Source organism: Pan troglodytes, chromosome 2 (assembly GCF_028858775.2).
Source record: "Pan troglodytes isolate AG18354 chromosome 2, NHGRI_mPanTro3-v2.0_pri, whole genome shotgun sequence".
Classification (NCBI taxonomy): domain Eukaryota; kingdom Metazoa; phylum Chordata; class Mammalia; order Primates; family Hominidae; genus Pan; species Pan troglodytes.
The window spans coordinates 134,706,640-135,795,529 of record NC_086015.1 but is presented as its reverse complement, the minus strand read 5'-3'; the positions used below and the strand labels follow the sequence as shown (position 1 = coordinate 135,795,529).

Below are 1,088,890 nucleotides of genomic sequence, written 5' to 3'. Positions count from 1 at the left end.
CACCTTTCTATGTAAAAACTGGCCACAAAGAAATGATCTGACTTACCTTGTTGGACTATAGCTCAGAGGACCCCCTATTTCAGAGAAAGACCCGCCCCATACCCAGAAGGAAGGACTGCATGCTCGGATAGGCCAAGAAGAGTCTAAACAGACCTTGCTGGGTTTCCCCACGCAGTCCCTTAGCATTTGATCTTACCCTTTTGTCCAATCATAAACACAGCCAATCAAAGTATGGCTGTCAATATTTTGTTGAACCTAAGCATCAAAGTGAACAATTTCCCTAGGATCTTTGGGCTTTCATTCTGAAGGCTCCTGTGTGTACTCATTAAATAAATTTGTATGCCTTTTCTCCAATTATTCTGCATTTTGCAAGTTGATTTTTCAGCAGACCTTTCAGAGGGTGAAGGAGAAGTTCCTTTGGCCTCTTCAGTGGCATAGTCTTCCTTACTGGGAAAGTGCTTCAATTTTTTATTTTGTTCTCAGCCCCTTTTCAAAACTAGTATTTCTTTTGGGATCTAAATTTTTTGGATAATGGGCTCCCTGAACTGGGTCTCTTTTGTCTACTTTTCCATCTTACTCTGCTTCTTAACAAGATTTCCTCAACTTTCTCTGTCAATGTCTTCTATTGTTTTTCTTCTATTTTTATTAAAAAATTTTTATGGCCTGATTTTCTGTGGAAAAAATTTTTTTTTCAAAGTGGCATCCTGTTTTGTAGATGCAATGCTTATCTCTGAGGGTATGATTATACAGCTTTCTTTTCCAATGCTTTCTTCTTCCTAGTGTCCTCCAAAATTTCCTTTTTTTCTTCCTGTTTTGGCCTCTTTTCTGCTTCTACTGTCATACCTGGAGGCATACACCTGTCAGCATTCACACTAAGGGCTGCCTTCAAAGGCTCTCCACAATGCTCAGTTGCTTTAGGCAAGTCCCTGCCACTGGAAGGGTGTGCTATCATCCAGCTGTTGTATCAGTTGATAAAGTTTTCTGCTCCAAACTCTAGATTTGCTTACTCTGAATTCACCTTGATCATTTTAGGGCTGACAGGATTGTCCTCAGGTCAGCTCTTACCTTTAAAGCTGGGAAAAATGTTCCACTTCCTGCTTTGGAATGCTGGGAAACCTGATACATACATATGAAAGGCTATTCTGAGTTGTGTAAAATACTAAAATGTGAGATTGGGGTTTGAGCTTAAGTAACTGAAATGACTTTCCTGAACTTATGCATAGCTAAATATTTGTAGAATTACTTCCATATGACCTTTCCTTTTGAAGACAAATGACTCATTCTTTCATTGGCTCAAGCCACATCTTCGTAAACTTTTCCCTGAAATAGAGACTGAGGGCATGAGGTTCCTCTTTTCCTGCTCACGGACATTGGTTAGGGGTCAGGGAATGAGGCCAATGTTCTTTGTAGACCTTAGGTTTTTTTATCTACTGCCATTGGACAATAGCTGAAAAGTCTTCATACATAACTGCATAACTTATAAACCATATTCCTTTTCAATGTTAAAAAATTTAAGCAGGAACATTCTTATTTGTGTAAATAACAGAGTTTTCATGAACAGCTCTGGGTCTTTCTCTTCTCTTACAAAGTTATTTCCCTAAATTGGGGATTTGTAAAAATGATGGAAATGTACAGATCTTCTTTCATAAGCTTGATGGCAAAACAAATGTTTTAAACTGGCCACCCTATTTCCTGTATTCTTGGGGCCCTGGAACCCACAGTAACCTCGCCCACCTTTTACTCCTTAAGTTTAGAAATTAGTGGTCAATAATCCAGATGTGAAGTTCTTTGCTTTAAATGCTAAATAACATATTAAACAACACATGGAGTAACAACTAGTAATGGGAAAGCATTGATGACAGGAGAAATGCCTGAAGTTTCCACTACAATAGAGGAGTTAAATAATTTATTTCACAAAAAATCATCTATGGGAAACAATAATTCTGGGAAGTGATCTAGTTCTGAGGTTTTTAACTGGGGCGAGAATGGGACTGAGTTTTCGGATATTTTTAAAATATGTGCTTTTGGGCATTTTTGCATAAAGGGTTTACACGTATTTCAACAGATTCTTAACACCAAAGTAAGATTTCCTGACCAGATCAGGCATTTTATAGATGAAATTAACGCCCAATGTCAGAAACCTAAGCAGGGCAGAATCTGCCTGACAAGCCAGTGTTCTTCCTTGACACATCACCAAGCCCAGCTCCTCATTCCTAGACGCTCCTGTCTACAAGGTTGACACCCTATTAGGTGTTTACATCTATTATTCCTGATCTCCCGAACATCCCCACAAAGGAGACATTAATGACCCCCACTTATTGGTGACAGCTCCAAGGTCACTTGGTGGAGGCCAGAACCACAGCCCAGGTGGCCCCAACTCGGTCCATACCAGCTCCAAGATACCTTACTTCCATTCTCCTGCCCTAATTTAAACAGACTGGGTGACACGAGATAATGCGTTAAACACTGAATTCAACCAAAATCCACACAAACATTTGGGGTTCATATGAGGATGGAATCAGTATCTTGGGCATCCAGCAGTGATTCTGATTTAGAATCAACACCTTGGGCATCCAGGCGTGATTTCTGATATAACTTGGATACTCAAAACTTAACATGTACTCAAAAACAAACAAACAAAAAACTGGAAACACTCCCAGGAGCCAGGCAGTCACCTAGTTCTAACTTAGTGGGCATTCCAAGTTTTGGTGTGTGCTGTGGGCCAGCCTTAGGGGTCTGCCTCCCCAGCTTCAGGACAGGCTGTCAGTTGTTTCTGAAGGTGCTTGAGCTGAATTTATACCAAGTCCCATCAAGGCTGAGGTGGCTCTGGCTCTAACCAGCCCTTTGTCCTACCAATCTATGAGCAAACTCTCTTCTTGCTACTGGTGCTCCAGCGAACACTATGTATTAGTCTGCTTGGACTGTCATAACAAAATACCATAGACTGGTGGCTTAAACAACAAATTTATTTGTCACAGTTCTGGAGGCTGGGAAGTTTAAGATCAATGTGCCAGCAAGTTAGGTTTCATTCTGAGGCCTCTTCTCTTGGCTTGTACGTGGCTCCCAGTGTGCTTACGTGACCTCTTGGTGCAGAATGTCAGGTGTTGGGAAAGGAGGTGGTGGGGGAATTTGGGGGTACAGGTAGGCTCTCTGGTGTCTAAGGTATTATCCCCATTACGAGGGCACTACCTTCATGACCTCATCTAACACTAATTAATTACCTCCCTGAGGCCCCATCTCCAAATACCACTGGGGGTTAGGGTCGCACCCTATGAATTTTGGGGGAAGACGCAACCATTTAGTCCCATGACTAACTTCCCCGAAGTCCTTGTCCTCCCCTCTCCCATCACAAAAGTGGCATGAGCACACATGTGACCATGCAACTACATACTGCAAAAGGAGTTCAGTCTTTTAAAAGAATACCTAATTAATAACTCATTGGACAGAAAGCACATACATCCAATTCCTCATAACCACTGGTTTTTATCTTATTGCAAGGGGAATGAATTTGATTTTTTTGGCCTTATAACACCCCTATTTAACTCTCATAACACCCCTTTGAGGAATGGGCTCAGAATTAACCTTATAGATAAGGAAACGAAGAAGTCTGCCTTCCTTGGTCACACTGCCACTGGCCAGTAAAAGGAGGGCCATGCATTCCCAAAAACTCAAGTAGGCAGTTAAATTCCTAGTCAGAGTAGGTTGCAAGAAAGTTTATCTGCAATTTTTTTTTCACGGTGCTCTTCTCAAAATCCTAATAAAGCTTATTTACACAATATTCATCATATAATGAACAATTTAAGCATGAGAAGGATCACAGAAGTTCTAGACTGAAAGGGATTCTTGAGCTGAGCATCTGGTGATGATCCTCGGTGGACGGACGAGGGTCCGGCATGGTCTCTTGCCCATTTCCAGTGTTCTGCCTCTGCACTGCTCCTTAGATGGACTGTGGGTTACTAGAGTGTATCTCTGAGTTTTGCTACCTCTAAACAGCCCCTCTCCCAACAAACGCACCAAAGTGATCATTCCACACTGCTGTTTATTTTAAAATACAGATCTCTTTCCAGTGTTCTGCCTCTGCACTGCTCCTTAGATGGACTGTGGGTTACTAGAGTGTATCTCTGAGTTTTGCTACCTCTAAACAGCCCCTCTCCCAACAAACGCACCAAAGTGTTCATTCCACACTGCTGTTTATTTTAAAATACAGATCTCATTCCTGAATCACTATTAGGTTTGATGTTAATGCGTCAGCTTGGCACTTAGGACACCGTCCAGCTGGCTCCTCCCTGGGTCTCAGGCTGGGTTCTCTCTGGACCCTTATCCCCCAGCCATACCAGACAACCCCCACCCCTCCAGGTGTCCTATATATACTTTCCTGTTACCCTGCTCAAGCTGTCTTTTATAACTCAGGACTGAGGCAAACGACTTCATGCTTAAATCTCAGATAAAGCCTCCACCCTCAAAGATCAAAACTCAGCTTTCCCCATCACAGACACTTGCCTGACATTGCTGTTGTCTTCATATTATGGCTCAGAATACAGACCTCAGTGTCACATAAGAGTTTTGATTTCTTACTCTGTTACTTACTAGTTGTGTGACTTTTAGTAAGCTGCTTTACTTATCTGAACCTCATGTTCTTCACCTGGAAGATGGGAATTCTATCAGGTCAACAGGTCAACAGGTTTGCTCTGAGGATTAACTGGCCCACAGGTTTGTTCTGAGGATTAAATGAGGTTATGCAATACTTGGCAGACAGTAAATATTCAATAAAGGTTAACTATTGTTGGCATCTAAACATCAATGATTGTAGACTAATTTAACGGGCCTTTAACTATTGTATTCACAATACTTATATTCTTAGTATTTAAAAGAAAACATTGCTATGTTGATTTATGCTCTCCTAAATACCTAATCCCAATTTAGCTGTTATAATTTTTTAGTGAACACATTTTTATACCCAACTATTGTCTAGAAACTAAAACCCTAGTTACATATTAAAATACTTCCATTAACATATTACTCTATGTGAGAGATGATAAACTTGATGCAGAAGTTTGAATTAGTGATTTGGAATACGAGTAAGTTTCCATTTTGGCTGTTCTTACACATCAACTGTGGAATAAACTTGGTTCTTGCTTTGAAAGGAAACTTGGAAGTGTGGGTATTTCCCCATTCTTTAAGAACTGTTTGTTTATATTCTCCACGTTTATATTTTCTTGTAGTTTGTGGTCACACTAGAAAATCTATGTGCTGAGATTTGTTACTTGAAAAATCTTCTGGCTATTTAATTTTCTCTTCTTAAAAATAGTAGAATTAATATCACATATTATTAACAGCCTGACCCATTCCTGAATGTTGTATGAAAAATAAATGAGATGCTGTGTCTGGAAACTTAGATGTGGCTGAAATATTAAAGTCAGGAATGATTAGATTATGTGAATGCAGCCATCTATATGAAGAGTTACGAATGTAAGATAAAGTCTGTTTAATACTACATCTGTCTTAGAAATAAAGATATATGAGGTCTTCAAACGGAAAGATTAAACTAGAACAAATATATCTCATTAACAAAGCAGTCAATTCCCTTTATTTTTAAAATTTTATGTACACATATGAATGATCTGTATAATGTACATTCAATATAGAAAGCTTTATATATTTGATAGTGTATAGAACATTTCACAATTACACTCATCTCTTACATAACATCTTGACATCCATTTTTAAATTTTTTTGCACAAGCTCCTTTTCATTCAATTTGGTAAAGCCAGTTATACATACTAATGTGTACTGTGAGCTTTCAGAAGGTTAATGATTGAGGATGCCAGTGAAGGGTGCAGGGACAAAACCTAATAGTCTTGGATGGTGGGGGGAGGATGGCCACGCAGACTTGATGCAGGAGAGGGAAATATTCTTTCCTGGGGAAAAGTGACTTAGCCCAATTTTTGTTGACTGTAGCTCAACCCTACAGTCATGCTAGTTCAAAAAAAAAAATTACAAAAACTAGGAAGAAAGTTTTGTCTTTTTGATTCACAGTTTTGTAAACAGATATAAAGGAACAAATGTGCTTACATACACCAAGAAAAAAAAAATTCTTGTGTACCCACTTATGTTGATCCACAGAGTGCTTTCTTATAATGTGATACAATTAGGATCACTGACTTTTTCCCTAAAAATATATTTATAGAAAAAGGAATAACACTGTCATGAAACCAGGAGAAAGGCAGTAAGAGTTTGCTTCAACGTATCAGCTGGAGGAATGTGGACTTGGCACTGGCCTTTCAGCGTTTATTGTCTCTCGTGAATATTTCAAGTCTGATAGCCAAGGTCGCCTGCCTCATGGTCTACAGGAGGTGGCAGGTTAGACATGACTGATGTAGATGTACCTGCAGTAAGGTAGCCAGCAACTCCAGGTCCTGCAAGAGAGAAAGGTAAACACACACCTCTAGAAAGCAGTCAAGTGAAAACATTGACCTTTATAAAAATGTCAGAACCTGCTCAGGCACTCCATCACACAAAACTAATTATCTATTTCAATTACCTAAATTACATCTATACCTTAATAAACAGCTACATAGTACCATTTTCATGTTTGCCTACACTATAGACTAGAAATCATTTCAAAATGTATGCTGGACAGTAACACTGGTGTAGAAATATGGATAAAATTTTCTTTCTTACATTTGGGAAATTCAATCTTTCAAAAAATTCCGAGCACTGAAAAGAACTATGTCGAATGGAAAAAATGGAAACAGACAGACAAAAGAAACTCTACACTCAGCTCATCCAAAAGTCATATGTGACAAAATTCAACATAAACACTTCTGTCAACACTCAAACTAACCTATTTTCATTTGGTGCAAAGAAATGCTATTATAACAAGTAACACCAAACGAACAAGGGCTGCTAAACCAAGGACTCTGAAAAAGAAAAGGCTCTGGACATCCATCTGTCATAGGTTAAAACAAGAATGCTATGTGAAAGGGTATTGATATTTTAGTCTCATATTTCTCCCTTGATTCTAACAGTTTCTATTGCATGAAAATGCCATATACGCCAGCATTTATCGAGATGTGTCCTATGGGCATATTAATGGCTTTAGCCCTCTAGAGTTTATTTTAAACATTGCATAAACATTTAATTACATCTCAGAAGCACTGCACAAACTAACAAGTACTTGCAAGGGACACTGTAGCATAATACTGCATACTGAGCAATAGTTTTAGCTGAAATTGTAGGAAACAAGGCAAACAACTAAGGAACATTGAGGGTTAGGACTAGAAAGGCAGTGGGAGCGGCATGCATTTAGCAAAACATTTCTCTACCTGCTTCAGAGAGCTACACAGAAGTTAGCAAGCTGCCTGGCAGAGCGGATCTAAAGCCCGCTCCTGAGGTGAAGGGGGCTGCTGCCAGTTAGAAGGGAAGGAGAGACACCTGAGGGGAAAAAAGAAATATAAGCAGCAAGGGAAGTTGTGAGGAAGTGCAAACAGCAGAGTAGTTTGATGAAGGTAGAAACAGGGATTGGTGGAGGACAAAAAGGCCACCATTCAGATTCATCTTGTTTTTGACCTTAAAAGTATTGGTACTATGGATGTGAAATGGCTTGTATAGATACATAGGCAGAGATGACTCAGCCTGTGTGAGCTGTAACTGAAGCCAACCAGAGTGCCCAGGTACTTGGAACGCTGTACTTATAAAAACCTTGTACTTGTAGAACTTACAAAAAATATTTCCCCTTTTTAAGGTACTGTGGGAGCCTGCATCTATCAACTCCTGCCTTGAGCCAATCAGGATGCCAGGCCTTTCACAGTCTGCTCAGGAAAAAGGCCACCAGGTCAACAAACCCTTCTGACAACGCAGTTCAGAGCTACAGCAGCACCCTGTGATCATTTCCCACCACCCTCTCATTCTCTGAACTTTAGGCTGCAGCATGATTACTGCAAAACCATCCAGTAGGTGTCATCAAAGATGTAACCCTTAACAGTAAGACCTCAAACACTCCAGACTGTGTAGTTTCTGAGCAATTCTGATTGTGGGCTCAACTTGGTTCCCATCAAAATAGTAGGTTACAAGACCAAACCATGAATGCTACATCTAGAAAGTGGATTAATGACGCAGTTCTCAAACTGTGTGCTGAGGCACCCTGGGGCATTGCTGGATATTTATTTATTCCCTTTGCCCCTGTGTGTGTGTGTGTGTTTAACAGATGGGGGTCTCACTATGTTGCCTTGAACTCCTGGGCTCAAGCAACTCCCCTATCCAGGCCTCGAACTCCTAGGCTCAAGTGATCTTCCCACCCCAGCCTACTGAGTAGCGGATTCGGCCTGTCCATGTGGACTACAGTTGCCTGCCACATCATCCAGCTAACTGCTGGGTATTTTAAATTTGAAACACAGCGCCATCTGCTGACCACCATACAAACAACTACTTTCAAGTTGTCTTGCAATTACTTCATAAACTAAATTATTAGGTATTTCTTTTGGCTTGGGGACGGATGAAAAAATTACTGAGCTATTAAGGGCACTGTGAACTGAGAAAATGTGGGAACCTCTGAGCTAAAATCTAAATGGTGAAATGATGGGCTTAGAAGGAAGAAACCAAATTTTAGTACCATCATTTGCCTCTTTAGGAAAGGCAAATCAAAATCAATTCCCGGATAGTTCTACAAATGAAATCCGAGATGCTCTCCCCAGGACCCTGGCCTCTCCTTGAGGATGTGTCTGGTTTCTTGGGGCTAAAAGGTGCTGCCTGGTCATTTGCACAGAATAGGGCAGTTGTGTTCTCCAGAGAAAGATGGGAAGAGCAGGGGCTGCCAGCAATGGGCATGTGGCAAGATTGCACAAGGCTGCTGGACTTCAGAGAAATGAGAAAAGATGGAAAATTTACAGAGAATCCCACAAAACTGAATTGGCTACCATGATGAAATATATATGTGAAAAGTTCATCTCCAATTCTGGCTCCTAGAAGCATCTTCACCCTGGCCTCTGTTCCTTTTCCTGTTGTTCCTTCTTTTGCTACTGATTTTCTAGGTTAGGTAATTTGAGGATTTTCACTGCTGAAATTATTTTTTATGAGGTTCTGAGACCATCAGCACCAAGCTGTTCTAGAACCTAATAAATGGCTAAGTGATCAAGGGCCCTGGATAATGAGTAACCACAATTTATCTGCATCACAGGAAAAATTCCACTGAGGCACCTTTAAATAAGCATTTATCATAAAACAAAATATGCCACGCTAGAGAACCTATGGAAATAGGCAGTCTCATTTAAATTTATCAAGATTGAGTAATCCTACCTAGGACTTTAAAATTTTTACCCCAAATCTTGGGCATGTGACTGAATGACATTTACTCAGCAGCCAGAGAGAAGAAAACGTAGTTTTGGTCATTTTTATCTTACTTTGAAGTAGTAATTAACTCCTTTATCTTTCCCCATGTCCTAAACAAAATCCACCTAACCTGCCAAACTCACCTAAAGATATCAGTTAGAAGAAAGGGTTGGTGATGTGTGTTGTCACAGCAACCTTGATTTCAATGATTACAGAGGGGCTGGGTACAATCTGTATCTTCTGAAGTTTGGGAGTAGCACAGGGCACATTTTAACTAAATGAAATTCCAATTCAACACAACACTATAAATTCCTGGAGTTCCACATCATGGGATTTTATCATTATTAGAACTACATGCCCCTTTTATCAAACACATGATACACAATACATCAATGAAAAGCTCAAACACAAAAAACATTTGGCAACTCAAGCAATGAGCACACATCAATCCAACTGGCAGTAAATTTACCTAATTTATCTCTTAATTTGCCTACATCATCTGTAGTTAGAGGATGTAGGGCTGACATCTTATATACTACAATTTCAGGCAGACAGCAAGAGTTAGAAGCTTTAATTCTTGAAATAGTTCTTTCATTTTTAATGTAACTTAATTCATTTTTTTTGAGACAAGGTCTTGCTCTATTACCCAGGCTGGAGTGTGGTGGTGAGAGCTCAGCTCACCTGTGACCTCCACCTCCTAGGCTCAAGAGAGCCTCCCGAGTAGGTGGGACTACAGGCATGCACCAACATGCCTGGCTAAATTTTTGTATTTTTTTATAGAGACGGGGTCTTGCCGTGTTGCCCACGCTGGTCTGGAACTCCTGGACTCAAGCAGTCCGCCCACCTTGGCCTCCAAAATTGCTGGGATTACAGACATGAGCCATTGCACCTGGCAAGTTGGTCCTTTCAAATAGGACAGACTAGAGCTGATGAAAAAATTTCAAGCAACTGACATCGCTAAAAAAGAGCATCCCAGATTGATAACGTGCTCAGAATTTCACAATTCTGGGGTCAACAATGCTTACAGCTTGTCCAGACTGTTCTACATGGACACGTCTGCAGGCTTCAGTAATGGCCTTCTGGAAGACTCATTATCTCCATGCCCCTTCCTGGTTGGGTTTTATACCATCTCCCCATTTGGCCAGACCTGTACAGAACTTGCTGTCCCTTAAGCCGGCTCAGGGATGGAAAGAAATTTGTATACCCCAACTTTTCTTTTTCCCTAACCTTCTTCTAACCCCTTCACAGCCACTTTTCATATCTCATTCAGAAGCCACCGCATGGATCCAAGTAAAAGGAAAGGCACAGACAAGAAGCTTTTTACTGCCTATACCTTTTCCCTATAGTTACTAAAGCATGTGGATGGGGGCGAGGACCAAATGAAGTCCAGGTTTCTGAAGATAAACCCCTATTTCTTCTGGATTCTAACCACAGACCTTTTGGTTCACACTCTGTAAGTCAAGGACATATGTTTTTTATTTCATCAAGTTAAGTCAAAGAATGATAGATAAGACTGAACAGAAGAATTAGAAGAGGCTTTCCTGTAGAGAAGCTTATAATATACACATTACTATTCTTCAGGGCCAATTTACTCTTAGTTAAGAAAAATAAGGCTGACCAGGTGCAGTGGCTCACACCTGTAATCCCAGGACTTTGGGAGTACCAGGCGGGTGGATCATTTGAGGCGGGTGGATCATTTGAGGTCAGGAGTCCGAGACTAGCCTGGCCAACACGGCAAAACCCCGTCTCTACTAAAAATACAAAAATTAGCTGGGAATGGTGGTGCACACCTGTAATCTCAGCTACTTGTGAGGCTGAGGCAGGAGAATCGTTTGAACCCGGGAGGCAAAGGTTGCGGTGAGCTGAGCTCATGCTGTAGTACTCCAGCCTGGGCAACAGACCAAGACTCTGTCTCAAAAAAAAAAAAAAAAAAAAAAAAAGGGCGGGCATGCTGGCTCACGCCTGTAATCCCAATGCTTTGGGAAGCTGAAGTGGGCAGATCACCTGAAGTCAGGAGTTTGAGACCAGCCTCTACTAAAAATACAAAAATTAGCTGGGCATGGTGGTACATGCCTATCATCCCAAGTACTTGGGAAGCTGAGGCAGGAGAATGGCTTGAACCTGGGAGGCAGAGGTTGCAGTGAGCCAAGATTGCACCATTGCACTCCAGCCTGGGTGACAGAGCCAGACTCCGTCGCAAAAAAAAAAAAAAAAAGCCAGGTGTGGTGGCTCACGCCTGTAATCCCAGCACTTTGGAAGGCCGAGGTGGGTGGATCACCTGAGGTCAGGAGTTTGAGACCAGCATAGCTAACATGGCAAAATTCCGTCTCTACTAAAATAATAATAATAATAATAATAATTACAAAAATTAGCTGGGTGTGGTGGTGCAAGCCTATAATCCCAGCTACTTGGGAAGCTGAGGCAGGAGAATCACTTGAATCCAGGGAGCAGAGGTCGCAGTGAGCTGAGGTCGCACCACTGCACTCCAGCCTTGGGTGAGAGAGCAAGACTGTCTCAAAAAAATAAATAATAAAATAAAAATAAGGCAGATTTTTTTTTCAATCATACCATCCTTATACAAAAAGTAATGAATGTAATGCCATGAAAACGTGGTATGTGAACTTTTGGACATAGGCTAAAGAGGTAAAGTTTTTATAGTGCCTATAAGAACAAACTCCTACTTAGAAGCTATAATTTTAACACCAAATCTGAAGAGAGATATGGGACAGACTGAGAACACAGTCTAGGTATTTTTCTCCATAGATATGAGGGACAGGGGATGGAAAAGTTAAAATAAAAACCTATGACACTGTTCTGAACAGGACATGACCTGCAGCCAAAGCATTGCATGTTTATAAATTTTAGGACTCTGCTCCAACTTTAGGAGTGTCAATATTAAAGTGGTTATGGTGAAGAAAAAAAAGTGTCACACCAAGTTTAAAATTAAAACCAGGTAAAATTTCCTTCAAAGCCTCTAATTTTGAATATTCAAGATAAAGTCTTCATGATCTTATAAACTTCTATACTAGCAATCAAGATTGAAACAATTACAATGGCTTAGAAACCCTGGGTGATAATTTTTTCTCTTAGTTTATCATCTTTGGTTAGGAGAGAATGCAGGGCTGACATCTTTTTATATACTACAATTTCAGGCAGACAGCAAGAACCGCCTCATATTCCTAAGGTTAATTTCAAATTAAGAACTTTTATAGCAGACTAGATATTGCCTCTTTAGCATTCAGCAAGAGTCTGACTTATGTTGAAGCCTATATGAAAATGACTATTCTAAAATTATGCAATTAATGTGTCAAATGTTCTGAGTTTTAAACATAGTATCTTTTGAAACCAAAGCAGTAAAACATCCTTTCATTCATGATACCTATGTATTCCACCCCCATAAAACGACACACCCTAAATATTTAGCAAAACCATAAACGAATCACTGGAAACTTAGGAGAATATCTTTTTTTTTTTTTTGAGGCGGAGTCTTGCTCTGTCGCCCAGGCTGGAGTGCAGTGGCGCAATCTTGGCTCACTGCATGCTCTGCCTCCCGGGTTCCCACCATTCTCCTGCCTCAGCCTCCGGAGTAGATGGGACTACAGGTGCCCACCACCACGCCTGGCTAATTTTTTGTATTTTTAGTAGAGATGGGGTTTCACTGTGTTAGACAGGATGGTCTCGATCTCCTGACCTCGTGATTCGCCCGCCTCAGCTTCCCAAAGTGCTGGGATTATAGGCGTGAGCCACCGCGCCCAGCCAAGAATATCTTTTACATACAATTATACATATTTGGAGTTTTAATCTGTTATTCTGACAGATATGGAATGATGAATCATGTTTCTGACACTGATATTCCTCAGCAGATATTTATTCCTTCTCTTTACAAGATAAATACTTTAATACAGACATGCTCCAAATATATTCTATGACCCAATTAACTGGATCAAAACTGAACAAAATACATGCTTTAGTCAGTACCCATTCAACACAACAACAGTTTGCATGCTATATAAAGATAAGACCATAGGTCTACTACATGCTCATAGCACCTCCAAGAAAGGTCAGCTGGTAGCCTAAGAAACACTCTGAACACAATTTTAAGTCTATTTAGGGCAAAAGGAAGGTCCAAGTGGCTTCTGCCAGGTGTCTTACAATAACCAATTAGGTATGGCTTACCTGTGAGGTATCCTGCTGTTTGTGACTCAGAAATGAACAAATCATGTTTCTGATCTTTGAAGGCACTCCAGACTGAAGAACGGCACAGGATTTCATTCACCTAGGAAAGTAAAACAAGCCCTTTGAACATAAAATCAAGGACTGGATGTTGGAAGACAAAAAGAAAAACCAACTTCCAAAGCAACAAGGAAGAAGGCCAGTGAGGAAAGACCCAAATATGGAGCAAGAACTAGCATTCATCAAACACTCCATAGCAGGCACTATGCCAGACACATCTCATTAAGGCAGACCCAAAGAAGTCCTCAAGTCAGTCGTCCCTCTGAAGCTGGACTCTATTATTTGAACCTACAATTACCGACTTATATGTAATTCAAGGAGGAAGATACCTATGCAGAGTATTTTCTTGTGACAGTAACAGATGGCTGACAGTGTATGGGCTGATGAGCTATTCCTGAGGAAGGAGTTTGGGCAGAAGGTACAGCCAAATTGAGCTAAAACTTAAAGCAGTGTTTCAAATTATGAGCTGTGACCTAAAGAGGTTTATGAAACAATCAGGAGTGTTGTTGAAAAAACAAAATTGGTCAATATAGAAAGCATCAGAGTATCAGAAGTAAAATGGGTACTTGTATATACTTGAAATACATACACATATATGAGTATAAATAATACATGTGTGGGAATATGCACTAAACTAAGATGAAAGACATTTCTGTGTGACAAAACATTTAGGAAATACCACCTTAGTGAATAGCTTTTGCACATCAATGTTCATATCTAGTATTTACTGAGCACCTCTTATGTGGTAGGCACAGTGAACACAAAGATGAGAAAGACAGACTGTCTCTGAAGTGCTTACAATCTAGTAGGGAAGACAGCGTCAAATAATTTTGTGGTAAGAATTAAAGTAGGGTTATACAAGGGGACCATGTGAGTCCAAGGGAGGGGGGCACCTGCTCCAGCCCAGGAAAGAAGCAGCAGTGGAAGTGATTAGTTGTAAAGCTGGTAGGGGAGTTCCTATTTAGAAACTACTATACCTCTTTCCTCCCCTCCCTTGGGTGTAGAAAGTGGGTGTCAGGATTACTTTGCTAATTTCATTACCAGGAATCCTGAGGCAAGTCAAAGACAAGACAACTGCTGCAAGTGGTACGCAGGAGAGGCTTTGCTTGGCATTTAGAACACTCATAGGCAAAAACCAAGAAAATACTTCTAAAAACACATCAGTTAATGACTGCAGCAATACTGCAGTCTCTTCTTTAATATCTGCAGAAGTGCTGCCTCTCTTCTTTAATATCTCTTTTTTTTTTTTTTTTTTTTTGAGACAGAGTCTCGCTCTTTCACCCAGGCTGGACTGCAGTGGCGCTATCTCGGCTCACTGCAAGCTCTGCCTCCTGGGTTCCCGCCATTCTCCTGCCTCAGCCTCCCGAGTAGATGGGACTACAGGCGCCTGCCACCACGCCTGGCTAATTTTTTGTATTTTTAGTAGAGACGGGGTTTCACCGTGTTAGCCAAGATGGTCTTGATCTCCTGACCTCGTGATCCACCCGCCTCGGCCTCCCAAAGTGCTGGGATTACAGGCGTGAGCCACCGCGCCCAGCCTAATATCATTTTAAATCATTTAAATGATCATATTGATAGAATGACAATGGTATGAAAAATGTTTCTTTACTTGAAACATACAAATCCAGTAAATTCACTACCAGGAAGCTGTAGCTGAAGTCAATTAAAACCTATGGAACATTAGTAGGGGAAATAACCCAAATGTCCATCAATAGATGAATGGATAAACAAATTGGAGCATTTACGTACAATGACATATTTAGACATAAAAATGAAGCATTGGTAACATGGATGATGCTTAAAAACATGCTAAATGATAAGATAGACACAAAGGGTCACATATGTATGATTCTATTTATATGAAATACACAGAAGAGGTAAATCCAGAGACAGAAAACAGATTGGTGGGTGCCAAAGGTTGGGGGAAGGAAGAAAGGGAGAGTAGCTGCTGAATGGGTACAGAGGTGATGAAAATGTTTTGGAACTAGATACGGTGGTGTTTGTACAACACTGTTAATGTCCTAAATGCCACTTAACTATTCACCATAAAATGGTTAATTTTATGCTATGTAAATTTCACGTCAATTAAAAGAAAATGAGCATTAGTAGATAGGGCTATATAGTACACTGAATGAGGAACTCCTTAGAGGAAATAATAAAAATAAAACCAATGAGGAAAATTAAATTACTGAACAGGCCTGAAGTCAGCAAATATGTGCAGCTGAAATACATTAACACACATAGGAAAAACAAAGTCACGACCAAAGAAAAAAAAACCAACACTTTTTAAGCACCAGCAAGAAAGGAAATAAAAACAAAAATGATGTTCTACATCTTTTAAAATAGCATTATCGGATGGTTAATGAATTTGGTTATCACTACCCATCAATAACTCCTAGAGCTGAAAGTTAATCTTAAGCAGCACTAAATGCTGCATATTCCATGCTAAAGATTTCCAGCATTTTTCTTCCTGAAATGTACAACATGCCATCACTATCCAGAAGAATTCTCCTGAATACTGAGTATATGGTTTATGCTTTTTCATCAGTTATGAGGCAGGTATGCAAGTCCATCCTTGGGCTCTGGATCTTCTCCAGTTACAGCCAACAGAACCATATCTGTAAGTGGAACTTGAACACAGGTACGTGGACCATCCATGGCCAAGACCCTGGCTTTTAGAATATCAAAAGTTGACTCTATGCAGACTCACCTGTTCTCCATACTGCAAACTTCGAGTCATTGCCTTGAGAGCTTTAACAATCTGAGCCTTAGTGGCTGCTGGGCTGTCCAGGTTTTCAAGGCCAATGCCTTCGAGTAATTTTAAGAGGTATGGAACCAAATCTGCTTTCAGGGCCTAGAAGAAATATTAAGCATATATAAACACACAGAAAAAATGCAAATCATCCACTGAAGAAATAATTTTACCCCCAGGACTTACCTGGAAGGCAGCCTGTTGCACCGTATTTTAATGCCATTCACAGGCTTAAGTATCTAATGACATTTTTATTTAATGAGATTTTATTCTGTCCATTAACCATTCTAAATGCTATACATCAATTATTTTATTCAATTAATGCACAGAGGGTAAAAGTATGTTTATAATCACAGAGCTGGGCAGTATTAAAATATGTATCTGGAGCCAGAAAACATAGAACCTGAGCTTTTAGCCCCTATACTGGGCTGCCTGCCCTAGTAACACTGTATTAATAGGCAACAATCTCTGAAATACATTAGTATTTTTTCATATTTTCTTCAAACATCAATCTTTGTGGTCATCGTACATTTCATATCAGCCTAATAAAAGCTGAATAATAATCTAACGTCACAATTTTCACTATCCATTTTGAAACTCAGAGGGAATAGGAAGAAATAAAAGACATTTAGTGAATGCACCTCTTTTTTCAGGTACTGTTCTCATAACAACCTTTTGAGATAGTCACAACCTTATTTTACAGATGAGAAATCTGAGCATTTTAAGGTTAAATATCATGTCTGAGGTCAGAGAGCCAACAAGTGGTAGTACCAGCTCATGTTCTTTCCTACACATCAAACTCCTCAAGCCAATCATAAGTCTGAACCTTAGAGCATCCAGTATCTCCTTGAGATGTACCCAACAGCTCTACTTGCCTCAATGAGGGTCCAGTGGGTAAGGCTGAGGGGCTGGGAGAAGGGGAAGCCCAGATAATAAAGATGCAGGGCCTTGTATTCTGGCTAAGGATACCAGATGTCACTTAGTCATCTGGCAGGTAATGAGAAACCACTGAATGGTTTTTAAGATGAAGAATGGCTCAGTTATATTTCAGAATTCTATTTAAATACTTTATTATTTTTTATTGTATGTATTTATGGGAAATAAAGTGATGTTATGACACATGCATACAATGCAGAATAAATCAAGCTAATTAGCATATCTACCATTACAAATACTTATTTTTTTGTGGAAACATTTAAAATTTACTCTTACCAATTTTGAAATATACAATGTATTATTAACTATAGTCAACATAATGCACAATAGATCTTAAAAGCCTTATTCTTCCTAACAGAAACGGTACTTTTTGACCAGCATTTTCCCATTCTCCCCAACCCCAGCCTCTAGTAATCACTATTCTACTCTCTGCTTCATAAGTTTGATTGTTTTAGACTCCACTTACAATTCAGATCATGTGGTATTTGTTCTTTGAGTTACATTTTAGAAAGATCGCTTTTGTAAGTTTTTAAATTTATTGCATCTTTTTTGTTCCTTCAACATCTGTCTACATGGATATCCACCAAGTCCAGTTTTCATTAGGTGGATAGTCTCTTTGAAAAAGGCAGTATCTTGGCATGTTTCTTAAACATGACTTAAGAAACAAAGGAATAAATAAACGAATGAATTTTTCCAAAGAGGATGAAGCACATTTTACAAATCAAGCTAAACAAGCTACTAAGCTAATTGCACAATGGATAGCCAAAATGTAAATTTTATACACCATAAAAGTACTCTCAAGTTGGTAAGACTGTTGGCAGCTGGCCCCATTTTTGTGTGTGTGTATATATACACAAACATCCATGTATATATACATACACATATACACACGTATTATACACACTACTGTATGTGTTTGTATATATAAAATATAAAATTGTTTATACACAAACTCACAAGTTAACTCTCACCAACCTTAAGTCAAGGAAACCAAATCAGTACCAAATAGGTAAAAATCTACTTGGTATGTTTGCTTTCCTAAAATAGTGCTAAATCTAGAAAGTCACTTACTTGTGCTACTAATTCACTCTGCTCCTTCTGAAACATTCGATTAATTGCTTCACAGGCTAGACCAACAGTATCTGCTCGCTTTTTCATTCCATTCATCAGTGGGCCAATGGTCTCTAAAGATGCCATGGCTCGAACACACAGCTAAGTGCCCAAAAGAGAAGGTTACTTGTAGACTGGCAATATTTATATAACATAGTAAATACCATAACAAAATAAGTAAATAAGTAAAAAAAGAATCCCTTACTTTCAGTTTAACAATGAATTGAACCAAATTTAATCTATTAATTATATCACCTAAATGGTATTTATCAAAACTGATTTGATAAATACCAGTTTTGATAAACCCAGAACTAATAAAATACCATGTGGTTCGTATGCAAAAGGACACATGGCAGAAAGGGGATTTATATAATACTACAACTTATATCCGTCAAGAAGGGAGCATAGATAAATTCTGGAGCTTATAAACTACTAAGTGTATTCATCGATACCTCATTTTCAGACAAGGCATGGATAACCCGAATGGCACTCTTAGGAATGGCATTGTTCCTATGATTCATTGCCTGGATAACTTTGGGAAGATGGCCCAATGGCGGGACCTGATCTGCCAGCTGAGGTTGTGCGCTGAAGAGACACACTGTTGCCATTGTCAAGGTTTCCAGAGTTTCTCCCTGCAGGTGTAAAACAAAAATAAATCAACTATAAAATACTCACACAGTCCTAAATATCCAAGGTAATGTATTTGGTGTTCAAAACTAGGGATTCAAAAGTTCTAAGTGCTGATACTTGAAAACAGATTCACTAATCCTAAGAGAACAATGAACTTCCCATTTTCTTTCATAAAAGGCATGAATCTAAAGGACTTTAAGAATATGCTATTTTAATCTAAGCAGGATTTCAATCGGTTAGGTATACCCAATTTCTATTGCAGGTTTTTTTTGAGACGGAGTTTCGCTCTTGTTGCCCAGGCTGGAGTGCAATGGCGCGATCTCGGCTCACCACAACCTCTGCCTCCCAGGTTCAAGCAATTCTCCTGCCTCAGCCTCCCAAGTAGCTGGGATTACAGGCATGCACCACCACGCCTGGCTAATTTTGTATTTTTTTTTAGTAGAGACGGGGTTTCTCCATGTTGAGGCTGGTCTCGAACTCCTGACCTCAGGTGATCCGCCCGCCTTGGCCTCCCCAAGTGCTGGTATTACAGGCGTGAGCCACCGCGCCCAGCCTCTATTGCAGGTTTAAGAGATCATGTCCCAAATGATATTACTAAAAATTTTTAGACCATGTTGCAGGTATGTTAGTGTCAGAACAATAATCCAGAAGAATGCAGAACTAGTGAAATGTTTTTCCCAGTTTCATTAAAAATCCTACTATTTAACATGTCTGGCTCCCACAAAGCACTTTCTATTGTGGATAACGGATTGGAAAGACCTTCAGCTTATACCACCAGATGCACACATCCAGAAACATAATAAAATGCATCTTAAATTAACATTAAAATTGGAATGTGTCCAAAAAGAAAGGTGATATAGGAGGAAACTGCTATGTGCTTTCCCTAAGTTTTAGCTTTTGAGGACTGCATTTTCCAAGCAAACTATGTATGTAGTAGAAATCCTATTGGAGGAATATGACTATGGAAAGTAGCACTGGTAAATACTCAGCAAGCTAATCATGTTTTAAAAATATGTTTTACTAAGCTAATGATAGTAACTAATTTCTAAGCACTTGAAATGTGCCAGACATTATGTTAAGCATTCTATATATGTATTAACTCATCAGAACCTCTGCCTCAGAGGCAGGTGCTATGACTATTCTATAAATGCAGCAACTGAGGCAGAGTCATGAGGTACTGCCCAAGGTCACAGACCTGGTCAGTGGTATGGCTGGGACCATCAAATAACACCACTCAGGCTCTTAATCACCTTATTCTGTAGCCAGCCTGTTTAAACAACAATCATGTAGGTCAATTGTCTTCAATCTCAACAAAATCTTAAACCTTCTGAAAACAAAAAAGACTTTGAAAAACAAAATCTTATACACTATCGCGGTATTTGGCTTGCCAAACCCAAGACCAAAGTTACCTTTTCACTCACTCCTGCTTCCCTGGCAGCCTCAGCCACAGATACAGGATTCAACCACATAGTTACTACTCTTCTGTCAATTTCTTTGACTAGGGTTATCCCTGCCATATACACAAAGTAGAGTGCAGCACATGCCCAAGCAGAACACACTCTCAGAGGAACACCGAACACACAGGTTTCTCCTTAAAATTACATATTCATTAGAGATGGACAGTAAAAACCTTCTTTTCGGGCTTCTGTAACTGTTAGAAATAGCATCCTCTCAATATAGATATCTCTATAACTTCGGTTCATAAACATACTAAAGAGCTTCACTTTTGAACATGGCAAAAAAATGATCGAGGGGCATATGTGAATTTAAATGTGGCTGCTATATTGAAAGAGCTGGCCAATTCCTAATTCATGGTCTTTGTGAATAAGGTTGTAAGAGAAACACCATCAGTCTAGTTAGCCAAGTCTTTGAAATGTTTTGCTTTTGACTGAAGCTTACATGAGGATTGTTCTTCTCTAGGAGCTCAGTTAATTTTTCTAACAGGGCAATAAGAAATTCTCTAGGCTTTCTTAGAACCCAGGCTGGTTGTGCAATAAAGATCCTCAAGAAGACTCCTCCAACAGCAAGTTCACCCTCTGCTTCTCCAAACACCACAGCAAAATCTTCAGGCAACTTTAAATAGAGAAAGAACCACAGTCAAGTCACTTAATAATCTTGAAGCTAGAAATGCACACCATATTAAAGAATTGTTTATAATGGTAACCAGTCCATAAATAGCCATAATATAATCAAATTATGAGTTTTATTTTTTCTTAATAAAGTTCAGAAAGGGTGCTCTTACTAACTTCGAAAGTAAGTATTCCAATTTTTATGTTTGAAGCCTTATTTTCCAGGGGAATACCCAAGAGTCTTGATGACAAAGTAGTTATAGGTCAGCATTAAACTGACTCAGTAGAAAGTGAAAACAACTAAATCAACAAAAAATAAGATGTAAAATAAAAGTATATTTTACCTTCCAGTTTGCCTCAGGGTTGTCCTGCTGATTTTTAAAGTGCCTTGGGGAAAAAAAGGGATGGATACCAAACTTCAGTCACAAATACATTTTCATTAACCTTTAGCATAAGTTTTAGAGGTGATGGGCACAGTAAGAAATGTTTGCCCTTCCCAGTGATTTTATTTAAAGGCTATAAATTATTACCTTTGTTTTTACTTACTCTAGCATCATTTCCCTAACTGTTGTGGACACTTTATCTCTGGAATTATCATTCCAAATTAACTCAGGATTTTCATGAGTTCCTTCAAAAATATGTACAGCAGCTTCAGGATTGTCTCTCATAGCATCCATGAAAACGCTTGGTAGAAATTTCATTAACGTAATTCGAACCTATACGAGGAGGTTTGAGAATGAAAAAGACACCTATTGGAAACACCTCAATATTTTGTTTGTATTTTGCTAATAAGATAGAATATCAACATAATTTGTGTTATGACTTATGTGGGCCATAACCATTACCTAAAAGTTCTGGAGTGAAAAAGATAATCCTCGGTTTATGCAAAGGTACCTTTAAATAAGACTCAGTACGACCTGAGCCTACTTACCTATCAAGTTTCATTTTCTCTGTTCCGCCATGGTGACCAAAGAAGTTTCATTTTCACCCCCTGCCTCAGTATCACTAGTATGGTAAAGTTCCCAGAGCACACCTCGTAGGTCTTGCCTTACAATATGCAGAATGCCCTTAGCCAGGCTTGTCCCTTCCACACTCTCTTTTATAGCCCCTGCCCACACAAACTAATTTTTCTCATTCTACCTCTGTCTTACAAGTATTTTCTAGTGCATTTATTTTGCTGCATGTTTTATGTTACACTGTGTCTTTTTCCAGAAAGGATTTAAAAAGCAGCTTTTAAAAAATACATCTAGCACATACATACAGACAAAATGAAAATTCATGTGAGGCATGGGGCAAAGGGAAAAATGAGGGTTGGGAAAGTGTTTTTCCTTCAGATCATCACGTTTATCTCTTCTCCGTGTCAAATTCTGGGCTCAAATCTTATCTTACGGAAACCCTCTAGGCCCAATCTTTCTTACTCATTGCTTGTATTCTCAGCCCCTGGCACATAACAGATGCTTAAATACTTGAATAAATGAAGACTAATATGAAGTCAGCACACGAAAGAAACATAAAACCTCCATAACTGCGAGAGATATACTACAAATTTAGCTCTGAATTTCCTAGCAGCCAATGAACTAAATTTCAATTACATAACAGAACACCCACAAAATAAAATCATGTCAGTTGCTTCAGAGACACCCAACTGTTTCTGGAGGAAAAAAGCAATTTCTCCTGGGGTTCCCATGGAAGGGCATTTGTTATATATTAAATAATACCATCAAGGTAAACTCAACAAGAGGTTTCACAGGCTTATTTCTTCCTATATTCCCTAAATATGATGAGAGTATTGTGCTGAAATATAATTAAACTCTACAGAGGACAAGAGAAGGTAGACAAAGTGATTAAGTATGTCCTTCTTCTTGGTCATGAGCTCCCTGAGTGTAAGAACAATGCTTGACCTGCTCACTGTGGTATATCTGCCCCTAGTAGCTCATTCTCACAAAGACCAGAGAAATACATGTCAAAGAAGCACCTAAAAGTTAGAGCGGGATTTAAAGGCCATTTATTTCAATTTTTTCACTGTGGAGCTAAAGACAGACAAGTTACCCAGACTCATTAAGTCAGTGATCTGTGATTCATAAAGCAAGAGTTTTGCTCAGAACGTTATGCTGCCATCTTGCTGTATCAGGCCAATTACATCACCTTTAATACAACTGCTTATTGTTTTTTTTTATCTTTTGGGTTTTTTTTTTTTTTTTTTTTGACAGGGTCTCACTCTGTCACCAGGCTGGTGTCCAGTGGTGTGATCATAGCTCACTGCAACCTCGAACTCCTGGGCTTAAGTAATCCTCCCTCCTTAACCTCCTGAGTAGCTAAGATTACAGGTGCACTACCGTGCTTGGCTAACTTCTAACCTTTTTTTTTTGTTTTTCTTTTTAAGAGATGGGGTCTCTCTCCCTCACCCAGGTTGGTCTTGAACTCCTGGCCTTAAGCAATCCTCCTGCCTCAGCCTCCTGAATAGCTGGGATTACAGGCATGAGTCACTGTACCTGACTGTTGTGTTTAAGGTTTTTAACAAAATTGTCTTCTGAAACATACTTAGCTGTCTAATAAGAATCACTGTTGTAATCATTATACATAAATTTTAGGGCAGAAATATCTGATATGTCTTAACAGATTTCATTATAGACTAGTATTTAAAAGAACTCCTAATAACTAACCTATTTTAAAATATTTTGCAGCTTGAAACAAAAATTGAAATTTTTATGGCAAGTAAACTAAATTTGAAGTAATAACCTTTTTAGAAGTGAACTATATACTTGTAATAAGCTGTATTTGTGTGACTGCTACAGAAATCATCTATTGACCAGTTGGGTGAATTTCAAATGTCTTATTTAAGAGCTATATTTATGAGTCTTATCAAATTGATATGAAAGCAAACTTTAATTGTATTTAGGATAACTGTCTTAACATGAGTCCTTTCATTTCTAAATTTGTTTAATTTAACCTACTGTCATCTGATACTTTTTAAAAAGGCACATTATTTGACCAGCTATACAAAATCAAAAGTCTCTTCCTATCGGATTTCTGAGAATGCTTGTTTAGTATTCTAATTTAATTCAATTTAATGAATGACCCAAGTCTATCATCTGTAAAAAGCAGTATTAAAGCAAAGTTTACCAGGATGTTTTTCAAATGCTAAGAACTACATAAGTTTATTACTCACTGGTGTGTATACTATTAAACATTTGAGCAAAAAACTTACATAAGGCAAATACCGTGACCATAAATCTCCAGTTATGTTCAGGTTACTCAGCTATTCTAGAACACGGGCTGGCAAACAAGGGGTCACATCTGGCCTGCCATCTATTTTCATATATAAAGTTTTGTTTGAACACAGCCACATCCATTTGTTCATTTACTGTCCATGGCTATTTTCCTGTTACAACAGAAGAGCTCAATATTTGTAACAGAGATCACATGCCCCACAAAGGATAGAATATTGACTATATGGTCCTTTGATATGGTTTGGCTGTGTCACCACCCAAATGTCATCTTGAATTTCCACATGTTGTGGGAGGGACGGGGTGGGAGGTAACTGAATCACAGGGGCAGGTCTTTCTCGTGCTATTCTGTTCTCGTGATAGTAAGTCTCAAGGGATCTGATGGTTTTAAAAAGGGAGATTTCCCTGCACAGTCTCTCCTCTCTCATCTGCTGCCATTTGAGACATGCCTTTCACCTTCCACCATGATTGTGAGGCCTCCCCAGCCACGTGGAGATGTAAGTCCAATAAACCTCTTTCTTTTGTAAATTGCCCAGTGTTGGGTATGTCTTCATCAGCAGCGTGAAGCCCTTCATAGAGAAAGTTTACTGGCCCACCCCTATCTCATACCATGGATAAAAATTAACTCAAATGGATCAAAAACATAAACCTAAGAGCTAATACTATAAAATTGAGGAGAAAACATAGCCATAAATCTTTGTAACCTTGGATTAGGCAATGGTTTCTTAGATATGACATCAAAAGAACAAGCCAAACAAAAAATAAACTGGATCTCCTCAAAATTAAAAGTTTTTGTGTTTCAAAGGGCACCACCAAGAAAGTGGAGAAACAATCAGGAAAATGTGAAAAAATACTTAAAAATCATACCTATAATAAGGGACTAGTATCTAAAACATAACAATTACAACTCAATAATAAAAATATAAATAATCTCAATTTAAAAATTAGTGAAGGATGTAGATAAACATTTCTCTTAAAAAGTTGTACAAATGGCCAATAAGCACATGAAAACATTAGCCACCAGGGAAATGCAGATCGAAACCATGATGTAACACATCATACCTACTAGGATGGTTGTAATAAAAGATATAACAAGTGTTAGAGGAGAAGATGATAAATACATTGCTAGGGGAATGTAAAATGGTAGAGCTACTTTGGAAAACAATCTGACAATTCCTCAAAAGGTTTAATATAATGTTACCATATGACCCAGAAATTACACTCCTAACAAAAACACATGTCCACACAAAAACTTGTACACAAATGTTCACAGTAGTGTACTTTAGCAGAGCCAAAAAATAGAAACAATCCATGTGTCCATTGAGATAAATGGATACCAAAACACAGAATACTATTTGGCAATAAAAATAAATTTACTAATACTTGCTACAACATAGATGAAAACAACGGAAGCCAGTCACAAAAGACCATACATAGTATGATCCCATTTATATACAATGCCCAGCATTCAGCAAATCTATCCAGAAGGAAATAGATCAGTGGTTGTCAGGTGCTAGGGGAAAGGGAGAATGGACAGTGACTGCTAACAGAAATAGGGTTTCTTTTTGGGTTGATGAAAATCAAACCTAAAATTGATTATGATCGCTCAATCTGTGAATATACTAAAAACCACTGAATTGTACACTAGATATGTGTGAACTGTATGGTATGTCAATGACATTAATATCTCAAGAAAACTGTTACCAAAAAGGAAAAAAAAATTTGGCCAGACACACTGGCTCACCCTGCAATTCCAGCACTTTTGGAGGCCAAGGCGGGTGGATCACATGAGCTCAGGAGTTTGAGACCAGCCTGGGCAACATGGCCAAACCTTTCCACCTCTACAAAAAAATACAAAAATTAGCCAGGTGTGGTGGTGCGTGCCTGTAGTGCCAGCTACTTGGGAGGCTGAGATGGGAGGATGGCTTGAGTCTGGGAGACAGAGGCTGCAGTGAGCTGAGATTGCACCACTGCACTTTCAGCCTGGGCAACAGAGCCAGACCTTGTCTCAAAAACAAAAAAATTTACCGACCCCGGTTCTAGAATCTCTTGCAATTAAGGTGTTGATACTTGTGTTTTGTCTATACAGAAAGTTTAAGCTGACTGTAAAAACAGTCAGCTTGATAAAATTTGTCCCTCATGTATTTCAAAGGTCAGAAATATAACCAAAGAGCTCAGTCAATTCCAGTACATACTTAAGCGTCTAAAACACTATTGACGAGTTAATGGGTGCAGCACGCCAACATGGCACATGTATACATATGTAACAAACCTGCACGTTGTGCACATGTATCCTAAAACTTAAAGTATAATAATAAAAAAAATTAATAAAGAAAAAATAACTAATATTAGATATTACAGTTATGTGCTACCTAGCTCTAGCTTTAAGGAAATTCAATATTAACTATTTTATAGACCCTCCTGTAGGCTTCCAAATGTAATCTTGCTTGTCTCATCAACCCTGCAGAAGACTTAACTTATTACTAAAGTAAAACTGTTTCAGGTCCTATGACAGATTCTCAATACCTAGACTGAGAGCTCGAGCAAGAAAACAACTGAATCCAATTTGTTTTATTAATGTAAAAAGTGTTTAATTAGCCTCGGACTTTTTTTTTCAAACTGAACTTTACATGGAGGCACAATGTGTACAAAGGAAGCCACCCTGGCTTTAGATAGAGGTAGGGGATCTTAGCCTCCTCCTTACCCAAAGTGCCTTTGTGGACTTGCTTGAATAATGATCCCTAAATATCAGTCCAAATAGGCTTCAAAAGAATCACTTTGGAAGCATGTTAGGAATGGAGACTCCTGGGCCCCACCCTAGATCTAACTGAATCAAACTCTGAAAGTAGGACTCCTGAGCCTTTATTTCATGTTCTCCCTATGACTAAGGGGCTGCTTTGTGGGCAGGCACAGAGGACTCTTCAGTGAGTACTACTTGTGAAACTGACTTAGTAACAAAATAAAGGGACATTGATACCACTTGCACCTGAATGAAATTCTATTCAGAACTATTGTTTTAACAGGTATCCTGCTCTCCAAACTGGACCATGGATCCAGAGATCATCCAGATTTGGAATAAAAGATCTCCCTGCAGAGGTGGAAGCCAGAAGTGTTGTTACACTCATGTCCCTATATGAATTCACTGCTGAGGGTGGCATGTCCTTAATAATTCAGGTGTGGAATGTAAAATACACAAACCACCATCTCCTTCACTAGTTATTTCCACAGGCCAATCCTTGTAGTGTGAAAGTCTAACCTATCTTCTGTCATACTCTTGATATACTTTTTGTTCCCTCTTTGAGGGAGATGAACAGTTTATCATAATCCAAACATTCTCTTAAGACTTTTCAATTCCAGTACAGCCTGCCCTGACTCTAGTTTTCTCAAACAGTAATATATAGGAACAATTTCCGGAATGTCAATTTTCCAGCTTTCACATCACGTCATTTCCTTATCCTCACCATCTCAGATTTCGGTAAACTTCTTGAAATCAGTATCAAAGTAACAATGCTTTAATAATTAATTTCCTTTCAAGAACTTATTTTGTGCCTACCTTTGGACCTATTAGTTTATCTGCTGTCATTTTGGCAAAAAGTTCTGCTGTTTGGGCTCGAACCTGTGGATGTGTTGAATTGCAGAACATATCCAGTAAATAGATCAAAGCACCTATGAAGGAAAAAGAGAATTAGCGCTTATAAAGAATTTGACTTTTCTAATCAGAATTCATTTTCAACCATATTTCAACTGAATGTAGTTTTTTAAAACTGTAAACATTCCAAAGCATTCTTCTAGTTTATCAGGCTGTAAAATGCAGCTCAAAATAAGCTTCATTATATTGCACATGACTAGCTAAGAAAGCACTCTATACATTACCCTTTGCCATTGCTTCTTTGATTATTTTTGTACTCGATGTCAAAGCATAAAGAGTTTCCAGAACAAGCTGACGACCTGCAGAGTAAAAGACATTTCAAGGAATGCATCATCAGGTTAGCTTATATTTACTTGGCACCAGCTCTGTGCCAGGCACTTAACTAGATGTTCTACACAGGATGTCATATTTAATCCTCATAATAACCAGTGAGACAGGTATTTTCATGGCCATGTTATGAGTGAGGAAGCTGATGCCCAGTTTAACCGGCCCAAGGTCTCACAGCTAATAAGTGGTATAGTTGAGTTTTGTATGCAGGTCTGACTCTGAAGTCCAGATTCATAACCACTATAAAACCCCGTCTTCCTACCTCATTGTGCACTGCACATCCAAAAATCTGATTTCCTGACACCCAGAGGACACTCTAATCAGGCATCTAAGATTTTTACCTGGTGCTACTGTCTTGAGGGAAAAAGTAGGAAGTAGCAGTTGTAAGACCGGGTTCCATTCTAAGACATAATTGCATCCTTCTGGACAAAGCCTGTGTGCCTCTCACCCAGTCACTACCATATTATATGCAAGTATAGGTTACTGGACTTAACTCTTCTAGAGTCAAATGGGAATGACAGGTTGCCAAAGGAATAAAGTGTTGGCAAATAAGGTAGAGGCTGCAAAGTATTAGGCTGAGATGAAAACAACAAGAATAGTAACAATGTACCTTAGCAAACAGTGTAAGATAATTTAGTCTGAAGTCTGAATGATAGAGAGTAGGCTAAAATATCTGGATGCCAGCTATTTTCCCTGTAAGATTAAAATATTGACTGGACTATATAAGTATAAAGTTACACTTTTAAAAATTATGAGTTCCATAACATCCTTTACTTCACCAACCAGTTTAGTTTTACATTGTTTGAAGTCTCACAAAGCTACTGAAAACCAAGAAAAAAGAAAAACCAACTAAGGTTGCAGGTATGATAAAAACAATCTGCAAATGACTTTACAAAGCTGCCATTTTAAAACCTGTTTCAAGCATATCATGTATTGAAAAAAAAAAAAAATTTCCATGGAAATTCAACTCAATTTACCAAACATAAACACCAAACATAAGCAAGCCACTGGTATATAAGATGAACGACACGGTTCCTTCTCTTAAGGAGGTGGACAGACATGAATTCAAGATTAACATGACTTCAAAGGGATTGGCAAAGCCAACTAAGCAATGTATTCTGGTTATTGCTGAGTTTGAAGTTATATTGTAATTGCCTACAAACTCAATATTCCTGCCTTTGAAAAGCAATCTCAGGGTTGGTTTTAGCACAACTATAAACTATTAGACTAGGTAATTATATAGATTAGGGCAGGCTGTGTTCAGGAAATAAGGTTGATATTTTTTTAAACCACCTTGGTATTTTATCTTATTAATATCAAATCAGCAAAAGACAAAGTACACAGATTTGAACACTAAGCTGAATACAAGGCCATCTGTATCTTAAGCATGTTTTCTATCATCCAAGATTACTTATGTTTAGTAAACCATGAAATATTAGTTAATTCTCAATTACCCATGTGTAGATCTCAACAAACTGAAAATCCCAGGTTATTTTCCTTTGGTTTTGGACCTCTCTCACCCCCAACTTTCAACTTTTGACATGAGAAATGCAAGACAGTAACGTATGTAAAACATTATTAGGAAGACAAATCTAGTGTAAATAACACTTTAAAACTAAACATAGATGACATTTGTTTGAGGTTTTGTATCAACTATGCAACAACTCCTTTCCATGGGCTAATCTTGCTGTGGTTTCCAAAATTCCATCTGTATACATACTTGATGGCAATGAATGTAGAAGAGCCAATAAACTGGACAAAACCATTGATTCAGCAATATTGTTGACACAGTCTTGGTTAGATGTCACTATATTCACAACCTGAAAATTAATCAACAGGATAGTAAAAGTTTCAGAAATAATTTTGAACCTAAATCAAATTAGGTCATATAGACTGTACAAGTGAGACAAATGTTTGGGGGATGAAACATTTAGTTTTTAGATAAGAGTTTAATTTTAAAAGATTGCCTTTATTAATCTCTTTGGAAATAATACCTTGAGGTTTCTAAGAAGCCTTCAATCCTATACCCATACATGCTCCAGAACTAAGGTATATACTATAGTGTTTTCCAATTACAGAGTTTGGATAGGGGCTGGTGATTAGGAAAATAATGATTCTCACTACTGGGACTCTTACTTTTAGAGGAAAAAAGCAAATGTCTTCAGTACCCTGCACAATAGATTGGGGTTATGTTTCTATTATAAAGAAATAGGTATGTTTTTCTTTCAGAAAGGATGACCACTCACATCTTTGAGAGTATACATCTAAACATCATTGGTCAGTGTCTCAGTGCAACATATCCTACATTTAATGACGTTTATTTAAAAAGTTACAAGATGCTTGAAGGAATTAAGTAGGAAAACATGTTTTTCGATTTAAATAACTTGCTTGTTAAGCTCTTTGACCAATTTAAAGTTTTTTTATTCTATTAAAAATCTGTTTTAAGCCAAAATGTTATCTAAGAACATGTTACACAAATTATTCATAAACCATCTATATACCTGTTACTGCAGGGTTGCATTTGGTGTTCTTTGCAATAAACTGTGTGTCACAAAGAGCAAGATCTCAGAAATAATCCTGGGAAGTCTCGGTTGCCTGGGCAAAGAACTACTTGTGACTAGGGACTTCTTGCTTCTCTCAGAAGAAAAGGCTACATCTAAACAGCATCCTATGGGACCAGTGGCTTCAATATCCTGAACAAGGGGACTCCAACTTCTCTTGGACTCTTAAGACTCATGAGTTCTGGCAGTTGGCCTTTTTAGGCAACTCCTATAACAGCAGCATACCCAGGTGTCTGTCTGTAACCCTCACAGAAAAGGTAGCTCTTGTACTAGATTTGTAAGAAGGGAGTTTCAACTGCGGGGGAGGGACAAGGATCACTCCTCTGAAATGCAAACCCACAGTATGTAGCCAACAGATATGGCCTCAGTATGTCTCTCCATAGGAACACAGCAATCAGAAACCCTCTATCATCTTCTTGCTGATGTGTGGCTTCTAAGCTTCCCCAGTAAAGCCCATTCTTAACTCATACCTGACACTGTACAACACTATCCCAAGCCCTAACGCATAACAGAAAGAGAACCACTTAGAACGACATTGTGCAATTGTGCAATATTCACTCTTCAAATTGAGCATGTTAATTCAAATTTCAAAAAATATTGATGTGTCTTAATAGGCAAAATGATGCAACAAAAAAGCACACTTCAACTTCAGACAATGACTGATCGAGACTCAAATTACACATGGTAAGTGGTAGGAAAGGCAACACGCTTTAGTACAAAACGCTTTTACCTCTAAAGCCAACTGCTGCACTTGACCAGCTCCATGAACTCGGAGAAGAGAAAATATCAACTTAAAGTGCCCAATGCATTCACTCTCAGAACCTAGAGAATAAGAATAAAATGGTTTACTTCCAAGAGATGTTTGAAATTATTTAACTTCAGAAAACCGATATACACTGTTGTTTACTGTCAATTTTAAGTCTCTGATAACCGGTTCTAAACATCTGTGACATGAAGTAAGTGGAGGACCTCTAAGGAGCCATAAGTCTTAAAAGGCAAAATGTAAGGTGCTAGAGCTTTTTAGGTTTACTTTGTTTTCATTCCCATCCCCACCCCTAACCCTCAGGCTAAGACCTTTATCAAACAAACAATCCAAATACAGCTCAAAAATCTAAAGTGTAAGGTAGTAATTTCACTCTTTACCTCTAGACCTTAGGGTTACCCCCCTCAACCTAATTATATTCTGGGAGACTCTGACATGATTTGGCTTTTAAATAAGACTAGGTTAGAACTCTGCCACTTAACTATAATACAAACAAACTGGTATGAATATACAAAGCACTCCTTGTGAAAATACATAAAATGAAATGGTATTTCCATTCCTACCCACCTCAAATCCTAATCCCATATATTTACTTCCGTTTTGTTCAGCATATCCTTCCTCTTCTATATGGTAGTAAAACATACAGTGTAATTTCTTATCTTTTGAGGATTCTTAAGATAGCTCAGTAAGACTCCTTCAACTTAAAGAGTCTGAGAATATTCTATAAATATGTTGCTTTTAAATTCATTTTCAAACCACTTATTGATAGGGAATAACTGTCAAATACATCAATGACACACAAACCATACTTCTAAATTACGAGAGAGTTAATTCTAATAAACTTGATGGATATTATCAGAAGGATTTCTGCACAGGCCTTTCTTCAACTCTTTACAAGTTCCAAATCAATAGTCTGCTCTGCTACAATTTCTTTGTACCTAACATACCACTAGTAATATTCGACACTTTGACAACTCCAAATAAAAGACAAGTTTTCTTCAGATTTTATAACACTGTCTTTAATAACATCCCAATGTACATCTTGTAAATGCGTAATTTTCCCAATATTTAATTACTGTTATTTTATTTAAATAACTTTTTGGCAGTAACCCAAAAGTCAGAATTTTAACAGTACTTTAATACATACTAAGAAGAGTAAAAATGTACTTGAAAGGTAATGTTCAATGTTATTTTAAAAGATCGAGTAATTTAAATTGAATTTGTATCATTTTAGGTTTATATTCTATATTTATTATCTAAGTTAGAGTTGAGAGAAGCTGTTACATTTTCACTCATCCATCTCCCTGGAGTCAGGCTAGAGTAATGTTTTTGGAAATGTCCTCTTAAAGATGATTAAGAGTAGGAACTCTCATATCTTTATTTCAATTTTTATACACCAAAAACTTCAGGCAATTTTTGAAAAATATCAGTGCCCATATGCACATGGCACTGGTTAGGGACCAGAAAGGAGGCAAAAATTAGATCACTTATTATTAAATAAATCTAATTCAAGCACTTATACTTGATATGTTAAGACATCAATGTGAAATTTTATACTATCAAACTATTCTGCCTTTTCAACTCATTTAGACACATGTTCTCATAAAGACATGAATTTTTCTAAACATAGTGCCTTGACCTCTCTCCCCAGCTTAACTTTTATTGTAAAACTATTACAGGGTCAATTCCCTGTAATGTTATATTAATACATTATAACCAAGTATAATTTTCCCTGAGTTTCCCTGATAAAATTGATTATTGGAATTTTTAGGGCTCCTGTATTATACGAGTCTTACTGATCAAAGGTGTAGTCACATACCTGGATTATATTTTATGACATTTCTCAGAGCCTCCAAAGCCATTTCTACTCTCGGTAAGCGATCTCCGTGTTGCTCTGACTCCACTTTTGCCGCGTGTGTGATGGCCATGAATGTGTGCAAGTACTGGGCCTGCGAGCCTATATAATCCAAGAGACTTGCAGCAAATGCTTTTGGAACCTAATCAATGCAGACAAGTATTTAAACAACATGGGTTCCCTAAGAAATAACTCCATAGCAAAAGAAAGAACTTTAAGCTATGAAAGTGAATAAAACATGATTAAATTATACATACACATGAATACACCTATGCACTATAGGGGGGATGTAGAGGGCAGGAAACATTATAAAGTATTTCTCAACTTCCAGAGATCTGATATACTCCCATTAGGATCTTAGTGTAACAATTCTGAGATTAGAATACCTCCTCCCTTTATCAATCGAAGTAACAGATAGTATGATACAGAACTTCTAAAATTTGGTTATATTTTTATAATTAAAAGTTATATAAAATTTAGAACATAAATTCAAAGGACAATTTTCAAAGGGACGTCACAAGTCACTTAACTCATTCTGCTTAATAGCTATTTACATATATATTACTCTGTGATACGTGATATACATTATGGCATAGTACATTTTTCCTCTAAGAGTAAACTCTAAAACAAAGCCTCACTTCTTTCCTTTTCACAAACAAATCAACCACCAAATCCTCTTTGCCACCTCCTACAAGCCAGGGGCAGTGGCTTGAACCTGTAATCCCAGTTACTTGGGAGGCTGAGACAGGAGGACTGCTTGAGGCCAGGAGTTTGAGACCAGCCTGGGCAAGACAGTGAGACCCATCTTTAAATAGAAAAAACAAAAAATGAAAGCAAAAACTCCCTATATGATCCCCAAGCACTCAGAAGAAGCTCCTCAGCTGCTTCTGGAAGTGATGAGGAATCATCACAAAAGATGATCTGATGTGACTACAGTCATCTTCTAAAAAAATCTTTATTTTCAACCTATATTTTCTCCTAATATTGGCCAGAGGAAGCCTTGTGTCTGGTGGTCTGATATCCCTTGTGATGAAATGAGCATGTAACTGGCCTTGTACATCCATGAAGGACTAGTGAGTTAAAGGCATATAAACATGGCCCAGTGGGATAGCAGTAGGCACAAAATATAAGAAAAAGCTGGGCAAGGAACAACTTCTTATGAATAAACTTCACAAAATTCAATTCTTCAACAATCAAGATAAAGAGGCTCACAAGCTGTCAGTGGTCACCCCATCACAAGCATTTGGTATTATTTCGGTGTAAAGGCACACCTCAGAGATAGTGTGGGTTCAGTTCCGGATCACCAAAATAAAGCTAATATTTTGGTTTCCCAGTGCATATAAAAGTTATTTTTACATTATACTGTGGTCTATTAAGTGTACAATAGTATCATGTCTAAAACAAACTACGTGCATACCTTAACTGAAAAATGCTAACAATCATCTGAGCCTTCAGCAAGTCAATCTTTTTGCTGGTGGGAATGTCACCTTGATGTTGAGAGCTGCTGACTAATCAGGGTGGTGGTTGCTGAAGGTTGGGGTGGCTTCCCAAAGTAAAACAAAGAAGTCTGCTCTATCAGCTGACTCTTCCTTTCATGAAAGATTTCTTTGTAGCATGTGATCTGTTTGACAACATTTTATCCACAGGAGAACTTCTTTCAAAATTGAAGTCAATCTTCCCAAACCCTGCTGCTGCTTTATCAACTCAGTTTATGTAATATACTAAATCTTTTGTCATTTTAACAGTGTTCACAGCATCTTCACAAGATTTCATTTCAAGAATCACTTTCTTTGCTTATCCACAAGAAGCAACCCCTTTTTCTCTTCAAGTTTTATAATGAGATTGCAGCAATTGAGTCACATATTCAGGATCTACTTCTAATTCTAGTTCTCTTGCTAGTTCCAGCTCATCTGCAGTGACTTCCTCCACTGGAATCTTGAACTTCTCAAAGTCATCCATGAGAGCTGGAAACAATTTCTTCCAAGCTCCTGTTAATACTGATATTTTTACCTCCTCCCATGAATCACAAATGCTCTTACGCATCTAGAAAGGTGAATCCTTTCCAGAAGGTTTTCAATTTGCTTTGCCCACATCCATTAGAGGAATCACTATCTATGGCAGCTATAGCTGTTTGAAATGTATGTTTTAAATAACAAGATGTAAAAGTTGAAATTACTCCTTGATCCATGGGCTGCAAAATGGATGTTGTATTAGCAGGCATGAAAACATTAATCTCCTTGTACATCTCCATCGGAGCTCTTGGGTGACCAGGTGCATTGCCAACGAGCAGTAGTATTTTGAAAGCTCTTTTTTTCCTGAGCAGTAGGTCTCCACAGTGGGCTTAAAATATTTGGTAAAACATGCCATAAACAGACGTGTTGTCATATAGGCTTTGTTTTTCCATTTATAGAGCACAGGCAGATTTAGCATAATTTTTTAAAAATAATTTCAACTTTTGTTTTAGATTCGGGGGTACATGTACAGGCTTGTTACCTGGAATACTGAAGTTTGGGGTATGACTGTTACCCAGGTACTGAGTACAGTACCCAATAGTTTTTCAACCTTGACCACCCCCCTCTTCCCTCTAGTAGTCTCCAGTGTCTATTATAGCCACTTTTATGTCCATAAGTACCCACTGTTTAGCCTCTACCTATAAGTGAGAACAGATTTATCATTCTCAAAGTTCCTAGGATTTTCAGAAGGGTAAATGAGCACTGGCTTCAACTTAAAAGTCAGCAGCTGCATAAGCCTCTACCAAGACAGTCAACTTGTCCTTCGAAGCTTTGAAGCCAGACATTGCTCCTCTCTAGCTAAATCCTAGATGGCAAGCTCTCCCAATAGAAGGCATTAGAAACTTGTTTAGTGTAGTGACCTTCAATTATCTTAGCTAAGTTTCTGGGTAATTTGCTGCAGCTTCTCCATCAGCACTTGCTGCTTCACCTTGCACTTTTATGTTATGGAGACAGTTTTTTTCCTTAAACCTCATGAGCCAATCCCCCCTAGCTTCAAACTTTTCTTCTGCAGCTTCCTTACCCTCTATCTCAGCCTTCACAGAATTGAAGAGAGTTACAGCCTTGCTCTCAGCCTTTGTCTTATGGGAATGTTGTGGCTGGTCTGAGCTTCTATCCAAATCATTAAAACTTTCCATATATCAGCAATAAGGCGGTTTCAATTTCTTATCATTCATGTATTCATTGGAGGAGCACTTTTAATTTCCTTCCAGAACTTTTCCTTTGCATTCAAAACTTGGCTGTGTGGCACAAGAGGCATAGCTTTCGGCCTATTTAACCTTCTGACAAGCCTTCCTCATCAAGGTTAATCATTTCTAGCTTTTAATTTAAAGTGAGAGACCTGTGACTCTTCCTTTCGCTTGAACACCTAGAGGCCGTTGCAGGGTTATTAACTGGCCTAATTCCAATATTGTTGACTCAGGGAATAGGGAGGCCAGAGGAGAGGGAGACCAAAGAATGACTGGTTGGTGGAACAATCAGAACACATACATTTATTGATGAAGTTCACTATTGATGAACTTCACGATCTTATGTAAACAATTAGCAAGAGCAACATCACTGATCACAGATCACCATAATGTGATAATGAAAAAGTGTGAAATATTGAGAGAATTACCAAAATGTGACACAGAGACATGAAGTGAACACATGCTATTGGAAAAATGGTGCCAATAGGCTTGCTTGGCACAGGGTTGCCAAAAACCTTTGATTTGTTAAAAAAAAAAAAAAGCAGCACAGTAAAGAAAGTGCAATAAAATGAAGTGTGCCTCTATAAAGTGTGAATAAACTAGTAACTTTCAGTAACAAATGATCAAAGGTATCAGGTAAAATTAAAAGCAGAGAGCTTACCTCCAGTTGGAAAGTAGGAACTTCATTATACACCCTAACAAAAATCTCCCCTACAATAAGTTCTTTGGCATGATCACTGTAGACAAATTCTGATCCATAAGTTTTGTCACAATCACCCTTTTTAAAAGATGAAAAAATAGACTGTTAGATGTAAATCTATCCATGTTCAGTTTAATAACTTAACAGATAAATAACTTGAGAGATCTATGCATATTCTAGAGAAAAAATGTGGTGTGATACATGTCACAGCACTTAAAAAGACTTTGGAATAGGCATACAATTACATTATAATTTTTTATCCCAAATATTACTATTATTAACTCATTTTAAAATTTCAAAGGATCAGAGGTCAGCTAACAAAGGTCTTAGAGCCAGAGTTTATAAAGCAAGTATGACGCTTTATTCTTCTCAATCAACTCAGCAGACATCAGACCTAGTAAGACGTAGGATGACAGAGCTGAGAAATGAGCATATTTGGACTGGGTTTTAAAAAGTAATACACTAGGCCGGGCATGGTGGCTCATGCCTGTAATCCCAGCACTTAGGGAGGCCGAGGCGGGTGGATCATGAGGTCAAGAGATCGAGACCATCTTGGCCAACATGGTGAAACCCTGTTTCTACTAAAAATACAAAAAGTGGCTGGGCGTGGTGATACATGCCTGTAGTCCCAGCTACTTGGGAGGCTGAGGCAGGAGAATCACTTGAACCTGGGAGGCAGAGGCTGCAGTGGGCCGAGATCATGCCACTGCATTCCAGCCTGGCAACAGAGTGAGACTCAATCTCAAAAAAAAAAAAAAAAAAAAGTAATACACTGAACAAAAGTGCTGAAAAATAAAGGAGGAATGGGAGAAAAACAGTCCCATGAAGATTAAGACTGAAACCAAAAGGAATTTAGATTGGACTAAAATAACATGTAAAAGTATACAATAAATTATAAAATGCTAAACAAAGAGATGTTATTATGTCTATTCTGGTAAAAGATAATGTACAGAAGGCCGGGCGCGGTGACTCAGGCCTGTAATCCCAGAACTGTGGGAGGCTGAGGCGGGCGGATCACCTGAGGTCAGGAGTTCGAGACCAGCCTGACCAACATGCAGAAACCCCATCTCTACTAAATATACAAAATTAGCCAGGCATGGTGGCGCATGCCTGTAATCCCAGCTACTCGGGAGGCTGAGGCAGGAGAATCACTTGAACCCAGGAGGCGGAGGTTGCGACGAGCCGAGATCACGCCATTGCACTCCAGCCTGAGCCAACGAGAGCAAAACTCCATCTCCAAAAAAAAAAAAAAAAAAAAAGATAATGTACAGACATGTAAGACCTGTTCTCCCTAGCTCTGCAATTCTCAAAAATTTTATCTATAAAGAGTTCTAGGTGACTAACATGGAATGAGCTCAAAAACGCTAAATAACTGAGATGTTACAGTAATAGTTACTCTAATTTCCAAAGCCACACACATAATTATCTTCAAAATCATCAAGACTCAACCATCTAGTCTATGGATTATCCAGGTCTTCTCCCTATTGCCCATCCTACTGCCTTTTGTTTTTTTTTCACGGCTCAGTAATAGCTTCTCCACTAAAAGGTGGCAGGGTAGAAAAAATGTTCAGTCTTGATACTGGAAAGCAACTTTCACTTACTAGCAAAAAGAGGCTGAAGTGAACAACTAAAATAAGGTTTCTGGGTTCAAAAACTGGTTAAAATAGAAGACAGCTGTATATAAGTGGTAACAACAATAAAAATTCCTAATGTATTACTACATACAACACAATGCTCTTCTTAAATGGGCCAAATACTGGGTGGCAGAAAGCCATACTGACTGACATTAAAGTGAGAAATAGTGGATTTCTGTTCTAATCAATACTGCTGTACTTCCAGAGATTCCATCAGAATAAATTACCCAAGAAATTTATAAAACAATAACATACTTTTTTAATCATGTTTTCTTGTTGGGATTCAAGAAATTCAAGTAATTCTGCTCTTGTAGAATTGTTCCATATCAAATACGGACTTTCTGTGTTGCTGTTAAGCATCTTCAAAATCTAGGAGACAATATTACTGTTTTATAACATTTAGTGAAAAAACTTATTGACATTATCACTTATTAAAAATGTCTATTATAGGCCAAACACTATAATAGTTGCCTATAGTATAATGGACCTCAATAATAAGTACCTCAATAATTCTAACAAGTTTATTGATATGATCCATTTTACAGCTGAGAAAAACTAAGGCTGCAAATCATTAAATTATTTGTCCCAGATCTTACAACTGGTAACTGGTGAAACTAGGATTTGAAATTGAGTCTGACTTCAACATTCTCAAAATCTGCTGTGCCATGGTGAAATTCAATATTTTTAAAGTACTTAATAAACACACTGTGACTATAAGCTTGAAAAGAATCACAACATAATACCTTTATGTACATGTATTTGAAAACAAAACCTAAGTCTTTAAGAAGCACACCTGTATGAAGGAAAATAAAATTTATGGGGAGAAAGTCAGATTTTCTTGACCACACCCTGATATTGAAGGCTGTGTAGTCCTTCTGCAGGCATAGATTATGACTGCTTAGGCATCTGGTGTGCTTTCCTATTGTTGAGCTCTCCTCAATTTTAAATGTAAACACAGATATTTCACAATTCCTTAAATGTCTGAATAAAAATCTTTTATTTTTACAGAGGTCTACTGCTAATAGGAAAACAGAGGACTATGACCTCCATCTTATACAAAGACATGCAAGCCTTGTTTTCAAAAGGCTAACTTCTTGTTAAGCATTTTATTGAATCCAGTTGGAGCTCATGCCAACATTTAATTTTGAAATGCTATAAAAAATTTTTAGTGGGGGTGGCTATAGAGGTTAATCCCAAACTTGTTGGCATTTCTGGAGAGAATGCTTTCAGTCAGCAAAATGTATCACACTGGTGAGCAAAAAGTCCAGGAAAATAACTAACATCAAGAGTGGTCCCTGGTCGTCTAGTGTTTTAGGAAAAATAGTAAAAACAAAAACAAAATTAAAAAAAAAACAAAAAACCAGTGGCATCTAGAGCTCCTGCCTTTCACACATGGGAACTGAAAAGCATGACAAGCACTGAAAATTGGACTCAATCACATTGGATTAAAAACAAATAACCTGTTTAAAAGTTGTAAAAATACTTTGGAAACCTGAGGATTTTTTCACTTACAAAAGTCACAGTTCATCATTAGCGAAAACAAAAGAAAAACTGCCTATAATTATGCCATTCAGGAATAATTACAGTTAACATATGGGTACAAATCTATCAATCCATTTATTTTGTTATACCAAAAATAGGATCTAGTGTCTTCATTTATTTTAATGTCTTTCAGTACTTTTTTTTTTATAATTAAAGGATAATAGTAACCTGTTTAACTGATTTCTATAGTTTATCTAATTCTTTAGTGCTACATTCTTAGATTATTTCTCAATAATCCTTGCAAAAGAAGTTAAAGAGGTTGGGAGATCTATCATGTCATACTGATTTTTGTAATGCATCTATGTATGTACATAGATACATATACATGTATATGTGCATGTATGTAATTTACTTTCAGGATTTTAACCCTGTGTCTGAATAAGCTATGGCTTACAATAAATAGCTTGAAATAGACTCTGGGTCTCCTGTCTCCCAGTAGTCTGCCATTGTGAAACACCATTTCAACTTCACTCTCTTGTCCTGTCCCTTTGTGACTCAAGGTTGGTAAGAATTATGATAGGCTCCACAGCTGAGAAACAAAGTTAATTTGCCCTTGCAAAAACTGGACTTGTAGAACTGACATCATTAGCATCAATCCATTATAAAGTGAATTTCTTGCTTGAAAGAACAAACATGTGAACGTTCTTAATTTTTAGGTTTCCTAGATCAATATTATTGTACTACTTTACTGCTTAAAGGATCTTGCACTATTGATTAAAACCCAGGCTACCCGTGAAGCACATACCTCAGTCACACTAGCCACAGCAAGTTTTCTAGCAACATAGGGTGTCAGCATGCCAGCTAAGCTTTTCCTTATGGTTGGATTTTCTGGAGTTGCTTGTTCTTCAGCCAAATACCCTCCAAGGCGACTCAGAGCATGGACACTCAGTTTGGCAAGGCTGTTTGCTACCTCCTGTTATAAAAAAAATTAAGTTGTTAAAGTCGATCTGTTATCTTACATAGGTAATACTATAATTTTACAGAATCACACTATATGGAACATATTTAAGGAGTAAAAAGTCAACCAAACAAAAGGGTACAAGAGTACCTACCATTGAGGTAAACATCAGAAAGTTTATGTGTTGGGGCTTGTTTTTTATTTATAAGAAGGACCATGAGAATCTATGTACTAACTTATACCCAATGGAGTATATCTCACAGACAACTGGAAGAAGCACATTTGGTGGTAATGTGGGGAGTAGGGGATAGGTAGGCAGCCCTGCCTGCTAGAAGCACACATTTACAATATGAGCAATAAATGAGAGCACATAGAAGAGACAGAAAAATATCTATAAAAATCAGACAAGTACTCAAGTGTTTAGGGGAGCTAGCCTCAACTGCCTGATGGTAACATTATATTGTCCTGTGTTACACAACCATAATTTTGCCATCATAAAGTTGACTCTGAGTAATTAAGAAAGTATTAAATTATGTCCAGTATATGCTATTGCAAATTCCCGTGCCTTGAATCCTTTAAGCATAAGCAATTACAACTAAAAGTTTTGTAAGTAAGTGATTAGGTTTAAAAAGCAAAAAACCTAATTTTCCTGAAAAACAATTTATCTCTGGGGACTCTGGATAGCAGCTTTGGTTTGCATTAGTTTAACACCAACCTAAGGTTTGGGTTCAAATTCAATATTAAAGCAATGTTAAAGTTACCTGCTGGTTTGTTTCTTCACTTTTCTGAATGCCACTCTCTTCTAGTGTGTAGTCATAATTAAACAGAAAACCAAGGAGATACCACAAAATTCCAGCCTGGAATAGGTGTGTCTGTAGCCAGAAATCCACAGCAAAAGAACTGACACATTCTACCCCAAGAGCAGCTACGCGGGGAATACTCTGAGAGAATAAAAATGAGAGCATTAGTTGTTACAGAGTTTAAAAAAAAAAAAAAGCTCCCAAGAGGAACTGGTTGTGCATGTATGTCAAGCCAACCACGTTATTTTGTAAAATGTTTACCTCTTCTTACATTTTCAATTCCAATTTAAATCTGAATCCTATATCCTTTAAAGCCTAAAATTAAAAGTGACCTCATGATGAGATACCAGAATTACTACCTTTAAGGCTAATGTCAGAAGACTTGGGAATAGTTTCCTGTTTCACTTCTTGTATTTTTAATTTTTAAATATAGTGACATGGCATCAATAGCAACTTACACGCTAGTGATCTTAAATGTAACGACATATTTTGTGCAGTTGTTAAAAGATTTATTTATGTCAGTTTCTATTCTGTAATCAAATACTTCTAAGGACATTAAGTAGATATAGTAGAGGAGATATTTTCATCAATTCCCTCACTTCTTGATACTTTAGTACTAGATCAGCATCTTGATCCTGTTTTATTCAAGACAATTCTCACTCTGCCCAGTTATCTAAGACATTTCTCTCTCCCTCCCAGTCATCTATCTCATCTACCCACAGTCAACCTTCCTCAGCAGGTCTGAATTGGGAGGAAATAGTAAGTTCTCAGATCTCTAAAGCCTTTCCCACCAAGCAGTGCCGGAACTCTCTAGTTTTCAGATTTTACATGGCCCTGTTTTTTTTTCTTTTTTTTTTTTTGAGACAGAGTCTCACTCTCTTGCCCAGGCTGGAGTGTAGTGGCACAGGCTACCTCTGAAGCATATATCTCAGTCACACTAGCCACAGCAAGTTTTCACACTAGCCACAGAAACATAGGGTGTCAGCATGCTAGCTAAACTTTTCCTTATGGTTGAATTTTCTGGAGTTGCTTGTTCTTCAGCCAAATACTCAGCCTCCCGAATACCTAGGATTACAGGCGCATGCCATCATACCCAGCTAATTTTTGTATTTTTTTGTAGACAGGGTTCTGCAGTGTTGGCCAGGCTGGTCTCGAACTCCTGACCTCAAGTGATCTGCCAACCTCGGCTTGCCAAAGTGCTAGGATTACAGACGTGAGCCACCACACCGGGCTGGCCTTTTGCTTTTAATAGACTTATTTATTGCAGGCTTCTCTTTTCTCCCTGCCACTCATTCTAATGTTCAGATGGAACCCACTTCCCTTTAGATGTATCACTTTAGTCTTTTTCTTTGTAGGCCAGCCTAGAAGCAAAGCCTCCATTTACAGCAAGGCTTCTGTGAAAAATGCTTTTAGAAATCCAAATAATTTTACTTACAAATAACTTTGGGAAAACAATGTGCTTATACATTAGGAACTGGCTAGTTGACAAAAAGACACTTTGCTGTCTGTATCTAGAAAGCATTAAAGATTAACCCTACCTTGCCAAAATATAGTACCCGACAGAGATCCTTGATGATGCTAGGCATTTCCGTGATCTTCTCTCGGCATTCCTCAAACTGAGCAGCCACACTGTAGCATTTACTTATGTATCCACACACCTGCAGACAACACAACAGAGCAAAAAAACCAGTAGAGTCGCATAGGCATTCCTTATTTAACACATAGAAATCAAACCAGCAGAGATTTGTGAATAATGCTTAATGGTATATACAATGCTCCAAAATTAAACAGAACATCTTTACTAGATCACTAGTCTTTCTCATTACGATTTCCTATAAATGCTGGGGTAGTTGGCAAACCACAGCTACTACAACCCATGGGCCAAACTGACCATGGTCTTTGTACTGCCAAAGAGCTAATTAGATTTTTAAAGGGCTGTAAAAAAGTCACAAAAGAAAATGTAACAGAGACTGTATGAAGCCTGAAAGACTCATATATTTACTCCCTGGACCTTTATTTTAGAAGTTTGCTGGCCTCTGGATTAAGGTATTTTTGTATAGTTTATTAACATAGCAGAATATCACAATTCTGTTTACACAACGGACTTCAAAATAGAGGATGGAACTCAACAGCCAGTACTTGTTTTATATTCTGAATTTTGCTGGCATAAGCAAAAGGTCAAATAGAAAGACACGCTCTACAAAGCTCTTAATGAACTCCTGATGAACTTCCTATCTTACAACCTTAAATACTAAGCCAATTAAAATACTAGAGATAGGAGAGTGAGGGATGGAAGATATGTGAAACAAGAATGGCATTAAGCTGGGTAATGGAAACATATGGGTTCAATAAACTATTCTCTAAAAAAGAAAACGTAAGCCAACAGATCACAAGTGCTTTAGTGCAGTTTCTTACAGTGTGATACACAGACCAGCAGCATCAATGACACTTGGAAACTTGTTATAAAAACATACTCTCAGGCCACCACCCCAGACTCACTGAATCAGAAACTTGGGGTGGGGTGGAGCTCAGCAACCTACAATTTAATGAGCCCTCCAGTTGATTCTCAGATATGTTAAAGTCTGAACCACTGAACTAGTGCAATTTTCTTGGAACCACAGGTTTTAGCCTCACCTGTACTGACATGTCACTTGGTTTACTAGAACGAGTCAAGACAGCCACACAGCGACTAAATGCCTCTTGTAACACCTGCAGAGGAAGAAGTCAGCTATTAACTCTCCATTTTGACTTCAAGTCTGAAAGGCCTTTTCTAGCAGTAATAAAATATAAATAACCCTTTAATGTTAAATATTTGATACATAAATGTTTGATCAACATTTGTTAAATAAATAGTAAACAAAGGACTCCTAAAAGTTTCTTTTTAAGCATTTCTAATAAGCTACTTTGTAAACAATATTACCATTATCGGTTTTGAACCCAATACTTTCCAACTCACATTATGAAATAAAGCTGCATTTCTACCTTTAATTTGGTATAAGAATATGGAAAATATTGTGTTATCTGCTGAAATAAATTAAAGAATCTGCATTTGTACTTGCTAAATTCTTCACTGCCAAGAGTCATATAATGTGTGTAAACTGGCTTAAAAAGCACAAAGGTCACTCCGTATTACCTCTAGTCCATTCTCTCTTCTGAGCTCTTCAGCATTGAGGGCTGAACAGTTGACAGTATGGAAAGCTAGCTCTGTAGCCGCAGGCAACAATGGTGATTCTTTTGAGAAAAGGAGGTCATCTGAAGTTTCCATTGTTATAGTCCGAATAAGCATGGGGTATCCTGCATATTTATAAGGCTGTAAATCTGAAATAACCAATGGTTAGTGTTAGAAAAACAAAACAAAATTGATTATGTTGTGGTTTCAATTTTGATACCATGTTCAGGAATATGTTGCCTTAAAAAAAATAAAAATGGGGCCAGGCATGGTGGCTCATGCCTGTAATCCCAGCACTTTGGGAGGCCAAGGTGGGTGGATCACGAGGTCAGGAGATTGAGACCATCCTGGCTAACACAGTGAAACCCTTTCTCTACTAAAAACACAAAAAAGTTAGCTGGGTGTGGTGGCGGGCACCTGTAGTCCCAGCTACTCGGGAGGCTGAGGCAGGAAAAAGGTGTGAACCCGGGAGGCGGAGCTTGCAGTGAGTGGAGATGGCATCACTGCACTCCAGCCTGGGCGACAGGGCGAGCCTCCATCTCAAAAAAAATAAAAATAAAATAAAATAAAATAAAACGTAAAAAAAAAAGAAAATTTTATGTTAACATCTTAAATGCCTCCTAATTCCAGTTGATAAAAAAAGAAATTAAACCTACTATAAAATCCCTTGGATCCTTCCTTTCTAGTAAACTTGGTTGATTTTTCTAAAATGTTTCCACTAGAAAAATAACATTTTCTGGTAAATTAACTGCACTTGGTGTATAGTTTTGATCCTTTGCAGAATACCTACTTTCTATGCTGATCTTTGTAACTTTTCACCTCATCACAGACTGCAAGGTACAGCAAATGCACCAGAAATTCTATTAATACCAGTTATACGAACATCTTTATAAAGAAAAAAGACTGAGAAGACATTTACATGACACTGAATATTTTATATTAAGTTTTCTAGATAACAAGTGCCCTTTTCTATTTTACCAGTTATCTTAAAGTTTTACCAGTATTTTCTTAAATTTGAAAATACTGAATACAATTTCTTACCAGAAGTACAAAACAGAAAGTTAACTTTTAAACTACATTTAGTTAATTCCATATTTTCATAACCAAATTTAAAAGTGAAAGCTAGTAAACCTACATGCCTAATTACTCTGTTCTTTCCATCTTCTTTTTTCAATCTAACCTATTAGGCAAAGAGATGCAAATTAATTGGCTGTGACTTTAAAAGTATCTCTATAATTCCAATTGAAATCAGCATAAATCTTTTTGACTTTTGAGGATGACCAATAATCTGCCTTAAAACTCATTTCTAAACTGGCTTTTAAAAAAAGGCCCCCTGGAACAGGTCCTAATTTTCCTTTAAAAAAAAAAAAAAAGTGACAAATACGTAGTAAGAAAGAACAGTGAATAGCTAAGTCCTGTCAGATCAGGACCTCCACCTCAGAGCTTCTTGGGTATAAACCCCTCTTGGGAAAAGTTAAAGATGACCTTGATAACAGAGTAACCAGGATGGGCCATAACTGTATCTTGTGGCTAATAATTTAGTTATCAGCATTAAAAGACAACCGAGGGTTTTGAAAAAGGTTTCCAAACTCATTCTGATTAGTAAAAGCCATATAACTAAAATGTATTATAAACGTATTCTGTTAAACTCATGTAAAAGTAAATCAACTAATCACTGCCCTCTTTAATAATCCAACTGCTAGATCTTCAGGTTGTCCCCTCCAATACTTAAACTGCAACACCATCTCTTGTCTTTAGTTACCCAACACTCTCCATGCTTATCTCAAATCCTGAAAGTCCTCTTCCTTCTCTCCCAACATACCATAGCAAATGGCTCTCCCACTTTGTGCTGTAAGTCAAGTTCAGTTCCCAAGCCATTGGGCATCTGCCATATTGAACCTAACCCCTCATCCCCAACAAAGGGGGATGTTTTGAACATACTCCTGGCTTTCTGACTGCTACTGCTAGGGCTACTGCAAATGGCCCCACAAACACTGCATAATCCTGTAATCTGAAATTACACCTATTTCATCTATACCAGTGTTCTTCAAACTGTCCCACAGGACTAGAGGGTCCTGAGAGCTACAACAGGAAATAGAACATATGAGAAGTATATCATCATTTGAAAAGTTTCTACTGCTTTTAAAAAATCTGAATGCTCTTGGTGTTTTTAACCTTCAGAGGCTTTTAAAGTTATGATAGGCTTTCATATGCCATTTAAGAAAACATGAAATGATCTTTAAATTCCAGATTCCATTCTATGTCTCATTTAACACGTTTGCTGCTAAATGGCTAAACACAAAAACTAACCAAGTAACTCCACAGAGCGAAGATGTCAGAAATGCAAAATACTGAAAAACATAGGTATGAAGGGAAAGATATAAAACAAATATTTGGGCCCTTCTTTAGAAAACTACATTTTCCTTTATTTAAAACATAATTCCAAGAATCTTTTAAACAATAATTCTAAATCTATTAAATATGCTATAGAAACAGGTAATATGGTATAGGGTTAGCTGTGATAAGGTTAGCTGGAGGATGAATTAAAATCTGAGTACAGACATCTTACCTTCTTTATGACGGTTGAAGAGGATGCTCTGTGTTTTTAGAATTAAAATTATATTCTCTGGATCTGGCCCATCCACTATTTTTGCTGATTTGGTACATAAAAATTCATATGCTTTATTTACTTTTTCAAACATGTCCTGTATGTAACAGAAGATAATTTAATGTTAATTTGGAATGTCGCAAAATTCAACTTAAACAAGACATATGGTTTGCATTTTATCAGTAACTTTAGCTATTATTTTATTGTTTATATTAAGGTATTCATTCCAACTGTAATCTAGCTGGTATACTGTTAAGGTGAAATTTTTTTTTCAAATAGTTGTCTAATGATCTCAATACCATTTACTGAAAATTCTTCAAATAAGAATATTAAATGTATCCTTAAATACATCATGTTAAACTCATACATACTAGAGAGAGTTTGCACCTATATAACAAAAATTATGAGCTGTTTATTAAGCACTGTGCTAAATGCCATAATCTCACTTAATCCTCAAACAGCCATGTAAAGCGTGTACCATTATCATCCTCATTTTTTACATGAGGATGCTGCAACTTAGAGATAGTAACCTGGTTAAGGACACAAAATCAACTGGTGGCAGAGCTAAGAGGTACTCCTAACTCCATGCTCTTAAACTGTTACACTGTATGTTCAGTTATCTATATGTAGATTCTTGTGTCAGTATCATATTGTTTTACTATTGTAGCTTTATGAAGTGTTTTAATATCTGATAAGTCTAGCAATTTAAAAGATTTCAAAATTTCTTCCATTCTTATTTTTTCTCCTAGATGAATTTGAATTAGTATCAGGTTCTCAAAAAAACCCCTAGGGTTTTTATTAAAAATACCTTAAACATGTAAGTCAGATCTTTTCAATGTCATGTCTTCTCATTCAGGAATACTGTCTCTGTTCTGTTTCCAGTGAAAACAGAAATCAGTGGAAATTATTCCAAGTTTCTAGCAATAGACTATCAATCCTGGTTTTGGTGGTTCTTAAGTGATTTCATCTTTTATGAAACATCATTGGATGAGGTGGCATCAGGGAATGATGATTTAAAATCTGAACTAAATTTTCTGTTTCTTCAGTTACAGTGATATGAAATTGGATGTCACTGGAAAAAATTCCATAAATTGCCCAAAACAATCTGAATAGCAATGGTATCACCTACAACCTACAAATGAATTAAGCTCCCCTGAATTCCTTATTTTCAATTATTCTTATGATTGCCCATTAGAGTTAATTCTCAAACAGACATGGATAAGGAGACACAATAAAACCTGTAAGTTACTAGTCATAAAGGCCACTCGTCTGGTAAACTGAGGGAGCATCATCCATGCAGAAACTATGGGCATGTGGCTAGAAGTTTACTAACATACACTGAGTATATATTATGAGGCAGATACTGGCACAGAAGGTAATATACTTTTCTCCAACTACATAATAATAGAGCAAGAGGAAGCCCAATGCCTGAATTCCAACAGCAGTACATACCCTCCCTTCTGGATTCTTATCAGGGTGGTACTTTTGTGCAAGTCTGAAGTAAGCTTTCCTAATCTTGCTCTCATCATGCCTGTTAAACAGGAAAATTGTTTTATAAGTATAGTAAGGCATAAGAAAAAATAATTTACAAAACCATCTAAAATGATATTTTAAGAATCTTACTAATATCAAGAATTGTATATGATTATATATTAGGCTTCAAATTAAACCCAGGAAGAATTAAGCTTTTTTTTTTTTTTAACATGTTACCTTTACGGGTGAAAGATAAAACCTAAAAGTCCCCTACCCATTCACTTCAAATTATAAAATTATATTTGAGTTGGAAGAACTACAAAATATATTTTTAAAAATCCACTAACTTGTCAAAATGTCCAAAATGCCAATTTCAAATTCTATAATTCTAAGTTATTATATCAGTCTTGCCAAAATATACATTTTAGTCTATACTTAAGTTTTCAAACCATTTTTCCATAACATAGTCTACTATAAAACTTCACTGATAAACAAGATAAATCTGTATTCTTTCATAATCTGTCATTTGGTGTTCTAGGCATATTGCTATCAAATCTCTTCCACATGCATAATACAGATTACAAAAGGAAGAGGAAAAATGAATATGTGAATGGCTACCATGTGTCAGATATGGTGCCAGATACTCTGCATACATTTTTCCAATTAATAGAGAAATGAATGTACCAGCAAGAAGAGGAAGATACAATTTGGCTAATAAGTTTGCAATAAATGAAAGTCACACAGATATAGTTCCATATGGTTATTCCCAAGGTGTATATATCAAAGTATAGGCAAAAGATTTTAAAATGATTGATTTAAATATAACTTAGTCTTTGATACTGGTACTTTAAGGTGGGACAGACATTTGCTATTGTACTGAAAACAACTCACGGTCCCTGTCCTTGAGGCAGATTAAGCACTTCATAAGCATCATCTATTGACATCATAGGTGGCTTCTTTTCTACTTCTTTCTTCCAGGCATCAAGGGTATCTTTTAGAAGCTTAACCTTAAAGACAAAAGATTAAAATTTATATCAAAGTAAAACTATTTCAGAGTATAATTTTTAAGTTATAGAATTATTGTGCTGTATTTATTTAAATGGATACTTTTAGCTGTCCAATTAACAGCTTTCTGAAATACAAATAACCAAAATCACCTGAGCACTGTTGTATAGTTGGGCAGAGCAAGGTATTTGTTACAAGGCAATATTCCTCTATTTAAAAAATTTTTTAAATCCTCTGCCAATTTGTGTTATATATTAGGCTTCAAATTAAACCCAGGAAGAATTAAGATTTATTTATTTTTTTTACATGTTATCTTTACGGGTGAAAGATAAAACCTAAAAGTTTTAATTTTTAAAGTGTCCAGAAACCATGAAAGACGTCAAAATTAGATGATACACTGTAGTAAGAAAGCAAGCAGTATATTGTGGTGTGCTTCTCAAGGTGATCTAACATAATTATGGGTATGCTAGCATTCAAACAAATGTAACGGATATAGAACACAAGGGAATCTGGTTAGCAAATGGGAAAAAAAAAGCTCTAATATTTATTGCCTGCCTATGTGCCAAGGAGCTAGGTACTTTACAGACTATCAAATTTAATTCTTGTCTAAAATTTGACCAATAAATAAAAACACTGAGATTCTAAGAGCTAGCTGCATGTTTCCCAGTTTAGTGGTAGAGCTGGATTAAAACCTAGGTCTGACTAAAAAGCCTGTATCTAGTATCTCATGTTGAATCCTGAATAAGTACCAGAGTCTACCTGCCTTTTTTTGGTCACTGCATTGTAAAGAGGCAGTGACTTGCAGTACAAATGGCAATTATTCTGAAATCTTTTAGATGGTAATAATGGTATAAGTTCCACCACAGTAACAGAACAACATGGGCACAGGTGCCCACAGATACACAAAGACTCAGGTTAGGGGGGTCCCAAGGGCAATCTGGACAGGCCAACAGTGTATATACTGTTTTACAATTGAGCAGGTCGCACTCATTGCCTCTTATGCGTGCCAGGAATTATGCTTATGTGAATTCTTAATAAATCTTCATAAACACCACCAGATAGCTGCTATTATTACCAATATTTTAGAGATGAGAACTGAAGTTTAGACAAATCAAGCAATGTACTGAATATTAAAGAGTTATTAAATATTAATGGCCCAGCTGAAACTCAATCCCAGACTGGCTAACTCCAACATCTGTGAGCTTAATCAACCTGCTATAAAGACAAGCTTCCACCAAGGTATTATAGTATATAATACTATATATATATAATTACGTTATCTGCATGAAGTTTGTCTTTGCCACAAAAGATCAAGATTGCAATATTCTTAATACTCCCTTAAAAAATTATCTTTCAGTGTGAGATCTACCCAAATATAATGAACTATACTCAGAGTCACACAGTGCTTAGTGCTTAAGAAGGAATACTTAAGAAAGCTATTATCCATCTTACTGCAGGAGGACAAAATACCCAGAAGTGTTTAGAGGCTATTTTTATGGCTTAAGGTGGCATAAATTAAACTGCTGACTTACCGGGTCTTTAATTGGCCAATCTGGAAACCGGAGTGTATCACACAGTTGTTTGAGGTAATAAATATTACAAAATAGTTCATTTTCGAGTTGTGGATAGTTGATTACAGGAATGGGGCAATACTGATAAAGTGCTCTTGTGTTACTCTGAAGACGAGGTGTGAAATCCGCGAGATGGGCAGCAATCTTCTCTATCATGAGGCGCCTACAATCATAAAAACCTCCATTCAAGCTTTATGAGGTATTATATTAAAGAGAAGGTTGAGATACATAAACATGCAAGATAGTTACATGAATCATCTATAGAATAACTTAATGATTATCCTAAAATGAGAGCTTTTAAATATGGTACTTTGGGCATTTTATTGTATAAACATGGAAAAAACTTATCTATGACACTCATCTGTAAAGAAGATCATAGAGAAAAGGGCTGATAATCCCAGTCCTTCCTATTAAAAAATCAGCCATTAGAAGGGCAAATGGTATAGCATCTGAATGCATGAGGGTGTAGCTAGGAAACTGAAACTTGCTATTATCCAAAGAAGCTCGCTAGATGGTATTTATTTCAATTAACTTACTGTAGTCTAGGATCTGGCCTCAGCTAAGCAGAAACTTATCAGCACATAGAGCAATTCGTCTTTTAGATGGGGCCTTATATTTGCCAATCTCAGGAGAAAAATATTACAAAGAACTGTGTTGCTAATTTATTAATATTCTTATATATTTTTTCCCAATGAAAAATATGACTGCCATACAGAATATATTCAAATTGGTGGCTAACACATGCCAAGCCCATAGGTCAAGAAGTCAAATGATAACAAGCAGGTGGCATGGAGTGTGTGCAGTCTGACGAGGATCAGTAATTGACATAGAAGATCTAATGCTCTCTAGCTAAGGGAATTGAGGGGTTCTCCAAAAAGAGATAGCCTTGACACTGGAACTATGAAGTATCAAGTCTTTTCTGAACAGAAACTGGCTGGGCACTGTTATCTGCTTCTGAGCCTTTCCTTTTTCTGTGTTTCCACAGGTTTCTCCTATGGCATTCCCCCCCAGCAAAGACATACCTTAGGAATGCTAACCTCCAGATTAAGGACAAAAGGTGTTGGTAAGGGAGCCCACATTCTAGAATAATTTCGGGTATCTCTGTTCTGATTCATCGATCCAAATTATGTGGGCATAGCTTTTAATTAGTGGGAGTATAGTCCTACTTCCAAATACCCAGAGGTATGTCTTGATTTTACCCCAATTCCCTATATATATATTATCAGTTCATTACCTAAAACCTTACGAGTTCTATAAACTGATTTAAGAAGTACCAGCGGTTGGTAGGCCCTACCATTATATAAAGCTCTATTAAGGTAATAGCAATTTTGTCAAATCTTATTAGAATAGAGAAAACCTTAAGGCCTTATCAAAATCCATCATTTGATTTGGCATCAATGATTACTGTCATTTTAGATTATAAACCTAGTGAAAACATTTCTTTTAACAGAAGTCAAAGCAGATGGCGAGCAGCAAAGACTTAATTATAAAATACAAATCAATCAGCCAACTGGTTATTTACCTCATTTCACTGCTCCAGATTGCTTCTGGAGTATCAAATTCTCCTAGAAAAATCTCAGAAAACTTTTCAGGTTCATAATTTTCTAAGTAACAAACCATTGCTTCAGGTAGAATGTGCCCAAGTATACTTCTCTGAAAAATATCTTGTCCTTTTGTCTTCAAAACAAAACAAAACAAAAGGTAGTCAAAAACACTAAAGTTAACTTTCAATTTTCTAATAAATGATTTATGGTTAGAGAACACTTTAAGAAAAGAACACAATTGGAACAAATTGCTTTTATGCTTTGGGAATGTAGATGGAAACACAGCAAAATATGAAGTGGAAGGTATCTGGTACAAACTGGCTTGGCATGAGCTCTAAGGCAGAACCAACAGCCTCTGGCCCTGCAGCAGTCTTAGCTTTAAGTGTCACAAGCTGCCAATATTATTTAGGACGACTGGCCTTTGACCATGTGTAACAGTAATGGATAACAGAAGGAATATCCCAAGAAGATTTACATCAATTATCCTGCATTATATTGTTGGCTGCAGGTCCCACCTGTACTTGCTTCTGTTTTCAAAAATAAGTTCAGAAGATCATTAAGAGCCTGTCCTCATGAAATGTAGCTAGGATTTAGATGGAGAATTCCTACTTAAAGTAATTATAATTAACTGCTTTGCGAAGTCCATATCCTCTGGCAGGCCAAATGGAGTCAGGATAATGATCATACTAAATTTTAAACTCATTTCTTTACTCAATGGAAATAAAATCCCAAGGGCTAGCTAGGATTTATACAAATAAATGCTTTTCTTATTTCCTTCTAGGCAAATTTAAGACATTTTACTTCTCTAGGATAAAACAAAGAGACAAGGGAAAAAACCCAAACATTGTTTTATCATGTGGTGCAAAGACAAATTAGAAGATGAATATTGAAGGTCGTGAAAAAAAAGGTCTTGGTGAGGTGCCGCCATTTTATCTGTCCTCGTTCTCTGCGCCTTTCGCAGAGCTTCCAGCAGCGGTATGTTGGGCCAGAGCATCCGGAGGTTCACAACCTCTGTGGTCCGTAGGAGCCACTATGAGGAGGGCCCTGGGAAGAATTTGCCATTTTCAGTGGAAAACAAGTGGTCGTTACTAGCTAAGATGTGTTTGTACTTCGGATCTGCATTTGCTACACCCTTCCTTGTAGTAAGACACCAACTGCTTAAAACATAAGGATGTTTCAGTTCCTCCATTTAACAGATATGAAGAGCATTTTAAGAGGTGCAGCCTCTGGAAGTGGATCAAACTAGAACTCATATGCCATACTAGATATGTTTGTCAATAAACTTATGACGTGAAAAAAAGAAAAAAAAAAAAAAGAAGATGAATATTTTCAGGCTTTTTGCTAATAAGAGTAACAAATTCACTATCTGTTAAACTTTTGGGTAAAGAATTGCTAGTTGTATTCTTCAATACTATTATTTGGTAATTCATACATCCAGACTTGTGCTATAAACACTGTTTTGCTATAATTATTCAAAATACTGTTAGCTGAAATGATACAAATCATTTCTAATAAATTTGGAAAAAATTACAATATGCATAATGGCACAGAAATAAAGGAAGAAAAAGAATGCCCAAATGTCTAATACTACATTAAGGTACTATCATTAGAGACTTTTTTAACTTGTTTATATTCTCATTTTCTAATGTAAAAAGCTGTGGAAATTATGCTGCCACGGGTATCTTTAATATTAGACAAATGGGTCACTTTCTAGGGCTTCATTGGCTGCTCTATAAAACATATAATTTAGTGTCCATTGTCAAGGTGGTGCAACATTCCTTGGTTAGTCTTCTCAACAGTGGTCTGGTTTTGGTTTCTTATTCTGCTTGATATGATCCAAAAAAAAAGTCCATGCTCCATGAAAAGCTGAACATATTTCAAAACACCCTTCAGTTTCATTTTAACAATAAATATCTCTTTGTAAAATGTAGGCATTAAGTTTAGATTGTCAAAACTACCTAAATAAGTCTTTTTTTTTTAATTCCCAGCTTAACCCCACAGTAAAATGAAAGCATGTGAAACATGGAGCAGCTTCAAAAAAGAAACCTAGCACTTCTGCCACTTTGGGATCTGAACAAAAAGGCTGAAGTCTTCCTGAATCTTAGCTGACGATGTAAGACTCAGGTACATAATGAATTATTTACAAAAATCACTAATCTAAACTTTATACAAAGACAACAACTTATATTCATGGAGGTGTCAGGCTATAGTTCATAGCTGCAATTTCAATATTAAGTCTAATGAGTCAGCAACATTTATTTTCCTTTAAAAATATTAGCTTAGACTTTGTATGTGCAAGGTACCACAAACAATGTAAGAACAGAATAAAACAATACCTACCCTCAAGTACTTATAATCTAGTAAACATAATACACAGCTCAGGAAACTTTATAGTGCCAAAACAGCTTACCCAGGGTTAAGTATTCAGAGGATTAACCTGGCTTACCTCTTCTGACTTGAAAGCCTGTTTGGTATGTGTGTATTTCAAAAATCTAGAAAGAAAAATGAATTATCTATCAGATATAGAAACCGATTTAGTTTTTGTAACCTTAGTTTTCTAAAGACTAGATCTTTTATAGCTAAATAAAACTCACAAATGGCAACTCACATAAATCCATATTCCCAAATTATTTAATTTCTGAATAAGACAAGAACTTAAATGAACTAGAAAGATTTTTAAAGTGTAGTCATATTAAAGCTATGTGACAATATAAAAAAATTATTTAAGAAAGCAAAATGTGAAACTGCATGTACAATATGAATATAGTTTTATTAAATACATACTTCAATACTAGATAATACATTCTTATGCTAGATGTGGTATAGTGGTACAATTCTGAGTAATTTTCCCCCATTCTTCTACTTTCCAACTCTTTAGATATGTACTTAAATAGCCTTTACAATTATAATTTTAATAAAAGCAATAAGGTACTCACAAAGAATTCAATTAAATCAGTCCATATAAAATTCAAATAATACTTTTAAATAGATTACCCTTAAAGTTCTTACCGAGCAACAGGAAGCACATTGGAACCTGTGTACATCATGATAAAGAAAAATACTCCACTCAGATAAAGGCGGGGTAACTGTGGGTTATCTTGCATGATATGGTATAACAAAATAGCAACCTTCTCAACAAGGATAGGGTCAAAGGTCAGCAGTAGCTGAAAAAAAATTAAAATGTTTTTATTGGGTTGTAAAAAACCTGCATCATCACTTCAGGTTTTTTATCTCATATGCTGAGGTTATAGCTCCTTATGTAAATTATAAAATAAAAACCCATGGGAGTCAGTAAGCTCATCTACCAGACCCACAACAGATTTGAAAAATGATTCATTCTACAACATTTAATGCAGAACATCAATTGAGAATTGATCAAAATGTATTCAGAAAAGCCCAAACATGCCTGAAGCTAGTTTTGTCATAACGTTACAGGTAACATTGCTTAGATGTGCAAGAATCTTCCTAAAAAGACTTCTTGGTTTGTTTCAACTCAGCTGAGCTGACACAAGAATCTGCTGAAGGCTTCTTGAGAACTCAAGGAGCAGAGCAGAAAATAATGATCAATGAAACAGCCTAAAAGGTAGATCCAGAAGTGCAGGTAACACGCAAGAGGGTAAACAAGTATCAGGTAGTACATCTGCTACCAGGAAGTACCAAAAGATGTGGCCTCTAGAAATTTGAGCTAGAAATACTGAAGGGAATTTCTGGGATTACTCTAATAAATCTGGGCTAATTAAAAACCATACAGAATTGCTATGAATAAACTTTTGATAAACATTTAATAAGTTTTATCTACGAAGCTTAACAAAGGTGTCGTTCCAATTTTCTATAAAACACTTGCTTCCAATGAATCCTCAATTCGGGGTCAAATGCTCCCAGTAAAAAAAAAAAAAAAATTACAGCCAGGCATGGTGGCTCACGCCTGTAATCCCAGCACTTTGGGGGCCTGAGGCAGGCGGATCACAAGGTCAGGAGTTCAAGACCAGCCTGGCCAACATGGTGAAACCCCGTCTCTACTAAAAGTACAAAAAATTAGCCGGGCATGGTGGCAGGTGCCTGTAATCCCAGCTACTCGGGAGGCTGAGGCAGGAGAATTGCTTAAACCCAGGAGGCGGAGGTTGCAGTGAGCAGAGATTGAGCCACTGCACTCCAACCTGGGCGACAGAGTAAAACTCCGTCTCAAAAAATAAATAACATTAATTAATTAATTTACAATAAAGAGAGTAAGTAGCTCAGATTAGGAGGCCAAAGTTCTATACTCATATGTGAGACTAAACAGCTATGTGTCTTTTAAGTAAATAACTTAAATTTCTCTATGCTTTGGTGTCTTATCTATTCCACAAGGAATTTAGATTAAGCGTTTCATACTATTACATATTTTAAAAAGGAAACATACAGTCATATAGAATTTTCCCTAGTGTTAATGGCAGTAGTTCAAGACTTGACATTAAGGAAATTAGTGGCAAACACACACACAAGCACGCACACACACCCAACCACCCACCGTATTTCAATTTGTCACTCTACTAGAAAACCTAGAACATTTATTCAGCACACACACAGACACACACCTAGAGTATTTCAAACTATCACTATACTAGAAAACCTAGAATGTTTACTCACTGTATCTTGGATTACTCTAAAAATTCTGAAGCTCTATCAGATGGTAAAAATGATGACTGCTCTTAAAGTCAAATGAAGTACAGATACCCCTTTCCAACCGATGAAGATAACATTCCCAGAAACTACTATAGCCACCTAACTGTGCTTTGGCATGATTCAGGTCTCCCAGAATAGAAAAAATTAAAAGAAAAACAAAAATAACTTCTTAAAAATAATTTTTGAACTCAATATAAAAAAATAGGAGTCACACACTGTTCGAAGCTAGATTTATCAATACAAGTATCTTTAACCACTTTTTCAGATATTACTGAAAATTTTTGGTTAATTAAAAGAAAGCCTCCCTCCCCCAAGCTTCATGTTATGCTGAGCACATTTCTTAAAAGTTTTTTAATCATCCCTTCCTAGACTGAAATTTAATGCCATTTGTATTTACTTTTTCCTTTCAGTTTCGTAAGACTTAGAAAAATGGGAGCGGTTGATCTTCTGGGTGTGGTGTTTTATCCACATGTTGAGAGGGTCTATCAGGGAGAAAAAATTCCTCTCTTTGCATCACCTCACATATGCAGCCACATGGTCCCACAGGAAAGGGGATGTGGTAATAGTTTAGAGCCCTCAATAATTGCAGTGCTTTTTCACTGAAGGATATGAATGGAAATGTCCACAAAAGAAAAGCACAGAAATGTTAAAATATGAGTATGCTTAAATAACAGAAATTGGCACACACACAAAAAAAAGGATAGGGCATTACTGTATTTAGAAGTCTTTTTCAGCATCAATGACTTACATAGGCATTTAGGTAGTAAATAAGTGAATGTAAAAATATATAAACTGAGTTAACTCTTCTTTCCCATTGCAGACCAATGTACAACTGAAAGGTACAAATGGCACAAGTCACTGGCATACAACTTAACAGAAACATTTGCCTGAAATGTCTAGGACCTGACTTATTTGGGTTTAATGTTAATCTGAAGTTTAAATAGCTTAATTCCAAAAAAGCAGAATAACGCAAAAGAAAAAGATATTTTGGTGTATCCTAGATTAATACCAACTCAATGCTTTGAATCATTGGTATCAATGAAAACATAACTAAGAATAGTCAAAATCTACGGCAGAAGCTAGTGAGACTGCTGTGATTACTTCTTAAGATATGAACCAAGTCCACCCCTGTGGCCTGCTGGTGTACCTCCCAGTAGTCTTAACAACATCAACATACACCACAAACTGGACTAAATCACTTTTCAGATATTAAAGTGGTGTGATTTTAAAAATAGGTAATAAAACTCTTTTAGCACAATTCTGGAATCTAGAAACTTCTCATGTTTAGGCTCAATCTTCCACAGCATATTCAGCAACTCAAGAGTAAGTGAAATAGCTGGGTGCAGTGGCTCATGCCTGTAATCCCAGCACTTTAGGAGGCCAAGGTGGATGGATCATTTGAGGCCAGGAGTTTGAGAACAGCCTGGTCAACATGGCGAAACCCCTGCTCTACTAAAAATACAAACAAAGTAGCTGGGTGTGGTGGCACATGCCTGTAATCCCAGCTACTCGGGAGGCTGAGCCAAGAGAATCATCTGAACATGGGAGGCGAAGGTTGGATTGAGTCAAGATCCTGCCACTGCACTTGAGCCTGGGCAACAGAGCAAGACTGTCTCAAAAAAATAAAAAAAATAAAAAATTAAGTGAAATGAATGTAATTCAAAGTACAGGCCTTTTTCTTTTTGAGACAAGGTCTTGCTCTGTTGCCCAGGCTGGAGTGTGGTAGCATGATCACAGCTCACTGCAGCCTCAAACTCCTGGGATCAAATAATCCTCCCACCTCAGCCTCCCGAAGGGCAGGGACTACAGACATGTGCCATCATGCCTGGCGGCCATTTACTTTATTTATTTATTTATTTATTTTTTGTAGAGATGGGGACTTCCTATGTTGACCAAAGTGGTCTCGAACTACTTGACTCAAGCAACCCTCCCGCCTCAGCCTCCCAAAGTGCTGGGATTGGAGGTGTGAGACTCCACACCTGGCCTATTTAGGCTTTTTGAAAATGGAATAGACTGCAACAAAACAAAGACTGGTACTGATAATAAAATTAAGAGAAAATGATTCTTAAAATTGCTCCTAGTTTGATTACATAACTCACCTGAATAATATGGGGAAGGCAAGTGCTATCTGATAGCAGTCTTTTCACTTTGGGTAGAGGCCGAATGATGGCATTGTCTTGATCCCTAGAAAACATTTTCTCACGTCAACATTTAATATATTTATTAAAATTTGTATGTTCAGAGCATACGACATTCTACTAGGCATGAAGCAGGTTACCTTACTTTTTTGTTAATGAAGACTAAGCTCTCATACAGCTGGGAACATGATTAGGTATTTTGGTTTAAATCTATTTGGCTGCTTAATATGACTTCATTTCCTTCCATAAGATTTCCTTGAAAAACAGTACCCTAGAAGAGCCAAAGACTCTTATTTATTATTTAATTGATTAAACTTGGTGTTGTCCAACACACTGTCAGTGGGTATTTTCCCCCAAAGGGCTTATCAAACTTTGTTACATAAATTTAAACCTTGATTTAACTATGTTTGGTATTTTCCAAGTATAGCTTTAATTTTAATGCTACCTTATTTCTAAATACTAACTGTATAATTTTGAGTCCAACTGGAACCATGAAAACTTCAAGTGTTTTAAAATGTTACAGTTTCTCAGTAATTTCCATCACAAGATATCTTTAGTACAGTAATGAATCAAAATGATTTATATGTAATTATTTCATAAAGATTAAAAAGTTACATGCAAGTGTTATACTTATGACTTGGAGAACAAATTCTCACCTTCACTGGTCAAATGGGGCAAGACGTGGGCCTACACTTGCCTTCTATAGCAGAAATAGCTAGCGTGTCAGATCAACAGCTGGCATTCACCACTGTCTATGGACTGCAGTATGTGTAATTCAAAACATTAACACCAATTCACATAAATTATAAAGTTGTTACTATTGTAAGTCTCAGTTTTGTAACATTATTTGAAATCTCCCAGAGAAAGTTGCTTTTTAGCAACTTTATTAATATAATTTGCAAATTCTTTATATCTGTTTCAAAAAATTCCAAAGGTCAAAACAGCATTCCTCCAAGGCCATAAACAGGACATCTTTGTTTTAAAACACCAGACTGATTCTATGCTGTTACTAAGGAAGCATATCAATTATCCATGGAAACATTCAATTACATTTTACCTGCTTGGAAAATATCCACACATTGTGATCAACATGTTCAATATAAGGGTAGCAAGGTCAGTTTCATTCAGGACAGCCTGTCCACTGGCTAAGAGACACCACTTAAGCTGGGGTATGGACTGAAGTGGTCGCCATCCATCCATGCCTTGAGCCCAGCATCTGGTTTTTGCATTTAACATTCCTTTGGTCCACAATTCTTGCATCTAATGGATGGAAGGCATTATTACAAACAGACAAAATAAAATGAAAAACCTCACTAATGTTTTCTACTTTATAGTAAATACATACTAAATTATGAAACAAACATGCAAGTACACTATTTTAGAAAAAATAAGTTTTGTTGACAGGCCTTTAGGAACCCAAATTTGGTTAATACAAAAAAAAAAAAAAAAAAAAAAAACCACCACCTGGCCAACCTGCAGAGCATAAAGAATACTGGAAAGAGTAAAAATGACAGGTGGAGTGCTAAATAATCAAATTATACTAGAGCAGAACGGTTGGTCCTCCATAAAACTATCTTTGCCCAATTCGAAATGAGCCTGGGAGGCTGAAGATCAGAGACAGGATCAAGTATCAAGATAAAGAGGAAAACTGTCCTTAGCTCTTGGACTGAATAATTTTCAATGAATTTTAGACTGCATATTAAAACTTACTTATTCATACCATATAGAAACATTATAGTTTGACGTAAGTACTAAGATAGCTTTTTTTTTTTTTCTTTTTTGGAGATAGGGTCTCGCTATTCATTGCCCAGGCTGGATTGCAGTGGTGTGATCATGGCTTACTACAGTCTCAACCTCCTGGACTCAAGCGATCCTCCCACCTCAGCCTCTCAAGTAGCTGACACTATAGGCATGCACCACCATGCTTAGCTAATTATTTTTTATTTTAACAAAGATAGTCTCTTGCTATGTTGCTCAGGCTGGTCTTGAACTCCCGGCTTCAAGCGATCCTTCCACAGTGCCGGAATTACAGGTGTAAGCCACTACACCCAGCCAGAAATTATTACATAAAAATCACTAAAAACCTGAGTGCTACCTCCATAACAACAGCTTTTAAACAAGGTTTGAAGGCATAATTTTATATGTATGTTTGGTTCTCCATTTTTCATGTGGACGCTGAGTTGCAGGGCCCTTGGAGCTAATAACAGGAATTTAAATGACAGCTTTAAAATATTCCACACCTCTGTAAGTGCTAAGCAGGAGGGCATAAGAAATGCTGAGACCTTCACCAAAAGTATCTCCAAGATACATACCTCATGAAATCCATACGGGCCACTCCTTTCTTTGTCTGCGTTGCCAAAATACCATTCCTTTTCACTCTCTCTTTTCATATCTGGAGCAGCTTCAATTACATTGCTCTAAGTTTAAAAAAGATTTAAATTATTTTCCAAGGCAGAAATCTAAAAGACCAGATGTCGTAAAACAAAGTTGCACAGCAGTACTTTGGAGGGGTTTATATCCCTTTAAAAGTTAACCTGAAAGTTTAAGTGACCTTATTTTAAGATTTAAGAGTTTAGGACAAAATGCCTAACCTAACAGTCCAAAAAAACTATTTCCTTATTAATATATATTTGAAGTAAATGGTTTCTTAAGTTCACATTCAGCAATCTAAGCTAAATTCAGTGACATCTACACTCCCCATGGTCATTAATAAATACCGAGGACACTAACATTTTAGTAGCAAAGAATATTGCAAATAGTTATGTAAATAGATACGTATCATTAATCTTAAGCAACAATGCTCAAAATATTAAAGTTATTTTGGGGGAAAAACTCACTCCAACTAAGAGTTCCAATAAGTATCTGAGATCAAAGCATTAAAATGCTAACAGCAAAGTTAGTTTTCAGTGGTTTTATATAGTCTCAATTTAATATCTATTACCCTTACTACAAATAATTCTTACAATGTTCTCTATCAATGTTTTACAAGAATCTAGGTTAAAATGTTTATGTAGTTGGGTTATTTTATCACAACATGGTTATGTTCTTTGTCTTTCTTTTTTGAGACAGAGTCTTACTTTGTTACCTAGCCTGGAGTGCAATGGCACAAAAATGCCTCACTGCAGCCTTGACTTCCCAGGCTCATGCAATCCTCCTGCCTTAGCCCCTCAAGTAGCTGGGACTACAGGTGTGTGCCACCACATCTGGCTTTTTGTTTTTGTCAAGACAGGTTTTGCCAATTTGCTTAGGCTGGTCTTGAACTCCTGAGTTCAAGTGATCCTCCCGCCTCAGCCTCCCAAAGTGCTGGGATTACCAGTGTGAGCCACTGTGCCTGGCCTGTTCTTTTTCTTACAATCACCTTCCTGGAGAATGAAATAACATGTTTTTAAATACTGCCATAATTATCAGCTTTCATAGAGAGGTACAGCAAAGTTGTTATGAGCATATAGACTTCTGGGTCTTAACTCTAGCTCTGCCACTTATCAGGTGACCTTGGGCAAGATAGCCTCTGTGTTCCTTAGTTTCCTCATCTGTAAAATGTGGATAGTAACCACCTCAAAGGGCTGTTGGGGGATTCAAAAAGTTAATGTATTGTATGTGTACCAGAACAGTACCTGTTGTAATGGTATATAACAGAATACGCCATATACTAAATACTCAAATAGCACTTTCGGACACAATTCACACGAAATCTAACATGACACATCTCCTTACATCAGGAAATTAAAACACCAAAAACATCAAATGAGCTAAGGATAGATTCTTCTATAAGTTAAGTATCAGTCCTCTTGGCTGGTATCAAGAAGGTGTCCAGACTCCTTTAAGGCAAAGCATATTCTTACTGCTTGACAATGTTAAAAGTACTATTTACATATCTAATGAATTCAATTTATATCCTAAAAGTCACATTGCCTCAAGATAAGCCATATTAGAGATACAGTTACTTTAATTGACAAAATAAAACTCAATCGTTACTGTCCATTTTGGATCGTTCTTACAGTGGTTTCACATCTTCTGTGTGAAATCTCTGAGAACTAGTACTACTGTAATTACTGGAGAAATAAGTGTGTGACCACATATTTTCAGATTTCTATGATTCTTTTGCCTCCAAAATTATACTCAAAGAACATTAAATTTGTAAAACGTAAACAAGGATACGTACTTGCAGTGGTACTGTAGCTCGGCTTACATGGAGATGTGCAAGGGTAAGCAAGTCCACAAGGATTCTTATTCCATTTGAATCCATGAGATCCTTAACATTTTTCTGGAAGAGGAAAACATTTTTTTCATAATCTAAACATTTTTCATAACCTAAAACCTATCCCAATAGTACCTTTCCCAATAGGTACTACCACCTACAAGGTCCTCGAAGAAAAGAATGTTTGGAATCTTTGGAAATAAGTGATACGACTGGTATTACTTGGTCTTTTCAGCATTTTGTGTTCAAGGAACCTGAATTCCAATTGATTAAAAGGGCAAAACTATATTACAAAGAGATCACTTAAGAATTTTTACTTAAATATATTCTGAGGAAAAAACCACCTCTGGTTTTACAATTATTCTGTCAAGGTCTTTTTAATAAACAGATTATTCTATATCAGAAATAAAGTCTGCTATATTAAAAAATCTTTTAATGTTCCAGTTTGTTTTCATAAACTTAAAATAACTGGTAATTTCTTAGAAGTTAAGAGACTATAATTTCAATTAAAATTTCTTTGTACTCATAATTACACTTCAGTTTAAAACATTTGCATTACTTAAGAATAAAACTATGCAAACTGGTATTAGTATCAAAGTTTTAAGAAATGAAAATCCGCTTACACTTCAACATAAATTGTGAATTAATGTTATATATTACAACTGTGAATTCCTCGTTTGAAATGAGCATGAACCTATTAAAATGTCTTTAAAAAGAAAATACAGAGTAAAATGACTAATCTTATAACTTCCAATTACTTTTTATCAACAAAATGTACACTGATAAAGACTTTCCATTTTATGTCAAGCATATATTTTACTTAAAATTTAACCCTAAAGAGTCCCTAAAGAAAAATAAGCTAATTTTTATTATTAAAAATCATTTTAATGTATTAAAAGTCATCCATTATTCGTCATTCAGAATTTTATTATCATTAATTCATTCTGCACCCACAATATTAAGACAGACTATACAGGGAATACTGACAAAAACCTCTCCCTCCAGGAGATTAGAGCACACAGAACTTTCTGTCTAAAAAGGAGAAGACAGAAAAGAACACTCCCTGGATAATCAACTCCAACTGTGAGTTTATCTTACATACTTATATGACTTGGAAATAACAATGTATGTATGCGAAACTACTGTACCTTATTAAGGATCAACTTGTTAAGGAAGAGAATCAACCTATCTCGTTCAAGTTTATCTGTGCACTATTGAAATAAATGAGAATCTGGTCAGAAGTGAATAGAAATAAAAATTAAGGTATTACTATTACTAGACAAAATCAACCAACAGCCCATAAGAAGTAATGCCATTTTATAAACATTAAGGAGAAAAATCATAGAAATCTGTCCATTATTGCAATTCCTTAATGAATCCTGAAAATTACATTCTTTATATAACTTGTCTAATCTCCCTAGAAAGGCAGACATTTTAAAGTCATCAGATTAGTATATAGCTTTAAGGAGATAAGTAAAAATTGAAGTAAGTGAAATAATTGGTCCAAATGATACTTAAGTAAAAGGATATAAACACAAAAGAAAGTATAAAACATATACACTGCAACAAACAGGCAGCAATCAAATGAGCTGCATGATGAATTGATTAATTTGTCCCCTCCACCATGTTCAAATGTTAAATGACAAATTCTTAAAATAAAAAAAATTTTTTTGAGACAAGGTCTTGCTCTGTCATCCAGGCTGGAGTGTGATCATAGCTCACTGCAGCCTCAACCTCCTGGGTTCAAGTGATCCTCCCACTTCCAGGTGAACCACCAGGTACATGCCACCACGTCCACTAATTTTTTTATTTGACAAACTGTATAAAATTTTTTGTAAAGTGCTAACTCAAGGTTTCTTTTTTGGAAGGGTAGCATTGTAGTTTTAAAAGGTTTTTACTATCTTCACACTTCTAAATTTAGTATGGTAGCATCAATTAATATTTTTCCAAAATGGAAAATCAAAGGTACATACAACTCTACAAGTCACCATTTCTTTTATACACCTGTCCAACTCATCCATACTTAAAGACTGACAAGTAGGTCAACTAAAGTCATTTGAAAACAGTAACTGAAACATATAAAGTGACATGGACAAATTCTAACCCATTATTCATTTTCCTATTCATCTAACTCAGATTTAAATAAGTATAAATTACAGAAAAATGAATGCAGAAAGTTACAGTAATAATGTGATCAAACAGAATTTAAATTTAGTTTTTAAAATTTAACACATACCCTAGTGACACTATCAAATAGTAATTTCCTTAAATGATATCCTTACCCTCTCTAACATTCCAATGATATATCTGGTATCTGTAAAAGGTCCTATTTCTTCGTGACATCTGCCATAAACAATAGCAAGGGCTTGTAAACATAAACACTTCATGTTTACTTTTGGGGTGAGCAAGAAGCGATGATAAAGCTCATTGAAAAATTCATACCTAGATTTAAAAAAAAAAAAAGTTCACAATAGAAATAGCCATGAAACCAACAGTGAAAACAAATGCAACAGGATATACAGAGTAGCTCACGATCTCTTAATTGATCCACTTTCTTCATTCTCATCTTCCTCCAATAGTAATCTCAGGTAATAGTCTCCTATTTTAATTTCCTCTGCCAGGCACTCATATTTAACCTTCATAAACAAAAGCAAATTACACTATTTTAGTTTACAATAGATTTTGGCGATTTCTAATAATTGTTTCTTATAATTCTTTCTGTTCAAAACTTATTTCTTAAAATACCTGTTAATTCAATATTGTTAACATGACTATTTTAGCTAAATGCTGAGAATTACATACCAATTTTATAAATGTAAGACTTGCTGATAAAAACTATCACAGCACTATGTGGTGTCAATTAAAAAAGGAGGAATAAAATCTGCTTTATTCCCTACTGGGTTTGCCATAAAAAAGCAAGGAGTAGATGGTCCTGCATCACACATGATTTGCTCAACACACATACACTACTTCAGGTCTTCCCTCTATCCCACAGCTCTATCCCTGGTGATGTGCCAGACGTAAAACCAACACAACAACTACCTTTTACATTTTCGTAAAGAATTCCTTCTATGTCAAATCACCCCATGCTACTACATTGAGGTGATAAATGAGGGCAAAGTCAAAGATCAGGAGTTGGGGCAGCACCACTATGCTTGCACTCAGGCTGTGTGTCTCAAGGAAAGATTGCAGGCAATTATAAAAAGGAATTCCCAGATCAAACTTCTTTTTCCGAAGTCTAAAATAATAGATTTCTAAAAATATAAATTATATAAAACCAAATATATATCTTCATTTCATTTTCTATATAAAGTCTAAGCATTCAATTCATTCAATTTCTATTAAGCATATACTGTGTGCCATGTACTATTCCAGGCACTGGAGACGCAGCAGTTGAACAAACAAAGGTTTCTGCGCTCACAGGTGAAGTCTGTAAAAAAGTGAAATATATTTGATAGTTGGGTGACAGTAAGTACTACAGAGTAAAATAAAGCAGGAAATGGGGATAGGCAGAGAGAATGTGTATGTAAATATGTGTGTATGTATAAAAGGGGCTGCATTTTTAAACAAGGTATCCAGGGAAGGCCCACCCAGATAACGACATTCAAAAGATCTGAAGATGAGAAAACAGGTTATGAGGCTATCTGTGGAAAACCCTTATTCTAAGCAGAGGAAACACCAAATAAGACGACCTTGAGGCAAGAACGTGAATTTGGTGTTTTCTAAGAAGCCTATTTGGCTGGAACAGAGTGTGAGAGAGGGAGGAGTAGGATGAGATAAAAGAAACAATGCTTAGCATTGGGGGTTACACAGATGCTGGCTTTTAAGTCATTTTAAGGACTCAGATTTTAACTGAGATGGGAAACCACAAGAGCACCAAGGGTTTGAGCACAGAAATGATGTGCTTGCTATTTAACAAGGTAACCCTGCTATGTTGATAACAGATTCCAGGGAGGCAAGAGTAGAAGCAGTGACATTGTTGCAATCTAAAAGCAAGAAGGTCTAAATAAATTTTGAAGGTGCACTGTATGGAATTTGCTAAAAAACTTGATATAAAAGATAATGTAAAGGGTTTTCACTAGAAAATAAGGAGTAGTCATTATCTAAGATCATAAAGACTGTAAGAGAAGTAGGCTCGGGAAGAACAAGAGCACAATTTTGGAGAAAAGTTCTAGATACTTATCAGATATCCAATTATGAGATAGAAGCATGAAGTCTAGGGCTAAAAGTCGAAGCAAGAGATAAAAATCTGGAAGGTATCAGCAAATAAAAAGCCAGACTGGGCAACATGGTGAAACCTCGTCTCCATAAAAAATACAAAAATTAGCTAGGCATGGTGGTGCAAGCCTCTGGTCCAACCTACTGGGGAGGCGAAGGTGGAAGGATTGCTTGAGCCAATGAGGCAGAGGCTGCAGTGAGCCAAGATGGCACCACTGCAGTCTAGCCTATGCAATAAAGCAAGGTCGTGTCTCAGAAAAATAAAAAATAAAAGAAAATAAAAATATTTAAAGCCATGAAACTTAATGATTTAAAGAACTGAAACTTTGGAGCCAGCCAACATTTAGTGGTCAGCGAGATGAAGCAAAATGAGTAAAGAAGACTTGAGAAGTAGACAGTGAAAAAGGAGAAAATCTAGCAGAATACGGACTCCCAAAACAAAGTAAAGATAAGTTTTTCATTTTGCTAAGAAGAGAATGAGCATATCCAAATGGAATATGGAAATGCAACTGGGTTAAAGATCAAAGCCCGCAGGATCACTCACATGTTCAAATTTAAAGCTATAATAGTTTAAATTGTATATGCTTATAATATACTTCAATTATATATACACCCACACGTATAAAATTACCTACTACCACCATCTTGTTTCTCCTGCTTTTCACATCAATATTTTAATAGAACAGCAATATATGGTCACATTCAGAATCAATTAACACACAAAAAAATCAAACAAGTTACAAGGAACAAGGCAAACAGGGTATGTTTCAATGAAAAAAGAACTCAAAGGTCCCAGAAATGGAAAAAAAGAAAAGAAAAAAGGAAAGAACAGATTTGGAATGCATAGAATCAAATTTATTAAAATTCTTACATGATTCTCAGGTACAAAGCTAAGTTACTAAACAAAATTTTTTTATTTTTGTCTGACACAAAGAATAAAGTTTTCCAGTATTTCCTACATAACATTAAAGGGGGAAAGGTAAAGACAAGATATGTAATTACAAATTTTTTTTAAAAAATCACTCCCCAAATAGTACATGCTTTATTTTTTAAGATTAATATACTGGAAAAATCAAACTTTACCTCAAACTCATGGTGGTTCCAGGAGATCACATTTGCACTTCCAAGTTCTCTGTCAATATTAAATGCTCTCATTTCAGATTCAAGAGTATCTTTCAGTTCTTCTCGTGTTTTGAAATTCCAAATAAGGTTTGACCTGGCATGGTCTTGACCAAACCTAGACATACATATAATGAGGAAATAGCAGGATGCACTAAGCATTTAAAAAAATCTATAAATATCCCTTACTGACCTTATAATAAGCAAAAAAAAAAAAAAAAAAAAAAGGCGGGGGGGAATAGATTTTAGCAAATGTAAGTAAAGAAAATAAAATCTGTGTAAAGGAAGTAGAGTAAAACATTAATGACAGAATCTTGGTGGTAGGTATACAGATATTCACTGCAAAATTCTTTTACCTTTTGTATGTTTGAAAGTTTTCATAATAAAAAGTTGAGGAAAAAAAGGAACCTAAACTATGAAACAAATCTGTGTGAATTAAAAAAAAAAACACCTGATATTTCAACTTCAATGTTTATTGCTAATACAAATTTCAGTCAGAAAACAATTCTACTGGCCAGGTGCAGTGGCTCCCACCTGTAATCTCAGCACTTTGGGAGGCCGAGGCAGGAGGATCATGAGGTCAGGAGTTCGAGATCACCCTGGCCAACATGGTGAAACCCCATCTCTACTAAAAATACAAAAAATTAGCTGGGTATGGTGGCACACGCCTGTAATCCAAGCTACTTGTGAGGCTGAGGCTGGAGAGTCGCTTGAACTCGGGAGGCAGAGGTTGCAGTGAGCCAAGATCACGCCATTGCACTCCAGCCTGGGCGACGGGGTGAGACTCCATCTCAAAAAACAAAAAAACAAAAAACAAACAAACAAAAAAACACCACAATTCTCTTGTCAGATACAAAACTTTAGGTTGGGGAGATAAGAACTGCTGGACTTCTGGGTAAAGCATATGGAATCAGCAACAATCTATATATGTTAGGACTTTACAGACTACCCAAGAAAGAATACTGCAAACTGCCAAGCTATGACTGAGCATTTTCAAAGTATCTTCCTCATATGCTTGGAGTAATTATTGTAAAACATTTGGGCACAAGTCTAACTGGGGATGAATGGGCTTCACATATGCTTACTTTCAAGTCTGCAATCCTCCTAGAAAGTCTCATTTCAGAGTTCCAAGGAAGTTCTATGGGGCGCAACACAACTGAGAGAGAAATCCAAGGCATATACTTAAGGATATACTATATACATACTGTATACTTTAAAAGTAGTGTGGGGGAGTTTTCAAAGGACAATTTTTCTTTATTGGCCAAGGTATAATTGAAATGTCAGTTTCCAGAGTGAGTACTGTGAGTTATCTTAAAGAAGCTTTGCAAACTCCCCAAAATGACTGTTTCCCTGTCCTGTGTGTGTGTATGTGTGTGTCCAGGAAGGGGGTGCAGGGTAAGGGTGAGATTAGTAGATAAAAAGAGGGAAGAGGTTACCACATTTGATAGGAGGGAAGGTCCTCCTATCAGCTAACTTGGACACTCACTTCTCACAAGTCTTATGTTATCATCTGCCTCTTTTAAGACTCCATTTCCATCTAGGAAGTATGCAATTATTTCTAAGCCTGTAATAAAGTATTTTAAAAATAAGCATCTCTAAGCCTTAATAAAGTCTTTAATGTAATTTTAGTTCCTCAGACTATCACTCTATGAAAAGCCTTAATTTTAGGAGCATCTCTAGTCACCCCAATCTTAACAGTTATAGTTCCTGAACTTGATGGCATAAAAATACATGTGGCATAAAGCAACAGTTTCAGGGAAGAAGAACGTGTCATGATGCCTCTCATGGCAATACTAAATTTAATCTTTATTGGAAAAGAGACCTAAAGTTTACCTATAATAGAAGAGATCCCAATTTGCTTCTATTTTTATTCTTTGTCTTCTCTTTCGAAGAACCACTGGCTTCTGATTTATATTCTGGAACAGAAAAAAACTTCATAGTGCTCAATCTGGGGCTACCAAATAGGCTTAGTCAGAAGATCATCAATTTATAAGTGATGAGAAACATTTCTTTCATCAAATTTTGACAGAAACAAAAATTAACGGAATAAATAAAATCTATAAAACATGAATATAAATACAGGATATTAAATTATATCACATATAATAATTTGACAGCATATATTTCTACAGTTACTCAAGTATTTTCCATGTAGCCTAAAGCTGTTTCAACACCAAATTTTGTTAAAGTTTACAGTGATTAATAAAATTTATAATAGTCAAAAACAGTGACTTGTTTCAAACATTTACATGCAGTTAACACAAAAGCCTTGGGACAACAATAAATGCAAAAGATTACAGGTTGCTAAAGTGCTACCAAAGCCAAGAGGAGCAAGTACAAATTGAAATAGCTAATGGAGAAGAAATGTGTCTACATTCAAACACATGTGAAGTTAAGACTTGAATTTATTAAACAGAGAATATCAAAGATGACTCCACATGCCAGGCAGCTTAATGCATTTCACACACGTAGCAGGAACTTACACTCACCATATTGTTTTTGTCCTGAATTTAATCGTAAAAAGGAAAAAAAGTTAAAGAAAATAAAAAGAGAATGAGCCTAGATCTGCTAAATTATATCTATTACACATCAATACAAAATTATCTTTACTTTAAGACTAAAATAGGTGCACCTGCTTCTCTAAGCCTGTGACTCAAATTTTAGGCAGTTATAAACCCTTTGAGAATTCAAAGAAAGCTATGGCCCCTGTTTCAGAGATAGGCACATACTTAAGGCTGCAACTGGAAGAGAAGATTTCAAGAATTCTTAAAGTCTGTACATGGACCAGAGGTTAAGAATCTCTGCTCCAAATGAAACCCATGTATATATATCAGATATGAAAACTCTAATCCTCATTGTGATAGAAACAAAAAGTAGAAAGTGGTATAGATTAAAACACGGAAGTCTGTAATTTCATTAAAGTGCAAAAAAACCCCAGACTAGATGACATAGAAAGAAAAAAGGTAAAATAAATTTTAAAAGATATTATTTCAAATATAAACCCTAAAAGTTATATAAGAAAATGTTTCCTACAAATTTTAATTCTGTGCACTATCATGAAAACTAATGCAAAGTGGCTTGAATAAAGTATGTAAATAATTCAAAATTTGGTTTAATGACAAATCTTTTCTTAAACTTTCTAATTAAGAAGTACTTTCTTCAATCCCTCCTCCCCGCCAGGACAAAAGGCTGGCAGTCCAGAGTAATAAAAATGTAAATGCTATACAGAAAAAGGACAAAAAGCTCTCCATAAACTAAGTGACTGAATTGCAGACTCAGGCTAACAGCTCTAACTAGCTAAACAAATCCCTTAACTGAAAATAACAAAGAAAAAGCAACCTTATACATTAGCCAAAGGTTACTACTAATCCAGCACAGAGCATCAGCTGCAAATGGAACTGACTTCATAAACATTGACTATATAAGAAATGCAGATTGTTTCAAGAATCGCCAGTTAATCTTGACAATGATTAGTTTTCAGACTCTAACTACAGCATAAGATCATTCCAAACTTTGATGTTAGTGTTTCTATTAATAAAATAGTCACAAAGATTATTTGCTGTTCCCTAAAGAAATTACTGTTAAAAATAGTACCCACGCAGAAAGGGGATAAGCCATTGATGCTAACCAAAAGATCTTCTTGACCAACATTTATCTGGCATCATTATTTGCTCAAAACTTTAGTAATACCCCATGTAAATGATACCAACAAACCAGTAAAACTTTTATATTAAAAATATTCTTTTCCCTCTCAATTGTTTTAAAATAGCAGATTATTATCCATAGTTTTAGCTAAGACTAGAGCTTTGTGTTCATGCTTATGCTGGATAAATGTTACATATGAAGTCTGATGCCAAAAACTTATCTACAGTATGATAATTATATTCAACAGCTTGAAACAACTGTTATTTTAGAAATCGGTTTAACTACCTGAAGCCAGGAGCTTGTAATTTTTAATAACTGTGAAAATCATTCATATCTGTAGATTTTTCAACTGTTCAAATGCTATACCAGTATTATCCTGACCATATATGTATATAGTGCCTTTACTATTATTTTGCTTGTATATCAAAAAAACCCTATAAGATAGAGAAGGGAGGTATTGTTATTCCGATTTATGAAAGAGGAAAGTAAGGTTCTAAAAACCGTAACTTGGATTAACAAGTGATGAAACTAGGCTCAGAAGTTAACCAACTCAAAGTTCAGTACTCTCTTTACTATACTACATAGTCACTTGAAAGCCTAATGATTCTTTATATTGAATATATCACTTATATAAATTAGCAGTAATCTATTATTCTGGAGCTCTAAAGAATTGAACATTGATCCCAATTTCAGATAGATACACAAGACTATAATATTTGTTCTGCTATGCTTATGTATTCTGGTAATCCATAAGAAACCCACTTGTTTTAGAAAGATATTAAAGTTATTTTCCTTGAATAAGGCAATAGCTACCATAAGTAAGGAGAAGGTTAAGGAGAAAGAATGTATGTGTGATCAACAAAAACTGAGATCAAGACTGCTTCTACAGGACATCTCAATTCATACTCAACCACTGCCAAACCCATTATAGATAGAAGAATGCATTACTGAATCAGGTTCTGTAGAACACACTGCATGATGAAGAATGAGACTAAAACTGTTTTAGATCTAACTTTGATTTGAGAAACAAATATTACAAAATTTAAGTACGCACAATAAATTGAATTTAAAATGTGAATCTTAATCTCCAAAACACTTGTCTGGCTAGTTCTGAATAAAAAGGCTAACAGGAAGAGCACCTTTATTTTTATAGGTGCAAAACAAAGTCCAGAGAAGAAGGGAAGAAAATAAATACATATGAATAAAAAAGAACAAAAACTGGAATGGAAGAAAAATTAAGAGTGGAATTCTATATTAAATACCAAAATAAAAACCTAATCATCAACTCATAAAACTATGAACTAAGGAAAATGTATACAAAAATACGAATTAGAAATTAGGTACCATTCGGCCGGGTGCGGTGGCTCACGCCTGTAATCCCAGCACTTTGGGAGGCTGAGGCAGGCGGATCACGAGGTCAGGAGATTGAGACCATCCTGGCTAACACGGTGAAACCCCATCTCTACTAAAAATACAAAAAATTAGCCGGGCGTGGTGGCGGGTGCCTGTGGTCCCAGCTACTCGGGAGGCTGAGGCAGGAGAATGGCGTGAACCCAGGAGGCGGGGCTTGCAGTGAGACGAGATCGCTCCACTGCACTCCAGCCTGTGCAACAGAGCAAGGCTCTGTCTCAAAATAAATAAATAAATAAATAAAATAAAAAAGAAAGAAATTAGGTACCGTTCATTTTTAAGCTTCAGGTATTCAGCAAGAAATGTATCAATACCATCTCTGTGAACAGCAGGAACTAAAGTAGACTAGGACACACAGAAGTGCTAGGAATTTGGAAGCAAATTTTATTTTTACCTCTTTTTGAGCAATGCCCATCCTATCCCTCCAGTGCATCAATACAAGATCCACTTTTTCTTTGGCAAATTTTTCAACTTCTTTAGCAGCTTTTCCAGCTAGTCTTTGCCACTCTGGAACTTTATTAAATTTTCCATACTGATCCTGTAAAATAATGTTGAAATCCATTACATGCCTGTTTGCAAATTTATTTTAAAACTCTATGTCAAGCTGAGTCATTCTATCTATTTTATAAGGTAAATGCTGGATGTTATGGTTCAGTGAAGAAACAAACTGAAAACTTCTACAATTATACTTTTTATCCAAGAAACTAACTTTTCTACTTAGGTTTCAAGATGATTCTTTTATGAGGGGTGGCAAGATGCAAGTGGGAGCTGGGTGCAGACAGAGAAGGAGTGATGACAGAAAAAGAATACACGTAAGAAATTATTATAGTAGTGTATCATAAAGATGTTTAATTTTTCCATGGATGGCCCAACCTTATAATTAACATAGATCTTCTAAGGAAAAAAACCCTACCTATAACTTTTTTCATGGTTTGCCGTTTTTACCAACAACATTTATCAATCTCATATGTGCAAAATACCATATTTACACACTTACTGGTACTCCAGAACGTACCAATAAGTTGAATTAGAGAAACAAAACATAGAATAAAATGACCACTATTCATAACATTAATTTGTGGTGATAGCTGCACAACTCTGTAAATATACCACAAATTATTTAATTGTATACCTTAAAAAGATGAATATTATGGGATGTAAATTTTACCTCAATAAAGATATCAATAGTTAAGTATTACTATTCAATGCAATGAATTCTTTGTTTCTAAAATTTTTAACGTGTTTCAAAAAAAGACATATATATAACAGTACCCTTACTCCTAAAAAAGGCACACTTGGGACAGTCATATTTACCATTGCTATTTTCACATTGTCTCTAACATGCATCCGATCAGCATCCTTCTCAGGTACGAGATCTGAGCTTTCCAAGTATGCCAGCAAGCCTGGCGGCTAAAAACACAAAATCCATTTTCAAAACAATGTGAAAAAGAAAACTTAGCCTTAAAACCCCAAATAAATTAATACTGTGGCTTAGCTATTGAGGGTAAAACTTTACGGTAACTCCTATGATAAATAACTTTTCAATAAAAAACAAACCATCCCCTTTTAACAGTACAGATAACTTGTTCAATTAAATTTTATTAGGCAGTATATAACCTAATTTCTCAACTGACTTACCAAAATGCGTTTCAACAAGTTTGTTGCAGTTGCATTATCAGCTGTCCAGAGTCCCACTAAATGTCTACTTAGCTGTCTGAAAAAAGCAGACGTTGAGAAAGGTTTGCTGCTTTATCTCAGCTAGAACAGAAAGGAATTTTTAAGAACAAAATATCACATAATTATAAAAAATATGGCTACAGTAAAAAAATCATTCCGATGTTAAAAAGTTATTAAAAAATTTAATGTGGAGAGTTATAATTCAAATATTACTAATATTTTGGAATTTTCTAAAAATTAAAATGTTTTCCTAATAAACATACACTCATTTTCAATAAACCTGAACAGGAAAAAAGTAGGTTTTTATCCCACTTAAAGGAAGAAAAAAACAACAAAAACAATTAGACTTGATGACACAATTAATTTGTTTAACCAGTCCTACTAATATAGTGACAATGGCATCCTGGCATTTTTTGGAATTCTGAACAAGCAGAACTCAACAACTGTTCTAATATAACCGTTTTGGCAAGATCAGAGAGAAAATTATTTTCACTTCTAGAGTTTGGGCAAAGACCTAAACCACTTACAGCAAATTATTCAACTCATCTCACTTAAAAGCTATAAAAGTATATTTTAATTCAAAGTAAAAATCTAAGATCCAAGTTCAATCTATGGTTTAGTCATTTACTAATTTTAATCCCCATTCAACACCTGTCACCTTAACTGAAAGCTCCTCATAAGTAGAAACCCTATTTTACTCACCAGTGACCCTTCTGTGCTTTGGTGGGGATTCAATTACCATAGCTATAAGAATGGTCATGAAACCTATGAGGGAAATAACCAAATAACCACCTACAAACATATGTTTTATACATGTTACATTACTGAAGAACAAAATTTAACTGCAAAACCCAAAATATACTTTGTCACCAGAAAGTGAACGCCACTAAAACTGTTCATTCCTGTGCCAATTTGAAAGCTAACATATTGAAGTAATTAAACTTGTAATTTCCTTCACTGGCATTTGGTAGGTTATCGTATCAGTGACTCCTAAAAAGGCTTTAGTTAGGGACAAAAGAGATAACATTTTATAATAGCAATTTGTAAAAGATAAAGCAATGCAAATAGAGTGATATTTCTATTATACATTGACAGATCTTTAACAGTGTAATTCAAATAATACTAACCTTTTGGAATTTTCTCCAAATTAAAATGCTTCCCTAATACACTAATTGATCACAGTAGGGAATTTAACTGGTTAACTATACTGAAGAGAAACACAACAAGCAAGCATTTAACATGGGGAGGGGTTAATGGAATAAGCTATCAATAGTCTCTAATGAAAGATGGTGTCTAGCACTGCTAATAAGACAATACTAGGAAAACATCCTTCTTATCTTTATCCTCTAAGACTAGTTTTGTTCTTAACACAAGTGAGGGAGGTAGTTTCTTCTAATAGTATAAACAGTAAAAAAAAAAAATCCCTGGCAAGGCAGCATACCATGACGTATAATAACTGCACATAGATGACAAAGAAAATGTACAGTATTGTAACAAACTAAACGTTTAACTCAGCAACTTATGCTATTATTTAAAAAGTCAAAAAATAAAATTAAAACTATTTATGATACTGTTTTTACTAATATGAGTCATAATATAGTATGCTTAAGATAGCTGAAAGGGTCACATGTTAGAAACCACAAAGAGGGTTAAAAAGGGCTGGAATTCATGTAGTGTGGAATAAGTGAATAAATTTATGTGTTTATATTTGAATGACTATCAGGAAAAAGGGAATCATTTAATTACAAGAGATTTAGGTTAAGTCTAGCTTAGGCTGGATATGTAAGGTTTTCTGTGGTTTTTAAAGTAGAGTATTTGACCAAAGATATTTAAAAATCAACTATGTGAGGTTTTCCCATGGGGTCATGTGCATGCAAGATGGTCACAGGAATATAAGGAGAAAAGACCTGAGCATGTGGTTCTAGTTCCATAAGCTTTTAAGTACCCTTTTCCATATTGGTCCCATGACTATGGTGTCAGGGCCTGATAATAGGTCGGGGAAAAAAAGTAAACAGTGTTTCCCTCCAGGTTTTCCATAGGCAGGGACAGTGATCACTTGGGCAAAATCCTTCTGTAAGGAAAGGAAAAGAACTAGGTGGATCAAAAGAAAATGTATTATTTGTGTAATACAAACACATTTAGTTTTATGTAACATCTGAATCAATTCTCTAGACAGGAAGTTAATTTGCAGCAAATTGAATTAAATCACCTACCTATTTGTAAGCATCCTTTGATCTGAGCTTATTGTAAACATCGCAGTATGCAAGTGTCGAGGTAAGGCACCTTCACTTAGGGCAAGCTCCTGCATTTTTGTAGCAATTTCTTTATCACCTTCCTTTGGAAAAAGGGTAAGATGATCCCTAAGGTGGCAATCCAGGACAAGCTATCCAAATTTTAAAAAACTAATTTTACATATTTAAATGAAAAAAACATTCAGTATGTAATAGAAGTTTAAAATGCATCTTCTAATCACCCCCCCAAAAAAATAGGTGAGTAGTAGCACAGGTAATTTTTAAACCTTTGGAATAAGGTTGAGATGTTTCCAGACAAATTTACCTCATAAACTATGCTTTGCTAAACTTAATATTAAAACTAGGTTCACTCCCTCTGTGTATAGCTGCCAACAAAAAGGAGAGGCTTGGCTATCGCAAGCTCTGTAAAAGATGGGCACTTTGGAAGCTAACATTGAGCAAAGAACCCATTAGCTAAAGGGAGAAAATTAGCCTTTGGCTGTATATGCACACTAAAAATGCAAATAAACTTTGATGTTCCATTCAGTTCAATGCCTATATATATTTACAGCTACTTAAGGGCATACTAATTCTGTGATTAATTGTGTGCTATACTTATGCACAATAAATGAATTTTTTGGTAAAAGGAGACTTTCTTCAATTGTATTCAAATTGCTTCTATGACAACAAAATACAAGAATTCAAAAGCCATTTAGACTGATGTCATTGTAATCATCATAGTATGCAACAGACATTCATAGCTACAACCTTTTAAAAAATATAGAAGCATAAAGCAACTATCTTAAAGAAGCAGTATCTTCGACAAGATCATGCTCCAATCTCTAGAGCTCAATTACAAATATGCTTTAGCAAGAACTTTTTGTTGCCTTTCTTACTTGGTATCATTTTGGTATGAACTAACTCCATCAATAGATTTCTATACAAGCTCAGTATCTCAAGACTTCAACACTGTCAACATTATCCTTCCAAAAAAGAGCAACAGATAGAATGCTAACTTTTAATTAAGTAAAATAAACAAATAATGCAGTAACAGATTTATTTGCTCTACAACTTCACTATGAAATTAAAACTTTTATTATTGAGGATTATTTCTGTAACAAGTTTAAAACTAATTTATAATAAAGATTTAAAATTACTTTTCTTACCCAGAGAAATGTTTATTTCCCAAAAAGACTGAAAGGCAATATTGTCAACTTCAATTAAAACAGCCTATCAACATTCAAGTAAGGTTAAAATTTCAAAATTGTTCTCTCACCTCTATTATTGCCTTCATAACCAACCCAGCTCCTTTTATTATTGCCATGGAAGGATGCTTTAAAGTGAGGGGGAAAAAGTATCAAAAAATAAAAAAGAATTTTATTCCAACACATTTAGCTGTTACTCTTAAGAAGGGTATATACATTTTTACACAAGGTATAAGCCATAAAATTAGTAAAGGATACATCTCAAAGTCAGTTTGGTTAAATATTTTAGGTATTTTCACAATATAGCCTTAGAGATACAGACACATAAACAAAGAATTTACATTAGTAGGAAACGGAAGGCATCTATTTGAATAATTATAATTATTTGAATGATACATATCAATGATACTAAAATAATAAAAATATAAACATCATATATACATACATGTATCTAATAAGTACTATAGTACTGTATAAAATAACAAATGTTTTCCAGTGTTTATGAAGAGCCCTGCTAAAGCTCATTTTATCATTTGGGAATTTGTAAAGAAAAGGGAACTTTGGGCCTACCACAGAAAAATGAGTTTTTCACTACTAAAATGGAGGCCAGGTGTGGTGGGTCATGTTTGTAATCCCAGCACTTTGGGAGGCTGAGGCAGGAGGATCGCTTAAGCTCAGGGGCATGAGAACAGCCTGGGCAACAAAGGGAGACCCCGTCTCTACAAAACAAATAAATAAATTAGCCGGGTTTGGTAGCATGTGCCTGTGGTCCCAGCTACTCAGCAACTGAGGTGGGAAGATTACTTGAGCCTGGGAGGCTGAGGCTGCAGTGAGCTGTGATTGCATCACCGCACTCCAATCTGGGCAACAGAACAAGACCTTCACCTCAAAAAATAAATAAAATAAAATAAAATAAAAAAGCAAGATATAGAAAATGGGCAGAGTGTCAAAACAGCAGTGAACACCCATCAACGGGACTCTACATGAAACACCAAGAAATCTGTACACTCAAAATGTACCAATATGATAATGTACTAGGTGCATTTATTCGTCAATATTATAGATCAAGCTTGTCCAACCCGCAGCCTACATGGATGCTTATATTTATTCAAAGCTAACCCAGGATGGCTTTGAGTGTAGCCCAACACAAATCTTAAACTTTCTTAAAAACATTTTTGCAATTTTTTCTTTTAGGTCATCAGATATTGTTAGTGTTAGTGTATTTTATGTGTGGCCCAAGACAACTCTTCTTTCAGTGTGGCCCAGGAAAGCCAAACGACTGGACACCTCTGCTATAGAAGTATGCAAATGTTATCTTAGAAACAGTGATCCTAAAAGCGGTTCCCTTAAATTCACTGTTATCTGACAAGAAAAATACAAGCTCTCACCTGAAAAAGTTTAAAAAGGGTTCTTCCATTGGATGCTACCATCTCCAAGAGCATATCAAACTGCTGCCCTTCAGTTGTCTCACTATATGGAGCACAGAGGGCAAAGGTAAGGAAGTCCAAGAGCGAACTAATAACTAGGGCACCAGTCCCATGATCCTGAAACAAAGCAACAGATTCTCTTAAAGACTTAAGAGATGGGGACCTTCAGTTAAATTTTAACAATAATGTGTTCCTTTCTGTTATTCTATATGTCAGACATCAACATTGACTTTAATTTCTCAACATGAGGTTCAAAGTTGGATGACTCTTTAGTACTTGCTTTTGCTCATATAGTGAATCCATTATCCATCATACCTCAAAAGGAACAATTAAAATTCAAATTTCAAGAGTATAACCAAGACTTCTCAAATGTGTATAACAAAGGTTAATGTTTATTTGCAAAAAATAATATTTGACAATATTTGCAAAACTCTGGCAATCTGCTTACGTTCCTTCAAGATGCTATAGAACGCCCATCTCCAAAATTGTTATCAGGGACTGAGGAACAAAGATTTGGCTTAATTTTTTTTTAGAGCAGTTTATTTCATAATGACATTTTTAAAGAAAGAAAAAACAAAAATTTGGAGTTTCCCTGTGAAAATCTAAAGGCTTTGACATCTATCCTTCCCAGGTGAATGGATATAGTCCTAAGACAAAATATTTTATTATCAGTGACCAAGCTGAACTGTGACCAATACTGACCAAAGCTGGGGTCTACAATAAAAAAAAAAAAAATCATCCACGTGGCACTTCTAGAATATCTTTCAATAATGGTATGGTATCTACCATGAAGACAAATTTAATTATAACTTACCACATGGGAATTAAATTTCTCCAGTAAGTTTTCCAGAAACTTCTTTGACGAGAGAAGAGAAGCTTTGTTCAACTGTTCTTGTCTTAAGTCATAGTCATCATGCATGGGCTATTGATGGAAAAAAAAAAAAACAGTGATAATTCATAAGCAGTCCCATGTGCTAGCATCACGCAAAAGTCATTTATAAAGAGTATTCATTACACATTGAAAGAATTAAAAACCATTGCCTTTAAAGTGTAAGGCAAAAAGGAAACTCATGATAAGCAGGCAGAAGTGACGATTTACCATGATTTTGATCAGACTTCACAGATAATTTGCCCAACAATTAACTCAACATATACAAAAGGTACTCTCTCAAAAGTCACAGATCTTATTAAAAGGCAAACATTTGCCCACCCAGAATTTTATAACTAAAATTTGAAATAAAACTTAGCATTTAAATGTACTAAAAATAACAACAAATACTTGTCTCAGGGTGATTTTCTTTTGAGTGTATAAAACATTCCAGCATGATGGTTAGGAGTAGAGCTCCAATCCTAATTTTACTACTGACAATAACTGGGAGACGTTACGCAAGGTAAGTTACTTTACATAAGTCTCTAAGTTTCATTTTCCTCAGCTGTAAAGTAGGAGTAATAGTATTTATGTAACATTACTATGATGCTTAGATGAGATAATTCATGTAAGATACAAAGCCAACACCTAATATGTAATGAGGGCTCAATGTTTGTTTCATAGCATTGTTTTTTACTTTTTTTTATTGTGGTAAACTACATATAACAAAAGTTACCATCTTAACCATTTTAAATTACACTGTTCAGTGGCATTAAGCATTCACATTGTTGGGCAACCATCACCACCACCCATCGCTAGAACTTTTTTCATTTTCCCAAACTGAAACTCTGTAATCATTAAACAATAATTCCCCATTCTGCCTTCCTCCCAAGCCCCTGGCAACCACCATTCTACTTTCTGTGAATTTGACCTCATATAAATAAAATCATACAATATTTATCCTTTTGTGACTGACTTCTTTCACTAGCATCATGGTCTCAAGGTTCATCCATGTTGCAAAACGTGTCAGAATTTCCTTCCTTTTTGTTTCTGCTCATTTAGCAAATACTGTATGTTACTATGGTTAATTGTATAAACTTTGGAGCCAGAAAGTGGGCTTGAAGCCTCCTCTGCCATTTACTAGCCACATGACCTTGAACAAGTTACTTGGGCCTTAAGTCCTTCTCTACAAAATAGATATAACAGTAATAACTTCTAAAGTTCATTGGAAGACTGAATAATATATGAAAAATTCATAGAATAGTACCTGAAACACAGAAAAAAATTAATCATTATTTATTAAACAGCTTGACAAGGCCTGTTAAGGATAAAAATTAAAATTAAACATGAATATTATCCTCAGGAAGCTGACAGATTGAGAAAAATACATCATGTTTAGAAATAGCAATAATTCAAAGAAGAAATTGCTAAGAAAGACAAGTGTAATATTTATGAAGGGTAATCTCACTTCAGGGAGGGATAAATCACTACCACCTTCAGGAATAGGAAAGCTCCATTTATTTTTAAAATTTTATTTTAATTGTTGTGGGTACATAGTAGGTGTGTATATTTGGTAAGCTTCATTTAAAAGCTGACTTGAGCTCTTAATGAATAAGCAGGGAAAGAATTCTGAGCAGGGAGAATACATGAAATATTAAAAAATATATACATTGGTCTCCATCCTTGGCTCCTGACATAGAGCACCTAAAACCCTTGCAGACAGGGGCACTAGCAGAATCTTTTGTTGCAACAGTCTTTTACCCTGGTTCCTGACACAGAGCTCCTAAGAACTTTGCAATTTCCTGATAGGGGAGCCTGACACAAAGCTCTCTACCATTAGAATTTCCTGGGTGATAGGAACATCTTTTGTTCTAATAAAGCAACTCTCCATATCATTGTTAAGTTCTAGTTATCTCACTACTTGTTTGGAACAGTAAATAAAATTAATTTGCTTTTGGGAATGCAAGGTTTTACAGAAGTATTTACTTATGTTTATGTACGACTAAGCTTGCCTAAAACACTTTATATAAGGAAAAGTCCCAGGTACTACACACAAAACTGAGATAATCAGAAACTTCAAAACTATACTAAACAATTGTTTCTCCCTCTGTACAAGCTGCCACTAAGTTAGAGCTTTACTGTGCAAACAGCTTTCAGGTGTGCTTCTTCTTTAGCCCTGTGACTACCCTAGCTCAGCAACTCATTTCTTACGTGACAATTTGGTCCACCTGCCTCTAATTTTACTTCTATTCTCCACATACTACCAGTGTGGGTTTTTAAAAACTCAAACCTGATCACATTACTGCTCTCTTGCTAAAAAAAATCCTTCAGGTGTTCCTTACAAAAAGATAAAAATCTAGCTCCTCCCTCCTGATACAGAAGGTTTTTTATTACTGTCTGCATACATCTCTAGCTGCAACTCCTAATTACCCCCCATCCATACCTTATAACCCAACCATATTTAATTATTTGTTGCTTTCCAAACATGCCTTTTTATATGCTATTCCCCACCCAGGAAGGCCTTTCCAGAGCTAGAAAATTCCTGCCTGTCCTTCAAGATTCAGATCAAATGTAACATCTTCCAGAAAGACTGGGTGAGAATCTTTCATCTTCCCCTCATCACCAAACAAAAATAAAGTGCTGCTTTTCAAGATCCTATGGCCCCTACTACCTTACCTTGTACAGATATGCCTACCTTACCAGACTGTCAACAAAGTGAGGAAGAAAAGAACTTCTGTCTTAAGATCTTTGAATTTCTGGCACACAGCACATTGCCTGGTATTTAGGATATGCTAAACAAAGGTTTGAGTAACTATGAGAACAATTTAAGAAACAGAAACAAGAACTTATTGGTACAATGAAAATCTGGGACTGTGGAAATCAAAACCACCAGTCAACTTAAGAAAAACCAGTTTCCTTAAGAAAACTACTACTTACACACATAAGGGCACAAAGCATATCAACTGCTGCATGGATTACTCCGTTGTTGCTTCTTTTGAGTGCTTTTACTACCTTCACCCCTAGACGCTCGCGAAACCTTTTGGAACAAAAAACAAGCATATATTAGCAATACCAGAACATTTTAAATTGTTATATTATTGAAATAGATCATATTAACTTTCCATTGCACTACTGGAACAATGACGTATTTTAAATTCCACCTCTGAAATTTATCAGTCTTCATAATAGTTTTTTCTTTGAGAGGGAAAATATTTTTTAGGGTTAACTAAAACTAAAAGGCATGTAATTTCCCATTCAAATTCAAGAGTCAGTTATATTACTGGTGAGTATGGGACCAATATTCCGCTTCTGCTGCCCTCACCTTCCTTTTTCATTTATCATGAATAAAGCACCATATCACCCTATAAAAGGTATCTGGTTTAGTCAAGGAAAAGGAGGTGAATCTTTCATTATTTGCCATTTTGAGTAGTTCAAATTCTCTAAGAGAAGTTAAGTTTCAGAAGACAACTTACTTTGGAAGCTGAGTGAAAGCCAGGAAACCAGCTTTGGATGCCACAAGCCTCCTCACAGCCTGGAACTGACTCTCAAGTTCTGCATTTGAAGCAACGACATCCCCTTCTTGGGACAATAATGCTGTTATGGCATTATTGATCAGTTTTTCTTTGTTTTCTGAGAAGAGACCCTAGGTGAAGAAAGAGTATTTCAAAAAAGTTTCCATACCAAAAGTTAGTAACAATGAACAATTATGATAAAACTTAGCTTACATCTTGTGTTACTGCATGTAGGACTCCACTGTATGAAATATTAGCATTGAACCTGAATACAGCATCTGCAAAGTTGCCATCTGTAAAGAGATTAAGAGGTTCAAAAAGAAGATACGAATTCCTAATTCTTAAATTATTAAGTAGATGAGTGGAAATGTAATTACATTTAAATCAATACTTACTTGGAGGCGTAGCTAAGAACCTGAGGTGAAGGCTCTCTACTTCCTCATCAACAGGCATGCTGAGTAACCCCCATCGCTGACCTTTATGGGTTGGTGTCATTTTTACACAAACATCTCTATTACCAGAGGCTCTTACTCCATCCAGCAAACTTGCTAATAAGGAATCTCTAAGTAAGATTAAAAGTAAAAAAAGGTTTTAGCATTGATGATTAAGGGGAATTTTGATCTAGCATGAAGCATAGGCCCTTTAGCAGGTAATCTGCTCAGGGACACACTACAGTTACAATGGGAAACACAAACAGTGGGGCTTTAGGAAGAGCTCTAATACTAGCTCTTCACCGTGCTGCTACATGACCTTGTACAAGTTACTTAAGCACTAATTTTAATTTCTCTTTCTCTCCCTTTAAAATTATTTTTAACAGCTTTACTCGGTTCTAATTGACAAATCACAAGTCATCCAATTAAAACGTACAGTTTGATAATTTTTAATAAATTTATACAACTGTATAATCATCATCAGTTCTGATATATTTTCATCACTCCAAAAATTTTCCTTGTGCCCATTTGCAAAAGAACACTCCCCAGCCGCAGGAAACCACTGATCTATCTCCATAGTTTTGCTTTTTAAAGAAACTTCATAAAAACAGAATTATAGAATATATAGTCTTAGGTGTCTTGCTTATTTTACTTATCATACATAGGCTTTTGAGATTCATCCAAGTTGTTGCATGTATTAGGTCAGTCCTTTTTTATTGCTGAGTAGTATTCCATTGTATGAACAGGCAACATTTTGTCTGTTTATTCACTGGCTGATCTAGATATGGATTGCTTCTGTTTTTGGCTATGAGTAATGATATTACGAACATTCATGTGCAAGTCTCTCTGTGGGCATCTTTTCATCTCTCTTGGATAGATACCTAAAAGTGGAACTGCTGGACCATGTAAGTATGTGTTTAATCTTTTAAGAAATTATCAAACTGTTTTTCAGACTGGTTTTATCATTTTACCTTCTTACCAGCAATGTATGAGAGTTCTTTTCTCCATATCCTCGCCAACACCTGGCACTGGCAGTCTTTTTGATGTTAGTCATGTTAGTGAATATGTAGTAGTTTGCATTTTCATTTCCTAAAGATTCATGATCTTTTCATGTATTAACATTCATATTTTTCCAGTGAGGTGTCTATTTCAATCTTTTGCCCATTTACTATTGGGTCGCTTGGTTTTTTTCAGTATTGAGTTGTAAGAGTTCTGTATATATTCTGGATAGAAAACCTTTATTAGCTATATGCTTTGCAAAGATTTTCTCCCTGCGATCTGTCTTTTCTTTTTCTAAATGGTGTCAAAGTTCTAAATTTTAATGAAGTCTAACTAACAACCTTTTTTTCTTCTTTTCTAGATTGTTTTTGGTATTACATCTTAGAAATCTTTTCCTAACCCCAAGTCACAAAGAAGTTGCTTTACTTTCTGCATGTAAGTGTTATTGGGAATAAGAGGACCTTCTTCCTACGGCTACTGTCAGGACAAAGCAAGATAATGTACATAAAGCATCTGACAAACAGAGTGTTAAGATCCTTCCTCTGATTAGAACATCCATACTTTTTTTTGTTTTAAGGTGTTCTTTTCCGTTGAATTCAGGACAGGAAAAAAACATAACCATTGCTTAACATTTCAGTCTTGTTGACCTTAGACTGAAAGCTTTGTAAGGCAAGAAACAGCTATTGGTCATACTATACTACTGGAAATACTATAAAAACACTAATTATAGGCCAGGTGTGGTGGCTCATGCCTATAATCCCAGCACTTTGGGAGGTCAAGGCAGGCGGATCACTTGAGGTCAGGAGTTCGAGACCAGCCTGGCCAAGACGGCGAAACCCCATCTCTACTAAAAATACAAAAAAAGAAAAAAAGAAAAAAATTAGCTGGGCGTGGTGGCGCACACCTGTAATCCCAGCTACTTGTGAGGCTGCGGCAGGAGAATCGCTTGAACCCGGGAGATGGAGGTTGCAGTGAGCCAAGATCACGCCATAGCACTCCAGCCTGAGTGACACAGTGAGACTCTGTCTCAAAAAAAAAAATTGAAAATGGGAGGGTCATTTTAAATATGCAAGAAAATGTCTTTTCCCAAATTAAATAATTTTAAATTTCTAGACTACATATCTTTGGTTTTCCTTGTTGACCAAGCACTTTGCCTTGCACATACTAGGATTTCAAAAACTTAAAAAAAAAAAATACCTCTCTGTTGAAGAATATTTCCGTACTTGCCCTTTTATAAATTCAATGGTAAAAAGTTGTGGATTTTCTGAGTCACAGACCAATGCAAATACCTAATGAAAAAACAAAAAATAGCTTCAACAAAAAAAAGTTTATAGTTTTATAGTATTTCATTATAAAATGCATCACTTAGCTTACAAAAGTCAGTATTTTAAGATGTGACTTGTTTACAATATAAGAGTTTAAAACTTTAAAATCTCAAATTTTCAGTTGAGTAATAAGTTCCATTCTTTATATACTTGGAAAATAACTTTTGTAATAATCATTGTTCTATGATCAATTAATATAAATATGTTAAGAGTTAAATACAGATTCTGTCCATTTCATATTCTTTAGCCATGAGTAAACATTAAAATAGAAAGAAAATTATCCTAATTTATCAATAGAAAGAAATCTCATTCAAGCTAACAATGCTGAAACTTACTTCTCCTAAAGGCTTCAATGTTGCAATATTATAGGTTGCCAGATCACGTTCTACTAAACATGTTTCTGTAAGTGCTAGAATTCTTTTAACAGGCTCCTTCAAAAAATAAAATTGAGACATATTAAGAAGTTATTTTTTAAAACGTCAAAATCAGATGAACAAATTTTCATTTTTAACATATGGGTCTTACCGAATGTCTAGGTGATATTTTTTGGACTACAAACTCTGCTAAAGATGTGATGGATTCATCAGTGCTGTATTTTCCAAAGCGAAGATTCAAATATTGCTCGAATTCTAAAGGCTCTTTCCTGATCCGCAATGAAATACCTATGTAGTTACCAGCATGGTCTATTGCACTTTTAATAATCTCTTCTCTTTGCTCTGACGCAAATAAATGCTGCACAAATTTAGAAATTTAAAAAGTCAGAGTTGAAACACCTGAAATGTGTCTGTAGCTAATCAACTCATAGGAAAGGTATTAAAGTAGCAATTCTAGAGAAAAAAGAGGTAGGTATTAGAGGCAAATAAGCAGTTGTTTCAATGAAAAGACTATTACTAAATTAAAATAAAGTCTGGGATACAGAGCTTTGCAACTAACTCACTGAACGGCAATTATCTCAAAATTTCTCAGGTTCTGGTTCTCATCACCTTGTGCAAAACAGCATGCTGGGTCTTCCAAGAAGGGCCTCCAAGGAACCCCAGCCGAGCCACTGGGGGTGATGGGTACTGTGTGGGCAGGATTCCCAGTTTCAAACAACGCAGCTCTGATTTAATCTGTTTTACACAGTAGGCTTCTTTGCAAGATGATGCTGAAGAATGTTTAAATGTTTACAAGTCATTGGCCTACTGATGTTACAAACCAACTTTCTGGGCTCTATTTACAAAGGTAAGGAAACAGGCTACAGGATGAGTATCTGTTATTTGAAATGCTTGGGATCAGAACTATCAGACTTCAGAGTTTTTCAGCATTTGGAATATTTTCATTACACTTACCAGTTGAGCATCCCAAATCTGAAAATCCCAAATCTGAAATGCCCCAACAAGCATTTCCTTTAAGCATCATGTTGGCACTCAAAAAGTTTCCGATTTTGGAACATCTTGAACTTCCAGATTTGGTATGCTCAACCTGAACTTGCATTTGGTGCCTAGAGGCCAGAAATGCTCAATGTCCTGTAAAGGGCAGAGTAGGAGTGTCCCACACAAGAAAGAATTGTCCTCCTCAGAATGTCAACAGCTCCCCTGCTGAGAAACACTGGATCACATCGTGTTTAAGAACCTGGTTTTATTCCTAGCAGCTTTTTATAGTCACCATAGATGCAAAAGGTATTAGATAAAGGTTTGTTGAATAAATCTGGTATAGTACCATATTTATAGTGAATTGATTCATTTTAGCTAGTGTCTTACAGTGAGAAACTGGATTAATTCAAATGAAAACTTCTTGCTGCCACCAAGTAATACAAAATGTTGGCAATAAGAAGAGTATGAAACAATTTTCATCCTTAACGTTTACCTTATTATTCCATTTTATGGCTTGGTTGAATTACTGTGATACAGTTATCCTATTAAGGCCTGACAGGCCATATTCTTGTAATCAGGTATGTTTACCAACAAGATGTTAAACATTCCAAATTACCACTGACCAGGGAAGAGACAGTCTATGGATAGCACTAAGACAGCAGGCTTTGGGCTGGGAGAAGGGCCTTCATCTTTTGGGTCAAGCCTCAGAGGTAACACACAGAGGTTTACCTGTATGTTCCTAGATGAGGGAAACTAGGATGGTACCCATCAAGTGGGGAAAGAGTAAAATCTAAGATGGAAAAAGGCCTGTAACTCTGAAGAACAAACTATATTTCTACATCAGATTATCTAGCCCCCATCATTGTTTATTTCCCTTTTGCTAACATCTACTATCTTATATATGTAAAAGTTCAACACTTGCTTTGGCTCTGCTACCAACAGAACGATATTTTATCTACAAAACACTAAAAATTGAAGGAGCATTCCCGGAACACTAAGGTAGCTACAAGAATTAAAATTTTCAAGAGAAAGGAATTTTGCAATTAAGTTCAAATGAGTCTCTCCATTTGGAGACTTTCTCTACCGCACATCTTTGAGACAGAAAGGCAGGATGTATCTTAAAAAAAACAGTTATATATACTTCAGCTTCTATTACTGATTAACAGGGTTCTCAGCACCTTAAGTAGCTTCTGTTATACCCCATAATTTACTTATATATAATTCTGAATTTCAGAACAAAAACACGCAATGAATTCCAAATTGAAGTTTCAATGCACACTCAGATTTCAGATTATAAACAGCTAGGCAAAGGATGAAAGATTCTCAAAAAGTAAGTGATTTTAAATTACTTTTTTCATTTTTTTTTCCTTTTTGTGCAGAACAAGGTCTCACTATGTTGCCAGGCAGGTCTCAAACTCCTGGGCTCAAGCTATCCTCCTAACTCTGCCTCCCTAAGTGCTGGGATTATAGGTGTGAGCTGCCATGCCAGGCTTAAATTACTTTTTCAAAGAAAGCTTAGAAACTTTTTGGTAAGACAGTAATACCAATGAAAATAACAACTGTAGTCACTGTTTACCGTACTAAGCCATCCATTGTGTGTAAAGCATTTACATAAATTATCTCACCAGATCCTCACTCTCCTCATTTTGGAAAGCAGCAAACTGGGATTCAAGCTCAGGTATCTTTGATACCAAAACCTGGACTATTATACTTCCTTCCAGAGGACTCACGTGAAATTTCAAAATGAAGTATAAAAAGCTTTGCTTTCCTTCAAATGGTCATGACCCTTTTAAAGTGTTTTTTTTTTAAATAGTACTTACCAATCTACTAAATCCTCCATAAAGTATACAAAATCCTCCTTGATAATCTGAGAGATCTACAAATCCTTCAATATTTCTATAGTCATAGGAACAGAGTACTCTGTTGGTTGCAGGATTAATTTGGTCAAAGCCTCCTGGAGTTACTTCCAAAATTACAGGTTTTCTTGAGTCACTCCAGTGATGCTTATAGCAGTTGTATCTCTAAAGACAGAATCAGTATTACTTTTAGGTTCATAAAATAAAATTATATAAAATAAAATTTAATGTATCACAGTCACTATTGAAATGAGCAAAAATCTAATTGTCATCGTAAATATTTAGAGCTACTATCCAAATTGTTAAAACTATGATTAATTTTAACTATTTGGAGGTGTTTAAGAATGTTCACACTAACTGAAGACAGTACATTCTTTTTTAATTAGCAAAGGGTTTGGGTTACAATATTTTATGAAGCTATTTTAAGCCACTCTATGTAAATTTATAAAAAGAAAAAAGAGGAAATCCTACATAGAAATGTATTCTGAAAGAGTTTTACTGGAAAAAAGATCTACTTTCTTTGATGGATTCTTTTAATCCAAGTTCAATAATGAAAAGAGCTAAGTCACATTTCAGGGAAGTTGTAATATTCAATTTAAACAACCTGAACCGCCTCAGTATATTAATGTATACTTTATTTCCACATACAAAAAAAAAAAAGCTGAGGCCTGTATTTGACCTTAGGCTTTTCTAATCACACAATTGGAAAGTTATCTTCAAGATGTTTGATCATATTAGCAAGTAAAATTCCATTTAGATAATATTCCTTCACAAATTAAAGTAGCTGAGTGTCAGAAATTATTAGAATAGTCAATATCCATTTACTATCCAGTTTTAGTCTTTAAAAAGAAAAAAGGTTTAATCAAGGCTGCTAAGCAAAATGATGCGATACGGAAGAAGAAAATAAATTTAAAATAATAGAAAACTGAAGCAAAGAGAAAATAAGGATAACAAAGTTTCAGATGTGAAATGAGTATCCTCTCCCCCACCCAAACACCGCAAAGTTTTCTACCCATCAATATAAAGTGGGATACATGGTCAATTACAATTTTTAATGTAAAAATCAATTGGTTGCTCTGGAGTACAACTATTTCTGATACTGAAATAAGAAATTATCTTCTAGGTTTTCAGAAAAGAGAGTGAAGCACTAAGTAATGAACACCTCCACTAATATCCCAACACTGAAGTCAGCAATGACCTTCACAGGACATCAAGTCTCCTCAACATTACTGATCTATGCATCGAACACACACATAGTTCCATAAAAGTAATTATGCAGACAGACAAAGGGCCTGCACTAATCCAAGAATACAGAACCTTGATTCTGAACCAAAAGATCAATCAATGCCACACCTCTGCTGCAGGAATGGGAGAAGGCAGGGCACAAAAATTGTGGAGGTTTCCAAACTATACTTGTTTACATGCCTCAAGACCACTATATAGGATATTCTCCATTCCTCCCAGCTCATAAACAACTGCCATTAATGAGATGTGCTGATGGAAGCATCATTATCCCTCAGGATTGCAGGGGCCAACCAAGAAGGACTTTTGAGAAACCCTGATTTAGAAGTATATCTAGGGCAAATGGAGGTCTTAGAGCCAAATTCAACTTAGGCAAGAAGAGTGCCGTTTAGCCAGCACAGTATTTGGGGTGGAATCTAAACTTGTTATTAGGACAATACAGGTGTCACTTTGAGCCCCTTACTCCTGATGTAAAATCAGGTAAACTATCCTTTGGGCAATCTTCTAGAGGTACTGTTTCTACCATAAGATTTTGAAAAGTATTAAATGGCTGAAGTTAACTGGTACAAAAGACAGCTTATATAAAAACTCTAAGTATGCTTTTGAAAGCAGTTGTTTCCCAAACAGATGAGGTACGTCACCTGCCAATATAGAATAATTAAAATAAGCACACCAAGTTATGATTTATAAAAATTTGACCATGGCTCATCAGGAACAAGAAATAAGCAGCTCGCCAGTTGCCATTAAACTATTTTTAAACGCTGCTGGGCAACCAGCCAATTGCTAGAGTTGAAATTAGTGAGGTTTCTGGGATGCTAAAAAAAGTAGCAGAATATTCATAGAAATATTCTATGAATGAGGGCTTAAGACAGACAGGAGAATGGTGCTGCCCGCATATCAGAATTCAGTTCCTGCCTTTTGCCAGAAGCTAGGGTTCTGAACAGTGCTATAAATTTAAGCATTATTTTTCTCCATTATAAAAGTAATACTTGCTAATGGGAAGAAATTTAATATCTCAAGAGAGTGAAAAAAAGGTTACACTCCTGTTCCTCTTTCCCAGAAGTCTCTGATTTAGTTTAAATGCTGCTGTTACATTACTGGAAAAGGCCTGGGAAAGTTAAGACGACTCTGATATGCCACCACAGCTTCCTCCAAAGCTGTCAGTGCACCATGCCAAGCTTCAGTACAGGCCAGATCCAGTCCAAGAACATGTAAGAAGACAGTTTCAATATGCTCAAATCTTAAAACTTGAATATTTCTGAAATAAGAAACTCCTACACCAAACAATGAATGAATGTTCCAACATGCACTATCAGCAGTATGACGTTCTCCAGTATTACTGTTTGGAATACTGCATAAGGACTACCTGAATGCTTACAGTGTTGCTTTTAATGCTCCAAAGGTTTTTTTGCCTTTTTTCCCCCCATCTACCAGTATCAACATTCTTAAATCTAACTGTTCATATTTGAGTTTCCTGTTAAACTACATAACATGATATCAGGAGACATTACAATTTTGTTTCTTTTCCCTTTAGCTTTGCTACAAATGGAACACACAGATTATGAAATGATTTCTACAATAAAGGGCAACATTTGAACAAATAAAAATACATAATAAATGTTAAATATTTACCCTTCCTGTGATTTTTCCCTCTGAAAAATCAGTTCTAAATCTCTGAAAGAGAAAACATAACCAGTTTATGACAACAGACTGGTAAGGAAAACTTGGCTCACTCCCTTCTACTCAAAGCAAGTAAAATCCTGGCTTGGTAACCTGGACACTAAAAACTGTTATTCAAGTTATAGTTTAAGAATATTCAATAAAAAGAGTATGAAACCTTATTGAAGAACAAGATAAACATACAATGCTTTCTCCTGCATATGCAATTAAAAAAAACTAATAAACTTGCAAATATAAAAGATTTTCCAGCCTGTTAGAGAAAAGTGAACGTTTCACAGGGTCAAGTTAAAGGTCAGTAAGAAAAAAATAATCATAGTGGGTACAGGGGCAGAGAACATTAATTTCTCTACTTCTATGTAACTACTTCATTTTAAAAAGAGAAGAAAGAAATTTCATTTATGAACATGGAATCTTCTTACCAATGCTTCTGTAAGAAGTTCTGTTCTGTGCTCTGTAGAAAATTTTAAAGTTTCTGACTTTTTTCCACTGCCTTTACGAAATGTGAGGTTGAACTCCGTTCCTTGTCCTTTTCCAACAGGGCTGATGCTGCAAATGTCTCCATAAGGCCACTTAAAAAAAAAAAAAATTTTGACTGGTGCTACTATAATACAGTAAAATGTAATGCTTATTTTTGTCACTTTAATTTCATAATCACTGATTAAATCAGCAAAATTTTATAAAATAGAGTCTAGAAATTGTCTTACAGTAATTCTGTAAAAAATTCTTTTAAAGGTTTTTAGTCAGAAAAATCCAATATGTATTCCTATTTTAATGACATTAATCCAAAGAAATTAAAATTAAAAAGTGACAAGAACTGGGAAGTGAAATTTTATGATTACTTAAAAATTTGTTAAAAAGTTTGTGAAACTTGCCTAATTTGGAATTAAAATAGGCCAGAATATCTTTGAATATGTTTACTTATAAATGTTCAGGTTACTCTTGCCTTTATAAACACATAATCCTACTCCCATGACGAGTATTTTACACTAACTGGACTCATGACTTATATATGCTTTTATTACAGTAAAAAGTATAAGCCTTTATAAATTATAGAGAACTAAATTACTAATTTTACATAAAGGAGGTGGCCACAACTAATAGTAACATCAAGTTATACCCTTGAGAGCCTAGAAATAAGCATATTCTCCCCCTCCCGTTTATTTATTATTTATTTTTGGTCCCCAAATCAGAGTATTACGTAAGCACATCAATCTCTTTCTGATTTGACATTTCTATCTTCAAGTACTGATTTAAGGGAGGGTAATGGTCACAGCCTGGCTTTTAAAATTCAAAGGGAGTTCATACAAACACCTAACAGCTTCTAACAGGATTACCTGATTTGTTACTTCTAAGGTATTGGGATTATATGTAGTAATCGCATGAGTTCCAACTGAAAAGACACGCTTATACCTACAAAGGAAAACAAGTGCTTAAATTTAGTTTTAAACAAAAAGATATTTTATAAGAAAATATATATAACACAAAACAAACAGTTCAATACATAGAAATGTGTTAGTTGATTAATGGTGACTAAATATAGCTTAGTTATATATTCTCACCTTTTTAAACATTCTAAAATGTTATTTTTATTAAAACCCACCCACTCATTTTACTGTGAACTATTAAGATATCTAAGTAGAAAAGTATGATTTACATGCAAGCAATCTTGTGTGTTGTTAGTATAAATTAAGTTGGCAAAGCATCAGCTGAGGATGCTGAAAGATCCTAAATGGGAAAGTTTTATTAAAAAAAAAAAAACACTGCATATCAATGCTTTCAAAATACCCTTACAACAAAGCCATATGGAAAGGAAGGAAAAGCTATGGCCTGGGGCAACTGGTCAGTCACAGCCATATCCTGGAATCTTAATAGTTTCTACTTAAGCAACTACCTATTACATCTCAGTGTTGCAATTTTATAGAAGTAGGAAGCCTACACCACAAACAAGCAGTTTTCACTTCTCACTTCATTTCCTTTCAAGCAACATATTTGAAGGAGAAAAAACATTTGGGTATCAGTAATCCTTCAAAAGAGAGAGGAATTCATAATCATAAAAGGAAATTGAATTAGAAAAACTTATTTAAAGCAAAATAATTAGTCTTTGGAAATAAAATATTAAAATGGATAAAACATTAGTATATATAAAACAAAATTAAGGAAAACAAAGACTTCACACAACCAAAAGTTTTTTAAAATGCTGTATATAACTCTATGCTGACAAATTTGAAAATCAACCCTTCAATATAAGAATAAATCAACCCTTATATTGAAGAATTTAAGAAAGCTGCAAAGAATTACATCCTCCAAAAGCACCAGGCTCAAATGATTTCAAGACAGAAGAAACCTGGGGACCAAGTAACTCCCATGCTCCTTAAATTGTTGCCGAAAACTGAGTAAAAACAGCTTCTCAATTTTTTTAATACAACTAAAATCTGAAAAGACAATACAATAAGAAAAAAACCCACCAATCTATTTTCAAAGCTAATATTAGCAGTAACAATCAAGTCGCATTTTAAAATAGTAATACACCGTGACCAATTAGGTAAACACTTCAATATTAGAAAAATCTATTAACATAATTTGTTATATTTATTGAAATATCTAGTTGTATTTTAATACGAGATTTTTTAAATTATCAAAAATGCTTAAGTTAAATCAAATGTCTTTTTGACATCTACGGAGAGAATCATGTTTTCTTCCTTTGAACTATTAGTATGCTAAAAAGGCATTAATAACTTAAACAAACAGCCATGATCAGACTCAAAGGTAATACAATAAAAGTATTCCCATTAAGATCAAGAGAGATCTTTCACATTTTCATTTTTCTCTTGTCTATTTTTTAAAATCAGTATATTATAAAAATGAGAAAGTATTTCCATTTAGGTAAAAAGGAAATGATAAGATTTTATTAATCTTTACCACATATCCATATACAAAAGTATTGCTACATTGTGTTTTTTTTCTTAACTCTACATGTCTAAAGTGGAGTGAGAAACTAAAGAATTATAGCACTTCCCTCTAACAAAAAAGCAGTCATTTGCTTCTTTTTAAAGTGGAGTGAGGGTTAGGGGACTGGTGAAGTAAACAAGCTATCTAAAGAGCTTAAAAGTTTCAAAACTTCAAAGGCTTAATCAATTAATAGGAACTAAAACAAAGAAATAAGATTTTGCTCAGTCTTTGACTTAAAAGCTGCACAGTGAAATCAAGTGTGTGATAAGAGATGTGAATTCACAAACTATTTTTCAGAATCACCTTGAAAGTCAAACATGAAACTCCTTACAATCCTGAAATAAAACTACAGAATTTGTTTATTTTATTCTGTGAGCAAAAAGTGAAAGAATGCCTGAAATGTTCCAAATGTAACTGCTGGTGCCATGTACAGTCTTAGAAGACTGGCTAAGAAAATATCCTTTTCAATCCTACACCAATCTTCACCACCACACCTAAGCCTCTTCTAATATCTTTCTCATATAATTCTGTCATCTAGATCATACTGTCAAAAGAACTTTGAGATGACAATATTTTAGACCTACATTGTCCAATAAGAAAGACTTTCTGATATGGCAAAATTTCCACTGTCCAATAAGGAACTAGTCCCCAACCTTTTTAGCACCAGGGACTGGCTTTGTGGAAGACAATTTTTCCATGGACAGGGCAGGGGGATGGTTTCAGGATAAAACTGTTCCACCTCAGATCGTCAGGCATGAGTTAGATTCTCATAAGGAGCACACAACCTAGATCCCTCTCATGTGCAGGAGGTGGATGGAGCTCAGGCGGTAATGCTGGCTCGCTTGCCCACCGCCTACCTCCTGCTGTGGGGCCCAGTTCTTAACAGGCCAAAAACCTGGGCTTGGGGGCCCCTGCAATAAGGTAGCAATGAGCAAAGTGTACCTATTGAGCACTTGAAATGTGGCTAAGGCAACTGAATTTTACATTTTATTTAAAGTTAAATAAATAGCCACATGTAGTTAGCGGCTACCATATTGGAGAGATCACATTCTGGATCCTTCAGCAAAAGGATCCTGGAGTTGTATGCATGCTAGACCCAGCAGAGTACTGTCATAACTAGTAAACACGGAGCTATCTTTAAGCCATCCTAAGAAAGCTATTAAAAAAAGAAAATTCCTAAGAGAACTCCTTTCCCCTCCGCACTCCCTTCCTTAAGTACTCCCCATGCCGCTCCTCTTTTTAGAGTGGCTGTTGAACTTCCGCTTAAGGATGGGGCAAATATTTCTATGTCATTTAAGACATCTTTTTAAGCAAGCTTGAACTTCCAAAGATTACCAAAAAAGCCTCCCTGGATAACAAAGCTAAACTTTCAATGATTTTCTAAAAAGCCCCCTTAGATAACAGATTTAGAGATGAAAATCTCTAAAATGTCTCACATGTATAGAATATTAGTCACAACATTTACAGCTAAAAGATTTTTGCCAGCAAAGCACAATGACTCACACCTGTAATCCCAGCACTTTGGGAGGCCGAGGCAGGAGGATCACTTGAGGTCAGGAATTTGAGACCAGCCTGGCCAACATGGCGAAAACCCATCTCTACTAAAAATACAAAAATTAGCCAGGCATGATGGTGGGTGCCTGTAATCCCGGCTACTCAGGAGGCTGAGGCAGGAGAATTGCTTGAACCCAGGAGGCAGAGGCTGCAGTGAGCCAAGATCATACCACTGTATTCCAGCCTAGATGAGACTCCATCTCAAAAAAAATAAATAAAAGATTTTTATCTTTTACTAAGTCAACAGTGTCCCAAGTCAAAGAAGAGACAAAGACTCCACGGATTCAGGGAGGCACAAGTCTTCTTCTTTGAGGCTAACTCCTACCATAGTACCCAGCATTGACTACAGTAGATACCCCAATAAATGCTTAATAGCTAAATAAAACAATCTATCCAAAAATATGTCAACATACAAATCTATGACCTATTAGCCTGCTCTTGCCTTTAAAGCAGAATGTCAGACAGCAAGTAATTTTACACCAATTTTTAAATTCATAGTATAACATCAGAAAAAAGACCTTTGCCCCCAACTGAAAAATTAATATTCATATTGACTTTACCTACTGCACCTGTTTTCTTTTTATTCAGGCACTAAACTTACATCATTAAATGCCTACAAGAAGTAGGCATTTCTTAAGTTATCACAACTCACAAGCTTATTGTAATACAACAGCTTATTAAGAAACATAACTTATGTTACCATTAGGTATAATGTTATTTAGAATCAGGAAACAAATGCTGCTTAAAGAAATACAAGTGTTTGAGGCGACTGCTTTATCTGTGGGGCATTTTACTCCCCTGCAATTGGTGACAAAGAAAAAGAAAAAAAAATGTTGTGCTGATGATAGTACTGGTGGAGATAAGATCATCTGAACAGGAAAACCACTGAGGCAAAAGCTGGGGATGTAATCAAGTTTTGGATTTGATAAGGTGATGCTTATATTTTTTAACAGACAGATTAAACATATTAATTTACATCAAAACACTTCTAAATTATTTTAATTCCTGAAAATAAAAATGTTACAGCATTCTTAAGTTTTCTAGTTCTTATGAATACTGCTTTCCTCTTTTAAACAATTTTTGTGGCCGGGTGCAGTGGCTCACGCCTGTAATCTCAGCACATCGAGAGGCCGAGGCGGGAGGATCACTTGAGCCCCAAGACCAGCCTGGGCAAGATGGCAGACCCCATCTTGAAAAAGACACACACACAAAAAAACCAACAATTTTTTAAACCATGTTTTTTTTTTTTTTTAACATATGGTATTTTATAGCATGATTTTTTTTTACATATGGTATTTTGTAGCATGTTTTTTTTTACATAAGGTATTTTATAACAAGATTTTTTTACATGTTTAGGCAAAAAAAAAAAAAAAAAAAACCAATGTGTTAGGTCAGATACTCTATTAGGTACTATAATGGATTAAATGAGTATCTGACACTGTGCTGGGTTCAATAATATGACAGTGAATAGGAGTCCTTTAAAGACTCAGTTTCCTCCCAACATTTTACTAGTTATCTAATTCAAACATCTGAAATAAACTTCAAAGTAATAAGAGCTAAGATTCTTGTCATTGTCTCAAAGTTAATTTCTGACTCGAATATTTAACTAGCTTCTATCAATCAGGCATGTAAAATAGTGTCAACAGAGATACTACAAAAATACTAGTCACCATCATAACATCTATTATATTCTTCTGCACAGAAAATCCATGTAATTCAGTATTATAATAGAGAAAATTCAACATTTTTGTAAACTGAGAAAGTTTACGTTTACTATAAAATAATGGTTCTCAAATTCTTGACGTCGGAAAATTTTTGTGTACCTGTATTACTTCTAAAGTTCAAGATCCTCAATCCCTTCAGTGGAGAATCTACGCCAACAGGCTTCAAAGAAGCCAAACAGAGCTAATCAAAGTTAGAAGACAGCTTTTATGTTACACACTCTAGATCTCATAACACACAGCATAAACCTTTACAATACTGTAGGCAAGGTTGGCTAGTTATAATTGTTCACTACTGGCTGATGCAAGGAAACTAACATATCTTAACTGAAAGCAATTCTATTCATGTCCCGGTATTGTAGATATTGACAACTGTTCCCTAGAAGTAAGCCAACATCTACTTCCCCACAAATTTTACCTGCTGGCCCAAGTTCTGTCTTTCAGCTGCACACAGAGCATACCTAATTCTTCTGCCAGTCAGACCTTCCATTCGAATTCTTTTTCCTAGGCTGAATATCCTAGTTCCCTTGGCCATTTTAAAACAAGTTTTGGCCACCAATTTCTTGAAGCCTTTAGGATACTCATGGAACCCAAGATTTTTCCTTTTATCATTAAAAGCTTGAGAATCCAGTAACTTGAACTAAAATTTGAGTCCATCTAATAATGAAATTAAGGATAACTGACCTACAACATTTCTTAGGAGATTAATGGTCAGCATTGGTAAAGGAGGCACTACAGCTTAATGGTTAAGCACACCAACTCGAGCCACATTGCCTGGACTACTCACTAGCTGTGTTTTCTCTGATAACTTCCTTAACTTCTCTAAGCTTTGGTTTCCTCGACTGAAAGATATGGATAATACATACAGTCATGCGTTGCTTAACAATGGGAATCGATTCTGAGAATCTGTCATTAGGTGACTTCATCATTATGTGACTATCACAGATTTCTTCCCAAAATTCTCTATGTAAATTACTAGTTTTGTACTTACACAAACCTAGATAGTATAGCCTACTACACTCCTAGGCTACATGGTATAGCTTATTGCTCCTAGTGTACGTTACCGTACCTAATACTGTAAGCAGCTGTAACATAATGGTAAATATCTGTGTATCTAAACATATGGGATCATCATATATGCAGTCCATCATTGATGGAAATGTTATGTAGTACATGACTGTATATCTACTTCACAATGTGAGAAAAGAAATAATCCATGTAAAGTACTTGGCACTTATGTGCCTGGCTAATGAGTACAACAGTCAATAAATGTTAGCTATTCCTATTGCTATTATTCCACTAGTTGACTAACGGAGAGTGGGGAATCCCAAAACTCCAGTAGAATAACTGAACAAATTATAATTAGTATATTTATGTTTTAAAGTAGCCATAACTGCTTTTTTTGAGATGGAATCTAGCTCCATTGCCCAGGATGGAGTGTAGCGGCGTAATCTCAGCTCACTGCAACCTCCGCCTCCTGGGTTCAAGCAATTCTCCCATCTCAGCCTCCTGAGTAGCTGGAACTACAGGCCTGCGCCACCACACCAGATAATTTTTGTGTTTTTAGTAGAGATGGGATTTCACAATGTTGGCCAGGCTGATTTTGAACTCCTGACCTCAAGTGATCCTCCAGCCTTGGCCTCCCAAAGTGCTGGGATTATAGTCGTGAGCCACTGCGCCCGGCCCATGACTGCTTTAGTGTATTCATATTCAAAACAAAGAACAAAATTAATGGGCAAACTGACTGTTCATCTGGTTGTATTGCCAGGATACTCTGTAGTGGAAACTTGACTTGAAACATCAGTTTCACCAAGGAGGGCTCATTCAGATAAAAAGTTGTACTCCTCAGAAAAGAAAAAGAAGAAATGGATAAGACATACTCTGCAAATATCTGTCCTAAAAGCTCAGTAAGAGCTTTAGAAGAAATAAAAGGGCATCCCATGAAATGTAATATTTTAAGGCCTTAAATTCCATGATGCAATGTCCGTATCTTTTCCAGCTCAGATGGAGCTAGCTTTGAACACAACATTTTGTGAAAAACATAAGATTCCGATAAAGGAGATGTGATCCAATTTGCAATTCTAGGTAAGAGATGTTCAAGTCCCAGGTTGCCTGATGATAGTCACAAAAAATTAGACAAAGAAAACACAAAAGAATTAAGGACAGCTCATCTGAGTTTTAAAGACTGGCAGGGTCAAGAGCGAGGGGAAAAAAAAAAAAACAAAAAAAACCCCTCAGGATTCCTGGAGGTTATGAGGATGGGTGAGGTGTGTAAATGCCAGGCAGCAAAAGAAAAAGATATCTTTTCTCTTGTAGAACTCCATTCCTACATATAAGAAAGGTATTAGAAATTCACTAGCTTCCCTTTGTCTCAGCACTTCTCTCAATTTCCTGTATCCAGTTATTACAGAGACTATGAATGTAGTGAGCTTCTGTTATTAAATTTCATAGACCGATCATTACATATCCTAATGCACTGAGGTGAAAATCCTGTTTAGATACCAAAATGATACTCTAAATTCACAGCATTTCCTACAATTAATGTATGCAATATTAAGGTGATCCACAGGTAGATTTTACTTATAAATTTTTATCCAGAAAAAATTGAGAACCTGTACCTTGAATATCACTCTGAAGTTTTTCCATAGTGAATCTGCACTTCTGCTTTAACTGAAACATCTGAACTTTCCTTCCTCTCTGAAATGGCTTACTTAGGCCAAAACAGAAATTTTTCTCCTTCATGAAAGAAAAGTGCCTTTTCCCCCCTGAATCTACTCTCCTTTTCTTGCTCCTCCCAGAATAAACATATAATTAAATTATGTCTATACAAGTTGGAAAAATGAAAAGCGCAGAAGAAGCTACTTTGCCAGCTAAGGCATCCATACCGATGATGAACAGACCTAAATAAAGGCATTCAGCAGCTATAAAGTGAGGTAATAATGAAAACTACTACAAAGGTAACAGAAATGGGTCACACAAATATCTTCAAGGGGAATACCTGGACAGGTTATCTTTAATTTTGGCATATGAAGAGAAGAATCTTTACTTCCACAATCAATAACATCTTTCTGAAATGCTGGGGCTAGGTTAGCAACACGGAAATAGGCATGGAGTCTCTTAAAACTGAGGCCCTAAATCCCAAAAATCACAAAAAATTTGTTGTACGTAGACATGTTTCTAGAGACAAGGTTCAATTAACTATTCTGAAACAACAGAAAATTTTAATGTTGGCCATTTATTTTTTACATTAACACTGCTGAGGAGTACTTTAAACCTAGATTAGAATTGGCCATATAAAATAGGTAAGTATAATAAAAAGTCTCAGTGCCATTTAATAATGTATATAACCCAATGAAATGATAACTATCACCATCTGGAAAATGTAAACTCTCTCAGGGAGAAGTTAAGATTCAAGGTGTATACACTGAAATCAACAGAACACTGTTGAAAGAAATTTTAAAAGATGTAAATAAATGAAAACACATGTTCATGAATCAGAAGACAATGCTGTTAAGATGGCAATACTCCACTAATGGATCTACAGATTCAATGTAATGCCTACCAAACTGTCAGCTGCCTTTTTTTTTTTTTTTTTTTGAGACACGGTCTTACTCTGTCGCCCAGGCTGGAGTACAGTGGCATGATCTCTGTTCACTGCAGTCTCCGCCTCCAGGGTTCAAGCAATTCTCCCACTGCAGCTTCCCAAGTAGGTAGGACTAAAGGGGAGTGCCGCCATGCTCAACTAATTTTTGTACTTTTTGATAGAGACAGGATTTCATCATGCTGGTCAGGCCGGGCAGCTGTCTTTTAAAAAAAAATTAACAACTGACTCTAAAATTCATATGGAAATGCAAGAGACCAGGAATACCCAAAATAATACTGAAAAATAAAATTCAGAGACTCGTATTTCTAAGTTTCAAAACAGCACGAAGCTATAATAATCAAGACAATATGGTACTGGCGTAAGGTTAGGCATACAGGATCAACAGAACAGAATTATGAGTCCAGGAAAAAACTAAACAGTCATGGTAAACTGATTTTTGACAAGGGTGTCGAAACAATTCAAGTGGAAAGAACAGTTTTTTCAACAAATGATGCTGGCACAACTGGATATTCACATGCAAAGGAATGAATTTAGAACCCTACTTCACACCAAATACAAAAATTAACGCAATTAAAGCTATACAGCTCTTAGAAGAAAACAAAGAAGTAAATCTTTGCTAGCTTGGGTTAGGTAATGGCTTTTTAGATTACCAAAAGCACAAATGGCAAAAGAAACAATTGATAAATTGGATTTCATCAAATTAAAAGCTTTGTGCTCCAAACAATACCATCAAGAAAGTAAAAAAATCTGAAGAATTGGAGAAAATATTTGCAAATCATATACACAGAACTTTTATTCAGAATATATAAAGAACTCTCACAATTCAGTAATAAGACAACCTAATTTAAAAGTGAATAAATGACTTGGCTGAGCGCAGTGGCTCACACCTGCAATCCCTGTACTTTGGGAGGCTGAGGCGGGCGGATTACTTGAGGTCAGGAGTTTGAGACCAGCCTGGCCAACATGGTGAAACCCTGTCTCTACTAAAAATACAAAAATTAGCTAGGCGTGGTGGCATGTGCCTGTAATCCCAGCTACTAGGGAGACTGAGGCAGGAGAATTGCTTGAACCCATGAGGCAGAGGTTGCAGTGAGCCGAGATCAGCACTCCAGCCTGGGCAACAGAGTGAGACTCTGTCTCAAAAAGAAAAAAAAAAAAAGTAAAATAAAAAAAATTTTTTTAGTTACAGTGAATAAATGATTTCAATAGATTATTCCATCAAAGAAGATACACAAATGACCTACAAACACAAGAAAAGATACCCAACATCATGAATCACTAGGGAAAGGAAATCAAAACTACAATGAGAAGCTACTTCGTACCTACACTAGGATGGCTAAAATAAAAAAGACAGTAAGTGTTGATAAGGATATGGAGCATTTGGGACTCAGACATTGAAGGTGGAAATGTAAAATGCTGCAGCTACTTTGGAAAACAGTTTGGCTGTTCATCAAAAAGTTAAACAGAGTTACCACATAACCCACCAATTCCACTCTTAGGTATATACACAAAACAACTGGAAATATGGAAACATTCACAGTGGCATTATTCATAATAGTAAAAGAGTAATAACAACACAAATGTCCATCAGTTGATGAATGGATAAACAAAATGTAGTATATCCATACAACAGATTATATGACATTAATGAAATGAAGTACTGACATGCTATAATATAGACGACCTTGAAAACATTATGCTTAATGGAAGAAGTCGGTCAGAAAATACAGCATTTTGTATCATTCTATTTATATAAGATGTTCCAAATAGACAAATCCAGAGACAGGAAGTAGATTAACGCCTGCCAAAAGAGGGGGAAAAAGGGAGTTAACTGCTGATTTGTAACGCAGTGTTTAGAGGAAGTTTTTTGCAGGGAAGGTGAGGTGATGAAAGTGTTCTCAAAACAGTGATGATGGTTTACAACTTTATGAATACACTAAAATCCACTGAATTGTATACTTTAGAAGGGTGAATTTTATGGTATATAAGTTACGCCTTAAAGCTGTTATAAAAACAAAACCAAGTCTCAAGGCCTAAAAGAATTACGCTAAGAGCACACAAACAGTTGTACTCTGAATTATTACGAGGAAAAAAGAGGATTGTTAAGTCTTAGTCACTACTCTAAGAACATTACCAAAAATTTTGATGATCACAGTTACTTACAAGCTCACAAATCGAAAAGCATTGCAGTAAGTTTGTTCTTTAGAATGTATCAGTATGTTATAATCATATTAAAAACGGAAGTTATATTATGATGACCAAAGTAATCTACCACTTGAGGAAAAAATAAGGATTATTTAAAGATACACTTTTCTAAGGTTGATTCAAAGAACTAAAATGACTCATACTACCCTGGATATGCCACTTTTCTCCCTGACTTCACTCACTGAAACTAACTAGCGGGAAAAAAAATGAGAGACAAGTATTCTAAAGGGTAACAATTATTCTAATTTAGGAGTTCATACAATTGAGCTATTAGACAACAAAATCAAATATTCAAATCTTCCAAAATTATAGGCAGTTTGCTAATGCAAACCAGAAATACTAGACAGCTCAGATGTATACCACATCCTAAGAAGTTACCACTCCAGTGACTAAAAAATGAAAAGTTGAGAGAAGAAACACTTACTGGCTTTGTGCATGTGTCACATTTTACCTTGTGGCACGATTCAGAATAATGTGGTCACTGATTTGTAAAAGTGTGACACACTCATTTTACTTATTACTGATCAAAGGGACCAGAGACTAAACTTTTGTAATGGTCAACAGATGCCATTCACTGAATATTCAATATATTTAAGGCATAATTTTAAAACTTTCATACATGCCATATCACTTCATTTAATCCTTACAAAAATCTGAAGGGTAGGAATTACCATCCATCTTACAGACAGGAAACAGAAGCACTTACAGTTTGGTCTGACTAGGAAGCTACTAAAAAATGCCATCACTCCCTCCCAAAGAAAATATATTAAACCCAATTTTTAAATTTCATTACAGGCCTAAAAAAAGGTTAGACTTCACTAGAATGGCATATTTTCTCTGACAGTCAAACGGATATGAAAATGTTGGCTACAGACAGGTTAGTCTCCGGGTAACAAAGATGTAGGGTTAACACTCTGCTACTACTATATAACCTCATCATTAATTGATAGCATACAAGAGCGTGGATTAACTGGTTTACTTTCCTTTTAACTGTCACTTTTAATTCTTACCAAACTCCTTCCCAAGAAAGATACTGAAAATTGGAAATGTCAAAAGAAAAAAAAATACATGTAGCATTTACATTTATAATATGCACGTTTTTCAGAAGAGAAGGGCTGTATAGCCTGAGTTGTGCAGTATTATTCAAGATTATGAAACAGAGTAATGTTTAAAATATTTTATAGAAGCACAGAAAAAAAAACCCAACAAGAATACTTACTTCCCCCTCCATGAATGTTTTGTTGTGTAGAAACATGCCAGATCCTTATTTTCCCTAATTATGTTCATTTTGTGCTCAAACCTGGAAGATAAAAATATGAGGGCACTTAGTACATGTTACATATCTTTAATCTTTCCAAGATTCCCCTAAGAAAGGTAGCAAGATCGCTCTCTCACTTTCACAGCCTGCCGTATATCCTTTACAAGACCATAAGGTTTTTTGTTTTTTTGTTTTTTTTTTTGAGATGGAGTCTCGCTCTGCCGCCCAGGCTGGAGTGCAGTGGCACGATCTCTGCTCACTGCAAGCTCCGCCTCCTGGGTTCATGCCATTCTCCTGCCTCAGTCTCCCAAGTAGCTGGGACTACAGGTGCCCGCCACCACGCCCGGCTAATTTTTTTGTTTTTTGTTTTTGTTTTTGAGATGGAGTCTCGCACTGTCGCCCAGGCTGGAGTGCAGTGGCGCGATCTCGGCTCACTGCAAGCTCCGCCTCCCGCGTTCACGCCATTCTCCTTCCTCAGCCTCCAGAGTAGCTGGGACTACAGACGCCTGCCACCACGCCCAGCTAATTTTTTGTATTTTTAGTAGAGACGGGATTTCACTGTAGCGAGGATGGTCTCGATCTCCTGACCTCATGATCCTCCCGCCTCGGCCTCCCAAAGTGCTGGGATTACAGGCATGAGCCACAGCGCCTGGTCAAGACCATAAGGTTTTTAAAGACAGGGACTGGTCTATTCAACTCTTTATCATAACCTTTAGCACCATATTGTGATTGTCCAACTCTCTCCCACACTGGACTGTGTTTCTTGAGGACCAGAAATGACCTCTATCAACATCCCCAGTGTACAGAATTTTTAAAATGTCAAATAAATAAAGCTTTAAATCTGACATTGCCAAATAATGCCATGGCACACAATGGATACCTAAACACATTTTCCAAGAGTCAAACCAATTCCAAAAGTTTTTTGGTGAGCTACTAAGTGCTGGCCATTTTGCTGACACTACCACTTCAAAGGGGACCTACTATAAATAAGGCAATTTAAAAATAATTTTCTCGCTGGCACAGTGGCTCATGCCTATAACCCCAGCCATTCTGAGGCTGAGGTGGGAGGATCGCTTGAGACCAGGAGTTTGAGACCAGCCTAGACAACATAGTGAGACGTTCTCTCTCAAAAAATAAAAGTTAACAGGGCATGGTAGCATATGCCTACACTCCTAGCTACTTTTCAGAAGAGAAGGGCTGAATAGCACTATTGAGTAGTGTGGTATTATTCTGAGGCTGAGGTGGGAGGATCACTTAAACCCAGGAGTATGAGGCTACCCTGAGCTATGATTGTGCCACTGTACTCCAGCCTGAGTGACAGAGTGAGATTCTGTTTCTAAAAATAAAACAATTTCCTCATTATAAAAGTGATATAGGTCCACAGTAAGAAATCTAAAATGTTCAGAAAGCAAATCATCATTCGTCCTTGTATCTGAAGATAATCATTTTAGCCTTCCTTTTTATATTTAGAAAAATCCTTAAACAAGATTGCCATTTGTACTGCTTAACCTGTTTGCAAAGAATGTTAACCTTTCCCCATGTAATTATTCTATAAGAAAATTATTTTTAAGGTTATATGCTATTCCACTTTATGAATATTCCAGAACAGTGCCACTCAAAGCATAGTTGCAAATGGTTTGTTTCCAAGCCACATCAAGGAAAGTAAAGAAATTGAGATTAAGTGTTTAGAAACTTCTATGGCGGTTTGATTAATGGACTCCTCTGGTTGAACAGGATATAGAACAGATCAAGATTGTTGAATCTGTGTGATGACTCACTCATGGAATCAGCCTCCTAACAGTCACATGCAATGAAACCACATTATGTACAATATTCATTGACTGTAACCTAGTATATAAAATCCAGAATCCATTTATTTCATCTAAAAAAGGTAAACTTAGCTAATTTTACAGGATAAATTGTTGGAACTGGCTGCTAATGAAAGACTGATAGGTTTTGAAAATACTGTATCACTTACTTCATTTTGAATAAAAGTTAAATATGGTTATTTCTTTTGTGACTTAGCTACTTCTCCCTTGCCTTAATAGTTCGAAACGCACTCTAAAAAATATTGTTGAGGCCGGGAGCGGTGGCTCATGCCTGTAATCCTAGCATTTTGGGAGGCTGACGTGGGTGGATCACCTGAGGTCAGAAGTTAGAGACCAGCCTGGCCAACATGGTGAAACCCCATCTCTACTAAAAATACTAAAAAATCAGCCGGGCGTGGTGGCAGACGCCTGTAATCCCAGCTACCCGGGAGGCTGAGGCAGGGGAATCTCTTGAACCCGGGAGGTGGAGGTTGCAGTGCGCCGAGATCACACCACCGCACTCCAGCCTGGGTAACAGAGCAAGACTCTGTCCCCCCCCCAAAAAAAACAAAAACAAAACAAAACAAAAACAAAAACAAAAAAATTGTAGAAAATACACCAAAGTGCTAATACAAACTGAATAGCTGGAATTCTTTAAGCTTGCTTTATACCTTTTTATACTGTGAATACTAAGTCAGCAAGTATTTTTTACATAATTAGAAAAAACTTTTCAGAAAAAAAATTTTTATAACGGCTTGAGACATAATTCACATACCACAAATTCACTCTTTTAAAAAGTATACAATTTGGTGATTTTTAGTATATTTAGAGTTCTGCAACCATCACCACTATTTTCGGAACACTTGCATCACCCCAGTAAGAAACTCTGTTAGCGGTCACCCCCCATTATACCTCAGCCTCAGCACCTAGCAGCCACTAATCTACTTTGTCACTATGGGTTTGCTTATGCTGGTCCATACTGCCAAATAATATTCTGGTATATGGATATACCTATTTTATCCATTCATCAATTGATGGACACGGGTGTTGTTTCTACCTTTTGGCTATTATGAATAATACAACTATGAACAAGCATATATGAGTTTTTGTGTGAACATACATACTCATTTCTCTTAGGTATATACCTGAGTGGTAAAAACATTTTTTTAAAGATACCCTTATTATGAAATTGCTGTCTTCATTCGTCCTGCTTGTTTTTGTATTACCAATTATCGAGAGCCTTTGTACTCTACATAGAACGCTCACCTCCTGGAATATTTATATGGCTTATACCTCTATCTCCTTCAAATCTGTGTTCAAATGTCACCTTTCCAATGATGCCGACCCTAAACATCTTGTTTTAAATTGTAACCACCCTCTTCCTCATTCTACTTAAATTGTAACCACCCTCCTCCTCATTCTACCCTATTCCTCTTACTCCTGTTTTTCCCCCATAGCACTTTCCACATTCTAATGTGCAATTTATTATTCACCTAATTCTACTGGAATATCCAGAGAGAGGTAGTTTTGTCTGTTCAGCTCACTATTGTTTCTACAGAGGCCACAAGAGTGCCTGATACAAAACAGGTGCTCAAAAATAAGTATTTGAGTTAAGGAATAAAATTCAGCAAATACATGGGCAATTCTGATATCTACTTCAAACCTGATGCTCTCACAGGGACTCCCAAATAGGGTTTTGTCAAACCTTCTGGAAAGGCATCAGCAATTCATGCTTTGAAAAATAACAAAAGGAACCACAAGTAACACCAAGTTTAAAGAAGCTTTTATTGTTACCAGAAAGAAGAAATTTCTTACAGTCAACTAACATCTTCCCGCTAGTGAGTATAGGGACAGCTAAATGTAGTCCTGACAGTTGGTATGGTGTTTTGTTTGTCTGTTTCTGGATTTCATACCTGGGATGACCAAAGCACCCAACTAAGATTTATTAAACCCAGTAAGCATTATCCCTGCCTTCTGAATCTTTTGCAGTAAATGATATTGCTGAAAAGAAACCTGGGCAGTATCTCTGAAGACTCACCAAAAAAGGGAGAGAGAGATATATATAGGTGTACAGATATTTTTCCGCTATATAACTGAAGAGTGGAACAATGGAAGAGAAAGGCAGATAGAAAAGGTGAATGGCTGATACTGAAGAATGGGGTTTGTATTCCTAGTCTATAACTTAAGATATTGGAATAACTGACTCTGTACCAAGGGCCTATCTTGGGAAAACTGAGAAACAAGAAAATGTGTTGAGTGGAGACTGGTTGATAAAATTAAGGATCTAAAAATTAAAATGAAAGGCAGAGAAAAATAAAGATTTTTAAATGACAACCATAAAAAACACAGGGCATGACCCAGAAGGAATAAAGATCCCTAATAAACCCATAGGGGGGAATAAGAACAAAATAATCTCATAATAACAAAAGAAATATAAGAATTATTAAATAAGTTTTTAAAATAATTTAAAAAACAAACACCTAAAGAATGACCTCATAGGTACCACTGATTTGGGGTTATAGAACTCCAACAGACCTTTTGGGACATGAATTAAATAACTTTACATCAAGAAGGCTTTTGAAGGTCTATAAACCTGAAGATGATGAAAGCACCAGACTCCAGGAGTCCTTAGATTAGGACAGATAAAAGGAGTATGAGAAGATCTAACACATTAAGATAAAAGTAAACTACCAATGACCTGGCCTATTAGAATAAATATTGTATTCCTGATGCAGATTAGAATGCTGACAGAAAACTAGTGTAGGAGGAAAGTAGCAGTACTTCAGTTCTCTGGAAGCTCATATCATCAGTACAAGTTCCTATGTCCAATATTTGCACACCTGATAATTTTCTGTCTCTAATATTTAAGAAAGCAACAAGTGATGTTTTACTCTGAATCCAATAAAACGCTAGTAAAATGGGCTTTTTATGGAAGAAAATTGCTCCTCTATTTGAAAAGCCTGCCTTCAACTACGTTATATTTATGTAGGGGTATATCTGAGAGGTAAGGGAGGGAAGCGACACCCCACTAACTAGCCAGGTCAACCCCAGAAATAGTGGAATAATTCAATGCTATATTACCATCTGCCTAACCTCAAAATGGAAATCAGGATAATGCTTTTCCATTTTAAAACTCCATTGAAGACTGCCTTTAATAAAGGTGGGGAAGCAAGGTGACTCTAATCTGAAAATTTATGACATGTCCTGAAATTATTAAACAACTTATATTGAATACTCATCACATGTTGGTGTTCAGCCTATGCATTTACCATGCATTTATTTCATTTTGCCCCCATAACAACACTGCAGTACAGGTATGACTCTCATTTTATTGACAAGAAAACTGATAAATCACTTTTCTAAGGTAACACAGCTGGTAAGCGATTGGGCCAGACTTTGGACTAACCTCCTTAACTTCTACAACCTAGGTTCTTAACCTAAACTTTAATACCTTCCCTCAACTTTAAGGAAAAAAAAAAACTTCACCCTGACCATGTAATTACAGATGTATCATTTGACTGCAAATTCCTGGAATAATTCAGAACTAGTTTCAGTTATTATCTTCATCTGGACAGATGATACTTGTTAGAAATAACTTCGAAATCTACAATTTTAAGCAGTAAAACAAATTACCATATTCAACATAGGACAAAAGAAATAAAAGAAGTCTCCAAAGCTGAAATATTCTATCATCTATAAATAAACTTTCAAAATATTTCCTTCTTTATATAAGCTTAAAAAACATTTTTTGGCTGGGCGCCGTAGCTCACGCCTGTAATCCTGGCACTTTGGGAGGCCGAGGTGGACAGATTACAAGGTCAGGAGTTTGAGACCAGCCTGGCTAACATGGTGAAACCCCGTCTCTACTAAAAATACAAAAATTAGCCAGGCGTGGTGGAGAATGCCTGTAATCCCAGCTACTTGGGAGGCTGAGGCAGGAGAATTGTTTGAATCCAGGAGGCAGAGGTTGCAGTGAGCCGAGATGGCACCACTGCGCTCCATCCGGGCTGACAGAGCAGGACTCCGTCTGGGGGGGGTAGGACATTTCTTGACAAAGTGTTCAAAACAAACATACAATGACAAAAATTTGTTACCAATATATGATCTCAGGATACTCTTTAAAGAGAGTTCAATTACTCTAACCAACATCGAGCTTTTAAAATAACCAGATTGGCTAGGCACCATGTCTCATGCCTGTAATCCTAGCACTTTGGGAGGCTACTGTGGGAGGATCACTTGAGTCCAGGAGTTTGAGACCAGCCTGGGCAACATGGCAAGACCCCCATCTCTATTTAAATATAAATTTTAGATGAAAAAAAGATAAGATAACCAGATAAATGAGATCTGAGGCTGAGATCTATTTCCCGGCAGTGTAATATTAGCCCATCCACATTTTCAGGTAAATCTATTTTACATTCTCAGTAAAATCTTAACTACTGTTTGATAAAGTCATTTCAGCCAATGAATGGCAAGTGGTCTGGAAACTGCATTAACTCTTTTAGACCACGAAGATACTTTTAGACATGCAGGTAACTCGCTAATGAAGGTAATGGCAATGCACAAAGATCAGAAAATGTACCAACTATGTATCATTCAAAGTGAGAGGTAGAATAATTTCAAGATAATAATTGGCAAATGAGTGAAGACAAGTCTAGAGGTCCTCCAAGTACAGTAGTCAGGTATCATTCAATCTGGGAAGACCCTGGAATACCTCCCTACGGCACTGATCACAGAGCTGCCATTCCACATGCTATACGTTAACTAGAAACTAGCACAACAGGCTACATTAACATTCCATTAAAGTGATGTTAATAATCTGTTTATTACCAAGATAAAGCTGGAGAATTTTTATAACTGCCATTTACTGGCTGCGTAACTTTGAACAAAAGTTTCTGAATTTATCTGAATTATAGTACGTCTATAAAATAGGAATAACTGTCCCGAAGGGCTATGGTGAGGACTAAATGAGATAACCCAAAAAAAGAAGTCATTTTGGGTAATTCTATTATATCTTATTTTCAAGAACTTACCAGCTCTTGTACCTAATACAGCATTTTGGGGGGAAATTCTATTAAATTACTTGATTTTCTCTAAATCTTTTATTAATTTCAATCCTTCTAGTATGCAATAGATATCACCTAGAATGTTCACCTTCAAAAGTACAGTGTTCTATTGATTTAATCAGCATTCAGTTTTACTTAACCATTCAAAAATAACTATAACAATATATATTTCTTAAACTGAATGATGCACATGAGGGTGCCATTTATTATTGTTACTGTCATTATTTTATTGTTACAATTTATGTTTCCCATAAAATGTTTTTAAAAAGAAAAAAATATTGCTGGGTGCGGTGGCTCACGCCTGTAGTCCCAGCACTTTGGGAGGCCAATGCAGGCAGATCGCTTGAGTCCAGGAGTTCAAGACCAGCCCAGGCAACATGGCAAAACCCTGTCTCTACTAAAAATACAAAAAATTAGCTGGGTGTCATGGCACAGGCCTATAGTCCCAGCTACTTGGGGGGCTGAGGTGAGAGGACCACTTGAGCCTGGGAGGCTGAGGCTGCAGTGAGCAAGCCCTCATCTTGCCACTGCACTCCAGCCTGGGTGACAGAGTCAGACCCTGTCTCAAAAAAAAAAAAAAAAAAAAAAAAATATATATATATACACACACACACACACACACACACACACATATACATACACACACACACGTATATATAAACACCAAGATAATCAGGATAGATGAAATTTTTAAAAATCATCTTGTCAACTATAACCCAACACTTAAGCTTGTCTTTTATTTCAACTTTATTCCTACAAAATACTATTACAAGTCAATCTTATTTACTACATTTTTAATATTCCCCACTTAGGTATTTGAAATTTCTGTTGTTAGAACTGTTTCCTTACATGTATCCAACCTAATATTTTTAAATTTATGTTTGATGGCTACAAATTAACTATGGCTTGAGAAACTTTCAAGGAAAAAAAAAACTTCCCAAAATAAATTTAATCTCCAGTCAATATTTCCTCTGTACATTAATAAGCTCTAAAAGTGATTCAAAAAAATCATCACTTATAGGCAAAAACTCTTAAGCAACCATTGATTTCCACTATTTATGATGAAAAAAATCTGTAAAATTTATAGTATCAGAAGCTCAAGTATCAAGCAGGTAATATCAGTAACAGTCATGTATAAGCACGTGCTATAAACAACCATAAACTGTCCAACTAAAAAATGTAAACAGTTAAATGGGATCTTGAATGAGATCTTGGTAGCAGCTGTATCACTAGCATTTGCCATTCTGCCAGTTGTTTAGAGGCTATTCGAAATAGCAGGAATTTATCTGCTCAAACTAACGTCACTTAAATTTCATCTCCTTCATTCCTGCAATTGTGTTCCATATTTCAAATTCTCAAAGACCCATGATTCTTTCTGATGAGGAAAAATCAAATTTACATGCCTTTTGTAATTAAATTGCATTGAAAGCATCTCCAATTTTTGCGAGTCAGCTTCACTTGTTTTCATGCTATATCCTAAATTACACCACCAAAGAAACTTCTGTTTGTTCTTTTTATAGAACTGTCCTACGGGTTAAAAAGTCAAATTCAGGGCAACACAGGCATTTTGGCTAGATTCACCTCTCTCAATGAATACTACTGCATCATGCTTTCGAACAACACAATATTCTTGCATTCTCTAATTTATTCCTGGCAGTAATACTGGCAAACCATTTAAGATCATTTATGGTTAAAATGAGAATGATCTTTTAGAAGACACATAATTTTGACAGAAAACCACAGGACTTGGGAGTCCAGTGAGAAGAAGCCTACATCAAGTTGACACTAAGAACAAAAGCAAGATGAAGGGACTCAACACCACAGACACTCAAGCCAATTACGGTCAAGCTATAAGCAAAAAAATTCACACACAGCAAAATTAAGTATATACACATGGCTTGTGTTAAGCAAAAACACAAACAGAACACTCATTTAACTAGGGATGAATGAATACACTTAGAAAAAAATACACTAGTGAAAGAAGGATTGGCATTAATCAGGCTAGTCACCTGTTTAAAGCACGTATTTAGCATGATCAACTGTAAGTAATTTTTACACAAATATGACAACTTGCAGAGAACAGGTAAGCTACTAATTTTCCCATTTTGAGTCTGTAAAATGCAAGAACGGAACTTACTTTCATTAGCTCTGCCCTCAAGTAATTAATTAAAAATGTGAATTTGTTTTGAAATGCATAAAAAATAAGATGGATTGATGGAAAGATGGACAGATCTGTGATAAAGCAAGTACAGTAAAATGTTAATGTAAAAACCTTTAGGTGGGCATGTGGGTATCTAATGTAAAGTTCTTTCAACCTGGCTGTAGGTGAAAATGTTTACAATATGTTGGGTGAAAATTCTGGAGTTTGCCTTTTCTGATCAAACTCTCCTACAACAGAAACAATGCTACATTCCAAAACCACACTTAAAATGTAGCAGACATTCACATCATAGGAACTAATTTATGAACGTAATACTTCCTACAGCTATATCTTACCAAAAAGGGAGGGGTAGTAAGGAGAACCATGGAAAGACTAACCTTTTGAAAAAATAACTAATAAGAGTAATAGAGAGAATATCTTATATTGGCTTCTTGAGGATCTAGGTTTGTTTGTAACTGGATTCAAAATCTGAGTAAATCATAGCACTAGATTAGTTTGGTTTCAAACAAACGGTAAAAAATATAAATGGCTAACAGAATGTTAATTTTTACCCAGATTAAATAGCTACAACTAAACTGTTTAGATAGAATGTGCTGTGTACGGGGGAAACTGCCATATGAACTTTAACCCTATTTTTAAATTTTAGCTTCATTTTAATATATGACTCAAGTACAGGTAAAAGCATTTTCTTCTAAACGAACAACAAATCAGTATGTGTAATATGTATGATACCAACAGGAATCTTAAAACAAACCATAAATACATCACAAAGATTTTAGTACCTACCATCTTAGCCTTCCTTAACTTACTGAAGAACCCGATACCTTCAGAGATAGATGTCGTTGAAGAATAAAAAAAGCCAGCGGTAATATCAAATTTCATCTGATAATCGTATCTTCAAATAATTGCCCAGATATTTTAAAGTGAAGTGATTGTACTGTCACATCATAATCAACTTTTAACTGGTTTCACTACCATAGGGTAGCTGAAATAATATGAGATCTCCACCATTGTTTTTAAAAACTTGATTCCTTTCTATTACAAACTGAGTATATATTAATGAAATACAGGGCAAGAAAAATTCAAAAGCAACCCCTAAATCTGAAGAAACACTTAATGGGAGGAGGTGACAAGCATACTTACCATAGCAGTTAATTTTTTTGACCTATTCTATTCAACAGTATAAATCAAGTATTGAAAAGAGACCTGTCTCTTCTATTTCTATCACACGTATGCTCATTTCATCTGAGGGGAATAATTTGTATTTCTAACAAAACAGAAGTTTATCTGTTGTTAAAAAAATTCAAATTTTCTGTGAAAGATGTATTACTATGACCCTTCCCTTTCCAAAGCTTAAAAATGCCTTAAAATACTCACCTGAAAGCTTTCTTTACAGAAACATGTTCACTTAAGCAATGCTTTGAAATCATTGCTATTGATCATTTACATATTTTTAGTTTATACACATTATTGTAACTTTATAGACCTAATTTCTATTTCATTTTATCTTTGAAGCATAACCTGGCTTATGCAAGAACAAACTATACTATTTCTGTAAGGTCTTCAGCTTATCAACTTATTAAGCTTATCAGCTTATTAAGGCACTTAATAATCATGCTCTACTATGGTAAACAGGCCCTGAAATGGGCAAAAGAAATTTTTAGCAGCCATATTTTAACTTGTTGCTGTTTTTCCTATCATTACAGTAAATGCATAATGCGGGACTAAATTTCCTAAGCTTTTAACACATACAACTTGAAGACAGTTTTACAGAAAGCATCCTGAAAACCCAAACACTGTTCTTTTTATACTATTAAAAGACAAAAGTTTAATTTGCTACAATTTCCCCTTCACTCAATACAAAATAGCAAAAACATACATTTCTAGTTTAGTTCTGAAATATCCCTATTATTCCTACCTCTTCTGTAGTGCTTTACAGTTTATAGAACACTACCAAATTATCTTAAAAAAGCAAAGTTTCACTTTTAAAATTAAGCCCATTAGCGCTAAAATTTGGGGGGAAAATGGCTTATCTGCTCTAAGATTTGATAAACATTCAAAATACATTCTGTAGCTTGACTAGAAGTTTGAGGAGAGAAACGCCATAGCCTTAGATGACTAAGGAATACAATAAAAGTGAGAACACCATGTATAAGCGTTTAAATGTATTACAGAATACATGAAATATTAGAGAACATCTCCTCCATTCATAACCTCACCAACCCTTCCATTAAGTTGTGGCAACTAGAGCTGGCAAAAATCAAAGCATCGAAATAATTTTTTTTAAGAGACAGGGTCTTCCTTTGTCACCCAGACTGAAATGCAGCAACACAATCATAGCTCACTGTAATCTCGGTCTCCTGGGTTCAAGCAATCCTCCTGCCTCAGCCTCCCGAGCACACGTCACCACAGCCAGCTAGTTATTTCATTTTTTGATGAGACGGGGTTGCTCAAGCTAGGTTGGAACTCCTGGCCTCGAGTGATCCTCCTGCCTCAGCCTTCCAAGTGCTGGGATTACAAGTGTGATTATTGTGCACCCAGCTAAAATAATTCTGGATTGCTTTAGGGGTTTTGTTTTCTATCTGATAATCAAAATATCAAACTCTTATTAATCCATTGCAAAGAGATATTACCACTGGGCATGTGCTAAATATGTGACTAGGCAGTGTTCTTCTAAGGGCAACTTGAGTGCTTAAACTGTAAAATTCCACTGACTTTAAAGCTCACTCTTTTTCACAAGTAGTCCATGAAAGTACAAGTAAAACTCCCATATGTCGACTATTGAATAAAGAGCATCTGAAAAGAATTACTAGCAAGCTATATGGTTTTATTGACTGAACCACACCTAAATGTACCTTTGCACAGGTAACTATCTTAAATTAGCAAAGATGATCATAACCATGTTGGTTTAAACTATTTGTTACAAAGAAATCTAACTCAGTTACTCTCAAAGGAGTTCCTATGATTAAGAATCACTCCACATAACAAGAAGTGTTATAAATTGGCATATGCTGGGTACGTGAACACTGCTGAAACAGAAAAAATATGTTGAAAACCACTGATTAAAATTTTGAACTAAAGTAATGGTTGGGCTAGGATGCCATCCCATCTGAGGCACTATGACTGGGAGCACTACTAGCATTTAGTGGATGAGACTAGATATTCAACATACATTACAGTCCCAAAGATAAGTACCATCCACACCATACGACTTTCAAGTGTCCAAGTGAGCCAGGTATGGTGGCTCACACCTGTAATCCCAGCATTCTGAGAGGCTGAGGTGGGAGGATTGCTTGAGCTCAGAAGTTTGAGACTAGCCTGGGCAACATAGTGAGACCTCGTCTCTACTAAAAATAATAATAATAAAAAAAAGTTAGCTGGGCACGGCGTGCCTATGGCTCCAGATACTAAGGAGGCTAAGGTGGGAGGATCGCTTGAGCCCAGGAGATCAGGGCTACAGTGAGCTATGATCGTGTCACTGCACTCCAGCCTGGGCAACAGAGTGAGGTCTGAAAAAAAAAAAAAGAAAAAGAAAAAGAAAAAAGTCCAGAAGTCCAAATGGTTAGTTGGTTAGTCATGTAGGCAAAAACCTATTTATAATAAATGAATCCCAGACTCTAATTGTTTTATATATAACTCACCAAGTACATTTTGCAGGGTTTAATATACAGAGATTTTTCCAGGAATGTGGCTACAATGTAAATTAAGAGATTATACTTTATTAACCCTGTTCTTTTCTGACAATGCTAATAATCTCAATTGTGGTATTTGAGTCACCAATGTGACAAATCTGTAGACATCAACATTTCTGTCAAAAATCAAAATGGGCCAGGCATGGTGGCTCACACCTGTAATCCCAGCACTTTGGGAGGCCTGGGTGGGTGGATCACTTGAGGTCAGGAGTTCGAGACCAGCCTGGGCAACATGGTGAAACTGTCTCCTAAAAATACAGAAAAAAAAAAAAAAAAAAAAAAAATCAGCCCAGCGTGGTGGCAAGCGCCTGTAGTCCCAGCTACTCAGGAGGCTGAGGCAGAGGTTGCAGTGAGCCGAGATCGTGCCACTGCACTCCAGCCTGGGTGACAGAGCGAGATTGTCTCACACACACACAAAAAAATCTCAAAATGATTCCATGTAAAGATACAAGCCTCTGACATGTCCTTTGTGTATTTTGGTATAATCATACTTAACTATTTACATATTGAAATGCATATAGTCAATTCTGCTATAATGCTTTCTTGATCATGTGAATTTTAACAGGATTGGTGTATTACTGAACAATTTGAGCATGATGAAAATGTCACATTTGCTTATAGTGATTCTGTCCCAACACTAAGTGAACGCAGAAAATTGTACCCAACTCAACTGAGTCATGCAGGAATTCACAAAATACACACACACACTTCAGGTGGTCAACGAACCACATACATTCACATATATGTTACTAATTTTCCACTCCATCTTATAACTTTTTTTCCTTCTACTACTTCACAGTAATTCAGAAACTGTAACTCCATCCAATGCTCACTGCATTGTTTGCTCAAACTTTTTCAAGGCAAAATGTCATTATTATAGTATTTAACATGTACAAAACAGTTCTTTTTAAGCTCCTATCTTTTTAAAAAATGTATAATGATGACTGCTCTTTCTCTTGGGAGTTTTTTTCATGGGCCTCATAATTTTTGGTTAAAAGCTGGACATGTTGTGTAGGAGTGGAGATTGAGGTAATTTTTATGACTGGAAATGAGCACGCCTGTTCTTTGTGAGGCCTCTGGTGAAGGGTTTGTGTTAATCTGGTTAGGAGTTGGACTTAGTTTATGATTTGTTTTTGCCATAGTTATCCTCAGTGTATTACAGCCTTCATGAATCTGCAGAACAGTTTGTCTCTCTGGTGGGCGATGGTTTACTAGAGCAATGCCTGTTTCTTTGTGTTGTGCCTCTTTGCATAATCTTGTTCCTTTCCTAGTAGTATTTTGTGGGTTACTTGTTACTGAAAGCTTCTTAGCTTGGTGGCAGGGGGTTGGGGGTGGGGGATACAGTCTGATGTTCTGATTAAGTCTAAGTCAAACACTGTGTTCCTGAATCTCAGGAGGGCAGCATTCTCGGTTCTGTTGACCACTCCCGGCTGCAGTTTTGGGCTCAGGGCCCCTCCTCCAGGCATAAGATTCTCTCCCACTTCTCATCTACCCCCTGAATGTTCACCAATGGGGCCAACAGAGATACCCTTCTCCCCAGAGATTAAAGCTTTTTTCCATAGAAGAGGCAGAGGGGAAGAATCACAGCAGTTTCTTGACCCTCTTAAAAGTTCTGTTGCTGTTCCTCTCCCTCCCAATGTGCACAGCAGACTCACGCAGGGTTCTTTCCAGTCTTTTCTAGTAGACCCAGGGAGGTTTGTGGATAAGAGTTTGCAAGATTGTGCATTCAGCTTTCATCATGCTTTTTGTCCAGTTGTGTCTGAAGACGGTAAACAGAAATTGACATCTACTCTCTGTAAGCACTGTCTCTCAAATTTTCAGCCACTGGTTTTGCTCTGTGGACTCTTTAACAGATTTCAAAACAGTCATGAATTTGTAGTGTAGGTCTTTTTTTGTTGCAGAAGTGAGAGCAAAGCTTCTTTTTTGTCTCAGGGCCAAAGCCAGAGGTAGTTACATTATTTATAAACTAAAGATAGCAAAGAAGGTGTTACTAATTATTTTTTATAAAAAGGGAGCCTTTATTGGGTCTAATAAAGTTGAGAAACACTGACTCAAGGAACTCTTTCAAAATATTAATAACTCCCCTTTAACTACTGTCATGTTTTACAGTGAACATTTAGGCCAAAACCTATTTGTAGCAACCAAGTTTGTGCTGCAGTTTATCTGCACAGCCTTGTTTCAATTACTAATTTAAAGTACCTCAATCAGAAGCAGGGGAAAGGTATGTGTAGCAGAAACCTCAAATTCACCTGTGTAAACAGAACTGGTTGAGGAATGAAGCCAAATTAGTTAAAACACATCTTTTCAATTTCAACCCTAATTTGGGACCTATTGAGAACCGGACTCCACTATCAACCTTTTAACAAATTTAATAAAGCCAGTATTGTTACAGTCCACCTGGGCAAGGCAACCATCTTCTATTTATTTGTGGATAAAGTTAAATTATTCCAAATAATTCATTCACTTATTAATAATATTTTATTTTTTAGCTTAAGTATTTTGTTTACAACTAAGCTTGTTAACAATATATAACATTAATATATTTTAGACTATTTATTACTACCACTTTAGAAAAAGAGGAATATTCATTGCCTCTCAGTGGAATACAAATGCTGATATTTTCCATGAACTGAACTCTAGCCTTAAGGTTCTTTACATTCTTATTTCTTAATAATCCTCTGACTCCTCTTTTCCTCCCTTAATATGTTCTACTTCCTGTTTTCAAACAAGGAGTATAACGTAATAATTTCTACACAAGGACGTGTGTTGCCTGAATGCATTGTGATACTAATAGCACAAGCCAAGTTTGAGATATAGTAGCTTAAAAAGCGTTTCACATTACACAAAATGTGAACAAGGTTTTACGTTATATGATAGATAAGCCAATAAAGTACTTTCCAAAAATCAAAGAACTGTGTTCTGGATACCGAATTTCTGACAAGTGGTTTCTATAAATTTATTTTTTTAAGGCAAATTCTGTTTCATACTCCCATAAACTCAAAGTACTGGTAATATATTATAAAACCTTACCACTGTAATTTTCCCTGCAGGCAGTAGTTTCAAACCTAGAAACCTATCAAGTCCATAAACTGAGAAAGAAAATATAGTAAGAAAGAATTACTGGGGGCAGGTCCTGAACTTCTACTTTTTTCCCAAGACACTATATTACAAAAGGCTCAACATAACTGTACACTATAAAGCCCTTCATAGAGGACGCAACAGTATCAGGTACAGAACCTCCTTTTTGAGGGAAATCAGAATAATGTAAAAGGGAAAAGCAGAGGGAAAATGAGAAATAATTACTTTGGGAGACCACCGCCACATTAGGGTGAAATCTTTACTTTTTTCCCCCCTCTAAGCAACGGACACAGGAAACAATCTTAAGACAAAAGTGGTTAACGGAACACGCTACAAAAGGAGAAAATTTAAGGGAAGGCACTCTTAAGCATAGTTAAGTATCAAGCGATTAACAGCCACTTCACTGAGCGTCTAAGTCCTACTTCACCCACTCCAAAGGCCACATTCAAAGGTAAAATCACAGCAGCGGAGGAAAGGCCACGTGAATAAGCTGCCTTGCAGGAAGGAAAAGCCTTAGGGGAGAAAATGATTTTAGAAAAAGTACTGGAGAACAGACGACGCGGATGCTCATTTCCTAACAAAACGAAACAAAGCAAAGAAAGTCAGTCTGCAGGACTTGTTCGGAAGGAGGGTCGCTGACCCAAGGAAACAAGAGTTGCCGGCATCCAGCAGGAAGGGTGCTCAGACTAGAAGACTGGAAGGGAATCCCGAGGGCGGAACCCACAAGGGAATGAAGAGCCTGTGGGGTAAGGATATGTTAAGGCGAGTGGAGGAGCGTACTAGGTATAAAACAGGCAAAAAAAGGGGTGGGGCTGGACAGGGCAGCGCCCTGAGCTAGTGTCACTCAAAGCCGGGGGGGCGTCCAACGAAAGGAACCAGACCAGCAGCCTGGGGGAAGGGTAATCTGCTTCCTTAGCAGCTGCAGGCTGCAGCAGCCAAGACCACCCCGTTTTCCCTGCCCTGAGCCCCACAAAGTCCCCACGGCGTGGGAAGGGAGTAAGGCAGAGCCCCAGAGCCCAGTGCCCGGAGTCGGCTTTACCTTCGCGGGAGGCTGGAGAGGCTCCAGCCCTAGCTCCTCCCGCCGCCGGCTCAGCTTCCAGAGTGGGATGAGGCGCCCTCCGGCCTCCTCACCCTCACCACTTCCCCTTTCCCCCGCCGGGGCCCTGCAGCTCCGCTGCCGCGGGTTCCTGGTGCCGCCGCGGCGCTGCCTCCCCGCCCCCTCCGCCTCCTCCCTCTGCCTCTCAGAGTTTCACTCTGGAGGCCGCCATCTTCGCTCAGGCTTTGAGCGAGCGCGCTCTAATACGCCTGCGTCGCCACCGCCCAGGCTGTCACGAGACCCAGTCAGCTGATTTCAACTCTTCCGTCTTCTGCCCCGCCCTCCCCGTCCTCCCGGTCCCGATCGTTCTTTCCCTGAAATTCTGCTTTCCTCCGGCCAGCCCCCAGCAGCTACACATGCGCAGAGTAACGACGCCGGCCGTGGGATTTGGATTCCACGCAGCGCGTCAGGGGGCCGGCGCCTCGGTGGGTGCTGAAAAGGACCCGCCCCTGGGCGCGCGCGCGTGCCCATGACCACGCCCCTCCGGCGTGTACCTTAGGGCCGCGCCCCTCCGCTTGTGTCCTGCGGAGAGTAGGGTCGCAACCCGGTACTTAAGCTTTAAGTCCGAGGAAATCTTGTTTTAAATCACCTCTTTTTAGCACTTGCCGTCAAGTGCCATGGAGCATCTGCGAGGCAGTCTGAAGCCTCAGCCTAGCTCCTGGTTTGGCTGGATTGGGAGCCAGCAGGTTCATTTACTATTGAGACGTCCTGAACGACAGCAGAGCAGGGTTTAAGTTATGGATGCTCTGGAAGGTCTCGGAGACCAAATTCTCAGAGACGCCTAAGGCATTTGCAGGTGGGAATGCTGGAAAGATAGTTCTGGTAGCCCCATTTATTGTGTCCGGATCAAGTGTTTAGAAGTTTACTTAAAGCTGCTTAATCTTCAACTCTCTGAGATACGAATCATCCTCGTTTTGCAGATAAGTTGAGGCCCAGCCTCAGAGTACTGGATTTCATGTTTGCACCCAAGTAATTTGAACCCAGAACCTGTGCCCTCTAGATAACCATCTTCCTGAACCTCACCTGAGAGGGAAGTCAGGGCAGTGAAAAGAGGGGATATTGGGACTAAAGGATTCAGCTAGAAATTATGTGTTATCTGTGGGCAATGGTTTAAATAAGAAAGGTCAATGTCCACTCCCAGATCTGAGCCGTAAAGACCACAGTTTAAAAATTAGTGATTAAAAAAAAAAAAAAGTGTTTCTGCTGCAGACTTCAAAGTAGAGGCAGTGTAGGGTGACCTGCATGGATACATTATTGTATAAGGGTTAAAGGTCTCTGATAAGGAGTTGAATACTCATTCTTCATGGCAGTCCTGAAATTGTGATTTCTTGGCGTCCCCTTCAGCAAGTTGACTCATTTTATAGACAGCGATTGCAGGATGAAAAAATGTGGAAAAATGGTTTTTACAGACTTTACCTCTTGATTCTATTAACCCTTTGCCCTACCTTAGGGCGGAAAAAGACTATTTGTGTTTATCCTTAGACTTTTCTGTAATGCAGCAGTAAGATAAGGTGCATGTAAGGGAAGGTACTAGGAATAGCTGGGTGTGGGAAGACAGAACCCGAAATAGAGTAGGAAGGGAGGAGGAGGAAAAAGAAACAGGAGGACTGTGTTAAGGGGCCTTATTGGCTTATCCCATGGAAACAGAAACGTGTTTATATGGTTACAAAGCCTTCCAGTAATCCCAAAAGTAAATGTGGGGTATATTATTTCGATTTTATAGAAGCAGCAGACCCAGAGAGTCCAGGAGACTTGCTAAAGGTGACCTAACTCCTAAAGGTTGAGCCAAGATTAAGACACAGGGCCTGCCTGTAACATCAAGGCCAGTGAACTGTTCAACCTCCACACTGCCTCTCTGTTCAATATTTGAGACCAATAAAATCAATTCTCGTGTTGAGAGGAGCCTTAGGCATCATGAATTGTCCCCATCCTCTGTAGTGGAAAATTGCCTCACAAGACATCTTTTTCCATTGCATTTTTATAAGCCATTTTCCTTGTATTCAGCCAACTTGCACTCTTTTCTATGAGTAGTTATTTTATCTTTGTTTCTTGCTCTTCTTGTATGTGACATTCATTTAAGGACTTACCAGTACCGCTTATCACCCTTTCCCACTCCCTCTCCCGTGCATAGCCTTCTAAATACCCCTGCTACAGATACTCATTTTAAGAAACCATATTCAAAGTACTTTCAACCATTGTTCACAAGATGTAGTTTCAAGCCTTTTCACAACCACTGGTTGCTTTTAATTGGATCCATACAATTGGATCCTTCTTAAAATGCCACAACAAAATACAAGAGTCAGAGAGAGTAGGACTTGTCTCTTCTTTCCCTATTACGTTAAATCAGTTGGATCCTTTCCCCACCCAACTCTTTTTTAAGAGTGACAAATGCACGCTTCTTTTTCTGGATTTGTCTTTTTATTCAAAATTGAAGTTTGCACTAGCGTTTCTGACACTTTCATAGTGCAGATGTATCAAATTTACAATCTAAATTATGTGATGTACACTTAAAATATTTCACAGCTTTTTAAAAAATACATTTCATAGCCTTTTAGGCACCAATAGCCTTTATCAGTCTCCAAAGTTAGCATACAAGGCTGGAGTGATCTAAGACTTTAGAGAGCCCACAAGAATGTCAAACACTTGCTTATCTAATTCCCATTGCTGCTAAATTGACCTTCCTAATTATATCAATGCCCAGATCCAAAATAAATCCTTAAGAACTCATACCACTCAACAATGCTTGAACTATGTTTTCAGTACAGTAGCCACTAGCCCCATGTGGCTACTGAACACAGAATAAAAATTAAAATTGTTACGAAAAAATGTAAAATGTTGCATTAGCAATTTTTATATTGATTACACGTGTTAAAAGAAAAAAATATTTAGGCCGGGCACGGTGGCTCACGCCTGTAGTCCCAGCACTTTGGGAGGCTGAGGCGGGTGGATCACCTGAGGTCAGGAGTTTGAGACCAGCTTGGCCAACATGATGAAACCCCGTCTCTACTAAATATACAAAAATTAGGCGGGCCTGGTGGTGCATGCCTGTAATCCCAGCTATTCGGGATGCTGAGGCAGGAGAATCACTTGAACCTGGGAGGGGGAGGTTGCAGTGAGCCGAGATGGTGCCACTGCACTCCAGCCTGGGCAACAAGAGTGAAACTCTCAAAAAAAAAAAAAAAAGTATTATTTAATGATACTTGTTAAAGCTTGGTAATAGGCTGAGCATGATGGCTGACGCCTGTAATCCCAAGGCTTTGGGAGGCCAAGTCAGGAGGATCACTTGAGGCCAGGAGTTTGAGACCAGCCTATGCAATGTAGTGGGACCCCATTGCTACAAAATAATAAAAATAAAAGAATTATCTGGGCATGGGGGCATGCCCCTGTAGTGCTAGTTACTCAGGAGGCTGAGGTGAGAGGATCTCTTGAGCCCAGGAGTTCGAGGTTACAGTGAGCTATAATTGTGCCACTGCACTCCTGCCTGGGCAGCAGAGCAAGACCCTGTACCCCCTGCTCCCCACAAAAAAGATTTTATTCAGTTTATTTACGATCATTACAATAGGTACAGGAGCCACTGCAACAGGGGCTTGCAGTAAGGGAGAGAGACGGGGCTCAGGTCGGAAAACGACACGGGCAAGTATGCATTTATCTCCAAGGAACAGTGTGTGGGGGTCAGTGGATGGAAAATTACTAAGAGAAAACATCAGGGGTGAGCGGGGATCCTGGCTAAACCTACGTAACAGGATTCTTGCTAAAGACAGGCCAGAGTGATTAGACATCTTCTGGGGGAAGGTGAAAGTTGAGGAATCTGATCACATATCAAGGGAATTTTGGCTAAACTGACTTAGCCAGGTTCTTTTGCAGACTAGACTTTTCAAGGAAGCACACAGAGGGGCCTAAGGAAAGGTTCAGAAGCCTAATTAAAATTTGGCTGAGCAAAGACTCTTTGTCACATGTGGAAATGATAATATTATGGCTGTATATTTGGTTAAATAAAATGTTATTAAAATTAATTTCACTTGTTTCTTTTAAGGAATGTAGCTACTAGTAAATGTAAAATTAAATATATGGCTCCCATTGTATTTCTCTTGGACAATACTGCTATTAGAAAATCTTGTGCAAGCAAACGGTAAGTGTCAGAAAACAACTACGTCGAGTTGGTGAGCTCGAAGCCTCCACAGAATCTTCTACTGGACTTCATTTTAATTTGTTATGTGATTGGTTGGTTGGTTGTCTTTAGTGGTTTTTCTCAAGATTTATCTGGCCACACGTATTTAGTTTTCTGTGTTTCTCTATACTGTAATTCAAATAATTGAAATTATTTACAACATATGACAAATTATGACATGAGAATTTCTTGACATATATACGTATGTATCTGTATATATATATAGGATCCACAATTTTTTTTTTTTGTAACTGATAGCCTGGCTTCCCCAGCTCACTTAATCCTACCCCAGGAAGTCTAGTTTTATTATTAATGTGAATTAAAATATCTTTTTAAATAGTATAATGATGTTCATATATAAAGGATTTTGAATTTATAATATTTTATTAACAAAAACATGCTTTCATTTAATTACAGGAAATTATCTAGATTTGATTATATTTTCAAAGATGGATGAGGAGGGAAAAGAAAATAACTTATTCTGTGGTCTAACAATTTTAAACTATTATTGAAATTTTAACTGGTTAAGAAAAAGGCCTGTGTTCTTTTTCCTTATTAAATTTTACCACAACTGCTCTTTTACAATATATACACTGCTGAGGGTTTTCTAATTCAGGTGTTCTTACTAATTAATTCAAATACTTCTTGTATTATCAGATTTGAGAAAACTCAAGAACCTTATGTGGTTTTTTCCATAAAGGGTTTTGAAGTGAACAAGATTTCCAATCTGCTATGAAATTATTATATTCAGACATTTTTAGTCATCAGCACTTGAAGGAAATATAATGTAGTTTAAAAAACTCACAGGCAAGTTCGTTATCCTCTTTGAGTCTTAGTTCCCTCTTCTGTAAACTTCAGATATTGATACCTACCTTGAGAGAGATTTGCAGGAGTTACATAACTTATGTAGAGCACTTCATTACTGAGCACACACTATAGTTAATATCAGGGTCTCCAGCTTGTTTATGTAATCCTTGTCCTTGAGTTTTTAAATGAAACAGGTTTGCTGTAGTTCTTATCATCAGAGGACTAACCAGATGCTAATAATACAGAATGTCAGATAAGCAGATATTCTGTATTATTAGCAGAATGGGGAAAGTTCAAGTGTTCATTCTTGACAACCATATTTGAATACTTCTATCATGAGACATCATTAAATAGTTCATTTTATTTATTATGGAGAACACAGAGTTGACTTGTTCAATTCATCTGTGAATGTTAACAATGCAAAAAAGACTTACATGCATGGAATTTCGACAGTCACAATATATTTTTAAAATGGTGATCCAAAACTTGACCATGAGGAAGTTCTTAGAATGACAATGACTCATTCACGCCTAAATCAAGGTGAGTTAATCAGGTGCAACAAAAGCTTTTTTTTCCCACTAATTTTGTTAAAGATCATTGCAACCACATAGAAGGAAAGGATATCTATTCATTAATCTTGGATAATAACTTATTCATATTATGCCTATCTGAGAACATAAAACTTCATTACCCAAATTATTGCTGGCTTTGAGCATATAAAGATGATATGACTGTTATTTCCATGTAAAACTTAATTTTGTCAATGAAAAGATGATTTTTTTTTCTTTTTGTGAGCAACAGTAAATGAGGTGGCAGCCACCTACTTAGCGTAAAGGAAAATAAAACATAAAAGAAGTAGTATTTCAAGCTCAACTAATTAGCTTGTAAAGTTATTGGTTCTCACATCTATACAGTGAAGTCTGAGAAAAAAAAAAGTAAATCAATGTAAACCAAAATAAAAAGCACATACTAACAAAGCCAATTTGAAAAAAATCTTACTAATATAGAAGAAACTCACATATACTAGTCACTGCAAATGTTAAAGTTACTTTGGGTCTATTCCTAATCTGCCTGTCAGACAAACTTTGAGAGTTGAAGGATTATACATCATACTACTATAGAGACACATGCTCACATATGTTTATTGCAGCACTATTTACAATAAGAAAGACCTGGAACCAACCCAAATGCCCATCAATGATAGACTGGATAAAGAAAATGTGGCACATATATATCATGGAATACTATGCAGCCATAACAAAGAATGAGTTCATGTCCTTTGCAGGGACATGGATGAAGCTGGAAACCATCATCCTCAGAAAACTAACACAGGAACAGAAAACCAAACACCGCATGTTCACACTCATAAGTGTGAGTTGAAAAATGAGAACACATAGACACGGAGGGGAACATCACCCACCGGGGCCTGTTGTGGGGTCGGGGGAAAGGAGAGAGAGAGCATTAGGACAAATACCTAATACATGTGGAGCTTAAAACCTAGATGACAGGTTGATAGGTGCAGCAAATCACCATGGCACATGTATACCTATGCAACAAACCTGCACGTTCAGCACATGTATCCCAGAACTTAAACTAAAATTTTGTTTAAAAAAGGTTTTTTTTAAAAAAGTCTATAACCATCAGCGCGTGTATCCCAGAACTTAAAGTAAAATTTTAAAAAAGGTATGGTTTGAACATGTTAAGTTTTAGAAACCCTGTATATTTCCAGAGTAAATACTATTGCCTACCCAATATCATTTTCCTCTTCTTCCCTACAAGTTGAAGGTGGCAATGTGCCACCTACAAGTACTACATCGTCAACCTCCTCTCAGATGGGCTGCCCATATCAGAGATGACATAAGTCTGGCCGATGAAACATAAGCAGACATTGTTGGTGTGGGCTACCAGATTCAGCTAGTAGGTGTCCTTTTTCCCCCACCCTTTACATTTTTTTTGTGCCCAGAGCATAGTTGTGATGGCTAGAGCTGCTTGTCTCTGGGCATCTGCTTCATTTCTGAATTCATTACTCAATGATGTTACATTTTTTAAGGGCTGGGCTATTGAGTGTCACTGTGTTATTCATGCAAATAAAAAGAAATTAATAGAGTATTACTATTTCAGCACAATATAGTAAGAGGCTACCAATAAAAATAGCCACATTAATGAGCTTCACAGAACAAAGTGCAATTTTGTTTGGTATTCCTTTGAATCTCTTCACCAGAGTACAGCACAACTGGAATCTCTAAATACTACCTAAATAATAAGTAAAGTAGAGCAAAAAGAAAATAGTGTACTATACTAGAAAGAAACAGAGGTTTAGTTACAGCAAGTAAGGTATTATTTTTTTTCTGGTTTATAACTGTCTTCTGACAATGTATTTACTTACTAGGGGATATATTTTTTTCTCTACCTTACAAATGTTCAAATCCCAGTTCTACATTATTAGCCACTTAACTTTTGAGCCTCAATTTCTTTATCAATGAGATGAAGGTAATAATTCATGTCAACAACAGTTGTTTTGATATTATATAAGAATCAAGATATGCTATGCTATCTAATATTGATGAACCAATATTATTTAATATTATAAATGTATATAATAGAAAAATAAAAGTCATAAACTCTAAAAAATGGGATAAGGGAGAGGGAGATAGTCTAAATGTGCCAATTCTTTATTTAATAATAGGGAGTGAATTAATACTTTCCCAGATTTTAAAAACCAAGAATGAAGGGCAGAAGGAAAATAACGTTTATGGATCATTTAGTAAGCACCACTCATTCTCCGTAAGTGTTAACTTTCTCCCTTCCTTATATACCCTTTGTTTTCTTCCTCCGTAATTCTAGAAGCAGATAATGCAATATTTGGAGTAGTACTGTATTAAGTAAGCGTTTAGGGCACCAGGAAAGCAAGGACCATCAAGATGAAATAAACTTGAAAAGGATTTGCTAACTAATGTTTTATAAAAGGCATCAAAATAATAATCACAGTGGAGAAATTAGAACTTTGTTATGTTTCCTTCACTAATTTCATGAGTATAGAATTGAGAACCTCTAGCGATATAAAACCAGCTCTGAATTGGAGAGATTTAAAAAAAAATCTGTGAAAATATGGAACAAGAGGCTTTATATAACTATGATGATAACAGGAAATGAAGATAGGCCTGAGAGATCAAAGGAGAGTTATAAGAGAAGGCTTTGCTGGACATTGAAAGTTTACCACGCACCCTGCTCTGTTAGAACAGCCTGTTGCTACCTGTTGCTAACCCCATCTGTACAGTTGAAGATGCTCCCCAACGTTCAGAGAGCTAATGGGATTTGTCCAAAGCCTCATAGTCAAGTAAGTGCCAGAGTTAGAATTTGAACCCAAATCCAGTTGGTTCCATGGCCCAGCATTCTCTAAGAGCAATCACTGACTGCTGTTTTTATTTCTAAGTCAAATGGTACGCTGTGAGTAAATGGAATAAACTGACTGAAATCTTCTTTTGGTCCTTCCTCTGGGAATTTTAAGATTTTATGTCATGACTAGAACATAAACTGTGTAGTGGTTATTATTACTGTCAGTAGGTGGGGGAAAAGATACGTACATATGGAGGTCACAGATAGTCTTAGGGGGATTACAAAGGTGATAAATAGAATTTCCACTGGAGAAAAAATGTATATGTTAATAGTTATTTAGAAATGTTGTAGTTATATTTTTCCTGGGATTCATTATCATTTCCACTCTAAGGATTTTCCAACATGTAGTCTTATTTATAGGTTTAGTTATATCAGCTTCCCCTTTATGATCTGAAAGCAGAGTCTTTCAAAAATTATATGAATAGATTGGATTAAGGAACTCTTTAAAAATATACCAGATCATTAAATGTAATTGCCTTCTTATCCTTTTTTTTCTGTATAATCAGAGAAGACATATACTTTCTTTAATATGGATTTCTTTAACCTATGTGTCAGTGTGTAAATATTGATTACTGGAAAACCATGTGTTAGTTCACTTGGGCTGCTATAACAAAATACCATAAACTTACAACTTATAAACAACAGAATTTGCGGGCGATTGGGTGCGGTGGCTCATGTCTGTTATCCCAACACTTTGGGAGGCTGAGGCAAGTAGATCACTTGAGTCAAGGAGTTTGAGACCAGCCTGGGCAACATAGTGAGACCCTGTCTCTACCAAAAAAGAAAAAAAAAAAAAAAAGCTGGGCATGGAAAAAAAAAAACAACAAAACCCTGTGGTTCCAGCTACTCAGGAAGCTGAGATAGGAGGATCACTTGAGCCTGGGATATTGACACTGCAGTGGGCTGTGACTGTGCCACTGCACTCCAGTCTGAGTGACAGAGTGAGACCCTGTCTCAATAATAATAACAATAATAATAATAAAGCCCAGAATGTATTTCTCCCAGTTCTGGAGCCTGGGAAGTCCAAGGTGCTAGCAGATTTGGTGTTTGGTGTGAACTCTCTTTCTGGTTGGTAGATGGTGTATAGCAGTGTCCTCATATCATGGAAGGGGTAAGGGATTTCTCTCAGGCCTCTTTTACAAAGGCATTAATCTTCCCAAAGGCCCAACCTCCTAATACTATCACCTTGCAGGGTAGGATTTCAACATACAAATTTTGGGGGGTTGCAAACACTCAGACTATAGCAATATGTAACTATTAGAAAACTATGTTTGCCATAAGATATTTCTGTATTTATATATGTTAAACATATAATTTAAGATTGTTTCCAAATATGAAAATGAAATAGCATTTATTTTTGAATTTAAATCTCTGTCAGCAACCAAATTGATTCTAAAACATAAACCCAGGTTTAGCAAAAATGTCCTTGACACACAGTGAGAAATTCAAATAGACAATGGTTTCACGGTGCCTTAGCTCTGAAATAAGTGAAAGTGGAAAATTCTTTTTATTGAACACTTTCCAAGAAAATACACTATTTCTTATTAAGGTTTTCTATACTATCTCATATAACCAAGGAAAAGATATCCTAGTTAATCCAAAGTTCTGGTTAATTTGGGGCAAATTTTTAAAGAAATGTCGTATGTCATATATCATCCTATCTCATATATATCATTTATTGAACAGCTACTTTGTGCTGGGCCCTCTACTAAGGACTTTAATGCATCAACTCATTTTATTTTCATAACACACAGGAAAACACTGTTATTATCCCCATTTTACAGATGACAAACCCAATACTTTAGAGAGGTTGTTGAGTTTTCCCCACGTCATATCACTAGAAAGCAGTAGTGCTTTTCAAACCAGGTCTGTTGGATTTCAAAGTCCATGCTGCAAATCACTACATTTCATTTAGTACGTACGCTCTAGTAGCCATGACTTCCTCTTTCCTTAGTCATTCAGGAGTCACTTCTGGTTATCATTCTACTAAAAACTTATATTAGAGATTTTCAAATGAAGGAAAGACAGTGCAACTCTTTCACACTTGGTTCATAGAGCATTTTCTCAGAATAACATGGCTTACAACTTGTGTTTTATTGTTATAAATATAATTTTATAATACTATATTATCTTTTTATTAAAATCTGTCCTACAGATAAACTATCTCCTCAAAAACATCGTGTCTAGGAGTACAAAATTTTAAATAACAGAAAATATGACTTGCCCACATCTGTAGCCTTCCTCAGTTCTAGCCCATCTGTAGGCTAAATTAGGAGTAAAAGAAATGGAAATAAAATAGTCTATTTCTAGTGAAAGCAAATAAATGACAAAGGGGAAGTAAAACTGCAAAATAATCTAAAATGAACTGAAATTAAACTGTGTAGCATTGAAGTTGGTGGATTAAAGAGGGGATTTTCATAGTTTTTTTTTTTTTAAGTAAAATGGCTGTATCTTAGTGTTTGAGTTAACTTATTACATAACCAGTTGACATGAACACAAGGTCCAAGTCTACATGACAGCAGGTAGATTAAGAAATCAGGTCCTGGAAGCCATTGGCTCTTTCCTTTGTTTCCCTTAGCTTTACCCCTTAACTCACATACTTCCTCTTCCATTTGGTAAAAGATGTCTTAAGAAAAGGAAAAACCTAGCTCAACAATGGGAACACTCTCTCAATATTTTAAGAAGGGAGCAGGTGGATTTATTACTACCTGGGCAGTTAGCAGTGGTGATGACCTATACAAAATATGGGGAGGGATTTCTAGTTTTATCTCCAAAAATGTTTAATATACTTGTCTTTATTTTCCTCTTCAGCTTTAATTTTTTTTTCGTTTTGCTTCACTTTTATCACCCTACCCAACTTTACTCAAGCGGACTTTTGTATAGAAAATAACCAAAGGCATTCAGCCATCAACAGTTAAAGAGGCCTTCTACATAGTCAGGCCATCTCTCAGCCAACATTTATTACAACAACAACCCAATTAATGTCGTTCTTAAGAGTCTGCTAACTTCAGTGGCATTTCGATTACACAATTTTAGGTTATTAGAGTGGTTCTCATTGAGAAGGGGAACCAAACATTCCTTGTTGCCCTCCCTTCAGGATATGCTCTTGAATATTTCTTCCACTGAAGGTTTCCTGGAAATGGTGAATCCAGTGCGGCAAAGCAGGTGGAATGGGGTAGTGAGTTGGCTGTCCAAAAGAAAGTCTGACTGCCTCTGCTTGGTTCACCAGTGGCCAGCTAGGAATACCACAATCATTATGACAGATCATTCCCATTAACTCATAGTCCTGAGATCTTACTCAGGTCTCTAGCAACTCAGACTGTGAGTGGTAAATTTCAGTTCTGCCTGTTGAGGGGCCAGAGTGAACCATGTAATTCCCAAGACTCAAACAAGCCTCTGAAGAGAAGTTGCTTATCTGATTTGCATAAAAACTCTGACTGCACTAGTCAGATAGGGTCATCACAGTTTTAAGAATCAATAAATCAAAATTCCCAGATCAATTTTGAAGATCATAAAAGGATTTGTTTAGACTAGTTGAATATACTGTTTTATTAGAAGGATGGAATTTTTACAAAACATCAATTTTTACCATAGCACATGAAATAACTACAAAACGCATGTAGTAGGAAGCTAATAAATAATTCTGCTTCCCTGAGGAACTGATTTGACAGCAGCCCAAATAGCCTTTAAAGCTCTAATTTAGTTTCTGTCCCATCCTGCTTTCTGTTATACCTATTTCCTCCTTGTGACCCAGTATATGATTCAAATAGAAGCTGTCTAGGGTCATTAAAGCAAGCTGTTGCAGAAGCTGGGCTGTTGATTCAACATTTGGCAGACTGTTCAGTGAAAGCCTTGATTTCATTTTTGTTAGGCCAGCAAACAATAGCAGCACACTGGCTCTGCTGATAAAAAGAACAAAGAAAACAAACCAATACGACATTTATATTTCTAAACAAAAGAAGGAGGGGGTTTCTCCCTATTCCACACTTTTCTGGCATGAGAAAGTCTTAAGTAGCCAGAATGAGAACTGGTTAATTCTCTGATAGTAAAGGTTTAAAACCAAAATTCATAAAAATACATAAATAAGTAAAGTAGATAATTGTCTTCCTCCCAGCCCTTCACTTCCTACACTGATGACCCTCTTCTCTTCCTACTCTGTTCTACATTGCTATCTGCTCAGTACAATTATTCTCCTTATAAAGCAGGCTATTTAGAAAGGAAAAGATTCACTGCTTTGTAACCTTCATGCTGCCATGAGCAGTGTCCTGGTTTATAGTTCAAAGCTGATATTGACCAGCATGTCAGAAGAATTTGTACAGTACTTTCTACTTGTCACTGCACAAAATGGAATTTTGATGATAAAGTTAATCACTATAGATCCTAAATTAGGTAAAGCAAGAGCCCACTTCGGGTGCCTATATTAATAAAACAATCCAGGCATTAGACACATCTTAGTATGAACCTGCATATCTCCAAAATTTTTGATCAGACTAATGATATCTATCATCAGATATCTATCATCTGAGCACTGAGAAGAGGAGAAGTTTTTCATGGCTGAAAGCATAACTCATTACAATCACCATAATTCTTATCTCCCTAACAAGCAGCAAATTAATAATGTCACATTAAGGAAGCTTGGGCTTTTGTTGATCAGTGTCTTCTGGAAACAGGCCTCTTGGCGCAGTCATATCCTGAATGACGCAATTTGTAAAGGGGTCTTAGTCTAACACAGGGAGGCTTCAGGCAAGCTCACCCTTATCTCCAGTGAGTCTTTTCAAACACTATTTGCTGAGGTCCTTTAATATAACTTGTCTAATTTTTTTTTAACAAAAAAGCATGAATCAAAAACTGATGAGAAGCACTATATTGGAATCTACCACAATTAACATTTTGTGGTGGCATTACAAAAAAATGTTTCTTAATTTCACTGTGCTTTTCTATAGTACCCAAATTTTTGATCTCGAACAAAATAAAACAGTAAGAAATATTTTTCAGAATCTTACCATTTTCTAGTTGCTGCATAGCTTAGGTAAAATTGAATGGGTGAGTAATAAATCAACAGAAAGTCTCAGTGGTCATTTCATAGTTGTATTAGTCCATTTTCACACTGCTATAAAGAACTGCCCAAAACTGGGTAATTTAAAAAGGAAAGTGGTTTAATTGATTCACAGTTTAGCATGGCTGGCCTCAGGAAACTTACAATCATGGCAGAAGGCGAAGGGGAAGCAAGGCACCTTCTTCACAAGGCAGCAGGAAGGAGAATAAACACAGAAGGAGCTACCAAACGCTTATAAAACCATCAGATCTCATGACAGCTCACTCACTATCATGAGAACAGCATGGAGGAAACCGTCCCCATAATTCAATTACCTCTACCTGGTCACTCCCTTGACATGTGGGGATTATGGAGATTATGGGTATTACAATTCAACATGAGAGTTTGGGTAGGGACACAGCCAAACCATATCAATAGTATCATTTTATTTGGGGGTAACGATCAGAATCTAGGCATGACTTTGTTATCACAAAAAAGAAAATACCTTGTAAGATCAAACAGTAGGGAGAAAGAATATGGAATCATACTTTAGTTTGAGAGCCAGATGTACTAGGCTCTCACATCTCAGTGTGCATATGAAGTTTGAGTAATGTCCAGTCAGGATCAGAAACCTCTATTTTCAGCCAGAGTGGATTAGACAGAAGAAATGTCCACAGTAGCAATTTGATTTCTTCTCAAGTATACTTCTGCACCTTGGACCAAAAGAATCAGCATCACCTGGGAATTTGTTAGATCAGCAAATTCTCAGAATTTACCCTAGACCAACTGAATCAGAGTCTCTGTGGATAGGGCCCAGAAATCTGTTTTAACAAGTTGAATGTGATTGTGATTCTGATGCACATTCAACTTGCAGACCTACTGGAATACAAATTCAGTAGCAGTTTAGAGTGGGAACTTTGGAACCAGACTACATGACATTGAATCCCATGTCTATCATTTACTAGTAGTTCTTTAAGAAAGCAGAATTTAAGCAAGTTATTAAAACCCTTTGTGCCTCAGTTTCCTCATCTAAAAATAGGGCTAGGAATAATAGCTTTTAAATGTTTGTTAAGACTAGAGCAGTAAATATTTATGAAGCACTTAGAATAGTCTCTGACACATGCTAAGTGCTTTGAAAGTTTCCCATTATTCTCCTAGGACTGTAGGAATATCCAACTTAATGTTTCTGGAATCTCTAAGTCCCAATAGGAAAGCAAACATGTATCTCATATCAAACAAGTATCATGTCATTTATGCATTCGTTCATCAAATATTTATTGAAAATCTACTAAGTTTAAGGTATAATGATAAGTTCTTCACATTTTTAGATAGTAACTCATAATCTTAAAAGACATATTTAAGAGTGCATTAGTCAGAAGCCCAGATGATGGTAACTGGATCAGACTGGGAGGGGTAGAAATGGAAAAAACAAACAAACAAACAAACAAAAAAAACCCCTACTTTAAAGAAAAGTATATCTATTTAACCAAAAACAGAATAGAAGATACACATAATACTCCCTATCAATGAGGCTTCCTAACCTCATCTTAACTTCTCTTCTAATTGTAATACTATTTTCCATGTGACAGTGGTGGACTGATTACTGTATTTGCTACCTCAATTTTGTTAAACATACTTATTTAAAAGAAAGATGTATAACTCAATAAAGAATATAATTATTTCTTTTATTCAACTGATTTTGCTCTCTCCATTTTATTTCCACTTAATGAATTTGCCTGACAATCTTGATGCACATGTGGAAATTTTGCCTTTATAGATCAAAAGCTATCTCAAGTATTGGACTATAGGTTTTTTTGTTTATTTATTTTTACAATTTCTACCTACCTACTGTGATTCAGGTACTATCATCTGGTCTCCTGACTGACATAATTCACTCTTAAATATGGCTCTTAAGATTATGAGTTAGATAAAAATGTTCAGCATCATGTCTTGAACCTAGTATATTTTCAATAAATATTTGATGAATGAATACACAAATGAATGGTGTAATACTTGTTTCATATGGAAGACATGTTTGCTTTCCTACTGAGAATATGTGTATTTTCCCATCCTTTATTTATTTATTTAAATTTTTTTGAAATGGAGTATTCTGTTTCATCACAAACACAAAGATCTGAAACCCCATTTTTGAGCCATCTCTGTATATAATAAGAATCCGGCCTGCATCTGTCAGTGATAGAGAGTACAGTAAACTAAGATGTCCCTGAAGAGGCCATAGTGTTGACAAAATTCAACATGATGGTGGAGTCTACACAAACACAGGAAACAAAACTCGGCCCTTCCACACAGCTGTCCTTGCAATGACTTCGTTTTAAGTCAACGTCTCTTCATGCTGTGCATATTCCCCAATGTCTGCTTGATGAAGTACCACAATCGCCATGGGGTCTACTTTTCTGCAGTCTTGTGTAGATTTTGCTGCCACCCCAAAACCCAAAGGGATGTCTGCCATGGAGTACACCACCACTCCCTGGTACTGAGAACTATTTTTGGTGATTCGACCCAGACTATATTTCAACACATGGTTCCCATAGAGGAAGGACTGCTCTGCACCACGCTTTATCCACACTTTATACTTGGCATAAGGTGCAAGGTAATTCAGGGCTGTGACGTGAACCGAAACTTGTGGGTCTTAGTGACTTTTCCGAAGCAGGTCCCCAGTGACACCAGCTTGTCCCCGGAGATATTGGCATCCAGCTTCACAATCTTCTCACTCACATAGTCCACCCGGTCGTTGTGCAGCCAGAAACAGTAGGTGCGGTCGGGCCGGTCCAGCAGCAGCTGAAGATTCTCCCTGATGTACTTCACAATCTTCTCAAACATGACACGGGTCTCCTCTTCAGTCAAAGGCCGCATTTTCCTGCTGGGTTGGAACACCAGATCCTCGTGTCTCAGTCTTATTTATTTATTTTTAAGAGATGGAATTTCTCCCTGTTGTCCAAGCTGGAGTATAGTAGTGTGATCATAGCCTACTGCACCCTCGAACTCCTGGGCTCAAGTGATCCTCCTGCCTCAGGCTCTCGAGTAGATGGGACTACAGGCACACACCCATACTTTTAATCAATGTGTATTATATTTGAATTGTGTTTCTTGTAAATAGCATAGAGTTGAGTCACGGTTTTTAAAAATCCATTTTGACAATTTCTTTTTTAAAAAAAAATCTCACTTTTTTGAGGTCTGACATATAAAAGAAGTTTTTACATATAACTTGTATATATAAAATGTATACTGCTTGATGAGCTTAGGGAAAATTCCTATTTTTAAATTAGTATGTTTGGATCATTTACATTCATGTTATGATTGATATGTATGGATTTAGATTAATGGTACTACAAAATTTGGCTGCTGTTATTTACTTTTCAGAGTCTTCAAATACTTGTTCTTGCCTTCTGTCCAGGGTTTGTAATTATATTCAGTGTGAGAAAAGGTGTGAAGCATGCTTACTCCTTCTTACGTGAAACTGGAACTCTGGGGATAATTATTGTTAGAGCTCCCCTTAAATCTAGGGATCAGAGTCCAAGTTTTTGAATCTTACATGAACTTTTTTTTTTTTTATCAAATCACAATCTCAAATTTGCTTTTAAAAGCTATTTTCCTCCAGCAATTAAAACAGTGCTCTCCAAAACTCCCAGGATGGGCTGCTCAGAAAACTCTTCCCAGTACACTGCTGTGGTTTCAGGAGTTCCCCGTAGTTCGGAGTTGCTTGAGGTGAGCATTCATGATGTTGTAGACTTTTCTAACCAGACCAAACCAAATCACTAGATGGCTAGTGTCACCAAATAATTGTATCTATTTATTTTTTTTCAACCAATGTTTTTAAAGCATTTATTATGGGTCAGGCTCTGTTCTAAGTATTGGGGATGTAGTAGTGAACAAGAAAAGGCCCTTGCTCTAGTGGGTGAGGGGGAAGAAATAAAGACAATAAATATATAGAAATATGACTGAATCAGACAGTTTAAGTTAGCGCTAAGTGATATGAAGAAATAAAATCAGGGTAATGGGCTAGAAAGTAATGGGGATGAGAAGGACAGAGTAGCCGCTTTACTCACTTGGTCAGAGAAAGCCTCTCTAGAAGGTGACATTTGAGTAGAGGCCTGAATCTTGATAATAAAAGAATCTGGTGAAGAAATGGGTGGCAGAAGGTTTCAGGAAAAGAGAAATAAAATTGCAAAGACCTGATCTACTCTTTGTTCTACCTTTCCTTCTGCATTTCTGACCACAGAATTTAAATCTGCATGAGGAAAAGTGTTTTTCCCCCAACAGCTGGGAACCTTAATTGAAACTCGAAGTGTGTAAACTAAACATATGAAACTCAAACCATGTAAGCTACCCCAGAATTAGACTGATATAACTCACTCCCCAATATTTTTTTCTTCAGATCAGTGATACCCAAATTCTGGCCCAATATTAAGGGAATTTGGACAGAGTTTTAGCTAGGTATAATGTTTTGAAGGAGGGAGTCAGATCATCAGATTGTTGATAAGAAATCCAGATGCACTATTCCATTCTTTCACAAAAGACACCAAAACATATTATTTGCATTTAAATCACATTTTTAAACTGCCATGAAAGCAAGCATGCAAAGACCACCTGTGGACTGTAGATGGCAGACTATACCCACAAACTAGTGGTTGAACCCTCTGAGCAACCTCAGAAACGTTTGGGAAAGACTATGGGCCCCAGGTTCTTGTGTCACAATGATTATACCATGCAAAAGATCTATAACAAGGATATTTACAAATGTTGGAACAATGGGAAGGTTCTGTACACTGATACCACTGAAGTTACCCCCTCATGGTAACGAGACATTTGAGAGGGCCTGCTCTGAGAAATACTGTTTTAGTGACTAAAACATCCCAGACTCAGCCCTATAGGATGAAAGCTAACATGTAAGTAGTACTTACAGATACTGACAATTGTCTGTGATTAAGACTGTTGAGAGAAAGCGGGTGGAGTGGGGGGTCTTTGGAGTTCTTAGTACTTTCTAGATTGAAAAACAGTATCTGGTGCACTCAAGCAGTATAGTAAGAAAAGGCGGTAAAACTTCCAAAAATGGCATCTTTATAAATTGCATGATTTTGTGATATCAGCCATTTGCTAGCCTAGGGATTCTGTTTAGTTTGGTCTTAGAAAAGTCTACTGCATGATTCTATTTTTATGACTGCCTCGAAAAGACAAAATTATAAAGATGGAGAACAGATTAGTGGTTGTCAGGAGTTATGGGCGGGGGGAGGTGGTGACCAAAAAGAAATAGCACAAGGGATATTTTGGGGGGTGATGGAACTGTTTTATGTCCTGATTATGGTGGTAGATACAGGAATCTACACGTGTTAAAATTTAGAGAACGTACACTCATACACACACAAAAATTTACTCAAAATAAAATTAAAGAGTAATATAAAAGAGATTTTCCTAGTAATAATGACTTTTCCCTTCAAAAAGCCATTGAAGAAAAGCAAGAGGTTGAAGAAAAAATGCTCATGAAGAAAAGGAGCCCAAATTCTCCACTCCCTCAATCACAGTTACCAAATTTTGCTCAGGTCTCTGCCTTATTCCATCAAAAATATAGCTATTGAGTGAGTCTAAGATAAAAGTCTTCCATAGATACATCATTGAATAATATACACTTATGCTTTAAAGAGTAAATTATATTTGTTCAGCTATGAATTAGTATTCACTTGTATCATATACGGCTGGGACCATGAACTAGGTCTTTCACAAAATGAAAAAATTTTAATTGTAATTCGTCAAAAAATTAAATTAACAAGTTAATTTAATAATAAGCAGTTTAATTAATGGACACATAATGAGTATTTAGACCTGTATTCCACCAACCCATTTATCTAACTTTAATCTGTAATTAAATTTCACTAAAATTCATTAAAATTCAAAAGACATGCTCTTTTTAAGCTTCTAGTAGTACATTTTGTATCAAGGTGGTAAAACTAACCAATAAAACAATTTTGAGCTATATCTTCCTGTCTTATAGCAGTATACTATATTTCCTAAAACTTAAAGATTCACTTTTATTTGTTTCATTTCTTAAGATGGTATGTTCTCTTGCCAATGTGAAGCTCAAGGCAGATTTATTTCTCTTTACCTAAATGCATTCAGGGAGTTTTTAAAACAAATGCAACTTGTCTTGTTCAGAATGAATTAAATTCAGTGTTGGGAATAAGGAACCGGTTTTAGAATCCAGACCAATCACAGAATGGTGGCGTGATCCAGTGGGTCCCTTAGTCTGTTTTCCAACAGCCTATCTCCCAAATGAAAATGTGGGATGTGATTAGTGACATGTGTTTCCTCTCTACTCACAGGAGTTCATAACAAGGTGAATTATACTAATTATAATACTAACTACCACTGCACTAGGTTATTTATATATGTCATCTAACTGGATTGTCACAGACCCTTATGAAATAGATGTTGTAAGTAGATCTGTTAACTACCAGAAATTTGAAATTTTGAAGTTTAATTCCAGCTCTGACATCCTGGATGTCATGACCTTGCGAAGCTCAGGATCCTTACTTCTACTCTGCTCCAAACAAGTCTTCCTTGCTAGAAATGCCTTCACTGTGTCATCTGCTGACCTCTCTGATGATGTCAGCTGTTGGGTCTTAGTTCTTTAAGCTCCTCAGTTGCTACCACTACCCTGTAGACTTTAAATGGTCTAATAGTTGTTCCATCCAAGATGTTATTATTGCTTGAATTCACCTCCAATCACTTTATTTTCACTCCAATTGTGTCCGGAATTGGTGGGTTCTTGGTCTCGCTGACTTCAAGAATGAAGCCGTGGACCCTCACAGTGAGTGTTACAGTTCTTAAAGACAGTGTGTCCGGAGTTTATTCCTTCAGATGTTCAGATGTGTCTGGAGTTTCTTCCTTCTGGTGGGTTCGTGGTCTTGCTGGCTTCAGGAGTGAAGCTGCAGACCTTCACAGTGAGTGTTACAGCTCATAACGGTAGTGTGGACCCAAGAAGTGAGCACCAGCAAGACGTATTGCAAAGAGCAAAACAACTAACCTCCTACATAGTAGAAGAAGACCCAAGTCGGTTTCCACTGCTGGCCCCGGTAGCCTGCTTTTCTTCCCCGATTTGGCCCCACCCACATCATGCTGCTTGGTCCATTTTACAGAGAACAGATTGGTCCATTTTACAGAGAGCTGATTGGTCCGTTTTGACAGAATGCTGATTGGTGTGTTAACAAACCTTTAGCTAGACACAGAGTGCTGATTGGTGCATTTACAATCCTTTAGCTAGACAGAAAAGTTCTCCAAGTCCCCACCAGGTTAGCTAGACACAGAGCACTGATTGGTGCATTTACAAACCTTTAGCTAGACACAGAGTGCTGATTGGTGCGTTTACAAACCTTTAGCTAGACACAGAGTGCTGATTGGTGCATTTACAATCCTTTAGCTAGACGGAAAAGTTCTCCAAGTACCCACCTGTGCCAGAAGCCCAGCCAGCTTTACCTCTCACTGGCACTTGCAGCGGGACTTTGCCGCATCTAGCGGGAGCACTCTGGCAGCCCAGAGTGAGCTCATTCCCGGATGAAGCCCAGCAGGCGCTGGCCGACTGCGCCTAGTGCGGGGCCTGCCTAGCCCGCGCCCACCCAGAACCTGCGCCAGCCCGCGAGCGCCGCGCACAGCCCCGGCTCCTGCCCATGCCTCTCCCTCCACACCTCCCTGCAAGCAGAGGGAGCCGGCTCTGGCCTCGGCCAGCCCCATAGAGGGGCCTCCGCAGCGCAGCGGTGGGCTGAAGGGCTCCTGCAGCGTGGCCAGAGCAGACGCCGAGGCCAAGGAGGCGCTGAGAGCGAGCGAGGGCTATTAGCATGTTGTCACCTGTCACAATTCAGTTACCCATTCATTGCATTACACTTTGTAATTGGGAGTTTGAACTATCTTAGAAATCGAAGTCTAAAGTTCCAGTAACTGATCAAACCTTTCGTCCTTCTGGCTCTTACTCCATTTAATCTCATAAAAACCTCTGATCTGCCTGTTCTGTCCATCTTCCCCTTTGTGTCAGCTCCACATCCTTTCCACCTCTTTTCTCCTTGCCCAGCTTGAAATTCACAACTAATCATTTGACTTTCTTAATGTCCGCCTCTTCCTTTTTTAAGCCAGCAATTCTCAGAGGTTCATCCAAGGCACTCAATGTAGTACCTGAGTATTGCTGCTGGTTATTTGGGGCCCAGGGGCTCTTCCATCAGCAGGTGATGAATGCCGCCAGCACTGGGTCCTTTCCTTCAATATTGTGGGTTCCCTTTTGGCCCAAGGTGTATCTAGAAATATCATCTGGGAGCTAAGGCCTGAAACAGGGGCCTCGTGACTCTGACCAGTGCCCTATCTTGCTGTGGTTGAGCTGGTATCCAAGACCCAAGATAAAGTCTCCCCAACTATTTCCTCTTCTCTAGTCAAGTGGAAGGAAGGGAGCCACAAGCTGTGCAGCTTGGGGTTAGGGGAAAGGTGATTCCAGCACTCCTTTGGCTGCCCCAGTTGGTGTGATGCCCCCAGACCACTGTCTCTGGGCCTAGTTCAGCACAAGGACTTGCTTAAGTGTTGCAGTCCTTATGGCCTAGACTTCCTTTTAAGTTTTCTTGGAGACAGACAGCACTATAACCCCCAGTGGCAAAATTTATGGGAACTCAAGTTTAAACCCTTGGGATCCATGATTCGTCTCTGGCTAGGGCTAGTTTAAATGCTCCCTCTATAGGCAGGGGTCAGCTGAGTTTAGTCTGGTTTTCCTTTCTGCTCTAACAGGACAGCACCCAGTGGCTGTGTTCTTCCACTCCAAATTCCCAGAGATGCTCTCTGCACTACTCCCTACCACTGCCAGGATGGAGGAGGGGTGGCCTCAGTGACTCAGGCCTGATTTTTCTATCTCTTCAGTGCCTCTTTCAGCGATATGAAGTTAAAACCAGGTACTGTGAGTGCTCACCTGAGTTTTTTGTGGGTTTTTTTTTTTTTTTTTTGAGACTGTCTCTCCTTGCTCCTCAGATTGCAGACAGCCTATTGTGGGACCTTGTAATCATGTAAATTAATACTTAATAAACTCCCCTTTATATATATCCTGTTAGTTCTGTTCCTTTAAGAGAACCCTGACTAATACACCTCAGTTTTCTCATTTTGGGAGATTAGCTGAATTAATTCATGCTTATCTCTGAATGAGCACAATGTTAAGTACCCAATGTTAGCTATTATTAGTAAGATGAGTAAATTAGGACTCCTATACTTCCCTCTACTTCTTTCCCTACTCTTCTGTATGCACTGTTCTCCCACCCTAACAACTTTTGTTAGCTTTGGTCATCTCTTCTGTAATCATAATTAATCCTTGCATGCTTTATTCATTGGTTGAATCTAAAATCAAAAATATCAATGCACAGTATTTCTATTGTGATTGTGTTAACATTGTTTACTATCCTATGATTTCAAAGTGTCTTATTTTATTTTTTATTGTATGCCTTCATCAAACACTAAGATGATGTATCTGCCTTAAACATATTCCATCTTTGATAAGTGATGTAATATAATTGTTGAAGACGGATTTCCCAGAACCATCTGACTTCTTATTACAATCTGAACCAGCTGCTCTCTGGGCTGGATGCCAAGCTGTCATCCTGACTTTTTTTCACCCAAGTCCTGGGTTGGAGTCAGTGTTCTGGGATCTCAAGTTTTTACGTTTCTTGGACTTAATTCTTGTTCTGGCTGGAGAACATCTTCAAGTAATTTTCTTGAAAGGGTGCATGATAAATCAACTTGATGAATTTTTACATGCTGGAAAGTGACCTCAATTTTTCCCTCTCACTTTCTCACTTGATTGATATTTTTACTGAGTGTGGAATGTTAGGTCCATAATTATTTTTCTCAGAAAGTTGAAGTTATAGCATCTAGGTATTCTAATAAGAAATTACAGTCTTTTTTCTTTGTAGGACATAGTGGTCCCCCTCTAGAATCTTTCACAATGCTCTCCATGCCCCAAGTGTTCTGAAATTTCTTGAAAATGTTCTGCGTTTGGGTCTCTTTTTTTAAAAAAAATTCATCTTGTGGTCATGGTTACACGCATGTATACAAGTGGTAAACATTATTCAAAAAAATTGCATGTTGAATTGAATTGTACCATCAGGAAGAAGAAATCCTATAATGCTTAAAGCCTGTGCCACAACATTCAACGTTAGATTGTACCATTACGTATGGTTTCTCTAATTGTTTTATGTGTATATATGTTTAATGTCTTGAACTTCATCCTAAGCAGGAAATACATTCTTTTCTCATCTCAGTCTGTCCCTGTCAGTCTTTCAGAAGACCAAAGGTGGTAATTTTGTGCATTAAGAATACCCTGGACTGAATGGTGCTCTCAAGAGGCCAAGAAGATTATCTGTGTAGGAAGGAGAAAGGAGATAAACTAAGTGACTTTAAGTAACTTGGAAAAATTTCTAGCCCACTGTACCCAGGATTTGTGTCCTTTGAGAAGGGGCCATTCATGATTTTCTTTTGGCTTGTGGGAGGGAGAATGCATGTTTTTCCATCCTGGGAAACTTGCTTCATAGTCTGACTTCATGGCCAGACCTGCTTGAAGTCAACCAGTTTCTAAAGGGCATCCATATACCTGTGTAATTTTGTAGATGTTGCATGTCAGCTTCATTGAGGTCATTGAAACTGGGCCCAGAGGAGACGCAATTTACTTTTATAATAAGGAAGTTAAGATGTAGCAAGAGACTAAAGAGAGTTGGAAAGATATCTGCCACCTACATTCAATATTTTTTTCTGTTTGACATTATTCTATTTTGTTATTAATAAGATAACAAATCTTTGTAAAACCAACCCTTTGCTTGTTTCTTTCTTTCTACAATATCTACTTTCAGATTAAATTGGTAATAACTTAATCTGGCTCTCCTGTAGAATCTGTCTTTACAATTTTAATGGTTTTTATTTTTTAAGCGCTCTATTACATTTGACCTTGTTTTGAAATCTGTTTCTTTTGTTTTGTTGGGGGAGAATGCTGAGAATGTTGTGTTCCCTTAGAAAGAAATCCTCAATCATAGTAACAGTTTTAATAAGATCACAAATCTTCCTGTTGTTCTACCAAATGAAATTTCCATCACTTTAACAATAGTTGTCATTTCAAGATGTGTATAAGAGGATTGAAGAAAACCCCTGATATGATTTGACTCTGTGTCCCCATCCAAACAGCAGGTTCCCCTCATGCTGTTCTCATGATAGTGAGTGAGTTCTCACAAGATCTGATGGTTTTGTAAGGGGTTTCCCCCTTCACTCAGCTCTCGTTCTCTCTCCTACCACCCTATGAAGAGGTGCCTTCTGCCATGGTTGTAAGTTTCCTGAGGCCTCCCCAGCCATGTGGGACTGTGAGTCAATTAAACCTTTTCTTTATAAATTAGCCAGTCTCCGATATTTCTTTATTTTTTTTTTGCATTAGTTGAACCATAAAAACTAGTTTAATAGCTTATTTTAAAAGTAACATTGCAGTACATGATAATCATTATATGAAATAATTACATGTTTATAATATAATGATTTTCTTATGATCATTTTCTTACAATGACTGAATGCTAAAGACACAGTAACTGAAAAAACTTACCTATTATACTCCCTTTGACTTAGTATTTAGCATTGAATACAAAAGTTCCAATAGCTTCCATGTAATTAGGGAAAAAATTTACAAATGCATAAAATAGAAACCAAGGTGAATTCTCATGCTGGCAATCAAATAAAGGCTTTTTACTTAACCCAAACGAAAAAGTCCCTTCCTCAAATTATAGAAACTAAATATTACAAAGTATAAAATTATAAGTTTCTGATGAGATATTTTAAAGAATCTTTATCTTGAATAGTAGAGAACTGTATAAAAGGTGTTAAAGTTTCCATATTGGAAACTGTTTAAAAACAATGAATATCAAACTAACCAAAACCATTAGCAGTAGATGCATTATAGGTCAATTTATAGTTTTCCTCAACATTGAGAGCAAGAGAAAACAGCCTTAAAATATACAACGTTTAGACAATTGCAATATTTAAGAAATATATATACAATTTATAAAGATTTACAGCATAATTCTTTTTTAAAATCTAATGTCAGTAAGAATTATGCACTGGTGATAAAATGAATAAGAAAAGAGGGGGCCAGGCACGGTGGCTCACGCCTGTAATCCCAGCACTTTGGGAGGCTGAGGTAGGCAGATCACAAGGTCAAGAGATTGAGACCATTCTGACCAACATGGTGAAACCCCGTCTCTACTAAAAAAAAAATACAAAAATCAGCTGGATGTGGTGGTGCACACCTGTAGTCCCAGCTACTCGGGAGGCTGAGGCAGGAGAATCACTTGAACCCAGGAGGTGGAGGTTGCAGTGAGCCAAGGTCATGCCACTGCACTCCAGTCTGGCAACACAGCGACGCTCCATCTCAAAATAAAAAGAAAAAGAAAAAAAAGAAAGAAAAGAACAATTATAATACCAACCATTGACAAAATGACACTACAGAAAATAAATAACCTACAGGTTTCACTGGTATTCCTTGACCATACAGATTAATCTGAGAATCCTAATAATGGAACATCCTTCAAACTAGAAAACATTTTGCAAAATATTTATGCTTCACTTTAAAACACGAATATCCTAAATTATTTATACCATCTTATCACTAAGGCCCTGTCTACATATAAAATAAGTAAAATGAGGAATTGAAATACTGTTTTTAATTGTAGCTAACCCAAGTACAGTGCTCTCCACCTGCCACCCCCACCCCAACAAAGTATGTGTGTGTGACTTATCAGCTTTAATTTCTACCCTAGGGGAAATTAATTAAAACTACAAACCAGAAAATAGCTTTTACTAGGTTTTTTGGTTTGTATTGGTTTTTAAGTGTTATTAAAACAAAGTGGATAAAGAAACTAAGTATCTTTTTATCAACACATTTGGAATAAAAACTGTATGGTGAGTTTGAGGTTTACATTAGCTATTCAAACTCTTTGATAATTGATCCTTCAATTACTATTGGTAATCCAAAAGAATTCAACCAAAGACAAAGAAATGCCTTGTTTAATGCCTCTTAAATATTTCAAGTTGAAGTAAAACTTTAATTTGCTGCTAGGTATATTAGTGTATAGATTGAAAAAAACATGAGGGAACAAAGAAAAGTACACTGGGATTATTATTTTAGTTTTCCTTTGGTATTAAGAGAAACAGTATCTCTATCAAATCTATTCTGTTACTTTTCTTAAAAAATATCAATAATTTGGCCAGGTGCGGTGGCTCATGCCTGTACTCCCAGCACTTTGGGAGGCCAAGGCGGGTGGATCACGAGGTCAGGAGATTGAGACCATCCTGGCTAACATGGTGAAACCCTGTCTCTACTAAAAATACAAAAAATTAGCTGGGCGTGGTGGCGGGTGCCTGTAGTTCCAGCTACTTGGGAGGCTGAGGCAGGAGAATGGCGTGAACCCAGGAGGCGGAGCTTGCAGTGAACCGAGATTGCGCCACCACACTCCAGCCTGACAGAGCGAGACTCCATCTAGAAAAAAAAAAAAATTATCAGTAATTTAATGATATTTCTTAAGAAGAGTGAGAATATGACAACAGCTGACACCTGCTTTGTGTATTAAGAAAAATATGGTTAAAACATTTTACTTCCCATAATGATTTACCTATCATAATGATTTACTTTCCTGGAAAACTGAACCATTACATCATTTAAATCTGATAATGGATTAAGGACATCAGACTTTGTTTTCCAATTTTTTCTTTTATGGGAGTATAAATATGGGGACATGACTATGGGACTATATATTTTCACATTGTTAGTGCATTGTTAATACAGTTACTTTTAGGTATTGTCTTTTAGTAGCATTATTAAAGTTAAAAAATAAAGGAAACAGAAGTAAAGAGTTTATAGAAGGATACATAGAAACACAGTACTTATCTCTGAGTGGAGACATTGGAATAGGTTTTTCATTCTATCCTTTTTACTTTATACATTGTTTATATAACAAATATCATTCAAGAGCAATGAAGATAGCTATGTAATGCTATGGTGCTAACTTACCTTAGCATACAACCATCTTGATAATAAATAATGGTCAAATGGCCAAACCTATGAATCCACAGAGATCACTTAAATACCTAAAATGATTATGGATCAGACATACAAAATACCAAATATAGGATACAGAAAAAACAACAACAACAACAACAAAAATTTCCCATGACTGAAGCCAAGGCTTTAAAGAAGACACACTTTCTTAGGTATTTTCAACTAAATGTTATCCACCTCAAAAGTGTATAAGCCCATGGAATGTCCATAGATTCCAGAAAATTTGTGCAATTCTGCTTTTTTTTTTCTGAGATGAGGTCTTGCTATATTGCCCAGGCTGGCTGAACATCTCGATTCTCCCACCTCAGCCTCCCTTATAACTGGGATTACAGGCACATACCACTGTGCCCAGCTTAATTCTGCTTTTCATATAATACTTCCCACTAGGCATAATCTAACTGCAGTGTGGGTCATCTTAATATAAATCAGTAATCTAAAAACATTTTAAACAACTAATTTGGTGCCATCCTAGAAAAGCATGCATAGTAACACAAACCCCAGAATATATGCCTCTGATTTACATTACAAAATTTAACCAATTAGCTTTTCTATTTAATGCTTTAAAATAAAATGAGGAATAATTTGAAAATTGAATAAACCTAGAAAAATTGTAGCATTCCATATGTAATCCTAATTTACAAAAATTGTGGGTAAAACAGGTTTTACTTTTATATACCATGTTACCATACCTAAATAAAATCCATACAACCATTTTGAGAGTATTTATATTGTGGTTTATGAAGTATGTATATCAAGAAAATGAGAAACTATCACCTATTTTGACTAGTATGCTTTAACAAAAAAAAATTTTTCTTACCCTAAATGGCCGTAAAATTCCTTTATGTTCATATCATAAATTTTATTAGGCCAAGAAGCTAACTAGTTTGTTCAAAGTAATGATGAAAAGGTTAGGGAAACAAAAGAGAGTTATCAATAGCAGCTTTTAAAGAAGCTTCTCTTTGTTTAAGGAAACATCCTAATGTCCAATGTAATGAGAACTTTCTTCCTTTTCTAGTCTTAGAGTGTTTCTTATGGTGAAGTCCATATTTTCTTGAAACTCTTTATATGTATTGGTGATTGGAATTGCTAAACAGTTATTACACTTGTTTCCAACAGGAAAATCCACATGCAGACACTCAATTGAAGGAGTGGGTTTAAATCCAGCTGGAGGAATGGAACTGCAACCAGTTGCAAAAATAAGAATATTGGCCGGGCACGGTGGCTCACGCCTGTAATCCCAGCACTTTGGGAGGCCGAGGCGGGTAGATCACGAGGTCAGGAGATCGAGACCATCCTGGCTAACACGGTGAAACCCCGTCTCTACTAAAATACAAAAAATTAGCCGGGCATGGTGGCAGGCGCCTGTAGTCCCAGCTACTCGGGAGGCTGAGGCAGGAGAATGGCGTGAACCTGGGAGGCGGAGCTTGCAGTGAGCCGAGATCCTGCCACTGCACTTCAGCCTGGGCGACAGAGCGAGACTCCATCTCAAAAAAAAATAATAATATCTTCCATTGTTGTTGTAGATTTACCATCTTCAACAGCCTATGAGTAACTGTTCCAAAACCCCAAAGCTTTTACATCAGGTAATGTGTGTACTGTAAAAAGATCACTAAGGATTTTTGCAGAAAGACTCTCAGGTTTATGACACAGGATGCTACAAAATGCTTCTGGTTAAGCCTGAATTTTCTCCAAAACACCAGGTTTTCAGACCCTACTTAAAACTTTCAAAGGGTGCTTAGACTCTGAATTACATGGTAGACAAGTATGTCTTTTACCACCATATATTTATCACTTAATGTCATTATAAATCTGAGATATCCAATTAACTCAGGGTAGTTATAGCATTCATTTATTACTGACTTTAAGTCAGTAATTTATCCTGATTGTTTTGTTGTTGCAGTATTTATCCTGATTATAATCTGTGCCACATCAAAGTCTGAAACATCATCTAAAATTGGCTGGGTATTTTTTGGTCCATAAACAAGGCAGTTAAACAAGGTTTTAGAAAAGAAACCAGGTGAAGGACCACCGTGAACTAAATAAATGGCAAGCATTTTGCCAGCTTCATAGTAAAGATTCCCTTTCAGAGCTTGAGAATTTAGAGATAAGTTCTTTGACAAGGACCCCTCAAACAATGATGAGTTCTCAAGATGTTGCATTAAGACACTCAGAAATTCTTGCTTTGATCCAGGATGTCCACTTCCAAAATTATCATTTTCAATAACATATGCTACTTCAATTGCATATGAAGGATTAAAGTTTTGATTTCTGAATCCATCTAAGGCACGATTTCAGATATTGGCTTTGTTGATACATAATCTTGTAGTTTTTTTTTAAATTTGGAATCCTAACTCATTAATAGTGTTGATACATTCCTTCTAAATTTGCTGCCTTGCCTCAGTAGATCTTTACTCTGGAATACAGGTGACTGTCTGGGTAATTTAGGTGATGACTCTTCCAACAATCTGTAATCCCCACATTATTAGAGTTGGATAATACATGTTTTTGGCTTTCTGGAACACTCCTGAACTGTAGATAATACCCCTACATTCCCAAAACTCCCAATTTTGTTCCCATGACCGTAGTGAAGAGCAGGCTAAGTGTGTGTCACTGGAACCACAACACTGACAGCGCTTTATTTCCCATTTGCTATCAGGTGCATTATAGTCTCACCCTTCTTTGCAATGACATTTTTGAACATCACAATGCTCATAGTGCTGCAGAAGCTCTTGATAAGCATTTTCCTCTAATTCCCAGGATGCATCTTTTTCAGGAATATGAATTCCCATTCTCAACATCTCTTTCTGAAAGATGTCACTATTATTGCATATTGTACACCTAAAGAAAAACACTCCTGCATTTATTGCTTGAACCTGTAAACAGTCTCTATGAAACCAAGCGTTCTTACAACAAGCACTTTGTAATATGTTATAACTTAGAATAGGCTCAATAAATTCCGAGCAAATGGTGCATGGTAAGGAGTCTCTATAATTATTAGATGTAATTATTTGAACAGGTCGATGGTTCCAACAAAATGATGTGAAATTGCCAATAAACTGGAAAATACATTCTCTCTGAAGTCCACATGGGAAATAACTTCATTTACATTAGGGTGCAACACATCCAACTGAAGCACCATTTTTCTTGCAAAGACAGCATTTCAGTTTAGAAGCTCTATTCACTTCCTTCCTGGTATCTTCTAATAGAAAACCATAAACTCCTTCTTTACCTCTCTGCCAAATTCCACTTGACATCAACAAAGAATAATAATGTACAGTGAGATTCCATTTCTCCTTAGTTTTCTTTTCTCCATATTTATTAGGACAGTCATCCTTTTTGCGACAGAAAACACAAGCCACCTACCATTCCCCACTGCCCAGCTGGACAGTGGTCTTGGGGTGGCCCATGTTCCTGGTCCAGATTACTGGTCCAAGAGGGGTTAAAATGGACCTTGTTCAAGGTTCTGTGAGTCACCAGGTTTATTTTCATTCATTTTACAAAGCGCGCTGGGCAGAAGTTTCAGAGCGTCAGTGTCACTTTTCCTGGCCCGCTCTGCACCGCAGCATGCTGACCATGCACAGCCACATTCAACCTCAGGTATTTCTTCATAGCAGTGTGAGAACAGACTAATACAACCCCACACTTTTAAGAGTAGGCAGAGAGGTAATGAAAAATGATGTCTCATGTTTGCTTCTTTTAACTTCGTAAAATTCACAATAATGATGTTTTTGGCTGGAAATGATAGATTTCTCCCTTTATTCATTCATTATTTCATTTAACAAACACCTACATGGTATTTGTTAAGTATTAACTCCTTTATTCTTCATCACAATTTTTTTTTCTTTTTTTTTTGAGATGGGGTCTCTTCTGTCGCCAGGCTGGAGTGCAGTGGCGATCTTGTCTCACTGCAACCTCCGACTCCCGGGTTCAAGCAATTCTCCTGCCTCAGCCTCCCGAGTAGCTGGGATTACAGGCGCCTGCCACCATGCCCAGCTAATTTTTTTTGTATTTTTAGTAGAGACGGGGTTTCACCATGTTGGCCAGGATGGTCTCAATCTCCTGACCTCCATCACAATTTTTTGAGGTAAGTACTATTATTATCCACATTTGATAGATGAGGAAACTGAAGTATAGAGAAGTTAAGTAACTTGCCTGGGATCATATGGCTAGTAAGTGGCAGAGCTGGGATTTGAACTCACGCTGTTTGGCTCCACTAGTTTATCCTCTTCTGTTTTCTATGTATGTGTCCCCTTTAGTCACTTCACTAGAATAGTTACTTCTAACACAAAGGTACTTGGTAAAAAGTTGATTTAAAAGACTTAGCCCTCTTTTATAAAATTTTAAAATTTAATTATAGGTGGATCAGACATATATGTGAAAAGATACTACCAAAAAAAGGTAAGAAAAAAAAGAAACAAAAATCCATTTTTAAAGATTGAAGGAGTGGTATAGAAGTTTTATTTTCCCTCATTCATTTTCTTTACTGCAAGTATGATTTACTTTGTATAGCCTTTGTAAGAGGGATGGAGGAGAGAAGTGGTGATGGCAAGTAGCTTTAGATGTTATAACAACAAAGGGTCACATATTAAAATTTGGCTTTAAATTTTCCATGGTATGCCAAAAGCTTCTATTTGTTATATTTGCTATAGATTTTTAAAGTTTATTTTTCCGTGCTTGGGCTTGGCAAATATGATCACAATAACCATACTACTATTCATTTAATAATAAAATGAGTTTTGGGAACAATAATTGTAATGGTTGATCTTCTTGAGGAGCCAACACTCTTTGTTCTCAAAACCACCATTTTAAAACACGCCTAATTCTTTGAGTGCCTTGGCTCTTCAGGTGACACTTATTAAGATTACATTTAAAAATCTGAGCTCATTTCCAACTTCTATTATTCCTTTTTCTTTTTTTTTTTATTATACTTTAAGTTTTAGGGTACATGTGCACAACGTGCAGGTTAGTTACATATGTATACATATGCCATGTTGGTGAGCTGCTGCACCCATTAACTCGTCATTTAACATTAGGTATATCTCCTAATGCTCTCCCTCCTCCCTCCCCCCACCCCACAACAGGCCCCAGTGTGCAATGTTCCCCTTCCTGTGTCCATGTGATCTCATTGTTCAGTTCCCACCTGTAAGTGAGAACATGCGGTGTTTGGTTTTTTGTCCTTGTGATAGTTTGCTGAGAATGATGGTTTCCAGCTTCATCCATGTCCCTACAAAGGACACGAGCTCATCCTTTTTATGGCTGCATAGTATTCCATGGTGTATATGTGCCACATTTTCTTAATCCAGTCTATCATTGTTGGACATTTGGGTTGGTTCCAGGTCTTTGCTATTGTGAATAGTGCCGCAATAAACATACGTGTGCATGTGTCTTTATAGCAGCATGATTTATAATCCTTTGGGTATATACCCAGTAATCGGATGGCTGGGTCAAATGGGATTTCTAGTTCTAGATCCCTGAGGAATCATCACACTGACTTCCACAATGGTTGAACTAGTTTACAGTCCTGCCAACAGTGTAAAAGTGTTCCTATTTCTCCACATCCTCTCCAGCACCTGTTGTTTCCTGACTTTTTAATGATCGCCATTCTAACTATTCCTTTTTCTAAAACACACACACACATACACACGCACACCCTAATGCCTACATAATTAAGGTAGTTTTAGACCTCTGAGTTACTTCACAGAATCTTGATTAGGTGGACAAACCTGCATGTTCTACTCACCCTAGGGGTTATTGCATAGTTTTTTTTTTTTAATTTCAACTTTTATTTAGATTCATGGGATATCTGTGCTATATCCATTTGTTACATGGATATAGTTTGGGATGCTGAGGTTTGAGGTACAAATGATCTCATCACCCAGGTAGTCAGCATAGTACCCAATATGTAGTTTTTCAACCCTCACCCCACTTTCCCACTGCCAACTAGTAGTCTTCAGTGTCTATTGTTCCCATCTTTATGTCCATGTGTATCCAATGCTTAGCTCCCACTATAAGTGAGAATATGTGGTATTTGGTTTTCTGTTCCTGCATTCACTTGCTTAGGCTAATGGCTTCCAGCTGCATCCATGTTGCTGCAAAAGACATGATTTCATTCTTTTTCATGGCTGCATAGTATTCTGTGGTGTATATATACCGCATTTTCTTTATCCAATTCACCATTGATGGACACCTAGTGATGGTAGTGGGAGGCCATCTGGAGTGGCTGCTGCCATAATGCCAGCTGCAGGAGGAAGGTGTGGCTGAGGCTACATGCTCCATGGAGCCGGTGGGAGCTGGGGACAAGTGGGAGCCCTGCCCCTTCTGAGTTGGGGTGAAAGCTCCTTGGGTGCCTCTGCAAATGCCCAAGCCATGGCTGCAGATCTGAGCATCCCTGTGCTCTCACAGCCTGTGAGCAGGCAGGGGCCCCACCTTCCCAGGCACAGCTGCAGCCACCCAAGTTGTGGCTGTGGAACTGAGCCTCCTGCTCCACAGAGCAGGCAAGAGGCAGGAGACCCATTCTCCTGAGCATAGCCACAGCCGCTCAAACCGTGGCTGCAGACCTGGGCCTCCTGCTCCCTGGAGCAGGCAGAATGCCCCCCTCCACTAATTGTGCAGCTGCAGCCATCCAAACCACAGCTGTGGACCCAGGCATCCTGAACTCCTGGGGGCCCAGGAAGCCCCCACCATCCTCACAGGCTCAGAAGTGCTTGCTCCTGCTGCCTGGCTTCTCCCTGCTGTCAGCACCTGCTCCTATCTTGGAGCAAAGTTGGGGCCAAGCCTGGGCGCTATTGCAGCCCGGCTGGGAGTATACACACTTGGAGCAGTGCTGACATGCCAGCCCCTGCTGCTTTGGCCCCCTCTGGACTTTGGACTCTGATGAGCATAGGAGGAAAGCCAATGGGGTGCTGAGGGCAGCTCAGAACTGGCCTATGGGCACCCCTTGACAGCTACAGCCTGAGCACCATGAATGGCAGCAGGAGGCAGACAGGTTCCTGGGCTGAATGGGGTGGATCCCCAGTGAGGCCCCACCTTCAGGCTAGGGAGGGCCTGAAGGCTGGGGGTTGGGCTGCCAATCCCATGGACAGGAGTGGGAACTTATGGCACCTTTTGCAGGCCTACTCATGGCTACCTATGGATCAATCAGCATGCACTTCCTGCCTTCTGAGACCCATAAAAGCCCCAGGCTCAGCCAGACCTGAGCAGACATTGGGGTGACCAGCTGCAGAAAGGAGCTACCCTCTGCTGATAGCTGAATACTTGTTGGGACAACTTGCCTAGCAGAGAGGAGCTACCCTCTTTCCTAGAAGCTGAACACTCATTGGTAACACAGGAGTTATTAAGAAATTGTTTTTAGGCAGCTAGAAAGGGTAAAAGAGTTCTCAGTGGAATTTTCCTTTAATAAAAAGCAGCCCCAAACCGTTTCTTCTCTAACAGAAAGCAGCCTGAAGAGTCAGGCATAGATATGCAAATTAGGAGCTTTTATATGTAAATGCTGGCAGCTGTACCTGGAAGCCGGATACATTCAATATGGCATCTCCCACCCTCTTTTCCTTGTCACCACGTGTGCCAGTGTCATGACAACTTCCAGGTAAAACCACGTGTACAGGCATGATGGCCACCACCAGGTAGAGGCCCTATTTGCATAATAAAAGACTGGGGTGGGAGGGTCAGTTTTTTCATGGGCTATGTAAATGGCACACCTGGTCAAATCTATCCTCTAAGCCCTACATAAATCAATCACTGCTTCCTCAAGCTTCTGTACAAAATCGATTGCATTCTGCCCCAAATCAGAGAACCTTTCTTGGGCAACCTGCTTTCTCAGCATGAGGAAGCCTTTTCTCTTTCTCTTCTTTTTCTATTAAACTTTCCACTCCTGAGCCCACTCCCCGTGTGTGTCTGTGTCCTGAATTCTTTCTTGACTGTGACAAAGAACCAGGGTACATACCCCAGACAATGGAGCCATTTCATTGGGACATACTGCCTGTGGAAAGGAGCTGCCCCCTGCAGTCTCCCCTGAACTGTTCTATCGCTCAATAAAGCTCCTCTTCATCTTGCTCACCCTCCACTTGTCTGCATACCTCATTCTTCCTGGTCTCAGGACTCATGAATAGTAAGGCTAAAAGAGCTGTAACACAAACAGGGCTGAGACATGCCCCTTGCTCGCCACGTTGCAGGCAAAGAGAAGGAAAGAAGAGCTGTGGCCCTTCGGGGATCCCAGACCTGGGAGTTCCCTGAGCCAGGGCTGTGACTCCCAAAGAGGGAGTCCTGCAGTTCCTGGTGTCTCCAAACTTCTGGGCACCACTGTGTTCCCCATTGCCGGCCATAGAAGTTGCTTGCGGTGTTTCTGGTCCTGCTGTAGCCTCACAGATAGCCAGCATCTGTCCCGGCACCTGGAGCTGCCCGCCCTGCTACAGCATCCAGCATGTCTGATTGTGCGCAGTGGCCAGACCCCATGCGTGCTCACATAGCCCTCACCGTTCCACGTCTGACTCACCCTTGACACGTGTGGGACCCAGGCTGGTAGCATGAGCTGAGTACAGCCTGCCAGGCCGAGTGGGCAAAATGAGCCCAGTGGGCCCAGGCAAAACTCAGATGAAGGTGCCACTGGCCACAGAGGTTTCCAGCCAGAAAAACAACACCCCAAGGATCCTGTAACACTAGGTAGATTCCATGTCTTTGCTATTGTGAATAGTGCTATGATGAACATGAGAGTGCATGTATCTTTTGGTAGAATGGCTTATTTTCCTTTGGGTGTATACCCAGTCATGGGATTGCTGGGTTGCATGGTAGTTCTATTTTTAGTTATTTCACTAATCCTCAGAGAAATGCAAATCAAAACCATAATGAGACACCCTCCCACACCAGTCAGAATGGCTATTATTAAAAAGTCAGAAAATAACAGATGTTGGCGAGGCTGCAAAGAAAATGGAATGCTTATACACTATTGGTGGGAATGTAATTTAGTTCAGCCACTGTGGAAGCAGCTGGAGATTTATTGCATGGCTTGAAGCAGGGTTTCTTAAAGCAAGGTCAGGAACTGCCTGCAATGGAATCATGTGTAATACCTAGTAAAAAGGCAGATTGCTGGACCCACTGTAGGCTTGCCGAATCAAAATTTCTGGGATTGAGACCTGGGAATCTGAATCTTGAACACACATCCTAGGAGATTCATATGCACACTCAAATTTGAGAATTGCTGTTTTAGTTATACTTCTGGTAGAGTTTCTGTAACCGATGAATTTAAATTGGGGCTTCACAAGAAAAATACTCTGGCTTTAAATTGAGCAATGCTGTTATGTTAGCACCAACCATTTTATTAGTTATGATAATAAACAAGTAATTATAGAGGGCCTAATTTGAATCTGCCCAATGTGTATTTTTGAACAATGGCCAGAAACAAGTCTTAAGAATATTGTGCAAAGTTAACTGGAAAGGGGAGACCTTGTGGTTTAAAACCAGAAATATGGGGTTAAGGGGCAAAATTTGGGGGTAACTATTAAAAGGAAGGGCCAAATCCTCAAACTCTGAAAGAAAAATAATATAAACTAGTGAAAAGTGAAAACCTTAGTTAAATTACTTAGCTGTGACACTCATAAGGGCAGAGGCTATAAGTGATTCAGTGCTGCACTCCCTGTACCAAACGATGGCATTTTTCTTAAGATTCCCTTTTAAAAATATGATGGAAACTATGGACCCTACTGAAGGCTAAAAATAGGTACTTAATACATGTTTGTGAGATTAAATTAAATTGTTTACATAGTTTTATGCCTGGTTTCTTCCCTTCACTGAATGTCTTGGCTAGTGTTCTTAACTTTGACACAAGTATAGACCCATTTGCTAGAAAAACAAGTTCAGGTTTCCTGTTTTATGGTAGATGTACCTGATAGCAGTAACTTAACTTAAGCATACCCTGAGAATGACCCTGTATGGCAGACCCACCTGAATGCGTGCTTGGAGTTTGGAGCTAAGGAATATGGGAGTGGCCAACATGGAGATTCGTTCCTTATGTATGAGAAACATCTAAACCCATAGCCCGTCCTGTGGATTGTGGGCCATACAGGGGATCAAGGCCTGTTGTTTTGGGTTAAATGAGGTTTGCTAGGTAAGGCTTGTTAGGGGGAGGTGGTTAAGTGAAAATGCTATATAAATATAACTGCATGCCTTTTGCAAATGGTTGCAGTTCTCCTGATCAGCCGAACACCACTGAACTCTCTCCCCTATATGTAATTTCCCCAGTAAAATTCCATGACTCATTTGCTGATCCTGGGTCTCTACTTGAATCTGGTGCCATCCCCACTGGAGTAAATAGGGGTTTGGCACAACACGTATTTAGGATAAAAAGACCTATTGTACTGAACTTCCCTTTCTCCCAATCTTTTACTGAATTAATAGAAAAGATGTTAAAATAAGAATTAAATCATAACAGTGCTAGAGAGAACATCAGCAGGTCAGATATTTTGAGAAATTCTTCAAAGATAAGCAGATGTGATCAAACCAATGAAGAAGTGAAAACAGAGGAATTGAAGTCACTAGAGATGAATGTGGTTCTTCCCAAGGGAGCCCTGGGGAAGCTAGGAACTTGGCTCATCCATACAACATTAGGGAACTATGGAATACTTGTCAGGGTAACGCATTAAAGGGTGCATTCCCTATCAGCTGGTCATCCCCCACCTTCCTCCATAGACACAGGGTGGCCTCCTTCAAGATAAAATCTGGAGGAGTGCTCTCTGTGGAAAGGGGGTGCTGTTTTAGGGGGAGGCCTCCTAGTATGGCTGCTGTGCCTTGAAGGGGAAGCAGAGCAGACATTGTGGGACTCATATCACGGACGTGGAAGGGAAATTTTAAAAGGTTACAATCACTCTGCCCAGGAGATATTTACACAGAAACACTCACCTCAGCCATGAGTAAATTCCTTTTATTTTTTGATATGTTCCCAGCTGCCATACCACTTCCCTGCTCACAAACGCTACAGGGCACCTGCTGCTGTAACTCCTGCCCTTATATGGAACCTCAAACCTGCTCTTTCCAATCAAGTGAGAGTATCCACTTCAGACAATGGTCTTGTGCCTCCTTTAGACTAACACTTCCACAGACAACTGTACACTTTGGGCAAAATATAGAATACAGCTAGTTGAAAGTAGTTGAAAGCAATTGAAAGAAGGGGCAAGGAGTCAACATTTGAAAAAAGGGAATGGCGCTAGGTGAGTTATTTTTATTTTTTGTGTTTATTGTTATTTTTTAATGGCTTTTGGCCTGAGGGCAGGCTCATCTGTGTCATGCAGGGGTAAAGGGTGGGGGTGGATGGCTAAAAACCCAGGTTAAAAAAAAAAATCCACCGTCTTGCTGGCTTGAAATACCAGAGGACAGAGTTTGGGGGCATTCATCACCTCTGAAAAGTGAGAAGGAAATTCCCCAAAATGGAAAGCCAAAGAAGGGGAACCCCATACTGTGCATAGAAATTCTGCCCAAATGCTGTGGCTGACCTCCACACTTTGAACTAACCATACACAGGGAAGATTCCAAGCAGCCTAAATGAAGACTAAAAGAATTGGACTGAGATTTGAGTTACTGCTCATTACAGTTTTTCAGCCAATTTAACTGCCTGCTTTAAAAAAAGTTTTTAGAGGAACATAATAGAATAGCATCCAGAGTCTTTACAACATATTATTCCAATGTCTAAGACACAATCCAAAATTGGTCTACATAAAAGGAAACAGAAAAACAGAACCCATATAGGAAAGGACAACAAAGACTGGTCTTGAAATGACTAAGATATTGCAATTAGCATGTGAGAATTTTAAAGCAGCTATTCAAGAAGAACTTTTCTTGGGGAAACACATACATGGCTAAAACGAAAACCAACACTAACCATCTCTATTAATCCTCCAAGCTCTTCATTTGTGGATTATGATTTACAAGTATTTGAGAAAAAAACCATAGCACTAAACACAAGGTCCAAGATTAATAAACCCAAACAACTGAGCCCAGAGAAAACAGATAATTTAGGGAGCAGAGGAGAACTTGAAAAAATTATTAGTATCCTTAAAGATTTTCAAGAGGAGATTGCACTGATAAAATAATGAGGCTGCCAGGTGTGGTGGCATGTGCCTGTAATCTCAGCTGTTTGGGAGGCTGAGGCAGGAGGATCCCTTGAGCCCAGGAGTTTGAGGCTGCAGTGAGCTGTGATTGTGCCATTGCACTCCAGCTGGGGCAACAGAGTGAGACCCCATTTCTGAAAACAGACAAACAAAAAACAGCTACGGTGAAAAAAAGAACAGTCAGTAAATACCAAAGAAAAGAATACTCGGAAGTAAAACAGGAATAATGGATTTGCTGAAGACCAAGTTGATGTTCTGGAAAACAAAATTTACTGGAATGTAGAGAAATAAAATAAATGGTGGAAAATATGAGAGAAAAGTCAAGGCATGGAGGATAGACCCAAGAAATTCAAGTTCCAGAACACAATTTTTCTTAGTTGGAGAAAGACAAGTGTCTTTAGATGGAAAAAAATCATATCAGCCATACAGAATTAGACAGAAAACAAACAAAAACCCAAAATACCCATGCCTAAACACAACCTGGTGAAATTTCAGAACTCTAAGCTAAAGAGAATATCTTAAAAGAATTAGAAAAAGCAAAACAGATTACTTACATTGGAATGAGAATCAGACTGATAGACTTCTCATCAGCAATCCTGTATGCTGGAAGACAGCAGAATACTGCCTTCAATGTTTTGGTAGAAAATGATTTTCAGGGGGAGGAGCCAAGATGGCCGAATAGGAACAGCTCCGGTCTACAGCTCCCAGCCTGAGCGACGCAGAAGACGGGTGATTTCTGCATTTCCATCTGAGGTACCGGGTTCATCTCACTAGGGAGTGCCAGACAGTGGGCGCAGGTCAGTGGGTGCGTGCACCGTGCGCCAGCCGAAGCAGGGTGAGGCATTGCCTCACTTGGGAAGCGCAAGGGGTCAGGGAGTTCCCTTTCCGAGCCAAAGAAAGGGTGACGGACGCACCTGGAAAATCGGGTCACTCGCACCCGAATACTGCGCTTTTCCGACGGGCTTAAAAAACGGCGCACCACGAGATTATATCCCACACCTGGCTCAGAGGGTCCTACGCCCACGGAGTCTCGCTGATTGCTAGCACAGCAGACTGAGATTAAACTGCAAGGCGGCAGCGAGGCTGGGGGAGGGGCGCCCGCCATTGCCCAGGCCTGATTAGGTAAACAAAGCAGCCTGGAAGCTCGAACTGGGTGGAGCCCACCACAGCTCAAGGAGGCCTGCCTGCCTCTGTAGGCTCCACCTCTGGGGGCAGGGCACAGACAAACAGAAAGACAGCAGTAATCTCTGCAGACTTAAATGTCCCTGTCTGACAGCTTTGAAGAGAGCAGTGGTTCTCCCAGCACTCAGCTGGAGATGTCAGAATGGGCAGACTGCCTCCTCAAGTGGGTCCCTGACCCCTGACCCCCGAGCAGCCTAACTGGGAGGCACCACCCAGCAGGGGCACACTGACACCTCACATGGCAGGGTATTCCAACAGACCTGCAGCTGAGGGTCCTGTCTGTTAGAAGGAAAACTAACAAACAGAAAGGACATCCACATCAAAAACCCATCTGTACATCACCATCATCAAAGACCAAAAGTAGATAAAACCACAAAGATGGGGAAAAAACAGAACAGAAAAACTGGAAACTCTAAAAAGCAGAGTGCCTCTCTTCTTCCAAAGGAACGCAGTCCCTCCCCAGCAACGGAACAAAGCTGGATGGAGAATGACTTTGACGAGCTGAGAGAAGAAGGCTTCAGATGATCAAATTATTCTGAGCTACGGGAGGACATTCAAACCAAAGGCAAAGAAGTTGAAAACTTTGAAAAAAATTTAGAAGAATGTATAACTAGAATAACCAATACAGAGAAGTGCTTAAAGGAGCTGATGGAGCTGAAAACCAAGGCTCGAGAACTACGTGAAGAATGCAGAAGCCTCAGGAGCTGATGCGATCAACTGGAAGAAAGGGTATCAGTGATGGAAGATGAAATGAATGAAATGAAGAGAGAAGGGAAGTTTAGAGAAAAAAGAATAAAAAGAAATGAGCAAAGCCTCCAAGAAATATGGGACTATGTGAAAAGACCAAATCTACGTCTGATTGGTGTACCTGAAAGTGATGGAGAGAATGGAACCAAGTTGGAAAACACTCTGCAGGATATTATCCAGGAGAACTTCCCCAATCTAGCAAGGCAGGCCAACGTTCAGATTCAGGAAATACAGAGAATGCCACAAAGATACTCCTCAAGAAGAGCAACTCCAAGACACATAATTGTCAGATTCACCAAAGTAGAAATGAAGGAAAAAATGTTAAGGGCAGCCAGAGAGAAAGGTCGGGTTACCCTCAAAGGGAAGCCCATCAGACTAACAGCGGATCTCTTGGCAGAAACCCTACAAGCCAGAAGAGAGTGGGGGCCAATATTCAACATTCTTAAAGAAAAGAATTTTCAACCCAGAATTTCATATCCAGCCAAACTAAGCTTCATAAGTGAAGGAGAAATAAAATACTTTACAGACAAGCAAATGCTGAGAGATTTTGTCACCACCAGGCCTGCCCTAAAAGAGCTCCTGAAGGAAGTGCTAAACATGGAAAGGAACAACCGGTACCAGCCGCTGCAAAATCATGCCAAAATGTAAAGACCATCAAGACTAGGAAGAAACTGCATCAACAAACAAGCAAAATAACCAGCTAACATCTAATGACAGGATCAGATTCACACATAACACTATTAACTTTAAATGTAAATGGACTAAATGCTCCAATTAAAAGACACAGACTGGCAAATTGGATAAAGAGTCAAGACCCATCGGTGTGTTGTATTCAGGAAACCCATCTCATGTGCAGAGACACACATAGGCTCAAAATAAAAGGATGGAGGAAGATCTACCAAGCAAATGGAAAACAAAAAAAGGCAGGGGTTGCAACCCTAGTCTCTGATAAAACAGACTTTAAACCAACAAAGATCAAAAGAGACCAAGAAGGCCATTACATAATGGTAAAGGGATCAATTCAACAAGAAGAGCTAACTATCCTAAATATATATGCACCCAATACAGGAGCACCCAGATTCATAAAGCAAGTGCTGAGTGACCTACAAAGAGACTTAGACTCCCACACATTAATAATGGGAGACTTTAACACCCCACTGTCAACATTAGACAGATCAACGAGACAGAAAGTCAACAAGGATACCCAGGAATTGAACTCAGCTCTGCACCACGTGGACCTAATAGACATCTACAGAACTCTCCACCCCAAATCAACAGAATATACATTTTTTTCAGCACCACACCACACCTATTCCAAAATTGACCACATACTTGGAAGTAAAGCTTTCCTCAGCAAATGTAAAAGAACAGAAATTATAACAAACTATCTCTCAGACCACAGTGCAATCAAACTAGAACTCAGGATTAAGAATCTCACTCAAAACCGCTCAACTACATGGAAACTGAACAACCTGCTCCTGAATGACTACTGGGTACATAACGAAATGAAGGCAGAAATAAAGATATTCTTTGAAACCAACAAGAACAAAGACACAACATACCAGAATCTCTGGGACGCATTCAAAGCAGTGTGTAGAGGGAAATTTATAGCACTAAATGCCCACAAGAGAAAGCAGGAAAGATCCAAAATTGACACCCTAACATCACAATTAAAAGAACTAGAAAAGCAAGAGCAAACACATTCAAAAGCTAGCAGAAGCCAAGAAATAACTAAAATCAGAGCAGAACTGAAGGAAATAGAGACACAAAAAACCCTTCAAAAAATTAATGAATCCAGGAGCTGGTTTTTTGAAAGGATCAACAAAATTGATAGACCGCTAGCAAGACTAATAAAGAAAAAAAGAGAGAAGAATCAAATAGACGCAATAAAAAATGATAAAGGGGATATCACCACTGATCCCACAGAAATACAAACTACCATCAGAGAATACTACAAACACCTCTACGCAAATAAACTAGAAAATCTAGCAGAAATGGATAAATTCCTCGACACATACACTCTCCCAAGACTAAACCAGGAAGAAGTTGAATCTCTGAATAGACCAATAACAGGATCTGAAATTGTGGCAATAATCAATAGTTTACCAACCAAAAAGAGTCCAGGACCAGATGGATTCACAGCTGAATTCTACCAGAGGTACAAGGAGGAACTGGTACCATTCCTTCTGAAACTATTCCAATCAATAGAAAAAGAGGGAATCCTCCCTAACTATTTTATGAGGCCAGCATCATTCTGATACCAAAGCCGGGCAGAGATACAACCAAAAAAGAGAATTTTAGACCAATATCCTTGATGAACATCGATGCAAAAATCCTCAATAAAATACTGGCAAACCGAATCCAGCAGCACATCAAAAAGCTTATCCACCATGATCAAGTGGGCTTCATCCCTGGGATGCAAGGCTGGTTCAATATACGCAAATCAATAAATGTAATCCAGCATATAAACAGAGCCAAAGACAAAAACCACATGATTATCTCAATAGATGCAGAAAAAGCCTTTGACAAAATTCAACAACTCTTCATGCTAAAAACTCTCAATAAATTAGGTATTGATGGGACGTATTTCAAAGTAATAAGAGCTATCTATGACAAACCCACAGCCAATATCATACTGAATGGGCAAAAACTGGAAGCATTCCCTTTGAAAACGGGCACAAGACAGGGATGCCCTCTCTCACCACTCCTATTCAACATAGTGTTGGAAGTTCTGGCCAGGGCAATTAGGCAGAAGGAAATAAAGGGTATTCAATTAGGAAAAGAGGAAGTCAAATTGTCCCTGTTTGCAGACGACATGATTGTATATCTAGAAAACCCCATCATCTCAGCCCAAAATCTCCTTAAGCTTATAAGCAACTTCAGCAAAGTCTCAGGATACAAAATCAATGTACAAAAATCACAAGCATTCTTATACACCAACAACAGACAAACAGAGAGCCAAATCATGAGGGAACTCCCATTCACAATTGCTTCAAAGAGAATAAAATACCTAGGAATCCTACTTACGAGGGATGTGAAGGAACTCTTCAAGGAGAACTACAAACCACTGCTCAAGGAAACAAAACAGGATACAAACAAATGGAAGAACATTCCATGCTCATGGGTAGGAAGAATCAATATTGTGAAAAAGGCCATACTGCCCAAGGTAATTTACAGATTCAATGCCATCCCCATCAAGGTACCAAAGCCTTTCTTCACAGAATTGGAAAAAACTACTTTAAAGTTCATATGGAACCAAAAAAGAGCCCACATCGCCAAGTCAATCCTAAGCCAAAAGAACAAAGCTGCAGGCATCACACTACCTGACTTCAAACTATACTACAAGGCTACAGTAACCAAAACAGCATGGTACTGGTACCAAAACAGAGATATAGACCAATGGAACAGAACAAAGCCCTCAGAAATAACGCCGCATATCTACAACTATCTGATCTTTGACAAACCTGACAAAAACAAGCAATGGGGAAAGGATTCCCTATTTAATAAATGGTGCTGGGAAAACTGGCTAGCCATATGTAGAAGCTGAAACTGGATCCCTTCCTTACACCATATACAAAAATCAATTCAAGATGGATTAAAGACTTAAACGTTAGACCTAAAACCATAAAAACCCTAGAAGAAAACCTAGGCATTACCATTCAGGACATAGGCATGGGCAAGGACTTCATGTCTAAAACACCAAAAGCAATGGCAACAAAAGCCAAAATTGACAAATGGGATCTAATTAAACTAAAGAGCTTCTGCACAGCAAAAGAAACTACCATCAGAGTGAACAGGCAACCTACAAAATGGGAGAAAATTTTTGCAACCTACTCATCTGACAAAGGGCTAATATCCAGAATCTACAATGAACTCAAACAGATTTACAAGAAAAAAACAAACAACCCCATCAAAAAGTGGGCGAAGGATATGAACAGACACTTCTCAAAAGAAGACATTTATGCAGCCAAAAAACACATGAAAAAATGCTCATCATCACTGGCCATCAGAGAAATGCAAATCAAAACCACAATGAGATACCATCTCACACCAGTTAGAATGGCAATCATTAAAAAGTCAGGAAACAACAGGTGCTGGAGAGGATGTGGAGAAATAGGAACACTTTTACACTGTTGGTGGGACTGTAAACTAGTTTAACCATTGTGGAAGTCAGTGTGGTGATTCCTCAGGGATCTAGAACTAGAAATACCATTTGACCCAGCCATCCCATTACTGGATATATACCCAAAGAACTCTAAATCATGCTGCTATAAAGACACATGCACACGTATGTTTATTGCGGCATTATTCACAATAGCAAAGACTTGGAACCAACCCAAATGCCCAACAATGATAGACTGGATTAAGAAAATGTGGCACATATACACCATGCAATACTATGCAGCCATAAAAAATGATGAGTTCATGTCCTTTGTAGGGACATGGATGAAATTGGAAATCATCATTCTCAGTAAACTATCGCAAGAACAAAAAACCAAACACCGCATATTCTCACTCATAGGTGGGAATTGAACAATGAGATCACATGGACCCAGGAAGGGGAATATCACACTCTGGGGACTGTGGTGGGGTGGGGGTAGGGGGGAGGGATAGCATTGGGAGATATACCTAATGCTAGATGACGAGTTAGTGGGTGCAGCGCACCAGCATGGCACATGTATACATATGTAACTAACCTGCACAATGTGCACATGTACCCTAAAACTTAAAGTATAATAAAAAAAAAAAGAAAAAAAAGAAAATGATTTTCAACCTGAATATACCCAGCCAACTAATAGGTAAGTGTGAGGGCACACTGTAGATATGTTTAGATATGTTAGGATCAGAATGCTTACTGTTCATGCATCTTTTAAAAAAATTGCTTCAGGGAAATAAAAAAAGAATACAAGAAAGAGGACACCATGGGTTGTAAAAGAAGGGAAAGATGTGAAAATTTCAGAAAATAAATTATGTTTTATAAAATTAATGCCTCTCCTTAGAAGAAATAAAACCAGGTATTGTTGACAGGATTGCCACTAGTGATTGAAACTGGTTAGGAAGACCTTTCACTTTGCATTTTATACTCTTCTGTATTATTGTATTATTTGCATTTGTTTTTGTTTTGAATACAGATTACTTGCAGTCTTTTTTTTTTTTTTTGAGACAGAATCTCACTCTGTCACCCAGGCTGGAGTGCAGCCGCACAATTTTGGCTCACTGCAACCTCTGCCTCCCGGATTCAAGCAATTCTCATGCTTCAGCCTCCCGAGTAGCTGGCATTATAGGCGGGCGCCACCATGCCTGGGACGAGGTTTCACCATGTTGGCCAGCCTGGTCTCCAACTCCTGGCCTCAGGTGATCTGCCCGCCTCAGCCTCCAAAGTGTTGGGATTACAGGCATAAGCCACCACACCTGGCCCATATTATCTTTTAATCCTGCTGTCAGAGACGTGTGAACCAGAGTGACTCCATTTTGAGTGAGGGCTAGCAAAATGAGGCTGGGACTTGCTGGGCTGTGTTTCTAGAAAGTTTGGTATTCCTAGCCTCTAGATATTTATGGTTAAAGGAACAAATTAATAATGTTTACTAAACAGACCCCGACTTGGGAGTGTCCAGATATCCTGATATCTGGAAAACAAAGGCATTTCTAATTTTGCTTTAAAGATAATAATGTTAATTCTTGCAAAATATAGTAATTAAGAAATCAATCCTTTATCATAAACCCTTGTGATACAAATACAAAAATTTGCCGGGCATGGTGACACGGGCCTGTGATCCCAGCTATTCAGGAGGCTGAGGCAGGAGAATTGCTTGAACCCAGGAGCCAGAGGTTGCAGTGAGCTGAGATCACGCCACTGCACTCCAGCCTGGGCGACAGAGCAAGACTCTTTCTCTCAAAAAAAAAAAAAAAAAAAAGATGATATGGAAAAAGTGTTGTGAAAGCTCTTACTTTTACATTCTACCAAGCCTGTATAAGGTCGGTGTCAGAATCAAGCAATTAATAATCACAATTGGGATGGACAATTTAGCATCTAGGTCAGTGATTAGCAAATAATAGTTTTCTCATCCATGTTTGTTGAATTAGCATAAGATATTGTGGCTTATGTACTGATATGGCTGGCTACTTTATCAAGGCAGTAATTTGTCCTTTATTCTTGCTGCTGTAGATATTTTTCCCTTTCCCAAGCTAAGAAGGTAGCCACGTCTTGTGTTTTTTGTTTTTGTTTTTACCTAGGTGGTTTTTGTGTTCCATCAGGAAGCAGACATTGCCAAGCAAGAGAAGACAACTCCTTCTTAGCCTTTTGTTTGCAATAACCTAGGCTCAGTGAGAGTTATGTAGAAAGTAAGTGCATGAAACTTAACAGGTAGATGCTGTGGGACCCAAGGGGAGAGGAAGATTCCTGAGACTGACAGATGGAGTCGGGTTCTGGGAGGCAGTGGGGGCGATTCTGTGCTGAGCAAAAGTATCACCCCAGGATTGCACAGTCTCAGGCTGGTGGACTCCAAGAATATAGTCCTGGGAGCAATGGCACAGATATCCCCTGCCTACCGTCAGAAGACCATGTGGGCAGGGATGGTGAACTTAACAGAGACCAGCATGGACAGAGGTCTAGAGGACTCTTCTCCAACTCCTCCCACCAGCTATTCTCTGGGACCTGAGGAGGTAGAGAACCCTACTGAGGAGTGAGATTGAATATCCCACCAACTGGATGGCTGGGGGTTCAGGGCAGATTAAAATTGTTTAGCATAAATTTTCAGCTTGCCACAATACTACCGTCCTTGACAGTGCTTGCTTGGTCAATGACTCATCTAGAGCATAAAATGAAAAATGATTCACAGTATATGAGAGCTAGCCGTGACTTCTATGTTCATCTAATTCAGATTCTTCATTTTTAGGTTAGGAGACCAAGGTAAAAGATATAAAAGAACTAGGCCAGGTGTGATGGCTCATGCCTGTAATCTCAGTGTTTTGGAAGGCCAAGGTAGGAGGATTGCTTGAAGCTAGGAGTTCAAGACCATCCTGAGCAACATAGCGAGATCCTGTCTCTACAAAAAATAAAAAAATTAGCTGGGTGTGATGGTGTGCACCTGTTGTCCTAGCTACTCGGGAGATTGAGGTGGGAGGATTGCTTGAGTCCAGGAGTTAGAGGTTGCAGTGAGCTATGATCATGCCACTATACTCTAGCCTGGGCGACGGAGTGAGACAATGTGTCTGGGAAAAAAAAAAAGATATAAAAAAAACTTGTTCTAAGTCATGAGCCCAAAGCCAGTGCAGGGCTGAGACAGTGGGCTGTCAACCCTCAGTTGAGCTATGACTAGCCCTTACAAAAGTAAGATCTTACAATTTTAAATGCAATAAAAATGGAAACTTTAAAAATATCCAGATCTGATAGTGGAGATATCTGATAGTGGCTATGTGTATTTTCCAGTTAATCCCCACTATAGAAATTGTGAACAGATGACCTGAGTCATACATAAAGTGGGTGATATTACAGTTCGAGAATTAAATACCTCTTCTGTAGGCATTTTAAATATGGATATGTGTATGTATGTGTGTTAATATACAGACACACAAACAGAAATCTTTCCGCTATCAAACACTGGGCAGAAATTTCTTTTCAGTTGTGTGTGTGTGTGCTTGCATGTGCATGTGTGTATGTATGTGTATTAAACCTACTTAATAGCTAAATAAAAAGTTTATTTATAATTTATGATTGGGTCTTCTTTCGTAAGAATCACCCTGTATAATAATACTTCTAGTCTAACTTCCCCCAATATCCAGTATTTTTCTAATCTATGTCTTTGTCCACCTTCTCACCCTTCACTCTTTGTAGGTAAAAGGCTGATTGGAGTTTGGCTTCTTATTTCTCTCCGGACAACTGTGACAGAGAATACAACCATCCTATGCATAACAGCCTCTTTCTAGCTGAACAAGCAGCCTGCACTACCACTCCATTATGAGAAGACCTAGGTAGCCTGAGTGTTCATCCAGCAGCAGTCTGTGGGTCACTGTGAGTTCAGACCCTGCTCTGGGCAGATTCAAAAGGCAGGGTGTGAGGATGGCAATGCCCACATGGCAAAAGCCTGTCCTTTAGATGCGGCACCACTGAGAGATGCTGTGTCACAGGAGGTTGGCCTGGCTTATCCAGCTGTCTGTTCAGATGTTCCCATAGGATTCTCTCTGCCAGCAGAGTCCACGGCGAATGTGGATAAACAGCAGTACCATTAGGACAGCAGATATCAGGCAAAAGGCAACAGCAAAGATGACCTTTAGAACTGTGGGAAAATAGGAAAAGTATTAATGTAAAATTAATGCATTAGGAAAATAGGAAGATCACATGTGAGTGTTGCTTTCTGCCTTAATTGCAAATTTCAGAGGAGTTGCTAAAGAGGCCTTGAAATCAGCATTATGTGTGTGCTAAGAAGAGCACAGGACTAGGAGTCAGGAGATGACCTAGGTTCCAGTTCCAGCATAAACTTTGACCCTTGAGATTCAGCTCCCCACTGAAAAGGGAGGGTAATTAGCTGAAGTATTTCTAAGTCCTCTTATAGCACTAACTTTATGCATTTTTTACAGTTATATTACCAATTGTCCATGGTCTCAGGGTCAAAGGAAATTCTGAATGCTCAACTGCAATCAATTGGATCTAAAAGAAATGAAATCCTTCGATTTTTAAATTTGATTTTTAGGTAAATATTTGTTAAAGAGGAGATCTTGTGCACATTTTGTCTCTATGGCAAACATTTCTAGCATAACTGTGTACTATTTCTAATATGTACCTTTATTTACACATATTCTTTTGATAGCTGACCAGTAAAAGCAGATATTTGGGGCCATTTCGTAATGAGATGCTAATTCATTATTTCATCTGGAAAGTTACTCTCCTATACACGCACCCTAGTCCACTATAGTATACACATCATAAATACCAGTTTGTACCATCTCTAAATGTATGTCTTTTCATTGTAAAAATATAGGGTTTCTTGTTAGCTTAGGCAATAGGAGGGCAAACATCCCTCTGATCCCATCAGCTCTTTCTACAGAACCCTAGTGCACCATAGAAGACAGGTGAAAATCACTGATTTCACCTGACATTATCATTAAGAGAATGAGGAAAATAAGAAGCAGAGCAATTAGATAATCTGGTTATGGTTAAGCAGATAATTGTATTGGGGTTGGGATCTTATCAGTCTCATGATTTTAAAAACCATCTATTCAGTAATTACTTCCAAATATAAATCTCCAGCTCTGACATCTATCTTAAGCGCAAGACTCATTTATCCAATTGTATACTTGATATGTTTCTTTAGATATCTAATAGGCATTTCAATCTCAAGTCCAAAACTGAACTCTTGATCTCCCCATCCTCATTCCCCACACCAAATTTGCTCTTCCCAGAGCCTTCCCTCTTCTCAGTTGATGGAAACTCCCTTCTTCTGTTGGCCTAGGATAAAACTCTTGGAGTCTTCTTTAACTCCTTTATTTTTCTCACAGCTTACACTATCAGGAAATCCTATTGGTCCTACTGAAAAACATATCCCAACACTGACTTCTTTTCTTCTCTGCCACCACCCTGCTTTGAACCACCATCGTCTTTTGCCAGGATCACTATAATGGTCTCTTATTTGTTCCCTTGTTTCTATCTATCCTTTCTCCTTTGTAATTTTTTTTTTTTTTTTGAGACAGAGTTTCACTCTGTCACCCAAGCTGGAGTGCAGTGGCATGATCTTGGCTCATGCAGCCTCGACTGCCCAGGCTCAAGTGATCCTCTCACCTCACCCTCCCTAGTAACTGGGAATACAGGCATGCACCTCCATGCCTAGCTAATTTTTGTATTATTTGTAGAGATGGGGTTTTGTCATGTTGCCCGGGCTGGTCTTGAACTCTTAAGCTCAAATGATCCATCTGCCTCAGCCTCCTAAAGTCCTGGGATTACAGACGTGAGCCACCACACCTGGCCACAAGGCCACAATCCTTTTTTTTTTTTTTTTTTTTTTTTTGGGAGATGGAGTCTTGCTGTGTTGCCCAAGCTGGAGTGCAGTGGCACCATCTCGGCTCACTGCAACCTCTGCCTTCCAGGTTCAAGGGATTCTCCTGCCTCAGCCTCCCAGTAGCTGGGATTACAGGTGCCCGCACAATGCCTGGATAATTTTTTTTTGTATTTTTAGTAGAGACAGGGTTTCACCATGTTGGCCAGGCTGACCATGAACTCCTGACTTCAGGTGATCCACTCACCACCACCTGCACCTCCCAAAGTGCTGGGATTATAGGCATAAGCCACCGTGCCTGGACCACAATCCATTTTTAACACAGCAGTCAAATGACTTAAAGTCAAATCATGCCACTTCTCTCCTTAAAACAAAGTCTGCAATGAATGCTCATCTCAATCAGAATAAAAGCTACAGTTCTAATGATGATAGTTTATGAGGATCCACATCATCTGTCTCCTACGAGTCCCCTCACATTTCCTCTCCTATCACCCTCCCTTCACTCACTCACTTCTGGCCTCATAATCCTTATGCTGTTCTTCAAACGTGCCAAGCAGTTCTGCCTTAGTGACTTTGCTATACCTGTTATCATGGCCTGAATGCTCTCCCACACATCCCTTGCTTTCTTTGCCTAAATCTCATCTCCATGAGACCTTCCCATTTAAAAGTGCATCTTGTATATCCTCCTTCACTTCACCCCAAATTGGCCATTGTGATCCTCATCTTCCAAAACACTTATTATGCTTATTATTTGTTATCTATCCCTCTCTCCCTCTAGTAGAACACAAGCTTTGCAAAGGCAGGAACTTTTGTCTTTTTTGTTCATGAATGTATCTCAAGCACTGAGAACAGTATCTGGCACATAACGAGTACTAATAAATGTTTGTAGAAAAAACTTAACGACTTAGAACTTATAAGTTCCCAACTCTTAGTCCAGTATTTTCTGATGATGCCAGGATGCTTCTTAGCATCATGAAAAGGTGGTTTTAAGTTATACCCTGAGAGACAGTCTCATTAGAACTGCAGATAGATTTAATATAAGTTTAAGGCAACTAAATGAAATTGAAGAGGGAAAGAAAGGACTCAGTGGAAATGAGGAAGGCAGATAGTAGTGATCCTTAAAAATCTATTTTCATGGCTGACTCTGTATTTATAAATTTATTTTCAGTTATTTTTATGGGCTGTTTTGTCATAGCAGTCTGATGGAACATGCTTTTCTGCTCTTTATCCTTCCTTCTTTCCTTTCTAGACATGTGGTGAGCACACATGTATCAGGTAGGCTGTACTGGATGCTGAGGTTCCATAATCTCTGCCCTCAAGGAGCTCAATGTCTAGCAGGAGAACCAGAAATGTAATTACAAGATACTGTGATAACTACTAAAATGGAGGTGCAAAAGAAATACTATTGAAACAAAGAGAAAGTTGCAGTCAACAGAGTGTATTCTATTTGAAAGAGAAAGAGTTTGGAAAGTCTTCTGAGAATTGAGCTGACCTGCAAGGTGAGTAATACTTTTCCATGAGACAGAAGGAGTTTCACAAGGGCATGTTTAGGACATAATGAGGAGTTACACGTGACTGGAATACAGGCTGCAGGGATGTGAAACCACATGTGTAAATGGGGGGCCAGTTTGTTTTTGTTTTTGTTTTTTGAGATAGGGTCTCACTCCATTGCTCAGGCTGGAGTGTGTGGTGCAATCACTGCTCACTGCAGCCTCAACCTCCTAAGCCTGGTGATCCTCCCACCTCAGCCTCCCGGGGGAAGCTGGGACCACAGATGCGTGCCACCATGCTCAGCTAATTTTTTTGTATTTTTTGTAGAGATAGAGCCTCACTATGTTACCCAGGCAGGTCCTAAACTCTTGGGCTTAAGCAATTCTCCCACCTCGGACTCTCAAGGTGCTGGGATTACAGGCATGAGCCACTGTGCCTGGCCAGGGGCCAGTTTTTAGAGTGCTTGGTTTGACGTGGGGCAAATGGAAGTCATCAGCAATTATTACATATGGAAGTGATACAGCCCACTCTGTTTATTTTATTTTTATTTATTTATTTATTTTTTGAGATGGAGTTTCACTTCATTGCCTAGGCTAGAGTGCAGTGGCACGATCTCGGTTCACTGCAACCTCCGCCTCCCGGGTTCAAGCAATTCTCCTGTCTCAGCCTCCTGAGTGGCTGGGACTACAGGTGCCTGCCACAATGCCCGGCCAATTTTTGTATTTTTAATAGAGATGGGGTTTCACCTTGTTGGTCAGGCTGGTCTCGAACTCCTGACCTCAGGTGATTCACCCCCTCGGCCTCCCAAAGTGCTGTGATTATAGGCATGAGCCACCGTGCCTGGCCAACCACTCTGTGTTTAAGAAAAACAAAAACTGTGGAAAAGATAGGATGGTGGAGATACATTAGGCTTGATAGAGAACTATTGAAAATACCTTTAATATGACACTCAGGGCTTAGAACCGCAATTGTGGCCCTGGGAACGAAGAGGAGGGAATTCAAGAGATACAGTAGAATTAACAGGCTTTAGTAACAGGCTACATATACTGGTAAGGGAGGAGCTGTGGTCAAGGCAATCTCATGGCTTCTTGTTTGGGTGACTGAGAAGATAAATTGAGATTGGGACCACAAAAAAGAATTGGTTTGGAGTAGAGAAGATAATTTATTTTGTCTCCAGTGTGGGATTGAGACAGGTTATTATCCTGACAGAGACTATCAGTAGGCAGCTTGACAAAACAGGTCAAGAATTCTACAGTTAGATGTGGAAATAAGGATTGTAGACATAGAAGACAGAGGCCTGGGTATACTGGCTAATACTGAATGTGGAATGAGGAACCCGAGAGCAAAGAAAAGACTCAGGTGAGCGTGTGTGCTTTCTCTCCCTGTGATATTTATTTATTTATTTATTTTTAAATGATATGCTCCTTTGTACTGTAAAATATTTCAGGTGTTTGGCAGAGCATTGTCCTAGACACTGAGAAAAGAGAGCATGATTAATTGTATCTTACTACAAAGAGATCTCGTACAGGTAATGACTGAAAAGGGTCTTCCTAAAACAAGAAGCCAGTTACAGCATCTGTCCTCTGCCTAAAACCTTTCCATGAGCACAACAGCTCAACTTGACCTATGGAGCACTTAGTGCTTGCCTCTGCAGCCTCAGCCCTCCACACATTCACTAGACTTTTTCCAGTTCCCAAAGTGCTCTATGCTGCCTTTAGCCTCTTGGCCTTTATGCATTCTCCTCTTTTGTCTGTAACATCCTCCTCTCTCCTCACCTTCATTCACCTGCTTAGTACCATTTCTCCTTCAGGTTTCAGTTTGAACATCACTCCTCCAAGAAGCCTTCTCTGACCCATTAGGCTAATTGCCTCTGCTGTGTTTTCTCCTGTATGCCCTTCATCGTAGAATTCACCATACTTTGCTGTTAGGGCTGATTTAATTATTTATTTCCTTGTCCACCCCTCCTCTCCATAAGGTCTGCAAGCCATATGGGGATAGTCTTCTTGTCTGCTGTCGGCAAGTTTAATGCTTGATACATAGGAAAATATTGAGTACATAAGAGGTACTCAGTAAATCTATTGCTTATTAAATAATCATTTATCTTGACCCACCAATCCTATTTTTGGAAATTGGTCTAAGAAAGTAGTCCATAAGACACCGTGGAATGAAAAGTGAGTATGATATGGTAGAAATAGGATGTTGGAAAGTGTTAGGCTTGAATCCTGATCCTATTACTTGTGGCATGTTATCCTCTGAGGTTCAGTTTTCTTCTCTCTAAATTGGGGATACTAATAGCTGCTTCACAATGAAAGAAAGGCCACTGAATTAGACACTAATGGCTTTCAAAAGAGAAGTTAAAAAATAAGAGATGACAGAAGGGTGGACATAATTTTACAGAATAGTTAAAGCATAAGATGGATGTGAGAAAATAGTACAAGAACATGTAAATCATTAGTTCAAGAAAATTGAGATTGAAGGGAGTGAGGTGGAATAAGCACTTGATGGTGTTTTGATGAGAGGATATTTGGGCATTTTCATAGTATAAGGGAAGGAGCCAGTGCAGAGGAAGAAAGTGAAGTTAGCCAGGAGATTCCCTGGGGTCCTGAGGAGACTCTGGAGATGGGTTCACACTCACAGTGAGGTCAGCCCATGCAGGGAGGAATGTAGTTTCCTGAGGGACAGCAGCAAAGGAAGGTTAAAGCTACTGAGATATTTTTGAGATTGTGAGAGTAGAACTTAAAGGACTTATCAATAGATTATCTTGCTTATAAAGAAAACAAAATGGAATCAGACTTTTGGGACAAACAGGCCTTCCTGCAGGGAGTAGGAAAAGTGTTCAGTAGGGGTGAATACATTTACCAAGAAACACTGAGAGACTCAGTTGAGGATGGAATAAAATGTCTACATTCATCGTCTGAAATGGTGACAATAGGCTTGGACTTTTGCTTGCTTCAGCTCTACTCACAGATCAGAATGAAAAAATCATGTGACTGACTTGATCTAGAGGCTTAGGTATTGGCATGGTGAGCAGTGTATGGGACAGGTCAGCGTTATAGCTGTCAGAATTGCCTAGGTTTAGGGCAGGAGTGGAGTGAGGAGTGAATCGGAGCATACCAAAGCAAGTTGCCAATGTCTTTAGCAAATGATGAGATATATTCCAAGAAACTGAAGATAATGGCAACAAGAATGAGGAAACAGGTATTTTAATCAGATGGCCTCATCTTTGAGGGAGGAGCGGTGCTGGATATCATTGAACAAGGGATATCACTGAACAAGGGATATCATTGAACAAGGGCTTTTAATAGCAATGGAGGAACATGAGAATGCCAAAACAACTATGCTGAAAACAGAAGTCAAATACTACAGACATGTTGGCACATACAAATGTGTATATGGCCAATGATTGGGTCTCTACAGTATAATCACTTTTGAGGCTCATTCATAGCTTCTCTCTCTTATTTATAAATAAACTGAGTTCCAGGCCTCTGACTTCTGAGCTCAGCCACAAGGAAGTCATGCTAGGTATGCAGGGCTGGACATGTATTCAGTTAGCAAATATTGATTGAAGGCACAAGGTTCTAGGTGTTGTCTACTGGCTGAACACTCAAAGAGGAAACATGTATGGATCCTGCCTTTAAGAAGCTCAAGGTTGAATCTTGGGCATGTGTATTTGTGCTGTAGATTCTCAGCTTTACAAAGAGAATGAGAGAAAACTGGGACTTCTCACTAGTAAGTCTCCTTCTTGTGAAATAATTAGAGTTGGACATTGAGATGGGGGTGGGAGAGCACTAGTGAAGAAAGTCTGAATGTGTTAGTAAAATGTTGGAATTAAAGAAGCAGTTTGACAAATTTTATTATTTTCAAGCAATGTGCTATGGCCTTAGACTTGTGAATTTTCCAGCAAAGACTCTGGTGAATTTAATTGATACGATCTGGAATCTGGTTAAGTGAGCCTACTGGCATTAGCTAAAAACACTGCTTATAGTTATGCATAGAATTTAATGGGTGGAACCCCCTACTCTAAGGAGTAGGGTTGCAAAGTATCTTGCATATATAGGACATATCCTATATTTAATGATTTTGTCCTGCTTTCTGTATCGGCTTTTTCAGAACATCCTAAGTGTCCTGTATTGTTTTTTTTTTCCAATGAATTACAAAAACTTGGTAGTTACAGCCTTTTGTCAAATTTATCTAGGCATCCTGTACTTTTATTTGCTAGATTTGGTGGCCAAACTAATGAGCCACTCAACCCCTACAATCTTCCATGTTTCAGCCTTCTCTGTAGTATCTCTCTTCTAAGGTGAGTGGCCACCCAGCCTAATGGGCACTTCTTACCTCAGGAGTTTCCCAACACTGAACGAAAACCTGTCTCCCTGAAATTTTTACCTGCTGCCCCTAGCATCCCTCTTTAAGATCATACTGAATACATCTAATCCTTTTCTTTACAGAAGTTCAAATATTGAACTCACTGTATTAGAGGCCACCTCATGTCACAGACTCTTAACAAACTTTCTATGAGCCCAAACCAGTGGTGTGCTGGTAGGATTTGTAGCATTTAATTTCTTTGGTGAAAATACTCCTGCCACATTGGAGCTGCCCAGGTGAAGTGGTTGAACTGAGAGTTGGGAACTGATGGACACATTCCATTCTTGAGATCTGTATGAGCGGGCTGCAGCACATCAACCCTTACATTTTTCTTTCTATTAACATTTTCTGCTGCTTAATCATAGTTCACTCTACCTGCATATTGTTATTTGTGTTTTGAGGGAAAGAATTCTGCAAACATACCACAGGTAGATTTACAAGAGGAGGTGAGAGACTATGGAGAATGAAGGAGAAGGTAGGGTAAAAAATAACTCCTAAGTTACCAGGTATTGCTGCTCATCAAGATAGACAAGAGTAGAGTCAGGGGAAAAGGTAACAAATTTATTTATTTATTTATTTATTTATTTAGACAGAGTCTCGCTCTGTCACCCAGGCTGGAGTGCAGTGGCGCGATCTTGGCTCACTGCAAGTTCCGCCTCCCGGGTTCACGCCATTCTCCTGCCTCAGCCTCCCTAGTAGCTGGGACTACAGGTGCCCGCCACCATGCCCGGCTTTTTGTACTTTTAGTAGAGATGGGGTTTCACTGCGTTAGCCAGGATGGTCTCAATCTCCTGACCTCGTGATCCACCCACCTTGGCCTCCCAAAGTGCTGGGATTACAGGCCTGAGCCACCTTGCCTGGCCTCAAACTGATTTTACATGGTACAGTTGCTACCTTCTGCAGAAAGCCTTTCCTGACTTTCCTTACTTCCCCCACTCCAAATCTGGGTAACTCTTGTTCCCACAGTAATCTGTGTAGTCATAAGACATAGCCCTGGTTTTTCCATGTTGTACAGTATGTATCTCTTTACTTCCCTAGTATATTGTGCACTTCCTGAGGGTGTGTCCTCAGCAAATTCCATCTTAAATAGATGAGGCAGAGCCATCCACAGCTTCACCTTTATCTGAAGTGGTAAAGTCCAAACTATATTTTCAATGTAAAATGTTCATTTAAGCCAGTCAAATCATTTTACTTTATATTAATATTTTCCATCTTGTTATACTAAAACAAAAACCCCAAACACAAAGGGAGCTCCTGAAATCTGCCTAGAGGAATTTTATTCTAATTAAACACACACACATACGTTTTTCAAAGTTCATTATAAAAGCAATGCTTTTGAACTTCCTAATAATGACTTTATTCACTATTTTACATTTGGCTCACTGCTAGAAGAGAGTTACAAGCATAGAAAATGGACCCAAGGACAAACATTTACTTGGGAGGGAAATAACACAAAGAAGCGTATCAATCGATGTCTTTGTCAGTCATTCTGTGACCAACCAGGAGCGGGGATGGCTTTGCTCTAGATTCTGGCAGCCAGTAGAAACCATCTCTAGAAACCATCTCATCTTTATCCATAATGGTAATAGAGCACAGTGTTCTCTAGACATGTAGATCTGCCACATGGCAAAGCTATAACATGATTTCTTCTTGCAGAGTGGGCAGTTTCAGCAGGACCTGTAAGTTTGCTTAGGTTTTCTGAAGATATCGGCATTAAAGACTTACACATTCCTTTTGTCCTCCTAACGTATTTCGTAACCACACTCTCAACATTCCAATAAGTTTTGAACTTGGAGGCACTTAGAACATAATTACATTTCTAATTTTGTTTCAGTTTGATATGTGTCCCTTCCTTCCTTTTTTTGGTAGAGACAGTGTCTCACTATGTTGACCAGGCTGGTCTTGAACACACCAGGCCTAAAGTGATCCTCCTGCCTCAGCCTTCCAAAATGCAGGGATTACAGGTGTGAGCCACTGTGCCTGGCCTATACTTCCTTTCTTAATCAACTTTGTTTTTATTTATTTATTTATTGAGACAGGGTCTCGCTCTCTTGCCCAGGCTGGAGTACAGTAGTGCACTCTTGGCTCACTGTAGCCTCGACCTCCGGGGCTCAAGTGATCCTCCTGCCTTAGCCCCACAAGTAGTGGGACTATAGGCACACACCACCATGCCCATCCAATTTTTTGTATTTTATGTAGAGACAAGGTTTCACCATGTTGCCCAGGCTGATCTTGACCTCCTGAGCTCAAGTGATCCGCCCACCTCGGACTCCCAAAATGCTGGGATTATAGGCATAAACCACCATGCCTGGCCTTAAATCAACTTTAGAGTCAACATCTCTTATCACTGGAGCTTCTAGAGAAACTCCATCACGTGGTGCTCTCTTTCCTGATGTGTCGTGCCCAAATAGCTTGTTCTCATCAGATGACTTATTTGCTATGATATATATACTTCAAGAGCTGCTATATGTATTACATACATCAAATCTTTCTGTAAAGTTTGATTTTTGTTTCTTTAAAAGGAACATAAATGTTCCAGGACCAAGGGACACAAAGAGGTTTTAATTTTTAGTTCTGTAGCCTCATATATTTTAACAGAAATATAAAAACAGATAGTAGCAGTTTTCCAGTGGAGAAAACTTTCCAGATGTCTCCACTGTATCTCCTTTCTTTGCCTCTCCTTGAGAGAAGGCTGGAACTGATGGGTAAATTGTTTTTTTGCCCATCAGCCTATTCACATCTTTCCTTCCTTGTTCCCACCCTAGATTGTGGGGTTTTTTTTTTGAAATCTGTTCCATTTCAGACATTTAAAGAACAGCCTTATCTAATCCTGCTCAAGCAAAATCTCAGAATCCTTAAATACAAAAGGTCCTGTGTGGCCAGTCATATAGTTCATGGGAACTCTATGAACTTTGACCTAAGCTTTATCTCTGATTATATTTTGGCACTGCTGCCCCTTTACATTAACACTGAAAAACAAAACAAAACTTAGCTAAGTTTTATGGCAAGTGGGGGCAGGGTCAGGTGAAGAGGTAGGAATTGCCTGAGGTTGGGGGTCCCTAAAACATAAAATAATCATCCAAAGCCCATTTTCCTCAAAGCTAGGGGTAATGGCCAAAGTATGTTCTCAAAGCATCATCTGCCCTGAGAAAGGGCAGCTACTCTTTCTACAGAGATCTCTGTGCACACTAATCTGTACTGTCCTCAGTACCTTGATGGCTGTTTGTGGTCATACACTCCGTGGACCAGTCTTGAGGGATCACAGGGCCAACCAGCTCAGCAAACCTCTCCAGAGGACAGCTGGGGCTGCAGCCAGGTAGCATGAGGGGATACGGCTCGTGCTGCGTCTCATTCCGATAGTACATCTCCACAAAGTACTCCCTGGCAGACAAAGGCAGAGGAGAGAGCTCTGTTAGTTCTGTGTTGTTGAACTGCCACTGAATTTCTTTCCACTTGGACTATTACATGCCAGTTGAGGGACTAATGGAAAAACTTATGGGGAGATTTTAGCCAATTTAGGTGTGTAAATGGGGAGACTGGGGCAGGCGGGACAGATTTGCAGCGTGGAAATGGGAGGGCTGGTTTGTTAGATGAACAGGGACATAGGAGGTAGGCACCAGGATGCTAAATCAGAGGAGGTGGTAAGAAGTGATGGTTGCAGGGAGCTGGGTGGGACTTTGAGCCTTTGGATAAGAAGTGGGAGGCAGGTGGGGGTGTTGGATTTTCCTTCTCCTCCTCCCTTCTTTTTAGGCTTCTCATTTGCTCCTTTTTTTCTTTTTCTGTTTTCCTACTTGAGTATTTCTTTCAGTCCTCTTTCTGAATGTATCTCCCCTCTCCTTAACCAGGCTATAAACATGGAACTGAATAATATATAACATATGTGCTTGAATATACAGCAAGACTTTATCAGAAAATTATCCCTCAGAACAAAGATGTGGGTATGTGTTCCAGTCCTTCCATTGTGTCACGTTAAGGAGAGCTCTCTCAATGCTTTATCTCAAAAAAACAATGTACTATTTGGGAAGGTCCAATGGTGTAAACTAACCTGAGTTAAACCAGCGTGAGTTGCTTATGGAAGCCATTTGCTAATCAAGGAGTCAGGAGGGGAACTCAAGAAGGATTTAGTGATCCTTCTTTTGGTGGTAACCTTACAATGGCTACTTTTGGTTGTCATTATAAACAAGCCTTTTAAAACATCACTTTAAAAAGCCATATAAACATAGTAACAGCAAATATTCACTTATGTCTATAAGGCTGGGCGCAGTGGCTCACGCCTGTAATCCCAGCACTTTGGGAGGTCGAGGCGGGTGGATCACAAGGTCAGGAGATCGAGACCATCCTAGCTAACACGGTGAAACCCCGTCTCTACTAAAAATACAAAAATTAGCTGGGTGTGGTGGCACATGCCTATAGTCCCAGCTACTTGGGAGGCTGGGGCGGGAGAATCACTTGAACCTGGGAGGTGGAGGTTGCAGTTAGCCGAGATCACGCCACTACACTCTAGCCTGGGCAACAGAGCGAGACTCCATCTCAAAAATAAAATAAAATAAAATAAAATAAAAATAAAATAAAATAGAATAAAATAAAATAAGATAAAATAAAAGAAGATGTCTATAAAACTTACAAAAACCTCCCTAATATGTATTATGAATGGGTACTTATATCTTGGAATAACTTTTTCAGTAACAGCATCTTCTGTCTTAAGATGATATGGCCTAGATGACCAATACTCCATCAAACTCTGTTATTCTCTTTCCATAGAATTGAATTATGGCTCAGAAGTGACCACATTGCCAAGACTACCTTGTACCTAGGTAGGACCAAGTCACTAATTTAGCCAGTAGAAAGTGAGCAGAAATGATATGTGTCCCTTTTAAAAGGCTGACGTGGTTGATAAGCGGGTTGCTGCCTCCACCCTTTCATTCCTTTCTACAAGCTGCCTGCAAGTGAGCACAGCACTCTTGAAACCGCAGGTCCAAAGAGGGAACCCTGGGTGCCTGAATCACCACGTGTGAATCACATCTATTAATGTACACCTGCATTGTACTGTTAGATAAGTGTGAAATTAATTTTCATTGGGTTAAGACTTCAAAAATCTGAGGTTCATCTATATAGAAGACAAAATTATCTTTTATTAGTGAATATATCTGGGAAACAATTTTAAAAGACTCAAAATTGGCTTTAGTGGTGAATACACAAGCCAAAGATGTGTACAAAGAGTTTAGATAAAATCATTTTATAAAATGTAAAAGTGAAACAAAGCAATATTAACTTAATGAATTATTTTATATAGTCTATGATTTTAAATCTCTGTATCTAACCCAAAATTAAATCTTTTAAGAATATTTTTAGCTACCTTTTCTACAACCTGAACAGTTTACGTATTTAAGATGGTTGAAAATCTAAAATATTCTCTCTTTCTGTCTCTCTCCGTATCTTCTCATAAGAAAATGTGAGATCACTTCACAGTCAGGATCACCTAATAAGCAGGCTTAGACAGAATTCGTTAACTCGAAGCCTCCTTGATCCTAATTTAAAAGCAATCACGTTTCACCTTTGATATTTCCCTGGAGTGCCAATAAAAAAAATCCTAATATAACAACAAATTGGACTTGACCTTTACGTGGCCCTTGGTTAATTTTTTCTGTATGTCACTGCCTTTCAGTTGAAAAAATACTCCACACTTGATTTGTAATATAGATTTAACTCAGGGTCGTAAAACAAGGCAATTCAGTGGGAGAAAATGCTTCTGTGCACCAAGAAAGCAAGCTCTGGACCACTGGGGTCCAGAAACCAGAGAACAGGGAGGTACGAGTAGAGTCAGTAGCTTCTCTTGTCTTATCCCAAAGGAGATGGTGCCTGCTCCTGAAGCTAATCCTGGAATTTGGTTGGATTTATTAACTCTGTGCCCAGAGCTGGCCTTCTGATGGGCAGACTTGTGCCGGGCTTGTTATTAAGAGAGGGTTTTATGTCTCTAGTCGTTTCATTCCCATTTTCTGTTCTATTTGGCCAGTCTCCATTTTGTGGGTCTTACCTCACCATGCTGACTCTAGATATTTGAGAGCAAGGTTAACTAAGACCACATTTTAGTTCTAGTTCATTGTGCCTGACACTCAGTTAGAGGTTCAATAAAGAATGTATCTACCTGTCCCTAACTGTGCAGAACTCACTTCTTTGTAAGCAGTGAAGATATTGGTTGAGAATGAAGTCTCTGTGCTGTTACTTTCTTACTCTACAAATTCAGGGGCCAGAAAGCTACATCCAAGACTACAAAATTTGCAAGATGAAATACAGGGCCCATTGTTTAAACATTATTACAATTTAAAGATGGCCACAGCAGATCATTAAAACAAGCATGGGCTCTTTTGAGCCAGGTCCCCATGTAACTGCACAGTCAGGTTGGTGTGCAGCTATTGTGAATGCCTTGAGGGAAGGGCAAAATAGATCTCCCTGACTAATCCCAAAACAAACTCTGGGGTCACTGCCTTAACTCAGCCCTTTCTTTGCTCTTATTTCACTAATAATATCCCATGAAGTCTGGTGACTTGTTCCAAATACCTCCTTCTTCTCCTCCCAATGAGAATGTCGTTGTCACAGCAGATAAATATTTTTGGTATGACCTTGGTGTGATAATCAATTCTTCCCCAGTTTTTCCAGGACATTCCTGGTTTTAACAATGAAATTCACATGTTCTGAGAACACCAGATTTCGTGGGTCAATTCTGGTGAACTGGGACATTTGGCTACGCTAACTTTGACCCTTCTAATGGGTTCAAGCTAAGCTGTGGTCATCTGGGGAGGGCCACACCAGGTCACACAGAGGTAGACACCAGTTAGAAATTGTACTTTAAGAATCTTGACTTGTGGATATGAATCATCAGAAGCTGAATGAATATGTTTGAATTCTTTAATTGAAAAAATATTATTATATAACCATCAAGAAATTTTTCTCTTGCCAAGTATATATACAATACATGCCTACTTCTTAGAATACCTTAATTTTTTTAAAAATGTAATTTCTGTTACATAGGCTATTTCCCAATTTTTTCATCTACTGTGTATATTATTTTCCAGTAAAAGTCTTCTTGAAAAAGAAAAAAGAGACATGACTAGCAAAGATCTTGTTACCACCATTCTTCCCTCTGAATATAAAACCAAATCAAAGACAAACAGGCACACAACCCTTAACCCAAAATAATAATAATGAAACCCAAGGTCCAGTGATACTGATTTTGAAAAGCACTTAGTCACTTACCCCTTCTCAAAGTACAATTCCGTGAAGTGGCAAGAAGCATAGGGAGGAAGGAGTCCGTTGTAAACATCTAGCGCCATCTGTAGGCCACTCACAGTAGTGTCATGCTACAGAGATTGAAATCAATTTTATCGCCTGTTCAGATTCACATTCAATAGGTATGAAGCACTTGTACAGCACCATGATGGCTTCTGATTCAATTAAATTTCCCATACGCCCACAATGACTTAATAAGTAGAGAAGGAAAGATTTTGGTTGAGCATTAGCGGCGTGCTAGGCAGTATGATTTAGATATGTATCATTATTTTCATTTAAAAGATGAAGAAATTGGCTGGGCGTGGTAGCTCATGCCTGTAATCCCAGCACTTTGGGAGCCCGAGGCAGGTGGATCACTTGAGGTGAGGAGTTCGAGACCAGCATGACCAACATGGTGAAACCCCATCCCTACTAAAAAAAAAAAAAAAAGCTGGGTGTGGTGGCATGGGCCTGTAAATCCAGCTACTTGGGAGGCTGAGGCAGGAGAATCGCTTGAACCCGGGAGGCAGAGGTTGCAGTGAGCCAAGATTGTGCCACTGCACTCAGAAGGTGACAGAGTGGGACTCCATCTCGATAAAATAAAATAATTTTAAAAATAATAATAAAAGATGAAGAAATTGAGACCCAGGGAAATTAAGCAACTTGCTTAATGTCATATAATCCCAAATGGAAGAAAGTAAATTTGAATCAAGTCTCCTTAAGTGCTGTGCCTTTTTGAAATATTTTGAAACACATTAATGCTAGATTATATTTTTCTATAGATTAGCATCATCTGTGATTTAAAGTTGTGGAAGAATATATGAGGTTTAAATGTTTAGGGAAGATAAAATACAAGGAAGTATAGGATGCAATTTAAAATAATTGTAAAGCTAAATGTTTACCCCAGAGTGGCTGGAAGGTATAGGGGAGTGGTTTTCAACCCCCTTTCTGCCACTGATTAGCTATCTAATCTTAGGCAGTCCTCAACTTCCATATCTGCAAAATTGGGATAACATTTGGCTGCCTAAACTGTATGGCAGCGTGCACATATTCAAAAGGCGTTAGAAGTAATCTAATAGAGAAAAAAAAAAAAAGGAGCTATGGATATGACATGCTGGAAGTCACACCACAAGTTAAAACTAGAAATCAGATTAGACACTACGAAAATTGAAAGAAATGACTAATTTCAGGCCTATCTCTCTCCAGGAAGCACTCTGCTCCTGCCCAGGCCTATTTCCCTAGTCTATACCATTTAGGGCTCCTGATAATAAACAAACTTCCTGGCATCTTCAGTCTCCTCTTTCACCTTCTTGCATGAATGAAAACATGACTTTCTTTCTCCAGCCACAGCTGAGAAACCTTTCGTCATGGAGATGTGAGTGAAAGGAGTCAGCATGCTATGTCCTGTTTCCCTGCTCATCCCAGACTCCATGGGCAGCTATTTGAATGTATAATACAATTGCAGAATTTTCCCCAAACACTGTGTCTCTCCTTGGTGTCTCAGACTCTTCTCTCCCTGGCTTCTCCAAGATGAAAGCCTTTTCTAAGATCTCTTGCTCTCTTTTCTTTCTACTCCCAAATGTAGCTCCAACTTTGAGTTGCAGTCCTTCTTCCCTTTCCTCCTTCTATTCTCTTTGCCATCTGAAGTTTTCTGCTGGGATGCCCCTGTAGCATTTCAAACCCATTGTCTAATCAGTACATTTGCCTGGCCCAAGACCACCTCCTTCCTGCCACTGAAAACTGAAATCTTGACTTCATCTGGGGCTTCACCTTCCACATCATTGTCTTCCACCCACTTCCAATTCATCACTGAGAATGCACACTCAGCTTTTCTTGTAACTTGGCTCACTTCTTTTCCTCTCCTGCCGCTGCCCTAATTTTAGGCCATATCCCCATTTTTCTAGACTATCACAAAAGCTTTCTACACCATATCCTGTTCCCAACATCCAGTTATTCTATAAAATAATTAATTTCCAAAATGCTGCTCCTATCCTGTCACTCCTGCCCTGCCTTCCCTGAGCAAACACTGACAGGGGGGTTCCTTGCTTCTTTCTACAATTAAACAAAGAAGCAGCAGGACAAGATGGCCCTTCAGCTGCCATCCAGCATAAACTTCTGACACTCCATGTCAGGGCTGTCTAAAAAACCTTCCATGATGATGGAGATGTTGTATATCTGTGCTCTCCAATTCAGTAGCCACTGGCTATATATGGCTATTGAACACCTGAAATGTGGCTAATACAACCGAGGGACTTAATTTTTCATTCTACTTAATCATAATTAATTGAAATGTAAGTAGCTACTTCTGGCTACTAGGTTCCATATTGAGCAGCACAGTTAACATCCACTAATTTGGTACCACCTTTTCCACACAACATTCCTGGCCTTCCACCTCTGTCCTAATAATTTACTTTATTTGTCCTACACACTAGTGAGGAGCACTTACTAACCCCTTTCATCTTGATGTGCTGGATGTGCTGCCTTGTCTAGGAAGCCTTTCTGCTTCTCTTCTCCACCCTCTTGGAACAGAAGGGATGGCTAGATTTTCTGAGGTGCCAAAGCACTTGCCTGCATGGCATTTCCATCCCATTTTGTATAGTGTTTATGTTTGTCTTCTTGTTAGTTTAGATTATAAATCCCTTAAAGGACAGAATGATGCATTCAATTCTAAAAGCTTTGTGCAAGTGCCTACCACGTACAAGGAGATGGGGAAATGAAGATAAAAAAAGATGAGGTCCTGTGCTTCAAGGGATCACACACTTGAACAAATACATGTTAAATGAAGATGAAAATACTTACCGCAGAATACATGATAAGTTTTTTGTAGCTTGGTGTCTGAGTTGCTCTCTTCATGTGATTGAGGATTTCATTGACCAGGACACCTTAAAGGAGATGAATCAATAACCAAACTGAACCAAACATAAGCTTCTATTTTAGTTCATTAGCTTTTTGTCACTTCATAGTTGCAGACTCTCCCTGCCATGACTTAAGAAGAGGGGCAAAGATCTAATTTTATTGAGCATCTGCTCTGTGCCAGGTAATGTGATTTACATACTTTTTTTTTTTTTAAACTGAATCCTACGTCTCAACCCTCATTTTAAGGTAAGGAATCTTAAGTCCAAAGATATTAAGTGACTCACACAGCCAGGTAAGGAAAGCTGGATTGGCACACTAGGACTCTACCATACCGGGTTTTGTTAAAGCTCAGGTTAGGAGGCTGATAAGCTTGGAAGGAACTTCAGACAGCTTTTTCAGATCATAAAAGATAATTCTTAGCCCATGTTCTTCTCCAGAGCAGACCTGAAATGACAGCACAGCAGGTACTCCTCTGTTTTCACCCCTCTTGCTTCTACTCTCTGGCAGTCAGACCTGTGGGAGGCCATGGGAGAAAGCAGCTCTCTGGATGTTTGTACAGATCATGGACTATTCTCTGTGGACCATTTCTCCAGGTTACCCTAGGTGTCACTACTGGGGGGACAGCCAGCATCTTTAGCTTTCATTTGAGTTTCTGTCTGTCTTCAGTAGAGGAAACTTTTGCTCTTCACACTTCACATCTGAACACCTAACTGCTGTTGCTCCTGAGGTGGTGAAAGACAGATATAGAGCTTACAGTATTTATCCTATTTCTAGGCACTGAGGGCTGTGGGGTACCTTGTGGTGCCAAAACAGATCCTGTTTTAAGGACATGTTGCTTCAGAGATGTCTGTAACTATCTGGTGTCTCTGTTGGTCTCTTTACCCTGCATGTGCTCTCTTGGTGAGAATGACCAGCAGGGTGTGTTAGGGTGTGTGTGTGTGTGAGTTGTAATGAGCAGGGCATTGATATTAACAGATTGACTATAATCTCAGGTTCTGTAGTCCACTCAACAAACACACACTGAGCAGCTATGATGCGCCAGATACTGTGCTAGGAGAATCAGACCTGGTCCCTGCCCTCCAAAAACTCATAAAATAGTAAGAAGAGACAGGTCTGTACACCAGTAAGTATAAAAAAGGGTTAATTAAGGAGGTAGGTATCTGCTCTTTCTATAAGATGCTGGAAATTCTTTGAGGATGAACAGGATAATCTGAATGTACATGTCTAACAGGTCTAAATCCCTCCATCTCAGAGAGGGTTGCCCTGTGGAATGCATTAGGGACTTTAGCTTGATTCACATGCCATGTTGGTGCTAAACTCTGGGCCAAGCTTTTGGGAGCCATGACAGCCACTTGAAATCAGCAAGTTGCCCTTTGTCAACAAGTGTCTTTTGGTCAGGCTGCAGTTTTGGTCATGAATATATCAGTTCTTGGTTCTGGTATGATTACACCCTTATCCCAGGAGTGATTGGGGTGACTATCATGATTATCCTCAGGCTCTGGCATATCAATATTCTGTTTTATAGGGGAAACTGAGGCTTGGAGAGGCTCAGCAACTTAATTAGATTATACAACTTGCAAGCAGAGAAAGAGGGCTTTAAATCTAGCATGTCCTGTGTCAAAACCTTTATTTGTAATCATTAGACCATGCTACAGTGGAAAGCTAGCTTCAAAGTTATCTGTTGTACACTTTATTAAATCTTCGTAAACTAGACAAAAATATCATTGATCTGAAGACATAAACTTTGCTTCCTTCATTTCTAGTCTACAGCAGAGGTTGGCAAACTTTTCTGTAAAAGTCCAGAGAGTAAATGTCTTAGGCTTTGTGGGATAAAAAATCTGTTGCAACTACTCAGCTCTGCGGTGGTAGCATGAAAGCAGCAATAGACAATGCATAAATGAATGAGTGTGGCTGTATTTCAATAAAACTTTATTTACAAAACCAGGTAGTGGGCTGGATTAGGCATACAGGCAGTAGTTTGCCAACCTCTGGCCTAGAGCAGGAAGAGCTCTCTTTTCACTGATATGACCAGCCATATGATTCTAAATTTGCCCCAGGGATTTTTTTGGTGTGTGTGTGTGTGTGTGTATGTGTGCGTGTCTTACTGAACAGTGTCACCCCTGAAGTTAAATGATGAAATAAAAATTCTAGACTGGGCACAGTAGTTCATGCCTATAATCCCAGAACTTTGGGAGGCCAAGGTGGAGGATCGCTTGAGCCCAGGAGTTCAAGACTAGCCTGGGCAACATAAGGAGACCCTGTCTTTGCAAAAAATTTTTAAAAAATTTAGCTGGGCATGGTGTTGCATGCCTGTAGTCCCAGCTACTTGGGAGTCTGAGGTGGGAGGATCGCTTGAACCTGGGAGGTCAAGGCTACAGTGAGCCGTGATCATGCTGCTGCACTCCAGCCTGGAGGACAGAATGAGACCCTGTCTCAAAAACAAACACAAAAACAAACAAAAAATACAAAGAAACAAAAACAAAACAAACTAACAAAAAAACTAGCAAAGGTCAGAAGATGGCCCTGATGTGTCCACATTACTCTTTGTCACCTAGACAATGTGTGTTTTCTGTGCAGGAATGTGTTCAGCTGTTTCATCATTCAATAAACATGTAGTTGACAAATCTCTCTTGCCCAGCCAGATCTGAATAATAGTCTGAGCTTTTGTTTTGGCAGAACCACACAGGAGAAATTTTCCTGCTTAACAATGGCGCTGGACTTTTTCCAGAAAGCAGGACAGCTGGTTTCATACAAGTGCCAGCCTTTAGAATCCAAGATCAGGGAAAAACTCAGAGAAGGACTCTTATAGACAGTCTAGTTTAATCTCATAGGTAGTGAAACAGAGATCCACACAGGGGAAGTGGCTTCTCCCAAATGTGATCTTCTAGTAGGCAAGGGAAATAAAAGAGGAAACATGAGGAAAGTGGAGCAACTCCATTTCTTTTTCATATATACACATCCCTACATCTACTATTAGACTACTGTCAACTGCCGTCTGGTATAAAGCATGTTGGGATTTTATTCAAATGCAGATCCTGATTCAACTCGTTTGGGAGTGGGGCCTGTGTTTCTAGCCAGGTGGTAGTTGATGCCGATGCTGAAAAGTAGACTGCACTTTGAGTCGTGAGGGACTAGGTGCCTGAATCCACCATAACTAGGTTGGGGGAAATAAATCAAGAGTCCCACTTCCACCATTTGATGGGGCTTGCGACTGAGTCACACTGCTGGCACCTGGTGGGCCAGAAATGAGGCTGAGTGCTTATGTGGCTTCCAAGGCACCCTGTACATCTTTTGTTGTTAAGCACTTAAGATTGAGCTTCTTCCTGGGTTCTGCCCATACATACAGTCTGTATCCTGCCTGGTAATTTTTTCCAACACTCCAGCTTCTATCTAAGACTCCTCTCTGGAGACTCTCCCTTCCTCAAGGCTGGATCTTGTTGCTCATGTGTTTAATGTGAAGTAAGGACTTGCACATTTCTACCAAGTCTGTCTCTGTGCCATGCAATCAGGATTTTTGTAATAGCAGGTCTACAACAACCTCATGTCGTTAATGGCCACTGTCCTAAATTTTTTGCCCCAACCTACTTTATTCATCTCACATGAATTTGCTCCTGACCATCCTGGTTTCATACCTGATTCCCCTGGTTACAGCTTGCCTCACTCTTTATACCTGGTGTGCAGCCCTGCTTTTCTAGCTATAATTGATTCCTTTTCTGGTCAGTGATTTGAATTTTTTCCCTAGTTAAGTAGCCTCAGTGAACAACCTCCCAGTCTGGTCCAGCCCTAATATGCTTTGCCTCTATGCATTCTCTTGGGATTTTGATGGACTTGTCCTGATGCTGTGGTGAATAGTGTCTGTCAATGGCTGGAATCATGATGTGATTGTATTAATCTCAAAATGCCTTGAATATTTGTGCCAGCCTGACTTGGACCATCTCCTGTGGCTTGGACTTTCCTCATTACGTCAACCTGACATGATGAACTTTCTCTTCTTCTTTATCCCTAGTTTTAATACCTATGATAACCACATCTAAGTCTGACACCTCATTTGGTATCTTGGCCTGCCCATCCAGTTTCTCTCATAAGCCCCAACAACTGTCCTTGTCTTTGCTGGTCCTGACTTTTTTCTTCCATCCACTTATCCTGATTACAAGAATCCAGCATCCTCTTGCCTGCGTCTGCCTTCATATGGCAGGGTGTCCTGTGCTACGAAGAGCCAGTTCTAACCAAGAAGAGGCATCATTGATAAATAAATCTCAACAGCTTTCAATGTCAATGAAAAATTTCAAGCTGTGTTATAAACTTGTCAATTGCAACATATTTTAACAGCACATAATTGGTCTGAAAAATATAACAATTAGCCTGAAAAATATATTTTATCGGCTTTCACAATGACTACCACTCAGGGTTTCAGGAAAACAGGCCACTTTTGTCATACCTCCCACTTGAAAAATTCATCATATAGGCCACAAGACACAATTGATTTTCATGTGGCTCAGACACAGATCCTTGATTTTTGATCTGGAGGGGATGGAAAGGATCATTTAGCTTTAGCTTTCATTTTTCAGATAGAAAACTAAGGGCCTGAGTGAGTAATAGTTATGATTATACTAACATATGACATTTATTGACAGTGTATTATGTACCAGGTACTGTTTTCTCTAAGCCATTTGAATACATACATTCATTTTAATACTCACTGTCTATGAAGTGTCATTAATATCCCCATCTTGCAGAATGGAAGCTGGTGCAAGAGTGATTAAGTGAACTGTCTGAGATCACACAGTTGATTAGTGGAGGGAATGACTCAGACCTGGATCATTCAACCACAAATCCAATATGCTCCTCTCATTTTTTAATACTTACCCCCTTGGAGCCTAGATTTCTCTTTCTGCTTGTGAATTCCATAGAGGGACAGGAGGGACAATTCTGACAATTCTCTCAACTTAGTCATGGTGTCCTCAGTGGCCCAGGAGGGTAAAGTGAAATTGTGAACACTCTGTAGCAAAGAAAAAGGAAGAAAAATGTATGTGTATTTATATGACTGTCCTCTTTGTTGACTTATCCTTTTTCACCTCACAAGAACTAGTAGGGCCAGACTTTCTTGTCCTGCCATTTCTTTCTAAGAGAACTTCATATTGTGATAAGTAGTGGTATTGACTTTCAGAAGAAAAGCTTATATAAATGAATTTACCCATTCCTACCCAGTCCATAGCTTTTGGTTTAACTCTGGATCAGTGGGTGGTTCATATTTTGCAGAGTAAGGGTGCAGTAGGGAAATAATACCTCATTCCTTTATGAAAGGGTTAGAAATCTTTCTATGAACCTGACAGAGTTAAATGATATTTCCTGAAAAGCTGAATGGGCTGCCTGAGAGGCCAGTTAGGAAAGGCAATATATTTCTGGAGCCTTCAGTAATATATTCTCCCCTACCCCCATCAAGGTCTAGTTTGCTGACTTTTTTTTTCTTTTTTTTTTCAGAGACAGGGTCTTGCTCTGTCACCAAGGCTGGAATGCAGTGGCCATCACAGCTCACTGTAACCTCAAACTCCAGGGCTCAAGCAATCCTCCTACCTCAGCCTCCTGAGTAGTTGGGACTATAGGTGCATGCCACAACACGTGGCACTTTTTTTTTTTTTTTTTTTTGAGACAGAATCTTGCTCTGTCATCCAGCCTGGAGTGCAGTGGCACGATTTCAGCTCACTGCAACCTCCACTTCCTGGGTTCAAGCGATTCTCTTGCCTCAGCCTCCCGAGTAGCTGGGATTACAGGCATGCGCCACCACACCCGGCTAATTTTTCTATTTTTAGTAGAGATGAAATTTCACCATGTTGGCCAGGCTGGTCTCAAACTCCTGAGCTCAGGCAATCTGCCCACCTTAGCCCAAAGTGCTGGGATTATAGGCATGAGCCACTGCACCTGGCCACAGGTGGCTAATTTTTAAAAGTGTTTTGTAGAGGTAGGGCCTCATTATGCTGCCCAGGCTCATCCTGAACTTCTAGCCTCAAATGATCCTCCCATCTCAGCCTCCCAGAAGTGCTGGGATTACAGGCAGGAGCCACCACACCTGGCTGTAGTTCACTGACTCTTGAGGAAAGCCTGCACCTTGCACACAGTAGATACTTGGTAAATATGCGTTAAATGAATGGTTAAGTACAAGCAGGGCAGGTAGAGACCTTGTGTCAATATTTATTACCCATTAGGAAGAGTTGATTAGGAGTCCCCCAGTTTCAAAGGCAGGATTAAGAGTGAGAGAAAGCGAGTCCATGAAAGAGGAGACCAAAGTGGAGTGACCTACAGAGGAAATAAGTGAGAGAGATTTGGAAAAAATATCACATGACATGACCACATTTTGGAATAGCTCAGATCAAACTGTAGTAAAGAAGAAAAAAAAATTATGACTGGAACAAAAATGGGGGCTCTTGTTTTCACTGAAGAGTCTTTTACAATGCTAATGAATTTTCACTGAAATAGTTGCTGATGATAAAGTGAAAATACTGGGAAAGTAGCATGTGATTGGGTCAATTAACTCTAGGATGGATGGAGGCAAACTGTGTCATCTGTTATTAAGATAGAACTACGGAAGTAATTGCTGCCCCCCAGACTCTCATGATGACCTCAAAGTTAGAAGTCAATATGAATTAGGTGGGTGGTCAGAATCTTGCCCCATATTTAGTGAGCTAGTTGGGAAAACAGGAACAGAGAGTACTCCTTTTGGCCAGAAGGTGGAGCATGGTGAGTGAGAAACACCATGTAACCTTGAAAAGCAATCGTAATTTATCTGGCCACAAACGGTATTTCAAATGCATCGCAAAGCAAGAAAGAAGTTCTTTCTTGTTAAGCAAATATAAATAGCCTGGCTTATATTTTGCTTGTTTATTTCTACATTCAGAAATCAGGTAATTTCCCCCTCTTTCTTTATAACAACATTGTTTTTTCATTAAGACCAAGGACAGGAACCCAGCATTTTTGAGTGGCTGCAAAATAAATAAGCTCCTACTGAATCCAAGGGGGGAAAAAACTAAAGTGGAAACTCATAGAAGAAAAGCAATTTTGCTTGTAATTTTCTAAAGGGTGAAAACAGAAATAATAATAGAGAGAAAAGAGAAGTCAGCATTTTCAAGTTAATATAAGGAAGTTGTGAATTACGTTTCAATGTCAAAAGAAGTATAAGTAATACATTCATAAAGAAGTGAAAGAAAAGATATTCATCTATTTCAAAATAAGCATAAATCATAAAATCAGATTGCAAGTTAACCTGTGATTTTTTTTTTCTTTTACCTCACAATATAAAGGGTCGTAGACTTTACTCCAAATTCCAAAAAGGTCCTGGCCATGTAATCCTGAAAGTTTTCCCAAGGTAGCTATAAAATCCTGAAACACAAACAGAGAAAGAAAAATTCCTACACAGGTTTCTCAGCTTCAGCATTATTGATATTTTGAGCTAGACAATTCCTTGTTGTAGGGAGCTCTCCTATGCATTATAGGATGTTTCACAGTATCCTGGCCTCTGCCCACTAGATGCCAGTAGCATTCCTAATCTCCCACTTGTATAACCCAGAATATCTCCTGACATTGCCAAATGTTCCTTGTGAGGCAAATGCGCCCCTGTTGAGAACTGCTGTTCTTCACAGAAAAATGCACCAGTAATATTGGTTACGATAATGTCATTCCAAAGAATTTTACAAACACGAATTGATTATTCCTTATTATTACATTTAAAATGTAGATAGATGCTGGCTGACTGCCACATGTTCCTGGTTCGTGCTGGAATTGGATTGAAGTGTACTGCCTCAGATTCTTTTTAGAAGTGGGTAAAGTATAACTCACGTGTAAATATGTCCCAGGTGAGAAAGGAAAGCATATTTCAGGCCAAAGCATCCAGGAACATGCAACACAAATAGGGCTTGGTCTTTGGCTATACATATAAAACTTGGATGGAATGCAAATCTTTTGCTAGGTTCTGTATGTTTCTTGGAATGTCACAATAATGAGACCCAATGTTCAGCTATCTGACTGCTGAAATTGGCAGCCATTTCTGGGAAGCCTTTTGGAAGATATTGTCTGTCTGATGGATGAAATTTCTAGGGAACTACAATTTGCCAATATTAACCTCAATAGATTTTCATAAAATAATAGAAATTATTGTTAAAGAGCTCCTACTGCCATCTTCTCAAACATAAAAGCTCCAGGGCCAGATGACTGTCATAGAGGAATTCTACCAAGCTTTTCAAGAGTAAATTATTCTAATGCTATTTTAACTGTTCTGGAGCATAGAAGATGAAAGAAAACTTTCAAAAACTTCTTATGAATTAAGTGTAACACTGATACTGACAAAGATTGCCCCCAAAATAAAACTATTAGTTCAATGCCACTTGTAAATATCAATGCAAAAGGTGTAAGTAAAATAACAGGAAGTAATTCAATGTCACATAAAAGGAAATGGGTTTGATTTGAGAAATGTAAAGATTGTTCAACATTGGTAAATCTATGAATGTAATCAATCATTGTAATTAATCCAAGGAGAAAAATAATTTGATTGTATTAAAAAATGTTAAAACAATCATTCAGGAGATTAAGCAACTAATATTGATTTAAAAAAATACACTCAAGAAAATAAGAAAGGTGGATATTTCCTTAATTTGATAAAAATATGTCTATTTTGGTTCAAAAGCCTGTATGCTTATTAGGAAAACTCCTCTAAAATCAGAAATAAGACAAGAATACCCACTACCAACACTGCCCATAACATTATACTGTAAGTAGTGGCCAGTGCAAATAGGCAAAAGGAAGAAATCAGAGATACACATTTTTGAAAACTGGAGATACTGTAAACCTGAAACAAACTTAACAAAAAATGTAAAGACATATATGAAGAAAACCCTAAAATAATCTTTAAGATAAAACAAGTAGGAACATGTACCATATTCTTAGGAAGATTTGACAGTAAAAAGTTGCAAATTCTCCCTAAGTTAAATAAATTTAATATGATCCTAATGAAAATACTAAAAATTAAAAAATACTTCTGGAACTAGACAAGCTGACTCTGAAGTTCACAAAGAAAATTAAAACATAGCCATGGAAACTCAGAAAAAGCAATGAGGGATGGCTAGCCCTTTAGATATTAAAGCATATTATAAAGTCTTAATAGTTAAAACCCAAGTTTTGGCTAATAAAAAATTAAACAGAATAAAAATTACATAAATAGACCCCACACCTATGGGAATTTTAATATATAATAGCTTCAATAAGTAGGAAAAAAATGAACTATTCAATAAACAATGATGGAGCAATTAGATAATCTTCCAGGAAAAAACTTAAACAGGATACCTTCTACCAGTATGAACTGTAAATGAATTCAATATATAAATGAGAAATGAAGCTAGAGTGGAATTAGAAGAAAGCATTGCAGACTTCCTTTATAACCTAGGAGTGGGGAAAGCTTTTCTAAACATGACTCAACATATAGAAGCCATATAAGAATACATCGATACAGAACCTACATGGCAAGAACACGGTAAGCAGTTAATAGACAAACTTTTTTTAAAAAAATGCCATTCATTATCTGTGATATTATGAAATATATATTTGGTCTTTTTTTTTTTTTTTTTTGAGATGGAATTTCATTCTTGTTGCCCAGGCTGGAATGCAGTGGCGCCATCTCGGCTCACTGCAACCTCCGCCTCCTGGGTTCAAGTGATTCTCTTGCCTCAGCCTCCTGAGTAGCTGGGATTACAGGCGCCTGCCACCACGCCTGGCTAATTTTTTGTGTTTTTAGTAGAGACAGGGTTTCACTAAGTTGGCCAGGCTGGTCTCAAACTCCTGACCTCAGGTGATCCACCCACCTTGGCCTCCCAAAGTGCTGGGATTACAAGTGTGAGCCACTGTGCCCGGCCTTCTATTTGGTGTTCATCTCCATTTTCTGCCATAGAATTCCTAAAATCCTTGGAGTCTCCAAAGTATGTCTTTTTGCATGCTAATGATTGATTGATGGCTGGCAGTCCCTGGCCAGCTTCAGGATGGGGGTTGGTCACCAGAAAGCCAAGGCCAGGATTAGAGCGTTGGGACTTTCAGCCCTACTTCAGAACCTCTGGGGAGGGGAGGGAGTTAAAATTTAAGTTGATAGCCCATAGCCTGTGGCTTAATCAATCATGCCTATGCAATGAAATCTCCATAAAAAGCCCAAAGGGAGAGGGTTCAGAGAGCCTTCAGAGAGCTGAACACTTAGAGGTTCCTGGAATGTGGTGGTCCTGAAGAAGGCAGGCAAGCTCCTTGACCTTTTCCTTATATCTTTTGTAATATCCTTTGTAATAACTGGTAACTGTGTTTCCCTGAGTTCTGTGAGCTGCCCCTGCAAACTGATCGAACCCAAAGCGGAAGTTGTGGGAACCCCAACTTAAAGCCAGCCTGTCAGAAGTTTGGAGGTCTGGACTTTCATCTGTGTCTGAGGTGGCGGGTTGGGGGCGGCCAGTTTTGGGGCCTGAGCCCTCAACCTGTAGGATCTGATGCTATCTCCAAATAGATGGTGTCAAAACTGAATTGGAGGTCACCCAGCTGGTGTCTACTGCAGAACGGGCTGCCTTTTCTTGCAGAGAGGTCCCCCATATTTGGTCACAGAAGTCTTCTGTCTGTGTTGATTGGTGTTGTCAAGTGAGAAAAATAGGAAAAAACACATTGAGTGTGTTTTTTTCACACACAAAATATCACAGACAGAAATGTTAAAATATATAGAAAAAAGCTTCTAAAAACTTATAGTAAAAGGAAAATCAATCATCCAAAAGAAAAATAGTCAAGGGATATTGATATAAAAGGAAATATAAATGGCATTTAACTGATGAGAATACACGGACACATAGAGGGGAAGAAGACACACTGGGGCCTCTTGGAAGGTGAAGGGTGGGAGGAGGCAAAGGATCAGGAAAAATAACCACTGAGTACTAGGCTTTATACCTGGGTGATGAAATAATCTGTACAACAAACCCCCATGACACATGTTTACCTATATAACAAACCTGCACTTGTACCCCTGAACTTAAAATAAAAGTTAAAAAAGAAATACAATATCAAAAAACAAACCAAAAAATGGTATTTAACTAGATGAAGATACCCAAACTCACTCATCACAAGAAAAAAAGTACTATAGCACGATGTTGTACAGTAGTTATAATAGTGAGCTTCCTTGTCTTATTCCTAATTTTAGAGGGGATGGATGCTTCTAGTGATATTATTTTCCACTTACCAGATTGGCAAATATCCCCAGAGTGGTCCACATACTGTTGGCAAAGTTGTGGAGAAATGGGCATTTGCATGCAGTGCTGATAGAAGTAGAAAGTAGTAAAACCTCTTTGGAGGGTAAATTAATAATATTTCAGATTAACCCAGAATGTCTACTTCTAGGATATTATCCCACAGGTATTCTTGTGAAACTATTTAGATGCACAAGTTATTCATACATGCTGTTTGTAAAAATGAAAGATTGAAAAATGACCCATATTCCTATCAATAGGGGCTGGTTAAATAAATGATGGCATAAATATAAATATTACACATTTGTTTAAAAAAAAGGAAAAGAAAGAAAAGGAGGAAACTCTTTACATACAGATATAGAAATATTTCCAATATATTTTCTTAAATGGAAAAAAAAACCAAAAACAAAAGAAAACCAAGGTGCCCAATCCTATGAATAGTATACCATTTTCATGTAACAAAAGAAGAAACTATCAGAATATATTTTTATGTTTGTATATGCATAAGGAAATTGGAAGACTGCATAAAATACTACATAAAATACATAAAAGACTGCATGAAATAAATACATAAAAGACTACTAGAAAATAATGCTAGTGGTTACCTGTGGGGTCATGGAGGCTTCCACTGTATTCCTTTTGATATTTTCTAATTTTTGGACAGTATGAATGTATTATATTCAAAAGATTATTTTAAAAAGTACACAGCATTATATCTACCTTTTGTATTGTGCTGAAAATGGGTATTTTGCAAAATAGAAACAAAAGAAAAAGACTATCCTTTGTATATAAAGACAATAATCCCAGCCCCTCAGCCTGAATAAGGCAGGTGATTTTAGACTTATATTTATTCTCATCCAGCCATTTACTCACACCTGGTTCCTCTCAAGGCCATGAGTAAAGGATTCAAAAGGACTGGCTTGTCTATTGGCTTGTGACCCCTGTACGGGGAAGGGAAGCAGGAGTGATGACCTCCCTCATTAAATATTCTAACCCATTGCTGTAACCAGCCACTGACAGATGCATTCGTCCCATCTTTTTAAGAAGCCAAAGCTTCATCTTGTGTCTTGGCCCTCACACTCAAGTACCACTAACAAACTAACAAGTACCACTAAACAAAACTAGCTTTTAACCTTATAAGGGTGCAGCCTCTTCTGGAATTCCTCTGATTTCAAAGTCTCACTCTCAAGTTCTTGAAAACGAGGGCAGTTCCTGAAAGGCAGGTATAGCAACTGAGGATAAGAGAAAAATCATAAAACTGTTATGAGTCAGAAAAACTTTGCTAAATATGCTGCAGCAATATTTTAAGCCTCATTAGGTTCAAAGCAACCTTAATAAAAGATTCAAATGTGTTTTGAGCTGGGTGGAAATTCCAAAATTGGGGAGAAAGAATCAAATGATCTATAGGTCTTAAAATAGTAGGATATGTATTCAGAATTGAAAATCCTTTTTTTCTTTCATAAACTTGCCATAATATAACTGAGCTGTTGGTGGTAAATATTTACACTTCTCGATCTTCCACGTGAATAACTGTTATCTTGCTTCCTTCCCAATCACTTTCATTTCTTGCAGGAGGTGCACATCTGTACACACACACACACACACACACACCCCAACGCATGTATGTATGGAGAAAGGAATTTGATTCTGGAAAAAATCTTAAGTCAATTAACCACTCATTAACTTCAGTTTTTGCAAATTTGCAGACTGTTAAAAGTACGTATTAAATACTTAGAAAAATATACTTCAAAAACCTGTTGTGAGGACAAAGTGAATTTCCTAAAATTAATTAAATTTTGACAGTGTTTTATAATTTTAACTGTAACCCACAGGTTTGTGGCTCTCAAGTTTATTTTGTTGCCCTTACTTTCCATCTGTGACTAGTCCTGTATTTCTAGCCCTTGGTAGAAATAACTAATTTGGATTTTTTTTTCCTCAAATTTAACATGTACAAGGCTAAACTTGTACATGTTACAAGGGCCTTCTTGCTGTCCCTGAAGGCATAGGCTTAGGATCTCTGCATAAAACTGTTCCCTGCCTTGAACACTCCCCAACTGACTTCTACTCCTCTTCTAGCCATCCTTCCCCAGCCTCTATCATATTAAAATGAATTCAACTTCATTTTTAACCATTCCCTCTTTGTAATTTTCTCTGCTTTTGTTAGTGGCAGAATTTATCAACCTACTTCATAGTCACTTTTGTTTCTCTATTTTCAAAACATATCCCCTTCTATTTCAAAATAGACCTCTTTTTTTTATCTTCATAGTCCCCTCCCAGTCCTAGCCACCATAACTTGTGTTTCAACTACTGTGAGAACTTCCTATTTGGTAAATCAGTGTTCACTCTTTCAGCCATCCTAATTCATTCTCCACACAGCAGTTACACTAATACCTTTTATTATTATTATTTTTTTTTGAGACGGAGTCTTGCTCTGTCACCCAGGCTGGAGTGCAGTGGCGCGATCTCGGCTCACTGCAAGCTCCGCTTCCCGGGTTCACGCCATTCTCCTTCCTCAGTCTCCTGAGTAGCTGGGACTACAGGCGCCTGCCACCACGCCTGGCTAATTTTTTGTACTTTTAGTAGAGACGGGGTTTCACTGTGTTAGCCAGGATGGTCTCGATCTCCTGACCTCGTGATCCGCCTGCCTTGGCCTCCCAAAGTGCTGGGATTACAGGCGTGAGCCACCGCGCCCGGCCTATTATTATTTTTTAAGCATGAATCTTTTTAAAGTATCGATCAGATCATGTCATTTTGTGGTTCATGACCTTCATTGGCTTTCCATTTTACCTAAAATAAAATCAAAACTCACCACCACACAGACTACATCAAGAGTTTGCATGAGTTGGCCTCTAGGAACTGCACTGCCCTCTTTTCCTATTACTGTCCCTTGTCACTCCTCTCCAGCAACACTTTGGGCCTTCTTGCTGTCCCGGAAGGCACTGGCTTAGGAGCTCTGCCTAAAGCTGTTTCCTGCCTTGAACACTCCACCATTGACTTCTACCCCTCTTCTAGCCATCCTGGGCCAGTCTCTATCATATTAACCTGTTTCATTTCTTTCCAGGAACTCATCGCCATCTGACATTATTTTATTTTACTTCTTTATCATCTATTTCCTATAAAATATAAACTTGACGAGAGCCAGGATCATGTCTGTTTTGTTCACTGCTGCAATGTCAATGCCCAGCACAGGGCTTGGCATATTAGTAGCTACTCAGAAAACATTTATTTTAAAAGTTGCTTCCTGTTCATCATTTCTGATTCTGTGTGTCACCTTGTCTTACCTTGCTTCTCTTCCTCTAACATATTTTACCATCTCATTTCAGGCCTTATTTCTTAATTCCAGAATTGCTTCAATAGTTATTCTCTGAGGCTCCAGTGTCTTTTCTGTCCAAGCTACTGTCAGGCAAGTGCCCAAAAGTACCACTCATCACATGTGCATAATACCGAAGAATGTATACAGGTTTCTTTTATGTCCATTGCTTTTAGTCTAAATTTGCATGCATGGCTTTCAAATTGTTCCATAGGAGAAATTATATTGTTAAGAGAAAAAGCAGAAGACTGTTCATTAAAAGGCCTGGAATTTAATTAATTACTTCCTGGATGATAGTTTTTTTCATCCACAAATTGAGTCAGGCTGAAAATAAACAGAATAATCACCGAGACATCTGTCCAGAATTTTGCAGTTTATGGTGTTTTCCATTTTTTAGCTAACTTGACTTTCACAAATCCCTAAGAAGAAGTTAGGTGGGTGCTATTTTCCCATGTTACAGAAAGGAAACTGAGGTTTACGGAGGTTACTCAAGGTCATATATCTGAAGCGGTAGTTGGCGCTCAGATGTAGGTTTTCCAACTTCAAATTCAGCCCTTCTTCTAACATCACACTGCCTTTCTTTCAACTCAAGATTCCTCCTGGCTATTAAATTTGGATTATCTAATCTGTGTCCAATATAATCAATTTTATTTTCATTCTCTTTCTAAATATGAACTCTGGGCACAGAAGAACTGGCATTCTACATATTCACTCATGGTCATGTTTTTGTGCTGCCTTCCTCTCCTTCCTCCCTCTCCTCTGAGGTCTGGTTCAAGTTCTCACTCTCTTTATGAAGACCTGAACGACTGCCCTGTGGTAACTGCACGTAAGTCTCATTCTCTGACTTCACCCAGCATATGTGGCTTGTACTTGAAATTATTGCCCGCCATCTTATAATGTCTTCTACACATTTCACACATGCTAATTTGCTTTCATCAAACTATAAATTAGAAAAACTTCGCCTCCTATTTCTCTACAGCATTCAGCACAGCTAAATGCTAGGAATAAGCTAGTGTTGATTGGTTTCATTAGATTTCTTAGTTGATATGAGAGAATTTTTTTGACCTTAGTGAATCAGATAGATGGAAGCCATAGGTAGATAATGTTCCTTGCTTCTCTCTTTCTCTCCCTCACTCTCCCTGTTTCTTTCCTCGTCTTCTACTAGCACCTGCATTCTCTTTCTGTGTAACTTAATTACTATCATTCAGGATTAATTGTTAAATAGCTGTTGTGGTCTACATTTTGCTAAATTTTGGTGCTGCTATCCAGTCTTTGTTTTGTTTTGTTTTTTACTTATTTTTGAGACGGAATTTCGCTCTTGTTGCCCAAGCTGGAGTGCAATGGTGTGATCTCGGCTCACTGCAACCTCCGCCTCCCAGGTTCAAGTGATTCTCCTGCCTCAGCCTCCCGAGTAGCTGGGATTACAGGCATGCGCCACCATGCCCAGCTAATATTTGTATTTTTAGTAGAAATGGGGTTTCACCATGTTAGCCAGGCTGGTCTCGAACTCCTGACCTCAGGTGATCTGCCCGCCTCGGCCTCCCAAAGTGCTGGGATTACAGGCATGAGCCACCGCACCTGACCTCCAGTCTTTATCTCTGCAGGAAAGGCTGGTAAAGTGATTTTTTTTCTTTTTGGAATAAAATATTCACAAATGCTTAAGAACACTGGTAATCACAATACTTCCCTCCTGATTCTGTGAAGGAAAAGAGATGTAAATAAATCATCCTGTCTTTTCAAGAAACAGCAGAAAAATGGTTGGAGTAGATTTAACTCCAGTGACTTTCTACACAGCATTTGGGAAAAATCCTTAAGTCCCTAGATGCAGCAATTAAGTCAAATTTCTAGGGGTACTGGCAGGACAAAGAGGATAGTAACCTTCCCCAGAGGTCACTGGGCAAAAGTCTGGGTCCAGCAGTCAGGCTAAGCTTCAGCCATAAAGAGATGCGATGGTCATGCCTATGATGGGACTGCAGGGAAATTAGGAAGGGATTCTTTGTCCCAAACTATTTCTTTCATATAGCCTTAAGTTTCACACCTGGAAGATTAGTTAGATTTATCTATTACTACTTTAAAAATACCCATTCCTCTGAAAAGATTAAAGTAAGCTTGGTCGGTCCCACCCTGTGTAAACACGTTTGAGAGTTTCTCTCAAACAGCCCCATTCAGGCAGCTTAGTTTGTAGTACTGGTTCTCAAACTTGGCTCCCCACTGGAATCATCGAGGGAGATTATTTTTCAAACACTGATGCCTGGGTCCACCCTCAGACATTCCGATTTCTTACGGAGAGTGCCCTGGGTATCAGGATTTTTTAAAAAAACAACGTGATCCTAATATGCAGCTAAGTCTGAGAATCATGATTTTATAGGGAAGAAAATTGCTCTGGAATGAAATAGGCCTAGTTTTAATCCCAGAGTGATGCTTGCCAGCAGTGTTGCTTTGGACCAATTTGTTTGTTATTTAACCTCTCCAAGCACTTATTTCCCTCACTATAAAAGGAGAGCAAGAATATTGTCCATTCAGAGTTGTTATGAAAGGTAACACAATGATTCATATAAAATGTTAGGCAATGATTATGCACTCAAATCTTTTTTTCTCTACCTAGGAATGTGGATTTTCATGAGTGGAGGAGTGTTTGGCGGTATAAATATCTTTGGATAATCTGGAGAGTGGAGAAACCTGTTTGGGGCACCAAAAGCCTGGGAATTAAGGCAGAACACTGGGGGACTCGTCTCTCTCCCTCTGCCTCTCTCTTTCTCTCTCTCTGTGTATGACGATGAGGGGGCAAATTGCCAAGAGTTGCAAGAGTGGCAAAACAAAGTGGATCATACAGATCCAAAGAGAAATTTGGTTCCTACTCTCTCTTAGCTAGGGTTTTCCATGTCCTAAATTGTCCTTTGTATCTTTATTTAAGAAAGAATTAAAACTGCACAGCTCAAGGAGTGTCCAGACTCCCAAATCCACAACTGCTGAGTAGCCTGCCTTCCTCATTCTAGGTCCATCTGAAATCTCCTGGTTTTCCCAGTGTACTGACCTGATCTTCAGAAAGAGGAACTGTGTGCACCGGGATGGGCTGCCAGAGTAGGACAGGATTCCAGATGCTGACACCTTCTGGGGGAAACAGGGCTGCCAGGTTTGTCATAGCACTCATCAAAGTCCGGTCAACGTCTGTGCTTCGAATATAAACCTAGAGTAGGAAAATCAAAGCAGAAGCGAACATAAAGGGAACATGAGGTTTTTTTCTACAGAGCTGCCAAGGTATTAGAGAAAGGACAGGATACCCACAGTGAAATATTACAGACATTGTGCTAATATCAGAATCATAATACTTGTTAAGGAATGAGCAATATTATGATCACGGTACAAAGCAACCTGGTTGGCCAATAGTTGAATTGACAAATGAGATCAATTAAGCAGTGGCTACTTGTCAAGCCAAAGTATTTATTCAGGTGTTCATAACATCTTGAAATTACTCATATTCACAAACTTTTTGGAACAAAAAGTTGCATAAAGATGAATATATTTGTAAACAAGACCTCTGACTTGTATAAGTTCCTTGGAAAACAGGCAAAGCACTTTTATATATGCAGAATTATTTTAATTATTTCAAAGATCAAAGTTCCCACTCTTGGCTCCCCAACTTGCCTGTTCATGTTTATAGGACTCATTCAAGAATTTTCTATATCTCTTTCTTATATACTCTCCAAGTTCATAATGCTGCTCCATGCCCAGCTATAGGAAAAAAATAAAAGCAAAAATTAATGAAAGTAAGTTCTATGAATCACACTATCATAAAAATTTGTTGATTTTTTTTTCCATTATGTGTGTGGAATGAACAATGGTGTGGTTTAATAGTTCCACAATAATGACACATATTTAAGTGAAAACAAAAGAGCTGTACTCTTTAGTTACAGTTCCCTGACTCCCTGAGAAAACTCATTTATCTTCATTAGCACTTAACATAGAGACTTGCACATAGTAAGTGCTTAGTTGATAGTTGGGTGATTGATCTGATTTAAGTAAATGGTTCATCTCTGACATAGTGGGATCCTTGTTGGTAGAGCATTCAAAGAGACCCACTTGGTGGGGATTTTGTGGAAGAAGCTCAACCATCTGATGAGATTAGACTCGATGAATCTGAAAGTCTCTTTCAACCTCTGTGGGCAATGGTTTACTATCTGCCCAGTTTATTAATTCCTGGTTCATAAAAAAATTAGAACATGTTACTCTAAGTGTGGTCTGTATTGGCTTCACTTAAAAGCATTATAGAAATCAAATGCTTGGGCCCCACCCTTGACCTACTGAACCAGAACCTTTGGGGGTGGAGCTCAAGAATATTTTTTAACAAGCTTCTGATAGACAGTAATCACTGAGATGCACTGCATTAGCTCAGTGGTCCACAACCATTACTGTGCATCAGAAACAAAATCATCCAGCGGTGCATGTTGAAATGCAGATTCCTCAGCATCTCCATCAGAGATTCCAGCTCATTAGTTCCTGAGTGGGGCCCTGACATCTGCATTTTAACAAGTCTCCCAAGTGATTCAGATGCAGATAGTAGAGCACCATGCTTTGGAAACGCAGCATTCAAGTTTGTCTTTAATCCAGAGCCTTACTAGAGCTTTGGGAGCCAGAGAGGAGGTTGTTACGGTGGCTGCTGCTTGGTCCCACTTGTCATTTGCTTGTCACACTTGTCATTTGCTTGACCACCACTATAATCACTTCCCATCTAGGATGGGGACGAGGTGGGAAAGGAATAATATACCATGACCTGAGTAGCGGAGAAGCAGGTACTTTAGGTCTAATTGTGTTCTTACAGCTGACTTTTTAAATAGTCGTCTGTATGAAGCAGTGATTTTCACACTTTAGCATGCACAGAATCACCTGGAGGACTCAATAAAACACAGACTTCTGGGCTTTAATTCCAAAGTTTATGGTTCACCGGGTATTGCGTGAAGAATTTACGTTACTGAGAAGTTCCCACGTGATGGTGATGCTGCTGGTCCAGGGACCACATTTTAAAAACCACTGATCTAGACAGCCATCATCTTATGATTATGCAGATTAAAAATACCTAGACAAGGCAGATTAAAAGTACCTAGACACTGATCTAGACAGCCATCATCTTATGATTATGTAGATTTAAAGTACCTAGACAAGGCTGGGTGTGGCGGCTCAGGCCTGAAATTCTAGCACTTTGGGAGGCCAAGGTGGGTGGATTACCTGAGCTCAGGAGTTTGAGACCAGCCTTGGCAACATGGCGAAACCCCATCTCTACTAAAAATATAAAAAATTAGCCAGGCGTGGTGGTGCTCTCCTGTAGTTCCAGCTACTTGGGAGGCTGAGGCACGAGAATTGCTTGAATCTGGGAGGCAGAGGCTGCAGTGAGCTGAGATCGAGCCACTGCACTCCAGCCTGAGGGGACAGAGTGAGACTCCATCTCAAAAAAAAAACAAAAACAAAAAGTACCTAGACAAGTGTAGGAATCTGAGCCCTAGAACCTTGTCACTTCAAATGTGGTCCATGTACCAGTGCCATTGTCATCCTTGGGAGTATGTTAGACATGCAGAATTGCAGGTCCCACATCAGACCTGCTGAATTAGAATCTGCATTTTGACAAGATTCCCAAATGATTCATTTGCACATGGAAGCTTGAGAAATACTGCCCTAATAGAATCTGATGGGTAATCAAGGTTCTTCAGAAGAAGAACTCAGATCCTGCAGCCTAGAAGAATCTTTTGGTCTTAATGGGAAAACATAGCAACAGAACAGGAGTGTATACATAGCCATAGGTATTAACAAGTAAATCTGAATTTTTGTAGCCTCTCTTTCATTCAAAGGGACAGAAGATGGGTAGGCTATGGTGAGAAGAGCTTTGACCTGGGAGACAGAAGATGCTGGTCTCAAATAGCCCGCCTGAGTTTTCTCCTCTATGAAATATAGTCAGGGCAGAAATTCTCAGCCTTGGCTACACATTAGAGTGAACTGATCACCAAGGAGCTTCTAAAAATCCCAATGCCCAGGACACATACTAGACCAATTAAATAAGAACCTCCCGGGCAGACATCAATATATTTTTTAAACCTCTCCAGATAATCCCAATGTTTGGCAGGATTAAGACCCATTAGTTTTTGAGACATTCTACTCTAAAGATTCTGTGACATTTTCTTAATTAATATATTTAAACAGATCAGGACAGAAGCAATTCACCTGGTCTTGTGGCTCCAAACAGAAGAGTCATCCAATCTTACAAGCAAAGGGAATAGGGCTTTGGAACAGTGACTAAAGATGGCTTTGCTCCCCAGTTCACCTTCTCCTCAGATGCTCTTCAGAAAGTAGGGCTCCCTGTGTTTAATTGACCACTTATAAGGAAGGTCAAATCCCAATATATCCAGCTGACAAGAAATCATATTCTGATATCAGCACTTTGGGGAATCATGTTTCCCAATGCTGTTGATTCAGCTTATTGATTACAAGACTATTTTTCACTTTCTCATGTGAAGCCTAAGAAATTCAAATCCTGGCTTATGATTACCACTTGGCTCTCTTCAGCATTTCTAAGCTCATATAGTCTTTGTTCATGTACATCTCTTACATTTAAATAAAGCCAGAAGGGCAAAAAATATCAAAACAGACAATTCTATATACATTTCCCCTTGAGACTCATCAAGAATCTTTTTTTTTTTTTTTTTTTTTTTTGAGATGGAGTTTTACTTTTGTTGCCCAGGCTGGAGTGCAATGGTGCGATCTCGGCTCACTGCAACCTCCACTTCCCAGGTTCAAGTGATTCTCCTACCTCAGACTCCCGAGTAGCTGGGATTACAGGTGCCCACCACCAATCCTGGCTAATTTTTGTATTTTTAGTAGAGAGAGGGTTTCACCACGTTGGCCAGGCTGGTCTCGAACTCCTGACCTCAGTTGATCTGCCTGCCTCGGCCTCCCAAAGTGCTGGGATTACAGGCGTGAGCCACCACACCCAGCTTCATCAACAATCTTTAGCTAAAAGTCCAACCAACCTGGGTGAGTTGGCCAAATCCTTGTGGCCATGAAGATTCCTTTATGGGGTCAGTGGGAAAGGTGTCAATGGGACTTCGGTCTCCATGCCGAAACACCTGAAAATAGATGTGAGAGAGTGATGTTACAAACGTCACTTGGGTGTTTTGCTTCTGCTCATTATAGTAGTTTTTTTTTTTCTAACTCATTGGTTTTAACTTTGGCTTCCCATTGTAATCACCTAAGGAGTTTTAAAAGATTCTGAGGACTGGCTTTCAACCTTAGTGATTTTTATTTAATTAGTCTGGGATGTGGCCAGGACATCAGGATTTAAAAAATCTCCCTGGGTAAATCTCTAGTTAAGAACCACTATTCTAAGTTCACTAACACTTTCACTGTGTTTCAGGTAATGTAAGAATCAAGATGATCAGCCATTAGAAGGCAGGTGACACATAATGGAGATCGGTTTGTACATAAGATAGGACAGAAAGGAACACAAAGCTGACAAGAGTACTTTACTGCAGACAAACTCTGATGAGAAGTATTCTTCCCTTAATGATTACAGTAATAGTGGTATAACTTTTTTTTTTTTTGAGACAGTGTCTTGCTCTGTTGCCCAGGCTGGAGTGCAGTTGCGAATCCCAGGTTCAAGCAATTCTCCCGCCTCAGCCGCCTGAGTAGCTGGGACTACAGGCGCTTGCCACCATGCCCAGCTAATTTTTTTATTTTTAGTAGAGACGGAGTTTCACCATGTTGGCCAGGCTGGTCTCGAACTCCTGACCTCAGGTGATCCACTTGCCTCGGCCTTCTAAAGTGCTGGGATTACAGGTGTGAGCCACCGTGCCCAACTAGTATAACTTTTTTTCTTTTTTTTCGAGACTGAGTCTCGCTCTGTCGTCCAGGCTGCAGTGCAATGGCACCATCTTGGCTCGCTGTAGCCTCTGCCTCCCGGGTTCAAGTGATTCTCATGCCTCAGCCTCCCGAGAAGCTGGGATTACAGGCACATGCCACCACACCCAGCTAATCTTTGTATTTTTGGTAGAGATGGGGTTTCACCATGTTGGCCAGGCTGGTCTTGAACTCCTGACCTAGTGATCCACCTGCCTTGGCCTCCCAAAGTGCTGGGATTACAGGCATGAGCCACCACACCTGGCAACATTTTATATACAATAAAAATAATAGATTTTTAACACCACATACAATTTGTGACCATTTTGAGCCAATGATTTGTTCATTTTTTGGAGATTAGGAGTAAAAGATTGCAGGTGGGGAGGTTAGGAAAGCTAATTCTCAATACTTTAATAACATACTTCTATATTTGTACCCATGTCATGCTATTGTGATTGCACATTTCTCTTTGGGAAGAGTAGTCTGGACTTTTGAAATCTTGGTGCTTTGATTCTAATATGCTTTCTCAGTATAATATCAAACCAAACACAAAGCCATCTTATGAGCAAAAGATAAGGAAAGAAAACACTGAAGAACTACAAGATGAAGTCTACACTGATGTCAGCAAATATTTTTAATATAGAGACAGCTGCATAACACCTTGATTTATCTGAGGTTACCCGCACCTGTACTTATACTACCTGGCTAAAATGTTCCATTGAAAAGTAAGCTAAGAACCTGCTCTTTTGAAATTCTGTAAAACAGAATTCAATAGACATTAAATAAGAAAACAGTCTCAGACTTTAGTCATTTTTGAGAAGGAATTCCAAGAAAGTGGGAGATGCTTGGTTTGTGTCTCTAATATCTGAAGAAAACAGATCTTTTGGCCCTTTAAACTAGTGACAAATTAAAACTTCGGTAGAACAGTCTACAGAAACAGGGGCAATGATGCAGTAAATGTTAAGCTATCATTTTTGTCAGGTGAGAAATTACTTTCATGAATGATCCCCTGAAGGCAGGAAGGACAGCTGCATATTTTTTTGTGAGCACCTGCAGTTACTAGTCTCAGGGGTGACTTGGTCATGATCAGAAATGATTATGGTTAATCATTGATGCCTCTTTCCACAATTGAAGTACATTTTAGAGTTTTTATATCCCAGGTAAATGTGTCTTTGAATAACTAAAGTTGTTACATGGTTTCAATAAATTACAAACCCCACACTGTTTTAGTTTCTAGGGCTTCTCAACCTCAGCATTGTTGACATTTTGGGCTAGATAATTCTTTGTTGTGGGGGTTGTCCTGTGCATTGTAGAATGTCTAGCAGCATCCCTAGCCTTTACCCACCAGATGCCAGTAACATTCCCCAGCTGTGACAACTGAAAAAGGCACATTTTCTGCCATAGGGGCAGAAAATCACCCCAAGTTGAGAGCCACTGAGTTAGCCAAAGAGAAGTCAGGTGAGAGACATTGTAATAAAATAATTTACAATGCTTCCCACCAACCTATAACCACAATGGTAACTCCTTAACATTTTTTGAACATTCACTTTGTCCTGGAAACTGTGCTAAGTGCTTCTCATAGATGCAATCTTCTCATCAGTTCCACAAAGCAGTTACTATTATTATTTCCATTTCACAAATGAGGAAGTTTAGCTTAGTTAAGTGACCTGTCTAAACTCACACAGCATATAAGAAGTGGTAGAGTGGATATTCAAACACAGGCTGTGCCTCCAACTCCAGCATACTTAACCACCTGTGAGAGCTTCATTTCTGCATGATCACACTCCTCACAGTCCCACCAGCTAAATCTGAATGGTCTGGGATCTAACGCTTCTTTATTAACTCTACTTAATATACTCTTTTCCTCTAGGATTGGAAGGGGTGTGTGTGTGTGTGTGTTTTGTATCAGAAGAAACCAAAACCTTGATACGGAAACTACCCCGAAGGCACTGTGAACTATGTATATTATTGAAAGAATAGAACTGAGGTTATGCAACTAAATGACAGAATGGCCTGAGAGAGAAAAACAAGTGTGGTCACCTTAGCAGAGTGTTTTGAAGAGCAGAGAACTGGAACATAATCATGAGACTTGGGCAAGCTTTCTCACTCTGGCCCATAGTTCAGAAATAATTGTACTCCCCTACATTTCAGTAGGTTTTAAGTGTTTCCAAGGTAGTTGCTCAAACATGCTGTCAACCCTTTGGAAGGGATGTCCTGGAGAAACACTTAATAAACCATTCTCCACTTTCAGGGCTGGAAATCAAAATGTGTGCACACACCCCTCCCGCAGGCAAATGTGAAGCTGGTGTTCCTTGAGCTTTTGGAGTTTCAAAATTCAGCTGGAGTTCTTGGACTATGCGAAGACATTCTTTTAATTCTGTGGTAGAGCAATCTTCTTAACTGCTGCTCTACCAATTATTACCTCTGTGCTCAGTCCAGCAATCATACTCTATGAAATCCTTTAAAAACCTAAAAATACTTTATTAGCAATTAGGATTTTTGCAGTAGTAGTGGTAATTGTAATAGAAAGACATCCAAGATAATAACAATTCCTGGCCAGGCACAGTGGCTCATGCCTATAATCCCAGCACTTTGGGAGGCTGAGGCAGGCGGATCACGAGGTCAGGAGATCAAGACCATCCTGGCCAACATGGTGAAACCCCATCTCTACTAAAAATACAAAAATTAGCTGGGTGTGGTGGCGCATGCCTGTAGTCCCAGCTACTCGGGAGACTGAGGCAGGAGAATCACTTGAACCTGGGAGGCAGAGGTTGCAGTAAGCCGAGATCGTGCCACTGCCTTCAGCCTGGCGACAGAGTGAGACTCCGTCTCAAAATAAATAAATAAAAAAAATAAAAAAAAATAATTCCTTACATTTGCACAACCCTCCATGGTTTGTAGAATTTTCCCCTGCTACCTCTTTTAATTATTACATCCCCGTCTGAGGACAGGTTGGCACTACTGCTGCACTGAGCAAGTAAGAAAACTATATGATCAAAGAGATCATGTAGCTGTCCAGATCTCCTAATTCTCATGATAGTTGGCCCACTGTTTCCCCACCATACTACAATCACTTCACACTTTTAAATCATAGGTAACTGTTTTTAAAAGGACTTTTGGTTTGGTGCCCCCATGAATGAACCTGCTCCATTGAATCTGCTAAACAAATCTGGCATGTGGCTTAGGGTGTGGAGAACCTGGTGAGTACAGTCGAGGCTATATCCAGTGGAAAATGTAAAGATATACAAAAGTGGAGTTTTTTTTTTTTTTTTTTTTGAGATGGAGTCCTGCTCTTGTTGCCCAGGCTGGAGTGCAATGGCATGATCTTGGCTCACTGCAACCTCTGCCTCCCAGGTTCAAGTGATTTTCCTGCCTCACCTTCCCAAGTAGCTGGGATTACAAGCACCTGCCACCACGCCTGGCTAATTTTTGTATTTTTAGTAGAGACGGGGTTTCGCCGTGTTGGCCAGGCTGGTCTTGAACTCCTGACCTCAGGTGATCCACCCGCCTTGGCCTCCCAAAGTGTTGGGATTACAGGCATGAGCCACTGTGCCCAGCCTAAAAGTGGAGATTTTTATCATGAGCCCACCACTGTCTCCAACAATTATCAAGTTGTATGTGGCTAGTCTTGTTTCTTTTATATCCTCATCACTCTTAGACATTATATCATGTTCTATTGCTCTTTGCATAAATTAAAAGTCCTTACAAGGGCTCACAAGATCTTACCTGGTCTGGTCCCTACCCACCTTGATATTCTCACCTTGATGTCCTCAGCTTACCCACATGGGCCCTCCTGCTGTTACATCCAATATACTAAATTTGCTCAAGCCTCAGGGCCTTTGCTCTTGATGTCCTGTCTGCTTTGAATGTCTCAAGTCTGCTTCTTCTCTCAGCATACACACCACTCATCAATTTGAGGTCTGTCCTGAAAATTTGACCTTTACAGAGAGACATCCCTTGACCATCATTATAATTCTTGCTCAATCTCTATCTTATCTCACTGTTTTATTTCAAATAAATATTCCCGATGTTTTCTTATTTTTTGTTTTTACTAAAATTAAAAAAAATCTGGCTCCCTCCCTCTCCCTAGAAACTCCTTGAAAGCAGAACCCTTGCTGTCACAAGCACTGCTATAACCCCAAAACAGTGCCTGGAACATAGTAATATGCAAAAAAGGCCTGTTCTGATGAACAGGTGAATCTCAGATTGGGTCTAGTACTTCCAGGCACATTATGGATTTCTTTCCAATCTTCTCATTTCATGAGGGTTTTTGATTGTCATCCTTATTTATCAGCAAGGTGTGCTATGTGTGCTTTTTTTTTTTTTCCTTTCTTTCATCTTCTTGTCTTTCTCCTCTGTCTTAGCCCATTTTCTGTTGCTTTAACAGAATACCTGAGACTGGGAAATTTATAAAGGAAAGAGGTTTATTTTGCTCACAATTCTAGAGGTTAGGAAGTCCAAGATCAGGCAGCTGCATCTAGTCAGCTTCTGGTGAGGGCCTTGTGCTGTGTCATAACATGGCAGAAGGCATGACAGGACAAGAAGGGGCACACTGAGAGCCAAACTGGTTTTTATAATAGACTCACTGACATGATAACTTACCCACTTCTGTGATAACCTATTAATCCATTAATCTGTTAATCCATTAATCCATCAGGAGAGTAGAGCCCTCATGGCCCAATCACCTCTTAAAGGCCCCACCTCTTAAGGCTGTTACATTGGGATTAAGTTTCAACATGAGTTTTGGAGGGGACAAACATTCAAATTGTAGCAGTCTCTATCCTATTCATTTGTGCCTTTGCTTCTAGAACAGTGAGTCTGCTTCCAGACTGGATTGAAGTCTCATAAACCATCATGTTCTCCTTTCAGGTTTGGAATTGGAGACACATCATAAAACTTTGGGATGATTCTGGAAGTCCTAAAAGGAACCTTATCCCCTGACATTAAATTCTTCTTATTATTTTATTAGGGTATACTCTAAGTTGTGAAAATCTCTTGATGCACAAAGATAACTATGAGTAGAAGGCTATTTTATTTTCTTCTTTTAGGACCTAAGAAATAAATCCATTGGTAAAGAAAATTAAAAATAAAATAGTTTGGGCAGAAATAATTGAGTAATGTAAATGAGTGTCATTTCAGAGGTTAGAAGGAAAGCTGGCTGACCTTGAAAGGAATCAGCATGAGAATATGTTCTGTACTCCCCGTAAAGCAATCAGGACAAGTCTAATAAGACTTTGATCCAGAGACTGGGACGAACACAGAGGCCTGCAAATAAGGGAAGCTGTAAAAACTGTGTATTATGTTGTGTAGAAGATGTATGATATATCAGAAAAGGTCTGGGTTTTCAGTTGGTTAGACCTGGGTTCAAACTCCTGCTTTGTCAAGGTCCTGCTGGGTGACCTTGGGAAAATGATTTAACTTAACATTCTGCATGCCTCAATTTCCCTTTCCTTTCCTCAATTTCCTTTCATGTAAAACACAAAAGCATTATTTCTCATCCAGGAGCATCATGAAAATTAAATGTGTAATATATGTAAAGCCATCAGTATAATACCGAGCACACAGGATGCATTTGATATATGGGATTTATTATTATATTTGTTATAATTATTTTTGTTGTTATATTATTCAGACATTTAGCTTAGCTACCATATATACTTCCTTTCCTGCTGACAATAATTTGCAGCATATAGGGCAAATGAGCACTACCTATTGAGCAATGGGAAACAGCACTCTCCTTCAAGACATACCTCTGTTAATTTCTAATCATCTCTCCCTACTTTTATTTCCTTGGCTGAGAGGAATAATTAATTATTCCTTTGCATTTAGGATACTGAGAAGCACCCACAGGAATAACCTGGTTGGCTGAAATGTCTTGGCCAATTGCACCCTGAAAATTTGTGAAATGCATTGGCATAAATCTGGGGAGAAGCTCATGTAAGCAAACTGAACTGAGCTGGCTCAGTACCAACTCTCAGCACACGGTGCTGTTTCCGGCAAATGTCTTTGGAAAACCTGTGGTCTCCAGACAGCTTGGCTGTTCCTTGGATATAGTGATTAGGAGCCATACAGCAAGGGAGAGAGATTGTATGTAACGTTGTTTGTGAACTGAGGCAGGAGACCTGATTTTTGCTTTTCAGTGGAATTTTATCTGGTCCATCTTTTTTTTTTTTCTTTTTTGCAGAGATGAGGTCTTACTATATTAACCAGCCTGGTCTTGAACTCCTGGCCTCAAGCAATCCTCCTGTTTCGGCTTTCCAAAGTGCTGGGATTACAGGTGTGAGTTGCTGCACCCAGCCTCTGGTACCTCTTTTTATAAGCCAACCCAAGCGACAGGGTTTTTCCCTGTTGTCCAGGCTGGAGTGCAATGGTGTGATCCTAGCTCAATGTGGCCTCACACTGCTGTGCTCAAGTGATCCTCTAGCTCCACCTTCCCTAGTAGCTAGGAGGTCCTTCATGTCCATAATGTGGAAGTTGCCCATTCCAGTGTATAGATTGTGTGCTGAGAATTTGGAGGCTGCTTCCATCAAGAATATCATATTATGCCAGGCGCAGTGGCTCACGCCTGTAATCTCAGCCCTTTGGGAGGCCAAGGCTGGTGGATCACCTGAGGTCAAGAGTTCAAGACCAGCCTGGCCAACGTGGTGAAACCCCGTCTCTACTAAAAATACAAAAACTAGCCAGGCATGGTGGCGCACGCTACTTGGGAGGCTGAGACTGGAGAATCACTTGAACCTGGGAGACGGAGGTTGCAGTGAGCCAAGATCATGCCACTGCACTCCAGCCTGGGCGACAGAGTAAGACTCTGTCTCAAAAAAAAAAAAAAAAAAAAAACCCAAGAATATTATATTACTTGATTAAGAATTCTGCATGAAGAAAGTCAACCATGAAGAATGAGAAGAGTGTATACCTTGTAAGTCATCATTCCTTTCTTAACACTGGTGAAATGAGATGGAATTTTTCTGTCTTGGATCAGCTGAACTTGTGGGTTTTCTCTGGGTTAGGGGAGACGGGATGCTTTAAAATGACATTTTTCTATTTCTGGATGATATAATATGATGCATGAAATAACTTAAAAAACTCAAGTGGGTGTGTGTGGGAAATGAGTGGCTATGCAGATGAAACAAGATTGCATGGGTGATAGTCTTTGAAGCTGGTTGATGAGGACATCTAGATTCACCATATTTACTATTCTTTCCATATAAAGTTAAAAATGTCAGTTCTCTCAGTGTTTTCTACAGGACATTGGGGAAAAAAGAGGGAGGTGAATGCTGTAATCAAAAATTTGAAAACACAGTTTGGAAAACACTAGATCTTTTCCTTGAAAGCCACAGTGCGTATTAGCATGTTAAAGACTTAGGATTACTGCATTAAAGAGACCTTTTAAACACAGTTTAACCCAGTTCTATTCCCAAAGCTAACTTGACTATTGAAACTGATTTTTTCCCCATGTACACCTGTTAACAACTTGTCAAACTAGCATTTCATGGGTCACAGGCACTTCAGTTAGTCTGAGAACAAGAACCAAGGACAGTTTCCTCCTCTTTCTGCTGAGAACAGCTTTTCAGAATTGGGGAGGATTTATTTTTCTCGGATCACAGAGGAAAAGCAAGGGAACCACCTGCTGATTCAGAGTCAAGCTAATCCAGCAAACCTTACAGGGGGATCTCAGACTAGCTCCATGTGCTGGGTTATATACACACAGCAGGAAAAGACCATGTCTAGTGATAAAGGGAAAGGCATCCAGGGTCAGAGAGCCTGGGTTCAAATTCTGTCTCCACCATTCCATCTGTGTGACCATGGGCAAGATGCTTAACCTTTTTGTGCCTCAATTTCTTCATCTATAAAATAGGAATAATAAGTTTTACAAAACTTTATAGAATGGTTGCCAGATTTGGCAAATAAACATACAGGATGCCCAATATTGCATGGGACTAAAAAATTATTTGCTATTTATCTGAAGTTCAAATTCAAATGGTCATCCCATATTTTATTTAACGACCTTATTTTAGAGGATTGTTGACAGGCTTATGTGATACAATTCATATTGAACACTCAGAACAGTGCCTTGTAAGCACTCAATTGCAGTAAGTGCTTGCAGTAAGCACTCAATTGACTATTGGTTATTATCATTAATATTACCACTTTAATCATGGGCATCTTTTAAAAAAATTCTGGTTCTCCTAATAATTTTCTAAGAGTTTTCTCATTTGTATAAATTAACCACTTATAGTCGAATATTCTCTTTAGTCAATAAAAATAAGAAACTGATGTTTACTGGCTTAAGTACTTAGATGGACGTTGTTTTATAAGGGCCAAGAAAGATGTATTAAGTGGCCCTTCATCTACCATTAATGGAAGGAAATCATGGTAGGAAAAAATAGTTAACACTGGCTTTGTGCAATATTTGTTAATTTTTTTAGTTCTAAGAGAGCTAGCTTTGTATTTTGGCTTTCCTCAGGAAAGAATTAACTTGCAGTCCCTGAATATAGGAAACCCACAACAACTTGGTAGTCAAAGGAAGTTAGCCTGGGCTAACTTGGGTAAAACATGGAGGAGGGAATACATCATGTACAGTGAACTTGGAGTAACTTGGATTTCTCAGAAGATTGCCACTCAACCAGCTTGTCACAGGTTTACAGTATTACAAGCACGGCAGATGCAGTACAATTTCTACAGTCCCTAAACTTGCTTCATGCACATGTTAGCAAGAAAACTACTGTTAGAAGTACAAGCCTAGCTCACATGGGTTAAAGAAGGCACACAGTATTATATATTTTTTTCTGCACAGAAGTCTGACAGCTGGTGAATCATTTGTAAATAAATTGATAATTTGTTTCACTGGGTTTTCTGTCATTGTTGACTCATGACCTAGTAAGGATTTACTGGACTATAAGAATAATGATTCAAATAAGCACATGGGTATCATATTTTCTGTAGAAAGTAAAGAGTTTTGAATATCCCATGCTGAAAAAAAAATAGCCTGAACTTTAATTTTTAAGGAAACAGTGACTTTCCTTCAAATTATAAAAATAATTTTTGAGTATACTTGACAGAAAGAAAATTTACCTACTTATCAGCCCACTTTCACTATCTCAAATAAAAAAATGTAAGGAAGAGAAAGAAAACGAGAGAGGAAAGGCAAGAAGCAGCTTAGAGGCTTAGAGGCAGAGAAAGAGTGAAACAGAAGGAAAAAAAGATACAGAAACAGAAAATCAGACTCTTAGGTAACATGATGAATCCCCTTCACTTTGCAAACCCTCTTTCCATCTATTTTCAAACAATGTCAACAGTATATTTTCTTTTCTTGATATTATGCATCAGCCACCCCCCACCTTTTTTCATAACTGGTCACATGTACCAATGATTTTAATCGTCAACTAAATCTATATATCAGAAAATCATCCTAAAATTCCAAATTTAGATTCACTTTTATGCTTCAAGATTGTTTACAAATATTTGTTCTAATTTCCTGATAAACAAAGATGAAAGGACTACTTAATTCAGAAAATGACTGTTTTTTGGCTTGCAAACAAATAATCATTAAATTGAATGAAGCCCGCTCTTGGTACATAAACAGCGCCAGCTGTGGCTTCTTCTGGACTGGTGTGGCTGTCAAAAGGAATCTGAATTCAAGGCAGTTGTAAAGTAAGTAAATAAATAACATCAGCAAAAGCAAATAAAAAGCAACCCCTAAAAAACCAGTGACCAAAAAATATTTTTGTTAGGACACGTTAGGTCTTCATTAAGAGGAACTTGCAAAACTTGATTATTCACTTTCTGAGTTTGAACAGAGCCTGGTCTCTGGGAAACAATCCAAGGATAAAACAATCCAAGGATAAGATGAAAGCTGACGCTTGCCTTATCAGATTTTGCTGGGAACACAGTTTTAAGGAAAAAGCAATGAGAAAAGTCTACTTACCAAAGTCACAAACTTCAACTCCTTGGCTAGTACACTTCGGTCTAGCCAGAAAAAAAGCAGAAACAAGAAGCCAAGGCTAAGGCTTGCTGCCCTGGCCAGGAGGAGGGGTGCAGCTCTCATGTTGAGGAGAGCTGTTTCTGGCAGGAGTTAGGAGGAACTGCTACCACTTCAAAAGCCTGTAGAGGGGAAGCTATTTAATTAAGGGATTGAAAGGGAAGGAGGAGCCACACTCATAAATAGTAAAGTTTCCAGGAAGCGTAGGGCAGGTTTGGTATGTAAATAATGTCATGTAAATTTTGAGCTGAGAGAGATCACAGTTTCCCCATTTAAGTTAGGACACCAAGGCCAAGAGCAGGGAAAGCTGTTGATCAAGGTCACAGAGCATGTTAGCAGACATTTCTATTCTTGTTTTCAGTTTACTTTTATCTTTGTTTTTTTTTTTGTTTTTTTTTTTTTTTTTTTTGAGACGGAGTCTCGCTCTGTCACCCAGGCTGGAGCGCAGTGGCACAATCTCGGCTCACTGCAAACTCCGCCTCCCAGGTTCAAGCAATTCTCCTGCTTCAGTCTCCTGAGTAGCTGGGATTACAGGCGTGCACCACCACACCCGGCGAATTTTTGTATTTTTAGTAGAGACGGGGTTTCACCATGTTGGTTAGGCTGGTCTCCAACTCCTAACCGCATGATCTGCCTGCCTTGGCCTCCCAAAGTGCTGAGATTACAGGCATGAGCCACTGTGCCAAGCCAGTTTACTTTTAGCTTTTCTTTAGATAGGGTATGATACAGCGTTGGATTTGTGGCTGTCACTTGGGAAAGGGATCCACCCTGACTTTAGAAACCTTAGACCAGTGATTCTTAATCTGTTGGGAGTCCAAAGTTGTAGGACTGAAATCTGGAAGGAAATACAGGTGTTGACATATTTGGGGCCTATTTCCATGCCAAACATGGCTACTTTTTCAAAAACTCTCATGTAGCCTATAGAGGTATTTTTAAATTAAAGAAGAAAAGTAACAGCAAGTTTATTTTGAAAAATTTTAGGCTGGGCGTGGTGGCTCATGTCTGTAATCCCAGCACTTTGGGAGGCTGAGGTGGGCAGATCACTTGAGGTCAGGAGTTAAGACCAGCCTGGCCAGCATGGTGAAACCCCATCTCTAATAAAAATACAAAAAAAAAAAAATTAGCCTGGCGTGGTGGCACATGCCTATAGTCCCAGCTACCTGGGAGGCGAGGCAGGAGAGTCACTTGAACCCAGGAGGTGGAGGTTGCAGTGAGCCGAGATTGTGCCACTGCACTCCAGCCTGAGTGACAGAGCAAGACTCCATCTCAAAACACAACAAAACAAACAAACAAACGACAACAAAAAACAAACAAAAGAAAAATTGTAGTCACACCTTAAGACAATTGGACATTACCTATGGTATCTCAAAATTAGATTGGAGGTCCCTTTCCAAACCTGACAGAGTTTTTTAAGAAAGCAAAAAGCCCAAACCTACAATTCTATATTATTAGTCATCAACTTTGGCCATAAGCCTTAAATTTTGAGTGAGTTACATCCTTGCCTCTCCAGCTATGATCTCACTGGGGACACTACAAAAGGCGATCCAGACTGATGGAACTTTGCTTTCCATTTCCCCCAACCTGTCAGTTCCATCATAGGCTAAAACAATACAAACTTGAGGTGCACATTGAGATTTTGCAAGATTTGGGGGCAGAGCTGCCTGTCATGATATTTCTATCCTAATGGCAGAGGGAGAACAATGGTTTACCCGCAACCTGTTTCCTGGTACATTGCGCTTACCTGTGGCAGGAGGATTGTGTTCTTATGTGATCATAGGATGCCCTGGAATGTGGTATATGGGAGAACTGTTGCTTCTTCTGGTAGTAGGAAACATGCGCAAATAGGCTGGGCATGGTGGCTCACACCTGTAATCCCACCACTTTGGGAGGCTGAGGTGGGCAGATCACTTGAGATCAGGAGTTTGAGACCAGCCTGGTCAATGTGGTGAAACCCCATATCTACTAAAAATACAAAAATTAGCCAGGTGTGGTGGTGGGAGCCTGTAATCCCAGCTACCTGGGAGGCTGGGGCAGGAGAATCACTTGAATCCAGGAGGCCGAGGTTGCAGTGAGCTGAGATCACACCACTGCACTCTAGCCTGGGCAATAGAGTGAGACTCTGTCCCCCCTCCAAAAAAAAAAATGTGCAAATAATAAATGCATGTGTGATTAGGATTAGACATTCAAGGGAACTTGCAACTTTCTCTTTGCCATCACATTCTCGACCTGCCAGTCTACACTGTCAATTTTAATGGGTAAGATTTTGAGGAAATGGGTGCAAGAAAAAGGAAATAAAAATTGGGAGGTTTTCCAGTCCAGGGCATACATGGAGTTGATACATTAATCCCTGCTGTGTGCACCAGGCAATCTGAGAAAGGAAGCTCCAGCACCTATGTACCATTCACAGGCAAATTTCTGAACCACATTTCTTAAATTGTGCCAGATGTCTGATTCTGTTGAATGCCTTATTTTCTCAGCCATCTGCCTGGGTCCTTGTTCTATCTCCTTCCTTGTCTCACCCTTGGACTGGTGCTTGGAACTATTTCAGCAATAGCCTTAGACCTTCCTGATAATGAAGACTGATTCTATAATCTACCTATACCATGTTGCACTGGTTGGATAAACCCTCTTTCTGACCTAGAGCCTAATGTTTTCTGTGGTACCGCCTCTGGGGTCCTTTTAGCTCTTCAAGTGAGAATGGCAACAACAACAAAGTTTTCTTTGAAAACCAGAGAAAGGCTGCTTGAATTGAATACATCTCAACTCAAACTTAATCCAAGTTGAATTAAATGGTTTATACTTCTATCTCAGTCATCACCCTCACTTCCACTTTGATCATTGAGTTATAAGGGGAGAAGAAGTATTCAAAGTCATAAATGTAGAGTCTTGAAAAACCTGAACACCATGAAATGGAGTGTAAAAGATCCTCAACTCAGATGAAACCTGTTGTAGAATGTTCTGTGGCACCTTGAACTTTGAACTCAATAAGGTCTTTGCAAAGACATAAGGGTCATCTGGGATAAATATATGGATATAGTATGTATTAGTCCACTTTCATACTGCTGTGAAGAAATACCTAAGACTGGGTAATTTATAAAGAAAAATAAATTTAATGGACTCAAAGTTCCACATGGCTGGGGAGGCCTCACAATCATGATGGAAGGTGAAGTAGAAGCAAAGGCACATCTTACATGGCAGCAGGCAAGAGAGTGTGTGCAGGGAAACTGCCCTTTATAAAACCATCAGATTTCATGAGACTTAATCACTGTCACAAGAATAGCATGGGAAAAGCCCTCCTCCACGATTCAATTACTTCCCACCAGGTACCTTTCATGACATGTGGGGATTATGGGAGTTACAATTCAAGATGAGATTTTTGTGGGGACACTGCCAAATCATATCATAGTAACATCAAAAGTGAGATTTGAAAAAACACTGGGAAGTCTTTATGTAAGAGTTCAGGGTGTCAATAATTTTCCATGATTAATAGGACTTACTGACTGAATCACTTGTGTTCTCTTGTTGTACTTCTTTCTCTATATGTCAAGTGCTCAACCTCTAATGAACTGTTCTAATGAACAGTTAGAAAGTTCCATAAGTGGAGCAGGTTAGGATTTTTGAAAATCAGACTCCCAGATAGATATTTGCATGTAGGAAGTTTATTAAGGAGTGCACTCAGGATTAACTCCAGTGGGGGGTAGAGAAATAACCAAGGTTGGGCAGAGGGAGAAGTTGATTTGTAATGCAATATTGTTTAAGACCTCAGCTGACCCTGTTACAAGTTCTGAAGATAGGAGGGCCTTTCAGGGTTGTCTTGAATTGAGGTGAGGAGCCAGGCCTTTTTTATTAGCCAGTCATTGGACGTAGTCTGCCCCTGGTAGGGAGTATGACCATGGATAAGGCAAAGGTGACTCTCTTCTGCCAAAATAATTCCCAAAGGGGTTGCTAGCTGAGTGATGTCAAACAAATTTCCAAGAGCTAGGAGCAATGAATCCTTGGGCAGTGTAACACAGAATCTATGATGATGAACACTTATAGGAAAAAAACTGTGATCCTTAGTAGATCACAGCCTATGAAAGCACTAAATGTGCCTCTGACCATAAGAGTCTGAGTTGGGAGGTGAGATCCATCAGTAAGTATATGGCTGTTCACCAGCATCACAGGGAAGACTGTGTTTAACCTGTCTGGCTTCTTATGGCCTTCATAATTGTATTATTTGACTCTCAGGGCCTTATGAACTATTGGGTACTCAATAATACTGATTGACCAACTGTCAATATAAATGCAAATGACTGCATCAGAGCCCTGTTACAATGTGAATTGCTTTGAGGCAAAATTTAATAAGATGGCTTTAGAATAAATGTTCTCCTCCTCTCAAACCATCATTTTGTGGGGGGCCTTTTTGCCCTCGGCATAAAATAACTATTTTATTGTTTAGTATTTAGACATACATCCCCCATAAAACCAAAGACTGTATCATAAGAATGTCATCAACTAAGGTGTGTGTACCTAGGGGATTCATGCAATGGTCTAACACTTTAAAAAGTAAAGAAAGTGTTAAAACTTTTATTTCTGTTTATTTTTTTACCTAAGAAAGAAAAAAAAGATTTACAATGGAAATTTATTCACAATGGACTGTTTTAAAATGGGCTATTATTTGGCCATTAAAAAAAGATCCAAGTACTGATACCTGCTACAACATGGATGAACCTTTAAAATATTAGGCTAATATTCCTTCTAAAATAGAACACGTATTTGTATGATTCCACTTATATTAAATGTTCAGAATAGAAAGATCTTAGGAAACAGCTTAAGATTTTTTAAAGATTGCCTAGGACAGGGAGAAAGGAGGCGGAGGATGATGATGGCTGAGGGGTATGTGGTCTCTTTTTGGGCTGCTAAAAATAGTCTAAAATTGATTGTAATGATACTTGCACAACTCTGAATATACTAAAAACTATTGAATTGTACACTTTAAATGAATGAATTTTATGACATCTGAATTATATCTCAATAAAGCTGTTATCTAAATAATTTACCACAAAATAAATATTCCAATATTTAATATAAGCATGGTAATAGAAGTATATCCTTAATAAATAAACACATATCTATTACTTGTAATACTGATGGAGTCCATGGTTGAACCAGTTTAAACATTACTAAATAAAATTAATATTAATTATAAAATATAATTTATATATATATATACATAAACTTAGATTATTAAAATTATCTATTGCTGTGAAACAAATGAACACAAACTTAGTGGCTTAAAACAACACACATTTCTTATCTTACCTTTTTCCTGAGTCAGGAGTCTAGGTATAACGTAAAAGGCCTTTCTGCTCAGAATTTTTCACAAGGCTTCAATCAAGGTGTTAGCCAGGCCTGGGATCCTGTCCCAGCTCCTGTAGTTGTTGGCAGGAATCAGTTCCTTGCAAGCTGTTTGGGGGCCCCAGTTCCTAAATTGCTGGCTGCTGCGTAGAAGCTGCCTTCAATTCCTTGCTACTTGGGCCCCTCCAAGAGGGCTGTTTGAGTCATCAGAACATGCAAACTAAGGCAACAGAGAAACTTCAGAGATCATCTTTCCAGGACTTCATAAAATTTATCATGTGTAAGGATTACCCAAAGAGTTTAATAAAAAACAGACTTCTCCTGGGCCTCACTCCTGGAAATTCTGATTCAGTGGGTTCAGGTAAGATGAGGAATGATGTCCCACTAATACTTAATGGTGCCTAAGGCAAAAGGCAAAAATCATTAAACCAATCCTGTCATTACATAAAATTTTGATATGTTGTTTATTATGGATTGTTTAACATTAATTTTTATTTTTCAAAATTTTGCATTAAAATATTCCTTCTTTTGATTATAGGTTTTTGGTACACCTTAAGTGTTGAGCCCAAGGAGAATGCCTCACTCACCTCACACTAATTCCCAGCCGTGACTCTAAGAATTGGAAGCTGGAGATAACATACTTTTTCCTTTTGAGATGAAATGATCTAACTTTCTCTGATTCTCTCTACGAGGAAATGCAGGCTTGGGTGAGGTGAATCCAGCTTTGGCTGACTGTACTGAGGCACTCAGGACTGAATGGGACTCAGGACTTTTTGTCTTTTAGACTGAACAGAGCTGACCTCTAGCTACTCCTTGGGCTGTCATTACTTGCATAGAGCTAGCCCCCTCATGCTTCCTGTGTGTAACAAAGCTGCTTTTCTCACAGTCAGGAGGCAAACATTGGCCTATTACTATTTCACCTTTAATACAGGCTTACAGAATGAACTTACAAAAATATGATGTAATCTCATTTTGTATAAATGTGTATCGAAGAAAAGACAGAATAGAGATGGGCCAATATTTTTAATGGTGATTTTTTGGGGGGGTTGATGGGATTATAGGTGTTTTCATTTTCTTTCTTCTACTTTTCTCTACTTTCCAAATGTCTTATAATGAATAGATATTTTAATTAAAATCAGAAAACAAATTGTAAAATATCTAGCATTAACTTCATGATAATTCTCATTTGAGTGAGTATCAGAGTTATAGAAGGTAGGCCTAGAAAGCAATTCGCTTCATAACACTGTTCACCTGTCTTCACATGGGCCAACTTCTAAGCCATTGAAGAGAGAACTTTTTCTATCTTCTGCTCCAGTTTCTGACCCTGTCCCTCTCCGCTTTTGTTTGATATGTCTTATATTAAACAGATAACCTCTTGTAGTAGCATGAAAGTACAAGAAAACACAATAACTATTTAGAAAGTCCTGTTTGTCCTTAAGAACTTCTTAAATCAAACCAGGTCAATGGCCTACTAAACATATTCCACCACACTTAGAATAAAATCCAAAGCCCTCCATGGTATATAAGCTCTGCTTATATCTGGCTCCTATGACCTCTTCAACTCACCTCCCATCAGGCTTCTTTTGCTTACTCCATTCTAGCCACACTGATCCCTTATGTCTCAAACGAGCCACATGTGCTTCCACTTGATGCACTTTGCATTGCCTGTTCCCTCTGAGGGAACTCTTACCTCAAATGGGCTGATTCTCTCACTTCACCTCTTTGGATGGCTTTCCTTGAGCACCCCAGTTAAAAGAGCAGCTTCCCCAGCAATCTCTATCATACTGCAGCAGGACAAGCTGCACACAAAACCCCTCAGACACCGAGTTAAAGAAGGAAGGGCTTTATTCAGCTGGGAGCTTCGGCAAGACTCACGTCTCCAACAACCGAGATCCCGGAGTGAGCAATTCCTGTCCCTTTTAAGGGCTCACAACTCTAAGAAGGTCCGCGTGAGAAGGTCATGATCGATTGAGCAAGCAGGGGGTATGTGGCTGGGGGCTGCATGCACTGGTAATTACAATGGAACAGAACAGGACAGGGATTTTCACAGTGCTTTTCTATACAATGTCTGTAATCTATAGATAAGATAACCGGTTAGGTCAGGGGTCAATCTTTAATTACCAGGCCCAGGGCCTGGCGCCGGGATGTCTGCCTGTGGATTTCATTTCTGCCTTTTAGTTTTTACTTCTTCTTTCTTTGGAGGCAGAAATTGGGTATAAGACAATGTGAGGGGTGGTCTCCTCCCTTACTCCCCCCACTTTGAGACTCTCACTCAATAGTGGGAGTTCTCACTTTCATTTTTACTACCTGTGTCTTCTTGCAAGACAGATTGATAGTGATTCATATAGTACACTTGTGCTGAAGCATTTTGGTGAACTAAGGTAGTGACGAAGCTTTTTATCATTTGAAGAAATGCAGGTAGCAAACAGGGGAGCAGTAAGAAGGTTTCTATTACTATTATAACTCCTATTATAAGAGTTTTAAATCTCTTTAGCACTGGGAATCATTTTCCAAACATGGCCCTAGGATCAAATCTATGCCACACTTGCATGGGCACATGTGTCAGTTTTGTCATATTTCTAACTATGTCTTCAACTACTTGCCCTTAATCATCTATGTGTAGATAGGAATTAGTAAGGTTAAATTTTCTGCAGACCCTTCCTTCAGCTGCTAGCAAGTAGTTGAGAGCCAATTTATTTTGATAGATAGCATTTCTCATCTGAGTTTCTTGCCAGGCCAGAATAGTCAAGGCTCTGCCGGTCTTATTAGTGATTATTTCTAAGACAGCTTGTAACCGTATGATTCAGTTGAGCATATAAATATGGGTTCATGAGCCATCTTGTGCCCAAGTACCAGGCCAATAATATTGTATGATTCTCTCAGGAGGCCATTCATCATCTTTTTAATTTTTTATAGCTATGCTTCTTTTTTGAGGGAAACACAGACAGGGAAGCCCAGGAGTTCATCTGTCTTTACGTGTAGTAGGAAGAAAAATGGCTTAATAGTGCCAATAACACAACTACCTGCCCACTGGTCGGGCAACTTGGCCTAAGGTCTATGCCCACATATCCAGTATAATCCAGTGGGGGCTGTCTAACGGGTGGGTCCACACAGTTTTCAACTTTGGGAATTTACTAAATGGATTTTTCTTAGTGTGGTTTGAGCTCCACTAGGTGGCTATTTTTGTAGTATTATTATAATACAGTTTTTGTCCAAGGCAGCTGAGTCCTCCCACAGGAATTGTGAAGTCCTTCCTTACTCTTGCTATACAGTATTGTCTAATGATTGAAGCTCTTAGGACCTAGAAGTTATCAGGGTGATTCTTTTCAGCCGGGAATTCATCAGGAACTGGGTCTGTAGGTACTAATTCTCGGGCTTCCCATGGCCATTGATCTCCCATTACAGTTCCTCTACATACATAACATGAAGTGACATTGAGAGACTGGGCTATGTGCTTAGCTAATTGCAAAAACAAATTTCTTGTTTTTCCTGGAATTTCTGGTACTGGCACATTTAGTTTATCATAGAAGGTTTGAAATACTGGCTCTGGAGAGTGTTTATAAACTTCTCCTCAAACCACAATATTTACTTGAGGATCCAGTCCAGCCCCATTGATTCCTAGGGTTACACGCTCCCCTTTTTTCCAGCGAGGATCAAGGGGGTTGGTTATTACTAGTTCTAAGGGGTTACACTGACCACCGGTAGAGGAAGGGCCACTTTTCCCTTTCTGAAGGTGGACAGGATCCTTTTTATTTTTTATCCAAGTAGCCTAAATGACACAAGACCAGTATCCACATTCATTTCCACACAGTTCTAATTCATGACATATGTACTTATTTTCTGCCATATAGCCTCTTTCCTAATTAAGAGAACCACATCCTATTCCTAACTTATTACTATTAATGACAGCACAGGCATCAACCTTCAAGGTGACTTGTTTGGGCACCCCTTTTTCTTTTGTTTTGGCTAACTCTTTACTCATATCGTTTATGAGCCCCCACCAGTTCTTAGTCCTTAATCTTGTTTCAAAAACTGTGGTCGAGATCTGGAAGGACTGCGTGGTAGATAGAGCTCCCTCTCCCCTCTCCCCTCTCCCCTCTCCCTTCTCCCCTCCCCCCTCCCCCCTCCCCCCTCTCCCCTCTCCCCTCTCCCCTCTCCCCTCTTTCCACGGTCTCCCTCTGATGCCGAGCCGAAGCTGGACGGTACTGCTGCCATCTCAGCTCACTGCAACCTCCCTGCCCGATTCTCCTGCCTCAGCCTGCCGAGTGCCTGCGATTGCAGGCGTGCGCCGCCACGCCTGACTGGTTTTTGTATTTTTTTGGTGGAGACAGGGTTTCGATGTGTCGGCTGGGCTGGTCTCCAGCTCCTAACCGCGAGTGATCCGCCAGCCTCGGCCTCCCGAGGTGCCGGGATTGCAGACGGAGTCTCGTTAACTCAGTGCTCAATGGCGCCCAGGCTGGAGTGCAGTGGCGTGATCTCGGCTCGCTACAACCACCTCCCAGCCGCCTGCCTTGGCCTCCCTAAGTGCCGAGATTGCAGCCTCTGCCTGGCAGCCACCCCGTCTGGGAAGTGAGGAGCGTCTCCGCCTGACTGCCCATCGTCTGGGATGTGAGGAGCCCCTCTGCCTGGCTGCCCAGTCTGGAAAGTGAGGAGCGTCTCTGCCCGGCCGCCATCCCATCTAGGAAGTGAGGAGCGCCTCTTCCCGGCCGCCATCACATCTGGGAAGTGAGGAGCGTCTCTGCCCGGCCGCCCATCGTCTGAGATGTGGGGAGCACCTCTGCCCTGCCGCCCCGTCCGGGATGTGAGGAGTGTCTCTGCCCGGCCGCCCTGTCTGAGAAGTGAGGAGACCCTCTGCCTGGCAACCGCCCCATCTGAGAAGTGAGGAGCCCCTCCGCCCGGCAGCCACCCCGTCTGAGAAGTGAGGAGCGTCCTCCCTCCTCGTCTGGGAGGGAGGTGGGGGGGTCAGCCCCCCGCCCGGCCAGCCGCCCCGTCCGGGAGGTGAGGGGCACCTCTGCCCGGCCGCCCCTACCGGGAAGTGAGGAGCCCCTCTGCCCGGCCAGCCGCCTCGTCCGGGAGGGAGGTGGGGGGGTCAGCCCCCCGCCTGGCCAGCCGCCCCGTCCGGGAGGCGAGGGGTGCCTCTGCCCGGCTGCCCCTACTGGGAAGTGAGGAGCCCCTCTGCCCGGCCAGCCGCCCCGTCCGGGAGGGAGGTGGGGGGGTCAGCCCCCCTCCCGGCCAGCCGCCCCATCCGGGAGGGAGGTGGGGGGGTCAGCCCCCCGCCCGGCCAGCCACCCCGTCCGGGAGGGAGGTGGGGGGATCAGCCCCCCGCCTGGCCAGCCGCCCCGTCCGGGAGGGAGGTGGGGGGATCAGCCCCCTGCCCGGCCAGCCGCCCTGTCCAGGAGGTGGGGGGGGCGCCTCTGCCCGGCCGCCCCTACTGGGAAGTGAGGAGCCCCTCTGCCCGGCCAGCCGCTCTGTCTGGGAGGGAGGTGGGGGGGTCAGCCCCCGGCCCGGCCAGCCGCCCCATCCGGGAGGTGAGGGGCGCCTCTGCCCGGCCGCCCCTTCTGGGAAGTGAGGAGCCCCTCTGCCCGGCCAGCCGCCCCGTCCGGGAGGGAGGTGGGGGGGTCAGCCCCCCGCCCGGCCAGCCGCCCCGTCCGGGAGGGAGGTGGGGGGTCAGCCCCCAGCCCAGCCAGCCGCCCCGTCCGGGAGGGAGGTGGTGGGGTCAGCCCCCAGCCCAGCCAGCCGCCCCGTCTGGGAGGGAGGTGGGGGGTCAGCCCCCCGCCCGGCCAGCCGCCCCGTCCGGGAGGGAGGTGGGGGGGTCAGCCCCCCACCCGGCCAGCCGCCCCGTCCGGGAGGGAGGTGGGGGGATCAGCCCCCCGCCCGGCCAGCCACCCTGTCCGGGAGGTGAGGGGCGCCTCTGCCCGGCTGCCCCTACCGGGAAGTGAGGAGCCCCTCTGCCCGGCCAGCCGCCCCCTCCAGGAGGGAGGTGGGGGGGTCAGCCCCCCGCCGGGCCAGCCGCCCCGTCGGGGAGGTGAGGGGCACCTCTGCCCGGCCGCCCCTACTGGGAAGTGAGGAGCCCCTCTGCCCGGCCAGCCGCCCTGTCTGGGAGGGAGGTGGGGGGTCAGCCCCCCGCCCGGCCAGCCGCCCCGCCCGGGAGGGAGGTGGGGGGGGTCAGCCCCCCGCCCGGCCAGCTGCCCCGTCCGGGAGGTGAGGGGCGCTTCTGCCCGGCCGCCCCTACTGGGAAGTGAGGAGCTCCTCTGCCCGGCCACCACCCCATCTGGGAGGTGTACTCAACAGCTCATTGAGAACGGGCCATGAAGACAATGGCGGTTTTGTGGAATAGAAATGGGGGAAAGGTGGGGAAAAGATTGAGAAATCGGATGGTTGCTGTGTCTGTGTAGAAAGAGGTAGACATGGGAGACTTTTCATTTTGTTCTGTACTAAGAAAAATTCTTCTGCCTTGGGATCCTGTTGATCTGTGACCTTACCCCCAACCCTGTGCTCTCTGAAACATGTGCTGTATCCACTCAGGGTTGAATGGATTAAGGGCGGTGCAAGATGTGCTTTGTTAAACAGATGCTTGAAGGCAGCATGTTCGTTAAGAGTCATCACCACTCCTTAATCTCAAGTACCCAGGGACACAAACACTGCGGAAGGCCGCAGGGTCCTCTGCCTAGGAAAACCAGAGAACTTTGTTCACTTGTTTATCTGCTGACCTTCCCTCCACTATTGTCCTGTGACCCTGCCAAATCCCCCTCTGCGAGAAACACCCAAGAATGATCAATAAAAAAGAAAAAAAAAAAAAAAAAAACTGTGGTCATGGGAGGCTCAGATGGGTCATAACACACATCAGGTTGGTCATTTCCTGGGCTACATACCTTGCATAGAATAGCATTATACAAACAAGTTTTTTTTTTTTTTTTTTTAGAGTCCTGGTACACTTATAATAATCATAAAATAATAGGACTGTAGCAATTTTTTTGTCCTACCTCAGTGACTTCATGTATACACTGGGAACAGTCCTCAGTCTGAGGAAGGTCAGTTGAAGTCCTTATTGTAAAAGTCCAAATTTTAAGGAAAATGAGTCCCGCGATGAGTTTTTTCATGCTTTGGCCATGCGTGGACCAGTCATCTTCTGGGTGTGACTAGAGCAGGGCTTGTCGTCTTCTTCAGAGTCACTTTGCACGGGTTGGCAAAGCTGCTCCCGTCCACGTACTGCTCACAGTCTACTGATGTTTAAGAATGCTGTCGGAGGTTGGGCCTGCTAGAATAAACTGAGTCCAACACCTCTAGACAGTTATGTTCAACTGGGCTCTCTGATACAAGGAGCAAGGTGGCGAGGTTTAGGGTGTTGCAAACTTCAATGGTTATGCGGGGATTTTCACATAGCAAGCTTTGGTAGTTGGTTAATCTAGCATTTGTTAACCAATGGTGTCCTTTGGTAGTCATTAAAGTTACTACAGCATGGGGGGCCTTTATATTCAGGTTTTGCCTAAGGGTTAGTTTATTTGCTTCTTGTGCTAACAGGCCGTTGCTGCCAGGGCCCTTAGACATGGGGGCCAGCCTTTGGAAACCCCGTCTAGTTGTTTTGAGAGATAGGCCACTGGCCTTGGCCAGGACCCCATAGTCTGGGTTAAAACTCTAACTGCCATTTTTTCCCTCGTTTTGACACATAGAGTATAAAGTATTTTGTCAGGTAAGGTAGCCCCAGGGCTGGGGCTGACATGAGTTTTTCTTTTAACTTATGAAAAGCTTGTTGCTGTTGGTTGTAATAGATGTAGTTTATTCAATCTACATTTTTATTAACTGTCACCTACCAAAATATTGACTCAAATCCTGCAGCTATTTGATTTCAAGCTTTAAATTGATATGGTATTCCCTGAGGGACTCCAGTTGCATCTAAATAGACTTGAGAGTCGAAAAATCCATAAAGGGCTTCTCTCGCTTTACGATGTCTTATTTTTCCTCCCTCTGGTTTTTGAAATGCCAGGGTGAAAGGGATAGCCAATTGGACTAAAGTATAAGTGCCACTCCAGTTATTCGGCAGAGTGTGCCCAGGAAAGGTCCACCACAATACCACCACACATCCGCTCAGGGATGAACAAGGGCTGACTGACTGATAAGCTCTTGAAACTTTTTAAGCTCACTGCATCCCTTCAGGTCTCCAAGGAATGCTAAGTTTCCTCCCTGTCATGAGAGACACGAAGTGAACGTAGTGTTGGGAGACGGAGGCTGGATGGCCCTCAGTGGCTGACCCGCAGGGTGCCAGATTTTGGGACATAGCAGAGAGAGCTTGGCACGACTTATTACTCCAGGCTTTAGAATCCTGGAAAAGAGCTACTATGCAGCCCATGCCTGGTTGACTGGAGGACCACCTTAGTGGAAAGGGGACAATCTGGGCCTCTGGCCTGCCATGCGCACAAGCATAACAATTGCCTTTGTTTAACGTGCAGATGAAATATTTGATCCATTCCAACCAGGCATTTGCATCTTGGTATCCTGTTTTAATTGCCAAAGTTTGTTTTAAGTCTTTAACTTCTATGATCCTCTAGTAAAATGAATGTATTTTGGGAAATTACAAAAACCGGTTTGGGCAGTCCATCCTTGCTCTTTAGTGGTCCACAGAATGTTGGACCAACTGTGGCATAAAAGCTCTATGTTGGGGAGCAAACTCCTGGTTGACACTGGAGTCTTTATCAAAATTTCCCTAGATTAAAACGTCCTAATTTACTAATGCCCAGTCTGAGGAGAATCAGGAGGGACAGAGGTACTTTTCTGAAGTAGAGATCTGTCTTTGACTTGGCAAGTCCCCACAGGATATAAGAAGGCAAGCATTAAATGCAATAGTTGGAGGCAAAATTGACTTGGTTATGTTAATAACCAGATGGTCAACAATAGAGCAAGGAAAGAAGAGTAATAGAACAGATGAAAGAGTTAAATTTTTCTTAGCTTTAGTTTGGTAGGGTTTTCCCCTGGGACTATGGCCCACGACTCTGGAGGGGGTGGCGCTTTGACTCGGGTGTGATGAGTTCATCCCTTTTCCGCTGTACGAACAGCAGTCTCGGTAGTTAGCAGCACAAAGTAGGTTCCTTCCTAGGCTGGCTCGAGTTTTTCTTCTTTCCTCCCTTTGATGAGAACGTGATCTTCAGGCTGGTGCTGGTTTACTGGAAATTCTAGGGGTGGTACCTGTGCTAAAAGACTTTTAGTTTTGAGGGAAAGGAAAGTGGAAGATAAACCAAGTATATAATTTCTAAGAAATTGACCTTTTGTTTTAAATGTGGGGACATTAGCAATGGGTTTGATAGTCCTTGGTGCCTTTCTGCTGAGAAATTTCCTTTAGCATCTATTTTTATTAGTTTTTAGACCAAGGAAAGCCAAACACCATTTTATATTTAATAGTGCTTCTTGTATGATTTTTATACCAGATAAGCTAAATTTCACCTTTATATTAGTGTGCTATTAATGTTAAACTTAGTTTTAATAAAACTTTGTGTACATATTTATTCAATTTTTAATGTTGGACCATGAGGTAAGATTTTTATAGACTCTTTTTAACCTTTTATAATCTTTGTTAAAGAGCGGGTTAGTGCTTTAAGAAAAACCTGTTGTGTTTTTACTTTAATGTCCAGTTCACAGAAAAACTGGATGATACCCCTTTAACTTTAGCTAATATGTTTACACACAGAATTTTTTTATATATATAAAATTAAAGTTTTAAAACTTGCTTAAATCTTCAAAACAAAATTTTTTTTACCCTTTTAATGTAGGTAAAAATTTATATTCTTATGCTTCCTTATAATCCTTTTACCAAAGGTATATTTTACTTTCCTTATACACCTTGCACATAAACTGTTTTTTCAAGTTTTACATTCAGGAGGCCTAGTTACTTTTAAATTATACAACATTTCTTGCATAAATTCTTTTTTTATAAGTTTTTTTCTCTTTCATGACTTTCACAGACAATTCTTTGACGTGCCTCAATTTTCTGACTTATTACAAACATTTCTTTCTTTAAACAACCAGTTTATTTATTTCAGGACAAGAATTTACCATATAACATCCTTTTTACATAAGTTCTGCCCCCCCACTTTTTTTCCCATTTTTTTTTTGAAGATGATAACCATTGTTTTCCAAAGCAAATTTCTTTTATGTCTGTGGACTAGATTGTCTAAGGCCACAAGATTAGAAGTTACTATAATACATGGTACACTGTTAACTTTTAGCAAACTTTACCTTTGTTGAAAACCTTGTAAGTTTGGGTTTCAATTATCCTTTGCTATTAATAAGACCTTGTTTTGTCCAAATTAACTTAGAATTTATATAGGTGACTTTTTCTTTTTTTAATCTTCAATTACCTGGGAGGAACCATGGATCATCCTGTCCTGAAGGGAGTTCCTCCTAGGTCTGGTCCGACCTTTGTGTTGTAATTAAGATTTAGATCCCCTGTTAGGAAACCTGCTGGGTTAAGGGAATTTTCAGTGGTTAATGTTAAATCATCCTCATTTTTTTTTTTTTGCTTAGGATACTTCTGAGTTGGTGAGGTGTGCTAACAATGAGGTTTCCTCTAAAAGTTATTTTTTTACTTTTTTCTGTTAGCAAAGCAGTTGCTGCTACAGATTGAATGCATTTGGGCCATCCACGGGTTACTGGGTTAAGGATTTTTGATAGGAAGGCCTCAGCGCTTTCGGGATACACCCTTGTTTACACTGACAACAAAGTGGTATTGGAGTGTTAGAGGGTTACAGAGAATTCCTTTAATTATCAATTATAGGTTTTAAATTTACCTTGGCTTTTAAAGGAATAGGGTACACTGTTTTTTTTTCTTAACTACTTGTATATCTCTCTCTTTCTTTCTTTCTTTCTTTGATTTTCTCTCTTTTTCTCTTTGACTTTCCTTTTGCCTCTGTCTCTTTCTCTCTCTCTGCCTCTCTCTTTCTCTGTCTCTCTCTGCCTCTCTCTTTCTCTCTCTCTCTGCCTCTCTCTTTCTCTCTTTCCTTGACTCCCTCTTTGTCTTTCTGTCTCTTCCTCTTTCTCTCCTCTCTCTGCTGGTCTTTCCTTGCCTCTGCCAGCCACTTATGCTGCTGTTAGACCACTGTGGCGGGGGGTTGGTCTAAAACCAGCTGTAACCAAGTGTCTATGTATGGGAACCGGTCTGGGTGCCCTGGCTTACAGGTTACCTTGTGCCACGCCTTTGAAACAAGGGACCTGTCCAGCCTTCTTTCTGATGGCCAATCCACCTCTAATGCTGGCCAGTCTATTTCACACAAAGTTCTAAGTTTTCCTGGTGTCATAGTAAGGGAGGAGACCAGCCCTCATATTGCCTTATGCCCAATTTCTGCCTCCAAAGAAAGAAGAAGTAAAAACTAAAAGGCAGAAATGAAATCCACAGGCAGAGAGCCCAGTGCCACGCCCTGGGCCTGGTAGTTAAAGATCAACCCCTGACCTAACCGGTTATGTTATCTATAGATTCCAGACATTGTATGGAAGAGCATTGTAAAAGTCCCTGTCCTGTTCTGTTTCATTCTGATTACTGGTGCATGCAGCCCCCAGTCACGTAACCCCTGCTTGCTCAATTGATCACGACCCTCTCATGTGGACCCCCTTAGAGTTGTGAGCCCTTAAAAGGGACAGGAATTGCTCACTTGGGGAGCTTGGCTCTTGAGGCAGGAGTCTTGCCGATGCTCCCAGCCAAATAAACCTCTTCCTTCTTTAACTCGGTGTCTGAGGAGTTTTGTCTGCAGCCCGTCCTGCTACATTTCTTGGTTCCCTGACCGGGAAGCGAGGTGATTGGCGGATGGTTGAGGCACCTCCTTAGGCAGCTTAAGACTGCCCTGTGGAACATCGCTGTGGGGGACTCTGATCAGCCCGAGCGATGCAGATCCTGAGAGCACTCCCAGATAGGCATTTGCCCCGGTGGGACACCTTGCCAGAGCAGCGCGTGGCAGACCCCCATGGAGGATCAATGCAGTGGCTGAACACCGGGATGGAACGGGCACTTGGAATCTGGACATCTGAAACTTGGTAAGACTAGTCTTGAGAACACGCCCATTCCATTTGAGTGGAAGCATGGCCTGATCACCCAAGGTGTGCCTTTATCGGCACTTTGGTTTGGTTTTGGTTTTGGTTTTGACTTGGTTTGAATTGCTTGACAGGACCGGTCTTGGGAACTTGCCCACTCCATTTAAGTGGAAGTGTGGCCTGATCACGCATGGCGTGCCTTTGTCGGCACTTTGGTTTTGGTTTTGACTTGGTTTGAATTGCTTGACAGGATTGGTCTTTGGAACTTGCTTACTCCATTTGAGTGGAAGCATGGCCTGATCACCCATGGTGTGCCCGTACCGGCACTTTGGTTTTTGTTTTTGACTTGACTTGGATTGCTTGATGCTTTGGTTTTGGTTGTGACCTGGCTTGGATTTCTGGATACTCTGATTTTGGTTTTGATTTTAATTTGGTGTAAACTGCAAAACTGTGTGTGTGCCCTTTTTATCTATTCTTTGTTTTGTGGTGTGCGTGTGGTGTGAGTGTAGCGTTTTGTCTCAAAGAAGCATGGGTCAGGCACAAATAAGCCCAGCTTTCTAGGAACTATGTTGAAAAATTTCAAGAAAGGATTTAAGGGAGACTATGGAGTACTATGACACCAGGAAAACTTAAAACTTTGTGTAAAATAGACTGGCCAGCATTAGAGGTGGGTTGGCCATCAGAAGGAAGCCTGGACAGGTCCCTTGTTTCAAAGGTATGGCACAAGGTAACCTGTAAAGCCAGGGCACCCAGACCAGTTCCCATACATAGATGCTTGGTTACAGCTGGTTTTGGATCTCTCCACAGTGGTTGAGAGAACTGCAGCATAAGCGAGGCAGAGAGAGAGAGACAGAGAAGAGAGAGAGGAAGAGACAGAGGCAAAGGAAAGTCAAAGAGAGAGAGATAAAGTCGAAGAGAGAGAGAAAGAGAGATATATACAGGTAGTTAAGAAAAAAAAACAGTGTACCCTATTCCTTTAAAAGCCAAGGTAAATTTAAAACCTGTAATTGATAATTGAAGGTATTCTCTGTAACCCTATAATGCTCCAATACCACTTTGTTGTCTGTATAAACAAGGGCATATCCCGAAAGCACTGAGGCCTTCCTATCAAAAATTCTTAACCCAGTAAGCTGTGGATGGCCCAAATGCATTCAATCTGTAGCAGCAACTGCTTTGCTAACAGAAAAAAAGTAAAAAAATAAAAAATAAATAAAAAATAACTTTTAGAGGAAACCTCATTGTGAGCACACCTTATTAGTTCAGTTCAGAACTATCCTAAATCAAAAAAGCAAAAAAGTAGCTTACTAACTCAAAAATCTTAAAGTATGGGGCTGTTCTGTTAGAAAAAAAAAGAAGGAAAAAAAGGGGGGGCAGAATTTATATAAAAAGAGTATTATATTGTAAATTCTTGTCCTGAAATAAATTAACTGGTTGTTTAAAGAAAGAAATATTTGTAATAAGTCCGAAAGTTAAAGCATGTTGGAGAACTGTCTGCAAAAGTTGTGAAAGAGAAAAATGTTATAAAAAAAGAATTTATGCAGGAAATGTTGTATAATGTAAAAGTAACTAGGCCTCCTGAATGTAAAACTAAAAAAAAAAAAAAAAAAAAAATAACAGTTTATGTGCAAGGTGTATAAGAAAAGTAAAATATACCTTTGGTAAAATAATTATAAGAATACAAATTTTTACCGACATTAAAAGGTTAAAAATATGTATATTTTGTTTTAAAGGTTTAATCAAGTTTTAAAATGTTAATGGAAAGAAAATTCTGTGTGTAAACATTGGCTAAAGTTAAAGAGGTATTATCCAGTTTTTCTGTAAACGGGACATTAAAATAAAAGCATAGCAGGTTTTTCTTAAAGCACCAACCTGCGCTTTAGCAAAAATTATAAAAGGTTAAAAAGAGGCCATAAAATCTTACCTTATGGTCAAACATTAAAAATTGGATAAATATGTCTACAAGGTTTTATTAAAATTAGGTTTAACATTAATAACACACTAATATAATGGTAAAATTGAGCTTATCTGGTATAAAAATCATACAAAAAGCATTGTTAAATGTAAAATGGTATTTGGCTTTCTTTGGTTTAAAAACTAATAAAAATAGGGGCTAAAAGAAATTTCTCAGTAAAAAGGCACCAAAGACTTTAAAGTCCACTGCCAAGGTCCCCACATTTAAAACAAAAGGTCAGTTTCTTAAAAATTATATACTTGGTTTATCTTCCATTTTCCTTTCCCTCAAAACTAAAAGTCTTTTAGCACAGGTACCACCCCTAGAATTTCCAATAAACCAGCACCAGCCTGAAGATCATGTTCTCATCAAAGGGAGGAAAGAAGAAAAACTCGAGCCAGCCTAGGAAGGACTGTACCTTGTGCTGCTAACCACCAAGACTGCTGCTCGTACAGCAAAAAAGGATGGACTCATCACACCCGAGTCAAGAAAGCACCACCTCCTCCAGAGTCGTGGGCCATAGTCCCAGGGGAAAACCCTACCAAACTAAAGCTAAAAAAAATTTAACTCTTTTCATCTATTCTGTTACTCTTTCTTCTTTCCTCATTCTATTGCTGACCATCTGGTTATTAATATAACCAAGTCAATTTCACCTCAAACTATTGCATTTAATGCTTGCCTTGTTATACGCTGTGGAGACTTGCCAAGTCAAAGACAGTTTTCTACTTCACAAAAGTACTTCTTTCCATCCTGACTCTCCTCAGACTGGGCATTAGTAAACTAGGACCATTTAATCCGGGGAGATTTCGATGAAGACCCCAATGCCAACCAGGAGTCTTGCCCCCCGATGTAGAGCTTTCATGCCATAGTTGGTCCAATGTTCTGTGGGCCGCTAAAGAGCAAGGATGGACTGCCCCAACTGGTTTTTGTAATTTCCTAAAATCATACATTCATTTTACTAGAGGATCATAGAAGTTAAAGACTTAAAACAAACTTTAGCAATAAAGATAGGATACCAAGATGCAAATGCCTGGTTAAAATGGATCAAATATTCCATCTGCATGTTAAACAAAAAGCAATTGTTATGCTTGTGCACATGGCAGGCCAGAGGCCCAAATTGTCCCCCTTCCACTAAGGTGGTCCTCCAGTCGACCAGGCATAGGCTGCACAGCAGCTCTTTTCCAGGATGCTATAGCCTGGAGTAATAAGTCATGCCAAGCTCTCTCTGCTATATCCTGAAGTCCAGCACCCTGTGGGTCAGCCCCCAAGGGCCATCCAGCTTCCGTCTCCCAATACTAATTTCACTTCGTGTCTCTCACGACAGGGAGGAAACTTAGCATTCCTTGGAGACCTGAAGGGATGCGATGAGCTTAAGAATTTTCAAGAGTTTATCAATCAGTCAGCCCCGAGCAGATGTGTGGTGGTATTGTGGTGGACCTTTACTGGGCACTCTTCCGAATAACTGGAGTGGCACTTGTGCTTTAGTCCATTTGGCTATCCCTTTCACCCTGGCATTTTATCAACCAGAGGGAGAAAAAATAAGACACCTTAAAGCAAGAGAAGCCCTTAGTGGGTCTTTCAACTCTCACATCTATTTAGATGCAACTGGAGCCCCACAAGGAATACCAGATCAATTTAAAGCTTGAGATCAAATAGCTACAGGATTTAAGTCTATATTTGACTGGGTGACAGTTAATAAAAACATAGATTAGACAAACTACATCTATTAAAACCAACAGCAACAAGCTTTTCATGAGTTAAAAGAAAAACTCATGTCAGCCCTAGCCCTGGGGCTACCTGACCTGACAAAACACTTTACACCCTATGTGTCAGTAAAAGAAAAATGGCAGTTGGAGTTTTAACCTAGACTGTAGGGCCCTGGCCAAGGCCAGTGGCCTATCTCTCAAAACAACTAGATGGGGTTTCCAAAGTCTGGCCCCCATGTCTAAGGGCCCTGGCAACAATGGCCCTGTTAGCACAAGAAGCAGATAAGCTAACTCTTGGGCAAAACCAAAACATAAAGTACCCCCATGCTGTGGTGACTTTAATAAATACCAAAGGACATCATTAGCTAACGAATGCTAGACTAACAGATACCAAAGCTTGCTCTGTGAAAATCCCCACATAACCATTGAAGTTTGCAACACCCTAAACCTCGCCACCTTGCTCCCGGTATCAGAGAGCCCAGTTGAACATAACTATGTAGACGTATTGGACTCAGTTTATTCTAGTGGGCCCAACCTCTGAGACCATCCTTAAACATCAGTAGACTGGGAGCTGTATATGGATGGCAGTAGCTTTGCCAACCCCTGCAAAGTGACTCTGAAGAAGACGACAAGCCCTGCTCCAGTCACACCCGGAAGCTGACTGGTCCACGCACAGCCGAAGCATGAGAAAACTCATTGTGGGACTCATTTTCCTTAAAATTTGGACTTGTACAGTAAGGACTTCAACTGACCTTCTGCAGACTGAGGACTGTTCCCAGTGTATACATCAAGTCACTGAGATAGGACAAAAGGTTGCTACAGTCCTATTATTTTACGGTTATTATAAGTGTGCTGGAATTCTAAAAAGAACTTGTTTGTATAATGTTATTCTATACAAGATATGTAGCCCAGGAAATGACCAACCTGATGTGTGTTATGACCCTTCTGAGCCTCCCATGACCACAGTTTTTAAAATAAGATTAAGAACTGAAGACTGGTGGGGGCTCATAAATGATACAAGTAAAGTGTTAGCCAAAACAGAAAAAAAAAGAGGTGTCCAAACAAGTCACCTTGAAGTTTGATGCCTGTGCTGTCATTAATAATAATAAGTAAAAAATGGATATGAAAACACGGTGAAACCCTGTCTCTACTAAAAATACAAAAAAAAAAAAAATAAGATGTGGTTCTGTTAATTAGAAAAGAGGCTATATGGCAGAAAATAAGTACATTTATCATGAATTAGATCTGTGTGAAAATAAATGTAGATACTGCTATTGTGTCATTTAGGCTACTTGAATAAAAAAAATAAAAATATCCTGTCCACCTTCAGAAAGGGAAAAGTGGCCCTTCCTGTACCAGTGGTCAGTGTAACCCCTTAGATCTAGTAATAACCAACCCCCTTAATCCTCGCTAGAAAAAAGGGGAACGTGTAACCCTAAAAATTGTTGGAGCTGGACTGGATCTTCAAGTAAATATTGTGGTTTGAGAAAAAGTTTATAAACGCCCTCCTGAGCCAGTATTTCAAACCTTCTATGATAAACTAAATGTGCCAGTACCAGAAATTCCAGGAAAAACAAGAAATTTGTTTTTGCAGTTAGCTGAGCATGTAGCCCAGTTTCTCACTCTCACTTCATGTTATGTATGTGGAGAACTGTAACAGGAGATCAATGGCCGTAGGAAGCCCGAGAATTAGTACCTACAGTCCCAGTTCCTGATGAATTCCTGGCCCAAAATAATTACCCTGATCACTTCTAGGTCCTAAAAGCCTCAATCATTAGACAATACTGTATAGCAAGAGTGGGGAAGGACTTCACCCTTCCTGTAGGAAGACTATGTGGTGGAGTTCAAACCACACAGAGAAAAATCCATTCAGTAAATTTCCAAAGTTGCAGACCATTTAGGCCCACCCAGAATCCCACTGGGACTGGACAGCCCCCACTGGGCTATACTGGATATGTGGACATAGAGCCTACGCTAAGCTGCCTGACCAGTGGACAGGTAGTTGTGTTATTGGCACTATTAAACCATCTTCCTTCCTACTGCCGGTAAAAACAGGTGAACTCCTGGGCTTCCCTTTCTATGCTTCCAGCAAAAAGTGAAGCATAGCCATAGATAATTAAAAAGATGATAAACGGCCTCCTGAAAAAATTATACAATACTATGGGCCTACCACTTGGGCATAAGATGGCTCGTGGTGATACCAGACCCCCATTTACATGCTCAACCGAATCATACAGTTGCAAGCTGTCTTGGAGATCATTACTGATAAAACCAGTAAAACCTTGACTGTTCTGGCCCAGCAAGAAACTCAGATGAGAAATGCTATCTATCAAAATAGATTGACTCCCAACTACTTGCTAGCAGTTGAAAGTCTGTAGAAAATTTAACCTTACCAATTGCTGCCTGCACATAGATGATCAGGGTCAAGTAGTCGAAGATATAGTTAAAGACATGACTAAACTGACACATGTGCCTGTACAAGTGTGGCACGGATTTGACCCTGAGGCCATGTTTAAAAATGATTCCCAGCACTAGGAGGATTTAAAACTCTTATAATAAAAATTATAGTACTAATAGGAACCTGCTTACTGATCCCTTGTTTACTACCTGTACTCATTCAAATGGCAAAAGGTTTCATCGCTACTCTAGTTCACCAGAATGCTTCAGCACAAGTGTGCTACATAAATCACTATCAATCTGTCATGCAGGAAGGCATAGGTAGTAAAAATGAAAGTGAGAACTCCCACTAATAAAATGAGTGAGAGTCTCAAAGCAGAGGAATAAGGAGGAGACCACCCCTCATATTGTCTTATGCCCAATTTCTGCCTCCAAAGAAAGAAGAAGTAAAAACTAAAAGGCAGAAATGAAATCCACAGGCAGACAGCCCAGCACCACGCCCTGGGCCTGGTAGTTAAAGACCCACCCCTGACCTAACCGGTTATGTTATCTATAGATTCCAGACATTGTATGGAAGAGCATTGTAAAAATCCCTGTCCTATTTTGTTTCGTTCTGATTACTGGTGCATGAAGCCCCCAGTCACATATCCCCTGCTTGCTGAATTGATCACGACCCTCTCACGTGTACCCCCTTAGAGTTGTGAGCCCTTAAAAGGGACAGGAATTGCTCACTTGGGGAGCTCGGCTCTTGAGACAGGAGTCTTGCCAATGCTCCCGGCCAAATAAGCCTCTTCCTTCTTTAACTCAGTGTCCGAGGAGTTTTGTCTGCGGCTTGTCCTGCTAAAATGGTAACACCGTAATCTCCCTTAAATCCTTTTTTGAAAATTTTCAACATAGTTCCTAGTGGGGTGGGCTTACTTTGTGCCTGACCCATGCTTCTTCGAGACAAAACACCAGGCTCATACCACAAGCACACCACAGAACAAAGAACAGGTAAAAAGCGCACAAACATAATTTTACAGTTTACACCAAACCAGAATCAAAACCACAATCAGAGTATCAAGAAATCCAAGCCAGGTCAAAACCAAAACCAAAGTATCAAGCAATCCAAGTCAAGTCAAAAACAAAAACCAAAGTGCCGGTACAGGCACGCCGTGGGTGATCAGGCCACGCTTCTACTCAAATGGAGCAGGCAAGTTCCAAAGACCAGTCTTACCAAGTTTCAGATGTCCAGACTCCAAGTGCCATGTCCTTCCTGGTGTTCAGCCGCTGTGTTGATCCTCCACAAGGGCCTGCCATGCACTGCTCTGGCGAGGCATTCCACTGGGGCAATTGCCTACATGGGAGTGCTCTCAGGATCCGTGTTGCTCAAGCTGGCCGGAGTCCCCCGCAGGGATGCTCCACCGGGCGGGCCTAAGCTGCCTAAGGGCTGCCTCGATTGTCTGTTAATCACCTCGCTTCCCAGTCAGGGAACCAAGAAATGTAGCAGGACAAGCTGCAGACAAAACCCCTCAGACACCAAAATAAAGAAGAAAGGGTTTTATTTGGCCGGGAGCTTCAGCAAGACTCACGTCTTCAACAACTGAGCTCCCCAAGTGAGCAATTCCTGTCCCTTTTAAGGGCTCACAACTCTAAAGGGGTCCACGTGAGAGGGTCTGGATCGATTGAGCAAGCAGGGGGTACGTGACTGGGGGCTGCATGAACCAGTAATTAGAACAGAACAAAACAGGATAGGGATTTTCACAGTGCTTCTCTATACAATGTCTGTAATCTATAGATAACATAATCAATTAGGTTGGGGTCAATCTTTAACTACCAGGCCCAGGGTGTGGCACTGGGCTTTCTGCCTGTGGATTTCATTTCTGCCTTTTAGTTTTTACTTCTTGTTTCTTTCGAGGCAGAAATTGGGCATAAGACAATGTGAGGGGTGGTCTCCTCCCTTAATACCATCCTGTTTTATTTTTGTTATAATGCTTTAAATATCAGACATTATGTTATATATTTATTGTTTGCTTGTTTATTGTCTCCCCCATAAGAATGCAAACTCCATGAAAGCAGGGACTTGTTTTATTTACTGCTATGTCCTCATTGCATAGAAAAATACCTGGCACGTAGTAGGGGCTCAATAAATATTTGTTGAATGAATGAATAAATTTTTAGTATGAGCATCCTTACTTATCAACTCCTTTATTTACAACAAAACAAAACAAAACAAAACAAACAAAACATGCATATATGTATATACACATATATACATATATTGTATACATAAAAAAATTTTATGATATATATATCCCAATGTGTTTTGAGATTTCCTTGTAATATCTCTATACTGTTTATCTGTTTATCCTGTTACCAGAAGAATGGGCACTTTTACCCACTTGGATGACTTGCTTTGGATAAATAGTCATGCCAATCTTTATCTCTTGGTTCTGTGACTTTCAAAGCTTTGTGATTTTCTAAGTCTTCTTCAGTAAGGCTGCTGAGTCTAGACTCCCTGCTGTTTTCTGTCAATTGGTGTGTGTTCTGGGAGAATTAATCTGCTGAAGGAGAGACATTTTTTAATTCCATATTTGATCTGAAAATTAACATAATGTCTTCATTTTATTTGATATATCTGTGTTTATTTTAATAAAAATAAAATTTTAAATTACTTATCATGGGGTACATACTCCATGATTATGTTACCCCCACCTCTCTAACACACACACACACACACACACACACACACACACACACACACACACTTTGCTGAATACATCATCTAAGATAAATATACCCTCCTTTAGGAAGTATGGCAATATATTATCCTCAAAGGGGAATTACTGTAAGAAAAAATAGAACCCTTTGTGATGCTTAATGGGAAAAGCTTTGTGATAAGGCATTAAGGCATCCTCTGTTATGTCATAGTAAAATTAGTAATGTTTTGGCATCCCGAAACATCCTAAATATATCCATTTTATCTCATTTCATTCTTCTTTTTTACATAATAAACTTAATAGAGTTGACAAGAGTGGAAACTGAGCAACTTGACATTCATACTCTTTATCTGAAACTGCTTATTAGAAATAATGTTGAAGAAAGAACTTGTATTCTTAGCATGAGAAAAGCAAAAATACTTCTGTAACATAATTTTGGATATTATATAGATACAGGAAAGAAAAAGATTTTTATACTCCCAATTTTGGAAAATGAAGTAGTGGCTTTCTTTTCTCATCTGTTTAAAATTAAACAATTAAATAATAATTATTGTGGTAATGTACAGACATTAGTGGATTTGACCAGTGATATGGTTTCTACTTGTTTCCCTCCTCAAATCTCATGTCTGAATTGTAATCCCCAATGTTGGAGAAGGGGCCTGGTGGGAGGTGATTGGATACTGAGGGTGGACCTCCCTGTTGCTGTTCTCATGATAGTGAGTGAGTTCTCATGAGATCTGGTGTTTTAAAAGTGTGTAGCACCTTCCCCCTCACTCTCTTTCTCCTACTCCCACCATGTAAGATGTGCCTGCTTCCTCTTTGCCTTCTGCCATGATTGCAAATTTCCTGAGACATCCTCAGCCATACTTCCTGTACAGCTTGTGGAGCTGTAAGTCAATTAAACCTCTTTTCTTTATAAATTACCCAGTTTCAGGTATTTATAGCAGTGTGAGAATGGACTAATCACACCAGATTATAAAGCTGCATGAATGTTTCAATCAGAAAAGTCTTTATTTCAAAAGGAAACCACAGGAATCACTATTTATTGACTACTTCTTCTCAGTCTCAGAAAGCCTGATAGGAGACTAGGGTTCTGTAGCTGGAGAGTTTTAAAGTTAGTGCTGCTTCCAGCGTAAGGTCAAGAGTCATAAAATATACCCCAAAATATCGGTTGCTAAAATATGCCAATTACTTGATTTAAAAAATACCTCAGCCTATAGAAAGTCTATCAAAAATATGTAATTGATTAATGGGCTTAGTACCACGTTTTCACTTTACAAAATTATTTAATCCACAAAACAATGACTCACATCAAATGACTACCAGTCCACCTTTCTCCAAGTTCCCTCTGGGACAGAGTTACTGTGCTTAATCCTAAATCATCAAATCCATTGTACCTAACTCTGTGGAATGTTTTTTTCTGAGTTAGTTTATTTAGTTGAAGAATTACTATAAGGCAGTGATTTTCAATGTGTTGCTTGGGGGTCCTGAGACCCTTCAGAGGGCCCCTGAGACTCCTTCAGGGAATTCCTGAGATCTAGTCAGAGGGCTTGTGGGGTCAAAGTATTTTCACACCGGCCAGGCGTGGTGGCTCATGCCTGTAATCCCAGCACTTTGGGAGGCTGAGGCAGGTGGATCATGAAGTCAGGAGTTTGACACCAGCCTGACCAACATGGTAAAACCCTGTCTCTGTTAAAAATACAAAAATTAGCTTGGCATAGTGGCACATGCCGGTGGACCCAGCTGCTGGGGAGGCTGAGGCAGAAGAGTCACTTGAGCCCGGGAGGCAGAGGTGGTGGTGAGCCGAGATTGTGCCACTGCACTCCAGCCTGGGCGTCAGAGCGAGACTCCATCTCAAAAACAAAACAAAACAAAACGAAACAAAACAAAACACAAAACATTTCACACCAACACTAAAATATTATTTTCTTTTTTATTCTCATTCTCTCATGAAGGTTCACTGGAGTTTCCCAGAAGCTATGTGATGTGATGACATCATTACTCTCATGACAAATTGAATGTGTGCTTATGTATTCTTGTGTTTTAAAATTTTTTCAGTTTTAATTTTGAATATTGTAAGTATCAGTAGACACAACCCATATTAACTAAAGCTGTTAAGGATCCTCAATAATTTTTAAGGGTATAAGGGGGTCCTGAGACTAAATGTTTGAGAACTATTGCTATAGATAAGCTAATGATTCAAATGTTTTATTCATTCAACAAACATTTGTTGATTTTCTACTATGAGCAGTCCTTGGGAATGCCAAGGTTGAAAGACAAAGTCCCTGCCTCAAGGAGAATACTATGTTGTAGGAAAAGATAAACAATTATGAGATAAATCCAACAAAACAAGCACAGAATATTATGGTTGCTCAGAAGAGAAACATTCATTTAATCATTTATTAACCTGGTACTTAGATCAATGAAAAAGACATGAAGGCATGAGGGAGCATGATGTGTCTAGGGAATTGCAAATGGTTTGATGGGGATATCTCGATGGTAATTAATTTCTTTAAAAAATAGCTCATTTCTTTAGCTATTATTGGTTATTTTGCTGTTGCTGTTATTATTATTGGATCATATTCCAAAGGATCCACTGAGTGCTATGTTGTAAATGTTTAACAACTGGCTCTGAAAAAAAGTTATAATTTTCTATAATTTGCAGCATTTTTCAATTTCCATGGTGAAAATACTCCTACTATGGCTGATTTGAAGCTACCAACATGATGTGACTTTACATGGAGGTGGAAAGAGACAGGCACACCATTATACAATATTCCCATTATGCAGACACAAGTGAAAATAACTTCAAGAGCATAAATAATAAAATGTAGTAAAATAATTTGTAAGTGATGAGTTTTGAGTATTCTTACCTTCATTTTAAATATAATTTATTTTAACATATAATTTAATTTTTAATAATGGCTGCATTTAACAACCAGTTGGCAAAATTACTGAAAGTTTAACAATTGGTTATTGTAAACCAGTATAAACTGGCTCCAGCCCACCACTGGATCTACTATAACATTAGTACTACATTGTTAATTATGCTGTTACTACAGTTTCCTCGTTTTGGAGGAGGAGGAATATGGGACATCCTAACTGAGAGACAGATGGGTAATTGTAAAACTCCAGTTGTGGGTGTGGTTGTGAGATGATGTGGGTGGCAGAGGAAGTTGTGCAAGAGCTTCAGCAAAAGGGTAAAGAATGGCAATTATGAAGGCAAGGTCAGAGAGTGAACACCAGATGTTTCGCCTTAGAAGAGAAAGAGAGGAAGACAGGACACTATTGATGGAGTGCCTACCGTATGTTGTGCATGTGCCAGTCTCATGGCACGTTGTATTTCATCTAACCCTCACAACATACTTGAAAGGCAGATAGCTAAGTAGCACTGTGTAAGAAGACAAACTCAGGTCTGGCTAACTCCAAAACTGTTATTATTATTTATTTATTTATTTTTGAGATGGAGTTCCGCTCAGTCACCCAGGCTGGAGTGCAATGGCATGATCTTGGCTCACTGCAACCTCTGCCTCCTGGGTTCAAGCGATTCTCCCGTCTCAGCCTCCTGAGTAGCTGGGATTACAGGCACCCACCATCATGCCTGGCTAATTTTTGTATTTTTAGTAGAGATGGGTTTTCACCATGTTGGCCAGGCTGTTCTTGAACTCCTGACCTCAGGTGATCCACCCACCTCGGCCTCCCAAAGTGCTGGGATTACAGGTGTGAACCACCGCACCCAGCCAAAATCCTTATTCTTTTGATGTTATCAAACAAAGCTAGAAAGTTTACAAGAGAGTGGAATAGTGGTATCTAGAAGCAGAAGCCAAAGAGACAAATATGGAGGCCAGGGGGATGTCACCAACAGCACAAGATCACAATGTATTGGACCTGGGAAGGTAACTGCTGGACAAGTCAATCTTCAGCATTCTGAAACAGCTTCCTACAAGGAATGTCTATGGCCATCGACAGAGAGGACATCCTGTTATAATGAAAGAGAATTCCCCTCTCCTTTTTCAGGAAATGCGAAGAGCTATGTGAATGTACCTTCAGCATCACAGGGATCAATGCCATAGTTAAAGGAATATGTTATAAGTAAAGTGTGTGAATTCAGAGCCATAAACATCTGATTTATGGTGGTGTATACAAAATTCCAACAAGAAAGGAGGAGGAAAGTTCCCAGGGAGATGTTTCTTCTCTCTGCTTTATTTCAATCATAGCTGCTATTAATCGTCTTCTTCAGCTTCTTCTCTCTGTTTTCCCTTCAATAGACACAAACAAGTTATTGCTGTGGACCCATAAATTATTGATCTTCCAGAAGTCTCCCCTCCTTCCATTGTACCTGCATCTCATGCTTTCTTCCTCACACCAGCCCCTAGATAGCATGAGAGCTGTTGGCCTTGCCCTGCACTTGGTTAGTGTGCTGGTTGGCTCCTCCAGAAAGCAAATGCCAAGACAGAGTTAGAAGGGCACTCAATTTAGTAGGAGTAATGGCTGATAAAGGAGTAGGGAGGGAAAGCCTTCAGACGATAATGCAGGTCCAATAACTGGGAAAGGAGAGTGGAAAGAAGGAGGATTGGGTCCAGAGAGCCTCAGATTAGTGCAACCCAGAGAAAGACAGCCTGCAAAATGGGGGCTCCAGTGCAATAGAGGAATCTTGAGTGGGGCAAAATATGTTCAGGCCTGGTACCCCTGCCATGCTCAGTCGTCTGGGGCTACCAGAAAAGAATGTGGCCTCAGGTCAAACACTAGAGTAGATCCCAAAGGCACTGCAGCTGGAGGATGTCAGCTAACTGCTCTCCTTGGAATTTATGGGCAAGTTTGTTTTTGAAAGCATATCTGAGGATCACACCTCCCTGGTTGTTTCTGTGAAGGGCATTTTTTATATTCTTGGCTTGGCATTGATGGGAGGAACAGTGGGATCTCAGTCTAGGTAATGGGCTCCTGACCAGAGTCCCCTTCTCAACCTCCGATGTTGGAACTTTCTTTGAAGCCTGTTGTCCACTATAGTATTCAGGATTCCTTTGGAGGCAAGTAACAGAAATCTAATCTAATCTGATTCATTTTAGGCAAGGAAAATAATTTTTTGCTTCATGTTACTGAACAAAAGGAAGGGAAAAGATCAGTGGGAACTTGGAATAAAACTGCCACTGACGTTCATCTATTCCATTCTTCTTCTCTCCCAGTTTGGCTTCAATTTTGTAAACTATGTATCTTTCCAATTGAAGCTAGGGCCAAGGCTGCTGTAAGCTTCACCTAAGAAGAAAGAGCTCTTCTCCTTCAATTTCAGTTGAAAAAACCTGGTTTTTGTTTCCATGCCTATTGCCTCATATTCATTCATCCAAAAAAATATTTATGGAGTGCCTATATGTGTCGGGCACTGTTCAAGATTCTTACAATGCTGAAGTGAACAAAATAGATAAGTTTCTTTTTAAAATGAAATGTATTTTAGCAGAGAGAGATAGTAAATGCGTAACCAAATAAATAAAGAGGATAATTTCAGATAATGATGAAACCATCCCTATAGACTTCAGAAAGTTAATCAGAGTAGAAAAGAGGGGGAGAAATAAAAATAAAGCAAGATCACAGCACATTCACCATTAATCATGAGGTCAGCTTACTCTCTGACCTGCCTACTAAGAGTTATTCACTGCCTGTTACCCCAGAATCACACAGACCTGTCACCACTTAACTGTTCTGTAGATAACAACTTAAACATTGTGAAATGTTGTTTTCCATTTGAGATATTCTTTCAGGTCCTGCATACCAGTGAAACTATTGATGTCAACTGGTCTGAAGGACCTCACTGATGCCCCATGAAAAGCTGACTTAACAAAGAATGCAATTTCCACATCCTGATGATTTCATCACGCTTACCTGACCAATTAATGACCTCAATTTTCTAGGCCCTTGCCCTCCATGATCCCCTTAAAAGCCCCAGCACAGAACATCTCGGGGAGATGGATTTGAGTCTCCTCCTATCTTTTCACTTGGCCACTCTGCAATCATTAAACTCTTTCTCTGCTGCAAACCCTGTTGTCTCAGCCTATCAGTCTGATACTGCACAGCGGACATACAAACCCGTTGGTCCTGTAACAGTGAGAACTACAGTGAAGACAATAAAATAAGGTGACATGACTGTGAGTGACTTGAGGTGGGGGATACTTTAGATGAGTGGTCAGAGAGGGTTTCTATGAGGTGACATTTGAGGTGAGACTTGAATGCAGGAAAGGGGAGAGCCATCAGAGCATCCCAGGAAGTGTAAAAATCCTGAGGCAGGGAGTGAGGTTGTGGTCTCAGAGGAAAGAAAAAAGGCCAGAGTGACTGAAGAATTGTAAAAATGGGAAAGGGCAGGAGCAGACAAGGTCAGAGAGGTAGGAAGGTGTTGAATCACCCAGGATCTTCTTGAGGCCATGGTGAGGAGTTTGGATTTATTCAAAACGCAATGGGAAGCCAAATGGGGTGCTCTAATCAGGGGAGTGATATGCATTAAAAATTCTGTGGCTGCTTGTGAAGAATGAATTATGGAGAAGCAAAAAAGGAAATGAGAACAGCCAGGAGGCTACTGTAGTGGTCCAGGAAACAGATGATTGTAGCTTGGATCAGGGTGGATTTGGGGAGGTCAAAAGAAGTGAATGGACGAGAAAAATACATACTAGTATTGGATATGAGATGTGAGGGAGAAGGGTGAGAAAAGGAAAATAGCTCAGAGCAGTCTGAGCTATGTGAGATATGCAGAATTTATCAGGCTCAGAGAAACATGAGTATGGGACTTCAGTCACCTTCTCCACTATGTCTGGGACAATTGTTTAAAGGCATTTTGTTCTTGACTAGCTGCTACATCCATTTTCTTCCTGTTTTTGTGATACAAAGAACAATATATAGCCAATCATTAGCTTATGTTATTTTAATGTAAATTCTTGGTAAACAACTTAGGAACTGCCTCTTCTTTTACTCCTTAAAACCTCAACTAGTAACTGCTACTAATCAGGGTGTATATTTATGGCAACTTGAATCTATGCTCCCATGTGGCCATCCTCAAGCTTTGGACTCCTATAAACTCTATACTTAATTTTTCTGGTCCTCATTATTTAAGGCTAACGGGAGAATCAAGGAGCACTCCTAGGCATTGGGCTTCAGAAATTGGGTGAATGGCAACAAAAGTGTCAGACACAGATGATGAAGCTTCAGAGAGACACAGGTTTATCTTATTCATTTAAGACATACTTTTATATCTCTTACTATCCTGGTTCTCAACCTTAGCTTCACACTGAAGTTACCTTAGAATTAAAAAAATAGGCTGCGTGCAGTAGCTCATGCCTGTAATGTCAGCACTTAGGAAGGCTGAGGTGTGAGGATAGCTTCAGCCCAGAAGTTCGAGATCAGCCTGGGCAACATGGTGGAAGCCCCGTCTCTACAAAAAATAAACAAAGGTAGCTGGGTGTGGTGACTTTCCCCTATCTATAGTCCCAGCTACTCAGGAGGCTGAGGTGGGAGGATGGCTTGAACCCAAGATGGCTGCAGTGAGCCATGATTGTGCTGTTCTTGGATCTCACGCAAGAATTTGAGGCATATCCATAAAGTGAAAACAAGTTTATTGAGAAAGTAAAGAAGCAAAAGAATGGCTACTCCATAGGCACAGCAGCCCCAAGGGCTGCTGGTTGCCGATTTTTATGTTTATTGATTATATGCTAAACGAGGGGCGAATTATTCATGAGTTTTCCAGAAAAGGGGTGGGCAATTCCTAGAACTGAGAATTCCTCCCCTTTTTAGACCATATAGGGTAACTTCTTGAAATTGCCATGGCATTTATAGACTGTCATGGCACTGCTGGGCATATCTTTTAGCATGATAATGCATTATAGTTAGTGCATATAATTAATGTACATGTCTTTGTGACCTGTACTTTGTGCCAACCTTTTATCTGATCCTGTGACTTAGAATGCCTAATCTCCTGGGAACGCAGCCCAGTAGGTCTCAGCCTTATTTTACCCAGCCCCTATTCAAGATGGAGTTGCTCTGGTTCAAAGGCCTCTGACAATGCCACTGCACTCCAGCCTGGCTGATAGGGCAAGAGCCTGTCTCAAAACAAAATAACAACAAAAAAACCCTGTGCCTAATTAGTTATTAGAGAATTTTTTGGAGATTTTAATTTAATTGCCATGGTATATGGGCTGGATATCAAGATTTTTAAAAGCCACAAGTGATTCTAATATGCCTCAAAATTTGAGAAGCACTGACTCATTACCTGGCTGGTTCTGTTTCAAATGCTTTACAGATGTTAATTCGTTTAATTCTCATAACAATCATGAAAGTTGATCATAAGAATTGGGTCATTCTTGTCACTCACAACTAAAACAGAGTTGAGAAGCCGGGGGGAACAAGCACGCAGGGTACAACATTGCTGAAAGAATGTAATTCCCTGCAAGCCCAAACTGCTTGTTGTAACCTGAAACCAGTTTTATCTCTATCTTCTGAGATAACGTGCTGCAAAGGCTAGCACTAATTGTGCCCACAGCCACCATTCACCAGTTGAAGCTTTCTGACTCCCTAAATTCTTTCTTATGCCAATGAACTTTCTCAAAGAAGAATACATAACATTTCTCCTTTTTTATAAAACTGATATCGGAATAGGGCAGGGAAGTGCTGGGCGGAGAAGGGCGGGTCCCTGGCGAGGGCTCCACCCCCAGGCCTGTGCCCACGGACCTAGGTGAGGACAGGCATTTGTTTTCAGGTCCAAATGTTACATTTCCCAAGACCACCCTGGCCCACCATGCCCCCATCCCCCCATCCTGTGCCTATAAAAACCCTGAGACCCTAGTGGGCAGACACCCAAGCGGCTGGACATTGAGAGGATCACAGCAGTGGAAAAAGACACAAGCACCTAGCCGTTGAGAGGAACGCACTGGCCTAAGAACATACTGACAGACGCCGGTAGGCCAGCAGGCCGGCAGGCCATCAACCCGCGGAAGGACACGGACTTTGGCCAGGGCGGTATAAGGTAAGCCCCGCTGCTGGGCGGCCTGGCCCCAGGGGAAAGCAACCTTCCATTCCATCTCCCTTCTGGCTCCCCCATCTACTGAGAGCTACTTCCACTCAATAAACCTTGCACTCATTCTCCAAGCCTACGTGTGATCTGATTCTTCTGGTACACCAGGGCAAGAAACCCCATGATACAGAAAGCCCTCTGTCCCTGCGATAAGGCAGGGTGTCTGATTGAGCTGACTAGCACAAGCCGCCTACGGACGGCTAAACTGAAAGAGCACCCTGTAACACAGGCCCACTGGGGCTTCAGCTGTAAACATTAACCCCTAGACACTGCTATGGGGTCGGAGCCTCACAACCTGACCGTCTGTATGCTCCCCCTAGAGGTGTGAGCAGCGGGGCACTGAAGAAGCGCGCCACACCCCCGTCACACGCCCTGCGAAGGGAATAAGGGAACTTTTCCCGTTTCAAAACTGCTAAGCCGTTCTTTGCTATTTGGACATACCCGAAGACCACCAGGTCTGTATGTATGGCCCAAATTGCAATTCTTTCTTCCCAAATAAAATATTAAATTTATGGATTCATCTCTACATGTTTATTTTGACTTTGACATAATTATATGAGAAAGGTACTATTATTAACTCTCATTTTATAGATGAGGAAATTAAGGCTCAGATTAAGTTGCTCGTCTAAGGTCACATGACAGAAACGGAGCAGGGGTCCCTCTTAGGGCCCTCCTCCCCCCTTGCCAAGCATGGAAATAGAGGAAAATATTGAGTTCCTTCCGGGGAAATTCTAGGCAGTGAACTAGCCACCTCACTAGCCCTGATAAGTAAATAAGCAACTTGATAAGCAAGAAGATAATAGTAGCTGAAAACAATAGCCAAGGTAGTTAGAGTCCTGAGATGTTTGGTTCCCTGTAGAAACTAAAGACAACATCTTAACATATGGCCCTGAGCTACTTTTCAGAAACACAGACCCCCGCCAAATGGATCTACTGGCATGTAGACCTCAGATAAGGGGCGATTGAGAACTGAACTCTGACTGCCATTCTTTTTTCTAAACTTCTTCCTTAGGAGCCTAAAGGACGTCATACCCATGGGCCAGACCTAACATTCCTTTCTGCTGATCCCAAGTTTTTAGACAAAGTTTCCCTTCCTTAACCAATTGCGAATCAGAAAATCCTCGAATCCACCAATGACCTGTAAGTTCCTGCTTCAATATATACTGTCTTTTTAGGCCAAATCAATATATAACCTCCACATATGCCTTAAAATTCTGCCTGTAACTTCTACTTCCCTGAAATTTATCCCTGCTTTTAAAAACTCTTGCTTGTAAGCTATTGCGAAGGTTGGGTCTTACAGTGTGAGCTGCCTGATTCTCCTTGCTTGGTGCCCTGCAAATAAATGCCTTCTTTTCCCCCCTGCTGCAAAACCTTGGTGTAGATGTTTGGCTTTACTGCACTGAGTGAGCAGACCCTGGTTTGGTTTGGTAACATGACTAAAAAATTACAAAGAAAAGGAACAGGAACACAGCTCTCTGGTCCTCTGGTATTTAGAGCTGAAACAGAGGAGGAGGGGCCTGAAAACATGAAGGCAGAACTTAGAAGGGAAACAGGAGAGTGTAGTGTTGCAGAAGCTTGGTGGAGAGAGTATTTCAATGAGGAAGTGGTCAGCTTTTTTGAAAGCCCTGAGTGTTTGCTGAAGAAAGACAGAGACAGAGAAGTGACCACTGGATTTGGCAAGATGAGGTCGTGTTGAGTCTGATGGGAACAGTGCCTGTGGAGTGGTGGAGATGGAAGTACAATCACAACTGATTGAAAAAGGAGTGGGAGCTGAAGATGTAAAAGTAGTAACCACCAAGAACTCTTTGGGAAAAATTAGCTAAGAAAGGGAGCTGAAAACTGGGAGGGGGATGGAGGAGATTTGAAGTTGTGTGTGTATTCAAGTATTAATTTTGTATGATGATAAATAAAGAGTACAGAGGATGGTGGGCACATCAGCTCATGCCCATAATACTGGCGCTTTGGTAGGTCAAGCCAGGAGGATTGATTGAGCCCAAGATTTGGAGGCCAGCCTGGGCAACATAGCAAGACCCTGTTCCTAAATTTTTTTTTTTTTTAAATTAGCCAAGCATGGTGGTGTATGCCTATAGTCTCAGCTACTCTGGAGACTGAGGCAGAAGAGGATCACTTGAGCCCAGGAGTTGGAGACCAGCCTGGGCGATATAGCAAGACCTTGCCTTTTAAAAAGTGGGGGAAAAAAAAAAAAAAAAGGAAGGCATTTTGTTCCTGACTACCTGCCCCACCCATTACTTTCATATTCCTGGAATTTTTGATATGAAGAACAATGTATAGCCGATCAGTAGCTTATGTGATTTTAATATAAAATTCTTGGTAAGCACCTTAGGAACTGCTTCTTCTTTTTCTTTAGAAACCTACTTGTAACTGCAGCTAATCAGAGCATATATTCAGGGCAACTTAAATCTATGTTCACAAGTTGCAGTCTTCAAACTTGGTCCAAATAAAATCTCTACTTACGTTAAGTTGGCCTCAATTTTTTCCTTTAGGTTGACATTCCTTTGATCTTTTAATATGTTGAATTTTTAAATTTCTTCATTGAATCCTTGATCATGTTGCATTTTTTTAAATAGATGTTTTCTTTTTCCATTATTTTATTTTGGATTTTTAAATAGTGTTCATAAAATATTGGTCTATAGTTTTCTGTGTTATTATTTTCAGATTTTGGTGTCAAAGTTATACTGGTTTTGTAAATACTGATTGAATAGCCTTTTTCCCTTATGCTTTGGAACTATTTTAATAACACTGGCAAGCTTTGTTCCTTGTAGATTTGACCGAAGTTGATTGAAGCCCTCTGTGAAATTGTCTGAATTTAGTGTTTTTAAAAGGGTAACCATTTGATCACTTTCTCAGTTTCTTTGTAGTATTTTGTGTCCTTGGTTTTGTCCATCTCTTTTGCTGTCATTTTTGGTAAATTAACTTACATTTAGTATAAACTTGTAATTTATATTAAAATAATCTATTTCATCCAGTTTTTATAATCTTTTAAAATTCCCTTTATGTGCATGTATATTTTTCTCACTTCTAAATGTGTTCATTTTGTATTGCCTTTTAAAAATTATATTAGCCAGTTAAGCTACCTATTTCATTGTTTTTCTAAGATTCAGTTCTTAGATGTATTTATTCGTCCTGTCTCTCTGTTTTTTTCCTGTAATTCATGGTTTTTTACTTTCATCTTTCATGTTTCTTTTGGTTTACTTTAGCTTTCTTCTTCTAAAATGTTTTGATTTAAAAGCTTAATTTAAAAGCTTTGTCAACAAAAAGAGTCAAACTCTATAAAATATTTGAAGAGATTTATTCTGAGCCAAATATGAGTGATCATGACCCGTGACACAGCCCTCAGCCCTCAGAAGGTTGGGGTGCAGCTTGGTTTTATACATTTTAGGCGGGCATGAGACATCAATCAAATACATGTTAGAAATACATTGGTTTGATCCAGAAAGATGATACAACTCAAAGTCAGGGGTGTGGGATTCCAGGCTATAGGTAAATTTAAACATTTTCTGGTTGACAATTGGCTGAGTTTGTCTAAAGATCTGAGACTGACAGAAAGGAAATATTTGGGTTAAGATAAAAGATTGTGGAGGCCAAGATTCCTTTGAGGTCTTATTGTGGCTGCCCTTAGAGATAATAGATGGCAAATATTTCATATTCAGATCTTTAAAAGGTGCTAAACTTTTAGTTAATCTCTAGGATTGGGAGGGCCTGGAAGAAAGAAAAAGATCTAGTTACGTTAACAGAGATTCTTTACAGACACAAATTTTCCCCCACAAAGGACAGCTTTGCAGGGCCATTTCAAGATATGGCAAATAAACATGTTTTGGGGTAAAATATATCGATTTTCTTCCTTGTCTCATAATGTTATGCCAGAGTCAGGTTGGAAAGCCACAATATATAGGGTTAAATAAAACCCATCTGATGAGAACTTATGGTTTATAGGGCATGACTCCCCAGACTCTTTAGATGGGAATTTGGGCAAGATAAAAAAATCAGTTTAGTCCTCAACTCTTTATTGGTTAATATTAAAAATGTTTAAAGTTATGAATTTTTTCTCATGGTTTTTGAGGTTTCCCATAGTTTCTCATGCATTGTGATTTTATTGTTATTTTCTAAATTATTTACAATTCTTTTCTTTTTCCATGTCAGATGGGTAATGTGCGGATGTGGTAAAAAGGTTTAAAAAAGGCTGCCGGGCACGGTGGCTCACGCCTGTAATCCCAGCACTTTGGGAGGCCGGGGCGGGTGGATCACGAGGTCAAGGGTTCAAGACCAGCCTGACCAAGATGGTGAAACCCCGTCTCTACTAAAAATACAAAAAATTAGCCAGGCATGGTGGCGGGTGCCTGTAATCCCAGCTACTTGGGAGGCTGAGGCAGAGAAATGCTTGAACTCGGGAGGCGGAGGTTGCAGAGAGCCGAGATCACGCCACTGCACTCCAGCCTGGGAGACGGAGCGAGACTCTGTCTCAAAAAACAAACAAACAAAAACAAAAAAAAAAGAAAGACACATCTCGCAGACGAACGTGAAAACCCAGTAATCACTGTTATGAACTACAAAAGGATCTATTTACTTTACTTGATTTGAATTTTTTCTGAAACAAATTCAGAGAGAGTTTTAAAGTTTTTTGGCTGTAGGACACTTTTTTATTTTTATTAATTTTCAAAGATAAGCTACAGTCTTACTGTAATTAAATTTTTACCTATTTCTCATTACATTTTTAGAAGTTGTTGACTTATGGATTTAGATGCTGCATAAAAATTTACAATAATTAAATCTTCATTGTAGACAGGGGCATTTATCTTGATATAGTGACCATTTTTATAATTTTTTTTCTCCTACCAAAGTGGCAAACTTTCCCCGGTTAATACATAGATAAGCCTTTTCTTCGTATTATTATATATATATATATTCTAATCTTCCTCCCATTTTGAGACTGTCCCTCATCAAAACAACCTACATCCCATAGTGGTATGGTTTAAATGTACCCTTTAAAACTTACATTGAAACTTAATCCCCAGTGAGACAGTATTGAGAGGTGGGGTCTTTAAGACATGATTGAATTCTGGGCGTGGTGGCTCACACCTGTAATCCCAGCACCTTGGGGGGCTGAGGCGGGAGGATCACCTGAGGTCAGGAGTTCAAGACCAGCCTGACCAACAGGGTGAAACCCCGTCTCTACTAAAAATACAAAATTAGCTGGGTAAGATGGTTCATGCCTGTAATCTCAGCTACTCGGGAGGCTGAGGCAGGAGAATCGTTTGAACCTGGGAGGCAGAGGTTGCAGTGAGCCGAGATTGCACCGAGCCGAGATCGCACCATTGCACTCCAGCCTGGGCAACAAGAGCAAAACTCTGTCTCAAAGAAAACAAAAAAAGACATGATTGCATGAGGGCTCTCCCTCAAGAATGGAATAATCCATCCATGGACTAATGGGTTAATGGATTATTATGTTATCATGGGAGGGGAACTGGTGGCTTTATAAGAAGAGAAAGAGAGACCTGAGCTCATGCTCAGCCCCTTTGCCATGTGATATCCCGTGCTGCCTCGGGACTCTGTAAAGAAGTCCCCAGCAAGAAGGCTGTCACTAGATGCAACCCCTCGACCTTGGACTTAGCCTCCTGATCTGTAGAAAATAAATTCCTTTTCTTTATAAAATACATAGTTTCAGGTATTCTAAGCAACACAAAATGAACTAAGATGTAATAAACAACCAGATGAATTTATAATTTCTACAGTTTGATCCACAGCTTCAATTACAATGTTAGAGTTTCAGATGTTTCTAGATCCTTTCTTAGCACAAAGGAAAATGTAGAATGTGGAGGAACATATTCCTCATAAAACCAACCAATGAAACTTACAAACGTATAACTTGGACAACAGAGGGAGCAGAAGGCTGCTAGCTAGAGGTTTTCTTAAAGAATCCCCTGGGGAGCTGGTAAGAAATTCATGCTCCTGGAATCTCCAGATTTGGAAGATTCAGTGGAAGCAGAAATGGGAATTTCAAGCAAGTACTGCAAGTGATGTTGCTGAAGACCCATGTTGACCCCCTTAAACACTGCTGTAGGGAAAGGTTTCTCATCTATTACCTCCTCAGGAAAGAAACACTTAAACATCAGGAACACGTATTAACTATTTTTTGGGAAACTTGAGGCTATGTTAACATAAGAAATTGGCCTGGCACGGTGGCTCATGCCAGTAATCCCAGCACTTTGGGAGGCCGAGACAGGTGGATCACCTGAGGTCAGGGGTTTGAGACCAGCCTGGCCAACATGATGAAACCCCGTCTCTACTACAAATACCAAAAATTAGCTGGGCGTAGTGGTGGGCGCCTGTAATCCCAGCTACTAAGGAGGCTGAGACAGGAGAATTGCTTGAACCTGGGAGGCGGAGGTTGCAGTGAGCCGAGATTGCGCTGTTGCACTCCAGCCTGGGCAACAAGAGTGAAACTCCATCCAAAAAAAAACACCACACCAAAAACAAAAAACAAAAAAACCCATAACAAATTAGCTTTAGGTGAATGTTTGTCTTTTTTCTTTTTTCTTCCAGAGAGACTCAATTTACTAGGCTGATGTTGCTGTCTTTCTTCTCTCCCTCCCTCTTCCCCTATTTTGCCCTTTATATTAGTTTCCTGGGGCTTCGCTAACAAAGTAACACAAACCGGGTGGCTTACATAACAGAATCTTGGTTTTAATATAGAGTATTAAAAGCCAGAATTTCCTGAATATAAAGCTGGTATTTCTTTCTTTTCTTTCTTTCTTTTTTTTAAACCATCCTGCTATATCTCTGCTAAAAGGTATGTGTGAGCCAAAAGTTTAAAGAAATGGCAATTTTATATCTTGGTATTTTAATTATCGACAAATAACATTGTTGTCTATCATGTATTTATTTAACAAGTATTTAATGAAATCTGAAATATACTGTCGGGATCAAGAGCTTGGCCCTCTGATAGTTCATTGAAAAATCAACTCACAATAAGGCAGATAATCAGAGAAAGGTCATACAAATTTATTTAACGTTATACAAAAGAGCCTACAGAATGAAGACCCAAAGATAAAGGGGAAATTGCCCATTTTTATGCTTAGGTTCAACAAAGTATGGACAGCTGTGTAGAGCTATGATTGGACAAAAAGGGTAAGATCTCCTGCTAATGGACTGAGTGGGAAACCAAGCAAAGTCTGCCTAGATTCTTCTTGGCCTCTCTGAGCATTCAGTCCTTTCTCCTGGCTATGGGGCTGGCCCCTCTCTGCAATGGGGGTCTTATGACTAAAACCACCTATGCAAAATTATAACTGAGGGAATTATGACAGTTGTTAGAAATACCAAAATTGTTAGAAATAATTGGTGTGGCAAAGAAAAGTCAGCACGGAGACAAAAGATCTCCCAGCAAGGCAATCTTTACTTTCTGCAGAAAGGGTGCTCAATCGCAGATGGAACAATGGTGAGAGCACACCTGAACAAAGGAAAAGTGGACATATTTATCCCGTGTACATTTGGATCGTCCTTACTGCTGTGTCCAGCATCCATTGGCTGGAGCTGAACCTCAAAATCTTAAACTGATACCCGATTTGCTAATAGCCTAAAACTTTCCTAAATAGGTAAGTGCAAGGAAGAACAAAGAAGTTGCTTACAAAAGGTTTAAGGAAGCAATAACATTTCCAAATAAGGAAGGGGCATAGACTGTGAGCTGGAACATGCTTGTGAGCATGTCCAACAGTTACATAGGATAGGGCTTAACAAAGAGTTATTAGCACAAAGCAAGGAGGCTTGAAGAAAGTTAGTCTTTACAAGAAACTGCCATTTCTAACACTTATGATTTATTCTTTAACAAGATGGGGAACTTTGAAGAGGAAACTTTTTACTTTCTACAACAGAAAGAAATCAGACCTAACCGACTCCATCTTGCTTCTAACCTTTAAGCTGTCCTTGCTCACTCCTGGGGATAGGCCGAACTGACTTTGGGAAGGAATTCAGTTCATGGTTTGACTTAGCGGTCATGCAGACTGGCTCCAAGAGTCTGAACCTCCCCAAATTGCTCCTGGGGGTAACATCACTATTGTGAAACCTAAGGTCAATGCTGGAGATATTTTGCAGACCCTGCACTGGCTGGATCAGCTGACACCACTCAGACCTGGCTCAACCAGTTCTGCCATCCCACCCAGTAACAGAAAACAGCAAGAAAAACTCACTTCAACCCTCTAGGATTCCATCTCCAACCTGACCAATCAGCACTTCCCACTTTGCAACCCCCTGCCGACCAAATTATCTTTAAAAACTCTGATCCACTGAATGCTCAGGGAGACCTATTTGAATAATCATAAAACTCCAGTCTCCTGCACAGCTGGCTCTGTGTGAATTACTCTTTCTCCACTGTAATTCCAATCTTGATAAATTGGCTCCGTCTAGGCAGCAGGCAAGGTGAACACATTGGGCAGTTACATGACCTGTAGTCAAACAAGGCAAGTCAGATAATTTCTCTATGGACGGGTTTTTGTTTTTGTTTTTTTTTTAGGTGGAGCCTTGCTCTGTCACCAGGCTGGAGTGCAGTGGTGTGATCTTGGCTCACTGCAACCTCCACCTTCCGGGTTCAAATGATTCCCCTGCCTCAGCCTCCCGAGTAGCTGGGACTACAGGCGCATGCCACCATGACTGGCTATGTGGCCAATTTTTACACAGAAAAACAGAGAGAAAATTAGAGTAATATTTTTAGGTTTTATTACTGGCATTGTGGAAAAGGGGTTCTGGTTTCTATGAACCGCCTTGGGGAAGAGGGATAATAATTTCTATGGCCCACTTTAAAGTTCATATGGAACCAAAAAAGAGCCTGCATTGCCAAGTAAATCCAATCCTAAGCCAAAAGAACAAAGCTGGACGCATCACACTACCTGACTTCAAACTATACTACAAGGCTACAGTAACCAAAACAGCATGGTACTGGTACCAAAACAGAGATATAGACCAATGGAACAGAACAGAGCCCTCAGAAATAATGCCGCATATCTACAACTATCTGATCTTTGACAAACCTGACAAAAACAAGAAATGGGGAAAGGATTCCCTATTTAATAAACGGTGCTGGGAAAACTGGCTAGCCATATGTAGAAAGCTGAAACTGGATCCCTTCCTTACACCTTATACAAACATTAATTCAAGATGGATTAAAGACTTACATGTTAGACCTAAAACCATAAAAACCCTAGAAGAAAACCTAGGCAATACCATTCAGGACATAGGCATGGGCAAGGACTTCATGTCTAAAACATCAAAAGCAATGGCAACAAAAGACAAAATTGACAAATGGGATCTAATTAAACTAAAGAGCCTCTGCACAGCAAAAGAAACTACCATCAGAGTGAACAGGCAACCTACAGAATGGGAGAAAATTCTTGCAACCTACTTATCTGACAAAGGGCTAATGTCCAGAATCTACAATGAACTCAAACAAATTTACAAGAAGAAAACAAACAACCCCATCAAAAAGTGGGCGAAGGATATGAACAGACACTTCTCAAAAGAAGACATTTATGCAGTCAAAAAACACATGAGAAAATGCTCATCATCACTGGCCATCAGAGAAATGCAAATCAAAACCACAGTGAGATACCATCTCACACCAGTTAGAATGGCAATCATTAAAAAGTCAGGAAACAACAGGTGCTGGAGAGGATGTGGAGAAATAGGAACACTTTTACACTGTTGGTGGGACTGTAAGCTAGTTCAACCATTGTGGAAGTCAGTGTGGTGATTCCTCAGGGATCTAGAACTAGAAATACCATTTGACCCAGCCATTCCATTACTGAGTATATACCCAAAGGATTATAAATCATGCTGCTATAAAGACACACATGCACACGTATATTTATTGTGGCACTATTCACAATAGCAAAGACTTGGAACCAACCCAAATGTCCATCAATGATAGACTGGATTAAGAAAATGTGGCACATATACACCATGGAATACTATGCAGCCATAAAAAATGATGAGTTCATGTCGTTTGTAGGGACATGGATGAAGCCGGAAACCATCATTCTCAGCAAACTATCGCAAGGACAAAAAACCAAACACCACATGTTCTCACTCATAGGTGGGAACTGAACAATGAGAACACATGGACACAGGAAGCGGAACATCACACACTGGGGCCTGTTGTGGGGTGGGGGGAGGGGGGAGGGATAGCATTAGGGGATATATCTAATGCTAAATGATTACTTAATGGGTGCAGCACACCAACATGGCACATGTATACATATGTGACAAACCTGCACGTTGTGCACATGTACCCTAAAACTTAAAGTATAATAATAATAAAATAAGAAAAAATAATTTCTATGGCCCACTTTCGGGCAGAATGGGTCTGGGAGACAGGAGGTCAGGAGAAGATCAGAGAAAAAACTTTTGATTCTGAGGCCTTCATTTGTTTTCTGAGCCTCAACAATACTAGGCACTGAAGTAGAAGCTGGTGATATAGAGAAAAACAAAGCACATTCACTCTTGGGAAATATTTCTGAGTGAGGCAACTTAAATCAGATAAACTAATAATTACCTAACTTGTGTGTGCCCAGAGTGTGCAGAAAAGAGAGAAATTAGTTCTGTGTGTACATCTTGCCCTGAGCTTCATAGGCCTTCTTCCCTTGTTCTCTGAAAAACTATGTCCCTCTTAAGTGAAGCCACCCCAGAACTTGAGATTACTTTCCTCACGTGACCATAAGCTTTTGTACCAACTTTCGTTCCACCCACTTACTTCTTACCTTCATATAAACTATTGTTTGCTCTCTACTCCCTCTGCTCTTGGTATGAACTCACTGTTCTGAGCAATAATCTGTGTTGTATGCCTTTTGGAAAAGAACAAAGCAGGTTATTTGGAGAGGGTGTTTCTCATGTTCCCAAATAGACCCTTATAAGGTCAATCTATGTTGGCTCCACTGGTCAAGTTAAAAGAACACTGTCCTTTCTGGAGCATCTTTGTTCTTTGTTCCTTTACTTGAGTTACATATCCATAATATAAGAACACTGATCTTTTGATATTCAGCTAACAAAAATTTACTGGGCACCTGTTATGTGCCTAGATCAGTTTTAAGTGCTGGGTATACAGCAGTGAATCATGATGATAAGAATCATAACAAAACAGAAAAAGATCTTGTCTTCCTAGAGCTTATATGAGAGTGGAAGAAGTAGACAATACTCAAACATAAATCTATGATATAGTTTTAGATAGTAACAAGTTCTATGAAGAAACATTAAACAGGATAAAGGGACAGAAACAAAAGATGCTTAGAGATATCAGGGAGGTGTCTTTGAACAGGTGACACTTAAGCAGAGACTTGAATAAAGTAAGGGAGTAAAGTGTGGCTTTCTGAGAGAAGAGTATAGCTGTGAGTGTTTGTGGAGGGGAGATAATCTAGAAAAGAGGAAAATATTTGATTCTGCTATTTTGTGTTCCTGGTGTTCTTTGTTTCTTTGGTACAACTGTGGTTTGAGACTGGACTTCATGGGGGCCTGCTTTTACATGGGTTACACGTGATGAGCTGACTGGGTTGAGTGACCCTAGAAGAGCAGGGGAAATTTGATCCCAGGTCTTCGTGTATTAAGTGAAGTTGTCATTCCAGCAGGCCCTGCAGAGCGTGGAAGCTCGGAATTTGAACCTGGGTAATAAATCAGCTGAGTTATATGGTAGATGTCAGAGATCTCCATTTTACTTGGTAAGTAGCTGCGAAGACTGAGGGACATTTTAGAGGTGATAAAAATGTACTATGTTAAAGTGACTTCCCATAATAGGTAATGATACATTAAGATTTTTTTCCTTTCTGTTTTACCATATATTTTTCTGATTTAAAATTTAAAGGAAATGTTGATTAAGTGCCTTTCATGTACCAGGCATTTTACATATGTGTCTCATTTAATCCTCACAATAATGAGGAAAGAAGGCTCAGAGAGGTTAAGTAACTTGTCCAAGATCACACAGATAGTAAGCAGCAGAACCAACATTGAAACCCAAGTCATTGAAACTTCAAAGCCTGCTTACACAACAGAGCCTTTCTCAGGCAGGGAGTTTTAGCTAAATTAGCTGGCCGGACATTTTCCTCTGAACTTAAAGTTAAAAAATGTCTCTCAAAGGAGGTTCCTCAAATCTTTGTATTGTATTGTGGATTGAAGCAGAGGGAATTAGGAATGTTTGATAGGCAGCTATTTTCTAAGTTGATCTTGAGTTAAGTTCATAACTTTGAAGGGAAGTGCCAATTGAATAATAATTCTCACACTACAGAGATGTCCTCTTTTGAAAGATAAAGGCTGACCCTGTTTGACAATATCTCTCACATGTGTTTTTTGCATCTCCTCATCCCAACTCTGCATCTGTTGAACTTGAATGAGGAGCCAGAGAGAAGATCAGATTGAGGATATTATGTCTTAAGAGAATTACCACAGTTTAGCTTGACTACCGGCAGAGTCTGGATTTGAGTGTGCAATTCAAATACAAATATGTTTTAAGCATCTCCCGTAATTACTAATTGCTCGTTCATTTCTTATATTTTCATCAATGAGTGGTGTCATTTCCCCAACAGTGGTTTGAACTAGAAACCTTGGTGGTGTTCTAGATTTCTTCATCTCCTGAATCCTTGCATATTAGATAGTTACCAAATCCTGTCAAGTCCTATTTCTTAGATCCAGAATCTACTAAGGTGTAGTTAACATGAATCCAGAGTTCAGACCCCAAACTAGCTACTTACTAGTAAGTTAATGAACTTTTGTGCATCCATTTCCTTATCTTTAAATAATACCGTATTAGTTTCCAATGACTGTTATAAGAAATTACCCCAACTCTGGTGGCTTAAAACAATACAAATTCAATGAATAACATCTAGTATTTGAGAGCACAAAAGGGTGACTACAGGCAACAATAATTTATTGTACATTTAAAAATAACTAAAAGAGCTGGGCATGGTGGCTTACACCTGTAATCCCAGCACTTTGGGAGTCCAAGGTGGGCGGATCACCTGAGGTCAGGAGTTCGAGACCAGCTTGGCCAATGTCGTGAGACCCCATCTCTACTAAAAATACAAAAATTAGCCGGGCATGGTGGTGCACACCTGTAATTACAGCTACTCAGGAGGCTGAGGCAAGAGGCAGAGCTTGCTGTGAACTGAGATCGTACCACTGCACTCCAGCCTGGGCAACAGAGCAAGACTCCATCTCAAAAACAAACAAACAAACAAACAAACAAAAAACAAAACTAAAAGAGTGTAATTGGTATGTTTGTAACACAAAGAAATGATAAATGCTTGAGGTGATGGATACCCCATTTACCCTGATGTGATGATTACACATTGTATGCCTGTATTGGTCTCATGTATCCCATAAATATACATACCCACTATGTACCTATAAAAATCAAAAATTTAAAAACCCACAAATTTATTATCTCATGGTTCTAGAGGTCAGAAGCCTAAAATAGGTCTCACTGGGCTAAAATTAAGGTGTTGGTAGGGCTGCATTCCTTCTGGAGGTTCTAGGTGAAACTGCCATTTGCTTGCTTTTCCATTTCTAGAGGCTGCCTGTATTCCTTGGTTCATGGCCCCTTTCTGTCCTTAAAGCTAGCAGTGGCTGGTTGAAACTTTCTCACATGGCATCACTCGAACACAGACTCTTCTTCGGCTTCCCTCTTTCACTGTAAGGAGCCTTATGGTTTCACTGGGCCCATCTGGGTAATCCGGGATACTCTCCCTAGTTTAAAATCAAATGACAAGTAAACTTCATTTCCTACACAACCTTAATTCTCCTTTTGCATATTGACAGTTTCCAGGGATTAGGACATGAGCATCTTTGGGGACATTATTCTGTCTACCATAGCTACCTATCTCATAGGGCTATTGAGAGGATTCAATGAGTTTTAGGCTATAAAGCACTTTGCACAATGCTTAGCATGATGTAAATAATAAATGTTATCCTTATTGGTGTGAGTATTAGCTTATGTCTTCAGTCTCTCCCTCTTTACCCTTCATACTGGACTCAGAGTTGTATTTCAGGAGACCGGTTTCATCCTATTGTCCCCATCTTTAGTTCTTACTCTGGGTCCTCCTCTGTTCTCCCGCTACCCTGTGTTTTCTATATATCAGTTTACCATTCTCGCTCTCTTTCTTTTTTTTTTTCTCTTTTTTTGAGGTGGAGTCTCACTCTGTCCTGCAGGCTGGAGGGCAGTGGTGCAATCTCAGCTCACTGCAACCTTTGCCTCCCTGGTTCAAGCGATTCTCCTGCCTCAGCCTCCTGAGTAGCTGGGATTACAGGCATGCGCCATCACGCCTGGCTAATTTTTTGTATTTTTAGTAGAGACAGGGTTTCACTGTGTTAGCCAGCATGGCTCGATCTCCTGACTTCATGCCCCACCACCCGCCTTGGCCTCCCAAAGTGCTGGGATTACAGGAGTGAACCACCGTGCCAGGCCTCTCTCTCTCTCTGTTTTTTTTTTTTTTTTTTCTGAGACACAGTCTCACTCTGTTGCCCAGGCTGGAGTGCAGTGGTGCTATCTCAGCTCACTGCAACCTCTGCCTCTGCCTCCTGGTTCAAGCAATTCTGCCTCAGCCTCCCGAGTAGCTGGGACTACAGGCGCGCTCCACTGCGCCCAGCTTATTTTGTATTTTTGTAGAGACAGGGTCTTAAACATTCTGAACTCAAGTGATCAGCCCACCTCGGCCTCCTGAAGTGTTGGGATTACGGGCATGAGCCACCACACCCGGCCTCAACTTACTATTCTCTAATTGTTGACTTACCTGTCTTCCACCAGAATGTAAGTGATTGTGTCAAAGTGTGGTGCATGAACCAGCAACATTGGCGTCACTTGGAAGGTTGTTAGAAATGCAAAATCTAAGCCCCTGCACCCCACCCCCAACCCCACTTTTGCATCAAATGAATCAAAATTTGCTTTTTAACAAGATCTCCAAGTGATTCACATGTCTGTTAAAGTTTGAAAAATATTGTTCTGAAATATAACTGCCTGATAAATTGTAGGCACTCAATAAATGTTTATTGAATAAAATAAAAATTATACCAGGCACTTGTGTTAGATGGGAGAAGCACAGAAATAACAGGCATGGTTTTCCACAGCTCGTTGAATGATTCTGCTCTTATATTTCTTCATGTCTTTGTATAGCCTACATGATGGTCATCTCAGGATGGTTTAAAGGTGCAAGCTTGAGCTCCTATGAAATTACAAAGAGGCATCACATAGTTCAGATAGGCAAGGAATTTTTAATCTGTTTTGCTTACCACCATATCCTAACACCTGGGATAATGCCAGGCATATAAGCAGATGCTTCATAAATATTGTTGAATGAGTGAATCCGTGTGTTTTTTGTTTGTTTGTTTGTTTGTTTGTTTGAGATGGAGTCTCGTTCTGTCACTCAGGCTAGGGTGCAGTGGCACGATCTTGGCTCACTGCAACCTCCACCTCCTGGGTTCAAGCGATTCTCCTGCCTCAGCCTCCCAAATATCTGGGATTACAGGTGCCTGCCACCGCACCTGGCTAATTTTTGTATTTTTAGTAGAGATGGGGGTTTCAACATGTTGGCCAGGCTGGTCTCGAACTCCTGACCTTGTGATCCACCTGCTTCAGTCTCCCAAAGTGCTGGTATTACAGGTATGAGCCACTGCGCCTGGCTGGCCATGTGTTTCTTTTTCTCCCAGTGGGAAACTTCACCACAAGGGGGACCCATTTTCAGCTCAAATCCATTCAAGAAGGTATTTCTTTCACCAAAAAGCCTCAAGATATACCATGCTTTTCTCCTTGTTCCACCACAGGAAACTGCTAATCACTAAGAACAAACAGGCAGCTGCTCTGTAAAGTAAATGTTTAAATAAGAAAGAGGGAGAGAAAGCTGCAGGGTTTGTCACCAAAGAGAGAATGTGGGAGTTCAGTCAGGCTGGTGGGAAAAATTTTAAGATGAAATTATAGGAATTAAACACAAACCCTCTTAGAAGGCCTGGGGGTTTGTGTAAAGTGTTTGGCTGAAGACAGCTGAACTCCCTTAAAAGCGTAGGGTGTAGATACATAGGAATATAGAGTAGTTTATCTAAATAGCTTGTTTACTCATGTGGTCCTAAGACCAACCTTTAATCAACCACGGGTGCATAATTTCTGTCTACTGGTGGATCGGCAACCAGGTCAATTACCCTCTAACAGTGTTTACTCAAGACCTTTGTCATTTAATCCATACTGAATAAATGTGAGCTTTGTTGGCTGAACGGGGCCACGGCTGCTACTCTTTACAGCACCTTCCTTGGTATCTGTGAGGGGCCTGGACCCTTAGCCAGACTGACAAGCAGATATCTGTGTCAGTGTACGTTATTCATCTGTCACTGGGTCAGTGTCTGTAGGATGGACCCCCGCAAGAGAAGCCATTTGCTGGCCAACAATTCACATAGTAAGCAGGAGAATTCTTCATGGCAAAACTATTGGCAAAGTCTCCGTTATGAAAGTGTCCCTTGAATATATATTGAAACAGGTATTAAAAGTACAGGTTCTGGTCCAAGAAAACAGGGCAGATTGTACTGGGATGAAAACAGCATAAGACTCAGAAGAGTGGATCAGCAGATCATAAACAGTGAAAGAAGATTTGAAATCTGGTGTAACAGTTCCAGTGGCTAAGACTTTTACCAGTTCCTTGGTGATGAGAAAATGGAAATTAATGCCAAACCAATCTCAGTAGATATGGAACTGTGTGCATGCTACTGGAGCTGTGCAGTAAACTCTACATGGTTCTCATGCCATAGTCATTCTTTTTGTTGTTGTTGTTTTGTTGTTGTTGTTGTTTTTTTTTTTTTTTTTAGATAGAAAGCGATTTGCCCACTTTGACCTCCCAAAGTGCTGGGATTATAGGCGTGAGCCACTGTGCCTGGCCCCATAGTCACTCTTAATGAATTGTTTGCTGTTGTCATCAAGCCCTGAGTTAAACTGTACCTACAAGTATCGGCCTGGGTGAACACAGGTGACAGATGCTCAATGCTGAGATACAGGATAACTCCCTGTCCTCACTGGTTTAATGATGTTTGTTTTTCTCTAAGAATGTATTTGCAATATGTCTGCATATCCGTTCTCTGCTTAGAAAACACTGTGTCTTGACTCTCAGCTCTAAGTTCACTTTTATATCTTCTTTTACAGCCAGCATAAATGTCACCCTTTCCCAAGTCTTTCCTGACTCTCCCAAGGAGTTATTTTGACACTATCTCTGCCATCCCATAGCCTTTGTACATACCTCTCTTATAATACAGTTACTTATTTACCTGATCATCTCTCTAGATAAACTGCCAACTACTACAGCTATAGGCTGCACCTGATTCTCCTTTAATCTTCCTCCTGACTCCCAGAAATCACCAGCATGTAGTAGGTACCTGTAAATGCTCGTAAGTAGACCTTGGTCTCATCACCAGGACAGGCAGCCAAGCCTCATTGGTTCTTGGAAGATGTTAGTTAAGGGACAGTTGACTTGCTGTGGGCAAACATCTGGCCTTTAATTATTTAGCTGGTTAAATAGACTGTGATTGTCTCTGGTTGGTAGTTGCTATCTTTTTTTACAGGAGAAATCAATCTGCTGATATATCAGTTAGAAGACAATGTTATAGATAATGCTTATACATGGTGACCTAGTTGCCAACTGCATTGTATAAGCTAACAGTATCATAACACTTTGGATTAGAAAACTTATTATCATTATTATTAAGAAATCATTTCAATTTTTATTGCTGGAAGGACTTCATCTGGAATAGAGGCCCAACTAAAACGAATCAAAATTCTGCCTTTAGAAAGCTATTCAGCTTAATCATTTTGAAGACATGCCAATGGCAAACTACAAATTTAACTAAGGGTATTATGTTTCCTCCCTCTTTTTTTCCCTTCTTTCTTTCTCTCTCTTCTCTTTCTCCCTTTTTTCCTCCCTCCCTTCCTTCTTTCACTCTTTCCTTCCTTCCTTTTCCTCAGATATTTATTGAGCACTTACACTTTGACAAGTTTTTTTTTTTTTTTTTTTTTTTGAGACAGAGTTTCACTCTTGTTGCCCAGGCTGGAGTGCAATGGTGTGATTTCAGCTCACTGCAACCTCTGCCTCCTGGGTTCAAGCAATTCTGCTGCCTCAGCCTCCCGAGTAGCTGGGATTAAAGGCATGTGCCACCGTGCCCGGCTAATTTTGTATTTTTAATAGAAACGGGGTTTCTCCACATTGGTCAGGCTGGTCTTGAACTCCTGACCTCAGGTGATCTGTCTGCTTTGGCCTCCCAAAGTGCTGGGATTACAGGCGTGAGCCACTGTGCCTGACTTGACAGGTCTTTTTTAGGCATAAGAGATAAAAAGTAAAGGAGCCATAACCCCCTGACTCCCAGTTGCTTTCTTTCTAGGGCTTTTCATTTGGAAAAAAGGAGAGAGAAGAGAGAGACTTTGAAATTTGTAAAAATGAATTAACAGCAAGAGTTGGCAGCTAGTGATCAGCTTTGCACCAGTTGAGACAGCACTAAAAGGGTAAAATGTTACATCAGATAGTAAAATTCATTATTTAATTGCCATAAATCTAGACTGTATTAATTGCTCTTACTATATTTATATTGTATCAAATGAATACAAGATGTGGCCCCTGTCCTTGGGAACTTCATCATTAGAGTTACATCTTTTATGGAAATCTAAGTTCTTTGTCAACATGATGAAAGGCTAGCATTTTTATGTCTATGGAAATGCTGGAGGAAACATGGTTCTAAGGGTTTGCCTTTCTAGTCTAGATCAGTAATTCTCAACATGCCATCCCCAAACTTCCAGCATTATTGTCAATTGGGAATTTGTTAAAAAGGCAAATTATTAGGCCCAAGTCAGAGCTACTGAATCTGAAACTCTGGGGCAGCAATCTATGCTTTAACAGGCTTTCTCTCTGTAATTCTGATGTGTGCCCAAGTGTGACTGAGAACCACTACTCCAGTCTTGACCCTTGATATGCATAGTTTGGTCCCTGGACCAGCAGCAGTCGCTCGGAGCTTGTTAGAAATGTAAAGTCTCAGGCCCCAGTCCAAACCTACTAAATCAGTATTTGCACTTTACCAAGATTCTCATGCGATTTGTAAGCACATTGTATTTTGCAAAGCACTGCTCTAGACTAGATTATACCTTGAAGGGCATTGAGCCAGAGCCAGTCTATGACTCCTCCCATTTCAGCCATCAAAGCACTGAAGTAGAAGGTAACAGGCTGTTCCTTCCACTTCCCTCAGCACTTGAGTGTCATTATCTAGAACTGGCATTTTGCAAATTTGGACAACATTGCAGTTTCTACAGAGAAGACTCTGCTCCTGTCCATGAAGACTGGGAGTGGTACCATATGAAATATAATCAGTTTGCTAGTACCAACAGATTGCTATTAAAATCATTTCAGTGTCAGATTTCCCCTTTCTTAAGATATAATTAGGTTTTCTGTCTGGAGGAGGGGTAACACAGTTTCCAACGTAAGTGGGTCAAACAGATTTACAAAATAATGAGTAATAGGAGAAATTTGAAATTTCTCAGCCTGGTATTACTTTGGTATCAGGAAGGGCCAGTTTAGTTAAAGTGATGAATACAAGATATTGCAATTCTTCCCTAATGGATTGGTAAATAGCTGCTGTCCCTATGCCACCCCAGCTGCCCAGCTCTTCCTTTGGACTCTCCCTAGAGCTCCACATGACTCAGCAGTCTGCAATCAAGGTATTCTTGCCTGGCACATCAGGAGTCCCTAGGATCTTAAATAATGTGATTTGCAACTCTTCTGGTTTGTTAGTGCTCTTACCCTACCACTTGTTAGATAGAGTCAATCTTTACTATTTGCAGATTCCATATTTGTGAATATACTTACTTGATACAAATTTATTTGTAACTCCCAAATCAACAGTTGTGATGCTTTCACAGTCATTTGTGGACATGTTCAGAGTGGGTAAAAACTTGAGTTGTCCAACAAGTGTGGTCACAGGCTCCAAGGGTTTAGCCAGTAAGCTCTATCAAACATTTGTAAAACAAGTAATTCCAGTCTTAGACACCATTTTATGTAAACAGAGACTCATTTAATGAATTTAGCATAATTTTGATGTCCAATCTGATAAAGTATGAATAACAAAAATCATAGCAGAATCTTGCTCGTTAACATGGAAGCAAAAATGCTACGCAAAAAATCAGGAAATTCAATGATGTGTACAAAATGTCACATAAACAAAATGGATTTTTCCCAGAAATGCAAGGATGGCTTAATATTAGAAAATCTTTTAGTGTAATTCTCCACCTTAAGAAACTTATGCCATGATCTCAGTAGATAAAAAGAACTCCAATAATATTCATCATTTTTAAAAAGAAGAAAAACTAACGCATCAAGAATAGATGGGAATCGCTTTAACCTAATAAAAAGTAGCCCCTCCACTCCCCCCAGTGATTAAGATGTTGTGACCAAAGGCTTGCAGGAACCTACCTAGTATTTCCTTAGGAGCAGTGATTGAGTATTTGCTAAATGAGAGTTCCAGGTGAATTGATAGTACATAACTACCGTGAATAATGAGAATTAACTGTATTTAAAATATCATCTTATGGGTGTGGTTTATAAGTATTTTAATCTTTACTCTTGAAAGCTTTGTGAAAAAATGTGAAGAGTGCCGTCATCTCACCTTTTCATTGGATTGTGACTGTTTTAAAGTACTTACTGGGCGGGAATGGAGAATGGAATAGTCAAATGTTGCAGAAGGATATTCTCTGCGTGAATGTCTTCATCTTTGGATTCCCAAGGCAGCATTTATTAAATATTTCCCGAGTATGGTTAATTGATTGTGCATCTTCAAGGGGAAATTCCACGAACCAGTGACGTAGTTGTGAGGAGAGATTGGGATCTAGTTAGATCCTTGACTGGTGATTCTTACAAAATTCTGATTCCTTTTGCTACAAAGTGGATGTGAGGTGCCATAGAGAGAAAGTAGTAGGGAGAGCACAAAGCCATGAGCAAGACAGACATGTAAACAATTCCCACTCTATAATCATAGCTATATTTGAATGGTTGTAGGAGAAGCTGTGGGAAATTGGAGGAGGAAATGCCTGCCTTTTCTAGGAGGTTTCATGGAGAAGGAGATATTTGACTTGTGTCTTGAAGTATGGAAAGTCATTTTATTTATTTATTTATTTGAGACAGGGTCTCGCTCTGTTGCCCAGATTAGAGTGCAGTGGCACAATCATGGCTCACTGCAGCCTCAAATTCCTGGGCTCACGCCATCCTCCTGTCTCTGCCTCCCAAGTATCTGAGACTACAAGTGGACAACACCTAATTTTTCTTTTTTTTCAGAGATGAGGAGTTTCTATGTTGTCCAGGCTGGTCTCAGACTTGGGATCCAGTGATTCTCATGTGTCTGCCTCCTGAAATGCTAGAATTACAGTTGTGAGCCACCAGGGGAAGGAGTTCTTTAGGTAGGCAAGAGGGTGACATTAATTGAGGATTGAGAGGGGGTAGAATTTTAGGCAGAGATAGGGGAATTAGCAGAGGAATGGAGTTGTGTCCAGAGTGTGTGTGTGTGTGTGTGTGAGTGTGAGGGTGTGTGATATGTATGTGGAGTGTGTGGGGTGTGTATGTGTAGTGTATGTGTGGTGTGTATGTGTGAGGATGTGTGTGGTATGTGTGGGGTATATGTTTGTGTGTGTGAGTGGGTATGGTGTCTGTGATGTACATGTGTGTGTGGTATGTGTGGGTGTGTGTGGTGTATGCGGTGTGTGTGACAGTGTGTGTGGTATGTGTGTATATGATGTGTATGTAGAGTATGTGTGGTATGGATGGAGTGTTTGCATGGCGTGTGTGTGGTGTGTGTGAGTGGGTGTGATGTGTATGTAAAGTGTGGTGTGTGAGTGTGTGTGAAGGAGGTTGAGCAGATAAGAAGGGGACAAAATGTTGGGGATGGGGTGAGGGGTGGTGAGTATCCTGTGCTGTCAGGGGTTTGGACTTGATCTTGTAGGCCCCAGGAGAGCAGTAACAGGTTTGTTTAGGAAAGGTCACCTTGCCAGCTGTGGGAAGGATAGTCAATTAGGAAGTCCCTGTGGTAATATTAGTGCTGGTGATGACCCACTTCGCACTCCCTCTCCAGAAAAATCTCTGTGCTCTTGGGGCCTTGAAAAGCAGACCAATACCTCTGATATCATTCTCTAAATTTAACCTTTTCAGACTTGAGTGGGCATACAATCTTCTTGTTGAAATGCAATTATGGTTCCATAGGTCTGGGTGGGGTCTGAGTCTCTGTAGTTCTAATGAGCTCCGGGTGATGCCAGTGCTGTTGCTCCACAGGCATGCTTTGGAGAGGAAGGCTTCACCCTGTTTGCAAACTACAATAGCCTGGATTATAAAGAAATATTGATGTCTGGTGCCACCCTAGATATTCTGATGCAATAGGTGTAGGCGTAGGGTTTAGGCGGGGCACTAAGTATTTTAAAAGTGCCCCAGGTGAGGGATCAGTTTTTTTTTTGTTTGTTTGGTTGTTTTGTTTGTTTTAAATTTTTCAATCCCTTCATGATTTTAAAAAATATTCTAAAAATAAATAGAAAAATAAAATTGAGAAAAAAGACTTGCAAATATAAGCCAGAATTTTAAAAAATTATCGTTAGATTCAACAGATGTGAAATGACTGTGTCAAGTTGCTATACAGGTTCTGTTTGCTTACTCTTCATTTCTGCACTTTTCTTGTTAGCGACCAGTAACAAAGAGTGGACATACAACAGTCCTTGGACTACACTTTGAGCATCAGTACACCACACTCATAGCTGAAACCACCAGCCATTCAAGGAGGGCAGAGAATAGGGGATTCATCATTCCAGGAGGGCAGGAGCAATTGCTTTACCTTGGGATGGCTACTGGTGGCTAGAATGGGCCTGATGGAATGAGATTTCTTGCTCACTGTGTTTCCAGATTCTATAGTACCTGATGAGATCTAAGGGCTCTTAATGATTCCCTGGTGGTGGTGGTGGTGGTGGTGGTGGTGGTGGTGGCGGTGGCTTCACCTGTCAGAAAAATCATTATGGAAGAAGAAGGAGGGAAACTTTTTCTAGCTTCTTGGGTCTTTCTCTATAAATCTTTTCTCTTTGCCTTCAAGTTTTGTTGTGGTATAGATATTGGGTTTAAACTTCCTCCTTGAGAATGGTGACAGCTACCTTCTCCCACGCTATATTTTGCAATAAGCCTTGTTATTTTGTACAGGTTATTTCTTTTCCATGCCTTAAAATGCCAGCTAAAACCCTTAGCACAATGTTACATAGAAGTAGCGAAAGTCATTGAGTGCCCATGAGTTGTTTCTGACTTTACAAAAAATGCATTCAATGTGTTACCACATTTTTTTTTTCTTTTGCTGGGGGTGGGAATTTGTGGGGGTTACTCTTTATTAGGTTAAAGAAATTCTCCCCTATTCTCGATATGTTAGGAGTTTTTCTTCTTTTTTAAAATGATGAGTATTATTGAGATTCTTTTTAATCTATTGAGATGATGACATAAGTTCATAAATTTATTAAGTGGAGAATTAAAAGATTTTCTAGACTGGGCGCGGTGGCTCACGCCTGTAATCCCAGCACTTTGGGAGGCTGAGGTGGGCAGATCACGAGGTCAGGAGATCGAGACCATCCTGGCTAACATGGTGAAACCCCGTCTCTACTAAAAATACAAAAAATTAGCTGGGCGTGGTGGTGGGCGCCTGTAGTCCCAGCTACTCAGGAGGCTGAGGCAGGAGAATGGCATGAACCCGGAGGCGGAGCCGAGATCGTGCCACTGCACTCCAGCCTGGGTGACAGAGCAAGACTCTGTCTCAATAAATAAATAAATAAATAAATAAATAAATAAATAAAAAAAAAATAAAAAAAGATTTTCTAGTGTTATGCCTTCTAATTAAAGTATTTCTGGGAAAATCCATTTTATTCATGTTATATTTTATACACATCACTGGATTTGCTTTACTTTGTGTTTAGCATTTTTTGCTTGGTTAGTAATAAGAGTGTCCTGTGACTTTTCTCATTCATACTTCATCATATTGGACATCAAAGTTATGCTAAACTCATCAAATGATTCTCTGTTTACCTGAAAGAGTGTATAGAAGACTAGAATTACTTGTTTAATGAATGTTTCGTAGAGCTTGCTGGTTAAACCCTTGAAGCCCGAAGTTTTTGTGGGCAGATTTTTAACTAATGACTCAAATTCTATAATTGTTGTAGTGTTCACTTATTTTTGTAGTGTGAATACTCCCACCCTGGCCAACATCAAGCTACCAACAGTTTAACAATCAGCTCACAAAATTCTTTAATAATTGACTTAATAATTGACTCCTGGATTCCTGTCTGAGATGGATGCATGACACCCATTGATAGGGTTGTATCTTCTGGATTTTTAATTGAAATAGCATTATATTTTTCTACAAATTTATTCATTTCTTTGTTTTCAAATTTATTGGCATAAAATTATACTATTCTCTTGGTATCTTTTAAATCTCGACATTATATTTAGCTATGTCCTTTACATTTTTAATATTATTTTTTTTCCTTGCTCAATCATGCAAATAGTTTGTCAACTTTTGTCTTTGTTGGTCCTCTCTACTGTATATGTGCTTTATATTGCATTAATTTCTACTTATCTTTATTTTTTCTTCCATCTACTTTTGCTGGGTTTATTCTGTTTCTCTTTTCTTAACTTCTTAAGTGGGATGCTCTGTCTGCCAAGGTGCTGGCAAGAAATAGATGGCACAGTCAAAGGAAGACTTAAGAGAGTGTAAGGAGGAGAGTATTTCCATAAATGTGTCAGGGTTAAAGAAACCCATAAGAGATGAGTTACCCAGAACTAGCAACAGTAGTAAGCCTCATTACTCAGTTGTGAGGGGAAGGTAGACTCTTTCCAGACCTTTGATAAAGGGGCTGCTCAAAAAAGCCATGACCTTGGGCCTCTGCTAAAACCATGGCTTTAAGTAAGAAGGGAGCAGATATATAAAAAACCTTATCTCTCTTTCTAATCTCTTATGTCCTGTGAGTGTCACCCATTGAGTAAACCCAACTGGAAGTCAGCAGGAAAGTAGCTGGGATGATGCAGTCTTTACAGGTAAGCCTTTTGGAAGCACAGAACAATGGACAGAAGGGCAACCAATAGATCTAGAGGGGTGCCCTGAAAGTGATCAGCAGAGAGACTTAGCTATTGATTTCAATCTCTCCCATCCTCTCATTGGTATATTTAAGGTTATATATTTCCTTTTAAGTACTATTTTAGCTGCATTTCGTAAATTATAAAATGAGGTAGTCCATTATTATTCATTGCCGAATATATTGTAAGTCCTATTAAGATTTCTTCTATAACCCATGAAGTATTTAGATGTATGTTTATTTCCATACATAAGCGGTTTTGTGTGTTTGGTATTTATTTCTAATTTAATCACATTGTGATCTGAGCTAGTGTGTCTGACACTAATTCCTGGAAATTTTTTGAGACTTTTTTTCCAGTCCAGTACATAAAGATTCTCTCTGTGTTTGAAAAGATTGGGTGTTTTGGTTGTAGTATTCTGTGTATGTCAGTTAGTCCTCAATAGATCAAGCTTCTTATGATTTATTCAAATTTTCTATGTCTTTACTGATTTTTGTCTTGATCTGTCAATTACAGAGATAGGTGTATTGAAAACTGTCATTATGATATATTTTTTCATTTCTCTTGTTTTCTGTCCACCTTTGCTAATACATTTGAAAAATATTTTATTAGAAAGAATTTAGTCAGTATTTCTTCCTGGAGAATGCATCTCTTTAAAATATGTGCCGACCATCTTATCTTTTGTTTTTCTTTCTGTCTAAAAGTCTATCTTGATGGACAATAATGTAGCTCTACTAGCTTTATTTTGGTTAATATAATAGTGACATTTCTTTTCATCTTGGCTCTTTCATCTGGAATCACTTTTCTTCTGTAGGATGAACATTCATTACAAATTTCTTTAGTGAGAATCTGTTGGTCCATCTGTTAGGCATTTGAAAATGTCTTTACTTGTTCCTGTTTTTCAAAAATGTCTTTCCTTAACATGTAATTCTGAGTGAACATTTATTCCTCAAGGGAATTATTTTCCTCTTTACTCATTTCCAAGTTTTAAAGTGCAATTTTCCTTGCAATTTCTGGGAGTTTGGATAGGGGGATCACTGAGGGCTAAGTGTAGGTTGAACCATGGAAAATTGTTTTTCATAAGTCAAAAATAATCAAATATTGGCAATTTCTTATGGCTCAACCTTAATTGTCTACCCTTATGCTCAAATTGGATGCCTTTGGGAAATCCTAGCTTTAGATAGAGGTGTTTGCTATAAGATCATCCATGTTGTTTGGGCTGTGGGTTTTGTCACCTGTCCTCCATATTCTATGAGGCCATGGAAACAGAAAATCAGTAACTTGACCAGGCAAATGACTTCAAGGTAAGAGCCAACTTTAATATTCAGTTTACTTCTTCTCGTTCTTATTTTGGCCTCTAACTATTCCTTGGTTTCTTGCAAGCTTATCAATATACTTAAAAGATATTTTGAATATTTTAGTGGCATCATTTAGTTTTCAGTGGGAGTGGTAATGGATGCAGTCTGCCACACTGCCAAAAAAAGAAGTGCTTCTCTTTGTCCTTTTTTCTCATACATTTTAAAATTGAGGTATAATCCACACAGCATAACATTCACTCTTTTATTTATTTATTTATTTATTTTGAGATGGAGTCTCGCTCTGTCACCCAGGCTGGAGTGCAGTGGTGCAATCTCAGCTCACTGCAACCTCTGCCTTCCGGGTCCAAGCGATTCTTCTGCCTCAGCCTCCCGAGTAGCTGGGACTACAGGTGCGCACCACCATGCCTGGCTAATTTTTGTTATTTTTAGTAGAGATGGGGGTTTCACTGTGTTGGCCAGGCTGGTCTTGAACTCCTGACCTTGTAACCCACCTGCCTCAGCTTCCCAAAGTGCTGGGATTACAGGCGTGAGCCACCGCACCCAGCCACATTGACTGTTTTAAAGTATGCGATCCAGTGCTTTTTAGTGTATGCACAAAGTTATGTAAACATCACCATTATCTGAATGGAAAACAGTTTATCATCACCAGAAGAAACTGTACTTGTTAGCAATCACTCTCTATTTCCCCTTCCCCCAGTTCTTGGTAACCACTAGTTTACTTTCTGTTTTTATAGATTTGTCTATTCTGGACATTTAATATTAGTGGAACCACACAATACGTTGGTCTTTTGTCACTGGCTTCTTTTATTTAACATCATGTTTTCACAGCTCATCCGTGTTGTAGCATATATCATTAATCCATCCATTTTAATGGCTGGATAATATCCATTGTATGGAGACACCACATTTTGTGTATCCATTCCTCAGTTGATGGACATTTGGGTTTTTTCTACTTTTTGTCTTTTATGAATAATGTTGCTATGAACATTTGTAAACATGTTTTTATGCCAACCTATGTCTTCAATTCTCTTGGGTATGTACTTAGACATGGAATTGCTCACTCATCTGAGGTCATAAAAGGGTGTCTTAAGATAAATACCTACATTCTAAAATTGGATTGCAAGGACTTGCTTGAGAGGTGATCTGTGGCCTTGATGACTTCAATCCCCCTGCCTTCCTTTCGCCCACTTCAGCTTCCCCTCTTATCCCTGAATGTGCTGCTCCCTCTGCTGGGAACACTTTTCACATCCTCCTTTCACTTTACCAATTCCTGCTAATCTTTCAAGTCCCAGCTCATATGTCATTGCCACAAGGAAGCTTTCTTGACACCCCAGATGAGGTCAGGCACCTGCTTATGTGAATGATTTAGCATCCTCATTGTCTCTTTTTAGTTATTTTCTTTTACTATTAGTAATTTTACATTCGTAAGTGATTATTTGATTTCACATCTGTGTTCCTTGTTAGACTGTAAGATCCATAATGGCAGGGAAGATGCCTGTAGTTGTTCACCATTGTGTCTCTAGCACCCAGAACAGTCTTGGGAATTAGCAAGCTTTCAATAAGTATTCGATGAATAAATAGATGCAGTGAAAGCTGATTGTAAAGATGCTACATTAGTTTGCTAGAGCTGCAGTAACAAAGTGCCACACATTGGGTGGCTTAAATAACAGAAATTTATTGTCTTCATAATCTGGAGGCTGGAAGTCCAAGATCAAGTTATCGACAGGTTTGGTTCCTTCTGAGAACTGTGAGGGAAGGATCTGTTCCGGGACTCTCTCCTTGGCTTGTAGATGGCCGTCTTCTCTTTTTCAATTCACATTGTCTTTCCTCTAAGCATGTCTCTGTATTCAAATTTTCCTTTTTTATGAGGAGGAGAGTCATATTGGTTTAGACCCCACCCTAATTATATTTTTACTTGATTTCCTCTGTAAAGGCCCTGTCTCCAAATAGTGTCACATTCTTAGGTACTGAAGGTTAGTACTTCTACACATGAATTTAGAGGGACACAATTCAACCCATAACAGATGGTTATAGACTACTGCCTTTAATGGCAACTGGAGTTTGAGGCTGAGAGGGATGGCAAGTTCATGACAGTGTGTGTTTCAAAGGAACAAGCGCCAAGAGGCACTTAGCTAGCAATTAGTAGATCCAGAATGCAAACTCTTTCACCTAAAACAGGTTCGCTTATTTCCATGTTTGGATCTTTACCTACTGTGGGATAATGCAACCCTTTGAACATACAGGATTTCAAACCATATAGGTCTAGGGAACTTTTCCCCATTTCTTACATAATCTATACATAAAGGGTTTCATGGTAAAATATATTTAGGAAATGCTTCAGACACACTTGGCTTTCTTAGAGTGTTATAGGGCACATATACTAGAGACTGTGATAAATCTTGCAGTAAAGTGACTTCTTTAATCCAATATTTCTTGAATTTATTTATTTATTTTTACCAAGGAGTCCCCTCTCGGTGTTAACATGCTGTATCATTTGTCATTTATTATGTAATTTATTAACTTACTGAATCATTTGGTCACATAGGTTTGGGAAATGCTAGGGTTTCTTCTGTGAGTGGGAGAGAGATGCTATCCCTGGTGACCACCTTTCCATCTTTCCTCTCCTTATAAGAGGGTAATTACCTCTCTATATCTCTCTCTTCCTGTTTACATGTCACATTTAGGTTTTGTATGAATATCAAAAGCCCTGGCTGTGGCTAATAGTTTTGGCTGCTGTCACAGAAGATGAGAAGGTGGCTGTGTTTACTGGTGTAAGTTTGTTTACACAGGAAATATGCAAAGAAACCCTCCCTCATTCCACTGCTCTTAGAAACACTGCAAGCCAAACATAAGATCTTTTCTGGGTCTCTAAGTGCCTCAGCGATGATTTGAGCAGTAGTCATGCATCTGTTGCAAGCTTTTCTTTGTTAAGATCCCAATTTTAAGAGAATCAACAGTATAAAATATCACACTTGAGTGGGAGGCTGATTTTAAAATGGCAGATGAGATAATAAGATCAGATTGATGTTAATTCCCTTACTGCGAATCCCACAGACTTTTGTGAGAATGGAGATCAGACTTATTCTAAGGCATCTGCTTCTTCCCACGTTCCTCCCACTTGAGACTGAGGAGGCAAATTGCTTGGGGAAACCCCCAGTCACGCAGCTGTAGCCTCTCTAGAGATGGATAAAGCAGCATGTAGGTGAATGGTATTAGGAAGCAAGTGAGTCACTGCATTTTGGCACCATAACTCACCACTGTCTGTGGCACAGCAGCAATAGCCATTTTCCTTAAGCAACATCTGGACGTGACTGCATGAAGTTACCCATGGGATAACAAGAAGGCCGAGGAAAGAACATGAATTCCCTGACCTTCATTCCAGGAGCTCAGTTTGTCTTTGTTTTAGCTCTAGAAGTACAGCTCTAATTAAAACCTCCGTCAAGGAGGTGAGGCCTGGTCTAAAGGACCCCAGGAAGGCCACATTGGGCCAAGGGGCCAGTTAAGTTTAAGGAAGCTCGGGGGTGAGTTTGATGCCAGGAAACAGAGATGAGCTTGAATGAGCAGCCCTAAAGGGTTCTCTTAAGAAACATTCTCCAAAGTCCATTTGGCTTCTGTAATTCTGAGGTTCTTTATCCTAGAAATACGTCAAGCCCTCTGCTAAGTGCTTTACCTACAGGTGTTTTTTAATCTGTAAAATAACTCTATGACACGTGTTCTGTAATTATCCTTATTTTATAGGTTTTGAAACAGGTTCATAAAGGTAAAGCCACATGCCCAAGATCACGCATCACTAGGATTCACATCCAGCTCTGTCTGACACCTGAATCCCTGCTCTGCACCACCATGTTGCCTAACTTCATGAGGGCGTGCAGCATATTATGAATGGAAATGCGCTTTCACAATCATCTCCCTCCATCTCTACTATAATTGTGTTAGATAAGTTGAGCAGGTATTATTATTCCCTTAGTGCAGAAGAGGAAACTGAGGCATAGAGAGGCTAAGTGACTTGTCCAAGGTCCTGTAGTGATAGGTGGTCAGATCAAGGGCCCAAGTCATATCTTCTCCAAGTCCAGTTTCTTCCCACCCCATGCTGCTCTTCGAGGTCTGCTGTTTTACAGCCCCTGCTTCTCTAGCCCGAATGTGTGGTCAGGGTTTGTGGTGAGTGTGAAATTGAATCAGAACCCAGTTAATTATGGGGAGTACATCATAATGCCCTTAGGATGAAACATTATCATTATTGTTGTTTTTAAACACAAGACTCACCTGAAAACTTCCCATGAACAAAATCTATAGTTTAGTTGGAAATATAATTGTTTCACTGACCTGTTTCTTAATGCTCCTCATTATAAACAACAGGAAAACTATATGTAATAAAACTTTGACAAAACTGTAAGTTGCCTAAACAAAATCAGTTAAAAAAAAAGTAAAGTTTTTACTTTATGATCGCTTAAGGAGCCTGAGGATATGAAAATGGTAGAGGTGGAAGAAACAAGGGCTGGGAGTTAAAAGGGGGTGTTTGGTGAGGAAGAAAAAACAATGAATTGCAGTACTTTAAGAGCCACTGAAATGAAGCAGTATAAATTGCTCATTAAAAAAAATTATTTGTGAATTAAACTTTCAAGACTTAAAAAAACAAATAAAAATTCTGACAGATTATAGCCTGATCAAGGTGCTCATCTTGCCCTTACTTTTTGTCAAATTATTAAAAATTATGTATAGATGACATTAAGATGTCTGAGATTTGATTCAAAATAATCCAGTGGGCAGGATAAGTAAACATGATTGGCCACTTGTTGATAACTGCTGATACTGGCTGATGGGTACATGGAAGTTCATTATATTCTCTCTAGTTTTGTTATTTGTTTGAAAATTTCTATAGTACAAAGTTTTTGTTTTGTTTTTTGTTTTTTTTTCCTTAAAGAAACTTTATTTCTTGTAGCCACCTAGTGCCATCTATTGGACGTCTATGGGAACTGGCCTTTAGGAGAGGAATACTTGCTGAATTGCTAAGTACGACGCACAGTAGCTAAGAAGTGAGACTCTTGGCTACTCAGTTACTTCGAAGGACCAAACAGTGGGCAGTTGACGGGCTTGCTTCTACTTTTGGAGTCACAGAGTTGGGTATAGGTATGAAATATGAACTTTTCGGCCAGGTGTGGTGGCTCACGCCTGTAATCCCAGCACTTTGGGAGGCCGAGGGGTGGCAGATCATGAGGTCAGGAGTTCGAGACCAGCCTGCCCAACATGGTGAAACCCCATCTCTACTAAAAATAAAAAAATTAGCCGGGTGTGGTGGTGTGTGTCTGTAATCCCAGCTACTCAGGAGGCTGAGGCAGGAGAATCACTTGAACCTGGGAGGCAGAGGTTGCAGTGAGCTGAGATCGCGCCACTGTACTCCAGCCTGGGCGACAGAGCAAGACTTTGTCTCAAAAAAAAAAAAAAAAGAACTTTTTAATGTCTCAGTCAGGTAGTCATCTATAGAAACAAATAGCATATATAAGCTTTTTTTTGAGAGAGACCTTGGAAAACCAGCAGTTTGGAGGGTCACAAAAATTCTATTATAACTTCTGAAAGTAGAAAATAATATTTTTATGAAATCGTTTCTGCACTAATATGTTTCTTAGGTTACTCAGAATCTGTAACAATGATAGATTTTAGAGTTCAGAGCCTCATGGGTTGAACTTTTGTTGTCTCATGGTCCCTTGTTGATTTGACCCTCTTCTGGCCAAATAGCCAACTTGCAGATTGAGCACCATTTTAACCAGGAAAGGGATGGAAAGATAACCACTTAGTGTCTATTTTCTCCTGCTTTTTAAATATTTTCTCATTTAATCCTCACAAACACTCTGTAACATTCGTATTGATATTAAAGTGCTGGGGCTGCCATAACAAAGTACCACAGACTGGGTGGCTTCAGCAACAGAAATTTATTTCTTCACAGTTCTGGAGGCTGGAAGTTCAAGATCAAGCTATCGGCGGGATTGGTTTCTTCTGAAGTCCTTTCTCCATGGCTTGTAAATGGCCATTTTCCCCATCTGTCTTCACATGGTCTTCCCTCTATGTGTTTCTGTGTTCGAATCTCTTTTTCTTATAAGGACACCAGTCCTATTAGATTAGGGCCCACCTCAGTGATCTCATTTCATCTTAATTACCTCTTTAAAGGCCACATTCAGAGGTACTGAGGGTTAGGGCCTTAATACAAGAACTTTTGGGGGGGACACAATTCAGCCCATAACAGTGTTATCATCGTTACCCACCCTCCACTTTTTTTTTTTTTTTTTTTTTTTGCCAGTGATAGAGTGAAGACTTGGATTATTTCAGTATCCACCCCCAGATCTCATAATGTGGAAGTGGCACGGTCTGGATTTGAATCTGGATTACTCTCACACTCTTTTCTCTCCCACACTGCATGCTGGTGTCCTGTTTACCCCTTTCTGCATGCCAGGAGACACTTCTTGTCTCTGACTTCCTCTTGGTGGAGCTGAACAGCACCCCTCAGCTCTCTGCTGCTTTGAGAACAAAGATTTTTGTCGTTGCTTTTATTTTAGTAGTAAATTAAGGTTTTAAACCTAAACATTTAAATTCAGTTATATTTATTTCAGTAGTAACTGAAGGTTTGTACTGCTCATTTCTCCAGGGAAATAGACAAGGGCTAACCCAAATACTAAAGTAGTAAGACATTTTTGTCCTGATTTCCTTGTCTGTTGTCTGGGTTGCCCTTCTTGGCTGGCTCTTCAGGAGCCTCGAGCCTTGTTATCTTCTACTTTTATCCTGCAGATAAGCTGTTCCTCAGTTTCCCCCTCCCTTCATTTGCTCCATTTGTCCATCACCCCATCTTCCCCTGATCTCTTCATTTAGGAAGATGTCTAGAGTCAATTCCTTACTGCTTTTAGAAGGCTCACTTTGAGCAGATCAGCAGTGGCAAATCAGTAGGTGATTCAAAAGACTCTCAAGCTATAATTTACATCTTAGGAAAAGCCTGAATAGGTAGCTCTCATTTTTCACAAAATTTTTTCTTACCCGTCGATAATAATATTAACAATGAATCTGCCTGTTCAAGATGGCTGACAGAGCATACCTGTTCAATTGTCCTCCCTTCCCAAATTCTGTGAGAATGAACTAAGAAATATAAACATTGAACATAATAACTTATATTTCTACTTTCACGTACACTCATTTGATATTCACAACAAATCTGAAAGTTAGGCAGTAATGGCTACATTTTAGCTAAGGAAGCGAAGGCGCAGACAGAGACTAGCTTGCCCAAAGCAAACAGCCAATCAGTGGAGGAGCTGGCAGCGCAACCCAGACGTCCAGGATTGTCTCATTCAGTGCTCTAGTTTGTCGAGGTTATTTTGTTCTGCGAGTCCAACCATCCGACCAGGCAGCCTCAGTTTCTAATTGCCTTAGAATTGCTTATATGGTGAAACAACTTTATATCTAATTTAAAATTCAAAGGTCTGTTTTTGTTTGCATTAGATCTCAATTTACTGCATAGGCTGTATCTGGTCTTACCATCCATCCCTCCTGTAACACAGGCCCTCTCCAGAGTAGCAGAATTTTCAGTGGTGTGTGGGCGATGCCCAAGATTCATTGAGCTGGCCATCTTAGGCAGCTCTCTATCGCATTTAGTATTATGACAGTATCTATGTTTTGGTTTGGCGGATAAAATAATAATGCAATTTGATACATGGTTTCTTAAAACTTTTTACCTTATTGGTGTCTACCTGAAAGCAATGCCAAGTGTCCAGTTTCTAAAAGTGATGAGCAGAAATAGATGAGGCAGGTGTCTATGGAGAGTTTGTCTTGTCCTTGAATTCAAAAAGGTTTGAGAACCATGGTTTCAGATCATCCTAAATAAAATGCAATATTCCTGAGCAGTTGTGTAAAGAGGAAATGCACCCAATCCACGGCTTTACTGACATCATTAGGCAAACGATTATTGACCAAAAGCTGTTTAGGATAAAAGTGAGCATAAATCCTTATACTGGCCAAGGCAAACAACTTTTAGCTGTACATGGCAGATAGATATGAGTGAATTCTACAAATGAAACCAAATCACACCAGACAAACAAAACACTAGTACCTAAATCTGAGAATTTGAGAGCTGTCAGATAAGGTGGTAACCTACAAGATGTATTTGATAACGAACAGATTTGAATATACTGACATTTTAAAATAACAATTTTTCTTATTTGCTCTATGCTTTTCAAGAAAATTTCTTATTTGATTGCATTTATTATAGAATTTGGGAACAAACTACTTGTTATTTTACTATATGGACATATTGACTGCTACTTTTTGGTTACATTCTCTACCACCCTCTGTATCTTGTTCACTGATTATGTATAGACAGTACATATTCACACACGTACCATGTGTACCACATATACAGATACACTATGTAGTTAGTGGCTACCACACATACATACACACATACACATCAGGATTATATTGCACATGATATATTGCAAGCTTTTCTCCCTTAAATATATAATGAATTTATTTGCATGGGAACAAGTAGACTTATACATTAAAAAGTGCCTTATGTTCTAGGCCAATTTGTAAGCACACAGGCTGCTGTAGAAGATGAGGCCCATATTACTACTGAATTTCCACCCAGCTGGCAATATCCATTGCTTCTGTACATTGGATTTAATTTTTTATAGTTTATCATTTCCAGATCGGTGTTCAGGGTTTAGGTAGCTGGTTGATAGAGAAGTATAGGCATTCCTTGTTTAGGCATGGGATGATTTCCTGGAACTGGGAGACCAACCAAATGAGCAAAATGAGCAAGAGGTGGTGTTAGCAGAACATAACCTCTCTGAAGGCACTTTTCTGTAATTGATCTTGTAACTACCTTGAATTCTTTTTTTTTTTTTTTTGAGATGGAGTCTCACTCTGTTGCCCAGGCTGGAGTTGGAGTTGGCTCACTGCAACCTCCGCCTCCCGGGTTCAAGCAATTCTCCTACCTCAGCCTGCTGAGTAGCTGGGATTACAGACATGTGCCACCATGTCCAGCTAATTTTTCTGTATTTTTAGTAGAGACAGGGTTTCACAATCTTGGCCAGGCTGGTCTTGAACTCCTGACCTTGTGATCTGCCTGCCTTGGCCTCCCAAAGTGCTAGGATTACAGGTGTGAGCCACCACGTCTGGCCCTTGAATTCTTTTAAAATCTCCTAATGTTAGGAGATGCCTCAGGCCAAAGTTTTTTAGGCTATGATTCCCTCAATTTTGGTCATTCTTCCCAAGCTGCAGTGGTAATGCCCTGACTACTTTTGACAGGCACCCTGTTTTCCCTGCCGTTTCTCTGAAGGCATCTTGAGCTGCTTTAAAAGTTGTGTTTTAATACTCAGTGTGATAATCTTCCTCGCCACTTTTGAATCACTTTCAGCACAATTACTTGCAAACTTTTTGTTATCCATCATGAGTCAAAAACCTTCAGTGGAACATGGCATGAGGGCAGGAAGAGACAAAGTGACCAAAGATAGTGGTGTAACAAGGGTGGTATTGGTGGGAGCAGTCCCCTGTGGGTGCAGGCAGTGAGTGGGCACATTGTCTGTAAAGAGCTTAAAAACAGTAATAAGACAAAAAATTGGTCTGCTTTGTTATCACTGAGCACCAGCAATTCTAAATGATGTCAGTGATAAAATTCTCCTCTGTACCTCAGCTGACTGTTCCCATCTGCTGCCGCTCCGGGAATACCACTGCTGAGCAAACACTAGATTTCCAGGCTCTGTCCACAGTGAAGGAAGCACAGTTGAGTTCATTAGTACTTTCTGGATGACAGCATTAAAATATCATAGCCACATGTGGCTGTTTACAGTGATATCAATCAAAATAAAATAATATTAAGAATTCACTTCCTCAGACACATTTTAAGAGCTCATTAGCTCTATGTAAGTAGTGGCTACCATACTGGACAGTGTAGACACAGAATATTACCATCATTAATGAGAACTCTAGGAGACAGTGTTGCTTTAGACTACCAGCAGTCTGGCCATAAAAAAAACATATATTAAATTCACTGCTCAGATGTACTGTATATAGTAAACATGATTGCATGTATTACATATATATAGTCATAATATTTATGAGAATAAATAGTGGCATAACAAGTCAGCATTTTATGGGGCAGCATTAAATGACATAGCATCTTTGCCCATAAAAGTTTGAGAGTAGTATAGCTCAATGTTAATATTAAATGCCCACTTTGTGCCAGATACTAGGCTAAATATTGGAGACAGCAGAGTAATTAATTGAATGCCTGCCTAGGAGTAGTTTAGATCTAGTAGGGGAAACAAAGAGGTAAACAAATATTACATTGCAGTGAGATAGTTATAATAATTGAAATGTGTTTATAGTATGTGGCCAGTACAAAGGAGGGCTTAATAAGCTATCTCTACTTTGAAGGTGGAACTTGGTATTTCAAGTATGTGTGGGAAAGGGCAATATGGCAATATAATTGGAGAAATGAAGACCTAGGGTGATTTACTCACAAGGATCAATTTAGCTCAGGCTACTGTAAAAAGGAATAAACAAGGTGGTTTCCAGGCTTAAGGAAAAGGGGTGAGCTTTACTGCAAGCACTGATGTTGTTAACCTGGAGGATGAGTTAGGTTGTCAGGATTAGAAATGTCAGCTGAGTTAATGTCATAGAATCACAGTGTCATAGAATCATAGAAGTCATTGTATGAAGATTGAATTATGGATAATAAGTATGAAATGAATTGGGGATAATGGCATGCTAAGACAGGGAAGTGGGGAAGAAATAATAAAGGGCAAAGTATAGCAGGAAAAAACAAAGAAGCACTATTTCACCCAATGTTGAGTCCCACCTAGAATAACATTTGTGCTTTTGGCCATAATGAAACCAGCAGAGTAACTGGAGCTCCAGAGTGGGGGTAGTTTTGTCAAACCCCTGGCTTCTAGGGACATTGGTGCCTTTAAAACACTTGTAGGGTAAATATAAACAGTACTTATTGCAGTGGCTCTCAAAATTTAGTGAACATAAGAATTACCTAAGGAGCTGTTAGAAGAGATTTTCTGGGCAAGTCCCCACTCCACTCGAGTATGTTTGGGATGAGGCCAATAATTTGCATTTTTAACAACCATCCCAGGTATTTCTTATGAAAGTGGCCCCACTGACCACAGTAGGAGAAATACTAGTTTATTAGAACAATGAAATGGGAAAGAAAGAAGTCAGGACACATGAAGACTTCCTGGTCACTTCCCTTTCAAAAGAAGAGAAGGAATATACAAAGTGAATATTAGTTTTGATTTCCAGAGAAATTTTCATCTAAAGCAAATGGTAAATGGATTCCAGACATTGGCTATTACACGTGGAAATGAGCTGACCCCATTAAGAATAGTAAGAGGGAAATAATTGCTTGCACTTTAAGATTTATTTAATTTGCAACATAGGTTTATTAACAATAATTTGTTCATTTCTATAAATTAGGGACAAGGCTAGGGTTTGTCTAGCCACAGCTCTGGGTGAAATTCTAAGCAGACACTTAGTGAAAATCAGGTCTTTGTTGTAGCCAGCATGCTGCCTCTCCATTAGTTCTCAAAGATCCTTTTTAAGTTCCTCTGAGGAATGTTTCTCACTCGAGATAAAGGGGAAGCTCAGTATCCTCCTAGGTCACCATTATTGATCTGCCCTAAACTTTCTTTCTTACCAAAATGAAGGGCTCTGTGTCAAGGGATCTTCATGGAAGAAAAGCTCCTCTCAGCACGCAGGGCACAAGATGGCTGATGTGGTTGATGTTCTGTATCCTTGGGGATAAAATTGAGGAGAAAGGGTAACTGGGCTTCTTGGAGTAGAAGAGAGACAAAGTCTAGGAGAATGTGGTAAGGTGTTTTGAACCTCTAGGGCTTCCTTATGTTTGATGTGGGCATTCTTTATAACTCTAATTTAGTCATAAAGTCCTTAAATGGGTAGTGTTTGGTCCTTATTGGATGGATGGCATGGGCAAGGGGGGCCTGGGGAACGGGAAGTCTTGGAGAGAACTCTAAGGAAGGAAATCCATAAAAGAGGGAGGAGAACAACGTGCCCTCCCAGAAGCCTGCTGGAAAGGAAGGCTGATGGAAGGTGCCTAGAGATAAGGTATTGAGTCAGAAAATGTTAAACAGAAGAGTGCCTTTGGTAAATGCTGAAAATCTCGTGGCGGCTTATTGTTATTGCCCTGATACAAAGTTCCATCTTCCTCATTTGCCTGGGACCAATATGTCTGAGCTCCCTCCTCCTAGACAGGAAAGTAACTACCTAGTCATTCTGGGGACCCAAAGACCTTGCTACCAAGTGGGTCTCCTAACTACCACTGGGCTGGCTAGACAAAAAACTTTCTGGGTGATGGTAGCCTTGAGGTTTGGCTAGGGTCACCCTCCCATGACCCAGCATAGGATTGGCTGGAGGCTGAGGCAGATGGATAGACTGGGGAAATTCAGGGCTGATGAGAAGGAAGCCACTGGCCCACAGGATCACTGCTGAAGCAGTTTATCTTCTCTGAGTTTTCAGTTTGAGGAAAATCTAACTATAGAACAAAACAAAAAGTCTCAACAAGTGCTATTTATATTCCCATGGAAACACTCTCATAATCTAAAACAGTGGTTTTCAAAGCGTGTTTCCTGGACCGGCAGTATTAACATCACCTGGGAAACTGTTAAAATTGGCAAATTCTCAGGCCCCACCCCTGACCTACTGCATCAGACTGTCTGGATCTTAGCCAAGAGCATTAGCCATCTGAAGAAACATTTTCTCAAAAGTTCTGTAATCCTTATGCCCCTTAGCTCTAACTAGGTTACTGTTTTGGAATTTTTAGGAATTTGAGGAAAATGTTTTGGGCATGCCTCCCGCCTCTCACTTGGAGCACACAAAAGAATACCTAGTGCATAGACAAAACTCAATACTTCTATCTCTTCACCCATGGCATGAGCTCTTATTAATATATATGTTTTTTCCTTTTCTTTTCTTTTTTTTTTCTTTTTTGAGACAGAGTCTCGCTCTGTTGCCCAGGCTGGAGTGCAGTGGTGCCATCTTGGCTCACTGCAACCTCCGCCTCCTGGGTTCAAGCAATTCGCCTGCTTCAGCCTCCCGAGTAGCTGGGATTACAGGCATGTGCCACCACACCTGGCTAATTTTTGTAATTTTTTAGTAGAGATGGGGTTTGACCATGTTGGCCAGGCTGGTCTCAAACTCCTGACCTCATGATCCACCCACCTTGGCCTCCCAAAGTGCTGGGATTACAGGCGTGAGCCACCGCGCCCGGCCCCTAAAAAATTTTATTTTTATTAGCATGGAAAATCCATAGCAAATTGTAAAGCTGCAGATGCCATGTTAACACCAAGGTCTTGCAAAATGTGTATACTTACAGGATGTGCAGATGTCTTTGTAAAATTCATGGAAAGAGAAAGAGAAAACAAGGCGCACAGGCACAGGCTCCAGAGAGGCAGTGACACCTGCTGCTCAGCCTGTGTGCCTTCCTGGCAGGTGCTTCCATTACTCAACCTTAATGATGGTGGTTCTTACAGTGGCTCTCGTGGCAGGCCTGCCTCTGACTTCCTGGTGCACCATCATCTGCTGCTGCCTTCAGCAGCTGCCATATTTTATTCCTCCCCCTCCATTTCTTACTTGAGTTGAATTCACGTGAGGTTGCTAGATTTACCAAATAAAAATACAGGAAGCCCAGTTAAATTTGAATTTCAGATAAACATTGAGTAATTTTTATAGCATAAGTATGTTCCATGCAATACTAGGACATAGTCATACTAAAAATAATTTGTTATTTATCTGAAATTCAAATTTAAGTAGGTGTTTTGTGTTTTATCTGGTAAGCTTACTTTAAGGAAAAGGAATTACCATTTCCAGTTGCCTAACTCAGGAGGGGCATTTTCTTTTAGAAAGGAATACACTTTGCCATATAAATAAGGACAGCCTTATCTGCATACACCTGTGCTATCTATTAAGCTAGTCACTAGCCACCTATTGAGGACCTAAAATGGGACTAGTCTGAATTGTGTAAATACTGAGTTTTGAAGAATTTGTGTGAAAGAGACTATAAGATGTCTCGATGTTTTTTTACAAATAGGTTATATGCTGAAATGATTTTGGATGTATCGGGTTAAAAAGTATTGTTAAACTCTCTTTTCCGGCTAGAACCATGGAGGGTGTTGAAGAGAAGAAGAAGGTTCCTGCTGTGCCAGAAACCCTTAAGAAAAAGTGAAGGAATTTCACAGAGCTGAAGATCAAGCGCCTGAGAAATAAGTTTGCCCAAAAGATGCTTCGAAAGGCAAGGAGGAAGCTTATCTATGAAAAAGCAAAGCACTATCACAAGGAATATATGCAGATGTACAGAACTGAAATTCGAATATCGAGGATGGCAAGAAAAGCTGGCAACTTCTATGTACCTGCAGAACCCAAATTGGCGTTTGTCATCAGGATCGGAGGTTATCAATTGGGTGAGCCCAAAGGTCTGAAAGGTGTTGCAACTTCTTTGCCTTCATCAAATCTTCAATAGAAACTTTGTGAAGCTCAGCAGGGCTTCAATAATGTGCTGAGGTTTGTAGAACCATATGTTGCATGGGCATACCCAAATCTGAAGTCAGTAAATAAACTAATCTACAAATGTGGTTATAGCAAAATGAATAAGAAGCTACTTGCTCCGACAGATAATACTTTGATTGCTTGATCTCTTGGTAAATATGGCCTCATCTGCATGGAGGATCTGATTCATGAGATCTATACTGTTGGAAAATGCTTAAAGAAGCAAATAACTTCCTGTGGCCCTTCAAATTATCCTCTCGACAAGTTGGAATGAAGAAAAAGACCACCAATTTTGTAGAAGGTGGAGATGCTGACAACAGGGAAGACCAGATCAACAGGCTTATTAGAAGAATAAACATGCCTACCACAACTATTTTTTGTAATCTAGCCAGTTAATAAACAGTACCTGCTCTCAAATTGAAAAAAACAAAAAACCAAAAAGTATTATTAAGATTAATGTAGTCTGTTTCTTTTTCCTCTTTGACTGTGGCTATTAGGAAATTTAAAATGGCATAGGTAGCTTGCATTCATAGTCCACATTCCATTTCCACTGGACAGTGCTGGCCTGGAGCTGGAGCCAAGTCCGGGAGATATAATGACCATCAGGCCAGGAGCAAAGTGCCACCCTTTCGAGAAAGTGTGAGATTCTCCTCATTATAAGCTTGTGGCTTAAATGGCTGGCAGTGTACAGGTTCTTTGAATGCAGTATTTATTCACATAGTTTTCATTTTCTGTCCTGACAAAAACTTGGTGATGTTTGAATGATTACAGAACAAATAGGATTGTGGTTTATGTTTCCTATTATGCATATTTGGCAGTTGAATTACGACATTAGATTGGGACATAGTGAGAGGGGGCAGGATACGGGGTAGGAGGAGGGGAGCAAGTTATAAAAGGTCCCAGTTCTGGGAAGCTGGGCTGAGTTGTTCTGTTTAACTTCTTCTTCCTTTATTCCTATGGTTTTATGATTGCAAATTGGCAGTGGCAGGGCAGCTCTGACTATATTTGCTAGAAGCAGATGTCCACATTAATTTAGATGTTTAGGGATTAAAAATCATAGAGGGTGGCGCTAGGAAATATAGAAAATGCCAATGAAAATTTTTGTCAGGCAAATTAAATCTTTGCAAGTCCCCCGACTTCTGAAAACTATTTACAGAACTGGATTCTGAAAGTGGGACATCTTTTTATAACATAAAATATCTGGGGATTTCAAGGTTTAGATCTAGGACTTTTAAGTCCTGTGTTTGATCTGCCAACCCCTCCCTCTTTCCTCCCTCCATTACTTAACCTTTTTCCCTGAAGTTCCTGGAAAGCAAATAAACATTCGTGAAAGCAAAGGAAACAAAAATTTAGGACCTTTTAGAAGCCAAGAGCTTGGTCAATGGTAAAATAACCTGATCTTTACCAAGCTCCATTTAAAATGTTTATGCCAACCATGTCAAATTGAAGAATCAGTTCTCAGCTGTAGGATCCACCATCTGTTGATTTCCATTTTTTCTTCCTGATCTCACCACCCACTGTCTGGGATGCCACATTGCCCTTCACAGATGCTTTGCCACCTGATTCTAAGATGTGACATCCAAGATCTCCAGCCAGAAAAGGAGTTGCTGCCACATCTTGTATGAACTAGCAATCAAGTGGCTATTTCGTCCAGCCCATTAGCCCTCCACCCACCCCCTTGGTCTTTCACTTGGCATTACTTTCAGTATCTTGAGGATTATTGTAGTACTGTGTAACACATGGCCTTTCAGTAAGAAGAGCGTTGATGGCATTGCCTGGCAGAAGGAAGTAGAGAGCAGAGGCTTAGGGGCTGTGTGCCAGATGGCATTTTGGGAGAAGGAGAACATCTCACTTCTTTGAAGGCGTGAGATCTCAGGTCCAAAGGAGACTGAGTGTGTAGGAGGAGTGGTAGCTACTGACCAGGAAGTTGTTGCTGGCTGCACTTCCCTCCTGATAGGGAATCCTGGATTGCCTACAGAGGGGTCTGAGGCAATTGTATCTGGTTTGGGGTTCTACCAAGTGAAGCTGGAGATTTGTAAAAGCTTGTCATCTATTGATCATTGGTCCTTGTACTATACCAATGTGGAGATGGAGACATAGTGCAATTTGCTTAGATTTAGGTGCCAAAAAAAAAAAAAAATCAGACGTCTCAGGCTCATCTCAACAGATTATATTGCCAAGTGTCAAGTATTAGACTATGACTTCATTCTCCTTATTTACTGCCTAATTATAGTCATGTTGTGCACCACTGTGTTTGTACTATTTTGAGATTCAGCTATAAGGCAGTGCAGTTTATCATAGCAAATCAAAGCAGGTGAGAGGAAGGACAGGGTTTGGGTGTAGCCTAGTGTGTTTGATGGTGGTGAGGCATAGTCAGCAAGACAGAAAAGGAACAGGACCCAAGGGCACTGCAATCTCTCATCCTGGTTGAGGCATGAGATGGGAGAATGCCCCAACAGGTACAGCAATGATGGTAAATACAGGCAGATAGTTCCAGCTAGGGCTGGAAAGATCTAAAGACTTGTTCACTCACACATCTTGTTGGACCTTAGTTGGGGCTGTTGGCCTGAATACCTACATAGAGACTGGTGATAGTGGGACATCAGCCTCAGGTGTTCAGCTCTTCCATGTGGCAGCTTGGACTTCCTCATAGCATGGTGGCTGGGATCCAAGAGCTAGGATCCCAGGAGAAGGAGGTAGAAGCTGCACGTCCTTTTCAGACCTAGCCTCAGAAGTCACACAGCATTACTTTTGCCATAGCCTGTTGGTGTAGAAGTCCTAAGCCGCTGGCCAGAATCAAATGGAGGAAACATGGACATTACTTTTCAATGAGAAAAACATTAAAGAAATTTGGGGCCATATGTTAAAACACAATCTGTCCTATGACCACAATTGTTTACTTTCCTCCCAAATGCAACATATATTCACTCCATCAAAGATTCTAGAAAAATCTCATTCCATTATTAAATCAGGCTCAGACTCGAGGTCCACATGCAATTGAGGCTCCTGCAGTGTGGTTCCTCAAGTCCATCTTCCTGAGTACCATCCTTCTCAATCTGAAAACCTGTAAATTAAAGAGACTGATGATCTGTCCTACAGTGGTGGAACAGGAATAGGATAACTGCAGTAGATACTCCCATTCAGAAAGTGAGAAAGTAGGAGGCACACAGCAGCCACTGGTTCACAGCAATTCTGAAATCTCCAAGGCACATGTGGCTAATTCCTTTATTAGGGCTTACTTTGCTATTATACTTATTATCTGAGAATGATCTCCCATGGTTCTTATCTCTGCCCTCTAGGCTCTGAGTTACTCTTCCTTGTCCTTGAGAAATGGACCCATAGGTAATGCTAGGAGATTTGAGAAGAGAGGAAGCTAGTACCTGGCTCACTTGTTCATAGGAAGCAGAGCTCTGGATCCTGGGTTTGGTTCTGGAGCAGGGATCTGGCAGTCCCTGGGCATAGAGACTGGTGATAATGAAACATACGGACCTGGTTCTTATAGTAGGGAGTAGACAGACATTAATGTCTCAGGCCCCTTGCACAAAATGAGGGACTGGGCTTAGGTATTCTTTAGCTCCGGTAGGGTAGAGAACCCAGATAAATAAGGGAGTTTTCCTATAAGGAAAAGATTAAAACTATTTCAGTCCATGGGAGCTTGGTCAAATTGACAAAAAATATGCTTAGTTTTTTTTTTTCTGGAGCCAAATTCACTTCCTAGAAGTAAATCCGGGCCCTTTGAGAGCTGAATTGCTTTCAGCAACATTAATATAATACATTAATTTGCTATTCCTAGGTGATATCATGAAGGAGTTTTAAATTGAGGTAGTTTTCCTGCAGAGCTGCTAGAATATTTTAATTATTTCCTTATGGTATATATTTCGCTTACTTCCAAGTGGGATTGAGGCAGTATACATCTAAAAAGATTATCAAAACAAAAATAAAGGATCAGAAACTATATAAATAAGTGTGCTAAGACTTAGGGTTAATTTAGTAACAATGACTGAATATTAAATGTGCTCTAAGCTTCATTCCAGAACATACTTTCATACAGCTGTGTCTATGTTTGGTATGTCTTTGAATATGCATAAGAGTCTAAGTATTTGCTTCTGGAAATATTTACTTCCAACTTCTTTAAAGATAAAGCATCTCATTTATTTAGAATGGAATGTTTGAAGTTGGAGGAGTCTTTAGAGATCATCAACTCCAGCTTCTTCTCTCTGCAGCTGAAGGCTGGAGGATCCAGAGAGATTCAGGGGCTTGCCCAAAGGTCAGACTGATTGATCAGAGTTGAAGTTGACTTCATAGCCCAGTGTTCTTTCCTCTACACCATAAAGGAGCAATTCTTTTTTTTTTTTTTTTTTTGAGACAGAGTTTCACTCTTGTTGCCCGGGCTGGAGTGCAATGGTGCAATCTCGGCTCACCGCAACCTCCGCCTCCTGGGTTCAAGCAATTCTCTTGCCTCAGCCTCCCAAGTAGCTGGGACTACAGGCATGCACCACCACACCCGGCTAATTTTGTATTTTTACTAGAGATTGTGTTTCTCCATGTTGGCCAGGCTGGTCTTGAACTCCCGACCTCAGGTGATCCGCCCACTTCGGCCTCCCAAAGTGCTGGTATTATAGGTGTGAGCCACCGTGCCCAGCCCATAAAGGAGCAATTCTTAGAGCTGAAGTTTTCAGAGTCACTGTTAATTAATAATTTAATGAGAAAGGAAAAAACTATATGTTTGCAATAAAAAATATGATTTGATATACACAGATCTGATTTTAGATATGAAGTGGCTCTAAACACACATGAACCAGCAGGCTCATGGCTGGACAGTGGTAAATACAGGGAGACAGCAGAGTAGAGACAGGGTTAAGGGTAAGACTGTGAAGAGAGACCCCTGAGGGAGGCCAGAAGTTGTCCTCCTGGTCTCTGCTCACAGTGAGGTTCCAGAGAAGGTGAGAAGTCAAGTCTGGATGCCACTACTCTCCTCTTCAGCCATACAGTGAAGTGAAAGCCATTGCAAGTAGGATTTGGTCAAATCAAAGAATTTCAGTCTTGCATGTCATTTTCTGACTTCCAAGGAGTTAGAATTCAATCAGAGAAGCAGAACCATATAAGTGATATAAAATATTTATTATAGGGATGAGATCTCACGCAATTGTGGGACCTTGGTGAGTGTATAGGTAAGTCTGTTGCTCCCGTGTCTAGTGCTGGGCCTGAAGTCAGCAAGGCCAGCAGTCTGGAAAGGAAGATCAATATGAAGTGGGGGAGAGAAAGGATAAATTGGAACCCACATCAGTCTCTCAATGCCTCCAAACCCTCCAACTCCAACAATGTTGGGATTTGCAGAATGGCTGACTTATTTTACCCCAAAGCTGTTCACAAACTTGGCCCAGGATTCAGAGAAGCTAAAGAGAAGATCCAGTAGGAGGTGGAGGAACTATGTGCTTGCAGCTGCCCTGATGGACAAAGTGAGCCACAAGATCAGTGACTATGGGCAGAATGCAACAGCACCTGCTTCTACACCTCCATCTCATTGTAAACATGCTGCTGCTTCACTTCCACCTTCACATGTGCACATTTTCTTGTGGGCAACTCTGATAGACAACCATGCAGAGAAGGGAATTTCGGGAGATGTATTTCCAGCTTAGCTAAGTTGATTTCATACAAGCCACCACATCCATGAATTAAATTACTCTCCTTATTCTCCCAATAATCTTATATTCAGTGCACTAGCCAAAGGGTTGGTAAGCTTGCTATTTTTTTAATTCTTAGGAAAGCTTAGAGAGGGAGAGTATATGAGAAAAAAAGACATTTCATGAAACAAATTAGCAGAAGCATTCATGGAGGGACACACTGATCTCACTGATATGGTGGTCACACAGTAACTTTTAAGGAACAAATCTTTCTCATAAAACAAGGCACATCTCTACCTGAAATTGTAACTGCTGGACCAGAACAAAGTAATCTGAGCAGCTTGAATGTACCTTGTAAAAGGGCTTTTGTTTCATTTAGAAAATAACTTGAACCCTGGGAAAATCTGGATCAAGTTGAGAGAGAGAAAGAAAGAGGAAATGGAAGAGAGAAGAGAGAGAGAATGAGTTTGAGAGTGAATTTTAGAGTAAAACATAGCACATTGTATGACCTCCAGGCTATAATAGAGTGTATATAAAGCATATATATAAAGCATATATAAAAGCCCCTGAAGGCTTTTGAGAGGTAAACTGCAAAGCATTGACTAAATATATCATTTGGCCAATTTTCCCGTGACAATTTAGTTTGGTGCCCTTTGACTGGGACGTTCTGTTTTTTTTTTCCTTTAAAAAAAATAAAATAAAACTAACATGTACCTCTCACCTGGCTGAAGGCTTAACAAAAACTTGAAAGACTTCCCTAGACTACAGTGCCAACAGAGTGGGAAATCTGGGCACAGGGCCTAAATTCAGATGCTACTTCTCCAAGACCAGAAAAATAGACTAATATTATTAGCTGCATTTTGTTTTGATGTTAAGTGAATAATGAAAAGGGCTAAAGGACACCATGACTATCTGGGAAACAAAGAATGCCAGGTGGTGGTATGCCCTGTTGCAGGCAGAGGGAGGCATTTGAGTTTGCTATTGAGTTAAAGGAAGAATTTGTCTCGGTCTGTGAATCAGGCGCAATCTGTTCACTAAGTTAGAGGTTGCAGAGTATCTTACCCTCAAGTGAGATAACATGTGCCTGTGCTTGCCATTTCCACAATAGGCATGCAGCTGCTTTCTTGAGATGGTTTACTTCATTACACAATTTCTTTCTAATATTAGACCATAGGTTTTTCTTTATTGTGGTAAAACATTATATAGCATTAAATTTACCATATTAGCCATTTTAAGCATATAGTTCAATAGCATTAAGTACATTCACATCATTGTGCAACACAGTTCTAGAACTTTTTATCTTGCAAAACTGAAACTCTATACCAACTAAACATTAATTTTTGCCTCTCCAACCCCCTAGCCCTTGGCAACCACATTTCTACTTTCTCTTTCTATGGTTTTGACGCTTAAGATACTTCATATGGTTAGACTCCTACAATATTTATCCTTCTGCAACTGGCTTATTTCACTTGGCATAACTCGAAGTTCACCCATGATGAGGCATGGGATAGAATTTCCTTATTTTTAAAGGCTGAGTAATATTCCATTGTGAATATACTCCACATTTTCTTTACTCATTAATCTGTTGATGAACATTTGGGTGGCTTCCACCTCTTGGCTCTGTGAATAATGCTGCGATGAACATAGATATGTAACTACCTCTAAAGATCCTGCTTTGAATTCCTTTGGATGATACCTACAAGTGGAATTGTTGGATCATATGGTAATTTTATTTTTAATTTTTTGAGAAACCTCCATGTTATCTTCCATAATAACTGCACATTCTCACCAAGAGTACACAAGAGTTTCAGTTTCTCCACATCCTCAACAATCTTTGTTATTTTGTTCTTTTGATAGTGGTTATTCTAACGGGTGTGAGGTGATGTCTCATTGTGGTTTCGATTTGCATTTACTTAGAATTAGGGATGTTGATCGTATTTTCATAGGACAAAGGCATTTATAAGAACAAATATTTTGTGCAAAATAATATGGGGAAAAATTAAGGTAGTAAGGTTGAGGGTGAATCTTGTGGCCATGGTAAGAACATATTTTCTTTTTAATGTGGGATTGTATTTGAAAACTCTCACACAGTTTAATCATTTTGTTCTGCCATTATTTGGCCATCCTTGTACTTTCTGACTCGGTCCTCCATGAGAAGGTAACATCTGAATTTGTGAGTCATTAATTGTCAGGATTAGAAATAATTTAGTAGATCTTCTAATTGTAACATCCACATTTTACAGTTGAGTAAACTTTGGATTAAAAAGTGAAAAAAATTCAATTGAGAGCAATATCTTGATATAAGGGGAAAATCCTTCTGATTACTGAGAATTTTAATTTTTTTCCTGGCTTCATTGAGGTATAATTGACAAATAAAATTGCATATATTTAAGATATACAATGTTATAATTTTATATACATATACATTGTGAAATGATTATTACAATCAAGTTAGTTAACACTTCCATTACCTTACATAGTTACCATTTTTAAAAATGGTGAGAACCTTTAAGGTTTACTTTCTAAGCAAATTTCAAGTATACAATACAGCATTTATTATTACCTATAGACACAATGCTGTACATTAGATCCAAAGAACTTATTCATGTTATAATGGAAAGTTTTTAACCATTTGACCAACATCACCCTATTTCTCCCACCACTAAGCACCCAGCAACCACCATCCTACTCCACAACTACAAGTTCGATTGTTTTTTAGATTCCTCACATAAGTGAGATCATATAGTATTTCTCTTTCTCTGTCCAACTTTTTCACTTAGCATGATGCCCTCAAGTTGCACCCATGTTATCACAAATGGCAAGATTTCCTTCTTTTTTATAGCTGAATAATATTCCATTGTGTTTGTGTATATGTGTGTATATATATGTGTATGTGTATATATGTATATATATGTGTGTGTATATGTATGTGTATGTATCTTATATATGTATATATAAGTATGTGTGTATATATGTGTATATACACACATATATACTTATATATGTATGTGTATATATATTATATATGCATATATATACACACATACACATATATACTTATATATATACATATATACACACATATTTCCAATAAAATCCAAGTATATACATATATGTGTATATATATATACACATATATGTATATCACAGGTGTGAAGTGATATTTCATTTTGATTTGCATTTCTATGATGATTAATGATGTTGAGAACTTTTTTTATGTAATTGATGACTGTATGTCATTTTTGAGAAAATGTCTATTTATGTCCTTTGCCCACGTTTTAATTGGACTATTTAGTTTTTTTTTCTATTAAATTGTATGAGTTCTTACATATTTTGGATATTAACCCCTTGCCAGATACGTGGTTTGGAAATATTTTATCCCATTCTGTAAGTTGCCTTTTCATGTTTTAATTGTCTCCTTTGCTGTGCAGAAGCTTTGAAAAACTTAAATTCTAGTTTCCATTATTAGTTTTATGGAATCTAGAAATATTAGGAAGTTTCAGTTTCTGAAACCTGTGGTTGAACATATTTTGAATAATTGCCACAATTTTTCTGAGATCTCTGCAAGATGTTTTGTTTTGTAAATCCCCTCCTTTTTTGTGGCTCTGATGAAAATCGTTGAGTGCTAGGCTTTGGAATCAGACCAGATTATTTGGCTTATATACCTTATAATTAAAACAAACATTAACTTTTACTTTTACTTATGTTTTGAGAGCACTGAGAGCAAATTCATATATGTGATCTCATGATGGCAGAAGGTTAGGAATATAAGAGCAGATCAGTTCAGCTCCTATCTTGCGGCAGGTGCTGTTCTGGGCCTTATGGGGTTTAAACAATCTCAACAAATACGGACAGGATCCTCAAAACTAGTGCAGGCCTGACTATTCTTCCCAGAGTATCCTGTGTGTATTAGTCAGGGTTCTCTAGAGAAAAAGAACCAAATACGCACACACACACACAGATATATATATATATGCACACACACACAGATATATATATACACACACACATACACACACATACATACATATATGTATATGCTTGCACACACACATACACACATATACATATAGAAAGAGATTTATTACGAGGAATTGGCTCATATGATTATAGAGGCTGAGAAATCCCAAGATCTCTAGTTAGCAAGCTGGAGACCCAGGATTGCTGATGGTATAGTTTCAGGCTGAAAGCCAGCAGGCTCAAGACCCAAGAAGAGCTGATGTTTCATTTTGAGTCCAGAGGCTGGAAAAGACTGATGTCCCAGCTCAAAGCAGTCAGGCAAGAGAAGTCCCCTCTCACTCAGCATTTTTCCTCTATTTGGATCTCAACTTGATTGGAGGAAGCCCACCTACATTAGGGAGGGCAATCTGCATTACTCAGTCTACTAATTCAAATGTTAATCTCATCCAGAAATACCTTCACAGACACCCAGAATAACGTTTAACCAAATATCTGGACACCCTGTGGCCCAGTCAGGTTAAAATATTAAATTAATAAGTACACTATGGTGACCACTGAGGGTTTCCAGTATGACTTTGGGGACATATGGACAAGTTGGCTAGCTGTGTGACCTTGGGCAAGTTATTTAACTTCACTGTGCTTCAGTTTTCTCATTTGTAAGGTAAAGATGATAATATTTCCTCCCTCATTGGATTGTCTTGAAGATTAAATAAATTAGTATTTGTAAAATGTTTAGAAGCATGAATGGCAAGTTGTAAATGGAACATGTTATATATGATTTTAACATATTTTAATAGTTGTCTATGTATTTTGATGTACAGTAAAAAGAAATACAACTAGCATGATTTCAAGGATATTTTTGGTCAGGATGAGGCTAAGTAAAAAAAACAGTAGGTTGATTTCAAGACAAATAGTAAGTAAATACTACTATAGGAGGTATGTGGAAATGATAAAAAACTGTGACAATGGAAAAAGTAGGTGATAACATTTAGAAAATACCCAATTTTCTGAGGAATTTCCTGGAACTGAAAGCTTTCCTGAGATGTAGAACATTTAGTACTAAAACTGGGTAACTCTCCAGTAAACCAGGATGGTTGGGCACCCTGTATACAACTACAGCCTGATATTTATCCCACAAGCATTTTTTGAACACTTGTGTTGTTCCAGGCAGTGGGAGCCTCCAAAGGACCCTGCCTCTAATGTGCTCTAAGTAGAGTGGACCCCAGTCCATATCCTGCCATTGACATGCTTGTGATTTTAAGCAAGGCTCTTTGGCTTCTCTCAACCTGTGTTTCTTAGTGTACAAAAGAAGTGGTTGAAATAATGATCTCTAAAACCCTTCCAGCACTGGAGTTCTTTGATATGAAGCACAGAGTACATCTGCTACTGTTAAAATCTCAACTCCCACTGATGGCCAGCATGAGAAAAGAACAATGAGCAAAGCATGCATTGTAATTCTTTTCTTAGCTCTCAGTTCCAGCCTGAGGTAGAGGAGCCTCTTCTATGCTCCCAACCAACCAAAACTCTGACACAAAATGATCATCCCAAATGTAGGATCCCTTGGAAATGCCTGAATAATGTATGTGGCCTAGGAAATTGGCAGAAGAGAGACTTCTCGATAGGCTCAAACATGTAAGATTTACATAAGAAGCACCCGCACAATTTATTAGGGTGAGAGGAGATGTTTATGAGGTCAGGAAATATAGGTTGCTGTAACTGTGGTTGTGTTTAGAAGTTGAAAATGAATCTTTGGTGGCTGGACCAGGATAAATTATTTACTTGGTTGATTAAGAGACTCTCATCTAGAGTGTTGTTTCTCTTCATCAAATAACCTTTCAAAGTTGGCAATATTCCAAATTTCAGGCACGTTATGTTACACGAGAGTGTAACTCACTGACCATCTGTTTTTGTGTGACTAAAACCATCTTACAGTTGTGGCTTGGAAAAGCTATCTCACACAAATTGTTATTTATATATATATTTTTCCAGAGTCAATTTAATGCAACAAATATCTGGAGTGCTAGTTATGAGCTCAATTCTGTGAAGTCATGAAGAGGAATAAGAATCTCAGTTGCTAGGAGCCTTAGCTAAGAGAAGCTCAACAGGAATCCAGTCATCCACATTATATTGATGTTGCCATTTGTGGAGAATCTGATTATTTTTACTTGGAATTGAGGTTTGCCTTCTGTGAGATATGGTGGACAGGAATAAGGCTCTGGGTACTGGCCAGTCTAAGAAGAGTTTCTTGGCTCCTGAGAACTTAGTTTTCAGGAGTCCTGTCTTTTTTCATAATAAACCTCTTCTAAAGCTTGTAATGCCCAGACTTCCTTCAGACAACATTCTAATTATAGCTCCCCTGAGTCACTGGAGGTTTTTAGAACCAGAATGTTGAGAGAGAGAGAGAGAGAGAGATAGACTATAAAAGCAAGCTTACCAGCATGGGGGTATAGCTCAGGGGTAGAGCATTTGACTGCAGATCAAGAGGTCCCTGGTTCAAATCCAGGTGCCCCCTGTGCATTTGTGTTTTTGTTTCAGAAGAACATGGATTGACTTTGACTTCTTATCTTCTATGGCTCATGGCTGATTGAATAATAACTAATGTCCCTGGCTTGCATTCTTAGTACATGCAAGTCTAGGCCCTTTACATTGGTTCTCCTCTATTTCTGACCACAGTTTTACAAGATACATACTTGTTTGCTTGTATTTCCATTTTACATGAGGAGGCTGAGACTTGGAGATACTTAGTAATTCACTCAAGGTCAAAAAGCTATAAAGGGCAGATTCAGGATTTGAACTCAGAGCACACACTCTCACTGACTTAAGTATACTACACATACTGCTCTCCTAATGTTAAAATCTTTGTGACAAACTCCTACTAGGCAATGTTCCCACAGTCCTGTGATTGCCTATAGAGTTTTAGAACCCGTTGGCCACAAGGAAAACCAGGGACTTAGTGACTGTGCCCATACTTTGCACTGCCCTGGGGAAAGCGAAGGAATAGGGTTTTATCCACAGAACATTTTCAGGGAGGTGAACAAGAACTGGTCTGAAGTTTAAGGAACTGCATTTTTCTGCTTTAAAGCTTAAGGATTTCTATTACCTTCCATCCCCTGTTCATTTCCTACAGCCAAATACCCCCACATTGGGTAACTTCATTCAGGACCCAGGCATGGAGCCAGAAGTCAGGTGTAACTCCCACCCACAATACAGGCAATGCTCTGTTTTTAGATCAGTCTGAACAACATACACTGGGCACCTACTATGTACCAGAACCATGCAAAGTGTGAGCCCAGAGGTGAATAAGACATTAGCCCCTGCCCTCATTCAGGGTGTAGGCATATAGAATAAGAAAATAGAGTGTATGAGCTGTACCTAGCTGCGATAGGTGCAGTAACACAGAAGAGGCAGCGATTACATCTGTTCAGAGGAGGGGAGGTGAAGGTAAGCGTCTGGAGGAGCTGATGGCCAGTCAGGGTTTCAAAGATGAATAATATCTTACAGATGGAGGGTGGAATGGAGGTGGGGTTGTGGAGAGGGATGGTTGCAATTCCAGGCAGAGGAAACAGTGGAGCAGAAGCTGAAGCCAGGTAGATGCAGATGGAGGCAGCTGGAGCACAAAATGTGATATGGAGAGTGCCAAAAGATAACGCTGAAGCTGAGGAGGCAGGTAAAAATCAGAGAGAAGAACTGCATGTTGTGCTAAGAGACTTGAAGTTTATTGTGATGGCGTTTAAAGGGCAGTGATCTAGATGGACTTAGTTTTCCAACAGGCTGCTCTGGAAGCAGTACAGGGTGGATGTGGGGGTGGAGGCCGGGAGGATATTTAGGAGGTGGTGGCACTGACAGTGCAGGGGTGGAGATGGATTTGAGCAATGTCAAAGATAAAATCAATAGTGTCTTCTGATTCACTGGAACTGGGGAGGAGAGGGTGGGAGGAGCCTAGAGTTGCCTTAAGTGTTTTGGTCTAGATGACCGAGTACAGGATGGTGGCATCTCCAACCAAGATAGGAAGGAGACTGCTCAGCTGGTTAAGCAGGTGGGCTCTTCACACAGTCTGAGCCTACGCTGGAATCCTGGCCCTACCACCTGCTAGCTGTGTGACCTAGGGCTAGATATTCCAATCAATCTGTGACTCAGTTTCCATCCTGTATACTACTACTCATGCCTATTTTATAGGATTTTTGTAACAATTACATGGAGGTTGTTGGTAGAACTTTTAGTACCATGCCTGGCATATCGAAAATGCCCAACATATGTGAGCTATTATTATTACAACAAAGCAAAATAGATGGAGAGGCAGGTTTGGACAAGAAGATGATAAGCTTAGGTTTGGGTATACTGGATTTGAAATCTGAGGCTCCTGTTGGGCATCAGATTGGGCGGGTGCTGGGAGTGGGTGTCTGGGGCCCTCAGACAGCTTGTGAGCTGGAGCTCTGGCTGCTGCTTGTTCCCTGGCCCCATGGCAGCTGACAGACCTCATCAGGGAAAATTTGTTGCAATGACAAAAATTTCCTTGATCTTTTGCTCAATCTTGGAGATGCACGAGGTTGAGTTCTTAGATTGGAACTCAAAGGAATAGGAATCAGAGGTGTTCAAAATTGAGTTTTGGGCTTTGGAACATTCAGGGTGCTTTGTTTTTCTTTTTGGTGTTTTTTTTTTTTTTTTTTTTTTTTTTACACTGAAGTGAGATAGTTGGTCCTGGATGAGGTCCCTGTTGAAAATCTGATAAAAATATGCACAATATACAATATGTGCAAATACATAATATTTGCCTATAATTTCAGAATTGAACATGAACATCTGAAGTCAATTTGTGGATTCCCACTTCAGATCTCCTCCATGTCCAATACTTGTTGGTAGCCCCTAATGCTCAAAACATTCATTGACGTGCCCAGAGATCTATGGGCAGCTGGTGGTGTATTTTTTTAAAGCTGGAATATTAGACTGAGGATACAGCATTGAGCTTCAGGTGCTGGGAAGAGAATGAGTATAAATGCTCTGGGAAAAACAAAAGATGGTACAGCTAGGAGGAAACTGGGGATGAGTTTAAATTCGAAAGGAATCTTAGACACCAAAGGTATTTATGAGGTGTTTTGCAGGTCATAAAAATGGAATAAATGTTTTTTTGAAGGTTATTAGCATCAAGGGGGTGTAGCTCAGTGGTAGAGCATTTGACTGCAGATCAAGAGGTCCCTGGTTCAAATCCAGGTGCCCCCTATGACATACTTTTGCTCCTCTTGGCAGCTTCATTAAAAATCCTGGACTAGGGTAAGGCAAGCAAGGTGCGTAAGGCTCAAAATTTAAGCAGATACTTACTCTCAGGTTCATGCAAGTGCCTTGGCTCACTAGTTCCCTTATAGCAGAACTACCATCTCACATAAACTCACCCTGCCTCTAATATGCACACACAAACCCAGTCATAAACCATGACACATACACACACACGTGTGCTTTCTTACATGTGTCTTTATCTCTTCTTTCCTGTATATTCAATCTTATTAACCAGGCACTTTTTCTCTCCCTTTCTTCAAGTTTTTTTATTTATTTTAGATTTCATGGAAGAGTTTATAAATTCTGTAAATTTTAGATTTACAGAAGAATTGTTAAGATAGCAATAGAGAGGTTTTGTATACCCTTTACCTACCTTGTAACATGTTAACATGTTACATAATCATGGTATATTTATCAAAACTATGAAATGAAATGTTTGAGGTGATGGATATGCTAATTACCCCCAATATGATCATTATACACTGGATACATTTATCAAGATATCACACTGTATCACAATTATTATATGTCCATTAAAGGTAATAATAAAATAAAAAAGACATGCTGGTCCAACACCATTTAGTTTTATTTTTACTTTGTGTCAGTATAGACTAGATGTATATATTTATGGGTTACATGAGATATTTTGATACAGGCATGCAATGGTGCAACACTGTTAACCAAATGACAGACTATTCAGATTTCTCCAGTTTATTTTTTCTGCTATTTTTTTTCTCTGCTCCAGGATTCAATCCAGGATACCATGTTGCATTTAGTTGCTATCTTTGTAATGTCTCAGTCTTCTTCAGACTGTGACAGTTTCTCAGTCTTTTCTTGTTTTTGTCATTTTTCTTTTAACCTTGACATTTATGAAAAATCCTGGTTAAATATTTTGCAGAATGTCCTCACTTTGGATTTGTCATGATTAGACTGGGGTTGTGAATTTTTAGAAAAGCTGTCACAAGGATAATGTGCCATTTTTTTCATATCACATCAGGGGTGGAAGATAAGGCTGCAACGATTTAAGGTTCTGCTACACTGGTAAAACTTTTAGGGCCGGGTGTGGTGGCTCACGCCTGTAATCCCAGCACTCTGGGAGGCCTAGGCGGGCAGATCACCTGAGGTCAGGAGTTCGAGACCAGCCTGGCCAACATGTGAAACCCCGTCTCTACCAAAAGTACAAAAATTAGCCAGGCGTGGTGGCTGGCGCCTGTAATTACAGCTACTCAGGAGGCTGAGGCAGGAGAATTGCTTGAACCAGGGAGGCGGAGGTTGCAGTGAGCTGAGATGGTGCCACTGCACTCCAGCCTGGGAGGCAAGAGCAAGACTCTGTCTCAAACAAAACAAAATAAAAAACAAACAAACAGAAAAAACTTTTAGGAGTCCAGCATCTGGGGCATATCGGCATATGCCTTCTAAAGTGAAAGATGTAGCTATGCCTTACACTGCTCACCACACAGAACAAGGCCCATTGCTTGGTGGGACACTTTGGATTTTGGTGGCAATGTATTTTGATGTGCTTCTCTGGTATATTTACCAGATAACAATAACCCATAAGACTGTCAGGTTTTAGTGGATCCCAGACCAAGAAAAGGGTCTGCAGTAAGAGTAGACTATAGTGAAATCTGGTCTTCCATTTGAGTGTTATGACTTAGTATTGAAAGTGTATGTGTTTACAGGTATGCTTGTTATAGCACTATTCATAATAGCAAAGATACGGAATCAACCCAAATGCCCATCAGTGATAGACTGGATAAAGAAAATGTGGTACATATACACCATGGAATACTATGCAGTCATAAAAAGGAATGAGATCATGTCCTTTGCAGGGAATGGAGGGAGCTGGAAGACGTTATCCTCTGTAAACTAACACAAGAACAGAAAACCAAGCACTGCATGTTCTCACTCATAAGTGGGAGCTGAACAATGAGAACACATGGTCGCAGGGAAGGGAACAACACACAATGGGGCCTGTCAGAGCGAGGGGGAGGAAGAGCATCAAGATAAATAGCTAATGCACACGGGGCTTAATACCCAGGTGATGGGTTGATAGTTGCAGCAAACAACGATGGCACACATTTACGTATGTAAGAAACCTGCATGTCCTGCATAGGTATCCTGGAACTTAAAATAAAATAAAATTAAGGGCTGGGTGTGGTGGCTCACGCCTGTAATCCCAGCACTTTGGGAGGCCAAGGCGGGCCAATCACTTGAGCTCAGGAGTTTGAGACCAGCCTGGCCAACATGGCGAGGCAGAGGTTGCAGTGAGCTGAGATCATGCCACTGCACTCCAGCCTGGGCGACAGAGTAAGATTCTGTCTCAAAAAACAACAACAACAACAACAAAAAATTAAGTTAAAAAATAAAAAAAGAAAGTGTGTGTGTCTAGAAGCTGAGAGCAGTTTGGTGGGGCAGGTTGTGGAGATGTTGGTCAAAGCATACAAAATTTCACTTAGACTGGAGGAAAAATTCAACAGGTCTATTCTACAACATCGTGGTTATAGTTAATAAAAATGTATTGTATACTTGAAAATTGCTGAGGATAGAAAATGACTGAGGTGAGTCTCAATCAATTTAGAGGTTTATTTCACCAAGGTTGAGGATGTGCCTGGGCAAAAGGAACACAAAATCACAGTAACATCTGTGATCTGTGCTGTTTTCAAAGAGGATTTAGGGACTTCAATATTTAAAGGGGAAAGAGCAGGCAGTAGGGGAAGGAGGACAGAAAAAGGGAAGGAGAGTAGGTAAGAGGCAAGTGCTTGCACTCCTCTGAGGCTTTGTGCAGGGTTCACTGAATTCACATTTTACATGTGAAAAGAGGGGGTAGAGAAATAGTCGACTATGCATTCATCTCTTGCTCCGTGAATATGAATTTTTACATAAGATGAAGTAAAGATAGAGTGGAGGAAGCAGTCAAATATGCATTTGTCTCAGGTGAGCAGAGGGATGACTTCTAGTCCTATCTTTGTCCTGTACCTGTGAAAATACAGGACAACATTGATTTATATTGTCAGGGTAAAATTCCATAGAACACTGTTTTAAGGTAAAGATCTTGGGACCCACAAGGAATTTCCTTCTGAGCAAATTTCCTTCTGAGTAAGGGAGGCCTCCTAGGGTGGTGTGTGAACTTCTGTCTTTGGAGCTATCTATTTAGAAACAAAATGGGAGACAGTTTTGCATGACTCAGTTCCCAAGCTTAACTTTTCCCTTTGGCATAGTGAGTTTGGAGTCCCTGAGAGTTCATTTTTCTTTCACAAGATATACAGTCATGCATCACTTAACGGCAGGGCTAGGTTCTAAGAAATGTGTTGTTAGGTGACTTATTCATTGTGCAAACATCATAGCAATGTACTTACACAAACCTACTACACACCTAGGTTCTATGGGATAGCCTATTGCTCCTAGGTTACAAGCCTGTACAGCATGTTACTGTACTGAACATTGTAGGCAATTATAACACAATGGTAAATATTCATGTATCTAAGCATACCTAAGATAGGAAAGACACAGTAAAAATGCCATATAAAAGATTAACATACTACTGTTGTATAGGGCACTTACCATGAATGGAGTTTGCAGAACTGGAAGTTGTTCTGGGTAAGTCACTGAGTGAGTGGTAAGTGAATATGAAGGCCCACGCCATTACTGTACACTACTGTAGACTTTATAAACACTATATACTTAGGCTACAGTAAACTTATTTTTAACAATTTATTTTTTTAATAATAAATTAACTTTAGCTACTGTAACTTTTTTACTTTGTAAACTTTAAAAATTTTTTTTAAACTTTTTGGCTCTTGTGTAATAATACTTAGCTTAAAACACAAATACATTGTACAGATGTAGAAAATATTTTCTTTCTTTATATCCTTATCCTGTAAGCTTTTAAAAATTTTTACAATTTTTAAATTTTTATTTTTTTTATTTTAAAGAAATAGAGACTGAGTCTCACTATGTTGCCCAGGCTGGTCTTGAACTGGCTCAAGGGATCCTTCTGCCTTGGCCTCACAAAGCGCTGGGATTACAGGTGTGAGCCACCACACAGAGTCAATTCGTTTGTTTGTTTTTTAACATTTTAAACTTTTTGGTTACTAAGATACAAACATGCACATTAGCCTAGGCCTACACAGGGTCAGGATTGTCAATATCACTGTTTTCTACCTCCACATCTTGTCCCACTGGAAAGTCTTCAGGAGCAATAACATGCACGGAGCTGTCATCTCCTGTGATAACAATGCCTTCTTCTGGAATTCCTCCTGAAGGACCTGCCTGAGGCTATTTTACAGTAAACTTTTTTTTCTTTTAATATAAGTAGGAGTACACTCTAAAATAACAATAAAAAGGCCGGGTGCGGTGGCTCACACCTGTAATCCCAGCACTTTGGGAGGCTGAAGCGAGCGGATCACGAGGTCAGGAGATCAAGACCATCCTGGCTAACACAGTGAAACCCCGTCTCTACTAAAAATACAAAAAATTAGCCGGGCGTGGTGGCGGGCGCCTGTGGTCCCAGCTACTCCGGAGGCTGAGGCAGGAGAATGGCGTGAACCCGGGAGGCGGAGCTTGCAGTGAGCCGAGATCACGCCACTGCTCTCCAGCCTGGGAGAGAGCGAGACTCCGTCTCAAAATAAATAAATAAATAAGTAAAATAACAATAAAAATTATAATATAGTTAATACATACACCAGTAACATAGTGCTTTGTCATTATCAAGTATTATGGACTGTACATAATTGTATGTGCTGTGCTTTTATATAACTGGCAGTAAAGTAGGTTTGTTTATCCCAGTATCCCCACACACGTGTAAGTAATACATTGCCCTACAATGGTATATGACGGCTATGACTTCACTAGGCAATAGGAATTTTTCATTCCATTATAATCGTATGGGACCACTGACATACATGCAATCTGTTGTTGATGGAAACTTTGTTATGTGGCATGTGACTGTATAAACAAATATATTTCAAATTATTTAGAAACTATGGTAATTTATTATGACACAAGAATTGGGCATCTCATATTTAAAAAGCAACTTATTTTTGTTTTTCTAAACAATTTTTTGAAAGATTCAACCTTGAAATGAAGACCACCTTGTCTATGCCTATGAAGTAAAACACAGAATCATTTTTTAACCATTTTTTTTACTTTGAAAAAAAGTGTTTACTGCTCTGCCTTCCTTTCTAAACCTGTCCATGTGATTTTGTGATCTTTTCCCACTATAAAATCAAAATACCTTTATTGTATAAAACTTTAAACATACATCAAAGAATATAGGTAGAAAAAATACAATTTGACTGGATCTAAATCACTGTTTTTATTTTAACTGTTGTCTTTTTTATTTGTAGTTGTGTTCAGGCACGTGAATGTGAGTGGGTTGTTTTTGTGTGTAAATATTTAACAAAAATTGGAATACATATGTATCAGGCTTATCTTAAGCAGCATGTCAAATCTTTTTGGCCTTGACTATTTCTAAGGCCTTTGGCCACCAATTCTTCCCTGGCTGTCAGTGAGTAACCAGATGTGTGGGCTCTACAAACTGCACACAGACAAAAATCCCTACTGTCCTTTACCTCCTGCCCGCACTGGATGCCACTCACCTCCCACTCTTGGCTTCCCTCTTGCATTTGAGGTGTGTGAATCCATGAGACCCACTTGGTGTCCCACATGCAGAATCTGGGAAGGTTGAGGAGTTAATGCACCATGGGGAAAACCTTTCACCAATGAGATACAAACATTGAGGGGTAAATTCTTCTCCTTGGGACAGATTGTCCCGGGATGCAGTATATCATACACTCTCTTGAGAGGGAGCTTTATGAGATTAAGCAATCAGTTGCGCTTGTTATCACGTGATGGCCAGCTTGGAAATACAGCCTTGAGCTAACTTAACCCTGTTTTTCGGCTGCACCTTCTTTTACCTAACTCCTGCTCCCAGGGATTGCACTCTCTGAAAAAATATAGCACATAAGCTTCAGCTTCAAGCTCTAGGTTCTGGGGGTACTCAGGTGTAGCAGACACTGTGGATGCTCTGCCAATTTTCCTCTTAGCATTTACCACAATAGTTCACGCTGGCGGGATTCCAACTGCCAGTTTCTGCATCTCTTTTCCCAAGGGTTTTTCTGGCAGCCAGAGCCTATTCTGCACTCATTCATGGCAAGCTGAATGTGCCAGAGAATTAATGGCCTGTGGGAGCATACCTCCAACAATGACTGACAGAAATTGTTGTTTAAATACCCAGATTCCTTACACCCTTTGTGGGATAACTCTGAGCTGCGATACCTTCTAGATGGGCCCTGGAGTTCCTCAGTGGAATTAAGTCTGGTTTCCCACAGTATAATTTGCATAATAATGCAAGCTTGATGGGTTGCTTTCCATTTTACTTTCTCTACCAGTATATTCTGGGGTCACCTCCCAAATAAAGTTGCACTTGAATTATTGACTTGGGGTTTGGATCTATGGGAACCCAAACCAAGACATCAGCCTAAGATCTAAGATAAAATTTTTCTTCTCCTTCTCCTTCTTCTTCTTCTTCTTTTTTTTTTTTTTTGAGACAGAGTCTCACTCTGTCACCCAGGCTGGAGTGCAGTGGCATGATCATGGCTTATAGTGCAGCCTTGACCTCCCCAGGCTCAGGTGATCCACCCATCTCAGCCTCTGAGTAGCTGGGACCACAGGTGTGTGCCACCACACCCGGCTAATTTTTGTATGTTTTGTAGAGACGAGGTTTTGCCATGTTGCCTAGGCTGGTCTTGAACTCCTGGGCTCAAGTGATCTTCCTGCCTTGGCCTCCCAAAGTGCTGAGATTACAAGTGTGAGCTACCATGCTGGGCCAAAAGACATAATTTTTTTTAAAAGAGTTATAAACTGACTTTTAAAATGTAATAGTATATCCTATTCATGACATTAGATATTCTGAAAATTTTCTAAACTATATGGTTTAAATGCTACATGATATTTATCATGAATTAACAAAATTTATGAAAATAACATATTGGATATTTCCACTGTTTCCAACTTTTTTATCCAACTGTAATTGATCCAGCGCTAAACAGAGCTAGTTGAGCTTTGTCCCATGGGTCAGAATTACAAATTAATAAGCCACAGATGGATCATTTGTACACATGATGGAAAAGAAATACTCCATATGGAAATTTCCCCTGACTTCTATTTAATGTTTTTTGAAGATTGCGGTGTAGAATGGGTCCTTAGAGAAAAATCAAAGGATTCTCGATAATATTCTACTTTAAAAGAAAATGAATTGCATCCAAACTTTCATTAAACAAGTTACTATCTCTGTCTCATCTCTCTTTGAAAATAAATGACTACTAAAGCTCAGTATGTGGTACTTTGCTACCTTATGGATTGTTTTATTCTGGGGCAAATTGGACTTTTGCTTACAAAGGACTGTACTTCTTTCACTGTAACACAATTAGGAAGTCTTTACAGTTTTATTCCAGCTCCCTGAAATGATCTGAGGTCAGCTAAGTAACTTTACTGAGCTTTGCATTCTTCTTATTTGTACATTGGGGATAATAATATTCCCTTTACTAAATAACATGTCAATAGAGTACATGGCACATAGTAATTGCCTTGTAAGTGATAACAATTCTTATTTTACAGTGACGTCTTTTTCAATGGTGAAAGGAGTAGCAGAGAGTGGGGCCTAAGAAATATTAAGGGGGGTGTAGGGACAAGACACACAGATGTCTAGTTAGATTCAGGGGACATGAATGGTTCTCTGCTCAAAGATACCTCCTTTACACATTCTTCCTGTTGTGACAAACTTGGTCCCATACCCCTGAATGATCCCAGCCTTTCTACCCAAATCCTACTATAATCTAGCTCAGTACTTCTCAAAGTGGATTAGCAGAATCAGCATCACCTTGGAAGCGGTTAGAAATACTAATGATCAGTTTCTGCTCAAGAGCTGCTGAATAGAAACTCTGGGCGTGGTGCCCAGTAAGATGTGTTTTTAAAAGCCCTCCAGGTGATACTGGATGCACATTAAAGTTTGAGAAACGCTGATCTATCTTGAAACTTTAACCAGACCTACCCAGTCACTCCTCGCATAGCCAGCTCCTGGAGTCCTGCCTAATTCAGATTCCCCCCTCTTCTAGCTTTCATTCTGAGCTCTTACTATTTGTTTTGTCTCAACTATGCATTGCTCTCCAGCTCTGATTTTGATAGCTGATCTTTAGCTTCATTCTAAGATGTTGGTTCTGACATATATTGTGATTTTGGCTTGCTCCTTGGTATCTGCGTGCTTGCTCCAATATATTTTGGTGCAGTTTATCTCCTGGGACTTCAGTCTTTCTGGAGCTGGACCAGGAGGCCAATATTTCTACTGAGTTCCAACTCCTGCAGCAGGATTTGTCCATTACCAGCCCAACTTCCACGCTCAGTACTGCCCTGGGCTCTACAGCATGGAAGAAATAGAAGAACCTCTGCTTCTAGGACTCAGTCAAATGTGTAGTTCTTGCTTTGACTTTACCCCAATTTCTATCTGGAGTTCCTGCCTTCATTCCTAGCTCAGTGCCCCATTTCTTCTGGAGCTGGAGTTCTGCCTGGCTCTTTCATTACTCTTAGTAGCTGGACTCTTGCTCTTTAGTCAGTATATTAATGATGTATTTCTGCATTAAAATTACTCCCCAAACTTACTGGCTTAAAGCAGCAATAAACACTTATTATCTCACAGTTTCAGAGAATCTGACATTCAGGAACAGCTTTGCTAGGTGATTGTGGCTTGAGGTCTCTCATGAGGTTGCAGTCAAGCTATCGAAGGGATGAAGACATGGCTGGGGATGGATGTACTGCCTCCAGGGTGGCTCACTCATGTGGTTGAAAAGCTAATGCTGGCTATTGGCAATAAGACCCAGCTCTTTGCCATCTATATGTCCCCACAGGACTGCTTGAGTGTCCTCATGACATGGCATCTAGCTTCCCCTACAGTGAGTGATTGAAGAGAGAGTAAGACATGCTTTTTAGGATGTAGTCCCTGAAATCATAAACCATGATTTCTGTCACAATTTATTTGTTAGAATCAAGTCATTAAGGGTAGTCTACACTCAAAGGGACAGAAATTAGTCCCCACCTTTTGAAGGGATGAGTGTCAAATAATTTACAGGCGTATTTTCAAAACACCATAGTTAGTCTTTGGAGAAATCTTCCTGCCAGTTATCACTCAGTTATTAAGATGCTGCACTTTGCTGGCCCATTTCTGGCAAATTCTAGAGGCTGACCTTTGTCTTTGTCCAGGTATTCTGTACTCTACACCAGACAAATAGCCCTTTTAATCTTTTTCAGTACTTAATCTAGGTTGAATTGATATTGAAAGGAACTTATATTAATTATAAAATTCAGCCATTTATTGAGTACTTACTGTAGGGATTGACAACAGGTACATTTGGTCATTCCCTTATTGCCTGTTTTTAACTTGGTGAATGTGACATGTCCTAACAACAAATGCCTTTGTCAATAAGATAATAATTTGAGTTAATAAGTTTGAGTTTTTTGTATGCTAACAAGTCTCCAGCTGCCACATAAATGTATCCAGTTAGAGAATTACACAAAGCTGTCCAGCTGAGGGTCAGTAGTGGCTAAAATCCAGCTCCCACTCTGTAAGCCACAGAACTCCCTGGTTGGGGTTGCATGTGCCTAGAGGAAAGGGAAGTTTTTCTAATGAGAACTGTGAAAATAAATAAAAATCTAAACTGTTGGAACTTTAAATTATTTTGAGTCTTAGAGAAATGTGATTATGGGGCCTGAGTCACATGATAGGCAGCTGTAACCCAGGCAGCTTTAACCTTTGTTTCTCCGATTATAGATTAGCCTTCTTCCTTAACTATCTTGTTTTGTAAAATGTTGTGACTAGCTACAGGGCACCAGGGCAGACCCCTTCCCTCTAACTGTTGATCTTCATTACAGATTAGCTTTCCTCTTACCTCTCATACAAATACTTCATGGTTATCACATTGTCTAAGACAAAATGTTAAGTATACTTTTTTATTTTATTGAAAAGGAAATACAAACAAGCTGTATGGAAAAGAAAACAAACTGTCACTAATTCAATGGTTGCAACTCATAAACCAGCCTCATATAAGAAATGTAACCCTGTTAAATTTCTTTGTTTTGTTCCTATGTAAGCAAAACCCTAACTTTTAACTGCAGAGCACTGACCTCATTTCTCCAGAGTCTGTGTTTACCAGATGACCATTACCAGCTTTTCACTTGAATAAACTCTTTAAAAATGGATTCTGATCCTTTTGATTATTTCAGGTTGATAGCACAAATGTTCCATCAATTTGCTGAGCCTTAAACCCACAGGGCTGTACCCAACTAGGACTTTTTTTTTCTTCTTCTAATTCTTTTGTAGGTGTGAATAGGCTAACAGTGGCCCTGGTTGTGTCTTTTTCCGTCGCACATGAGAGAAACCCAACTCAAACTGGTTTTAGAAAAAAAGTAACTTAACTGACAAACCTAGGCTTTGTATTGGCTTTAAACATGGCTGGATCCATCTATTCCAAGTCATGTTATCAGGAACCTGTTTCTCTCCTCTTGGATCTGTTTTCTCTATGTTAAGATTGTTTTCAGGAAGATTCCCTACATGTGGTGGCAAGTTGGTCAAGTTTACTCACTGTCCTCTTGGCAATCCTAGGACAAAAGGAAGTTTTTCTTCTGGATAGTTCCAGCAAAAGTCCTGTGATGAAGTCTCACTGGCCTATTTCTGAACCAGTCATTGTAGCATTGACCATGAAATTCTCTATTTAGCTGGACCTTCAGTCTTTGCATATTTCTGGACTAGGAGAGTTGGTCCTACCTCATTCAAACCACTAAGATTGGGAGTTGGTAGTTACCTAAGGAAAGGTTGGATTTTTTTTTTAATCAGAAGAAGAGGGACACAGATCATGGATGGATTAAAAAAATTGTATTTTCTATACAATCATTGGATTCACACATTGGTGTAACTAGTAATTATAGAGCAGAATTGCAGAGAGGAAACTGAGTCCTCAGTCAGGGCTCCCAGCAGTACATTGCAGCCTGGATTTGAAGAATGCTCATGGTATACTTTGGATGTATTATTTCTTGATATCACCAGTCTTTCCTTTAGCCTTCTTACGCTGGCTCATTTCTGAGTATTTTTCTGAGGACTGGGAACTGATATCACAGGTACTCACTCTTCTGAAGGGAGTCCAAAGAGTATTTTTCTCCTCATATATAGGAGGTAGGTTGACCTACCTAAGAAAAGGCTAGAAGGAAGCTTAGAACTCTGGTGCTCTAAGAAATTCCAGTTGGTTGTGCCACTTCTCAAAACCCAAAAGTTTGATTACAAAGCAAGTGCACTAGAGGAGTTTGAGGAGTCACTTGAGTTTACCCTGTTTCAGGCCATATGCTTTGGGATGGTTCATACTTGGATCAGGGCGCTAAGCCAATCAGACAACTGCATTTCTCTTTCTTCAGTAATTGATTAGGAAACAGAGTGACAATTCAAACGCAGCCAATGCTTCTCAAAGAGGCTTTACCTGATTTTTTTGGGAAAGGGATCTTTTCTTTTGTCTGTTTACTTCCTGCAGGGCTTGAACTTGAAAGCATGCAAAGCTGGAGCTTTTGTAATCAACTGAAAACCATAAAGGCAGTCTGTTCTGTAGGTAGAGCTGCCAGTGCAGAGGATGTTACAGATGAGAGACAGAGAGAAAAATACCCAAGACCTGGTGACATGGTTTCAGCCCCTAGAGCAAGTCACTCCTGGACTTTTCAATTGTGAGACCCAGTAAATTCCTTGTTTTTCATGTTTTCCGTGACTTGCAAACAAAAGATCCCCAGCTGATGCATCCTGACACCAAGCTGCTCCAGTAATTACAGAGGTCCAATAAGGCCCGAGTCCTATGCTTAGCACCAAAGCTCAGTTTTCCTACACTCTAAACCTTAATATCAGAATTCCATTTAGTCCCTTCACCCTGCTGAGCATGTTCCTCTCTTTGTAAATCTCTGATAATAAGTTATGCCACCCACCGCCTACGGAGGTTGAGGACTAATTAAGAACACTTGTGAAATCTTTTGTTTTCATAAAATGTTAGCAAAAGGGCTCTGTACATTAATATCTCTTACTCTTGATTCTCCTGACTTCTTTTTAAAGTCCCTTTTACAAAATAAAAATTGTTTTTTAAAAAATGACTATCTAGATTCCCTTCTCAAGGTGTAAACAGCTAAACTAAAAATATTTCTCTCTCTGAGAAGAGGTGAGAAGATTTAGGGCTGGACTGGGTCTCTCTTTTCTGTTCATTTACTTTTCTTCCTCAATCTTTCTAAATTCTTGACTTTTGGGTTTCTGGTACTGGAAAGATATGCAGTTATTCAGAAAATGCCAACACCAGTGAGCTGTCAACTTTACTTATTTGTTTTGAATCTAGGTTTGTTACCAACTGGTATCATTTTGAGAAAATATTCCATTGATTTGTGTGAGTTAAGTAGATTTAGTATGGAGGAAATTAACAAGATACAGACACCAGGAAAGAAAAGGAAAGTGAAAATATATTGGGAAGGAAGAGGAGAGAGAGAGAGAAGCTAGGAAGCAACATGAATTGAGTCAGAAAATATACTTGGATTAACCTGTGACCATGATGTCAAATTTTGGTTGGATAATAGAATATAGGTAGGGGTGCCAGATTTAGCAAACAAAATACAGAACACCCAATTAAATTTAAATTTTAGAAAATGAATACTTAAAAAATATAAGTATATCCCACTTAAATATTACATGGCAATGCTAAATGTGAGATTATGGGGATTTTTCTTTTCTAGAGACAATGGGTTATCTTGTTAGCATCCTGGAACCTATAGGTGATACAAACTGCAGTTATTAATAATATGGTAAGACCATAGGATAGTTGCATTATAAGTTCTTGGAACATACAGCCTCTTCCTTGTTTCAACAAATGCCCTTAGCAGGACGAAGTATTCATATGTTCTTTCTTACCTCTCATTTAAGCACTATGACTATACTGTATGTAGTCATTTTATATATGTATATATTTTATATATGTATATGTATTTCATGTATACATTTTATATATTGTACAGAAAATGTATATATAATACATATATAATATATACATAATATATAATATATACAATGTATATATTATACATATACATAATATATACAATGTATATATTATACATATATGTAATACATACATAATATATAATATATACAAAGTGTATATTATATATGTATTATATATATACATTTTCTGTACAATATATAAAATGTATATATGTATTATGTATTATAATATATGTATTATCTATTATACATAATATATACTATATATAATATATACTATATATAATATCTGTATTATATAACATATACAATGTATGTATTATACCTGTATTATATAACATATACAATGTATGTATTATACCTGTATTATATAACATATACAATGTATGTATTATATCTGTATTATATAACATATACAATGTATGTATTATATCTGTATTATATAACATATACAATGTATGTATTATATCTGTATTATATAACATATACAATGTATGTATTATATCTGTATTATATAACATATACAATGTATGTATTATATCTGTATTATATAACATATACAATGTATATATTATATCTGTATTATATAACATATACAATGTATATATATCTGTATTATATAACATATACAATGTATATATTATATCTGTGTTATATAACATATACAATGTATATATTATATCTGTGTTATATAACATATACAATGTATATATTATATCTGTATATATAACATATACAATGTATATATCTGTATTATATAATACATACAATGTATATATTATATCTGTATTATATAATATATACAATGTATATATTATATCTGTATTATATAATATATACAATGTATATATTATATCTGTATTATATAATATATACAATGTATATATTATATCTGTATTATATAATATATACAATGTATATATTATATCTGTATTATATAATATATACAATGTATATATTATATCTGTATTATATAATATATACAATGTATATATTATATCTGTATTATATAATATATACAATGTATATATTATATCTGTATTATATATACATTTTCTGTACAATAGATATTATGTAAATATGCCTGAGGAGGTCACTTTTCCTTCGTGTTGTTTTATTAGTGGCAAATATGTTATATATAAAATAATTATATATAATTAGTTAAAATATATAAATATATGACATATTTTTATATATTTTATGTATATATATATTTATTATAGAAAGTGAGACAGGGTCTCACTTTATTGCCAAGGCTGGAATTCAGTGGTGTGATCTTGGCTCACTGAAGCCTCCACCTCCCTGGTTCAAGTGATTCTTCTGCCTCAGCCTCCAGAGTAGCTGGGACTACAGGTGCACACCACCATGCCCAGCTGATTTTTGTATTTATAGTAGAGATGGGGTTTCACCATGTTGGCCAGGGTGTTCTCAAACTCCTGACCTCAAGTGATCTGCCCACCTTGGCCTCCCAAAGTGCTGGAATTATAGGCGTGAGCCACTACGCCTGGCCACAAAACTTTTTATTATGAAAAAATTTCAAATGCACACAAATGTGGAAAGAATTGTAATAAATGTTTATTACCCTGCTTGAACATTTGCCAACATTTTGTTTATCTTATTTGATATATTCTCTCTACTACCTTTATTTTGCAGGAGTATTTTAATGAAAATCCCAAATTTTGTGTCACTCTTAGATACTATGTTTCCTTAAATTTTATATTTCCTTTTCTGTTCTAAAGTATATTGTCTTAGTCTCTTTGGGATGTTATAATAAAATACCTTACAAACTTATAAACAATGGAAAGTTATTGCTCAGAGTTCTGAAGGCTGGGAAGTTTAAGATCAAGGCGCCAGCAGATTTGGTGATGGCCCTTTCTTCTAGATGGTGTCTTCTATCTGAGTCCTCATAGGTGGAAGGGGCAAACAAGTTCCCCCACGCCTCTTTCGTAATGGCATTAATCCTATTGATTAGGGCTCTACCCTAAAGACCCAGTCACCTCCCAAAGGCCCTACCTCTTAATACCACCACTCAGGGGATTAGATTTTAATATATGAAATTGGGGGAACACAAACATTCAACCATAACATCTATCTCTTCTGTTGCCAAGCTTTCACTTTTCACCTCTATTTCCCTTCATAAACTAATAAATATAAAAGTATTCTCTCCCCTCACAAGATAATATCCCTTGCCTTTTTCCTCTCGGAGTGTTCCTGCGGTTTGTGATCTCTCTTAGCTCTGGTAGCCTGTTCAGGCCTTAAGGTATCTGTTCGGTATTATGTGGTCAAGTAGCTGGGACCACAGGATCACAACACCACGTCTGGCTAATTTTTTTTTTTTTTTTTGTAGAGATGGGGTTTCGCTATGTTGGCCAGGCTGGTCTCAAACTCCTGGCCTCAAGCAATCTTCCAGCCTTGGCCTCCCAAACTGCTGGGATTACAGGTGTGAGCCACCACGTCTGGCTTGGAGGGCTTATTAAAACACAGATTCTTAGCCTCACCCCCAGAGTTTCTGGTTAGTAGGTCTTGGCAGGGCTGGAGAATTTGTATTTCCACACCTTTGTTGGTGATGTGTTGTTGGTAGTTCAGGGAGTACATGTGAGAGGAACCATTTAGATAGTAAAAACTGCAAACCTGAAGAAGAATAGAAGAATCCTTATTCTGTGCTCTCTTAGATTTAGTTTCCTCATCTATGATCAATAACTATTCATTTCTTCCTCATTTCCAATAACGATTTGCTGCTTTTAAGAGCAAGAAGACACTTTTCCTTCATGTTGTTTTGCTAGTGGCAAATCAGAAATGGTTTTGCCAGTATTCACTGATCTTGTAATCACTCTTGGAATCCAGCTGCATCTCTAGTGTAGAGTTTTGGGTCAACAGGAATAATGCTGAGCTTAAAGAATTGGACTCAGACTCTTGAAGTCAGGGGTTGATGAGAAGGTGGCTATAATCTATTCATTCAACAACTTCCTATTGAGCACCTGCTATGTGCCAGGTGCTGTTCTAGCCACTAAGATAGAGCAGGTAATAACATAGACAGGGCCGTTGTCCTTATGGAATTTGTATTTTAGTGAGGTGAATAAAAAAGGGCAGTCTAGGTGGGGCCCAGAAATATAAAAATAGAAAAAATATAGTGACGAGTCAAAGTTAAGCAATAACCTGTATTTTTCTCTCATAATTCTGGAGTCCAAAAACCCCACGTCATTTCCACTAGGCTAAAGGCAAGGTGTTGGCAGGACCACACTCTCTCTGGAGACTCTGGGGGAGAATTCTTTTTGTCTTTTCCAGCTTCTAGAGCTTAATTTCTTAGCTCATGGCCCCTTCCTCCATCTTTAAAGCCCGCAGCATAGTATTTTCAAATCTCTCTTTCTGCTTTCATCACATTACCTTCTCTTTCTCCTATTGTGCCAATAAGAGAAGATAGTTCGGGGCTGTGAAGACTGTAGACACAAGGTGGAAGATGATCCAGGAAGGAGGATGGGAATAATATTGGAAAACAGTGATCATAATCTGCTACTGGTGTCACATGAAGTTGTGTGGTCATATAGCAAAAAGGATAAACATTTATGATAAGTTTTTCACTTTCTAGGAGTTTTACAGCCATTCCTTCTTTAAATTTCACAATAACCCTTTGAAGGATATACTGTTTTACACATTAAAAAAAACCTAAGGCTCAAAGTACAACTTGCCCCAAATTGGATGGTCAATAAGTGGTAACATCAGGATTACAAGGTAAGCAGCCCGCCTTTACAGCAGAAACCTAAAGAAAGCTTTGCAACTCTAAATATGTTCTGTGGACTAGCAGCCCTAGGGTCACCCAGGAACTTGTTGAAATTGCAGTCTCAACCTCCACCCTAGACTTGCCAAATCAGAATTTGTATTTTAACAAGAGCCCTATTGATCCAAATGCACCTTAAAGTTTGAGAAACATTGCTAACCAAGCACTACCTTTGAAATGCAGTGAAACTACATTTTCAGCTGCTGTGAAGCTGGCTGAAATATCTTCTTTTTTGGTCTTTACTCCAACAATATTAGGAGGCCTAGTCTGATAAGTCATTTGGCTAAGCAAATAACAATTAAGAAAACCATGAACCTCCCCAATTTCATGTCTCTGGGTCTAACAAAGGACACCACAGTGTATTCTAAACAGCAGTTACTTGTCTGCTGAGAGCTAAAATATTTGCTGACTCAGTTATTTCTCTCATCTCTGTGTGTGGCAAGTTCCAGTGTGATAAATTATGGAGGAGAGAGTTATTACAACACTCTCTCTTACATCAGATGATAGTGTTAGGCATATTTTGGGCACTGCAATCATTGCACAGCAGGTAGAGAATCTTTCATAATTATTGTGCTTATAAAAGATGCTTATTTATAGAAGCTTGTTTTTACCCCAGGTCCTTGTTAGGCTGTTACTCCATTGCTAAACCTCAGAGTGTGTAGTTTTGGCTGAATCAAGAAATAGAATAATAGAACAGAAGATGGCTGGTAGACTAATGTTTATTATGGACCACTTGCATTAGAATTACCTGGTGCTGGTTAAAAATGTAGATCTTGGTCGGGCGCGGTGGCTCACGCCTGTAATCCCAGCACTTTGGGAGGCCGAGGTGGGTGGATCACGATGTCAGGAGTTCAAGACCAGCCTGGCCAACATGGTGAACCCTCATCTCTAATAAAAATGCAAAAATTAGCCAAGCGTGATGATGCGTTTCTGGAATCCCAGCTACTCAATGAGGCTGAGGCAGGAGAATCGCTTGAACCTGGGAAACAGAGGTTGCAGTGCACTCAGATTGTGTCATTGCACTCCAGCCTGGGACACATAGTGTGACTCTTTCCCCCATCCCCACATAAAAAAACATGTAGAACTCTGGGTCCCACCTGGAAAATTAGTTTCTAGGGGTAACACCTAGGAATTTTAACTTATAACATGCTTATCAGACAATTCTCATATAAACTAATCTTTGAGAATTATCATTGTATACCATCAGACCTAACCTTTGTTATTATATGGATTAGGAATCAGAAAAAGAGAGTAGTATAATGACTTTCAGTGCCTCACTTAGAGTTACATTTCCCATTTCCTTTTATTATATACATGGATATGTATATATCAGTCTGGTATAGATAGCTGGCTTTTTAGGAGAAACTTTTAGATCTACTAGTATCTAATAAAGGCAGGGCCAGCTGCTTGTGAGTCGCTGAATGTGGGATAGGCAAGTGGGTGCTAAAGAAACAGTAGTTAAACTTAAAACATCTCCTCTCATGTGATAATAAGCAACCATTTGTCACCTGAAATAACAAAGCCACAGGATTTGACTAGAGTTAAGACAGCTGGCTGAGTTCCTTGAGCGATATGACATCGTGCCACAAATTGCCAGGAGGGGACAGCAGAGAGCTGCCAAATGGCCGTAGATGCCAGGTGAACAAAGGTTATCAGTAAGGAGGACGTTAGAGTAGCAGCCAGGTGAACCAAGGTTATCAATAAGGAGGAGGTTAGAATAGCAGCCAGGTGAACCAAGGTTATCAATAAGGAGGAGGTTAGAACAGCAGCCAAGAGCTGGCTACCCTAGGAGTGTCTGCTGGGGACACACCTAATTCGGGCAGGCTGAAACTTAGCCTTAAATGAGGAGAGCTGAGCCTGAAGCAGAGGCAGTTACCTAGCCCCATGAGAAAAGGCAATGTCTGGGCCAGTGAGTGGAAGAGAGAAGCTGAAGTCAGGAATGCAAGCTGGCAAGTTAGGAGCAGGGGTAAGCGGTGAGTGTGTCGGAATGGGATAGCTAATGGGCTGCCAGGGAGTACCAGCTTCTTCAGAGGTAGTTATCCTGATTCGCAGTATTCTGAGGGGTAATTGTCCTGGTAAGATCAGGAAACAGTTGGGCTTCTGACAAAGAACTATAAATTAAAACCATAACCATATTATTTAAAAACCTGGAACCCAATCTCTTATTTGAAAAACCCTTTGGTAGTGAGATTTTCAAATTATTTTCAGAAAATGCCTTAGTATTAAAAACAAACAAGACAGTATATGATTAAATACTGCAATTATAGTGTAATCAATACTTGCTCAATAAGTTTCAGTGAAAGGGGAGACCAATGAAGCTTTGAGTGGCCAAGGAGGACTTCTTTAAGGAAGTGGAATGTGATGATCCTTAATGGATGAGTATGACTTAGGCATGGAGGATACTCAGTGAGGCAAGGGAGAAAAGCTCAGTCCGTTTGCAGGCTTGTGAGGAGGTCACTCATCTGTTTCCAGAGTGCCTTGAGTATGCTATGGGCTCGGGCATAAAGACATTAGTTTGAACTTTGATAAACTTGGTTTTGTTTGGATGGTTTCCAACAAGTTCTGAAGCAACAGAGTCCAGCTTCTTTAAACAACAGCAGTGTATCATTTACTTGAGGAAGTAAGTATTGATGCCACTGGCATCTGACATAGGTAGCTTCCAATTAGATAGTTTGCTAGGGAAGATATAGTGCCTGATTCCTTCCAGCTGGGGCACCATAATCTTGACTCTGAATAGATAGAATGTAGTCAGTTCCTGTCTGGATATATAAAAGATGATAAAAGGTTTTTCTGAGAATGCTGTAATGAGAACCAGGTACAGTTAACTATGCAGTTATACAATGAAGGACACAAGTGATACATCTTCTACCCACTAATGGGCTGGTGATTATCACTGTAATTGTGGTCTAGAAATTAGTTATGACTCAGTGGGTAGACTTTCTTTGTATATCCCATCTCTCTAAATAATAGATCATGTTTGGCCTTTGCTTATGCATTTGTCTAGAATATGTCCTTTTCAATTTTTTTAAATTAAGAAATTTATTTTATTTTTATTATACTTTAAGTTCTGGGATACATGTGCAGAACATGCAGGTTTGTTACATAGGTATACATGTGCCATGGTGGTTTGCTGCATCCATCAACCCATCATCTACATCAGGTATTTCTCCTAGTGCTATCCCTTACCTACCCCACAACCCCATGACAGGCCCTGGTGTGTGATGTTCCCCTCCTTGTATCCATGTGTTCTCATTGTTCAACTCCCACTTTTCAATTTTTTATAAAAGTTGTCATGCCCTTCCAATATAACTCTTTAAAGCAGCAGTCCCCAACCTTTAAGGCACCAGGGACCAGTTTCGTAGAATACAGTTTTTCCACGGAAGGTAGGGGTGGGGATGGTTTCGGAGGCAGTAGATTCTCATAAGGAGTGTACAACCTAGATCCCTCGCATGTGCAGTTCAAAACAGGGTTTGTGCTCCTGTCAGAATCTAGGGCTGCTGCTGATCTGACAGGAGCTCAGGCATGGATGCTCCCTCACTCACCACTCACCTCCTGCTGTGCTGCCTGGCTCCTAACAGGCCATGAAATGTTACTGTACCTTTAAAACAGGGTGCCCCTGTTTTAAAGCACTACCTTGTATTCAGGTTGGTGACACAGCAGCTCTTGTTTCTCCAGTGTAGAATGTTTCTCAACGTTATTATTATTACTGTTATTTTTGGTCTGAGCAATTTGAAAGACTAACCTCTTTTCCATTTGTAGCAGTGGCTCTCCGTGGTAGTGATTCTTACAGAAATGGAGATAGGGTTGGGGTGAAGTAGGAAAGGACATATTACCCATCCCCAAGGGGCACATCACAGAGATTCTGAAAAATCCTCTTCTCCTCTTCTTGAGGTGCTTTTAGCTAAGGAGCATTGCTATAACTTCAGGATTCAGGATACTGTGTTGTATGTATGTATACAGTCATAGATGTCTTGCAGTAATTTGTGTGTCTCTTTCTGCTGTTGGTTTGGGAAGGATGTTTTAAAGGCTTTTGGTGAATCCCTTTGGTGGGTTCAATCACTTCCCATTTGAGATCTAACATGAAGGCACATTCCTCATTGGGCAGTAACAAGGATGCCAGGATGGTTCTTGGACAACACCTCTATATTTCTTCCTGACAACTTGTTTAGAGGAAGCTCAGAGATGGTTATTTAATCATTTAATGCCCAATATTGGGATATGCATTCTTTCAAGAAGGTATTTCCTTCTAAGACATTCCTCAATGTCTCAGGACATCCATAGAAAATTATTTGAAGAAGATTTTAAAAAGAAGGTTAAGGTCAGTTTTTTGAAGCTACATGAAACAAGAAGGATAACTTAGATGACATGAAATGAACCACTTGATGGCCTCCAAATGGCAGAGAGTTATTAAAAGTAATTAACAAATCAAATCACAGGTGAACACAGCTTTAGTGAGTCCCGGCCAATAGTTTAAACAGTCCTTATAGGTTTATACTTATTTTCTTTTGAATAGATTATCCACTCTCTTCTTGTCCTCACCCATTGTGCCTCTTCGGAGTGGTGGTGGGTGCATTAGAGGGTGTGGCTTATGTGACCTTGGCTGGTTGTTGTTGGTGGTGGGGTGACATTCTTGAACTGTGGATTGTTTTCTGGAATCACTGTGGTCTCTCTGGCAGAAGGGCTGAGCTGGGTTGCTCCCCGGCTTGGAGAACTCCAAGGACAACAAGTTCTATCAGAGGGGTGTTCCACTGATGTCTGCCGTTGATGTTTTCTGCTTCTCTACTCCCATGATCTGGCCGCTCTTATTGCACCAGGTTTCCCTGCTAACTTATCCCCCACCTTGGTTCTTGCTATGCTATGGGTAACCATGAAGTCTGGCTGGGACTCCTCCATTGTGATCACTTCTGTGAAACTTTCCAGACTGATTTTCAAGAGCTTTGGGAAGCTTCTAGTCCCACTCATGGGACCAGAAGGCAGCTTTGGAGAGTTAACTGAGGCCTTTTCTCTGCCTACTTGTTTCTCATCAAATTTGATTTGAGGCCAAGTGCTCACCCTGGTGCAAGGGCAGATTGAGGAGTATTTTTCTTGTTGGCAACCACAAGCTGAACAGAAGTCTTTTTCTTTTTGGAAATTCCCTCAACTCCCTTTTACTGTAACTCTAATCTCTGGGACTCTAAGCCACAGAGGTGAGACTGAGATAGATCTTGCCTTCCTCTACCTCCTTTGTTAATTATACCATCCCTCAGGTTGAAAGTGAACAACTTTGGGCTTTCTATCTTCTCTACATTTTATATTCTTTCTGCCTAGGGCAGCAAGCCTCATGGTGAGCTAAATATACAAGGAGTAGCTTCCCTAAGGTGTATCCTGGCTCAACATGTGGTCCATGGGCCAATAGCAACGGTAGCACCTGGAAGCTTATTAGAAATGCAGAATCTCAAGCTCCACCTGGCCTGAGATGGATCAGAATTTGCATTTTTAAACAAAATCCCCAGGTGACCTATATGTATATTAAAAGTTTAGAAGCACAGGTGTAGAAGAAACTGCATGATCTACCTTACTTAGCCTTAGGCCTCAGTAAGTTAATGAGGGTTAAAAAGACTTAGGAAATCTTTTTTCTCTTGAAAAAGCTTGCTTTTATAAACCATTAAGTTGCTACAAAATCCTATTTTGGAATTTTGAAGCTGAATATGAACTGTTTTTCTTCTTGCATAATTGCTATAATAATCATTAACCTTCTCCAGGGAAATAGATGTTTCTGGTAGACTACAAGAAGTTCAGTATGTGGAAATGCAAAAGAGAAAATTACTTTTATATTAAAATATTCTTATTTTGAAAAAAGAGAAGAAAATAATGAGAGATGAATAAAATGGTTAAGTTGGTCACAATATAATTTGTTATACTTAAGTTTTTCTTTTATAACTTATGTATATAAGCTATAAAAGAGTTATATAAAAGTTATATAAGGTTATGCTGATACTGTGCAGTTTGTTAGTAGAAAGCAAATTGATTTGTGTCATTATATTCACGCATCTTAAAGTATATTTCACCAAAATGCTCTAAAAAGGGAGATTTCATAATCAAATTAGTTTGGAAAATGCTGTAAATTATATATTCCTCTTGAAGACTTGCAGTAAACATTATCATTATAAAGATGCTCCAAAGTCCTGCGAAGAATCCTTCTAACCTTATTTAACAGTTTCCAAAACTCATTTGACCATGGAATCCTGTTTCATGTAATATCCATTAGCATACCACATAACTTGTGTTTTCTGAAACATGTTTTAGAATATTCTAAAAACCCTTATATTAACTATAAAATGATTGCTAAGTCTAACTTATGGTGTCCTGAAGTTCCACCTGGTAACTCATAACTAGTCCAGACTGACCCAAGATTCTTTTCACTCCTCAGTAAAGTCGAGGGGCTATAGGACCTATTAAATTCTCTTGAGGCAATGCAACCACCCCTGCCTCCCCAGTCCTGGACCCAGCTGCTGTGCCTTACATGTATTTGTATCTGGTTCTTGTTTTTTGCCAATCTCATCAACCTATTCAGCTGACATCACTGATTGCTTGCCTTTTCATTTGGTTTCACCCCAGATGCTACCTCTTAGATCTCTTTGAAATTGAGAACCAAACAGGTGATAAATAAGCCAACATCTTCCACCCATAACCCAGCTCAGGCTCCCAGGCTGGATTCCTGAAATTCCTGCTGTTTGGGAGGAAAGTTGGACAATTACTGAAGTAAATAGATCTTAATGAGTCAGTAATGATCGCCTGACAGCTGTAAGGGACAAGGACATGGCTTTGCAAACCCAAAATGAGGATATGTCATTTGCAAAGAATTTCTATGTCACTCCCTGGCATAGTCTTGGAAAAATTTTCAAATTCAGTGTGAGGCCAGTCTTGCAATTTCAGGTTCTTTCCATTAGTATTCTATAGATGAAGAACATAAATGTTTAGAAAGTATGGTGTCTGAGAAGATTTTTTTCCCCCTTTTTCTCTTACACTGTAAAGAATCTTGTGTTTGAAAATTGAGCCTCATTCCACAGGAATGCATACAGCCAGTTGTGTATAGACGAACATTAAATATATTCCACGGAACTAGTTTTGGTAAATATTAGTCAGAAGAAAGTCCTGTGGTCCAAAAAAGTTGGGAACTGCTGGAGATGTTAGTTGGAATATTGGTGGGGTTAAGATGGGATAAAAGAAATGCCAGAAAGCCAATGAGTTGTCAGAGAGTGGTTGAATCACACACCCAAGCTCATGCCATGGGCTTCTGGTGGGTGGGATATGTTCGCTTGTCCCTGGACTTGGGTTTGGCCATATGTCTTGCCTTGGTCAATGGGATGTTAGCAGATCTGACATGAACAGAGGCTTGACATACGCTTGTGCAGGAATTTCCTCTGTGTAGTTGCTGCCACTTTAGGCTGGCTGGGCCCCAGAAGCTGACCTGAGTCCAACTGATAGCTCAAAGTCAAGCCCAACCAACTTTCAGCCTGAAGCAGAGGTGCCCAGCAGAGCCCAGCCTAGATCAGCCAAATTATAGTAACCAGCAGATTTGTAAGTGTTAGAACAAATGTTTGCTGTAGGCCATGAAGTTTTATACTGGGTTAAACAAAGTTAAACAAAATTCTCTATTATATTATTTCTTAAAGACTTTAATGTGCTAAGTACATGGCAAATCATTAAGATGATCATAGAGGGAAAGGCGTTTCCCGCTGGACCCTTATTTTTCAGAACAACACATCCTACCAACGCAGGTAGAGATATAACTAGAGTTAGCCCCTATGGGAAGAGTAAATGACCCTCTCTTCCCCCACCATCCTCCCAATGCAGCAGACCCACAGAAGTTCATTCTGAGAAGGATTGCTAACATAATGGCTTTCAAGGCAGATAGCTATTGGGTCACAGGTTAGGAAGAATAGTTTGGGGTGTGAAGAGGGGAAAGGTGAAAATTTTGAGATTACTCCACATTTTATCTTCATGCACAAAGCTGTTAATATAGCTATATCAAATTATATCTATATCAAATTATATTCATTCTTTAAGACATGGTTACAATGAACAGTATTAAGTGGAAAACGCACATAATCTCTCTGAGGCAAAGAATGTACCTAGATGTGAGGCATGTAAGAATGGGAGTATGAGGTGTGACAATAAAGTAATCTATGAATTACCATGCCCGCTAGTCACTGGGATGTGTTTTCTAAGTTTATCAAGTGCATCACTTTCTTTTATGAGGGCTGTAACGGAGCTGTCGCCTCACTGAAAGGAGTCTTCTGCCTTTGGAAGGCCTAGGGTGGGCAACCTTGTCCTGCTCTGCCAGAGGTCTCAAGGGGAAATGTTAAATTTTCCTCCTGGGCACACGTGTTCTTGGGTTTCTCTTTCCTTCTTACTCTTCTCGTTGGTGTGATAAAACCCAGATGCTAACTAAGATAAGGAGACCATAAAAGCCACTTGCTTCTAGCCTTTGGGACATAGGTTGGAAGAACTTTTTCTGTTTTTCCAGGGCCAGAATAGTAAATATTTTAGGCTTTGTAGGTCATACAATCTCTATTACAACTCCTTATCTCTGTTGTTGTAGCATGAAGCCAGCCATGGATAATACTTAAATGAATGAGTGTGGTTGGGTTCCACTAAAACCTTACTTATAAAAATAGACAGTGGACAGGATTTGGCCCACGGACCATAGTTTGCTTCTTTGGATGATAAGTTCTTGCAGCTAGCATACTTCTGCTTTCAGCCCACCAAAGTGCATTGTAAAGAAAATGCATTTTTCTGAGATTTCCCCTATGCATATCTTCCTTATGAACCTGTGGCACAAAGCGTTGGATTTGCAGATCCTGGGTTTATGTCATTTTTTCTCTATCTTTTTCTTTTTCAGATAGGACAAAAATTAACTTGTGATGTTCTTGTGAGATGAGCATGTCCCATAATAGTTTCCCCTATTTTGCAAATGCTCTGTATTTACTTTTAAATTTTCTACAAAAGAGAGGATGTTGGAAAGCAATAGCAAAATAAATTGCAGTGAATTAAATATTACAACTTGATTAACGGCAAAAAAAGGCAGTTAAATTAGTAAGATAACCATCACTGAGACATAAGACACTGGTGTATTGCTTGTGCTTTAGAAGGATAGTCAGCATATTTGGCTTTGTGATAGGGCCTACTGGCTTAGTAGAACTATGAATTCAACTCTACACTAATGAAACGCATATCATCTGTACGATAGCATTCCTGCATTTCTGTGCATTTGAAATTTTAATGACACTACCTCAAAATACGGCCTAGATTTCTTCCTTTTTGTGAATCTTCTAAGTTTTGTGCCATCACTACTTCTTATAGGATAACTGCAGATAGTGTGTTAAAGCAAGCTGAAATAGAGAGTTGCGCAAGTCTTGCCTGCTGTTGACGATCCACTTAATTGCCAGCTTTGCTATATCACTCATCATGTAACCCCAAAACAGCCAGAATCAAGGGGAAAGATCTGACTGATGCCAGCATATGGCTGCACTTTTCTGCCTTTCCAATGGCCTCATTTTCAGATGTGCAAAGGCAAAGAGGTCCTAGGAACCTCCGGCTTAGTTCCACAGTGAGCAGTTTCTCCAGCAACTAGGGGAATATGAAGAATGCAAGCAGAGAATTCTGGTACTAATTAAAAAAATCTCTATCTTAAATTTTACCCTATTGACTCTTAACTATGAAATATAATTAGATAATTTTCTGTCTGATTTTCTCCCCAGAGCTTATGTGTCCTTAAATCTCCTCATTTCAATGTCTAATGAGTAGGATCAGGTTCATGCTTATTAGCTGGTTTTCTTGAGGTCTATGAAGCCATTTCCAGGGTGAAAAACCACAGGAAATAGTCTCAATTAGGAGAATGTGAGTAACTTTCTTCTAAAAGAGTCCAAAGCAGTAGCAGTGGTACATTTTCTTTGGATTAGTTCTTGATTTCAGTATGTAAAACAGGCAGGTTTTCTGATAAAAACAACAAAGTAGAGTCTGTTCAATACGTGAAGGACTTTGTCAATGACCCAAACACCAACATGAGATAGATTACTGTAATTGCTTCTTCTATGACATCTTTATGACAGTAATACCTTGAATGACCTAATGAGCTTATCAGAAGGGATATGTTTGGAAAAGCAGTTTATTTATGTATATAACACATTATATCTAATAAGGTCACAAGGTCAGATTTTATTTGCCTTTCTTTGGGGCATTCAGTGTCTATCTCACTTTTAGTACCAGTTCTTTGGGAATTTTATTGGTAAAATTTTACTCTCCGTCTTCAGAGAGAAACATGTTACCTAAGCCAATCAACTCATCGCATGCCTTCTAGCTACAAAGATGAACTTTGATTGGGTCGTAGGTTCATTACTAAGCCAATGATATATGTTTGGACTGTCACTGAGACATGGGATGGAAAGAAGCAGTCTTTCTACTGGGCTTGAATTGAAGAGAATATAGATCTTTGCATTGTTGCAGTGTGTTGCTCTCATGTGAATGCTAAGACTGGGGTTAATGCTTAGAAGACAGAGCCAATAAATAAAGGTTTCTGGGAACATCCTTGAAGCCCTGATTAATCCATATCTGATTGCCCCCCTGCCACAGAATTTTAAATTATATAAGATAGTAAATTCCCTTCTTGCTTAAACCATGTTGGGTTATGTTTTCTGTTACTTGCAAGCAAACAAGGCCTAAATATTCAGATATAGATGACCACTATTCAAGCTGAAAGGAACCTGAGGGTTGATCCCCTTCGACTTCTTATTTTACAGAAGGAGTAAGCCAGGGTGGGCACCTGTCACATAGTCTGGTGGTGGTAGAAGTACATCTAACATCTGGGTCTCCTTCCTTTCCTAACTTTAAGTTAAGAACTATATCCATCATTGGAGGTGAGATATTTTTAAGAAAGTTGTATAATTTTTTAAAATTATTAACCTTTAGATATGCCAGTTTTGATGTCAGTTCTCATATACATTTATCTTCTAGAATACAATCACTGCTGGCTTGCCAACTAAAACAAACAAAAATAAGAGTGATTGTAACAGGCCTTTGGCTTATTTATCTGAGATTGAAAATATAATATCTCCTATGGCTATATGATGGGCCTGTAATACCCTGACCTCTGCTACCTCAAAAATACATCCTACCCACTGGCAGGGTAAGTTGATTTTGAACCCAACTCCCACAGTGACTTCTAATCAGCCTAAGCTCTGTGACCTGTGAAGCTGAGCCCCTATTCTGCATCTCCTGGAGATGGCCTCTGTTCAGGCAGTCACCTTCTCTGCTTTGAACCGAGCCCCTGGTCATCCCCAGGGTTGATGCAGAGTCTGATCTTCAGCCATATTTCCCTTCTGACCCTTGCTGCACTCTCTTTCCAGGAATGTTTATATATGATTTGAACTGTGGTTCTCCTTATAAACTTCTGCTTATGTTCCCTTCTGCCTCATTACAGAATGTTTATGGTGTTTTCCTGCAAAGGTGGCCCCCAGGACTCCTCTGACCACACTCCTTGGGAATTCTGGAATATTTCTTTTTCGGAAATAGAGCAATTGCCCTAATTGCTGCCCTCAGAATACATTTAGCTACTACAGAATACCTGAGGGCCTAACTGAGTTTATAGACTCAAGAAACAGTAAATATGAGCCAATGTTTAAAAACCTGTGGATTTTATATTGTGAGTATCCAGTTTTAGTCTAGTCTTGAAAGTTCGATGACCTGGCAATACTGTTTCCCCGTTTTCACATGTCACAATTGATGGATAAAAGTTTCAGTTGCCCCCTTTGGAGAGGGTATGCCGCAGCCCCTCTCATTCCTGCTGTCTGGCATCCAGCTTTGTCACGCCTTTACCTTATATGTCAGTCCAGTGTTCCTATGTGAGCTGGTAACCTCTTCCCAAGTTTAACTGCTCTAATCCTGTTCTCATCTCAGTTAGGTATTATTAATGACTCTTATCCTCAAGGAAGATTTAGTTCTGAAGTTCTCTGTGTAATTCAGATTATTCACATACTGATTTAACTGGTCTTAACTTATTTGCTATGTGTGTGTGTGTGTGTGTGTGTGCGTGTGTGTGTGTGTGTGTTTTGGATTATAAGTACCTTAGCAAGATAGGTACTTAGAAATATCTCTTGATTCGGCATTTATGGAGTAGCTACTATGTGCTAGCATAGTACAAACTTTCTAAATGAATGGTTCAGAAACCACCAATTTTAGAATCACCTCTGGTGCTTGCTAATGCATGTTAAATATATAGATTCCTAGGCTCCATCGTAGATCTACCATAACACATTATATAGGTGTGAGGCCCTGGAGTCTGCATGTTATACAGGGTACTGTTTGAAACTTACCTGTGAGCAGCTCTCCAGAGTGGGCAATAGTAGCAGCACCCATGCTAGTGGCAGTGGCCGTGGCCTGAGCAAAATGATAAAAATGTGTTCCAGAAGGAACAATACCTAGAAATTCTGCTGGCCAGCCCTCTGCACAGTGGCCCATACAGAGTGATGGGCCCAGCTAGGAGGTAAGCAAGCCCATCAGAGTGGGCCATGGTTAAAGAGGAGCTGGATTGGAAGAAGAGGGGTAGTGCTTATCTAAGATTGGGTTCTCTGGGAAGCAGACTCTGAGATTTGAATGCAGAGAGTTTACAGCCAGTGCTCTCCAGATCAACCCCTGGGTGGGAATGAAGGAAGCACGACTGGGAAGAAAGGAAAGTTGAACTGAAATGCAGAAAAAATGCCTCAGTCAACCTAGAGGGAGCTCTGGGTCTGGGATGGCCTTTCAGAGTTGTGCTGGATTGGGCCAATGCACTGGGCTCCTATAGTCCCCCATAACAAATCACTGGATGTGAACAGCCCTTGAGAAGACAGAGTTTACCTTAGTCAAGGTTGCTCTCTTCAGCTAAGAGGTACTCAGCTAAGAGCCTTCACCCTCCACTATTTCCAGCATCTAAAGCTATGACTACTTTAGTCCTGGAAGAGAGACTCTGGGTAGCAACACAATAGTACCTACTGTGGCAGAGTTTGGCAGGCTATGGCCCAAAGGCCACATGGAGCCTTTCATGTATTTTAGCAAATATGGTTTTATGAGACATAACCATGTTCATTATGGCTGTTTTCTTACAATAATGGCAGAGTTAAATGGGTGTGCCTAAAGTATTTACTATCTGGCACTTTAACAAAAGGTTTGCCATAGACACCTGATCTAGAAAGCAGCCCAATCCAAAGTATCTTTTCCAACAGGGATTTTGGTGTCACTTTCCAAATACTGGGCCAGTAGAACGAGGGAAGGGACAGGGGAAAGTGTGCAGTAAAGGGAACATTTCTGCTCTGGCAGTAGGTCACAGCAGAAAATCTGCCTCAAGTCATTTAGGCATAAGGAGGTAACCTTTTGAGGATTCCACTGAGAAGACTTGCAAGCTTGGCTAAGGGTTTTCTTTCCTTTACATGATGGGCAAAGAAGGAAGTCCATAATTATTTTCACCAGAATAATGTGATATATAAGAGACTTATACGTTCATACTTTAAAACTCATTTGCTACTAGAAAAGAGTTGCTTAACTTAGTGTCTCTTGTGTTTAAACAGGGCCTGTGAAATAAAGGGTTTGGGATATCCTGGAACCCTAAGGTTCATGTTAGAAGCAAGGAGAGGAGCCATTGCTCAGTCTCCATGGTGAGAGACAAACACATCTGAATGCCGAGTCAGCCAAGATGGGCATTTAAAACAAACAAGACTTCCCAAGTACTAGTAAGAGCTTGTTCATTTCAGTGGAGTATGTGGTGTTTCTTTATTATGCACTTAAAATAGGTAGTTTCTATAACAACAGTCTTAACTTAAATAGATGCATGCTCATCTCTTTGTTATGGAGGATAACATTTCAAAGACACTGTTCTGCTTTGCAAATCACTTTCAAGACAGAAAAAGATGTTCTGACTCATAAATTCATAGGGGACTGAGCCTGTCTCACTAAATCTCCTCCATTAAACTCTCCATAAACTCCTCCATAAACTCTTAGTATTCTGGGGCAGAACCCAGCCACTTCCCAAGGCCAGCGGCCATTTCCCTCTGTGTAGCAGTACAATCAATTGCATTTGAAGTCTTGGATCTGGGCTGAGACAGTTAAAAATGCGAGACACTCAGTATGAATGATCATCCATGAGCCTTCAGTAGGGGAAGTGGGAAGGAAGGTTCAGGACACCATGTAAGCATCTTGAAGGGTAAAGGCAGTATTTCCCAAATCATGAGAAAAATCAACTACACCAGAATCACCTGGAGAGACTGACTTTTTACAAAAGACTCCTGGGCTTCAATTCAGTCCTTCCAAATTGGATTCTGAGAGTGGGACCCAAAAATCTGGGCTTTGTTCAAACAAGTTTTTCTGGTAATTCTGAGACACAAAAGTTTGAGGACCAGTGATTTAGCTTATCTTCTGTTCCATTGCTGCCAACCTCATTCAGAGGAAAATGTGTTTAAATGGCCTTCAAGAAGAATTCTGTGGAAAGATAAAATCATCATGGGGGACTTATATTCTGGTGGATTTGGCAATGTGGTAGTGATCCCATTAGAGTTTATGATTTTATGCATATAAACTGCAGGTCTTTAATTATTTTAAATTCAGCCAACAAACATTTAGGCATTTATTGAACACCCACTGTGTTGTAGGCAATGTGGCTATGCTGTGTGGGTAAAAACTATACAGGGACGGTTGCGGTGGCTCACACTTGTAATCCCAGCACTTTGGGAGGCTGAGGCAGGTGGATCACTTGAGGCCAGGAGTTCGAGACCAGCCTGGCCAACGTGGCGAAACCCCATCTCTACTGAAAATACAAAAATTAGCTGGGTGTGGTGGCGGATGCCTATAATCCCAGCTACTCGGGAAGTTGAGGCAGAAGAGTCACTTGAACCTGGGAGGCAGAGGTTGCAGTGAGCAGAGATTGCACCATTGGACTCCAGCCTAGGCAACAAGAACGAAACTCTGTCTCAAAAAAAAAAAAAAAAAAAGTATACAAAGAATCCCTACCCTCAAGTAGGTTACAGTCTGGCAATTGTTTCTACTTCACAGATGATAGATTGTGGTTCAGAGATGTTAAGTGGCTTACAAAGATGGACTGCTGATAAATGACAGAACTGGGACTAGTTCTGAATTCTTGACTCCTGTCCAATGAGTTCACCTTCTATCTTTTTAGATAAAATAAGGCCCTTAAAAATAGACTTGGCTTGCAACAAGCTAAGAACATGAAGAATCATACTCAGTATATCTATCCCACTTTTTAAATGTTGCAGCCATCTTTCTCATTAACATTGGAAATACTTCTGTCATTTGAAAATGCTTCTGACTATGCAAGTCCCTCACTATGATCATGTTCAAGCCTTGAGACTTACTAGAATGAAAGGATTCTTTCAAATGAGGTTCCTGGAAAACTTTCATAAGTACACTCTCTTAAAAGCAGGTCACAGAAGACTGTGTCAAATACTGCAGTGATGTTGAATAAGAGGAAATGGAGATGGGGCCATTGAACATTGGACTTAGGAGGCCATTAGTGACCTTAGGGTGAGCAGTTCTTATCCAGTGGTATGGACAGAAGTCAGAAAGCAGGAGCATGAAGAGGAGCTGAGGAAGGAGTGGGAGAATTGTGCTGAGTTCAGACAGATGTTCAAGATAAATGTGGGCAGGTAGATGGTGGGAACCAAGGTAGGGGGCAAAACTAGGCCAAACAAATAGAAATTGAGCACAAGGAATGGTGGGTTAAAGCTGGAGTTGAGGTTATTTGCAGAGATGCAGAGCAACACCCAGAGGCTGGTGTTTGCAGTTGCCCAAGTGGGCAGACCAAGCCTTGTTATAGGGGGTGGGACTGCACAGACAGTTCTGGTGTGGAATCTTGTCCCTGAGAAGCCAAACACTTTGTTTCTCTGGCATCATTGGGCCTGACATTTGCCACCAGAATAGGCTATGGGATATGTCTCTCTATGGAGCTTTTTCTACATGATAAGCCACCCTGAAATTTAGAGGTTGAAAACTACCACCATTGGTTTAACTCACAATTGTATGGGTTAGTTGGGTAGCACTGGGCTCATGTTGGATCTGTGGTCAGCTGTGGGTCAGGTAGGAAGCGCTACTTCTGGAGCTAGTCTGGCTGCTGGTTGAGGCTATAGGGGTGACTGGGCCATGTGTCTCTCATTAGCCAGCAGGCTAGCCTGGGCTTGTTCATGTTGATATAGTGGCTGGACAGGGTTCCAAGAAAAGGAATGCAAGGTCTCTTCAGGCGTAGGCTTGGAACTGGCACAACGTCATTTCTGCCACATTCTCTTGGCCAAAATAAGTCATGAGGCCAGGTCAGACTCAAGGGATTAGAAAATAGACTTTTGATGGGAAAAATTTCAAAATCACATTACAAGCAGGTCTGCAGGCAGGGAAGTGAATAATTGGGGCCACTTTTGCAAGCAGTCTACCCAATTGCCCTCTGCTTCTATGAGCAGGCAGAGCCCATCAAATTGGAATGTAAGTCACACTTTGTAGTTTGCACAGAAAATCAACTCCTCTTCTTAAGGGGCATATCTGTCCAGGCACCTGCTGAGTGAATTGGTGGCAGCTCAGTGATTACATCCCCATTGCTTGGTCTTAGGCCTGGAGAGCAGGCTTCTTGGTCCTGATTACCTTGAACACACTCTGTAGTCCTTTGCATTTGAAATGCTTTTGGTAATTGCTTGCTACCCAAGGGAACCAGTTCTGGGAGGAATGTATAACAGTAGCAGAAATGAACAATACAAAAGAGGCAATCAAGCCCTATGACTTTTGGGAACATCCAACACAAAATGTCATCTCAACTCTACTCCCTGATCTCTTTCTCAGGAGATGACCAACAGTCCCACAAAACTGAAGTAATTAAGTAGTTAACTCTCTAGGTGATGGCCTTGGCAGACCTTCATATATAAAGAATTTTGCCTTTCTCCTTCATTGTCACTGTGCTGATGGGAGCTGCCTTTAGGATTTCTTTGTAGTTGAACAAAGCTGGTGATGGCCCCAGTGTACTTAGTGAACCCCTTTTATGGGATGGTGCTTGAATGCCAGATATGTTGCTCCCTCTTCACAGGGCATGCAGCCACCATTAACATTCCTCTTACACCTTTTGTGGGAATTACAAACTAATTACAGAATGTGTAATTAAGTGCTTCATCTTTCAAATGCTGAAAAAATAAACTGAGCATTCCTCCTTTTGAGCTTGATTTTACTATTGGTGATTAGCAACATGATTCACTCTGAAATGGGAGGGGTGTGCTTTCAAGTATACCTTTTGCTTTTTCAAGTATAATAAAAATATTGGAAGCTCAGGACAGGTTTGTTTTCCCTTCCCTAGAAGTAGAGTTGAAACGAAACCCCTTTCTTCTTATCCTTTGTGAATGATCATTTTATTCTTATTGGACTAGTGACCAAGGTCGTCATGGTCCGTGAAGCATAAGACAACTACTAACACTCATGTAGCATTTTACACTTAGTGAAGCTTGTTTGTACCCATGTCTCATTTCATACTCACAATAAGCCTGTAAAGAAGATATTTTTATTCCCACTTTACACCTGAGAATTCTGAAGCTCAAGGACTTTGTATGATTCAGTCCTGCTGCTAGCAAAAGGATGAATGGGGTCTTTAGCCAAGTCAATATGATTTTAGAATTCCATGTGCTTCCTCCTCCAATGTAGAAGAGGGAGGAGTCAGCCAGATAAATCCTGTTTGGGGCATGCCTTGAGGTACTCCATTTCATCCCTAGAATTCTTCTGTGTTTGATACAACCAAGGGCTTCTCTTTGTGATATGTGGTCATTGTCATTGTTCCACGGACAAAAGTAGAGTTATGGCAGCACGAAATAGACAGGCAAACTTACCCATTAAAGGATGTTGATGTAACGTTGTCTGAATGTTGGGATTTGATCATGAAGTCAGACCTTATTATGATTTCCCCTTAAAATGACATGAAAAGTATAGAGCAAGCCTCTCTGGACATGAGGCTCTATCAAAGTAATCATGCATTTTAACCCTGTGAACAGCTACATTACCCTCCCCACAGTTCTTCCATTTTATTATCTTGTCTCTGTTTTTTTTTTTTTGTCTCTACTAGATTGTACAGTTGGCACATGTTTATATCCCAAAACAGGCAGTATGTGTATATTTAATAAAGGAATCAATGGACATTTCTCCTTTCTTGGTTTTGGAGAATGAGGTCTAGGAGATCTTTGTTGGAATTTTCAGAAACTGCCAATGATCTCTTCTGTAGTAGATGTTCCACATACCACACCCATATCCCACTGGACACCCATCCAACTGACCGCACTTGCATTTCTTTGCCTGAGGGCCTTATCTAGTCACTAGAGTCTGCTTTGCCCTGCACTGGGCAAGATAGAAGTGCTAGAGAGTTGACATCCCCTGAGAGAAGTCCTTGCCAATGAATGACGGGAGCTGGTCGGTATGTACTCCAGCTCCCTCACCCCTCTGGGAGGATAACTTTGAGGCACATGGCCTCCAAAGTTTTTTCAGTGAGACTGAGCCCCAGTTACCTACCGTGGTGGCTGGGTTGTTAATGTACCCTTAAAATGCTGTCTTCGTTTTCTCTCTCACTCCACTTCTCTCCTATTGGTATTTTCTTTATCTCACGAATAACTACTTGCATTCAGTTCCACTTGCAGCAGATTCAGGGTTTGCTTCGGAGGGAATGCAAACTAAGAAACCTTTGTACTGGAGCATTAGAGACACTTCCCTTTGCCAAGTCAGTAAGTGTTTGCTGAATGCCAATTCTTTGTGAAGTTCCATGTGTGGAGAGCAGGGTTTCTCAACTGAGTTCTCCAAACTGGGAGCTGATCATAATCCTGAAAGATCCTGAAAATACAATTCTGGAAAAATAACAAACAACACTACTGTTTTTCTTTTTTCTTTATATTAATTTTTTGTAGAGACAAGATCTTGCTATGTTGCCCAGGCTGGTCTCAAACTCTTGGTCTCAACTGATCCTTCCTCCTCAGCCTCTCAACGTGCTGGGATTACAAGTGTGAGTCACCACACTTGGCCACTAAAGGACATTGTTTAAAAGATATTTATTTGTTTTTAAAAGATTTATTTGAGAAATATATAAAAACGTGACAGAACACTTTATAGGCCACTTTACACAGCAAAATACACAATAACATATTTTTGCAAGCATAAAACAGGTATGGTAAAGAGTCATGCAGGTATAACAATTACAAGCAGACAAACTATATTTATAAAGAAATAGGTCAAAAATGGAAATGTAACAAACTATAGAAATGATCCCTGAAAGTATAGTAGTAGGGTGGGGGGAGGGAGAGGGATAGCATTAGGAGATATACCTAATGTGAATGACGAGTTAATGGGTGCAGCACACCAACATGGCACATGTATACATATGTAACAAACCTGCACGTTGTGCACACGTACCCTAGAAGTTAAAGTATAATAAAAATATATATATATAAAATGGAAATGTACAAATGTATATTACTGTGGTTGGTAATTGTGTGACCAGCTTTATAACATCTGTCATCTGAAACACCGTGACAAATAACCTAAGTCTTTTGATATTTGGTCAAAACCTGCCATGGGTCACCACTGCATATGCAGTCTCTCAAATAATCGAGATCTTGAGAGAGTTTATCTTTCACAAATGCAGATGTACAAAATGGACATCTCTTAATTTACTGAGGAAGTTTCAATGTTGTTATATACATGCACAATGCTTACACACAACGTCAACATTTTGATAATACACTTTACATAGAGTCAACTCTGCAAAAAATACATAAAATGAATTGGAACTCTCTAAAAGTCTCTAAGCAATTTATATCTCCAATATTGGAAATGATGCAAATATGAGATATGTAGCATAGCAAATTGTAAAACATAATGCTGACAATTTAAGATAGTGGAAAAAAACTAAAAAAGGAAAAAATAACCCCAGAAAACCCCCCAAGAAATGAAAAAGAAAATTTGACATATGGAAAAGTATATTGTGGAAATAGTTTATGGGCAATTGCATGGAGATAGTCCCTAAGAGCTGACTGATTTTCACCATCATTGACTATATTTTGAAGTCTTCCACAGTGAGGCATGGCTGCATTTTTTCTTTTAGGGCACGACCCACCTTGGAGAATATGCTCACTCTGGTGCTGCTCTTTTTAAAATTCTTCTATGATTTGCTGTACCCCAACATGAGCATTTTCTATTAAAATTTCTCATCTTCTGTGCCATCTTCCATGTTGCTTTGAACATGTGGAAATTCATTTCCCATGCACTCATATGCAGACCAAAAATTTGGGAGAAACAATATTGGCGATGGAACAGCAACACTGTTGCATGTCTTCTTATTCTTCTGTGCATATAATTATTTTTTAACCAGTCTGTAACTTCATTAGGCTTCTTCAGGCAAATATGGCTTTAACTCATAAAAGCTCAAGGAATTTCGTCAGCTGGAAGGAATACCAATGCAGACACATGATGCATTTTTAAACTGAAGTTTTCATCTTTGCCGTATCACATGGCCAATTCACTCATCTGAATTTTCTGTCAAATGCATTGGGCTGAATGGAAAAAAAACAATTATTATTGGTAACAGCTTGAATTCACTTTCAGAAGCCTTGACTGTATATAATTCTAAATCGGTCATTGTGCTTTGAGATTCAATTAGACATTAGGAATTTTAGACTGTAGGGATTTAGACTTTAGGGATTTTGGTCTTTTGGGATTTCAACATTCAGATTATGGCGTTCAGGATTGTGTCTTTTGGGATCATTATCCACACCCCATGGAGAAGTACCAGGGTGAATCAGGAGGCAGAGTGTGTCAGGGGAAAGCATGGGTGACAGTGTTTATTGTGGTTTTCATGGGAAGGAATGGGTAAGGCAGGGTCATGAGGATCATTTTAGGATTAGCTGTTTGAATAATTTTAGCAAGCTCTGGAACACAGGGACTCCTCCTACTTGGCTGATAACTGGCCCTGTGATAACTAGGGTAGGCAAGTAGTATAGTGTATACTAGACTATTCTAGACTAAAATAGTATAGACTGTGGTAGCCTAAAAGGGGGAGAACTGGTTGGTTTGCATATCAAGGGCATGCTCTCAGAAAGTTTGATATCTTTAAGAATTAGCTAACTCTGGGAGGGGCAGTCCCTCCCAGATCCACACGATGTCAAAGCCTCATAAAAATAGAGAAAATAAAAAAAACATGATTAATATAATCCGCTTTTTTGGTTCCCAGCCCCAGACCTTCAGTCCCTGGTTTACAACTCATCCCTTGCATCCTGGCTAGCTAAGTTACCACTTCTGTTTGGCTTTGGAATCCCATGTGTGAATTACCCCTTTGGAGAATCCTGATGAGACGAATGCCAAGACCGTGGATCTATTCCTATCTCTTGGCCTGTGCCTCAGAGGATTAGACCCTGTACAGCTGAAGATGTTCTCTTTTTAATACCTCCCTGGATTAAGAAATGCTTTGGCCACCCAAGAAACATAGAGGGCTAGACTCGACTCCATCATGCCTCTTATTGCATATAAGTTAATCAATAGCCATTGATTAGCTATAGAACATTGATTCTATAGAACATGGGCCATCTGGTCCTGCATCAGCTCCCAGCCAGGATCTGTCTGGCAGTACCAGGTCAAGGGATGGGTGCCACAGAGGCTACAGTGAGATGTGGAAGCACATGGCTAGATCCAGCCATTTCTTGGGAAAATTACCCATCTTTAAGAGGCTCTTGACCCCAATAAACAGGACACAGCAGCGGCTATGTCTGGCTTTGTGGTCTGAACCAAAAGCTTATTGGATTAAATTAATTCATAGGAAGGGCTTATAATAGTGCCTGGCATGTAATAAACCCTCAACAATTATTAACCATTATAATTAATCACTTTTACAGTGCCTGATTCTTAATGAAGACTCAATAGATGATGCCTTACCACTACTACCAACTCATGCTACCCTGCACATACCATAGAATTTAAATGAATTCAAGTGAGAAAGTGATCCTGTAGGCTTTTGGTAATCTGCAAGGCATCAAAACAGTACAAGGGGAAAAATTCCTGGTAATAACTGCATTCATGATTTTCGAAGAAAATGAGAAAAAAATAGTAGATATGTATAAAAGCATTTTGAATATCTGACTCCTGTAAAGGGTTATAAATTGCTTAGCAGGGTTAAAAAATACATTCTCTTTGGGGAAACCTTACATTAGACATGCTGTGAAATTAAGACTTTTAGTGACATAAGAAAAACTTAAAAGTAGCTATAGAACATAGGTTTATTACATGTTGATAGACGTTCTAGAATGTACATTTTGAGACAATTTGCAGTAATTATTCCTTATGTTTTCTTATTCATTATCTTAGAATTAAGAGACTATTTTTGAATTTGAAAGCTATGTAAAAAGAGTGAGGTTCCCATTGTTTTTCATGTACCCTAATTATTCCAGAGAAAGTCAGCCAGGGGCTAAGAATATTTTATAAAAATAGCCAGAAATCAGTTTGTTCTTATCTCTGCCCCCACTTGCCTAGTGGGAAATTGGTTTCCTCCAAAGGGTCCTGAAAGTCCCTGCAGCAGATCTCAAACGTGCTCTCCACTCCCCTGCCAAGCCTGCTTTTAGCCTTTTTCCTCTCATGCTCTGATCTGCTGTGGAGATTTCTTCCAGCCCTGCCCTGCCACTGCCTGATGGAGTGGTTGCTGTAGAAGGCTGCTATGCCTGTCCAAAGGCTGCTGGCACTGACCTTGTGTGTCCTGTAATGTCACCACAGAACCTGCTGCTGCTAATGTCCCCTTGATGGCCCAGGGAGATTATAAACAAACAAAGCTATATTTACTAACTTGTTTATTGCAGCTCTCTTTCTCCATCATTTAGACTCCAGTCTTCAGAGGTTAGGGAAAAATCTGAGAGAGAATCGCATCCTCTTCTCAGGGTCCTTCCACCCACCCCTCTAAGCCTGGGCCCCTGTCCTTGAATCACACCCGGCCCGCCTTTTCCCCTGGGCCCTAGTATTCTTCAGACTTGTCCTGACAGCCTAAATCCCAAGGTGAACGCAATTTGGGACTATTCTTAGACCCCTGCTGCTCTATTAATAAAGCCCCAGTTGGCAATTAATTTTAAAAATCAAGCGGATCTGTTTATTTGGAAAACAACCCACCTTACAAAGAAGTTGACAGAGTTTCTAATTCCAATAGATCCTTATAATTCCCTATCAGGAAGGCTCCCAAACAGTGCACCCTGGAATGATTTTACACGAGATGCATCTCACCATGGGTTCTGGAGTCTACCTGGATTTGAATCTTATCTCTGCCATTGATTTACCTGTGCAATCTGGGAAAGGTGCTTAAGTTCTATGGAATTTATTTGTTTATAAAATAGGGATTAAGAAACCTTTTCTATTTTTTAATGTCTGAAAACCATGGTTTTATAGATTTTCTCAGTTTTAAATACAATAGACTTTATTTTTGAGAACAGTTTTAGATTTTCAGAAAAGTCGAGGAGGTAGTATAAAGTTCCCACATACCTCATACCATTTTCTCTTTTATCAATATCTTACATTAGGATGGTACATTTGTCATAATTAATGAATCAATATTGACACATTATTATTAAGTAAAGTCCATAGTTAATTTTATTTCTTTAGTTTTCCCCTAATGTCCCTTTTCTTCTTTAGGAGCCTATCCAAGATGCCGCATCACATTTAGTTGTGATGTCTCTTTAGGGTCCTCTTGGCTGTGGCAGTGTTTTGGACTTTCCTAGGTTTGTTAACCTTGACATTTCTCTTCTTCTTCTTCTTCTTTTTTTAAAATATCTTCTTTGTAGGCTGGTTGTGAGCACTAATTGCTATATTTGAAACGTTTAATAGAGAATATGGCCCATAATGAGACCTTAAAATAACTCGAAAGAAGACAAAGACCATTTTAACCTATAATAATGAGGGAGGGCTTTATTTTTGTGAATTCAAAGGAAGGACAGAAAATGGGATGGATACCTCAAGTGTACTTTAAAATGTAAAATTTTGGCTTTTAATTAATATTTGTCACAAGCAATTCATTTTCCTAGTACAAAGAATGTGAGGAGGATATTACTAGTTGAGGTGGGACAAATTAGCTAGCTGCTGTACCTTTAACCTGGGAGGTACCCATCTTAGGGTTGACAGGTGCAGCAGATAAAAATACAGGACACCAAATGAGATTTACATTTCAGGGAAACAACAAATAATCTGTTAAGGTAAATATTTCTGAAATGTTGCATGGGCGTCCTGTATTTCATTTGGCAACTCTAATCCTTCTTTCTCTCCTTGGGAGATTCTGGCACCATGTGACTTTCTGCTCTGGACATTTTACCAGATGTCTTGATGATTGACTGTGTCTCCCATGTCCACGTCAAAAGATCAGTAACAGTTACCCGGATTCATATATCATGACAAAGAAAAGCAAAACCTTCTAAAACTAAACTCTGGAGTGTGGGTTATGAGCCTGCTCTGTTTAATAGATGAGGAGATACTGGCTGGGGGGCTTTTACCAGGCTCAAACCTTGAGCATCATCATAATTCTTAGTGCTTAAAAGGGCAGCTCAGCATATTCAGCACCTGCCTTTGTGGCTGAAGCCAGCCCCAGGAAACACTTGATAAATAGTCATAGTTATTAATATTTGCCCCTATATCACCTAGTTCCACTGATCACCTGTAGCCATCTGTTCTAGTTCTGCTGTGTGAGAAGCTTTGATGGAAATGCCCATTAATCACAGCATCACAGCTGGCCTTTTGAGGATTGATGGCAATTAGTTGACAATATTTATTTGAGAAGCTGTATTACTTTGTGATAATATTACAGAACCATGAGTAAATCATGCTCCTCCCTACCCCTTTTCATTAATAATAAGAGCCACAGAGACATGCAGAAATTGCCACCATGTCTTAATTATCTCTCTAGGAAGCTACTTTTCCTGGACAGCAGGAACATGTTGGGAGGGGGCTGGGCAACCTTAGTCCTGGAAATTGCTCCTAATATTTCCTAGGAACATGACAGTTTGGAGCTTCCTTGGGGCCTTTAAGTGGCCACCTGCCTTCCCATAGTAATAGTAGATCCTAAGTGGGCAAGCTAGAATAATTAATAATAATTCTTAGGGGTGGAGTTATGGAGATATTGGCCAAAAGACAAGAGAAATAAGTTTAAGAGGTCTATTGTACAACTGTACAATAAATGTGATTGTAGTTAATAACCTGTATTGTGCACTTAAAAATTTCGAACACAGTAAATATTGTTTTCATCACAAAATAAGTATGTAATACATGTTATAGTTAACATATTACAACATAATCAATTAGCTCAGTATAATCAAGCTAATGCTTGATTTAGCCAGTTCAAAATATATACATTAATCAAAACATGATGTTATATACCATAAATAGATATAATCTCCATTGGTCAATTAGAAGATAAGTACTTCAAAAACCTCACTGACGGAAGTTTGCAAAAGTCAATAATAAAAATTTGCACTTGTAGGGGTCCTTGCATGACTCCTTCATGCATTTTATCCCTTTGTGGCTTCATAACAATTGCTGTAATCCCCATTGCACAGATGAGCTAAAGTGTGAGGATTTATTTCCTGAAGATAATTAAACTTTTAGGATTGGAGTTTAGATCACCTGACTATGAAACCAGGCCACATTCTCTCTGATGTCCCTGACTTAGTTTTGTGTCCACTTTCTAGGGAGAGAAGTTTGTTTCTTCAGCACTTGAAGAACAATTTTATGATCTCAGAAGAAGGTGTCATTCCTATTTGGCCTGATATTTAGGTTAAGGCATTATGGAAATCAGCAGATATTACAAATTATCTACTCCCTGAAGCCAGTTTTTAAACAACTACCAGTACACCGTTGCTAACCCACAAAACAGGGCTTATCTCTGCTCTCAGTCTACATAGTTACTATTTTCTAAAAGAACTCTTTGCTAAATTTGCACTGTTCAATATGGGAGCAACAGGCACATACGTCCATTGAACACTTGAAACATGGCTAGTCCAGATCGAGATGTGCTGTAAGTGTAAAAAACACACTGGATTTTCAAAGACTTAATACAAAAAATGCAAAATAGTTCATTAATAATTTTTAAAATGTTAATTACACGTTGAGGTAATATTTTGGATATACTTAAATAAAATATAGTGTTAAGGCTAAGTTCATGGTTTATTTGTTTTTTTTTCTTACTGTGGCTTCCAGAAAATGTTAAATTATATACATGGCTCACATTATATAGCTACTGGATAACAGTGGTTAGGCTATAAGCTTCCTGATGACAGAAACCATGTTTCCTCAGTAACTAGCACCCCATGTCTGCTACATAGTAGGTACTCAATAAATATGTGTTGACTAAATGTATGGAAAGGGGTGGAGGAAAGAAGGTGGCTATATAGGCACCTTATATGGGGCCTTATAACCCATTGAAAAGTATAACTGTTAGATTTGGAAATGTATATATAGAAGTCATACATGCAGACCAAGTTTTCTGCCACAGGTGGAACACCATCTGTGGTCTCCTTTTAGAGGGCTCCCTGCTTCTGTAAGAAAAGCTTTAGTGACTGAAAACTTAGCACCTTAAGAGGGCATCTGCCCCTGCCCGTGCTCCAACAATCCCCACTGGATAGCCTTGTGCACACACACACACACACACACACCCACCCCAGCAGCTGCTTCTTTCTTGGTGAGTAGTAACTCCAGGTTCTACCTGACTCCCTTTTTCTTGTTGGCCTCCCTCCAGGATCCTCTCTCTTTGCCCAGCTCCCATAGGTTTGGTAATGTATTAGCATGGTCTTCTGGGATTTTGAATTAGTTAATTCCCAAGGCACTACTGCCCCCTTAGTTGCTCCCTCAGCTTCAAATATTTCAGCTCTCAAATAAGGGAAGGGTACTGTTTGACACCTAGACCAAGCTTTGTAGGTAAAGACCATTGGCTTAAGGCAGCATCCAGGGATACTACTCAGAAAGAGGAACAAGGACAGCATACCTTCTCCGTTGTCAAATGGCATTTATGCATGGAAATGCTTCCCTCCTATGGAATTGAATCTGTCTCCCAGAAACTTCCACCCATTAGACTATCTTCCTTTTCTTCCTACTCAACCTCTCATCATTTAATAAAAGTAGTCAATATTTATAGAAACATTTCCATGAGCCATTGGCTCTCTTAAGACTCTTATATCACTAATCTTATTTAATCCTCACAACAACCTTATGAGGTTGTTAGTATTATTAATTCCATTATAAGGATGAAAGAATTGAAGTTTAGAGAAGTTAAGTAAACTTCCCAAGGTCATCCAGAAAGAGTGGCAGAACTGGGATCGACTCAAGTTCTGATTTGAAAGTCTATTAGCTGCATGTCTATACTGTGTTTTTTTTGGATCAGCTAATTCTACATTCTGGACTTCTCAGTCTCTTCACGGCTTCCTTCACAAATCTCTTCCTGCTTTCATATGATAATCTTTCAAGAGTTTGAAGACAGAAGTCTCTTCCTCCCTAAATACTAGTCATAAGTCATCTATTTTTTTCAGAGTAGTCATTCTTATTGTGTTTCCTCATCTGGTTCTGGCTGTCTGACCAGTCCTTACACCTTAGCTCAATATTTGTCATGTACCATTTTAGAATTAGTTAGTATAGAGGACAGGTTGGTATATGAGAAAGTAACAACATATGCTCTTAAATAATTTTCACATATACTGTATCTTATTTGAGTCTAACAACAATCTTGAGAGATAGTCTTAATATTTTTAGATTCGATCACAGTGGATGAGAAATCAAGTGACTTATCCAAGGTTACACAGAATGAATTAAATAGAGCTTTAAACTTAGATCTTCCCATGAAAAGTTCATCTTTCCTTTTACTTTAAGTACAATAATAAATGATGTTGAGATCCTTATGCATATCAGCACATTGCTCCCCTGGGACCTTGGACTCATGAACTCCTGCACCAGAGCTCCTTGGAAAGCCTGTAAGACAACTTTGACAGCCCGATTCACTCTTTAAGAAATATTACAAAGGCTTTGCCATTTATTTATAAAGATGCAAGTTTTTGAAAGAGCAACTGCATCTTTCTAAAAAGGCTCACCTTTGGTGGAGAAGGTCACTTGGATGGCTCAGAAAAGAGAAATGAGACTGAAGGAAACCATTACAAATGCTGGATAAAAACGTATAGCCATGAAGGCTCCTGGTAGAGAACCTTATTTGTAAAGTACCCGTTATAGTGTGGGCTCTCAATAATTATCCATTTGAAGGACGGTGCTCACAGAGCCTTATAAAAGTGAAGACTAACCTTTCTCTGGATAAGGAGCAATCAAAGCCTAATAAGTTGAGATCATTTCTCAAACCTTAGAAATATTAGGGACATAGCTGAAGCTAGAGCTCAGATTTACTTATTTGAGCCAGCCCTGGCTTTGGTTATAGCTTATACTCCAGCAGAACTCCTTAGAAAGACCTTTTGAAGGGTTTGTAAATGGTTGCCGTGGTAACAAGGTTCCACAGGCACCATTGGGATGCTGGTAGTGGTGGTGAAGCTGTAATCAGTACATTTGACCATTGCTCCTAGTAACACAGCTGCCTTATTTTTCCATGGGAAAGGACTGGGGTATGCTCAGCAGCTAACAGGTTCAGATAGAAATGAAACAGCTCCATGAAAGGTATCTATAAAACCACCACTGACTTACATCAATAGGCCCATCTACTAAGTTTTCAGCACTTTCAGAAGTAGTCTTTAGTGGCTCTCTGCCACTAGAGTCACGATACAGTTAATTAGCGTTATTTTCGCTGTTAGATGAGTTCTCACAACTTAAGCTAGTTTGCAGCCCGTTTTGCCTCCACTAATTCACTGGGAAACAGTAGTACAATTGTTCCTGGATGGTAATGTGAATACAGGTTGCCCTGATTTTATATCCCACTTAACCACAATGCATGTATATTGATAAGCATAATGGATGCCAATATACTGCTTTGCAGTTTACCAAGTACTTTTATAATCATTATCTTATTTCATCCACACAAGAGCCCTGGGAAGTATTTATTACCCACATTTTATAGATGAAGAGAAGAATTGAGCCTCAGAAAATGGAAACGTCTTATTAAAAATCACATGGCTTGTAGTGAAGGGGCTGGGACACGATTTTAGGTCTTTTCAATTGCAAAACTCTGTACTTACTACTTCACTGTAGTGCAGTACAAGGCCCTTTGCATGTTGTCTCTGCCTTTTTCTTTCTGTTCTTTCAGAGCCATCGAATCCTCTTTATTACACGCATTGTGGAACAATTTGCTTAGTTCTCCAACCACCATTCTGCTTATCAAATGGCTGCCTTTGGGTTCTCATCCAGAACTCTCCTTTAGCTCATTGTCTCCCTGGAAAATGTTTATTCATTTAAAAAACTCAAGTAAAATATCACCTCCTCTACAAGACATTTTTATAGCCTCTTGTCTTTATTACTAAAAGACTCGTTATTCTAATGGCATTTGTTTTCCCATGTGTCTCTCCCATTAGGCTATGAACAGATTGTGGGTAGGACCTAGTGCTCTTTTCTTTTGTATTGCCAGGACCCACTTTAGCTTCTGGAAACAAATAGAAATGGAATAAATACCTTTAGAAATGAAAGGCCCACATGTACTTCTAATTATTAAACATAATTCAGTTTCATTTGATTTATGTCTGTGTCACTCCTTTCTTTGCAGTGACATGCCCTTGCAGAGGGTGATCTGTGTGGCCTCTCCTGGTGGCAAGGCATTCCATGGAAGTGGTTTACAAGAATACTATGAAGTATATCATGAAGACACATTTGAATTTCCATGTGATTATCACATGGAGATTCCTTTTCCTCAGTGGCCAAGATTATTGATATTTATTATTGCTTCCCACTCTTCAGTTTTCAGTTTATAGCTCCTAATATTTTTTTTTAAGAAATGTGTCTTAAAATCACTGAGTACAGCATTCCATTTACAACCCTTGTTACTTGGAAAAATTTGAAAAATAACTTGTTCTTGGTTCAATAATGCTGAGCAATTTACGGGTTTCTCATCCCTTTATAAGAATACTAGAAACAATTCATTTTTTTCTCAGTAAAAACAAGTTTTTCAGTTCAGTCATTGTGAATCCCATACTTGTTCTTCTCAGTGAAGATAATGGACTGAGATAACACCACTTTTCCTGAATGAGAATAAGAGAATCACAGGCAAGTTGCCATTGGATTACTACAGCTTTGATTTGGCTAGAGTTTTTGTAGCTCTCCTCCTTTATATATGATAATAAAAAATTTATGTTTTCTCATTTAAAAGTGTCTTTTAGCCAACTACCTGCTAAGAATCAGAATATAGGAGATTTAAATATCATGAAACAATTAGTGAATGCTGCAGACATTATGCATTACCTTCCTTTAGTCCTTGCTAATAGGACCACAGTATAATTCCTGGCAGCAATATGTCCAGTTTCAATGGAACACTTAGGATTCGTGTAAACATATTATGGCTTTCTGGCTCTCCTTTGCCAGATAATTGCTATCTCTGCCTCCTTGGAAGCTAGGGATAGAACTGGAATGTCAATGTCCTAAAGGAAAAATTCTCTAACTTGGCTGTTCCCACCCATATTGCTTCTTGCCTTGGGACCTTCAAGTGACAAGTCTGTGATAAAACACTGAATCCTTCGGAAGGCGGAGAAAAGGATAGTAGTTACTGAATTTTTGAAGACACATTTCAGCTGCTGAACCACCCATAGATTTTTTTACCTCTGGGTTTTTAAACAGTAAACCATGGATGTCTTTTAAAGTTGAAGCTACTGGCTGTTAGACTTTTTGTTATTTGTAGCCTAATGCACACTGACTGATGTAATAGAAGTGAACATCATATTTCCACATCTGTAACAGCCACAGACTCTAGCCCAGGGTAAGGACAAGTCTCTGTCAGATTATGAGGTGCTCCTCTACATTCTCTGCTTAAGTATGTGCCACCCATTTATTCATAAATTCAGCTTACATCCATTTGCTTTTAATATGGGTTCTTTTCTCTGCCATCTAGGATCTTCTGAGCATTTTGTTTAATATTTCCAGATAACAGTGAGTACTAGGTGAGCCTATTTCTATCCCAGCATTATAATGAATACTTTACTTTTCAGACTGTATGACTATCTCTTTGGTCTAAAGCAGTACTATCTAATAGAAATATAATGAGGGTGACATGTAATTTTTCTAAAAGGAGAAAAATACATGTACATTACAATACAACAGTAATATCTTATCCAATGCAATGGTTAGAGTGAAACGTAATCCTACCAAACAATAAAGTTGTGTTTAATGGAAAAAATATTTTGCATTGCTTCAGTTTTAAAATGAAAATTAAATAAAATTAAAATTGTAGTTCCTCCATTGCACCGGCCACATTTCAAGGGCTCAATAGCTACATGTGGCTATTGGCTACTGTATTAGATAGGTCAGACCTATTCTCTAAACTCCTTGAGGGCAGGAACTGTGTTCTATCTAGGTTTTACCTTAGTTACTGCTTCTTCTGGAACCCTTTTCAGGTACTCCAAGATGGGGTTAAGTGCACCTGTTATGTGCTCCTACAGCCCTCTGTGCTAACTTCTATGGTGGGGTGCTTATACAGCCTGTGTTGCAATTACTTATTTCCTTGCAATTACGTTCATTTTCTGAAGATCTGTGTCTGAATCTGTGCACTGGAGTCTGCCCTACTCCCTCAGTCTGGTTGGTGCTAGGGCCTGTCTCGGACTTGCTGAGTTTCTTCTGCCTCCATCAGCAACTGGTTGTATGATCAGCCTCACTGCAGAGGCAATGACTCCACTGGCTTCCTGAGCCTGGGCTCCCCCTGGAGTGCTTCATCATGGCTTATGCCTTATCTTGATTTACATGTTGTGGTCTCCTGATATAGACTGGCCCAAAACCATGCTTGTACAGTCTTGGGATTTCCTGTTTCACCTGCCAGACTAGATTTCCTCCCAAGGCAACCTCAATTTACAATTGTTTGGGTTGTAAGCGACAGGGCACTCCTCCAGGGGATATTTTCTTGTAGTGACTGTAGATGTGAATAGTTATTTTGACAACATTCCAGCAGATGGCAGTAAAGTGTTTTGAGCAAGGGTTACCTTTTTCTAATTTGCACAAGGTCCCCGAATAAACTAGCATCTGTGCTGCCAGTAGAGCCCACCTGTAAACCTAGCAGAAGATCTAGTTGCAGCTTCTTGCTCCTTTCCTCTCACCCCTTATCCTTGTAGTTAATCATACCTGGCCAGGTATAGAGAAGATGTAGTAAATTGGAAAAGCCTCATATTTGGGGAATGAGATACATTTCTTTAATCTCATTTCCTGTTGCCAAGCATCACAGGATACTGCTGCAGGGACCACCTCCAGCTTGCCTCAGTCTTTGTACTCTGCTTTCATTCCCTTTCTTTCTGTAATCATGTGTAGACAATGCCTACACTCTAGGATGATTCTGATTAAGCTGCTTGTATGGAGCATCAGTTTCTTTATGGGCACCAATTGTGTTTATCTCTACAGATTGGAGGAACATTCTGTACAGGATTTGTTTTTTAAGAAATCCATTTAAAACCATTAGAAGGAAAGAGCAGAGAAATGAAAGGGCACTATCTAGTGGTTCTAAGAGAAGGAAGGTGCTGAAATGCTTATGATGCTAATTTTCCTTTTAGTCTCAGTTGTCTGGAGTACAGGAATGGTATCTAACTGTTAGAGATGTGAGAGATCTATAAAGCTGTGAGCATCTCTCTCTGCGGAAGTCCATCATCAGGAAAAATGCATTTCTTTAATTACTGGCTCAATGAAGATGCATTTCAAAGTGCATTTGGGAAGGAGAATCTATAACCACCCTCCTGTAGGCCTATACTCCAGCCCTCAACTCGGTAGGTTCCAGGGAAGAAAGCACATCACAACATGTGGCATTCACTCAGTCTGTCCTGTTTCACAGAGCTGACTTTATCCCAGATAACCACCCCCTTCTCCCCACCTTTTCTGGAAATGCATTTCTGCTTAAGAGAGAAAACTCAGTCATTATCTGGTTTGGTTCCTTTGGGGTTGGACTATTACAGATTATTTTTTGATGGTTTGGGGGTCAACTTGATAGAGGGATACGGCATCATGACATACTGTTCAGGAGAACTGCCTGCTGATTTGGCATGGTGGAAATTTTCTCAACTTTCTTTCTAGAAGCTATGTAACAGATATGGCTAAGGTTAAAGGGAATTTGTCACATTGTGAGACATTTTATGGGTGTGAAATGGTTCTAGCATTGGTATTCATTGTCAAGTAGTTATGTAGCTTTGGAAATTTGTCCTTTTTGGATCCTGCTTCTCTTACATTAAATGTCAGATATGAAAGAGAAATTTCTGGAATTCTGACTTTGCATTCTATGTAATCTGGAACATATTTCCACTGCAAATATTGAACTTCTAAGAGGAAGAATAGCAAATGCCTACCTTGCCCATGATCAATTCCACTACTCTATTCTCTTGGTCTAGGCTTAGGTGTGGACTCAGAATCTTTCTCCACACAGTGCCTAGGAGGCCACTACCAATCACTTGAAGTTGACCTTAAAGGTGGAAGCTTCTTGCTGATCCTGGATGGTGAGAATTCAAGGTTCCACACTGTTCATCACATTGAGGTTTCCATTTTCTTATCAGCTTCTAAGGACAATTTGGTTTTCATGGCAACAGTTATCTTCACAGACTCACCAGGATAAACTCTCATATTCAATTTTCAACATATGTCAACGAATGAATATCTGAATGTGAAAACAAATGAAATGAAATGCAGCAAACAGTAACAATAAGGACAGAGGCTATATCAATATTAATGAATGATGTTTGTGCTATGCTATATGAAGTAGGAGAGAGAGAGGATTTATAAAAAATCTTAAATTTGGTCTGGAAGAACATCCTCACATCTCAGTATAGGGAAAAAAGTCCCGCTTGGCTAATAACATGTTAGCAGTTCATAGTCTCTTTTCTTCAGGGACAAGAACCACTATGTTCAAGGCCTTACATCCTATGTACATTTATGCTAATCCTTGAATCTTATTTAAATGCAGTATTATATAGTCAGTACTTATTCATGGTATCCATTTTCACTGGTGATTCTCAGACTTTATGGGTAACAGAATTTCCTAGGGAGTTTAAAAAAATATGATTTTGTGGGCCCCATCTCCACAGAGTTTGACTTAATAGATCTGAGGCGATGCCTAAGAATATGACTTTTAAAATCAAGTCCCTCATATTTCTTAGGTCATAATTTGCAAAATGGTCACCATGCTCAGGTGAAATATTTCTCTCTTGAGCCTAAAGTCAAGTATGATGGCTTTCATTTGTCATGTAAGTGGCCACATGGTGCAATAATTTAATTCTGTGGTGCTCAGCTTGCGTTACATGTTAAAGAGTAGATTCAGGAAGCTGTATGGTGAACAGTGGTGGTTCTTGAGAATGACCCCTAATGGCAAAAATATTCATCTATCTGTGTGATAATATTACACTTTTGGTATCCCCTGATGGAAAAACATATGGAATAATAAGATGCTATGAGTTCAGTAACACTTACAGCCATCTAGATTTCATTAGTCCCAACAGCACTTATGAACATTCCAAGGTCTTGGTGTATATATGTTTGAAATATATCATGTAGTTAATCAACACATGGTAGATTAGAAGACCTCATGAAAGAATTTCATATGCTAACCCATTCCATGTGTCCTCTCTCCTCTCTACCCTAAGGGGTTCTTGACAGAAATTTGAATTTTTCAGAATAAGGAGAAGCCCAGAAGACTTGAGTTTGAATTATACAAATAATGGATACTGGCTGAGTCATATAGTTACTTAATCCATAAAACTAAATTTCTGTAAAAAGATGATGACACATATATATTAGATATGCTTTTATTTCCAATTCAGAGGGTACATGTGCAGGTTTATTTCATCGGTATATAGTGTAATGCTGAGATTTGGAGTACAATTTGTCTTGTCACCCAGGTAGTGAGCATAGTACCCAGTAGGTAGTTTTTCAGGCCTTGCCCCCACTACCTCCCTTCCCCTTCTAGTAGTCCTAAGTGTCTATCATTCCCATGTGTACCTAATGTTAAGCTCCCACTTATAAGTGAGAACATGCAGTATTTGGTTTTCTGCTCTTGCATTAATTTGCTTAGGATGATAGCTTCTAACTGCATCCTTGTTGCTGTCAAGAACATGATTTTGTTCTTTTTTATAGTTGCATAGTATTCCATGGTGTATATGTACCACATTTTCTTTATCCAATCCACCATTGATGGACACCTATGTTAATTCCATGACTTTGCTATTGTAAATAGTGTGGCAATGAGCATATAAGTGCATGTATCTTTTTGGTATAATAATCTATATTCCTTTGGGTATATAGATCATGGTTCAAATGGTAGCTCTGTTTTAAGCTCTTTGAGAAAGGTGATGTTAATTTTGTATAGTATCTTGCAGGTGCTCTCTTGATTTCTTATGTCTGGATGTCTACCTCTGTAGCAAGATTAGGGAATTTTCTTGAATTATTCCCTCAAATATGTTTTCTAGGTTGTTTGTTTTCTCCTTTCTCAGGAATGCCAATAATTCATAGATTTGCACAATACCATTACATAATTCCATACTTCTTAAAATCACTTTACATAATCCCATACTTCTTGAAGACTGTTCTTTTTTTCAATTTTGAAGCCATTTTTTTTTGTGAAGTGGTTATTAACAAGTCTATATAAGGTTAGGATTTCCAATTAAAAGTTTTAAATTGAAAGCCTTCAAAGTTCAGTTGTATGTCATGTAGTGAGGAGTAGCACTGAATTTGGCATAAGACTTAATGACCTTACTTACAGCTTCCAAGAAATCCTTCTCAGTAGCAATTTTTCGCCGTGCTCTGATGGCAAACATACCAGCTTCTGTGCAGACACTTCTAATCTCAGCAGCAGTGCCATTTGGACACAGTCGTGCTAACAATTCAAATCTGATATATCTTTCAACACTCATTGAATGTGCGTGAATCTTAAAGATGTGGGTCCGACCCTCTAGATCAGGCAAGCTAAATTCAATTTTTCTATCTAATCTCCCTGGCCTCATCAGTGCTGGATCCAAATTATCAGGTCAGTTAGTGGCCATCAGCACTTTAATATTGCCTCGAGGATCAAAACCATCAAGCTGATTGATCAGTTCCAACATCGTTCTCTGCACTTCATTGTCACCTCTAGCACCATCATCAAACCGAGCCCCTCCAATAGCATCAATTTCATCAAAGAAGATAAGGCAGGCTTTTTTTGTTCTGGTCATTTCAAAGAGCTCATGAACCATTTGAGCCCTCTCACTGACATATTTCTGTACAGCTCAGATCCAATAACTCGAATGAAGCACGCATCAGTCTGATTAGCAACTGCCCACACACAGAGTGTCTTCCTGTACTGGGTGGATTAAAGAGCAGCATGCCCTTGGGAGGCTCAATGCCAAGATTCACAAACCTCTCTGGATGAAGTAATGGGGTTTCAACTACTTCTCGCAATTTCTCAATCTGCTCCTTACAGTCACCAACATCACTGTATGTGACAGGTTTTTCCTCCACCTGCATCATGGTAACTGTTGGGTGAGTCTTAGGAGGCAATGGAATGTGAATTTGATATTTATTTCTGTCCACACCTACTCTCATCCCTTCTTCAATGTCAGTGGGTGCCACCTGATCACTAAAGTCCATCACAAACTTGGCAAACTGCTTTACGTTGACAATGTATTTTGGGTCCTCTGAATCAGCATTGATTATCTTTGTACACCTGGCAACCTGTAAAGGCTGTTTCCTCTGGAGTGTCTGCTTATCTGCAGCCAAATCCCAGAGTGCTGGTGGAGCCAGGCCAGTGTCAGATTCTTTAATACCAGTGAGCTCATTAATTTTCTTGAGAAGTTGCTGAACGCCATCTTCGACTTGCTTGATCTGCCTAAAGTAAGTGCTCTGACCATAAGTTTTCAGCAAGGCAATATCCGCCTCATCCAGAACTTGGATGGGCTTGTCATCCTTCTCATCATCTTTGGTCTTCCGCTGATGGGCACCAAGGTAATCTGGCATTTTAGCAGTTCCAAATGCCTCTGCTCCTTACTGATTACATAGCACCTTCCTTTCTTCCGGTCGTGTCTGAAGACTGTTCTTTTTTAAAAATTATTTTTTTCTTTATTTTTGTCTGACCGGATTAGTTCAAAAGAATAGTCTTCAAGCTCTGACAGTCTTTCTTCTGCTTGGGCTAGTCTATTGATAAAGCTTTCAGTTGTATTTTAAAATTCCTTAGGTGATTCCAGAAGCTCTGACTGATTTCTTTTTAAGATGTTTATCTCTTTCTTCATTTCCTGGATTTCTGTAGAAGTTTCTTTGTGTTGATTTTCAACTTTGTCTTGGCTTTTGTTGAGCATCCTTGCTCCATGGTTTGAATTATTTATTATTTCTGAATTTCCCTTTTGGTCAGGGAACATTGCTGAACAGCTAATGTGATCCTTTGGTGGTGTCACAATGTTCAGATTTTTCACGGTGCCAGAATCCTTACACTGGTTCCTTCTCATCTGGAGAGTTTGGTGCTACTAATTTTTGTATTTATTTTCATGCTGGTAGAATTTTTTTTTCTTTCCCTATATATATTTCCATTTCTCCCCTTTCCTAGAGGATGGTACTGTAGAGTGTGTTGGGTAACATCTTTTGGCTTTGCTTCTATAACCCTGTGCATTTTTGTGGGCAGTTTTATATTGGGCCGTGTGATTCAACTTACAGGCCAGTAGATGGTGCTGACAGGTATGAGCCAGTTGCTGCACAAACAGATGGGTATGTACATGGTCTGTTTGCTGTGAGGTGCTCTCTGTTGTTTTAGGTGATGGGCTGGACAGTAGAGTGCTTGGTGCCCTGTGCTTCTTGCTCTGTGGGGGTGGAGAGACAAAGCTAGGCAGAGTTGGAGCCTTTGGCTTGCCCACGAATACCCCCATGGTGAGTGCGGGCACCAGCCCTGTCAAGGGTGGCTGGGAGGAGTTCCTGGTGAAATGCACTGAGATCTCTGGGGCGGGGCAAGGGGATGAGGGATCTGCACTGGCTCCCCATCTTTGATAGGTAGGAACATGGTCTATTTTCCTATCATGCCCCTGTTCCAGGGCTGATGACTCCTCATTCAGACACACACTGTAGTCTGTGTCTAGATCAATGTGTCTGACAGCCTCAGAAAATGCCTCTTTTGTGATTCTCCATTAAAGTGGTTTGGGGCAACTTCATCACTCAGCCTAATACAAATAGCTTTATGGCAGGGCTGTTCTCTGATATGATAGCACTGCTTCTTTGTGTAAAGGCGGGGGCTATGCATTTGGGCTTGTGTGAGAAGTGGTCAGGTGCCAGCAGAATTTGAATGGGGTAGGTAGTTCCTCAGTTTCCAGGCCCCTAGATGGTCTGCTGGACTGCATGTATGAGTCCTGAAGGGTCTGGAGCCAGATCAGGCTAGCCCAGGATTCAGGTGCTGACTGCGATAGAGAGGGGCAGGCTGGCCCCTGGGTCACTGGATGAACTCTCAGGCAGGGGCAGGCAGAATGCTTGGGTGGTAAGAACCTGAGGGAAGGCCTGTGGGGGTAGGGATTTCAGGACTCTAGACTGCAGCTGAAATGCTCATGTGGAGGCAGGGTGCTTGCACTGGGTACCAGAAGTGGCAAGCAAAGGCAGGGAGTTGTGGGGTGTGCAGTCTGCCCAGTTCTTCATATCTGGGCAGCGGTGTCCTTGTTGGAGATGTGTGAAAGCATTCAGCCTCTTTGTCTCCACCTCAACCTGAGGGCAACAGGGGCGAGGGCAGAGGGTTTTTCAGTTATATCTCTTGGAGTTCCATCCCACAGGACCCCAGAGCTGCAACTTTCTGCAGTATCCAAGCAGGGGCAGCTGTGCTGGGAGCCTCAACTGGTGGTCCCTGCCTGGGGAGGAGCAGCAGAGGTGGGGTCTGCAGTTGGTCTGCTCCTCAGTACTGTGGCTGTAGCAGCTATCCTAGGGGCTTGCAAAAGAGCCTGTCTTGCCTGTCTTCCCTTGTTGGCAGCACATTGACAGCTGGGGTCAGACTGCTCTGGGATCCAGTGCTTGTGGTGTTCCATGTGGGCTTGAGAGATGTCTCTGCATGGACTCCAGATGGTTCTTCTTGTTGGTCTGCAGGCCCGGATGGGTCGGGGGAGTTCTCCTGTGCCCAGGATTGCAAAGGGTTTGTGGGGACATTGTGGATCCCCAGTGGCTGTAATCATTCACTTTGTTCTTCTTTGTTCTCTGTGGGTCCCATTGCTTCTTTAGTGAATCACAATGTGTTCTCTTAGAATATCCACTTGAAGAGCCAGTGTTTACTCACATTTGTTTCTTCTCTGTGGGAGTAGCTAGCAGGCATCTTCATACATACATATATATATATATATATATATATATATATATAAAATATGATCTTGCTCTGTCACCAGGCTCGAGGGCAAAGGCCTGATCATAGCTTACTTCTATCTCCAACTCTTGGGCTCAAGCAATCCTCCCATCTCAGCCTGCTGAGTTGCTGGGAGTACAGGCATGTACCACCATGCCCAGCTAAGTTTATATATATATATGTATATATATGTATATATTACAGATGAGGGTATTGCTATGTTGCCCAGGCTGGTCTCAAATTCCTGGTCTCAAGTTGTCCTCTTGCCTCAGCCTCCCAGATCATTTTGATTATAGGCATGACCCACTGCACCTGGGTCCTAATGAGTGTGATATAAAGATTAAATGATGTAATGTATGCACAATTTTTGACTTGAAGTAGGCTGTCAATGTTAGTTTTCTTTCTTCTTTCAAAATAATTAACAAAATGAATCTTTAAAACAATAGTCCCAGGAGAATCTGAAGCTTTAAGCTCTTTGTTTTGATTCAGCTCCAGTGTTCCAGAGGCTTTCCTTGTGTACATGAGATAGTTTGGGGGACTTTCTGTTTGGTGTTATGCTGGTGCTCTTTTGTCCTATGCTATTTTCATGGCTGTCAATTGACCAAGGGTCTATAAACACAGTACTCTCACAGTAATCTCACGAAAATCAGGTGCAGAATTGGAGTGGGCTTCTACAAGTTATTGGTATCTGATGCTACTGGTCTTTAAAATGATTCTTGTCACTTGAGGAATGATACAGAACAACCACCCACCCCATCTCCTTTCACTCAAAGAGGAGCACAAAAGGTATCACCCATAATTAGTGTGTTTTGTTGTTCATGTTCCCAAGTCAACCCTAGAGATGGAGCCAAGGTTATCACAACCACATGGAACATTCTTTTTCACCTCTAGTCAGGAGATAGCAGGAGGAAGTTTGTGTTTCTCTCTTTTTCTGCAACTATGCTACAATTTGACACTGAAAATACTCAGGCTCGAGGTTTAATTTGAATATCTATGGTATAAAATTACCAGTGTTCACATCCCCTAGCATTTTCCTGACAAATTAATTGCCAATACAATTTTCAGCAGTGGGTATGTGTGGAGCGAGGCAGGGTTGAGAGTTCAGCTTATGGGAGGTAATTATAGGTGCCCTTGGCTGGGAAAGAGCACAGATGATGCTAAAGGAGCCAATGTTTTGGGTAAGCAGCACCTGCTCCTTTGCCAGCTCTGTAGACCCATGGATCTGGGAAACATATATAATTTGGAGGATTTAGGGTCTACCTTTGGTACACATAATTTAATCTCTTAATCATCGTGTGTTCTGTGGTTGCCGTGAGCTCTCTGAAACTGAACTGTGTGTCTCCATTACTTGGTTCTTAGATCTTTTCTCCATTTATTCAATACTCCAAGCCTTCAAAGCATCAGGATAAAGAAGGCAAACAGCAAAACTCTCAAAGGCAGAGAGTAAATAAAGCTATAAAGAGATTCTTCATTTTGGCTAGGTCTAAGGGAAGGGGCACTTTTGTTGATATATCTGAAAGTAGGTGGTCTCCTCTGAAAGAGGTGGAAAAACATTCTGTTGAGATGAAGCACCTGACCTTTTAAGAAATAATCTCTGCTTATTTCTAAGTATTCATTGGAAAACGATTTATCTCAAATATACACCTTTAGACAAGATGCATTAGTTCCTTTTTCAACCTAAGCCTCTCAGGAATTGTAATCCTCTAGCATCTGAAGATATTTGCTGTTGGAGTTATTTTAATTTTTATTTTATTTAATTGTAAAAACAATAATAAAAACCAAGCAGACAAACAAAAACCTTAAAAAACCCTAAACTGGGGTGAGGGAGGATTGGAGGAGTAGATGGTTGAAGACCAGAACAGATATAAAGCCATAAACATCCTCCTTAAACTTTTTCAAGTTTTAAAAATACTAGCAATTTTATAGATTTGTTTTCATCTCAAAGATATTTTTGAAAATAAAGGGTTATAACATTATTATGTGACAAAGTAAAATAACAGAGAAGTGCACATTTGATTCCATTAAGTCTTGTTCTCAAGTTTTTCCTGTGATGTCAGTTGCTTTTAAAAATATGAAAGATCCAGTGAGAATAAGATAATATTTCTGGCACTCTAGTCCCTGGAATAATGGGATTGGAGAGAAAGGAATGAGGATATTTGCTGGCCAAAGTTAATATACAAGGGTTTCATCCTGTCTTCTTCATGAATTTGAATCTCATCACCCAAATATCTCAGCTACAAGGCTTCTGCTATGTTTTCTGGAAAACAAGTCCACTTTCAGAACTCTCACCAAGGTAATCACAGTCAGAAGATGCCAAGGTTGGGCAGGACCGTCTACTCCAACTCTTTCATTTAACAGATGAACTAAGGTCCATAGATGGACAAGGGACTTACCAAAGATTGTCCAGCAGGTTAGTTTAGAATAAGGGCTAGAATCTAGGTTTTCTTTAAAGCAGCAATAAGCAAGTGCTATAGGAATAATCAGTTGCTTCACATGGATGTGGGCCCTGAATTCCTAATTTGGAAATCAGTTGTGCTCTACAAAATTCACAGATTCATGATGCTATTTGATACAAATGTCATCGTGTTGACAGTCAGGTGGACCTTGGAAAGAAGAGAAAAAGAGAATAAACATTTATGGAGCATCTACTATTGCAAGAAACTTCCACTTTACTATTGCATGTGATTTTCACATCTCCCTGATGAAGTGGATATTATTTCTATTTTTAAATGAGAAAATAAAGGCTCAGAGAAGTTGAACAATTTGCCAAAGAACTTGTAGATGGTAATGTAGAATTTGAACCCAGAAATATGATTCAAAGCCCATCTAAAGTCTTTCCATTCACTCACCACTTTTTGCTTCACCCCATTACATCATTATTTTTGCTACTCTTTCCAATACTAGGCAAACCACAAAGCAGGATCTAGATCATTAGCCTTATCATTGAATGCAGGCATTTATGGTGCATTTATCAAGTACTTAGTTTTGTAGTGGGTGTGTGGAAATGCCAAAGGGTAATGAGACCTTTGTGTAACTGAGAAGGGCTTTCTAGGTGTAAAGGCATCAGATAAGTGTGGCCTTCTATTTCAACTCGCAGGAAATTCATTTTCCCATGGTGTGCAAGGCCCTATGTCCTTGCTACTCAAAGTGAGCTCTATGAACTAGCAGTGTCAGCATCACCTGGTAGCTTTTTAGAAATGTAGAATCTCAGCATCCCACCCCCATTAGATTCTGCATTTTAACAAGATCTCCAGGTGATTTTTATTCACAATCAGGTTTGAGATGCACAGCCCACCTCCTCTCTGACCTTATTGCCCAGGTATAGTAGCCTTCTTTTTGCCCCTAAACATGCTTACCTGGCTCCTGCCTTATGGCCTTGGCATTTGCTGTGCCAATTGGCTGACCGCTTTATCTTCTAATTTTTTTATGGCTCTATTTTGTTCTTCAGCTTTCTGCTCAAGCAATATTGTCTCAGAATGTCTGAGTGCTGACTTCCAGGGAACTGCATTATCTTGTTATATTTTCTCATAGTATTTATTCTCTGAAATTATACCATTTATTTATTCATTTACATGTTTATTATCTCTTTCCTCACTAGACTGTTAAACTCCATTAACGCAGGAATGATTTGCCTGTCTATTCATTGTTTTATTCCCAGCACCTGGAACACTGCCTGGCCCAAGTTAGGCATTCAATATGTATTTTATGAATCAATAAATGAATGAACAATGGACAATATTTCACTGCTATTGAAATTTCGACATGTTGATACTAAAAGCTAAGATTATTTGTTTTATCTAACCAACCATGAATCAATGTGACAACAACAGTTTGGGGTATTTTCTGGTTTAAGTTCTTTGATGCTTCAATTCATGAATCAAGGAAGCTGCGGGAGAAAGAAAACTCTCCTTTTAAACTTTTGTCAATGTCATAAAAATATTGATTTTGTTAGGGTGGCATTTGGGGATTTCAGACATATCTGTATAGGGAAGTTTTTCTCTTAATATCTTTTCAGCAATTTCCCTTGAAAAATGCAGATGTATAGATTTGGCACAGGCAAAAGTACTATGGAAACCTTCCCTTTTGATTCACAGGCACCTACAATGAAGTGGTTTGTTTCTTGGCTAAAAACACCAGTTTAGAGAGAGTTCATGCATACTTTACGAGCTGACTCTGCAATAATACACTGCAGATCTTCCTGGAAGGAACAGCAAAGGTAACTCTCTGAATTCTGATGAGACATCCTGGGAAGAACTCTTACACCTACTATTTATGAGAGCGTTATAAAAAAGAAAATGAGAAAGAAAAATGATTTCACACTTAATATATGTCAGGTGACTTAGAAAACAAGATCTCATTTTAATTATTGTAACAACTTTGTGAGATAATATGACCCCATTTTACAGAGCAACAAATGAAGATTCAGAAATTGAGACTTGTTCAAAGGCATCTTTCTAGTAAGTGGTAGAACTGAAATTCAAGTTCATGTTCTTTCCATCATGTTGCTGTCCCATTCTCAGTGAAACTCCATCCTCCACCAACTTCCCACTATATTTTGCAGTTGCCTTTATATGGCAACTTTTTGTGTGTGTGTGTGTGAGCCAAATTTCCTTCTGGTTTCAGAAGAGCACCCTAGAGACTAATAGCCTCATAAAGAATTTATGAGAAAAACAGAAGTGATGGTGCAAAATCTTCAGTACTGCATGGACAGGAGATGCTTAGATCTGAGGTGAGGAAATCCAGAGATGAATGTTTTGTTTACCTCATAGGATTGTGGCATTGTTAGCCACTCAATCCAACCAGATTATAATGTATTAAGAATTTGAAACATCAGCCATTGTGGTTTCACATACATGGATGTATATTATTTTGTTAGCCAGGTAATGACAGTCATTGTCAAGTGGAAGATCTAATCAGACTGAATATTCATTCATGCCTTGCTTTGTCAATAGGGAAAAAAATTTCAAGGACAATCGGATATTCTCTCAGATGACTGAACCTTTCTTTCCATCTACCTGAAGGCGAGGAAAGGAGGAGGGAGGGAGGCTTGGACAGCACATCCTCCCCGATTAGATCCCTGCCCTAAGCCCTAGCCCTCTTTTAATTCTTTCATATGCCAAGAGGTCATTGTCCAATTCCTGAATTTCATTGCTCAATGTGTGACAGAATTTGGGTAATGCCCAGTAGATGGTGCTCATCTGCAACTTTCTGGAAATGGCATACCTTGAGCTTTTACAAAACTACTTTAGGAAGGTTTCGTTTGAGTTTAGAGACTTTTGGAAGACTAGAGCTTTGTAAAAGATACATTTTTGCTCATCTCCTGATTCATTATCCATTCTTTCAGGAATAAGAATTCAAAAGACAGGAGGGAAAGTTGCTTTCTTTTAGATTATAAAGTTGCTTTCTTTAGTTTATAAAATTTTTGTTAACTCCAGTATCTTCCATGGCTCAGAGGGGACAGAAAAAAACAAAAACAAAATCAAAAACAAAAACAAAAAAACAAAACCAGCCACCAAATGATTAGGGAATGATTTTTCTCACTTTATTCCTATTTTGCTTTCTTTCTCACTTAGAGGATCTGAATGTGTCCTCCTCCCCTCCCTGAACACATTGTGCCCTAAGGGTTTTTATTTGGAGGTCATTTGCTTGTTACTCAAAGTCTCCTTCTACTTGAAATGAGTTTTCTTGGGAGTGATGGTGAAATGCCCAGAAATGTCTTCTTAACCTTTGATGTGCCTAAAGTTCAGCATCTCAACACTATTTTAATAAAATCTAGGCACCAAGTACAGCATTGTTTCTACAGATAATGAATTCTGAATTCTTCTTTCAGTGGAGTTGTAGAGACTGAAATCATTCTTTGGGCAGCAGTAACTCATCTCTTTGTTATCCTGGACTATGATTGAGGGTGATCTTAAGAGCCTGTACACTTTGTTGTTCTTAAAAGGGCGAAGATGGGTAGTACCCTCCGAGGGGCAAATCTTAGCCTCTCCCTATCCAGGACTTTGGAAATCCCATTTTCAAACTAGAAAATGCTTTACCTTAAATTCAAGTCTCCAGTTGTGTTTGTATCTTTCTCAGTTGTTGAGTAATCCTGTCTTGGGCAGGTGCAGTCCCATGATAAATTATAGTGTTTAGTAATAATTTTTATCCTTTATAAAATTTATATGGGGGAAAATTCATGTGGAAAAGGGTTAAGAATACAGTTCAAGGGGGTAGCAGAATCAGATGAAAACATTGGTAGTGGGTAATTCCCTAAAAATCTTTTAGAAACCATGGGTCATTATTATCATCAGCTGACTGATGGGACACACTATTCTTTCTATATTCAGGCCTTGTCTGGTCTAAAAGGGTCCTTCAGTAGGGTTCATAAATATCTCCCAAGACCTTTGGGTCCAACTGAACAATCTGATCTTATTACAAAACATATTCTCAGTTTTTTGGTAAGTCTCAGAGGAATAGAAATATTAAGTTATAGTGGTAAGTACATAAGAGACAATGAGGCTCTGTTAATAATAAGCTATTGCCAGATGTACACAAGAACCATCCTACTGAGTATTTGGTGTTTTCTCCCAGAGATTTTTAGATCTTTCATTCATTTATGCATTTGATACATACTTACCGAGAATCTTTTACATGACAAATACTTTTGTAGATAAGAGGTTGGAAAATGATGGCCCATGGGCCAAATCTAGCTCATCCAAGTTTTACTGGAACACAGCCATGCTCATGTGCTTACATATCATTTGGCTGCTTTCATGCTACAATGGCAGAGGTGAGTAGTTGCGACAGAGGCTATATGATCTGCAAAGCCCTTTATAGAAAGAGTTTGTGAACCTCTTTTCTCAATAATGGAGAGACATCCATGACCTAAATGAGCCAGCATTTTGGGGAGAAGATATGGTGCTGGAGACGGAGACAATAAACAAGTGAATAAATATACTAAGTGCTATAAAGTAAACAAAACAGAGTGATGTGCTACAGAATGAGTAGGAGATGGAGGAGAACTTAAAATTGTATGGCCAGAGAGGCCTTCCTGAGGGAGTTACGTGTGCAAAGGTATATCTGAGTGGAGGGAATGTACATAAGGAGATCTGGAGAAAGGTCATTGGAGCTAAGAGAATAGCAAGAGCAAAGACCATGGTCTGGAATTAGGTTGGCATGTTCAAGGTGCAGAAAAGAGATCTATTTGTTTGAAGTGGAGACAGTGAGAGGTAGAGTGATAGGCAGTGATGTCAACCAGGTAGTCAGGAGCTGAATCAGTGGGGCCTTATAGGCCACGATTCAGCATTTGGATTGATTCTAAGCACACCAAGAAGCCTTTGGAGGGCTTGAAGTGGGTAGTGACATGACCTGATGATGCATGCTTTCAAAGACCATTCTGAGTGTTAGGAAGTGGGTGGGAGGTGAGCAGGAGGGGAAGCAAGGAAGCTGATTAGGATAACTCCAAGTGAGAGGGGATGAGAGCAGTGGTGATGATGGAAGTGGGTTGACTGGGTACACCTTTCAGAGTTATGGCCAATGAGGCATGCTAATAGATTGGATGTGAGGAGTGAAGGAAAAAGAGGATTAAACATGACTCTTAAATTTTTGAATTGAGCAACCAAGTGGAGGGCGGTGTATTTAAGTAAAGAACACTTAGGGTAGAACAACTTTGGTTAGGGGAGGTGGATGGAGTTCTGTTTTGGGCAAATTAAGTTTGAGATGCCTGTTAGACATCCAAGTGAAGAGGTCAAGTTAGCTGTACATACTTTGGATGATCAGAGTGGTATCAGAATCAGAAATATGAATTTGAAGTTTGTAGCATGTAAGTATTTTCACAGCCATGATACTAGAAGAGATCACTTAGGGCAATAACATTTAAAGAAAAGAGGAGAGGGCTACTAAATGGGTATAAACATGGTAAAGATCATCTCACAAAATGAGGAAAGTATGAACTGGACCAAGGTTCCAATTCTTTCCTGCCGTCTTGCCAGCCACATAGCCTTGGTTGGGACCTTTTACCTCTTTGGTCCTCAGTTCCCTGATTTTAGAAAATGTTGAAAAATCTATTACTTTTAGCCTCTGATTTGAACAGTGGTTGCTTTTCAAATCATGTTTCTTATCAAATCATAAGACACTTCTACTTGGAGGCATAAAGTTCCTTGATTTCCATGTGTTCTCACTTGAAATCATCTCCAGCTTTGTGTATCAAGGAACAGAAATTTGGGGGATCCAAAGTTTGAAAAATTTTTCCAGATCTAGACGCAGTTTAGAGGCTCCTGGCTTCCTGGCAACTTGCCCACCTGTGCTGATAATGCTGGGCAAGTCGTGATGCTTGTTATGTATAATCATCTGAGTTGATGTTATGGAGAGCAGCCATATCTCTACAGCAGAGGAAGAGCTATCTGCAGTTGGAAGAGTTTAGAGCAATCTTTCAGGGCCCTGTGCCTGAGTGTGGCTGGAGTGTGGCCAGGAGACTAATAATTGAGCAGTTCTGCCAGCTTTTTCAAAGGGATCCAGTGGACCTCTGCCCTCATTGCATCATCCTAAACTGGGGAAATAGATATTATTGTTTACACTGAATATTTTTCACCTGAGTCAGTCTAGGAGGGTTGATATCAGATCATCTTAGACTTTGTGACAGAAGACTCTGCATTTACAGACTGACTAAGACAAGTTGCTCACCTTGTTTGAGCTTAGTTTCCTCTTTCTGTGAAATGCATGTAATACCTGCTTTATTGGGTAGTATAAGGATTAATGGAGGTCATCTTTGTGAAAATGTCTGAGTCAGTATTAGTGTTTTTTTTTCCTCCTGTATACTCCTGAATTATTCTTAGCATGCTCTGCCCTGAACGCAATGGTGGTAAAGATGAGAACCATGACCATCCTTGGTAAGGATGTCTCAGAGGATCAAAAGGAATTCTATCACAGGTGAGAAAAGGAAGATTCACCTGTAACACTGAGGTGCTACTTCCTGTATGCCACTAACTCTCCTGTGTTACAAGTATGATGTGTTAATTTTATCATTAGAGACTACCTCCCTGACCCGCCCTGCACAGACACTGAATGTATTGAACTTAAGCAAACTCCACTTATTGTACATTTCTTCTATGTTGAAAACAGGCTATGATGTAAGGAAGCATGAGATTAATGAGGGCAGAGGGTGAAACTGCTTCCAGCTTGACTTCCATCCAGTGCTTGAGGCATCTTGGAGATTGTCAGTGACCTACAGAACTTTCCTATATATACAATAAGAGGAGTTAATTCAAGACCAGTGCATGTGAGTTTACTCAAACTTTAAAATGCTTATGATTCATCTTCAGATTTTGTTAAAATGAAGATTCTGATTTAGTAGGTCTGGAGTGGGGTCTGAGATTCTTCATTTCTAACAAGTTCCCAGTGATGTTGATACTTCTGCTTCAAGGACCACATTTGAGTAGCATGGTTCTAGATTTATTCATGGTCTTAAATGCTATGACTTTATGATAGAGAATATAGAAAGCATACCCATCTATCCATCCATCCATCCATCCATCCATCCATCCATCCATCCATCCATCCGCCCATCCGCCCATCCATCCTTTCAATGAATATTTATCTAGTGCTCAACATGGGTCAGGCCCTGTGCCAGACAATGGGATTATAGAGGCAAATGTGGCCTAATCTCATTTAGAAAGTCATACTCTAGTTAGGGAGACAGACATGAAAACAAACATTTTTCAGAATCACTCTGACCCAGATTCCTGGAACAGCAATTTCTTTCTTGTCCTTAAAATCCTTATCTATTCTCTGGCTAAGTTCCTTTAATTCATACATACTGAGGGCATCTAAAATGATATCATATAAGGCAGAAATCTGTTGGCATATCCCTAAGGAAAAGAGAACTGGACTCAGGGCATCACAGAGTTCATTTTAAGTCTCTGCTCTTTTATAGCCATGAGACCTTAGTCAAGATTCTTTGGGCCTCAATTTCACTCTGTGTAAAATGAAGGAGAATCATACCTAGCTTGTTTAGCACATGGGATTTTTATGTAGCTTAAGCTGAAATAATAAATGTGAAAAGTGTTTGAAAACTTCAAAGTGATACACATGTGTAAAGAGATGTTTAGCTTCTTGTGTGTACATGCACTACAGTATTGTCTGTAATGGTGACAAATAGTAGAAATTATGTAAATGTCTCAAAAATGAGACTGCAGTAAGTTTTGGTCCATATGACTTGTACTAGTCAAGGGACTGTGAGCAACAATGACATGTTGCTAGTTCTAGGCTGTGGCATTTAAGAGCCAATGTCCCCCTTCCATCCCTCCCTCCGTCTGGTGCAGAGACCCTGAAGGCCACACATACCAGATTGTGTAAATACATGCATGATGGTAGCAACCCAGATCTCTAAGTAACCATTTGGAGGAGAACCACATTGGAGATATCTTATTTCAGTTGTTGAGTAATCCTGTCATATACTGGCTTGTTTAGCACATGGGATTTTCATGTAGCGTAAACTGAAATAAATGTGAAAAGTGTTTGAAAACTTTAAAGTGATACACGTGTAAAGAGATGTTTAGCTTCTCATGTGTATGTGCAGTACAGTATTGTCTAATGGTGACAAATAATGGAAATTATGTAAATGTCTCAAAAATGAGAGTACAGTAAGTCACCCAACCCATATCACAAGTTTTGTGAGGATAAAAAAGCAAAACCTTGTATCATGTTAAGCTGTTGAAACCTTAGAGTTGCTTATTATCACAGCATAGACTATTCTCTGTTGAAACCTTAGAGTTGCTTGTTATCACAGCATAGACTATCCTATCCTAAATATATAATTAATTCCATCAGACTTTCTATGCACTTAGATACATAGGCAATTGCAAATATATGGTATTGCCATGCGTATTTTTGCCACAAATGCTTTTTTACTATATATAGTATTGTAATGTATTATTTTTGTTCAATAATGTACTGGAGATATGTGTTATTTGGTTCATGTAGATCTACCTAATTCTTTCAGCAGATACAAAATATTCCATGTTAGACATATAAGCCATTTCTACATTGGTAAATATTCTCTGCCTCTCTATCTTTCTCAAATAGACTGAAATAAGTATATTTGTACCTGCTCCTTGGCACATGTGTGGGTGATTTTTTGGAATAGATACTGAAAAGTGGAATTGCTGAGTTATAGGACATTTAGATTTCAAATGCTAGAAAATACTGCCAAATTGCCCTTCAAATTAACTGTATGAACTTATACTTCCTCCAGCAGTGTGTAAGAGAGTCCATTTTCCATACCTTTATATTACTTCTTGAGTAGGAATATCTGAAAATTATTGCTTATCTATTGCCATGTAACAAACCATCCTCAAACAACCATTATATTATCTCTCTTGAGTTCATAGCGTTATTAGACTCAGCTGGGAAGTTCTGCTCCTTGTGGTATTGGCAGGGGTTGCAGCTATCTGGGGGACTCAATTGGGCTGGAATCACTGAGCTGGCTTGTTCACATGGCTGCCGATGGTGCTGCTGTCTCCTCCATGTGGCTTGACAGAAGAGCAGCTGGGTTCCTGGAGAGGAAGCAGGAGCTGCCAGTACTCTTAAGGCCTGACCTCTGAAGTAATCCCAGATATCATTTTCCCCATATGGTATTGGGTCAAAGCACTCCCAGGGCCATCCCAGGTTGGAGGGGAGGGCAAAAAGACTCAGAAATGGTTGGTGTTCATCTTTGGAGACTATTTACACAGTGATTGTATATTAAAAAAAACAGCAATTATATCTTTGAATTTGAGTAAAGTTAAAGAAATGGTATCTGTGAAACTTCGAATAAACAAGTGGAGCTTAAAATATTTGATTCTTGCATATTAGGTTAATGTGCTCTATGCTAATCAGGTTGGAGAAATATTAAGCTCTGCTAGGAATTCTATTGGACTGAAGGTAAGTCATCCTGCCAGTAACTACCTAAGTCAAGGTGTGAACAAGCTGGAATTTCTTCCCATTCTAATTTTTTTCAAGTATACCCGTAGAAAACAAAATGAAGAATCGGGCTCAGAATCATTTCCAGCTACCTATCACATCTTTGGAAGCTTCAAGGTTAGATATAATGGAAAGCATGCAAAAAAAAAAAAAAAAAAAAAAAAAAAAAGAGGCTGAGAAGTGTACAAGGTCTGCAGCATTCAAACTGATGTTTCACTAATTAATATCCTGCTCCACAGATGATGCAGGAGGTGAGGCAAATGAAGGGGCTATGGTAGGAGAGGAGGGCAGATAGTTGGAGTCAAGTCCACAGATACCACAGGTATATCAGATGGACCAGGACAGCTTTCCTAATCTGTGGTTTTGATTTGCCTACACCATTGCCACGTGGCCCATGTAATGACGGGAAGATATGTGGGCTAAAGGGGAAAGAGGGAGATATTTGTCGTGTCTACCTGCTCATGGCTCCTAGACAGGATCCTTTCTTTCCGCCTATTCTAGACAAGATGGCTATGAAAATGTTTATGGTTTTGGTTGAATTATTTTAAATTTGCTGGGGAAAGGCCATTAAACACTAAATTTAGGGCTTCCCAAAATGGATACTGAGAAATAAAAAAGCTTTATTAAGGAATAACATCTTTGAAAAAAAAAAAAAAAGGAACGAATGGGATTGTGTATGGAGGAGAGTCTAGAGTGTGTTGCCAAACTGGCAAAGCATCTGCCAGCCAAATGGGAGAATTTGGAGGGAAAATTGCCCACTATAGGCATCCTGCATTGGGTGGAAATGCCTAGTTCTTTTATGAGGTGCCTTGCTTAGTCATTGGTTGGTGGCTGCCCTTAAAATAGTGTGCCTTTGAAAGTGGAGGCAGACCATGAGGTTGCTCACAGCTGGAGGCTGTTAGACAACTACGTTCTTTCCAGCTGGGCAGCGAGTGCTTTCTTGAAAGATCTGACTAGTGCTTCTCCATGTCTGCCACATGTAACTTATCTTTCTCCAGTTCATTTTTTTCCCTCAAAGCTACACTGAGAAAGCAAGCTTTGCAAGATGTTCTCTGTTATTGATTTCATCTACAGACTCTCCTTGGTTGCAAGTGTTTGAGAGCAAGTTGAACTTGCTTAGGAGAAAAGGCAAATTTATTGCTCATGTCATTCAACCATGGGAAGGCCAGAAATGATTTGAAACCAGAAACTCAGATGCCCCCAAGATGGCTGCTGCCTCTTGTCTCTGCTTCTCTTCGTGTGATGGGCTTCTTTGAGAGTGCCAGAAGTAATAACTGCACTACACTTACTTCTCTCTGCTTCTGCCAACAGAGGAGAAAAATTGCCTGACCTTTCTGCTTGGTTCTAGTGTTTAAAATCTCAAGAAACGATTCTGTGAGTCTGCCAGGGTTGTATGCCAATTTCTAGGTCAATCATTACTGCCAAGGAGGCAAGGTAGAAAACTGGCAACTCCTATTTAAACTACATGATCCAAAGCAGCAATTCCCAGAAGCAGGGGAAGGGTGAAAAGGCAATGCAAATAAATGCTTACCCTAATCTTTCTGTTTCTTCCCCTAGTCCTAGCTTCATTTTCTAACTATTTCCAATGTCAGATGTTAGTTTAAAGGTGAATACGCTCAATTTTAATCAGGCTTTTTGCACAGCGTTCAGGCTGTGCGAGGCTTTATAACTCAAAAGAAGTGTTTCTCAGCCTTTTAAAGTTGATGTTCCTTTTGAAAGAAAATGAAGAATATCAAAACCTCATTCTTCCTAAACCCCAGAAATTTGGACATTTGTAACTCACCTGCTGCTTTGAGAACCACCACTAAGAAGATTTTTTTCAGTTTTATTTTTCTATAAGCTTTGTATCAGTTAGCTATTATAGCAAAACCACTCAAAGATAGTGGCTGCAAGCAATAAGCATGAATTTTTGCTCACATGTCTATGAGTTGGCTGGGTGTTTCTTCTGGTCTCAGCTGGACTCGCTTATGCAGCTATGCTCAGCTGTGGGTTGGGTGGCCACTTAGGTGATCATGGCTGGGTTTGATCACATATTTGGGTATTAGCTAGTTGTGGGCCAATCTAGGGCGGCTTCATTTAAAACAACTGAGCTCTGCTCTATGTGGTCTCTTGTCCTTCAGTAGGTAAGACCAGGTTTGTTCATATGGCAGTGACAGTTTCTAAGAGAATGAAAAGTGTGCAAATCCCTTGAGACCTAGACTTGAAACCAGAAGAACATCAAAACCAATTAAAATCCAAGGGGTGAGAAAATAAACATCACCTCTTGGTGGGAGAAGCTGCAAAGTTACATTGCAAAACATGTGGATACATGAAGAATTGTGGCCATTTTTGAAAATGAATGATCACAGGTTTTTTTTTTTTTTAAGAGATGACCTTAAACTTTAAAATATGGTCTTTTATTAAAATATTAAGTTTTTCACACTACACCTCTTTCCTTCCCATATTTATAGTTGTGGCACCTTCTGCCATCCTCCCTTCACACACCATGTACCTGTATGTTCCAGTTAATAAACCACTGCTTTGGAAAAGGACTTAGAATTTGGAGAGAATTCAAGGAGGGATTTTCCATCTGACCAAAATGGAGACACAGAGGCTGGGTTTACAGTGTGTATGAGGAGGATGGTTTAGATAAATAAATGAAAGGAAAAAAAACCCAGGAGATGAAGTTACCTCTGTAAAATGAGGGGGTAAGGTTGGATGACTCTTAAAGTACTATCAGGATGGCACATATTGAACTTGAAATTTATAGTCTTTATGATTTACCCTGCCACTTTTCTTTTTCACAGAAATTCCCCCAGAATAATTGAAAGGGCAGGCAGCCAGAGGAATGGGGCATAAAAGGTGTTTTAAAGTATAAAACAGAGTAATTTGGGATAGTAGCATGGAGTCAGAGCAAGAAAGAATAGTAACATTTGCTGAATTCCTCTTATATGCTAAGTTTTGAACTCTGAATCTTACGTTGTATTTTATTTTTCCCACAACCTATGTACCAGGCAGTATCCTTCCCATTTTACACAAGAAGAAATGGAGACTCAGTAATATTAAGAAATGCTCCCAAGTCTCACAGTTAGTGGAAGCTTTGCTTTTGTTTATCCTTGAAAATCAGTGATTGGAGGGTGGGAAACCGAATAGGGACAGCAGCAGACCCTGCAGGCAGCTGATGGAGGAGGAGATGCAAGCTCTGTGATGACTGTGAGCCTCTTACAGACCTGCCCTATATCTCCTTTATCTTTGTATCCCAACTACTCAGCACAGCGCCCAACACATGACAAATATTCATGTTGGAGATATGATCATGCATTATTCTGCAAACACACTAGGGCTCTGTCGATGTGTAATTATTAGAACATGACTGAAGTGATGTAGAGTGTCTCAGTCTATTAGTGCTGCTATAACAGAATACCATAGACTAGGGAATTTATAAAGATGAGAAATTTATTTCTCACCATTCTGGAGCCTGGGAAGTTCAAGATCAATCTCTGGCATCTGATGTGGGCCTTCTTGCTGCATATGGGGAAGGCAGAAGGGCAAGTGAAAGCAAATTCACTCCCACAATCCTTTAATAGTGGCATTAATTAATTTATGAAGGTGGAACCCTTATGACCTAAATACTTTCCCAAAGGCCCCACCTCCCAACACTGCATTGGGGATTAAATTTCCAACACATGAATGTTGGGAGGCACATTCAGACCATATCAGGGAGCAAACAGATGAAAAGAAGGCATGGCTGAGGACCACAGGAAAATGCCAGTGAATGCCAATGAATGCCAAAGCCGGAAGTTCCATGCCTATCACTGTGGGGGTTGGGCATGGAGTGAGGAGGAAAGCTGCTGGAGTCCAGCTTTCTCAGCCCAGTGGGATTGGACACTGACATCCTCCAGAAATTGCTAAAATCAGAATTGATGCTTCTCTCAAGTACTGAGAGAAGGAAACACCTGGCATCTCTCAGCTTTGCCACAAACCTAGGGGAAAAGTCAGCATTAGCTGAAAAGAAAATATTCTAAGAATGGAATAAAATATAGGGAATAGACAATCTTTAGGATGCTTCTATATGCCATGAGGGTATTCTGCCTTATTATAAAATGACAGACACTGACTATAAATTCGCTACAGCAATGGGTAATAAAACAAGTATTCACAAATACAGGACTTTGAGTTTAATGCATACGTTGCTATTATTGCTGTTTTAATCAAACAACCAGTAGTAATACAACGGGAGGCTTTCTTCTTAAAATGATGGATAGGATAAAGATACCCAAGAAAAATAGTCTCTAAGACCTAAAGGTTTTGGTGATAGATGATTTAAAATGATTTACCAGTGTGGTTCTAGTTATTATTGTTGTATAACAAACTAGCCCCAAAACTCATTGGCACAATGTAACTACCTCATTTTTTAAAATTAATTACATCAACTTTTACTCTTAATTCTCCACACATTATAAACGTAGAATATGACAGTTTTTACTTATGAGAGTATATATTTTTACTTATTAGCTCTGCAGTGTGCAGAGTAAAACTTGTTCTTTCCTCTAATCAGAATTTTTATGTGTTGTTACATTTTTTTTATTTTTGAAATCTTTTTTTTTTTTATTATACTTTAAGTTTTAGGGTACATGTGCACAATGTGCCTGTGGGGTGGGGGGAGGGGGAGGGGTAGCATTTGGTGATATACCTAATGTTAAATGACGAGTTACTGGGTTCAGCACACCAACATGGCACATGTATACATATATAACTACCTCATTATATTCACAGATTATGTGGGTCAGGAATCCAGACAAGAAATAGCAGAGATGGCTCCTTGATTTCTGGGGCCTCACATTCAAATTCTGGGGGTTTCTCAATGGCTTGGGGACTAGAATCATCTGGAGGCTTTTTCCTCTCATATGTTTAACAGTTGATCCTGGCTGTTGGCTGAGACCTCAGCTGAGCTCTGAGCTTAAACACCTACATATGGCCTCTCCATGGGGCCTAGTTTGGGCTAGGTTCTAAGAGCAAGTGTACCAACAGAACATGGTGAATATGAAGGGAATTTGCTAATCTAGGCTCAAAATTCACATAGCATCACTTCTGCTCTATTGATTGAGGAAGCCACAGAATTCTGCCAAGCTTTAAGTGGAAGGGACGTAGACCCCACCACTCATTGGAGAAATATGTGGGTTACACATGGGATGAAGGATGGTGTGGCCGTCTTTGGAAAACACAGCCTATCACAAAGGCCCATTCCTTTTTTAATGATTCAATGTCTGGTGTCGTCATAACCAGCATCCTTCCTGGCACTAGACTGTTACCACATTGGCATCATCCTGGACATGAGAAGAAACCTCTGACAACTCATTCTAAAAGAGAATGCTGGGCTGGAGATTGAGTAGCCAGAATTCCAGATCCAGCTCTGCCACAACTAGCTGAACCTAAGCTCCTCAATTATAAGGTTTTAGGGGTTTAAGATATTAAGATCACTGCTCTTACTATGGAAAGAAACTTGCTCCTTGGGCATTAAGCTAGATTCCCAAACCCCACCCAAGGAGGTCTTTATACCAATCATGTCATGCTGTACTTCTAAAAGCCTCTGGCCCTGGTGAGAGCAGATCTATGTGCCTCTTGACCCACCTCCCCACCCCCTACCAGTGCATCAATTTGTACTAGGGAATCTGGAATTGCCAATGAGAGGCTAACTAGGTGTGGCTCACTGTTGCAGAAGGAGATGTGTGGAGCCGTTTCCTACCATATGCCACTGATGCTAGAAGGCTGCTTTGCAGAAAGACAGGAGTAAGGACTTTGTGAAGACAGAGTTAGTGGTTGTGTGTGTGTGTGTGTGTATGTGTGTGTGTGTGTGTGTGAGAAAGCACAGCAATCACATGGATGAGAGAAAATGCAAGAGCACAAAAGTGAGGAAGCTGAAGTGAGTGACATTGCTCATGATTTTGTGGTCTCTGGTTTCAGCCTCTTATAATACCTGCTGAGCTTCATCCACTTTAGCTCTAAGACATACCTGCAGTTTCCAGAAAATTTCCCATTTACTTGAGAAGTACAAATGGGATTCTATCCTTTTCAACAAATCATCCCTGACCAAGATGCATATTCCAACCTCACATACAGTGAACTTGACATTATAACCCAGATAAAACTCATCCAACTCAGAAAAATTCTCCTCCCAATCCTTACCAGTCACAGCCTGGTGCCCACATTGTAAAATCCTTGATGAGTCTCAGCCTGCAATTTATTATTCCTTGAGGATATAGAAAACAGAAGAAGACAAGTTGTAAATATTTGGTCCTTTAAGAAACCTTACAGTTTAAAGACCAAGCCCCTTGTATTGCGAGAAAGGAACCGAGTCTCTTGTAGAGAGGGGAAGTGACTTGCCCAAGGTTGTCTACTAGTTAACAGTGGAGCTCAGATGAAAATCAGGTCTGATTGTCATTTCAGCCCCTGCCTGACTTCAAATCAGCCACAGCTACCAGGGAGAAAGCAGCTGATTGAGCAATCAAATATGTGTTTTACATTTACATTGCTTTTCTCTGCACTCTGTTTGTTCTCATGGGAGTCAGAATCTATAGCGAGATGTTAACTGCCAGCAGCGATGAACAGATTTGGTTATTGCCCTGAGGCAACGAGCAGTGAGAGTGGAGGAGAATAGAAGAATTTCATTTTAGGGGTCAAATTAAATTTGTGCAAGCCCAGCATGCTTCTGAAAACTCTAGCAACATAGCCTAGGTTATAACATGCACAAACATTGAAATCACTTGTGGACCTTCCCAGTGAGGGAAAGGAATTGATATAATGTCATTTTGAGGCCACTTCTATTTCCATGATTCTGATTATATTGCACCAAAAAGACAAAAATGTTTCTTTTCAACCTTTTATTCTGGAATATTTTAAACACATATAAAAATGGACAAAATAGTGTAATGGATCTCCAGGTGATGATTTTTAAAAAAGCTTTATTGATGTATAATCAATATACAATAACTTGCACATATTTAAAGTGTAAAATTAGAAAAGTTTTGACACACACACAATTGTGAAACCATCAACAGTCAAGATAATGAACATATTTGTTACCCTCCCCCTCACGTTTTCTCATACCCCTTTGTAATCTCTTTCTCTGGCAACTCCCCATGGTCTCTCCTCTTCTATATCCCCCTTCTCCCTGTCTGCAGGCAACTGCCATCTGCTTTCTGTCACTGTAAATTAGCTTACATTTTAAAGAGGTTTATATAAATGGAATCATACAGTGTGTACTCTTTTTAACGTCTGATTTATTTAACCAAGCGTAATTATTTTGAGATTCATCCATGTTGTTTCATGTGTCTGGCTCATTTCTTTTTTATTGATGAGTAGTATTCCGTTGTATGAATATGGCAAAGTGTGTTTGTACATTTATCTACTGGTGAACATTTGCATTGTTTCCAGCTTTTGGCTATTAAAAATAAAGTTGCTATGAATATTTCAGCACAAGTCTTTGTGGGGATGTATGCTTTCTTTTCTCTTGTGTAAATACTGGAGTGGAATAACTGAATCATATATTAAGTGCACATTTAACTTTTTAAGAAACTGCCGAACTGTTTTCCAAAGTGATGATACTGGCCGGGCGCAGTGGTTTATGCCTGTAATCCCAGCATTTTGGGAGGCCAACTTGGGTGGATCACCTGAAGTCAGCAGTTCGAGACCAGCCTGGCCAACATGGTGAAACCTCGTCTCTACTAAAAATACAAAAATCAGCCCGGCGTGGTGGCAGGCGCCTGTAATCCCAGCTACTTGGGAGGCTGAGACAGGAGAATCACTTGAACCCAGGAGGTGGAGGTTGCAGTGAGCCGAGATTGTGCCACCGCACTCCAGCCTGGACAACATAGTGACTCCATCTCAAAACAAAACAAAATCTGAAAGTGATGATACCATTTTACAGTCCCATCAGCAATGAATGAGTTCCTCGATATCCTCACCAACATTTGGTATCATCAGCTTTTAAAATTTTAGCCATTCTAATACATACATGCTGTTATTTCATTGTGATACTTATTTTCGGTTTTATAATGATGAATTATGCTGGACATCTTTCTATGTGCTTATTTGACATCCATGTATCTTCTTTGATGAATTGTCTGTTCAAATCTTTTGCCCATTAATTTGTTTTTTACTATTTACTTTTAATTGTTATATATTTGGGTTCAAGTTCTTTATCAGATACATACTTTGCAAATATGTCTACCAGTCTGTGGCTTGTATTTTATTCTCTTAATTGTGTCCTTTGAAGAGGAAGCATTTTAATTTTAATAAAGTTTAATTTATCACCTTTTTTCTTTTATGAATCATACTTTTAGTATCATATCTAAGATATCTTTGCCTAATTCAAAATCATGAAGATTTTCTGCTCTGTCTTATTTTATAATTTGTATCATGTTATATTTTCCATTTAGGTTCAGGATTCATTTTAATTAATTCTTATGTATAGTAAAAAGTATGGATTAAAATTTATTTTCCTAGCATATCCAATAATTCCAGTACCATTTGTTGGCAAGACTATTCTTTCTCCTGTGAATTGTCTTTACACTTTAAAAAATGACCCTGGAAGTTTCAAGGAGGAGATTACATTTGATCTTTACTTTAAAGAATAACTTGGATTATAACATTTGAGTGAAAGGAAAGTCAGCGGCCAGAAGATTAGATAGTGCAGGACTCACAGGACAACACTCTTCAGACTCATCTCCTTTCACATCCCCTGACTCCAAATGCCCTGATGTAAGATCCAACTAAGCCAAATGGTATCTTGCGTTCTGTAGGAAACATGCTCTCTCTAAGCCAGAAGACTTAATAGGTCCTATTCCTTCTACCTGCAATCTCTTCGTTACTTCTCTCAACTATACTTTCCTCAGCTAGTCTGAACAGTCTCTTGGGACTTAGCTTTTGAGAAGCATTCATCAAACCCAACTCTATGTACCCATAAGACACGTTGCTAACCAGGTATGGTTACATAACTTTCAGGACCTAGTGTGAAATAAAATAGCAGACCCTTGTTCAAAGAGTAGGAAAAAAGTCTATTAAAGATACTACAATACAAAGCTTTATCTTTTCTTCCATGATCTCTCTCTTGACTTGTGTATTTATTTGCAATTTGCTATTTATTTTCTATTTAATGTCATCCCAAGTAAAGAAAAAATAAAATTTTGAATGGTTAGCATAAATTTTACCATTCACCTCTATATTGTGAAATGACAGTTTAATTAAGAGCATTGATCTCATATGTAGAATCAGTGAAATTATAGAATTCTTGTTTCATAGCTTGTACATGCAATATTTTGTTCTTCCCAGTGAAAAATATACACAAAACTAACTTAACATTTCTAAATTTCATTTCTTGATAAATATTTCACCAATACTTTTTTTGAACTTTTTTTTTTTGTTATACTTTAAGTTCTGGGATACATGTGCAGAACGTGCAGGTTTGTTACATAAGTATACACGTGCTATGGTAGTTTACTGCACCCATCAGCCCATCATTTACATTAGATATTTCTCCTAATGCTATGTCTCTCCTAGCCACTGCCCCCAACAGGCTCTGGTGTGTGATGTTCCCCTCCCTGTGTCCATGTGTTCTTATTGTTCAAATCCCACTTATGAGTGAGAACATGCGGTGTTTGGTTTTCTGTTCCTGTGTTAGTTTGATGAGAATGATGGTTTCTAGCTTCATCCATGTCCCTGCAAAGGACATGAACTCATCCATTTTTTATGGCTGTATAGTATTACATGGTGTATATGTGCCACATTTTCTTTATCCAGTCTATCACTGATGGGCATTTGGGTTGGTTCCAAGCCTTTGCTATTTCCACCAGTACTTTCTACCTTCAGCTTACTGATGAATAAGGAAGGAATGAAACAAAAAGGAACTATGAGTTGCCCTCTATTTTCCTTTCTTTCTGTGTCATCATTTTTAGCATAAGTGGTTGGCTAATATGGGGAAGTGATACAAACTTTTAAAAAAGAATATAATAGTGTTTCTTGGTCATACATGTTTGCTAGAATATCATTGCATTCCTTCTGTGTTTGAAACAAGTTCTGGTTTGAGCCTTAAGTGTGGCCTCTTGGGCTGTCAGCTGTCCCTCTCCCCTCTAAAGCACATGTAGAAGTAACTCTCTTTTCTTGTACTCACTTTGAGTCTCATTGAGCTCTCACGCACTGTGGTCTAATGGAATTATTTGGTCACTTTGAGCCTCATTGAGCTCTCATGCACTGTGGGTCTAGTGGAACTATTTGGTCACTTTGAGCCTCATTGAGCTCTCGTGCACTGTGGGTCCACTGGAATTATTTGGTTACAGGGCATTGCAAATGCTAACTGTAAATTGTTTGGCAAGAAACAGTGAACATGCATGTCACGTGTATCTCCTCTGATCAAACACATGCTCTTTTATAAAATGCAAGTTTGAAGATAAAATTACTAAGATTTTCAAGACAATGACTGCAGAGCATATAACCAGGGTCCTTCTGAATGTGGGGCCCTTTTTGACTGCACAGGTGGCATACCTCTGACACCAGCCCTGGTGCTAACTCAGATCATTTATCACTGTATCATAAATGTCAGATGTCACCGTTGAGTTGTTTGGAAGTTGCATTAAAGTTGCATTAGTCAAGATTCTCCAGTTAAACAACAAATGGGACACACACACACACACACAGAGAGAGAGACAGACAGACAGACAGACAGAAAGCAGGGGTTGGGGGGCGGTGGTAGATTTTTTCCCCAAGGAATGGGCTTATGTGATTATGGGTGCCAGGGCTTGCAAGTCCAAAATCTACAGGGCAGGCCAACAGGCTGGAGACCCAGGGAAGATTTGATTTTTCAGTCTTGAAGCTGAAGGCAATCTAGAGGTAGAATTCTTTCTTCCTTGGGAAACCTCAGTCTTTTTTTGTAAAGCCTTCAACTGGTTGGATGAACCCACTCATATTATGGAGGATAATCTGCTTTATTCAAATTCTACCAATTTAAATGTTAATCACATTTTAAAAATACCTTCACAGCAACATTTAGACTGGTGCTTGACCCAAAACTGGGTACCATAACCTAGCCAAATTGACACATAAAATTAAGTGTCATAGAAGTAGGCTCTGAGAGAGATATCAGTGTGTAGGAAGTTTATTAAGGAGTTCTCCAGGGCCAATATTTGTGGAAGGGAAAGGAAGAGAAGGGAGCAGTATTGGGCAGAGGGGAAAGCTGAGCTGAGATACAGTCCCAATGTCAGCCAGACCTATGAGGAATTCTGCAGAGAAATGACAGTTCACATTTATTCCAGTTGAGGGCAAAGGACTGGGCCTTTTTATGCCCATGTCAATCAGTTATTGGATATGAATTCCTCATATCCAGAAAGGGGGTGTGGCCTTGGGCAAGGTGACTCTCTTCAGCCCAGGCATTCCCTCTAAGAGGCTAATAGCACTTCCAGCATGTGGGGGAATGAGACCTTTCACACCAGAGGGGGACCAGAGTGCCACATCACAGCATCTGCCACTCTTAGCCTCCCTTTCCAGTTATACTTCCCAGCCCTACATGAGGGTCAGGATCTTATTATGTTTCCTCTGCACTTCTTACACACAGCCCCTTGTCTGGCACATAGTAGGCACTCAACAAACCTTTGTTGAATTAATCAACAAAGATACTGAGCAAAAACTAATTTTCTCTCACAAAAAGCAGATCCTGATAAAGAACAGAAAGGCCATGAATCCTTATGGAGCTTTTCCCAATTCATGCAGCTCTTCCACATTTGTCCCATTTAAACTTCACAACAATCTCCTGAAGTAGGGAATGACTGTTCTCATCTTTCTAGATGAAGAAACTGATGCTCAGAGAAATAAACTGGTTCTCCTGGAGTCACAGAGTTAATGAATGGGTTTTTCAGGATTTCCTTTGCTACAGCTTAGAGTGATTCCATTATGTTGACTAAATATGTCCTGTCCTTCTTACCTAAAACATGGCCCTCATGGTTATGCTCTAAGGTTAAAGTGAACTACAAATACTCTACCTTTGTTTCTCTGCCCAAAGGATGCTGCTGACTTGTTCTTCCAGAACCAGTGTGAATTAAGGGAGATCCACCTACATTTTGGGGGCTCACATTGTGGCTGCTGGTGTCAATGGTGGGTTGAGTGGCTCTAAAACATGTTGAAGCTACTTTAGTGACATCCCCAGGGATAGAGCTACTCCCTTGTCCTTGTCATATAACAAAGTTCCAACTACCCAAGCCAACTGGCCACCAATAACACAGGGTCAACCTTGAGGCTGTTAAGAGGAGGGAGATTTATGGGAGCGCCTCTTAAATGTTGCTTCTTTTACTTCCATGGTGTTGACCTTTAAAAAAATCCCACAGACTATCAGATGAAAGTAAAAATAGCCTTTCTTGGCATTGAATAATCCGACTTTCCTTGACGAAGAGGTCATAGATTTCCCTCTTCAGATGGTTTCTTCTTTTTGATTAACTAGCCAAATCTATTGAGGAAAGACGATTCAACTCTTTGGAGGAAGAAAAATGGAAATGCTTAGGTAAAGGACATCTTTTTTTAAAGCTGCGTTGTTAGGTGACTTCCATTTGATCTTATAGAACCCATAAAGTATAGATCTGTGGGTTGGAATGATAGCCATAGAACTAAACTCTATTTTTTGAAAGCAAATAAGATGTACCTAATATGTCTTCTGCTTCTTGGATGTCCTAATAACAAAGAAATTAAAACCAAAAGTCAAGATCCCATGATTCTGTGCTCTGAAAGTTATCTGTGATGTAACAGGAAACAGACTCAGATACAAATGGATTTTAGTCCACCTCTGTATTTACTAGTTCTATGACTCTAAACTTTAATTACTCAACTGTAAAAGAGGAATAAAAATAAATGCCTTGCTTGGCTATTGCTTAGGTCACATAAAATGGAAGAGAAAGTTCTCTCTAAACAGTACAGCGATTTTTACTAAAGTACTTTATTAGTCATAGGATTAGGAAGGATGAAAGATTTTTGAAAGCCTGTGCTAATTGGAAGTGTTGGGTACCAGGTCTCATAATTAATTGTCATGCCATATTTAATCTAATCATGAGTAACATGATAGCCTATGGGATTATTATACCAACAATTTGGATTCTAGAAAGCCCTGTGATATTTGAGTAACAAATTTGTGCTTTTTCAAATGGTAAATCATTACCTATTGGTGGACCCAAAACTACTTGACCCATTCTAATGTGTACAGTTCATGAGTTTTGACAAATGTGGAGACCCATGTAACTAAGATAGAGAATATTTCCATCACCGTAAAAAGTTCCCTTGAGCCCCTTTATAGGCAGTCCTCTCCTCCAGATCCCAGGCACTGTGGATATCTATTTTGGTCATTAAGAATAGTTTCTCTTACATGTAAAATTATATAAATGGGATCATACAGTATATACTATTTGCATCTTCTTTCACTCATTATAATGTCTGTGAGGTTCATCCATGTGTGTGAATCAATAGTTCCTTTCTGTTGCTGAGTAGTATATTTTTGTTAGAGTACACACAATTTGTTTATCTAGACACCTGTTAAGGGTAGGCGATGGTCGTTTCCATCTTTGGGGGGGATTATGAGTAACATTGCAATGAACATTTATGTGCAAGACTTTATGAGAACATATGTTTATATTTCTTGGATAAATTCTATGAATGGCTGGGTCTTATGGTTAGTGTAAATTTAATTTAATAAAAAGCTGCCAAACTGTTATCCAAAATTTTACTTTCTCATCTGCAATGTACATGAGTTCCAATTGCTCCACATTGTCTCCAAAACTTAGAATTGTCAGTTTTAAATTTTAGCCACTCTAGTATGGATTAGTCATATCTCATTGTGGATTTTATTTGCATTTCTCTGATAAATATATTTTAATGTGTTAATTGACCATTAGTATATCTTCTGTTGTGAAGTGTCTGTTCAGATATTTTGCCCATTTTTCAATTGGTTTGGTTGTCACTGACAGCTTTTAAAAATGAAACTAAATAAAACAGAATAGGAAATATCAGAATACATTGCATCTGGTATATTTTGTTTCATTGAACTTCTGTTTCAGTATTATACATATAATTACATGCATCTGTGTATACATATATACACACATATACATATATACTATTTTGTAATCTTAAATACATTATTATAACTTAATATCAGATTTATTATTTAGTGATAAAAATATCCCACTCCATATCTTAAGCCCATGGAAAGTCAGATTTTCTTATACTTGAAGCTGAAAGCATATCTGTTCTGGCTTATGCTTCTATAATTTCTCCCTGGGACAACCTCTTTACATTCCACTCCTTATATTTTATGTAGATTTAGAGTTGTACATTTGAATAAATATACAGCGGATTGTTCATCTTGCTTGGTTGATTGCTAAGTGTGTGATTGCTGAAAAGTGGAAATCATTTCTAGCCACTGACATTTGGATTCATAAACTTAGATGGAAAAGTGGTAGGAAAAAGAAGGATATGCAAGATATAAAAGACCTTTAGAGAAGGAATATCAATTAATTTTCAAATTGATAATAGTAGTTGTAGTTTTTCAGAAAGTTTCAGAATTTATTAGCTATGCCATGTTTGGTTTTAGAACTTTGTATTGTCAGGGGATTTTCTCTTTTGACTAGTGACAATGTTAAAATGTTTGCAATATAAATTCTCCGCTTGCTATTTTGAAAAGAAGAAAGAACTTTTCTGTTCATTTTCAGTATATTCTACACATTAAAAACTTAAAGCTAAAACTACCCTTTTTATGGTTTGAGCTGTCCAGGAGTTTTTTCCACAGCTCCTCAATAAGGCTGAAAGATGTTTTGCTTCTTGGCATTAAGCAGCTGGCTAAGGGAAACATGTCCTCCATCCAGAGAGAGCTGTTTCCTGAGATCTTGCTTTTATTTGTTAGGATAATACAAGCTCTACTAATAAATAAACCTCCACATTTTAGGGTTTAATACAAATAGAAGTTTATTTCTATCTTATGTAACCATCCAATGTGGCTATTCCTGATGGGGTGGTGAGTGCATGAATGGGTGTCTGCTCCATGCAGTACGTGCAGTCACTGAAGGACCAGGCTGATCGAGGAGCTGCCATCTTCAGTATGTTCTTCCCATCATTTCCCCTGATCACTGGCATCTAACCAGAGAAAAGACCAGGGAAAGGAAGATCATGCTTGGCAGTATCTCACAGGCTGGGCGTGGATTTGTGCACATCACTTCCACTCCCATTCCTTTGGCCAGAACTCAGCCATTTGGCCACACCTACTGCAGAGGAGGCTGGTCCACTGTATTTGGCTGTTTGCTCAAGAAGAAGAGGAAAACTTGGATTTTGAGGCAGAGCTTGCAGTCTTTGTCACTTCACACTGTCCCTTTCAATTTCTGTAATTTCTTGTGGAGATAGTGAAACACAGAGACAAAATGAAGATGAGAAAAAGAATGTTTGCATACAGCAAGTGGGTGGATCCACAGGGGAACCCAGATATCTCAACCTGTCCTATTTTACAGACCACATGAACAGCCTCCCCCTTCCAGTCTCATCTCTCACATCATACTCCAGCTGCACTGGACTTCTAATTCCTCTAGAACTCCAGGCTCAGGGAATTTGCATGGGCTCTGATTCCTGCCAGAACACTCTTCCTCCTATTTGCTAAATGATATCCTAAGCATGTTTTGTGTCTCAACTTCAGGACTTACTCCTCGAACAGATTTTCCCTGAACTTGAAGCCTAAATTTGGCCCTTTTATTCAGCAGTCTCAGAGACTCCTCTTCTTTTCTCCTTCACAGCAGTGGTTCTCAACATGAAGTGGAGAGGGGGAATTTTGACCCCAAAGGACATATGGCAATGTCTGAAGATATTTCTAGTGGTCACAACTTGACAGGGGGCGGGTACTACTGGCATGTAGCAGGTAGAGAGATGCTGCTAAACACCCTGCAATGCACAGACTGGCCCCTCACATCAAAGGATTACCTGACCCATAATGTCAATTGTGCTGAGGCTGAGAAACCCTGTTGTAACATTTATCACAACTTGTAAATATGATTTATTTGTATGTTTGTTTAATGTCTATCTCTCTCACTAGACTAAAAGGGATGGTAACTACTCATTCAGTGTTCTTCTCACTATACTACATTGCATGACACTGCCTTCCCTGTATGCAGTCTGCTCATCACTCTGTTGGGGTTTGCAGGTTTCTGAGAAGGGGCAATATGAGTGCAGGGTAGTGGGTTTTACAAATTTGTCTCCAGCCTCACCCCCCAGACCACCCACATCATACCTCCTCCTTCTCCTTCAATAATCAATACTCAGTGCTCTAAGTCTTCTCTCTCCATCAATAATTGTTCCTCTAGCAGATTTGAAACTGATGAACCTTGAATGTAAATGATAGATGATACTCCCAGAGGCCCATTGTAAGAATGAGATAATGAAATGTTATCTTTTCTAGATATTTTCTACATTGTGGAATTTTCATCTATTTTATTTTATTTTATTTTATTTTCGAGATGGAGTCTTGCTCTGTCTCCCAGGCTGGAGTGCAGTGGCACAATCTTGGCTCACTACAACATCCGCCTCCCAGGTTCAAGCAATTCTCCTGCCTCAGCCTCCCGAGTAGTTGGGACTATAGGCACCGCCACCACACCTGGCTAATTTTTGTGTTTTTAGTAGAGACAGGCTTTCACCATATTGGCCAGGCTGGTCTCAAACTCCTGACCTCGTGATCCACCCGCCTCAGCCTCCCCAAATGCTGGGATTACAGGCATGAGCCACTGTACCTGGCCCTATTTATTTATTTATTTATTTATTTATTTATTTATTTATTTATTTTTGAGACAGAGTCTTGCTCTGTGGCCCAGGCTGGAGTGCAGTGGCACGATCTCAGCTCACTGCAGCCTCCACCTCCTGGGTTCAAGCAATTCTCTTGTCTCAGCCTCCCGAGTAGCTGGGACTACAGGTGTGTGCCGCCACACCCAGCTAACTTTTTTTTTAGTATTTTTAGTAGAGATGGGGTTTCACCATGTTGGCCAGGATAGTCTTGATCTCCTGACCTCGTGGTTCACCTGCCTCAGCCTCTCAAAGTGCCCATTTATTTTTAAAAGTCTTTTATTTTAACTAGGAAAGTAACATATGCACAGTAAGGAAGAAATAAGTAGAACAATAGAAAAAAATGTAAAAAGTCACTCATAGTCCCACCATCTGAAGAAAAACACTGTCCATATTTCAAAACACTTTTCAACCAGAATTTTCTCTATGTGTAATATTGTGTGGGGTGTGTGGGTGTGTAGGTGTGTGTTCATTTTTTTTTTTTTTTTTTTTAGAAAGCAAGGGGACAAATAGTTGTTTTTATTTACTTGCTGAACTTAAAGTAGATTACATAAATTTCCACATTGTACTAGTTTGAATTAAAACCACAAATCTAAGAATATTTGCTGGAATGGAATCTGTTTTATTGAACCTAAGTTACTCCTTAAATAGCATCATATACTTTAACAAAAAGTATAGGTACATGATTTTTTGGCCTAAAAATATTACCAAACATGGAATCATTGGATCTCAGACCTTCTAGCATCCTTTACCAAAGTTTATTTGTCTTATTATCTTGAAATAGGTCTTTATAAAAATATAGACTATAACTAGAAACAAATATCTTTTTAAGACTTCATATAATTTCAAACTAGAAATCTAATTGAGAGACTTAATAAATTACAAACTTTAGTCAAAATATATTTTCAGTAATGACATTCCTAAGTTAGGCTTTCTGATGTCACACAGTTCTAGTACAAGTTATATAGGTCATTTCTCAACCTCTAAATAGATAAAAATCATCAATATCATATCTTGTTATTCTTTTACTCATTTGTTTGACATAGTGAAAGTACTATGTGAGAGGAAATTCTATTAATGAGGAGTCTTTAAAATAAATGTTATTAATTTTTTAATCATGTGAATAGACGAGGAAATGAAAGTACTTTTAAACTGGCTCATTCTTTCTAATCTCTTTTCTACATTTTAGTATTCCTTACTAACTTAATTTCTGTTTATTTGTTTGAACTTTTTTTTTTATTATACTTTAAGTTTTAGGGTACATGTGCACATTGTGCAGGTTAGTTACATATGTATACATGTGCCATGCTGGTGTGCTACACCCACTAACTCGTCATCTAGCATTAGGTATATCTCCCAATGCTATCCCTCCCCCCTTCCCCCACCCCACAACAGTCCCCAGAGTGTGATGTTCCCCTTCCTGTGTCCATGTGTTCTCATTGTTCAATTCCCACCTATGAGTGAGAATATGCGGTGTTTGGTTTTTGTTCTTGCGATAGTTTACTGAGAATGATGATTTCCAATTTCATCCATGTCCCTACAAAGGACATGAACTCATCGTTTTTTATGGCTGCATAGTATTCCATGGTGTATATGTACCACATTTTCTTAATCCAGTCTATCATTGTTGGACATTTGGGTTGGTTCCAAGTCTTTGCTGTTGTGAATAGTGCCACAATAAACATACGTGTGCATGTGTCTTTATAGCAGCATGATTTATAGTCCTTTGGGTATATACCCAGTAATGGGATGGCTGGGTCAAATGGTATTTCCAGTTCTAGATCCCTGAGGAATCACCACACTGACTTCTACAATGGTTGAACTAGTTTACAGTCCCACCAACAGTGTAAAAGTGTTCCTATTTCTCCACATCCTCTCCAGCACCTGTTGTTTCCTGACTTTTTAATGATTGCCATTCTAAGTGGTGTGAGATGGTATCTCATTGCAGTTTTGATTTGCATTTCTCTGATGGCCAGTAATGGTGAGCATTTTTTCATGTGTTTTTTGGCTGCATAAATGTCTTCTTTTGAGAAGTGTCTGTTCATGTCCTTTGCCCACTTTTTGATGGGGTTGTTTGTTTTTTTCTTGTAAATCTGTTTGAGTTCATTGTAGATTCTGGATATTAGTCCTTTGTCAGATGAGTAGGTTGCAAAAATTTTCTCCCATTTTGTAGGTTGCCTGTTCACTCTGATGGTAGTTTCTTTTGCTGTGCAGAAGCTCTTTAGTTTAATTAGATCCCATTTGTCAATTATGTCTTTTGTTGCCATTGCTTTTGGTGTTTTAGACATGAAGTCCTTGCCCATGCCTATGTCCTGAATGGTAATGCCTAGGTTTTCTTCTAGGGTTTTTATGGTTTTAGGTCTAACGTTTAAGTCTTTAATCCATCTCGAATTAATTTTTGTATAAGGTGTAAGGAAGGGATCCAGTTTCAGCTTTCTACATATGGCTAGCCAGTTTTCCCAGCACCATTTATTAAACAGGGAATCCTTTCCCCATTTCTTCTTTTTGTCAGGTTTGTCAAAGATCAGATAGTTGTAGATATGCGGCGTTATTTCTGAGGGCTCTGTTCTGTTCCATTGGTCTATATCTCTGTTTTGGTACCAGTACCATGCTGTTTTGGTTACTGTAGCCTTGTAGTATAGTTTGAAGTCAGGTAGTGTGATGCCTCCAGCTTTGTTCTTTTGGCTTAGGATTGACTTGGCGATGCGGGCTCTTTTTTGGTTCCATATGAACTTTAAAGTAGTTTTTTCCAATTCTGTGAAGAAAGTCATTGGTAGCTTGATGGGGATGGCATTGAATCTGTAAATTACCTTGGGCAGTATGGCCATTTTCACAATATTGATTCTTCCTACCCATGAGCATGGAATGTTCTTCCATTTGTTTGTATCCTCTTTTATTTCCTTGAGCAGTGGTTTGTAGTTCTCCTTGAAGAGGTCCTTCACATCCCTTGTAAGGTGGATTCCTAGGTATTTTATTCTCTTTGAAGCAATTGTGAATGGGAGTTCACTCATGATTTGGCTCTCTGTTTGTCTGTTATTGGTGTATAAGAATGCTTGTGATTTTTGTACATTGATTTTGTATCCTGAGACTTTGCTGAAGTTGCTTATCAGCTTAAGGAGATTTTGGGCTGAGACGATGGGGTTTTCTAGATATACAATCATGTCATCTGCAAACAGGGACAATTTGACTTCCTCTTTTCCTAATTGAATACCCTTTATTTCCTTCTCCTGCCTAATTGCCCTGGCCAGAACTTCCAACACTATGTTGAATAGGAGTGGTGAGAAAGGGCATCCCTGTCTTGTGCCAGTTTTCAAAGGGAATGCTTCCAGTTTTTGCCCATTCAGTATGATATTGGCTGTGGGTTTGTCATAGATAGCTCTTATTACTTTGAAATATGTCCCATCAATACCTAATTTATTGAGAGTTTTTAGCATGAAGGGTTGTTGAATTTTGTCAAAGGCCTTTTCTGCATCTATTGAGATAATCATGTGGTTTTTGTCTTTGGCTCTGTTTATATGCTGGATTACATTTATTGATTTGCATATATTGAACCAGCCTTGCATCCCAGGGATGAAGCCCACTTGATCATGGTGGATAAGCTTTTTGATGTGCTGCTGGATTCGGTTTGCCAGTATTTTATTGAGGATTTTTGCATCAATGTTCATCAAGGATATTGGTCTAAAATTCTCTTTTTTGTTTGTGTCTCTGCCTGGCTTTGGTATCAGAATGATGCTGGCCTCATAAAATGAGTTAGGGAGGATTCCCTCTTTTTCTATTGATTGGACTAGTTTCAGAAGGAATGGTACCAGTTCCTCCTTGTACCTCTGGTAGAATTCAGCTGTGAATCCATCTGGTCCTGGACTCTTTTTGGTTGGTAAGCTATCGATTATTGCCACAATTTCAGATCCTGTTATTGGTCTATTCAGAGATTCAACTTCTTCCTGGTTTAGTCTTGGGAGAGTGTATGTGTCGAGGAATTTATCCATTTCTTCTAGATTTTCTATTTTATTTGCATAGAGGTGTTTGTAGTATTCTCTGATGGTAGTTTGTATTTCTGTGGGATCGGTGGTGATATCCCCTTTATCATTTTTTATTGCATCTATTTGATTCTTCTCTCTTTTTTTCTTTATTAGTTTTGCTAGCGGTCTATCAATTTTGTTGATCCTTTCAAAAAACCAGCTCCTGGATTCATTAATTTTTTGAAGGGTTTTTTGTGTCTCTATTTCCTTCAGTTCTGCTCTGATTTTAGTTATTTCTTGGCTTCTGCTAGCTTTTGAATGTGTTTGCTCTTGCTTTTCTAGTTCTTTTAATTGTGATGTTAGGGTGTCAATTTTGGATCTTTCCTGCTTTCTCTTGTGGGCATTTAGTGCTATAAATTTCCCTCTACACACTGCTTTGAATGCATCCCAGAGATTCTGGTATGTTGTGTCTTTGTTCTCGTTGGTTTCAAAGAACATCTTTATTTCTGCCTTCATTTCGTTATGTACCCAATAGTCATTCAGGAGCAGGTTGTTCAGTTTCCATGTAGTTGAGCGGTTTTGAGTGAGATTCTTAATCCTGAGTTCTAGTTTGATTGCACTGTGGTCTGAGAGTTTGTTATAATTTCTGTTCTTTTACATCTGCTGAGGAGAGCTTTACTTCCAAGTATGTGGTCAATTTTGGAATAGGTGTGGTGTGGTGCTGAAAAAAATGTATATTCTGTTGATTTGGGGTGGAGAGTTCTGTAGATGTCTATTAGGTCTGCTTGGTGCAGAGCTGAGTTCAATTCCTGTGTATCCTTGTTGACTTTCTGTCTTATTGATCTGTCTGATGTTGACAGTGGGGTGTTAAAGTCTCCCATTATTAATGTGTGGGAGTCTAAGTCTCTTTGTAGGTCACTCAGGACTTGCTTTATGAATCTGGGTGCTCCTGTATTGGGTGCATATATATTTAGGATAGTTAGCTCTTCTTGTTGAATTGATCCCTTTACCATTATGTAATGGCCTTCTTTGTCTCTTTTGATCTTTGTTTGTTTAAAGTCTGTTTTATCAGAGACTAGGATTGCAACCCCTGCCTTTTTTTGTTTTCCATTTGCTTGGTAGATCTTCCTCCATCCTTTTATTTTGAGCCTATGTGTGTCTCTGCACGTGAGATGGGTTTCCTGAATACAGCACACTGATGGGTCTTGACTCTTTATCCAATTTGCCAGTCTGTGTCTTTTAGTTGGAGCATTTAGTCCATTTACATTTAAAGTTAATAGTGTTATGTGTGAATTTGATCCTGTCATTATGATGTTAGCTGGTTATTTTGCTCGTTAGTTGATGCAGTTTCTTCCTAGTCTCGATGGTCTTTACATTTTGGCATGATTTTGCAGCTGCTGGTACCGGTTGTTCCTTTCCATGTTTAGCACTTCCTTCAGGAGCTCTTTTAGGGCAGGCCTGGTGGTGACAAAATCTCTCAGCATTTGCTTGTCTGTAAAGTATTTTATTTCTCCTTCACTTATGAAGCTTAGTTTGGCTGGATATGAGATTCTGGGTTGAAAATTCTTTTCTTTAAGAATGTTGAATATTGGCCCCCACTCTCTTCTGGCTTGTAGGGTTTCTGCCGAGAGATCCGCTGTTAGTCTGATGGGCTTCCCTTTGAGGGTAACCCGACCTTTCTCTCTGGCTGCCCTTAACATTTTTTCCTTCATTTCAACTTTGGTGAATCTTACAATTATGTGTCGTGGAGTTGCTCTTCTCGAGGAGTATCTTTGTGGCGTTCTCTGTATTTCCTGAATCCGAACGTTGGCCTGCCTTGCTAGATTGGGGAAATTCTCCTGGATAATATTCTGCAGAGTGTTTTCCAACTTGGTTCCATTCTCCCCATCACTTTCAGGTACACCAATCAGACGTAGATTTGGTCTTTTCACATAGTCCCATATTTCTTGGAGGCTTTGCTCGTTTCTTTTTATTCTTTTTTCTCTAGACTTTCCTTCTCGCTTCATTTCATTCATTTCATCTTCCATTGCTGATACCCTTTCTTCCAGTTGATCGCATTGGCTCCTGAGGCTTCTGCATTCTTCACGTAGTTCTCGAGCCTTGGTTTTCAGCTCCACCAGCTCCTTTAAGCACTTCTCTGTATTGGTTATTCTAGTTATACTTCTTCTAATATTTTTTCAAAGTTTTCAACTTCTTTGCCTTTGGTTTGAATGTCCTCCCGTAGCTCAGAGTAATTTGATCGTCTGAAGCCTTCTTCTCTCAGCTCGTCAGTCATTCTCCGTCCAGCTTTGTTCCCTTGCTGGTGAGGAGCTGCGCTCCTTTGGAGGAGGAGAGGCACTCTGCTTTTTAGAGTTTCCAGTTTTTCTGTTCTGTTTTTTCCCCATCTTTGTGGTTTTATCTACTTTTGGTCTTTGATGATGGTGATGTACAGATGGGTTTATGGTGTGGATGTCCTTTCTGTTTGTTAGTGTTCCTTCTAACAGACAGGACCCTCAGCTGCAGGTCTTTTGGAATACCCTGCAGTGTGAGGTGTCAGTGTACCCCTGCTGGGGGATGCCTCCCAGTTAGGCTGCTCGGGGGTCAGGGGTCAGGGACCCACTTGAGGAGGCATTCTGCCCGTTCTCAGATCTCCAGCTGCGTACTGGGAGAACCACTGCTCTCTTCAAAGCTGTCAGACAGGGACATTTAAGTCTGCAGAGGTTACTGCTGTCTTTTTGTTTGTCTGTGCCCTGCCCCCAGAGGTGGAGCCTACAGAGGCAGGCAGGCCTCCTTGAGCTGTGGTGGGCTCCACCCCGTTCGAGCTTCCCGGCTGCTTTGTTTACCTAATCAGGCCTGGGCAATGGCGGGCGCCCCTCCCCCAGCCTCGCTGCCGCCTTGCAGTTTGATCTCAGACTGCTGTGCTAGCAATCAGCGAGAATCCGTGGGGTAGGACCCTCGGAGCCAGGTGCGGGATATAATCTCGTGGTGCGCCGTTTTTTAAGCCCATCGGAAAAGTGCAGTATTCGGGTGGGAGTGACCCGATTTTCTAGGTGCCGTCCGTCACCCCTTTCTTTGATTAGGAAAGGGAACTCCCTGACCCCTTGCGCTTCCCGAGTGAGGCAATGCCGCGCCCTGCTTTGGCTGGCACACGGTGCACGCACCCACTGACCTGCGCCCACTGTCTGGCACTCCCTAGTGAGATGAACCCGGTACCTCAGATGGAAATGCAGAAATCACCCGTCTTCTGCGTCGCTCAGGCTGGGAGCTGTAGCTGTTCATTGTTTTGATCAGACTCACTATGTAGGTTTTTCCTGCTCTTTTTATTAACTATCAGCATATGATCTGCAAACACGATTTTTAATATTGCTTTATAGTTATGCCATAATTTATTTCATATTTTAATTTTGGGGCAGTTATATTGGTTTCATTTTTTGATATTATGAACAATACTGCAATAAGCATCTTTGTACAGAAATCTTTTTGCAAGTTTCTGGTTTGTCAGATAAATTCTTACAGTGGGGGTGATAAATTGAAGGTTTTAAGACTATTAACATATATTATTAAATGAGGACAGTTATGTTTTGAGAATGGGATCCTTAGGCTAAAGGAATGAAAGTCCTTCAGTGGAATTGCGGGCATTGGACCACTGTCAGTGAGGGGGAAGAAGGAGAGAAAACAATGATGTGAAACATCAGTCTCCCTGGAAAGCACACTGGCTTTCAGAAGGTCTCAGGAGTAGAGCTACCAGACCAAGAGGGCAAGGGGGTTGCAGACCTAGAAGGTTAAAGAGAAGAAACCAAAGATTCATCCTGAAGGCAGAAACTTTGCCTACATTTAATCCCCACAGAGAGAGGGTAGCTTTGAGCTGCTTGCATAGCTTGAGGCTGCAGTCATGATCACAGTCCCTCCTGAGGCTGTTGAGAGGAGGAGAGTGACTAGTCCTTGTTAGCATTTACCCAAAATGAGTCATGGAGAGAGAAATACACATTGGCAGGTTGAGTCTAAGCTACAATTGGCTCCAGGGCCAAAGCTTCCCATACTCAGCTGCTTCTCATTCCAGACATCTTAATTCCCCCTTGTTCCCTGGGTGAGGCATTAACTACACAGTCCGGGGTTGCTGATGAACTCTGTGTGCCACCAGAAAAGAAGCAGGCTAGTTGATTCTGTCTTTTCTGGGTGGCAATTCTCTCTCTCATGACCTATTAAGAATCCTGGAGGTGCTTTTGAAAGCCTGCTGTGGCCTGGGACCAGCTTTTGTCTCTTAAATGAAAGACGCAAATGGAATGGTATCACTTTCAGAAGGCCACTGGCAAGGGGGAAAGCTGGGAGGACTTGGTGCTTCTCAGGAAGCCTGGGGTCACAGGCCAGGCAGGTTATTGACCAGAGAGGTAGAGGGATGTATTCTGCCAAGATTGTGTGGGGTGAGTCACTGCTGTAGAATACTAATAGCTTCTTAAGCAGGGATACAAATCCCTCAGTGGAAGGGGTGTTATTGTTGCAATGAGAAAATTCATTATCAAATGTTATACTTCAAGTAAGAGAAGGAAAGAAGAAAATGAATATTTATTGAGCTTTTATTAAATACTAGGACCCTGCTTGGCATTGAACTTGCACTTTCTCATGTAGCCTGCAACCTGCTCTATGAGGTAGGTTTGTAAATAATATAAAAGCTCATTTATAAATGTGAGGAAATTGAGTTTCAGAGAGGCTATGCTGCTTGCTGAGGTCACAGAGGTTGGGGTAGGAACCAGGAAACAGAAGTGTGGCTGATGCCTCTATAAATAAATAATGTATATAGAAATGCATAAAAAATGCAAGGCCCTAAGATTTTGAAAAATAAATAATATATAAATTTAAAAGTTCAACATTTAGGTGCACTTTATTGAGGTATAATTTACATAATGTCAAAATTTATTCATTGTAAGAGTACAATAAGTAGTTTCAGTAAATTGATAGAAAATGTACCAATACCACCACAACTCAGTTTTTGAATATTTTTATCAAGTATACTTTCTTTTATGAAATAAGGCTGTGTCTGAAATGGTGGATAGAGAAAATAATATAATTGCTGACATTATCTTTTCTAGATTCTAGAGGAAGGAAGAGGCTGTGGGTGCAGGGAACAGGGACCCACTATAGCTTCTTAGAGCAAAGCAAAGTGAGATTTCCAGAAGGGTGATTCTAAAAATCAGTGATGGCCCATATGGCATCACTTAAGGGGCTATGAAATAAACTGTGTGGAGGTCTCCTGGCATTGGTTAAGTAGATGTGCAGCATTAACACTTTCAAGTTATTGGCCTGCTGTTATAAAATTCCACTTATATTTATGTCAAACTTAGACATTCCAGGATATTGAAACATTTAGATGTAGAAAGTTGAGATGATGACTCCGTGTTTATTGTTCTTTCCTTGCCTACCTCTTGCATGCCTTTCTGGTTTCGGCTTAGACATCATTTCCTCTTGGCAGCTATCTCTGACCTTATTTTCCCCTCTTCCCAAGTATATTCCCAATATAATACTGTAATTATTGCTGTCATATTATTTAAAACTCTGTAGTATATTGCCCTTTTACCTCAATTCTTCCCAATTAGATTCTAAGCTAACTGAAGGCACAGGAAATCCTCCCTCCCCCTTCAGTAGTGCAGAATTCACTTTGATTTCATTTCACTTCTAGTTTACCTAGAGAATTGGAAAGGCATAATAATCACATATTATATCACATTGAAATTTTGCTAGAAGGGGGCTAGAGAAGATTGATTGCAAAGTGTTAGAACCCACTGCTGTCTAAAGGCTAAAAATATATCAGAAAAGAGTATAAAATATTTCTGAATATTTGATATAGTTACATGAGACAAGGCTAAGGTGGTGTTGGTGGGGTTTTGGGGATGGGAGTAGTTTAAGAAGGAAGTTTCCAGTTATAAAAATAATACTTCATAAAGTCACATATGTAGTATAGGATCCCCTAAACTTCTGGATTATTTAGAAATTATTTATCTTCCCCACCCTTTGAATCCCAGAAATTTTGAAACTTTCCTAGGTATTTAACATTCGACAATAGTTTTAAGCACTGACCCTGAATTTTCATTTGATTTAATTTTGTTTAACTCCAGACCTCATTTTTTTGATATTTAAAAATGTATAATATGTTGCCTGAAAAATGACTTTCTCTTATGACATTTGCAAATGTTCTATCCATAGCAATTAGATTTTCTTTTGGCCGCCATTTAACTGTATGTTTCAACTAAATGAATGTCTGGAGTTTTATTTTAAATATGAAATTTGATGCTAGTAATTATTTAACCTCTGAAGTTCTTGTTGTAGTATATTTCTTAATCTTCTTGTACTCTCTATACTCTTTGTGATAGACTCTTCAGCTGATGTGTATTTAAATAACAGTTTGCACACCTCAACAAAATTCCTCTATTGTTGTTTTGTCTCTTGTTCTATAAAATATTTCTTGCGTCTTGAAATTATTATTATTTTTTAGTGCTCTCTGGCAGCAAATGTAACTGCTTCTGATTTCTTTATTTACTTCCTTGTTTGTTTATTAAGACAAAGAGGAGTCTACAGTCTGGATGCTGATCTAGGAAGCGAATTATCTCCAATTATGTTTCTGAGGACCTGTGTCTCTTCCTGACTTGATATTTCCTAGAATTTCTTAATCTATTCTAGGGATAATTTGGAAGCCACAACAGAGACACTGCTAAACAGTTTTCAACTTTGGTGGCAAAGATAGAGCAATGGGTTGGCACTGATGGCCAAGGAGAAATGCTGTGCTTTCCTTCACAGGACAAGCCAGGGTTTCTCTTTCTCCTTTCTGTTTATCGCAAAGCCATACTAAATTTTATACTAAATTGGGTTACAAATTCATATGTAACCATAACAGTACTTTGTATTGGGTCCCACTGGGCACCTGGTGTGCCTTTGAGCCCTTTAGCAGTGACAGATGAAAAGGGCTAAATGACACACTATCAATGCTTCCTGTAACCCTAAAGATTTCATTCAACCGACAATGACAAGATCTTGACTGCAAGAGCTGACCATAATTATTCATCTCAATGGTTTCTCTCTCCTTATTATACTTCTTCCCCCCATCCCATACAATGTACACTTTATTTATTTGGGTCTCATGGGCATAGAGTTGCAATTGACATTCTTCTCAGTTCATGGAACACTATCATTACAGTTCCCTCTTTTGTTTTATTTTTATTTCCTCTTTCATGCCTTATCCTCATTCCCTCCCGGTATCCACAGCCCTCTATCTCCCCATGCACCCTAACTAATATGTCAGATATATATCCTTGAGTATGTATGGATTCTTGGAAAATATAGCATGTGTGTGCATTTTTTAAGTTGGCACATATGGTGTTGCATTACAGCCTTTATTCTGATTTTGATTTTTATTACTCAACACTAACTTTTTGAGACTTAGCCATGTTTTTCTATTCACATCTAGTTCATTGCTTCTAATTCCAGCAGGGTTTTTCACAGTTTGAAACTACATTTTATTTTTCCATTTCCTTAGTGATGGATAAGTCAGGCTGCCTCCACTTCCCTGCTTCCACAAACAGAAATTTGATAAATAGCCTTGAGTCCTTTTGGACCTGGACAAGGATTTCTTTAGGGAATACATACAGGAGTAGGAGTGCTGGGATTTCAAGGACACACACTCTTATCTTCACTATCTACAACCAGATTTATTTTATTTTAGATTGATTTCTAAAATGGCTGCACAGGCTCACAGTTTCAGTAGCAGTGCAGGAAGCTTTCCATTTCTGCACAACCTTACCAATACTTGGTATCATTTGACCTTCTAACTTCTACTAATGTGATGGGTATTAAGTGGCATCTTATCATTTTTACTTGCATTTCTCTGATTATTGGTAATGTTAGTTTTTTAAATTTCTTTTTTGTGAATTATCTTAATTTTTTGTTTAAGTTTTGTTTTTAATAGTATCCTTTTTCATCAAACCATGTCTTATTGCAAAATGTATATTAATAAGTAATAACTACCTTTCCTATTTTAGTGTGCACCCCTGCCTCTATCTTTCTGCATGCTGACCATGGCTTCCTATCAGCACTTATAATCAATGAGTTAGTATAATTCTAGCTAAAATGAGCTTGATATATCTGTTGGTCTATATGGCCATTTTCAAGAAAACATAGCATTTCCATTGGCATTTTAAAGTGGGGATAGAACATTAATGGCACACCTCTAAGAACTCCTAGGAATGTGCTCTCCTAAAGGAAATTAAAATACAACTCTTCTAAAACCTAGAATATTTTTTTCATGGATTTAGGAATCTTTAGGGCTGATTATTTGACTGATATATGAAGTGGTACTGCTTCACAAAGGAAGGGCTTTATAAACCCACACTGAGTGCTGCAAAGTAGGCAATGCTGTTAGAATAAGATATTTTTGTTTCTCTCAAAAATTCATTCATTTAAGAATATTTATTTAGAAGAATTAGATATAGATTATGCCTTTAGATACAGTCTAGTTATCACACAATGTTCCCACCTTTGGAGGTTGCATCTTTCTTCCAGTGATACTATACTTTTTCAAAATATTGTGGGACTCTTACTACTTTATAGTTATAAAAAAAAATCTAAGTGACTATAACCTAGGTCACCAGTTTGGGACTAAGAACTCTGAACTACTCTTCAAGAGAGCTGAGTTAAAATTCAGCTTGCCACTCTTATCTGTGTGACACTGTGTAAGATACTTAACATCTCAGGCAATAATCATGCCTCTCTTACAGGATTGGTAGAAATGAGACAAGATAGGTGAAAGCTCGAGCCCAGTGATGGGCACACAATACTTGCAAATATTGCTTATATTGAAATCCCAATTCATTTCAAAATCATATTGAGCTTCATAGAGTAGCCCTTGTCTAGGTTGAAATCCAGAGAGGCTTGCCTTCTGATCAGCGGTGAATGAAAAAAATAAAATCCAGAGAGACAGAATGCACATGAGTATAAGATTTTGTTGGTGGTGTTTAGTTATGTCTTGGTGAGACTCCACAATTGCCCTCTGTTTTCCCTCACATCATCCTGACAGTGTCATCTGTCTGTGTGGTAACAACAGTGTTAATTTTGGGTGGTTACAGCATGACCTGAGGGATTCCAGAAACCTACAGGGAGAGGACTCTCTGTTTCTGCTGGACATAAGTTCATTCAACATAGCATTCCTAACTATGGCACCTATGACTGACAGAAACTGCAAAGTTGACCTTGGATTGTAGGGACAGATTTGTACCCTGCCTTTACTATTCAAATAAAGCAATTGTGGGTGTTTGAAAAATACCTGTCATTGATATCTTTCTTATCTTATGTCCTGTTTAAGTTCTTCTAAAGTCACATTCATCTTTTGGGTTCTAAGAATGCAGTGGAATAGATCCAGATTCAAAGTTGCATTCTCATTTTAACTAGCCACATGACCTTGAGCAAGTCATTTAATCTCTTTGAGCCTCCATTTCCTCATTTATAAAAGGAAAAAAAAGGTACTGACCTTGCAGAGCTGTATAAGGATTAAATGAGACAATGCGATTAAACCCCAAGTACTTCGCCAGGCACATTGTAGGTTTTTAGTAAATTTTACTTCCTTTCTGATTCACAAGAAAAAGTGGGTTGCTCTGTGAGTTGAAAGCCACATGTGTCAGTGTGTGATTCCAAATTGAGCATCCTTCTCAGATTCCTATCAGGTACTCTAAACTGCTTTCTTATTTTGACAGATGCTAGACTCTATTTGCAGGGCTTAGTCCTGTGACCATGCCAGTATGCAAATGAAGCCTTCTCAAGAGCTGCCGAATGTCAGGAAGACAGCACTTCTGCCAGACTATTAATGTGCTATCTATTGCCATTGCTGCTCAAGCTCTCAAGAGTACCTTTTAAGATTTTAAAACCAAAGAGCTTCAAGAGTTTGCCAAGGCAGAGCATACACTTTCTCATTGCAGCTTGAGAGAAAAGACTGGAGATAAGGACCGACAAGAGGTTCAGTGACTTATTCACTGGCTCTGGATGCAAATCTGTGCTGGAGTTCTAATACCATGGGGTTAGAGCACAAAGTTTTGAGGAAGGAGAATAAATAACATCCTGGGGAGAAGGAAGTGTTAACAACCTCATTAGAATGATGTGAAAAAAGTGGCTTACTCTGCCAGTATTGAGGGGCTCTTTCTGCTCAATTTGCCTAGGACCCATTTGCCAGGCTGGAGCATCCACAGCTAGGGTATGAGTCAAGGGTGGAAAGGAGAAAAATAAGGCCTATGTCAAGGAATGTCTGGCTGAGTTGAACAGCAAAGGTCTTTACCCAGGACTGCAGAAGGCAGAAGTCTGTAAATAGAACACAAAGCAAGAAGCTAGGAACTCAGGTACTTTGTGGTCTATTTACAAATTTCCTTTGCATCTATCATCTGATATTAGCACTGTTCTCTAGCTTTGACCTGGGCTTTGCCCTTGAGTACTCTAAGACAACAAACCATGCATGAATATCAGAAGCCTGTAATAATAATAACAGTGTTAGTAAGGATTTTTCAGAGAAATAGAGTTAATAAAAAAACATATATAATAAATATATATGAAGATTCATTACAGACATTGGCTCACTTGATTATGGGGCCAGGAAGTCCCACCATCTGCTGTCTGCAAGCTGGAGAACCAGGAAAGCCAATGTTGTAATTAAGTCTGAGTCTCAAACCTAGAACCGGGGGAGAAAATGGTATAAGCCCTGATCTGAGTCTGAAGGTCTGAGAACCACGGACTGTAATGCCTGAGGGCAGTAGAAGATGGATATCCTAGCTCAAGAAGAGAGAAAAAATTCACTGATGCCTGTCTACATTGGTGAGGGAAAATCTCTACTCAGTCTACTGAAAACATTCTTACAGACACAGCAGAAGTAATATTTTACCAGCTATCAGGGCATTCCTTAGCCCAGGCAAGTTGACACACAAAATTAACCATCATGATTATTATTATAATGGTTATTATTTAAAAACTGGTGCAGGCTCTATTGTGTGTAAGTAGGTCTTATAGCTCAAAGGAATCAGGCAGAATTGTGCAACTTGCTTCAGTATATACTTCTAACTTTTGGTTTGTGCATTGGTTAGCTATCATTATGTAACAAATAACTAGAAAGATCTTAGATGTATACGATAAGCATTTATGTAGCTCATATATCTGTGAGTCACTTGGGGTATCTCTGCTTCAAGCTGAGAGTCCAGGTGGCTCAAGTCTGCTTCATTTGTTTTATTCTGAGGTTCAGGATGAAGGGACAGCTGCTACCTGGAGAACATGCTTTTCAAAGCAATGACAGAGGCACAAAAGAGCAAACAAAAATGTGTGAGCCTGTGAAGGCCTAGGTTTGGAACTGGCATACTTTCCCTCCTGCCCATCTGTATATACTTGGCCAGAGAAAGTCATAAGATCAGTCCCAAAGGCAAAGATTTGGGAGGTGTAGTGCATCAATGAAGGCAGGAAAAAAATTCTTTTTTCAGTCTCATAGCATAGAGCCTACATACAGGGAGAGCAAAGAGCTGGGGCCAGAATCCCAGCCATGAATTAATAAGGAGACCTAAATTTATGAAATTTCCATGTTATTAAATATCTTCTTATTCATTTTTTAAATTATTATTATACTTTAAGTTTTAGGGTACATGTGCACAATGTGCAGGTTAGTTACATATGTATACATGTGCCATGCTGGTGTGCTGCACCCATTAACTCGTCATTTAGCATTAGGTATATCTCCTAATGCTATCCCTCCCCGTTCCCCCCACCCCACAACAGTCCCCAGAGTGTGATGTTCCCCTTCCTGTGTCCATGTGTTCTCATTGTTCAATTCCCATCTATGAGTGAGAACGTGCGGTGTTTGGTTTTTTGTCCTTGTGATAGTTTACTGAGAATGATGATTTCCAATTTCATCCATGTCCCTACAAAGGACATGAACTCATCGTTTTTTATGGCTGCATAGTATTCCATGGTGTATATGTGCCACATTTTCTTAATCCAGTCTATCATTGTTGGACATTTGGGTTGGTTCCAAGTCTTTGCTGTTGTGAATAGTGCCACAATAAACATACGTGTGCATGTGTCTTTATAGCAGCATGATTTATAGTCTTTGGGTATATACCCAGTAATGGGATGACTGGGTCAAATGGGATTTCTAGTTCTAGATCCCTGAGGAATTGCCACACTGACTTCCACAATGGTTGAACTAGTTTACAGTCCCACCAACAGTGTAAAAGTGTTCTCATTTCTCCACATCCTCTCCAGCACCTGTTGTTTCCTGACTTTTTAATGATTGCCATTCTAACTGGTGTGAGATGGTATCTCACTGTGGTTTTGATTTGCATTTCTCTGATGGCCAGTGATGATGAGCATTTTCTCATGTGTCTTTTGGCTGCATAAATGTCTTCTTTTGAGAAGTGTCTGTTCATATTCTTTGCCCACTTTTTGATGGGGTTGTTTGTTTTTTTCTTGTAAATTTGTTGGAGTTCATTGTAGATTCTGGATATTAGCCCTTTGTCAGATGAGTAGGTTGCAAAAATTTTCTCCCATTTTGTAGGTTGCCTGTTCACTCTGATGGTAGTTTCTTTTGCTGTGCAGAAGCTCTTTAGTTTAATTAGATCCCATTTGTCAATTTTGGCTTTTGTTGACATTGCTTTTGGTGTTTTAGACATGAAGTCCTTGCCCATGCCTATGTCCTGAATGGTAAGGCCAAGTTTTCTTCTAGGGTTTTTATGGTTTTAGGTCGAACGTTTAAGTCTTTAATCCATGTTGAATTAATTTTTGTATACGGTGTAAGGAAGGGATCCAGTTTCAGCTTTCTACATATGGCTAGCTTTGTGATTTTTAATACTGTAATGAGGGTTAAGGTTTCCCTCGAATGCACATATGCCAAGCACAATGGCATATGAAATATCTTTGCATGTGTCATTTCCCTGTTCCAATGAACATTTATGAGGCCAAGCCAAGAAGTGAAATTGAAGTGTGAAGTTCATGGAGTTTGTCTTTTTAAAATGTTTTGTTTTGCTCTTGAAGAATAATATGCAATCCAAAAATTGCACAAATTATAAGCATATATCTTAAAGAATTTCCACAAATTGACCACAGCAGTATTACCAGCACCAAGATTGGTTTACAGAATATGACCTCTATCCCACAAGTTCATTCTATGCCACCTTCCAGTAATTATTTCTCAGGAGTAGCCACTATTCTGACTCCTAGCCCTATTGATGCCATTTAGAACTTTATATAAATGGATTGAATCATTTATCAGATTCTCTCTTTTGAATGTCGAATCTCTCTTTTACGTGGATTTCTTCATTCTCTGAAGTTCCCCCTTTCTATGACTTTCTAAGTGTCATAAGGAGCCCTCCACGTTTTACATCCTCCTTAAGGGATTTCATATCTTATTGGCAATTTGACTGATATGCATCAGTGTGCTAGCATTTAAAAATCATTTTTATCTCTAAATAACAATAGTAGGTGTATCCCCTGGTATAGGTATTATGGGCAATGGTGTGACAGAAAGGGAGGCAGTTCTTTGGACCTTCTATATCTTCACTGATTTTTAATGTAGTCATTATACCATTTTTAAGAGAGGTATGTTTAAATCTGCAGCTATGATTGCTTATTTGTCTATCTCCCTTTAGTTCTATCAAGTTTTGCTTCATATACTTTGATTTTTAAAAAATATTTTATTAACGTGTAACATGGAGAGAACCACAGGTGATTAACCCCACACTTTAAATGTTTGTAATTAGATGTATATACATTTGTAATGATCATGTTTTCCTGACATATTGACCCTTTTAATATTTTTAAGAGTCTCTGTGTCTCCAGTCCATTAATGTACTTTGAGGAACTGGGATGATGCTAGGAGTGTGGAGCTTGGTGACCCTGTGGTGTGTTCTCTCCTCAGGACCACCCTCTGACCATGGAGGGAGTCTTGTTATATGAACCTTTGTATAGGTCAGGATCCTGGGAGAAAATAGATGACAAACTTGAAAATTTTAGTAGCAGAGTTTATTTTTATTTATTTATTTATGATCTGAGTTCTCATCATGTATTTTGTTTGGTTTGTCTCTTGTGTTTGTACCAATGTTTTAATGACTTCCATCTGCAGACTTTATTTCAATTATTACATTTGATTAAAAGCTTAAATATTTTGGTTCTTTATTCATTGAATACCTTGATTAAAGATATTCAATAGATTTTGGGAAAAAATGCAACCAAAATTTAGGTGGCTCTTTGCACACATACAAGAAGAGAGTTTAATTAAGGAATTACTTATGCAGTGTGGACAGAGTTAAGGCAGGCAACGAAGGATGGGCAAGGCAATAGCAAGGGGCACTCACCTTTTGCTGGGAGAAGGCCTGGGTAATTAATCTATTTCATATTTTTCTTGCTGTATATGTGGGTGTGTACATGGTGATGCTAAAATAATAATTCCATGGGTTTTTCTGCTAATTCTAGACGTTGAAAAACCAACAAAATGAGGACAAAGATAGAAAAAGTTTCTTGTTTGTATACAAGTAATCATCATTCATGTATATTAGAAATCATTTAGGTAAAATTATCAAGCAGCACAACATGATTATGGTTAGCATTAGATGTATTATTCTATTAGGATTAGAAACTCCGCTCATTTTTACTCATCTTTCAAAGTTTCTAGACCACATTAGATAACAATGAATAGAAGTTTTGGAAAAGGTAGAATAGGTGTGTATTCTATTACTACCCCTTTTACTGAGCGAGTGAGTAACTTAGAGAAAATTCCCAGTAAATGAGTGCATGACATTTCTCTGAAGATATTGCTGAAGCATTTTAAGATCCTTGGAGGAGAGGTTTATTTTCTACCAGGGAAGAATCTTGGAGTTCCAAATAATGAGACAAATAAAAGAGGAGGAGGAGGAGAAGGACACGGGCCACAAAACAGGGCTCAATAAATATTTATAAGTTAATAGATGGAATAATCCTGCAAGAGTCATGTCTGTAGTTTGCTGCTTTTAAAATGCCATTAGCTTTATCTACTTATGTCAGAACAGTGATATATCAGGTAAACATCAGTCTCTCTATGTCCTCTCTTTAGAATTTCCTTCTCATTCTTATTTGCCTGCAAACTGACTTCACTGATAGCTTCCTGGTAAATGGCTCCCATGAACTGTTACGGCTCATAAGTCCCATTATCTCTCTGAAAAGTTTCTTTTGTCACTTAGGAATATATTCTGCTGAAAATAAAAGAGAGGCCAAGTGAGAGAAGTTTAAACAAGGGATTTGCTTTTCTCACTTCGTAAAAGGCATAGAGGCAGGCAATCCAAGACTGGTGCAGCTGCCCAGTGATGCCCCTGGGAACTTGGGCTCCATTTTTCCATGCTCCGTCCTCACTGGGTAGCTCTTCATTCTCATGATTGTCACCTCATGGTCAAAGATGGTGACTGCATCTCTAGGCCTCATGATTGCATTATGAGTAGAAAGAATGGTGAATGGTGGAGGAATGTCTTCTTTTATCTAGGAAGAGGCACCCACCTCAGGGACTTTGCCTATGTTTCATTGGCCATACATGTGCCCTTGGACCACCACTGTCTATAAGGGAGGTTGGGAAGTTATATATTTTTAGATGGCTATATTGCTACCCTGAACAAATCAGGTTAGAAGGAAAGGAGTGAAGAAGGAATAATGGCTACTGCATAGACAATTAACAGTGTCTATATCAGCAACTCATCTGTTATGTAATTGTAGTGACAGGTTCTCTACTTTTGCTCAGTTTTCAAAGTCTGCTGTCTATATCAGATGACAACCAATAGAAGTTTCAAAAACGTAAAATAAATGTGTATTCTAGTGCTACCTCTGTTGCTGAGTGGGCATATTTCACTTAAGACGTATCCTAGGAACTGCCCTTGCTTTATGCATATACAGACAGAAATGAGGCACACCTGTTCCTGCCCTCAGAGTCTATAACCCGAAGGATAGCATCAGCAAAGGGTCCTGGAGGTAAGTTGGACTCTCTGTTTCTCTTTTCTCTGCCTTTAAGAATAACAGAGTCCTTGAGTATGAGATACTCATTTGTTTTGTAGTGTCAGACACTTTAATTGGGATGCATGCTATATCTATCAAGTAAGAATCAACCCCCCTATTGTTGCAGTGGAAAAAAATAAAGAGAAACATTAATTTAATAGTTGGTGGCTTTGCGAAGGACAGTATAAATCCTGTTCAGATAAAGTTTCACTGTGTTGTTTGCCTGAGCTCAGCCTCTGTGCCAAGAGTATCATTCCTGAGTTTTTTTTTGTCTTTGTAGCTCACAAATATACCACTCCTCTCATTAAACCAATATAATGGAGTAGAGTTAGCAAAATGACATCATAATACCATCATCTTGCATTTGTGTTTCATAGCCTTTTCTGCATACATCACTTTTAATTTGATTTCCACAATCACTGGTTAGAGTCAGGTACGGCACCAGGAGGAATAAGGTTCTATTGTAATGGCGAATGTCAGTGTTAGTTTGATGTGAATAGCATTGAATCTGTAAATTACTTTGGGCAGTATGGCCATTTTCACAATATTGATTCTTCCTATCCATGAGCATGGAATGTTTTTCCATTTGTTTGTGTCCTCTCTTATTTCCTTGAGCAGCGGTTTGTAGTTCTCCTTGAAGAGATCCTTCACATCTCTTGTTAGCTGTATTCCTAGGTATTTTATTCTCTTTCTAGCAATTGTGAATGGGAGTTCATTCATGATTTGGCTCTCTGTTTGTCAATTGTTGATGTATAGGAATGTCTGTGATTTTAACACATTGATTTTGTATGCTGAGACTTTGCTGAAGTTGCATATCAGCTTAAGGAGTTTCTGGGCTGAGATGATTGTTTTCTAAATATAGAATCATGTCTTCTGCAAACAGAGACAATATGACTTCCTCTCTTCCTACTTGAATACACTTCATTTCTTTCTCTTGCCTGATTGCCCTGGCCAGAGCTTCCAATACTATGTTGAATAGGACTGGTGAGAGAGGGCATCTTTTTCTTGTACCAGTTTTCAAAGAAAATGCTTCTAGCTTTTGCCCATTCAATATAATATTGGCTGTGGGTTTGTCATAAATAGTTCTTATTATTTTTAGATATGTCCCATCAATACCTAGTTTATTGAGAGTTTTTAACATGAAGGGATGTTGACTTTTATCAAAGGCCTTTTCTGCATCTGTTGAGATAATCATGTGGTTTTTGTCTTTTGTTCTGTTTGTGTGATGGATTATGTTTATTGATTTGCTTATGTTGAACCAGCCTTGCATCCCAAGGATGAAGCTGATTTGATCATGATGGATAACTTTTTAGATGTGCTGCTGGGTTCAGTTTGCCAGTATTTTATCGAGAATTTTCGCATCAATATTCATCAGGAATATTGGCCTGAAGTTTTCTTTTTTTGTTGTGTCTCTACCAGGTTTTGGTATCAGGATGATGCTGACTTTATAAAATGAATTAGGGAGGAGACCCTCCTTTTCAATTATTTGGAATAGTTTTGGAAGAAATGGTGTCAGCTCCTCTTTGTACCTCTGGTAGAATTTGCTGTGAATACGTGTAGTCCTGGGCTTTTTTTGGTTGGTAGGCTATTAATTACTGCCTTAATTTCTGAACTTGTTATTGGTCTATTCAGAGATTCAACTTCTTCCTGGTTTAACCTTGGGAGGCGGTATGTTTCCAGGAATTTTTCCATTTCTTGTAGATTTTCTAGTTTATTTGAGCAGAGGCATTTATAGTATTCTCTGATGGTAGTTTGTCTTTTGGTGGGGTGAGTGGTGATATCCCCTTTATCATTTCTTATTGTGTCTACTTGATTCTTCTCACTGAGCCTGTATAGCCAAGACAATCCTAAGCAAAAAGAACAAAGCTGGAGACATCATGCTACCTGAGTTCAAACTATACTACAAGGCTACAGTAACCAAAACAGCATGGTACTGGTACCATAACAGACATATAAACCAATGGAACAGAATAGAGATCTCAGAAATAACACCACACATCTACAACCATCTGATCTTTGACAAATCTGACAAAAACAAGTAATGGGGAAAGGATTTCATATTAAATAAATGGAAAACTGGCTAGCCATATGCAGAAAACTGAAACTGGACCCCTTCCTTACACCTTATACAAAAATTAACTAAAGATAGATTAAAGACTTAATTGTAAAACCCCAAACCATAAAAACCCTAGAAGAAAACCCAGGTAATACCATTCAGGACATAGGCATGGGAAAGACTTCATGACAAAAATACCAAAAGCAATGGCAACAAAAGCCAAAATTGACAAATGAGATCTAATTAAACTAAATAGCTTCTGCACAGCAAAAGAAATGATCATCAGAGTGAACAGGTAACTTACAGAATGAGAGAAAATTTTTTCAATCTATCCATCTGACAAAGGTCTAATATCCAGAATCTACAAAGAACTTAAACAAATTTATAAGAAAAAAAAAACAACCCCACCAAAAAATGGGCCAAGAATATGAACAGATACCTCTCAAAAGAAGACATTTTTGTGGCCAACAAACATATGAAAAAAAGCTCAACATCACTGATCATTAGAGAAATGCAAATCAAAACCACAATGAGATACCACCTTATACCAGTCAGAATGGCAATTATTAAAAAGTCAAGAAACAATAGATGCTTGTGGGACTGTGAAGAAATAGGAATGCCTTTACATGTTGGTGGGATTGTAAATTAGTTCAATCATTGTGGAAGACATGACAAAAATTCCTCAAGAATCTAGAACCAGAAATACCATTTGACCCAGCAATCCCATTACTGGGTATATACCCAAAGGAATATAAATCATTCTGCTGTAAAGACACATGCACATGTATGTTTACTGCAGCACTATTTACAGTAGCAAAGTCACGGAACCAACCCAAATACCCATCAATGATAAACTGGATGAAGAAAATATGGTACATATATACCATGGAGGACTATGCTCCCATAAAAAGGAATGCGATTATGTCATTTGCAGGGACATAGATGAAGCTGGAAACCATCATCCTCAGCAAACTAACACAGGAACAGAAAACCAAACACCACATGTTCTCACTCATAGGTGGGAGTTGAACAATGAGAACACATAGACACAGGAAGAGGAACAACACACACTGGGGCCTGTTGAGGGGTAGTGGGGGCGAAGGGAGGGAACCTAGAGGATGGGTCAATAGGTGCAGCAAATCACCATGACAAATGTATACCTATGTAACAAACCTGCACGTTCTGTACATGAATCCCAGAACTTAAAATAAAATAAAAACAAAAGTAATGGCAAAGACTACAATGACTTTTGTACCAACCAAGTATCATTTTCTCTGTACATAAGGAGACTGATGCTGAAAGAGTAGAACTTGGTTTAAGCCAAGTTCTTATCAGGTACTTCCCCAACTTCTGATGCCAACTTGAAAACCCACTATGGAACCAGCTCCCACTTGATTTAGAAGGTCATAAATGCTAGCTTTCTAGCATTTTTGGTGATTTGGTGCTCATCTCCTGCTTTATTCACCTTTTTTCTCTGAGTCCCTATTTCTTATTCTACACACTTTCCTGATATGACAATAATTGGAATCATTCTCAACTCTCCCCTTGATCTTGTACCTGAGTTCTGATATGGTTGCTTGTTTGACATGCCCCCACTCGTTGCCCTGGTTAGTTCCACTCACACTCATGCTGTGCCCAAGGCCACTTGTGCTACCCATTATGGTGGAGCAAGTCATGCTACTTCCTTTGTATCAATTTGCCTTATCATCTTTATACAAATTTTCCAGCCACAATGTAGCTCTGTTTAGAATAAAACCATAACCAGAGTATTACTTCCCTCCCAACTTTTAAATTTTCTGTAAAGACTAATGTATCAGACTGGCATTGCATCTTACATTCAGCTAATCATTGGTTCCCTGCAGCGTCTTCCTCACCTCCAAATCAGGAAGTCAGATTCATTCTCTTGCTTTTTCTTTGCAGTTACAAAATAGCTTTCTCTCCCTTTCTTATTGTCCTAATAGTTCTTAAAATTTGCTTGAGTTCTGTTTCTTGTTCTATATCCCTTTCATATCTGGAAAACCTATACAGCTACCTGACTTCTGTTTTTTCACCTTTTTTGGCCAGAGGCTTAGCTAATCAGGGTTATAGTTAATTGTTTCCTGCTACCTCAGACCTGTTTTCTATCTCTGTCCTCCATGTTCCTGTCACTGGCAACAACATTGCTGGTCCCTCTTATCTAATTTTTAATTTCTCTATTGTGCCTCTTCCAAGAAAACTATATTATAATGTAGAGGGAAACCTAGGAAGGAAAAACGTTCCCAATCACATCAGCAACTTGTTGCATCTTTATTCCTGTTTACATCTCTGCCTGACAGCTGTGCCATAATTTCCCTGTGGACTGTGGCTTCCTTAACATGGAGTCCCATGCCCTAGTCCTCAGCCAGGTTACTGTTGGCATCTCTCAGTTATTTTCCAGCTGATAAGAATAGATTAAGAACAGGTGGCCAGCTTCTTTGGCCCAGAGCCAGGAAGTAGAAAGGTTGAATAAAAAATTAAAATTATTTTCAGTATTTCAAAGTTAAATCATCTTAGACTCCAAGTTGTGACCTGGAAGAGAATGTCAAAAAGAGAATTGGAAGAATGTGAAGAGGAAAATAATGGAGGCCCAGTATAACAAGCCCTAACTAGATTATTGGCCTCTAGAACTTATGTCCTATTTCCAGCTCTTCTGCCAACCAACTAGTTGTGTGATTTGGAGCAAATCAGTTCACCTTTTTGAATCTTGTAACTAGTCTAGTTATCAGGTCTTTCCAGTTTGAAGATGTTAAAAAAGAAAACAGCTAAATTATTCCATCTCTCTTTAGGGCATCAGACATGCCTGTTTTATTATCTTCTAAGTTTTATTCCCAAAGTGTGTTTATAAGTAGGAGTCATTTTCCTGGGTTATTCCCAAGGGTACAAACTAGAGCCCATTCATTATCTAGTCTCTGTCTCCCTTTTTTTCAGCTTTATTGAGGTATAATTGACAAACAAAATTATATGTAATCAAGGTGACAATATGATGTTTTGATATACATATACCTTGTGAAATTATTGCCACAGTTAAATTAAGTAATACATCCATCATGTCATATAGTTACCTTGTTTTGCATGTGTAATGAGAACACTTAAGATCTACTCCGTCAGCACATTTCAAGTAATAATACAGTATTATTAAGTATAGTCACAATGCTATACATTAGATCTCTTTTTATAAAGAGACAGCCCTGTTCTGTGCCTTGCTCTTTTAAACACTAAGCCTGTGTCCTCCATTTTTGTGAATTGGTCTGACATAGCAGTTTTCAAATTTGAGAGTGCATCACAATCACTTAAAAGTTTATTAAAATAATGGCTGGGTGTGGTAACTCATGCCTGTAATCCCAGCATTTTGGGAAGCTGAGGCAGGTGGATCACCTGACATCAGGAGTTTGAGACCAGCCTAGTCAACATGGTGAAATCCCGTCTCTACTAAAAATACAAAAATTAGCTGGGGGTGGTGGTGCATCCTTGTAATCCCGGCTACTTGGGAGGCTGAGGTGGGAGGATCACTTGAACCCTGGAGATGGAGGTTGCAGTGAGCCAAGATTGTGCCACTGCACTCCAGCCTGGGTGACAGAGAGAGACTTTGTCCCCCACCCCCCCAAAAAAAGTTTATTAAAACATAGACTGCTGTGTCCTACCCAAGAGTTTCAGAAGGTCTGTAATGAGGCCCAAGAATTTGCATTTCTAAATTCTGGCTCTGTCATTTACTGTTTGTGTGTCTTTGAGGAAATTTATTTTATCAGTCTAAGCCTTGGTTTTCTCATCCATAAAATGAGGCAAAAATATTTTGTTTCCTATGGTAACTTCTGCTGTGTACCAGTGCCTACAATTTTGCCAAAATTTATTTCCTATTCCCTTGTTTTCTTCCAACTTCATTTGAAAGGTTCTAGGAAAATAATCAGATCATGGATTATCATTAGATAGCAACCATAGTCTCACAAGAAGACCATTTGGGGGAAATAAATATCTATTCTAAGAGTCTTCTGAAAGGATACAATTTTAGCAAGTTCAATAGAAATCTTTCTGAACACTCAAGAAAGTGAGAAGAAAAGAATCTTCTCACTTAAAACTCTCAAATATTTTTCAGTTATAGCATATGTGGCCCAGATATATTAGCATTTGTTATATATCTAGAATCTAAAGAGAATTATATCAGGTCTAAAATGAGGCATAGTATAATCACTGGACCTGACAGAGCAGGGCTGTCTTTTCTGTATGACCAGGGTGAGTCAGAGCTCTGTACCCCACTGTCCACCAGCCCCTCCCAGAGTCCCTGTCTGGCATGCCAGAATGCAGCACAGCCTCAGCTAACCCACCAGGGTGCTTTTGCCAGTAACCACTGCCATAGCACTTTCTTTGGAGGCCCCCCCACCCCACCCCACTGGAGTGCTTTTGCTGACAGCCTCCCACCAGAGTGCTTCCTACTCATTCCCCCCTGCCCCACCACTGCCCTAGACACAGTGCTGTTGCCAGTGGTCCAGGAGCACCTTGACCCCTCCAGCCAAGCTGGTTCTTGACCTTGAGAAATTAGAGGACAAAGTCATGGGCACAGTCCCAGCCACCCAAGGTTAGAGCACGCAGACCAGGAGTGCAGAGCTGAGCCTTGGCCCTCTGAAAGCATCTAGAAATGAAGCCATTCACCTATACCCAACTTTCAGCAGAGTCAAACCCTCAAGAACAGTAACGAATATAAAACAAAAAGCCCTATCCAAAGAACTTTTTATTTAAATTCAAAGGATAAAGGAAAATCAGTTCTCACAGATGAGAAAGAACCAGTGCCAAAATCCTGGCAAAAGTGTCTTCTTACATCCAAATGATCATACTAGCTCCCTAGCAATGGTTCTTAACCAGATTGAAATGGCTGAAATGTCAGACATAGAATTAAGAATCTATGGCAAGGAAGTTCATCGAGATACAAGAGAAGATTCAAACTCAATCTAAGGAAAACAGTAAAATGATCCAAGGATTGAAAGATGACATAACCTTTTAAGAAAGAATCAAACTGAACTTCTGGAAATGGAAAATTTACTACAGGAATTTCAAAATACAATTGGAAGCATGAAGAATAGAACAGATCGAGCTGAGAAAAGAATCTCAGAACTTGAAAACCACTCCATCAAAGAAACACAGGCAGACAAAAATAAAGAAAACAGAATTTAGAAAAATGAACAAAACCTCTGAGAAACATGGGATTATGCAAAGAGACCAAACCTACAACTCACTGGCATTCCTGAAAGGGAAAGAGAGAGAGGAAGCAACATGGAAAACATATTTGAGGATACAGTCCATGAAAATTTCCCCAGTCTTGCTTTCAGCATGCATATTCTCAAGAAATTCAAAGAACTTGTTTAAGATACTATATAAAGTAACTATCCCCAAGGGACATACCCATCAGATTCTCTAAGGTCAATGCAAAAGAAAAAATCTGAAAGGCAGCTAGAGAAAAGAGGCAGGTCAATTACAAAGGGAACTCATCAGGCTAAAAGCAGACATTTCAGCAGAAACCTTATAAGCCAGAAGAGACTGGGGGCCTATTTTCAACATCATTAAAGAAAAGAAATTCAAACCAAGAATTTCATATCCTGTCAAACTAAGCTTCACAAGCGAAGGAGAAATAAGATTCTTTTCAAATAAGCAAATGCTAAGAGAATTCACTACCACTAGATATACCGTACAAGAGGTCCTAAAGGGAGTGCTAAACATTAAACATGGGAAAGAAAGATACATGCCACCACAAAAACCACACTTTACATTTACTATTGACACTATAAAGCAACTATACAATTAAGTTCTATATAACAACTATCTAACACCACAATAATAGAATCAAATCTTCCCATATCAATATTGATATGTAAAGTTTCAGGATACAAAATCAATGTACAAAAATTAGTAGCATTTCTATGCACAAATAACATCCAAGCTGAGAGCCAAATCAAAAACCTAATCCCATTTACAATAGCCACAAAAGGAATAAAATACCTAGATATACAGCTCACCAAGGAAGTGAAAGATCTCTAATTAGAATTACAAAATACTGCTGAAAGAAATCAGAGATGACACAAACAAATGGAAGAACATCCCATTGTGCATGGATTGGAAAAATCAATATTGTTAAGATGGTCATACTTTTCAAAGAAATTCACTATCCTATCAAACTCTCAATGCCGTTTTTCACAGGATTAGAAAAAAACTAATCTAAAATTCATATGAAGCTAAAAAAGGAGCCTGAATTACTGAAACAATCCTGAACCAATAGAACAAAGTCAGAGGCATCACGCTACCTGACTTCAAATTATACTACAATGCTACAGTAACCAAAACAGTATGGTACTGGTACAAAAACAGACACATAGAACAGTGGAACAGAATAGAGAACTTAGAAATAAAGCCACACACCTACAACCACTTGATCTTCAACCAAGTCAACAATAACAAACAATGGGCAAAGGACTCCCTATTCAATAAATGGTGCTGGGACAACTAGTTATGCATATGCAGAAGAATGAATGTGGACCCCTATCTTTCACCATGTACAAAAATTAACTAAAGATGGATTAAAGACTTAAATGTAAGACCTAAAACATTAATAACCCTAGAAGGGAAGGAGGCAAAGCAACATGGCCAAACAGAAGCTTCCACCAATTATCCTCCCCAAATTTGGAACACCGAATTTGACAACTATTTACACAAAAGAAACCCTCATAAGAACAAAAATCAGGTAAGCAATCACAGTACCTGGTTTTAACTTCATATTGCTAAAAGAAGCATTGAAGAGGATAGGAAAAACAATCTTGAATTGCCAACAAAACCCCTCCCTCGTCTCCTGGCAGTGGCCATGTGGCACAGAAAGAGAATCTGTGTGTTTGGGGAAGTAGAGCACAGTATTTGTGAGACTTTGCATTGGAACTCAGTGCTGCCCTGTTACAGCAGAAAACAACACCAGGCAGAACTCAGCCCATGCCCATAGAGGGAGCATTTAGATGAGCCCTAGATAGAGGGGAATTACCCATGCCAGTGGTTGGAACTTGAGTTTCAGCAAGCCTAACCACTATGGGGTAAAGGGCTCTGGGGTCCTCAATAAACTTCAGTGGCAGTCTAGGCCACAAGGACTGCAACTCCAAGGCAAGTCCAAGTGCTATAATGGGCTTGGAGCCAGTAGCCTTTGGGGGCACATGACCTAGTGAAACACCAGCTGGGGTAACTAAAGGAGTCCTTGTGTCATCCCTCCCCCAACCCCAGGCTGTGCAGCTTGTAACTCCTAAAGAGGCCTCTTCTATCTGCTTGAGGAAAGAAGAAAAAGGAGTAAAGAGGACTTTGTTTTCCAACTTGAATACCAGTTTAGCCACAGTAGGATAGGGCACCAGGCAGAGTCGTGAGGCCCCCATTCCAGGCCCAGTAGTACACACTGTGGGCCTTGGGTGAGACTCTGAGATGTGCTGGTTTCAGATGTGACCTAGCATATCCATAGCTGTGATGGCTATGAGAAGAGACTCTTTCTGCTTGAAAAAAGCAGAGGAAAGAGTAAAGGGGACTTTGTTGTTCTGCAATGTAGGTACCAGCTTGACCACAGTGGAGAAGAACACTAAGGCTCTTTGGGTCCCCAATTTTAGGACTTGGCTCTTGGATGGCACTTGCGGTCCTACCCTGGGCTAGAGGGGAGACTACTACCCTGAAGGGTGAGTCCCAGGCCTGCAAAATCCACCACAAGCTGACTAAAGAGCCTTTGGGATGTAAGTGAACACTGGTGATACCCTGGCAATACTTCCCATGGGCCTGTGGTAGTAGTGGACATGAGGAGAGACTCCTCTGTCTGGAGAAAGAGGAGATAAGAGTGGGAGGACTTTGTCTTGTGGTTTCAGTGCCAGCTTAATTGCAGTACCCTAGAATATCAGATAGATTTCTAATGTTTCCAGCTTTAGGCCCTGGCTCATGGACAACATCTCTGGACCTGTCTGAGAACTCACTGCCTTGAAGGGAAGAACATAAAACTGCTGGTATTGCCACCTGCTGATTGTAGAGCCCTAGGGCCTTGAGTGAACATAAGCAGTAGCCAGATAGTGGTTATAGCAGGCCTTGGGCAAGACCCAGTTCTGTGCTGGCTTTAGGTCTGTGCAAGCACAGTTCCTGTGGTGGTTGCCACACAAGTGCTTGTGCCACCCCTTCCCCAGCTCCAGGCAGCTCAGCACCAAGAAAAAGACTTTGTTTGTTTGGGAGAAGGTAAGAGAAGAGAACAAGACTCTCTGTCTGATAATCCAGAAAATTCTCCTAGATCTTATCCATGACCACCAAGGTGGTAGGTACCTCTATGAGTCTTTAGGAACTACAGCATTACTGGGCTGGGGGTGCTGCCTAATGCAGATATGGCTTATATTGCAACACTTGAGTCCCTTCAAATACCCTGAAAGCCTTCCCAAGAAGGATGGGTACAAACAAATCCAGAATATGAAGACTGCAATAAATATCTAACTTTTTAATGCCCAGACACTGACAAACATCCACAAGCATCAAGACTATCCAGGAAAACATGACCTCACCAAACAACCTAAATAAGTCACCAGATCCCAATTCTGGAGCAACGGAGATATGTGACCTTTCAGACATAATTCAAAATAGCTATGTTGAGGACACTCAAAGAAATTCAAGATAACATAGAGAAGGAATACAGAATTTTCTCAGAGAAACTCAACAAAGATATTGAAATAATTAAAAAGAATCAAGCAGAAATCTTGGAATTGAAAAATGCAATTGACATACTGAAGAAGACATCAGAGATTTTAAATAACAGAATTGATCAAGCAGAATTAAAAATTACTAAGCTTGAAAACAGGCTATCTGTAAATACACAGTCTGAGGAGACAAAAAAAGAATTAAAGAATAAAGCATGCTGATGGGATCTAGAAATTAGCCTCAAAAGAGCAAATCTAAGAGTTATTGGCCTTAAAGAGGAGGTAGAGAAAGAGTTTGGGGTAGAAAGTTTATTCAAGGGGATAATAACACAGAACTTCCCAAACCTAGAGAAGTCAGTAACATTGACTTAAATATGTCAATATTCAAGTACAAGAAGGTTATAGAACACCAAGAAGATTTAACCCAAAGAAGACTACCTCAAGGCATTTAATAATCAAACTCCCAGAGGTCAAGGATACTGAAAGCAGCAAGATAAAAAAAACAAATAATGTACAATGGAGCTCCAGTACATCTGGCAGCAGACTTTTTAGTGGAAACCTTACAGGTAAAATGCTTTTTTTCCCCCTTGATCACTTTAACTATGGTATGACAATTTTAAAATGCTGAAGGAAAGAAAATCTTTTATCCTAGAATAGTATATCCAGTCAAAATATCCTTTAAACATGAAGGAGAAATAACAACTCTCTCAGACAAACAGAAGCTGAGGGATTTCATCAACACCAGACCTGTCTTACAGGAAATTCTGGAAAAAGTACTTCAATCAGAAATAAAAGAATGTTAATGAGCAATAAGAAATCATCTGAAGGTGCAAAACTCACTGGTAATAGTAAGAACACAGAACAACACAGAATATTATAACACTGTAACTGTGGTGCACAAACTGCTCTTAAGTAGAAGGACTAAATGATGAACCAATAAAAATGATAAACCCAACAACTTTTCAAGACATAGATAGTACAATAAGATATAAATATAGAAACGAGAAAAAGTTAAAAAGCATGGGGACAAAGTTAAAGCATAGAGTTTTTATTACTTTTTTTTTGCTTGATTCTTTTTGCAACAATGTTAAGTTGTTCAGCTTAAGAAATGAGTTATAAAATAGTATATGCAAGCCTTATGATAACCTCAAATTTAAAAACGTACAGCAGATATATAAAAAGTTGAAAGCAAGAAATTAAATTATATCACCAGAGAAAATTGCCTTCTCTAAAAGGAAGACAGGAAGGAAGGAAAAAAGGAAGAGAACACCACAAAACAGCCAGAAAACAAGTAACGAAATGGCAGGAGTAAGTCCGCACTTATCAATAATAACATTGAATGTAAATAGACTAAACTCTCCAATAAAAAGATGTTGAGTGGCTTAATGGATAAAAAATAAGACCCAATGTCCTGTAGCCTACAAGAAACATACTTCACTTACAATGACACACATAGAGTGAAAATAAAGGGATGGCAAAAGATATTCCATGCCAATGGAAATCAAAAAAGAACAGAAATTGCTTTACTTATTTCAGACAAAATAGACTGCAAGAAAAAACTATAAGAAGAGACAAAAAAGATTACTATATAATGATAAAAAGGTCAATTCAGCAAGAGGATAAAACAACTGAAAATACATGTGCACCCAACACTGGAGCACCCAGATATATAAAGCATATATTATTAGAGCTCAAGAGAGAAATAGGCCCCAATACAATAATAGCTGGAGACTTCAACGCCTGCTTTCAGAATTGGACAGATCTTCCAGACAGAAAACCAACAAAGAAACTCTGGACTTAATCTGCACTATAGACCAAATGGACCTAATAGATATTTACAGAACATTTCATCCAACAACTGCAGAATACACATTTTTTTTCCTCAGCAAGTGGATAATTCTCAAAGATAGATTATATGTTAGGTCACAAAACAAATCTTAAAACATTCAAAAGGATTGAAACAATATCAAGCATCTTCTCTAACCACAATGGAATAAAACTAGAATTCAATAACGAGGAATTTTGGAAATTATGCAAAAACATGAATATTCAACAATATGCATGCTCCTGAATGACCAGTGGGTCAATGAAAAAGTTAAGCAGGAATTTGAAAAAATGCATGAAACCAATATTAATGGAAACACAACATACCAAAGCCTATGGGATACAATGAAAGCAGTACTAAGAGAGAAGTATATAACTCTAAATGCCTACATCAAAATAGAAGAAAAACTTCACACGAACAACCTAAAAATGCATCTTAAAGAGAAAAACAAGAACAAACCAAACACAAGATTAGTAGAGAAAATAATAAAGATGAGAGCAGAAATACATGAAATGGAGAAAACAATTCAAAAGATCAACAAAACAAAAAGTTGTTTTTGTGAAAAGATAAATAAAACTGACAAACCTTTAGCCAGACTAAGAAAAAAGAGAAGACTCAAATAAAATCAGATGAAAAAAGAGACATTACGATGGATACTGCAGAAATTCAAAGGATAATTCGTGGCAACTATGAGCAACTGTATGCCAATAAATTGAAAAATATACAAGAAATGGATAAACTCCTAGACACATACAACCTACCAAGATTAAGTCATGAAGAAATTCAAAACCTGAATAGACCAGTAACAAGTAATGAGATTGAAGCCATAATAAAAAGCTTTTTAGCAAAGAAAAGCCTGGGAACTGATGTCTTCACTGCTGAATTCTACCAAACATTTAAAGAAGAGCTAATACTAATCCTACTCAAACTATTCCAAAAAATAGAGGAAGAGGAACTATTTCCAAACTCATTGTACAAAACCAGTATTACCATATATAAAGTAATCCTACCTACAATACCTACAAATAAAATCAAGTACCTAGAAATTAACTTAACCAAATAAGTGAAAGATTTCTACAATAAAAACTGTAACAGATTGGTGAAAGAAATGGAAAGAAACACAAAACAATGGAAAAATATTCCATGTTCATGAATTGGAAGAACCAATATTGTTAAAATGTCCGTAGGACCCAAAACAATCCAAAGATCAAATGCAGTCCCTATGAAAATACCAATGACATTCTTCACAGAAATAGAAAAAAAAATCCTAAAATCTATATGGAACCACAAAAGACCCAGAATAGCCAAAGCTATCATGATCAAAAGGAATAAACCTGGAGGAATCACATTACCTGTCTTCAAATTATACTACAGAGCTACAGTAACCAAAATAGCATGGAACTGGAATAAAAACAGACACATAGGGACAGACCAATGGGACAGAATAGAGAACCTAGAAACAAGTCCATACATATACAGCAAACTCATCTTCACATATTCTCGTTTATCTGTGGGAGGAAAAAATTAAAACAATTGAACTCATAGAGAAAGAGATTAGAATGATGATTACCAGAAGCTAGAAAAGGTAGTTGATTGGGGTGATGGAAATGGGGATGTTTAATGGGTATAAAAAATAGAAAGAATGAATAGCACAACAGGATGACTATAGTCAATAATCATTTAATTGTACATTTAAAAATAACCAAAAGAGTATAATTAGATTGTTTGTAACACAAAAGACAAATACTTGAGGTGATGTACATCCCATTTATCCTAATGTGATTATTACACATTGTATGCCTGTATCAAAATATCTCATATATCCCATAAATATATACACCTACTTTGGGCCCACAAAAATAAAAAATAAAACCCTTGAAGAAAACCTAGGAAGTACCATTCTGTATATCAGCCTTGGTAAATAATTTATGACTAAGTCTCCAAAAGTAATTGCGAAAGAAACAAAAATTGAAAAGTAGGACTTAATTAAACTAAAGGGCTTCTACACAGTAAATGGAACTATCACCAGAGTAATCAGACAGCCTACAAAATGGGAGAAAACGTTCAGAAACTGTATCCAACTGTATTGTCCATACTCACACTGCTATAAGGACATACCTGAGACTGGGTAATTTATAAAGTCAGGAGGTTTAATTGACTCACAGTTTTGCAGGGCTGGGGAGACCTCAGAAACTTACAATCATGACAGATGGGGAAGTAAACACGTCTTTCTTCTCATGCTGAGCAAAGGGTCAAGCCCCTTATAAAACAATCAGATCTCGTGAGAACTCACTCACTATCATGAGAACAGCAGCATGGGGGTAACTGCCCCCATGATTCAATTACCTCCCACCGGGTCCCTCCTATGACATATGGGGATTCTGGAAACTACAATTCAAGATGAGATTTGGGTGGGGACACAGCCAAACCATATCACCAATAAAGGTCCAATATCCAGAATCTATAAGAAACTTGAACAATTCAACAAACAAAAAACAAATAACTCCCTTAAAAAGTGGGCAAAGCACATGAACAGACACTTTTCAAAAGAAAATGAACATGCTGCCAACAAACATTTGAAAAAATATGCTCATCACCACTACTCTTTGAGAAATACAAATTAAAACCACAATGAGATACCATCTCATAACAGTCAGAATCACTATTATTAAAAAGTCAAAAAACAACATACTGATGAGGTTGTGGAGACAAGGGAACAATTATACACTGCCGGTGGGAATGTAAATTAGTTCAGCTATTTTGAAAACCTGTGTGGAGATTTCTTAAATAACTTAAGATAGAACTACCATTTGACCCAGCAATCCCAGTACTGGTTATATATCCAAGGAAAAAAAAATTGTTCTACCAAAAAGACACATGCACTCGCATGTTCATTGCAGTACTATGTACAATAGCAAAGACATGGAATCAACCAAGATGTTCATCAACAGTTGACTGGATAAAGAAAATGTGGACTATATATACCACGGAATACTATGTAGTCATTAAAGTAATGAAATCATAGCCTTTGCAGCAACATAGATGCAGCTAGAGGCCATTATCCTAAGCAAACTAATGCAGGAACAGAAAGCCAAATACCACCTGTTGTCACTTATGAGCAGAAGCTAAATATTGAATACACATGGACATAAATATGGGGAAAAAAGACACTGGGCAATACTTGAGTGGTAAGGGTGCAGGGTAGTGTGGGTTGGAAGGCTACCTCTTGGGTACTATACTCACTACCTGGTTGATGGGGTTATTCATATACCAAGCCTCAGTGACATGCAATTTACCCATGTAACACACTTGCAAATGTACCCCTAGAATATAATATGAAAGTAGAAGAAGAAAAAATTGAACATGTACTGTAATAAAAGAAACTTTACTACAAGAAGCTATAAATTGTACAATCGATTTATGAAAGCAGTATTGAAAAACCTAGATAATCCAAAAATAAATGAATGGTTTAGTCATAAAAAATGAGGCATAAAAATCTTAAGGAAATACATAATTGTCATTTTTTTATTATATTTTAATATGTAGGAATTAGAAAGGTATATCTGAATGGGTGACTAAGAATATTTGGTATCTATTATTGGATTAATGACACAAGTTCACTTATCCCAGTCATACGAATCATAGTAGGAAAGAGATAGGAGGAAGGGCTCTTGGATTAGGCAAATACAGAAAAAATAGTAAAGAGAGTTGGAAACTACTATTGTAGATATTATTATTAGAGGAAAGTGTTTGAAATTCCTTTAATTCACCGTGAAAAACTCAAATATGTGAAGTCGTTCAGATATGAGTCCTTGCTATAATTTGTTTCATTGGAGATTCCATGAGATTTTACATAGACATGTAGATCATCTGCAAATAGGGACAGTTTTATTTCTTCCTTTCCAATACGTGTGTTTTTAAAATTCCAATGGCAACAACTTCCATTACTACATTGAATAAAAGTGTTGAGAGTGAACATCCTTGCTTTGATCTTGAAGTTAAAGAGAAAGGTTTTCACCAGTAAGAATCATGTTAGCCACAGGTTTTTAAAGGATGCTCCTTATGAAGTTCAGGAAGTTCCCTATATTCTTAGTTTGCTCATTTTTTGGTTTTTACATGTACAGGGTTGTTTAAACAAAACAAAGACTATAAAACAAAGACTATATATGGCATGAAAAGCCTAAAATATTTACTATGAAGTCATTTACAAAAAAGTCCAACCTTTAGTCTAAAGATAGCAATTGAAAGACAAAGATGATCAGAATGAATAAAAGCATCATCCACCTATATATTGTCTGTAAGAAATTCACTTAAAATACAATGATATAGGTAGAATAAAAGAAAAATGGTGGAAAAGATATAACATGTAAATACTAATTAAAATAAAGCTGGAATGGATATATTAATGTAACACCTAGGAAACATCATAATAAAGAAAATTACTAGGAAAACGATGATCATTATATAATGATAAAATGGTCACTTTACCAATAAGATGTAACAATCTTCAATGTGTGTACATCAAACAGCAAAACTTCAAAATACTTGATGTAAAAGCTGACAGGAATGAATAGAGAAATTGAGAAATACACAATTATAGTTAGAGGACTTTAACACCCCTCTCCCAGTAATTTATAAACTGACTAGACTGAAAATTAGTAAGGATAGAGAAGAAATAAACAATTCCATAATTAGCAAGATTTAATTAGCATAGTCACAACCCATCCATGTGGAATATATGGTATATTCCACAACCGTAGCAGAATATACTTCTCTTCAAAGGCACATGAAAAATCATCAAGATAGAGTACATACTGGGTCATAAAACAAACTATAACAAACTTAAAATAATTTAAATCTTATAAAATATGTTTTATGACCTTAATGTAATCATACTAGAAGTGAATAACAAAGAGATAACAGGAAAATCACCAAACATTTGGAAACTAAGCAACACACTTTTAAATAATCTAAAGTTTAATGAGAAAGTTTCAAGGGAAATAAAAAAATGTATTGAACTAAAAGTGATGAAAATGCAACATATCAAAATCTGTGGGATACAATTAAATTAGTGCTTACAGCAAAATTTACAGCAACAAATAAATGCCTATAGTAGAAACAGAAGGCCAGGTGTGGTGGCTCACACCTGTAATCCCAGCACTTGGGGAGGCTGAGGAAGGAGCATGGCTTGAGCCCAGGAGTTCGAGAAAAGCCTCAGGAACATGGCAAAACCCTCTCTCTACAAAAAATAAAAAATAATTAACCAGGCATGGCAGTGTTGCCTGTAGTCCCAGCTCCTCAGGAGGCTGAGGTGGGAGGATTGCTTGAGCCCAGGAGGTTGAGGCTGTAGTGAGCTAAGATCATGTCACTACACTCCAGCCTCGGTGACAGACAGAGTAAGACCCTGTCTCAAATTTAAAAATAAAAAAAAGAAAAGAAGAAAAATCTCAAATCAATAAGTTTCCACCTGAACAAACTAGAACAAAAGAGCAAAAATAAGACAAAGCAAGTGGGAAAGAAAAATAATAAAGATAATAGCAGAAGTTGAAAAAGTAAAAACAATAGACGATACTCTATATTGCTAACAATAGAGTATATACTATAGTGTACAGTTTATTGTTATATATATCTGTATCTATATTCTACATATACACTATATTTTTATACATGGATATAAAATTGAATAAATAAAGTTGCCTCTAGCAATACTGACAAAGAGAAAAGAGAGAGAAGGCACAAATTACCAATATCAAGAGTGAAACACAGGATGTAACTTGCAGAGGATAAATAATAAGGGAATACTATGAGCAACTCTATGCACACAAATTTGACCATTTAGATGAAATAGACTAATTGCTCAAAATCTACAAATTATCAAAGCAACCGTGAAACAGATAATCTTTAATACTCTTATAAAAACCTGACAAAGAAATCTCCAGGCCCAGACACTTGCGGCGATGATTTTTACCAAATATTAAAAGAAGAAATAACACCAATTCTGAGCACTTTCTTTCATCAAATAGAAGAAGCAGCAACACTTCCCAACTCATATGGTGAAGGCAGCTATCCTGATACCTAAACCAAAGATAGTACAAGAAAGGAAACCTACAGAACAATATTCTTTTTGAATGTGGATTAAAAAAAAACTCTTAACAAAATACTAAAAATAGAATCTATCAATATTTGGAAAGAATAATATAATATGCCCAAGTAGAATTTATTTCAGGAATGTAAGGCTGGTTCAACACTTAATAATCATAGTCTATCAATACAAACCACAATAAAGAATAAAAACTACATTATTAAATCAACTGATGCAGAAATAGCACTTGACAAAATTCAACACCCACTCATAAAAAATCTAAGTAAACTAAAACTTAAAGTAACTTCCCCAACCTGATAAACAACATCTTCACAAAACCTAACATAATACTTAATATTGACAGACTGAATGCTTTCACCTTTATGTGGGGAAAAAGGAAATGATGTCAGCTGTCACTCTCATAGTCAACATAATGCTTAAAGTCCAACCCAGTGCAAGAAGGAAAGAAAAGAAATGGCATAAGAGGAAGGGAGAAAAAAGATGTTTGTTTTTATTTTCAGATGACAAGATCATCGTTATAGATGATGGCAAGGAGCCTACTAACAAACTACTAGAGCTTACAAATGAGTTTAGCAAAATGTCACTATAAAGAAAAATAAATCATATTTATACATGCTAGCAACAAACAACCCAAATGAAAATAGAAAAAAATTTTTTATTATACTTTAATTTTAGGGTACATGTGCACAACGTGCGGGTTTGTTACATAGGTATACATGTGCCATGATGGTGTGCTGCACCCATTAACTTGTCATGTAGCATTAGGTATATCTCCTAATGCTATCCCTCCCCCCTCCCCCCACTCCACAACAGTCCACGGTGTGTGATGTTCCCCTTCCTGTGTCCATGTGTTCTCGTTGTTGAATTCCCACCTATGAGTGAGAACATGTGGTGTTTGGTTTTTTGTCCTTGCGATAGTTTGCTGAGAATGATGGTTTCCAGCTTCATCCATGTCCCTACAAAGGACATGAACTCGTCGTTTTTTATGGCTGCATAGTATTCCATGGTGTATATATGCCACATTTTCTTAATCCGGTCTATCACTGTTGGACATTTGGGTGGGTTCCAAGTCTTTGCTATTGTGAATAGTGCCGCAATAAACATACGTGTGCATGTGTCTTTATAGCAGCATGATTTATAGTCCTTTGGGTATATACCCAGTAATGGGATGGCTGGGTCAAATGGTATTTCTAGTTCTAGATCCCTGAGGAATCGCCACACTGACTTCCACAATGGTTGAACTAGTTTACAGTCCCACCAACAGTGTAAAAGTGTTCCTATTTCTCCACATCCTCTCCAGCACCTGTTGTTTCTTAACTTTTCAATGATCACCATTCTAACTGGTGTGAGATGGTATCTCATTGTGGTTTTGATTTGCATTTCTCTGATGGCCAGTGATGATGAGCATTTTTTCATGTGTCTTTTGGCTGCATAAATGTCTTCTTTTGAGAAGTGTCTGTTCATATCCTTCGCCCACTTTTTGATGGGGTCCTTTGCTTTTTTCTTGTAAATTTGTTTGAGTTCATTGTAGATTCTGGATATTTGCCCTTTGTCAGATGAGTAGATTGCAAAAATTTTCTCCCATTCTGTAGGTTGCCTGTTCACTCTGATGGTAGTTTCTTTTGCTGTGCAGAAGCTCTTTAGTTTAATTAGATCCCATTTGTCAATTTTGGCTTTTGTTGCCATTGCTTTTGGTGTTTTAGACATGAAGTCCTTGCCCATGCCTATGTCCTGAATGGTATTGCCTAGGTTTACTTCTAGGGTTTTTATGGTTTTAGGTCTAACAGTTAAGTCTTTAATCCATCTTGAATTAATTTTTGTATAAGGTATAAGGAAGGGATCCAGTTTCAGCTTTCTACATATGGCTAGCCAGTTTTCCCAGCACCATTTATTAAATAGGGAATCCTTTCCCCATTTCTTGTTTTTGTCAGGTTTGTCAATGATCAGATAGTTGTAGATATGTGGCATTATTTCTGAGGGATCTGTTCTGTTCCATTGGTCTATATCTCTGTTTTGGTACCAGTACCATGCTGTTTTGGTTACTGTAGCCTTGTAGTATAGTTTGAAATCAGGTAGCATGATGCCTCCAGCTTTGTTCTTTTGGCTTAGGATTGACTTGGCGATGCAGGCTCTTTTTTGGTTCCACTTGAACTTTAAAGTAGTTTTTTCCAATTCTGTGAAGAAAGTCATTGGTAGCTTGATGGGGATGGCAGTGAATCCATAAATTACCTTGGGCAGTGAGGCTATTTTCACGATATTGATTCTTCCTACCCATGAGCATGGAATGTTCTTCCATTTCTTTGTATCCTTTTTTATTTCATTGAGCAGTGGTTTGTAGTTCTCCTTGAAGAGGCCCTTCACATCCCTTGTAAGTTAGATTCCTAGGTATTTTATTCTCTTTGAAGCAGTTGTGAATGGGAGTTCACTCATGATTTGGCACTCTGTCTGTTATTGGTGTATAAGAATGCTTGTGATTTTTGCACATTGATTTTGTATCCTGAGACTTTGCTGAAGTTGCTTATCAGCTTAAGGAGATTTTGGGCTGAGACGATGGGGTTTTCTAGATATACAATCAGTCATCTGCAAACAGGGACAATTTGACTTCCTCTTTTCCTAATTGAATACCCTTTATTTCCTTCTCCTGCCTGATTGCCCTGGCCAGAACTTCCAACACTATGTTGAATAGGAGTGGTGAGAGAGGGCATCCCTGTCTCGTGCCTGTTTTCAAAGGGGATGCTTCCAATTTTTGCCCATTCAGTATGATGTTGGCTGTGGGTTTGTCATAGATAGCTCTTATTATTTTGAGATATGTCTCATCAATACCTAATTTATTGAGAGTTTTTAGCATGAAGGGTTGTTGAATTTTGTCAAAGGCCTTTTCTGCATCTCTTGAGATAATCATGTGGTTTTTGTGGTTGGCTCTGTTTCTATGCTGGATTACGTTGATTGATTTGCGTATGTTGAATCAGCCTTGCATCCCAGGGATGAAGCCCACTTGATCATGGTGGATAAGCTTTTTGATGTGCTGCTGGATTTGGTTTGCCAGTATTTTATTGAGGATTTTTGCATCAATGTTCATCAGGGATATTGGTCTGAAATTCTCTTTTTTTTGTTGTTTCTCTGCCAGGCTTTGGTATCAGGATGATGCTGGCCTCATAAAATGAGTTAGGGAGGATTCCCTCTTTTTCTGTTGATTGGAATAGTTTCAGAAGGAATGGTACCAGCTCCTCCTTGTACCTCTGGTAGAATTCAGCTGTGAATCCATCTGGTCCTGGACTTTTTTTGGTTGGTAAGCTATTAACTATTGCCTCAGTTTCAGAGCCTGTTATTGGTCTATTCAGAGATTCAACTTCTTCCTGGTTTAGTCTTGGGAGGGTGTATGTGTCTAGGAATTTATCCATTTCTTCTAGATTTTCTAGTTTATTTGCATAGAGGTGTTTATAGTATTCTCTGATGGTAGTTTGTATTTCTGTGGGATCGGTGGTGATATCCCCTTTATCATTTTTTATTGCTTCTATTTGATTCTTCTCTCTTTTCTTCTTTATTAGTCTTGCTAGCGGTCAATCAATTTTGTTGATCTTTTCAACAAACTAGCTCCTGTATTCATTGATTTTTTGAAGGGTTTTTTGTGTCTCTGTTTCCTTCAGTTCTGCTCTGATTTTAGTTATGTCTTGCCTTCTGCTAGCTTTTGAATGTGTTTGCTCTTGCTTCTCTAGTTCTTTTAATTGTGATGTTAGGGTGTCAATTTTGGATCTTTCCTGCTTTCTCTTGTGGGCATTTAGTGCTATAAACTTCCCTCTACACACTGCTTTGAATGTGTCCCAGAGATTCTGGTATGTTGTGTCTTTGTTCTCGTTGGTTTCAAGGAACATCTTTATTTCTGCTTTCATTTCATTATGTACCCAGTAGTCATTCAGGAGCAGATTGTTCAGTTTCCATGTAGTTGAGTCGTTTGGAGTGAGTTTCTTAATCCTGAGTTCTAGTTTGATTGCACTGTGGTCTGAGAGACAGTTTGTTATAATTTCTGTTCTTTTACATTTGCTTAGGAGTGCTTTACTTCCAACTATGTGGTCAATTTTGGAATAGGTGAGATGTGGTGCTGAAAATAATGTATATTCTGTTGATTTGGGGTGGAGAGTTCTGTAGATATCTATTAGGTCTGCTTGGTGCAGAGCTGAGTTCCATTCCTGGATATCCTTGTTAACTTTCTGTCTCGTTGTTCTGTCTAATGTTGACAGTGGGGTGTTAAAATCTCCCATTATTATTGTGTGGGAGTCTAAGTCTCTTTGTAGGTCTCTAAGGACTTGCTTTATGAATCTGGGTGCTCCTGTATTGGGTGCATACATAGTTAGGATAGTTAGCTCTTCTTGTTGAATTGATCCCTTTACCATTATGTAATGGCTTTCTTTGTCTCTTTTGATCTTTGTTGGTTGAAAGTCTGTTTTATCAGAGACTAGGATTGCAACCCCTGCCTTTTTTTGTTTTCCATTTGCTTGGTAGATCTTCCTCCATCCCTTTATTTTGAGCCTATGTGTGTCTCTGCACGTGAGATGGATTTCCTGAATACAGCACACTGATGGGTCTTGACTCTTTATCCAATTTGCCACTCAGGGTCTTTTAATTGGAGCATTTAGCCCATTTACATTTAAAGTTAATATTGTTATGTGTGAATTTGATCCTGTCATTATGATGTTAGCTGGTTATTTTGCTCATTAGTTGATGCAGTTTCTTCCTAATCTCGATGGTCCTTACAATTTGGCATGTTTTTGCAGTGGCTGGTACTGGTTGTTCCTTTCCATGTTTAGTGCTTCCTTCAGGAGCTCTTTTGGGGCAGGCCTGGTGATGATAAAATCTCTCAGCATTTGCTTGTCTGTAAAGTATTTTATTTCTCCTTCACTTATGAAGCTTAGTTTGGCTGGATATGAGATTCTGGGTTGAAAATTCTTTTCTTTAAGAATGTTGAATATTGGCCCCCACTCTCTTCTGGCTTGTAGAGTTTCTGCTGAGAGATCAGCTGTTAGTCTGATGGGCTTCCTTTTGTGGGTAACCCAATCTTTCTCTCTGGCTGCCCTTAACATTTTTTCCTTCATTTCTACTTTGGTGAATCTGACAATTATGTGTCTTGGAGTTGCTCTTCTTGAGGAGTATCTTTGTGGCATTCTTTGTATTTCCTGAATCTGAATGTTGGCCTGCCTTGCTAGATTGGGGAAGTTCTCCTGGATAATATCCTGCAGAGTGTTTTCCAGCTTGGTTCCATTCTCCCCGTCACTTTCAGGTACACCAGTCAGACATAGATTTGGTCTTTTCACATAATCCCATATTTCCTGGAGTCTTTGTTCATTTCTTTTTATTCTTTTTTCTCTAAACTTCTCTTCTTGCTTCATTTCATTCATCTGATCTTCCGTCACTGATACCCTTTCTTCCAGTTGATCGAATCGGCTACTGAGGCTTGTGCATTCATCACGTAGTTCTCATGCCATGGTTTTCAGCTCCATCAGGTCCTTTAAGGACTTCTCTGCCTTGGTTATTCTAGTTAGCCATTTGTCTAATTTTTTTTCAAGGTTTTTAACTTCTTTGCCATGGGTTCGAACTTCCTTCTTTAGCAAAAATCACCCGTCTTCTGCATCGCTTACGCTGGGAGCTGTAGACTGGAGCTGTTCCTATTCGGCCAGCTTGGCTCCTCCCCCCAAAAATCAAAATTTAAAACATACCATTTACAATAGCCCTCAAAAATAAAATATGTAGGTATAAATCTAATAGCATATCTATGAGATCTTTCTATTGAAAGCAGTAAAACTTCAATAAAAAACAGTTAAAGACCTAAACAAATGGAGAGATATACAATATTCATGAATTGGAGAACTCAACTTAAAAAGATGTCAATTCTCCCCACAATGATTTATTCATTTAATTCCATTTCTGTTAAGATCTCATTTAACTCCATTTCTATTAAAATGGATTTTTGGTGGATATCAACAAGCTTATTCTAAAATTGTTGTGAAAAGGCAAAGGAACTAGAATAACTAAAACAATTTTGAAAAAGAATAACAACAGAAGAGTAATGCAATCTGATTTTAAGATTTACTATATAACTACAGTAATAAAAAACAGTGTGGACTTCATGGAGGGATTGTCACATAGACTAATACAACAATAGAGAGTTCAGAAACTTGCACAGAAGTCCAGCCAACTGATTTCTGATAAACGTGCAAAACAAATTCAATGGAGAAAGCATATTTTTAAAATAAATGGTGCATAATGCATTTGGAATTCATACTTGTTTTTGTGTCAGTAATTCTTCCTTTTTTGCTATAATTATATTCAGTGGATGTACTATATTTTATTTATCTATTTTTCAAGTGAAGGACATTTGGGTTGTTTCTGGTGATTATAAATGAAGCGGTATAAACAGTAATGTTTAGGGTTTTTTTGCGAACATAGGTTTTCATTTTTCTTCAGAAATACCTAGAAGTGGGATTATTGGGTCATATAATAGGCATATGCTTATTTTTGAAAGAGGCTACTAAACAGTTTTCCAAAGTGGTTGTAGCATATTGAATTTCTCTCAGCAATGTATGAGATTTGCAATTGCCCTGCATTGTCACTCACACTTGGTAATGTCATTATCTTGTATTTTATCCATTTTATTTGTGTGAAGTGGTATCTCATTGTGATTTTAATTTTCACTTTCCTAATGATGAGTAGTATTGTGTAATGATTTCTAATGACTAATAACTCATTTGATATCTGTGTCTTTTTTGGTGAAGTGTCTATTCTTTTGTCCCCTTTTTGGGGGTTGCTTATGTTATTATTATTGAGTTGTGAAAGTTCTTTATTTGGGCTACAAGTTCTATGTCAAAAGTGTAAGTTGCAAATATCTTTTCTAAGTGTATGGCTCATCTTTTCATTCTCTTAACAGTGTATTTCATAGAACAGAAATTACACATTTTGATTAAGTCTCATTAACCATTCTTTTCCTGTTATCAATTGTGCTTTTGGTGCTGTAGTTAGAAAATGTTTGCCTAACCCAATGTCATAAAATTTTCTTTTATGTTTTCTTTGAGAAGTTTTATAATTTTAGGTTTTACCTTTAGCTGTATTAGCCATTTTGAGTTAATTTTTGTATGATATGTAAGGTATGGGTCAAGGTTTTCTTTTTTTTCATATGGATGTCCAATTTTCCCAACATCATTTATTATTTAGTTCACTAATACTTCTTCAGTTATGTTAAATAATTTTATCTTTAAAATTTCTATTGAGTTCTTATTTTTAGCTATTATATTTTTCATTTCTAAAACTTCAATTTGTTTTTTTTATTTTACAAGGTCTTTTTGATATGTTCTTTTTATTTGCTCATTAGTAATTTTTTATTTTTTTAAACATTTCATTCATATTGTTTTATATTGTGTATCCAATAATAGAGTATGCATTTTTAAAGGTATATCATCTTTATTTGTTGTTGTTTAAAGGTTTCCTTAAATTTTAGCTGTAAAACAAATATATCTACATTAACATTTTTTATTTTTAATTTTTGTGGTTAGATAGTATGTACATATATTTATGGGGTACATAAGATGCTTTGATATGGCACTCAATGTGTAATAATTACATCATGAAGAATGAGGTATCCATTCCTTCAAGCGTTTATCCTTTGTGTTACAAACAATCCACTTATACTCTTTTAGTTATTTTAATATATACAATTAAGTTATTGTCGACTTTAGTCACTCTGTTGTGCTATCAAATAGTAGGTCTTATTCATTCTTTCTATTTTTTTTGTACCCATTAACCATGCCCATCTTCTCGCCCAACCCCTCACTACCCTTCCCAGCCTCTGGTAATCATCATTCTACTCTCTATGTCCAATTGTTTTGATTTTTAGATCCCACAAATAAGGGAGAACATGTGATGTTGTCTTTCTTTGTCTGGCTTATTTCACTTAACATAATGATCTCTAGTTTTATCCATGTTGCTGCAGATGATAGGATCTCATTCCTTTTTTATGGCTGAAGAATACTCCATTGTATATAAATGCCACATTTTCTCTATCCATTCATCTGTTGATGGACACTTAGGTTGCTTCCAAATCTTGGCTGTTGTGAACAGTGCTGCAACAAACATGGGAATGCAGGTATCTCTTTGATATATTTATTTCCTTTCTTTTGGGTATATACCCAGCAGTAGGATTGCTGGTTGATATGGTAGCTCTATTTTTAGTTTTTTTGAGGAAACTCCAAATTTTTCTCTATAGTGGTTGTATTATTGTCTGCTACTTTTATTCATGGTGGCTTGTTTCCCTGTATATTGGTGATTTCATATTGTGAGCTCGTATTTAATTGATCTTATTCTGTGAGACACTGAGAGTCTAAATTGGAATTGCTGTCACCATAAAAGATTTGTATGTTTCTACCAGGAGCCAGTGGTTCTACTAGTCTGGCACCACTTTTACTTTGTTTGAGAATCTAAGCCCAATGCAGAGGACTTAGGTTTAGTTTCTCATCTTGTTCTAGGTTTAGTCTCCCCTTTCTAATACTGGTTTCAACATTTGTCCTAGAATAAAAATGCTATCTTTTGCTCTTCCTTATTGTTCATCATTCTGGCTACAGCTCATTGTCTCTTTCCCACCCTCCCTCCACCTCCACCTTACGTGACCTATGTGGTGACATGTCTTACTTTCTTATAAGCTCAGCAATGCTTTGAAAAGATTGATTGTGTAATTCATTGAGGATCTAGTTATATTTTGAGTGCTTTTTTATGGCTTTTATAAGGGCTTTTTAGAACATTTATTAGCTATACTGCAGGAAGCAGAGATGTTTTATTTTTCTTTTTAAATGCTGTACCTAGAAATGGTCACATGTCATATATGTCATATCTGAATAAAAAAGGCCCAGCGCTGTGGCTCATGTCTGTAATCCCCACACTTTAGGAGGCTGAGGCAGGTGGATCACTTGAGGTCAGGAGTTTGAGACTAGCCTGACCAACAACACCGTCTCTACTAAAAATGCAAAAGTTACCCAGGCGTGGTGGCAGGTGCCTGTAATTCCAGCTACTCAGGAGGTTGAGGCAGGAGAATCACTTGAACCCAGGAGGCAGAGGTTACAGTGAGCTGAGATCACACCACCGCACTCCAACCTGGGAGATGGAATAAGACCCTGTCTTTATAAAAAATAAAAAAAAAGAATTAAGACAAAAACTCATTTTTTTTTCAGGTTCACAGTCCAAGTAGGTTCTAGAGTAGCCTTTTACCCTCACTTTTCATTTTTTATTGACATACTGAGTGTAGACACTGTTAGTCATTCATCTTCAGAAGGCCTATGAGAAGAAACATCCTAGAAAATCTAGAACACATCCTAGAAAGCCAATTGCAGAGCACAATTGATTCTCAATCCTTGTCCTTTGGGATAGAGAACATTAACTTCTTTTTACTCAGTCATATTGGGAAAAAGAAAAACTGTAGATTTACGAACCTCAGTGGCACATGCTGTCTCATAGAAGCAATCATGAAACCTGTGGTCACAGTTTCTACAAGGGGCAAACGTGTGTCAGCTGGAAGGCATGGGAACTGTTCTCCATTATGGAAATATGGGTGGAATATTTCATATGTCTCCCAACTTTAATCTCTTTTTTAATAAAATAGATCTGTTGTATTTTAAATAAGCCACAGAGGGCTATAAAGAACTGGATTCAAGTGTGGACCCAATGTAAAGTTTTAAGAAAATTGCTATCAGGGAAGGTAGATATATTACCTGCCCAGTGACCTCTTTTCTAATAAGCATAATTTTTGTTCTCATTTCATTTGTTCTTTTTCGGTATTCATTTTGTTTAACACAGAACTGGACTTTCTTTTCTTTCTTTCTAAATCTAAAACAGAGTTTCTGTTTCTAAGGAAAAACATAAGTTAATTGAATTCTTGCTATGGTTTGAACATGTCCCCAAACGTTCATGTGTCGGAAACTTAATTCCCAATGCAACAATGTTGAGAGGTGGGACCTCTAAGAGGTGATTAGGTCATGAGGGGTCTGCCTTCATCAATAGATTAATGCTGTCATGACAGGAGTGGGTTAGTTGTGGAAGGAGTGTGTTCCCTGTAAAAACATAAATTTGGTCCACTCACCTATGCTCTCTTGCCTTTCTGCCTTCCAGCATGGGATGATGCAGCAAAAAGGCCCTCAGCAGATGCGGTCTCTCTGTCTTGGACTTCCCAGTCTATAGAACCATGGCCAAATACATTTCTGTTCATTTAAAATTACCTGTTCTGTTGTATTCTGTTATAGCAGCACAAAGTGAACTAAAACAGTGCTCATTGCAAAACATGTTCTTATTTGTCCCGAAACTACCATCGCCTCTCCTTTCCCCCTTCCTATGAAAAGACAGAAATGTCATGTGTTTCCAATAAAGATAACAACTTCTGAAATATATATCAAGTGTATACTGTGTCAGGATAGGGCTGCCAGATAAAATACAGATTGCCTGAATTTTTTTTTTTTCTGTATATGTAGCAAACCCTAGTCAAAAACCAGGTAGACAGGTCACTTGGGGTCAGGAGTTCAAGATCACCCTGGCCAACATGGTGAAACCCCATCTCTATTAAAAATATAAAAACTAGGCATGGTGTGGTGGCTCACGCCTGTAATCCCAGCACTTTGAGAGGCCGAGGCAGGCAGATAACGAGGTCAGCAGTTCAAGACCAGCCTGGCCAATATGGTGAAACCCCATCTCTATTAAAAATACAAAAATTAGCTGGGTGTGGTGGCACATGCCTGTAGTCCCAGCTACTCAGGAGGCTGAGGCAGGAGAATTGCTTGAACCTGGGAGGCGGAGGTTGCAGTGAGCCGAGATTGCACCACTGCACTCCAGCCTGGGTGACAGAGTGAGACTCCATCTCAAATCAATAAATCAATAAATAAAAATAAAAACTAGCTGGTCATGATGGTGGGCACCTGTAATCCCAGCTATTCAGGAGGCTGAGGCAGGAGAATAGCTTGAACCTGGGAGGCGGAGGTTGCAGTGAGCTGAGATAGTGCCACTGCACTCCAGCATGGATGACAGAACAAGACTCCGTCTCAAAAAATAATAATTAAAAAAAAGAAAAAGAAACCAGGTAGGTACTTTACACAGTTTATCTGAAATATTTATGAGAAGACTACAAAAGACAAACAATGAAGTAGGAATTTGAATCCAGCTGTGTCTTGTTCCTAAGTCTAGACATTTCTGCATATTCCTTGTCCCACACTGACTATAGAAATCTATGTAACAAAAGCCATTGAGAATACACAGTGGAATTGATACCTGTGCTGAACTTCCATCTTTTCTAGAACGAAGGCACTTATATCACCTAAGAATTAAGATTCTACCCAGAAACCCACAGAGAGTTTGAGAATAAATTGTCAAAAGGCTCAAATATCCAGAAAAAGAAGTGAGAGAAAAAAACTTTTACATATTTTGACCTTTTATTACTCTCCATGGTTTAAGACATAACATGTTCTGAAACATGATTTTTATAAATGGCATAGTTGGGGCCAAAAATATAAACAAAAAGCTATTCCCATCAGACCCCTCAATAGCTATTAACATAATTATTTCTAATTTTCCATTGAGTGAATGTTCTGTGATTTAATAAAGTGAATTATTTTTTAAAATTGCAAGAAAGGAGGCCTATTTTTCTTTAGCTTTAAAACGATCAAAAATTTATTCTGAATAAAATTATGAGTGTGGTCATATAATAGTTGAAAGGCTAAGACAGCAAACTATCTCATGCTTGTGTACCAATGTGTGAGAATTGACCATTTTCAGACAGAAAATCAAGCCCAGAGATCTTAAGTGACCTCTTAGTGACCTCTCCACTGGCCCAGTATAATAATAACAACAGTGGTAGATGAAGTGAGGTCATATGTGCCAGTGGGTAGGATGGAAGTACATCTAGAGCTGTATTTCCAGCTTTGACCATTCATTTACTACCTAAATGATTTTTGCAATGTCAGTATGCTCTTATTATTTACTTATTTTCTTTAAATTATGTCTTTTTTCACTTAAAAATAAATTTATCCTTATACTAAGTAATAATATTCATGAAATCATGTTTGATAAAACAGTTATGTGTTTATTTCCAGCAAATATTAAATCATAAACTTAACTTAAAATTTAAAATATCTCTTTGTGAGCCACCTAAAATCAATCAGTATACCCATGTACTCATGGTTTTATGTATATAACATTTTGGGAAATATTGTCTCAGAACAGAGGGCAGCAAATTTTGGCTGGCTGCCTGTTTGTATAAACAAAGTTTGATTGGAACACAGCCAGGTCCATTTATTTTTATATTGTTTTGGCTGTTTTTGTGCTATAAAGGCAGGTTAAGTAGTTTCTACAGTGAATATATGTCTTACAAAACTGAAAAATATTTAGTATATGGCTCTTTACAGGAAAGTTTGTCAATCCCTGGGTTAGAGGAACACTCCCCAGTTGGGTTTTGTCCATTTCCGTTACTGCCTTCTGGTTCTCATTCATGATACAAATCTCCCTCTCCTTGAAGTCTCTTTCATGAGAAGCAACTATTTTACCTTCTGTGAAGACCAGACTAGAGAAAACCTACTTAAGCATAGGCTGAATCCACAGAGTCTAATGAAGGTCTATTGACAGATCTCCACCAAATGTCTGTTGCTTTGAAAGGGATACATTTCAGTTTGCTGCAGAGACTAGCTATCTCATTATTCCCCAACCCACTGGACTGAACATTCCAGCATTTTTTTTCTCTCCTGTCTTCAAAATGGAGTGACATAAGATAAGATTTCAAGCTTGAAAACTGACTTTGAGTAAGAATTCAACATTGATGTGGCTGTCACCTCTAGCTCTGATATCTATATTCCTAAGTGCGGGCAGCTTCTGTTTAAGGTAAAGTTGAACATTGTTAAGCAGAAAAGCAATTTTCATCAGGTAAAATAAGGGGAAAAATTTCTAAATCTGTGTCACCTTACATTACACTGTCTGGCTTTTTTTTCAGTCATTTCTTGTGAAAGAGAATAAAAGTCCTCATATAAAAGAAAGTGAAATTTTCTAATTTTGAGGAAACAAGAGAAACAGCTCTGTGTATGTGTATTAGCTATTGCTGGCTCTGGAAATATGTTTTTATCACTCTTATTACTATAACTGTAGATAATCAGGATATAAAATTAAAATTTGTAATATATATCCAGTTAATGAGATAAGAAAGTATCACAACTAAACATTTTTAGTATATTTCTTCAAGATGTTTGTGGACTGACTAACCAAATTATGAACAAACTATTGAGGCATTATAGAGAAGATAATGATTCATTGATATTGATGCGTGTGTATATATTTAAGGTGGGGAAGGATTGGAAAAATGTTCATAGAGGAAATTTTATTTCGGTCCTGAAGGATGAGTAGGAGTTTTCTAGGTAGAAAAGCAGGTGGAAGACATTTCATGAAAAAGGATTTGTTCTTCTCTTACAAGAGTCAGTGGTAGGATGTTATAAAAAGCACTAGCTTCATCTTCATTGTCCATATCAATTTTGACCTTGACAAGCCTTTAAGAATGTTTCGAGGTCATTTTCTGGGTCTGTTTGGTGGGTCTTTTGCAAATAAGTCACTTATTCTCAGGAAAAAATGCTTCCTTTTTCTTGGTTAAAGAATATATATCCCCTAGTTTTTGGTGCTTTGTCTTGACTCACTAAACCAAATGACTTCTGTAACTTGGTCTGTGATAGAGCAGTGGAGGTTCAGGTCTGAGAAAGGAAGCAAGACCTAGGCTTTGGCCATACTGTTACAGAAAGATTTTGTTCCCTGGGTGGCAGCTAAGAAACCTCCCTGACATATCTGCACATCACACCATGATACGATATTTTCCTGACTTCTCTATGGTTTGGGCCCTCCCTGCCAATTCTCCATTTGCCTCTGCAGCAGCAATGGAATCAGTCAGCAGATGCTGATATTATCTTTCTGCATCTGCAAGTGTCCCACAGGGCTAAGATCCCATGTTTCCTACAGTTCAGCATTTATCCTTCTCTCAGGAAATAGCATTTGTCCTGATGGGGAAAAGCAGGTGCATAAGCTTCTATACCAGGGACTCTGTACCCAAGAACAGAGAGATTTGTAGGGCCCTTTGCCAATGCAGGCTATCAGAGCAGCTTATGGTCTGCCAGTCTTGACAATTCCATGGAGCAGAGTAAGGGCTTTGTCATAATATCACAAACCAAAGGGGAACAGTAGAATAGGATCAAAGGCAGAAGGGTGGCTTTCATAATCTAACCAGAGGATATGAAGTGACAGGTTCTAGTTAAATTTGGCAGAGACATATGTTGTGGGATCTCATGGAGAAGCCTTTGGTTGTGTAGCCTGTACTTCAGGGGGTGGCGTGGGATAGACGCTCCAGCTTTTCCAGTATCAGTGTCATCTGGAGGCGGGCTGAAGTGACTCATCCAGGAAAGCCTCATGGCAGGCTGGGAATAAAAGGGAAAGAGGCTGGCAGTAGTCTACCAGGCCTCCTACTTGTCCTGAGTTTTTGCATCATAATGAGGTCCAAATGCTCTTTACATCTTCTGTGAACCCCTTTGGAGTTTATAGAATCATTGCATGTAGAAGTGGAAGGGATCTTCAAGTTTATCTGCTTCAACACTTTCATTTCAAGATGAACACTGAGGCCAAAGGAGGGCAACTGAATGGTCTGAGAATAGCCAAAATGCCCCACTCTCCAGTTTCCTCCCTTCTCTCTCTTCCTCCTGTCTTTCCTTCCCTTCCTTCTGCATATATTTATTAAATATCTACTATGTTCCAGTATTCTTCTAGGCAATTAAGACATGTCAGTGAATCAAATAGTGAAAGATTCCTGTCTTCATGGATCCTATTAGGAGACAGACACTAAACAACATACATGACAGATAAGTTACACAATGTGATAGAATGTGATAAGTACTATGGAAAAGAATTCAGAGTGGGATCCCTGTGGGTGAAGGAAGGGGAAAATGCAGTTTTAAATATGGTGGTCAGGGCAGGATTTATTGAAAAGGTGATATTTGAGCAAAGGCTTGAAGGCGATGAGAGTCTGCTGTGTGGGTGTCTGGAGGAAGAATAGTCTAGGTAGAGAGAACAGCTGGTGCAAAGGTCCTGAGGTGGGAGTATGTCTAGTGTGCTTGAGGAATGACAAACAGGTTAGAGAGAATGGAGTGGAGTAAATGAAGAGTGGAAAGTAGGAAATGAGATAAGAGAAGTAGCAAGTTGGTAATTACTTTCTAAATAATTGTAAAGGAATTTGGGCTTTTATTCTGATTAAGGTAGAAAATCATTGGAGGATTTTCAGCTAGGGATAGTAAGATTTGATTTATATTTACAAAGAAAAATCCTGTGTGCCATTTGAGCATACACTGTAAGAGGGCAAGGGAGGAAGCAGGGAGCCCAGTTATGGTTCTTTGTTCAGAGCTCAGACAAAGAAATGGAAAAACATTCCGGGTATGTTTTTCAGGTAAAGCCAGCATTGTTTGCTTATAGATTTTGTGATAGGAGAGAAAGAGAAAAATCATGGAGAACTCCTGAGTGTTTGGCTTGAATGATAGAAAAGATGGAGAGATCAACTGAGATGGTTAAGTCTTGGATGCAGAAGGTTTAAGAAGGAAAATCAGTTTAACTTTGGACATGCTGAATTTAAGATGCCTGTTGGATACTCAGGTGGGGATAAATAGGTGGCTGGTTGTTGAAGTCTGAAATTTAGGAGAAAATTTGGGCTGAAGATATACATGTGGAAGTAGCCATTGTATATATGATATTTAAATCTGTAAGACTAAAAATTTTGTCTGAATAATGTCTGTAAATAAAGAAGACATGACCAAGGACTCAGCTCTGGGCACCTCAACATTATGAGGTCAAAAAAAGGAGAAACCAGAAGAAGGTAGACTAAGAAGACACTCTCACAGAGGTAGGAGAAAAGCCAGCAGAATGTGGTGTCCTGAAACCCAAGTGAAGACAGTGCAATTAAGGAGGGAGTGAGGAACTGTGTTAAGATCTGCTGATTGATCAAGGAAGGTGTGGACTGGAAACTGAAAAATTTGATTTAGCTATACACAGTAGATCTTCTTAAGAGCAGTATTGGTGGAATAGTGGTGGAGAAAGCTAAGTTGGGTTGTATTTCTGTGAGAATGGGAGAAAAAATTGTAGATTGTGTGTATATATGTAATACCTTAAAAGGGGTTTGCTGCAAAGAAATGAAAGAAATGGAATGGCAACTAGAGGAAAAGTGAAAACTTCTAGAGAGGTTTTTGTTTTTTGTTTTTTGTTTTTTTCTTAGATGGGAGAAACAATATGTTTGTAAGCTGATGGGGATGATTTAGTAGAGGGTGAGAGAAGAAACAATTGCTAGAAAGATATCCTTCAGTGGACCAGAGGAGATGATCAAGTACAAAAAGACTGTCTTTAGATAGGAGTATGGTTAATTCATGTGTTAGCAGGTGCAAAAATGGAATATGTGGCCTTGAAGATAGTAGGTGGGTGGAAGAGACAGTAGAGTCCACCAGACTTCTTTTGTATTATTTAAAATTTCTCCACAAAAAACATGAGAGTAAGAATGTGGGAGGGATTTTGGAGGTTTGAGGAGAGAAGGTGTTAGAAAGTCTTTTGAAAGAATGGGAAAATGAAATAAATGGACTAGAAAAGTATAGTGATCAACCCCCCCTCCCTCCCTCCCCCTTCCCTTCCCTCCCCCTTCCCTTCCCTTCCCTTCCCTTCCCTTCTCCTTCCTTCCTTCCTTCCTTCCTTCCTTCCTTCCTTCCTTCCTTCCTTCCTTCCTTCCTTCCTTCCATTCTGTTTGCCCTTGCATGTCTACAACACACCAAACACTGTGCTCAATTTGCTTATCTATTTTCGTTATCTGTAAGTGGAGGGACAACATTTTTTCTTATTAAAACTCTGTGGGAGAGACATCCTGGTACTAAGTCACCATCATGAATGAATAAGCCAGGCATCAAGCCCATCCACAGTCTCCAAGGCTGTTTCTGGCAGGTGACAAAGGATGGTTCAAAATGGGCAATCATAGTGCCACTGAAAGTTTTCTGCAGGAGGATAGAAATCCAAAATCCAGTAGTGAAACTGAGTTTGCCTTACTCCCACACACAAGTTCTCAAATTTCATCATTCAAGGAGACTGTTCTCATGAGCCTGTTGGCTACAAATTTGATTTAGGTTATTTCTCAGAACTAGATTTAAAACATTTTTTTTATAATATAGTGTTTTCAGGATATGTCCTAGCCTAGGCAGCTCATCATTTGAATAAGCTAAAAGATTATCATTCAATATTTTTTTCAAGGACTCTCAACATCTCATAGATGCTTGGAAAATGTAATATGGATTGGGGATTGTCTTTATTCATGGGACCTAAGACAGAGAAATATATAATATAATTTATAGATTGCTGTAATTACAAGTGGAAAACTGAAAACTTCATAGGAAAGGGAATGGCTAGGTATTCCATTCTAAATAGCTTTATATCTTTTCTAAAAATTCTGAGGGTTATTTCCAACAGTTTAAGGTTGGTTGTTTTTAATCTTTCCCAGCACATCACTGTGACCCTTATTTTCATTCTCTTGGCCTCGCCCTTAACTGCTCCCTTAGTGTATTCAAATTGTTTCCTTGATTAAGAGGTCTAAAGTTGCTCACAATATTTCAAGCTGGCTGAAGGTTGATATATAGCTCTAGCTAGAACGAAATGCATTTTAGAGGTTCAAATAGGAATTACTTATATTTCTAAGGGAAATAGTTTTTTAAAGGTTAGCTAAGAACACATTTATAATAGAGATGGTGCCATAACAGCAGCATCCCATTTGCCAGCAACCCACAGAGCTGCTTGTGGTTATGTGCACTGTTGAATGTGCACTGTTTTCAAGTGTGGATTCCACCACATACTCACTGCCCATTCAACACTGCATCATGACAAATTGGTGTGGCTCCTCTCTTGCTTTGCTGTTGGTCACTTGTAGAATTCCGTGGCACAGTCTGTTTGATGGGACAAGGCTCCCTCACTATGGGTCCATCAGAAGAGTGGATGTGGAACAAGTAAGAAACCCTTTGATGCCCACCCCAAATGACACTATCCTTAACATACACCATTCATGGTTGTGTGTAGGTGTTACACTTTACTGAAGAGTTGAAGGGAAAATGTTAAGCTGTAGGCTAAACTTGACTTTTTGCAATGACCAAGGAAAAAACAAAAAGAATTAGCCCCTTTGAAGGTCCTCTGGTAGAATATCTTCTAGTTCCCAATATTACCCCTCTGCCTTTCCTCATGTCTCTCCCTGTCACACAGCTGATTGTGTTTTTTGTTGTTGTTGTTGTTGTTGTTGTTTTTTAATATAAGGATTGTGATTCTCTGCCCAACTTGTAGAAAATCCCACTCCTTACATTTGGGGCTCCAAAATTCTTGGCCTATATATAAAGTCCCTTAATTCTCCCTGAAATCATCTTCTTTCAAGGAGTTTGAGACCAGCCTGGTCTCAAGCGATCCTCCAGCCTCAGTCTCTCGAAGTGAGAGGGGCAACATAGTGAGACCCCTGCCTCTACCAAAAATAAAAAATAAAAAACTTAGCTGAGGATGGTGGTGTGTGCTCATGTGTCTACTTAGGAGGCTGAGGTGGGAGGATTGCTTTAGCCCAGGCAGTCAAGGCTGCAATGAATCTTGATTGTGCCACTGCACCCTGGCATGGGTGACAGAGTAAGACCCTGTCTCAAAAAAATCAAAAACCAAAACCAAAAATCAGCCAAGACCCAGTGGCCTCAGCAAGATTGGAATCCATAGAAGCGGAGAAAAATGAAGCAGGAGGTGTTTTATAAAGGCACTGTGCCGTGGGTTGGATGTAATACCATTGGCAACAGCGGTAGTAATAATAATAATTATTATTATAATTATAATGATGACAATAATTATAACATTAGCTAAATTTGCTAGAGAACCATCTATGTGCCAAGAACTTTATAAAAACTATGTATTTGATTTTGAGAAACATCGAGCAATGTAGGCATTATTATCCTTGTATTTTTAGATGTCAAAACTGTGATTAAGAGAGATTAAATAATTTCACCAAGATGAGACACCTATTAAGAATAGAACTGGGATTTGAACCAAAATAGACATGACACACATGTCTGTGCTCACTCCACAGCATCTGTGTCCTCCCTAGGAAACTTTCAGTGGTCACTGAGCACCTCAGATACCTCCTTGGGAAGACAAAGGATTTGGAAGTTTGAGGTGCCAGGTATTCTCCAGGCTGAAATAATTGAAATAGTAGGATATTCTTGATAACTCTTCTTATAATGCGTGATCTAGAAAGCAAGAATTATGTTAAAATATAGAAGGTGAGTGAATACTTATTTCACTGGGAAGAAGAGCTTTCTTCCTGAGCATTTAAATTTCCCTGTAAAGTCATCCCTCGGTATGCATAGGAGATTGGTTCCAGGACCTCCAGGATACCAAAATCTACAGATGTTCAAGTCCCTTGTATAAAATGATGCTGTATTTGCATATGGCCTATGCACATCCTCCCATATGCTTTCAGTATCTTGATTACTTACAATACCTGATGCAAGGTAAATGCTATCTAAATGATTATCATACTGTATTTTTAAAATTGTGTATTATTTTTATTGTTGTTTTTTTTTATTTATTGAGAATTTCTGATCTGTGGTTGGTTGGCCTTGTGGATACAAAGGGCCAGTTACACTGTGGTGCCTTGTATCTTACAGACACATCCCTTAACATTTTTGCTTGAATGGGATGAGGTGAGTTTACTGCCATTTCATTTTTATTTCTGGAGAACCCCAAACAACTGCACTACCTATTTGCAAATGATCATTCAGGAAAAGTATGTTAAACCTGGGTTTATGAATACACTATCTATTTTCTATTTATTTTGCTTCAAGCACTACTTATGGATTTACCTGTATCATAATTACCTCTTGTAAAGTGAATTTTAAAGTATTCATTTTCATTAAAAATTTGCATGCACATGACTTAAGAGTCAAGTAGTGTTACAAAGTTTGATATGAAAAACAGTAGGCTTCATTTTACTCCCATTTCTTCCTCCTAAGAGGCAACCATTTTCATCTTTCTAAGTGAATACTTTAGATATTTACCATCATATCTCTAAAAAACATGCTTCTGTTAGGCATTATCTATTGGCTTCATAACTTGGGAGGATTTAATTCCCTCAATTTTCATATACCTCTCCATCTTATCACCACACTTTCCCTTATCCTGTACATGAATATAGTTATATCAGTTAGAGCAATACTCAGTGTTTACACTATGACAATGTAAATAATTTATGATTGAGTCACATAGTGTACTAGGATAACTTTTTTGCACTGTTTTTTGTTTTTCATAGTGAAATTATCCTTTATTTGTTTAATTTCCTATGCACCTTTCTCTAAGTGAAGCCAAAAAGTTCCACCAGCTGTCCAAATCACCTCTTGGTACATTCAGATGCATCAGGCACTTATACTGATGACATTTCCTAGAAGAAATCTATCCTGAGTCTGTCTTACTTGCTCCATTGTGGGCTGGTGGGTGCCAGCTCCTTTTGTGTTAGGTGCCAGCTGCTATTCTGAAATGATCCTCCTCATCACCTTGAGGATTCTTGTGTTGTCTCCTCTGTTTCCTAAACTGCAAGTCATTTTCTTTTTGGTTTACTTTTTGTTTTAATGGAACACATCCACCTGTAAATGCCTGAGAATGGTTGCATGACAGGTAAACTATAGCTTTAGAGATACATGTTTAAGTAGTTAAACTATAAAGTAAGACAAGGAAGTTTAGGACAGTGGTTACCTTGTGGGGCAGATAGTTTTTAGAGATTTGGTGGGGGGTACAATGGAAGCTTCTAAAGATGGCATCTTCCAAAGATGGCAATGTCCTTTTATCCCCATAACCTGGTTGGTGGTTACATAGATGTTCCCTGCTTGATAAATCATTCAGCTATACATTTTGTTTTCTGCACTATTTTTTATGAGTGATAGAGTTGATCATAAAAAAGGTAAACATAAAAGAAAGGGTTTAAATCAACACTTGATATCTAGTAAACCTTTAATAAAGGTTAATGGTTTAATAGTTAATGGTTAATTAGTAATATTAGCTATTACTATTATTGTAAAGTCACAGTTTCAACCAATGGAGATTTTCCTACTCAAGGAACATTTAGCAATGTCTTGAGATATTTTTGGTTGTTTCAATTGGGGAACAGTGCTACTGACAGCTATTGAATTCAGGCCAAGGATCTTGCAATGCATCCTACAGTGTACAGCACAGCTCCCCACAGCAAAAAATTATCTGGCCTCAAATGTCAATAGTGCTGAGGTTGAAAAACCTTATATTGTAAAGCATTTCATGTGGTATGTAATGCCCAGATCTCAATGAATGTTCATCCCCTACCCAGCCACAAACTTCATTCTTTTCTTATATCTGTTTACAGCTTTCTTGTCATTTACATCACTGCTTCAATATGATAACAATGCATAGCTTCTTATTCATTCAGTCAAATATTGGATAAACTTTAACTGGTGAAAATAATGGAATGCCTAGGATTTTCTCTTAAATCGCTTGGTGAGGGTAATGTCCTATTTGCTGGCAATGAGCCCTTCTCCAGAGAGTCACTTAGATATGTTAGCCATATGCTACATCCGCCTCCTTTTCTTCTCAATGATGAGTCATTTCTTGTCTTCATGAAGCCTTTGTCTTGTAAATTCAACTATTTCATCACAGTCTGGTCCCTCAGGCAGCAGTGGCAAATGGTCAGTGGATATTATTTGCATCGTCTTTGCTTAAGCTCCAGGAACTTGGACCAATGGGTGCAATTCAAGGGCCACCGGCACATTGAGCATTCTTTTTCTGGACATATCTAAAGATCTGTTGTGCTAGAGTGACTGGCTTTCTCCAGCCACAATGATCAGATTACTAGATTAAGATAATCTCAAATAATAATAATTACAAAAATTAGACTAGATTATAGATAATCCAAAACTAATGTGTCATTTTTCTGCCCAGTTAGGAAACAACCTTGAAAAAGGAAGAAACTAAGTTTATACTTACCTATGGCATATCAATTTAATGGAACAAGTGAGAGTCAATGATTAACTTAGTTGCTCAATCAAGCTTTATTTGCCTTCAAAATATAAGTAGAATAGTACATTTGAACCTTTTAAGTCAAACAATTTTCTTGTAAGTTGTTTCATCCCTTCTCTAAACCACTCTGCCCCCAAAAATACGCTTGTTAAATGTTGGAATTCCAGAAGGTGAACTAGATACGACTTAACAACTCAAACCATCAGTTTGGACCTATTTCTGTTATCACAAGATTTTGTGCTTTTTCTTCATGGGCCTCAGGCAACAACTCTCTCCTGAAGGATTTCCCTTGATCTGCAGCATCCTGTTAGAAGCAATCCCTGGGTACAAATTTTAAACATCTATTAATGAGAGATTTTGATTATTTTAGTTTGTTTCTTTTGTGCCAGGATAAATAAAATTTCTCTTTCTCTGTAATATTAGTATTTGATCATTGTTCAAGACAGTTATTCATGGTACAATTAAAATAGCAAAGATTTTGGCTTAGTTGGATCTGAACTCTGCCACTTACTGATTGTGTGGGAAAATTCCCTTAACCTCACTGTGCCTAAATTTCCTCATCCGTAAAAGGAACAGGTACTTGTCATGGTCTGAACAGCTATGAAAATGGGGAGGGGGATTTCATGGGATTTTAGATGGGCAATTTCACCTAGAAAGGAATGTGGATGAGATCAGCAATTATAAACATCACTAAATAACTAGGGACTAGAAATCATTTCCTGAGGAAGATCTGAAGAATTAAAATTTAGTTTGACCGACTATAAAAAGAGAAAAAAGGAAGAGAAAGCAACTTTTCAAGTATCTATATGCCCAACATATGGTAGGTTACATTTACACATTTTCACCTTGTTTCATCCTTACAATCATCCTACAAGGTAGGTATTAGTTTGCTCCGTTTTCAGTTAATCCATAGACTTGCCAGAGAGTTATGCCATGGCCTAGGCCCCTAGGCCCCAAAGATGAGCTGGACACAACAGATCCTTGCTGTGGATGTCAGAAGAGAGAGGGAGAGAGAGAGAGGAAGGGAGAGGGAGAGAGAGGCAGGGAGAGAGAGAGAGAGAAAGAGAGAAAACCAACTTAGCAAAAGGAGCAGAATTGGAGAGTTCCTGAAGAGGACGTGATGGCACTTCAGAGTTACAAGGATGTGGACACTCTTGATGCAGGAAAATTGGTTAGTCAAGCAAGAGGAAGACAGTAAATCCTAGAGAGAAACTTGGGAGGAAGGGAGGGAGAGAGAAGGGAGATATAGAGCTAGTTGGGGGTTGGGAGAGGGGAGAGAGAGAGAGAAAGAGACAGAGAGAGGCTATGTGGCTCATGAGACGCTTGGGGAGAGAGAGTATTGTGTCTCCATGGCTGACTGAGGTCCTATTAATTCTGCATTTCTGAGTTAAGTGTATCCCTACCAGACATGTGCTGATTCAAAGATGAGATATTGGGAGGCTGAGACAGGCTACAGTGAACTATGATGATGCCACTGCATATAGCCTAGGTGACAATGCAAGATCCAGTTTCTAAAAAAAATAAAAATAAAAAGGCTAGGCACGGTGGCTTACATCTGTAATCCCAGCACTTTGGGAGGCTGAGGCAGGCGGATCACTTGAGCTCAGGAGTTGGAGACCAGCCTGGCCAACATGGTGAAACCCCATCTCTACTAAAAATAACAAAAATTAACAGGGCATGGTGGCCTATGCCTGTAATCCCAATTACTTGGGAGGCTGAGGCAGGACCATGGTTTGAACCTGGGAGGCAGAGGTTGTAGTGGGCAACTCTTCACCACAAAATTGCACCACTGCACTCCAGCTTAGGCAACAGAGTGAGACTCTGTGTCAAAAAAAAAAAGAAACATTTAGATTGTTGGGTTGTTGTACTCTGGGGTTGTAGTTAACATTATAATATTACAAACAAACAAATACACAATCCCCAGCAAGCCTCTCCTGATTGTTGACTGACAACAAGGCACTGTGCTTACAGACTACATGGATATAAAGGATAAACTTAAGATTTGTCAGCCGGGCGCGGTGGCTCACGCCTGAAATCCCAGCACTTTGGGAGGCCTAGGCAGGCAGATCACGAGTTCAGGAAGTCGAGACCATCCTGGCTAACACGGTGAAACCCCGTCTCTACTAAAAATACAAAAAATTAGCCAGGCATGGTGGTGGGCACCTGTAGTCCCAGCTACTCAGGAGGCTGAGGCAGGAGAATGGCGTGAACTCGGGAGGCGGAGCTTGCAGTGAGCCGAGATTGCGCCACTGCACTCCAGCGTGGAGACAGAGCGAGACTCCATCTCAAAAAAAAAGATTTGTCCTGGGGCTTCTATATGCATACTTTCCCACAGCTTGCTCCTAAATTCCAGGCTTTGCCAGGCCAGTTAGAATGAGTGACGGTGGGGTTCCTAATTCTGTGAAGCTACACACTGTATTCAGGCCTGTATTAGTCAGGGTTCTCTAGACGGACAGAACTAATAGGATAGATGTATACATGAAAGGGAGTTTATTAAGGAGAATTGACTTACATGGTCACAAGGTAAAGTCCCACAGTAGGCCATCTGCAAGTTAAGGAGGAAGGAAGCCAGTTGTGGGTCAGTCCAAGTCCCAAAATCTCAAAAGTAGGGAAGCTGACACTGCAGCCTTCCGTCTGTGGTCAAAGGCCTGAGGACCCCTGGCAAACCACTGGTGTTTAAGTCCCCGAGTCCAAAAGCTGAAGAACTTGGAGTCTGATGTTGGAGGGCAGAAAGCATCCAGCATGGGAGAAAGATGAAGGCGGGAAGACTTAGCAAGTCTGCTCTTTCCAACTCTTTCTGCCTGCTTTATTCTAGCCATGTTGGCAGCTGATTAGATGGTGCCCACCCAGATTGAGGGTGGGTCTGCCTCTCCCACTCCACTGACTCAAATGTTAATCTCCTTGGGCAACACTCTCACAGACACACCCAGGAACAATACTTGGCATCCTTCAATCCAATTAAGTTGACACTCAATATTAACCATTACAGGGCCCAAAGCAGAGGGTTATGAATACCTGATCAACCCTCTCCAAGCCCCTATATGTTAATTGTCTACTCTGCTCCTTTCCCTTAATGCCAGGCCAGTTCAACAAAATATTTTAACAACAAAACAATTCCCAGTGGTTGTAGCCATCACTGTGGAATTTCTCCCCACCCTTACCCCTTACCATTTGCTTGTTCTTAATTTTCTTTAGTTCTGGATCTTCATACTCTGATATCTTGGTTCTATAACAATGAACTTGACCTCACTCCTGGTCTTCAGAGCAAGAACTTTGTAGCTGGACTCTCTAGTGTTAAAATTTTGTCTTCAGAATTTTCCTAACACCCCTGTGGTTCATCATGCTGCCTGAAGTCCCCTTGGCAGCATCTGGACCATTCATAGTTCCTTACAAGAGGAAGGGAGAACTCACATATCCTCTTGAGGTATGTTTTTAACATCTGCAAGTAGTGGTGGGGCAAGTAGCTACTGAATAGGGCAGCTTGTACATTGAGTCCCTTTCTTGAAAGCACTGAGATAGAAGTGAGAGGACAGAATTTAAATGAAGTAAGAATCCTGGGGTTCTTGATAGCTAGTGAATTCCCCCCGGTCACTGGAGACCTCAACAGGATACAGAAGATAAGACTGGCAAATAAGAGGTTTATCTTGATGCCCCAAATAACTTAGGTGAATGGCAGGAATGTCATCATTCTGATAAACTGATTGATTGCTTGGTTCAGTCATTCATTCTTTTGTTTATCACACATTTATTAAATACCTACCATGTGCCTGGAACCCAGATTAACAACAAATCTCTTTTGCATCCATGAAATTCTTCAGCCTTTCTTTTTTCAAAACTAAGCATTGTATACTGTGGCCAGATGTGAGGCCAAGGGTATGAACAGGAAGGCCCCATTTTCACACTGTGCTAGTGGCTGAGAAATTACCAGGATAATTAGATTTGCCTTCATTTCTTAACAGCTAGTTGCACGGTGCAATCTGAGCTCTTGTGGAGGTAGCATAAGCACTTTAGAGGACAGTTCATGTGGAAAGAGTTCTCTGCTGAAAAGATAAGACAGTCACAGAGCAGGGAGTATATCCCTTGGCTTGGCCAGTGTCTGAGTCATTCTCTATATTCAGAAACTACAGAAAAGTCTAAAACAGAATTTCACATGGTTTGTAATCTAACTTTACAGATATAATCTTGTATACAAAATGAGACTTTATAAATACATATATACAGCATTTCTGTCAGGCTTTTCCCACTAACATTATATCTTGAAAACTTTTCCACATCATTAAATAAGTTTAGAATATAATTTTAGTGGCTAAATACATTCCATTATTTGGGTGTGCCTTTATTTAACCATTTTTATTGATTTCGATTTTTTCTTTATTATAAGTATTGTCTCATGAATAATCTTTGCACCTCTGATTGTTCTTTTAGATAGACTTTTTAGATAAAATACTGGGTTTAGGGCTTTTAACTTTTTAAAGCTTTTGGTTCCTACTACAAAAGTTTTTGTTTTTCAGGCCGAAAGTACCAAAATGCACCGCATCAGTGATGTATGCAAGTAACTGGCAAACTGTACACTCTCCAATATTGTATATTATTTAACAAATTTTCTATTATTGAAATAGTTACTGAATTATCTATTGAAGATTAAGAAGAGCTTCTTGCTAAATTTGAACGTTTATTACCCATTTCTGAATTATTAGTCTGAGAAGGTTGAAGAGAGTGAATCAGGTGTCCAGAAAGCCATCATTACTTTCTGTGTTCTCTGATGTGACTTTGAATTGCTGCCAAGAGACACTATCAATGATTCCTGTTCTTCGCTCTCACCCCCTCAAAACTCTTGACTTGATGACATGCTGATTTTTCTCTTCTCCTTCTGGTTTATAAAGAAGTCAGAATGTACTTGGGGATATGATATGACTTGGATCTGCTGATTGGGATCTGGGAAGGGAAAGGTTACTCAGACTTTCTTATCTACACAGCATTTTGACCCTGACTTAAAATTGACCTCATGAAGACAGTCCCAACTTCAGTTTGGTGATACCTACAGATGACTTCAGTTATATTCAGGGGTGTCATAAGATTTTTTTCAGAGGCAATTACATATAATTTAATTTGAAAATTAATTCAAATAAATCTTTTAAGAGGAGAAGAGAATATGAAATTCATGAAGTAAGATTTCTCAGCTCCCTGAAGATTGGCAAAGACTTCTTTAATGGCAAAGGATGCTTTTCTATGCTGGGTGATTTTACACTGTCAGGCTGAGAACAGTGAAGTAAGTTTGACTGAAATGGGACCACAGCTGTGATTATCTGTTTACTGAGATACTCTAGAAGTTTGGGGAACAGAACTAATTCTGGAAGCTAGAAAAGGTGCAGCTTGAATATATAATGTTGTGTCCAAATAATATGGCAACAAACACAAATATAATAATACTGGGTGGTCTGAGTGGTGGGTTTCACCCAGAAATAATGGAGATATCCTAACGGGTAGGCATAACACAGTGTGAAAACAGATGACTGTTGTGATCTTACCAAGGTGATTGTAATTTTAGGGAAGTCTTTCATAAGATTTTATGTGTCTAGACATTGTGAATATAGGACCACAGCTCTAGTTCCTTTCTACATGGAAATAATAAGGTAGTTGAAAAATTTACAGAGATTGGAATCCTAGGCAGGCTAAGGAGGAGAAGGCCAGTTACACAGATCAGGGCATGAGGTTGCCACTTCCTTTAGAAAAGATGAGTTCTGAAAATAAGATGTGTAAGCGGCCAACAAACATATGAAAACATGCTCAACATTTGCATCAGAGAGATGCAAATCAAATGAGACACCACCTCACAACAGTCAGAATGGCTATTATTAAAGGTCAAAAAATAATTGATGAGGTTATAGAGAAAAGGGGATGCTCATACACTGTTGGTGGGAATGCAAATTTGCTTAGCCCTTGTGGAAAGCCACTGGAGATTTCTCAAAAAACTAAAAATAGAACTGCCATTCAACCCAGAAGTCCTATTACTGGGTATATACCCAAAGGAAAATAAATTGTTCTACCAAAAAGACACATGCATTTATATGTTCATTGCAGTACTATCATAATAAAAACATCAGGGAATCAACCTAGGTGCCCATTTATGGTGGATAGAATAAAGAAAATATGGTACATATACATCATGAAGTACTACACAGCCATAAAAAAGAATGAGATCATGTTCTTTGCAGCAACATGGATATAACTGGAGGCCATCATTCTAAGCAAATTAGTGCAGAAATGGAAAACCAAATACTTCAGGTTCTCACTTACAAGTGGGAGGTAAACACTGGGTACTCATAGACATAAAGATGGCAACAATAGATACTGGGGACCACTAAAGCAGGAAGGGAAAGAGGGAAGCAAGGGTTGAAAAACTGTTGAGTAGTATGTTCACTACCTGGGTGATGTGAACAATCGTACCTCAAACCTCAGCATCCCACAGTATACCCATGTAACGAACCTGCACATGTACTTCCTGAATCTAAAATAAAAGTTGAAATTACATATATATTAAAAAAGGAAAAGATGAGTTCTATAACAGAGTTCATGGCCAGAGCTGCTTTAAAACCCAGGTAACAAAGTTGGGTAATGGAATGATGGGTAAGAGCTCTCATAGATAATGGGTAAGAGCTCTAGATAATCTCCCAGTTCAGAACTGGTTTGGCCCTAGGACAAGCTGGCAACTGAGGAATCAAAAGGGCCCTGCTGTGGGGTGAAGCAGTTGTACTTGGATTGGGACAAGGCAGGCCTGACACTAGACCAGGAAGACAGCACAGATAATGCAATTTATGGTTTTGTCCCTGTTTGGTATCAGCACAGCATCCTATATTTTGAATGTATAGACTAAATTATGACAATTTTTCATTCATCCCTTTTACTTTCCCTTTTCTCATCTATTTTTCAGAAGCCAATCATCAACCTCCTATTGAGGAGGAAGAAATGAGAGGCCTGAGAAGGAAAGTGCATCAAACTCCCCTTACTAACATCATACCTGTCAGGAAGGAAGCAGATGAGGGCTGTGGGGAGAGCCCATCCATCTTTTTTCCACGTGGGTGTTCTTAAAAAAGTGATTTATGATGCCAGAGCAGTCTTCCATCATAGCACACTTAGCATTTACTAGGTTCATAACAAGTTAGAAAAGTTTTGTGCAAGCAGAGCTTGGGGAAAACAAATCTGAGTTTAAGAAATTCAGTTTAAGAAACATGGAAACATACTTTTCACTCTACCCTGGTCAAAACCTGTCTACTCTTTAAAGCACCTGTAATATCATGCAGTGAACAGATCATGGACCTTGGGGACCAAACAGACCTGGGCTTGAATTCTAGTTTCACTGCTTGTTAGCTGAAACTGATCCTGTTTCCCCATTCATATCATATCTACCTTACCTGATTCTGGGATTGTTTTGCATTAGTTTGTATAATTCTATTGGAAACTCTTTGTAGAGAGAAAGTATTGCACAAATAAAAATGGTTACTGAGTGAAAAGAACCATCGAAATAATGAATCATCCGTTCTCCAAGTTAATCTTCCACCTCCAACTCTAACACTGGCTAAAATCTGGAGAGAAACTGGGAAATGCTTTAGGGTTCCAAATCACCAGAACTAAGTCAAAGTCAACTAAAAGTGCCATTCACAGACATCTTACATGCAGTCATATGCCAGGAAGGGAAGAGTTAGCAGGAGGAGGCTTGCACCCAATCTTTCTCTATATTGGTGCAATGCTCCAGAAAAGAAAGAAGACAAGAGACCCAGTCAAATATCCTGGTTAATATGCTAAGTGTGGACTTCTTGGAAAATAAGCTCAGTCCTTGTCAATAGAAAGCTTTTAGCAGGATTCTAGAATTCTTATCATAAACCTGGATCCACAGATTTATGGATCTTGGCTCCCTGGAAAGTGGTAGGTAAGCTTGTCACTATCTAAGCATAGAAGACTTGTTCTATAAGTGATGTAAATTGTGCACATTGCTTAGAGACTCATAGGTAAATCTGAGCCTGGAGTGTTAGCCTGATGTGGCAAGAAAAGACTTTGAGGGCAGCATTGAAGGTACCAGGCCTTTCCTTGCTTTGCCTGTGCTTCATGATTATGTACATCTTTGATATCATTAGCTAAGCTTGACTGATACTGAGTAAGACCTCTGATTCATGTTAGTCTGATTTTACCACCTGATCCTCTGTGTTATCTCATATACCTTCCTTAAAAGTGTGTTGAAGTCCTCAAAACAGCAATTACTTGCTCATTATTCCTTGGAGAGAGCACATGTTTTCATGGGCACTAATACAGCTGTATCCTGGACATGACTTAATGACACAGTGGGAACACCTGCCTCCCTACATCTAATGATACAGAGAAAGAACTGACGGAAGGAGTGAAGTCCAATTCTTTTCTCAGCCCTTTCTCTACACTTGACTCCTTCTCCACTACCCTCCCAGGACCATATCCACCAGGTCTTTCTCACCAGATGCTCTGTCTCAGTTTATTACTTCATTAGGCTTCATTAGCATTCATTGAGACTAATAAAACACACGACACATCCACAGTTTATTATCTAATCTTCACCACTCACATGCATGTAAGCATCAGTGTAAAGTTTCATGCATTGGTAGAAGTGTTGTCTTAGAGTTTTTCATCCACAAACATTTAACTTCCTGCTGTATCCTGACTGGGGAGAAATGCATTCCTAAAACCTTTGGCAAATGGGCCTGTTATATTTTGTACTGTTCTGCTTCTATAAATTTATTCTATTATAGGTGTCCTTTGTATTAAAAAATTGGTTTGAGAGCAAAGGAAAAAATGTTGCTGCATGTGAAGAATGCCATCTTATTCCTATTTTTTAGAAGTATGTATTGAAAGCTTTGGAAGAGGAAGAGTCCTACTGAGGATAACTGTACGTCCCTTTCATTAGTCTCATTGTGCCCCTTGGAAAGACAGTAGTAAGCAATGTGGTGGGATGGTAAAACTTTAAGTGAGACAGTTTGTTAGGTGAGGAGGCCCTCTCTTTTATACATAGGAACTATATGAGCTTGAGCCATCTTTTCTCCACCCTGAGCCTCATTTGTCTTATGTATAAAATTGAAATAAATGCATACATCAAAAGGTTATTGAGAAAATGTGTTGGTGAATGTGAAAACATTTTGTAAACTATAAAGCACTACAAAAAAATATTTGATATTTCAAGTAAAAAGGGCTTGATCATTTTCTGGGGTCTGTGAGTTGTCCATCTTACCCCTGCCCCCACCCCTGATCAGCAGCTCCATAAACATTTAATGTGGGAAGTTAGGCTCTATCAGGCTCTTGGCAGACCATCTGCTAAGTGAATCCTGAGATCTGTTCAAAACAGAGCAGAAATTCAAGGGACCAAGATACATATCCACAGGCATGCATACACATAGATATGCATACAATCGTATACATATATGCACATATACACAGACATCCCTTCCCCCAAATCTTAGAGCTATGCTTTTTTTTCAACCATGTAGTGAAAAAGAAAAAAAGCTGGTTGTTTCTCCCACAGCTATTTATAACACCACCTGGGAAAGCAGTTTTGGTACCTTACAAGCTGGTGTCTAAATGTTGACTTAGGAGTTAATGATGACTGGTAAGTCCAAAGGGAGAGGAGAACCAGGACAACCCCACAGAAAGGGTCATCTGGGAGTAGAAATCAGGGATAGGACTTCAGATGGCAAGGCTCTGCTGTCATCTTTGTGCAGACTTTCTGACCCCTTAGCTCTGATCCCACCTCTGTAACTTTATGCTATTATCTTATGAGGATGGTTGAGAAGAGTGAGGTCCCATCACTGAGTTTTTATGATGTTCCATTTATTCCAATAGAGGCAGGAGTCAGAGAAGCAGAATAGACTCAGCCAGCTCGCTGGTGGTCCAGGAAATTGGAATCAAGGTATTATGTGTATAAGGCCCTGACTGGGATATTTATCAGTTTAGATCTGTATAGTTTAAACCAAGTATGTATATCTAGAAGTAGTTCTAAAATTATTTGACTTTTCAGCAGGCAAATATTGGGTCTTGTCTAAAATAGGACCTGGGAACACTAGATGTTGAATTATGGCTGCTCTTCAGCTCAATTTCCAGACGTTTGGTACAATGGAATCAGACAGACTTTGATTCAAACCCACAAACTAGTTTTCTTTCTTTTTTTTTTATTATACTTTAAGTTCTAGGGTACATGTGCACAATGTGCAGGTTTGTTACATGTGTATACATGTGCCATGTTGGTGTGCTGCACCCATTAACTCATCATTTACATTAGGTATATCTCCTAATGCTATCCTTCCCCCCTCCCCCAACCCCATGACAGGCCCCAGTGTCTGATGTTCCCCTTCTGTTTCCAAGTGTTCTCATTGTTCAATTCCCACCTATAAGTGAGAACATGTGGTGTTTGGTTTTTTTGTCCCTGCGATAGTTTGCTGAGAATGATGGTTTCTAGCTTCATCCATGTCCCTACAAAGGACATGAACTCATCCTTTTTTATGGCTGCATAGTGTTCCATGGTGTATATGTGCCACATTTTCTTAATCCAGTCTATCATTGATGGACATTTGAGTTGGACATACAAATTAGTTTTCACAGCCAACATGGTTAAGACCTCGGCAGTTTCTTCACCTATAAAATGTTGATAATAATAACCATTTGGGATCTTGTAGAATAAAGGGAGAAAACATTTAACAGTTGCCTGAGATGAAGTAGGTACTCACTAAATGATAATTCTTCTCCATGTCTTCCTTCCCACTTCAGGCTTCCCTTGGTGAATCTTCCCTGGACAACTCCCTCCATCCACAACTACTATTTAGGTTTAGAGTGTTTCAAAGTCACTTGGATATGTATGCAATTGTCTTCAAGCTAATAGAGATAATAATAGTGCCTAACAGTGGCTATCTCATGGGTTCATTATAAAGGATGAATGATATAATACAAGCAAAACAGCACAGAACTTGGCAAGTAGCAAGTGGGTACAGGCTAGCTAAGATCTATTACTTGTCTAATGAGTAGAGAAGACAGAAAAAAACAGTCCTTGAGCCCCAAGTCGATTCTATTCTTCATTGTTCCCATAGTGACACACCACAAGTCAGAAATCCTGAGTTTCAAAAAGTCTTCAAAATATTGTCCCTATTCCCAGTGACCTGACACTACAGTTCAAGTCAACTAGAACCCTGTCTATTTTCACCTGTATTGTTAGGCCTCTCTCAGTTAGATTTGTTAAGACTATTCCCCAGAAGTAGGCTGCAATGTTTCTGGAAATTCTATACAGGGCTTATTCTGTTTGGCTGGGCTTGGGGAGTAAGGATGAAGATGGGGCTGATGGTGAAACAGGAAAGGGGTGGGATAAAGATTAGGTGGTGGAATCTGGAAATCCTCCATTTGACAGAGGAAGAAACATGTCCTAATTTTATCCTTTTCTTGCTCTAGCTTCAGATCATGATGCAAAGCCAAACACACCTCCCCCAACACACCTACAGCAATCTAAGGACAACACCCGGTTCCAAATTACAGCTCTGTGTGCCAATTTTTCATACTCTGTTTTCTTTAGATACTGGTATAATTGAGACTCAGTTTTTTTTTAAATTGCAAGAGAATAGAAAAAAAAAGTAACATTGATAAAGAGGTTAAAAAAATCCCTACTCAGAAATGCATATTTGCAGCATAAGAAACATGCAGCTATTTTCAGGTATGTGTAGTACTGCTCCATTAAACTGTAGAATTTTTTTAATGCTTCTCTTTCTGATAATTCCCTGAATCACAATGTGTAGAGGATGGAAGTATGTTATATGAATAGTGAAACAAATTTCTCTCTGTTTTTCTTTTTGCACAACAGGAAGAAAAATTACCATTTTAAAATGCAGAAAATTGAATGTAGCCACTTTTGCAGGCTAAGGAGGATTTTATTTTACATCAAAGGAGGTGGAGAATTAGGACTCTATCTTGATGCTCTCTTTGAGGGTAAAAATTGAGCTCCCTTTCTCCCAGGGCACCATCTCAAAAGTGAGGATGGTAGATAGGAAACAGCAGGGTTCTTCTGCATAATAAACCTGATACATTGAAGGACATTCTGAATTTCTAAGGACTGCCTAGGAAGTGATTGGGTATGTGAGAGGCAAGGGAGCTAGAAGAAGAGAGACAGGTGAGAGGATGCTACAGAGAACTAACTAGAGGCCCCTAAGCTGGCAGAGAGCCAGTGCCTAACCAGGGAACACAGCCAACAAGAGACTGTGAGAGAGAAGAATGCACTTCCGAGCAAAAACATCTTACTTTCCAACATTAAGAGGGTTTCTTAAATTATTATGGTCCCCATCTTGTTGCCTTGAACCCCAAGTAATGTTTGGTTACACAGACACTGTGTTTATGGTGCTTTGTGTGAAGAATAAGAGTGAATTCCCAAAGGGCTAATGATGTGCAGGAAGAACTCCAGTTACAGGGGAAGCGGCAAAGTGGAGATTGAGGACTCAGTAGAAGCTGGAAACTTGATCATAAAATGAGATTACCATGGGACAGGTTAAACTCTATAACAACCCTCAGAAACATTTGCAAGGGACACTGAGGAGAGGAGCAGTGTGGGTGCTGAACTTTCCAAGGAAAGGATAGAGGCTCTGGCAGTTCTGTTTGAAAATTTGTGGACACATAATTCCCAGAAGGTCCCCCAGAGGCAGCTGCTGTGTGTGTGTGTGTGTGTGTGTGTGTGTGTGTGTGTGTGTGTGTGTAGGGTAGAATACTTGGGTAAGGCAATTAACAAATGCTGACACCTTTTCCACACTTATCACTTCACACTTGAGAGAGCTATTTTGTATAAGCCACAAGTCTGAAAGAGAGTCTCAAAGCCTTGATGTGTGCTTCTTGACCATTGTAGGGGGAGAAAGGTGTGATACTTTCCCTCATCCATCACGGCCAACACTCCTATAACAAAAGGCATGTTAACAAAAGAAGAGCATAACAAATTTATTTACTCTAAGTTTTATATGACATGGGACCCTTCAGCAATGAACACTCAAAGACCCAGGGAAGACTGTCTATGTTTATGCTCAGGTTCAGTGAAGAATGGGGAGCCATAGAAACATGTGGTTGGACAAAGGGACATGATCTAATGGTAACAGACTGAAGAGGGAAACACAGCAAGACCTGTCTCTTCAGATTCTTCTTGGCCTTTCTCTGTAGCATTTTTCCCCCTCCCCCAGCCTCCCCGCCATGAGGCAGGATCTCTCTGGAATAAGGTTCTTCAAGGCAGAAGGTAGAGAGTGAACCTTCTAGGTTTTATGTATGGGTTGCTTTGGGGAAGAGGTCTTCTAATTTCTATTACCCATCTTGTGGAACAGGAATTCTGGTTTCTATGGCTCATTTTGGGGAAGAAAGAGGGGTGGGAGACAGGAGGGCAGGAGAAGGTCAGAGAGACTTTCTCAGTATGTCAAGGTGCCATATTTTTGTGTATCATATTCTGAGCCCCAACACAGTAAACTATCCCATATTGCTACATTAGATGCAATCTAAATGAGCAACGCAGATATGACAGGTCAGGGGTAAAATAATTTTGTAGATAAACTTATAATCCTTTTATAAAAGAGGGTCAATTACATTCTTCTTTTCGTTCTGCAACTGTGCTATAGATTCCTTTGCAAGGCTGCTGTGTAGACTCACGCTTTTTTGTGTACTGCAAGACGACACCTGGTCAAAGCCAGGAATGAGAGGCTGACATCAGCCTTCAGTCAGCTCAGGTGTTGCGTGTCTGTCAGCTAATGGGGGATCAGAAGGTTGAAGGTAAAAATGCATGAGCTTATTGTCATTTTTCTTTTTATTTTACTTCTTTTGTGTCTTTTTGCAAATCTTCAGTGCTCTTTGCACATGTCTTCCGAATATTCTTATTGACTGGTCAAATCTTTAAACTCAATTATTCTGTCATCACTAAGGTGACATTTTTCAATCTCAAATTCTAAAAAAAAGATACTATGAAACACTAGACGATGTATCCAATTGGCAAGTTCTTGTGTTTTTCTTAAGGGAAATAAAGCTATTATTCTATGGGAGGCTTGGAAAATGAAAATTTTCTAATAAGAACTCCTATCATATCTATTGTTTGCAATACTTATCACAGGCAGGTTTACTTTAGAATTATATGTATTGCAACTTGATCTTCCCAGCTAGGTGAGAAGGAGCCATGCTTTATTTACACTCTAAGGTTGGGAGGACAAAGAGATTTCACCTTGATACCATTGGTAGTGGCTGCCTAGAGCAGTATGTTGAGAAAAATGGCGGGGTTGTGTTTGAGTTGGCTCAGTAAGGGACTGCCACAATCAATTAATGATGCCTGCTGTGGGAATGAAAGAGTGCAGGATGCATGTATTATCTGGTCCTATTGTAGGTACTTTTTATAGGATCAACAGAATAGGTAGTCAATAGAACTTTATTTTATTTCATAAATAAAATCCATAACTATCAAAAGAGTTCTAGAATTATCACACTACCCCCTCTTCTCTCTGTAGAGGACAAGGAAAAGTATATACCCAAGACCATATTACCATTCAAACCATGACATTCTTGATAGTCATAGGGGGCTGTATTAATAATTACACTGGGAAAGTAGATGTACACTGGGGTTGTTGCTGGTAAAGAAGACTTGCCTCAGGGTTAACCCCTCTAAGAAGCCTTCTTTCAGTCTACCTTTCAGGTTAGGTCTGTGCTTCCAATAATATCCTATTCATATTTTGATCATGATGTTTATCATACTCTGTTATACTTAACTGTTTTCTCATCTGCATCTCTCATTAAATATTCCATTTTTTGAGAGGATCAAAGTAAAAATCAGATATGAATCTACTGCACATAGAAATACATACACAATATACTATAGACTAAATGTTTATGTCCCACCAAAATTTATTTGTTGAAACCCTAACCCCTAATGTGATGATATTTGGTGGTGGGGCCTTTGAGAGATGATGAGAAATGAAGGAAGGGCACTTATGAATGAAATTAGTGCCCTTATAGAAGAGACCCCAGAGATCTTCCTCACCTCTTCTACCATGTAAGGACATAGCAAGAAGACAGCCATCTATGAACTAGGAAATGGGTTCTGTCTCCAGACACCAAATCTGCTGATGCTTTGATTTATGGCATTCCAGCCTCCGTAACTATGAGAAATAAATTTCTGCTGTTTATAAGCCACCCAGTCTATGGTAGTTTGTTATAGCAGCCCAAACAGATTAAGACACAATAGGTGCTCAATTAACATTAAATGAATAAAATTCTTGTTACTCAAAGTAAAGGTACAAGGCCTTGCCCTCTACCTATTTTCCTCCCAACTTCCTTTCTTTAATATAAAAGAGTCTAAAGGCAGAAAGGGGGAGAATAGAGTTACTAACAAGTTGTTCTTCAGTCTGCTACCACAACATAAATGTTTTATTTCCAGAGGAATTTTCGGATACTGAAGCACTCTGCATTCATTGTCTTGCTTTACTTCTTCACTGTCCCATGAGAGCATGGCTTCAGTACTCTTGTTTGCATTCAACAGATGTGAAAGCTGAAGACTATTTGGTTATACTCAGGCTCTACCTGTATACCTAAGGTGATACAACTACTTAGCAGTGGCAAACAGTACTAGGATCTAGGTCTTTTGGTTCCAAATGCAGTATGCAACTTGCTGCTGTTACTTAGAAAACTTAGTAAACATCATATGAAAACACTCTTTATACCTCCTTTGGTTCATCAGTGTTGGCAGACTTAGTAGGAAATGAACTTAGGAAGAAAAAGTCTGTGAAAATGGTGACATTCATAAGATGCCAAAGAAGACAGTAGAGGGCTACAGGCCTCCATTTGTAACCTGCCTGGTTATATCAATTAGGAAACGTCATAATGAAGCTTCTAGAATCAAATAATAATAGGAGACAGGGTCAACAGGCGAAGCTGAGATGCTAGAGGTACATGCAAAGAACAAAGTCAACTCCTCTTGCTCAGAGCAGCATAGGAAACAGGTGACGATAATTTTGGAAGATTGACTGCCTTATGAAGTTCAGAAAGTTCAGGTCCAGAAGAAAAGTGACTGTAAGGAACATTGTGTCAGACTTCAGAAAGACTGACAACAAAAGTAGTCCACTCTCTCAGATACAGCTCTCATCCTCCTGCTTCTTGGTGGGAACCAATGCCCAGCAGAGAGCAGCTTGAGGTCTTTTAAATGATGATGACTGCTAGCAACTGGCTGAGTGATGAACATGGCTAAGGGAGACAGCTGAAGCTCCTGGCAGAACATTTTCTCAGACACCCTGTTTTCAAGGAACAGGGAGGGTTACAGAATCAAAGACTTAGAAGAAAATATCGGAGTTGGGAGGATCCACAGCATATTAAGAGTTAGAGTCATATATATTGATGATGGCGTCATACCTTATCCTGTTTCACTGAGCGGTCAAATTTGGAACCATCTCATGATCAGATTATAAATCCTCCTTTTTTACTTTTTAAGGTTGCTCTGATTGGGCATTGGCTTTGCTAATCCTTTAATAACCCCAGTGCTTCATCCATTCACTTATTCATTTCTCTCCACTCATCCCCCCATACCCAAGGAGTTCCAACCCAGTTATCAGACTCTATTGCAAGCTTCTACCCACCGGATTTGGGGTACAGTGACTTGCTGCTGTTGGTGGTTTTCTTTACTCCCATTTCAGTGGTGGTCACATTGTCCGTATTTTCTTCACTAATGGAAGGTGATTATGAAGTTGAGATATCATTTGACAGCTCATGGTTGGTAATGTTTTATTTTTGTTTTTTCTCATTTCCCACTCTGGAGCCACCAATGAAATATTAATGGGCCCTGTGGGAGGTTTTCCTTTATTTAACAGCTAAATGTGTACAACGATATAAGGTATTGCAAAAAACATACTCAGAGAAGGAAAATTAAAATGAATAAGGGGGAACTGGGGTCTCAGGACAAGGACTGAGAAAACTCATGAAGCATCCTTTGTAAGTCTGAGACAGGATAAGAATGGAGGTTGTAAAATCTCAAACGATATGGAAAATCTTAATATGAATTTGTTCACCAAAATTTCCTAAGAAGTCGGAAGAGCCAATTCCAGGATCACTAAAAAAAAGGCACGATTTCATGGAGCAGGCAGTAAACATATGAGATTTGTAACAAGAGGTAGTAGAGCCGAAATACTATTTCTCTGCAAGGAAATAGATGCATTCACTGGCAAAGTCTTCCTTCAAATTATTAGGGGAACCGAAGGGCGTTTGAGCTAAATCACTAATTCAGATGCTGACATAATTGAAGACTATGACAACCTTCAAAACACATTTCTTGGAAGTCATTCTGAGAAACTAAAATCTAGGTTGATAAATTGTGTTTCTGAACTTAACAGTTTATTATTGGTGTTATCAATGATGTTACTATTTCATAAAAATGTTTCATAGGCTCATTCTAAGAGATTCCAAAAAATCGAGGCAGTTTATTTCAATAAAGGCCCTCAGATGTTATAATTCTTTAACTGTTTCATGATCAGAATAACTTCTTTTTTCCCTCTACACTTGCAGAACACTTTGTTTCAAGGTAGTCTTGGGTCAGGGTTTCTTGAACTCATAACTTTGTAGACATTGGTCATTGACTTCTGTCATTAAATTTTGCTGTGAAGATTGTGAAGTCAGCATCTATTTTTCATTCTCATGACTTGCTTTTTTCTCTACTAAATACCTGAATAAATTTTTTTTAGCCTCAGAGTTCAATAACTTATTATTTCAATAATTCTCTCACAATTATTAATTTCTCCTGGAACATTTTGTGTCCTTTCAGTATGTAATTTTTTTTATTTCAAGGAGAATCTCTTCTACTATAACTTTTAATACTTTTTCTGTCCTATTTATTGCATTTTCTATTTCTGGAATAATAATATGCCTTATGTTGGGCCAGTTTTTTCTTCTGTTCTTTGCACCTATTATCTTTTTTTCTTATTATTCTGGGCCGTTTATCTTTTTTTCACTCTATGTTCACTGTGATTAAGTCTTCCTTATATTTGTAATTGTTTTCAGCTGTGTCTATTATACTCCTTGTTCCATGATGGGTTGTTTTGGTCCTTAGCTTGTTTCCTTATCTTTGCAATCTCAATTTTCCTCTCATCCAATTTTAAAAAATCTTTTGTTTGTGGTCTTATTTTACTGATTTCATTTTCTGTAGAAACCTATAGAAAGATGATTGCATGCGGTACTGTTGGAGAATTTTCTTCCAAGTTAGTTTTTTTTTTTAAACAATTTTTGGCATTTCCCTCTATCTTCTGTCTTGCTTTCTCATTTGGCTGTAGTATATTCTCTTAATGCCACACTCTTACTCTTCATCTTCCATGCAACTCTACGCAGAGTTTCCATTTGTTCTAATAATGTGGACTGATTCTCCTTGACTCTTTTCTTACTCTATCAGTGACTTCTTTGTCTACCTTTTCTGAGCTGCTTTGAGGTGTGCATATTGAGTTCTAATTATTTAAAAAAAATAGCAGTGGGAGAGATTTTGGAGAGTTCTTCTGGGGCAATATGTGACCTTAGAAGGACCTGGAACTTCTCTTTCTTCTGAGACTTTGTCAAATGTCTTGTCAAAACAAGACATTTGACAAACAAACTTGGTATTTAACAACAAATCAGGACTCATTGCCCTTGGCTGGAGCTGTTTTCTATTCTTGTGGTGGGGAGACAGGGCAGAGATATCATCTTACTTTAGATAAGTCCTCCAAGTCAGTGTGGCCCTTACTTACATCATCCTGGTTGTTTCACATTGCCATTTCTACTCACCTGTCTTTCCCTCATAGCCATTTCTATTCCTACCAGTAGAAGAATAAAAATAAAACAGTATCAGAAGACTTCATTTCTCATTCACAGTTCTGAGGGGAGAAGTGAGTCTTCCTCTGTTCTCAGTGTACCCACTTCCACACCCTAAAACATGATTTTGGGGTTTTTTTCATGCTCTGTTAAATCCCTATTATTATTGGGGATGGTTAGATCTGGGTGGTTCTGGCCACTTTGACTTCCTTCTTTCTTCTCTCAGCCTGGGGATGCCCAAGTGGAGAGCATGAAGTGCTAGGAATTCCTCCCATTCCTTGGAGTTGCCATGGTGATGGGCACACGTGTTGAGAGCATTTCTATGCCTTCCCCCACATTGCTGACTTGTTGGGGGCTCACTTGGGGACTGTTAGTGATAGTACTCACGTTTGTTGATTTCTTTCTTTCACTCAGCACTTATTCTGCTAAGCTGCACTGGAATTATCTTCTTCATTCCTTGGCTCAGCTGCCATTTTTTAAGTTTATATAATAATGTTGGTTGTAGGTAGTCCTTTTAACTTTTTAATAAGGTATTGTTACTGTTGTTATTATGGTTATGTCTTGGGAAGAGGAAAACCTATGACCTGCCCTTTTACTTGCCAGAACACTTCTCTTGTTACAAATCATTGTTTTTATTCATTTTAGAGGTGCTTCTAGATGGGTGTTTGTAGCAACAGTGACAGTTTAATGATATGTTACAAAAATTGGATTGAGGGAAGGTAAGGTTGTTTAACACTAGTGTTCTTGATATAGTCCTCTGGGGTTCTTTCCAGATGCTAGGAAATGTTCTGACTGAAAGTTCATCCAGGAAAACTTTTCTATCTTTGGGGAATATCCACATGGAACAGTAAAAATGGCTTAAAATCAAAAGGGTATAGTAGAAAAACCACAAGACTTTCTTCCCCCTAAATAGGCTCAGCCTCAATTCCACACACATATGTGATTTTGGCCAAGTTCTTAAACCTCTTTAGGATTCAGATTTCTTATCTATAAAAGGGAATGGTATCCCTTATTATACAGACTTATGTGGAGGATTAAATGAGATGACATGTGCATTCAAAGAATCCAGTCTAGCATCTAACACTACTTGGGTGCTGGGAAATGGTAGTTTCTTTCTTTGTTTCTCCCCAACTGCCTACCCTACCCCCATTGTCCTTTGTGATCTGCAGATATGGCCACCTAATCTGAGCTAATAGGGTAGAGACCACTTTGCTCAATGAGGAAATGAGTCTGGGAACCTGATACACATCTTATGTTTCATGGATGTTTTTCCCACCTTATAAAATGATCTCCTTTAACATAAAGATTATGAAGTGAGATCAGATGGTTGGCAGGTGGTAAACTATTTGCTTTCTGATACATCCCAATATAAAAGGTTATGCTTTCCATTAAAATTGAATTCGTGTGAAATCCAGGAAGTCATCAAAAGTGATTATATACTAAACTAATTGTTCTCCCAGCAAGAGCTCTTGACAAGGCCCAGTAAGAATGAATACTTATTAATAAAATGTAGGTACAGAAGGCTGAAACATTTCATTTTAGATGATTGCAGTAGGCATAATTTTTTTGTTTGCCCCCAGCCACGCATGAGGAAAAGGAAGAGTCACGCAGAGAACTGGACTGACAGAGGCACTGTAGGGGATGACAGGGGTGTGTCTGAATTAGAACTCAATACTTGACTTGAATGCCAGCTTGAGAAGTGCCCCACATTGTGTTATGGCCATGGTTACCTCCACTGAGTGAGAGAGATAGCTTGAAAAGCCCAAAGAGGGATGGATGAGCTGGCATGGCACGCAGCTTGTGGCTGCAGAGACAATTAGAGACAAGTTACAGCAGAAACGCGACTGCCACTCCCTTTGTGGGATTATGAAATTGAGCCAAATGTGTAGAAAATGCTCTCACTCTGTGTAGCCGTTGTTGCCTTTCCTGCAGGAACGATCTGGAAATCTTGGGAAGAACCCACTGTTCATAGGTAATAACAAGCCACAGCAAATTGACACTTTCATTAATACAATGTGTAATGAAAGATGAGCCATACCTAATTAGACTTCTGATTAGCCAGTGGATCACCAGATAACCCCATTTGCTTTCAAAACTTGATTCTATACAAATTATCTGTTTTCTACTAAATAAACTAGGTAATGAAGGAACATACCTCAAAGTAATAAGAGCCATCTATGACCAACTCACAGACAACATTATACTGAATGGGCAAAAGCTGGACACATTCCCCTTGAAAACCAGCACAAGACAAGGATGCCCTCTCTCACCACTCCTATTCAATGTAATTGGAAGTCCTAGCCAGAGCTATCAGGCAAGAGAAAGAAATGAAGGTAATCCAAATAGGAAGAGAGGAAGTCAAACTATCTCTGTTTGTAGACAACATGATTCTATATCTAGAAAACCCTTTGTTTTCTAAAATAAAAATAAAACAGTATCTGAAGATTTCATTCCCATTCATAGTTCTGAGGAGAGAAGTGAGTCTTCCTCTGTTCTAAATGTACCTTCTTCCACACCCTAAAGGCACGTTTGGTTTTTTTTTTTTTTTTTTTTTGGTCATGCTCTGTTAAATCCCTATTATTGTTGGGGATGGTTAGATCTGGCTGGTTCTGAAAAGTTAGCCTCAGCCCAAAAGATCCTTCAGCTGATAAACAACTTCAAGTTTCAGGATGCAAAATCAATGTACAAAAATTGATAGCATTCCTGTACACAAACAACAGCCAAGCCGAGAGCCAAAACAGAAATGCAATCCCATTCACAATTGCCACAAAAATAATAAAATTTTTATTATTGTATTTTATTATTAGGAATACAGCTAACCAGGGAGGTGAAAGATTTCTATGATGAGAATTATAAAACACTGCTCAAATAAATCAGAAAAGATACAAATAAATAGAAAAACATGATATGCTCATGGACGGGAAGAATCAATATTATTAAAATTTGGCCATACTGACCAAAGCAATCTACAGATTCAGTGCTATTCCTATCAAACTACCAAAGACATTCTTTACAGAACCAGAAAAAACTATTTTAAAATTCATATGGAACAAAAAAGAGCCCGAATACCCAAGGCAATCCTAAGCAAAAATAAAAAAGCTGGAGGCAGCATGTTACCCAACTTCAAACTATACTACAGGGCTACAGTAACCAAAACAGCATGGTACTGGTACAAAAACAGGTACATAGACCAATGGAACAGAATAAAGAGCCAAAAAATAAGGCCACACACTTACACTATCTGATCTTCAACAAAGCTGACAAAAAACAAGCGACAAGGAAAGACTTCCCTATTGAACAAATGGTGCTGGGATAACTGGCTAGCCATATGCAGAAAGGACCCCTTTCTTACACCATATAGAAAAATCAACTCAAGATAGATTAAAGACTTACAGGTAAAACACCAAACTATAAAAACCCTGGAAGACAATCTAAGCAATACCATCTTGGTCATAGGAACGAGCAAAGATTTCATGACAAAGACACCAAAAGCAATTTCAAAAAAGCAAAAATTGACAAGTTGGGTCTAATTTAACTTAAAAGCTTCTGTACAGCAAAATAAGCTATCAATGGAGTAAACAGGCAACCTACAGAATGGGAGAAAATATTTGAAAACTATGCATCTGACAAAGGTCTAATATCCAGCATCTATAAGCAACTCAAATTTACAAGAAGAAACAAAGAACCCCATTAAAAAGTGGGCAGCGGACATGAACAGACACTGTTCAAAAGAAGACATACATATGGCCAACACGTGTATATAAAAAAGCTGCATATGGCTAATTATTAGAGAAATGCAAATCAAAACCACAATGAGATACCATCTCACACCAGTCAGAATGGCTGCTATTAAAAAGTCAAAAAATAACAGATGCTGCTGAGGTTGTGGAAAAAAGGAAACACTTATATACTGTTGGTGGGAGTGTAAATTAGTTCAACCATTGTGGAAAGCAGTATGGTGATTCCTCAAAGAGCTAAAAGCAGAACGACTGTTTGACCCAGCAATCCCATTACTGGGCATATGCCCAGAAGAATATAAATCATTCTATCGTAAAGACACATGCATGCAAATGTTCATTCCAGCACTATTCACAATAGCAAAGACATGGAATCAACCTAAATGCCCATCAATGACAGATAAAGAAAATGTGATACATATACACCATGGAATACTATGCAGCCATAAAAAGAATGAAATCATGTCTTTTGTGGGAACATTAATGGAGCTTGAGGTTATTACACTTAGCAAAATAACACACAAGAACAGAAAACAAAATATCTCATGTTCTCACTTGTAAGCGGGAGCTAAATGATGAGAACTCATGAACGCAAAGAAGGAAACAGCAGATACTGGGGTCTACTTGAGAGTGGAGGGTGGGAGGAGGGAGAGGAGCAGAAAGATAACTATCGGGTACTGGGCTTCATACCTACGTGATGAAATTATCTGTACAACAAACCCTTGTGACATGAGTTCACCTATGTAACAAACCCGAACAGGGTTCACATGTACCCTGAACCTAAAATTTAATTAAAAAAAAAAAAAGAAAACTTTGCCAGAAAAGATTGCAAAGCCAAAAAAACCTGACCTAATTATATGTTTCATTGCTTCCATAATTATATTACTCTGTACATAATAACATTTGCAATGAGGATTTTGTTCTTAATTCACTCTGAAGAAACATTATCAGCATTGAGATTGTTAAAAGTGCCAAGCTTTAAAGGAAACCCTACTGGGCTCAGAACACACCCTTAGAAATATTTCGTCCTTCTTAAGTTGTGGGCTCAATTGTGTCCTCCCACAACTCATATGTTGAAGTGCTAACCCCTAGTGAGAATGTGACTATATTTAGTTATAGGTAATTGAGTTAAAATGAGGTATTTATGCTGGGCTGTAATCCAATAAGATTGCTGTTCTTTCTTCTAAGAAGAGGAAAGTTGGCCACAGACACATGCATGCAGAGTGAAGATGATGTGAAGACACAGGGAGAAGATGGCCATCTACAAACCAGGGAAAGAGTTCTGAAACAGATTCTTCCCTCACAGTCCTCAAGTGGGAACCAACCCTGCTGACACCCTGATTTCAGACTTGTAGCCTCCAGAACACTGAGGCAATATCTTTCCGTTGTTTAAGCCCCCCGAGCCTGCGGCACTCTGTTACAGCATCCCTGGCAAGCTAATACATGCACTTTCCAGTTTTTCCTCTAATACTGACTTCTCTGGCCTTGTTTCCTTTTTCCCTTCTTTCACCTCATCTGTCTCTCTAGTATTCATTCTAAACTGTGCCCCTTTCTTCCCATGGTTAGGTATGAACATCAATGGGAGTGAAATTGAAAGATGAGAGGAAATTCTAATATATGAAGTTTCTGGTTAGTTGTAATTGAGGTGAGGGATAATTTCAGTTTTAATAAAATGTATTGCTTTAAATATCAACTTCCTGCAAATGACCACTTGATAATATTTATATTACTTTTATCAGGAAATCAGGCAGCTTTCTAGGGATCTTATATTTGGTAATAATAGCAGAGAACATCAGAACAATGAGGTTTTAAAGAATAAAATTTTTAGACACACTTTAAAACCCTACTTTAAGACCTTTTCACTTTTAAAACTAAAAACTGATCATCCGACACTAATATGATGGAAGACTAAATTATACTGTTGAAGAAGTGGGAGAGTAAAATTTCATCAGTTAAGTGAGTATGAAATTTAAAGGCTTTAAAATGTGTCTTTAAAACATTCTCTTTCAGCTCATAAATGTAAAAACAATATAAAACTCAATTTGGGTTCCCCTTAAAGTCGACCCTAAGTCAAGGATTTTTGTTAAGTGATTTATCTGGAAGTTGATCCCAGGAAGCAGAAGTTGGGGACAGGGCAGTAGATCCAGGGGTCAGAAATCCAATAGAGATTTTTTAATGAGTGGGTGATCACTATGTGCACAAAGGGCTCAGTCTCAATGAGGAGCCTCGGAGAGACTATCTAGAACACACCTTAGCATTGTCCCATGAAAGGACAAGGAAGTTGGAATATTTATACACAATTTCCATTTACCCTTGGTTGAGAGTCACTCTTGGTGGCATTGACTTGCTTATATTTTGGCCTGCTCCATGCTGGTGGCCAGAGGATGCTGTCTGACACAAATGTAGGCAGTTATCTCTGTATGCCAACTGTCCACAGGTGGTCTCAGACTTGGGCAGAGGAAGCTTGGTGAGGGGTGGGAAGGGAGGATACCAACAGCATTTGCTACAGTTAAGTAAAACCCATAGTCAAATAATGCTATACATTTGAACTGTCCAGGTATTTTTGAATTAACACTAAGTGATCCCCAAGTCACATGGATTTTTGCCTTGTGAATATCTGAAATCACCCAGTTCATCCATCCTCACTGTCACCACATGGGTTTAGGCCACCATCATTTTTCACCCAGATCACTATCCATCCCTGCCTCCAGTCTTGCTCATCATCAGTCAATTCTCCACCCAGCTGCTAGAGGGAGTTTTCTAAGGTGGAAATGAAGTCACGCCAGTCCTCTTTTAAAAATCTCCAATGACTCCTTGAAGTCTACTCTTCCATGACCTGCCTCCCTCCTGTCTCTTCCCTCTCGTGATTCCCACTGGACTTATGCCACTGAATCAACAACCAATCTCTGTTTCCATCTCCAGACTCACCTCGATCTTCCTCATGCCCCTCTCTTCCATCTCTCTCCCAACCATCTCTACTTCTGGATTTTTATGCACACAATCCTTCCTTTGCCCTTTCCTTCGCCCTTACTCCCATTTTTCTGACTGCCTCTTACTGACTCTTCATGTCTGAGCCTAAATATGATCCCTACAGGAAATTTTTCCTTTCCCTAGACCCTGTTAACTCCCCCAGACTTCCACTGCCATAGCAGCTTACAAATTCTCTATACAATTTCACTATATTTTATTAGAGCTGTTTCATGTCTGCCACCCATGAAAATATCAGTCTATCTGTTTTTGGCTTTATATTTTCAGTGACTAACAGAGTACTTGACACATAACAGGTGCTCAGTGTCTATTTGTTGAGTGAAGGACAATGTTCAACATTTATTTTTGATTCAGTGCTTCTATGATTCCCCAAAGGAGGCATTCAGGAAGAATAAATGAACCTCAAATAAATAAACTTGCTACTTGTGGCAATTTTAATTAGAGGCTGTGAATTGTAGTGTCTGTGCACTACTGTTCCATGTTTTTTATGGATGAGAGAGTACTTAGCAAATACAAATGGGGTTTGATGTCTAGTTGATTTGATATCTGTAAGAAGCAAAGGTATTATGTATTGAATCTCTTCCTACAAACCTGTAATCTGAACCACACTCTTAAATGACCTGACCAATATCTTTTTTTATCCTACTTGTGGTGACTTTAATTGTAAACCTTGCTAATATTGGTAGGAAACAACAGGTGCTGTTTTCTAAGGTGGAAATGAAGTCACTCCAGGTGCTGGAGAGGATGTGGAGAAATAGGAACACTTTTACACTGTTGGTGGGACTGTAAGCTGGTTCAACCATTGTGGAAGACAGTGTGGTGATTCCTCAAGGATCTAGAACTAGAAATACCATTTGACCCAGCCATCCCATTACTGGGTATATACCCAAAGGATTATAAATCATGCTGCTATAAAGACACATGCAAACGTATGTTTATTGTGGCACTATTCACAATATCAAAGACTTGGAACCAACCCAAATGTCCATCAATGATAGACTGGATTAAGAAAATGTGGCACATATACACCATGGAATACTATGCAGCCATAAAAGAGGATGAGTTCCTGTCCTTTGTAGGGACATGGATGAAGCTGGAAACCATCATTCTCAGCAAACTATTGCAGGGACAAAACACCAAACACCACATATTCTCACTCATAGGTGGGACTTGAACAATGAGAACACTTGGACACAGGAAGGAGAACGTCACACACCAGGGCCTGTCGTTGGGTGAGGGGAGGGGGGAGGGATAGCATTAGGAGATATACCTAATGTAAATGACGAGTTAATGGGTGCAGCACACCAACATGGCCCATGTATACATATGTAACAAACCTGCATGTTGTGCACATGTACCCTAGAACTTAAAGTATAATAATAAAAAAAAATTGGTAGTCTGAGGTTGAATAGTAAAATCTCTGAGATAATAAAGGCAGAGAGGATGTTTCTGTGGTCAGTTTAGAAAGAGTCATGTTTCTGCCTAAGGCAGATAACTTTTTAAATTCGGGACAAATCTGAGAGCTACCCTTTCTATCCTGAAAGAGCAGAATGTTAAATGTTATTTCACTGATGCAGAATAGATGAAATAAAGCGACTTCCAGTTAGAGAAATATAGGAATGGGAAACTAGGTCAAACAGAGAGAAGCCATTCCCAAGGCAATGAGCAACAGCATTTGGATTTAGCAGAGCATGTTTGAATAACTGCTCTAAAAAATAGTCAATAAAGCCTCTGCATTAAGAAATGTAACTTCGAGTCGTTACTAATCAAGAGAATAAAAATTTTCTGCCAGTCATGGTAAGGCAGCCATGCTATGAGGACTGTTACATCACAGAATGATGCTGAGAAGAAGCTCATTAGAACCCATATAATGTAAGAAGATAGCATATCCAGGCCAGACCACACTGAAGGAAATTCACTTGGTTATGCCTACTTCCATGCCTGGAACTTTTGCTTAGGATTTTTGCAGTTTCTGGGAAGGAGGCTGTCTTAGACAATTTTCCTCTGCTATTACAGAAGACCACAAACTGAGTTATTTTTAAAGAACAGCAATTTCTTTGGCGGACAGTTCTGGAGGCTGGAAAGTCCAAGATCCAGAGGCTGCATTTGGTGAGGGCTTTTTTACTGCATTATAATATGGCGGAAAGGCAAAGAAGTATGTGAGACAGAGAGAGAAATGGGGTCAAAGTGGGTTAGTTATCCCAGGAGAGGGTTCCTGATAAAAGAAACTCAGTCCTGGGATAACTAATCCACTTCCATAAAAATTAACACCTTTATGAAGGCTCCACCCTCATGACCTAATCACCTCTTAAAGGCCCCATCTCCCAATACTGTTACATTGGTAATTAAATTTCAACATGGGTTTTGGAGAGGACAGTCAAATCATAGCAGAGGCAATGGAACTCAAACATGATACTGTGAGTATATATTCTTTATACTGCAGTTAGTGATATAGTAAAACATATAGAGATCTCATCTTCTAATGGGGGTTCAGTTATACTCAAATAAGTCTTCTGTTATTTTCATAAAATTCCAGCATTTAAAAAATATACATAAAAACTGAGTGTTACCAAGATGTTGAATCCTCAAATGGGCAAAGCCATACAAGTAATTCCTCCTCTCCACTCGTCCAGAATCCCAAATAAACTTCTGTTTGCATCTGAAATGATGGGTAGAAGAAGAGTTATGCCATCTGGAACTTACGTTCTTATTGGGCAGAGGTAGTATCTTGCCCAATAAGATGGTATGTCCCATACCATCTCAGCATATATGGATATACAACATATGCCCTGTAAATCACTATGAATGTAGTCATGGAAAAATATGTAGTGACAAATGCAGAGTCATTATTAGCTGTAGCCAGCACCCATCTCTCTCTTTTTAATGATATTCCAAATTGTATTCAATAAGCCATACTTCCCTGCACAACCCAATTATTTGGGGAGTGGGAAGCTTAAGCCATCAGCATATTATATTACCCTGGTCCCTGTACTGGCTCTTTACTGGCCATGTGGCCTAAGTGATCTAATCAGAACAAACCTTGGAACTTTTGCTTAGGGTTTTCGGATGGGAGTGTTTTCTCTCACCCCTTGGACCTGTGGATGTGTAGCCTGAGCAGTTGCAGCTATATCACAGTATGCCAGAGAAAACAGAACCAGAGTTACTGGATAAAACCATCTTTGATAATTATCTTGCCTCTGGATTCTTCTAGCTACATAAGCCAACCAATCCTTGATTGTTTAAGCTAGTCTGCATTCATTGTTCCTTATAACCAAAAATATTCCAACTTGCTTTCTGTATACTAGTACTAAGAATTATGAAAATTTGTTTTGGGGTTAAAGCATGCAAGAAGAATAACAACATATTATTTATTAATTCAACAAATATTTATTGAGAGTCTACTGTGTACAAAGCTCCATTCTAGCCTCGGGTATAGAATGGCAGATGAAATAGGTAGTAAGTTAAGGAATACAGACAATTAAGCCAGCAAATACAATACAAGGTGGTAAATGCTATAGTAGCATAAGTATAGACTACTGGTAGGCATATAACAAGAGCATATTATTAAGTGGGTCCCTGACCCCCGAGTAGCCTAACTGGGAGGCACCCCCCAGTAGGGGCAAATTGACACCTCACATGGCCGGGTACCCCTCTGAGACAAAATTTCCAGAGGAACGGTCAGGCAGCAACATTTGCTGTTCACCAATATTCGCTGTTCTGCAGCCTCCGCTGCTGACACCCAGGAAAACAGGGTCTGGAGTGGACCTCCGGCAAACTCCAACAGACCTGCAGTTGAGGGTCCTGACTGATAGAAGGAAAACTAACAAACAGAAAGGACATCCACACCAAAACCCCATTTGTACGTCACCATCATCAAAGACCAAAGGTAGATAAAACCACAAAGATGGGGAAAAAACAGAGCAGAAAAAATGAAAATTCTAAAAATCAGAGCGCCTTTCCTCCTTCAAAGGAACGCAGCTCCTCACCAGCAATGGAACAAAGCTGGACGGAGAATGACTTCGATGAGTTGAGGGAAGAAGGCTTCAGACAATCAAACTTTTCCAAGCTAAAGGAGGAAGTTCGAACCCATGGCAAAGAATTTAAAAACGTTGAAAAAAGATTAGACGAATGACTAACTAGAATAACCAATGCAGGGAAGTCCTTAAAGGACCTGCTGGAGCTGAAAACCATGGCACAAGAACTACGTGACGAATGCATAAGCTTCAGTAGCCAATTCAATCAACTGGAAGAAAGGGTATCAGTGATGGAAGATCAAATGAATGAAACGAAGCGAGAAGAGAAGTTTAGAGAAAAAAGAACAAAAAGAAATGAACAAAGACTCCAAGAAATATGGGACTATGTGAAAAGACCAAATCTACGTCTGATTGGTGTACCTGAAAGTGATGGGGAGAATGGAACCAAGTTGGAAAACACGCTGCAGGAAAACTTCCCCAACCTAGCAAGGCAGGCCAACATTCAGATTCAGGAAATACAGAGAATGCCACAAAGACACTCCTCGAGAAGAGCAACTCCAAGACACATAATTGTCAGATTCACCAAAGTTGAAATGAAGGAAAAAATGTTAAGGGCAGCCAGAGAGAAAGGTTGGGTTACCCACAAAAGGAAGCCCATCAGACTAACAGCTGATCTCTCAGCAGAAACTCTACAAGCCAGAAGAGAGTGGGGGCCAATATTCAACATTCTTAAAGAAAAGAATTTTCAACCCAGAATCTCATATCCAGCCAAACTAAGCTTCATAAGTGAAGAAGAAATAAAACACTTTACAGACAAGCAAATGCTGAGAGATTTTGTCATCACCAGGCCTGCCCTACAACAGCTCCTGAAGGAAGCACTAAACATGGAAAGGAACAACCGGTACCAGCCACTGCAAAAACATGCCAAATTGTAAAGACCATCGAGGCTAGGAAGAAACTGCATCAACTAATGAGCAAAATAACCAGCTAGCATCATAATGACAGGATCAAATTCACACATAACAATATTAACCTTAAATGTAAATGGGCTAAATGCTCCAATTAAAAGACCCAGTGGCAAATTGGATAAAGAGTCAAGACCCATCAGTGTGCTGTACTCAGGAAATCCATCTCACGTGCAGAGACACACATAGGCTCAAAATAAAGGGATGGAGGAAGATCTACCAAGCAAATGGAAAACAAAAAATGTCAGGGTTTGCAATGCTAGTCTCTGATAAAACAGACTTTAAACAGACAAAGATAAAAAAAGACAAAGAAGGGCATTACATAATGGTAAAGGGATCAATTCAACAAGAAGAGCTAACTGTCCTAAATATATATGCACCCAATACAGGAGCACCCAGATTCATAAAGCAAGTCCTTAGAGACCTACAAAGAGACTTAGACTCCCACACAATAATAATGGGAGACTTTAACACTCCACTGTCAATATTAGACAGATCAATGAGACAGAAAGTTAACAAGGATATCCAGGAATGGAACTCAGCTCTGCACCAAGTGGACCTAATAGACATCTACAGAACTCTCCATCCCAAATCAACAGAATATATATTCTTCTCAGCACCACACCACACTTATTCCAAAATTGACCACATAGTTGGAAGTAAAGCACTCCTCAGCAAATGTAAAAGAACAGAAATTATAACAAACTGTCTCTCAGACCACAGTGCAATCAAACTAGAATTCAGGATTAAGAAACTCACTCCAAACCGCTCAACTACATGGAAACTGAACAACCTGCTCCTGAATGACTACTGGGTACATAAGGAAATGAAGGGAGAAATAAAGATGTTCTTTGAAACCAACGAGAACAAAGACACAACATACCAGAATCTCTGGGACACATTTAAAGCAGTGTGTAGAGGGAAATTTATAGCACTAAATGCCCACAAGAGAAAGCAGGAAAGATCTAAAATTGACACCCTAACTTCACAATTAAAAGAACTAGAAAAGCAAAAGCAAACACATTCAAAAGCTAGCAGAAGGCAAGAAATAACTAAGATCAGAGGAGAACTGAAGGAGATAGAGTCACAAAAAACCCTTCAAAAAATCAATGAATACAGGAGCTGGTTTTTTGAAAAGATCAACAAAATTGATAGACCACTAGCAAGACTAATAAAGAAGAAAAGACAAGAATCAAATAGATGCAATAAAAAATGATAAAGGGGATATCACCACCAATCCCACAGAAATACAAACTACCATCAGAGAATACTATAAACACCTCTATGCAAATAAACTAGAAAATCTAGAAGAAATGGATAAATTCCTCGATACATACACCCTCCCAAGACTAAACCAGGAAGAAGTTGAATCTCTGAATAGACCAATAACAGGCTCTGAAATTGAGGCAATAATTAATAGCTTACCAACCAAAAAAAGTCCAGGACCAGATGGATTCACAGCCGAATTCTACCAGAGGTACACGGAGGATCTGGTACCATTCCTTCTGAAACTATTCTAATCAATAGAAAAAGAGGGAATCCTCCCTAACTCATTTTATGAGGCCAGCATCATCCTGATACCAAAGCCAGGCAGAGACACAACAAAAAAAGAGAATTTTAGACCAATATCCCTGATGAACATCGTTGCAAAAATCCTCAATAAAATACTGGCAAACCGAATCCAGCAACACATCAAAAAGCTTATCCACCATGATCAAGTGGTCTTCATCCCTGGGATGTAAGGCTGGTTCAACATACACAAATCAATCAATGTAATCCAGCATATAAACAGAACCAATGACAAAAACCACATGATTATCTCAATAGATGCAGAAAAGGCCTTTGACAAAATTCAACAGCCCTTCAGGCTAAAAACTCTCAATAAATTAAGTATTGATGGGACGTATCTCAAAATAATAAGAGCTATTTATGACAAACCCACAGCCAATATCATACTGAATGGGCAAAAACTGGAAGCATTCCCTTTGAAAACTGGCACAAGACAGGGATGCCCTGTCTCACCACTCCTATTCAACATAGTGTTGGAAGTTCTGGCCAGGGCAATCAGGCAGGAGAAGGAAATAAAGGGTATTCAATTAGGAAAAGTGGAAGTCAAATTGTCCCTGTTTGCAGATGACTGATTGTATATCTAGAAAACCCCATCGTCTCAGCCCAAAATCTCCTTAAGCTGATAAGCAACTTCAGCAAAGTCTCAGGATACAAAATCAATGTGCAAAAATCACAAGCATTCTTATACACCAGTAACAGACAGAGAGCCAAATCATGAGTGAACTCCCATTCACAATTGCTTCAGTGAGAATAAAATACCTAGGAATCCAACTCACAAGGGATGTGAAGGACCTCTTCAAGGAGAACTACAATCCATTGCTCAACGAAATAAAACAGGACACAAACAAATGGAAGAACATTCCATGCTCATGGATAGGAAGAATCAATATCGTGAAAATGGCCATACTGCCCGAGGTAATTTATGGATTCAATGCCATCCCCATCAAGCTACCAATGACTTTCTTCACAGAATTGGAAAAAACTACTTCAAGGTTCATATGGAACCAAAAAAGAGCCCGCATTGCCAAGTCAATCCTAAGCCAAAAGAACAAAGCTGGAGGCATCACGCTACCTGACTTCAAACTATACTACAAGGCTACAGTAACCAAAACAGCATGGTACTGGTACCAAAACAGAGATATAGACCAATGGAACAGAACAGAGCCCTCAGAAATAATGCCACACATCTACAACTATCTGATCTTTGACAAACCTGACAAAAAGAAGAAATGGGGAAAGGATTCCCTATTTAATAAATGGTTCTGGGAAAACTGGCTAGCCATATGTAGAAAGCTGAAACTGGATCCCTTCCTTACATCTTATACAAAAATTAATTCAAGATGGATTAAAGACTTAAATGTCACACCTAAAACCATAAAAACCCTAGAAGAAAACCTAGGCAATACCATTCAGGACATAGGCATGGGCAAGGACTTCATGTCTAAAACACCAAAAGCAATGGCAACAAAAGCCAAAATTGACAAATGGGATCTAATTAAACTAAAGAGCTTCTGCACAGCAAAAGAAGCTACCATCAGAGTGAACAGGCAACTTACAGAATGGGAGAAAATTTTTGCAATCTACCCATCTGACAAAGGGCTAATATCCAGAATCTACAAAGAACCCAAACAAATTTACAAGAAAAAAACAACCCCATCAACAAGTGGGTGAAGGATATGAACAGATACTTCTCAAAAGAAGACATTTATGCAGCCAAAAGACACATGAAAAAATGCTCATCATCACTGGCCATCAGAGAAATGCAAATCAAAACCACAGTGAGATACCATCTCACACCAGTTAGAAAGGTGATCATTAAAAAGTCAGGAAACAACAGGTGCTGGAGAGGATGTGGAGAAATAGGAACACTTTTACACTGTTGGTGGGACTGTAAACTAGTTCAACCATTGTGGAAGTCAGTGTGGCAATTCCTCAGGGATCTAGAACTAGAAATACCATTTGACCCAGCCATCCCATTACTGGGTATATACCCAAAGGATTATAAATCATGCTGCTATAAAGACACATGCACATGTATGTTTATTGCAGCACTATTCACAATAGCAAAGACTTGGAACCAACCCAAATGTCCAACAATGATAGACTGGATTAAGAAAATGTGGCACATATACACCATGGAATACTATGCAGCCATAAAAAAGGATGAGTTCCTGTCCTTTGTAGGGACATGGATGAAACTGGAAACCATCCTTCTCAGCAAACTATCACAAGGACAAAAAACCAAACACCGCATGTTCTCACTCATAGGTGGGAATTGAACAATGAGAACACTTGGACACAGGAAGGGGAACATCACACACTGGGGCCTGTCGTGGGGTAGTGGGGATGGGGGAGGGATAGCATTAGGAGATATACCTAATGTAAATGACGAGTTAATGGGTGCAGCACACCAACATGGCACATGTATACATATGTAACAAACCTGCACACGTTGTGCACCTGTACCCTAAAACTTAAAGTATAATAATAATAAAAAGCATATTATCATTTAGGAGATTCAAGGGAAGCTTTCAGCAGAAGGGAAATTTCTTTAAATACTTAAAAAATCAGCCAAAAATTGTTGTGTGTGTGTGTGTGTGTGTGCATGCACATGCACATAAAAGGCATTCTCAGAGAGGAAACAGCATGTGGGAAGGCTTGGAAACAGAGGTTGACATATCTGAAACAAACGCAAGAACTGGGTACGGTGGATTCATGCCCGTAGTCCCAGCACCTATGGAGGCGGAGGCAGGAGGGTTTCTTGAGCCCAGGAGCTCGAGGCTGCAGGGAGTCATGATGGTACTACTGTACTCCAGCCTGGTGACAGAGGGAAACAGTGACTCAAATTTTAAAAAAAAAGAAGGAAAGAAAAAATAAATGAAGAAAGAAATTTGTCTGGCTAGAGCACAGACGTTGGGGAACTAGAGAGGGTCATAGAATGAGACCAAGCAGGAAAAATAGAAAGGACTGGATCATGCAGGACCTTGCAGGCCAGGCTAAGGAGTTCAGATGACCCTAGGAACAATGGGAAAATATTGAAGGGTATTAGGCAGAGAAATGGCATGATCTAATTCACTTTATTCCTCATTCAAAGGAAGGCAATTTGAAAGTAATAAACTAGGGACAGACAAATTCAAGACCAGAAAATAAGTTACCAAAAATGCAGAAGTCAGGGGAAATAAGGCCATCAGGGATTAACTAAGCTGTTATTAAACAAGTTTTGATAGATGGAGAGAGTCAGAGAATAAGCAAAGGAGACAAAGGGAAAAGGATTGAAGAGAGACTCCAAACAAAAGATGGAAGATCAAGACAGAGCCTCACAGGGAGAAAGAAAAGGAGTGCTGAGTGGTTGTCTCAAGTGACCTTGCTTTTAAGAGAGAGGAAAATTAGTTTGTCAAAAACAGTCCACTTGTCATCATGAACCAATTACAGATTTACACCACGATGAATGCATTTGATTTAGACTATGTTTTTGAAGTTAAAAAATAGCTCTCTCTAACCTACCTCATTCTCTCCATTGAATAGATTGTTCTCTGCAAACATACACAGATGCACACACATTACATACTATCCAGAAGACAGCTGGGGAAGTGATTTCAGTTTTGTCATATTTAAATAGCTATGACATTTGGTTGTGTTAGTTTTTCTTCTTGTTTCCATTCTGCTGGTAGAGGTTGTAGTGGAAGAAGAAACCTTAGATTTATTTAGTCCTTGGATTGAATCTTGAGTTTCCCCACTTACTAGCTGTGCCTCCTTGGATAAATTATTTCATCTCTCTATGCCTTAATTTTATCCTATCTTAAAAGGAAATAAGACTATCATCTTGTATCAATTAACTATTGCTGTACAACAAATCACCTCCCAAAGTCAGTGGCTTAAAATAACAAACACTTGTTAGTTCATAGTTCTGCTCTGGCTCAGCTGTTTTGGGCATGGCTTACTCAAGTGTTTATGGCCAACCGAGGGTTGACTGGGGCTTGGTTTCCTAATCTTGCCTGGGCTGTCTCACAGGTTTGGGCTTCAGTCACAATGGCTCATCTATAGCCCATCTCTCATTCATCCTCCAAAAAGAGGGCCTGGGCTTGTTCTCATGGTGGCTACATGGAAGTATGCTAGACCTCCTACAGGTTTAGGCTCAGAACTGGCAGAATGTCACTTCTGCTGCATTCTATTAAAAACACGTCACAAGGCTAGCCCAGATTCAAGTGGGTGTAGAAATAGACTATTCTACTTGATGGTAAGAGCCACAAAGGCACACTACAAAAGGCATGGATATGTGGGGTGGGGGGAAAAATAATGATAATTTTTGAAGCCTTCCAAACTCTTACCCTGCATTACTGGGAGAGTTTGATGACACCATCTTGAAGGTTCCTAGAACAGTGCCTCACTCACAGATGCTCCATACCTGTTAATTTCTCCCTTTCTATATATACTAACAGCATGACCAGAAACACTGTCATCCATTGCACATTGCAGTAGGAAGAGGTGATAGAAACAGAACAGATAAAGTTATTAATACATGCCTCAGCATTACTTACGCTTGTTTCAATAGGCAAGTGTTTTTTAAAAAGATTTTCAAAAGAGGAAAATTACAGGCCTTGCTTTTAGAAAATGTAGGCAATGTGGTTTCTCTCTTGCTCTTTCTCTTTCTCCTTCGCTAAGAATACCCTCAGAATGATAGGACTTCACCTTATCTTCTCTAGAGGAACAATGCGTTATTTTGGTCTGCCTTTGATCACTGGTGATTCACTTTAAAGGCAGGGCTGCTGGAAAAACGCAGAAAGCAGAGTTGCAATCAGAAAAACGACTGTGTAAAAATGGCTTCCTCTGGCTCTGTCCTTGATTCCTGGGAGTTTTTTGAGTCACTTCTTAATTCTTTTTTTTTTTTTTTGAGACGGAGTCTCGTTCTGTCGCCCAGGCTGGAGTGCAGTGGCGCCATCTCGGCTCACTGCAAGCTCCGCCTCCCAGGTTCCCTCCATTCTCTTGCCTCAGCCTCCTGAGTAGCTGGGACTACAGGCGCCCGCCACCACGCCCGGCTAATTTTTTGTATTTTTAGTAGAGACGGGGTTTCCCCGTGTTAGCCAGGATGGTCTCGATCTCCTGACCTCGTGATCCGCCCGTCTCGGCCTCCCAAAGTGCTGGGATTACAGGCGTGAGCCACCGCTCCCAGCCGAGTCACTTCTTAATTCTTTTGCCTGTAGAGAACCTGCTAGTCTGAGAAGGGTAGGCAGAGTACTGTTTCTCTGGCAGTTCTCATCAATATTCTCTCTGAGTTCTGCCAGGAGTTAACTGGCGAGTGTATTCCTGTGTAATTTGCCAAGGAGATGGTTGACTTACATATGACAAGCAGATACAGTAGGGCTTTTACTTCAGAAGTAAGCAAAAATAATGGATTAAGTTAAATTACCATCCTAGTGATTTTACAGAATGTACCAAAAACCTGCAAATTATGCACAGCCTTTGATTCAACTATTCTAATTTTACCCTAAGGTAACAAACAGAAAAGTTGTCTTTTTTAAGAACAAAGTTTTAATTTGTGATAATTTTAGATTTATGGAAAAGTTGGGAAGAGAGTACAGAGAGTACCCATATACTTTTCATCCATTTTCCCATAATGTAAACAGAATACATTGCATTGGAACATTTGTCATAATTAAGAAGCCAACATTGGTATATTACTATTAAGCAGACTCCAGACTGTATTTGGATTTAACCAGTTTTCCCACGAATGTCTTTTCTTCTGTTCTGGGATCCAATCTAGGGGATCACATTGCATTTACTTTTCATTTCTTCTTGGTTTCCTCTGGTCTCCAGCAGTTTCTCAGTCTTTCCTTGTTTATAATGATATTACAGTTTTGCGGAGGGCTAGTGAGATTTTATAGAATGTCCCTCAATTTGGGTTGGTTTCTTATGATTTCTTCCCTCCACCAAGAATAGCCTCAGAATGACAGGACTTCACCTTCTCTTCTATAGAGAAATAATGTGTTACTTTGGTCTGCTTTGATCACCGGTGATTCACTTTAAGGGCAATTCTGCTGGAAACCCCAGAGGGTTAACCCACAGGAGCCCCTTGGTTGGGTATTTACTTCCATCTGTAGGCTAGAGAAAAGGTTAGCTCCCATTGACATCAATGGAAAGGCAGGCCTATGGACTGTGCTCCCAGGCTACCAACAGCAGAGAGTTGTTTCTGGAGAAGTGAGTCCATATTGATTTAAAGGAACAGATGTAAAGCAAGAATAGGATTTTCCTCAGTGGATCCTATCCTCCCCAATAGGACCCACTCTCCCCATCTCTCTCCCTTCCCTTCCCTTCCCTTCCCTTCCCCTCTCCCTCCCCTCCCCTCCCCCTCCCCCTCCCCTCCCCTTCCCTCCCCCTCCCCTCCCCCTCCCCTCCCCTCCCCATCCCCTCCCCCTCCCCTCTCCCCTCCCCTCCCCCTCCCCCTCCCCTCCCCCCTCCCCTCCCTCCCCCTTCCTCCCCTCCCTCCCCCTTCCTCCCCTCCCTCCCCCTCCTTCTCCCTCCCCTCCCCTCCCTTCCCCTCCCTTCCTCTCTTTTCCCCTTCCTTCCCTTCCCTTCTCTTGCCTTCCCTTCCTTTCCTGGCCCTTCTTTCACAGGGTCTCTCTGTCACCCAGGCTGAAGTGAAATGGTGTGATCTCGCCTCACTGCAACCTCTGCCTCCTGGGTTCAAGTGATTCTCCAGCCTCAGCCTCCCGAATAGCTAGGATTACAGGCATGCGTCACCATGCCTGGCTAATTTTTTTATTTTTTGTAGAGATGGGGTTTCTCCATGTTGCCCAGGCTAGTCTGGAACTCCTGACCTCAAGTGATCTGCCCGCCTCAGCCTCCCAAAGTGCTGAGATTACAGGTGTGAGCCACTGTGCCTGGCCCCACTTCTGTTTTCTTGATGATTCTTTAGGTTTGGCCAAATTAGACTAGGGTCTAATCAGGAGTACCTAATATAAACCATGCTCATGGAAGCATTGTGCACAACAGTAAAAAATTAGAAACAAATGCTCAACAGTAGGGGATTAAGTTAGGCATTTTTCTTGTTATATCCATATATTGGGATATTTTCTAGCTATTATAAATTGTGATGTAGATTAATATAGACATAAAAAGGCTGCTTGCCTAAGAATATATAGTAAGATTTCATTTAACAATTTAAAAATATCTATATGTAAATGTGGTTTAAAAACTCAGCATACTGCCTCACCTCAACCCTGTGAAGAAGACATTTTTATCCTGGTGCCTGCCCTGAAGTGTCCTGTGGCCTGGCCCACCCGTGTTATAGCAGTTTACTTTGTCTCCACAGGAGCCAAGGCCCATTGCTCCGCACAGATGAACCCTGTGACCTAGGAAGAAGTTTTCCCTTCCTGGGACAAACTGCCCACATCAGAAAAATACTGCCCATCAGAAGGAGTACACAAAGACAATGGGGCTAGTGATGTCTTCTAAATTTATTGCAAGGAATAAACAAGATAACATATAACCAAATGACACATATGAAATTATTTAGCTCAAGGTAACTATAGATGCTGAAGGTAACTATAGATGCTGAAGGTAACTATAGCTGCTGAAGGTAACTACAGATGCAGGCCAAGCCTGAAGAATCATCAAGAAAACAGAAGTGATGGGGAGAGTGGGTCCTATGGGGGAGGATAGAATCTGCTGAGGTAAATCCTGTTCTTGCTTTACATCTGTTCCTTTAAATCAATGTAGACTTATTTCTCCAGAAATAACTCTCTGCTGTTGGTAGCCTGGGTGTGCAATCCAGAGGTTTTCCTTTCCATTGATGTCAAATGGGAGCTGACCTTATCTCTAGCCTATAGGTGGAAGTAAATCCCCAACCTCCTGTGGGTTATCCCTCTGGGGTTAATTTCTGTGCAGTGGTTTGCACTGGACAATGATCTCCTGAAGAACTAGGACAATATTTTGTCAACCCCAATACCTTGGGCGGTATTTAATAAAATTAACAACACCAGTCTTCTGTAACATTAAAGCCTCCCTGCATCCTTTTCATGTTCCTTTCCTCCTTTCACCTTTAAGCAGTTTGGAGTGCTCAAACTGCCTCATCCTCTCTTCTCCAAACTATTAAAACTGATCATTGAGAACTTTTCTCACCTCTGGGCCCTTATAAATGCTGTACCCTGTGCCTGGAGTGATCTTCCCTCTGGTCTTTGTGTGCTGGCTCATTCTCATCTGATAGTTCTCTATTCAAATGCTCTCTCCTTAGAGAGGCCTTTTGACCATGCTATCCAAAGAGGCATTTCCCAGTGACTTCTTATATCATTAGACTTTTATTTCCCTCACAGAACTTATGCTAATCTACAGATGTTCTTTCTTTCACTATCTTTCTCTCCCACATTCTGCCCTCTACATGACTCCCAACCTGTTTGTCTCTCCTTCTTTGTTCATTTTGTGTCTCCATGACTTGAGTGATAACTCCATGAGGCAGAGACCTTACCTAGCTGGTCCATCATTGTATCCCTAACACCAGCTCAATATCTATTGAATGAATCCAGTGGAGGTAACTTACTCATTTCTCTAACTTTACTTTCCCTCTTCAACCCTTTCCCAGTTTAACATTAATCACACTTGCTGCTCAAAATTCTTTAATGTCTTCCCATGACCTCTTGCTGATGTGTCCAAATATTTAGATTTCACAGAGCAAACCTCAAAACACATTTCTTGGGTTGCTCTTGGCTCACAGGACTTTTATTCTATCAAGTAAGAAAATTTTTTTTTAAATGGCAAAGCCTCATGAGAATTAATGACAAGAATGCAGTGACTAATATTAACATGAAAATATGAAGATATACTCTCAATAAATTAATTTAGTTATATAAAATGCTTCCTGTTTTTCCTATTTTACCATGGATTATGGAAAATTCTGAATTACCACTCAGTATATTGGAATAAATATTTCATGGAATACAATAAAATCTTAAGTCAATCTTACAAGGTCCTTTGTATTTATGCCCCTGCCTGCTTGTTTGCCTCAGTTCTTGCTCCTTTTCCTTCTGTCTTTATGCCCCAGATACAGTGAATTATTTAATTGCTTGAGGTTTTTTGATTATGCCTTGTCTGTGCTTGACTTGGAGCCTTTGTCCATGCTGCTTCCTTGGCTGGAGAGCCTTTTTCTCTAACCTGCCTGATTAATTTCCACAGGTCATAGTTTCTGCAATGTCTGCTTTTTGAGGTCTACCCTGACTCTTCTGATCACATATAGGTTTTCTTCCTCTTTATTTCCTCATGGGTTACCTCATTTTTGCAATAGCCATGTGGGGTTGAAGTTGTTTATTTCTTGTCCCCTAATTAAACATAAACCCAATGAAGAAAAAGACTATGTCTTTTCATGAGGTACTGCTGTGTAATGTTCTAGATGTTAGATATTGTTATGGTTTGAATGTGTCCTCTGAAATTTAATTTAATCCCCAAGGCAATAGCATCAGATGTGGGGCCTTTAGCAGATGATCAGGTCATGAAGGCTAGGATTAAAGCCTTTATGAAAGGGGTTTTACACTGAGTTTGGCCCTTTTTGCCCTTCCTTCTTTTCTACCATGTGAGGACACTGTGTTCATCCCCTCTGGAGAATGCAGTAACAAGGTGCTATCTTGGAAGCAAAGAGACCAGGCCCTCACCAAATACTAAAACTGCTGATGCCTTGATCTTGGACTTCCCAGCCTCCAGAACTGTGAGAAATAAATTTCTATTGTTTATAAAGTACCTAGCCTATGGCATTTTGTTAAAGCAACACAAATAAACTAAGAGAGATAACAGTTAGGAAAAAGCATGAGAATTGTAGATTGTTTAGGTTTCCCTCAGCCACCGTAGGTGGGGATGAGAGTGCATCCTGCCCCTGGTGACGTTCAAGGGGAAGAAGACCAAATGGAATTGAGGGTGTCTTATGCTCTAAACCTTCTGGAGAGAGACTTTTTTTCTTCTTGCTGATAGACTGATACTCTTGATATAGCCAATGTAGGGTGGGGATCTAGGACAAAGGGTGTTGTAGGAATCTGCACTGGCACTGAAGGGGCACAAGGAGAACTTGGGACTCAGTTGACTAGTGAAAGAGACCAGACAGAAACTTGGGCTTAATCTCCAAACTGCTATTAAGAGTTATACATTTGCCTAGAACATCTTTATTTCATATACATCTCATGTACTTTTAATATACTGAGGGCGTTAGAAACAGGTAGCTGGAAAGGACTGAGCATTTTTAGGACTGAGGGAATGGTGGCTTTAAAACATCTGAAAATCATTTGATATTCCTCTCACCAAGGGGTGGGTCTATGTTTCCTCCCCTTGAATCTAGGCTGATCTTAGTGATGGGTTGATTTCTAAATAATTTAATCATCTTTTGGAAAGAGTATTTATAAAACATTTTTTGATTTCTTAATCAGTAACTCAGAATATATTTGAACTTCCTCTTAACAATTCAGGTCACCATAAACATCACTTACTTTGCCCTCTGTGACTGCTCTGAGTTTTCTGCATGGTCATTTCTGATTTTTACAGAATGTGATTTTAAGATCTGCAATGATGTTGTTTTCCTCTCATTTTCTCTTTGAATTCTTTAGGTTTTCTTTACATGACTTTTTTATTATCTTAGAATTATCTCATGAATTCTAGTAAAAGTCTTAATAAGTTTTTTAGGTAACTTGTTTTCCTCTGTGAGTTTCAACAAAGGAAACTATTTAATTTGAGTTTGAATTCAAAGCTATTTCTCCAACCTTCACATTTTGTGTCCTCCAAGTTGTTTCTGCTTCTATTTCAGATACCAGTAAAGATGTCATCTGGCCAATTTGTGTGAAAATAGAGAATAATTCTCATCCAAACTGCCTGTCTCTGGAAATAAGAAAAGCTCTGAGGGTCTCCAAAGTTACCAGAGGAAGGCTGAATTTTATGGTGATTGAGAATATTTCCAAGCTTATGAAGAAAAAAATATCATTAGTCTTTTCCATGGTAGAAAAGAGTAAAGCCTGTAACAAAAAAAGTGATACAGTGGATGGGATGATGAGACCCTTGAAATAAGCAAGAATGGACCAGAAACTGGTAACACTCACCCATGGAATTTCATTATGAAGTCGTGGCAAGGGCCAAGCCGACCTGGATTTGAAACCCATCTCTTCAACGATATAGATTTTGACAACATATTTGATTTCTCTGGGCCTCAGTTTGTTATCTGCACAAAAGGGAGATATGAATGGTTACGTTATTGGATTGTCATGAACATTAAATAGGATAATGTCAAATCATTCAGCCAAGTTTCTAGCATATAGTACAGGTTCAAATATTATCTTTTTTTCCCACCAACCTCTTTTCCAGGAAAATGCAAAGCTACTCTTTAGCCAAATTTTAAAACAGGGGATATTTATTTTGGGAATCATTAATACCCATCTGCCCCTTTTTTGGTCCATTGGACATATTGAAATGAATGATTAATACTTATCACTTCATGGTGTACACATTGTTTTGTTTCTTACATCCAGAGTCTAGTCCTCAGCTCTAACCAAAGTAAAGGAAACTGGAAAGACACACGCTTTTTCAGTCATTAATAGAAAGTTGTCCAGGTAAGTTTCTGATGGTATATCAGTTAGAAATAATATTTAGCTATTTGTAATAAAAAGCTGAAAACAGTAGCTCAAATCAATGGAAGACTTTATTTTTCTCCTAATACAGCTGACAATAATGTTGTTGCCTTTATGATATCAAAGACCCAGGTTCCTTTTATCTTTCTGCTTAACCTGCCTTGGCAAATGCTTGCTGTTTCATAGTCACATGATGGCTGACTTACTGTAACCTTCAGGTAGAAAGAAAGGAAGAGGTAAAGAGATAAAAGTACATCCCAGCTGACTCAGTATCTCCTTCTCTTTGAAAACTCTCACAGAAACTGCTCTATAACTTCTACTGACATCTCATCTCAATGGCTAGATCAGTGCTATATAACAAAACTTTCTGCAATGATAGAAATGTTCTATATCTGAACTATCCAAGATGTTAGCTACTAGCCACTTATGACTGTTTAGCATTTAAAATGTCACTTGTGGAACTGACAAAATGAACTTTTAATTTTACTTGATTTTAATAAATTTAAATTTAAATAGATACATGTGTCTAGTGGCTACCACAATAAATAGTGCAGGGCTAGACCTTAATCACATCACTACCGCATCTGCAAGAAAAGCTGGAAAATGAAGATTTGGAGCTAAGCACGCTGCTACCCTCCACAAAATTATGTTTTTCTTAGTAAGGAAAAACAAACAAAAATGAATATAGGCTGGGCAAATAACAGCCTCTGCAACCAAGGGATATTTGCTTGCTAATATTCCTTAAGCCCAGAGGAATGGAGTGCTAATGGGTTTATCATAGGCATGAAAAATGGTGTGTCTGGGAAGATGTTATGTAGTTAAAAAGCAGAATCTTGGAGCTGGAGTTCAATCCAAATACTTTCTTTTTACAATGAGAAAAACTGAGGCTCAGAGGGACAACTGAGAGACCTCATTAATAGAGCAATAGGAAAATCTGCTCTGAAATTATACAGAGCCATTTAGTGGCCTTTATAACATCACTCATGATAAAATGTAAAATCTCAGAAAGAAAATGCCCTCTGCCTATGGTTTTTAAAATACAGGAAAGAAAAGCTAGAGAGATTTTGATGCCACCTATTGGTAGACAGAAGTATAAACTGCCCTTTCGTAGCACAGGTTGTTACCCAGTGTTAGAGGCACCACAGGTGGTATAGGGTTCTCATAAAAAGGAATGACAGACAGTGGAATATTTAATTCCTGCATCAGCTTAGAACATGTATGTTCATTTTCCCTTGACTCTTAGCATCTTAGAAAAAGTGCTTTCTTAGAGTGTTCCTTTCTGCTTTCCAGTAATACATCACACCTCAGGCATATACAGAAACACCAGAGGAAGACATATCAGTCAATTCTCAAAAATCACTTGAAATAGAAAAAAAGAACAAATTTTTGAGCTATAAATAGCCCTGGGGTGAGATTCAAAGTTCTTATATGATCCACAGCCTCAAAAATATATCCTGTTATTTACAACAGTTTCCTTTAGTAGTTCTTACAAAAAAAAAAGAAAAGAAAAGGAAACAGAAATTCAATTTCAAAACTAAATGCTCACCCTGACTCATTCAGGGAAGGAGCCAAGGTTTCTGATGCAGGGCACTGACTCTCTGCCTGTTTTTCCCCTTCATCATCTGCTCCCCTTAAAAAATGGTATCAACTGCATTGGTAAGAATCCACATTTCTTCCCTTTTGTTCCCTGGCTTCATTCCAGGATTTCACTTGTCACACTGATGGGTGAGATGCCTTTCATATTGGTATAAGACACTGAGCGGATGCCTCCTCTTATCTTATCAAACAGAAACCCGGCGAGTGAATCTACCCAGAGCTGAAGCTTCCTTTGCAACTTGGGAACACCAGGGCCACAGTGACTTTGTGGCTTGGCTTTAGATAAATTTGACCATGGCTGTAGAACCCAGCAGCTCAGAATCCATTAAAAGGAGAGCTGGGAGGAGGTGAGTGATAGAGACAAGGGGATTTTGATGTTACAATTGTTGAGGGGACTGTGGCTGGCGGGCAACTTGCTGTGGGGGCAGTGATTGAAAACATGGATTATTAGCTGGTTACAAATCTTCATTTGTACAGATGAGCTGTTGATTTCATATAAGAGGTGGGAGTAAATTCTGCTTTATGTGCCCTGTAAAAAGCTTCTTTGAATTTACCTTCAGTGTCATGCCTTCAGAAAAAATTCCAAGTTTCTGGCATAAAACTGCACATGTTTTCTGCGCACTGGCATGCAGGCAACTGTTTGTTTCTAATTACGGAGCTGAAGCCTGCTGGCAAAGGAAACCATATTTGTCACAAGTTGTGGCATTGTGTTTAGTTTGTGTATCTATGCTTTTAACATGTAGGGCCAAAGATAACTATGTTGTTTTTCTTTTTCCCTAAGAGCATTGACTCTATAACTTCTTCTCTATGGTCCATGTGTTCACTTATTCTAGCTGCCCCTTTAGAGACTGCTTCAGTGAACAACCCCTATCCTCCCATTAACTAATTGTGTTCCCTGGTCTGGTCATTTCAACTGCCCACACCCTGGATTTATTTTTGTAGATACAGTAAAACTTTGTTGGGCAGGTTGTTGTAAAAATTAAATGGGATGGTAAGTAGAGTGCCTAACAGATTGCCTGGAAATAGTACATGCTCAGCACATCTTAATTCCTTTTCTCTCACCTGTAATATAAGAAGTTTATGTTGAATGGTCCCTAAGGTATTTATATTATTTTTAATTTCATAAATGTAGAAGGTGGTAGACACCTTTCTAGGCATTGGGGTTATAATTATGAACAAGACGACAAAACAGACATATCCCTTGCCTTCATAGAAATTAAATTTTAGAGGATACAATTAACTTGCAAGGAAATGCACAATGACTTTCCCTTCTTCTTCCTTCATCTTTGCAAGTTCAATCCAATTCAAAATTTGAGTTTATCTTTGAGGCTACCTCTTAATAAAACCTGGAAGTAATGTTTTTGGACTTAATATTTTCATATTTAGTAATCATACACTGGTTTTGCCTGCTTAGCATCCATCTCCTCTTTCCTGGTAGGAGGACCCTGAATATCCCTTGGAGAATTGTCCCTGTGTCTCACTCGCAATGTGTGTAGATCAGGTGGGGCTCCATCCTGGCTCCAGGAGTGCTATAGAAGACATCACATGCTCCCAGACATTGTGGAAGTCCTGGCCCATTAGCGTAATTCCATATCCAAAGGTCACAACGATTGACTTATGCATAGCCATGTGACCCAAGTTTTTGCAATCAAAGCAAATCCAAGGATTTCTGTGGTAGTTTCAGTGTACAGAGAAGCTCCCTGAGGTCCTTTCCAGGGTCTATGTTTAGTGTTATCCTATTTCAGAAAGGCTTTAGAGGTGACTGAAAGAAGAAAAATGTTATTTGTATTCTGTCAGGAGGTTGTCCCTTTGTTTATCAAAGATATTTCTGTCTACTTCTATAGAACAATTAAGAGGGGGTCCTCCTCCTTACCCTATTGGTTCTCCTTTTCTGGACTTTGAAATTGAGAACTTCATGGTTAGTGAAAAGATTTTGGCTAATATCCCCTCCAACCTTCAGGTTGGAGAGGCTTTGTTAGATAGCCCCTTAATAGGGTGAGAAGGAAGACCTTCCATCTCCCCTCCACGTTAGATGTAACACACTCTATACCATCCCAATGTCAGAAAGAGACCGTCATTCACTTTACTTCATTAATTCCAAAGTCCAATTTGTGAGTCTGACAATACCAATGTGCAGAGAGAATTTAGTTGTCTAGTTTGTCTATGGTAGCAGACATAATCAGAAACAATGGCCTGTATTTGAATAAGTTCATTTGTCTGAATTTGGATAAGTTTGAAATAGGAAGGCCATACTTTCTCTCTAAAGTGCTTTAAAACATGTGGAAGTGGTCACCCCTTACATAAGACAGCATATTTATATCTATCTTTAAGCATAAGTACTCCCTAAGTATTTATCTTATTTGTGAGGTAGATGTATTCAGAAACTCATCATGAGATGAAGAAAATACTCTTTGTCCATTAATTTACTCATGCATTACTTACTAAAAATAATTTCCAGGCTCCTGCCATACGCCAGACAGTTTTGTAGACACGAAGGATACAGAGATTAGCAACACCTTTACCATTTTTGATGACAGTTAAGCACCCATCTAAGAAGTTTTCTTTGGTGAGTGCCAAAAAGTGTAACTCCCATTCCCCCCACACCCCCGCCGCGATACGACCGCTCCACCCTAGAGTGGAGATGGAGACCAAGCACTTGGAGATCTAAATCAAGTGTCCCCAGGAGCTCAGTTGAGCGACAAAGCTGAGCAGAAAGCCCAGACTGTGGGCGCGGCAGGACCACGGAGAGCGCCGCCGCCAAGGCCTGGGCGGGGCCTGAGCTCGGGTTCCCGGGGCAATGCTCGTCTCCGTCAGAAACCCCCAGGGGGCGCTCGCGCGGAGGTTTCGGAACTAGTCTCTTGCCGGGTACTGGGTGCATGGGTTTCGTCAGAAGGTGGAAATCTCTCTGTGAGAAGCTGCCATCTCCCTGCCACCCGCTCGTCCCCTTCTCTTTCTGCCACCCTCCTTTCCTTCCTCCCTCGCTCCACTCCACTCCCTCCCTCTTTTCTCAGTACCCTCCTCTTTACTCTCCGAGTTAACTGAGAGCCGACCTGCCATCTCCAACATTTTCACCCTCTTCCCCCACCCCCATCACTGAGAATGGAGTCAGGGTTTCCGGAGAGACCAAACTCTGCTCTCAGCACCTTTCCCAGCCGCTGTTGCTAAACTGACCTCGGAGGACGAGAGGGGAAGGAGGTGCGACGCCCCTTACATCAGTACATAACTACCACACCAACCACCTCCACTTCAAAGCCGGATTTTGCATCCTGGGGGCGGGACAGACCTCGTCCCGGGCTGAATTCTCTCTCCACTCTTCGAGATTGGCACACCCAGGTAAGTAAATGCCAACTCTTCATTCCTGTGTTCCTGGGGCGCTGTGATTGCAAAGTCTGTTGGGGCTGCTGCGTAGCAAGACCAACTTTTGAGATGCACTGGTTCTCGCTCACATTTGCACGTTTGTCATTGCTGTTGTTGTTTTAAAAAGCAGCAGCAAGCAACGTCTTTAATCTGAAGGGACTTCCATCCCCTACCTCTCGCCTTCTGACATCCACCCAACTCGCCCAGGTGGGGTGGGGCGAATGGAGTTGGGGAGAAAGACCGCGGAGGGGAGGGGACAGCAGGGCACGGGTGAGGGATAGGTCAGGGAAGTCCCGAAGGCGGAAGAAGGGGTACGGTTTTCAAAATCGGGGAGGGGAGGGGAAGGGAGTTCTCGCTGAAGTTGCTGCTTCCTCTCTGACAGTGAGAAAGCTGTGGGACATTGTAGTCCCTTCCAATGGCTTGACCTGGCTGCGGTTGGATTCAGCCTCTCAACCTCCTCCCCCACACTTCTTACAGTGAGGTTCTAATAATATTTTAGTTGCCTCTTCTCAGTGTTAAAAACTAATGAATAGGCTTGCAAGTGCTTTGATTCAACCTAGTCCTTCAGCGCTTCTTCCTCTATGGAATAAAGTAGCCAGAAGGAAAGGGGGACGGGGACAGGGGACGGGACTGGAGAGACCACTGAAACCAAGCCACAGCTGAGTAAGGAGATCACGACCCCGCGTGGTATCACAGACACACGAGAACTGTTAGGGCTGAATCCAATGGAGATAATTAGGAGGTGGTCCACGCCAAGTCAAGCGAGTGCTGATTACCATCCGGTGAGGAGCAGGCTAAACCCTGATGAAAAATGGTCCTCCTTCATCTTGGAGTAGGTGGGCTTTAAGGCCCTATTTCCCATTCTATGTTCCAAATCTGACCGCGCCCCCGGGGCGCCCCAGGGCGCCTTAGCGGATTGCCTTTCAGCCCCAGAACCTGCTAGGCTCCAGGGAAAGTGACAGGCGGCAGAGATGATCCAAGGGGCGCAAATCTATGAAGGGCTTGATGTGGGTGGTTGGGAAGTGGAGGGGGGAAAGGTGAGCAGAGTGAGGCGGGAGGGGGCTAGGGAAGGGAGAGTGCTCTGGGAAGCTTTGCAAGAGAGACATCTGAGAACCTCTCCCTCTACACACACACACACACACACATAGACACATACACACACACTCACACACTCTCACAGGATTTCAGTGACTTGTGGGAAAAGATGCCTCAGCACCTTTACACCCTGTGTTCAAAACTATGCAAAACCAACTCTTCATCCTCTTGCTGCTTTGCCAGGGATTTTAAAAGCACTGTTCTGGTTTTTCTTGGCTCACTTGGTTTTGTTTCCTGAACAGCACTTTTGAGCTGTCCAAGATACTTTAATATGTTATCTTTAAATGAAACTAAACCCTGCTCATTCGCGTGCCCGCGCGCGCACACATACACAGGCGTACACAATTACCTTAACTTCAAATAAAGTGTTCTTTTCTCCCTACTCTTCTATTCCCTTAACAATCCCTATTCTCAAAGGCCTTTGTGTTTTATTTTCTGCTTTATAACAAAACAAAAAAATAAACACCCACTCTCCTATGACACAGGTGTTTTGAATCCATGCCAATTTTTGTAGTTAGTATATGCTGGTTAAACCACATAGCATATCCCCCAAAAAGCCAGAGGCAAGCAAAAACTTAATATGATGCCCTTCAAGTTTCGGAAGGTCCCATTTCTTTTTATTAACCAAAAGATAAGATGAAGCTCAGCATGGCTATGGCTGTGATTAGATAACTTCTGATATTTTCATTTCCCTTACCGAGCTGCTGCTTCTAGGCTGAACTCATTTTATTCACCTGACCATTTTTAAAGACAGACTGACAAAGTCACTCTGGCAGATAGGGACTCAGAGTTAGTCAAAAGTTCTCACATGTAGAGAGGTGCATAAAATAGAGGGAGGGTTGGAAAATGCAGTCAGAACATCTGTGTTAATAGTGCATACTAATAAAGGCCAACATTTTCTCAACTATCTCTAATGGGAAGATTCTTATGGTTTTAGAGGATCAAACTCAAAACACATCAGAATGAGGTGATTTTTCCATTAACATTACATAAAAGGATATATTAGGCTATAGCAATAGTAGATGTTTAATCCTGGGCAGTTTTGTATGATTGTGTGAGAAGAGATTGCCTATAATTGAACCAAACCTCTACTTATGTGTTAACAAGTAAAAACTCCCATGGCCATCAAACTTATGCCTTTCCTGTGAGTGGTCAACCTTATTTTTATTCTCCCGGACACAGGCCCAGCATATTTGAGTGGGAGAAGGCACAGATGCGGTACAGTGACTTCCCAGTTTGAGATAGTTGCTTTACTAGAATTCCTAAATATTTCTTTGAAAATAGTTGCTCTGAGTTGTTTCTTAAGTGTAAAAAGAAATTAAAAGACTTCCTGTTTATCTCCAAGTCTCCAGTAGCAACATGACATTTTGGTGAATTATTGGTTTGTCTTAAGGGGACTCTGGTTTTAGAGGTTTTAATTAAAAGGTGTTTGTTCTAAAGTATACTTAATCTGCTTGTGTATTTCTAATTAAAAATACCTCATTTCAGTTAGTAGGAAGTAAAGATGTTATCTGTTTATAGAGAAGTTTTATGTAATATTCCAAAAAAATAGAAAAAAGCTTTGATTCTTTTAAATAATTAGATTATTTGAGCCCATTATTATGACTTAAAACCTTGAGGTTATACTGACTGTAAGAAACAATCACAGACCAAAAAAAATGGGTTAATGGTGGAATCTTTATTCTCATATGTATTTGAATCTTTTGGAATTAATACTGAACACATTTATAAGGTTTGCACTATGCCTTCTTCTGACTTCACTTTGAAAATTCTTTGAAATGTAACACCCTAGAACATTATGTTACCTTTATCCACATAAAGAAAGGATCTTTTCATTTAGAGATGAACTTATTGAAGATGAGCCGTCAGTGTTGTGTGTAATCAATACCACACATTTTCAGAGTGGTCTGAATCCAGAACAAAGAATGAGACAGGTACTCTGATGATATCAACTTGGCTAATTGGGTAAAAGTCTCTACACTAGTTGGGAAAAATCACTTCATGAATCTTTGTATTTTTTAATCAGTGGTGTGTAAGAAGATCTGTATTCCGTGCACTTTGAAGAGAGAAAGGGCTAAATTTGTGTTCCATATTTGATCTTTCCATTTTTGTCTTGTTAATATTTTAAAAGAAAAACAAAAACCTTTGCAGATCCATTCAGTAACCCAAAGTCATATTTCCTTGGCAACAGTAGCCAGTACACTAGATTTACAAAATATCAAAATAGAAAAATTTAAATGCATTCAAAATAAAATGTCACATAGTTCAAGACCATTCTTTGGTGCATTAAAACTGATCTTCCAACATGTAATAATACAGTTGCCTTTCTCCTGATTGAATGTAGATGGCAAAGAATAGATTACTGATTTTAATTCTTTTTAAGATGTCCCCAAAATCTTATAATATTTTCTTTTCAGGGAAGCACATTATGATAATAATTTAGGTTGGGGTTACACATCCATTTTTTGGATAAAGTATTTATGTGATAGTTGATGGTAAATCCAAAAATCAAGCACAATAAATGGGTCAGGTAAGATGCATCATCTTTTCTATGTTATTTGAAATAGTCTATAGTAAGGCCTCAATTAGTGTTAAACTCAGTGAATATCTCCTAAACTTGTGACTGCATAATAAAAACATATTAGTGCCTACATATACTTTCAGGTTTTCTTTTTCTGTACTAGAAACTGCAGTTATGTGGTAGCTTTCTGTTTGCTGTATGAACTACTAAATATATGTGATATATTGGATATATTTTCTCCTAAATCAGCACATCCTGGGAAGTCCTTTATTTGTCTGCTGTATTCTTTGGAAACCCTCTTGGGAACCATCAGCTTTTAGCTCAGTAAATATTGAGGGTTGGAAGGCAAGTCTCAAAAATAAGAAAGTGATAAGGATGCCTTCTTTGGGAAAGTTTATTCCAGTCCTATTATTTTAGTCATAGGGCTGGAAGGGGAGCCCATTTAAGCTGATCTGTGATGGACTCATCTCTAAACTGTGATCAGCAACTTTCAACAGTGCAATATTTACCCAAGAAATGTGATTGAATTTGTACAAAGTCATTGTCTGCAGCCATCTCTGTTAATGTGCATGTTCTGTGACTCTCAGAACTGGAAGAGAGCTTGGGGATCATCTACTGACTCTAGCAATTTAATTTGACAAATGTGGAAACTAAAGCTCAAATAAGTGACTTCTCAAAATCAGGAGACTCATTCAACAACCCTTCTGATTACTCCCCTCATAAAGAAACTCAAGTTCCCTGGAGATAATTACAGCAGTGGCGCCAATCGCTGGCACCATGTGCACTGCTGATCTTTATTAAGTATGAGTTAGGGATGATTGCGGGGGTGTCTCCCACCTCCATTAGAGTGTTAGGAGGAGTAGGCTTGGGACTTATTACATTGCTGTCTCTTGGAGCCAGTGCAATATTTACCCAATAAATGTGATCGAATTTGTACAAAGTCATTGTCTGCAGCCATCTCTGTTAATGTGCATGTTCTGTAAAAAGTTGCTCATGCATAGACTAGCTTTCTATTTTAAATGTCACAATTGAGTCAATAAAGTAAACAAAGAGAGTTTATGAGTGTTTACAGTTCCAGGAACACACAGGGAAATCCTTTATTCTGTTTTAAATTAAAGCGTTATTCAAAAAGAACAAACTTTCTTAAATGTTGCTTTTACATCTTTGGCTCAGAACACAGTATTTCTAACTTTGTTTTTCTTATTACTTAGGAAACTAGAGAAATTTCTCCTTGGAAATGTCAGGGGGAAAATACAGTATTTCGGATTAACTTTAGAAAGCTCAGGTTTAAGGCTTATTGACCAGAAGACCTCTTTCTTATCCAAGTGTAGGGCAATTCATTGCACCTTGAGGTAGGGGAGGAGCAAAATCAGCCTGGCAGGGGTCCACGGAAGGGCAAGCCCTAGGAGCTGGTGAGTCTAGAAGGACGGACTAGAGAGAGCTGGCATTGGAATGGACAATCGCTAGAGGGCGCCGGAGCACTAGCAGAGTCAACCTCCGGGACCCATAAGCCGGGCTTCTAGGATAAGGAATGGAGTTTGACCCAACCCCAAGATATGCCCTGGGGGTATTGCTTTTCTCAGGTGCATCTGACTCTCCGGCCTGGATTGCCTCGCTGCGGAGAGGGGACAAAAGGTTTTGCCCTGAGTATCTGGTGGTGTCTTCCAGTGCCTGTTTAGGTTGCTCCGCGGCTGGACAGTCTGACTGCTCTCAAAACTCCTCGTGACAGGCCTTTCTGGGGTCTGATCGCCCTTTGTTTCCTTACACTTGGGCCTGTTATCAGAAGAACTCTGAATCCGGAAATACCTTGTTTAAATTTGGGCTACAGTTTTCAAGATCCAGGCATTTGAGTGAATCACTTAACCCGAGTATTAGGATCTGGAAAATGGGGCTAGTAATTGTTGTAAATGTGAGGTGTTTAAAAGTGTCTGGCATTTTAGTGCGTAGATAAATGCTACTTCCTGTGCCCATTCTCTTGGGAGTTCTCCCCAAACTTCACCCTTTAAAAAAAAAAAAGAAAGAAAAATTAATAATATATTTTACTTAACACAAAATTTAAAAAATAATCCTGTAATCGATATAGAGATTATTGAGATATTTTATATTCTTTTTTTCTAGTACTAAATCTTTGAAATCTAGCATGTATTTTTATACTTACAGCACATTTTAATTCAGATTTGCCACATTTTAAGTGCTTAATGCTCCTATGTGGGTAGTGGCTACCCTATTGAAACAGTGCAGATCTATAAGAGAAAATAAAATTACTTTTGCCATTTTTCCTTTTTGTTAAAGGTTAGCAATAATATATACAATGCTTGGCACACAATAGGAGCTTAACACAGGTTCACTGTGATTGTTATTTGCTATCACCATTTTATTTTTAAATGGGCCTCTTCTCCCATCTCTTATCCCTTCCCCCATCTCTTACCCCTTCCCCCTCAGCAGAAGGGTCTCATTCATCTATCTGTTGAATAATAATTGGTCACAGCATTTATGTCAAAAGCTGTGCTAGGCACTGGGGATAAACATAAAAACTTGAGGCACAGGCAGACTGGTGAAAAGAAACATTGAAATTGTGCTGTTAAGTGTGAGGAGAAAGATGAACAAATGATGCTAGGTAAGAGATAAAGAAGGAAATATTTGGTTTGTCTCAAAGGACCTGGGAAGTGGTCCTTTACAAGTCCTGTTATACTAAGGTGTTTTTCCTCTCCCTGTATTTCAAGGAAACAGGTGGACAGAAGGTAATTTTGAGGGAGAAGTGGAGGGCGTGGCATCTCATTCAGCAGGCACTTTGGTTTGTATGTATTCTTAACAGTGCTAATAGAGATTCTCAAATCTAATCAACTTGCACCATGCCCTGTATGTAGTAATTTCATCAATATCATGAAGTAAATGCCTAAATCATTGACTTAATTCATTTAAACAGAAAATGATTTGGAAGGAAATGTAATAGAAATATAACCACGAACCTTTACCATTAAGTGATGGGTCTGAAACAATCTAAATAAGAACTCTGTTTTAAAAATATTGAAAGGTGTATTTCATACAAATATCCATAAAAATGAAAAATAATAAGGGCAATAGAATGGCCAAAAACAATACTTTATCATTATCATTAAAGACAAAGAAGGCTTTTAATATGTTAGCAGCCACTAGCATTGCAAGATGACTGAGGTGATGTCTTTGTTATCTTTGGAGCAGTTGATTCAACAGGTAACTCAGAGATATAAATTTCAGTGTCAAAATGGAAAAGTCAAGGAGTTTTGCACCTGACATTGTGCTAATGTGAAACTAGGGATGGACACCTTTGATCATGTGTGTTAACATTATCTGGCCAGGTAGACTGCAGAGCTCCCGAGAAGCCATTGTCAGATTTCTTTTGCTTGGTGGCCTTTACGTCCTGTGACATGACTGATTGTGAATCGTATTGGAGAAAAGGCATGATAAGAGGAAAAGAGTGGAAATAGTTGATTTTTTGGCAACTAATAACACTCATGATAGCTCCTAACCTGATTTAATTTTAAAAAGATGGGGAAATAAATGGCTCTTATGGAATAAGAGAATGTGAGAACTTGGCAATCCCATAAAATTATGCACACCCCTCCCATTTTCCAGATAAGAAAAAAGAGACTCAGCAAGGTGAAGTGACTTGCTCAAGCTCGTTGGTGGCCTAGTTACAGCAGTGAGAATAAAGGCTTCTTCACTCCTGGGCCTGGGGTTCTTCTCTGGCCCATGCCACACCACACTCCCCTCTCCTCTCCACTTCATGCTTCAGGGGGTCAGAACTCTCTCTGTCTTGCTCACAACTGAACCCCAAACAGTGCTAGGTACCTAGTAGTTGCTCAAAAACTTTTGGTTGACAGAATGAAATAAGCTGTTTCTTTCTTCCTCACTCATATCAGGAAATGTGCCAAGAAATCACGGGGTTGCAATGCAGTTTGATAAAGACAAATATATGTTAAGTTTTGTTATGATAAGGGCTTAAGCTTTAAAAGTAAGTATACTTAGTTTGAATGCTGGCTCTGGCACTTAATAGCTATTTTGCTTTGGGGGAAATTACTAAACCTGTCTGCCTTATTTCCTCATTTGTAAAAATGGAGATTAAACCATATATATAAGGCTATAAGGCAGAAGAGAGGCCTTGACTCACTGTATGTATGCACTCAATGTTTTTTTCCTACTTTCCCAACCTTGCTCTCCATCCATCCTGAGAAGATTTAAAATGGGATATAGTACTTCTTTTAAAAAGTAATGTTAATTTATTTCAGATAATATGCATTTATCTTGCAGAAAAATAAAATTATTTAATTATATAAATATAAATACATACACAGTCACTAGAAGTATATATTCTGTGGGTTAGATATTAATAGTACTGTTTTATAAATAATTTGGTCAGTTGTCAAAGCACTGGCAACTGGGAAGAAGAGGAACGAAATTTAGGGTATCCCTATTCCAATTCAGACCAGGGCACATTTATCCAGTCCATGCTTCATGAGATCTTTGCTTCTTGGCCTTGGATTCTCCAAGTTGAAGTTAATTCTCTTTACCATACCCTCTCATGGTCTGGCTATGCTTCAGCCCCTGCATTGTGTGCCTTGTAACATGGTTATTCATAGATATGACCATGTCTGTAGCATGTTGCAAGCTTTTCCAAGTAGCAGTTGTATATCACACTTCTTGATATGACTCCAGAGAACCTAGAACTTTTTTGGCACATAGGATACTCCCTCTGTCACTCTGGGTGCATCTCCATTCTGTTAGCAAATATCCTGCATCCAGGCAAAGCATGCTTTTAACTTACTCAAAATCTATTCTACACCTGCTCTCATTTATTAAAAATACTCTTATTATATTTTGATTATTGACTTTATCATATAATCCAAATTGATATATGAAGTTATATAGACATATTACTACTGCACATAGTTGTATCTGTAATACAACATATATTGTACTTCATGAAAAATTTATAATATTTTTCAAGGATTATTTTGACTATGTGTGTGTTGTACTTTATGCATTGACTTTAAATCACAGTCCTCACCTCAAATGTGCTCCACTATATTTGCAAGACTATTCTGTGTGTCGTATGTAGGTAGGTAAGATTGTTTATTGGTGAATGGCATAAATTTTAAGTCAGGAATTCCTAGGTTTGAATTTCAGCTCTGCTTAACCTGTTGAAGCTCAGTTTTCATAGACAGAAAATGAGAATAATGATTGTGTCTATGTTATAGGATGGCTGTGAAGCTTGTTGTCACTTGGAAATTACTCAAATTGCAACCTTTATTTGCTGGTGGCATCTCTCACAAACTAGAGGCTTATTAGTAGTTAATTACCCTAATGGTAATGGTTTGCTGTGTTGCAGGGGAATTGTGAAAATTAGAAGTGTGTTTATGAAGGTATGGTAGATATCAGCAACAAAATGTATGCTTTTCATAGCTACTGAATCATTTACCCTTCTTCTCCCTTTCCTCCTCTCCTCTCTGTCTGTTCCTACTCACAAATTTTATGCCCAGTCACAAAAGGTGACTCAAGGGTTATGCTGGAGTTTCTCTAAGATAAAACTTCCTCTGTTTCTAATGGTTCCAGCTTTATTTCAAATGAAAGGTATGTTTAGTACTGGCCCCAGGAACACAACCAGAATACAAAATCAATCATTCCACCCTACAAGACCAGCAGCAGAAATTTATTGTATTTGACTTTGTTTCCCCTGCCCTTGTCCCAAAAGGATCTTAGGCTGCCAGCATTAGACAACATATTGGGTATCTCTCTGTTACGAAAGTCTAAAATGTTACTGGCATAAAATACTATCTTCAAGCCATGGTTCTCAAACTTGAGGATGAATCAGAATCTCAGAATCTCCTGGAGGGCTTGTTAAAACCCGAAGTGATGGGCCCTTCCTGTGGAATTTCTAACTCAGTGGGTCTAGGGTAGGAGTAAAATAATTTGATTTCTAACAACTTCTAAAGGTGATACTGATGCTACTAGTTTGGACACCACACTTTGGGAACCAATGCCTTAAATATTTACTTTATGTAGACAAGCCATGAATTTTGTCTCCTGTGTGGTACCACTGAGAACAGCATTAGTGGTAAAGAAAGGGATCTGGCATTTACTGAGCACCTATGACATTTGCCATCTGCCAGGTACCTTATGGGGCACTTTATACACATTATTCTATTTAAGACTCACAGCCACCCTGTCAATCAATTTATGATTATTTATTGAGACCCTATCATGTATCATGTAATGTGCTGTACTAGGCTTTGGTAATGTGGGATGAATGAACAGACATAATCCTGACCTTCTGGATATTATATTTCAGCAACGAAGACATGCTTGAGCAAATAATTATAAGGGTGATTAGCCTGATATATAAAAAATGGAAGACCAGAGAGGCCAAGTAAATTGGCTGTGATTACACAGCAAGTGGGAGACAGAGGAGACAAATAAAACCCTTAAAAACCATTTTGCTCCAAAATGTACAGTCCTTCCACTAAAACATAGGTGCTCAGACTTTTGATCCACAGGGTGCTTTACACTCTTAATAACTATTGAAGACCCCAGGGCCGGGCGCAATGGCTCACACCTGTAATCCCAACACTTTGGGAGGTCGAGGTGGGCAGATCACTTGAGGTCAGGAGTTCGAGACTAGCCTGGCCAACATGGTGAAACCCCATCTCTACTAAAAATACAAAAATTAGCCCAGCGTGGTGGTGTGTGCCTGTAATTCCAGCTACTCAGGTGGCTGAGGCAGGAGAATCTCTTGAAGGTAGGAGGCACAGGTTGCAGTGAGGCAAGATTGCGCTGCAGCACTCTAGCCTGGGCAACAGAGCAAGACTGTGTCTCAAAAAAAAAAAAAAATTACTGAAGACCCCAAAGAGCTTTTGTTCATGTGTATTAAATCTATCAATATTTACTGTATTATAAATTAAAACAAAGCAATTTACCCGTTAAGAACTGCTGTATCAGACCCATGCTGCAAATAGTAACATCTTTTCTAGACTCTGAACCTGAATTTGTTTTGATGATTTTTGTAGCCATCAAAGATGAGAAACTTCTCATCTCCTCCTAAACATTTGTTTTAAACCCAAGGGCTTCTTTTAAGCCTTAGCCTGTATGTCTTGTGATGGTGACTTGCTAAATAAAAGGCTGATCTGCTTTGCAATTGCCTTTTGAAATATTTAAATCTTTATTTATTTTAAAAAGCAACAATTAAAGTATCAATCACGGACCAAACTAAGATGTAGTGGCTTTATTATCCCTTGAAGGATGTAGCTGAAGGTGAAGATAACAGCTCATAAAAGTTTGTGAGCAGCATTGTGTTTGAGTTTCTCTGGATACACGGCACTGCAAAGGAAGCCCCAGAAAGCAGGCTGAGGGATCACTTCTGCTGCCTCATTAAAGCAAGAGAAAAAAGATGAACGATTGGACTAGAGTGCGTGAGGCTTTTATATAATGTTGGCAGCTGAATTATGGGTTAACAACTGAAATACTGCCCTTTCCCCTCATTTTAATTTGTTGTCTGATGGGAATGAGATGTTCTATAGATATTTTATCTTGGTGTGTAATGGTCCGTGGTTGTTCAGACACTTTGATGCTCTGGCTGACTCTGAATGCTTTATAGCATCATTAAGTTTAACTGAGTAAATTCAACTGAATCGGAGCTGACATAATTCCATGTGGTTCTCAATCGGTGATCAATGAACTCAGATTGCCTTTTATTTTTATGGAAACAAGCGAATGACGGGGGCTGCTGCAGTAAGGTTACTGTGATTATATGGATGTAGCAGATCCTTGGATAAGAAGTTAGAAAACAGGGAATCAGATAGTTATCTGACTGTTTTGTCTTTTTGACACCAAACATCTAGATCACTGGTTTGCTGAACAACTTTTAAAATTTTTATCCAGATGTTTGACATCAGGCACAACTCACCACCAAACAAGTCAAAAAAGTGCAGATGATCATTTGTCATTTTAGTAGAAGCTGAAATTCACTGTGAAGCATCTCTGCCAGCTGACCTCAGGCAGCGTGGATTATTATTATTATTATTTTTTGTATAGCATCTTTGTGTACAGGAAATCCATTTCTGGAGAGAAGCACTTGCAGGAAGGTCCAAGCATCAGTGATTGTACGGCAAGTTATACCTGTTTTTTTATGCAACATCAAGCAGGAATCTGTGCTGTCCCATGAGGGGCCACCTCCTGGGAACTCTTTTACCTGAGTTTCTTATTCTTTAAGAAGTTGTGAGTTACTTGTCAAGAATTCTCAAATTTTGACTCAATGGTTCCATGGGAACAATGCATATTCTCACTCTGAATGATGAACCCTGTTGGTTTCACAGATTGCTAGGGCTGCTTTTAAGAACTCCTTTTCTCTAAAGCAGGCACAAACAGGGAAGATAGGTGGGTCTCCTTGTTCCTTACTCACCTACCCCTGCCCAGGGAATGGGCTCAGGGAAGACCAGACCTGCCTTCTGATCCTACATGTCCATGTCTGCCCTGTATTTGACTTGCCAGTCAAGCTAAGCAGCCTGGAAATAGACTTGCTGTCTTCAGCAGAAATGGTTGACAGTTATTTTCTATGGGGTGGAATAATAGGGACCTGCCTAATCCCATGGGAACATCATCTTCCCTATGCTGGGGAGAAGAGGTAATATCCAATTTGGGAGGCCTGGTTCTTGGTTACTTAGATCGAAACTTCTATTCCACTTTGCTTGGATGGAGAGAAACAGTTCTATTTGTGAATCCGATTCCCTTCCTGTGTTTTGTGAATACTTCCAATAGGTGGTTACAAAGTTTACTTCCTAAGCTCCTTGTTCTGTGATTTCTTTCCTTTATACATACATTTTTAACTTCTAAGAATAGGGAGGTTTGAGGTAAAATAAGATCTGATTAAGGCAAACTTGAAGTCTGCAGCCCAAAAAAGGTCATTGTCAAATGAGATCCAGTAGAACAGGGATCAGCAATCTGTAGCACATGTGTCAATTTCAGTATGCACACTTTTTTCATAAATAAAGTTTTGTAGAAATACTGTCATACCTGTCATTGTCCATAGCTTCTTTCACCCTATAATGTCAGAGCTGAATAGTTGAAACAGCGACCACATGATGTGCACCGCCTACTATCTGATTCCTGATAGAAAAAGTTAGACAACCCCTGCATTTGGAGCAAATTTTTATTTGGCCATCTCCAGGAACCTACATAGGAAACATATATAGGGTTCAAAAAATCCAAAGGACTATTATTCTGAAATATGAACTATGGGCCAAATAGCTAAGTAGTAGAACTTTGTTGCTATGCATTGTGAGGATCTTGCACACAGTAGGTACTTGTGGCATGAATGATTATATATTTCTAGATGAATGACTTATGGTGTGGGTTCCATTTACCCATTTATAAAATCAATGTGTTTTATTTAATCTCTAAGGATCCTTCTTGCATGACCATTCTACATAATATTAGCAACAGAGGTGATGAGGCAAACGTAAACACTTTTGATTCTCTGCATCCCAGTGTGCCAATGTGACAGCCACAGTCTCTTGAATCACCATCAGTCAGATTTATTTAGCATCAGCTAGAATTATCAGGCAGGTACAAAAAGCATGACCATCTGCTGTCACAGTGCTATCAAGAATCTTACCTGGAGAGAAAAAAGGGGATTTAAGAGTTGAGAGCATCAAAGTTGTGCTTCGTGCTTGTTCTGAGTTGGCTTATGGAAGTGGGGTTGAAGAACATACTGTTTATTGTTTGTGTTCAGCAACATTTGAGACTTCCTCGTGTGTGGGTGCAATTTTGGGCATGTTCCAGATGTGCGGGGCTAGGGTTAACAGTGTCCTGTGATGACCTGCTGTGAGTGCCTTCACTCATGTACCAAAATCATAGGCGAAAATCACACTTCCACTGGTTTCCAAAATTACTCTTTAGGGAGTTGGAGAGCTATGGATGAATTACTTGGAGGGGCGGAGATGATGGTGATCATCTAGCTCTTATTGTCCTCCTTCCATCCCCCAGGGAAAAAAAGTGTAAAACATGTGATCCTGAAAGAAATGTTCATGCTTTATGATATGATTAAGGTAGCTGACTCCCAATTCAAAGCATATACTATGCCACCCTTCAGGAACTGGAGTTCCCGCAGTCCCCCTTTCCTGAGAAGACAGCCGGGGTTTCTCTCAGCTCAGCTCCACAGATTTGACCATGGGGTTATCATTTATTAATTTAGACATTTTAGAGGGAGGCACGCTGTCTCTGCTGAGGTGTGAGCAGAGCCCCAGCCTCAGCCTCCACATCAGAATCCCAGGCTGCACCCAGAGTTTTCCTCTCAGGCACTCCAGCCTTCAGAGTGCTGGGATTCAGACGGAGCAGCCCTGCCTGCCTCCCATCTGTGGTAAGTGACTTACTCTCTATGGCAGGATGGGATGGCTGAAAGCAGGCAGGCAGTGAACAACCTGGGGCTGAGGAGGGGGAAAGCCCTTCACAAGCTCTTGTCTCCCATGTGCAGGACACAGGTCACTTTTTTCCATTTGGGAAGAGAAGGGTAAGAGGAACAGGATGGGACTGACACTGGCATGATGCAGTTTGTGCCGCGTTCTGACTCTTGTACCTTTAAGTTCCAATTTGGAATCGGTTTGACTTTAATTTAGAGATCCATGATGGTGGTGAGAATGTCCTTAATGAGCGTCACAAGTTTAAATGGCCTTTCCCAGCAGACACAGGCTGTAGGGCTAGTGGGCACGGACAGACAGATAGACACAGGAATGTTGCATAAATAGACTGTCTGGTCCTCATGGCTGAAGGGCAGCCTTTGTTCCTTTTCAGACTTTTTGTTTCTGACAGTTCTAATTCTTATTAGAACTTTTGAGAACCATTACTCAAAAACAAAAAGCAGAGGGATTGCTTTTTGATCTGCAAATCAAAAGCATGAATTTGGCTAATATTGCATTTCAGTAAAGTGGCATCATTGGGTCAAGGGAGAGCATTATGCTGAATTTTCCTGAATGCTGAATTTTTTTTATCAGTTGCCTTTATTATTCTGTTTTTAAAAGTAAATGGACAAACTATATGATTGTAAACCTTTCCTATTCCTGTATATGTAGATCTTTATATGTCTCAATAATATATATCATCATTCATCAAATTTATTTTTCAGATGCATTTTGTCACAGATTTATGCAATACTGTACCTATTAATTTGAATCAAATTGATTTAAACTTTAAAACAATAGCTGTATGACTATTTCTCCTACTCACCAGGGTGGGCTTAGATTTCATGTGCAATCAAGGTAAAGTCTTAGTGTAGAAGTTTTTTTTTTAATAAGAAATGAGACTGTTTCTGTAGCTTGGAAGTGAAGATGCTAATATTTGGTCTCACAAAATTGGACATAATTTAAAACTTCAACATGCTTTCTTGCTTGTTTTATTTGTAAATATTGTTCCTGGCTTTGAGAACTTCAGAGCTTTTCCTATTTTTTTTTTGTTTGCTTCACAACTCCTTAGGAATGTGAAAATGGAAAGGTAATAAAGGAAAATCTTTTCAAGTTAAAACATGATTCATAAAGGTGACAGCCATGCCATATGTGAAGAGTGATTAACAGCTGCAGAGTCTGCAAACAGCTTTTTAAAAAGTTCTTGATAAAGCAGAGTTTCCCATTATTTCACGTTTTGGTGGTTGCTCAAGTGCATCGCCCTAATTTTTCTAAGCTTCATTTTATTCTGTAGCAATCGAATCACTCTTCAGGTCCCAGCAGTGCTATATTAGGGCATGCTTAAATATTTCATGTATATCCCTGGTTATTCTTTCAGTGATATTTTCAATTTCATGACAATGATGTGGTATATTAAAGCCATAATCTCCTCTAAAGCTGCCCATTTTATTTCTGCAGCATGAGTTTGGATAGGCAGATATGAGAGCATTTCCAAGGCTTGCCCATTTGGAACTGGTTTGCTTTAATGTAGAGAGTTGTGATGGTGGTGGAAATGTGCTTAATGAAGTGTTACAAGTTTAAATGGTCTTTCCTAGCAGACACAGGCTGTAGAGCTGGTGGACACAGACAGATAGACATAAAGATGAGGGGTGCTAGGGGAAGAAAGTCCCTACTTCAAAATTCAGTTGTCATTTTAGCAAAATAGGTTAATTCTAGAAAATGCATTTTCATGAAACTCAGTTGGCAAATTAATCAATCAATCACTCTTTTCCTGATTAGCAAACCCCTGACAACTTGTTTTGCTTCTCCTCAGGAGTACAGGATAGTAGTTTTAAAATATTGTTCATGCCACAGTTCCCTTGGAGAAACTGCTAAAAACTATGGACTCTCTAACCAGAAAAATCAAGCCCACATAATTGTGTGCATCTGATTTTGGGGGTTTATGGACATCCCTAAAGCATACACCTTCTTTTCCCATCAAGAACTCCTTCTTGGTCTCAGCAATAGATGTCTTCTATGTGGCAAAATTCTTTTTTAAAAATATATACATTAACACTCACACACTATGGCATTTCTGTTAGAGGGAAAAGGGAGCAAATGGAGACGTCTTGGGTAGGCTCTTTTTTAGGATTGCCACAAAGAGTTGTACATTTGCCAAGATTTGGGCATCCAACCTTCCTGTGTTGTCTGGGGGCACACTCTGAGTTAAGCATCTGGGTCTTTAGGGGTGGGTGGAGGAGGAGTGATAGCAGCGCCTCAGGGAGTTGGCAGTGAGGGAGGCATGGCTGTGTGCCAATGAGTATCCTCAAAGATTCTCCCCTGCCCCCACCCCGTGGAGCCTCTGAGCCCTGATTCCCTGATGGGCTGCCCAGGAAGCCGGTGGGCTGAGCATGTCATGTGATGCCTTGGCACTAATAAGAGGAGAAGGCCTCCCACTGTAACTCCTGTTGGAGAGCCAGTGACATCCCAGGCTTTTGCCCAAATGTCCTTGAGTTCTACACCCTGAGCCTTGAAATGCAGCTTTTCTGGGGCTGACTTCCCAGGATCGGTGGTGCTGTACTTTCAGGAGATGGTGTTTGCTGGCCAGTGAAGCACAAAATCAGAGTGAATGTGGTTCACATACAGCTTTATGTAGGTGCATCAACGAGCCTGGAACTAGGTGCCGCGTGCCCTCTAAGACACCAAGAGCTGTTTTGGAAATAGAAAGGGAACAAGTATATAAAAATGGAAGATCCAGAAATACAAGGGTAAGACTTGTCCTTTATTCTTTCTTTTCCTCTTTTTTTCCATTCTCCCTACTCTTCTTTTCATCCTTTCTTCCACTCCTTTTTAATCTCTCCTTCCATTTTCCTTTCCATCCTTCCTTCCTTCTATTCTTCTCTCCTTCTCTTTCTTCCCTTCTCCCATCTTCTCTCACTCCTCCCTTCTCGTCTCCACTTTCTTCTCTTTTATCATTTCCTTTCGTCTTTTCTTCCTTTATATCCATCTGCTCATTCCTTACCGCCTTTCTTCAATTCAACAGACATTTTCAGTTGTTTACAATGTACTGTTTCTTATTAGCTTGTGTGGAATTTTGATTACTTTTCCTTCACAACAGGTCTACCTTCCGGCTACCGAGGGACATTTTTGTCCTGCATTACCTTTCCCCAGCTCCTTCTTTCTTCTTTGCTTGCCTTCTTCAGTCATGTGATCGGCTAGCATATATTGAACACCTACCACATGCAATTTGCTGCCTTAGAGAAAAAAATCTAAAATAGTGATGGACTTCACTCTGAGGAAGGTTAAAATTAAATTTAAGAATTGAGGCACACACATGTGAAAAGGCGATAATAGTGTTATAGTTACATGATGTCACCAAACGGGAATGTGAGATGATGCAAGACAGTGTGAATATGACTGCTAGATGAATGAAGGAGAAGCCTTTTGAGTCCTGAGAACGGACCAATTTGTGAGATGGGTGGGTTTGAGAAAGACTTATAGAGAAGGAGTGTAAACTAGGTTTCCAAATAGGATTTTAATATTCAAAGAGGAGAGAAAATTTCAATCCAGGAATTGATGTAAATAAAAGTGCAGTGGTCTTTATTTTTGTTACCCCAGTTTTTCAAGGTAAAGTTCTAGGAGAACCTGTTTTTCTCTCTCAGGGTTCCTCTGACTTCTTCACTCCTGGACACTGCCATCTCCTCTTCAGTGTCCCCCAAATGCCATTTCTCTTCAGCTGGTGATGGGCTCAGGGGAGCCATCTAGTCTATCTCAGACCCATTCTTGATCAGTAGATTGGTCACTTTATGTTGCAGGCAAAAACCTGCTGACAGTGGAAAGCTAAGTTGAAGAGAGAATGTTGAAATATAAGTCCTAGATCGGTGGTTGAAATTCCAAACTTTGATTTTTGTAAGATCTAGGGTAAGCCAAAGCATGCTTCTGAGGCTAATGGTCTGACACAATGGATATCTCAGAGAGCCTGGGAGTCAAGAATTTTGTTTGGAATTCCTAGGTTAAGTGGTCTAGTATGATTGAGTTCAATCCAGGGTGTAATACGTGGCATGCTAGTGAATTTTTGCTTTATTTGTATTGCACAGCTCAGGATTGAAAGAATCTTAGAAGTTATCTTGTCTTTTACATGGTCCAATTATATAGTCTGGAAAAGTCTCCAATTTTCTTACTCATTGATATGTACATTTATTTCACCTGTGTTTTTGGATGTTTTCATAGCAAATATATGGTTATAAGCTGAAACCAATTCAAATCATATAGTTTCAATATCCCCAATCCATGGGGGATATTTTCAGGTGTCTGAGAAGCCCCAATTCTTGGTTTATGTCTGAATCTTTTATGGAAATGACTTGCATAAAATCCAGCTGAGATGCTGTGTTTTCAGCCTAGCTGTAGAAGTTGAAGATTCTGTTTATTCCCTCTGAGGCTGGCATTTCTCTGTGATTGTTCCATTTGATCCCTTCAATGGCTTAGCCTCATCAGCAGCATTGCTTGGGAGATATAGGTTGTTGAGGTCCCTCTGCTTGTGGCCTTTTGATTTTTGTCCTCGAGTAAAGAAAACAATCCTTTTATCAAATATTTGCCAGCTGCTTAGGATACACATTTCTTAATTGGTACGTTTTGACTGATTATTGAAAAGTTTACATTCCGACATCATATCGTACATGATATATGTGTTGGGTGTGTGTGTGTGTGAGTGTGTATGTCTAAGGAATTAGAAGAGAGGACTCTTTTTCCTTCTAAGGACAGCAGTTGATTCTTAGAGTCTATTGGAGCTTTCCTTCCCTTCTTTTATCAGGTGAAACTTGGTTGAAAGGGTTACCTTCTAGCAGAAAGGAAGGGGGAAGATATCCCTGCTGGTAAATGTAAGCCTCACTGTAAGCTCTCCTAGAATGCTGTTGTCAAAAGGAAATTTTGATATTATTTTATTTAACTCTCTGTGTCATAAATAAGAAAAACCTAAGCCCAGAGATGTGCAATAATTTGAGCCAATAAATACGAAAAACCTAAGCCCAGAGATGCGCAATAATTTGAGCCAAATTATCTTTGCAGCAGATTAAAGATAAACCAGGATCAGAGTATAGCTTCTTTGACTCTGAAATAATTAGATGCAGAGAATCTTTGTAACCTATTATAAAAATATGTTAGGCAAAGAATGCAATGATAAATAAATTATATATTTGAGCAGCAGAATAAATCAAACAGTTTTGTTCCATATTTCATTGGAAGTGATTTAACAGAAGTTTAAAAAGCTTTAAAAATAAGAGATAAAATTAATTTTAAGAATACGGAGATATTTTACAAAAATAATAGGATCCATTTTAAAATATTCTTGGTTAAACAAAAGTCAAATTTTTTCCACACGACTTTCTCCTAACATGATACAATGACTTTGGAAGTATATAATACTAAAATAATTAAAAGCTATCCTATTGCTCAAAAACATTAAATAACTATTTTTTGAATGACAGAAGCCAAGAACACAATATATGAGAAGACAATAGAAATATAACCCTCCTTATATACACCATGGAATGCAATTAAAACTATAATTAGACTACATTTTCTACTCCCAAATGTCAATGTTAAAAAGAACAAAGAGAGAGATTAAAATAGTGTATAGAATTGAAAACATTTTAATGGAAAAAGAAAGAAAAAGTAAAATGGAAATAATCTGGATACTGAGGAGGAAAAAATCAAGTGGTCTGATGAACAAAGTCATAATTTCTAGCCCAAGCTTGATAGTGCCTCTTTCTTTCCCTCCTCCTTCTCAGGCGACCCTAGCCCTTACCTTGGTCACTAGGAAAGTCAGGGTGCTTGTTCCCTGCCCTTCTCAGAAACAGGATCTTGGAGAGATAAAGAGATGAGGAGTGGGGGTGGGAGGAGCATTCGGGGGGAGGAGTAGGCTGACCCAGGGGCCATTTGTTCTACCCATGTCCCCTTAGGGAAGGCTCTGAGAGGGTGCTCCATTCCTGGCTGTAGGTATATTCCCAGGGCCTTCCAGCCTGCAGCTATTGAAGGAGGGGCTTTCTTTACAGAGCTGCAGACATGTCTTCCAAGACTCTTCACTGGCAGCTGCCACTCTTAGAGCTCAGCTGTGTTTAGGAGCCCTCAAGAAAGGGTAACATTCTCTACATCATGGGAGAGTGGAGCAGGAGGAGTTTACTGATAATTATGCACAATTTGGCTGAGCTTCAACTCAGACTTTGTTTTTTTCCCTCCTCTCAGAGTCACTACTGACAACCCCAAATACTTATTGATCACCTATATTGGTTGCATTATTGTAAGCAGCATTATACAGAAGTTAGGACCACAGGCTCTAGGGCTGGGATGCCTGAGTGCAAATCTGGGATCCACCACCTCTAGCTGCATTGTTTTGGGCAAGATATACAAACTCTTTGTGTCCCAGTGCCACTATTTGTCAATATGGAATAATAATAATACGAGTTCCCAACTCATAGGTTGTTGTGAGGTTATTAAATGAGAAGGGACTTAAAACATTTTGAATAGTGCCTGGCACTGAATAATTATTCCCAAAATGTTAGCAATTATTATATTATTCTAAAATACTAGGCAAGGATGTAATAATACGAAGAAGTATAAAATGCCATCTTTACTTTGGAGGAATTATGGTCTAATCTGGGGAACTGAACATTTTTTAATTATGAAAAAAAGTTGACCTTGGGTTCTGATAATTAGCAAATGAAGAGTTGTGATGTCTGAAGATATATCATCATGACTTCCTGCTACTGTCTATTGGTTACGGATGAACAGAGGTTTCCTGTTTCCCAATAAAGGGTAAAGCATGTGGTCAATGTAATGTCTTCCAGACCCTAGCCCTCTGGGAAATCTTCCTTGTGTTTTATTCACTCCTAAAAACAACAACCACCAAAACAAAATAAAACTTCTGGTTATTCAGGTATAACTCAATGTAATTGCCTAAATAAATACAAGATACATGAATTCTTTTTATTTTTTTTTTTATTTTTGGATGGAGTCTTGCTCTGTTACCCAGGCTGGAGTGCAATGGCGTGATCTTGGTTCACTGCAACCTCCGCCTCTGGGGTCCAAGTTATTCTCCTGCCTCAGCCTCCTGAGTAGCTGGGATTACAGGCGTCCACCCCTATGCCTGGCTAATTTTTGTATTTTTAGTAGAGATGGGGTTTCACCATGTTGGCCAGGCTGGTCTCGATCTCCTGACCTCAGCTGATCCACCCGCCTCAGCCTCCCAAAGTGCTGGGATTACAGGCATGAGCCACTGTGCCCAGCCAAGATACATGAATTCTTAAATATGCCGCTGTTATTAGGACCTTCTCTTTGGTGGTTGTCTTTTTAGTATCCTGAAGAAATGTAAAGGAGACCACCTGACTAGCAGACTCTTGGTTTATTAATGTCATAGTACTTAGATGCCATGGAAGCTCGTGTTCGGATATATCTTAGAATGAAGCATCCATGCTCCAGGTAAGTCCCTTTTCTTACTGCATTACATCAATCTTCTCAGTTTAATTTTCTTGTCAGCTTAATGATGTCAAGGATAGAATCAGACGAAGGACTTCCCACCATTGCCATCTTACCTGCTAATTTCTATTTGCCCAGGAGCCTCTTGGTGGCTTTCACAACTTGTGTCTATAAGCTGAGCTCAGGTTCTGCCCACCCACACCCAGTACCACCTAGAGCAAGGATCAGCACACTGTGACCAAGGAGCCAAATCTAGTACCACCTTTTTATAAAGAAGGCTAGCTGGGTGCAGTGGCTCACACCTGTAATCCTAGCACTTTGGAAGGCCAAGGTGGTCAGATCACTTGAAGCCAGGAGTTTGAGACCAACCTGGCCAACATGGCGAAACACCGTCTCTACTAAAATTACAAAAATTAGCCAGGTGTCGTGACACATGCCTGTAATTCTAGCTACTCAGGAGTTTGCAGCAGGAGAATCTCCTAAACCTGGGAGGCAGAGATTGCAGTGAGTGGAGATCACACCACTGAACTCCGGCCTGGGTGACAGAGCGAGACTGTCTAAAAAAAAAAAAAAAAAAACCGAAAAAGCAAAAGAAAGCTTTACTGGAATACAAGGGTATAGACCCATGATTTTATATATTGCCTTTGGCTGCTTTTGTGCTACAATGGCAAAATTGAATAGTTGTGACAGGGACCATATGGGCCCCAAAGCCTAAAAAATGTACTATCTGTCCCTTTATAGAAAAAGTTTGCTGACCTGTGACCTAAGGATTAGACATGCCAGTCCCATAAAGGAACAGAAAGAAGTCTTCCCAAGGCAATACAGGGGGCAGAAATCACCAAGGTTGTACAGAAAGGGAAATTCAGAATATGAAAGGATAAGATAAGAGTAATAAGGTTGCCTGTAGAACAAAGGGGATGATGTGTTAACTGGAACACTTTTGACACAGGCTCCTGTTGCTTAAGCTGTGGTATATGTTTCTTCTAATCCCAATTGAAATTGTCCCTCATAATATGATTTCATCACAGAAGTCGCATGCAGTATTACAGTAGTGAAAAATGTTATGAGTTGCTTTGAAATGAGGCCCTATTCTCTCATAGCTATTCTATGCTGGCTGTTTACAATTTCAGAACAAAACTGTCTTTTGGGGTTTGACTTTGCTTTCTTAAATGATGATTCTGAACTAGGCGATTAGGGTTTCCCCTTCTCCAGCTACTAGGGCCTCCTCATTTCTTTGCAGGTACTAGGTTTTTCTGGGCCACCAGCTATGTGTGAAATGTCTCTAAGGAATGTACATGTGGCAATTGTTTGTCATTCCCTTTCCATCATTAAAAGGGCCACAAGGAAAACAGCAACGGAGTGTGAAATCCAAGCTTTTTTACAAGGAATCCTGTGCAAGAGCTCAGGAGCTACTTGTTTTCCATATGTAGTTAATCCTGTCTGTGCAAAGAGGTTGTCAATCTGATCCCAGTTCTCTGCCAACTCGTTTTTGTGATTTTGAGCAAACCCCTTTCTAAAGCACAAGGGATCTATCTACTGTGGGCAAGAGTGCCTCCATCCATGTAGGGTGACTTTGCTAATTTGCACAAAGTCACCCTGTGGGCTAGCAGCAGGCCTATCCCTTCCGTTTCTGAGCTTCAGTTTCACCAGCTAAGAAAAACGGAGGAGATGGTTTCCAAGCTATTTTCTAGCCTTGGAGCTTTAATTTGGAGGTCCTTTGAGACAGTCTGTGCAGGTTGGGTAAGCAGCTGTCTTCATGCTGTGTGGTGCTCCCCTACTGGGGTGCCTTTGAAGCTATCAGGAAAAGCCATGTGCCAGGAAGTTCTTGGGGTTTGGAAAAAAGGGAGCTCTTGAGTTCCCCTGAGGACAGGACTCTAACAACTAGAGGTAAGAGCATTAAGGCAGATATTGGCTATAAAGTGGGAGGAGGGGTGTCAGACCAAAGGCAGATGTGGCTATGTCTGGCCTGATTTTGCTCAGCTTTGGAGCAATGAAGAGAGTCACGGCCCCTCTGACTACATGCACTGTGAGAACATTTGCCTAAGTATCATGTATCGACAATCTTTTCTCCCTGACCGGGCCATCACTGGGGTTATGCCTGGCCACTGAAAATGGGGACCTGGACACAAGTGTCCAGATACCCAGGCTGAGCAAAGCAACAATAATAAATGTCAATTAGGTGCCCTGTGAGCTGTGAGTACATGATGGTGAGGCTCACATTGCAGGAGTCAAGGAACCCTCTAAAGAAAGAGGCCACAACTCTGAGCATTCTTGAGATTTCTGTCAAACTCAAGCTAAAATTTCCTCAGATTACTGAAGCGTTTGGTAGATTTCTCTTAAAAACCATATTTTGTTCTTTTTTCCTCCCACTTTGTTGGACCATAATAATCAGTGCTGGTTATTTGTAGCTGTGTGTAGAGAGGGTGCTAAATGCTTTCTTGTCATCCCATGTAATTTAAACTTCACGCCAGGTTAGGTGTAGCTGGTTCTGTCTGCATTTGGCCAAAGAGGTCTGAGATTCACTGAAGTTAGGCAATCTGCCCAAGGCCATAGAGCTAGAAAGTTCTGCACCTAAGATTTAAACTCAGAATTTATAGCCAGGTGATAGTACTTTTCAAAGCCACGCCCCATGCCTCCCTATACTACCTTGAATGTGGCTAATTTAATTGCTAGTGCAATGAGGCTGCAGGCAAAGAGGGCACTTCCTTATCTGTTTAGAGTTAACATAACCCAAGGGTTCTCAACTTCAGCATGATTGACATTTTGGGCCCTAGAATCATTTGTGTGGCTATCCTGTGCATTATAGGAAGTTTAGTAGCATCCCTGACCTTTACTTACTTGGTCCTAATAGCAGCTTCCCCATCTTTTCCCAGCTCAGTTGTTAACAACTTAAAATATCTCCAGGCTTTGCCAAATACCCCCAGGGGACAAAATTAGTCCTGATTAAGTGAGAGTTACTTACATAACTAAATGTTTACCTGCCACTAAAGAAGAAATCTCTGCATACATAATTTTTTCCACTGGCTCTTCTTTTTCTCCTCTTTTGTACAAAAATTCTGTTATGAATGACCTAGGTCATTCTCCCTGCCTGACTGACATCCTGGAGTGTGTCATTGAAAACCTTCACCTTGCTGGCATCTTCCCAAATTTCTCAGACACCCTCTCTTTGAACCTGGAGCCTCCTGGGGAAGTATTAAGAGCCAACCAGCTATGAAAACAATGTGCTCTTCCCTGTGCTAAATGCCTCTTCTTAGGCAGTAAAATGCTTCAGTGGTATGAACATATGGCATCAACATGGCCTCTGAAAACCATGCTGGGTGTTTAACAAGCATGGAGGGATGGGGACAGACTGTGATGAGCTCTGGAGGCTTACAGAACAGGACCTCCCCTCCCCCAGGAGCAGAGGTTCCTCAGGGATCTTGACTCCACATAGTCCAAGGCTTTGTGGGAAAGAAAGCTAGTGCCTTGAAGCTATTGCATTTTTCCCTTTAATAAAACACCCTGCAGACCCTGACATATGCCACAGAGACAGAGCAGCCATGTGACCCAGTGCCAGCTCTTACCTCTGACTCCAGACAGGCATTCTGCTGAAGTCCACCTTCTATTAGGTAAGAGGATGTGGGCAGCTCCGCAGTGACCCACTGCATTCTGTGTGCATACCCTCCCTCCTGAGGGCAGGGCCCATCAACTTTGAGAGTTCTAGGCCAAAATAAACAGCCTGGAGCATTGGTCACAGAGCAGGTGTCAAGGCTGCTCAGCAGCCTGGTTTAATAATCCCAGGATGCAAAAGGCTAGAAGGATCACTGGCATATTTTTCTAGAAAAGTGGACTGCCTGTGAATTTTTATAATAATGCTTAGAGTGAGACATCTCCTTCTTGAGTGATATCATCAATATGATGTATTGATAATGAATATTTTTATGGGATTTTTTTAAGAAAAAAAACATAAGTTTTTGGAGCTAAATAAAACCACCAGGAAAAAATCATTAGAAGTTTAGGGAGCTCTTCTTCATAAACGAATTTATGGGCATATCTGACTGAACCCATAGCTGACAGTGTAAAATGTACATGTCTGTGCACATTCATGCCCATGTGCACAAATGTGCACATATACTCTTTTCTTCATATGGAAACATCATGGGGCTTCTGGCCAGATGAACCTGTTTAAATTCCAGCTCAGTCACTTCCTGCATGTAAAGCATGGATGAGTTGCTTAAGGTCTCTGAGCTTGTTTCCTTGTCCTTAAAATAGGAATAATAGCTATATTATGGCATTGTGATTAAGGTTAGAAATAATGTATTAGAAGTTGCAAAACATGGAAGGTACTTGATAAATGATATTATTTTTATCAACACAATATCTTCATATGAACCTTAAATAAAACAGATACCAAGTCTGCTCTAGAATTGATATTTTTAGATTACTCTTCAATAGTTAGGTTGTTACACCTAATATTTACTCCATTTCACTCGAGACTGGGTGTGGGTATTCTTTTCATTTTGTATACCTTCATTCAATCCTCATTCAATAAGAAATAATAAGTCATATTCCAAGAAACTGAATTATTCCCATATAACATCTTCAAGACTCCAGCTTTTCATTCGTTCCACATTTATTAGCACCTACTGTGTACCAGACACTGATCTAGGGACTGGGAATTCCACAGTGAAAACAGAGACAAAACCCCCTGCTTTCCAGGAGGTTACATGCACAATGTATTCCAGCCATGCCTCCAACAAAGAAATGTGCCATTCAAATTGGAGCTATCCGTTGTGAACAAACTTTGTGCCACACTCTGTGCTGATTGCTTAGGGAAGACGGGTGCAGTGATGAACAGAAACCCTGGAATATGGCAATGATGGTGGGTGTGTTGGGTAAGTGACACATGAGCAAGTGACTGTGAGACAGAAAATACAAAATCATGACAGGTGTCATGGCAATCCAAGAATTGATTTAGAATAAATTTATGATGAATAATTCATTAAGGCTTACTAAGGAAAGTTGAATACAGTGCTTGGAAACATAGCATGTGAATGTTTTAATGAATGAACTGTTGAATGAAAAAAGAAAAGGGCTGCTGTATATGGTTGTGCAGGTTTCACATGGCACAACTCCAAGGCATACCATTTAAATTGTGGAGATAGTCAACGTGCAACTTACACGTGCAGCAACTCTGCCAAACATTTCACACACACATGTCTCATTTAATACTTCCAACAATTTAATACTTACGTCGTGTTTTCTTCATTTTGCAAGCATGGAGTTGGGGATTCAGTGAGGTTCATAAAGTGAGTCAGTAGGGGTACTCTTACTTGGCATGCAGACATGTCTGACTCCAGAGTTGCTGCTTGGAGAATAGGAGAAAACAGTCCCTTGAAGATTAAACTCGATAATTTGAGTCACGTCTCATCTTTGAACTAAATGCTTAGGTTTCTGGGGTCAAATAGAAGTGAAGACAGGGAAATGATTACTTTTCCAGATTTTGGGCTTCAAGTCATGAACTCTGTAAGACCCTTGCCCTGTTTTCTGTTACTGGAACAACATCATACTCTTAGCTCTTCTTCCTCATTTCTTCAAGAGAAGAATGGATCATACATTCTAGAAAAATCCACCTGGTAGAGGTGCCGAGCACATCACAGTCATCATTAACAAAAAATAAAGGATAACAGCCCTGGACCAGCAGAAATGAGCAGCTGTCATTGTAGGAGCTTTTATTATAGCAGAGGCTCAGCTTCTCAGCAGGGGAATTACATTCAACTCTGATGTGCTGTTTCTTTTAGAACTCATTTTTGATATCATTCCATTCTTGAATCAGCAGCAAATGAGATAATACAGTATCAGGTTGGTGTCTTCTCACATCTAGTTAATTGTGAAATAACAAGTCCTGCTCCACACTGCCCCTTTGCGGTCTGGGCACGTCATGCCCCATTGTGACCTTGGAAATCCAGTTACTTCTGATTGCTCATTGCTTCTCAAGGCAATTTATTTCTCAATCAACTTTTTAACACAACAGCTCAGCCCAGAGAACAACAACAAAAAAAAAAAATGGAAAGAAAGGTTTATGTCAGGTTAAAGAAATATTGTGGATAACAATGAACACAATTTTGTAGTTTCAGGCAACAGAGGATTTCGAGTTGTATGATTTTGGAAGAGGAATGCAGCAGACCTGATTTGGAAACATCTTGCTTGTTATGCTGTAAACTTCTCTCAAAATGTCACAGTCTGTAGATACTTAGAGAGAGCCTAAGTTGTAAACAGGCTTTGCTTCTTCTATGCTGTTCATTTTTCTTAAGGCAAGCGGGGGAGGAGTAAGAAAGATTTCTATTTTCAAGTTATATGCTTGATTTCTTCGCAATGACCCTAAGAGGAAGAAATTATTATCTCAATTTTATTGATGAGGAAACTGAACTCTTCAGAAGTCCTATGGCCCATGGTGGTGTGTCCAGGTTCTTCATCTCTGGATTGACTCCTGCATAGCCATGCTTTTTCCATGATATCATATATTTTGACAGTCAGTGAGGGGCCACTTTCCTTAAATAGAAGGAGGAACAAGTTCTGTGTTAGTAATGGTAATATCCCCTGCAGGTAAATAAAACAACAACAATACGTTGAGATCAGTGAGTAATTACTCTTTGTCAGATGGTGTACTGGATGTTATATTCTCACAGAACTGCAGCAAGGAAGATGCTGTTTTCCTGCCCATTTGACAGCTGATGATGTTGAAGCTCAGAGATGTTAATAACCTCCCCAGGGTCATACGGCTGTTAAAAGTACCCTAATCTTTGTAGTATTATGTTTTGTTTTCTCTGTTAGACTTCAAACTTCCAGGAGGCAAGGACTGTTTCTTATTACAATTCACCCTTGAACAATATGGGTTTGAACTGTGAGGGCTTTTAGAAGTGGATTTTTTTTTCAATTAAATGCAGGATGCAAAACCTGCATATATGGAGGGCTGTCTTTTTTATACGTAGGTTCCAGAGGACCCACTGGGAAACTTGGGTATGTGTGGATTTGGGTATATGTGGGGGTCCTGGAACCAATCTCCTGAAAATACTGGGGAATGACTATAATTTCCTTATCCTGAAAACCCCCTGCAAAGTGGTTTCCCTGTGGTAGGTCCTTAGTAAACACTTGAATAGATGAATGTCAACTGGTCCTGAATTCTGCCCTCCCTCATGCTTTTGGTCCCTTCACACATGTTGACCAATCCTGTATAATCAGGTGAACAGATGGAGAAAAAGGATGTGTTAGTAGATTGTTGTCTTCCTTTTGTAAAGTATAGTAGCCTATAGCTATTATATATATATGATAGAAATATAAACATATATATGTGTGTGTATATATATATATATATGTAAAAATGGCACATTCATTGTTTTGTTGTTTTTTGGTGACTATTAGGATAGGATAGGTCATGCTAACTTGACAGATAATCCCAGTGGCTTAATATAATTGAGTGGCTCTCCAGGGCAATTGTCCTCGGGTATGAGTGGTTCAAGAGACTGCCTTGATCTTTGGCTTTGCCATTTCAAAACAAGGCTTTCTTCATAGTCACCACAGAGAGCAACTGGGTGCTGTTTCTGTTTTGTGCCTGTCATTGAAGAGCCACACGTCAGTTCTGATCACATCTTATTGGCTGAAATTAGTCACATGGCCCCAGTAGTCCACTAAGAAGGTGGAAAAGAGGAATTATCTTTTGCGCCCAGAAGGAGAGAAAAATGGATGTAAGTGAGCTCCAAAAGAATCTATTCTAGTGGTGTTGGTCCTTTATTTTTTTTCTACCTCTGAGTTATAGAAAGGATTTGAGGTAATGGCTATACTAACATGAGATTTCTTCAGAATAGCTTCATGGTCTTGCAGTTCCACTGGGAATGTGCTATTACATTCATTTCCAAATGCTTAATCATAGTGGCTCATGTCCAACTCTGGCTATTTGAAATTTCTTGATGTTGGTTATACCAGTAGCTGTAGTTTTTTAAGGGTAACATATTTCCTGTAAACCATCAGGAATGTTTTAGTCCAGGAAATTGTTTCATTTTCTTTCTTAATACTGTTTCATAGGCTAGCTTAACTTGAGTTCTTGCTTTTTTTTAATGTCAGTGTGAAAACCTTTTTCATCAGATTGTTAAAATCTTCACAATACAATGCTAAGTAAACTTAGCAGAATATAAAACTATATCCATTATGATCCCAAATTTCTCTGTCTTTCTGAAAATTGTTGTCTGCATCTTTCTGTCTCTGTCTCTCCACATGTACATACACACATATGCAGACATACATGCATCCTATACTGGAAATTAATACACCAAAATATTAATATCAGTTATCTCTGAGCTTAAGGGTTATCTTGATTTTCTTCTCTATATGCTTTCCTAAATTTAAAAAAATACCGAAAAATGCACTTTTGTTTTGCTTAGGTGTGTTATAATCAGAAGATACATTTTATATAGACATAGATATAGAATGGATTTTTTAAAGTATCTTTTTTTTTGTAATTTTCACAGAAGAGAATTAAATGATGCTCATTTTAGATTACTTACCTGCTTTGTTGCCTTTTTGAAGCCATTTAGAACTTGGAGACAATGCTGACAGAAGGGTGTGGAGAGCAGGATAGGAAGGAGATGCCATTCAGAGAGGAGGAGACCATCATTTCCATCATGAAATCCAATTTAATCAGGGTCAGCCAGCCCCTGCATTGCTCTCCCCTTCTACTCTTTCAGGTTAGTTAATTTGGGGGCATCTTCTGATGAATGCCATCTTGGCAATTAAAATGCTGATGCCGGCAAGTTTCAGCATCTCAGCTTCCATGGCCCCTAGCTGTCAGCAGCCTTGTCTTTTTAATCAGGATCTATATTGCTCCCTCCTATCAAGTAACTTTTTACTTTCCCAGATCCCAATAAACTTGGATGGAGAAGAGAGACATCAGCTGAATTTTAATTTAATCATTTGCTTCTCAGGAAGCATACTAAAAAGATGGCATTATGATGGTTTGTGTAATATAATTAAAGGACAGTGTGCTTGTTGAGATCTTACTCCCACTGACTCCTCACCCATTGTAGAGCCAGGGTGAGCAGAAGGTCTGTCACCCAGAAGCAGGTGGTGAAGATGGCTTTTCATAGAAGTAGTAGAGAGAGAAGGGCCCTCAGCTGTCAAGGGCATCACACACCTGCTCTCTGAATCATGACAGGAAGGACATCAGAGGTCTACTAGACTGCTCCTCAGGAATAAATTATCTAGGCAAGGTCCTGGGGTCAGCAGAGGGTGAGTAGACTGGTGGGGTCTTTGTGGAAAAGCTGATTAGACCTACAGCTTAAAGCCTCTCTGAAAAGAGAGCATCATCTAAAATAGGCTGAGGAGTTCCTCTCTGTGACAAATAACCCTGTCCTCCCTCATTTGTCCCCTTAACTGCATAGTTTCGCTAAAGAGGCAGCCGTGATGTCGTCTATGTGATCCATGTCAATTCACATGCATATGAATGTAGTGTGTACATTCAATGCATACGCAAGCCATATCAGCTTATATCTGCCAATGATGAGCAAACAAGCAGATTGTGTCTGTGACAATGTGTTTCATTCAGAACTCACAGTTAATTCATTTAACTCTGTTTTTCTTGTACCCTAAAGTGCATATGAATCATCTGGAGATCTTGTTAAAATGCAAATTCTGACTCAGTAGGTCTGGAATGGGGCCTGAGATTCTGCATTTCTACTCAGGTTCCAGGTAATGCTGAGGCTGCTGATCTAAGGACCACACTTTCAGTAGTAAGGACTTAACTGACAGCTGTTGTCTTCATTGGGATCATCAGCCTATCAGAAGGGAAAGGCTTGGCAAAGTTTGGCCTTTTGATCCATTCTTCTATTTAAATTTTTACTTATTACAAAGGATACTTGTTTAAATATGCACTTTGATATGTAAATAACTCTTAAAAGAATTGACTCATGGGTTTTTTGTTTTTGTTTTTGTTTTTTATACCAAGAACAGAAATGTCCAAATGGACACCATCAACTGATTTTCTGTAGATGCAGATGTAACAGAAACATGCCTCCTCACATAAATCCTGCGTCGTATTTTCACAAACTGCAGACTTCCCGAGGACAAGTGTCAATGCTTCAGGCAGACAAATGCTTAATAAAGACTTTCTTGTCATTCTCCACGTTCTTTTAGTGCTATCTTTTTGGATAAACTTGGGAAAAAAGAAGAAATGTATTTGAGTAAGATGTGGCAAGAAAAATTAGAGAAAATCCTCTGGAACTTCACTGCCTTGTATTCTTGTTGAAATCAGAGTTCAACTCCTTACAAGAGTTTCATAAAAGTGACAAGTCAGCAACACATTAATGAGAGCCTTAGTTCCTGTCACTGGCCTTTTCTTCTTCTGAGGCTTTCTGCCAAGACATGGGTTTAATTTAATATCTCCATCTCCGCAGCAATTGGTCTTTGACCTTTGAGATTATTCTGAATGCCATGGTGTACTATTGAGATGATAAATGGGGCATATAAGGGGACTCAAGTAAGCAGACATGGGGGCTATCACCATAGTGGGTGTGGGTGCCAGAGGTGATGATAAGATTGGCAGCCTAACAGATTTTTATTAGCTGGTGCTACTGGGTCTGTGATGATATCATCCTTCGGAAAGGAGCCTGGGACTCACTGGGAACAACATAACCTGGTTAAGGAAAATAAAAGTGTTTGGAAAGGATCATAAATAGGAAAAAAACACAAAACCCCTACTCAGCAGCAGCTGATCTAGGGAAGTTAGGAAAAGAAATTTTGTTGTATATTGGTTACCAGAATTAATGTCAAATGATTTATTACACTGAGCAAAGCTTAAAAAGCTACTGTAATTTGAAGGGACTCAGTGGATATGGATTTTGACCTTAATTCAGCCCTTTAGTCTCTGGATATTCTCCTTATTTGTGGGGTGGATAGAAAGAGGAAGGCTGAAGGGCCATCTTTTATTCACCTCATGCAGACATGAAGAATCTGTAAGAATTGTTGCTTTGAATCAAATACTCAGTATGGATGGAATTCTTTTTTTCTCCTCTTCCTCTTCATTTTCTTTCTTTCTTTCTTTCTTTCTTTCTTTCTTTCTTTCTTTCTCTCTCTCTCTCTTCTTTCTTTCTTTGTCTCTTTCTTTCTCTCTCTCTCTCTCTCTCTCAGAATTACAAGACTCCTGGCATTTCTTACGGTCCATAACAGCAGGCTTTGAGTTTCTTTGTGATGCATTTGTATGGTCCATTTGTAGCCAGCCAGATTTCCTTTATCATTTCATTTGTCATATATTGATTGAAACAGCAACCTTGCTGACATTATCTACTCATCATACTTGGATAAGAGTTATTCTTTGCCCCTTCATGGAAGTGTTTTATTTTGGTTCTTCTGAATTAAGATTACTCATAATCCTCATCTGTTCGAATAAAGTAATCTTTTGGTTGACCTACCTGACCTTCTATTCTCTAGCCAGCAAACTAAATCATTTGTTAGTCAGGATTTCCTTTAATTTGCCTTGCTTTTTTGATCAGTGATAATATTCAGATCTTTCTCCTTTTCCCTCCTTGTAACTCTTGCATCTACAATATGAAGAGTAGAGAGACCAAAATTGGACATTAAAACAACTTAAACAACTTTGTTTTGACATGGTCTTGACTGGTTTTGTTGAGGGCTTGTTCTGAGTGGATCTAGGCAAGCTTCTTAACATTTCTGTGCCTTAGTTTTCTCATCTGTAAAATGTGGTTGATTCTAGTACACAGCCCACACGATTGACGATTGTGGATATTAAGTGAGATATAATGTATTATCCATTTTCCTTCCTTTTTTTTTTTTTTTTTAAGAAACATGGTCTCACTCCATTGCTCAGGCTGAAGGGCAATGGTGTGATGATAGTGCATTGTATTATTCATTTTTTGATGTCTCTTTAATGTATTTAAAATGCTACTGTTTTAAGACTTTTGTAGTTGTTTATTCTGTCTGCCTGCAATGCTTTTCTCATGATACCCAAATTGTCAGCTCTCTAATTCCTTTGGGTTTTTTACCCAAGAATTTTCTTCTCAACGAGAATTTCCCTTTTCTAAAATTTTCTCTCTTCCTTAACACTTTATGGCCTTCTTCCTTGCTTTATTGTTTGTCCTTAACTCTTACTAGTAACTAATAAATTTGATATTTTATTTATTTATTATTTATTTTATTATTTATTGTTTATCGACTGTTACTTCCTCTCCTCCCCACGAGTAGATCATGAGGTCAAGAAATTTTGTGCTCTGTTTTATTCCTAGCACCTGGGGATAACATAAATATTTGTTAAATTAATGCAATGTGCTTAGCACAGCTTAGCACATAGTAAGTACTTGTTAAGCACCACATTGTGACTGGGAGAACTTATAACACCTTCACTCCATTTAGTATCTAAATTCTATAGCTGAATCCAACTTCGTCTATCTTTCTGGGCCCACTCAGCATTATTCTTGACAGTGTCTTCCTTCCTTAAATCCCATTTTTATGATAGCATTATCTTTTTATCTATCCTATCTTGTTCTCTGATTAGTTCATATGAGTTGGTCCGATCTTCCCAACTATTTTTGCAAGCTTCTTGTTAGCAGGAATAAATGACTCAGACTTTTTTTTTTTTTTTTGCCTATTTCCTTCAGTATAGGGGCACAGTGGATGTACATTGAATGTTGTTGCTAAATCAATCTGCATCAAGAAAATGTTAAATGACTACAGGATTTATCATTTAATTAACTAGAAACCATATAAACAATTGAATGGAGGAAAAGAAATAATCATTTTTAATGAAAAACATGCAGTAAAATGCATTTACCTGTGTGAATTATTTGCCCAGTACTTGTCTCCATCACATTAGTATGCTCTAGCTGCACTAGCCTTCTTTTCTTTTCCAAAGTTTTACTATGAAAAAAATTTGAATGTGAAAAGTTTAAAGGATTTTACAGTAATCCTTTAAACCAGTGCCAGTTCTACCACTAAAATTTTAAATCAATTGCTTTATCATATCATATATCTCTCCATCTACCCACCCTGTTATCTATTAATCCATCATATATTTTGGTGCATTTCAAAGCAAATTGCAGACATCAATACATTTCTCCTTAATTACATCAGTATATATTGAAATAGAGCTTAATATTGCAACAATCTTTCTGATTCTTTTCCAGCATAGAATTATTTTGCCTGTTTTAGAACTTCATATAAATGGAAACATATAGTACGTACTCTCTTTTGAATAAGGCTCATTCACTAAATAGTATTCTTGAGATTCATCTATGTTACTGCATGCTTATTCCTTTTAATTGCTAGATTCTATTCCATGGCATGGATGATCCCCAGTTAGTTTGTCCTTGCACCAGTTGATGGATATTATAAATAAGGCTGCTATTCATACACATTTGTGTACAAAGGCTATCTTTTTTTTTTTTTTTTTTTGCCTTGGATAAATACCTATAATTGAGATTTCTGAGACAGAGGGTGCACTGCCCTTCCTTTTTCTCCTCAAACATACCAAACTTTTCCCTGCATCACACTGCTCTGCACTAGCTCTTTCTTTTGTCTGGAATGCTATTTTCTGTGTATGAAATACTATTGCCCCTTATTATCATGTAACTGCCTCTTTCATGCCCCTCAAATCTTAGCCTCCCCTGCCCACCCATTCTAAAGTAATCACAGTCCCTCTTAAGCATGTGACTCTGTGTTAATTAGCTGCATAGCATTTCTCATCATCCGGTAATTTTGTTTTCACTCATTATAATATAAGCTAGAGATAGGACCTGTTTACTACTATCATTCCGTAATCCAAAATGGTATACAATAGCTAGTTTTAAACAGCCTAGACTATTCTGTGGTGAAAAATAGCATAATATGTAGTAGGTACTCAATAATCATGGGATAAGGAAGCAAATAAAGAATGAACAAATAAAATCTCAATGGCTAAAACCTTACCCATCTTTTTCATTTCTGTATCCTCAGTACCCAACACTAGTAAATGCCCACTATGAATTTGAGAGATGAATAAATAGGAACAGTTTCTCAGTGGGTCAGAAACACTTAAGAAAATGCAACTCTGAAAAATGTTTTCTTTCCTGGCTTGTCATGTGAAGGCAGTTAATCCAATTCCTCAAACACGTTCAATACCTGGGTTAAAATGGGTCACAGCTGGGGATTCGCAGCATCCATCCTCTCTGATGTTCAGAGAGAAATTGCTAGAGGCAAACTGGAAAATACATTTTTAAGCTCATGTGAACAGACTGGCTCATTAATCTGCTGTTTAGTGGTGCTAAAATGTATTCCTGTAGATTAGTTTTCTGGTAGTCATTCTAATTAAGGAGGTAAGGTTGAAGGAAGAAACACTTACCTTACAGGATAGTTAGTACACACGTGGGATCAGCAGTTGGCCATGGTTTTCTTGTCTTGCTCATGGATTGTTATCCAGGATGCCTGCAGCTGCATCATCAGGTGATCTTTGAGGTTCAAGGGTAGGAAACTTTAGCGTTTCTATGACTTTAAAATTCCTGGTGTGGTAGAGAGGGAAAAGAGAGAAAGAATGCCTCATGATATCTACATCCAGGTCCTTCCTTTCTCAATCTAGCTAAATGCTATGGTTTGAATCTGTCCCCCAAAGTTCATGTGTTGGAAACTTAATCCCCAATGCAACAGTGTTGGGAGGTGGGGCCTAATAAGAGGTGATTAAGTCATAAGGGCTCTTCCCTCTTCAATGGATCAATGTCATTATCATGGAAGCAGGCAATTATAAGAGAGTTCCGCCCTCATGAAACAGCATTTTCATTATGCCACTCTCCTACTCAAAAACTTTCTACCTTTCTCTGCTGCTTGCAAGATCATGTTAACACTGCAGCCTAGCATTCAAGTACCTGCCAAATCTGGCCACTTTGTTGCCATCAATCTAAGTTTTTAAATGTTCATACCTGTGACCATGCTGAGCATTCCACCTAAAATGTCTTTCCCATACCTATAAAAATGTTCTCCATATTGCACCTAATAAAAGAAGCTCTGGTTCTTGACTACAATAAAAGATATGAGTCTGTACATTAGTTACATTAATACTACCAATGGATTCGTGAACCTACTGTTATCTGTAAAATATATCTCTTTTTCTCTCTTCTAGGCCAGCGCTTTCATTTTATTCACATAAAGAAAAAAGAACGGAGAAATTTATGGGCTTGATCAACATCACATAGCTTCCAGATAGCAGAGCCAGGACTAAGGAAAATTAACTGAATATTAGATACTGAATCCTTAAGTAGACCATTTCTCAGGAGTCCCCTTTTTGTTGCTGCTTGTAGCATTAACCATCTTCAGCTGTGTGAAGACCAGTCTCTACAATGGGGAGGAGAGGGAACTATTTGGGCTGAAGCTGGCCTGCAAAATTTGTTTCTGTGTTTAGGATAACAGCAGCTGTTGGAATGACTGAAAATTTAATTCTGGAGTGGTCTGCCCTTTCCATTATTGGTTACAAATAGACTTTTAATATCCTGGGAAGTAATTTAGAAAGTTGCAGAGATGCTGTAATCTATGGGCCTTTATATGACTATAGGTTATATGAAAACTATGGTGGAGAGAGGGACTTTTACTATACCTGAGTTAGGGGGAGGTGTTTCCAGTAATAATGCAAGTGCTAGCATTTATATGGCCCCTCCACTCCAGGCCTATTGTTATATTATTATTTCCATGTAAGAGTTCTCAGTGTTGTCCAGTCATTCTCATTGATATGTAGGTCCTCATAATTCTTAAAGCAGATGTTCTGTACATTTTGGACTGTTTCAAAAATGCTGGTGCAAACTTTCTAGGTCTCCTGAAACTCTGGACTACTCCATTTCTGGAAAGAAAGGCTCTTTTTCAAAGCAATATGGCCATTCCCTCATTATCCTCTCCTAACTCAGAAATCAGAACACGCCGCACAGAACTATGACAATGAAATCCCATGAGCCTGAGGATTCCACAGACACTATAGACCTATGCTGTAGCTCATAACCTGTCAGGAGAATCTGATCCAATCACATCTGGACTTTGCAACTAGATGATATCTAAGTGGAGGGACCAGATGAGTGCTGGACTGCATGAAGTACCGTCGCTGCTGCTCCCCTAGGCTTGGTGGTGTGAGGATTTTCTTCTGTTCCTATCGTGGACTCTCTCTCCTCTTTGTCTCCTTTTTTATTATTTTCTCCATTTTACTCTGACATTATTGAGTGTCTCCTTCGAGTTCTCATCTTTCTCTGCCTTCACTCTGGGCAATGACTCTTTTCCCTCCTACTTGTTGACTTTTTCATCTCCAGCTTTTCTGCCTTCCTGCCTGAGTTCACTTTATTTTTAATAGAGTTTCTCCCCTGGTTCTCTTCTTTCTCCTCCTACTCTCCATGTTCTTCCACAGTCCCCCAGCTATAAATTACCCAAGGCATCCAACCTTTTGCTCTCATGGAGAAATGAATAATTAAATCTCCAAAGGAAGACACATGGATTAAATCAGGCACTTAATTTCTTCAAAACACAGAGAGCATTCTATGGTGTCCTGTGCAAATGGATGAGTCACAGCCAATTACTTCAAGAGGGAAGAAAGCTGAGGTTTGGCTTGATCAACAGCATATATTTTTTTAAATGGATTGTGCTAGTGAATGTCAGATATTGCACAGGAATGACACTTCCAAATTCAGTAGCATGAGCCATGGAGTCCTAACTGTGATGCATGTGATAGTGATAGGGTTTACTGACCAAGGGGTGTTGGTCATTTCTTTGATATAATGAAATACTGCAAGTTCTGAGCTCTTCCTTGCTAAATATGCTGCAGTGGCAATTCATTTGTTAGAAATCATCTGGTTGACAAACCAGGGAATAGAGATTCTCTTAGGGACCACATCGAGGTAATAGACTTGTGAGACTTGAGTAGTAAGTGCTCAGAAAGTAGTCAACATGTACTATGTAGATGATTTCTCAGGAATAGGTAGTCCAGGAAGGAGGTTGGGAAGATTCTCATGCTGTCAACTGCTAGGCAGTTGCCAGGCTAAATGGTTCCCTCTGGCTTTCTTCATTTTACTGGCTTTCAGGCTTTCCAAGGACTGGCTGGTTTGCTTTCAGAGTGGTCTCATTTCATGGTATCTTTTCTCACACTGAGGCATCTTGCTCAGGTAGTGGCCAAGTAAGTGCAGGTGTCAGGATCTGCTGTCATGGTCGGATGCAATGTTTTGTGAATGGAGTTCCTGAAGAAAAGTGAAGAAGCATTATAAACTTGGATATTGGGAAGCAAAAGGCCTCCACAGAACCTTGAAGGGGGGTTATCATTTAGAGACACATGAGAAAAGGCCTGGATACTGGATTTAGAAAGAATAAACATACACAAACTTAAAGAGATAATGATAATATTATAGAAATATCTAAGTCCTGGCTCAACCCATGAAATAGCTATGTGTTGGAACTTCCTTAAATGAACAGGTGTGTGAGTGTGTGAGAGTGTGTGTGTTTGTGTGTGTGAATTCTGATTTGAGAACAGATAAAATTAAAACTCTACAGCTGGGCATGGTGGCTCATGCCAGCATTTTGGGAGGCAGGGGTTGCAGGATCGCTTGAGCCCAGGAGTTTGGGACCAGCCTGGGCAATACAGCAAGATCCCCTCTCTACCAAAACAAACAAACAAACAAACAACAAGACCCTTTATGTTACCTCCTAGAGGTAGGAGTCAAGGAAGAGAGGCACCTTAAAAGTTGAACAGGAAAGAGAGCAATACATTTTTATTAAAAATTTGTTTGGCATAGCAAGGATTCAAGACCCTGTCTCTAAAAAGAAAAAAGTATTTGGAAGCATATGCTTTTGGTTACTTCTCTTTTAACATTGATTAAATGCTTTTCTGTACAAGTGACTGTCATTATAGAAAAGGTTTTTAAAAATCTGTTTTATCCATCTCCCCAGTGTATATGCTACTCTAAAAGTTTACATCCTTTGGGAGGAGTAGGTGCTATTTTAAGCTAATTACTTGCTTTAATGTATTCAGACCTCAGGGATGGCTTCAGGGCCCAGTACATAGGGTTCTCCCAAAGAAATACACAAACCTTCAAAAGAATTTAATTAATTTATATTACCTGAACTTTGAAGGGCTGGAAGTGAAAAATCACACTAACATTGCACTTCTCAGACTTTAATGTGCATATAAATTGAATTGCCTAGAGAATTTGTTAAAATGCAGATTCTCCTTCAGCAGGTCTCGAGCAGCTGCCAGATGGTGCAGCTGCTGCTGCTGGTCCATGAACCTTACTTTGAGAAGCAAGAAGCTGACATTTAAAAGTATAATTTCATTATACTTGAAGTTTGGGGTTATCTTTAATTTTTCTTACGTAAGTTTATATTTTACAAAATATAACTAAAAAACTCACCTTACTGATACTTTTTTTTGGAACTGCATTGATTCTACACAATATTAAATATTCCAATCCATGAAGTTGAGTTATACATCTTCATTTGTTCAGGTCTTTAATTTTTCTCATTAGTAGTTTTTACAGCATATGAATCTTGTACATATCTTGCTAGATGTAGACTTTCATCTTTCATGCTGATCTAGATTTTACCTAGATTTAGATTTTACATTTTTAGTGCCATTATAAATAGTACTTGTGCAAAATGCAAGTTTTCCATTCCATAGCTAATATATAGAAATGTCATTGATTTTTGTGTATTGTCTTTCTACAATGCAACTTTGCTAAGCTCACTTAGTTCTAATGGCCTTTTTGTAGACTTCTAGGATTTTCTATGTAAATAATCATTTTATTTGAGGACAGAGACAGCATTGTTTCTTGTTTCTTCCTAATTTGTATGTCTTTTTCTTGTATTTTTGCACTAGTAAAGATCTCTACTCCGATATCGAATGGGACTGTCTTACTGGTTCTTTTAAAGCTTGGGATATTATTCCAAGCAATAATTAGAGAAATGTAAAGTTAGTGTCTTAAATTGAGAGCATTACCTATTAACACATCTTTGAGTATTTTTTATTCATAGTTACAATGGTGCAAAAGAGAATTTTTCCTGTGGGTTAGAAAACTTTCTAGAGCTCATCTTCTACCAAGGGCTTTGATTCTGCTTCTGCTGCACTTTAGGATGTTGGTCTCATGCAGAACCCATGTTTTCACAGAGAAAGTCATGAAAGTGAATGCAAGAACTTTAGTTTCTAAAGCTATGCTTTTTTTTTTTTTTTTTTTTTTTTTTTTTTTGCCACTCCTGCACACAAAATCAGGGTGTTTTCTGCTTGGGTGACCCAGAGTTGAATAGTTTTAAGTAATAATATTTCTCCATGATCATCTTTTGCTTTTTCAAAAGAATGCTAGTCATGAAATTAAGATTTCAAGTTTCCTGTATCCTCTTTAAAGGTCCTGAACCTGGACAGCATTTATCAATCTACTTAACTTCACATAGCAAAGGAATTCATCAAAATATTCTTCCTTTTGAACGTTAGTGCCACTTGTGATACTTCCATGAATGAAGTGACAGAGAACAGAACAATTTTTTATGGACCTAACTCCTTATTGCAAGGTAATGCAATTCTTCATTCTCTAGGTCTGCTGAAAAGCAAGTTTGCTGAAAAGCAAATCATGTGCCTTATCCTCCATTATCTCTTCAACCTCCATTATCTTTGTATTAGTCCATTCTCATGCTGCTAATAAAGACATACCCAAGACTGGGTAATTTATAAAGGAAAGAGGTTTAATTGACTCACAGTTCAGCGTGGCTAAGGAGGCCTCAGGAAACTTACAATCATGGCAGAAGGGGAAGCAAATGTGTCCTTCACATAGCAGCAGGTAGCAGAAGTGTTGAGCAGAGAAGGAAAAGCTTCTTATAAAGCCCTTAGATCTCATGAGAACTCACTCACTATCACTAGAATGGCATGGGAGTAACTGCCTCCATGATTAAATTACCTCCCACCAGGTCCCTCCCACAACACATGGGGATTATGTGAACTACAATTTAAGATGAGATTTGGGTGGGGACACAGCCAAACCATATCATTCTGCCTCTGGCCCCTCCCAAATCTTATGTCCTCACATTTCAAAACACAATCATACCTTTCCAACAGTCCCCCGTGTCTTAGCTCATTCCAGCATTAACCCAAAAGTTCAAGTCCAAAGTCTCATCTGAGATAAGGGAAGTCCCTTCCACATATGAGCCTGTAAAACTAAAAGCAAGTTAGTTACTTCCTAGATACAATGGGGATACAAGCATTAGAACCATTCCAAATGGGAGAAATTGGCCAAAACAAAGGGGCTCCTGGCCCCATTCAAGTCCAAAATCCAATAGGGCAGTCATTAACCTTAAAATTCCGAAATGATCCCCTTTGACCCCATGTCTCACACCCAGGTCATACTAATGCAAGAGGTGGGCTCCCAAAGCCTTGGGAAGCTCTGTCCCTGTGGCTTTGCAGGGTACAGCTCCCTTCCAGCTGCTTTCACAGATTGTGTGTCTGAGGCTTTTCCAGCTGCATGGTAAAAGCTGTCAGTTGATCTACAATTCTGGAGTCCTGATGATGGTGGCCCTCTTCTCACAGCTCCACTAGGCAGAGCCCCACTGAGGACTCAGTGTAGGGATTCCAACCCCACATTTCCCTTCCTTACTGTCGTAGCAGAGGTTCTCCATGAGGGCTCCACCCCTGCAGGAAACTTCTGCCTAGACATCCAGGCATTTCCACACCTCCTTTGAAATCTAGGCAGAGGTTTCCAATTCTTGTCTTCTGTGCATCTGCAGGACAAACACCACGTGGAAGCTGTGAAGGCTTGGCGCTTTCACCCTCTGAAGCCACAGCCTGACCTGTACCTTGGCCCCTTTTAGCCACAGCTGGAGCTGAAGCAGCTTGGACATGGCAGGGTACCATATCCTAAGGCTGCACAGAGCAGGAGGCCCAGCCTAGGAAACGATTTTTCCCTCCTAGACCTCTGGGCCTGTGATGGGAGGGGTTGCCATGAAGGTCTCTGACATGCCCTGGAGACATTTTCCCCATTTTCTTCGTGATTACTTACTCAGATTTCTCCAGTGGGCTTGAATTTCTCCCCAGAAAATGGATTTTTCTTTTCTATCGCATTGTCAGGTTGCAAATCTTCCAAACTTTAATGTTCTGCTTTCTCTTGAATGCTCTGCCACTTAGAAATTTCTTCCACTAGATATCCTAATCATTTCTCTCAAGTTCAAAGTTCCACAGATCTCTAGGGCAAGGCAAGTGCTGCCAGTCTCTTTGCTAAAGCATAGAAAGAGTCACCTATGCTCCAGTTCCCAACAGTTCCTCATCTCCATTTTAGACTACCTTAGCCTGGATTTCATTGTCCATATCATTATCAGCATTTTGGTTGAAACCATTCAACAAGTCTCCAGGAAGTTTCAAACTTTCCCACATCTTCCTGTCTTCTGAGTTCTCCAATTCTCTAGGAAGTTCCAAACTTTCCCACATTTTTATGTCCTCTTCTGAGCCCTCCAAACTCTTCCAACCTCTGCCTGTTACCCAGTTCCAAAGTTGCTTCCATCGTTATAGCCATGCCCTACTCCTTCGGTACCAATTTACTGTATTAGTCCATTCTCAAACTGCTAGTAAAGACATACTAGAGACTGGGTAATTTATAAAGGAAAGAGGTTTAACTGACTCACAGTTAGTCATGGGGAAGGAGGCCTCAGGAAACTTACAATCATGGTGGAAGGGGAAGCAAACATGTTTTTCTTCACATGGCAGCAGAAAGGAGAAGTGCTGAACAAAGGGGGGAAAGCCCCTTATAAAACCATCAGATCTTGTGAGAATTCACTATCACAAGAAAAGCATGGGAGTAACTTCCCCCATGATTCAGTTACCTCCCACCAGGTCCCTCCCATGACACATGGGGATTGTGGGAATTATAATTCAAGATGAGATTTGGGTGGGGACACAGCCAAGCCATATTAATCCTCCCTTTTTCCTTCAACAATGGATATCCTGGACAAATAAGTTACACTAGGACAGAAAAAGAAAGGGACACCAACGATTATTCCAATAAATTTTTGAAGTATACAGTTCCAAATCAGGTATTTATTTTATTGTAAAAGATCAAGAAAATGAAAATAATCCAAGTCTTTTCATATTTTATTCTATACGTATTATGTTGTCAAGTCATATAACATTTCTCTTACATATTTTATTGAATATGTGCTTGAAATGCTTCATACAATATAATTGTTATTGTGTTTACTGGGGGCAGGGGGTGTTTAAAAAAAAGAAAAAGAACCAAAAACAACATTTATTCTACACATAACACACACATAAAACATTTATTCCACCTCTACATAACAATAGTTGTTTAGACTTAGGCACTAAAAAATTGGCTAGAACTCAAAACTCAACTCAGTCCTTGAACCACTAATTTTTTAGTAAAATAACCTATAGCCTGCACAATCATAATTTAGATAGTGAAAATTATTCTTTCATAAAACTAAACTTACTGATTGTATCTTTTCTTTTAGAAAATTAAATATAGATAAATCTTTCTATCTTGGAGATGTGGTCATATAAGTTTACAGAGACTTGTATGACACACAAAATGATAAATGAAGATACATTATTTTAAATGTCTCTTCGATTTTACAAAGTTACCAGTGAAACAATGGGCATTGCAATTCACCTGAAGAGAATGTGGGCTTTGGCTACAAATTCACAATAATCCATTATTTTCATTATGCCCATAGTCCAGCAACATTCCCCTTCCAAATGGAGCTTCCTGCCTTTCCTTCAATGGCTTCCCAGAGCCCATGCATTACATTTAAGCCTCTTTAGTCCAGGATTCTGGGCCCTTCATGCTTGGTTATAAGCTTGCTCACCCTGGTCTCACCAGAACATTATTCTCACCGTACTACTACGTGTTTCCCAAAATCTAAAAGCAATTTTGCTTTTTGATATTTTTGACATGGTGTTATTATCTTGGACTGGACATGCTTTCTCCACCCGTAAAATTTGGATTTATTCCTCACCTATCACCACCTCAAATTACATTGTTTTAATGAGCACTTTCTTGTCTCCCAGAGAGAGAAAATATGTCATTCTTTTGGCTTTCACAAAAGTTGCTTCTCTCTCTTTTCAGCAGTAATTTCATTCTGTCTTGAATTTTCTTTGGTTCTTCTCATATCTGTTTTCATGGTAGAATACAGCACCATGAGAGTAGGACTCTTGGTTTACGGGTTCCCAAACTTGCGTAATTCTTTGGCCATTGTTACTGCTCAAGAAGAAATTTTTGATACATGTATTAGTAGTTAAAGCCTCTGTTTACTCACCTACAGTGTTTGATGAGAGCTTAATGTTTGATATTCCAAAGCGGTATTTTATGCTTGAAACAATCTATGCTACCTGAAAGCCTTTAGGGGCACTTAGTTGACCTACAGGGACTCCAGTAAACTCTAAACTCCTATATTTTCATGTTGAATCTGATCTCAATAGCCACCAAAAGATTTTATTTCTTTTAGAAGGATAATAATGCAATAATGCATCCAGGTCTGCTGCTTATCTCCTAGAGGTCATGTTCATCATCTGCCACCCTTTGTGTGGCACCTGAGAGTCATTCAGACAGGTGGGCTTTGAACACACCTTTAAAATGCATCACTCTGAGAAGTAAAATCAGCAATGGCAAAACAGCAGTGCACACAATTATAAGCAGTTTCCTAAGCATGTATCTCTATATAACATAGTCAACTATTAGTTTATGAGTCCTAAAGGGAAGAAAGAGGGGAAATGCATAGAAAAGAATAATTTGTATTTAACTTTTGAGCTTTGGGGTCTTTATGTCCACAGTGAAACATAAGTGGGCCTGGCATTACAGTGATCCAGGTTTATGCGAATCTACCTCTTCCTCAGCTATGCTGACCATGGAAAAAGAGGTATCATTGTCAAACATTTTTTAATTTGTGGATTTATTTATAAATCTTATATTTGGAAAACTATGTTAACTAAAAAATAAATTTACATAAAATTGAGATTATTCTGCTAAGTCTGGAGAATACGGAAACAATAAGGATAGTGTTCCTCCCCATTTTTGTGCATGACACCCTGATTTTTACAGGTGTGCAAGTGAGAACACTCAAAGTCATCTTTGACACCTTTGTAGTCAATCAACTATCAAGATTTGTCTATATTCCTACATGAATATCTGTAAACTAGGCCCATTTCTGTCTCCATAGCTATTGCCCTCATCCAAGCTAATATCATCCTCTTTTGGTCTACTAGACTGACCCTCTTTCTGGCCCCTCTCCAACTGGCTCACCACAATGCAGTTAGAGTGATCTTTTTAAAAATGCAAATCTGATTATGCCACCCTCCTGCTTCAGCCCTTTCAAAGGCTTCCCATTGCTCTTAAGACAAAGACCAGAATCCTTAACCTGGCTCATCAAGCCCTGCTTTCTCTGGCCCCTATATGGATCAGTGACCTCATTGTTTACTGCTAACTGTCACTTCTCACTTTCCAACCATATTGACCTTCTTTCAACAACTCAACTTCACCCTGTTCTTATAGCACATATCTCATTTGGGATGAGTAAATATATGTGTGTTTTATGTTCTAATATCCACAAATCCTGGGGGAAGGGGAACAAGCATTTTCCCTGACTTGTTCATGTCTGTGTCACCTACTCATAGCACATGGCAGAGACTCACTATGGTATTTGTAATTAATGAATAACTGTACCACACTAATTATTTGCCCTCTGTAGACTGTGGCTTCCTAAAGGAAGCCAAATGCTTATTCATGGACCTAATATTCAACAGCCCTGTGCTTGGCACATTATAAGCACTGGGTAAACATTTATAGCAAATCGACTCGTAAGTCACCCTGACGCTAGTCTAGAGCCTTGAGACTCAAAGTAAGATCAGATGCTATCGAGCATCAGAATTGCTTGCCAACGTGTTAGAAATCTAGACCATCAGAACCTACATGGGTTCTGCATTTTTCCCCCCGTATCACTATTTTGTTGTATAAAGTATACTAATCTAAAAGTGTACAACTTGGCTGGGCATGGTGCCTGGGATTTATTCTAATCCCAGCACTTTGGGAGGCCAAGGCAGGTGGATCACGTGAGGTCAGGAGTTCGAGACCAGCCTGGCCAACATGGTGAAGCCCTGTCTCTACTAAAAATACAAAAAATTAGCTGGGTGTGGTGGTGCATGCCTGTAATCCCAGCTACTCAGGAGGCTGAGGCAGGAGAATCGCTTGAACCTGGGAGACGGAGGTTACAGTGAGCTGAGATCATGTCATTGCCCTGCAGCCTGTGTGACAAGAGCCAAACTCTGTCTCAAAAAAAAAAAAAATCTGTACAACTTAATATGTAAAGTGTACTAACCTAAAGTGTACAACTTATTGTGTCAGTTGTGTTACCTTTTCCCACATCAAATGTAGAACATTTCCAGCACCAAAGAGATTTTCCTTCTTTTCAGTCAATACTCTCCCAGAGGCAACCACTGGTTTTACTTCTACTATCGTTAATTAGCTTATTAGCTTTTCATGTTTTTGAACTTATAAAATACCACTATTTTTTACTTAATATTTTCAGAGTCTGCATTTTCACAAATCACCCACAAATCACACATTTGAATGTGTGCACATTCAAATTTGAGAAGTGTTGTTATGGAGCATTCATTCTCACTCCTGGCTGCACATTGATATCAACTGATGCCTAAGTACCACTTCCAGAGATTCTGATTTAATTGGCCTTGAGTGAGGACTGGACATCAGGACTTTTTGAAAATTCTTAGGGGATTGTAATATGCAGCTGAAATTTAAAAACACTGTTCTGTCTATCCTTAAGTTCTTTGTTTTTTGTTTTTTGTTTTTTTTTTGAGACAGAGTCTCGCACTGTCGCCCAGGCTGGAGTGCAGTGGTGCGATCTTGGCTCACTGCAACCTCCGCCTCCCGGCTTCTAATTTTTTGTATTTTTAGTAGAGACTAGGTTTCACCGTGTTAGCTAGGATGGTCTCGAACTTCTAACCTCGTGATCCGCCTGCCTGGCCTCCCAAAGTGCTGGGATTACAGGAGTGAGCCACCGGGCCCAGCCTCCTTAAGTTCTATGTTGCACAATTCCTCCTGTCTCTGATTCATGCTAGGAGAGAACAGTCATTACCTCTCGGAATAAAGCAGATCTTGCCTAGAGCAGATTTGCCTGCTTTTTTGTTTGCTTGCTGCTTTTCTCATCTCTTATCTTCCCTAGAACCTAAAGGAGATGCACTTAAGCCATTAGGTTGTTGCTCTCATCATCCTGTGGGAACAGTGGTGTGCTAGAGCTGACCCATACTGGCTTGTGAGGGCAGATTGTGTGCTTCCAACTATATACAATGTCATTCAAATTATTCAATGACATCATGTTAGTAGCTTGAACTTGGCCATGGTGGGAATATTTACACAATAGAAATTGGCAAACACTACCAATCAGGTTCTGTTTCCTCCCTGACTTCCTCCTAGAGAGCTGGTTTGCCATTACACACCCCCTATAGGTAAATACTGCTAAGGAGAAGGGCTTAATCTGGTTAAAGCAGTTGTAAAATGATATTTCAGTAGTCTTCTCAAGCGATGACTTTTCCTAACCTCAAATTTACCATTTAGCAGTTACTAATATGTTTAAATAATGTTTTCAGTGCATCTACTCCTTTGGGAAATATAAAAAGATGGATATAATTATCATATTTCTTCCATCCATCTTGGTTGAAAACCCTTAGAATTATTTCCAGTAGTCACTATTGTCTGATCTTGTTTAGGCCATCATCCCATTATGCTAAGTCCATGGGCAAACATAACAGGATGATGGCCTAAACAAGACCAGACAATCATCCCATCATCAGTGTTGTGCTCAGTACATGGACTAGGTAGCAGAAATCAGTGATAGCTTTTATTACAGCATCTCACTTAAGGTTTCTCGTTGAATATAGTATTCCCTTGGAGTTGATGGGCATATGACTTAATTGGTTTCAATTGGTCATTGAATTCCACTGATTACGAAGTGATCCAATATATTTTTTATTTTGTATATAAACCTGTGGGGCAGCACTGAAAAAGAACTTATGATTCTCAGTGTTTAAAATAAGATCTGGAGTCAGATAAACCTGTTTTTGAATCTTGGCTCTTCTACTCCTATTTGGGCAATCATAGGCAAATTATAATGTCTGTAAGTTCCATGTTTCTCATCTTTAAAATGGGTATTAAAAATAGCTTGCAGGATTATCCTGAGGATTAATTAACATAAAACAGAAATGCACTAAGCTTCAAACGTGATGCATAGTAAAACACTTCATATCTTTGGTTGGGTCCCCAGAAGCAGACTCCAAGACAAGGATTTGGGTGCAAGTAGTTTGAGAGGTTGTTATAGACTGATGTGTCCCTTTCAAAAAACTGATATGTTGAAATCTTAGTCCCCAATGTGATGGTATTAGAAGGTAGGAACTTTGGGAGGTAATTTAGGTGATGAGGGTAGAGTCTTCATGAATGGGATTAGTGCCCTTACAAAAGACACCTTAGAGGGCTCTCAAACTCTTTCTGTCATGTGAGGACACAATGAGAAGTTGACACTCTGCAGCTTGGAAGGGAGCCCTCACATGCTGGCATCCTGATCACAGACTCTCAGTATCCAGAACTTTGAGAAGTAAATTTCTGTTGTTTATAAGTCATGCAGTCTATGGTAATTTGTCATAGCAGCCCAATATAAGACAGGTCACCCCAGGAAATACTGGTAGGTAGGTGGAAAAGTCAGACAAGAAAGAGAAGAAAGCCAACAAGGAGTGGATTACCACACACATTTGCATTGTGAGTAATTGGAGCTTAATCTTACTGGGGAACTCTGAGAACCAATGTGGAAGATAGACCTCAGAGGTATCTCCCTAGAAGACAGAAGAAACTGAGGTATTAATCTACCAACTCCTATCAGTCATCAATTCTTAATTCTCTGGCACTACAACCTTCCATGTATATGAGCAGAGAAGGATCCAGTGACCAGAACAAGCCCTTAAGGAAAGTGATGTAGGTGATACAGTTGGAAGATGGGCCAGCATATGCAAAAATCGTTCAGGGAAAAAGGGACATAGGCAGGCACTGATATCTATAGTAGCTCAATAAACACTTGGTAGCAGTAGCTATATATGGGAGGGTTTTCATGCCAGAAGCTTGTTTACACATCAACTACTTTGATAGAGGTGGGGGAGAAGAGTTAAAGCAGCATTTGTTCATCTCCTAAGGTTTGTCCCAGATCTAATATTTACAAATATCTCATGGTGTATTTCTTTCTGTATGCACAAGCACTGCTCTTTTTGGTGAATTAAAATCACAAGAAACCCTTATGCAGTCTTACTTTTAATAATGGGAAACGGTACTGTTGTAACCATTAAATTCTAATATGATAAAATATAAGTTTATCTAGAGGCAGTGCAGTTCAGTGTAAAGACCACAGGATGAAGAGTTAGGAGATCTTTGTGGAGTCTTTACTCAGTCACTTACCATTTGTGTGGCCTCTGAAAGGAGTAAAAATCTCCAAGTCTCAACTGAAAGGAAAAAATTACCTGCCTAGCTAATGTGTTATAGTGAGAGCACATGGAACAATGCTTTGAAGAGGAGTTGTCTCAGATGCTGAGCTCTACATAGGAGCAGTCAAGTTTTCTACCAGTCATCAGGGCAAAGTGCTTCTGGTTGCTTTTGGCAGGAGTACTGAATTCACTGTAAGGCTTGATGATTACCTTGTGCTTCTCCTATATCCACAGCACTGGAGTAATTTGTGATTTGAAGACACAGTGACTCTCTTGGGGCACATTAGACACATAGATGTAAATCAATTGATTCCAAGGATTCTGTGCAGCTGTTGTCTTCGATGGAGATAGTGGCTGCAACTGCCTGTTTCAGTTTCCTCCTGGAAAACTCTTGATATCAGTCTCTGACATCTTGGAGTATTTCGTTGGCTCCACAGACATTAAGGAAAATCATCTATAGAAAATGTTTATATAATTTTATCTTTGCTTGTTCTCAAATCCAAGGGATGATCATGCCAAAATTTTAGGAGTGAAGTATGTCTTTGCCCACAGTGTGCCTACCACTTTATAAATTATACCCTTATACAGAGTTTTGGTTTTGAATTTTGGAACTAATTATAACCAGGTAAATGCTTAACTGGAAGACTTTGGAATTTCATGAAGTTAGTGCCTTTAAAGTTATGCACTTTTAAGAGATCTTTATGTATTAATTAGGATATCCAGTAAGTCTTTTTGTGCAGCTCCACATCATAGCAAGGAATTTATAATATGTATGTATTTTAAAGATGCATGTGGCATTCTAGCAATTACACAGTCTCAGTGTGATATAAATGTAAATTAGTCTTACCAGATTCTGTATTTAAAATTGTAGTGTAAACCTATATACATTTTAAGGGTGAATCCTACCGTTAGAGAAAAATAATTGCATCAATTTTCAATAAACTTTAACAAATATGGAATTAATGTAAGTTAACTACTAAGACCCCAAACTTAAGTACCTGAGAGCTTAGATATTTACAAGGTAATGGTTATTAATCAGAAAGCCTAAAACTTATAAAAATATCATTCAGTATTAGTGTTCTTATAGTATTTTCTAGTTTCAATTTTTAGACAAAAATTTTGGTAACATAATTTGGAAAATAAAAATGATGAAGTAATTAAATGTACTAAAAGATAATTGTCTCATCTTTTTTTCTTTAAAGATTTTGTTTGCTCATGTCAATGTTATCTATCACTTTAATAGAAGCATAAACTTTAGAGCATCCATGATGATAATGTAGGCAGAATATTTTTAGATAGTATTTCATATATATGTAATTTATTGTAAGCCAATTTAAAGTTTCCTTATTATAAGCCAATTTAAAGTATTTCATATATATGTAATTTATTATAAGCCAATTTAAAGTTTCCAATTAAAGTGAAATATATTTCACACACATAATAAAATAAATCTAGATCTTTCTAAAAAAATCAATATGTACTTTCTTATGTGTAAACAAAAAAATTCATGCAAGTAAATCACAATAATATACCACCAATGACTCTGGCAATAAAGCACACAAATAATAAAGTAAAAGTTATGACCTTCCATTAACCGTAAACACTAATCCTGGTAAAGGGGATGAGAAATTGTTTATAATAACTCAGCACATAATAACTGCATTTGAGAAACCAATTACTGCTTTTATATGGCTTCAGTTTCTCAGTCTAGCACTTCATTTTTGCAATAAAGGACCTGCGTACGTTTGCATCCAGTGCACAAAAGGTGTGCAATGAATAACTGCAGTTTAATTGGGCTCTTAAGAATTCTGATATCTTCATTAACTTATTTCATGACAAATGTATTTATGTCTTTGCAACTGTTTTTACTGAATTATATACATAAATTTTTTAACCAGTTTAAAATGGCTCATCTGTTAAGAGATCTGAATGGATAAAGTTTTAGTAGTAAGACAATTTATCTTGATAAATGAAGTCAAGCAATGTAGATTTAGCAAGGTTCCAGAGCTTTCAGTGATCATACAGTGGACCTTTAAAGAAACATATAAAGAAGAGGTTCGATCATAATGGCAGAAGGGAGGCAGGACTAGATTGCAGCTCTGGACAGAGCAGTGTGCGGGGGCTCATATTGTGAGTTTTAGCTCCAAACTGACTGCAAGAACAAACCAGCGATCCCCAGAGGACCCACAGACCCTCTGAAGAAAGGGGTCTGCTCCTGCAGGACCTGGGAGACATCCCCAAAACTGTGAGTGATCCAAATGGGAAAGGGAGACCCTCCTCTCCCAAACACACACTCCTACTGGAGAAGCTGAAGGTCTGTTTGTGGGAGAAGTTTCCGACTTTACTTGGAGCTGAGTCAATTTGGAGAGCTGAGTGAAATACAGGGGTAGAGGAAGCAGCAGAAAGGCCCTGGGAGCTTGCTGGGTCTCCTAGCAGGCCACTCCTGCCTGGCACCACAGTGATCCAACGCGAGATGAGCACTGGGTAAAACTACATGGGGAGAAGCATATCTATAGCTCAACTTTGTAACAATTTGAACTGGATGAGAAGCCTTCTGGCCAGAACTCGGGGGAGGGCACAAATCTGGTGTGCAGGCTCCACAGGCGGGGGAAGAACCAAGCCCTTTGGAGTGAGACTGGCTCTTCAGTTTGTGTGGGAGCTGGGTGAAGCCTGTGACTGCCAGCTTTCCCCCACTTCCCTGACAACCTGCGTGACTCAGAAGAGGCGGCCATAATCCGCCTACATACACAACTCCAGTGACCTGGGAATCTCACCCCCATTCCCCACAGCAGCTGCAGGAAGACCTGCCCAAGGAGAGTCTGAGCTCAAACATGCCTAGCCCCGCCCCCACCTGATGGTCCTTCCCTACCCACCCTGGTAGCAGAAGACAAAGGGCATATAATCTTGGGAGTTCTAGGGCCCCACCCACCACCGGTTCCTCCCCATTCTACCACAGCTGATGCTCTCTGGAAAGCGCCACCTCCTGACAGGAGGCCAACCAGCACAAAAATAAAGCATTGAACCACCAAAGCTAAGAACCCTCACAGAGTCCATTGCATCCCCCACCACCTCCACTGGAACAGGCTCTGGTATCCACCACTGAGAGACCCATAGACGGTTCACATCACAAAACTCTGTGCAGACAACCCCCAGTACCAGCTCAAAACTGGGTAGACTTGCTGGGTGGCTAGACCCAGAAGAGAGACAACAATCACTGCAGTTTGGCTCACAGGAAGCCACATCCATAGGAAAAGGGGGAGAGTACTACAACAAGGGAACATCATGTGGGACAAAAGAATCTGAAGAACAGCCTTCAGCCCTAGACCTTCCCTCTGACAGAGCCTACCCAAATGAGAAGGAACCAGAAAACCGTGGTAATATGACAAAACAAGACTCATGAACACCCCCAAAAATCACACTAGTTCACCAGCAATGGAACCAAACCAAGAAGAAATCCCTGATTAACCTTAAAAAGAATTCAGGAGGTTAGTTATTAAGCTAATCAGGGAGGGACCAGAGACAGGCGAAGCCCAGTGCAAGGAGATCCAAAAAATGATACAAGAAGTGAAGGGAGAAATATTCAATGAAAGAGATAGGTTAAAGAAAAAAACAATACAACATTCAGGAACTTTGAGCACACTTTTAGAAATGTGAAATGCTCTGGAAAGTCTCAGCAATAGAATTGAACAAGTAGAAGAAAAAAATTTAGAGCTCAAAGACAAGGTCTTCAAATTAACCCAATCCAACAAAGACAAAGAAAAAAGAATAAGAAAATATGAACAAAACCTCCAAGAAGTCTGGGATTATGTTAAACAATCAAACCTAAGAATAATTGGTGTTCCTGAGGAAGAAGAGAAATCTAAAAGCTTGGAAAACATATTTGGGGGACTAATAGAAGAAAGCTTCCCTGGCCTTGCTAGAGATCTAGACATCCAAATAAAAGAAGCAAAAAGAACACCTGGGAAATTCATCCAAAAAGATATTCACCTAGGCACATTTTCATCAGGTTATCCAAAGTTAAGATGAAGGAAAGAATTTTAAGAGCTGTGAGAGAGAAGCACCAGGTAACATGTAAAGGAAAACCTTTCAGATTAACAGCAAATTTCTCAGCAGAAACCATACAAGCCAGAAGGGATTGGGGCCCTATCTTCTGCCTCCTCAAACAAAACAATTATCAGCCAAGAATTTTGTATCCAGCAAAACTAAGCATCATATATGAAGGAAAAATACAGTTTTTTTCAGACAGACAAATGCTGAGAGAATTCACCATTACCAAGCCACCCCTACAAGAACTGCTAAAAGAGCTCTAAATCTTAAAACAAATCCTGGAAACGCATCACAACAGAGTCTCTTTAAAGCATAAATCACACAGGACCTATAAAACAAAAATACAAGTTAAAAAGGAAAAAAAAAACTCAAGATACATGGGCAACAAACAGCATGATGAATGCAATGGTACCTCACATTTCAATACTAACATTAAATGTAAATGGCCTAAATGCTCCACTTAAAAGATTCAGAGCTGCAGAATGGATAAAAAGTCACGAACCAACCATCTGCTGCCTTCAGGAGACTCACCTAACATATAAGGCCTCACATAAGTTTAAAGTAAAGGGGTGGAAAAAGGCATTTCATGCAAATGGACACCAAAAGTGAGCAGGAGTAGCTGCTCTTTTATCAGACAAAACAAACTTGAAAGCAACAGCACTTAAAAGAGATGAAGAGGGACATTATATAATGGTAAAAGCCTTGTCCAACAGGAAAATATCACAATCCTAAACAGATATGCACCTAACACTGGAGCACCCACATTTAGAAAACAATTACTAATAGACCTAGGAAATGAGATAGACAGCAACACAATAGTAGTGGGAAACTTTAAGACTCCACTGACAGCATTAGACATGTCATCAAGACAAAGTCAACAAAGAAACAATGGATTTAAACTATATGGAACAAAAGGACTTATAGATAGATATATACAGAACATTTCATCCAACGACTGCAGAATACACTTTCCATTCAACAGTGAGTAGAACTTTCTCTAAGACAGACCATATGAAAGGCCATAAAATAAACCTCAATAAATTAAAAAAATTGAAATTATATCAAGCAGTCTCTCAGACCACAGTGGAATAAAACTGGAAATCAACTCCAAAAGGAACTTTCAAAACCATGCAAAAACTTGGAAATTAAATAACCTGCTCCTGAATGAGCATTGGATCAAAAACAAAATTAAGATGAAAACTAAAAAATTCTTCAAACTGAACAACAATAATGACACAATCTGTCAAAACCTCTGGGATACAGCAAAGGCAGTGCTAAGAGGAAAGTTCATAGCCCTAAAGGCCTACATCAAAAAGAATTAAAGAGCACAAACCGACACTGTAAGGTCATACCTCAAGGGGCTAGAAAAACAGGAACAAACCAAACCCAAACCCAGCAGAAGAAAGAAAATAACCAAGATCAGAGCAGAACTAAATGAAATTGAAACAAAAAAATACAAAAGGTAAATGAAACAAAAAGCTGGTTCTTTAACAAGAGATATAAAATTGATAGACCATTGGCAAGATTAACCAAGAAAAGAGGAGAGTGGATAAAGAAACTGTGGCGCATATATATATATATATATATATATATATATATATATATATATATATGGTGGAATACTATGCAGCCATAAAAAAGGAATGAATTAATAGCATTTGCAGTGACCTGGATGAGATTAAACACTATTATTCTAAGTGAGGTAACTCAGGAATGGAAAACCAAACATCGTATGTTCTCACTGATATGTGGGAGCTAAGCTATGAGGATGCAAAGGCATAAGAATGACACAGTGGACTTTGGGGGCCTAGGAGGAAGAGTGGGAGGGGGATGAGGGATAAAAGACTACAAATATGGTGCAGTGTATACTGCTTGGGTGATGGGTGCACCAAAATCTCGCAAATCACTAAAGAACTTACTCATGTAGCCAAATACCACCTGTACCCCAGTAACTTATGAAAAAATATTTTTAATTAAAATCTTTAATGACGTAGGAAAATTAAAAAAAAAAAAAAGAACTGCATAGAGGAGATGCTTGAAACTGAATACCGGAGCAGTGGTTTCTATTGTATGTGTTTGTGTTTGGGTGTATATGTATGTGCGTGTGTGTGTGTTTGCATGGTATGGGAGGTGGCTAGATAGTTTCTTTTTTGAGTGATTGTCAAATGTAAATTCACTGAATTTTAAGCATAGGATGCAACTTCAGTTGTAGGCTCTAATTCAGGTGTGAGTGTCTCTTATCCTGTGCTACTTTTCACAACCCTGAAAGGAGAAGGTGCTGTCATAGCTAATTATTACTGTATCTTGTTTATTACTGTGACAATAAAATGGTGTCTTGCTTGGACTAATCATCAACTATGTGGTAACTTGGTCCACTTTGAAACAATTTAAGTGCAACTTTGGAGCCCTCTCACTGTGTCTCTTTTACCCTTTAGCTCCAAGATGCTTGAATATTGTTGCTCAGAAGAATTAGTTAATATTTGATTTTCATCTTTACAAAGACTCTTAGGAAAAAGAATGAGGAAGTTTTACTTAAAGTGGGTTTATTAAGAATGATAATGTGGCCGGGCTCAGTGGCTCATGCCTGTAATCCCAGCACTTTGGGAGGCTGAGGCGGGCAGATCACGAGGTCAGGAGTTTGAGACCAGCCTGACCAACATGATGAAATCCCATCTCTACTAAAAATACAAAAATTAGCCGGACATGGTGGTGTGTGCCTGTAATCCCAGCTACTCAGGAGGCTGAGGCAGGAGAATCGCTTTAACCCTGGAGGCAGAGATTGCAGTGAGCCAAGATTGTGCCACTCCACTCCAGCCTGGGTGACACAGTGAGACTCTGTCTCAAAAAAAGAAAAAAAAAAGAATGATAATGTTGTTCCTTTATCACCTATTAATTTTTTTAGTGTTTGGTGTTTTTAGTGTTAACTGTTTATCCCTTTCAGATATGTAAAAGCCAACTGCCAAATACTTTCCAGTCGTTATACAATCAGGTCATTTCCTTTGGCTTTAACTCAGAAGTAATTTCCTTGATCTTTTTTTATGATTTCTCCCCCTGAGCTTCCCTTAATTGCTTTTCCTCTTGTGTGTTGATGCTAGATGTAATATTCTGACATACACCCCAGGAGAAGACTTGTTTTCTCTTTCCTTCTATTCTCCTCCTCTTCTACTTTTTAAAATCTTCACTCTCTTTAAAATAATAAAAACCAAAGTCTTTTTCTTCTAGAGCATCTCAGACCCAAATTGCCACATAGTGGTCTTATAAAGGGAAAAGAGCTTTGGTGAACTTTATCAAAGTTTTTGTTGCTGTTGTGTTTTCATTTGTTTGTTTGTTTTTATATGAAGCAAACTTGTTTTTTAATTGGAAAAATAAGCCATGGTCTAAGTATTAAAAAAAAATTAAACCCTACAAAAGTAAGTCTCACTCCTAGCCCAGGCTTCTGACCCTAGCCTTCTTTCCCATATACAATCATTAATACCACTGTGACCCTTCTAGAAACACTTACACTTTAAGGTAGAATGTTTTACAGGAGGTTGAGGGAGGGAGAAAAGAATGAGAGTGCATTCTTTAAAAAAAAAAAAAACAACAATATTGACAGATTATTAAGTTTTAAAAAAAGTCTTGTAGTTTTTTTTTTTTTTAATATCAGCATCCATAAGTCTACTTTAATCTTTGTCACAACTGCGTAGTATGGATATGTTATCTATTTTACCGCACCGTATCAGAGGACATTTAAATTATTTAATTTATTGTTTATTATGTTTGTTTATTTCACTGTTACAAGCCATGATGTGATGGTCATCCTTATTTGCATGTCATTTCCTCATAACCTGATATATTTGTTGGATGAGTTCTGTGTACACTAGGCATACATATCTATGCATGCATATATATGTTTATGATTCGAATACACAAACAGAAGTGCTAAGAACTTCAGCCTATACTCTGATTTCCCTACCTTACAAAGTCCTTTAGGATAGCAACTGGTACAAAATTACCTGATTCTTTTCAGGGTCACCATTCATTTCCCTCCATAGGTGTAAATGTCACGGTGTTTACTTCTGCAGTGTAGGCATTCAGGGCCTGCAGAAGCAGTGTGGGTAGATTTCCCTGGATATGAGGTGAACTATGCTGAAGAAGTTAGAGCCAGCTGCACTCAGGGCTTGTCATAGTTTTAGAATGTTTTCATAGAAGCCTAGGCTGATAGCAATGGGAGAAGCCTCGGGTAAATGAATCCAATCCTCCCCATTCCCAAAGTAGAAGGACTAGGCAGCTAGGAGAAGTCATTCTCATGCCCAGGTAACTCACTCAAGTTGCCAACCGGGGTTTTTCTATCATACCATGAAAACCTGTGCTTCTGTCCTATATTTCCTGGAGGCTGACTTTCTTATCGCTTCCTGTTTCTCCTCATGACTTTGACTGGGTTCTCTTAACTTGCAGGCTTAGTGTTGAAAGGGACATTTAAAAGCCCCAGAACCTGGTTAAAATTTGACAGGCGGTTCTCTCTTGCAGGATAGGTTTTGCCAACTCCCCTGAGGCTGCAATCTCAATTTGATGACGGTTTTAAAGCCATTGTTAAAAATGAATAATACGAATTTTGAAAAAAATTTGATAGTTCTCTGTCTTTATTTCTCTTTACTTATTCATTTATTTATTTGATTTTTGAGACAGGGTCTGGCTCTGTCACCCAGGCTGGAGTGCAGGGGTGCAATCTCCGCTCATGGGAACCTCCACCTCCCAGGCTCAAGCCATCCTCCCCCCTCAGCCTCCCGAGCAGCTGGGACTACAGGTGTGCACGACCACGCCGGGCTAATTTTTGTACTGTTTGTAGAGACAGGGTTTTGCCATGTTGCCCAGGCTGGTCTCAAACTCCTGAGCTCAAGCAATCCACCTGCCTTAGCCTCCCAAAGCGCTAGGATTACATACGTGAGCCACTGGGCCCAGCCCATCTCTTTTTCTTTAATCCTTTTTGAACAGTCTGAGGTGGCAAGAGAAACAATGGGCAGATAGGCGTGGCCCTGTTCACAGAGTATGGGAGGCAGGGAGGAGCAAGCAGAGACTTTTCTGTGAATGGTAACCTTAATGAATCAGATCACATTTGAGTTGGCCCTTTTCTCATTATAGGCAGAGAAGGTAGATGCTGCTTGGTATCTTTTCTCAGCTGAATCTATTTCCAGACAAGCAGGTCATCTGTCAGAGTCATTTAAGCTGAGTGTGCTATGACAAGGAGAGTTGGGAAGTCAGTACATACGTGCATACATGTATTAGGTGTGTGTATGTGCACATTGTATGTATATACATGTGCATTCACTGTATATGCGTATATACATACATGCACATGTGTGTATAGATGCAGGAATATGCACATAACACATATGTACACATATATGTGCACAAGACATTTTACAATTACCATTGTGAAGGAAAATAGAAATTAAGGACTTTCATTAACCTCTTCCAGGGAGAGAAAAAAGAAACTAATGTATTAGGACCTGAGAACAGAAAGTTCTGACAAAAGCAAGAGTGTTTCCCTTTTTAGAATGAAAAGTCTCTGGTAGGACAGATTCTGTCCAAATACCTCCTTTCTACCACAAATAGGATTTTAATGACAGCCCTTCCCTTGTAAATTTACATGGAGGTATCTCTATTGACTCTCGTTGCCATGGTGATTCAAAGAAACTGGTCTGGGACTGCAGTTTGGGATAACATTTTTCAAATAGGGTAAGGAGCCCAGGAATGCAGACTTTGTGGCTTGACAATCTGCTCAATTCTTAGGGTAAAAAATAATGTTACGCTTGGCAAACCAATTATGTTTTTGACAAGATAAATGCTTTTGACGTTATTCCTATTCTTCCTGGGTAATAGTTAAGTAGATAAACAAATTAAATTGACCTTAGAGATAAAAATTCATGCCCATTCTTCCACTGCTATAACTGTTCAAAACATTCTTTCCAGATTTCTTTGGAATGGATACATTTTGATGTGGGAGAAGTCATTCAGTATAGTGAGTTGAAAACATTAATACTGGTATCAAATTGCCTGGGTTTGAATACCAGCTCTGCCACCAGCTCTGCTGGGAGACCTTGAAAAAATTACTTAAACTTTTTGATTCTCAGCTTCCTTGTTTGCCAGTGGAGATGATAATAGTATCTATCATTAAAAGCTGTGCTGAAGAATAAGTTAATTAATACATGTAAGGCGGTTAGAATCATGCCTGATCCATATCAGAGGCTATAGAAATATTAGATATCATCATCATCACATATTTCTATTATTATTATTACTACATTGATTCTTCTTGGGAAAAAATTGACATTTTTTTTGCACCCTACATAGATGGACTCTGGGGAGAAGAAACAGTCCGTAGAACAGAGGCTTGGTAGAACTTTGAAATGACAGGAATTCTTTCAAGATCACCTAAAAATCTTCTTGAACACAGCTGAAAATCTCCAGCCTTTCTTTTCTTCCTTTAAACTCAGGTTTCATTATCTTTTAAGATGGCTATGATACCACAGATCCGTTGTACAAAATGACTTTTTTCCAGGTCACCACACACACTGTGAGTTTATGCTAAATCCCACTCTGCTGTTACAACCAGTTGGGATTTTTAGGGCCAAAAAGGTGAGTTAAGGGGTGTATGTACATTGATGAAATAAAAGGTGAGACTTAAGCTAGTTGTAGACCTTTGTATGCTCCAATTCTTTTAAAAAAATATATGAGAAAGCTGGGACTTCAGAGAAAGATTAGGAGTAAAACCAATTGTATTAGTGCTTTGTTGCCAGGCTTTGAGACTTGTGATTTCAGAATGGCAGATCTGAGATAAGTTCACTGGGAACATCTGGTCCAGCCTTCCCATTTATGGAGGAGGAAGTAGAATCCTAGAAACATGAGTAGCTTGCCTGAGGTCAGCTAGGGAGGGAAGAACAAATGCAGGATGAGAGCCTAGATCACTTCTGGCCCAGTTCAGAGCTACCTTAAAAATAGAGCCATTTAGAGCTCTGTACCATATGGCCTTCTCCCTTTGTGTCTTCAACTAGGTCCTGTTGTGAGCTGTAGGAATGGGTTTTTTAGCCCCTTGACACTGTTGAATGATTCTTCTCGGATGTGAGGGGCACTGTTTGTTCCATGAGAGCAGCAGCTTCCTTGGGGGCCCAATGTTTTTCTTTTGAAATTCCAACAGGAAAGACCAGAATTCCATGTTCCCAGTAATGCCATCTGTTTATTTGAAAGGGGACAAAAGATCACTGGGGATTGGCATTTGTTCTAGCTCTCTGCACTTTACCTCATACAAAGAAACTCTGCTTGTAAGTGCTATGATGAGGCTCCAAGTTGGCTAGCTGAACTTGAGGAATTCATCGGGCAGAGAACTATAGACTTTCATTCATACAGAAGTATGTACTTGTTGCTGCCAGTGAGACCTTTGTGCGCCAAGGGAGTGTTGATGTGTAACCCTTAGTATATTCATTGGCTTCAGCGTCTCTGAGAGAACAGCATTTACTGTCTTCTGAGAGGATAGGTATTTCTTTTTGTTGATTTTTCTTTTTTTTTCCCTCTTTCTCTAAAGGATAGAAGATAAGAAGTTTTATAATCCTAATCCTGACACTCAGTTGCCATGAACATTTTCTTCTCTTAAATGTATGTCCTTTGCCATTCTCTCATTTACCCATTCATCCAACAGTTCTTTCTGTAAACATTCATTAAACACCTACCAAGTGCCAGACACTGAGCTAAATGCAAGAGAAACAAAGGCAAATCATATGTAAGCCGGAAGGAACAAGGGGAGAGGGAAATTGTTGGGACTAGAGAAAATAGCTGTCATTCTAGAGGGGCATGCCTGCCTGGGGCTGTGGCCTTAGCTCAGCTACAGGAATGGGATCAACTACAGTGACTTGGAAGCTGGAGGGCAATGGTCTTGCTCACTCTCCTGTTGGTCTTTGCTTCCCTGCCAGTGTCCCCCATTGACTGCCCCCAGATGGAAACCTAAGGGCAAGGTACCCTTAGAGGCCAGACTTCCAGGGAATATAGCAAAGGTAGAGAGTGCAACTGAAGGGCCATGAAAAATATTGAGCACAGTAAGGTTTTGTAAATGAGTTCAGATAACCCTCTGGGGCAAAAAGGAAGGCATTTAAACTTGTAAAGGAATTACTTTTTGCTTGTTAAATTTTAATGTAGTGACAGGAGTTTTTGGACCTAATGATATCTTAGGGAATCAGAGAAGCATTGAAGAGATTGTGGTTCTATGGTATAAAAAAGATAGTTCCAAATGTTTGCTGGTACTCTCACTGAGACATGGAATTACCGTTCCTTCCATGCGAGCTGGATGCCTTTTACTGGTCTTCTTTGACCAGTGAAATTCAGTAGAAGTGATGTTCTAGAACTTACAAGTCTAGGTCATAAGAAGTCTTGCATATTATGCGTTAGAACATTCTCTCTGGGAACTTTAACCTTTGACCCACCCTGTAAGAAATCTAACTACCCTGAAACTACCGTGTCAGCACTCCAGTTAACAGACCCAGCTGAGCTCTGCCTTCTAGATGTTGTCCCCACGGTGTCAGACATGTGACTGTAACCATCTTGGACTCTTTAGATTTTTCTAGCTGCCAGATGAACACTGCTGAGTGACCTCATCTATGCCATATGGAACAGAAGAATCATCTAGCAGATGATCTAGTGATTTGAGAATTGATCCTTCTCAAATTCCTGGCCTACAAAAATTATGAGATAAAATTAAATGGTTTTTGTTTTAACCCACTACGTTTTGGGGCAGTTTGTTAGGCAGCAACAGATAATGGGAAATGCTGCTACCCTCTCAGATTGATGATCGGTTCATTCTATATCTACATTAATAATGGGAAGTAACAACAACCCTCCACTAACCCCTACACATACATATATTCACAATACAACTTTAACCTTCCATTTCTATGATAAGTGATCTAGCTAGATCATGAAATCTAATGTGAAGCTGTTTAACTCTGGAGGTATTTTGATATATGGAAGTGGAAAAAGTGATAAAAAGCAGTAGCTCTAGAGGACCTAGAAAGTGCAGCATAAGGAAAGATTATAAACCCCATCCCCTTAAATTGCCTTTAAATAAAAGTTTAATTAAAAAAAACTATATAAATTATATGCTTCTTGCCCAAATGTCCCATCAAGGAAACAAACTCATTCATGTCAGAACAAACTTTGAGATTAGACCAATTTCTAAGAAAAAAATGCAAGAGGGAAATGTGCAGCTAATGAGACTTAATGGGGAAAAAGAGCAAATATTTATTAAGCACAGTATTGGTCAGCATACACTGGATTATATCACTGTAACAAATAAGCTCCAAATCTCAGTGACTTGTACAAGAAAAGCTCATGTCTTGCTTTGGCTACAGGTCAAAGTTAGGTTGGTATCTGTGTGGGGGTTGGTGTGTCTTCACTCACTGAAGTTATGCAGAGATAAGTGAGGCTTCATCTCAACATGTGATTCCACTATCTCTAGAGCATTAGAAAAGGGAAATGGCAGCTCATATACTGATTCTCAAAGTGAAACAGATGACTCGCATTTCCATTTCACTGGCCAAAGCAAGTCATATAGCTCTATACCCAAATTTCAGAGGGCAGGGAAGTTTGACTGGAAGAGGACAGAGCTGGAAATCCTTCGTAAACAGCACCAATTATGAACACAAGCATCTGTTATGGAGCAGACACTTTGCTAGGCATGTCTCATTCAATTCTGACAAAATCCATTATATAGGTAGAAGACAGGCCTACAGAGGTGAAGCAACTTGTCTGTGGTTACACAGCTGGTAATTGAGGAGGAGAGCCTGGAACTGAGGTCCTTGGGTCTGATTTCAAAGTGCATGCTTTTGTTTTGTTTTGTTTTATTTGACATGATGCTCACCAAGCATATACGTGTCATTTAGGAACTAGAGAGGACAGTGAAGAGAATTTAATAATTTTATTTGTATTTTGGAGTCACTTTAATCTATAAAGCACCCTGCTGCCCCTTAGACCTGTGCTCTGAAGTGCACCAAGATGGTTGGTAAGTTACCGAGTCTCCACTGTGTTGAGAGCACTGTTCTTAGTCAGTGAGAAGAAAGAAAAAAAATCAGAAAACAGCCTCAAGTGTCCTTGAGAGTTTATTATATGCTAAAAATTAAGAGACAAATATCCTTTACAAAAGGCTTACATACACTTAAAGAGCCTACTTACAGATTAATACATGCTGCATCTCTTAAGCTTGAACAAGGTGTTTTATTAGATTGGTGCAAAAGTAATTGTAGTTTTTGCCATTACTTTTTTTTTTTTAATACTTTAAGTTCTGGGATACATGTGCAGAACATGCAGGTTTGTTACATAGGTATACATGTGCCATGGTGGTTTGCTGCACCCATCAACCCGTCAGCTAGGTTTTGAGACCCGCATGCATTAGGTATTTGCCCTAATGCTCTCCCTCCCCTTGCCCCCAACTCCCTGACAGGCCACGGTGTGTGATGTTCCCCTTCCTGTGTCCATGTGTTCTCATTGTTCAACTCCCACTTATGAGTGAGAACATGCAGTGTTTGGTTTCCTGTTCCTGTGTTAGTGTGCTGAGAATTGTGGTTTCAAGCTTCATCCATGTCCCTGCAAAGGATATGAACTCATACTTTTTTATGGCAGCATAGTATTCCATGGTGTGTATGTGCCACATTTTCTTTATCCAGTCTATCATCGATGGGCATTTGGGTTGGCTCCAAGTATTTGCTATTGTGAATAGTGCTGCAATAAACATATATGTGCATGTTCTTTATAGTGGAATGATTTATAATCCTTTGGGTATATACCCAGTAATTGGATTGCTGGGTGAAATGCTATTTCTGGTTCTAGATCCTGGAGGAATTGCCACACTCTCTTCCACAATGGTTGAACTAATTTACACTCCCACCAACAGTGTAAAAAAGTGTTCCTATTTCTCCACATCCTCTCCAGCAGCTGTTGTTTCCTGACTTTTTAATGATTGCCATTCTAACTGGCATGAGATGGTATGTCATTGTGGTTTTAATTTGCATTTCTCTAATGACCAGTGATGATGAGCTTTTTTTCAAATGTTTGTTGGTCGCATAAATGTCTTCTTTTAAAGAAGTGTCTATTCATATCCTTTGCCCACTTTCGATGGGATTGTTTCTTTCTTGTAAATTTGTTTAAGTTCCTCATAGATTCTGGATATTAGACCTTTGTCAGATGGAGAGATTGCAAACATTTTCTCCCATTCTGTAGGTTGCATGTTCACTGTGATGACAGTTTCTTTTGCTGTGCAGAAGCTCTTTAGTTTAGTTAGATCCCATTTGTCAATTTTGGCCTTTGTTGCAATTGCTTTTGGTGTTTTAGTCATGAAGTCTTTGCCCATGCCTATGTCTTGAATGGTATTGCCTAGGATGTCTTCTAGGATTTTTATGGTTTTAGGTTTTATATATAAGTCATTAATCCATTATGAGTTAATTTTTGTATAAGGTGTAAGGAAGGGGTCCAGTTTCAGTTTTCTGAATATCACTAGCCAGTTTTCCCAATACCATTTATTAAATAGGGAATCATTTGCCCATTGCTTGTTTTTGTCAGGTTTGTCAAAGATCAGATGGTTGCAGATGTGTGGTGTTATTTCTGAGGCCGTTATTCTGTTCCATTGGTCTATATATGTGTTTTGGTACCATTACCATGCTGTTTTGGTTACTGTATGCTGGTAGTGTAGTTTGAAGTGAGGTAGCATGATGCCTCCAGCTTTGTTCTTTTTGCTTCGGATTGTCTTGGCTATACAAGCTCTTTTTTGGTTCCATATGAAGTTTTAAAGTAGTTTTTTTCTACTTATGTGAAGAAAGTCAAGGTAGCTTGATGGAAACAGCATTGAATCTATAAATCACTCTGGGCAATATGGCCGTTTTCACAATATTGATTTTTCCTGTCTATGAGCATGGAATATTTTTTCCATTTATTTGTGTCTTCTCTTATTTCCTTGAGCAGTGGTTTGTAGTTCTCCTTGAAGAGGTCCTTCAAGGAGCCTCTTGTAAATTGTATTCCTAGGTATTTTATTTTATTTGTAGCAATTGTGAATGGGAGTTCACTCATGATTTGGCTCTGTGTTTGTCTATTATTGGTGTATAGGAATGCTTGTGATTTTTGCTCACCGATTTTGTATCCTGAGACTTTGCTGAAGTTGCTTATCACCTTTAGGAGTTTTGGGGCTGAGATGATGGGGTTTTCTAAATACACAATCACGTCATCTGCAAACAGCAACAATTTGACTTCCTTTCTTCCTGTTTAAATACCCTTTATTTCTTTCTCTTACCTGATTGCGCTGGCCAGAACTTCCAACACTATGTTGAAAAGGAGTGGTGAGAGAGGGCATCCTTGTCTTGTGCCAGTTTTCAAGGGAATGCTTCCAGTTTTTGCCCATTCAGTATGATATTGGCTGTGGGCTTGTCATAAATAGCTCTTATTATTTTTGGTTATGTTCCATCAATACCTAGTTTATTGAGTGTTTTTAGCATGAAAGGGTGTTGAATTTTATCGAAGGCCTTTTCTGCATCTATTGAGATAATCATGTGGTTTTTGTCATTGGTTCTATTTATGTGATGGATTATGTTTATTGATTTGTGTATGTTGAACCAGCCTTGCATCCCAGGGGTGAAGCTGACTTGATCCTGGTGGATAAGCTTTTTGATGTGCTGCTGGATTTAGCTTGCTAGCATTTTATTGAGGATTTTTGCATTGTTGTTCATCAGGGATATTGGCCTGAAATTTTCTTTGTTGTGTCTCTGCCAGATTTTGGTATCAGGATGATGCTGGCCTCATAAAATGAGTTAGGGAGGTGTCCTTTCTCTATTGTTTGGAATAGCTTCAGAAGGAAAGGTACCAGCTCTGCTTTGAACCTCTGGTAGAGTCCAGCTGTGAATCTGTCTGGTCCTGGGCTTTTTTTGTTTGTTTGTTTGGTAGTCTATTACTGCCTCAATTTCAGAACTCGTTATTGGTCTATTCTGGGATTCGACTTCTTCCTGGTTTAGTCTTGGGATGGTGTATGTGTCCAGGAATTTATCCGTTTCTTCTAGATTTTCTAGTTTATCTGTGTAGAGTTGTTTATAGTATTCTCTGATGATAGTTTGTATTTCTGTGGGATCAGTGGTGATATCCCCTTTCTCATTTTTTATTGTGTCTGTTTGATTCTTTTCTCTTTTCTTCTTTATTAGTCTGGCTAGTGGTCTACCTATTTTGTTAATCTTTTCAAAAAACCGGCTCCTGGATTCATTGATTTTTTGAAGGGATTTTTGTGTCTCTATCTCCTTCAGTTCTGCTCTGTCTTGGTTATTTCTTGTCTTCTGCTAGCTTTTGAATTTGTTTGCTCTTGCTTCCCTAGTTCTTTTAATTATGATGTTAGGGTGTTGACTTTAGATCTCTCCTACTTTCTGATGTGGGCATTTTAGTGCTATAAATTTTCCTCTAAACACTGCTTTAGCTGTGCCCCAGAGATTCTGGTACATTGTATCTTTGTTCTCACTGGTTTCAAATAACTTATTTATTTCTGCCTTAATTTTATTATTTACTCAGTGGTCATTCAGGAGCAGGTTGTTCAGTTTCCATGTAGTTGTGTGGTTTTGAGTGAGTTTCTTAATTCTGAGTTCTAATTTGTTTGCACTGTGGTCTGAGAGACTGTTTGTTATGATTTCCATTATTTTGCATTTGCTGAGGAGTGTTTTACTTCGAATTATGTGGTCAATTTTAGAATAAGTGTTATGTGGTGCTGAGAATATATATTCTGTTGATTTGGAGTGGAGAGTTCTGTAGATGTCTATTAGGTCTGCTTGGTCCAGAGCTGAGTTCAAATCCCGAATATCCTTGTTAATTTTCTGTCTCATTGTTCTGTCTAATAGTGACAGTGGGGTGTTAAAGTCTCCCACTATTATTTTGTGGGAGTCTAAGTCTCTTTATAGATCTCTAAGAACTTGCTTTATGAATCTGGGTGCCCCTGTATTGGGTGCATATATATTTAGGATAGTTAGCTCTTCTTGTTGCATTGATCCCTTTACCATTATGTAATGCCCTTCTTTGTCTTTTTTGATCTTTGTTGGTTTAAAGTCTGTTTTATCAGAGACTAGCATTGCAAACCCTGATGTTTTTTGTTTTCCATTTGCTTAGTAAATATTCTTCCATCCTTTTATTTTGAGCCTATGTGTATCTTTGCATGTGAGATGGGTCTCCTGAATACAGCACACCAGTGGGTCTTGATTCTTTATCCAATTTTCCACTCTGTGTCTTTTAATTGGGGCATTTAGCCCATTTACATTTAAGGTTAATATTGTTATGTGTGAATTTGATCTTGTCATCATGATACTAGCTGGTTATTTTGCACATTAGTTGATGCAGTTTCTTCATAGTGTTGTTGGTCTTTATATTTTGGAATGTTTTTGCAGTGGCTGGTACTGGTTTTTCTTTTCCATATTTAGTGCTTCCTTCAGGAGCTCTTGTAAGGCAGGCCTGGTGGTGACAAAATCCTTCAGCATTTGCTTGTCTTTAAAGGATTTTATTTCCCCTTTGTGTATGAAGCTTAGTTTGGCTAGATATGAAATTCTGGGTTGAAAATTCTTTTCTTTAAGAATGTTGAATATTGGCCCCCACTCTCTTCTGGCTTGTAGGGTTTCTGCAGAGAGATCCACTGTTAGTCTGATGTGCTTCCCTTTATAGGTAACCTTACCTTTCTCTCTGGCTGCCCTTAACATTTTTTCCTTCATTTCAACCTTGGAGAATCTGACGATGATGTGCCTTGGGGTTGCTCTTCTCAAGGAGTATCTTAGTGAGGTTCTCTGTATTTCCTGAATTTGAATGTTGGCCTGTCGTGCTAGGTTGGGGATGTTCTCCTAGACAATATCCTGAAGTATATTTTCCAACTTGGTTCCATTCTCCTCGTCACTTTCAGATACACCAATCAATTGTAGGTTTGGTCTTTTCACGTAGTCTCATATTTCTTGGAGGCTTTTCTTGTTCCTTTTCATTCTTTTTTCCCTAATCTTGTCTTCACCCTTTATGTCATTGAGTTGATCTTCAATCTCTGATATCCTTTCTTCTGCTTGATTGATTCAGCTATTGATGCTCGTGTATGCTTCACAAAGTTCTCATGCTGTGCTTTTCAGCTCCATCAGGTCATTTATGTTCTTCTCTAAACTGGTTATTCTAGTTAGCAGTTCCTGTAACTTTTTATCAAGGTTCTTAGCTTCCTTGGATTGGGTTAGAATATGCTCCTTTAGCTCAGAGGAGTTTGTTATTACCTACCTTCTGAAGCCTACTTCTGTCAATTTGTCAAACTTATTCTCCATCCAGTTTTGTGCCCTTGCTGGAGAGGAGTTGCGATCATTTGGAGGAGATAAGGCATTCCGGTTTTTGGAATTTTCAGCATTTTTGGACCAGTTTTTCCTCATCTTCTTGGATTTATCTACCTTTGATCTTTGATGCTGATGGCCTTTGGATGGGGTTTTTGAGTGGGTGTCCTTTTTGTTGATGTTGATGTTATTGCTTTCTGTTTGTTAGTTTTTCTTCTAACAGGCCCCTCTGCTGCAGGTGTGCTGGAGTTTGCTGGAGGCCCACTCCAGACCCTGTTTGCCTGGGTATCCCCAGTGGAGGCTGCAGAGCAGCAAAGATTGCTGCCTGCTCCTTCCCTGGAAGCTTTGTCCTAGAGGGGCACCCACCAGATGCCAGCCAGAGCTCTTCTGTATGAGGTGCCTGTCAACCCCTGCTAGGAGATATCTCCTAGTAAGGAGGCACGGGTGTCAGGGACCCACTTGAGGAGGCAGTCTGTCCCTTAGCAGAGCTTTGCTGTGAGATTCTCTGCTCTCTTCAGAGCCAGCAGGCAGGAATATTTAAGTCTGCTGTAGTGCCAACAGCTGCTCCTTCCCCCAGGTGCTCTGTCCCAGGGAGATGGGAGTTTTATCTATAAGCCCGTGACTGGAGCTGCTGCCTTTCTTTCAGAGATGTCCTGCCCAGTGAGGAGGAATCTAGAGAGGCAGCCTGGCCACAGCCGCTTTGCTGCCCTGCGGTGAGTTTTGCCGAACTTCCCGGCAGCTTGCTTAACACTGTGAGTGGAAAACCACCTACTCAAGCCTCAGTAATGGTGGATGCCCCTCCCCCGACCAAGCTCAAGCATCCCAGGTCGACTTCAGACTACTTTGCTGGCAGTGAGAATTTCAAGCCAGTGGTTCTCAGTTTTCTGGGATCTGTGGGAGTGGGACCCACTGAGTGAGACCACTTGGCTCCCTGGCTTCAGCTCCCTTTCCAAGGGAGTGAACGGTTCTGTCTCGGTGGGGTTGCAGGTGCCACTGGGGTATGAATAAAAAAACTGCAGCCAGCTCAGTGTCTGCCCAAACAGCTGCCTAGTTTTGTGCTTGAAACCCAGGGCCCTGGTGGTGTAGGCAAGTGAGGGAATCCCCTGGTCTGTGGGTTGTAAAAACCATGGGGGAAGCATAGTATCTGGGACAGATAGGACAGTCCCTCATGGCTTCCCTTTGGCTGAGGGAGGGAGGCTCCCCCAGCTCCTTGCACTTCCCGGTGAGGCAACGCCCTACCCTGCTTCTGCTTGCCCTACATGGGCTGCACCCACTGTCTAACCAGTCCCAATCAGAAGAAACCGGGTACCTCTGTTGGAAATGCGGATATCACCTGACTTCTGCATTGGTCTCACTGGGAGTTGCAGACCGGAACTGTTCCTATTTGACCATCTTGCCAGGAGTCCAAAAGCTTTGCCATTACTTTTAATGAGAGAGGATTCCTTTTATATAGCAAATAACAAAATGTTGGAACTTGTTCAGGTATAAATATTTATTATTCTAAGCAGGGTGTAGGGCAATATAGAACAACATTTTTTTTTTTGAATCAGGGACTTTTTAAGAATCTGCTGAAAGCCATTTTCTCTCTCAGGAAAACGTATTTACTCACTGGATTTTTTTTAACTGTTTCTGGGGTTCCACAGATGCATTTCTCCACTGGAAGTCCATCTATTTGTTTAGGATTTCATGGTTTAGATAAATATTCAATTATAAATGTTTAAGTTCTTATAACAGTACTTGCCACATATTAAGTGCTCAATAAATGTTGTTGAATGAATGAATGGAAAGGGGAGGAAGGAACATTCGAGATATAGTTCTAGTCTTCTCTAATCCTGTAAGGAGTCCAGTCTATGCTCTTTGTGTATGACTGTGACTCAGAAGGATGGTCTTTGTTTTGTTCTGGAGTGTCTGAGCACATTTTTGTTGTGGTGGTGGTGCATTGCATGTGAACTGGGTCTTGAGAGAAGTTCAAATACTGAGTGAAAATAAAGTAATGGTCTGATTATAACTGTCAGATCGGGTGGTTAGACTGGTTCCTGAAACATAACCAATTCCAAGGCAAAAGAAAAGACGTCTCTTCATCTACCCTTGACTTTTACCACCTGCTGAATAGTAGGCACTTGTTAGGCATCGAGGAAATAGATATTAGCTGTAATGGAAGCATGGACAACTTGCTATGATTTCATAGAAAAAGGCAGGGCCTCAAGGAGCAAATAGGAGTTTGTCAGGTTAGAAGGGGAGTCTACTCAAAGGGGAACAGCAAAGGTCTGGGCAATTGAATATGCATGGAATTCTGAGCATTTCAAACAATCTAGTACTTTTTTAGGCACTCAAAAATGTTGGCTAGGTGAATGCATGAATGACCATTAAATGAGATGATCTAGATATGGCCAGATGGGATAGAGATAAAGTTGAGAAACATTTGGAAGTAGAATGGGTATGACTTGGTGATATGTATGCAGTAGCAGATCTGGATCTGAGTAGGGAAAAGGGAGAAGGGAGAGAGAGAAACAGAAAATTGTTTTTTGATATTTGGTATGTGTGACTCTTGGTGATGTCACCTATGTTGTCTCTACCCTTTCACCTGCTAGTCTGTCTTTAAGGTCATTTTTTGAGGATTGTAATGTGGGACCATGAGCCCCCTTCAATCCTGTATGTTCTATCTTTAGTCCTCTAGGTGTGGATCTTAAGAGTCAGGAATAGACAACAGAGCAGGGATAGGAGAGTACTTTCGGAGAAACATAACATGCTTGTTTGTAAGGGGGTAATATATTGGATGAATATTTCAGTGGCTGTTTCTTTTCAACCATACATCCTGACTGACCATTCGGGTCACAGAAAAGGCTGTATCTTAGCACAGTCACCCTGTGTGTGGCTCAAATCCTATCCCTGGGATTTATGATGATGCTTATTTGTTGAACATTGCTTTTGATGAGCTCCAGGTGTTAGCACAGCAACACTGGGAGGGAACCAGAGTTACTGCTCTTTAACCAGTGATAAAACAGGCTCAGGGTGATTCCTTACCTGCCTAGGGTCATAGAGGTGCTACTGAAACTCCATCCCTTAGGATATAAGATTTAAATTCTAATACAGCACTTAAGGAAACATTTAAGGAAATGATTTCTTAAGGAAAAAAACTCATTCTATGAGGGAGTTACTCTAAATAAAATTGTTTTCTGTTTCTTCTTCTTTTTAACTTTCTCTACAAAAGTATGTTCACGTGGAGGAAAATGCCCTGGATGAAGAACCAGGTGATCAGGATTTTAGTCTTGGTTCTGCCCCTAATTACCTCTGTGGTCTTAGAGAAACCTTTGAACATTTCTATACCTCTTTTTCTTGTGACATCTCTCTGAGTTTGTACCATTGTTATAGGACCAAGCTTGTATGCCTGCTGCATAGTAACAGACCAATTACACTGAGACAGCAGGGTTTACAGTGGAGAAAAAGTTTAATGATTGCAGATCACCAAGTGAGAAAATGGGAGAAGACCCTCAAATCTATCTCCTTGAGGAGTTCTGGACTGGGGTTTTAAGGGGATTATGGAGGGTAAAGGGCTGAAAAATTGGGGTTTTTCGTTGGTCAGGGTAAGTGGGATGAAATAATCAGGATGTGGAAACTGCATTAACTGAGAATCCAGCTCTTTGGGGAGTCCTTCAGACCAGCTGGCATCAGTGAGGTTCTTCAGACCAGCTAAGTCAGTAGTTTCATCAGCATGCAGGACCTGAGGGAATATCTCAAAGGGAAAAGCTTAACATTTTATAATGTTCAAGTTCTTATCTATAGAACAGTTAAGGGGAACTATAATCTTGTAACAGGCTCTATATGATTATTGGACAATAGGCAAACAACTATGGGGAAGCAGGTCAGAGAGCAAGCTGACCTCATGACTAATGCTGAATGTGCTGCAAGCTTGCTTTATTTTCAGTTTTCCCTCTCCCTTCTTCTCTGATTAACTTTATAAAGTTTATAGGGACAGTTTTACCATCTATCTCTAAAGTTTTGGTTAGCTGTAATAGCCTATATTCTTTTTTCTTCTGATGTAAGTTATGGTAATGAGACATCTTTCAAACTGTTTGAAATTAACTGTGGATTGAAAAGTAAATCAAACATATCATAAAAATAAACATTGTCAGAAGATATTACCAGCATTTTTCAAGCAATAACGGTTTCTGAAGTAATATGATTATAAATCCCTTTTATGCCAGTCAGCCTGAATATCTCCCTCCCTCTCCTCCCTCCCTCTCCTCCCTCCCTCTCCACTCTTTCTCTGCTTTCCTCTCTCCCTCTCTCACTTATCTCACTCTGTCTCGCTCATGTCCATATGCCTCATACAGTGTATTGTAGGGCTCACAATTATTTTCAAGGCTATTTCCATCATTTTAATGATCTGAATATTTAGAAACACCTAGAAGTATGACATATTACTTAAATTTGCAGTAGCGTTTTAGTATTCAGATGATATTTAAAATAATAGGGCTAGTCATTAAAAAGAAACAAGGTTCTTTCAGGCATTCATATTCATAGCTTAGTATCACTGTAATTCAGGGCATTATATTATGTTTTAATTTAGGTGGCTTTGTGTGAGTGGGCAGCTCAGGGAGTGGGGCGAGTAAGGGAAGCAAAACAGATCACCCTAAATTGCAACTGAGAGTTGGTACAATGTCCCCTTATTTTCCAGAGAGGCATGATTGTGTTTCAGTGTTATGGGCAATTACACAAGTAAGCTAGACTGGGTGGAAGATAAATATATATTTTTTAATTGGATTTTTTTGATTTTCCAATTTCCACAATGTGATGGTGTTTTCGACAGAGTTCCTCAGTGGTCCCTGGATAAGAATGTTAAGGAAATTGGTGTCTCAACTTTGGTGCTATCTCTAGCATTCTGTCCAACTCAGGCATATTGGCCTGGGTGAGTGATAATCTTTTCTGAAAGTACAGTGTTTGAACTGTACTCTACACACTTTACTTGTATTTATCTCATTTTATTCATCATAAAACCTTCCAGGATTGGGGAATGCAGGGGTCCTTATTATTAACTCTATATTATATATAGGATAATTGAAACTTAGAAAGGTGTATCAGGCCGGGAGCCGTGGCTCACGTTTGTGATTGCAGCACTTTGGGAGGCCAAGTCGGGCGAATCACGAGGTCGGGAGTTCGAGACCGGACTGGCCAACATGGTGAAACCCCATCTCTACTAAAAATACAAAAAATTAGCTGGGCGTGGTGGCGGGCACCCATAATCCCAGTTACTCAGGAGGCTGAGGCAGGGGAATTGCTTGAACCTGAGAGGTGGAGGTTGCCGTGAGCCAAGATCGCCTGACAGGTGGAGGTTGCAGTGAGCCAAGATCGTGCCATTGTGCTCCAGCCTGGGCAACAGTGCAAGACTCTGTCTCAAAAAAAAAAAAAGAAAGAAAGAAAAGAAAGAAAGGTATATCAATTGCCAAAGGTCACATAGCTGAGATGTAGTAGAGTTTGAATTTGACTCCAGATCTCTGATTTAAAAGAGTCTGAGATAGTGCAGTGTTTCTCAAACATCAACTGCATCAGAATCGCCTAGGGGGCTTGCTAAAACAGCTTCCTGGGCTCCATAGTCACAGTTTCTAAATCAGCAGGTCTGGGATGGGCACCTGGGAAAAGTGATGCTGCTGCAGCTGGTTTAAGGACCACACTGAGACCATTGGTGTGATGTACAAAAATGAAATTGTTAGAATCAGGCTGCCTGGATTCAAACACTGGCTCCACTAAGGGCAAGAACTGGGAAAAGTCGCTTTATCTCTGAGCTATTTATTGCTCATCTATACCTGCTTCACAGAGTTGCAGTGAGGATTAGATGAGATAAAGCATTTCAAATGCCTAATGGAATGTCTGGAATGTAGAAGTAACTCTGTAAAGTTACCTATTGTCATGTTTCTTATTACATTACACTGCCAGGACTTAGCTAGTCTTTCTCATGCTTTGAGACATATATTCTATTTCAATGTCCCATTATTTGCCTGTCCCACACAGGTTGTTTTCTATCAAACTCTCAGGTATTCTTTATCTCCTTCTTCCACAATTACTGTCTCTAGCTTACATCCTTCTTCCCCCAACCAAAAATTCAGTGTTTAGAAGTTTTCACATCTGCTTGGAAAGAGTAAAACTTCCAAACCTCTGGCTTTGCGGTTTTGCCTCAACTTTAATTATCTCCAGCTATTCTGCGTCTCGTTCACTTTCTGGCACAGAAAATGCGGTAGAATTGTTTGACTTGAGAAATTCTCTTTGAGAATAAGCTCCTTGAAGACAGAGGCTGTGTGCAACAAATCTTTGCCCTTCTTTGGAGCAAAAATGCCTCCCACAGTTAGCAGGATCTGAACGAATACTTGGTGAGTGAATGGCTAAGTGAGGGAACTGGAAGGCATGAGGTCAGAAGAGCTTTGCCACCCAGTGTGGATTGTTTTGCCATTGTGGAATTTGTTTTCCTCAGTGAAAGGCTCGCATTAGAATTCAGAAATTTTAATTCTATATCTTTTCAGTTACCCTCTGTACACTCCCCTGGTCAAATGGTTTCTTATCCAACAGTTTGATAACAATGCTGATAGCAAAAGGCTCTGTGCATGTTCCTCTTTAGCTCTCTTTATAACAAGCGTCTCCTTACTGGGTACCTGGTGCTGAATGGAACACAAACCATGCTAGTGTACACTCTGGAAATTTTCTTTTTCAAAATCCCCTTGGCTCAATTCAAGAAGCTATTATTTTTGTTCCAGGATCAGGCTGATGGGCATGGAGACATTATTATCCTTTGGTAAGGACTGTTATTTTTTCAGTTTGGAGGATGCCCTAGATGTATTCTGACAAGAGTGGGTCTCCAGTGGGATGTGCTATGATAACAGTATAGACGTCAGCAGTTTCTCACTGAGTCCCAGTGTGGGGTTATTTTGCATCCCAATTCATCCTAAGTAGGACACGGCATTGAATTGGGAGAGGTTGCCTCACATGCAAGATGATCTAACACCTCATCCTGAATTAGTGTGGCTATAACACATGTAGAAAACAATGGCAATTTAAAAAGATATTTTATAACATGTTTTGTTCCTGATGACAAAAATGTCAGCAAGTTATGATAAAATGTATAAAAATTTAATGAAGAATATAACAAGGCTAAAACTTGGGGATAAATTCTACAAGTCTAATTCTCTTTCTCTCTCCATTCTAAAACAAAATTAAGTAATAGAATATACTGCTATGTCTCACTTGCCAACACAAAGTATTTTCTCATAATCTTTATATGTTCTCCAAGATTCAAGACTACAACTTTCATTGGCTATGAGGAAATCAATGGGATGGATAGGACACACTTTATATATCAATCTCAATTATTTTTGGATATTTATATAGTTTTCAAATTATTTGCATTATAATAAATGCTGTATTGAACTTTAATTCATACATATACATTTTTCTATATGTTTATGATAATTTCAGCTTAAAAACTACACAAAAGTAGAATTTTACTGGATTACAAGTAATGAGTATGCTTTTCTGTTTCATAAATTTCAAGCTACATTTTTAATGTAAATTATTCTAATACTTAAGATTTTATTGACGATGGAGTTATAGAAAACCTCAGTAAACCAACATCCTTTAAAGAAATTGACTTGGTAGTCACAAATATGCCCTTATGAATCCCACATATCTCAAATATAAGAAATACATCAAGCCAATAAAATTTGAATGCAAGTTTCATCAAGCCTCAATGAACTGGTAATTATATGTATTTCAGAGAACACAAAAAGAAAAAAAAGGCATCAACTCTAATTTATAGATAAGTATTACTTTGACACTGAAACCGGATACTGACAGTAAAATAATTCTAATGACTGACCTTATTTAAGACCATAAATGAATAATTCCTAAATAAAATGCTAACATATAAAAAATCTATTGTTTTAAAAAATACGAGAAGAATTTATTTCAGGAATGAAGAAGTGAAAGATGGATTTGTGTATCAATATCTATCTATCTATCTGTCACCATATTAATATCTAAGAGATTAAAGGAGAAAACATTAACATTGTCCTACTAGGTATAATGGATTTTAGCCTGAGTATCCTAGGCTGCATCTGCTGGAAAGCAGAGCCTGATGCACAGATTATAATGTTGACACTTCGAGGGGTATAAATCCAAGCAGTGATTCAGGAAAATAGGTGATGTGAGGCAAGAACAGATGTACAGCGATTGTGTTGCTGTGCTGGCCGCCACTTCCGTACAAGTTCAGAGACATTCAGTTGCAAAGACATTTAAGCATATTCCCTCTGCTTATGGGAACTTTTCTAAAAGGTTTGTAAGAGGAAACGGCACCGCGGAGGGACAGGAGTGGAAATGTATCTGTCTGGTTCCCTCCTGACTCTTGCTTCCCATTGGTCAAATTTTATTCCACAGAGATCTAATGCTTCTATACATTTGGCAACTTGGTAGCTACTCAAGAAGCCATTTCCCAAGCCCTGTTTTGTGGCATTTCATCTAAGACCATAAGTGGAGGGGAGATTCAGCAGGTCAGACTACCAAGCAAGAGAGAAGGAGGCAGCTGAGGGAATGTAGAAAGCATACAAAAAAAAAAAAAAAAAAAAACAACCTTACATACAATACCACACAGAAAAAGCATTGCGTGCAACTTAACACTTTTTTGTGAGAAAAAATAAATAAAAAGGAAACCTCTTAACCAACTAAGAAAGAAAGGGAAATTACATAATGTGATGAAATACATAGCAGTGAAGGAGGGAATCCAAAAGCTATGACAAATTTTATATTAGTAAGCATTTAGAAATGGTACTGTTAAGTTGGGTATGAGACAAGGATGCACATCTCCACTGCTACTAATCTACCTTGTATTGAAAATCCTAGCCCTTCCCACTAAAAGTAAAACAAAACAACAGAAGAGAAAGAAAAAAAAAATCACAGAACTTAACCATATGGTTACAAGGAAGATGGAACATGCGATTTCCAGCTGGTTGTTATGTGCTCAGCTGAAATTGGTGTGCGTATCTGTGAAGAAGGAATTCTAAGGGGAGGGGGAGTATCTCTAGGCAAAAGAAAAATGTGGCAATTAGGCTCTGGACTGTAATTAGTAGTTTCTGCCACATCTATATGAGAAAAAACCCCAACAGAACCCACAAACATTATTAAAAATAACAAGGGAGTTCAGAGGATTTCAAGATAAAACATTGACATAAAAAATCAATAGTGAACCCTATGTCAACAGTAATCAATTAGAAAATGAAATGGATAAGCACATAAATTATAATAACACAATCTTTATAATAACTAGAAATAAATTTAACTTCCAAATGTACAATATTCTTGCAAAGAAAATCACAAAACATCTCTTAAACACATAGAAGATAGTAATTCTTTTAATGATGTTAATTCTTCACAAATTAACCTGTAATATTGGTATAATTCCAATAAATTACCTAATAGAATTTTTCATAAAACTGAGGAAACTTACTCCTAAATTTATATGTAGAAGTAGTTGACCAAGGATAGCCAAGACAAACCAGTCAACAAACAACAGGAAATGAACAAAAAGCATCAACAGGAACAAAGGAAGAAAAACCTCTATGAGATGCTCAGTCTTTTTAGTAATCTAATAAATCCAAATGTAAACAAATAACCACAAGTTGACATTTTATGTGCCTCGGATTCATGGATGTTAAAAATAGTAATACCAAGAGTTGGAATGAATGGGGACTCTTGGATCTAGTGAAACTTAGGGTAGAAGTGAAATAGGTACACATGTTTTGAATAACAATTTGCTAACATCTAGCAAAATTGATGATGGCTATATTTTAATATCCAGGAATACTACTTGTAAGTATAGTCAGTCCTCATTATTCACAGATTCTGTATTTGTGAATTTGCCTGCTTTCGAAAACTTATCTGTAACCCTCAAATTAATATTCATGGTGCTTTTGCAGCCACCTGTAGACATATGCAGAGCTGTGAAAAATTTGAGTAACTTGACATGCATGTTCCCAGCTGAGGTTGAACAAGGCAAAACTCTGCCTTCTTCTCTCATTTTTCATACTTTAAACAAGCTTCCTATCTGTGTTTGACTTAGTGCCATAATTTTCAAAGGTCTGTGCTTTTATTTGGTGGTTTTACTATTAAAAGTGGCCCCTAAGAGTAGTGCTGAAGTGTTATCCAGTGATCTGAAATGCAAGAAGGCTGTGATGTGGGTTACTGAGAAAATAGATGTGCCAGCTAAGCTTCATGCAAGCATGAGTTACAGTTAAGTGGCTGTGAGTTCACTGTTAATGCATCGACAATATATATGAAATTAGTTGACTTTTAAAAGAAGCACACATAAAACAAGGTTTTTATTGATTGATTGACAAAAATATTGTGACCAGAAGTTTTTAGGGGCCTAACCCTTTATTTCCCCCCAACAACAATGGTTCAGTATTAGCTTATTCAGTGTTCAAAGTGACCTTATACAACATAACTACTGCAAATAACAAGAATTTATTATATATATCATAAGAAACTCTCACACATGCTCCAGAAGATATGTATAAAAGTATTCATTATTTGTAATGGTGACAACATAGATAACAATCCTAATGTCCTTCATGAAGGGAATGGATGAATACATTGTGTTATATTCATCCAAGGGAGTACCCTCAGTGCTAGCATTTTAATGGAGGGACATACAATAAAGAAAATAACTATGTAAAATATACAATATTTTAAAAGGCACTAAACATTATGGAGGAAAATTAGGCAGAGAATGGAGATAATAAGTGAGTCCTGGGGGGTAGTATGCTTTGAAATTTTAATAGGATGGTCAGGGAATGCTTCCTTGCAAAGGTATAAATAATAATTTGATCTTCTCTTCTTATTTCATAAGGTAGAACTTATTGAATTTATTAAATAGTAGTAGCAGATGTTCTTATTTTATTCTTGACTCAGAATCTAGCAAATAGGTGGTGAATAAATGTTTACTAAATGAATGCCTTCATGTTTCATCTTTAAATATTATTTTAGCTATTGATAAATACTTCTGCATTTTGGTACTCCTAAAACTTTGCATATCTTCTCATGTTTCACTGAGTATTTTAATTGGAATCTTGGAAACAGTGTTTTAGATATTGTCTGCTTTCCTCCATTCTTCTCTGGATGCCCATGATTGACATTTTAATCTAAGTGGAACATCATATCTGATATGAATTGATGCTCAATGAATGTTTTAAAAATTCAGTTAATGAAGAAACTGAGTGGGTGAAGGGAGTACCTTATTTATCTTGATTTATAATTTTCCAATAACTAAGTATTTGGTAAGTGGGCTTCTTTATGTTCTTTTGTTTTAGGCCCTGCAAATCATAGAGATTGGCTTAGCAAAGAGTACTACCATTTATTCAGCAATGATTGTGCTCTAGATTCAAGGCTCAGTCCTTTACATATAATCATGACAATACCCTGCAAGGTTTATATTATCTCTACAGATAAGAAAAAAATTTAAAGAAGTTTTGTGAATGTCTCAACGTCATGCAACCTGAACCATAGCAGAGCTGGCATTCCAACCCAGTTAATCTGACAGCAAAACCTGTTCTCTTTTCTTCACATAATGATACTGGTTCCCAGAGTCATAATCAGTGTCTTTAGAATGGCCTATTTATTTTTGTGTGTTTTTTTCCTGCATGGAATTTTATATTAAGTCTCTCTGTACTAAAGCATATCAGCAGATTGGGGGAACCACTTATTGTTTTCAATTTAATAAACACTTATTGAGCTGCTACAGGAACTGTTTTTAATGCTTTTCCAAAAAAGTGACCTTCTCAACATGATAGAAAACATTTCCGAAAAACTGATAGCTAAAACTATACGCAGTGGAGAAAGATTGAAGGCTTTCCCCATAAGATTAGGAAAAGACAAACACACTAAAATCACACACAGCTAGTGTATAGTTGTGTTTCTTACATTAACAATGAGCAATCCAAAAAAGAAATTAAGGAAACAATTTCACTTACAATAACATCTGTATTAGTCCGTTTTCACACTGCTATGAAGAAATACCTGAGACTGGGTAGTTTATAAAGGAATGAGTTTTAATTGACTCACAGTTCCGCATTGCTGGGGAGGCCTCAGGAAACTTACAATCTTGGCTGAAGGCAAAGGGGAAGCAGGCACCTTCTTCACAGGATGGCAGGACAGAGTGAGTGCAAGAAGGGGAAATGTTAGACCCTTATAAAACCATCAGATCTCCTGAGGACTCACTATCACAAGAACAACATGGGGGAAACTGCCCCCGTGATCCAATTACCTCCACGTGGTCCTGACCTTGACATGTGGGGACTATGGGGATTAAAATTCAAGGTCTGATCTGGGTGGGGACACAGAGCCAAATCATATAAACATCCAAAAGAATAAAAAAACTAAGAATAAATCTACCCAAAGAAGTAAGTCTTGTACATTGAAAACAATAAAACATTGCTGAAAGAAATTAAAGAAGACCTAAAAAATAGAAAGACACCCCATGTTCACAGAGTGAAAGACTTAATATTGTGAAAACTTTAGTACTATTCAAAGTAATCTATGGATTCAATGCAATTCTATAAAAGATTTCAATGACCTTTTTCACAGACATAAGAAAACTGATCATGCTGGTGAGGATATGGATAAATAAGAACACTTTTACACTGTTGGTGGGGGTGTAAATTAGTTCAACCATTGTGGAAGAGAGCGTGGCAATTCCTCAAGGACCTAGAACCAGAAATACCATTTGACCCAGCAATCCCATTACTGGATATATACCCAAAGGATTATAAATCATTTTACTATAAAGATACATGCACACGTATGTTTATTGCAGCACCATTTACAATAGCAAAGACTTGGAATCAATCCAAATGCTCATCAATGATAGATTGGATAAATAAAATGTGGCACATATATACCAAGGAATACTATGCAGCCATAAAAAATAATGAGTTCATGTCCTTTGCAGGGACATGGATGAAGCTGGAAACCATCATTCTCAGCAAACTAACACAGAAACAGAAAACCAAACACTGCATGTTCTCACTCATAAGTGAGAGTTGAACGATGAGAACACATGGACACAGGGATGGAAACATCACACACTGGGGCCTATTGGGGGGTGGGAGGAAAGGGGAGCAAGAGCATTAGGACAAATACGTAATACATGTGGGGTTTAAAACCTAAATGATGGGTTGATAGGTGCAGCAAACCACCATGGCACATGTATACCTATGTAACAAACCTGCATGTTCTGCACATGTATCCCAGAACTTAAAAAATAAAAAATGGGGAAAACAAAACAAAACAAAACTGATCCTCAAATTCATACGGAATTGCAGTGCCCCCAAATAGCCAAAACAACCTGAGAAAAGGAGGAATAACTTCTTGATTTCAAAATTTATGATAGAGCTACAATAATCACAACAGTGTGAAATTGTTGCAAGGGTAGATAAATAGACCAGTAGGATAGAACTGAGAGTTCAGTAGTAAACCCATCTTTCTATGACCAATTGATTCTTGACAAGAGTTCCAAGACCTTTCAGTGGGAGAAAGACTAGACTCTTCAACAAATGGTGCTGGGACAACTGGATATCTACATACAAAAGTATAAAGCTGGATCCTCACCTTAACACTATATATAAAAATTAACTCAAAATAGATCACACACGTAAATAAATATAAGAGCTAAAGCCATAAAAGTAATTATTTATAACGGCTATGAATGCTTAGATTTGACACCAAAAGCATGATGAACTAAACAAAGTAAACAAATTAGGATTTATCAAAATTTAAAAACTTTACCAAGAAAGTGAAAAGAGACTTTACAGAATGGGAGAAAATATTTGAAAGTCATATTTTAGATAAAGGTCTGATATCTAGACTATATAAAGAACTCTCACAACTCAACAACAAAAATTTAAGCAATCAAATTTTAAAATGTGCAAAGAACTTCAATAGACATTTCTTCAAAGAATACAGACAAAGGGCCAACAAGCCCATAAAAAGATGTTGACTACCTGTACATCCACGTTCAGGGCTGCGCTATTCACAATAGCCAAAAGGGGGAAAAAGCCCAAATGTCCATCAACAGGTGAATGAATAAACAAATGTTTTATATCCATACAATGGAATATTATATATTTAGTCATAAAAAGGAATAAAGTACTGATACATGCTACAATCGGAATGAACCTTTAAAGTATTATGCTATGTACAAGATACCAGACACAAAAGGACAAACATTGTATAACTCCATTAATATGAAATATTCAGAATAGAGAAATCCATAGAGATGGAATGTGGATTGGTGGTTGTCAGGGGCTGGGGGAAGTGAGGGATGGGGAGAAACTGCTTAATGGTAAGGGATTTTACTTAGAAGTGATGGAAATGCTTTGGAACTAGATAGAGGTGGTAGTTGCATAACATTGTGAATGTGCTGAATCCCACTGAATTGTTTTCTTTAAAATGGTTTCTACGTAATGTGAATTTCACCTCAATAAGTTATTTCTAAAAAATTATGGCTAGCTACCAGAGCTTATAGTAGGTTTGAGATGGGTAGCAACTTGTCTATTCTTAAAACATAGCACACATGGTTCAGATGTGCAGCAAGGGTTGTGCACTGCTGGCCTCCATGCGGGCAGTGTCCTGGAATCTTTCAAAAGCATTTTCTCATTATCTTATTCCTATCTTCATTTTACCCTTATAGAACTTGACTCAGTGTATCATATTCTCTATGTGTGTGTCAGGTTAGGTCCTCTAAGAAGGAGATGCCAGGAGAGAAATAGACAAGCAAGAGATTAATCTGGGGGAAATAACTACAAAAAATAAAGTGGGAAGAGAACAGGGTAGGTAGAAAGAGCTTTCAGACTACGATGCAGTTTCTACACTTGTACAAAGAGAGAGGAAGGAAGAAGGGTTGGGTAGGAAGGGCCTCAGACTTCAGTTGAGCCCTGAGAAAGTTTCACCCAGGAAATGGGGAGCTCGAGAACAAAGACTGCTCATCAAAGGAGTTCTGCATTGGGCTGGAATCACCCATCTCTAGTTCCCAAACTATTCTGTCATTGGCTGAGAGCAGCTCTGAGAGAATGTAGCCTCAGTGATGAATGCTGGTATGGATCAGAAGGTATAGCAGCTGGAGGATGTCCACCAACTACACTTTTGCCAATAGGTTCTCTTGCAGGAAGATTTGAGCAGCATATGCCCATGGTCATTAGAGTGTGACACTGGAGAAGTTTTATCATCTCTCTGAACTGCATTTGCAAAATGGAGTTAATGTCATTTTTGTTACCAGATTTTGAGAGGACTAAATAAGATAAGTAAAAAGTATCTGGTATAGTATGTTGGACTTAATATTAGTAGCTGACTATAATTCTTTTTCTGTTAACACATATGAGCAAACTGTGGCTCAGAGACAGAAAACTACCTTCCTGAAGGCCACATGGCTAGTAAGTGCCAGGTACAAGATTAAAATCCAGCTTAACCCAATGTCCTACATATATTATATTCAGGCACATACTTATCTAAAAATCTATGCCCAGTTTTTGGAACTAGGGACTGCATGAACACTCTATATTCTATAAAGCTGTTCATGGAGAAACATCTGCCAGCCTTGGGGTGTGCACGTGTTGATTTTACTTAATTTCCTCATGGCTGACTTTCCATTGGCACATCTCAGAGAAGTGCCAAGCATCTTCTCTCATCATTAGATGCATATTGGCATTTGAAGCTTTTGGAAGGATTATACACTTCTAGCACTGAAATATTCATCTTCAAAAAACAGTATCTTAGGAGTAAAAAAATTAAGATGTAAATTGATTTTATTTAAATCTCGCCACTTCCACTACACAAACCCACCAAGTTAAAACAGCAAGACTGGAAATGACTCTTTTTTTTCTTTTTGCATGTCATCTATAGGGAGAGAGAGGAATAGCAGCTGCTCCTCATCTGGGGCTTTGGTGTCATGGCAGATAACCAGCTGAGGGCCTGAGGAGAGCCCTCGCCATTACATTTCTCCTGCTGCTGCTGCTGTTGTGGAGAGTGACATAGTAGTAGTACTAACAGCCAGGAGCAACCTATGGGCAGGAAGACCTTACAGTCACGCAGCACCTATAGCCTCTCACCCATTTGTCTCACTTCACTAGCTTTTCTGGATGTTATTTAAGAACTCAGCAGCCCATCTCTTCCTACCCCAAATTGCCCACACCATGAAGTCATTTGTCAGCTTCCACTGTGGAAGGGATGACGCCAAACTGCTCTAGGCTTTCCCTGCAAGAATTTTTTCTGAAAAAAAAAAAAAAAAAAAAAAAAAAGAGGAAAGAGGTTCAGCTTTGCCATGTTTAGGAGATGAACATCTGGCACCCAGTTAACCTTGCAAGACAGTGTTAGACATGGGATTTAGTTCAATTAACATTTTTAGTGCTAATGACGGCTAGGTGCTGGAGATTTGGAATTTAAAAAAATAGTTCTTGTCTTCAAAGAGGGACACTCAGAAGCAAACAAGTTCCAACCCACCGTAATAAGCATGGTGATAGAATTAAGATATGTATGTGGCAGAGAAAACAGAGAGAACAATGGTATGGGGTATGTGTGTGATGGGATATCTGAGGCCCTCAGAAAAACTTCTGCAAAGGCAGGGGATTGAAATCAGTCTGGTATGTTTGAGGGGACTTTAAGAATTGCTACAGCGTAATGCACAAGGAGGGAGTGGTTTTGTACATCATACTAAACAATTTAGACTTTATGAGGTTAGTGAGGGGAAGCCAGTGGAGGATAGTAAGAAAGTAGGGGAGATACGAGGTCATGTTAGTGTTTTTAGAACAATTCTGTGCTAACTTCTGATGGATGCTGCAGGAGAAGGACTAGAGGCTGGGAGATTGATTAAGAAGCACATTAGAGGAGTCCAGGTAAGAAAGGAAGAACAGAATTAATGCAAATGGCAGTGGCACTGGAGAGAAGGGTTGGGGAGATGTCCAGAGCTTTTGAATAAGAAGTAATAATAACAATAAGTAATAGCAACACAAATAGTAGTAATAATCATTAGTTGCTGTTGCTGTGGTAACATTTATTGAGCTCTCAGATCTGTATCAGGTCCTGTGATAGGTAAGAACTCTTTTCATTTACAACAATCCAATGACGTATTACAGGGACACAATTCCTGATCCATCATTCTAAAATATTTTAAATTCTGAAACCAAAAATTTCTCCAAACCCATTTGCAGTAAAGCTTGAACAGACTTCTGAACTCAGTGGAAAAATCTGACTTGAAATGACAGGAGGCTATTTAGACTTTATTTATGTTACCACACATTTTTGCTGTAGGAATATAAATGTTTTTGATTGCAAGATGCTCCTCCAGACCCTCCTGGCAATGTTAACTGAATATGCAAGAGGTGATATAATGCCCTCCGTGGGTGTTATAAATTATACTTTATATCCACTTTATTACTTTTGTAAATTCCAAAGCTTCTGGATTTCCATAACACATCTAACACCAGGGGTTTCAGATAAGGAATTGTGAGCCTATAGTTTTCACTTATGGCTGTGGAAATGGAGGAATAGAGAGATTAAGCAATTTGTCCAGAGACATACAAATAGATGGTGGCAGAACTGGATGGGAATTCAGCTTTTTTGGACTGGAGAGCCTGCACTTTGAACCATTTTTGCACTGTCTGCTTAGGTTGGCAGGAAGAGATCTTAGAGATCATTTTACAGATGAAGCAACTGATGTTTCTTTTTAACTAGCTTCTGGATATGGCAATGCCTTGATTTAGAGGGATTCGAAGAGAGGAAGAATTTCCTTACCAAGTTTACTCAAATGAGTCCTTTGTCCCAAAGAAAAGATTCCAGGGCAATGGAGGAAATTTCTGGGGGTGGAGACTGGTGGCCAGCTGTGGCAGATTCATCAGGTAAAGGTGAAAGATAAGAGCTGCCCAATGTCATGGGGTGCCAGATCAAAGGCACTGGAATAAGATTCTGGTTCTCACTTTTCAACCAAGCAAAATAAAATGATCTCTCTCTCTCTCTCTCTCTCTCACACACACACACACACACACACACACACACGAGGAAGCTAGAAGAAACCTTGTCAAAATATTAACTGTGGTAGACTTTGGGTGGCAAGATTATAGATGATTTTAGCTTTGATTCTTAAAGCTTACCACATTTTTCACAATGGTCACTTTGTGCTCTTATAGTTAGGTAGTATGCTTTTAAATTTTTTAAATTATAAATTACACATTTTAAAGAGAGAGAAAGCAATAAGTGCCTTATAAACAGGAGACAGTCAGTAAATATTTGTTGATTTTCTCAATTAATAGACTTATGCTCCTTGCTAATTGCCCATGAATACCAGGAAGTTTAACGGTAACATTTTTAAATACTTGGAGTTATTTTATGTTTTACAAAATATTTTTCAATTTTTTTAACTATAGTTTTTTGATAAATTTATTTATTCATTGCAATAACAACATTTAAAAGGAATCCAAATATTTCTATGTCATAATGGGTTGTTTGGTAAAAATAAAATAACACTTACATAATAAACATTCTAGTAACATGAGAGAACTTAGGCATTCTTTTAAAGCTAATTAAAACCTAATTTTACCTGTATTAGGTTTTAATAAAAGAACTAAAGTCTTATATTGTCAAAGGGTTATGATATTTTATACTCATTAAGATTAAACAACAAAACATCTGTAAGCCACAGAAGGAAAATTTTTTATTAAGCAGCTAACTTGTGCAAGGATGATTAGGGGACTCTGAGAAAGTGGTTGGCTTAATCTCAGTTTTTAAAATATGTATGCTCTAAACCAGAAGTTTTAACATTCTTTAGGCTTTTATTGAATCACTTTATGATATTTTGCATTAAAGTAACAATAAATTACAACAGATGTGCTGCATGGCATGATTTTTTTCAAATACAACTTTTCTTTGGGCCTTGGTTTTCTCATCAGTAGCTGTAGATAATAAGATGTATTTCATAGTAGTGTGCTGTTAAATGTTTAACAATCAGCTCTTATAAAGAAGATAGAAAGGGAGAAAAAAGCTCAGATTTGCAGTGTTCCCTAACTCTGTGGTGTAAATTTCCCCGCTATTGCTGAATTCAATGTAACATTAAGGCATAATTAAATATAATATTTCTTTCCTTACTACATATATAATGCATGTAAATTATCTTAGCATAGATAATAGTAAAATGTAGTAAAATAATTAGAAAGTGATGCTTTGGGGGTATTTATTACCTTCGTTCTTAATATAATTTTAAGCTTTTATAGTTTAAGTATTATTAATGGTTGTATTTAACAACCAGCTTGCAAAATTTCTGAAAATTTAACAGTTGATGCTTTGGAGCTAGCGCAAGCCAGCTCCAGCATTCCACTCGCTAAGTGTTGTGAAGATTAAAAAGAAATCATTAATTTTAAAATGCCTAATAGTGTCTTGGAGGATCATAGGTCTTAAGTAAATCTTCATTTTGTTTCCTCTTATTTCATGTTTTATTAAGCCCCATCCTACTCCTCGGAGCCCATGACAGCATCTTTAGTTTTAACACCAATTCCAAAGACAAAATAGCTTCATGCACTGTTTTGAATATTCAGACAAACTGGTAAGCAGGATTTACTTACTATTATTCTGCTAAAAAGGGTCAGCTTGAATAGAAAGAAGAAAGACACCGACATCTCCATCTACCGTGTAATTGTGTGTTCCTGGTCACAAAACCTCTGTGCCTGTTATCCACTGCCCCCTTTTTTATTCTGGATCAATAATTCTTTAATTTTCCTTATCCTAGAACTGGCCTAGAAGAGAGAGTTACCTCATAAGAAAATCAAATCTGTTACTTTATTCAGCTTCAGGTGAGAGTTCTAGGAGGTATTTCCACTGGTATACTGGAAACAATATACACCCGACTAATTTTTTTAGAGTCACTTTTTGTTTTATTTATTTTCAACTATAAGCCATGTTATTAGAAGCCTATATGTACCAGAGTTCATGTAGTTTTCTTTAAAATATATTTTATTATGCTTTTTATACATGAAAGGTAAGACATGCTCAATGTAAAAAACATGAAATAATACTGATAAATATAAAGACAAAACAAGTTACTAATACTTCTGCAACTCAGAGAGGGCCACTATTATTTCTCTCCCCTGTGTGCATGAGTTATATAATTGGCATCATACTATATTTCCAGTTTAGTATTCAGTATGGATAATTTTTAATAGCCATGGTTAATCTAGAAGCTTCATACATTATGTATGAGCATTGTTGGAAACAAAGTTTCATTAAATGCACAAACCTGTGTTTTCTTTTTTTATATAAATTATCATAATGCCTTAATTTCATGAATTAGTTGTGGGGAATTACACTTGCCAATTGAACATAATATTATTACTTATACTCAGCTTCCAGGACAGGGTTAGAACACATACACAAAAATGCACACAAACAGGTAACACAAAACACACATTTTGGGGACAAACATGAGCACAAACTCCAGCTTTGTTACTTGTCTGGCTGTGTGACTTAGGGCAAGTTACTCCAACTCTTTGTGCTCAGTTCTCTCACATGTAAAATGAGAATACTATTAATCCCTACCTGAAAGTCCTTAGGATGCAGGAAGTACCTTATGAAAGATAGCTACTGTATGTTCAGTTTTGACTGGCCCAATCCTGCCAGCTTGAATCAGAATAAGATGAGCCACTGACTATAGCAGCAGTGGTCAGAGGATGAACTGTGGGGATAAAATATATGTGTTTAGAACTGTGCCTGACACCGAGTAAGTGCTTTGCAAGTGCTGTCACTGGCTGCCAGTTTATGTACAAGTTAATGGTTAACTTATCATCCAAACTGAGAAAGTTTTGAGAGTGTTAAGTGTAATACTTTGGTTTTAAACAACAGGTGAAAACCAGGACTGTCTGGGGGAAATCAGGATAATCTTAGGCAAACTGAGACAGATATTCCACCCTACACATCCACCCAGCTCTTCCAACTTCCCGGAATATACACTGTTAATAGTTTCTTAAAACTTCTCCTTTTCTTCATAAGTGTGCAAGCAAACATACATACATTTTTAAAATTTTTCTTCCTTTTTACACAAAAGATAACATTCGCTGTTTATTGTTTGCTGCTTCGTTTTTTTTCACTTACCAATAATACATCCTGGAGATCACTTCATTGCAACACAAACTGTCATCCTTATTCTTTTGTTGTTGTTGTTGACAGCTGCATTGTATTCCATTGTTTGGATATACTATTACCTTATTTAACCAACTCTCCATTGTTGGATTTTAGATTGTTTATAATATGCAGCTACTTCAAATATTGCTGTGATGAATATTATTCTACATAGGTTTAGAGAAGTAGAATTGCTGGATCAAAGGGTGTATGCGTTTACAATTCGGAATGGTATTGCTAAGTCTCCCAGCATAAATAAGCCTTGTACTAATTTGCATTTCCATTAGTGGTGCAAGAGAGTGCCCATTTTCCAATAGCATCAACAGCAGGCTATATTGACAAGTTTTTGTTTTGTTTTGGAAGTTGACAGTTATTTTAGTATAGTTTGAATTTAATAATATGCTACAAAGTAGTTGTGATGGTAAGCATCAATGTCTTATTTCTGACTTGAGTGATATGCCCTTTGAATTTCCCCATAAACCTGATCCATTTTATACGGTTTGGCTCTGTGTCCCTACCCAAATCATCTCAAATTGTAATCCTCATGTGTTGAGGGAGGGACTTGGTGGGAGGTGATTGGATCATGGGGGCATTTCCCTCCATGCTGGTCTCCTAATAGTGTGGGAGTTCGCACAAGATCTGTTGGTTTTAAAAGTGTTTGGCAGTTTCCCCCTTCTCTCTCTCTCCTGCTGCCTGTGAAGAAGGTGCCTGCTTCCCCTTTGCATTCTGCCATGATTGTAAGTTTCCTGAGGCCTCTCCAGCTATGCAGAACTATGAGTTAATTAAACCTCTTTCGTTTATAAATTACCCAGTCTCAGGTAGTATCTTTATAGCAGTGTAAAAACACTAATACATTATTGTTTAAGTTGAGACATTTTTTATTATATTAAGTCTTTATGTATCCCTAATTGTTGGATATTTTATCAAGTTTATTTTTTTATTTAAAATTTTTTTTAATGACTTTTTTTTTTGAGACAGCATATCACTCTGTCACGCAGGCTGGAGTGCAGTGGTATGATCACAGTTCACTACAGCTTGACCTCCCAGGCTCAAGTGATCCTCCGATCTCAGCCTCCGGAGTAACTGAGACTACATGTGCACACCACCATGCCCAGCTAATTTTTTTATGTTTTGTAGAGACAGGGTTTCACCATGTTGTCCAGGCTGGTCTCGAATTCCTGGGCTCAGATGATCCCCAACCTTGGCCTCACAAAGTGCTGGGATTATATCTGTAAACCACCGCACCTGACCTTTTATCAAGTTCTAAAATCACTTTTACAATTCAGCTCTTTCTTTCTTTAGGAAAATCTGTATTTTTATTCAAGTATTATCTTGATAATTATAAATTAATTTAATACCCTTAGTCCTTTATTTATCTTACAAGGATCAATTAGTAGTCACAAGGAAGCATGCTTTTTCCCCTCTTCTGCTTCCTCTCTCTTTCTACCTGATTTTAAGAAATGATATTACGTTTCTTATTGGTTAACTTTGTGTTGTTAAATGTGACTATATTTTATTATTTCATTTATCAATTTTAAATGATATGGTTTGACTGACAGATGCTTTATATGAGAAATTAGCAATCTTACTCCATCTTTAAACTCCTTTCCCCCTTTCCCCATCTAATTTCTGTTATTTGCATGTATCTACACAGTCAAGATATTAACATATCAGCATTAGAGTGTTGTTTCCGTCTCAGCACCCTAATACTGACAGTTTATTTTGGTCTTATTTGAAGAGTTAAATGTATTCAGTGCACTGTTTTTTTGCCATACTTTCCTCAGTCATCTCATAATTGTCCTCTAGTATTTTTCTCAAGAAAGACTCCAAATTACAATATATCTGTAATTCCCATATGTTCAAAAATATTAGTCAGTGGCCTTTATAACTAAAGGACAGTTTGGCTGTATTTAAAATCTTTAGCTCTTAATTTCATTCTTTGAAAACCTTGCAAGTGTTGCTATATTGTATTTCAGTGCAGAATTTCTCTGTAGAAAAATCGGATGCAAGTCTGATTTATACCCCATGGTTTTGCATGGTTGCCTAGGCAATTCTTTAGAGCGTGTGATAAACTTTAGTAAGACATGTCTCAGTATTGACTATTTTTGTATACATTTCTTGGTACATGCAGTAACTTTTTAATATATTTAATGCTTTTATTTCAGGATTATTTATTTATTTCTTGATTGTATGTTTTTAATTATTCTGTTTCACAATTACATTTAGCTTTCATTTAGTTTTGTTCATTGGAAACTGATTATGCATAGGTTGGTTCTTCTTTGCTTTTCTCATATTTTTCATTGTCTCTCTAATCTTTAATTACTTTTTCTTTCTTTATCTTTATGTGCCTTTTTTTTGCTTTTCTCATTTTTAGTTTTTATGTCCTTTACTGTGCTGTCTTATGTACTCTTCTAGTGTCTTTTAAAATTTCTTCTTTGTCTGTGGTTTTTTCCCTTCCTGCTTGTTTCCTGGTTTCTACCAACTCTTTTCTTCTTGTTGTTTTTCGATCTATTGTCTGATTTCTTATATTTCTGCTCATTGTCTTCCTTAGAAGACAAGGGGGATTGTTTCATTAAATTTTTAAAACTAATGGTAAAATGTGTTCATCACAATTTTCATATGTCCATGACATTTTCTAAGAACTATGCTTTGTCTGTAAGATTTTTTTTTGCTCTTTTCCACATTTTAAAAATATTTTCTTTGTATCATGTCTGTGCCAGTTCACTTTTTATTGCTCTTCAGTGAGCAAAAGTTTGATTTTCCTGAATTAGTTATGCATAGGAAATTTCTCTTTGAGGTGATGAGAGTCCAGAGTAAACTTAAGGGTTCTCTTCTTTGCTGCTGCTGCATAGACAGACTCATCTTATTATGTCTGTGCACTGTCTTCTCATCTTCTCTGAACTAGATTTAGTACAGCAGGGCTTCTGCTACCAGCTCTGCTCACCCCACCCCCATCCATTGCAAAAAAGGGATATGTCTTCTGCACTTCAGGTAAAACCCTCACTTACAAATGAGGAAATCCATCAGTGTTGAGTTCCTTTATAAGTCTATTTATTCATTTTTTCCCTCCCAGGACAGCTTCTGCTTGCTCTGAGCTGCTTTTGGCAGCTCTTTTGTATGTTTTGATGCTCTGTAGCTTAAATTCTTCTAGTCCCAATAAAAATGGAGTTTGAATTTTTAAAAAATTGTTTATTACTTTTATATGATTTTCATGAGAAGAAGAAAAGTGTTGATTTATGCATCAATGAGCATATCAGAAGCCCTGAAGACTATTTCTGCCAAAATAAAAAACAAAGCAAAACAAAGCACGAGGTCTGTGGTTCTGAACTGTACATTGGCTGTCTCAGCCTTAAGTTATTCCTGGGTTTTCTTAATGCATAAAGGAGAATTCATATCCTTCTATGAATCTGCGTATCCTCTATAAAGACCCCATTCACTGCCCTCTCCCCTACAAAAAGCCTATAGTTGATGCTTCCTAGAATTTTCTAAACATAAACCTCTAACTCTTCAACTTCTGCAAATATTTTGTCTTCCGGCTTGCTAGATTGACGTTTGGTTGAACTCCTAAGATATCCCTTTCCTTTATGCCTCCTCAAGCAGAAGCTATTTCTCAAAGCCACATTACCAAGGCATACTATCTTCTCCCTGTATCTTCTGGTCATACAGTTTTGATCATTGAAGGCCTTGTTCAGTCTTACTTAGCCCCTTGCCTTCTGCTATTATCCTAGAAAATGTTTCATTTAATTAATCATGCCAAAAAGGACTCGGGCCTCACATTTTCTTGGCTCCTTGCCTTCTTTAGCAACTTTTTCTCTCCTCTACCCCATTTATTCTATTTGTCTTTCCTACTCTTGGCTTTGGTCATTAATACAAAACCCTACCTCCAATATCGCTAATTAAAACATCCCACTTTCCAGATCACTTGCTCAAATATCTCTATACAGTGATTCTATTACCTTGTTGAGATGTCCAAGCTATTGATTTCTTCAATTCTACCAGCCCCTTCCTGTTTCATTTTTATTCTATCCAGATAATATACCATGGCCTTCACTTTAATCTCTCTCTTGCAAGTACTCTCAATCCATTGCAACTGCCTGATCCCAGCCAAACTGAACCCGGCTACTTGCTGACATTCAAAGAGCTAGCTCAAGACCGCTGGAAAAAAATCACACATGGGGGAAGGATGGTATCATTGTCAATTCATAAGCACCAACAAACATCTGGGCCCTCAGTAATGCCAAAATATGTTATTTAATTTCTTTATTGAATTTTTTCTTTATCACAAAATACTTATTAATATTTTACATCCTCGTAAAATCTCTAAACTTCTCCCAACCTTCTTCAAATGACATCTTTCTGTTCACAGAAGAAATAGAAGCCATCAAATAGGAAATCTCCCTTTTTCCAGCACAATATGGACAGACTTACCTGCATTTTCTTCCTTGATGATTAATGGAAGAAGCATCCCTTTTCTAATCAGCAGCCAATGCCTTTTTAGGTACTCCAGACTTCACCCATTCCCCCTGCTTTAGTAGGTATTCCCTCTAGCTCCCACAGCTTTGTCTCTGCTTCCTAACTGGGTTATCCTAGGAGCCTGTATCCCTGTCATGTCATACTTTATCTCAGCAAACTAACACAGGAACAGAAAACCAAACACTGCATGTTCTCATTCATAAGTGGGAGCTGAGCAATGAGAATACATAGACACAGGGAGGGGAACATCACACACTGGGGCCTGTCAGGGGGTGGGGGGCTACAGGAGTGATAGCATTAGGAGAAATACTTAATGTAGATGACGGGTTGGTGGGTGCAGCAAAGCACCATGGCACATGTATACCTATGTAACAAACCTGCATGTTCTGTACATGTATCCCAGAACTTAAAGTATGATTAAAAAATAAAATACTTTCCCTTGATCTTGCACCTTTTAGTGACATTTTATAACAAACATCCTAAAATATTTTTGTACACTTGCTGCTTCTACTTTCTTATCTCTCATTCACTTTTTGATTCACTTCAATCAAAATTCCTCACTTTTTGATTCACTCCAATCAAAATTCCTCACCTGCTAACTCCACCTAAACTGATCTTGTTAAAGTGAACAATCGTCTTCCTAAATTCAAATAGTTACTTTTGAATCTTTGTTTTGAATAACTCATAACAGCATTTAACATAGTTCTATCAAAACAGTACTCTTGATTTCCATCTCTGTACCCTAAATCTCTTCCTTTGCAGTGCCTCCCTTCTCAGAAGAAAGAAGCTCCATATATCCAGCAGCTCACACTATAAACGTAGGCATATTTTTTCATCTCTCTCATGTTCTATTCACATAACCACTTTTCCTTTCTTTAAAAAAATACTTATCATTTATTTCTCTTCTCTAACTGTAATTTTGTACCCTTTGACTAACATCTTATTTCCCTTATCCCTTAGCGTCTGGTAACCACAGTTTTACTTTCTGCTTCTATGAGTTTGATTGTCTCAGGTTTCACATATAAGTGAGAACATGTGTTTTTTTTTTTTTTTTTGGTCTTTCTGTACGTGGCTTATTTCACTTAGCATAATGTCCTCCAGGTTCATTAATATTGTCACAAATGACAGAATTTCCTTCTTTTTAAAAGATAAATAGTATCCCATTGTGTATATATATTACATTTCCTTTATTTATTCATCCATTGATGAACACCTAGCTTAATTAATTTCATAGCTTGGCTACTGTTAATAATGCTGCAGTGAATATAAGAATGTAGACATCTCTTAGACACACTGATTTCAAGTCCTTAGGATCTGTACCCAGAAGTGGGATTGCTGGATTATGTGGTAATTTTATTTTTGGCTTTTTGAATAACTTCCATACCATTTTCCATAATGGTCGTTCTAATTTACCTTCTCACCAATAGAGCACAAGGGTTTCCTTTTCTACACATACATATTCCACTTTTCACGAAGCCTCTCAAATTTTCTCCTAGAATGCTTTTCAAATATATTCCCTTTTCTTCTTTTCCTTTGCCACTGCTTCAGTCCAAGATTTTGTCATTTTCTGACTTGACTGCTGTAATGACCTCCTCTCTATTCTCTTCTATTCCATCCTTCCTCTTTCCCAATCCATTCTTCACACTGATCCAGAGTGATTCATGATGAACTTACATGATGTCAAGTTATTCACCATTGCCCTTAAAATCCAGAATCTTCAACATAGTCCACAAGGTACCATCTAACCCTTGGCTACCTCTCAAGCTTCACATTCCTCCTGTTCTCAGTGTGTCAGCCATGTTGACCTGAAGACTTTGCATGCTATTCTTTTTTCTTTGAGATAGAGTCTCGCTCTGTTGCCCAGGAGCACAATCATGGCTCACTGCAACATCCACCTCCCAGGTTCAAGCGATCCTTCTGGCTCAGCCTCCCGAGTAGGTGGGATTACAGGCACCGACCACCACGCCTGGCTAATTATTTTTGTATTCTTAGTAGAGATGGTATTTCACCATGTTGGCCAGGCTGGTTTCGAACTCCTGACCTCAGATGATCTGCCCGCCTTGGCCTCCCAGTGCGTGCTCTTCATTCTGCTATTTCACCGTGTTGGCCAGGCTGCTTTCGAACTCCTGACCTCAGATGATCTGCCCACCTTGGCCTCCCAGTGCATGCTTTTCATTCTGCTTGAAGTGTTCTATCAATTATTTGGCTGACTCCTACTCATGTACCAAATTCAACTTAAATGTTCCTTCCTCAGAAAATTATTTTCTGATCCCTAAGGGTATCTCTCTTATAATATTTCATCATGCTGTTTACCCTTTCTCCATGGCCTTTATCCAGTTATGTAGGTATATATTCATACACTTCTTTATTTAACATCTGTCTCTTCCATAAGGGTCCGGGTCAGTCTTGTGTTCCACTTAATCATGAGTACCTAGCAAAGAACATGACATAAAGCAGGACCTCAATTGATATATGTTGACTGGATGATTGAAAAGGAATCAAGGCTGGGCTCACTTTGACACAGAGGTATTTAATGGCATAATATGTCATATTTCAGATAGCCAGGTTTCCTTTCAGGATTCTATACTGTGACCTTGGAACTGAACCAGCTGATTTTATGGTAATGAGGCCTTTCAAATTGTCAGCATGTGTATACTTCTGTTTACACTGTTGACCTTTCGTTTGGAGACCTCCTGTCCTCCTGTCCAAACCTATTAGCTGACATGTGAGATCTTTCTGATATTCACAGCTAGCCACATCATTCAGGAAAGCCCATGAATTTTCCTGTCCCCTGACTGCTATGTGCATGGGAAACGTTGCCTTTTCACTGTGGTAGTTATAGCCATATATGATTGGTGTTCACTTGTATCATGGTACCAAACTAGAAGTGTATTGAAGGTCAATAAACTTAGACCTGTAAGAACCAAGGAGATTGTTTTCTCTTTCTTAGAATAATATAATATTAGAACTGGCGAGTACCTTATAGCACTAACCCAAACCTTTATTGTACAAGTAAGAAATTTGAAGCCCATAGAAGTAAAGTAATTTCTCCAAGGTCAAACAGTTGTGTGACCCCTTTGTTCACTATTCCCTGCATTTGTCTTAGGGACAAAAAATGTGCCAACTGACTTTAGGCTGATTTTTGGAATTTTTTTTCTAAGTTGTAAAGAGGTAGAGCAAAACAAAGACAGGGATGAAATGGGGGAGGGGACATAAATGTTCTTTGTGATATAAGGGGAAGACTCTATTTTTTGTCTCTCAAAATTGTGATCATAATTGCAATTAGGTAAGGATACCTAATTGCACAACTTTCCTTGGTCCACAGAAGTCATATGAACATAAATTCTAAAGGAAGTCCTAAAACACAGTCTCCAAACCCATTATTATGATGCTTACTATTAAGAAAATTAGGTATGAATGTTGTTCTATTATGGACACAATTCCCTTTGAAAAAGAATGTTGCTGTGAAAATGAGATTAATCTTTTCCTTCCTGAGAAGACCTCAGCTGTTTCTTCACTTTTTAATAAAATGGGTTTACCAATTTTGTCTTCAGTGAAATAGTTTTCATTTCCTGTCTTGAAACATTTTTGCAGTATTTGTATGCTGAGGTTGAATTTTATTTAGTGGTAGTTGAGTTTCAAGAGCAATATTGCAAAAGATCCTGCCAGTCTAATTGGGAGAGCAAGTTTTGTTGGCTGTACTTCCTACCATAACTGAAACTTCCCTGAAATTTATGGGGAATGAGTAAGTGTAAGTTGTCTTTGCTAAAATATCAGGTAGTGATATTTCCTGTATGAAGTATCGACCTATGCGTTAATTAGAAATATTTCTAATCAACACCCTTACCGTTCTGTAAGGGTGAGCTCATTCTTTCTCACTTTGCAAAAGTTCATTTGTCTTATCTCAAAGCACCTTATGAGAGGCGCAGGCACGTGAAGAGAGGTAGAAATTTTGAAAGTACCTGTTTCTGAAACTCCTATAGTTATAGGAATCAGGTGTGAGAGCTCCCCACTATTCAATAAGTCCTTTGCTACTTAAGGGAAAGAAGCCCTAAAGGGTGGCAGCATTTTTCTTTAAGCTCCCATATGTGAGGGCCCAAAGAGAACCACATATAATTGGGAACTTTTCAACTGAGTCTGTTCCAACTGAAACAAGGAAGGGAGTTACTATTCACTGAGCAATTACTATTGTGGCAGACACTGTACTAAGCGCTTAATAGGATTACCAAATTACAGGACTCCAGGAAGCATCACTCACATTGCACTTGGTATAAAATGTACCAAGGACAGTTGTGCAATTAGATATTCTCACATTTATTATCACAATTATACATCTGTCCCATAGATACCCACACCAATAAATGAGTCCTTTGGCTTCCAGTTTTTGTTTTTGTTTTTTTTAAATTGGAAATCCAAGTAGAAGATTGGAAGTAAGAATGAGGTCAGGGTGTACGTTCCCCTGCCCCTTTCTCTGCAAGGTCACCCTGAGCTGGTTGTATTACTGATCTTCTCAAGGTAGCCTCTTCTATATGACCCTTTTCCTCTGGGCTCTGTCTCCTTCTATTTTCCCTTTGTACATATGGGTTACTGCAATGTCCCTTGATGGTCTGCTGTATCACACTCATCCTAATTTTGGTGTGCCATCTATTTCCTATGAGGACCTTGACTCAACAGGATGAATGCTTTCTGATTAGAAAGTTAAGGCACTTTCCACTACCTCTTGTTAACAACCATTGGAAAGTGCCAATACTTTAACATGACTATCTATTGAATTAAATGAAGTCACTCGCTGCTGGCAAGACCTCCAGGGGATGCATCTTAAGTTCCTACTTGTAAAATCTCCACAGTACATTTGTAATAGCACTTGCAGACAAGAGGACCTGTCCTGCATGTGGATCTTATACATGGTGCTCAAGTGATTGCCCCTTGATACACAATAGAATAGTACTTCCTATGAAAAGTGTTCTCTGCTCCCAGAATCTTGTCAGGCAGCCAATACCACCAATACAGATTCATTCAATAGCAGTAAGGCTTTGCATCTCCAGGAGAGCTCCTTTAAAGATTAAAAACCCCTGACAGGGGTACTCACTTTTGACAGAATGGATAATTAGTTGGTGAGCTTTCCAAAAATAGAGGTAGGCAGAAAAGAATGGGACACAGAAGGGGGTGAATTTTGATAAGGGAGGGAGAATGTGCGAAAGAACAGCATTTGGGGCTTTGCTGAAGGGGCAGATCTGTGCAGATCTGTGAGGGAGCCCTTGGAGGCCAAGGGCACTGTCTAACAGAGGCCCTGTGAAGACATGGAGCAGGGGCAGAAATCAGACGTGAGACTGCTGATTTTTTATGTAATTTCCAACAAAAGAGAAGCCCAAAGCAGACAGATTTTTATGAGTGAGTCTCAAACTGGAGAGGGTCCCCAAGAAGGAATAAGAAGGGTGAAAAAGTTTTGGAGGGGATGTACCAAAGATCATTCAAATCCTGGTCTTTACCTGGGATCTCTAGTCCCTAGTGGGCTTAGTGTTTGTAAGAAGGTGGTATCTGTTCTACTTATCTGGCATGAATGAATGAGCAGCAAGTAAGTGCTGCCACCAAATGATTGGTGTTTTCTAACACAAGATCTGAAAATCTGTTCTTTTTTTTTTTGGTGAGGACAAGTTGGGGACTGATGATTGATGAAGAAAGGAGAAGAGGAGAAGATGACAGGATACATAAAATTTAAACCTCACTGAACTGAGAAATCTTAACCAGCCCAGAAGCAGGGACATTTCTCTCTTTTCAAGGCCTCCTTGATGGAGAGGGGACCTTGATCTAGAAATCAGAGTGGCTTCTTTGCAACTGTAGTTTAAAAGACTATCTAGATCTGCTTTTCCTCAGCTATTCCTAGGACTAGCCCTCTCTACAGGACACCATCCAGAGCCTCCTCACTTATGGTAAATATCAGAAGCCAGGCTTCAATGCAGAAGCAGCCAGCTGCTGCTCATTCCCTTCCATTTTTCATGTCCCGACAAAGGTGTCAGGGAAACAAAAGCTTCTCAAATGGCAGCTTCCCCTAGCATATGCCTGGAGGCCTGACACTCTCCCATCTATACCAGTCTTGCCTGGCTGGGGTGTGGACAGCACAGTGGTCACTTCAGGATGTTTGCTCTAACAAGCATGGCCAAGTATAGGCATAGACAGGACACAGTTCTGTTTCCTTGTGGTGATCACACCTCAGGCACATTCACTTGAATACAGCGTCAGGTCTGGAGGTAGACTTGGGAATGGTTTTTAAGGCCAGTCACTGCCAGGATGTTGTTGCTTTTTCAGGTTCCTGTTTGTAACAGATGGGTGATTTGTACTATTGAATGGCAAAGAAAAAAAGGCATTGGGGGTCACTGGCTTGAAAGGCTTGCTCCTTTGAATAGATTTGGGCTGCTTTCATGATAAAATTCCCTTAAAATTTTTATAGCCAAGTAGATTTAAAGCAGGAATTACAAAGCTTTTGTGTTAAATACAATCCTAATCATATCTGCATTTTTTTAAGAAAAGAAGACTGTTGTAAATTTTAGATAACCTGTACTTTAATTCATGGATATGGTATACATTAATTATGGTATAATTAATACATGCTTATTCTGGATTTTGAACAGCGATATCATATAAGAACTCATGTTTACACATTTTGCTTAATGCTTTAAAACATAATCCTTCCTGTTTCTCTGATATAAAAGTAATATATGCATGTTCACTAAAAACCTAGAAAACTTTATTTACAACTTAGAAAATACCAAAATTCGCAATGCTAAAAATTAAAATCACCTATAATCCCATGACTGTGAAAGAAATTAACATTAACATTGTGGTGTATTTTTCTCTAGGCTTTTATCTCATGCATACATCCAATTTTCTTTAGCGGTTTTCATATATACAGTTAATGACATCAATAATGCAAATAGAAAAAATATCAAAAATACTTTTCTTGCCTATTTCTAAGGTTGTCCTTGAATGAGTGTTCTCTCAAGCATGATCCAGCTACTTCTATGTCCTGCTACAAAGACAAAGCCAGAAAACCATGGTGGCGATGAGGGAAGTAGAGACAGGCAGAGAAAAAAATGAAACTCTGGTTAAAAGTAAGAACAGAGGATAAACTGTCCTGCTGAATGTATTTGGATAATTGTTTTACACGGGGGACAAAAAGATTATTTCTTTGATTGATTGATTAATTCATCAGTTAACAAACATTGATTGGCTTCTTAATTTGGGCTAAGCACTGAACTTGGCAATGGGGTAAAAATACAAAAAAGGTATACCCTTGACCTCCAAGAGCACCCAGTCTGGAGTAGGATCAGATAAATAACTCTGCAATGACAATGAGATGTCATGACAGTAGTAATTGAGCCACATGAGTGAGTGAAAGACAAGTCATTTGTAGTGGTAGGAAGGAAAGAAACATGGAGATGTGATGGGAGAAGGGCTCTGTGTGCTATATTAGGGAGTTTGCTCTTAATCATGAAAGTGCCTGGGATCCACTGAAAGATTAGAGAGGGATGTTAAATGATAACTTTTGTATTTTAGCCAACACAGTTGGAAACACACAAGACTTTGACGACAGACAGATGCATGACTCTCTGAAAAGCAAAACAAAACCAACCAAAAAACAAACGAGAAAACAAAAAAGATTCTTTGAATCTTAATTTACCCATCTGTAAAATGGGAATGATGATGACTATTTGCAAGGTTGTTATGAATATTAAATAAGATAGTAAATTATAAATAAAAGTCACTGAAACTTAATAGGTGGTCAGTAAATGGCACTAGCTATTGTTAGTTGCAAGGCATGCAAGGTCCTTTAGGCCAGCTTGTTCTGTCTTGCTCCTTCCTCTCTCCCACACCCTAATTCTATAACTCAATTCTGTACCCCTCTCTTATTACCCCATCCTCAGACCCCTACTACTTCGCCCAAGCTGTTCCATCTCTCCAGTAGGCTTTTTATCTTTCTATTGCCTGCTTTAAAACTACAACCCATCCTTCAAGACTTGACTCAAATAGTCACCTTTCTCTAGGGTATTAAAGGAATTTTGGAGACAGAAGAGAAATGGAACATTTCTCACTCAAAATTGGGAGACTGAGTTTAAAAGGGTGGGATTATCAGTCTCTGACATTTTGCTTAGTGAGGTTTGCAGGTACCAACTTTAAAATAATTCATTCCCACTTAAAATAGCTGAACATCAAAGTGTGCTCCTCTGGAGGAAGGTCCACGGATTGGTAACTGACTCAGGGATATAAGTTTTCATTTCTGGGTTCATCTCCTCCTTCCCCTTCTCAAGAAACTTTTCTTGTTTTACTGACATTTTTATTCTCCTATGTCCTCCTATATCTCCACATGTTTCTTTTCATTATAATTGTTTTCATATTTCATGTTGTTCATATCTTTATTTTCAAATCTATTTGTTACAAGGATTATTATTTTTCATCTTAAATTCTTAGTGTGTCGGTTCTAGTAATTCCGCTTCGATCAACAAATGTTTATTGTTGAATTGTCTTTGTTTTTTTACAATGCTTGTCACAGGCTAACTCAGAAGGAAGACAGCAAAGACAGTTAAAAGTTTCTCTCCATCCCAGTTTTTCACTGCCAGCACTCCATCACCTTGGGGTTTCTCACAATTTTTTTGTTAACCCCTCTGACTCACACCTGCCTCTTCTTTCTCTAAATTCTCCATGGTTAATTCTACCAGAGAGAGCCCAACAGCTCATGCTAGTTGGCCATCTTATTACTTACCTTTAAAAATTACACTTTATTTTATTTAACTTGTGTATAGTAAGTTTAAATTGTGTGTGTATGTATTGTATGTTTGTTTCTATTAGTCTCTTTATTCCATCTGCAGAGAAGAAAGAATCAGTTGTGTTTCTGACTTTCTCACTCTCCTGTCCAGGAAGGTGGAAAATATGTCTCATGTCCCTAGGTTCCCTGAAATTCTCAATAAATGCAGGATAATATGGTGACTAGTCACCAAAAGTCAGAATGCCTATGTTTATTTCTCAAGTGTTCATTTGATGTGTAGCCCTGGGGAGGCTGCCCAGTCAGAAACTTAATACTTTCTAGATTAGGAGTGTCTTAGTGCATCCTACAGAGGGTTGATGCAAGAATTCGAGGCATTTACACATGTATGTATTTTAGAATAGTGTTGGCCACATCATAAGAATACATTGATGTATTTTCTCTTCTTTCTCTTCCTATTTTTTTCTCCCCTATCCCCAAACCAAATTTTGTCATTCAGGCAGAAGGGTACAAATCTTTTTTCTTTCTCTCCTTCAAGGAGAATCTTTTGAGCACAATGGTAAGTTTATTTTTTATGTTGTGTACTAGTTGATGGAAATTCACAGATGGAAAGATGGAGGGCCTATACCCTCATGGGGGTTATGGTTTTGTGGAGAAAGCAGGCAAAAGTTACTTGATGAATTTGATCAAATGAGCTAACTGTGCTGACATCACGGTGATCCCAGGGTGTTAGGAGAGCATTGAGGTGGGACAGCCAACTCAGCCTAGGAATGACTCTGGGCGGCTCTGGCTCCTTGGCCACCCAGATGTTTGAGCTGAAATGTGGTATGTTGTGTGGGTTTGTGTGTGTGTAGAGTGCAAGGGGGAAGAGAAGGGCATCCAAAGCAAAAGGAAAGTACAAAATTATGAGAGAGAGAGAGAGAATATGAGAACAAGAGAGAGAGAATCAGAGAGAGACTTTTAGCAATCTCAAAATGACGAGAGGAAGGAATCCACAGGTTTTGAGAGTGAAACTTCTTTATGAAGATGAATTCACAGAAAAATTCAATGTGAAGAGAAAAATCTTGCAATCAGTGCTTGTGCCTGAAAAACAGGATCTGTCCTGACTTAAGCTGTGCTTCAAGGTTGCTACTAACAAGGTTACAGTACCATTTGGAAAAACCAAAGAAGAGGTGGGAGCTGAAGGAGAACAGAGAGCATGTTGCATTTGTGATCCTGCTGTTTGAGCCCCAGGGACATATAAGTCACCAAGTCATTCCATCAGCTGGTTGATAACACTCACATTTACACTGATTAGTTTAAGGGTTTAATTTCCTTTATAGCCAAAAAGTATACTTTATGTCACCATTGTTTCTATTACATCCTTTCTAGGGACTGAAAATACTATTACTGGTCTAGACACACCTCTATACTAGTGGTTTTCAAATTTTGATGCATATTAGAATAGCCTAAGGAATTTTTTAAAATGTCAACATTCAAGCCTTACTCTATTTAAATTAGCATATCTGAGATAAAACACAGGTGCCGGCATTTTTTTTTAAAAGATCTCCAAGTGATTCCTGGGTGCAGCAAAGTTTTGGAACCACTGCTATACACATTTCAAGATAATTTAGTATTTTCTTTACATTCTAGATCCTTTCACTCTCCTGTTTGGTAATTTTTGTGATTTACATTAAATCATTTCTATGATGATGTCTATGATATTTGGTGAAGTGCTTGAGCTAAGTTCGCGGCTGAATTGAGTGGTATGACTCAGTTTCTGCTTCTCTTGCCTTATCCCTCCCACTCCTTCTTCACTGATAAGGTTGGAAGTTGGGATGGGGGATGAAGATGAATACCTATCCAGGGAAGGAAACAAATAAGGACTTAGCAGCTGTAAGGGAGACAAGATATGTCATGTGGCTATCGTTAGCTATACCTCTGATGAGAAGAGTTGAGGACTTTTGTTCTTTCACTGTCCTTGATGAGTCCCCAGGGGACACGTAATGTCTGGAAGACCCTGCAAGTAGCCACTATCACAAGGTGAACCACTGACCAAAATCTCTCTTGAGTCTCCTGTTCTGTTGAATTAAGCTGGGCCACGTAAGAGTCAGGAGGGTCCCTTTGGTCTTTTGGATTCAGAGAAGAATAAGGCAGCCACTGGCCCCTTGGTCCCTTTAGTCTCTCATTCTGGGTCTTACTTTTGGTGGAGAGAGGAGGATTAGAAAGAAAACCTTGGGGTGGTATGGGAGTCATTTTACTTAGGGCCTGAGGCTTAGCTGACATGAGCCACTAGCCCCATGAGGCATCTTTTACCCCAGACCCCTCTTTGGTTCTGTTGGATTTTTTTTTCTATTTTTTTTTAATTTTTTTTTCTTTTTTTTTGAGACGGAGTCTAGCTCTGTCACCCAGGCTGGAGTGCAGTGGCATAATCTCGGCTCACTGCAACCTCCACCTCTCAGGCTCAAGTGATTCTCCTGCCTTGGCCTCCCAAGTAGCTGGTACTATAGGCATGCATCACCATGCCCAGCTAATTTTTGTATTTTTAGTAGAGACAGGATTTCACCATATTGGCCAGGCTGGTCTCAAACTCCTGACCTCAAGTGACCCACCCACCTTGGCCTCCCAAAGTGCTGGAAATACAGGCGTGAGCCACTGCGCCCAGCCAGTTCTGTTGGATTTTCTGCACATCCCCTGCCTCTCACAGGCCTTATAGTCCCTGCTCCACATTCTCAGAACTAGTGAGATCTCTCTGCACAGTGCAAGAGTCCTGAGGGAGCAGATAGAATGTTTGGCGACAAGATTTTATACATACATACACACAAACACACATTTTTGCCTCTGTTTCTTTGGTCATACTATCAGCACAAAAGAGGACTACGATAAAGCAAAAGTTATTTGTAGCAGGCTTTTTCGTTGAACTAAACCCTGACTTTCAAGTAAAAATAAAGTTAATTCATTTTTAAACCTCCCATGAGCTAATTTCTTTACAGAACTTGCCAAAGAGTCCCACATGTTCAATGAACTGGTCCAACTTACAATTAAACCTATTTGTTTTAAAGGTTTTGGCCCAAACCAAAATATACAAACAACTTTTAACATGAACCATTTTAATTTACAGTCTTGATCTATAATAATTATTTATCTTTAAATCATAGTTCTTTCAAATTATCTGAGCTTTAAGTGTGGGCACTTGGGCATTTGCTATTAATATATTCTGGACCACAGGACAGGAGACATAGAAACAGACATAACACTTTTAGAGGATACACTATATTTGTTATTATGCTTGCTTCTTTTATGTCTATTCTCTCCTCTAATTCTCACAATAGTCTTGGGAGGTAGCTATTACTATCTTTCTTTTTAGAATAAGAAAACAGAGGAACAGAGAAGTTATGTCACAACTAGAGAATGTTTAACAAATTAATGCCCGTGAATTTCCAAAGCACTTTCAACCATATGTTATGTAGCACCCAAATGATACTCATCCATTTGAGCATCTCATGCCCTCCAGATGCAGCATGCTGTTTCCATGTTTTCACCATTCTTTGATAACTGGTCATACAGATGGGCATTTCCTGTCTTCTTTTCTTAGCCTCTCCAAATTTAGATCGGGCTCTTGGCTTTAGCTTAAGACCTGTCTCTCTTAGTTTATGGATGAGGTAGTGATGATTCTGTGTAAAGCCACTAAACCAGTTCTGGCATGAAGAAGGCTGCTTGTGTTCTTCAAAATAGCGAAGGCATGGAATCAACCTAGGTGCCCATCAACAGCGGATTGGATAAAGAAAGTGTGGTACATATACACCATGGAATACTACACAGCCATATAAAAGAACAAAATCATATCCTTTGTAGCAACATGAATGCAGCTGGAGGCCATTATCCTGAGTGAATTAATGTAGGAACAGAAAACCTTATACCACATGTTCTCACTCGTAAATGGGAGGTAAAACTGGGTACTTATGTACGTAAAGATGGCAACAATAGAAACTGGAGACTACTAGTTGGGGGCAAGGGTTGAATAACTGACTATTAAGTACTATGCTCAGAATGTGGGTGGGTGATGAGATCCATCACACTCCGAACCTTAGCATCATACAATATGCCCCGGTAACAGACCTGCACATGTGCCCCCTGAATCTAAAATAAAAGTTGAAATTATATCAAAAAGAGCCTGCTTGATAAATATTACCTTTCTTCTGTCTTCTCTCTAGTTTGGACCAAAGCATGTCTATCTTCTCTGGGCTTTGTGATCACTGACTTGGTCTTTGCTAATTACTTTGACGATTCATCATGTATCTACTTGCAGAACTCTCTTTTATATTAACCCTAGTAACATAATGATTGTTTAGCACTTACTCTATGCTCTATATCTGCATTGTTGCTCACTGAATCCTCACAACAGTGCTAAGGTGAATCCTGTTATTAGTTCTATTCTGCAGATGAGGAAACCAAAGTACACCTTGCCTATCATTATGGTTAGTAAACCATGGAGGTAGAAAATGAACTCAGGATATCTGATTTAAAAAGCCTATACATTTACATATCATACTCTAGTTCCTTCCTTGAATAAATATTTCATGTACTTGATCACTCTGAAAGTTTTTCAAAGGCAGTGACCACGTTTTGTTATTTCAGAGCTCCTCATGGCACACGATCAAGTATTGGGCATATGGTAGGCGCTACGTAATTAATAAGTTGAATTTTAGGGGTCTTAGGGATAAAGGGAGAGTATCTATGACTATGAACATCTCTTTCCAGTTATCTGTGAAACTATGAGGATTTGCTTTATTTGCTACTTGGACTGTTCACCTCCAGTGAAATAGACAAACACTAAGACTGGGGTCTGAGAGACCTGAGAGTTAAAGAATGTACTCTGGTGTTCTAATCCAGTTGGTGGTGGAAGTAGGAATAGTTTGGTGCTTTTTTCCCAGAAGTGATATCATTTCTTCTTGGGGGAAGTGAGTTTCTGAGATGCAGAGGCAAAGTTGTCACTCTCATCACCCACCCTTTGGTGCCACCCAGTAAGTGTCAACTGTGTGGGAGCAATGTTGTCAGCCCATCAGGTGTGGACAGGAAGCCTTTGTTCTGCTAAACAACTTAACTTCTGGTTATGCCATACCACTGTAAGGATACCAGACCATCAGACATCTTCTTTAGCTTCAGCCATTTACCATGTAAATCTGTCTTTGAGGCAGTATGAGTGACAAGCTCAATTTGGGGAGGGGGAGGAAGGAGAATCGAGGAGCAGTGTGCCCTTCTAGATGAAATGCTTGGAGTCTTACACCCATGAACATTTGGTTCTGAGATTTGACAAACAAATGATGAACATTTGTTTCAGAACATTTGGTTCTGAGATGACACCATAGATCGTATTTGTTATATTTCTAGGTCAACTGACATTTTAAGGGCCTAGTTCCTGGTTCTGGAGATTTTTTTTCTTATCAGCATCTGAAGCCACTGATTTTTTTTTTGTATTTAAAATGTTTTTATTATAGAAAATTTCAAAATAATAACCACTGATTTTAAAATACCCCCACACCCAAGATATCTGTCATCAGTTGATTTAGGAGGCTCCACTTCCAGTCTGTCCTGCCTTGAATATTTGTCAAACAGTCCTTGATCCTTAGCCACTAGGACTTTGCAGACATGTAAACTAATAGCTATAGCATGTATGTGATAATTAGTGTGAGAGAACGCTAAACCAGAACTGTAGGAACACAAATTAAGGAGTGACTAACAAAGGTAAGGGGGAGGTAGTGAAAATTTTGTCAAGGGATTAAAATTGGGCCAGGAAGAGAAATAAACAAGTAAAAATGTTTTCATGTTAATAAATCTACATACAATTCCATGGGCCTTCTAGGACTTGAAAGTATGAGAAGGAAAATGAGAATAGAACAATTTACAGTGTCGGAGAATAGTGGGCCTGATCAATAAAGGTAGGAAAAATCAGTGATTCTAGGCTAAGAAATGTAGGCTTTGGCCTGCAGCATTTATGAATCCACAGAAAGATGTTGGGCAGCGGAGTGACCTGATCAGATTTGAGTTTAACAATTTGCCAAACATCCCTAAGCAACTCACACCTGCTGACTGCAATGAGGAATAAATTACAATGGATCCAGGCTGGGGAGAATGAGAGAAGTGACTCTGACTCATTTGAGGTTTGTTTCCTTAGCTTTTGCCTTATCTCTATTACTGCTTTCTTTTAATTAAATTTTGTCTATTTTAAAAAATTCATGTATTCACTGATTCACTTGCTTATTATAGTTTTCTTTATAAGTATCACCTAGTTCGATGTTAAAGATAATCTAATAGGGTGTTGGTCCTTTAGTAAGAGAATTTTACCTCTTCATGATCAATAACATATTATATAGGTTGACGCTATTTCTGCCACCTATTATTTACTTTTTAAGTAAAATTTTATCTGAGTACAACAAACATACAGAATAGTGCACACATTGTAAATATACAGCTGGGTGAATCTTACAAAGCAAACCCTCCTAAATCAAGATGTAGTTTATTTCTGCACCCCAGAAGCCTTCTTGTATCCCTCCCATCATTGCATTCACAAAAGGTAACCATTGTTCTGCCTTTATCATTTGGCCTGGTTTTCAACTTCACAAAATTGGGATCATACAGCATGTACTGTTTTGTATTTAGCCTATTTTGTTTAACATTATGTCTAGATTTATCCATGTTGGCACGTGTATCAAACGGTCCTCCATTTTCATTGCTATGTGGCATTCCATCTTATGAATTGACCACGATCTAGTTATTCCCCATCCTTTTCTTAGGCTGCATGTTGCTGTTGTTATTTCTAATTTACTCATTCAGGATTGGAAAGAAATCTATCCAGCTGGCATTTACCAGTGGACAGATTAAGTGGAGTCTCATCAATCCTCTTCACTATTCACTTAGTGCTAGCATTTGCTACTTCTCAGTTGACTATCTGAAGGTCACCTTGATATACCTGACTTAAGTTGCTGAATCCAGCAGGCATTTATTTAGAGTAGACCTTCCAGGCTAGAGCTGGAACTCTGACTTAACCACAAGCTCAGCACCCAGTGTAGTACATGAAAGACAGCACCTCCTACACTGCACTGTTTCCTGGGCATTCTCACTTCAGCTCCCTACAACACTTTTCATAGTAAATAAAATATTCCCAAATGCAATATGCCTCTAATTGTTACTCTTTAGCCTCTAGCATTTTAAAAATGTTTTTTCTTCTCTGTTAATCATTTGTCTTCTAATGTGTTTCATGTGTCTTCTAATGTGTTTCATGTGTCTTGTAATGTGTTTTTGTGATTAAATAATTTTGGGAAATATTATACACCATACCTCCTTTTTGGAGATTCACAGTGCAAATTAACATAGTAATGGCTCTAAAATGTCCTGTTACAAAAAAACTGTTTTATGTTATAAAGTCTACCATTGTTCCTTTTAAGATTATGTATTAGCACCTCATAGAATAACAGTTTCATAGCACACAGCTCTGTAGAAAACAGCCAGAGGAAACTCCAAGTGTGTTTTTTTTTGCTTATTTGTTATTTGTTTTTTCCTTTCTGGTATGATTGTCAGCTTCTGAGTCTGTCTATGGCTATTTTAATGGAAATATGGCAGACAACAAGCAAACTTAATCTTTTCTAAATATTTGTTTGCCTGTTCATTTCTCCATCAGCCTGGAAACTCCATGAAGATAGAAACCTTGTCTTTTCATCTTTGTATCTGCCAGTACCTACCATGGTTCTCAGCACATACTCTAAGTATTAAATAAATATTTTGTGTCTAAATGAGCGTGATATCACATTCTGGGACTTCCAGCATTAAGGGACTCAAATTGAACTGTAAAATGAACCTAGATCTTGAGGTATGTAAGGGGAGGAAGAATAATATTATACACAAAATCCTGCACTTTTGAGTTTAAAAAATCTGACTGAATTCTGCTTCCTCCATTTTTGGGTTGTGCAATCTAGCAATTTATTTATATTTTCTGAATCTCAATTTTCTCATTTGTAAAATGGAAACAATATCAACAGCTACCTTCCATAACTCTTGAAAGGATTAAATTTGATCGTACTATGGGAAGCACTGGGACAGACACATAATTACCCAAAAATGCTTGTCCATGAGTATTACTGTTGCCTGTGAGTATTCTACATCTGGTGCTTGTTTCTCTAGTCTCTCTCTACCCACACTGGGAACTGCATGTTTTCTTGTACTGGAGTTCTTTTCACATTCAGTGAGAACTAGAAATCCACAGAATTCTCAGCTGCCATACACAAGGCATCTGCCAGATTTCCTCCTCATCTGATAATGTCTTCCACAGTCTTGCTCTGGTCCACTGACTTGATCAATTCAGCCAATGTTCCCTTCTGCAGCAAGAGGCCCTCTGAAGTTTCTCTGTGCTAGTGGAGAGACCTTGTGTCTTTCTTTTTCTATCTATTCCTGTCAAACTCCTTCAGTGAATATGCATTTCTCACATTGTTACGTGAAAGCAACCCCACCTGGTATTCAGACTGAAGAAGTCTCCCTATTAAAGAGAGAGAGAGAGAGAGAGAGCAAGAACATATGAATTTGGTGTGTGTCTGTGTATGAATGTTGACATGCCGACACCACTCCTTCCATGTCTGTAGTGGCTTTCCTCCTCCCCAAAGCATCACTCAAATGTCTGTGATAGCTGGTCATGAGTCTGATTGCAGCGACAAACACGATGTATCTTCCAACATGTCCTCCCTTTCAAACATCCCTCTCTTCAACTTCAAAAACACTCGGCTCACATGCTACTTCTTCCTAAATTCTAGTCTCTTCTTTGTTTTCATCCATAGCAACACTAGCGAGGTCATTTACCACAAAGCTTATGTCGTCCCACTTGGAAACTTTTAGCAGAAACATGATTACACATTGGACATAAAGGTACTGCCACGTTAGAAAGAAATTCTGAGAAGAGCTTTGCTCCAATATTATCCCCAAGGTCTTTCCTCATGAGTTGCCACTTCACTCCTCCATGCATGTGGATTGCAGACATTGCTAGTGAATCATGCTATTCATTCTCATCCTGTCTCCACAAGTAAGATGGGCAGTCACCACCAATCAACAGGCACTGGCAGATGATGAAAAGCCTAGCAGCTAAACTTGAGCCTGTTAAGTCTTTTGAGCACTTCTGCATCCAGTCTCCACCAAATAGGGCAATGACAGACTTATCTTATAAAAGAGTCCCGTTTTCATGAGTTGCTTTGTTCTTTAGGAAAAACAAAGAAAACAAACAGTAGTTCAGTATGTCCAGTGCATGTCACTAGCCACAAGTTGCTATTTCAATTTAAATTAAAAAAGTAAATTAAAAATATATCTCCTCAATTGCCCTAGCCACAGTTCAAGTGCTTAATAGACACGTGTTGCTAGTAGCCACTGTATTGTCCATCACCAATACAGAATGTTTCCATCATTACACATATTTCTACTGGGCAATGCTGAACTAGAGATTGTGCTCTTTATCCTGAAAAGATATTTCTTTTTATACTTTGTTATCTATTCAACCCCCTCTTCTTTCCCAAAACACACCATGTTGTCCTCTGCCAACTAAGCAAAAGCATGTCAATTAAAAAAGTACATGAAGCAATTCTTAAAGGAGACAGAGTGGAAGCAGAACAAGACCCATAAGTAGATCAGTTATCATGCTTTCTCAAGTAAACTGGCTTCTGGCTTCATATGTTGTCTGTCGTTTCTCCCTTTGAACATAAGAATAATCCTGCTCTTTTTTTTTTTTAAACTGGAAACACAAAATCCACGTTGTGAGCCCCCCAGCTTCCTGTTAACGTGACCCTAGTGGAAGAATCCAAACTATGATTTTATTAAGAAGGTAAAATAACTGAACAAAAGAAGACTAAGATTTGATCTTTCTACTTGGTAAATTTAGTTGCCTGAGAAACAAGAGCAAATTATTTCAGTGCCAAAATAATAAAACATTATTTAAGTTTGCTTTTTCTCTCTCGTTCAGGAACTATAGTTGCCTTTGGTATGCCGGGAAAAGGAAGGGCTGTGACAGGGAGAAGATAGTCATTTATACGATTTATCTTGTGATTTAGTTCAAATTTAACTCTTAAAAGTTTCTGTCAGCATTTAAAATTATTCGGTTACACTTATACATCAAATTCTTCTCCTAAAGATGGGAAACATTTGAGTGCTATAAAGTTAATATAAATGTGATGCAATAAACATAGTTACTTTCTGGAGAAATCTCATCTTTATGAATCATTGTTAGAGTCAAAATTGTAAGGCCAGAATTCCTAAGAACATCAATGTATCTGATTCCATATGCACATTTCCCCAAGAAGTTGTTTTTCAGGAAATGAGATTTCTGCTAGATTTTTTCTTTTGGTCTCTCTGTTGTCTCAAATTATAAAGTTCAGGAAATGATTGAAGTAATTATTTATTGCATCTGAGAGATTTGGTATGGTATGTTCCAGAAAAACATTCATGTATGCATATTGTCCATTTTGAATGCATATGACAATTGTCATATTGTTAATTCATGTACTCATATTGTCGTATTATTCATGAATACCATGGCCTTTTGTGTTTCATGTGGTTTGTATCTGCGTTTGCTGGGTGTTGTAGCTCCACCATCTATAACTCCTCAAATGCTCAGTGTTTGAAATAATCAGAGTAGGGACATTAAGTTCTTAGACCCTCAACTTGTTGATGAAGCTACCATTATGTATAGAGTGACTTGAGCAGCCTTGGGAATAAAGGAAGTAAAGTGAATTTTTAAGCACTGCCAGAGCACAGTCTCAATACATACACTACACCTTAGAGATTTATTAGGATTGGAATAGGGTTGAAGTTTGCCTTGGCATGGTCTAAAAAGAAAGTAATTGTTAAGCAAATTACAAATCATCTTATAAGAAATGGTCAAAAACACAGGCTTTAGAGGCCACTAGACCCAGGTTTAATTCCTGGCTCTGTCACTTACTATGACATTGGGATAAGTTATTTAACCACCACATCCATAAAATGAGGCTGACAATACTGATCTCAAGAAGTTGTCTCAAGGAATAAATAAAACAGTGTGGTTTATTACTGTAGTTAATATTAGTAGCTAGGAAAGCAAGTTTTTATTTTATTTTATTTTGAGACAGAATTTCACTCTTGTTGTCCAGGCTGGAGTGCAGTGGCACAATCTCGGCTCACTGCAAACTCCGCCTCCTGGGTTCAAGCGATTCTCCTGCCTCAGCCTCCTGAGTAGCTGGGATTACAGGCATGCACCACCACACCCAGCTACTTTTGTATTTTTAGTAGAGAGAGTTTCTCCATGTTGGTCAGGCTGGTCTCAAACTCCCAACCTCAGGTGATCCACCCACCTTGGCCTCCCACAGTGCTGGGATTACAGGTGTGAGCCACCATGCCCACCCAAAAGCAAGTTATTTTTAAACGAATTATAGAACATTATATGTTTGATGAGGACAAAAAGTATAAATATATACAGCTTTTCTCCTTTTCCCAACCTCTTGGGAAGTCAGTGTTTGTACTGCCAAAATGGGAGCAGAGGGGCCCTGAGCAGGGTGTGTAATGATTAAAGTCGTGAGAGGAAAGAAACCCAGAGGGCAGATTAATTTACAAAATAAAGGACTCTCTGTGAAATGTGGGGGAAGAAAGAATCTAAAATCTAAAGGACTTAGAGAGAAGGGGAGGAGACAGAGAGAGGGAGGGACAGCCACCAGGTGACATTCAGGGAAGCTAGATGGGCCAAGAAAATTTTGGAAGATGTTCTGTGGTGTAAATCCCCACCTGTCACTTTTTTTAGAGTCTTGTTAAGCAGCTAACCTATAAGGAGGCAGAATAGCAAAGTGGTTAAGGGCATAAGTTCTGTATTTGGAGGTCCTGGGTTCAAATCCTTGCTTTACCACTTTGTGGCTGGACAGCTATGTGCAGTTGTTGTACCTTTCTAGGTTGCAATTTCTTGCCTGTGAAATGGAAATGGGTGTCCTAATAGGTCCTACAAAAGGATTATCCCAAGGATCCAGTGAAGGATTATCCTAAGGATCTGATGACCTATTGCTGAATGCTGGGAAGATATATAAGAATTTAAAGAATGTTCTATGAACCTAGTGGTCCAATTAAAAAACAACAGCAATGATCACAGTAATTTGCATTTATTGAGTGCTCATTATGGCCCAGATACTCCTCTGAAGACTTTTATGTGGATTAATTCACTTAATTCTGAACACAACTCTACAAAGTAGGAACTATTATTATCCCCATTTTAAAGATGGTAAAACAGATATAGAGAATTCAAGTAACTTACTGAAGGTCACACAACAAGTAAATAGTGTTAATGGTAGTGAATCCATGAGAGTTTGCAATTCTTGCCCCCTCAGAAGAAAGAATTCGACCAAGGAGGCAGAAGGCAGAAGGAGAGACCAAGGCAAGGTTTAGAGCAGAAGTGAAAGTTTATTAAAAAGCTTTAGAGCAGGAACAAAAGGAAAGAACATACACTTGGTAGAGGGCCAAGCAGGCAACTTGATAGACAAGTGCACAGTTTGACCTTTTGACTTGGGGTTTTATATATTAACACTCTTCTGGTGTCTTGCGTCCCTTCTTCCCTGATTCTTCCCTCAGAGTGGGTTGTCCACATGCACAGTGGCCTGCTAGCACTTGGGAGGGGAGCACGAGCAGTGTGTTTACTGGAATTGTATGCATGTTCATTTGAGGCATTCTTTCCTTACCAGTGGAATGCCCCTGATGGTTATATACCAGTTAAATGGTACCATTTTGGCTCTTAATATGCATGCTTGAGCCTACTGGCCCAACTGCTGAAATCTTATCCAAAAGCTGCTGATCACCAGTTTCAGGTGTTTTTATCTATGGAGACTGCCTTTCCCTGGCACTGGCTGTGACTAATTATTATTTTAGAGAGACAGTGTGACAACTGCCTGACCATCACCTGATGGTCGCCTGACATTCCTGATGGAGTGGGGGGAGCCCTCTCTTACACTTCTCATGTCTGACTAGCTACCTACTTTAACAATAGTAGAGCTGTGATTCAAACTCAAATGCTCCAATACTAGATCTGTACTCTTATCCCCTGTGTTATCCTGCATCTCATATATGAGTGTGTGTTCCTAAGATAAGTAATATCTGGGGGAAGTTTGCCTTGTTTTATAGATGCTTGGTTTGTACTCACCAACCTTGTTACTCAAGGTGTAGTCCGCAGGCTAGCAGGATCAACAACATCTGGGAGCAGAATCTCAGGCCCTTCTCCACACTCTTGAAACAGAAACTACATTTTAACCTGCTTCCCAGGTGATTTGTGATGATGGTGAAGTCTGAGATGCACTGCTCCAGAATATGAAACTTCAGGCAGGTGGACTATCTCATTTATGCCTCCATCTCTTACAGTGTCCAGCACAGTGCTTGCCACCTATGGGTAAGTTCAAGACAGATCTCCTCTTGATCTAAGGAATGTTGCCTAGGAAATGGATTGACAAGTCTGAGTGGAATAACACCTTGTTAATCTCTGGTTGAGCGAGTGGATGTTCAGTGCCTCCAGCATTCAGCACAACATCAGGCACATAGCAGATCCCTTATACACGTTTCTTGAATTGTGATGGAAATGTTGTGAGATAGAGACATCCAGCACCCTAGCCTTCCCTGGATGTACTATGACATTTTAAAAGGCTGAATAATGCCAAGGCAAGCAGAAGAGTGATTATGCACTTATTCTTGACACAGTCTTAAGACAAGCTCTGCTCAATTGGTTCCCCTGTGAACTCAAGCTGATTCTCTTCCCTTTTGAGTTCTCTATTGTCTTTGTGTTGTTTGCAACTCATTCAGAAACTAATTAAGTTTCAGGATCAGTTTGTCCTGTTAGAGAATGTGAATATGCTGAAGTGGTAGTTTTTAATAACTTAAATTATCTCAGTGAAAGGACAATTATAATTTGTTTCTAAAATTGGCCAAAAGTCAGCTTTTATCAAAATAATTCTCAGCAGACATTAGTCTCCCTAAAACCAAGGTATTGTGTGAAAGGCAACAAAGAGGATTTAAATCAGCCATGGAGAATGTGTTGATAATCGGGCTATATTAATCCTGTTCTCTAGCATTGTGTGAAATTACTTGTTTACTCTGCTTCTCTGGGCCTAGAGGTAGCTGATCACTCGTTGACAGAGCCATATTTTGTGATCACCTTTCAGCAGTGAGCTTCAGCTGGACCAAAGCCAAACAATTTGATTTCACTGTCCTGTGTACCACCTCCAAAGTCAAGGTCAGGCACAAGAACTCATGAACTCCAGTATATTTTGTCAGGGCTCTCATTTGTGCAGGCACCGGGAGGTAAGCTGTGGACCCTGAGTATAATTGTGAAAAGTTGGGAATTTTGTCTTTAGTATCTCCATATTGCTTTCCTGTACCCTATCCCTCTAGAAATGAAGGTTTATGTTGGCTTCATCACCAGACCAGAAATATTACCAAGATGAGCACTACTGGGGATCCAGTAAAGTATAAGAAGTAGTCCCTGATCTAAAGGAGTTTACACACACACACACACACACACACACACACAACTTGGAGTGTCTCTTGAATCTGTTTGTATTATTAATAATTATTGGTTGCTAGATAATATTACCACAAATTTAGCAGCTTAAAACAGCACACATTTATTATCTCACTGTTTCTGTAGGTCAGAAATACTGTTGCAGGTTATTTGGATTCACTGTCTCCAAGTCTCACAAGCCTGCAATCCAGGTGTCAGTCAGGGCTGCTGTCACATCTGAGGTTCAACTGGAGAATGATCTACTTCCAAGCTCACATGGTTGTTGGCAGAATTCATTTCCTTTCAGCGTGTTGGACTGAGAGTCTCAGTTTCTGGCTGCCTATTGGATGAATGTTACCCTCAGTTCCTTGCCTCCCAACATGGCCACTTCATTAAAGCCAACAAGGGAGAGAGTCTCTTATCAAGATGGTGTCATTATCTGAGGTGTCATAAAGGCAGAGATGACATTCTATTGCTTTTGCCATATTTTATTGGTTAAAAGCAAGTCACAGGTCTCACCCATACTCAAGGTGAGGGTGGTATACGGGGCATGAATACCAGGAGATGGCCATCTTAGCCTCTGTCTGCCACACCACTCCTAATTTTTAATTCCAGCTGTACTGTTCTAGTTTAGCTCTTTTCCAGACAGAAAACAGAATCATCTCTATTGATTCAAGAGATTTTAATGAAAAGAACATTTACAGTTTTGTGGTCAAAATTAAAGGAATTCATACGGAGGTTCCTAGAGACCAGCCATTGTGGTAAAATAGACCCAATGATATTCTGCCTACATGCCCTTTATCCAGTAAGTGCATCCCTCCCTCAAGGACTTCCAAGTGTTGACTGATAATGGCTCATGGCTGCCTCTTTTCTTGGGAATGCCTGATTGCTTTCAGCCAAGGGGAGGAAGCAGCAAATCTAAGAATTTATGCCCCCTCATCCCTAGCATGACTTTCTCACATGGAGTTAAATAGGCTGAACCTCTTTCCTTAAGGGTACAATTCATGTCCCAGAGCCCCCATGGAATCAGATTGAAGCTGTACTCCAGCTGAGACCACCTCTTTGCTTCCTGCACTTTTCTTCTCTCCTCTGAGGTAAGGAAATCAAGTGCATCTGAATCCCTGTTTCAGGCTTTGCTTCTAGGATGCCCACCTTAAGACTGGCAGGAAAACATTACAACCCATAAGCCTGAAGGGGTAAGGAGAGGAAACAGTGTTGTTACTAAGGCCAGTGATATCTGAAGGCTTGCAGACAGAGCTATGGTCATTTGCTTGGCTACTGCTAAAGATCAGGGTAGGAGTTTGGAAGAAATATGCTGTTCTCTTTCTCCCCCCTTCCCCAAAACTGCATCCCTTTAGTGAAACCCAACATAACACTTGCCAACAGTGTGCTGGCAGTCAATGGAGGTAAGCCTTTTAGGGCCCTGAGCAGAGGGAAGAAAGTAGAATCAATGGGAAAAGGAGGAATAGAAGGGAGCAGCAAAACAGCCTCATATGATCACAAATGTTTTTTCTCTCCTGCAGTCCAACCATCATATTAGTACTAGACTGATCTTTATCAAATATTTATTTGATCATGCCCATATCCCAGCTTCAAATCCTCTGTTTCCCGTTGCTTAAAGAAGTGATCCATAAAATTTCGGAATCATTTATTCCATGATTTAAAAAACTCTAAACATGTGCCTCCAGTTTATATGTTTATTCTTTTATAAATTACTTAAATTTACTATCATTAACTAATAATCCAGAGCAAGAACTACATACACTTGATATAGAATATCCTATCAGTGATTGCATGTATCAATCCATATTTCAAGAAGCCTTGATAATTTTTAATTATCTTGGGCAACTATTGACACATGTATAAGATTGCCACTATTATAAGCAAGTATGATGGCCAACGAGAACCTCAGACTAGGAGAAAAATTTGTCACCTCTGCTATTTCATGGTGTTTGGTTGCCTACATTATTTTTTTTTTACATTCAATAAGATTTCTTTGCAGTAATCCATTGGAGAGGTAGGGATAGTTAAAACTAAATATCATCATCTGAAATTCATTTAACCAGGCCCATGTGAACCAAAACTGTTGTAACAACCTGGAAATGAATAAATGAGGGAGGATGAGACAATTGACCCCTCTGCATTGTGGAAATCCTGTCATTCCCATCAGATGCCTTGTGAATTGCACATAACATGTGACTATCTTTTATATGGACCAAGAGAGGGCTTTTATGGAGTATAGGATTCCCATAGAGCCAGCTGATGCTTTGGAAAGAACACTGATTGAAGAATAAATTGTCTATCCCAGGAAGTTGATAAAGCAGCTTCACAATATTAGAAGAGCTGTCACCATTGTTTTACTGTCTGACTTGTGAACCTGTGAGAGTTATTGGCTCATGTGTATGAATCCACAGATAAACTGATTTAAAAGATGAGTGTGTGCTCTTAGATGGAGGGTAGTATGCTCAGATTGTACAGGTTTCAAATACAGAAGACATTTAAATGGGCTTATAGAAGTTTGGTCTGAATAGTGAGACATCTAAGAGTTTTTCAGTTGGTAGTGAAAGCATGAATGATTTTATCTGGAGATAAGTCAGAGCACAATAACAATAGCTACCACTATCAGAGCATCCACAATATACCTGGTATTGTGGTAATCACATTACATATATTATTTAATCTCTTCTTTACAGCACCTCTTCAAGATAGATATTACCATCTGAGACGTTAAATACCCTGCCCAAGGATACATGGTCAGTGAATGGAGGAGTCAGGATTTGAATCGGGAATTATGTGTCTCCTTGACAGAGTCTTTTTGCATTATACCTCACAATCAAGACTGATATTAGAGATGTCCCATTCTATCGTAGCTTGCATAGTATTTTACGTACAATATGTATGTAAAAATACAATATGTATTTCCTAACACATATTAAAACAGTGGATTTGGAAGAGATGGACTTGGCATGAGCCTATAAGGATAGGGAAAGTTAGAAGGACAGTGATGGCTCTTGGAGATAGGAGAGGCCAGTGAAGGCTGCAGAAGAGGAGTGTAGATTCCAAGGAGCCAGTTAATGCATTGGGAAAAGCGGAATTCAGGAAGATATTGATTGAAGAATAAGCTGTTCTTATCAAACAGTTGATAAAGAGAGTTTTTAACACACTTACAAACCTGTCTGAACACAAAGCCATCTTTCCACCAGCTGATTCTTTCTCTCCCTTTGCTTTGTTGTAAATTTCATTTTCTGTATACTCTGTCACCTATGTTGCTGTAGTGACTGATCTGCTCACAACTTGTAAAAATAGAGGGAAAATGGTTTATGAAGCTATAGACTTATAATCTGTGCATTTTCTGTATTTGAATAGAATTTATTTACAAGTAGAAGGGATGTATGACTCTGTACGGAGGTTGAAATAAATCAAGGATATTTGTTGTATCCACTGTTCCTTGGTACATTTGAACAGTTCTCCAGCTAAAGGTTTTACCTGTGGTAAAAACAGCTTTGGGCTGGCTGATAGAAAACTGGTACTCCAGCCCCAGCTCTGCCATTAGAATAATTGCATAATATGGGCAAGCTGCCAATCCTCTCTGAGCTTGAATTTTTTCATCTGTAAAAAACAAATGTCCCAAAGTCCCTATTAATGTTCACTTTGGTAGAAGATAGAGCAGTTCTCATCCTAAAACTAATTTCCCAACACATATTAAAACCAGAATTGCAACTCTCCAAAACTACAAATTTCCCTTACCTAAGGGAACTGAGGTTCCTTTTACCTAAGGGAACTGAGGTTGGTAAACATTTTCTGAAGAGGGCCGCATAATAAATATTTTAGGCTTTGTGGTACTTGCAATCTCTATTGCAACTACTCAATTCTGCCATTGTAGTGAAAGCAACCGCAGATAAATACATAAATATATAAATGAATAAGCATGCCTGTGTTCCAATAAAATGCTATTGGTGTGCAGGAGTGAGTGTGTGTGCTTGTGTGTGAAATACATAAATACATAAATGAAAAAGCATGCCTGTGTTCCAATAAAATGCTATTGGTGTGATTGAGTATGTGTGTGTGTGTCTGTGTGATGCGTAATGCTGAGGCATAGCCATCATCCTGTAAAAGAGGTGGCATGCTGTACTCAGTTAAACCTGGTGTAGTGCTGGTACCAAGGGGAAGCTCACTAAATATTTGTGGAAGAAGGGAAGGAGAGAGAGAGGAATTATTCCCATTTTATAGATGAAGAAATTCCACTGCAGAGCACCAATGCCATGTGAGGTTGAGGAAGCCATTGTCATTTTCCCTAATTAATCTACAAAGAAACAGAATTCCATAAGCAAGGTATTGAATTTTGCTCCTAAGAGAATCTTACACGTTCAGTCGTCTTCAGAGAAGGAGAGCACTGATGGCCTCTGGTGGATCACTGGGGCTCTGGGATGCAAAGTGTTATTATAAAGGATATCACATGGAGAGCATTTCTTCATGTGTTTTTTGGCTGCATAAATGTCTTCTTTTGAGAAGTGTCTGTTCAGGTCCTTCCCCCCCTTTTTGATGGGGTTGTTTGTTTTTTTCTTTTAAATTTGTTTGAGTTCATTGTAGATCAAAACCACAATGAGATACCATCTCACACCAGTTAGAATGGCAATCATTAAAAAGTGAGGAAACAACAGGTGCTGGAGAGGATGTGGAGAAATAGGAACACTTTTACACTGTTGGTAGGACTGTAAACTAGTTCAACCATTGTGGAAGTCAGTGTGGCGATTCCTCAGGGATCTAGAACTAGAAATACCATTTGACCCAGCCATCCCATTACTGGGTATATACCCAAAGGACTATAAATCATGCTGCTATAAAGACACATGCACACGTATATTTATTGTTGCACTATTCACAATAGCAAAGACTTGAAACCAACCCAAATGTCCAACAATGATAGACTGGATTAAGAAAATGTGGCACATATACACCATGGAATACTATGCAGCCATAAAAAATGATGAGTTCATGTCCTTTGTAGGGACATGGATGAAGCTGGAAACCATCATTCTCAGCAAACTATCACAAGAACAAAAAACCAAACACTGCATGTTCTCACTCAGGTGGGAACTGAACAATGAGAACACATGGACACAGGAAGGGGAACATCACACTCTGGGGACTGGTTGTGGGGTGGGGTGGGGGGAGGGGGGAGGGATAGCATTAGGAGATATACCTAATGCTAAATGACGAGTTAATGGGTGCAGCACACCAGCATGGCACATGTATACATATGTAACTAACCTGCACATTGTGCACATGTACCCTAAAACTTAAAGTATAATAATAATAAAACAAAAAAACAAAAACAAAATAAAACAAAACAAAAAAACAACAAAAAAAAACAAACAAAAAATAAAATAAAGGATATCACATGGAAATGGGCAGGGGGCCTGCAGTGCTTAAATGTAGCTGCTGTTTCCACAAGTTCAGAATAGGAAGCTTTGTGCTTTTCCTCCCCATCACTTTCCCCCTTTTGATTCTGAATTCTGATATGGCAGGTGGGAGTGGGAAAGGGAAAGGTGAGAATGGGCTAGTGCATTTGGGGACAGGGACTCAGATGCTGGGCCTCTGTCTTGGAGCTGGCTTGCTGACAGCATTTTGAGAAGAGGGCAAAGTTTTAGGGGTGGGAAATATGGCTGTTTCTTCAGAAAGAACAATATACTTCTCCATGCCATCACATAGGAGTTGAGTTGGATTTTTAGTCTTGAAAACTTGAGATGTGATTAAATTGATGAACCAACAAATCTGTACAATTTCACACAAGCCATACACTTATTGAAGAGCTGGATTACAGTTTGCAGCCTATTGAACTAATTCATTAATTTTATTTCACAGGCTAAAAATTTTACTATGCAAATGTATGCAAATCATACAAGAAAATAGTGTTCTTAACCAAGTGCAGCAGCACCTGTTTTTTGTTTGTTTGTTTCCTTTGATTTGTTTCACTGGAACTGTGTCACTGGGTTGGAAAGTGAGATAAATACCTTCAATGTTTGAAACTGTGTGTCAAACAATTTTCTGAAAGGTGATTGGGAGGCTTTCTCCTTTGACAAATATTGCAGTGATTGGCACTTCTTTTTTATTCTTTTACTTGCCTAAAACAGAATGAAGAAGATGAGCAACATTTATGAGTCCGCTGCCAACACACTGGGAATCTTTAACAGCCCCTGCCTGACCAAAGTTGAGCTGCGTGTGGCGTGCAAAGGCATTTCTGACAGAGATGCCCTTTCCAAACCAGACCCCTGTGTCATCCTCAAGATGCAGTCTCACGGGCAGTGGTTTGAGGTAGGCATGTCCAGTGAAATGGACAGAACCATGGCTGGATGATTGGCTCAAAAATGTTTTGATATTTTATATCTTCAGGTGGTTTATTTTGATGAAATAAGAAATTTGAGAAGTGAATATGATCACATTTCTATCATGATGTTTTGATGTTGCTGTTTTGATGTTGTGGATATTTTGACATTTACCCTTAATTCATGAGCCTAAGACTTTTTAGGTGTTTTTGTTAATTACCAAGAAATACTCACAATATACTCTTCATCCCATGCCTACTCATTGGCAACACACAGGTAGCAAGAGGACCAGGAACAGACGTGAACCCAGACCCCAGACTGGGCCGGGGTGAGAAAGTTCCAAAAACTGGTTCCAGAGACAAAGTCTTGTGGCCAAGGCAGAGTTCAGATTAGACTTAATAAGAATTTTGGGAATGGTAGCTTTGAGGAAACAGGTTTTAGGGGGTTGAGAGAGAAGTGACTACTCAGATGGAATGAGCTCAGTAGATGACAGTCCTATCCATAGGTCCCGAATTGAAATAGGGAACCAAGAGGACAGGTATGAGCAAGTCAGTCCCATGAAACCTCTGTCTGCAGTAGAGGGGCAAACTCCACTTTTGCGAGCTGGGCTGGGCTACTTACTATCCAGGGTAACTGGCCAGAACTGAGGAGTAGGGACAAAGACTGAAGTCCAGTTCTCTGACCAAGCCCAAAACAGGGTGACTGTTGGACAGAGCTGACCCAGGACAAGTCGTAGATCTATAGAGAAACATAAACTCTTGTTGTGGACCCAAGAGAGCCACGTGGGAACCCAACAACGATAATTAAACCCAGTCTTCAGGACTGAAGAAGTGACTCGTTCTAAGCCCCATGGGTTTATGGGGCTGAGTGGGATGGTTACCTCAGTCTGAGTTGGTTGAGGACTGGAGAAAGATGAATCCTGCATGTGGAAATCATGAGTAGATTCAGAAGTAAGGAAATGGGGTTGGCAGAAATAGGAGGAAAGGGCTGGGGGCCTACAAGCTCATAAGGCCAGCATGCAGTTTTAACCAGCTTTGGAAGGTAGCAAAACCACATTCAGACATCCCCCAAAACTCATGTGTAAAATATCCACTTGGAATGTTTCCTAACACACATAGTTAGCTGTGCTTGTGCAAGGCAGCTGCTCCTTTGGCAGTGGTGTGAATGGAATGACATTTCTGTGAGTCATTCTTCAAAGAGCGATGGGCCCCCACGTTGTTAAGAGATGACCTGAGTTTTTTAAAAAAGTTTATTCTGGGAAGGAAGGATTTATTCATTTTTGTGCATGCTAGACTCTAACTGATCACGGACCCAGTGGAGAGAAGCTCTAGGAAAAACAGTGGGGTTCTTTGTATCAACTGTGCTACACTTGGCGAGATGTTTCTCTGACTAATGGTGGTACCTGGGGAAGAACAAGGGGACACATCATGAAATATTTATTTTTTGGAGCAAGAACTTAAAACAATATGACCTAAACTTTACTGGGTACTTTTTAAGTGCCAGGCACTAGTCTGGCACTAAATTACCAGTTTAGTTCTTTCAAAAATTCTATGAGATATTATCCCCATTTTACAGGCAAGGAAATGGAAAGACAAAAAGATTAAGGATTTTCCCAAGAGCAGTCAGCTTGTTGTAAGTGGAAAAGCTAATATTTAAACCCATACATTGGAGCTCCAGAACCTGAGATCTTTATTGCTATTTTATAATTGTGCTGGACACTGGTATCAGTCTTTGGTGGTTTGTGTGGCAATATTTTAGGTTGAATTCTGCAGCTAGGTTTTGTTGGTTTATTTAAAAATACAAACAAATTGGATAAGGACTGATTTTAAGTTTGTTTTTTTTCCCTTTTTTTGCATCTAGGTACCTAGTCTAAGTAAGCCTTGTTTTTAAAGATCTAGCTGATGTGAATGGAGAAATAGGGAGAAGAGGATGTAGCAGAGGAAGCAGTTCTTATTCTAAGAAAATAAAGTACTCAGAATAAGGGATTTGAAGCCATGCTGATCAGAGCACAAATAGACCTGTTTTGGATCCCTTGGACCAAATTCTTTAAGCCTTCAATACTATGCTCACCTGTTTATAAACAGCCGGAAGGTGCCCCTCTAAGAGACAGTCTTCCACTCTATAGGAGAAAGAAGGTTCAAAAGACTCGAGAGGCAGCATGTTTAATTGTATGTAGATATGTGATATCAGCCACTTCTCTGAAAGAAAGGCTTGATAGCAGTTAGTGAGCAGGTGAAATTTAGGTGAGGAGTCAACATACACAGAAAATGAATGCTGATAGGCAGATTGGGAAATCTTAATTTAACTTCAGGCCTATCGAAGGCTTAGAATGTAAATATAAAACAGTATTCATGGGTGTCTTAATACATAGTATCTTTTTTTCCCTTCTAAATATTCTCATTGACTTTGTTAGTCTCATTATTTTTTATTTAACAAAACTAAATGGAATGCCTACATTATAAAAAAGTAACTCCTTGGAAATTACAGGCAAGAAATCCATCTACTTCTAACCCGTTAACATAATTCAACTATTATTTGTACATATTTATTTTAGTCTTTTTCTTCTGGCATGCATATTCTCATATGATTATTATCATGCTTGTAAAATTTTCTTTCCTAATTTTATTGCTTAGTAGTATGTGCTTTTCCTCACATTGCTACAATATTGATCATTGTAATTTCAAAGCTGCATAATATCCCATCAACTGGATTTAAATTCATCAATTTTTTCACTTTGAAATTCCTTCCAGATATACCCTATTTTAAGTAATACTGCAATAAACATCCTTGTGCTTGAGGATTTTCCCTTCTTTTTGGATGAGTTCCTACAATAGATTCTGTTAAGTAGAACTGGTGGGACAAATAATAGGAAGCTTTTGAGGCTTTTGATACATATTGTCAAATAATTTTTCCAAAGTGTCCTATTAAACTATAGCACACAGCTACCACATACTTTGCCACCCGTGCACAGTGATAAGAACCTTGTGGCACAGTGTAAATTGATTCATGGCTTCCTTTATCTAGAAAGTCTCACTCTATAACCATTAATATCAGCTTAATTGCTAGCATGCTTAATCATATTCATTGATATTGTGGTACTTCTAGAAGCAGTTCAGCAAATTTTGCTCTCTTAACAATATACAGTAAGGATATAATAATAATAATAATAAAACCAAAGTGCATGCCAGGTGGCTAAGAGAAATAATTAGATAATTAGTAACAAAGAAGCTGAAAATACTGAAAACCTAAATAGGGGCTGTGAAGAAACCCAGGGATGAACAACAGGAACTCTGCTTAGGGCTGGAGCAGTCATGTGTTGGAGTCAGCTTATATAGTCTCCTGAGAGCACACTGTTAAATATTCAGGAATTTTGCAAGTCAGGGAGTATTTACACCACAGACACTGGCAAATGTTTCAAATTAAGGGTTCTGTCCTTTCCCCAACCCTCTAAGGGAGCCAGCACTCCTCTGGGTGGCAGGGACAAAAGGAGAAGATGGTAGTCCCAGAACCAAACAGCTGGGCCATCTAGCAGAAGCTGGATCATGGTTGGAGGACTCTTCTAGGCAACATTTCCAGCCCTGCCTGCAACTCCTCTATTTTTCCTTCTCCTACCAGATGGGTCCTCCAACCTGCCTCAGCCTCCCAAAGTGCTGGAATTACAGGTGTGAGCCATCATGCCTGGCCGGAAATATTTTCATTAGGTGAAAACTTACAGTAAATCTTTAATAATGGCCATGATTTTTATTGACAGAAAAGAGGGAAGAAAAAAAACTTGACTTAGAAATACATTACAAACTGAGAGTTTCATTTCATACCCTTTCATTTTCCTAATTTAGGATCATATCCTTTAAAAAAATCCCTCTTCATCAACTCCTGGCTATGTAATGATGGCAATATATGGTGACAGTTAAGTGTAATGATAATTTAGAATGCTTTCCATCTTCCATCGAGGAGTGGAAATAATATCTTCCTGCTTTCTGGTGAGTCCTGATGTGTTCACTAGCTCCTGGAACTAAGCATCATAATCAAGTGGTACAAACAAACACTTCTTAGACAGTCAGAAGGCAAGGACTCTTGTGAACTAAAGACTTATATTCAGTTCACTGGAGCATATGCTCTATTCCTGGGCATGCCTGGGTAGAATTAAGCTCGTGAGTGTGTGGCCCTTCGCAGTGACCCTGTGATTGGAGGAGTACTTGTTCTCATTGGGAACACCCAAATTATACTCCAAACTTCTAGGCGGTTACTTCAATCACCACTAATTCAATTTTTTCATTGAATTTTAATACACAATCATTGAGATCTTTCTTGGAAGCTCTAAGTAATTCTGAAAACTACCTACCTTTGGATCAATTCCATATGGAAGCATGTTATGATGAACCAAGGGCTTTGGTGAGTTGTTGGTAATGATTGTTAGTGACGATTAGTGTGGTTATATGTAACACATCAATTATCAGTGGACTCTACAAGATTATTGTTTGTAGTAATAATATATCCATATAGTGTTTTATATTCACAATATCCATCTACTTATGTTATTTCCTGCTGATAATAGCTCTGTGAAAAAGCAACACAGCTATTTAACCCCAGCATGTATTGAACACTATGGCTTGTGTCCTCAAAGACCTCAGTGTCCAGTAATCTCACCCTATCTTAGAGACAGAGAGCTGGGGTCTCAGACAGTCATGTGACCTTGAGAAAGAGGACACTACATGAAATCTTGACTTAAATCTTTTTCTTTCCCTGAATGTGTGGTAGGAAGACCATCTCAAGGGTGCCTAGGTTACCTTTATGTGGAGGGGGCCTAAAATAAATCATGCCATAGAGGTGGTTGTACTAATTTACATCCCCACCAACAGTATACAAGGGTTCCCTTTTCTCCACATCGTCACCACCATTTGTTATTGCCTGTCTTTGGATACAAGCCATTTTAACTGGAATGAAATGATATCTCATTGTAGTTTTGATTTGCATTTTTCTGATGATCAGTGATGTTGAGCACCTTTTCATATGCCTGTTTGCCATTTGTATGTCTTCTTCTGAGAAGTATCTATTCATATCTTTCACCTATTTTTTGATGAGATTATTAGATTTTTTTTTCCTGTAGAGTTGTTTAAGCTCCTTATAATTCTGGTGATTAATTCCAATCCCTCCACTGTTTTTCATTTTCTCTTCCCCCTACCCACTCCACCTACCCAGATGTAGGGTTTGGTCACCATATGACCTAGCATCCCTGTTAGCAGCACAGAAGGGATAATGTGTGCCCATGTTGTTGAGCCTGCCCAGAGAAGTGGGCTGTGGAATTTTCTTGGCTAGAGGGCTTGTGGAAGAAGTCAACAAAACAGGTTTCTCTCATGCTTGGGATAATAGTGGGCCAGCACCCTTTCATGTATTAAACCATGAGGATAAAACTCAAAATAGCAATTTTACCTATACCTAAGATATTCAATTTTCCATTGCTCCAAAGCCTAGAACTTTTATGAAAATGGGACAAGCAATATTAACATTTATGTGATGAATTAAAGTAGCCATCAATCTGTGTTGATGCCAGTTATGTATTAGTTATTTTACATATATTCTATCCTCACAATTACTCTGCAATAAAAGCTTTACTAACTAGAAAAGATAGCTAAGGCTTGAGAATTAATACATTGCCCAGGGTCATAAAATTAGTAAACAGTAAAGCTGGAATCTGGTTGCTTCCAAAGCCCATGTTATTTCTGCTTTTTCAAAGGTTGCAAACTTGAATCTGGTGGCCTTTCTGTTGCCTGCAGACATATTTTGTCTGGTCTTCACAGTGTTCTAACAAGCTTTGTAGTAATTGCTGTAACTCAAAGATCATGAGATTTTTCATAAAACTCCAGATTTCTGGTTTCTTCCGAGCAACCAGAAAATCTGGCAATGTGGGGTCTTTAATCCTATGGCAACAATGAGCTGGTGATAATTAGCATCTTCCCTCCTTAACAAAATACGAGGTTCATGCTTGTGCCTCCTGCTAGCCAGCCTGCTTCACTCACTTGCCCTACAAAAGTGGCCCCTGGAGGCGTTTGAGTTTAGACTATACTCCCACACTCCCTTGACTAGGTCTCTGAACACTGTTAACTTCCCAGTTGTGGACATAGACGAGAGCTAGAAAATGAACATTAAGTCAATTAAAACATTCCCTCTGGATATCACAGACAAGCTTCTTTCTCAAAAGATTTTCTGTTCACACTTTGTTGACTTGCAAGGTTTGGATGGGTAACACCCAGCATGACAGATGATAAAAAAATGACAGTTTTCTTCACTTGTTCACAAAGTTTGCACTGTGATTTTGCATCAGACTCCCATTTGGGAAAACTTTGATGTTGCTTTATTACCTCCCCCTTAACACGTCCTTAATAAGCATAATTTTTTAAAAAAACAAAAAATAAAAAGAAAGCTGATCTTGGTGATATTAGAAATCTTACCCTGAGTATTGAATATAAAAGAAAACAAAATCAAATATTACAGCCAGATAATATTTTCTCCTTGTTGCCTGGGGACATGTCCCTGTGACCAGAGGCTGATGGTTCCATGATGTTCAACTTTTAAGTGATGCACTTAGATACAGGAAAATAAGATTACTGGATTGCATATGTGACTAATTGGATTCCTTATAAGTAAAATCTCAACATTTTCAATGTCATAATGTCTGAGAACAGAATTACACAAGAAGGGAAATTCAGGTTACAGATGAGCAAAAAGTATTTGAATTGAAATCTGTGTTGCCTCTTAATTAATTCGTTTGTATGCCCTGAAGATAATTTCATCAGCCAGAGGAATAACATCTGGCTTCCTACACAGAGTAAAACACCATGACATTAGCCTTACTCCCATCCTTAGCCTGAAGAACTGGCAAGCCACATTCTCGGCATTCAAGTGGAGCATTGGTCCCCAGCAGTTTTTATAGTGTACCTTGAGACCCATGCTGGTCATTTGAAAGATGGACTTACAGATTGGAGAAAGAGTTTGAGAGGGCATGTACAATTAGGAGTCTTCTGCCTCTAGATTGAATCACCTTCAACATTTCAAAGGAGGTATTTTTGACACTTTTCCTGAGTGCCTATTTGCATGTTTAACTAGACTCACTATTGATAATTATCCCCTTAAAAGTCATATTTCCTTTGTAATTTCAATCTATTTTATCTCTTTATTAATGACAATGCTGATTTATTTATAATACCTTAAATATATTGAGCGTACTTAAACAATGTATCAGGTACTCTCCTAAGCACTTTATATATATTGTCATATTTAATTATCAAAACTATCTTGCAAATTGGGCTCATCTATATTTTATTTTATTTTTTCCATCCTCTTTTTTTTTCTTTAAGAGGCAGAGTCTCTCTCTCTGTTGCCCAGGTTGGAGTGCAGTGGTGCAATCATAGCTCACTGCAGTCTCAAATTCCTGGGATCAAAGAATCTTCCTACCTCAACCTCCCAACTAGCTAGGACTATAGGTACATGCCACCACACCTGGCTAATTTTATTTTTCATAGAGATGGAATCTTGATATATTGCTTAGCTGGTCTCAAACTCCTGGCCTTGAGCAATCCTCCTGCCTTGGCCTCCCAAAGTGCTGGGATTACAGGTGTGAGCCACTGTGCCCAGCCTATTTTTTTTGAGGTATAGTAGACAAAAAAAATTGTATATAGTGTAGAGGCACAGAGGTGTTAAGTAACTTGCCCCAGGTCACACAAGTGGTAAGTGAAGGAGCAATGACAAATTGAACCCAGACTGTCTGACTTCAAAACTGTCCTCCTGCTATCCTTCACTGTCCTCCTCTCAGAATAATGAGTACCAGACTGTTTGCTATGCACCATGTGCTAATCATTACATGCATATTCATATAATCCTCATGACAGTATTATAAGATAGGGACTGTGATAACCCACTCTACAGGTGAGAAAACTGACATTCACATAGGAAATGTATATGTTCAGGTCACGAGACTAGTGAGAAGTGGGATTAGGATTTGAACTCGGATCTTTGTGTCTCCAATACCCATGTTGTCTTCATGACACTGCACCTCTCTCATCCGGTTCTCTGTGGAGGCAGAATAACCCAACGAATTACCACTAGTCTATAAAATTAATGTTTTTCTCTCCTTTGGTTCTAGGCATCCAAATTATTCCTTTCATCAATGTCCTCATCTAAAACCGTGTGTTTCATGTTAATCTGGAGTATGTGGTATTGATATTCCTGCCCGTTAGGAATCTGCCTTCTTTTGTATCCAGCATTTACTTCTATTAAGCCTGTCTTTAAACCAAACTCTTAATCATTCCCAAAATTAAACACTCATTTTTCTGGCCATGGATTTTAGAGCAAGTATTCCTGAACATTTTGTAGAGAAAAACTATGCTTAATGTCTAAGATCATAAGGTAAATAAAGGTCATGGTGCTGATGGTCCCTGATCTCAGGATGGTGAAATAAGGTAAGGCATCCGTGCCTCTTAAAATGTGGCACCAGCAGGTATCAAGTACAATGGAGGATTTCATCAAGGGAGAAGATAGTGGAGCAATGACATCAGGGACCTGCACTCTTCACTTCTATTAATACCTTCTACAACTCCATTAAGAATGGTCATGTGGTTTGTGATCAATTAAAACTCAGATACTTTCTGTGCAAACTGTGCCAAGACAAGATTTTGCTATTTGATACTTGTGCAATTATTTTTTTTTACTCTTTACATACATATTTTCCCTATTAGAGTTCACCTTTGTGGTTTGTAGGGGACGTACATTATTTGCACTTCAATTTCTCATCTTTTGTGTTACTTAAATCTCCCAGGTTTGTGCTATTAGTTTGGTTTCATTTAATAGTATTGGTTTAAAGAATATCTGTTAAACATAGGATTTGTGTTTGTTGTGATGCTATGGTAGTAATCGGAGTGAAGCCCATACAATATTTACAGTTTGTATGCTGCCCTTTTTATCATTTCATAATAAAGAATATATGTGTATATATATGTACATTATCAAAATTAGTCATAAACCTCATTTTTAATGATTGTATAATATTTCACATACAAAATCTACCACAGTTGGTTGAACCAGCTTTCCATTATTGGATATGAATTTTCAAAGCTTTGCTATTATGAATAATTACAGGATAAATTTCTTATATATAAGGGGCATCTGGCCCCAATCACCCTGTATTTGAGATTTTTTTTTCCTAGAAGTAAAATTATCATGATAAAGAGTAGGAACATTCTTAAAGTGATCCGCCCACCTCGGCCTCCACTGGGATTATAGGCGTGATCCCCTGGCAGGGGATTAGGTAAGTTTTTTAGCCATTGAAATTCCTGGAATGAGGATTGAAGTTTTTCATTGTTTATTTGAACCTTGGGACACAAACAGTTCTCAGCTTCTCCAATCTGATTCACCAAATGTTAGCTTGAATTTCAAGGTTTCCAAATTGTGTCCTGAGGTAGCCTAATTACTTCAGAGGTACTGCAATTATTTATTTGAAATATAAATACAATTTCTTCCTCTTTATCAACTTTAGTGAGATGATTTACATATAAAATATATCAAAATGCATTCATTTTAGATGTTCAGCTTGATGAGGTTTTTCTTTCCAAATGGATTAACTTGTAGTTTAGTTTGTTAGTATAAATTTTCATATTCAGTTTATGAAAAACAAAAAAATGAAATAAAATTAACTCAGGATCAAGATGAAAAATTAATGTAAAATTATTTTGTAGAATGGTTATTTTTAAGAAATTACTTTTAATTGACACATTGTAACTGTATATATTGATGGGGGACAGTTTCATGTTTTATATAATTATCCAGTCAGAGTAGTATATGCTTCATCTCATGCATTTATCATTTATTTTGTGGTTAGAATTTTCAAAAGCCTCTCCTCTAGTTATTTTATAAAAAACAGCATTTTACTATTAACCATTTTCACTCTACTGTGCATTAAAACACCAGAAGGTATTCCTTCTAACTGTAACTTTGTACCCATTGACCAACATCTCATCCACTCCTCTCTCCTCCCCTTCTCAGCCTCTGGTATCCACTGTTCTACTCTCTGCTTCTATGATACCAACTTTCTTAAAAAAAGATTCTACATATAAGCAAGATTAGACAGTGTCTTTCTGTGCCTAGCTTATTTCACTTAATATGAAGTTCTCCAGGTTCATCTCTGTTGATGCAAATAACAAGATTTCACTCCTTTTTATGGCTAGGTAGTATTCTGTTGTGCAAATATATCACACTATCTTATCCATTCATTCGTTGTTGGACATTTAGGTTGACTGAATATCTTGGCTATTGTAAATAATACTGCAGTAAACATGGGAGTGCAGATATCTCTTCAACATACTGATTTCATTTTCTTTGGATATATGCTTGGTAGTGGGATTGCTGGATAATATAATAGTTCTATTTTTAATTTTTTGAGAAACTTCCATACTATTTTTCATAGTGGCTGTACTAGTTTACAGTCCCCCCAATAGCGTGTAAGTGCTCCCTCTTCTTTACATCCTTGCCAACACTTATTTTCCTTTGTCTTCTTGATAATAGCCATTTTAACTGGGTGAGGTATCTCACTGCGGTTTTCATTTACATTTTCCTGATAATTAGTAATATTGAACATTTTAAAAATTTACTGGTTGATCATATGTATGTCTTCTTTTGAGAAATGTCTATTTAAGTCTTTGTTCATTTTTAAATCACGTTATTTTTTTAAATGTTAAGTTCCTTATATATTCTGAATGAATATTAACCCTTTGTTAGGTGTCTGGTTTGCAAATATTTTACCCCATTCTGTAAGTTGTCTCTTTACTCTGTTAATAGTTTCCTTTGCTGTGCAAAAGCTTTTTAGTTTGGTGTAATCCCATTTGTATATTTTTGCTTTTTTCTCTTGTGCTTTTGAGGTCAATTTTCTGGACTAGTTTGAGGAGAATTGGTATTAATTCTTCTTAAATGTTTGGTAGGATTCAGCAGTAAGGCCATCAGGTCCTGAGCTTTTCTTTGATAAATGTCTTTTTATTACTCTCTCAATTTCTTCACTTGTTATTGGTCTGTTCAGATTTTCTGTTTCTTCATAATTTAATCTAGGTAGGTTGTATGTGTCCAGGAATTTATGTATTTCTTCTATGTTATCAAATTTGTTGTCGTGTGGTTGTTAATAACAGTTAGACTATCTAAAGATTTTGTCAATTTTATCTTTTTAAAAAAGTGACTTCATTTCACTGATCTTTTGAATCTTTTTTTTTGTAGTCTATATATTGTTTATTTCTGCTCTGAACTTTATTATTTCCTTTCTTCTATCAATTTTGGCTTTAGTTTGTTCTTGTTTCTCTAAGTTTCTTGAGGTGCACTACTAGGTTGTTTATCGGAAATCTTTCTTCCTTTTTGATGTGTTTCTTACCATAAATGACCCTTTTAGAACTGATTTTGCTGCGTTCCACAGATTTTGGTATGATGCATTTCCATTTTTTTATGTATCCCAATAAAAATTTTAATTTCCTTTTTTAATTTCTTCATTGACCCATTGGTTGTTTAAGAGCGTGCTGTTTAATTTCCATGTATTTGTACAGTTTCTGAAGCTTTTCTTGTTGGTTTCTAGTTTTATAACATTGTGATCAGAAAGGATACTTGATGTGATCTTTATATGCTTAAGGCTTGTTTTATGGCCTAACATGTGATATATCCTGGAGGACATTCCATGTGAATTTGAGAATAACGTGTATTCTTCAGCTATTGGATGAAATGTTCTGCAAATGTCTGTTAGGTCCATTTGGTCTATTGTGCAGTATAAGTCTGATATTTATCTGTCGAATTGTTTGTCTCGATGACCTGTACATTATTGAAAGTTGGGTGTTGAAGCCTCCTACGATTACTGTATTGCTGACTACCTCTCCTTTTAGGTCTAATAATATTTACTTTATATATCTGGGTGCTCTGGCATTGAGTGCCTATATATTTACAATTGTTATATTCTTTGCTGAATTGATTCCTTTATTATAACGCTCTTCTTTGTCTCTTTTTACAGTTTTCTACTTAAAGTCTACTTTATCTGGTATAAGTATGGCTACACACTTTTTGTCTCTGTCTGCATGGAATATCTTTTTTCATCCCTTCATTTTTAGTCTATGTTTGCCTTTAAAAATGAGGTGAGTCTCTTATAGGCAGCATGTAGTTGGGTCTTGTTTTTTGTCTTTTAACCTATTCAGCCACTCTATACATTTTAAGTGGAGAATTTAATCTATTTATATTCAAGGTTGTTAATAATGGATAAAGGGTTACTTCCACTATTTTTAGTTGTTTTCTGATTGTTTTTTAAATTCTTTCTTCCTTTCTTTCTCTATCATTGTTTCATCTGGTTTGTTGGTTTTCTGTGGTGCTAAGCTATATTTCCATTCTCTTTCTCATTTGTTTATCTGCTGTAATTTCTTTCTTTGTAGTTACCATGGGGCTAATACAAAGAGTCTTGTAGTTAAAATAGACTATTTTAAGCTGATCACAACTTAAGTTTGGTTGCCTAAAGATACTCTAGACTTTTTTCTCTGCCCTCCATTTATATTTTTGTTGCCTTAATTTACCTTTAAAAAAATCCATTATGTGTTCCTTAGTCACTAAATGTAGCTGTTGTTGTTTTTGACTATTTTGACTTTAAACCTTTATAGTAGAGGATTAAGAGATTTATATAGCACCATTATATCACTGGGGTATTCTGAGTTTAATTTATAAATTGACCTCTGCTGGTGAGTTTTATACTTGCATGTGTTTTCATGATAGTACTTATCGTTCTTTTATTTCTAGCTGTAGCATGCCCTTAAGCATTTCTTGAAAGGCTGGTCTACTGGTGATGAATTCCCTCAACATTTGCTTGTCTGGAAAGGTCTGTATTTCCCCTTCATTTCTGAAGAATAGCATTTCTGGGTCTGGTTTCAAGGTGGCACCGAGCTGTAGCAGCTTAGATCATGGGGGTAAGAGGTAGTTAAGGTGACTTCCACATCGGTGGCAATGCAGCTATGCAAATATTGGACACTCTGCAAACTGAATTTGGGAACTGTGAGGATTCAGAGTCTCTCCTATAGCAAGGATTTTTATAGGGGCAGTGGGGACTGTTTGGGGATCTCCAGCTTACCTTTTTTCTTGTAAGATGAAGTCCCGTGAACTCTGAGCTAATCTTGGCAGGAGAGACAGTGTGGCAGAGGTGAGACTCTTTGCCTCCCTCTCTATGGTCCTATCCTGGGCTTTCATACTCCACAGAGATTTTTTTGCCATTCCCATGGTGCCCTTCAGTGTACTTCTTCAGTTATTCTAGTTGAAAAGTAGTTGTTTATTGGTTGTTTTTGTCTCTTTTTGTGGAGGTGAGATGAGCACCAGGTAATTCTAGTCAGCCATCAGTCTTGCTTAAGCCATGTAATCAAATGCCCATTGATGATAGACTGGATAAAGAAAATGTGGTACATATACACTATGAAATACGATGCAGCCATAAAAAGAATAAGGTTATGTCCTTTGCAGAAGCGTGGGTAAAGCTGGAGACTATTATCCTTAGCAAACTAACACCAGAACAGGAAACCAAATACCACCTGTTCTCACTTACAGGTGGGAGCTAAATAATGAGAACACATGTACACATAGCAGGGAACAACATACACTGGGGGCTATTGGAGGGTGAAAGGTGGGAGGAGGGAGAGGATAAGGAAAAATAACTAATGGGTACTAGGCTTAATACCTGGGTGATGAAATAATCCGTACAACAAATCCCTATGACACAAGTTTACCTGTGTAACAAACCTGCACGTGTATCCCTGAACTCAAAAGTTTAAAAAAAAAAACTCGTAGCTTGATGAGTTTTGATTAATGTATACACCTGTGCAACCACTATCCCAATTATAGAATATTTTCTAAAATATATTTTAATATTTAAAATATGTAACAGAAAACAACCCACATACCTAAATTTTATTTCTCTCCAGCTTTATTCAGGTGTAATTGTTACAAAAACAGTTCATAAAATTAATGTATACAATTTGGCAAGTTTGGATACGTGTGGGCACTCATACTGGTATCACCACAATCCAGATAAAAATATATATATATCCATCATCTTCAGAAGTTTCCTTGTGTCTCTTTGGATTTTTTTTGTTTGTTTTTCTGCTAGGAACCCTTAACATGAGATCTGTCCTCTTAATAAATATTTAAGTACACAATACCTTATTATTAACTATAGGCACTATGTGGTACAGCACATCTCTGGGAATTACTGTAATTTTGCAATTATTAAACAACAACTTCCTGTATGCCCCCTCCTCATCCCTGGGTATCCATCATTCTTTTGTCAACTTCTGTATTTCTGATTATTTTAGATGTCTCTTATAAGAGGAATCATGCAGTGTTTGTCCTGTGACTGGCTTATTTCACTTAGCATCATATCTTTCTGTTCCATAATGTCTTCCAGATGCAAATAATAGATGTTTCTTATTTTTCAATGCTAGGTAATATTTCATTGTATGTTTATACAACACTTTCTTTGCTTATTCATCTGTTGATAAACATTTGGATTGTTTCCATATTTTGGCTATTGTGAATAATGTTGCAATGAACATGAGAATACAGGTATTTCTTCAAGAGCCTGATTTCAGTTCTTTTGAATATCTACCCCCAAAGTGGGATTGATTAATAAGATGTAGTTTTCTTTTTAATTTTTTGAGGAACCGCCATACTGTTTTCCATAATGGCTGCAGCGTTTTATATTCCCACCAACAGTGTATAAGGGTTCTAATTTCTCCACAATCTCACTAATGGTAGGGTTTTTTTTTTTTTTCTAAAAAAAAAAAAAAAATGCCTGTGCTTACAGGAGTGAGGTGATATCTCATTGTGATTTTAATTTTCATTTCCTTGCTGATGAGTGATGTTAAGCATGTTTTTATATACCTGTTGGCCATTTTTATGTCTTCTTTGGAGAAAAGCCTATTCAGGTCCTTTGCCCATTTAAAAAATCAGGTTATTTGTGTTGTTACTATTGTGTTTTATGAGTTTATTATATATTTGAGAAATTAATTCTTTTTAGATATATGATTTACAAATATTTTATCACATATCATAGGTTCCCTTTTCAGTCTATTAACTGTTTTCTGTGTCACGCATAAACTTTTTGGTTTGACACTGTCTCACTTGTCTATGTTTGCTTTTGGTGCCTGTGCTTTTGGTGTCATATTCAAAAACATTGCACAAATCAATTTTGATAATTTTTTTCTATATTTTCTTGTAGTAATTTTTCAGTTTCAGGTCTTATGTTTAAGTCTTTAATCCATTATTAGTTGATTTTGCTATGATGTGAGATAAAAGCTCAATTTCATTCTTTTGCACATGGACATCTGGCTTTCCCAACACCATTTATTGAAGAGACTATCCTTCTCCATTGTGTGTCCTTGGCACCCTTATCAAAGATCAGCTAACTGTAAATGTGACAACACATACACTTAAAGGCATAGATGCCTTTAAAGTGAAGATGCCACTAATTCTCAGATTGTGTTGCCATTGGTTGACATTACAGTAAATGACAGAACTTTCAAGTTATACTAAAATACCACTCAAAACTATTAAACATTTTGGGGTTCTGTGAAGGGGAAAATATGGTTTCATTACTAAAAAATATTTGAAATTCAGAAAGAGTGGCATAAGAAGAAAAATAAACTCTTGGCTGGTTTATCTCGGAATCAAACTTAACTATTTGTAGTGTGATCCACCAGGCTTTCATTCAACCTGAAATTACTTTGCTAAATGACTTAGGAGGCTGTTGTAGCAGCCTGGCTTGATCTGAGGTCAGTTTGGAAACAAGGCAGGGATTCACCACAGGTTAACTGTGTGACCTTGGGAAAGCCACTTAACATCTCTGAGCCTTTTATATTACTGCATCTCTGAATGGTTGTCAAGATTAAATAATTGGCTAGCAGGATAATGAAGGGGCTGATGCTATAAGCCCTGGAATCACACTGCTTGGCTTATCCATGTGACCTTTTGTAAATGTCTCAACTTCCCTATGCCTGCATTTGATCATTAGTAAAATGAAGGTAACAACAATAGAACTTATTCCATGGGTTTATTATAAGGATCTATTGAGATGATGCTTATGAATTACTTAATATAGTAGCTGGTGCATAGTGAACACTTAATAGATATTCAATACTTTTATATTAAAGGGAGATAATGCATGTAAAACTAATGTGAGTAGTGGATCACTTAGTTCTCAGTATGTAAAAGACATTATCAGATAATACTTACGTCGAGGTATGTTTAATGCCAGAGATAAGTTTTTGGTCTGCTGGCCAACCCAAGTATTCTTGGGTCCATTTATCTTTGTAAAATAGAGAAATTTTAGTAAGAAAATTTAACAATTCTCTAAGTGTCTGCCAAGTTTCTTACTAAGCACTTTGATTGATCTGTTTCGACTTTCCTAGTGGGAAATTATCTAAGTCTCCTTATCCCCTCCACTCTCTGCATTTTGAAGAAGATAAATAGACTTGGAGCAACTTCATTCCACTTGTCTGTGTTCTCTAATCTACGGACTCGAAATCTCAGAGAAGCCATACTGATAACCTTCCCTTCCCATCTTTGCTTCTGTGCCAACGTTGTCCCCCACTGTTTGTCAGTTTTAGAAGAGAAGTAACAAGAAAATTCTTCCCTTCTGGAAACTCCAGATGTTCTTGGGGTCAGTTTATAGGCTAATTAAATATTTTATCTTGATTTAAGATCAGAAATGTTCAACTCCCTATCTTGGATAGTCTGTTTTCAAATACTATATTTCAAGAGCTCCTTTTCATCGGAGTAGTTAGTCCTAGAGACTTTTTTTTTTTTTAACCCAAAGACTAGTTCCTGTTGAAAGATTATGGTCTTGAAACTGTGTATCAAAGGAAAAAAATTTTGTTACCTTTTCCCCTACTTTGATCAATGTTGGTCTTTTCAAACTGACTTCTGGAGAAACTAGGATTTGTAATTGGGGAGCATATTTTAGCCTACTTCAATTGAAGATTTGCTTAATCTAGTTTCTTCCAATTACTACTGTTATGTGACAATTACCCTGAAATGTAATAGGTTGAATTGAAGCAACCATTTTATTAAGCTCATGGATTCTGTGCTTCAGGATTTTAGGCAGAACACAGTGGATTACTTATTCCTGTTCCACAATGTCTAGGACCTCAGCTGAGAGGACCAGAAGGCTGGGGATAATTTATTGGCCAGAGTTTCAGATCGTGTGAAGGCATCTTCACCCAAGTGTTAGGCTAGGACTTCCAGTTGGAGCACCTACAAGTGAACTTACCTACATGGCAATCTCTCAGGGTAAGGACATAGACCCTCCTTCTTAATAAGAAAAGTGTCAACTTTTTGCCACATAGTTAAACCATGGACTATACCTGGAAACATTAGTTAACTAAGGAGCCCATCTTATTGTCATAGGTTCTATAATTAGTTTAAAGGATGTGGATAAGAGGAACATAGGCATATTTACATTCCAATTCTTATTGAGGGAGTTTTCTTAGAAGCTTGAAAGATGCAAATGTAGGGCTTGAAAAGGAAGGACTTTCTACCCTGAACATTAAACTTAGGAAATGCATGGCCTGAAAAAGTACAACAAGAAGAAAATACAAAGTGAAGTCTACCACCTCTGGAAATAATAGAGAATAAGAAGAAATAAAAACAGCTAGTATCTTCATAGCCCTCCTACATTTGTTTTTTCACTGATTCCTCACAATACAGCCTACTGAGGTCACTATTTTCATTGCCATTCTACAGATGAGAGAACTGAGATTCAGAGATGTCATAATAATATTTCTGTATTAGTCTGTTTTCATGCTGCTGATAAAGACATACCTGAGACTGGGCAATTTACAAAAGAAAGAGGTTTAATTGGACTTACAGTTCCACGTGGCTGGGGAAGCCTCACAATCATGGCAGAAGGCAAGGAGGAGCAAGTCACATCTTACATGGATGGTGGCAGGCAAAGAGAGAATGAGGAAGACGCAAAAGCAGAAACCCTAGATAAAACCATCAGATCTTGTGAGACTTATTCACTACCATGAGAACAGTATGGGGGAAACTGTCCCCATGATTTAATTATCTCCCACTGGGTCCCTCCCACAACATGTGGGAATCATGAGAGTAAAATTCAAGATGAGATTTGGGTGGGGACACGGAGCCAAACAATATCATTCCACCCCTGGCCCCTGCCAAATCTCATGTCCTCACATTTCAAAACCAATCCTGCCTTCCCAACAGTCCCCCAAAGTCTTAACTCATTTCAGCATTAACTAAAAGTCCATAGTCCAAAGTCTCATTGGAGACAAGGCATGTCCCTTCTGTCTGTGAGCCTGTAAAATCAAAAGTAAGCTAGTTATTCCAAATATGATGGGGGTACAAACATTGGGTAAATACAATTGTTTCAAGTGGGAGAAATTGGCCAAAACAAAGGGGCTACAGGGCTCATGTAAGTCCAAAATCCAGCAGGGCAGTCACATCTTAAAGCTCCAAAATGATCTCTTTTGACTCCATGTCTCACATCCAGGTCACACTGATGGAAGAGGTGGGTTCCCATGGTCTTGGGCAGCTCCACCCCTGTGGTTTTGCAGGGTACAGCCTCCCTCCCAGCTGCTTTCACAGGCTGACACTGAGTGTCTGTGGCTTTTCCAGGTGCACAGTGCACTGTCAGTAGATCTACCATTCTGGGGTCTGGAGGACAGTGGCCCTCTTCTCACAGCTCCGCTGGGCGATGCCCCAGTAGGGACTCTGTCTGGGGGCTATGACCCCACATTGGAGGGGTGGGTTGCCCCTACACACCTGTGGATGTTTCTTGTAAGGTGGAACGAGAGACTTAGGAAAGAAAAAGACACAGAGACAAAGTATAGAGAAAGAAATAAGGGGACCCGGGGAACCAGCGTTCAGCATATGGAGAATCCCACCAGCCTATGAGTTCCCTTAGTATTTATTGATCATTCGTGGGTGTTTCTCGAAGAGGGGGCTGTGTCAGGGTCACAAGACAATTGTGGGGAGAGGGTCAGCAGACAAACATGTGAACAAGGTCTTTGCATCATAGACAATGTAAAGGATTAAGTGCTGTGCTTTTAGATATGCATACACATAAACATCTCAATGCTTTACAAAGCAGTATTGCTGCCCGCAGGTCCTACCTCCAGCCCTAAGGCGGTTTTTCCCTATCTCAGTAGATGGAGCATACAATTGGGTTTTATACCGAGACATTCCATTGCCCAGGGACAGGCAGGAGACAGATGCCTTCCTCTTGTCTCAACTGCAAGAGGCATTCCTTCCTCTTTTACTAATCCTCCTCAGCACAGACCCTTTACGGGTGTCAGGCTGGGGGACGGTCAGGTCTTTCCCTTCCCACAAGGCCATATTTCAGACTATCACATGGGGAGAAACCTTGGACAATACCTGGCTTTCCTAGGCAGAGGTCCCTGTGGCCTTCCGCAGTTTTTGTGTCCCTGGGTACTTGAGATTAGGGAGTGGTGATGACTCTTAAGGAGCATGCTGCCTTCAAGCATCTGTTTAACAAAGCACATCTTGCACCGCCCTTAATCCATTCAACTCTGAGTTGACACAGCACATGTTTCAGAGAGCACGGGGTTGGGGGTAAGGTCACAGAATCTCAAGGCAGAAGAATTTTTCTTAGTACGTAACAAAATGGAGTCTCCTATGTCTACTTCTTTCTACACAGACACAGTAACAATCTGATCTCTCTTGCTTTTCCCCACACCACATTTCTCTTCTACATTGCCCTAGCAAAGGTTCCCCATGATAGCCCCACCCCTGCTGCAAACTTCTGCCTGGGCATCCAGGTGTTTCCGTACATCTTCTAAAATATAGGCAGAGGTTCCCAAACCTCATTTCTTGACTTCTGTGTACCTGCAGGCTCAACACCACGTGGAAGCTGCCAAGGCTTGGGGCTTGCACCACAGACTGTCTATATTTGAATTCCAAGCTCCACATTGGCCCCTTTCAGCCACGGCTGGAGCAGCTGGGACACAGGGCACCAAGTCCCTAGGCTGCACACGGCTCAGCTTGGGGACCCTGGGCCCAGCCCATGAAACCACTTCTTCCTCCTAGGCCTTCAGGCTGGTGATGGGAGGGGCTGCTGTGAAGATCTCTGACGTGCCCTGGAGACATTTTTGCCACTGTCTTGGGGATTAACATTTGGCTCCTTGTTACTTATGCAAATTTCTGCAGCTGGCTTGAATTTCTCTTCAAAAAATGGGATTTTCTTTTCTATTGCATTGTCAGGTTGCAAATTTTTCAAACTTTTATGCTCTGTTTCCCTTTTAAAACTGAATTAATAGCACTTACGTCACCTTTTGAATGCTTTGCTGCTTAGAAATGAAATTGGAAATCATCATTCTCAGTAAATTATCGCAAGAACAAAAAACCAAACACCGCATATTCTCACTTATAGGTGGGAATTGAACAATGAGATCACATGGACACGGGAAGGGGAACATCACACTCTGGCGACTGTTGTGGGGTGGGGGGAGCGGGAGGGATAGCATTGGGAGACATACCTAATGCTAGATGACGAGTTAGTGGGTGCAGCACACCAGCATGGCACATGTATACGTACGTAACTAACCTGCACAATGTGCACATGTACCCTAAAACTTAAAGTATAATAATAAAAAAATAAAAAAATTAAAAAAAATTTAAAATATGAAAAACAAAAAACAAAAAACACCATCCTTTGCCCACTGCAACAGGTGCTGTATTTGTCATAAATCAAATAATACTTGCATGGGTCTGCATCTATTAACCTATTATTACTATAATACTATACTATCTTAATTTTTATAACCTTAAAATAAATCTTAATATTCAACAGAAAAAAAAAAAAAGAAATTTCTTCCACCAGATACCCTAAATCATCTATCTCAAGTTCAAAGTTCCACAAATCTTTAGGACAAGGGCAAAATGCCACCAGTCTTTTTGCTAAAACATAACAGGAGTCACTTTTGTTCCAGTTCCCAACAAGTTCCTCATTTCCATTTGAGACCACCTCAGCCTGGACCTTATTGTTCCTATCACTATCAGCATTTTTGTCAAAGCCATTCAACAAGTCTCTAGAAAGTTCTAAACTTTCCCACATTTTCCTGTCTTCTTCTGAGCACTCCAAATTGTTCCAACCTCTGCCTGTTACCCAGTTCCAAAGTTGCTTCCATATTTTTGGGTATCTTTTCAGCAACACTCCACTCTTGGTACAAATTTACTATATTATTTCACTTTCACACTGCTCATAAAGACATACCGGAGACTGGGCAATTTACAAAAGAGAGAGATTTAATTGGACTTACAGTTCCATGTGGCTAGGGAAGCCTCAAAATTGTGGGAGAAGGCAAGGAGGAACAAGTCACATCTTACATGGACAGCAGCAGGCAAAGAGAGGAAAGGAATATGCAAAAGCGGAAACCCCTGATAAAACCATCAGATCTTGTGAGACATGTTCACTACCGTGAGAACAGTATGGAGGAAACCGCCCCCATGATTCATTTATCTCCCACCAGGTCCCTCCCACAACACGTGGGAATTATGGGATTCTCATTCAAGATGAGATTTGGGTGGGGACACAGAGCCAAACCATATCAGTTTCCAAGATCATATAGTCAATATGATTGGAACCTGCTCTCTGAAACGCTCTGACTTCAGATTTCAGATCCTGTGGTCACACTGTGAGTCCTCTCCTGCTGGTGCCCACCATGCCTAGTTCTGCCCCCTTCCTAGAGACTAGTGTACCCATTGCTGTGGGAGACACCTACTTCTAAACAAGCATCTCCATCTCTGACATTTGGTCATTTTCTTGTCCACTCTCCATCTACTACTTGAGATTTTCCCAATTACATTTTACAACTCTAATAAATATTTCCTACAATTCAATGGCCAGAAGCAGTTCATCCTGTAGATGAACCATGATTTACCTACCAGTCCATAGTGGTGCACACATAAGTGATTCGTTCTTTAACTCATTCAGTAAACATTTATTGAATTCCTATTATTTACCAGGCACTTTTCTAAGGGCTGAGGATACAGAAGGGGACAATACATGGTCCCAGCTTTTGTGCTAGTGGGTAGAATAGAAAATACACAATAAATGTGTAACACATTGGTAAACAATGGTAAGTGAAACAAAAATAAAGCAGGAAATGGGGTAGTGAATGATAGGGGGGCTTGTTTAAAAATTATGACCAAGAAAAACTTATCTGAGGAATATCTGCACAGAAATCTGAATGAGTAAGCAGTGAGCCATTTGTATATAAGGACAGAGTATTCCAACAGAATAAAGGGCAAAGGCCATGACACGGGCATTTGCTTAGCCTATTTAAGGAATAAAGTTTCAGTTATGCAAGATGAATAAGTTGTAGAGATCTTCTGTGCAACATTATGCCTATAGTTAACAATACTGTATTGTGCATTTACAATTTTGTGAAGAGGGTAGATCTCAAGTGTTCTTACCACAATAATAAAGAAGGGCAGCAAGGAGGCAGGGAAGTTGTGAGGCACTGGTATAAGAAAGCAAGAGTGAGAGAAAATGATCTCGTAGAGGCAGCTATGGTTCAAATTATGTAGGGCTTGTTAGGCAATGGTAAGTGTTTGGGGTTTTATTCCATATGTAATGGGAGGCCATTGGAGGATGAAAGTACAACTGCTTGTGATAGATCGTGTGGAGAGACAAAAGTGCATGTTGGAGATGACTCAGGAGGCTACTGCATTTGTCCAGGTGAAAGCACTGGTAGTTTGGATCAGGTAATAGCCATGGAGAAGATAATAGTGGTTGAAAATGAGCTGAATTGTAAAAGCACACCCCATAGACTTTGCTAATGAATTGAAAGTAAGGTATGAGAGAAAATGAGGAGTCAAGAATCATTCCAGAGGGATGAGCAATTGGGTGAATGATGATGGGTAACACTGGGGGAGGGGCAGGTTGTTTCCAGATTGAGGTTGCATCAATAATTCTACCATGAACATGCTTCCAATGGTGAGAGACAATATGGAGTACTGGTACAGTGTAACTTCAGTCACAGACTGTCTATACTTTGAGTTCCAGCTCTATTATTTATAGGCTATAAGATCTTGTAGAAGTAAATTACCTCCATTTTCTCATCTATTTAGGTTGGTGCAAAAATAATTGTGGTTTTTGCCATTGAAAGTAGAGCAGAACTGGCCTGGCATGGTGGCTCACGCCTGTAATCCCAGCACTTTGGGAGCCCGAGTCGGACGGATCATGAGGTCAGGAGATCGAGACCATCCTGGCTAACATGGTGAAACCCCATCTCTATTAAAAATACAAAAAAATTAGCCAGGTGTGGTGGCGGGTGCCTGTAGTCCCAGCTCCTCAGGAGGCTGAGGCAGGAGAATGGCGTGAACTCGGGAGGCAGAGCTTGCAGTGAGCTGAGATCGTGCCACTGCAGCCTGGGCAACAGAGCGAGACTCCGTCTCAAAAAAAAAAAAAAATAGAGCAGAACTGCAATTACTTTTGTACCAAGCTAATAAATAATGAGAACAATAAAAGTACTTACATTGTAGAGTTGCTATAAGAATTTAATGCACAATAGTGTCTAGCACTTACCATTATATAGCTGTTAGGCATCAATATTATCATTTATATATTTAAGTGAAATATGATTGTTTTCTTAGGAAGTGCTGGGTTAAAGGATATTCATATTGGGTAAGCTTTACAAATACCCAACTGCCTATCTGGAACGATCATACCAATGTGTTACTACAAGAAATGCAAATAAGGCAGTTCTTTAAACAATATTTTAAATATTTATAGTTTAATATTAGACTCACTGACTCTTGCCTCAGTCATACAATGAATACTTCCTTGGCTTGGCATGAGTTGAGCTCACTTAAATGATTCTAATTGCATTTGTATCTTTCTTCCAAAATTATCTTTATGTTAAGAAGTTTATTATTTACATAATATAATATGACACATATAAAATACTAATATAATTAAACCATAACTTATTAACATATTATACAGTATGTGTGAGTTTGTGAGAGAGATGTAGGTTGTGTGTGTGTGTGTGTATTAGAACTGAAGAATGAATTGAAGCATCTCTAGGTTGTCAGTGTTAATTCTGAAGGATCACTGTACTTGATGCTGTGCCTTATTTAAAGAGAGGAAGAGAAATTGATTTAATAACCTGTCACATTATACAACACAAGAAGAACTTGAGAAGAAAAAGCACTCTGGTATTCTTAGTAGGAAGAAAAATATTGTGACAGCTCCATGGAGAAATCTTTGTGTGCAGAGAACTGGTAGAAATTATGGTGATGAGTTAAGGATGTTAGAAAATATATTGCTTTCATGGAATAAATTTGACCACTTCACCACAACTGCGGAAGGCTGTTTCCCTCTCTTACGTAAGGGGAGTAAGGAAATAGAAGCTCCAATTGTTTTTTCCCTTTTTGTCAGTTCTTAAAAATGATTCATTCTGCCATTTTCTCTGGAGATTTCTGAAATATTTTATTTAACTGAGGTGGTATAGAATAACAACAAAATATAATAATACGACAGACTTGTGGAGTTTAAGCAAAAGAGTTTAATACCTTAGTGTTAAACTCTGGCATCCTGGAGAAGCCAGATTGTAGTTTAGTGAATAATAATATTAGAGAATTGTCAATACCTTCCAGCCAAAGACCACCAAGAACACACCTATAATTGAACAAGGTGGGTTTATTGCTCACTACCACGGGGAGAATACACCTCATGGGGAACTGTGAAATATCTTAGTCAAAGAGTTTAGGAAAGAACTTACAGAATTTGAGTTAGTGGTTTAGGGAAGGTTTAACAAAGAACAGCTTTATTCTGGATTAGAAGTTGTTGAGAGGCCAGGACAATTCTATGATTGAGTACCTTAATAAATCTTATCTAGAAGAAGGGGAGAATAGGCCAAGGCTAAAGCTAAAGGTATAATTGGTAAAGAAGCAGCAATCACTCATTTTAACCAGGATAGGGAGATGTTTGGTTATTGTTGTGTTTTGGACAGCGTTCAGGTTTTTGTCTGGCTCCAGCATGATTGTGGAACAGTCTGGTTTTTGTCTTTCTTCATCATGGGGATGGAGTGTCCTTGCCTTATGTTGATGTTCTGTGAACATTTTCTTTGTTTAACAGAAAACACTAAAGCTCAGCTGTGAGTACCGGGCCAATTTCAAGCAGTACAAGGCCAGGCTGATAGCACTAAGTCAGCTCCCAGATGGCAGAGGCTACTTTTTTCTTAGAGTGCAACCTAGAAATTAAGCTGTTATACTTCAAAAACATCTTCCTAACAATGGGCCAACTTGTTGGCTAAGCAAAGAAAAATCTATTATAACACATCTTGTGTTCAAAGCAACCTATTTCTCAGCTCTCTTATCCAAAGAATGGTACTTAATGTTTGCAATGTACATGCATTCCATAAGTTTATTTTTCTCTTTAATTTAACCCCAAATCTGCCTTCTACTTTTTCTTTATCTCCCTGATCAGAGTTAGAGGTAAAATTCCCAGGAGCTCTTTTGAAGACATTCAAGTCTCTGCTCATCTCTCCTACAGAAAGCTTTTAAAGAAGCCCTCTGAGTCTCAGACAGGGCATGAGTTTTCACAAGGGATCTGGCCAGGAGAATGTACCTCATCTTTAAAAAGGCAGTTGGATGGCTTCACTTCAGCTCCCACTTCATTGTGATTTGGGGAAAGTCATCATTTTCAATTTTGATAGCATCACCTGGTCACTGACATTCATTCAATAAATAGTTGTTAAATATCTACCATATGCCGCCGGGGGTGGTGGCTCACACCTGTAATCCCAGCACTTTGGGAGGTCGGGCGGGCGTATCACAAGCTCAGGAGATGGAGACCATCCTGGCTAACACGGTGAAAACCCGTCTCTACTAAAAACACAAAAAATTAGCCGGGCATGGTCGTGGGCGCCTGTAGTCCGAACTACTCGGGAGGGTGAGGCAGGAGAATGGCGTGAACCCGGGAGGCGGAGCTTGCAGTGAGCCACTGCACTCCAGCCTGGGCGACAGGGTAAAACTCCGTCTCAAAAAAAAAAAAAAAAGTGTATATATATATATATATATATATATATATTATGCCATGGACCGTCTTTGTCATGAGATATGAGAATGAACAGTTATGATCCCTGTCCTCATGAAGCTCCTATTCTAAAAGGGACACAGAGATGTATGAATCAATGTTTTTTTAAAGGTTTGGGCAGGGGATTCAGGGGAAAGCATATTCAACTTTACATTGGGAAGAGGAGCCCAGGAAATTTTTATAGAGAAGATATAACTTGAAGTAGATCTTTGGTAATGAGTCTGCCAGGTATATAAGGTAGAGAATAACACTGTCTAGAAAGGGAAAATTATGCTGTGTGCAAAGGTCTGACCTCAACAGGGGAATCCAATCCCCAATCTCCAAAGCTTGAAAATTCTAATGACAAATGGTTCTTAGTAGGACCTTATAAAGGGGTCGTCATCTTCTTGGCTAGAGCTCTGCCTAAGCCATACGCCCAGAAGATAATATCTCTTCTATTTTTAAAAGACCTGTTGAGAAGGGGAGTCTGTAGTCATCATAGGGGGCCGATGGGCTTTGAATTATGGAACCTTTTTAGCACAGATGGTGTTCAATAGCACTCAGTGGGGAGAGGAAGGGATGTTTCAGGAGGGGTGGGGGCCAGTTTCTGAGGGTTTAATCCTTTGAATAAAGAATAACCCTGATACAGCCTTAAACCTGAATTAGATTGCTTATGTGCCAGCATTTTCCCATTAATTTATCATAGAAGATAGAGTATGTTAATGTCGAATAAAACAGCTGGCTTCTTTTACGTGTTGAGATTTTGGGGAAGGATAGAGAAGCTTAGGGAAAAAGTCATTAATGGAAACACACTTACATTAGTTGCATGATTTCAGCCTTGTTATGTATATCCTTATTCATATGTCTCCCATAGAGTTCCACACTCATTTCATTCACTTTAATCACAGTTTTGTCTCTTAGACAATCTCATACACTCCATGTGATTTTTACTCACTGACAAACTAACAAACACTCTGAGTATGTCTCTTTCTAGCGCGCGCACACAAACACACCCTTATGCACTTTTAGATTCAGTTCACTAATAGTTAAGTTAGTAGGCTTACCAAATGAAACAGACGCACGATATCAATGCAATAGGAGACAGCGTCAGTTGTACTTTCAATGGAATGTTCCAAACTAAACAAATCAATTTCCTAGAAGTTATTTATTCAGATACTAAGGGTAGGGCAAGGTAAGTGTCATGAGGGTGAGACCTTTGTCATTGAATCTCCAGAACCTAGAACAAAGCCTGGCACCTGATTGGCACTAAATATTTCATTGCATGAGTGAATGAGGTTCCTTCTTGCTGTATTTGATTGTTTGGAAGGTCTGTATATAGAGATAAGCGCTTACCCCATCTAGTTGTAGCATATCTATTCTTAATGGAATATCTTATTTCCTTATAGCAAACGGGTTAAGAATGTCTTCTTGTTATTTGAATCATCTAATCAGCATGAGATTTTGCCCAAGTCTTTCTTTGGAGGAATGTCCTCTGATAAATTTTTCAGATTAATTATTTTTATTTTATAAATCCTAACTGTATAGCTAAATAAATTTCCAGAAAATGAACACACCTGTAAAACCAGCATCCAGATTAAGAAACAGAACATCAACAGCGCTTCCAAAATTCCTCTTTTGCCTCTTCTGTTTACTGCCCCTCATTCTGTGCCAGGAGTAACCACTCTTCTGACTCCTATCAATGCAGATTATTTTTTATTATCTTTGACTTTTATGCAAATATATATCATACCGCATGTGCTCTTTAGTGTCTGGCTTCTTTCATCTAACACTATATTTGCGAGATTCATGGCATTGCATGTAGTCATTCGTTCATTATCATTGCTGTATGCTGTTCCATTGTATGGCTAATACCACAATTGATTTATCTATCCTACTGCTGATGAACGTAGGGGTTGCTTCCAGTTTAGGGCTATTAAGAATTATTCTGCTATAAACATTCTTGTAGATCATTTCAATGAGCATATGGATACATTTCTTTTGGATAAATACCTAGGAATGTGATAGGCGAGACTATGTTTAGCTTTAGTAGAGATTTTCAAACAGTTTTCTACAAGGTTTGTACCAATATGCACTCTCAGCAGTAGCATGTAAGAGTTCTGATTGCTCCACATCTTCCCCAACATTTTATATTGCCTGTCTTTTTCATCTTAGCCATCCTGGTGAATATGTAGTAGTGTCTCAATGGGATTTTAATCTGCATACCTTTTATGAATAAGAAGATGGACAGTTTTATATATTTGCTGGGTATATGGGTGTCCTATTTTGTGACATACCTCTGTGTAATAAATGTTTCATTTAAAGACCAGTTGCATGTCCATTTTGTATATGTGTCCCCAACCTCAGCAGTCATTGTCCTTTTAACCTGTTTTCAATTTACTCCTACAGTCATTATCGTAATAGTAGCCAGTGGCCTATTAATTCTCAGCTATTACAGTCATATTTTTTTCATTACTATGTATTGTGGAGCTTTATACTGTTACAATTATTACTTATATTATTAGTGATATCTTTTTATTCAAAATACTATTCTTGACTCATTTTTATTATAATCATCATCCATTATGTCATAGGCTTCATAGCAATCAACATTGCATCCCTGTACCCGCTAAGAATATTTTCAGCTACGAGTATCAGAAAACTAGGCTAGAGGACTTTAACAAATAGGGTTTTTCACATGTAACAAGAAGTTTCTGGTTTGCGTCAGCTGCTCCATATCACCACCAGGAGCCCAGATTCTTTCTTACCTTTTTTCTCCCCTCCCTAGAGAGCTTTCTGCATTTTTGTGTTCATGGTTGTTGCCCCCTGGACACAGAATTTGACAGAATTGCCAAATGTATCAACATTTTAGGCAGGAAAAATTGTAACGGGCAGAAGGCTGTACCATCCATGTCTGGAATCCTTTTTTAAAGGACAAAATTTTGTCCCTCCAACACTGCTCAGTTGATTTCTGCTTATATCTCAATGGCCATTTAATGGCCAGTGTGTCACTGGTTACTACTAGATGCAAAAGAGGATGGAAAACTAATCATTAGCTTTGAAACTCCTAAAGCAGAGGAAGGCAAGGGAGAAGGATGCCGGTTTGGTGTCAAGAAAAAAAAAAAGCACAGTATTTGCTGTAGATTGTTAGAGAAAAGAAACTACAAACAGCAAGCAGAATCAACTCATTTTTAGCCTTGGGGAAAATAGCACTAGAATGGTTTTGGAAAAATAGATAATTCCCTGTGCTGGTGCTGGTGCATCTTCTACATGGTACTCACTGTGATTTAGGGAGCATTTGCTGTGTGATTCCTAGCAGGTCTTCTGGTTAGTGATGTACTCACACTTCATTAGGCCCTGCCACCTTTTGTCAGTTACTACATAGATTAACCTTTAGCAAAATTGGTGATAACACACACACATGTGCACACACTCAATGAAACAGAGAAAAAGAATGTCTCTTTCTTTCTTTCTTTCTTTTTTTGAGACGGAGTCTTGCTCTGTCGCCCAGGCTGGCGTGCAATGGTGCGATCTTGGCTCACTGCAAGCTCCGCCTCCCGGGTTCACGCCATTCTCCTGCCTCACCCTCCGGAGTAGCTGGGACTACAGGCGCCCGCCACCACGTCTGGCTAATCTTTTCTATTTTTAGTAGAGACGGGGTTTCACCGTGTTAGCCAGGATGGTCTCCATCTCCTGACCTCGTGATCCGCCTGCCTCGGCTTCCCAAAGTGCTGGGATTACAGGCGTGAGCCACCACGCCCGGCCGAGAAAAAGAATGTCTCATAATAATAAAACATTCTCACAAAAAATAAAGAGCATGCCTTTCATTTGGTTGTATTCGTAGTTATTTATTTATTTATTTTGAGACCGAGTCTTGCTCTGTTGCCCAGACTGGAGTGCAGGGGTGCCATCTCGGCTCACTGTAACCTCCGCCTCCTGGGTTCAAGCGATTCTCGTGCCTCAGTCTTCTGAGTAGCTGGGACTACAGGCGTGTGCCACCACACCTGACCTTGTAGTTTTTTTATAAACTAGATAAATATTATGTGTTTTTGTTATTGGTAAATATGGGAACTTCTTTACCTCTAGAAAGATGGCTCATTTCTATTTTAACTGCACTGAGTATTTACAATGAAAATTCCAACCAACAAAAACCTAAGAAACTGTTTAAGTTTGTAAAAGCCCTATGAAATTTCTAATGACTAATGGCAAATTGGTTTCTTAAACAGATTATCTTTGTACAACACCCCAAAGATTTAGCCTTTTTTAAATTATACTTTAAGTTTTAGGGTACATGTGCACAACGTGCAGGTTTGTTACATATGTATACATGTGCCATGTTGGTGTGCTGCTGCACCCATTCACTCGTCATTTAACATTAGGTATATCTCCTAATGCTATCCCTCCCCCCTCCCCCCACCCCACAACAGGCCTGGGTGTGTGATGTTCCCCTTCTTGTGTCCATGTGTTCACATTGTTCAATTCCCACCTATGAGTGAGAACATGCGGTGTTTGGTTTTTTGTCCTTGCGATAGTTTGCTGAGAATGATGGTTTCCAGCTTCATCCATGTCCCTACAAAGGACATGAACTCATCATTTTTTATGGCTGCATAGTATTCCATGGTGTATATGTGCCACATTTTCTTAATCCAGTCTATCATTGTTGGACATTTGGGTTGGTTCCAAGTCTTTGCTATTGTGAATAGTGCCACAATAAACATACATGTGCATGTGTCTTTGTAGCAGCATGTTTTATGTTTTATAATCCTTTGAGTATATACGCAGTAATGGGATGGCTGGGTCAAATGGAATTTCTAGTTCTAGATCCCTGAGGAATCGCCACACTGACTTCCACAATGGTTGAAAGATTTAGTCTTTTTTTTTTAAGTGATAATGTATCTATTTAGTGCTTTCTGTGACAAATGCCTCATGCTATAAAGAAAACTCATGGATTTCAGAGTTTAAAATTTAAAGATGAAATCCCAGATATTTTACTTACACATTGAGTGGGGCTAGGAAAGTTGCTCAGTATCTCAGCCTACAGATCTCTGGTTTGTACAACAGGAGTATTGCCTATTTCATAGATTTATTGTGACAATTAAAGGGTGTCATGTTATCAAATCTCCTTAGTCAAGGCCAGATTGCAAAGGCTTTAAATGTCAGTGTAGAGATCTTACATTCTGTGGAGGGGTCTGAGATGTAGATAGGTATGTGAGAAATATTCATCAATAATATACACGTGATTTTCCTTTTTTAATGTTTAATTTGACTTTAAGCCACAGTTTTTTCCAATGTTTCCCATTGTCACAAGGAACTCCAGATGTGAATGTTTAAATTTAATTTTTTTTACCATGAAGTTGTAATTAAATGATTTCAGTGAAACAGGTTTTTAAATGAAGTGAATATATTAAATATAACAGTGAATATGAAGTAGCATCATTTTATTTTAAATTCAGCCCAATTTATCTGCAGAATGTTCAGATACATAAATTCATTTAATCTCTACAGCAAAGTTGTGAAGTCAGTGGTGTTACCTTCATTTCTAGTAAAGAAACCAAAACTTAGAGACCTTGTGATTTTACCAGGGTCATACAACCAACAGAGAGAGTTTTCAGGCCTGGGCTGTATCTCATTCCCCATTTTTATTCCTCGTGTTTGGCCCAGTGCCTGGTATGTGGTAGGTGCTCACTAAATATTTGTCAAAGAAACAACTGAGGCCAGGCGCGGTGGCTCACGCCTATAATCCCAGCACTTTGGGAGGCCGAGGCGGGCGAATCACAAGGTCAGGAAATTGAAACCATCCTGGCTAACATGGTGCAACCCCGTCTCTACTGAAAATACAAAAAATTAGCTGGGCGTGGTGGAGGGCGCCTGTAGTCTCAGCTACTCGGGGGGCTGAGGCAGGAGAATGGCGTGAACCCGGGAGGCGCAGCTTGCAGTGAGCCGAGATTGCGCCACTGCACTCCAGCCTGGGCGACAGAGCGAAATTCCGTCTCAAAAAAAAAAAAAAAAAAAAGAAACAACTGAATGAAGGAATAAGTAAATCTCAGACCCCAAGGCATTGAAATAGTTTTAAAATTGAGATGAAATGTTCAAATGGCACATTCCACATTGAACAAACACTTTACAGTGGAGGTTGAATCATAGACAGACAAAAATTATTTGGAGGTGGAGGGGAAGGTTGTCTAGTTTTCCACTCCTCTTCCCACAGCTGTTCTCTCAGGAATGGCCTGAGAAAGGAGACAAGAGGACAGGTAGTGAAAGAGGAAGCCAAGGAGCCAGGGAGAAGGTACACAGGATGTACTACCACTTTCCCGCTGTCCTGGGGCTCAATGCATCTCTCATCACACTGTGAGAGTGATAAGGTCCATTTATGGGTCAGTCATCCTTCTAGAGAGTGGACTTCTCAGGGGCAGGGACTGGGCATTAGTCATTACTGAACTTTCAGCACATATCCTGGAAGTCAGGGTTTCATAGATATTTGTGAACATGAACTAGGCAAAAAGATGTGCTAAACGAAGTGTTTCTCATACAACAGAATTTTATCTTCTCTAAATAAAGTCTCAAGAACACCAGATGCCTCAGAGTGGTCTCAAGGTCTAGTTATAGAGCCAGTGGGGTAGAGCTTGATCTCAAAGATCAGAATATTCAGATAAGTAATCAAATCTAAGAAGAGGGAGGGAAGTAATTCAGGTTTCTCTGGCCAAATCTCAGAGCCCAGCTTTGCCACAGTAATAATTTCCATCCCCACCATATCAATAAGGGTCTAGTCAGAAGAAAGAAACCACACATTATTTTAAGAGAGATAATTTAATATAAAGCATCATTCACTAGGAATTAAGGATGTGAAAAGGCAAATAAGAGCAACTCCAGAAAGCACTGTTCACCCTTGGGACTGGGAAAACAAAGAGAAAAGGTTGAGATGGCATGGTCCTAGCCATCTGAGAATTCCCAATCTTGCAATAGTTAAAGTAAATGGAATGATGACATAGTGTGATAAGAGCTATCTTTTCATTAAAAGTTGATATTGTAGGACCATGTAAGATGGTATCACTATTTATTTTCTATTACCGTGCAAAACTTTACCTCAAACCTTAGCGGCCTGAAGCAAGAAAAATCATGTATTATTGCTCACATTTTCTGTGGGTCAAGAATTAAGACAGGGCACATAAAGGTTAGTTTGTCTACATGATATCCGGAGTCTTTGCTAGAAAATTTGAAGGCTGAGGGATGAAATTATTGGAAGGGTCATTCACTCACATGTGTGACATATTCACTGGGGACCTAGCTAAAGGTGTTTCCCAGAATATCTTGACGTGGCCTTTTCATATGGCCTGAACTTCCTCACAACATGGTGTTTGGGTTCCCAAGTCAATTATCCCGAGAGATAGAGAGAGAGAGACAGAGAGAACCAGACAGAAGTCATACTGCTTTTTATATTTAGTCTTACGTGATGTTCAATTTTATGTGTCAACTTGACTAGGTCACAGGGTGACTGATTATTTCTAGAAGAGTATTTTTGGATGAGATTAACATTTAAGTTGGTAGACTGAGTAAAGCAGATTGCCCTTCCTAAAGTGGGTGGACCTTATCCAAGAGCTGAAGGTCTGAGTAGAACAAACAGGCTGACCCTCACCCAGGTAAAAGAGAATTTCTCCTGCCTAACTGCCTTCAAACTGGGACATAAACTTTTTCCTGCCTTTGGACTTGAACTGAACCATTGAGTCCTCCTGTTTCTTGGACCAGCTGGTCGTCAGACTGAACCTATACCATTGGCACTCCTGGGTCTCTAGCTTCACTGACTCACCCTTGCAAATCTTGGGAACTGCTAGTCTCCATAATCATGTGAGCTAATTCCTTATAATAAATCTGTCTCTCTCTCCTTCTCTCTCTCTCTCTGTTTCTCTCTCTCTCTCTCTACACACACACACACACACACACACACACACATGCATACACACGCATACATCCTATTGATTCTGTTTCTCTGGAAAACCCCGACAAATACATCTGAGAAGTCATGCACTTCTGTCACACTGTTGTTTGAGGCAGTTACAAAGGTCCACCCAGGTCAAGGTAGAGGAACAAGGATCTCATCTCTTGATGGAGACGTGTCAGTGTCATGGTATAAGAAGGATATGTGGGGCAGGATATATCTTGGTGTAGCCATCTTTGGAAAATGTAATCTACCACAGCATCTTACTTAGCCTGGGCTGGTATGGGGTTCATAGAGGCGATAGTGTTCCTGCTGGATTCTGAATGCCCAGGAGGAGCTGGTCAATGAAAAAGAGAAGATAATTTCAGGTACAAGGTAAAGTCAATCATAGTTCCAGAGGTAATAGGTGGATTTATATCTAGAAGATTACCAATAGCTCATTATGTTTGGTTTTCTTGAATGGTAAGGGTCTGAACTTACCACACCTTTATTTTTTCCACAAGAAAACCGAAGTTGGTATCGGTCAGACTGAAGATATTACTGTTGAGAGAAATGAGGGTATGTTATTTTGAGACTAGTTCACCCACTGTTCTCCTACTTCCTGCTCTATCTGGACCCACAGAAAATGTTGATACACTTCATTCCCCAATGAAGCAGGATAGCGCATGCTTCCAGGGTGTGAGCATAAAAAGCTGAGGAAAAAGATGTTAAGATGTCAGCAACTCTGCTCAGCTAGCTGTTTTCAGCATTCTGAAGAGCATTCTCGGTGCTGAAATCTGATAAGACAGTCCTATTCTTAAAGATCTCCAAGGAGACTCCTCAGTCATCCTTAGAATATCTTATTTCAATTTCCAGCAACTCTTCTTATCAGGGCAAATCCCACTGATTCTTATCTTTTAACCAAGATTACCTTACAGGGCACAGGAAGTCATTCTCCTGTTCCATCTTCAGTTGATGGAATTGTAAGACAGTTGGCCACCATCAGCTTGGAAGAGATAGTCATAAATGTTTTTCTGTTTCTGGTTCTTTCTCCTTTACCCTTCTTATTTTATCCAGGGATTACTTTATACCTCTGCAATATGTTTTCTTCATTCATTCCTTCATATCTCTTTTCCCCCTACTCTGAACTCTTGGAACTTTCTCTATGGACTACTAAAGTGGCTTAATAACTGGTTTCCCAAACTATTGTCTTTCCCCACCCCTTATCACACTAAACTTCAGTAGGACCTCTTCATGGAGGATGTTCAACAAAGCTTGTGTTCACCTAGAAGACAATTACTGAATTACCTTCCAGCCTTCTCTTCTTCAGGCTGAGTAATCTTACTATCCACTCCCCCACCAGACAGTGGCTCTATGTGCATCTCTAATGTGGCTTAGTGTGCTATCTGCTATCCTGAGTCTAATGAATTCCAAATAGAAACCTTCTGGTAGCACCATCGTTAATTAGCATCCTTTCTCAGAACATCTAAAAGAAGCTGGTTTCGGGGGAACAATTTGTCCCAACAAAACTAATGAAGTTTGGAAGTTGGCTGTTTAAAAAAGAAGGAGGGGAAGAGGAGGGGGAGAAAAGAAAAGGAGGAAGGAGAAGGGGAGAAAGAAGTGGTGTAGCCCTGCTGTGTACTTGTTCATGCAGAGTTTATTGGACTTTTCTCCTTGACTTCCTTTCCCTGTTCTTTGATCCCCTCACCCACTAACTTCTTGTCCTCTCACCTCAAAATTGTAACCACTTGTCTTTTAATGACCACATTGTGCCCTCTTTGTGCCTGATTATTAGCAGCTAAAGCCCTCATATCGTAAATCTGTGTAAGTATGGCTTCTGTCAACAAGACCTGTTGTTCCTTGAGGGTAGGAACCATATCTTAGTCATCCTTTTAACTCTAAAATTTTAGCACAGTGTGTGGCAAAATTAGATGCTGAGTGAATATTTCATGACTGAGTGGATAAACAAATTATTAATAAGTGGAAGTGTTTTGCCTGTTTTGGGTAAGGCAGCCATGTGGGCCCTAGGATTGTATCCTGTTGTGATTCCACTAAGAGGCTCCTGGAAAGTTGCCCATGCTGTGTGTTCTTCTGAGGACCCTCTTTTTATCATCCCCAGGTCATAGCTTAGCTGTCATTTCCTTGAGGAACCTTCCCTATCTACCCACAACAAAATGTTGCTCTTCCTTCCTTCTTAACAAAATTAAGGAACCCTAAATATGTTCCCTTGTATGTCTCATGTTGTAGACAATGGCATATTTTACTCTTTAATTATTAATTATCTGTATTCACCTTCAAGCTACAGGCCCCATGAGAGAAAGGCCTATTGTATTATGCTTTTATGGTACTTAAGTGCCAAACAGACAGCCTGGTATGTTGTTGGCTTTCAAAACATAAATGAAAATATGTGTGAATGATTAATAAAAGCAGGATTCTTTCCTATGAGTCTTAGTCTTCTCTCTCCTCTTTTTCTCCGAACATACAACTGTAATCATCTATGTAGTTATGATTGTGCTGTGAAAAAAAAGTCAAAATAAAATACAAAACATATAATGCATTGTTCAAAAACTCAGCAGCATCTTTTATTTATGATTTTATCTAAAAATGTTCCATTATTATAAAATATGTAGAAGTGAGGGATACATGGCTGGCAGGTTTTTCTTAAGTTATGAAAAGCTGAGCTAACTAATGGGCTTCAGCCATCTCTGCTGTTCATAGTGAATGGGCTATCACAGCTGTTTTGAGCATCATAGGTACCATTCATATACTAAGAGAATAGTATTACTGTTAGAAATATTGAAGAGTTTTATCTACAAGAGAAAAAAATTAATAGTCCTAATAAAATCCTGAAATATTATTTCTATTCTTTATGCTTCAGCTGCTAAGGGCTTTCAGAGCACAACACTACAAGCTAAGCCAACAATGTGGAGTCTGGGGGCTCACTCAGCACAGTGAGAAGCAAGGTTGAGTTCCCCATCCCTTCATTTTCTGGAAGTGATAAGATTTGTCCAGGTGTTTAAAAAAATGAAAACAGACAAAAACCAAAAGAACTAGAGCTGATATGGAGGGGTTGAGAGAATGGGGTGTGGGAGGAGAAATAAGGACTTCTTTTTCTATTTCCTAAAAAATTCCCCTTGAAGTCTTGGCTTATTTCTTAAAGGCTTTGAAATGCACCTCACAGCAACCTTGGTAACGTGGTACTTTTTGATCATTTGCCTAACATTTCTGATACTGCATTCTGATTTCCTCCTAGTTCTTACTTAGATACTTTGGGGAGAATATGAGTCCTTTACAGAGGTGGTGTCCAATATCTACTCAATTCTAAAGAGACGGTCGTTCACTCTAATTTGTCATAGGAATGTTTTTCTATGTGGAGGACAACTTGAGCTACTCCTGCAATGTTCTAATCACTGATGGATGTTCCATTAGGGTTTGTCTTTCAGCTTACACCTGCCAATGGTTACTATTATCTATTTAGAGAGAAGTAGGAAGTGTGTTGGGCTTAGGTGTCAGAAGTGCCCTATGTTCAAATTTTAGCCCCATTGAAATTTTCAGCAAATTATTAAATCTGTAAAATAAAAGTAATAATTTCTATAATTGTGTCAGTTAGAATTTATTTGGGCTGCAAGTGAAGTAAATAAAAGCATTAGTTATTGAAACCAAACATAAATTTATTTTTTTCACATATTAAAGAATTCCAGAGCCTGCTAAAGCAGATGCATGGAGTCACTAGGAATCAAGGTTCTTTATCCTTTTGCTTCGCCATTCTCCACATGCAGTTCTACCCTGTGGTTCAAGATCTACATGAGCTCCACGTGTCAGTCTGCATTTCAGCCAGAAAGAAAAAGGAAGGAGGAAAGATATGCATGCCTGCCTCTCTTTAAGGTCCTTTCTGAAAATTGTAATGGTGCTTCTGCCAGAACGTAGAGAGGTGTCATGCCTAACTGTGGTAGGGGGCTGGGAAAGATAGGCTTTACTTCAGGTGGCCATGGGTCAAGATAAAAAATGAGGGACCTATTTAAGACAAAAGAAATGACATCAGGGGACAATTAACAAATCTTTGCTACCTCCATCATCTGAATATTGTGACTATTAAGTGAGAAGATTTATACAAATAAACTTTACAAGTTGTTAAATCCTGTATTTTTGGCAGTTTTCATTATTAGAATATCATTACTACTATTTTTTATGGGTAGAAATGCAGAAAAATTAAAGACTAAAGGAACTAGGGTTGTCCATTTCTCAAACAGCAATTATTAGGTAAAGTGTCATTCTGGTGAGTTATTGTTGAGATCTGTCTTATGAAGGATTATTGTGAGGAAAACACATCATTCATTATCCATCAACGTAGAGGATGAAGAGGACCAAGAGAGAGATGGTTCATCTCTTTTGTTTTACAGATGAGGAAATGCGGTCAAAAGAGAGGATGTTATTTTTCCAAGGCTGTAAAATTGGTTAGTGGCAGAACCAGAATTAAAATTCAGCACCCTTGGCAGAATATTCAATATCCTGTCCATTGCATGTGCCCTACCTCCCTCAAATAAAAATTATAGTATGAGGGATAATTAAACTATCAAAGGCAGTTGTGGTAGAAAAGTTACTAGCATTTTCTGCGAACACAAGGGACTGGCATTTGCATGGAGGGCTGGACGAATTGACCTCTCAAGGAGACCCCCACCCACATGCCTTCCTTCAGGACTGGAGTTAAAATTCACAGTGGCTCATTCAACATTGCCTCTGTGTCCTTTCCTTCTTAATCATAGAATTAATATTGGCCACTCTTTGGCTATACCTTGATTTAATTCTTATCTAATTCTTAAAATCTGTTTAACTTTTTGTTCATTCTTTGTTTGCTGCATTCTGGATCCAGGGTTCTCACTTTATCACCTCCTGATGTTTTTTGTCATCTTAGCTTTTCTGACCTGCTCCGAACAGCTGTGCCCCAAAGAGCGGGTGAGGGAAGGCAGTTCCTCCTGTGTGTCACAGCCCTCTTTACACCTCTTTCCCCACATTAGGGAAACCTATTTCTATCTTCAAAATGTAACCTTTAACTTCTTTTATGAACACTGGCAACAAACTTTTAACACACTTGCAGCCCCACCAGCTGCCTTTTTGACTTCTCACCTGAATTTCTAAGGAGTGCTGCTCACTAGTAGTTGCAGTCTTTGTGTTTTATGCTTGGTGTTTTGTTTTAATGCCAGGTGGTGTCTTATTCCTGTTTTGGCCTTTTCTCTGTTATTCTCTTCTGTGCCCTCTTTAATTTAAGATGACTTTGATTCTTTGTCCCAGCAACGTGTTCTCTGTTGTGTCAGGTTGTATGCCTTTGTCTTTCCTTAATCTCCTCTGGCAGACTTTATTAATTCGCGTAATTTTGCTGTGCTAAGTGAGAAATAGTCACTTTACACAACAGCAATTACCTTATGAATCTTCCCTGTTTCCATGTTATCTGATCTTTTTACATGTCACTTATTTTTCTTTTGAACCTGGATTCTTCAGCCTGAGTTTATATAGCAGAAATTTCTAGTGCCTACCCGATTCCATTGTTTATTTTTTCACTGAAAGAATTCTGCATTGAGGGCATATGAGAGAGAGGCAGTTGTATTCAGCTGTAAAATTACAGTTTTCAGCCTCCCTTGAATCTAGGGCTGGCCATGCAATGGTGCTCTTACCAGTAAGATGTCAAACAGAAGCCTGAGCAAACCTGAGCAGGGGATTCCTGAAAAAGTTTGGCTTCCCATAGATGTCAGCCTTTTCTTCTTGCTCCTTTCTCATTCCTCCTCCCTGGAACTGGGCACAAGGAATGAAGCTGCCACTGCCATTTTTCAACCAGGAAAAAGGCCCAGAGGATCCCGGAGACCTCAGCCCTAGCATTGTGGTACACTAAACGAATGCCAATAACTTCCTTGCTCCAGAATTCCTGTTAAAAGAAAAAGCCTCTGATGAGTTTGCATCACTGTTGTGGGAGACTTTCACTCTCAGCTGATTGCAATTCCTAACTGATCAGATTATAACTAAATAAGTTCAGCCTTTGTTTTGGGCACTGTGATGTGCCATCCAGATCCTGTATGTGGAAGAATTTGTTGCCTTAGTCTTCGGCAGTATTCTCAGCAATCTTCAGCTGTTAGTCCTTTCAGGGATTACCTCAGCTCCAGAGAGCCTCCTTACCCAAAGTCATGCACCTTCCTGGAGTGGCCCACAAGCAATAAATGATGTGTGAGCCTGTAAAGGCCTGGCCATATTGGCCCAACTTGGGACAATGCCAAAGGTCTATTTACAGCTCCCCATAGAAGTGTCAGTGGCTTGTCACTGGGCCTACATCACAACTTAACTTTTCCCTCTGCCCACTCCTGATTTCTATTCTTCCCATCCACAGGTACTGGTCTCAAAGGCACACCTTAATAAATACCTGTGCACTAGGATCTGTCTCCAGGTCTGCTTCTTGGAGAGCCCAACTTGTACACGTGCTAAATTGCTTTTCAGTCTACAGATGTGTATGGCATGCTACTCAATACCAGGCTGTCTGCTATGCCTTGTTTGTTGGTGGTGGAGGTCAGAAGCACAAAGATGGATAAGATGCAGCCCATATTCACAAGTAGCTTTAGTGGAGGAGCCAGGCACATAAACAAATAATTATCTTGTAGGGTGATGGCTCCCTTATAGGGGTGATTATATGGGAATCTATGGGACAGGTTGAAAAACCACCTGCGACTCACAGAGAAGGCCTCATAAAGAATGTGAGATTTGGGAGGGGTCTTTAAGAATATGATGGTGTTTACCACAAAAAGTAGGAGGTGAAGGGCATTTTTAAAAGGACTAATATGCATTGAAAAATATAAGAGCTTATTACCAACCAAAAAAATTCTAGGACCAGATGGATTCACAGCCAAATTCTACCAGAGGTACAAGGAGGAGCTGGTACCATTCCTTCTGAAACTATTCCAATCAATAGAAAAAGAGGGAATCCTCCCTAACTCGTTTTATGAGGCCAGCGTTATCCTGATACCAAAGCCTGGCAGAGACACAACAAAAAAAGACAATTTTAGACCAGTATCACTGATGAACATCGATGCAAAAATCCTCAATAAAATACTGGCAAACCGAATCCAGCAGGACATCGAAAAGCTTATTCACCATGATCAAGTGGGCTTCATCCCTGGGATGCAAGGCTGGTTCAACATACACAAATCAATAAATGTAATCCAGCATATAAACGGAACCAACGACGAAAACCACATGATTATCTCAATAGATGCAGAAAAGGCCTTTGACAAAATTCAACAACCCTTCATGCTAAAAACTCTCGATAAATTAGGTATTGATCGGATGTATCTCAAAATAATAAGAGCTATTTATGACAAACCCACAGCCAATATCATACTGAATGGGCAAAAACTGGAAGCATTCCCTTTGAAAACTGGCACAAGACAGGGATGCCCTCTCTCACCACTCCTATTCAACACAGTATTGCAAGTTCTGGCCAGGGCAATCAAGCAGGAGAAGGAAATAAAGGGTATTCAATTAGGAAAAGAGGAAGTCAAATTGTCCCTGTTTGCAGATGACATGATTGTATATCTAGAAAACCCCATTGTCTCAGCCCAAAATCTCCTTAAGCTGATAGGCAACTTCAGTAAAGTCTCAGGATACAAAATCAATGTGCAAAAATCACAAGCATTCTTATACACCAATAACAGACAAACAGAGAGCCAAATCATGAGTGAACTCCCATTCACAATTGCTTCAAAGAAAAAAAAATACCTAGGAATCCAACTTACAAGGGATGTGAAGGACCTCTTCAAGGAGAACTACAAACCACTGCTCAATGAAATAAAAGAGGATACAAAGAAATAGAAGAACATTCCATGCTCATGGGTAGGAAGAATCAATATCGTGAAAATGGCCATACTGCCCAAGGTAATTTATAGTTTCAATGCCATCCCTATCAAGCTACCAATGACTTTCTTCACAGAATTGGAAAAAACTACTTTAAAGTTCAAGTGGAACCAAAAAAGAGCCTCCATCGCCAAGTCAATCCTAAGCCAAAAGAACAAAGCTGGAGGCATCACGCTACCTGATTTCAAACTATACTACAAGGCTACAGTAACCAAAACAGCATAGTACTGGTACCAAAACAGAGATATAGACCAATGGAACAGAACAGAGCCCTCAGAAATAATGCCGCATATCTACAACTATCTAATCTTTGACAAACCTGACAAAAACAAGAAATGAGGAAAGGATTCCCTATTTAATAAATGGTGCTGGGAAAACTGGCTAGCCATATGTAGAAAGGTGAAACTAGATCCCTTCCTTACACCTTATACAAAAATTAATTCAAGATGGATTAAAGACTTAAATGTCAGACCTAAAACCATAAAAACCCTAGAAGAAAACTTAGGCAATACCATTCAGGACATAGGCATGGGCAAGGACTTCATGTCTAAAACACCAAAAGCAATGGCAACAAAAGCCAAAATTGACAAATGGGATCTAATTAAACTAAAGAGCTTCTGCACAGCAAAAGAAACTACCATCAGAGTGAACAGGCAACCTACAGAATGGGAGAAAATTTTTGCAATCTACTCATCTGACAAAGGGCTAATATCCAGAATCTACAATGAACTCAGACAAATTTACAAGAAAAAAACAATCCCATCAAAAAGTGGGCGAAGGATATGAACAGACACTCCTCAAAAGAAGACATTTATGCAGCCAAAAGACACATGAAAAAATGCTCATCATCACTGGCAATCAGAGAAATGCAAATCAAAACCACAATGAGATACCATCTCATACCAGTGAGAATGGCAATCATTAAAAAGTCAGGAAACAACAGGTGCTGGAGAGGATGTGGAGAAATAGGAACACTTTTACACTGTTGGTGGGACTGTAAACTAGTTCAACCATTGTGGAAGTCAGTGTGGCGATTCCTCAGGGATCTAGTACTAGAAATACCATTTGACCCAGCCATCCCATTACTGGGTATGTACCCAAAGGATTATAAAACATGCTGCTATAAAGACACATGCACACGTATATTTATTGTTGCACTATTCACAATATCAAAGACTTGGAACCAACCCAAATGTCCAACAATGATAGACTGGATTAAGAAAATGTGGCATATATACACCATGGAATACTATGCAGCCATAAAAAATGATGAGTTCATGTCCTTTGTAGGGACATGGATGAAGCTGGAAACCATCATTCTCAGCAAACTATCGCAAGGACAAAAAACCAAACACCGCATGTTCTCACTCATAGGTGGGAATTGAACAATGAGAACACATGGACACAGGAAGGGGAACATCACACACCGGGGCCTGTTGTGGGGTGGGGGTAGGGGGGAGGGATAGCATTAGGAGATATACCTAATGTCAAATGACGAGTTAATGGGTGCAGCACACCAACATGGCACATGTATACATATGTAACAAACCTGCACATTGTGCACATGTACCTTAAAACTTCAAGTATAATAAAAATATATATATATAAGAACTTAAAAGAAAATGCCATGACTGAAATACACATGATTTTCTGGTAGGACGGGAGATGAGGCCTAGATAGGTAAATTGAGGCCAGATAGTACATGGCATTTTATAAGCCTTCAGGAAACCATTTATATTTGTTTGGATCAAAATGAATGTCATATAAGAATTTTAGGATTTTTGAAAGATCAATTAGTGGCCATGTAAGAGGTAGATTAGTTGGGAGAGAAACCTGAGGTAAGGAACCCACTGAAGAACCTGGTAGGATATTTTGGCAATAGAAGATGAGGTATTGAGCTAAAGCAGGAACTGGGGGTACAATGAGGATGTGACAGATTTAGGAAATTTTATGGGAGAATTATCAAATCTAGGAGTCTCGCTTATATGCATGGTGAGGAAGAAGGTGGAGTCAAGATGACTGAGAATTTTGTACCAGGAAATATTGTCCTGGTACTCTCAAGAGTCAGGATAGGAATTATGAGAGATTTGAGATATCAAAGACCAAGAAGACAACTTGAACTAGATTCCTAAAACACAGAAATGTCTCTGGACTGCAAATATAGGTTTATAATATACCAAAGTGTTTGTTTTACTTGAAGCTCTACATCTCTTTGATGTTGTTCAAAGAAAGGATATAGAATAAAAAAAAATTGCAAAGAAAAGAGCCCCTGGGTAACATCTGTGTCTACTGGGACTTGAATAAATACTGCTTAATCCTGAGTAGGGAGTTGATGTCTAAATATTGGTGTCCTCACTTCTCTTCGTTAGTATGCAGAGTGTAACTCCCTCTTTTACTATTCTAGGAAACTGTAGACTAGCTTTATGGCTTTATTTATCTTTTGTGCATTTTCTGGCCAAAGCTTGCCCATTTTTATGCTCCTGAATTCCCTTGTTATTATATTAAAGGAAATGTCCCATTAGTGTCCTCAAGTCTAACAACTTCCAATATATTCTTATTTCTCCTTTAAAAAGATGAGATATCCTAGGCCGGGCTTGGTGGCTCATGTCTGTAATCCCAGCACTTTGTGAGGCCGAGGCCGGTGGATCGCCTGAGGTCAGGAGTTCGAGACCAGCCTGGCCAACATAGTGAAACCCCCATCTCTACTAAAAATACAAAAAAATTAGCCGAGCATGGTGGCAGGTGCTGTAATCCCAACTACTCGGGAGGCTGAGGCAGGAGAACCGCTTGAACCCAGGAGGGGGAGGTTACCATGAGCTGAGATCGTGCCATTGCACTCCAGCCTGGGCAACAACAGCAAAATTCCGTCACACACACACACACACACACACACACACACACACACACACAAAGATGAGATATTCTAAACTCAGAGTCATAAGATGACCACTTGTACAAAAAGCAAGAGGAATTTTGCAAGTTCAAATCCTTAATCCTTGAATCAGGAGAGTTTTCGGCAGCAGAATCAGACTCAGTCCTGAGCACTTACTCTATAAACTTTTTGAAAGCACAACTTTTTGGTGAGCAGTAAACAATAACCTTATGTTGAGCTGAATCAAATGGAACTGAACCAAGCCTATAAAAATGTCTTCAATAAGGAATGTTTGACAATCACTACTGACTCCAAATATGTGGTTTTCTATAAAGTTTGGTTATATATATGTATGTTTCAGACAGTCTAAAATGGAAATATTAATATATGTGTAATTGTACTTAAGAATAAAACTCAAACTCACTTTTATATGAAGTGGACAGAAAGTCAGTGATGACAGAAGAAGCAAGACATACTAGACATGGGATACCGCTTAGGAAAGTAGCATTTGCACTGATGTCCAGAAATCGGACAGAGCACTTTTTTCTCAGAGATTAAAGACAAACTCACAAATCAGGTATTTATGCAAAGCCAAACTCAACTGTCAGTTGTGAGTATCTTCTGTGTACTAACACTGTGGTTTACTTGTGTCGTTGTTGTTTGTTTGCATTGATTGGCACACAGACGATAGGTAGTTACTTTATTCTTCTAGCATCTTCCGTGACATAAGCGATATAACCCCTATTTCCAGATGAAAAAACCAAGACTCTTTGAGTTTGATTAATTTAATCATGTAATCCAAACCTAGACTCAAAGTCTATCTGACCTAAGGTCGTGTATGCTTTCCAACTTGTTCACACTGTTTCCATTAAATGCCTTATTAAAATGTGTGGAGAGCTTCAGTGAGGAGAAGTAAATACAGTTTCCAGATGTCTTAATTCTCTGAGTTGGGGCAAGAAAATCTGAAGAATATCTAGACATTGTCTCAACTATTTCCCATTCCAGATCCTGCCATTTCTTTGTTGTGTTTTATAGCCATAATTAAAATGAGCTCAATTAGTTTTTGGATTTTTCATGTCTTGTCCCTTTCCTCCGCTTGGGTTCTACATAATCAATAACCCTCAATTAATATATGTACCGTTTCTAAAATGTTATCCTTGCCACTTAGTAACAATAACTAAACTACTAACTCTGGCGGATTAGCTTTTTACTGTGACCATCATTATCTCCCAAACATATCTTATGGAGACATCTGTTTTCATGCTTTGTTGTGTGATGCACCAACATAACTTTACAGACACAGAAGGACTGACTGATGACAGTTAAAGACCAAAGTGCCTTAGTTTGTCTAAATAATGACTTTGGGGTTGTCATATGTATGTATAAGAGAAAACCTAGGACAAGGTGATTTGTTGAGGATAAGAAAAAAGGAATGGGAGAGATTATTGCTGACTTTAAATAGTGTGGAATGATGGAGTCATTCTGCGGATGGATTTGCACTGATATTTTCTATTTTAATTAGTTTCTGGCCTATGATCTATTGGGTTAGTATTAGTACAATTTATTTAAGTAAGGTGAATGCCTCTCTTTGCATGTTTTCCCTACAGAATCTGACATATGAGATTCTTTCTAGCATAAAGTTGAGAAACTAAAGACGTTTGGGTATCAGCAGAATTATAGACTGAATCCAGGGACACTTGTCATCTGCAGTGGATGTAATTCAATGGTTGGCAACATTACCTGTTTATTGGAATCTTGTGGGCACCATTGGTGCTCAATCTTGACTATAATGCAAATTATTTATGGACCTTTAAAAATTGCTGATGCATAAGTTCCACCCCCAGAGATTCTACTTTTATTGGCCTGGAGTGTGGCCTGGGTGTTGGAATATTTAGCCCTCTCTGACTCACCACCCACTCTCAAGAAGTTTCTAATGTGTAGCTGAGATAGATGCTAAATTTGAGGGAAAGTAATTGAAACAGGGACAAAGGAAAAAGGCTAGATTGGGTTGCAAAAGTAGCCAAAAGGAAGTCAACTGTAGGTGGTTTACAATGATGAGTATTGAATAGAGAAGAGCATCTTGAGGAACAGCGAGTTGCCATCACATAAGAACAAGATAAGGAACCCAGCCAGGATTTGTGGCTGGCTATCTTGGGGAGCTTCATGGATGAGGTTACCATATAAATTCTCATATTTTAGAAATAAAATGGAGTGCTGTTTATAATTACACTGAACCAACAGGTATACACCAGGATTCTCTTGGACAGACTGCAGTGCATGGACTTTCTTAGAATGGGTCTCATTTATGACTTCTGACACTTACACCACTTGGCTTGTGTAAACATGTCCTTTATAAGTTAAGAAAAATATAATAAATGTTTTTGAACTCTAATAATATCATTCCCACAGCTCCACTAGCTTCTTTAGACAGTGATTCTCAACTTTAATACAAATAGCTGGTCCTCATTCCCAAGAGATTCAGATTTTGGTGAGCAGAGTCCAGACATTACTCTTTCTCTTTTAAAGCTTCCTAAAAGCACTGCTTAAGAGGGAAGGAGTTGTTCAAGCTCAAAGCGTTTGCATCCCTTTGTGGAGAGTTGCCTGATGTCAAATTGCAATTTTGTAAAGATTGATTTTGGTGATTTGTATAATGAACGTTATTGCCTTATAGCCACAACTCCTAGGTGTGTTTTGCTCCATTTGCTGCTAAGATTATGTAGCCACTATGTAATGGTTTAGGCACTCATAGTGTTTAAGTTGCCATAACCTTGGGAAGAATTTGAGAGTGATCATTTCCAAATGTTTCACTGGTGTGACGACATTCAAGGGAGAAAAATGTCTAAAAGTTTTTATAAAAGTTTTAGAATGTCATGATACCTAAGATATCTTTCATGCCAATTTCTAAAAGGGCCACTATGGATGATAAGTAAAATAAAAGCATGTCTCCTTGCGTTTACAGTAAATATCAAACACTATCTAATTGTGAATATAACCAACTTTTCTTATCCAAGTTTCTATGTAGATGATCTGTGCTTCTCTGTTTTCTTATCTTTTATCTGGGGCTGCTTGTCTTTTGAGTAGTAGTTAAATTATAGTTCATTAGAATAGAGAACAAAATACAAAAGGAGAAAACCAACTCAACTATTTTCATTAATGGATCTGTTGATAGGGTTGAATGGCAGGAAAGTATGAAGCTGGAATTGAAATGATGCTTTTGCATTACCTGTTCAATGCAATGGATTCAACCTTTTTTCACTCCTTATGTTCTCAGAGGACAAATCATGGTCAAAGCTTTAATTCTCTTGGCTTTAAGACTTTGAGAGAAGTATTGTGTAAATTAACTTGCAAACATGGATCATTGATATTTTTAAATTAATAAAAAATCTCTAAAGAAATATATATATAGTTATTCTAAAAAATTGAATTGTCAAGAAGACTTATTTGCATAATTTAGAGAACTTATTCTCTTCCCAGCACCTGTGTGGTAATATTTATATGGGCTACATCTGGTGTGAAGTTGTTACTCTTTCTTTAATTTTTTTAAGCACCTAACACCTGCTGGAAATTGCTATGTTGTTAGGAGAAATGAGGGTTGTATTGGATTTTTCAGTGGATTCTACAACGTAATTAGTCTAGGAGTGTACCTGGTTGAGCAGCAGAAAGGATGGGAGGTAGAGAGTCATGAAGGGCCGTAACAGGGTTTCCCTTTGCTGTTCGACAGAGTATTTCTTTCATTGACCCTTTCTCAGAAAGTGGGCACTAGAAAGAACATCCCATCCTGGAGCCAACCAGCACCAATTATCTATAACTGTAGAATGTCATATCTGAGGCCTTAGAGAATTTCCAGAACCCAGATCTTTTCTCTAAAATGAAAATAAGGCTCGGGGAGACTGAGAAATATCCCCCCAAAGTCAAGCTAATCAATTTTAGTAGTTCCCAGTTCATTGCTCACTTTACTGCATCCTACTGTTTAGCCAAACATTTACCAACCCTAGGGCTCCACTGACTTGTTCTGGGAACTTTAAAAATAAGGAAGCATTTCCTGCCAAACAGTGAATGATGAAACTGCTGCAGGAACCCACTCTTCACATTTACCTAATTTATATTGCAGGGTTCTATTTAAGATTTTCAGAGTGAAGAAAGCACCCACAATCAGTTTTGATGCTAAAGATATATGATACCCATTGGCCTAAAGGGTAATTTCCTTGAACACACTTTTAAAACACTAGAATCTTGCACTAGTATTAGCACAGAGTATCTTTCAATAAGGTGTTGTTTAAAGAATGAGAAGGATAGAAGAACATGATTTCTAATCTTTCTCTCATTGCACAATCCTTGAAGCAAAGATTTGACACATGCTCCAAGGTGGTATGTATATATGATGTAAGTCAGGGATGCTAATGTATATACTTGAAGCATTATGTCTTATAAACAGAAATAATTAATAAAAATATATCCTCTTATTCCATTGAATGAATGAAATCATATATCATCATGGGGAAGAGCACAAGCTCAACAACCTGATGGTTGTCAAATCCCAGCTTTGCTATTTATTAGCTCTGTGACATTGGGTAAGTTTTCTGTGCTTAATTTTGTTCATCTGTATAATAGGGACAACAGCAATTACCTCATGGGAGGATCAAATGCTTTAAGGCATAAAGCTTTAGAATAGTGCCTGCTATGTAGTGTAAGCATTCAATAAATATTAATAATTTTTATTGTTAGCCAGGAAGGATTATGCTTGGAAAGTCCTTTTGTGGACAATGTTTCTAAGGTTCCATCATTTCTCAGTAGGTTTTACCTATTTACCATGTTTCCCATCCACATGTGTGTTCTATTCTCTTCCAGGACCTTAGCGCAGAAACTGGATGTGAACATCCCATCTTCTAGACAACAGCAAATATTCATTATATTCTGTACAACTACAGAGTGTTAGAATGTATGATATATTTGATTTCCTGGCTCATTCACAGTGACGCCTTTTTTAAAAACATCTGAACTTTGACGGAGTGAGTATGTGATCCCTATGAAAGAGATGACTAGCCAGATTACAGGTATGATGACTCATACATGTAATCCTAGCACTTTGGGAGGCTGAGGCAGGAGGAATGCCTGAGGCCAGGAGTTCAAGAGATGACTATGTAGAAACCATGTAAGACATGGTTTATGTTTTTATAAACATAAACCATAAACATAAAACACATTTATGTTTTTCTAGGTTCTACACATATTGGGTGCACCAAAGATGTTTGGTAACTTGAATAGACTTAATAGATAGAAGTTTGATATTGGTGATTTTCCTTTTATTTGTATCAGATTGTATTATCAAAAGTTCCTGGCCTGTGTTTTGAGGCCAGATATTTAGAAAATACTGAGAATCTTGGCAAATAGGATAACCAGTCTGAGCAAAATACCTGTTGGCTTAAATCTCAAATATATTTCTGATTTCAGTGGTTATTCAGTCAGAGGAGAACTCAGAAAGGCAGGCATATGAGACCAAGTGCAGAAATAAACTTACAATAAATTTTATTTTATATTAACTCAATATCTGTTTATTAGAAAGAATCAGGCTTGGCTGCAGAGATAATGATGATAAATATAGCCAGATATATGATGACGGATTTAGCTGAGCAATGTCTGGAAGAGGTCTTTATAAGCAGAGACCCAAACAAATTCTTCAAAATTAAATGACTGCATTTTCATCACACACACACATACACACACACCCTCACAAGGCACAGTTAGGAGAACAAATAACTACTTCGATCAAAACAGAAACTCCAGAGCCCAGGCTTTACCTAACTGTGCAAGGAATGAGTGTGAGACAGACAACGGAACTGATGTGTTCTAAACCAATTCAAGAAGGTAGAGCTGCCAGAAGAAAAAGATTCTTTTAAGCAAAATCTGAAGCCACCTTCATGAACATAGAGACTACTTTATACTACTTTACAATTAGAGTGCTGTGAAAGACGGAGCAATTATTGGCAAGTCAAGAGCTGAAAATATCTGCTTGTGTGTAGAAGCTGTAGATGGGCACCCTTAAGCTTTTGTTCCCTCTCTGTCAACTCATTGAATCCAACCTTAGTGGGTACAATTCCATTGCTACTGCAGTGATAAGAGATTAGTGTCAGAACCAAGTTTCAATGCCTTAACATATGCTAACCAATGCCCAAGTGGGAGATCTAAGACTTTGTCCAATCACAGAGCAATGAGTACCATGGGGCCCAAAGGAGAGAGACCTAACAAGTGAAAATGAATCAGTTGATATCAGGCACCCATCATATTTTCTTGAACATTGAGAACTCAGACCCAGAAAGAGGCTTATGTGAAATACACTGACCTAAAACAAAAGCTATTATACTTTCTCTTGAATCTGGCTTTTCACTGGATTCTTGTTAAAAGAAGTTACAGAAATACTGTATCTTGGTTGTAGGCTTGTGCAGGCCCATGGAGAAAGGTTTGATAGGCAAACATTTGTTTATTATGCTATAGATGCATATAATTTAAATAATTGGATTATGTGCAATGGTACTCTTCAAATAATCTTCTCCAATTTTCTAGGGACCCTCAAAAGAAAAAGAAGGAAAGGAAGTGGAAATGAAAGGAGGGAGAGAAGGAGGAGGAGGAGGAGGGTGGGGAGTAATGAAAGAGGAGAGGGAATAAAGGAAGAACAGAGGAAAAGAATAAAGATGGAGGGAGAGAAAATAAAAGAATCACAGACACACACTCTCTGCCTAAAGATGTTGAATAATTTTTTATTTTGGTAATAGAATGGATAATGTAGATGCTTTACATGGATGACAGTGAAAATGTTGGTTGTTTATCCTGAAATAGAATTTTTCCTCTTTGGGATTTTGGGAACCATTTTTAACCAATTTTTTAAAAAATTGAAGTAAATATGCATATAAAAATTTTGTCCAGGAGCACAAACTGATTCAGTTTGATGTTCAATGCATAGTCATTTGACATGTATATACACTTAGGTAAAAATCACCCAAAACAATATATAGAATAGTTTCATCACCCAAGTAAATCTTTTCATGCCCTTTTCCCCTTACAAGCTCTTCTTCCTCAAGAAGATGACCACTACTCAGATTTCCATCCCCATAGATTAGTTTTGCATGTTCTTGAAGTTCATGTAAATGTACTCTTTTTTGTCTGGCCACTCTCTCTCTCAACATTATGTTTTAGAGATTTATCTGTGTTGTTTTAAATATCCATAGTGTGGCCCAAGTAGTATTCTATTATTTGGATATACTAAAATATTTTTATTCATTCTCCCTTTATGGACATTTGTACTATTACCGGTTTTTAGCTATTGTGAATAAGGCTGCGATGAAGATTCTTATACAGGTTTTTAAATGAGCAAATATTTTTGTTTCTTTTGGGAAAATACATAAAAATGAAATTGCTAGGTCATATAGTAAATGCATATTTAACTTTATAAGAAACTCCAGTCTTTTAAAGTGGTTATACTATTTGACACTCCCTGCAAAAGTGAATGAGATTTCCAGTTGCTCTACATGCATGCTAACATTTAATATTGTCAGTCTTTTTCATTTTAGCCATTTTAGTGGGCATGAAACATTACTGTGGTTTAAATCATATTCCTTGATGACTAAATAATGTTGGGTATCTTTTTATGTACTTATCAGTTACTATACATCTTCTTTTATGAAGCATCTCTTCACATCTTCAACCATAAGTTTAAAAATTGGGTTGTTTGTATTTTTATTGATTTGTAGTTCTTCCTATGCTATGAATATTTGTTTTGCAAATATTGTTTCAATGGCCTGCCTTTTCATTTTCTAATAGTGCCTTTAAGAGAAAAAAAGTTTTGTTAAACTTTGATTAATCCAATATATTATTTTTTTCTTTTATGTTTATTGCATATTGTATCTTACCCAAGAAATAATTGTCTTTCCCAAAGCCACAGAAATATTCTCTTGTGTTTTCTCCTTGACATTTTATAGTTCTAGCTTTTCTTTCAGCCTATAATCCATCTCAAATTAATTTTGTTTATAGGATAAGATTTGAGAGTATACACACACACACAAGTATCGAGTTGTTTCAGTGCCACTTGTTAAAATATTTTTACGCTTTTTTCCATATTGAATTGCTTTAGTGCCTTTGTTGAAAAATAGTCAATGTACAGTGTTTGTATAGATTCATTTCTAAACTCCATCCTTTTCCATTTATCTATTTGTCTATCCTTATATCAGTATCACACTTTTTTGATTACTATATTTTTATAATTTACGAATTCACATAATCTGAGCTCTCCAATATTCTTATTTTTCAAATTGCTATGGCTCTTACAGATCACATGACTTTTTATAGAAATGTTAGGATAAACTGGTCAATTCTTCAGAAAATTCTGCTGGTATTTTAATTGGGATTGCTCTGAATCTATCAATGTGGGGAAAGTTGACATCTTAACATGTTACATTTTTATTTAAAATATTTAAAAAATTTCTCTTAACAGTTACTTATAGTTTTCACCATATAGTTTGTACATGCTTTGCTAAGATTATCCCTAGGTATTTTATTTATTTTTATTTTAAATTATTATATTTTTGTATTATTATTAAAAACAAAAATACAATTGATTTTTGTATATTGAAATGGCATCCTTTGACTTTGCTAATTTATTTATTAGTTTTATTTGTTTTAGATTCTATGGGACTTTCTGAGTACAAAATAATATTGCATGTAAGTAATGACACATCACTCCTGATCTAATTTTTTTTTGTCTGTTGCACTGGCTGAAACATGCAGTACACTATTGAAAAGATGGAGTGATAGTAGAAATCTTTACCTTGTTTCTGATCTTCAGAACAGATGTTTATTGTTTCACCATAAAATATGGTGTCAGCTCCAGGTTTGTCATAGATGTGCTTTATGACACTCAGGAAGCTTTATTTTCCAATATTCTGAGAGGTTTTAACATGACTAGGTTTTAAAATGTTATCAAATAACTTTTCTGCAACTCTTGTGGTGACAGTATGCTTTTCTCCCTTATTCTTTAGTGTGATGAATTCTATTGATTCATTTTCAAATATTAAACCAACTCTGTGTTTCTGAGATGAAACCCACTTAGTTATAATGTATTATCCTTCTTGTATATTGATGGGTTTTTTTACATTGCTTACATGTGCTAATATTGCAGTGACACGCAACCATCATATTTTTCTACTAGATTTATTTCCTGGTAGGAAATCTATTTCTGATCTCTAAAAGGGCCTATTAATATATCATACCCTTAATACTCTGTAAGTACATAGAAAATATTTTAAGAATAAAACGTATGAGTGAACAAATTAATGTATATGCATTTGTTCTCCCATGTCTCTTTCAAAAGTAGGTTTTGCTTAATAAAAAGTTCAGGCTTGACCTTGCATAAGTCAGAGTGCCTACAGCTTCCCATGGTGTGGACTGGTGTCAATGTGGCTCCATTTTCACCCATGAATGGAGGGGTCATTCATAAGACTGTGCGGTTATCAGGAAAGGGCTGGAATCCTAGTTTAGGATCTTTTGCTGCCAGGAAATCCACTTCTGCCCATGTCTCTGTTTCTTCATCTATAAAGTAACAAGGCTATATGTTCTAAAAGACCCCTTTTATGTATAAAATTCTATATATCTGCAGGTGGTAACTGAATTGAGGGAAAGCCAGGAATAGAAACCAGGTCTCTTCAAGCCAAGATAGCTATTTCCTCCACTGGATTGCTCTGCCTTCCTCTTTCTAATACTGACTGTTTAATGCTGGTTATTTGGAGGCTTATTAAAATTGTTCAGCACAAGGAAAACCTGTTCTCCATCGCTATCATCACCAACTTCTTTGAAGTGACTCTATAAAATTTGTTACACCGGTCTGTATAAATGTGAGCATGGAAGTCAAACCCTTATTTACTGACATGTTAATCTCCCCTTAGAACCTTTCTGTGTGTATGATTCATTTGGAGGGTAATGGTCCTATCTATGTTTTATAATTGTCTAATCCTGATTTTTTTCAGCTTGTTATATTTCCTGTGCCCAGCTGTTACACAGCTGGTGCTAAGCTCATAGAATATTCTTCAAATCAGCCTTTGGATTTTCTCACTGAGTTTTGTTAAGGAGAGATTAAAAATATTAATTTTTAATTGAATGAGTAATATCCAAATATAGTCTCATTTTTAAACCTTCAAACATTATAGATAATGTCTAGGTCCTTATAAATCACTCACTTTCTTTCCCAGTCAGCTCCCAAGAGGTTATCCATTTGGTGAATTTTCTTATGTATTTACATACATACATGTACCTAATGGAATCTAAAATATCATATAAATGCTATGATGCAATGCACATTTTTTCAGTACATTCCCTCATTGTGTTGTTTTAGTTCATCAATATAATAGATGGTTCTGCAGTGAAGGTTCTTATGTTGTCTTGTACACAAGTGCGGGAGAAGTGGGAGGAGGTAGAATTGCTGCATCATGGAGCATGTACATATTTAATTTTAATGGGTATTATCCCAGCAAAATGGTTAAGAGCATAGCTCTGAAATCATATTACCCAGGTTTGAATTCCCGCTCTGTTACTCACTAGATGTATGATTTGGATCTGGTTAACCGCTCTACAAAATGGGGATAAAATCTCGTAGGATTGTTATGGGGGTTAAATGAAATGATATGTGCAAAACGCTGAAAATACTACCCAGCGTATCCTCCACTATCAGTTCACTGAAGCCAAGCACCATGCCTTACGGATGTTATGTCCCTAATAAAGTGCTGTACTTGGCACATAATAGGATGTCAGTAAATTCTTATTGAACAATCTTAGTTACATACCTAAATGGCTATTCTTCCACATAGCTGTAATAGCTCCTTGCATAAGATGAGAAGTGGAGTCACGCTTGAAAAGAAGCATTTATTGAGATCTTCTACTGGCATACATCAGGCACCATGCTGGGTGTTCTACATTCCCTACTTAATTTAACTGCCCTACGATCAAATAATTGGGGCTCAGAGAAGTTAAGTAACTTGTCCGAGGCCACACAGCTAGTAAATTTGAATTCAAACTCAGTGTTGTCTGCTTTCTTATACACTCCGAGGACAGACAGCAGAATGCCTTCATTTCCTATAGACATCATCCCCCTAGGAGAAGGTACTTTTTCTGGAGATGTCATAACCCTACGTCAAAAACCCTTAGAGAGCATTTTTTAGAAAGAGAAGACACTATTTTAAAAATCTAGTTAACATGAAGTTGAGAAAAATTCTGGATCTTAGCAAAAAAAATTTTAAAATGTTTTAAAATTCAGAGAAATGGAAATGATGGATTGTGTCAATTGTTGCAGCCAAAGTAATACTCCAATATTAAGGGGATAACAGTCATGAATACTGCAAATTTTATACACAATAGAATATAGCATCTATACTCACAATGAAGAATAGAGTTACAGCACAGACCAAGAATGCGATACTCCTAGCTTTTTATGCCTGGGTTTAGTACTGTGTCAGTTTGCCATCGCTACAATGATGTTGTGGAACAAAGAACCACAGAAACTCTGTGGCACAGGAATAGGACTTTATTTAGCTCAGACATCTGTGGTTGGCTGACAGCCAGGTGATTTAGGCTGGGCTCCTTCACATTCTGTTTGGTTGGGGGCAGCTCTGTTCCATGAATTTTTCATTTTCTTCTTGAGACCAAAGGGCTAGCCAGGCTATATTCTACTCATGGTAATGGCAAAAGTCCCGGAGAGCAAGAATAATCAAACAAGGACTCTTAAGGCTTGGGCTCAGAATTGACATACCTTCTGATATCGTTTGGATTTGTGTCCCCGCCCAAATCTCATGTCCAGTTGTAATACCCAATGCTAGAAGAGGGGCTTGGTGGGAGGTAATTGGATCATGGGTGTGGATTTTCCCCTTGCTGGTCTTGTAATATAGAATGAGTTCCCATTAGATCTGCTTGTTCAAAAGTATGTAGCATCACCCCCTTCTCTCTATTCTTCCCGTCTGGCCATGTAAAACATTCCTGTTTCCCTCCCCTTCCATCACGATTGAACGTTTCCTGAGGCCTCTCCAGCCATGCTTACTGTAAAGCCTGAAGAACTGTGAGCCAATTAAATCTCTTTTATTTATAAATTACCCAGTTTCAGGTATTTCTTTATAGCAGTGCAAGAAAGGACTAATATACAATCCCTTCTGCTATATTCTATGGACAAAGAAAGTGACATGGACAAGGCCAAAGTCAAGATGTGGGGAAATATGCTCTGTACTTGTACTGAGAGGATCTTCAGGATCACTTAGCAAAGGGTATAATTCAGAAAGGGTGAAAAACTAAAACCAATGATGAAATCGACCATTAGGATTGTAATCAAAGGGTTCCCTGAGGAAAAGGGTATAATTCAGAAAGGGTGAAAAACTAAAACCAATGATGAAATCGACCATTAGGATTGTAATCAAAGGGTTCCCTGAGGAAATGTATTTTCTGTACCAACTTTGGTTGGGCAGGTAAAACAGAAAGAGGAGGTGGATGATATCTCTGTGTTTTTTTTTTTTTTTTTTTTTTTTTTTTTTTTTTGTAATCACTACTGTCATTCCACCAGTGAGGCTGTGATGAAAAAAAAAAAACGCCTTCTTCAATCCTCCCTTCCCTATGGGCACATGGAGTGAAGAGTAATTTAAAATGAGCAGACTGCTTGTAGATTTTTCAGAACACCTGCATCTTATTTTAGAAGCAATTGACGCTCTTGGCCTGGTTTGTGCTTGGGCAATTTGGAGTGATTAAAGAATTTTGCATTTCTCAAGTGCTCCTGTGTTCAGATGAACCAAATTGGGGTTGAGCGCAAATCTGCAGGTTTTTTTTTTTTTTTTTTTGGATGCACATTTAATTACTAATCACCTAAGAAAATGTCCAGGATATGAAGTTTCCAATGCCCCACTTAGAATTCACAGCAGAATAAATTTAGAAGCCTCCCTGGCAAACTCCAACTCATTGGCTTGGTACTTTTCCTCCTTTCCTTTCTTATATTTAACAACAAGTAGTCCTCCCCTCTTTGTTTTGTCATTTTTGCTCACATGTTGCAGGCTTGAAAGAAGTCAGCTTCAAAGGAATGCTCTTTAAAGGAAAATTTTAATTCTGGTGTGGGGACTAGTGTGATGAGATAAAGTAGGGAGAAAAGAAGAGTGGGGAATGAATGGGATTAGAGACAGCCAAGAGATATTGAAACAAAGAGGATGTTTTAGAATGTATTAATATGTTTTTCCCTTTTTTATTTGCTTGTGACTTCCACATTCAACTAGAGGAAGGCTTTGCCTCCAGGAAGGAAGCCATAAAGCCATAGCAGAAAGTGAATGTGTAGCTTTTGATTGTCTTGAAGACTAAAAGGATTTCCTGAATTGCAGAAGCTCCCCTTACGTAAGACTCAAACTTATCTGGCAATAATCATATAATTTTATTCTAAACTCTGGTATAGAGAAGGCCCAGACTATGAGCACAAGAGAGGTACTATCTGACAAAAAGTGGACATACAAGTCTTCTGCAGAATGAAGAAGGAGAGTGTTTAGGAGATAAGTCTGTGGTGCCACAGGGGACCCCAGCTGTGCAGAGCCACAGTTGCACTGAGGTCAGAGACCCACTACCTAAATCCTGGGCGAAGTGAACTACTTTCACCCTCGAGTTCAGAAGGGACTACAAAGAGGAACAACACAGGACCAGGCAGCCCTCCACTGCTTCTAGGAGCATTCAAGCTTCCTCATCCTCCCAGACATGACCATAGAAAAGTGGGAGGGGTGGGGAGACCCCTTAAGAAAAAAGAGAAACAGCCTTGACAAGGAATTTGATGCTTGAGTTGACAGAGCACTAACCTAAAGGAGTGTAAAGAACTAGAAAGCATATTTTAATGCAAAGAGTGTTACGTTTTATTGGTATATCCCCTGTAGGATTTGAATGGATCTATATTTTGGCATTTTTTTTTTTTTTAGACATATTCCCTTTATTTTCCTGACTGGTGAATTGTCCAGACCTTAGGAAAACATGAAAATATAGGTGAAACAAATAAGAAAAGCAAAGAATAATTTTGTTAAATATTCTGTTCTCTTGCCTCTCACATATTGGATTTTAAAGATACATTAGCACCCAATGGCTTGAATATACATAATGGCGGTTTTTAAATTATGGACACAAATCTTTCCACAGCATATATAGTTTCATTACATTGATTCCATCTGCCACAGATTTCACTCTCTTCTCTCTGTCTACTTTTGCCTGTTGCAACTTTGGGCAGTTGAAATTGGGGATGGGGAATTTGTTGGGAAACAGATTTTTTTTTTTTTTTTGCCACATGTACCATTTCCGTCTCTGAGGATTATAATTTAACACATTATCAGACCATGCTTCAAATGCAGCACCCCAAATCATTTTGACTAGTCTATAATGATGCAACTTTTAGAATATAGAAAGTCATAGATTTATAAGCCACTTAATAAGGATTTGCTCATTTGTAACTGATTATTATTTTTTTTGAGACAGGGTCTCGCTCTTTCGCCCAGGCTAGAGTGTAGTGGCCTGATCTCGGCTCACTGCAACCTCCACCTCCCTAATTAGCAGCAACCCTGAATTCCACTACCTATCGACCCCCATTCTCTTTCCAGTTCTGCCTCAAGTTGGAAAATGATCAGATTTACTCTCTGAGCAGACAGGGCCAATAATACATTCATTTATGCTTAATCATATATGCCCAGGATAGCAGGAAGATAAATTATTCAGAACATTAGTTTCCAGAACTAGTTACACTAGCTAAGACTAAAGATATTAAAATAAAGGGAATTCCCTTCTTTACTGGAGGAGAGACAGAGAGGTAAAGGGCATATGTATAAAACATGTCAGACAAAGCTGATACTTAGTGGGCATAGTGGTGATGAGCAAAGCCAAGCACATATGAGCAAGTGGACCCAGGCCTAGCCATGGAGGGAGATGAGACAGAAGCCTTAGGAGACCAGAATCTGCGAGAGGAATGGCAGGAACACACACCTGTGAGGAGCCAGCAATGAGATGACATTACACTTGAGAGAGACCATTAGGCCAAGTTAGTCAGAGTCTGAGGGGAGATGGGGCAGATGCTATAATCATCATCCTTCATGCTCTTCCTACGATATGACTTTGACTTCCCTCCCTTCAAGCTGTGGGCTGTAGGTGGGCTTGTGATACTATGTGACTTCTGAAGCAAAGATCATGGAAGGAAATAGAGCTTCTGCTTAATTTTCCGGGAGTGTCCACCTTTGGAATTAGCAGCTGTCATGCTGCAAGGAAGCCCTAGCAGCCACATGTAGGTTCAGCTTATGGAACTGAATGTAAAATCTCGATGCTCAGCCTGCCATCTGAAACAGTTTACCAGTGTAAAAGACGTAGGGAAATACTTTCTTGTTTCTCTACTCAGGTCTGAACCAGAAAACTGAACAGTCATCTCCTTACTGTGTGAGTAGGAGTTCACAAAGCAGCCAGTTTATTCTATTTTTGCCATGTTTTCTGTAAATATTTCTAATAAATTCTGTCTGATTCATTACCTTTATCCACTTCCTGAACAAGTCCAAACCCTTAGCACCACTCTTACTACATCTATTTTGAGACAGTTTTTCCCTATCAACGGCCAAAGAATGGGGATAAAGGGAAGCTGGCTGTGCTGGGGAAACTGGAATGATGTAATGGGTTTTTACAGGTAAAGTTCTGACAATAAAGCACAGTGAGTGAGGGGGAAAGAATCCAGGTAGCTGGACATGCAGGGAATTTCTGTTAATTCATTCCCTCAAGAGTGTTGGAAATATATGCAGTAAGGAGAGAAGAAGATACCAGCGATTCCAGAGGATCTGTACTAAACGAACACCTCTTGGATCCTGGAAATCGTACTAGATGTTCTTGATGAATATGTACTTACTAAGTGCCAAGAACTTCTAAGTGATTTACATGTATTAACTCATTACAATAACTCCATGAGCTAACTACTATATTTTTACATATAGGAAATTTTACATATAGGAGATAGGCACAGAAATGTTAAGTGCCTTGCCCAAAATTGCTCAGCTTGTAAAAATTTGAATTTAGGCAGTCTGGCTTCACACCTTGTGCTATTGACCTCTATGCTATCAGGCTTTAAATGCTTAATTTAATTATAGTTAACTTTGCAGAATTGAGAATAAAAGCAAGGATGCAAACTGGCAATGTTTACCCCATTTCAGTAAGAAATGGAAACTCAATCCTCAATTCACCGTGATTAGTTTTCTGTCACAATACAAAGCATGTAAATATCCAGAATTTTTTTCCTCTAGTGTCCAATCTCTGCCACATTAAATACTAGAGGATAGCGGAACAACCTCTACATAAACTTTAGGCCAGAAAGATTAGGTACCAATAATTTTATGCCCTCATCGAGTTGCTTTTATTGATTTTTTATTGATTTATTCAATCAATCAATCAACATGTTTATTAAGTGCTTATTGTGTTAAAGACAATGAGTGGAAGTAGCTGAAAAATACACTTAGACATATTTGAACTGCCATGGGCCACATTCTATCTCTTGACTGTCGTGGGTTCTCAAAGGTATGGCATGTTTCTCATAATGAAGTTAAGTAGATTAAGGGATTTCTGTTACAGTTAACTTTTAGCCTTCAGAAGATTTGACTATGATTAAATGGGTGAGCAGTATAAATTCTGGAAGGCAGAACTGCATAGTAAAGAATAAAAACTCTGGTATCAGAGACAACTGGGTTTGAGTCCTCGGTTTGCTATTTGGATGTAACCTCAGGTAAAACATTTATCTTTTTTAAGCACTGATTTCCTGTTGTGAAGAAGGTTGTAAATAGTGTTGTTGTGAAGATTAAGTGAGATAATATATTTGAATGGTAGAGTATGATAGCTGGCATAGAATTACTATTCAATATAAGTTGATGATGGTGGGTGGTTATGATGATGCAACAGCCACATATAGTCAGAGGTCAGTATTTTAAATCATTTTTCTAAGGCTTTTAAGCAGGTCTTAAATCCAGTGAATACACATAAATGGAATCAAAACATTGAGTCTATTTTTCACTTTGTTAGGTGATTTCACAAGTCATCGTTTTCTCTCCTCTGATTTTGAAATATAGTTTGAAGTAACTAGTGAGGGAAGCAATGGTTATTAAATAACAAAGGTATAAACTGGAAGTAGCAGATGAGATAAAGCTCATAGCTCACAGTAATTGCACTTTTTGAAGAGTATTATCTTGCGTAGTGTACAAAATATGCTTACGTGTCATGTAGGAGCCATGAAGTTTTGAAGAACTTCAAAAGAGAAAGAAGGTTGAGGCTAAGGAAGATGCAATGGGGCTATGTCTATAGGTTCTACAATTTAAAAATTAAAAATGGAATGGGAGAGAAAATGATAATAACACCTTAACTGATGGCCGTTGTGACTATTTTATGAGCTAATATCTTTTAAAACTATTTGGCATAGAGTAACTAGTAATATGTTAATAATTATTACAATAACAATTTAGCTTCAAGGAGCTCACAGTCTGGTGAACACACTGGACTTGAAAGAAGTGAGGAAAACATCGCATATAAGAACATACAGAGATGGGCTGGGCGTGGTGACTGAGCATTCTGGGAGGCCGAGGCAGGCAGATCATCTGAGGTCAGGAGTTCGAGGCCAGCCTGTCCAACATGGTGAAACCTCGTCTCTACTGAAAAATACAAACATTAGCCAGGTGTGGTGGCAGGCGCCTGTAGTCCCAGCTACTCAGGAGGCTGAGGCAGGAGAATTGCTTGAACCTGGGAGGCAGAGGTTGCAGTGAGCTGAGATTGTGCCACTGCACTCCAGCTCCAGCCTGGGTGATGGAGCGAGACTCCATCTCGGAAAAAAAAAAAAAAAGAACATACAGAGATTCTTGGGCTAATTCATAAAGAGTGCTTTTACCTGTCTGAGGAACTAAGCAAAATGTCATAATGACCTTAGAGAGTGAGCAGACATTTGTGTATGCTGTAACTGCAACACAGACAGGGGCTAAAGAGGGGACGAGGATGAGGTGTGTGCAGAGTAGTAACCAGAGATAAGGAAATGGAGGGACAAACGTCTTTCTAATTTTCCCTCTCCATCTTTCTGTTGGTTTTTGCTGCTCACCTTCCCCATGCTTCCCACATCTTCTAGCAGCTCTATCCAAGGGACATTTGGTTGTGTGTGTTAAGGCCATATTCAGACCAAGTCAGGGAGAAATAATCCATGCTCTTTGTAAAGGTTTCATGGCAATACATCCCCTCAATCTCCTCCCTCAATATGAGGCTAAGGAAACCAGAACAGAGGGGCACATTTTGACCCACCGATAAAGGGGACAAGGCCCCTAGAGTGTGCCAGACTCACACTTCCAGTGCTTGATAGATGGAGTATCATTTCATCCTCACAGGAACCCTGCAAGGGAGATCTCCTTGCTCCCACTTAGCACAAAAGAAAACTGACGCTCAGGGAGATTTTTAAAAAGCTGGAACTAGGACAATTTCAAACAACAATCTAGAAATAAGGTACTACCTGTTCAAACAACCTGCTGAATATTTGGGGAGAAAATAACTCCTTTTCACCGTGGACACTGTCAACACACGTTACTTCATCTTTTAAAAATGTATCTAAAATGTGTTGAATTGCTTAATAAATACTCACACTTTCAATGTAAATGCTCTTCTTTTCTATGTGCTCCATATCGCTTTGCCCTCTTTATTTGAGCAACGTACCCTGTAGTGTGTAAATAAGAGATGACAGCTCCTATAATATGTGTGGGTGAGGAATGGGTTCGATAAAACAGAAGCATGCATAATTCAAACAGCAAGCCCTGTCCCACTCAGTTTATGCATAAATAACTTGCAGATTCTCTGATTTTCTGCCAGCAACTGCCTCCTCTTCCCCTCCCCACTGCCTTCCAGAAGTCTCTCAGAATCATATCCGGCATGGTGTATAGAGATAGGAGTAACAGGGATAAGACTTGTTTTTTCTGAATTTTAATTATTGTCATTTAACATTTGCTCAGTGTTTTGTGATGAATATTGTTGGGTTTTACTTATTTTTACTATGGGCAAATTGAGATGCCTTTAATCATAAAGGCAGCCCCAACCCAAGGTACCCTTGCATAATAGCGGAAGGGGTGAGATTAGGAGGAAGCCTTTAGAGCACCGGTGCCGGACTCAGGACACGGATTTGTGGCTTGTTCTTATATGCCGTATTTGTCTTATGGGTAAATGCTGTGTATCGTTTTGATTTTTCCTATCGTGGAACACTTTTCAGTTATATGTCTGGTGGAATCAAGTGTTTCATGTTACTTGTAAATGTACATAGGTGGCTTAATTTTTTTTATTTACAATTCAGCAATTCAGATGTGAAGAGATATGGCTTTTTTTTTTTTTTTTTTTTACAACAGAATGTAACTTGCTTCTGAGCCCTCATTTCTGGTTGGTGGTGATGGAAACCTTAGCTTGCCTGTTGGAGGTAACTGTCACTTCCAATTCACTGCAGTCTTGTCCAGGTTAACACAATCATGTTGGTGTAAATAGTCAACTGAGGATTTAAATAGTCAATTCAAAATGCAAACTTCTTATCTAAGTGATTCTCCCCTCTCAAGGAATTTCCCCTTCCTGTCCTCTTTCCAGTATGTTATCTGGGTTCAGAGTGGGTACTTGTATAACTACACAACACAGAGGAAGAGAGTCCAGTTCTCATGCAGTCATCTGGATCCCTGCTGGCCACCTCTGAAGTAGATGTCTGTATCCACTGTGTTAAGTGCTCTTGGAAATGGATCCAGTTGGTCATTAGCGGAGCTCTAGAACCTGCTGATGGTTCATGGTCCCTGCCAACTTCCTCTCTATGCCCTCCTCATTCAAAGTGAAGGTTTCTTTCAGCTTATTGGCCCTTTGGCCCATTCCCATTCTTTGTAGAAACTTCTGCAGACCACATTCAGCCACTGGAAAACTGAAATATGCTTTCTCATCTCTCTCCTCTCCTTCACGATGCCATTCTACCATTTCTGTTTTGTGGTAGACAGGTTGGCCCAGGCACTCTAAGGCCCAGGCTGGCCCAGGTTGGCCCAGGCACTCCAAGCCTAAGTCCATTTACAGTTTCTATTCCATCTATTCCTAAAGAAGGAGGCAGAGGGCAGGTCTCAACTTGTGTTTCAGCACTGCTGTTTTACACACACACACACACCCTCTCTCCAGGCATCTCTAACTCAGGCAGAACTTTTATTTCCTCCCAATATGGCAGAAACCACCTTCAATTTCATATCAGGATATTTCCTTCTTTATTGTTTATAGTTAACTTTGCAACTGAGGTGATCTCCAAAGAGGCTGATAGATGAGGACTAATTGCTAACTGCACTCCCAGCTGCAACAGGCATGAAGGAAGATATGGGTGGTCCATCTCCATGTTCATTACAGTGATAGGTCAGCTGTCTCCAACCTTTTTGGCATCAGGGACTAGTTTTGTGGAAGACAATTTTTCCATGGACGTGGGGTGGGGAAGGAAGGAGATGATTTTGGGATGAAACTGTTCCACTTCAGACTCAGATCATCAGGCGTTAGATTTTCATAAGGACCACGTAACCTAGATCCCTCACATGTGCAGTTCACAGTTAATGCTCCTATGAGAATCTAATGCTGCCACTGATTTGACAGGAGGCAGAGCTAAATGCTTACTTGCCCTCTGCTCACCTCCTGCTCTGCAGCCTGGTTCCTAACAGGCCACAGACTGGTACTGGTCCATGGTCCAGGGGTTGGGGACCCCTGTGTGATGATTTCTATGCATGCTTAGTGATGTAATTTTGCTTTTCTAAATACCCTGTGTTCACATCTAAATTCTCTATGCTCTTATCCTATTTAGAAATCTATTTGCCTCATGACAGTGAAAGGGGAGGCAGTTTATACTTCTTTGGAAGGGAATAACCACTTCCTTATGGGACTTTAAACCAAACATTGATTCCCTATCCTTTTTTCTGCCAACAAGAGGTTGAAACATGAAGACCTGATACTTCCTATGTAACTCCTCTCTTCCTGAAGTGGCTTGATGGTTCTGTCTAACCATTTGAGCTTAGTATGGTGATAGGCTACACTTATTTGAAGAACAAAAACAACATTTCTCTCCCTTAAGAAGTGGTGATGAATGGGGGAAGAACAGAGTTCTGTTCTCTTCCCACAGAGAAATGTGTGGGTGCAGGCAGGAGGGAGAGAGCAGAAAGAGAAGGAAAGGTTAAAAGGAAGTCACACCACTCCTTGAGAAGTTTCCTCAAGAAGATGACACAGCAGGTGGCCCCACATCAAGATAAATGGTCACACCTGAGACTCCCCTGAGTTGGTGTGAATGCCTGTTTATATAACTACTACCAGAAAACCACTCCAAGTGCATTTTCTACCAAGATTGGATCATTAACAAGCCAGAATTCGTATTCTAGAAGCCTATATGGGGATATGGGGACATACAACTGGCATGGCACAAAAAGCTAGTTAATAAGCACCATAAAGGACTCCTCAAAGGGCTGCCAAGAACTCAGGGTGGTGTCTGAATGTGTTCAAGAGCCACATCATCTCATCTGAAGTTAGCAACTGCAGCACTAACACAAATATTTGTCTTGCTGCTTTGACAGTCCTTTGATTAGAATTCTAGAGTTAACTAGCTAGATATACCACACACTCAGCTGAGCAGAAATTTAAATCAAACTGTAGAATTAAAATCCTGTTGATAAATATTTTGGCTGACTGTTTCCTACTGAGGCTGGCATTTAGCCAACATATTTGTTAACTGAGCTGCGATTTGTTCTTTTGGATTCCAATTCACTAGTTCTGTGTCACTCTTTGGCTGCTGACAGGGCTCACTGCAGAGGAAATTCAAATAAAAACTAATAATGATCCAAATGACTAATGGAATAAAATTGGAAACTAATTGAGAAAATTATAGAGGAGAAAATCAGCTGAACTTGGAGTAGAAGATATAAGGCTGACTATGCTAACTCCTTCATTAAAATGTTTCTACTCACCCTGCCAGATGTGGCTTTTCCCTTTACTAACCTAACCCCTCATGGCACTCACCAAGTTCTCCCTCATGCTACATGAATGTATGTATGTATATTCATGATTGTTTCCTCCTGATTGGACATTAAAGTCCATGAAGTTAAGTGCACTTCATCCATCTGACATTGCCTCGTATAGGGCCTCATACATGCTAGATAATTGAACTGCAGAAGAATAGAGCTATAATGAAACTTTGCAATGGCATAACGTAACCCCTCCTTTAACAGGTGATAGAATTGAGAACTAGAATATTTTAACAATCTGCCTGGGGTTACCTGGTAGTGGCAACACAATAACTAGGTGCCAGTTCTCTTCACTTTCAAGCCAATAGTCTTTTTTCTTTTTATAACATTATTACATGCTCACATGTTACACATACATATGCTGTGACAAACCCATGTGTGACAAAAATATAAAGTACAAAATAAATGTATACTATAAACCCACCACTCAGAATAATCACTATCAATATTGTACTATATATGTATAAATGAATATATGTGCATAAAATAGGTTAATATATTGATATATAAAATTAAAATGTATATGCAAATATGTAATCTCACTATGTTGATAAATATAAATGTTTATCAACACTATTAACTAAATATATAAATCAGCATAAATTAAGTAAATATAAATATATTTTAATATAATGTATGATATATATTTTGTACCTTGATTTTAAAATTAATTTTACATTATATTATAAGCATTTTCCCATGGTGTTATATTGTCTCCATCAATATTATCTTTATAGATTACCTTGAAAAGTCCATTGTGTGGACATAACACGATTTTTTTGACTTATTCTCTATAATGTAGGTTTTTTAATTATTCAAAATGTTCACCTTTTTAATGCAAGTATTTTCTTTCAAAAAATCTTTCATCATTAAAATGCAAAGAGATGGAGGGCAGCATTGCACACAATTCTTGTCCTCACCTCAGATTTTTTTTCACAAAGGTGATTTCTAAAACCAGATAATGAACTATTTAAGGCTTTTGATACATATTACAAGATTGTTTTCTAAAAAGCTTACACCATTCTGTACTCCATTATTATCTGACTCTTTTGAATAAGGTGTTATATCAAAATTGCTTTATTTTAAAAGGCTTTTTTTATTAGCTGAAAACTAAGAATATATTTTATTTGGTCTAAGAAAACTTATAACTCAGAAATGTTATATTTTAAGTCATTGTAAATCACATATATTTACTAAATACATTCACATATGTGCATATATATATACACACATATTCATGTATACGAATATACATATAGTAACTAGAATTTACTGAAGGTATTGAAGTACTTTTAAAATGATGTCCTATCACCTGAGCTTATTGTTTTAAAAATAAAAACAAGTACTTTTATAGTATAAAAGTACTTTAATACCTTCTGTATTAAAGTTCTATGAGATTCTTATATAGGTTTTTCTCTCTGTCAGAATTTTCTTTTGGTAAAAGCCTTTAAGGAATACTTTAATGTTCATCAACATTATTATTATTTTAATCTGAAATTTTAATGTTATTTCCTTTACTATTGATTTTCAGAATTTGTAGGGTTTATTTTTAAATATATTGTATCACCCACGGAAATAAACTAGTTAAGTGCTTTGCATACCTGTGTATTTCTTACTGGTCTCTGTGGGGTAAATTTGTCAGCAATAATAGCTGAATTTTCTCTGTTCTCTGTTGCATTATCTTGGGTGCTGTAATAAGACTAGTGCTTCTAAGCACTGACTAACAGAACTATATCATGATCTAGTTCTTTGTATTTTTTCTAATATATATTGAATATGAAGCCTTTAAAATATCCATTTGCATAGAAAGAGTCAACATGAATGTCTTATAATTTTGTCAAATGTATTAGTAAAACAAATTTTAAGGTCATAAGTTTTCAAAATTATTTTTTGACATTTTTATTTTGAAATAATTTTAGACTTAACATAGAAGCTGCAAAAATTGTACAGAGACTAGGAAAAGCACATCTATTGAGACAGAAAGTTGCCTAAAGCTGAGGATGGGAACAAAGGTGACTGCAAATGATTCTAAGGTTTCTTTTGAGGGTGATGAAAATACTCTAAAAATGGTGGTAATGGTTTTGCAACTCTGTAAACTTACTAAAAACTGTTCAATTATACACTTGAAATGAGTGAATTTAATATTATGTATATGATACTTCAATAGTGCTCTTAAAAATATATTACAGAAAGTTCCCCTGTACCCTTTATCCTGTTTCCCCCAAGAGAACATCATATATAAATAACCTTAGTACAATTATCAAGACTGAATTTGAATTTGGTACAATAGTATTACCTAAATGACAGATATTATTTGGATTTCACCAGTTTTTCCATGTACTTTCTCTCTTCATCTTCTTTTTGCTTTTGGTGGAGGGTAGTATACAGTTCTATCAATTTTATTACATGTATTACATGTGTAGATTTGTACAACCATCACCACTATCAGGATATAGATCTATTCTATCACTCCCCCCAAAAAAAAATCTCCCTGTGTTATCCCTTTATAGTCACTTATTTCCCCATCCACAACTTTGGCATCACTAATCCGTTCTCCATCACTGTAATTTTGTCATTTGAGAATCTTATATAAAGTGAAATCACACACTGTGTAACTATTTGGGATTGGCTTTTTCACCTCAGAATAATGTCTTGAGAGCCATCCTTTTTGGGTATCAATAATTTGTCCCTTTTTATTGCTGTGTAATATCTCATGATATGGACATCCAACAATTTATTCAACTGGTACAGGACATTTGTACTGTTTCCAGTTTGAGGTGATGAACATTTATGTACAGGTTTTTATGTAAATATACATTTTCATTTTTCTAGTGTAAACACTCAGGAATGGGGTTGCTCAGTCATATTTGTCAGTTTATAAGAAACTATCACACTGCTTCCCAAACTGGTGGTACCATTTTACATTCCCACGAACAATACATGAGAGATCCAGTTGATCTGCTATCTCATCAGCAGTAGGTATTGCCAATATTGCCATTATTTTAGCAATGCTAATAGATGTGTAGTAGTATCTCATTGTGGCTTTAATTTGCATATTCCTAATATCTAGTGATATTGAACATCTTTTCATATGCCTATTTGCCATCTGTGTATCTTTGGTGAAGTGTATTTTTAAGTATTTTACCCATTTTTAAATTGGATGGCTTGTTTTCTTACTGTTGAGTTTAGAGAATTCTTTATATATTCTGGTTATACAAGTCTTTTGTTGGACATATGACTTGCAAATATTTTTTCCCAATCTGTAGCTTGAGTTTTCATTCTCATAACAGTGCCTTTAGCAAAACACAAATTTTTCATTTTGATAAACTCTAATTTACCAACTTTCTGTTATGGATCATGCTTTTGATTTCATGTCTAAGAACTCTTTGCCTAATCCTTTGTCATGCAGAGACAGATATTAATTCTTCCTTTTCAAACTATATTTCTTTTGCTTGCCTGGTTGCACTGTGCTATCTTGAAAAGAAGTGGTGAGAGTAGACATGCTTGCCTTGTTCCTGATCTTTGGGAGAAAGAATTCAGTCTGACACCATTAAATATAATGTTAGCTGTAGGTTATTTTGTAGATTCTCTTTATCATGCTGAGGAAGTTCCCTTCTGTTTCTACTTTGCTGAGAGTTTTTAGCACAAATGGGTGTTAAATTTTATCAAAGGCTTTTCTGCTTTAATTAATATAATCATACACTTTTTTTCTTTTAGACTAAATATGGGAGATTGCATTAACTAATTTTTGAGTATTGAACCAACTTTTTTTTTTTTTTTTTTTTTTTTTTTTTTGAGACGGAGTCTCGCTCTGTCGCCCAGGCTGGAGTGCAGTGGCGCGATTTCGGCTCACTGCAAGCTCCGCCTCCCGGGTTCACGCCATTCTCCTGCCTCAGCCTCCCGAGTAGCTGGGACTACAGGCGCCCGCTACCACGCCCGGCTAATTTTTTGTATTTTTAGTAGAGACGGGGTTTCACCGTGTTAGCCAGGATGGTCTCGATCTCCTGACCTCGTGATCCGCCCGCCTCGGCCTCCCAAAGTGCTGGGATTACAGGCGTGAGCCACCGCGCCCGGCCGTATTGAACCAACTTTGCATCCTAGAATGAACCCCACTTGGTCAGGGTATAGGTGTCTTATCCCTTTTATGTATTTACATTTTGTTGAGAATTTTTGGATCTATGATCATAAGGGCATGGTTCAACTCTCAATTTCATTTTTTAAAGCCTTTAAAAATGCTATTCTGATCTGCGCCACTTGTGCACTGCTACCCAAAGGCCAACCTGAAACCAATGTGATATTTCATGCCATAATTCATTCAGTTCTCAAAGTTTTTGCTGTGTTGATTGTGGTCAGTTTCCTGCATAGGTCACTTCAGGGTAAGCCTAGGACTTCATACACAGATTGAAAAGATTCCTTTCCTACCTCTCTCTTCTTAGTAATCTTCTCCAACTGTGGGAATGGGGGAAGGTAGAGGGATGCTGCCTCTGCTTACCTTTGCTTAGTGAGGGACTGGGGTAGTTCTACAGAGCTCCACTCTACTCTATCTGCAGCAGCCATGCTTGGGGAGGAGGAGAGTCACCACCTCTTCATTGACATGTGCCCACCTCAGGAAGGGGTAGGTTAATAGGGCTCCATTGCACAGACCCTTTGGAAAGTACACTTATTGGGGAGAGGCAAAAAAGGGGCATCCCTACCTATATGTCACAGCTAGGCTGGTGGGAAGTGAGAAGGGAACTGCGTCCTTGGTGGTATTATTAGGGCAGGTAGGGTAAAAGGCTTCTGTCTTACAAAGCCTCCTTCTGCTCAGTCCTCTGAATGGAGGAAACAGGCTTTTCCTGGGACTTTTTTTTTTTTTTTTTTTTTTTTTGAGATGGAGTCTTTCTCTGTTGCCCAGGCTGGAGTGCGGTGGCGCGAACTCGGCTCACTGCAATCTCCACTTCCTGGGTTCAAGCGATTTTCCTGCCTCAGCCTCCAGAGTAGCTGAGAATACAGGCATGCCCCACCACGCCCAGCTAATTTTTGTATTTTTAGTAGAGATGGTATTTCACCACGTTGGCCAGAATGGTCTCAAACTCCTGACCTCAGCTGATCTGCCCACCTTGGCCTTCCAAAGTGCTGGGATTACAGGCGTGAGCCTCCGCTTCTGGCCCCTGGGCCTTTTTATTCTGTCCCCTTTTGTGGTCTGAGTTGCTGGCTTCTCTAGCACACAAACCAAGATATAGACGAGACAAAAATATATAGGGAACTCACAGTCAAGGCTTCCTTCATCACTAGCCCAACCATCTTTTTGAATCCATCTTTCAAAATCTTCTGGATAAGTGCTTTAAGTGTATCCAGGGTGTTTGTTGAAATTGGCAGAAGTAGGGTGGAATGTGCTTATTCCATCCTGACTGGAACTTGAATCTATCATTCTATTTTTATTACTAGTGAGATAGCATTTGTTTTCTATGTTTGTTATTAATTTTTATTTCCTGTTTTAATTACTTACTCATGTCCTTTGGCCAATTTCAAATGAGACCTAGATGTTGTTCTTATTATTTAATACCAAAACTTTATATATTTACTTTATACACTACCTGTTTACAGTGACTGTATTTTCTGTCAAGTAATTTCTCCAGGTTTTCTTTTTGTTTTCAGTATTTTGCATAAATCTATAGTTTTTTTCTACTGTGATTTCTTCTTTTTACCTCCTAAGATCAGATAAGCAATCAGTTAAGACTTTAGTTTTATGTATTTGTTTTACCTTTAAATCATAATCTGTCTTGAATTGATTTTTATTTTTTTGTGAAAAGTTGTGGTAACTTGATTTTTTTTTCTCTCCAAATAGTTATTGATTGTCCTGGAACTCTTGTTTACTTAGTGATTCTTTACTAACACATATAATTACTGAATGAATACGCTTTTTCTTCAAAGAAGAATTTCTTCACCACCCACAGCTTTAAGCCTAACAAATCATCTGTTGAAATTTAAATAAGAAAATAAAGTCTAACTTCTCTTATAAAAGGTGACATAGAATCTCCTTGTGTTCACTCTTCTACCCCTCCCTCACCAATCCACATCTAAAGGAATAAACAAGTGCATGAGCCAAACAAAAGAAATTAGAAACACAAATTAAAAGGAGATAATTAAGTCTGGCTGTTCCATAATACTAATAAAGGAAGAAAATTCAGGAAGATAAAGGTTATTATAAAATCTAAAAAGGGAATTTAAACCACAAGCTTTCACTGTAATCTGCATTTTCCTCCCTGGCTTTTGTGTTTAAAAAATGAGAAACATATAAATATTTATTGCCATCTTTTCAAAATATAAAATTAAAATTGGTGTTCCATAAATAAGTGATTGTATCTTTCTCAGTCTGCAGATATTTCATGCTTTCCTGCTTAATTTTTTGAATTATTCAAATAATTTTAACTAACCACTTTAATAGCTATATAAATATAAAGACATATCTTCACCCTCAATTGCTCTGGCTTTTGTACAGAAGGGGGAAATATGCCCCAAATGTCAATTTCCTCTTGCAGCACTATATGTGGCTCTCACAGTGGAAGACAGAAGCACCATGAAATGTGGGATACACAAGATAACTGAAAATGTGAGATGTTCTTGATGAGTTGGTGGTGACCTTTGCAAATTTCTCCAGTTTTGAGGAATTGTCCTTGAGCAAGTCAGTCCAAGCAGATTTTATTTTATTATTTTGAGACAAGGTTTTGCTCCATCACCCAGAGTTGAGTGCAGTGGCACAGTCATGGCTCACTGTAGCCTTGACCTCCTGGGCTCAGGTGATTCTCCTGCCTCAGCCCCCTGACCAGTAGCTGGAACTACAGGCACATGCCACCACACCCAAGCTAATTTTTGTATTTTTTAGTAGAGGTGGAGTTTCACTATGCTGCCAAGGCTGGTCTCAAACTCCTGGGCTCAAGTGATCCGCCTGCCTGGGCTTCCCAAAGTTCTGGGATTACAGGCATGGATCACTCCTCCCAGCCCCAAGCAGATTTTATAGCATGATACTTTGGGCCAGCCCTCTTCTGATATAAATGGAATGCTTAGCTGTAGATATTGAGAGATTATCCTGTTTCCAAAGAACTCTCACTTATCCCTATCATTTCCAGTTATTCTCCATTCAAAACTGGCTGGGCTTGCTGTCTTAATCTATTTGGGCTGCTATAACAAAATATTATAAACTGGGTGGCTAATAAACAACATAAACTTATTTCTCACAGTTCTAGGGACTGGAAAATCTAAGGTCAAGGTGTCAGCAGATTTGGTGTCTAGTGATGGTGCACTTCCTGATTCATAGACAGCACTTTCTTGCTATGTCCTCACGTGGCTATAGATACAAGGCTCTGGGGTCTCTTTTATAGGCACTGATCCTACTCATGAGAGCTCTGCTCTCATAAATCACCTACCAATGGCCTAACTTCCTAATACCATCACATTGAGGGTTAGGATTTCAATATACAAATTTTGACTGAGCATAACAGTCTATAGCAGTCAGTCTATAGCATTCTGCCCCTGGTCCTCCAAAATTCGTGTACTTCTCATGCAAAATGCATTCATTACATCCTAACAGCCACAAAAGTCTCAACTCTTTCCAGCATCAACTCTAAAGTCTAAAATCTAAAATCTCATTTAAATGTCATCTAAATCATATATGGGTGAGACTGAAGGTACAGTTTATCCTGAGGCAAATTGCTCTCCATCTGTGAATCTGTGAAATCCAACAAGGTATGTGCTTCCAAAATACAATAGTGGGACAGATGTAGGATAGACATTTCCATTCCAAAAGGAAGAAATAAGAAAGAAGAAAAGAATAATGGATCCCAAGTAAGTCCGTACTGCAAGTTAAAATCCATGAGATTTTAAGGCTCAAGAGTAACCCTCTCTGGCTTGATGTCTTGACCTTCAGGCCCACTGAGTGTGTCACCAGGAGACTGCCTGGCAGTCCCACCTGCAAGGTTCTGGCAGAGACTGTCTAGTCCTTGAAAGAAAGGCAATGGTCCCCCACTTTTGAAACCAGGAGGTAGATGATCTCTGACTCTCCTTTGTGTTCACTCTTCTATTATCTTGAAGAATAGAGCACTAATTCTATGGTTCTCCTGTGAAAGGCAATAAATCTGACAGGTTTTCCTCATTCCTTCCCATCTCCATCAAATTAAGGATTAGGATTTCAACATATGAGTTTTGGGAGTTTACAATCAATCTATAATACTTGCTATATAAGACTTCTATAACAAACTCCTCTAAAGCTGTAATGACATTTTAATATTAATGTCAATTACAAAGTATAAGCTATAAGCCCATTAGATAGAACTTTGAACCCCTGACAATGAGAACTCATGTTGACCTGAATGAACAGAGAGTATTTTGGTCATTAAAACTAAAAGCTAAGAATCTTTTTGACCAAGAAGGGAATTAACATTTAAAACACCTGGTTTGTGCCTTTGTACATTTTATTATTTAACTGTCATATCTTATATCAGCAAAATCAGCACTATTTGCTCTATTTTATGGATGAAAGAAAATACAACTTAGAGAGATTATTTCTCTAGCTCAAGGCTGCAGAGTCAGTAAGTGATGAGGTCAGCATTGAAATCCAAATATTGAATGACAAAGTCCGCACTAACCACCCTCGGACACTAGTGACACAAGAGATGATGTTAAACATGAAATCTGGATATATTGAAACTCACAATGAGACAGTTATCCCTTAAAATTTTTTTTATCCTGATAATGTATAAAAGAAAATTTTAGTTTTATATTACAGCATATGTTTCTTTATCTTTTAACATTTTTGTGTTCTTCATTTTCAACATAGAAGAGAAAGACTTCAGACTCAGAACATTAGGCCAGCAATGGTACCTTGCTAGAATTTAATAAATTTTTTAGTTTTCATAATTTGTATTTTGATTTTTCTCATCTATTTGTGCTAAGTGATACTGATTTTCCATCAGTAGTAGTAATACAAAGCTCCAGTGTTTAGATATATTTAATTTTAATGTGTCAATTTAAAGAAAAAACAGCATCTAAATATAAGTAATGGTGACATTTGAAAGACTGATGTGTGGGAAGCACATATTTTGTTTTAGATGTGATGCTAGAAATTCTTAAAATAATGTCAATGCTTGAATAATATGATGTGTAATTTCCTCTAAAATTTCTCAATATTCATTCTGTGCCATAGACAACTGAATTTTTAAAATATTGATCCCAGAACATGACAATGTTTTTCTTGCACCATAAAGAAAAGCTTATTGTTTCAATTTTGAGGGATTTTTAGCAATGTTATATACTAGATGAACTACCTAGAAAAATTGTAGTTTAAAAACAGTCCTCCACTCCTAGGTAAAATAACTTTTACCTGGAGTCCTACAGGTAAAATTCAAAAATTGACCTAGAACAATTATTCTAACAGTATATTTAAATATATTTTCTAAAGTTTCCATACTGAAGTTAACCTCAAGGAAGACTTTCGTTGTATCTTTGTACCTTGTACCTTTTTACCTTTCATCTGGTACCTTGTACCAAAAGCATCTAATGCAAATTTATTGACTTCTTCAATAAATATTTATTCAGTACCTACTATATGCTAAGCATTGGACACCTGGGATGTATCAGTGAACAAAATAGACATGATTTTATGAAGCTTGCCTTTGTAGAACTAATTGGAAAAGAGAAACAATAAATAATATATAATAATAAGTAGTAAAAAGAATGTAATAGCTGCTTCGAAATAAGAAAGATTGGAAGGCAGGAGAGTGTTGAGATTAGGGTTGTGATTAGGGTTGTCTGAGCAGGCTTCATTGAAGGTGACATTAAAACAAAGACTTGAAGAGTCTCTCACCAGTAAGAGTAGGTAGAGGAAAGTACAAGCACAGTCCCAAGGGAGAAGTTCAAAAAATATCAAGGAGACCTGAGTAGTTGTAGTGTAGGGTGTAAAGGAGTGGAATGGTGGGAGGTGAAGTGTCAGAAAGGAGATAGAATAACAATGATCTATCTTATCTTTTAAAAGATTCACCCTGTCAGCTGGTTGCCAGAAGAGACATAAGAATGAAAGCTGGGGGACAAGATAGAAGGACATTATAATAATACAGGCAAGAGATGAGAGTAACTTGGACTGAGGTGGAGAAAAGTGGTCATATTTTATAGATATGTGGTCATATTTTATAGATAAGTGGTTATATTTTATAGATAAACAATTTCTGGATGAATTGGATATGGAGTGTGTAAGAACAAGAGGACAGTGCAGGATGGAGCATTGGAGGGTGAATCACTGTCACTGTAGCACAGGGATAAATTCACACTAGGTATTTGGCTGTTGGGCAGCCAGATTTTAATGGAATCTTCTAAGCTCAAAAAGGTTCATATAAGAGGAAAAATATGTAAAGTGTGTGGGCCTTGCCTCTATGACCAGGTAGATCCGAATTATGACCACCACTTCTTGCTAGAATCTTCCATAGTGTTGACTTTTGAAGGTGTTCGTGTATGTGTGTATTTGTATAAACATAGGATCTTGTTAATTTTCATCTCTAAAACCCATCACTAATGACTTAATTGAAATGCAACTCGGTGTTCTGCTAGTAAACAGTCCTGATGTGTATGAAGTATGTATGAACAGTGATGTGTATGAAGGTATCTCGAAAACACATGATGCTTAATCCAACCAATGTTTCCCCATCCTCTTGTGAAGAGTTGTCACTTCTGATTTATTCTAGCTTAGTATCATCAACATTTGTTAAGCAGTGTCCCACTGGGGTCTTTGCTCCTTGATTTGTTGTTTTTTTAAGTAATCATATGCTGATGAGATTGGGTTGCAGATAAAAGATAGTAACTAAATTGCACCAATGAAATATCAGTTTGGGTGATTCAGCAGAGGCACACATTTTATTTGACAAGTATTTACTAACCTTCGGCCACGTGTCAGGCACTGGGATCATAATGGTATAAAGATACTGTCCCTACCTCAAGGTGAATGATGATAAGGTATGTTCTAGAGCTGTGACATTACTAGTGAATGAGGAAGAAAGAGATGGGTTTCAAATGTATATTATTTGTGTACATAGAAAACAAAGATATTCTATATAAGTTCTCAAAAAATACACCATTTCTCAAGAAACATACCATTAACCAAACTTCAGCAAAAGTATTTGATGTGGTTTGCTGTGTCCCCACCCAAATGTCATCTTGAATTGTATCTCCTAGTATTCCCACATGTCATGGGAGGAACTCGATGGGAGGTGATTGAGTTATGGGGGCAGGCCTTTCCATTCTTGTGATAGTGAATGAGTCTCACAAGATCTGATGGTTTTAAAAACGGGAGTTTCCCTGCACAAGCTCTCTCTTTGCCTGCTGCCATCCATATAAGACGTGACTTGCTCCTCCTCACCTTCCGTCACGATTGTGCGTCCTCCCCTGCCATGTGGAACCTTAAGTCCAATAAACCTCTTTCTTTTGTAAATTGCCCAGTCTCAGGTATGTCTTTATCAGCAGTATGAAAACAGACTAATATAGTGTTCAGAGATTCTTCTCTCAAATAGTACTTGTCTCTGAGACTGAAGTTGTTTTGTTTTTTTGTTTTGTTTTGTTTTTAGTCAGGTCTTACTGTCACCCAGGATGGAGTGCAGTGATGCAATCACAGAAGCTCACTGCAGCCTCAAATTCCTGGGCTCAAGGGATCCTCTCACCTCAGGCTCCCAAGTGGCTATGATCATCAAGAAATAAGTCAAAATAAGAGTTCAAGAATACAATGTGTGAACTCAACAGTTCCCCTTCTAAATATTCATCCAAGAGAAAGAAATATAACCACACAATGACTTACACAACATTGTTCAGAGCAACTTTCTTTGCAGCAGCTCAAACCAGAAATAATTTAAATTGCATTCCACTTGAGAATGGATGGACAAATGGTGGTATATTCATACAACGGGGCAACACTCAGCAATAAAAAGAAAAAATCCAATGCCTATAATAGCATGGATAAATTTTGTAGACAATTTTTTGACTGATGGGAGTCAAATATTAAAAGGTACATACTGTATGATTCTATTTACATGAACCAAAAATAACCAAAACTAAGCTAAGGTGTTATAAATTAGGGAGACACTTTCTTAGTTGATGAAAATATTCTATATCTTGATTATAGTATTGATTAGATGAGTATATACATTTGCCAAAACTCATTGAACTGTGCTCTTAAAATCTATGCCTTTTATTATAGGTAAATTAGACTCTCAATAAAAAAAGAGCAGTGAGGGGAATAAAATTTAAGGATTGAGCAATCAGAAAATTACATTAAATAAATTTAGACTCTAAGCAATACAATGTTATAGTGGCTTTTTCTAGACAATAGGGATGCTACTGCCATATATATGACTTATCATATTAGGGTATTTTAAATTGTTTCTTCTGTTTCTTTCTCTCTCATTGAAATATGAGCTCTTTGCAGGAAGGAGCTTCATGAAGAGCTCAGATATGCTCTTTGTGAAGAGCATAATGCATGTCACAAGGTATTTTTTAAGAATCTGTCAGGTCCTCAGCCTAGGAAAATCATACAAGGTACCAGACTGGTATCTTGCAAGGTTTGCTTTGAAACTGCTCTATATTTATGTCTTGCCCCATCTGGATCTGCTCCATGTTTAATTCTCTCATGTTTTTCTTATTAGTTTTTCATTTGTTTCTATTACAAATTCAACTTTAAAAGCATACTTTCCTACATTTCCATCCCAACACCCAAAGGTGTTGACCTTTTCTTATGATATAATTAAGGGCCAAGATTGGAAGTAAGTATTCTAAAGCATAACAGCCATTGTGGTAAAAATAAAGGAATTCTCTGGTGAATTTGATTCACTCTGCTCTATTTTGCAGGTTTTTTGCATTACGGGTTATTGTGTTTAGGTCATAAAATGTTTCACATCTTGCTGTGCTAGCAGCTATATCTTATTTGTCCGTTGCTGCTTTTCTTCAACAAATACAAGTGAAATAAGGCAAGAGGCTACCACTGCAGGTGAGTCCATGAGACTGGCTGCCCATGAGTAGCCATGAATTACTGTGTCTACCTGGTTTACCACAGTCTTGCTTCACTCCTGAATAGATGTACATTAAAGTCATGTGTGCAGTGAGGCAGCTTTTCATTACTGGCAAGGCTAAAGAAACTTTGGAATAAATGGCTCATTTTTACAATGCAAAGTCTGATTTCATACCAGAACACATTTTAGATTATTTGGTGTCTTTGGTTGGGCATAAAAGCAATTGAGAACTGGGCTGAAAGGGCTTAATGGTGTTTTATTTAAAGTGATAATCCTCTGAGACATTATTCTTCTCTCAAATAGTACCTGTCTCTGAGACTGAAGTTGTTTTGTTTTTTTTTGTTTTGTTTTGTTTTTAGAGTCAGGTCTTACTGTCACGCAGGATGGAGTGCAGTGATGCAATCACAGAAGCTCACTGCAACCTCAAATTCCTGGGCTCAAGTGATCCTCTCACCTCAGGCTCCCAAGTGGCTAGCAGTACAGGTGTCCACCACCACACCTGGCTAATTTTAAAAAATTATTTTTAGTAGAAATGGGGTCTTGCTATATTGCCCAGGTTAGTCTCAAACTCTTGGCTTCAAGTGATCCTCTCACCTCAGCCTACCAAAATGTTGGTATTACAGACATAAGCCACTGTGCCTGACCTGAGACTGAAGTTTTAAATGCATCTTTTCTGAATCCCATAAGAGGATTTCTGAGGGTAATTCAAATTTGTTCCTTTGAAGAAGAGCTATAATACACATAAGAACTTCAAAATAGAGCAATCTCCAAAGAATAGGGAAGATAGGGAATTAACAGCGAGAAAAAGCAAGCAAACAAACCAACAAACAAAAAAACAACTTGGGCTGTCTGTGAAGACACAGAGCTCATTGGATTCTGATGACTAAGAAAGACATCCTGCTCAGGCCCAGGGGCTCATGCCTGTACTCTCAACATTTTGACAGGCTGAGGCAGGAGGATTGCTTGAGCCTAGGAGTTTGAGAGCAGCCTGGGCAATATAGTGAGACCCCATCTTTACAAAGAAAAAATTTTTTTTTAATTAACCAGGCATGGTGGCAAGCACCTGTGGTCCCAGCTACTGAGGAGGCTGAGGTGGATTGCTTGAGTCTGGTGGGTGGAGGGGATGCAGTGAGCCAAACTGCACTACTGCACTCCAGCCTGGGTGACACAGTGAGACTCTGTTTCAAAAAACAAAAAAAGAAAAAAGAAAAAGACATCCAGAAGTCCTGATGTTTTAGAATATACAGTACATCTATGTGTCTACATTTACAGGGTGAGGGGTGCTCTTAAGAGCTCAACAAATGGTCCTATTGAAGGAAGACAATGTTTATGATGAGATTTAGGAAAGAATGTTAGCTTAAAGAGCAAGTGACATAAATTTCTTCATTTACTTAACCTCTCTAAATTCTGAGTGACCTGGTATAAGGAAGCTCATCCAAAAGGGGGCCTATAAAGACCCAAGGGCGTATAGAATATAAACGCTGCTTGGAAATTTTTCTAAGAATGTGGAAAATTACTTCCAACTCTATCTTGCTGTTTTCCTTTTATTCTAACCTGTGTGGTATGAGAGAATGGAAGAAAAGTAGCCTTATTAAAGCTCTGAGGTGGGGAGGCAACTTAGAATGTTCAGAAATCACTGAACAGAGTTAGAAGACCTGATCTTGTCTCCTGGCCCTTATCTGTACAGAAAAAAATAAGGCTTTTATGAATTTCCTTTCAGCCCATTCTAACTTTCTTTAACTCTGGCTCAAATCTTTTTCAGTTTGAAATGATCCTCGACCCTTCTCTTTTTCAATTTACCCAACTGTCTTCATGTGGAATAGTTTGTATCTTTAATCATTTGTGTTGCTCTTCATCAAAAGATGGTTACTGACAGAAGTTACCAATTTTTTTTTTTTTTTGACGGAGTCTCGCTCTGTTTCCCAGGCTGGAGTGTGCAGTGGCGTGATATCAGCTCACTGCAACCTCTGCCTCCCAGGTTCAAGTGATTCCCCTGCCTCAGCCTCTCGAGTAACTGGAATTACAGGCGCAACACCACACCCAGCTAATTTTTGTATTTTTAATAGAGACGGGGTTTTACCATGTTGGTCAGGCTGGTCTTGAACTCCTGACCTCATGATCCACCCACCTCAGCCCCACAAAGTGCTGGGATTACAGGCCTGAGCTACTGCGCCCGGCCAGAAATTACCACTTTTTTATTTGCTGCTCTGAGGCTCACTTTAAGGATTTTCTGCAAAAACTGCTCATATGGACCCCATTTCTCACTATTACTTTCATTTGGAAAATTTATTACTATGACACCAAAAGCTGCTAAGGAATCTCCCAATAGATCCCCTGTGGGGCTCTGAAGCTCTTAGGTCCTTCAAAGGGTCCTGCTTTTGCAAAATCAATCAACTCATTTCTACTCCATTGATGGTGGAAGTTCAAGTATCACCTTTTATGAGAACAGGACTAGAGGTCCCACTTGAGTAGTTCCTCTAAGACTTCAAGATTCCATGCTGCTATGAGGAATGTTCAGGAATATCAAGCCCATTTTGCTTCCTGCTCCCCAATTTGCTGTCCACTCCAAGCCTCCATCCAAAGGTACTCCCCTGATCCAAGGTACTCCAGCAGCAAGCAGAAGGACACTTTTTATCCTTCTCTAGTTTGTCTGACTTTCCTAGTTCAGATTCATACAAAACAACAGACACCCCAACTAACTTTTCTCCTGAAAGGATTCATATGCTTAATCTGCTTTCACTTATACAACTTGCTGATTTTCCTCTGAGAGAAGTCTACACAGGCTTACTTGCTTAAATATGAATAAAACTGAGACTCAGAAACATTAAAATACCGATAGACCGCCGACTGGCCTTAACCTCTGCAGTCCCACCCTCTTTCCCTCCATATTCAATAAAAGGATAAGGCTAGGCACCAGGTCATGCTGTATTTTCATCTTGTTGTATTTTCAAAGGTTGCTCATGTACCATAAAAAATTCCGTCTTGATTATATACTCAAGAGTCCCCTGGTAAGCTGGGGATGGATAGTTAGATATGGATAGTTCTTTTTTAATCTTTGAGTTCTGTATTTCTTTTTAAGCCACATTTTTGCCCAATTCCTGTGTAATCAGATAACAAGAAAGATATCAGAGATCAAGTTTCCTCTGGATAACTGGGTTATGATTTCATAGAATCATGGAATCACAGTGTTAGATGGGGCTTCTCACACCTTTCGTTTGATAAATAAAGTACTACAGACTAGAAAGTTTAAAAGACTTGTTCAACTCATTAGCTTTTAGATTTTCTGCCTTCTAGATCAGTGTTTTTATTTCCTGAGTGTTTAGTATGCTAAAGATTCTTTGTTAGATTCTGTATTCTGCCCTCTGAATCAAGAAACAAGCCCTCATTCATTCATTCATTTAACAAAAATTCATTGTAATCTCTTGCTAGGTGTTAAAGGAGCTGCAAAGAATTATGAAATATTGGTTGTACCCAAATCTTACAATCTGGTTACAAGTTTTAATGTGCACACTAGTAGCTCCATTTTTTTCATTTAAATAAGAGACATCTGGCTTGCTACACTTAATATTAGACTGAAAACAATATTGTTTTGATGTATGGTCATTTAAACTCTGTAGCATATGCTTATCTTTAAATATTTTGCAATGTGGCTGATGAAAGCAACTCGGCCTTCATACCTAACCTTTAAGGAGAGGGTGGTTGCAGTGTGACTTTGCAACTCCAGTTATTTTTGCATTCATTAGAAGTTGCTTCAGAGATGCTCTAAAGCTCATCCTCCATCATTTGCTTTCAGTAAGCTTTTTAATTACCGCACACTCAGTGAAAATGAAAGTTCTGACCCTGTCTATATTCAGAACATATGGCACATTTCAATCCCATCAACTCATGGTGATGGGATGTGACAATCTCCAAGAGGCTGATTTCTGAACTGTGACATTGCCAAGCTTGTGCCTTGCTGGCATTTCTATCATGGAAGGCTCAAGAGCGTTGCAGTCAGTGTCAAATACAGGGGACCTTGGGCAATTTGCTAACCTTTCCACACATTCATTCGGTGAAAATTGCCCAGCAATCTGTAACACTACAACCTGCAAGCTTGCAATGAGGACTGAATAGTATGTGAAGCATCTAGCACAATGCATGGCACATAGTATACTTCCAATAAATATTACTTTCCTTCCTCTTTTTCCTGCATAAAAAAACTTGTGATAAGAAGTTAAGCGTACAGACCGGGCGCAGTGGCTCATGCCTGTAATCCCAGCACTTTGGGAGGCTGAGGCAGGCAGATCACGAGGTCAGGAGATTGAGACCAGCCTGGCTAACACGGTGAAACTCTGTCTCTATTTAAAAAATACAAAAAATCAGCTGGGTGTGGTGGCACATGCCTGTAGTCCCAGCTACTTGGGAGGCTGAAGCAAGAGAATCGCTTGAACCCAGGAGACAGAGGTTGCAGGTGAGCCGAGATCGCACCACTGCACTCCAGCCTGGGTGACAGAGCAAGATTCCATCTAAAAAATAAATAAATAAAATAAAAAGGAAAGAAGTGTACATTGCCACTTATTTCTGCCTCCTTGCTGAGAAATAAGGAAAGTACTAAAAAAAAAAACAAGTTTAAATATATGAAACAGGAATACTTCCCAAATGGTCTCTTAGGTATATGGATTATTCTGTGGCTGCAAGAGTGAGACAGTGAACTGGATATATATACTTTTATGCAATCTAAGTACCTGCTGACTCTGTAAAATTGTGTCTGGGCATTTGGTTCCCTGTACAGGTACAAAAGCTAGTCAATTTTCCAAAGCAGACAAGAGCATCAACTTTGAGAGCAAAATAGCAAACTTATGATCAGATTATCTTCTCCTTGTTAAATTAATGAAATCTGAATTATATATGGATATGAAATTGTGGTGAATGTGAAAGGAGAAAAAAAGAGAAAATGGTTATTTTCTAACCCTTGTTCATTCATTACTTTGGAAAGTGGTTCATTTGAGTGAAGGCTAGGGTTAGTCAGTCTATGCTAATCTGAGAATAAGGGAAACTGACTTAGGGAACACATACAAATTTCTCTTTGGGATTTTTTTGACAAAGAACCAAATTTCAAATCCTATAAAAGCAGTCTGGTCTCAAAATGACCAAATAGCTTTTGTTGTAGGCTGAAGATTTAAAAATCTATGTAATTTATTTTCAAACTTGAAAAAAAATTTTATTGTACACAGTTGGCCCTTGCGTTAGCTTTATTGCCTTTTACTCTGTTTTGTAAATCCAGTTGCACTGAATTTACCAAATATAAGAATTAATTTTTTTCTCTACCTTGGTTATTAGGAGTATATGTAAGCAATCTCCCAAGATTACTGAAGTGTTTACCAATTCCTTCTTACTTCCTGGAAGTGGTATTTAACATTACACTGCTACTGGTAATTAGGAATAGACAGTCCCTTGAAGAATTATTCGGGGTGGATTTTGTCAAGTTTTCCTATTGTTCAAAGGAGTTTATCAAATATAAATGGGAGGCATAAGGACCCCTGAGGAGACTCAGAGGTCTGGGAAGCAGGAAGGGATTTGGACAGCATAAGAATACGAAAAGTAAGATGATTTGATTTGTGGGCATAAGAATAAATGAGTAAACTGCAGTTATATGTGTGGAAATTTACATTGTCGTGCACAGCTATGTTCCTCCTTTCTAATACACCCTCATTTCCTTTTGTGAAATGAATTACTCCCCAGTTTGTGTAGTCTTGGTGGGAGAAAAATTCCATGTGCTCTCATCTACAGTGGAAACCAACACACCACACCCTTTCTGTCCTGTTCCTGATATAGCCGTGGCAGCCAAACAGTCTGAAAAAATATTTTCTCCAGGCCTTTCATCTTGAATGAATAATGAAGGCTGGAAGGAATATTTGGAAGTCACACATCGCAGCAGCTACATCAGCAGAATGGACAGCATCTGTCCAGACTTCTCACAATAGGGAGATTGCTGGCTTCCTGTTTCTTAGCCTTTCAGGGGTCCGTCCAGTTGCCAAACTCATTTCCCCAGCCTTCTGTGGATTCTCTCTAAATTCCCAGTATTCTCTAACAAATGTCCTTTTCTGTAAGTTAGCCAAAGCTAGTTTCTATTGCTTGCAACCAAGAAATTCTAACTTATCTAGGCCTTCATTTTAAGCTTGCCTCAAAATACATTACACTTTATCAATGAAAACGTTGGATTATCAGTGGAGAATTCTTAAAATGAAAAGGGCTCTGGAGATCCTGTAAGCCAACCTCCTCCTCCTTCTTCAGTTTTCTGGGGCAAATATGAGACATGTGTTGATTACCCTATAAAATGTGGGAAGATTTTGGCATAAAGGTTAAGTGAGTTGGCAAGATATGTCTTTCCAAAAAATGGAAAGAAAGGGAACACAGTTCCCTTGAGACCTCTGTTGTTTACTTGTTGATGGATTGAGTTGATGTTGGACAGGCATAGGAATGGTGTGGCAAGAAGTATCATTTAAAACCTGTCCAATATAGCATTCTTCACCCTCAACTGCTCACCAGAACTGGTTATTTCTAGTTACTCTCTGCACTTGTTTCTTCAACTGTACAGTGGAGATGAATACTCACTACCTCATAGAAGTACTGAGAAATCTAAAAGAGATGAGTGTGTGTTTCTGGGATCAGAACCTAACAAAATACTGGAAGTTACTTTTAAGAACAGAAATTGTTATGATATGCATTACAATGGGATTTTTCTGGATACCAGAACTTCTATTAGAAAGAGATGTTTGTAATAATTACAAATGCAAAATAAGTAAAGCAAACATTATTTGCATAGTATGTGTTGCATATAGAAATGCAGCGCTCAGGTCCCCCTGCAAAGGACTTGTTGCCCAGCTGCTGAGAATGCTGTTAACTGGCAGCCCCTGCAAGGACTGCCTCAGCTGCAGAGAGCCCCCTCACCAACGATCATGTCCTTCTGTGAGCAGCCACATTTATTGGCTGTTGGATCAAGGTGTGATAAATGTCCTGGCCATTTCAGCCCACTGTCAGACAGCTCTGTCAGGCTATGATAGCTCCAGAACTTCCCAAGAGATTAGGCAAGGCTGTCACTGGGCCGTCATCACAGCACAACTTCTCCTACTGCCCAACCTTGCTTGTTTCCCTTTCCTCCCACAAATGTTAGTCCGAAGGGCATTCCTCAATAAATATCCTGAATGCTAAACTCAGAATCTGCTTTCAGGGGAACCCAATCTACAACACTTTGTATTGGGCATTTTATATTGGATTGTTTTAGGAAAATTCTGAGATAGATCTAATATTTTTCCCATTGTAACAAATGAGGGAATGGCGATTCAGGGACGTAAGCAACTTGTCTAAGGAAACACATGAAGTGACAACACTGGGACTCAAATGTAGTTTGGTTTGATTTCAAAAGCCAATTCTTTCCAGAAATTATTAATATATCTCTTCTTAGTCTAAAAGAACAACTTTCTCCCCCAGAGGGAGCAGCTGGGCCCTGCGCTTTGGGCAGGGTCAAAGTCATACTTTCCACATCATTGTTTAGGTTGGTTCAGATGAGATTTCCTTTTGCCTTTATTCCTTGGCATTCTTCTCTACTTCCTGTGTTAATGCCTATTGTTTTAGCCTAAAAATAGCAAGTGTCAGCTTTTACACATTTTCAAAAATTTCAATGTAATTATTTAAAAATAGGCTCCGAAATTTTGTTTTCTCTCTGTTGGCAACCGTGGTTGCTATGGAGTTCAAGTAATAGATTGTGATGTTTAACACTGAATTAATTACTACTTCTCACTCCTAGGGAACATCTAATTATACATATTCATGCCAAGCAGGATTTGGTTTTAAGGAAACTGTGCGTGTGTGTGTGTGTGTGTGTGTGTGTCTGTGTCTGTGTGAATGTGGGTGTCCCTTTACTGTAAAAGGCATACTGGGGAAGGGTCTTGGTTTGTGATCTTCTGTAAGACTTATTTGTCCTCCTTAATTACATTTTCTCCTACTAAGTCTAGCCTATATTGAGATCAAATTGTTCTCTTATTCATCCAAATGGCTTTTCCTTTTACATGCTAATGGTGGCCTCTTTTCTTTTATTTTGAACATTATGTTGAGATAAAGCAGAGTGATTTCCTCTATTTCTTCCCTCAGTTTTGTTCTCTTGATCACATGTATCATGAGTAGTGAAGTATTACTGGATGTATACTTTTGGAATCGTATATCTTTTGGAATCACATACCCTCCTGAGTCTGAAGCCTGGTTTGTTTGTGTTTTTTTGTTTTGAGATGGAGTCTTGCTCTGTCACCCAGGCTGAAGTGCAGTGGCACAATCTTCGCTCACTGCAACCTCCATCTCCTGGGTTCAAGTGATTCTTCTGCCTCAGCCTCCCAAGTAGCTGAGTTTACAGGTGCCCACCACTACACCTGGCTAATTTTTGTATTTTTAGTAGAGATGGGGTTTCACCATGTCGGCCAGGCTGGTCTCAAACCCTTGACCTCGTGATCTGCCTGCCTCAGCCTCCCAAAGTGCCGGGATTACAGGCATGAGCCACCACACCCAGCCTGAATCCTGGTATTACCACTTACTTAATTTATGGCAGGTCATGTCAGGATTCAATCTCAACAACTTCATAAAATGGGGATGTTATTATCTACTACATGGAGTTGTCACAAAGATTCAATCAGGTTTTAAACAAAAACATTGTGCTTGTTTCTCAAACTTTAATATGCAAGACAGAGATCTTGCTAAAATATAGATTCTGATTCAACAGGTTAGGCATAGAGTCTAAGGTTTTTCATTTTTGACAGCCTCCCAGTTGATGTTGATGCTGCTGTTCCATGGACCACACTTTGAGTAGTGAGAATTTAAATAATGCTGGGCACATACACAAGGTCAATGCATTTGCAGCTATGAGTATTGGCCCTTAATTAGTCTTTATCCTATACCTTTTGAACAGAAGAGCACAAAAATTCACACCCATTAGTGACATGGAGAAACTAAGGCATGGACAAGCAGATCCTATAATGTTAAGATGACTCCACTGGATGTCTCTGCTGCGTTTTGTAGCCTTACGCTGTGAAGCTTCTATTTTTCCCTGTATGGGCTGTTGCAACTCCTGCTGCTCCTAATGGGAGTTACCCAAGCGTGTATTGAGGGAAGAACATAAATCCTGTGGTGTTTTTATATACTCAACTAATAAAGCAGTTTTGTGTTTTACCAAAAAAAACCAATTTCTTGACACTGACAGTAAGATATTGAAAAATTTACACCTGTTGATTGACTCATCAGATGACCTTTTAAAAAATTGGATTTAGGGTGTTCCTTTGAAAATTGAGCTGTGGCTCAAAAGCTTATGAGACCTAAGTGGTTGAAATTGCACAAAGCCGCAAGGTGCACTTTTTAAATACTGAAATGCAGCCCCTTGCTTAAGAGATCCTGAGATTCTTACAAAACAAGAGTTGGCAACCTTTCAGATGTGAGTAGGTGGTGTTTCTTTTATTTATACTCTCTTCATTTAGGAGAGGTGGTAAAATGTTGCTTATTCAAGAAGGTTAGGACAAGACTTTTCTGTATCCCTTTTCAGTCATTCAAGAGAATGCGTCTCTCTGTAACTTCTGCCATGAACATCAGTAACATAATTTTATGTTTCATGGGCCCCCTGGCTTCTTTCCAGGAATTTCTGTGTTGTTCTGGCCTGCACTTTTTAATCATTTTTCCCTTGCTGGCCTTTGCCACTCTATCTTTTTGCATCTTGGACCAAGGCTAATACGTACCTACCACTCTTCTTTTTCCCTCAGGCTTTCCTTCATCCACATGTCCATAGGACAGGGTGGAAAAACAATGAACACCAAAGCCCTCCAATGGCTGTCTTGGCCCAACATGTTTTGACTCCTTGCTAACTTCTCTGACCTCCTGTCCTACTATTCACCCCTCATTTACTGCATTTGAGCCACATAGACTTCCTTGCTGTTTCTTGAATATAACAGATAGATTCCGCTTTAGGGCCTTCGGTTGTTTCCTTTGCCTAGAACTCTCCCTGCTCCCAACCCCTTCATAGCAGCCTTGGTAACTGCCTCCTCTCCTTTAAGCCTTACCTTCGCAATAAAGCCTTCCCTGACTATTCATTTAATATTGCAAACTGCACATCACAGCTACACTCCCACTCCCACACTCCAAATTCCCCCAACCCTGCTTTGCTTTCTCTTTTTTCCACAGTGCTTGTGACCTTTCCACATGTAGTGAACTAAAGTATTTGCACCTCCTCATCCTTTCCCAACATTGCTGATTTGTGCTGAAAATGCCCTTTACGCCCACATTAGGCAAATGTAAGTCTTCAGAAACAGCAGAAATACTTCTTCCTAAAGAAAAGTTAAAGCTGTTCTATGTCTTAATTTTGATGGTAGCTATACAAGTATACACGTTTGTCAAAACTCATCAAAATATACACTTTAAGTGGGTGCAGTTTACTGTATGTAAAATATACCCCAATAAAGTTGATTTTTAAAAAGACGGTATAATCATAGACCTTGGGTCATGGTGTAGGTATGGGGTAGGCTGATATTATAGGGTAGGGGTAGAAGTTGGCATTTAGGAAGGTATATTTCTTCCTGGGAAATAGTGTGGACAAAGAGGTCAGTAAAAAATTACACAATGCAAATCACTCCCTCTGGCTTTGAGTGACTGGAGAAAATCCCTGGGTGTTAAGCTCATTTGCTTTGTCCTTGTTGGCTCTTCTCTTACTTGTAGTTACTGTTAGAAATGAGAAGATCGCAGGTCAGTTTAGTTGTATCTTGTTCTAAAGTGAGTTGATTCCGTTTCAATCCTAAAAGGGGTGGGGATTAGAATCTAACTCAGAAAACCGCAGTTTTCATCTGAGAAGAAAACTGCTCGTATTTCCTGTTTGAAAAACAAGCTAGGAAAAGTAAATGATTGATCTCTTCTCATGTTAAATCTCTCCAAAAATTTCCATTTTAAACTCTTCAAAATGAGTCAGGCAAGTCTCCGATGGGAGAAAACACAGTCAAGGAAAGTAACAACAATAAAAAGAAGATATAAAACTAAATTCCATTGCCTATGAAACATTCCCCATGATAGCATGGAAGGTTTGAGAAAAACTCATCAGTATCTGAGTATCAGTGTTAGCCCTGGACATATTAAAACCTATTGTCCTAAACTTGGAAAAGTCTTTAAAATGCTCATAGAAGCACATATAATTAAGTAGCTATAATTACAGTGGGTTTTAGGATCTTTTTCCATACTCCAAGTATTCTATGTGTAACAGTGAGAGAAATCTAACACAGCTGACTCCATCTTGCCTCTAACCTCACGAGCTAACTGCCTTTGCTCACCCCTGCACATAGGCCAAGCTAACTATGGGAAGAACTTAGTTTATAATTCAACTTTAAAGCAAGGATAATAGTCCCTTCCCAAAACCAACTCCTGAGTATATAAGGAGGGTGTACACACAACTAGCAATGTTATGCTAAAGATTTATAGGAACACTGTGAACTAACCAAAGACAAAGAAGTTCTGCAAAATCTCTGGACCTCTGCTGATACCCAGATGTCTGTGGTCACTGGTTGCCTCCTGATCGCAACCCCTTGTTTGTTCCCCTTTCCCCAGTATAAAAAGAAGCTTGAGAGTCATGTCTTTTCAGGTAGTTCTTTAGGATATAAGTCCACCATCCTCTTGGTTTGCTGGCTGTCTGGAATGAAGTCACCTTCTTTGTTCCAACACCTTGTCTCTCGACTTACTGGCTGCCAGGTGGCAAGTGACACAAGCTTGGACTTACTTACATATGTATATAGGCAGGTTCTGGAATCTTCCCATACTGGAATAAATGGCAGGCTCCTTGTAAAGTACTCCATGACATACTAAAACTTCCATTGCTCTAAATGTTATCAGGAGGATGTATCTGCCTGTATCCTGCTCCCTCAAGCTAGAATTTAGCTAGCAAATATAAATCTTGTGTGTGAATGCGAGAGGTCAGATTTATTTCAGGTGCTCTTAGATGTCTCCCTAAAGTTAACCCCATTTTCAATTCTTATCCGAAGAATTTTTTTCCCGTCTTCTCAAGTAAAAAGTATTTGAGAATGCTGCTTACTTTTTCACTTTATTTATAATATCAGTTTTCCAATGTTTTGATCTCAGAACCTAACTCCTCATATCATTCTTTAAAATATCTAGTGATTCTTTCTGATTTGCATGCTAAATAATACTTCCTTCTAATCCTTTACATATTATGGATATTTTTAGATTGCTACCACATCCACATTTACCACCTTCTATTGCTCCCTACTGGGTCTGCCCAGCTAAACTATACGTATTTAACTCTTCCTGTCTTCCTTTATCCACCAGACCAACCAGTCTCTTAAAACGGTGTTGGCCTCCTTTAGAACTCTTCTTGATTGTTGATGCCCTGTGACCCTGCAGATCATCTCTCTGAGATGGCATTTGAAGGCACTCTTAAAATTGCATTTCAATATTTTATGCTTCCATTAAAAATAAGCAATACAGAAAGAGTCTTGTGGTAGTGATTAATGATGTTTGTCAAGTATTCCTAGTTTTCTCCCTTCTGTACACACAGTAGGAACGCATTTCCTGGGCCCTTATGATTGGCAGGGGCTTGTGACTGGCAAGTGAGTTATGAGTAATGAATCACTTCCAGACCATGAAAGACCCTCTAGAGTGCTGTTTTCTCTCTAGAATGGTGACTGCCAATGTTCGAGATAGTGGCTGCTCTGTTAGCCTTATTTCTTGAGTTGCTACAATGAAGAGAAACTCTTACGCCAAGCTCTACAGTCCATGTAACAAGAACAAGGAGTATACTCTTGTCATTTTAAGCCTCTGAGACTGGGGAGCTGTTTGTTATTGGAGAACTACCTAAGTTGTCCTAACTGATACAACTCTAGCAGATACCCTTAGATGCCCCCATGTATATAGGTGCCTATGTTACACTCAGCAGTCTGTTATAATATAGTTTTGAATATGTGAACATGGCAAATCTCTACTGGATCCTATACCATATAAAATTGATGCCTTTACCTAGACCCTTGCCATGTGTCAGTCAGATAGAAATCAGTCCAGAAGAGGTAACACATTTTGAACCTCTTGTCAAAGACACAGAGACCCAAGATACAGAAAAGCTAGATATCCCCCAAATCTTCAACACAAGAATTTCAAAATCATGTCTGGTATAATTAAGCATATCGGATCTTGGACTCAAATACTGTGACAGCAGCAGGAATAAATAAGTGTTCTGGGACTTCTCCTTCCCAGAACCCAATGCTTCATAGCACACAAATTACTCCTTCAGCTGGCTGCCATTTGATATTTCTATTTAAAAATGAAATCAATGAACTTATTTTTCCACTGAAAAAATGGTTAACCTGTTTCTCTCAGACTTAGATAAAATGGAATGTTTTAGATAAGCTACTTTTAAAAGATTTTGAATGTAACTTAATATCATCTTGGTTCATATTTTAAATGTGTGTATGTATGCATATGTGTGTATACATACATACAATATAGAAAAAATATATTTTAAATATATATTTTAAATAAATACATATAAATAAAATATATTTTTAAAATATGTATTTTTCTATATTGTATGTATACACACATACATATATACATGTTTGTGTATACATACTATATATATATTTTAAAAACATGAATGGATTTTTGATATTTTAACTCCTTCTATTCTATTACAACTACTCTCATTTCCCTCTTTTCTTTTCAATCTTTATCACTATGGAAACATATTTTAAAAACTTCAATTTATATTACACATAGAAATTTTGTTCTTTGTATTTTATCTGCCATTATTTTATGGATTCTTTAATTTCAACATAGTCTTCCCAGATTTTCTCCCATTTTTATCAGAATAAGTTTCATTAGACTGAAATTCTATTAAATGATGTGAAATTGCCATTTATAGGTCAAACATAGTTGAAAAGACAATTAAGTCAATATAATACAATTTTCTTAACTACTCTTTAGTGGTTGAACATGCTGATTGTTTTCAGATTTTAACCTCAGAATAAGTCTTCTTTAAGTATCCTTATTCATTGATTTAAAAACTACTTTTTTAGTATATATGCCCAGATACAGGATTACTACCTAAAATCTTATTCTTTCCTTTATTCCTTTCTGGTGAACTTCCATGTATCCTTTGAGATCCAACTCAAATATTTCCCTTTTTGTGAAGACATGAAATATTCTCTCTGCTCCCCACAACACTGTACATATTTTGCAGCACTAACTCTTCCATGGCTCCTGAAAGTTTCAGTCTACAAGTCTACCTTCACTGGCCTCTCAGCTGTAACTTACTCTCTTGTAAGTCATCTGTGTTGCTAACAGTGCTTGGAACACGGTAAATGCTCAATATGTGTTATGAAATGGAATGAGTAAATGGTTGTGCATACTCTCAGGCACACAACATTTGCATGTGATATTTGATATTTAGCCCTAGGGCTGTTGGTCTCAAGGCAGAGCTCTGAAAAGCTCAGATTCTTTTGTTTTTATTTGAAGAGGTGGGAAGTGTGCTTTGAGCTAATTGACAACCAGTAGGCTCCAATATCTTTGTTTTTGTCCCTCAGCCCTGGTTCCTACCTTAACTGGATATTCACCTTTCTTGCCATCATACTGTGCTAAATATTTGTCTTTGACTTTTTCCCCTTCCTGAGCATTCATTTTGTACCTGCCCTCCACTCTCCAAGTTCAATCTCTTTGGTTTGCTTTCACCTTAATGTCTGTAACTTTATTGATTCTTTAAAAGAGTTGTTTTTATGTAAATGCTTCCTGTTTTTTTTTTTCTTCCAATTTTACCAACTTATTTCCACCTTCTTTATTCCTTCTTGGGGAGCCATAAAGACTGCATCCTAATTGCAATCCTGGATGATTTTGACTAAAAGTTAGGGTATAGGGTAAAATTCTCTAATTTGTTCTTTATGGACCTGAAGACAGGCAGGCAGCACACTAAAATTTCTAGTGAGGACTATTGATTTCCAAGCCCTCCTTCATGGACGGCACACTCTCCTGTACTTAAATATCAAGCAACACCCTGCAATAGTGCTTCTCTGAAAAGTAGTGTTCTTTCTTTTGCCAGTTGTTAGCTGTGTGACCTTGAGCAAGATGCTTAACTCTTTGAGACTGTTTCCTAACCAGGATATTTATAGCTATCACATGAAGATGAAGAGGTTAAGTGAGATGATGCACTTAATATTTCAACTCCTTAACACAGTGCCTGACACAATATCCATGCTTCCTAAGTATTGATGTACTCTTTATTTTGAAATGTTTCATCCTGATTAACTATACTATTTGTTAACTTGAGAAAATCTATATAATGCCCTCCTGCTGGGACACTCAGAGGACTAAGAACTTTTATATAAGGGCTAATTTGAATAATATTCTCAGAGAGAGACTTAGAGGCAGGGTTGGGACAGAAGGAAAATGTGGAAGGGTGAACTCCCATGGAAGGTACTTTGAATACATAGTAGAGGCTTCAGTTCGTACTCGGTGACTTTTCTGCTGGATGCAAAGCCATTCACTGAGTTGTCCTTCTTTCATTTCTCTTACCATGCTCTAATGTCCCAACTCAACATATTTACATTATTTCCAGATAGGAAAACATCTTTATATATATATTTTTAAACCACTCTACTGAGATACAATTTACATATAAAAAGCTGCACATATTTAAAGTATACAATTCCATGAGTTTGAGAAGTATATACCCATAGAACCATCACTATCATCAAGACCATAAATATATGCATCATCTCCTAAAGTTTTCTCCCACCTCCTTTATTATTAAAATTATTAATATGTGTATGTGTGTGGTAAGAACACTCAACATAAGATCTACCCTCTTATTGTACACACTTCAAGTATATAATACAGTATTGTTAGCTATAAGCATTATACTGTGTAATAGATCTTCAGAGCTTATTTATCTTGTGTAACTAAAACTTTGTACCCTCTAATCATCACTTTTCCATTTTCTCCTTTCCTGGTAACCACCATTCTACTCTCTGCTCTATGAGTTTGACTATTTTAGGTTCCATATATAAGTGAGATCATACAGTATCTTTCTATTTCTGGCTTATTTCACCCAGCATAATGCTATTCGGGTCTATCAAGGTTGTCACAAATCGCATGATTTCCTTCTTTTTTAAGGCTGAATAATATTCTATTGTATGTATACACCACATTTTCTTTATCCACTCATCTATCAACGAATGTTTAGGTTGTTTACATATCTTGGCTACGTGAACAATGCTGCAATGAACAAGGCAGTGCAGATATTTCTTCCAGATCCGAATTTCAATTCTTTTGGATGTATACCCAGAAGTGCGTTTGCTGGATCAGGTGGTAAATCTATTTTTAATTTGTTACAACTCTCCATGCTGTTTTCCATAATGGTTGTATCAATTTATACTCCCACCAACAGTGTACAAGGGTTCCCTTTCCGCCAAATCCTCACTAACACTTAGCTAACACTTACCTTTTTTTAATCTATGATTGCCTTCCTAACAGGTGTGAGGTGGTATCTCTTTGTGGTTTTGATTTGCGTTTCCCTCATGTTTATATTTTCTTGGGAGAAATGTCTATTCGGATCCTTTGCCATTTTACAATCAGGTTATTTGGGAATTTTGTTTTCTATTTGTGTGTATGCTATTGAGTTGTAGCAGTTCCTCGTATATTTTTTATATTAACCATTTATCAGATATATGACAGACAAAAATATTCTCCCATTTCAGAGGCTACCTCTTCATTTTGCTGATTGTTTCCTATGCTGTGCAGAAGCTTTTCATTTTGGCATAAACTTGTTTATTCTTACTTTTATTGCCTGTGCTTTTAGTGTCATATCTAAAACATTATTGCCAAGACCAATGTCAAGAAGCCTTTCCCCTACATTTTCTTTTGGAAGCTTTATGGTTCCAGGTTTCACATTTAAAGCATTAATATCATTACATGTTTATGAGTTCTCTACTTCTTTCTCCTCCTCCTCATCCTCCTCTTCTTGATTCTTCTCTTCCTTTTCTACCTCCTTATTCTCTTCCTTCCACTCTTTTCTTCCTTTCCATGACTCCTTTTCAATTCTTTTTCTTGTGTATTGCAAAAGAAGATTTTTGTCTATTGCAAGGATAAAGTCTAATATCCTGATTACTTAAACCTACTTCAGATAATTGATGACCCTTAAGAAATACTGTCAGCTTTTTTAGCCTGGTCCCCTTGGAAATATTTATTACCTTTTTGTGTTACATTTGCAAATCTCCACAATAACCTATCAGGTGATATTACCTTTTCTCATTCATATTAAATAAACATTGAAGCTTATGATTTGTTTGTCCACATTTGATTTCCTATTAGCATATATTCCACTGGTTCTTCATTAACCCAGGTGTATTTCAATTGTCAATCTTATCTAATATTTATTACCACACAGTTGTGTTTGAGCCTTCATATTTTGACCTCACTTTTTTCTAGGTATTTATTAAAGCTTTGTGTATAAAGGGGAAAGGGGTATTCACTTTCTCTTGCTTGTTATAACAAATTACTGCAAATTCAGTGGCTTGAAGCAACACAAATTTATTATCTTACATTCTGTGTGTTTTAAGTCTGACAGATCTCACTGGCTAAAATCAAGGTGTTAACAGAGCTGTGTTCCCTCTGGAGGATCTAAGGGAGAATTCATCTTCTCATCTTTTCCGTTTCCTAGAGGTCACCTTCATGTCTTGGTTTATAACTCTATTGCCTCATCCTTAAACCAGTAATGATGGGTTGGGTTGTTCTCATGTCACATCACTCTGACCTACTCTTCAGCTTCTCTCTTCTACTTTTTAGAACTAGTGATTACATTGGACCCACCAGGATAATTTAAGATAATCTCCCTATATTAAATTCAGCTGATTAGCAGCCTAATTTCCATCTGCAACTTTAGTTCCCCTTTGCTATGTAACTAACATATTCACAGGTGTACCCCCACACATGCACGCACTTACACAAGCATATATGTCTACACTCTCCAAAGAGATGTTCTGTATCATTAGAAAAACCACAGGCTACTTTAACCAAAGATACATGTTCTGTCCATTCTGATGCTTTTGGGTGAAGTATCTTCTTGAAAATTACTAGCTTATATTACAGTGCTTAGTTTACCGTTTACAAAAATCCCTTTCAATACAATAAATTCTTCTGTAAATGGGCAAAGAATAATTTTATTCTTTTCCATTTTATAATGAAAACTGGCAAATTGCCACATTTCTTTTTCTATATTCTAAGAACCTCAATACTGAGTTTATTAGATAGGTTTTCTCACAGAATGTTTCTTTACTGCTTTTTCCCTAATTTTCACAAATAACACATGAAACAGTTCTATTCAAAATATTTTAAAGATTGTATAATGAGCTTATTTTTTGAAAATTCAAATGATATAGGGTAAGGCAAACTTGTTGCTACATTTTGATGACCAATTCTTAAAAAATAATTGTCTCCCATCTTTTTTTTTTTCTCTTTGAGTTTTAGTTTGAGTAGTTTCTATTGATTGATTTTTGAGTTCACTGACACCTTATCAAAGTATTTCCTCATTATAGTGACTGTGGTTTTTATTTATAAGATTTCCATTTGACTTTTTCTTATAGTTCCTATAAATTCTTCTTTTATGCATGTTGCCCACTTTTTCCACTAGAGCCTTAAAATATCAGTCAATTGTTATTTTAAATCCTCTGTCTGAGAGTTCTAACATTGAGCCATTTTTCAGTCTAGTTCTGTTAATTAATTTGTCTCTTAACAGTGAGTGGGATTTTTTCTTGCATTTTTGTGTGTTTTGTAATTTCTGATTGAAAGATGGACATTCCGTTTAGGACAGTAGACTCTGGGGTAGCGTCCTTATAACTGAAAGTAGACATGCCTCTTAAATTGCTCTGCTGTTAGTGTGGGGACTTGAGTCAAACTAGCCAGGAGCTGAGCTGAGTTTCAGTGTTGCTGCTATGGTTACTTTCAGTTCAACACTGGCTTCAAAGTCCTCTAGCATTACCTTATGCTTCATGCCAGAGAGTTTCTCTCAATGCCGCCTTCCATTTGCCTTTGTCATTCATTCATTCATTCAACTAATAACGATTAAATATCTTCTATTATGTACCAGGCACTGTTCTAATTATATAAAAATAAGACAGGCAATGTTCTTGCTATCATGGAGAATATATTTGAACATTTTCTACTATTTCTTTTGCTTTTAAAATACATGTTCATTTTAAAAAATATATTTTAAAATAATAAATATACAGGTGAGAATGTGGGGAAATAATTTACCTCATATTTTTCAGATTAAGATATTAATGGCCATGCTCATTTCAGAGGATAATTAGGCCTAACTGAATTGTATATTTTAAAAGTGTATTCCCCTATGACCCAGGGATTTCACTTCTCTTTTTTTAACCTAGAGAAATAAATGTACATGTTTACATGGAGGTTAACACTAGGACATTCACTACTACATTGTTTTAGAGAAAAATTGAGGAAAAAATAGATGTCCATTAATAAGAGAATAGACCGTAGTTCATGCATACACTGTGAAATAACATGCAACAGGTATAATAGAGTAGATCTGTATATAATGACCTAAGTATCTCCAAAGCAAAATGTTTTTTAAAAGGTATAAAATTATATATGCAATATGATACCTTTTTAGAAACAATTTTTAAAACCCAAAACTATAAATTTGCCTGTGAGATGCCCTTTGCCCTGAACAAAGGCACGTGTGACTTTATGGTGCTTCAGTGTCTGGCTTGGGGCAAGGAAACTTTTGTTCAAGTGTCCCTTTCCCTGATACCTACACTGACACCCATCATACTCTTTTCCCTCTAGAGGATCACTGTGTCCCCTTCCCTTCATCACCACCCCCGCCAGGCACTGGCAGCATAGAATACTGGTTCCTGATCTCTAAACTCTGAATTTCCTAATAATTTATGGCCTTACCACAAATGCAGGTCCCTTGCCCTGGTGTTACACATACCTTTCTCTTTCTCTTATCTCTTTCTCCTAATCCTGGTAAACCTCTAGTGTGAATAAGAGAAGCTTCACTTTACCTCCTGTTTCTGTTTAAGCAATTTGGAGAACTGTGAAAACTACAAACTTCCTCCCTTCTTAACCGTCTCTCAGAATGGATGTTAGGTTTTTAGAAACAAATCCAGGAAGACTTTTGTGACATTCATTCTTCCTTTCATGCTACCACCTCGTTCTCCAGAGGCAAGGGACATGGAGTGACCACATGTTAGAAACCAGAGCAAGAAAATGAGGGAATAGCTTTGTTGTAGTTTGTGGCTTCGAAAAGTGCCTAAGAGATATTTTTAAATAAAATTTTCACTTTTTCCCTACACTTCTGTCTTAACATCTGCTGACCAAGTTTATTGTGTTTTCTTGCTCCAGGCTGACAACTATAAAAATTGTTCCTATTTTTTTTTTTTTTTTTTGAGATGGAGTCTCGCTCTGTCACCCAGGCTGGAGTGCAGTGGCACAATCTCGGCTCACTGCAAGCACCGCCTCCCGGGTTCATGCCATTCTCCTGCCTCAGCCTCCAGAGTAGCTGGGATTACAGGCACCCGCCACTATGCCCGGCTAATTTTTTGTATTTTTAGTAGAGACAGGGTTTCACCATGTTAGCCAGGATGGTCTCGATCTCCTGACCTCATGATCTACCCGCCTCGGGCTCCCAAAGTGCTGGGATTACAGGCATGAGCCACCACGCCTGGCCAATATTTTAATGTTATGTTCTAATTAATATTTAAGGCAAAGTTCATATTTTAAATTAAATATCATTTAGTTGTATGAGGAAGGATGGCTTCCAGCCAACAAAAACGTTCTCATTAACTTCCCAGATACTTTTAGGAAGACTCAGATAAAGTTTCAAGCATCCAGTTATATTTAAGACCTGCCTGAATATGGCTGCACAGTATCTAATATCTAAGTTATTCACTAGCATGGTTCTAGCTGCATGTTAATAAAAGTAAAATGACTGGAATTTCATGATTTCCCATTATTTATATGTACATCTGGAAGATTTTATTTCCCAAAGAAGGCTGCAGTAATACATTTTATTCCACATGCTCCTCTTAAAATGTGACCTTTCCACATTCATAGATATGACAGGCAGAGTCTATTTCTCTTTTTCTTGGACTTGGGCATACCTTTGTGACTGCCTCAACCAGTAGGGCACGGTGGAAGTGTCACCATATAACTCCTGAGGCAATGAAAGAGCTGCACCTTCTCCCTAGATCTGTCTTAGAACACTTGCTTTTGGTACCCAGTCACTACCATCTCACACCCAGCTGTGAGGAATCCCAGGTTACATGAAGAAACCATTTTTATAGGTGTTCTGGCTGGCAGCCGGCATCACCCAGCAGACATGTGAGGGAGGCAGTCTTCAAGATGACTCCAGTCCCTGTTAATGTCTAGTTGCAACTTCATGAGAGACTCTGAGTGAGAATCATTTAGCTGAGCCTACCCAATACCCAGACTGTATAAGATAATAAATGAGGATCGAATTTGTTTAATACCTTTAAATTTGTTGTTTTGTAGACAGATATAACTAGAACAGCACTTTGGACCAAAAACAACCCTGAATTCGAAGTGTCAAAATTGTTGAAATCACTGGCTTGTGGTTTCACTGATACTAAATTTTTCCATCCATCTCTTTATCTTGCCACAAACATGGGAAGCACGAGAGCTCCCTATCTCATACATCTGCAAAATTGTACTTTACACTAGCTATCCAAAATAATGTATCTTTCCAGGGCACCAAGGAGAGCAAGCGATGGCCTTCCCAGGGAAAAACACATCTTTCAGTTTTGCAGCAGGTAGTGTATGATTCATACATGGGCTGATTGGATGGGAATGAGGAGAGAAAAATCACAGAATGGGCAATAAGAATTCTGTTGGTTTGACTCAAGGCAAATGAATGTGGGAGTACTCAGGATACTGCTCATTTTGGAATTTAGTCTGCTTGTGAATATTTCCCTTAAATAATAAACCATTCAAAACCTAGTGGCTTAAAAACACCATTTCTTTAACTCACTATTATGTGAGTCAGAAATTTATGCTGTGGTTAATTGGGCAGTTATTCTGGTCTCAGATGGACTTTCTCATGTGTCTGTGCCCAACTGCAGATAAGGCCTGGCTGATGACAAGGGCAAATGGGAAGACTGGGCCACATGTCACTTGTTTTCTATCAGGTTAGCCTGAGCTTAGTCACATGGCAGTGGAATAGTTCCAAGAGAAAGAGCAGAAGCATTTAAGCCTCTTCTGGCTTTGGTTTAGAACAGGCACACTGCCACTTCTACCACATCCCATTGGCTGAAGCAAGTTACAAGGCCAGCCCAATACAAGGGATAGGGAAATACACGATACCTTTTCAGCAGATGAATTGAAAGTCACATTGTAAAGGATGTAGAACACAGGAAAAGGTAAAAGAAAACCATTTTTGTGATCATTTAGCCCTTGTTTTGGTTTATTATTGTGCTAGTCCTACAGATCAGGTTATATAAAGCAGTCTGATATGAAGTAAAAACAGCTGGATGCTAGGCATTTATTCACAAGGCTCGAGTCATATCTCGGGAAGATATAACTAGGTTTGTCAGTAGTTCACATATTCTATAGATATTTATAATTTGTATTTTTTAATACTTGCCAGCTGCTTGACATTAACATTTTCCCTGTAGTGTCCCAATTTCTTGTGTCTGAAATCATATGGGTTCTGCTTATGGCAGACAAACTGAGTTCCACCGAGATATACAGGTTGGTAATGATTAAACCAGTGTGAATGAATAGGGAGGAGAAAAGTTTCAGAACTTCTACCTGATAGTTGAATCAGAGAATCACAAATGTTCAGTGGTAAAAGAGAATTTCAACTAACCCCTTTAACTCTGATGGGATGGATTAATCAATAATGATTTGTGTGTATTAGAGAGGGAGAGAGAGAGACTAATTGACCCTAGATATTTATAGGCACACAAGAGATAAGGTGAGAAAAATAATTAAGATTTATTGATTTATTGTGCTTGTAACTAGATTTTATAAACTCAGATGCTCAGAGATGGAGTCAAACCTTAATAAGAACTTTAATTTCTCATTTAGTAAGAGATTAGTCTTTACGGTTTTCCACTCTTCCTAACCACCATTTTGATCACTGCTTAATGTTCCAGCAATTAGAGGTACGTAATTTACTTAACCATTTCCCCGTTGTTAAATACTAATATTGTCACTAGTTCCTTATGTTTACAAATAGTGCTGCAATAAACATTTCTGAGCACAGCATGTTCTCCTCAGCTTGGGTATGAGCTTCACAAGGGCAGAGAGTTGTCTAAAGTATGGGTTTTCAGTGGCTAGAACAGTGCCTGGCACAAAGTAGGTGCCTAACAACATTTTAAAATATCTTTTGAACAGATAGAGTTGTCCTCATATTTTAAATTCTTTACTCAGGAGAGATTCCCAGATGTCTATGCCTTCAGAGTATTCTTACCTAAATATCTCATTTGAGGAGAACAAATCACATACAGTTTGTCTTCAATGTAGAAAAACTTGATAGAGACAGTTACCAGCAAAACTTCCTTTTGCTTTTGTTCTCTAGAAAGAGATAACAAACTAAATGAGTAGGACTGACTGTATTAGAAAGCTGGACAGAGAAAGGGAAGAGAGTTAGCATTTCCTGTTTTCTGCTATATGCCAGGCACTGTGCTAAATATGATACTGGCAACATCTCATGTCATCCTCACAGAAGTGGGTGCAATCATAACCATACTCAAATGAAAATTCATCCCTCTAGGACATTATGTAATTCGTCGAATTCCAAGGTTATCCACCTGGCTAATGGTAGAGCCAGGATTTGAATTCAAACATTTCTGGCTTCAAAGCATTTCTTCTTCATCTTTTTATTTATTTTTGTAACCTTTCACTACCTCCCTGGAAACTGAATTGGATAGATAACTTAGAAAATCCTCCAACAAACTAACCTTAAAATTTTCTAATTCCAGTCCTGAGTCCATACAAGTTTTCCTTCTGAGGCCAGAATGCTAAAACCCAAGGCATTAAAGTGCCAATTTAGGGAAGATTGTCTCTGTGGGTTGCTGACCTGCTCTGCAGTGACTTTCAGCTTTGCTTTATCGTGACCTGGTCCCTCTTTGAAGATTGTCAGGAGAAAAGCAGCATCTTTCTCTATGTCCATAAAATATACTGTTTTCAATGATTCAGTTTTGAGCTCTCAGCCACATTAACAGGTTTTCAGGGGAGATTCCAGGGTTTCCCTCCGTGAACATTTTGTGCTTTGAGGATGATGCTAAGGGTCTCAGCTTAGATGTCTGTATTTTGATGTCATTTACAGCCTTGCTGTGAGAAATTCAGTGCATTGTGACATAGGTCTTTCCATTAAACAGTGTCCGCCAGTGCTGTCCTGACCCCATCCCAGGCTAAGTGCAATGTATAGCCAGCATCTGCTGACTGCCTCCCCCTACTTCAATTTTGTAAACAGAAAGTGCAGCTGGGCAATTTGTCAACATTTTTCTTCTGTGCAAACCAGAAGAGTTTGTAATAGTCTACTGTTCTATACCCAGAGCAGAGGTCTGAGGCTTTTGAATGGTAGTTCCTAGTTTTCTTGACCATTTTCTGTATGAATTACCTTGTTAGAACAAACTGAAAATTTCCCACAGACTTTAAGTTGCAGACTTCCCAGATGAGGAAATGCTCTACTAGTATAACCACAGAACAGTGACATAAGAGACTGGACAAGGAGTAGATGTGGTTGACTTACTCACTTAGTCCATTGCCTGTTCTCTCCCATATTTCTATGGCCTCAAATCTCTGGTGCCCGTTGGAAAGGAAGTCTTGCACTCTACTTTGATCAGGTGACCAGAACCGGATTCTCACCAAAGTCCTTCTGGTCATGTTCTGCATTAACCTTTCTCTCTTACTTTAGATGCATAGCCTGATTTATGAAACCGACCCTGAATTTATCTTTTCCCTGAACTTCCCCCACCCTATTTCCTAGACCTGAAAGATCAGTCCATCTGATTAAAACCATTTTATTATTACTACTATTACCCTAGCAGTGTCCCTGTCTACATTCTTTTTTTTTTTTTTTTTTTTTTTTTTTTTTTTGGCATTTGGCTTAGTTCTTTTCAAATCCTAGCATGGCTTGGAGTCATTGCCACTAGGCAATGTACCTGGACTGAGTCCTGAAGTTGAACATTTACTGAATACTTATCAGCACTCAGAAGCCTGAGAAAATACTACTTGAGTACACTACAGTTTATACTCTGGAATATTTTGCACTATAATGCCCAGTTTTGGAAAGCACTAACCCACAGTTGAGTCATGTCTTTGATAATAAGTAACGACCCATAGCTCTCCAACCTGCCCGATTTCTCTTTTATTGACTGACATATTACTTTGGCAGAGACCTTTAGGACACCTGATTTTGATTCTACTATTGTTTCTATTTAAGGTCACAAGGCAACTTTTTTTTTACCCTAATCTTACAGATTCAACTCTTCAGCAGTGATATTTTATATATATATATATATATACACACACACACACATATATGTACCATATATATATATGTACCATATATATATGTAACATATATATATATGTACCATATATATATGTAACATATATATATATGGTAACTATATATATATGGTACATATATATATATGTATGGTTTCCAGTGACTAGACAGAAATTTATTGGGAAATGCAATAAAGTGCAAAAACAAAGCTGAGCCTATTTCAATCTGGAAAGCAGCATAAGCTTTTTAGAAAATTCCAGGTACTGTCTGAGTACTGATTGATTGGCCTGCTGTGGGCGTTACTAATAGAAGCAGTTTATTTCTCCAAGGCCCTTTGAAAAAATGATGGAGGCTACCCATGAGTATCATCTGAGAAAATATATATTTATGTACCACAATCCAGGGTTCTGGATACTTACTGTACTAGACGTAAGTCTCTACTTGTATTTTAAGCTCTGTCCTTTTTCTCATCTCTACCTTTTTCTTTACAACCCACATGGGAGACATTTGAAAATTTTTCTAGATGAATTTTTGCTATGATGATCTGATGCATTTACCTCTAAAATAGTTCCCAATCCCATGCCCTTCTTTTCACCCACACTGAAGCCTTCTTAGTGTTTCTCTTAGAAAATTAAGAAGTTGCCTGTTAGGCATGTCTGCTTTTGGCCTGGACTTCTTCCATTGCTACCAAAGTAGGACCCCAGGAGTATATATCTAATCGTGTCACTTGCTTATTCCAAACCTTCACCATGGAATTAAGGCCACACCCTTAGGATGACATTCAAAGCCTCCACAATTATAACCCCAATATTCCTTTTTTTGAATGATCTCCAACCTAGCTTCCCCAGCCTGCACATGGACAACATCAGGAGCAGTAGGAGGGCCTCATGCAGGGCTATTATTCCCACAAAAGTTACTGCACTAAACAGAATTGAGAGAGTCCCTACTTTTCTCACCCGTTAAATATTTTGGCAAGTAATAGCTCAGATCCAATGGCTCAGATGGCCATTTATCCGTCCATCTAGTCATCAGTAAATATTTGGTGAGCAGTTACTCTAGTGTTATGCACTTGCAAGGAGCTAAGAATACATAGGTTTCTAAGCTGTCTTCAAGAAGCTTGTCATGTGATAATGGTAGAAGCCCTGCAAACAGGTCTGTATTATTAGGAGTTAGGAGAACTGCAATACAATCTCAATAGTTAAATAGTGGCACAAACTCTCTTGGCATGGTTAGGAAAGGTTTTCAGGCATCACATATTCTCACTTATAAGTGGGAGGTACACATTGGATAGGTACAGACACAAAGATGGCAACAATAAACACTGAGAATTACAAAACAGAGGAGGGGGACAAGTGTTTAAAAACTACCTATCTGGTATTATGTTCACTACTTGGGTGACAGGATCATTAGAAGCCCAAACCTCAGCATCACACAATATACCCATGCAACAAACCTGCATATGTACCCTCTGAATCTAAAATTAAAAAGAAAAAGAAAAGGTTTGTGGGAGAAAGAGATGTATGAAATACACCCACACACACCCACACAACACACACACACGCACCAACAAAAAACAATCCACATAAAGACAGACCTGATGTTTAAGGATCTCGGAAACTAAAGACTGCTCTATTACACTTGTTCTTTGATGATAGAGACAGCAATAACTCTAACTGCTGGCATTGGCCACTTCGTTACTAACCCTAGGATAATCTGCACATGGAGGCCACTGAATTGTCATGCTGGGTATGTTTTACCAGTGAGTGATTGCAGTGGCTGAAGGGGATCCAGGCTTCTATTTAAAACAGTGATTGTATGTGGCCCCAAATTTAGTGATAGAGCCTCATTCAGGGTTGCTGAGGAATGTAGGAAAGGGAGGAGGTCGTGAAAGAATATTACTTCAGTTTATTTAATAGTTAAATTCAGAGACTGGGGGTAACAACAAAATTTTAAAAAACAAAATTAAAGACAAAACACAACACCAGAGTAGGTAGAAAATAATTATCTTTTCCAGCATAGTCCTAATTCTGTGAACCACTCTTGCCCATAGGGTAGGCTCAGTGAGATGAAATGAAATACACTCTTGCAGGCCCGTGAAGGAGGATTCTGAGCCTAACCCAATTCCTTGGGTGCCATGTCTTAAATGAGATTATAATAGTGGTAATATTTAGTATCACAGCTCTGCTCCTTGCCTTGGTCTTAATGATGCTGCCCAGGGCTTAACCTTTAATGAGTTTATTTTTACTTCAGGAAAATGTCCTTGCCCAGCTAATTGTGTCTTTCCTAACTCGATTATATCTGGTCTCTCATGGGATAACTTAAAAAGTTAAAAACATATCCGTGGTATTGTTCATATTTTTTTTCTTTCGGAGCCAGTTTTCAAAACTCCACAAAGTGAATAAATACAACTTAAGCTCTTTGGAAATTCCTTGTCAGGAGAGTTTGAAAAAAAAGTGTCTTTAATTGACTATGGGACATGCAAGTTCAATTTAATTTCAGAGTGTAATGAAGTTAAGCTTTGCATGATTTTATCTTATTAATTTCTTTTGGGTTTGTGGTTTTTTTTAAAAAGTGAGGATGGAAAAATAAAAGCTTCCAAGTAATCACTTTTCTTGGTGAAATTTGACTTATGGATGGCATTTGCAGTAATACCACATTAACAGAATATGATATACCACCTGATATACATTGAGGTGTCCTAATTCAGCTGATTATTTGATCAGGCTGAGAAGAGAAGAAGAAGTCACTCCTTGCTTGCTTCTAAACACTTGCCTAGTTGAGAAAAAGTTGGAAGGTTGAAACACTTCCTTTCTGGACTCTCAAGTATCACAAAAAACTATCATATCAGACTCAAAGATCACTTCTTCCAGGAGGCTTTTTTTCTCATCACCACCTCATAAACTAGGCTGGATGATGTTCCTAGGTGTTAATTTTCATAACACTGTAGGTATACATTTAACATCAGACTTAGACCATTTTTTGTGTTTGTAATGATCTGATTTTATATGTCCCCTAACTCTGTTATGGTGTGATATACTTAAGGGTAGAAACAATATCCTATTTATCTTCCCATTGTCTTGTACAGGTCATGAAACAGAGTAGGCCCCTGGTGGTGACTGAATGAGCATTGCCTGCATCTCCACACATACATCTTAATTGGCAGATACTTGTGAGTGAGGCCTTTGAAGAGTGTTCATTTCATAATTACGGCACAGGTTCAATGATAGAGCACCTGAGGTCCTATGTCCCATAATTGGCTATTTGCGGGTGTTATAGACTGAATGTGTTCCCCCTCCCAAATACATATGTTGAAGTCCTAACCCCCAAAGTGATGGTATTTGAAGATAAGGCCTCTGAGGAGGTTATAAATGTTAAAGGAGGTCATAAGGGTGGGACCCTAATCTGATAGGGCTGGTGCCCTTGTAAGAAAGAAAGAGCCACCAGAGGTCTCTTTCTCAGTCATTTGAGGACATAGCAAGAGAGCAGTTGTCTGCAAACCAGGAAGAGAACCCTCACTGGGAACCAAATTGGTGGGTACCTATATCTTGTACTTGCCAGCCTCCAGAGTATGGGTAAATTTAAACCACCCAGTCTGTGGTATTTTATTATGGCAATTTGAGCTGAGTAATGCATGGGGTAATTTTATTCACTGAGCGCACTGGTAGACAGGCCTCTACACAGCTCATTCAGTGAGTTTTGATGTAAAAGGCATCGATGTGTTATATCTGAGCAGGATAGCTTATATATCTCAGAACATCTACCTTAGTGTTAGTGCACGATTACCAACCAGATTGCCATTGCTAGATGGAGGATAATACTTAACCCAGCCTTGTGTATCTATTGTATTTAAAGTGTCAGTAAAGTTTATAACTAGAGTTTCTCATTTCCGTGGTCCTAGTTCCTGCAGAATAGATGAAAACATGTAATGAGCTGTCCTGAGTGTTAGCCTCTTCTGGGATGTACATTTGGCAAGCTTGCAATACAATGTAAATGCAGTTTCTGGTAGAGTCTCTAGCGAACCCTTTTGGCCACACTCTGGGAGTTCTCTGTGACAAAATGAACTGGTTAGTCTGGATTAGTCAGTGCTGTAAACCAGTCACCACGATGGTCCCTTCATGCTTCAAAAATCATGGAAAGAGCCCCAGTAAATTGGAGATTTCCTGTACTGCCTTTACCCAGAAGCCACCTCTTGCCAGAGTTCAGGGCCCCTTACTCAGAAAATATTAAATCTGAGAAAAGATTGAAGGTAGGTCATTGCAAATCATGAGGGGTGTGAAGTATTCTGCTTTGAGCCCATCCCTCCTTGACAAATAAAAAACGCCAAGAAAGATGTGCTTGATGGGGCCAGCATCTCAATCTAGAATTCAGACTTTCATAGCTGAAGAATATCAAAGCCACTGTGACCTATGGAGTTTATACAGCATGGGGTAAAGCTGAAGCGAAGACATGTCTAGAGGTTGCAGGTGACTGGCCCTATCAGGAGTAAATAGAAACCATTCTGCCCTTTCCAGAGAAAGAGAGAACAGTCTGCTGGTTGAAGGCAAAGCATTGTTACTTTTGCAAAGAAAGTTAAACTTGCCAACGTCATTAGATGAAAAGACTACGTGCGTATTATTCTAACCACAAAGCAATGGCAGTGAGAGGAAGGCTCCTGCAGCTGCTTGAGTGAGCCACAGTGGCACTGATGCTCTTTGAGTGGGAGGTTTCTGTTCATTTGCAAATGCGATGACATTTTCAGCTTTTTGTACCAGGAACAGAAGCACCTTGGGAAGCTTGTGGTTGAATGCATTCTCCCTAGAGAGCAGCAAATTAGGTTAAATTCATTTACTGATGGAGGGTCCAGGGGAAGGGGGACCCTGGGGAGGAGGGGGCAGATGGTGTGTGGCAGTGACTTATTCTAGTTTGAATTGACTTAGAAAAAATGTATTTATTTGCTTCCTTTCTCCAACCTTCATCATTTCCTCCAAAGACTGCAAGCATAGACTTATACAACATGTCCTCTTTGCAGAAAGCTGTGAGGTGGTTGTGTGCTCTTGACCTGAGCGAGCAGGCCCAGAATCAATGAATGTGTGTGTAATTAAACTCCGGGGGATGAGACACCCGACTTCATCCCAATTAGAGATTCAATTCAACAGCAAGTTTGATAAAAAGGGAGGTCGGTAGTGACCAAACTAACCCTGCTACGTCGTTAACGAGGCTGAAGATGATTCCAAAATGGCTTAATGTGGCAGAAGTCTTCTCACAAGATGGCTATGATTCAAATAACCTTGGACAGCTGTGATGGAAGAGCAAATAAATAGCTCCTTTTACAAAAAAAAACTCTTGTCATCTCCTCTAGCCAAAGATATTAGAGCCCAGAGGAACCTTATTTGGTGCTGAGTCCACCCTTTCAATTTCCAAAAAGAGAAAAGAACTCTGATAAGTTAAATGACATGGAATTGGAGATGTCAACTGAAGAATCATGAGGTTCATAAATGTGGAAACGAGAGCTTTATTTCTCATAAAGCGTTGCAACCTGCATGGTGGCCATTCTGACAGACTGGGAAGCATAGCCTCTGGCCAGGAGCCAAAAACAGACTCTTCAAGGGAGGAGAAAAGGGAACAGGAATGTGTGCTGAGGTGGCCACATTTACATATTTAGTAAGCTATAAGAGGAGTCATAAATATTTTTAAAAGGAGAAACACACACATTCACAATTGAGCTTCATGATTCTCCAGGGGACCCATGTTCAAAATACAGCCTCGTTAGCGTGACCCGAGGGTGGTGTTTTCAGCCCTCTGATGACAAATGTGAAGCACAGGACACAAAAACCCCTAATGTACACCCTCCATAGACTGGCCAGAACCACTTCATAGTCAGTGGTCTCTTATCAGGAAGAAATGCTGGTCAGTTGTTTTGTTAAAACCACAAAAGGGAGGGGCAGTCATTACTGGTCAGTTGATATCAGTGGTAGAGTCTCTGTAAAGGGCTGGTTTCTGTTTGGTCCTTAGGGAAGAAAGCTTAATGGTGATTATCAAGGGTGGGGATATTACAAGGAATGTCTGACCTCACATACTGTCATGACTGAGAACTCAGTTTTCAAGATTACTCTGAGGTCCCCTTGGCCAAGAGGGGTTCTGTTCAGTCAGTTGGCGGATTTGGGATTTCATTTTTATTTCTCAGAGGCTTTTATTAATATGTTTCTCTGTGCTTTGATGCTTATGCCTCTCACTCTGTAATTCTGAACCCAACCATTGCCCTATAGGCGGTGTCTACAAACCAGGGGTCATCCAACAGTAACAATAAGAATATTTCCAAGTGCTGACGGAAAGAGCTCTAGATTTTTTTTGTCAACTCACTAGCAGATATTTGACTCACTGGAAGATTTTCTGCTGGGATAGAATATTTCACCTCTCTCAATAGCAGAGTTTTCATCTGCAAAATAAAGCAATAAACAACTAACCAAAATAGTAGTACTGCCATGGCTAAGCCACGACAGATGGCAGTGTTGCAGAAATAAGAAAAATGTTCCCTCTGGTGGTTGAAGATGGGAAACACACCCTTTCCTCTGGGCTGACTTTCCCCTAAGGGAGGCGACTGCCTTGGTGAGGGACTGAGTTTCATTCCTCAAGCTTTCATCCAGGCACGCTTTTATAGCACACAAGCTACACACTCATATGTGGGAACTCTGGTACTCAACTACCTAGTACTCAACTCAAGCCTCAACTACCCAGGGAGTGAAGGGAGAACATAAGGAAGAACATCTACCTGTAAAAGTAGGTTGTAAGTTTTAGCACTCCTTATCAAGGCAAGTCCTATTAAGATATTGAAAGTGGAGGAATACAGGAAGATCCTTTATAGCAAAATTGGGCTTGGATATCTAAGTTGAAATTCATTCTACCACTAAGGGCTTTATACCAAAGTCAACCACATCCCTAGAAATGCAGTGTCCAGCTGGGTGTGGTGGCTCACGCCAGTAATCCCAGCACTTTGGGAGGCCGAGGTGGGTGGATCACAAGGTCAAGAGAACGACACCATCCTGGCCAACATGGTGAAACCCCATCTCTACTAACAATACAAAAATTAGCTGGGCATGGTGATGCGCACCTGTAGTGCCAACTACTCAGGAGGCTGAGGCAGGAGAATCGCTTGAAGCCAGGAGGAGGAGGTTGCAGGTTGCAGTGAGCTGAGATCATGCCACTGCACTCCAGCCTGGCAACAGAGCAAGACTCCATCTAAAAAAAAAAAAAAAAGTTGTTTCCAAAATTGAACTGGATTTTCAATGAGTATTTTCTTGAGAAAGTTCCCTGAAGGATGATCATAAAGGTCTGTATGTCAGGATACATCCCAAGGAGAAGTGTCATTCCTCAGAGGCAGTCAGAGATGACTCCTGTTTGCATGGCATGTTAAGACCTCGATAATCCTGCATACATATGCATACATTCTTACAGTCACTGTCCCAGTGAGTTGTAATTATTTGAATAAATATGCATGTAAACATGAGTTAAAAAACTAACTTGATAATTCTGTTGCTTCTTAGGATGGCTACATACCATAGGCAAGAAAATGGGAGAGCAACCACTGACAAGCTCATAGAAACAGGGCATGTGATATGTGAGTGACTGGAGAATGGAAGGAGTAACTCCTGACATGAGGACTCTAATCTCATGTATACAGACATGAAGGTTTACAAGTCTGTTGCCCTCTTCTCTGACTCTCTTCTCTTTAAAGAGGTGATATTTGAGCGGAGACCTGGGTGATGAGAAGAAGCCAGCCAGTGTGCCAATCTGAGTATTAAGTATTCCAGAAAGAGGAAATAGCCAGTGCAAAAGTCCATAGGCAGGTACAAATTCTGTGTGTTTTAAAAAAGAAATAGATTTGTATATTTGGATCTTAGTGAGTGAGAGAGATAGTGACTATGTATCAGAAATGCAGATGCTCCACCTACAGAAATTCCACAACTAGTCTAGGGTGGTGCCCAGGCATTGGTGTTTGGGATTTTTGGTTGTTGTTGCTGCTGCTGCTGCTGTTGATCTTGTTGTTATTTTAGGTTCTCCCAGTAATTCTAATCACAGACTAAAGATAACTGATATAGAGCTTTATAGGGTATGGGAAAAAGTTTGGCTTCTAAGAACTATAGAAAACCACAAAGAATTTTAAGCAGGGGAGTGATGTGATATAATCCATGATTAAAATTTCCCTCTTGATCCTGTGTAGAAGATGGACTGAAAGAGGAAAGGGTGGCAAGAATGAGGAAAACTGTGAGTAGGCAGTGGCAAATATCCATGAAGTCACTCTTGGTCTAGTGGAGAAAAAAATGGACGGCTATGAGAAATGTTATTAAGGTGTTGTCCTTCACAGCTTTACCTAAAATGTTTATTTGCTGATGGATTGGATTACATTTTGGGGTATGGGAAAAGACGAATGACCAACAGAATTTTGATTTAAGCAACTCAGTGCATTGTGGGGCCACTTATAGAAACAAAAGACACTGTGGTGTCACATGGGTGCACATGGGAGAAGGGAGTGGAAAAAACAATTCTGGTTTTGGCATGTTTTGTTGGAGATATATATATATATATATATATATATATACACACACACACACACACACATACACACACACACACACTGGAAATACCTACACTGTAAATATATATGTGTGTGTGTATGTATGTATGTATATACACACACGCACACATTATACACACACACACCCCACATATATATATACACATATATACATATATATACACGTGTATATATATACACATATATACACGTGTATATATATACACACATGTATATATATACACACACACATATACATATATATATGTATGAGATTTCCAGTGTAGGTATCTGGTCGGCAGGTACACATTGGGATATTCACATTGGGAACTTAGGAGAGAGATCAGGTATATGTATAAACATTTGAGTTTATATGGTATATAGATGGTATTTCATGCCATAGGTTGAGATTTCTTCAAGAGCGAATGTGGACATAGTTTTCAGGTATGGTAATGTTTAGGGCATCCAAGGCAAGTAAGCATTTTTTGGGTGAATTAAAATTGAGTATAAATACTCTGTGCAGAACACTCTTACACTGGTATTAAAATATCTTTCCTGAAAATGAAAAGGAATCTGAAGTGGAAGAAAATGGAACTAAAGAATTTATTATATATAATTTTGCTGATTGATTTTTCTCTTATAAAAGAAATTGGATGGAAACATATATGAGAGGGTGGCAAAAATAAACTTTTCAATGGCAACACCCCTATATCATTTCATGTTATAGTAGCCAAATCTACCAAAGAGAATCATTGCAACCATTCCTGCCTCATGTCTCTTCCCAGGCTGGTCCTCTCTGCCAGGAAATACATAGGCATTTTCTGGTCCTAGTTTCCTTAAATTCTGATGCAAGCAGAAAATTGCCAGTTCTGTTACTGAGTAATTATAGCCCTATATCTGAAATAACTTAATGAGGTCTTCTAGCAGCCTTAATGCCAGGCTTAATAATGAAATGAGTCCTCCACCAACATGGCCCCAAGGCACCAAGTGGCCGTGGGGTTGGGGCTTCCCAGAGAATCATGAGAAATTTCTCCATCCTGCAAGTGTATCAATAATTTACCTGCCTTCCCAATCTTATATGATCTGTTAATTGATTCACCTAAGTAACAGACTTCAAATCGGGAAACACCACCCCTGGGGCAAAGTGATGATTTTCTGAAGAGTACGCAGTCAGGGCTTAATTTGCAGATCTTCCAGTTCCATCTGTACTGTTTCCTAAAATTGAACTGCCTAAGAACTCATACTTCTTACGCTTTTTCAAATAAAGTAAGCTTGTCAGCACTGGGACACTGTCTATAATGACAGTAAACCCTGTGGTTTACTGAAGCCTTCCAAGTGCTAAACAAGGGGCCATTTGAAATATTAGTTTAGGTGTTGAGAAAATGGATAACTATCCTGATTCAGTAATCAAATCTTTCTGAAAGTCAGGTTTTCCAGTTCTTTTCTTTCCACAAAATTGAAGGTAGACCTCATTGACTTGTCAGTTGTTGGATGACTAAAAATAATTTTTGCTGATAAATCACTGTGGTTTTGATATACAACTTGGAAAAAGTGCAAAAAAAAGAGTGACAAGACTATTACAAAACTTCCATTCATGTCAATTTATTTATAAGAAAAAATTTCTCAGTTGTAAGCATTTATTAAAATGAAAAATAGGAATGTACTTGAGGCTGAATCTCATTTATCCTAGTGGTTGGTCATATTTATTCATGGATACATTAAGTAATTGCAGGAGGAGTAGCCATTCATCTCATTAAAGCCGCATGCTGAATTATAATTTTAAATCCAGTAATCATCAAAATGTAGACTATAATTTATTGTTTTGATCAATGTTGTACTTAAAATTGTAATGAAAACTCAATCCAAACAAAAATCTTTAACATTTTGAGTTATGGAAATTTTTTTTGGTAAAGATTACTAAAGACTGCACAATAAAACATGTTAAAGCATAAAATTGTATTGTATTAGGCTAAAATTCTATGAGGAAAATAAAATGGAAATACTGTTTGAAGGGGGAAAAGGAAGGTTACAAAATTTGTTAAAGAAGGCAAATTTGTATGTTTTTGTATTTGTGTATACAAATCAGTGGGGTTTTTTTTCTCAAATAAATGATAGGATTTAATCACTATGGCATCAAATTATCACTCTTCAAATGATAGCTGAGGAGCACCTAACTGAGCTGGCAAGAGAAGTCAAGAAAGAGTTTCAGATGAGGTGATGCCACAGCTGAGTCTCAGAAGACAAGCAGGAATTCACAGCGTGAAGAAAAGAAGGGCAGGATTTCTAGACTGAGGGGGCATCTGGCTTTCCCAAATAGCCCTCATGAGGCTTGGCCTGTATAGAGAAATTTAAATTTCTCAGTTAGACTCCTAAGAAAGGTGCCTGTTAGAGCCAGGCAAGGAGTGACTGGCAAACAAAATGAGCAATTTTGGGGTAGGGGGTATCCAGACAGGCCCCAATTGGCCTGCAGAACAAAGAAGCACCCCTGGGGAAGGTGAGCTTTGGCTAAGCAGCTTAGTTAATTTTTAGATGTCCCTGTGTTCCTAAAACTCTGTGACAGCAAGACTTGGGTATTTACTGCTTTGTGAGCACAGGAGTTAGCATAGTCTTTCATTAAAGGTCAAACCAACCCAGGGAGAAGTATATAAGTCCCATATCTGGCTGGCAGGAATAGGAGACAGGACCTTGAATTTTCGAAAGTGTGCATATATGAATCCAAGTTGGTATTATACTGCCAGGCTGCCTGAAATGGATAGGTAGAACGGGTAGGTGGTATTAGGGAGAAGAAACACGATTCTCCTTCATTTCCTCTCCTATTTCTTGTCACCCAATGTCCACTAAATGATCTGACAAGGGGAGGTGGTTAGAAGGAGAATGGAATTAGAGGAAGAAAACAGACATAGATTGAGTGCCTACTTACATGCTTTAAACTTCAGCACCATATAATCCTTGAACTCCTGGGCTAGATGTAGGGCTCCTTCTTTGTGCCTCTAAGGTTGCTTGTGCAGAATTCTAACTTGATTTTCTCTATTCTGCAGGGATTTTTTTTCCTTGTGTATATGCCCCCTCAAAATCAAGACTTTCTTAAAAACAGGTTATATATTCTAACATTCTGGACCCCTAACACAGGACTTAGCCTAGTAGGCACTCAAATGCTTAATTAACTGAATTTTATTTCTTCAGTGGTGTTTTACATTAAATGCCTCATTGAATAATCATAGCAAACAGTGACATAGTATGCAGCATGTACTGGTATTGCTTTACATGCTCACTAACCTGCATAATCCTCCTAAAACCCTGTAAAGTGGCAACTATTATGATCTTCCATTAAATAGAGGGACATCAAGTGACACAAAGGTTAAATAACTTGGCCATGGTTTCACAACTAGTGGAGCAGAGCTAAAATTTGAACCAAGGCAGTCTAGCTCCCAAGTCTGTGCTTTGAATTGTTGCTATATCACATTGTTCCTGCCACACTACTATTAGGTGGATATTTATAACCTCATTTTGTAAAAGAAGAATGTGAGTCTCTGAGAGTACAAGGGCGTCAGTCACCCAAGACACACAGCTAGTAATTGACAGGTCTGGGATTTAGATTCAGACATGTGCAGTTCCATATTTACTATACTCTAGAGCAATGTGTACGTCTCCAGAACAGGAACCATTATCTTAAGTATTTTGACTGAGGAAAGTGAAAGGATGTAGGATGAGTAGCCTAAGATGGGTGGCTGGTAAACACCCAGGACCAGGTGGAAGTTTCCTTTATTATTAGCCTCTTATGTAAAAGCCTTTCTCTCTCTCTCTCTCTCTCTCTCTGTGTGTGTGTGTGTGTGTGTGTGTGTCTGGTTGAGTTCTCTGAATATCATTAATATGTGCACAGTGTGAAAATTTTAAGAATAAAGAAAAGAATGTGGAAAAACCATAATTGTCATCATTCTACCATCCCGACATAATCATTGCTAATAATTTCTGTTAGTATTATATATATGTGTGTGTATGTATAAATATAAGTAAATTTAAATTCACAGTTTATATTTGACTTTTTTCCACTTAACATTATAGCCTCAGAATTTTCTAATTTCATTAAAAATCCTTCAACTGTGTGATTTTTAATCACTGCACAGTAATTGGATAAATCATTATTTAATCCTAATTCCCTTATTATTGGATATTTATCACTGTTTATATCTTAGATAATTTCTTTAGGGAAAACATTTAAAAGTAGACTGGTTGGATGAAAGACTTTATGCATATAGACAAAGTGTCCTCAAGAAAAGTTGTATAAATTTACTCTGCCACCAAATCTATAAGTAAATTCCATCTCCCCAACCTTTGTCAACATTGAGTATTACCTTTTTAAAATCTATCACTTAGGTACCTAAAAAACTTTCCCCTCAGTTTTAAAATTGTAACTCATTGATTATTAAAGAGGCTAAACTTTTTCTGTTATGCTCTTCATCATTTGTATTTTTTCTTTTTGAAATTGTACATTCAATATCATTTGCCATTTTTTTCCATTCGGGTATTTTTATTAATTAATCAGCATGCATAACTTCTTTATTTATTAAGAATATGACTTGATCTGGTAAAAATATTTTTTCAATTGTTTATTTGTCTTTTGTTTTTTTAAATTCCAATTGCTCATTTGTCTTTAAATTTGAGCATATTTTTATTGTATATGGAGGTTTAAAAATTATGTCTGAAAACTATGAATTTCTTTTGTAGGCTCCTCATTTGCTTCTAAAATTTGAATACCTCAAAATCAGAATCATATTTACCTATGTTTTCTTAGACTTAAGGTTTTAATTTTTATATTTAAAAATTTGGTACATTTGCCATTCATTTTGATGCATGTATGATACAAGTGCTAATTAATCTTTTTCTCTCAATAATTATTCAAAAATGATATATTGGACAGTCCTTTTTCCTGTGGTTCTTAGACAATTCTCTCCTAGTGTTTTATTGAACAAACATCTGCACCACCTTTATAAGATAAAGGGCACTGTGATATGTCCTGTACGGTCTTCAGATTCATAGTTTCCAGATTCTGCCTTCCAGGAACTTATCACCAAGTAGGGGAAAGTCAAGCTACCAAATTAACTCTTACACAAGATGGAAGTAAGAGAGAAGGCAGACATCTTGGTAATTGCCTAAAGTTTCTATCAGAAGAGTGATGAAATTGCATGGCTAGTTACTCTCATGTGTTACTCAGAGATGTACCACCCAGATCCTCCTTCAAGAAAAGTTGATGCCCAGCTTTAGGAAGGGTGATCATCAGAGAGCCTTCAGCTGCCAGATCCATCAGGGTCTGCCTTGGTTGCAGAACACCTCACACAAGCTCTGCCCTTTGTGGGGCATCCAGTCAGTAAATTAGTGGGGCTGGGATATAAAAAGCCTTGTCATGTGGGCTAACACAGAGCAATTCTGACAGATCATATTTGCTCCAGAGCTCCCCACCAGGTTGGCCAAGACTTCATCAACCCCGCATTGCAGTTCATCTTCTCCCTCTGCTGAATCCTGTTATTTCTGTTTCTTCCATAGATGCTAATCCCTAATAAATATCTAACCCCCTAAATCCACTTCAACATCTGCTTCTGCAGAAGACAATCTGTGACATCCAGCATCTCCCTCCCCATGTATTGCTCTAGACCAAGTTGGCAAATCAGCCCTTCCAAGGTGTCTATAAAAACTTAATTCTGGAGACCCAGGAGAAATCTTACAAATGACTTTGGTGTACCAGGAAATGAACTGAAGCATGATGGGTGCATCAATTAGCAAGTAATTTGAATTTAAAATGTGTGAAGATACAAATAGAGAGGCAGAAGTTCAAGTCGATAATAACTGATGTGCTCACAGAAGGTGTGCAGGAAACCGTCTGGCAGTCAGAGAGAGCATGTGCTGGTGCTAACTTCTCAGAATGTGATTGTAGAAGGATAGCATCATTCCTTCATATCCAAAGAGAAGACTTTTTATTTTCCCCAGACAGTACAAATATGATTTCTAAATGGTTGCTGTGTAATAACACCTAATATTTACAGAGCACACTATGGGCCAAGCACTGCGCCATGTACTTTTTAAGGATATTCTCACTTAATCTTCATATTGTGCATTATTTGTACCATTCCTATTTTCTTAGAAAGTTTAATTATCTTTCCCAATGTCATAAACACTGGAAGTGGTGAGGCAAGAATATGTATGTACCTCATCAGCCTAAATACTGCTTTACCCTAGGTGCCTTGGCCACTAATCAACTGTGTGACCTTCAAAAGTTACTCTCACTTCTGCTTCTCAGAAATAGACATATAAGTGTTTATCTCATGGAGTTATTTGGATGATTACGTTAGAAAAGGTAATGTAAAGCCCCTAAAATTTTATCTGTCACAAAGTAAATTCTCCACAAACGTCAGTTGTCAATATCAGTGTTATTTTTAGATGTCCTACGTGAATTTCCATATTGTCTGAAGTATGTTTCACTTCTAATAAGGGATCACACATGAAAAGTACTCAGAAACTTCCAGTCACTCTGGCAAACTCATCTGACATATAAAGAACTCTGTCTTCCAAACACAAAGAAATACTAGACAACATAAATGTATAAAGTAAACACAAAGCTGAGTTTGAAAGTAAGGCAAGGCAATTCTCGGTGCCAGAAATGAAGAAGAGGAACAAAGCCAGATTTCTGGGCAGAAGCTATTGATGACCAGATCATAAAGCTATAAGATCTAATTATTAGCCCTCAGACCTGGAGAGCTGGTGCTTTAACCAATGCCTACCTTCATGTAAAACAAGAGAAGAGGCTTTGGGCCTTGCGGTTAAGCCCCTCCATAGATATGGAAGTTACCCTGATTAGAGAATGAAGAAAGGAACCTGGCAAAGAAAGCATCATGAAAGCTGGTCATATATGGGAGTACTTAACACAGTTCTGATTTATACTATCTGAATACGTAAAGGCCCAAATCAAGATAACAATATATAAAACATGTATCCTAGAACTTATGGCTTCCTTAAGGTCTTGGCAGAAGCAAACATAAAACCCATGCATTAGGGACAACTCCAAACCCTGAGCACCCAGACTCACAAGAAATACAATTCCTGCTGAAGATGATCTCGCAGACAAAATGACAAAAGACCAGGGAATAAGCCACCATGAGAGAGAGAGAGAGAGAGAGAGTGCTGGCAGATGTAACAAACTGTCACATTTTTACCCGAAGAACAAGAAGTAATAAGACAATCTGAAATTAAAGGAAGTATTTTCAGAACATACACTAAGTCAAGAGGAGAGAAACAGTAAGAAAAAAATAAGAAAGAATGGAAATAGCAGCTCTGGAGATTGGGGGAGCCATGGAGTAAAGGATTGGGAGAAACCAAGTGGTCATGGGGTCACAGTAGGCCTCATGGGGAAGGTGAAAAATAAGCAGAAACATGAAGGAGGTGAGGGAGGTAATGAAGCAGGTATCTGGAAGAAGAGAGTTGCAGGTGTTGGAAACAAAGGAAGCCTTCAAGGCAGGACTATAGCTTGTATGTTTGAGGATAGCAAAGAGGGCAGGATAGCTGAAGAGTGTGACCAAGGAGAAGAGTTAAATTACTTAATCTCCCTAAGCCTCAGTTTACTCAGCTATAAAGTGGGGAATATGTACTTCTCAGAATTGCAAGGATTAAATAATTTAAGCAAAGGAGCCATGTCTATGGGACAGTACTGGTCTGGATCCTTTATGTCTGCTATGTCCTCACACCAAGCCTCTGAGTTAGGTCTTAATATCTCCATTTTACACATAAAGACACTGAGGCTTCAAGAAGTTAAAGATATTGACCACAAAAATAGTGAGAGGTGCAACTGGGATTTAGACACAAGCCCATTTGTCTCTAAATCCCAAGTTCTTTCTACAGTCTTCATGTGAAATAGCCAAATGCAGTGATGGGTATATAGTAGGAGATTGGTTGCAATAATTCCATTTTTTAATTAACTTGAACCAGATATCTCAGTAATAGATTCTGTCTTAGTTTTGGTGCCCCTCAAAGTAGAGCCTAAGGCAAATATTAGAATATAGGTATGTTATTTGAGAGGTGATGTCAGAAAGCAAGAATTAAGAAATGGGGAAAGTGAGACAGGGAAGAAAATAAAAAAGATTGTGGAAGACTGTTACTACTATGGGCAACTGAGGCCCAATCCCGCTGGAGACTTTTTGAGGAGCTATGTAGAATGCACCTCAGAATTTTCCCTCCCAAGGCAGAGATGCTCAGATGTTAACCCTTCAATTTCTGAATCTCATGGGTTCAGGGTTACCCCTCAGTGTGATAATTCACCCACACTTGCAGGCTGCCTCCTACATGAATTCCCATAGTGTCAGAGAAAATTCAGAGGCTGAGAAGCAAAGAGATGCAAAGGCTTATGGTTGTCTGCCACAGCTGCGGCAGAAATCAGAGGTGGGTTGGGGCAGAAGTGAGGGTGCTATAAATTATTCTATTTTATATTAGGTACCAGTGCAGGAACCAAAGAGAAGGAATCACCTACAGACCTATACTGATTTACTAAGAGGAAAATTTTATGATAATCAGAAATACTCAAAGATAGAACAAAGGGCTAGGAAGTAATATTGCCCTGCATAGAAAGTGCCCAGCAGGGAGGCTCACTGGTCAGGAACTCAATCATTGGTCAGACAGGTGGACCAGTTAGCTTTTAGGAACATTCCAACCCTGAGAGTCTATGACATTGTTTATTAAATATACACTATTTGTCATAAAATGTCAGCACAAGTGAGAGTTAAAAACCTTAAAACTATATTGTATATTTGCTGAGCAAAATTTCTCTGAGAAGTTCAGATTACTTTCCTATGGTGTCAGAACTTTAGGACTTCTCACCGTACTTCAGCTAAATAAATCATCCTGGAAAACCTGAAATAGAATCTGACTTCTGTTGTTCCCTGGGCAGTCTGTGGTGTAGATCACTGGACTCAGCTCTCTTGTCCTTTGACCAGAATGTCTGGTCAGTATGGATAAACAACAGGAGATGACCTTGCTGAATTACATTAGCTTGCTTTCCATCACAGCTTTGCCCCTCTTTCCTGTCCCCACGCAATAGGTTTAAGAGCACAGTTTTTGAAGTCAGATGGTGCTGGCTTTGACTGAAGCAGAAAATGAACTTAATAAGAGGATATCAATATACCCCAGTAAACTTAGGAGAACTGGAGAATCAGGCTTGAACCATACAACCAGGCTGCAAAAATGGTATCATAAAAAAAATCAAAGTCACTAAGCATTAGACACTAAGGCTTCCATCATTGCCAGTTCTGTGCTGGGAATTTCATTTTGTGACAATTACTACTGCCACCACCTCCAGAGAAAAAGCTCTACTTTAACCTAAGTCAAAATCCAGCCCAGGTCATCTGATGGCAGAACCCAAGTGTTATAACTGCTTTAACCTTCAATAGAAGCTGGAAAATCCCCCATCAAGATTTATAGGTAACTAACACAGAAGGGGAGCTCAGACATGGATGGCCAAAACTGATGCCCATTATTCACTACTAGGCCTATCTCATAGGGTGGTTGAGAAGATCAGATATGATATTGTAAGCACTAAAAATTAGTACTTGCTTATTATAGTGGAGGTTCCAGGCTTTATCTTAAGAGGACATAGGGATTAGAGGAAAAGCCAAAATGCTTATTCCAAGGGTTGCATTTGTTGTTTTAATTTTTATCAGCATTAGTGAAATGGTTTCTTTCTTCTTTTTATGGGTACTCACACTGATGACATTGCCATCATTGAAGATGGCTGGAGCTAAGCTGTACACAAAATCATTGTGGTTTTCTCTCCCAGCCAGGATTCTTAGACCATGATAAGCAGATTGTCTCCTCGACAACTATAATGGAGCCCCTCTCAAGAGTTGGCCACAAGGTTCTTGCTTATTACTGCCTACTTATCTAAGGTCAGCAGCATGGGGCCAAACACCTGGCAGCCTCCAAGCCAGGAGGTGCATATGTCTCATAAAATCTATGAGGGCTCACTTCACTGAGAAGAGATGGATTTTATCATTTTCTTTTATGGAAAAGTTTAGCATTGCATAAAATCACAAGAGCAGAAAATACGATTTTCTACATCTGCAGAAAATGATAGATCTACATTTCTATTCATCATCATTCCCTACGAAGGAATCCTAGAATCTCTGCCCTTCTGTTGCCATTTTTTCACCATATATTATATTACCTAGTAGAACATTTTAAATCTAGTGCCTAATTCCAGAAATCATGTAGAGCCTCTTTGAAATAAGATTAATCTTCTCAAAATAACTAGGAGCAATGTACTGTACTGTGTATGTGTGTGTGTATGCATGTGTGTGCATGTGTGTGTGTGTATTGCTTTAAATTGATGAAATAAACGGAACTGAATTTATATATGTCTAAAGTGCATCACATGTGCAAAGGTAAGAATTAAATTATTAAATTCTTCAATAAAATTCTAAAGTGTTCATAACATACGACCTGCTAGTGAACATTAAATGTTTGAATAGAGGTGAGACAGTAATAGTAAATGAAAAATCTTTTGCATTGGCTGTTTCCTTTCACTAAGATATTATATTTTTATTTTGAATTTTAGAAACTGTCATCTTCAGAATTGGCCAAATTGATTATTCTCTTTACATGCTACAAAGCTTGACCTCCTTGGTTGGAAGTCCTTAGAGTTTTGAAGATACTTAAGAGCATATTGAATGGAAGAAACAAAGAAAGGCAGAAATATAAAAGTAGTGGTATTTTTAAAATACATGTAACCATTCCAAAGCACTTTCTTATTAATTATCTCATATTCTCATGTTCTCATTCATTCATTCACTCACTCAAGCATTTAACAGACAACTCTTGAGCACCCTCTCTGTGCCAAAATCAGCAGTAGACACTTAGAGGTGGCAATCAGAAAAGCCCATCACTGTTTCAAGAAATTGTCACAGTAGGGCCTGGGTGGTGAGGTTTTTGTGTGTGCTCCAAATAACAAGGAAAATAAGACAAAAAATGTGAAGCCACTTACTCAAGGAAACAAGTCATTAGTATCTGACAGGGCTGAAACATTAACTAAGCTTTCTGGCTTAAATTAGAAACCCCAAAGTTTGTAAGATAGTGTATTTAATACAGGTCTCACTGGCATATAAACCCAAAATACTGATTTTTGAGCCAATGAGTTTACACTTTTGTGGCCTCACCCAATGGGTGTTTTTCTTTGACTTCTTCCAACTTGAGTTTGAACTCGTCTACATATCTTAGCTGCAAACACTAAATTTCAGTCATATTTCAATCTTTTATTTAGAAGGAGACTATACATCACTCTGCTACTGAGATTCTGAATGGCCTTCACATATTTATTGTTCATTTGTTATTTGTTCATTCCTGGTTTCTTCATTTTAAATATTCAAATGACTGGAATAAAATTTGCAGCATTAATTCTGATAAACACAAGATGGGGGCGATTTATGCCATCATCATCTTTATGAAAGGCAGGACAGTAATGTGTCTTGCCACAGGTTTTCTGCTCTTTTAGTATATTTATTCCTGAAAACTGCCTGGTTCCAGCCATAGCTAGACCGTTAGTGTAAAATACCAGGGGAAATGTCTTCGCTGCTCACTCAGAAACTTTGAGTTCTTGGTAGAGTGGGACCAAAGTTAGACCCAATTTTATTTTATCCATACCTGGGTTTACTGACAGGCAGAAATGAATTGATTTGGGGGAATTTTTTTTTGTCACACCCACCTCATTAAAACATTTAGCCAGGTTCATTCATGGAACTTTGAGGAGATGCCTGAGCAAACTGGTTTTCACCATGGCCAAGGTTCATGACCACCTCTACTTCCAGACCTTCACTGTCCTCCTGTCCAGCCACACAGACCTCAAGCTGTGCTCTAGGTGCTGTTTCCATATCTCCCCCTATGGATCTGCTGACAGGTTTAGCTTTTCCAGTTTGCCCTTTGGTGCTATCTTTTTTTTTCTTTCCAACTTCTATTTTAGGTTCAAGAGGTACGTGTGCAGGTTTGTTACATGGGTAAATCACATGTCATGGGGGTTTGGACATTTGACAAAATATACAGGTAATTTTGTCACTCAGGCAATCAACATAACACCCAATAGGTAGTTTTCAATCCTCATCTTCCTGCCACCCTCCACTCTCAAATGAGCCCCAGTGTCTATTTTTCCTCTCTTTGCATCTGTGTGTTCTCAGTGTTTAGCTCCTACTTATAAGTGAAGTATTTGGTTTTCTGTTCCTACATTAATTTGCTTTGGATAACGGCCTCCAGCTCCATCCATGTTACTGCAAAGGCCATGATCTTTTTATTTTTATGGCTGTGTAGTATTCCATGGTGTGTATGTCCCATATTTTCTTTACCCAGTCCACCACTGATGGGCATATAGATTGATTCCATGTCTTTGCTATTGTGAATAGTGCCACAATGAACATGCATGCGTGTGTCTTTATGATAGAACAATTTATATTACTTTGAGTATATACCCAGTAATAGGATTGCTAGGTTGAAAGGTCATTCTATTTTAAGTTCTTTGAGAAATATCCAGACTGCTTTCAACAGTGACTGAACTAATTTACATTCTTGCCAGCAGTGTATAAGTGTTCCTTTATTCTACAACCTTGCCAGCATCTGTTCTTTTTTGACTTTTTAATAATAGCTATTCTGACTGATGTGAGATGATATCTCATTGTGTTTTTGATTTGCATTCCCCTAATGATTAGTGATATTGAGCATTTTTTATATGCCTGTTAGCTGCATGTATGTTTTATTTTGAGAAGTGTTTGTTCATGTCCTTTGCCCATTTTTTAATGCAGGTTGTTTTTTCTTGTTGACTTAAGTTTCTTATAGATTCTGGATATTAGACCTTTGTCAGATACATAGTTTGCAAATATTTTCTCCCATTTTATAGGTTATCTGTTTATGCTATCGATAGTTTCTTTGTTGTACAGAAGTTCTTTAGTTTAATTATGTCCCACTTATCAATTGTTGTGGGGTTTTTTTGTGATTGCTTTTGGAGTTTTTATCATGAAGTCTTTGTCCAAGTCAATGTCCAGAATGGATTTCCTAGGTTTTCTTCTAGGGCTTTTATGGTTTTAGATTTTTACATTTAAGTCTTTGATCCATCTTGAGTTGATTTTTATATATGGTGACAGGTAAGGGTCCAGTTTCAATCTTCTGCATATGGGGAGCCAGTTATTCCACAACCATTTATTGAATAGGAAGTTCTTTCCCCATTGCTTGCTATTGTTGACTTTGTTGATAATGACATGGTTGTAGGTGTATGGCTTTATTTCTGAGTTCTCTAACCGGTTCTATTGGTCTATGTGTCTTTTTTTTCTACGAGTACCATTCCATTTTAGTTACTGTAGCTTTGTAGTATTGTTTGAAGTTGGGTAGGGTGATGCCTCCAGTTTTGTTCTTTTTGCTTAGGATTGATTTGGCTATTCAGGTTCTTTTTGGTTCCAAATGAATTTTAGATTTTTTTAAATCTAATTCTGTGAAAAATGTTGGTAGTTTGATAGGAATAGCATTGAATCTGTAAATTGTTTCAGGCAGTTTGGTCATTTTAACAATATTAATTCTTCCTATCCATGAATGTGGAATATTTTTCCATTTGTTTGTGTAGTCTCTGATTTCTTTCAGCAGTGTTTTATAATTCTCAGTGTAGAGATTTTTACCTCCCTCGTTAGCTGTATTCCTAGGTATTTTATTCTTTTAGTGGCTATTGTGAATGGGATTGCATTCTTGTTTTGGCTCTCAGCTTTGATGTTATTGGTGTACAGAAATGCTACTGATTTGTTTACATTGATTCTGTATCATAAAACTTTGTCGAAGTTGTTTATTAGATCTAGAAACCTTTCAGCAGAGACTATGAGGTTTTTCTAGGTATAGTATCATATAGTATGGGAAGAGAGATCATTTGACTTCCTCTCTTCCAATTTGGATGCCTTTTCTTTCTCTTGCCTGATTACTCTCTAGGACTTCCAGTATTATGTTGAATAGGAGTGGCAGCACCGGTTTTGTATTACCCTACAGTTCTATAATCTGCGAGCCTATCCCCCTGGGCTGTATTCTCATTCCTGAGAGAAAAGGTAAGACAGGAAGGAAAGAAAGAGTTTCTACCCTGTTCACAGTGTCTGGGCTACCCTTGGAATTTTCCCAGCTTGCTCTTTGGCACACTCTCCAAAAGAAACAAAGTTTCTGATCTGTCACATAGTAGAGTTGAAACAAAAACACAGACTATGGAGGGAGTAGGTAAAGTCTACCATTTATACCCTCTACTTTATGCCAGAAGCTGTATTTTACATGTGTTTCCTGTGGTGGTAATGATGATAATTCCCACTCTACAGATGAGGAAGCTGAGGTTAAAGGAGGATTTATGACTTGCCCGATGTCACATCACTTGTAAGTGCCAGACCAGAATTTGAACCTTACTCCAAATCTATACTCTCTCCAGGACAGGCTGCTTCTCCAAGGCTCAAGCTAGACATACACTCCTGGGAAGGGTACACAATAGGAGGAGGGGCAGTGGTACCCATGGAGTGGGTCAGGCAAGGAGCTGGCCTTGGGAATGTGCATGCAGTATGAGTCAGTGCAGTGTTCTAAGGGCAGAAGAATAGAAATAGGTAATGCAAGGAGTTCCAATGGACAAAAAGAAACCTGTCATTGATTTCCAGGGAACAGGCTTGATGTTGGAGTTCAGAGTCGAATGCTAATCTTGGAGGACAAGGGCAAGACCAAGGCAGGCTTCCTGTGCAAACAGCAGTTTGTAAAAATGGAGAATACAGTCACCAGGGAGCAAAGCACAGTCCTGCTGGGAGACTATGTTTTGACAACTGGGTCAGAATCATACAGAATCAGTGTGAGTCTCCTACCTGATGCCAGAGCTGTGAAATTCCCTCAACATATCATCATTAACCAACAGCTGCAATAAAGGGGAGTATTTCACCTCCAGGCCTGCTCAAGAGGAGATCTCCATGTGGTTCCTTTCAGCCACATCCAAGAATAGGTGCTGGCTGCTTTCCATTGTACATCCTTACCACTCCTACATTCATAAGGTCCACTCTTGGTCATGGGGAGCTTAAGATTCTTCTGAAATATTCAAAGTGTAGTGCCAATAAAGTGTAATACCAATGGGATTATAAAAGTCTTGGGATATATATTGAGTCTCCATGGCTGCTATTGATGAGACAACCCCCCAAGGAAGGCAGTCACCATACATCCTGATGAACAGGGCTCCCTAGAAAGGCACTTAGTCTTCTCCTGGGATCCTCTGAGCTTCTTTCTCCAATGTGATCATCCTCCAGCAGGACAACCTCATCTACCCTTTGGGTAGGTATTCCTATTCTTTAGCCATTCCTCCCCACATCTACTTATAATACGCTTTGTTTTTGTTATTTGAAATTCCTGAATTCTTGAAACTAAGAAAAAAAAACAAACTTGAAACGCTATTTTCTGTGATTCAAAATCACCTTAAAAATTCAAAGCTGAACATATCTCACATCCCTTTCTGTCTGCATTTATACAGTTATAGCCCTGCTTTAGGGCAGAGTGCATTGAAAGCTTTTCCTGGTTTATGAGTACTCAGGAGAGGTTAGGTTCAAATCAATACAAGGGAAAGATACGTGAGTTACTATAATATCACCTCCACTTTAACCATAAGATAACGCCCCTTTCAGGAAGATTAATGTGTGCTGTTTAGATTGCATCCTGAATGACGCGAAATCTGTGTGTGGGTTATAGTCCAATGGCTGTACCTTTGAGGGCAAGAGGACCGTGCATCTCCAGCTAGAAAATGTGAAAATACAGCAGCCACTAGCCAACTTCCCTGAGCTACTAGGGCACAGGAGTAGCAGTAACTGATATATAACGTAATGAATTGCCCTGTCATACCTTAATTCAATCTATATATACTTGCTTCAATGTGCTTCTTAATGTTTGCCAGGTCTCCCTAAATATCCATGTGGCAGAGGGAGGATGAGGAAGGGAGTTATTTTCTCCCTAAAGAGAGGTCCTTAATCAACTATCAGCTCTTGATGAACGAAAGGCATTGTCCAACAAGATGCAATAAATGTTTTGTATTAGGCGAGGCAGCCCCATTTTTGATGGTTTGGGGGAAAATACTGGTTTTGGGGATGCTGATTGTTTCCAATCTAAGCAGTTTTGTTCAGTGTTTTCCCCAAATTGTCATCTGCTTTATCGCTAGGGGTATTATTCTCACTTGGCCTCAGTACATCAGTTTGAAGCTGACTGGAACAGTTTTGTCTGAAATAAAGTTCCCACAATCACACTCTCTTCTTATCCCTTGTGGGTGGTGACAGGATGCCAAGGTGAATGTTCAACAAAGATGCCATCAGCCTCCTCTCTCTGAATGCTCTGATTTCTCAAAGCCTCCCATCAGGGTGTTGGAAGTTCCTCAGACAGTGAAAGGAATATACGTCCTGGACTCAAATTGGAATCCTGTTCTACCATTTGCTATCAGTGAAACTCTGTTTCTTGAAATCCTTGAGCCTTGGCTTCCTGACCTATGAGAAGGGACACAATCTTACTGAAGGAGGTATTGACATCAGGTCCATAACAAATATATTGATAGGTGATATACCACCACCAACTGAGTAAGATGCTTCATTGGTTTGAGAGGCTTACTGGAAAACTAGTGAGAAGTTGGGATGGGAGTGAGACAGTGACCAGGTCAGAAGATACTCCAGGGTAATCCAGGAAGGAGAGAAGAGGTAAATGTGAAAAAGGATATTCAAGCCTGAAAGAGGACACCTGGGCCCAGAGCCTGAATGTGAGAGTAACTGTTTGTCTGCTGCTTCACAATTATCCACCTCTGGATCACATTTGTGCATGAGGGCTTAGGAAGCCAGGGGCCTCTTTAAACTGGTGCATTTCTTGTGCCTTTATCTTCACGATGTACTTTGCCCTCTAAAGCTTCTCTTATCAGCACATTGTGGTTTTCTGCCAAATGCAGAGAAACCATGACATTTGCACTGTTTCCTTTGTCTTTGAGTTTTGAAGCCTGGTATATTAGTCTGTTTTCATGCTGCTGATAAAGACATACCCAAGACTGGGCAATCTACAAAAGAAACAGGTTTAATGCACTCACAGTTCTATGTGGCTAGCAAGGCCTCACAATCATGGCAGAAGGTGAAAGGCACATTTCACATGGTGGCAGACAAGAGAAGAGAACTTGTGCGGGGAAACTCCCCTTTATAAAACCATCAGATCTCATGAGACTTACTCACTATCACAAGAAAAGCATGGGAAAGACCAGCCCCCATGATTCAATTACCTCCCACTGTGTCCCTCCCATAACACATAGGAATTGGGAATTGTGCGAGCTACAATTCAAGATGAGATTTGGGTGGGGACACAGCCAAACCATATTACCTATCCCCATTCTCTTTCTCTAGCATCTTTTGGACATTTATTGTGTACCAACTAAAATTCTACCCCACCAAAAAGATGTTAATTTCCTGGAACAAAAGAAAATGATCACTGAACCATGTCTCAAAAAAAGTCAAAAGTTTTAAAGAATTTATGCTTTGGGCTGTCACAATATATTCAAATTCTACTGCCTCATAGCCCCAGACACTTCTCTCCTTTTCTTCCCTCCTTCTGTAGGACCCAGGGCCATTTCACAGGGCCTTCTTTGGAGGTGAAAAAAGGAAAAGACAAAAATTTTTTAAAGCTAGAATAGAAAGAAGCTGATTGGGTTATTTAATTTACTAGCCTTGGGGAAAGAGATCTAGGTAAGAAAGAAGAAATTAGACCAGATCAGTTAAAAGACAGTTTCTGAACTGCTCTTGGGTTTTGTCTTCCCTCCCTGTTTGCTTTATCTCTTATCAGCCAAAATAATTGAGGCAAATGTTAGGCCAAGATTTTAAGAGAGGCCCTCACAAGTAAAAGAAACTGCTGTTTAACAGTTGGCTTGAAAAAAGACAATTTTCAAAGAGGCTACATAGTGTGGTGCTATAATTTTAGATTAGTTGTAATCAGGAGAAGCATTTTAAGAACCATATCTAGTTTAGAACTTCTGTGTATTGCAGCAGAGATAGTGGACGAGAGGCAGGGAAGTGAAAGGCAGCAAAGGGTCTCCCCAGCTTAGCTTTCCTCTAGTTCTTGGTAGAAGACCCTGAAGCACCAAAGAGAAGGACTGCAAGGGACATCATATTGCATTGTCTTGGTTAATTTTGTGAGCTTCATGGTCAGTCAGGCCTGGGTTTAAATTTCCTCTCTGTTATTCTGCCAGTTAGAATGCTTTTGATTGCAAGTAACAGATTATGCAACTATTTATTGATAAAATTATGAATATTACTATGAACCCAGGTTCTTTCATACTTTTGCTCCTTCATTTAAAGCATGTTGGTTTTCACATTCAGGCTGGTCTAACCTTATAGTAAGATGGTGGCCACTGCACAAGACATTATGTCCTCACTCTCCTGTGTCTACAAGAAAGAGGTCCTTTTTTTTTTTTCTTACCTTTTTTTTCAGCGTAGAAAATATATTGCAGAATTCCCTCAGCAGGCTTCCCCTGCTGTATTTTTGGCTGGAACTAGATAGAGCCTCATCTCTAAATCAGTCACTGACAAAAGGCCATTTGGGGTTTTAACTAATCATGGTTCATCTCTGGGTAGGTCCCCAGCTTCTATGAGGACCCTGCCTGCTGGAAGAAGCTGGAGTTCTGCTAGCAAGGAAGAAGGGAGTAATGACTATTGAACAGGCCATCAAGTGTCTAATAATCCTAAGCCTCAGTTTCCTTAATGAAATAGTCTCAAAATATATGTTTTAAAACATTAGGCACAAAGGTATGTATCACCCTGCTATCTTAAAAGAGGAGACATTTGGATAGCACTGAAAATGTCCAGCAATAGGAAATGGTTAAGTAAGTTTGGTTAAGAAACTTAATACAGTATTAAGTAACCATTTAAAATATTTGTAAAGAGTTTTCTTAACAGGTTAAAATGTTTACAGTAGCACATGATGTAGAAAAACAGGATGCAAGATTTCACAGTTATTAAAAATCAAGACCCAAACAAGATGCTTTGGATAGGGGATTTTAAAAAAAAAGATGATACAAAAGATATCAAAATTCTATAGTGGCTATATGTGCATAATTAGATCACAGGCGATTTTTTTTTTTCATTTAAGTCTTATTTAAATCTTCCTTGGCCAGGAGCAGTGGCTCACGCTTGTAATCCCAGCACTCTGGGAGACCAAGGCAGGTGGATCTCTTGAGATCAGGAGTTCGAGACCAGCCTGACCAACATGGCAAAAGCCTGTCTGTACTAAAAATACAAAAATTAGCCGGGCATGGTGGCACACACCTGTGGTCCCAACTACTTGGGAGGCTGAGGCAGGAGAATCGCTTGAACCCAGGAGGCAGAGTGTGAAGTGAGCCGAGATCACACCACTGCATTCCAGCCTGGGTGACAGAGCAAAACTCCATCTCAGATAAATAAATAAATAAATAAATAAATAAATAAATAAAACTTCATTAATAATCATGTATTGTTTTATCATTTTAAAAACAAACATTAATTTGTACATTTATTAAAATAAAACAGGTATGTCCTTGCTGATGGCAGCTAAATCTTTCCTTAAATCCCTTATATTCCTCTCTACAAATATGAAAATGCTGGCCTAACAAACCATGGCTAGTTTTTCTTTATTTTACTACCTCATTTGGCAGGCTATGAGATTCCAAATTGAGAGTCAACGGTGTTTTGCCTATGCTGGATTTTACAACATTCTGTACTGCCTAATATGTACTAGATACCCAGTAAAGTGCTTAACTAATTCTATCCCTTTGTCATCTACCCAAGTGTTAGTTCAGTCCAAAAGAGTCAATGCATTCTAAAAAGGTTTAAATAGATTTTTGGATTCGTGATCACTTCCTAGTTCTTAAGGAAACACTGTCTCCCATGGTGTGTCTGTTAATGCTGTATACAGGCAGCAAGCACATCAGCCCAGGGGCACTTCAGTAAACAATGCTCACTGGGCAGCTCTATGTCCAGGCTTTCCCCATGCACATTCATGATGTAGTCTATAAATCATAAGCTCTCAGAAGGAGCAAAACACTAACAGAAACACAAATGGAAGAAATGTGCTAATATTAAATGACATGCTGTGAGATCTGGGGTAGATAAACATCTCACCCCACTGCACTCATTTCTTCCAATTGACGGAGCGTTACCAGGCCATCTGTGTTTCACAAATCTGAGTAGAAACACAGGTGACTTCACATCAGTAATTTATGCTTCAGGGGAAATTATGGCTTCTTACACTTGGGGCTCTCTGATGAGTCAGCTCGAGGAGATGCATATAGGGATTCTGATACTGTCAAGAATCCCTAAGTAAAACTCCCTTGCATGTGACTAATGTGGAGATGCTGCCTCATAGCTCACACACTCTGTACACACTGTCTGACAAAGGTTCTATCATCACATTTACTGTGGCAACACTCTTGAGATCTCACTCTGTATTTCCTTACTAATACCAATTAATGGTTATAATAAAATTTATTGAATCTGTTTATTCATTTAACATGGGTTTTTTTCAACATCTGCTACATGCTAAGCACTTTATTGGCATGGTGTAGGTATGGGCTAAGTAGCCTTCTCTTCTTTGTCATTCCTTCCTCTCAGTGGCACTGAAGATGGTGCAGCCAAGCCTTGTGATGCTGCCACCTATAACAGCCCAACTCCTGCTTTGAGGAATGATAAAACTGTTAAACCTCCTGGGACATCTCCCTCCACCAACTTCACTGTAGCCTCACTCCGTTCATTGCCTGTTCATTTGCGAATGGATACTGAGTGCTGTGATGGCTCAGAAAAGAGCCATAACTCTCTTAAAATTAATTGAACTCAGTGTAAATGTATGGGCAAAAATGACTGTATCTGGAAATGTGTGTGTGCTCAAACAAGCAAACAAAAAAAATTAAAAACCCAGCTCCAACCTCTAACTGTGTAGCAGGAGTCTGACATGGAACCAGGAGCACATGAAGCCATTTTCAGATAGTATCAACCTAATCAGAATGGGGATTTTGAAAAATCAATGTGGATTCTGCATCCAAATTTCCTTGTCACTGGCTGTCTTAATCTGTTTGTGTGTTGCTATAAAGGAATACCTGAGGCTGGGTAACTTACAAAGAAAACAGGTTTATTTGGTTCATGGTTCTACAGGTTGCACAAGAAGAATGGCACCAGTATCTGCTTCTGGTGAGGGCTCAGGCTGCTTCCATTTATGGTGGAAGACAAAGGGGACTGGGTGTGTGCAAATCATATGGCGAGAGAAGAAGCAAGAGGGGAGAGGGGAGGTGCCAGGCCTTTTAACAATCAGCTCTTATGGGAAGTTACAGAGTAGGAACTCTATTACTCACCCCTCACCCTTCACCCAAAATGGGCATTAATCTATCCATGAGGGATCTGACCCCATGACCAAAACACCTCACATTAGGTCCCACCCTCAACATTCGGATCGAGTTTCAACATGAGGTTTGGAGGGTCAAACATACCAACTATAACAGTGACAAAACAAAACAAAACAAAACGCTGTATGGGTGACAAAGCGAGACTCCATCTAAAACAAATAGAAACAAAATAAAATTTTAAAGATTTTTTATTGTTTCTTCAACATCTATTGATCGAGCATCTATTATGTTTCAGTCTCTTCACCAGATACTGAGGATATAGCATTAAAGAAGTCAGACATGCTTCTTACTTTCATGGAGCTTAAACTTGGTGAGAGAGAAACTTTAACAAATAGGCATATATAAATATGAAACTATAATCAAGATAAGGACTATCACGGTCATCAGACACTGCTTTTAGCCATGACTTTTATAAACAAATTTTCATGTCTTCTGGCTTGATCAATAAAATGAAATATCCAACTTTTGAAAAGATATGTAATGTCTCCATATTTTTCAGGCACACAACTCTAGCACATAACTTTTGAGTGATGTGAAGTCTTTAGAAGTTTAGATTCAGGGATCCAAGTCATGACATTTAACCCAGTGAGATAGGTAAGTCGGGGGGGTTTCCAAAGATGAGAATTTTTGGTGGCAAAACCACAGTATAAACTGGACCTTAGGTGGCAGAAATCTCAGAATATCAACTTTAGAAATTGCCTTTGGGGGCTTACAGACAAGCAGGTGTTTATAAGCACTGAGTAAAGGATCCCAGCCCTCCTTAAGCTATCCCAGACCTTCACTCTGGCCTCTAGAAGAGTGCCCCCATAACACCCTGGCCTCCCGGAGCTTCCTCTAGGTGTTGGCCCTCTTGTTGCTGGCTCCACCTTGTCTCCCCTGGTTGCTAGCTCCACCTATCTCTGATGAGAGCTCCCCTGCAGCTCGTCTGCCTCACTGAATTTGTGGAGTGATGAAGTTCTACCCCGCTTTGGGGGGAGAAAGGGAAGTCACTATATCCGCAATTAGACAGGAAGTACAACTTCAGTATTTCTTGGCCTTCCTTCCCTCCTCTCTAACCTTAAGCTTTTATTGAAGGCAGTGATGGTTATTGTTGGTTGTCTTCTGAGAAGGGGTGTCTGTCTCCTGATTTATTCTTTTCTTTAAAATGTGGAGTAAATTCCAGGACAACAGGAAAAGCTCCGTTCAAAATCCTTTCACATTTGCAATACACTAACTCAAAAATAGAAAGTCAACAATTGCTTGTGAAGACATGTTGGGTGAGTGAGTGTGCAGAATACATTTTGTGCTGCGAAAACAAACAAAAGACACACAGACACACAAAAACTCCTATATATGGAAATGACAGAACTTGAGGTCATTTCAAGGTTGAGGTTCTTGCTTTTTTACTGAAGTGAATGCATCAAGAACTGTGCAAACTCATCTTGAGTGTTTTGGGGCCCAGAACAAGAGTAGTTTAATTCTGAGAATAAATTGAAGCTTTAATTTTGTCCCATTAGCCAAAAAAAATGTAGATAAGAGAAAATAAGTTATGTTCTTCTCATAATACAGCTCCTATTATTTGACTTATAGCGGGCTATTTCAAAGGTGGGATAGACAAAAAATCACTCATAGTTCAACCCAAAATAAAGGAGGAAAGAAGCTCTTTCCCTCCATTAACAGTTGCAATGTAAATTTTAAGACCAGCAAAACTGTTCTTCCAGGAAGGATAGGCAGGAGAAAGTAAGCAAATAGGAATGAAGAAAGAGGTTTTCTGAACATACACACAGTATTGCTTGTCCTTTTAGTTGTTCCATCACCACTTGTTGAAGGCAGCATTTTATCCTCGCCTCCTATACGGGTTATCATCACTGCGGCTTGAAGTGTCAGGTAATCATTTTTTTCTGGACATAACTCACATCTAAGCTCCTTACTAACTTATAAGAAAATGCTTGAATCTTTCCTTTTCAGCACAGACCAATCAGCTGGTAGCCATCTTGTCTGCAAAAGTAGCTGTTAGGTTTAATACAGTTAAATCTTCACTCAAACATACACCTTCATTTACAGATGGCCATGTCTCATAGTTTTTCAGAGGAACGGAACCGGGCACTTGAGTTTTCTTCACATCTTCCCAGAACCTTGAGAGAAACAACCACCAGTAGTATTTCTTAATTTCACTTGTATAGCAAATTGATTTTAGAGCTTCCCAACCCCATCCCTGAGCTTGCCCTCTGATGAATGAAGTGTATTCAAGGAGAAGAACAGTGAAATAAATAAGTTATCTCACCTAACACTAGGGAATCCATAAGCAAGGGAAAACTGCATGGGCAATAAAATATAGGTTTTTCTGACAGCACGAATGGATGAACCCAAGCTGGAATGAGGTCAAGGCTTGCAGACATTTGTTGTAACTTCACATCCTCATGCCAGATGTGGATTATAATATAATTACAATTGGCTCTGCCTAGTTCTCAGGCCTATTAAATATTTAAAACATCTTTTTCTAGCATATATAAGATGCAAAGAACTTAGAATTTTCCTTCAGTAAGCAAATCACTTTAAGAGAGTTGGAGGTAGCCTTTCTCTTGAATCATGGCCTAGTTTGGGGCTTGAGTTTCTTTCCAGGGGACTCATTCAGTATTCATGTCCAATCTGGTTGCACGGCAGGGAAGTGTGGCATTGAGTTTGTGGTGCAGAGGATAAAAAAACAAGGCAAAATCATCCATGACAGCAGAAGGAAATAAATTCAATTTTTTCAAAATCTTTCAACAGCTGATCAGAGGGAGCCATTCCCATCCTGCTTGAGCTGAAGCTGTTCAGCAGACATCCCCCAGGACTCTTCTGATTAAAGCAGTTTTTGCATAGTGTTAGCCAAAATCTCAGCCAGTTCAAGGTCCTTTAAGTACTACACTTTCTTAAAATTGAAAGATTCTATTTGATACCAAAACAGCACTGGATGGAAAGAAAAGATCAACATGAAGGGCATTTACACAAAGGAGGATTCTGATTCAATTTCTGTCCCAATGGATAGATTCATTCTGGGCTCAGGATATTACATTGCCGATAGAATTTTTTTTCAAGTCTCTGCTGTATGCAGTTTAGCTTGTCGAGTGGTCTGTTTTCATTTCCACTTCTCCATGCAACAAAAGAAATTGAAATTCCTGGGCTCTGACAGCTTTCTGGGCTGCCTTAGTGACCTATACAAGCCGTCAGAAGTCACGACCAGCTCTAGAATGAGTGGGTGCAAATGTTCCCGAAAACCAGCTCTTGGTTTTCTGCAGAAATGGTGGGAACAAGAGAGCATTGACACTTCTGATATGTGAAAAACTGCCTAAGCCTGATTACAATCCTAAATCTCAGCCTCCTCTTCCACTAGGTATTTGGATTCCAGATATACTAGTCAATGGCTGAATTGAGCTACTTTTTATAATCTCTATGTTACTCTTAACTAGACTTGAGTGGAAAAATGAAGTGGCAAAACATCAGAAAAGCCTAAGACCCAGATAGTCCAGAAATTGGATACTTGGTTTCCAAATAGAATACCAGGGTGTAGGCTCTGCGTGGTGAGGGTACTTGGCTTTATGGATGCAAACACTCAAAATGTGTTTTTCCTAAAAAAAATAAATAAATAAACATATAATCTGAGTGTGAATGTTTGGGGTAGCAGGGATTTGGGGAACTGAAAATAAATCTTTCTGGCTCAAAGTTATCCTTATGGTAAGCAGATTGGGTCTGAAGCTATTGTTTTGAAGAAATATTCACTGAAGCAGCAGAGGAAAAAATTGTGGCTGGGGCTTTTTTTCCTTTCAAGTATGATGAAGCATGAACAGTGTCCTCTCCTTGCCCAAAGGGAAAAGGGGTCATTATTTCCCCAGCCTCTCAACTGTGCCCTAGTCAGGCCGAAGGGAGCCAACTGGGCTATTAATATGAAAACATGCCACTCACAGGGTTCAGGCAGGTCCTGCCCTTCTTTATTGAGTCCTGCATGTTTTGTAATCAATCTGAACTGGTTTTCTTCAGTTTTCTGTAAAGGGCCACCTCTAAATAGATGTCTCAATATGGTTTGTCCCTCCTAGATAGAGGGCAAACCAAGTGATGAAAGATCTTTTCCTAAATATCTAAATACAGTACACACACACACACACACACGCTCACACTTAGCACCTTCCACACTGTGTGCCTTTACTATCCCTTAATTAGAGTGTCATAGGTAAGTTACAGGCAAAAAAATCAAAGTCGAAGAGAGAGAAAGAGACTTTTTCCCTTCCTTGCACACATATATTAATGCCTACGTTTAGATTTCAACGTTTCTGTTATGATTTATTGTGGATACAACATTAACAGGCATCCACATAAGGAGAAAAAAATTACTTAAAACCCTGCTTCAACAACAAATCTGTTTTCGTTTTTTCTATTCCTTTCCTGTCTCCATCCCAATGTTAGCAACATGTTATTTGCCATTTATCTTTGAGTTTACAGCAGCATTGCTTGTGATGAGCATCAGTGATTTATTAGCAGATGTTCAGGATGAAAAAATGAAACATTAAATATGATTGTAAAATGTATTATGAACAGATAAAATGAACAAAACTGTGAAAACTGTGCATCTTAGAACTGAGGGGGCATGTGACTTGCGATTTCATTACATATATGATTTTTATCTGTTTTTTTTCTAATATAACGAGCATTTTGTACGGCTGTATCCAGTTTTTAGAATTCTAATTTTTATAACATCAACTGTGTTATCAAGAGACATCATATTGGACATTCTACTTTGGCAAATATTTAATCCTCTTCCTAGTGCTGTGCTTGAGCTGGCTGGTACCAGCTTTTGGGAGCCAATTGTGCCCATCTCTTCCCTATTCTGAGTTCAGTGACTTCAAATTGGTAGCCAGAAATTGGCTATGATGCAGGTATTTACACCTTGAAAATTGGCAAATGCTACAAACTTACCAGCACCACACTATCTATTTCTGTTATAAATAATACCATAATGACATCTTTGACTAAGCCTCTCAGTGTTTTTCCCTTCTGGTACCTGGAAGAATTCCACCACGGGGATAATGATAAAGAAGTAATAAACAAAAGCTAACACTTCTTGAGTACTTGCTATGTGCCCGATACTATGTAAAACACTTTGCTTAATCTTCAAAACAACCCTACAAACTAGGTATTATTATTTGTAATTTCATTTTACAGATGAGAAAACTGAGGCTTAGAGTATTGGACAAAACTCAAGTAGCTTGGCCAAAGCCACACAGCTAATGAGTGGCAGGCCAGAGTCTGAATGCAGGCAATCTGGTGCCAGAGGTTATCCCTTGAACCACAGTGCAGTCAGTAACATTTCCAGGACTCTAGCTCTGAGCACCAACAAATGGACCTTCTGATTCCCCAACCTATCAATTTCAAGGCCCACCTTCCCTGTCATACATAGCCCAGTAGAATTCATATATTCTGCCTGGTCACCCTGATGCTTGACGGTATAAAGCTGCTAGTGCCAGATCCACTTAGGATGTCCATTGTCTTTCTTGCACCATTTGGTCCCAATAGTCAGTAAGTTGAAGCTTCCCCTTCCTCATATGTCTTCAGCCCTCCTTCATCATAAGTTTTTCCTTGCGGCCTTCTTGGTGATGTAGCAATCCTTCACAGGGTTCTAGATTTGCCTCAGCTTCAGCGATGTCACTTCCATCAACACATAGATTTCTGTCTTTCAAATTCATTTTTTGTTCCTTAATCTGAGAGAAGTTAACTGCTGCCTCTCTCAAAGACCACCAGAAAACCTATTGATCAAGCAAAGATGATTAGACTATAGTAAAGGACCTTGACAGAGTCCTCATAGTGTCTAAGATGGCGGAAGTGAAGGGAGAATCTTTAAAGGGTTTTAGGGTCTGGGCTAGGTAATTTAAGGCAGGTTTTACAAGACAGAGAACTGGTTGGGACTGGGAAGAATTTATGATGTAACAGCTTTTGACTGGTGGGCACGGTAAGGTGAGTGGCCTAAAGCAATTCTTGATAAGCAAAGCCATTAGTCTTCATAAATAAGCTGTTAGGTTGTCTCATGGTCTCATCTTCCAAATACAAATATAGCATTTCTTAGATTAATTAACTAAATTACTTCTGGTTGTTCCCAGTAAGTTTAGCACAGAAAGAAATGCTTGGTTCCAGCATTGCTTATCACAGAGAGGGAAGCATGATATTTTCAGTTCCCAGGAAGAAGAGTTTTTCCACTAATGCTTATGAGTTCCCAAACAGGAAGGAAGCCTTGATCTCTTTGCTTCTCATAATAATCCTAATGTCACGATTCTTTTATGTGGTTTACTCTTTCCACTATTCACAGGCCCTCATGCTAGAAGCTTGAACCAAGTCTCCTTGAAGGGAAGATAATACCAGTGACAACACAAGGCATCATACTCCTCCTTTAGGAGTTGCTGCCTCCTAAAATCCACTGGTATCCTGGATTTAGATCTATTCTACACTTTTCTGAGGGCCTTTTCTGGATGGAGTGACACCCAGGTCATTGACAGGAGGCTTTTGTTAAACAATCTCAGAACTCTTCAATGTGTCTAGTCGTTGTTTTTCCTCATAAGCCTGTTGGGAAGATGTACAAATAGAAACCCTGGTAGTCTGTCCAGACTCTTAGGGTTCTACCAGTAAATACACAAATTAAATATTTCAGTCATATATGTCTTGCTAAATGGACAAAGCAGTCTTCTTCTTTTGAGTTGTGATCATAGGATAATTTCCAGAAGCAGGACCATGGGGTAACAGGAAGTGAACATTTTCATAGTTCTTAATTTACATTGCCACATTACTTTCTATAGAGGAGTGTAATAATGTATACTGCTAGCAGGAATGTGGGAATGTACAATTTTCACCGCAGTATAGCTAGCAATAGATTTTATGTTATATATGTTACAATTTAGTTATATTATTATTTTTCATATTCAGACTTCCAATTGTTTCATTTCTAAGGGGCTTAACATTTGAATATAATTTCTTCATAACAATAATTAGAACTAAGAGATAAGCAAAAAGAAAATTTCAGAAGCAGGTAAAGATGTCACCCCAAAATAACTACTGTTATTAGTTTGAAATATCTTGATAGACCTTTAAGGTTTCTTTTTATGGCTATATTCTCTTTTTTTTTTTCTATAAAACAGGGTCACACTGTTCATCCTATTTTATAACCTGCTTTTTTTTGCTCACTCACCCACCTGCATATTTTGAGCATTTTTCCACAAAAATATTCCATTGTTGTGAGATAACATAAATAGAGTTGGAGAACACTGAGTTTGGAGTCCGATTGCTGGGTTCAAATGCCTGGTCAGACATTTAGCAGCCATGGGACTTTGGGCAAGTTATTAAATCCTTGTGGCTCAGTTCACTCACCAGTGAAATAGGAATCATAAAAGTATTGCCTCATAGGGTTGTTATGGAGATTAAATTAATATTTTAAATGCTTAGAGACCCTGACACATAGGATGCACCCTGTAAGTGTTTGCTAAAAACAATATTGGATGCACCATAATTATTTAATCAAAGTCATATTATTGGATATTTCTGTTTTATTTTCCTTATATTACAGAAAATTCTGCTTTAGACATTTCTTAAAATAAATTTCTAAGTATTAAGTTGCTTGATCAAAGAACATACACATTGTTAAGGCTTTTGTTATATATTGTTGAATTTTCCTCCAAAAAATATATCCCCTACACAGTGTAGGAGAATACTATTTATTCCTTGATGTTAGCAACCAATTTCCTTTCAGTCCTTTGCCTTCCTGAGACAGGTGAAATCTGGGAGGTAAACCTGATCTGATTAGAGAGCCAGAAGCACAATTTCCTGTGACCTCTTTGTTCTGTCCATCATAACCTCCTCATTAGCTAGCCTAGGACTTCATCTATGCCAGGGAACATTAGCCACTTATGTGCTATTTTAAAGTGAAAAATGATAACTGGTAATATTGCATTGAGGACTATCATTAACTTGAGCTAAATTACACTGCGACATCTCCAGAAACACATGGAAGATGTGGAGGAAGAATAACCTTAGTTATTATAAGTACACAATAGCAGTAGACAGGTTTATCATAATGCACACTCATGAAGGGTATACTGCAGATCAGCTGCATCAGACGAAGGCTACTTGAATGTGGCAGCTGTGATTCACGTTATCTCAGTTATTAAGTCAGTTGCTAAATCACATTCATCATAAGACTTTATTACTTGTCCGATTTGAAAAGGAAAAGCTCATTGTGCAAGAGGATAAAATGCTTGCTGCTTTATCATAATTAAAGACACCTGCATCAACTCAGAACTTCTTGGGGGAAATATAAATTACTATATCTGGAAGGTATTCTAAATGGTCATATCCTGTATAGAAAAGATTGTTTTTTTGTTTTCCTAAAAGAAATTATTTTGTGGTGTATGTATTCTTTCCTGCCTTGTCTCCTTCCCCATGGGAATCTCAGTGGGGTTGGTCTAGTTACTTTTGTGTATGTGGCTTTTTTTTTCCTGTCTCAACATGTATAAGCTTTAATTGCAATATTGGAAAAAAAAACCATAATAAACCTTTGCTGATACTCATGATATTCATAAAAATATCATGATATCCATAAAAGAATGATGCTATCTATAAAATAATGATATCTGTAAAAGTAATGATATTCTTTTATGTTGTTATCCAGGCTTCCTGCAGAAAGCAATGAAATTTTACATAGCAAACCTTTCTATTTCAAGGGGCAGTTATAGAATTCTTACTTAATATTGCTCAGATGTCAGCTCCTCCTATTCTGGTTACCCTTTTTCAGCTCAGTCAGATACAAATTCCATGAATCTACGTTTTTTTTCTCTTACATTTACTGTTCTATCTTCAGCAATGAGAATGATGTGCGGTATACAGTAGGCACTCCATAAATAGATATTGAAAGAATCAATGGATGAACAAGCAAATGAATAACACTTGGTAAGTTAATCACTATGACCCTCAGTTTCTTCTTCCACAAAATGGGAAAACTACCTGCATTCTAGGGCTTTTGTGAGGATTGGATGAAATCTGGTATATCAAACATTTAATATAGAACTTGGCAAATAGTAGCTATTAATTTGAGTGACCACGAGGTGATCTTAAGTAGATTTCAGAAATGTCATATAATAGATTTAGACACTGTCTTCCTGGGTGCCTCTTAATATTCTGACATACAGAGAGAGAGAAGTTGTCAACTTCTAGCCAACTAAGGCTTCCTTACTTAGGATAAGTGAACTTAACCACAGAGAAAATGAGGATTTGATGGAAGGGGCCGGAGTCATGTATTTTACAAATGTGTTTCCTTTTGAAGTAAGCATCAAAGTTGTTAGAAAGATCCTTAATAAAATAAGCATCATGGTGGGTCACTATTTATATTTCCCAAGCAGGGAAACCTCATTTGAGTGTTATCATTTGCTCCCTAATTGATTGACTATAAATAGTAATACAGCCATTTACCTCCTCTCAAAAAGGCCTCCTGATTGTTCATTTGAGCATTAAAGCAATGCTAATGCAGGGTTTTATCTCTTCTCAGCCAGATAATTATGATTTTTGAGAAATGCCCTGATATCCTACCTGCTTCTATTTCCACATCTGTTTTTTCTTTTTTCTTCACACTGTTATTGAGAGTTAACCCAAAACATCACTGTTGAATGGTAAAAGTTCTAGGGTCCCAAGAGAAGCAAATGAACTGAGAAACAGCAATAGCACAGAATTGTAAAGTTACTAAGTGCAGGTGTTAGCTGCCTTGGGCATCTGGTTAAGCTTGACCTAAACCATGTAATGATCTGGAGGAGTCGAGAGCCATCCCCAACCTCTGCCAATTGATAAAAGCTCCCAGAACCATACTTTTTGTGGGTTTCTACCTCTACAACCTCCTTTTTTCCCGTACTACCCATTTGTCATTCCAGACAACATGCCCAGCCTTTTCATAAATTTTCATTTTAAAAATTCCATTTTTCTCAAGTGTTTTGTGACTTTGGTAATCTGATTAAGAATGAGGGTAGTGTTAGGCATGGTAGCTCATAGCTCATGGCTGTAGTCTCAGCTACTAAGCAGGCTTAGGTGGGAAGATGACCTGAGCCCAGGAATTCTAGGCTACAGTGAGCTATGATTATGCCACTATACTCAAGCTCAGGGGACAGAGCCAGACCCTTTCTCTAAAAAAAAAAAAAAAAAAAAAAAAAAAAAAGTACGAAGTGAGGTGGAAGAAGCCTTTTCTTATTTCATCACTTACCCTCTTCCACTGTCTTCCTCTGCCTTACTGTCTCCTCCCTCTTGAGAGGAAAAAGCAAATCTTACCCCAAGTCTCAAGCTAAACAATTCTATCCTCATTCAGGCCCTGAAGGCTAAGATTCTACTCTAAGATGAATTTATCTAGGCATCTTCTCAACAAGGAAAGTGTGTCTCTTCCCTCAGGGAATTCTTTATCCAGCCGCTAAGAAAATTAAATCATCTCCTTGAATCTTCTTCTCTTGCTTTGACCGAGCTCATATCCCCCATCTCATTTGCCATCCCTTTGACCCAATTACCACCCAAGATATGAGAAAGGATAGAACTGGTCATCTCATTTTGTGAAGGAGGGCTGACATTAGTTTGTTTCCAAATTGCCCTTTTAAAAAGAAAAAGTGTCACATATTTAAGTGTTTTGGGGAATGAAGTATCTGGTTACTCATGGAGTGCAAATGAGAGCTTCCAAAGCTTTGCTGGGCAAATCATCCTCAATAGCAAAATGATTTATCTCAACTAATGAAAATGCAAATGGGTGTGTACCCTGTACCATAAGGGTGACTCTCTCTTTGGGAGAAAAAAATGGGGAAAAGTCTAGGCTTTCTGCTACATTTGGAGCTGAGATGACCTCCTAAAGTAAAGCATAGACACACGTTACATGGGAACCTGAGTTTGATTAGTAACCAGGAAACTGGAAATAGTTTTTTTTTTTTCCTCCAAAAAATTACTTTAAGGAAGAGGTCAGATTCAAATACCAAATCTGCAATTCAATAGTTATGCCTACTGAGGCCAGTTAAAAATCCTCCCTGAGCCTCTTTTTCTTCATCTATCAAATAGTAGCAAGAATGCCCACTTCACAGAGATGCTGTGAGGATTAAGTTACATAATCATATAAAGTCTCAAGAAATGCCAGTCTTCTTTCCTCTCATAATTCAGACAAACTCCTACAGATATAACTTAGGCCGTCCTTACAGCACTGCATTTCACTTCAATAAATTTGTTCTTAAATTATAGCTATGATGGCATTCCAGTAATGATAGAATTGATTCTTTTTTTAAAAAATCCACACTATTTGTACTCTGACAAACAAAGTTGTTACTAAGATTTTTACATAAGTGAGTATCACAGTAGGTCACAATGGCAAAGAATTTTCTTTATAGTGGAGGAAGTACTATTTCAGAAGTGGCAAAGCCACCTGGAGCTGATCCTATAAAACGGATGCCAGATAACTTTGTAATATTGATGACCTTCTGCCCTCCACAGCACTTAAGGTACATTAGAGTTCTGTCTTTAGAATAGCTAGTGAGGTGCCTAATAGATTTATTCACATTTGCGGGAGGAATAGTGCTGAAATTTTCTCATTTCTCATTATGCTAATTACTGCTTTAAAGAACTTCCCTGCAGATAGGTTTTAAAGAACGTATAAACTTTCTTTAAGCCATTATGCAATTTTCTATTAATTATCTTAACAATCATAAAGTGGTTGACAAAGCCTGGTAAGTACAACATCAGTACTTGATTGCAGTTCCATAATTTTCACCCCCACTACACTTTTTTTTTCTTGTAAGATGACTTCGTTGGGATCTGATCCAACTTCTCTCTTGCTTGGCCTAAGGGCTCCATGTCCATTTGTTTGCTTGAGTGGCAGGGGAAGGACAGTTGATGCTACCATTAGATGAGTATTAGGAACTCCACTTTATAAACTAGAGTTGAGCTTTGGGGAGAGAGAAGAACTTGCTAATCTTGGCTTGGTCACAGTAAATAAAAGAATAGAAGATGGCAAGAACTCAAATTTCTTGGCTTGTAGTGACAAGCTTCCTAAAGTAGGCTGATGAGGATTCTGATGAGGGTTCACACTGGCAGAGAGTTGTAGGATATCAAACCTACCCTGATACATGAATGGTGGCTTCATCCTAGAGTTCCAAAACCAACTGGTTACCCCTAGATCCTGCCAACCTCAGTGGCTTTTCAGCATCCATCTGGTTCATTCCTTGTTGCCCAATGACCTGTGTAAGGCATGATTCCTGATTTGTTCCATCCTTCTTGCTTGGATTCTTCTACTTTCTGGCATCCCCATCATCCTACTAGGGCTGGGCAAGATTCTCATTGGTATCCTAACCTGTTTGACTCTCTCTTTGATTTAGGCACATGTATTAGTATGTTTTCACTCTGCTGATAAATACATACCTGACACGGGGAAGAAAAAGAGGTTCAATTGGACTTACAGTTTCATATGGCTGGGGAGGCCTCAGAATCATGGCAGGAGGCAAAAGGCACTTCTTACATGGCAGCAGCAAGAGAAAATGAGGAATAAGCAAAAGCGGAAACCCCAGATGAGCCAATCAGATCTCTTGAGACTTATTCACTATCACGAGAATAGCATGGGAAAGACCAGCCCCTGTGATTCAATTGCCTCCCCCTGGGTCCCTCCCACAATACGTGGGAATTCTGGGAGATTCAATTCAAGTTTAGATTTGGGTGAGGACATAGCCAAACCACATCAATCTGCCCCTGGCCCCTCCAAATCTCATGTCCTCACTTTTCAAAATTAATCATGCCTTCCCAACAGTCTCCCAAAATCTTAACTCATTTCAGCATTAACCCAAAAATCCACAGTCCAAAGTCTCATCTGAGACAAGGCAAGTCCCTTCTGCCTATGAGCCTGTAAAATCAAAAGCAAGCTAGTTACTTCCTAGATACAATGGAGGTACAGGTATTGAGTAAATACAGCCATTCCAAATGGGAGAAGTTGGCCAAAACAAGACATTACAGGGCCCATGCAAGTCTAAAATCCAGTAGGGCAGTCAATTTTTAAAGCTCCAGAATGATCTCCTTTGACTCCAGGTCTCACATCCAGGTCATGTTGATTCAAGAGGTGGGTTCCCATGGTCTTGGACAGCTCTGCCCCTGTGGCTTTGCAGGGTATAGCTTCCCTCCTGGCTGCTTTCATGGGCTGGCATTGAGTGTCTGCAGCTTTTCCAGACAGATGGTACAAGCTGTTGGTATATCTACCATTCTGGGGTCCGGAGGACAGTGGTCCTCTTCTCAATGCTGCACTAGGTGGTGCCCCAGTAGGGACTCTGTGTGTCCCCAAATTTCCCTTTCATACTGCCCTAGCAGAGGTTCTCCATGAGGGCCCTGCCCCCGCAGCAAACTTTTGCCTGGGAATCCAGGCATTTCCATACATCTTCTGAAATCTAGGCAGAGGTTCCCAAACCTCAGTTCTTGACTTCTGTGCAACTGTAGGCTCAACACCACGTGGAAGCTGCCAAGGCTTGGGGCTTCCACCCTCTGAAGCCACAGCTCAAGCTGTATGTTGGCCCCTTTCAGCCATGGCTAGAGTGGTTGGGACACAGGGCACCATTTCCCTAGGCTGCACACAGCACAGGGACCCTGGGCTCAGCCCATGAAACCACTTTTTCCTCCTGGGCCTCTGGGCCTGAGATGGGAGGGGCTGCCCTGAGGGTCTCTAACATGGCCTGGAGACATTTTCCCCAGGGTGTTGGGGATTAACATTAGGTTCCTTGCTACTTATGCAAATTTCTGCAGCCGGCTTTAATTTCTTCTCAGAAAATGGGATTTTCTTTTCTATTGCACTGTCAAGCTGCAAATTTTCTGAACTTTTATGCTGTGCTTCCCTTATAAAACTGAATGCCTTTAACAGCACCCACGTCACATCTTGAGTGCTTTGCTGCTTAGAAATTTCTTCTTACAGATACCTAAATCATCTCTCTCAAGTTCAAAGTTCCACAAATCTCTATGGCAGGGGCAAAATGCCACCAGTCTCTTTACTAAAACATAACAAAAGTCACCTTTGTTCCAGTTCCCAACAAGTTCCTCATCTCCATCTGAGACCACCTCAGCCTGGATTTTATTGTCTATATCGCTATCAGCATTTTGGGCAAAGCCATTCAACAAGTCTCTAGGAAGTTCCAAACTTTCCCACATTTTCCTGTCTTCTTCTCAGCCCTTCAAACTGTTCCAGTCTCTGCCTGTTACCCAGTTCCAAAGTTGCTTCCACATTTTCAGGTATCTTTTCAGCAACCCCCTTACTTTACTGGTACCAATTTACTGTATTAGTCCATTGTCATGCTGCTGATAAAGATATATCTGAGACTGGGAAGAAAAAGAGGTTTAATTGGACTTACAGTTCCACATGGCTGGGGAGGCCTCAGGATCATGGCAGGAGGCAAAAGGCACTTCTTACATGGCAGTGGCAAGAGAAAATGAGGAAGAAGCAAAAGCAGAAATCCCTGATAAACCCATCAGATCTCTTGAGACTTATTCACTATCACGAGAACAGCATGGGAAATACCAGCCCCCATGATTCAATTATCTTCCCCTGGGTCCCTCCCATCACACATGGGAATTCTGGGAGATACAATCCAAGTTGAGATATGGGCGAGGTGCAGCCAAAGCATATCAGCATACTTCAACTACCAACCCTAGGCCTCCAACTCAAGCCCTTGCTTTTGAATTGCTAAATTCCTGAGAACTGTCACTAATGGCCCAGTGCCAACTGGAGACCCTTAGGTGTTGGCTGTCTCCACTGGGGTGGTCCTCTCTTGCCATCTCCTGGCCAAAGCTGGCCACTGTGGCAGACCATCTATCTTCTGCCATTCATTTTTCCCATCCCAAGGTAGAGCATGGATGAATGATAATGCAATGTACCTTTCTAGGTGAAGGCACTTTGGAAAGACTGGGGTGGTTTCAAAGTAAGAGAAGCTCTGCCCTATAATGGTATTTTCAGATTCAGGCTCTAGATAGTGAGATATCTATCCAGGCAGACTCCTATATGGGTATAGTAGACCCTGAAACTTTAGAATTCATACGGTAAAATTGGAAGTCTGAGCTAACAATAACAAATTCTCTTGAGAAAGACCTAGTTTTTTCTCAGCATCTGATAAGGGGGAGCTGAACAGGTGAAGTATCTAGCTGTTAATTTTATGAGGTCACTAACACTTTAGCACTCATCAAGAATTTAGGGGCCTAATTACCAAGACTATTAAGACTTCTTGAGTTTGGCAAGAGAAATGTAAAAGTGTTTTAAACACCAAAGCTTTTTGTCATTTTTTACTCACTGTTTCTTTATAGACACTGACTAAACCCTAGCTTAACACTTGGCATGATGTGCACTGCCCTTGGATACATTCTTGGTGGATGATAATAAATGGATCAGGAGAAATTAAATAATTTTATTGGCATTCTCTCAGAAGGAAATAGAAACTTTATGGAAGAACACAGTCAAAAATTTCTCTTGGATATGCCAGGAAAGGTTTGCAGTTTGAAATTGTTGGAGAGTGCATCTGGAAAATGCTTCAAAATACTAGCAACCCTGATAGTTTCCAGAATAAAAATGTCTAATGTGATGGGATAGGTGAATCCTAATATGATTTATTTTACAATAATAATGTAGACAAGTGGCCTTTGTATTTAACAAATCCCATTACAAAACACACAAAGGAAGTAATCAACATTAGAATGTGTGAATTCTGACTAGATCTGATGCCTGGCTTCTGAATATTAAGAAACCTGTCAAACTCACTGTGACTCCCAGCAAAGCAGCTGTCAGATTTATGGTTTCTGAAAACCCAGTGTAACAGTAATTGATTTGTAATTGTTTTGTATTCTTTCATCCCTGCAGGTTATAATAGAGGCAGTGGATAGAATATCAATTAGTTTCTTGGTGTAAATACAAGTAAAGTCAGTGGTAGCAGTTTTCAAATTTAATTTTTTTAACATCTGAGGAGGAAGGAGTTTATTGTAGTTCAGCAATAGTCATCTGTCACAGGTCCATATGGCTGTTTTCATAGTAGTTGCAACCACTGTCTCCTCCCCTATGGAGGTTTGGGCTGCCTTTTCTTATTCAGCCAATAGCTTAGTTTATACCATTCTATAGCAGATTATGTACTCACAGCTCCCTTAGTGGCTCAGTTATTTTCTCACAATGTATCTAGCAAAAAAAAAAAAAAAAATTACCTATTCCATTTATTAGGTAGTTAGGTCCAAGCAACTGAGCAAGTCATTTGAAAAAGTAATGCATATAAATCTAAGGAAAAATAATTTAAATTTTACTCTTTAATAATCATATTTATGTATTTATAATAGTATAATATAGGAATGTGTTCAACTTTTCGACATACACAATTTATCATATCTTGAAATCATATCGGACCCCACCACCCTCATTTCCTGTTCCATATTTAAGCAAACTGCCAAAACTCTAGTTTCACAGAGACATCATGACATTGAAAAGAATATAGTAGAGTAACTTAACATTGAAAACATAAATTACTTAAAGATAGTATTTAACAGGGTATTCATCAAATACAAAATACCTCTGTGTTTCTCTTGAAAACATCTGGTGTTATCCCTGAGTTCACTGTGGTGCCCAGGGATGCCTTGGTTTACCCAGTTTGGAGCCATGACCCATAGCTTCATGGCACAGGAGCACCTGATTTATACAACTTCAACTATACTCTTTTGCTGTTGGAAGCTATTCTCAGGTTCAGTGTTACACATTTTTAATACAACATGGTCCCTAAATGTATATCAACTAATTCAACTTATCCACATACATACAAAGAATCAGAACCTATTCCAACACAGGGGGAAAAGTTAGTTGTTTTGGACTTATTGAGAGATAGTATATCTATATTTGGTATGTGACTTAAGGTATATTTTTAACTTTTAAATGTTTTTCGAATACATGGTAGTCACACACACACACACACACACACACCATTTTACATAAATATATAATTGTGATCTTGTCATCACCTTTTAAAAGAGCAATCTCTTTTTTTTCTTATACTTTTTTGTTTGGTTCCACCCTCTTTTTTCTCTCTCTTTCAATATATATTCCTATTCAAATGTAAATAACTTGGAATATAACCTTTTTGGTTTTTCTCTTTGCCCATGTAATCTTATATAGATATTGACACACAAAATAATATGGACACTGGTCATTGATTTATATGATGGAAACACATTGCCTATCATTTCTTATACCTTGCTTTTTTCCATAAAAAAAAATACCTTATGAAAATCTCTGCAAGTCAACTGATATTCACTCTTTCAAATGGCTGCATAATATCCCATGGCATAATAAACCACCAATTATTCTCCTGCCTATGCTCTTGTTGATGGGCATTCATCATGTTTCCAGTTTATTTGGCACTAAAAACAGTGGTATAGTTCATATATCTCTTCATATTTTTTACATGGTGGTGGTTTTATTTCTAAGGGGTATATTCTGAAGTACAGAATTGCTGGGTTGGAGGACGTAGTTAACATTTTTAAAAAAATTTAAAGTAGATGTTGCTAATAGTTTGCCCCAAAGTCTGTAATATCCACATTCCCACCATTAATGTATGAGTAATCTTTGGTGCTATATCTCAAGCAGAATAGATTTTATCTTTTAAAAAAATTTTAACCAGTCTGATGGAAGTCAAGCTATATGTATTGTTATTTCAATTTGCAATTTCTTGAACATTACTGACTTTGAGCATTCTGAAATATGTTGGCTATTTGGATTTTTTATTTCTGTGAATTATCTGTTTATGTTCTTTACCCAGTTTTCTGCTATATCGTTCATCTTTCTCTTAACAATTTTCAACATTTTATTATACATTATTGGCATTAACTTTTTGTCATTTGAATTGTCTTGTACCTAAATTTCTTCTACATGTATCATTTGTCTGTCGACTTTCATTATGAGATTTTTGGTCACACAGATGTTTTATTGTTTTATGTAGCCAAATATGTTTACTTTTTAAAACTTCCATGTTTCTAGACTTAGTTAAGAATGACTCCTTTTTCCCTAACATATACATGTGTAGTTACAAAGATTTTCTTGAATTTTTTTTATTGTTTTACTTTTTCATTATATTTAAGAATTTAGGGTCTCTAGACATGCTTTTTAATTTCAGTATGGAGTAAAATGAAGCAAAATTTTACTTTTTTCTTAGGTTATTAGGCAGTTGAGGACTTATTACATAATTTATTTCTTTCCTCTGAGATAGACTTTTCTCATGAATAAATACTCTTAAATACTAGCAACCTTTTCTGATCTCTCTATTTTGTTACATGGATCTATTTGTTTATTCCTATACCAAGCCTATATTTATTTGAGCAACATTAGCTTTTATATTTTATATACAATTTATATTTTATATTTTATTATTTTCTAATATCTGGAAAAAGAAATTTCTCCTCACCGGCATTTTCTTTTCACATTTTTCTTGGGTAGACTCAAGTATTTCTTCCTTGATATAAATTTGGTGATCATTTTGTCAATTCCCCCAAAACCCATTGAGATTCTTATTACAATTGCACTAAATTCGTATACTAGTTTTGGAGAAATTGTCATATCATGACATAAAATTTTACCATTCAAAATCTTGGTATGATTTGCATAGATCTCATCCTTCCAACTGATTATACAAATTTCTTCAGTTAAATGTTGTGTCTTTCATGTTAAAATTAATTGCAGCAGTAGTCTTCCATTTCTGAGAATATGGAATACATGTACTTTTCCCCATTCATCTCACTAAATATGGCAAAAACCTTGAACATTAAATGTAAAACAAACATAAGAATACATTAAAAGTTGGAAAGAAGGATGCAGACTGGCTAGGGACCTTGAGACCCAAAGAAAATGACATAGTGGTGATTTCTCTTCATTTTTTGTTTGTTTTTCTGCCTTATATATCCCAGACCAAGAGCTGAAGAAGCCAACAACCAGCAAACATTAAAGTGTGCTGACAAAAATGCCCCAGCAGAGAAGCCTACTCTCCCTACCCAAAGGACCAGGAAAGGGACAGCCAAGCTAGACAAAAAAGGTTTTAGACAATAATTACTCTAGCCAAACACCAGAGAAACATATTGTGGCTCCACCCCTGCCCATGCCAGCAAAGACCAGGTGGGCAGGAGAGACTTCTACCCTCTCAAGGCTATAATAAGATGACCTAACACCCTGGCCAGGATGGTGTCAGAAAATGCTAAGTAGGGAGCTGGAGATTTCACCCCCACTGGCTGGTAAAAGCTCTCCAACTTGCATTGGGATTAAAGATCACATGGTAAATGTGGGCTTTCACTCCTAACAGGTAGTAAAAAGGCATCCTTCCCCCACGTCACTGGGGAGGTGTTAGAGGAGGCCTAGTACAGAGTCAGGACTTTAACCATTGCCCAGTAGTAATGAGGCCATCCCTACTATGGTGGCAGGGGAGACCAGCTAGGGAAATAGGACTCCCATTCCTGCCCAGCAGTAATAAGGAGCCTCAAGCTTTGGCTGTCAATGGAGGCCAGGTAGAGAATTTGGACTTCTATCTTCACCTGTAGTAATGAGGCAGTTCCCCTGCTTTCCCTACAAAAGCAGTGTCGAAAAAAAACAACAACAACAACAACAAACAAACAAACAAAAAAAAAAAACAGCTAAACAGAAGATTTAAATAAGATCCAGAGTCTCAAAATACATACAAAAAAATGTCTAGGTTTAACTTGTCATACCAAAAGCCAGGATTATCTCAAACCAAATGAGAAAAGACAATGTATTCCAACACTAAGATGACAGAGATGTTAAAATTATCTGAGAAATATTTTAAAGCAGCCATAATTAAAGTGCTTCAAAGAGCAATTACTAATACACTTAAAACAAATGAAAATAAAATGAAAACCTCAGCAAAGAAATAGAAGTATAAAAAAGAACCAAATTTAAATTTTAGAAATAAAGTATACCACAACTGGTATTAAAAAGCTCATGGATATGTTCAACAATAGAATGGAAGAGATAGAGGAAAGAATCAGTACATTGGAAGACAGAACAATAGAAATACCTAATCTGATCAAGTGAGAAAAAAATAGATTGAAAAAAATGAATAACACTTCAGAAACCTGTGGAACTATAAGATGGAATATTCGTGTTGTCATAGTCCAAGAAGGAAGGGATAAATAAGGCAGAACTAAAAAAGTGCTTGAAGAACAATGGCAGAAAACTTACAAAATTTGACAAGATGTAAACCTACAGCTTCAACAAGATGAGTGAAACTTCAAGCAGGGTAAACCTAAGGAAATCCACGCCAAGATACATCATAATTAATCTTCTGAAAACTAAGGACAAAGAAAAAAATCTAAAACCAGGTAAAGAAAAATGACATTTTGCCTATAGGGTAAAAACAATTTGAATGACAGCAGATTTCTCATCAAAAGACATAGAAGAAAGAAGGAAGGGGCATAATATTTTTCCAGTTCTAAAAGAAAAGAACTATCAACTCAGAATCCTATACCCAGTGAAAATATCCTTCAGGGATGAAAGAGAAATCAAAACATTCTCAAATGAGAGAAAACTAAAAAAAAATTGTCACCAGCAAACCTACCCTAAAAGAATGGTGAGACAAAGTTCTTTAAATAGAAAGGAAATGATAAAAGAACATTGGAGCATCAAAAAAGGAAGGAAAGGCAGTACACAAAAATATAGAAAAATAATAGGCATTTTTTTCTCCTCCTGAATTCTGCATTATGTTTGACAGTTGAGGCAAAAATTGTAACACTGTATGATGTGGTTCTTAAGTTTATGTAGAGAAAATATTTAAGACAATTCTATTATAAACAGGGATAATAAAAGGACATTGGGGAAAGTAAAGTTTCTATTATGTCACTTGATCTGGTAAAATGATGCTACTCATAAGTTAGGTATATACAATGTAATACCTAGAGCAACCACTAAAAATAATACTCAATGAGATGCACTAAAAAACGCTACATAAATCGAAATGAAATTTAAAAAAATGTTCAAGTAACCCATAGGATGGCAGGAAAAATAAAACAGAAAACAAACAAAAACAATAAAATGGTAGCCTTAAATTCTACCATATCGATAATTACAACAGATTTAAATGACTTAAATATACCAATTGAAAGACAAAGATTGAGAAGTTGGATTAATAAACACTACCCAGTTATATGCTCTCTATGAGAAACTTCAAGTATAAAAATACAGATAGGTGCTATAGTTTGAATGTGTCCCGCAAATGTCAGGTGTTAGAAATTTAATTTCCAAATTCATGTACTAATTGAAGATGGGACTTTTGGGAGAGAATTAGAATTAGATAAGGTCACTCAGGTGAGGCCCCATGATGAGACTGGTGGCTTTGTAGGAAGAGTAAGAGAGACCTAAGCTAGTATAGTTGCTCTGTCTCAGCATGTGATGCCTCTCACAATGTCATGGCACAGCAGGAAGGCCCTCACCACATGCTGGAGATATGCTCTTGGACTTTTAGCCTCCAAAACTGTGAACTAAATAAATTTCTGTTCATTAGAAATCACCCAGTCTCAGGTATTCTGTTACAACAACAGAAAATGGATTAAGATTGTAGGTTAAAAGTAAAAGGATGAAAAAGGATATATCATGCAAATATTAATCTAATGAAAGCAGACGTGCCTAAATTAATATCAAATACATTAAACTTCAGAGTAAAGAAAATTGCCAAAAAAGAGAGAAATCTTATATAATAATAAAAGTATGAATCCATTAAGAAGACATAACAATCTTAAATGTGTATACATGAAACAACAGTTTCAAATTACAATAAACAAAATCAGAAAGAATTGAAAGAAGTAATACACAAATTCACAATCAAAACTGGAGACTTCAGCACACCCCTCTCTCAACAATTGATAAAACAACTGGACAGAAAATCAGCAAGAATATAGAACTCAAAAACATTATCAAGAAACAAAATCTTATTAAGTTATGGAGCACTTCACTCCAAACCAGCAACATGTACATTATTTGCAAATGCCCACAGGACATAATATTAAGATAGACTATATCTTGGGCCTCAAGGCAAACATCTACAAATTTAAAATAATTGAAATAATATTGGATGGATTCTGTAGCCATAATAGAATTGAACTAGAAATCAAGAGCAGAAACGTAACAGGAAAAATCTTCACTTGAAAAACAAACAACAGACTTCTGCATAATCCATGGGTGAAGCTTGTATTATCCTGATCCAAAAACAGTCTCAAGGGAAATGTAAAAATACATTGAAGTGAATGAAAATGAAAATACAACATCAAAATCTGTGGCATGCAGTTAAAGAAGTGCTGAGTGCACTTCTAATACATGAATGCACATATTAGAAAAGAGGAAAAACCTCAAATCAATAACCTAGAAAAATAACATCAAAGTAAATCAAAAGCAAGAAGAAAGAAGGAAATAATGAAGATAAGAGCAAAAATAAACAAAATTAAAAATAGAAAAACAACACAGAAAGTCAGTGAGGCAAAGAATTGTTTGTTTGAAAAGATCAATAAAATTGGCAAATCCTGTAACAACTGGGAAATAAAAAAAGAGAGAAGACACAAGTTATCAAAATTAGGAATGAAACCAAGGATATTGCCACACATCCTGCAGACATCAAAAGGATAATAAGATAATAATACAAACAATTTTGCACACACAAATTTGACAATTTAGACAAAATGTCAGATTTATCAAAATTTGACATTCGGCATTTGACAATGTCACTTTATGAAAAACACAAACTGCAAAAATTAACCCAAAATGAAGTAGATAATTTGACTAGTCCTATAACAATTAAGGAAATTTAATTTGTGATTTAAAAGGAGATCTCCCATCCCAGATGGTTTCACTGGAGAATTCTACCCAATGTTTCAAGAAGAATTAATCCCAATTTACATAATCTCTTCTAGAAAATAAAAGAAAGGAACACTTCTAAATTTATTTTATAAAGCTTTTATAATCCTGATATCAAAACCAGACAAAATAATTATTAAAAAAAGACCAGTATTCCTCACGATATAGATGCAAAAATTCTTACCATTAGCAAATAGAATTCAGCATTATATAAAAAGAATTATACACTATGACTAAGTGGGGTTTATTCCAGGGATATAGGACTAGTTTAAAATTTAAAAACCAAAGATTGGTTTAAAATTTGAAAACCAATCAATCTATTACATTGCCATAATATAGTAATTCATATAGTACCATATATAGTAGTAATCTATATAGTACCATAATATAGTAATCCTGTTAATATTATATTAATATTAACAGGCTACAAAAGAAAATCACATGATCATATTGATGCCAAAAAAGCATTTGAGAAAATTTAATATCCATCTATGACAAAAACTCCCAGAAAAATCACGATAGAGGAGAACTTCCTCAGCTTGATAAAGAGCATCTACAGAAATCTTACAACTAATATTATACTTAATGGTAAAAAACTGAGTGCTTTCCTCCAAAATAGGCAACAAAGCAGGGTATCTGCTGTCACTACTCTTTTTTAATATTGTGCTAGAGTATCTAGCCAGAACAATAGGGTAAGAAAAGAAAATAAGCATAAAAATAGGAAAGTAAGAAATAAAACTGTTCCTATTTACATATGAAATGAATGTCTATATAGAAAATTCCAAAGAATCTACCAAAAAAATTCTAGAATGAGTGAGTTTCAGCAAAGTCAGTTGCATTTCTATACACCAACGATTAACATGTAGAAACCAGCTGGGCATGTGGTACATGCCTGCAATCCCAGCTACTTGGCAGGCTAAGGCAGGAGAATCACTTGAGCACAGGAGTTTGAGATCAGTCTGGGAAACGTAGTGAGACCCTGTCTCAAATTTTTTTTTAAGTGGAAGCCAAATTTTAAAATACTAAAGTGAAAACCAACATTTACAGTTGCTAAAAAACAAAAAACAAACACAAAAAGTTCTTATCATATACAAAAATCATCTCAAAATGGACTAAAGACTTAAATGTAAGACCTGAAACTACAAAGCTACTAGAGGAAATCAAGGAAAAACTCCATTGCATCAGTATAGGAAAGAATTTTCAAATAAAACCTCAAAAGCACAGACAACAAAAGCAAAGATAGACAAATGGATTATATCAAACTAAAAAGCTTCTGCACAGCAAAGTAATCAATCAACAGAACAAAGAGACAATCCATGGAATGGGAGAAAATAGTTGCAAACTATACATCTGATAAGGGGTTTAGATCCAAAATGTATAAAGAACTCAAACGACTCAACAACAAGAGGAAAACAAATAACATGATTTTAAAACAGAGGCAAAAGACCTAAATAGACATTTCTCAAGAGAAAACATACAAATGGCCAACAGATATATGAAAAAATATTCTACATCACTAATCATCAGGGAAATGCAAATCAAAACTAAAATAAGTTATCTACTCATTCCCGTTAGAATGGCTACTACCAAAAAATCAAGAGAAAATGAGTGTTTGTGAGGATGTGGAGGAAAGGAAACCCTTATACACTGCTGGTGAGAATGTAAGTTAATACAGCCATTATGGGAAATAGTTTAGGGGTTTCTTAAAAATTAAAAATAGAACTACAATATAATCCCACAACCCCATTGCTGGGCATATAACCAAAGGGAATAAAATCAGTATATCAAAGAGATATCTGCACTCCTATCTCTATTACCATACTATTCACAGTAGCCAAGATATGGAATAAACCTAAATGTCCATCAACAGATGAATGGATAAAGAAAATATGCTATATATACACAATGGAATACTATTAAGCCATAAAAAGAATGAATTTCTGTCATTTGTGACAACATGGATGGAACTGGAAGACACTATGTTATGTGAAATAAGTCTGGCACAGAAAGACAGATACCACATTATCTCACTCATATGTGAAATCTAATAAGTTGTTCTCATGGAGGTAGAGAGTAGAATTGTAGCTACCAGAGGATGGGGAGAAGAGGGGAGAGAAGGCCTTGGAGAGAGATTGTTCAGCAAGTACAAAGTTACAGATAGAAGAAATAAGTTCTGCTGTTTTATTGTATGGTAGAATGACTAGAGTTGACAACAATGTATTGCATATTTCAAAATACCTAAGAGAGAGAGAGATTTTAATGTTCTAATTACAGGGAAATGATAAATGTTTAAGATGGTGGACATGCTAATTACCATGGTTTGATTATCACACTATATATGTGAATCTAAACATCATGTTGTACCCCATAAATATGTACAATTATTATCTGTTGATGATAAATTTTTTAAAACCTGAAACACTTAGGCATAAATCTAAGAAAACATGTACAGAACTTGAAGCTGAAAACTACATAATGTGAATGAAAGAAATGGAAGATCTAAGTAAATAGAGACACATGCCATGTTCGTGGATTAAAAGACTGAAAATAATAAAGATGTCAGTTCTCCCTAAATTTATAAACAGGTTTAACATAATTTCTATAAAAATACCAGCAAGATATTTTTTAGATATAGACAAGGTTGTTCTAAATAACAAAAGAAGTAGAATAGCCAAAACAACTTTGTAAAAGAAGACTAAAGTGGAAAGAATTAGTTTGCTCTATCTCAAGAATTACCATATAGCAACAGTAATCAAGACTGTGTGGAACTGGCAGAAGGGTATACCCATAGACCAATGTAACAGAACAACAGAGAAACCAGAAATATACCCACAGAATTACACCAAATTGATTTTTGACAAAGGTACAAAAGCAATCCAAAACTGGTACTGAAGCAGTTGGACATTTATAGACAAAGAAAAACCTTGATTTAAGTCCCATACATTATTAGGAAAAATAACCCAAAATGAATCACAGACTTAAATGTAAAGCATTAAACTATAAAACTTTCAGAAAAAAATAGGAGAAAATTTTGGGGCTTTAGGGTTAGGCAAAAAGTTCTTAGACTTGACACGTGCAGCATAATCCACAAAGGCAAAAATTGATAAATTAAAATTTCTCAAAATTTAAAGCTTCGGTCTGCAAAAGACCCTTTTACAAGGAGGAAAAGACAAACTACAGCCTATGAGAAAATATTTACAGAACACATATCTAACAGTACTAGTGTCTTGAATATATTTAAAAATCTCAAAACTCAACAATAAACAAGCAATCCAATGTGCAAAAGACATGAAGAGACGTTTCATCAAAGAGGACATAAGACAGCAAGTAAGTACATGAAAAGGTGTTTGACATCATTAGGCTATTATGAAAATTAAAACAACAACGAGATACTATTACATACCTGTTAGAATGGCTGAAATCATAAATAGTGATACAGCAAATGCTGTTGGAGATTTGGAGAAACTGAATCACTCATGCTTTGCTAATGGGAATGTAAATTGGTATAGCCATTCTTCAAAACAGCTTGTCAGTTTCTTTAAAAATTAACATGCAACTACCATACGACTCAGCAATTGCACACTTGGGCGTTTATCCCAAAGAAATTAAGATTTGTGATCACAAGAAAATCTGTAGACAAATGTTTATAACACCCCCATCTGCAGTAGCCCAATACTGGAAACAGACGTTCTTCAACAAGTGAGTGTTTAAACAAACTGTGGTACATCTATATCATGGAATTGTACTCAGCAGTAAAGAGGAACAAATTACTAATACACACAACAACCTGGATGAATCTTCAGAGAATTATGTTGAGTAATAAAAGCTAATCTGAAGAGCTTACATACTGTATGAGTCAATTTAAATAACATTCTTGAATTGACAAAATGATAGAAATAGAGAAGACATTAATGGATGCCAGCAGTTTAGAAGTAGGTGAAGGCATAGAGAGAAGTGGTTGTCACTATAGAAGGGCAACATGAGGGATCCTTGTGGGGATGGAAATATTCTGTATCAGTGTCACTATCTTGGTATGATATTATGCTATAGCTTTGCAGGATGTTACCATCAGGGGAAACGGAATAAAGGGTACAAGGGGGTCTCTGTATTATTTCGTACAATTGAATGTGAATCTACAATTGACACAAAATAAAAAGTTTCGCTAAAAAGTAAGTTTAGTTGCAAGATTTTAAAAAGTCTTTTATCACTGTTATAAGTAGATAGTTTCCTCTCTGAGTACTTATTATTAAAATAGAGAAAAACCAATCACTTTTTAATAAATTTCTATATTTTTTATTTTGTTTTCAGGCATCTTACCAAATCCTCTTATTAATACTGATAGACTTTATTTGAGTGTCTTGGTTCTTTATAAATATGCAATCATATAATTAGTAAAAATAAAAGCCATTTTAGCTATTTTTAAAAATATATCTGCAAGTTTTTAAATTTTTCTTATATTGCATTCAAACAACTTTTCAAATAATATTAAAGGATAACAATAATGGAAATTTTTGTCTAATTACTGATTTTCATTATAATGCTTTTATTGTTTTATTTATTATATTTAGATTTTATTTGCTTATAGTTACTTTAAATGGTTTCCAGCCCTTCCTATTTTACAGTATTGTTTTTAGCAACCATAAATATGATCATGTGTTTCCCTCTTTTAATGTATTGATGTGATTAATTACATTGATGAATTTCCTGATATTTAACTCTCTTTGCATCACTGGAATAAACTATTTGATCATAGTGTATTTTTGTGTGCACCACTGGATGCTTTTGCCAATGTTTTATTTAGAATTTTCACATTTACATTCTTAAATGAGGCTGGTGTGTACTTTTCTATTTTTCTACTATTTTGGGTTTTGGTATTAAATTTATGCTTGTACCATGAAATTAATTGGTGAGCTGTCTAGCTTTCTGTGTGGCCTGGAGCAGCTGAAGTTACATTATAATTATCTATTTTGTAAAGGTTAGATAAATCTCAGCTGTGAACCCATCTGGTCCTAGTGCCCTTTTCAATGGTAGATCTAATCACCTTCACAGGCTGGTCTACAGTTGGTCTATTGAAGTTTTCCACTGCCTGTTAGATAACTTTGAGTCATTTATATTTTGCTAAAAAATTATTTCCCATTGGAAAAGAAACACATATGATATTATTTTAATCCTTCCTGAATCTGTCATTATTCTTTTATCTATAATCAGACTGCTAGCTGTTGGTCTGTTTTATTTTATTAAAGAACCACCTCCTAAATTTACTTATTACTTCTAATATTTTTGTTTCTCTTCGATTTTGTTGATGTGCACCTTTATCTTTATTAATTCATCCTCTAGTTTATTCTGATTTATTATTATTCTTGTTTATTAAGATGAATATTAAGTTTCTATATTTTTAGTCTTCCTTCTTTAGTAGTAAAGGCATTTAAGGCTATACTTTTCCCAAATAATAAAATTATCATTCCCATAGGTTTTGGTGGGAAGTGTTCTTTCAGTTGCTTTCTAAGGTGTTTGAAATATCTATTTTTATTTTTCCTTTAATACAAGGATCTCTAGGAATTTTGTTTTTAAATTTCAAAGTAAACAGGATTTTTGGTCACTTTTTAATTCTTTATTTTTATTTTTGTTGGATTTTGTTCAGAGGATGTGTCTGGTTTTAACTTTATTGATTTTACTTATTGACTAATGATTAAGCCAATTTACATAAATGTTCCATATACATAAGAGAAAAAAGTGCAGTCTCCCACTCAATGAGGGTGTTTACATATATGTATACATGCAATTATATATACATATATATGTATGTATATGAATACACACACATGCACAAAGAGACTTACTATAAGAATTGGCTCGTGCAACTATGGAAGCTGAGAAGTCCTAAGATCTGCAGTTGGCAGTTGGAGACCCAGGACAGCTGATAGTATACTTCCAATCCCAGTCTAAAGGCCTTAGAAAAAGGAGAGCCCACGGTATAAATTCCAGTCCAAGTCTTAGTCCAAAGCCAGGAGAAGACCGGTGTCCCAGATTGAAGACAGGCAGAGAGAGTAAATTTTCCCTTATCCAGCCTTATTGTTGTATTCAGGCCTTCAGTGAGTTGGATAAGGCCTGACCGCATTGGAGAAGGCAATTGGCTTTACTTAGTCTACAGATTCAAATGTTACTCTCATCCAGAAATACCTTCACGGACACATCCAGGATAATATTTAACCAAATATCTGGGCACTTTGTAGCCCAGTCAACTTGACACATAAAATTAACCATCACACCCCTCACAGTTGCAAGATGGGTGGCAAGATGGGAGCTTCAACTTCAAACATCACATCCTCACATGACAAAGACAAGGTGAAAAAGAAGGGATAGAGGGCAAAGATGTTCATTCCTGCACATGTCTTTTTATAGGGGAAGAACTCATATGTTTCCAGAAGCCTCCAATAATTATCTTCTCCAATTCCATTGGCCAGGATGGGAATGGGGTTACATGAGCAGGCTGTGGCTACAGGGGAGGCCAAGATAGTGAGCATCTGGCATTTTCAGCCTCTACAGTAGGAGGCTGGCTCACTAGTAAGAAGAATGAGAGAAGAGCCGCAACTGTTTTGGCAAAGTTGCCCGCCAAACCTCTTTCCTGCTTTCATAGTCAGGCAAATCTTTCTCTAGTATTATAATTATAATTAAAGTACCAACTCTTTGCTGTGTCAAGGTGCTTTATGTGTTCCCTGTTTCAGTAACATAAGATTTTTCAGAAAACTTATTTCCCTGACTTTTGCCTTTTACCTCATATGAGAACTTTGAAATACCTTGCCCCCAACCCTCACCCCACCCTACTATTCCATCAGTAGGTTTTTCTGAGATGGCTTATTATTTTTAATTCTAGACTGTTATGAGAATTCCCTTAACAGATTGGCCCTTCTATTTGAGAGTCCTTTCCCAGCACATTCTCAGACTGTCTAGCTTTATCTCATTAGGTATAAATGTGGACCTGATATGTCGTCAGTTCACACTGGTATACCTATGTTGGTTGTTTACAACAATCATCCATTCTGACTAACCCTGCATTTGCTCTGCTTGGGTGATGCCTTTACTGAATCAGTTGTTAATATTTTAAATACTGTTGTCATTTACTTTACATTATGCTGGGATAAACAAACAGTGAACCAGAAATACAGTAGAATTTACATTATGTTAGACAGTAATAAGTGCTAAGGAGAAAAATTAAAGCAGCAAATGGAAATAGGAAATGTTAGAGGGAGATATTAATGTTACAGATAGGGTGCAAGGAAAAGCTTCAATGAGAAGACATTTAAGTACAGATCTGAAGGAAATAAGAGAAAGAGCCATGTGGATATTTAGAGGAAGAGCATTCTGGCAGAGTTGACAGCAAAGGCAAAGGCCCTGACACAAGAGTATGCCTAGGATGTTCAAAGGAACAGCAGAGAGGCCAGAGTGAAGGGTAGAGTGGTATTATATGAGATCAGAATGGTAATAAAGGAGTGTTTGTGGGCAGGGAGTCAGACTTTAAAGATTACAATGAAAAGTTTGAGTGAAATGGGGAGTTGTCGGAAGGTTTTAAGCAGAGGAATTGTATCATCTAACTTGAGTTTTAACACGATTACTCTAGCTTCTGCATTGAGACTAGTTTAAAGAGGACAGGGGAGGTGAAGGGGTACTAGCTAAGACAGTATCCTAATAATCTAAGAGAAGAGAGAATAGTGACTTGGCATAAAGTGGCAACAGTGGGGAAGGTGAGAAGCAGTGAGATCCGGTATCTATTTTAAAGGTAAGACAACAGGATTTGGTGGTGGGTTGGATATGGAAATGTGAGGAAAGGATGCATTTGGTATGACCCTAAGGTTTTCGCTTGAGCATCTAGAAGAACGGCATGGGAGGGAGGTAGTTATCAGGAACACTATAGGCATGTAAAGTTTGAGCTGCCTCAAAAGATGTTCAGGGGAGACCTCTGGGCCTGAGATATCCATTCATATATTTTATTTAAAACTATGACAGTGTATAAGATGACCTAGGGAGCCAGTCTAGAGAATTAAGCCTTTGATCATGCCAATATGGACAGCTGAACACAGACATTTCCTTATGCATAGATGAGGAGTTCCTGCCTGAGACAAGACCAAGAAATACCCAGCTGTATCAGTCACAGGCCAGCTCCATCTGAAGGCACAGTGACAGTTTGAGCCTTACTGCCTTATATCCCATATCCCATACCCATATTACCTTTATAAACTTCCTTCTTTCATCCATGACGTCTAGTGAATGTTTTGTCTCAAGAAGCCAATTGGTTCTGTGGGTAAAAGATAAGAAGTATCTCTTCCCATTCTGTGCTTACTATTCTTGAAAAAGAATTAGGGCAAGTTGCTTTGACATTCATACATGGTACAGAGAGAGGTAACTGGGATATGATGGGGTTGGGGGAGCAAACAAAATACAACAAATAAAAACCTGGAACAGAAAAACTGGCTTTGTGTTTAGCATTGCCAGGAGCAAAATGTGTGATCTTAGACAAGTTACTAAACTTCCTCAAGTGTCAGTTTCCTCACCTATAAAGTAAAGATATTGATTGTATCTACCTTGCGATGCTTGTGGCGTGTAAGTACATTAGCATGTAGTAGATGTTCAAGAAATGTCATCTTCTTTCCTTTACTGGCCATGGTGGCCAAGGAAAAGCCATTTAAATCCACAAAATAATCCTTAAATTTCCATGTTAGTTGTTTCTTCTCTACCAAACTGTCTACTTTCCTATAGTCACATTGTTTTAAGGTTACCCAGGATTTGTTTTAATCAGGTATGGTAAGACATGCAGACACAGAAATGACTGTCCTGAAAGAAGATGTTTATACTCACAGTTCCTTAGAAACAGGAAGCACAGCCACAGGGGGAAGCAGCAGCATGGGTCAGGAGGCAGAAGGACAGAGGGTAAAATGTACACAAGAGCCTTTTCTCTGTGAGCAAGAAGTGACAAGGCAGGGTAGGCAGGTGTAGGATTGACAGTTTAACTTCAGTAGCCTCTGAGGCAGAAGAACTGTCTCTAGCTGTACCTGGTGATTAGGGCAGGGCAATGGCCCAGAGTGTAAAAAGTGAATAAAAAAAGATGGTTAAAGGCAGGGGCTCTGGACTGGTTTGTTTGGCTCTGCAGGTGAGCTTTTACTGTCTCCAGGAATTAGCTAGCCTTGAGAGGACTGATCCCTCCAGGGTCAGCAAGTTTCCATGACTTCGAAGTATAAAAGTATAGAAAATAAAAAGCAGCCTGGCCAACATGGTGAAACCCTGTCTCTACTAAAAATAGAAAAATTAGCCCCGTGTGGTGGCAGGCATCTGTAATCCCAACTTCTTGGGAGGCTGAGGCAGGAGAATCGCTTGACCCTGCAGGAAGGAGTTTGAAGTGACCTGAAATTGCACCACTGCACTCTAGCCTGGGCGACGAGAGCAAAACTCCATCTTAAGAAAAAAAGAAAAGAAAAAGAAAAATACATGATGAATATGTACATATTATGTTTTGTTTGTGTTTGTGCATTTGCATTGAATCAAGAAAAATGACCTCACATTTGATTAAGCAAAATCAAGGAATTGCAAATGAACCATGGATAATCCATAACCACTAAACATATCCTCTAGGTAATTAAAAACTATCCAGTCTCTGGCTATCAAAGCCAGAAAAAAAAAAAACAAACAAAAACGAACAAACAAAAAACCCACAAAACCAAAAACCCCATATTTAAAATCAGGTATAGAATTAGAATTTCAGGGTTGGAAGAAACCTTAAAAATGAGTTCATGAGGGAGGAGCCAAGATGGCCGAATAGGAACAGCTCCAGTCTACAGCTCCCAGCGTGAGCGACGCAGAAGACGGGTGATTTCTGCATTTCCATCTGAGGTACCGGGTTCATCTCACTAGGGAGTGCCAGACAGTGGGCGCAGGCCAGTGGGTGTGCACACCGTGCGCGAGCCGAAGCAGGGTGAGGCATTGCCTCACCTGGGAAGCGCAAGGGGTCAGGGAGTTCCCTTTCCGAGTCAAAGAAAGGGGTGACGGACGCACCTGGAAAATCGGGTCACTCCCACCCGAATACTGCGCTTTTCAGACCGGCTTAAAAAACGGCGCACCACGAAACTATATCCCACACCTGGTTCGGAGGGTCCTATGCCCAGGGAATCTCGCTGATTGCTAGCACAGCAGTCTGAGATCAAACTGCAAGGCGGCAGCGAGGCTGGGGGAGGGGCGCCCGCCATTGCCCAGGCTTGCTTAGGTAAACAAAGCAGCCTGGAAGCTCGAACTGGGTGGAGCCCACCACAGCTCAAGGAGGCCTGCCTGCCTCTGTAGGCTCCACCTCTGGGGGCAGGGCACAGACAAACAAAAAGACAGCAGTAACCTCTGCAGACTTAAATGTCCCTGTCTGACAGCTTTGAAGAGAGCAGTGGTTCTCCCAGAACGCAGCTGGAGATGTCAGAATGGGCAGACTGCCTCCTCAAGTGGGTCCCTGACCCCTGACCCCCGAGCAGCCTAACTGGGAGGCACCCCCCAGCAGGGGCACACTGACACCTCACACGGCAGGGTATTCCAACAGACCTGCAGCTGAGGGTCCTGTCTGTTAGAAGGAAAACTAACAAACAGAAAGGACATCCACACCGAAAACCCATCTGTACATCACCATCATCAAAGACCAAAAGTAGATAAAACCACAAAGATGGTGAAAAAACAGAACAGAAAAACTGGAAACTCTAAAACGCAGAACGCCTCTCCTCCTCCAAAGGAACACAGTTCCTCACCAGCAACGGAACAAAGCTGGATGGAGAATGATTTTGACGAGCTGAGAGAAGAAGGCTTCAGACGATCAAATTACTCTGAGCTACGGGAGGATATTCAAACCAAAGGCAAAGAAGTTGAAAACTTTGAAAAAAATTTAGACGAATGTATAACTAGAATAACCAATACAGAGAAGTGCTTAAAGGAGCTGATGGAGCTGAAAACCAAGGCTCGAGAACTACGTGAAGAATGCAGAAGCCTCAGGAGCCGATGCGATCAACTGGAAGAAAGGGTATCAGCAATGGAAGATGAAATGAATGAAATGAAGCGAGAAGGGAAGTTTAGAGAAAAAAGAATAAAAAGAAATGAGCAAAGCCTCCAAGAAATATGGGACTATGTGAAAAGACCAAATCTACGTCTGATTGGTGTACCTGAAAGTGATGCGGAGAATGGAACCAAGTTGGAAAACACTCTGCAGGATATTATCCAGGAGAACTTCCCCAATCTAGCAAGGCAGGCCAACGTTCAGATTCAGGAAATACAGAGAACGCCACAAAGATACTCCTCGAGAAGAGCAACTCCAAGACACATAATTGTCAGATTCACCAAAGTAGAAATGAAGGAAAAAATGTTAAGGGCAGCCAGAGAGAAAGGTCGGGTTACCCTCAAAGGGAAGCCCATCAGACTAACAGCGGATCTCTCAGCAGAAACCCTACAAGCCAGAAGAGAGTGGGGGCCAATATTCAACATTCTTAAGGAAAAGAATTTTCAACCCAGAATTTCATATCCAGCCAAACTAAGCTTCATAAGTGAAGGAGAAATAAAATACTTTACAGACAAGCAAATGCTGACCGATTTTGTCACCACCAGGCCTGCCCTAAAAGAGCTCCTGAAGGAAGCGCTAAACATGGAAAGGAACAACCGGTACCAGCCACTGCAAAATCATGACAAAATGTAAAGACCATCGAGACTAGGAAGAAACTGCATCAACTAACGAGCAAAATAACCAGCTAACATCATAATGACAGGATCAAATTCACACATAACAATATTAACTTTAAATGTAAATGGACTAAATTCTCCAATTAAAAGACACAGACTGGCAAGTTGGATAAAGAGTCAAGACCCATCAGTGTGCTGTATTCAGGAAACCCATCTCACGTGCAGGGACACACATAGGCTCAAAATAAAAGGATGGAGGAAGATCTACCTAGCAAATGGAAAACAAAAAAAGGCAGGGGTTGCAATCCTAGTCTCTGATAAAACAGACTTTAAACCAACAAAGATCAAAAGAGACAAAGAAGGCCATTACATAATGGTAAAGGGATCAATTCAACAAGAGGAGCTAACTATCCTAAATATATATGCACCCAATACAGGAGCACCCAGATTCATAAAGCAAGTCCTGAGTGACCTACAAAGAGACTTAGACTCCCACACATTAATAATGGGAGACTTTAATACCCCACTGTCAACATTAGACAGATCAACGAGACAGAAAGTCAACAAGGATACCCAGGAATTGAACTCAGCTCTGCACCAAGCAGACCTAATAGACATCTACAGAACTCTCCACCCCAAATCAACAGAATATACATTTTTTTCAGCACCACACCACACCTATTCCAAAATTGACCACATACTTGGAAGTAAAGCTCTCCTCAGCAAATGTAAAAGAACAGAAATTATAACAAACTATCTCTCAGACCACAGTGCAATCAAACTAGAACTCAGGATTAAGAATCTCACTCAAAGCCACTCAACTACATGGAAACTGAACAACCTGTTCCTGAATGACTACTGGGTACATAACGAAATGAAGGCAGAAATAAAGATGTTCTTTGAAACCAACGAGAACAAAGACACAACATACCAGAATCTCTGGGACGCATTCAAAGCAGTGTGTAGAGGGAAATTTATAGCACTAAATGCCCACAAGAGAAAGCAGGAAAGATCCAAAATTGACACCCTAACATCACAATTAAAAGAACTAGAAAAGCAAGAGCAAACACATTCAAAAGCTAGCAGAAGGCAAGAAATAACTAAAATCCGAGCAGAACTGAAGGAAATAGAGACACAAAAAACCCTTCAAAAAATCAATGAATCCAGGAGCTGGTTTTTTGAAAGGATCAACAAAATTGATAGACCGCTAGCAAGACTAATAAAGAAAAAAGAGAAGAATCAAATAGACACAATAAAAAATGATAAAGGGGATATCACCACCGATCCCACAGAAATACAAACTACCATCAGAGAATACTACAAACACCTCTACGCAAATAAACTAGAAAATCTAGAAGAAATGGATACATTCCTCGACACATACACTCTCCCAAGACTAAACCAGGAAGAAGTTGAATCTCTGAATAGACCAATAACAGGAGCTGAAATTGTGGCAATAATCAATAGTTTACCAACCAAAAAGAGTCCAGGATCAGATGGATTCACAGCCGAATTCTACCAGAGGTACAAGGAGGAACTGGTACCATTCCTTCTGAAACTAGTCCAATCAATAGAAAAAGAGGGAATCCTCCCTAACTCATTTTATGAGGCCAGCATCATTCTGATACCAAAGCCGGGCAGAGACACAACCAAAAAAGAGAATTTTAGACCAATATCCTTGATGAACATTGATGCAAAAATCCTCAATAAAATACTGGCAAACCGAATCCAGCAGCACATCAAAAAACTTATCCACCATGATCAAGTGGGCTTCATCCCTGGGATGCAAGGCTGGTTCAATATACGCAAATCAATAAATGTAATCCAGCATATAAACAGAGCCAAAGACAAAAACCACATGATTATCTCAATAGATGCAGAAAAAGCCTTTAACAAAATTCAACAACCCTTCATGCTAAAAACTCTCAATAAATTAGGTATTGATGGGACGTATCTCAAAATAATAAGAGCTATCTATGACAAACCCACAGCCAATATCATACTGAATGGGCAAAAACTGGAAGCATTCCCTTTGAAAACTGGCACAAGACAGGGATGCCCTCTCTCACCGCTCCTATTCAACATAGTGTTGGAAGTTCTGGCCAGGGCAATCAGGCAGGAGAAGGAAATAAAGGGTATTCAATTAGGTAAAGAGGAAGTCAAATTGTCCCTGTTTGCAGATGACATGATTGTTTATCTAGAAAACCCCATCGTCTCAGCCCAAAATCTCCTTAAGCTGATAAGCAACTTCAGCAAAGTCTCAGGATACAAAATCAATGTACAAAAATCACAAGCATTCCTATACACCAACAACAGACAAACAGAGAGCCAAATCATGAGTGAACTCCCATTCACAATTGCTTCAAAGAGAATAAAATACCTAGGAATCCAACTTACAAGGGATGTGAAGGACCTCTTCAAGGAGAACTACAAACCACTGCTCAAGGAAATAAAAGAGGATACAAACAAATGGAAGAACATTCCATGCTCATGGGTAGGAAGAATCAATATCGTGAAAATGGCCATACTGCCCAAGGTAATTTACAGATTCAATGCCATCCCCATCAAGCTACCAATGACTTTCTTCACAGAATTGGAAAAAAATACTTTAAAGTTCATATGGAACCAAAAAAGAGCCCGCATTGCCAAGTCAATCCTAAGCCAAAAGAACAAAGCTGGAGGCATCACACTACCTGACTTCAAACTATACTACAAGGCTACAGTAACCAAAACAGCATGGTACTGGTACCAAAACAGAGATATAGATCAATGGAACAGAACAGAGCCCTCAGAAATAACGCCACTTACCTACAACTATCTGATCTTTGACAAACCTGAGAAAAACAAGCAATGGGGAAAGGATTCCCTATTTAATAAATGGTGCTGGGAAAACTGGCTAGCCATATGTAGAAAGCTGAAACTGGATGCCTTCCTTACACCTTATACAAAAATCAATTCAAGATGGATTAAAGATTTAAACATTAGACCTAAAACCATAAAAACCCTAGAAGAAAACCTAGGCATTACCATTCAGGACATAGGCGTGGGCAAGGACTTCATGTCCAAAACACCAAAAGCAATGGCAACAAAAGCCAAAATTGACAAATGGGATCTAATTAAACTAAAGAGCTTCTGCACAGCAAAAGAAACTACCATCAGAGTGAACAGGCAACCTACAACATGGGAGAAAATTTTCGCAACCTACTCATCTGACAAAGGGCTAATATCCAGAATCTACAATGAACTCAAACAAATTTACAAGAAAAAAACAAACAACCCCATCAAAAAGTGGGCAAAGGACATGAACAGACACTTCTCAAAAGAAGACATTTATGCAGCCAAAAAACACATGAAAAAATGCTCATCATCACTGGCCATCAGAGAAATGCAAATCAAAACCACTATTAGATATCATCTCACACCAGTTAGAATGGCAGTCATTAAAAAGTCAGGAAACAACAGGTGCTGGAGAGGATGTGGAGAAATAGGAACACTTTTACACTGTTGGTGGGACTGTAAACTAGTTCAACCATTGTGGAAGTCAGTGTGGTGATTCCTCAGGGATCTAGAACTAGAAATACCATTTGACCCAGCCATCCCATTACTGGGTATATACCCAAAGGACTATAAATCATGCTGCTATAAAGACACATGCACACGTATGTTTATTGCGGCATTATTCACAATAGCAAAGACTTGGAACCAACCCAAATGTCCAACAATGATAGACTGGATTAAGAAAATGTGGCACATATACACCATGGAATACTATGCAGCCATAAAAAATGATGAGTTCATGTCCTTTGTAGGGACATGGATGAAATTGGAAATCATCATTCTCAGTAAACTATCGCAAGAACAAAAAACCAAACACCGCATATTCTCACTCATAGATGGGAATTGAACAATGAGATCACATGGACCCAGGAAGGGGAATATCACACTCTGGGGACTGTGGTGGGGAGGGGGGAGGGGGGAGGGATAGCATTGGGAGATATACCTAATGCTAGATGACGAGTTAGTGGGTGCAGCGCACCAGCATGGCACATGTATACATATGTAACTAACCTGCACATTGTGCACATGTACCCTAAAACTTAAAGTATAATAAAAAAAACAAAAAACAAAACAAAAAAAATGAGTTCATTCCCCCTCCCTTCCCCTTCTGTTGCTTACATTTCTTCTTCATGCTCATTAAGTGGTGTCTTTGGGTATTTCTGATTATATGAAAGGTCTTCCTTTATGGAGCCAAAATTTGCTTCCTTTGGTCGCCCACTGGTTAATTCTTGAAAGCCTGATGTCTTGCTGTACAAATACAAAAAACATTCAGCTCAGCTCCCAGCACAACTGCCAGATCAGATAAGATGTGTATAATGGGATTGCAGAACTGCTTTTACTATCACAATGAAGAGCCACTTGTATTTGTCACATGTGCTGTATATCTAAAGATGCTACTTATGATAATTTATTTTCTGTCTTTCTTTGAGCTGGGGCAGGAATGTCTCCACCACAAGGCACCACAGAGTGTGGCCAATAAACACTGCCACACAGAATATCTATCCTGTGCACTCAAGGATTTCAGCAGAATGAATGGTACCTTGAGTAACACATCTATTATAAACTGGACTCTATGCATTAGGATGGATGGAGATGTATCTAGCTTAATGCTGAATCCCTAGGGCCCAGTGCTGAAAAAATCATATGCACTCATTCAATCTTCCTTGAGTAAATAAGTAAATGCATGGAAATCAGTAAAAATTGCTAATTGGAATCATTTTGGAAGAATTTACTTTAGATGAATAAATAAGACATTTTAAAAGAAGGTTTTGGTTGCTATTTTTTTAAAGTCCTCTAGGAGGCTAAGTTTAGGCACTGAAATCATTGATGTTGTCACAAGAAAACAATATACCTTGGGTTATATTTCCTGAGCCCTCTAACCTGTTGAGCAAGGGGCCAGCATAGAAGGGCTATTATGTAGCTTCAAAAAGAGAATGAACATTGGGGACTTAGCACAGAGCTCATGATAAACTCTTGAAGTCCTCTATCTATTGTTGACTTGCTACTTCTTTAAGGTCCTGAGAGTGCCCAGCCCTGTGCTTGTAAAATGTAGGCATGCAATAAACATCAATCACTTGATCATTTTAATGATGCTGACAGTGATGATACTGTGATGGGAAATTTCACCACTTAAGATTTGTCCCCACTCACTAATAGTTCTTTCACCTTATGAAGGATCCAGCAATGTCATCCCTTCATTGTATCAACATAATTAATGATAAGTGAGTAGGAGTGATGCCAGAGTATTAGTGGGAGGTGACTCTAAAAGAGACATGACACTCGAGACCATCCTGACCAACATGGTGAAACCCCATCTCCACTAAAAATACAAAAATTAGCCAGGTGTGGTAGCGAGCGCCTGTAGGCCCAGCTACTCAGGAGGCTGAGGCAGGAGAATTGCTTGAACTCGGGAGGCGGAGGTTAGAGTGAGCTGAGATCGTGCCACTGCACTCCAGCCTGGGTGACAGAGCAAGACTCCCTCTCAAAAAAAAAAAAAAAAGACACAATACTTCATAAAAAGAGGCACTGAATGTACTTAAAGACAGGGGAAGCAGAAATTTTAGAATGGAAAGGAGAAAAAGGAAGAGAAGGATTTTTAGCTCTTCTAATAAAGAAATTATCTTGTGACAGTCTTAGGGTAATTTCCATAATGATTCATTCAACCCAAGTGGTTGGTAGTGAATTGAAGATCTGTTGAGATTAATTTTCTGATTATCAATCCTGTTTATTTATCAGGAACAGAAATAGGAGAAAAAAGTCTGCAATTGGAGAGCTTTGTGGTGTGTGGAGTAGCTTGAATCTTCTAGAGTAGAAAAGGAGTTGATATCATCTGTGATAGTCTAGAACATTCTAGTACTCAGCCTATTGCAAGGTAGAGACAAGGCCCAGACAGTCATGGTTCAAGTAAAACAATGTGATCCCTAAACTCTGGGTGTCCACCCCACCATGCTTTCTCTCAACCCTTGTGTAAGCATCTTCAAATTTTTTTTTTTTTTTTTTTTGAGACGGTCTTGCTCTGTAGCCAGTCTGGAGTGCAGTGATGTGATCTCCGCTCAACCTCCGCCTCCCGGGTTCAAGCGATTCCTCTGCCTCAGCCTCCCGAGTAGCTGGGACTACAGGCATGTGCCACCATGCCCAGTTAATTTTTGTATTTTTAGTAGAGACAGGGTTTCACCATGCTGGCCAGCATGGTCTCAATCTCTTGACCTCGTGATCTGCCCACGTCGGCCTCCCAAAGTGCTGGGATTACAGGCGTGAGCCACCACGCCCAGACAGTAGCTTCAACTTTTACATTAACAATTGTAGTAAAATGTTGCAAACTCTTTGGTTTCAAGAGGAAGTATTTTAGAAACTACTAAAACAAAAAGTGATATATATGAAAATGGGGCAGAAGAAGTGGATGCCAGTCATTGGGCCACCATGGAAAACAAGTCCAGGTATTAAGTTAGTTACTGCCACATGGGCACTACCCTGGATTTGTCACTGGGCAGGGCCTGAGACTCATGCCTGAACAAAGCTGTGTGGCCCTACTTAACTGTGGAGAGAAGGCAGGGGGACCTGTGGCACATATTGAAATCTGCCCCAGGCTGTGAAGAAACCCAGCTATCTCTGCCACTCTAACTTCTGAGCTAGTTTCATGATGACAAGAATTTGTAGTAACTTGGATTTGGCTTCAGATAGAAGCTTAACATTTTAGGAGGAGGTAGGGGAGAGGAGTTGATCAAGAGAGACATCAGGGAAAAATAGAGGCAGGGTCTATGGAAATTGGGCAAAATACCAAATGCATTCATAGGTGTCTCATTTGTTTATTAATTTAATATAATAAAAAATACTGAACAAACAGTATGTTGTTGGCACTTTGCCAAGCATGGAGTATGATGTCAACTTGCCCCACTTGTGTTTTAACTTCTTGCTGTCAGAGAAAATGCCTCTAAAACATGTAATAGAGATGTATATTTTCTTAACACTTCAATGCAAACTTCTTAAAATGTCTTTGGTTGGATATTAATATATGTATTTCATGACAGAGAAAGAGAGGGCTAAACAAGTTGGGAAAATATTAGAAAACCTAACACACTTATTTGCTACAGAACTCTTTAAGACCCTTTAAAATTGTTCTGCATGATGAGTTCCTAAGGGAAGGGTACAGTGGGAAGGGTTCTCAAACCTTATTTGACTGCAGAACAGTTTATTTTCTGGAGCTGCCTGTAGAGCTAGTGTTCATGAAACACGCTTCAGGAAATGCTGCTTTAAAGTATTAATCATCACATTTAGAGGACATGCAGCAACATCGGATGATAATGCTCTGCTATGTGAGCCCACCGTCTCAGTCTGGAGAGGTGTGAGGTCCTCTCTGACTGATGTTTGCGCAGTAGGGTTCCTGGGCTAACTCATTTCCTGGCATGGCCTAGTTCCATAGGGTTGCTTTTTTAGGAAACGGTTTTTTTAGAATTTTGTTTCAGATGTTGTGAGGGAAAGGCCTTACTAACAAAACCACAATGAAAGGCTGAATGTGTGTATGTGTATGTTTATGTTTAAACCCTGATGCTGAAGTGCTGGGCCCTAGACCTTGTAGGCACATTGTGCAGGAAGCTGTGAAATAAGCAGTTTGTGTGGTGAGATGAGAACTGCACCAGGAATCAGGTGACATAGCTGGATTCATACCTCAACTGCCAGAGTAGTTACAGAAATTTGAGAGTGTCTTTTTTTGGGGGGCAGGGGAGGGACAGGGTTTCACTCCTGTTGCCCAGGTTGGAGTGCCTCAGTGCGTTCATGGCTCACTGCAGCCTCGACCTCCCTGGGATCAGGTGATTCTCCCACCTCAACCTCCTGAGTAGCAGGGACTACAAGAGTGTGCCACTATGCCTGGCTAATTTTTTGTATTGTGTTTCTAGTAGAGACAAGGTCTCGCTATTTGTCCAGGCTGGTCTTGAACTCCTGAGCTCAAGGGATCTGCCTGCTTCGGCCTCCCAAAGTGCTGGGATTACAGGTGTGAGTCACTGCATGGCCTGAGAGTGTCATTTTAATATCTATGGACCTCAGTTTCCTCTACTAAAAATTAAACCACAGGAATAGATGAGGAATGACATACATGTGACACAGGAGATACTCCTACTCCTCCTATATTCAAGGCGGGCATTGCTAAGTGATCATTCTTCTCATTAAATTCAGAGACAGCTTCAGATATGTTCCCAACACCACATTTCCACCAATCCCTCAATTGAGAGACAGGATGAAACCCACTGCCATTCCCATCCTTAATGTTCTCTAAGAATTTAAGATCCAAGGTTACCGCTATCCAGAACATACATCTACAATCCTACCTTTTTCATGGTAAGAGCAAAGCGTTAGGGAGGGGTGACTGCCTCCTGATTTACAACAGAGTGCCATGGGAAAGAGAAGTGGGCATAGGGTGAAGGGCTCCTCCCTAACCAGTGGCATTTGGAGAAGGTCCACTTGGATCAGGGGACTAATTCACAATTTGGTCATTTGGGAATTGACTAATAAGCAGGACAAAAATTTATGATTCTAAAGGACTTGGTGAAGGAGAGGGAGTTGGAACCCAAGGAAGCTGATCCCAAGCTTCAGGGCAACCCCCATCACTTCACCCTTCCTTGGAACACCTATCGTGAGGAGGGTTGAGGCAGGCCTCAGCAAGGCCACCTTCCCAGTCTGCTGGCTGCTGAGCATGTCAGACCTGGGGTGCATATGCAGCATCCCGCAGATGAGTTCCTCTTCACTATTTTCAAACATCAATTAATAAGAAAACCAAGGCTCTCCATCCTCGGATGACCTCTCTGGAGGACTCCACAGCTGTAACAGAGAAATGAGATGGTGGGAACATCCTGTTAATAACCAACATCTGAGTGAAGTGAAAATTGCTTTACACTTGTGTGGGATTAGACTCCAAGCTTCTATAAACTGAGGATCTGACAGTCACTGCAAGTTCGAGTGACTGCAATCCAACACCTTCCTGCTCCCAGTCTTGGCAGGCTCTGCCTGCTTTTAGCAGGCAGGCATGAATTTTGTGAGGCAGTTTCTGATTGCTTGATATTTATGTGCCAGCTTACAGCTGGAGTTGGGGGGTATACGGCGGTTGATTTAGGACTGAAAAACATCTTTTATGTTATAGAATCATATCTTGTCCTCTGGCCTGGAACATTTTGATTTCTCATGAGATATTCTAGGGGGGCTTTAGCCAAGTGGAAGGAACTTAAAGAGCAAAATATAACAAGAGGAGGAAGAGAAGGTTTGAAGATTGATAAACACTGTGCTGGACACTCAACAGTCACACTGAAGAGACTTTTCAGGGTTTGTTGCCCAGACGATGGTGTTTGGAGCATTGAGCATTCAGAATGGCCCCACTTGAAAAATTGCTGTGGTCAGATGGTACCTGAATATATTTGTCTTCTTCAAGAGAGGTGCTATGTCATGGGAAACAGCTTTAAGGGAAATCTCAAGTAGTTCCATCACTCGACAGCTGGGTGACCTTAGGCAAGTTAACCTTTTTGATTCTAAGTTTCCTCATGTGTAAAACGGTAAGTCATAATATATAGTTGTTGGGATGACTAAGTGGAATAAGGTATGTAAAGTGGTTTAAAGAATTCTTGGTGCATACCCATTGCTCAGTAAATGCTCCTTATGATCCATTGTTGAATAACATTGGGAAATATGGTGTTGTCACTAATAGGAAGTTACCACAAAAATCACATATGGATTACAAGTTTTCAAAGTTTTAAAAGCCCATAATTCATTAATCATGAACCATCAGAATGGACACAATTTCACCTGCCCTTGAGGTTTAGAAGCTCTTCCAGGTTCTGTAATATCTTGAAACATTTTTAAGAGCATTAAGGAATCAATCAAAGTTCCAGCAGAAAAAGAGATGTTCATGAAGGGACCGCTTCAAGATGTGTGGGCAAGGTTAAAGTAACCAGCAAGAGACTCTGAGATGCCCTGGGACTAGCAATAGTCAGAAGCTACTATTAGAGGGACTTGGTGGGCGGGCAGCGGTGGCAGTGTTACTGGAACCCAGGGAGAGCTGGAGCTTTGCAGGAAGGGTGGCTAGGAGGGCCTGTAGACAGAGGGTACACCATGGGTTCCTCCTGTCTTCTAGTCTCCTACTGGTGTTTTCCATTGGCTGAAAGAAGGTGAGCTGGGCCAAGAAACCTGAATGAAACAATCCACATGTGGGCTGGTCTCCTGGTACATAGCAGAGCAGAAAGACCTGGGGATGTAAAGGAGAATGGATACCATATTCACTAACTCTTGTTTCACAAATAGGGAGTGTGCCAGTTAATGGAGTGCTTGATTGGATAAAACATCCAAATAAACCAACTTTGCCCATAATACGATTATTTCTTTCATTCATTCCTTATGTCCTATAGTGACATAAGCAGCAGTCAAAATGGCAGCTTCCAAAGAAGCAGGAAAGTATTAGCACATAAAGTCTGATCCAGAGGTTGGGGTGTGGTATTCAGAGTAGATCACACACTAGCCCTGGTTCCTGGTTGTCATCCACTTTGGAGCTGAGCCATAACAGTTGGAATATAGTATTATTGGTTCTACAACTTAACTGTGCATTGGAATCACCTGGGTAGATTTTTAAATTGCTGATGCATTGGTTCCCCGCCACCCCCACACAGTTTCCAAATTAATTGGTTTGGAGATCCCCAGGTGGTTTTGATGCAAGAAAAGTTTGAGAATTACTAGTATATATGTTGACATCACCTGGGAATCTCCAGGCCAATTAAATGTGTGTGTATTATACAGGATTTCACTAAACTACAGCAAGATAGAGCTGGCACAGGCTAGAGCAGTACTGTCCACATGTGGCTATTTAAATTTAAACAAAATATATTTAAATTTAAAATTCCATTCTTCAGTCCCACTAGCCACATTTCAAGTGCTGAATACCTACATGTGGCTAGTTTGGACCATGAAGAACATCATGGAAATTTCTATCACACAGCACTAGGACAGTGACAAGCCCCTCAAGCTGAGTGGACTAGGGCAAAAGACAATGAGGCATACAAACCGAGAAATCAGAAAACAGCCTCACAAACTGGACACTCACACTGGGGAAAAGGAACAGCTATAAAGGACACACGGCATTTGGCACTGGAAGATGTAGCTGAGATCTATGCTTCTGTGGCAAATCAGGCAGGATTGGCTCAGGCTCTGTGTGGATGGAGCCAGCAGCTTGAAGGTACTGAGGAGGCCAACGAAGGAAGGGGAAGACCCAGAACATATTAGCACTTGAGACCTCTCTGATGGTGCCTACGGGGGAATACTCATTTCATTTACTTCTGAGCCATATTCTTAAGCAAGGATGCAACCCTGCTGTCTGCTTTGAGTAGCATAAGTACCAGGCTATGTCTACTGGTGAAACGAATGTCTAGCTCTAGGTTCTCCGGCATGTTCATCCCAGGGGATCCATAAGCAGAACCCAGTGTGCCAGAGGCCCTGTTACTTGAGAACCAGGTTAAGTGCATGGCAGGAGGATGAAGGCAGGGTTCAATGGATTGAAAGTGGGAGAAAGACACTTGTCATGCTGGATCACTCGTTCAGTTTAATCTGGAGTATTTGAAGGTTTTACTGCTTGATGGGTGAAGAGTGCTTTTTTGGAGATATATCCATTAAGTGGTGCTGCCAGTCTGGATGTTTCTTAAGTAGAGTGGTGTATTTGTTTACTAGGGTTGCCATAGCAAAGTACCACAAACTGGGTGGCTTAAACAACAGAAATTTATTCCTTCACAGTTCTGGAGGCTAGAAGTCCAAGATCAAGATATCAGGATGTCAGCAGAACTGCTTCTCTCTGGGGTTACTAGGAAGAAATTGCTTAATGCCCCTCTCCTGGCTTTTGGTAGTTTTGCTGGAAATCTTTGGCATTTCTTGGCTTGTGCTGAGGAACAAGAGATTGCACCACTCTGCTCTCTTCCTTTGTGTTCACATGGCATTCTCCCTGTGTTCATGTCTGTGTCAAAATTTCCCATTTTTATAAGGACATTAGTCATATCAAATCAGGAACCCACCATACTCCAGTATGACCTTATCCTAAGTTAATTAATTCTGCCACAATCCTATTTCCATATGAAGTCACATTCTAAGATACTGGTATATGAATTCTGAGGGATAAAACTCAACCTATAACAAATGATATAGTATAATAAAAAGAACATATATTCTAGAGTGAGAAAGACTGGATTTGAGTCTTACCTTTGCCACTACTTTTCTGATACACAGTTTTATCATTTGCAAAGTTAGAATGATATATTTAATAGGATCATTTGTAAAATTATAAATCAGTGTTAAAATGAATCATTATTTTTATGTTTCCCTAGGAAAGAAAAAAATTGTTTCCAATTATACTATGACATATCAATTATAATATGCATCCCAATTTCAAAGATATTCCAATTAAACAATATATCATCAATTACAACATGCATCCCAATTTCAGAGATATTCCAATTAAACAATGGTATATCATTAATTATAACACGCACTCCAATTTCAAAGATATTCCAATTAAACAATGGCATATAATTAATTAAAACACACATACCAACTTCAAATATATCAAACTGTGAAATAAAAGTATGTTTTAAAGTTGATGAGGGTAAGGCTTGAAGAAGATAACATGTAAGTGCCTTCTGCCTGAGCAGAAAAGTTACCATCACTGTCAGTCAACACCTAATTTGCCATCCCTTTCAAGAAGGAATTTAATAATTTACTAGGCAGGAGGCAGCTTCCACCCAAGTTGTTAAGGAGAAACAAAGGCTGTCAAATACTCAGGCATTTTTTTAGTCCTAGGAAATAGTGAGCAAGAACCCCTGGTCCATGTGGCAGATCAGCCAGACAGCCAGAAATGATGCAACCTCAGTATGTAGACATATCACACAGAAATGGCACAAATCAATTCAAGTTTCCACATGAGACTTTTTACACAACCAGCAAACTGTTAAGGAGTTTTAATCCTAACAAAGTAGAAAATCCATTTAAATTGAAAATTAAAACCATGTCTCATCAGCACCAACCTATCTCTCTCTGTTGAGTGATTTTGAGATCTGCAACTTGTTTGTTGCAGCTACAGAGCAAGCCACTAACTCTGAGGCCAGTCACTTAAAATCAGCAGTCACAAGCAGCTGAAATCCTGAAATTGAATAATGCTATTTCTGGTGGCTTGGTGATTCATTTTATTATCTAACTTTTGTGTGGTTTAATATGTCTCCTTGGAAGTTACATGGTTTGAAAAATTGCCTGTAATAAATCCTTTATTTTTAAACATAAAGCCATTCTTTATTCAGAGAAAATTAGTTTCTCCCTACCCTCACTAAATAAATATTGACAAAATATTTAAAGAATATCAGTTTGAAGGAATACCTAATTATAAGCCTGCCCTGAGGGCCTCTTGTCTCTCTCTGGCCTATGATGTCATTCTTTACCAAGACCTATTACCCATGGGATGATAAGGGCCTGAATTTCTCCAGGAAACCTTAGAGCATTCAGTGACTGACAATAATTTTGGCTTTTGCCTTCACCTCCTCCCCACTGATAGCGTCACGCGATTTAGCTCTCACCTCTCCCACAACTTTGCCTGTGGCAGTTCCAGCCCTTGGAAGTCCCAGAGAATAGATGGCCATTGTACAAATAGTCTTGAATTGTTTGTTGATGACACATTGTCCCGCACACAGCCAATTTTTTTTTTTTTTTTTTGAGACGAGTCTCGCTCTGTTGCCCAGGCTGGAGTGCAGTGGCCTGATCTCTGTTCACTGCAAGCTCCGCCTCCCGGGTTCACGCCATTCTCCTGCCTCAGCCTCCCGAGTAGCTGGGACTACAGGCGCCTGCCACCACGACGGGCTAATTTTTTTTTTTTTTTTTTTTTTTTGGTAAGTAGAGACGGGGTTTCACCATGTTAGCCAGGATGGTCTCCATCTCCTGACCTCGTGATCCGCCCGCCTCGGCCTCCCAAAGTGCTGGGATTATAGGCGTGAGCCACTGCGCCCGGCCACACAATCCAATTTCTATGGGCAGTGTTCAGGGCCCCCACTGTATCTCAAATATGTCCAGTGGATAAATCAGATCTCCAGAGACACAACTGCAGCCTCAATCATTGACTTTCCCTATCAGTTCCACATTTTATGTTTGTTGTCTGACTGATGCATTACTTTGAGCAACAGTGTTTATGAAAAACTGCTTCAAATTTGCATAGCTATATAGCATAGAGGTTAAACACACAGGTTCTGGAGCTTTCACATCCCACGTCTGCTACCTACAAGTTGTGTAAAATCAGAAAAGTTATGGCGGTCTCTCTATCTCCCAGTAAGAGAGGATAATAACAGTACCTACCTCATATTGTTATAAGAATGAAAACAGAGTGCTTGTCAAAAGATTTGAAAAGCTGCTTCATCAAAGAAGATACACAGGTGGCAAGTAAGCATACGAAAAGAGCCTCAGCATCATTAGTTTTAGGAAAACGAAAATTAAAACCACAATGAGAGACCACTCCACACCTACTAGAACTTAAAAAGTTAAGCAAAAATCTCTTTCACTCCTACATATTTACCCAAAAGAAGAGGAAATACATGCCCATACAAAGGCTTGTACATGAATATATCATGCAGTTTTATATGTAATAGCAAAAAACTGTAAACAATTCAAATGTCCATCTGTAATTGACTGGGGGCAATAAAAGGATAAACTACGGATAGGACCACATGAATAAATCTCAAAATAATTGCGTGAAAGATTAAAGACAATAAAAGACCACAGATTATGATATACATTTATATAATATTATAAAGAATACAAACTAGACTATAGTCTCAGAAAGCAGATCAGTAGTTTCTTGGGAATGGAAGGAGGGAAGGTTGAGAGGATGAGGATACGTAGGGGTAAGAAGAAAGTTTGGGTGCATGGATATGCTCACTCTCTTGATTGTGGTGATGTTTTCACAAGTATATATGTGTCAAAACATATTGAATTGTATACTTTAAATAGATATATACTTTAAATAGATGTGGTTTATTATATGCAAATTATGCCTCAATAATGCTGTTTTTTTTCAAATGAGCACCATGATAGCAGGCCTTCCAAAAGTGTTAGTTGTTATTGACTTTATTATTAGACTGAAAAATGTTTTAGATTTTTTTTCTTTTTTTTGAGATGGAGTCTCGCTCTGTTGCCCAGGCTAGAGTGCAGTGGCGCGATCTCAGCTCACTGCAAGCTCCACCTCCCAGGTTCATGCCATTCTCCTGCCTCAGCCTCCCCAGCAGCTGGGACTACAGGCGCCCGCCACCACCCCCGGCTAATTTTTTGTATTTTTAGTACAGACGGGGTTTCACCATGTTAGCCAGGATGGTCTTGATCTCCTGACCTTGTGATCCGCCCGCCTCGGCCTCCAAAAGTGCTGGGATTACAGGCTTGAGCCACCGCGCCTGGCCGTGTTTTAGATATTTTTAAAAGCTTCTCATGAGAAGCAATATTCAATGGTTGAGTCTCTCACCATCACACCATAATCTAGCTGCCTTTTTCCTTTCTAAGGATGCTCATGAATTGAGGAAAGTAGTCCAGACTTTGAGGTCAGAAGGCATGAGTTCAAGTGCCCACTCTGACATTCAATACCTTGTGCTGATATTTAACCTTGACTTTTCTCATTTGTAAAATAGTAGACAACTATATCACATGATAGCCATAAGAATCAAATTTTAAAAATGGATGTGAGCATGTTCTGTAAACTATAAAGCAATGTGAATTTATCAGTCATCACGATTAGGGAAGAGAGAAGATAAGCATTCACATTTTTGCAGACTGGATAACAGAGGGTAAGCAAGATTAAAATAAAACTTGACCTCACACAAGAGCATGAGATAGACCCTACATCTCCTCATTTCCCCTAGGACTGATGTTCCCACACCAGAATTCTCTAGAACACTTTTTTAGAGATTTCTGGGTCCTACCCTATACTCACTAAATCAGAATGACCTGGGGTTAGGGAAAAGGAATCTGAGTTTTAAAGAAAGCCCCCCACCCCCCCCCCAGTTGATTAGGATGCACCTGGTAGCACCAGTAAGTGAATGATCTTTTGGAAAAAACTGCCTTGACCCTGATGCCTCTCAATGAGAAATGAACAATCCTAAGCCCTGTTGCTCATGTGAAACCTGGATTTAGCCACCAGAAAAAAATAATGCATCTTCCATAATAACTGGAAATGCAGAATATTTTAAAACATCTTTCAAATATGCATTCATTATTGCAAGCACTTCACTTATTGTCATTTTCCTGCTTTTCCTGAGCAGTTATATTCAGGATTCATAGTGGCTTTCTGATTATCCTTGGAAATCGTCTGTCTTGCTAATGCAAATGTTTATCACTTAATGTCTTTCCATCTTGTCATTTTGCTCAAAAAACCAAGTCACTCAGTGCTGGCAGCTTACCTTGTATAGTGTGTATGAGGTGTGTGGCTTGATGCCAACATGAACTTTGTATCTATAAGGGAATGCCACTGGAAAATCAAGAAGTTAGAAGAAAAGTACCAGAATTGGTGCACGTCACTTATTTGTGCCCTTTGGGGCAGTTAAAGAGAATAACAAAGACTAGAGTTTCCATCACCTGTCTTCTATCATCTAAACCTATTCAGCACTCTCTTCCAACAACAAGGAGAGCAGGTGCCCTTTCTGTGTCTTGAGGATGTCAAATGCACCCACAACATACTTCTTGGGGTTATTTCCAAATCCTCTATCAAAAGATACAATATAAATATAATTAAATCTCTTATATGGCTCATTATTTCATGAATTTGGACCAGATGTTGCAAAAATGCCTCTAGGGGCCAGGAAGAGACACTAAATGAAGGAGAAAGGCCTGGAAGTTGCTGTGAGAAGTGAAGAGTAAATGCTTTGTCTAAATGGGACAGTCTCCAATTGTTGCCATGAAGAAATGTGGCCCAAGGTTGCCAGATATTCCAAGTTTTTCTAAAGGAAGGGTAATAAAAACAGCTACCTTATTAAGTGGGAAAATGAAGGGAAAAATACTTTGAGTAGGACAAATAAAGTAACTTCAAGTCAGCTTATGCCTGCAGACTACCAGTTTATGATCTCTAATTTCTATTATTCAAAACTATTATCCCTGAACAACAGAAAAATTATGCTGATATAGTAAATTCTTGTACCTGCACAAATGGCCAGTGGCATAATCAGTCCCATCACCCTCTGAATGAACATCATATAATAATATAAAATTTAGCTCAAATAGAAGCTGAGTCTTCCTGGGGAAGCTGGAACAGGCAGATAACCTTTGGTCAAAACAGTAACTTGTAAAATTCTAGTTAGCAATGGGCTGGAGATTGGTTTTCTGTATGCCTATTTATTGGATGGGGACATAATCAGAATCATACTCTTCTCCTTGCAACCCAGATTGTCCATCCAACCAATAATGGCAGGTAGTGTTCCTTAAAGGACAATTCTCTCTCACATACATCCCTGCATATGAAGGGCTAGGGCTGGAGACAAAGCACTGAACTGAAGAATGTCAGGGGTGGCTAGAGCAAATATCAGATTTTCTTTGCTAGACAACATGGACATGCATAATATGGTTAAGAACTGCTTTCCCTTTATTGAGAGACTATTTTCCTTTACTCATATGAAAGTGAGATAAATGCTTTTCATAGTTTGTGCTAACAAATGTCAGAAAACATCCAATAAACCATATTTCTATTTGAAAGCTGACAGTACATAGAGGTTCCAGTTGATTTGTAAAATAGGAAGGATGGGTATCTCTAGTACATGGATGCTATAGAATCTTGGGTTATCTATAACTTAGTCTTTAAAAGCTTCCCAAAATATAAATGGTTTTGTATATTTTTACTTGTGACAAGTATGTAGGAAAAGAGCCTTAGCGATAAGGATCCTAGTAGAAAACAGATGGCATACCCAAACAGTTTAACCTAAAGGACTAAACTCTGTACACGGGAATGGGCAGGGTTAAAAGAGCCAAGAAAGAAAGCGGGGCATCCGAGACATCAGAGATAGCAACAACAGGAAGCCATTACTACCCTTCAATGTGAAGGGACAAGAGAGAGGCACTATGTTACCAAATCCCAGCAAAAGCTCCCTGTGCAGAAGGAAGTCTGCTAGCAGAATGTGTGTGTATAGAGGCATGCCTGCACCTCTCTGTTCTCCCATTCTCTGATCTTCTGCGAAGTCCTCCATTTGGCTGACTCCAACCAGAACCCATAGGGCAAGGGTGCCAGGAAAATCAATCCATAGACATCAGCCTCCTATGTCACAGAATAGTGCAGAAAGTGGCAGAGATGTATTAATATCTGAGAGAGAGGGACAACTGAAAAACCATTATCACAGAAGACAAAGGAAATCATAGCTCATGGAATGTTAGAGCAGAAAGGAACTTTTCCACCTCTAATCTAATTTTCATTTTGTTGATGAGAAAACTGAGGCCCAGGGAATTGAAATGAATGGGTGAACATTATACACTTAATAAAGGGCATACTCGAGACCAAAGGCAGTTATTGTCTTATCTATTCTCATGGTTTTTCTACTTCATTATGCTGGAAATCATGGATTAGGAAACTTAGAGTAGAGTTGGCTAAAATGAGACACCTACATAGCACTTTCTCCATTACTGTGCCCACCAGACATCACTAATCAATTACAGATTTCTTTCCTCCTGAGCCTAGATGTGACCTCAGGCACATTAGGCAGGACAAGGTTGAATCAATCATGAAATGCATCAATCAATCATTTATGCACCTGCATAAACCCAGTGTACTCAAAAATTTTTACTGTTCATAATGTTCACCCACTCATTTCAATTCCCTGGACCTCAGTTTTCCCATCAACAAAATGACATAATGATATAATGATACAATTTTGTATAATGCAAACTCATACAATGAGCTCTAAATCTTCAAGTTATTTACATGTCTAACATTATTTTCTTCCCTAAAACTCGTCTCATTCTCTGAAGGTATTGCCTGTATTTTGTACTTTTGGACTGCCCACCCAATGACTTGCTGGGGAGCATTTATGGTTGGGAAGAAGGGAAGTGCTCTGAGATGAATTTTCTTGAATGGTAATAATAAAAATAATCCTTATCTCTGATAGGTTTTCTCTTTCTCCTTGCAGGTTGACAGGACTGAGGTGATTCGCACCTGCATAAACCCAGTGTACTCAAAACTGTTTACTGTGGACTTTTACTTTGAGGAGGTTCAGCGCCTGCGGTTTGAAGTCCATGACATCAGCAGCAACCACAATGGGCTGAAGGAGGCCGACTTCCTTGGTGGCATGGAGTGCACACTTGGCCAGGTGGGTCAACAGACATCCCTTCCTCCTCCTTGCCATCCTAGGGCCTTTCTTCCTGCCCCCTTTCCCTCTCTTCCCTCATCTAATCCTTGCTTTTTCCTATTGATTGTATGTTCTTTAACATGTAGCATTTTACAACTTCCCAGGTGGTGTCATATCCATTATGTTTATGTAAAGATGATTCTGCAAGTCTGTACGATTTCTTATTTTGAAAAATTCAGAACTTTCTCTTCTGAATTCCCCCACTGTGTCACTCATTTATTCAACAACTATTATTGAGCACTTATGTGTCTGGCTCTATGCTCTGTTCACATGTCTGTTATAGCCTTATCCTGTTTCACTATAAATTTCCATCTCCAACTCAGCTGTGAGAACCCCCATGCAGCAAGTATTTCTCATTCACATTTAGTCGACATCTCTGGTACCAAAAATAGCCCAAGGCAGAGGCTAAATGGATACTCAGTGAATGAATAAAAGCTCTTAATTTTCCCAACAATATGAAATAAATATCAGTATTATATCCATTTTATCAGTGAGAAACCTGAGACTCAGAGAGGTTAAGTGATTTGATGAAGGCTCTACCTAATAAGTAGCAGTGTTAGGAATCTACTAGGTCTTCCTGACTCTAAACTTCATCATTTTGCTTCTGTAATACTTTTCCTTTTTTCCTTTCCTTTCTGTTGTGCCCAGAAATGCAGTAAGTGAGTCAAAAAGTAAAAACAGTCCCTGTGCCCAGATAGTGGATAATCTTACTGGAGAAGGCATAGTAATATGCACTTCAAATAGAGCAGTTCATTACAAAATACCCTGGGCTCTCTATACAAGGTCGTAGACCTTAAAGGAAGAGAGAGCTTTTTTCTACTGGGTAGAGTCAAAGAAGGCATTGTGGGACCAAAATCTGAAAAAAACGTTATCTAGGGATTGCAGAAGAAAGAGTAGGGGAGACTTCCAAGTAAGAAAGCAATATAAGCAACTCATAGGGGTCACAACAAACGTGGAGGAGTATGGGGTGGGAAGACACCACTTTCCCTGACTGAATCAAGATGCTGATTTACTGTGAAATTGATGAAGCTTTAACATCAGATCCCCTCTCTCATGTGGGCCCCTTCCATGGCTCTGTGTCACATTTTTATTTTGTACTTTTTTTCTCAAAGAGAGATTCCAAATTATATGTCTTAAGACCCACAAAATCTGGGTTCACCTCCTGTCAAGGTAAGGGTCAGGTTTAAGGGTTTGTCAGGAAGAGTCTACCTGACAAAGAGATGGAAAGCATATATATTTGCTTGTTCATTTGTGCTTACCTTGCTTCATGCCACTAATCACTAAAAGAAATTTCTCCCAGTGAGCACTAAGAGACAAAATAGACAGTGTCCTCAGTTCCCCTTTTCCAGAAAATATAGTGATTAATTTTCTTATTCCTTTAATGAAAGTCAAAAGGCCAATACTGAAATACAGTTGAGGGGAGACAGAAAGAGAATCTGAAATATTCTCCATTAACATATGTTCTCTAATGACTTTTGAAGAGTTGATGGCAGATAGTTCAAAGGATCTTGCCAGGTACAATGTCCACTAAGTAGGTATTAAATGAATAAATGCATTGTGGATTTGAGATGAAATCCTGTTTCTATTTAAAAATGATTAAAATTGCATCTTTTATAGATATGTAAGCCATACCAAGATTCTCCCTTAAACAATGGGCATCCCTCCTATGCATAAATTTTATATTTTGTCACAAGAAATAAAGGTAGATCCGGCCGGGCGCGGTGGCTCACGCCTGTAATCCCAGCACTTTGGGAAGCCAAGGAGGGCAGATCACGAGGCCAGGAGATCGAGACCATCCTGGATAACACGGTGAAACCCCGTCTCTACTAAAAATACAAAAAAATAGCCGGGCGTGGTGGCAGGCGCCTATAGTCCCAGCTACTCGTGAGGCTGAGGCAGGAGGATGGCGTGAACCCGAAGGCGGAGCTTGCAGTGAGCCGAGATCGTGCCAGTGCACTCCAGCCTCGGTGACAGAGTAAGACTCCGTCTCAAACAAAAAAAAAAAGGTAGATCCGTGTGGGAATCATGTGGACTAAAGATCTTTTTTTTGGTCCAAAGCTTTGATAATTTTGTCTGTTTGAATGACCCTCAAACTCAAATCTTTAGTCCCTCACAAGGCTCATCTTTCCAAAAGCCAGTAAGTCCTTAACCTTGCAAGTAAGACGGGCATTATGCTAGGTGCCAGTGACACTGTGGTGAGCCAAAAACAATCCTTGCCTTCAAGCAGCAGTTTAGTTGGGGATAAAGATGGAATGAAAATAATTACACAACAATTAATTAAATGGCAATCATCATAAGCTTTGTTACAGAGAAGTACAGAATAAGAGAGCAAGCATTGGGAGACTGGCATCAGGCAGAGAGGGATCAAATAAGGCTTTCTAAGAGAAGTGACATTTACACTGACTTGAAGGGAGAGTGAGAGTGCATCAGGTGAGAAGAAAGAGGAAACACATTCTAAGCAGATGGGAACATTATACACAAAGCCTCTGTATTCAGGAAGGAGTTTGGCATATGGTGCAGAGCATCTTCATTTGGTTTTTCCAAGAAGCCAAATCTGAGGTAGGAAGTCAAAGGAGGTGAAGGAAACGCTACAGTGGAGAGGAAAAGTGAGACAGGATAAGCAGCCTACAAGGGAAAGTGGTCAAGTAGATACCACTGTACGTAACTGGAGCTTAATTCTGCTGGGGAAATTCTGAGAGCAGTGTAACGCAAACATTACAGATATTTCATCCTGGGGATGAGGGAACTGGGACATTTATACACTTTGTGTATATATACTCACATCAGCCATGAAGAACCATTCCTAGCCGGGCGCGGTGGCTCACGCATGTAATCCCAGCACTTTGGGAAGCCGAGGCGGGCGGATCACAAGGTCAGGAGATCGAGACCATCCTGGCTAACACAGTGAAACCCCATCTCTACTAAAAATGCAAAAAATTAGCTGGGCGTGGTGGCGCATGCCTGTAGTCCCAGCTACTCGGGAGGCTGAGGCAGGAGAAACACTTGAACCCAGGAGGCAGAGGTTGCATTGAGCCGAGATCATGCCACTGCACTCCAGCCTGGGTGACAGTGAGACTCCGTCTCAAAAAAAAAAACAAAACCATTCCTGTTCCTAAGGTGGGAACATTAATCCTCCAGTCCTCCAACATTTCTGGCCTACTGTGCAGGTAGCAAACTCCAAATATCACAAAGAGCTTGCAAGCAAAGAAATACATATGCCGGTGGTCAAAGTCAGTGATGGGCACTCAAGTCATAGGGCCTGGGAATATGAGTGGGGAGCTCACAGCATCTGTGGATTGCCTATTTAATACCCAGTCACCCAATCTTGTAGCTGTTGACTCTGATCACTTTCTGATCATTTTATACCATGTGTCTATGTAGAAAAGAGCCCTATCCCTAGCTCAAGAGTGAATCCTGAGTGATCTCAGCTAATCACATGAATCTCATCACCCACTTGCAAGAGTTTGGTTTAGAGGTAGGCGTGTGTCCAGTAAGACATGTGGATTTTTCTTGGAAAGGTTTCCTAGCCTAAAACAAGAGACACACATGAAGAAACAGTTATTCTTTGCCTGTGATTCCTGGAACCACTACAGCCATCTTGCAGTAAGGCTGAGGATGAGAGTGACCCTTAGGGGAGGTCAGACCCAAAAGATGTGGAGGGATGGGCCTGACATTCTTTACCTGGGACCCACTCTATCTATGGATGCCTTATTATGGGAAAATAAAATGTCCTGTCATTGAAGCTGTTTGAGATGGGAATTTTTATTCCTTGAACTGAAAATATCATGATGGAGATAGCACATATGAGGAACTAAAAAGAAGGCCAGGCTGGCTAGAGTGGGGTGAACAAAGGGAAACTAGGGGGTTGTGTTGGATTAATTTTCTTAATCTCTCAAAAGAAGGAATGTGTGGAAGTGAGCACTGAGAATGAGATTACAAATAGTCCTTTCAAGATACGTTTTTGGTACTTTTGAAAGAACTTACATACTGATCATTTCATTTGACCCTCTTGACAGCGTGGGAAGGACAGGAATCATTATCTACATTTTATAACTGAGGAAACTGAAGATCAGAAAGATTTAATGTCTTGACAGGGCCTAAACTGGAAGTTAGGAGCTTTTGATTCTTAATCCAGAGCTTGCATCTGTCATGACCTAGGGAATGATGAGAGGAGGTCACCTGTTCTGAGAACTCCTTCAAGATCACGGCCTAGATGAAGCAAATGAGCAGCAAGTGACTTGTTCAGTGTATCTCTAAACCATGTTTCCCAAACTGTACTGATCCACTTTGAGGTGACATGCTGGCCTCTCTGGATATCTTGCATGTTCTTTGGCAACCACCCTCTCATATTGTCAGCCAGGTGATTGGTGGGGTTGGCCTTTCCCACACTTTTGGGTAGGCACTAATTGGCTTAAATGAATCAGAATATTACATTTGTGTGGCCACAGTGACTGGCTCAAGGAAAGACATGATGACTCTTTTAACACTATAAATTTCATTCATTCATTTATTTCTTCTTTTAATGACATAGCAATTGCATGCCAAGCTTTCATAACAAACATTTAGCAAGTACCCTGGATATGCCAAGTATACCTGGCTAGGTGCTGGAGACACAAAGATGAAAAAGGAAGACAGAGGCCCTGCCTCAGAAAAGCTTATAATTATCCGAGAAACACAGACTGGTAAATAAATACTCAAAATGCATATTACTAAGCACTACAATAGAAATGTGAATCCAAGGGCTGGAGGGGAAAGACCTCTACCTAAAGTGAAGCAGGGGAGTCTTACAAGAAAGGTGTCTCTGGACCTGAATCCCTAAGGATAAGTAGGAATTCACCAACAGAGAAAAGAAATAAGGACTCCTGGGACAAAATGACTGGTACACGCAAAGACACAGCAGCATGAAGGGAATGACAGAGAACTCTTAAGTGACTTAGCGTGGGTGAGCGGTCAAGTGAGGATGTGAAAAGGATAGAGGATGCCAGACAGAAAAGAAAAAGCCTGGTCCTGATGCTTTTAAGTGTTTTTCTCTAAACTTTGGAGAGCCTGGACTTGATGCACTGAGGTCCTAATTGGGGAAAGGACAAGATTGGATGTGTATATTAGAAAGATCACTTTGGCCGGGCGCAGTGGCTCATGCCTGTAATCCAAGCACTTTGGGACGCTGAGGCTGGCGGATCATGAGGTCAGGAGTTTGAGACCAGCCTGGACAACATAGTGAAACCCATCTCTACTAAAAATACAAAATATTAGCCAGGCATGGTGGCAGGCGCCTGTAATTCCAACTACTTGAAAGGCTGAGGCAGGAGAATTGCTTGAACCCGGGAGGCAGAGGTTGCAGTTAGCTTAGATCATGCCCAGCCCAGGCAACAGTGCAATACTCTGTCTCAAAAGAAAGAAAGAGAGAGAGAGAGACAGAGAGAGAGAGAGAGAGACAGAGAGAGAGAGAGACAGAGAGAGAGAGAAAGAAAGGAAGGAAGAAAGAAAGAAAGAAGAAAGAAAGAAAGAAAGAAAGAAAGAAAGAAAGAAAGAAAGAAAGAAAGAAAAAGAAAGGAAAGAAAGGAGGGAGGGAGGAAAGAAAGGGAGCGAGGAAGGAAGGAAGGAAGGAAGATCACTTTGGCATTCCCCATAAAGGGTGGATGGCAGGGAAACCAATTAGGATACTAGTGCAATAACAGGAAGGAAATGCGAGCGGCAGTAGTTATGTAAACTGAAAAGAGGGGGCCAGAAAAGAGCCTGTCCAAGAGCAGAATCAACAAGCCCTGGAGATGAGGTGAGGGAGGCGGAGTTTGCAGGTGTCTGGCTTAGCTAACTGGGGGAGTGATTTGGCTGTCTTTAAGGGGAAATCAATCTTGCCCAGGATGGGGGTGAGGAATATAACATGATGCTGGCCTGTTAAATGCAGATGTCTGTGGAGAATTCAGAGGAGGGTGACAATTGGCAGCTGACATGAATATAGAATAGACAATATAGATGTGGGAGCTTAATCCCTATAGGTGATAGCTGCTAATATTAGAGTGGATGAGATTCTTCGAGGAGGCTGTTTTATCTTTACTTTTGAAAGGAAATTTTTTGAACGTGCCATATATAAACAAATAATAAAGAATTAAAAAATCAAGGCATATGTAAGGACATCTCTTTCCACTATCTTTGAGATAAAAGTGTGAACTCGATGTTGTCTTTAAGAAAAAAAAAACCTTTGTTGAGTGTTTTTTACATGGAGTAATATGCCAGACAAATGCATTTGTACTAAAAGCTTTGTGAAGGACAGGCAGAACTTTTTACCCTTTGTCGTTTCACAGGTTTTGACACTTTGGCGTGAATGGGGGTTTTGCTCTTTTCACTAAATTGCTCTTCTCCAGTATGATCAAGCAAAAAGAAAAAACATCAACATTTTCCTTCTTTAAAACTCCAGAGTAAAAAGAAGGTCCTTTTTCCTGTGTTCTGCCTAGATAGGCAAGGAATGGCTAGATGCAGATGTTGGGCACCCCCGGGCAGGGCAGGGTCAGAGTCTGAGGCCCTGTTTCCTAGTGCTCACGTGTACATGCTGTGGGGCCTGATGGTCTGGGGTCAAATCCCAGCTCAGCTGCTCTCAACTTGTTTGTCCAGAGGCAAATTCTTGCAGCCACTTAAGCCTCAGTTTCTTCATTTGAAAAATGGAAATAATAATAGTGCTGACTTCAAGAAATATTGCAAGGATCAAGTAGAATAATGCACATAAAATGCTTAACAGAGTCCCCGGCATGGAGGGAGCACTCGGGATGGGGAAGCTGTTATTACTGTGGCAAGAATCTAGGAAATGATGGGAAGAGGCAATGCTTGTAGAGACCAACATGTTTTCAGAACAAAGGGGGAAACATAAAGGGTGAAAACATTGTGAGAGAGCACCTACGTCCTGGGCAAGTATAATAGTAAAACTGAACCTACATTGCTCAGGTTTGTCAAGTATTTTACTTAATTGGATATTAAATATTGTGTGTGTACACACACGTACACGTGTATTTATTCTTCTGATACTATTTTTAAGTAAAAATTATTTTAAATCAGGTCTCTGAAATATAATTTGGGGCAATTATTTTAATTTGGGCCTTAACTGTGGCAAGACAGGGATTGCCACAGTTAAGGCCCTAAAGGAAAGATAAAGTGACTTCCCCAAAGCCACACAGGAACTCACACATTCAGAGTCTGCCTCCTGAAGGCTGCTGTAGTACTCGCTCTGTCTGGCTGAGTTTGCCACATTCTCACTCAGCCTTGTGAAACAGCAGGACTCCTGGCCTTTAGGAAAGGAAAATAGAAGCCTTAAGCATGCTAGAAACTGGCATTGGTCATAAAGCTGAGTATAAGCACAGCAAGTGACTTCACACTGAGCAAAAATGCCAAATAAAGCAAAGAAGGCTGAGGTCCTCAGGGAAACTCAAGGCAGAATTGACCATTCTTGACAGATGGATGAGGGGGATGCATCACGAGGACATAGGGTACTCAGAAGCTGCCTCTTTCTGGGTAAGTTTTGAGACCTTCCTTAGATTTCTGTTGCCCAAAAGAAATCAAGGAGCTAAGCCCCTCTTCTGCTACATCCAATAGTGGGTACGCCAAAGAGAGATGTGATCCTTCACTGCCTAGAACAGCAAGCTGACCTTCTTTAATGTGATGCATTTATTTTCTCTTTCACTGCTTATTAACTCATTCATTCATCCTCATATTTTCCCACTTCATCCACCAAAGACAGTGGAACTGAGTCATAAACAAGAAAAATAATTAAAGAAATTTGTAAACTCCAGGCACTTTTATTTAGTAGGCACTGGGTGAAGCTGTTGCTATACTGCACTTCATTTAATCAGCACAACATCCCTGAGAGGTAGGCACTACCATTATTACCATTTTACAGCTGAGGAAACCGAGACTGAGTAAAGCTCAGTAAGTTATCCAAGGTCACACAGCAAGTTGTCGATCTCTTTAGCTCCAAAGCCCTGTATGATCTTTTCCATCTATTCTAATAGCTTGTCACTAACTAGTATAAATGATCAAGTAGCATCTATGAATGCAAAGTCAAATTGGAGTTGACCTGGCTAGTTTTTGGTGTCTTGTTTCTTCTTAAGTTTATTTGTCTTACACAGAGCTGATAGAGACAGACTAGGAATCCTTTTGCAGAAAAATAGGCTTGATCATCTTCCCTCTGGGCTTCTCTACTGAATTTACTTTAAATATAATACGGCTTCTTAAAAAATGGCAATGTGTCAGCCTCCGAAAACCAGAATCTTACAAACTCAGCACCCAGAAGGTGCATTGCTCTGGCCTTCCTTTCACCTTCAACCATGATGAAAAATCCCTTATCAAAATTCATTGGTTGCACCTGGGTTTCATCATTGCTTTTCTTGTAGGCATTTTCTCTTCTCAATGGTTTGGAAGACAGTTATGACTGTGTGAAGTCATCTTCTCTTCATTGTTGTGTGGCTGTTCTTCAGTGTATGTCTCCTCCAGAAGTTCAGAGGACACCTGTCAAAGTCAAGAACTTCCTGCTTTCTGTCATCATAAGTGGGGCTGGGAAATTCGTGACACCTTGAAGAAGTCGTGGGCTGTCAGGAGTCCTCTGACCCTTATTCATGAGGGAGAGATTATATACCATCTTCCCTCAGGGCAGTGGTTCTCAAACTTGAGCATGTGGCAGAATCACCTGGAGGCATATTAAAATACAAATTGCTAGGCCTCACCCCCAGAGTTATGATTCAAAAGATCTGGGGAGAGATTCAATAATCTGCATTTTCTAAGTTCCCAGGTGATGCTTATTCTGCAGGTCCAGACATCACACTTTGAGAAGCCCTGCCCCAATGCCTCATGTAAGAGGATGCTAATGAGTCTTGGACACTGTATTACTAGTTTCAATCAAGAAAGGAACCAGTGTTTTGGGTAATTATCTGGAGAAATTGAAGAGGACAAAGAAAACATCTGGGGAACAGAAAAAAGTTGCTTTATAAAGTTTACACTACAAAAAGGCCAATGTACACAGCTTTCAGTTTATGCTCTTGGTAAAGATTTTGAGTGCCAAAGTTTTTTCTCCCATTCATTAAATGCAGTTAAATGGACTTATTATCCATTGGTTTCCTTCCTGACATAAGTGAATGTTAGGATTATGTCAGCCACAGTGGTCCCTGAAAGAGTGGGCAGACCACAAGCTATTGATCAATGGGTATTAGGTTTAGTGTCGGGATGAGCCAGGTTGCTGAACACTGGGTGTTATGATGATGCTGAGGGTGCTATCCAAACTCAATGTAATGCCCACAGGAAGATTCCACAGGTTAGCATTTTGTTGCATACTATCTAATATCCTCATGGTATAAAATTGATGACCCAGGGAAGTCAAATTTACACATTACAGCAGGGAAGTCATTATCCTTCTGCTTCTCACATGCAAAGCTTGCCCTTACTTTGCAGAATTACTGCAAGCAGAAGCTACGTGAGTGATGAATGATGTCATAAGTAATGACATCATCTCAACTCCCATGGACTAGCTAAGAAATCCTGGGAAGTAGTGCTGTTTTTTTTACTGCTGTCTGTTCTGCTCATAGGCAGCTGGGATTTAAGTAGGGTGGTTGTGGGTGAGAAGGCCCCATTTCTACAGGGAGAATATAATTAATTCTTGCTCTTTTTTTCTAACTTCTAAACAGGCAAGAAATCATAACTTTGGATCCTAGAAACATCCCCCTGCTTTCTCTGGAGTCCTCCTTTTATACTTTGAAATCTCCTTTAGTGTCCTGGATTGGAGTCATGAGTCCTATGTCTTGATCTGCCATCAACTCTCTGTATGGCCTTGGGCAGTTTGCTTAACCTCTCTGTGATATGGTGACTTCATCTATAGAACAAAGGTTTTGCATTGATTCATCTCTAAGTTCCTTCCAGTTCTAATAGTCAATGATTCTCATTCATCTCTTTCCTTTTCTTGTTTTTGAAATTCAGCATCTCTCCCCACATTCTCATTTCTTTTCAAGACACTCTCTCCCCCTTCCACTACCCTTTCTCATCTCATCTCATCTCATCTCAGCATGAAGTATTTATCTCATGCAAAGTCATAGATGTCATTCAGTCATAGATGGTATCATTCTACCTACCTGGTAGCCCCCAGGAAAACAACTCTATTTAGTTTCAAAGATAGTTTTAAAAAGATGTATTTAGTGACAATTAACACAGGCCCTTTTCCATATACACTCACATTCATTAGTATGATACTTCTACAAGCTCAATATTGGTGCAGAGAAGGAGGGCAAGAGCTTTGGAGCTGGATGACAATTTGCAAGGACTAGTGTATCAATGCTAAAAAAACAGCTACAGGTGCTTGTCCTGATCCTAATCCTTTAAGCCAGGCTGGTGCAGGGCATCCAGCCCCCAGACCACCCTATCGGTGTGCCCTGGGCCTACGTACTCATCCAGGGAGCCACTTATGCCACCTGGGTTCGCAGGTGGCATAAGGCAGTTTCTCAGGACCTCTCCCACAGCTCCCACTTTTGTTGTTTCCAACCAGCTTTCATTCCAATCCCATTTCCACCAGCTCAGAAGTACTGGCTGTAAATCTAATTTAGATCGCTATCTTCATGGCATTTACACGTACTCTTCCCATCATTCAGCCCTTGTGTTTCCCCTACAAATGCTGCCATGCTGCACCTTCTCGATTATCAGCATCCTGGCTGCTTTAAATAAAAATGCATGTCCTTGTCCTAGCCCTAAAGCATGAAACACTCCAACACCATAAACTGAATTCATAGTATGACAAATGGCCAGTTTGTTGAAGTCTAATAACCAAAAATCCAATTCACGAAATAATATATTAACCCCCAAACCAACTCTCTTCCAATTACTTTTATTTACTAAAAACTAGATGTCTTGAACTATTTATAAAGTTTACTACAATTATTTTAGAAGTTGTGAAGATTTCTGGAATATTTGTTGGTTTAGACTGCTTATAAAATTTAGTTATTGGTTATCATGAATGTTTCTGAATATCAAATGTAGCCATTAAAAAGCTAACCTGTCCCAACAGGGGATTAAAAATATGGTGCTAACTATTAAAGTACCCATTTCTTTACAGGCCAAGAGACTGGGAGGATATATTTTTAAATGTTAACAGTGATGACATCTAGGTTGCGGGATTATAGATGATGTAGGAAATTACATCTGTGCTTTTGTATTTCTAAAAGGAAACTATATCACATCTATGATCAGAAAAATATTACAATAAATGTTAGGCAAAACATCATAATAAGACCCACATGCTGACTTCAAAGAACTCACACTCAAGTGGAGGAGTAAGACACGTAAACATTGTGTAGATTTTTAAACAAATGTGGAAGAACTTTAAAACTTGTAAAGAATTCTAATTTGGGAAATTTACAGGAAATCCTTTTGGGGGAGGTATTTGCTGAAGCTGTGCTTTCTGTGAGGTTTTTGAGAGATCAATTTGCAGATGTTAGTCCCCACCCCTTTGTCCACAGGGAGGAGAGTTGGCTGGGCTAATTTGATTCTGATCTTTTGAAATATTATTTTTGATTACAGAAGAGACCCAGGAGGGCTTGGGGCCATGAACAACAAATAAGTTAAGGAACATCTCTGGAACTGAAAATGAGGTTCTGAGATTCCTCTAAAGTCTAGACTCCTCATTTCAAGCTTTATTTGGGAAAGAGAATAGTTTTACTTTAAATTAACCTAATAAAGTTGAGTGGGAGGAAAACAATAACTGCTTGGTTTACAAAAGCATTCACACGAGTCTTGGTTTCAGATTCACAGACAAAATGAGGCCGGGTATGAATTAATTCGCTTTGTTTTGCATGGAACATGAGCCGTCAAGGGCCCTTCCCATGTGCATGCTCTTGGGCCTAATCTCCAGGTAAGCCCGGGGTGGGCTGATTACTCGTGCTTCCCTCACTCTTCTTCAGCATCTGCTCATCAGGATGTTCAGGCCAGCACACGTTTTCAAGCCAGTTATCAGAAACAAAGGAAAACATATCCCCCAAACTTCTCTCTCCCCACTGAGATTCAAATCAGTAAAACTGGTATTACAGTAAATGTGCTGACAGGGCACCAGTCAGTAAGACCGAATCAGAAAAGCTTAAAATTGAGAAGACAAAAGCAGTGCTGAGTTTAGCCAACCAGAGCAGGCATCTCTGTGCTGCTCTCTGGTGCTCCTGGACAATGCTTAAATACTCTTTAAGGGGGAATTCACTTTTACATATCAGGTATTGTGAGAATGATAGGGTAACCTATGACTCAGTTTGCCCCTGCCTCTCCGGTTTACACTTACTATCATGGCTTAATTATTAACACTGTCCCCTCTCACTTTCAAAAGTGTCCCAATTTGGACAATATATTTTACGACCACTTGATGATAATAAATCATTTTCATAGCTAGTATTTAGTAAGAGCTGATCACATGCCAGGCAATCATGAGCTTGGTGCTATCAACGCTATCATCATCATTACTATCATCACTAGGCCAAGATGACATGCCTCCTGAAGTGGCAAAGGAAGGGCTTAACACCTAACATTTGGATTCAGTCAGAGTGCTAAACTACTTTCCCCTTACCTTTAAGCTACATTACCTCTGAGCTTTTGTTTTATAAACTTAATGAGAAAAAGATTCTTGTCCCTTTATGAATGCCCCAGGTCTTCCCACTGACTTCCTCCTTGGTTGTCAATCGAAGGGAAGAAACTGATTTTCAGGGGGTCTTGTTATATCTCAGATATTATGTCATGTGAAGCCCCGCTTGATAAATTATGAATTAGGCTCTGGGAGCTCAACTAATTCACCAAAGAGTACACTGACAGTAAGTTGCAGAGCGAAATTTCAAACCTAAGTTGTTCTGATTTCAATACCTGCCTTCTCATTATACTACCTTGCCTACTAAGCCGCTTTCAATTTCTACAAGCCTGTGTAAATTTGAAAAGGTAGAGTAGCAATTCTTCCCAAACGCTGTCGCTGTAAAACTGCCCACAGAGTGAGGATAAAAGTGTCCTTCCTCACAAGTTGAGAAATTGACTCCTATATCTAAAACGTGTCTTTTCCCCAGCTCAGGCAGACCTGTAACATCTATCTGCAAATGGACACTCCACCAAAATACTCTTGGACCAAAAGTTCTAAGAAATGTATAGCAGTTAGACCCCATCTTTCCCTTGACATGGATCTATTGTTTATATGGCAGTTAAGGGTAACAATAATCTGAAAATAACTGATATGTATTCAATGAATAATGCATCTATCTAATGCTCTCAATAATAATCAAAAGCTAATATACATGTACTCACTTATTCAAACAAATATATACGGATTCTTTATCCACTTATTGGAACTTACTATGTGCCAGACACTCTTGTAGGCACTGAAGATTCAGTTGTGAACAAAGGAGGCAAAGCCCTGCCTCATGGAGCTTACCTATTCCTACATGATACAATAACAGATAATAATGATCTCATGAAAGAAAGCACACATGGGATAAGAAATAGAGGGTGGCGGGAAGGGAGTGGGTGCTAATTAGGTAGGAATGTCAGGAAGTCAGAAGAAAATGTAAAAGTGTGGGCATGAGCCATGTAAAGACATCCAGAAAAGTGTTCCAGGCAGAGGGAAGAGCAAGAGTTCTTATATTCTGCCAGACCCTATGCTGAAAGCTTCGTACCAATTATCTCATTTAATCCTCACAAACCCCCTGAGGGTAAGTGTCATTATTTCTTCATTTTGCTGCTAAGCATTTGAACCTTGAAGTAACTTGCTTAGGAGCACACGATTTTCTAATGAGGGAGGCATGAGTTAAACTCAGCCTTCTGGCTCTGAGATAACATCCCCACCTCAACTACTAAACAGTTCCATGCCTTGGTCAGTCTGCAACAACCTCTTTGCCAGCACTTTTAACACAAGATTTAGAGAATGGCTGATTGCTGAGAAACAACATCTGCAAAGCCTGCATCACCAATGGATCCACAGGGATAGGATATTTAAATGATTGGGTCCCCAGGTTCACCAGATACGGCACTCTAACAACTGCTGGGATCTCTTGCTGCTATGACTCTCCTTCAGCTCTGTTAGAGGCTGTGGGACCAGCATCCCAGGCTCTTCCTCCAGACACCCAAGAAATTCTCCCACATGACGTCAGTTTAAGCCAAGCAAGAATTTTCCATCCCTCCATTGCATTATTTGTAGGAAATGGCTTTATTGTTTTTCTGTATGCAAAGATAATATAGGCTCATTGCAAAAACTATTTAGAAATAGAAAAAATAAAATCACCACCATTGAGAGATAACTAATAAAAAGCCTACCATTAAGAGATAACTACTAAACATCCTGATATCAGAATTCATGTAATGTTTCCACTTACCGTGGACATTAAGGCTGTTTCCAGTTTTTTAGAATTACAACATTTTTATGAGTATTATGTTATATGTGTGTGTGTATATATATATATATATATATATATATATATATATATATATCTTTATGCCCTCAGACACTGATTTTTTTTAGAATGAATTAGTAACAGTGTATTATTTGAGCATTCATTTTAAGGTCCTTGCTATAAACTGCCAAATATCCCCAAAGAAAAACTGTAGCAACTTACACTGCCCCTTTCAGTGCACAAAGGTGCCTTTTTTCCTGCATCCTCAGTAACACCTCCAACTTTTCACTTACTTTCTTTTGAAGCTTCTATCACCACAAAAACAAGGATACAGCCTCTGTCCTAGTTGAATGTCCCCCCACAGAGCCTTCACCATCCCCAGCCTGAGCAGAGAAGACACAGAGGAGAGTGTGTCATCCCTCAGCTCCCCCTTGGCCTTGGGGACTGGTCCCATCAGAGGGTTTATTCAGAGGCTGAGGGTACAGTGAAGACAGGAGACATCACTGTGGTTCTCAGCTTGGAAGACTGCCTCACTCTCACACCCTTTTCTTTCTTTATATATTCCTCCATCAGCTCCTGCCCTTCCATTTATCATCTATACTTGGAGACTCTTAGCTCAGGACTCTTCTTTGAGCCCAGACTCATGTATTCAGCATTCTCTAGATATTAATTCCACTTGTATGACTCACAGACATCTCAAACTCAGCAGCCCAAAACCAAGCTCTTCATCTCCTCTTGCCCTCTCCACACCCCTTGCCATCTTCCCCTTCCTCTAATGTGTCCTACTCACTCAGTAGCTCCTTCTTCTTCCCAGGAGCCAGAGGTCCAGACCCTAGGAGCTTTTCCTCATGGCTCTCATTCACTCTCTATCCCACAGCCCGTCAATCAGTCATGAAGGCCCATCAATTCAGTGTCTCAAATATCTCTACTATGCACCACTTTTCACCCCTTCCACAGCCAGGACCCCAGTCTAAGCCAATAGGTGACTATAATTATCTCTACGGGGGGATTTATTGAATGGGAGAGAAAAGAAGAGGAAAATAGCATTTCCCAAACATTTGTATATGCCTGATGCTGGGATCTTGTTAATGCTCATTAGATATACAATAAACCCATGGAGTAGAAAATAGTACCATTTCACAGATGAGGAAACTGAGGCTCAGAGAGGTTAATCTGCCCAGGGTTCCATACCAGGGAGACGATTTGGAGCCTTATGTGTGATGCTTGCTCTACCATTCTATAGCAAGAGTGAAGCTAGGGGGCTGGTTCAGTGGCCCTTGTAGTGGTTTGAGTAAGAGGGAACTCTCCTCAATGGTAAGTTCATTGAGGATAAAGAGTGAGTGTGAATTTCTTTGTGTATCTCGTAAGGTTTAGCTCAGGGCCTGATCAAGTCCTGCCTCTGTCATTTATCAGTGACAGGAGAGTTTAGCAGTTAAGGGAATGAACTCTGGAACTGGACTGTCTGGATTCAAACCCCAGCTCTGCTAATTACTGGCTATGGAACCTTGAGCAAGTTACTCAGCTCTCTGTAGTGGGCTAAACAGTGGCCCCCAAAAATATATGTCCATACCCTGAGTCCTAAATCCTGTGAATATGAATTTATTTGAAAGAGCCTTTGCAGATCTAATTAAGTAAACGATCTCAAGACGAGACGGTCATCCTGGATTAACCAGGTGGGCCCCAGTTCTAGCGACACAGAGGAGAGACAGAAGAGAAAAGGACCACGTGAAGAAGGAGGTAGAGTGAGGCAGCCACAAGCTGAGGAGCTGCAGCAGCCACAAGATGCTAGAAGAGACAAGAAGCAGAATCTCCCCTAAAGCCTCTGGAGAGAGTGTGGCTCTGCCAATACCTTGATTTCAAACTTTTTCCCTCCAGAGCCGTGAGCACATTTCTGTTGTTTTAAACCACAGAGTTTGTGGTCATTTGTTATGGAGGCCCTAGCAAGTGAATATATTTGGTCAATGAAAAGAGTCAAACTATGTAAAATATTTGAAGGGATTTATTCTGAGCCAAATATGAGTGACCAATGGCCCACCATACATCCTTCAGGAAAACCTGAGAACGTGAGCCCAAGGTGGTCAGGCTACAACATTTAAGGGAGACATAAGACATTAATCAATACATGTAAGATATACATCGGTTCAGTCTAGAAAGGCGAGACAACTAGAAGTGGGGTGGGGGGCATCTCTGGATCATAGATAGATTCAAAAATTTTCTGGTTGGCAATAGGTTGAAACAGTTAAGTTATTGTCTAAAGACTTGGAATCAATAGAAAAGAATGCCTGGATTAAGATACGGGGTTGGTGAAACCAAGATTTTATCATGCAGATGAAGCATCCAGGCAGCAGGCATCAAAGAAAAGATGGCAAATGTTTCTTATCAGACTTGAAGAGTCTTAAAGTCTATGTTGATGTTAATGCTGGTCAGCTGGGCCTGAATCCCAAAAGGGAGGAGGGTATAATGAGGCATGTCTGACTCCCCCTTCCTATCATAGCCTAAACTAGTTTTCTTAGGTTAACTTTGGAATGCCCTTGGCCAAGAGGAGGAATCCATTCAGATGGTCAGGGGGCTTAGAATTTTAATTTCGGTTTACAATTCTGTATACCTCAATTTTCTCATTCATACGTAAGCTTATAATACTTACCTTGCAGAGCTGTCATGAGAATTAAGTGAATCAATATACATAAGGCACTTTACAGCGGTAGCTGTCACATAATCGGTGATTTCAAAGTAGTGTTTATTATGACCCTTTAATAGTTATTTTTGAGCCTGTGGTCTTTTTCCCTTGAAAAAGTAATAACAAAAATACTTAGCCTAACTATAGTATCTCAAAGTGGGAGTTTGCCTCTTTCACTTAAAAACGGTCAAAGAATTCCTTCAAGCATCTTCTGTCCTATGAACTGCTAACATTCAGGTGTCAAGCCTCACTGAAGACAACTCACAACCCACAAAAGGCAGTGATTGAAAAGATACCACGTGCCCTTGACCCGACAAAATGCTCTGGCCAGGACATTAGGTGCTAGGGGATGTGGGTCCTTTTCTCTTTCTCCTGGCTGCCACCTGGTGTGGCTGGGGGAGGGAGATGAGAAGTGGAGGTGGGGGTGAAGTGTGGGGCAGATGGCCTCTGACTAATAACTGAGCTGGGTCATTTGTAATGATGACAAGGCATTACCCAAGAGATGAGGCAAAGGTGTATAATTAATACACAAGCAGTCCTTAAAACTCTCTCTGAAACCCTCCTTCCATTCCTTCCCTTGCTAATGAAGTCAGAGACAGGGTAAAAGCCTGTAATTACACTTGAAGTAATTAGAACGCTGTGAAATGGAAAGCTTAAGACAGGAAGCCCAAACTAATGGAATACCTATTGCTCTTGTTATTCTGACTCATCCTTCCTAGGATGGTGCTTTTGTAGGTCTCCACTGGGGAGCTGAAGACTGTACTGAATTTGCATAAAATGTAGACACACATGCACATCACCCTTTCCTTCCCCAGAGTGGCCAAGAAAGTGTCAGCATTGTGCCTTCCTCAGTTTCTACAACTTTTACCTATTAATGAAAGACCAAATCAGCAGAACAGATTAATTTAAAAGCCCTTCCAAGATAATTTTTAAAAATCTGAGCATTTTATATTTAAACTGTTTTTTTACATGCAATTCTCCCTTTCTAGCTCAGTGCTTCTCAACATCAATGTGCCTGTAGAGCACCTGAGGGTCTCCTTCAAATGCAGATTTGGATTCAGTGGGTCTGGGGTGGGGCTGAGATTCTGCATTTCTAACAAGCTCCCCAGACTTGCTGCTGCTGTTGGATGGGGGAGTGGTACACAATGTGAGTAGCAAGGATAAAGTCCTTGGTCCCACAAGTGACTTCACTTTCCTCCACAGCAATGATTCCAAACTTCTCATGTAGAGCTTGAAAAATGAATAAAAATTTTCGATTGAAGGGAGAGAAGAGAAAGTGAGGAGGAAGAGTGGAGGAAGAAGGGAAAAGTGGGTGGGAAGGTAGGAAGGGAGGGAGAGAAGGAGGGAGGGAGAGAGAGAATGTGTGTGAGTTCGTGTATGTGCGTGATCAGGTGTCTCTTCTTATAAGGACACCAGTCCGATCAGATTGGGGCCCTACCCTTATGACCTCATTTGACCTTAATTATCTCCTTAAAGGTTTTATCTCCAAATACAGTGACTCTGGGGGTTACAGCTTCAATATGGGATACACAATTTAATCCATAACACTAAGTGACCTTAGATGAACTCCTTAATTTTTCTAAGACTTGATTCCTTCATCCCAATTGCTTGGAGACAAGAAAGAGTTAAATCATTAAATGACAAGAAATGATCATTAAATGAAGTTTCATAAATTATCATTAAATGACAAGAAATGATTCATCTAATTAGCATTAAGTGTTCCCCATATCATCTGTCACAGAATAAGTGTCTTGGTTGTGTTCCTCCACACACAGTCAAGCATTAGAGGGTAAGTAGATTATTTGTGAGGTGAAGGAAACAGCAGGAGAGAAAAAAGAGAAGTGAGATAGCAAAGAGAAAACAGCCAATAAAATGAAGGGTGCATTAGTTAACAAATCACCACCAAGAGAAACTGAAGCTTCATTTCACTGGGACAAGTCAGGCACCCATATTGAACAAACACCCAGTGTCAGCCCTCACTACTGAGTCAAAAGAGCCAAGATATTTATGTACCAAAGACCATCAGTCACTGGTTGAGATCTGCTTCCAAGGGATGCCTACCTCCCCACTTCCATCTTGCTGTGCTTGTGGATGGTAGCCATGGATACCAGAGGAAACTTTCAGGCAAAGAGATGCCTGAATTGGCTGTTGGAAGCCCTACCAGCTCTGCAAGAGGGAGGCCTGGGAAGTTCTGGGCAGGTTTTCCTTGCCTGCTACAGTGAGAGACCAGGAAACCTTAGTTCTCTGTAGTGGTTGGTCCTAGTAATTGTACTAGGAGTTTCCAAAACACTAGAGAGACCCCTGTACCAAAGAATTCTAGGGCCAAACAAGTGTAAGGAATGCTTGTTTCATGGGATTCACAACTAAAGCTCTGTTGAAGTCCTGTAGTTGAAATGTTAAACTTTGTATAATCCTATAAATTCCAAACTTATTTACACAAACACTTTTTCAAATAATATGTATTTACCTTTTAAGGAATAAAAGTTCTGTAATGCATATTTTGGGGCCATCAAATTAAAGCTAGCAGAGATTTCACTACATTGTAAGATGTTTTTAATCTGTTTCTACTCACCATTGTAGCCTATGAACAGTAACTGGTACCTAGAAAGTATTCAATAAATATTTGTTATTGTAACTGTTTTAAAGAATATCAAAAAATATTTCTGAAAATATTTTCAATAAAAACAGCCTCATGAAAAATGACTCTGTAGTTCCCAAAATGACTGTTTTGAAAGACTTCGGAATAAAGTTCAGCTGAATATAAACTTGTTGAAATACTGAGCAGTTTATTCTCCTTGCTTTGTTCCCACTTAATGAAACAGTGCATTTTTCTAAAATTGAAGACCCATGCTGTTAGAAGCCATTGTCCACTTTACTAGAGAAGAACCACTTCTCCCCAGATCCGTGGGTGGATGCAGATAAGAGGGCTAATGGTACTAAGGCCTCTGTGGTCCAACCTTGCTAAAAAGAGTATTTCAACTTCTATTTCCTCCCTCTACACTTCACCCTTTTGTTGAATACTAAGGTTTGCAGCTGTAACCCCATCATAGGGTATAAAGAATCAAATTAAGGAACTTCTGATAAATGCATCCCTTTTAACCTTGATGTCAGGCACAATTTGCTATTTGTTGGCCTCAAATGTCAGCTGAAGCCAGGGTGAGAGTCCTTGTGACTCTGACTTTCTCATCTTCTGTCAAGACCTAAAGCATTTTTGAGCTGGGTACAGTTGCTACAGCTGCAACAAAGTATACATGATAAGTGGGATTTGCAACAAATAGGCTTTTCTCTACAGATCACTGCTCCAGTTGGGCTTCTTTGCTATTTTTGCCCAGCTGTCCTGAGAATAGCAACATCAATGGCAACTCATTTCTTGTCCATCATTATTACAATGAAAAATTCGAAAACCTGATTATTACTCATTCCTTGGAGCTGAGATGGAAACCTCGAGGCTGTAAAACACCATTTGTATACCCAAATGCCCATTTCCTAAGAAGGGATATTTCCTGGGAAATTGCTTATCTTCCTAGCATTTGCAAAAGGCAAAAGCTGGCATGTAGTAGCATTTTCTTCATTCCCTGCAAATGGAACATTGGTATTTCTAGATAAGTTAAGAATGAGGAGAGAGAACTATGGCCATCCAGGTTCTCCTGGGATTAGTCTCCTTTACTCTTCCTTGAATAAAGATAATGTGAATCTTGTAAGACACTGTCTGTAAAAAATGGTCTACCCACACCTGCTAATGCAATGAGTGGGCTATTATAGGGCCGAGAGGGTTGTTGGGGTCTCCTGACATCAGAGGAGTAGGTGACCAATGTGGATGAAACACAATGACAATGGACATTAGTATTTCTGAGACCAGATTTGTTTGGGAAATGGGATACGTTGCCTTTCTTTAGTCAGATGTTGACATGGCTACTGCTTACAGATGACCCTTGTTTTGTCATTTACTCATGCGTCTTCCCCACTTCCCTTGCTGGAAAAAACCTGCAGAGAAACTGTAAGCTCCATGAGGTTAGACATTGCATCAGATTTTACTTACCACTCTATTCTTAGTGCCTACCACCAAGTCTAGCATACAGTGGGGGCCAAATAAATATTTGTAGAATGAATAAAGCATCTGTAACATAATATGTACTCCTTAAATGAGAGTTTCCATTGCTACATTGCTATCATTGTTGTCATCATCATCACAATCATGATCATGATCATCGTCATCATTACCAGGTGATTTTTTTACAGAAATATTTTCTCTTCAGATTATGGCAGACTGAACATCAAGATCTTTAAATCTGCTTGTCCGAGGGAAGTTCTCTGGACTTCTTGCATTTGGCACTAGTAGAGACTTGGTATTTTCATTGCTGTAACACAGAGACAAAAATAAATGAAAATTTCAAAGAATGAGTTTACCTCCTGGCCTTTCATGGTGATCTCCTTTCCTGTCTTTCTGTGAATAATATGTGTATGGTATCATTGCTCTCTGCTAATAAAAAATTACTTCAAAACTTAAAAAAATTACTTCAAAAGCTTAAAAAACCAAACATTTGTTATCTCAGTTGCTGTATGTCAGGAATCAGGGTACGGCTTTTCTGAGTCCTCTTCATATATTTTTGTCTCTGTGTTACTGCAATGAAAACACCAAGTCTCTACTAGTGCCAGATGCAAGGGTCTCTCATGAAGCTGCAATCAAGGTGCAGTTATCTCAAGGCTCAACTTAGAGGAGAATCTTCTTCCAGGCTTATGCTCCTGGCTGTTAGCCAGAGACTTCAGTTTCTTGCCACATGGTCTGTCTATAGGACTACTCACAATCTGTCAGCTAGCTTCCTCCAGAGCAAAGGCTCTGAGAGAGAGAAAGAATGAGAGATAGTGGTAAGATATAAGATATAAGATAGTGATAAGAGATAAGTCACAGTCATTTTGTAACCTATTCTCAGAAGTGATATCCCATCACTTTTGTATTATTCTATTTTTTAGAAGCAAGTCGCTGGGTCCATCCCACACTTGAGGGGAGAATATTCACAATAGCATGAATATTATGAAGATAGGATCATTGTGGACCATGTTAAATAGAAGCTTCCAGCCACAATGGATGATGTTGTTCCCTCTAAGCATGAGTGTAGCTTCAACTTGGTTCTTTTTTTTTTTTTTAATTGTACTTTAAGTTCTATGGTACATGTGCACAACATGCAGGTTGGTTACATAGGTATACATGTGCCATGTTGATGTGCTGCACCCATTAACTCATCATTTACATTAGGTATATCTCCTAATGCTATCCCTCCTCCCTCCCCCCACCCCACAACAGGCCCCGGTGTGTGATGTTCCCCTTCCTGTGTCCAAGTGTTCTCATTGTTTAATTCCCACCTATGAGTGAGAACATGCAGTGTTTGGTTTTTTGTCCTTGCGATAGTTTGCTGAGAATCATGGTTTCCAGCTTCATCCATGTCCCTACAAAGGACATGAACTCCTCCTTTTTTATGGCTGCATAGTATTCCATGGTGTATATGTGCCACATTTTCTTAATCCAGTCTATCATTGATGGACATTTGGGTTGGTTCCAAGTCTTTGCTATTGTGAATAGTGCCACAATAAACATACATGTGCATGTGTCTTTAGAGCAGCATGATTTATAATCCTTTGGGTATGTACCCAGTAATGGGATGGCTGGGTCAAATGGGATTTCTAGTTCTAGATCTTTTAGCCCTTTTCTCCTTTGAGAATCATGGGTTGCCAACCAACCATGGCTTCAATGCCTTGTCAAACTTCTCTTTCAAAAAAGGAAGAAAGAGGAAAAAGAGAATGGGGCAAGTTCTGCTAGGAATAGCTTTCAATATGATGATGATTTTAGTTGTCATTGCACAGGTGCATTGGCATTGAATCATGAAGAGAACCCCAATTACTTCTATTGACTTGTCTGAGCATCAATTTTCTGATGACTTACTTTATGACTTCCTAATGAATATATTAAAAATAGAACTCTAGAAGTTATATTTAGCCCTTTAGTTCCTTTCCCTCCCTGCACCCCATCCCCCACTTTGCCTGGAGGCTTAATGATATATTTGAGATCATTTTGAAACTTTATCTACTTTGTCTTAACATACATGTTTAAAGTTGTCTGTCTAATTTTAATATACATCCTTCATCAACAATTAAGCCACCTCCCAATTGACTGCATTATCTGTAATTCTTCACTCACTAACTGTCTCATATCACACACCATAAGAAGAAAGAGAAAAGGGAATAACCTATATTAGGAGAGGCTCATTGACAAACCCTGAAATATAAATTGACACAAATGTGAATGCAGTTTTGAAAAAAAAGGTTTTAAAAATAGATCTGCAGTTAAATGACTAGTATCTCTACCTTTTGTTACCTTTTGTTTCCTTTTTTGCAGATTGTTTCCCAGAGAAAGCTGTCCAAATCCTTGCTGAAGCATGGGAACACAGCAGGGAAATCTTCCATCACGGTAAGCAAGCACTCCCTAAGCAGCTGTCTGCCTGAGTGGAGAGCCTGGGCGGACTGGCCAGCCCAAACCAGACACTTGGGAAGCAGACTTTCTGATGTTGGGAGTTGGTGCCACAACTACTGAACTATTGAAATCACTCCCTTATTTTTCTTTCTTTCTCTTTTCTGACAATACAATTTTGATCCTTCTAACTCTAGGAAAAATAAAAAAGGAAAAGCATTTGAAAGTAAGGTTATTTAATTCTAGTAAGCACTTCTGCAATTGCAAGATAGATTTTAGTGGAGGAGAAAGATGTAGTTGTTGAGCACAGTGAGATTACGGAATTGTCTAGCATTTTCACACAATCAAAGCTTCAAAGCTACCTGTCCTTGTCTCTCATTTATTTTGAGAATTAAAATTTTGCTTTGATAGCATTTACTTCAAGGTTTGGTTTGTTGCCTGACAAACAAAGAGCTCAGCATTTAACACTCCTCTTTGATATAATAGTTTGGAGGTTTACTGTGTGATTCAGTAGCCACTAGCCACATGTGATTATTTAAATTTTAATAAAACTATTTAAAATTAAAGTAAATATTCAGTTCCTTAATCACACTGGCCACATATCCAGTGCTCAATAGTTACAAGTGGTTAGCAGCTACCATATGGGACAGTGTAGATTATAAAACATTTCTATAATTGCAGAATGTTCTATTGGGTAATGCTAGAAGTATTTCTAAATAAGAGCTTACATTTTTGAATGGAATGCCTGGTATTTGAAAGTTCAACATCTTCTATTAGAGACATTGAAAAAGGTAAAGGATGTTGTCCAACCATTTGGATGTATGGAGTGAAAAAACAAACAAACAAAAAGACAAGCAAAAGAAACAAGGTAGAAAAAACTACAAGGAAATTCTGAATTGCTAGAGAGGCAAATTGCCAGAAAGCGAACTTCTTGAGTTATTTTGAACATTCCTTTTTAACTAGAGAGAAACCAATTTTTTTTTTTTTTTTTTTTTTTTTTTTTTTTTTTTGAGACAGTGTCTCAGCCTGTCACCCAGACTGGAGTGCAATGGCATGATATCGGCACACTACAACCTCCGCCTCCCGGGTTCAAATGATTCTCCTGCCTCAGCCTCCCAAGTAGCTGGGATTACAGGTGCCCACCACCACACCCAGCTAATTTTTGTATTTTTAGTAGAGATGGAGTTTCACTATGTTGGCCAGGCTGGTCTCCAACTCCTTACCTTGTGATCCGCCCCCCTCGGCTTCCCAAAGTGCTGGGATTACAGGTGTGAGCCACTGCACCCGGCCCTGATTTTTTTTTTTTTTTTTAAGCACAGGAAAAAATTCAAAAGAGCTGTCAGTGAAAGTTGTGGCCATTCTCACAAGAACTTACCTGAGTTTGTGGCTTGAATATATCAAATGACACTGTCATGTTAAAGCTTTTTCTTGACTGCCATCTTCAGTCATGAATCAAAGTGTTCTTTGAAGACACTGATGGTGCTCTGAAAAGCTATGGACCCACGGGTTCACTCCCAAAGCCCACAAAACCAGTAGATCCAGGTATGAATTTGCTATGGTTCTTTCTCAAAAGAACAAAATCTCATCTTGCCATATTTTCTCTGAGATATCCTGAGATTTTCTTTCTCCACATATCCAAGAAAAGTTTGATATTTTTCTTTTCTTTTCTTTTTTTTTTTTTTTGAGACGGAGCCTTGCCCAGTCTCCCAGGCTGGAGCGCAGTGGCACGATCTCATCTCACTGCAAGTTCCGCCTCCCAGGTTTACGCCATTCTCCTGCCTCAGCCTCCCGAGTAGCTGGGACTACAGGCGCCCACCACCACACCTGGCTAATTTTTTTGTATTTTTTTAGTACAGATGGGGTTTCGCCATGTTAGCCAGGATGGTCTCGATCTCCTGACCTCGTGATCCGCCCACCTCGCCTCCCAAAGTGCTGGGATTACAGGTGTGAGCCACTGCCCCTGGCCCCATTTAATTTTAAGTATTTAAATGCTCCTCAACTTTGAGTCTTTAGATCAAAACATTGGCTTTAATAGCTTCTAGAAAACACTTGAAAAGGTGCATGAAATTTTCTAGGTCTCTGCAGATGGTGAAAATCATAACTTTCATCAGTTTTCCAAAGGTGTCTGTGACCACAAAATACTTAAGGGTCAGTAATCAAATGAAGTATAAGAGGCATTAAGGTGGTAAGGGACAAAAGAGGACCAAATGAAAAATACAAATATGATAGTTCTTGGGTTATCAACCAGTTCTAGAGTTTTTCCTATATACCTGGACTCACAATCTCTACTCTCAGTTGTTCACACATTTTTGGGTCTATCTGTCTTAAGGTAGCCATCTTAGCTTTAAGATTAAGTGTAAATAATTTAAATTTTCCAAAATATTTGGAATATTACCAGTGACTATTGAAAGTATATGGACCCAACTCATAATGGAATTGTTGAGCTCAGATAGAAAAGAGGTAAAACTGAATTATTAGTATCTTGATATAAGCAATTTCATAAGCGTATCCATGTGCTGTGGCCACAGAATACATGGTAAATCCTAACATTATTTATAAAGGTTTTAACTTATCTGCAACTTGACTGGCTTCTAGATTTTTGTTGCTTTTGTTGTCATTATTTTTCTCCTGACTTTCTCCACCAATTTCTGCTCCAAGGCTTTGTTGAGAGTCACTAACTATTAAGTATTGGAAAATGACCTATTATGAGAAAGTCTTTTAGACAGTAATTTCTTCACTTATACCAAAATCTTTGTCAGGAATGGTCTGTACTTGGGTGTTAGGGCTTAAATCCTTACGTATACCCATATCTTCATCTCAGAAAACCCAGGGACAGTCTTTTGAAAAATAGGAATTAGAAAAATTTGACATAAAAACTAGTTTATTCCAACATTTCTTGTTGGTCTCACTCAAAAAGAAATATTGCTGTTTTTCCTTCTCTGTAATTTACCAAAGGGAGACATTGTAGTTAATTATAGAAATACTATCCAATGCCATGTGACCTTTAAAGAAAGAAGCTCTTCCAAACTGCTCTTCTATTTCTTCCTTCAGCTTGGGTCCCATCTCTTATGTTCTCATGCTCAGTATAAATGGTGTCTAGTTATTTACCATTGTCTATTCCAGGGAGTTCCCTTGAATACCTAGAATTGCTGTGCTGTAGTCACTAGGGTTGTGGAAAAACTCTTTGCCCAACATTTGTCTTTGTTGAGTTTTGAACCAAACAGGAACTAAATTTGCTCATGGGTTCTGGAGCTAAGGAGTTCACCCTCTATTGCAGCTGATGTGTGCTTTTTCCTTTAGGTGATTGCTGAAGAATTATCTGGCAATGACGACTATGTTGAGCTTGCATTCAATGCACGGAAATTGGATGACAAGGTAAAGTGTTTGGCATTAACCTTATTGAAGGAAGTAACAAAGCTAGCACACAGTTTAATCAGATTTCCCCCTGCAACTATTTTTCCCTTTCCACCCACATTATCAAACAGATCCAAAAATTCAGAGAGGTCTACAAAGTAAAGTTTCCCCCACATTAAGGAGCAATTAATGAGAAAGGGAAGGGACTGTAATTAAAACAGGACAATTCTATGACACCAAGACTGTTTCCAAATGCCACCGGTGAGATGTGCACAGGTAAATATGATTTAACCCCATTTCTAGGGACATTCTAAGGGAGAGGAGAAGATGTGAAAGGGAAGAAAAATGACATTTGTTGAGCACCTATGTTTGCCAAGTACAGCTTTAAGAGCTTTTTAATGTGGTATCACATTTATTCATTTGTACAACTCCTATTTATCGCGTATTAATAGTCAGCCCATTTATGCATTCACTGGCTCACTCTTTTATTTGTTAATTTGTTCATTCATTCATCATTCATTTTCCAAACCTTTGTTGGGTGCTTGTTATGCATGAGGTGCTGGAAAAAAGGCATATCAAAAATGGACATTCCACTCTCACATCTGCAACCTGGAATTCATCATTGAAGTAAAACATACATCTAAAAACAAATGATATAGTAATAATATATCCACAATAGAATGTGATAAGTGATATATAATAGTGTGTCCTGGTAAGGCCAACTTATTCTACCTGGGGACATCAGGAAATACTTTATCCTTATAAACTAATTATATTTGGATTTTAAAAGTGTCTTGAATAGATTATATGAAACCATCACAGACTGCTCCATTCTTAACATGAGCATGAACTAGGTGCTGGGAACTGCAGTGTGCATAGATGTCAGTTGGGAGCAAGCTTTTAACTTCACCTTTTCACAACTGTTATGCTCCTTCTCCTTCATCATCTCCCCAAATTTCAGAAAAACTCACAAAACTTCTTTATAGTATCTTCCCTGGTGCTATTATAAGCCACAGGGTCAGTGTATAGCAGTTTTAAGCTACTTGCTTAATGGCTTATAATGGTTTCTCTACACTTAGTAGGCTCTTAAGTACCTCTAGTTTGTCATCTAACTGATTTATGTTATAGTAAAAGGGGGCTTGGAGGTTTGTTGGACCAGTTGGCTTTGCAGTGTTTGAGCAGTTTCCCTTTAGTCAAATGAACACTTGCTCATAGAATTGAAAGAGCCCCCTGCAGCACTTACAATGGTTCTAAATGGCTATTCCCACCATTGGCTGTACTGATTGTCCAGGACCCTGGTCATTGCTGAGCCTGAATGCCCCAGTGCTGGAGACCCCAGTTCCTTCATAATGTGACTGTGTCTTGTCCAGATCCTTAGTAATTCAGAGAACAAATCAGAGGCCTTTGCTCCAGTTTGGACTGGAAGGTAAATGGTCTCAGATGGAAAGAGGGCAAAGTTGTAGAATGGAGGAGTAAAATGATAACATAAAGATCATTTCACACAACCTCTTCAGGAAATGAGGGCTCAGCAAGGTATGATGATTTACCCAAAGACACAACACTACTGCTCTGGTTTTCTATTGCTGCATGGTAAACCATCTATTCTGTGTGGTAAACCATCAAATCTAGCAACCTAAATGAAGAACTATTCCGTTATAGCTAATGATTGTGAGGGTCAGAAATTCAATCAGGGTTCAGTTGGGCAGTTCTGCTGTCTATGATGTTGATGCAAGTCACTCAGTGGTACTCAGCTTGTGGATGAGCTTGTCTGGAGGTTCTACACTAGCTCTACGCACATGCCTGGCACATGAGATGGCTGAATGGCTGGGCTTAGCTGGAACAGTCTACCGGAGTGCCTACATGGTGGTCCTGGGGTAGTCACACTTCCTTTAGAGTATCTGGCTTCTCCCAGAGAAAGCATTTCAAGAGAACAAGGGAGATGCTCGGTGGCCTTTTCTCACCCCTTCCTGGCCTTGGAAGTCATGCATCATCACTGCTGCTGCATTCTTTTAGTTGCAAGTAAGTCATAAGGCCAGCCCAGATTCTAGGACTCCACATCGTGTTAGGGCAGTGGCAAAATCATATTGGAGAAAAAGCATGTGGACTATGAACTGGCGGTGGTCATGTTTACAAAATGCAAACTGCCACAATATTTTTGTGATAGAAATAGAATAAAATAATATAATTATTTCATGTCACAGCTGGAAAAATAGTTCCCAGATGCTCTCAAGGAGGACCCTTTTCTAGCTTTTAGCATTAAACAATTTTATAACTATCTACATGTTAGCAGTTAAAACTTACTGTATCTAGTTATTGTATGACTAAAAGTCACTATAAAATAAACAATGCTCCTAATTTTTTATTATGTTAATGAATATCATGAAAGTCACTAGTTTCTACATACATTTAAAAATTGAAGTATGAATATGTAGGAAAAATATGCTATATCCAATTCAGACGGTGGTTGTAGGATGCCTGGATCTCCAGTCCCTTGGCAGTAACTCTGGTAGCCCCCAGGAATCTACATACTTTAGGTAGAAAGCCACTGTCTAATCCAACTGCCTTATTTTATAGATGAAAATTTTAAAGTTCAGAGATGTGGCATGACTTACTGAAAGCCACGCAGGCACACACTCACAAAAAAATCAGTTCAAGAGAGGGACTCAAACAGATTGCCTGACAAAATCTAAGTCTTTTGGAGCAGAGAGTTAATGAATAGAAGGTGGTTTGGTCTCAGAATATGGAAGACTTGGAAATGTTTTCATGTATTTCAGGGAAGTAGGAAGCCAGGAAGAGGGGAGGTAAGAGGGGAGGTCAGGCAGCAGTCCTCCAAGTGTGATGCATGGTCCCAATACCTTTGCAGGGGAACCCATGAAGTCAATACTATTTTCATAATAGTGCCAAGACATAATTTTCTTTATTCACTCTCATTCTCTCACACATGTAAAGTGGAGTTTTCCAGAGGCTGCATGATGCCTAATATCACAACAGATGGAATACAGCACAAATATAAGGATTCTGCTGCATTCTATTAAGCTAATCATTAAATTGGTTTGCAAAAATGTAAACTAATACCATTCTTCTCACCATTTTTTAAGTTTGGAAAATATAATTATAATAATTTTTCCATTAAAATACTATTTTTGTTATGATGTAGTAGGTTTATTTTATTATTTTTAAACAATGTAACCAATATTTTAACAATTTAACAGTTTTATAATATGGTAAATATTAATACATACAACAAAACAAAAGCTCTTTGGGATCCCCAATAACTTTTAAGAATGTAAAGGGGTCTTAAGACCGAAAGTTTGAGAACCCCTGTTATAGGGTATATGGGAAAGCACTAAGTACTTTTGCAAACCACAGTGACAGAGAAATGCACCATTCTTTTTGACAGAAACAGTCATTTTTAACTTGTCTTTCAACAGACTAGCAATCATCTCCCCACTCTTCAATGAGAGTGAGTACATAAAATAGCTTAGGTTTGTGATAAATAACTTATTTATCTAATGTTAATGCAATTCACTTAGTAGAGAAAGGGACTTTCTAACTTGTAAAGCACATTTGTTACATTAGCAACTAGTCGGCAATTAATCTAACAAGTAAGTAGAGACAGAAATGTAATAATCACTTTGGAACATTCAAGCTGACAAAGGATTCTTTCTTTTCCCATTCTTGAGAAAGTATTCATATTGGTGCATTGGAACTAATTCCAACACTGGTGGTCTCCACATATGTAATAGTAATCATTATAGACTGCATTTTCAGTGTTCCCATGATGCTAGTTTGATGGGGTGCAATATAAGTAAACAAATCTGTCTCTAAAGTAGAGGTTGGCAAACTTTTTAAAAAAGGGCTAGTTGATAAATATTTTAGGTTTTGCAGGACACCTGATCTCTGTCCCCACTGCTCAGCTCTGCCTTTGAAGCATGAAAACAGCCATAGACAATACAAAAATGGATGAGTGTGGCAGTGTTCCAATAAAACTTTATTCACAAAAACAAACAGTAAGCCAGATTTGGCTCATGTGCCATAGTTTGCTGACCCCTACTCTAAAACAATGTAAAATCTCTACCTGCTGTGATGTGATTTTACTGTGTTTAAGTATGCCTGCTTGAAACTGTAATCTGGTCTGCATTAATGATAGAAAATTATAATTATTGAGCATCTATTGTGTGCCAAGTATCAGGTGTCTAACCTACATTATCCCCAAAACTCGTAAGCATATTCCCAGAAGTTAGTATCTTTATTTCCATTTTACAGATAAAGCATACTCAGATCAGACATTTCCCAGAGTCACAAAATTAATAAGCTATACAGACTGGATATGCCTGCATCTTTCAGATAATTTCTTCTAGGTCCAATATTCCATTTTCAAGATCACCGTCATGGGTATGAACTGCTTCCTAATTGCTTATCACCCTCTTACTTAGCTAAATTTCTTTTATATTGAACTAAAAAAGCAGAATAATATGGTCTCTGTGTTATTAAAGAATTTTACCACAGCAACACTTCAGTAAAATGCCCTATTCATTCATCTTTTTTGAACTGAACTGTCCCAATGGCCATCTTAGTGCTAATAATCAAGTTTTAAAAAGCTGAAAATTCCAAATTAAAGTGACCACACAATTAGACCCAGAGTTGTTGTTTTGAAGCTATGAATTTCTGAGCGTACACTTGAGATTTTGAGGTGCTTATGAATTATTTCATTTCCATGAATCAGATGCCTTCTTAATACTAATCACCCCTGATATTTGTATAGTTTTTTACAAAATGCCTTCATGAATTTTTTCTTCTATTGATAATCATCATAGTAGCCAACTTTTTTTTAATATTTCAACTTTTATTTTAGATTCAGGGATTACATGTGCAGGTTTGTTACATGAGTATATTGCATGACACTGAGGTTTGGAGTACAATTGATCTCATTACCCATGTAGTAAGCATAGGACCCAATAGGTAGTTTTTCAGCCCTTGCTCCCCTCCCTCTCTCACTGCTCTGGTAGTCACCATCGTCCACTGTTCCCATCTTTATGTCCATGTGTACCCAATGTTTAGCTCTCAGAAGTGAGAACATGTGGTATTTGATTTTCCATTGCCGTGCTAAGTCCCTTAGGATCATGGCCTTCAGCTGCAACCAGGGTGTTACAGAAAACATTATTTTTTTATGGCTGTGTAGTATTCTATGGTATATAAGTGCCAAATTTTCTTTATCCTATTCAATGTTGATTGGCACCTAGACTGATTATATGCCCTTGCTATTGTGAATACTGCTTTGATGAACATACAAGTGCATGTGTCTTTTTGGCAAAATGATTTATTTTCCTTTGGGTATATACCAGTAATAGGATGGCTGGGTTGAACGGTAGTTCTGTTTTAAGCTCTTTAAGAAATCTCCAAACTGCTTTCCACAGTGGCTGAACTAATTTACATTCCCACAAACAGTATATAAGTGTTTCCTTTTCCCCACAGCCTCACCAACATCTGTTATTTTTTGACGTTTTAGTAATAGGCATTCTGACTGGCGTGAGATGGTATCTCACTGTGGTTTTGATTTGCATTTCTCTCACAATCAGTGACATTGGGCATTTTTTCATATGTACGTTGACCACTCGCGGGTCGTCTTTTGAGAAGTGTCTGCTCATGTCCTTTGCCCAATTTTTAATGGGTTTATTTATTCATTTTTGCTTATTGAATTGTTTAAGTTCCTTATAAATTCTGAATATTAGATCTTTGCCAGACAAATAGTTTGATAATATTTTCTCCCACTCTATCAGCCACTTGTTTAGTCTGTTAATAGTTTTTTTTTTTAACTGTGCAGAAGCTCTTCAGTTTAATTAGGTCCCACTTGTCAATATTCTTTGTTACAATTTGTTTTTGTTGCTTTTGAGGACTTAGACATAAATTCTTTGCCAAGGCCAACATCCAGAATGATATTTCATATGTTCTCTTCTAGGATTTCTATAATTTGAGGTCTTACATTTAAAGTTTTATTCAATCTTGAATTAATTTTTGTATATGGTGAAATGTAAGGGTCAAGTTTCAGTCTTCTGCATATTGCTAGCCAGTTATCCCAGCATTGTTTATTGAATAGGGAGACATTTCTTCATTTCTTATTTTTGTCAACTTTGTCAAAGAAGAGATGGCTGTAGGTATGTGGCTTTATTTCTGGATTCTCTATCCTGTTCCATTGGTCTTATGTGTCTGTTTTTGTCCCAGTACCATGCTTCTTTGGTTATTGTAGCCTTATAGTATAGTTTGAAGTTGGGTAATGTGATGCCTCTGGCTTTGTTCTTTTTGCTTAGGATTACTTTGGCAATTCAGGCTCCTTTTTGTTCCATATGAATTTTACAATAGCTTTTTCTAATTCTGTGAAAACTATGTTTATAGTTTGATGTAAGTAGCATTGAATCTGTAGATTGCTTTTGGCAGTATGGCCATTTTAGCAATATTGATTCTTCCGATCCATGAGCATGGAATGCTTTTCCATTTGTTTGTGTCATCTATGATTTCTTTCACCAGTGTTTTGTAGTTTTCCTTGCAGAGATCTTTTACCTCTTTGGTTAGATGTATTCCTAGGCATTTCATTTTTTCTAGCTGTTGTAAATGGGGTCGTTCTTGATGGAGCTCTCACTTTGTATAGAAATGCTACTGATTTTTGCACATTGACTTTGTATTCGGAAACTTTGCTGAAGATCAGTTCTAGGAGTCTTTCACCATAGTCTTTAGGGTTTTCTAGGTATAGAATTATATCAACGGCAAAGAGAGACAGTTTGACTTCTTTTCCTATTTGGATGCCTTTTATTTCTTTCTCTTGCTTGAGTGCTCTGGCGAGGACTTTTAGTACTATATTGAACAGGAATGGTGAGAGTTGACATGCTTGTCTTATTCCTGCTCTTAAGCAGAATGCTTCCAGCTTTTGCCCATTCAGTATGATGTTGGCTGTGGGTTTGTCATAGATGGCTCTTATTATTTTCACGTATGTTCCTTCACTACCTAGTTTGTTGAGGGTTTTTATCATGAAGGGATGTTGGATCTTATCAAAACCTTTTTTTCTACGTCTATTGAGATGATCATATGGTTTTTGATATGTGTACGTTGAACCAACCTTGCTTCCCAGGAATAAAGTGTACTTGATTGTAATAGGTTAAATTTTGTTGTGCCACTGGATTTGGGTTGCTAGTATTTTGTTGAGGATTTTTGCAGCTAACATTTTTTCAGTCTTCACCATGTACCAGGCAATGGACTCAACACTTCCCATGCACCAGGTCCTCTAATTCTTCTATGTCACTATGAGGCAAAGGATGATACTCCTTCCATTGTGAATGGCAAACTAAGCCTTGGAGAAATTAAATATTTTGTCCACAGTTATTCAGATTATATGTGGTAGAGTTGAGATTTGAAAGCAGTGCTAAAGCCAGTATGCTGCATATAGATTTTCAGCTACCTGAAGACAGAGGCCATTCTTGACCTTTCTTTCATTGACATTTTAGTATGCCCTCCTGACAATAACTTCTTGCCTAATTCATTCATGGTATTTAAAAAGAATGTGAAATAAAATAGAAAAAGCATTGTAATATACAACATGTAAATATGTATACAACAAGCAAAAGAAATAGGGTACTAAATTGTACATAGATCATGATTACAAAATTTTTAAAAAGAAAGACAGAAAAGTATATGTAGAGTCTAGAAAAAGATTTATCAAAATTCTATTGATGGTTATGGAATTTTGAATTCAGTTATGGGTTCTTTTTTCCTTCTTTTTATTTTTGTCATCTGTTTTCTATATTTTTCATTTTTAAATAAAAGTGATGGTAACAAAAGTTTTAAATTAACAGTAAAGAGGGAAAAAATGAGGAAGTTCTTACATTGTGTTTAGCAGTTTTTAAGTATGAATCATAAAAACATCCCCTGAGGGACCAACAATCTATTTAAAGAGGCAAAGCGTGAAGTTACAGGAGGAGCCCAAGGGCACGCAGGAACAAGCTACTGTAGCCCACATCCATAGGGAAAGGGAGAAGAGAAGGAGGTTTTAATTTTTTAAGATGCATGTAGAAACAGAAACTGGCCTAAGGGGCAAATGAGTAAATGCATAGAGGTGGGAATCAGCTAGAAGTGCATCTGAGAGAGAAATGGGCCATTTTGGGGGAGAGACGATGTTTGAAGGGCAAGATTATGATGAAAGCCACCATTTTGGGGTCTTGACAAGATGAAGGCTGTGGTAATCTAGCACCTTCAGAAATAGAGTAGTAGCGGATGTTCCAGACTCTGGGTGTTGTGGAGCATGGTGTTTGGTTCCTGGTTGCATGGGAAGGAAAGCAAAGCGGAAGATAGTTATTCCCACCTCTCATCTCCTCTTTCTAACATATACTACAAAGTTTCTAGACTGACATTCTTCACTGCAGAGCCAACTATATTACTTTTCTGCTCAAAATCCTTCAACGATTCCCCCTGCCTGTCCAGGCCAGTGCAAAGACTTCAGATGAGCATTTAAGGCCCTTCACATCATGGGGCCAACTTTGCCAGCATTGTCTGCAATTCCTCCCCTATGGTTCCCTAGGCTATAGTCTTATTAAATTACTTGGGGTATCCCCCTCTATGTCTGTTAAAAATTCATCAGCTCCCCTCTCTTCCCTCAATACTCCTTATACCTTCATTCATTCATTCACTCATTCACTCATTTATACCTAGCCCTAGGTTATATTTATTTGTATACTTTTCTTACCAGCAACCTAGATGGTACTTTGGAAGACTGAGATCAGGTTCTATCTGTCCTTATATCTTAACATCAAGCACAAAAACTCTGTGATCAGTATATGTCCTACAAATATTTTGCTGAGCTGAAGACTAGGATGGCTGGTAAAGACATTGATAGTAAGGAAAAATTTAGAAGTAGAGACCAAACAAAGGAAAATAACGAGTTTGACTCTGGCTTGCTTAACATTTAGGAATAATAAATGACTTTTAAGGCAAATATGGGCTTAATTCTACTTTGCTAAAGTCTAGATTTCTGGGAAAAAATTACTTGGTGAAATTCGTAATAAAAATGTGATGGTGATGAATATGGTTTTTGCTCAGATAGCCTCCTATCCTATACCAGGTATCCATTCACTTATTTATGTATTTATTCATTCATTCAATAAACACTATGTACTATTAAAATCTAGACACTATGGAAAATGCTGAGGAAATAGCAGAAATATAAAGGAAAATAAAGTTTCTCCTCTTTGAGAATTTATAACCTACTGGGGGTAAAAATCAAGTTTTTAAAAGGGATAGAGATAGGTTCCATTTCCAACAATGAAGCACTTATTTATTTTACATCACTCTCTCACTAAAAACAAATATAAACACTAGAAAAGACACAAGAGACATGTATTTGAGAGTCCTGAGGCAGTGTAGATTTGAGGGGCCAAGAAACTGGACAGAAGAGAAACCCATGGAGGTGCTTAAGACATTCTGTGCAGATTTTCCACTCAAGGGAATTCCTCAAGGCTGATTCCTAAAATAGTGGGGATAGAAAGGCTGGGAAGCCTAGTTTAAAAAAATAGCTACTAAGAAACAGAAACTGAGCAGAGCTTTTGGTGGTCTCATGGGACTGGGGAGAAAAACTGAAGTTCAGGGCTATTGAGAGAGCAAAGGATAAAGACTCATAGGTGCATCAGAGAAGACAAGTAGTCCAACAGTATGAGTGGCTTATCATCTCAAGGCGTTTGCTAATTAGCAAAAGCAGCATAGAGAGAAACTGAACAAAAACCTAGAGCTAAGAAATTATGAAAATAAACAGAGCATTTGAGGTTCTCACAAATAAAAATTGGCATTGAAGACTTGTCAAGGAAGAACACCCCTCGTGAACACTCAGGTTTTCAGTTAGGGTCCTTTAAGGACTATACCCAAGGAGTAAAGGAAATCAGAAATAGATAGGGGCTTTAAAGACATTTGAAGAAATTCATCCTCTAAATAGCTTAATCCTAATTGGATTCAGGGGACTTCTCCCATTATAACCACTTGCTAGAAGCTACAGACTCATGTAAAAACCTTCATAATCTTCATTACACATTGTCTACTATTTAATAAAAAATTAACAAGCATACCAAGAGGTGGAACTAAGAAAGAGATAATAAAAACAGACCTATAGGTGATCCAGACATTGTAGTCATTACATAGGCATTAAAATAACTATAACGAACCTGTTTAAGACAACAGATACAGTGATTTTCAAAGAACTGGAATTTGAACTGATCTTTGAAGAATACTTTGAATTTCAACTAACCAACTACTGACTTTACAAAGAACTTAGCTTTCAGATGCAGTCCATTCTAGCCAAGGGTGGATCTCAGGGATGAGGATCAAAGGAAGAAAGGGTGGGGCCCATCATCACAGGTAAAGAGAAGAGAGTTTGAGTAGAACTGGGCAGGAAGATAGGACAAGCATGGCCTCCCTTCCACATATAAAAAATAGGAAATCAAGAGGGTTTTCCTGTTGATTAAATATTCCTGATTGATCAGGACTAGATCAAATGCAGGAGGAAAAACAATTCATTGATGTTTATCTATTTTAGGATTTCTTCAGTAAATCTGACCCATTTCTGGAAATTTTTCGTATGAATGATGATGCAACTCAGCAGCTGGTGCACCGAACTGAGGTAAGAGTCATCTTCAGCTATGCCCTCTTATCTCCTAAGATGATGATAAATTGACTTGTTTTGAGAAACTCCTTTTTTTGTTGTTGTTGAGGTGGAGTCTCGCTGTGTCACCCAGGCTGGAGTGCAGTGGCGCAGTCTTGGTTCACTGCAACCGCCGCCTCCCAGCTTCAAACAATTCTCTGCCTCAGCCTCCTGAGTAGCTGGGACTAGAGGCACCCACCACCATGCCGAGCTAATTTTTGTATTTTTAGTAGAGATGGGGTTTCACCATCTTGGCCAGGCTGGTCTTGAACTCCTGACCTCGTGATCCACCCGCCTCGGCCTCCCAAAGTGCTGGGATTACAGGCGTGAGCCACCGCGCCCAGCCTCCTTTTATTTCTTAATGTCTGTAGATATCAACTAAGGCCTGAAATCTTCAGTGTCCTCAAGAAGGTTCTGCCATTTTTAGCTTGTTTTTTTTTCACTTTTAATCCTCAATTTAGTTGTCAGAAGAGCCTTTCTAACCCCAATTTCTATTGTTAACTTTCAAAACAGACAATTAGCAACTTATTCATAATAAAAGTATAAATACTAGCTATCATTTAATGAGGATGTTTAGGCGTCTAGGTGCCAAGCATTAGACTGTTATTTACATGCATAATTTTATTTCTCACAAAAATTCCTTACACATGATGATGATGATGATGACCCTCATTTTACAGTTGAAGAAACTGAACTTTAAGGAGGTTAAGTCACTTTCCCAGGTCTCACAGCTAACAAAGGATGGAACTGAGGTTTCAATTGAGGTTGTTTGACTCTGAGCTTCATGGTAATTTGGGAAGTCAATCTGCTTCCCCAGGGAAAGTACATACATTGCACTGATGTCAGTCCTGTCATATGAGCACCTGATCTTTCTTAGCAGCCACTTAGTCTAGTTGTATCTCCTTCTCACTCTTCCTCTTCTTTCTCCAAGTGGCCCCAACTTTATCTCTTATTACCTTACCCCCTACTACCCACTACCACACACACATTCAACAACTAACCACGATCTCCATTTTTCATTTTATTTTACTTGTAAGCCAGTCCAAGAGGGATTTTGTAGGCATGAGGTACATTGATAAGTAGGAAGTGATATACTTGTGCTGAATTACTTGGAGCTGAGAGAAGACCCAGTTATGCTTGCATACCATTTGCAGAGTGAAAAAAAAAAAAGAAACCCCCATGACTTTCATAAGGTGATGGTGTGGTTGCTATATCCCCAAAACATCACATTGGAAATTCAATTTCCTGAAGTGACAGAGTTGCAGGTGTTGTTAGGGGAATGTTTCATGTCATTGTTATGATAGACAAAAATTAAATAGCCTTGGATGGGCTAGCTGTGGACATCATCTGATACAAAATTGATATCTAATAAAATGTGTTTAATAAAAGAATAAATAAATAAATGCTGTTAAATATAAATAGTATGTCTATTGCATGCTATAGAACAATGTAATTCTTTGGAACTTAATCCATGAAGAATAAATTGAGGTGCAGCTAGCACAGTTGCCCTGAATGGCATCTCATTACCACCACCAAAAGAGGTCTTTCACCCGTTAAGTTTCCTTATGTGAAACAAACTTCTTTTGAGGGAAATAGAGCAAGATGGCCAAATAGAAGCCTCCACTAATCATCCTCTAATTATCCTCCCCATAAGAACACCAAATTAAACAACTCTCCACACACACACACAAAGCACCTTCATAAGAACCAAACATCAGGTGAATGACCACAGTACTTGGTTTTAACATCGTTATCACTGAGAGAGACACTGAAGAGGGTAGGAAAGACAGTCTTGAATTGTTGATACTACTCCTCCCTCATCCGCTTGGTAGTGGCTGTGTGGTGCAGATACAGAATCTGTGTGCTTGGGGAAGAGACAGTGATTATGGGACCTTGCACTGGAACTCAGTGCTGCCCCGTCACAGCAGAAAGCAGTACTGGGCACAACTCATCCTGCGCCCGTGGAGGAAGAATTTAAACCAGTCCTAGCCAGAGGGAATCACTCACATCAGTAGTAGAAACCTGAGTTCTGGCAATCTTTGCCACTGCAGGCTGAAGGGCTCTCGGGTCCCAAATAAATTTGAAAGGCAGTCTAAGCCACAAATACTGCAATTCCTGGGCAAGTACTGGTGCTCTGCTGGACTCATAGCCAGTGGGCTATGAGGGTATGCAACCTAGTGAGACACCAGCCAAAGTCACCAAGGGAATGCCTGCACCACCCCTCAGGTGCATGCACCACCAAGGAATGCGTGCCCCATACCCTAAGCAGTGCAGCACACGGCTCCAGGAGACACTCCTCCCTCCCACTTGAGGAGAGGAGAAGAAAGCATAAATATAACTTTGTCTTGCAACTTGGATACCATCTCAGCCACAATAGAATAGGGCACCAGGCAAAGTCCTGAGGTCCCCATTCCAGGCCCTAGCTCCGAGATGACATTTCTAGACAAACCCTGGGCCAAAAGGAAGCCTACTGCCTTGAAGGGAAGCAGGATCCATTACCTTCTGAATAAAAATCTCTTGGTCCCCAAATAATCAGCAATTGTAGCCAGGCTGTACTCGCCATGGGCCTTGGGTGAAACACAGAGACATGGTGGCTTTAGATGTGATGCAGTGCATTCCCAGCTATGGTGGCTATTGGGAGATATTCTGCTTGAGCAAAGGACAGGGACAAGTAGAGGGGACTTGATTTTGCAACTTAGGTACCAGCTCAGCCACAGTGCGATAGAGCAGCAATTGGGCTCTTGGGGTCCCCGATTAAAGACTTTGGCTCTTGCATAGCATTTCTGGACTGGCTTTGGGTAAGAGAGGAGTCCACTTCCCTGAAGAGAGAGTCCTATGCCTGGGAGCATTCACCACAAACTGACTAGTGAATATTTGGGTCTTGAGTGAACGTTGGTGGTAGGCAGGCAGTACTTGCTGTGGTCCTAGGGTTGTGGTGGCCAAGGGAGAGGCTCCTCTGCTTGTGGAAAGGGGAGGGAAGAGTGGGAAAAACTTTGTCTTATGGCTTGGGTACTAGCTCAAACACAGTAGAATAGAGCATGAGGTGGAGTCCTAAGGTTTCCGACTCCAAGCTCTGGCTCCCAGATGGCATTTCTGGACCTGCCTGGGACTGGGAGGAACTCACTAACATGAAGGGAAGGACATAGCCTGGCTGACTTTGCCATCTCCTGATTGTAGAGTACTAGAGCCTTGTGTGAACATAGGTAGTAGCCAAGCACGGTTATCCTAGGCCTTGGGTGAGACTCAGTGCTATGCTGGCTTCACATCTGACCCAGTGCAGTCCAGTGGTGGCAGCCACAGTGGTGCTCGTGTCACCCCACCTTCAACTCCAGGCAGCTCATTACAGACAGACTCCATTGGTTTGGGAGAAAGTAAAGGAAGAGGAGAAAGGTTTCCACCTGGTGATCCAGGGAATTCTTCCAGATCTTATCCAAGACCACCACTGTACCTCTACAAGTCTGAAAGAGCCTAGCATCACTGAGCTTGGGATGCCCCCTAATGCAGATACAGTCACAGTGACCAAAAACAGACCACGACACCCAAATCCCTTTGAATACCTGGAAAGCCTTCCCAAGAAGGATGGTACAAACAAGCCCAGACTGCAAAGACTACAATAAATATATAAATCTTCAATATCCAGATACACTGGTGAATATCTACAAGCATCAGGACCATTCACAAAAACATGCCCTCAACAAACAAACTAAATAAAGCACCAGAGACCAATCCTGGAACAAAAGAGTTATGTGACCTTTCAGACAGAGGATTCAAAATAGCTATTTTGAGGAAACTTGATGAAATTCAAGATAACACAGAGAAGGAATTTAGAAGCCTATCAAATACATTTAACAAAGAGATTGAAATAATTGTAAGAAATCAAGCAGAAATTCTGGAGTTGAAAAATGCAAATGACATACTATATAAGGTATCAGATTATCCTAACAGCAGAATTGATCAAGCAGAAGAAAGAATTAGCCTGAAGATAGGCTATTTGAAAACAGACCATCAGAAGAGATAAGAGAAAAAAGAATGTTTAAAAATGAAGCATGTCTACAAGATCAGGAAAATAGCCTCAAAAGGACAAATCTAAGAGTTATTGGCCATAAAGTATAAGGAGAAAAAGAGATAAGGGTGGAAAGTTTATTCGAAGGGATAATAAGAGAGAACTTCCCAAACTTAGAGAAAGTTATCAACATTCAAGTACAGGAAGGTTATAGAACACCAAACAGATATAACCCAAATAAGATGACTTCAAGACAGTTAATAATCAAACCCCCAAAGGTCTAAAGAAAATATCCTAAAAGGAATAAGAGAAAAGAAAAACAAATTACGTACAATACAGCTCTAATACATCTGACAGCAGAATTCTCAGTAGAAACCTTAAAGACCAGGGGAGAGTGGTGTAACATATTTAAAGTGCTGAGGGAAAAAACTTGTATCCTAGAATGGCATATCCAGCAAAAATATTCTTAATTATGAAAGAGAAATAAAGACTTTCCTAGACAAACAAAAGCTGAGGGATTTCATTAACACCAGAACTGTAAAGGAAGTTCTTCAATCTGAAACAACACAACATTAATGAGCAATAAGAAATCATCTGAAGGTTCAAAACTCACTGGTAATAGCAAATACACAGAAAAACACAGAATATTATAATGCTATAATTGTGGTGTGTAAACTACCAATATTTTGAGTAGAAAGGGTAAAAGATAAACTGGTCGCATGTTTATAGCAGCACAATTTGCAATTGCAAAAATATGGAAACAGCCCAAATGTCTATCAATCAATGAGTGGATAAAGAAATTGTGGTATTTATATACCATGGAATACTACTTAGCCATAAAAAGGAATGAATTAATGGCATTCACAGCAACCTGGATGGAACTGGAGATTATTATTCTAAGTGAAGTAACTCAGGAATGGAAAACCAAATATTATATGTTCTCACTTACAGGTGGTAGCTAAGCTAAGATACAAAGGCATAAGAATGATGCTATGGACTGTGGGGACGCAGGGGAAAGGGTGGGAGGGGGTTGAGTGATAAAAGACTACAAACTGAGTGCAGTGTATACTGCTCAGGTGATGGGTGCACCAAATCTCACAAATCACCACTAAAGAACTCACTCATGTAACCAAATACCACCTGCCCCCAAAAACCTATAGAAATAAAAAAATTAAATAAATAAAATACATTTCAGTGGGGAAAAGAAGACATAACACTCCCTTAGAAAGAAAGTATAATGAAATACTTTTATTTTTCTATTTATTTTCTTTCTATGAAAGGAAATTAAAAAATATTAACTACAACAACTTTTCAAGACAGAGTCATTAAAATAATATATAAACAGAAACAAAAAGTTAAAAAGCTGGGGGACAAAGTTAAAGTGTAGTGTTTTTATTAATTTTTTCTTTGCTTGTTTGTTAGTTTGTCTGTTTCTTTATGTAATCAGTGTTGAGTTGTTGTCAGTTGAAAATAATGGGTTTTGGTACGTAGTCTTCAAAAGACACATCTCACATGCAAGGTCTCTTGACACATATAGGCTCAAAATAAAGGGATGGAGGAAAATTTACCAAGCAAAAGGAAAAAAAAAAAAAAAAGGCAGGGGTTGCAATCCTAGTTTCCAACAAAACAGACTTTAAACCAACAAAGATCAAAAAAGGCAAAGAAAGCCATTACATAATGGTAAAAGTTTTAATTCAGCAAGAAGAGCTAACTATCCTAAATATGTATGCACCCAACATAGGAGCACCCTGATTCATATAGCAAGTTTTTAGAGACCTTCAAAGAGATTTAGACTCCCACACAATAATAGTGGGAGACTTTAACACCCCACAGACAATATTAACAAATTATCAAGACAGAAAATTAACAAAGATATTCAGGACCTGAACTCAGCACTGGATCAAATGGACCTGATAGATATCTACAGAACTCTCCATGCAAAACAATAGAATATACATTCTTCTCACCACCACATGGCACTTACTCTAAAATTGATCACATAATCTCAAGCAAAATACTCCTCAGCAAATGAGAAAGTACTGAAATCATAAAAACAGCTTCTTGGACCACAGCACAATCAAATCAGAACTCAAGACTAAGAAATCCACTCAAAACCATACAATTACATAAAAATTGAATAACCTGTTCCTGAATGATTTTGGGGTAAATAATGAAATTAAGGCAGAAATCAAGGAGTTCTTTGAAACTAATGAGCACAAAGACACAACATACCACAATCTCTGGGACACAGTTAAAGCAGTATTAAGAGGGAAATTTATAGCACTAAAATGCCCAATCAAAAAGCTAGAAAGATCTCAAGTTAACAACCTAACATCACAACTGAAAGAACTTGAGAACCAAGACCAAACAAATCCCAAAGCTAGCAGAAGACAAGAAATAACCAAAATCAAAGCTGAACTGAAGGAGACAGATAGAGAGATGAAAAACCATTCAAAAGATTGATGAATCCAGGAGCAGGTTTTTTAAAATAATATTATAGTAGACCACTAGCTATACTAATAAAGAAGAAAAGAGAGAAGATTCAAATAAACACAATCAGAGATAATAAGAGGGATATTACCACTGACCCCACAGAACTACAAACAACCATCAGAGAATGTTATAAACACCGCTATGCACATAAACTAGGAAATCTAGAAGCAATGAATAAATTCCTGGACAGATACACTCTCTCAAGACAGAACTAGGAAGAAATAGAATCTCTGAACAGACCAATAACGAGTTTTGAAATAGAGGCAGTAATAAATAGCCTACCAACCAACCAAAGCCCAGGACCAGACAGATTCAAAGCTTAATTCTACCAGATACACAAAAAATAGTTGGTACCATTACTACTGAAACTATTTCAAAAAATTGAAAAGGAGAGACTCCTCCCTAACTCATTCTGTGGGGCCAGCAACATCCTGATAACAAAAGCTGCCACAGACACAACAACAAAAAAAGAAAACTTCAGGGCAATATCCTTGATGAACATTGATGCAAAAATCTTCAGCAAAATACTGGCAAACCAAATCCAGAGCAACACATCAAAAAGCTTATCCACCATGAGGCTTCATCCCCAGGATGCAAGGTTGGTTCAATGTAGGCAAATCAATAAATGTGATTCATCACATAAACAGAACAAAAGACAAAAACCACAAGATTACCTCAATAGATGCAGAAAAGGCTTTCAACAACATTTAACATTCCTTAATGTTAAAAACTCCCAATAAACTGGGTATTGAAGGAACATACCTCAAAATAATAAGAGCCATATATGACAAACCCACAGCCAACACCATACTGAATGGGAAAAAGCTGGAAGTATTCCCCTTGAAAACTGCCACAGAACAAAGATGCCCTCTCTCACCACTCCTATTCAACATAATATTGGAAGTTCTTGCCAGAGCAATCAGGCGAGAGAAAGAAATAAAGGGCATTCAAATAGGAAGAGAGGAAGTCTAACTATCCCTGTTTGCAGATGACATGATCCTATATCTAGAAAACCCCATCGTCTCAGCCCAAAAGCTTCTTAAGCTAATAAACAACTTCAGTAAAGTCTCAGAATACAAAATCAATGTGCAAAAATTGCTGGCATTCTTATACACCAACAACAGTCAAGCCAAGAGCCAAATCATGGATGAACTCCCATTCACAATTGCTACTAAAAAAAAAGAGTGACATGCCTAGAAATACAGCTAACAAGGAAACTGAAAGATCTACCAAGAGAACTACAAACCACTACTCAAAGAGATCAGAGATGACACAAAGAAATGGCAAATTATTCCATGCTCATGCATAGGAATAATCAATATCATTAAAATGGGAATATTCCCAAAGCAATTTATACATTCAATGCTATTCCTATTAATCTACCACTGACATTCTTCACAGAACTAGAAAAATCTATTTTAAAATTTATATGAAACCCAAAAAGAGCCTAAATAACCAAGGCAATCCAAAGCAAAAAGAACAAAGCTGGAGGCATCACGCTACCTGATTTCAAGCTATATTACAGGGCTACAGTCACCAAAACAGCATGGTACTGGTATAAGAACAGACACATAGACCAATGGAACAGAATAGAGAACTCAGAAATATGACCACCCACCTTCAACTATCTGATCTTCAACAAACCTGACAAAAACAAGCAATGGGGAAAGGACTCCCTATTCAATAAATTGTGCTGGGATAACTGGCTAGTCATATGCAGAAGATTGAAACTGGACCCCATCTTTACACCATAAAGAAAAATTAACTCAAGATGGATTAAAGACTCAAATGTAAAACCCAAAACTATAAAAACCCCGGAAGACAACCTAGGCAATACCATTTAGGACATAAGCATGGGCAAAGATTTCATAATAAAGATGCCAAAAGCAATTGCAACAAAAGCAAAAATTGACAAATGGGATCTAATTAAACTAAAGAGCTCCTATGCAGCAAAAGAAACTATCAACAGGTAAATAGACAACCTAGAGAATGGGAGAAAATTTTTGCAAACTATGCATCTGAATGAGGTCTAATATCCAGCATCTATAAGGAACTTAAACAAATTTACAAGAAAAAAAACTCATTAAAAAGTGGACAAAGGTACCCTGAAACTTAAAGTATAATAATAATAAATAAATAAATAAATAAGTGGGTAAAGAACATGAACAGACACCTCTTAAAAGAAGACATACATGTGGCCAACAATCATATGAAAAAAAGCTCAACATCATTGATCATTAGAGAAATGCAAATTAAAACCACAATGAGATACCATCTCACACCAGTCAGAATGGCTACTATAAAAAGTAAAAAAAAAAACAGATGCCGGAGAGGTAGTGGAGAAAAAGGAATGCTTTTACACTGTTGGTGGGAGTGTAAATTAGTTCAACCATCGTGGAAGACAGTGTGGTGATTCCTCAAAAACCTCAAGACAGAACTATCATTCAACCCAGTAATCTCATTACTGGATATATACCCAAAGGAATATAAGTCATTGTTATAAACATACATGCACACGTATGTTCACTGCAGCACTATTCACAATAACAAAAACATGGAATCAACCCAAATGCCCATCAATTATAGACTGGATAAAGAAAATGTGGTACATATACACCATGGAATACTATGCAGCCATAAAAAAGAATGAGATCATGTTTTTGCAAGGACATGGATGGAGCTAGGGGCCATTATTCTTAGTAAACTAATGCAGGAACAGAAGACCAAATACAGCATGTTCTCACTTATAAGTGGGAGCTAAATTATGAGAACACACGGACATATAGAGGGAAACAACACACACTGGGGCCTATCAGAGGGCAGAAGGTGGTAGGAGGGAGAGAAGTAGGAAAAATAACTATTGGATACTAGGCTTAATACCTGGGTGATGAAATAATCTATACAACCAACCCCCATTCAACGCATTTACCTATGTAACAAACCTGCACATCCTGCACATGTACCCCTGAAACTAGAAGTTAAAAATAAATAAATAAAATAATGGGCCAGCCTCAGTGGCTCACACCTGTAATCCCAGGACTTTGGGGGGCCAAAGCAGGCAGATCACTTGAGACCAGGAATTGGACACCAGCCTGGCCAACATGGTAAAACCCCATCTCTACTAAAAATACAAAAATTAGCCAGGCATTGTGGTGTTTGCCTGTAATCCCAGCTACTAGGAAGGAGGCTGAAGGAGCAGAATTGCTTGAACCTACGAGATGGAGGTTGCAGTGAGCTAAGGTTGTACCACTGCATTCCAGCCTGGACAACAGAATGAGACTCCATCTCAAATAATAATAATAATAATAATAATAATAATAATAATAGGTTATAACATAATATTTGCAAGCCTCATGGTAACCTCAAATTGAAAAAGAACAGATACACCCAAAAAAACTCAATAAATTAAAAAAAACATAAACCAGAGAAAAATTACCTTCACTATAAGGAACATAGGAAGGAAGGAAAGAAGAAGAAAGAAGAGAAGACCACAAAACAACCAGAAAACAAAAACCCTAATGGCAGGAGTAACCCCTTACCTATCGATAATAACATTGAATGTAATGGGACTAAACACTCCAATAAAAAGACATAGGATTGCCGAATGGATAAAAACAAGATCCAGTGATATTTAGACTACAAAAAATACACTTTACCTATAAAGAGACAGACTAAAAATAAAAGGATGGAAAAATATATCCCATGCAAATAGAAACCAAAAAAGAGAAGGAGTAACTATACTTACATCAGACAAAATAGATTTCAAGACAAAAACAATGAAAAGAGAAAAAAATTATATAATGATCAAGGGGTTAATTCAGCGAGAGAATATAGCAGTTGTAAATATATGTGCACCCAATACTGAAGCACTCAGATATATAAAGAAAATATTATCAGAGCTAAGGAGAGAGATAGACCTCAATACAATAATAGCTGGAGACTTCAACACCCCATTTTCAGCATTGGATAGATCATCCAGTCAGAAAATCAACAAAGAAACCTTGGACTTCATCTTCACCATAGGCCAAATGGACCTAATAGATATTTACAGAACATTTCAACTAATGACTGCAGAAGATGCATTCTTCTCTTCAGCACATGGACCATTCTCAAGGATAGACCATATATTTGATCACAAAACTACTCTTAAAATATTCAGAAAAATTGAAATAATATCAAGTATCATCTCTGATGACAATGGCATAAAACTAGAAATCAATAACAAGAGGGATTTTGGAAACTGTACAAATACATGGAAATCAAGCAATATGCTCCTGAATGACCTGTGGATCAATGAAGAAATTAAGAAGGAAATGTAAACATTTCTTAAAACAAATGAATATGAAAATAAAACATACCAAAACCTATGGAATATATGAAAACAGTACTTAAAAGAAAGTTGATAGCTACAAATGCCTGTATCAGACAAGTAGATAAGTTTCAAATAACCTGAAATGTATCTCAAAGAACCAGAAAAGGAAGAGCCAAAAAACTCCAAAATTAGTAGAAGAAACTAAATAATAATGATTAAATCAGAAATAAATGAAATTTAAATGAAGAAAATAATAAAAAATATCAATAAAACAAAAAGTTAGTTTTTTGAAAAGATAAAGAAAATTGATAAAACTTTAGCCAGATTAAGAAAAAAAAGACAGAATACCCAAATAAATAAAATTAAATCTGAAGACATTATAACAAATACTGCAGAAAATTAGTGGATCATTGAGGTTACTATGAGCAACTATATGCCAATAAATTGGAAAACCTGGAAGAAATGGATAAACTCTTACACCCATACAATCTACCAAGATTGAACCATAAAGAAAGCCAAAACTTGAACAGATCAATATCAAATAACAAGATCAGAGTCATGATAAAATGTCTCCTGGCAAAGAAAAGCCTGGAAACTGATGGCTTCACTGCTGAATTCTACCAAACATATTGGTAGAATTTAAAAAAGAACTAATACCAATCCTACCTGAACTATTTTAAAAAAGGAGGAAGGAATACTTCCAAACTCATTCTATGAGGCCAGTATTGCCCTGATATCAAAACCATACAAAGATACATCAAAAAAAGAAAACTACAGGCCAATATCCCTGATGAACATTGATACAAAAATCCTCATTGAAATCCTAGCAAACGGAATTCAACAACACATGAAAATGATCATGCATCATGACCAAGAGGGATTTATCCCAGGGATGCAAGGATGGTTTAACATATGCAAATCAATCAATGTGATACGTCATACCAACAGAATGAAGGACAAAAATCATATGCTCATTTCAATTAATACTGAAGAAGCATTTGATACAATTCAACATCCCTTCATGATTTAAAAAATGCAAAAAACTGAGTATAGAAGGAACATACGTCAACACAACAAAAGCCATATACAACAGCCCACAGCTAGTATCATGCTGAATTGGGAAAAAGTGAAAGCCTTTCCTCTAAGATCTGGAAAAAGACAAGGATGCCCACTTTCATCACTGTTATTCAACATGGAAATGGAAGTCCTAGCTAGAGCAATCATAGAAGAGAAAGAAATAAAGGGCATTCAAATTGAAAAGGAAGAAGTCAATTTATACTTGTTTGCAGATGATATAATCTTATATTTGGAAAAACCTAAAGACTCTACCAGAAAACTGTTAAAACTAATAAACTCAGCAAAGTTGCAGATACAAAATCAACATAAAAAATCAGTGGCATTTCTATATTCCAGCAGCAATCTGAAAAAGAAATCATGAAAATAATCCCATTTATAATAGCTACAAATAAAAGGAATTCACTTAACCAAAAAAGTGAAAGATCTCTACAATGAAAACAGTAAAATATTGAAGAAAGAAACTGAAGAGGACACAATACAATGGAAAAATATTCCATGTTCAGGGATTAGAAAAATTAATATTAAAATGTGCATACTACCCAAAGCAATCTACAGATTCAATGCAATCTTTATCAAAATACCAATGACATTCTTCACAGAACTAGAAAACACAATCCTAAAATTTATATGAAACTATGAAAGACCCAGAATAGCCAAAGCTATCCTAAGCAAAAAGAACAAAACTGGAGGAATCACATTACCTGACTTCAATTTATACTACAAAGTGACAGTAAACAGCATGGTACTGGCATAAAAGCAGACACATAAACCCATGGAACAGAATAGAGAACCCAGAAACAAATTCATACACATGCATTGAGTTCATTTTTGACAAAGGTGCCAAGAACAGACATTATGGAAAGGATAGTCTCTTGAATAAATGGTGCTGGGAAAACTGGATATCGATATGTGGAAGAATGAAACTAGACCCCCATCTCTTACCATATACAAAAATCAAAATGGATTAAAGACATAAATTTAAGACTTCGAACTGTGAAAATATTAAGAACATTAGGGAAACTCTCTAAGTCATTGGACTGGGTAAAGATTTCTTGAATAATACCCCACAAGCACAAGCAACCAAGCAAAAATGGACAAAGGGGATCACATCAAGTTAAAAAAAAATTCTGCACTGCAGAGGAAGCAATCAAAAAAGTGAAGAGAAAACCCACAGAATGAGAGAAAATGTTTGCCAACTATCCATCTGACAGGGGGTTAATAACCAAAAGATATAAGGAGCTCAAACAACTCTATGAGAAAAAAAATCTAATAATTCAATTTGGAAACGGGCAAAAGATATGAATAAACATTTCTCAAAAGAAGACGTACAGATGGCATATAGATATGTGAAAAGGTGCTCAACATCACTGATCATCAGAGATATGCAAAACAAAACTGCAATGAGATAGCACTCACCTCAGTTAATATTGACTTTTTTGGATAAATTCAAAAGGCCATAATAAATACTGGCAAGGATGCGGAGAAAAGGGAACTGTCATATACTGTTGGTGGAAATGTAAATTAGTATAATCATTGTGGAGAACAGTTTGGAGGTTCCTCAAAAAATTAAAAATAGAACAACCATATGACCCAGCAATCACACTGCTAGGTATATACCCAAAAGAAAGGAAATTAGTATATACAGGAGATATCTGCCCTCCCATATTTATTGCAGCACTATTCATAATAGCTAAGATTTGGAAGCAACCTACAAGTCTATCAATAGATGAATGAATAAAGAAAATGTGGCACATATACACAGTGGAGTACTATTCTGTACTCTAAAAAGTACAAATAAAATTCTGTCATTTGTGACAACATGGATAAAACTGGAGGTCTTTATATTAAGTAAAATAAGCTAAGTACAGAATGACAAACTTCACATGTTCTCACTTATTTGTGGGAGCTAAATATTAAATATTAAAACAACTGAACTCATGGAGATAGAAAATACAATGATGGACAGCAGAGGCTGCGAAGGGTAGTAGGGGAGGAGGGAAGTAATAATGGTTAATGAGTACAAAATATCTAGTTAGAATGAATAAGATCTAGTATTTGACAGAACAATATGGTGACTATAGTCAACAATAATTTATTACATATTTTATAATAACCAAAACAGTATAAGTGGAATGTTTCTAACATAAAGGATAAATTCTTGAGGTAACAGCCCCAAAAATAAAAAATTGAAAGGATGACTATTGCTGTACTTTTCTTCCAGAACCTCCTCTCCTCTGCTCCTGAGAGCATTCTTCTCATTGATATTGGTAAATTCTCCTGTTCCCAAGAATTTCTATAATATCCCCCTTTACTCTAATGGGGAGGTGCTCCTAGAGTTTCACAAGGAACATGATGGCAAGGTTTTCCAATGAGTGAAGCAACATGACATTGATTTCTCTTGCTTTCTCAGTAGATACAAAATAAATACCAGGCAAAACTGTTCACTTGTGGGTAGCCTGCACGTACACACACACACATACACACACACGTGTACACTCATACATACACACACATAAAGATTTTAACTTCAGAGGAAATTTCTAGTTGCTATTGAGTTTTTCAAAACTGTTGCATGAGACATCTTCACTTTTTAGCATTTTCATATAAAGTTGGGAAATTTATTTTAACCCAAACAATTTTTTACCTAATGCTCCTTCTTGCTATCATTTTAATCATCCTAAGAGTACTAGAACACATGACAAAGTCACACAGAAACATTATTTCTCCACTTCAATGCATTAGAAGAAATTTAACAATGAGTCTAGGATCTAGTTATATTAAGGAATCCCGTGGAAGAGGGAATCACTTATAAAATAATTATGTTATTTGGATAGATAATTAATTAAAAAACAAATTCTAGGTCGGGTGCTGTGGCTCACGCTTGTAATCCCAGCACTCTAGGAGGCCGAGGTGGGCGGATCACCCGAGGTCAGTAGTTCAAGACCAGCCTGACCAACATGGAGAAACCCTGTCTCTACTAAAAATACAAAATTAGCTGGGTGTGGTGGCACATGCCTGTAATCCCAGCCACTTGGGAGGCTGATGCAGGAGAGGTTGTAGTGAGCCAAGATTGCACCATTGCACTACAGCCTGGGCAACAAAAGCAAAAATCCATCTCAAAAAAAAAAAAAAAAAATTCCAAGATTTCCACTAACTAAAGACTTCCTAAGTAGAAAAATCAATATGACAGAATTCCATTTAACTTTATTTGTATATCCCCTAGAGCAGTGGTTCTGAAACTCTGTGCCTCAGAATCACCCAGGAGACCCACCTCCAGAGTGTCTGTCAGTAGTTCTGGGTGGGGACTAGAAATTTGTGTTTTTAAGAAGTTTCCAGGTGATACAGCTCCTGCTGGTCCAGGAACCACACTTTGGGAATCCCTGCCCTCAAGTACACAGTACAATGCTAGGCACAGAGCAGCTACTCATACATTCTGAACCAAATTGAATTATTTGAACCATAGTTATGGCAAGATAAGATTTGACTCATATAGATTCTTAGGCCAGGATTAGCCAAGTTTGTGATTAGTAAAGTGGTTTTAAAAGGGTTTCCCTATGTTATAGATATAGTTTATAATCTTAAGATCTGCCTTGTCACGCCTTTCCAGGATATTCTAATTGAGTTGGTGATAAGCTAGTATAAGTATGGTCCTGGGATTTTTCTTCTAGAAACTTTTCTTCTGACTTGCAATCTGATGTGACTCAAGGTCACAGATTACCAGACCATCCAATTATTTAGCAGCAGAGTTGTCTTGCTATACCCTTCACCCCAGTAAGAGTCTTTACCTTTGCTGACCCCAAGAGAAGAGAATTTATACCGTAAGACTGACAATCCTACAGAACTGAGAATTCTCTATCAATGGGCAAAGGCAGCCCTATCCTTAATTTCAACTCCTTTTGATATAGAAGGGATCATTCTCAGCATCCACATGCTGGAAAATATTATTGGCATTATTCATGAAACAACAGACAGGACAGTGACCACAGGAGTTCTGTGCATAATGACCTGCTTAGTGGGTACCCTTAAAAGATTTACTACATCAAGTTTTTATTAAGGCACCTCTTCCAGGCTATTGTTCTTTTCATAAGCATCACAATGGTTTCTCAAGCAGTTTTAATGTGGAAATGTGAAAATGTCAAGCATTTCTCCCCCACTCACCACTCCTCTCTTTCTTTTCCCAGGTTGTGATGAATAACTTAAGCCCAGCCTGGAAATCATTCAAAGTATCTGTAAATTCTCTATGCAGCGGAGACCCAGACCGCCGGCTAAAGGTCAGAAATCTGTGTCCAAGAAATGTGATTTTTTTTAAAAAGTATTTAATCTTCCTATTTCTTTTCAAAATAATATTGACAAACCCCAAATTTTCTTTACACTGTACCCAACCCTCTCATCTTTTAGCATCTTGATGGAAGAAACAAGGGCTATTTCTTCTTCTAGAGCCATTGAAGCTTATGTGAAAGCCCAAAATCAATTCCAATTATGTTATATCAACAGGCAAAACCCATGTCTTCTGAAAGACAAAACCATGGCAATAAATTCAGGTTATAAATGAGAGTTATTAAAATGAAAATAGTGTCATATCAATTATCTACTGTTATATAACAGAATAATGCAAAATTTAGTAGCTTAGAACTAGAAGCATTTATTTAGCTTATGATTCTGAGTACTGACAAGCTGGGATGAACTAATCTAGGTGATTCTTCTGTTGATCTTGCCTGGACTTTCTCAGGCATTTGTGGTCAGCTACCCAAGAGGAGGGTGGTTCTGCTTCTGGAGGTTGGCTGGCTGTGGTCTGGAATGAGAGGAGGGGTGGGGCCATATGGCTCTCATCATCCCCAGGCCAGCTTGGACTAACACACACAGTGAACTTAGGGTTCTAAGAATGCAAGAACAGAGCCCCATAAGACCTCTTTAGGGCCTAGGCTCAGAACTCACACAGGTCACTTCCTCCACAGTCTAGGTCAAAGCAAGTCACATGGTCATTACAGATTTAAAAGGTAAGGAGATAGACTACATCTCTTGGTGGAAGAAGCTCCAAAGTATCGTGGCCACTTTTTCAATCTATCACGAAGGCTTTCTGAGCACCTTGGGAATGTAAAAGTTGGAAGAAAATATGCATTCAAAGTCACCAAAGGAAGACAGTAGGCTGAACGCCAGAAGCAGATTTCAGGAGATGTTTTTATAGGCCATGCTCTGGCCTTTCCTCTACCTTGAAAGTCTAGACGTTCCTTGTTGTCAATGGCCCGGAGGTGATTCAACCAATTAAGGATAACTAAGCAAATTTACTGGAGACTGGTGCCTATAAACTAAAAGGCCAATTGATTAATGTTCAGTGAAAAACACAACCATCAAGCAGTAATATCAGCTTCACCAGGGCATTTTCTTGTGGGCAAACCACAGAGAAGACAATCATCAGAAGGTTGCTGTTATTGCCTGAAATCAGAACTGGGTAACTGAGACAGTTAATGGCTTCAGACTCTGAAAACCAGGAGTGCCCACCTCTACTGCCCATCAGGCAGACTAAACATTCATGTTGACTTCTCAGGACAACTAATCCCGTGGAAAGTGTTAGCTGGGTAGCTGGACACTGATGATGTTTGCCTTAGTCGTTTTACATTTTCCTCACTACTTTTGCCCCACAAACCTTCTGACAGATACAATTTTTTGGTTCATTGATATGATCTGTCAGGTTAGAATCCCATCTGATTGGTTAATCCCAAGCTCTTTAAGGTTGCTTTATATGTCTTTGCTTAAATCCATTCTGTATGAGCTTTGCAGTTGAACTCTTAGCAGACATGTTCACTTCCATGTTCTTGAGGAGCAACTCAGAGTTGCACCTGGTATCTCTGTAAGAACTGAGATATTTCAAGCCTCAACCCCACTGGAAACCTTCAAGCCAAAATCAGGATTCCTGGCTATTTGGTCCTTCATGTGGAAGCTCCTATGCAGAATGGCCAAGAGCTGTGACTTCAGGCATAGGATGGCAATTATCACTTACACGTTGAGTAGCACCCTCCTATTCCCAGGGAGGTAAATGACCCTCTTTGGCCAGAAATAAAATAATACCTCCTTTAGCCATATATCTACTTTTTATGAGGAGTCATTAAACTTTTTATGAGGAGGATAAAAGGAGAGGGTCATCTGTAATTGAATAAATAAAAATGCAGAAAAGGAACACTTTGTGGCTTTCTGAGTGCTCTGCTGCCTGTAGAGAAATAAGTAGGAGGTAAGGAAATAGATGATTGATTGATAGATGATAGAGGAGAGAAAGAAAGAATGTGAGAAGGAAGAATACAGGAAAAGAAGGAAAAAAAGAAGAAAGGAAAGAAAAAGGAAGGAAGGGAGGGGGGAGAGAAGGATCAGGGTTTCTCCACACATGCACTATTGACGTTTGGATTTTCCTGTGGGGAGCTGTCCTGTGCCTGTGGGATCCTTAACAGCAACCCTAGCTACTAGATGCCAGTAGTATTTCACCCCCGTCACATACACACTCACACACCCTGCTGCCTGTGTCAGTCTGAAAATCAAAAGTGTATTCAGACATTGCCAAATGTTCTCTAGAGTGTAAAATCACTGCCAGTTAAGAACCACTGGTATAGTACATCAAACTTATTATACATTAGAGTCACCTGGGAGCCTTGTTAAACTCCTCAAGAACCTATGAAAATGTTTTAATTTCTTTCAAAATCAGAAGAAGAGAATGAACACGTAAGATTAACTAAAATATTCTAATTTTTTTTTCTTGCATCAGAAAGCAACGAACTTTTTAGGGTCCATGAAAATCTGTTGTGTTAAAGGGGGCCCATGAAGGCAAAAGTGCCAGTGAAAGTCACACTGTGTTCCTATCCCAAACATCTTGTCATCTCATCAGAAAATACTTCAGTATGTATTGCTAACATTGCTAACAGATAATAAATCTTTCCATTAATAAAACTATAAAACATTATTCTTAAGAATGCTAACTATACTTCCTTAATGCCACCAAATATTCTGCCATTGTTTATGTTTGCCAGAGTCTCTCGTTTATTAAACAATTATTTCTATTTGTTTAAGATTTAAACAAGGTCTAAGCACTGTATTTGACTGAGATGTCTCTGAAGCCTCCTTTAATCAGTTCGTTCTCGCTCCCCTTTTTTTTTTCCCCCTGTAATTTACTTAGTGAAGAAACCTGGCTGGTTTGTCCCATAGCATTTCTCACATTCTGTGTTTCCTATAAATGCATATTTAGAACTTGATCAGATTTCAGGGTCTGTTTTCTGGCAAGAATGCCCCAGTATTATTAAGAATTTATGGATTTTTTAAATATATTTCAGTGTTTCCATCTATTTCAGTTATTATAATTCCTTTGAAATCTTAAGTTGTCCCATATTTGGCCAATAAAATCTTCTTCAAGTTGGCTCTTGAATTCTTTTGATATAAACTTAGTAACGTCCTTGCTTAATAACGTCCTTGCTTTCTGGAATGAATTCTTGACCTAAATCAATTTTGAAATTTTACAATTCTTTTTCTTCATTACATATATATTTCTATGGATGCAGAGCCATATTTTAATGTCTCTCAAAATCATTCCTCTCCATAGTATTTAAGGTCTCTGTGGACCTATAGCCCATGGAACAGTCAGGTTCATTTGTTTCATTTTGTTTTCAATTTTTAGATATTTTTTCAAATTTAATTTTGCCTTATAATTATATTAAATGTTTACATGGTTCCAAAGTCAAAACTGCAAAACAGGGCATATTCAGAAAAGATTAACTTCCATTCCTGTCTCTTCTACCTTTTACCTTCATTTTGTAGCATATTTTGTATGCTACGTTTTGTAGCATATTTTAATACCTGGTACAGCTAGCCATACCCACTTCCGTATTCCTTGCCTTCTTAAGGGTTTTCCTGGATATTTTACCTGTTTTTTTCATTGAGCTTTATAAACAACTTATCTAATACCAGAAAAAAACCCAAAACTTGATAATATTTTATTGAGATTGCATTTAACTTGTGAATTAGGCAGAATTTTCTCTTTATAATATTGAATCTTCCTATCCTAGAATATGGCATGTCTTTTCATTCATTCAAGTCTCCTTTTGTGTTTTGCAGGAGTGCTTAATATTTTTTCTCTTATTTTCTATGTACCTCTTAGAACCTCTATTGTTTGCATAAATGAAGGTCATCGAATTTTTTCTTTAATATTTGTTCTCTTATTGTTTATAGTGATTTTCCCATTAACTTTCTTTTTCTCTTTTCTTTCTGTTTTTTGTTTGTTTGTTTGTTTGTTTTTGAGATGGACTCTTGCTCTGTTGCCCAGGCTGGAGCGCAGTGGCGCAATCTAGGCTCACTACAACCTCTGCCTCCCAGGTTCAAGTGATTTCCCTGCCTTGGCCTCCTGAGTAGCTATGATTACAGGCGTGTGCCACCATACCCAGCTAATTTTTACATTTTTAGTAGAGACAGGGTTTCACCATGTTGGCCAGGCTGGTCTCAAACACCTGACCTCAAGTGATCTGCCCACCATGGTCTCCCAAAGTGCTGGGATTATAGGTGCCCAGCATGTTTTTTTCCAAATATATAATCATACTACTTGAAAATGGAGATAGTTTTTATCCTTACCCCTTTTTTTCTTCTAATACCCTCAATGTGATAGATGGCAGTGGAGGTAGAGGGCCTCCTTGTCTTATTCATTAACATAGTAGAAAATTCTATAGTGTTTCCCCATTAATTCTGGCAGAGATTAATTTTTCTGTAGAGACAGAGTCTTGCTATGTTGCCCAGGCTGGTCTCAAACTCCTGGGCTCAAGCAGTCCTCTCCCTCAGCCTTCTAAAGTGCTGGGATTACATGCGTGAGCCAATGCACCTGGCTGGGATTCATTTTCTAATGTAACTCTAAAGGTATCAAACACTCAGTGCTTTCTCAGCCGTGTCTACTGAGCCTTAATTACCTATGATATTCAATACAATTAAATACCTTAAATATTCAGATCATATTTTTACTAGTTATGGTAACCCAAGAGATAACACCACAACATGCTAAAATGTCTTCTGAACTGCATAAAGGCATTACACTACTACTTTCTATGGCATCCTAGACATGCCATATTCTAGGATAGACTCAATATATATTATTTCTAAAGCATATTAGAGTTTATAAGGCCCTTATAAATATCATAATTTCATTTACTTCTAACCACATTGTGAGGTAGGTTCCATTATCTTCATTTTACAGATGAGGAAACTGAGACTCAAAAACCCATGTTGTTAAACATCAAATTCAATGTTGTTTTAATCAGATTGCACTGCCTCTATTTTATTGTATTATACTTATTAGAAAAGAAATCATCCTGATAAGCCTATTTCTTGACCTTTTCAACCAGAATGATTTATTTACCATTATGCTAATATTTAACAGAAGATTTGTCTATATGTAACATTTCATAAGGTCTGAGACACTAAAGGAAAGTCTCTCAATAAAACTATAACACAATGCTTACTTATCAATGTATGATTTATAAGAAAATAAATTACTCTCCCAGAAATACGTACCTCTTAGATTCTAGGAAATATGGCATTAATCATTTTATTTGATTTGATCAACATATTGTTAATACCCAGAACATATTCTTTAGGAGGCAATGTTGATGTTCAGAATAGATTCTTCCAGAGGGTGTTCTTAGAGAAGAAAATGGTGAGAGGGTACTATCAGCAAGTATTTATTCACAACCCAATTATGCCTAGCACTGTGGAAAACTGTCTTGCCAGAACAATCTTGACAAACACCATATAAGCAACCTGAGACCATTTAATCACATGTATTATGGGGCCATTTTCTATCTCTTTCTCTAATTTCCAAACCACACAAGTAACATGGATACTTTCCCCTACACAAAGTTCATCAAGCATCATCAGAGTATGGTTGATAGGAGCTATTTGCCTTGAAGGGGAAAACTAAGGTGATAGCACCAGTTGTTCTGGATCAATTCGCCCCCATGCCTTATGTAGGAGAGAGGCCCAGGTTATTAACTGAGCCCATGGTGCAGTAAAGGAAATGGCAGAAGAGAAGAAGAAGCAGGTCCCCAAAGTCAAAGTAGAAGGGAGTAAGACCCAGGAACCCACTAAGGGGTGAAAGGAGGCCCAAATACAAGTCTAAAGCAACCCCTGAATGACATTTCACCCATGATTCATCTCGCTTGTTCTTTGCGCCGTCCATCTTAGGCTGCCATGCCTGGTTGATTTAAAACAGCCATGTTCTTGAGTTGCCTTCTGATACCCCCAAAGCTGGATTCCTGGACAATCAGAAAAGTGCTCTGTTAAATCAGAATCCCACACTCAGTGGTCCTGGAGTCTTCATTTTAACAATTTTCATAAACAATGCTGGTACAGGCCATTTGCCAAACACACATTGAGAAATACTGTCTTTTTTTTTCCTTTAAGTTTTTTACTTTATTATTTTTTTTAATTTACGTTTTTTTACTTTAAGTTCTAGGATACATGTGCAAAATGTGTAGGTTTGTTATGTAGGTATACATGGGCTATGGTGGTTTGCTGCATTTATCAACCTATCATCTGGGTTTTCAGTCCCACATGCATTAGGTATTTGTCCTGATGCTCTCCCTCCCCTTGCCTCCCACCCCCTGACAGGCCCCGATGTATGATGTTCCCCTCCCTGTGTCCATGTCTTCTCATTTTTCCACTCCGACTTATGAGTGAGAACATGTGGTGTTTGGTTTTCTGTTCATGTGTTAGTTTGCTGAGGATGATGGCTTCCCGCTTCATCCATGTCCCTGCAAAGGACATGAACTCATTCTTCTTTATGGCTACATAGTATTCCATGGTGTATATGTGCCACATTTTCTTTATCCAGTCTATCATTAATGGGCATTTGGGTTGGTTCCAAGTCTTTGCTATTATAAATAGTACTGTGATAAACATACGTGTGCATGTGTCTTTATAGTAGAATGATTTATAATCCTTTGGGTATATACCTGTAATAGGATTGCTGGGTCAAATGGTATTTCTGGTTCTAGATCCTTGAGGAATCACCACACTGTCTTCCACAATGGTTGAACTAATTTACACTCCCACCAACAGTGTAAAAGTGTTCCTATTTCTCCAAGCCTCACCAGCATCTGTTGTTTCCCGACTTTTTAATAATCAACATTCTAACTGGTGTGAGATGGTATCTCATTGTGGTTTTGATTTGTATTTCTCTAATGACCAGTGATGATGAGCTTTTCTTCATATGTTTTTTGGCTGCATAAATGTCTTCTTTGGAGAAGTGCCTGTTCATATCCTTCACCCAGTTTTGATGGGGTTGTTTTTTTCTTGTAAATTTGTTTAAGTTCCTTATAGATTCCAGATATTAGACCTTTGTCAAATGGATAGATTGCAAAAAGAGAAATACTGTCTTTCTACTGATTCTCCAAACCTAGCTGACTCACTACAGGTACCACCCTTATGTAGTTCAGCACGGTTTCTGATGCCTTACTGTGAGGCTGAGTGTATATGTATATGTGTATGTGTATGGATACATTCTGTTCTTCCTCCTATAAGAAATCCTTAACACCTGTTTTTTGATTACATCCAACTATTCATATCTTTCTTATTTCATGTGTGACCAGGCCATCTTCAATTGAAATTGTATTTTCTCCACAAATTCACTGTCTTTGCTTTGGCCTCTCTGAGCCAGACTGACACACTACTGCCAAATGGATTTGAGTCCATTCATAGAGTTTGCCTCGGAACTTCCCCCTTTATTCCCAGCCTCATGTGACTCTTAACCCCTGGGTCCCTACTTGCCTCTTATTTTGCCTCTAATCTTTTAGAATTAATTGCATGTTTGTTTTCTTTCTGTTTCAAGCTGATTTTTTTCTAGCAAACCTTCTAGCTCTTACTGCTTGGAAAGGAAAAGACAAGTTCCAACCCCCAGATCTGAATCCTTGGCATTGATCCCAATTCAGCCCCATAATTCCCCCAAACCCATAGAAAGGGCTTTAATCATTAGATATGAATTACATCAACATTTCACGATTATTGGTGCAAAACACAGGCAGTTGGAATTGAGGAGTCCACTGCTATGTTCAGTATTGTTGGAAACACCTGCAACAAAGAACCTGGCATTTCTAGGCAATTGAAAGCAATTTCACCGTCCTCTCTATGTGCCTTATATTTGTAACAGGAAAAAAAAAATCCTTGGATAGCTCATGGTCCTCTTGAGTTTTCTGGAGATCTGGTCAGATTCAAGTGCTTTCTTTATGGCCTTCTGGACTCAAGAGCTGCTGATTTTGTGCCTGTCAATAGTTCAGTCTGCCTAAATGTCCTGGAACTTACCTGATTGCAGACTCATGGAGGTGTCTCTATATTGGATCAGCTATAGCACAGGAATTCTTGAGTCCACTTAACTAAATGGCACCCCCTGAGTACAGCAGGCTGCCTCTACTGAAATCGGAAATCAATACTGCAGCGTGAAAAAGCAGTAGCCAGCTCAAATAGTGTTAAGTCATGCAGGCTTCTGAATTGAGAGAAAAACTACATATTCTTTCAACTTTAATAATTCTTTCTTTTCATTAACATTATCATCTTATATTACAGGTGAGGAAATTAAGAACCTGTATTTTCGCAAATTGCTTATAATTACAGAGCTTAGTTTACACCGCTTTAGTTTAAACCTGGGTCTCTCCTGCTCTATAATTTGTGCTCTTCAGTATTTAAAAAACAGCTAATATTTACTGAGCACTTACCAGGTACCAGACATTGTGATGGGCACTTTGATTAAATTTTCTCATTGAACCCTGTAATTGTTCTAGGTTAAGCAATGCTGCAGTAACAAAGAGCCCCTGTGTAATAGAAGTTAATTTCTTGCTTACATAACAATCAAAGGTAAAACTTTTATATCAATGTTTGCCTCTCCTTCATGAAGTAATCCAGTAACTCAGGTTGCTTCTGTCTTGTGGCTCATCCATATCTTAGGGACTAATTTTTGTTTGTATCCATCAGGAAAAAGGGGAAAAAATATGAAGAGGCCTCTCTCTAAAAGTTTTAGCTGAAAACAACATCTAGCATTGCTGCCTATATTCCAATGGGTAGAACTCAGTCACATAGCCACAGTAAATGGCAAGAGAAACCAGGAAATGTGGCCTAGTAGGATGCCTAGAAATAGAAGGAAACAGATTTTTGGTGAATTGGCTGGCTCTTCCACAGGGAGACACTCTTATTATCCTCATTTTGCAAATGGGAAAACTGAGACTAACAAAGATTAAATAACTAGCCTAAATTCACAGAGCTAGTCAGTGGCATTGAAAGGATCAAGTCTTCATGACTCTGGAACCTAAACTCCATACCAGAACCTAAAGTCCAATAAAACTTTCCATGATGATGGAAATATTCTGTATCTGTACTGTTCAAAAGAGTAGCCACTACCCACATGTGGCCAAAGCAATTCTTTCCCAACCTCTCCTCTCTTTCTCTTCAAGCCTCCTTCTTATTTTCAGTCCTCCCATTCTGGTATCCCATCCCCTTTTCTTCAAAACACATCATCCTTCCCATCCACCAAGGAGAAAATTCTGCCCCTTCATGTGTCAAGCCTATGATGCTAATGGGACCCCTCCTCTGCCTAGTCTTTAGTGACTCCAAATTGGAAGAAATGGGCTGTTGTACAAATGGGGTCAACACTAGGTGCTTCAATGTCAAAATAACTTTTTCATTAGTGAAAATTAGATCTGATTTCCTTAATATCTAAAAAGAGAGCCTACCTTGCCAAAGCAAGTGCTAGTTTGCTTGTTTGTTTCCAAGAAACCATATAAACTGATCTTACATTAAAAAGAATCTTGGGAGTTAGTGTTTCAGTGGGGAAAACAGAAAAGTTCTGGACAAAGATGGTGGTAATCGTTGAAATACAATATGAATATACTTAATGCCACAGAGCTGTAAATTTAAAAATAAATGGCAAATTTTATGTTATGTATCTTTTACCACAACAAAAATTAAATTTAGAAAAAGCCTTCTTCCTGTTAACATGACTTTGAACCTACTCCTTGTGAAACAACTGCCTGACATTATTGTACTACAGAGTATTTAATGCCTGCCTAAAGCTGGCATACCTTACCTATAATGGCTCTTGTTCTCTCAGCAATCTGGGATGAGGGTATGGCAGCTCCTAAGCGATTCTTTCTGACTCCCAAATTCCTCCCTTTTGGAAACCCTTGCATGCAAAGGGTACGGTCCTTCCTTGCCCAACCATTATGAGGGAAGAGGCCAAAAGAGATGGTACAACCTGGCCAAACTGTTTTATTGAAAAAATTGTCCATGGTCATGCTCTGTCTTTGATTTTTTTAAAAAATGTTTTTGAAAAAGTCATCTTTGGAAAACACTTTGCAAGTCTAAAACTAAAAGTATCAGATGAATGCTATTCAGTGCCCTGATGAGGTCTCTAGTTGAAAGTAAAGAGGTAGCCCTCTTATTATCTGGGTGGACATTTCCCTACTAGAGAGAATGTCCATCTAAATAAGTTGCAATTGCTGCAACTGGAAGCAGTTTCCTCACATTATTTAATCCATCTGCATCCCCTTCTGCACTGAAAATGGATAGCTAACCAGCTACTGGGAAGATACTTGGGGAAAACCGGGACGTGGATAAAGTTGCTTAATGATGAAGGGAAGGATTATTCTGAGTAGAAATTCTGAGAATCCCCCAGTGCAATTTTGTGTCATTATTCAAATTGACAGGACTCACTACTCTGTTTAAATAATGCTGTGTTCTGGTAACACTGGTTATGCTGGTTGCTCTTACTTGATTGTTTATTTAGTTTAAAACATTTTTAATATGAGTTACTCTATAGTTTATTCCACTACTTTGTTCACACAGAAACTGAAAAAGTTGCCTCAAGATCTCAATTTTCATTTTTGCACATTTGGAAATGTTGTTTTTAACCTAGCCTTGTCAACCGGAAGGTTTTCACAAACTGGATTGACATCCCAAGATGCCTTTTCATTGAGTCAGTTTCTGCAGGGCATCCAGCTTCTCTCCCACATTTTAAACATTAAACCAGAATGTTGTTTGAAAAAGATGAAAACATCACAATCCGCAGCCATCCTGGGCTTTTTTTCTGGAAAGCATTGTCAGTAGAATCATCAAATAAAACATGAAGAGACCTGTCTCTTAGGAAGAAGGTCAGCTTTCATAAAGAAAGAGTCCTTGAAGCAAAGGGAAATGACCCTTTCTTAGATGCTTGGCAGAACAATCCCATAGGCCCTCCTTCTCAGGAGCTGGAGGAGGTATCAGCATCTCCTCAAAGATATGGTGCCTGTAAGACCCCACCTGTCTGCAGTGTTTATACTTCCCAAAAAGATTAAGGAAGGCCAGGAGGACTTTGTGTGGAGCACACAAAACAAATATCAAGATAGAGCAAATTGACTGACCTGATAAGAAACGAATTATTTTCTCTCTGAGAGTGTGTGAATTGTTCTTTCTCGGGAACCTGAGCTCACTGAAAATGAGCATAAATACTTTTGGACAATTCCAGTAAAGAGAAGAAAGTTAGAATGATCATCAATCCCACATCCACCCCATGCAATTTAGAGAGAAACCAGGTAGAGATGGAGAGATGCCTCCTCATGTTGCCTACAGAGGCCACTCGTGCTGCATGGCTCCAGTCAGGGTCCCCTGTCTCACTGGGTCTAGTCTCCAGCTTCTTTGCTGGTACAGGAACTCAGCTTCGTCCAATCACTCAGACTTAGTGGGACCTGGAAGAACTGACTCACAGCAAAAGGCAGATGCATAAGCCAGGAGGCCAACATAGTAATTTACAAAAAACAAAAATAAATAAAATATAAATAAATAAATTTGGCAAGAACTATAATTATCAAGCTCCATACAGGGAACCTCTTTCCTGATACCTGAATACTTTTGAAGCAGAATTAGCAACCAAAATATGTTATTTGGTGAGCATAGAAAAATCAAGGCAAGGGCACATGAGGAGTCTGGAGAGTGTTTACTCTGGTCAGCAGTTATGACTGAAAGACTCAAGAGTCTGGAACATCTGATTAAGTTAATAAGGTGCTTGATCTTAAAAATATAGATAATTCGGCCAGGCACGGTATCTCACGCCTGTAATCCCAGCACTTTGGAAGGCCGAGGTGGGCAGATCACGAGGTCAGGAGATTAAGACAATCCTAGCCAACATGGCGAAACCCCGTTTCTACTAAACACACACACACACACACACACACACACACACACAAAATTAGCTGGACGTGGTGGCACGTGCCTGTAATCCCAGCTCCTCAGGAGGCTGAGGCAGGAGAATCTCTTGAACCAGTGAGTCGGAGGTTGCAGTGAGTCGAGATCACACCACTGCTCTCCAGCCTGGCGACAGAGTGAGACTCCCTCTCAAAAAAAAAAAAAAAAAAAATACAGATAATTCTAGGCTTTCATGTACTCATTAAAGCTGATCTCTGACTCCCAATTCCTGAGGTGAGCCACGGTATATCTTGTCAATGTATAATTTTCAAAAAGTTAAAAGTATGACTCTCATTGAACTATCAAATGAATATGTATCAAAAATTTTATTCAACTCATTAATTGATGAGGTAACCAATAAGAAGATAAAAGTTCTCCAAGAGCATTTTGGATAATTTAGTTTACATAGTCTTTTTCTTTAAAAAGGACTAAAATTTCTAGATACAAAATTAATTAATGTCTTTAGGGGCAATAAACCATAAACTTCAGGGTCATCTTTACACCAGAAGGAAATCATTGCATCATATACAAGTTTAACATGTATAACTTTACAGATCCTGAGCCCTCAATTATTAATAATAAATAGTAAATAGCAGAAACAAATAATGGTAAATTCTTATAGGAAAATATATCATCCTTGGATGGGCCTGTTAAATAATGATTAAGTATGGCATTGAAAGGACTTACGGTCACACTCTCGGACTTGTTTTCAGGTTGTGGATAATTTTTCTTAACAGGCTCAAGTAGCTCCTGAGTTCACATTTCTAGAAGATCCTGATATATGCCTGAAATTCCCATCTGTCCCTCTTTATTGCCTCCCCATCTCTGAATAGCTGGCATGTTCTTAACATTCAGGTGTCAACTCAAAACTGAAGCACTCAGAGATGCCTTCCCAGACTTCGTTGTTCATACATACATTCCTCCAGTTACTCTTCATCTAATCACCATCTCCTTCATGGCACTTACCACCATCTGTGATTACATTGTTTATTTGTTTACATGTTTATAGTTTGAGTCCTCTACTGAAATATAAGTGCCAAGGTCCGTGGGAAAGGAACTGGCCTATGTAATTCACCTCTATATCCTCAGCCCCTAAAACAGTGCTTGGCATATAGTAGATTCTTAATAAATGTATGCTTAAAGAATGAATAGATGGATAGATGGATTGATAGATAGATGGATGGATATATACACAAGCCCATAGTTACATTAGCTCGATACCATTGATGACATTGTACCAGATTTTTTGCTATTTGGTCTCACCTTTTAAAGACCCCTAGAAAAATACCCCTCTTATCTACTCAGTCTTATCTCCACATATATCGATGCTAGTGATTAGGTTAATTAGATTAATGTTTCCATCACATCAGTTATGACCTGGGACACTTCCTTTAATTTAAGACAAGTCTACATTCATCATGGAAGCTTTCTTTCCTCATTGTCATGTCTCAGAGAACATCCCATTGCTACTCATTTGTCACCATATTTTCTCCTAACATTTGTTTTCCTTAAATTTAAACATATCTTTCCCTCCACCAGCCATAGGGAGTTAGAAGAAGGAAAGGAAGGAAGGGAAGAGTCTGGAGGATGAAGCAGCCAACAGAGAAAAGCACTCCTTCAGGAATGAGGGGCTGGAATGCAAGTCACAAAAAAAAAAAAAAAAAGAAAGAAAAGGAAACAGTATTGTGGCCACATCTGGTTCTCACAACATAGCTTTTGAAGGGGAAAGAGGCCTAAAATCTTAGAAAAGGAAGGTAAAGAAAGTAGCCTTGTGGATTTTCTAAATGTCAGGTCCTTTTTATTTCACTGGCGTATTTTATGGTTTAGTACTTTGCTTCTTTGAACAGTTCCTAGAATAGCAAGGATCAAGTCTAGTACTAACAATGATAAATCCTGGTTTACCTTTAAGCAATGAGATTTTTAATAGAATAAAGTAGAAGAGGGATGTGGGGTGAGTGAGACAAACAAACAGGATTCAATTAAGTCTTAAAATGGGTTAGAAAAGAAAGAGCATCCTTTGGATTCTGATCCTCAGAACTTTTTCTACAACCTACTTGTCTCCACCCCCCTGCCCCCCAACTTCGGTTTCATTTCCTGTGGCAATTAACTTTACTCAAACATTATGCTGACCACACGGCATGCTTTATTGCACCGGTATTTAAAACATTTCATGACAGCTATCCCATGAAAGAGTAAAATCACTAAATGGACTTGTCAGGAAGCATTACCTCTAGCTCATCTGCCCTGCAGACCAGCTGACCTTCTTCATAAGCTCTCTTACAATGCAATCACCCCTGCTACTCCCAATAATCAAACTGACTCTTGAAGGCATATGATGTAACGAACCACAACAGACCTTAAGACAAGGTCAGCATATGATCTAGAATAATATCGTCAAACTTTAGCAACATCAGAATCTCCAGGAAGGCTTGTTGAAACATACATCATTGGGTCCTAACCCCAGAGTCTCTGATTCAGTAGGTCTGGGGTGGGGCCCAAGACTTGCATTTCTGACAAGTTCCCAGATGATGCTGATGCTGCTGGTTCAGAGTTCATGCGTAAAGCATGATTCATATAGAAGAAATAGTCAAGAGACAGTTTCAACAATACATTTCCCTCAATTCACCCATCTCAACCTTAAAATTTCTCTATATCTGCATCCACTGTTTCTTTTTTATGAAAACAAGTTTATCTGCCCACTGCACTCCAATTCAATTACTCAAAGACTCTTTCCCAGAGTGTTTTAAGGCAAGAAGGAAGCTTTGGAGTCATCTCTCAATAGTTGCTTCTTAAATTAACACTATTGACATTTGGAGTTGGATAATTCTATGCAATGGGGGACTGGACTGGGTACTGTAGTATGGTTAGTGAGCCTCTATCCACTAGTTGCAAGTGGCACTGCCCCCTTCAGTGGTAATAAAAAAATATGTCTCTAGAAACTGCCAAATCACCCTTGTTGAGAACCACTACTCTAGTCAATTGTATCTTTACTCTCTCCTTCTTTGTTTGGATTTAAGGGTGAAAATTCATCGCATGCCTTCCTGAGTTGGGGCCAGTTGAGAAACAAAAACAGAACTTGAAAACATGGCCATCAGAATATAATTTCACCGTTGCTAAAGCTGGCCCCAGTGCACAAGTAGGAATGCTTCTCCTGGGAGATATTTGGATTGTGATTAACAATAGATGAATGAATTCTGGCTTTAAACTAACACAGAAACAGAAAACCAAATACTGCATGTTCTCACTTATAAATGGAAGCTAAATGATGAGAACACGTGGACACAAAGAGGGGAACAACAGACACTGGGGCCTACCTGAGGGTAGAGGGTACAGGAGCAGAAAAAAATAAAAAAAAATTTGGTACTAGGCTTAGTACCTGGGTGACAAAATAATCTGTACAAAAATCCGCATGACACAAGTTTGCCTATATAACAACACACCCATACCCCTCAACCTAAAATAAAAGATTTAAAAAAACAATAGATGAGGAAGCCCATAGCTAATCTTAGGTAGGGAAAAAAATAAATGTATAAATACCAGGTGGGACCACAGTGGCAAAACTAAGGCAGTGGATCTCAACCTTGGATTCATATTAGAATCACCTGAGGAGCTTTAAAAACCACTGGTACCTAGACCCCACCTCAGACCAGTTAAATAGAATTTCTGAGTATAAAGGCCAAAACATCAGAAAATTTAAAAAGCAGCCAAGGTGATTATAATGTGCAGTCAAAGTAAAGAACCACTGCTTAACTTAATAGACTGAGAACATTAAATCCCTTGTTAGATTTTTCTTTAGGGTATTAAGGAGACAGCCCCTAGTCTGATACAAGATCTCTCAGTGTTTCTTAAGACTTTTTCAGTCACAAAATTCTGCTGACGTGTAAGTTGCATAAACATAATAGAAAGGCCATGAAATATTTACAGGCTTCAGAGTAGGCTTCCTACTTCAAGCGTCTAAGCCAGGAACTTGAACGCACGTGCAAAGACCTGGAAGTTTGTGATTAATAGGCTGAATGCTGCAGCATTTTAACGTGTTGGGGAGGAGACCTAGGGCAGGAAAAAATATGACAAGGTTAGTGAGGTAAACAGAACATTTGGATCATGTTAAGGAGTTTTAATTTCTATCCTGAGAGCAATGGGAGGCGCTGAGGGCCTCTATGCAGAAAAGTGATGTGGTCATATTTGGATTTCTGGGATTAGGACTCTGCTTATTTTGTAGAATTTGGATTGCACGAGGGCAAGGCTGGAGGCAGGAGGTCTGGTTAGAAGTCGTATCAGTGGCCAAGCACGGTGGCTCACGCCTGTAATCCCGGCACTTTGGGAGGCCGAGGCGGGCAGATCACGAGGTCAGTAGATCGAGACCATCCTGGCTATCATGGTGAAACCCCATCTGTACTAAAAAAAATACAAAAAAATTAGCCAGGCGTGGTGGCAAGAACCTCTAGTCCCAGCTACTCAGGAGGCTGAGGCAGGAGAACAGAGTGAACCGGGAGGCGGAGCTTGCAGTGAGCCGAGATCGCACCACTGCACTCCAGCCTGGACAGAGCGAGACTCCGTCTCAAAAAAAAAAAAAAAAAAAAAAAAAAAGAAGTCATATCAGTAATCCATGTGAGTTAATTTTTAAACAGGGATGACCAGAACTTGGTACCAGATCACCTTTGGATATAAAGAGAGGAAGAGGAAAGACTTAACCCTGATTCTTGTATTGGTCACGTGGATGAAAAATGGTACCATACCTTAAAATCAGACCACTGAAGGGGCAAAAGGTTTGGGATGAGAAAGATGAATTCAGTTTTGTACTTGCTGAGTTGAAGGCATCTACAGACTATACAGTGGGCAGTTGGCCCAGGATTGTATCAAATTTAGCACTGGAAGTCCCACATCTCAGGAAACCACTTAGTCCTGAGTGAACCAGGACAGTTGGACAACATGGCAGTTGCCTACATAAGTTTGGTTCTCAGAGAAGAGAACTCAGCAGGGACATAAATATGAGTTGTCAGTAAATATATGGCAAGTGTGCGTGTGTACATGCATGTAAGTGCTCGTGTGTGTATGACTAGAAGGAAAAACACCAATCTAATAACAGTATATTCTTCTCAGTGGTTAAATCATAAAGCTATTTATTTTTTTTAAATTGGCTTTTAATTTTCTAACTTAATAATATATAGTTTAAAATTCACACACACATTTTTAATAAGCATGCCAATTTGTTATATTTGCTGAGAACTTTCTAGTTCCTGTTTAAAAATTCAAAATGGAAATAATTATTTTTAAAAGTCCTAGAGAGTTTTCTCGGTATGGGCAAGTGTATTCTACTTTTGTATAGTGATATTAGACAACATTAAGAAATAGACTACAGATCAATTTGGTTAGTACCTGGTGACAATCTCCTAAATTCCAGTGTCTACTTAGGCTTAAAGTAACCTGGCAATAGGAAAATCACTTGGTGATATGAACTAAACTAATAGAGAAGGCTGCTGTCCTTCTATGTTTTTATTAGCTTTCTAAAATGAGTTTATCATATACTACCTTGCTCTGTTGTTCATTCTGCAATGACAACCTACACTACACAGTAATCAAGTATGTATTTGAGACTTAGCAGCCGCACCTAATTTCTTTGGAAAGCATATGGGCAATGATTTCATCAGCCATTTATTAAAACAAGTAAGCTAAAAATGATGACAGCAATCCTCAATCTGAGTAACGAAGAAAGCATGGGAGAAGCCTATGTAAGTTCTGGATCCTGTAGAACTGGGTATACCGGTGTTGGGGATTTGAAGCCCAGGACTCCTTAGAATCATGTGATAGAGACCTCAAGGTATTCCAACCACTTTATCATCCCAGTGAAAAAAACTGAGAACCAGAGAGAAAAAATTACTTCCCCGGGACCACACAGCTCATTAGAAGCCAGACTAAAACTTGGGTCTGGACTTACAGAAGGGAAAAGAGCATTAAGACAGTATTGTGTAACTACTGTGTGCCAGGAACTGTGCCAGGTACTACCCCACATTCCATCCCCTCTGTCCATACAACAAAATTGCAAGGTTAACAAAGAAGGAAACTGAAAATCAGAGAGTTGAGTAAGTTCCTGAATATTTGCAGACCTCTTGAGGGAAGAACCTGAAGCCCAGGTCTGTTTAACTCTAAAGTCCTTTCTCCTAAGGCTTCCTAAAGCCTTGTGTTTCTTCTGTCAGGCCACACTAACTTCCTCAAAACTACCATTCTGATATGTAGGCTAAATGAGGAAACAGGTTCAATTGATCTTCTAAGGCAGGAGAAAAACAAAATAGTAGATGTATTTATCTATCATCTTCAGTAATGAAAGGAAAAAGGAAGAGAAGAAATACCAACGACTTTCCTGAGATTTAATATCACCCAACACATTTCAGGTGAAGTGCCCTTAGGTGTGGACAGTTGGGAAAAAGAGGTCTCAAGGGTTTTTCTAAGCTTTTAATAAAAGCTCAGAGAGCCCCATAGTGTTTAAAATATCTCAGGAGGACCCTGCATATATGTGGGAGAAATTATGTATGGGAAGAAAAGGGAAGGCCTTTTGAAGGATTCTTTCTTGCTTTTCTGAGTCTGAAGTCAGAAGTAATAAAAACTCTCTTTTGCCTTTCTGCCTACATTTTATAAACTGTATCTATTTTCTAATGCTTTCCTCAACATTTTCTCTTCAGAGCCTCACCTAGGAAATAGCACAGGAATTAATATTCTCATTTTACAGATGAAGAAAGTGAGACATAGATTAAGTAACTGACACAGGATATCATGGATAACTAGCAAAGGTGGGAAGAGAAAGTGGGAAAAAGAGATGTGGTTTGAAATGGTTTACCATTTTTTACTATGCATTTCTATCAATAAAAGCACCCTTCAATGTAGGCACATTTTACTAATTGCAAGCATTTACTATTATACTAATATAGTATGTATGTTTTAAATTGTATGCAATAATAGAATTTTTAAAGGCTATGGTTAAAAAATAATACAGATGAAAGTGCTTATAGTTTCTTCCTTCACCTAAATTATGATGGTCACACCCTAGGGTGGCCCCTATAACTCTCACCCTCTAGTAGTCATGTTTTTGTGTAATTCCCTCTCCTTGAGCGTGGGCAGGATCTGTAACTCTCTAAGCAATAGATATGGCAAAGGTGATGGGATATCTTTCTTGTGATTATTTTTTATATCATATATGGTTGTATGGAAGAGGTGAAGATGTAATTAATATCCCTAATCACTTGAATTATACCTAATTAAAGGGCAGTTATACTAGTGGGCCTTACCTAATCAGATATGCCCTTTAAAAGATGGCCTAGGCTTTCCCTGAAGTCAGAAACTCCAAGCAACAGAGACTCTGTCTCTCAGCATCTGTCTTCTAAGAAACAAGCCACCGTGAATAGTACAGCCACAAATTCTGCCAATAACCTGAGGGAGCTTGAAATCAGATCCTTCCCTAGTCAAGCATTCAGATGAAAATGCAGCCTACCTGACACCTAGATTTCAGCCTTGTGAGATACTAAGCACACAACGCAGCCACAGTGTAATTGAACTCCTGACACACAGAAAGTGTGAGATAACAAATGGGCCTTCTTTTAGGCCATTATTGTGTGGTAAATTATTACACAGCAATATAAAACTAATAGACCAATAGAGGGTCTTTTGTACCCCTTAGGTTTTGCATACCTTATGCACTCTTTTAGCCCTTTGCCCACAAGATCTCGTTTCATCTTCCTCCAAACCCTATAAGAATTGATATTCCTGTAACCACTTTGGGAGTGAAGTGACAGACTCAGCAGGCTTAAGTGACTTGCCCCAGCTCTCACAGTTAGAAGTGAAAGGCAAGAGACTTGAACATCAGCCTGGAGATTAGAAAGAATAAAGCCAGTTCTTCTAGCTTCCTTTTGTTGTTATTGTTGTGATTGTCGCATCCAACTGGCCCTATAGTGTGCCACAACATAAAACTATTTCCACATGGCCGCCCTCCCCTGCTGGTGCCTCTCGTAATAGGAACTAGCTTTTTCTCCTGGGTTTCTGCTAATTTACTGTCCTGAATTCTTCTACTTCAGCACTGATGCATTGTAGGACCTGTAGCTCTTCAGTGACAACAGTGGGTTCTGTGTTCCACTGTTACTTACACACGAGAAGAATCTGTGTGAGAACCATCTATCAGGACTGTAAAGTTACCTGACTATAAAGTTCAAACAGTTGACTGCTTCAATATTAATGGAGCTTGTCATTCTGAGAAGCAATTTGATATGACTTTCCTTTCATTCTACTGTGGAACAAAGTACCAAAAGCTGCTGCTTTTCACAAATAAATTTTTCACCTGGGCACAGCTATTCGAGTACCTGTTGTTCATGTGTTTCCAGGTCTCAGGTCTTGCAAACTCATTACTACCAAACCCAGGGACATAGAGTTAAGGAGGAAAATGCTTGGTTTCCATGCTTGCCTTGCTGGAGGCCATTTTCCTCTAATAAGAAAGACTTTTGCTGAACTGGAATGACAGGAAGACAGGCAGGACTTTTCTTCCACCTACTTACAGGAATTGGGCTTCTGTGGGCATGGTCCAGAGCTTAGTAGCACCCTCCCTGGGCCTCATTTTCTTTAGTAATCAAATGGAGATAATAGTACCTGCCCTTATTTCATAGGGTTGGTTCATTCACTTATTCACTCATTCATTCTACAAATCTTAGATTGTCTACTGTATTCCAAGATAGCCACATGAAAAAATTTATAATCAAGAAGCAGAGCTGGAATTTTCAGAACCATGTCAATTTCAAATATTTAAACTATTTATTCTTTAACAATTATAAGTAATTGCTGAATATCTTTTAAGTACCATCTGTTTTAATTATATTAAATATGTAATCATTCTTTCAGTCATATATAAATCTTCTTTCAAGACCTACTCTCTATGAAGCACCATGCTAGGTTCTTAGGATATGGAGATGAATATCTCTATCATCAGGACATTCAAAGTGTAATGGGGAAGGCTGATGTCCATGAATAAGCAGATAGGTTTTTATTATTTATTTATGTATTTAATTTTGAGACAGGGTCTTGCTCTATTGCCCAGGCTGAAGTGCTGTGGCACAACCACAGCTCACTGCAGCCTTGGCTTCCTGGGCTCAAGCAGTCCTCCCACCTTCAGCCTCCCAAGTAGCTGGGACTACAGATGCATGCCATCACACCTGGCTAATTTTTGTGTTTTTTGTAGAGTTAGGATTTCACTATGTTTCTCAGGCTGGCCTTGAACTCTGGGCTCAAGCAGTTTTTCCTCCTCTGCCTCTGAAAATGCTGTGATTCCAGGCATAAACCACTATGCCCAGCCACACAGACATTTTAAATTTTAAGTGAAGAAATGATAGGGAATGAAAAATCCTTAGAGCACCTATCCTGGGATGGGGGAGAAAAATGATATTGTCAGAGCTGCATTTCTGATAGTTAATCTGGTTCCATGGACTTGAAGAAGAGAAGAAAAACAGAGTGCTACTGTGGTTCAGACAAGAGATGAAGAGGCCTGAAATGCAGTCACATTGAGGATAAAAGAGCAAAGGAGTCATTTGGAGACTTATTTAAGCAATAAATTTGGTAGGAAATGTTATTGCCCAGAGACCAGGTGGGAAAGGGTAAAAGGGAAAGTAGAGAATCAAAATTCCTCTCCAGTTTCTATTTTGAGTAATTTTTTCCCATCAGCCATGCAGGGTAGGTTTGTTATCGCCATTTTACTCAGAGAGCCTCAAGATCAAGTAACTAGAAAGATCAGGACCAAGATTCAAACCTAGGCCAACTAACTCCAAAGTCCATGCTTTTTGCTAAAAATCAAACGTCTTCTAGGATCTTCATATGAATCTGACAATGTGCCCCTATTCTTAGATCCAAAAATCTGTTCCCTGGACAATTAGATGGGGCAAAGGTAAAGAAAGGACATGGCAAGATTAGAGATGGTGGAGGGCAGGCAAAAGGTGGAATCTGATAACCAGGCTTCTCTTCCTTCCACCTCCTACATTCCTTTGCCAATGCTCTTCTCCACTAGCTGGTACAGAGTTCTTGGGGTTCTCCTGGTAACTTGGTCCTGTCTGTAGAAATCAACAAAGGCAGTTTCTACAGTAACCCTTGGCAGTAAGATTTACTGGGATGGCTCACAGCGTCTCCAGGTATTGAGATATATCTTATGTATTCTAAAAGGAAAGGCTTAAAAGATGACAATCAGGAAGCTTCAGTTGGCTGCTTGCTTACTAGCATTTCTCAGGCTCCGTCTTTCACTTCAGCTCTGATTTGCAATATAGAACCTTCTGCCTGGCCAAAGCAGTATCTTGACAGTGGATAGGAGCTATTTTACCCCTCAGAGTTACCTCTGAATCTGCACAGTAACTATAAGACAGCTGCAGGCACAGTAGAATGCCCCTCTTCCCCTATCTCTGCTCTGCTCCCCAAGACTAGAGGCTGGTGATTCAGATGACAGAATGGTACCATCTGTGAGTAAATGCTCTGCATGATCCACAATGATTTCCAAGGTAACAAAGATATTCCCTAGCAGCAACAGAGACCAGAGATGGTCCCTACCTGTACTCACTGGATGCCTAGAACTTTTCAGAGCTTTTCTTCATCCTGACATGCTTATGTATCTCTTTTTCTTCAACCAGCTCATTTGATTCCTAGCATTGTTTTTTATTTTTAATTTTTTGTGGCTATATAGTAGGTGTAAATATTTATGGGGTTCATGAGATATTTTGTTGCAGGCATGCAATGTAATATAAGCACATCTTGAAGAATGGGATATCCATCCCCTCAAGCATTTACCCTTTGAGTTACAAACAATCCAATTACACTCTTTATTTTAGAATGTCCGCTGTGACTGTCCTCAGCAGGACTCTCTCTTTCTGAATTTAGCCCTGCAACATGTTTTGGACCTTAGAAACATGGGGGAGGTTTTTTGAGGAGGTTTCCAGAGGACAGAATTCAACCTTGTGTTTTTCTGCTATATATAGTGAGCTTTTCCTCACTGTGGTGAGAAAACTATATCGTTTTCTGCTATATGTATGCGAGTATTTTCCCTATATGTAGGGGAAAGGATTTCCTTTGTTTCACAGAGTAGGCCATTTCAATGAAAGTTATGAAAACAGGAAATTATATTTTTATATTGATTCATTTTACAGAAGAGGAAGAAAATAATATGTTGCTGTGGAAGGGGGAAAATAATCCTTTGGCCTAACTCTTAATTCTTGGTACATTGTATGTTTTAAAAGAAATGTGACTAGAACTCTTCAGTATCCTAGACTGGTACGAAATGACAGATTTTCTATTATTTTCCTTCTGTTTGTGTATAGTTTGTCACTTTTTTCAGCAGTTTGTGTCCTTAGTGAATCACAGAGTAAGATTCTAAGCACTTTCTGAACAAAGTAACCCCTGCATTAGAAATTGGATACTATGCAACAGTTGAAAAGCAAGGCCTTTCATGCATAGGTTCTTGAGCCTCCTGAGCCTTTCTCCAAGGTCAAGGTGAGGGCTCCACTCACAATTCTGAAACTCCTCTTTGTGACTTTAGACAAATAACCTTCCTGTGCTTAAACTACATTACCTACAAAGATGGTAATGCCTGCCCCTAGCCACTTCTCAGTTACCTTTTTTGAGGAAGTGAGAAAGTCTAAAAAGGACTTTGGATCCCTTTAAGGGACCTGTTATTTTAGAAATGCATTATTGGGAGTCAGGGCCACATAATCAGGGCAGTCAGATATTTGCCACAAAGGCTCTTGAGACTTCAAAGAATAAAAAAATCAATGAATTGCTTACTTTATCAAAACTCTGTATTTGAAACTTTGGATCATTTAAAATTTATATGATTATAGTTAAAATACTTTACTTCTCTGGACCTCCATCATTAATAAAATGGGCATAAAATAGTACCTGTCCCATAGAGTTGTAAGAATTAAAGGAGGAAATGAAAACAACACACTTAGCATATAATAAATAGTCAAAATGCATGGCCAAAGTGACCTGTATTAGATGTTATGATACATAATTAAGATGTTTTGTTGGTGAGACATCAGATGAAATGAAACATACTTGTGTTTTCTGAGGCACCAGCCCCTCCTGCAGAGAGTCAGTGTTTCCAAAAAAAAAAAATGGCCAAACATAAAAGATGTGGAGATATTATCTGTAACTAGTTATAATGAGGTCTTCAAAAATATATAACTAACTCCAGCTCTTTGTTCTAAAGGATGAGTCCCATTTCAAGGTAGGTACGATGTTAGTCTGGACATCACAGATGGATAGTGGCAATAACAGCAATGTAATTCAAGACATCCTGTATCCTTTCAGTTTGCAGAACCATTTCAGTCTTCCAAGTTTTTCCAGTTTTTCACTTCTAGGCAACAATGGTTTGGAACCTCCAGCATCTCTGTTGGCAGTAAATTCCTAGTTCCAGTTCATCAGAAGCTTTTTGCTTGTGTGACATTACTCTTGGTCTCCTCTTCCTTATCTGAAAATTTTATTGACCTGCAATTAAATTATCTACAGTTGGAATAATTGCTTGCTGTTTCTTTGCTTCTGACCACTACTGGAAAGCCATTTGGACTTTAGATTGTGCCCAGCTTTCCTTCACCTTCCTTGATTATGCTCCTCTTATGTACCTGCTAATTTTATCTAGAGTCCAGAGCATTCTTAGACCTTTTCCATTCCTGTAAGTCCCAGAGGATGACAGTGACTTGCTTGAGGTCACAGAATCAATCAGTTGCTTGAGGTAAGAGGCAAGATCTTCTCATTCCTAATTCTGTGATCTTTTCACTTCTTGCATGTATGGCCCCTTCTTGTATAAGCATAAATGTGATTCATATCTAAAATCTGGACATGGAAAATGGACTAAGCTGAAAATAACTGTTAGCAAAAACATAAAGTAGTATTTTTCAAAAGGTAATCCCCCTAACCAGCAGTGTCAGCATCACATGGGAACTTGTTAGAAATGTAAATTCTCAGCCATGCCTGGTGGCTCACACCTGTAATCCCAGCACTTTGGGAGGCCAAGGCAGGCAGATCACGAGGTCAGGTGATCAAGACCATCCTGGTTAACGTGGTGAAACCCTGTCTCCAATAAAAATACAAAAAACTAGCCAGGCATGGTGGCAGGCACCTGTAGTCCCAGCTACTCGGGAGGTTGAGGCAGGAGAATGGCTTGAACCCAGGAGACAGAGCTTGCAGTGAGCCGAGATCATGCCACTGCACTCCAGCCTGGGCGACAGAGCGAGACTCCATCTCAAAAAAAAAAGAAATGTAAATTCTCAATCAAGCTCCACCTAAGACCTACTAAAGCAGAAATTCAAGCCCTCTGGGTGATGCATGCTAAAGCTTGAGAACCAATGGTACAGACTATGCCAAAAGTGTGCACCTTAATTACAAAAGGCTATTAAATGGGCACTGTATTAGTCCACTCTCACGCTGCTATGAAGAAATACCAAGACTGGGTGATTTATATGGAAAGAGGTTTAATTGAGTCACTGTTCTGCAGGGCTGGGGAGGCCTCAGAAAACTTACAATTGTGGTGGAAGGAGAGGCAAATAAGTCCTTCTTCACATGGCGGCAGCAAGGAGAAGTGCCAAGCAAAGGGAGAAAAGCCCCTTATAAAACCATCAGATCTCATGAGAACTCACTCATTATCATGAGAACAGCAGCATGGAGGTAACAGTCCCCATGATTCAATTATATCCCACCAGGTCCCTCCCATGACACATGGGGATTATGGAAACTACAATTCAAAATGAGATTTGGGTGGCGACACAGCCAAACTATATCATTCCACCACTGGCCCCTTCCAAATCTCATGTCCTCACATTTCAAAACACAATTATGCCTTTCCAACAGTCCCCCAACATCTTAGCTCATTGCAGCATCAACCCAAAAATCCAAGTCCAAAGTCTCATCTGATCCCTTTTGCCTATGAGCCTATAAAATCAAAAGCAAGTTAGTTACTTCCTAGATGCAATGAGGGTACAGGCATTGGGTAAATACACCCAATCCAAATGGGAGAAATTGGCTAAAACAAAGGGGCTACCAGCCCCATGCAAGTCCAAAATCCAAAAGGGCAGTCATTAAACCTTAAAGTTCCAAAATGATCCCCTTTGACTCCATGACTCACATCCAGATACCTTCCACCAGATACCCTAAATTATCTCTCTCAAGTTTGAAGTTCCACAGATCTCTATGGCAAGGGCAAAATGCCACCAAACTCTTTGCTAAAGCATAGCAGAAATCACCTTTACTCCAGTTCCCAACAAGTTCCTCATCTCCGTCGGAGACCACCTCAGCCTGGAATTAATTGTCCATATCCCTATCACCATTTTGGTCAAAGCCATTCAACAAGTCTCTAGGAAGTTTCAAACTTTCCCACATCTTCCTGTCTTCTTCTGAGCCCTCCAAACTGTTCCAATCTCTGCCCGTTTTACCCAGTTCCAAAGCTGCTTCCACATTTTGGGGTATCTTTATAGCAGAACCCCACTCTCTGTAGTACCAATTTACTGTATTAGTCAATTCTATGATGCTATGAAGAAATATCCTAGACAGGGTTATTTATAAAGGAAAGATGTTTAATTGACTCACAGTTCTGCAGGGCTGGGGAGGCCAAAGGAAACTTACAATTATGACAGAAAGGGAAGCAAGCATGTCCTTCTTCACATGGCGGCAAAGGGAAGTGCCAAGCAAAGGGGGAAAAGCCCCTTATAAAACCATCGGATATCATAAGAATTTTCTCACTATTATGAGAACAGCAGCATGGGGGTAACTGCCCCCACGATTCAATTACCTCCCACTGGGTCCTTCCCATGACACGTGGGGATTATGGGAACTACAATTCAAGATAACATTTGAGTGGGGAAACTGCCAAATCGTATCAGCCATTAATGCATAAAATTGTGTTAGGATTTCACAAGTAGACTTTAATTTTAAGTCTATTATTTTACCTGGAAGACAAGGTAAGATAATAACTTTTCAAGGTCCAAGGTTTTACTTAAATTAGCAGAAGTGTTCTTAGGGCTCTGCAGGGCCTGGCTGAAAAAAAGAGCACAAAGTTTAGGGGAGATGCTGCCAGAGGCAGGCAGGTATTCCTATTGATGGAACATTTACTCTTTACTGTCCAATTCAGCTGACATCAAATTTCTCTATAGTCTTACACCATGTTGTTTTGCACATGTATATTACCTTCCTGGTCTCTGGAGATATTTGAATATTCTGAACACTATTTAGTCTTTTTAAATTTTTTTATTTTTTATTTCAATAAATTTTGGGAGAACAGCTGGCATTTGGTTACATGAATAAATTCTTTAGTGGTGATTTCTGAGATTTTGGTGCATCAACCATCACTCGAGCAGTATACACTGTATCCAATGTGTAGTCTTTTATTCCTCGCCACCCCTCACCCTTTCCCCCAAGTCCCCAAAGTCCAATGTATTATTCTTATGCCTTAGCGCCCTCATAGCTTAGCTCCCACATATGAATGAGAACATAGGATGTTTGGTTTTCCATTCCTGAATTACTTCACTTCGAATGATAGCCTCCAATTCCATCCAGGTTGCTGCGAATGCCAATATTTTGTTCTTTGTTATGGCTAAGTAGTATTCCATGGTATATATAAATACCACAATTTATCCACTGGTTGATTGATGGGTATTGGGGCTGGTTCCATATTTTTGCAATTGCAAATTGTGCTGCTATAAACATGCATGTACAGGTATCTTTTTTGTATAATGACGCTTTTCCTCTAGGTAAATACCTAGTAGTAGAATTGCTAGATCAAAAGGATACTTTTAGTTCTTTAAGGAATCTCCACACCGTTTTCCAGAGTGATTGTACTAGTTTACATTCCCACTATTAGTGTAAAAGTGTTCCCTTTTCATTGCATCCACGCCAAAATCAATCAATTTTTATTTTTTTATCATGGCCATTTTTGCAGATGTGAGGCGGTATTGCATTGCATTGTTTTGATTTGCATTTCCCTGATACTTAGCGATGTTGAGCATTTTTCCATATGCTTGGGACCCATTTGTATATCTTCTTTTGAGAATTGTCTATTCCTGTCCTTAGCCTACTTTTTGATGGGATTTTTTTTTTCTTGCTGATTTGTTTGAGTACTTTGTAGATTTTGGATATTAGTCCTTTGTCAGATGTATAGATTGTGAAGATTTTTCTCCCACTCTGTGGGTTGCTTGTAACTCTGCTGGTTATTTCTTTTACTGTACAGAAGCCTTTTGGTTTAATTAAGTCCCATCCATTTATCTTTATTTTTGTTGCATTTGCTCTTGGGTTCTTGGTCATGAAGTCTTTGCATAAGCCAATGTCTAGAAGGGTTTTCCCAATGTTATCTTCTATAATCCTCATGGATTCAGGTCTTAGTTTTAAGTCTCTGATCCATCTTGAGTTGATTTTTGTATAAGGTGAGAGACGAGGATCCAATTTCATTCTTCTGCATGTGGCTTGCCAATTATCCCAGCACCATTTGTTGAATAAAGTGTCCTTTCCCTGCTTTATGTTTTTGTTTGCTTTGTCAAAGGTCAGTTGGCTGTAAATATTTGGCTTTATTTCTGGGTTCTCTATTCTATTCCATGTGTCTGTGTGCCTATTTTTATACTAGTACCATGCTTTTTTGGTGACTATGGCCTTATAGTATACTTTGAACTTGGGTAATATGATGCCTCCAGATTTGTTCTTTTTGCTTAGCCTTGTTTTGGCTATGCAGGCTCCTTTTTGGTTCTATATGAATTTTAGGATTGTTTTTTCTGGTTCTGTGAAGAATGGTGGTTGTATTTTGATGGGAATTGCATTGAATTTGTAGATCGCTTTTGGCAGTATGGTCATTTTCACAATATTGATTCTACCCTTCCATGAGCATCGGATGTGTTTCCATTTGTTTGTGTCATCTATGGTTTATTTCAGCAGTGTTTTGTAGTTTCCCTTGTAGAAGTCTTTCACATCCTTGGTTAGGTATATTCCTAAGTATTTTATTTTATTTTTTCAGTTATTGTGAAAGGGGTTGAGTTCTTTATTTGATTCTCAGCTTGGTCACTGCTGGTGTATAGCAGAGCTACTGATTTGTATCCATTAATTTTGTATCCTGAAACTTTGCCAAATTCATTTACCAGTTCTGGGAGCTTTTTGGATGCATCTATAGGGTTTTCTAGGTATACAATCATATCATCTGCAAACAGTGACAGTTTGACTTCCTCTTTACTGATTTGGATGCCCTTTATTTCTTTCTCTTGTCTGGTTGCTCTGGCTAAGACTTCCAGTACTTTGTTGAATAAAAGTGGTGAAAGTGGACATCCTTGTCTTGTTCCAGTTCCCAGGGAGAATGCTTTCAACTTTTCCCCATTCAGTATAATGTTGGCTGTGGATTTGTCATAGATGGCTTTTATTACCTTAAGATGTGTCCCTTCTATGCTGCTTTTGCCAAGGGTTTTAATCATAAAGGGATACTGGATTTTGTCAAATGCTTTTTCTGCATCTATTGAGATAATCATGTAATTTTTGTTTTTAATTCTATTCATGTGGTGTATCACATTTATTGACTTATGTATGTTAAACCATCTCGTATCCCTGGTATGAAACCCACTTGATAATGGTGAATTATCTTTTTTTGATATGCTATTGGATTTGGTTCACTAGTATTTTGTTGAAGATTTTTGCATCTATGTTCATCAGGGATATTGGTCTGTAGTTTCCCTTTTTTGTTGTATCCCTCCATGGTTTTGGTATTAGGGTGACGCTGGCTTCATAGAATGATTTAGGAAGGATTCCTTCTTTCTCTGTCTTTTGGAACAGTGTCAATAGAATTGGTACCAATTCTTCTTTGGATGTCTGATAGAATTCAGGTCCAAATCCATCTGCTCCTGGACTTCTTTGTTGACAATTTTTTATTACCATTTCAATCTCACTGCTTGCTATGGATCTGTTCAGAGATTCTATGTCATCCGGGTTTAATCTAGGAGGGTTGTATATTTCCAGGAATTTATCCATCTCCTCTAGTTTTACTAATTTATGCATGTAAAGATGTTCATAGTAGCCTTGAATAGTTTTGTATTTCTGTGGTATCAGTTGTAATATCTACCAATTTTTTTCTAATTGAGCTTATTTGGATCTTTTTTCTTCTTTTCTTGGTTAATCTCGCTAATGGTCCATCAGTTTTATTTATCTTTTCAAAGAACCAACTTTTTGTTTCATTTATCTTTTGTATTTTTTGTTTGTTTTAGTTTTATTTAGTTGTGCTCTGATCTTCCTTATTTATTATCTTCTGCTGGGTTTGGATTTCGATTGTTCTTGTTTCTCCAGTTCCATGTGATGTGACCTTAGCTTGTCTATTTGTGCTCTTTCAGACTTTTTGATGTGGCATTTAATGCTATGAACTTTCCTCTTAGCACTGCTTTTGCTGTATCCCAGAGGTTTTGATAGGTTGTGCCACTATTATTGTTCAGTTCAAGGAATTTTTTAATTTCCATATTGATTTCATTGTTGATCATTTGGAAGCAGGCTATTTAATTTCCACATATTTGCATCGTTTTGAGAGTTCCTTTTGGAGTTGAGTTCCAATTTTATTCCATTGTGGTCTGAGAGAGTACTTGATATAATTTTGATTTTCTTAAATTTACTGAGACTTGTATTGGGGCCTATCATACGGTCTATCTTGGAGAATGTTCCATGTGCTGATAAATAGAATGTATATTCTGCAGTTGTTGGGTAGAAAGTTCTGTAAATATCTGTTAAGTACACTTGTTTTAGGGTATAGTTAAGTCCATTGTTTCTTTGTTGACTTTCTGTCTTGATGGCCTATCTAGCACTGTCAGTGCAGTATTAAAGTCCCCCACTATATGTTGCCATCTGTCTCATTTCTTAGGTCTAGTATGAGTAATTGTTTTGTAACTTTGGGAGCTCCAGTGTTAGGTGCATATATATTTAGGATTGTGATATTTGCCTGTTGGACTAGTCCTTTTATCATTATACTATCACCTCTTTGTCTTTTTTAACTGCTGCTGCTTTCAAGTTTAGCTATTCCTGCTCACTTTTGGTGTCCATTTGCATGGAATATCTTTTTCCACCCCTTTACCTTAAGCTTATGTGAGTCCTTCTGTGTTAGGTGAGTCTCCTGAAGACAGCAGAAACTTGGTTGGTGAATTCTTATCCATTCTGCCATTCTGTATCTTTTAAGTGGAACATTTAGGCCATTTATATTCAATATTAGTATTGAGATGTGAGGTACTATTCTATTCATCATGCTATTTGTGGCCTGAATACCTTGTGGTTTTTTTTCATTGTGTTATTGCTATATAGGTCCTGTGAGATTTATGGTTTAAGGAGGTTCTATTTTGGTGTATTTCAAGGATTTGTTTCAAGATTTAGAACTCCCTTTGTAGTTCTTGTAGTGCTAACTTGGTAGTGGCAAATTAGCTCAGCATTTGTTTGTCTGGAAAAGGCTGTATCTTTCCTTCATTTATTAAGCTTAATTTCATTGGATACAAAATTTTGGCTGATAATTTTTTTCTTTAAGGAGGCTAAGAATAGGACCCCAATCCCTTCTAGCTTGTAGGGCTTCTGCTGGGAAATCTGCTCTTAATCTGATAGGCTTTCCTTTTAGGTTACCTGATGCTTTTGCCTCACAGTTCTTAATATTCTTTCCTTCATCTTGACTTTAGATAACTGGATGACTGTGCCTAGGTGATGATCTTTTTGTGATGAATTTCCCAGGTGTTGAGTTTCTTGTATTTGGATGTATAGATCTCTAGCAAAGCTGGGAAAATTTTTCTCAATTATTCCCTCAGATATGTTTTCCAAACTTTTAGATTTCTCTTCTTCCTTGGGAACACCAATTATTCTTAGGTTTGGACATTTAACATAGTCCCAAACTTCTTGGAGGCTTTGTTCGTTAACAAAATTTTTTTTCTTTGTCTCTGTTGGATTGGGTTAATTTGAAAGTCTTGTGTTTGAGCTCTGAAATTCTTCCTTCTGCTCATTTGATTCTATTGCTGAGACTTACCAGTGCATTTTGCATTACTCTAAGTATTTCATTGATTTCCAGAAGTTGTGGTTGTTTTCTATTTATGCTATCTATTTCACTGAAGAATTTTCCTTTCATATCCTGTATCATGTTTTATATTTCTTTAAGTTCGACTTTACCTTTCTCTGGTGCCTCCTTGATTAGCTTGATAATCAACCTTCTGAATTCTTTATCTGGCAATTCAGAGATTTTGGCTTGGTTTGGATCTGTTGCTGCTAAACTAGTATGATCTTTTGGGGGTGTTAAAGAACCTTGTTTTGTCATATTACCAGAATTGTTTTTCTGGTTCCTTCTCATTTGGGTAGACTATGTCAGAGGGAAGATCTGGGATTCAAGGACTGCTGTTCAGATTCTTTTGTCCCACTGGGTGCTCCCTTGATGTGCTGTTCTCCCTTTTCCCCTGGGAATGGAGCTTCCTGAGAGCTGAACTGTAGTGATTGTTTATGCTTTTCTGGGTCTAGCCACCCAGCAGAGCTACTGGGCTCTTTACTGGTACTGGGAACTGTCTGCAAAGAGCCCTGTGATGTGATTCATCTTCAGGTCTTGCAGCCATGGATACTAGCACCTGCTCTGGTGGAGGTAGCAGGGGAGAGAAGTGGACTCTATCAGGGTCCTTAGTTGTGTTTTTGTTTAGTGCACTGGTTTTGTGTTGATTGGCCTCCAGCCAGGAGGTCGCGCTTTCAAGGGTGCATCAGCTGCGGTCCTGTAGGGAGGATGCAAACTTGCCCTAGGGACACCTGGTCAAGTATTAAAGTTTCTCAGGTGGTGTGCAGGGCCACAGAGCTTCCAAGAGACTATGACCTTTGTCTTCAGCTACCACAGAAGGTAGAGAAAGACCACTAGGTGGGGGCAGGGATAGTAGTGTCTGAGCTCAGCCTCTCTTTGGGCAGGGCTTGCTGCAGCTGCTGTGGGTGATGGGGGTGTGGTTCCCAGTCCATTGGAGTTATATTCCTAGGGGGATTATGGCTGCCTCTGCTGAGTCAAACAGGTCACCAGAGAAATAGGGGAAAAATAGCAGTCACAGGCTTCACCCTGCTTCCATGGAGCCTGCAATCCTAAAGGCCAGTCTCACACTTACCAAGCAACCCCGCTCAACAGCACCAAGTCTATTTCCAGGCAGTCAGTGACCAGGGCTAAGAACTTGCCCCAGACCACAAGCCTCCCTGCCAATAAGCAAGCAGAGTCACAGTTTTTTGGCATCTCAGGGAGCCTGCAGCAGTGATCCAGTTCCTTCAAAGGGTCTGTGGATTCTCTTGGCTTTACTGGTATGTTCCTGCAGTAGTTCTTGGAGCAAAAGTTCACGGTATAAGTCTCCATACACTGCACTGTCTATCCAAGCAGGAGCTGCAAGCTAGTCTTGCCTCCTATCTGCCATCTTCATCCCTCTCCCCCGTTTGGTCTGTATGCAGGATATTAGATTGATGTGTCTCAGATAACACTGTGTAGTAGAATTTTCGTGATGTCCTATTCTGCATTCAACAGAATGTTTAATATTGGCACAGTCCAATAGGGCTATCCACAAGACATGTGTTGCTATTGAGTACTTGAAATATGGCTAGTGGAAGCAGAGGAATTGAGTTTTTAATTTTATTTAATTTTAATGACATTACATTTAAAGAGCTGCATGTGGCCAGTGGCTACCCTATTAGACAGCATAGGAATAGATATATTGATCTAATATCTTACACAATGTTGATTAATTAGAAAGGTAATTGTATACTTTTGAATAGTATTTAGAAAACTTAGAAACTGATAAACCTAGAATAGTCTTTTTAAAAATTAGTAGGGCACTTTTAGGACCACTCCAAAAGTGATTATGTCTAAATCATTTATTAGAATAGTGTGACAAAGTTAGGAGCCTTCTGTTTATGATGGGTGTTAAGTCATTCTATGACCAGCAGGTTTTCCGAGACTTTTTACAACTTCAGCTCTTAGAAATCTATTTTAAGTGGGAAGAGGTTACTGAACCCAAATTTGAGAAAAATCGTGGAAAATACAAATGCTCTTCTACAGAAATCATGCAAAAGCATTCCAAAAATCAAAATTTATTTTTGATCCTTATGATTGAGCAATAAGTCACCGATCAAAGACCTGTCATAATCAAGTTTTTCAGAGGGATAAGCTATAAATGAAATAATTTGAACTTTAAAAGATCATATGTGACTGCATCTGAGTACCATTTGATGTGTTATTAATTTATTTCTTCAGATGTTTTTAAGTGTTTGGTAATTTCCTCGACCAAAAGGAAAGACACTGAATCCCCCCATTTTCCACTTAGGATGATTTCAGCTTATGAAGTAATGACATAAGACCTAGGATAGTCTCTTTTAAAACATAACTAAAAATTTTTTAAGCTTTACAGTTTCTCACATGAATTCTGAAAGAACATTGCTTCAGTTTTTACCTTCTTATCCTCTCATCTCCTTTCCAGTTATGAGATATTGTCAGACTCAAGAATGACAATATTGAAGGTCTGGTTAGGTTCAAGGTGGAAGTAACTATATTTACCCAATCTAAAATATTCATTTCAAGAATGGAGGTAAGCAAATAAGAACAGACTATGAAGTTACTGGATATTACTGGCCTCTAAACTGGAGACCTAGGTTTAATTGTCTCTAGAATTATTTTGCTGGCTGATGTTCTGCAGAATTGGATTGTGTTGATAAATGAGTTTGATACTTACTTTCTTCATTGATTCTGACAGCTATACCTGAAGAAATTATTCAAAGTGAAGTATTATTTCTAATCTAGATTCCCTACGGATAAAGCTTTGGCAAAATATTTGCCAATCTTGGCATTTATATGTTATAAGCCTATTAAGTCAGTGAATGGATGCTCAGCATATGCAGTTTATATGACTATTAAATGTGTTTCCAATACCTGAAGGATAAATATGTGTGTTGGGAGTGAAGATACATTTTTATATCACACAAATAGTAAGATAAAGAATAAGAGCATATTTTTATTAAATGTACCAAGGGTTGCAGTATAATCTCCAAAATTAATTGAGGTCAATATGGGTAACCATCCCAATCCCCAAATATATCAAAGGCCTTAAGCATGTGCATTTTTTTAGCTCCACAATTCTATTCTTAAAAATTTGTTCTATGGAAATAATTATATATGTTCATATTTATAAATGAAATGGCCAACATAGGTGAGTAGTAACAACAACAGTAGAACAATTTAAATAATGTAATCCTCTTCAGCCTTTACAAATAATATTATAAAACAATGATTCTAAATAAAGAAGGGAAAGGGGAGTGAACCAAAATCATCTGCTAATTTTTATCTTTCTTTCTCCTTTCTTTGGCTTTATTCTGTTCTTTTTTAAAAAAAAATGTTACATTGAACATTTGGCTTATCAATTTTTAGCCTTTCTTCATAACGAATACAAATGTTTCAGGCTTTAAATTTTCATTGATGGCTCACTTTTAGCCATATCACACAAATTCTAATACTTATCTTTATTGTCACTTAGTTCCAAGTAATTTTTGGTTTCCATTATTATTATGTCTTCACTTATGAGTTATTTAGACAGCAGACTTTCAAAAAATTTTTAGTTAAATGGAGATTCAGTTGTTTTAAAAAAAATCAATGTTTTTATTTAGTAGTAATAGTCACAGAACATAGTCTGCCTCATATGCTTCTTTGACTTTTGAGACTGGCTCTTTAGTCTAGTCCTAACCAGAGGTCAACTTTTATGAAGATTTCTGTGTGTTTCAGAAGAATAGGTACTTCTACCTTACAATGGGTACCTATAGTGTGGTAGGGATGGGGGTGGGGTAAGGAGGTGAATGAAATTTTAGAGAGGCAATGATGGAAGCAAAGAGACCAGACAGAAAGCTAATTGCAATAATTCAGGCAAGAAATGATGGTGGAATGGACTAGGGAGGTAGTGGTGAAAATGTTGAGATGGAATTAGATTCTGGATATATTTTGAAAGTAAAACCAACAAGATTTCCTGAAAGATTTGATGTGGAGTGCAGGAGAGAGAAATCTTAGCCTGAGCAACTGGAAGGTAGAGATACTATTAGCTGAGATGGGAAGGACTGCAGGTGGATCAAGTTTGAGGTAGAAGACCCAAATGTTAGGCACCAGAAATGGAGAGTTAGAGTAGACAGCAGTTCAGGGGAAAGGTCTGGACTGGAGAGATACGGGATCATCTAGGTCAATGGTTCTCCGCTGGGGTGCTTGGGGCAAGTGCTATGGGCATCTAGTGGGTAGACACCAGTGATGCTTCTAAACACCTTGTAATGCTCAGGATAGTCCCTTACCACACAGAATTATAGGACCTAAATGTTAACAGTGCCAAGACTGAGAAAACCTGACCTAAGGCCTGAGCGTAAGAGAAGGTAAGGTGCTCAAGGACTCAGCTTTGGGGCATGCCTTAGTAGGAGTTCAAAGAGATGAGAAGTATCTATCAAATAATTCTAAGGTGTGTGTCTAGTAATACTGGGGGAAAAAACAGGATAGCCTTATGTCCTGAAAGGCAAGTATTTACAGTATATTAAGGAGGAGGAATTCATCAGCCTTGTCAATGTTGTTGATAGATCAATAAAGATGAGGACTGAAAATTGCTCTTTGAATTTACCATTGTGGGGTAATTGAAAAGACCCCATATTAACAAGAGTAATTTCAACAGAGTGGTGTTGGCAAAAGTCTGACTCTGTTACTTACTGACTGAGTGACTTAGGGCAAGGTACTTAGCCTCTCTGAGTTTTAGTTTCCTCCCTTATAAGCTGAAGGTAATGATCTACTTCATAGGGTTGCATGAGATAATGGGAATAATGAGGCGGAGCACAGTGGCTCATGCCTGTAATCCCAGCACTTTAGGAGGCCAAGGTGGGCAGATCACCTGAGGTCAGGAGTTCGAGACCAGCCTGGCCAACATGGTGAAACCCCATCTCTACTGAAAATACAAAAATTAGCCAGGCGTGGTGGTGCACACCTGTAATCCCAGCTACTCAGGAGGCTGAGGCAGGAGAATCACTTGCGCCCGGGAGGCAGAGGCTGCAGTGAGCCAAGATCGTGCCATTGCACTCCAGCCCGGGCAACAGAGTGAGACTCTGTCTCAAAAAAAAAAAAAAAAAAAAGTGTTGGGGAGAGGGAAGAATTATGTGTAAAGCACCTATCACAGAACTGGCACATAGTAGGCCCTCAAAAAATCTAAAATCTCCTTCCACAACTCTCCCATTCATCTCCAGTTTCTCTCCTCCTGCAACCCCTCCTACCTTTCCCCCACACAAAAACTACTATGTCAATGTTTTATCAATACTAAATACTATTTAGTATTATAAGAGGCAATTCTCTCATTAAAATACACTTTGTGATGGGGACCATATTTCAATGATCCCTTATTATTAACTGAAGAAAAAGAAAAATGTTAATGATTTCAGGTTTTCTGTATAAGGTAATACCTTGAACTAGGAGAAAAACAGGTAGCAACTTAAAAATAGAGAGTCACGAAGTAATTTCTCATTAAATTAAATATTTCATTGTTGAATTGAATTGTTTATTAAGTCTTTTTTCGGTTTGAAACTGTGCAAACCCAAACCAGTAGCTCCATTTTCTAGGCCTACTGAAGTTCCCTGTATCTTTCCCACATAACACTACTGTATACAAAACTTTCAATCAAAACCAAAAATCCCCAGAGAGACATGTCGAAGGATGGGGATTGGATTGGGGAAAGCTAAAGACGTAGAAAATTGCTCTTTAAAATATTTTACTCTGGAATTTCAACTGGTTTTGTCTTCTCTTGGGATTCAGAAAATGATTATATTAACTCTAATGATTTTATGGTGACTTTATAAAAAATGGATTTAATTTTAAAAGGTCAAGGGTAGCCATATTCTGAGAAAAAAGATATCTGAAAACATGTCATTCTGCATGCAATTGTAATTTCCACAGAAGTAAAGGCCTGGGAGGTCATCCAAGTAATGAGATTTCGTGCTAATTCCCCAGTTAGTCACACACAGTGAGCTCACAGTCCAAGTGGCTTCAGACTTCTCTCAAAGCTGAGGTGGCTGGAGAGGAATTCTCCATGATTTAGAACTTCCGGGTACCCTGATGTAGTCCTAATCAGCAGCCTGATTCTCCTATCTGCTGAGTCCCCAAAGAGAGGTTTTTATCTCCCTATCTCTACATCTACTATATTTCATTGAGTCTAAGACACACATTTTATTCATATTCTTCTTATGTCTTGGAAATCAGGTTTCATCTTATAATCTATTGCTATTGGTCAGTCTCTCCAGAAGAACACTTTGTGTGATGGAAATATTCTATATCTGTTCCATTCAATATGGTCACCCCTAGCCACATATGTCTCCTGAGCACTTGAAATATGGCTGGTGCAACTAAAGAGGTCAATTTTTAATTTTATTTTATTTTCATTGTTTAAAATTTAAATAGCCACATGTGTCTAGTGGTGGGCCTAATGGACATCATAAGTGCAAGTCAAATTCTTACAGGAAGGATTTAACTTTGTTTCTTCCACTCACTTGAGAAATGGCTAACTTGAGACTCCTTTAAATTAAATTTTCTGTTTGAGATTTTTTTCACTGCACCAGTAGTGAGTTCAGACTGAGGCCCTGAGTACAGTAGTTCCCTCTTATCTGTGGTTTCTCTTTCCAGAGTACCAGTTGCCATTGTTCAGCCACAGTCTGAAAATGTTACATTACTACTCGTGCCCTTTGGGGCTATGATTAAGTAAAATAACAGTTACTTGTACAAAAACAGTGTGATACTGTGACAGTAGATCTGATCATCAAGATGGCCACTAAGGGACTAGCCGGCAGGTAGAATAGATGGACAAAGGGAATGATTCGTATCCTGTGTTGCAGGACAGCGTGAGATTTCATCATGCTACTCAGAACACATGCAATTTAAAACTTATAAACTGCTTTTTTCTGGCATTTTTCATTAAATCACAATGCCTACATCATTCACCTCACTTCTTCTCATCATATAGCAATTTTATCATCTCATATCATCACAAGAAGAAGGATGAGTACAGTACAATAAGATATTTTGAGAGGTAAGGGAGAGGGAGAAAGAGAAGGAAAGGGGGGGAGAGAGAGAGAGAGAACGAGAGAGACACCACATTCACAAATGCCTATTACAAGCATACTTCAGAGATGTTGTGGGTTTGGTTCCAAACTACTGCAATAAAGTGAATATCACAATAAGGAGAGTCACACAGATTTGGGGATTTTCCAGTGCAAATAAAAGTTATATTTACACTATTGACCAGGCACAGTGGCTCCCACCTGTAATCCTAGCACTTTCAGATGCCAAAGTAGTCAGATGACTTGAGGCCAGGAGTTCGAGACCAGCCTGGCCAACATGGTAAAACCCCATCTGTACTAAAAATACAAAAATTAGCCAAGCGTGGTGGTGCATGCCTGTAATCCCAGCTACTTGAGAGACTGAAGTATGAGAATTGCTTGAACCTGGGAAGCAGAGGGTGCAGTGAGCCAAGATCACACCCACTGCACTCCAGCCTAGGCAACAGAGTGAGACTCTGTGTCAAAAAAAAAGTTATGTTTACACTATCCTGTTCTTTATTAAGTGTGCAATAGCATTATGTCTAAAAAAAAAGATGTACATACCTTAATTTAAAAATATTCTTGCTGAAAAATGCCAATAATAATCTGATCCATCAGTGAGTCATAATCTTTTTGCTGGTGGAGGGTGATATGGTTTGGCTGTGTCCCCTCCCAAATCTAAACTTGAATTGTATCTCCCAGAATTCCTACATGCTGTGGGAGGGACCCAAGGGGAAGTGATTGAATCATGGGGGCCAGTCTTTCCCGTGCTATTCTTGTGATAGTGAATAAGTCTCAATGAAGGCAGAAATAAAGATGTTCTTTGAAACCAATGAGAGCAAAGACACAACATACCAGAATCTCTGGGACACATTTAAAGCAGTGTGTAGAGGGAAATTTATAGCACTACATGCCCACAAGAGAAAGCAGGAAAGATCTAAAATTGACACCCTAACATCGCAATTAAAAGAACTAGAGAAGCAAGAGCAAACACATCCAAAAGCTAGCAGAAGGCAAGAAATAACTAAGATCAGAGCAGAACTGAAGGAGATAGAGACACAAAAAACCCTTCAAAAAATCAATGAATCCAGGATCTGGTTTTTTTTTGAAAAGATCAACAAAATTGACAGACCACTAGCAAGACTAATAAAGAAGAAAAGAGAGAAGAATCAAATAGATGCAATAAAAAATGATAAAGGGGATATCACCACTGATCCCACAGAAATACAAACTACTATCAGAGAATACTATAAACACCTCTATGCAAATAAACTAGAAAATCTAGAAGAAATGGATAAATTCCTGGACACATACACCCTCCCAAGACTAAACCAGGAAGAAGTTGAATCCCTGAATAGACCAATAACAGGCTCTGAAATTGAGGCAATAATTAATAGCCTACCAACCAAAAAAAGTCCAGGACCAGACAGATTCAGAGCCAAATTCTACCAGAGGTACAAGGAGGAGCTGGTACCATTCCTTCTGAAACTATTCCAATCAATAGAAAAAAAGTGAATAAGTCTCATGAGGTCTGATGGGCTTATCAGGGGTTTCTGCTTTTGCTTCCCTCTCATTTTCTTCTGTTGCCACCATGTAAGAAGTGCCTTTCACCTCCCGCCATGATTCTGAGGCCTCCCCAGCCATGTGGAACTGTAAGTCCAACTGAACCTCTTTTTCTTCCCAGTCTTGGGTATGCCTTCATCAGCAGTGTGAATATGGACTGATACAGAGGGTGTTGGGATGTTGCCTCAATATTGATGGCTGCTGACTGATCAGAGTGGTGATCGCTTAAGATTGGGGTGGCTGTGGCAATTTCTTAAAATAAGATAACGATTAAGTTTGCCCCGTTGACTCTTTATTTCATGAAAGATTTATTTGTACCATGTGATGCTGTTTGACAGCATTTTACCCATGGTTGAATTTCTTTCAAAATTGGAGTTAATCCTCTCAAACCCTGTCACTTCTTTATCAACTAATTTTATATAATAATCTAAATTCCTTGTTGTCATTTCAACAATGTTTATGGAATCTTCACCAGGAGTAGATTTCATCTCAAGAAACTATTCTTTGATATTCATAAGAAACAACTCCTCATCCGTTAGTTTTATTATGAAATTGCAGCAATTCAATCACATCTTCAGGTTCTACTTCTAATTCTAGTTCTTTTGCTATTTCTACCACATCTGCAGCTTCTTCCTCCACTGAAGTCTTGAATTCCTCAAAGTCACCCCTGAGCATTAAAATCAACTTCCAAACTCCTATTCATGCTTGTAGTTTGACCTCCTCCCATGAATCATGAATGTTCTTAAGGCATCTAGAGTCATGAATCCTTTCCAAACTATTTTCAATTTACTTTGCCCAGATCCATCAGAGCACTATCTATAGCAGGTAAGCCTTAAAAAATGTATTCCTTAAATAAGAAGACTGGAAAGTCAAAATTACACCTTGATCCATGGGCTGCAGAATGGATGTTGTGTTAGCAGACACAAAAACAACAATGAATCTCCTTGTACATCTTCATCAGAGCTTTTGGGTGACTAGGTGTATTTTCAATGAGCAGTAATATTATGAAAGGATTCTACTTCTGAGCAATGGGTCTCACAGTGGACTCTAAACTTTCAGAAAGCCACGCTATAAACAGATATGATTATGATGCCATTCAGGCTTTATTCTTCCATTTATAGCACACAGGTAGAGTAGATTTAGCATAATTCTTTTTCTTTTCTTTTTTTCTTTCTTTTTTTTTTTTTTTTTGAGATGGAGTCTCACTCTGTCACCCAGGCTGGAGTGCAGTGGCACAATCTCAGCTCACTGCAACCTCCGCCTCCCGGGTTCAAGCAGTTCTCCTGCCTCAGTCTCCTGAGTAGCTGGGATTACAGGTGCCCACCACCTCACCCGGCTAATTTTTGTGTTTTTAGTAGAGACAGGGTTTCACCATGTTGGTCAGGCTGGTCTTGAACTCCTGACCTCGTGATCCACCCACCTCAGCCTCCCAAAGTGCTGGCATTACAGGCGTAAGCCACCGTGCCCAGCAATTTAGCATAATTTTTAAGGAACCTAAGATTTTCAGCGTGGCCAGTGAGCATGGACTTCAACTTAGAGTCACCAGGTGAGTCAGCCTGTCTTTCAAAGATCTGAAGCCGGGCATTGACTTCTCCTCTCTAGCTAAGAAAGTCCTAGATGGCATCTACTTTTAATATAAGACTGTTTTGTCTATATCAAAAATTTGTTGTTTAGCCTAGCCATCTTCATCAATGATCATAGCTGGATCTTCTGGGTTACATGCTTTAGCTTCTCCATCAGCACTTGCTGCTTCACTTTATACTTTTATGGTATGGAGACAGCTTCTTTCCTTAAACCTCATGAACCAAATTCTGCTAGCTTCAAACTTTTCTTATGCAGCTTCCTCACCTCTCTCAGCCTTCAGAGAATTGAAGAGAATTAGGGACTTACTCTGGATTGGGCTTTAGCTTAATGGAATGTTGTGACTGGTTTGATTTTTTATCCGAACCACTAAAACTTTCTCCCTATCAGCAAAAAGTCTCATTTGCTTTCTTACCATTGATGTGTTCACTAGAGTAGTACTTTTAATTTTCTTCAAGAATTTGTTTATTATATTAACAACTTGACTAAGTGTTTGCTGCAATAGGCCTAGCTATTGGCCTCTTTAGGCTTTTGACATGCCTTCCCCACCAAGCTTAATAGCTTTTGATTTAAAGTGAGAGACATGCGACTCTTCCTTTCTTGAACATTTAGAGGCCACTTTAGGGTTATTAACAATATTGGCCTAATTTCAATATTGTTGTATCTAAGGAAACAGGAAGGCCCAAGAAGAGGGAGAGAGATGGGAGAATAGCCAGTTGGCGGAGAAGTCAGAACCCACACATTAATTAAGTTCACTGTCTTATAGGGACACAGTTTGTGGCACCTCAAAACAATTACAATAGTAACATTAGGATCACTGATCACAGATCACCATAATAGGTACAATAATAATGAGAAAGTTTGAAATATTGCAATAATCACCAAAATGTGATGCAGAGACATGAAGCAGCACATCCTGTTGGAAAAATGACACTGATAGACTTACTCAAAACAGGGTGGCTGCAAACTTTCAACTTGTAAGAAATGTAATATCTGAGAAGCAAAATAAAACAAAGTGTGCCTGCATTGATTATTTTTGGGAATCTCTTACTGTGCCTAATTTATAAATTAACCTTTATAGATACATATAAAGAAAATCATAGAATATATAGGATTTAGTTCTATCCACGACTTCAGGCATTCACTGGAAGTCTTAGAACATATCCTTCATGGATAAATGGGCACTACTGTACCAGCTTTGGTTCAAATTTTTGGAAGAGATTTTTTTTCCTGTCTCTAGCCAATACCAAAGTTGATATATGTACATTTTCTTACTGTCCCTTTCTGCATAGTGAGCTTTTCTTCTCATTTACTCTTACCCTCAAAGGGTAAATCTATAATGTCTCAGAATTAGGTAGAAGTCTCCTGTTAAATTCCTAATTTTGGATGCTTTTAACTTTATAGTAGGACCTGAAATAATGGTGCTTCCTTCAATCAATAATGACTTCAAGCCAATAAAATATGGTAATATAATTTATGATACATAATAGAGGCCTAATAAATGTTTGTTTAGAGAGAATGGAGAAGGGATGAAAGGACTAATTGGGCAATAGAGTTTGGATGTTTCTTTAAATAATAGTTCCTTGACCCCATAGATGTTTGAGGGGAGGAGTGTGGTTAATTGTACTGTTAACTTTTGCTTAGATAAGAAAAGGAGGAATTGGATAAGGTATATGTGAGACCCTGGCAAGGTGCAAAGAGAGAGAAAGGCTTAATAATGGATGTATCAGTCAGAGTTCTGGCAGGAAAGAGATGGCAAACCTAGATGGATGGAATGGCACCTGCCATGGCCTGTTTATGAACTGGACTAGAGCTCTGTTTGCATAGGGTAAGGACCAGAAGCTAAAAACACCATTTTGAAAATATCTCTATGAGCTTCTGTGCATGAGAAGTGCAGTTCTGGGGTCAAGGCAACAATGATACATCCCATGAGACCTCACAGTTTTTGTAGCACCCAATCAGATAATAGTCACCTGGTAAAGTGCTATGTGAGTGTAGGGAAAGAGCATGTTTTAAATAGAACCAGTCTTAGGAGAAACGTTATTCCCCTGAAGAAACTAGAAAGCACAGGCAATGTTTGCCTCCCGAAAAATTACTCCATGTTAAGATTTATAGGTTCTAGGTCTCTCAAATTAGTTGAATCTACTTGGATTTGGGGTTGAAACTCAATGTATAGTAAGTTCCATTAGTGATAAAAGAGAATGAAAAGAATATGGAAAGTTAATAGGCTTTCTAGAAAATATAGCCATTTGTTAGTATGGTTCATTATTCTGCTATGTAAAAATAAATGGTTAAATTGAGGAAGGGACAAAAAAAGGCTCTGGGGAAAAGGGTATACTTTTCATGGTAAGAAAGTAAAGTCCTGTGTTTTCTGGTGCAAGGACAGGTTACCAAGGTATGACATACCAAGGTATGCCAAGGTATGACCCTGGCAATTTCTGGTGAAAGCCACAATTCCTAGAAACCCGAACCCAGATATCAGCAGTTAGGAAAATAAGTATCTTATGGTTAAAATGAGAAAGCTATGTTCTAAGGGCATATGTAGCAATGGGACACAGTCACAAGGAAGAGAGCCAGGGTCTGAGCAGCCTCAGCAAACTTGGTGCGTGAGATAAGCAATGGTCAGAAAGATGGCCAAGTCAGACTCAGAAAACCCAGGTGGAGTCATGGCAGAACAAAAGGAAACAAAATCCAAATTCACAGACAAAACTCAGAAAGACACCAATAGCAGAGAGTAAAGCAAGGCCAGGCACCCAAAACTAAGGAGGATGGTAAGAAGGGTCAGACCTTCCAGAGCCAAAGGGCAGGTCAAGGTGGTAAACAACTGCCATGACAAATAAGGAGAAAAGGAGCTATACTCTCTTTATGTTTTACCCATATGTTTTACCCATATCGGGTAATGCCTCATACAGCGTAGATACCCATTACCTATTGAATGAATAAATAGGCCCAACAAGCAGATTTAGAACATTGGAAACAGGTCTTCCTAGTTCAGCCAACTGAACTGGTTTAGCTATCACCTAAATCAGTGCTTCTTAAACTTTAATATGCATAAAATCACCTGGGGATTTTGTTTAAATGCAGATTTTGGTTCAATAAGTCTGGGATGGAAGCTGGGAATATGCATTTTAACACAGTTGTGACCGCTATGCTGCTGATCCACAGATCACACTGCTCCACACCAGGATTTGAATAACAACAGCCTTGACACAGAAGCTTGAACTAGCTTTTTGTTAAGGCATAAATCAATTTCAGGAGGGAGGACTGCAAGTAGAAATAAAGAAGCAACTGCCAGGAGTAAGGAAGTGAAGTCTAGTCAAGAATGACAGTTCTTGAGAGGAGTGATTTGAGAAACTCTTGTGACTGCTGCCAGCTCCTAGCCCAGCAAGAGGAGACCTGGGTAGCCCAGAATTGCACATCAAGATTTTTTTATTTTTGAGGAGGGAGGGGAGATGGAATATTTAAAATTGTTTACTCACAGGAGCCATCACAAGTTTTCATAACCTGAACAAAAATCATCACCCAATGATGGATTTCATTTCAGCACACTCCATCTGTCTTGTTGCATAAAAATAAAAGTTCAGGGTTTTTTTTTTTCAGTTTAAGTATGTCACTACAGTAGAGTTTAGTGACATAAAAAGATGATATAAAAATAGAGTTGATGGTGTAGCAAAAGGTAGAAATGGGGACTTTATAGACATTGCAGACAGAATTATCATATTAACTCTTTGTAGTCTCCAATTAAACACCTGGCCCCTCCTCTGTCCTTGTACTTACCGTCCTCTATGAACTATAGCATTTGGTCTCCATTTAAGGAAAATTTGCATCATGCTTCTGTCTCTTCTAGACACCTATTGATGCAGCTACCAAGCAACAGAACAACAACAACAAAAACTGATGAAACCCAACTTGAGCTATGATAAACTTCTGTGTTCTAGGGCAGTACTTTCAGAATCACGGACAGCGGCAAACTCCTGTGGAGGCAGATCTCTTTGATTTCAGTATGGGCCTTGCAGCTATCTCCCTTTTGCCACTCTGCAGAGGACAACCATTTTTGACCTACTCTAAGTGTCCACCCTCTCCTGTCAATTATTTCCCCCTTCCCTATATTATAGGACTGTTCCCCACTGTGCATATACATAGAAGCCAACATAGACTTTTTCCCATAAGCAGGTGTTGCATATATATTCCTAGAATTAGGCACCCATATATTAAACAAGTTTTCCAGGATCTATCTGTAGCTCCTAGACTGTTTCACATTGAATGCCTGCTCTGCTTCAGTATGTCTCTCTCAGCTACTGACTGTCAACCTACATCTGTTCATGTTTATTAAGTCTAGGAGATGGCCTTCAAGACTTTTAAATGAGGGACACTTTAGGATAGGATTCACAATATGTTTCATAGTATAACAATCTTAAGATCATGTGTGAGTAATCAACATTCTAATTTATTGATAACTGAGCAAACTTAAGTTGCCATTCTTCCTAGTGTAGTATAGAAATGAAACCATGTTTACAGCAGGGGATTAACTCCATTTCCTAAAATCAAAATTGGGAGTAAATAAGTGAGGTAAAAGGAGGTTCCCAAGAGTGATGAAACCAGACAACAGACCACAGCCAGTGGTCTATCCTTATACGAGGCCAATGCTTACAAATAATAAACCGTCTCTGGGTTACAGAGACTCAGGAGACATGGGCTTAAGAAGCTGATTGATTACAATTAGGGAAAGACACATTGGAATGTGACAGCTAAGAACATTTCTTTTCTTTTTTTCTTTTCTTTTTTTTTTTTTTTTGAGACAGGGTCTGGCTTTGTTGCCCAGGCTGGAGTGCAGTGGCACAATCTCGGCTCCCTGCAACTGCAGTCTCCACCTCTGGGGCTCAAGCCATTCTTTCACCTCAACCTCCTGAGTAGCTGGAACTACAGGCATTCACCACCATGCCCAGCTCATTTTTTTTTTTGTATTTTTTGTACACATGGGGTTTTGCCACGTTGCCCAGGCTGGTCTCGAACTCCTGAGCTCAAGCAATCTGCCCACCTTGGCCGCCTAAAGTGCTGAGATTACAGGTGTGAGCCACCGTGCCTGGCCTACATTCCATTTAATGGCATAATTTTTAGTAAACATTATTGTAATTTCCTCAGAATAGGATTTATGGACTACAAGTTTCATGGGGAAGATTCTCCAAAGCTGGCCCTAAAACCTGCAATATCTGAGGGATAATGGCCTAGAGGATATCTGACATGGTAGCATTAAGAGAAGTAAGAGAGGGCTGGGCATGGTGGCTCATGCTTGTAATCCCAGTGCTCTGGGAGGCTTAGGCAGGAGGATTGCTTGAGGCCAGGAGTTCAAGACCAGCCTAGGCAATATAGCAAGGTCCTGTCTCTACAAAAAAAAGTTTTAATTAGCCAGGTGTGGTGGTGCACATCTGTGGTCCTAGCTACTCCAGAGGCTGAGGCAGGAGGATCACTTGAGCCCAGGAGTTTGAGGCTGCAGTGAACCATGACTGTGGCACTGCACTCCAGCCTGGATGACAGTAAGAGACCCTGTCTAAAAAAGAATAAAAAAAGAGTAAATGACCATAGGAAAGGCACAGTGAAGTGGAACATTGTCACTGGCAGTTATAAGGAACAGAAACTCCATGGGTCTCAGAGTCAAAGGAAGACATTAGGGCTTATTCACCCAGAAATGCTTGCTAAGTCAAGGTCAACACAATCAACTTTGAACTTGGGTCTTAGTTTTGCCTCCATGCTGGTTTTTGCTAAGGATCCCTCTTGGATACAAGAGCCTTCCTACTCATCATGGAAATAACAGACAAAAGCCACTTGATGATGGTGTTATGAGTTTCCTATTGCTACTGTAACAAAATTACCATAAAATTGGTGGCTTAAAGCAATGAAAATGTATTATCTTATAGTTCTGGAGATTAGAAACCCAAAATTAGTCTCTCTAGGCTAAAACAGGTGTCAGCAGAGCTGCATTCCTCTGGAGACTCTAGGAAAGAATCAATTGCTGTTACTTTTCCAGCTGCCAGAGGCTACCTGCGTTTCTTAGCCTGTGACGCCCTTCTAGCAATCACAGCACCCTGACCTCTGCTTCCATTATTGCATCTCTTTCTTTGATTCTTACTCACCTGCCCTCTATTATAAGGACTCTTGTGATTATATTGGGCCCACCTGGATAATCTGGGCTTCTCTTCTTGTCTCAAAATACTTAATTACATTTGTTAAGTTCTTTTTGCTATTTAAAGTAACATATCCACAGGTCCCAGGGATAAGGGTATGGACATACTTGAGGAACCATTATTCTGCCTACCATCAGCAGTGTCTTCACTGAAGGACAAAAAGCATTTATCTATGCTGAACATGGTGAGTAACTCAGGACCCAAAGAGCTCAAGGAAAATGGCTCACTGTTCCAAAAGTAAAAGTATTTACCGTTGCCTAGTTTGTCAATTTAAAACCTTTAAACACTTAACATCACTTCTTGCTCCAAGAAACTCTCTCCTTAAATCATTTTCTTGCAATACATCATCATTATTTTTTAAATTAACCAAACAATTACAGCAATTTTTGTGTTCTGAAAACAGGAACATGATAGTTGGCTTCTCTCCCAGAAACCTTTTACATTTCTTTTTACCTATAAGTGTTATGAAAATCGTCTCCAACATATGCAACCAGAGCAGCACACTAGCATGCTGCTGTGTCCTGGCTAAAACTCTCCTGGGATGCTCACACCCAAGAGAGCCTGGCAGAATGGCCACTCACTACTTTTGCCCAATTAGAGGAGGATTTTGTTGTTAGGCAGGGGTTTACACTTACAAAACTTCAGACAGAAATGCTATTCAGAGACTGAAGGCTTCACTTCTCCTGCAATCAGTCAAGTCCTGTCAATTCTACCTCCTTAATCTCTTTCCATCCCTCCCCTTTCCTCTCCAACCTTATGCCTTTTCTCAAGGCAGTGTGACACATTGCAGGGATTCCCCAAAATGACTTGATCATATTAACCATCTAGGGTGTATATTAAACATGCAGATTCCTAGGCACCTCACTTAAAATTCTTATTCTAAGTCTTGGCAAGGGCTTTGGAATCTAAGTGTGTAATAAATACGCCAAAGTGACATTATTAGGCTAGGATGGGCAAAACTGACATGATGAAATAGGACAGGCTTAGAAATCAGGCACACCTTTGTCTGAACATTTTTCAAGCCAATGAACTTGGAAAAGTTACTTAGCTACTCTGATCCTGTAAAATGAAGAGTTCATTGGTTGTTTGGAGAGTTGAATGGAATCGTGTGTGCATTTCACCACACACAAAGCCCAGAGTTCAATAATTGTGAATTATCTTCTCTTACCGCCCTTCATGTCTCTCCCTATATTATAATACCTGTCATATTATAGTTTTCACAGCTGAGGGATGCTGACTGACTCTGCAAATGTCACAGAAAGACAACCAGAAACACTTGTCTAAGTCCTGTGCCAGGACCTTCCTTCCCTATTTGTCCAGTTGTCAGCTTCATCGTGTAATTACACAGTCTTTCAGAGCTCTCCCTGCTACACAGCTTCCTCTCATTCACAAGAAAACAGTGGGCTTAATCATGTGAGACCTTGTACACTATCATGGGGATTTAGGCTTTTTCCAGTCCTTTGTGATTTTCCTTTCCTAAGGTCTTCAAACTAGATATCCTTATCTGCCTCCCTGTTTTACCTACAATCATATCCCCTTCCCCAACAATTGCTCCCTTGCAAGCTCTCTGCTTGACCAGGTCATTTTCCTCCTACTCTATGGGCAACAACTTTACAAGTTTGTCCACTATGCTTTTTACCTGTTCACCTGCCACACTGTTCTTCAAAGCTCACATCATATTGCTTTCCATAAAACCTTCCACAATATCCCTAGACTAACACCCCATGAATACAGGTTGTCCTTAAACCTTGGGTTACACACAAGCCTTTAAATATGAACCACTCTATGTTGCTCAGTCAGCCGGTAGTCATGGGCCAATGCTGTCTCTCTCCTTGGGAATGGGGACCTCTGCTTCTCCCACCTCAACAGTGTATGCTGTATGAACACACATGGCTTTGATCGATATGCCAGGCATTGTGAAATGCCTTCTCTAACAAATACTTCAGGCTTGAACACCTAATCTTGAGTGGTAATGGAACAGGTTTTTGGGAGGTCAGAGCAAATGCAGAGAAAACACATTCTACCTTAAACTGTACTTTCTTTCCATAAATATCCTAGAAATGCTGCAAGAAAGCCCCGATACTGTGGAACATACAGGTAGAAAACTGAAGGACTAATACAATTTCCAGTAGCCCAAAGGATAGTAAGCAAGAAAATGAGTTGTGTCCACAGTTAATAATAATAATGTGTTGTATACTTCAAAATTGCTAAAAGAATAGATTTGTAATATTCTCCCCACAAAAAGTCATAAGTTGGTGAGGTGATGAATATGTTGCTTAGCTTGATTGAGTCTTTCTACAATGTATACATAGATCAAACGATCACAATATACCTCATAAATGTACACAATTACTATTTGTCAATTAAAAATACATTTAAAATGAGTTAAGCATCCCTTTCTATGCTTTTACAGCTGCCTCTGCCTTCCCAAACTACCCCAGTATTCACTCCCCCACACCTTGGATAGTCAGCCAAAGTCTCCCACTAGGAATTTCTTGAGACATTCCCTATATCTCCAGTAGTTATCTTATACCCAGTTCCAAAGTGATGTCTCCCATACCCTGAGCTCACCTCCCCATACACACTAAATTGTAAGTTTCTGGAAAACAGGTACCACAGCTTGTTATCTGTGTGTCTTCAGCATTTAACACAGTATCTGTCACACATCTGCTCTGGAAATGGAGTATGTATGAATGAAGGAATTAATGAATGAATGAATGACTTGACTGATGGTGAGTTAATATTGGTGTCAAACAGAACCCTCTGAAGAAAATGGTCACAGTGACCAAGCAAAGACTCAGAATTAAAGTCTTTCACTCCATGGAGAAAATGGTTTGTTGGAAATAAAGAAAATTCCCACCTTCCAAATGGAACCCATATATAACCCAATGGAAATTATGACTTAATTTGAGGAGAATTCCTATAATAGCAACGTGTTGTGCAGAAAACTGAAGATACAAAAAAGACTTTGTCCTTAAGGATGGGCCTCTGCTATAGCACAGGGAGTGTGGCATGGGAAGAAAGTGAGGGTTATGATAAAGATCAGCATTTCTATTGCAAATTTTAGTCTACACATTGTTTTCAAATAAATTATTTATTGAAAAGGCGTCTGTATTAGAAATCAGAGTATCTGAGTTTCCAAAAAAGAGGCCTCACTTCCGAACTTTAGCTTCTTCACCTGTAAAATGAAAATATCTCTACCCATCTGCCTGGGTTGTTGGGGGGATCAAATAAGAAAGGGATGTGACAGCATTAGAGCTATTAGAAACAGCCCCACAAAATAAGTGACTGAATAAGTCAGTAAGATGAATTTTTTACTGCATCTGAGCTAAGAGCAGGTAGAGCAAGGCTTTAAAAGCAATACTACCATGAATAAATTGTGTGGTGTTGGTTAAGTAATCTCCCCTTCCACAACCTTAGTTTTCTGATCCTTAAAATTAGAGGGTAAGAGTGGAATGATCTCCAAATTACCACTTAACCTAAGATATGATTCCTAAGACCAAATAGAGAAAAGACAAGGTAAGTTCCCGTTTAATGAATCAAAGAATACCAGCTTCCTTGGGGCATTCATCAGAACAGAGCTCAGGTCCTATAAATCTACATCATACAAGTGACAATCAGAAGCACATTGTCCTCTAGCCTGTGTTACAGCTGTGCTTGTTAGCAGCATGTCCCTAGCCCTCATTATCCCTGATGGACCTGAACCATTTGGCCAAAGCCTTACAGGGATTGCCAGAGCTCATAGTTATTTATAGGTGCAGTTCATCAAAGGCTTTGAGCTTTCCTTTGTGGTGAGAGCTGATCTCCTTGACTCTCACTCTATACCTTTTTCTTTTATGTTCTGTCTGTTCTTTAATTCCTTGCATTTTTATGTGCCTTCAGTTCTGATTAATTCGAAGCTGTACAGATTTTACCATACTGATTCATCAGTTGGGAGGGATCAACAAGAGGAGGAGAGAAATACTATACCAATTCAGCACACAGAAAACCTTAGCTCAGAGACCTGAAATGAAGGTTTGAGGATAATGGGACCAAGAAGCATCATCTATGTGCCAAATCTGTCACTAGGAACTTTTCATAGGAGTTTATGTTGGTTAGGCTATTTTTATCGAAAGGAATTTGGGTTACCTCTAGTTTGGGAAGATTTTATAAGAATTCACCTGAAAAAATTGGAAAGACAGGAAATCTGGCCACACTCCCAGGATTTCTAGAAGAGCTGAAGAGCCAGGGCTCACAGTCCTTATTAAATAGCTCAAGACTCAGAAAAATCTTTCAGAATTCAGAGCAGCCCTAACAACTGGGTCATCTGGTTAACCTCCTAGGCAGCAGAGGTTCGCATTTATTCTCATGCTATACCATTATGGCAACTCAGCTATCACATTGTTTTCACTATTCTGTTGCTCCTACTCCCACAGCTAACTGCTTTATTCTTTTTCTCTGTCTCAAGTTCTGATTGTTTCAGTTAGTCTCCATTGTTTATGACGAGTAAAACTTCTACATCAAGTCACCTCATAGGCTCTGGTCAATGTACAGCTTGGTTGTCCTTAAACAAGGTACCCATTTTTCGTCTTTCACCTGTGGCCAGGGGAGCATGGGCATGAGATACCATTATAGCAAGTTATATGGAGAGAAACCCTCAGAAGGGGGCTGTGGTGGGGGTGGAGTAGCAAATGTTCTTTTGTGTGTGTGTGTGTGTGTGTGTGTATGTGTGTGTGTGTGTGTGTGTGTGATGGGATTTTGCTCTTGTTGCCCAGGCTGGAGTGCAGTGGCGCCATCTCAGCTCACCGCAACCTCCGCCTCCAAGGTTTAAGCAATTCTGCTGCCTCTCAGCCTCCTGAGTAGCTGGGATTATGGGCATGCAGATGTTCTAAAGCCTAGACTGCCCAGTAAAGTGTTCAAAGTCAGTGTCATAATAGAGCCTGAGATGCCTATATAAACCAAACTTCTCTTCCTATAAAAAACATATGATCTATAAAAATAAATTCCAACTCAAAAAGCACATAAGCAAAGGTTTTAAGAACACTTTTATGTACCATGTTATTATTTTACAATTCATTCTATACCACTCTATTATTCATTGACTAAGGGTTCTTCAATTAGTGAGGTTCCTAATGTGTTAAAATACAATTTACTTTATCAAAGTGTAGTGGTGGCATAACTTCTAAGCATCATCTGTTAGAATGAAGTGCACATGTTCAAGGTTGCATTTTATTTAACTAATGGTATTGCTATGGTATTATTTTCTGTGATAATCTATTGCAGAACTGAGTGCTTTAGATACATTCCATGAGACCAGGGCTTTTCTATGAGCTGGAGACCTCAACTGTATTTACAACAGTGTTACTTCTCTGAGGAAAATAATGTTCTGAATTTCAAACACCCAGTTTACCATAGGAACATCCATAGTTTAATTGTTTAAATATTGAAAATTAATGCAGTTTTACTCTACAAATCTCATATCACCTGATACAAGCACCATTGAATCAGCTGCCTTCAGCAAACATTTTTAAAGGCTCTGGTCATCACAGCAATCTTACGGTATTTGATTCTCTCCATGTCTTGGTAAACAGTGCAAATATGAGGGAAAGGAAACTGTATATTTATCTAAGACAGTGGTTCTCAAACCATGGTCCTAGGAATAGCATATCGTCACCTGAGATTGTTCAAAATGCAGATCCTCAGGCCTTACTCCAAACTTACTGAATCACAAACTTTGTGGGTGGGTCCAGAAATCTGTGTTTTAACAAGCCCCCCAGGTGATTTATGTGCATACTAAAGTTTAAGAATAGTGATCTAGGATACTTGTGTGAGCTTCCTAAGACCCCAGGGAGACTCTATTTTCCCTGAGAACAATGCAGTATACCCATAACTTGGCTAAGAACGAGAGTATTAAAAACAAGATATTAAGACATCTTGAACAAGGTATTAAGATATTAAGAACAAGTATTAAGAACAAGGTAACTATTGTATCTCTAGTTAGTTCTGAGTGAGGGTCAAATCTGGGAGGAAGCCCTACCTAAGGATGAATGCCATATACATTGGTTCTTTTTCACCATTCTCTGTCCTTCCCTTCTGCTTCAGCAGGCTGCCCCCCACCCCACCTCATGTCTAATCTCCTTCAGTTTCCTACATAGAATTTTCTCCTACTTCTTCTGTCAACCCCAAGTCCAAATTTCCTTTCAGACCTACTTCAAAAATGACTCCCTACAGGAAATGGTCTATATTGTCTCTCAATTACATCCATTAAGCATTTATTAAACACCTACTTTTTTTCCTGGCACAAGTTAAAGAGACACATGAGTATCAGACACTGTTCTCATGTCCAATAAGGATGCACAACAAATCACCCCTCTCCTTTGCTTTCACTCAAACCTTTCTCTGCAGTTCCTAGTAAGTTATCACATAATTTCACTTTGGTTTTCACCTTCTTCCAGCATGTATTTATCTTCTCTGCTGTTTGACAGGTTTCTTGAGGGCAGTGACCATGATTTTAAACTCATTTGTACATAGTATGTTTCCTAACAGCCTACTGAGCACATGCTGGGGACATGTTGGGTTTAATGAATGAGATCACAAAACAATAGTATGGACATGTGCAGAGTGGATTCTATACCTTCACAGTAAGTCTCACTGTCTTTTATTTCTCTGCCTTTTGATCCACCCCTTACCCACTGACTTGGGCTACAAACCAATAAAATCCTCAAGACAACTCATTTGCCTAAAAATTGATTCATGTTTCTCTATGTGGGGCTGGTGAGGAATCCAAACAAGTGCCAGGCCAGCCACTGGGTCAAATGACAATCCACCAAACTCTTAATTAAGTTTAAAAATACGTCTTAAATACTGTTCTTTGGTACCCCTTTTTTTGGTTGGAATGATGTTTGGGCTTAAAAAAATATCTTGTAGAATCCTGACTCAGGGCCAAAGGATGAATTGGATGCCGTCAATTAATGGAGTTAGACAGAACCTGCCAAATAAATGACCTGTACATGACCAGAAAGACACAAAGGGGAGTGATGGTCTGTTTAGCAGTGATGAGGTGTTCAAATTTTTCAGCTGAACTAGGTTACAGGCCAAGCTGTATTCTCCAAGAGCAGCTGCCTAAAGGTTGCTTACAAATTCCCTTTTGACTCACATGCCAAAGCAATACTTAGGTTTACAGAGCACATACCTGCCTGCCAAGGTAGTTATTTGCAAATATGAACAACATTTTGCAAGGCTCATATTTGCCAATTTGCCCCTCTTTATAGATCAAAGCTGCAGAGAGCATCATAAAAACTGAACTTCTAGGTAAAGACAGAAAGAAAAGAAGGCAAGATTCCTGTGGCTCTCTTGGAAACTCATGCTGAGTAAATCATCACCATTTTATCCATAGGATGTTGGGGTCTTGAGTCATCAGAAGACTTTGGTACCTGCTACCTGATTTGGGGCTTTAGTGAAGCCACAAGAAACTAGAAGGACTTGCCATGAAAAATATATGGTTTTGTGAAAAACAGAGATGAGATGGTAATCTCACTTAGGCTCACTAAGGTTGTCAGTAGGAGGAAGAACTTCTGGTAAGAAAAAGAAGCTCAACTATAGGACCCAGAATTGCTAAAACTATTCACTAATTAGCAGCCTCAGATGTACTCTGTTTTCAAGGTAACTCAACTTCCCACCTAACTCTGACCCAACCATGGACTCCTCTGGGTACTCTGTGGCCAAGCTGTGACAAGACCAGATCATTCAAACCAAATGTCTCTGAAAGACAGAAGATAACACAGAGAAAATAAATCTAGGAGTTGTATGAAACTAGAATGATCTTGTTTACAAGATACGACTTCCTCTTCAGGGCTTGCAGTTCTGCAGCAGTGACTAAGGTAATGACATTCAGGTAGTTCTTTTCCTCCTAGCACACATGCTACCATCAGTGTGTTCTAGACATACATGCCTCCTGACTCAGCAGACTGGAGACCAACAATAGGAAATAGGTTTTAATTTTATTTTTCAGCTGTGATCAATAGACAACAACTAACTGCCATGCTGGATTGAGGAGGAGTCCAACGTAGGTTTTATCTCAGCTCAGTGAGGAAATTATATGATGGATTAGTGATGTCTTGCATGGATGAAGATAAGAGGATAAAGAGGGAGTAATCGGGGGATGAATGATAATGCCTGTGCCCGGTATTTGCCATCCTAGTCTAGATCTAAGAGAGAGATGCCAAGAGAGAGGTACAGGATTCTCTCTTTCACCACTCTATGGATCTGACTCCTCTTCCATGACAAATATGTGAATTAAGGCCTCTTCACTTCAGGGAAAACCTTACCTAACCACAGAGGCCCAATTTCCATGTGCAACCATGTTAGATTATTGCATAGTAGCTTCAATATTCACACAAAAGAAACACTAGTATTTTTTTTTTTTTGACACACAGTCTCACTCTGTTGCCAAGGCTGAAGTGCAGTGGCTCAATCTCAGCTCACTGCAACCTCCACCTCCTGGATTCAAGTGATTCTCCTGCCTCAGCCTCCTGAGTAGCTGGGATTACAGGTGCCCGCCACCACGCCTGGCTAATTTTCATATTTCTAGTAGAGATGGGGTTTCACCATGTTGGCCAGGCTGGTCTTGAACTCCTGACCTCAAGTGATCTGCCTGCCTTGGCCTCCCAAAGTGCTGAGATTACAGGCATGAGCCACTGCACCCAGCCCATTTTTATTCCTGGAATGAATTATGACAGTTATCTTAGTCTTCCTTTTGGTCACACAAAACCTGGAGTTTCTAAAGTTACAAATAGCTATCACAGGCAAAGAAGCTGACCCTTCTGGGTCACTGTAAGCTTTGCGAAACAGTCCATACTTGGAGAGAAAACCTGACTTGGGCTCATTTACCGTGACTTGGGCTTATTTACCGTGACTTGGGCTCATTTATCCTTGCTCATGGTGAAGTTTATAGGCATTTCTCATTTCTGGCAAGCTGAGAGAGGAGGAAGAGTTACAAAATGACTTCAGTAAGGGGAAACTATTGCAGGAGAGTGCAAATTGCTAGTTTTAAATACAAATGTCAGAAGAAAGACTAAGTGAAAGCAGGGGCTGGTATGCAAAGGAAAACAATTATGAATGGGGAAGATCTAAAAGAAAGAAAGACATTCTAGATCAAGAGGAAGGGAGAGGTCCTCCATATGCCCACACAAAGGACATCGGTTAAGTATCATGCTAGACAGCAAGATTGGACTGAATCTCAAGGTGTAGCAACCAGCTTATTTAAATAAGTAAGTCCAACACTTATAGGGACTTTAGATCTAAACAGCCAAGAGCAACAATCAAGACAGGGAAGTGCTGAAACATCACAAGTCAACCTCCATATTCCACATGTGGCCCAATGACAAGCATTTATACAATATGATTGATTACCCTGCAGTTTACTTTGTCAATCAGTCATGAAGTTAATTACATATTACTCTTGGGCACTATTATAAATAAGGGTATAGCAAATAGTGATAAATTTAATGGTCCTCAGCATTCAGCTATTAAATTGATGACACAGTCATATCAGCATTGATGAACATGGACTTTCTTCATCAAGGATAATTTATATCAATAAGTATAATGGGCTATCTCATTCTCCTTTGGCCAACACATTATTCACACTGTTATAGGCAGTGAATCTATTAGTAAATGAGGAAAAAATATGTTTTGTTTTCTGTTTTTTAAAAAAAGACTCCTGATAAATGCTGATTATAAGAAAACAGGAATTTTATATCACGGACATAAAGGTTAAAGAAAATGTGAGCTCACCATAAAACTTGCTGAAATGGAAAATTAAGATGGATTCTAAAGAGATAACCTGCACCCAACTGTGGCCTCTCCAGGAGGAGCCTTTGAATTGTCCTGTTCACCTGCCTAGAATGCTCTTGTCTTCCATCCACTCCCCATACACTTGGATGATTCCATTCCTCCATCAGTCATTGTTTTAGATGGCATGTCTTCCAAGAAGTCTTCCCTGACCTTCTGGACTGAGTAAGATGCCAATCTTAGGTCAGGTCCTCCAGAAGCAACCCTGAAATAAGGATTCATGTGAAAGCATTTCCAGAAATAACTGATAGGAGAGTGGAAAATTAGGACCAGAGAGGAGAAGGAGACAAGCAAAAGTAGGATATAAAGCAAAATCTCAGGAGAATTTTGGCCCAATCCTGCCAGGGATATCTAAAAACAGTGTAGTCACATCTCAGTTGTCTCAATGAACAACATTTAAACCTTGCTGTGTGTCAGTCACTGGTAAGGATTTCTCCAAGCACTTCCAGTACTGCACACTCAAGGAGAACAATCTAGCAGCCTCAGGACAGCCCTCCAACAAAGAGGCTGAGGTGCTGAGTGTTGAGAGAGAAAAGACATCAGGAACTGTGGCGTGCCTCAAAATGATAAAGGAATTGAATGTGACATGAGTAGAACATATTGATAGTATCTGCTTCACTGGCCCTGCAAAGGGTTCCTGTAGCACCCTGAAGACTCTCTAAGATAGCATTTACAATGCTGCATTGTAGTTGCTTAGTTACTTATCTGTGTTTCTTGCTAGATTATAGGCTTTGTGATGGAAAAAGCAATGGCTGCCTTGTTCATCATTTTATCTACAGTGACTAGCACAGTACCTGGCCCATGGTTAGTATTCAAAAAATATTTGTGAAAGGAGGGAAAAAGGAAAGGAGAGGGGGAAGTTTGTTTGGTGGAAGTATTATACTAGTGTAATACATTACACACTCAGACAAAAACGAATCTTGGTAAAACATTATTCTTAAAGGAATTATGCAAACCTACTTTACTCATTCTGAGCATGAAACTCTTGGCGGTAAAAGTTGGATATCGTCCATGCAGCCCAAGAGTTCATTTGTAACAGTCCAGTAGGGGCTCTTATATCAACTAGATGAGGGGAGAATAATAAAACTCCTGGTCTGGAATGAAAGCTATAGCCATTTTACTATATGGTCAACCTGAACAAACACAAATATGGCAACAATAATGTTTATATTAATTACTAGCTTGTTTTTATTAAATGTTCTTGAAAATCTTAGCTAATGTGGGCTAGAGAACCAGCTCCATTCCAATCACATCTAGATTGTATTTTAATCTTTCATTATTCCCTTACCTGTATCATTTAACATGTATTTTTTAAAAACTAAATTCTCAGTGGCTTAGTAAAATGAAGATGTGTTTCTTAGTCAAAAAAATCTAATCAAGTTTTTCTTGGGCAGTCTTCATACAATGATTCAGGCATCCTGGTTTTAAACACCTGTGTCTTTATCATCCCACCTTCTTCTAAAGCCTAAAGTCTCATACCTCCAGCTGGTGGATAGGAAAAGAGAATGGAGAGAGCACACCTCATTCCTAACTACTTTAGTCCAGAGGTGAAACACATCACATTCCCTTGATGGTGTCTAGTCAGATGGCTAGGAAATGTACCCATCCATCAACAACCCTACACTGGAAAGCACAAATATTTGGTGGATAGCTAACCAACCATGTCGGTCATTCAACAATTACTTGTAAAGCACCTAAAATATACAAAGTTCCTTGTTAGCTGTTGGGAATAAAATGGTAAGTTAAATAGAAGTGGTTGCAGCCCCATGGAGCTAGCTTACAGTTTTGGGGGTAAATATACATTAATCAAGTAATCATGAAAACATATGATCCCAACTGTGCAATGAAAGAAAAGTACAAGGATAGAATAAAGTTTATAACAAGCTAGATCTAGCCTGAATACCTGAGGAAGGAACATTTGGGCTGATATCTGAAATTGGAGGAGGAGTATCTAGAAAAAGTTGGAGAGAAAAGCATTCCAGGCAGAAGGAAGAGCATGTGCCAAGGCCCTGACATAAGTAGGAAAGAATGCCTGTGTGGTTGAAGCCTGACAGTGAGAAGGAAAATGGGGGTGTCAGGGAGGTGGGGGAGTGTTGTGGAATGAGGCTAGAGAAGTAGGCAGAGACCATCAGGGCTCTACAAGCTATGGTAGGGATTTTAGACTTCTTCCTAGTTCTGTTGATTCTTATTATGTGTTTACTATACCCTTCTAGTCACACATTGGTTTATGAAGGTTGTTTATACACATATATTCATACAAACCTTCACTGTTCTTGCCCTTCCTCTCAGTTCTCCACTATTATCAACCTCCTAGAGTATCCTTTCCTTAAGGCCAGTTGATTTCAATGAAAGTTGTCTTCCTCCCCTTGGCTCCATTTCAGCAGGCATAACCAACACTGTGCAGTGCCCCAGGCACACTGTGGGTTCTCATATCTCAGTGCATTTAGCACACACTTGCTGCTCCTTGTACCTAGAAGACCCATATCCTATCATACTTCAGGCTTCATTGCATTCATCCTTCACAACTCAGCCTCCCCACTCAATTCTACTGTAAGTCCTTCACTGGCTTTCCTCAAACTCCTGGCTCAGTCAGATTGCTATCCACTCCAAACCCACCGTACTCCACATTAAATGCACCACTAGCATAGCACTTATTAAATTGTGTAGTTGGTTTATTTGAACTGACTTTCCCTACTGTGTTCCAAGTTTTTAAGGAAAGGGATAGTTTTCATTTTCATTTCCATATTACCGGTGTCTTGCCATTATTTTATACATAGTAGGCACTCAAAATATAGCATTAATTGAATGAAAAAATTATTTCTCAAACTTCTTTCACAAGACACTAATGTCACTATGAGTTTTACCTAAATTCAGATACATAAACAAGTTACTTTCTTGGCCAAATAAGTTGGGGAAGATTGTATATTATGCCCTAATCTTAACAATTATTGACAATGTAGTAGATGTATAGAATACAAAATTTAAGGAAGCAGCTGCTGTCAGCTTAATGCAAGCGGCAACCCTGCACTTGTAATACCCTAAGAATGACTGCTTCCTTAAATTTTGTACCCTTGGTGGCTGGTTTACCTCCTCCTAGTAATAGGCATTGCACACTGTCATTTCAAAGGCTCTGAGAGTTTCTGCAATAGCAAAAATGGTTTAACTTGTATCATCTCAGGGTAATCCAAATGTATTTGAGGATCTGGCCCTTTTTAATTTTTCATTAATACCTATTAACCTCCCATAGTACTGATGCTCTTTGAAATGAACTTTTAAAATGCTTTGCCACTATATGGATTAATACATTTTGATGTGTGCTTTTTCAGAAATGATAACCTTTATGTGGAAAATGGAATTTAGATAGAAACTTGGGTCCATTTATCAAAAACTACCTTTGAAAATACATTGAATGTTATGATAGCCAGAAGAAATTTCTAATTAGGTTCCAATAATGTTGCTGGCCTCTCAAAGTAGTTATAGATGAGACCACTTTAAAAGGAGGGCCATTTCCATCAGTGAATAATGGATGGGTTTACACTTCCAGGTAAAGAAGATCTGTTTTATCTCTCCAAAGACAAATAAATCTATTGGTCTGTCCAATGATGGGATGAAATGAGAAGAAAAGTTCAATTACTTGGGAAATAAGCCTGATGGGATAGGTCAGTGGCCCTGCTTAACACTGCCAAAATCTCAGCTCTCTGCTTGTCCATCTTGCAAATGTGTGCCTGACTCCATCTTAGTGGAAGGAAAAGGATGTCTTCCTGGCTGACTCAAAGAACCAAGTCATTTTATCTCCCAGGAAAGTGATCCACCCAAAAGTCTGTCTGTAATAATTATTGTTTAGAGGAGGAGAATTGATTCTCTTTGACAAACAGAGTTTCAGTGGTAGCAATGTTAGGCTAACAGCTTAGTACAAATTTTTGGTTTTCTTGTTTCATCGAGGAACTTCCAAGCTGTTTTTCTCACACTAGATAATTAAGCATCATAACTCAGTGAGGGAAAGATTGGCCAGAAATGGCTGAATCTATGCAGAAAGGCTAAGTGATGTAGAAAATAAGCTTCTGGGAACTGAAATAAATCACGTCACGAATAACTAAGCAAAATTTCAGGAAAAAAGAGAAATATTGTATTATCTTAAACTTGGTTTCTAGACATTTAGAGGGTAGCTGGAGTAAGTCTACATAAGGTCCCAGCCAGCAGCCAATTCTGGAGTGAGGAGAACCCAGGATCCAGACCCAGGTCAGATATGATGGTTGCCCAGTGGAGCCAAGACTGAGAGAATCCCAAGGATTGGCAAGGCCCTAAAATGTCCTGATGATTTTGTGCCCAAGGATAAACTAGACATTCAGCCCAAGTAACCCAAAGAAATGTTGTGGACACTAGACCAGAGCAGGGACCAAGATGAATAGTAGTGATAAAACAGAGGGTCCAGAACCACGTGTGTGAATCTGGCTAGATGTCTGAGTGTCTTTTCATTATCTGAGGGTGGTCAGTCCAATCTATTATAAACACCCAGAATTGGCTTGGACATAGCAGTAGCAAAACTATTTTGTGTGGATCATTCATGTATGATTGGTTAGGAGTAGCTAATTTCTCCATGCTTTTGGGATCTGTATTGTTCTCTCATTCTAAAACAAAATTTCAAGTCCTGAACACCTATGATGGTTGCATTGGGCAATAATTAAGAGAAACAAGTAAGTGAGTTAGAAATACATAGTAATCAAGTTGCCTGGCTGTGCCAAGACTTCCTCCTGTCTGTCAGTAAATCCCACATTGCCCATTTGTGGTTTGCAGACTGATTAAGCTATACAAATGGAATCATCTGTTCTTTTCTGGTCTTCAAGTGCCTTTTCCTCCTCAGGGATCCAACGGAAGGTTGCCTCCAGGCATCAAATCACAGCAATCAATAAACCACCATGAGTAGCATGGCTCATTTAGAAACAGAGACACAGGCATTTTGCTGGAAGAAACAATGATTACCTGTCATGGGTTCAGAGACTTATGGTACTTCTTAGAAGTCAAAGAATGTGAGACTTTTCATGGCCAAATATTAAACTATTCCTTGGCCCTCAAACCTGTTCTTGCTGTGATTCACATGTAGGTGAATGGTATGCTCAATGACATTAACCAAAAGTTTGGGGAGTAATCTTGAATTTCTTCTTCCTCCTTTTCTTCTCCCTCAACTCCAACATCTACATAGATATTGAGACTTATAGTTTTCACTTCCTTAATATCTTTATAATCTTTCCAGTGTCACAGATTTACTTCAAACTCTCATTGGACTTCTATTTCCCTTCCCACTTCATTCATTCTCTACTTAACAGCCTGAGTGGTATTTCTAAATTGCTACTCTGATCATGTCATTTCTCTGTTTAAAATATTTCACACTGAATTGCCTGCAGAACAAATATGAGTCCATAATGAATGACTCTGACCAAATAATTCTATGGAATGCTCTAGGGCTTAGTAAATACTGGGGTGGATTGACTTTATAAAAATAGTGAAATACATAGATTATAAGTTGGGAACAATAGACACTGGAGACTACTAGAGAGAGAAGGAAGAGGGTAAGGGCTGAAAAACTACTCATTAGGTACAATGCTCACTACCTGGACCACAGAATCATTCATACCCCATGTAACAAAGCTGCACCTAAAATAAAAGTTAAAATTATTAAATAAATAAATAAATAAATAAAATAGCATTCTGTCTCAGCTTTCATATAATCAGTGCACAGAAAGTTACATAAAACTTAGCAGACACTCAAAAACTATTCATTCAAAGAAGAATAAATGAGCCATGCAAGAGAATAAGATTAAAATTCTAACTTCATTCCTTTCTAGCTTAATAATCTCAATAAAGTTACCTAGCATTCCTGGGCTTCAGTGTCCTTCAAAATGTGGTTACCAACACTGGTAGGATTAAATGAGATGTACTTAGAGGACTTAGCCAATGACTTAGTGGCACACAGAAATAATTTAAATGCAGTCTGTATTAGCAGCAAATAGGTTAACATGACAAAAGGTATGTACTTCTTAGGCATCACCTATACAGGGTACTTTACAAGAAAATTGGGAAGTTGTGACCTCTGACTGCCAAGACTTGGAACCCACATTGCACATATCACCCCTGTATTAGTCAGGATTCTCTAGAGGGACAGAACTAATAGACTAGATATATATATAAAGGGGAGTTTATTAACTCACCCAATCACAAGGTCCCACAACAGGCCATCTGCAGGCTGAGGAGCAAGGAGAGCCAGTCCGAGTTCCAAAACTGAAGAACATGGAGTCCGATGTTCGAGGGCAGGAAAGATGTAGGCTGGAACGCTAGGCCAGTCTCTCTTTTCATGTTTTCCTGTCTGCTTTATATTTGCTGGCAGCTGATTAGATGGTGCCCACCCAGACTAAGGGTGGGTCTGCCTTTCCCAGCCCACTGACTCAAATGTTAATCTCCTTTAGCAACACTCTCACAGACACACCCAGGATTAATACTTTGTATCCTTCAGCCCAATCAAGTTGACACTCAGTATTAACCATCACAACCCCTAATCAGTCAATCAAAAGGCATTTACTCAGGTCTCATCATGCAACTGGAATTCATGTTTTTCAATAAGGTTAGGAAATCTTTCCCCCATATCAAATGAGGATTTTGCAATTTTAAAAGTTTAGTTTGATGTTCCAGTGGAAAGATCAACATCTGTTGGAGTTAGAGCTATATTAAGTAGAAATTAATGATTTTAGAGTTTGCCTTCTAAAATCCCTTTCTGTTAGAATTGTCTTTGGTGAGCCATTATCATCTAGAATGGATCCAGTGACATAGAACAGAAATCTGGAAGTGTGGGGCTCTATTAATAAGAAGTATGATGCAATTACTCTTCCAAAGTTGATCAAGTGTGATCCCACTGATGGATGGAATGACACCAGTAAAGAAAACGTAAATCCTTAGATTTCTAAATCATTTTAAGAATAGGACAAGAATTTAAGGAATATTGAGTCCAGTTCTTTCTCCAGGTAAGACAGCCTTTAGCCCCTGGAGAATGAAGAATCCTATCTTAAAAAGATAATGGCCATTCTCTGACCAATGCTTCTTCCACTGAGGACTATGCAGAACAATTGTTTTTGTAAATCTTGATTGGATTTGAAAGGAAAATCTTTTCAGAATGCTGAGACTCTTTCTTCAAAATGCCTGTCTCCTCATGGTGTCTCTCCAATGTGAGATGTGGACAGATTTCTGTTTTGTTTCACAGCACATATGGCAGATACTGTGACTCAGCCTCTTGAGCTCTGGAACTAGCACAGCCTTTCTGTCTTATAACCCTGGGGTTGTAAGGTTATGAAGTTACAAATTATGTACCTAACCTAAATTCTAAATAAAATATGGATTTCTATATCACTTCCTACTGATACTCTAAAACATTTGAAGAGATTTATTACTTACTTAGCATTTGTGAAAAGTGCTCCAAGATTCTTGCATAAAAAATCCATCATATTTTGCTTTTGTTCACTCATTCATTCATCCAAGCAACACTTATTGAGTCCCTATTAGGTGCCCACTTTAATTTTTCACTTTTTCCAAGTATAATTAATGTCTATTTTTACCACTGGACTGTAATATTTATATAGAGATTAGTCCATCTATCTTCCCATCTTTATTGCTGTTTAAATTGCACTTATGAATCTTTTTTGCTGTTCTTCTATATACTGCACATATATCATTTCCCAACACAGTGCAGTGTGGGTACTCAATAAAGACTTGATAATGAGTGAAAATAAACCATCAAATAAGATTGCTTCCTGCTATGAAACAGATCCAACTCATCCAAAGTAGGTCTCGAAAATACAGACAGGTGGAGATATAAGTCATAGAGACAGAGAGTCCTAAACCCAAAAAAATTGTAAAGGAGAGATCCTTATAATTTCAGAACTTTTTATAGCAGTGCTTCATCAGATGTTAAAAGTAGTATGCATCATACCTCAACAGCCAACTGGTCTATTCTGCATTATTGAGTATCTATGCATTAACTAGGAATTGTGTTCATATTTGCAATTCACATAATAAAGTTTCCTGAATCCAACCACCCATCAGTCCCCAAATAAAATAACTGGTTCTCACATAGATATTACACCTGTAAATTTGGTAGAAGAGAGTGGTACAGGTTGAACCAGTGCAGAATGACTTTGATAATGAAGACAGAGTTCTCATTGAAAGCCTGGGGCATAAATCACTGTCAAAGCCTGTCTCTTTACTCTGTCCACACAACCATGGGAGTTTCAGTCCTCCTAAGGAGTAGTGAGGTGTGAAGTTAAAAGGTTTGGACAAGCATTTGGGAGCCTCTGAGGCTTATCTGAGCTAACCAAGCCTCCCAAAGCCATAAATCTCCAATGAAAGCTTCCAAGAGTGACATATTTCTTGTGGAATGTCCCCTAGCTTGGCTGCAATCCAGAAGAGCAGAGATGTGTGAACTGACAAGATAAAGCCAACATACCCATTGCCCTTCCATCTCCTCCTGGGCATTTCTTAGTCTGGCTTTTGTGAGTGTAGTAACATTTTAGGACTGTATTTGCCTACTTACAGCAATACTGCATTGAATTATCTTAAGGAAACAGGATGGCCCTTGATTGTTGTTTTCTCTCTATGGATGGGTTTTCTGTTGTTGTTGTTGCTGTTGAATTGAAGAACACAGTGGGAGCCAGGACATAATTGCTACCATAGTCACAAACCACAGACTCCTGGGTATTCTGTGTAGTGTTGCTGAATATGTCCAGAGACCACATGCATCCAAATTAGCAAGTTGCTTGCTTCAAAGGCAGATTCTTGTAACCCACTCCAGACAAGTTAATCAGAATCTCTGGAGGTAAGTCCTGGAAATCTGAAATTTAACAACTCTTCTTAGGTGTACTAAATTCTTAGGCATAAAAACTTTTTATTGCGGTTCCTCCAATGCAAATTAGTGTTTTAACAGTTGAGGACTGAGGCCCAGAGGAATAGAATGATCTGCCCAATGTCTCACAGCTGGTACACTGGGACCCAAATCTGTGCCTTCCCAGGTCTGTCCTTGATTCTCTACAACATCCCCCGCATCTCCTAGGGCATTCACCAAAGCATAGCACAAGTCCTATAGAGAAGTGCTTTGAGATACTTGCACCATCTCTGGGGAATGTAATCTCAGGGAAGAGGAGAGCCTTAACTGGACAGATTACATTCCAATTCTGTGCAGGCTATCATGTGAACAAGAGAGTAGAGAAAGTATCTCTACACCATCCGGTTGTCCCTTCAGGCTCCCAGCAAATTTTCCTGCTCTACCTGTCCTTACCTTATGCTTAGAAGAGGGTCTGATATTAGTAATTTGTTCTTCTGTATAAATAAGATAAAGAAATGTTATACTTGCATATGTTGTTTACCAGGTACTACCAGGTTTTTATTTGCTCTTGGAAGCCTTCCCTGACTAACTGCAGTGAACACTCCCAGACAACCCTTGGTGCAACCTCCATTTTTGCCACCTCCACTGCATCACTATTATTTATTTGCACGTCCATCACCTGCACTATATCATCCGCATCTTGAGGGATGAAACTCTCTTGCATTTTTATATTCTCTTTGCCAGCTCAATTCCTAGTCTATTGTAGTTGATAAAAAAAATGTATGTGTGTATATGTGTGCTTGTGCACATAATAAATCCTTGCAACAACCTGGCAAATAGAACAAAAAGTAATTCCCACCATAGAGATGAATGAACTGGGTAGCCAAAGGCAAAGTGATATGAGGATGATTACCTAGTTGTCCAGTGAAACAGAGGAGATTTGAATTGAATTCTGAATGACCCCAAGAATGCTGCTGTTTCCACCATACCAGAGCACTACCAAGTTCCCTTTCACCATCAAAGTGTTCTCTCTCCTGAAGGTATTGACTTCTTTAACCAATTCTCTGATTTTGGAAAAGGAAGTTTTGCCCCATTAATGAAAATGTAGTGCATTAATGAAAATGCAGAATGTAAACTGAGAACTGATTTAGAAGAAAAAGAAAAAGTAGCAAAGTCCACAGCCAGAGAGTCTAGAATCAGATAGAGAGCAAGATATAAGGAGCACATAGAGGTAAATGGTGCGACAAAGTCTGTAAAAGAAGTTTATGCTTTGAGATGCCCCTTCTACTAAATAATATGGTCTGAGTTTCAGGATTAGAGGAAGCCTTATTAGTCTGGACACATGCTGCTAATAAGGAAGGTGGTATAACCCCAAGATAGCACAGAGCACTCCACGCAGATGTTATGCCCTAGATGCTCCATGTTTCCTCTCGAGGCTGGGGTCAGAGTGGGAGAATAGGCTAGGCAGGGAAAATGAGTGGTGGATGACTGTGCACAAACTCATTTACGAAGCCTGTACCTGGTGGTATGCCCAATATTTATAATAGATCTTAAAACAAAGACTGGTGGAAAGACCTGCATTTTACTTGGTCTTGCTCCATCAAGCAAAGCACAGTTCTGATTCCCCTCCCCTTTTAAAGTTAACCCTTCAATCATTTCCTTGCAAGTTTCAAAGAGGTCTTTGGACACATTCATCTACAGGTCACTTGGCTACTTCATGGCATGGATCATGCCATACCCTTCTCCTATGCATCATCTCCTGTTTGTACTACCCTTGAGGCTAATAATAGCTAAGGGCCCTTCTTCACTGTCATTGTATTAGAAGCTCACATGAAGCATTAACCCATAAACCAGGGAGAGTCATGTTACATGGATCCCAAAAATTCCAGCACCATTTCCTCTCTTTGCTGTTGCCTTGGTGCATGGATACCTTAGTGTGTGAATATCAATGCCATCTATGGCTGCTGGACATCCCAGATGCTGGTACTTCTACCATCCTTTCACCCTCAGCCCCCAAGAAACAACCCAACTGCATAGAGATATAGATCAACCCTCAGGATGCCCAAAACTGGATTCCTGGGGCTCTTGTTTCATCAAAATCACTTCCTCTGTTCTCTTGACCCATGTCATTATATTCCTTGCTGTTTGGGGAAAAAACACTCTTTAAAGCTGGCTTTGTATTTATAGCCACCTCCCTAGAACTGAGACATGAGTCTGTGGGGACAGAGCCTGGGGACAAACCTGAGTAATTGTCACCAGACTTTGCTTAGCTGTGCCTCACCCCTCCAGCATCCAGCTCTTTTTTCCTGGGCCCATCTTGCCAGCATACTTTCACCTCACCTTAGGTTGAGTCCATCAGAAGATACTCAGGCCCTTATACAGACAGATTTCCACTAGTCCTGCCCACCAGTCTAGACAAGGGATGAACATGACTGAGGCCCCAGCCCAGATCACCACTTCTAGAATTACATCTATGTAATTTTGATTTAAGAAATTCTCTCCTTCATTTAGGTCCTATTTATGGCCATCTTATAGGGTCTGCCCTCTGGTAGGAAGAGTTCTATTTCATTTTATTTGGCATTCTGCACTGCCAAATTCAGAAGTCCAAATCAGAGTGTTCATGTTGTAAATGAAAGGTTTTCTTTTAACTCCCATCCTAGCAGCTAGGTTGATGTCAGAGGGTTGTTGTCAAGTCTACAGTGAGAAAAACACAATAAAATTAAGGGACAATAATCAAGGGAACTAGACCCTTCTTCCCATGTACACAACTGGCCAAAATCTACCCATATTCAAGTCACAACCTCCAAACAAGCTGAGATATATATTTGGTATTATTTTCATAGATGTTTACAGTCCTGTACAAACCATTAAACTAATTTTGTGTCAAATGTTGTCACTGAATTTTTAAAGAAATACATCATTCCAAATACTAAATTATGGACCAAATTCTCATAAATCCCTAATAATTGGTGGACCTAATTATGATTATAAGTATTTGCCTAAGAGCTCCATAAAATGATAAAGTATTGCTTGACTTCCTAAAAGCTACAGTTAGAAGACTGGTCTAGACTGAGTGGTATGAGAACACAGTTTGCTTTTTACATTTCTGACCCAATTGACCTTTAATTTTGATGGTCTGGATTTAAAATTCATTTTGTAAGTAAACCCAGTGAGGCTCCTCCTCCATTGACCACTTTGGGTAATTTTTTTTTGGCGGGGGGGAGAATTTTAAAGAGTGTCTATTATCAAAGAGAAATTTTAAAACATGTATATTTATACCATGTGGTTAGACATCGTAGAATTAGTTGGTTAAAAACAAAAGAAGGAAAAAGGAAAAAGTGCCATTGGAAAGGTACATAGCAGAAGTAAACTATGAAGATATGTGGTATAGTGAAAAGGGCCCAGGATGTGAAGAAATAAAGCCAGATTCACGGCCTAATTCAATTCTTGCTAGCTCTGTGTTTTGGAATAAATCACCTTCAGTTGCTTTATTGTATTTCAGGATCATCTTCTATAAAAAATGGAACCTCCCATCTCATGGACCTCTGGTGAGGATCACCATGAGAAAATAAACAAGTGACTTTTAATTGTCAAAGGGATATAATGATACCTAACAAAAGAAAACAAAGGGAGTATTGTTCATCAGGTATTGATAGTTAACAATTTTATTGCTTTAATATAATTATCCCAGGCTTTGGAACAAAGATTGAAAAAGAGATAAAGATGCAATGCCACATAACTGGAGAATTTTGGACAGGATCTCAGAGAGCATTCATTCCAATTCTCATTTCCAGACACATATTTTATAGAGTAGGAAACTGAGGCATGGAGGAGTTGAGAAGCTTGCCCAAGGTCTCACAGCATTATCCTGAGAGCTTGAAATAGAACTCAGGTCTCCTGCTGTCCAGCTCCCAGCAACCTCTACAATCCCTAAAGCTGTTTCTAGAATCCCATCTCTTCGATCCTGTGCCTACAACCCATGTCAACAACCATTAAAGCATATTATTCAGTTCGATTGCCTCCTTTAATAATTAACCAGTTTATTACAATACCTTCCCTTCCCCTTGTAGTGCAGAGACAGGGCCAAACACTCAGAGAATTGTCATAGACTCAACTCAGGGAGAAAGGCCTCTTTTGTTTGCTCATCAAACATTTATCTGAGTTCTTACTTGTGCCCCAAAACTGTGCTACCTTGATAAAAATCTCAGTGATCAGAAGTCCTTCAAGTGGTGGATATACTCACAAGCCAGTGATTACCATGTAATTAGCAATATGTTAAAGCAAATATAAATGGATTACATAGAAGCTTAGAGCATGGTATGACTAAGGAGCCAGGAGAAATTTGACAGAGATTTCTACTTTACCTGGAAAAATGATAAGTTGTGACATAATAAAAATTTTAAAGCCAAGAGAAAAAGAACATATTTCCTTTAACTGTGAGAATTGTGCACTGATCAGCAGCAGTTACGTTATTTGATTATCACAGTTTGGACAGCTGGTTTCTGCCCACCAGGAACTGAATCAGATTCAGATCATTTGAACTCTGATGTCAAAGTCAGTCATATTTTCAACACCCTGGATATTCTTTTTTTAATTGTTATTATACTTTAAGTTCCGGGTTACATGTGCAGAACGTGCAGTTTTGTTACATAGGTATACACATGCTATGGTGGTTTGCTGCACCCATCAACCCGTCATCTACATTAGGTATTTCTCCTAATGTTATCCCTCTCCTAGCATCCCCCCACCCCCCAACAGGCCCCGATGTGTGATGTTCCCCTCCCTGTGTCCATGTGTCTTCATTGTTCAACTCCTACTTATGAGTGAGAACCTGCAGTGTTTGGTTTTCTGATCTTGGATATTCTATAACAGCAGTAGTTGGTTAACCCCTCTGTTCTTAGTTTCTTCATCTGTTCAGTAGGGATGATAATAATAATGTCTCACTGAGAGGATTACTGTGAAGATTAAATGAGTCAGAGCATGACAAATGCTTACAACAACACCTGGGACAAAGTGAGTGTTCAATAAATGTTGGCATTTTAGTATGAGAGGACCAATTGAGTGTCACTGAAAACTCGTTTCAGAATGTTACTACATGAAAACCAGGGAAGAGGTGAAGAAAGTTATATCAGTCAGAGTTCTTCCCAAGAAACAGAACAATAAGGATGTACATATATTAAGAGATTTCTTGCAAGGAATTGGCTATTGTGGGGGGCTGGCTAGGCAAGTCCAAAATCTGTATATCAGGCCATCAGGAAGGGCAGACTGGAAATTTTAGGGCAGGAGCTAAAGATCCTGTCCACAGGCAGAATTTATCCTTCAGAAAAGCCTCAGTGCTGCTTTTAAGGCTTTTCAATTAATTGTATCAGGCCCATCCAGATTATTGAAAAAAATTGCTTTACTTAATTTTTAACAGCTTTTTTGAAATATAGTTGGTGTATAAAGAGTTGCACATACTTAATGTGCACAATTTGATGACTTTTGACATACGCAAACACCTGATACCATCACAAGCTGATTGACATATCCAACACCTCCAAAAGTTTCCTTGCATCAATTTACTTATTTATTTGTTTGTTTGTTTGTTAGAACACTTAACATGAGATCTACTCACTTAACAAATTGTGAAGTGCACAATACTATACTGTTCACTGTAAGCACTATGTTGTATATTACCTCTCTAGAACTTATTCATCTAACATGACTAAAACTTTATACTTATTAAACAACTCCCCAGTTCGCCACCTTCCAGCCCCTGGCAACCTCTATTGTATTCTCTGCTTCTATCAGTTTGACTATTGTACATGCTTCATTTAAGTGGAATCATGCAGTATTTGTCCTTCTATGACTGGTTTAGTTCACTTAACATAATGTTCTCCACACTCACCCCTGATATGGTTTGGATATTCATCCCTTCCAAATCTCATGCTGAAACGTGATTCCCAATGTTGGAGATGGGGCTTGGTGGGAGGTGTTTGGGTCATAGGGGTGGAGTCTTCCTGAATAGCTTGGTGCCCTTCTTGCTGTAATGAGTGAGTTATTGCTTTGAGTTCACACAAGAGCTGGTTGTTAAAGAGTCTGGCTCCTCCTCCCTCACTCTCTCATGCTCCTACTCTCACCGTGTTACATGCTGGCTCCCCTTCACCTTGCACCATGATTGCAAGCTTCCTGAGGCCCTCACCAGAAGCAGATGGCAGCACCATGCTTTCTGTATAGCTTGCAGAACCATGAGACAACCTAAACCTCTTTTCTTTGTAAATTACCCAGGCTCAAGTATAATGATGTAAGAACACACTAACACGGTCCCTGTTGTCACAAATGGCAGTATTTCCTTCTTTTTTAAGGCTGAATAATATTTCATTGTATGTATATGCACCACATTTACTTTATCCATTCATTCATCAATGAATATTTAAGTTATTACCATACCTCAGCTATTGTGAACAATGCTGCAATGAACCTGAGAGTGCAGACATCCTGTTCAAGATGCTGATTTCACTTCTTTTGTATTTCCACCCCAGTGTGGGATTGCTGAATAATATGGTAATTCTATTTTAAATTAAATTTTTTGAAGAACCTCCATATTGTTTTCCATAGCTGCTCCACCATTTTATATTCCCAACAACAATGTACGAAGGTTCCAATTTCTCCACATCCTCACCAATACTTGTTATCTTTTGTGTGTGTGCATTTTTAAAAATAATAGCCACCTTAGCAGGTGTAAGGTAGTATCTCACTGGAGTTTGATTTGCATTTTTCTGATAATTAATGATGCCAAGCACCTTCATATACACCTGCTGGCCATTTGTATGCCTTCTATAAGAAATGCCTATCCAAGTCTTATGTCAATATTTTTAACTGAGTTTTTTGTTTGTTTTGCTATTAAGTTGTAGGAGTTTCTTGTTTATTTAGACAATTAAACCTTTATGAGATACATGGTTTAGAAATATTTAATGCCATTCCATAGGTTGCCCGTTAATTCTGTTGATTATTTCCTTTCTGTGCAGAAGCTTTTTAGTTTGATGTAGTCCTACCTATCTATTTTTGCTTTTATTACCTGTGCTTTTACCATTATATCCAATAAATAATTGCCAAGACCAATGTCAAGACTTTATTCTTATGCATTCTTCTAGGAGCTTTATAGTTTCAAGTTTTATGTTTCAGTCTTTAATCCATTTTGAGCTGATTTTTGTGTGTGATATAAGGTATAGGTCTAATTTCATTTTTTATGTGAATATCCAGTTTTCCCAACACAATTTGTTGAAGAGCTATTATTTCCCCATTGTGTATTATTGACACCCTTCTCAAAGTTCAGTTGAATATATATGAATAGTTTTGGTTTTGGCCTCTCTATTCTGTTCTATTGGTCTATTTGCCTATCTTTATGCCAATAAACAATATTTTAATTATTGTAGCTTTGTAATGTATTTTAAAATCAGGAAATGTGATGCCACCAGATTTGTTCTTCTTTCTCAAGATCATTTTGGCTATTCTGGGTTGACAAAATTTAATACAATTTCATGATAAAATCACTCAACAAACTAGGTATAGAAGAAATGTACCTTAATATAATAAAGACCATCTATGACAAGCTCACAGCTAACATCATACTCAATAGTAAAAAAATTAAAAGCTTTTCCTCTAAGATCAGGAAGAAGACAAGTATGCCCACTCTCATCATTTCCATTTAACATAGTCCTGGAAGGCCGGGCAGGCGTGGTGGCTCACGCCTGTAATCCCAGCACTTTAGGAGTCCGAGGCAGGCAGATTACAAGGTCAAGAGATCGAGACCATCCTGGCCAACATGGTGAAACCCCATCTCTACTAAAAAAAAAAAAAAAAAAAAAAAAAAAAAAAAATTAGCTGGGCATGGTGGTGTGCGCCTGTAGTCCCAACTACTTGGGAGGCTGAGGCAGGAGAATCGCTTGAACCCAGGAGGCAGAGGTTGCAGTGAGCCGAGATCATGCCACTGCACTCCAGCCTGGCAAAAGAGCAGGACTCCATCAAAAAACAAAACAAACAAACAAACAAAAAACCATAGTCCTGGAAATTCTAGCCAGAGCAATTAGGGAAGATAAAATAAAAGGCAAACAAATCAGAAAGAAGTAAAATTATCTCTGTTTACAAATGATATAATCCTATATGTACAAAACCCTAACGGCTTCACGAAAATAAACTATTAGATCTAATAAAGTAATTCAGGATAAAATAAAGTTGCAGGATACAAAATCAATATATAAGAATTAGTAACCTTTCTATATATTTACAATGAACCATCTGAAAAGGAAATTAAGAAAATACTTCCTTTTACAATAGCATCAAGAACAGTAAAATACTTAGGGATAGACTTAACCAAAGAGTTGAAAGGCTTCTACACTGAAAACTACAAAATACTGATGAAAGAAATCAAAGAATACACAAATAAATGGAAAGACCTTTCATGTTCATGAATTGAAAGACTTAGTGTTCAAATGTCCGTACTACAGAAGTAATCTATAGATTTGAAGTTATCTCCATTAAAATCTCAAAGGCATTTTTTACAGAAATGGAAAAAGCAATCCTAAAATTCATATGTAACCACAAAACCTTCTTTACTTTAAAGTAAACTGATTATAAAATGTTTAACCACATATATAAAATAGATTGTTGTTTGATTGAATAACTGGGAACTGCTAGCCAGATAGCCTTGTTGACACATGAAGCTGACCATCACAAAAAGCTATTGTACAATAAGTTGGCATAGCACATTTCTTTTAATGGGTTCAAGGCAATCATAAAACAAGAGTAGGAGGGAGTAACCCGATCCCTCAGACCCACTTATCCATGCATTCTACAGACAGAGCTGAGGACCCCAGGGACAATGCACAGACTACTTGCCTTTGCATCCTTTTGTGTGGAAACAGTGAGCAGGTTCTTCCTCTGTACTGTTTGGTGTGCTCACTAAACCTTAGAGGATTCTAGTAGTTTACAGTTTCAATCAAAGAATGGGGATTTTACACAGAGCAGACTCATGAGACCTTGATTCTAAGTTCCTGCTTCTATTAAGAGGTAGCATGGCATAACAACAACAGTAACAAATATATATACATATATATGTGTATATACACACACATATATATGTATATCAGCTATGACATTAGACACCTGGGTTCAGATCCACTTTTGTCACTTACCAGGTGTCTAGTCAAGTCACATTCCCTTTCCAAGCCTGTAAATTGCACCTGTGAATGGCAGTTAACCTGTAAATAGTAATAATATTGTCATGTCATGGTTATTGTAAAGAATTAAAGACCATAAACACAAATGGCCTGGGTTTATAAAAGATGCTCAGTTAAGACAAGCTATGATGCTTAACTTCCTTTATTTCAAGGATTACCTAGTGTTAGTTGTGTAGTTTCAGGAAAGTTCCTTCATCTTTCTGTGCCTCAGTTTCCTCATCTGTAAAATAAGCTTACAATAAGTTGTTCTGTGGATTAAGGGAGTTAATATGTATGAAGTGCTCTGAACAATGTCTGGCACATAGTACGCACTATATACTTTTTAACTATTATAATTTGTGTTTGTGTGGTAGTGATGAAATCAAGGAGGTACGAAAACCAGATTTTAGTCCACCCTGTACTGGGTGAACTGGCAGAAGTCACTTATCTGTCATCAATTTTCTTTTCTGTAAAAGGAGGGGGTTAATTAGACTATCTGTCAAGCTTATGCATTTTTAAAGATATTATACCTAAACTGCTCTGTGAGATGTAAGAACCTGAGAAGGTTTTCTGGCTTGTGATAGTTTTGAGGTGCTATGCTCTCACAGATGTGTCAAGGCCTTCTTATTGATTCACACCAAGGACTCTGCCTCTGTCTCAGTTTTTCTGCAGGGTGGTTGATCTGTTTACTTTTCACCAAGATGCGTTCCTCTGTCAGCTGCATCAGAGCTGTCATAAGCCAGCTTCACGCCAGGGAGAGAAGGAAAGACAGTGTTTTTATTTGTCTGTTTCACTGTGTCTTTCTTCCTTTGGGATCCCTTCTCAGAAAGGTCAAAATAAAATTCTGCAACTGCCCTAATGAGGAATGCTAGCTGATTGAAGAAAGAGACCCCTGTAAGCAGCACTGCCTGCTGCTGAGAGGCCCCTGATGGAGTTCTGCCAAGCCTGACTCATCCTCCAGCTCAGGGAGGCCTGCTGGTCACTCCCTTTCTGCCCCAGCCAGAGAGCACATTGCAAACATCTTAAAGACTTGAGGTTGGCAGCTTAAGGGGGAACAGTAATTCACCAAAGCATGATGGAAAATCTAATGGAGGGCAATGAAGGGGTGAATGGGATGTGTGCCCTGTCCCCTAAAGAAGGGAACTCCTGCTCTTTCCCATTTCAGGGTAGTGTTAAAAAAAAGTTGCTCCCACTTCTTTTCTTTTATTTGCTTCTGCCTCCTTTGCCTTTTTATTTGCTCCTTCCAAAGGTAAAAGACTAAGTATCTGATGTCAGATGCAGGCATTCAGCGAGCTGTACTTACTATCAGGCAAAGTTATGAGCCTCAAATACAAGGTCCCAGAAACCACTCTTCTTCCTCTTTCTATGTCTAAGCCCAGCAAGATTTCTTCTGCTCCTTTCTCCAGGTAAGGAGTGTGTGAATGCCAGGGTCAATAAGGAGGGGCTGGCACAAAGAGAGAAAAATATCTGATGGTAACAGCAGATCAATTCAGTGTTCTACAATGTGATGATCACAGTGCACATCCTGAGTGATTTTCCAAATTACTGAATCATTTACTTGTTCCACTGTTCATTGAAAAATGAGGTAGAACTTCATCCTACCTTGAATTAAAGGGCTTCCCATCACTCCTATCAAAGCTACATTGCATTGCATAGCATTTCAAGCAGAATGAGCTAAGCCTTTCATTGACTTCATTTTGTATCCTTTGCGACTAGAACTAATCTTAGCATCTCTGAATTAGAAGAAAGTTTAAAAACATCCCACCAAATTTTCCATAACTGTCTGCTTGACTTTACTACATTTTTTGCATGTGGTCCTGCAGTTTCTGCTTGAACATTTCCAGCAATAAAACACTTTTTAACAAACAGATTCTTTTGTTTGGTACAGGTTTATTGGAAAATACTTCCTTTGTTATTTCTTTGTAACCTCTTAAAATTCTGTTTTTCCTACTTTTGGAATCAGAAAAAAATAAATTGTAATGCCTATTCCCACGATAGTACTTTAAGTACTTGGATGGTTCTTAGACTAAGTTATGCTGCAGTAATCTCAGTGGCTGAAAATAACAAAGGCTTATTTCTTACCCACACATAGGTCATCTGAGAGTTCTGCACTACCCTCACTTAGGGACTCAGGTTGGCAGAACAGCCATGGTATTTCCGTGGAGCTCCACTGCTCCACAGTATTTCTGTAGAGTTCCACCCCTAGATTTACCTGTCAAGCTGTCTCTCCACAGTCCTGCTCCCCATTCAGTTCTTGGTCATTGCAGTGGGCCATCTCACACTGCTCTCTGGTCTGCTTTGTCCCCACAACATGGACACAGCCCCTCTCCTTTATTCTCCAAGTCACCATCAGCATAATGATGTTATGGGTAGCAGATTTGCTGGAGTCTTGGGGTTAATGGAAGAAGGGCAAATTGGGAGAGGGGAATGGAAGGGTGACGTATATAAATAATCTCACCTTGAAAATTAGACATCATAGTTTCCAAAATTCCTTGCCTATCTCTCCCCTCCTCCCACCCCAAACTTGGGTCCATCTTCAGCCCCCTGAGGAAACCCACCCTAATTTCTTCTCAGTTCTCATGTCTTGGTCCCACCTCTGTGTCTCTAGTTGTTATGAAAGAGAAAATTCAACTTGACCATTACCTTTTTCAGCAGAGAAATGTAGCTCCTTTTGTCTTAATCTCTTCCATTCTTATTTATTCTAATGAATTCTCCTTCCTAACCAAAGGGCTTCTTAATATTTCTTAGGCAAAATAATTATCTGCCAAATCCTCCATATTTAAAGAGATAGCAGAAGCTGAGAAATTAGTTTTTCTTGATGTCTTAAAAAGGTCATTGCAAATGTTTTTCATTCCTACCGACCCCATTTTAGAGAAACTTTCAAAGACTGTAAGTGTGAGGGTTAATATTAGGGGTCAACCTGATTGGATTGAAGGATGCCTAGGCAGCTGGAAAAGTCTTGTTTCTGGGTATGTCTCTGAGGGTATTGCCAGAGGAGACTGCCATTTGAGTCAGTGGACTGAGAGAGGAAGACTCACCCTCAACATGGGTGGGCACTATCCAATCGGCTGCTAGCACGGCTAGAACAAAGCAGGTGGAAGAAGGTGTTATAACCTTGCTTGCCTGCCGAGTCTTCTGATTTCCTTCTTTTTCCCATGCCGGATGCTTCCTTCCACTCTTTCTGCCCTTGGACATCAGAATCCAGATTCTTTGGCCTTTGGACTCTAGGACTTGCATCAGTGGCTTCCTGGGGGCTCTCAGACCTTCAGCCACAGACTGAAGCCTGCACTGTGAGTTTCCCGGGTTTTGAGGCTTTCAGACTTGAACTGAGCCACTACTGGCTTCCCAGCTTGCAGATGGCCTAACACGATGGGACTTTGCCTTGTAATTGTGCGAGCCAATTCTCCCCAATAAACATCCTTTCATATATACATATATCCTATTAGTTCTGTCCCTCTGGAGAACCCTGACTAATACAGTAAGCATGGATCATAAACGGTGAATTTGGGAGTACTGAGGGAGTCAGATCATGAAAGACCTTGGAAGACCTGCTAGCCTATATACATTTTGATTTTAAGCAGGGAATTAACATAATTAGTGGGTTATAAGGGGGATAGGAGTACAAGTGAGACAAGGAGACAAGCTGGGAGACTGTTGTAGTAATGCAGATGAGAAGGAGCAGTAGGAATAGACAGAAGTGCTGGAGTCAAGCCATAGTTAGGAGACAGAATGGAGAGGACCTGATGTGGGAGGGTGGGTGGAAAGAGGAATATCAGGAATGATGCCCAGTTTTCTGTTTGTAGCAACTGAATGAGTGTTGATGCAATTCACTGTGACAGAAAATAAATGAGTAGGAATAAATTTAGGGGGAAACAATGTTTCATTTTAGACAGATCATATTATAGATCTATGAGGCATCCTGCAGGATCTGGGAACAGATTACCAAGTCAGATTTTTCAGGCAAGACTGGCCAGTGGGATCTGCACCCTGAAGAAGAACTAAGCTGCCTCTTAGATCCCCAATATTCCAAGGAAAACCTCTGAGCAAAAGGTCCCCTTTGCTGCCTTGATCTTATTTGAGGTCTGAGCTTCTTTCCTGCAAATCTTTGGCTTAAGATGTAGAAGTGATATCTAAAGTGCTGAAGACTCCAATCCAGCCTCCACCCTGGGAATACGTGGAGACCTCCTCTTCACTTAGATGTGTGACCAAGCACAGGGATTGCTGCTGATTCAGTCTAGTCACTCTAAAAAGTATCACTCGAGAGCTGAATATTTAGCCCTTTTGTTAGAAGTGAATGGTTGCAACTTGTGTGTGATGGGTGCATAATATTTACCAGTGTGGTAAATATCTGGTATTGTCTGTGCACTATTTTCCAACCATTTTTCACATAGGTACGTTTAAAGATTTTTTGCCTTCCTAATAATTTGTGTTGTCGTTGCTATTTTGCCTTCAGAAAAAAAAATAGAAAAAGAAAAATGTGATTAATATGGCCCCATTCAAATCATGAAGCAGGAGCTGCCATTGTGAAAGCTATATAGATGGACTCAGGCACCTAATGCCAATGTAAACCAGGGAGGCTACCTGCTATGCCTAAAAGAGTACTGGAATTGGAAGCAGGGCACCTGCCTTCAAGTCCCAGGTTTTCATTCACTAGAAGGTCCCTTTGGCAAGTCACTTATCTCCCTTGGGTCTTACTGGCCTTATCTGAAAAATGGGCAGATCATTGTAGTTACTGCTGCATCACAGGGCCATTTGCAGATTGCAAAAAGTCCAAGTAAAGGGCTATAGAAACCAGAATTACATCCCACATGCTCCAATCTTAGACTCCCAGGCTTTGGTTCCAGACCAAACATCTTTCATCTACTCTTTCTCCTAAAGTTAACATTGCCTTCAGCTGCTGTGGCTACATTCTTAATTTTTTAAGAAAGATAATTGTTTTCTCTTACAGTGCATAGTATGGGACTGGGACTCCAATGGCAAGCATGACTTCATTGGAGAATTCACCTCGACATTCAAGGAGATGAGAGGAGCAATGGAAGGGAAACAGGTACACATGGTCAACCACTTTTGGTTTTGCCTCCAGTCGGTATGATGCATCCTTAGAACACAGCTACCAATGAAACAGCGAGAGGCAAAACATCAATGTATGATTAAGTGTGATAAGAAGGGAGCATGGTAGGATGTGAGTATCTAGATTCTAGAACTAGCCCAACCCAAAGCAATTGTGTGTGCTTGGACAAGACACTGACCCCAAACGTTACAGTTTCTCCATTAGTAAAACAGAAAGGTTAGATGAGAGTATTTCTAACTTCCTTTACCTGTGTAGCCCTGAAAAAGTGACTTAATCTCTCCATGCCTCATTTTGCTCATCTAAAAACATGAGTGATAATTGTACCTACCTCATAGAATTTTGTGAAGATTAAATGAGACAATCCTAGGTGATAGCAGAGCACCTAGCACATAGCTAGCATTTCCAAAATATCTGCTATTAACAGTAGTATTCCTTCTAGGTCTATATTTCCATGATTTGGTGACATTAATAATACTTTCATGCCTTGGAGAAATTATTTGAATCCTCCAAATTTTCATATAGGTACCAGGTTTTCTTCTAGTTCCATCATTTTACTCTTACACATTTGATGCCAAGACCTGTACACAAGCACTACCACATACCACTAAGACACACTGTCCCACACAGAAACCCAAACCCCTTCTGTGTTTCCCTCAGATACACACACTTTCATATCATATAATATCTAGACAGACAGACAGACAGACAGACAGACAGACAGACAGATAGATAGAGATAGAAAGTCATCTGGGCCCAAATCATGCAACTTCTCCTTTTACCTGTTTATTGTTCACCTGCCCAATTTCCAGCTGAAATACCTCTTTGCCTGGCGGATTTCTCTATCTGCTGGAGCCTGTTTTATCCATGCCCAAAAGCAAGATAGAAGTGTGGAAGGAGATGTAACAGGAGGTAGCCCTCAACAAATAACTAATGGAAGTTGGGATATAAATACCCCAGCTCCCTTGCCCTTCAGTTGGCAAAACTCTGAGGTGTATGCTCTATACAGTTTCCCAGAGTTCTCCAGCAGGCCCTAGTTATCCACAGTGGTAACTGACTTGATAATGCACCCTTTCTGGGATGCCTCTTCTATCTAATTTCTCACTCCTCTATTCTTGCTTCCTGGTATCACCTCCCAGATGGCCTACTTGCACTTATATTCTTGCCTCAAATTTGCTTCTTGGGGAACTCAAACCAAGACACCTGCCGTTCTTACTCTGGAGTTCACTGTCCTCATGGAGCAGAAAGGAGTGAAAGCAGAGGGCTCAGTGCTTTTGAGAAAGTCTTTTTCTTTAGAGATAATACTCTGTGCCTGTTCTGATCAGAAGTGCTAATTAGAGATGCCTCAACTCATTTTTCAGCTCTCTCATATGTAAGGTCAGGATACAGTCAGACTGGATGGAAATGAACTAACATTTTTTTAGAGTCAGAAACTTAATCTGAATGATACCATTTGTTGAACACATACCTTTGGTCTGGAAACTCAATAGAAACAATGACAGCTTTCCACTTAGTTCCTGCAAAACCTGCTGTAAATGCTCTGTTAGGTACTCAGCATTACAAGAAACTTGTCAAACACCCAGAGACCATCACCCACAAGCCAGGATGCAGAGTTTCAGAGCCACAGTTAAAACCAACACTAAATTATAAGCAAAGTCATTCCCAAGATAACAAGGAATATAGCTAGAGAATATTGCTCTATTGAATATGCAGAACTAGTCCTATTTAGCTGCTAAATCAGTGATAGCATTCATACCACCTGCTAGAGTTCTAAAAAGTTTTATAAAGTTTTGCCTTATCCACTTCTATGAATAGAAATAGTCCAAGCAGTAAATATGGGAAATATTTCATCTTATTAATTAAATATTAAAAGTAAGAATGTAACACATATCATAAATGAAATATACCAAAACCTAATGCTTTCAAACAGAGAGAAATCGTTTAAGTTCCACTGAGGAAATGGACCATATGCTAATGTGCTTTTCTGAATCACTGAGCTACCAGAAAAACTTTAGTTTAACTACCCAGCCACTCTTTTTGTGTAGTTATACAGTGGGAAATATTCTCTTATTTATTGTTTCTACAATATTTATCGAGTAGCACCTAGTAAATTCCAAGCACTGTGACAGGCTCTAAATGCACCATGACTAACAATGCTGACATGGTCCCTGCCCTTCTGAAGCTTACAGATTGGTGGGAGTCAGGATAGAATGTAAACACAAATTTAAAAAGTTAAAATGCAACTACAATTTTTGACAAATGCTATTACAAAACTAAACCAGTTTCATTATAAAAGTGTGCATATAGAAAAGATAATCTGACATTTAAGTTGAGGCCCCTTAATGATTAAAAAGAAGCCAATATGTAATGAGTGAGAGAAACGCATTTGAAGTAAAAGGAATAGTAGTGCAAAGTACAGAGGGAGGGCTGAGCTTGGTGTGATTGAGGACCTGGAAAAAGACCAGTGTATCTGAAGCAGAGAGTGAAAGAACCATTCATAGGATGTGGTCAGATATAGAGGCAGAGGCCAGGAAAAGCAGATTCTTCTAAATGTGATAAGAGCATGTGCAAGCTGTGCTTTCCTATACATTAGCCACTAGCTACATGTGGCTATTTAAATTTAAATTAATTAAAATAAAATTAAATAACAAGTTAAGTTCCTCAGTCATGCTAGCCACATTTCAAATACTCAATAGTCTCATGTGGCTGGTGGCTACTATATTTGATAGTGCAGATTCAGAATATTCCAATTATTGAGAAAATTCTACTGGACAGTGCTGCAAAGTGTTCTAGCTAGAGAATGACATGATTGGTTTTAATTTTTTAAAATATTACTTTTGCTACTGTGTAGATAATTAAAGAGAGGCAAGGGAGATCTGTTAGGAGGCTACCACTGTAGATAAGAGGTGATAATGACTTGGGTTAAGGAACTAGTCATAGAGATAGATAAATTGGAGAGACTTAAGACATATTTTGGAGATACGAGCTACAAGGTTTGTTGAAGGCTTGGATATAGGGAGTAAGGGAAGGAGGAAATGGTTGACTCAAGGATAGATTATTAAATTGTGCCATTTCCTGAGGTAAGGAAGAATTGTGGTAGCGAGGTCCAGTTTATGAGGAAGTTTTCAAAATTTGGTTTCAAAAACTGGTACTCAGAGGAGAGGTTTACCCGTAAATATATTTTAGGAGCCATCAACTAAGAGAGGACATTTAAAATCAAGAGAATGGATGAGTACACCTAGGGAGAGGGGACTGAAGAGAAGGTACAGGAGGCTCGAACCCTGAGGAATCTCAGTATGTAGCATCAGAGAAAAAAAGAGGAGAGAACATCTTTCAACTTTCCTTTTCCTGTGGGAGTTATGATTCTATAGGTACAGGGTAAATTCTTAATTAACATTGATTAATTCTTGAATAACATTTATAAGTATCCTTAGTTTGGGGTGGCCAAAGGGGATACTTGCAAGAATAGGAGAGCTACTCCAAGACCTTCTAGAAGAAGGCATTGTGGTTAATAGTGCAGGCTTTGGAATGAGACTGATGTGGGTGTGAATCCCAGGTCTACCAGTTACTACCTGTATGACCTGGGAAAGTTCTTTCTCTTCTCTGAGCCTCATCTTCCATCTGTCAAAGTGGGCTGTGGGGAGAGTTAAATGGGATTGGGAAAGTAAAGTGCATAGCCCATAGTTATATGCCAACTTCATCCCAAGACAGATGCAAACTATTTAGATCTGGTCCATCAGGACCCCCTACCCACCTCACAAGTACAAGGACCCCAAGTATCTACGGGTTTGATTCAACTTCCTTGGAGCCCTCTCCTGACTAAGCCAATCCATACTTGCTCATCTTAGCCTGAGAAGGAAGTGAGTAGACTTTTCATGGATGATCACTATAATTTTTAATAGAATTCAAAATCTTTAACTCAATATATCCTGCTTGATAGAAGAAATTGAGATTAATAGAAATCATTGAGAATGACAAAAAATGGCACAGCTAATTTTAGTGTCTTTTCTTTCCAACTGTTTGGTAAATCCCTAAACCACCTGTTTTACTGAAATATTAGAGGAAGCTTTGGGGCAAAAGACAATATCAGTTTTGATAGGTTTGGGAGGAACTTGGGCTCTTTTGTCCAGAAATACGAAATCTACTTTGAGATGGACTATAATTCTTGTTTATCAAGTTCTACCCACTTGGAGAGTAAATGAGAAGAAAATCTGAGGGAGGAAAGAAAGACAACATTCATTATGGACAGATTAGGAGATTAGGCCTTTAAATGACAAAAACAAGGCTAGGGGTCTGATTTTAGATTCTGCTTTGAATGTTTTCTTCTTTCTTTCTTTCACCCAAGAATTCCATATTTTGAAGGAGTCATAGAGGACTCTTCACTGGTATAAGATCTCCCTCTTCCAAATCCTATGTAGTTGCCCAGTCCTGCTGGCACCTTCCAGTGATGAGAAACTACAGTATCAGTTATCTGTTGCTGAGTGAAAAAATTAGCCCAAAATTTCCTGGCTGAAAACAACAATCACTATGTACTCAACATTCGCTGGGTTGGCAGTATTGGCTGAATTCTTCTCTGCTTCACATAGTGCTCCACGTGGTGCCAACAGAACTCACTCATGCATTTGTGCCTCAGCAGCCAGGATGGCCAGGATATTTCTCCAGGTATACTTTTATCCTCCTGGAGACCATTGTAGGCTTTTTAATATGGCCCTGAAAACTTCCCAGAAGCAAGAGAGGAGCCAGCCCCAATACACAGGCGCTTTTCAAGCCTCTGCTTATATCACATTTGCTAATGTCCCATTGGCCAAAATGAGTCATGTGACTAAATGCCTCATCATTGTGGGAGGGAGCTACACAAATGCATGGACACTGAGAGGAATAGATTATGGGAGGCCACTGCTATATCAGCCTATCCATTTGCACCTGCCTCAGAAACTACTTCATTTTCAGACACTTCTAATTCTCAGGTAGTGAAATTTTGTCTCTTGAGTAGAAATCCAGAGATTCAGCTTTCATAGGTTGGTGGGCAGGAACATTCAACAACTCCTGGATATTTGATTCACAATTGGTTTTGTCCCATTAAATCTTCTGTAGGCTGGAGACCTATTCCCCTTAGTTCCCAGCTGACTCCTTAATTCCCAGCCACTCCTGTGGCTCTGATCTTATCCTTCAAAAAGGCCCCTTTGGAGATCTACTGTGTCACTTTTGGGACATAAGCCAATCCATTATTTTAGTTCTCCATGAAGTTCTATGTTAATTTATTATTGTCCCTAGTAAATTTCTCTAGCCAGCATTCACTATTCCTAACCTTTTGAGTCAATTCTCAGGCAGTAAGCCTTAGTACTTGGTCATCACTCAACTGTGTTCCTGCAGATTTCTTCTTCCCTGTACTGCTTTATTTGACCATATTAATAGTAAGCATTGACATGTGCCAGGCCCTGTTCTAAATTTATTACAAGGATTAATCAGTCTTCACAATAATCCTATGAGATAGAGTATAATTATAAGCTCCATTTTGCAGAGAAGACATTCAAGACATAGAGCAATCAAGCAACTTGCCAAAAGTCACATAAGCAGGGAAGCGGAGTTGCTGGGGTTCAAACCTAGAAGTCTGACAGTGAGTCTCACTCTCAACCACTCCCCCTATTGCTCCTCTAGATGCAAGAGTTACCACCTAGAGACTATTTGTCAGCCCTCCAGTTCAGTTTGTCCTCAGCAGCACCTAGGAGCTTGGCCTTATTGAAAGACTCAGCTTTTTCCTGAACAGATTCTCATGCTATGACCCTTCTTTCAGGTGCAGTGGGAGTGCATCAATCCCAAGTACAAAGCCAAGAAGAAGAATTACAAGAACTCAGGCACTGTGATTCTGAATCTGTGCAAGGTATGTACACAACCCTCTCTTCCAGGAGTATGAAGCTAGGGCTATCTGAGAGGAAGAGTTCAGGTGGTGTGGTCAGAGGAAAAGAGTATCAAAAAGATGTGATCTTTTAAAATAAAAATTAAAAAGTCATGTATTAAAGAACATAAAATGAGAAATGTAAGCATGGGTGGTCATGGAGCTGTGGCAGCGCAGTGTCACTGTCCTCTCCCCAGGGACAGTCCTGCCCCAAAGACAGGAGAGTTCCGCTGATAGGTTAGGATCATCTCTGCCCAGAGCAGTGCTAGAGGGAGATCTCCAAATGGGGAAGCCAACATTTCTAGAACACCTACTATGTGCCCTTCACAGTGTCCAGTGGTTGTTTGGTTTGGTTTGGTTTGGTTTTGGTTTTGTTTGTTTGCTTTGTTTTGAGACAGAGTTTTGCTCTGTCACCCAGGCTGGAGTGCAGTGGTGCGATATCGGCTCACTGCAACCTCTGCCACCCAGGTTCAAGTGATTCTTCTGCCTCAGCCTCCCAACTAGCTGGGACTACAGGTGCCCGCCACCACGCCCAGCTAATTTTTTCTATTTTTAGTAGAGATGGGGTTTCACCATGTTAGCCAGGATGGTCTTGATCTCCTGACCTCATGATCCGCCTGCCTCAGCCTCCCAAAGTGCTGGGATTACAGGCATGACCCACCATGCCCAGCCTGTCCAGTGTTTTATATGTGGTACCTTATTCATACTGAAAGCGTACCATAAAAACAAGACAACAGGCAAAGATTAAAGGGCTTAAGAATTCCTTCCAGAGGGGCTACAACTTTGCAGAGAATCACATGTGCTAATAATTAAACTTCTTAACTCAAATCTGGGAGTGATGCTGACACTAGTTGAGTACTTACTATGCAAAAATAACTATAATAAACTCTGTTTAACTCTTACCACAACCCTGAGATGTCTACTTTCAATTGAGGTTATGTACCTAGCTCAGAGTCACACAAGTAGTAAATGTAAGAGCTGAGATTTTAACCCACGTGTCTCTGAGTCCTCCATACAGGACTCAATTGCTATCCAGATGATTGATGTGTGTGCATGTTGTGTGTGTGTGTGTGTGTGTATACAGGCATACATATATGTGTATATGTATATGTATATGTATATGTATATGTATAGAGGCCAATGTCAGGGATATTTTGGGTTCTATTCCAAACCAATGCAATAAAGCAAGTCATACACATTCTTTCATTTCCCAGTGCATATAAAAGTTATGTTTACACTATACTGTAGTCTATTAAGTATACAATAGCATTATGTCTAAAAATGTACGTACTTTAATTTAAAAATACCTTATTGCTAAAAAATGCAACAGTCATATGAGCCTTGAGTAAGTCATAATCTTTTTGCTGGTGGAGGGTCTTATCTGGATATTGATGGTTGCTGACTGATCATGGTGGTAATTGCTGAAAGTTGGGGTGGCTGAGGTAACTTTTAAAAATAAGACAACAATGAAGTTTCTCATTAATTGACTCCTCCTTTAAGAAAGATTTCTCTGTAGCATGTGATGCTGTCTGATAGCATTTTGCCCATGGCAGAACTTCTTTCAAAAATGGAGTTAATCCTCTCACACCCTGCCTCTGCTTTATCAACTAAATTTAGGGAATATTCTAAATTATTTCTTGTCATTTCAACAGTGTTCACAGCATCTTCACCAGGAGCAGATTCAAGAAACCACTTTCTTTGTTTATCCATGAGAAGTAACTCCTCATCCATTCAAGTTTTATCAGTTGTAGCAATTCAGCCACATCTTCAGGCTCCACTTATAATTCCGGTTCCCTTGCTATTTCTACCACATCTCCAATTTGTCCCACCACTGAAGTTTTGAACTCCTCAAGGTCATCCTAGAGGGTTAAAATCTACTTCTTCCAAACTCCTATTAGTGTTGATATTTCAGCCTCCTCCCATGACTCATGAATGTTCTTAAAGGCATCTAGAATCATGAATCTTTTCCAGAAAGTTTTCAATTTACTTTTCTGAGATCTATCAGAAAAACTACCATAATGATAGTTATAACCTTATGAAATGTATTTCTTAAATAAGAAGACTTGAAAGTTGAAATTACCCCTAGATTCATGGGGTGCAGAATAGGATATTGTGTTAGCAGTCATGAAAACAACGATAAAACCCCTTGCACATCTCCATCAGAGCTTTTGGGTGACTAGGTCTATTGTCAATGAACTGTAACATTTTGAAAGGAACCTTTTTTTCTGAGTAGACTCGAAATATCCAGTAAATCATGCTGTAAACAGATGTGATGCCATCCAGGCTTTGCTCTTCCATTTGTAGAGCATGGGCAGAGTAGATATAGCATAATTGTTAAGAGTGCTAGAATTTTTGAAATGGTAAATGAACATTGGCTTCCACTTAAAGTCACCAGCTGCAATGGCCCCTAATAAGAAAGTAAGCCTGCCCTTTGAAGACTTGAAGCCAGGCAGTGACTTCTCCTCTCTAGCCAGGAAAGTCCTGATGGCATCTTCTTCTTCCTTGTTCTACAATGAAAATCTGTTGTTTAGTGTAGTAACCTTCATCAAATGATTTTAGCTGGATCTTCTGGATAAATTGTGGCAGCTTTTCCATCAGCATTTGCTGCTTTACCTTACACTTTTATGTTACAGAGACAGTTTTTCCTTAAACTTCATGAACCAACCTCCTCTGCTAGCTTCAAACTTTTCTTCTGCATCTTCCTCACCTCTCTCAGCCTTCATAGAATTGAAGTGAGTTAGGGCTTTGCTCTAGATTAGGTTTTAGCTTAAGGGAATGATGTATCTGGTTTGATCTTTTATCTAAACCACTAAAACTTCCTTCACATAAGCAGTAAGCCTATTTCACTTCCTTATGATTTGTATATTCACTGTTTTAATTTCAAGAACTTTTACTTTGCATTCACAACTTGGCTGTTTGGTGCAAGAGGCCTAACTTTTGGCCTACCTCAGCTACTGACATGCCTTCCTCACTAAGTTTAATCATTTCTAGCTTTTAATTTTAAGTAAGAGATGCATGACTCTTCCTTTCACTTGAACACTTAGAGGCCATTGTAGGGTTATTAACTGGCCTCATTTCAATAGAGTAGTGTCTCAGGGGATAGGGAGACCCAAGGAGAGGGAGAGACATGAAGGAATGGCCAGTTGGTGGAGCAGTGAGAACACACACGACACTTATCAATTAAGTTCACCATCTTATGTGGGCTTGGTTCATAGCACCCCAAAATAATTACAACAGTAACATCAAAGATAACTGATCACAGATCACCATAATAGATACAATAATAATGAAAAAGTTGGAAATATTACAATTACCAAAATGTGACAGACACAAAGCGAGCACATACTGTTGGGAAAATGGCACCAATAGTATTGCTCAATGCAATGTTGTCAGAAACCTTCAATCTGTAAAAAATATAAAGCTCAATAAAGTGAGGTACAATAAAAGAAGATACACCTATACATATGTGTGTCTGTGTGTATACACACACCCAGATGGTCCCCAATTTACGATGACTCAACTTATAATTTTTTGAACTTATGAAGGGCTTATTAGCATGTAACCCCACTGTAAGTCCAGGAGCAGTTGTATATACATGTATTTATGTATATATACAGTCATGCTCTGCGTAATAACATTTTGTCAATGATGGACCACCGATATGACAGTACTCCCATAAGATTATAATGGAGGTGAAAAATTCCTATCACCTAGTGACTCATAGCCATTGTAATGCAATTACTTTATTTTTTAAATAAATTCAGTGTAGCTTAAGTGTTTATAAGGTCTACAGCAGTGTATAGTAATAGTCTAGGCCTTCACATTCACTCACCTCTCACTCACTGACTCACTCAGAGCAACTTCTAGTCCTGCAGGCTCCATTCATGGTAACTTCTCTATACAGGTGTGCCATTTATTATATTTTATACCATATTTTTACTGCGCCTTTTTATGTTTAGATATGTTTAGATACACAAAGACTTACAGTTGTGTTATAGTTGCTTACAATATTCAGTACAATCACATGATGTACAGGCTTGTGGCCTAGGAACAATAGGCTATACCACATAGCCTAGGTGTATAGTGGGATATACCACCTAGGTTTGTGTAAGTATACTCTATGATGTTCACGCAATGATAAAATCACCTAACAGTGTATTTCTCAGAATGTATTTCCATCATTAAATGACACATGATTGTATATATGTATACGTGTGTGTATGTGTGTGTATACATACGTAGATATATGTTTCCTAACATATTAGAAGGAACCTAATATGTATATATACAGGATCATATCCTTACATAACAAGATAGTGAAGGAAAAGAGTAATTGGTCTGCTTTGGGTCATATCCCTACCCTTTACACCAATTGCTGGGACTAGGGGATAATGTCTTATGACTGGCCATTGTATTAATCTTTTTTTTTCAATATTTTTTGATGCTTTGACAACTTTGGGCCTTATGAACCTAAGAGGGACTACTCTCCCAGTGTTAGCTAATTCCTACAGACAGCAAACAACCTGCCTTTTAGCATGCCTTTGATATACAAACCAATCATTTTTTAGTTCAAACCCCTAATCACCTCCCTTACCAAACTCTCACACACCAAGCCAATGTTCTCCCACCTTATATGCCCCTAGGGTCAGGTCTCACATAACTAGAAACCACTCACATGGTTTTGATAGATTTCAAAACCTGCTGAAATCGTTCAAACTATCCAATCCTAGGCCTGCTTAGCTGCTTACCCTGCCTCGCCCACTCCTTCCTATGAAAAAAAAAACACACACACAGTAAATGGTTTGCCCATGCTTTCCCTTCATTGCTTTTGCTTCCTGACCTATCCTGGTGCTTCCCCATGTGACCTTCCTGTGTGGCATAACATGCCTCCTATCCTTTGAAGAACTGTGAGCAATAAACTCTTCTTACAGATACAGACATCTGTCTCCATGTCAGGCATCTTATCATAACTGTACAAATCAAATCCTGGGTACATTCTAAACAGTTATGTGACTATCCTTGTGCTCAAAGAAGCAGGAGAAAAGATCTAGATTCAATGGTTATCTTTCTCCTTAAGGTGACTGTGTACACACAATTTTTTTTTCTTCCATGAGTTGCTCTTAGAGTTCAGTGCTTAGAAGCACTGTAATTTTGCTCACTTTCAAGTTCTTATTTCCTTGATATGCAGACACAGTAGCACAGTGTCCCAACTATCAGGCAAAGCATTACCATCAGGACACCAAAAGTAAGCACTATTTAGAGGCCAAGTGAACATCAGTTCTAAGAAAAGTATGCCAATAGATGTGTGCCACCTGGAGGTGGTATCTAGAGAGACCAACACTGATTTTTTGGGTCAGTCTCTAAGAAGTTTCCTGAGCATTAGATGGAATCTGAGAAGTGACAGTCAAAAATTACAGTTACTGGCTGTCCAGGTAGAAGGATCCAGACTGTAAGTACTGTATGTGTTTTTCTAATCACTGTAGTCCTAGAATGTAGTGCACAGTGAGTATTCAATAAATAATTGTTGAATAAACGAATACATGAATATCACCAAGAGCCAAGCCAAGCAACAAAATCACAAAGAAATGTAAATTAAGACCAGAAATCCCTAAGATACTTGAGAACACAGATGATGGCAGTTGGCATAACGCAACAACCATACTGACTTCCAGCGTAGAGGTCAAAAGGACAGAGTATGTAACCCAGACTTGCATCATTTGAGTCTCCACTCTACCATTTATTAGCATTGTGATCTTGACCTTAATTTCCTCATCTATAAACAGGGTACAATAATAATAGTTGTACCACCTTCACAGGATTGTTCTGAGAATTAAATGAGGTAAAAGATGTTAAGTACCTGTCATTCAGTAATGCCCAATAAATGTTAGTCATTGTTGTTCATGGCAGGGGAAGCATTTAACTAACTGGAAATTGTCAGTAAATTACCTTCTCAGCTAATGGTATTTTAAAACTGCCTATCTAAATTACCTGCATATTAAGAATGTCACCAGGACTGGGACTTAGACACAGGGAGGCAAGACTGAAGTCAAGTGTGAGACATCATTGATTTCAAAACAGTAGTGACACTTGAAAATATAGTTTTAGTCTCACTTCAGAGGCATAAGCTGATTAAAATTTGCATAAACCATAATAGAGGGGAGCAATGGATGGATATTGGCAGCATTCATAGGCCCATCTGTATTGATATTGCTTTCCTTCTCTCCTTTAACAGAACAAACTTAACTGACCCATCTTTTTTCAATGATGTCTGTCTGCCCTTTCCTCTGGTTTAGCAGCTTATCAGTCACCAACCTTTAGGCCTCCAATATATCAGGAAATAGACTGTGCTGTTATTAACCCAGTTTCCTCTCCCCTCCTATGCAGATTCACAAGATGCATTCTTTCTTGGACTACATCATGGGTGGCTGCCAAATCCAGTTTACAGTAAGTTGTTTTCATGTTGATTCCTTGATTCTTATTCAGGAATCAAGAGACGAGGGGTGGCACTAGGTTTGGGGGATAAGGAGACAAAAGCTTATTAAAACCTTCAGGCAGCTTTGTTCAAGTCTCATTGTTGAAGCATATGGTATCGTGTTTTTGAAATGTGTTCACACTTCTGTTTTCTTTAATAAGTATAGTTTTCAGCATCATATCAGGAAATTTATGCCACTCAACCTCAGGTGGTCTAGGAAATCCTCCTAACGCTTCCCATTTCTTCAGTAACTATGTGAGGCATGAAGCAGTGTAGCCTGTCAGATTCCATCACCTGGTGAGAAAAATTGAAAGGAAGTAAGCCATGCAAGTAAGTTCCACTGAGCCAAGGCAGATGCCATGGTTGTGTTCATGTGACTAGACCACAGCACCAATGTCATACCTAGTAGTCGGGACCAAGAGTAAGCCATACAAACAGTTCATTAGGCAATGAAAAGATGAATTCCAAAGATCGGAGAACCAGGCCTAGGTCAACGTTGAGAAGTAGAGTGGGTGTCTAGACTCAGTGAATGGATCAAGGATCATCCCCTGTATGTAATTTGTGTGCCCTTGGGATTTACACATCCCTGATGTATATTTGACTGGGTAGGCTGAGTCTTTTTAAAGTGCCTGGGTAGGTCAAGGTTGTAAGTCCATCTGCACTGGAACAACTGACTTTCACTGACTTAATATTCAAAATCCTCCTAGGTTTGGTCAGATGTGACTTCCAGAAAAAGAATCCCCAGATGGCAAAAGACAGATGTGCTAGAACCCTTTGGAGAGCAATGTGGACGTAAACAAGAGAGATGTAACTTGTACAGCATTTATTTCTCATCTTACAGAAATGTACTAACGAAGCTCAGCCCTGTTCAGCTCCCTGACTGGCTCAGTCATTTGAAAAAAGGAAAGAAAATGGGTTTAAATTTTTAGTCAAGCTTTGGGCCCAAGAGAGTAGACAGGACCAATATATTCCTGGAACCAAGGAAGATGGTGCTCAAAGGACTAAAAGGAGTCTCAAAGGATGAGATAAATGGTCATTTACTAAACTAGCTTCTCCTTAGCTAGGGAAGTATCCTCTGCCCTAATCTCAGGGAGGTATACCTATGTCCTTCCTAAACTTGGGGTATTGTGCATTTATTTCTGAACACTGACGGGAGCAAATTTTAGAGTTTGGTCACCTCTTTAAAGTCTAAGATTCTCTAATGCACAGCCAGCAAGCCTTCCTACATTCACACTGTCACATACAGAAGGTAGCAAGCATGTTCGCTGAGGATACACATCTAACTCTAGCTGTCCTGCGGGCTCATTGCTGCTCTGAGCATACCCATATGGAAGTATGGAAGCAAGCAATGTCATAAAGGAGAGCTACTGGAAATAGTTTCCCAAGATCTTAGGCAAAAACGTGATTTCAGGAAACTATTTATAGCTTTTCAAGGGAAAGCTCTATTGATTTCAGTCTGGTTTAGATTTTGTAGATCCCATGCTCTTGAACAACTCTGTATTCAACCTTCAGGGGCTTGCTCTGCCCTTCAAATTGTGCTGCAAAGAATCAGCCCCAACAAAAATTAGGTGCTGAACCCCAACCTAAAGGGTTCCCAGCTCCACATCCTGACTTTCAGATATCCCTGTGCCCTGCCTTGTTCTCCCCTCCTTTCTCAGTCTGCTGACCTTCCCCCACTGAGAGTGCCACTTCAGTGTTTGTCACCAACAACACCCCAGTTGCAGCTCCCCATGCCCTCCAGTGTAAACTGATAGACCTGTGGGAGGTGTGAGTGAGGAGAGCAGTCTGGAGCAAGGAATGAGAAGAGGAGAATGTACAGATGAATGCTGAGGAGAAGGGGGCAGCCAACAATAGTTCCTCCCCACAGCCCTTCCTCCTGTAGGGTTTCAGGTTGGGGACTCAGAAGAGAATTGCTAGGTATTCTATTCCCAGTGTTCTACTAAAGGAAACATACCAGTCACTTCTATGTCATTTTCTTCCAAAATTAAGTCAGCTTTCTCATTATAAATGTTTTATTGCTCAAGTGGTGCAACTTAATTTAAATTATAAGCTGTAATGCAAATCGTTAAGAAAAAAGTATCGTGTCTTATTTAATTTGGTCTGTAAGTGTTTATTATCTGCCTGGTTATTTTACTGAAACCATCTGGCAACATGAAAAGGAAGTGGCAGAGAGATGAGAAGTGAAGAGAGGAAGGTTTCCTGGCATGGAGATGGGCAGAGGAGAGAGAGAAAAGGGATGTTTCATTGCAGTAATTATACCTCAGAGGCTTTCAGAGGCAAAAACCCCCATTGGCACATTATGTGACCCTTGGCTCCTGAGCAACCAGGGAGCTTTAGCCAACACAAACTTTTTGTCTCCCTGGAGAAAGGCCTTCAAGCACCAGAGGTGACATAAAGTTCTGGATGTTCTCCATTTCCTCCCCTAGAGCCACTTTCCATCCTTCTCCACTCTCCCTTCTGTGCCCCAGGAAGCAAGCCTCCTTGGATGCACCACCCAAGCTCTCCAGCTCTTAGCTTTTGGTTGGATTTGACCAACGAGAGGCACCCATCAGAGATCAAAGAATAGGAGGTGAGAGAACTTGAAATATTTATTTCTCTAGCTGCCTGCCTGCTAGGCTGTGGTTTGGCAGTGACCTTCTTCCTGACAGAAGGTCACAGTTCCTGTCAGGTGCCCTGTCCTGAAGATACTCCTCTTACTGAATTCTAGTAACTGCTCCCTCCCACTCTTTCTGGTCAGTTTCCATTAACTTTTTCCACATGTTTGTGAATTGTCCCTTTATTAAACTTCCTCAATCACCTTTTGAGTGGACTTTTTGTTGCCTGTAGTGGCTCTGACCAATACAAAATATAAGCAGGGGCTAGGAGAAAGCCTTTGTATCTTCCATAGATGCTGGTGCTTCTGGTTCAATCTTAAGAGTGTTAAAGATGGGGGCATCTTTCTCCTCAGCTGCTAAGCTGCTCAAAATACTTTTGCTGAATTGCAATAATTGAACCCTAAACCTTCAAAGGGAGGTTAGATTTAGAAAAAAGAACAAATTGGATAAATAAACAGGATATTGGGGTTTTGCTTTAAAAAGCATCCCCCATAAATTAAGTATTTATGCACCACTATATTCTAATTATAAATACTAAAACCTTAATTAGGAAAATGAATAAACAGGATGTATTTAGGGGAGTATTGGGGAAGCAGTTTGGGGTCAGAACTTGAAGGGCTTTGAATTTTGAGGTAATTTGGTGGATAATGCATGTTCAAAAGGATATTGACAAGGGCCTTGAAGCAACAGGCACATGCTTTCGACAAGTAAACCTGGGAGTGTTTGATGGTGGTGACGGGGGAATGAGAGATGAAGCAAGCAGAGATGGAAGCCCACTGCCACAGGCCTGGTACTAGGTAAAAAGAAGCTAAACAAGGGTGGCAGCAGCAGGAGAGGTACTGTGGAAAGAGAAGCACTAAGCCTCTGCCTAGAATACAATGAGAAGACTGAAAGCAATCAAAGCTTTTGTGCCTGACTGACAGAGCATAGTGGACCTGGTCAGGGAAATATGCGAGGCAACAGCAGCTGTAGGCAAGATGATGAATTTGGCTTTGGACACGTTGGAGGTACTTTCAGGTATCCCAGTGGAGATGGTACTTATAAATATGGACCTAGGTTTCAGGGGAGAGTCAGGAGCTACATGTATGTGGCTCTGGATGAGATGTCCCAAGAGAAGAATATAGAAGGAAAAGGGGCCTGATGACAAGAAATTGTAGAGGACCTCTATCTGGCAGCAGAGGAAAGAGGGGCAAAGAGTTAAGAGAAGAAATGCCAGAGGAGAAGAAGGCCCAAGGGGAGGCAGTAACTCAGATGCCCAGGAGGAAAAAGCTAAGGTTAAGGATCAAGGGCAACAATCTTGCATGCTAAAGAGAAGTCAGAAGGTGAAGAACAACATGATGAGTAGGTAGGTGTGTATCATCTTCAAAAGAGCAACTTCAGCATAACGAGATAGGTGAGACCCAGGAGTTAGAGTGTAAACAGAAGGTAAGGAAGTGAACACAGCAGGTATAAGTATTCATTCAAGAAAGTTAACAGTGAAGGGAAGGCAAGAGGTACAAGGAGGATGGCAATTTCAAGATTAAAAGAGAAGAGATTTTAAGCTAGAATCAGACTATAAGCAGAGGTAACAGCCCAGTGGAAGGAAAGAGATAAATGATGCTAAAAAGAGCCCTAGACAGTCAATGATTCTTATTCTTTTTTGGTCACCTGAACACTTGAGAATTTGATACATGATCTATAGCCTCTTACTGGGAAGTGCACACATCCAGTTTTGCATGCAATTTTGGGAGGTCAAGGGCACTCCTGAAGACAGTCCTTGTACCTCACATGAATCCTTAAGTCATAAGAACTCTAGAGCAACTAGTATTGCAGTCTTTGAGGAGGTGGGTGGAGGTGAAACAGACCACAGGGTGAGAGATTGGGTTTGGCACATGGTAGAGCAGCTAAAAATAAAACCAGATGCTAGAATTTCACACACAAAATACAAAGTTATAGATAACACAAAATAGACAGATGCCGTACGGTATTTGAAAAGAAAAAATGGTAGAAAAATCAAAGGTTTTTTTTGAAGGTTATTGCTTTTTCATATGCTCAAAAATGTTCATTGTAACACAGATTTTTACACAGGCACTCTGTCAGCAACCTAAATGTCTAATAATAAGGTAATGGCTACGTAAATTACAGTATTCCTTTAAATACTATGATATTTAGTATCATAGTATTTAGTTATTTAGTATTGACTATGATAAAGCCTATTTAAATTATAATTCTAAGGTTTAGATAATAACATGAGGTCATGTTTATGACATAGTGTTACAAAAATGTAAAGCAGAGTTACTCTATGATTACAACTATATATATAAAAAATACCTAGAGAGGAAAGAAAAATAAAATATGACTTACCAGCCTAGTGGCATGGTGAGTGATATTTTTTTCTTATTAATTTTAAACGGACATTTCTTTTGTGTCATTTTTAAAAATTGAAGATAATATTGCTTTCTCTTACCTCTGGCTATAGTTTATATTTTAGTAATATAATAAGCTGCTGAATGCAACTTCTCCCAGACTGACCTTCAAACCTAAAAATTTAGATCACTCATTAAAGGTCCTCTCAAGAAATCTTTTTCTTTCTTTCTTTCTTTCTTTCTCTCTTTCTTTCTTTCTTCCTTTCTTCTTCTTCTTTTTTTTTTTTTTTTTGTTTTTTGAAACAGGGTCTCACTCTGTTTCCCAGAGTGCAGTGCAGTAGCACACTGGAAGCTCACTGTAACCTTAAACTCCTGAGCTCAAGTGATGCTCTTGCCTCAGCCTCCTGAGTAGCTGGGACTACAACCATGTGCTACCACACTGGCTACTTTTTAAAACAAATTTTTGTAGAGACAGGGTCCAGCTGTGTTGCCCAGGCTGGTCTCAAACTCCTGGCCTCAAGTTATCCTTTCATCTCAGCCTCCCAAAGCACTGGGATTATAAGTGTGAGCCACCGCACCCAGTCTCAGGAAATCTTTTCTAACCCTAAAACATTTAGGGCATCCTATGTCCACACTGTGGCCCAGTTTACATTTTTAAATCTTTACTTTACGTCCCAGATTGAACACTGATCTACTCTGGTGTAGACCTTCGAGTCTGCTTACTGCTTAGTGAGCCCTGCTTACTGAATTCCTATGCAAAGCCAGGGTACAATGGGTTAAAGAGGCAAATACTTTGCCATTTCCAGAAAATGAACCAAGTAAGTTTAGGTGACTTTCCCTATTTTCCTATTTAACTGCCCTCTTAGAAAGTTTTCTGAAAATAGAAAAGAATAAAAATGTAACATTATTTAAGAAATGGTCCAGACCAAACAGTATGTCCACCTACAAGGTTCATTGTATAGGTCCAAATTGTACACAGCTATTTAAAAAGAAAAGAAAGAAAGCTCCCCAAGAATGTGGTCCCAAAGGTAGACTGCAGGTACAACTAACCAGAGCTTGTTACACAGCAGCTTCCCTTAGAAAACGTTGAGAAGGTTCACAAATGACCTGTTTGGCAGATGAAGGGAAGGGATCTGAGGAGCGGGGTTGTTTCATGTAAGAATCTAAAAATGCCCAAAGAAAGATGCTCATCTTTTGCAACCAGCCTTTTCCCAGGAACAGCTCCACACACTGGGGACTTGGTGTCATGGAGGGAGCATTTTGCATTCTTACTTTACAAGGTTTGCAAAGCTGCTCCACAGCTCTGCTTAATAATGAGCAGTGGCTTCCTGGGCAGAAGGAAAAAGCACTGGGCACCTGTTCTTGTGCTGCCTGCAGAGAAGATTGGAGCACATACCAGAACCACAGGTTTCCATAAATGCTTCCTATCAGGAAATGAAAACGTGGTGGCTCTGCGAGCTCACGGGTATTCAGAAAACCAGGCATCAGTAGCCACCTCCACACACTGACATTTTTCAGTCATTTTCTTGCTTTTATTTCTCAACTTAATCCCATCTTTCACTGCCTCCCTGTTGCTTTCTAAAATAAACCCAACCTTTCACTCTGCTCTCTTTCTACTAATGCTAACTTTAAAGAGCACAGAGAATTCTTGGTGGAAGACCACCCCCTGAAGATAGATATTTTATCTCCAGCTTCATAAATGAGGTTTTAGGAACCACTACTTTCCAGAAAATAAAAATGAAAATATTTTAGCTGACTCTTACTTAAGACTGTCCATTGCTGTCTAGTCACATGATAAAATTTTTTTATTAAACCATGAGAACTATAAAATGGGCTATATGGTAAGAATCATAAGCCTATTTCCTTTTTCATCAGTTAATTTTTAAGTTCATACCCTCCCCTAGGTCTATATGAGAATCTCCTGAGATGAAGTGGCCTCTCTCGTTGTCATAGACGTAGGGGCCATTGCCATGGGAAAAGTGGAAACCCTAGAGGCCTGACTGAAAAGAAATAGTAAAATTTCCACCAGGCATGTTTGAATGTTTAAATAGTAGCACCAAGAACAGGCAGCCCAATACTAAACTTCTAGCATTAGCCTGTACCTTGTTTCATTATCTTCAAAATATATTATTCTCTTCTGTCCCCTCAAAACCTGGCCATTCCCTTTCCCTAACTGACATCCAACTCCTCATTCAAGTGGTCACAAAATCCTATTCATTTTCTATCCTTACTTTCTTCAATCACTCTTTCCTTCTCACCATCATCTTTGCCCCACCCTAGTTAAGCATAAGAAAATTATTCCAAGCCTGACAATGAAGAGTTGATAGGAATGAAAATGACATAGTAGGGTCAGTATTGGAGGTAAAGCAAGAGACGTACCTGGGGTGCAAAATTTAAGGAGACTCTCACTCTGCGGATTTTGCAAGTATAGGGTCTGCTGAGAGTGAGTGCCTCCTTGGGTTTTACAAACTAGGCACTTCTTTTTGCCTCACCCCATCTCCAGCTCTGATATGTTTTTTTTCTATTATTTTAAAATATATTGTTGCCACAATCTATGTATGCTTGTCCAGACATTACACACACTTATCTAGATATAACATATTCATCCAGGTGATATACTCTGGCTCAGATGCTGCCACTAGGTGCCTGCATGGTAGGAGAATTTTGCCAATGCCTAGGAATGTTTCTTGAGCAGCCATTTTTCTTTATGGATTTTTTTCCTCTGGCCTATATAACCCGATTTCATTGTCTAGTTTTATATCAAGACACCAGCATGTTTTTGTCATCACAGAACACCCTTAACACTTCAGGAGTTTCAGTCAGGCAACCAGCACATGGGACAGATTGTTAACTTTAGTATCAAGAGGCAGAAGCATGATGCCTTCAGAGGTAAGGAGGTGGTGACCCATGATGGAAGGCATCATGAATAGAAGTGAGGTGGGCCACAAGGTGCTTGTTATTAATAGTAAAGTAGCAACACCTGCCAATGATTCACTTTTTAGATAAATTAAAGCAGAATCAAGGTAATCTCCATAACAACATCTTCACACTCTCTAGAATTCCCTGGAGTACTAACATGCTTTCCTCAGTGGAAGAGAAAGGGGTGGCTTTACATCTGGCCTTCCCAGCATTACTTTTACCTTTTAAACACTATGTACACCTGTGCAAGGTGCCATTATCCCTTAAACATGTCCCATTAGGAGTAAAAGGCTGAGAATGGTGTCTGTGAGTTGAGCTTGGTAAACCCAGGAGGGCCCCAAAGATATGATTTTCTCAAACATTGTCTCTCAAACATCTCTGGAGTGCTCCTCTCAGAAATTTTCCTGGAATTATCTGCATGAGTTTGGATCTCTATCTTGTTGAGGCCTCATTGGTGGATCCTGAGGTGCTTTTCACCTCCTACTTGTTCAGAAAATGCACGTAGGTTCCTCCCTCCCACCAGCTTTTCATCGTAGTCCTTGATTAAAAGGGCCTCACCTATGGTCTTCCTTTTTTTTTTGCGGTGGGTTGGCTCTCACCTTCAGGATAAACCTGTCCCAGAAGACACTGGACTTTATTGGTCTCCCTAGGTTACCTCCAGTCATCCTCAGTAACAATCCTCTCACTATTGTGTGTACAAACATACATACACACACATTTCAGTTTTCTTTTTCTTAACTTTTACACCCATTTTGGTCACGAAGAGTTTATTCAAGGCAATTCTTCCCCAAATTACCGTGGTTGCCTCCTAGCAAGTCTCCCTACCTCCAGGCCAAATCTCCATTTTTTAATTGGAATAATTATACCCATGAGAAGTCCTGGTGTTTTGGTCATAGACATACATGTTCTCCTGGATGTATGATGGCGTAATGGAAAAAGTAGAAAGGAACCATATAGACTTGGATTTAAACCCAACTCCAAGTCCTCTTACCCTATGTCACATGAAAATGAAGTAATATCATGCATATAAATGAAGTAATATCATGCCCTCTGTGTCACACACAGTTAGCACAGTGCCTGACACAGAGATTATTTCTCTCTTCTTTCCTTTGTTATCCAAAGTAAGGGAATCTAAGGTTCAGGGAAGAACTGCAATTTTTCTTCAGATAACCTTTTTTTTTTTTTTAACATACTGTTAGTACTAGCATTTATCAGTAGGCATCCCCTGATTTTAAGAAATCTGGGTATTCTGAAAACAGAGTTTGAATCCTACCTAAGTTTATTTTTGACATAGTTCTGTGGAGAGGCAAGGAAGAAAAAGAAAAAAATAACAGAGATGAACACATAATTTCATGAAAGAAAAGAAAAAAGCCTATAAATGAATTAATGTTAGCCTATTGCTTTTCTTTCCTAGTCACTTTGATTTGATTGCAGGGTACAATATCAGATGTGACTAACATTTTTTTCCCCATCAACTTATACCTTAAGAAACACAAACACACACATGGCATGTGTTCTCTATCCTTTCAGAAATAATGTTCCACCTTCCTAGATCCAATGGTGCATTCCAGTTATTTGTTGTAATGAAATTTACCAAATATAACACAAATAACATTTCCCATTATGATTCCCAAGATCATATGAAAAAATAGAGCCTTTCGGGCATAGTAAGCCAATGAATGTATTCTACTCTACCCCAGAAGGAAATGGAATTATGCAACATAAACATTTCTTTCTTCCCGTATGACTTTATTTTAACCTTCTTCCCTCGAAGCTTAAGTGGCATTTTTAAAGAGATTTTTGCTGGGTTAACTTTTATTTAGATGGTGGTGATGTTGGGAATTAGAAGAAATGTTTCTTCTCATTTTAACACCCTCTGGCTTAAGCATTTTTTGTTCTTTCTTTTGTTATTAAGAAGTGTTCAGTGACTCAACGTTTACTTACATGATTATGATACTGGGGGTCAGAAGAAATTTGAGAAGTTGAAGGATAAATGACTAGTTGGTGGCAAGACAGATTTCCCTTCTCCACTTCCCACTCACAATGCGATAACATTCAGGCATCCCCTTTGTTGTACGCAGAAGTTCTTACATGAATGAGAACCAAAATACTGAATGCCTTACACGGAGCTGCTCCTTCCAGAAAATTTGTTATAACCACTCTAACACATCTCTCTGCATCTGGCCACTCATGGAAACATGACAATGGCTTTGGTATGAAGACTGTATCTTTAACACAGAATTTGGTTTTAAGGGATCTTACCTATGCTGCGTACATGGAATTGTTCTGCCCAGGGAGTGTAGAAGTCTTTTCTTAGTGAACTGTGAAATTGGAGGGCAGATATTCTATCCTTACTCTTGCTGCCTGGTGAGATGGATCAACAGCATCTGGGCTTTCTGATCTATGTCAATCTCAAGTTCCTATTAAACAGAGAGAAGAGAGTGCACTGGTGGGAAGGGAGACTGAAGACTGCAGAAATGGCCTCAACCAAGTTAATAACTAGTTTTTCAAGCAAATTAGTTTATTCTCTTTCTTTATTGGCAGGGTATGTAATGTGCTACTGTTTTTGACCCGAGGCCAGGTCTCTCTCATGACTGATCACAATTCTTAGGAGATGCATCCACTTTAAATTTACCTTTTCTTGTATTTTTCTCTTTTAGGTAGCTATAGATTTCACTGCCTCAAACGGGGACCCCAGGAACAGCTGTTCCTTGCACTACATCCACCCTTACCAACCCAATGAGTATCTGAAAGCTTTGGTAGCTGTGGGGGAGATTTGCCAAGACTATGACAGGTAAGAGGCTTCAGGACATTTGGAGCCTTATCATCTCTCATGTGGGTTCAGATGGTCTTTGGCTGATCCTGGGCAGAAAGTGGAAATTAAGTCTAGTAGCTCCTTATGTAGTGACTTCAAAAGTTTCATTCCCTCTGTACTAGAAAAACTAAGTTTGTACCTTGCTCACGCTGGTCACCAAACAAATCCTTTCTCAGCCTTCTTCTCTCAATTGACTTGCAAGATGATTGGATAGCAATTTTGGTTTCCATTTTGTGAAGTCTTAGCCTGTGCCTTGCTACTCAAAATTGCTTATGCACTAGCAGCATTCTTAACCTACTGAATTTGAATCTGCATTTAACAAGATCCCCAGATGATTTGTGTATACTTTAGAGTTGTAGAAGCACAGGTCTATTAGACATTATTACATCTGATCCTCACATTAACCCTTATATAGTATGTATTCCTTAAAAGAAGGGAATACTGTACAGGAGGTTAAGTAATTTGTGCACTATCACGTAGCCAGAGGCAGGACTTGAGCCCAGGTCTACCCACTCCGCAGCTTAGCCTGTAATCACTATGCTTCACTGACCTCAAAAGCTACTGGTAACTTCAGCAGAGGGTGTGGCACATGTAAGTAGCCAGTTGCGTGTGTATGTTTGCATGTATGTATATAGAAAACATGATTTTAAGATCAAATCAATGTTCTATTTATTCTTACTTGATGATAAATATTGACCTTTCCTACCAAGAAAATTCCCTGTAAGGAGTATCTTACATAAATTACGTTAAACTGAATGTATTCTGCCTTTCCAGTAGTTTTAGAATGAAGTAAAGGAATTTAGGTGCATGCATAAGGAAAGCTTTTTGAAGTGAAACCAATGTAAATATAAATATGTGTAAATCTCAGTTAACTCCCTGGTGTGATTGTAAACCAAGTCTAGTTAGTAATGAGCAGCAACAAATTGACCTTTCAAACCAGGAAAATAAAGAAAGCAACTCCATCCTTTAGGTTTCAGAGGAATTTTGTAAGATGGCATGATTTCTGTTCTTTCTAGCGTCATAATTGGTGATAATCATACTAAAAACCTGTTATCCTCCACACCATGGGAACTGACACATTTTAAGGACTAGAATGTACAGAGAAACTAATAGGACAGGGCAATGGGAAAGGTGCAGTCAATCTCCTGCCTGCCTGTGTCTCTGGATTCAGCTTGGTCATCACCAGTAACTCAAATGTAGTACAAAGCCAGTTGGGGAATGAATGAACACGTCCAGTAAAATCAAAGAGCTTTAAACACTCAGGCCCTTGCTGATAATTCCTCTCCTGTACATCCAGGAAAGAAGTCAATAGTTATTTTAAATTATCTTTTTGGAAAAACACCTCTTATACTTAATCTTGAGGTATTGACTATGAAGATAACTTGAATTTCAACACTGATTTCTTCAAGCCCCAGTGCAGGCAGTGGGTGAGGGGGTTCCTAGAGAGGTTTATATCATATGAAGATTTCCACCAGGGAGAGAAAAGACTGGCCAATTGCATCCACTACATTGGAAACTTCTCCAAACTTCCCCAAGACACAAAAACAAGAATTTTCTTCCTTCTTTATGTCACACACACAGATGCATACACACATTAGTAATCTAGTATAATAATGTGTGCACATATTGAGAGACAAGAAGGGGGAGAGTATCTTCAGGATTCTCAACTTTTCAATCTTGAAATGCTCGCAAAAGATAAAGTAGGTAAATGCACTTAACACAAACGTCAAAGAGTAGATGCTTAATTAAAAAGTTAACTCTGAATCTGCGGGGAAGAAAGCAGTCTCATAATAAATTACAAAGAGAAGACTGATGGGTTTTCTAGAAATGAAGATAGTAAGCCTCAGAGCCCTTATTATAGTTCTGCAGCAGATTTAGTGGATGATCTGGAAGAAGCTGCTGAATGTCTCCATTTCCTGATTGCCTCACATGCAAAATGCAGAGACTATAGTCGGAGTGGCATGTATATCTTGTAAAGCTTTTATCCCTTTGTGAGCCAGACAAAGTCTGGGGAGCATTTTTTGTTCCCTCAAAAATGCAGATTCAATATAAAAATAAGATATAAGATATGAAACCTTAAGAGTTACATGAAGAATCATCATAGGTGATTGTTTTAAAAATTTTAATAGAGTAAGATTGACATTATCATCCCCAACTGACCAAGAAAATCAAATTTCTACAGCTCAGTGGAGCTATAAAGAAAGCAGCTCAACATTAAAATGGGCAAATACTTAAGGAAGAAGAAGGAGGATTGAAAAACTCCAATGCTCCTTTTAAAAAGCTCCCTAGAAGAATGTGTATTGCAAGCTGCTCACTTGAAAACTGACAAGGTTCCGCTGTTTCTCTTTTGTGTGGGTGGATAGACAATAGACAGGCAGAGTCAGGAAATTTCAAGTCGGGGCTCTGGAATTAATTTATTCTCACATCAAAGTCAGTGTGGTTGGGGCTCAAAATGAAACACTTGAATAAAAACTGACAGAAGGCATTGTTCCCCCTCCTGCAGTGACACAGAGGTTTCTAATCCCCATGAGCCTTAGAAATTCCTCCCAGCCTCTGGCAGCCAAGAGTTTTCTTTTTGCCTTGTACAGTCATTGCTACCAGGTCATTATGAGGTGATCCATGAGGTAGAACAGCTTGAGAGATGCATAAAACTCTTTTCAGGATGGCCTTGAAGGAAAGCTTCCCGCAGACAGCTTGTCCTCAAGCCTGCCTGCCTGTTCTGTCCTTCAGCCTCTGAAAGAGATGGTGCTGCTCATTTCCTCTGCCTTTGACCACCCACCCCAGCACAACTACTTGTACACACACACAAAAACACACACGCATGTATGTGCGCACACACACACAGGCCCACACAAGCTCAAGTTGTAGCACTTCTCCAGCTCCTGTATCCTGGTCTCCCTAGTCTGCTCAAAGCCAAGGTGACATCTTTTCCTTGGGGCCAGCAGGGATATGGGTCTCTGAAAACCTGAAATGTTCTCTAATAAAAAGCATGGTCTATCTGCTATCAAGACAGTACAGAAACTGAATGTGTACATTTCTTGGAAATATGGATTGCCATTTTATGGAAGTGTCTATCACTGAATGAGACAGATATCAGAAACCAAGGCAGCATTTCTCCATGATGTACTAGTTATGGTATGAGAAGACAAAGTTAGAACTGAAACCCAATCTGACAGGTATTTTCAAGTGTAGAGCAGTTGCTTAGTGATGAGAAGACAGTTCAAATCACGTGCTACCTTGTCCACTCTACACCAGTCAGTGGTCCTCAGCCTTGGCTGTAACATTGAAGCCATTCGAAAAGCCTTAAAATGTGACGATACCTGCACCCCACCCCAGAATCTCTGATTTAACTCTCTGGTGTGCATCCTGGAAATTAGAATTCTTTATCCTGCTAGGTATCCAGGGTTGAGACCCAGTGTTAAATCATGAGAGATGGCTCAGATGCAATGGCTAAGGTCCTATGCAGCATCTATTTAAGCCCCAAACACCTCATGGGAAGCTGTAAAGACACAAAAATTAATGAAGCACAATTTTTCCCCAAGTAGCCCACAATCTCATTGGGCAGAAACACGTGTAAATAAATTACAGCCCAGCATGGCCGGGGAAGTGTTGCCCTGTGTCGGGATGGGAACTGTATAAAAGAGGGAAGGGCTAACTCTGTCCTTTGTGGGAAGAGGGGTAGTCAAGGAGGGAGTCCTGGGGATGATAATTTCTGGGCTGATCAGAATTTGGCCTTCAGCTTTGTTGTTATTAGAATGTGGATGGATTTGTTCTCCTTTTTCTGAATCATTAGACCAGACAAGCCTTCTATGAGGACGGAATCAACAGGGATGATAGAGAGAGCATGGGGAACTGGTGACAGTTAGACCGGGGCTCAAACCCCAGCTCTGCTACCTCTGTTGTCATAAGATTTGCATTCTATGGGCCTTGGTTTTCTTCATTGTAAATTGAAGATGTATCACTTCCCTTGCAGAGCAGTTATAAGGATTAGATATAAAGCAGCTGGCTAACACAGGTTCTACCTTTATAAATACTCAATAAATGTCAGAGGTTATTATCTTTAATACCCTAGATTTACGTTTCAAAAATGATCTGAACACAAAGGGAGACAGAACTACTGTGTCAGTTCTAAAGTTCACTTTGGACCAATGATCTTTAAAATATTTTTGCTCATGTACTTTTAAAAAAAATATTAAAATGTGTAGCTGTCACATTTTTTCACTGAAATCTGACATTTTTCATCATGAGTTTATATAGTGATAAAGAATGAAAATTCTAATGTGTTGTAAGTTTGGACATTTTATAATAAAACTCTTACATAACTCTTGTGACTGAGTCAAGTGGAATCTAAATGCCGTAACTATTTGATATCCACCATCATCCATTTTGTAAAAAATGAGCAAGCTCTTCAATGTGAGTTGAGAATTGTAATTGTTTCTTCCTTTTCATCAACTTATATTTCCATTCTCTTCCCTCCAAAATTTTATCCTAATGTATCTTAATAAAATTGGTTTGAAATTCTGTTATAATTACTGTATATTTCTGTAATAAAATTATAAATTTAAAATTTTTTAGTTTCTAAAAATTTCTAAGATGAAAAGATTCAAAGTATTTTTTAAAATCTGAGTTTTTATTACAATTATTACTAGTGCATAATTGATCAAAAGAACATAAATGTACTAGAAATTTCAGTGTAATTTTTGCCTATAAAAACCTATCAGAAATCAGCTCTTACTGAAACAGATAATGGGGTATTTTTCCAATTTGTTTATAGACCTGTGGATGAGTGCTACCTATTACTAGAATGGGAGAGTCGAGCATCAATTCTAACTCAGTTTTTTGCTCTTATCATCAATGTAAATACTAAGAAAACCTGTTCTTATAAATAAGTGTATGGAAATAAATAACTTGACTAGCAGTATTACTCAATTCTTTCAAGTTTAAGTTATATACCAAAAAAAATTACATAATGGCCAATCATCAAAACGTTTTCTTCAATGAACTACCAGCTGACATCAGCACCTGCCAAAATTTATTTAAAGCAAAACTTGGCAACTACCTGACTTGCAAAAGGATTTTTTCCCCTAGTGAATCATTCATGTTTAGAATTATTCTTCTTTTATATGATGCTACAGAGTTTTCACACTCTGGAGCAATGGACTATGATGGTTAAGATTCAGAATAGGTAAAAGAGAAGGATACGTGAAAGGGAAGGTATGAATGGAGAACAGGTCTCTCCATCACAGGCATTCCCAGAATATCAAGTTCAGCAAAAAATACATATGGATGTAGAGGAACTGAATACTGATTTCCCTTTAAAAAAAAAAAAGCCATGTCCTCATATCCCCAGAAGTGCTTTGCATTTCCAGGTACCCCAGTTTTAAGACCTCTGCTTCAGAGAACAGTTTTTATTAAATGTCTAGGTGCCCTGAGATGCCATATTGCTGTGAGCTTTATTTCCTTATGGATACAGTAATTTTTCTTTACGTTTGTTAATGTTTTGATTTATCTCAAAATCTTCAACAGAAAGGAGAAAATGGTGGTTAAAAATAAATCTTCCATCTGGAGGTCATTTGACAATAGTCATTCCCTAAGAAGGTCAGGACAGCTTACTCATTACCATTGAAGCACGTAGGGTTTTTTTTTTATTGTATTTTATACTATTTTATTCTGGTTATAAGAAAGATTGCCTTTACCCATGTGGTAATATACCCCTCAATTTTCCAGATTGTCTGTCTTTGTCAATCATTTTCCCAGCAGTTGCTAAATGGCCCTTTGCTGGGTGCTGAGTGGATCCAATCTTGAATTCTTAAAGCGTTAGTATACAGATGCTTTCTTTTGTGTTCAACTTGCTTTCTTTTACTTCTTGTATAATAAGACTCTTCTCTGCCTAGTTTTATTTTAAAACAGAAATAATGGATGTTTAAATCCATTGTGCTTAGGCTTAAAACTTTTTCTTTAGTGTGTTTATTAGTTAGAGGCTTTCTGGTGGCTAAGTTCAGAGAATTTATCCCTCCTGGCTCATTAATTATTCCCCTTGTAGGTGAGGCATTTTCCCTACCTTCCTACTCTTGAAACTCGATTACATAACAGTGCATCATGCTCAGCAAACATTGAATCCCCAAAAGTGGCTTAGAAAGTATCAAAGGAATATCATTAATGCTAGAACACCATAGGGATTAGAAATGGATGGAATGTTAGAGCTTACCCCTCCTAAACTCATCAAAAAAAGAAAATAAGGGTGTGGAGACTCCCAGTTTCTCTATTTTGACTTCTGGGTCATCCTTGAGTGTGAAGGACCAGGATCCATCCTCCACCCAGAAAAGCCTTACTTCAGGCTTAACTAGAAAGTACCCTAAAATCCCCCGCACAGATCTCTTCTCACACCTACCCATGCTTGTTTTGTTTAAGGAATTGCTGAGGCAAAGTATTTCAGTATGTCCAAGGACCCAGAAGTATATCTTCTCCTATCTATAGCTAATCCTTCATAAGCTGTTGTGAGTCTCTATTTACCCACATTAATACCTTATCTAATACCTGCTAGATGCAATGCACCACAAAGCCTGGACTGACCCAACAGTGAGGAGAAGTGGGAGTTGGTGATTTTCTGGAGAATTTAGACTTCGATTTCAAAGAATTCCAGCTTCCTTGTATCTCCCAGCCCCTAACCCCAAATTCGATACAATTGGCTATGTTTTGGTAAAGTTTTGTCAAAACCATCATTGGCTAGTAATGAGCTCTTAATCAGTCAGGTGGTGATAAATGAGAATCTAGCTTTGCTACTTTGACTTTTCTGTCAGCCTGGGGATTAGTGGGGCTCATCCCTTTTTCCTTATAGATGTTTAGGACAGTGAGCCCTAACCTGAATTGACTGAATATACCAAGAACAGTGAAATGTAGGAATTGTTCCAAAGAACAAATCTCAGTTAATTTCTTAATGGGAGAAGAAATAAAAGGTAGATGACATGAGAAGGACATGTCCTTGCCAAGAGCCCTATGGCGACAGCCACTCGACAGCACAACTATTCGATTAAAGAGGGTCTTATTTGTTGTCTAGGCAGGGGGCCAGATTACTGGAAGTACTAGCAGAAAATCACATTTAATACTATACATAATCATTAAATTATAATGGTATAACAGAAAGGTATGGGCTTGGGAATCACACAATTCTCCTTGGTAATCACCATAGGCCACTTAGCCTTTCTGAGGCTCTATTTACCTGTAAAATGGGAATAATAAGTAGGTGAAGCTTCCAGGATTGTGTGAGAATTTAATAAATAGATACATCATCTAGCAGGGGGCTGGTACATTGTATGCATCAATAAATGTTAATTATTCTCTTCCCCATCCTGTCAACTATAGTACAGTAAAGTTAGAGTTAAGATCCAATATATGTGAATGAATAATTAAGAGAGAAACTCCAGTGTGCATAAGATAACTCAAACCAAAGGATATGTAAGTGATTCTCTCAGGTTTTCACAAGAATCCTCCCTTCTTTTCATAGCCACATTTTAATAATTAAAATTCATGGATCATGTACTCATTAACTATTGAGCACACATTCCATGACAAGTTCTATAATAAATGGTGGGGCAGGGGGCAGTTGAGGCAGAGGACACTGGAGATATAAAGATTTTAATACCAAAGACAGGGTCTCTTTGAGTTCAAAAAACAAGAAAAGACATGTAAGCAACTTATCACCGCTTGTGTGTGATAAGGTGGTGGGCACAATGAGTCATGTAGAGGGAACCAAGCTCTGTCAAATTAGCCAAACTTACAAGCTTTCCACTGCTTGTTTTTTGCTTTTGAGATAGAGTCTTGGTCTATTACCCAGGCTGGAGTGCAATGGTGCAGTCTTAGCTCACTGCAGCCTCCGCCTCCAGGGTTCAAGCAATTCTCTTATGCCTCAGCCCCCTGAGTAGCTGGGATTACAGGAGTGCACCACCATGCCCAGCTAATTTTTGTATTTTTAGTAGAGATGGGGTTTCTCCATGTTGGCCAGACTGGTCTTGAACTCCTGGCCTCAAGTGATCTACCCACCTCGGCCTCCCAAAGTTCTGGGATTACAGGAGTGAGCCACTGCACCTGGCCCCATTGCTTTTTAATATCCATTTGGATTCAGTCTTATCTGTATTTGAACTCTAGCTCTAATTAGTGGCATGATCTTGGGCAAGTCACTTTACCTCTCAAGGCATTTCCCCACCTGCAGAAGGGGAATAACAATCTCTCCCTGTAAGTATTTTAAAAGATGATACATACAAAAGGTTCTAACACAGTCAACCATAGCAGTTACCTAGTTCATGGTCACTTTTCAAAGGAAACAAAGTTGAAAGTTGAAGTGGAGGCCATTGATGAAAGGGTAGGGCCATTTTATTTCTTAGTATAGAATCTAGCAAAAAAATTAAGGGAGGAAGTTGTAGACTAATGACTGTAATGAACTTAAGGGGCTGTTTCTTGATTTTAATTATCCATGCTATTGCTACCCCCATCACCACAGACAATCAAGAAGCATGAGTCAGCACTGGCATAGCAACATGGCCTAGCAACCTAGTAATGTAGGTTAATGTTTTTCTTTCTCATTAAATGAATAAATGAAGCAACTTCTTGTTTTTTCTTTTCTCCATTTTGGTTTCAGTGACAAAATGTTCCCTGCCTTTGGGTTTGGCGCCAGGATACCTCCAGAGTACACGGTGAGTGAGTGGAGATGGGATCTTCTTCCACTTCACTGTGGTCAAAGGATAACTTGGCTCTTCTTTGCAGCAGTCTCACACTCCTGACTCTGACCTAACTATGTCAGTAGGGCCTAAAGAGTCAGAAATTGTCTTCAGAATCAGTGAGATTAACTCGCCAGGGCCCGTCTCTTGATGAAACCCTATCTCCTGGTATTTTGGATGGGTCTTCTCAGAGGTCCAGATGAAGAGTTTCATTGTTTAGTTTCTTATAAATGTGGTCAGAGTCTGAGAAAACACTCAAGAAGTTGATCTCCAGGGGCTCAGAACCTATCCACTCGTATATCCCCTAGGAAATAGAATTCTATTGGCAATGCCAACTGGGAAAGTCCGTGACAATGGAGTCTACAAACTTTCTTATCCCAAGTCTCCGAGTCCAAGTCTTGTATGGGAGACACAGAGAAGTTTTGAAGAAAGAACTATTATGACTTAGAGAATTGGGAAGCTGAAATGTTCTTCTGAAGACGTTGGAATCCTATTTGGTTTTGATAATGATTTCTCATGACAGAAAAAAGGCAAAGATTGTGTGTAGATAAATTTGCACTGTAGTGAGGCTGAGACACTACTGTGATATTCTAGATGCTCCTGTAGAACATTCTCCACAGAGAACTCATGCCCACTAGGTGGACAGGGCCTTGGAGAGACAGCAGGGTACCTCTCCCAGCCTCCACCTTACCAGTGCCTCTGAGGTCTGAGCTAAGTACAAACAACACTGCCCAATCCTCAATTTCTCTTTTACTGGCTGTGTCTGAGCCACAGGTGAGGAGGTAGATGCTGACATTTGCTCCCTCACTAGAGCCATCATATAAAGGGCTTTCCCCTTAGGTATCCTTTTTGAAAGAGGAAATCAATATCTCTGTTGCTCCTAGAGTGAATAGTGGATGGAATCGCTTGTCTCCCTGACCTGTTCTCCTTCTTTCTTGCCTTGTATTCCACACTGGCCTTTCTGCTGGGCATAGCTACATAATTCTAGAAGCATTTATTAGAAATACAGCTTGTGGAGAGAAAGAATATAGAATAAGAGTTATCAACTGGTGGCCTATAGACATTATTCAGGCTACAAATATGTTATATTTGACACACTTTTAAAAACCGAATTCAGCAATTGCATATATAAAATGTCAGATTTCTGGTTTCTCTTGAAAACCTGAAAGGCCTGGCAACACTAAGATTAAAAGATGACCTATACAAAAATAAGCTGGAGCTGAGGAGATATAGGCCCCTTCAAATCGGGAATGTAAACAGGTGAATGCCCACTTTCTTCATAGAGCTGCTGAATAGCTCAATAGCCATCAGCCCAACTACCCAGGGATTCTTGAGTTTTCACCACATCCCCACCAGGTGGTCTTCCAGCCTCAGGTTGGCCCAACAGGGCTGAGGACAGAGCTATGCACCATACGTTTTTCTCACTAATGACATCTTTTTGGTTCCCTTCCTGGAGTAACTAATCTTTCTTGCTGTTTTCTGAAGTCCTCTTGTTCACTTGATCCCCTAACTCCATCCTTCCTGTCAGCAAAATCCCCTGGTTATTCTTGTTTCAATAGGCATCTCTCACATTTCCCCATTTCTGGTCCCCTAATTTCTCCCATTCCTCAGACAAGCACTGATGATTTGAGCAGCTCAGGTGCCCCCAGGAGAGTTTACAAGGTTGCCACAATTTACTTCTTAGGACAAAATCTGAAAGTATGCATTGAAACTGAAACACAAGCACCTCTCTTTCTTAGTTTGCACTTTCTCAGAAACAGATCTTGAGACAAGGGTTTGGATGCAAATAGTTTATTTAAAAGGTGAGGGAAACCACAATAGAGGTTGGGAAGTGGAAGTCAGCACAGAGTATATTATCAAGTCAGTTACCGCTGTTGGCAACTGGTGCTTAACTCTGCTGAAGAACCCTTGGAGACAATATACAGCACACATGGACCCCAAGGGATAAGGGAGCTGGGGTATGTATACATCACCTCCTGTTAATTACTGATTACTCCCAAGGGTCACTTTTAGCCTGTCACTTGGGCAAGCAAGGCAGGCCCTGGAGGCCAAGAAAAAACTTAAGGTAAACAAAGCAAATAAGATGACTGAAGTCAGCTGGCTTACCTGGAAGTGCTAAGAGCAAGGGACTAGGATAAGCACTGAGAGCATCACCGATCACCTCCCACTAAGAAAACAGGTGTCTTTTAACACAGTGACCTAATTTATGGATACCCAAAAGAGTCAGAGCTTGGAAATATCCTTTGAAATGAAATTCTCCATAAAATACCAAATGATTCAACAAAAATGTCCAGATGCCAGAACATCTATCTTGTTTTATCAGGTTTTCGGAAAGAAAAAAGTAAACAATATGTTATTTGACCTTGTGCATAGGTTCTGCCAGGTAGAGGAATTTGTGTTGAAATATTACAAAGTATATTACTTTATTATGTTTCCAAAAGTAGAGTGCAGTGTTTTACCTGTAGGTATGTGAAAATCCTCCTGCCCTGTAGTTCTGCATATCATGTTAATGATTCTTAAGTGTCAACTGCTTAGCTGAAGCTTTTATAACCATCGCTATCTTCAGCAGACAGCTTGGGTTATTGAGTTTTTTTGTTTTTATTTTTGTTTTAATCACTGGGTCCAAATAGAGCTCAGCCAAATCTAAGCCTCCAGTCTCTGGCCAGTTCTAACTAGCAGCTATTCGAAGTGATCTTTCTGAAATCTTTTCTTGGATTTTTTTATAAGCCTTATTCTCCCCTCCTGACAGCATTTATCTGATTCTAGAAAATATTCCTGTCACCTCAACTCCACAGGGAGCTTAGAATTCACCCTCCATCTCATATTGATTGTGTAAAGGCTTGAAATGGTTCCTGCTGCTTAACACATAATGAATGTAATGGGCATTTGTTTGCAAACTCTAAACCCCAGTGCCTTCTTACTGGATTAAAGTTGTAATTCTTCTTTCTTCCTGTTTTTTAAATTTTAATCGGTGTCTAGGTCTCTCATGACTTTGCAATCAACTTTAATGAAGACAACCCAGAATGTGCAGGTAAAGCACAACGTGAAAGAAAGCCAGTGTCACAGTCCTTCCCTTTGCAGCTTTCCCATTTTAGTTCATCTCTGCTGGTGTAGCATATTAGTTACGATTGTCCGCAGCATCTCTGCTTTCTGTATCAACATAAATCATGCTACTCCACAGGCAAGAGAAAGCCATGATAACAGAGCAGGAAAATAAGAACTGGAAAAGACAGAATGCAGAAGAGGTGGTCTTGAGTGTATGGCAATAATGTTGATCCCAGTCTGGGATTCCTTGGGCAATAATAATAATAATAATAATAAGAATAAGAATAAATGAAACTTCACCTGGTAGGCAGTGATACAATATCCCTCTTTCTGTTTTCCGAATTTTCATCAAGTGTTTTTTTTTTTTTTTCACAACTTCATCTCTGTGCCGATATAAGGAGAGGGGGGAACATGGAAATCATTTCCCACTTTCGGCATATCGGCCAAGGACATGGCCTCAGCGAGTTTGAACAAGCAGCATCATGGCTTTGTGCCAGAGAAAGCCTGCTCAAAGGTTCTGGTTCATGTTCCATTGTTTCCAGCCAGAATTCTCCGACATGATTTCACAAAATAATGATATTGAAACTATGATAACAATTATTATAATAAATTTTGTTCTAGAATGATTTTTTCTGTTTTCTAACAGAGCCAAGTACCTATGTTGCTATGAAGATCATAAGACATTTTTGCATTAGAAATGTCCATATCTCTCTCTTCTTGCCAAGGAGGAAGGAGGCTAAATCAGGATTAATTCAGATCCAGTAGAGTGTGTAAGGCATCTAGCAGTTAATGGCCAAGAATATGATATCAATACCATTGAGTCTGAACACAGTAACCTCCAAGACCCAATCTCCATTCTGCCATTTTTTCCACTAATGTATTCTTCATCCTCAGTATTATGGATTAGACTTTCCTCGTCCCCAACCACCCCCATTCTGCAACTGTAAGAGTGGTTTCCCCCACAGCAGAATGAAATATAAACCCTGGTATTCACCTGTTTTATACTCTTAGAATTCATCTGCCTGATACTTTTCAAGAGGAAATCAAACTTGCTTATCTTAGGCAAAAGCTCAAGAACCAAAAAAACATAAGGAGCTTCTATTCAGCATCACTTAACTTCAGAACCAGACTGCAAAATGACTTGGCATCTGTCTTTAGAATGATAGGCTTTGGGGCAGGGCCAAGTGGGTGCAGGATTGCCAATGAGGTTGGGAGCATGTATGTAAGGGCAGAATAGAACAGAACTTGCTCATCTAAAATACCCAAGAGCTATTTTGCAGTGCATGGCGGTTATGGAGAATAATCTCAGGAGGGAATTGTGTGGATCCCTCTGGCCAAAAACAGGACTCACGTGCTATTTCAGAATAGAAAGGGATAGAAGGATGAGCTGAATAGGGGAAGGCAAGCGATAACACAGGCACAGACAACAAGAGGAGCCATTTGAATAAAAATCATTTGTAATGAGATTATTGCTGTGGGATCAGAATGATAACATGAAATGTACAGTCAAGATGTATCAAGTACTAGGAGAAGCTGTATAGATAGGACTGCCTCTCCTGGCAGAGTCCCATCCTTTTCTATTTCCTGGGCTCATATGGCCTCAGGATGGAAGCCCCCCTTTAAATGAGGGGTTGTCCGTGATGATAACCATCACTTATCTGTACTCAGTGCCCAGGAGATGAGTATATCAGCCACTTTGCTCATTCATCACACACTTGGTGAGCATTACATTTGCTCGATACTGCCTCAAGCTCTTTGGGGAAATACAAAAAATAAGTAAGTCATGATTCCTGCCCGCAGAGTATAACATCTGGAGAGATGGTCATGGGAACTCCTGACTCTTACAGAGGGCACGGGTAGTATCCACTAGAGTCAACAAGATCGTGTGGAAACAAGTGCAACATTGAAGCTAGCTTGCTAGTGGCTAAGAACACAGTGCTTAGAGCCAGGCAGACCCAAGTTTAAATCCTGAGTCTTGAACACACTTGCTATGTGACCCAGGGCAGATCATTGAACATCTCTAAGCCTCTGTTTCTTCACCTATAAAATGGGTATAACATCTATTTCATTATGCTATGAGGAGCGAATGAAATCTTATATATAAAGTAGGATATTAGGGAAAATTTTGTGGAAATCGTTGCTTTTGACTTTAGCTTTTAAAGAGGAGAATGATTTCAGTGGGGAAGGAGACAGCAACACTAGCAATGTAGTATTCCTTTTTATCTTAAGAACATAAACATGATGTTGATAAGGACTATTTGGGATATTTAATGCTTTACTTTTGTGTGTGTTTGGCTATAAATATATTTGGAGTGACTCTGGAGCTGTTGATCTTTGCCAATTTCACCTCAGGAATTCAAGGAGTTGTGGAAGCCTATCAGAGCTGTCTTCCTAAGCTCCAACTCTACGGTCCCACCAACATTGCCCCCATCATCCAGAAGGTTGCCAAGTCAGCGTCAGAGGAAACTAACACCAAGGAGGCATCGGTAAGGAGGGGGCTATTTGCCTCCTAAGGGGAGCTTACTCTTCCTCACCTGGATATTGGCCGTAAGACCCATCTCACTCTGACAATAAATTCCAACACTTCTACCTGTGTGAATTTGGACAAATGACTTAACCTCCTCCTATCCTCAGTCTTGACATCTGAAACATGGGGATAATCAAACCCATCTTTGCTGGGTTGTGAGGCTAAGAGGTGACACATGTCAAATGTCTACCACATTGTCTGAACACAGGAGAAACTCAACAATGGAAGCTACTATATTCAGTAAAGTATGTCATATCCACCTCCTGTCCTTGAAAAGAAAAAAGAAAGGTTTAAAAATAAGCTTGCTTTTTAAGGTACCCATACTACAGATGGAAGCAAAGCACCACGGAAGTAAAACAATGGATGATTCTGCCTCCTGGTGGTAAAGCGCAGCAGCACAAAACATCACAGCAAAAATTGGTTTCATATTCTATTGCTTTTCTTAAGAAAAATGCAAACCAAGACCAGAGTTTGAGTTTTGCCCCTAATATTTTAGAAGTAAATATATTACCATAATAACTTCTGTATTTATTTTAATAACATTAATACATGTCTTTTTAGCTTTATGATTTTTTCCAGATTTAGTGGAATATTACCAATGTCTGAAGTTTGCTCTGTAATTTTATCCTGGGTACTGAGTTTTTATTTAAAAAAATACTACTCCCTTATCTTCTTACATCAATTCATCTAACCTTCTTGCACTGTCTTCATGTTCTCAGCCTTCCTTCATGTTAGAATGGATGGAGGACCATGCTCCTACCTCATGTCAACATCTTCTTTTGTGTACTTGAGCACATCTCTGAATTATCCAGGAACTTTGACTCTGCAGTTATAGTCTCGCTCTTTCTCCTATCATCTATTGTTTTCTTTTCTACTTCCCTTTGTACTGAAGACTCATTCCCATTAACAAGTACTCATTCAATAATATCTCCTGCTTTAAGTTAATATCTCCCCCTTGACTCTGCTTTGCCCTTTAGCTACTGTCCTTAACTTTTTCCCACTTATAATCTGCACTCCATGCAGAAACCAGATTGATCTTTTAAAAATATAATTAGTATTGCAGCATTCCTTTGTTCTAAATTCTCTAATACTTCTCATCATACTTGGAGTAAAATCTAAATTCCCTGATATGGCTTAGAAGACATTATAGGATCTAATCTCTGCCTACCTCTCTGATCTTAATTCTTATCACTTTCTCTTTCGCTCCCTATATTTCAGCCACACTGACCTTCTTGCTGTTCCACAAACACACCAAATATATTCCCACCTTGAGGCCTTTTCACTTACTGTTCCCCTGCCAGGGTTTCTCTCACCCAAACCTCCATATGATCCATTCTCTGACTGTGTTAACATCTCTGCTCAACTCTCAACCCCTCTGAAAGTTCCCCCTGGCTACCTTATCTAAAATAGCCAACCCACCCACCCACACCATGCCTCAGCTTTACTTTTCTTCTTAGTACCCATCATCATCTGAAATATTTTAGGTGCATCTACTAACCTGTATATTTTATGTCTCTCTACTTTCATATGGAAGCTCTACAATAAGACTTGTTCACTAGTATATCCCTAGTACACAAAACAATGCCTGCACACAGTACATGCTTAATAAATACTACTTAAAGAATGCATATAAAGCCACTCTACTTTTCATATATATATATGATGAAAAGTACTTTACATTTTCTTTTGTAAAACTGGTGTGTATCTTAAATATTGCACATCTTGTATGCCAGAAAGTACAGTGTTCCTGTTTTCATTATAATTTGAAGTCTCTCCTACTTGAAAAGATCCAAATTCCCAAAGTCCCTAGAGAGAACAACAGTCACTGCATGTCTTTGGTTCAGTCCACTGGCCCTTCCATACATCTCATTATCATCTTCAGCTACTCCAGGCTTGGGTCATTGAGTGACATGAGCAATTCCTACAAGGGAATAGGAAGTTTGAAGCAAAATTTTGTTTTAGACTCATAATTTTTCCATGTCCTTTTATTAACATAGTTGACCACAGTTTCAATCTGCTACACAACATCCATCAGGTGACCCATAGCTATCCATAAGAAACAAATGAGTCTGATCTGTGGGGCATGTTCTCTCATCTCCTCTGTTCATTACATCATGTTCTTGAAATCACTAACCAGTGGTTTGACTATGAAAAGGACTGGAGACCCTGGGGAGCTAAGTGTGTGTTACTTCAAATAATTACTTTAGAATAGTGAATATATAAAACTGTGGATATATTAGCCTTTATGCTGGGCAGAGACACTCTGTAAGCTGAGATCTTATCCAGCAGTAATGCTGGGGAGTTAATCCAAGCCAAGTCTTTTCCAGGTGTGAAAGCTAAGAAAATCATGACCCCTCTCTGCTCATTTTTCCCCTTCTTTTCAGAAGCCATGAACACTATTAGTTTTTTTTTTTTTTTTTTTGGAGACAGGGTCTTGGTCTATCACCCAAGCTGAAGTGCAGTGGCACAATCATGGTTCACTACAGCTTTGAACCTTTTGGGCTGAAGCAATCCTCTGGCCCCAGCCTCCCAAATAGCTGGGACCAAAGGCATGTGCCACCACGCCCAGCTAATTTTTATATTTTTTGTAGAGATGGGGTCTTGCTATGTTGCCCAGGCTGGTCTCAAACTCCTGGGCTCAAACAATCCTCCTTCTTTAGCCTCCCAACGTTCTGGGGTTATAGGCATGAGCCAATGCATCTGGCTAACCACCAACACTTCTCAGGATTATAGACCAACATTTCCACCAGTGCATGGGCCCTGCAAGGCTTCCCCAAATGCATCTCTTTCTGACCACAGAGGTCTTGGAGCAAATTTGAACCTTCATAGACGCAAGATTTAGGAATAAGGTTTGGATGTGACCATTATTTTATTTTATTTTTTAACCTTTTTTCAGCACCAGAACCAATTCTTCAAATGATAACTTGCTTAGAAACTCAACATATAAAATAGACTTAAAAAATACACTATTCTTGCCAAATTTGGTCTAAGGAGTAGAGTCAGAAACTTGTCCATTCTCTTTAGCTCCCTTATCCTCAAGAGCATCCAAGGCATCCCTAAGGGCTCCCTGGGGCCCAGTTTAAAAATTGGATGATCTCATCCCCTCTGGGGTACCAGGACTCACATGGCTAAAAAGAGAACAGAACTAACAAAGGTCTGGATTTCAGGCTGATATAGAACAGCATGAGTTTTTGGCCATCACTCACTCCCTCAGGGATAGCTGGGTCTGCAATGAAAGGACAGGTCATTAAATGGGACTACAAGTAAGAAGCATCCAACCTACACATCTCCATATAAATTACCCTTATAGACCAAGAACATAAGCTTTTCCCCAGAGGTTTCTCCTGTTCTTTGAAAAGTCTGTGGTCCAGAGTCCCTTGTTATCTCTAAGGGTCATAAACTTGAACATCTTTGGCAAGCTGTGCCAGGGAGTCTGTTGCTATAGGATTTTCCCCTTGATTTTGTGGAACTCTTCCAGGTAAAAAATGCCCCTCTTTATCTAAACAGGACCTCAAGTATATTCAAAGACTATAATATTTCATCCATGAGCATTTTCCCAGTCTGACTTTAGAAGGAACTGTTATTGTTTGCTTTATTGGAAATTTCTATCAGGTTTCGATCCTGCAGTCTACAGCCTAGTGCCTTTAGCTAGATTAAACCTGGCAGGATCAGATTCCAGAATCCTGACAATCTCTTCAGACCAGGAGTTCTTAAACTTTTTGTTCCACAAACCCTTTTAGCAGCTGATAAAGTTCATAGATCCTTTCTCAGAAGTGTTTTTTTGTGTGTGTGGTTTTTTGTGTTTTGTTTGGAGATGGAGTCTTGCTCTGTTGCCAGGCTGGAGTGCAGTGGCAGCTCACTGCAACCTCTGACTCCCTAGTTCAAATGATTCTCCTGCCTTAGCCTCCCGAGTAGCTGGGATTACAGGCACATGCCACCACGCCCAGCCAATTTTTGTATTTTTAGTAGAGACAGGGTTTCACCATGTTGGCCAAGATGGTCTTGATCTCCTGACCTCATGATCCGCCCACCTAGGCCTTCCAAAGTGCTGGGATTACAGGCGTGAGCCACTGCACCCAGCCAGAAGTATTTTTAAATGTACAACATAAGACCCATATTATAAAGTAAACCAATTATATTGAAATGCAGTTAGCAAAATATTTTTTAAAAGGAAGATGGAGACATCATAAATACAGTAATAAAATGCTTCTGTATTTACATTTTAAATTATGAGAACCAGTAGTTTGTCTAATAATTCTGTAATTTCTAAGTTGTGTTAAACATAAATAATACATTGAAATATATGTAGGTACTGTAATATAACAGGAAAATATGTGTTTTTTTATTAATAACTAAGCCACAAGTAGAACTAATATTAATTTGATTTGTTGATTACACTTATAGTGAAAAAATGATAAATTTTACTTAGAGATTAGTGAAAATAAAAATGTAATTTACCCCAAGTTTACAGACTGCCTTAAATCTTGCAGTAGTCCATGGAGACACGTTAAGAACCCCTAGTTTAGATCAGCAGTCAATAAACTATAACTAAACTAAACTGTTTTTCAATGGCTTGCAAGCTGAGAATGGTTTTTAGATTTTTTAATTGTTGAAAAAATCAAAAGTAGAATAATATTTGTATTTTGTGACATATGAAGATTTTGTGACATTAAAAATCAGTGTCCGTAAATAAAATATTATTGGAACACAGCCTCTCCCATTCATTTTAAATATTGTCTATGGCTGTTTTCACACTACAGTGGCAGTGTTAGGTAGTTGTGACAGAGACCATTATGGTCTACAAAGCCTAAAATACTTATTAATGTCCCTTGACAAAAAATAGTTTCCTGACCTCTGCTGTAGAACATTACGACTCTAAAGTTTCTCAATGTGGTAGTATAACTATCAGGTTGTTTTATTTCTTAAGGCATTTATCAGGTAGGGGAGATTCATCCACTGAACTCTAAGATCAGATCAGACAGGAGTTAGGGGAAGGTAGAGGATAAAGGTAGGAGACACAGAAGTGTGATTCACTCGAGGGCCCACCTGCTCATGAATCAGAAGTAGTCTCTTTTTGGATGTGCCACCTGCCCTGGTCTTCCAGGTGCACTCTAGAGAGGGTGACTTATGATTCTGGTATGTCCTATACTCCTTCCCTCCATCCCCAAACCACCAACATTGCCTCTTTCTGCCACTTCTCTCTGCACCTCCCTACCGCCTCCATCACTTCATCCTACTGAAAGCCTTCTCTAAACTCTCAAGCCAACTTCCTTGTGAACATATACAACTCAGAAAATACAGACATAGAAGGAAACACACAACTTGAATGAATCTGAAAAACAAACTGGGAATTCAGCTAGGACTAGGGGTGAGTGGTTAGTTAATGGACATGGAACAGAATTAGCCTTTACATTAGACTGTATGAAAAGCATTCAGAACATGTGGCTATCTTCATCACAGTGTGAAGTTCACCTACCTCCAGCTTACATTTTTCATTTAAAACATTTTTTCAGGCTCACAGAAAAAAAATGAAATTCTTTAGTACTACCAAACTATTTGCAACATTAAGTATATGATTCTCAAAACCAGATGTTTTCAAAATGTCACTCTTCTATCCAATCTTTCTCCTTTGAAGTATGGTAACGTGGAATGGCTTAATCTCACACTTACTACCTATAAATGTTGGGCATCTTGCAGGATTATATTGAAAGTTCTTTTCTGTTTAGCCTGAGCTGCATCTGACTAATCTGCTTCTCTTTCCTCTTACCAGTAAAGGCCATCATGATGCCTCTCATGTTGACTAAAAATAGTGATGACCTCCAATGGGTCATCCTTCTCCAGGCCCCAGAGCACTTTCCAAGGCTTCCCTGTGCTGCTGAGTACAGCACCTTTCCTCCAATTCCCATCTCTGCTGAGTCATCTTCCAGCTTTCCAGATGGAAAGGGGCCAGGCAGGCTGCAGGCCAGAAGTCAGGACTTAAAGCAGGAAGCCATGGGAGCACTGCAACCTTCTGCAAGTGTGCCTGGAGAAGAGCTGCCACCTTTGTGGCACATGGCCTTCAGAGGGAGAGACTGCAACCCTGACCCTCTTATAGCAGGACTTTAGACTAGTGCCATCCAGTGGAAATATAACACGAGTTGTGTATACAGTTTTAAAATCTTCGGTAACTGTATTTTAAAAAGTAAAAGAGAAATCCATTTTAATTATATATTTTATTTAACCCAACATAGCCAACATATTGTCATTTTAGCATGTACTCCATATAAAAAAATTATTAATGAAATAATTTGCGTTCTATTTTGTGTAATAAGTCTTCAAAATCCACATGTATTTTATACTTACAGCATGTCAATTTGGAGGCTAAGTTATCATAAATACTTGATCTTTGTTTAGATTTTATAGTTACAGCTTAATTTTAATAACTACCTCACTGACAGTTACAAAGAAAGAAAAAGTAGATTAATCTACTGAAGTTGTTCCAAACATACTTAAAATGTTTCTAATAACTGAATTGGCTATCCAATTTTAATGTTAAATTTAAATTCATTACAATTAAATAAAATATAAAATTCAGTTCGTCACTTGCTCTAGCCACATTTCAAGGGCTGAGTAGTCTCATGGGGTTAGTCATCATTGTATTGGATGTCATAGCTTTAGATTTTTAAATATCTTCAAGTAAAGAAGATCATATAAATTATTGGGTCCCACCCCTCATTTGAAAAATGAAGAAGCTCAGACACAGACGAGTTAAGGGATCGTCCCAGGGTCTCACAGAATGAGGCTTTGAAGCCTGTCCTCCTAACTCTTGGCCTGCTGCTCTTTCTTTGTAACTGTCAGTGAGGTAGTTATTATAATTAAGCTATAATTGCCATGCCTACCTTTAAGCTCCATTCATCAGAACCCTAAGCCTTTAGGACTATCAGCACAGACACTCAAAAAATGTCTGTCATCACTGTTGCTTTGGTCAATGTGCAGTGAGGCCACCTGGGTGTCTAACTGGTATTGTATTGTCCTTGTCTCCCTCACCTCTTCACCCCCCCATCATCATGGGGCATCTGACTGCAGCAATACTTCATCCTGCTGATCCTGACAGATGGTGTTATCACAGACATGGCCGACACCCGGGAGGCCATTGTCCATGCCTCCCACCTCCCCATGTCAGTCATCATCGTGGGAGTAGGGAACGCTGACTTCAGTGACATGCAGATGCTGGACGGTGATGATGGGATTCTGAGGTCACCCAAGGGAGAGCCTGTTCTTCGAGACATCGTCCAGTTCGTGCCCTTCAGGAACTTCAAACACGTATGCATATACACATTGGGGCACTTTTCATGGAAGAGCAGAACCAAAGCATGCTCACCTCCCACATTTGTCCACCAATGTTTATGGTGATCCACCATTCTTGAAGCAACACCAGCTATGCTCTATATACCCTTGCTGTGGGAGATGACCTGGCTTAGCTATCCCTTCCTGGGCCACGTCATCTCCCACAACAAGGATATATAGAGCATGACTCTTTGGAGAAAAAAATTATAAATTGAGTTACAGATCAGGAGCCATGCTAACTATTGTAGGCAAAATTTCGCTGATGCTTGCCCTATAATTCATATAATTTAGGATCTCTAGTGCATCCAGGACTGCCTACAGATGGGCAGCTTGTTCCCTGCCCAAAGGTGCCTGCCCAAAGTACCAAGCAGAAACTGAAATGCAGCTTATGTTTTGCTTGTCAAGCTATGTGGCCTGGCAGAAGTCTGTGTTTGCCTTGGCAAAGTATATTTCCAAAATGATAGAAACCTAAATCCTCTATAAAAAATATAGTAAGCAGCATCAAAAATTTATTTAACTCCTTCAAAACAAGATGATAAAGTTAGTTCAAAAGAGTATATAAGGCTGGGCACAGTGGCTCACCCCTGTAATCCCAGCACTTTGGGAGGCCAAGGTGGGTGGATCGCCTGAGGTCAGGAGTTTGAGACCAGCCTGGCCAACATGGTAAAACTCCATCTCTACTAAAAATACAAAAATTAGCTGGGCGTGGTGGCAGGCGCCTGTAATCCCAGCTACTCGGGAGGCTGAGGCAGGAGAATCACTTGAACCAGGGAGGTGGAGGTTGCAGTGAGCCGAGATCACACCACTGCACTCCAGCCTGGGTGATGAGAGTGAGACTTGGTCTCAAAAAAAGTAAATAAATAAGACAGTTAAAGTCAGTGGGAAAAAATGCTGAATAAGTTTGCTAAGGTAGATTGAAAACTGATTTTTACCAAGAGGGTAAAAAAAAAAAAAAAAAAAGTAATCTTTGAATTGCCCTCTCTATGGGCCAGAAATTGCCTGCTATCAGTTTTCTATAAATTAATACCTAACTTTACAGTCTTGGGCTCTTACCAGTAAGAAATAGTAAGTCAGTCAAGCAGCATTGCATTCCCCAAGGGCCTTGAGGCAGAACCATTAGACAATGCTCTAGTATGACATAGAAAAAATGCTCAGTAACAATTTTTCCACCTTCCCAGGTTTTGATACATTGTGTCCATGGAGGAAGGAGCATTTTTTAAATTTCCACAAATCCCTGCACCTACTGAGCTGTAATCACCCAGAAGGACATCTTGAATTCATAAAAGCCTCCCTTGGGGCTAATGGTAGTCCTGAAGACCCCTCTAGAGTATCCTAGCTGTGTCTAGGCACCTGTGGGGGTAACTTGGGTATTACTGGATAGCCTTTGTGTTTTTTGTTTTGTGCTTCTTGTGAAAGCCACCCAAGAGCAGAGCATATGCCCAGCCCCTACTTTCCACTGAGGCCTTGCCCTCTGCACTGCTGCAGATGCCAACAATACCATCCCCAGGGCTGGTGACTAAACTTGAGCTGCCCTGGCAACAGGGAATCTTCAGAACCTTCAGTACCGTGAAGCTTATCTGTGGTCTCCTTGGAAAAGAAGAGAATCCTCTCCTTTCCATGCTACCGAGTCCCCTCTGTCACCTGAGTCATTAATGCAGTGAGATGTGTCTCCACATCTCAAAGACCCCTGCTGGAAAGTATCTTCATTAACTTCCACTGCAGTCCCTCCCTGCATAGGGCTCAAATCAGTTATTTGGGTCAGGCAGGATGCCATCCCCTCCATTTCAACCTTATTTGGTAAAGCCTTTCTCCTCCAGTCAAAAACTCATTCAAATGAATCCCTGACATTCTTCATACTGAGTTTATCAGATATATCCAGACAAATCTGACTCCCAATTTGGGTTCACACTGGAATCTCACCTATACTGTGTAAGGAAATTGCAGATGAGAGGTGGAAAGCTAAATGGATCATCAAAACAATGATCCATCCATCCTCCCACCCCCATACATACTTGACCGTAATCCTGGTACCAGTCCTAGTGTGAGAGCCTTTAGCATATGCTCTTCAGAAATTGCTGTTTGTTGTGCCACCGTCTTTGGACAGGCTTTAAAATAAGAATTCAGATAGATCACCAGCTCAGCAGCCTCAGCTGAACTCTATATTTCATGACCTGCCCAGACTTCATAGGGAAGTAACTGCACATTCCAAGGCTCCTTGGATGATGAGGTATTGTTCATAACTGTACTGCCACACAATTACTACTCTACTTTTAAGGAGGGCTGCAGTGTAATTAAAATCACTGAAGGAGCAGAAAACCAATCCCTGGCTACAGAGTTGAGTACAGAGAGAGTTTCTAAGTAACAGCAACAGCAGTCAATCTTCCCACAAGCTCCCAGGGCTGTGCATGTGGATGAGGGGTAATTGTGTTGTTATATGCCATCCTCAAGTTTCCCTGGGAAGAGATTTTCAAATAAAGGTACTCATTAATGAAAGAGATGAACTAAGCCCTAAAGTTGTCTGCCTATGGACAGCAAGGAGTAGAGTCAAAAAGAAGTAGTATTCTTTACAGACGGATGAGCTAGAGCAGGCTAAATTTGCTGCAATTATGTTCATTAATGAAGCTAGTTTCTCCCTAGGTGTCTAAGATGGAGGAAAGGGTGTTCTTCCTGATTTTAATGCTGTATTCTTTTCAGACAGACAAAATAGATAGACACATCACTGAATACCAGTAATAACTTTGCATAGTGCAGCAGGATCAAAGAGTTCACTCTCTAGGAGATTCATTAACTTCCCCAAATCACCCTCTTTCCCCTCTGCATCCCCCACCTCCCCACTTCCCCACACACACTTGTGTGCTGACACAATGTCACTGAACTATGAAAGGTTCTAACCTCTACCCTCAAGTCTCCTCCTCTTCCCCAAAACACTTACAGAATGCTTGTTTTGTGCAAGGCACATGCTAGTCACTAGGACCACAATGAAATGATAGAACCATAGATCCACACCTCAAGACATTTACTGGAGAATTGCATGACTGGGAGAAAGGTATTAGCAGAAAAATCACATGCTAAGCAACCTGTGGGTGGTTGAGAAGAATTAAAATGTTGTTACAGGACCTCAAAGCAGAGAGAAGTAGCCATGGGAAAAGGCTTACAGCTTAAGTTAAGTGTTTGAGGAAAGACAGAGCCTTGGAGAGCAGGGAATTTTGGGGACATTGTCAACAAGAGGAATGCTCGGGGCAGAGCAAGGAAGTAGGGTGCTGCTCACAGTCTCTGTGCTACACAGATTCTCTGGCTGCTCTGTGAATGACCAAGGAAGAACACCAGGCGCATACTCACCCATCTTATCTTCATGGATTTCAAATCAGATTTTGAAATCCATTTCATTACCCAAACTAATCTACTTTGAATTCAATAAGCCATAAATAAAAGGGAAGGTAGCAGCTTAAATCATTTTATGTAAGCCATTAACTCATGAATTGCCTCTCTTTTTCTGCTCCGCATGATAACTCAGAGCTTTAGAGTTTACAGGGCACAAGTTATGTTATGGTCTTTTTTCCTGCTCATATAACAGAATATCATAGACTGGATAAAGAACAGAAGTTTATTTGGCTCATGGTTTTGGAGTCTGGGAAGTCCAAGAGCATAGCACCAGCACCTACAAGGGTCATCTCATGGCAGAAGTATGGAAGGCACAAGCAAACATGTAAGACACAAGGAGAAGGAAAGCACAAGGGGCAGACTCTCTTTTATAACAACCCACTCTCATGATAACTAACCTGCTCCCATGATACTGACCTCTTATGAGGCCCCACTTCCCAACCCTGTTGCATTGATCATTAAGTTTCCAGCACATTAATTTAGGAGACACACTCAAACTATCATATGCTTTAAGCTTTGTGACTCTGGGCAAGTTATTTAACCTCTCCATGCCACAGACTTTCATCTATAAAATGAGGTAAATGATACATGCATTGCAAAGATAAGGTGTTGTCTATATAAAGCTTAAGATAGTGCCTGGTCCATGTAGGTGGTTAATAAATAAAGCTTTTAACTGTTATTACCAGCTTCATTCATATTCTTGACCCTTTCCCACCCAACACATGTCCCCAAAGCCTTATTTGCTTGCCAGCACAGATATGCAAGGGGATGGGGGATCCTTTGGGAACAATGCTGTCCAATATGGTAGCCACTAACCACATGTAGCTACTTACGTTTAAATTCATTAAAAGAAAATAAAATTTCAAACTCAGTTCCTCAGTCAGACTTGCCTTATTTCAAGGACTCAATAGTTGCGTGAGACTAAGAACTCCCATACTGGACAGCGCAGATATAGAATATTACCATCATCAGAGGAAGATCTATTTGACAGCTTGGTTTAGGAATATTTTTTGCTGCAAGCAACAGTAAATCCATCTTACAGGGATTACATAAATGGTTTTTAACCAAGGGTAACATTATGCCCCAGGAAACATTTTGGAATATCTGACATTTTTGATGGTAACAAATATGGGGCTTCTATTCATATCTAGTGGGTAGAGGCCAAGGATGCTGCTAAACTTCCTGCAGTGCACCGGACAGTCCCCCACACAAAGAATTATTCAGCCCCAAGTGTCAATAGTGTCAAGATTGAGAAACCCTGGATTATACAAATAGAACGTATTTTTCTCATGTAGCTAGAAGTTAGGGGCTCATTGCTGCTGGAGTCAGTGATTCAATAGTGTCAGAGCCAGCACATTGTGATTCCCTTTGCTCTTCCTACATAATGATAAAATGGTTGCTATAGCTCCAGTAATCACATTCTATTTCAAGATAGGAAGAGGAAAGGGACATAGGGCCAACTGTGTCCAGAGCATGTTGGCTGAAGTCCCAAACTAAGTCCTGGACTATTACAATGGCAAAGGGATTAAACCAAAATGTTCATCAGAAATGTACAAGTCTTCAAGGCTGGGTGCGGTGGCTCACGCCTGTAATCTCAGGACTTTGAGATGCTGAGGCGGGCAGATCACATGAGGTCAGGAGTTCGAGACCAGCCTGGCCAATATGGTGAAACCCCATGTCTACTAAAAATATAAAATTAGCTGGGCACGGTGGTGGGCACCTGTAATCTCAACTATTCTGGAGGCTGAAGCAGGAGAATTGCTTGAATCCGGGAAGCGGAGGTTACAGTGAGCTGAGATCGCACCACTGCACTCCAGCCTGGGTGACATAGTGAGACTCCATCTCAAAAAAAAAAAAAAAAACGAAAAGAAAAAATGTACAAGTCTTCCAGAACACTAGCACCATTACCTCCACACACTTTTACAGAGTTCCGAAATACTACTCCTGCTAATATTTCATATTTAATACTTTTACTACTCCTGTACTTAAAAAAATACATACACCTTTAAAAATAGCACATTTTGGTGATTTTTAATTATCTGAAAATTTTTTTGCATGTGTAGCCGAGTCCAGAATCTGTTAAACTCTTGTATTGTTGAAGACTTTTCACAAGGAAAAAGTCTTTTAACTTTTAACCAGGAGAGAAAAGCTTTCCAAAAAACCTCCCCCAGGAAATTTTCACTTATATCTCAAAGGATGGAATTGGGTCATATTGTTATCCCTAGATGTAAAGGAAGCTGGAAAATCAAGGATTTGACTTTCTAACCTTTGTATGAGAAACAGCCAGGGAGGAAAGGGTATAAATGACTTTTGTGTCTGCCCCAGTATACACATGGACCATGGTCTAACACACAACCCTGAGCAGTTATTTATAAAATAAAGGGATATCTGTAGATCACAAATGTCCATCATGCTATGACATCTTCAAAATGTGAAAGATCACTTGAGAAAAACTCTTTACAGTGTTTTCAGATTGCTTAAAAGATACATGTCTCTTATTTTGAGACTCTGTGAGATAGAGTGAATTATTTTTCTTTTCTCTTTTGCCTCTAAGAACAGCGGGGCTTAGTAAAGTTAAATGGCCAAGTGGCAAGCCAAATAGAAAAGAAAGAACTGAAAACCAGGTCACATGGTATTCAGTCCAGCCCTCTTTCTTTTGGAATCTCAAACACTTGTTAAGTCTGCCTCAAGTTTTCAATCTCTTCAATAATAGTTAATAATGAGGCTCAGGCCATTGAAATTGCTTGCCCAGGGGTTGTACAGTTAATACTAAATGCCAGAGCCAGGAGTAAAGCCCAGCTCTACATGACTCCAGAGTCCATGTATGATATCAGCTTCAACCTTTCTCTGCTACAGAATCATCACCATAAATCACATGGTCCTCCTGTGCCCCTACCCCAAAATCATGCAGTAGATCCATAAGGCTGATAGAATAAAGGCTAAATGAATTAGTGTGGTATTCAAGACTCTCCATCACCTGGTCTCAAGCCAATTTTCCAACCAAATGCCCAACCAATCCTGCAACTACCCCTAAACCCCCTCATCCCCCACCTGCCATATACACTTCCTTCAGCTCCATCAGGTAACTCACTATGCCTATGATGGTCAAATGCCATTCCCCTACCCCTTCTCTATGTATTAAAATATGCTCAGCTTAAAAGCCACCTCCTCTTAGAAGCCTCCAAGATAAGTTAGTCTCTATGTTTTTTATGCCCTGGCCTCACTGTTTGTGATTCTCTAGAGAAGAGCTTCTCAAATTTTAATATGCATATGAATCACTAGAGCGTCAAGTTAAAAGGCAGATTGTGATTCAGTAGCTCTGAGTTGGGTCTGAGTCTACATTGCTAATAAGCTCCCATGTAATGTGACATTGCTGCTCTATAGCATGTGTCATATTCTACCTCATAGTTAATATTGGCCATGCCTAGTTCCCCTCGTGATTACAGCCTTCCTGAGGCAAGAACCACAGACCCTCAAACCCTAGTGTGGCACCTGGAACATAAATAAGTGTCTAAAATTGAGTGAAAATTAGAAATAAAACTGCAGAACAATTCATTCTCCCATCCAACTTTTACTCGTCTTCAGATGTAAATAGTTTTATAGTTTGAGACAGGCATAAAAATATATAATAATGAAATTAAAGGTCCATTTTCCAACAATCTGACAACTATTGCTTGAAGTAGACCCTTGACAAATAATGAATGAATGAAAGTGAATGAAACTTAGCTGCCCAGAGCAGGACTCAAATCTTTTAGGTTGAGTCTGATTCCTTGACCAGAAGCCAATGTCATGATGATTTCTTCTTCCCTGCAGGCATCTCCAGCTGCCCTGGCAAAGAGCGTGCTGGCTGAAGTCCCAAACCAAGTTGTGGACTATTACAATGGCAAAGGAATTAAACCAAAATGTTCATCAGAAATGTATGAATCTTCCAGAACACTAGCACCATGAACTCCCCACACAGTTTTACAGAGTTCTGAAATACTATTCCTGCTAATATTTCATATTTAATACTTCTACTACTCCTGTACTTTAAAAAAAAACAACATATACACATTTAAAAATAGCACGTTTTGGTGATTTTTAACTATCTGACAATTTTTTTTGCATGTGTAGCCCTGAGGCCTGGATCTGTTAAACCCTTGTATTGTTAACTTTTTACAAAGAAATACAGATAATAATAACTTACTATTTACATTACAGCATGTCGCCTTGAAATAAAATGGTATCTGTATCCGTTTTTATACAGGTTTGTTGAAATTTTGCTAAATTTCTTATCTTTACACTCTAAAGCATTTTGAAACATTTACTGAACGTTGATAGACAAAATATACTTGGTTTTATCTGCTATAGGATGAAAGACTTTTTAAAATGGCAGATGCATGGACTGTATTTTGCATGTTTAAAATAAAAAAAGAAAAACCCACATGGTTTTTGCAGTTGTTATCTCTAATTCCTCCCTGCTGAGAATGGTCTCTCTACTAAAGAAGAGGTTTATTTACTTCTTTCTGAGGTGAGTCTTTTTGAGGTAAGTCTGGGTCATCTAGCCCAGCACCTCTCATACTTCATACTGTGTACACAAATCACCTGAGAGTCTTATTAAAATTCAGATTGTGATACATAGGTCTGTGTGGGACCCAAGATTCTGCATCTTTAACTAGGTCCCAGGTGATGCTAATGCAGTCCCTGGACTATACCAAGAGGAGTGAGGATCTAGACTTTAGGGTGTCATGATGGAGACCATCAAAAATAGCGTGGCTTCTAGTCTGCTTGAGAATGGCACCTCTTCCTGACAGTAGCACAAAAGTCCTGCCTGTCTCCAGAGGTGACAGTAGAAAGTAATGAGACTGATTCCAGAAGCTGCACACCTCAAATCAGTCTCGCTGCTTTATACTCACACCTCTTCCTTAGATAAGACTCGAAAGTGCTCCTCCTGGCCAGTCCCTGCCCTCTTAAAAGTGGCATCACACACCACTGCATGGATGGTGTCAATCCCTAGAAGTGACCTCAGAGCGTCTTCACTGGAACCACAACAATAGAAACTTAAACATGGCAAATGGCTATGCAGTACAGCTCCCGATATCTGGTCCACTAAGTTGACCTTTGAGCTTAGTGTGGGAATTTCTTGCCTCCTTTCTATCACTTCTGAGAACAAATTCTATAAGCAGAAATGCCTGGAATTATTGTCTGGGGTCGAGGTGTTTTGTTTCAATATAAGCTGGCCAGTCTGGAACCAAAAGGACGAATGTTTAACTTGTATAATCTTCTTGCAGGGAAACAGGCAAGTGTTTTTGCAAGCATAAAAGGCACAAAGTGGAGTTTATTTTTGGTCAGAGAGATGAAGAAGTAAATCACAAGGCAAAATTTGTTGTTTGTTTGAAGAGGGGAGCAGTATTAACAAGCAAATAAAATGCCTTGTATGATTTCCAGAGTTATAATTATAGATCCTAATCTTGCAAATACATGTCACCAAATGCACAACATTTTGGGAATGATGGTAAAATTGTATGACTGAAAAAATCATAAATATTTAAGCTATATTGTTTTATTAATAAATTGGGTACTTACAGAATTCTTCTAAGAGTTGTGGTCTTGTTTCTCTTTTCAAGGCAATTTCCTAACAATAATTTATTTCATGTAGGCAATGTGGCCTCAGAGTAGAAGTAGCTCTTTCACAGTCCAATGGAAACATGGATCACTGCTTCTAATAAACAAGAAATTAAAATATTTAGGTGCAATATTACAGAAATATCTGGTGATTATATCTAACCCCAAACCAAGACATGAACTTACATGTCTATATACCTGGAACACAGTAAACACTCAATAGACATTTAATAAATACAGAGATGACTAATAAAATAAGTAAATGAATGAATAGTCTTGTTAATACGCCTTATGATCAATCTTTAATCCACTGTAGATTTCACAGGTAGGTTAAGTGTTTGTGTCTATCAATTAAATGATGCACCCTGTCATTCACAAAGATCTGTTAGGATCTCTACACTCATGTCAGGATTCCTGGAGTCTGTGAGATGGGGCAGAGAGGACAGAGTGCAGTTGGCCTGGCAGAACCTTAAGGCAGTTTACTTTCCTTTTCACAGTCAGACTCAAGTTCATCTCAAAAGAACAATAAAAATAATATCTATGAATTATTGAAGGGTGTCTTAGTCAGGTCAAGTTGCTATAACAAAATACCATAAACTGGGTAGCTTAAACAACAGAAATTTACTTCTCACAGTTCTGAAGTCTGGAAAGTCAAAGATCAAAGTACAAGTCAATTTGGCTCCTGGTGAGAGCTCACCTCTGGCTTGCAGACAGCCACCTTCTTACTATGTCCTATCATGATAGAGAGAGAGAGAGCTAGCTTTCTGGTCTCTTCTTATAAGGGCACTAATCTCATCACAAGGATCCCACCCTCATGACCTCATCTAAGCCTAATTATCTTCAAAAGTCCCCACCTCTTCATACCATCACATTGAGGGGTAGGGCTTCATATATGAATTTTGGAGGGACACTAATATTCAGTTCATAACAAAAGGTTACTGTGTGCCAGGCACTGTTCTAAGTGCTTGTAATGTACTATCTCATTTAATCCTCCCAACATCCTCATGAGATCGGTAGTATTAATAGCCTTACTTTGCAGATGAGGAAACTGAGACACAGAGAGATTAGGTAGCTTGCCAGGACTGCACAGCTATGGAAGTTCAGAGCCAGGATTTAAATATGGATACTCTGGCTCCTAAACCCAAACTCATTGTATAATCCCCATTTCGGCTATCCTTCTTGCACTATACTCATTCATTTGCCATATCAAGCAGCAGATTATTAGGAAATTTGAGAGAAATTAGCCTTAAAATATCCTTTGCTCCCAAATTCAGAAAGATCCGTCTCATCTGATGATCTCAGATTGTTGTTTTGGGCACTTGGTGTCTCGTGATGTACAACATCCCTCCCTGAAAGCAATAGAAAATTCTCAAGCCACAACCAGGTCTCCCCAACTTCTTGCCATCAAGGAGACCATTTAGGTTGGACATTACAAATACAGATGCTTCCAAGAGCTGCACAAGCCATAGGAATAACTAAGAAAAAAACAGGTTTTAACAGAGGGACATAAAGAGTAAAGTAAGAAGAATGGAGGGAAACTGGAACGCATGTGTCCAGAAGGCAGCTGCTACCCAGGTCCAGGGGCCATGCAAGAATGTGGACCTAATGCAGCCAGCCCATCCAGTTTTTTAAGAAAACTGAAAAACATGGTATTTCACATAAAACCTACTGATCTATAAATATTGAAAGCTCATTTAAAATTCAGTAACTGTTTAAAAAGACGACAAGAGCTGGCTGGGTGCCGTGGTTCACACCTGTAATCCCAGCAGTTTGGGAGGCCGAGGCAGGCGGATCACCTGAGGTCAGGAGGTCGAGACCAGCCTGGCCAACATGGTGAAACCGCATCTCTACTAAAATACAAAAGTTAGCCGGGTGTGGTGGTGCATGCCTGTAATCCCAGCTCCCCAGGGGGTTGAGGCAGGAGAACCGCTTGAACCTGAGGCAGAGGTAGCAGTGAGCCGAGATCGCACTACTGCACTCCAGCCTGGGTGACAGGGCAGGGCAAGACTCAGTCTAAAAAAAAAATTGCAAGAACCAATCTGTGCAAGTCAAATGAAAACTACCTCTGGGCTTATGTTTGCTCTGTGTGCAAATTTGGAACCACTGAGTTATATCTGTGTATGGCCTGCTCTCCACTGGGTCTCAATAGATAATATACACACTTTAAAATTCTTGAAGAACCTAAAGAGGCTTTATTTCTGTGGCTTATATTTATTAACATTTGCTATATTAGGAATTGAAACTGGAAATGGAATATATTTATTAATTTATTTAAATAGCAATAATAGACCCATTACATGATAACATAAATAAAATACTTTCATAACAAACTATACTTTCAAAACCAAAAAATAGTCAGTGAGAAGTGCAGCATTGCTTTATAATTTTTCAAATCTTTAGTGCCTTGTTTAATAAAAGATTGCCAGATTCTTATATCTGCTTCTGTATTCAATGTGTTGTGAAATGATGTTTTGGTTAAAGTACAATGTTGAAAACCTGGCCTCACGTGGATATGTAGTTGGAAAGAGGAGAGCTATTTTTAGCTTTTTCAGGTAATTGTCCTTCTTTTTACCACATCCAAACTCAACAAGTGGTAGTTTTTTAAAGGTTAGTTGCAATGTAGAATATGAAATCATATCAATAAAATTGTCCTAGCATTTTCAATGGTTCTTTTACCCATGCACTATTTTGTAGCATCATGTACTGGGCATTCAGAAAATATTGATCCACTCAGCTATTTAGATGTTCCAAATGCTTGCACAGTTTATTTTATAATATCAAAAAACCCTGCATTTTCTATTGCTGTACAATATCACTGCTGATCTCACCAGACAGTCTTTAAGTATGGAGAACTTGTCAAATTATGGTGGCAGGTTCAGGCTTTCCAAAACTCTAATCTTTGTTAGGAAGCTCAAATGTTATCATTGCCAACAAATACTGTCAGTTGTTTTTCTTGAAGTGACAGGCTCACTTCAATCATTTTTAAGAAAATATCTCCCAAGTCTGAATAGCTCTGGCTTATCTGTCAGTCATTTTACAAGTAAAAATGATGTTCTATGAGGGAAAAAAGCAGCTAGATCAGCTCCAAACACAATGGCACGTATGCGTTTCCTTGAGGCAACCATTTTAGGTTAAAATGCAGCAAAAGCACTTTCTGGTGCTTTGCAATTTGTCTCCCAGCATTTGAAAAACATGAACTCATGGGTCAAAATTTAATAAAAATAATAATTTTCCTACTGCACCAGGAACAGTGTTAAGTAAAACTGTATGTTTTTTCTTCAAGTGTGTGATGATGGTGAAAAATACAGGGAACACTAGTACCGTGTGGTGCCACTTTCTTGATGTGAGCTAAAGCCCCAACAGTTTTATCCACCATCGCTTTTGCACCATTGATGCCAGTGTCAATATAGAGAAAAAGGTGAAAAACATTTTAATGTTATTATGAAAATAGTTTTTACCTCAGAGACCCCCTGAAAGAGTCTCAGGGACCTCACTCTGAGAACTGCTTTTTATAGCCTACTTGCCAAAGTTGTATTTGTTTGCTATTTCTGTATAACACATCTACAAACTTAGTGTGTAAAAACAACACACATTGATAATCTCACTGTTTCTATAGGTCAGAAATCCAAGAAGACTCAGGTGCATCCTCTGCTTAAAGTCTCATAAGGCTGAAATCAAGGTGTCAGTAGGGCTGTGTTCCTTACTAGATGCTCTGGAAAGAATCTGCTTCCAAGCTCACTCGGGTTGTTGGTTGCAGTTGCAGAACTGAAGTCCCTGTTTTCTTGCTGGCTATCAGCTGGGCAAGAAAGTAGAGGGGAGGGCAGTGTCAGGGATGGTGGGGTGGGGGCAGACACAATCTTTACTCTGAAGGGCTTCTCACATTCCCTCTCACGCTCTCCATGGGGCCCCCTCCAGCACTGATGTGTCTTTCTCAAACATTGACTCTAACTTCTTTTTCTGCTGTATTTCACTGACTCCAGCCAAAGAAAGTTTTCTGCTTTTAAGGGTTTATGATTAGATTGGCCCACCCAGACAATCCAAGATCCTAAGCTCTGTAACCATAATTATATCATTCAAGTCGTAAACCCATAAACAGAACATGTTTATGGGTTCCAGGGACTAGGGCTTGGACTTATTTGGGGGGCCATTCTGCCTACCACAAAAGAAATGCAAAATATTACTAGATGATTCTTAGAGTAAATGTGGGTTGTTCAAGAATTGTAAAAAGGCTTCCCGTGGTAATAGAAGAAAAATACAGACCAAGTCAAGGAGTGGTGTTAAAAAATACTGCTGATTCTAGACCTTGCCTAGGAGAGGTTATTCTAAATCTGCTTGAATACCTCCCGTTTTTTAGTCTACCCCACTTGATAAGCACCAACCTTGCACTAGGCTTGGGGTGAGAACTAGGGGGATGGGAGTTAAAGTGAGAGAGGCAGAGATAAAAATATTTGGTCCCTGCTCCTGGAGGAGCTCACAGCCTAGAGCTGCCCTCTGACTCTAGGACTTTGGGATCCCATTAGACATATTATATATGCCTTAACACTTAAGACGTTTACTATTTGTGGACTTTCTCACGAAGATGTTCTCAAACATTGAAAGTAGAGTAGTGGTGTAGGAAGAGAGGTAAGGACACAGGTGAGAAGAACAGTCAAGCCAGTCAACCATGTTTATCATCATCCCCTTCCTTGCCCTCCACATGAAATAGACAATCAAATCCCTCCTTAAAAAACTTCTACTCTCTAATCCTGTCTTGACTCAGTGCCTTCCTCTTGAGCATGGTATGTGAAAATACCTGGTGTTTTCAAGCCAAAACATGAATTCAAATCCAATCTCTGCTATTTAAGAGTGGGATGGTATCTCTGAGCCTCAACTTCCCCATCTGTAGAAGAGGGAGAATGATTCCTACTTTGACAAATTGCTGCGATTTCAGATAATGTATGCAAGCACCTTAGAACAATGTCTGGAGGTTGTATTCCCTGAAAAGCAAACTCTAAGATCAAGATTAGAATGCAGATAGACTATTAAGGGAGTATTATCAGGATCATGAACTGCAGAAGGAAAGAAAAGGAAGTGGCACTCTGATCCCATAAGAAGCTTTGAAGGGGCAGCCCTTTGAAGTGATCCCAAGCTGGGGAAAAGGGGCCTGGCCTTTATACCCCATCATAGATAAGCCAGCAGATACCTCAAAAGAAGGGTTGGTTTTGGTCAAAGCATCTCTTTTCAACTAACGAAATTTCAGAAAAGTTGAGCCTCTGGGTCTCAGCAACTGGAAGAATAAATTCTCAAGCCTGAATGGGGAGATCTGGGTTGCAAAACACAACATCTATGACACCCGGCATTTGCCACACTACTCGGTATATTGTGACATTTGCTATTATTACTGCCATCATTTTTTCGTTATTAATTTTTAAATTTTTTATTTATTTTTTGAGACACAGTTCCACTCTTGTTGCCCAGGCTGGAGTGCAGTGGCGCAATCTCGGCTCACTACAACCTCTGCCTCCCAGGTTCAAGCAATTCTCTTGCCTCAGCCTCCTTAGCTGAGATTACAGGCATGCCCGGCTAATTTTGTATTTTTAGTAGAGACTGGGTGTCACCATGGTCAGGCTAGTCTCAAACTCCTGACCTCAAGTGATCCACCCACCTCAGACTCCCAAAGTGCTGGGATTACAGGCGTAAGCCACCACACCCGGTTTTTATTATTATATTATTTTGTTGAGACACAGTCTCACTCTATCGCCCAGGCTGGAGTGCAGTGACATGATCTCAGCTCACTGCAATCTCTGCCTCCCAGGTTCAAGCGATTCTCATGCCTCAATCTCCCGAGTAGCTGGGATTACAGGCACCTGCCACCGCACCCGGCTAATTTATGTATTTTTTTAGTGGAGACGGGGTTTCACCACGTTGGCCAGGCTGGTCTCAAACTCCTGACCTCAGGTGATCCACCTGCCTCGGCCTCCCAAAGTGCTGGGATTACAGGTGTGAGCCACCGTGCCCGACCCCGGCTAATTATTTTCAATTTTTGTAGAGATGGGGTCTTACTATGTTGTCCAGGCTGGTCTTGAACTCCTGGCCTCAAACAATTCTCCTGCCTCGGCCTCCAAAAGTGCTGGGATTACAGGCATGAGCCACCTCGTCCGGCCTCTCCCTGAGTAACTTCAGTCACTGGTTTCACGCTCACAGTATTAGCGTACCCAGTCGTTGACGCCAGGCATAGCGTCCACACTCATGGCTGCAGTCCGGGCATACAGCAAGGGCTCACCACAGAACGAACGCAGCGGAGCTGGGAGAATACCGGAGGTCTGAGAGGAACCTAAGAAGTTCCCGCCCCTCCTCTATCACATGACAGTCAGGTAAAGTGAGGCCGGGAGAGAGAGGCTTCAGCGGCTCACCCAGCCCCCGTGGGCCTGGATCCAGGGCGTGAGGCTGTGCGCGTGCTCCAAGCTGAGTCCGGCCCGGGTGTACCCCAGCTCGGCCACGCGCCGGCTCAGCTCCATGGCCAGGGCCAGGGGCTCCTGGGAAGGAGGCGGGGGCCCGGGGCATGCTGGGCTTGGGCGAGAGCTGTCCTCCCGGCTACAGAACAGCTCCACCAGGCGGGCAAAAGAGCCGGAGGCCAGGCTGATCCGCTTGCTACGGCAGGGCGGGGTCCGAGGCCAGCAGGGCTAGGCGGAGATTTCAGTTGCTCTTGCTGTTCCAGCCGCTGGGCCACCAAGGCATAGAAGTCTGGAGTAGCTGGGCCAGGCTCTGAACCATAGCAGGGGCGGATGGGCAGAGACCAAGGCCGAGGGGACTCAGAGGGGGCTGCTCCTCGCCCCAGGGAGCAGGGAAGACATCTTCGAAGGCGGCTCAGGAAGTCTGTTGGCTCTTCTTGGGCAGGGCTTCTAGGTGGACTTGGAACAGGAGACCCAGCAGCCTCACCACGCCTAAGGAAGGCAGCTAGGACCCTCAGCGTGTCTTCCCGGAGCCCCAGCTCTTCAGAGCCTGCCATGGAGGCACCTGATCCGGGGCCCCACTGCCGCCTCCTCCACTCAACTTGCCATCTCCTCCACTCAACTCCTACTGTCATCATTTTTACACTTCTTTGTATAGCCACTGCTCCTGACTTATTCTAACCTTATCCCCTCTTGTCTAGAATGTAAAAGATTTTCCTAACTGGTTTCTGTAATCCGTATTACCTTCATCCAATCTGCTCTCCATACTGCTGCCACAGTGGTAGTTAGGAAATAAATCTAAGCATCTCATTGCCCTGCCTAAAATTCTTTAGTGGTTCCCCACCAACTTCAGAATGAAATCCTAATTTTTGAATATGACCTTGAACATAACATGCATCTGACTTTCATCCTGATCCTTGCACACTTTTTCTGCCCACTTTTAGCCACCCCACCCCACCCTACACTGCTAACAAACTCTTCACATTGGTTTGTTGTTTCCCCTATCCCACCCCTTCACCCAGTTAATGTCTACTTATCTTGGGAGACTCAGCTCACATGTCAACTCCTCTCAGAAGCCCTCCTAGGCCTGGCACGGTGGCTCATGCCTGTAATCCCAGCACTTTGGGAGGCCAAGGTGGGCAGATCACCTGAGGTCAGGAGTTAGAAACCAACCTGGCCAACATGATGAAACCCCATTTCTACTAAAAATACAAAAATTAGCCAAGCATGGTAGTGCACACCTGTAATCCTAGCTACTCGGGAGGCTGAGGTGGGAGAATCGCTTGAACCTGGGAGGCAGACGTTGCAGTGAGCCAAAATCGTGCCACTGCACTCCAGGCTGGGTGACAGAGCGAGACTCCGTCTCGAAAAAAAAAAAAAAAGAAAAGAAAAAAAGCCCTCTTCCCTACCCTAGATTAAACTAAATATTTACCTTGTGGATTCCCTTTTTACCTGTGCATACCTCTGTCAGAACTTTTCTCCCCACCTAGTACCTCAGTTTCTCCTAGAGAACAGAGCCCTGTCTTACCTTTAAACTGAGACCCTATTTAGTGCCCAATATGTGATTACAGCATGCAGAAATAAATCTGTAAGAGAAATCATCCTTCTGGTGGGAGGGGAACCACTTACAATAGACCCTCAGTGCAGTTTTTTAGGAAATATAGCTGGCCCAGCACTTTGGGAGGCCGAAAAGATCGAGGCCACCCTGGCAACATGGTGAAACCCCATCTCTACTAAAAATATAAAAATTAGCTGGATGTGGTAGTGGGCGCCTGTAGTCCCAGCTACTTGGGAGGCTGAGGCAGGAGAATCACCTGAACCTGGGAGGTGGAGGTTGCAGTGAGCCGAGAGATCACACCACTGCACTCCAGCCTGGCAACAGAGTGAGACTGTCTCAAAAAAAAAAAAAGAAAGAAAGAAATATAGCTGGTAAGCACAAATCAAATTCTGGTGCATTAACTGTTATTACACCAAAATTCTCAGTTTAGCACCAAGATTTTGAGGCAAACATTATTAAGTACAACAAGCTTATAATACAAGAAAATGTGACCAGTTTCCCAAGGTTTATGCAATGCAATTATGTAATTCAGATGTCCCCCAAGTTTCTCCAGCCTTCCAACAAAATATCCCGACAGGAATGTTATCATCCTATTGGGGTATTTTGTTGGAGCTAGATAGAGGTGGTGGCTCACAACATTTTGAATGTACTGTCACTAAATTTTCCACTTTAAAATGACTAATTTTATGTTATATAGGTTATGTTATGTGAATTTCACGTCAACTTAAATAACACACAATAAAATGTTGTAATACCCCAGTTTATTAGATTAGCATGCCACCCAGTCACTCACCTGGGTCCCCTCCCAACCCATCCTCACCTCTCACTTTGGATGTGGCTCCAGGTTCCTCTGCTAATTATCTCCTGCCCTTGTATCACATTAACAGATTTCTAGGTGGCTGCATTTTTCTTTAAATCATACCCCACACCCACCACCCCTGATACCACCATGGACACATTTTCCTTGCTTAATCCTCCAAAGTGCAACCAAGAACAGAAAGTAGTGTTTAACAAAGCTTTCCCGAAAACTTGTAGTGAACAAAGGAAATTATGATGCAAAAGAGATAAACATAAAACTGAATCCTGTGTTTGCTGTAAGAAGTCATGGGCTATAAAATACATTGTTAATTTAATAACTCAGGAGAAAAGAAAAATCTCATTAAACATTTACAAAGGTTTGATTTTAAAAATTTCATAGTTGCCAATAATAAGACAAATTTATCCCTGCAATTCCATTATCCTTTCTTCTTCAGTGTCAAAATGCATCTAAGCCTTCTTCATATTGCTAATTTAAAGGTTCTCCTGCCATTTGCAGTTATACAGAGCATCACAAAGAAATGTTGGTATTCATAACTGTGTGTGGGATCCTGACCTTTTTGGGTCTTTAGTATGTATAATGTAATAATCAAGTTTACTCAGAAACACTGAAGTTTTGTAGGCATTTCTTATTTTATTAAATGTACAGTGTTTTCTAATTTTAAAACCCCAGTGTAAATTCATAAAGGTGCATCAGGCTGCCATTCCATTCCTGTTTGTGACTCCTGAGAACATAGCAGGATTCTAAAACTCCAGCCTTGTTGATGGAACAAAAAATGCTTTTTCCTAAAAAGTAAATATGGCTTCAAGCTCTGAAATAATTTCTCTAGTGTTGCCCAGGAATTTATGAGGGAAAAAATAGATTCAAAAATATAATGGTATCTTATACTATACAATGTTCTTTTAGGTATATAGAACATACATGCATATATATAACATATATATTATATATATATGTTATATATATATATTATATATATATGTGTTATATATATATTCACTTTTACAAAATTTGAAAGCACGCCTGAGTTTGGCAGGGCTTACTCTAAGGTGGGCAGACACCGCTTCCCCATTAATGTTCCCATCCTGATAGCCAGAGTAGTTTCTAAGACAAGAATTTCTTTTACTGGTGATGAACAGTTTTGGTATATTTCAAGAGGAAGATTTTTTCTTCACTCTTGCATATTGAATCATTTTTCCAAGTAACGTAAAAATGCGAAAAAGGACTTGCCTGCATTCATTAACAACCCAGAGGTAATCCTTGGCAATGCAATGCTGGGATCCACTGGGATTGCAATCCCTGCATCATGGAAAGCAATCAGAGCCCCAAATGTCAAACCCAGGTGGAATGGAGTGTGGGATATTAAAAATATCTATACCCACAGGAACTGAATTAGACTGAGAAAATAATTTCATAATCTAAACTAATTCATTTAGAATTTATTAAGCAAATGAATTGAAAGTGACTAAAAATATCATTAAATTATAGCCACAGCTCAGAAATTACCATCCTATTCTGTCTATGTTTTGTTTTTAGTATCTTTAGGATCAAAATGAGCTTACCTGAGCTGCCCCACATGAGCTGCCTCACCTGTAGGATTTAGTCTTTATTTTTTTCCTGCAGATCTCAGCCCATCCTAGAAAGTACATTTGTCTATTCTAGCAAGAATGGATAACAAGCTGATCTGATACTCCAAAAGAAGGCAGAATCATTATGACTATGACCAAGAATTTTGGTGCCAGGCAGAAACAGATTCCCCAGAGAATGTGTAAATTTAGTTAACCTCTCTGACCTTCAGGTTTCTTATTTGTAAAATGAAGAAAATATTATCTACCTCTTAAGAGTTCTTGTGAGTACTTAAGAAGATAATATCTTTAAAGTGTTTTATCAATGTATGGCACATCATAAAGGTGTCTGTAAGTCATTATTTATAGCATAATGGGCAAGTTGTACAGCCTAGAAGGCAAAAGCCTGGCAATACATAAATAAATAAAGCAAGCTGAAAAAATGCAAAAACCTATAGCATTTCATGGCCCTCAATATAGTGACTAGCTCATTGATAAATGTTTGACCTGAGCCAGGCCAAATAATTCAAACCTAGGACTTTTGGGCTTGGATTATTTTGCTGGAGCTCTTAGGAGAATAGAACTCCTTTGGTGTTACTACACTGTGAGAATAGGAATCTGAGTGTGCAGGAGGCCATCCTGCCGCCTCATGGAAATGAGGCCAAAACAGAAGAAAGCAGAACATAAGAGATAAAATTGAAAAAAGAACAAGATAGCATCCTGATGACCTCAGTTGGGCTCTGGATCCAGCATTGCCTAAAGTGAGATCTACCATTGAAATTTTCAGCCACAAACGCCTATGAATTTTCTTTTCATTTAATTCAGTTGAAGTTGGACTTTTGTTTCTTGCAATTAAAGATTTCTGACTAATATAGCTCGGCTTTTGGCAGAGAGAAATATAGTGGGGCAGAGGTAGACAGAGGCAGTGCTGCACGGCCATTCCTCCTCTACCCCACCAGCCACAAAGGGAACTCATTCCCATGACCTCCTTTCTGGTCCTTGAACCCTTATGGCAAAAAGGAGTATCTAAATTAATATGATGATATTGCTAATCTAATATTTTATTCTAAGCAGTCTGCCCTAGAACCTTGGAGAACAGGTTCATCTTTGATTTCCCCATGGGACTAAGCACATACCTAGCAGATAGCATGTAGACAGCAGATGCACATAGGATTTGGAACACAGAGGTGCTTGGATATTTGTTGAAGAAGGCAAAAATATTGCCCAATCACCAACCTCTACTTCACTTTCTTACATGAGATGGAAAAGAGACAGAGGCGATTCAATTTGCTGTAGCCTAGATCAAATCATTTGAGTTGCCACTGCAGAGAAAAGGCAAAAGGACAGACCATTATAGTGTCCTCCTCTCCTCCATCTCTGGGAAACCCACTGTGTGCCTTCCCAATATTTTCTATTGACCGCTCCTTACTATTTCCCTGGTGTGCATTATATAATGGCTCCTTATATATTTTATTTCAGGATTTGGAATAAGATGATTCACACTTATATGCATAATACAATGGGGCGAGTAAAAAAAAAATCTCATATTCCTAGAAGCAGGAAGGACACAGTGATTATGGTGTTTTCTAAGTTTGCTGGAAGTTTGATGGGGGGAACTGAGGGTTTGAGGGAGAATGGCTTCTTGTCCCCCATGCTGGCTTCATTTTCTTCCTCAGAAGACCACTGTGCTTTAAAGCCCGAGAAAGTACCCACTGCAACCAGCACCTTTTTTCTGCTTGAGACCTCCCATGTGCCCATTGTTGGGACATTCACCTGTACTCATGGGAGAAAGTGTCCAGTTTAGATGACGAAGACTATTTCCCTTAGAACCAATGTTGATATATCTTATTTTCTTCTCTGACCAAGTCACAGGCTTCTTTTTGCCAAGGACTTGCCTACTCATAATGACATTTTACATGTGAACATTTCCAATCTAATTGATGTTTCATTTTTTAAATTATTTTCCCCTTCCTTTCTGGCCATAACTTAAGCAAGGAGACATTTTATAAAGAATTCTGCTTTCAGTCTCCCAAAACAGCAAGCTCAAAGGCCGAGGATCACATGAAGTGGAAATAATAAGAACGTGAATTAGGAGACCTTGGGTCTAAACCAGGTTGTACTAGGTAAATGGCTTCACGAGGGATGTTTCTAGATATGTTGTCTTGGACAACTTACCTAACCTCTCCAACCACTGTACTTTCCTCATAGATTGTTGTGGGAGTGAAATGAAATAATATTTGCAAAACATTTAGCATAACACCAGACACTACATAAATAAATTCAAAAGTAAATTTATTATTGGTGATTTTATTACTGCTATTATTACTGTCATGGTATAACAGGAGTTCTTTTGCCAAAGAACACACATTCTCTCAAACAAATTATCATTCCCATCATGATGAACTCACTTGAAGGAACTTGTTTTCTTTTAAAGTCAAGTCTGCAGACACACCTGGCATTCTCTGCAATGCTCCTGGACTGGGGATTGTGAACTTCAAGGAGGAAGAAAGAGATGGAAGGATGACAGGCAAGTGCACCTTGTCCAGAAAGGAGTCATGGCTTCCTGGTGCAGTTAATGATGATGATGCTGCTGACGATGTTTTTAAACAGCGAAAACACTACTTTTGCATATGTTGTATTTCCATAGTAGTAAAAGGAAGCCAGCAAACGTGAAGATAAAGGACACTAGAGGCCAAAAGAATGACGACAGGGTCTCCTAACATCTTCTTAGGAGTCTTGCATGATTACATCAAGATGAATTATTCATGCTAAAAACATCAATGAGAAAGTTAGAAAAGGATGTATGGAGATTTTTTAATAATGATTATAATACCTAACAGAAAGTGAATATAAATATTATTATTAACAATTGTAGTCAGCATTATTTTAGTTCTTACTATGTGCCAGGTACTGTGTTGAGCACTTTATATACATTATTTCCTTTAATCTGTACTGTTACCTTGTGAAGGAAGTATTTTTTTATCATACTTTAAAGATGAGGAAGCTCAGAGAAACTGAGAAACTAAGTGATTCCCCGAGATGCATAGAAATAGTGACAAAAATAGGATTTAGGATTTGAACCAAGACCTGACATTTTTTAAAAAAAAAAAGCTCTTGGCTATTATATGAGTATATCAATATTAAGCCCTCTGCTTCTGCTAACGTTGCTGGTGGAGGAGGCAGAAGCATGCCGATGGGCAAGACACAAACTCTTCCTTTTGCCAGATGTTTGGTAACCCAAGTTCAGGCCTTTTCACCCAAGTCATAGTTCTGGGGTTGCCTCTACTCCTGCTGGTATGGTAATTCTGGCTACTTTCTCAGTATTTCATACCAGATTTCCACATATTTTTGAGTTTTTTGTTATTGAAGTATAATTCACATACCATGAAAGTCACCCTTTCAACATGAACAGGTCAGTTGTTAGTATATGCACAAAGTACACGCATCTGCAACCATCACTTCTAAGACTTCCAAGTGTTTCTGGAGCTCTTATTATAAATACGGGGTTCCTGCAAAGGCCAAACAACCATATCCTACGACTCTGCCTTTACAGAGTTTGCAATTTAATTGAGAAGCCATGATTTAGAAGCTTGAGGCTTCTCACTACTTATAATAAAAGAGAATTATACCATGCAAGAATATAAATATATATATTATACACACATACACACACACACACCACAATAATTGCTAAGAAAAGAGGGGAGCTAACAGCCAGGGCTATTGATTATGAGAAAGTCTTCATGGAGGGGGCAGGCCTAAGGCAGGCCTTGCAGATGAGGGAGAATTGGAGAGGTGGTGTGAGCAAGGAGGGACATCAGATGCAAGGCTAAATGGTTCAAGTGTTAAACTCTTGCCAAGCATAACTGTTTGCCCTACTGAGAGACTGGCTGAGACTTTAATAGGAAATAAAAAAGAGATTAGATGAAGCACAGTGATTTCACCCAGAAAGCACCTGGTCTATTTCAAGGTAATTTATATAATTGTGACCAGAAGCTCGTCTCAGAAGCTCAGGTGTGTTGCTCATTCGCTTCAGCGGGATGCGTGCTTTGTGAAGCAAGGATACATTTGGACCTAGGTTGGAAATTCCCACTCTAAAAAGCCATTTTGTTCCATTTTGAAATAAAGGGACAGTGAAAGCCGTGCCCCACGATGCTTCATGGTTACTAAAACTGCAAAGGCATTTATTTCTGCCTGGGCATAAAGAATTATTTTAAGCATCATCTCCCGGGTTCCTTGGTTACTAAGGGAATCCTGTCTCGTCTCAGCTCAGCGGCACAGATGGGTAAGTTGCCATGACGATCCTGAAAGGCCTGGTTGGAGTCTAATACCACAAACGGAGGGACCACTGTCACCGCGTGACCCCTGAAAGCTAGCAGTGCCCTTTCTCCCCCTTGCAGCTTGTCCATTCCTCCTACTGGACCCACATCAGCTGCCCAGTCCTTGCCACTGGGGGTCACAGGCACAGTGGAAAGGGAGCTCAATGTCAGCGGCTCACCCTGTTTGATGGTAAATCTCCCCTTCGGTCCCAGACTGTGCTTTGACGCTGGATCATAGTCAAGTCCCCATATCCTTTTAGGCATATACAATTCTTCAAGCCTGGCCTTTGAAGGGAGGACACACTAGTTTTTTATCCAAAAGCTACACTGGGTAGCACAAGAAAATATGGAATAAAGCTTATTTTTTCTCCTGTAAGCCAGACAGACATAGCCTGAAGCTTTTTCACAAGGTAAAAACACCCCACACAATAATTGCTAAGAAACGGGGGAGCTAACAGCCAGGGCTATTGATTATGAGAAAGTCCTCATGGAGGGGGCAGGCCTAAGGCAGGCCTTGCAGATGAGGGAGAATTGGAGAGGTGGTGTGAGAAGGAGGGACATCAGATGCAAGGAACTGTCAGGCTAAATGGTTCAAGTGTTAAACTCTTGATAGTCAGAATTGGTCAATCCCTGCAACTACCTAGATGCAACTTCATTATTTCACATGGACATATGCATGGTGCTTGTGGTTCTAAAGATGGCTGCAACAATCTTCCATCCACGTGTTCTTCTTACAATGTGGCTTTGCCATGTTCACATTCAGGGGTGGGTCTGTGTTTCTTCCCCTTAAATATGGGCCAGCTTGTGACTGAAGTCAAGTGATACTACGTGACTCTCAAGGCTAGGTCACACCAAAGGAAATCTGGTTCTCTTGGCTAGCTTGCCCTGGGAACCCAAACACCAAATTTTGTACATACATCTCTGCTTTGGCATTTACCTCCTCCTGTTTACCTCCTTTGTCTTTTCTGCTACACTGTGAGTTCCTCGAAGACTGAGATTTTTGTCTTGATGCTCTAGAGTAGAAGAAAAATGGGAGACTGATTGGAGATTTTAAAGCCAGACAAACCTAGTTTTGAATTTCCTGTGCTACCTATTAGCTAAGTGTTCAAGTTGCTTACCTTTCTTTCACTCTTGTTGCCCAGGCTGGAGTGCAATGGCACGACCTTGGCTCACTGCAACCTCCACCCCCTGGGTTCAAGCAATTCTCCTGCCTCAGCCTCCCAAGTAGCTGGGATTACAGGCGCCTGCCACCACACTCGGCTAATTTTTGTATTTTTAATAGAGATGGGTTGCTCCATATTGGTCAGGCTGGTCTTGAACTCCTGACCTCAGGTGATTCACCCACCTCAGCCTCCCAAAGTGCTAGGATTACAGGTGTAAGCCACTGCACCTGGCCAAGTTGCTTACTCTTTAACTGACATGCACTCACATATGTAAAATAGTGAACATATCTATCATTATTGTCAGGAGAAACTTTGATGGTGTCTATTCTGAGCCAATTACCTGACATATAAAATGCCCAATAAATAACAGGTATTATCATTGTTATTTTATCTTCTACATTGAGTGAAGTGTGATTCAAATTCATTTGATTATTTAAACAATATTTGTCAAGCACCTACTACTAAAAACTGTATATTTCACAGTTGATATGCAATCGAGTATTTTTAATATATGGATGTACAAAATAATGCAACTGATCATTAATTTGGATTTTTAAAGGATATAAGCCTTCTTACCAAAAATTACTTTTTACATTTCAACAGCTTTTGGGGTACTAGTGGTTTATGGTTACATGGATGAACTGTACAGCGGTGAAGTCTGAGATTTTAGTGCATCCTTCCCCTGTGTAGTGTACATTGTAACCAATGTGTAGTTTTTTTAATCCCTCACTGCCAACTCACCTTCTCCCTTGTGAGCCCCTAAAGTCCATTATACCTTCTGTCTGCCTTTATGTACCCATAGCTTAGTTCCCACTTATAATTAAGAACATACAGTATTTGGTTTTCCACCCCTGGGTTACTTCACTTAGAATTATGATCTACAGCTCCATCCAAGTTTCTGCAAAAGACATTATTAAATTCTTTTTTAAATGTCTGAGTAGTATTCCATGGTGCATATATACCAAATTTTCTTTATCCATTCATTGGTTGATAATTGCAATTGTGAATTGTGCCATAATAAACATATGCATGCAGGTGTCTCCTTGATATAATGGCTTCTCTTGGGTAGATACCCACTAGTGGGACTGTTGGATTCAATGGTAAATCTATTTTTAGTTCTTTAGGAATTCTCCATACTGTTTTCCATAGAAGTTATACTAGTTTACCTTCCCACCAGTAGTGTATAAATATTCACTTTTCACCACATCCATGCCAATATGTACTGTTTTTTGACTTTTTAATAATGGCCACTCTGGCTGGGGTATGGAGATATCTGATTGTGGTTTTCATTTGCATTTATCTGATGATTAGTGATGTTAAACATATTTTCATATTTTTTGTTGGCCATTTGTATATCTTGTTTTGATAAATGTCTCTTCATGTCATTTGGTCCCTTTTTAAAATCTTTTTTTATTATACGTTAAGTTCTAGGGTATATGTGCACAACGTGCAGGTTTGTTACATATGTATACATGTGCCATGTTGGTGTACTGCACCCATTAACTCGTCATTTACATTAGGTATCTCTCCTAATGCTATCCCTACCCCCTACCCCCACCCTACGACAGGCCCCGGTGTGTGATGTTCCCCTTCCTGTGTCCAAGTGTTCTCATTGTTCAATTCCCACCTATGAGTGAGAACATGGCGGTGTTTGTTTTTTTGTCCTTGCGATAGTTTGCTGAGAATGATGGTTTCCAGCTTCATCCATGTCCCTACAAAGGACATGAACTCATCCTTTTTTATGGCTACATAGTATTCCATGATGTATATGTGCCACATTTTCTTAATCCAGTCTTATCACTGATGGACACATGGGTTGGTTCCAAGTCTTTGCTATTGTGAATAGTGCTGCAATAAACATACGTGTGCATGTGTCTTTATTGCAGCGTGATTTATAATCCTTTGGGTATATACCCAGTAATGGGATGGCTGGGTCAAATGGTATTTCTGGTTCTAGATCCTTGAGGAATTGCCACACTGTCTTCCACAATGGTTGAACCAGTTTACAATCCCACCAACAGTGTAAAAGTGTTCCTATTTTTCCACATCCTCTCTAGCACCTGTTGTTTCCTGACTTTTTAATGATCACCATTCTAACTGGGGTGAGATGGTATCTCATTGTGGTTTTGATTTGCATTTCTCTGATGGCCAGTGATGATGAGCATTTTTTCATGTGTCTGTTGGCTGCATAAATGTCTTCTTTTGAGAAGTGTCTGTTCATATCCTTTGCCCACTTGTTGATGGGGTTGTTTGTTTTTTTTCCTGTAAATTTGTTTGAGTTCATTGTAGATTCTGGATATTAGCCCTTTGTCAGATGAGTAGATTGCAAAAATTTTCTCTCATTCTGTAGGTTGCCTGTTCACTCTGATGGTAGTTTCTTTTGCTGTGCAGAAGCTCTTTAGTTTAATTAGATCCCATTTGTCAATTTTGGCTTTTGTTGCCATTGCTTTTAGTGTTTTAGTCATGAAGTCCTTGCCCATGCCTATGTCCTGAAAGGTAGTGCCTAGGTTTTCTTCTAGGGTTTTTATGGTTTTAGGTCTAACATTTAAGTTTTTGATCCATCTTGAATTAATTTTTGTATAAGGTATAAGGAAGGGATCCAGTTTCAGCTTTCTACATATGGCTAGCCAGTTTTCCCAGCACCATTTGTTAAATAGGGAATCCTTTCCCCATTTCTTGTTGTTGTCAGGTTTGTCAAAGATCAGATGGTTGTAGATGTGTGGTATTATTTCTGAGGGCTCTGTTCTGTTTCATTGGTCTATATCTCTGTTTTGGTACCAGTACCATGCTCTTTTGGTAACTATAGCCTTGTAGTATAGTTTGGAGTCACATTTGCCCACTTTTTGATGGGATTATCTGTTGTTTTTTCTTGATGATTTGTTTGAGTTTTGCCAAGACCAGCTCAGTTGGGGAGACCCTAACCCAGTGGTGCTAGAGGAATTAAAGACACACACACAGAAATATAGAGGTGTGAAGTGCAAAATCAGGGGTCTCACAGCCTTCAGAGCTGAGAGCCTCGAACAGATATTTACCCACGTATTTATTAGCAGCAAGCCAGTCATTAGCATTGTTTCTATAGATATTAAATTAACTAAAAGTATCCCTTATGGGAAATGAAGGGATTGGCCGAATTAAGGGAATAGGTTGGGCTAGTTAACTGCAGCAGGAACATGTACTTAAGGCACAGATCTCTCATGCTATTGTTTGTGGCTTAAGAATGCCTTTAAGTGGTTTTCCGCCCTGGGCGGGCCAGGTGTTCCTTGCCCTCATTCCGGTAAGCCCATCACCTTCCAGCATGGGCGTTATGGCCATCGTGAACATGTCACAGTGCTGCAGAGATTTTGTTTATGGCCAGTTTTGGGGTCAGTTTATGGCCAGATTTTGGGGACCTTGTTCCCAACAAGTTTCTTGTAGATCGTGGATATTAGTCCTTTATTGGATATAAGGTTTACAAATATTTTCTTCCATCTGTGGGCTGTCTGTGTCAGGCCTCTGAGCCCAAGCTATGCCACCATATCCCCTGTGACATTTGGTGTCGTGACTCGGATCGGGGGACCTCCTTTGGGAGATCAATCCCCTGTCCTCCTGCTCTTTGCTCTGTCAGAAAGATCCACCTATGACCTCAGGTCCTCAGACCAACCAGCCCAAGGAACATCTCACCAATTTTAAATTGGGTAAGTGGCCTCTTTTTACTCTCTTCTCCAACCTCTCTCACTATCCCTGAACCTCTTTCTCCTTTCAATCTTGGCGCCATCCTTCAATCTCTCCCTTCTCTTAATTTCAATTCCATTCCTTTTCTGGTAGAGACAGAGGAGACGCATTTTATCCATGAACTCAAAACTCCGGCACTGGTCACGGACTTGGGAAGACAGTCTTCCCTTGGTGTTTAATCACTGTGGGGACACCTGCTTGATTATTCACCCACGTTTCAGAGGTGTCTGATCACCGCAGGGATGCCTGCCTTGATCCTTCACCCTTAGTGGCAAGCACCACTTTCCTAGGGGGCAAGCAGGAAAGTGGTGCTTTCCTGTCTTTACCTGTGCTTTCATGTCTCTACCCTCTCTTTTCTCTGGGCTTGTCTCCTTCAATATGGGCAACCTTCCACTTTCCATTCCTCCCTCTTCTCCCTTAGCCTATGTTCTCAAAAACTTAAAACCTCTTCAACTCACAACTGACCTAAAACCTAAATGCTTTATTTTCTTCTGCAACTCCACTTGGCCCTCATACAAACTTGATAATGGCTCTAAATGGCCAGAAAATGGCACTTTCATTTTCTGCATCCTATAAGACCTAGATAATTTTTGTCAAAAAATGGGCAAATGGTCTGAGGTGCCTTACATCCAGGCATTTTTCACACTTCGTTCCCTCCCTAGTCTCTGATCCCAATGTGACTCATCCCAAATCCTCCTTCTTTCCCTCTCACCTGTTCCCTCAGTCCCAACCCCAAGCATCACTGAGTCTTTTCAATCTTCCTTTTCTACTGACCCATCTGACCTCTCCCCTCCTCCCCAGACTCCTCCTCAGGTCACTTCCTGCAAGGCTGAATCAGGCTCCAATTCTTCCTCAGCCTCTGCTCCCCCACCCTATAATCCTTCTATCACCTCCCCTCCTCACATCTGATCTGGCTTACAGTTTCCTTCCATGACTAGCCCTCCCCAACATGCCCCAAAATTTCCTATTAAAAAGGTGGCTGGAGCTAAAGGCATAGTCAAGGTTAATGCTCCTTTTTCTTTATCCGACCTCTTCCAAGTCAGTTAGCATTTAGGCTCTTTTTCATCAAATATAAAAACCCAGCCCAGTTCATGACTCGTTTGGCAGCAATCCTGAGATGCTTTACAGCCTAGACCCTAAAAGGTCAGAAGGTCGTCTTATTCTCAATATGCATTTTATTACCCAATCCACTTCTGACATTAAATAAAGCTCCAAAAATTAGATTTTGTCCCTCAAACCCCACAACAGGACTTAACCTCACCTTCAAGGTGTACAATAATAGAGAAGAGTTGCAATTACTTGCCTCTGCTGTGAGAGAAACCCCAGCCACATCTCCAGCACACAAGAACCTCAAAACGCCTAAGCCACAGCAGTCAGGCATTCCTTCAGGACTTCCTCCCCCAGGATCTTGCTTTAAGTGCTGGCAATCTGGCCACTGAGCCAAGGAATGCCCGCAGCCCCAGATTCCTCCTAAGCCATGTCCCATCTGTGCAGGACCCCACTGGAAATTGGACTGTCCAACTCACCCAACAGCCACTCCCAGAGCCCCTGGAACTCTGGCCCAAGACTTTCTGACTGACTCCTTCTCAGATCTTCTCGGCTTAGCGGCTGAAGACTGACACTGCCCCATCACCTTGGAAGCCTCCTGGACCATCATGGACACTTTGGGTAAATCTTACAGTGGAGGGTAAGTCCGTCCCCTTCTTAATCAATATGGAGGCTATCCACTCCACATTACCTTCTTTTCAAGGGCCCTGTTTCTCTTGCCTCCATAACTGTTGCAGGTATTGATGGCCAGGCTTCTAAACCTCTTAAAACTCCCCTATCCTGCCTGTCCAAAAACCAGACAAGTCTTAAAGGCTGGTTCAGGATCTTCACCTTATTAATCAAATTGTCCTTCTCATCCATCCTATAGTGCCAAACCCATATATTCTGTTCTGGATCTCCAAGATACTTTCTTTACTATTCCTTTGCACCCTTCACCCAGCCTCTCTTTGCTTTCACTTGGACTGACCCTGACACCCATCAGCCTCAGCAACTTACCTGGGATGTACTGCCTCAAGGCTTCAGGAACAGCCCCCATTATTTCAGTCAAGCACTTTCTCATGATTTACTTTCTTTCCATTCATCTGCTTCTCACCTTATTCAATATTTTGATGACCTTCTACTTTATAGCCCCGCCCCTACAAATCTTCTCAACAGGACACCCTCCTGCTTCTCCAACATCTATTTTCAAAGGGATATCGCATATCCCCCTCCAAAGCCCAAATTTCTTCCTTATCTGTTACCAATCTCAACATAATTCTTCATAAAAACACATGTGCTCTCCCTGCTGATTGTGTCTGACCAATCTCCCAAACCCCAATCCCTTCTACAAAACAACAACCCCTTTCCTTCCTGGGCATGGTTGGATACTTTCGCCTTTGGATACCTGGTTTTGCCATCCTAACAAAACTGTTATATAAACTCACAAAGGGAAACCTAGCCGACCCCATAAGTCCTAAATCCTTTCTCCACCCCTCTTTCCATTCCTTAAAAACAGCCCTAAAAGCTGCTCTCACACTAGCTCTCCCTAACTCATCCCAACCCTTTTTCATTACACACAGCCAAAGTTCAGGGCTGTGTAGTCGGAATTCTTACACAAGAGCTGGGATCATGTCCTGTAGCCTTTCTGTCCAAACAACTTGACCTTACTGTTTTAGGCTGGCCCCCACATTATTCCTGATACCACACCTGACCGCCATGACTGTATATCTCTGATCCACCTGGCATTCACTCCATTTCCCCAATTTCCTTCTTTCCTGTTCCTCTCCCTAATCACACTTGGTTTATTAATGGCAGTTCCACCAGGCCTAATTGCCACTCACCAGCAAAGGCAGGCTATGCTATAGTATCTTCCACATGTATCATTGAGGCTACTGCTCTGCTCCCCTCCACTACCTCTCAGCAAGCTGAACTCATTGCCTTAACTCGGGCCCTCACTCTTGCAAAGGGATTATGCATCAATATTTATACTGACTCTAAATATGTTTTCCATATCCTGCACCACCATGCTGTTATATGGGCTGAAAGAGGTTTCCTCACTACGCAAGGGTCCTCCATCATTAATGCCTCTTTAATAAAAACTCTTCTCAAAGCTGCTTTACTTCCAAAGGAAGCTGGAGTCATTCACTGCAAGGACCATCAAAAGGCATCAGATCTGATCACTCAGGGCAACACTTATGCTGATAAGGTAGCTAAAGAAGCAGCTAGCTTCCAACTTCTGTGCCTCATGGCCAGTTTTTCTCCTTCTCATTGGTCACTCCTATTTACTCTCCAAATGAAGTTTCCACCTATCAATCCCTCTCTACTCAAGGCAGATGGTTCTTAGACCAAAAAATATATATATATCTCCTTCCAGCCTCATAGGCCCATTGTATTCTGTCATCATTTCATAACCTCTTCCTTGTAGGTTACAAGCCATTAGCCCACCTCTTAAAACCTCTCATTTCCTTTCCATTGTGAAAATCTATTCCCAATCTGCCACTCTTGACTCCCTCTTGGAGTGGATAGATGATCTTTGCTGACAGAACACACTCCAATACTTTCACCCTGATGAAGTCCTATTCCTTACTTTTATACTCACTCTTATTCTAGTCCCCATTCTTATGCTACCCTCTACCTCTCCCCAGCTATCTCCACCACACTATCACTCTTACTCACTCTCTCCTAGCCATTTCTAATCCTTCTTCAACAAACAATTGCTGGCTTTGCATTTGTCTTTCCTCCAAAATTGCCAAGGCCTCGATTTACCCACTGCTGAAAAAGGAGGACTGTATATATTTTTAAATGAAGAGTGTTTTTTTTTTTTTCTTTACCTAAATCAATCTGGCCTGGTATATGACAACATAAAAAAACTCAAGGATAGAGCCCAAAAACTCGCCACTAAGCAAATAATTATGCTGAACCCCCTTGGGCACTCTCTATTTGGATGTCCTGGGTCCTCCCAATCCTTAGTCCTTTAATACCTCTTTTTCCCCTTCTCTTATTTGGACCTTGTGTCTTCCGCTTAGCTTCTCAATTCATAAAAAAATGCATCCAGGCCATCACCAATCATTCTGTATGACAAATGCTCCTTCTAACAACCCCACAATATCACCTTCTACCCCAAAATCTTTCTTCAGTTTAATCTCTCCCACTCTAGGTTCCCACAATACCCCTAATCCTGCTCGAAGCAGCCCTGATAAACATCATCCATTATCTCTCCATACCACCCCCAAAAATTTTCACCGCCCCAACACTTCACGACTATTTCGTTTTGTTTTTCTTATTAATATAAGAAGACAGGAATGTCAGGCCTCTGAGCCCAAACGTAGCCATCATATCCCCTATGACCTGCATGTATACATCCTGATGGCCTGAAGCAACTGAAGATCCACAAAAGAAGTGAAAATAGCCTGAACTGATGACATTCCACCATTGTGATTTTTTCCTGCCCCACCCTAACTGATACGCTATAACCTCCCCTCCCCGCCCTTAAGAAGGTACTTTGTAATATTCTCCCCTCCCCCCTTAAGATGGTACTTTGTAATATTCTCCCCTGCTCTTAAGAATGTACTTTGTACGCCTATCCCAAACCTATAAGAACTAATGATAATCCCACCACCCTTTGCTGACTCCTTTTTCGGACTCAGCCTGCCTGCATCCAAGTGAAATAAACAGCGTTGTTGCTCACACAAAGCCTGTTTGGTGGACTGTCTTCACACGGATGTGTGTGACATTCTGTTTACCCTGATGATGATTTCTTTTTCTGTACAGAAGCTTTTTAGTTAAATTAGGTCCCATTTATTTATTTTTATTTTTATTGCATTTGCTTTTGGGGTCTTACTCATACTAATAATGATTTTTTTAGACTGCCAAAGGAAACTAGAAAATAGAATACTGGCTGGGTGTGATGGCTCATGCCTGTAATCCTAGCACTTTGGGAGGCTAAAGCAGGAGGATTGCATGAGGCCAGGAGTTTCAGTCCAGCCTGGACAACACAGCAAGACCCTGTCTCTACAAAAAAATGAAAAATTTAGCCAGGCATGGTGGCACTCACCTGTAGTCCTAGCTACTCAGAAGGCAGGCAGGAGGATCGCTTAAGCCCACAAGTTTGAGGCTGCAGTGAGCCATATCATGCTACTGCACTCCAGCCTAGGTGACAGAGCAAGACCCCATCTCTAAGAAAAAAAAAAAAAAGGTAAGCAAAACTAAATAAAGAAAATAGAACAGTTTCTCTTAAAATCTTGATGTTATATCTCAAAATATTCCAAAATCAAATTCTGTTTGCTATATGAGTTACCAGCATTTTGAACTTTGGGCTTAATTGTCTATAATAGTTTTCCATTTCTGCTATAACAAAGTACCCAAAGCTAAATGGCTTAAACAACACAAATTTGTTATTTGACAATTCTAGGGGTCAAAAGTTTGACACAAGTCTCACTGGGTTACTATGAAGGTGTCTGCAGGGTTGCATTCTATTCTGGAGCTCCTACAGGAGAATATATTTCCTTGCCTTTTCTAGCTTCTAGAGGTCACTGCATTCCTTGGCTTGTGGACCCCTTCTTCCATCTTCCAGGTAAACACTGTTAGGTTGATTCTTTTTACATTGCATTTATCTTACCCTTCCTCCGTTGTTACATTTCTCACCACAGCCAGAAATGTTCTCAGATTTTAAGGACTCATGTAATTACATTGGGCCCACCCAGATAATCTAGTATAATCTCCACATCTCAAGGTTCAAAACTCTAATTACATCTGCAAAGTCGCTTTTGTCACGTAATAAAGCACATTTACAGATTTCAAGAATTAGGACGTAAACATTTAGAATAATGTGACTATTGTGGCTGGGCGCAGTGGCTGACACCTGTAATCCCAGCACTTTAGGAGGCTGAGGCAGGTGGATCACGAGGTCAAGAAATCAAGAACATCTTGGCCAACATGGTGAAACCTGTCTCTACTTAAAAAAAAAAATACAAAAATTAGCCGGGCATGGTGGCGGGCCCCTGTAAACTCAGCTACTTGGTATGCTGAGGCGGACAATTGCTTGAACCCAGGAGGCGGAGGTTGCAGTGAGCCTTGATCACGCCACTGCACTCCAGCCTGGTGACAGAGTGAGACTCTGCACTCCAGCCTGGTGACAGAGCGAGACTCCATCTTTACAAAAAAGAAAAAAAAAAAAGAAAGAATAATATAACTATTGTTTTCTACCTTCCAGAAGGACTTTCACTTAGAAGACTAGAAGGGGCCTCAGCTGGACAGATGAACAGGCAGAGAGGTGAAGTGATTTACTCTGTGTCGCACTGCTAGTTAAGTTTAGACCTGAGATTGAATCCCAAGTCTCTTGGCTCTGAGTTCACAGCCATTTTTAGAATGCTGCTACCCAAAATGTGGTCAGCACTGACATCATCTTGAGCTTCTTAGAAATGCAGACTCTTAGATCCCACCCTAGACCTGATGAATCAGGTTCCGCATTTTAGCAAGATTCCCAGGTAAATCTTGTACACATTCAGGGTTGAGAATCACAGGCTTTCAACATCACGTGGGTTCTGAAAAGCCTCCAATGAGGCTGCATAGGAATTGAATGGGTGAATATCTCCAGCAGTTCGGCCTCATCATTCTCTCTTGAGACTGACTGATTCTGATCTAGACTGATGAGACGCCTAAAGATGCAGGCTTAGCACTATCATCATCAATCTTTGCTGGTCTGGGGTATCCTCTGGATGCTAAGCTGAGTGTTCCAATAATGTGCTATGCAGCTTTCTCTTCTAAGGAAAGAGGCAGTACAGCAGATCAGTTAAGCACTTGGACTCTAGACAGCCTGCCTGGCCTCAACTCCTGTCTCCACCACTTACTTAACAAATGTAAAGTTCGTGCACTTGAATGACCTGCTCATCGTCTCTGTGCCTCAGTTTCCATATTTGTAAAATGGGGATGAGACTAACAGTACCCACTTCACAGGTGAGGATTAAATAAGTTAATATATGGAAAGCACATAGATCAGTGTCTGCCACTTAGCAAAAGCAATGCAAATGTTAGTTATTTATCATTTTTCAGGGAACCCCTAGGCCTCCTCTAAGTGGAATCAAAATCCTAAATGAACTCAGTCTTTAGAATTTCTCCAGATTCTGTATCTGTAAGGCTCAGAGGGGTAATCCTGATTATGATTCTAGGTGGCTAGAGTATCCACTGGTTTGGAGCTATACTCTGGCCATCAAAACTACACTGGCATTGGGAGGAAGACCAGGGAGGAAGAGATGTCCTTTTGAAAAGCATTGGTTCCCTGGCATGTGATGCTACATTGTCTGTTGCTAATATTTTTTCTAAGTAATCAAAGAACTTTAAAAAATGGACATTAGTATAATTACATTAAATTTTGAAACCTTAAACCCAGATTACTACATGGCCATACTGCTTTTTTCTATTTTTTAAAGGCTTTCTTCAAGCCAAATGAATTTTAATTCTGATCATCTCTTGGAACCCTAAAGTCTGTGGGCTTACTTGGGAATTTACAAATAAAAATTATGTTTTAAAAGCAATATATTAAAGTTACAAATTGTGATTTGGCCTTACTGAAGGACATTGAAGCAGAATTCATTCTCTTACTGAATGAGTATCTGTGGATTTTGCAATACAGCCTTTCAAATTTTCTATTTCAGCCAGCAATGAAATCTTAAAGTTCAAAAATCTCTTAAAGTTTATTTTATCTATATCCCCATTGAATGCTTGACTCACTTTCATAACATCTTTACTGATTTTAAAATATGCTAGATTCTCACAACTTGAGAAAAATGGAGAAAAAAAGGATAACTTAGTAAATCCAAACTCATTGTTTAAAAGATTTCTAATTTCAAATATAAGGTATGTTATAAACTAAGAGACAGCATAAATGAATACTAAAGTGGAAATTACCCAACACAAAATTTACCATCTTGCAATAATCCAACTATACAGGATATATCACAAACATTATAAGAGCTAATGGTAGAGCCTAATGGCAGGAACACATATAAAATATTATTTCCAGTGAACTCTTGCTTTGAAATCTGCTCCTTCTATGATGATTCTCTTGTATTGAACATGGCTTTAGTAATTCAAAAATGAATCTATTCCTAATGTTTTATTTAATAAGAGAAGGTTTATGAGATCATCTGTTGGTCTGAATTAGCGGAGTAAGAGTTATAGAACTGTAGCACTAAAAAGAGAAAGTGCAAGTTATCTTCGTTCCAATAAGGAATTGAAATCTTAGAGAGGCAAAATGGCATTACAGTTTCAGGGTCTAAGGCAGTGTCTGAAGGATGACATCAGAAATAACAGGAAGCTCTAGGTCAGTGCCTGACTGCCCTAGAAAAGCCTAGGCTGGGTCCCTTGACAACTGGGCCTAGTAACTGTCAGCAGCATATTACAGTGACTAAATCAAGTATGACACCACTCAGCCCTGGCTGGCAATCAGGAGACACATTTTTTACAACAGCAGACAAACCATGTTTTACTTTGATTCAGTTCAGCGGTGGTGCCTGCTGTCAAGGTCCTCCTTATGGACTAGTAGATATTTGGTACTATGGGAAAAGGTTAGACCAAATGGCTACCTCTTCAATCCTCACTGACCACTGCGTGTGATATGTTTACTTACCGATTTTCCTCTTTAGCCTTAAAGAAATTGCAAGGCAAGAGTAGTGACATATTTGTCATAGAGAGCCAAAGAAACAAAATGTCTAAAAGCATAAGCTCTATCTATGGTCACAGTCTTTGGTACCAGTTAATAGCTGGGTGATTTTATTTCAGTTATGTAATCTCTGTATGCCTATTTTCTTAACTGTAAGCTCCAAATAATTATACTATTGTCACAGCAGATTGTCATAACAATCAAGTGAGAAAATACACTGAGAGAGTAAAAATGAATACTATTAGTAACTGGAGTGCAATGTTTATAGCAGAACATCAATACAATATTTCTTTTTTTTTTTTTTGAGACGGAGTCTTGCTCTGTCACCCAGGCTGGAGTGCAGTGGCTCAATCTCGCTCACTGCAAGCTGCGCCTCCCAGGTTCACACCATTCTCCTGCCTCAGCCTCCTGAGTAGCTGGGACTACAGGCACCCGCCACTACGCCCGGCTAATTTTTTTTTGTATTTTTAGTAGAGAAGGGGTTTCACCATGTCAGCCAGGATGGTCTCAATCTCCTGACCTCGTGATCCACCCACCTTGGCATCCCAAAGTGCTGAGCCACCACGCCCAGCCCATCATTACAATATTTCTTACAGACCGTACTGTAGGCCACACCACTGCTGCAAAATGACTAACAGTTCCTTATTCTGAGTGATTCCTGCTTTCTTATGAACATCATGCCCACTTCCTCTCTGTTCTTCCTGTCTCTAGAACAAAGACTATCAAGATATCCAATTGCTGAACTGTCCTTTCTTCTTGACAGCACCCATTCTAAAACAAGTTCCTGCTTCTCTGATGCCACTTTAAAATCACTCAGCCTTAAGTCCAAATTTCATTTCAAGCCCCTCCCAGGTCACTCTTTTGGAAACATCCTCAGACATATGCTGTCTTTTGCTGCATCAAGCTAATTAAACTCGACTTTGTATGAGTTCACGTTCTCTTCTAGTAGCCTTGGCTTATGGGCTTCCACAATGCTGAGCACATACTCTAGCACACTATATGGATAAGAAATGTTAGTTATTGGCAGTAGTACAGAAATCTTCTTATTCTCAACTTCTTGCATGTAGCACACCTCAAAACATGTTTGTTCAATGAAGAGCCATCCTTAAGTATCTGGGAAGCCAGGCAGCATGGCTAGAATGAAGAGATGTAGTTTTTCCTTCAAGGTCCAAAATATTATTGAAAAGTGTCTAAGGTAACTGCAACAGCAATGAGTGGAATGAATGGACAAGCAAAGCAAAGATTTTTTAGCCCACTAAAGTCCAAGTAATGGCCGGGAATTGACCATTGTCTGGACCTGTTAAACCAAGATAGCCAGATCTCTAGTAAAAAGAGAAGGTTGAAATAGCTACACTTTAAAGTTCTTATTTCCAAATTTCTACAAACAGTAATCTGACAAATAAGGGAATTAGTAGAAGAATAAATGTCCTAGTCACATACATGGTTATTAGGCTAGATCTGGAACCCAAGACAGGGGATTTTTTGTGCAGAAGGTGTATTAGCAATCTATTACTGCATAACAAATTACCCTAAAGCTTAATGACTCAAAAAAACAGTAATCATTTATTTTCTCTGGCAATTTCTCCTAGTCAGTAATTCATGAGCGGCCTGGCTGGGAGATTCAGGCTTAACGTCTCCATGAGTTGCAGCCGAGGACTGGTGGATCCACTTCCTAGGTGGCTCAGTCATGACTGGCTAGTTGATTCCTCTTTATATGTTCCTCTCTGCAGAGCTGTTTGAGTGTCTGCAGGAAATGAAGGCTAGCTTTCTCCACAGGGAGCAATCTAAGAGACAAAAACTGAAGTAACAATATGTTTTATGATCCAGCCCTAGAAGGCATACATCATTTCTATGGGTGTAGTCTATTGATAACACATGCCAACCCTGTTTCAGTGCCAACTCTGCTCCTCTGCCAGATGTGTTGTTTTGGACCAGCACCTAAATTCTGAGTCAGTTTCCTCATTTATAATAGAAAAATAAATACTTCCTTTCAGGACCGTTTTTTATGATTAACAAATATAGGATTATGAAGCGCTGCTTAGCATAATGCATTGCCTCACAACGGGCACTATTCAGAAGTGTCTTCATTTTCCTTAGCGTCCTCAGGAAGTCTGTCCTTATTCTTCTAAAGTTGAAACTCTGAACATCCCTTTTATTTTAGCCCTGGAGAGGCGAGTCAGTCCCTTCCCACCCCTATCTACTCCAACTCAGATCCAAAGTAGGACAACGGTGGAAGCGGAACTATAGTTTCCGGGGAGCGACTCGAGTGCCCGGAGTTCATTGTAAAACGCACCGGAAGTGGGTCCGGCGGCTTTCTTTCCGTCGCGGAGAGCATCGGCCGGCTACCGTTCCGGCGGCCATTGCGAAAACTTCCCCACGGCTACTGCGTCCACGTGGCGGTGGCGTGGGGACTCCCTGAAAGCAGAGCGGCAGGGCGCCCGGAAGTCGTGAGTCGAGTCTTCCCGGGCTAATCCATGCCGGGTTGGAGGCTGCTGACGCAGGTCGGCGCCCAGGTGCTGGGTCGACTCGGGGACGGCCTGGGTGCTGCCCTGGGCCAGGGGAACAGGTAGGAAGGTGTGAGGGTGTCCTACCTGCACAGTTGCGTCCTGAAGCAGTGGAATGGCCTGGTGCAGTTGGGCCTCCCCTGGGTGGAGGAGGAAGGGGCTCTGTTGAGACGTGGGACACAGAAGAATAAGGGCCGTTAACCTAAGGAAGCACGTTCTAAGGGGATTGAAGTGGTGATTTTTAAAAAACGCTTATGAGCCAGCCACTAGCAGCGAACGCTATTAACAGCAATCATATCTTACAATTAGTGAGCGTTTGCCAGGTACTAAGCGCTCTGCTAAGTGTATTAGGTGCCTTATGTAGCCTCACGGGAGCAAACTGCTATCATAAGGTTTACAGATAAAACTGAAGGTTAGGGAGGTGAGTTAATTTGCCCAAAGTCACTCAACTAATAAGTGGAAAATTAGGAATCTAGCCTGAATTTATCTGACTACAAAAGGAGAGTAGACTGCAGAAAGCTTTACTTCTGTTCTGACCCTCCATGCAAGAATTACACCCCTTCTTCCTGACCTCCGCCCACTAAGGTCTTTCTTGGTACGTTCACCTGTTCAGAGGTCATGCCTTTTGTGGATCTTTTAACTTTGCACACCCAGTTTCTTCACTTCTCTGAACCTAGGCCATGTCATTGCAGGGAGGAGGTGAGCTTGTTAGACAAAGATCAACATGCCACCTTCTGCCACCTCCACTGAATGTAAAACTATTAAGGTACACTTCCAAATGGGTTAGTGGCTTTTCATGTCTATAGGTAGGACTGTTTTTTGGGGAATCTGTTTATCTGCGAGGAGAAGATGAATTTTTTTCTCCAGGGTAACGACTAACAGTTTAAATGTGAGCCTTATCCGAAGGAACGTGGGGAGTGAGGAAAAGGTTGGAGACCTGAAAAAAAGGTATACAGAATCCAAGCCCTTTCCCAAGGCCCTGACTACACTTTCCAATTTGTGACTTCCCTTTTCTATATTAAGTGGAGGAAGTTTTTAAATTGTGGTTTGGTTTTATTTATTTTTTCTTTTTATAGAACACACATCTGGCTTTTTGTTAGAGGTCTTCATGGAAAGAGTGGTACATGGTGGGATGAGCATCTTTCTGAAGAAAATGTCCCATTCATTAAGCAGTTGGTCTCTGATGAAGATAAAGCCCAATTAGCAAGTAAACTATGTCCTCTGAAAGATGAACCATGGCCTATACATCCTTGGGAACCAGGTGATTATTTTGTATTTGATGAGCTCTCATTTCCTAATTACTGTATGGCTGGACACATTTAAAATCATAGTGACTACCTGATAATTTATCATTTCTTGAATTTATTTTTCATGTGCTGCGTGTGTTTTATTGTGGTTTGTTTTGCATGTTTATTTCCAACCTCCTAGTCTAGTTTTAGTGAATGTCTGATGATAATAAAGACCTCCTTGAGAAGCTGTTTTATAGGTGAAGGGAGAATCATTCTGCATAGATTCTCTTGTTTACTTCAGCTAAAAAGAATATAAGTCAGGAAAGAAAGGCTGGAAGAGTATGATGTAAATTGTAATGTGTTGCATGGATGTTCAGTTGGGATGCTCTAGCACTGTAGATTTGGGAAGCATAACCGCTGAATCAGCTCTTTGTGTCTAGGAGGATGCTAAACCCATGTGTGGCCAGACCAAGAGGAATAAGGCCTTTTCTATTAAGTGTGTGGTCCCTGGTTAGGGTTTATTGTGACAGTCGAATTGGATAGTTATCAAAACTTCTTAGTGAGGCAACTTTACCAGTTTATGCAAAGAATCTAAGTGTCTTGTTGTAGACTGACATATTTTAGCAATGTATGACCAGTTGTGGCATCTCTATAGCCTCAGCTAACTTCTCAGAGTTTGAGTGATAGATGTTTTCTAATGAATAAAGTTGGGTAAGAATTGATACTAGGAAAGCAAAATGATGGATTTATCATGCCCTAGATGAATGCCATTATTTAAAACCAGAATATATCTAACTTATCTGTTTTCTTTATTTCATATATTTATGTTTGTTCATTTTACAAATATTTATTGAGCACCAATATGTCATGCCAGGCATGGTTGAAGGCACTTATATCTGTAAAGAACAGTCCTATTTTACTCTGTGAATATATTAGCATATTTCTTATGTGCCTGCTCCTCATACGGAAACCTGATTTTAGGAAAAACGATTTCATAGTGTTGGTGAATGTTGCAAAAGCTTTTGTTCACATTGCTTTGGTTTTAATTGCCAGGTTCCTTTAGAGTTGGTCTTATTGCCTTGAAGCTGGGCATGATGCCTTTATGGACCAAGGATGGTCAAAAGCATGTGGTCACATTACTTCAGGTAAGAGAGAAACAGAAGACGTAAGAGATATCTATGTGTTTCAAGATCTGTTTGTGCAAACCTTAACAAGAACTATTTGTGTCCTGAAACATGGAACTGTATGGTGAAGAAAGGGGTAATGTTGAACATAAATAGTATTAAAGAACTTATGGTGGTTTCAGGAATGTTCTCACTCTTGCCTGAGCAGTGGCCTTCTGATACTGGTATTGGGATAACTGGAGCAATGAATTTTTTTTTTAAAGTATAACCTAGCCTTTTACAGATCCCCTTGTTTACTTCATAATTGGAAAAAAATCTCAATCCCATTTTGTTTCCTTTTATGGAGTTCTTTCAACTCCAGATTACAGTTTTGGTCTTTTTGCTAACAGAATATAATACTCTTGTCTGGTGAGGCTGTATTTTGTTCACTAAGGTAAGCTATAGTCTAGTGGGTAAGAATGTGTGTCCTGAGACCAGAATACCTGAGTTGCAATCTTGATTCTGCCACTTACTAGTGTGTTCCTTGGAGCACTGTGCCTCATCTGTAAAAGATACTCTATTCTGTAAAAGAAATAATTGTGACCTACTTCAAAAGGTTATTGTGTCGATTGCACAAGATGATAAATGTCAGGCACTTGAAACAATGTTAAGTGTCCACTAAATATTAGCTACTATTGTCTTTATCATTATCATTGTTGTTATTATTATTATTATTATAGAAAGATACTGGTAAGAGATCATCACTCCCCCAATCACTTTGAACAACTCAGTTGATCTTGGGGCTTAGTCTTAGGCAAGTAATGATACAGGTGATGTAAAGTAACAGCTCATGCACCTAAGTGCTTAGAGTGCTAATAAGGCTCAAAGAGTCTGTAGATCCTTTGCAAATTATTATTGGCTCTGAATGATCAAGTATAAGACAATAGTTTTGTGAACTCTGAAGAAACTGGCGGGGGCAGGGGGCTTTCAGTAATGGCTGGTGGGATTGTAAATTGGTACAAAACCATTTTGGAAAACACTTTAGCATTATGTGGCAAAATTAAGACAAGTTAGCCTGTAGTCTAGCAATTCCACTCCAAGTATTACTAGAAAACTTGAGCAGCAGCATCACACTTAACGCCAACAAACTAGAAATAACCCAAGTCTCTGTCCACAGTAGAACAGGTAAACAAATCATGTTATATTCACATAATGAAATGTACAGCAATGAAAATGAACAGAATAGAGCTACACACAATATAGATGAACCTTACAAATATGTTAAGTGAAGTAAGACATGGAAGAGTACATAAAATGCATAAAATCTGATTCCATTTATATAAAGTTTAAAGCAGGCAATACTTTCCAATATAGTAATTATAAAGAAAAGTAAATAGTTACCATAAATGTCAAGAGTTATTTCTAGGGCAGTGCTTCTCAAACTTTAGTGAACCTCAGGATCACTTAGAGGTCTTATAAAACACAAAGATTCTGATTCAGTAGGTCTGGATTGAGGCCTGAGAATCAGCGTCTTTATTAAGTTCCCAGGGAATCCTGACACTGCTTGTCTGGTGACCATACTTTTGAGAACTCCTGCTTTTGGGTAAAAAGATGAGGAGGTGATTGGGAAGAGACACACACGGGCTTTTGGGATTCTACTTCTTGAGCTGGGTAGTGGTTACATGTATATTTTTTTTATACTCATTTTGTTGTATATGTTCTTTTCTGTATGTATTTAATCTTTTTTTTTTTTTTTTTTTGAGACGGAGTCTTGCTCTGTCCCCCAGGCTGGAGTGCAGTGGCGCAATCTTGGCTTACTGCAAGCTCCGCCTCCTGGGTTCACGCCATTCTTCTGCCTCAGCCTCCCGAGTAGCTGGGACTATAGGCGCCCACCAGCATGCCCGGCTAATTTTTTGTATTTTTAGTAGAGATGGGGTTTCACCGTGTTAGCCAGGATGGTCTCGATCCCCTGACCTCATGAGCTGCCCGCCTCGGCCTCCCAAAGTGCGTATTTAATCATTTTTTTTTTAAATTTATATTTTTAAGATTGTGGTTGGTGTTAGAGGAAAGATGAGGTAAGTAACTGTAGGGAATTCCTATTTGTCCTAAGGTCTCAATGTGGCTGGTTTGTAATGTTAAAATATATATTGGCACATGCTTAGTTTTTTTATGTTTGTTTTTTTAGGTACAAGACTGTCATGTCTTAAAATATACGTCAAAGGAAAACTGTAATGGAAAAATGGCAACCCTGTCTGTAGGAGGAAAAACTGTATCACGTTTTCGTGTAAGGATGTATTTTCATAGCTAGAATACTGCATTTTTCATCAGTTTCAAATCTGGATGAGTTTATGTTTTGAGATTGTTCCACAGCCACAAACTTGCATTTGTTTGTGAGGTAAATTGTGTATTTGGGGGAGGCAGTCTGGCACAGCCATTTTGCCCAGGAGTCTTGGAGACTCTTGAGTTTGTTCTAATACCTCTCCCTGAATCTGGAACAAGTAATTTTACCTCTCTAAGCTGTAGTGCTTGTATATCTGTACAATGGGAACAAAAATACTACATACCTAATAGATTTATCACAAGGATTAAATTAGGTTTTTAAGATGTGCTTGGAATATAACAGACACTCAGTAGATTTGGTTATTTTGTTATTGTTTTATGTTTCATTTCACTTTCTTCCTATGGAAAATTGTCTTAACTCTTGACACCAAGAGCATGTGGAAATTAATTTTGTGTATTCTGGAAGGAGCTTTCAGTGTTTGGGAGAAAGCTGTATAAGAACCCAAATCAGATTTTTTTTAATAAAGCATTTTTTTTTAAGTAGAGTACTGAGTTTGTAGTTTAAGTTTGGAAAAGCTGCCCAATGAGTATCCTGTATTGAATAACTAAAACCAGAAAACCTTTCTCAAAATGGTGATGGTTTTCAGTAAACATCTTTAGGTTTACTAGAACACATTGCTTATCTCTAAGATAAACTTTTTTTTCATTGTAAACTGTTTATGAAATGAACAAGGCAGAAATTAGGATACAACCCATACTCTCTGACTGTCAAAACTATCAGGTGTTTATCCTACTAACTACTCTATTTTCTGATAGTTAACTTTTATTGAACATTTATTACATGCCACGTGCATAAGCATTACGCTTTTTTCATTTGTTACTTTATATAAACTTTTCAGCCTCTGAGGCTAACGCAGTTAACTAACTCATTCAAAGTCACCCACTGGTAAAAGGTAGAGCGACAGACACCAGAGCCTTACTTAACTGTGTCTTGATATCTACCCACTGGGAGCTCAAGCTAGTGAGGAAGTTACACAAATAAACCAGCCATCCCAGTACAATATTATAAATCCAAGGAGCACAGAACCGGAGACAGCCAATTCTGCCAGGGAAAATCCCAGGAGGTTTCACAGGGAGAACAGAAAGGAAAATGGGTGTTACAGGCATGCCAGAGAGAATGGCCTCTGCAGAAGCAGAGACGACGTGGAAGAGCATGTGTGCTTGGGGAGAGAAGTGTAATGTGGCTGCATTTTAGTGTGCAGGCCTGGGCCAGTGTTGGGAGGGTGGTGAAGCTGCAGCTATCAAGGTAGTGTGTGAGGTTTAGACTTCATCTTACGGACTTTGAGGTGCTTTCTGAATTCTTTAACTAGGTCAGTAACTTGTTCAGATTGTTAAATTAGTTAACTAAAATTTTAAAAATCTGATAGGAGGAAAGAGTTTTTAGGAGATTGTTTTAAGAGATCAGGGGAGAGTTGATAAGAGCCTTTAGAAGCAAGGCAGTTGCATTGAGATTGGAAGGGGCAGGGATTGGAAAGGACTGGGTGGGAGGACACAACTAGGTCAGTGCTGATTGCATACTCTGGGATAGGAACAAGGAAAAGGGAAGCTTTGGAGGAAAGATGTTTGAGATGTTCACAGGAAATCATAGTTCTATAAAAGGTGAGAAATACTGATTAGTCAATAAGTGGTGGTGGAAATCACTGAAATCTGTGACATGGTTTATTTTGTTTCGTGTTAGAGAAGTTAGCTATTTTTGAATATTATGGTAGCATACTCCATTTATTTTTCTTTAAAGCTTTGTCATAATATCTGTCCTGCTATTCTTAACAGTTTATTGACTAACAAATTTGGGTTTCACATAACTCCATAGTAATTATAGAGTACAATGAGATATTTATGGGAACTTTTTAAAAAAATCAAAAGTGTTTGACTTTTTAAAAATTTATTATGTACCAGCCTTCATATGAGTAATTCTTTGGTTTGATAGATGCCACTGTTTTCTACTTGATTGTACTTCTGTGTTTTTGTAATGACTAGCATCATCATCTTCATTTTCATTACAAGTTTTGTAAATTGATGCCTTCATGGCCTTGATATTTGTAAATCAAGCATGCTAGGGTAATCCCTTCTGCCCCAGCCAGGTCTGTGAAGATTGCTTCCTCTGAAATATGAGGTAGTGAGAAAACAAGTGATGTGGGATCAGAAAAGTTGAGTTCTAATCCTGATTTCTACCTTTAGGTCCCCTATACTCACCTTTTGAACATCTATTTTCTTACCCATAAAAACAAGGAATAGTACTTGATGGTCTCTGAATTATCTTCCAGTTCTGAAAGTCTCACATTGGTTCTCTGAATATTTTAATTCTCAAGAAAAAACAACTTTGGAGGAAAAAAGTACATGGGAGCTCAATTTATTCTATTTTACTTAGTGATAAAGATGTGTTATAATCAAAATTTTATGAAAGTAATACTAATAGTATTACTATAACAGTACTAATAATTAATATTACAGAATGATAGGTGTTGCATTTCATAGTCGAGGCTGTTCACACAGTTTTTTCTCTTTAGCTTATTCTGATAGCTTTATTCCCTTCAGTGGTTACATAGCACAGCAGGGTGATTTGGATGTTGTGTTCTAATGTTGTGGTGGATTTTGACCCACTTAATTTACGTAAACTTTGAAAACTTCACTTCTCTAGCATAGAAAGTACTGTGAAGGACCTTCTTTCTTCAAGATATAAAATTTCTTCAAGATACAAAATTTCTAAGTCCAGATGACATTTATTACAATAACAAGAAAAAGCTTTGTCTATAAAATGACCTTTCTTCAAAATGAAATGTGAAAATGAAGTTTTAGAATTCTTTGTAAATACATCATTTTTGTTTGAAAACAAAGATTTTTGAAACTAAAAGTATCCAGACTTCCATATTATAGCTCTCAGGAAAAAATGCAAATTGATTGATTATAGAGGATTTTTTAAAAAACGAAGACCTATGAATATAAAATTTCATATATCTAAACATTTGGAAGTTAAATCACTTTATAATAGTGTTAGAACTGTTTTCTTTTAATCTGTAAAGAATTTATGCCTCCAAGAAATTAGGCTACGTTGCCTTTTTGTTTTGTACCTTATTATAAATAAAAACTGAGGTAGTACATAGTGTTTTTGAATGAGGAAGTTAAGTGGCCTTAAACATTGATTAAATCAATTCATCTTAGGAGGAGAGGCATTTTCATTGTGGGAAGGATAATTGCAGAGAACTTTGAAGTGGGGGAAAAGAATGCAACCTCATAGATGGGATTATCCAAGTGTGACAGTACTGTCAGTCTTTTAAATTGCCTTTTGAAATCATTTACTTATTTAGAAGTTTGAAAAAAAGAAAAAAGTCTTTTACACTGCTTCGGTTTTAACTCTGCTTGAGCATTTGGTTTTCCTCCTGACTGAGACCTAATTAGTTTTATAATATTTTGATTTTAAAAGAAAAAAGTATTTACTATTAGTGAAATTGGATGATAATCAAGAAGTATGTTTTACCTTGGTTCTATTTATGGTTTAGTCTAAAAAGTTACTTAGGATGAAATGTTTATATATATTGTCTGTTTTGTATTATTAGAATAGTAAAGGATTTTCCTCAGAAGCTTCCAGATATGCTTAAAAAGCTGGCATTAACAAAATAATATGCTTTTAAAATCACGTGGAATAGGTGAATGTCAAAAATAAACTTGAAGTCCATTCTAAAATTTAATAAATCTGAATTTTATACATCAGGAAAATAATTTAAAGGAGCCATACTGTTAAATGAAAATTTTGTGTTTGCTCTTGTTGCAGAAGTGAGTATGATTGAAGATGAAAAGCAGGGGACTTGATAATAGTGGTGTTGGGTGTTAGTGTTAATTTCAGTGTGTAGGAAATAAAATAATAGAGAATGATTGGAATGAATTTGTGTTATCACTCTTGTGGAGGAAAGGATAGCTTCTTGAGAGAACTCTTGTGAGGTATAGAACAGTCTTCAGTGGACATCAAAGTAGAGCTTCTCGGCATTTGTTGTAGGCTCCACTGGAGAGCCCCAGGGGGATTCCTGGTAAGTTGTAGACTGATCCAAAAATTAAACTGTGCTTACAGGCCAGTGCCACCCAATTTCATGTCAACTATGGCAACTGAGTAAGTTATAAGTACTAATGGTTTACATTTTAAACTGAACAAGTAACTAAAGTTTGCTAAGTATTCACATATTATATTCTACAAACAAGTCTGACTCTGCAGGCACTTCATTGGAATTTGGGGGAAGGATACTTTGTTATTATCAGTGTCATCTTGAGTTGGTTAGGGTTTTTTAGTTGCTGCTATTCTTGCTTTTTGAAAATTACAATTACTATTGGTTTGGTTTTATAATAGTTTCTTGCTGATTTGTTCATCCTCAGAGCAAGTCATGATATATCTCTTAGGCCTATACTTTTACAGTAACTAGACCTGAAGATTGAGGCCACAGTAACGTCGTGTTCCAAGAACTGATGGAGCAGAAGAGTAGAAAAGTGGGAAGAGTTAGGCAAACTTTATACCCAGATGGTTGCCTGTCCTTTATCTTCTGTTTCTTTTCATCGTTGGTTTAGCCCACTTCTTTATTGTCTAACTTGCCACTGTGCTTAGCTGTAAAGTTAGAGACACAAATGAATAAAAAACAGCCTTTACCATCCAGGTGCTCACAGGTCAGCATGCTGACCAACATTTGAGTAGATACACTTGAGATATTCCAGTGTCTAGTGTTGGCATAGACAAAGGAGCAATGTGCTCTGGTAAGGCTGCTCAGAGAGGGATCTGGATAGGAAATATAACTGAATTTAGTACTAGAGACATGTACTTATATTTCCCAGTGTGAAGAGTGCCTCTTTCACCAGAATAAAACGAGCACAGATACATCTACCTGCTGTTCCCTCTTCCTCAACTTTGAAGCTTTGGAGATGCAGGGTAGGGAGGAGATCACAGATGAAGAGAGTGGTGCAGACAGATTCAGGAAAGCATACATAGAGTAACATAGCCATTGGGGGCCTGCGGGTTCTTCATTTATGGTTAGAAAGTTGAGGGAGAGCGAACAGCAGGAAAATAGATGTACTATGTTATATTGTGATGAAAGAGGCACTCTTCACATCAGGAAATAAAAAGTGGCATAACTTTTTTGTCAAGTCCTATAGCAATCTATATCGAGTCTTAAGAATTAAGGTGGGGGGAAGACCCAGAAATTATAAGAAAATAAGATGTCCATAGGTTTTGTTTTTAGTGACACTGGTTGTAGTGATATTTACAATAGCAGGACAGAAGGCAGGAGTGGAGAGCAGACAGCAGGATCTACCAGGAGTTGGGGATATAGCAGCAACTAAAGCAAGTCTCTGCTTTCAGGAAGCTTAGATTTGGGTAGGTTTAGGGGTGAAATGGGGAGGCTGTTACATAGAACAGGGGTCCCCATCCCCCGGGCTGTAGACTGCTCTGTGGCCTGTTAGGAATGGGACTGCACAGCAGGAGGTGAATGGCAGGTGAGTGAGCATTAGTTACCACCTGAGCTCTACCTCCTGTCAGTCAGATCAGTGGCAGCGTTAGATTCTTATAGGAGCGCAAACCCTATAGGAGCTGTGCATGCGAGGGATCTAGGTTGCATGCTCCTTATGAGACTCTAATGCCTGATAATCTGAGGTGGAACAGTTTCATTCTGAAACCATCCCTCTTGCTGCCTCCACTGGTCTGTGGAAAAATGGTCTTCCATGAAACCAGTCCCTGGTACCGAAAAGGTTGGGTACTGCTGACATAGAAACAGTAAAAAATGTGTATCATGACACATGGAGATAAATGCTTTGAAGGGTAATACTAAAAATATAAAGGATTTTTCTCGGAAGCTTCCTGGTATGCCTAAAAAACTGGTATTAATAAAATAATATGCTTTAATAAAATAAAAGTAGGCTGAGGGGATAAGTGACAAAAAATGGTGCTATTTCAGATTGAGTAATTAGACAAGGTAAGTTGATATTTTGATTGATACCTGAATAAGTAAGGGAGCCAGTCATGCAAAAATATGGCAGAAAAGCATTCTAGACAGAGGCAGTAGGATGCGCAAAGGTCTTGAGGCCAGTGTTTGATGTGTTCTTGGGCCAATAAGGGAGTGCATTTTTTCTGAAGCAGGGTGAGTCAGGAGGAGAGTAAAAGATGAGGTCAGATTGTGTAGAACATTTTAAACCATGGTAAGGACTTAGGACTTGATTCTGTAAGAAGTAGAAGCCACTGTAGATATATGATATGGCTTGAGTTTTAAAATGATAATGCCAGCCTGTGAATTGAGAACAGACTAGAGAGTCGGAAGGGTGGAAGCTTGGAGACCAGTTTGGAGGCTATTGAAATAATCCAGGCAGAAGATAATGGATGAGGTTGACATTGGGATGGGGTGGTAAGTGGTTGGCGTGGGCTGTATTTTTAAATAGTCTGGAGGAATTGCTGATGAATGGGACGTGGAATGTGAAGAAGAAAAGAATCAAGGGTGACCATAAGATTTTTGACCTATACGGCAGCATTATGGAGTTGCCTTTTTTATTGAGATTTGGAAGAAGGCCTGGGAAGGGCAGGCTTGGTGAAGGGAGTTGAGTTCAGTTTTAGACACGTTAAGCTTAAGTTTCTATATGACATTGAAGTGGAGATAATGACTTGGCAGTTGGACATGTGAATGTATAGTTCAAAGTAGAATTTGGAATTGAAGTTAGAGATGTGCAGACATTCACATATATGAGAACCGAGAGAGTAGTAACTGGAAGCCAAGAGAAAGTCTTCCATGGAGAGAGTGGTCACCTGTGTTAAGCATTGCTGGTAGATTCAGTAAAATGAGTATCAACCAGTGTGGTTGACCATATGGAGATCCTTGGTGAATGACAAGCACTTTGCATTGAGTGCTAGGAGCTGAAAGCGCTGATTAAACTGGGTTCACAGAATGGGAGGAGAGAAAGTAGACTTGGCAAGTCTTTCCAGGAGCTTTGCTGTAAGGGGGAACAGAAAAATTAGCTAAAGAATATGTGGTCAAGAAAAAGTTTGTTTTAATATGCGAATTATTGTGACATGTTATATATAGTGATAGGAAGTTCCAGTAGAAAGGGGAAAAAAATGAAGATTTCTTAGAAGAGAGTGGGGACAATTTCAGGAGGAAACCATTGAATAGGTGAGAAGGGGTGGGAATTAGTGCTTTTAATAAAAGTATGGAGAGCTCATCTGTCAGCATGATTTCCAGCCCCAGTTTGACATAGAAATCATGTGAGGTGCTTGAAAATTAGCAATGCCTAGACCCCACACTAGACAGTGAAATTACAATCTCTAAGCAGAGGGCCCTTGCCGTTGGCATTTTCTAGAAGCTCTCCATGTGCATCTCATGTGTAACCTAGAGTGGGGTGGGAGGATAGTACTGTTAATATATTAGTGCTGGTATAGACAATTTGATTTGGTAAAAGCATGGAGAAGTTCTCTTAATTCTTTTATTTGATCAACTCAAAGGGAGGAAGAGGAAACAGTGCTGAAGATTTTAGAAAAGGATGTGACTTAGTTTCCTTATAGAGTGTGAAAATGATTTAACCAGAGATATGTAGGTATCTCTAGATATAACCAGGCCACATTTGAGATTCTGAAGTTTGTGGTCATAACATTTAAATGTAACATACCGTGTTTTCTTCCAGTTTAGAATAAGTGCAGAATAGGCAGAGAGTTGATTTTTCGGGGTTTGGGTTCTTAATTCAGACAGTCAGAATTTAAATATGAGCACAACTCTTTATTTTCCTGCAGAACAGAGGTCTTTCCCAGTGTGCTATATTTGAACACTGTGTACATGGTTGGAATCTAAGTAGTAAGATTATTCAAAGAGATGTAATAAAATATAGCTATAAATCTCACCTCCCTTAAATAAGGGGAATTGGGTGCCCTTTGTTCATTAAGGAATAAGGTATGCTTTGATTTATTTTCTGGGGTGTTAATAACTTGGTTTAGATCTCCATGCATTCAATTCCACTTTTAATATTCAATGTATTACTTATATGTGCTGCTTTTCCTCTAGAAAGCTACATCCATATTGGAATTTTACCGGGAACTTGGATTGCCGCCGAAACAGACAGTTAAAATCTTTAATATAACAGATAATGCTGCAATTAAACCAGGTAATTTGAGGTTGGGGAGAGGAGGGAGGTAAAAATACCCAAATATGCAATTTGTTTAATGTCAGCCCTTTCAATAAAGCTACATCTAAAATGCAAAGTCTCAAACACTTACTTTTAAATACAAAACTGTATCTCATTTTGTTTTTTTTTTTTTAGTGGAAAAACCTGTAGATAACTCTTTGCTTTCTGTGAGAGAGGGAGGAACACTTTTGTTTTTAATGTAGAGAGAGTTTAATATTTGAAAAAGCCACCTCAAAGAAATACACTAACTTTTAAAATTCAAAGATCGTTGTTCACAGGCTGGCATTCATGAAAAATAGCCAGGCTCTTGCTTAGATAGAAGAACTGGAGAAAATATAATAACAGAAGGGACCGACCATAGCACCTCAATGTAAAGATTCTTACTTAAAATTTCCAAGATATTTTGCCTAATCCGTGGACTGTCAAAGAGTAAAGATTTGGCATATGATTATATTGGCTCATATGGTTAGCAAAATATAACATTTTGATGTCTGAACTTCAGAAAAGCTCCCTGATCTCTGAACTTGAGTTCTGACAAGAAGACAGTAGAATGCTGTTTTAAGATTTGGTATTTAATATCTGAACTAAACTGCTTTAAGTAAAATACAGTTGCAGTAGGCTTTTATTGGTGTGACAGAGGGTCAGCCTTGATACAAGGTAGAATTAAAAGTATTCTTTGAAGTTAAGATTTTGCAATTTTAAGGCAAGGTAAATGGAATTAAACAAATATAAAAATTAGTAGAGGTACTTGGGCCATTGTATATTAGAATAGTTTATAATGGAAATACTTTAAATATAAAGGGATAGTTCTAAAATATTTGGTTGTGTAGACAGTTCTGAAGCACTTTTTAATATTCTCTTTGGTATTAACACATCTAACTTTCTTAAACTCTTTGTTTATGTTTATGATAAAGATAAAATTAAGCCACATTAACTTTTGCTGTAGCTCAAATCATACAAAATTGTTTTTGGGGTCAAAAATGGTCAAAAATCAGCAATTCAGCCTCATAAAAGGTCACTTAATTTCTTTTTAAAAAATTAGTACTATTTTTGATTGATAAATCAAAATTATATACATTTATGGGATACAATGTGATGTTTTGATAATATGTAGACAATGTGGAATGATTAAATCTCTATATTTTCTTCATTCAAGGTTTTTCTCTGCCTATATAAATCCAGGTTGGGTTATAACTTAAAGGAAATTCCCCCCCTGCAATCTTACAGCACTTTGCTGCTTGTATTAAATAAACTATAACTATAAATAAACTTTCAGTTACATTCTCTACTACAGTGGTTTCTGCCATTTAAAAAAATGTATCTTATTTGATGATGTTAATGTTTATTCTTCACCAAGATAATAAATTTCTTGCTGTCAGGGGCCATGTCTTATATTCTTATATTCTTGAATTTCTAGCTGCACATATTTGTAAGTGCACTATAAATGTTTGCTAATTGATTGCCAAAGAGTTCTCATAAATGTTACTTTCAAGTTTATGTAAACAATATTATGAAGGGCTTTGATTCATCACAAAATTTAAAACTTTTAAAAATAACATTTCCCAAGTACATTTAAAGTAAGACTTTATTTGCATACGACTAGTTTTGTAAACGTTTCTATATAAAATTTAATAAGAGTATCTATAAAGGCAATTTTTTGCTATTCTAATTATCTAGGCATGAACTGGAGAACTATAGTTTACTGGTACAATGAAGAGTTCACCCAAAATCTGATATGTAGAGGCTTTATATAGATGTCATACGTACCATGATCATTACACACCATATGAGGGACTTGGGTTCAAGTAATTGTTTCCTGTTTGTCCAATGGGTGCAGGATATTTAATGAAGCCCCAACATTTTTTGGTTATTCTTGTTTTTGTTTTCCCAATGTGAAAACAAGAAACATATCTTAATTTAGTATACTGTTATTCACTAAAACAACCAAGAATCATCAAATTTATGTGTTTGACAGCAAGAACACTGTGTTGTCATGGGAATCACTCATTTCAAACAGCACCACTTTTGGTCTCTGTGAAGTCAATCAAAAGACATATGTGTTGAATAATTTCATTGTTTGGATGTTTCTAATTGCAGAAGAGAATCTCTTACCATTTTTGAAATCAGCTAGAAGCCTTCCTGGATATAGTTTGTGTTGAATAAAGTTGTTTCTGTGCTGTCAAATTTCATATTGATTTTTCATTTTCTTTTCATAAAGGCACTCCTCTTTATGCTGCTCACTTTCGTCCAGGACAGTATGTGGATGTCACAGCCAAAACGTAGGTCCTCATAGCGAGTTCTCTTTTCCTTTTGTTTTCATCTATTAAAAGAGAACAGAATAAGTGAAAGAAGTACAGTCTTTCAAGTCAGTGAATAAAGGATAAATATATTTCTCATTCTGAATTCAAATCTTTCATGTTACCTACACTGGTTTTTAAATTGTGCCAAATTAATTGTATGTAAAGGGTTCACATCAGGTTATAGCTTTTATTTTTATTTGTTTTTTTTTATTATACTTTAAGTTCTAGGGTACATGTGCACAACGTGCAGGTTTGATACATAGGTAGACGTGTGCCATGTTGGTTTGCTGCACCCATCAACTCGTCATTTATATTAGGTATTTCTCTTAATGCTATCCCTCCCCCAGCCCCTCACCGCTGACAGGGCCTGGTGTGTGATGTTCCCCGCCCTGTGTCCAAGTGTTCTCATTGTTCAGTTCCCACCTATGAGTGAGAACATGCGGTGTTTGGTTTTCTGTCCTTGCGATAGTTTGCTCAGAATGATGGTTTCCAGCTTCCATGTCCCTGCAAAGGACATGAACTCATCTTTTTTATGGCTGCATAGTATTCCATGGTGTATATGTGCTACATTTTGTTAATCCAGTCTATCATTGATGGACATTCGGGTTGGTTCCAAGTCTTTGCTATTGTGAATAGTGCCACAATAAACATATGTGTGCATGTGTCTTTATAGTAGCATGATTTATAATCCTTTGGGTATATACCCAGTAATGGGATTGCTGGGTCAAATGGTATTTCTAGTTCTAGATCCTTGAGGAATCGCCACACTGTCTTCCATAATGGTTGAACTAATTTACACTCCCACCAACAGTGTAAAAGTGTTTGTATTTCTCCACATCCTCTCCAGCATCTGTTGTTTCCTTTTTAATGATTGCCATTCTAACTGGCATGAGATGGTATCTCATTGTGGTTTTGATTTGCATTTCTTTGATGACCAGTGATGAGCATTTTTTCATGTGTCTGTTGGCTGCGTAGATGTCTTCTTTTGAGAAGTGTCTGTTCATATCCTTCGCCCACTTTTTGATGGGGTTGGTTTTTTTCTTGTAAATTTGTTTGAGTTCTTTGTAGATTCTGGATATTAGCCCTGTGTCAGATGGGTAGATTACAAAAATTTTCTGCCATTCTGTAGGTTGCGTATTCACTCTGATGGTAGTTTTGTTTTGTTTTGTTTTGTTTGTTTGTTTGTTTGTTTTTTGCCGTGCAGAAGCTCTTTAGTTTAATGAGATCCCATTTGTCAATTTTGGCTTTTGTTGCCATTGCTTTTGGTGTTTCAGTCATGAAGTCCTTGCCCATGCCTATGTCCTGAATAGTATTGCCTAGGTTTTCTTCTAGGGTTTTTATGGTTTTAGGTCTAACATTTAAGTCTTTAATCCATCTTGAATTAATTTTTGTATAAGGTGTAAGAAAGGGATCCAGTTTCTTCTTTATACATATGGCTAGCCAGTTTTCCCAGCACCATTTATTAAATAGGGAATCCTTTCCCCATTTCTTGTTGTTGTCAGGTTTGTCAAAGATCAGATGTTTGTTTCTTCAACATAAATGATAATTTCATTTCTTTTGATGCCTCAGTTTTCTCCTGTTTGTTGCATGATAATTCTGCAGGGATTATTCTGACTAGGAACCCTCTGAAAAATATGCCATTGTTTACAGATGCTCTGGGATAGGTTTGTAATCACAGAGATTGAGCCAGAGCACCTTTTATCAAAAGAAACTGGGGGAGTGCTAGTATCACTTTCCTTCACACGGTTAAGATGCATTCTTCCTAGTTTCAAATATAGGTCATTGCAAAAGCTGCTGGCTGCTTTAATAACCTTCATTTCGCTATTTAGAAATGAAATGTGGGATAGATTGGTAATGAGTCTTCTTTTTAAAGAGATTGTAAACCTGTCCCCCTTTTTTTTTTCCTGCTTCCTGATTATCGTGAAGTTGTTCCTAGTTACAAGAACCCCTGAAATCACTGGTTCCTTGGTAACTGTTTTGCATTCCTTTGGCAGAACTCAAAATATTGGAGCTTAAAAGCTTTGATTTGGTTAGTTGGGGAAATATGTGTGTTGTAAATCAGATTATTTTACTTGTTAATTTTTGAATTATTGCATATAAAATGCCACATAGTAATTTTGTTAATTTACACACAGTTAATGTTGTGTGAATTCCATTATGTATTTTATACAATATGGGATATTCTACGAAACCTCGCAAAGTCAGAGGCCTTTGTTAACATTTGCCTTGTGGCTGGACTTGTGACTAACTTGGATTAGAGTCTAGCTTTTCAAATGCCTATCTTCAGTGAATGCTTTCATCTCATATGCTTCTGTTTGGTTTCCTTGGCTTCTTTAAAGTGATTTTTAAAACTTTAGCTGCCTTCTTGTAAGCATAAAGTAAAAGAGGAAAACTTTTGTTTTTTGGTTTTTTGTAAGATCATTTTCATAGAAAACAAGATTATGTAAAGCCATGCACCAGCTTCAGGATTAAATAGCTGGTAAGAGTTGGGGGAACAACCAGCCCTGGAATTTAAAGTAGTGACAGTCAACTCTGGAGAAGTGAGGACCTCCATTTGAGAAGATCACCACTGTTATATGGGCTACAATACAATATTCTGTTTAACTTTTACTGTATTAACAGTGGGGCAGGGTTTTCCTCGCATGTGTGTGTGCATATCTTCATGAGGTATTTATTACTTACGTGAGAATGAATTGGACTTTATTTGACCTTTTGCTAAATGTTACCAATAACTATAGCTCTTGTAGCTGACATGTTATTATTGCTGTAAGGTGCTTTTAATTTTAAATGCTTGTAAATTTATAGGATTCGTTGTCCTTCTCATCTGGAACTGTTTTGAATTTCCTCTGAGTGCAGCATTGTATTTCCAGCTGCATACAGCCCTAGTTGCCACTGCCTCTTCTCTCTGCCACTGACTTCCCATGTCTGTACATGTACACATACATGTGCATACATTTGTTTAACTTTTTTTTTCTTTTTTAAACTCCTCTCTCTACTTTCCTTAATGCATTTTGGAACTTTTCGGCTCTATCTGCTGGATATTAATCCTGTTAGAAGGGTGAACACTAGGGGAACAATATGTGCAGTGCCATGGTTAAGGGAGTGATGAAAGGACATGGATTTATAGGCTGGAGCAGTGGGTCTCATGCTTGAGTAGGCTTTATAATCTCCTGGAGGTTTAGTTGAGCACAAATTGATGGACCCCACCCACGGAACTTCTGATTCTGTAGGTCTGGGGTTAATACCTGAGACTTTGCATTTCTGCCAAGTTTCCAGGTGATATAGATGCTGCTGGTCTGGAAACACACATTGAGAACCACTGGGCTGGAAAATAGAAGCTCATCAGTTAAACCACTTTTCCTCCTCACTCCTCTACCTAGCACAGAATTCAGAATGCCTTTCTTTCCTTAACTCTGCTTGAATTATAACATACAAACATCTGTTTAAAAGCAAGCAAGTTTAATGTAATTAAAATAACATTGCCAGTAAAAGTGGGTATTTATTACATTTTAGTTAGCATAAAACTGAAAACTAGTCTGTTTAGTAATTGGCTTCATTATCTTTTCATTAGAAAAGAGAAAAATCTCAATCCCTAATTTCTTAATTTTTCTCATGCTGTAATGTATTTTAATTATCAATCTTCACTTATATTTTTAGTACTAGATTTCAATGTTTCAATGTTATACCTTCAACTTTAATTGCTGAGTTAAGTGTACTTTAGAAATAACTAAGAAAATTTTTTATAGGAACAAACACTGTCTGCATATCAAGAAAATAGTGTTAGAAGTATCTGTCTACCTCAGGAATGAAATTGTCTGCAGACAGTTTTTTAAAAAGTGGCCAGTAACCAACAGTAACAGCTTCTTGAAGATATACTTACAATTTTAAAGTGTTCCTTTTAAAATAAAATTTTGTTAGGAAACTTGCTTACATGAAAGATACATTGTGTTTACCTATACTGATGTTGGTTATAATTCTCTAGATAAATAGGTAAATTTACCAGTGTCACGTTAGGGTGTGAGGTGAATATATAATTTACCAGAATTCATTTTAATTTTTACTTGTAATATCAGCAATAGTTTTTCATCAAAAGGATGATAGAAGACAAATTTTATTTAGATTGTATGGGGAAGATTTTTACATCTAATAAATAAAACTGCCTAGCAGAACATTTTTACATAGTTTTATTATACTATCAATAGATAATGAAGCCCAATCTTTGAAATATGGCAGTTTATGTAATTCATTCCAAATAAAATCTTTAAACTAGCATGTATCATGATGTCTTTTCTCCCTGCCCCTACCCTGGGTACATTTTTAAGGTTTATGTTCTTGCTCTGTAGTAGCAATTATATTCCATTGTAACTTTGAATAGATGATGGTTTAGAGTCTAACATTTTCCCATTCTTTCAGTCTCGATTTTGAAGAGGGAACAGCTATAATGTATAAATAGTGAGTAAGCTGAGGTATGACTGTTAATTCTATCCTCAGCATAGGATGTTTAGCCCATTTTTTTTTCTGTTGAATTCTGGTGGTGCTTATTATAACTTGTAAAAAAAAAAAAAAGAGAGAAGAATGAAACAAAGAACAAATAAAAAGAAAACTAAAGATGCTTTCTGCTGTGGTTAGGGAGCAGTGTTAGGTATCTGCCTGAAAGGACTTGAAGGACAGAGATGGTAGTGATGCATTCGTAATAGCATGGAGAGACACTTCCTGCTAGGTGTCTTGTTGAACTTTGAATTCATGACAGTGCATACCTGAAGTAATTTTCCTTCTGGTTATCTGTAATTTATTTATTTACTTAAAATTTGAAGTCAGAAGACTTCAGGTACTTAAAATATTTTTTTCTTTCTGAAAGAAGGATAATTTAAAAATCTTGTCTACAAGTCTGGGCTGATTAAAACAACTCATATTTTCAGGAATAATCTTACTACTTTACAGTTGTCGGTGTCCTTTAAATTCTCATTACCCTTTGGTCTCAAAACAGAAAAATAACTAGTTGACAACGTTATCATTAGTAATAAATTTTTTTTTTTTTTTTTGAGACGGAGTCTTGCTCTGTTGCCCAGGCTGGAGTGCAGTGGCACGATCTCGGCTCACTGCAAGCTCTGCCTCCCAGGTTCACGCCATTCTCCTGCCTCAGCCTCCCGAGTAGCTGGACTACAGGCAACTGCCACCACGCCCAACTAATTTTTTGTATTTTTAGTAGAGATGAGTTTCACCGTTTTAGCCAGGATGGTCTCGATCTCCTGACCTCGTGATCCGCCTGCCTCAGCCTCCCAAAGTGCTGGGATTACAGGCGTGAGCCACCATGCCTGGCCAGTAATAAAAATTAAGGGGAGTGGGGTGGAGGAGATTAGGTATTGGAGCACCTTGGCACATTTATTGAGATTCAGTTAGTTTGGATCCCTTCATTCAAATACCAAAATGTGTAAAGAAGTATTGTTGCCTACCAAAGTCAAAGATGTTTAAACTGTCAACATGGGTTCTTAAAAGAGTAAAGACTTTGTGGGCTGTATACCTAGCCCAGTACACTGTTGAGTGAAGAGTGTCTACATACTGTCAGAAACTCTGCCCACAAGCTCATTGTTCTAACTGGTAGATGTTTGTTGTAAACTCCGGAAGGAGAAAGCAAGGTATGTGCTGCCTTCAGGATACAGTTGCTGTGCTGTCCTGTACATTTTCAGTTTTATTTCATTTTTAACAAGTAACTTTATGTACTGGTTATTCAAAGCAGTACGTTTTTAACGTATTAGTGAAACAATTTTCAAGATGAGTGATTAAACTATAGAGAGATAATCTTTGTAAAAATTAATCCCTCTTAAATCAGTCAAAATGAATGATTGGAGAGCGGTGTGTTGGGGTTATATTTAGTTGTTGGGTAAAAATTTTATTAGTGGTCATCTATAGTTGCCTCCTTATTTACAAAGCAGCATGTTTTTACTCAAGCTCAGCAAAATTAAGGCCTAATAAGAGGCAATGTAAGGTGGTGGCTAAAAGCATGGGCCTTTCAGTAGCTCTGTGACCTAGATAACTTTCTTAATCTCTTTGCTGCTTCATTTTTAACATAAGAATAATTGTAAATGTACTTCATAGCCATATTACAAAGATTGAATGACAGTGCATAGAAAGCTCTTAGCTCAAGGCCTGGCACATAATAAATGCTCAGGAGTATTAGCTACTATCACTATTATTGATGTTGCTGCTTTGTAATTAGTTTCAATTTTAAAAAGATCCATGTTTTCCTGAATAGAAAATATCTTTCGAAATGAATAGAAAACATGACATTATTAGGAATTCAATTCTGGTGTTTTCCAATACATTAAGTTTTGCCTTTATATTTTATGTAACAAAGTAGTAGCTTTACAAAACACTCTAGGTAATTTTAAGATCACATACTATCTATTGTATCTGGAATTTGCAGAGTAATGAGGATGCCCTTGAAATGGCTTCATACCTCTCCGATTTGCTGGAATATTTTAATATTTTTCTTCTAATCTGTTTCTTGAGAGGCACTATGACCTGGGTTGAAAGCGTGGCTGGATGTTTCCATTTCCAGCGATTTGATTTTGGGCAAGTGGCTTAACTTGTGGGGATTTCGATTTCGTTATCTTTAACCTGAGGGTCTGAGGCTAAATGGTTTCTAAGGTTTCTTTCAATTCTAAAAATCTGTTTCCAAAAAATAATTCCTCAGTTTTCCAAGTGGCATAACTCACCCTTATCTATACTAAAGAAATAATACATGACAGTAGATTCATAGCTCATGGCAATATGGCTTTCTAATCTATTGAAGAACATTACGTGGCTGAAGACCTTCAGAAAATTTGTGTCCTTTCATGATATTGTAGAATTGTTTATTTGTGTTTTCTTTTTTGAGAAGAACAGAGTGTGCCCAGGACAGCAAATGTGGTGTTCTGGGTTTATTTAGTGCAGTTGGGAAATTGAAGGAATCACTGCACAGTTGACTCTTTGTACTATTAAATGAGCTAGATTTGATGTCAGAAAAGCCGTAAGCAGTGCACTCCTCGCACTCTTGTTGATAAAAATGTTCCCAGTTATTGATGGGAAGTTTATGGTTTTTAGACAGAAATCATATACCTGCATTTCAGGTCATGCTGTCACAAATTCGTCCTAAAGAGTTAACAGCTATACTGATATTCCATGCCACCTTCTAACTCTATGTGAATGGAACACCAAGCAACTGGAAAATTCCACCATGACTGACTTGTGGGCTCAGCACCTGTTCATCACTGATCAAGTAGGTTTAGACAGCAACACTGAATTGGGTAGAAATTGACTGCCGCACTTTACAGGGATCTTCAGTAGAGATGCTATGTGGAAATGCAAGTAAGTAGGAAACATCTGAGTGAGTTTGCTGAAATGAGGAGAAGCTATAGTAAAAGATTAAAATGTTTGTGCCATATTAGTTCATCATGAGTTAAAAGCTAATCTTGAGGGAGATTGTCAGCTAGCTAATAAGCCTTTTATATACATGTAATATGTTTTGGCAAAAATTAATTCTTTTTTGTTTATTAGAATTTTTTGTTTGTTTTAAAACTAAGAACATTTGGATAGTTTGAATCTAAAGCATAGTAAAGTGATTATTATATCCTACCAGAATTTCTTTTGATGTTGATTTAGACATTTTGCTTTTATATTCAGTAATACTTTATCACAGTTAAAAGATTTTATCTTAATTCTTTTTTTTGAGATGGAGTCTCGCTCTGTCGCCCAGGCTGGAGTGCAGCGGCGCGATCTCGGCTCACTGCAAACTCTGCCTCCTGGGTTCATGCCATTCTCCTGCCTCAGCCTCCCAAGTAGCTGGGACTACAGGTGCCTGCCACCACGCCCGGCTATTTTTTTGTATTTTTAGTAGAGACGGGGTTTCACCGTGTTATCCAGGATGGTCTGGATCTCCTGACCTCGTGATCCACCCGCCTCAGCCTCCCAAAGTACTGGGATTACAGGTCGTGAGCCACCATGCCCGGCACGATTTCATCTTAATTCTAATCTGTTTTATAGGTTCATTTCAGCTCAGTGTTGATTTTAGCTAGAAACCCAGGTGAATCTCCATTTTCCTGTGAATCTCCATTTTACCATAACAGAGAAGCTGCTTTTTAAACCAGTAATTTCTTCACCTTCCCACCCCCACTTCTATTTATTAAATTTTAAAAATGTAGCCTGATTTGGGTTATTCTTAAAGAAGTCAAGTGTCCTTTCTCCATTTGGTACACAGTTACTGGTTTTTTGAGTGATATATGTACAAGTCACTTAAACTTCTTACAGCATAAAGAGAGAAAGTGAAAACTTAATTTGGAGGGCATACTCGTAGACCTTGCCTGACTGTGCTCATGTCCAGGCAGGGGGGACAGTGTATGCAAGAATAATTTGGAGTTCCTGCCAGCTCTAACCAGCTTCATCAGTGGCTGGATAAATTGCAGGACTCTAAACGTTTCCCTGAAGAAAAAAAGAAAACTTAATTTGGAAATGGTTCTAATTGAAAAACCTCTACTTAGAGTATGGATTTTGATTTTTAAAAATTAAAAATCAAATATTTTGGGCTGGGCATAGTGGCTCACACCTGTAATCCTAGCACTTTAGGAGGCTAGAGTGGACAGATGACTTGAGGCCAGGAGTTTGAGACCGGCCTGACCAACATAGCGAAACTTCATCTCTACTAAAAAGACAAAAAATTAGCCGTGGTTGCAGGTGCTACTTGGGAGGCTGAGGCCTGAGAATTGCTTGAACCTGGGAGGTGGGGCTTGCAGTAAGCCAAGATCACACTGCTATACTCCAGCCTGGTAAACAGAGCGAGAGTCTGTCTCAAAAAAAAAAAAAAAAATCGAATATTTCACAGGTGATGCAACTTGATATTGAATACTTGGTTGTTTTTTCATGACAATAGTGGGAAGATAGACAATGTAGTATGAAGGGTGTTTGAGGCAGAAGGAACAAAATGAACAAAGGCATGGAAGAGTGGCTTATTTAGGGACTCATGGAGTAATCTGCTATGACTAAGATTTTTCAGTGTTTGGAAGTCAGGTTGGATCCAGTTATAAAAAACCTTATATATTCTAAGCTAAAAATATTACTAGGGAACCATCTAAGTTTGTTTGCTTGTTTTTTTTAAAGCAGAGTACAAATTTATGTGATTAGATTACCACCTTGGGAATTCTGCCCTGTGGTAGGATAACTTGAAGGAAGGTATTCTGTGAAGGATAACTTGAAGGAAGAGAGATGTTTGGTTTGTTTCTTAAACACTGCAAGTGAATGGCTGAGGTACTTCCAATTGGATATGGTTGGTACATCTGTAGAATGGGATCATGGCAAAATTCTTGCCAGAGTGCAAGATTATGGAACTCCAGCTTATTACTAATAACTTCAGGGGTCTAAAAACTTTTTCTCAAAGAATGGGAAGTAAATATCTTAGGTTTGCAGACATTATGTTCTCTCTTGCCCATGAGAGAACTAACTTATTCTGCCATTACAGCTCTAAATTGGAGATAGGCAATATGTAAATTAGTGTGCATGACTCTATCCCAATAAAACTTTATTTACAAAAACATACGGCCAGCACAGGCCAGTTTGCCAACCCCTCTTTTAAACCTTAGTGAGAAGAGAATCAGAGGCAGCAAGAGGAAAGAGATTTCTCAAAGAACATTAGGGAAGCAGGAAAATAGGGAGGAAATGATGACAATGGAAAGGAGCGGGACGTTAAGGGGTGGAGGAAAACCCTGTGGAGAGATTCTATTTTAAAAGATCCTATAGAAATCTAAACACCGATGTTAAGAAATTACTAAATTTTTTAGGTTGTGATAATGGTATTGTGGTTTTGTTCTTCAAAAGTATTCTTATCTTTTAGAGATCTCTACTGAAATATTTGTAAATGAAATGTTAGGGTATCTGGAGTTTGCCTCACAATAATCTATTGGAGTTGTCAGAGGAGAGGAACAGATGAAAAAAATAAATAGGCCTTGAGTCGATTATTGTTCAACACTGGATGATGGATACATAGGGATTTATTGAGTTAATCTCTCTGCTCCTGAATATTCCTTAAAACTTCCATAATAAAAAACTGTTTTAGTAAAAGACTTGGATTTGGGATTTGGGGATTAACCTCAGAGTGAATTCCAAAGAGTAATTGGAGAGGAAGATGGATTGCAGAGAGTGGATGGTTGATGAGAGAAGGAGAAGCAGTTTGTGTTCCAGTGAAAGAGGAGGAGGGATATGAAGGGAAAAGAAGGTAGGAGAATCCAGTGGCTTCTCAAGGGAGATACTCAGGGGATGGGAATTTTAGAGGAAGTTCTCAGAGGACACAGAATGGATGGGTTTAAAAGCAGGTATATGGTCATTCTTCACCTTATGGACATTTCGTTTTATCCCCATAGACAAGTATATCCAGAATCATGCAATGAAAGGCAGTTTCTCACAAAGTAAAGAAATACATAATGGATTTATATTAAAACCTGTGTGTCTCTTGGTAGGCATTTGTCACAGTATAGCAAGGGAATACAATTCTCATAGTAAGAATCTCTAGAGATTTATAGAATTCAGCGGGAAACATTAAATTGTGCATTCCCTTCTGCAGGATTATTAGCCATACCTTTAAGCTTCTCCCCTTTTCTTCAAACCATCTTTTCAAACTAAAAGGCATGCCCATTATACAATAATTGGAAACTGTAGGACAGAAGAAAGGAGACTTAATCCCCTGTCTTCCCAGGACACAGCTATAGCCAGTAACAAATTTTACTCTGCTTCTCTAGACTGGACACTACAGCTAAATAATACACAGTTTCTACCCTTCGTGCACTGAAAGTGTACTGAGGGGAAATGGACTGAGAAGCAAGGACAATAATGTTTCCTAGATTAAATGATACATCTGAATTTCTATATTTTAGTATAGATACTCTAAATAAAATACATCTTTTATGTCTTCTTAATTTTCAAATATATCTAACTAAAATTGGGATCTCTATGTTCTTTCCACTTTAAGCTTTCCTTTATTTGATTTTTTTTCTGCTATCATTAATTAAAAACTAAGCAGAAAATGGGTAAGGGATATAAAATATAAAGTATGTTGTATATTATTTTTAGTAAAATGAAGATTTTATTTTATATGACCTGTGGAAACCTTTTACTTGAAATGTGTCTGGCTATACTAAGTATAGATTAGTTCATTTCTTGCTTTTGTTTTATTTTTGTTCTCAAGTTGAGTGACAACTGTGAGTAGTATAAATACCTGTACCTCCCATGGATCAACAGGTACACTCTGTTCTCCCTAATCTGAATTCAGCCAATAATTTGTCCTGTTATTTGTGTTTTGTTCTTTTGTTTAAAGGTTACTGAAGAGGTTCTCATTGTACAGAGTATAACTACATGATGTATTCTAGAGCTAGATTGAAAAGCAATCTGTAATTAGCCAACAGATAATTAGCACTTTCAGGATACCACTTTTATCTTATAATTATTTACTCTTAAAATGAGCTAAGTTATCTTCTGTAGTTCACCTGGCATGTGTTCTATTGGTGCATGCACTCATGCTCTCTTTTTAAGTAAGAGATCATCAGTTTTAAGAACACAGAAGTACCAGTAAACTTTCTACCAAGAATAGCCAGTGTAACATGTTCATTTAGATTAGTGTTGCCAGTCTCTCTGTCTCCTTTTCTCTTTGAAGTGTTGTTTGCCAAATGATATGGTAAGTTCAAATTACTCTTTAGGTATTTCCTTTTCATTTTTAAATTGCCAAGCGCTGTACTTTCCAATTAGGTTCTAAAATTCAATGTTAAGTGGAAACATTTGTTAAATTTCTAAAGCATAAAATATTTGATTATTCTCTTCTTAGATGTTAGTTTACATAATTAATGGTGGGTTTTTATTTAATATGTGTTATGTTTTAGCTCTTTGATCAGGTATGCACATTATCTTGAGTTTTCACGTCCAAAAAATTATATACACACTGTTCACGGGCTTAATGTGAAGAATGTGATGTAAGCTACGTTTAAATTATTCTTATAAAAGTGACTTTTGACCTATGATTTGATAGTATTCAGCTGTTAAGTCGTACATGTAATGTATCATTTTTGTTTTTAAGTTTGAGGTCTCACTATGTTGGCCAGGCTGGCCTCCCCTGACCTCAAGCAGCCCTCCCACCTCAACTTCCCAAAGTGCTGGGATTACAGGCATGTGCCACCAGACCCAGCCTTATCCTTATTTTTAGAGTGGATTTTTGATGTATTGAAAACAAACTGTATTATTCACATAGGCTTTCTTCAATCCATTGCTAATTGTTTGCTGAATGCATAGCAAAGTCCTTGTGGAAATAAGTTTGTTTTTATAATCTTTTTCTTTTTGTCCTCTTTGTAAATGGCCTGAACAGTACACTATATAATAATAGCTGACATTGGTGGGGTTAGGGAACACTCTGTTAAAAATATGTTGATGTATTATCTAGTAAAAGGTGAGAAAAATCTTCATTTTCAGAGTAAAAATATGTCACATGCCTGGCATGGTGGCTCACACCTGTAATCCCAACACTTTGGGAGGCCCAGGTGGGAGGATCACTCAAGGCTAGAAGTTCGAGACCAGCCTAAGCAACAAAGCAAGATCCCTCTCTCTACCAAAAAAATTAAAAATTAGCTGAGTGTGATGGCATGCACCTGTAGTCTGTAGTCCTAGCTACTCATGAGGTTGAGACAGGAGGATTGCTTGAGCCCAGGAGTTTAAGACTGCAGTGAGTTATCACTGTACCACTGCACTCCAGCGTGGTTGGCAGAGTAAGACCCTGTCTCTTTTAAAAAAAAAAAAAAAATTAAAAAGTCTAGTACGGTCTGAGAATTTTTTCCAGTCTTTTTATTGTGTCATTTATACTGATATAATCAAAGACAAATTTTATTTCTAATTGACACATTGCAGTTGTATTTATGGGGTACAAGTTGATGTTTTAATATGTGTGTATATTGTATAATGATCAAATTAGGGTAGTTACGGTACCTGTTACTTCATGCATTTATCATTTTTTTGTGGCGAGAGCATTCAAAACCATTCCTAGCTATTTTGTAATATATAATAATTTACTGTTGACCATAGATACCTTAGTGTACCATAGAACACCAGAACTTATTCCTTCTACCTACCTATTAACCAACCTCTCCCCATCCTCCTCATTCCCATCCCCATCCTCTCCCCAGTCTCTGGGTAATCACTGTTGCACTCTCTACTTCTATGATAGCAACATTTTTTAGATTCCACATGTAAGTGAGATCATACATTATTTGTCTTTCTGTGTCTGGTATATTTCACTTAACATAATGTCCTCCAGTTTCATTAATGTTGTTGCAAATGGCAGGATTTTATTTTTTATGACAGAATCGTATTCCATGTGTATATGTGCCACATTTCCTTTATTCATTTGTCTGTTATTGGACACTTAGGTTGATTCTGTATCTTGACTATTGTGAATGGTGCTCGATAAATATAAGATATCTCTTCAACGTGTTGATTTCATGTCCTTTGGATATCTACCCCATAGTGGGATTGCTGGATCATATGGTCGTCATATTTTTAATGTTTTGAGGGATGCTTCCATACTGTTTTCCATAGTGGCTATACTAATTTATATCCCCACTAACAGTGTATGTGTTCTCTTATCCACGTTCTCACCAACGCTTGTTTTCTTTTGTCTTTTTGACAGTAGCCATTCTAACTGGAATGAGATGGTATCTCATTGTGGTTTTGATTTGCATTTCCCTGATAATTAGTGGTTTTGAACATTTTTCATATACTTGGCCATTTCTTTGTCTCTTTTTGAGAAATGTGTTAAGATATTTTGCTCATTTTTTAATTGGATTACTTGGGGGTTTTTTTTAGTTGTTTGAGTTCCTTTGCAGTTATTTTAGGTGTTTTTGCAGTTCTTTTAGTATATATTTTAGATATCTCTTGTCAGATGTAGTTTGCAGATGTTTTCTCCCATTCTGTAGGTTGTCTCTTTGCTTTGTTTCTTCTGCTGTGCAAAAAGCTTTTGAGTTTGATGTAATGTGTCTTTTCTTTTGTTGCCTGTGCTTTTGAGGTCTCATTTAAAAATACTTGCCCAGCCCAGTATTATGAAGCATTTCCCCTATATTTTCTTCTAGTAGTTTCATACTTTTTTTTTTCATTAAGTCTTTAATCCATTTTGAATTGATTTTTGCATATGGTGAGAGAGAGGGGTCTAACCTCATTACATGTGGGTATTCAAGTTTTCCAGCACCATTTATAGAAGAGACTGTGTTTCCCCAGTGTGTGGTATTGCCACCTTTGTCAAAAATCAATTGCCCGTGATGTGTGAATTTCTTTCTGGGCTCTCTGTTCTGTTCCATTGTTCTGTGTGTCTGTTTTTATGCCAGTAGCATGCTGTTTTGGCTCCTATAGCTTTGTGTAGTATGTTTTGAAGTCAAGTAGTATGATGTCTCCAGCTTTTTTATTCTTACTCAGGATTGCTTTGGCTATTCAGTGTCTTTTGTGGTTCCGTATGAATTCTAGGATTATTTTTTCTATTTCTGTGAAGAGTGTCATTGGTATTTTGATAGAGGTTGCATTAAATCTGTAGACCACTTTGTATAGTATGGCCGTTTTAGCAGCTCTTCCAGTTCATGAACAGCAGATAGCTTTCCATTTACCCACATCCTCTGCAGTTTCTTTCATCAATGTTTTATCATTTTCAGTGTAGAAATCTTTCACTTCCATTATTAAGTTTATTCCTGGGTATTTATTTTTTCGTAGCTATTGGAAATGGAATTGTTTTCTTGATTTTTTTTTCAGATAGTTCACTATTAGTATTTAGAAACACTACCAATTTTTATATGTTAATTTTATATCCTGCAACTTTACTGAATTTATTCTAACACTTTTTTGGTGGAGTCTAGGATTTCCTATATATGATATATCATCTGCAAATGGGACAACTTCTTCCTTTACAATTTGGATACCTTTTATTTCTTTCTCTTGCCTAATTACTCTAAGACTTCTAGCACTGTGTTGAATGGAAGTGGTGGAAGTGGGCATACTTGTCTTGTTCCTGATCTTAGGGGAATAGCTGAAAGCATAACATCAGTATGTTTGTCATATATGGCCTTTGTTGTTTCAAGCTGCATACTTTCTATACCTAATTTAGTGAGCATTTCAGAAACAAACTTTAATAATTCTTTAGCTTTAGTGTTGTTTGCTTTCTACCTGGATCATGGGGTTAACAGAATTTGAAAATAGAGTGATTTCATTTTAAAAGGAGATTTTAGATTAGTAAGAAATTGTTACTCTCTGATTTTATTTCTCCATTTGTTTCTTCTCAACCCTGAGATGAAGATCCTTCTGATATCTTCTAAGATAAAAGTTGTTCAGCATTTAGAGCATTATTTTTTTCTATTTAGTCCTCTATTGTACTAGTACCTATTGCTGCCTAACACATTATCCTAAAACTTAGTAGCTTAAAATAACAAACATTTATTACCTCAGTTTCTGTGCTCAGAAATCCCATTGTAACTTACCTGGATGCCTCTGACTTGGGGTCTCTCCCAAAGCTGCAGTCAAGCATCAGCCAGGGCTGTAGTCATGTCAAGGTTCTAATTGGGGAGAATCTGCCTCCATACCTACTAATAGTCCATTGGCAGACCTCAGGTCCTTCGTTAATAGCTGGAGACATCCTTGCAGCATGTCTCTCCATAGGACAGTTTACACTAGCTGTGGAAGTTGGCTTCCTTCAGAGCCTGGCAAGCAAGAGAGTACCAAGAGGGAAGCTACAGTCTCTTTGTAACCAAATCTCAGAAGTGACATCTCATCACTCTTGCCATATTTTATTTATTAGAAGCAAGGGACTAGGTTCACCCAGACTCAAGGGGAGGGAATTAAGCAGGAGCATGAGTACCAGGAGGTGGTGATCTTTGGGTTCCATCTTAATGGCTGCTTGCCATATCTGCTATAAGTACTTTGAAACTTCTAGAGCTTTTCCATTTTTACTGTGTCATCTTCACAGAATTAGGATGATAAAACTCCTGTTCAGATAAAATTCCCTGTGCTTAGCTTGCTGGTGTCTCACAATCTTGAATTAATCATTTTATATAGAATTAGACTCCAGGAAGGGGTGCAGACCAAGACAGAGATAAAGGAATGTTTATTTGCAGTTTTACTTGTATAGCCTTTTCTAGTTATTTAAATAAGAAGCTTTGTTAAAACTCTAACAAGAATGTGTACAGTTGGTACTAGAAAGTGTACAATTGGGAATGGTCTATGCTCTTTTCATTATGTAAATTCTAACGTTTGTTTTGTTCAGTATTGGTAAAGGTTTTCAAGGTGTCATGAAAAGATGGGGATTTAAAGGCCAGCCTGCTACGCATGGTCAAACGAAAACCCACAGGAGACCTGGAGCTGTTGCAACTGGTGTGAGTATAACTAGTGAAGCTCTTTTTAATGCTAAATATTCAACTTCTGCACATGTAGTCCTCAGTCCGTCCTTGATATGAAGTCACATAATTTTAGTCTGACACAAGGGGGCTCCATGTACTTGTCACCCTTTTATGGATCCTTGCCCCTCACTCATTTCCCAGAGCCAGACTAGAATTAGTTATATTCCACAAGGTTAGCTGAGCATCTGTAGTTTGGCTGTGTATACTCTGAGTCTAAATTTAAAATATACTTTGTGCAAATGTTGAATTCAGTTTGTCTTTTGAATTAGTATCAGTTAACAATTCTGAAATAATTTTCTGTGAATTGTAGGATTGGGTAGGTAAGTAAATGTATTGATAATGGAGCTAGGTTTCTCACTGTTGGAAAAGGGCGTTAAAGTATGAAAATGGGAAAATTAAAATGAACCCTATAGTGTTGAATTCAAACTATAAGTATGCATATACTGTTTGGTGGGGGAGGGGAATGCATGCATGCACACAAGGAAAAAATGTAGCACACAGAGAAACAGAGGGGTGTGTGTGTGTGTGTGTGTGTGTGTCTTAGCTCTGTCTACTGGAACATTGTAGTCATATATAACGGAATATATTTGTAGAATGAATAAGAGTGATACTTAGTCTGTAACACTCAGAATTGTCTTTTAAGCCTGTTGGTTACATATTAAACATATCTAATACCATGATGAGGTACTTCCACTGAGAGTTTCACCTGTTAATGTGAGAGCAGCTGATGGAAAAGTGTTTATATTGTGAGAATTCATGTGTTATAAGAAGCTGTTCCATTTTAGTCATAATTCAGATTTGCTTCTTTAGATGTAGAACTATTACCCGTTATCAGAGCCAAAATCAGAGACTGTTAGATTTATGTAAATCAGAGAAAACCAGGGCTAGACAAACTAGTATTCTGATAACTAACTCTGTCCTTGAATAATTTTGGTCAAGGAAAGTAACATCTAAAGCAAGGAACAGTAGGACCATTCCAGCACCAGTGGTATGGATGAAGTCCATTAAGTCAGTTAATACAGAAGATGAGTTCAAAACAGGCCTGGCAGTCCATTTTTTTTCTTTGAATGATGGTGTCGGTGTGTCTGTATGCCCTTGTCCTTTTTTAATTCTTAGCCAGTATTAGGTCCGTTGTTACTGAGTTTTTCTCCTAAATCTGCTTCTTAGTCTGTATTTATTTTATCAGTCTAGTCTCATTAGAAAGGAAATCCTCTAGGAGTAAATATGCCTAAATCCATATTTAGTTCCTTACTGGGACCTAGCAGAATAGGGGAAAAATAAAACATTTTAATAATTTATATTTTTAGTTTGCATTGTGGTTTGATCAGTGCTGTTTAAAATTGATAGTACTTAAAAGTGTTAACTTTAGTTTTCTCATTTAGGATATTGGCAGAGTCTGGCCTGGAACTAAAATGCCTGGAAAAATGGGAAACATATACAGGACAGAATATGGACTGAAAGTAAGTGTTACAAGTGGTTCTTTTTAGGAACAGCTAAATTGTCTAAATGCAAAGGCAGCAGAATATGTATTTAATCTGTGTCTGTACCATTGTTCTAAGAGGCTTTAAAATTATTGAGGAAAAGAGGATACATGAATTGTGTGTGTGTGTGTGTGTGTACACTCTAGTTGTAGTAATGTTGGTAGTAATGATAGTGTATATTTCAAGCCATGAAAAGTGCAGTCATTAAAGAGACAAAATTAGTAGTCCACTCTTGGACCTGGAAGATTTTTACAAGATATTGTTGCATGAAAAAAGTAAGATTCAGAGCATTCAGTATAATACTCTTTATTGAGTAAAAGATTGAACAAAAGCTCTCTACGTGTGTATGTTGCTGTGCCATCATATAATCACAGAATAGTGGAAGGGTATATACCAGGTTCTTGGATTATATATCAAATTGTGTGTGTGTGCGTGTGTAAGTGTAAGGAGGAGAGTGGGAGACAATCAAAATAGGAGGAAACAATAGCACTACAAAAGGATTATGATATACATCCGTTTTTATAAAAAATGTCTGTGTATATTTAAAAGAGAAGTTGAATTCAATCTCTACCAATGAGAAATGTACCTAAGTAAAACTGAGTTATACTATAATGGATGCTGTATAATTATATATCTGTTAAACAACTAATGTTTATATTTGTTTGCATGTATGTTTTAAAGTGTAGGAAGTACAAAGAAGAAAATAAGCCACCAATAAGAACAATACCCAAAGACAATCACTGGAAACATTTTGGTGCATATCCTCCCAGTCTCTATTCTGGATACCTTTTATATATAAATTTTGACCAGGAGAAGTTTTCAAATTTTATATAATTAAACCTAAGATTTTTTTACCCCTTCTATTACATTTATACTTATCAGAGACCATCTATTTGCTGTATTTTCTTCGTGTGTGTGATTTCAATTTCTGCAATATTTAATACTTACTCATTATTAGATAGGAGCCATGGGTCAAACTTGATTCCTTCTCCAAATATTTTATTTTCTCAGTACCATTTTTTGACCAATCATTCTCTCCCATTTATGTATGTTTTTTCTCCACATGAAGATCTTTTGAGGACCATCTACTCAGCCCACTTACTTTAGAAATTAGAATCAGTGAGGTTGTGGCTTCTCCAGCCTCTAGTTACAGCAAGCTAGTATTAACTAAAAATAAAATAAAATTGAATTTCCACTTGTTATTGTTAATGGTGCCAACAGAGTCCTTTGAAATATCCAAATAGTCTTGATCATTCAGTCACATCTCTATTTAAAATGAGAGTTTTCTACTACTTCCATAAGATATATTTGCTATGGTCTTCTATTACAAGTCATCCATAGGGCTTGAAGTTTTTCAGTTCTTATTCAACATTCTGAAGTACTGGTAAGATTATTACTTTACAAGCAACTTACATCCTTAGCTTTTAGTAACATTGTTGTAATACAAGTATATCCTAAAATTTTTGGTTTTATTTCATGCTTTAGGTGTGGAGAATAAACACAAAGCACAACATAATCTATGTAAATGGCTCTGTACCTGGACATAAAAATTGCTTAGTAAAGGTAAGTATAAGTGTCTTCTTTTTTTTCCTTTTTTTTTTTTTGTTTCTTACTCGCAAGCTAACAAATTACTATCTTTATTTTCTATTGTTTATATATGTGGATATTTGCCATAAAGTCTCCTTTTTCTCATATATGTGGCTTATAAATAAATGGCTGTTTTTCCACATGTTCTCTCCTGAATCTTTCTGCTTTTTAGTAGCACCTGAGTGAAAAAAATGCACAAGATAACCTGTATTCTATTTCTTTCAAACCAAGAACCTGTAAAAAGGGTAAGGCTGTGTATTAGTCCATCCTAATAGAATGGATGGACTCCTATAAAGAAATACCTAAGATTGGGTAATTTATAAATAAAAGAGGTTTAATTGGCTCGTGGTTCCACAGGCTGTTCAGGAAGCATGGCTAGGGAGGCCTCAGGAAACTTACAATCATGGCAAAAGGGGAAGGAGAGATGGACATGTCTTACATGGCTGGAGCAGGAGGAAGAGAGGGAAGGGGGAGGTGCTACACATTTTTAAACAACAAGATCTTGTGAGAACTCACTATCACGAGAACAGCAAGGGGGAAGTCTGTCCCCATGATCCAATCACTTCCCACCAGGCCCCTCTTCTAACATTGGGGATTACAATTTGACATGAGATTTGGGCGGGGACAAAAATCCAAACCGTATCAGGCCAGTAAGCAGAAAGATCTTCAGGAATATGAGAAGGATATTTGGAAAACTATTGCCAAAATACCAGTATATCTCTGTCCTTCCAAAAGGAACATGTTAGCTTTTTAAAGTGCCCCATCTACAAATGAATGGATAAAGAAGATGTGGTGGGGGTGTGTGTGTGTGTGTGTATGTGTGTGTGTGTGTGCACGTATGGCTGAAGAATATTCTAGAGAATGCACACACACGCTAGAATAATCTTCAGCCATAAACAGAATGAATTGCTTTTGTTTGTGGTGACATGGATAAACCTGGAGGACATTATGTTAAGTGTAATAAGCTAGGCACAGAAAGACAAATATTGCATGATCTCACTTTTATGTAGAATCTAAAAGTTGATTTCATAGAAGTAGAGAACAGAATGGTTTTACCAGAGGCTGGAGGAAGATAGTGGGGAGGAGAGCTGGCGGAGGTGGTCTACAAGCACAGAGTTAGTTAGGAAGAATACATTCCGGTATTCTGTTACATAGTAGGGTGACTGACTATAGCTAATAGTAATGTATATTTCAATATAGGTAGAAGAGAGGATTTTGAATGTTACCACCATAAAAGAAATGATACATGTTTAAAGTAATGGATATGCTAGTTATCCTGATTTTATCATTATACAATGTATATTTATTGAGACATCACACCATACCCCATATATATGTACAATTATTTGTCAATTATAAGTAAACCCTGCCCCCACCCCCCCCCAAAAAAAATGCTTTTTGGCTTTTAAAAGAGTTACTTTGACAAACCAGAAATACATGAGGTAAAAATTGGAATCATCAAAAGTGGTTAAAGGTAGACATTTGAGGGGGAGCTTTTTTATTATTACTAGCACCATGCTCTGATTATATCTTTTAAGTGTTTTTCTTAAAAAAAAGAAAAAAGTAAAAAATTTGTACCAATAGCTCAGATACATTTTAATAAAAACTCTTTAAGTTCTCAGAGACTTACTTCCATAAAATAGAAAATAAATATTCTGCCTGGGGTTTATTCCAACCTAATACAAATTTTCTTACCTCTGAGTTTTGAATCTTCCATGCTGAAAATAAGTTTGTATTAGAAGTTATGTCAGCTGTTCTCCAGAGTATACTCTTCATTGATTTTCCAATGATAGCAGCAAAGACATAGTGAAACTTAATCCTCTGATTTTTTAAACTCAGTGTTTCCTTATATATTTTTTTCATTTCTAGGTTCCATTACTAGCATAGGGAATAATTTTTTGAAATCTTGCAAGGAATAAGAATTTTGCTTTTTAAAATTACCTTTCTGAGACACTTCACTTACTGACTGGATTATTCTCATTTTTGTTAAAGAAAAAAATGCATTTAAGCCAGGCCTGGTGGCTTGCATTTGTAATTCCAGCTACTCAGGAGGCTGAAGTGGGAGGATAGGATCACGTGGCCTCAGGAGTTGGAGGCTGCAGTGAGCTGTGATCACACTATTGCCTTCTAGCCTGGGCAACAGAGTGGGACCTTGCTTAAAAAAAAAAAAAAAAAAAAAAAGAGAGAGAGAAAAAAAGAAAAATGTATTTGATGAATTTTTGTAAGTTTTGTTTTTTCCTTAAGTTTGCAGGTTTTTAAGTTTAAGTAGGTTTCTAGTCCCCAAGTAAGGCAGTCATGCTTACAATGACAGATAGTTGAAGCCAGAGTATTGTCATTGTACTTCCCATAGTATTTTGTCTTCATAATTCATGTGAGGACATATCTTCATATCCCTAGCCCCACATTTCAGATCACAGGTTATAAATAGCACAACCTGATAAAGGAGAAGGATTATTTTTTATAATAAAAGTATACTGGACACCAGATTAATTTTTAAATGTCAAATCCTCCTTTTCTGCCTATTTTTCTACATACATGATTCTAGGCTGGTTTTCTAGCTGAACCTTACCATTAATTGCTGTGACTTCTCAAGTACTACTACAACATCTTCTCAAGTACTTCTACAATATCCCTGTTACCAGCAGAGATGAATGGTCAATTATCTTGAAAAACTATAGTACATACAATGACATTCTGATGTAGTTGTATAAATAGTTGATAACCAGTAACATTTATTACTCAGATTTATCGCCTACTTCAGTAAAAGATTACTTCCAAAAACTCTATTTACTCTCAATCGATAATAGTTTGCCATCACTGAAGATACTCAGAAGATACACCAAAGAGTTCTGAAACGGGAGTCTAAATACATTTTGAGAAACTGGCATCAGAACAATGTCTAGTCCCTTTTGAACTATTAACACACTAGTGAATATATTTCCAGCAAGTATATTTGTATAATAACGTCCTTTAAAAAAATCTTTGAAATATGGTGCTTAAATAACTTTCTTTTGTAACCTTAAAGTATCTGCCCAGGCATTAATTAAGGTATGAATTTGGGGAGCATTTTATAGGTTTGTGTTTTAAATGGTAAAACTTGCTATGTCCTTTCACTCCATTATTTACGTTCTTCCAATGACTCCGTAGCAGGTAAATTAGTCCTTCCTTGCCTATGGGTTTTGAGCCACTTCCTAGTGGGCAGCCAACTTTGTTAACATCCGCTCACTTCTTGGGAGCTTTTGTTTCCTCAGAGTACAGGGTTACCAATAACTTTTTTTTAAGATTCCAAAGTTAGTAAAGATAGTCTTAGAGATGACCAACCTATTTAATTGGCATTAGCTTTTTGTTTTGCTGTTTGGATTCACTAAATGTATTAATGAAGACTAAAGAACTATTGTTTACAGCATAATAAGTATAAATGTATGTTCTAAAATACGGTTCATTCGTGTTCATTCCTATGTCCTATATATCATTTATTTTCAGATTTGCCTGGCTTTTGTCTGTCCTTCCCCCACATTTTCTTAAAAGATTTAGACTGGTTTGCTGATAGACATAAAAAGAATGAGGTAGATAATTGAGGGAGTCTTGGTGCAGGCAGGGAAATAATAAACCTGAGGTAAGATTAAATACACAAAAATACATATGGGCTGCAGACCTTTGGCCCTCAACTTTTGCACCACTAAGACAAAAATGGTTGAGATGTCATTTACGTTTCAGATCCATGAATTATAATACTCAGATTTTACAAACAGTGATTCCGTCGTCTAAAATATTTCTCAGGTATAATAGTTCTATAAAAGTGTGAAAGCAACTGAGAATTATCTCTTTGGGTCATTGATGACTAAATTTTTATTTCTCAAATTAGCACAGAAAGTTTTGTTGTGATTGGTTTTATTGGTTTTTTTGCTTGGGTTTTATTTTCAATCCTAAATACTGAGCAAGTTTAAATTGGTAAGAATATGACTTTTTCCCTTCTTAAAGTTCAACCTAAGATTAATGGATTGGGGGGACAAAACTAAACAAGTTTACTTTCTTCTGGGTAATTTACTGATAATTTCTTGAAACAATTTTAATAAGAGGGATTAAAGTAGATCTGTTTTTCTGTACTAAGCTGTTCCTAGCAGCTGTGTACTTTATTTCAACCAAATTATTCATTTCTTATTGCTAAAGTAATTATGCCTCATTTTACTCTGTGTATATAATTACATGTAATTTTTAAAAAAACTTTACTTATGAATGAAGGCTGTAGAATGAGTCAGAAGTTCTGAAGAATCCAATAATGTTTTCCAAAAATAAAACTCAACATTTTAGATCACATCAGTACCTATATTAAAATTGTTCAGTCTGTGAATTCACAGATATAATTAGAATTTTTGAGAATATATAGAGTTAACAGAGCTCTTATAAAGACCCATAGGTCTGTTATTGTTTTTGCTAAATATTATTCTGTCTTTAACTTATCAATAAGAATGTATGCTCTGACATACATTGTGCTGCATTTATTGTATATGAAGATAGGATTGGTTCTTGTTGCTCACACCTATAAGCAGAAAAATGCACTAAGGCCATGGGAGTATTCAGTGCTAAATCAAGAATGATATAAAATAGTCTCAACTTAAAGGCCCTTACCCAAATTTGAAAATGCTGAAGAATTAACTTTAAATTTTCCGTCAATACAGGACTTTTTTTTTTTTGACCATGTGACATAGAAATACAATCTTGTTTGTTTTATTTGTTGGAGAAATGACTCTTTTGGTAGGGGAAGAAAAATGTAAGCTGATTTCCTTAATAAGAGGTGATATTTTTGATTATGTGCTCTTAGAGTTAAGACTAACAAAAATGCTAGTTTGTCAGGTCATTATATTTGAAAATGAATCCATATAAATGAAATTCAAGTAGTAATTTTAGAATGTGATTTCATCCTGTGGGGCAATCCTAGAGATTCTTACAAGTTAAGATACAAAGTAACAATTGGTGATTTTATCCTTATAGCTTCTTGAGTTTCTGTTACTGGATTAGTCAAATTTTTTAGAATTAAAGGAAAGCATTGACTGAGTTCTTTTTACTCTATTTATGTAACAGTTGTGTTATTCACATTAGAAAATGTAGTAGCGAGTATTTCTTTGATTATGAATAATAGCTGAAAATTCTACCTTTAAAGAACTTAATTGGTATCACTAAGATTTTTGCCTTCTCTCAGGTCAGAGATTCTAAACTGCCTGCATATAAGGATCTCGGTAAAAATCTACCATTCCCTACATATTTTCCTGATGGAGATGAAGAGGAACTGCCAGAAGATTTGTATGATGAAAACGTGTGTCAGCCCGGTGCGCCTTCTATTACATTTGCCTAACATCTTTGGACGTGGCAGAACCTTACATATTCTGTGAGCTTCGATGAGCCAGAGTGATATCATAACCACCAGAAATCATACTCTCCTTTCTTAGTCACAACAAAATCACACATGTCATCTTTGTCAAGGGCATAAATATATCATTCATACCTCCATTAAATTTTGTTAGAAAAATTACATTAAATATATGAGTTAAGTAGATTGGATTTGCTGAAATTGGTGTTGGGCATATTAGCAAAATATTCTTAATTTGTGGACTCGATTCTTTTTTACTACATATTTCCCAAGTTATCTTAAGATGTCTGTAAATTTAACTTTTATTAAAGTTTTGTCAATCTTTGTGAAGTAGTGGTTGTGGAACAGTAGAAAACCATATGGGGACTATAGTGCAACCTATTTGGGTAAAGAAACCATTTGCTAAAATGGAGAAAGTAAAGAGATTTTTATTTAAATTACAGAAACATGTTAAAGGCCGGACAAAGGAAAGACAATAAAATCATAAATTACCGGTCCTGTTTACATTTTTGTTGGGAGAGGTGATTACTTTTTAGTTTTATCACTCAATTATAAGATCAGTGTGTTTTGGTTTTGTTTTGTTTTGTTTTGTTTAGGCAGGGTTTTGCTGTGTTGCCCAGGCTGGAGTGCAGTGCAGTGGTGCGATCTTGGCTCACTGCAGCCACGACCTTCTGAGCTCAAGTGATCCTTCCACCTCAGCCTCCCAAGTATCTGGGACTATAGGTGCCCACCACCATGCCTGGCTAATATTTGTATTTTTTTGTAAAAATAGAATCCCACTATGTAGCCCAGGGTGGTCTTGAACTTCTGAGTTCAAGCTTTTTACCTTCCATGGCCTCCCAAAGTGTCAGGATTACAGGCGTGAGCCACTGCACCCAGTCTACCTTTCAAAAAGAATTTATAATGATCTAAGATTGTATGTTCAGCAAACTTTTATTAATCATGTATTAATCAAAATGCTAATGGTTTGTGGGTTTCTTTTTAATTGTATGAAATTAACATGTATTTACTAATGGCTAGTCATGACAAATAAGCTTAACCATGTGTATAAGCAGACCTCAGTTTAAATACTTGATTTCCCCTGAACCAGATTCTTAATTCACATCACCCAATACGTTTGTTAGTCATAGTGTTAGATTTCCATGTGCTATACTGTCCTGGTTATATCACGTTTTTCGCTTCAAATCCAAAGGTAGCCACGTTTTTTTAAAGTTTTTATTTATACTTTGTCTTATTCCATTAAAAATATATGGCAATTGATAGGAAATCCACTCAATAAAATAGAAAAATAAGAGAAAAATATTTAGGATAATATAAATTAGAATAGGTGGTATTTTGAGGGAGGGAATAGTGTCAATGTCATATAGATGAGCAGGCTATGCTGTGCAGAGTTGTTATATTCAGATAGTTTGGTTTTGAGCTTCCTGGGTGCTAAAGTAAAACATAACATTATTTTTTACGTACTGTTCATTATTCATGAGTTTGATTAGTGATAATAATAGAGTGTCATAGTCTTTAACTGGAGTAGATTACATTTAAAACCACCACACCATATTTGGTTAAAAAAAATATCAAACTAGAAATTTGTTAACTTGTTAAAAGTTATCTCTAGTAATCATCATATACAAGGGTAAAATGCTAGAAGAATTCTTTTCAGGGATCAAACAAGGATACCCTCTACAACTTCTATTCAACAGTATTCTTGGGTGTCCTAGCCAGTGCAGTAAGACAAGTAAAAGTAATGAGATAAATTGGAAAGTAGGAGCAAATCTCATTATTTGTAAGAAATATTTACCTAGAAGATGAAAGGTAGACAACTGACAAGCTATCAGAACCAATAGAGTTGAAAAAGGTAACAGTACAAGATTAATATACTAACATATAGCAATATTTTATGGGAAAAATGGATATTTATTTATAATAGCAATTAAAAATCACCTAGGGAAAGCCTAACAAGAAATATGCTAGAGTCTTATGTTCTTTTTTGAAAGATAGATAAGAAAACTTCAATAATGGAGAAGAATATCATGGCCATGAATGGGAAGGTTATATTGTAAAGAATTCATTTGAATCCTGTTTTAAAACTCTCAATAGGACTTAGAGCTAGTCAAACTGATTCTAAAATTCATGTGAAAGTGTAAATTCAAGAATAGCCACTACTTAAAATGGTACACATTAGATATGCCCCCATACTATGCTTAGGAACTTATACGGACATACCTTAGAGATATTGTGGGTTTGGTTTCAGACCACGGCAATAAAGCAAATATCACAATAAAGCAAATCACAGAATTTTTAGTTTCCTGATGCATATAGAAGTTATACTGTACTGTAGTCTATAATGTGTTTCAATAGCATTGTATCTTTAAAAATATACGTACCTTAATTTTAAAATATTGTCAGAAAATGCCAAAGATCTTCTGAGCCCTTAGCAAGTTGTAATCTTTTTAGTGGTAGAGGGTCTTGCCTCAAAGTTGATGGCTGCTGACTGATCAGGGTGGTAGTTTCTGGAAGGTTGGGTGGCTGTGGCAGTTTCTTAGCATAAGGCAATGGACTTTGCCACTTGATTGACTCTTCCTTTCACAAAAGATTTCCCTGTAGCATGGAATGCTGCTTGATAGCATTTTGCCCACAGTAGAACTTCTTTCAGAGTTTGAGTCAATCCTCTCATACCCTGCTACTGCCTTACAACTAAATTTATGGAATTTTCTAAATCTTTGTTGTCATTTCAACAGTATTCACAGCATCTCCACCATAAGTAGATCCAATCTCAAGAAACCACTTTCTTTACTCATCCATAAGAAGAAACCACTTTTACTCATCCATAAGAAGCACCTCCTTATCTGTTCAAGTTTTAGCATGAGATGGCAGCAATTCAGTCACATCTTCAGGCTCCACTTCTGCAGTTCATTCCTCCACTGGAGCCTTGAACCCCTCAGAGCCACTCATGAGAGTTGGAATCAACTTCCAAACACCTGTTAATGTTGATATTTTTACTTTCTCCCATGAATCAGGAATGTTCTTAATGGCATCTAAAATGGTGAATCCTTTCCTGAAGGATTATGGCAACTTCATATATTAAGGACTATGGCAACTGTAACCTTACAAAACATATTTCTTAAATAATTAGAGTTTGAAAGTCACAATTACACGTTTATGCATGGACTACAGAATAGATGTGTTAGGCATGGAAACAACGTTATTCTTGTACATCTTCATCAGAGCTCTTGACTAACTTAGGTGCATTGTCAGTGAGCTGTTATCTTGCGAGAGAAATGGACAATTATTTCTGGGAGAACATAAAATCTTTTACCTGCATTATTTGTGAAAAAGGAATCAGTATATGAAGGTAGCCAGTTGCCCAGACATAAGATTTTTTGACGAAGGCAGGCAACCTTCTGCACTTAAAGAGCCTGCCCCAAACTTACCATCTTCTTTCACTACAGTCGGTGGTCTGTGGATCTGTTTTTGAGTTTTAAAATAGCATTTCTGATCACCTTCCAGGATTACAAGTATGATCCCTGTCTTCTAGAATCAGGGAACAAAACTTTCACTCTCACCCCCCAACCCCAACCAGTCCCCACTGCCAGCAGCTTCTACAGGTACATATCCTTTGAAGAGGATCCAGACTCCATTCTGGCAAACTGAGTGGCCCAGACGAACTGTGTCCTTCTCTCCAGTTGTGGAATACCTAAACCAGTCTGCCTAGTCCAACACTACAAAATGTGATTTCCCAAGAACCTTAGGGTTACTGTTTCTGGCTACAGCACAAACATTTTGCCTCAGCATCTGTCCTCAAATGTTCAGCTCGGAAATGGAAGTCTGCCTACTATAGATAGGGAGTACATGGTCCCAGTACTCTCCTGCTCAACTCTCTGGATCCCAGGCAGTACTAGAAGTCTGCTCTTGAGCGGTGCTGACCACTGGACAGATACGGTGGCAATTCACTTCTCAGCAGTGGAGCTGTCTTGGGCCTGAGTTGAGCTTGAGTTTGATTTACTGTTTTAGATTTTGTCTTGAAATGGAGAACCTTTTTGTAATTAAACTTCATTCAAATTAGACATTTGTTCCAGCATACTTGGTACTAGCTATTAGGAATAAAATATGGAAATACTGAACCTTGGATAATTCTCTAAGTCTTATAGAGGCCAACAGATTAAGGAATACTTTCAAGAGTATCCCTTACACTACTTAGACTACTGGTTATCCTTCCTTTCCAAGACCTTTATCCTACCTGCTAGGGTAGCCGAAGCTGAAATGCAAATGTTAATTAGTCCTATTTCCACAGTGGCCCCTGGCATGGGTAAATTGGATGATGCCAGCTGTCACAAACATTAAGTTGTAAATGAAAATATTTCTTACAGCAAGTATAAGGATATACTTTACAAGAATATTAAGCATTTCAGAATCAGTAGTGCTTTTGAATCAGTAGTGCTTTTGCAGTCTAATGGTGAGGTACAAATCTGCTTTTCAACTTTCCTCAAGGGGTAGAATATAAGGATGACCTTTACAGCTAATTTCCAAAGGTAAATTTGCAGATGGGACCTGACCATGTTTCAGCACATATGGAGAAATGTGTGTAGAACTATGGCCTGTTTTTCTAGTGTAAAGAGTATTAGAATACAGTCAAACACACAGAAGCTGAGTTCGTACTTAGGGTTCCTCATATGCAGAATGAATTCCGTTAGTCTGTAGGATTACTTGCCTTACATCCAGTAGCTTATTTTGTTGTACTAATCAAAAAGCCCCTCTTTGAGAAAGAATGTGTCAGAGTGAAGTCTCTCCTGATTCCAGCAAAATTGAACCTACGCCCTAAATCGTTGCCCAAAGAGAGACTGTTGGCTGTGTCACAGTGAAAACCCATGATGGGAGGAAAGAGCAGTGTTCAGATTGCTGACTCTGAACCTGTTATTTGGACCTCTGGGATGAATACCTTTAAATGTTGGTGTTATTCCTCATTTTTGTCAGAGTAGAAACACAGTGTGGGCTTCCTGTGGCACTGAGTCTTGCAAACTTGTCTTCTAGCCTGGAGTGTGATGTGCTTCTACTAGCTACATTATTTTTCTATGGCTGATTCTTTTCCCTTGGTAGGATGTGTGTGATTCTAAAAATGCCTTTTACTGCCTGTTTTGCCTGAAGGTCACCACTTGGGAAGTTTTCCCCACTTTTGCAGGAACTATGGCAAGAAGAATGTTATGTTTCTATTATGGTACTTAA

General features: G+C 38.9%; 5 protein-coding genes, 1 long non-coding RNA gene, 3 other non-coding genes and 5 pseudogenes across 26 annotated transcripts; 7 read left to right on the top strand and 7 right to left on the bottom strand.

The window, feature by feature from the left end:
- Positions 1 to 5,559: 5,559 nt before the first annotated feature.
- DNAJC13 (DnaJ heat shock protein family (Hsp40) member C13) lies at positions 5,560 to 125,168 on the bottom strand. Of its 8 annotated transcripts, XR_679192.5 has the most exons (58): positions 124,910 to 125,153; positions 108,030 to 108,110; positions 96,112 to 96,187; positions 95,197 to 95,346; positions 94,730 to 94,771; positions 91,820 to 92,020; positions 89,173 to 89,379; positions 88,983 to 89,078; positions 88,520 to 88,611; positions 86,288 to 86,454; positions 86,106 to 86,185; positions 85,854 to 86,023; positions 85,318 to 85,417; positions 82,327 to 82,434; positions 81,474 to 81,629; positions 80,157 to 80,213; positions 78,863 to 79,032; positions 76,611 to 76,686; positions 76,287 to 76,382; positions 75,367 to 75,510; positions 72,407 to 72,421; positions 71,751 to 71,833; positions 69,882 to 70,035; positions 67,113 to 67,216; positions 66,863 to 67,022; positions 65,729 to 65,791; positions 64,545 to 64,646; positions 62,695 to 62,799; positions 61,440 to 61,642; positions 60,344 to 60,428; positions 56,592 to 56,746; positions 56,029 to 56,074; positions 53,561 to 53,715; positions 52,000 to 52,201; positions 50,354 to 50,469; positions 49,442 to 49,520; positions 47,951 to 48,086; positions 45,346 to 45,530; positions 44,847 to 44,921; positions 43,751 to 43,870; positions 42,174 to 42,353; positions 41,260 to 41,427; positions 39,228 to 39,341; positions 37,300 to 37,416; positions 33,404 to 33,581; positions 31,552 to 31,643; positions 29,981 to 30,080; positions 28,158 to 28,232; positions 27,838 to 27,950; positions 21,604 to 21,773; positions 21,402 to 21,444; positions 20,888 to 21,061; positions 18,811 to 18,990; positions 18,320 to 18,460; positions 16,271 to 16,414; positions 13,504 to 13,603; positions 7,326 to 7,434; positions 5,560 to 6,416 (listed from the first exon to the last, which is right to left on the bottom strand). XR_679192.5 is itself a non-coding variant. In XM_009446500.5 (57 exons), exons 2-57 carry the CDS (start codon positions 108,095 to 108,097, stop codon positions 6,310 to 6,312), a joined length of 6,747 nt encoding a protein of 2,248 aa, XP_009444775.1. In that variant the 5' UTR covers positions 108,098 to 108,110; positions 124,910 to 125,168; the 3' UTR covers positions 5,560 to 6,309. The 8 variants fall into 8 exon arrangements, 7 of the variants coding, with proteins under 7 accessions (XP_009444775.1, XP_009444772.1, XP_516755.3 ...); XM_009446500.5 differs by lacking the exon at positions 7,326 to 7,434 and having other exon boundaries at positions 78,863 to 78,984; positions 124,910 to 125,168; XM_009446497.5 differs by lacking the exon at positions 7,326 to 7,434.
- LOC740780 (cytochrome c oxidase subunit 7C, mitochondrial) lies at positions 54,477 to 54,900 on the top strand. The gene has a single exon (XM_016941943.3). It carries the CDS (start codon positions 54,560 to 54,562, stop codon positions 54,749 to 54,751), a length of 192 nt encoding a protein of 63 aa, XP_016797432.1. The 5' UTR covers positions 54,477 to 54,559; the 3' UTR covers positions 54,752 to 54,900.
- Positions 125,169 to 140,704: 15,536 nt separating the features above from the next.
- On the bottom strand, positions 140,705 to 141,246 carry LOC104005746 (60S ribosome subunit biogenesis protein NIP7 homolog; annotated as a pseudogene).
- Positions 141,247 to 153,365: 12,119 nt separating this feature from the next.
- LOC107970770 (G2/M phase-specific E3 ubiquitin-protein ligase-like) lies at positions 153,366 to 155,824 on the bottom strand (annotated as a pseudogene).
- Positions 155,825 to 170,786: 14,962 nt separating this feature from the next.
- On the bottom strand, positions 170,787 to 225,111 carry ACP3 (acid phosphatase 3). 3 transcript variants are annotated; one of them, XM_063807194.1, is made up of 12 exons: positions 224,842 to 225,111; positions 214,055 to 214,150; positions 210,684 to 210,770; positions 210,073 to 210,225; positions 204,862 to 204,960; positions 199,764 to 199,856; positions 197,349 to 197,481; positions 192,426 to 192,508; positions 189,615 to 189,718; positions 185,572 to 185,741; positions 173,691 to 174,791; positions 170,787 to 171,739 (listed from the first exon to the last, which is right to left on the bottom strand). In XM_063807194.1, the coding sequence occupies exons 1-11, from the start codon at positions 224,959 to 224,961 to the stop codon at positions 174,673 to 174,675; spliced, it is 1,257 nt and encodes a 418-aa protein (XP_063663264.1). In that variant the 5' UTR covers positions 224,962 to 225,111; the 3' UTR covers positions 170,787 to 171,739; positions 173,691 to 174,672. The 3 variants fall into 3 exon arrangements, with proteins under 3 accessions (XP_063663264.1, XP_016797428.3, XP_016797429.3); XM_016941939.4 differs by lacking the exons at positions 170,787 to 171,739; positions 204,862 to 204,960 and having other exon boundaries at positions 173,731 to 174,791; positions 224,842 to 225,049; XM_016941940.4 differs by lacking the exons at positions 170,787 to 171,739; positions 173,691 to 174,791; positions 204,862 to 204,960 and having other exon boundaries at positions 183,694 to 185,741; positions 224,842 to 225,049.
- Positions 225,112 to 259,667: 34,556 nt separating this feature from the next.
- CPNE4 (copine 4) lies at positions 259,668 to 1,011,764 on the top strand. Of its 6 annotated transcripts, XM_054681028.2 has the most exons (20): positions 259,683 to 259,995; positions 261,056 to 261,183; positions 381,283 to 381,439; positions 504,507 to 505,302; positions 507,110 to 507,263; positions 634,694 to 634,874; positions 824,088 to 824,267; positions 847,744 to 847,815; positions 851,116 to 851,190; positions 861,737 to 861,820; positions 877,908 to 877,997; positions 959,188 to 959,286; positions 965,102 to 965,188; positions 971,588 to 971,647; positions 982,194 to 982,327; positions 990,984 to 991,038; positions 994,042 to 994,093; positions 996,460 to 996,593; positions 1,003,700 to 1,003,936; positions 1,011,155 to 1,011,764. In XM_054681028.2, the coding sequence occupies exons 5-20, from the start codon at positions 507,211 to 507,213 to the stop codon at positions 1,011,287 to 1,011,289; spliced, it is 1,728 nt and encodes a 575-aa protein (XP_054537003.1). In that variant the 5' UTR covers positions 259,683 to 259,995; positions 261,056 to 261,183; positions 381,283 to 381,439; positions 504,507 to 505,302; positions 507,110 to 507,210; the 3' UTR covers positions 1,011,290 to 1,011,764. The 6 variants fall into 6 exon arrangements, with proteins under 6 accessions (XP_054537001.1, XP_054537002.1, XP_054537003.1 ...); XM_054681027.2 differs by lacking the exon at positions 381,283 to 381,439 and having other exon boundaries at positions 259,678 to 259,995; XM_054681026.2 differs by lacking the exons at positions 381,283 to 381,439; positions 504,507 to 505,302 and having other exon boundaries at positions 259,668 to 259,995.
- LOC134809494 (large ribosomal subunit protein uL30-like) lies at positions 298,177 to 301,432 on the top strand (annotated as a pseudogene).
- Positions 313,061 to 313,132, top strand: TRNAC-GCA (transfer RNA cysteine (anticodon GCA)). Its single transcript has one exon. It is a non-coding gene; the product is annotated as a tRNA-Cys (tRNA).
- TRNAC-GCA (transfer RNA cysteine (anticodon GCA)) lies at positions 315,766 to 315,837 on the top strand. The gene has a single exon. It is a non-coding gene; the product is annotated as a tRNA-Cys (tRNA).
- Positions 368,543 to 369,854, bottom strand: LOC470926 (26S proteasome regulatory subunit 7-like; annotated as a pseudogene).
- On the bottom strand, positions 980,114 to 1,020,014 carry LOC460700 (bcl-2-like protein 12; annotated as a pseudogene).
- A 5,577-nt stretch (positions 1,020,015 to 1,025,591) lies between these two features.
- LOC134809597 (uncharacterized) lies at positions 1,025,592 to 1,028,648 on the bottom strand. The gene is made up of 2 exons (XR_010155794.1): positions 1,028,573 to 1,028,648; positions 1,025,592 to 1,026,084 (listed from the first exon to the last, which is right to left on the bottom strand). It is a non-coding gene; the product is annotated as an uncharacterized LOC134809597 (long non-coding RNA).
- Positions 1,028,649 to 1,043,467: 14,819 nt separating this feature from the next.
- MRPL3 (mitochondrial ribosomal protein L3) lies at positions 1,043,468 to 1,084,166 on the top strand. 4 transcript variants are annotated; one of them, XM_009446474.5, is made up of 11 exons: positions 1,043,468 to 1,043,761; positions 1,044,567 to 1,044,647; positions 1,044,776 to 1,044,960; positions 1,045,982 to 1,046,073; positions 1,048,217 to 1,048,315; positions 1,056,384 to 1,056,483; positions 1,058,723 to 1,058,783; positions 1,075,105 to 1,075,213; positions 1,076,620 to 1,076,697; positions 1,078,204 to 1,078,281; positions 1,083,506 to 1,084,166. In XM_009446474.5, the coding sequence occupies exons 1-11, from the start codon at positions 1,043,670 to 1,043,672 to the stop codon at positions 1,083,656 to 1,083,658; spliced, it is 1,128 nt and encodes a 375-aa protein (XP_009444749.1). In that variant the 5' UTR covers positions 1,043,468 to 1,043,669; the 3' UTR covers positions 1,083,659 to 1,084,166.
- Positions 1,067,123 to 1,067,259, top strand: LOC112207759 (small nucleolar RNA SNORA58). The gene has a single exon (XR_002942194.1). It is a non-coding gene; the product is annotated as a small nucleolar RNA SNORA58 (small nucleolar RNA).
- Positions 1,084,167 to 1,088,890: the final 4,724 nt, after the last annotated feature.

Excerpts from the sequence above, each read along its gene's own strand:
- CPNE4 (XM_054681026.2), top strand. The coding sequence starts at position 507,211 with ATGGCTGTAGAACCCAGCAGCTCAGAATCCATTAAAAGGAGAGCTGGG. Across the intron at positions 634,875-824,087 it reads CTCACGGGCAGTGGTTTGAG|GTTGACAGGACTGAGGTGAT; the intron begins GTAGGCATGTCC and ends TTCTCCTTGCAG. Across the intron at positions 847,816-851,115 it reads CAGGGAAATCTTCCATCACG|GTGATTGCTGAAGAATTATC; the intron begins GTAAGCAAGCAC and ends TTTTTCCTTTAG.
- MRPL3 (XM_009446474.5), top strand. The coding sequence starts at position 1,043,670 with ATGCCGGGTTGGAGGCTGCTGACGCAGGTCGGCGCCCAGGTGCTGGGT. Across the intron at positions 1,048,316-1,056,383 it reads AAACTGTATCACGTTTTCGT|AAAGCTACATCCATATTGGA; the intron begins GTAAGGATGTAT and ends CTTTTCCTCTAG. Across the intron at positions 1,058,784-1,075,104 it reads GTGGATGTCACAGCCAAAAC|TATTGGTAAAGGTTTTCAAG; the intron begins GTAGGTCCTCAT and ends TGTTTTGTTCAG.
- LOC740780 (XM_016941943.3), top strand. The coding sequence starts at position 54,560 with ATGTTGGGCCAGAGCATCCGGAGGTTCACAACCTCTGTGGTCCGTAGG.
- DNAJC13 (XM_009446497.5), bottom strand. The coding sequence starts at position 108,097 with ATGAACATAATTAGGGAAAATAAGGATCTGGCATGTTTCTACACAACA. Across the intron at positions 86,455-88,519 it reads AAATATTCTTCAACAGAGAG|AGATTCCTTATTAGCAAGTT; the intron begins GTATTTTTTTTT and ends AATCTTACTTAG. Across the intron at positions 70,036-71,750 it reads TGGGATCTCTTCTATTATAG|GTTTGGTCAAGACCATGCCA; the intron begins GTAAACTTTAGG and ends ATGTATGTCTAG.
- ACP3 (XM_063807194.1), bottom strand. The coding sequence starts at position 224,961 with ATGAGAGCTGCACCCCTCCTCCTGGCCAGGGCAGCAAGCCTTAGCCTT. Across the intron at positions 210,226-210,683 it reads AGTCCTATAAACATGAACAG|GTTTATATTCGAAGCACAGA; the intron begins GCAAGTTGGGGA and ends TTCCTACTCTAG. Across the intron at positions 174,792-185,571 it reads GACCACAAACAGCCATCAAG|TTCTAAAGGTCATCTTTGCT; the intron begins GTACTGAGGACA and ends ATTTTCCCACAG.